The following is a 1,138,364-nucleotide window of genomic DNA, read 5'->3' as shown; positions in this document are numbered from 1 at the left end:
AAAGGTCACTGCGGAGTCACCAAGGAAAATGGAGGCTGGAGCACCAGGGGAGGCCGCATTGCTTACAGCTGAAGAAATAACTAAAGTGATGGCTGCGGAAATCGAAAGGCAGTTTACAAAATACATGGAGACAATGAGGAAGGAGATAAGGGAGGTTTTGAGTGTGCTGGTGGAGGAGGCGATTTCCCCGGTGACGACGGCGGTGGCGAATGCAGTGGCGGAGGTGCGGGAGCAAGGGGAGGCGCTGAAGGAAGTGGAGGAGACATTATTGCAGCACGGTGATCAACTTACCTCAATGGGGAAGGAGATGCGGAAGGTGATGGAGATTAACAAGGATCTGCAAGGAAAAATGGAAGACCTGGAAAACAGATGCAGGCGATAGAATTTGAGGATTGTGTGGCTGCCCGAAGGAGTTGAAGGGCCGAAGCCGACTGAGTTTTGCCGCGATGCTGGCGAAGCTATTGGGGAGGGGGAGGATCCCTCCCGATATGAACTGGATCGGGCTCATCGGTTGTGGAGGCCTGTACCAAAGGTGAGTGAGCCGCCAAGGGTAGTGACTCTGTGCTTCCGTAGGTACAGTGTGAAGGAGAAGTCCTGTGCTGGGCCAAGCAGAAGCGGGTGGTGCAGTTGGCTGAAGCTGGTATACATGTATGCCAGGACTTTACAGTGGAGCTGGCGAGGAGGTGGGCTGCTTTCAACTGGGTGAAGAGGGCACTGTACATTAGCATGGTGCAGTGCGGCATTGTATATCCAGCGAAGCTGAGGGTGACTTACAAGTCAAGGACTTTTACTTTGGAACGGCGGAAGCAGTGGAGGAGTTTGCGAAGGCAGAAGGACTGTGACAGAACCGAGAAATGGCCATGTGCCGATGTAATCTCATGACTCTATTTTCTTCTTTTTTTGTTTCACTGTGTGTGGGTGTATGGGCTAAAGGAGCCAATATTGTATATATTTGGACAAGGGAAGTGATGGGACTTTCACTCGAAGTGAGGGCTCTTTGGGTGCAGGTGGATATGCGGGGTTTGTGTTTTAAAAGAGGATTTCTGGGCTTTCCTAGGGCTGGGCAAGGGGAAAGGGACCTGGGCGGGGGCCTCCACGCTGGCTGGTTTAAGGATACCAGTGAACGGGAGTGAGGTGGGGAGGAGGGGCTGCGTCCATCGGAGCCTGGCAGAACAGGGTCCGAGTGGTCTAGCCGGAGTGGAAAGTTGGGGGGGAGGAGTTTTACAAGAGGCAGTGGACGGGAGGAGTTGGAGAGGGGGTGGTGTGGTGTTTAAAACTCTTGGGTATCATGTTGGTGGGGGGGGGGGGGGGGGGGGGGAGAGGAGAGTGGACTCTGTGGTGACCATGGGTGGCTCTGGACTCCTTTTTCTTTTTCTCCTTTATTTTTTGTTTCCACTGTGAGAGGGTTTGTTTTATTGGATGCATATATTGACAGGTTGGCCGTTGTTTAGGGTGGTGGGAGGATGGGATCGTTGTTATTGTTAAGGGGATTGATTTTGTATTTTGTACCATTTACTCTCTGAGTGGGGTGTAAATTTTGAAGGAAAATGTGAAAATGGAGAATAAAATCATTTAAAAAAAATAAAAATTGGTATTAATTAATTTAATTGCATCAAAATAATTATTTATTAAAGTTAGCACTAATCAATGGTGTTAAATTAATTACTTATTAAATTCAAGTTAAAATTAACCATATGGTCCCTTGCGCTAGATTTCTCTGATAAATATTTTTAGAGAAATACAGCACAGAACAGGCCCTTCGGCCCACGATGTTGCGCCGAACTTTTGTCCTATGTTAATCATAGAATTTTGGACAATTTTTCATGGCCAATCCACCCAACCTGCACATTTTTGGACTGTGGGAGGAAACCGGAGTACCCGGAGGAAACCCACGCAGTCACGGGGAGGATGTGCAGACTCCACACAGACAGTGACCCAAGTCGAAATCGAACTTGGGACCCTGGAGCTGTGAAGCAATTGTGCTATCCACAATGCTACCGTGCTGCCCTTAAGAAGTTAACCTACACTCCATTATTCTACCCTAATCCAAGTACCTATCCAATAGCCGCTTGAAGGTCCCTAACTTTTCCGACTCAACTACTACCACAGGCAGTGCATTCCATGCCCCCACTACTCTCTGGGTAAAGAACCTACCTCTGACATCCCCTCTATATCTTCCACCATTTATCTAAAATTTATGTCCCCTTGTAATGGTGTGTTCCACCCGGGGAAAAAGTCTCTGACTGTCTACTCTATCTGTTCCCCTGATCATCTTATAAACCTCTATCAAGTCGCCCCTCATCCTTCTCCGTTCTAATGAGAAAAGGCCTAGCTCCCTCAACCTTTCCTCGTATGACCTACTCTCCATTCCAAGCAACATCCTGGTAAATCTCCTTTGCACCTTTTCCAAAGCTTCCACATCCTTCCTAAAATGAGGTGACCAGAACTGCACACAGTACTCCAAATGTGGCCTGACCAAGGTTTTGTACAGCTGCATCATCACCTCACGGCTCTTAAATTCAATCCCTCTGCTAATGAACGCTAGCACACCATAGGCCTTCTTCACAGCTCTATCCACTAGAGTGGCAACTTTCAAAGAACTATGAACATAGACCCCAAGATCTCTCTGCTCCTCCACATTGCCAAGAATCCTACCATTAACCCTGTATTCCGCATTCATATTTGTCCTTCCAAAATGGACAACCTCACACTTGTCAGGGTTAAACTCCATCTGCCACTTCTCAGCCCAGCTCTGCATTCTATCTATGTCTCTTTGAAGCCGACAACAGCCCTCCTCACTATCCACAACTCCACCAATCTTCGTATCATCTGCAAATTTACTGACCCACCCTTCAACTCCCTCATCCAAGTCGTTAATGAAAATCACAAACAACAGAGGACCCAGAACTGATCCCTGCGGTACCCCACTGATAACTGGGCTCCAGGCTGAATATTTGCCATCCACCACCACTCTCTGTCTTCTATCGGTTAGCCAGTTTGTTATCCAACTGGCCAAATTTCCCACTATCCCATGCCTCCTTACTTTCTGCATAAGCCTACCATGGGCAAATATTGAATGCATTAATCTGCTAGTTACGCCTCTACTTAGTGAATTACTCTTGTTTTTCAAATTTAGATCATATTCCCAACCAGCCAATCAGGTCACAGCTTTACTGTGACTTCACTTTTCAGTTTTTTCCCAGTACCCGATACCCAACAGTTAAGTTATTTATACTTCCTGTTCCGAAGCCCCTCTTCCCGAGTTCCCCAACTCCATTCCCTGCCGACTAGGCCATGAATCCCCGAGGTAAGTTATTTATACTTCCTGTTCCGAAGCCCCTCTCCCCGAGTTCCCCAACTCCGCTCCCTGCCGACTAGGCCATGAATCCCCAAGGTAAGTTATTTATACTTCCTGTTCCGAAGCCCCTCTCCCCAAGTTCCCCAACTCCGCTCCCTGCCGACTAGGCCATAAATCCCCGCGGTAAGTTATTTATACTTCCTGTTCTGAAGCTCCTCCTCTCCGAGTTCCCCAACTCCGCTCCCTGCCGACTAGGCCATGAATCCCCAAGGTAAGTTATTTATACTTCCTGTTCCGAAGCCCCTCTCCCCAGGTTCCCCAACTCCGCTCCCTGCCGACTAGGCCATAAATCCCCGAGGTAAGTTATTTATACTTCCTGTTCTGAAGCCCCTCCTCCCCGAGTTCCCCAACTCCGCTCCCTGCCGACTAGGCCATGAATCCCCGAGGTAAGTTATTTATACTTCCTGTTCCGAAGCCCCTCCTCCCCAAGTTCCCCAACTCCGCTCCCTGCCGACTAGGCCATGAATCCCCGAGGTAAGTTATTTATACTTCCAGTTCCGAAGCCCCTCCTCCCCGAGTTCCCCAACTCCGCTTCCTGCCGACTAGGCCATGAATCCCCAAGGTAAGTTATTTATACTTCCTGTTCAGAAGCCCCTCTCCCCAAGTTCCCCAACTGCGCTCCCTGCCGACTAGGCCATAAATCCCCGAGGTAAGTTATTTATACTTCCTGTTCTGAAGCTCCTCCTCCCTGAGTTCCCCCACTCCGCTCCCTGCCGACTAGGCCATAAATCCCCGAGGTAAGTTATTTATACTTCCTGTTCTGAAGCTCCTCCTCCCCGAGTTCCCCAACTCCGCTCCCTGCCGACTAGGCCATGAATCCCCGAGGTAAGTTATTTATACTTCCTGTTCCGAAGCCCCTCTCCCCAAGTTCCCCAACTCTGCTCCCTGCCAACTAGGCCATAAATCCCCGAGGTAAGTTATTTATACTTCCTGTTCCGAAGCCCCTCATCCCCGAGTTCCCCAACTCCGCTCCCTGCCGACTAGGCCATGAATCCCCGAGGTAAGTTATTTATACTTCCTGTTCCGAAGCCCCTCCTCCCCGAGTTCCCCCACTCCACCCCCTGCCGACTAGGCCGCAACGGTAGCACAGTGGATAGCATTGTGGCTTCACAGCGCCAGGGTCCCAGGTTCGATTCCCCGCTGGGTCACTGTCTGTGCGGAGTCTGCACGTTCTCCCCGTGTCTGCGTGGGTTTCCTCCGGGTGCTCCGGTATCCTCCCACAGTCCAAAGACGTGCAGGTTAGATGGATTGGCCATGCTAAATTGCCCTTAGGATCCAAAACGTTTGGGAGGGGTTATTGGGTTATGGGTATAGGGTGGAACTGAGGGCTTGAGTGGGTCGGTGCAGACTCGATGGGCCGAATGGCCTCCTTCTGCACTGTGTGTTCTATGTCTATGTCTAAATCCCCGAGGTAAGTTATTTATACTTACTGTTCCAAAGCCCCTCTCCCCGAGTTAGCGCCAACTCCGCTCCCTGCCGACTAGGCCACAAATCCTTGAGGTAAGTTATTTATACTTACTGTTCCAAAGCCCCTCTCCCCGAGTTCGCGCCAACTCCGCTCCCTGCCGACTAGGCCACGAATCCCTCCCCAAGTTCGCGCCAGCTCAGCTCCCTGCTGACTAGGCCGCGAATCTCAGAGGTAAGTTATTTATACTAACTGTTTAACTGTTCCAAAGCCCCTCCAACACAACTTCCCCAACTCTGCTCCCTGCCGACTAGGCCGCGAATCTCCGAGGTGAGTTATTTATACTTACTGTTCCGAAGCTCCTCCTCCCCGAGTTTGTACCAATTCCGCTCGCTGCAGACTAGGCCATGAATCCCCGAGGTAAGTTATTATACTTTCTGTTCTGAAGCTCCTCCCCACCCACCCCCCCCCCCCCCCCCCCCCACCGTCCAGACCGTCCCATTCTCCCTCTCCACCTGCCCGTTTCCCCGGGGGTTGTAGCTGGTCGTCCTGCTCGAGGCAATGCCCTTGCTGAGCAGGAACGTACGCAGCTCGTCACTAATAAAGGAAGATCCCCGGTTGCTCTGGACAAAGGCGGGGAAACCGAACAGGATGAAGATGCAATTGAGGGCTTTGATGTGGCAGACGTCATATCAGGGCATGGGATGGCGAAGGGGAATCTGGAATATTCATCGACCACGTTCAGGAAGTATGTGTTTTGGTCAGAGGAGGGGAGGGGCCCTTTGAAATCCATGCTGAGGCATTCAAAGGGACAGGAGGCCTTCATCAGGTGCGCTCAGTCTGGCCAGTAGAAGTGCGGTTTGCACTCCGCGCAGACCTGGCAGTCTTTGGTGACCGCCCTGACCTCCTCAGTGGAGTAGGGCAGGTTGCGGGCCTTTATGAAGTGAAAGAACTGGGTGACCCCTGGATGACAGAGACCATCGTGTGGGGCCTGGAGTTGGTCCACTTGTGCGCTGTCACATGTACCTCGGGATAGGGCATCAGGGGGCTCATTGAGCTTACTGGGGTGATACAAAATCTCATAATTGTAGGTGGAGAGCTCGATCCTCCACCTCAAGATTTTATCATTTTTGATCTTGACCCGCTGTGTATTATTGAACATGAAGGCAACCGATCGTTGGTCAGTGATGAGAGTGGATCTCCTGCTGGCCAGGTAATGCCTCCAATGCCGCACAGCTTATACGATGGCTTGGGCCTCCATTTCAACAGGAGTGCTGAATTTCGGAGGCATGGAGGGTGCGGGAAAAGAATGCCACGGGTCTGCCTGCCTGGTTGAGGGTGGCGGGCAGAGCGATGTTTGATGCATCGCTCTTGACCTGAAAAGGAAGGGTCTTGTCGACTGCGTGCATCGTGGCCTTGGCGATGTTGGCTTTGATGTGGTTAAAGGCTTGGCGGGCCTCAGCCGTCAGGGGAAAAACTGTGGACTGAATGAGTGGGCGGGCCTTGTCTGCATAGTTAAGGACCCACTGGGCATAATAAGAGAAAAATCCCAGGCATCGTTTCAGGGCCTTGGGGCAGTGGGGGAGTGGGAGTTCCATGAGGGAGCGCATGCGGTCGGGGTCGGGCCCTAGAACTCCATTTTGCACCACATAGCCAAGGATGGCTAAGGGGTTGGTGCTGAAGACGCACTTCTCCTTGTTGTACATGAGGTTCAGGAGTTTGGCGATTTGGAGAAACTTGAAGAGGTTAGCGTCATGGTCCTGCTGGTCATGGCCGCAGATGGTGAGGTTATCTAGGTGCGGGAAGGTGGCCCGCAGCCCGTACCCGTCAACCATTCGGTCCATCTCACGTTGAAAGACCAAGACCCCGTTAGTGACGCCGAAGGGGACCCTAAAGAAATGGTAATGGCGGCCATCTGCTTCAAAAGCAGTGTATTAGTGGTCCGCCTTGCAGATGGGGAGCTGGTGATAGGCAGATTTCAGGTCCACTGTCGAGAAGACCCGGTACTGTGCAATCTGATTGACCATATCAGATATGCGTGGGAGGGGGTACTCCATGCCCGTAACGAAAGCGTCCCTGATTAAGAGTTCTGTGTGTTCCACGGCCGAAACTGCCTGGCAATTGCAGTGCCTTGCCAGGATGTGCAGGGCACACCAGATATCGTCTAATGACTCACCGGGAATTGTTGCCACGTGGACAGGAGGTGCCTGGCCTAGAGTTTGTTGATCGGTCAGATGTAGTTCCCTTTCAGAAGCGCCATGACCTCAGTGTAGTTGGGCACATCCCGGATAAGGGGAAAAATATCGGAGCTCATCCGTGAGTACAGGATCTGGAGTTTCTGTGCTTCTGAGTGTTGTTCTGTCGCTGATCCAATGTAGGCTTCAAAGCAAGCTAGCCAGTGGTCGAAGGCCGACGTTGCATTATCTGCTTGAGGGTGCAGCTGCAGGTGATCTGGCTTGATGCGTAGTTCCATTGCTGTAATATCTCTGCTTAATAAATTGATGCACTATCAATTACGACGAGACGAGAGTAGAGAGTAATTGAGGCTTTATTAAGCAGAGATGTGTTGCCTCCTGCAGCTGCTGCCGAAATGGCTGCAGCTTGGTGAGCACACACATTTATACTCCGCCTACTAGGCGGAGCCAGCAGGCAGGAATCTACCCCCATACCTGTAGTACAGGAGCCTTACCGTAGTACCTCTCGTATACGTATTATACAAACAGTGGTGACTCCTACACTCCCACTGCTTGTGCGCAAAGCTCACCATATGTTAGAACTGTGGAAAAAAAGTTCTTATTTTCTCTTTATTGGCAACAGTAGGTATATAACTTTCTTAATAAATGTCTGTTTTGGATTTAAACTGATCATTGACTGAAGTTTCTCCTGCTTCTCGTCCAATGAGGGGGTCAATGAGTGAAAGCCTGCTGCATACATTGTGCTGGAGAGCCTTGCCCTGTCAGGCGCTTGCCTTCTTCTAGGTTCAGCATCCCTTTCCTCTGCCTCTTCTGTCTTTACCAGCTCCTCTCCTAAGATGTTTAGATAAAGACCTTCTGCCAGTATGAGTTTGTGCAAGATTTAGCGCAGCCAGCAATATGATAGAAGGCCTGTGCAGTTTGCCAGTAGCACATCAGATATAATAACTTATGAACACTGATTTCCTCCCCCTATCCTTGACGGGTAGGGTTCGGACTATTAAAATGAACCTGCTGGGGTGGCACAGTGGTTAGCACTGGGACTATGGCACTGAGGTCCCAGGTTCGAATCCCGGCCCCGGGTCACTGTCCATGTGGAGTATTCACATTCTCCCCGTGTCTGCGTGGGTTTCACCCCCACAAGCCAAAGATGTGCAGGTTTGATGGATTGACCATGCTAAATTGCCCCTTAATTGTGAAAAAAAAATAATTGGGTACTCTTTTAAAAAAAAAAAATTTTTTTAATGAACCTGCTCTGAGATTTTTATTTGTCTTTCACTGTGTAAGTTGTAGCAAACTCATCGAAATACCAAAATAAACTGGATATGTTGGAATAGCACATTCCATTTTAAATGAGCAGACCAGGCAGACAACGGAATCAAGACAAACAGGCCATGAGTCATCAAACAGCCCAGTCTCATCAAGAGACCAGGAGCTGTTGAAATGCAAATCACTTATTGTCCTGGCCAGACGGAAGTTACCTTAATGAGATAACAAAGTTGGCTTCAGCGACCATTGTCAAGAGACCAGCAGAAACCAGAGACATTGCAAGTTTTTTTGTAAGGGCACTGATTACATTATGACACCTTGTGATTGGGGAACTTGATCACTTCTATTCTGTTAACAATCAGAAAGGCTTCCTTTGTCCTGAAACTCACCGGTGGGAGGGTCAGTGTTTGACCCATTCAGGGTTTTGCCCTTAAAAAGTCAAGTCTGAGGAACTGTGAAAATAAAGGAAGGAACCCTACTCGCCCCTGCAAGAACTCTACTCTCCTGAAAGAAGAAACTCTACTCTCTTGCCTAACACATGCTTCGTCTGGCTGAAAAGAGACCACGAGAACTGAAGGAGCAACAGCCGCAAGGACCAGTCAGCTTGGAAGAAGATCTAAAGAAATCTGTGTCAACGTTTTTTTTAACTATCCTGTCCCTGGAGCAGTGAGTATATTCTTCCAGCTCACAGAAAACTCCCAATTAGTATAGCTTGTTGAGGTTTGGGGTGGGTGAGTGAATGTATCTGTGTTTGCGTCGCTAAAGTAAATCTGTGTAAACTGTACGAATTTTCGAGGTGCCGTTTAGTCTCTTGTTTTACACAACGGGCGCGATTCTCCCAAAACGGGAGAAATCGTAAAGCTGCCGTAAAACCCGGGCGGGTTTTACGGCAGCGCGCCCCTTCCCGACCGGGGACCGATTCTGGTCCCCGGTCGGGGCTAGCAGCCCGACGCCGTAGGCTCCGGCAAGACGGGCTTAACGAAAATCGTTAAGCCCGCTTGCCGGAGTTAGCGCCGGCTGACGCATCATATGACGTCAGCCGCGCATGCGCAGTTTGGAAGACTCCAACCCGCGCATGCGCGGGTGACGTCATCGCGTTTTGCGCGAAACCCGCGCATGCGCAGGCCGGGTTGCCCCTCAGCCGCCCCGCGAATGGATACTGCGGGGCGGCGGAAGGACAAGTAGTGCGCGGGCATCGGGCCCGCTGCCCGCGATCGGTGCCCACCGATCGCGGGCCCATGGCACCCTTGGCACGGCCGTGGTACGGCCGTGCCAATCGGTGCCATGGTTATTAATAGCGAGTTTGTGACGCCGTTTTTACGAACGGCAAGACCAGGTGTGTTTGCCGTTCGTAAAAACGGCGGAAAGGGCTGGGACTTCGGCCCATCTAACAGTTGAGAATCGCTGCCGGCCGTAAAAAAACGGCGGCAGCGATTCGGGTCGGGACTTCGGCGGGGGGAGGGGAGAATAGCGGGAGGGCGGCAAAAATGTCGGGAAGGCCCTCCCGCTATTCTCCCACCCGTCGTGGGGGGCGGAGAATTTCGCCCATAGTATTTCATAATCGGTGTGTGTGTGTGTTGCAGAAGACTTAATTTCTCTTGAATAAATCAATTATTTTAAAACTACCTATATTGTGGTTCTCACCTTCCTTTCACTGTCACTCTGGTCAAGTCACAATAAGTGCCAAGACATAATCCCGTAGTCAAGGACCGGAAAAGGGAATCTGAGCGCTTCGAACACGCTCACTCAAGAGAGACTACTGGTCAGGAATAAACAGTGGTCCCTCTTTCTCTCTCTCTCACTAGTGGGGCACTTCCGGGTGACATTTCACCATCACAGGAGGGAGACTCACACAGGCGTAGGTGCCGGTCAAGGTAACTGGTGTGGCATAAGGACAACCTCACTGGTTAGGTATAAACAGTGAGACTTGCCCCCTCTCTCTTGCGAAGCTGTCCCAGTGCGACACTTCCGGGCCGTGGTTTTAACACCTGCAGGAGAGAGAGACACCCACAGTTATCTGTGACACCCAATACCAGCCTGTTGTGGAATAAAGGAAACCCTTTTCGTTACAATGGCAACCGTGGCAGGACTACGGTGGACTGGAATTTGTGACTTACCAGAGGGGGTGAGAGAAAGAAGTAAAATGGAAGAGAAGATTTCCTCCTATTTATTCAAGAAAATTAATCTCACAAAACCGTGGGTATTAGCTCTTACAGGAGCGGAGCATCCAGTATAGGCTGCAAGGGAATGGACAGAGAGTAAGAGCCATCATAAAAACCAGGAAAAGGCAGTCTGGCTAGTGTGCTTGTCTCAACAGGTAGCAAAAATGGAAAAGCAAATTATTGAGTTGGAGAGCCAACTTAAGGTAGTACAGAGAATAGCTGAGGAAAGCGCTAGGGCAGAGGAAAGGCTCTATGAGGAGCTGTATGAAGCCAAACAGTTCATTCAGCAGGTGAATGAGTCTAACCGGAATACCCAAGAGTATCTCCAATGCCAAGTAACAGAGGCAAATGAGAGGGAGAGAAATTTCCAAGAAGTCCATGTACAGGGTACCCAAAGGTACAGAGAATGAGAAGGGAAATTCAAAGACATCCAGGCAGCGTACAGGGTGGCCTGTAGTGAGCTGGGTGGGTGCGACCACAGACCTTGTCAAATGAGGATCAAAAAGCTTGAAGAGGCTCTGTCCCAGGCAAGGGGACGGATCTGCCTGAACCTGCTCTGAGATTTTTATTTGTCTTTCACTGTCTCCCCCAGTCCTTTTTTGTTAAATTCAATAAATTGATCTCTTCTTTTATTTCGGTGGGTAAGACTGCGTAGGGTTTTACTCCAAGGAGACAGATCATCGGGAAGCCTGGCCCTACCCAGTTTATTGTTTTGCTGTTTGGCAGCCAATATTCAGAAGATATTGATATGGTTTAGCGATCCAGGTTCCATATGGGGATAAATGGAAGCCAGCTCCTGCACTGCTTCTAGCCTTTGTTCAGTAGTTACTGCACCGCTGCCTTTTACCCCCAGTGAGATTTTCCTCAAATCTAGTTGTGGTCTCCACCCTGGAAGCAGTTTGGGCAACAGTTCAAGTTTCGATCCCTGTCTTTGCCAGCCCCCATCTACAATAACCACCTTTTCCCATCGGCTGGTTTGGACTCGGCGTTTAAGTCGTGGAAGGGGAAGGATCTGGAGAGGTTTGGGGACCTGTTTATGGAGGGGAGGTTTGCTATAGAGTTTGTTGAGAAATTCCAACTGCCTGGTTCCAGCCTTTTCAGGTATTTTCAGATTCGCCATTTTCACGCAGGACTTTCCCTTACTTTCCTTTGGCGCCACCCTCTCCCTGTTGAAGAACATTTTGTCTCTGACTGGACCGGACCCGGGGGAGGGGGGGGGGGGGGGGGGGGGCTATCTCAGACATGGCTGTATCCTTTTGACAGATTCTGTTCTGTTGAATGAGGTGAGGGCGAATTGGGATCCATTCGTAATAGTGAGGTGTGGAGTGAGACCCCTCACAGGGGCAATTCCACATCTTCACGTTTGATCCAATTCAAGGTTTTTCACAGGACCCACCTGACCAGAGCAAGGATGAGTGGATTCTTCTCCGGGGTTGAGAGTATGTGTGAGCGCTGCTCTCAGGGGCTAGCTAATCATACACATATGTTCTGGTACTGTCCTAAGTTGAAAAGCTTTTGAGTCTCTTTTTTTAACATTATACTCCATGTAGATTTGGAGTTGTTGACTATATTTGGGTGTCGGTTTCAGCCTGGGGTGAAGGCAGATGTCCTCGCCTTTGCCTCATTGATAGCCCAGAGACAAATTATGCTTGGGTGGAGGTCTCCTACCCCAGCTGCTACCTCAGCTTGGCTCGGTGACCTCATGTCGTTTTTTACATTTGGAGAAAGTCAAGTTCACCATCGGGGTCAGTGGAGAGATTCTACCTAAGATGGCAACCATTCACTTCCTTTTTAAGGAGTTAGTCGCAGTCAGGGGTTTAATTTAGTTTTGTGTTAAAGTTAATGTGTGTTTTTGCTTTTTTGTTTCTCTCTTCTACAGTGTATTTTTATTTATGTACGATTGTCTTAGGTGGTTTTGATTAAAATAAACATACTTTTTTTTTTAAATTGTGAATGCCGAGAATGGATCACATGGCAGGTGCTGTCCTTCACCGTGTCGCGTCTTTTCGTCCGACGTCACTTCGTCCAACGACACTTTGTCCACGTCTTTTGGTCCAACGTCTTTTTGTCCGCCCGTCTTTTGGTCCAACGTCACTTCGTCCAATTATCCAATTACAAATTAACTCCGTATAAAACCATTTCATTGATAAAATGCAAGTACAATACAGCAAGTGAATTTAGTTGCTAAAATGCAAGTAATTGATAAAATGCAAGTAAAATGCAAGTTGAAAAATGCAGTTTTAAAATCTAAAAATGCAGTTAAAAAATCTAAAAGTTTACTAATTACTTCAAATTCCCGAAATTACTTTCAACGGCCAATCTTTTGAGGCGTTCAGTTATTTTCTTATATCGCGTACATGAAGTCGACTGATCTCCCCGAAGAATTTGAGCCTTTTTGCCTATTATGAACCCTTCCTCTTCCTTCAGAGTTTTGATTAACCTCCAGATATTCAAATGAGCTCCACCCGCCGAACGCTTTATGGCAGAATGAAACCCCTCAGCAGCATTATTTGTTCTCGGTAGATCTTGTAGAACACGCTGATTAACATTCCATACAGCTGTCGGGAATGTAGGTGTTTCACTCCTTCGTCTGGCACCACGTCCTCTCACAATGCCTATGTAAGTCAAGTCGAAGTAAACGATGAATTCAGCAGGTATTTCTTCATCGTCTATCAAATAGTGGAGTGGAGTGGAGTGGTACAAGTTACAAAAAGTCAAGTTACAAAAAGTCTTAGACAAAAAAATTATTAGTAAACTTTTAGATTTTTTAACTGCAATTTCAGATTTTTAAACTGCATTTTTCAACTTGCATTTTACTTGCATTTTATCAATTACTTGCATTTTAGCAACTAAATTCACTTGCTGTATTGTACTTGCATTTTATCAATTGAATGGTTTTATACGGAGTTAATTTGTAATTGGATAATTGGACGAAGTGACGTTGGACCAAAAGACGGGCGGACAAAAAGACGTTGGACCAAAAGACGTGGACGAAGTGTCGTTGGACGAAATGACGTCGGACGAAAAGACATAGCACCGTCCTTCACCTCTGTTTAATCTGCTGCACCTGTACTCCATGGCTACTAGGAATGGCCTCCTTAGTAGAAGTTGGTGATCTTCATTTCACAATAACAAAGTTATATAGGGCAGTTAACATAAAACATCCAAAGGTGCTTAACAAGGGAAGTACAGTATCAACATGAACGTTAATAACATTATAGATACCAAGCCACTGAAGGGGAAATCAAGACAGATGGCCAAAGCTTAGTCAGAGATTTTGGTTTTGAAATAGCAGAGAGAGGTAGGTAGGCTATGGAAGTAATTACAGGGCTTGGCGTAAGGCAGTTGAAAGCACTCACGTGGGAATGATTCAAAGCAAGGCTTCACACAATACCAAAATTGAAGGAGTGTGGCTATCTCACAGGCTGGAAGAAACTACACATAGGAAGAAATGAGTTTGCAAATTCAGTTATTGTTGCATAAGGAGCCAGTAAAGGAGGGATGGCTGAACAAACTCAGGATTTAAGATACTAGCAGCAGAGTGTCTTTGTGTTGGTGAACATGTAGTTAGAAACTCATCAAGGTCAAACCCAGTGATGAGGTTGTGAATGGTCTTGCTCAACTCAAGAGAGGTACCAGAGATGGAAGCATAGAGAGGGAACAAAGTTTGTGGCAGGCATCAAAGACATGGGCGCGATTCTCCGCTCCCCACGCCGGGTGGGAGAATCGCGGGAGGGCCGAGCGACACATGGCACCCCCCGAGATTCTCCCACCCCCAGCTCGGTTGAATCGGCGCTCGCCGTTTTTCACGGCGCCCGGCGATTCTCCGGCCCGGATGGGCCGAGCGGCCTGACGTTCCCGACCGGTTCACGACGGCGGCAAGCACACCTGGTCGCTGCTGTCGTGAACATGGCCGCCAAATGCTCGTGTGTGGCTTGTGGGGGGCGGCGAGGGGAGTGAGCACCACGGCCGTGCTCGGGAGGGGACTGGCCCGCGATCGGTGCCCACCGATCGTCGGGCCGGCGTCTCCAAGCGACGCACTCTTTCCCCTCTGCCGCCCCGCAAGATCAAGCCGCCACATCTTGCGGGGCAGCGAAGGGGAAGACGGCAAACGCGCATGCGCGGGTTTGAGCCGTCAGCCGTTGTGAGGTCAGCCGCGCATTTGCGGGTTGGAGCCGGCCACACTGCGCATGCACGGCTGGCGTCACTTAGGCGCCGCCGTCGCGCCATTCTCGGCGTGCCACCTTGACGCAACCATCAAGGCCCGGCGGCCGAGAGTTACGGAGCGCCGCTCCTAGCCCCCCGGGTGGGGGTGAATAAGTGGCGGGATTCTCCCCTACCTGGCGGTGCGGGGGTCCCGGCGTAGCGGAGTGGCGCCAACCACTCCGGCATCAGGCCTCCCCAAAGGTGCGGAATTCTCCGCACCTTTAGGGGCCAAGCCCTCACATTGAGGGGCTAGGCCCGCGCCGGAGTGGTTAGCACCACGCCGACTGGCGCCAAAACCGGCGGCAACAGCCTTTGACGCCCGCCGCCTGGCGCCGGGGCTGGCCAAAAGGCCTTCGCCGGTACGCGCATGCGCCGGTGGTGACGTCAGCGGCACCTGTGGGGGGTTGGAGAATCGCCCGGGACCGGCGAAAATCCCGCCCCCACTGTGGCAGAAATTCTCCGCCACCCGGGAATTGGCAGGGGCGGGAATCACGCCCCGCCGATCGGCATGCCCCCGCGGCGATTTTCCGGCCCGCGATGGGCCGAAGTCCCGACGCTGACAGGCCATTCCCGTTGCCGTGGTTTGAACCACCTCTGGTGGTGGCGGGATCGGCGGCGTGAGCGGGCCCCTGGGGGGGGGGGCGCAGGGCGATCGGACCCGGGGGGTGCCCACACGGTGGCCAGGCCCTCGATCGGGGACCACCGATCGGCGGGCGGGCCAGTGCCGTGGAGGCACTCTTTTTCTTCCGCCGCCACCACGGCCTCCACCATGGCGGAGGCGGAAGAGAATCCCCCAGCGCGCATGTGCCGGTGGTGACGTCAGCGGCAGCTGACGCACCGGCACATGCGCGAACTGGCGAAGGCCTTTCGGCCAGCCCCGGCGCCGGGCGGCATGCATCAAAAGCCGTTGTGCCGGTTTTGGCGCCAGTTGGCGTGGTGCCAACCACTCCGGCGCGGCCCTAGCCCCTCAATGTGAGGGCTTGGCACATTTGGAGAGGCCCGACGCCGGAGTGTTTGGCGCCACTCCGCTACGCCGGGAACCCCAGCCCGCCGGGTAGGGGAGAATCCCGCCCAACGTGCGAGGAGCGGCCTCCGAGGCCGCCGTGAAACTCGGCCGAGTTCACGACGGCCTTCCTGATTCCGTGGGGGAGCGGAGAATTCCGCCCAATGGTTTTAGTCTTCCAAACATTTAGTTGGAGGGAATTTCTGTTCATCTTCTGTTGTGTTTTTAGATATTGCCAAGGGAAAGTGTGTAGATGAGAAATAGATGAAAGCAAAAGATAGATCCTTGGTGAACAACAGAGGAAAGAGCGAATGTGGGAAGGGAAGCCATAGCAAGAGATTCTCTGTCTATATTTGATTAGGTAAGAGCAGAATGAAGCTGGTGCAGTTCCGTTAATTGGAATGATAGACGTTTTGGAGGGGGATGGTGTGGTCAGCTGTTTGGAAATATGTATATCAGTCAAGAAAGGATATTTTATCATGGTCCCAATCACAAAGAATGTTATTTGTGTCTTTAACAAGGGTTGTTTCAATACTGAAGCCAGGTGAAAACCTGATTGGAGGGATTGAAACATGGAAATGTGGGAAAGGTCAGGCACAAATTCAGAAAACAATAACACGTTCAAGAAACTTTGAGTCGAAAAAGAGATTGGAGATGGGACTGCAATTTAGGTATGCATATGATGGTCCTGCATGTCAGATTTCAGGCTTCAAATCATCTTGAGGCAGATTAGTCAACCAAATGTGCCCTTACTGTGGCACAAGTGGCACATAACCTACTCCTCTGAGATCTTCATGTTGCTTATAAGGATGTACATTCTGTGGGCAGGTTGTGGCACATAATTCTGGGAGCCTCACATCTCTCACTCTCCTGTTCCTCCTTGTCCAGCATTCTACAGATCAAGGATGAGACATTCTTCAAGACATTGGATGCTTTCTGGATTATGGGGGTAGACTTGCGGCTTGAACTACTGACCGGTCAGCAAATTAAGAACTGAATTCATGCCCGTGCGTGCAACAGAATTGCCAACCCTCCAGGACTGGCCTGGAATTGCCAGGAATTGAAGGTCAATTTCCAGGCACTGCTGTGTTCAAGCCTGGAGAAAAATCATCAGGACATTAAAAGATTATTTTCTGTCATTTTTGTTGAACGTTTTTCTTTAGTAAATATAAAAACGTAGAAAAAAAGAAAAATTGTTTGGATGACAGTCAAGCATCATCCCATTGGATAATGTGTTTTTTTGCTTTCCAATTGCTGTCAGAAAGCCATGCTGCACAAGTCATAAAGTCAGAGAGGTTCCCAATGGTGGGGGTGTCCCGAACCAGGGTTGACAGTCTGAGGATAGATCATTTAGGATAAAGATGAGGAGAAATTTATTTACCCAGAGAGTAGTCAACCTGTGGAATTTGTTACCACAAAAAAGTTGAGGCAAAAACATTGTTTTCAAGAAGCAGTTAGCTGTAGCACTTGGGGTGAAGGAGATCAAAGTTATGGGAGGAAGATGGGATTAGTGGATGATCAGCCATGATCATAATTAATGACAGAGCAGGCTCAAAGGGCTGAATGGCCTCCTCGTGCTCCTATTTTCTGTGGAGATTACAGCACATTAAAGGCCCTTCGGCCCAGTACCCCTGTGCCAGTCAAAAACAACCACCTTACTGTTCTATTCCCACTTTCCAGCACTTCATCCATAGCCTTGGCTGCCTTGGCAATACAAGTGCACATCTAAATACTTCTTAAATGTTGCGAGGGTCTCTGCCTCCACCACCCTTTCAGGAAGCAGGTTCCCAACTCCCATCACCCACTGGGTGAAAATATTTTTCCTCACATCCCCATGAACCCTCTTGCCCCTTACCTTAAATCTATGCCCCCTCCTCATTGATCCCTCCAGCAAGGAGAAATCCCTCCAGCAAGGAGAAAATCCATGTCCATCAATCTATGCCCCTCATAATTTAGCACATCTCAATCATGTCCTCCCTCAAGTCTCCTCTGTTCCAAGGAAAACCACCCCAGTCTATCCAAACTCTATCCAAGTATGAATGTGTTGGTCAACGAATGGTTGCATCGTGAGGGAAACCGCTCTCTAAATGTCAGAAAGACCAAGGAACTGATCATCGACTTCAGGAAGCGTAGCATAACACACACTCCCATTTGCATCGAGGGCTCCGAAGTGGAGATGGTCAATAGCTTTAAGTTCCTGGAGGGTGACCATCACCAACAGTCTGTCCTGGTCCACTCACGTTGATGCAGCAGTCAAGAAAGCCCAACAACGTCTCTACTTCCTGCGGAAGCTAAAAAAATTTGACATGTCTGCATTGACTCTCACAAAAATCTACGGATGTGCGATAGAGAGCATCATATCCGGCTGCATCACAGTTTGGTATGGCAATTGCTCGGTCCAAGATCGCAAGAAACTGCAGAGTGTGGTGAACTCAGCCCAGAGCATCACACAAGCTTGCCACCCCCACATTGATTCTGTATGCACCTCCCGCTGCCTCAGGAAGGCAGACAGCAATATCAGAGACCCCTCCCACCCATACATTGCTTTCTTCCAGACCCTTCCATCAGGCAGGCATAGGAACAGCTTCTTCCCCACAGCTACAAGACTCAACGATTCCCCCTTGTCATAATATATACACAGGTATATGATGGTGCACAGACAGGCAGTGATTGATACACAGGATAACCAATGAACACACAGAACACAGCAGCCAATCACCAGACAGGACACGACCACTATAAAGCCAGAGGGCACTAGTTTTCCCGCTCTCTTGGGATCCAGCCTCTGAGACAGTCAGAGCCCGTGAGCAACAACTAGCACATACACCATGTGGTAGTATGATAGTCTGGTCAGGTTAGCCTCAGGTATCCAGTCAGGTCAGCATAGTGTCAACCCACAGTTAAAGTATGTATAATAGTTAAGAGTTCAATAAAATCGAGTTGCACTTCTTCAAGTGTTCGAAGCCTGTCTCTCTCACTGCTGCAGTAAACGCAGTCCTCGCAGACCCAGCTTACCCAACACATCATCCCTCGGACTGATCTGTTCCCTGTAAGAACACTATTCACGATGCCCTATCCTGCTCTTGCTCATGTATTTGCTTTGTTTAACCCCTGTACTGTACTGTACATATCCGGTTCTGTAACCAATCAGTTTGTCGATGTACCATTTGTCAATGTTCTTTGTTGATTTTTCTTTTTGTCTGCTATGTACGTACTGTGTACGTTCCCTCAGCCACAGAAAAATACTTTTCACTGTACTTCGGTACATGTGACAATAAATCAAATCAAACATTGGGATCGATATTCAAGGATATATTTAATCGCAGTTGGCAACTCTGGTCAATAGCCTGACTGCAGTGAAACAGTGACTAATCTTTAAATGCCAACTCCTAGGCTGGAGTGACTCCCCCCCCCCAAAAAAATATACTTTATTCGTAACTTTTATAAAAGTACAGAACAGTTCAACATTGAGGACACATAAAATGCTAAGCAGATCAGTTTATTGCCATATAGGAATGGTGAATGTGAATTACCTCAAGACATTTTACCGGTCATATTTTATTGCCAGACATAGAGTCTGGGGAGGGCAGGGTTGAACTTTCCTGAGGTGCGTCACTCAGTCCTGGAGCCCCGCCCCCCCACGGGGGGGGGGGGGGGGGGGGGATCACGTGATCAGCCGGCGGCTGGCTGATTGACTCTTCCCTGGCGGGAACGCGGGCCACGTGACCCGGAGTGGCGCGAAATCGCAGGCGCGCGGGAGCTTGGTGGCCGGTTGCTGTTTGAATCGCCGCCTGGAGAATGGACGTGAGGGAGGCCGCGCCAGGAGCCGCCGGGCAGCAGGTCAAGGACGAGCTGGCCGAGAAATGTCAGAAGCTCTTCCAGGATTTCCTCGAGGAGTGAGTGGATTTGGCGGCGCGGGAGGGCGGCGAGGAGACCCCGGGGATGAAGTGCCGGTGCACCGGCAGCAGCTTTACTCCCAGCCCGGGGACCCTCACACATACCGGCCCCGGGAGACTGGGCCCTTCTCTCATTCGGACAAGGGCTTCTTCCAAACCTCGGCCCGCGATGTGCTGCTGCCGGAGCAAGTCGGGGGGCCGGGGCCGCCGCCGCCGCGGTTCAGTCTGGCGGCCCGGTACCCGCTCGACAAGATCGCCTCAGACAGGCGAGTTAGACCGCGGACTGCCCCCCCTCGGAGCTGAAAGCGGTCCCGGCCCTGCTTGTCTGAACTTTTACTGAAGTTTCAAAAGTTTCCTCTCCCCAGGAAACTTTAAAACTTTGTTCCATTCACTGTTCACGCCGAAGCCCTGGCGAACTATAATTGTGTTATTATAATATACTGTTAACATGATAAAATTGCTTTCGAGTGTGGGAGCAGGGGTGTCTTGTTGCATTTATACAGGGCTTCCTTGGTCAGGCCACACATGGAGTATTGTCTGCAGTTTTGGTCTCCTTATCTGTGGGAGGATGTTCTTGCTCTGGAGGGAGTGCAGGAAAGGTTTACCAGGCTGATTCCTGGGATGGCAGGACTGACGTATGAGAGATTTATGATTATACTCGAGTTCAGAAGAATGAGGGGGGGGGGGGGGGGTTGCCTAGAAACCTATAAAATTCTAACAGGACTGGACAGGGTAGACGTAGGAAGAATGTTCCTGGTGGTTGGTAACATTCTCAGGATACGGGGTAGACCATTTACGACAGAGATGAGGAGGTATTTCTTCACCCAGAGCGTGGTGAGCCTGTGGAATTCGCTTCCACAAAGTATTCACAGCCAATACATGGGAGGGATTCTCCATTGGCTGACGCCAAATGTCCAACGTCGGCAGTTTGCTGAATGTTGTGCCACTGACCGGGGGTGTAACGTGGGGTGGCCAGGAGGTGGGCTGTCGGGTCGAGGTGGATCAGTTGACTTTTTTAATTCATTCTCGTGGCATATGGGTGTTGTTGGCTTCTCCTTCATTTGTTGCCTATCCCCAATTGCCCTTGAGGAGGTGGTACCATTGCCACAGCCGGCAAGGTCGGCTTCACACGTCGCCAGCAGCCCATTGTGAATTTAGGTCCACGGGTTGTATAGGTGTCGCGCCCCTCCCCGGGCACCCCCCGAGGTGTCCTCTGGCCCCAGCCGACCCATCAACTGTATTAGCACGACAACCAGTGCCATCTTGTTGGCTGGGGTGAGTGTGCGGGCATTGTAATGTGTATATACTGCTGCAGCTTGTCAGCCTTCCAAGTGTCAATCACGGACCTGACGAAGCCCGCATTGTTTTTAATTGGAATCGATTGTGTTCTTTGTGGCGCCAGTGCTCGCCCCTCCATTTGCTGAATCGATTCAGATTCGCTGCCAGTTTTTTTGTCGCGGAAGTCCACGGATTCTACAATGGCTTCAACACTTAGTTTCAGAAACGGAGAATCCCGCCTTATATCTTTTCAAGAAGCAGTTAGGTAGAGCGATTGGGGGCAAAGGAGATCAAAGGATATATGGGTTGAAGGCTGGGTTAGGCTATTGAGTTGGGTGGTCTGCTGTGGTCATAATGAATTGCTCGGAGGGTAGAATGGTCACCTCCTGCTCCTATTTTCTACATTTCAAACCTACTCCAAATCCTGAAAAATACCTCATAAAATTTCAATTTATTTTTCATTTAAGTATTTATGTACCGGCAACCTATGAATAAGTAGCCATCTAAGGATAAACTGCTGGTTGGAACAGAACTCCCGACTCCTGTTCCTGAAGTGCTACAGGCTATTTTCTGTCCACCGTTTGCCCAGGTGTGTCCCGTAGACAAAAAGCAGGCCTCATCCAACCCAGGACAATTACAGCCCCATCAGTCTGCTTTCGCTCATCAGTAAAGTGAGGGAAGGAGCCACCAACAGTTCTATCAGGCAGCACTTCCTTAGCAGCAGCCTGCTCACTGACATTCAGTTTGTGCTCCGCCAGGGTCACTCCGGTCCTGACCTCTTATAGCCTTAGTTCAAACATGGACAAATGAGTTGTACTCTTTGAGGTGGTTGGAGTCATGTATAACACAAAGGAAGATGGGTGATTCATCTCAGTTCCAGGACAACACAGCAGTAATGATGTCCTAGGTCCAATCGTAGTCAGCTACTTCATCAATGTCTTTTCATCACGGGGATGCTCAACACCATTCATGATTCAGATGCCGAAGCAGTCTATGTCCAACTGTAGCAAAACCTGGACAATATCCAATCTTGGGCTGGCAAGTAACGTGCATGCTGCACAAGTGCCAGGCAATGTACATCTCCAACAAGAAAGAATCTAGCAATCATCCTTTGACAGTTATTACCATCGCTGAATCCCCCACTATCACAGACTGGACTAGACATATGAATACTGTGGCAGCAAGGGCAGGTCTGAGGCTAGTTCGGTGGCGAGTAACCCGCCTCCTGATCCTACTCTCCTCCCCCAAAAATGCCTGTCAACCATCTAAAAGGCACTTGCCTGGATGAGTACAGCTCCAACAACACTAGAATCTTGACACCATCCAGGACAAATAGCCTCATCCACAAACATTCATGCCCTCCACCAGCGCCACTCAGTAGTAACAAATGTGCATCATCTACAAGATGCAATGCAAAAACTAACCAAGGTTCCTTAGGCAGCAGCTTCCAAACACTAACCATTGCCATCGAGGAGGGCAAGGACAACAGATACATGGGAACGCTACCACCGAAAGTTCCCCTCTAAGCCACTTTGCATTCCTTCACTGGCGCTGGGCAAAAATCCTGGAACTTCGGCCCTAACAGCACTGAGTATGCCTACACTAACCACATTGACTTCGGCAGCTCACCCACCACCTTCTCGACGGCAATTAGGGAGAGGCAACAAATGAAGGACAAGCCAACAACGCCCATATGCCATGAGAATGAATAAAAAATTCAACTGATGGACAATGCCTCAATCTTTAAAAAATGGCATTGTACTGAATTCAGAATCTTTATAATGCAGGAGGGGGGCCATTTGGCCTTGTTGAATTATTGATAATTCCTATTGGTTTTTGCCTCAGCTTGCCCCGAGGGCACCTGTGCTCTCTCAACAGGGTGCACAGCTTGTCCCAAAAAAAACGTTTGAGACAGGAGTCGAGAAACCAACCTGCCACTCGTCTCTGCTCCACCACCACCAATTCTACTTAGTTTGCAATAATGTGAGGGTTCTTACCACAGACCCTGTCCTGATCCCTCCCTGAAATTTGTTTCCATTGTATTTGATGTTGTCAAGGAGCAATGGTCAGAAAAAATCATTAAGTTTGTAAACTTTAGTTTCAGCTATTATTTTGTACTTCTAATATAGTTAATTTCAAGTGGCAATGTTGGAAACTTTGTCAAGAAACATTGTTTTGCTCAAAGCTCCAGTGACACCAAAGCTGATTGTAATCTGGACCTTGTTGCAGAGACATTACCTTGAGTTGCACACTAGATCACCTTTTTTGAAGGCAGCTTTGCACCATTTCATAAGTCTAATTTTGGTGGTATGTGTGGAAGAAATCTATTTTTCCAGATATAATCTCAGTCTTTCTAAACTTGACCAATATTAGATTTTGTTCTGTAATGCTTGTGAATGATGGTACAGGATGTGTTGAGACAGTCTTCTGTCATGCAACAAAGAAATGCCATTCCTTCCATCAGTGGACCAGACTGCAAAAATGTCTATTTTACACTCATTCTTTCTCCCAGATTTCTGAACAGTGACGGTGAAGTTAAATATTTACATGATGCTGAAGAGCTGATCCGCCCTGAAAGGAACACACTTGCTGTTAGCTTTGTCGATCTGGACCAGTATAACCAGCAACTGGCTACCACTGTTCAAGAGGAATTTTACAGGTGAAATAAATGTAACTTATTTTGCTGCATAATCTATGTTGAAACTTGCAATAAATATTTTTATCGCTACAGATCTCATTAGTTTTGTATATATGATAAATAATTAGTACATTAACATAATTTTTACAAAATTAAGTTTTTAAGAGGAAGCAAATTTGCTTTGTGGAGGAGGAAGCATCAGTTAACTAACTACTTATGCCCCACACAAGAAATCTCAATTGTTACTCTATCTTTTTTTCCAGAGTTTACCCACATCTCTGCCGCGCAGTTAGGAATTTTGCCAGAGACCATGGAAATATTCCACCAAACAAGGAGTTTTATGTAGCAATCCAGGATTTGCCAGCCAGGCACAAGTAAGATAAATTGATTGGAAAGTGAAATTAGAATTGGTGAATTGAGTTTAATCTTTTAAGATAGCTGTTGCATTTAGGTCAAAAGAATAACGTCTTATTATCCAACACCAGTAGGGCATTTTAAACCATGCATTAAAAGTGACTTAATTCAGTTTGCATCAGTTTCTGTTACTGGCTTTGGATGGACATTGTTAGATTTAACTGTATTTATTTTACTGTGATTTACAGAAGAGGAGTCACCAGCTGTAGATTTGAATTTAAACTGTGCTATCACTGTTACAAAGTGTTACAATTTCCAGTTTATGATTCCATGCCCAGTTTCTAATTAAGAATACAAATTCACTGAGGTACAATTGCAAAATTGTGCAAATTTAAATACTTCCAATTTTTACTATATTCATAAGGGTTAATTAAATGTTCTATGTATCAAATGAATATACAAGTAGTGTTGATCGTTCATGATCAGTCATAAAATGCTAAACCAGCTGACTTCTCATTATAAACTAGAATCCGAGAACTAACAGCAGCAAGGATTGGAACCTTATTACGGATCAGTGGGCAGGTTGTTCGGACCCACCCTGTGCACCCAGAATTGGTCAGTGGGACGTTCATGTGCCTCGATTGTCAGACAATGGTTAAGGATGTAGAGCAGCAGTTCAAATACACACAGCCAAATATCTGCAGGAATCCAGTTTGTGCCAACAGGAGACGATTTATGCTGGACACTAACAAGTCACGATTTGTTGACTTTCAGAAGGTGAGAATTCAGCCGGAGTTAAAGTTTACTACCGTTGCTCTTGTGCTATGAAAACATGTTTGGGAATTTTATTCTGGAAAATATCTTGATTTGCTGGTATAGAACTAATTAATTAAAAATAAATTTAAATGTTATTGTGTTTTTCAGGATGGTGTTAAACTTTGAGTAGGTTCCAAAGCAAAGCTTCCATTCATTTTATAAATAAATAAATGTGGGTTAAGTCCACCATACTTTAAACTTACTTGCTCAATAAAGATCTTGTAAATTTCAAAATGATAGCAAAAGCACCAGGCGGGGTGGGGGAGCAGGATATTTCTATTATTTTCCACTGTCCCCACCCTCCAAACAAGTTGAGAAGAAAATATAATGGATGAGCCATCTTGGATGCCCTCATTCAGTTCTTGATTTAATCCCATTTAAATTAAAGAAAGGAGAGCAAATTCCCATTTCCTTGTTTACTAATCAATGATATAACTGAAACAATATTGCATTGCAAGTAGTAAGAGAAAATAAATACACGGTGAATACAGAAATAATTGCAGCAATTTAAAGTAAACCCTGGTGTTTACGACAAGATACTTAAAATTAGTTGATTTAAAATGTTCCATTGGATGGCCCATTCAGTTGAATTTTCAGATTAATTCCTCATTGTTTTTGGGGTACATCTGGTGTTGCATAAGTGTGTGATGTTGAAATTAAGTCTTCACTTCTACATTGGATGCTTTACCTCTTTATAATGCAGCCTCAGCTGACGACACAGTTTCAGTTCTCATTGTGGGGAAAATAGAAATGTTCCTGTGGAAATTAAACTGTTAAAACATAAAATGATACCTTGTATTCAATAAATATATAACTTTGTGTCTTGTACTATTTTTAAAAAATTCTCAAATTTATAATCAAAGGTTCCAAACGCTTTCAACATAAATTTCCTGTGTATTATTGCTGAACTATGTGAGTTTCAAAGGAACTAAACTTAAGCATTACAGTATTGTTTAAACAATGACTGTTTTTCTTCTTTGTTATTCGACTAAGATGCAAAACCTTGACCTTTCAGGTTCGTATTCAGGAAACTCAAGCCGAGTTACCTCGTGGTAGCATTCCCCGCAGTGTGGAAGTTATCTTGCGTGCGGAAGCTGTGGAATCTGCACAGGCTGGTGACAAATGTGACTTCACCGGAATGCTTATTGTGGTTCCTGATGTCTCTCAAATGACTACGCCAGGTATTCTACAAATTAAAGTAATTTGCGACTAAATTTGCGCTGTTTTTAGTATATGAGATGAGTGATAGCGCTTGACATCAAGGCAGCATTTGACTGAGTGGTGGATCAAAGAGCCCAGGCGAAACTGGAGTATGTGGTAAGGGGGGTGGTGGGGAAGAATTCCACTGGTTGGGGTAATAACATAACATAAATATGGTTGTAGTTGTTGGGAGTCAATCACTTCAGCTCTGGAACATGGCTGTAGGTGTTTCAATGGGCAGTGTCCAAGGCCCAACTACCTTCAGTTGCTTCATCATGAGGTCAGAAGTGGGGGGTGTTCACTGATCAGTGAAAATGTTGAACACCATTCACAATTCCTCAGGTACTGGGGCAGTTTGTGTCCATATAGTAATCTTTTGTTAGTGTCACAAGTAGACTTAAATTAACAGTGCAATGAAGTACTGTGAAAATTCCCTAATCGCCACATTCTGGCGCCTGTTCGGGTACATGGAGGGAGAATTCGAATATCCAATTCCCCTAACTAGTACGTCTTCTGGGACTTGTGGGAGGAAACGAGCATCTGGAGGAAACCCATGCAGACACGGGGGGAGTGTGCAGACTGCGCACAGGCATGACCCAAGCCTGGAATGGAACCGGGGTGCCTTGCGCTGTGAAATAACTGAGCTAACCACTGTGCTACCATGCCGCCATTTGCAGCAAGACCTGGACAACATTCCAACTTTGGCTGGCAAGTGACAAGTAACATTTATGCCAACAAATGCCAGAAAGTGTCCACCGTCAACATTTCTAACTATTTCCCCATGACATTGAGAGGCGTTCTCATCACTGAACCCCCCCCCTATTGAACATCCTTTCGCCATGAAAAGGATCAATTATATAAATATTGTAGCTACAAGATCAGAGGCTAGGAATTCTGTGGATGGCAACTCTCCTGAATCCCAAAGCCCGTCTACTATCTAGAACAGGGGTGGGAAAACTACGGCCCGCGGGCCGCATGCGGCCCGCCAAAGGTATTTCTGCGGCCCACCAAGTCATTTAAAAAAAAAATGTTTTTTTTTAAAGAAAATTTTTTTTTTTTTTTTTAATTTTTTTTTTAAGGTTAATGGGGGGGGGGGGGGGGCTGTTAGGTTACTTACTGGTATAGGGTGGATATGTTGACTTGAGTAGGGTGATCATTGCTCGGCACAACGTCGAGGGCCGAAGGGCCTGTTCTGTGCTATGTTCTATATGAGGCGCCCAGAATCATAACCGGGTGAAGTAATTATTTTACTTAATATACGATGCGGCCCTTTGTGAATTGTGAATTTCTGAATGTGGCCCTTGCACGGAAAAGTTTGCCCACCCCTGATCTAGAAGGTGCAAATCAGGAGCATGATGGAATACTCTCCACTTGCCTGGATGAGTGCCACTCCCAACAACACACCAGTTCAACACCCTCCAGGACAAAGCAGTCCACTTGATTGGCACCACATTCACAAACATTCACTCCCTCCACTAACAACACACACTGGCAACAGTATGCACCATTTTTGTGGTGCACCGCAGAAACGTACTTTTTAAAAAATAAATTTAGAGTACCGAATTCATTGTTTTCAATTAAGGGGCAATTTAGTGTGGCCAATCCACCTAACCAGCATATCTTTTGGGTTGTGGGGGGCGAAACCCACGCAAACACGGGGAGAATGGGCAAACTCCACACGAACAGTGACCCAGAGTCGGGATCGAAAACTGGGACTTCGGGGGACCCCTGAGGCAGCAGGGCTAACCAACTGCGTCACCGTGCTGCCCGCACTGCAGAAACTTTCTCAGCCTCCTTCAACAGCATCTTCCAAAAAGCTCAACCTCTACTACTTTGAAAGGCGAGGGCAGCCAATGAGGTGAGTTACTTGTAGGATTCCTAGACTTTGACCTGCCCTGGTAGCCACAGTAATAATGTGGCTAGTCCATTTCAGTTTCTGATCAATGGGAATTCCCAGGATGTTAATTGTGGGAGATTCGGTGATGGTAATGCCATTGAATGTCAAGGTGCAGTGGTTAGAACTCTCTTGTAGGACATGGTCATTGCCTGGCATGTATGTGGCACAAGTGTAAACTTGCCACTTGTTAGCCCAAGCCTGGTCTTGCTGCTTTTGGACATAGACAGTTTCATTATCTGAGGTGTCACAAATGGTGCTGAACATTGTAGAGTCATCCACAAACATCCCCACTTCTGACCTTATGATGGAAGGGAGGTCCTTGATGAAGCAGTTGAAGATGTTTGGGCCTAGGACACTACCCTGAAGAACTCCTGCAGTGATGTTTTGATTTGATTTGTTGTCACATGAATTAGTATGCAGTGGGCTTTCGGTGTGCACCATGGAGTGAGTGGTCACACACGAGGCAGCTCCTGCCTAAGGTTACAGAAAAGAGCTCTTTTTTTAATCAATACGGGATGGAATTTTGATGGAAAGGCGTAGGTGAATGTTGGAGGAGTACTTTCCCCCAGGAATGGTATGTTTCTTGGTTACCAGACCCGCAGAAACAGTGAAAGATTTGGCTGAAGCTGCAGGAAAGATAAAAGCCTCTTCCAGCATGCAGGCGGGGGAAGGGCAGGCTTAGAGGCCACAAGCTGACTTGAGGGCCTTTATGAAAGCTGAATTCTAGCAGCAGAGGGAACAACTGTAAAAATATCTCACCAAGGCCATTGAAGAAGCGGGGACAGGACGTCCGGTTGCGGCGATGCGGAGCAAAGCCGCACGTTCGGTAGCTCCCGCTATTTTTGGACTTTCGGGCTTTTTTAAGGGCCCGCAACGGCGCTGATTCGGCTTTTCCCCGGGTGAGAACGCAGCCACTGTGCTCAGCGGCCGGTGGATGAGCTGGACTAGAAGTGGAGCGACCAGAAAATCAACTTTGCAGCAGAAGAAGGTGCGAGGCAGAAAGGACAAGATGGCGGCGGGCAGGGAACCGGCAGCGTGGCAGCAGTGGGCGAGGGAGCAGCAGGAGCTGCTGCTGCGCTCCTTCCAGGAACTTAAGGCTGAGATCCTGGAGCCGTTGAGGGCATCGCTGGACAGGCTCGGGGCGACTCAGGCTGCGGAGATTCGGGAGCTGCAGCAGAAGGCTTCGGAGAATGAGGATAAACTCCTGGGCCTGACTGTGAAGGTGGAGTCGCACGAGGCGCTTCACAAGAAATGGTTGGCAAGGATGGAGGAGATGGAGAATCGCTCCCGCCGGAAGAATCTGCGGATGTTGGGCCTCGCGGAGGGGCTGGAAGGTTCGGATTTGGGGGCCTACGTGGTCCTGATGCTGAACTCGCTGGTGGGCGTGGGGTCGTTCCGGGGACCCTGGAGCTGGAGGGTGCCCATCGGGTGCTGCTGCGGAAGCCCAGGCCGAACGAGCCGCCCAGGGCGGTGCTTTCAACGCTTGGTCGACCGTGAGTGTGCACTTCGTTGGTTGAAGAGGGAGAGGAGTAGCAAGTGGGAGAATACGGAGATCAGGATCTACCAGGACTGGAGTGCGGAGGTGGCGAAGAGAAGGGCTGGGTTTAACCGGGCGAAGGCAGTGCTCCACAAGAAAGGGGTCAAGTTTGGCCTGTTGCAGCTGGCACGCCTGTGGGTCACCTATAAAGACCGCCAACTTTACTTTGACTCCCCGGAGGAGGCCTGGACTTTTGTCCAGGCAGAGAAGCTGGACCTGAACTGAAGACTGGGGGCTGGGGAACATTGTACACAGCCCTTTGTCCTTCTTGATATCCTTTCGCTTTCTTCTTTTTGGTTCTATTGGACAATGTTTTTTTTTTGCTGTTCTGTTTTGTCTTGTCTGCTTTTCGGGACTGTTATCTGTTTACTTGGGTGTTTTATCATATCATGTTGGGACTTTTATTATTTCACTGGTTGCGGGTTTGGGTGGGGTTCGCAGCCCTGTTGGGTCATGTGCCTGTCTTCCTGCGTTTTGGGTCGGGGGGGCGCGGCTTCGGATGGGGGCGCGGGCTTTTCTCCCGCGCTGGAGACAGCAGGGTCGGCATTGGGGGAATGTGTGTGTGTCACTGGGGAGGGTAATTGGGGTGGCGGGAGCAGCCGGGGTCAGCAGGAGTCGGCTGACTTACGGAAGTACAATGACTGAAGTTACGCAGCTGGGGGGGGGGGCCCTAGCTTGTTTGGGGGGAGGATACCGGGTTGCTGCTGGAATGGCCAAGAAGGACCTGGAGCGTGTAGAGGGGGTCGGGATGGGGGTCCGTCGCTGTGGGGAACGGGGGGCACGGGCACGTGGCGGATTACGGAAGGGTGATGGCTAGTCGAGGGGGGCAGGTGGCCCTCCGATCCGGCTGATCACCTGGAATGTGAGGGGACTGAATGGGCCGGTTAAATGGTCCCGCATGTTTGTGCACCTGAGGGGGCTGAAGGTGGACGTGGCTATGCTTCAGGAGACTCACCTGAAGGTAGCGGATCAGATTAGTTTGAGGAAGGGGTGGGTGGGCCAAGTGTTTCATTCGGGGCTGGATGCAAAATCCCGGAGGGTGGCAATCCTGGTGGGGAAGAGGGTGTCGTTTGAGGCGCCGAGTGTGGTGGCAGACAGCGGCGGGAGGTACGTGATGGTGAGCGGCAGGCTACAAGGGGAGCGTGTGGTGCTGGTCAATGTATACGCCCCGAATTGGGATGATGCAGGTTTCATGCGGCGCATGTTGGGCCGGATTCCAGATTTGGAGGCGGGGAGCCTAGTAATGGGGGGGGGGGGATTTCAACACGGTGCTGGATCCGCCACTGGATCGATCCAGTTCCAGGACGGGTAGGAGGTCTGCGGCGGCTAAGGTGCTGAGGGGATTTATGGACCAGATGGGAGGGGTAGATCCATGGAGGTTTGCGAGACTGAGGGCCAGGGAATTTTCATACTTCTCCCATGTGCATAAGGCCTATTCCCGGATTGATTTTTTTTTAGTTTTGAGTAGGGCGCTGATTGCGAGGGTAGTAGACGCTGAGTACTCGGCGATAGCCATTTCGGACCATGCCCCGCATTGGGTGGACCTCGAGGTGGGGGAGGAGGGACCAGCGCCCATTGTGGCGCTTGGAGGTGGGGAGGCTGGCTGAGGGGGCGGGTTCGAGGATGTATTGAGAGGTATCTAGAGGCCAACGACAATGGGGAGGTCCGAGTGGGGATAGTCTGGGAGGCGCTGAAGGCGGTGGTTCGGGGAGAGTTGATCTCCATTCGGGCCCACAGGGAGAGAGGGGAGCAGAGAGAACAGGAGAGATTGGTGGGGGAGATGGTGAAGGTGGACAGGAGATACGCAGAGGCCCCGGAGGAGGGATTGCTGAGGGAGCGGCGCAGCCTTCGGGCTGAGTTCGACTTGTTGACCACCAGAAAGGCGGAGGCTCAATGGAGAAAGGCTCAGGGTGCGGTTGTCGAGTATGGGGAGAAGGCGAGCAGGATGCTGGCGCACCAGCTCCGTAAGCGGTATGTGGCCAGGGAGATTGGTGTTAAGGATCAGGGAGGAAATGTGGTGCGGAGGGGGATAGACATTAATGGGGTCTTCAGGGACTTTTATGAGAGACTATCGGCCCAAACCTCCGACGGAGGAGGGGGGGATGGGGCGATGTTTGGACCCGCTAAGATTTCCGAGGGTGGAGGAGGGACGGGTGGAGTGTCTGGGAGCGCCAGTTGAGCTTGAGGAGCTGGTCAAAGGGATAGGGAACATGCAGTCGGGGAAGGCGCCGGGGCCAGATGGGTTCCCGGTTGAATTTAACAAGACGTATGCAGACCTGCTGGGCCCCCTGTTAGTTAGGACCTTTAACGAGGCAAGGGAGGGGGTGGGGCTTTGCCCCCGACGATGTCTCAGGCGCTGATCTCCTTGATTCTTAAGTGAGACAGGGATCCCCTGCAGTGTGGGTCATACAGGCCGATTTCACTCTTGAATGTGGACGCCAAGTTGTTGGCAAAGCCACGAGGATTGAGGACTGTGTGCCGCAGGTTATACACGAGGATCAAACGGGGGTTTGTGAAGGGGAGGCAGCTGAACACTAATATACGGAGGCTCTTGAACGTTATAATGATGCCGGCGGTGGAAGGGGAGGCGGAGATAGTGGTGACGCTAGATGCGGAGAAGGCCTTTGATAGGGTCGAGTGGGGGTACTTGTGGGAGGTGCTGGAAAGGTTTGGGTTTGGGGAGGGGGTTGTCAGTTGGGTGAGGCTGTTGTATGAGGCCCCGCTGGCGAGTGTGGCCACGAATAAGAGGAGGTCGGAGTATTTTCGATTATATCGAGGGACGAGGCAGGGGTGTCCCCAGTTTCTCCCCCCCCCCCCTACTTTTTGCGCTGGCAATTGAACCCCTGGCTATGGCACTGAGGGACGGAATCGGAGGGGGCTGGTCTGGGATGGGGAGGAGCACCGAGTGTCACTCTACGCAGACGACCTCTTGTTGTATGTGGCGGACCCGGTGGGGGGAATGCCGGTGGTGATGGGGATTCTCCGGGAATTTGGGGATTTCTCAGGGTATAAGCTTAACTTTGGGAAAAGCGAGCTGTTTGTGATACACTCGGGGGACCAGGAGGGGGGGGATTGGGAGGCTCCCACTGAAAAGGGTGGAGAGGAGCTTCAGGTACTTCGGGTTTCAGGTGGCCAGGAGCTGGGGGGGCCTTGCATAGGCTTAACCTCACACGGCTGGTGGAGCAAATGGAGGAGGAGTTTAAGAGGTGTGACATGCTGCCGCTGTCTCTGGCGAGTTGGGTGCAGTCAGTCAAGATGACGGTGCTCCCGAGGTTTCTGTTCCTGTTCCAGTGCCTCCCCATCCTTATCCCGAAGGCCTTTTTCAGGCGGGTTAACAGGAGCATTACGGGATTTGTGTGGGCGCACGGGACCCTGAGGGTGAGAAGGGTGTTTCTGGAGCGGGGCAGGCATGGGGGGGGGCTGGCGCTGCCCAACCTCTGTGGGTATTATTGGGCTGCCAACGCAGCAATGGTGCATAAGTGGGTAATGGACGGGGAGGGGGCAGCATGGAAGAGGATGGAGATGGCATCCTGTGTGGGGACGAGCCTGGGAGCGCTGCCACTCCCTCCAACGAGGTATACAACGAGCCCGGTGGTGGCAGCTACCCTCAAGATTTGGGGGCAATGGAGGCGGCACAGGGGGGAGTGGGGGCCTCGATGGGGTCCCCGATACGGGGGAACCACCGGTTTGTTCCGGGGAGAATTGATGGCGGGTTCCTGAGTTGGCACAGGGCAGGAGGCTGGGGGACCTGTTCATAGATGGGAAGTTCGCGAGCCTGGGTGAACTGGAAGGGAAGTTTGGACTCTCCCAGGGAATACCTTTAGGTACACGCAGGTAAGGGCGTTTGGCAGGTGGCGGGGTTCCCTCTGCTGCCGCCGCGTGGGGTTCAGGACAGGGTGCTCTCGGGGGTGTGGGTTGGAGAGGGGAGGATCTCTGAAGCGTACCAGGTGATGCAGGAGGTAGACGAGGCCTTGGTGGAGGTGCTGAAAAGGTAAATGGGAGGAGGAGCTGGGTGAGGAGATTGAGGAGGGGACGTGGGCAGATGCTCTGGAAAGGGTGAACTACTCCTCTTCATGTGCGAGGCTTAGCCTCATACAGTTTAAGGTGCTACATAGGGCACATATGACCGGGACAAGGATGAGTCGGTTTTTTGGGAGTGAGGACAGGTGTGCTAGGTGCTCTGGGGGCCCAGCAAACCATGTCCATATGTTCTGGCCATGCCCAGCGCTGGGGGAGTTCTGGAAGGGTGTAGCAAGGACGGTATCGAGGATGGTAGGATCCAGGGTCAATCCAGGCTGGGGACTTGCAATATTTGGGGTTGCAGTGGAGCCGGGAGTGGAGGAGGTGAAAGAGGCCGGTGTTCTGGCCTTTGCGTCCCTAGTAGCCCGGCGGAGGATTCTTCTTCAGTGGAAGGATACAAGGCCCCCAAGCGTGGAGACCTGGGTCAATGATATGGCGGGGTTTATTAAATTGGAGAAGGTGAAATTTGCCCTAAAGGGGTCAGTGCAGGGGTTTTTCAGGAGATGGCAACCATTCCTAGATCGCCTGGCAGAACGGTAAAAACAAAAGGTCAGCAGCAGCAACCCGGGGGAGGGGTCTCTTTGTTTTTGTTTTGGGTTGAATCTTCGCTAACGACGGGCATTTATTTATTGTTTCTCTTTTGTATATATGGGGGGCGGGGGTTTGTTCTTTCTGTTCTTTGAATTTTCTGTTACTGGTTTCTTTTTTGTGAAAATTTGAATAAAAATTATTTTTTTTAAAATGAATTAGTATGCAGTGATAAGTATTGTTTCTTGCATGCTGTGCAAATAATGCATATCGTACATTGGGAAGGAAGGAGAGACTGCAGAATATAATGTTACAGTTATAGCAAGGTGTAGAAAAGAGTTAGAATGAAGTTTTAGAAGCATAGAAGGAGAGTAAAAGATAGAATTAGAGGGTATGCTGGTCACAGCTTGCAAGAAGTCGCCTTGGTCCGCGCCATCTTTCTTTCACCTGGATGTCCTGGAGAGATGATTGACCCCAACCACGATAACGATCTTCCTTTGTGCCAGGTATGAATCTTGGAATGTACAGCACAGAAGGAAGCTATTTGGCCCGTCGAGTCTGCACTGGCCCTCGGAAAGGTGGTTGGGGGGGGGGGGGGGGGGGGGGGGGGGGTGGCAGGGGCAAAAGATAGAAAGAGTGTTGTGAACTGGGAGGAGAGTAATGATAAGAGTTCAAAAGGACATATGCTTGTGGAATGGCAGACCTGATATGACATTTTGGAAGGAAGAGGAGAGGCAATATAAATAAAGAGGTACAGAATACCAAAGCAAAGATGTTAAATTACTGGTTCACCCAGTCAAATGCTGGGCTCTGAGTTTCAGGAAGAATGTGAAGGCATTTGAAATAGATTGGAGAAGCTTTGGCTGTTTTCCATCGAGAAGGTTGAGAGGAGATTTGATAGAGGCATTTGAAATACCTCTCATTGTGACACTGCTGCCTCACAGCTCCAGGGACCTGGGTTCAATTCCAGCCTTGGGTGACTGTGTGGAGTTTGCACTTTCTCCCTGTATCTGTGTGGGTTCCTGCCACTGTCCAAAGAAGTACAGGTTACGTGTATTGGCCATGCTAAATTGCCCTTTAATGTGCAAGTTAGATGGGGTTACGGGGATAGGGCGGCGAAGTGGGCCTAGGTAGGGTGCTCTTTCATAGGGTCGGTGCAGATCCAATCGGCTGAATGGCTTCTCCTGCACTGTAGGGATTCTAAAATCCTGAATTTACACAGGAAAGATTGTGAAAAACTGTTATTCATTGACTTGGGTGGAGAGCCAGAGGACACATTTACAGCGATTGGGAAGAGAACCAACAGCAAAGTGAAAACTTATTTTATGAAATAAATGATTAGTATCTGAAATACATTGTCTGAGAAAGTGGTGGAAGCAGATTTGACTGTGACTCAAACGGGAGTCGGAAAAAAACCTGAAGAAAAATCTGCAGGGTAACTAGGAAAGGATAGAGGAATATTTGCTCTTCAACTCAGCAGGATTTGATGGGCCAAATAGCTTTCTACCATGAAGTAATGGCCTCCTGGGCTAGAATTGTATTCCTTGATGCGCTATATTCATCCCAGGATAACATTAATTTGTACTTTTCTATATTAATCTATCTATCTCTCCCCGCACGCTGGATAGCTGTACAGTTATAAGTCTTTTAACATCTGGTTACATTGTTGCCTACAGTCCTGGCCACTTAGCAAAAATTATTTATTGCCACAGTGCTCTGAAAGAAAGGAGGATCAATTTTAAAGAACAATGCATTTTTCCCTCCTGATTAATTAGCAGTTTTATGTTTCTTCAGGTATCCGTGCTGAAACTGGGTCACGTGTCAGTGGTGCTGAGGGATATGAAACTGAAGGAGTCAGAGGGCTTCGTGCGTTAGGTGTACGTGATCTGTCCTACAAACTGGCCTTCCTGGCATGTCATGTGGCACAGACAAACCCACGGGTGGGTATATTTGTTTATTCTAAATATTGCATTGTAAATGATGAGAATTTGATCGTCTGCAGACACGTTTCCTTCATGTATCTGGTATTGTTTTGGTTTCAATAACACCCAACCACATCAAATCGCAGTTTCTCTATATTTTACATGTTGACATAGCTTGAATCTATGGTGTGTCTGTTTTGTTAACATTTCAGGATTGCAACATTCTGGTGTATGTGAAAATGTTCACCTTTTCAGATAGCAGCTTCTGGTAATAGACAAAACTATTTAATTGATTTGAATGTTGCCTCAGTCATCTGGTCGATTGCTCTTCCTCTTCTGTGACATTAAATTTTTGCCTCCACCTGTCTGGATCAAGGTTGTGATGAGATTTGGTTTAGCACAGGGCTAAATAGCTGGCTTTTAAAGCAGACCCAGGCAGGCCAGTAGCGCGGGTTCAATTCCCGTACCAGCCTCCCCGAACAGGTGTGTGAATGTGGCGACATGGGGTTTTTCACAGTAACATCATTTGAAGCCTACTTGTGAACAATAAGCGATTTTCATTTCATTTTCATTTGGAGTGTATGATATTGCCCACTGGGCACCCGGCTCTTTGAAATAGTACCATGGAATCTTTTACGTCCACCTGAGATGGCAGACGGGGCCTCAGTTTAATATCTCATCTGAAACAGATGCACTATCGACCATACAAACTACAAGTGTCAGTTCTGATTGTGTTTGTGCTCAAGTTCTCGAGGGGAACTTTAACCCACGACCTATCAGCAAAAAAGTAAGAATGCTGGCAACTGAACCACTAATTGACACTAAATGCTTCAAACATTAGTTACTTGTTTGTGAATAAAAACTTACAAATCTTGTTTTTATGAGTGGAGAAACGATAAATTTTCAAGAGTTAATTTACCAGTTATGTCTCATACTCCATTACAAAAATAGGCATGATGTGGAGATGCCGGTGTTGAACTGGGGTGGGCACAGTAAGAAGTCTTGCAACACCAGGTTGAAGTCCAACATGTTTATTTGGAATCGCAAGCTTTCGGAGCGTAGCTCCTTCATCAGATGAGTCAACCTAATGAAGGAGCTACGCATCAAAAGCTCGTGATTGCAAATAAAATTTTTGGACTTTAACTTGGTGTTGTAAGACTTCTTACTTAAAAATAAGATCACTGAATATTGTTACATGATCTATACTTCGGTATTGAGAACTGAGGTTGGGAACTTCAACTCATAACAAACTTTGAACTTTCCACGCATGGACAGACTGGAAGTGGGCTGCACGTGCATATTTTGGCAGTGTAAACTCTTCGGCACCAACGCGCTGGTGCAGAGAAGAAAAATGGCATGAAAAGTAAAGTCAGGTAACCAGGAGCAGAGCTCGATAGCCAGCAGGTCTCCCAGAGAGAGGGCCCAAATATCTCCCAGGTACATGACCAACAGATCCCAGTTAAGGATAAAAAGAGGAACAGAAAAAGGTTGTGGGTAGCAGACTCTTAAGTGAAGAGGGCTCAGGAAGAATCTTGGAGGGCTCCAAAGAACCCCTGAAGATTGAAGAAGGCAGCTGAAGGCTAGTGACTCTGCTGCGGGCTATTGGGGCAAAGATATCCTTTGGACCAGTGGTGTTCTGGTGGGTGGGGAAGATCCAGAAGGACAGAATCTTGGGGGATGAGATTGAAACCCTAAGAGTTAAGCCATAATTGAAGTTGGGGCGACTTATGTAGAGAATTCTAAGATGAGATATTCAAAGGTGAAGATTGGAATACCTCATGAGAGAGACCAAGGTACATTAAAATTGGTTCACTCAAGTGTTGTATTTTTTTAAAAATAATTTTTATTGAAAATTTTTTACAAAATATATAACAACAAACAGTAATAAACAACAATAAAACAACATAATAAGCATAACACCCCCAAGACCGTACCAACGCATATATCGAGCCCCCCCAAACCCGGTAAACAACAAAAGAACTTGAAAATAAATTAAATTAAATAAACATAATCAACATCCCCCCCCCCGGGTTGCTGCTGCTGACCTAGTTCCCTATCGTTGAGCCAGAAAATCGAGGAAATGCTGCCACCGCCTAAATAACCATTGTACCAGCCTCCCCGGACAGGCGTCGGAATGTGGCGACTATGGGCTTTTCACAGTAACTTCATTGAAGCCCACTCGTGACAATAAGCGATTTTCATTTCATTTCATACCGATCCTCTCAGGGTGAATTTGACCTTCTCCAGCTTAATAAAACCCGCCATGTCATTGATCCAGGTCTCCATGCTTGGGGGTCTCACATCCTTCCACTGTAGCAAGATCCTCCGCCGGGCTACTAGGGACGCAAAGGCCAAAACACCTGCCTCTCTCGCCTCCTGCACTCCAGGCTCCACCACAACCCCAAAAATCGCGAGTCCCCAGCCTGGCTTGACCCTGGAATCCTACCACCCTCGACACCGTCCTCGCCACCTCCTTCCAGAACTCCTCCAGTGCCGGGCATGCCCAGAACATATGGGCATGGTTCGCTGGACTCCCCGAACACCTGACACACTTGTCTTCGCCCCCAAAGAACTTATTCATCCTAGACCCGAACATGTGGGCCCGGTGCAGCACCTTGAATTGGATGAGGCTAAGCCGCGCACATGAGGAGGAAGAGTTAACCCTCTCCAGGGCATCCGCCATGTCCCATCCTCTATCTGCCTCCCCAGCTCCTCCCCCCACCTAGCCTTTAGCTCCTCTACTGACGCCTCCTCCACCTCCTGCATTACCTTGTAGATATCAGATACCTTCCCATCCCCGACCCAGACCCCCGAAAGCACCCTGTCCCTCACCCCCCTCGCGGGCAACAAAGGGAATCCCTCCACCTGCTGGCTAGCAAACGCCTTTACCTGCAGGTACCTGAACATGTTCCCCGAGGGGAGCTCAAATTTCTCCTCCAGCTCTCCCAGGCTCGCAAACCTCCTGTCAATGAACAGATCCCTTAGCTTTCTGATGCCCACTCTGTGCCACCCAGGAACCCCCATCAATGTTCCCCGTGACGAACCGATGGTTCCCCCTTAGCGGAGCCTCCATCGAGCCCCCCACTTCCCCCCCTATGTCGCCTCCACTGCCCCCAAATCTTGAGGGTAGCCGCCACCACCGGACTCGTGGTATACCTCGTAGGACGGAGGGGTAACGGCGCCGTTACTAGGGCCCCCAGGCTTGTGCCTCCACAGGACGCCATCACCAACCTTTTCCATGCTGCCCCCTCCTCCTCCATCACCCACTTGCACACCATCGACACATTGGCCGCCCAATAATACCCCGAGAGGTTGGATAACGCCAGCCCCCCACCATCTCTGCCCCGCTCCAAGAAGACCCTCTTCATCCTCTGGGTCCCATGCGCCCAAACAAAGCTCATGATGCTGCTAGTCACCCTCCTAAAAAAGGGCCTAGGGATAATGATGGGCAGGCACTGAAAAAGGAACAAGAACCTCGGGTGCACCGTCATTTTAACGGACTGCACTCTACCCGCCAGCGATAGCGGCACCATGTCCCACCTTTTAAATTCCTCCTCCATCTGCTCCACAAGCCTGGTAAAATTAAGCTTGTGGAGAGTCCCCCAACTCCTGGCCACCTGCACCCCCAGGTACCTAAAACTCTTCACTGCCCTCTTAAACGGGAGCCTACCAATTCCCTCCTGATCATCCGGGTGCACTACAAACACCTTGCTCTTACCCAGATTCAGCTTATAGCCCGAGAAGCCCCCAAACTCAGCCAACAGCTCCATCACCCCCGGCATTCCCCCCACTGGGTCCGCCACATACAGCAGCAGGTCATCTGCATACAGCGATACCTAATGTTCCTCCCCACCCCGCACCAGACCCCTCCACCTCCCCGACTCCCTCAACGCAATAGCCAGAGGTTCAATTGCCAGTGCAAAAAGCAGGGGGGACAGGGTGCACCCCTGCCTGGTCCCATGGTAGAGCCTGAAGTACTCTGACCTCCTCCCATTAGTAGCTACACTCGCCATCGGGCCTCATAAAGCAACCTCACCCATTTGATGAACCCCTCCCCAAAACCAAACCTCTCCAGCACCTCCCACAGGTACCCCCACTCAACTCTATCAAAGGCCTTCTCTGCATCTAGCGCCACCACTATCTCCGCCTCCCCATCAACCGCCAGCATCATAATAACATTTAACAACCTCCGCACATTCGTGTTAAGCTGTCTTCCCTTGACAAATCCTGTCTGATCCTCATGTATCACCCCTGGCACACAGTCCTCTATCCTGGTGGCCAGGATCTTCACCAGCAACTTAGCGTCCACATTGAGGAGCGAGATTGGCCTGTATGATCCACACTGCAGGGGGTCCTTATTCCGCTTCAGGATCAAAGAAATCAGCACCCGTGACATCGTCGGGGGCAAAGCCCCCCCCCCCCCCCTCCTCCGATGCCTCATTGAAGGCCCGCACCAACAGGGGGCCCACCAGGTCCGCATATTTTTTATAAAATTCCACCAGGAACCCATCCGGCCCCGGCGCCTTCCCTGACTGCATTTGACCAATCCCCCTGACTAGCTCCTCCAGCTCAATCGGCACCCCCAGCCCCTCCACCAGTTCCTCCTGCACCTTTGGGAAACGTAGCCTGTTCAGAAAGCTCTCCATTCCCCCCCCCCCACCGGTGGCTCCGACCGGTACAGTTCCTCGTAAAAGTCCCTAAAGACCCCGTTCACCCCTGCCCCCTTCTGCACCACATTCCCACCCTTAACCATCACTCCACCAATTTCCCTAGCCGCATCCTGCTGCGGAGCTGATGCGCCAGCATCCTGCTCGCCTTCTCCCCATACTCATAAACCGCGCCTTGCGCCTTCCTCCACTGTGCCTCTGCCTTTCTGGTGGTCAGCAAGTCGAACTTGGCCTGCAAGCTACGCCGTTCCCCCAACAATCCCTCCTCCACGTACCTCCTATCCACATCTAGGAGCTCCCCCACCAGTCTCTCCCTCCTTTCCCTGTGGGCCCGGATGGAAATCAGCTCCCCCCGGATCACTGCCTTCAGATCCGCCCAAACCATCCCCACCCGGTCTCAAGGTACCCCTCAATACTTCCCCGGACCCTCCTACACACCTCATCAGCCAGCAACCCCACGTCCAGACGCCACAGCGGGCGCTGGTCCCGCACCTTCCCCCATCTCCAGATCGACCCAGTGCGGAGCATGGTCTGAAATTGCTATGGCCGAATACTCGGCACCCTCCACCCTCTGGATCAATCCCCTGCTCAGAACGAAAAAATCTATTCGGGAGTAAACCCTATGCACATGGGAGAAAAAGGAATACTCCTGTGCCCTCGGCCTTCCAGGGATCCACCCCTCCCATCTGGTCCATAAACCCCCTCAGCACCTTGGCCACCTCCGGCCTCCTACCCATCCTTGAACTGGACTGGTCTAGTGGGGGATCCAGCACCGTGTTAAAGCCCCCCCCCCCCCCCCCATGATCAGGCCCCCCGCCTCCAGGTCCGGAATGCGGCCCAACATACGCCTCATAAAGCCAGCGTCATCCCAATTCGGGGCATACACGTTTACCAGCACCACCTTCTCTCCCTGCAGCCTACCCTTCACCATAAACCTGCCCTTCTTGTCTGCCACCACCTCAGACGCCTCGAATGCCACCCTCTTCCCCACCAGAATCGTCACCCCCCCCGGTTCTTCGCATCTAATCCTGAATAGAAAACCTGCCCCACCCACCCCATCCTCAGACGAACCTGGTCCGCCACCTTCAGGTGGGTCTCTTGGAGCATAGCCATGTCCGCTTTCAGCCCCTTCAAATGAGAAAATACCCTAGCTTGCTTAACCGGCCCATTCAGCCCCCTCACGTTCCAGATGATCAGCTGGATCAGAGGGCACCCCGCCCCCCTCCCCCGCCGACTAGCCATAGCTCATCGACTGCTCGTCCCAGGCCAGCACACCCCGCCCGACCCGTTCCCCATGACGATAGCGCCTCTCCTCCACTCCCCCCCCCCCCCCCCCCCCCCCCCCCCCGGCCCACACCAGCTCCTTCCTGGCCATTCCAGCAGCAACCCGGTATCCCCCACCCCCCCAGGCTAGGACCCCTCCTAGCCGCGACGCACCCTCCATGGTACTTCCGTGAGCCAGTTGACTTCTGACCCCGGCAACTCCCGCCAAAACCCGACCCCTCCCAACATGGGGTCATCCCCCCTCCTGCCACTCCTCCTTGGCACCGCTCCAGCGCGGGGAAAAAAAACAGTAGAGGCCACGCCCCCACCGCCAGCTCCACCCCTCCTGCCCCGCAGCGCGGGAAACCAGAGGAAAGCCCGCGCTTTCACACTGCCCCACCCTTCTGACGCAGCTCCCAAATTCCAGCTCCACCCCAGCCCCGTACAGAAAAAAAACAAACCCCCAACATCCCCCGCATAACACAAAACCATACCCAACAGAACCACCCGGAAACAGAGCAAGAACCAGCATTACAGAAACAGCACCTGCAAAAACAGTAACAACCGTAGTACACAAGACCCCGCGACCCCCAAACCCTAGTTCGAGTCCAGTTTCTCCGCCTGCACAAAGGCCCACGCCTCCTCCGGGGACTCGAAGTAGTAATGCCGGTCCTTATATGTTACCCACAGACGTGCAGGCTGCAGCATTCCAAATTTAACCTGCTTGTTATGCAGCACCGCCTTCGTTCGGTTAAACCCGGCCCGCCGCTTAGCCACCTCCGCCCTCCAGTCAGGGGCTGGTTTAGCTCACAAGGCTAAATCGCTGGCTTTTAAAGCAGGCCAGCAGCACGGTTCGATTCCCGTACCAGCCTCTCCGGACAGGCGCCGGAATGTGGCGACTAGGGGCTTTTCACAATAACTTAATTGAAGCCTACTCGTGACAATAAGCGATTTTCATTCATTTCAGTCCTGGTAGATTCGCACTACCGAGTTCTCCCACTTGCTGCTTCTCTCCTTCTTGGCCCAGCGCAGCACACACTCCCGGTCACTGAACCGATGGAACCGCACCAGTACCGCCTGCGGGGGTTCATTCGCCTTGGGCCTCCTGGCCAGCACTCTGTGGGCTCCCTCAAGCTCCAGGGGCAGATGGAAGGACCCCGCTCCCACCAACGAATTCAGCATAGTGGCCACATAGGACGGTAGATCCGACCCCTCCAGCTCCTCCGCAAGGCCCAGGATCCTCAAATTCTTCCGCCTCGTGCGGAAGTCCAGCTCCTCCAAGTGGTCTTGCCACTTTTTGTGAAGTGCCACATGCATCTCCACCTTCCCCACAAGGACCACGGCCGCCTCCTCCCGATCAGCGGCCTGCTGCTGCAACTCCTGAATGGCTGCCCCCTGGGCTGTCTGGGTCTCAAACAGCTTGCTGGTAGTCGCCTGCAGGGAGTCCAGCAGCTCAGCCTTCTGCTCCGCAAAACAGCGCAGGAGAGCAGCTTGCTGCTCTCCTGCGCCCACTGCCTCCAATCCTCGGGTGCTCCGCCGGCCGCCATTTTGTCCTCCTTCCCCTGCTTTATCTGGGGAGCTGCTGCCGCCTTTTTCTTTGCCCCACTCCGGGTGTGCACCATACATTCCGGGGAATGTTCCTCCAAGCACCTTCCCCCACCGGGAATCGTCGAAACAGCGCCGTTTGGGGCCCTAAAATGGGCCTGAAAGTCCTTTGATAGCGGGAACTGCCGAACGTGCGGCTTAGCTCCGCAACACCGCAACCGGAAGTCCCACTCAAGTGTTGTTGATGTCTATCGAGAAATCTATATACTGTGTCTTGGTCATATCTGCCATTTATTTAGTGTGGTGTATTCAACCAGAATTTGGCTTGCTAATTCTCATGTAACTCACACTTTCCCTGAACGTCAGAGCATGACATGGATATTGTAAAAAAAAAAAAAAAAAAATTCTGACCTTGTACAGGAAAATTTTGCTTTGTTCAAAATCCATGGAATCTTGTAGTTTTATTCACTTGTGCCTTTAATCACAAACACCTGTCTACTTTAAACAAACCGTTGTCCCTAAGACCAAAAATTTGGGGGTCTGCCTGAGGATCATAAGATTTTTTTTTTTTTTTTTGCATCACTTAAATTGTATGTGTATCTCATTTTCATATAGCACTGTCTGTTTATCTGTCTAAATCTCCAGAGTTGTAGACTGCCTTGTTCTGGAATTAAAGCTATTTTTTTTTTTAATAAAACAGTTTGGTGGCAAAGAAATAAGAGAAGAAGAACAGACAGCAGAAAGTATTAAAAATCAGATGACCGTTCAGGAGTGGGAGAAGGTGTTCGAAATGAGTCAGGATAAGAACCTGTATCATAATCTCTGTACCAGTCTTTTTCCTACAATTCATGGTAAGAAGTAACATATTTTGAAAATGTATTTGTTTTCATTTAAATGTTTTCTTTTTGCAGGAGCATGATACAGGTCAGCTGGCATTGACATCTCTTTGGTCCTGAGGATTTGCTGATTTCATAGAAATTACAGTGCAGAAGGAGGCCATTCGGCCCATTGAGTCTACCCTGGCGCTTGGAAAGAGCACCCTACCCAAGCCCATACCTCCACCCCATCCCCATAACCCAGCTACCCCACCTAACACTAAGGGCAATTTGGACATTAAGGGCAATTTTAGTCAGGCCAATCCACCTAACCTGCACATCTTTGGACTGTGGGAGGAAACCGGAGCATCCGGAGGAAACCCACGCAGACACGGGGAGAACGTGCAGACTCCACACAGTCACCCGAGCAGGGATTTGAAACTGGGACCCTGGAGCTGTGAAGTATTTGTGCCAACCACTATGCTACCGTGCTGCCCAAATCTGATCTGATCTGAATCCCAAATCTGATCTGAAGTTCATGATCTCAAAAATGGCTGAAGTCAGTTGTTGTCATGGCTCAATGATAATTGGCAGCTGATCAGCATTCTAGGGCTGAATGTAAATATTGTCACTGATGTATTTTTAAGATGTTTCATGAAGGTACACCTTTTTTCTATTACCAGTTATATTTGTGATACAGTTATTAGAAACCACCAATACCTTTTTTTTATAGGTAATGATGAAGTTAAGCGTGGAGTTTTATTGATGCTTTTTGGAGGAGTTCCTAAAACTACCCTGGAGGGTACTTCTCTACGTGGTGATATTAATGTTTGTATTGTTGGAGATCCGAGCACAGCTAAAAGCCAGTTCCTTAAGTAAGTCATATCATACCTTTGGCAGCACAAGTACTCTATAAAAAAAAAAACAGTATCATCTTTTTACCACCTGCGATCCAACTATTATTTTAGTACTGTTAATTTATGAAATATAATTAAATGCTCCACTCACCCAAAATATGCTTGCAATAAATAAGAATTCTTGCTTTCCACCGCCACCCTGTTATGATTAAATAATTGTTTTCATAATTTGATTAAATAAGGGAGGAAAAAGGAATAATGTAGTGAGTTTTAAAGGAAACGTAATGAAAAAAATGCTAGGGGTCTGAAGGTTCAGTGCTGCACAGTAGGATAGTGTGGTATAGCTTTGCGGCTTTGATTCTTTATCCAATATTATTCATTTTACCCATATCTTGTACAGAGTTGAACTGAAAGTTATTTTTTGTTTTATTCATTTATGAGATGTGGGCGTTGCTGGTTAGGACAGCATTTATTGCCCATCTGAGTTGCCCATCAGAAGGTGGTGGTGGTTGACTTATTGAACTGCTGACGCCCATGAGGTGTAGGTACACCCACTGTGCTGCTAGGGAGAGAGTTTCCGGAATTCCATGAGTGATAGTGAAGGAATGGCGATATGTTTCCAAGTCAGAGTGGTGAGTGACCTGGAGGGGAACATCCAGGTGGTGAGGTTTCTAGGTATCGGCTGCTCTTGTCCTTCTGGATAGTAGTGGTCATGAATTTTGAAGGTGCTGTCAAAGCAACCTTGGTGAGTTACTTCAGTGCATTTTGTGCTGCCACTGTTCGTCGGTGGTGGAAGGTTTGAATGTTTGTGGAATGGGGAGCAATCAAGTGGGCTGCTTTGGCCTGGATGGTGTCGAATTTCTTGAGTGTCGTTGGAGCTGCACTGAGCTGAGGCAAGTGGAGACTAATTCCATTACACTCCTGACTTGTGCCTTGTATATGGTGGGCAGGCTTTGTGGGGGGGGGGGGGGGGGGGTCAGGAGGTGAGTTACTCGTCATAGGATTCCTAGCCTTTGACCTGCCCCGGTAGCCACAGTATTAATTTGGATGGGCAATAAATGCTGGCCTAACCAGTGGCACCCACATCCCATAAATGAATTTTTGAAAAAAGATAGGGATAGACAAAAGCAGATTCACCCTTAGCTACCATTGCATATTTTTCTAGTAGCATAAACCTAGCTCTGGAAGTTGGTTATCTGCTAAACCTCTCAGCCAACATAGAAAAAACATATAGATAGGAAGAGTAACATAATGTTTTGTGTGTTAAATATTTGGCATGCAAGCACAACAATTCATTTGGGTTAATACTAATTAAAAATTCTCATTTTCTATATCAAACAGGCATGTGGAAGAATTCAGTCCTCGGGCTGTGTACACAAGTGGCAAAGCTAGCACTGCTGCAGGGCTGACGGCTGCAGTTGTGAGAGATGAAGAGTCGCATGAATTTGTCATTGAAGCTGGAGCATTGATGCTTGCTGATAATGTAAGGGGATTCTACAGGACTTATTCTTTGTTCTGGAGTTGCATTCAGAGTGAAAATATTTCACTGGTTGGGAGTCCAGGATTGGGCATGGTCTAAAAATCAGAGGTAGACTTTCCAGGACTTTTCTGCACATAAATGATGGTGGAGGTTTAGAAGTCATGCAAATCGTAATTGATACTACATCAGTTCCTTTTGAGGTTAATAGATTTTTGTAAAGGGGTATGGAGCAATGGTGTGTTTTATGTGGCTTTGGCTGCACACATGCCATGATTTAATTGAATGGTAGGACAGTTTCAAGTATTTAATGGTGTACGCCTGTTCCTATTACTATTCATTTGAAAATTTGTGTTGCATTTTCTGTGCAAATGTAAAAGTATATTGCTGTTTGGATTTTGAAAGTTAAGAGTGAAACACTTCAGCATATATTCTAGCCTCTGGTTGTGTACGACTAGTACTGGTCAAAAATCACTAGAGACCATCACAGGGTTGTTTAATCGGTATATCTGGCATAAGGTGATTAACAGCATAGCTCACTGCATTCAACAGATCCTGATACTTCGTTGCATGTCCTGAACTTTTTGTATCTATGTTCACAGTAGTCAGAAATAATTTGCTGATCATAATTTCCTCTAATTGTTGTATCCTATACTGAGGAAAAACTCTTAATCTTGAGTATGTATTCCTTTTTATAGGGTGTTTGCTGTATTGATGAATTTGATAAAATGGAGACAAGAGATCAAGTAGCTATACATGAAGCCATGGAACAGCAAACCATTTCCATCACTAAAGCTGGAGTCAAAGTAACTTGTTTAAATTATTCTGAACTTTTGGGTGTTTGCTGTGAACGGAATCTTAAAATAATTATCGTTGATGCCTTCTGTAGGCAGTAGTAATGAGTAAACTTAACCATGTGGAAAGATTTTAAAGTATTCTCTTAACATACTTTTCCTTGTGTTCATATTGATTATATGTGTTTTAATTGTTTAGATATGATCTTCCTTTCAAACTTTGTCTTTTCCTTTTGTCTATTTTATCTTTCATTTTTCATCTTTAATGCTCAGTTTTAACTGTTTTATGACATGTGGTTAGAAAAACATATTCTTAGTTTTTTAACTTATTTATTTTCACTTTGGGATTTTTCGGTGGCTTCATTGCAGTGTTAATGTAAGCCTACTTGTGGTAATAAAGGTTATTATATTAGTGAGATGTGGGTTGGCAAAGCTATGTGAATAATATTTGTAAGAACATAAGATGGGCCCCTTCAGTCTGCACCACCATTCAGTGGCTGACCTTCTGCCTCAACGTGACTTACCCTCTCCCCATATATCCCTTAATTCCCTGAGAAACTAAAAATCTGTGTCTCAGCCTTAACTATACTAAGCAATGGACAATCCGCAACCATTTGGGGAAAGACATTTCTCAACTCAGTCCCAAATAATCAACCTCATCTCCTGAGATTTTCGCATGTTCTAAATTCTGCAACAAAAGGAACAGGCTGCGTCTGCCCCTCAAGCCCTTCAGATCTTGTATGTTTCAATGAGATAAATCCTCGGATGATCACTCTAATCTTTTCCAGCTATGTGCTGAATGAATTTTGCGTGCACCAATATTAAGATAATGTGTGGATGTACTCCTCCAGTGGAAAGAAACAAAAACAGCATATTTAAACATCATGGATATTGAAAAAGAAGAAAGCATATCAACCCCAGCCATTAACATGGTAACATACCAGTCACAAATTACCAAATTTACTGAAGTCACGTTAACTTTACATGGTATTAGTATTTAAATTCACATCCTCTTGAGTTTAGGTTCAGTATTGTATCCATTACATCACCATAACGTGGGAGAGGCATTTAAGAACATTCACAGTCCACCAAGCCTGCTGCTGCACTGTTCAACATGATCTTGGGCTTCAACTCCATTCCTGTCTGCTCCTCATACCCCAATGTTCCCTGAGAGACAAAAGTATCCAGTGTTAAATATATTCAATGATGGAGCATCCATAGCTCTCTGAAGTGGAGAATTACAAAGATTCACAACCCTGAGTGAAGGAATTTCTCATCTCAGTCCAAAAGGATAAGGCCCTTATCCAATGCAAGTATATCTATTTTTCCATGTAGAGACCAAAACTATTGTCATGTGAGAGTACCTTTAAGAACTGGGTGTTTATCAAATAGCTGCAGTGATGTCAGAGTGTGGGTGGAGCTGGGCTGCCTTTCACTTTCATTTTTGAACAGCCAGCTACAGTGTGTTTTAGTTTTGTTTTCAAAGCTGGATAGCTGCAGGCAAAGTAAGCAGCTTTATATTGATCTCTCTCTGAAATCTAAAGACTGTCTCCAGATCATTTGAGGATTTCAAAGTAAAATCTGTTTCTATAAAGAATTTAAACCTGTCTTTCTGTAAAAAGGGTCTTACGGATGTTGTTAGGAAAGTTATGAAGGGTTACAATAGAATATTGTATCTGTGAGGATTATTGATGTTCACTGTGGGTTTATAAAGTGTTAACTGGATTCATAAATTAACGTGGTTTTGTTTTTAAAATACTTTAGATCTCTGTTGCATCACACGTGTAAAGTAGGCCCTTGTGCTCCCCATAACCACAATCTATTAAAAGTCATGAGTCAGGTGAACTCCATGATACACTTTGGTGTTCTTTAAACTCTGGCCCATAACACTATACAGTATTCCAGATGTGGTCTCACCAAAGCCCTGTACAATTGTAGAAACGCTTACTTATTGTACTCCAATTCCCTTGCACTAAATGCTCACATGCCATTTGTCTTTGTAATTGCTTGCTGCTCCTGCATACTAATTTTCTGCAGATGTTCAGAGTTGGGCGAGTAGTCGAATACGTGCCAGCTGCAGCATAGCATTGATAAATGTGAAGTTATCCACTTTTGATGGAGAAACAGAATGGCAAAGTATTGTTTAAATGGTGATGGATCGGGAAAGTTGACATACATATGAAAAATTAGGGGATCTCATTGTTGTTTCCTCTGGCTGGGGTGGGGGGAGCGAGGGTGGGGGCTAGAACTGGGAGTCCCAGTCTCCGGGGGTAGGCCAGTTAAGACGGAAATGAAAATACATATTTTCACTCTGAAGTGGTGAATTTGTGAAATTCTCTATCACAGAAGACTGGAGGCCAAACCAATGAATATATTTAAGGAAATAGATTTGTAGATTCTATAAAATGTGTCCAAGGATTATGGGGAGAGTGCTGGAGTATGGTGTTGAGATAGAGGATCAGCTCATGTTGATCAACATGGCTCATGTTGAATGCTGGAGTAGGCTCGAAGGGCCCTGGTAGTGAAAGCTCAAGACTAGTTTCAATTTGATCTCCCCAAAATAGAAAGAGCTTAGGAGACTTGCTTTTTCAGTTGATAAATATAGAAACAGCAACTTTATTTTTTCAACTTATTGTATTTTCTTCTAACTGCTATGAACAGTGGGCAGAATAGCTCAGTGATTTCTTTATATCAACAAGCATCATCAGGTAGAGGTAATATGTCTGTGACTTGGGAGAGAGGTTGCCTCTTGCGGATTGGAGGATGAAGGTCAAGAGAGGCACTGTTCCAGTAAATTAAATGAACATGAAAGGGGGAAATGGCATCTGGGAAGTGGGGCAGAGTGATAAAATGAATCCTGGAAGGAGAATAATCGTTGAACTTTGGGGACCATCGAGTCTGCACCGGCTCTTGGAAAGAGCACCCTACTTAGCCCACACCTCCGCCCTGTCCCTAAAACCCAGTAACCCCACTTAACCTAAGGGCAATTTAGCATGGCCAATCCTCCTAACCTGCACATCTTTGGATTGTGGGAGGAAACTGTAGGGCAGCACAGTGGCTATCACTGCAGCCTCACAGTGCCAGAGACTGGGTTCGATTCCGACCTCCGGTGACTGAGTGGAGTTTACACATTCTCCCCGTGTCTGTGTGTCCTCCATGGTTTTCTCCCACAGTCCAAAGATGTATAGGTTAGGTGGATTGACCGTGCCAAACAACTTAGTGTCCAACGGTTAATAATTATGCAAATCTAGCTGCACCAGAATCACTAGATCAGTGGTATTAAATGGGCCAAAATCCTCTTTCAACTTGCCTTCTGCCCTCACTTCCCACCTACTTGGGAGGCGCAAGCAGGGAGGGAAGTGAAGTGCCTGGGCACGGTCAAGAGGATCCAAAGTGGGATGCAGGAAGGGCAAGTGTCAAATGATAGCTTTCGGCTCCAGGAACTGACAAAGTGAATTTTGACTGATTCCACCTGATTAATCATGTCAGGCTTGACTCTCATCCATTAATTTCCTGCCACAGGCTTCAGTAGCAGTTTACCTCATTTAACTGTTGGGATGTGCGCATCTGTAATAATTAAATGCACGGCTCTTGATGGACTGTTGCACAGGCACACAGCTCAGAGGGAACACTGCGACAGATTAATGCGCAGCTTACTTAGCCTCTCATAATAGTCAACAGACTCATCCCAAGAACTAAAGAACTTTAGGTATCTACAAATGTAGCACGGCATCCTTATTCTTGAATTCCAGCATCCCTTGCAAATATTTAAAGTATCTCCTGCCCTTGACCCTGCACCCGAATAAAATTGAGACATGAGAGGGGAGATGAGGCCTTCCTGGTTGTCTGCCTGACACTACCGGGCTTACTGTCCATTGCCTTGGCAAACGTGCTGCCTCCAGTGACCCAATCTCTCACACTGACCTGATCGACCAACTCAAAGGCTGCACAGAAGCCTAAGTAATTTGCTTGGTCAAATTTATCCCATGTTATATATTTGACTCAAATAACCCATTAAGTCCTCTATAAGCCGAATTGAATGTGGGATAGCAGACAATTAATGATCTTGTTAACTTTGGAACAACCTGTAGCTTTCATAGCAAACATTTTCCTGGTAATGGTGTACCAATTACTGGCTCTATTCAGTCAATTCATGATTTGCTGTGGTGGGATTGAACTCCAGGGTTTTTTTTTAATTTTCACCCATTGAACTCAATTTTATGCTGAATTCTCTGATATAAATCCTCCTTTTAAGCACATATTGTACTTGGCCATTGTCATTAAACCTTCCCCAAATTTGGATGCAGAATCTCAATTTGTCTTTTTAAGATTCTGGAGACCTAGCTGATTTTTTTAAGCTGCATTTTTTCTCAAAAATATTGTGCACTGAGCAAGCATGCATTATTAAAATTGTATATGTACATTTTTTTGTGCAGTGAAATTTGTCAAAAGCAGAGAATGGAAGATTTTTCAACTGTCATCTAATTTATCTCGGATGTCTAAATTTCAGTGCAGAAGATAAGAATTCCTAATTCATTCCTCTTTGCTGGGAAACTCTTGTGTTCTTTAATTGCTAGGAAATGTGCCTAAAAGCAAACAGAAGTTGGTTTCTGTGGATTCCTAATACTTTAGGAATGGACACTTAAGTATTTGAAAGTAATAGGTTGTGTGTTGATTGTGTCTTGTCTTAAATGGGATGACAAACTAAATTCCACTGTCATCTAAAGACAATCCAAAATATTTGTTTTGATATAGGCGACCTTGAATGCCAGGACTTCCATCTTGGCTGCAGCAAACCCTGTAGGTGGACGGTATGATCGTTCAAAATCTCTCAAACAGAATGTGAATCTCACAGCCCCTATCATGTCTCGGTTTGATTTGTTCTTCATTCTAGTTGATGAATGTAATGAGGTGAGTATAATTATTTTCATCTTCCATTTCATGCGGTGTTTCCGTTTTTCAACTACTTGTAGAACTTACATAATACAATTGTTATAAACTAGGTAACAGATTATGCTATTGCTAGACGTATCGTGGACCTGCATTCTCGAATTCAAGAATCCATCGAACGGATCTATTCCTTGGATGATATCAGGAGGTACCTGTTATTTGCGAGGCAGTTCAAGCCAAAGGTCAGCCACTTAATGAATGCAATGTGACATTAGTTGAACTGTCTTTTTGTCTCAATTGTATTAATGAAGGTAACTTCTGAGGATTTGATTTTTTTAGATCTCAAAAGAATCTGAAGACTTCATAGTGGAACAGTACCGACGACTCCGTCAGAGGGATGGATCTGGAGTAACCAAATCAGCATGGCGAATCACAGTCCGTCAGCTGGAGAGTATGATCCGACTTTCTGAATCTATGGCTAGAATGCATTGTTGTGATGAGGTAAGCGTTAAGCATTCAGGAGGTTTGTTCCCTTGCTTTAGTGTGTGTACATTGTTGTTTGCTGTGCCCTCCCTACATTCCAACTCAACAGTTATCGGTATTTCATCATACAGGAGAGGTACATATATCACTCTTGTATCTTCCACCAATTCTGTTCTCCAGGTGCCTTTTTTACCTTTTTGAAATAACACTCCGACCAAGGGCTCAACCTCTCTACAAAGCTATTCAAGTAGAGATGGAAAGATACCCTGGTTGTATGTTTAGTTTTGGAGGAATCCTTTTTGCATCATAATCTAGGCCAAAACCATTCTAAAACTGCATTGCATAATTTATTTGAGCTGCCATTTTATGAGAAATGGATTACTGCACAATAATCTTTATTAGTGTCACAAATAAAATCCCCCAGTCGCCACACTACGACGCCTGTTCAGGTACACTGAGGGAGAATTCAGAATGTCCAATTCACCTAACAAGCACATCTTTCGGGATTGTGGGAGGAAACCCTCACAGGCACTGGGAGAACATGCAGACTAGTGACTCAAGCCGGGAATTGAACCTGGGTCCCTGGCGCTGTGAGGAAACAGTGCCAACTGCTGTGCTACCTTGCCACCATTGCCCAGCCTTCCTAACTACTAATCTAGCTGAGACCTGGGGAAACTCCCCCTAATGCTGCATTTGGCAGTTATTTGCTGCTACAAATAACTTGTATGACTTGTAGAATTTTCCATATTATTAGTTTGCTCTGTCATCCCGAATCCAAGAAACTATTCTGTTTTTCATCATATATTATATAAATCTAAAATCAAAATGAAGTTTATACTTTTAACGAAAACTCTACCAAAAAGCCCGTGTTGATTTTTTTCTTACTGTGGCTTTATAGGTACAACCTAAACATGTCAAGGAAGCTTTCCGATTACTGAACAAATCAATCATTAGAGTGGAGACACCGGATGTGAACTTTGACCAAGATGATGAAGAAGGAGAGGAGATGGAGCAGGAAATCCATGAAGGGATCAATGGTAAACCCATCTTATTTTCACCAGAAAGGAATAAATCTGTAAACAAATAACAAGTGTTTAGACTGTTATTCCTTCCTCCACCCTAGTTTCTAAGAATACTAATTTATGTGCTTTTACTTTTTTAAATTTTAGAATGGCGTGTAACCTTCTTTGATTACCGCTATTAAATACACTAGGTCAAAAAGCAGCAAAATGCCATGTATGCTGAATTTGAAACAAAGAGGATGCTGGAATAGCTTAGCAGCATCTGTAAGGAGAGAAAGCAAAGTTAATGTTTCAAGTTCTTTTGGCTCTTAATCAGAACTGAAGGGAGAGGGACACTAAAGCCTAGTTGAGAGAGTAACAAACAGTAGCAACTTCAAGAACAAAATACAGATGGCCAGGTATAGGAAGGACTTGGGTGATGTGGATGTTATACTCTTTTTCTCTCTCTCTTTCCCCCTCCCCATAAAGTTTGGGCTTTCACTTGTAAAACTGAGGACTCTGCAGGAGCTGCAGTGGACTTTATTATTTTTGTAACGGGTGGGCAGAGGATTAAATACGCCTTCTTAGTTTAAACAAGAATGAAATACCTTGGGATTAAAAAAATCAGAAGAAACAAAGGTCTTTGAACAAGAAATAGAAGCAAAGAGAAAAACATGAAAGCGAGTATATGACGTGCTGCAAAGGAAATATTAACAAAATGGAAAAGAGATCAGGGGTGATGGCAGAGGAGGTAATAATGGTGTTGGAAAGAGGAAAGAAAAACACACCTGAGTATGTTGAAATTGAAAGAAAATAAAGAATGCATGCAGGCAGGCTAAAGAGAAACGGGATGAGAGATTTGGATTTTGTTTATTGTCACGTGTACCGAGGTACAGTGAAAAGTGTTTTTATGCGAGCAGCTCAACAGATCATTAAGTACGTGAAAAGAAAATAAATTAAAAGAAAATACATAATGGGGTATCACAAAGTACACAATGTAACATTAATAACACCGGCATCGGTTGAAGCATACAGGGATGTAGTGTTAATCAGGTCAGTCCATAAGAGGGTCGTTTAGGAGTCTGGTAACAGTGGGGAAGAAGCTGTTTTGAGTCTGTTCGTGCGTGTTCTCAGACTTCTGTATTTCCTGCCCAAGATGAAGTATTGGAGCCAGAAAGAAGTCATAATGAGAGTTATAGACCAGAGGATGAAATATTTGAGAGATAGAAAGAAAGGGGTACAGTGTTACAGTGCCGTGTAAAATACAACGGTGGTAAAATATTGATTGACGGGGTTGCAATAGCAAAAAGGTGGGACAGAATCTTTTACGTTGTTTTATAGAATGATCCAAATTGAAGAGTCCTCAAAATATAGAGGCAATTGGTGAACTAAACATTGCTACCAGAGATAAATAATGCGTTGAAATTGATAAGTACAGGAAAAGCTCCAGGTATAGATGAAGTAACCATAACATCTAAATTCCCTTGGAGAAATAGAACTGGAAGTGATAACAGAAATTTGTGGTCAAATATGTGGCAACCGATACATGTCAAGTGACTTAAGGCATTTGTTATTTGTCAAGTTGCCTAAGGAACCTAAAGCAGTGGAATGCCATGTCATTAATGTGATCTTAAATCACAAAGTAATAATACATTTGTAGTAGAAATGTTGCTGAAATGTAACATTGACAGGAAAGCTATGAGTTTTATCCAGAATCCATTTTTGGGACCAAATAGTGAGCATCAGGTTAGAACAGGGACAATTGGATATGTTTCAAGTGAAGAGAGGAATATGACAAAGCTGTGTACTGTTGCCAAAAGTATTAACCCATCTCAGATAATTAGATGTGCTTCCAGGGTAAAAATTGGAGGCAAGAATGCAATGCCTTGCTGTCAACACAGCACTAACTGCAGAATTGGAAGAGGCCCTACAAAATGTTAGAGATTGTGTAAAATCCAGAAGTTTAGATAATGGATGTAAATATATAAACACCAACAAAAACAACAATGGCAGTTAGAAAAAATACATCAGACGAAACTGGAGTTAAGATTGAAATGAATAGTGTCACAATGGAACAAATAGATTATATTTATGTATTCAGTGCAAACTAACAGAAATGGCAGGTGTGATGCCAAAGTTAGAAGAAGGCTAGAGGTCTAGAAGTAATTTTGTATGATGAGGGATGAGTTAACAACAAAAACTGAGGTTTGGAACAAGGAAAAAGCACACAAGATGCAACTTTTTATCCACTTTGCAATATGCCTCTGAAACCTGGACAATAAATAAAGATGTGTGGAAGAAAATATAAGGCCAATGATGTGTGGATACCAAAATATATGCTAAAAATCCCATATATAGACCATAAGAATGAAATGAAATGAATGAAAATCGCTTAGTGTCACGAGTAGGCTTCAAATGAAGTTACTGTGAAAAGACCAAGAAGAGGTACTTTTTGGGGGGGGGGGAAGCAAGGATGAAAATAAGTATTTTAAAAAGGGACATCCAGAAGATAAAATGTCAGTATTTCAGCTATTTGATCAGAGTCAAAAAGCTGCAGAGCTCTTGTGGAAAGCGAAGTGGATGGGAGCAAAAAAGGTGCCAACCTAGGCATAGTTGGGTGGCAGATGAGCTTCATGGATATGTGAGGATGGCACAAGACAGATGAGCTTGGCATACCATGAAAGCAGAATTGCTGGCAGGAGTAGCCAGAGACTGTTGTAGACAATTTCCCCTTAGAATCACAGTTTGATTTTCCACTTGATCCTCTGGATCTTGTATGGTTATATAAGTCGGTATTCTCAACCATGAAAAATTGTTCTGGCTTGTCTTAACAATTGATCCTTAGTTTGGATTTTGCAGGCATTCAAGAAAAATCAAATGTGCCCAGTGCCTCAGCATATTACTAAAAGAACTGTTCAAAAGGTATCCACGAGAATCTTCAGATATTGAGGAACTTATTTGAGGTTTGGGGCCTGCAGTTAACATAAGAACTAGGAGCAGGAGTAGGCCATCTGGCCCCTCGAGCCTGCTCCGCCATTCAGTGAGATCATGGCTGATCTTTTGTGGACTCCGCTCCACTTTCCTGCCCGAACACCATAACCCTTAATCCCTTTATTCTTCAAAAAATGATCCATCTTTACCTTAAAAACATTTAATGAAGGAGCCTCAACTGCTTCACTGGGCAAGGAATTCCATAGATTTCCTCCTAAACTCAGTCCTAAATCTACTTCCCCTTATTTTGAGGCTATGCCCCCTAGTTCTGCTTTCATCTGCCAGTGGAAACAACCTGCCCGCATCAATCCTATCTAATTCCTTCATAATTTTATATGTTTCTATAAGAACCCCCCTCATCCTTCTAAATTCCAACGAGTACAGTCCCAGTCTACTCAACCTCTCCTCATAATCCAACCCCTTCAGCTCTGGGATTAACCTAGTGAATCTCCTTTGCACACCCTCCAGTGCCAGTACGTCCTTTCTCAAGTAAGGAGACCAAAACTGAACACAATACTCCAGGTGTGGCCTCACTAACACCTTATACAATTGCAACATAACCTCCCTAGTCTTAAACTCCATCCTCTAGCAATGAAGGACAAAATTCCATTTGCCTTCTTAATCACCTGTTGCACCTGTAAACCAACTTTTTGTGACTTATGCACTAGCACACCCAGGTCTCTCTGCACAGCAGCATGCTTTAATATTTTATCATTTAAATAATAATCCTGTTTGCTGTTATTCCTACCAAAATGGATAACCTCATATTTGTCAACATTGTATTCCATCTGCCAGACCCTAGCCCATTCACTTAACCTATCCAAATTCCTCTGCAGACTTCCAGTATCCTCTGCACTTTTTGCTTTACCACTCAACTTAGTGTCATCTGCAAACTTGAACACATTGCCCTTGGCCCCCAACTCCAAAGCATCGATGTAAATTATGAACAATTGTGGGCCCAACACGGATCCCTGAGGGACACCACTAGCTACTGATTGCCAACCAGAGAAACACCCATTAATCCCCACTCTTTGCTTTCTATTAATTAACCAATCCTCTATCCATGCTACTACTTTACCCTTAATGCCATGCATCTTTATCTTATGCAGCAACCTTTTGTGTGGCACCTTGTCAAAGGCTTTCTGGAAATCCAGATATACCACATCCATTGGCTCCCCGTTATCTACTGCACTGGTAATGTCCTTTAACGTAAAGCTATTGTTCACGTGGTAGCTAACTTTACAGATAGAATCACTACAGTGCAGAAGGAGGCTCTTCAGCCCATTGAGTCTACACTGACCATCCAAACGATCACCCTACCTGGGCCCATACCCCCCCCCCCCCCCCCAACCCCACCCCACCCTATCCCACTAACCCATCCTAACCTTTTGGACACCCAAGGGCAATTTAACATAATCCACATAACCTGCATATCTTTGGACTGGGGGAGGAAACCCACAGAGACACGGAAAATGTGCAAACTCCACACAGGTATTCAACACAGATCGGAATGAAACCCGGCTCCCTGGCATTGTGAGACAGCAGTGCTAACCACTGTGCTGCCCCAAAGGATGTGGGATGTTGGCGATCGTGGTTACATTGGATTTTGTTTGCTTTGTGATAATGTCTGTCTGTGGAATTGAAGACAGTTACTGTAACAACTTCACTAGCATTCAGATTTGACAAATATTTTCAGGGGTTGATTGTTTTAGCAAAATGTTAGTATTCGTTGCAGCAAATAATCAGTCTATTTTTCTCCTTGGGATCCTCCAGTGGGAAAAACTAATTAGCTGTTTTGAATGAAAAATGTGCTATACAGCTGTTCAAATCTCTGAGATACCCTTTTATAGGCACTAAACTGGAAGTTATTTTTCTCACATTGAGCCACAGCAGAGATCTGATGAGGGCAGCACTGCAGCCTCACGGCGTTGAGGTCCCAGGTTTAATCCCGGCTCTGGGTCACTGTCCGTGTGGAGTTTGCACATACTCCCCATTTTTGCGTGGGTTTCACCCCCACAACCCAAAAATGTGCAAGCTAGGTGGATTGGCCAAGCTAAGTTGCCCATTAATTGGAAAAATGAATTGGGTACTCTAAATTTTTTTTAAAAGATCTGATGAATTACCTGGGCCCTAAATAATGGTTTAAGACCATAAGACATAATAGCAGAATTAGGCCATTTGGCATAATGGGCATGCCAAGGGTATTGATGATTTGTTTTGATTTGTTTTATTCTGAAAGTTGATATGCATTAAGCATGGTAATGGATTCAGTAGTTCTAATAAATGGTAATTTTAACAGGGCATTCTGAAATTCCAAATGGAATTAGTGGTGTCAATGACCATTCCGAAGACGTTATCAAAGAAGTGCCAAAAACCGCAATGAGACTATCTTTTGTAGAGTATCGCAAGATTTCCAATCTTATTGTCATCCGTCTCCGGAAACTGGAAGAAGGTAAGAATGTGGGTTACTCACTAGCTTCATTGCATTATGTGGTGCTTTGGAAAAATGGTGTCCAAATTTTTGATCACAGCGTGTCCCCTGATATTTGATTCTTAAATGACTGACCAAAGTCCTTGGAATTTTAAAATGGATAATTTTTTATGAACCTCGAACAATTGCTTTGCTTTGTTGTTGGGATGTTGTGAAAATTCACATTTGCACCATGAACCAGTCCAGTGAAGCGATGGGTATATAAGAAAAAGCAACTACACTGCCAATCTAGATGGTGCATCAAATGCTTTTTGTTGAATCACCTGATACTTTACTGGTGTTTTGAAAAAAGATGGAAAGTGCATATAAACTGGCAAAAAGTATTGAGCGGAGTGCTGCTCGGAGTTAGTTTTAGATTCTTGTAACTAACATAAATTAGAAAAAACCTGTACTAAATCAGTCTTAAGATAACCACAATTGTGATCACATAAAAACAGAAGGGTTTAGATTGACTTCGCAATTGGGCACATAACCAACCAGCTAATTTTGGCACGAGTACATTATTACAGATGAGAAAAATGGGAAACAAATACACAATGAATACAATTGATTTCAAGGGTAGATAAAGAAGCAATTGGCAATGTTTATCTTATAGGATGCTAAAATACAAATACCTATCTTTAGCTAGGCTATATTTAAAATCTTCTTCTAGCTACCATGCCATTTGTAAAAAAAGTTATTCCTCCTTGACGGACAAGAATTCACCAGGTTTAGCAAATGCGTTATAACAAAAGATTAGAGAAGTTGAAGCCTTGAAAAAAGCCAGTGAAGAGGGAAAGGCACCATTGAAGTATAACATTAAATTACTAAGTAGGGTAAAGACAGTTTAACAACTAGAAAGTAAATTAGGCATTAGTAGAAATTAGTGAGGGTATTTTGAACAGGAATTTATTCGCTCAAATGATTTTGTAATAATCAAGTAGGGCAATGTAACATGACCATTCCATGATTTTGCATTCACAGAGTTGAACAAAACAGAATTAGTAAAGTGAGAGCTAATATACTCCGGGATGAATCTAAATGGAATTATTGCTTTTTTGTATGTTTTTGTGCACAACATTTACTAATGTATTGTACTTCCATCCATTTGCAACTGCATGACAAAATACAAGAAATTAATTTGGGACAAAGAATATTTTCTATTAGTTGATAACTTGTGACTCTGCAAAAGAACTTGATGTTAACAAACAAAGTAGTGGCTAGACCTTACCTGATGAACTGTTTTTGAATTTGCTTTCTGGGAAGGAGACAGTCCACGTGCATGCTCAAGAATCTTCCAACTCTGAATAGTGGACCAGATTGAAATGGCTATAACCTTTTGGGTGGACAGCAGGTGATGAAAATCAAGGCTGCCTTAAACATGAAATCCAAGCACCGTACACCTAGTTTTAACTTGTCGACTGTGGGTGCCTGGAACTCGCTGCCGGAGGAGGTGGTGGAAGCAGGGACAATAGTGACATTTAAGGGGCGTCTTGACAAATACATGAATAGGATGGGAATAGAGGAATACGGACCCAGGAAGTGTAGAAGATTGTAGTTTAGTCGGAAAGCATGGTTGGCACGGGCTTGGAGGGCCGAAGGGCCTGTTCCTGTACTGTACATTTTTTTGTTCTTTGTCCAACTCTGCGGTACAGAAGCAGCCGGTTTAGCTCAGTTTGCAGAACAACTGGTTGTGATGCAGAACGAGGCCAACAGCATAGCTTCAATTCCTGCTGTGGTTATTCATGAGGGCCCACCTTCTCAACCTTGCACTTCGCCTTAGGTGTGATGATCTTCAGGTCAAATCACCAGTCCGCTCCAGTGGAAAGCAGCCTATGTCATTTGGGACTCTAGGGATTTTACTTTACAAAAGGAGTAGTGTAGTGATAATGTTTCCAGGTAGTCCAGGGTCCTGATCTGAAGCTCTTACCCACTTGTATGGCCAGCTTTATAATCAATAATAAACTTTATTAGTGTCACAAGTAGGCTTACATTAACACCGCAATTCACCTAACAAGCACGTCTTTCAGAACTTGTGGGAGGAAACTGGAGAAACGTGCTTATTGTGCACAGACAATGACCCAAGTCGTGAATCGAACCGGGATCCATGGCGCCGTGAAGCAACAGTGCTAACCACTGTGCTATCTTTTTGAGTGCCCAGGGAAGGTAATACTTCTGTGCGAGAGTATCGATCAAGAGGACATTAAGTGCCACGAGAAAGAGCAGCTAAAGCAGGACATTTTCGTGGTGCGCCACACGTTAAGATGGTGGAGGGCAAGGGGGCAGCACTGCCTGCCCAGTGGCCGACTGAGCAGCTGGTGGAGTTTTTGAACTGAAAATTCTAGCAGCAAGAAGGCTTTGGGAGACCTAGCTAAGCTGGTGGAGCAGCTGAGACCCGCGATTTGAGAGTGGGCAGAGAATGGAGGCTCAGGGCCTGATGATTCAGAAGGTGGAGGAGGCGGTGGTGGAGCACGGTGAACAGATGGCCTCATTGGAGTTGGGGGTGGTCCTGGACAGCCAGAAGAGGCTGAGAGAATCGCAGGAGACAAACTTGAGGACTTGCTGGGTGCCTGTAGGCACAGAGGGAGCGGAGGTCGGCAAGTATGTTGTGCTGGAGATGGGCAAGGGGTCCTTGACTGGCGCCTCGAGGTGGATCAGGCACACCGGACTCTTGAGGAAAGGGCCGCAGATAGGGGGCCTGCGAAGGGCAATGGTGGTGTGGCTGCATTGTTTGTTGGAGAAACAAAAGATTTTGAAATGGGTGAGGAAGACCAGGTTGTGCACCAGGGAAGGGAGGGAGCTGCAGGTCTACTAAGACCTGGGTACGGAGTTGGCAAAGAAGCAAGCTGGGTTTAACTGGATAAAGTCTGCCCTCTTCAAGAAGGGGGTGAAGTTTGGGGTCTTGTACCCTGTCCGCTTGTGGATGACATATCGGAAACATGAGCTTTATTTTGACTTGCCAGAGGAGGTGATGGATTTTGAGGGACCATGAACTGGGAGGTAGTGTGAGTACACTGAACTTTGGAGAGGAGCTTTGTGTTCATTGTAAAATGTATGTGGCGGGTATTTTGGTTGATTTCGATGGGGAAGCGGTTATGGTGAATGTGCCTTTTGTTCGTTGGTGGGTGGAGGGGGGTGGGAAAGAGGGGTGGACTGGGGAGAGAGGGAAAGTTAGAGGCCTTGGACAGGGGCCAACAAGCGAGCTGGGCGAGCTAGTTAACAAGTGAAGTGGGGAGTCATCAGTCGGAATGTATGGGGTAGTGCGTTTGGTTCATTGATTTTGGGGGAGGGGGGTTGCTGACAATGGTGCAGTAGGTGTGGTGCAGTTGGGAAGGTAGAAATGGTGGTGGACATACGAGGGTGGGCCTGGAGGGGTGCATGACACGGGCTGGCTCAAGAAGGGGTATGGCTGATCGGCAGGGGTGGCTGGGGCAGGTGTTTTCACTCTGGGCTGGATATGAAGGCGATGGGAATGGCAGAGTTGATTAATAAGAGGCTGATGTTTGAGATGAGGAGCACTGTGGCCTATCTGGGGGGTAGATATGTGGTAGTCAGTGGGAAACTGAAGGGGAGGCCGGTGGTCCTGGTAAACGTTTATGACCCATCAGTTGAGGAAGCAAGCAGTGGCAAGGGAGACCCGTAGAGTTGGGGACGAGAGGGTGGTGTTGGACCTAGAGGGGGTGAATGGGGTAGTTGAGCTCTTTTATAGGAGGCTCTATGAGTTGAAGCCCACGATTGGGGGAAGAGGGGATGTGGCTGTTCCTGGATGGGGTGGAATTTCCCACAGTGGAAAAAGGGGCAGGTTCAGGGCTGGAGGCCCTGATTGGATTGAGATGATGGATGGCATGGAGGCAATGCAGGCAGAGAAGGCCCCATGGCCGGACGGGTTCCCAGTAGAGTTTTATAAAAAGTTTGGGGTGGAGCGGGGGCCACTGCTGATGAGACTTATAATGAGGGAGATTGGATGAGTGTAGGGAGAGGGGAAAGGGCTCTTCTCCTGTCTTCTAAAAAATGCATTGACTCCATTGAAATCTCTCCGCATCGGGGCGGGTCAAATAATGGGAAGGCAATCTCTTGCTGATTACCAGCTACTGCTCGTCCTCCGCTCTATGATGAGCACTACTTGGAAGAAACATGACTTGGAAGGTCGCAAGGGCACAGAATGTATTCTGGGTGGGGGATCAGTATCTATCACCAACAGTGGCTTGGTCATACTACTACTGACCAATATGGTTGAGTCCTGAAGGCCATATCTGCCAGACTGGGCCTGTGGTAAATGACGAGGGAACCAATGTACAGTTGCAGCTGCATCTGTCCATGACAGTATTGGCAGGAGTGACCGCCACACAGTCCTTGTAGAGACAAAGTCCTATTTTCATACTGAAGATGCCCTACATTGAGCTGTGTGGTACTACCGCTGTGCCAAATGGGATAGTTTCTGATCCGATCCAGCAGCTCAAAACTGGACATAAATGAGGCGCTGTGGGTCATCGGCAGCAGAACAATTGTATTCGATCACAATCTAATCTCATGACCAGGCACATCCGTCCCTCTGCCACTACCATCAACAGCAGGTCAAACTGCATTAATCAGTGTACGAGTGCATGCCAGGTACTGCACCAAACATACCTAAAAACATAAAACAAACCAACCTGATGAAGCTACAACTGTGGACTACGTGAAAGTATGAATAGCGGAAGCAGCATGCAATAGACAGGACTAGGCTATCCCAAAATCAACTTATCAGACCTAATTTCTATAATCAAACCATTTGTAGCCATGAATGGTAGTTAACAGTTGAACAACTCAGAGTGGAGATTACATGGATATCCCTATGCTCTATGATGGGGGAACCCAACACATCAATGCAAAAAAAAGGCTGAAACATCAGCCAGGAGTTGCACCTCAGTGATCCAGCTTGAAAGTTCTGGTATCATAGACCCCATGATAGCCATCACTCTGTGATGTCAAGAAATGTCTAAAGACAGTGAACACAGCAAAGGCTATGGGCCCTGACAATCCCAGTTGTAGTGCGAAGATTTATCCTCTGAGGTGGGCTGTGCCCCATGGCAAGCTGTTCCCTTATAAGAATTACACTGCCATTTAAATGACAATGTGGAAAATTGCTCAGATATGTCTTGACTGCTAAAAGCAGGACATATCCAATCTCGCTATTTATTGCCCCCATCAGTCCACTCAAGTCATCAAAAAAGTGATGGAAGCTGTTTTTAACACTGTTATCAAGCAGCGTTTGCACTGCTTACCGATGCTCATTTTTGATTTAAAAGGACCACTTGGCTCCATATCTTATTACAATCATGGGCCGGCATTGTGGCTCAGTAGTTAGCGCTGCTGACTCACGATGAAGAGGTCATTGATTTGATCCTGGCCCCGGGTTGCTGTCCATGTGGGGTTTGCATATTCTCCCCATGTCTGCGTGGGTCTCAACCCCACAATCCAAAAAGATATGCAGTGTAGGTGGATTGGCCGTGCTAAATTGCCCTTTCATGGGGGGGAAGAAATTATTTTTTTTTAAATTTAAAACCTTATTACAGCCATGGTTCAAGCATAGACAAAGGAGCTGAATTTATGAGACTTCTTGCCCTTAAGGCAGCATTTGACAGGGTGAATGAGGATCCAGAGAAACTGCTAATGGGAGTGAAAACCTATCACAAAGGATGGTTGTGATTGTTGGAAGCTGATTGTCTCAGCTAGGGCTTTGCTCCAGGGGTTCCTCGGGGTATTGTCCTGGGCCCAAATTTCTTCAGCTGCTTCATCAAATAACCTTCACTTCATTATAAGATGAAAAATGGGGATTTTCGATGATGAAAGTGTTGAATACCATTCACAATTCATACTCTGTCCATGCCTGAATGCTGCAAGATCTGAGCAACATTCAGAAGTGGCCGTATAAGTGGCAAATAATTTTGCCTTGCACTTGGTGTGACTCGAATGACCATCTCCAACAAGAGAGAATATAGTCAACTCTTCATGACATTTCAGTGGTATTACTACCGCTGCATTCCCCCACCGTCAAATCCTGGGGTCACCATTGACCTTCAACTTCACAAATCAGTTAATATTGTGGCTACAAGAGGTCAGAGACTGGGAATTCTGCAGCAGCTGGAGGTGCATTCCTTTTTGTAAAAAATGTTTTTTTTTTAAATTTAGGGTACCCAATTCATTTTTTCCAATTAAGGGGTAATTTAGCATGGCCAATCCACCTAACCTACACATCTTTGGGTTGTGGGGGCGAAACCCACACAAACACGGGGAGAATGTGCAAACTCCACACCGACCGTGACCCAGAGCTGGGATCGAAGCTGGGACCTCGGCGCCATGAGGCTGCAGGGCTAACCCACTGCGCCACCGTGCTGCCACTGGAGGTGCATTCCTAATAACTGAGGGTGTATCTGTGCACTTTGGATTTGATTGGTTGAAGAAGGCAACTCATCTTTCAATCGGCAACAACCGCTGACCAGTGATGCTTGCACCCCATGAAATATATTTATTTAAACAGTAACTCTCCTTTGTTTTCTGTTGGCCGTCTATAAGGCACAAGTCAGGAATGAGATGGAATCCTTGCCACTTGCCTGGATAGGTACAACTCTAGCAACTTTCAAGAAGCTCAACACCACCAGGGCAAAACTGGCTGCTTGATCAATTCCCCCTGCATCACATTAAACATTTATCCTCCACTGGTGCACATGGCAACAGCGTGTACCATCTGCAAGATGAACTGCAATACTCGCCAAGCTTCCTTCAACAGCACCTTCAAAACTCACAACTGGGATATTTGTATGAGAACACCAATACCTGCAAATTCCCGGGCAGCGCAGTGGTTAGCATTGCAGAGACACGGCGCCGAGATCCCCGGTTCCATCCCGTGTTTGCCTGGGTTTCGCCCCCACAACCCAAAGATGTGCAGGGTAGGTGGATTGGTCACGCTAAATTACCCCTTAATTGGATAAAAATGAATTGGGTACTCTAAAAAAAAATTTTTTTTAAATACCTGCAAATTCCCCTCCAAGCTATTCACCATTATGACTTGGAACAATATAACTATTCCGTTACAATGTCTGGGTCAGTAACATGGAACTCCTTCCTTAACAGCACTGTGTGCACTTTACACCACATGGGGCTGCAGTAGTTTTAAGAAGGTGGCTCACCATTATTCCCTCCGATGAACAAATAAAAATTGCACCACTGTATACAAACTCCAAACCCCCCCCCCCCCCCCCCCCCCCCATTGGATTAAATTAAAACCACTGTGCTAAAAAACGAAGAAGAGGAATTCGATACTTTGTTCAGTTGACTGATCTGGTCTACTGCTGTCCTGCACATTTTTTAACCTCCTTTAAATTTTCCAGCCTGCAAGCTGCTGTCTGGTCTAAAGACGCCAGTTTGAAACAGTTTTTCTGATCATCAAAGAATTTAAACCACACAGCGCCAAGGACCCGGATTTTATCTCTGGCCTGGGTCACTGTCCATATGGAGTTTGCACATTCGCCCTGTGTCTGCATGGGTTTAACCCCTACAACACAAAAAGATGTGTAGGATATTGGCCACACTAAATTGTTCCTTAATTGGAAAAAGAGAATTGGGTACTCTTTATTTTTTTTTTAAATTTAAACTACTCAAGACTTCAGGGGCAAAGTACACAAAAGGAAAAAATGTAGCAGCTGTCCAGGTTGAAGAAGCCCCGACTGCTTTGCATTTTTCTATTGTAGTGTGGGTAGACTTTCACATTCAAAAGCCAGTTTGATGCTGTGATGGGAGATTTGTTGCATTCAATGGAATGATGAATCAAATTACTCAATTGTAATTTTGTGTTACAATGCATTGACTCCTGTTCCCCTTGGATGATGAGTAAATGGGAAATAGCTCCCACTTGTAATAAAACTGATTTTTTTTTGTGTCATTCGATCTGCAGAAGATGAAGATGCTTCTCCAAAGAAGAGTGAACTCATTAACTGGTACTTGAAAGAAATTGAATCTGAAATTGAATCGGAAGAAGAACTAATTAGCAAAAAGAAATTAATTGAGAAAGTTATTTACAGACTTATTCATTATGTAAGTAAGACATGTATCTGAACTTTTTGATAACTTTTGCATGGCCTGGCTTGTTTGATGTCATGACTATTCTGGTTTCTCCAAAGAGCAATCTCATACCCATGGTTTATGGGACACAATTTGTGCAAGTTGCTCATGTACTTGTCGTTGAAGTGTGTTGTACCAGAATACCCTGTCTTACTCTTGAACGGTAGCATTGTGGGCAGCACGGTAGCATTGTGGATAGCACAATTGCTTCACAGCTCCAGGGTCCCAGGTTCGATTCCGGCTTGGGTCACTGTCTGTGCGGAGTCTGCACAACCTCCCCGTGTGTGCGTGGGTTTCCTCCGGGTGCTCCGGTTTCCTCCCACAGTCCAAAGATGTGCAGGTTAGGTGGATTGGCCGTGCTAAATTGCCCTTAGCGTCCAAAATTGCCCTTCGTGTTGGGTGAGGTTGCTGGGTTATGGGGATAGGGTGGAGGTGTTGACCTTGGGTGGGGTGCTCTTTCCAAGAGCCGGTGCAGACTCGATGGGCCAAATGGCCTCCTGCCCTGTAAATTCTATGAATTATTGAATTGTAGTGAAGGCACAATTTGGCAGTTACATAGCAACCAGTAAACCCCTACGAAATGAATGGTTAACAGGTCTTTGGTCATGGACACTGCAAGATAGCAGTGTGGGACCAAGTCACTTGAATAAATCACTTACAATGTAATAAATATATCTGCTCTTAACTTGCAATAGTATTGCAACATGGTGCTGAAAATTATGGTGACAATTAATTCAAAATATAACAGATGTTGAAAATGATTCACATTGGGGGTATTCTTTTCAGATATGAATCTTAATTTGCATTTGAATTTCGTAATAGGATCACATCTTGATTGAACTGAAGCAGACTGGTCTGAAAAGCCGAAAAGGAGAGGGCGATGAAGTTTTGGAGCAGGATCCCTTCCTTGTGGTTAATCCCAATTATGCTTTAGAAGATTAAGTGCCACCTGTTACGATCAACTTGGAATCTGCAGTTACTTACAAGAATGTCACTGGAACACTCAACTCCCTCAAACTGTAGTCATGAAACAAGCTTTCACATCACGTAGTTCTCTTCCAGTATACAGTTGCTTTGAGTTTTGCCGCTGAACTGGATGCTGAAGTGCTGATCAATGATAAAACAAATAGTGCCTTTTGTTTAAATCTGCTAATTTTGGGAGCTTTTATATTTGGTTTGAAGTCCAGTGGTATTTTGGATTGCATGGTGAGAGCAAATTCGAGTACCTACTTTACACTGGTATTCACAACTTTTGCAGATGAAAAAGCTTAAAATCCAAACGTTTCCTTTTACATTTTACCTGTTACAACTTATTGGTTTAAGATGAATTAGAAGAGAAAACCTAAATGTTACTTTGGATAGACTGACTGGATAACCTGCATTTATATTAAAACTAGATGACGAGGATTGCATTATGGTTTTTAAAAAGGCTACAACCTAGCTGAAGTTGAATTTAATCCCGACACAAGTTAAAAGATTTTATGGGATTTTTTTGTTCGGAGGAATTTGAACGATGAACAAAATTTAATTCAACTATGAGACTGATGTAAAGCAAGCTATGCATCTGAATCAATTGTTGTAAATATATTTCATATGGAAAACTGCCCTAAAATTCTGTATGATGGCTTTATTAAATTACAATCGAAAATATATTTGCCCAGTATTGTCATCCTACTTGAGTTCCCGTTGATATATCAATTAATATTTTCGCTGTCAATTTTATTTAATCCAAGCACAGGCACACATGCATAATATTGCTGGACAGTAATATGAGGTAGTTAACCAATCACACTTGTGTAGGTCTTAACTTAGCTTAAATGCATTGCAAGTGAGGGGTAGAATATGGCTTCTAAAATGTTTGTAAGAGAAGAAAATATGTTCACTTGGATAAATGTATGTTTATATTGTGCAGGTCAGAAGATAAATCTGGAGGTCGATTAGATTAGTACCAGGCACAAACATGTTGTGATTGATGTAATAAAATATTTATGGGACAGTGACCTCTTGTCAGATATGATGTGATTGAGATCATAGAGATCATTTATTACTTAAAGTTTTCCCCAGAGATCTGTTCAAAAACAACGAATTGGGATTGAAGTCTATCAACAATTGAAAGTGGAAGTAAAATTATACAACGTAATGGACGCATTCACCCTCCGCAGGACCTCGTCCCACCTCTTGGCTCCCTGGGACCCCTTCCCAATCCATCAGCCCCTTGTAGACCGTGGGCACTTTCCCCTCCCCTATCTTCTACTTTGACAACACCTTGTCTTGCAACCCCAAGGACGGTAGCCCAGGAAAGGATGGACATCCTCATAAAATCCCGGACCTGCAAGTACCATTCTCCCTGAGCGGCTCATTCTCTTCCTTCAGGTCCTCTAATTTTGCAAATGGTGAAATTTGAATTCAATACAAATCTGGAATTAAAAATTATGAAAACCATTCCTTTCTGAAAGGGCTGCTGGCCTACATATGACTCTAGATATACAGTAATGTGGTTGACTCTAAATGCTGTCTAAAATGGATTGGCAAGCCATTCAGCTGTATCCAACCGCTAAAAGAATTTGGGTGCAATTGTTCAAGAAGTCAGCTTGCCACCACCTTCTCGAGGGCAATTTGGGATCGGCGGTGACGCCCACAAGAAAATTGTTAAAATAGCAGAAATTTCCTGAAATATTGCGAGGTTCCTAAACTCTTTGCTAGCTACCAATTCCATCACTTGCCCTAAAAAGTCTGAAATTAAACTTCTTGGTTCCTGAAATGAGTTACCAATTTCAGCATGCCATCACTTAAGCCCACCTATGTTGGCTGACGTCCTGACTAACCTCATTTGCTGAAACCTTCATTTATTGCTTTGTTGCTTCTAGACTTGGCTGTTCCAGCACGCACTTTGCTGGTCTAACGCATTCTATGCTCTAAACTAGAAGTCATCCAAAACTCTGCTCTGTTTTATAACTCACACTAAGTCCCATTCACTTATATTCCCTGTGCTTGCCATCCTACATTGGCTCTCAGCCAAGCAATATCTTGATTTCAAAATGCTCACTTGTTTTCAAAACACTCCATTAACTCACCTCTCGGATCTCTAATACTGTACTCCTTAAGTCTCCGAGATATCTGCACTTCTCTAATTGTGGGTTATGCAAATCCTTGGTTTTAATCACCCACCATCGATGGTCGTGCTTTCAGTGCTTTGGCCCCAAGCTCTGGAATACCTTCCCCACACCCCTCTCCTTGCCTTGCTTTCCATTTAAGGTACTCCTTGACAAAGCTTTCAGTCATCTGATCTGGTATCTCCTTGTGTGACTTGGGGTTATATTTTGTTTGATAATGCTGTGTTGAAATGCCTTGGGATGTTTCATTACATTGAAGGTGCTATATAACTGGAGTGAAGCTTGCAGCTGTGACTGGACATCTTTGAACTTCATGGTGCTCTGATACTGGCATTTTGTACAACTTCTAATGGTGCACCATCCTCTCACTGAGAGGCTGTGTTCAACGTATTGCCAGACTCCTGCTACAGCAGGGAGTGCCTGTTTAACATTGGGAAAATACCATTAATGCTGGAAAATGACAGTTGATTGAGGATTTAATTATGTTGATTCCCTGCCCGCCTTTGTTGAATGGGTTGTCTTTCAGTGGAAGTCTACCCCAGGAAATGCACCCAGATGTGGGGAGCCAGCGTCACAAGTCTCCATTACTTTCTCAGCTCGCCAAACCCATTTTCATGGGGCAAGTATCCTCCCCACAAAGTCTGGGCTGAAGTTGATTCATGAATTTAATCTCTCCACTTAATGCCTTATATGTTGGTTTATAATGCATGTTGAGCTATTGTTCCTGTTTATGGAGCATAGCTAATGAATACTACATTTAGTGGTAACTGATCCACATCTACCAACCTAGTTGGGTGAATTGGGTACTCCAAATTTATTTATTTTTAAAAACTCTCAGCTGATCAGGTACGATGGTGTCAGTCTCTGATGCTCCGGCCACTCCACTAATGGCTTAGGTGCTTTCTAGTACCTTGGTGAAGGAATCCAAAAGGCATTGACGAATCGTGTCGGAAGAGCCTAAGGAAATCATTTGAAGAAGCCTTGGCCCCAATTCGGAGTGGCTCTGGGGTAAACTTAACAGACTGTGAAGCCCAGGGAACCAAGATCAAAGACTGAAGTGGTCCTCGAGCCACCATGATCGGGTTTTCCTCGCTGGAGTCGGAGCTATCTTTGGTGGTTGAAGCAAATAAATTGTTGAGAGCCAAGGTGAATTTTTAAAATAATTTAGAGTTCCCAATTCATTTTTTCCAATTTAGGCGCAATTTAGCATGGCCAATCCACCTAGCCTGCATATCTTTTGGGTTGTGGGGGCGAAACCCACGCAAACACAGGGAGAATGTGCAAACTCCACATGGACAGTGACCCAGAGCCGGGATCGAGCCTGGGACCTCAGTGCTGTGAAGAGCCAAGATGAATAACCTAGAGAATAGGTCCAGGCAAAATAGTCGGAATAGTGGAGCTGCTGGAGAGGATAGAAGGCGTGATGATCACTGAGTATTTTTCAGGCATGTTCAGTAAGATTGGTGAGGATGGATTCACATCCCTTCCTGAATTGGACTGAGCCCATTGTACACTCCGGCTGAGGCCTTGTCCTGAAGAGCCACGGTGCAGTGATCAGTTACACACTTCAGATGAAGGAGAGGGTTCGGAGATGGCTGAAGGAACACTGACTTTAAGTAGGAAGGCCACTCATATCAGTTTATGTCAAGGCATGGAGCTGGCGAAAAAGAGGGGTGACTTCAATGGAGTCAAGGCCGCCCTGGATAACAGTCTGGTCTGGTTCACTTTTGTCTATCCTGTTCGGCTCAGAGTAACTTTGGAGGGAAAAGACTTTTGACATTCTGGAAGAGGCGTACTCTTCCGTTAAGTCCGGCGTGGTGTAATTGAGTTTTTGGTCCTGTTGTCCGGCATGTTGAATTGTAATGTTGGAGTTTCATGATTGTTCTTGTTGGGGTTGAGTTCTAGTTCTTGTATAGATTTGGGGTTTTGCTCTGTGTGGTGGTGTTTGTTATAATATACAGCCTCCTTTCAGAGCGCAAGGTCCATGGGTTTTTGTTGTCTTTCACCACCCTATTAACTTAGAGTTAGCTTTTTAGTATCATTTGGGTAATCTCGGTGGAAATGGCTCCGGATTGAAGGGGGGGGGGGGGGACGGACCCTCAACCACTTGATCACCTGGAATGTTAGGGGTTTGAATGGCCCAGTGAAAAGATCAAGGAGTATTTGCTCACCTTAAGAATTTAAACTCCGATGTGGTGCCACTAATCTGCGAAAGAGGGGAGTACAACAGATCTTTCATTCAGGTTTCGATATTGGGGCCAGGAGTGCAGTGATAATTAATAAAAGGGTTTGGATTGTTCCAAGCTTAAATCTTTTGCTTCAGCGGGGGTGGCCAGGATTTTGTTCTTTCGTGGAGCAGATGGAGGGGGGGGGGGGGGGGGGGGGGTGGGAGGTAAATCGTTGCTTCTTGCACCCATGTAAATATTATTCTTCATTTTCTTAGCACTTGGAAGACTACAGGGCAAGTAGAAAAGAGCTCAAAGAGGGAGTTAGGTGACAAACGGTCATGAAATGTCCTTGGCAGACAGGATTACGGAGAATCCCAAGGCATTTTATATGTTGTTATGGGCCAGGGTTTAGAGAACACCAAAGTATATCATGGAGTTCACCTGACCCACAACTGTTTATAGATTTTGGTTCTGAGGACCACAAGGGCTACTCTTCAGGTGTTATGCAACAGAGGCCATAAGCACTATCAAAAATCAAAGTTGATTCTACAAATTCAGTTAATATTTTATAAACAGACACAAAAAGCATTTTTATCAACTACAAACATACATCCCTCCCATACAGCTACAGTTCTCTAGAAGAATATACCCCTCAATAACTTCCCTTTACTGGTGTTGTCTGAATGCAGCTCCCAACTGTCTAAAACAAAAGTAAAACACAGAGCCACAAACAGCTCCCAGCTCAAAACGAAAGCAAAAGACAGAACCACGGCCCAACTCCACCCACACAATGACATCACTGAAGCTATTTGATAAACACACATTTCTTAAAGGGACATTCCCATGACACCTCCCCAGAAAAAACTTCAAGATGGTTTCATTTTTCACCTTTTAACTTTCCTTTAAGAAAATTTGGCAACAAATATATACTTTTATTAAACAAAAACAAAACAATCAGTAATAATATTACAGTCCATTTTATTTCTTCCACTGAAATGAAATGAAAATCGCTTATTGTCACGAGTAGGCTTCAAATGAAGTTACTGTGAAAAGCCCCTAGTCGCCACATTCCGGCGCCTGTTCGGGGAGGCTGTTACGGGAATCGAACCGTGCTGCTGGCTTGCCTTGGTCTGCTTTCAAAGCCAGCGATTAGCCCTGTGAGCTAAACAGCCTTCCTTCTCTCCATCACATTTGTGACAAAGCATCAGCTATCACATTTTCTAGTCCTGCCACATGTATAATTTTTAAATTAAATGGCTGTAGCAATAAAGTCCATTGAACCAGTCTGGCATTGTTATTCCGGAATTGCTCCAAAAACGTCAATGGATTATGATCAGTATATGATAGTTTGAGACAAATTGCTGGTCACATATGTTAAAATGTTGAAAAACCAGCACGAAGCACAAAGTCTCCTCAATCGTTGAAACTTCCTCTGGTGAATATTTATTTCTTTGAAAAATAGCTCATAGGCCGTTCTATTCCTTCGTCTTGTAAGGGCATAGCACCTACGCCCACATCACTTGCATCGACAGCCACTTTGAATGGTTTTATGTAATTTGGGGTGGCCAACACAGGAGCAGTGGTTAACACAGCATTCAGGCAGTCAAATGCCTGTTGACACTCTGCTGCCCACAGAAATTTGCTACACTTCAACAAGTTCGACAGTGGACAACCACACTGCTAAAATTCTGCGCAAATTGTTGGTAAAATCCACTCCTCCCAAGAGATCGCATTATTTCCCTTTGTGTCGAAGGTATTGGAAATTCCCCAATAACGTTTGTTTTCACATCCCGTGGGACCATTCGACCCTGTCCGATTATATGGCCAAGAAAAGTGACTTGGCTTTTCCAAATTCACTTTTGCCTAGGTTTACCACCAAACCCGCCTCCTGAAGTCAATCGAATAACTCCATCAGATGCTTCAAATGTTCTTTCCATGTCTGACTAAAAATCACCAGATCATCGATGTATACCACACAATTGGGTAATCCTGAAACAACTTTGTTAGTTAACCGTTTAAATGTGGCTGAGGTGTTTTTCATGCCAGATGGCATAACTCTGAATTGGTATATATCATCTGGAGTCACAAAAGCTGAAATCTCCTTCGCCCTCTCGGATAAAGGTACCTGCCAGTAACCTTTTAAGTGAATCCAGTTTGGAAATAAAAGCTGATTGTCCCACCTTCTCAATGCAATCCTCCAAGTGTGGGATAGGAGAAGATGTAACTGCATCTTTTTAACTGCATTAACCTTTCTATAGTCCACATACAATAGTTGGGTACCGTCCGGTTTCGGTACCATCACTATGGGTGAGCTCCATTGGCTGCAACCCACTTCAATTATGCCATTTTTAAGCATACTTTCAATTTCTTTGTTAACCTGTGCCAATTTTAAACCGTTAAGTCTATATGGATGTTGTTTAATTGGAATGGCATTTCCCACATCTACATAATGTATAGCCATTTTAGTACTTCCCAACTTATCTCCACAAACTTGCCCATGTGATATCAATAACTCTTTCAGGTCAGTTTGTTTTTTCCTCTGGAAGGTAACTCAACAATTTATCCCAACTTTTAAGAACATCCTCATTATCCAATTTAATTTGAAGAATGTCAAATTCAGAGTCATCTGGATTTGGTTCTTCACTTTGAGTTAGAATCACTAAAACATTCTTCCCTTTCAAAGTACCTTTTAAGCATATTCACATGACACACTCGCTGAGTCTTTCTTCTATCGGGCGTTCTTACGACATCATTCGCCTCACTTCATTTCCATTCAATCTGATACGGTCCACAAAATCTTTCTTTTAAAAGTTCACCTACCACTGGTAACAATACTTTTATTTTAGTATCCAATTATTTTGGGGGTTTTTTCAATTAAGGGGCAATTAAGTGTGGCCTATCCACTTAACCAGCACATCTTTGGGTTGTGGGGGTGAAACCCACGCAGACACGGGGAGAATGTGCAAACTCCACACGGACAGTGACCCAGGGCCGGGATTCAAACCCAGGTCCTCAACGCCGTAGGCAGCAATGCTAACCCTTGAGCCACCATGCTGCCCATGGTAACAATACTAAAACTTTAACTCCACTGGCAAAACTACAAACTTTTGCTTTGTTGTCTGCTACCCGTTTCATCACATGTGCAACTTCTAAATGTTGTCTAGCCAATTCACCTGCTCTATTTCATCATTCCCTAAAATTTGACACATAATCCAATAATTGGGCACACTGGATATGTGGAGCTTGTTCAAGGAACAGCTATTGCATGTTCTTGATAAGTACGTACCAGTCAGGCAGGGAGGAAGGGGTAGAGCGAGGGAACCGTGGTTTACCAAAGAAGTGGAATCTCTTGTTAAGAGGAAGAAGGAGGCCTATGTGAAGATGAGGCGTGAAGTTTCAGTTGGGGCGCTTGATAGTTACAAGGAAGCGAGGAAGGATCTAAAGAGAGAGCTAAGACGAGCAAGGAGGGTACATGAGAAGTCTTTGGCAGGTAGGATCAAGGAAAACCCAAAAGCTTTCTATAGGTATGTCAGGAATAAAAGAATGACTAGGGTAAGAGTAGGGCCAGTCAAGGACAGTGGTGGGAAGTTGTGTGTGGAGGCTGAGGAGATAAGCGAGATACTAAATGAATACTTTTCGTTAGTATTCACTCAGGAAAAAGATAATGTTGTGGAGGAGAATACTGAGACCCAGGCTATTAGAATAGATGGCATTGAGGTGCGTAGGGAAGAAGTGTTGGCAATTCTGGACAAGGTGAAAATAGATAAGTCCCCGGGGCCTGATGGGATTTATCCTAGGATTCTCTGGGAAGCCAGGGAAGAGATTGCTGAGCCTTTGGCTTTGATTTTATCATTGGCTACAGGAATAGTGTCAGAGGACTGGAGGATAGCAAATGTGGTCCCTTTGTTCAAGAAGGGGAGTAGAGATAACCCCGGTAACTATAGGCCGGTGAGCCTCACATCTGTTGTGGGTAAAGTCTTGGAGAGGCTTATAAAAGATACGATTTATAATCATCTAGATAGGAATAATATGATTAGGGATAGTCAGCATGGTTTTGTGAAGGGTAGGTCATGCCTCACAAACCTTATCGAGTTCTTTGAGAAGGTGACTGAACAGGTAGACGAGGGTAGAGCAGTTGATGTGGTGTATATGGATTTCAGTAAAGCGTTTGATAAGGTTCCCCACGGTCGGCTATTGCAGAAAATATGGAGGCTGGGGATTGAGGGTGATTTAGAGATGTGGATCAGAAATTGGCTAGTTGAAAGAAGACAGAGGGTGGTGGTTGATGGCAAATGTTCAGAATGGAGTTCAGTTACGAGTGGCGTACCACAAGGATCTGTTCTGGGGCCGTTGCTGTTTGTCATTTTTATAAATGACCTAGAGGAGGGCACAGAAGGTTGGGTGAGTAAATTTGCAGACGACACTAAAGTCGGTGGAGTTGTAGACAGTGTGGAAGGATGTTGCAGGTTACAGAGGGACATAGATAAGCTGCAGAGCTGGGCTGAGAGGTGGCAAATGTAGTTTAATGTAGAGAAGTGTGAGGTGATTCACTTTGGAAAGAATAACAGGAATGCGGAATATTTGGCTAATGGTAAAATTCTTGGTAGTGTGGATGAGCAGAGGGATCTCGGTGTCCATGTACATAGATCCCTGAAAGTTGCCACCCAGGTTGATAGGGTTGTGAAGAAGGCCTATGGTGTGTTGGCCTTTATTGGTAGAGGGATTGAGTTCCGGAGCCATGAGGTCATGTTGCAGCTGTACAAAACTCTGGTACGGCCGCATTTGGAGTATTGCGTACAGTTCTGGTCGCCTCATTATAGGAAGGACGTGGAAGCTTTGGAATGGGTGCAGAGGAGATTTACCAGGATGTTGCCTGGTATGGAGGGAAAATCTTATGAGGAAAGGCTGATGGACTTGAGGTTGTTTTCGTTAGAGAGAAGAAGGTTAAGAGGTGACTTAATAGAGGCATACAAAATGATAAGAGGGTTAGATAGGGTGGACAGTGAGAGCCTTCTCCCGTGGATGGAGGTGGCTAGCACGAGGGGACATAGCCTTAAATTGAGGGGTAATAGATATCGGACAGAGGTCAGAGGTAGGTTTTTTACGCAAAGAGTGGTGAGGCCGTGGAATGCCCTACCTGCAACAGTAGTGAACTCGCCAACATTGAGGGCATTTAAAAGTTTATTGGATAAGCATATGGATGATAATGGCATAGTGTAGGTTAGATGGCCTTTAGTTTTTGACTTCCCATGTCGGTGCAACATCGTGGGCCGAAGGGCCTGTACTGCGCTGTATCGTTCTATGTTCTATGTTAATGTAATTTCAGACTGCTCACTTACCAATTTCTCCTTAATCAATTTAAGTGCTCCTCTTACCTCATGACCAAAAATTAGTTCAAAAGGACTGAATTTGGTTGACTCATTAGGTGCATCCCTAATTGCAAACAGTACGAATGGAATTTCTTTATCCCAATTCTCTGGATAATCTTGACAATAAGACCCCAACGTTGACTTTAATGTCTGATGCCACCTTTGTAACGCTTCATACGGTTCTTGATGGTGCGCAGTTGATTTAAATTGTTTTATCCCGAAGGTATCCATAACTGCCTTGAATAACCTTGGGGTAAAATTTGATCCTTGATCCAATTGTAACTCTGTGGGTAGTCCCTATCTAGGAAAGAATTTAAGTAACTCCTCCACAATCTTTTTAGCTGTAATATTGCATACTGGAATGGCCTCTGGAAACCTAGTAGACACATCCATTATAGTTGAAAGATATTAATTCCCAGGGCAACACGGTGGCGCAATGGGTTAGCCCTGCTGCCTCACAGCGCCAAGGTCCCAGGTTCGATCCCGGCTCTGGGTCACTGGCCGTGTCTGTGTGTATGCACATTCTCCCCGTGTTTGCGTGTTATTTGCCCCCACAACCCAAAGATGTGCGGGCTATGTGGATTGGCCATAATTGGCTTAATTGGAAAAAAATGAATTGGGTACTCTAAATTTATGAAAGAAAATTATTCATCCCCACTTTTCGTTTTAGGAAGCGGTCCTACGCAATCAATTAAGACCCTTGTAAAAGGTTCCTCAAATGCTGGAATGGGTATTAATGGCGCTGGTTTTATCACTGCTTGAGGTTTCCCTATCACTTGACATGTGTGACATGATCGACAAAATTTAACTACATCTTAATGTAGTCCAGGCCTATAAAAATGTTTTTGTATTTTAGCTTGAGTTTTCCTTACACTCAAATAACCTCCTACCTTATGGGCTACTTGCAACACTTCATTTCTATACCCTACCGGCAATACCACTTGATGAGCTTCTACCCACTTTTCATCCACCCGCATAGAACATAGAACAGTACAGCACAGAACAGGCTGTTCGGCCCTCGATGTTGTGCCGAGCCTTTTCCGAAACCAAGATCAAGCTATCCCACTCCCCATCATTCGGGTGTGCTCCATATGACTATCCAATAGCCACTTGAAAGTTCCTAAAGTGTCTGACTCCACTATCACAGCAGGCAGTCCATTCCACACCCTAACTTCTCTGAGTAAAGAACCTTATCGTGACAAGCACTGATCCCTGTGAGACCTCATTAATTCGAAAAACACCCATTTATGTAAAGGTCTCCATTTTCTCATCGAGATATCATTTTTATGGTAATAACATTCTGATATACACTCAGATTCCTCTTCCATGTATACTTTCAGATACATCCATTTTATTTCTATATCTTTTTGTTGTAACTCCGTCAATTTTCCTGAACTAAAAATATCCACCTCATCCTCCACCTGTTGTTCTTTTCCAATCACCTGATCGAAAATTGTTTCGGATAATTGAACTCCAACTTTATCTTCACTCTTTGATTTCTCCTCTTGGGCGGGATTCTCCCCTACCCGGCGTGACGGAGGGTCCCGGCGTAGGGGAGTGGCGCCAACCACTCAGGGGTCGGGCCTCCCCAAAGGTGGGGAATTCTCCCCACCTTTGGGGGCCAGCCCCGCGCCGGAGCGGTTGGCACCAGAAGACTGCCGCAAAAAACCGGCGCCCCCGGCAGCGGGGCTGGCCGAAAGGCTTTCGCCGGTTGCCGCATTCGCCAGCAGTGACGTCAGCGGCAGCTGGCCGCTGACGTCACTGCCGGTGAATGCGCGATGTGGGGTTCTCTTCCGCCATGGCGGAGGCCGTGACGGCCGCGGAGGAGAAATAGTGCACCCAGGGCACTGGCCCGGAGTCTGAGCGGGGGGCCCCGATTGCGGGCCAGGCCACCGTGGGGGCACCCCTGGGGTTCGATTGCCCCCCGCCCCCCCCCCGGGGCCCGCTCGCGCCGCTGATCCCGCCGTTCCAGAGGTGGTTCAAACCTCGGCGGCGGGAGAGGCTTCCTAGCGGCGGGACTTCAGCCCATCCGGGCCGGAGAATCACCGCAGGGGCCTCTCCGATCGGAGTGGCGAGATTCCCGCCACCGCCACTTCCCGGGTGGCGGAGAATCTCTGCCACGGCGGGGGCGGGATTTTCGGCGGCCCCAGGCAATTCTCCGACCCTGCTGGGGGTCGGAGAATTTCGCCCCTTGTCTTAACCTGTGACTTTACGACCTTGTTACTACACAATCCGGAAAAATCCCAGGATATTTGTCCTTCAACACTTCAGTTGTCTGATTTACCACTGGCTTATCAACAACAGTAGGTATCACTCCCAACTGCGATCCAGCTATATCATTACCCAAGATAAACTGTATTCCTGGACAAGAGATTTTCTCTATTACTCCTACTGCCACTTCACCACTCTTCACTGGACTTTCCGACCTTACCTTATACGATGGAACACTACTCTCGCACCCTGAATACCACATTTTACCACCTTTTCTGGCAATATTCCTTCCCATCTACATAACACCTCATCTCTCACCATCAAATTTTTTTTTAAAATAATTTTTATTCAAATTTTTCAACAACAAATTTTCTCCCAACAATAAAATAAACAAGGTATAGAAATAAACAGAAAGAAGGATTCCCCCAATACAAAGCAATAAATTAATAACAATACAAAAAAGAAGAAAGTAGCAAACAAACTGTCGCAAAAACTAACCCCCTTAACGGACCCCTAACCCACCCCCCCCTTCCCCTCCTCTCCCCCCCCCCCCCCCCCCCCCCCCCGGGTTACTGCTGAGATTGACCACCCTCTAACCCTCCGCCAGCAAATCGAGAAAGAGCTGCCACCGCCGGAAGAACCCTTGTACCGACCCCCTCAGAGCAAACGTGACATTCTCCAGCCTGGTGAACCCGGCCATGTTGTTAACCCAGGCCTCCGGGCTCGGGGGCTTCGCGTCCCTCCACTGTAAGAGAATCCTACGCCAGGCTACTAGAGACGCAAAGGCCAGGATGCCGGCCTCTCTCGCCTCCTGCACTCCCGGCTCCGATGCTACCCCAAAGATCGCGAGCCCCCAGCCTACTTCCACCCTGGAACCGACCATCATGGACAAGGTCCCCGCCACCCTCTTCCAAAACCCCTCCCATGCTGGGCACGCCCAGAACATGTGGGTGTGGTTTGCCGGGCCTCCCGAACACCTCCCACACCTGTCCTCTCCCCCAAAGAACCGGCTCATCCTGGCCCCAGTCATGTGCGCCCTATGCAGCACTCACCATCAAATATTGACTAGTTCCCGTATCTCTTAAAATTCTGACTTCTTTACCAACTCCTCCTGGTACACATGAGTAAACTTTACCCACACAAGTAAATTCATTAAAGAGATTTGGCACCTTCTTATCAATCACCTTTTGATCAGGCTGTACAACCTTTTGCACTTCTTTGCTTCACTTGGGCTTTCCTTTCCCACTTTAACAAACCCCACTGGCTTATCCTGTTTTACCACATCAGCCTTCCCAGTGCTTTTCTTCAACCACCAGCACTATGACTTTACATGGCCTAGTTTATTACAGTGAAAACATTTGAAACTTTTCATGTCTCTTCCACCCTCCTGGATTTCTTTTTTAATCTGAGGTACACTCTCCTTATAATCTTCCATCAGATCTCCTTTACCTCTACCACTTGAGTATTTCTCTTTTCCCCAGTTTCTATCTCTCACCGGCTGAAACTGATGTCAGAAACCAAACTTTGATTTATGAACTAATTCATAATCATCTGCCATTTCTGCTGCTATTCTTGCAGTTTTAACCCTCTGTGTTTCCAGGTGCGTTCTCACTACATCAGGAATTGAATTTTTAAACTCCTCCAAAAGTATAATTTCTCTAAGACCTTCATATATTTTGTCTATTTTAAGAGCTCTTATCCATCAACAAAATTATTCTGTTTGATCCTTTCAAACTCCATGTAAACATTTCTAAACCTTTGTCTGTAGACTTCAGGCACTAGTACATATGCACATAAGATGGATTTTTTCATCTCCTCATACGTCCCAGAATACCTCCTCTGATAGTGATGCAAACACCTCACTGGCTCTACCTACCAACTTTGTTTGAATCAGTAATACCCATATGTCCTGTGACCATTTCATTTGTTTGGCTACCTTTTCAAATGAAATGAAAAAGGTTTCTACATCCTTCTCATCAAATCTTGACAATGCTTTGACGTATTTAATAGATCCCCACAAAGCCTTCAACTGTGCCACTCTTTCTCTTTATCCTCATCACTATCCTCAATCTGTACATTTCTCTTTACATCCGCCAATTTTAACCGACTGTCATGTTTCATGGCCATTTTCTGAAGTTCAAAATCTCTCTCTTTTTCACTTTCTTCTCTATCCTTGCCTCTCTTTTTGTTCTGCTAGGGCTATTCTTTCTTTGTCCCTCATTTCGTATTCAAACTGCTTTAATTCTTTTTTATGTTCAAGTTGCTTGATCTGTAACTGAATTTTTTGCCATTTCAATGAGTCTGATTGTGTCTCAAACAATTTTAAATGCTCAGCTACCGCTGAAATTACCTCTTCTTTTCTTATGTTGTCAGGTAATGTTAACTGCAATGTTTTTGCCAAATCCAAAAGCCTTTTTTTCGACTCTGTTCGTAAGGTACTGCGTGAGACCTTCTCCACCCCCAAAAACCTCTGAGCCACTGAAAGAGCCATTATACACAACACACTCCCTACTTAAACTGGAATATCACACCTGAAAAGCAAACACAAATATGCTCACCCCTCACTTTAAATTCACTAAACCATCCCAGTCACAAAAAATAGAATGTTATCCCATGAGCCCCCAATTTGTTATGGGCCAGGGTTTAGAGAACACCAAAGTATATCCTGGAGTTCACCTAACCTACAACTGTTTATAGATTTTGGTTATGAGGAGCACAAGGGCTACTCTTTGGGTGTTATGTAACAGAGGCCTTAAGCACTTTAAATTTAAAAAAAACAAAGTTTATTCTACAAATTCAGTTAACTTTATATAAACAGACACAATAAGCATTTTTATCAACTACAAAAATACACCCCCCTCCCCCCACAGCTACAGTTCTGTAGAAAAATATACCCCTCAATAACTTCCTTTTACTGTTTTTACTCAAGTAACAATATCCATAAATCAGACAATCCCTTTTCCCACAAAACAGTAGGTTTAAAGATTTTTTACAGAAAACAGGTATCATTTTGAAATTATCAAGTGATCTGGACACTTTTTAACATATAGCGAGAGAGACCAAAATAAACCTTCTTTGTCTGAATGCAGTTCCCAACTGTCTAAACCGAAAGTAAAACACAGAGCCACAAACAGCTCCCAGCTCAAAACGGAAGTAAAAGACAGAACCACAGCCCAACTCCACCCACACAAACTCTTTGATAAACACTCATTTGTTAAAGGGAATTCCTATGACGGTATATTAGGAACAAGAGAAAGAGTTGGTCCACTCAAGGACAAAGGTGGAAAATTCTGCGTAGAACCAATGGAAGTAGGTGAGATCCTTAATGAGTACTTTGCATCGGTATTCACAAAGGAGAGGGACACATTGATTGGGTTGTGTCAGAGGGATATGTAAACACTTTAGAACAAGTCATTATTACGAGGGAGGAAGTGTTAGGTGTGTTAAAAAGCATTAAGGTAGACAAATCCCAAGGACCAGATGGCATCTATCCCAGATGTGTCAGAGGGATATGTAAACACTTTAGGACAAGTCATTATTACGAGGGAGGAAGTGTTAGGTGTGTTAAAAAGCATTAAGGTAGACAAATCCCAAGGACCAGATGGCATCTATCCCAGATGTGTCAGAGGGATATGTAAACACTTTAGGACAAGTCATTATTACGAGGGAGGAAGTGTTAGGTGTGTTAAAAAGCATTAAGGTAGACAAATCCCAAGGACCAGATGGCATCTATCCTAGATGACTGAGGGAGACAAGAGATAAAATCGCTGGGCCTCTAACAAATCTTTGAATCCTTGTTGGTCACAGGTGAGGTCCCAGAGAATTGGAGGACAGCCAATGTTGTCCCATTATTTAAGAAGGGTAGCAAGGATAACCCGGGTAATTATTGGCCAGTGTGCTTGACGTCAGTGATAGTGAAATTGTTGGAAAAGATTCTCAGAGGTTGGACCTTTCCAAATTTGGAAGTGAATGGTCTTATTAGCGACGGACAGCATAGTTTTGTACGAGGGAGGTCATGTCTCACTAATTTAATTGAGTTTTTTGAGGAGGTGACAAAAGTGATTGATGAGGAAAGGGCTGTGGATGTTGTCTCCATGGACTTTAGTAAAGCATTTGACAAGGTCCCTCATTGCAGCCTAATGCAAAACGTTAAGTCACACGGAGTCAGGGGTAAACTAGCTAGATGGATTCAGAACTGGCTTGGCCATAGAAGACAGAGGGTAGCAGTGGAAGGGTGTTTTTCCGAATGGAGGTCTGTAACTAGTGGTGTTCCACAGGGATCAGTGCTGGGACCTCTGCTCTTTGTAATATATATAAATAATTTGGAAGAAAACGTAGCTGGTCTGATTAGCAAGTTTGCGGATGATACTAAGGTTGCAGGAGTTGCGGATGGTGATGAAGATTGTCAGAGAATACAACAGGATATAGATAGGCTGAAAAATTGTGCGGAGAACTGGCAGATGGAATTTAACCCAGACAAATGTGAGAGAATGCATTTTGGTAGATCCAATTCAAGTAGGAGCTATAAAATAAATGGCAGAACCATCAGGAGCATAGAGACACAGAGAGATCTGGACGTGGAAGTCCACAGATCTTTATGAGTGGCAGCACAAATGGAAATGGTGGTAAAGAAAGCATATGGCTCGCTTGCCTTCATAGGACGGGGCATATAGTATAAAAGTTTACAAATTATGTGAACAGTTATAGAGAACGTTGATTAGGTCACATTTGGAATACTGTGTCCAATTCTGGTCACCACACGACCAGAAGGACGTGGAGGCTTTGGAGAGAGTACAGAAAAGGTTTACCGGGATGTTGACTGGTATGGAGGCTATTAGCTATGAGGAGAGATTGAATAAACTGGGATTGTTCTCCCTAGAGAGATGGAGGCTGAGGGGCAACCTGATAGACATTTATAAAATTATGAGGTATAGATAGGGTGAACAGTTGGAAGCTTTTTCCCAGGGCAGAAATGACAATTACAAAGAGGCATAAGTGACAGTCAGCATAGGTTCAGTGGAGATATGCGGGGGAAGGTTTTTTACACAGAGGATGGTGGTGGCCTGGAATTTGCCAAGTGAGGTGGTTGAGGCAGATTCGTTAGCTTATCCAGATCGACACATGAACAAATTGGGTATAGAGGATACAGGTGGTTGGTCTGGATAGGACAGGTGATCGGCGCAGGTTTGGAGGGCCGAAGGGCCTGTTCCTGTGCTGTACTGTTCTTTGTTCTTCGCATGTTCATCAAATATATTTGCGGATTTTTTTTTTTGTAGATAGGTCTCCTCCCTTCAGAGGTGGCGGCTGAGTACTCAGCGATAGTTATTTCGGAACATGTCCCACACTTTTGTTGACTTAGCCCCCAGAATCTGCCCCACCCAAGCTCAGCCATGGAGGCTAGACTCAACAATATTAGTGGGTAAGCAATTTTGTGCGGGCATGTCCACTGCTGTAGAGGACTATATAACATTTAACAAAACAGTCAATCTCACTTTCCATGCTGTGGGAAGCCCATAAGGTGGTCCTGAGGGAAGAAATGATCTCCTATAAAGTGTCTTTCAGGAGAGCAAGGGTGGAACAGCAGAGGCTGGTGGATTCTAGTGTTGAGGGGGACCATCACCTCGATCCCACCCCAGAGTTTCTGGCAAGTAGGAAAAAGCTGCACATAGTTCGAACTGTTGTCGACTGGCAGGGCGGTAAGCCAGTTGTAACACTCACGGGGCACATTTTACGAATATGGAGAGAAGGCTGGTCGTTATTTGGCTCACCAGCTTAAATGGCAGGTGACCTCAGATCTCACAGTGGTAACCTTCATTCTGCCCCTCCCTGGGTTATTGCAGCTTTTGTATCATTCTACCATGATCTTTATAGATTGGAAGCTCTTGCAGATGGATTGGGTATGTTTTACTTTTTGGACAACCTATCCATCCCAACTATTGAGGTGGAGAGGAGCAGTGAGTTGGAATCCGTGTTAAACCCTGATGAAATTTTAAAATGTGTTGGATTGATGCAATCTGGCAAAGCCCCTGGTCTGGATAGCTTTCCAAATGAATTTTAAAAGAAGTTCTTGGAGTAGCTGGTGCCTTTAATTCTGTACACGTTCAATGACTCCTTATCACAGGGATCATTGCCCTGTACCCTCACACAGGCCTCTATTCCTTTAATTCTGAAGAAGGACAAAGACCCGACAGAAGGTGGTTCGTACTGATTTATCTCACTTGAACGCAGACGTCATGTTGCCACGGAGTTGGCGCTTCAGCCAGAGTCCTGCCTCCCAAAAGCATTCTCAGAGAATCACAAGAAGGGTCTACAATTGTCGACCAATATACATTGCCTGTTAAATGTTGTCCTTTTCCACTCCTCAGTACCAGAACCGGAGGTGATTGTTTATCAAATGCCTTTTTTTTTAAAAAATAATTTTTATTGAGAAATTTTGATTTTATACAACAATAACGCACCTTAGTAAAATACCGAAAATAACAATAATATTAACAATCATATACATTCGCCCCATCCCCATGAACAACCCAGCATTTTAACAACAACGCAAATTAACACACTATAAAGTTACAGAATAAACACTACAATAATGCACCCCCCCCCCCCCCCCCCCCCCCGGGTGCTGCTGCTATTGACCCAGTTACCTATCTCTGAGCCAGGAAGTCCAGAAAAGGCTGCCACCGTTTATAGAACCCTTGTGTTGATCCTCTCAGGGCAAATTTGACCTTTTCCAATTTTATAAATCCCGCCATGTCACTGATCCAGGTCTCCACGCTTGGGGGCCTCGCATCCTTCCACTGTAGCAGAATCCTTCGACGGGCTACTAGGGACGCAAAGGCCAGGACCCCGGCCTCTTTCGCCTCCTGCACTCCCGGCTCCACCCCAACCCCAAAAATCGCGAGTCCCCACCCTGGCTTGACCCTGGATCCAACCACCCTCGACACCGTCCCCGCCACCCCCTTCCAGAATTCTTCCAGTGCTGGGCATGCCCAGAACATATGGGCGTGGTTCGCAGGACTCCCCGAACATCTGGTGCACCTGTCCTCACCCCCGAAGAACCTACTCATCCTAGTCCCGGACATGTGGGCCCGGTGCAGCACCTTAAATTGGATGAGACTAAGCCTCGCACATGAGGAGGAAGAGTTGACTCTCTCCAAGGCCTCCGCCCAAGTCCCGTCCTCTATCTGCTCCCCGAGTTCCTCCTCCCATTTAGCCTTCAGCTCCTCCACTGACGACTCCACCACCTCCTGCATTACCTTATAGATGTCAGACACCTTCCCCTCTCCTACCCACACCCCCGAAAGCACTCTGTCCATCGTCCCCTGCGAGGGCAGCAAAGGGAATCCCTCTACCTGTCGCCTAGCAAACGCCTTTACCTGCAGGTATCTGAACATGTTCCCCTGGGGAAGGCCAAATTTATCTTCCAGTTCCCCCAGGCCCGCAAACCTCCCGCCAATAAACAGGTCCCTCAATTTGCTGATGCCCGCCCTTTGCCATCCCCTGAATCCCCCACCGGTGTTCCCCGGGATGAACCGATGGTTGCCACCCAGTGGAGCCTCCATCGAGCCCCCTGTTTCCCCCCGATGCCGTCTCCACTGTCCCCAGATTCTTAGGGTCGCCGCCACCACCGGGCTCGTGGTATACCTCTTGGGGGAGAACGGCAACGGTGCCGTTACCATGGCACCCAGGCTCGTACCTCTACATGACGCCATCTCCATTCTTTTCCACGCCGCCCGCCCCCCCCCCTCCATCACCCATTTACGCACCATTGACACATTGGCTGCCCAATAGTACCCCAGAAGGTTGGGCAGCGCCAGCCCGCCTCTATCCCTTCCTCGCTCCAGGAACACCCTCCTCACTCTCGGAGTCCCATGTACCCACACAAAGCTCAGAATACTGCCGGTCACTCTCCTAAAGAAGGCCCTGGGGATAAATATGGGCAGGCACTGAAAAAGGAACAAGAACCTCGGAAGCACTGTCATTTTGACGGACTGCACCCTCCCCGCCAACGACAATGGCAGCATGTCCCACCTCCTGAACTCCTCCTCCATCTGATCTACCAGTCTGGTAAAGTTATGCTTGTGGAGAGTCCCCCAGTCCCTGGCCACTTGCACCCCCAGGTACCTGAAGCTCTCCCCTGCCCTCCTAAGCGGGAGCCTACCAATTCCTTCCTCCTGGTCTCCAGGGTGCACCACAAACACCTCGCTCTTGCCTAAATTTAATTTATAACCTGAGAAGGTCCCAAACTCGGCTAGTAACTCCATCACTCCCGGCATCCCTCCCACCGGGTCCGCCACATACAGTAACAGGTCGTCGACATACAACGACACCCTATGTTCCTCTCCACCTCGCACCAAGCCTCTCCACCTCTCTGAATCTCTCAATGCCATCGCCAGCGGCTCGATTGCCAGTGCAAACAACAAGGGGGACAAGGGGCAACCCTGCCTGGTCCCTCGGTAAAGCCGGAAGTACTCCGACCTCCTCCTATTCGTGGCCACGCACGCCATCGGGGCCTCATATAGCAGCCTTACCCATCTAATGAACCCTTCACCAAATCCAAACCTCCCCAACACCTCCCATAGGTACCCCCACTCCACTCTATCGAAGGCCTTCTCCGCATACAGCGCCACCACTATCTCTGCCTCCCCCTCAATCGCCGGCATCATAATGACATTCAGCAATCTCCGCACATTCGTGTTCAGCTGCCTTCCCTTCACAAAACCTGTCTGGTCCTCATGCACAACCCCTGGCACACACTCCTCTATCCTGGTGGCCAGGATTTTTGCCAGCACCTTAGCATCCACGTTGAGGAGAGATATGGGCCTGTATGAACCACACTGCTGGGGGTCCTTGTCCTTCTTTAAAATTAACGAGATCAGTGCCCGTGACATCGTCGGGGGCAAAGTCCCCCCTTCCCACGCTTCGTTGAGTGTCCGCACCAGCAAGGGGCCCACTAGGTCCACGAACTTTTTATAAAATTCCACCGGGAACCCATCCGGCCCCGGTGCCTTCCCTGACTGCATCTGCCCGATCCCCTTAACTAGCTCCTCCAGCTCAATCGGCGCACCCAGCCCCTCCACCTTCTCCTCCTGCACCTTCGGGAAAGAAAGCCCGTCGAGGAACCTCTTCATTCCCCCCCTCTCCCCCGTTGGCTCCGACCGGTACAGTTCCCCGTAAAAGTCCTTGAAGACCTCATTCACCTCTACCCCCTTCCGCACCACATTCCCACTCTTGTCTCTCACTCCAGCAATCTCCTTAGCCGCATCCCGCTTACGGAGCTGATGAGCCAGCATCCTACTCGCCTTTTCACCATGTTCGTACACTGCCCCTTGTGCCTTCCTCCACTGTGCCTCCGCCTTTCTAGTGGTCAGCAAATCAAATTTAGCCTGCAGGCTGCGCCTCTCCCCCAACAGTCCCTCCTCTGGTGCCTCTGCATACCTCCTGTCCACCTCCAGCATCTTTCCCACCAGTCTATCCCTCTCACTCCTCTCGCTCCTCTCCCTGTGTGCCCGGATGGATATCAGCTCCCCACGAATTACTGCCTTCAGTGCTTCCCAGACCATCCCCACCTGAACCTCCCCCGTATCATTCACCTCAAGGTACCCCTCAATACTTGCCCGGACCCTCCTACACACCTCCTCCTCCGCCAACAACCCCACATCCAACCGCCACAACGGACGTTGGTCTCGCACCTCTCCCATCTCCAACTCTATCCAATGCGGAGCGTGGTCGGAGATTGCAATGGCCGAATACTCGGCCTCCTCCACTCTCGGAATCAGTCCCCTACTCACCACGAAGAAATCTATCCGAGAGTAGACCCTATGTACGTGGGAGAAGAAAGAGTACTCGCGTGCCCTCGGCCTTACAAACCTCCATGGATTCACTCCACCCATCTGATCCATAAACCCTCTCAGTACCTTGGCCGCCGCCGGCCTCCTACCCGTCCTAGAGCTGGACCGATCCAGTGAAGGATCCAACACCGTATTAAAGCCCCCCCCTATGATCAGACCTCCCGCCTCCAGATCCGGGATCCGTCCCAACATACGCCTCATAAAGCCCGCATCGTCCCAATTTGGGGCATACACACTAGCCAGTACCACCTTCTCTCCTTGTAGCCTGCCCCTAACCATCACATACCTACCCCCCTTATCCGCCACCACCTCCGATGCCTCAAACAACACATTTTTCCCCACTAGAATCGCCACTCCCCGGTTCCTCACATCCAACCCCGAGTGGAAAACCTGCCCCACCCATCCCTTCCTCAGGCGGACCTGGTCCGCCACCCTCAGGTGGGTCTCCTGAAGCATTGCCACATCCGCCTTTAGCCCCTTCAGGTGAGCCAGTACCCTCGACCGCCTCACCGGCCCATTCAACCCTCTCACATTCCAGGTGACCAACCGGATCAGAGGGCGTCCCGCCCCCCTCCCCCGTCGGCTAGCCATAGCCCGTTGACTGCCCGCCCCAGGCCAGCACCCCCTGCTCGACCCCGTCCCCATAGCGACAACCCCTCACCTCTGTCCCCCCAGGCCCCCACCAGCTCCTTCTTGACCCTACCAGCAGCAACCCGGTATTCCCCTTTCCCCCCCTCCCTTCCCCCCCAGGCTAGGAACCCTCCCAGCCGCGAACCGTCCTCCATTGTACTTCCGTGGGTCAGCTAACTTCTGCTGACCCCGGAAACTCCTGCCAATAGCCCGACCCCTCCCGAAGTGGGATCATCCCCCAATCTATCCCCCCTCCTGGCACCACTCCAGCGCGGGGAAGAACCAGTTAAGGCCCCGCTTCCCCCCGTCACCGTCTCCACCCCCCCAGCCCCGCAGCACGGGAAACCAGAGGAAAGCCCGCGCTTTTGCACTGCCCCACCACACCCTTCTGACGCAGCTCCCAAATACCAGCCCCACTCCATACCCCCACTCCGGCATAGAATACAACATACCCCCCCGACCCTCCCCTCAAGATACACAGCCCAGACAATGTCCCACAGCACAAAAACAAAAACATAGCAGAACAACCCCTCCGTAAATAACCATATCGAAATTGCAAAAGTACTAAAACAAGAAGAAAACAACAGAAGAAAAAGAGAACACAGCAACAGCAGAATCCAGCACTAATATCTTACAGCCGACCTCGCAACCCCCAACCCCTAGTTCAAGTCCAGTTTCTCCGTCCGCACGAAGGCCCACGCCTCCTCCGGGGAATCGAAATAATAATGCCGGTCCGAATAAGTTACCCACAGGCGCGCGGGCGGCAACATTCCGAACTTTATCTTTTTTCTATAAAGCACATCTTTCGTCCGATTAAATCCGGACCGCCGCTTAGCCACCTCCGCACTCCAGTCCTGGTAGATCCGCACTACCCCATTCTCCCAATTGCTGCTCTTCACCTTCTTGGCCCAGCGCAGCACGCAGTCCCGATCACTGAACCGGTGGAACCTCACTAGCACCGCACGCGGAGGTTCATCTTCCTTGGGCCTCCTGGCCAGCACCCTGTGCGCTCCCTCCAGCTCCAAGGGCAGATGGAGAGATCCGGCCCCCACTACAGCATTACAGCCACATAGGCTGTCAGGTCCGATCCCTCCAGCCCCTCTGCAAGGCCCAGGATCCGCAGGTTTTTCCGCCTCATGCGGTGATCCAGCTCCTCAAAGCGTTCCTGCCACTTCTTGTGGAGTGCTTCGTGCCCCTCCACCTTACTCACGAGGACCACGGCCTCCTCCTCTCGTTCAATGGCCTGCGTCTGCAACTTCTTGATGGCAGCACCCTGGGTGGACTGAATCTCTGACAGCCTTCTGTTTGTTTCCTGCAGAGAGCTCAGTACTTCATCCTTGAATTCTTTAAAGCAGCGCAGGAGATCAGTTTGTTGTTTCTGGGCCCAGAGTCTCCATTCCTCTGGAGCTTTGTCGGTGGCCATCTTGGATCCCTTCCCCCGTTTTTTCTGAGGAGCTGCTGCTGTTTTTTCCACCTTTCCACTCCGAGTTCGAGTCATGGACTGCAGGGAAAGTCGTTCAGCACACCTTCCCCCACCGGGAGACGTCGAAAAATTTCCGTTTTGGGCTCTCAAAAGAGCCGAAAAATCTCTTTAAAACGGGAGCTTCCAAATGTGTGGCTTACTGCTGCATAACTGCCACTCGAACTATCAAATGCCTTTTTGGCATCCAAAGAAAGAGTGGAGTGGGAGTATTTATGGGAGTATCTATTTGAGGTTCTTGAGAGGTTTGGTTTTGGCCAACATTTTATTTCTTGGATTCGGCTTCTGTATAAGGCCCCCACTGCACATGTTCGTACGGGTGTCCTGAACTTTGGTTATTTTCCATTGAACAGGGGCACGTGGCAGCACTGTCCATTAATCCCAATCTTGTTGCTTTATCAGTAGAGCCGTTCGCTATATAGCGCTGAGGTCCTAAGTGGAGGGAGATAAAACAGGGAGGGGTTGAGCATCGGGTGTCCCTTTACGCGATGATCTATTATGGACCCAGCACTCTCCATGGATGACATAATAAGACCATAAGACATAGGAGCAGTATTAGGCAACTTGGCCCATCGAGTCTGCTCCGCCATTCAATCATGGCTGATATTTTCTCATCCCCATTCTCCTGAATTCTCCCCATAACCCCTGATCCCTTTATTGATCAAAAACCTATCTATCTCTGTTTTAAAGACACTCAGTGATTTGGCCTCCACAGCATTCTGCGGCAAAGAGTTCCACAGATTCACCACCCTCTGGGTGAAGAAATTCCTCATCTCTGTTTTAAAGGATTGTCCGTTTAATCTGAGATTGTGTCCTCTGCTTCTAGTTTTTCCTCCAAGTGCATAGGGCCCATATGACAGTTGCGCAGATGAGCCGGTTCTTTGCAGGAGGAGGGTGTGCTGTCGAATCCGCGAGTCACATCCACATGTTCTAGGCATGTCCAAGGTTGAGGGAGTTCTGGCAGGGGTGCTCGGATGTCGTGTCCGGGATTCCGCGGGTAGGTGTGGCCCTGAGTCCGGAGGTAGCGATATTTGGCGTGTCGGAAGGTTCGGGGAACCTTTGCCTCCCTGAGAGCCTGGAGAAGGATCTCATTGTGCTGGTGGGACGTGGAGCCTCCGAAGACATGGGCGAGGGTGAGCGACCAGGCAGAATTCCTGCATTTGGAGAAGGTCAAGTTCAAATTACAGGGGGCAGAGGAGTGGTTCAGCCGGAGGTGGAAGCCACTTATTGGTTACTTCAGGGTGAATAGCGGTGTCAGTGGGAGGGATGCGATGGATTAAGAGGGGAGGGTGAGTTAGGGCGTTGGTATCAGGGGATGTGGTAAACCACAGTATTGCATTATATGGCATTGTATTGTATTGTTTCATGCCTGGGCTTGTCCCTGCTGGCTCCGCCTGTGGCTCCTCCCCTCGGGCTTATGTATAAAGGTGGCAAGTCTCCACCTCCGACCCCAGTTCGGGTCCAGAGGCTGGAGGCTAGTGTATTAAAGCCTCAGTTACGTTTATCACTCGTCGTGTGTTATTGATTATGTATCGGGGGCCTGTGTTCTTTGTTCCTGTAGATGTTTGGTCTTCTGATATTTTAATAAAAATATTTTTTAAAAAGGTGGCAACCATTCATTTTTTTTAAGGAGTTAGTCACTGTCAGCTATTAGGGGTTTAATTAAGTTTTTGAGCCTAAGTTAATTAGGTATTTGTGCTCTTTTGCTTTTTGTTTTTCTCTTCTAATGTGTCTTTAGTTTTTGTGTATTTCTGTTTGATTGTTTCACATCGGGAGCTGAGCTGAGTGGGAGAAAATCAGAGAGCAGCCTGGGAAGGCAAGTCCCAATTGGGGAGAAAGACTAATAGGGAATCTGTGCTAAATTTGAAAATCCACTTTAAATTACCGTCTGTAAATTGCTTTCAGATTGAGGTAATAAGAAGAGATATAAAAAAAACAGCCAAAACTGTTATTTAAAAACAAATTTAAAACTAATTAAATAAGGATGGCGGGCCAGGTGATGTGTTGTTCCTGCATGATGTGGGAGCTGGTGGACTAGTAAATGTTGGTTGCTTGAAGAACTCTGGTTCTGAGTTGATGAGCTGGAGTCTGAGCTTCGGACACTGCGACACATCAGGGAGGAGGGGAGACACCTGGACACTATGTTTCACGAGGCAGTCACAGCCCTTAGAATAACTAACTTGAATTCGACCATTGGTCAGGGACAAGAAGGTGTGGCTTTGAGTGAGGCAGGTAGAGCGATCCAGGAGGTAGGGTTGCAGGAACCTCAGCCCTTGGCCTTGTCCAACAGATTCGAGATCCTCGTTCCCTGTGTGGACGGGAACGAGAACTCCAGGGAGGATGAGCAAACTGACCACAGCACCGTGGTACAGGAAGCCATTCACTCCTCCCCTTCTCATATTTGGTGGGGGGAGAGAAAATAAATGTTGCCGTAATTGGTGATAGTATAGTTAGGGGCATTGGCAATGTTCTCTGTGACCAGGATTGAGAGTCCTGAAGGTTGTATAGCCTGCCTGGTGCTCGGGATTCGGATATCTCATCTGGGCTGCAGAGGAGCTTGAAGAGTGGGAGGGGAAAGATCCAGTTGCCGTGGTCCACATAGGTACCAACGGAATAGGTAGAACAAGGATATAGGATCTCTTGAAGGAATATGACCAGCTAGGGGCTAAATTAAAAATCAGAACCAGAAAGGTAATAATCTCTGGATTACTACCTGAGCCATGAGCTAATTGGCACAGGGTCAATAAGATTAAGGAGATAAATGTGTGGCTCAAAGGTTGGTGTGGGAGAAATGGGTTTGAATTCATGGCACGTTGGCACCAGTACTGGGAAGGAGGGAACAGTCCAATTGGGACGGTCTTTACCTGAATCAAGCTGGGGCCAGAGTCCTGGTGAATAGCATAAATGGGGCTTTAGATGGAACTTTAAACTAAATAGTGGGGGTGAGGGTTCAGTTGCATGGAGAATTAGATAATCAAAGTTAAAGGAGAAAGTGGGAGTGCAGGTTAATGATTTAAATGACTAAAAGGGGCCAAGGGGTCAGGACAGGTTAGTAAAGTTTCCAGAACAGAGAGTATAGAAAGCGGCAGAAATCCAATTTCAGGTAGAGCAAAAAAGGTGACAAATATGAGAAGGGGGCGGTCAATGCAGGACTGAGGGTGTTGTATCTAAATATGCGCAGTACATGAAATGAGGTAAATGAGCTGGCCACATAGCAATCTGAAATATACTGAGCATTGAAATAAACAGGGCACTCAATTTTGTAGACATTTAGTCACTTTTAAAAGCAAAGCAAACCGCTTATTTTCACAAGTAGGCTTCAATGAAGTTACTGTGAAAAGCCCCTAGTCGCCACATTCCGGCGCCTGTCCGGGGAGGCTGGTACGGGAATCGAACCGTGCTACTGGCCTGCTTGGTCTGGCAAAAGGGCAACTTGTCCATGAACAAGAAAGTAATGCTCAGTGGAGGAGTTTAAGCCCTCCTGGTACAACAACATCCTCACATAAACATTGCTGGGTGATACTGGAAGTAACCATAACAGGTTTCATTCAAAGTATTATTATTATTAAATATCTGCTCTGTTTCAGCGCCCATTTTGTTGGATTGCGTGCCTGTGAAATATCTTGAGGTACGTTTCCACCTGTGCATGCTTGCTGACCTGCATTATTGCCTTTTATGTTCATTCCTATTGGTTATTTTACACAATACTAGAATTGCCAAATAAGCAAAATGAGATATTGGTTTTAAAAAGCCTGGTTTTAAAATTGGTCAGTTACTTCACTTTAAATGCACAGAACTTACATCAAGAACTTACATCTGGGGCTGGTTTAGCTCACTGGGCTAAATCACTGGCTTTTAAAGCAGACCAAGCAGGCCAGCAGCACGGTTCGATTCCTGTACCAGCCTCCCCGGACAGGCGCTGGAATGTGGCGACTAGGGGCTTTTCACAGTAACTTCATTGAAGCCTACTCGTGACAATAAGCGATTTTCATTTCATTTCATTTCAAGAACTTTTGGGAGGCTTGATCAGTACAAAAAGGGAAAAGTAAATTCTCATATAAATAAGAATGATGGGTAATTAATCTAATCTATAAGTTGATATAAAATGTTTGCACTATGTCCTTGCTATTTTATCTGTTTAGGCATTGTGGCATAAAAATGATTTCATAGCAAGCCTTGGAAAGTGGGACTAATGCCACAACTGCAGCATACAAAGTTTATATTTATAGTGCTTGTTGGTTCACTTGGGGGTAAATTCAAACATTTGTTAATATGGGCATTTAATAGATCTTTCTAATCAATCTCTCTCTCTCGGTATTAAAGGTTTGGTGGCAGTTCTTTCTGATGCTCTTGTTATTTCCTTACAGGTTTGTCAATTGAAAGACAGTGGGTGGGATTCTCCCTTCTGACGACAGAGTGTTGACGCCGTTGTAAGTGTAGCGATCCTCTGCCCTACAAGAGGCCAGCACAGCACTGGAGTGACTCATGCCGCTCCAGCTGCTGATACGTGTCAAACGTGCTCCGTGGGTCTGTGCATGTTCACTGCGACTGGCACGAACTTGTCCATGGGCGGTAGCCTCCTTCTCCACGCTGGCCCCGACGCAACATGGTGTAGGGCTACAGGGGCCGGTGTGGAGTAAGAGAGGCCGGCCCGCCGAATGGTCGGCCTCGATCGTGGGCCAGGCCACGGTGCCCCCCCCCCCCCCCCCCCCCCCGGGGTCAGACCCCCTCTCCCCCCACCAGGCCATCCCCGCCAGGATGGACGCCGAGTTTCCTCCGGTTAAGGATGTGGTGAACCACTGTGTACACCTGTATTAGGGGATGTAAGGTAGGACCTGTACTACAGGTTCACCGGTAGCCCCTGCCGGCTGGCTCTGCCCACTAGGAGCTGTATAAATATGCGTGTCCTCCATTGATCTGCCATTTCACCAGCTGCAGCAGGAGGCCACGCATCTGACTGCAATAAAGCCACAGTTGTACCTAATCTGAGTCTTTGTGCAATTGATCGTGCATCAAAGAACACGTGTGAACGGCGCCAGAACACATGTGAATGGCGCCAGCGGGACTTGGGCTTTCTTGGCGGCCACTTGCCCATCCCGGTGTAGAGCAGCCCCTAACCGGCGCCATGACGACCGCGCCAGCGCCAATGGCGCCGATTCTCCGGTCACCAGAGAATCGGTGGACTGGCGGCGTCGCGCGAACCGTGCCCGGCCCAGTGATTCTCCGAACCGGCATGCTGAGAGAATTCTGCCCAGTGTTTTTCTTTAATTACGTTTGTTATGGTAGATCACCTGTTACACACAGTCAATTAAAGGTTTTATAAGAACAAGAAGGTGCCAAGTATCAGCATTGTGAGTAGTTCTGGTGTATGGGAGGGAAACATAAACTAATAGGTTAAGTGGTTGATGTGACCATCAATTCACTCAAAGACACGAGTAGAAGCAAACCGAAGTTTTAATCAGCTAAGAACAGTGCCTGCCTGCGACTGGTACAATACTGCTCTTTATACTTCCTTTCAAGGGGAGGAGCCATGGGCGGAGCCTGTACATGCCCCAACATATCCTCCTGTGGGTGAAGCTATACAATGGCCCATAGGTGGAGCCCACAAGGTCAACAACATAACATAGCTGTAACACAATGGCAGAACATGATACTAATACACTGGCGAATTACTAGTACTATACATTCACAACAGTGGTGTGAGGTTTTGCAGTCGTGGGGAGGGAGGAGTAGGGCTGAGAAGATTGAGGCTTTAAATTACACTTGGCACCTTTCATTTAATCAAGCCCTCCCTCCCTCCCTACCCTGCATTCACCTTTTATTTTTATCCTGATCTCCTGCAATTCCATTTTGTCTCTCCAATATTGTTGCAATAGTTAGCACTGCCGCTTGCTGCGTCAGGGACCTGGATTCGATTCCGACCTTGAGTGTCTGTAAGGAGTTTGTACATTCTCCCCGTGTTTGCGTGGGTTTCCTCCAGGTGCTCCGGTTTCCTCCCACAGTCCAAAGGTCTGCAGGTTAGGTGGATTGGATATGCTAAGTTGTCCCTCCTGTCCAACAGGTAGGTTGTGTTACGAGATAGGGTTGGGAGTGGGCCTAGGCAGGGGTGCTCCTTTGGAGGGTCGGTGCAGACTCGATGGGCCAAATACCCTCCTTCTGCACTGTCGGGATTCTATGAACATTTTGATAAATTGATTAAATGATAGTAAATGCACCATACTTATGAAAGTCCCAGGTTTAATATTTTCTCTTTGGCCAATTCATTGACATCAATGAAGGGTGCAATAGGAACTCTCCGTGAGGAGAAACCCAATCACGTTTGCCTTCAGTTTCTGACCACTGTAGCAATTTAACCTGGAAAGTGCAGATACAGTATCACGTTGTGTTTGATTTTACCTCTGACCATATTTAAATGGCCTGTTGTTAATCATTGTCAGGGCTCACAAGAAACATATCCACTATCATCAAGTATTGGTGATGGCCCAGTGTGAATCAGCACGTTCAAAAGAGAAAGGGGACACATTGGGAAAGAAAACGTTTGCTCATCTTATTGTTCTGTTAAGTAATATTTATGATCTGGAATGTTATTACTGATTAATGTTGTAAGCAATATAATTTTGTCTCTCAAAGGTTGAGCAGATGCAAAATAACTAATTTAGATACTGCTATTTATTATATAAAGGCTCAACCCTTGTTCGCCGCATGATCTGTAAAATGGAGCTGCAAAGGAGTACTTTCTTCCTCATACTTTTCGCAGGTTTGTCTGTTGCAGACATAAAATTACCATCTAATTTTATGGTAATTGATGGCCCCTTAACAAATGCTCTGGTGAAGACTTTAGCAGAAGATGAATATAAAGACCAGAAGATCAACTTCAGTGTGGAAGGAGAGGGACGGTACCTTTGCCAGGACCCTCTTCCAAGGCACCTAAAAGATCATCTTTCCTTTCTACATCGGAAAGGAGTTACCCATTACAAAGTCATCCTTTCCTGGACTAATATCCTGCCTGAGGGGACAGCTGAGAAGGCAGATCATAACCAGATAGAATGCTATTCGAATCTCCTAAATGAAATAATAATTGCAAATCTCAAGCCTTTGGTTGTTCTACATGACAATGGGATCCCTCAAGGACTGATTACAAAATACAGTGACTGGGAGAATGTGGCTCTTGTTGATTCATTTGTCAACTACGCACGGTTTGCTTTTACAACCTTTGGAGAAAACGTTGAAACCTGGATAACATTTGATGATCCTTTAAAGATAATATCCAAACACAAGCTGCAGAAGAGTGGATTGTCAGCAATCAAGAATATAATTCATGCCCATGAAAAGACTTTCCATATTTATCACAATGAGGGGCAATTCAAAGGTAAGGGGCGCAATTCTCCACACCCCACGCCGGGGGGAGAATCGCGGGAGGGCCGGGCGAATCACGACACGCTGCCCTGGCACCCCCCGCGATTCTTCCTCCGCCCCCAAATGGCGTGTCGCATTTTTCGACAGGCCGCTCGGAGAATCGCCGCTCGCCGTTTCTCACGGCGACCGGCGATTCTCCGGCCCGGGTTGGGCCGAGCGGCCGGCCAAACCCGACCGGTTCACACCGGCGCAAACCACACCTGGTCGCTGCCGGCATGAACAGCGCACGACCTCTGTGTTTGGGGCCTGTGGGTGGCGGAGGGAGGATCGAGCATCATGGGCGTGCTCAGGAGATGTCTGGCCCGCGATCGGTGCCCACCGATCATCGGGCCGGCGTCTCTAAAAGACGCACTCTTTTCCCTCCGCCGCCCCGCAAGATCAAGCCGCCATGTCTTGTGGGGCAGCGGAGGGGAAGACGGCAACTGCGCATGCGCGGCTGACGTCACTTAGGTGCGTCATTCCCGGTGCGCCGCTTTGACGCAAGCGTCAAGGCCCGGCGCCCAAGATTCACGCGCCGCCGCTCCTAGCCCCCCGGGGGGGGGAGAATAGGGGGCGAGGAGCGGCCTCTGACGCCGGAGTGAAACACTCAGGGCGAGATTCTCCCATATGGGGAGAAATCGTAAAGCTGGCGTCAAATCCGGGCGGGTTTGACGCCAGCCCCCCCCTTCCCGACCGGGAACCGATTCTGGTCCCCGGTCGGGGCTAGCATCCCGACGCCGTAAACTCCGGCATCGCGGGCTTAACGAATTTCGTTAAGCCCGCTTGCCAGAGTTAGCGCCGGCTGACGCGTCATATGATGTCAGCCGCGCATGCGCGGATTGGAAGACTCCAACCCGTGCATACGCGGATGACGTCATCGCGCATTTGCGCGAAACCCGGGATGCCCCTCAGCCGCCCCGCGAATGGATACTGCGGGGCGGCGGAAGGACAAAGAGTGCGCGGGCATCGGGCCCGCTGCCCGCGATCGGTGGGCACCGATCGCGGGCCCATGGCACCCTTGGCACGGCCGTGGTACTGCCGTGCCAATCGGTGCCATGGTTTTAAAAATCGAGAGTTTACGGCCGTTTTTACGAACGGCCAGACCAGGTGTGTTTGCCGTTCGTAAAAACAGCCGTAAAGGGCTGGGAACTCGGCCCATCCATCAGCTGAGAATCGCTGCCGGCCGTAAAAAAACGGCGGCAGCGATTCGAGTCGGGAGTCGGGCGTGGGGAGGGGGGGGGGGGGGAGAATAGCGGGAGGGCGTCGGAACAGCGTGGCAGTAAAATTTTACGAGCCACGCTATTCTCCGCACCATCGGGAGTGCGGAGAATCTCGCCCTCCGGGTTTCACTCTGGCGTCGGCAGTTTGTCTCCCTTTGGGAGAATCACGGCCAAGGTTTTTTTAAGTAGGCATTAGAATTGTAATATTTCTGCTTCCTGTATGAAAGGAGTCACCACCACATTCTAACCATGGGGAATAAATGCTGGCCTTGACTGGAATGGATCCTAAGAACGAATACTATGTATTAAAAAAAAACTGACCTTTTTACCTGAGACAATTCTCAAGTTAAATATCTTGGTTGCTTCAGAAATTAGTACAGGCCATCCACTATTGCAGCACATTTACATCAACCATTTGGATGCAATGTTTTTTTTAAAGAGCCCAATTCTTTTTTTTCTCCAATTAAAGGGCAATTTAGCCTGGCCAATCCACCTACCCTGCACATCGTTGGGTTGTGGGGGTGAGACCCACGCAGACATGGGGAGAATGTGCAAACTCCACACGGACAGTGGGCTGGGGTCAGGACTGAACAGTGTTGTGAAGCAGCAGTGCTAACCACTGCGCCACCTTGCCGCCCAGAAATGCGAGGCAAATGAACCAAATTTACAAACTAGCTGATAAAAACTAGGAGAGGCCATTTATGTTGAAAAGCGCAAACTATGTTGAACAAAGTATGTAATGGAGAAAAGTGTTTGCAGATGAAATTTTATATACAGAAGTGTAATAAAAATAGATGAAATATGGACTTCTGAGCAGTGAAGCTAAGGATAATTGAAAATCTAGGACAACAGTGCACAAAATGGCCACTGGGTGGGATTCATCACATGAACTCTTTCACCTGGTCTGCAAGTTACTTTGTTTCCTTTTCACACTTTGTGTGACTATCACTGGGGGCAGCACGGTAGCATTGTGGATAGCACAATCGCTTCACAGCTCCAGGGTCCCAGGTTCGATTCCGGCTTGGGTCACTGTCTGTGCGGAGTCTGCACATCCTCCCCGTGTGTGCGTGGGTTTCCTCCGGGTGCTCCAGTTTCCTCCCACAGTCCAAAGATGTGCAGGTTAGGTGGATTGGCCAATGAAAAATTGGCCTTAGTGTCCAAAATTGCCCTTAGTGTTGGGTGGGGTTACTGGGTTATGGGGATAGGGTGGAGTTGTTGACCTTGGGTAGGGTGCTCTTTCCAAGAACCGGTGCAGACTCGATGGGCTGAATGGCCTCCTTCTGCACTGTAAATTCTATGAAATCAAGAACCTGTGCAGCAGGGCGACTTGTACCTGAGCTTTCCAGACCCAGCGGTAAAAGGCATCTTTGAATATTCATGGGATGTGGGCTTGAGGAGGTGGTGGTTAGCTGCCTCTTTGAACCACTGCAGTTCAAATGGTGTGGTTCTGGCCAAGGGCAGTTAGGTGGGGGGGTTCCAAGATTTTCACCCAGTGATGAATTTTTAGAATGGTAATGTACTTCCAACCAGGATGGTGTGTGACCTGGAGGGGAACTCGGAGGTGATGGTGACCCCACATGTCTGCTGTTCCTGCCCTTCCAGGTGGTCGAGGTTGTAGGTTTGGGAGGTACTGCTGAATGAGACTTGATAAGTTGTTGCTGTCCATTTTGTAGAAAGTATATGCCGCTGCCACTGTGTGCTGGCAGGGGGAATGAATACTTAAGGTGGTGGAAGGGGTGCCAATCAAGCTGGCTACTTTGTCCTGGATGCCACCAAGATTCTGGAGCACTCATAGAACCAGGAGGAGGCCATTTGGCCAATCGAGTCTGCACCAATCCTCTGAAAGAACACCCTACCTAGGCCTGCAAGCCCGTAACTTTACCTGCGCATCTTTGGACTCTGGGAGGACACCAGAGCACCCGGAGGAAATCCACACATTTCCTGCCAGCCAGCTGTGCATGTTGCTAACACACATTTCCAGCTGCTGCCAGGGCACTGGGCAAACTGCTGGGCCTTTGATCTGTTTGTGATCTCAGTTATACACGGCCAAAACATTAACAGGTATTTAGAAAGTGGATGGCATGATCTCCATGCCATGATTCCTCCTAATGTTGCCAGTTCATGATTAAAGGTGCAACTCCAATTTCAGAGTCCTTGATGTAGGTAAATGCTTGGAAATCCTGTAGAGATTTCTGAACGGTGAAAGTGCAAACAAGTGTACTGATGCACCATCAATTACGGCAGGACGAGAGTAGAATGTAATCGAGGCTTTATTACACAGAGATGTGTGGCCTCCTACAGCAGCTGACAAAATGGCTGCTCTATGGAGAGCACACACATTTATACTCCGCCTACTGGGCGGAGCCAGCAGGCAGGGATCTACCCCCGTACCTGTTGTACAGGGGCCTTACCGTAAGACCAGTATATACAATATAATACAGCAATGGTGACTACCACATTCACCCCCTGTTACAAATGAGTCCAGCGGGGGGGGGGGGGGGGGGGGGGGGGACTATTTACATACCAATTGGCTTTAAATTTGCAGAGAAGATGACAAATTTAGACGATCGGGTGCCTTGATCTGTCGTTGAGAGCGCCGCAGTGCTGGTGGTGACTCAGGGGTCGGCTTGGTCTTCGGTGACTCTGGGAGCATGTCAACATCCTCTTCATCCCCCGGTGGGTCCAAGGGGAGGACGGATTATCCTGGAGCGGGGGCTGTGGTGGGATGCGCTGGGGGGAGGGAGGGTGGCGCCAGGGCAGAGGGGGTTGGGGAATCAGCTGGTGCCAGGTCCCTGAGGGAGACTGTGTCTTGGCAGCCGTCGGGGTACGCTACTTAGGCGTACTGCGGGTTAGCGTGGAGTAGCTGTACCCTCTCAACCAGTGGGTCCCCCTCGTGGAGCCGCACGTGCTTGCGGAGGAGAACAGGTCCTGGAGCTGCCAGCCACGTTGGGAGCGAAACCCCGGAGGTGGACTTCCTGGGAAAGGCAAAGAGACGTTCATGGGGGGTTTCGTTAGTCGCAGTACAGAGGAGCGACCGAATGGAGTGAAGGGCGTCAGGGAGGACCTCCTGCCAGCGGGAGGCCGGGAGATTTCTGGACCATAGGGCCAGCTGGACGGCCCTCCAGACCGTCCCATTCTCCCGCTCCACCTGCCTGTTTCCCCTGGGGTTGTAGCTGGTCGTTCTGCTCGAGGCAATGCCCCTGTTGAGCAGGTACTGGCGCAGCTCATCGCTCATAAATGAGGATCCCTGGTCGCTGTGGACGTAGGCGGGGAAACCGAACAGAGCGAAGATGGTGTTGAGGGCTTTGATGACGGTGGCAGACATCATATCGGGGCATGGGATGGTGAAGTGGAATCTGGAGTACTCATCGACCACATTGAGGAAGTACGTGTTGCGGTCGGTGGAGGGAAGGGGCCCTTTGAAGTCCACGCTGAGGCGTTCACAGGGGCGGGAAGCCTTCACCAGGCGCGCACGGTCTGGCTGGTAGAAGTGCGGTTTACACTCCACACAGACCTGGCAGTTTCTGGTGGTCGCTCTGACCTCCTCGATGGAATAGGGCAGATTGCAGGCCTTAATGAAGTGGTAAAAGTGGGTGACTCCTGGGTGACAGAGTTCGTTATGCAGGGTCCGGAGTCGGTCTGCTTGTGCGCTGGCACATGTACCTCGGGACGGGGGCATCGTTGAGCTTACCGGGGCGATACAAAATCTCATAATTAATGGTGGAGAGATCGATCCTCCAACGCAAGATCTTATCATTTCTGATCTTACCCCGCTGTGTGTTGTTAAACATGAAGGCAACCGACCATTGGTCAGTGAGGAGAGTGAATCTCCTGCTGGCCAGGTAATGCCTCCAGTGCCGCACCGCTTCAACGATCGCTTGGGCCTCCTTTTCGATGGAGGTGTGCCAAATTTCGGAGGCATGGAGGGTGCGGGAAAAGAATGCCACAGGCCTGCCTGGTTGAGGGTGGTGGCCAGGGCGACGTCTGAAGGGTAGCACGGTAGCATTGTGGATAGCACAATCGCTTCACAGCTCCAGGGTCCCAGGTTCAATACCGGCTTGGGTCACTGTCTGTGCGGAGTCTGCACGTCCTCCCCGTGTGTGAGTGGGTTTCCTCCGGGTGCTCCGGTTTCCTCCCACAGTCCAAAGATGTGCAGGTTAGGTGGATTGGCCATGCTAAATTGCCCTCAGTGTCCAAAATTGCCCTTAGTGTTGGGTGGGGTTACTGGGTTATGGGGACAGGGTGGAGGTATTGACCTTGGGTAGGGTGCTCTTTCCAAGAGCCGGTGCAGACCCGATGGGCCGAATGGCCTCCTTCTGCACTGTAAATTCTATGAAATGATGCATCGCTCTCGACTTGGAAGGGGAGCGTCTCGTCGACCGCGTACATCGCGGCCTTGGCGATGTCAGCCTTGATCCGGTTGATGGCCTGGTGAGCCTCGGCCGTCAGTGGGAAACCAGTGGAGTGGATGAGTGAGTTGGCCTTGTCCACATAGCTAGGGACCCACTGGGCGTAGTACGATAGAACTCCAGGCACCGTTTGAGGGCCTTGGGGCAGTGGGGAAGGGGGAGTTCCATGAGGGGGCACATACGATCGGGGTCGGTCCCCAGAATTCCGTTCTGAACCACATAGCCGAGGATGGCTAAGCGGTTTGTGCTGAACACGCACTTCTCCTTGTTGTAAGTTAGGTTGGGGAGTTTGGCAGTGTGAAGAAATTTGGAAAGGTTGGCGTCGTGGTCCTGCTGGTCGTGGCCGCAGATGGTGATATTGTCCAGGTACGGGAAGGTGGCCCGCAGTCCATACCGGTCAACCATTTGGTCCATCTCCCGTTGGAATACCGAGACCCCTTTGGTGATGTCGAAGAGAACCCTAAGGAAATGGTAAAAGCGGCCGTCTGCTTCAAATGCAGTGTACGGGCGGTCCGCCTTGCGAATGGGGAGCTGGTGGTAGGCAGATTTCAGGTCCACTGTTGAGAAAACCTGGTACTGTGCAATCTGATTGACCATATCAGCTATGAGTGGGAGTTGGTACGCGTCAGGCTGCGTATACCGATTGATGGTCTGACTGTAGTCAATGACCATCCTGTTTTTCTCCCCAGTTTTCACCACTACCACTTGGGCTCTCCAGGGGCCATTGCTGGCCTCGATAATACCTTCCCCCAGCAGCCGCTGGACCTCAGACCTGATGAAGGTCCTGTCCTGGGCGCTGTACCGTCTGCTCCTGGTGGCGACGGGTTGCAATCCGGGGTGAGGTTGCAAACAGAGAAGGCGGGTCGACCTGAAGGGTCGTGAGGCCGCAAACAATAAGGGGCAGTAGGGGCCTGCCAAATTTCAGGGTTAGGCTCTGGAGGTTGCAGTGGACATCCAGGCCGAATAGCAAGGCAGTGCAGATATTGGGGAGGGCATAGAGCCGGAAGCCGCTGAACTCTATGCCCTGGATGGTGAGGGTGACGATGCAGTACCCCCGGATCGCCACGGAGTGGGATCCGGAGGCCAGAGAGATTCTTTGGTTAACGCGGTGTACCGCGAGGGAGAAGCACCTTACCGTATCGGGGTGGATGAAGCTTGCAGTGCTCCCGGAGTCCAGAAGGCAGGATATCTTGTGCCCGTCGACCTTCACCTTTGTCGACATAGTCGTGAGGTTGTGCGGTCGAGACTGGCCGATCATGACGGAGGTGAGACGCAGCTGGTCGTCGGCGGTTGCAGGCGAAGAGCAGCCCGACGAGGTGCCCGACGGGCAGGGGTCCTGAGGCGGGTAACATGGCGGCGCCCAGACCCGCATGTGTCCTGGGGCAGGCAAGATGGCGGCGCCCTCGGGCCGCATATGTCCTAGGGCAGGCAAGATGGCGGCGCCCATTGGTTCTGAGGCAAGCAAGATGGCGGCACCCACAGGCCGCACGTGTTGTGGGTGGAGCAAGATGGCGGCGCCCACGGACCGCACGTGGTCTGAGGAAAGGAAGATGGCCGCGCCCACTGGCCGCACGTGGGGGGTGCAGGGACAATAGCGGCAATTGAGCGGGCCTGGCACACTACAGCGAAATGTCCTTCCTTGCCACAGGCCTTGCAGAGCGCGCTCCGCGCCGGGCAGTGCTGCCGGGGGTGTTTTGTCTGTCCGCAGAAGTAGCACTTGGGTCCCCCGGGGTTGGTTGGCTGCAGCGCAGCGGAGGCTTGCGGCTGTCGCTGATGGGATCCACGATGGGTGGCCGCTGGTGGGGTCCACGATGCACTGGAGGGGTGGGCCGTGCAGTCGGGGGCATAAGCCTGTACATTGCGTGAGGCGAATGTGAGCGAGAGCGCTAGTTTCGTGGTCGACGCAAGGTCAAGCGTGGCCCCTTCTAAGAGGCACTGGCAGATGTAATTCGATTCTATGCCCATAACGAACGCGTCTCTCATCAGCAGGTTCTAATGTTTGGAGACCGAAATGGCCTGGCAATCGCAGTCTCTCACCAGGGCGAGCAGGGCACGCCAGAAATCTTCCACAGACTCACTGGGAAGTTGGTGCCACGTGGACAGGAGCTGCCTGGCGTAGATCTTGTTGGTTTGTTGAGCTTAGTTCTCCTTCAGTAGCGTCATGGCCTCTGCCTAGGTAGGCGTGCCCCGGACGAGGGGAAATACGTTGGAGCTCAGCCGCGTGTACAGAATCTGGAGCTTCTGTGCCTCTGAGATTGGGTCTGTTGCAGACCCAATGTACGCTTCAAAGCAAGTTAGCCAATGTTCAAAGTCCTTTTTGGCGTTGTCTGCTTGAGGATGCAGCTGCAGGCAATCCAGCCTGATGCAGAGGTCCATCTTTGAAAAGTCTCTGTGTAATAAATTGATGCACTATCAATTATGACGAGACAAGAGTAGAATGTAATCGAGGCTTTATTACACAGAGATGTGTGGCCTCCTACAGCAGCTGACAAAATGGCTGCTGTTCGAAGAGCACACACATTTATACTCCGCCTACTGGGTGGAGCCAGCAGGCAGGGATCTACCCCCGTACCTGTAGTATAGGAGCCTTACCGTATTACCAGTATATACAATATTATACAACAGTGGTGACTACCACATGTACCCTGAACAAAATTCAATCCGGGTTCATTGTTGTTATTTTTTGTTTACAGGAGGAAGATTGTCTATTGTTTGGAGCATTGATGACATGATTTCTACAGATGTTATGTTCAAGCCATTTCAGCAAATTATCAATGAGGTGAATGGTCAAACTTGAATCTCTTACAAGCTGCGCCAACCAAGAACTATCTGTATTACCATCCATGTGTCGATGTCTTCCTATTCCCAATGAGTAGTAGTGCCTTGAAATTATACTACATAAGGATTAATCCAAAAGTGCTCATTTTCACATAGTATAATTTTATTGCCAATGAAAGCACACAATAAAGCAGTATGTTCTTTTTGATGGACAGAAGCAAAGGTCAGAAAGTTGGCAAGGACTAAGATAATTAATTGTATTATAATTTCAGTGGGCAGCACGGTAGCATGGTGGTTAGCATAAATGCTTCAGAGCTCCAGGGTCCCAGGTTCGATTCCCGGCTGGGTCACTGTCTGTGCGGAGTCTGCACGTCCTCCCCGTGTGTGCGTGGGTTTCCTCCGGGTGCTCCGGTTTCCTCCCACAGTCCAAAGATGTGCGGGTTAGGTGGATTGGCCATGCTAAATTGCCTGTAGTGTAAAAAGCAAGGTTAAGGGGGGGGTTGTTGGGTTACGGGTATAGGGTGGATACATGGGTTTGAGTAGGGTGATCATTGCTCGGCACAACATTGAGGGCCGAAGGGCCTGTTCTGTGCTGTACTGTTCTATGTTCTATGTTCATCGGTGAATAAGAGTGTAGGTTTTCAGAGTTTGTGATATCACATCCTCAGTGATAAGGTGATATAAACAAAGATTACAATTAACGCAGAAAATCTGAATATGTAGAACCTTATTTTCAACAGAATCTTGTATTGAAGAAAATGTCTTTCACGCCCACAAAATACCTCAAAGCATTTCACAGCCATTTAAGCGCTTTTGTAATGTAGCCATAGTTGCAATCTGATTGCCAATATGCATACAGCAATGCCCCTCAAATTGCAAGGAGATGAATAACTAGATAAATTAGTTTTAAGAGATGGTCATGGAATAGAAGCTCACCTGGACATCGGAAGAATTGCTCTGCTCTGCTTTGAATAATGTTCTGGGGTCTTTTAAGTCCATATTTAGGACATTTTAGTTAAAAGGATGTGCTGTATAAAAAACCTGCTAGCAGGGCGTGCTAGAGGTGGAGTTCTTGATGTATTTCTCTTTTGTGTAGAACAGAATAAGAGGGACCTCCCTGTTTTGGCGGGTAGTTCAGCTCAGAAGCAGAGGTGTGTGTTCTTGTGCTTGTATTCTTCTTTGTTTAGAAGTGACAATACATTTCAAATGACAATGAGGATGGGATTATTAGGAGCTGTAGAGGCTTTTGACCCAGCTAGTGTGGACTATGTAGTTTATTTCGAGCAAACGGAAATGATTTTTTGTTGCGAATAAGATTGAGGAGGAAAATCAGACCTTGGATTTCTTACTGCCATTGGAATTAAAATCTTCACTTTCCTGAGAAATGTTATTGCCCCTGACAATCCAGCAGATAAAAGCTTTAAAGTGCTTGTGGACGTTTTGGAAAAAGCACCTCGATCCCAGACCAGCCATTTAAAAGTTTCACCATAAGGAACAGTATGAGGGTGAGTCAGTTCCCCAGTTCCTGGCTGAGTTGAGAAAATTATTGGAACATTGTGACTTTAAACATTACCTGGAAGAAGCTTTGCATGCTCGCTTGGTTTTTGATGGCAGAGCAAGAGCTAGCACTGATAAAAGAGTTCTGTATTGCGCAAAGCAAAGAAATGGCAGAGAAACAAACTGGAGATTTGAAGGCGCATTCTAATAATGCTGCCATTAATAGGGTAAAATCAGGGAATACTCGCTTCCAAACATGGTGCCGCTGTAATGGTAAAGGAAAAAAAATGCAGAAGTCTGCTGATTGTTGTCACTGTGGGGGAAAAGGGAAATAGCAGCAGGAGGGGGCCATTCGGCCCTTCGAGCCTGCTCTGCCATTCATGATGATCATGACTGATCATCCAACTCAATAGCCTAATCTCGCTTTCCCCCCATATCATTTGATTCCCTTCGCCCTAAATGTTATATCTAACACACAGTGTGCATGCAGATCTGAGGCTGATCACAACCATCAGGGAAATGGCATCACAACGAGCAAATAATCAAGTCACAGTTGAAAATAAATAGGCAGTTGAAACAGACGCATTACTTAGAAACAGCTACCAATGCAATGCAAGTCTAGACGTCACGAAAAGTGAAACTAACAACGACAATGCAGAAGAGCGACGGTATTGCATCCAAGTTGATCCGAAACTTGATAAAGGGCTAAAGGTTGACATTGCCTTATGTGGTAAGATGGTTGAAATGGAGGTTAGCACCAGAGCATTTGTTTTTATTGCTCCAAAGAAGACATGGGAGAACATTTTTAAGAAATGCTCATTGGAGGAAACCTCCCTCCAACTTTGCACCTACACTGGCGAACCTTTGAAAATGTCAGCTAAAGCTGAAGTACTAACAAAGTTATCATTTATCATTGTGAAAGGGGATCACCCATTAAAACTGGCTGAAAGAAATATCGGCTAGACTGGAATAAAATAAATAAAGTGCATGGCAACCCCATGTTGCAGTCCTTGTTGGATAAGCATGCTGGTGTCTTAAAGGAAGGTCTTATAAATGATTAAAGACATTGAAGCCAGACTTGCTGTGAAGGTGAAAGCTTCTCCAAGGTTCTTCAAACAACATCTCCAACAATAGAGGTGAATTATTCATAAAGCTTGACCTTTCACAGGCATCTTTGTAAATGCAGCTGAGTGAAGGTTCCGGGAAGAATACAACGACCAACGCACACAGAGATCTGTATCAATACAAACAACTACCATTCGGAATTGCGGCATCACCAGCCTTGACAAAATACTGCAGTGCCTCTCTGGTGCAAACTGCTTCCAAGACGACATGCTCATTGTGGTGGTATGGATATGAGAACTGCCATTGGTGCAGAGCACTGGCTTCCCATTGGCTCTGGCTGGTCATGTGCCTCTTGTCCGATTGGTTGGGACTAGTCATGTTACTGCTCTCCAATTGGTCGAGAGGCAGGTAGGCCCCGCCTCCGAGGTGGGGTACAAGTACCCAGAGTTCCCAGCGGTTGGCCATTCTCTGGAGTCGACCACCGGGCTAACAACTAGCAGATTAAAGCCACTATTCGGATCCTAAATGTGTCTTGAGTCGAATTGATGGTACATCACTCATCATTAAGAAAAATCTCTCAACTCATTTAAAGGTTCCAGCAGGATCCTGTCTGGACTGGAAAAATACAGCATCCATTGTGAGAAATCCAAATGCTGGTTCCAGAAGAACTCAGTAATCAATGTAACTGACCTCACAACCTCGCCCAGCAAGGTGGTGGTGAAAGCACCACAGCTCAGAAAACGTTAAGGAGCTCTGTTCATTTTAGGGGATTGTGAATTACTATGGTGAGTATGATTCCAGTTTTGCCTACCCTGTGGTGTAATAGGATGGTGTAACAAGCCCCAGAGAACCTTGATGGGCCAGAGATATTCAGAATACGATGAGAAGGCAGCACGGTAGCATGGTGGTTAGCATAAATGCTTCACAGCTCCAGGGTCCCAGGTTCGATTCCCGGATGGGTCACTGTCTGTGCGGAGTCTGCACGTCCTCCCCGTGTGTGCGTGGGTTTCCTCCGGGTGCTCCGGTTTCCTCCCACAGTCCAAAGATGTGCGGGTTAGGTGGATTGGCCATACTAAATTGCCCGTAGTGTCCAAAAAGTAAGGTTAAGGGGGGAGTTGTTGGGTTACGGGTATAGGGTGGATATGTGGGTTTGAGTAGGGTGATCATGGCTCGGCACAACATCGAGGGCCGAAGGGCCTGTTCTGTGCTGTACTGTTCTATGTTCTAAGGAAAAAGAGGCTTTTAGCAATTACAAGGGGAGCAAATCAACGGAGGAATTAGTCAAGTACAGAAAGTGCAGGATGGAGCTCAAGAAAGCAATTGGGAGAGTAAAGAGGGGATATGAGAAAACTCTGGATGGTAAAAGTAGGGAAAATCCTAAGATATTCTGTAAGTATACCAATGGAAAGAGGATAACCAGGGAAAGAGTAGGGCCCATGTGTGGGTGGAGCTAGAGCAGGCATTGCCAAACACAGGAGATGGGTCGCGGGCGGGTGTCGGGAGGGTCGTGGAGCCGTCCGTCGCAGCGCTCCCGATTGCGCAAATCCACACGCAACAGCCGTCTTTTAATAATGCCGGCTGTCGAGCGGCCTTCAAAATGGCCAGGAACAGATTTTTAAAATTTGGACGCACTGCGCATGCGTGCCCGATCATTGTTTTTTATGTGGTCGCTTTTTTTTATTTGGTCGTAGCCTTTTTCTTTCAAGGTTGGGGGGCCAAAGGAATCATTGGGGCCAAAGGGACCCAAAACCATTTCCTCCATTTTTGTCAGCAACAAACGAGGTAAGAGAAAATGGTGGGTCGCGAAGGTCAGCCGGCGTGGGTCGCGAAGGTCGGCTGGCGTGGGTCGTGAAGGATGGCCGGTTGGTAAAAATGGGTCCCCGGAAAAAAAGTTTGAAAAGTGCTGAGCTAGAGGACAGTAGGGTGTTGAATGAATATTTCACATCTGTCTCCACCCAAGAGAATGAGGAGGCCGATATGGAACTCTGGGAGAGAGACTGAGGTTCTTGAGCAAATTGTCACAGGGGATGACAAGGTTTGGAGGTGTTGGAAGGTTTAAAAGTGGACAAGTCTGACTATGGGGGAGGTGCCAGAGGATTGGAGGACTGGAGACCAGCTAATGTGATTCCATTATTTAAGAAGTCTTACAACACCAGGTTAAAGTCCAACAGGTTTGTTTCAAATCACTAACTTTCGGAGCATTGTTTCTTCCTTCCTTCCTTCCTTCACCTGAGGAAGGAGCTGCGCTCTGAAAACTAGTGTTTGAAACAAACCTGTTGGACTTTAACCTGGTGTTGTAAGACTTCTTACTGTGCTCACCCCAGTCCAACACCGGCATCGCCACGCCATTATTTAAGAGAAGGTGTAGAGATAAGCCAGGGAACTACACACCTGTGAGTCTCACATCAGTGGTAGGGAAGCTATTGGAGAACATTCTGAAGGAGAGAAGCTATCTCCACTTGGAGAGGCAAGGTTCGATCAGGAATAGTCAGCATGGCTTTGTCAGTGGGAGGTCATGCCTAACAAATTTGATTGAATTCTTTGGAGCATGTGGCCAGGTTTGTAGATGAGGGCAGTGCATTTGCTGTAGTTTATTTTAGAGGATTTTAGCAAAGCCTTTGACAAGGTCCTGCATGGGAGGCTTATAAAGAAGGCAAATGCACATGCGATACAGGGTAACTTGATAAGGTGGATTCAAAATTGGCTGAACTGTGGGAGACAGAGGATGGAGACAGATGGCTGCTTTAGTGACAGGCAGCCAGTGTCCGGTGGCGTAATACATGGATCAGTGCTGGGCCTCCTATTGTTTGTCATTTATATAAATGACATAGATGACTATGTCGGGGGTGGGTGTGACGATCAGTAAATTTGTGGATGATAAAAAGATTGGCTGGGTGGTTAACAGTGAGGTTGAGTGGCTTGGGTTACAGGAAGATATAAACGGGATGATCAAATTGAGATCAAAGTGGCAAATGGAATTTAAATCTGAAAGGTGTGAGGTGATACACTTTGGAAGGAGTAATTTGACAAGGAAGTATTCAATAAATGGCATGACACTGGAACGTTCTGAGAAACAAAGGGACCTTGTTCATAGATCTCTGAAGGCAGAAGGGCAGGTTAAGAGGTTGGTGAAAAAGGCATATAGAAACTTGCCTTTATCAATCGAGGCATAGGTTACAAAACCAGGGAGGTCATGTTGGAGCTGTATAGAACTTTGGTGAGACCACAGCTAGAGTGTACAATTCTGGTCACTACATTATAGGGAGAATGTGATTGCACTTGAGGGGTTGCAGAGAAAATTCATCAGGATGCTGCTTAGGATGGAACTTTTAAATTATGAAGAGAGGTTGGATAGGCTTGAGTTGTTTTTGCTGGAGCAGAGAAGACTGAGGGCGATGTGATCGAGGTGTACAAGATTATCAGAGGAATGGGCAGGATGGATAGGGAGCAGCTGTTCCCCTTAGATGAAGGGTCAGTTACGAGGGGACACAAGTTCAAGGTGAGGGACAAGAGGTTTATGGGAGATTTGAGGAAAATCTTTTGACCCAGAGGGTGGTGACGGTCTGGAATACACTGCCTCGCATCCTTTAATCAATACCTGGTTGAGCACTTGGCACGCCATAACATTCAAGACTATGGGCCAAGTGCTGGCAACTGGGACTAGATAAGGGCCTTTTGTGCGTCGGTACAGACTTGATGACCCGAAGCATCTCTTCTGCACTGTATTATTCTGTGATTCTGTGACACCAAGGCAGCACCTCTGAATAATCTGCTTAAGGGGAATTCAAAATGGATTGGTCACAATCAGGAAAGTTTCAAAATACCCAAGTAAGAGCACACTTCTGCTGAAGTCCTGGTATATTTCAATGAAAAGTTGCCTATCAGCCTGGCTTGTGATGCATCTGGATAGGGTGTTGGAACTGTCATCTCCCAAACATGGCAACGAACAGCCCATTGCATACACCTCATGTATATTGTCCAAGTCAAAACAGAATTATGCTTCAATTGAGAAGGATGCTCTTGGACTAATCAATGAAATGAAGAAGTTTCACCAATATTTGTAAGGCCACTGATTCACCTTAATTACAGACCACAAGCCTTTGGCCTGGTTGCTTAGCCTGAAGTCACAAACCCCGACATTGCTGCTGTGCGCCTACAAAGCTGGGCACTGATTTTATCTGCTTACCAGTATAAAATTACATTGCACTCTACTCATGGAAATACAGGCGCACTTTCCAGACTTCTGTTGCACCACAGCTCCACAATCTGGAGTGAAGTCACTGCTTTCAATGTGAACCAGGTAAACATGTTATCTGTTAAAATAGATCAAAGTCGAGTTGAAACGCAGATGGATACTTTGCTCTCCAAAGTTTACCTCTACACACAAAAAGGTTGGTGTGCACCCCAAGAAGTGACGAGTTTAGATCTTGGTACGCGTGCAGAGTTGAGCTGACTCTAGAAGATGGTTGTTCGTTTGGGGGAATCAGAGTTGTTATTCCTCCAAAATTCCAAACACGAGTGTTAGAAAAACTTCACCTCAGTCACATGGGAATTGGCAAAATGAAAACATTGGTTCGTCTACATTTAAGGTGGCCACACCTGGATAAAGACAGGAAGGCAAGTCAGTGACTGCCTTCCAAGCTATGAAATGAAGTACCTTCCTGCCGCTGCCACCATGGGCTTGGCCTGACCACCCATGGCAGGGACTTCATGTGGACCTTTTGCCGGACCACTTCTCGGACATACGTTCGTGATTATGGTGGATGTCCACACAAAAGTGGCCTCATGTTATTCCCATGATGTTGCCTACTTCAACAAAGATCTTTGAAGCTCTCTGGAATGTGTTCACTACTTTTGGATTGCCGGAGCCGATTGTGTATAACAATGGCACAGAGTTTGCATTATGAGAATTTCAAACATTCCTGAAAAACAATGGCATCAAGCAGATTCTCATCTGCCCTTGTCACCCATATTCAAATGGTGGAGTGGAATATTTGGTCCAGACATTCAAATCAGCCATATTGATGGGGAGGATTCAAGCAGCTTGGAAGTTGAAGCTGAAGAACTTTTTGATGATCTGCCTTAACACTCCACATCCACCAAGAGACATATAACCTGTTGAACGTTTGAAAGATGGCTGCGTACCAGAATGGATTTGCTGTGTTTGGATTTGAAAGGAAATATTGGTTCAAGGAAACTTGATCAGAATAAGTCACATGACACTTAAATAAACTAGCTCATGTGTTTAGTCTGGACCAGTCGGTTTGGGTCAGACATTACTGTGGAACATAAAAGTGGCTCCTGTGAAGAATCATCAAAGACCACTGACCTGTAATGTAAGTAGGGCAGCACAGTAGCATAGTGGTTAGCACAGGGCTTCACAGCACCAGGGTCCCAGGTTCGATTCCCCACTGGGTCACTGTCTGTGCGGAGTCTGCACATTCTCCCCGTGTCTGCGTGGATTTCCTCCGGATGCTCCGGTTTCCTCTCACAGTCCAAAGACTTGCAGGTTAGGTGGATTGGAAATGCGAAATTGTCCACAGTGTCCAAAAAAAAGGTTAGGAGGGGTTATTGGATTAGGGGGAATAGGGTGGAAGTGAGGACTTAAGTGGGTCGGTACAGACTCGACGGGCCGAATGGCTTACTTCTGCACTGTATGTTCTATGTTCTGTGAAACACATGTGGAAGAGACACACTGTTCAGATTAGAGAAGCCAAACTCAAAAAAACACATATCCAGAGATGTTCAGTCACTGTGGAGGGTTTCTGGGAAACATCTCCAGTTGGTGAAACGCAACTTGATTAAACTGACAAACGTGTATCTGTAACTATTGAACCTGAACAGAATCAAGTGGAACTGCAGAACCTTCCTTTTCCAAACAAATAAACTGACATGCCTCAGCAAACACGCCTCTCTAATTATACACCCTGGCCAAAATTCTCCCATCTCAAAGCAGATGGGAAGAAAGATAGGAACAGCTAGTGCATCTGGAGATCCCGCACGGTGTGGTAAATAGTGAGGAAATTACAGATTACAGCGTTAGATTACCGGACAATATAGATGGGCTGGTCAGATGGGCAGAACAATGGCAAATGGAATTTAACCCTGAAAATTTTGAGGCCTTTTGGGACAACTAACAAGACAAGGGAATATACAGTGAATGAGAAGACCCCATGAAGTACAGAGGATCAGAGGTGTGCATGTCCATTGATCCCTGAAGACAACAGTTACACGGGCAGGGTGGGTATAGAGGGATATGGGCCAAATGCAGACAAGTGGGACTAGCTTAGTGATAGAAGCTGGGTGGCATGGACAAGCTGGGCCGAAGGGCCTGTTTCCATGCTGTAAACATCTATTACTCCAGAAGTGGATAAGACTGTTAAGAAGGCATACAGGATGCTGCCTTTATTAATGAGGCTTAGAATACAAGGGCAGGGAAGTTATGATGGAGGTGTATAAAACTTTGTTTTGGGCCATAGCTGGAGTACTGTGTGCAGTTCTCGTCACCTCGTTATAGGAAGGAAATGTTTTGCACGAGAGAGGGTGCAGAGGAGATTCAGGAGGATGGTGCCTGGGCTGGAGTGTTCCAGCTACCAAGAGAGACAGGAAAGACTGGGTTGTTTTCCCTGGAGCACAGAAGGCTGAGGGGGGGGGACCTGTTTAAGATGTATAAGATTACGAAGGGCATAGATAAGGTGGATAGGAAGGAACTTTTCCCCCTTAGCGGCAGGATCAATAACCAGGGGGCATAGATTTAAGGTAAGGGGCAGGAGATTTAAAGTGGATGTGAGAGGAAACTTTTCATCCAGAGGGTGGTTAGAATCTGGAACTCACTGCGGGGAACCTCACAACACTTAAGAAATATTTAGGTAAGCACTTGAAATGCCACATCATACAAAGCTACAGACAAAGTGCTGGAAAATGGAATTAGAGTAGATAGGTGCTTAATGGCTGGCATGGAAAGGATGGGCCGAAGGGCCTCTTTCTATGCTGTAAAAATTCTATGACTATCTGTGACTCTAAATGGTGGTCGGACTGCTGTAAGCAGTGGGAATGCATTCCCACTGACTCTTTGCGTGGTGGGGAAATTCCACCTGGAAATTCCTGTCCTTGTACCTGTGTTCATTAAGGTTAATCATGACAGGTGATTCATGTGATGGGAAGATTAGTCAGTAATTCCTATTATCATGTGATTATGAGATTGCGAGAAGGTGAATGATACAATCTCTTATTTATCTTCAAATAAACTGATTTTATCACTGCGTCTCCACCCACCAGCAAGAAATGGAAATTTTGCCTCCTTCCAGACAGTCACTGGAAATTCAAAGATCTTTTTAAACGTTATTCGTCTCTATTCAATGTGTAAGGCCACACATGGAATACTGTGTACAGTTCTGGTCACCCTATTATAGAAAGCATATTATTAAACTAGAAAGAATGCAGAAAAGACTGCAGGAAAATGGATAGACTGGGACTTTTTTCCCTGGAGCGTAGGAGGGGGGTGATCTTATGGAGGTCTATAAAACAATGAGGGGCTTAGATCAGGTAGATTGTCAACATCTTTTCCCAAAGGTAGGGGAGTCTTAAACTAGAGGGCATAGGTTTAAGGTGAGAGGGGAGAGATACAAAAGAGTCCAGAGGGGCAATTCTTTCACGCAGAGGGTGGTGAGTGAGCTGCCAGTGGCAGTAGTAGAGGCGGGTACAATGGGTCCAGTTGTTGGAGGTGTTCAAAAAATACAACTTTATTTGTTATTCATTCACCTTGATTCTCTTATATAAAAATTGATAACAAAACTTAGATCAAATAATACGCGAAAACACAATCAAACGAAAGGATACGAAAATATTAGAAAATCAATAGATGGTTCAGAATTTCTTAGAGCATGGATTCAGAACAAAAACTGCCTTATTCTTAAAAAAATTCTAATGAACGGTTTAGTCCCCCTTTCATTCCCATTGGTTTCTAATTCTCAGCTCAGGTTTCCTGATATATTCAAACTGTCTGTCACTTAGAACATGATTTGTTACCCAAGCATTGGTCATTACTTAAAATTCACTAATGCCCATCAAGTTAATTAAATGTCTACGTACACCCGCACGTATGCCATTCCAACAAAGATAAGTGGCGGGATTCTCCGAGTTTCCGTGCCGAAATCGCGATCGGCGCGGGGGCGGAGAATGGGCGTTGAAGCCGAAATATGGCGCAACGCCGCTCCCGCGATTCTCGGATCCCCCGAGAATTGCCATGAATCGCACACGCGGTCTACGCAGCACGGGTAGGGGCCATTGGCAGCAGCCCCCATGGCGATTCTCCAAGTGTAACTGGCCAAGTTCCCGATGGTGTGAGTCTTTCATGGTCTCACCCATTGGGAACTAGGCGTTGGCGGCTGCGGACTCAGTCTGCGGCCGCCTAGTAGGGGGCGGGGTATCCTTCACCGGGGGGGGGCCTCATGAACGGCCGGGGCAGCGATCGGGCGGCACCGATCCGCGGGCACGTGCGATCTCAAGGTAGGGGGACCTACGTTACTGGTGCTCCGCGGTGTGAGTCCGCCATGCCCCACAGTGGCGGCCAGAGCTACGGGAAGCACTACGGGGCCTTGCTAGCCCCCTGAAAATTGCAGGATCACTCATAGCCCCATTATTGGAGAATCCCATCCCAGATGAAATGAAATGAAAATCACTTATTGTCACATGTAGGCTTCAATGAAGTTACTGTGAAAAGCCGCTAGTCCCACAGTCCGGCGCCTGTTCGGGAAGGCTGGTACGGGAATTGAACCATGCTACTGGCCTGCCTTCGTCTGCTTTAAAAGCCAGCTATTTAGCCCAGTGTGCTAAACCAGCCCCTAGATGTTTGCATTAACCTTGCTGTTGATACATTTTAAACATTACAGGGGATTTTTATGCAACTTTTCATAAAACAATGTTAGATTCCTTCATATGTTAAATTCCTTCATAGCAGCTCCTATTTCTTTTATCTGAAACTCTTCCCACATTGACCTTGTGGATTCTATCTACATTATAAAATGTACTGCATCAATTCTTAAATTTCCCAAATAAATCAATAAAGCAATCAGTAAACCAATCAATCTATAATCTATCAGTGAACCAGATGCACCTTGGCCTTTATTCAGCGAGCCATTTCCATGTTGGCTTTGATGAAAATACCTGTAAAAGTGATTAGCACTTTAGGTTAGGGACAGGGTCAAAGCTGGTGTCGATCCGAGGGAGTCATGTGTCTGAGCCAGCGAGGCAGGATGTTAGGTTTTGGGGGAGAAAGGAGCGGGGACTGATGGAAATGAAGGACTTATTTCTATAAAGGCGGTTTGCGAGTTTGGAGGAATTGACGGGGTGGTTTGGGATTCCACAGCAGGAGGCTGCTAGGTATACGTGGGTGCGGGATTTTGCAAAGAAGGCTTTTCCAACTTTTCCAGGGGCACCACCCTCTTCATTGTTGGAGGGGGTACTGTTGGTGATGGGGCTGCAGGGTGGGGGAGATCACCTCGCCAATCTATGGGAGAATTTTGGCAGCGTTGGAGAGGGTTAAGAGCAAGTGGGAAGAAGAGCTGGGGATTGCACTGGAGGAGGGATTATGGTGGGAGATGAAATGAAATGAAAATTGCTTATTGTCACAAGTAGGCTTCAATGAAGTTACTGTGAAAAGCCCCTAGTCGCCACGCTGTGGAGGATGAATATCTCAACCTCATGTGCGAGGCTGGGATTGATACTTGATACAATTGAAAGTGGTACACAGAGAGCACCTGACGAAGTTGAGGGGGTTGTTTGAGGGGGTGAAAGAAATTTTGTAACTGTGTGGGAGGGGTCCGACCAATCACGTACATCTGTTCAGGTACTGCCTGAAATTGGAGAAATTCTGGTGATCGTTATTCAGCACCTTGTCGGTGATCCTGCATGTGGATTTGAAGCCCAGTCCCCTGGGGGCCATATTTGGAGTGTCGGACTTGTCAGAGCTGCAGATGGGAGGAGGGGGGCAGATTTTTTATCCTTTGCCTCGCTGATTGCTCGCAAGTGGACCCTGTTGGGGTGGAGGTCAGTCTCTTCGCCCTGTGCCTCAGTACAGCTGAGGGACTTGACGGAGTTCCTGTATTTGGAGAAGGTTAAGTTCATTTTGTGGGGGGGGGCGAACAAGGGGTTCCTCAAGAGATGGGGCCTATTTATATTACACAGTAAGGAGCTGGTTACCATCAGCTATTGAGGGGGGAGAGAGTTGTGGGTGGGGGAGGAGTGGGGGAGTTGGGGAGGTGTTTGCTCTGAGTACTGGGGTATTGAAGGATGGGGGTATGTTTGTTTTTTTTTGTTGTTTTACTTTACTGTGTTGTATATTTAAAATGTTAAAAATTGAATAAATATATATATTTTTTAATATACCCAAAGAGTTGTTGAGATAGATAGCATAGATACATTTAAAGGAATGTTAGGTAAACATATGAAAAGCAAAGAAATAGGAGAAAGTGTTAATGTTGTTAAATATGGGAGGAGACTCATGTGGAGTATAAATATCAACATCTGTTGGGCCTTATGTTTCTGTGCTGTAAATACATTATAACATTATTTTTATTGTACTGTACATTATCTATAGTAGTCAGTTTCTTAGTAAATTAAAAAAGAATCACAAACTTTCCATTTGTGCCAAAAAAAAGTAAGTCTCCTTGAAGGCTCACCAGTGCGATTAGCAGAAATTTGCAATGGTGATTAATCTGATCTGGGGCCGAGGTAGGTTTTGTGGATGGTCCAACGTCCAGGGCAATGTTCTTTAAACTATTGCAAAAGATTGCAGAAACTTGATATCCACCAAGTACAATTTACGCTTATTCTTTTGTGCTGGTTTGGCAAATTGCACTTGGTAACAAATATCAAAATCTTGTGGAGACTCCTGCCCTGTACCTAGAAAATCTTTAAGTCAGGTGGCAGTGAGGGGAATGTCTATAACAGAATAATGTTATATGGACTATGAATATTGCAGGCTAGTTCATCCAAATGGCCTTTGCTTGCTCTGGACTTTGTTATGATTATTGCATTATAAACATTTAGGAGAAGATTTTAAAATGTACATACATGGGAGCTGCCAAAAGAATGAAGTACATTTAGAAATTGGATAATTCCTTATTTTATAAAATGCTGTTTTCTGTTTACAGGGAATGGTGGATTTGATTGCTGTAACTGTACCATATGATTGTGTGCCAAACCAAAAGGTGAGATGTAGAGTGTTATATGGCACTAAAACTTAATTAAGGCTTTTAATTCCCGTACTAGCCTCCCCGGACAGGCGCCGGAATGTGGCAACTAGGGGCTTTTCACAGTAACTTCATTGAAGCCTACTCGTGACAATAAGCGATTTTCATTCATTTAATTCATAATTGAATATTTACTTACAAGAACAATAACCTTCTAAGGTAAACCTTAATGGGGACATATTTCTACTAACCAAATACTTGGATATTCACCAAGATATGAACAATGATGACGCTACCTTTTACCATTCTTTATCAGAATGCCATGTTTCCTCCTATGGTTAAATATGTTGTGTGCCCGATATTGTTGGCATCAGTTTTGTTCTACTAACCCAATTAGCTGATTGTGTGCTCCTGTTAGTTTTTTTATTCTTTGTAACAAAGCTCAATCAATTGAGCATCTCACTCAATCCTCTGACAGTGACCTATCCAAACACTGGTAAGGTTCATGTTTTTAAAAAAAAAGCCCCAAAAAACTATAAATGACAATTTGTAGAACATTATCATTTTTTGGAATGATTTCAGTGCAATTTTGTATCAGATCTCTAAGCCCGTGCTGATCAGGAATCTTTGTTCTTTCAGCTTGACCCCTCAGGAAATGAAGTCTCAAAAGCAAATGAAGATTCTTTACAGAAAAAGCTGACAAAAATCAAGGTACAGTTGAAGTAAAATAAATTGCTTTGACAAAGAGTCATTCAGACTCGAAACATTAGCTCCCTTCTCTCTCCACTGTCTCTGCTGTCAGACCTGCTGAGGTAGTCCAGTATTTTCTGGTTCCATTCTTCCCCTTGCACAAAGAGGCACAATCATTATTCAATTTGTACAAGTTGAAATAATCAGAAACATTGATTTTTTTCAAATTGAATTGTCCATTTGCTGGGAGTATTATAGGTCATTATTAGAATCTTATTGTGTAAAAGGGGGCATTCAGCCTATCTACCTGTACTTTGAAAGAGTTGTCCAATTTGGTCTCACAGCCGAACATCTTTCCATAATCCTGTAAATGAGCTCTCTTCAAGGCATTTGCCATTTGAAAGTTCCTATTGAATCATTCACCCATCATTTTTTCAGGTAGTGTGTTCCAGACAGTAACAACCCCCTGTGTGAATTAATTTCTCATTTTACATCTAGATCTTACACCAGTTATTATAAATAATGTGACCTTTGATTATCAATCAGTCCACCAGAGGAAACTATTTCTCTCCCTTGTTCTATCAAAACCACGCATAATTTTGAAAATGTCTATTCGGTCTCCTCTTATTCCCTCTATAAGGACTGCAATCGCAGCCTTTCAAATTTTTCTCAACTATTTGAAGACCCTCATCCCTGGAACCCTCTTGAAGACCTGGATATTCTTCCTAAACTATGGTGCCTAAAATTGTTCGCAATACTCTATCCAGTGATTTGTAAAAGTATGACATGACTTTGTTTTTGTATTCAATGTCCCTATTTACAAAGCCAAGTATCCGATTCACTTTCTTAACCGCTTTGTCAACTTGCTCTGCCACCTTCATGAATCTGTGGTGGTGCATCCCCCAGGACCCTCTGCTCTAGAATATCTTTCAAAATATCGTGAGCAGGATTCTCCAGTCCCCGAGTGATGTGTTTCACGGAGGCGTGCCATTTGCTGGCAGCAGGATTCTGATTTCCTGTCGCTTGTCAATGGGATTTTTCCATTGCAGTCGCCTCACGCCACCAGGAAACCCGTGGGCATGGGTGTGCTGCCAGCGGGAAAAGAGAATCTCAACGGCTGGAGAATTCCGGCCCCTATCTCCTTGTTGTTTTATCCAAAGCGAATCACCACACATTTATCCGCATTAAATTGCATCTGGTGTGTGCCTGCCCATTTTCCTGTCTGATTATGCCCTTATGAACTCTGCTACTATCCTGCTCACAAGGGAGGCACTGGCATAGTGGTACTGTCACTGAACTAGTAATTCAGAGACCCAGGTGGTAAAATTTGAATTCAATAAAAAAAATCTGGAATTAAAAGTTGAATGATGATCAAGAAACCATTGTCATTAAAAACCCATCTGTGGGCGGCATGGTAGTGCAGTGGTTAGCACTGCTGCCTACGATGCTGAGGACCCGGGTTCAATTCTGGTCCCGGTCACCGTCTGTGTGGAGTTTGCACATTCACCCCATGTCTGGGTGGGTCTCACCCCCATAACCCAAAGGTGTGCAGGTGAGATGGATTGTCCACGCTAAATTGCCTCTTAATTGGAAAAAAATAATTGGGCACACAAAATTTTTTTTAAAAGCCATCTGTTAATAATGTAATTTAGGGAAGGAAACCTGCCATCCTTTCCTGTTCCAGCCTACATATGAATCCAGATCCACAGCAATGTGGTTGACTCTTAAGTGCCCTCTGAAATGGCCAAGGAAGCTCCTCAGCTCAAGGACAATTGGGGACGGGTAGTAAATGTTGGCTGAACCAGCGACGCCCACATCCCAAAAATGAATGAAAAGCTTTATTCGCAAGTTTTATATCATCTGAGAACTTCTAAATTGTATTCCCTTTACCAGTGTCCAAATAATTGAATAGTAATACTGAATACTGTATATTCATGTCCAACCAGAAAAACATCAGTTCATCACCAGTCTCTGCGCCCAATTTCCCGTAACCAATTTCATACCCAAGTTATCACCATCTTTTTTAATGCCATGCACTTCTATTTTCTGAGAAATTTGTTTTGGTCTACTTCATTTACTGCTTTTCTAAAGTTCATCCACTGCAATAGCTTTACCAGTGCTCTGTTACTTCATCAATGCACTGAATCAGGCTAGTCGGAACACGGTTTGTCTTTGACAAATCTGTGCTGGCTGTTGCTTTTTAAGTCAGCTTCTCCAAGTGAGATTTACTTTTGTCCAAGAGATGCATCAATATTCAAATGAACGCAATGACAATCATTATAATGTAGAATCTCAACTGGAATGTTAACTGCAGATTTCTTTGTACCAGACGAGGCAAAATATGACAGTAACTGTGGGTAAAAATAGCACAGGCCAAAAGATTTGTTCTTATGGCATAATTTTAATGCAACGTCATGGACGTGCACGTCAGTCCCCAGGGGCAGATAGCACCCCGACTGTGATTTGTGACCCCTGTCATGATTTGTGTGGGTTTTTCATTGATTTTTAAAAAAAAATAATTTTTATTCAAATTTTTCAACAACAAATTTTCTCCCAACAATAAAATAAACAGAGTACAAAAATAAACAAGAAACCCCCCCCCCCCCCCCCCCCCCCCCCCCCGCCCCGAATACAAAGCAATAAATTAATAACAATACAAAAAGGCAAGAAAAAAGAAATGTAGCAGACAAACAGTCGCAAAAAAAAACCCCCCTTAACAGATTCCTAATCCCCCCCCCCCCCCCGGGTTGCTGCTGGGATTGACCACCCTCTAGCGCTCCGCCAGAAAATCGAGAAAGGGCTGCCACCGCCGGAGGAACCCTTGCTCCGATCCCCTCAGGGCAAACTTAACCTTCTCGAGCCTGATGAACCCGGCCATGTCGTTAATCCAGGCCTCCGGGCTCGGGGGCTTCGCGTCCTTCCACTGTAAGAGAATCCTACGCCGGGCTACTAGAGACGCAAAGGCCAGAATGCCGGCCTCTCTCGCCTCCTGCACTCCCGGCTCCGATGCTACCCCAAAGATCGCGAGCCCCCAGCCCGGCTCCACCCTGGAACTGACCACCTTGGACAAAGTCCCCGCCACCCCCTTCCAGAACCACTCCAGCGCCGGACACGCCCAGAACATGTGGGTATGGTTCGCCGGGCCTCCCGAACACCTCCCGCACCTGTCCTCTCCCCCAAAGAACCGGCTCATCCTGGCCCCCGTCATGTGCGCCCTATGCAGCACCTTCAGCTGAATTAAGCTGAGCCGTGCACAAGAAGAAGACGAGTTCACCCTCCCCAGGGCATCCGCCCATGTCCCATCGTCGATCTCCTCCCCTAGCCCCTCCTCCCACTTCGCTTTCAGCTCTTCCACCGAGGCCTCCTCCTCTTCCTGCATCACCTGATAAATTGCCGAGATCCTACCCTCACCGACCCACGTCCCCGAGAGCACCCTGTCCTGCACCCCCCTAGGCGGCAGTAGCGGAAACTCCGCCATCTGCCGCTTGACAAACGCCCTAATCTGCATATACCTGAAAGCATTCCCGGGGGGAGGCCCCACTTCCCCTCCAACTCCTCTAAAGTCACAAACTTCCCATCGAAGAAAAGGTCCCCCATCCGCCTGATGCCTGCCCTATGCCAACTCAAAAACCCACCATCTATTCTCCCTGCTGCAAACCGGTGGTTGCCCCATATCGGCGCCCACACTGAGGCCTTCACTTCCCTCCTATGCCGCCTCCACTGCCCTCAAATTTTGAGGGAAGCCACCACTACTGGACTCGTAGAATACCTTGCCGGGGGCAGTGGGAGCGGGCCATCACCAGCGCCTCCAAAGTCGTGCCCACACAGGACACCGCCTCCATCCTCTTCCATGCGGCACCCTCCCCCTCCATCACCCACCTACGGATCATCGCCACATTTGCAGCCCAGTAGTATCCACACAAGTTGGGCAACGCCAACCCACCTACCTCCCTGCCTCGTTCCAGGAATACCCTCCTCACCCTCGGGGTCTTGCGCGCCCACACGAACCCCAAAATACTCCTGTTAACTCTCCTAAAAAAAGCCTTCGGGATCAATATGGGGAGGCACTGGAAGAGAAACAAGAACCTCGGGAGCACCGTCATCTTAACTGACTGGACCCTACCCGCCAAAGAGAGTGGCAACGCGTCCCATCTCTTAAACTCCTCATCCATCTGTTCCACCAACCTTGAAAAATTTAGTCTATGCAGGGCCCCCCAGGTCCTAGCCATCTGGACCCCAAGATATCTAAAGCTCCTCACTGCCCTCTTCAACGGGAGCTCTCCTATCTCCCTCTCCTGGCCCCCCAGGTGCAGTATAAACAGCTCACTCTTCCCCCCACTCCGCACCAGGTTCCCTCCTGCATCTGTGACTCCCCCTATCTCTCTCGCTGCCTCCCACTTCCGGAACTGGTGGGCCAGCATTATGCTTGCCTTCTCCCCGTACTCGTACACCGCCCGCTGCGCCTTCCTCCACTGCGCCTCCGCCTTCCGGGTGGTCAGTATGTCGAACTCCGCTTGGAGACTGCAACGCTTCCTCAAAAGCCCCTCTTCCGGGACATCCGCATACCAACTGTCCACCCATACCATTTCTTCCACCAGCCTCTCCCTCTCAGCCCTCTCCACCCTCTCCCTGTGCGCCCGAATGGATATCAGCTCCCCTCTAACCACCGCCTTCAGCGCTTCCCAGACCACCCCAACTTGCACATCCCCATTGTCGTTGGCTTCCAAATACCCCTCTATGCTCCTACGGACCCGCCCACATACTTCCTCCTCTGCCAGCAGCCCCACATCTAACCTCCACAGCGGGCGCTGATCCTTCCCCTCCCCCAGCTCCAGGTCCACCGAGTGCGGAGCATGGTCAGATATAACTATCGCCGAATACTCCGCCCCCACCACCCTCGAGATTAGCGCCCTGCTGAGGACAAAAAAGGCAATCCGGGAATAGGCCTTGTGGACATGGGAGAAAAAGGAAAACTCCCTACCCCCCGGCCTCAAAAACCTCCAAGGGACTACCCCTCCCATCTGATCCATGAACCCCCTCAGCACTGAGACCGCCGCCGGCCTCTTACCCGTCCTTGACCTCGAGCGATCCAGGGCTGGGTCCAACACGGTGTTAAAATCCCCTCCCAAGATCAAGCCCCCCGTCTCCAGGTCCGGGTTTCGGCTCAGCATTCGCCGCATGAAGCCCACATTGTCCCAGTTGGGGGCGTACACATTGACCAGAACCACCCGTTCCCCTTGAAACCTACCACTCACTATTACATATCTACCTGCACTGTCCGCCACCACACTCGACGCCACAAAGGACAAGCTCTTGCCAACTAAAATCGCCACCCCTCAATTCTTCGCATCTAGCCCCGAGTGAAATACCTGTCCAACCCAACCTCGTCTCAGTTTCACCTGATCCGCCACCTTAAGGTGCGCCTCCTGGGGTATAGCCACGTCCGCTCCCAGCCCCTTCAGGTGCGCCAGGACCCGGGACAACTTCACCGGTCCATTCAGCCCCCTTACGTTCCACGTGACCAGCTGAATCTGGGGGTCTTCCCCCTTCTTCTGCGCCGGTCAGCCATAACTCTCCCTCGGCTCACCACGTGCCCGCAGAACTCCCCAGGCCCTTTCCCCATAGTGGCAGACACCCCCCCCCCCCCCCAGCCCCCCCATCACCAGCAGTTCCCCTTCAGCCCCTGTAGCAGCAACCCGGTATCCCCCCCTATTCCCCCTCCCCCCAAACCCCCCCCCCCCACCCAGCTAGGGCCCCCCCTAGCTGCGTAACCCCCTCCATCGTACTTCCGTAAGTCAGCCGACTCCTGCTGACCGCGGCTGCTCCCGCCATCCCAACGACCCTGCCCCGATGCAACACAACCACCACTCCCCCCCACCCCGTGCCGGCCCTGCCTCCCAGATCTCCGCACCCTGAGCCGTCTGAGTCGCCGTGAGCTTGTCCAGCAAGGTTCCAGGATCTCAGCCCGCAGCTCTCTGAAGCAGCGCTGGAGCAGCTCCTGCTGCTCCTGCGCCCACTGCTGTCACGCTGCCGGTTCCCCGCCCGCCGCCATCTTGCTTTTCCTGCCTCGCACCTTTCTCTGCTGCAAAGCCAATTTTATGATCGCTCCGCTCCTGGTCCAGTCCATCCACCAGCTGATAATCCTAGTGGAAGTGTTCCCATACAGAGAAAAGTCCAACCAGCACCGCTGCGGGCCCTTAAAGGAGCCCAAAAGACCAAAAATAGCAGGAGCTACCAAAAGTGCGGCTTAGCTCCGCATCCCCGCAACCGGAAGTCGGGTTTTTTCATTGATATAGTTGAAGAAACCCCCATGAGCTGTGCAGGTAATTGTCCCTGACTCTGCCTCTCTCTCCTGGACCCGGGCTGACTAACCTGCTTGTGTTATTCAGTGTTATTCTGTGGGCGGCACCATAATACAGGGGGTAGCACAGTTGCTCCACAGCTCCAGGGTCCCAGGTTCGATTCCCGACTTGGGTCATTTTCTGTGCGGAGTCTGCACGTTCTCCTCATGTCGGTGTAGGTTTCCTCCGGGTGCTCCAGTTTCCTCCCAGAGTCCAAAGATGTGCAGGTTAGGTGGATTGGCCATGCTAATTTGCCCTCAGTGTCCAAAAAGGTTAGATAGGGTTACCAGGTTTTGGAGATAGGGTGGAGTTGAGGGCTTGGATGGGGGGCTCTTTCAAATGGGCTTAAAGGGCCGAATGGCCTCCTTCTGCACTGTAATTTCTATGATTTTGGGAAAACCTGTAACCCAGAAGCAAAGTGGCTTCCTCTGCACCCTTCTCATCTTAAAGTCCATCACTATGGCATTGTGAATCATATGGGCCTTGTATCCAAGTGATTGGCTATCCTCGAGACCCCAACTCTTTATCTTGGAGGTAAATGGGCAGTTTAATGCACAATTGCTTACAACCTCAATAGCTTTCTGGGACTTTGAAGACTAACAGTATGTCCGCTGTTAACACACAGGCTGCTGCTGTCAGTTCTGAATTTTGCAATTTCCCTATTGCAATCAATCACTCTAAAGTAGATTGCAGAAGGGAAACCACCCAAACAGTGCTGGCTGTTGGGCACTAGGAGGTGCCCTGGCACCCAACACTGCTGCAACATAGATGACAGGGAATAAAATACAGGATGTATTTCCCTTGTTTGCTTTGTCATAATAATTTTACCCAACTGTGGATAGGAGCAGTATGCACTCTCTCTTCAAACGGAAAATTGATGGACAAAAAAAGGGGTAAGTGCCTGAACTGTCCCATCGCACAGTCAGCTCTGGTATCCCAGATAACATTAACTTCAGGTCCTCCCTGAGGTTTAAGGCCTTTATATCCTGTGACGCAATCTGGTCAGAAATGTTTATCTTGACACAAGGTCTATCTTAGAATTTACTGTCCACAATAGTAAACCCCCTTCTACCATGTGAACTGGAATTATGCACAGATTGAGGTGTCACAGATTAGTGAAGATCGCTACTCTTATTACTCCAATGGCATCTTAAAGGATCAGTTTGCTAAGCAATGGAAAATAATTGTTTTTTACTTTGCAGGGCATTGGCACCTTTTTGCAGATTTTGGTCTTTAGCTTAGACTTTTCACAGTGTGCTGTTTCAGCTGCAGGCCGCACAGAGCCTTACAGAGCTGCACTCGCTGGAATTGTAAAAGGTATGTGAAGATTCTTCAACTTCCTGGGCACCAAAGGTCTCCTCTGCGACCCTCCACAATCCCTACGCAAATCTAAATGATGCCACAGTCTCAGAGGAGCCTGCTCTCCCCTTTGAAGGCTGACTGGTCATCATTTATCCTGTTGGTCACCACACCTCAGGTCAGGGGTGAAGTTGAGAAGGCAGAGCCTGAATAACCTCAGTCAGTACAGGAATTGAACCCATGCTGTTCGCGTCGCTCCGTGTCTCGAACCAGCCGTCCAGCCAAATGAGTTAAACAAACCCCTACACTCCAACACCAACCCCACTACTCCAATCCACCCATAAAAGGTTTACACACCACTATAATAAAACAGCAAATTATATCTCAATTTGGCATAAATTGAAAGGGTTGCATTCAGTCTTCTGCATTCTGGTGAGTTTTACTGGCGTCCCCATAGTTGACTGAGGCCTCTTGATACCGGAAATTTAACCCGATGTGTTCAAGTGACAATCCACTAAATATCAGACCTCTTAAACAAATGCGTTTTATTTGTCTCTCAATATCATTTATAGGTATTGCGGATTAGATTGCTCATAGTGGTTGTGTGTTCAATTTGTAACATCTATTTTTCTGTTTGGCAGCTGTAAATTACGATAAGGTGTCGATTATTGGCTGTGATGCCAGTCACCTTTTGGACACTTTGCCTCTGTATTACCAGACAAGCAACTCCGATAATAACAGGTAAATAAATTACAATATATGTTAAAATCTTCATGACCATATTGCAGTTTATTTGCAAAAAGGGGCGGGATTCTCCGACCCCCCGCCGGGTCAATCCTGCCCCCGCCGTGTCCCGAATTCTCCAGCACCAGAGATTCGGCGGGGGCGGGAATCGCGCCGCGCCTGTCGGCGCCCCCCCCCCCCCCCGGCGATTCTCCAGCCCGCAATGGGCCGAAGTCCCGCCGTTGTCATGCTGGTCCCGTTGCCGTGAATCAAACCACCGACCTTACCAGCGGGACCAGGCAGCGCGGGCGGGCTCTGGGGTCCTGGGGGGGGCGCGGGACGATCTGGCCCCGGGGGGTGCCCCCACGGTGGCCTGGCCCGCGATCGGGGTCCACCGATCGGCGCGCAGGCCTGTGCCGTGGGGGCACTCTTTTCCTTCCGCCTTCACCACAGTCTTCACGATGGTGGAGACAGAAGTGACCCCCTCCCCTGCGCATGCGTGGGGATGACGTCAGCAGCCGCTGACACTCCAGCGCATGCGCGGACTTCCGCCGGCCGGCGAAGTCCCTTCGGCCCAGGCTGACGTGGCACCAAAGGCCGTTCCTGCCGACCGGCGGGGCGCCAACCACTCCGGCGCGGGCCTAGCCCCTCAATGTTAGGGCTTGGCCCCTAAAGGTGCGGCCACTCCATCCCGCCGGGACCCCCCGCCCCGCAGGGTAGGGGAGAATCCCGCCCAAGAAATGTGCTCTGAAAAATGTTGTAGCTTAATAAAAGCTCAGTGAAAACACCTTTAAGAATGCAAAAACAAAAGGAATTGGAGCAGGAACAGACCAGATGGTATAACGAGCCTGCTCCACCAGTCAATACAATCAGGGCTGATCTCGAGCTTCAATTCCATTTTCCCACCCATTCCCCATATTCTTTAATTCCCCGAGATACCAAAAATCTGTCTATCCCAGCCTAAGACTGCATCATTATTAATATAGGGGAAGGGCATGGCAGTAATAGAGGTACTGTCATTCAACTAGTAATCCAGAGGCCCGGGCATCACAGTGGCACAGTGGTTGGCATTGCTGCCTCACGGCGCCGAGGTCCCAGATTCGATCCCGGCTCTGGGTTACTATCCATGTGGAGTTTGCACATTCTCCCCGTGTTTGCGTGGGTTTCCCCTTGATTGGAAAAAATGAATTGGGTACACTAAATTATTTTTTTTAAAGTAATCCAGAGGCCCAGACTAATGCACCAGCGCCATGGGTTCAAATGCCACCACAGCAGCTGATATAATTGAAATCCAACAAATAAATCTGGAATTAAAAGGTAATCTCGGTACCGGTAATCATAAAAGCATTGTCGATTATTAAAAAAACCCACCTGCTTCACTCCTTTATGGAGGGAAATCTGCTGTCCTTACCTGTGACCCACGGCCCTCTGAAATGCCCTCGCAATGACTCAGTTGTGTCAATCTGATATGACACCTAAAAGGAATGAAGCTGGAGGGATCACCTGACATCAGCCAAGGCACCGGAAATGACAATAATAAAACCAACCTTTGTCGACCCTTCAAAATCCTCCTTTCCAACATCTGGGTGCCTGTAGCAAGAATTAGGGAGCTATCCCAGAATCTAGCCAAGAAGCAGCCTGAAAAGGTCATACTCACCAAATCATTATTATCCACAATGGCAACCAAAAAACCTGGCTGTAACTGTGAAACATAAAATCAATTTACTGATGTAAACAAATAACTACAGAAATATTAGGCCATGGACAGTGATTCTTCTCTCAAAACAAAACTTTGAATGCTAGAAAAATACTAATGAGAAACTTATAATGAGCAAGAAATGGCATTCGAAGATATAAACACTGAAATCAAATTGTATTTCTGTTTTAACTTAATTGTCAAGTGCCAGACAAGTGTTGTCAGGCTGTGCACAATGGTGACGAGAGTCTGAATTAAATATTTAAAAATATTTTCTGGACTATTTTTCATTGCTGTAAAAGTGGTACTCAGTATTACCTGTGAGTGGACCTTCAAAGGAGTTATTGAAGAAATCTTTGTATCTTCCTCGATGATGCACTTCAATCAGAACTCAATTCCTGGTTTGAATGTTATTTATATTAATGATTTGGATGAGAATTTAGGAGGCATGATTAGTAAGTTTGCAGATGACACCAAGATTGGTGACATAGTGGATAGTGAAGATGGTTATCTCGGATTGCAACAGGATCTTGATCAATTGGGTCAGTGGGCTGATGAATGGCAGATGGAGTTTAATTCAGATAAATGTGAGGTGAAATATTTTGGTAGATCAAATCAGGGCAGGACCTACTCAGTTAATGGTAGGGAGTTGGGGAAAGTTACAGAAAAAAGAGATCTAGGAGTACAGTGTGGTGAATGTGATTCACACTATATATAGTTGCCAATATCACTCCATGTATCTATATTTGTTATCTACCCGTTGTAAGATCAATGCTGTATATAAATGCCAATATAACTCCGTGTATATATGTTCGCTATCCACCATTGTAAGTGTAGTTGCACTATCCGACCACCAGGGGGAGTCGCTCTGGGAGTACGCAAGAGTTTGTACTGGGCTCCTCCCTTGGCTCCACCCAGGACTCCTCCCCCTGGGAACGATGTATAAAGATCAGTGCCTTAGAGCCAGCCTGCCAGTCATCTGGAGTTCAACGACAAATAGGCTGGCTCTGTTGTAAGTGTATTAAAGCCTCTGTTCAGATCCAACTACACGTGTTCGCTGAATTGAAGGTTCCATCATACAGGTTCATAACTCCTTGAAGGTGGAGTTGCAGGTGGACAGGGTGGTGAAGAAGGCATTCGGCATGCTAGGTTTCATTGGTCAGAACATTGAATACAGGAGTTGGGGCGTCTTGTTGAAGTTGTACAAGACATTAGTAAGGCCACACTTGGAATACTGTGTACAGTTATGGTCACCCTATTATAGGAAGGATATTATTAAACTTGAAAGAGTGCAGCAAAGATTTATTAGTATGCTAGCTGCGCATGATGGTTTGAGGTATAAGGAGAGGCTGTTTAGACTAGGACTTTTTTCCCTGGAGCATAGGAGACTTAGAGGTGACCTTATAGATGTCTATAAAATAATGAGGGCATAGATAAGGTAGATAATCAACATCTTTCCCCAAAGGTAGAGGAGCCTCGAACTAGAGGGCATAGGTTCAGGTGAGAGGGGAGAGATACAAATGAGAGGGAAATTTCTTCATGCTGAGGGTGGTGAGTGTCTGGAATGAGCTGCCAGAGGCAGTGGCAGAGGCGGGTACAATTTTGTCTTTTAAAAAGCAATGAGACAGTTATGTGGGAAAGCTGGGTGTAGAGGGATATAGGCCAAATGCGGGCAATTGAGACTAGCTTAGTGGTTAAAAACTGGGCAGCATGGACCAGTTAGGCCGAAGGGCCTGTTTCCATGCTGTAAACCCCTATGACTCTATGAACTCACCAAAGATCCTTCAACAGCACTTTCCAGACCTGCAACCACCTTGAAGGACAAGGGCAGCCAATACATGGGAACACCATCACCTCCAAGTCACACATCATCTTGACTTGGAAATATATCACCATTCCTTCACTGTCACTGGGTTAAAATCCTGGAAATCCTTCCCTAACAGCATTGTGGGTGTACCTGCTCCGCATGACTGCAGCAGTTTAAGAAGAAAAGTCACCACCACCTTCTCAATGACAATTGATAAAGGCAATAAATGGTTCGCCTCTGATGCCCATATCCTGTGAACAAATGAAATAAAAATTTAGTTTATTTAGGACAAATATTTCTGTGATTGACTCACAGATTTCTAAGCGAAGAAATTATATTTTCAATAAAAAGTGTAAAAACCAGTTGGTATCAAATTGTACTTAGTTTGATGCCTTTACATCTGCTTTAGTCTTTTTGCTAGTGAAGGCCTCATTCATATCGTGGTAAGCTCCAGACCCAACTATTCCAGTCCCTTTTATTTTCATTCTCTCATCCTTCATCCTCCATAAACATCAGCCCATTTAAAGCACTGATGCCCCTAACCTATACTGCTCCAAGTTCCACTCACCATTACTCGTTCTCTTTGACCTCGGCTGACCCCTGGTACACCAGCTCTTTAAATATAACATTCTCATCCTTGTGTTTAAACCTCTCCATGGCCTTTTTCTTCCCTCCTTCCATAGCCTAATCCCGCCAAATCTCAGCTGATTTTGATATCTTTTCTGTCTTTCCTTTCTTTCAGCACTATTGGTGGTGATATCTTCACCTTTGTGCCATCTTTGACCCTGAGATGAGTTTCCAATCACATATCTACACTATCACTAAGACAGCCTATTTCCACCTCCATAACGTGAGCCAACTTCGCACCTGCCCCCGCTCATTTGCGAATGGAACCCTCATCTATGCCTTTGTTATCTTTCGCCTTGAATATTCTCTTTTTTTTCAATTTAGAGTACCCAATTCATTTTTTTCCAATTAAGGGGCAATTTAGCTTGGCCAATCCACCTAGCTTGCACATTTTTTGCGTTGTGGGGGCGAAACCCACGCAAACACGGGGAGAATGCGCAAACTCCACACGGACAGTGACCCAGAGCCGGGCTAACCCACTGCGCCACCATGCTGCACCTCGCCTTGAGTATTCGAATGAATTCCTGGCTGACTTCCCACTTTCTACCCACATAACCCTGAGTTATTCAAAATTCCACTGCCTGTGTCCAAACTCACACCCAAGTCCTGACCGCCCGTGCTCGCTGACCTAGATTGGGTCGCAGTTAGGCAAATCTCCAAATTAAAAAAATTGCCATTCTTATTTTCAAACCTCTCAATGGCCTTGCCTCGCTTTTGACGATTCTCCTCCGGCCCCACAACTCTCAAAGATATCTTTGTGCGTCCAATTCTGGCCTCTTGAGCATCCCTATCTTTAATTAGTCCATCTTGGTGGCTGTCCTTCAGTTGCTAAGTTCCGAAGCACTGGAACTCCTTCCCTAAACTTTTCCCTCTCTCTAACTCCCTTTTCACCTTTAAGGCACTCCTTAAAGCTTACCTCTCTGGCTCAAGGTCAAATTTTGTTCCTGTGAAACATTTTGGCACATCTTATTACGTTATAAGTGCTATATTAATACAGGTTGTTAGGCTGTTATTTAAAAAATAAATAAATTAGGAGTACCCAATTCTTTTTTTTTCCAATTAAAGGGCAATTTAGCGTGGCCAATCCACCTACCCTGCACATCTTTGAGTTGTGCAGGTGAGTCCCATGCAGACACGGGGAGAATGTACAAACTCCACACAGACAGTGACCTGGCGCCGGGATTGAACCCGGGTCCTCAGCGCCGCGAGGCAACAGTGCTAACCACTGCGTCGCCCAGTAAAGTTGTTATCGTCACATAAGCCTTGGGATCCTTTCTATGATAAAGATGATTTATTTATTTTCTAAAATTTAGAGTACCCAATTCATTTTTTAAAAATTAAAGGGCAATTTAGCATGGCCAATCCACCTACCCTGCACATCTTTGGATTGTGGGGGCGCAACCCACACAAACACTGGGAGAATGTGTAAATTCCACACGGAGAGTGACCCAGAGCTGGGATCGAACCTGGCACCTTGGCTCCGTGAGACAGCAGTGCTAACCCACTGTGCCAACGTGCTGCCCTAAGGAGATTTATAAAGGAAAGCTGTTGTTGTCTCAAGAATTCTTTAAGGGCCTTCAGCTTCAATCTAGGATGCTGCTCTGAATTTCCTGCTGCCAGTTGGTGCAGGACATCTGATGTTCTCGCATTGGCATTGACCGCCCACCCAAATGTTTAATGACCCCCCTCCCCCCGCCTGACCCCTCTGTGATTTGGGATGGGGGTCTATGTGACCAGGTATCTGAAGGAGGAGCAGCAAACCTGAAATGTCTTGCCCTAAGTCTGGTATGCCATCAGTATCGACCGCTATCTTCATTTTACTAAGATATATTCTCCAGCATTAAGTGCACAACCATGTTTGTTTGGGTCTTATTTTTGTAATTTTGTATTTTATTTATGACATTCACCCTAAAACACTTGTGCTCTGAAATTGTGGATTTCGGAATTGCTCTAACCATTTTTATTTAATGTTTTCAGCAACTTTTCTCCAGCGAAAGAAGGAAGTAAAGTTCAGTTTGTGGAGAAAAGCAGTGATACCCACCTTCATACAGCATCGCTCCTTTCATCTTATCAAACTGTATGGAAGAAGTTTTCTCAACAATCAGAGGCAGAGAGGGACGCCTTCCTGTATGGCACTTTCCCCAATGCTTTCCTTTGGAGCACAGCTACCGCCTCATTTAAAATTGAGGGAGGTTGGGCAGAACAGGGGAAAGGAGAAAGTATTTGGGACAAGTTTGCTCATGATGGAAAAATTGAAAAAAACCAGACGGCGGATGTTGCTTGTGATAGCTTCAATAAAATTGATTATGATGTTTATTTAATGAGAGGTTTACGATCTAACTCTTATAAGTTCTCCTTGTCATGGCCTAGAATTTTCCCGACAGGCTATCGGGCCCAACAGAACCAAAATGGAATAGACTATTACAATAAATTAATAGACAGTCTGCTGGAGTCCAACATTCAGCCAATGGTGACCCTATACCACTGGGATCTTCCTCAAGCTTTGCAAGATATTGGTGGATGGCAGAATGAGGACATAATAAAAGCGTTTCGTGACTATGCAGATTTTTGCTTTGCCAGCTTTGGAGACCGTGTGAAGTACTGGATCACATTTAACGAGCCCTGGGTAGTTAGTTATGCTGGATATGGCACAGGAAGACATGCTCCTGGAATCAGTGATCTAACTGCTGCAACCTTTAAGGTGGCCCATTCTATAATCAAGGCCCATGCTGAGGCTTGGCATGTCTATGACAAAAAGTATCGTTCTCAGCAGCGTGGCCAAGTAGGGATAGCGTTAAATTCAGACTGGGCTGAACCTAGCTCCCCTGGTAATCCAGAAGATGTCTTAACAGCTGATCGATACCTGCAATTTATGTTGGGCTGGTTTGCTCATCCCATCTTTGTTAATGGCGACTATCCAGAGGCCTTGAAAACACAGATACAAAAATATAACCAGGAATGTCCTTCTGCTCCTGTCCAGCTTCTATCATTTACAGAAAAGGAAAAACAATACATAAATGGAACTTCAGATTTTTTTGGTCTCAGTCACTACACCTCTCGACTGATCAATTCAACTACAAATAAAACATGTGCTTTAAGCTACAATCGTATTGGGGATTTTTCTCCACAGATAGACACATCATGGGGCCCAACTGTATCTCCGTGGATATATATTGTGCCCTGGGGATTGCGAAGGTTATTAAATTTTGTTACCCATGAATATACAGGTGCCAACATTCCAATTTACATAACAGGACATGGAATGCCAACAGAATATGGTGGCCCTGATTCCATAAATGACAGCATAAGGATAAGGAGTATTTCTGCCTATATTAATGAGGTACTGAAAGGTAAGTATATATTATTTTAAATCTAGATCATAATGACAAAATAATAATGGCAAAATAAAAGTGAACAAGTAATGAAAATTATCTGTAGATTACACATTAACTCTTTTAAGCTTTAGAATTAGAACATAGAACATTACAGCGCAGTACAGGCTCTTCGGCCCTTGATGTTGCGCCGACCTGTGAAACCCCTCTAAAGCCCATCTACACCTTTCCCTTATCGTCCATATGCCTATCCAATGACCATTTGAATGCGTTTAGTGTTGGCGAGTCCACTACTGTTGCAGGCAGGGAATTCCACACCCTTACTACTCTCTGAGTAAAGAATCTACCTCTGACATCTGTCCTATATCAATGATTATTGTATCACAAGGCATCAATAATGATAATATAGTCCATTTTGTTGAATAAAAAAAGAAATAGCCGGGAACCTGAAATAGCATTGACGGATGGTATTTATAAATACTCTACCAATGCATGTTCATCTATTCATTCACTACTGAAGCAGAGGCTAAGAGTTTCCAGCCCGTGGTGGAAATTCCCGCCCAAAGTCAATGGATCGTTGGCTGATCCGTCAAATGTTCCGTCCTGCTTGCGACAATTCCACAAAGGGTGGGATTGGAAAATCCCAGGCAAAATGTTCTTGCTTATTTTAAAGGTGTAATAAGCCTCAATTATTTTTCCAATAAATCTGCATCCTTCCACTCTAAGGTGCATTATTTTCTTATTACGATATTGCAACCTTATCATCTAGTCCACCACAGCTCTTTGTGTATTGTTGCCTGTCACAACTATCACTGTATACTTATCACAGTATTATGGCATGTCAAACCATCTCCCCTTGACATTTAATGGCATTACTATCACTAAATTTCCCTACTATAATCCTGGAAGTTACCATTGAGCAGAAACCGAACAAGACCAGCCACATAAATACTATGGCTGCAAGAGGAGGTCAGAAGGAAAATAATCCACCTGCTGACTCCACAAAGTCTGTCCACCATCTACAAGGCTTAAGTCAGGAATGCAATGGAGTACTTTCCACTTGGCTGGATGAGTGCAACTCCAGTAGAACTCAAGAAGCTCGATACCATCCAGGGCATTGGAACTTCATCAACCACCTTCACCATTCACTCGTTCCACCATGGATGCACTGTGGCAGCAGTGTGTATACCATCTACAACTTGAGACTCGTTTGACAGCCTGTTCCAAACCTGCGACTAAATCTAGAAGAACAAAAAGATGCGTGGGAATTCTACTTCCCTCTCCAAGCCACACACCATCCTGACTTGGAACTGTATCGTTGTTTCTTCACTGTTGCTGGGTCAAAATCCCGGAGCGGGGGCAGAACGGTGGGTCAGTGGTTAGCATTGCTGCCTACGGCGCTGAGGACCCGGGTTCGAATCCCGGCCCTGGGTCACTGTCCGTGTGGAGTTTGCACATTCTCCCCGTGTCTGCGTGGGTTTTGCCCCCACAACCCAAAGATGTACAGGATAGGTAGATTGGCCACTCTAAATTGCCCCTTAATTGGAAAAAATAATTGGGTATTCTAAATTTTTTTTTTTAAATAAAAAAATCCTGGAGCTCACTTCCTGAGAGCACTGTGGGTACCAACACCACAGGGGCAGCAGCGATTCAAAAAGGCAGCTTACCTTCTCGAGGGCAATTTGGGATGGGCAATAAATGTGGCTTAGCCACCGAAGCCCACATCCCATGATAGAAAAGCAATGCACTGCCAAGAAGACAACCGCCAATTAAAATGGTAGATCTGACATGGCAAATTGAAGAATATTATTTTCAGTCGATTATCAGTTTTATATTATATTCTTGATGGTTCAAGGACTCCAGATTCTGATTTGCTGATTTGGTGTTTATTTTCCCACAAATTTAATCTATTATTCCTGCAGCAATACAATTCCATTAAACTATTTTAAATAAGAAAATATTCATATTTTCCACACGATGTTCAACAAATGGTAAAATGCCATTTATAATAAAATTTGAGGGAAATAGCAGAAAATACATGCCCTTCGAAATATTGCAGAAATGCCATCAGGTTTCACATAGACTGCAAAACAAAATCAAGAGCTGCAAAGGTTTTGGCCGGGATTTTTCAGTCTCACTGTGACGGGATTCACCATGGAGGACTTGACAGGCTAGCCAGAAGTCCATTGACTATTGGCAGAGCTGGAAAAGCCTGCCCTATAAGTTTGGCAAGAAGGTAATGATAGAAGTTACATGAAAGTAATACGGAGTTGATGGTATTTTCACTGTTAGTTATGAATCCATTTCGTGATGGTCTATTTCTTCAAAATTAATGGAATTATAAAGTAAAACTTGCTGTAATGTTGAGTGATTTGTTAAAGTATTTGATTGACAGTCTTACAGCGATTAGTCACATATACTTGCTGCAAAACATAATTAACATCACCTTAATTTTCCCTCACCAGCTTCAATTCTGGATAGTATCGATGTGAAGGCATTTACACTATGGTCACTGTTGGATAATTTTGAAGGTCCGCAAGGATACAGCCATAGATTTGGACTTCATTATGTGGATTTTGAAGATTCAAACAGACCCAGAACTCCAAAGGAATCAGCATATTTTTACACGCAGATAATCGAGAACAATGGTTTTGTTAACAGCTCTTCAAACAATTTCATTCAGACCCTTAATCCCAACACTGATGTAAAAAGATTGCGTAACTTGCCAGCATCTGAAGTGCCCTCGAATGCTAAAGTTGTGTGGGAGAAGTTTTCAAATCAGGAAGTCATGGAACGGGACAAGTTCTTATATGACACATTCCCTGAAGGATTTGTATGGAGTGTATCTTCTTCAGCTTATCAGATTGAAGGAGGATGGAATGCTGATGGTAAAGGACCGAGTATCTGGGACAATTTCACACATACATCAAATATGGTTCAGAATGGTGATACAGCTTGCAACAGCTACAGCAAAATTGATGAAGATCTTTATATGCTTCGAGCTTTGAGAGTTAAAAGCTACCACTTTTCTATTTCATGGTCTCGTATTTTCTCTAATGGAACAATTGAGTCACTGAACCTTGCCGGTGTTGATTATTATAACAAACTAATTGATGGTCTTCTTGCAAACAATATAACACCAATGGTAACACTTTACCATTGGGATTTACCTCAAGCTCTTCAAGATATTGGAGGTTGGGAGAAAGAAGAACTGATTGACGTATTTAATGCATATGCTGATTACTGCTTCAGAACCTTTGGTGATAGGGTTAAGTTCTGGATAACCTTTCATGAACCTTCTGTATTCAGTTGGGAAGGTTATGGCACAAATTCCTTCCCCCCGGCTTTGAACAAACCAGGTGATCTTCCGTACATAGTGGCACATACAGTGCTGAAGGCTCACGCCAAAGCCTTTCACACGTATGATGATAAATACAGAAGTACACAGAAAGGCTTAATTTCAATCAGCCTTAATGCAGATTGGGTGGAACCAGAGATAATTAATAACCTCCGAGATGTGGCTGCAGCCGATCGCTACTTGCAGTTTATTTTGGGCTGGTTTGCACACCCCATTTTTAAAAATGGGGATTATCCTGAGGTAATGAAATGGCAGGTTGGAAACAAGAGTGAACTACAGCGTCTGTCGACTTCAAGGCTTCCCCAGTTTACAGACAAAGAGAAAACTTTCATCCGTGGTACTGCAGATGCATTTTGTCTCAATACATACACCACAAAAATTGTAAGCCATCACATTGCCAAACTCAAATTGTTTTCTTATACATATGATCGAGATACAGCGGAGAAATTTGACACAAGTTGGCCACCTTCAGCGACTAAGAAATTGAGGGCTGTAGCCTGGGGTTTGAGAAGACTACTGAACTGGATCAAGGAAGAATACAACAATCCTCCAATTTACATAACTGGAAATGGGGTGGCGACAAAACCTCCTTCCAGTGTGGATGATACAGATAGAATATTCTACTACAAAACATATATCAATGAGGCGCTAAAAGGTTATCAGCGGGATTCTTTATATGTTTTATTTTTCTGCTATTAACAGTACCAGAAGCGTTTACTGAGGGCATTTGTGAAAAATCTAACTTTTGAACTGTGTCCTGGTCGAAGAAAATTAAATAGAAAAGTATGGATTTCTTTAGGAAGCAGTGACTTCTCGTTATTTTTTTTTCATGCTTTGGCTGATATTAGATATTTTCTATTAAAATGTTAATACGAATTTGTGAATTTGCAGCACAGAATACCATATAAAACTTATGGGACCATGAAGGGTGAGCGAAATGCAAGAGAAAAATGTGAATGGCGAGGGTAGAAAAAACAATTGGTTATAGATCGGTAGAAATAGAACAAACAACAATGCCACACAGGAACAGTTCCTTCGGGTCTCTATGTCTGTACCGGTCATGGTACCAATCTTTGTCAAAACCCTCAGCACTTCCTTGTGCTGTATCCTTCTATACCTATCCAATCCATGGGTGTGTCAAAATGCCTTTTGAACACCACAGCCTCCCCGGCAACACATTCCAGGCACTCACCACCCTCTGCGTAAAAAACCTGCCTCGCACATCACCTCTAAACTTTGCCCTACGGACCTTATACCTATGCCTCCTGGTGACTGACCCCCTCCACCCTGGGAAAGGGTGCCTGCCCATCCACTCCATCCCTTCCCCTCATAATCTCATAGACTTGTCTATCAGGCCACCCCTCAACCTCTGTCTTTCTAATGAAAACAGTCCGAGTCTATTCAGCCTTTCCACATAGCTAACACCCTCCAGACCAGGCAACATCCTGGTAAACCTCCTCTGAACCCTCTCCAAAGCCTCCACACCCTTCTGGTAGTGTGGCGACTAGAATTGTGTGAAATATTCCAAGTGCGGCCTTATCAAGGTCCTATACAACTGTAGCATGACTTTCCAGTTTTTATACTCGATGCCCTGTCCAATGAGGGCAAGTATGCTTTCTTGACTATCTTGTCCACTTGTGTTGCCACCTTCAAACATCTGCGGACCTGCACGCCCAGCTCTCTCTTACTTTCTATATTCGTAAGAGTTTTGCCATTTACGGTATATCCCCTCTTTGTTAGACCTACCAAAATGCATTACTTCACATTTATCCGGATTAAACTCCATTTGCCATTTCTCTGCTCAAAGGTTGTCTCGGCTCGAAGAATTCTCTTTGGATATTAACATTGTTTTCAGTTACATGCTGTTGTAACTGCATCCTGATTTATAAATAATTTACTGAAAATCCAGCAAAAGAAAATATTACAGTATCTATATAATGGTCTGTGCAAAGAAAAATAACAACGTGTTGAGCCAAATAATCTGGAATTCATTCATTTCTTTATTTCTAAAATTGCAGCTTACAAGTTGGATGATGTTAATTTGAAAGGCTACACAGCTACGTCTCTGTTGGACAGCTTTGAATGGACCAATGGATACAGTTTTCAATTTGGGCTGCATCGTGTTAACTTCAATGACACTAACAGACAAAGAACTCCCAAGCGGTCAGCACATTATTATACAGAAATAATTCATGACAATGGCTTCCCACCACAGAAAGAAGACAAATTTCTTTATGGAGAATTTCCGAAGAACTTTGCATGGAGTGCAGCTACTGCTGCCTATCAGGTTAGCTTTTGAGACAGCTGCGTGCTTACCTAGATTTTGGCAGTAGAAATACAGTCCTATAGCATGGAATTGACGTTTTGTCATGGTCAATAGTGATTATGCACAGAAATCATAAATGTTCACACACAGTATTTATCGCCTGCCATGACTTTTAATCAGTAAAGGCCCAAAATTTCTGTATATCCAGAAATATATAATCCAGGTATATGGTAGGGGGATGGGAACCAGAACTACAGATCAGAGGAGAGGGTAGCTGTTGAACAGGCAAAAATATTATGCGGCGAGTCTGTGAGGAAAGATAGACAGTTGATAGGGCAAAGTTGCACTCAGTGGAATGGGTTAAAGTGTGTCTGTTTCAATGCAAGAAGTGTCAGGAATAAGGGAGATGAACTTAAGAGCATGGATCAGTACTTGGAACTACGATGTTGTGGCCATTACGGAGACATGGATTTCACAGAGGCAAGAATGGTTGTTAGATGTTCCAGGGTTTAGATGTTTTAAGAAGGATAGGGAGGGAGGTAAAGAGGAGGGGGAGTGGCACTGCTAATTAGAGAGTGCATCACAGCTGCAGAAAAAGAGGTAATCGGGGAGGGGTTGGCTACTGAGTCAGTATGGGTGGAGGTCAGAAACAAGAAAGGAGCAATCACTTTATTGGGAATTTTCTATAGACGCCCAAATAGTAGCAGAGAGATAGAGGAACAGATTGGACGGCAGATCTTGGAAAGGTGCAGAAGTATCAGAGTTGTTGTCATGGGTGACTTCAACATCCCTAATATTGACTGATGGAGAAGATTTTGTCAGGTGTGTCCAGGAAGGATTCCTGACTCAATATGCAGATAGGCCGACTAGGGGGGAGGCCATATTAGATTTGGTGGTTGGCAATGAACAGGTGTCAGATGTCTCGGTGGGAGAGTATTTTGGCGACAGTGACCACAACTCCTTAACCTTTACCATAGTCATGGACAGGGATAGGAATAGATAGTTTGGGAAGGTATTTAATTGGGGGAAGGGAAATTATACTGCTATTAGACAGGAGCTTGTGGGAGCATAAATTGGGAACAGGTGTTCTCAGGGAAATGCACAACAGTAATGTGGGGTAAAAGCAAGTTACTGTGGATGCTGGAATCTGAAACCAAAAAAAAAATGCTGGAAAATCTGAGCAGGTCAGGCAGGATCTATAGGGAGAGTAAAGAGCTAACGTTTCAAGTCCAGATGACCCTTTGTCAATGCTCTGTGGGGGCTAATGTGGGGGTTATTTAAGGAGCACTTGCTGCGAGTGCTGGATAATTTTGTCCCACTGAGACAAGGAAGGAATGGTAAGGTGAAGGAGCCATGGATGACAAGAGAAGTGGAGTTTTTAGTCAAGAGGAAGAAGGAAACTTACATAAGGTTGAGGAAGCAAGGATCTGGCACGGCTCTAGAGGGTTACAAGGTAGCCAGGAAAGAACTCCAAAATGGACTGGGGAGAGCTAGAAGGGAGTATGAGTAGGGTCTGGCAGGAAGGATTGGGGAAAACCCCAAGGCATTCTACACTTATGTGAGAAATAAGAGGATGATCAGAGTGAGAGTAGGGCCAATCAGGGATAGTGGAGGGAACTTGTGCCTAGAGTCTGAGGAAGTAGGGGAAGCCCTAAATGAATATTTTGCTTCAGTATTCACTAGAGAGACAGACCTTGTTGCTCGTGAGAACAGTGTGAATCAAGTTAATAAGCTCAAGCAGGTTGATATTAAGGAGGATATGCTGGAAATTTTGAAAAGCATCAGGATAGATAAGTCCCCTGGGCCAGATGGGATATACCCAAGGTTACTATGGGATGCAAGGGAGCAGATTACTGCACCATTGGTGATGATCTTTGTGTCCTCACTCTCCACTGGAGTAGAACTGGATGATTGGAGGGAGGCGAATGTTGTTCCCCTGTTCAAGAAAGGGAATAGGGAAACCCCTGCGTATTACAGATCAGTCAGTCTTATGTCTGTGGTGAGTAAAATACTGGAAAGGATTCTGAGAGATAGGATTTATGATTATTTAGAAAAACATAGTTTGATTAAAGATGGTCAGCATGGCTTTTTGAGGGGCAGGTCATGCCTCACAAGCCTCGTTGAATTCTTTGAGGATGTGACAAGACACATTGATGAAGGTCGGGCAGTGGATGTGGTATATATGGATTTCAGTGAGGCATTTGGTAATCGTAGGGTCATTCAGAAAGTCAGGGGGCATGGGATACAGGTAAATTTGGCTATCTGGATACAGAATTGGCTGGCCGAAAGAAGACAGCGAGTGGTAGTGGGTGGAAAGTATTCCACCTGGAGGTTGGTGACTAATGGTGTTCCACAGTTTGCCGATGACACAAAGATGTCGAAGTGTCGAAGGCGGTTGCATGTTACAACAGGACATTGACAGGATGCAGAGCTGGGCTGAGAAGTGGCAGATGGAGTTCAACCTAGATAAATGTGAAGTGATTAATTTTGGAAGTTTGAATTTGAATGCTGAATGCAGGGTAAAAGGCAGGATTCTTGGAAGTGTGGAGGAACAGAGGGATCTTGGAGTCCATGTACATAGATCCCTCAAAGTTGCCATGCAGGTTGATAGGGTTGTGAAGAAGGCGTGTGTTGGCTTTCATTAACGGGGGACTGAGTCGCGTGTATTTGCTGCAGCTTTATAAAACCCTGGTTAGACCACACTTGGAATATTGTGTCCAGTTCTGGTCGCCTCATTATAAGAAGGACGTGGATGCTTTGGAGAGGGTGCAGAGGAGATTTACCAGGATGCTGCCTGGACTGGAGGGCATGTCTCATGAAGAAAGGTTGAGGGAGCTAGGGATTTTCTCACTGCAGAGAAGAAGGAAGAGAGGTGACTTGATAGAGGTGTACAAGGTGATGAGAGGCATGGATAGAGTGGGCAGCCAGATACTTTTCCCCAGGGCTGAAATAGCTGTCACAAGGGGGGACATCATTTTAAGGTGATTGGAGGAAGGTACAGGGGAGATGTCAGAGGTAGTTTCTTTACACAGAGAGTGGTGGGTGTGTGGAATGCACACAGTCATTAGCAACATTTAAGTGACTCTTGGACAGGCACAGGCACAGCAGTAAATTTTTTTTTTTTTTTAGAACAGTACAGCACAGAACAGGCCCTTCAGCCCTCGATGTTGTGCCGAGCAATGATCACCCTACTCAAACTCACGTATCCACCCTATACCCGCAACCCAACAACCCCTCCTTAACCTTACTTTTTTTAGGACACTACGGGCAATTTAGCATGGCCAATCCACCTAACCCCGCACATCTTTGGACTGTGGGAGGAAACCGGAGCACCCGGAGGAAACCCACGCACACACGGGGAGGACGTGCAGACTCCACACAGACAGTGACCCAGCCGGGAATCGAACCTGGGACCCTGGAGCTGTGAAGCATTGATGCTAACCACTATGCTACCATGCTGCCCCAAAATTGAAGGGGTGTAGGTTAGGTTGACTGTTGATTGGGATAAGTGTTTGGAACAACATCATGGGCCGAAGGGTCTGTACTATGCTGTACTGTTCTATATTCTATCTATACTGTGAAATTAAGTACCGAAACAACAGTAAGTTACTAACAGAAGAACAGTATGACACTTGTCATATGAAGAGCGGTTGAGGGCTCTGGGTCCATACTCAATGGAATTTAGAAGGATGAGGAGGGATCTTATCGAAACTTAGAAAATACTGAGGGCCCTAGATAGAGTGAATGTGGAGAGAATGTTTCCATTAGTAGAAGCTAGAACCTGAGGGCACAGCCTCAGACTGAAGGAATGATCCTTTGAAACAGAGATGAGGAGGAATTTCTTCAGTCAGAGAGGAGAGAATCTGTGGAACCCATTGCCACAGAAGGCTGTGGAGGCCAAGACACTGAGTGTCTTTAAGACAGAGATAGATAGCTTCTTGATTAATAAGGGGATCACCAGGGTCTATGAGGAGAAGGCAGGAGAATGGGAATGAGAAACGTATCAGCCATGGTTGAATGGTGGAGCAGACTCAATGAGCCAAATGGCCTAATTCTGCTCCTATGTCTTATGGTCTTATTATGCAGGGGGAATAAATGGACTGGATTTTGCTGTAAATGGTGACTCAAAGAAAGCTTCCCCCAAACAACTAGCCTTTTTTGTGGTATAAATTTCCCCTTTGGGCAGCACAATAGCACTGTTGCTTCACACCATCCACAGGGCCAGGGTCCCAGGTTCGATCCCCGGCTTTGAGGTTCTGTTTTTAATTTAATGTCTAGCTTCTCACATCCTCTATGGAGAACCCATGTCATTGGTACCTACATGAACCACAACCGCTGGATCGGCCCTCTCCCACCTCAAAACCCTGTCCAACCCTGAGCAAATATCCCTCACCCTGGCACTGGGCAGGCAACACATCTGGATTCATGCTTTGATTGCAGAGAATATTATCTATCCCCCTGTGTTTCCTATCACTACCGCATTCCTCTTCAATCCTCCACATGAATGGCATTCTTCAGTCCATGGGGGAGTTGTTGAGGAGTCTTGTAGCTGTGGGGAAGAAGCTGTTCCTATGGCTGGATGTGAGTGTCTTCAGACTTCTGTACCTTCTGCCTGATGGAAGGGTCTGGAAGAAGGCAATGTCTGGGTGGGAGGGGTCTCTGATAATGCTGTCTGCCTTCCTGAGGCAGCGGGAGGTGCATACAGAATCAATGTGGGGGTGGCAAGCTTGTGTGATGCGTTGGGCTGAGTTCACCATACTCTGCAGTTTCTTGCAATCTTGGATTGAGCAGTTGCCATATCAGGCTGTGATGCAGCCGGATAGGCTGCTCTCTATCGCACATCTGTAGAAGTTTGTGAGAGTCGATGCAGACATGCCAAATTTCTTTAGCTTCCATAGGAAGTAGAGACGTTGTTGGGCTTTCTTGATTGTTGCATCTTCGTGAGTGGACCAGGACAGACTGTTAGTGTTGGTGACCCCCAGGAACTTAAAGCTATTGACCATCTCCAATTCGGAGGTGGGGGTGTGCGTCGTGCTATGCTCCCTGAAGTTGATGATCAGTTCCTTGGTCTTTCCGACATTTAGAGAGAGGTTGTTTTTGGTACACCATACAACCAAGTGATTTATCTCCCTTCTGTAGTCTGATTTGTCATTGTTTGAGATACGGCGCACCACAGTCGTATCATCCACAAACTTATAGATTGAGTTGGAGTTAAATCTTGCCACACAGTCATGTGTATATAGGGAGTACAGTAGAGGACTGAACACATATCCTTGCGGGGCCCCAATGTTGAGGACTATTGTGGAGGAGAAGCAAGTGACAACCCCAGCACCAGCCCCCTGTTTCGCCGGCACCCAAATGCATGTCTACATCCCCAGTCCCCCCCCCCCCCCCCCCACCACCCCCACAAACAGATGCCTTATGTGCTAAAAATAATATTGCCAATTGTACAGAGTTGCTGCTGTTGAGCTGGTGCATAATACCCTACTGTCATAATATACACCAGTATATCATGGTGCAGACACACACTGATGGACACACACAGGGACCAATCAACATGTACAAACACCACAGCCAATCACCAGTTAGAATACACACACTATAAAGACAGAAGGCACCACGGTTCCCGCTCATTCTGGGTGCTGCCCCTCAGTGTAACAAGAACTCATCCAGCCCAGCACAGTCTTACAACACGTGCTGAGAGAATCAACTGGTTCGGACAAGGCTTAGGTCTCTAGTTTAAGTTAGCATCATTTAGACCCACAGTCATCGTGTGTTAGTTAGTTAGAAGTAGTTAATAAAATTGAGTTGAACCTTCATCAGTGTTGGAAGTGTCTGTTCATCTCTCAAGTCTACACTAGCCAACACTTCACCTACTAGTTATTTTATTTTATTTTACTTTTTGTTTGTTCTTTTTTTGGTATGTTTGTGTGCTTTTCTCTTTTATATGTATATATCTTATTGTGTGCACATAACGGTAAATATACTTTGTTCAAAAACCCAATAAAAAACATTTATTTAAAAAAAGCTATTGTGAGGGAAGTGCTGTTGCCTCTCCTGACAGATTGCGGTCTGTTGGTGAGGAAGGCAAGGATCCAGCTGCACAGGGAGGGGTCAAGTCCAAGATTGCAGAGTTTGGTTATTAGTCAGTCAAATAGTCAGTCCAATAGTCATAATTTACACAAGGTATCAGAAAGTTGCACTCACCTAGCTTGGAGGCAACAGAGTAAACTCACCAAACAGGAGAGGTTGAAACAAAGTAGAAAAAAGAGCACCTCCTTCCCACCTGAATCAAATTCCTAACTTCTCACTCAATCTATTTTGAATATCTCAATAAAATTTCCCTCAGATTTTCTCATTTTTTAAAAACCTTTTTATTCTCCTCATTTTCCCCATTTTCATCAAATACACAACAAAAGAAAACCAACAATAACAAATACAGTACCATTCCCACAAACAGCACCCCCTTCAACATACAAACCCAAACATCACCCATACATTCCAAATAAAACAAAACAAAAAGACCAAAATAAAATTAACAGTCATCCTATAAACAATGTGCTCTCTAGCTTCGGGCAGGACCAAAATATGTGAACATAGTTTGCGGAGCTCCTCCCACAGCGTTCACATACATCCACCACCTCCTCAAAGAGTCGCTCATCCTCGCCCCCGTGAGGTCTGCCCTATATCGCGCACGAGGTTGAAGCGTTTACCCTCCGGAGCACCTCACACCACAGACCGACTCAGATGCCTCGATTCAAGAGAACAACCCCAGCATTTCTAATCAATCCATGTAATTGAAGTCCCTCATCCCTAGAATCATTTTCATGGATAGGAAGGATTTCTACCCTGAGCGAACGGTAATGGGCAGGAGGGATGGGAGTTGAGGAAAATCCTTTTCACCCAGAGGTGAATCTGGAGATCACTACCTGAAAGGGTGTTTGAGGTGGAAAACCTCACAACATTTAAGATGTATTTAGATAAGCAACTTGAACTGCCATAGCATACAAGTCTACGGGCCAAGTGCTGGAAATAGGATTAGAATAGATAGGTGCTTGATGGTCAGCTGTAAAACTCTATGCTGTAAAACCTGATGATTCAACTCTAATCTTGTCTGAACCCTCTCTAATGCCTACACACTCTTCCTAATCTGAATTTGACGCAATACTCCAGTTGACAAGTCTTATTGAATTCTTTGAGGAGGTGACCAAGCATGTGGATGAAGGTAAAGCAGTGGATGTAGTGTATATGGATTTTAGTAAGGCATTTGATAAGGTTCCCCATGGTAGGCTTATGCAGAAAGTAAGGAGGCATGGGATAGTGAGAAATTTGGCCAGTTGGATAATGAACTGTCTAACTGATAGAAGTCAGAGAGTGGTGGTGGATGGCAAATATTCAGCCTGGAGCCCAGTTACCAGTGGCGTACCGCAGGGAGCAGTTCTGGGTCCTCTGCTGTTTGTGATTTTCATTAATGACTTGGATGAGGGAGTTGAAGGGTGGGTCAGTAAATTTGCAGACGATACGAAGATTGGTAGAGTTGTGGATAGTGAGGAGGGCTGTTGTCGGCTGAAAAGAGACATAGATAGGATGCAGAGCTGGGCTGAGAAGTGGCAGATGGAGTTTAACCCTGACAAGTGTGAAGTAGTCCATTTTGGAAGGACAAATATGAATGCGGAATACAGGGTTAACGGTAGGGTTCTTGGCAATGTAGAGGAGCAGAGAGATCTTGGGGTCTATGTTCATAGATCTTTGAAAGTTACCACTCAGGTGGATAGAGCTGTGAAGAAGGCCTATGGTGTGCTAGCGTTCATTAGCAGAGGGATTGAATTTAAGAGCTGTGAGGTGATGATGCAGTTGTACAAAACCTTGGTAAGGCCACATTTGGAGTACTGTGTGCAGTTCTGGTCACCTCATTTTATGAAGGATGTGGAAGCTTTGGAAAGGTGCAAAGGATATTTACCAGGATGTTGCCTGGAATGGAGAATAGGTCTTACGAGGAAAGGTTGAGGGTGCTAGGCCTTTTCTCATTAGAACGGAGAAGGATGAGGGGCGACTTGATAGAGGTTTATAAGATGATTAGGGGAATAGATAGAGTAGAATATCAGAGACTTTTTCCCCGGGTGGAACAAACCATTACAAGGGGACATAAATTTAAGGTAAATGGTGGAAGATATAGGGGGGATGTCAGAGGTAGGTTCTTTACCCAGAGAGTAGTGGGGGCATGGAATGCACTGCCTGTGGAAGTAGTTGAGTCAGAAACATTAGGGACCTTTAAGCGGCTATTAGATAGGTACATGGATTATGGTAGAATAATGGAGTGTAGATTAATTTGTTCTTAAGGGGAGCACGGTAGCATTGTGGATAGCACAATTGCTTCACAGCTCCAGGGTCCCAGGTTCGATTTCGGCTTGGGTCACTGTCTGTGCGGAGTCTGCACAGCCTCCCCGTGTGTGCGTGGGTTTCCTCCAGGTGCTCTGGTTTCCTCCCACAGCCCAAAGATGTGCAGGTTGGTTGGATTGGCCATGATAAATTGCCCTTAGTGTCCAAATTCTATGATCTATGATTGACACTAAACCAATATTTTATTTTATTTTAAATTTTTCCAATTAAGGGGCAATTTAGCGTGGCCAATACACCGACCTTGCACATCTTTGGGTTGAGACCCACACAGATATAGACATAGAACATAGACATAGAATTAGACATAGGCATAAAACATACAGTGCAGAATGAGTCCATTCAGCCCATCGTGTCTGCACTGACCCACTTAATCCTTCACTTCCATCCTAACCCCGTCATCCAATGACCCCTCCTAACCTTTTTGGACACCAAGGGCAATTTAGCATGGCCAATCCACCTAACCTGCACATCGTTGGACTGACACGGGGAGAATGTGTAAACTCCACAAACCAATATTTTCTCGAGGTTTATCAAAGCTATACCTTGAATTTAAAGCTCAGGGCCTGGATTCTCCGCCGTCAGGATGCTCCGTTTTGCCAGTGCCTGGGGGTTTCCCAACAGCGTGGGGCTGTCCCACAATGGGAAACCCCATTGACCGGCTGGCGTAACGGAGAATCCCGCCGGCGTGTCAAGGCAGAAAGGTGCCGCGGAGAATCCAGCACCAGGATCTTGTACTCTTTATTAACTGTTTTTTTCAACCTGCCCTGCCACCTTCAGTGATAAGTCTTACAACAGCAGGTTAAAGTCCAACAGGTTTGTTTCAATCACTAGCTTTCAGAGCGCAGCTCCTTCCTCAGGTGAGGAAGAGGTGTGATTCCAGAAACATATATATAGACAAAGTCAAAGATGCAAGAAAATTCTTTGAATGCGAGCATATGCAGGTAATTAAGTCTTTACAGATCCAGAGATAGGGGTAACCCCAGGTTAAAGAGGTGTGAATTGTCTCAAGCCAGGACAGTTGGTAGAATTTCGCAAGCCCAGGCCAGATGGTGGGGGGTGAATGTAATGAGACATGAATCAACGGTCCCGGTTGAGGCCGTACTGGCTATAAGTTTCTGCTCGGCGATTTTGCGTTGCCGTGCGTCCTGAAGGCTGCCTTGGAGAACGCTTACCCGGAGATCAGAGGCTGAATGGGTACCACCATTACACGTGAGAATACCACCCACCAGGTACACGGTACATACTTGTGCGACTCGGCCAACATTGTCTACCTGATACGTTGCATCTTTGAATTTGTCTATATATGTGTTTCTGGAACATACCTCTTCTTCACCTGAGCAAGGAACTGCGCTCCGAAAGCTAGTGATTTGAAACAAACCTGTTGGACTTTAACCTGGTGTTGTAAGACTTCTTACTGTGCTCACCCCAGTCCAACGCCGGCATCTCCACATCATGACCTTCAGTGATGTGTGCACATGCATCTCTCTGCTGTTGGTCCTCCTTTAGAATAAAACCCTTTATTTTATATGCCCCTCCTCATTCTTCCCACCAAAATAACTTCACACCTCTTTGCACTAAATTCCATCTGCCACTTGCCCACCCATTCCACAAGCCTGTCTGTGTCATCTTGAGGTTTATCACTATCTTCCTCACAATTCACAGTACGTCAAAGTTTTGTGTCATCATGTGCCCTGTTCGACCATATCTAGCTCAATAATATATATGAATGATTCCAACACCAACCCCTGGGAAACCTGCTGACTCCACTCTGATCACTGCCACTCTTTCTTTCCTGTCACTCAGCCAATTTTGTATCCATGTTGTTGCTGTGCCTTTTATTCCATGTGCTACAATTGTGCTGACAAGCCTGTGACGCGGCACTTTATCAAAATCCAATGAGCTGAGATTGCATGAAAATAAATGTATGTGCCCACAAAGGTTGTCAAAAAAAATTATAGGGCCTGTGGAGTGGCTGAAAGGATATTGCAAACTATTAGTATCTTTATCATTGAAAAATAAGGCATAAATGCTACTGAAAAAGTGCAGGGCTGCAATGGAGCATGCAGGCAAGTGACAGAGAAGTCAGTACTTGACCCTCTCTTTTATACTGAGTAAGGTTGTGATACAGAAGGGGAAATGCTGGAAAATCTCAGCAAGTCTGGCAGCATCTGTCAGACTTGAAAAGAGCTAATGTTTCGAGTCCGATGACTCTTTGTCAAAGCTTTGACAATGAGCTTTTGTATTAAAATTTTTTTGTATTTTTGTATTGTAAATGAGCATTTGTAATGAGCTTTGACTAAGAGTCATTGGACTCGAAACGTTAGCTCTTTTCTCTCCCTACAGATGCTGCCAGACTTGCTGAGATTTTCCAGCATTTTCCCTTTCGTTTCAGATTCCAGCATCCGCAGTAATTGGCTTTTATTAAGGTTGTGATACATATGGCAGTTGTGAGGAAGATTGTTCTGCTTGGCATTCCATAGTACCCTCCTCATAGGACAACCAGTTTAAAAACTTGAAAGATAAAATGTAAGAGCAAAGGTGCTCTTCACACCCACTGACTTACCGACCATGTCTGTGTACCCAACCTCTGTGGGTACTATTGGGCTGCCAACGCAGCGATGGTGCGTAAGTTGGTAATGGACGGGAAAGGGGCAGCATGGAAGAGGATGGAGATGGCGTCCTGTGTGGACACAAGCCTGGAGGCGCTTGTAACGGCGCCGTTGCCACTCCCTCCAATGAGGTATACCACGAGCCCGGTGGTGGCGGCTATCCTCAAAATTTGGGGGCAATGGAGGCGGCACAGGGGGGAGGTGGGGGTCTCGATGGGGTCCCCGATACGGGGGAACCACCGGTTTGTTCCAGGGAGAATTGATGGCGGGTTCCTGAGTTGGCACAGGGCAGGTGTTAGGAGGTTGAGGGACCTGTTTGTAGATGGGAAGTTTGCGAGCCTGGGTGAGTTAGAGGAGAATTTCGGGCTCCCCCCCCCCCCGGGAACATTTTTCGGTATATGCAGGTAAGGGCGTTTGCCAGGCGGCAGGTGGCGGGGTTCCCTCTGTTGCCCCCACGTGGGGTCCAGGACAGGGTGCTCTCGGGGGTGTAGGTTGGAGGGGGGAGGATTTCGGACATGTACCAAGTGATGCAGGAGGTAGACGAGGCCTTGATGGGGGAGCTGGAGGATAAATGGGAAGAGGAGCTGGGTGAGGAGATTGAGGAGGGGACGTGGGCGGATGCTCTGGAAAGAGTGAACTCCTCCTCTTCATGTGCAAGGCTTAGCCTCATACAGTTCAAGGTGCTACATAGGGCTCATATGACCGGGACGAGGATGAGTAGGTTCTTTGGGGGCGAAGACAGGTGTACTAGGTGCTCGGGGAGCCCAGCGAACCATGCCCATATGTTCTGGGCATGCCCAGCTCTGGGGGAATTTTGGAAGGACGTAGCAAGCACGGTGTCGAGGGTCAAGCCAGGCTGGGGTCTCGCAATATTTGGGGTTGCAGTGGAGCCGGGAGTGCAGGAGGCGAAAGAGGCCGGTGTTCTGGCCTTTGCGTCCCTAGTAGCCCGGCGGAGGATTCTTCTTCAGTGAAAGGATGCGAGGCCCCCAAGCGTGGAGGCCTGGATCAATGATATGGCGGGGTTCATCAAATTGGAGAGGGTGAAATTTGCCCTGAGGGGATCTGTACAGGGGTTTTTCAGGCGGTGGCAGCCTTTCCTAGATTTCCTGGCAGAACGGTAGGGGAAAAAGGCCGACAGCAGCAGCAGCCCGGGGGTGGGGGGGGGGGGGGGGGGGATCGTTTTGGTGGGTTGGGTTGAAGGGGCGTGTACATGTGTTCTTTGGTTATGGTGGGTGTTAATCTATTTCTTCTTTTTGTATTTAACGGGGGCTTGTTCTTTCTTGTTTTTCTTAGTTGTTAATAATTTTTTGTTAATATTTTCTGTTATTGATATTTTGTGAAAATCTGAATAAAAATTATTTATTTAAAAAAAGAATAGAATCATGGAACCCTGACAGTGCCGAGGAGGCCATTTTGTTCATCAAGTCTGTACTGACCATCTGAAAGAGCACTCTTACCTAGACCCAATCCCCCACACTGTCCCCATAACCCCACCTAACATCCACATCTTTGGACACTAAGAGGCAATCTAGCATGGCCAATCCACATAACCTGCACATCTTTGGACTGTGGGAGGAAACCGGAGCACCAGGAGGAAACCCACACAGACACGGTGAGAACGTGTAACCACCACACAGACAGTCACCCAATGAATCAGACGCGGGTCTCTGGCACTGTGAGGCAGCAATGCTAACCACTCTGCCACTGGCAAGCAAAGGGGAATGATAGGGACAACTGTGGTGCCATCTCACTTCATTCTGGTAAGCGCTTCTTGCATGAATTTGAACCCGCACCATAAAGACATGTTGTGGGGAAAAAATGTATCATATTTAATATCTGTTCATGCATGTGCCCAGCATTGCTGCTGAGTTGCTTAGTAAAGCAGTGTTGCAGTATTTAAGATCTACCACAAGATGTTGCTAGTGCACTACTCTTCATACAGATTAATTATTGACAATGAATTCACTCCACTAAATGGGCCACCTTGTTCTGAAGTTCAGTCCATAATATTTATATAGATATGTACTATTCAGAGTGCTTCTATCCTCATGGCTGATAGATGATGTTTTGCTGGTAGTTATGAATTGAGAAGGGGCAGATCTTGTGCTAATGAGTCTTTTTCTGAAGGGCAAAGAATGTTGAAATGTTCAGTATTCTATAGAAGTCATAATGCCAAGCAAATGTTTAAGGATATAAACAAATTGTGTATCTACTGTTATCTAATTGACTATAGATTGAAGGAGCTTGGAGAGCTGATGGAAAAGGACTTAGTATATGGGACACCTTCACTCATACTCCCTTAAAAGTGGGCAACGATGATACTGGAGATGTAGCGTGTGACAGCTATCACAAGATGGATGAAGATTTGGCTATTCTGAAAGAACTGAAAGTCAACCATTATCGCTTTTCCCTATCCTGGTCTCGCATTCTTCCAAATGGAACCACGGGATTTGTGAATGAAGTTGGATTAAACTACTATGTAAAGTTTATAGATGCTCTTCTTGCTGCTCAAATTAAACCTCAGGTATATATCACTAATTAATATAAATACATTTGTTGGGAAATAATGTATAAAGAATTAATGGAGCTAAACATGAAATGCAGTCACACAAAAAGCATTAAGTACACATACACTTTCAGTTTGGTCATTTTATCGGAACATTTCTCATTTGAAATGTATATTAAAGGAAACTTCTACTCAATTGAAAAAAAGATAAATATGAGCTTTCTTAAGGACTCAACTTCTTAAGGCAATCAGTAGTTGAACCATTCAGACCAGGCGGCAAGTTTAATCTCAGTCTACTCTGAATAAACTAAGCTAGTGAATGGTGGTTTAGAGGTTGCTGTTCCAGAGCAGAACTCCTGCTATTCCAGATCAGCACCCTTGCTGGAGAGCGTCTGTGTGTGGATAACATACGAGGGCAGCAGCCACATCATGAACAGCATGCAGCCATCGAACCTCCAGTCACCAGTTAGGCTCCCACAATAAGTTGGACAAGGTTCTGTTTTGGGGCAGAGTGGACATTGATCCAGCAGAGCCCAGCACAAAGCCAAACCCAGTCAGGAAGGTAGGAGCAGAGGGAAGAACATTGGTTGAAAAGAGCAGGACATAAAAGTTAATACTCAGGTAAAGACATTTTAGCCTGTGGTGAAACTGTTAAATTTAGAAAATGACAATGCTTCATTACACTTTTTCTCTTCGTTGCAACAGATTATTAGCTTTGAATAAATAGAATGGCCCAGTAATGACTAACATGGTGATCCAAGAACATTTGTCGAGGATAATAGATTTTTAATGAGTTTTAAAATATTGAAGGGCCTTCTTTTAATAACCTTGTGGTTATTAAAAACGATTGATTTTACAAGTCAGGAAGCAATACTTTATTTGACATTTGCTGGTTTTCAAGATGTGTCACTACATCCTGGGCGGGAGGTTTGTTAATAGGTTTTAAACTAGTGTGGCAAGGGGTAGGAACTGGAACAGCAGGCCAGTAAGTGTAGAGACTGGGGGAAAAGTGAGACTGAGATAAACATAGCACACGGAAAGAGCAGGCAGAGGGAAGCCTTGCAGGGCTCAGAGGGACTGTAGGTCTGGAGCGTGTTTGCTTCAACGCAAGAAGTGTAAGAGATAAGACAGGTGAACTGAGAGCCTGGATTATTGCATGGAACTATGATATAATTGCAATTATGGAGACATGGTTAAAGGAGGGACAGGACTGGCAGCTTAACATTCCGGGATATCTTTGATTTAGACAGGACAGAAAGGGAAACAAAAGAGATGGGGTGGTTGCATTGCTGATTAGGGAGCAGATCGCAGCTGTGTTGAGGGAGGACACATTGGTGGGATCCTGTAGTGAGGCATTATGGGTGGAGCTCAGGAATAAGAAGGGTGAAATCACAATGTTGGGAGTGTACAATAGACCTCCCAAAAGCCCCCAGGAGACAGAGGAGCAGTTGTGTAGTAAGATAATGAAAAGGTGTGAAAAAAGCAGGGTAGTTGTGATGGGTGACTTTTACCTTCCCCCGTATTGACTGGGAATCCCTTATAGCCAGCGGCTTGGATGGAGAGAAATTTGTTAGATGTGTCCAGGAGGGCTTTTTGATACATTATGTTAATACAACCAGGGAGGGGGCCATACTAGACTTGGTACTGGGTAATGAACCAGGCCAGGTGATTGATGTTTCAGTGGGGGAGCATTTTGGGCTTAGTGACCGTGATTCCATAAGATTTCAAGTAGTCATGGATAAGGACAAAAGTGTCCCGTGGGTGAGGGTGTTTAATTGGGTGAGGGCCAATTACATCCAAATTAGACAGGAACTGGGGAATGTGGATTGGGAGCAACTATTTGAAGCCAAATGCACGTCTGACATGTGGGAGGCTTTTAAAGCCCAGTTGATTGAAGTGCAGGACAGGCATGTCCCCGCAAAAATAAAGGATAGAAATGGCAGGATTCGGGAACCATGGATAACAAAGGAAATTGTACGCCTAGTCAAAAGAAAAAAGGAAACATACAATAGGTCTAGGCAGCTAAGAACTGACAAAGCCCTTGAGGAGTACAGTGAAAGTAGGAAGGAACTTAAATGTGGAATTAGGAGGGCTGAAAGGGCCTATGAAATGTCTTTAGCAAACATGGTCAAGGAGAATCCCAAGGCTTTTTATGAATATATTAGGAGCAAGAGGGTAGCAAGAGAAAGAGTAGACCCACTCAAGGACAATGGGGGGAAGTTGTGCGTGGAACCACAAGAAGTGGGTGAAATCCTTAATGGGTACTTTGTATACGGTATCCACCAGGGAGAAGGACATGATGGATGTTGAGGTCAGGGATAGGTGTGTGAACGATCTTAGGAATGTCAATATATCAAAGGAGGAAGTGTTGATTATCTCCCCGGGGCTGGATGGGGCCTAACCCAGGGTACTGCGGGAGACAAGGGGAGAAATAGCTGGGGCCTTAACAGATATCTTCATATCCTCCATGACCACAGGCGAGGTTCCGGAGGACTGGAGAATAGCCAATGTTATTCCCTTATTTAAGAAAGGAAGCAAGGATAATCCAGCAAATTATAGGCCGATGGGGAAGCTTTTGGAAAAGATACCGAGGGACAGGATTTATGCACATTTGGAGGAAAATGGTTTGTTAGTAACAGGCAGCATGGTTTTGTACAGGGAAGCTCATGTCTCATCAACTTGATTGAGTTTTTTGAAGAGGTGACGAAGATAATTGATGAGGGAAGAGCTGTGGATGTAATTTATGTTGGCTTTAGTATGGCATTTGACAAGGTCCCACATGGCAGACTGGTACAAAGTTCCAGTACAAGTTCCCTTAGGAACATTAACATACAGAGGGATCTGGGTGTGCAGGTCCACAGTTCCCTAAATCAACACAGGCGGCCAAGGTGATTAAGAAGACATACGGCATGCTTGCCTTCATCACCTGGGGCATTAAGTACAGGAGTTGGGAGATCACGTTGTAGCTGTACAAAACATTAGTTAGGCCACATTTGGAGTATTGCGTGCAGTTCTGGTCATCACATTATCAGAAGGATGTGGAAACCGGAGGCTGAGGGGAGACCTGATAGAGGTCTACAAAATTATGAGAGGCATAGACAGGATGGATAGCCAGAGGCTTTTTCCAAGGGTGGAAGTGTCAATTATAAGGGGGCACAAGTTCAAGGTGAGAGGGGGGAAAGTTTAAGGGAGATGTGCGAGGTAGGTTTTTCACACAGAAAGTGGTGTGTGCCTGGATCGCGCTGCCAGAGGATGTGGTGGAAGCAGGCACATTAACAACATTTAAGAGGCACCTGGATGGGTCCATGAATAGGAAGGAAATAGAGGGATACGGAGCGAGTAAGGGCAGAAGGATTTTTTTCAGTTAGGGCATCACGATCGACACAGGCTTGAAAGGGCTGAAGGGCCTGTTCTTGGGTTGTACTTTCTTTTTATTCTTTGTTGTACCATTTTCTCTTGTATGTTGCTGTCAAAAGATTGGGGAAGTATTTTGAACATTAAGATTGAGGTATAAAATATCCTATTTTACAAAACTGTGGCCACTTTATCCGTTAAAAAGTGAAAAAATGGTGAATACTCCAGTTTATAATTATTAACTATTGGTTATCTGCAGGTTACGCTTTATCACTGGGATCTGCCTCAAGCTCTACAAGATGTGGGTGGCTGGGAAAATCGTAGCACCATTGACCGATTTGTGGAATATGCTAATTTCTGCTTTAAAAGATTGGGTGACAAGGTCAAGTTCTGGATAACCTTGAATGAGCCTTACAACACAGCACTCCTTGGTTATGGCTACGGCACAGCAGCACCAGGTATCGTATATGCACTGTGTACTTTTTTAGTCTCGTGTATGTGCATCATTCATGTCAAAGCTTTTCGGAGAAAATACTGCCTAAATAACGTTGAACATTTTCCAGAAGTTGTAATGTGGACAATAATTTTCTTAACTTTTTTTCAAAATTTAGAATATCCAATTCTTTTTTTTTTCCCAATTAAGGGGCAATTTAGCATGGCCAATTCATCACCCAGCACATCTTTTTGGGTTGTGGGGGTGAAACCCACGCAGACACGGGGAGAATGTGAAACCTCCACATGGACGATGACCCAGGGCCAGGATCAAACCCGAGTCCTCAGCGCCGTGACGTAACAGTGCTAACTTCTGCACCACCGTGCCGCCCTCTCAATATTTTTTTCCATGAATTCCCTTTGCATCTTGCAGTTTGTGTCTCTAAGTGACTTCACTGGCCTTAAGTTAACAGTATGTTGAACTTCAACAATTTTGTAAGACCAATTAGTCTTGCATATCCAACAGTCCAATCCAGCTGAGTTGGACTTGGGGCTTGCCTCCTCACCTGGTATAAATTCACAACATAAACTGTGACCTTCAAATAATCAAGGATGCTACCCGGAGAAGAAGATAGCTCTTTGTGACAGGTGAGTTTGAATAAAAAGGGCTTCCTAGATCCAAAACTGATTCATCTGATTCACATATTAGTTCAGACTTCCATGTCACCAGGCTAAATGTTTTATCATTTATTTAAAATCTCTCAGGGAAAATAGATGCCAGTTAGAAACACGGCAACCAATGGGATATCAGTTTTGTGTTGATCACACCATATCTGGTGCTGTAGGAACTTATAATGCAAGATGCTATAAGATCCCACTGAAGAGCTGAGTGTAATGGTTAATAGGAATGCACCTAATGCCATCAATTTTAACTCAACCATTCTAGTTGGGAATCCACAGGATTGGATAGAACTCCTGTTTTATAGCCTACCTAATATTTCTTTCTATTAACTTCAATAAAGAAGTTACCAACTCCATGCAACCGACCCCATGAGTTTTGCCATGAGCAAGTGAGATAAATTTTCCCTCAAAATTCCCATACTTTGATAAAACGTGTATTTTTCTGTTAATGGTATTACCAACTGCCTTAATTATAGCAATATACTGTTATAACTCCAAAATAGCTTTGTCATGAAAGTGTGGTTTTGATGCATCACAAGTTTCATCACGTATTTGTGACGGGTGTATACTATCTGTTTTATTCTAAAAAGTATGAAACTCTTTTTTTAATTTAATGAACCACCATCTCTTGTGTTTTAAGGTATTGGCACAAGATTAGGCAGAGCTCCTTATGTTGTTGGTCACAATCTAATCAAAGCTCACGCTGAGGTTTGGCACTTGTACAATGAAACGTATAGACCACAACAGGGAGGGCTGATCTCCATTACTATCAATTCCGATTGGGTTGAGCCGAGGAATCCGTATAAACAGGAAGATATTGATGCTGCAACTAGACATTTGATGGTAAGAAACAATCTAGTTTTAGCTTACATCTTATTTAGTTAAATAAGCTGGACTCCGTGAAAAAGTGGAAAATAAATAGCACCCGTTCCTGCTGCTGATGATTGTCCCGGTTTGGCGGGTGCATGTTTGAACAATAAGTCAAGATTTTGTGGTCACTGGTGAACCATTATATTTGCACTTGCCCTTAGAGTCTATATGGACTTTTGTCATGGAACTTCTTGTCAGCCAACTGCTTAGAAAGTATGGAGCACTCTTCAAAGCATCTGGGACCTATGAACAACGCAATCAACTGTGTCCTTAACCCGTCCACCGGGATAGGGTGGTGGCAATTGATCCACTTAGGTGGCCAATTAAAGACCACCTCTCATGCCTATGGTCATATAGCCTGCATTAGGAGTGCTCACTGCCTTTTGGGGAGATTATCCGGTAAACCCTGGCTGCCTCCCACTGGGTTCTGGGGGTGGTGGTCCTCTTTATGGGCATTCCCCAGAATCCACAGCTATGACTGATTGGCTGGTAGCTCTGGCAGTATTTATGTTATTATGAATTAATAAAAAACATTTTGGATACATGAAGGAATTCTTCATTATTTTTTCTCTTGTGCATTTATTACTCATTCACCTAATAGGTTAGACATGTTTTCTGCTTTCAGACTTTCACTATCCTGTGTATTCTCCTATCTGTATGATACCTTCTTGCTTCACATTATACTTCCAACACGACTTGAGAACTCAACAAAAATGTTCTATTGTTTTCTGGTTTCTCAGTAATGGTTTTCTTTCTTTTGGATCACACACATTTTCCACAATACTCTCAATGCATTAATGAGCAGGACTGTAGATGTCCCCATTGGCCAACTATTTTGGTAGACGTTAACATTCACTCGGTGATTCGAACTTGGCTACTTATTCGCAGACCTTCAACACACAGGTGATTCAACAGTGATGGAACGCACCATTCTGAATTTAGTTCCTCATTCCAGAAATGCCAGTCTGAATTTTGCACTGGAGCATATCCACTTTGCAGGAACTGACTGTCCCCAGCCTACCCTCGTAAACAAGGCCATCCTGCAGCAATAACGTGCTGGTCGAGGTGAGAGTAGGACCTCCGCCCCCTCAGTGGGAGAAAATCTTGCCCTTGAGAGCAAATCTGATTGGCTGGTAGCTCTGGCAGTCCCATCAGTAGTGGGTGATCCTGGTTCTGCAGACTGATGAGCCATCAATTGAACGCGAGTTGCTGTACAAAAGTTAGGCTTTAATAAGCTAGAACTTAGCCCTGCGGGACTACAATAAATGGACGACCGCCGGGCGTTCTGACTATTTATACCTCGGTATGGAGGCGTGGTTAACTCAGCCTCTCGACCAATCGGAGAGCCGTCACATGACTGGTCTCAACCAATCGGTCGAGAGGCACATGACTGACCAGGGCCAATGGTAAGCCGGTGTTCTGCACCAATGGCAGACAGCTATGCAAATCATACCACCACACAGACAGGCCTCCGGACACACCCAGGTAAGATCCTGGTTTTGGAATGGGAAAGACTGGGGAGCCTGAGGCTCCCTATCATATTTGGAGGGACAGAACGAGGGGTGGGAAGCAAGTTGGTGGGCTTGCCACCCCAGATATTTTATGTGTCCCCCCGTGGAAAACAGGCCCAATAGTCTGGCCCAACATTTCATTATAGAATCAGATTTCAGAGTTCTCACAATGTGAGCAAGGCTCCTTTAGGACTCGACAGTCCAGCTTCAAAAATCACAGCTTGAAAGGAATGCATCCACCACATCTCAGTTTGTCTATACACCCTGTGAGACAACTATTTAAATAGAAAATAGGACACTTTAAATGACTATACTGCAGATATTAATTTTATGTCCTGAGTCATAATCATTGAGCATTTGTTTAATCATTGGACAGTTTGATTTCACATATTTCATTTGTAATTAATGACATATCCACTAATTTATTTTGACATGAATTGTATGACTGCTGAAAAAGGCTACAGAGTCAGGACACTGTTGAAGTGTAATTTTATGCTTTTTGTTATTTTAGTTTTATGGCGGGTGGTTTGCCTATCCAATTTTCAAAAATGGTGATTACAATGAGGTGATGAAAGCTCGTGTGAGAGAGAAGAGTTTGGCTCAAGGTTTGCCTAAATCTCGGTAGGCAATTACATTTTTCAATGACTCAAGTATTTAAAATGGTATCGCACAGCTAGATGTTAGCAAATTGCTTTGATTTGTCTATTCGCTGAGAGTATGCAGAAATGTTCTCTGATTCGCCAACACATATTACTTTAATGCTATAACTTGGAGCTTTCTTTTAAATCAAGTATGATACTGAAAATGATCCAAGTCTATTGAATTTATACTTTTTAAAGGTTAATTTATGGTGTGTGGGCATCGCTGGCTGGGACAGCATTTATTGTCCATCCCTAATTGCCCTTGGACTTAGTGACTTGCTAGGCCAATTCAGAATCAACCACATTATCGATGTCAGTGACCTGGATTTTCTGGCCCGCAATGCCAGCAATGCGGATCGCCTTATCCAACTGTATCCCTCTACAAAATCTGTGCATGATGCCACAGTGGTTAGCACTGCTGCCTCACAGCACCAGGTTCAATTCCAGCCTTGGGTGACTGTCTGCATGGAGTCTGCATATTCTTCTTGTGTCTGTGTGGGTTTCCTCCGAATGTTCCGGTTCCCTCCCACAGTGGGTAGTGGGCCGAGGTAGGTTGCTCTTTCAGAGGGTCGGTGCAGACTCGATGAATGGCCTCCTTCTGCACTGTACGAAATCTGTGATTTTATCATTCTATGCTCAAACGAAAATAATTTTAAATAAAAACATCTGCAGTGTGGATATCTGGGGCTGTTTAGCACAGGGCTAAATCACTGGCTTTGAAAGCAGACCAAGCAGGCCAGCAGCACGGTTCGTTTCCCGTAACATCCTCCCCGAACAGGCGCCGGAATGTGGCGACTAGGGGCTTTTCACAGTAACTTCATTTGAAACCTACTTGTGACAATAAGCGATTTTCATTTTTCATTTCATTTCAAATGTCATATGTTTAATAGACTCTGGTCAGAGAAACAATGTTTGTGATACTTGAATATCTATTAATATTATCTTTTCAGACTCCCTGAATTTACTGAATCTGAAAAAAAAAGGATTAAGGGAACATATGACTTTATGGGATTTAATCACTACACCACAGTGTTGGCATTCAATTTCGATTTTGGAAATGCTATTCCAATGTATGATGCCGATAGGTATGAGTTTTGATAATAGAAAATAGCAAGAACAAATGATCAGACTTAAATGTTGCATTTTTGCAAAATCTCTCTCCAATGCCTCTCCTCCATCATTCCCCTTACGTGGTTGTTTTTCTAATGTCAAGTCCACAATTTCCCCCAAAACAGCAGCAATAGGACTACAATCAGCTTCAGCACCATCACAAACTTTGCTGATTCCATCCATTGCGAAGTCATTCTCTTTGCTTCAACCAAGTTAGTCACAATCTTCCAAAAGCAAATATACCTCCGTTTCACTGTGGACGTCCAATCCCTCTACACCTCCATCCCCACCAGGTGGCTCTTGGGGCTCCTTGAGCAGCGGGTGAACAGTACCCGTCCACCACTACTCTGCCTCGCTGCACTTGTTCTCTCACACAACAGTTTCTCCTTTAACTTGACTCACTTCCTGCAATAAAAGGTTATGGTACCCACATGGGCCTCAGCCAAGCCTGTCCTTTTGTGAGGTATGTGGAACATTCCTTGTTCCAGCCATACTCAGACCCTCTCCCACAACTCTTTCTCCATAACATTGATCTCTATATCGGTGTCATTTCATACTCTCATTTGGCCCTGGAAAAATTAACGATTTTGCTTCCAATATCCATCCCTCTCACCTACACGTGGTCCTTCTCCAACACTTCCCTTCCCTCCCTTGATCTCTCTATCTGCATTTCTTTTTAAAAAAAAGATATTTTAGTCCAAACATGTTCAACATAGTAAGACATAATATCCAACAGTTTGTACATTTTTTCCCCATTTACTCTCCTCCCCTCCCCCACCCCACGACAAACAGCTCCTCAACTAAAGTCATGAATAGCCTCCACCGTACCTTGAAGCCCTCCTCAGACCCCCTTTGGGCAAATTTGATTTTCTCCAATCTGAAAAATTCGTACAGATCCCCCAGCCATGCCGTGATCCCCGGCAGCGTAGCCGACCTCCAATTCAAAAGTATCCGTCGCCGGGCAATCAGAGATGCGAAGGCCACAACATCGGCCCTCTTCCCCTCCTGCAGCTCCAGCCCCACCGACACCCCAAAGATTATCACCATGGGCTCCAGCTTCATCTCAAACCCTACAATCCTCAATAGGTTCCTAAACATCGCCTCCCAAAAGTTCTCCAACACCTCACACCACACACATGGGCACCGGCCAGCCCACTCCCACACCTATCGCATCCCACTCATCTGTACCCGAGTCATGTGGACCTTATGCACCACCTTAAACTGTATAAGACTCATCCTTGCACAGGAGGAGATTGAGTGCACTCTGCATACTTCGCACCAAAGACCCCATCCTATCTCACTTCCTAAATCCTCCTCCCACTTCCCCTAGATCCTTTTCACTAAGGTCGTTCCTTGCTCTCCCAACCACCCATTTATGTCCCCAATCCTATAATCCTCCTTCATCTGGGAGCAACATTTTCTCCAAAAGCGTATATTCCAGTACAAAGAACAAAGAACAAAGGAAAGTACAGCCCAGGAACTGGCCCTTCGGCCTTCCAAGCCTGCGCCGACCATGCTGCCCGTCCTAAAGTTAAAACTTCTGCACTTCCTGGGTCTGTATCCCTCTATTCCCATCCTATTCATGTATTTATCAAGATGCCCCTTAAATGTCACTATCGTCCCTGCTTCCACCACTTCCTCCAGCAGCGAGTTCCAGGCACCCACTATCCTCTGTGTAAAATACTTGCCTCGTACATTGCCCCTCTCACCTTAAACCTATTCCCCCTAGTAACTGACCTGAGGGAATGAAGGCAGCTCCTTGCGCGCAAAGCCCCGCACCTGCCAGTATCTGAACTCACTCCCCAGTGGTAACTCGAACTTTTCCCGCCGTTCCTCTAGCCCAGCAAACCTCCACAAACATATCCATGACCAATATTACCCTTCCTCCCTCCATCTCCTCTCCATCCCATCCACCCCCCCCAGCACAAACCTATGATTCCCACACAATGGAATCATCACCGAAATGACCCCCGTTTTGAAGTGTCTCCTCAGCTGCTTCCGAATTTTTATGGACGACTCCACCACCAGACTGCTTGTGTGCTTCCTCAGGGTGAACGGCAATGGGGCCGTCATGAGGGCCCTTAGGCTTGGCCCCTCGCAAGACCTCCCCACCTCCACCCCACCCTCCATCATCTCACCGTTTCCACGTTCTCTGCCCAATAATAATGCAACAAATTTGAGAGCCCCAGCCCCCCTTCCCACCTCTGCCTTTGCAACAGGGCCCTCTTTACCTTTGGTCCCCTCTGTGCCTGCACAAATTCTGAGATTAAAGCATCTGCTTTCTGATAATAGGATTTGGGGAGGAAAATCAGGAGGGATTGAAACACAAACAGGAATCTTGGCAGTATGTTCATCTTTACCACCTGTACCCTCCCCGCCAATGCCAGGTGCAGAATGTCCCATAGTTTCCCCCTTAACCCTCCTCCACCAACCCTGTCAAATGCCACCTATGCATCGTGGCCCATTCATGCGTTATCTGGATCCCCGGATACTGGAACCTCTCCCCCGCTACCTTAAATGCCAGAGCCCCCAGGTTCAGCCCCAGCGTGTTCACTGAGAACACCTCGCTTTTCCCAACATTCAATTTATAGCCCGAGAAGGCCCCAAACCTCTGTCTTCATTTCCATAAGTCCATAAGACATGGGAGCAGAATTAGGCCACTCAGCCCATTGAGTCTGCTCTGCCATTCAATCATGGCTGATATTTTTTTCATCTCCATTCTCCTGCCTTTTCCCCCCTCATTACAAACCCACCAACTTCCACAGCTACCTCAACTCCAGCTCCTCACACCCTGCTGCTTGTAAGGAATCCATCCCATTCTCCCAGTTTTTCCGGCTGTGCTGCATCTGTTCTGATGGTGCCGCTTTCAAAAACAGCACTTTTTCCACCCTTATTCTCAACCAAGGTTCCCCCCCCCCCCCCCCCCCCCCCCCCCCCGCTGTGGTTGACAGGACACTCAACTGTGTCTGACCCATCGCCTGCAACTCTGCCCTCCCCCCATTCCCCTCCGACCCAGAACCAGGATAGGATGCTTTCCTTTCTTTTTATCCCACCGGCCTCTGCATTTAAAGGAGCTTTCTCCTCCATGATTCCACTCCCAAACACAACTTCCTTTCATCCTCCCTATCACCCCTCAGCATTCCGCAGGGACCACTCCCTCCATGCCACCTCTATTACCCCCAACTGGGGGTACCCGGACGAGCACTCGGGTCTTGCGTGGATCAGCTGGTGGGGGTATTCGCAGACATCTTCAACCTCTCTTTACAACAATCTGTGGTCCCTATCTGCTTCAAGAAGATGACCATCATCCCTGTACCAAAAAAAAGCCAAGCAGCGTGCCTTAATGACTATCGTCCAGTGGCTCTGACATCCATCATCATGAAGTGCTTCGAAAGGTTAGTCATGGCACGAATCAACTCCAGCCTCCCGGATTGCCTTGATCCACTACAGTTCGCCTACCGCTGCAACAGGTCCACAGCAGACGCCATCTCCTCGCACTCTAGACGCACTCTACCCTGGAACACCCAGATAGCAAAGACACCTATGTTAGACTCCTATTTATCGACTACAGCTCAGCCTTCAACACCATCATTCCAACGAAACACATCTCCAAACTCCTTGGCCTTGGCTTCTCCATCCGCGACTGGATCCTGAACTTTCTAACCCACAGGCCACAATCAGTAAAGAGAGGCAACAACACGTCCTCCACGATCATCCTCAACACCGGTGCCCCACAAGGCTGTGTTCTCAGCCACCTGCTATACTCTTTATACACCTATGACGGTGTGGCCAAAGACCCCTCCAACTCAATTTTCAAATTTGCTGATGACACCACCGTAGTGGGTCAGATTTCAAACAATGACTAGACAGAGTACAGGAGTGAGATAGAGAATCTAGTGAACTGGTGCGACGACAACAATCTCTCCCTCAATGTCAATGAAACGAAGGAGATTATCATTGACTTCAGGAAGCGTAGTGGAGAACATGCCCCTGTCTACATCAATGCAAATGAGGTAGAAAGGGTCGAGAGGTTAAAGTTTTTAGGTGTACAGATCACCAACAGCCTGTCTTGGTCCCCCCATGCCGACACTATAGTTAAGAAAGCCCACCAACGACTCTACTTTATCAGAAGACTGAGGAAATTTGGCATGTCACCACGACCCTCACCAACTTCTACAGATGCACCATAGAAAGCATTCTTTCATTTCATTTCATTTTCATAACATTATATTCTGAAGTCTCTCCTTCCTTCCCTATGTATGGTATGCATTGTTTGTACAGCATGCAAGAAACAATACTTTTCACTGTATACCAATACATGTGACAATAATAAATCAAATCAAATCAAACCCTTCATGTCCTTCGCATGGCACCTTCCCATGTAATCTCAGAAGGTGCAATACCTGGCCTTTTATCTCCTCCCTCCTCATTGTCCAGGGGCCTAAACACTCTTTTCAAATGAAGCAGCATTTCAATTGCATCACCTTCCATTTGATCTACTGCATGTCCTAATGTGGTCTCCTCAAAATTGGGGAGACTGAACACAAACTGGGTAAACGCTTTGGGGAACACTTTCGCTCAATCCGAAAGCATGACCCCAATATTCCGGTTGCTTGTCATGTCAACTCCGCATCTTTCTTTCATATCCACATGTCCGTCCTTGGCCTGCAGTAATGCTCCAATGAAACCCAATGCAAACTGGAGGAACAACATCTCATCTTCCGTATATGCGCGTTACAGCCTTCTGGATACAACATTGTGTTCAACAGCTTGAGACTGTGGCCTTTCTCTTCCATCTTTGCCCTTTTTGTTCTTTGTTTCATTGGTTTGTCCCAATGAAATATTTTATTGAATCATTTGTAATTTTCACAGTTTAACACATTAACATTTCGTAAACAACCGCATGGTCCGACACAAGCAAAACACTTAAAGAACAAAAAACAGGAACCAACGTCCTGTACTACCCCCGCCCTATCCCCTAATTACCCGTATACTAAGTTCCCTGTCCTTATCTAACATTGCCATGCCTCCTGTTTTCCCCCTCCATACCCCCCCCCCCCCCCCCCCCCCCCCCCCCCCTTTCCGCTGACGTTCAATTTTCTTTGAAGAAATCAATGAACGGCTGCCATCTCCGGGCGAACTCCTGAATTGATCCTCTCAAAGCGAACTTGATTTGTTCCAGACTGAGAAACCCTGCTATATTGCTGACCCACACTCCTGACTTCAGGGGCTCCGAGTCCCTCCATCCCAGCAAAATCCGTCTCCGGGCTACCAAAGAGGAGAAGGCCAGGACATTGGCCTCCCCCCCCCCCCCCCCATGGCCCCTGGATCTTCCAATATCCCAAATATTGCTAGTTCTGGACTCGGGGTTACCCTCCCTTCCAGGACTTCTGACACAACGTCCGCAAATCCCTGCCAGAATTTCCTCCATTTCGGACATGCCCAAAACATATGTACATGGTTGGCCTTGCTACCCCCACACCGCCCACATCTTTCCTCCACCTCTTCAAAGAGCCTGCTCATCTGGGCTCCCGTCATGTGGGCGCTGTGGACCTCCTTGACCTGGATCAAGCTAAGTCTGGCACACAACGAGGATGAATTGGCTCTCTTCAAGGCTTTTTCCCACAGTTCAAGTTCCAACTCTCCTCCCGGCTCCTCTTCCCACTTCCTCATCACCTCCCTGATAGGGGCCCCTTCCCACTCCACCAACTCCTTGTATATCTCCGAAACCCTCCCCTCTCCAACCCCTGTTTTTGAATTCTATGATTCTATATCGGCATCTTTTTCCAGCCTTATTTCCCCTCTCCAACACTATATTCATCTGACTCTGGTCTTTTGTGTTTTCCCTCTTCAGGTTCCTTAATTTCCCACTGATAGCACAGCTTCAACCATCCTGTTATATTACCATTCATGGTAATATGTTGTGTTCTTTGTCTTTTCTTCCAGAATGATCCGATGTATTGTTGACAAAGAATCCACCAATCAAAAGATTGAAACAAAACTAAGTTATTATAATATTATTAATTAAATGAAGTTTGAACACTCTACTGAGCTACAGATAATAATTAAGTAATATTGAATCTGTCTAGCAGTACTCAATAATCTAAGTAGTCACTAACTACTATGATCTAACCTCTTGTTAACTCTGTCTTATCTAATCTTCTTATGCTGTCACCATGCTTTCTCCTTATGCTACTCCCAGAATTCCCTCAGGGTCTGACTTGAATACAGAGAAGTGTTAGCACCCTCTTGTGTTTGATTAACACAGTGATGTAATAATTAACCCTTCACTAACCTGACTATATACATATCATTACACATCTATTTTCTTATCGCCCATCTTAAACCTCTCTGATTTTCTATTTCTCTATCTTTCAAAGCTGCTCAAGACCCCCTCCTGATCAAGCTTTTGATCATCAGCCTAATTCTCAAGGTGGCTGGACGTTAATTTTCCCTACTCCTAACTGAGAAGCACCTGTGTATCTTCTTGATATTGATAAATGCATGTTATCGGCCACATTCACAAAACCATTGGGGTGGCAATAAGGGAAACATACCAGCAATTTGGGTTGGCATTCGATCAGTTTCGTGCTGTAAATGCAGTGGAAACTGGTGGAAATCCTTGCGAAGCATTGTAAATGGTGTTTAATAATATGCTTCTTTTGCAAAGTACAATAATATTGATGATGTGTTTTGTTCAGCATAGACTCCGGGAACATTTAGGAAAGATATTGGGTCAATTTCAACAAACTAAAACCAACATTAATGGGGAAGTTCCAGTCTGCAAACTTACAGCCCAATTCATAGCAGCAATGAACTACCCTGCCGTTTCACATGTCACCATCCAAAGCCTGCCTACTTCAAGCAATGGGCCCCTCTTAATATGCGATCCTAGTCTTGGGACGAACATCGGATTTTTGTGCCATTTCAGGAGAAGCATGTTGAAGCATACATAGATTCACTTGCAGTGCAGCCAAATAAGTAATGAAAAACAAAGTTTGAAATAATGTTTTGAGTTCTGTAATCTGAGTTGCTGTCACGCCAACTCTCCTTACCCCAGAGGTTGTGACACCTCCCTGTACTGAGCTTGCTGCTAGTCCAATGTCCTCCCTGATAGCTGACCGGCCTGAATCAAGCTAGCTGCTTGAGGGTATACCTTTGCGGTGGGTGCCTGCGCATTGCTGGTACCATTTAATTGAAGCCAGGGCCTCAAAATGTCTCTCGCCTCTTCATCCCTGTAATGAGAAAAACTGAGGCCCATTAATCTGCAGCACTACAATTATAAAGACAATAGAAAGAAATGGAAGATAGTTTTTCTTGCTTCTAATGTATTCACCTCCACTTAAACTCAGGATAACTGTCTGTTGTGTAAACTAATCAATTCCCTATTTCTAGAGGAACCGGGACTACAGTAGACCGCAGCTGGCTTAATTCTGGATCTTTCTGGCTGAAAGTAACTCCCTGGGGTTATAGGAGAATTCTTAACTGGATTAAGAAAGAATTTAACAACCCTCCTATTTACCTGACGGAAAATGGAGTTTCGGAGCATGGGGATCGAGGCCTCAATGACACGTGGAGAATCAGCTATCATAAAAGTTATATAAATGAGGTTTTAAAAGGTAGAGTATGTTTAATAATTATTCTTATTATTATTTTCATGTACGTTTTATAGACGCCTTGCCTGTTCATATTGGGAACGAAAACAACAAATGTCAGGCGCAATTCACCCAAAGGATTTCCAAGTGTCGGACACATGCCAACGCCATGTAAGAGCAAGGCACACAAAAAGTGGCTCCCGGCAGCATCTTTGTTATTGATCCCGTTTACCCTATTTTTCACAATGTTTTGATGTCCAAGCTGGGGTTGTTGAGTGGTTGGACTCTTTCCCCATAGTGGTATGCCGGAATAATCGACTAAAATGCCCAATAGTTTGAAGGTAGCCTGTTGAAGGAGGGTGGAGGAGGAAAGCTGGCCACTGCACTGCCAAATGTTTCCATGTCCAATGCCTGAAAAATGCTGCGGGCAATGGAGAGTGCTGGGGGGCTTCCCATTTTGGCACCTTTTGTAAGATCTGAAGCTGGTCTTGTGATGGTGTATTGCTGATGCAACGTCATGACGCTGTATTTTCTGTTCGTATGGGGGTTGCCCATCCAATTTGTGAGTGTAAAATCCAGAATTATAGAATGGCTACTACTTAAAGGCAGCCGATTGTTCAGGTACATGTTTTCCATGTTTGCTTTGATTCAATTTATCTGGTCCAGATCCATTCTTACCCCCATTGAAGTTGGCTTTCCCAAGGCTAACTTTAAAAAAAAAAAAACTGATTTGATTTATTGTCACATGTACCGAAGTGCAGTGAAAAGTAATTTTCTGTGGTCAAGGGAACGTACACAATACGTACATAGTAGATGATGCACGATCAATCACTACTGAAGCGAGATTGTAGTCCAATTGAAGGCTTTAATGAACATGTAGTTACCCCAGCAGCTCCAGTACAGAATGACTGCTGTGGGTGAAACACAGATTCGTATGCTCCGCCTGCTGGGCAGAACCAGCAGGCAGCTTCTACCACTCATACTACAGTATAAGGTACATCCCACCTAGGTACTGCGATACCCCTAATATAGCCTACCACAGTAGACAAAAAGAATAATCCACAGAGAACATTGACAAATGGTACATCGACAAACAGTGATTGGTTACAGTGCGGAACAAGGGGCCAAACAAAGCAAATACTCATGTAGCATAGGGCATTGTGAATAGTGTCCTTACAGGGAACAGATCAATCCGAGGGAGAGTCATTGAGGAGTCTTGTAGCTGTGGGGAAGAGGCTGTTCCTATGTCTGGATGTGCGGGTCTTCAGACTTCTGTACCTTCTGCCTGATGGAAGGGTCTGGAAGAAGGCAATGCCTGGGTGGGAGGGGTCTCTGATAATGCTGTCTGCCTTCCTGAGGCAGCGGGAGGTGTATACAGAATCAATGTGGGGGTGGCAAGCTTGTGTGATGCGTTGGGCTGAGTTCACCACACTCTGCAGTTTCTTGCGATCTAGGACCAAGCAGTTGCCATACCAGGCTGTGATGCAGCTGGATAGGATGCTCTCTATCACACATCTGTAGAAATTTGTGAGAGTCGATGCAGATATGCCAAATTTCTTTATCTTTCAATGTGAGTGGACCAGGACAGACTGTTGGTGTTGGTGACCCCCAGGAACTTAAAGCTATCGACCATCTCCACTTCGGAGCCATTGATGCAGATGGGAGTGTGTGTTCTTCTACGCTTCCTGAAGTCGATGATTAGTTCCTTGGTCTTTCTGACATTTAGAGAGAGGTTGTTTTCGGTACACCATGCAACCAAATGATTGATCTCCCTCCTGTAATCTGATTCATCGTTGTTTGAGATACGGCACACCACAGTCTTATCATCCACAAACTTATAGATTGAGTTGGAGTTAAATCTTGCCACACTATCATGTGTGTATCAGGAGTACAGTAGAGGATTGAGCACGCATCCTTGCGGGGCTCCGGTGTTGAGGACTATTGTGGAGGAGGTGCAAATTATTTCCGATTAAGGGACCAAGCCACCTACCCTGCAAATCTTTGGTTTGTGGGGGTGAAACCGACGCAAACACGGGGAGAATGTGCAAACTCCACATGGACAGTGACCCAGAGCCGGGATTGAACCTGGGACCTCATGCCGTGCGGCAACAGTGCTAACCACTGCACCACCATGCTGCCTTTTCCAAGGCTAACCTAAACCTCCTGATACAATGACCACTGTTCCCTAAATGTTCGTTTACTGACACTTGACCCACTTGAGCCACTCCAGTCCCAAGAAACAGGTCCAACAATGGCTGTCTCACGGGTTTGGAAGCATCCGGAGAAAATTCTCCTGAACACACTCTAGGAACTCTTGCCCCTCTCTGTCCTTTGCACTACTACTATATCAGTCTATATTTGGAAATTAAAAACTTCCCCATTATAACTACTATAATTCTTGCACTTTTCAGTCATATCCTTGGAAATTTATTCCTCTGCATTTTCCCCATTACTTGATGGCCTATAACCCATGTTAACACATCTTTCTTGTTCCTTAGTATAACCAAATATTAATTCCATTGAATTTGTGATTATTTTTGTCATAATATACACACCAGTATATCATGGTGCAGACACACACTGATTGACACACAGTAAGACCAATCAACACACACAACACCGCAGCCAATCACCAGTTAGAGCATGCTCACTATAAAGACAGAGGGCACTAGTTTTCCTGCTCATTCTGGATGCAGCCTCTAAGAAGGACAGAGCTCACAGCTTGTAGCACAGATCTTCACCATGTGCTGAGAGTATAGACTGGTTAGGATAGGCATAGGTCTTCAGTTTAATCTAACATAGTGTCGACCCACAGTGAAAGTATGTTCAACAGTTTCTAGCTTAATAAAATAGTGTTGTACTATTTCAAGTGTTGGTAGCCTGTATGTGTTACTGCTGAGGTAAACGCAGTCTCCACAGATCCAGAGTACCCAACACATCAGTTTTAAATGTGTCCCCTCTTGTAATTGTCTCACTAACTTTCATTACCTTTCAATAACTTTGGTCGCCCCTCCCCCCCCCCCCCCCCCCCCCCCCCCGCCAGATGTTTTGCGGTGGTGGAGGCAGCCTGCCATTTTTATTTTTTTTAAAATAATTTTTATTGAAGAAATTTTTCAAAATACAAACATTTTAACCCCCCTACATTTAAATTTAAATTATATCAAAACAAAGTCAAACCCCCCTACTTAACAAAAAGTCCCCCCCACCCCCTACTCGCGCGTCCCCCCCATCCCCCCCCCCCGCCGGCGAACCGACAGTCAGACCAACTTATCATTTCTGGCAGTGTCCTCGGGCAGGCCTTGCCCGTGCCACCACCGCTACCGTACTTCCTTCGTTGTTGTCCCCCCTCCCTCCCGCCCTCCCCTCCCCTCCCGGGTTGCTGCTGTCACGACCTCAGTTTCTATCTCTGATCTAAGAGGTCCAGGAAGGGTTGCCATCGCCTGAGAAACCCCTGCACCGACCCTCTCAGGGCGAATTTGATCCTTTCCAATTGGATGAAGTTTGCCATGTCGTTTAACCAGGTGTTAACACTTGGAGGCCTTTCGTCCCTCCACTGAATCAAGATCCTCCTCCGAGCCACCAAGGACGCAAAGGCTAATATTCCAGCCTCCCTCGCCTCCTGTACCCCCGGCTCCACCCCAACCCCGAAGATCGCAAGTCCCCATCCTGGCTTGACCCTGGACCCCACCACTCTCGACACCGTCCCTGCCACCCCCTTCCAGAACTCCTCCAGTGCCGGACATGCCCAAAACATATGTGCATGATTCGCAGGGCTTCCCGAACATCTAATACACCTGTCTTCACCCCCGAAAAACCGACTCATCCTTGTCCCCGTCATGTGGGCTCTATGCAGTACCTTAAATTGAATGAGACTTAGTCTCGCACATGACGACGACGAGTTGACCCTCTCCAGGGCGTCTGCCCATGTCCCGTCCTCTATCTGTTCCCCCAGCTCTAACTCCCACTTATCTTTCAGCTCCACTACTGGTACCTCCTCCACCTCCTGCATAATCTTATAGATGTCCGAGATCTTCCCCTCCCCGACCCAGACCCCTGATAGCACCCTATCACTCGCCCCCCTGTCGGGAAGCGCGGGGAACCCCTCTACCTGTCGTCTGGCAAATGCCTTCACTTGGAGGTACCTGAACGTGTTCCCCGGGGGGAGCCCAAATTTCTCCTCCAGCTCTCCCAAGCTCGCAAACCTCCCCTCTATAAACAAGTCCCTCAGTTGTCTAATACCCGCCCTCTGCCAGCTCTGGAATCCCCCTCCTGTATTTCCCGGTGCAAATCTGTGGTTCCCTCTTAATGGTGCCCCTATCAGACCTCCCACTTCCCCCCTGTGTCGCCTCCACTGCCCCCAGATCTTGAGGGTGGCCGCCACCACCGGGCTCGTGGTATACCTCGTGGGAGGGAGCGGCCATGGTGCCGTTACCAGTGCCCCTAAGCTTATGTTGCCGCAGGACGCCCTCTCCATGCGCTTCCAGGCTGCCCCCTCCCCTTCCATCATCCACTTTCGTACCATCGATGTATTTGCCGCCCAGTAATATCCTGAAAGGTTGGGTAACGCCAGCCCTCCACTATCCCTACTCCGCTCCAAAAAGACCCTTCTAACTCTAGGGGTGCCATGTGCCCACACATACCCCATAATACTACTCGTTACCTTCTTGAAAAAGGCCCTGGGGAGGAAGATGGGCAGACACTGGAACAAAAACAAGAACCTCGGGAGGACCGTCATTTTAACTGACTGCACCCTCCCTGCCAGCGACAGCGGCACCATGTCCCACCTCTTAAACTCCTCCTCCATCTGTTCCACCAGTCTAGAAAAGTTCAACTTGTGGAGGGTCCCCCAGTTCTTTGCCACCTGCACCCCCAAGTACCTAAAACTTTCAACTGCTCTTTTGAAGGGGAGCCTCCCAATTCCCTCCCCCTGGTCTCCCGGGTGTATTACAAAGACCTCACTTTTCCCCAGATTTAATTTATACCCCGAAAAGTCCCCGAACTCCGCTAGTATCCCCATTACCTCCGGCATTCCCCCCTCCGGGTCTGCCACATACAACAACAAATCATCCGCATAGAGCGAGACCCGATGTTCCTCCCCTCCCCTTGTCAGTCCTCTCCACCCCCCTGAACCCCTCAGTGCCATCGCCAACGGCTCAATCGCTAATGCAAAGAGTAAGGGGGATAGGGGACATCCCTGCCTAGTACCTCGATGGAGCCCAAAATATTCTGACCTCCTCCCGTTTGTTACCACACTCGCCATCGGAGCTGAATAGAGCAGTTTTACCCACTTGATAAATCCCTCCCCAAACCCAAACCTTTCCAACGTCTCCCACAAGTATTCCCACTCCACCCTGTCAAATGCCTTCTCCGCGTCCAGCGCTACCACTATCTCCGCCTCCCCCTCCACTGCTGGCATCATGATCACGTTTAACAATCTCCGGACATTTGTGTTAAGTTGGCGTCCCTTCACGAACCCCGTCTGGTCTTCATGGATTACCCCTGGCACACAGTCCTCTATCCTGGTTGCCAGGACCTTTGCTAACAGCTTGGCGTCAACATTTAGGAGGGAGATGGGCCTGTAGGACCCGCACTGGACCGGGTCCTTGTCCCGCTTCAAAATCAAGGAGATCAGGGCCTGCGACATTGTTGGGGGCAGAACCCCCCCCCTCGCGCGCCTCATTAAAGGCTCTCACCAGCACTGGACCCACCAAGTCCACAAATTTCCTGTAAAACTCCACCGGGAACCCATCCGGCCCCGGCGCCTTCCCCGCCTGCATCTGGCCTATCCCTTTAATTAGCTCCTGCAGCTCTATCGGCTCCCCCAACCCTTCTACCAGCTCCTCCTGTACCTTTGGGAACCTCAATTTGTCGAGAACGTTCTTCATTCCCCCTCTCCTCTTCGGCGGTTCAGACCTATACAATTCCCTATAGAAGTCCCTAAAGACCCTATTCACCTCTTGCCCCTTCTGCGCTACATCCCCACCCCTCTCTCTCACTCCCCCAATCTCTCTGGCTGCATCTCGCTTACGAAGCTGGTGTGCCAGCATCCTGCTCGCCTTTTCCCCGTACTCATACGCCGCACCCTGCGCCCTTCTCCACTGCGTTTCCGCCTTCCTAGTGGTCAGTAGGTCGAACCTGGCCTGCAAGCTACGCCGCTCCCTTAATAGCCCCTCCTCTGGTGCCGCCGCATATTTCCTATCTACTTCTAGGAGCTCCCCCACCAGCCTCTCCCTTTCCTGCCTCTCCTTCCTCTCTCTGTGTGCCCTTATGGAGATCAGCTCTCCTCTAATCACTGCTTTCAAGGCCTCCCAGACCGTCCCCACCTGCTCCTCACCTGTGTCATTCGTACCCAGATAGTTCTCAATGCCCGTTCTCACCCTTCTGCACACCTCTTCGTCCGCCAACAGCCCTACATCCAGGTGCCACAACGGGCGTTGATCCCGTGCCTCCCCCATTTCCACGTCCACCCAATGTGGTGCATGGTCCGATATCGCAATGGCCGAGTACTCCGTGTCCTGCACTCTCGGTATCAGCCCCCTGTTCAATACGAAAAAATCTATCCTAGAGTACACTCTGTGGACGTGGGAGAAAAAAGAATACTCCCTCGCCCTAGGCCTACCAAATCTCCATGGGTCTACCCCTCCCATCTGCTCCATGAACCCCCTTAACACCTCTGCCGCTGCCGGCCTCCTATTCGTCCTGGAACTCGATCTATCCAGCCCAGGGTCTAACACCGTATTAAAGTCCCCTCCCATGATCAGGCCCCCTGCCTCCAGTCCCGGGATGAGGCCCAGCAGGCGCCTCATAAAACCCGCGTCGTCCCAGTTCGGGGCATACACATTTACCAGCACCACATTCTCTCCCTGCAACCTACCCCTCACCATCACATACCTGCCCTCCTTATCTGCCACCACCTCTGCCGCCACAAACGACACCCTCTTTCCCACCAAAATCGCCACCCCCCCGGTTCTTGATATCCAAGCCTGAGTGGAACACCTGTCCCACCCACCCCCTTCTCAGGCGGACCTGATCTGCTACCCTCAAATGAGTCTCCTGCAGCATTGCTACATCAGCCTTCAGTCCCTTCAGGTGTGAGAAGACCCTTGATCTTTTAACCGGCCCATTCAGCCCCCTTACGTTCCACGTGATCAATCGGATCGCTGAGCGACCCGTCCCTACTCCCTGTCGATTAGCCATGTCTTGTCCCTTGCTCGCCCCGGGTCATCCCTCCTTTTCTGACCCGCTTCCCATAGCGATGCCCCCCCCCCCCCCCCCCCCCCCCCCCCCGGCTCTCCCCTTCTCGTCCCTGGTCTTTCCAGCAGCAACCCGGTGTCCCCCCCTAACCCCCCCCCCCCCCCCATTCCCCCCCCCCCCTGGCTAGGACCCCTCCTAGCTGTGATGTACCCAACATCGTACTCCCGAGAGTCAGCTGGTCTCCGCTGACCCGGCTGCTCCTGCCACATTCCGACTCCTCCCGGTTCACCCCATCTGCGCCCGTGAAAGATCCCCTTAAAACCCCAGAGAAAGACCCGCATAATCAGCCCACTCCCCCCGTCCCGTCTCCCCAACTTAACGATATAAATACCCAATGGCAAATAAATACATAAATACTTAACTACATACTTAAATAACAAAATAATTAACTAGCTATCAACTAACAGTGTGCTCAACCATCACCCTCCATCAAACAGTATAAATAACCACAGATAACCATAACCAGAAAAGAAAGAAAGAACAAAAAACAAGCACCCAGAGGAAAAGGGTAAAAGGGGTAAATAACTAAGGGAAATTGGAAACGGGAAGAAACACCCCATAAGAAGCCAACGACCCACAATAGAGATTTCAACAGTTCAAATATACAGAAACACCCAACAACTCAAAACCTTCAAGATATTCAGAAAAGTCAAACGTTCGAGAAAAAACACCCCAAACAATCCACGAAACTGTTACCCAGTTCCGACCTGGCCTGAAAAAGAAAAGGGCCACTTGCTCAATCAAGAGTCCCCAGGCGGCTACGACCGCCGGTGCTCCCAGGTTTTAGTTCGTGTCCAACTTTTCCTCTTGTACAAAGGTCCAGGCCTCCTCTGGGGACTCGAAATAATGATGTTGGTCCTTGTAGGTGACCCACAAGCGCGCCGGCTGCAGCATTCCAAATTTGATCTTTTTCGCGTGTAGCACCGCCTTTGTCCGGTTGAACCGGGCCCGCCGCTTTGCCACCTCCGCACTCCAGTCCTGGTACACCCTTACCGTCGAGTTCTGCCACTTGCTGCTTTTCTCCCTTTTTGCCCACCTCAGGACTTTCTCTCGATCACTTAGCCGCTGGAACCGCACCAGCACCGCCCTCGGGGGCTCGTTTGCCCTAGGCCTCCTGGCCATGACCCGGTATGCCTCTTCCAGTTCCAGGGGCGCCGGACCGGCCCCTTCCCCCATCAGGGAGCTCAACATCTCCGCCACATATCTCGGGAGATCCGACCCCTCCAGGCCTTCTTCCAGGCCCAGGATCCTCAAATTTTTCCTCCTCATCCGAGTGTCCAGCTCCTCGAAGCGGCTCTGCCACTTCATGTGGAGTGCCTCGTGCACCTCCACCTTTGCCCCGATGACTGTGGCCTCCTCCTCCCTCGCGGTCATCTCCTGCTGCAGCTCTCTGATCGACGCCTCTTGGGTCGCCTGGGCTCCCACCAACCTGGTGGTCGTCGCGTTCATGGACTCTAAGAGCTCCACTTTCAGCTCCGTGAAAAAACGGAGGAGAGCGGCCTGCTGCTCCTCCGCCCATTTCTTCCATTCCTCCGGTGCGCCGCCGGCCGCCATTTTGATTTTCTTCCCCCGCTTTTTTTGGGGAGCTGCTGCCGTTTTTCTTGCCGCTCCACTCCGGGTACCGACCATAAAATCGGTCTAGTTCTCCTCAGGGGACCTTCCCCCACCGGGATTCGTCTTTACTGCACCTTTGGGGCCCTCCAGTTGGCCCGAAAACACCTTTGTCGCAGGAGCTTCCAAGTGTGCGACTTAGCTAGTCATAGCCGCACCCGGAAGTCGAGGCATCCTGCCATTGGCTGGCGGTGGGGTATTCCAGTCCCGCCACTGTCAACGGGGTTTCCCATTGTTTGCATCCTCTGCCGCCAGTTGCCCGTGTTGGGGGTGGCCGCTAAAGGGACTGGAAGATCCCGCTGGCGGGAACAGATGGAAAATCCCGCCCTTTATCTCGCATCCTTTTAAGATTCACAACCTCATCTGTTTCCATTGTCTCCCTCTGTGGATCATGTCACTTGTTTAACATTCACAAGGTAAAGAAAACACATCTTAACTGTGCACTTCCCTTATCTCATCCATCCCTTGTGTTAATAGAGAACATTTTGGAATTTAATTTATCTATTTCCTTGAGTACCTTAAAGACATCACTTTTAAGTTGCCCTTTTCACGAGAAGCATCCCTCGTATTCCTAATATTTTCTTAAGAGTTTATGCACTACCTCTTTACCAGACTGATTCCTGGGATGGCGGGACTGATGTATGAGGAGAGATTGAATACGTTAGGTTTGTATTCGCTGGAGTTCAGAAGAATGAGGGGAATCTCATTGAAACCTATGAAATTCTAACAGGACTGGACAGGGTAGATACAGGAAGGATGTTCCCAATGATGGGTGTGTCTTGAACCAGGGGTAACAGTCTGAGGATACGATGTCGACCATGTAGGACAGAGATGAGGAGAAATTTCTTCACGCAGAGTGGTGGGTCTGTAGAACTCGTTACCATAGTTGAAGGAAGTAGTTGAGGCCAAAACATTGAAGGCGGGATTCTCTGTTAGCCGATGCCGAAATCGGGAAAGGTGATTGGGTGGAGAATCTGGTGGCTGCTGAGGAAGAGAGAGGGGGTACGGAAAGTGTCCAACATTGCCACAGTGTGCTGACAATTGTGCCGGTGGCCATGGGGCTTCTGCCAGGGCTGGGAGGAGTAGCTGCAGCTTGCCAGCCTCCTGAGTGTCAATCATGGACCGGGCGAATCCCGTACCATTTTTCATTGGAATAGATTGTGTTCCATGCGGCACCGGTGCTAGCCCCTTAATAGTACCGGAATCGGTCCAGCTGTGGCACCAAAGTCCACAAATTCTGCGTGGGCGTCACACTTAGTCCCAGAAACAGAGAATCCCACCCCGTATGTTTTCAAGAATCATTTAGATATGGCACTGAGGGCGAAGGGGATCAAAGGATTAAGGGTGGGGGGGGGGGGGGGGGGGGGGGGGGGGGGGGGAGCGGGATTAGGCTATTGAGTTGGATGATTAGCCATGGTCATAATGATTGGCGGAGCAGGCTCGAAGGGCCGAATGGCCTCCGCCTGCTCCTATTTTTCTATGTTTCTACCTCATTGGCAAATTGAATTGCCTTTAGCTGTACCTCTTCAGTCAGGATGTCCTTGGTGTGATGCTAGAACTGTGCGCAGCTTATGGTTGTACTAGACCTGTGCTGAATATAAGTTATTTGATGCCTTCTGTTTTTTATCCAACAAGTTGTACTTCCTAAGATCCAAGTTATGTTTTTCACTGTTCTACTTTGTGCTGATTTTTTACAGGTATTTTCCAATAAAACTGCAGGTCTGCTTTCTGTAGGTTGTTCATGTTTATTTTACATTACTGTTACCTCTTTCCCTTCCCCTCGCTTCATGCTTTTCCACTTGGGTCAATACCCTAACCTCCCAGATACCTCTGCAGCTGGAGTGTTTCTTCTCTCCTATTTATAACCTGTGCCAGTTTGGCAACATCATCAAGCCAGGAGACCTTTATTATTGTCCATTGCTACAAATCACTAATGCGCAAGAAAACCAACAAAAGTCCGAATATCAGACCAGTGACATCCCTGTAGTCAACTCTTTACATATTGATGCTGCTTTCATATTAACTACTCTTTACAGATTCTGAGTCAATCGGTTTCTGCTTCAGAGTTTACTTCCCGTCTTTGTCTTTCTGCTTTCTAAAGTAATGTTCTCTTTGGTATTTTGCCAACTGGTTTGCTGAAATTTAAGATCCTGAAGTTCTGCACTGGATTTCCCAGTGTCTTGCTTGGGGGCTGGGTAAACCTCAGAGAAAGAACGTAAACAGTAAAAAACAACCATTCAGCCAATTTCCTGGGAATTCTGCTGGTGTCTTCCCAGAGTGGGCGACGAGGCACACACACCCAGAATTTCAGGACATCGGCATGTTAAATCTACTGAGTTCTCATCATGGTTTTTATATTCTCAAAGAGGTCTGGTAGATTTTTTCAAATAATGATGTACCGCCACCTGTTGACTAATTTTTATCCTTGATTTCATAATTCTTTCTTTCTGGATACTTTCTGTTATTTTCCCCACTACCGATGTTCGGTTCACAGGTTTATGGATGAGATATTCTTCCATTCTCTTTCATTAATTGCCTCTCACCAGTGCCTTGGTACAACTGCCACGTTTATCAAGTCCTGTAAGTATAGTCCTGCCGTGTTAAACCAAGGCCCTATATACCCTCTAATCTAGATGTGGAATATTTTATGGTGCTATTTGAACATTTTGCCTGGTCTTTTGGCCTTGCTGTCTGTGGAACCTTGCTGGGTGAAAACTGCTTGGCACATTTGCCGTGGGCAGCACGGTAGCATTGTGGATAGCACAATTGCTTCACAGCTCCAGGGTCCCAGGTTTGATTCCGGCTTGGGTCACTGTCTGTGCGGAGTCTGCACATCCTCCCCGTGTGTGCGTGGGTTTCCTCCGGGTGCTCCGGTTTCCTCCCACAGTCCAAAGGTTAGGTGGATTGGCCATGATAAATTGCCCTTAGTGTTGGGTGGGGTTACTGGGTTATGGGGATAGGTGGAGGTGTTGACCTTGGGTAGGGTGCTCTTTCCAGGAGCCGGTGCAGACTCGATGGTCCGAATGGCCTCCGTCTGCACTGTAAATTCTATGAATTCTATGAAACACTTCATCCTCAGATTCATTTGCAAATACTGACCCAAAATCATTCAGTGCATCTACCATTTCCCTGCTATTAGTAATCATATCAGCCCATGGATCCCTGGTGAATCAATTACAATTAAGTGTATTATGTTGCAACAGCGGCACAGAAAAACATCCCAATGTGCTTCCAAAGGGCCCTATTAGTTTCTTGTTTTCCTGAAATAGACTTCCAGAAAAATAAACTGGGTACTTTTTATATTTCCTTCAATCGTAATCTTTCTTAAACAAGTTCATAATTTTTACGTTTTTCCTTTATTCATCTCCATCCTTAATGTATAATTTTAGATTGATTGAAGTGGAGCTATCCATCAACATTGAGAAAGCAGGGAGTGAATTTGGAAGTTGTGGAACAGGATTGTGAGAACTGATTCCTTGCAGAAGATGCTAGATATATTGTAGAATTGTATATGATCTGTAATGCACAGGAGATGGGTTAATTTCAACAGCAACAATCTCTCCTCTCACCACCCATCATTTTTTCATTTGCTTCTCCCTTTACAAGTGGTGGCATATTTACCAACTGCTCAGTTTTGGTGTGATCAAATTTCTATTCATAACCCCACAGGAGATAGGATGAACTGAAAAGGTTTGTTTATTTGCGCACACAAACGCGGGAGGGGGCTTGCAACCTTGCCCCTTGTGCATTCACATAATAAAAGAGGAATGGAGAAAATCTGCAAGACAAAGTCCACAGGGCAAATAATTATTGTTTTTCATGGGTTTCAGAGTACTGAATCAATGTCCAATAAGGCATTCCTTCACAGAAGTCAGTAGGCTGGCAACTGTTGTTGTTTACTTTTCCGGTGGTGTTAACTTCACATGATGAAGTGGGCATGCAGAGATGGGTCGGTCTTGTAGGTGATGATACAGAAGTCTCAATAGAGATAGTGGAGAAAGGGCCAGGTACACAATCTGGGCAGGGCTCCTTTTCTGTAATTTAAAATGGCAGACGGAACTTGCAGTTCCACAAAGCAATATTATTGATTTCATAAACCAGAAGTTAATTTAACATGACGCCCACCTCTCGACACTCTTTGACCAGGCATGTGTATCCCTCATCTAGATCTCTGAGATGATTAAATGTCTCTCCCATTAAGAATTGAAAGGAAGGCACATTGATTACCACTGCTGCCTCACAGTACCAGGGACCCAGGTTCGATTCCGAGCTTGGGCGCATGAAGTTTCCACATTCTCTCCATGTCTGCATGGGTGTCCTCCTGTTTCTTTCCACAGTCCAAAGATGTGGGTGGGTCATGCTAAATTTCCCATTAACGTCCAAAGTTATAAAGGTTAGGTGGATTGACCGTGATCAATGTACAGGGTTACAGGGATGAGGCAGGGGAGTGGGCCTAGGTAGAGAGCTCTTTTGGAGGGTCTGTGCTGACTCAATGGGCCGAACAGCTTCCTGTAGGGATTTTATGGATTCTATAGAAATGCTAAAAAGAATTGGTTGTTGGGCTGGTTGGTTATAATTTGATAAACAATTTTTATATTGTGATGAAACTCAAGTTAACTATTTTCTTTTTTGTATGTATATACAGCCATTAAACTTGATGGAATTGACATCCGTGGCTACACAGCATGGTCGCTGATGGACAACTTTGAATGGGCTGTAGGATATGCCGACAGATTTGGTTTATTTTACATAAATTATTCCGACCCTTCTTTACCTCGCATTCCTAAAGCTTCAAGTAAATATTATTCCACAATTATACGCTGTAACGGCTTCCCAGATCCAGTTTTAGGACCCCATGAGTGTCTCCAATTGGAAAGTAAGTAAATACATTTAAGTATATATGTTAACATTTGACAAGCACTTTGTTTAATCTGTTGCTTTAACAAAATACATTTCCTAATTTTGCTGTTATAATTTTTGTCATCAGTGAAACACTTTTCTTAAGATTATTTCAGCAAATATTTATGACACCAACTGAAATATTTTACTTCTGGTCAATGTAAAGAATGTTCTGCTAAAGTTAGAATTGAGTTATAATTTCAGAAAAAGTTGTACAATGGAACTGTGAACTGCACTAGGTCATACTTAAACTGGTAGAGGAAAAATAGTTTATTTGCAGCACTGTAATTCTTCATTTCAATGAACACAAATTATACATATTTTTCTATTTTTTTGGGAAACAAAGAGTAGGGATTAATGGGTCCTTTTCAAATTGGCAGGCAGTAACTAGTGGGGTACCACAGGGATCAATGCTGGGACCCCAGCTATTCACAATATATATTAATGGTTTGGATGACGGAACAGAATGTAACATATAAAAGTTTGCAGATGATACCAAGTTGGGTGGGAGGGTGAACTGTGGGAAAATATTTTGTTGAAGCATTTGTAATTTTCACAGTTTACAGTTTAACATTCCTTAAACAACCGCGCGGGCTGACACACGCAAAAAACCTAAAAACGTCTCCTACTACTCCCGCCCTATTTACTGATTACCCGTGGACAAAGTTCCCTGTCCTTGTCTTACACTACTATGCCTCCCATTGTCCTCCCCCCCTCCCCTCCCCCCTCCCTTCTCCCCTCCCTCCCCTCTCGCCCCCCTCCCCTCTCGCCCCCTCCCCTCACCCTCCCCTCTCGCCCCCTCCCCTCACCCCTCCCCCTCTCCCCCCCCTCCCCTCACCCTCCCCCCCCCCTCCCCTCACCCCTCCCCCTCTCCCCCCCCCTCCCCCCTCTCCCCCCTCTCCCCCCCCTCACCCCTCCCCTCCCCCTCTCCCCCCACCCTCACCCCCCCCACCCCTCCCCCCCCTCACCCCTCCCCTCCCCCCACACCCCTCCCCTCCCCCTCTCCCCCCCCCCCCTCCCCCCCCCTCCCCCTCTCCCCCCCCACCCCTCCCCCCCCCCTCCCCCTCTCCCCCCCACCCCTCCCCCCTCACCCCCTCCCCCCTCCTCACCCCTCCCCCCCTCTCCCCTCACCCCTCCCCCCTCCTCACCCCTCCCCCCCTCTCCCCCCCCTCACCCCTCCCCCCTCCTCACCCCTCCCCCCCCTCTCCCCCCCCCTCACCCCTCCCCCCTCCTCACCCCTCTCCCCCCCCCCTCTCCCCCCCCCCTCACCCCTCACCCCTCCCCCCCTCACCCCTCCCCCCTCACCCCTCCCCCCTCTCCCCCCCCCTCACCCCTCCCCCCTCACCCCCTCCCCCCTCACCCCTCCCCCCTCACCCCTCCCCCCTCACCCCTCCCCCTCACCCCTCTCCCCCCCCCTCACCCCCTCCCCCCCTCTCCCCCCCCCTCACCTCTCCCCCCCCCCTCACCTCTCTCCCCCTCTCCCTTTCCCCCCCCTTTCCCCCCTCCCCCCCTCCCTTTCCCCCCTCCCCCCCCTCCCTTTCCCCCCTCCCCTCCCCCCCCTTCCCCCCTCCCCCCCCCTTCCCCCCTCCCCCCCCCTTCCCCCCTCCCCCCCCCTTCCCCTCCCCCCCCTTCCCCCCTCCCCCCCCCCCTTCCCCCCTCCCCCCCCCCCTTCCCCTCCCCCCTCCCCTCCCCCCTTCCCCTCCCCCCTCCCCTCCCCCCCTTCCCCTCCCCCCTCCCCCTTCCCCCTCCCCCCCCCCTTCCCCTCCCCCCTCCCCTCCCCCCCTTCCCCTCCCCCCTCCCCTCCCCCCCTTCCCCTCCCCCCTCCCCTCCCCCCCTTCCCCTCCCCCCCCTTCCCCTCCCCTGAGAACCCCACCATGTCACTGACCCACACTCCTGACTTTGGGGGTTCCGAGTCTTTCCATCCCAGCAAAGTCCATCTCCGGGCCACAAGGGAGGACAAAGCCAGAACATCACCTCCCTCCCCCCCTTGGCCCCGGGCTCTTCCGATACCCCAAATATTGCCAATTCTGGACTCGGAGTCACCCTCCCTTCCAGGACCTCTGACATAACGTCCGCAAATCTCTGCCAGGATCCCCTCCACTTCGGACACACCTAGAACAGATGTACATGCCTACAGCATGATCTGGACAGGTTGGGCGAGTGGGTAAATCAATGGCAGATGCAGTATAATTTGGATAAGTGTGAGGTTATTCATTTTGGAAGCAAAAACAGGAAGGCAGATTACTACCTGAATGGTTGTAAATTGGGAGATGGGAGTTTGCAGTGGGACCTGGGTGTCCTTGTGCACCAGTTGCTGAAGGTAAGCATGCAGGTGCAACATGCGGTAAAGAAGGCGAATGGTATGTTGGCCTTCATTATGAGGTTTCAAGTATAGAAGCAGGAATGTGTTGCTGCAATTACCACAGGAAGTAGTTGATGCTAAAGCATTGAATATATTCAAGAGGCGACTAGATATAGCAGTTGGGGAGAATGGGATCAAAGGCTATGGGGAGAAAGCAGGATTAGGCTACTGAGTTGGATGATCAGCCATGATCGTGATAAATGGCAGAGCAGGCTCGAAGAGCCAAAAGGCCTCCTCCTGCTCCTATCTTCTATGTATCTATGATGGTCATTATATACCACGGGCACGATCCTCCCGAACCACAACTAAGTGCTCCTGCCAGCGGAAAAACCAGAATGATTCCCATTGGCGCTAATCCCTCTGACACATCCCACACCTCTGAGATTGGAGCGCCATTTTTAATGGGCACTCCGGTCTCAAATAGCTGCTACAGCTCTCTGCTCCGGTATGCTGGCAAGGCATTCCCATCACCCCTCAGGATCCCCTTCATTCCCTTCTCACCCTTCCCATTACTCCTCTTAAGTAACCCCCATTACTCCTCTTAAGTAACCCCCTCAACCCCCCAGCCCTCACCTCGGTACCCCATTCAACCCCCTCCCCTTGGCAGTGCCGCCCTGGCACCTTGTAGTCCAAGGGGGTGGCAAGGTGGTAAGTACCCTACCAACAATTGCAACCAGGGTGCCGAAGGGCAAGTGAAAGTGAAGGTCAGGGGAACTTGTGCTGGGCTGGAGGGGCTCAGGTCAGGAGTCTTAACTGGGATGGGGCTTGTTTGGCTGCTCTTCCCATCTACAGTCTTAAACCCATTAAACAAAGTCAGTGTGTAAAAATTAAAGCTTTCTCATAATAAAGTGAAAGTGTTCTCATCCGTACTCCTAGACCCTTTAAGAAGTCTATCAGTATGCCAAATTTAAATGTCTAAGATGAAGGTAAATGTTTTCCCTTTAAAGTGGTGGAAACCTTTGAAGTAGTGTTCAGTCAATTACATTGCCCTTTAAAGTACAGAAGGCTGGGTGTATGGCTGGAATGTTGAAAGCTTTGACTGGATTTACACTCAGTTTCACACTCCATTGCCCTGCTTAAAGCTTTTTGATGGACATATTGAGTCAGTATCAAACAGGAAAATCAGATTGTTTATTTTCATGGCTCTGCAGGGATCCATTAATTCAAGGGAGTAGGTATTTTTCTAACTGCAGTTTTAAAAAAATGCCTTTGTTCTTAAACACTTAAAGGGCAATGTAATTGACTGTGTTATGGCCAGGGTCTAGAAGGTCCAAAGTATTATGGGTTCACCTGACTTATAACGTTTTGTTGAATTTGGTTGGGGTGAGCACAAGAGCTTACCTTTCAGGTGTTATTCAGTCTTCCTAGACACTTTAATCAAAATAAACTTTATTCTAAGAACTTAGTTAACATTTATATAAACACACAGCAAGAACTTTTATCAATTACAAACATAAAGACACCCCAAAGCTACAGTAATCTATGTATATCACTGAATGAATCCCCCTTAACTGTTCTAATTCTAAAACAAAGTCCCATAAACCAAAAAAAACTTTTGTTTTTTTAGAAAATATGTTATTGAGGCATTTATGATTTTAACATTTAAACAGAGAGATCCAACACACGCAAAAACTCCACAATAACACACCCAAATCCCCCCAGCCATAAACCCTAACTACCCATACATGTTTCCCTGTCCTTATTCGTCACTTCCATGCCTCTCTTCTCCCGCCCCCCCCCCCCCCCCCCCGCCCCCGCTGACGGCCAATTTTCCTTGAAGAAGTCGATGAATGGCTGCCACCTCTGAGCGAAGCCCTGTACTGAACCTCTCAAGGCAAACTTAATTTTCTCTAGCCTAAGAAACCCTGTCATGTCACTAATCCAAACCCCCGACTTTGGAGTCCCTCCAGCCCTGCAAAATCCCTCTCCAGTCCACCAGGGAGGAAAAAGCCAAAACATGGCCTCTCTCTCTCCCTGGGCTCCCGGATCTTCCGACACTCCAAATATTGCTATCTCTGGACTCAGAGTCACCCTCACTTCCAAGACCTCTGACATAACATCTGAAAATCCCTGCCAAAATCCCCTCAGCCTTGGACATGCCCAAAACAGAAGTATATGGTTCGCAGAACTTCCCCCTCACCGTCCACACCTGTCCTCCATCTTCTCAAAAAACCTACTCATCCATGCTACAGTCATATGAGTCCTGTGGACCACCTTGAACTGGATCAGGCTAAGCCTGGCACACAACGAGGATGCATTGACAACCCGACTTCCAACTCTCCTCCCAGCTCTTCCTCCACCTCCCCAATTGGGATCCCTTCCCACTCCATCAGTTCCTTGTATTTTCCAAGACATTCCCAATCCCTGCTTTAGACATCATCTTGCCCTGCAGTCCCCTTAGTGGGATGCGAGGAAAGCTCGGGACCTGCCTCTGAACAAAATCCAGTACCTGCAGGTACCGGAACCCATTCCCACCTGGCAACTCAAACTCCTTCTCCAGCTCCTCTAGGCTCGGGATACCATCCTCAATGAAGAGATCCCCAAATCTCTCAGTCCCTGTCCAGTGCCTCGTCCTGATGCCCCCTTCCAGCCCCCCCCCCAAGCCAACCCGGTGATTATCACAGATCGGCGAACACACCGACGCGCCCACCTGTCTCATGTGCTGCCTCCATTGCTCCCACACTCTCAGGGCTGCCACTACCACTGGGCGTGTGGAGTACCGAGCCGGCGAGAACGGCAAAAGGACCTTCTTCACCCTCGGGGCTTTCCCGGCCCATATAAAACCAGAGATCGCCACATTCACCTCCCTAAAAAAATGCCTTAAGGATGAAGACTGGAAGACACTGAAACACGAACACAATTTCGGGAGGACTGTCATTTTCACAGTCTGTATGAGCATGCCCAACCTACGGAAGTCCCCTTTCATTTGCTCAATCATCCTGCCCAAATTTAATTTATGAAGTTGACTCCAGTCCCTTGCCACTTGAATTTCCAGGTACCTAAAACTCACTCCCTCCACTTTGAATGGCATCTCCCTCAGTCTCCTCTCCTGCCCCCTTGCCTGGATCTTGCCCATATTCAGTTTGTAACCTGAGAACCGACCAAATTCTTCCAATACCCCCATAATTCCTGCAATTCCCCCCAAAGGGCCTGTTATATACAGGAGCAAATCGTCTGCATAGAGCGATGCCACCCCCCTCTCACTATCTCCTGCCAAACCTTTGATGCTCTCAGCGCCATTGCCAGAGGCTCTATGGCCAGGGCAAACAGTAGTGGGGAGAGTGGACACCTCTGTCTCGTCCCATGATATGGCAACCGGACCCAATCCACAAATCCCTGTTCCTCCACTTTCTCCATCAGTTCCTTCTGTTGGTCATGCATCAGCCCAATCACTGCTGTCATCGAGGTGGACTGCGCCTCATGCTCCCCCGTCAGCTCCTCCAACCTCTGGATCGCCTGTCCCTGGGCTGCCAGTCTCGTCTCCACGCGGTCAACTACCGTCTTGATCGAGTCCACCACCCGGGCCAGGTCCTCTGAACTTTCCTTCTGCTACTGGGTGAACGTCTCATTCAGGAAGCTCACCAACTGGTCCATCAACCACTGTGCCGGCAGGACCAGACCCTGCAATTCCGCGTGCGTTGTCTGTTACTCGCTCGCCTCAACCAACTGGTTCACTTTTTTCCAGGCACTTCTGACCGCAGCTCCTTACACTAGGGGTCACTCTCTTCTGCTCTCACTTCCCCATCTTTTGCTTACGAAATCCCTGCGACAAACTGATGTAAAGGCCACAAAAGGGACCACCATGAGCGAGAGCTGCCAAATATGCACCCTCTCACTCCATGGACACCACCTGAAGTCCAAAAGCCCCTTTTCAAGGGCGTGGCCCGGTACTCTGCATTCTCACTTGAATAAGACTGGCTTTCCCTGAGATTCTGACCCTGTCTCACCAACAGGTTTAAACCCTTCCGGAAAGCAAACTATCTAAAGCCACCACCAAGGTGATTTTTACTGGAACAGATATATAAAATGAAAATAGAGACAGGCCAAAACACTTATTTATCCTGTCTGAGCCCACAGCAGTCAGATCTGAAAGCGAAAGTAAAAACAGTTCACAGAGCCACAGCCCAACTCCACCCATACAATGACATCACTGAAATCATGTGATAAGACCTTTCTTTAAGGGACAGTCCCATGACAACTGTGAAAACTACTTAAGGTTTTCACAACTTTCAAGGGATAACTTTTACCTTCATCTCAGACATTTTGAATTTGGCATACTGACAAGACTTCTTAAAGGTTCTAGGAGTACAGATGAGAGCATTTGCTGAACTAATAATAATAATCTTTATTGTCACAAGTAGGCTTACATTAACACTGCAATGAAGTTGCTGTGAAAATCCCCTAGTCAGCACATTCCGGCACCTGTTCTGGTACACAGAGGGAGGATTCAGAATGTCCAAATTACCTAATAGAGTGTATTTCGGGACTTGCGAGAGGAAACCTGAGTACCTGGAGGAAACCCACGCAGACACTGGGAGAACGTGCAGACTCCGCACAGTGACCCAAGTCGGGAATGGAACGTGGGACCCTTGTGCTGTGAAGCCATAGTGCTAACCACTATGCTACCGTGCTACCCATTAAATGCTGATGAAGTTCTGAAACTCTGGGATTTCCACCAGGGCTCTCCCAGTCATCCAACATAATGGAAGATTAGAAATAAACCACAGAGGAACTACATAAACAGTTGCTTAGGCAGTCTGGGCTTTCCACGAACGATAAAGTAGCAGATTGAGGAAATTAACCCATCCCTCCCACTATGGGAATTTCAGGTGCTGGTAATTAAAACTTAGATGTTTTTGTCTTTTTAATTTTCATAATTTTATTGGTGCATTGCAACAATTCTTTTTTTGGTATTAATGAAAAAGTGCCATATATGAGGCAGTGTTTCACTAAATATTTACAAGTTGCTTCATTTTCTAGCTACCACCATAGAACCCACAGTGAGACCAATCGCTACTATCAAAACAACTGTCTCAACGACAACTAACGCTGGAAAGGTTCATTTTCTGGGATTTGAAATGTCTAATGTGAATGCCACAAGTGCTTTGTATACTTTGTTTTTTATTTTAATAATTGCTCTTGTTATGTTGGCTATCGTTTTGTTTAAAACTTGGAAAATGAGAAAAGTGAACAAACGTAAATCAACTCCACTAACAACTGAATTATCGATAAATCCGAACACCAACTTTTAAAGTTAGAATTTCTGCAGATGGAAGAGAATGAGGGGAAGAGATTCCAAATCTCCCAGCATATTTCCTGCATAGCATCTGCAAAAACCCAAAAGAACGTTGTTTATACTGCTTCTCTAGAACTTCTGCTGAAATATGTTCAGAGACTGGAAGGATCTTACAGAACTTCCAGGCAACTGAATTTCGTGTTGTCTGAATTTTCAATAACCTTCAATTATTCTTTTAAAATGTAATAAACACTGCAGATAATTTAGGGTTGCCAACCTTTCAGAATTGGAGTCTCCAGGATACTGATATGAGAAACCCAGGAGAAAAATCATAGGCCATGAAAAATTGTTTTGTTTCTATTTTTTTTGAACACTTTCATTTATTGGTTACAAACATATGGGACACTAGCCAAGAATCATCGAATTAGATAATGAAGAGTCTATTAGATTTCCAGTTGGCTTGAGACCTTGGTGTCCATGTATCTAAATGGTTAAATTTGATTGGTGGTTTGAAAAAAAAGAACAAACTTTACTTGGTTTTATAAATAAAGACATAGAATAGAAAATGAAAATGTTGAAACCTGAAACATCATAAATCTTTTTTGGCCTCAGCTTTGTGGACAATTCAGGGCAATGCACTTCAGGAAACGATGTGAAGACCTTAGAAAGGACACAGAGAATGTTCAACAGAAAGTTCAGGGATGAAGGTATTCAGTTCTGAATAAAAGGTTGGAAAAGTTAGAACAAAAAGTTAGGATTTCAAGATGATGAGAAGTTTTGCTGGAGAGAAATTTTCCCTCTGGAAAATTGGTCCATTACCAGAGGTTGTTACATTCAGAAACATTGGCAAAAAGATATAGGAAGGATTTGAGAACATTTTACTCAGTTGTCAGGATCTGGAACACTATGAGATGATGGTGGAAGATGATTCCATAAATAATTTTAGAAAATAATTTGGCATTTACTCGAGAGTGAGAAACATTCAGGGTTACAAACGATAAGGATCCGAGACGAAGCACAACTCCCTTTCAATGAACCAGCACAGGCGTAATGGACCGAATGGTTGTCTATGATTCTATCTGATTCTATGTATGGTTGTGTAGGGTGACCAATAGCATGACTGTGGGACAAGGTGGTGAGAGGCAGGGGGAGTCATGTGATAACCGTTCCAGGAGCATATCCAGGGTTGGCAACTCAGAAAATTTAGTCCATGAAATATGATCTGTTTTAATAAACAATTTACCAGCAAACGTAACACTGATTCTACTTCAAATTTCATTTTCATCTTCAAGTAAAATGTTTCTGTTCTAGTTTGCACTGCTTGGAAGACCTGCCAGAATCGCAAATGCTCTAGCCATGTAATTTCCCTGGCTGACCTTATTAGGAGAACGATGCACAATTTGAGGTACAAACTCTTCTGATTCGAGGGTTGACACCATTGTTCTGAGATGAAAATTTTGTGTAAATCAAATGAAAGTGATGGTGACAACTAAAAGAGAGTGCCACAAAGAGAACAATTTAGAAAGCTTCTGGAGCATTAAATGTCACCCCAAACCATCCATAAACTTTGCTAAGACTGGCGAGGTATGGGGTTAACAAGCAAGAAGGCTGAAGAAAAAGCCTCAGTTAGTTGAAGCCTTCTTACTTTAAATAACATGTTCTCACTTAGTTCCACTTGTTCCTCACTCTCGTTACGTTTAAAAAGTCAAAATCCTCTACACCCAAGGAATTATGCTTTTTAAGACTCCAGACTCAAACCACCAATTTTTCCTGTCACTAACCACACTGATGGTACCTGCAAGACTTGGAACACTGGTTCATGGGGGTACAGTTTAGTTCTTTTTGGAATGGTGTGAGGAGTCAAGTGAAGCCACAGTGAGAATAACTAGCCCAGTCATCGTGTAACAATTATTAATGACTATTTATTAAATTAAAGACAAATATACACAAACAGGACTACCATACTCTGGAACAATGAAGTATATGAATCACTAAACACACAGTTTATGTAGAGCGTGCCCCTTGTACCAAACTATACCTACAATCCCTGAACTCCTATAGACTTTCCTTTTCCCAAACATCCAAATTCAAATAAACCTTTAAGTCAAATCCAGTTTATGATTAGCACACAATACAATGTGGATAGTCAGATTTGGAAAATGTATTTTCCTGGTCCAGCGAATATATTTAAACTGTCTTTACAAAGGTCGCTGCACAACTTTGGCAGTAAGATATTTGACGCTCGCCTAGGCACCTGGCTGTTAAGATTTCAAACATGCCTCTCTCAACTGTTAGGGGTAAACTGTTTATCTGCTTCTGAGGGTGTTGGCAACTATATATCATCTGTCTAGACACCTGCATCTCGTTAATTTTGAAATCACATCTCATTATGTTTTTTGAATGCTGGCAGTGCTGAAACTAGGCAGATTTCTACCCGTTGCTAGGCAGACGCATGACACCTGTTGCTGGGCCGATCACATCCCATCATGCCTTGTTACATTCAGATTACTGCTGTTACTAGCCAGATTTCTACCTGTCGCTGTGCAGACTCATGGCACACTGCAAAACAGCCCACTTGTATGGCATCTCATCCGCCTTAAACCTTCACTCCCTCCACCGACAGCCAGCAGTGGCTGTAATATCTATCATCTTCATGATGCATTGCAGCAACTTGCGAAGACTTCTTTGACACCATCATCCATGCCTGAAACCTCTCCTATCTAGAAGAACAAAGTAGATCATAGGAACACCACTACACAAGCTGCAAGTACTGCCCGTCTTCCCCCAAATACCCCTTCAACAAGTTACACACCATCCTGACTTGGAAATATCATCATTCCTTAATTGTTGCTGTGTCAATCTGCTGATACGCACTACCTAATAGCAGAAAGCCTGCTATGCACTACACAAACTGTTCAAGGTGGGTTCCCCAACATCTTCTGAAGGACAATTAGGAATAGACAATAAGTCCTGGACTTACCAGTAACTCTCAATTCTATGGCAAATTAAAAACAATTCCCTTTCATATATCCATGCCAATATGATTTTCCAAGTGCACTGTTAACACATTCCTAATAAGATTCAAGCATGTTGCACTTAGACTGATGTCAGGCCAACAACATATAGTTCGCTGTTTTATCTACCCCTCCTTTCTTGAATAGCAGGGATCCATTTGCTTCCCATCCATGGAATCTTTTCTAGAATCCAGGAAATCTTGGAAGTTCAAAGTCAATACATTCACCATCTCTTTTAGGACCAGGGCCATCAGGTCGAGGGGATATGTTGACTTTAATGTCATTAATTTCTATAGTACAATTTCTTTACTGATAGTAATATCCCCAAGTCCCTCATTTTTACCACATCCTTGATTTGCCACTATTTCCAGAATGTTTTTTGTGTCTTCTGCCATGAAGGCAGATACAAGATATTTGTTTAAGGTCTGTAATTTCCTTAATTCTTATTATAATTTCCTGGCTCTACGCGTAACAGACCAACGTTTACTTTTGTTTATCTGTTCCCTGTTACATACCCATAGAAGCTGTAGCCACCTGGGTTGGCCACTTACGCACACAAAATGGAAGAGCGCAAAGGTTACAGGGAAAAATGGACAGTTGCAAAGAGACAAGCAGTTTGCAGAATCCCCCGTGTATTCTAGCTGCTAAAGAAACCAGACAGCATTGTAACTAACGAGCTGCGCATATTAAGTGAGCGATTCCCGGTGATTCCCAGGCACAATGGACACAACAATTAGAAGAGATTGAAACATTCTATAGAAGGTCAGACATCCCGGCGCCAGTGGTGTCTGAAACAAAAGGACACAAATAAGGTGGAAAGAACTGCCCAGTGATCGAGGAACAGCCCCGTTATTGGGGAAATTCAAATCAATCGATTGGGAAGAGACCCAATCGATTGCAAGTTTATAGAGGGTCCGCCCAGAAGGACGCGAAGCCCCTGGGACCTATAAAAGTCAGGTCCCAGGACTGATTCTTTCTTCTTGACCAGCCGGCCCTCCCAGCAGAACACCTTTGCAGCAGAAGACCTTGAGAAGGAGAGGCCTGGTCAGCAGCCGCCATCAAGTAAGCGTCATACAATGCACGCTACGAGAGTAGACACTCCTGACCCCTTTAGTCCACACCAACTGGAAGCCTGCGGATCTAGGACAAAGCAAGAGGCCATTGTTCCCTGATCCGGCAGTTCCCTTATTCCAGATAAGTATTGGACTGTTAGTGGTAGGAATAGCCTAGTCTTTTAGTGTTATATGCATGAGTAGTAAATAACTGTAATAATAAACGTGTCTTGTTTGAACTTACTAACTGGTGTATTGAGTCATTGGTCTGAACTTGAACTTGAATCTTGTGGCGGTATCATAACGATTTGGGCAGCACGGTAGCTAGCATAAATGCTTCACAGCTCCAGGGTCCCAGGTTTGATTCCCGGCTGGGTCACTGTCTGTGCGGAGTCTGCACGTCCTCCCCGTGTGTGCGTGGGTGTCCTCCGGGTGCTCCGGTTTCCTCCCACAGTCCAAAGATGTGCGGGTTAGGTGGATTGGCCATGCTAAATTGCCCGTAGTGTCCTAAAAAGTAAGGTTCGGGGGGGGGGGGGGGGGGGTTGTTGGGTTACGGGTATAGGGTGGATATGTGGGTTTGAGTAGGGTGATCATTGCTCGGCACAACATCGAGGGCCGAAGGGCCTGTTCTGTGCTGTACTGTTCTATGATACCTGGCGACTCTAGAGCTAAGGAATAAAACAGAGCCAATTGAGTGCAAAGCACACTCACCCAGACCGAGCAACAAAGCGGTTACCTGACTTGTACTCTGCCCAACAGAACTCTCTCTTGCTAATTAGCTCTCTATTTTTTTCTCAATTTCTGGTTCTCCTTTGCAGAGTCCAAAAATCATTAATCTTTGGGTTCACTATTCTTTTTGACAACATTTGAACTCTTCCTTCAAACTAATACGATCTTTGACTTCTCTTGATAGGCATGTCGAGACCACATTTCCCATGGTGCTTTTATTCTTTGTGTAAGTTATGAATTAATTATTTAAATGCTCGTCATTGCTCATCTACTGTCACATCCTTCAATCTAGTTTCACAATCTACCTTAGTTAATTTGCCTCTCATATCTACATAGTTTGCTTTGTTGAGATTTAAGACCTTTTTTTGGACTAACTAAGTCACACTCAACTCAATAGAAAAATCTACCATAGTATGATCACTCTTTCTTAGAGGCCACTTCACTGGAAGGATTTAATTAACCCGTTCTTCACTGCACAGTACTGAATCCAAAATAGCCTGATCAATGGTTGGTTTCTTGACATACTGACTAGAAAACTCTTACGTATGTTCCAACAACTCATCCACCACACTATTAAAGAAAATTTATCAATCTGTATGAAAATTAAAATCCCCCATTATTATATATTATGCTTGTTATTTGCACCTCTAATTACCTGACTTGTACTCTGCCCAACAGAACTGCTGCTTGGCTCAACCCAAACAGATTCTACATCTTGATTTTCTGAGCCAAGATTTTTTTTTTCTCTCTATCCCTCTCTTGCTTATCCCACTCTTTGTTATCTTAAAATCACAGCACATCCAACAGAACTCTTGTCCAAGTTCTGCAATTCAAATGTGATGGTTTACCACAAAACTGTTAAGCAGAAATTGAATAAATCCATTAATTTCACAAATTATAAATGCACCATCGGTCCAGGTATGTTGCAGGCATCACACATCATTGGATTCATATAAACCACTTCTTGTTCCCATGGTTTATAATGGGCTGTAACTTTCTCTGGGGTGTCCTGTATGGGGATCGATCTGGGTCTTTAATATAGTTATATAGAAGTTAGAAGAGATTTTAACTTTTTCCATAACTATTTGCAGAACCCAGTTCAGAATCTCAGGTTAATGATTTAAAACACTTCCCAGATTTTTCCTACTCATCCCTTTGCCACAGGACGTTAGCACATCTGGGCAATGGCTATGCAAAGACTTAACTAGGCGTTTGAAAGGCATTCCCCAGCACAAAACAGCTTCTTCCACACCGTCACCAGATTCCTAAATGACCCTCTTATGGCCTGACCTCATTAACACTACACCCTGTATGCTTCATCCGATGCCAATGCTTATGTAGTTACATTGTATATCTTGTATTGCCCTATTATGTATTTTCTTGAATTTTGTTTAATTTCCTTTTCTTCCCATGTACTGAATGATCTGTTGAGCTGCTTGCAGAAAAATACTTTTCACTGTACCTCGGTACACGTGACAATAAACAAATCTAATCCAATCTTTGGGGTATACCCAAAATCAGAGCCCGAATGTTACAGCCCATTATTAACTCAACCAGAAGATCTGTTCCTGTGCTACAATATTACCCCAACCGACAGATATATCACTATGTATTTATATTCCAATGAGAACATATTGTGGAAGACAAGTTACAACCACATCAGGAAATTATAAAAGATGCAAAGATCATATTTTTTGAAAACTTTAAACATTTTATTATCAGCTTTAAATTAATAGAGCCAGAGGCTGGATGGTGTCCAGAATTGTCAGCTGATGTGTCATACAGGCAGGGAATGGATAAACCTAAAGACAGGATTTTAAATACTGCAAAAGGTGTTTTAAAACATAATTTGGAATTTGCCTAAAATTATTTTTCTGCACATTTACATTGTAGCAATTATTGCTTCCCACCCCAGAATTAGTAGTCATACAAATCCATGCAGCAGAGCAGGAAATTAACAGTACAAAACACACCCACTGTCCAGTTTCTTTTTTAAAATGGAAGTATACTTGTATAACTTTAGAGCAAAATAAAGTACAACCTTTTCTACTTTAACAAGGTATGAACTACATTTGTTGAGTAGAATTTCCATTCCACGTATTGTTATCATCATCTGCATCATCTTCTGTTCGCAGTCTGTAAACCCTTCCCTCCCTCTTGAAGTCCTCTCCACGTTTTTCAAGCAATCTCCTTCTTCTTACTTCCCTGAAAATGGAACAAAACAAATAATCAGTGAAATCGGTATAAAAGGACACCCTAAAATGACAGACACCCATTGACTGGCCCAAAAAGCCTGCTTTATAAACGATACAAACCGCCCCTTGTGATAGGAATGTCCACAATTTCAAGTTTATTTGTTTAGAACGTAAACATTGGACATGAATCAGTGCGAGGCAGCACCAGATGAAAGAAAACTCCTTTCTTTCCCCAGTATGCCTAGCAGCAGAGATAACTCTCTAAACTCTGGGACTGAATGCTTGCACTACTCCATCACAGGGCTGGAGTAGCTTTTCTGCCGCATTGGAAGCTAGGTGAAGAGTTCTTCTTTCCACAAAAGCTACGAGTGGCAGGTCTGGTGGGTGCAGGTGCTGAAATTGCAGGTGGTGGAAGCAAAATTACAGGTGTTGGGCCTGAAAAATTGGGAGATGGATTCAGAGGAGCGAGAAGAAGCAGTTTGTTCGCCCCCCACCCATCACTTGCTCATTAATGGTCTCCTGGTTCTCAAAACCTCTCGCGCATAACATCTGCCAGTGCGAAACTACTGATAAAGATTTTCAACTAAAGGGGACCCATACTTTATAAGGTAAATACAATAACAATTATACTGATGATGATACGATACACAGCTCTCTGGGTCCTTGTCTCGCTTCAGGATGAGAGAGATTGATGTCTGTGATAGCGTTGGGAGAAGCACTCCCAACTCTATCCTCTTCAGGAATTGGTTCATTCCCTCCTCCCCCGCAGGGGATACCGATGATGCTACATGATCAAATCCATGTGCTCGGAACATCATATGATCAAACCTCCAAGAATGCCTTCAAACAGAGTTGGAAATCTTCTCCAACAGTATATCGCTCTCCCTTCCCATCTAGCCAGGCAGTTCAATTATCAAAAGTTGCAGCACACAGAGGCACAGCATCCCAGAAAAGGGTCTGCAGAAATTTTTTTAAAAAATAATTTTTATTGAAAAATTTTGAATTTACACAACAACATCAAACCATACTAAAATACCAACGATAACAGTAATAACAACAATCATAAACCTTCGCCCCATCTCAATGAACAACCCAACATATTGACAACAACTTAAGTTAACCCAGTGTTAAGTTACATAACCGTAGCGAAAAAAAATATAGAAACTATAGTTAGGAACACCCCCCCCCCCCCCCCCCCCCCCGCGTTGCTGCTGCTATTGACCAAGATACCTATCTTTGAGCCAGGAAATTCAGAAAAGGCTGCCACCGTTTATAGAACCCTTGTATTGATCCTCGAAGGGCAAATTTAACCCTTTCCAACTTTATAAATCCCGCCATGTCATTGACCCAGGTCTCCACACTTGGGGGCCTCGCATCCTTCCACTGTAGCAAGATCCTCCACCGGGCTACTAGGGACGCAAAGGCCAGAACACCTTTCACCTCCTGCACTCCCGGCTCCACCGCAACTCCAAAAATCGCGAGTCCCCACCCTGGTTTGACTCGGGATCCAACCACCCTCGACACCGTCCCCGCCACCCCCTTCCAGAATTCTTCCAGTGCCGGACATGCCCAGAACATATGGGCATGATTCGCTGGACTCCCCGAACATCTGGTGCACCTGTCCTCACCCCCAAAGAACCTACTCATCCTAGTCCCGGACATGTGGGCCTGATGCAGCACCTTAAATTGGATGAGACTAAGCCTCGCACATGAAGAGGAAGAGTTGACTCTCTCCAAGGCATCCGCCCAAGTCCCGTCCTCTATCTGCTCCCCAAGTTCCCCCTCCCATTTAGCCTACAGCTCCTCCACTGACGACTCCTCCACCTCCTGCATTACCGTATAAATGTCAGACACCTTCCCCTCTCCGACCCACACCCCTGAAAGCACACTGTCCATCGCCCCCCGCGAGGGCAGCAAAGGGAACTCCTCTACCTGTCGCCTAGCAAACACCTTTACCTGCAAGTATCTGAACATGTTCCCTTGGGGGAGCCCAAATTTATCTTCCAGTTCCCCCAGGCCTGCAAACCTCCCGGCAATAAACAGGTCCCTCAGTTTGCTGATGCCCACCCTTTGCCACCCCCTAAATCCCCCATCAGTGTTCCCCGGGATGAACCGATGATTTCCACCTAATGGAGCCTCCATCAAGCCCCCTGTTTCCCCCCTATGCCGTCTCCACTGTCCCCAGATTCTTAGGGTCACCGCCACCACCGGGCTCGTGGTATACCTCTTAGGAGAGAGCGGCAACGGCGCCGTTGCCAAGGCACCCAGGCTCGTACCTCTACATGACGCCATCTCCATTCTTTTCCACGCCCCCCCCTCACCCATTTACGCACCATTGACACATTGGCCGCCCAATAGTACCCCAAAAGGTTGGGCAGCGCCAGCCCGCCTCTATCCCTCCCTCGCTCCAGGAAAACCCTCTTCACTCTCGGAGTCCCATGTGCCCACACAAAGCTCAAGATACTGCTAGTCACTCTCCTAAAGAAGGTCCTGGGGATAAAGATGGGCAGGCACTGAAAGAGGAACAAGAACCTCAGAAGCACCGTCATTTTGACGGACTGCACCCTCCCTGCCAACGACAATGGCAGCATGTCCCACCTCTTGAACTCCTCCTCCATTTGATCTACAAGTCTGGTGAAATTATGTTTGTGAAGAGTCCCCCAGTCCCTGGCCACCTGCGCCCCCAGGTACCTAAAACTCTCCCCTGCCCGCCTAAGCGGGAGCCTACCAATTCCTTCCTCCTGGTCTCCAGGGTGCACCACAAACACCTCACTCTTGCCCAAGTTTAGTTTATAACCTGAAAAGGTCCCAAACTCATCTAGCAGCCCCAACACCCCCGGCATCCCTCCCACCGGGTCCGCCACATACAGTAACAGGTCATCGGCATACAACGACCCCCAATGTTCCTCCCCACCTCGCACTAAACCTCTCCACCTCTCTGAATCCCTCAACGCCATCGCCAGCGGCTTGATTGCCAATGCAAACAACAAGGGGGACAGGGGGCAACCCTGCCTGGTCCCTCGGTAAAGCCGGAAGTACTCCGACCTCCTCCCATTCGTGGCCACGCACGCCATCGGGGCCTCATATAGCAGCCTCACCCATCTAATAAACCCTTCACCAAATCCAAACCTCCCCAACACCTCCCATAAGTACCCCCACTCCACTCTATCGAAGGCCTTCTCCGCATCCAGCGCCACCACTATCTCTGCCTCCCCCTCAATCTCCGGCATCATGATGACATTCAACAATCTCCGCACATTCGTGTTCAGTTGCCTTCCCTTCACAAAACCTGTCTGGTCCTCGTGTACAACCCCTGGCACACAGTCCTCTATCCTGGTGGCCAGGATTTTTGCCAGCACCTTGGCATCTACGTTGAGGAGAGATATGGGCCTGAAAGAACCACACTGCTGGGGGTCCTTGTCCCTCTTTAAGATTAACGAGATCAGTGCCCGCGACATTGTCGGGGCAAAGTCCCCCCTTCCCACGCTTCATTAAGTGTCCGCACCAGCAAGGGGCCCACTAGGTCCACAAACTTTTTATAAAATTCTACCGGGAACCCATCCGGCCCCGATGCCTTCCCTGACTGCATCTGCCCGATCCCCTTAACTAGCTCCTCCAGCTCAATCGGCGCACCCAACCCCTCCACCTGCTCCCATGCACCTTCGGGAAAGAAAGCCCGTCGAGGAAGCTCTTCATTCCCCTCCTCTCCCCCGTTGGCTCCGACCGGTACAGTTCCTCGTAAAAGTCCTTGAAGACCTCATTCACCTCTGCCCCCTTCCGCACCACATTCCCACTCTGTCTCTCACTCCAGCAATTTCCTTTGCCGCATCCCGCTTGTGGAGCTGATGAGCCAGCATCCTACTCGCCTTTTCACCATGTTCGTACACTGCCCCTTGTGCCTTCCTCCACTGTGCCTCCGCCTTTCTAGTGGTCAGCAAATCAAATTTAGCCTGCAGGCTGCGCCTCTCCCCCAACATTCCCTCCTCTGGTGCCTCTGCGTACCTCCTGTCTACCTCCAGCATCCTTCCCACCAGTCTATCCCTCTCACTCCTCTCCCTGTGTGCCCGGATGGATATCAGCTCCCCACGAATCACTGCTTTCAGGGCTTCCCAGACCACCCCCACCTGAACCTCCCCTGTATCATTCACCTCGAGGTACCCCTCAATACTTGCCCGGACCCTCCTCCACACCTCCTCCTCCGCCAACAACCCCACATCCAACCGCCACAACGGGCACTGGTCCCGCACCTCCCCCATCCCCAACTCCATCCAATGCGGAGCATAGTTGGAGATTGCAATGGCCGAATACCCGGCCTCCTCCCCTCTCGGAATCAGTCCCCTACTCACCACGAAGAAGTCCATCCGAGAGTAGACCCTTTGTACGTGGGAGAAGAAAGAGTACTCGCGTGCCCTCGGCCTCACAAACCTCCATGGATCCACCCCACCCATCTGGTCCATAAACCCTCTCAGTACCTTGGCCGCCGCCGGCCTCCTACCTGTCCTAGGGCTGGAACGACCCAGTGAAGGATCCAACACCGTATTGAAGTCCCCCCCATGATCAGACCTCCCGCCTCTAGATCTGGGACCCGTCCCAACATACGCCTCATAAAGCCCGTGTCGTCCCAATTTGGGGCATACACACTAGCAAGTACCACCTTCTCTCCTTGTAGCCTGCCCCTAACCATAACGTACCTACCCCACCTTATCCGCCTCCACCTCCGATGCCTCAAACGACACATTTTTCCCCACCAGAATCGCCACTCCCCGGTTCTTCACATCGAACCCAGAGTGGAAAACCTGCCCCACCCATCCCTTCCTCAGACGGACCTGGTCCGCCACCTTCAGGTGGGTCTCCTGAAGCATTGCCACATCTGCCTTTAGCCCCTTCAGATGAGCAAGTACCCTCGACCGCTTCACCGGCCCATTCAATCCTCTTGCATTCCAGGTGAGCAACTGGATCAGAGGGCGTCCTGCCCCCCTCCCCCGTCGACTAGCCATAGCCCGTCGACAGCCCGCCCCAGGCCAGCACCCCCTGCCCGACCCAGTCCCCACAGCGACAACATCTCACCTCTGTCCCCCCGGCCCCCACCACCTCCTTCCTGACCCTGCCAGCAGCAACCCGGTATTCCCCTTTCCCCCCCTCCCTCCCCCCCCAGGCTAGGAACCCTTCTAGCCGCGAACCATCCTCCATTGTACTTCCGTGGGTCAGCTAACTTCTGCTGACCCCGGAAACTCCCGCCAATAACCCGACCTCTCCCAAAGTGGGATCATCTCCCATCCTATCCCTCCTCCAGGCACCGCTCCAGCGCGGGGAAGAACCAGTTAAGGCCCCGCCTCCCCCCGTCATTGTCTCCACCCCCCAGCCCCGCGGGAAACCAGAGGAAAGCCCGCGCTTTCGCACTGCCCCACCACACCCTTCTGACGCAGCTCCCAAATACCAGCCCCACTCCATACCCCCACTCCGGCATAGAATACAACAAACCCCCCAACCCTCCCCGCAAGATACAAAACTCAAACAATGCCCCACAGCATTATACATAACAGAACAACACCCCCATAAATAACCATATCAAAATTGTAAAAGTACAGAAAAAGAGAACACATGAACAGCAGAATCCAGCAATAAAGTATTACAACCGACCCCACAACCCCCAACCCCTAGTTCAAGTCCAGTTTCTCCGTCCGCACGAAGGCCCATGCCTCCTCCGGGGAATCGAAATAATAATGCCGGTCCGAATAAGTTACCCACAGGCGCGCAGACTGCAACATTCCAAACTTAATCTTCTTCTTGTAAAGCACCTCTTACGTCCGATTAAACCCGGAACGCCGCTTAGCCACCTCCGCGCTCCAATCCTGGTAGATCCGTACTACCCCATTCTCCCAGTTGCTGCTCTTCACCTTCTTGGCCCAGTGCAGCACACACTCCCGATCACTGAACCGGTGGAACCTCACCAGCACCGCACGCGGGGGTTCATTCTCCTTAGGCCTCCTGGCCAGTACTCTGTGTGCTCCCTCCAGCTCCAAGGGCAGATGGAAAGACCCGGCCCCCACTAGCGAGTTCAGCATCGCAGCCACGTAGGTTGTCAGGTCTGACCCCTCCAGCCCCTCCGCAAGGCCCAAGATCCGCAGATTTTTCCGCCTCATGCGGTGATCAAGCTCCTCGAAGCGGTCCTGCCACTTCTTGTGGAGCGCCTCGTGTCCCTCTACCTTACTCACGAGGATCACGGCCTCTTCCTCTCGTTCAGTGGCCTGCGTCTGCAACTCCTTGATGGCAGCACCCTGGGTCGTCTGAATCTCCGAGAGCCTTTTGTTTGTTTCTTGCAGAGAGCTCAGTACCTCAGCCTTGAAATCTGCAAAACAGCGCAGGAGAGCAGCTTGTTGCTCCTGGGCCCACTGCTTCCACTCCTCTGGAGCTCCGCCGGCCACCATCTTAGATTCCTTCCCCCGTTTTTTCCCCCTTTCCACTCCGAGTTCGAGTCATGAACTGCGGGGAAAGTCGATCAGCACACCTTCTCCCACCGGGAGACGTCGAAAAATTTCCGTTTTGGGCTCTAAAAAGAGCCGAAAAGTCAGTTTGAAACTGGAGCTCCCAAATGTGCGGCTTCCTACGTCATCGCCGCCACCGGAAGTTCCGGGTCTGCAGAAAATTAATCACCACTGCCGTCACCAAATTTAGCTAGTGTTAGGAAAACAATGGTAGTTTTAAGCGATTTATATTTGTATGGTCATCATCATAAATAAGGTATAGTTTTACCTGTGATTTATTTAATGTTCCGTGCTAGAAGGACAAAGCCAATTGTTTGATTCATGCTGGACCAAAGTGTTTGTATGTGGGGGGGGGGGGGGGGGTTGGTTAATTTCCAGCTGTTTTTGTTGTGCTTTTGTTGTGTTTTTGAGGGAGCTACAATGTGAAGAATAAAAGGCCAGCAAAGCTATATGCCAAGCAACTGGGGTCTTGTCAGGACGAGAAGCTGTTCAAGTTTTAGTTCCGCTAGTTTTATTGCAGTTGGAGATAGGTAGTGAGGAAGAAGGCAGCTTTGGTAGAAGCAGTTGGTTTAAAAGGCTAGAGAGGGAACATTTCTCTCAGCTTTGCTGGAAGCAAAGCCTTATCATAGGGTAACGGCTAAGAAACAAGAACAGAGATCTGAAGTGCTGCTAGTTAACAAAACTGGAGAAATGAAGAGTAGTGTCCAAGAAGTCTGATGTTAAAGGTACTGAACAGAACTGTTCACTAAAGGCAGATAGAAGTGAGAAGAAGACAGAGACACGAGAAAAATATCTAAAGTGATTTTCAAGTTTGGGAGATTTTAATGCAGCCTGTGGAATGGGAGTTGAAATAACTATGGAAACCAGTGGCTGGATCTTGGAGTTTGTGTAAAGTTAAGACAAAGAAAACCTAAAAGAGAGTGGTGTAAAAAGCCGGACTCAATTCGCTGTTAAAAGTGGAGCTGGATCTTTAAAAGTGTCAATCGGAAAACCTGGTCTGGATTCCAGAATGCAAACTGCCAAGGGAAAGCTTAATTTAAAAGAAGATATGAAAGTGTGACTTTTGAAAGTGTGATTTGAAATCATTTGTGTGGAAGCCAGAGCTCAGGGAGACCATAAGACATAGGAACAGAATTAGGCCATTCGGCCCATCGAGTCTGCTCCGCCATTCAATCATGGCTGATATTTTCTTCATCCCCATTATTCTGCCTTCTCCCCATAACCCCTGATCCTCTTATTAATCAAGAATATATCCCTCTGTCTTAAAGACACTCAGTAATTTGGCCTCCACAGCCTTCTGCGCCAAAGTGTTCCACAGATTCACCACCCTCGGGTTGAAGAAATTCCTTCTCATCTCGGTTTTAAAGGATTGACACGTTAATCTGAGATGGTGTCCTCTGGTTCTAGTTTTTCCTACAAGTGGGAACACCCTCTCCACGTCCACTCTATTCAGGCCATGCACTATCCTGTAAGTTTCAATAAGATTCCCCCCTCATCCTAAACGAGTGCAGACCCAGAGTCCTCAACCGTTCCTCATACGACAAGCTCTTCACTCCGGGGATCATTCTTGTGAACCTCCTCTGGACCCTTTCCATGGCCAGCACAACCTTCCACAAGGTGGCTCACGGCATAAGAATCATTGGGGCGATTTTGAAGAGTAATCCACAGATATTAACTTGGAATCAGAGAGGAGTGTGACTTACCACATCCACCCTGTGCACTTAAAAGAGACTGTGTGTTAATCAGAACATTGTAGCTTAAAATGTACTTCAGAATTCCTGGAGTGTATACAGGATGGTTTTCTGGACCAATAAGTTGAGGGGCCAACTAGAGAACAGGCCACCCTAGACTGGATACTGTGTAATGAGAATGGAATCATTGGCTATCTAGTTATGCCTTGGGGCTGAGTGAACGTCATATGATAGAATTCATCAAGACGGAGAGTGAAGTAGTTGATTCTGAGACTAGGGTCCTGAATCTTAATAAAGGAAACGACGATGATACGAGGCGCGAGTTGGTTTTGATTGATTGGGGAACATTACTTAAAGGGATGACATTGAATAAGCAATGGGAAACATTCAAGGAGAGCATGGGGGGAACTGCAACAATGGTTATTCCTATCTGACACAAAAGTAAAATGGGAAAGGTGGACAATCCATGGCATATCAGGAAAATTAGAGATTGTATTGGATCCAAGGAAGAATACCATTCTCTTGTACGAAACTTTCAAAATTCATGAAGCAAATTGAGCTCTGATGTCGCTTAGCAGTTTTCATGGAATCCAAAATAACTAAACACTTATCACAGCTTTCTCTGATGAGGTACATTTCAACGCAGAAACCTCTGGCTACTTGGTGTGAGTATCGACCGTTAACCACAAGGCGTGTCCTTCAAAAGGTCCGGCAAAATCCATGTGCATGCGCTGCCAAATCTCTTCAGGCCGTTCCCATGGATGCAGCAATGCTAAGGGTGGCAGGTTTCTTGCCTTCACACAGGAAGAACATAACATGTCCTCTTCAATTTCCGTGTCCAGTCCAGGCCACCAGAAATAACTTCTCGCTATTTCCTACATGTGGATGACTCTGCAATGGCCTCATGGGCAGCACGATAGCACATTGGTTAGCACAGTTGTTTCACCACGCCAGGGGCCCGGGTTTGATTCCCAGCTTGGGTCACTGTCTGTGCGGAATCGGCACGTTCTCCCCATGTCTGCATGGGTTTCCTCCAGCTGCTCCAGTTTCCTCCCACAAGCCCCGAAAGACGTTCTGTTAGGTGAATTGGATATTCTGAATTCTCCCCGAGTACCCGAACAGACGCCGGAGTGTGGCGACTAAGGGCTTTTCACAATAACTTAATTGCAGTGTTAGTGTAAGCCTACTTGTGACAATAAAGATTATTATTAAATTTGGGAACTAAATATTTAGTTGTACTTGACATTTCGGAAGGATAGTCAGAAAGGAAAAGGAGGTGGGGTAATTCTGTGCATAAAGGAGATCAGGGTAGTAATGATCTTATAGCAAAGGGTTTTCAAGACAAGGGATTAAAGGCAGACAAGTCCCCAGGGCCTGATGGTCTTAAAATGAATGGCTCCAGCGACAATGGGTGCATTGGTACTAGAAATTCCGGTCTTAAAATGAATGGCTCCAGCGACAATGGGTGCATTGGTAATAGAAATTCCCTAGCTTCTACAAAGTTCCCAGTGGATTGAAAAACCGCAAACGTAGTGCTGCTATTTAAGAAAGGAAAGAAGCAGGCAGAGGGAAACTATAAGCCAGTTAGCCTAACATTTGTCATTGGGAAAACGCTGGAATCCATTAAGGAATTAGCAGGACATTTCGAAAATCAGAATACAATCAAGCAGAGTCAATGTGGTTTTATGAAAGGGAACACTTCTTTTACAAATTTATAGCGTTTTTGGAAGATGCAACAAGCAGGGTAGATAACAGGCAGCTAGGTGTTCAGGTATTCCCTGTTTAAAGCACATTCTAATAGAGTTTTTCTTTGTGCAGTTGGTAAATGAAATACAGCTGCTGTCATTGTCATTTTAGTGCTGTCACTGAGCATGCTCAGTCTTTTTTGAACATTTTTATTGGAATTTTAAATTTTTACAAATATTGCAACAAAGCAAAAGAAAAACAAAAAAAAGTCACCAATGCAAAGAACAAAGTAATGTACAGCACAGGAACAGGCCCTTCGGCCCTCCAAGCCTGCACCGACCATGTTGCCCGTCGAAACTAAAATCTTCTACACTTTCGGGGTTTGTGTCCCTCTAGTCTCATCCTATTCATTTATTTGTCAAGATGCCCCTTAAATGTCACTATCGTTCCTGCTTCCACCACCTCCTCCAGCAGCCAGTTCCAGGCACCACTACTCTCTGTGTAAAAAAAAACTTGCCTCGTACATCTCCTCTAAACCTTGCCCCTCGCACCTTAAACCTATGCCGCCAAGTAATTGACCCCTCTACCCTGGGAAAAAGTCCCTGACTATCCACTCTGTCTATGCCGCTCATAATTTTGTAGACCTCGATCAGGTCGCCCCTCAACCTCCTTCGTTCCAGTGAGAACAAACCGAGTTTAATAGTCCACAACAGAGATACATAATACCCATCACTGTAAAAGAAAACAGCTGTATCAGGCTCCTATGGCGAGCGTAACGGACGAATAGGACGACATCGGACTATTTTAGGCTACATCGGGGGACGAGACAGGGATGCCCCCTCTCCCCACTGTGTTCGCGCGAGCTATAGAACCGCTGGTGATTGCACTGAGAGCTTCAAGGGGCTGGAATGGGTTGGTCCGGGGGGAGGGGGGAGAGAGAGAGAGAAGCGGAACAGAGTCTCGCTTTACGCAGACGACCTGTTCCTGTCAGTATCGGACCCAGTGGAGGGGATGGAAGAAATCATGAGGATTCTGGGGGAATTTGACAGGTTTTCGGGGTACAAACTAAATATGGGGAAAAGTGAGATATTTGCGATCCAGGCAAGGGGACAGGAGAGGCGACTGGGGGAACTGTCGTTTAGAGTGATAGGGGGAAGTTTTAGGTATCTAGGCATCCAAGTGGCGCGGGAATGGGAACGGTTGTACAAACTTAATCGGGCCCGTCGGGTAGACAAAATGAAGGACGGTTTTTGGAGGTGGGACGCGCTCCTGTTGTCATTAGTTGGGAGGGTCCAGACGGTAAAGATGACGGTCCATCCGAGATTCCTGCTTGTGTTCCAGTGTCTCCCCACCTTTATTCCGCGGACCTTTTTAAAACGGGTTAACAAAGTTATCACTGGCTTTGTATGGGCGGGCAAGACCCCACAAGTAAAAAAGGGGATGCTTGAGTGGAGCCGGGGAGAGGGCGGGCTGGCGCTGCCAAACTTCAGTAACTATTATTGGACGGTGAATATAGCCATGATCAGGAAGTGGGTGGTGCGGGGAGGGTCGGCATGGGAGCGTATGGAGGCAGCCTCATGTAAGGGCACCAGTTTGGGGGCATTGATAACGGTGCCTCTGCCGTTCCCGTCGGCACAGTACCCCACTACCCTGTGGTGATGGCAGTCCTGAGAGTCTGGGGCAATGGAGGAAGCATGTGGGAGCGGAGGGAGCATCGATCTGGTCTCCAATCTGCAATAACCACCAGTCTGCCCCGGTATGGATAAACGGGAGGGTTTCGGAGATGGCAGAGGGCATGAATTGAGAGGATGGGGGATATGTTTATAGAAGGGAGCTTTCCTCACTTGAAGGAGCTGGAGGAGAAATTTAGATTGGCATGGGGAAACAAATTCAGGTACCTGCAGGTGTGGGACTTCCTATGGAGACGGGTCTCAACCTTCCCGCTTCTACAACCAAGGGGGATTCAGAATAGGGTAGTTTCCAGAGTGTGGGTGGGAGGAAGGAAGGTCTCCGACATCTATAAGGAACTCAAGGGGTCAGAGAATACACATACTGAGGATCTGAAGTGCAAGTGGGAAGAAGAGTTAGGAGGAGAGATAGAGGATGGTCTCCAGGCGGATGCGTTGAGTACGGTCAACGTGACCACAGCATGTGCCAGGCTCAGCCTGATACAGTTTAAGGTCGTTCACCGGGCTCACATGAGAGTGGTCCGGATGAGCAGGTTCTTTGGTGTAGAAGACAAGTGTGCAAGGTGTGCGCGCGGCGGCAGCGAACCATGCCCACATGTTTTGGACATGCCCAAAGCTTAGGGGATTCTGGCAGGGGTTTGCAGAGGTCACGGCCATGGTGTTATAAACAAGGTTGGCACCGAGTCTGGAGGTGCCGATTTTCGGGGTGTCGGAAGATCCGGGAATCCAACAGGAGAAAAGGGCCAGACGTTCTGGCCTTTGCCTCCCTGGTAGCCCGGAGACAGATATTATTAGCTTGGAGGGAGTCCAAGCCCCCGAAGTCGGAGACCTGGTTATCGGACATGGCTAGCTTTCTCTGTTTGGAGAAAATTAATTTCGCTTTGAGAGGGCCACTGTTAGGGTTCGCCCGGAGGTGGCAATCATTCGGCGACTTCTTTGCAGAAAATTAATTTGTTTAGCTTAGAGTAGGAGGTTAATAAAGGTGGGACCTGTAAGGGAGGAAGCAGGCTTTTTGCACTATGTTTATAGACTTATGTGTATTGTTTATTTTGTCGTTGTAGTAAAACCAAAAATACTTCAATAAAAATGTTTATTAAAAAAAAAAGAAAAGAAATCAGAAGAAAATTCATGAGTACTCCAGACTGTGGGGGAATTGCATTTGTACCCCGCAATACATCCAACCCCCATCCAGACCCAGGACAGAACAGACATCAATCATCTAACTACAAAATGATGAAGAGAGGACCAGCAGCAACAGGTCCAAGTTATTCTCAGATCCAGGGTTTCCCATATAAAAAGAAGAAAAAAGTAAAGAGCAGAGCTACCAGTGCCAGCTTGCCAGATCCCCAGATCCCAGGTCCATACCACATATTAATTGCCCAGCACCCAAACGGGAATAGGCCACCAAGCAAATAACATACCTTCAAGGGGAAGGATAACCATGAGGCCAGCAAGTAAGGATATCCTCAGCTCCAGTCAAAAGGAGGAGCCCCATCCCAGGGAGAAAGGAGTCATCAAGATGTCCCCTGAAACGGAGGGAGAGCCAACCAACCACTCCCGCACCATTTCAGCAACCAGGACCACTCGCTGGAGGGGGGGGGGGGGGGGGGGGGGGGGGCAGGGGTTGGAGCCAGTGACACCATTAAATGTGCACTCAAGGTGAACCTACTCCTAATCAGCCAGAATACCAAGAACCAACCATCTTCCACATAAACTTTATCTCAAGTAAGTCAGGGGAAAAACAAGTGCAAAGTGAGGAACACAGCGGATGAATCCACAGCACGGTAGCATTGTGGATAGCACAATCGCTTCACAGCTCCAAGGTCCCAGGTTCGATTCCGGCTTGGGTCACTGTCTGTGCGGAGTCTGCACATCCTCCCTGTGTGTGCGTGGGTTTCCTCCGGATTCCTCCCACAGTCCAAAGATGTGCAGGTTAGGTGGATTGGCCATGATAAATTGCCTTTAGTGTCCAAAATTGCCCGTAGTGTTGGGTGGGGTTACTGGGTTATGGGGATAGGGTGGAGGTGTTAACCTTGGGTAGGGTGCTCTTTCCAGGAGCCGGTGCAGACTCGATGGGCCGAATCGCCTCCTTCTGCACTGTAAATTCTATGTATGAATCACCTCCAGTCTCTTAGAACCACCAGAACTAATTGCATGGATGACAGGAAATCGGCAATCAACCCAGATCCCCAACTTCTCGACAACCATCTGCTTGAGAAGAGGTGAATCACTGCCATACAAAGGATACACAAGTCCTCCCCAGGATAACAGGACATCTGCCAAGGTCCAAGAAAAATAAAAGCACAGGTTCTCAAACCCTAAACCAACAAAAAAGAACCCCAAAACTGATGAGCTTTAATGGGGGGGGGGGGGGGGAGACGGGACGATCCTCAATCACAGGAGGATGGCTAAGGATGTGATTGCACTGGGCGGGGTGCAGAGCAGATTCAGCAGGATGTTGCCTGGGATGGAACAATTAAGTTATGAAGAGAGGTTGGATAGGTTGGTCTTGTTTTTGTTGGAGCAGAGAAGACTCGGGGGGGGGGGGGGGGGGGGGGGGGGGGGGCGCGACCTGATCGAGGTGTACATGATCAGGAGAGGCATGGAAGGGTGGATAGTGAGCAGCTGTTCCCCTTAGTTAAATGGTAAAACACAAGGGGGCACAAGTTCAAGATGAGGGGCAGGAACATACGAGAATTTAAGCATTTTATATTGGCTCTTTCATGTAGACACCAGCCAAACACTTCCCAGGGTATAGCACAAGCTACGTACACCAAGAAAAAACAAATACTAGAAGTGCACTGGATGAAAAGATGGATTAAAAGATGAGCAAAAGCGGAGCTCGCAAAAACGCAGCCACTCTCACATCATGTGACCCCAATGCTCAGTCTTTTTAAAGAAGAAACGGTTCCATTTTGCTTCCCCCCCCGACCCTCCCATCCACACTCTTAACCACCTCCCTTGCTCATCACTTCTCCCCTGAACCTCCAGATCGCTCCACTCTTGCTGCCCCTCTCCTGAGCCTTGGCTCACTTTAGGAGAGATGACGAGATGGGTGAAGAGTCCAGCTGGAAGTGGGAAGCAACACACAGGAGATAAGTCGAAAGACTATATTATGAAGTTAATATGATGATTTTTGGGCAAGGTAGGTTGGGTTTAAGGAAGCCACTAGGTTGTTAAATGTATTCCATATATTTTTATGGGAAAGTGATTTTTGCTCAGCACTTTTTTTTTAAAGAATACAGTGGTAGTGCTAAATAAGGGATCGAGATTGTGCATTTCAATTTCCAAACAGCATTCAATAGGGTGCCAAACCTACCCCGCCCAGCGCCGATCACCAGTCCTGTTTTGTCCTGTTCCTGATGCTAGTCATGAGGGGTTGGAGATGGAGATGGTTGGGTGGCTTAATGGAATTCTTTTACCTGGAGAAAGTCAAGTACACCATCAGGAGGTTGGTTGAGGGGTTCTACCCGAGATGGCAGCTATTCAATGCCTACTTTAAAGGAGTTAATCGCTGACAGTTGTTATGGGTTTTATTTTTATTTTCTATTGTGGGGGAGATGCACACAGTTGGTTATTTTTTTTACGTTATAGAATTTACAGTGCAGAAGGAGGCCATTCAGCCCATCGAGTCTGCACCAACTCTTGGAAAGAGCACCCTACCCAAGGTTAACCCACGCAGACACGGGGAGGATGTGCAGACTCCGCACAGACAGTGACCCAAGCCGAAATCGAACCTGGGACCCTGGAGCTGTGAAGCGATTGTGTTATCCACAATGCTACCGTGCTGCCCCCCCGTTATGTGTTACATATGTTATGTGCTGTTATGTGTTACATCTGCAGTTTGTGATGCTCACTTTGTCATAACATTTATTAATAAAAATATTTTTTTAAAGTAGGGTGCCAAATAGAAGGTTACGATCCAAAATAAGAGCTCATGATATGTTGGGGGTAATTTATCAGCTTGGATAGAGGACTGGCTACTAACAGAAAACAGTCGGAATAAATGGGTCAGTTTCTGGTTTTCAAACTGTAATTAGTGGGCTGGCTCAGCGATTACTCAACTATTCACAAACTATATTAATGAATTGAATGGAGGGACCGAGTGTATTTGCTTATGACATATAAAGATTGGCGCAAAGGCAAGTTGTGAGGACACAAATTCGGTAAAGGGAAATAGTGGATTGGCAAAAATCCGGCAGTTGGTATATAATGTGGGAAAATGTGAGATTATCCAATCTGATAGGAAGAACAGGGAAGCAATATGTTATTTAATGTACAGGATGCCACAGTGCAGAGGGATCTGGATGTTCTTGTACATGAAACACAACAATTCAAGTAATTAGGAAGGGAAACGGAATGTCGGCTGTTATTGTAAGGGGGTTGGATATTAAAATAGGGAAGGCTTGCTACAACTGCAGAAAGATTTGTGGAGACCATCCCTAGACTATTGCATACAGTTGTGGTCCCTTTATCGAAGGAGGAATATACTTGCATTGGAGGCAATACAGTGAAGGTTTATTGGGTTGATTTCTGGGGTGAAGGGGTTGTTTTATGAGGAAAGAGTGAGAAGTTGGCTTATACTCATTGATCATACCGAAACATGTAAGATTCTTGGTAGGTGCTGTGAGGATGTTTCCTGCATGGGGCAATCTGGAACTTGGGAGCGGTGGGGGGGGTTGGGCACAGTTTCAGAATAGGAGGTCTCCATTGAAGGCAAAAAATTAGAAGGAATTTCATCCTTCAGACGGTTGTAAATTTTTGGAATTCTTCAATGCAGAGAGCTGTGGAGCTAAGTCATTGAAAATAATGATGGAGGAGTCCCCGGAGGAGGCGTGGGCCTTTGTGCAGGCCGAGAAACTGGACTCAAACTGAGTGTCTAAGATGGGGATTTTGTATAATAATGTACTTGTGTTTGCTGTTTAATGCAAGATGTGGGTTGGCCTTAGGGTGGGTGGGGTGATGTCGTTATGTCTTTTTTGTATGGGTTTTTTGTATGGGTCTGGTGGACGGGTTCAGGCAGGGGGGTAAACAGGGAGTTCGGGGAGCTGGTGGGGGGACTGGCAATGGGAGTTGCCCTAGAGGAGGTGGGGCTGGGCTGGGCTGGGCGAAAGCACGGGCTTTTCTCGGGTTTCCTGCGCTGTGAGATGGTGGGGGCGGAGTCGGGGCTGAGAAGCGCGGGCCGTTTCCCGCGCAAGAGCGGGGGGGAGGGGGGTGGGGGGGGGGGGGGAGGAGACCTGCTGATGTGTACAAAGGAGGAGGGGTAGTCCCACATGGGGAGGAGTCGGAGGTAGGGCGGGAGTCGCCGGGGTCAGCAGACGTTAGCTGGCTCACGGGAGTGCTATGGAGGGAGGGGCGCGGCTAGGAGGTGTCCTAGCCGGGGGGGTACCGGGCTGCTGATGAAACGGTCAGGAAAGAGCTGGAGGATGCAGAGGCTGAGCAGGGGACGCTGGCCAGAGGTGGGCAGGGGATGGGTTATGGCTAATCAGCAGGGGAGGGGGGCAGGGAGCCCTCTGATCCGGCTGATAACCTGGAATGTGAGGGGGGCTGAATGGGCCGGTCAAACGGGCCCGGGTATTTGCGCACTTGAAGGGGCTGAAGGCGGATGTGACTATGCTCCAAGAGACACACCTGAAAGTGGCGTACCAGGTTCGGCTGAGGAAGGGATGGGTGGGCCAAGTATTTCACTCAGGGCTGGATGAGAAGAGTCAGGGGGTGGCGATCCTGGTGGGGAAGAAGGTGACGTTTGAGGCGTTAAATGTGGTGTCTGACAGTGGCAGGATGTACGTGATGGTGAGTGGTAAGCTGCAGGGGGAGCGGGTGGTGTTGGTGAATGTTTACGCCCCAAATTGGGACGATGCGGGGTTTATGCGGCGTATGTTGGGCCGCATTCCGGACCTGGAGGTGGGGGGCCTGATCATGGTGGGGGGGGGGGGGGGGGTGGGGAGACTTCAACATGGTACTGTATCCCCCATTGGATCAATCCAAGTCCCGGATGGGTCGGAGGCCGGCGGCGGCTAAGATGTTGAGGGAATTTATGGACCAGATTTGGGGGGGGGGGGGGGGGGGGGGAGAGTGGGATCCCCGGAGGTTTGTGAGGCCAAGGGCCAGGGAGTACTCGTTTTTCTCCCAAGTGCATAAGGCCTAACCGAGGATTGATTTTTTTTTTGTCCTGAGCAGGGTGCTGGTTTCGAGGGTGGAGGTTGTTGAATACTCTGCCATTGCCATTTCAGATCATGCCCTGCACTGGGTGGACCTCGGGTTCGGGGAGGAGAGGGACCAACGTCCGCTCTGGCGCTTGGAGGTGGGGCTGCTGGCAGATGAGGAGGTGGCCAAGAGGGTTCGGGGGTGTATGGAGAGGTACCTTGAGGCCAACGACAACGGGGAGGACCGAGTGGGGATGGTCTGGGAGGCATTGAAGGCGGTGACTAGAGGGGAGTTGATTTGTATCCGAACCCATAGGGAGAGGGGGGAGCAGAGGGAGAGGGAGAGACTGATAGGGGAGATGGCGAGGGTGGATAGGAGATATGCGGAGGCTCCGGAGGAGGGATTGCTGGGGGAGAAGCGTAGTCTTCAGGCCAGGTTCGACCTATTAACTACCAGAAAGGCGGAAGCTCAGTGGAGGAAAGCACAGGGGGCGGTGTATGAATATGGGGAGAAGGCGAGCAGGATGCTGGCACACCAGCTCCGAAAGCGGGATGTGGCCTGGGAGATTGGGGGAGTGACGGATGGAGCTGGGAAGGTGGTGCGGAGGGGGGTAGATGTTAATGGGGTCTTCAGGGACTTCTATGGGGAACTGTACCGGTCTGAACCCCCGGTGGAGGGGGGTGGAATGGGGCGCTTCTTGGACAAGCTGCGATTTCCGAGGGTGGAGGAGGGGCAGGTGGAAGGACTGGGGGCGCCGATCGAGCTGGAGGAGTTGGTTAAAGGGATAGGGAGCATGCAGTCGGGAAGGCGCCGGGGCTGGATGGGTTTCCGGCGGAATTCTATAAAAGGTATGTGGACCTGTTGGTCCGGACCTTTAACGAGGCAAGGGAGGGTGGGGGGGGGGGGCTTATTGTTGGGTAATTTGGACATTCTGAATTCTCCGCACACCCAAACAGGTGCCGGAATGTGGAAAGTAGGGGCTTTTCACAGTAACTTCATTGCAAGCCTACTTGTGACAATAAAGATTATTATTATAGTGCGGCCCCATTGATATTTGGACAATGAAAAGATCCTGAGGTGGAAAAAGGAGATCCGTGAATGTAGCTGGGAAGGCCATACTGTCCGAATCTATCATGACTTGGGAGTGGAGCTGGCAAAGACAAGGGCTAGGTTCAACAAGGCCAAGGCTGCTCTTTTCAGGAGCAAAGGGCGATTTGGCATGATACCCAGCTAGCTTGTGGGTCACCTATGGGGGAAGAGAACACTATTTTGATATGCTGGAGGAGGCAAATGACTTTATAAGGGAACATGGGCTGGGGAATGAGGATTCTGGGTGGGTTCACCTGCATGTCTGAGTTATGGCATTGTGCTTAGGGGTGCGAGTCTCTGTTTTTATTCACTGCAGTCTTCCATTTACTTTGTTCTCTAAATTTATAATTTTATAGATTTGTAATATCTGCCAACCCGCAAGTGGGGTACAGGCACTGGGTGTATTAAAACATTTGTTGGGGACTTCCGGTGGCTGTGATGGATCAGTAAGCCACACATTTGGAAGCTCCCGTTTTAAAGAGATTTTTCGGCTCTTTTGAGAGCCCAAAACGGAAATTTTTCGACGTTTCCCGGTGGGGGAAGGTGTGCTGAACGACTTTCCCTGCAGTCCATGACTCGAACTCGGAGTGGAAAGGGGGAAAAAACAGCAGCAGCTCCTCAGAAAAAACGGGGGAAGGGATCCAAGATGGCCACCGGAGGAGCCCCAGAGGATTGGAGGCTGTGGGCCCAGGAGCAACAAACTGATCTCCTGCGCTGCTTTAAAGAATTCAAGGATGAAGTACTGAGCTCTCTGCAGGAAACGAACAGAAGGCTGTCAGAGATTCAGTCCACCCAGGGTGCTGCCATCAAGAAGTTGCAGACGCAGGCCATTGAACGAGAGGAGGAGGCCGTGGTCCTCGTGAGTAAGGTGGAGGGGCACGAAGCACTCCACAAGAAGTGGCATGAACGCTTTGAGGAGCTGGATCACCGCATGAGGCGGAAAAACCTGCGGAACTTGGGCCTTGCAGAGGTGCTGGAGGGATCGGACCTGACAGCCTATGTGGCTGTAATGCTGAATTCGCTAGTGGGGGCCGGATCTCTCCATCTGCCCTTGGAGCTGGAGGGAGCGCACAGGGTGCTGGCCAGGAGGCCCAAGGAAGATGAACCCCCGCGTGCGGTGCTGGTGAGGTTCCACCGGTTCAGTGATCGGGAGTGCGTGCTGCGCTGGGCCAAGAAGGTGAAGAGCAGCAATTGGGAGAATGGGGTAGTGCGGATCTACCAGGACTGGAGTGCGGAGGTGGCTAAGCGGCGGTCCGGATTTAATCGGACGAAAGAGGTGCTTTATAGAAAAAAGATAAAGTTCGGAATGTTGCCGCCCGCGCGCCTGTGGGTAACTTATTCGGACCGGCATTATTATTTCGATTCCCCGGAGGAGGCGTGGGCCTTCGTGCGGACGGAGAAACTGGACTTGAACTAGGGGTTGGGGGTTGCGAGGTCGGCTGTAAGATATTAGTGCTGGATTCTACTGTTGCTGTGTTCTCTTTTTCTTCTGTTGTTTTCTTCTTGTTTTAGTACTTTTGCAATTTTGATATGGTTATTTACGGAGGGGTTGTTCTGCTATGTTTTTGTTTTTGTGCTGTGGGACATTGTTTGGGCTGTGTATCTTGCGGGGAGGGTCGGGGGGGTATGTTGTATTCTATGCCGGAGTGGGGGTATGGAGTGGGGCTGGTATTTGGGAGCTGCGTCAGAAGGGTGTGGTGGGGCAGTGCGAAAGTGCGGGCTTTCCTCTGGTTTCCCGCGCTGCGGGGCTGGGGGGTGGAGATGGTGACGGGGGAGGCGGGGCCTTAACTGGTTCTTCCCCGCGCTGGAGCGGTGCCAGGAGGAGGGATAGGATGGGGGATGATCCCACTTCGGGAGGGGTCGGGCTATTGGCGGGAGTTTCCGGGGTCAGCAGAAGTTAGCTGACCCACGGAAGTACAATGGAGGACGGTTCGCGGCTGGGAGGGTTCCTAGCCTGGGGGGGAAGGGAGGGGGGGAAAGGGGAATACCGGGTTGCTGCTGGTAGGGTCAAGAAGGAGCTGGTGGGGGCTGGGGGGACAGAGGTGAGGGGTTGTCGCTATGGGGACGGGGTCGAGCAGGGGGTGCTGGCCTGGGGCGGGCAGTCGATGGGCTATGGCTAGTCGACGGGGGAGGGGGGCGGGACGCCCTCTGATCCGGTTGGTCACCTGGAATGTGAGAGGGTTGAATGGGCCAGTGAAGCGGTCGAGGGTACTGGCTCACCTGAAGGGGCTAAAGGCGGATGTGGCAATGCTTCAGGAGACCCACCTGAGGGTGGCGGACCAGGTCCGCCTGAGGAAGGGATGGGTGGGGCAGGTTTTCCACTCGGGGTTGGATGTGAGGAACCGGGGAGTGGCGATTCTGGTGGGGAAAAATGTGTCGTTTGAGGCATCGGAGGTGGTGGCGGATAAGGGGGGTAGGTATGTGATGGTTAGGGGCAGGCTACAAGGAGAGAAGGTGGTACTGGCTAGTGCGTATGCCCCAAATTGGGACGATGCGGGCTTTATGAGGCGTATGTTGGGACGGATCCCGGATCTGGAGGCGGGAGGTCTGATCATAGGGTGTTGGATCCTTCACTGGATCGGTCCAGCTCTAGGACGGGTAGGAGACCGGCGGCGGCCAAGGTACTGAGAGGGTTTATGGATCAGATGGGTGGAGTGGATCCATGGAGGTTTGTGAGGCCGAGGGCACGCGAGTACTCTTTCTTCTCCCACGTATATAGGGTCTACTCTCGGATAGATTTCTTCGTGGTGAGTAGGGGACTGATTCCGAGAGTGGAGGAGGCCGAGTATTCGGCCATTGCAATCTCCGACCACGCTCCGCATTGGATAGAGTTGGAGATGGGAGAGGTGCGAGACCAACGTCCGTTGTGGCGGTTGGATGTGGGGTTGTTGGCGGAGGAGGAGGTGTGTAGGAGGGTCCGGGCAAGTATTGAGGGGTACCTTGAGGTGAATGATACGGGGGAGGTTCAGGTGGGGATGGTCTGGGAAGCCCTGAAGGCAGTAATTCGTGGGGAGCTGATATCCATCCGGGCACACAGGGAGAGGAGCGAGAGGAGTGAGAGGGATAGACTGGTGGGAAAGATGCTGGAGGTGGACAGGAGGTATGCAGAGGCACCAGAGGAGGGACTGTTGGGGGAGAGGTGCAGCCTGCAGGCTAAATTTGATTTGCTGACCACTAGAAAGGCGGAGGCACAGTGGAGGAAGGCACAAGGGGCAGTGTACGAACATGGTGAAAAGGCGAGTAGGATGCTGGCTCATCAGCTGCGTAAGCGGGATGCGGCTAAGGAGATCGCTGGAGTGAGAGATAAGAGTGGGAATGTGGTGCGGAAGGGGGTAGAGGTGAATGAGGTCTTCAAGGATTTTTACGGGGAACTGTACCGGTCGGAGCCAACGGGGGAGAGGAGGGGAATGGAGAGGTTTCTGGACGGGCTTTCTTTCCCGAAGGTGCAGGAGGAGAAGGTGGAGGGGTTGGGTGCGCCGATTGAGCTGGAGGAGCTAGTTAAGGGGATCGGGCAGATGCAGTCAGGGAAGGCACCGGGGCCGGATGGGTTCCCGGTGGAATTTTATAAAAAGTTTGTGGATCTAGTGGGCCCCTTGCTGGTGCGAACACTCAATGAAGCGTGGGAGGGGGGGACTTTGCCCCCGACGATGTCACGGGCGCTGATCTCGTTAATTTTAAAGAAGGACAAGGACCCCCAGCAGTGTGGTTCATACAGGCCCATATCTCTCCTCAACGTGGACGCTAAGGTGCTGGCAAAAATCCTGGCCACCAGGATAGAGGACTGTGTGCCAGGGGTTGTGCACGAGGACCAGACAGGTTTTGTGAAGGGAAGGCAGCTGAACACGAATGTGCGGAGATTGCTGAATGTCATTATGATGCCGGCGATTGAGGGGGAGGCAGAGATAGTTGTGGCACTGGATGCGGAGAAGGCCTTCGATAGAGTGGAGTGGGGGTACCTATGGGAGGTGTTGGGGAGGTTTGGATTTGGTGAAGGGTTTATTAGATGGGTGAGGCTGCTATATGAGGCCCCGATGGCGTGCGTGGCCACGAATAGGAGGAGGTCGGAGTACTTCCGGCTTTACCGAGGGACCAGGCAGGGTTGCCCCCTGTCCCCCTTGTTGTTAGCACTGGCAATCGAGCCGCTGGCGATGGCATTGAGAGATTCAGAGAGGTGGAGAGGCTTGGTGCGAGGTGGAGAGGAACATAGGGTGTCGTTGTATGCCGACGACCTGTTACTGTATGTGGCGGACCCGGTGGGAGGGATGCCGGGAGTGATGGAGTTACTAGCCGAGTTTGGGACCTTCTCAGGTTATAAATTAAACTTAGGCAAGAGCGAGGTGTTTGTGGTGCACCCTGGAGACCAGGAGGAAGGAATTGGTAGGCTCCCGCTTAGGCGGGCAGGGGAGAGCTTTAGGTACCTGGGGGTGCAAGTGGCCAGGGACTGGGGGACTCTCCACAAGCATAACTTTACCAGGCTGGTAGATCAGATGGAGGAGGAGTTCAGGAGGTGGGACATGCTGCCATTGTCGTTGGCGGGGAGGGTGCAGTCCGTCAAAATGACAGTGCTTCCGAGGTTCTTGTTCCTTTTTCAGTGCCTGCCCATATTTATCCCCAGGGCCTTCTTTAGGAGAGTGACTAGCAGTATTCTGAGTTTTGTGTGGGCACATGGGACTCCGAGAGTGAGGAGGGTGTTCCTGGAGCGAGGAAGGGATGGAGGTGGGCTGGCACTGCCCAACCTTCTGGGGTACTATTGGGCAGCCAATGTGTCAATGGTGCGTAAATGGGTGATGGAGGGGGGAGGGGCGGCGTGGAAAAGAATGGAGATGGCGTCATGTAGAGGTACGAGCCTGGGTGCCATGGTAACGGCACCGTTGCCGCTCTCCCCTAAGAGGTTTACCACGAGCCCGGTGGTGGCGGCGACCCTAAGAATCTGGGAACAATGGAGACGGCATCGGGGAGAAACAGGGGGCTCGATGGAGGCTCCACTGGGTGGCAACCATCGGTTCATCCTGGGGAACACGGATGGGGGATTCAGGGGGTGGCAAAGGGCGGGCATCAGCAAATTGAGGGACCTGTTTATTGGCGGGAGGTTTGCGGGCCTGGGGGACCTGGAAGATAAATTTGGCCTTCCCCAGGGGAACATGTTCAGATACCTGCAGGTAAAGGCGTTTGCTAGGCGACAGGTAGAGGGATTCCCTTTGCTGCCCTCGCAGGGGACGATGGACAGAGTGCTTTCGGGGGTATGGGTAGGAGAGGGGAAGGTGTCTGACATCTATAAGGTAATGCAGGAGGTGGAGGAGTCGTCAGTGGAGGAGCTGAAGGCTAAATAGGAGGAGGAACTCGGGGAGCAGATAGAGGACGGGACTTGGGCGGATGCCTTGGAGAGAGTCAACTCTTCCTCCTCATGTGCGAGGCTTAGTCTCATCCAATTTAAGGTGCTGCACCGGGCCCACATGTCCGGGACTAGGATGAGTAGGTTCTTCGGGGGTGCGGACAGGTGCACCAGATGTTCGGGGAGTCCTGCGAACCACGCCCATATGTTCTGGGCATGCCCAGCACTGGAAGAATTCTGGAAGGGGGTGGCGGGGACGGTGTCGAGGGTGGTTGGATCCAGGGTCAAACCAGGGTGGGGACTCGCCATTTTTGGAGTTGCGGTAGAGCCGGGAGTGCAGGAGGCGAAAGAGGCCGGTGTCCTGGCCTTTGCGTCCCTAGTAGCCCGTCGAAGGATTCTGTTACAATGGAAGGATGCAAGGCCCCCAAGTGTGGAAACCTGGATCAGTGACATGGCGGGATTTATAAAATTGGAAAAGGTCAAATTTGCCCTGAGAGGATCAATACAAGGGTTCTATAAACGATGGCAGCCTTTTCTGGACTTCCTGGCTCAGAGATAGGTAACTGGGTCAATAGCAGCAGCAACCCGGGGGGGGGGGGGGGGGGGGTGCATTATTGTAGTGTTTATTCTGTAACTTTATAGTGTGTTAATTTGCGTTGTTGTTAAAATGCTGGGTTGTTCATGGGGATGGGGCGAATGTATATGATTGTTAATATTATTGTTATTTTCGGTATTTTACTAAGGTGCGTCAATGTTGTATAAAATCAAAATTTCTCAATAAAAATTATTTAAAAAAAAAACATTTGTTGGGTTTGGTGGGGGAGTGTGGAGGAGATGTGGGGATGAAGGAGATGGGGGGTGAGATTAAAGAAGGGTTGGATGGGGGGGGGTATGTGGGGCTTTCTGTAAATAAAGTTTGTGTTTAGCCCCATGTGCTAGCAGAAATGCTGGGAGAGGGTTTGGAGCCCCCTGTCCACACTGGTCTCGCATCATGGAATGCGAGGGTACTGAAATGGTCAATTAATAGGTATTGGGTGCTTGCCCATTTATAAAGTTTGAAGGCAGACGTGGTTTTTCTGCAGGAGACTCATCCGAGAGTGAAGGACCAAGAAGATACATGCTGGGTAGTGCAAGGTTGAAGAGAATTCCTGTGGTGTTAGTGAAGGTGTACGCTCCTAACTGGGATGTAGTGGAATTTATCAGCAAGGTGTTAACGAGGGTTCCGGATTTGGATACAAATTGGTTGATTATGGAAGAGTATTTTAATTGCTTGTCCCTTGGCTGGATCGGTCATGCCCCAAATCCCTGAAGGTGTGAGGGATAGCAAAGGAGTTGCTTGGGTTCATGGAGCGGATAAGGGGGTGTGGATCCATGGAGGTTTGGTCCCAAGGATGAAGGAATTTTATTTCTTTGTGAATATACACCATGTACTCATATCAACTTTTTTTGTTATGGATAAGGCACTGCTTCCAGGGTTGGTAGGATTGGAATACTCGGCGATTGACATATCGGATCACGCGCCACACTTTGTGGATCTGTGCATGGAGAGGGGAGCACCCAGCGACTGTCATGGTGGTTAGATGTGGCACTGTTGGTGGATAAGGGGGCATGTGAGAGGATTGGGGCAGCTGTAGGCACGTATATAGAGTTAATTAAGAACAAGGAGGTCTCTCCCTCCATGGGAGATGTTGAAGGTGGTATTTAGGGGATGGGCACATAGGGAGAAGGTTACCTTACTTGGCAAGGAGTACATACAAACATGGCCATGGGAGATGGACACCTGGGGCGGGCCCAGGTGACCTGTCAATAAGGCATGCATCGAATCATTGGACATTAAAAGTGCTTTTCAATACCCCATGGGCAAAAGGCCAGAGGAAGTGGGAAAAGGGCGCAAAGCCCAGGGGGGATAAAAACAGGTGCTCATTTTGTGGGTAATATAAGGGTTAATTGTGTTAATAAATATTGTTGCATTTTGAATTAGTGGTTTGTTTCCTCGTAAATAAAGGCACCTTGAGTAAAACCTTTGAATAAGTAAACTGCTCGAAAGTATCTGAAAATTCACAGACACAACATTTGGCACCACAGATGGCCCTTCGTTGCTCCGAAATGAACCTTTAATCCAGTATTCTCGAAAGTATCTGAGGTCTTACAGACACAACAGGGGGTTTGGAGTGTGACTTTGTGCAGGATAATCCTTACTTCCTCATGTGCGAGATTGAACTTAATTCAATTTAAAGTGTGCACAGGACACATATGACAAAGACGCGCATGAATGGGTTCTTGTTAAGTGGTATTTAAGGGGGCTGGAGAACCATACGTACATCTTCTAGTCCTGCCCAAAATTGGTGGGATTTTGGGAATCCTTTTTGGGGACAATGTCGGATATTGTAGGGGTAACAATGTCACCGAGACCGTGGGTGGTGATGTTTGGGGTATCGTAAGATCCTGGAATGCAGGAGCGTAGAGAGGCTGATGTGTTGGCTTTTGCTCGAGTGGCAGGCTCCGGAGCCGCCAAGGGCAACGAGGCGGATGAGTGACCTGTTGAAATTTTTACATTTGGAGAAAAAGTTTGCCATTCTGGGTTTGGAGAAGGATTCTACTCGAGATGGAGGCTGTTCATCTCCTTCTTTAACAGTTGCTAATCATCAGCAGGAAGGGCTGAGCATTTGGAATGGGATGGTAGGTGGGATGTTCATAATGAGAATTGTATAATGTCGGCTTGAGTGTTGTGTTTTGAACATAAAATGAAAATGTCCTGAATAAAAATATTTTCAAAAACTAAGGAACCTGAAAAAGGTACCTGATCTAAATGGTGCATCAAGTTATTTATTTTCACCATGGCTATCTCTGCACGGTAAATTCTATGATTCTACCTTTAAAGCCTCTGTACATATTTAGTTCCACTGCTGCCTCACAGTGCCAGGAACCCAGGAATTCTGACCTTAGGTGAATGTGTGGAATTTGGAACCTCCACCCCCAGTCTGCATGGGTTTCCACCGGGTGCTCTGGTTTCCTCCCACAGTCCAAAGCTGTTCAGGTTAGGTAGATTGGCCATGCCAAATTGTCCCCTAGTGTGTAAAGGTTAGGTGGGGTATGTGGACTGCAGGGATTGGGTCTAGGTAGAGTACTCTTTCAGAGGGTCGGTGCAGACACGATGGGCTGAATGACCTCCTTCTGCACTGCAAGGATTCTATATGATTGAACATTATGCATATGAAATGAATAATAATTGTTAAAAATCAACATTCCCAAGATCAAAACAATATTTTACAGGCAATTCTAATTCTCAGAACATAAACTCAAGTTAAATTTTAGATTTTCCATAGCACGTGATACTTCTGGGTACCTGTCTGTATCTGATGCAGAAGAAGATGACACTCTGGAATTTTCTGGTTGAGACAGAGATCCTCTGGATGCCCTTTGTGTGGAATTACTAGCAAACAAATAATTGCTGATAAACCTCCAAACTGCAATAACTGGGTAAAATAATGCGTTCAAGACAGTCCATAATCCTCCTTCTGAGGCTCGTACCATTGATGAAGGTGACCTTCCACCCTAACAAAGATAAGAATAAGCAGTTACTGAATATATCAACCTAAACCAAAAATTTGCAGGGTTAAACATTTATTCTATTTGGTGGCTTGTCTGTACAGGAGGGCAGTTGAGGGGGAGGGCAGGAGTTGTTCAGTATTATAGTTATCCAGCAGCGCTTTTAATTCTAACTTTTCCTATTCTACCAAGGTCTCAGTTTTAAATTGGAGTATCGATGCTTCCCAATTCAGGGTAATTGCCCATCGAAGGTTCAACTTGCCTTGCAATTCTCAGATGGGATTTCTGGAGGAGTGCCCCAGTGCATCTGCTGGGGTACCTCCCAGGTATAACCGCCAGAGATCTGAAGTCATGGAATATTTAAAAAAATTTTTTATTCATCTCACCGCCACCCACTTTCGCTCTGCATCATCTTTTTTCCCCATTGACTCTCTTCTCTTCTATCTTATCACAAACCTTCTCTTTTGCTCTTTTCCAACTGCCTCGGTACTTGTTTAAAACGTGAGATATCTCAAACTTTACAGTTCTGATGAAAGGTCATGACCTGTAACATTAACTGTTTCACTCTCCACAGATGCTGCCCATACAGATTAATTCCAAAATTTTGTTTTCGAATGATAAATGCGCACCTATTTGGAAAATAAGAATGACTTGGCTTCGAAATCTGACTACCACCAAACTCTTCATTGCAGCATTCCTGTACAGTGCTGTGTCATACATTTACAAAACATAAGTTTTCATGAACATTAGTAACAATATGGATTCAAAATCCAATTGTAATTAATTCTCCAGTCTGATCATAATGGTAACAAACTGATAATATTGTCAGAAAGATTAGCAGCAATTGAAAAAGAATATCTACTGGAGGTGGCTTACTTGTGTAATAAATTGCCCCTCCCAATATTGAGCAATAGGATATGCACATCAGAAGTGTTCTTATTCGCGCTGGCCATAGAGCCGCTGGCGATTGCGCTGAGAGCCGCAGAGGGTTGGAAGGGGATGGTGAGGGGCGGGGTTGAACACAGGGTTTCTCTTTACGCAGACGACCTGCTCCTGTACGTGTCGGACCCAGTGGCCGGGATGGGAACTATACTGGGAATGCTGAGGAAGTTCGGCCAGTTCTCAGGATACAAATTAAATACGGTCAAGAGTGAAATGTTTGTGGTCCAGGCAAGGGGTCAGGAGAACAGATTGAGAGGGCTACCGTTTAGGCTGGTTGAGGAAAATTTCCGGTATTTGGGAATCCAGGTGGCACGAGACTGGGGCAGGCTGCATAAGTTAAATTTGGCCAGGGTGGTGGAGCAAATGAAGGGAGAGTTTCGGAGATGGGATGCACTCCCGCTGTCGCTGGCAGGGAGGGTGGAGACTGTAAAGATGACAATCCTCCCTCGATTTTTGTTTATTTTTCAGTGCCTCCCGATCTTTAGCCCACAGTCCTTCTTCAAAAGAGTTAACGGGCTGATCATGAGCTTTGTCTGGGCGGGAAAATCCCCGCGGGTGAAGAAGGCGATGTTGGAGAGGAACTGCAGCGAGGGAGGGCTAGCTTTGCCGAGTCTGATCAATTATTACTGGGCGGCCAACATCGCTATGATAAGGAAGTGGATGGTGGGTACGGGGTCTATTTGGGAGCGGGTGGAGGCGGCTTCGTGCAGGGGCTCCAGCTTGGAAGCCCTGGTCACGGCTCCTCTACCGCTGCCGCCGGCCAAGTACACCACCAGCCCGGTAGTGGTGGCAACCCTGCGGATATGGGGCCAGTGGAGGAGGCATGTGGGGGAGATGGGGGCGTCTGTCTGGGCGCCAATCTGCGACAACCATCGGTTTGCCCCCGGCAGTATGGATGGGGGGTTCCGAGTATGGCGGCGAGTAGGGGCGGGAAGGGTGGGTGATATGTTCCTGGAAGGGAGCTTCGCGAGTTTGAGGAGCTTGGAGGAGAAATTTGGGTTGGTAAGGGGAAATGATTTTAGATACCTACAGTTGCGGGACTTTGTTCGTAGACAGGTCCCATTTTTCCCACGCCTCCCGCCAATGGGGATCCTCGTCAGAATAGTCTCTAGGAGGGAAGAAGGGGAGGGCAGAGTCTCGGGTATATACAAGGTGCTCATGAGGGAGGAAGGGTCCCAGACAGAGGAACTGAAACTTAAATGGGAGGAGGAGCTAGGCAGGGAAATGGAGGATGGGCTGTGGGCAGAGGCCCTGAGTAGGGTAAATTCGACCCCGACATGTGCTAGGCTCGGGCTGATCCAATTTAAGGTTGTTCACCGGGCCCATATGACGGTGGCTCGGATGAGCAAATTTTTCGGGATAGAGGACAAATGCGCTAGGTGCGTGGGAGGACCAGCGAACCATGTTCACATGTTTTGGGCATGCCCTAAGCTGAGGGGGTACTGGGAGGGATTTGCGGGGGTCATGTCCCAGGTGCTAAAAACAAGGGTGGTGATGAGTCCAGGGGTGGCAATTTTTGGGGTGTTGGAAGACCCGGGCGTCCAGGCGGAGAAAGAGGCCGATGTTTTGGCCTTTGCTTCCCTGATAGCCCGGCGACGAATATTATTGGCGTGGAGGGACTCAAAGCCCCCGAAGACTGAGTGGTGGCTTGCGGACATGTCGAGTTTCCTGGGATGGAAAAAATTAAGTTCGCCTTGAGGGGATCTGTGCAGGAGTTCACCCGGAGGTGGCAACCATTTATTGACTTCTTTGCGGGAGAGTGAGCGTCAGCAGGGGGGTGGGGGGGGGGGGGGGGAGAGTAGAGTAGGAGGGAAATATGGCGGGTAGTACCGGTGGGAGGGGAGCGGGCTTGTGCAATATGTTACGATGGAAGTATTGAAAGTACGTGGATGTTTGCACATTTTTGCCTTTTTTGCTTTCTTTCTGATGATGTCTGTAACTGTTTATAAAGCCAAAAACTACCTCAATAAAATTGTTTATTAAAAAAACGTGTTCTTATTCCATTCTTTGCTAATTCATTTGACCTCCGTATAAAATACACAAACTGCATAGTACTGCATCCAAAATTATATTTTACCTGTACATTATGTACAGTAAACATGATAGGTAACCAAGTACAAAATTCTACAAAACATTTCTTGTAATTAATCCCAAATGCAAAATCTTTCAATATCAAATATATGTTAAGGTTAAGCAGAAATTTGCTGTTTCAAAAGTGTTATGAAGTAGAATTATGCACTAAAATGTGGATTTTTCTTCTAAAAATTGATTAACAATATTTATTTGTTTTGGTGGTGGTTGCATTAATTCGAAAAGAGATGAAGGCTAGTCCACATCATTTGTACTCGGGCATTAGCTGCGAACATTTATAAAATACTTTCTTAAAAGTCAAAAACACAATTTATTTTCTCAGTAAATTTCAGGTCTCTTTATGACAACTGATGGTTAGAAGGAGAGAAACATCAATGTCACGTTATGTTTGATAAGATTAATTGTACGCTTTTTTTCAATGAAGTTTTAATTAATGCGGTATTCGGAGCTCATGAATTGGTTGCTTTTCCATTGAAAACCACATTTGTTCTGGTGATGGCTGCAAGGGAATGCCTATATTGCAGACATGGTTACAAACCAATTAGATTTGAATTTCTGTCTTGAGTTTTTGCTTAGTATTTATATTCCTTTCAATGTTGGTTTTAACATGCTCCTTTCAGGGTGCAGAAGTACAATGCGCTTTACAAGGAGAGATAAAGCAAGAATTGGAGAAACAAATGGTTTTCAAAAACATACTGGGATGAGGATAATTGAGGCACTTGGTACCAACTCCAGCTCTGTCAGTGTTTTGATGTAATCATCCTTTGTAAATTGCTTCCTTGGAAAAGTTATTGCCAATTCAAAGTGTCCATATAGACCACCAACTTGCTGCAAGAAAAGAACTTTAATCAGATGTGAAGACGTTTGCATAAAATCACCCAGTAAAACACAAGCTAGATAAATATTACACCAGACAGGTAATCAATTGCAAATAATAGTCAAACAAATATACAAGTGCTTCTTTTGCAAAGTCCAGTAGATCTATTTAAAGTGATCAAAAAATGCTACAATAATTTGCATTTATATAATGTACTTAATACAATAAATCATCCCAAGGCACTTCACAGCGGAACTATGAAGTGATTCACTTTGGTACAAAGAACAATGGGAGACAATATAAAATAGAGTACATTTTCAAAGGGGCACAGGAACAGAGGGACCTAACCACCTATGTGTCCAAATCACCGATTTGTAGTACAGGAATTTAATTAACCAATCAGGAATTTAATTTTACTTCTTGGTCCCAGGGAAGATAGCCAAAACAAATAAAACACAGAAAAGTTAGTAATTACTTCACAGAAAGGCACCTCTAGGCAACAATGATCATTAACATGGAATTTCACATTCAGTTTGAGGGTGAGAAACATAGGTGAGTCCTTAAGCTTAAATAAAAGTTAAAATAGGCAGAATGACATAGAAAAACTCGAAATTCTGCAAAGTCAGTATGAAGAGCTAGGCACCAAATTAAGGAACAGAAACTCAAAGATAACAATCAATGGGCTGTTACTTGAGCCATGAGCAAATTGGCATTAGGTAAATAAGATTGGAGAAATGAATGCATGGCTAAATGTCTGGTTTGAGAAGTGGGTTCTGGTTCATGGGGGACTGAAACGAGCGCTGGGGAAAGTGGAATCTATACCACTGAGACAATCAACACCTGAACCACGCTCGGGCTGGTGTTCCAGCAAGCAGCATAACTAGGGAAGCAGAGAGGGTTTTAAACTAAATAGTGGGACATGGGATTAAATTAGGGAAGATGGGGTAAACCAAAGAGTACAGAAAAGGCATCATAGGAAATGATAAATAGAAATGACAGGAAGGGATAGAGCATACAAAAAGCAGGCAAGGCTACAGGTAACAAAAATATCATAGAATTTATAGTGCAGGAGGAGGCCGTTCAGCCCATCGAGTCTGCATTGTCTCTTGGAATGAGCATCCTACATAAGCCCACACCTCCACTGTATCCCCGTTACCCCACCAAACCTTTTGTGGACACTGAGGGCAATTTAGCACGGCCAATCCACCTAACCACATCTTTGGAAAAAAAATTAAAGGCAATGTGTCTGAATGCACATAGCATTCAAAACAAAACAGTTGAACTGACAGAGAAAATCAAAATAAATAAGTGCAATCTGATTGCCATTAGAGAGGCACGGTTGCCAGATTGGGACCTGACTATTGAATGGTATGTGACATTTGGGACAGACAGGAAACTAGGAAACGGTGGCGGGGCGGTTCTGTTCATGAATGATGGCATTAGCAAGGGATAACTCAAGTTTAAGAAACCAGGATGTAGACAGTTGTGTAAACAGAGATGAGAAATGATAAAGGCAAAAGAAGTCACTGTGGGAATCGTGTGCAGGCCCTCTAATTGTAACGACATGGTAGGACAGAGTATAAAAGAGATAATGGCAGCTTGTTAGAAAGGTGCGGTGATAATCATGGGGGACTTTAATCTATGTATAAACTGGAAAAATCAGATGGGCAAAGGTAGCTCAGGAGTTTTTGGACTAGTTTCTTAGATCAGCACCATCTGGAGCCAACCAGAGAGCAGGCTGTATTAGATGTGGTATTATGCAACAAAATAAGATTAATGAACTATCTAGGGATGCGTCGTGAGGCAGCAGTGCTAACCACTGTGCCACCCAATCTTATCTGATCTTAAATAAAACTTTTCCCAAAGTGCCTAGGAACTAAATTAATGGTCACAGTTTGGAAGTAATTAAACTTCCCCACCGTGCCAGCCAGCTGGAAGACTTGGGTGGGAGGAGCCAGCCAGTGCAATGAGAAAACGGAGATAAAACATTGGCACGGCTTCAAATCAGGATTAATACAATTCAAAGGATGAAAAGTCGATTTTATCAAATTTTCTTTTACCGATTCTGCAAACTGCCTTGCTTCTGCTAAAGTGGCTTCAGCCTGGAATTGGTTTGTAAAGGAAGATCCATCAGGGAGTCTAAACTGGATTCGGCACATTTTACTACAAGACAAAAGATAGCATTTTAAACAGTTTGTAGCAAACACAGCATTTGTTAATCCATAGAAACCCTACAGTGCAGGAGGCCATTAAACCCAACGAAGTCTGCGCTGACCCTCCAAAAGAGTACCCTACCTACGCCAACGCTCCTGCCCTATCCTTGTAACCCCACCTAACCGGCACATCATTGGACTATGGGAGGAAACCGGAGCACCTAGAGGAAATCCATACAGGGAGAACTGCAAACTCCACACAGGCAATTTCCCCTAGCCAGAATCAAACCCAGGTCTCTGGTGCTGTGAGGCAGCAGTGCTAACCACTGTGCCACAGTGATGCATCTAAATTCAAATTCAACATCATTGCATTGAAAATACAAAGATCTTAAGATTGGCATATTCATCCAGGGTCTTAATATTTTATAGAAGGGATAAAGGAAAGTCGAGACCAGAAAATCCATCGGTGAAGGATAATACAAGAGCCTATCTTTACACACTTTATAAACATTCATTTAAAGCTAGAACCATCATAAACATGCACCTCCAAAACTCCAAACCCAGTTGCAGCCTAAACTATCGATAGCAGCCCAAGTGAATACCTGGGGAATGCCTACACTCTGCGTCAAATTATTAAATATGAACCGAACGAGCTTGTTTGATGATTTATACATTAAAATATTAATTTATCATTACAATGTCTCCAAAAATGTGTTGCTTTCATTTATTTTGCATATTTAATATTTCATTTGGAACAAATTCAGATCAGTAATCGTTGAACATACGCTATATAAATACTCAAAGTGTTTCGCGGTCCTTTTTTAAACGGGTCAACAAAGTGATCACTGGCTTTGTTTGGGCAGGCAAGACCCCGCGAGTAAGGAAGGTAATGCCTGAGTGGAGTCGGGGAGAGGGCGGGCTGGTGCTGCCAAATTTTAGTAACTATTACTGGGCAGCGAATATAGCCATGATCAGGAAGTGGGTGGTGGGGGAGGGTTCGGCACGGGAGCGTATGGAGGCGGCTTCATGCAAGGGCACCAGTCTGGGGGCGTTGGTAACTGCGCCTCTGCCGTTCCTGCTGGCACGGTACTCCACCAACCCCGTGGTGGTGGAGGCCCTGAGAGTCTGGGGACAATGGAGCAGACGTGTGGGAGCAGAGGGAGCATCGGTCTGGTCCCCAATCTGTAATAATATCCGGTTTGCTCCGGGAAGTATGGATGGGGGGGTTCCGGATATGGCGGAGAGCAGGGATTGAAAGGATGGGGGATATGTTTATAGAGGGGAGCTTTCCGAGTACGAGGGCGCTGGAGGAGAAGTTTGCGTTGGTGAATAGAAACAAATTCAGGTATCTGCAGGTGCGGGACTTCCTACGTAAACGGGTGTCAACCTTCCCGTTCCTACCGCAAAGGGGGATTCAGGACAGGGTAGTTTCCAGAGGGTGGGTAGAAGGGAGCGTCTCTGACATTTACAAGGAACTTATGGGGTCAGAGGAGACGCAGACCGAGGAGCTGAAGTGCAAGTGGGAGGAGGAGCTGGGAGGAAAGATAGAGGTTGAGTAGAGTCAAAGCGTCCGCAACATGTGCCAGGCTCAGCCTGATACAATTCAAGGTCATTCGTTCAGCGGGCTCACATGACAGTGCCCGGATGAGCAGATTCTTTGGGATGGAAGACAGGTGTGCAAAATGTGCGGGAGGACCAGCGAACCATGTCCACATGTTTCTGGACATGTCTGAAGCTTAGGGGATTTTGGCAGGGGTTTGCAGATGTCATGTCCACAGTGGCACCGAGTCCAGAGGTGCCGATTTTTGGGGTGACGGAAGACCCAGGAATCCAGGAGGAGAAAGAGGCAGACGTTCTGGCCTTTGCTTCCCTGGTAGTCCGGGGACGGATACTATTAGCTTGGAGGGACTCAAAGCCTCCGAAGTTGGAGACCTGGCTATCGGACATGGCTAGCTTTCTCTGTTTGGAGAAAACCAAGTCTGCCTTGAGAGGGTTACCCGGAGGCGGCAACCGTTCGTCAACTTCCTCGTGGAAAAATAATCAGCAACAGAAGGGGGGGGGGGGGGGGGGGTGGGGTCAGTTTAGCTTAGAGTAAGGGGTTAATAAAGGTGGGACCTGTAAGAAAGGGAGATGGCTTTTGCACTATGTTTATAGCTTCATATACATTGTTTATTTTGTTGTTACAATACCAAAAATACCTCAATAAAATGTTTATTAAAAAAAATACTACAAAGTGTGCTCTGTAGCACTTCATGATATTAACAGTTTAATTTTTAATATTGACAGGAAGATATATCTTCATGTACTGAGTGACTTTTTGATTTCCTGGGAATCCTGTTGTGATTTGAATCAAGAACATTCAGCCAGTCAAGCCTGCACTGCCATTTAATATCATGGCTAATTGGACACTTTTACATCCACTGTCCACTCAACCGTTTAGATTTCTGATTGCCTATAATGTATCAATCACTGCTTAAAATATACTCGATGACTGAGCTGCCACAGCCCTGTAGTAGAGAATTCCAAAGATTCACAACCCTTGGTGTAAAGAAATTTTTCTTTATCTTCGTCCCAAGCAACAACTCACCTTAAATTGTGCCCAGTGGTTCTAGAATCCCCAAACAAGGAAAACATCTTACCTGTGTCTATCCTGCCTATTTATTTAATTATTTTGTAGGTTAAATAAATCTTACCTCCTGCACGTCTTAGAAAAGACCAATGGCTCATAATCAGGAACCAAATTTTGTTACTAAGATAAAAGCAAAACACTGCAGATGTTGGACATGGTAAATAAAACATGCTGCTGGAGAAACTCAGCTGGTCTGGCAGCAACTCTCTCCACAGATGCCACCAGACCAGAGTCTTTCCAACACTTTGTTTTTGTAGTAAACTTTATCTATTTGGATTCCCAGATTTTGCTATTCTCTGATCACAATAATTTTGGCACCAAAATCTGAATCCAAATTTGCATTGTTTTTTACTATATGTTGAATTAATTGAAAATGAATTAAATTACTTCTGGATGAATTCTGCCATTCCGTCACTGAAGTTTAACCTCTCTCAAACCAATTAACATTTGTTTTGACTGACATGATTTTACAGCTTCCTTTCAACTGATTCTTCAGGTTTTCTGTGCTCTCACTACATCATACTACTTTTTGGTGTGACGAGAACTGAATGCGAGTCCCAGGACTAATTTTTTAAGGCTGATGAAGACAGGAACAAAGATGGGCAGCTGCTTAATTCCACATTGTGGCCAACTTGCCAGCACCATCCCACCCTGAGCTACTTTTGGGAAGGCTGGATTGGGTGGGAAAATGGCGACACATGGGAGTACAAGTGATGCGGAGATTGTCTCCCAGTAGCAGATAGGGGGTGCAACACTCCTGTGTGAATTTAAGACCCTCCCACCTCCCCCACTAATTGCCTATCTGACCACATTTTCAGCCACAGGCTGTGCGGCGCTGGGGTCTCCACTTCCACAACAGTGGTTCAGCAACCCTGCACATTTTGTTTTTACAAAGTGTTGACCTCAAGATAGAGGCGCCCTCTATCTCCTTTGTATACAACAGTAGGCACCAGCTCCTTTACTGCTGGTGCCCTCCAAGATTCCAACCACAATTCTAGTTGGATGATGAGTGCACCTTCTGACCAGTAAGTGGTCAATCCAGCCTGATAGTCGGGTGACTGCAGGGTCAGGATCTGCATTTGAGTCTGATATCAGGGTCCCAATCCAAAATGGAAAACCTGGGACTTGAGTGGTGGCGGCCATGGAGTAAGCGGTCACACATTTGGTGACTTCTGCTTTAAGGCGGATTCTTTAGGTATTTTCCCCGCCTGAAGGCTGAACCATTTGTGTGCAAGAGGTGCAGGAATGCCTGGGGAAGGTTTTACACCTTTCGTATGGCTGGTGAATGGATCCACAGACTAGGAGTGGTGCAAGAAGGAAAGAGCTACTAGACTTTGTGGTGCGCCACAGGATAAGATGGCAGAGGGCAAGGGGGCTGTTCTGCCTGCCCAGTGGCTAAGATGCTGGAGAGGTTGATGGAGAAGGGGCCTTTGACCAGCCCCTGGAGGCAGACCGATTGCACATGGTACTAATGAGACCGCAAGCAGACAAGCTGCCGAGGGCGATGGTGGCACGGTTGCCCCGCTTTCTGGACAAGGCGAAGATTCTCCGATGGGCGAAACAGACCAGGAAATGTGCCGTAGGAAGGAAACGACTGTGGGTGTATCAAGACCTGGGAGCAGATCTAGCGAAGAGGACTGTCAGGTTCAACTGGCTCAAGGCTGCCCTCTTCAAAAAGCGGGTGAAGTTTGGAGCATTGTACCCGGTCCACCTGTAGATGACTTTCCAGATGCGAGTGTACTATTTTGGCATGTCAGAGGAGGCGATGGAGTTTATGAGGGACAATGGACTGGGAGGAGAGTGGGTTTTCTATTGGGTTTTGCGTAGAGATTTTTTTGAGTTTTCTGGCGGTCACGTTTTTCATGGGGGAAACATCAAGGGTGAGTGCACCTTTTAGAACAAAGAAGAATAAAGAAAATTATAGCACAGGGATAGGCCCTTCGGCCCTCCAAGCCTCCAGCAACCATGCTGCCCATCTGAATTAAAAACCCCCTACGCTTCCAGGGACCATATCCGTCTATTCCCATCCTATTCACGTATTTGTCAAGATGCCCCTTAAAAGTCACTATCACATCTGCTTCCACTACCTGCCCGGCAGCGAGTTGCAGGCACCCACTACCCTCTGTGTAAAAAACCTTGCCTTGTACGTCTGCTTTAAAACCTTGCCCCTCGCACCTTGAACCCTTTCGCCTAATAATTGATTCTTCCACCCTGGGAAAAAGCTTCTGACTATCCTCTGCCCATGCTCGCAATCTTGTAGACTTCTATCAGGTCGCCCCTCAATCTGCGTCGTTCCAGTGAGAACAAACCAAGTTTCTCCAACCTCTGCTCATAGCTAATGCTCTCCATACCAGGCAACGTCCTGGTAAATCTTTTCTGTACCCTCTCCAAAGCCTCCACATCCCTCTGTTAGTGTGCCGTATGCATGCCCTATGCCTTCTTAACTACCTTCTCCACCTGCTTGCCACTTTCAGTGATCTGTATAACTGTAAACCAGGTCCCTCTGCATATCAATATTCTTGTGGGATTCTGCCATTACTGTATATTTCCAACCCTAATTTTAATAATCTTTTTTGTCACAAGTAGGCATATATTAACACTGCAATGATGTACTGTGAAAAGCCCCTAGTTGTCACATTCCGTCGCCTGTTCGGGTTCAGAGGGAGAATTCAGAATGTCCCAAAACCGCACGTCTTTCGGATTTGTGGAAGGAAACCGGAACAGCCAGAGGAAACCCATGTAGGCACAGGGAGAACATGCAGACTCCACACAGGCAGTGACCCAAGCCAGGAATTGAACCAGTGACCCTGGCGCTGTGAAGCAATAGTGCTACCCACTGTGCTACCGTGCTGCCCTGTATTAGACCTTCCAAAATGCATTACCTCACATTGTCTGGATTAAACTCCTTCTGCCCAAGTCTCCAACGATCTATATCCTGTTGCATTCTCGGATTGTCCTCAATGTTATTCGCAATTCCACCAACCTTTGTGTCCGCAAACTCACGAATCAAACCAGTTACATTTTCCTCCAAATCATTTACATATATTACAAACAGCAAAGATCTCAGCACTGATCCCTCAGGTACGCCACTAGTTACAGCCCTCCATTCAAAAACCACATCCTTCCACTGCTACCCTCTGTCTTCTATGACCAAGACAATTTATAACTATCTTGCAAGCTCTCCTCTGATCCCGTGCAACTTCACCTTCTATACCAGTCTGCCATGAGGGACCTTGGCAAAAGCCTTACTGAAGTCCATGTAGACAACATCCACCTGTCCCTACCCTCATCAATCGTTGTCGTCAATTCCTCGAAAAAAACTCAATCAAGTTAGTGCGACACGACCTCCACATCACAAAATCCTGTTTGCCTCTCGCTTAATATGTCCACTTATTTCCAAATGGGAGTAAATTCTATCTTGAAGAATCCTCTCCAAAAATGTGTTACTCATTTTGGGGTTGTATGGTTGGTGGGGGGACGGAAGTGGGGGAGGTAGGAGCACATGGGTGGGGGCCTATCATGGTAACTGGGTGGGCTAATTAATGGGAGAAAAGTGGGAGGTTGTCAGAAGGCAGGAGTGGGGGGGGGATGGGTTGGTGTTTGTTCGGGGGTGGGGGTTGCTGACGAGAATGTGGTTGATGTGGCACAGTTGGAAAAAATGATGATGATGGACATCCGAGGATGGGCCTGACATGGGCTGGGGGCTGGCCCAAGAAGGGATATGGCGGGTCGGCAGGGGAGGGGTTCAGGGAGACCCCCCCGACGAGGCTGTTCACGTGGATCATGAGGGGGTGGAATGGGCCGGTCAAACAGTCATGTGTATTTGTGCACTTGAGGAGTCTGAAGGCAGACGTGACCTTTTTGCAGGAGACGCGCCTTAAGATAGGGCATCAGACGAGATGAGGAAAGGATGGGTGGAGCAGGTGTTTCATACTGGAAATGAAGGTTTGGGAGGCTGAGGGAGAAGGAATTTTCATAATCTCATCTACTAGCCTTGCCAACTGCGCCAGCTCTACCTTTTCCCTGTGCACTCATGGATTGATTTTGTTTCGTGTGAGATAAGTCGTTGCTTGCGGGGGTGCTTGACTTGGAATATTCGCCGATTGTGGGCTTTGACCATACGCCACAAAGGATGGATTTGCATTTGGCCGGGGGGGTTGGGGGCAGCGCCCGCTGTGGAGGCTACATTTGGGGTTGTTGGCAGATCAGGTGGTGTGCAAGTAGGTGAGGGCTGCCATTCAGGTGTATGTGGAGCTAAACAACACAGGGGAGGTCACAGCCGCCACGCTGTGGGAGGCACTCAAGGTGGGGGTCATTGGGGAGTTTCTCAATTCAGGCGCCCAGGGAAAAGGTAGAGTTGGCAAGGCTGGTAGAAGAGATTTTGAGGGTAGACAGGACGTATTTGGAAGCTCTGGAGGCAGAGGCTCCAGATGGACTTTGGGCCACGGGGAAGACAGTGGGGCAGTTATGGAACGCCAGAGGGGCAGTGTAGGAGTAGAGGGAGAAGGCGAGCAGGATGTTGGCCCAACTGTTGAGGAAGCAAGATGCGGCAAGGGAGAATAGCAGAGTGAGGGATGATAAGGGTAAGGTGGTGATGGACCCAGAGGAGATGAATAGCATAGTTGAGGCATTCTAGAGAAGGTTATACGAGTCGGAGCCCTGACCCTGGCGGGGTTTGAATGGGTTGGAGTCTCTAAAGATAGAGGAGGAGCTGGTTAAGAGAGTGGGGGGGGGGGGGGGAAATCGAGTTGAGGGAGGTGATGGACAGTATGGGGGTGATGCAGGCAGGGAAGGCCCCAGGACTGGACGGGTTCCCAGTGGGGTTTTATAAAACGTTTGGGGAGGACCTGGGGCCACTCCTGTTAAGGGTGTATAATGAAGCAAGGACGAGGGGGAAACTCCCTCCTACATTGTCGCAGGCTTCCATCTCCCTGATATTAAAAAAACATAAGGATCTGGAGCAGTGAGGAGTCTTACCGCCCGCTATCGCTACTGAATATAGACGCCAATCTGTTGGCGAAGGTGTTGGCCTCGCGAATCGAGGACTGCGTCCATGGAGCTGATAGGCGAGGATCAAACGGATTTTGTGAAATGGAAGGCAATTGACGGCGAACGTGAGGAGGCTGCTAAATGCCCCTGTGGAGGTAGTGGTGGGCGATGGATGTGGAGAAGTCATTTGACCGGGTGGGAGTGGGATGGGGTTGGGCGGTTCGGACAGGGATTTGTGAAACTGGGTCCGGTTGCGTACAAGGCGCCAGGGCGCTGTGTGCGGACCAAACCAAGTGAGTTTAGTGTATTTTGGGCTGAATCGGGGTGTGAGAGGCAGGGGTGCCGCTCTCCCCTTTTTTTTCTCGTGTGCTGGCGGGGGTGGTTTGACTTGGAATATACGCCGATTGTGGGCTTTGACCATGCGCCACAAAGGGTGGATTTACATTTGGCCGGGGGGTGGGCAGCGCCTGCTGTGCTTTTCGCCTTGGCTATAGAGCCGTTGGCAATGCTGCTTAGGGTGTTGAGGGACTGGTAAGGGATTGAGTGGGGGGGGGAGAGAAAGAGAGAGAGAGAGAGAGAGAGAGAAATAGAGAGAGAGAGAGAGCGAGAGCACCAGGGTATCATGAATGCGGAACAACCTGTTCAGAACCGTTGGCAATATCGGGGACATAATGCGGATTTTTAGAGGAATTTAGCCAGGCTTTCTGGGACCGAATCCTGCGTATGGAACTAGAGCGAGGTGTTCCCGATTGAGAATAGAGGGGCCAGGCGAAGAGGGTGGAGCGAAGGCGAGCTTTAGATCACTTGGGCATTCAGCTGACTAGGGTTGGGTGTAGAGCTGCACAAGTTTGAACCTGACTTGGGCTGTTGGGTTGCAGAATATAAACACGGTCCAACGTCTGGCCCTGGGCCATGGTTCTTATTTGGTCTCAGGCATACTCCAACTTTTTTTGTCGCGAAGTCGGTTTTTAAGAACGTTACTGTGTCTGACTCTCTGGGTTCTTGTGTGGGTACCCTTTGGGTTAGCAGGATCTTTCGAGCGGGGGCAAGGGTGGGGAGAGGGCTGGCACTGTGGAAATAATGAACTACTATTGGGTGGCGAATATTGCTCTGGTTAGGAAATGGGTTTTGGGGGAGGGGTCGGATGGAGGCGTTATCGTGTAGGGGGAACATGTTCGAGGGCTTTGTAATCTGTGTCTCTGCTGTTCTCACCGGCCAGGCACTACGCAAGCCAGTAGTGGTGTTGGTCCGAAGGGTCTGGGCGCAGTGAACGCAGAATCTGGGCCTGGAGGGTGCCTCGGCGTGGGTGCTGATCTGCGACAATCATTGGTTTTGCACCGGTGGATACGAGGTTCCGGGATGGCAGTTAGCTGGGATCGAGCGATTTGGGGATCTGCTCATAGGGGGCAAATGTTCGCAGGTTGGAAGACCGAGAGGAAGAGCTTGAAGTGCCTGATGTCTACAAGGAGTTGATGGCCTGGGAGGGGGCCCTGGTGGGTGACGTAAAGCACAAGTGTGACAAGGAGCTGGGAGCCGAGACGTGGGCAGAGGCCCTGTAGGTGAATGTGTCCTCGTCCAGTTTAAAGTAATGCATAGGGCACATATGACGTAGCAAGGTATGAGTAGGTTCGTTGAGGAGGTAGAGAATAGGTGTGGGCAGTGTGTGTATGGGGCGGGGGGCCTCGCGAATTCATGTCCACATGTTCTGGGCGTTGTGTCCAAGACTGAGGAGGCTCTGGCAAGGGTTCGCAGATCTGATGTCCGAGGTGCTGCGGGTGGAGGTGGTCCCGAGTCCAGAGGTATCGACATCAGGGTGTCAGAGTCAGAGGGTGAGAGAGGCCAATGTTCTGGCCTTTGCTCCCAGAGAGCCTGGAGATAGACTTTGCATGGGTGGGGGGCTTGCAGGGTGTGGGTGAGTGACTGTCGGAATTCCTGAGGCTGGAGAAGGTAAAGTTCGTCGAGAGGGTCGGTGGATGTGTTCACTCGGAGGTGGAAGCGTTTATTGATTTGATATCTTTAAGTAGGTTTGAGGGTCAGCGGGGTGGGGTGGGGGATGAATGGTGGGTAAGGGAGTTAAAATGGGAAGGCAGGATGTGAGCAGTGGGCGGGTATTAGGGGAGGGCGTGGGGGGGGGGGGAAAGAGTGGGTGTTGGTTGTTTGCAATGTTGTTTGGTGGTTCTGCTTTTGTTTATTTATGAAAATGCCTTGAATAAAATATTTTAAAAAACAAAATGAAAAAACCTCACTAGAGTAGGATGGCATTTGCAAATTGGAACAGGAACTGAGAGCAAATGAGGGAAATAAGTCACCCAATTTAAAGGAAGCAGGCTAGATAAACCTCCCTCGATACAAAGAAAAAATCTACTATATAGGCATGCAAATGAACGAGAAAAATAAATTTCAAGGATTTTGAAGCATTTTTACAAGTTAAGATGCGAGTTGGGGACAAAACGTTGTCTCATGATCTCTTGCATAAAGACAGATTTCAGAGAAACTGAAAAAATGAATATCCGATATTAAACGTAAATATTTAGAATGTTTTGTCAAATGTAATACCTTGTTTCTTTTCTTTCTTCTTTGTTCCTGGATTCTTCATTGATTCGCCTTTGCTGAGATGCTCTTTTGGCTGCTAAAGCTTCTTCCTGTGTCTTTGCGTAGCGTGCAGCTCTCTCTGCACGGTCCTAATAAGTAAGATATTCCCAATTATTAATGCATACTGCTGTTGATTTCACAGATTCGTCTCTGTTCCATATAAACCACAATGCAGCACTCACGATTGTTCCCTTCCAAATGCCAAAGTATTAAACATTAAATAATTTAACATTTGACAAAACGGCATCCAAAACAGTCCAACATTTTATGCTAGTCATCATTAGGGAAACAATATTATACAAACTGAAAATGAAAAATCATTGTGATCTTTTAAAACTTTATATTTGCGGATTCTAGTCTTGACAAGTTTTGAAGAAAACTAGTTTTGCTTCCAAAAGGAACCACGGACTCATTAGCCCTGTTCTTAAAATGCATTTTGGTTACAGCATTTATACGATTAATTTAAGTTGGCTGATACGTCAGGAAAGCTATACTTTGTGCAGACCTGGCAGTTTTAAAACACAGGACTCTCAAGGTTTTGAATTCTGGTCTCAATAGGCAAGTGTCACCATTATGGATAAATTGTCTACTAAAAGGAAAACTGGAGCTGTGCCTTCTCACTTCAGGTAAATGCACTTTCAGATAGATGATGATTGTGGCACAGGGATGATGCTGTCCAAAGATGTATCCACTGATTGGACTGTCTTACCTTCTTAAATAAATAAGGAGATTTTGGATGCTATAAAGGTGGTCTTTGTGATGGACCTAGACTGATCCTGCACTTGCTCTCCAGCAGTGTGTTTGCATTTTACACAGGTTGAAATTTTAAAACTATGTAAGAAGTTAAACAAAATATTTTTAATCTCAAAGCACAAACCAATGCAATCTGCTGTCTTATTCTTTCTCGTGCTAAACGCTCTTCTTCTTTGTCTCGGCTTCTTTCTTCAAGCATTCTTTTTGTTCCTGTCCTCCTCTTGTTTTCTCTTGAATTCCACCATTTCCTTACAACTTTCCTACGTTCAATTTCAACTTTAAGTTTCATTCTGAAAAAAGTTACATGTTAGAAACACTTAATAAACTAAAGACTGATTCACTTAACACTTCAATTTAGCATATTTGACCTTTTTTCTCCAGAAGGCAAGGAAAAGCAATTAAATCTACCTCAGGGGGAGGAGTGCATAATGGTATTGCCACTTGACTAGTAATCCAGAGACTCAGAGTAATGCTCTGGGGACCCTGGTTCAAATCCCACAATGGCAGATGAATTCAAAAAAAAAATCTGGAACTAAAGTCCAATGATGAACACAAAATTGTTGATTGTCACAAAACCCCACTAATATCCTTAAGGAAGGAAACCTACATGTGACTCTAGACCCACAGCAATGTGGTGACTCTTAAATTCCCTCTGAAATGGCCACTCAATTCAAGGGTAATTATGGCTGGGAAATAAATGCACAATAAGTGACGCCCACATCCCCATGAATGGGGAAAAAAAGCTAAGGTGTTGAACGACACAGAACCACTGCTGTGTCTTTTTTTGAACTTACCACTTTAAAATTTCCACAAAATAGGATACTATACTTGCATAATACATTTTCCAAATTAATCAGAACTGTTCAATCCCCACAAATAAGTAGTCCTGATGATATATTGCGCATTACATAAGAGAATCTTCCAGAGTATCAGCAGCAATGCCACAGAAGATAAATAACTACAAAATATTCAAATCCACACACTGTAGCACAAGGTTATAAATAGAATCACATGTGCTTAGGTTGGATACAGCAAGCCCGAGTGGTGTTCAATTTGCATTTCTATGCATTCTATGACATGACAACATGAGTTTTATCTTTTAGAATTTACTCGAGCTGCTGCAAAACAATTCTATTTTGACTGCAAATAAATAATTACCATACTTTTCTATATTATCTGACTTATTTCAAACCCTTTTACATACATTTGTCTTCGAATTTTAGATGACAAAAGACTGAAATTACTGAAGTTGCATTATTTCAGTGCTTTAAATGAGTATTGCATCAAAATATTTAAGAATGAATTTATCCAAAATACAAGACTCAACTTATCAGTGTTATGGAATTGATTTCAAACTGGTCAATAACCAGATCAAAACTACTTTAAGATTCAGTAGCAGTCCCCATTTTTGGACATATGAATTCATATTCAGCCCCTCAGGCGTTCTCCGTCATTTAGAACATAGAACAGTACAGCACAGAACAGGCCCTTCGGCCCTCGATGTTGTGCCGAGCCATGATCACCCTACTCAAACGCACGTATCCACCCTATACCCGTAACCCAATAACCCCCCCCCCTTAACCTTACTTTTTAGGACACTACGGGCAATTTAGCATGGCCAATCCACCTAACCCGCATATCTTTGGATTGTGGGAGGAAACCGGAGCACCCGGAGGAAACCCACGCACACACGGGGAGGACGTGCAGACTCCGCACAGACAGTGACCCAGCCGGGAATCGAACCTGGGACCCTGGAGCTGTGAAGCATTTATGCTAACCACCATGCTACCGTGTTGCCCCAAATTTAATAATATAATGGCTGATATGATAGTAACCAGAAGTTGGGTGCTTGGAACAATGCAGCGTTCACCATTCCAAGCTGTCAGATTAAAACAACGGCCCTTGTGAAAATGTATACTTCCCCAGGTTGCTGTCTGACAGATTCAAGAAAAGGTTTATGCAAAGTGGCAATTCACAATTGAAATCAGCTACAAAACCTTTCAAAGGAAGTCTGGGTGCATTCAGAACAAACGAGTTGCTGAACACAGACTTTCTTGACTCCTGCATCAAAATTACATCATCAATGTTTTAAAAAATAGCTCACCCCCAGACCTCTTTAAATCAATTATTTAATAATAATGATATTATTATAGATCCATTATTTATTTTTAAAATCCGAATTCAAATTCTCAAACTGCCATAAGTGGAATTTGAACTCAATCTCCGGGGTGTAGGCAGAGGATCTGGAATACGAGTTTCATAACATTATTTGATAAACGGGGCAGCATATTGGCGCAGTGGTTAGCACTACTGCCTCATGGCGTCGAGGGTCCTAGGTTCATCCCGGCTCCGGGTCACTGTCCGTGTGGAGTTTGCACATTTTCCCCGTGTTTTTGTGGGTTTCGTCCCCACAACCCAAAGATGTGCAGGGTAGGTGGATTGGCTACGCTAAATTGCTCCTTAATTGGAACAAATGAATTGGGTACTCTAACTTTAAAAGAAAAGAAAAAAAAACCAATCACGTCCCCAAATACAATTTGACAAAAAAATTAAAAGCACACGGAAGAAAAAATAAATCAATCCTAAAACTTACCGTTAATTCATCCTCTTTTTTCTGCTCTCTCCGCTCTTCAAGCTTCTTTGTGAGTCTAGATATAAATAACAAGATGCTAAACAAATATATAACTTGGATTTTATCATGTCACCATTCAGGCTACGGCTCAGATTTCACGATCAACAAAGAAGGAATGGCGCTTGCCACTGATCACAAAACAAACTGCTCATATAGACTGAATGAGTTCTGGATTTCCTCAATTCTGATGGCAATCTCAATTTTGTGTCGCCTACAGGAAATTGGTGACATCCAGCAGAGCAGGCAGAAAGTAGGCTGATCTATCCATCAGATCAAAGAATTGTCAAAGGCAACCAAATATGAAGTAAAAGGCAAGGAAATAAACTCTCATTTAAGTCATTTTACACAACTCAAAATAAAGATTGGCATTACACGCTAAGGGAGAATGTAAATACAAAAAATTGTTTTAAATTAACTATCTGCATTTTTTTGTTTTTTCTGAGACTCCACATTTGTAAAATTAGTTTTTTTTAAATAGACTATGAGTGGGATTTTCCAGTCCGCCCCAAGTCGACATCTGCCCGTGGGCTGGCAGGACAGGTGAGCCACATAAATTTCCATAGACTTTGTTGGGACTGGAAGATCCCGCCAGTAGCCAATGGCAAGCCAGCTCTGCCATGGAACTGGAAAATTCCAGCTTTGTACACCTGTAAAAATGCAGTTACATTTCATTCAACACGGCGTGACATATTATTCAAGAATTAGCAGCGAGAAAAGTAACTCCTGCGGAGCAGCAGGATGTCACTCACAGCAATTCTCAGGATCCACTTTTACCTGCGCTTGTATGGATGGTAGAAGTTGCTAATGGGTTTTATACACATACAACAATGAGCACTGACAGTTTCTCCATCATTACAACCACAAATTCTGGGCCATTGTGTAACAAACACACATCTCTTATTAGAAACAATGAGTTTCAAATTTTGAGGTTCACTTGATTGTAAAATTTTGGGAGGAAAAAATCAAACTACAAGAAGTACCATCCGGACCATTAAAAACCAAAAACTAATAATATTCCCATTGTTTATCTAACATTAGCAAACATCATCCATAGGTAAAATAGTAACAGAATAAATATTTTAAAAGATCAATTAAGTAACTGTCCAGTGCAGGCAAAAAGGATCAATTGAAAATACCTTTCAACTCGGGCGTTTAGGTCTTCTCCAACTTGAGAAGATGCAGAAGTTTCATCAAAGCAGCAATTACCAGACGGACCAGCATGATCTGAATGATCTTTAAGTCCAGGCATTTTAGAAGGCGATTCTGAAAAGCAGCATAATGCAGAAATTTATCTTCAAACAGAATTATATTGTGCAATGTGAGCATAAGTGTACAAAATTCATTATTTGAATGACTTTAATACTCCTTTAGTGAAGTTGATGCCTTTTTGCTGAAATGTATATATTTTCTATTGATTCGTGTGGGTGTTGTTGGCTGGACCATCATTTCTGGATTACTAGTCCTGTGACAATACCACAATTCCACTGCCCCCCAAAGTTTGCTTTGGTACTTTGCGCAAATTGACATTTATGTATGGAATCACGTAGCAAATGTTAGATTTTTAAAAAAAAAGTAGGCATTATTGTTAAACCAGATCTACCCTCACCTAACATCACACAAATGCATTCAAGCAAGGGTTACTGGAAAGGGATCAACTGCAGGAATATTCAAGAATTTCATAGAATGATAGAATTTACAGTGCAGAAGGAAGCCATTCAGCTCATTGAGTCTGCATCGGCCCTTGGAAAGAGCACCTTACCCAAGCCCACACCTCCACCACCCTATTCCCGTAACCTAGTAACCCCACCTAACCTTTTTGGACACGAAGGGCAATTTATCATGGCCAATCCATCTAACCTGCACATCTTTGAACTGAGAGAGGAAACTGGAGCACCCAAAGGAAACCCACACAGACATGGGGAGAACGTGCAGACTCCACACAGACAGTGACTCAAGTCGGGAATCGAACCTGGAACCCTGAAGATGTGAAGCAACTGTGCTAACCACTGTGCTACCGTGCTGTCCAACCATTTCCCTTCCTCAACCCAAAGACCTGGAAGCAAACTGCAAATCCTCTGGAACTGCTTCCGCCAAGATCAGCTAATTTTGAACAAAATAAAGATTGAGCCACATACTTTCCTGGTCTATTTTACAAAATATGTGGTAAGAATATGTCCCTTCAGCTTCATAATAGACCAGAATATCAACATTACTCATTTCCCATGAAAATAGTGAATTGTTTCTGTCGTAAAGTCCTCAACCACATTACTACCAACCAGAGTTGTGTGAAGAACTACTCTGACATCAGCCCTGAATTTCCTTTCTCAGCATTATTACAAGTTTTAGATTTTGACAGCCATCAAGCTGCTCAATCTTATCTTTCAAAATCTGATCCCCTTCTCCCTGTACCAAAATCAAGATTCCCCACCTTCCTAGTCATAATGTAATCTCTGACTCACCACGAGCAATGGCGAAAGATCCAAAGAAAGCACCAATCATCCAATATACACACACACATTCAGCTGCTACTCTGTCAACATGATAGCAATGTTGCAGTCTAATAAAAACACACCAACAAAATAGTACTGATACACTTTGTGATTCCCCATATTGCACATGCTTTTACTCCAGTATTCTGGCAATTAAAGGTACAAATGTACAAGTACTTTAATGGACAATGGTGGTGTGTCAATGCTTCATTCAGGCTTATGAGTGGCTGAGGTCTTAGAGAACAAAACCTAAATGAAGTTAATCAGACATGAATCATAGCTTTAACCATGCGGTAAAATAAAATATATATATATATTTTTTTTTATAAATTTAGATTACCCAATTATTTTTTCCAATTAAGGGGCAATTTAGCATGTCCAATCCACCTACTCTGCACATTTTTGGGTTGTGGGGGCGAAACCCATGCAGACACGGGGAGAATGTGCAAACTCCACACGGACAGTGACCCAGAGCCGGGATCGAACCTGGGACCTCAGCGCCGTGAGGCGGTTGTGCTAACCACTAGGCCACCGTGCTGCCCCAAAATAAATATATAACGTGAACATTGTTTATTTTGAGCCCAGCCTTTGGTTCTTAGAGTAAGAAAAGTGGCACGCAAAAGTTATTAAAACAGAGCAATTTAGTTCAGTTTATTTTGTTAGAATTTGTATGTAACATCTCGTAGTTAGAGGTCTGATTTTGTGTTTTATTAACATGAAATCGAAACCAATCTGAAGTATTTTTGGAAACAAGTGAAGTTTGATGAACAAACAGGACAGTAATGTGCAGTCATGCTGTTTTTGAAACAATGAATCTTCTTTGGTACAACCCACACGAAGTCAGAAAATACATTTGAAATGAAAAATGAAAATCGTTTATTGTCACGAGTAGGCTTCAATGAAGCTACTGTGAAAAGCCCCTAGTCGCCACATTCCAGCGCCTGTCCGGGGAGGCTGGTACATGCAATTGCATGTGCCCTTAAGCCGAGACAGTGCAGTTTCATGAAAGGCGGGTTGCTCTTTTAATGTTCAAATTGGAGATAAATACTGACTATATTCGAAATTTGAGATGGTGTGAAAACTTTATGTCATTGTAGGGAAGGTGGCACAGTGGTTAGTACTACTGCCTATGGCACTGAGGACCGGGGTTCGATCCTGGCCCCGGGTCACTGTCTGTGTGGAGTTTGCATTCTCCCCGCGTCTGTGCGGATCTCACCCCCACAACCTAAAGATGTTAGGTGGGTTAGCCACGCTTAATTGCCCCTTAATTGGAAAAAAATAATTGGGTACTCTAAATTTAAAAAAAAGCTACTCCAGGGAGATTTTAATATTATTTTGAATTTCTAAGAAAGGGAGGGAAGTGCAAAAAGCAGAAAGTAAAATTACTCTAACTACAAAATTATTTAAAAAGTTCAATTATATTTTCCAGCAAGGGGCAGAGTGGCCTCCACCTGTGTCATAACGACTCAGGAATTTCAGGGAGGCCTGACTAGATTAATTGCCTGTCATGACCCCATGAGCCACCAGGGACAATGGTTGCTGCTGGTAATACATTAAGGGAGAGGCCGACAGTTCACAGGGAACGCTGGCCAGAGGTGAATGAGTGTGAGAATGAGGTCATAGTGAGCGGGGTTGGAAGAAAGGGCCAGAGGTAAGGGCAGACGGGATGGTTTTCAGTGGTCATCCCCTGCCCAATACCAGGCCCCGGTGGCCTTCTGGAGGCATAGGAAACTGTGTTACTCGTATTTAATCCCTGGGCCGAGAGATAGTTGGTGTCAATTGGCCCAGTTGCAAGAAAAATATAAAACTCTTCTTAAGATGTCAAATGGTGTCTCTCAGGCTTAACATTCTTGAGGGATTTGTGCTTCTCTCTCTCCTCAACACACACACACACCCCAAATGACTGGGAAATGAGCTACAAACCTTTAGCTCCCAAAATTTAGTTAACAAAGAGAGAAACACAGACATGAACCTAAACAAGCCAGCTAAAAACACAGGCTTCGACATATACAAAACAGATGAATGCTTGGGGTGATTAGAGTGCCTACACTTCACAATGTTAAGAATTCAAATAACCAATGTTCATATAACAATTCATTGAAAAATAAATTAATTGTACAATTGTGCTCGATATTTGCTTAGCTGTCATGATAGAAGCACTAATGATCTATTTTCTGGGAACAAATCAAAAGACACTTTCTCATTTGGAGAATCTTCCTTCGAACTTCTCAGTCACCCCAAAACAGCATCCTCTCAGATTTATCTTAAGCAACAAATAAATGTATTTGGTGAAAATTAGGAAGGCAGAACAAGTAAACATAAAGATTCCCTCCATCCTAATGCTCTCCCCTCTTCCACTAACAGAAGAACATATTGCACAAGTAAACACAATACTTCATAAAAGAGAATGTAGTCTCAGGATCACAACAAATGATCTGAAAAACTCAATAAAGCTAAGATTTCAGCTTCCTTAAACAAACAGTAATACTTATGATGTTGATTGAGGGATAAATGTTAGCGAGGACACCAGGTAGAACTCTTCATCTAAGATGTGCCACGGAATCTTTTATGTCCACCGAGGGGGCTTTGGTGTGATGTGACATTTGAAACTATGGCATCTCCAACAGTGGAGTACCTCCTCAGTACTGCACTGGAGCGCAAGACTGCATTTTTCATTCAAGTGTCTGTGGTGGTGCTTGGACCCACAAACTTGACTCACGAGGCAAGGGGTTTACCACTAAGACACAGCGGACAAAAAGAAGAAACTTTCCAAATAAATTGATGAAATGTCAAGGAAGGCTTTCCAAATAAATTTTTAAGAACTCTTTTCAAAGTGCCAACTGAACTTGAGCACTCAAAAACAATGAAACAATTTTCTGAAAATAATCAGGTTTACTAATAAACAGACATCCTTTTGCAACCCACGTTGCTGTTTGAATTTTTCAAATCCTAATAATTGCAAATTTTTCCCCATTGTAAACCAGACTCCTTTTACCAGTGTCAGACGTCTATACACTGTATCAACAACGCTCGTTACTGGTTTGAACAGTGCATTTACCTTTGGGTCGAACTTGAAGTGCTGTTGTTGCCATTGTCTCTGTTGTTTTAGTATCTGAGACTTGTGGCACGTTGGGTTGGGTATTTTCTGGAAATTCACTTGCCTGGCTTTGGCCTACATGGTTTTCCTGGTTGTCACCGGCTGCTGCGACATTCTTTTGTCTATGCATCTAATAAAAAGCAAAGGAAATACACAAATTCAATTTGGGACAAATCCATAGAGACACTTAATTGTGGAGCTTTCTAAAAATATTAAGCCAATCAAAAATGGGTACATTTCATTCAGTAGCTTCCACACTGTGAAATTTGAATCACTAAAGTTAGTTGTTTTTGCAGACCATTGGGGAAATTATGTTCATATCCTCTAATACATACATTATGAATAACTTAGGTGTCGCACTCATTTCTGAGTCGAAGGTTCCAAAACCAGAGTCCCAATTTGGTTTGATAATTCAGGGCTGAGGGAGTTTCAGTGTTAGAGGTTTTCTCTTTTGCATGAGACCCTGTCTACCTCTTCGGGTGGACATGAAAGATCTAATTTCCACAAAAGCTGGATGCCCTGGCAAGCATTTAGCCTCAACCTACGTTACATCACATTATCTGGTCATTTATCTTTTTGTTGTTTGCTGGATTACTTTTTTAATTCTTAAAGCAAGCAACAGGTCACTTACAGCCTCAACTTTCAGCCATAAATATAATAAATGAGCATTCATTTTGAGTTTTATGATTTGCTACATGATGAAACATACTCTGATGAATGGTATTACAAAAACAATACATACTGATAAAACAGAAGATGAATTTTTGATAAATATGGTTGATACAGCAATCATTAGGATTGCAGATCTGTGTACCCATCAATGGTTCAAAGCAGTAGCACTGAAACATAATGTTGTTTTTCATTTCATCAGTAATTCAGTTCTTTAAATGACTACATGGAATTTTTAGAAAGGAAATTCTGATTTCAATGTAGCCAATGAGAGGGCTTCATTAGTTTAGTGATTCAATAATTACACTCAAGTCTCATTTTCGGACTGTTTGAGCAAAGTAAGAAAAAAATTATTTTCCTTTACATTCATCCCTGATACCTTATCACTCAATTTTAAAAACGACCATACACTTGGCTACACCAATGCTTCAATTTAGAATAGCATGCATCTGGGAAAGCCAAAGAAATTGGTAAAATGAAGCAAAAAAACCCACTTAATAGTTAGAACTCTACATTATTACAAATTAGATGACTGGTTGGTTGTCTACCAGCGTTTTGGTTACTTTAAGAATTACGTTTCAAGCATGAAAAGCAAATACAACATCAATAAACCCCATTAGATAAAAGAATAATGTCAAATTGCTTACTTCCTTCACTTTCTGAATTCGAGCTACTAGTTCCACTGCAGTCACACTTCCAGCAACAACTTCCAATGGGATTCCATTGTCTCCTATAAAAAAGCTTGATGGAATGCACACCACAGGATCTGGATGTTATTAATTTAGGGTACTATACCGAGAAAATTTGCAAAGACAAGTTGGATAATGCAGTTACTCATCTTATTCTTGTATCCATTGTGTCTATAATACTCGATAACAGGTCAAGATGTTTCCATTTCTAAAGGTTTGCAAAATTAAGAGTACTTGCACTGAATTATTTACATCAAGGTTTAAAACTGGTGGACAGCTGCTGTCTATCTTGACCCCCAATAAAACAAGTATTTTCTCCACAATGTATGTCCTAATCCATCTCCACAATGTATGTCCAGGAGACAGCTGAATGAAAAAGCCATTGTAACAGTTGTAAGGCAAACCTGAAATATCCCTCGGTGGAATTGATTCTACTTGCAGTTCTAGATTTTGTAGAAATCTGTTACCCAATTCTTGAGCAACTCAGGAAAGTATAATTCTTTAAGAAGTAGGAACGGTATTACTGTTTTACATACAATTATCCCTTTTGTAACATTACTGAAACAAGATGGTCTTATAGTAATTTAAGATGAGGTCCATCTCAAAGAGGAAAATAGTAAGACATGTCCTGCAATTAATTTCTTAGTTCAAAATTTATTTTCCTTTACTTTCCTGGATACCTTATCACTCATTTTTAAAAAAATTCTCTAACTTCTTGTACTTTTTAGTCTCATCTTCTACCATCATGTCTTTGTCTCTCTTTCACTTATCCCAAGAGCTCCATAAAATTCTGACTCAGCCTGCTTCATTACCCAGTTCTAATTCAGTGATGTGCAAGTCTTTTCATGGAATTCCTGGCAAAGGCTCATTAAATTAGTCAGGCATCTTCTGGCAATCATAGCTTAGAATTCAATCCTCTGCTTTTTGCTGCGAATTGTTGAAAATGTACTGCATTCGCAAAGTTCCAAAAGTTAAACAGTAATTAAATCACTCCTGACTGCATTAACAATTTGAAAAAAAAAGTTATTTCCCGATGGACAGACTCCTCTACTAAAAAACTTCAGGAACCAATACAATAAATTTTAATTTGAAAAATTCTGCACTTCATAATTTAGCTGTCAAATCAGCTAAATTATTGTTCATGCGCTGTTTGATAAATCATTATATATCTTCCATTCTATGATCTAGTCACACCCATTTTCCTTCTAAGATGAAGGTTTCTATGACAGAAGATTGTTCAGATTATAGTGGATTCACCTTCTTGAAAATAAAACAAAATGTTCTGCCTCCTCGTATCTTGACTTACAATCACTGGAAGTTTCCACAGGCCCTCTCCAGATTGGCCACTGTAACTTTGGTGAGAAGCCTGGAAGGGGTTTACATCAGCGTTGCAACGATCCAAGGAAATTCCCAGTGTCCTTTTCAAAACCTCTAGCTCTATTTTGATATATTTACGGGTAATAGCATATAAATAATATACCAAAAGCTGAAAACATGAAATTGGGGTACATGATTTTACTGTGTATGTTTCCCCAGATTTGTTATTTTCACAAATTCTTGGGGGTCATGATGAGAAGTTACAAAGGTATAATTTACATTCATCAAGTGGGTTAAAATGGTCAATGCATATAGACAACAATCACAGCCATTAGTAAGATGGAAACTCTATTCCACTTATTTACATCATACTTGGATGACTAAAGCAAAAATGATTGTCGATTTATAGTCTCATCTTCTACCATCATGTCTTTGTCTAAGTGGAAACTACATTGTTATTCAGATAGCAGGCTTCTTTCACTGATGCTTGTTGGGGCACAATAGCCATGCGGTTGTGGAACTGGGCTACCAACTCAAGTATCAAGAGTTAAAATCCCAACATAAACGCTAGAATTTACATTCAATAAATTTGGTAAATTGTGGGTTGGCACCAGACATAAAATGTTGCCAATCAAATGCAAAGCTATCTGGTGCTCAGTTACAGCAGGGTTATCCAAGCCAGGGACTTTGAGGCAAGTTTGGTTTGTTAATCCTTTGCTGTGGCCTGAAAATCTCCCACTGAATTCTTCTTTCTGGTTTGAGCATAAACACATTTTTTTAAATTTCCTAGAATTGGAGAATGGTCAATGTTGCCTCCTGACTGATGGACTTTGACCCATGATGGAGCATCTTTTTTGCACCAGTCCTCCAAGCCTGAGGATTTAATGACTTCAAGCTTCCAAGTTTCAGGAAAGCAGCCCAGCGGTGACAGAGAAAATAGTGCGAGATCTAGGGAGAAGGGTGCACTGGGGGCCTTATAGTTCGCATATGTGTGGTGAGAGGGAATGATATGTTTTTGCAGCTCATTTTACTGTATATATAGGAGTCTCGTGTTCAGTGTTGAGTGGATCTCACTGTGTACAGGGGTTGACATCTCTACTTATTGTTTGCAGCCCACTTCTTGATTTTAACATATATTTCTGACCTTCAGCTTCAAAGGGCTGGACATCCCCAAGTTACAGCACCACAAAAGAAAGGTACTTTTGTATGTACTACAATTTTACTTTCAGGAACAGATTGATTGAACAATGTTTAAAGGATACAGATTTGAGAAAACTGCACGCATGTTTCACTGCAGAAAAAAAAAGTAATAAATACCTTTATCAAAAATTACAATGGTACATATTTATTTCAAAACATCACAATGACAATAAACCAAAACCAACCAACAATCAGGTAAATTATCTACATTTAAAACACTTGCCTTTTAGCATCTATTTTAATAGCAACAAAAGAGTTTACAGTTGCTTCTGCTACTTCTTCAGCCTCCCAACTTGCAGCCATTTGTGTTGACTGTTCATCATCCCCTAAAAATAAAAATAACCCGCATTCAGAACATAACTGGATTACATTTCTGAACACGTGCAGTTTATATCCACCTTCAAATCAGATCAATATGTATTTTTCATCACACAATTTAAAAAATATATATTTTATTAAGGCATATATAATTTTAAAAATTTTCAAGAGCAAAAACAACAAAGTAAATAACGCCCATCCAACCAACAACCAAACCCACCAACGTGGCTTACATACATAATTCCCCAATCCCCCTTTCCTACTAGCTATTTCCCACCTCAACCAACCCCCAATGCCTCCCTCTTTCCTTTTACCCAACCCCTCCCCCCCCTCTGCTCACAGGTTACTTTCTTAATTAAGTCGATAAACAGCTGCCACCTCCGGGCGAATTTGATCTCAAGCCTGAGAAACCTGGCCATGTCACTAACCCATACCCCCGATTTTGGGGATTCAGAGTCCCTCCACGCCAATAAGATCCGTCTCTGGGCTATCAGGGAGGCAAAGGACAAAGCATCAGCCTCTCTCACCCCCTGGACTCCTGGGTTTTCCGACACACCAAAATTCACAACCTCTGGACTCGGAACCACCCATACCTTCAATACCTTTGACGTAACATCGGCAAATCCCTGCCAAAATCCCCTAAGCCTCGGACATGCCCAAAACATATGAACATGGTTTGCGGGCCCACCTGCACACCACCCACACCTGGGCCAGCAGGTGGGGAAAGGTCGAAACCTGCCTCCACACTAAGTCCCTCGCTTGCAGGTAGCGGAACCCATTCCCACCAGTCAGCTCAAACTCCTCCTCCAATTTGTCCAAACACGGGAAGCCCCCATCGATAGACAAGTCCCCAAACCGCTTGATCCCAGCTTGCTGCCACCATCGATACCCTCCATCCAGCCCCCTGCTGCAAACCGGTGGTTGCCACAAATTAGTGTCCATACCGACGCCCCCTCCTCCTCCATATGCTTCCGCCACTGTCCACACACCCTCAGGGCAGCCACTACTACCCGGCTTGGGGAGTACCGAGCCGGCGAGAACGGCAGAGGTGCCGTTCACAATAAACTTGTACCCCTACAAGAGGCCACCTCCATCTGCTCCCATACCAACCCCTCCCCCACTACTCACTTCCCAACCATTGCTATGTTCGCTGCCCAGTAGTAGTTTCTGAAATTCGGTAGAGCCCGCACCCACCCTCGGCTCCAGCAGTGCCTTCTTTACCCGTGGGATTTTATCCGCCCACACAAACCCAGAAATCACCGCATTCACCCTCTTAAAGAAAGCCTGAGGGATAAAAATAGGCAGGCGCTGAAATACAAAAACTTCAGGAGAACCGAGATCTTTACCGTCTGCACCCTCCCCACCAGTGACAACGGGAGCATATCCCTACCTTCTAAAGTCCCCTTTCATCTGCTCCACCAACCTAGCCAGATTCAGCTTGTGCAGTTGCTCCCACTGCCACACCACCTGGATGCCCAAATACCGAAAGCTCACCACCTTGAACAGCATCTCCCCCAATCGCCTCTCCTATCCTCCTATCCCCTTGTTTGAATCAGAACGATCTCACTTTTACCCAGATTCAATTTATACCCCAAAAACAGGCCAAATTCCTCTCAGATCCCCATAATCTCTCCAATCCACCCCCCCCCCCGTGGTCAGAAATATGCAAAAGTAGGTTGTCCGTCTATAGCAAGGCCCTGTGCTCCACCCTGTTCTATCCCCTGCCAGTCCTTCGATGCTCACAACGCCATCGCCAGGGCTCTATAGTCAAGACAAACAACAGTGGGGAGAGTGGACACCCCTGCGTCGTCCCCCGGTGCAGCCTAAAATAATCCGATCTCACCCGGTTCGTCCACACACTCGCCACCTGTGCCTGGTACAGCAACCAGACTAGGGTCCACAAAGGCCTTCTCCTCATCCATGGCGACCACCACCTCCACCTCTCTTGGAGGGTATCATTATCATTTAACAGCCTTCTAATGTTCACCGCCCCTACCCCTTCCTCAGCCTAGTCTGATCTACCACCCTCGGGTATGTCTCTGTATCATTGCCACGTCCGCCTTTTAAGCTTTTCAAATGTGCGAACAGACGGGCCCTCTTGACCGGCCCATTCAATCTCCTCACGTTCCATGTGATCAGCCAGGTCGGGGGGGGGTAACTCCTCTTCTTCCACTCCTCCTCTTCCCCCCCCGCTATCAACCATAACCTTCCTGGGCCAGACCCCAGTCCGCGTCCCACATCTCCTCAGGCCCGCCCTCGGGTGCCCGCCATCATCAACCCTCCCCATGTTGCCAGAGGCGGCGATGGAGTTTGTTACAGACAATGGACCAGCAGGAGAAAGAGGACATGGAACTCTGGAGAAGGTGTTCCTGTTTTGTATTTTTGTGGTTTGTCTGACCTTTGCACTGGGTTAGGGGCCGTTGCTTTGTTCTGCGTTTGTTTTGTTCTTGATGGGGGATGTTGGGTTGCTCTTTTCTTTGTGTTTGGTGGGGATTGTAAAGTTTGCACTGGGAGGATGGTTGAGCGTGGGGAAGGGGAATCAGCGGGAGGTAGGATGGTAGGTGGGGGATACCAGGCTAGCTGGGCGGGCTAGCTCACAGAAGCGCATTGGGGGGGGGGGGGGTGAGCAGGTGGTCATGTGTCGCTGGGGGTTGGGGTTGCTGTTTTGCTATTGGATGGAGAGGGGGGAGACTGCTGACAGGGGAGGGGTGTCTCTTCAGTAATAATGAGGCACTAATTTCTTCAATACTGCTGGATTGCCTCCTATTGTTTGAAGGTTACAGCCAGGCTTGAGTTGTCATTTTAAAAGGCCATCGTCCAGTTTCAAAATTTTAGAAAGTAACCATGATATATATATATATACATATATATATCAAATAAGAATATGGTGTGAGGTCTTAGCTCCGTTACAATTAGATCTATATTGCTTGCCCTACTTCCAAAAATTCTGTTTGCCTTGTATCTGCCCATTCTTGCGAGCCTTTCTATGTCCAGATCCAGTCAGTTTGTATCATCGTTTGCCACTCCTCCAGTGTTGGCATCATTGGCAAGTTTTGAAATTTCACACTCTTCCCCCAATATCCAAGTCATGATATCCGTCTTTTAAAAAAAACCGGAGTTGTTTAAGCACTGACTCTTGGGAGAATATCACGGTCTACCATACACCACTGTGAAAAATAACCACTTTGCAAGAGTCGATATTTTCTGTTCTTAAGCTAAATTTTACCCAAGCTGATGCTAACACTCCTGTTCCACGGGCTTCAGTTTTGTTAACCTTCATTTATGTGCTACTTTGTCAAACACTGTAAATACACAACACCCATTGCATTTCCTTCATCAATTTTCTGTTATTTCATCAAAAAGCTCCAGCAGATTGTGCTCGACTAATCTAAATTTTACAAATCCATGCTGGCTCTCCTTTATTTAAACCTCCGTAGGTGTCTGTTGATTTTCTTTCCCCTGATTATTGTTTCTAAAACCTTACCCACCACTGATGTCTGGAAAATGTTTCGATTGACTACTTATAATACCTCAGCTTTTAAATTTTTTTCTAACTAAGGACCAGTTTGACGTAGCCAATCCACCTACTCTTCACATCTTTGGGTTGTGGGGGTGAGACCCACGTAGACACAGGGAGAATGTGCCAACTCCACACGGAAGTGACTTGAGGTCGGAATCGTTGGTGCCGCGAGGCAACAGTGCTAACCACTGCACCACCCAGATTCCTTTGAACTTCAGTTCTTTTCATTTTTTGCTATGATGTGTTATCTTTCTTGGTATTTTTCCAGCCTTTGTAAATCTCTTTAGTGTTAATCCCATTCGCCATCATTCCTGTACACACAGACCAACATGGTCCCTGTTCAAGCCAATAGCTCAGATTTATCATTCTCCTTAAGCTCAAATTGCCTCATGGCAAGCAACCTCTATAACTTCCTCCAGCCCTATAAATCTCAGAACTGTGTTCCTCCTAACATAAATTGGATCATACCAAAACTGAGGATTCAAGAAAAACACCGCCACTTATAAAGGGAGGAATTAAAATCAAAACATGGGTGGAGAGAGAAATCAGGGCTGTTTAAATAAACACTCCCCTGTCCATAACATAATGCACAATTTCAAAGAATGTACAGGGACAGAGGGACCTTTGGATGCCTGTGAATGCCTTGATAATGGGAGGACACAATGTGAGAGTGGTTAGCAAACCATATGGGACTATGGGCTTCATTAATAGAGGTTCTGAGTACAAAAGAAGAGGAGTTTTGCTGAACCTTTCTAAAGCTCTGTTTAGGCCACATCTAGAGTACTGTGCCCATTTTGGTTAGTATACTTTAAGAAGAATGGGAGAGTCCTTGAGAGGGTGCAGAGGACGAACCTTTCTTGCATTGGGCAGCACGGTAGCATTGTGGTTAGCACAATTGCTTCACAGCTCCAGGGTCCCAGGTTAGATTCCCAGCTTGGGTCACTGTCTGTGCGGAGTCCGCACGTTCTCCCCGTTTGCGCATATGGGTTTCCTCCGGGTGCTCCGGTTTCCACCCACAGTCCAAAGATGTGCAGGTTAGAAGATTGGCTATGCTAAATTGTCATTAGTGTCTACAAAAAGGTTAAATGGGGTTATGGGGACAGGGGTGGAGGTGTGAGGATAGGGTGGAGGTATGGGCTGTGGTAGTATGCTCTTTCCAAGGGCCGGTGCAGACTCGATGGGCGGAATGACCTCCTTCTGCACTGTAAATTCTATGATTTACCCAATTCATTTTTTCCAAATAAGGGACAATTTACTGTGGCCAATTCACCTACCCTGCACATCTTTGGGTTGTGGGGGGGTGAAACCCACGCAAACACGGAGCGAATATGTATACACCACACGGACAGTGATCCAAGGCCGCGATCGAACCTGGAACCTCGGTGCCGTGAGGCAGCAGTGCTAACCAATGTGCCATTGTGCAGCCCTACATAGCGAGTTACATAGAGAGGGCCAGTGGCCGAGAGGCCATTAAGAGGATAGTAGAAGCGAAGACAGTGAATGATTTCAAAAGGAAATCTGTTGGGCACTTGGAAGGAAATAACTTGCGGAGCTACAAGGAAGGAGCAGGAGAATGGGACTGACTGGATTGTTCTCAGGAAAGTTGGCATGCACTCTAAGGACTGAATGACGCTATAACAAATAAGGTGTAAAGATTTATATATACACATGGAATAAAACAGAAGAAAACAAAGTAACATAATGAACCAGCACTAGACCCTGATTCCTCAGCAATTCTTGAAAGTCATTTGTGGAGGACGAATTGAAGATAATTAGTATCACCAGAAAAATAGTTTTGCAGAAATTAATGGGACTAAAGCCAATAATCCCCAGGGTCTGATCATCCACATTCCAGGGTACTAAAGCAGGTGGCCATGGAAATAGTGGATATGTTGGATGTCATCTTCCAAAATTCTGTCGACTCTAACAGTCCCAGCAGATTGGAGGGTCGCAAATGTAACCCTGATACTTAAAAAGTGAGGGAGGAAATGTAATTACAGACCACTTAGCCGAACATCAGTAGCACGGAAAATACTAGAGTCTATTTAAAGGATGCAGTAACAGGACACTTAGAAAATATCAAAGGGATTAGAAAAATTCAGCATGGATTTATGAAAGGGAAATCATGTTTGACAAACCTACCGGAGTTCGAGGATATAACTAGTAGAATAGATGAGTGAACCAGTGGATATGCTGTATTGGGATTTTTGGAAAGCTTTTGACAAAGTCCCACATAAGAGATCAGTGTGCAAAATTAAAGCATGTGGGATTGGGGCTATATGTCGGTGTAGATTGAGAATTATTTGGCAGGCAGGAAACAGAATGGGATTATGTGGGTCTTTTTCAAAGTGACAGGTCGAGACTAGTAGTGTCCCACAGGGATCAGTATTTGGGCCCCAGCGATTCACAATATACATCAATGATTTGGATGAGGGAACCACAAGTAATAATTCCAAGTTAGTTGATGACATGAAACTTGGTGGAAACGTGAGTGGTGAAGAAGATGTCTATAGGCTTCAAGGTGATTGAGACAGGTTGTGTGGGCAAATACATGGCAGATGTAGCATAACGTGTTAAATGTGAAGCTATCCACTTTGGATGGCAAAACACAATGACACAGTATTATTTAAATAGAAATAGATTGGAAAATGTTGATGCACAAAGGGACCCAGCTGTCCTAATATACCAATCACTGAATCAAGCATGTAGCTGCAGCACACAGTTAGGAAAGCAAATGATATGTTGGCCTTCAGTGCAAGAGGATTTGAGTACAGGAACAATGATGTCTTACTGCAGCTGTACAGTGCCTTGGTGAGACCACTCCTGGAGTGGTGTGTGCAATTTCGGTCTCCTTATCTAAGAAAGGATATACTTGCCAGAGAAGGAGTGCCAGGGGCTGGTTTAGCACACTAGGCTAAATCGCTGGTTTTTAAAGCAGACCAAGGCAGGCCAGCAGCACGGTTCAATTCCCGTACCAGCCTCCTCCAACAGGCGCCGGAATGTGGCAACTAGGGGCTTTTCACAGTAACTTCATTGAAGCCTATTCGTGACAATAAGCGATTTCCATTTTCATATTGAAGATTCACTAGATTGATTACTGGGATGGCAGGATTGTTATACAAGGAGGTCAGGTCAATTGCGCCTGTATTCACTGGAATTTAGAAGAATGAGATCTCTAATAATAATAATCTTTATTGTCACAAGTAGGCTTATATTAACACTACAATTAAGTTACTGTGAAGAACCCCTAGTCGCCACATTACGGCGCCTGTTCGGGTACATAGAGGGAGAATTCAGAATGTCCAATTCACCTAACAAGCACGTCCTTCAGGACTTGTGGGAGGAAACTGGAGCATCCGGCGGACACCCACGCAGACACAGGGAGAACGTGCAGACTCCGCACAGTGACCCAAACTGGCAATCGAACCTGGGATCCCGGCATTGTGAAGCAACTGTGCTACCGTGCCGCCCCATCTAATTGAAAGGTATAACATTCTGACAGGCTGGACACATTGGATGCAGGGATGTTGTTTCCTCTGGCCTGGCGGTGGGGCGGTGGGGGGGGGGGGGGGGGGGGGGGGGAAGAGAGAGAGAGAGAGAGAGAGAGAGAGTCTAGAATAAGGTGTCACAGTCTCAGGCTATGAGGTAGGCCATTTAGAACTGAGATGAGAAATTTCTTCACTCCGAGGGTGGTGAACCTGTATAATTCTCTAACACAGAAAGCTGTGGAGTTCAAATCATTGACTATTTAAGAAGGAAATAGATTTCTAAACTCTAAAGGTGTTAAGAAGTATGGCATTAAGACAAAGGATCACCCATGATCATGTTGAATGGCGGAGCAGGCTCAAAGGGCCGAATGGCCTCTTCCTACTATGCTACTCACATACAGGAGTATGTGCTTGATTTCAGTGATTGGTATATTACGTACAGGAAGTAGGAGGAAGAATCAAATAATGAATCAAGCTTATTTTGACAGTACTGCCATTTCTGGAGCTAAAATCTGTAAGCCATTTTATGACTAATAATTTTAAAAGACAGCATACAATTACTAACTGTGTGCAGCGAAGACTTGAACATCAATCAGAGTTGATTATCAAGATATAGCGTTGTACCTGCTGTGCTGAATCTGGAGAAAGGTTATAACTAACTGTGGTGATTACTCTCACAGCTACTTTATTTTTACATGCTTTGAGTAAGGAAAGTTAGTTGTGTTAAAGATAAGACTTCATACTTTAGTTCATTTCTCCATCTCTAGTAAGGCAAAAGTAAAACAGCTTTCTTTGCTCAAACTATTGGCAGATATTTTTAGATTATTAATCTGCTTAGCTTAATGTACAACAAATTAAGCAAGCTAAATAAGACACCATAATAATAATAATTGCTTATTGTCACAAGTAGGCTTCGATGAAGTTACTGTGAAAAGCCCCTAGTCGCCACATTCGGGGAGGCTGGTATGGGAATTGAACCCGTGCTGCTGGCCTTGTTCTGCATTACAAGTCAGCTGTTTAGCCCACTGTGCTAAACCAGCCATCATATTTTCAATCATAAAAATTCAATGGTCAGAGACATATTTTCAACATCAGTTGTGGGCATTGTAATATTGCAGCTAATTTATCCCTATGCTTTCAGTCGAAAATGTGAATTTCCAGGGTTTGAAATGAGTATTAAACATCCATTTACACTTGAAAATTGGATGATCTTATTTTGCCGAAATTGTGGGTACAGCTTGTTATTTACTTTGTCAATTTGTGAGAATAAAGTCAAACTATTGAAACTCAGTTCCTTACTTATGTAATAGATTAACTTGTTCTCTGTCAGTGCAATGACAATCCCAGAGATATGCTTGCTTCAGGACACAACAACTGATGCTCTCAACATTCCTGTTGGTGTGATGACTATTTATACACGTTTAAATTATACCACAAAGTACTGGTTCATCTTTCAGGCTTTTCAAAAATGTTGTAAAGTGTCATAATTTTCCAATCTCCCCCCCCCCCCCCCCCAAAAAAAACTTTGGACCTGCTACATGTAAACACTTTAAACATGGATTTATGTCGATGTATAGACTTACTTTCAGAGAAGTGTTTGGACTTGAACATATCAAGTTTGAATCGCTAGTCATCTATTTTCGATTGTAACGGGGGGGGGGGGGGGGGGGGGATAAAGGTGGCCCCGTTGTACAAGGTGTGTGTAACAGGGGCAAAACTAACTAAAAAGAATCACTGAGTTTGCCAGTTTGGTGTACAATTGTAGATTCAAGGAGAGGTACGATGGTGTGTGACGGACGAGGTTGATGATACCTGCCAAGAGTCACCACCACCTTCGTTGAAAAGAAATAGCAAACTCTAATGTTGATCTGCAGACCCGATACAGTGACGCACAGACAAGTGCACTATTATGTTATTTGTGGACAACAAAACAATGACACACGCAACACACAGCTCTTCTATCCCTTTAGTTGTTTGCTGAAGTTCACCAAAACTGCCTATGAAATCTTCACTGGCCAGTGTGGTTTGGGGGGGGGGTTCAGGTAACATAGCCCGCAAGAATATTTCAGTCAAAATAACAACCTCTTCCACAAACCATGTAAAATGTCTGTACATTGACAGCACGGCTGCCTCTACATCCCCAGTGTTGTATTTACACAGTTTGTTTATAGATTGAAAGCTGGAAACCCTGTTGGAATTGACAATCCGGCCAACATTTTAAAGGGGACGCTAGAGATGACGTGTCCGGCCCGAGCTCCGGCTCCAAGGGCAGGTTGAAGCCGGAATGACAAGGCTGCTTTACGGCGAGGCCCAGACCGGGCCCAGCCCACCTTCCCCACCCATTCCATACCTCGGATAAAAACTATAAAAACCGCGTTGTGTTGCTTGGCGAAGGCTATAGCTTCGGGAATGCTGCCGCTGAACCAGCGCATTGTGCAGACTCTCTGGTCACCCAGCCCGCGATACACCGCCGCTCAGCTTTCCTCCTCCGCCGCCTCCGCTCCCTCTCCCGTTCACAACGGCAGTGACGCGCCACCCACCTTGCACCAGTCACACTCGCCTCAGCGCCGTCAATCAGCACGAGGAGGCGGGCCCTGGACCTGTCCATCACCCCGGTGAGGCGGGCCCTGGACCTGTCCATCACCTCGGGGAGGCGGGCCCTGGACCTGTCCATCACCCCGGGGAGGCGGGTCCTGGCTCTGTGCATCACTCCGGGGAGGCGGGCCCTGGGCCTGTCCATCACCCCGGGGAGGCGGGACCTGGCTCTGTCCATCTCCCCGGGGAGGCGGACCCTGGGCCTGTTCATCACCAACCGGGGAGGCGGGCCTTGAGCCTGCCCATCACCCCGGGGAGGCGGATCCTGGGTCTGTCCATCACCCCGGGGAGGCGGGTCCTGGGTCTGTCCATCACCAACCAGGGAGGCGGGTCCTAGGCCTGCTCATCACCCCGGGGAGTCGTGTGCTAGGCCTGTCCATCACCCCAGGATGTGGAGATGCCGGCGTTGGACTGGGGTGAGCACAGTAAGAAATCTTACACCACCAGGTTAAAGTCCAACAGGTTTGTTTCAAACACGAGCGTTCGGAGCGCAGCTCCTTCCTCAGATGACCCACCTCTCCATTCACCTGAGGAAGGAGCTGTGCTCCGAAAGCTCGTGTTTGAAACAAACCTGTTGGACTTTAACCTGGTGTTGTAAGACTTCTTACTGTCATCACCCCGGGGAGACGGGTCCTGGGTCTGTCCATCACCCCGGGGAGGCGGGCCCTGGGCCGGTCCATCACCTCCTAGAGGCACGCCCTTGGCCTGTCCATCATGCCGGGGCGAGAACTGGGCCTGTCCATCTCTCCCAGGAGGCAGGCGCCAGGCTTGTCCATCACCCCTGGGGACGCCCGCACTAGGCCTATCCAACCCAGGGTGGCGTGCCTTGGACCCATCACCCCCAGGAGGCGGGCCCTACCTGTCAATCACCCCAGGGAGGCAGATCCCTGTCAATCATCTGGCAGGGGTAGACTACTGTCACTGAAATATGAGGAAGGAGCAGTGCTCCGAAAGCTAGCGTTTGAAACAAACATGTTGGACGTTAACCTGGCACTATAATTTGGCAGCACGGTAGCAAGCATAAATGCTTCACAGCTCCAGGGTCCCAGGTTCGATTCCCGGCTGGGTCACTGTCTGTGCGGAGTCTGCACGTCCTCCCTGTGTGTGCGTGGGTTTCCTCCGGGTGCTCCGGTTTCCTCCCACAGTCCAAAGATGTGCGGGTTAGGTGGATTGGCCATGCTAAATTGCCCGTAGTGTCCTAATAAATGTAAGGTTAAGGGGGGGGTTGTTGGGTTACAGGTATAGGGTGGATATGTGGGTTTGAGTAGGGTGATCATGGCTCGGCCCAACATCGAGGGCCGAAGGGCCTGTTCTGTGCTGTACTGTTCTATGTTCTATAAGATTTCTTACTGAAATATGGGAACAATTTTGTAAAATACCCCATCTATTTAAATTCACTGTTCGGCCAGATCATCGACAGAGCGGACTTCCGGTTGGCCTGTGACATCAGCGCGTGCGATTGCTCCGGATGACATCATCACCTTCCAATGATGTAATTTACAAGGACATCACGCTCCCCGCTCCATTCGTCAATGAACCAACTTTGATTCAATGTGGCGTATGCTTCTAGGGTCACGTTCCTATGGTGCAAACCAGTGGAAATCTGAACCACTATTTAGAAAAAGAGGGATAAACTCAGTAACTGAAGGCCAGGCAGACTATGACAGGGAGCGTTTTGAGCAAATATTCTGAGACAAAATTAATTGGGACTTGGGAAAACATGGGCTAATAATTCAAACAGGATAACATTGTATTAAAAGGCAGATAGTACTAGTGAGAAATACCCCCAAGGGTAAAGTTTTGGACCATTGCTATTTTTATATATAACCTAGATTTGAACGTAAAATACATAATCTCAAAGTTTGCTGATAAAATTCAGGAATGTAGTTACAACTGAGAAGGTTGGCTTAATGCTCTAGGAAGATGTGGACTGGTGAAAGGGGCAGTGTTAAGAGATTAGTTTTGATAGAAAGAAAAAGTAGAGACAGCATAAAGTAAATGGTACACTTTTAAATAAGATACAGAACAGAAGTCATAGAATTTACACTGCAGAAGGAGACCATATTACACTGGCACCTGAAAGAGCACCCTACCTAAGAGCACACCTCCATCCCATCCCCGCAATCCTACCTAACCGTTGGACACGAAAGGGCAATTTAACGTGACCAATCAACCTAACCCACACATTTTTGGACTGTGGGAGGAAACTGGAGCACCCGGAGGAAACCCACGCAGACACAGGGAGAACGTGCAGACTCTGCACAGACAGTAGCCCAAGCTGGGAATCGAACCCAGTTCCCTGGAGCTGTGAAGCAACAGTGCTACCGTGCTGAAGAGATCTAGCGGTTTATGCATAACAGTCTTTGCAGGTGGGAAAAGAAGTTGAGAAGGCTGTTAAACACGTTTAGGGTAGCCGTGAGACAGTGACTTTCCAAAGAGACAGAGTTCTAAAGAAAGGAGGTTTTTCTAAACCTTTGCAAAACACTGGTTCAGGCCCAGCTCAAACATTGCGGCTAATTCAGGCACACTTTCAAAATGATACCAAGGGCTGAGAGAAAGTGCAGAACATATCAATCATAATGGTAAATAAATATAAAAGCAAATTACTGCGGATGCTGGAATCATAAACATAACCAGAAAATCCTGGATAATCTTAGCAAATCTACCAACGTCTGTGGAGAGAGAAGGGAGTTAACATTAAGTTTGGATGACTCTTTGTCAACACATGGTGCCATGGATGACAGACTGGAGGGAAGAGAGAAACTTGGGTTGTTCTCCTTAGACCAGAGAAGGCCAAGGAGCTTTGCCTTTATTTGGAAAGCAAGAGTTCCAAGTCATTCTAATAGTCTTTTCAACTTGTCCTACCACTTAAGGACATATATAATGAAAATACAAGAAATAGAAGCAAGAGTTCAGGCCCTTTACCTCCTTCCACCATTCTAAAGGACCATGGCTGACCGGCTACCTCAACTCCACTTTTTCCACAGTATCTCCACATCCCTTAATACCCAGAAATTGATCTGTATCTGCATTGAATATACTTAACAACTGAGCATCCAGAGCTCTCTGAGGTAGAGAATCCCAAATAAAGAATCCCAAAGATTCAAACCCTTTGAAGAGATTCTTCTCACCTTAATCCCAAATTGCCAATTACATATGCTGAGGCTGTGTTCTCGCTTCAACAGACCAAATTCTATATATTTCACATTTAGATCACCTCTCATTTTGCTAAATTCTGAGGAATATAGGCCTAATCTACTCAATTCCTCCCATTAGGACAATACTCCCATATTTCCTGCAAGGTAAGTACATCAGTCTTTAGGTAAGGAGACACCTCTACTCCAGCTATGGTCTTGCCAAGGTACTATAAAATTGGACTTATTATTTCTTATATTTAATTCCTAAGAAAAAGTTAACTTAAATTTGCCTTCCTAATTGCTTGCTACACATGCATGTTAGCATTCCGATTTTTATACAAGGACAGTGAGGTCCCTCTGAATACCAACCTTTCCCAATATCTCACCATTTATAAAACATTACTTTTCTATTTTTTCTGCAAGCATGAATAATTCCCCACATTATATTCCATCTGCAAAAAATGGAATATAATGTAACAGTGCCAGCCGTACCTGGAAATGAGCTGTGAACTTTAACGCAGGGCCACATGTATGCTGAATCATAGAATTAAAGCACAAGAGACCATAACATCAGAGTTCTTTGATAGAGCTAATTAAGATCCACACCCCAGGCTTTTCCCCAACCTAGTTGCCTAGTTCCAAACAAATCTGCTGGACTTTAACCTGGTGTTGTAAGACTTCTAACTAGTTGCCAGATAATTCAACCTGTCAAATATGTTTTTTTTTGTAAGTCTACATACAGGGAAAAAGAGAACCCACTGGACTGGTAAAACAACAATCTCTCAGGGCAGCACGGTGACGCAGTGGTTAGCATTGCTGCATACAGCGCTGAGGACCTGGGTTCGAATCCCGGCCCTGGGTCACTGTCCGTGTGGAGTTTGCACATTCTCCCCGTGTCTGCGTGGGTTTCACCCCCACAACCCAAAGATGTGCAGGATAGGTAGATTGGCCACTCTAAATTGCCCCTTAATTGGAAAAAATAATTGGGTACTCTACATTTATTAAAAAAAACAACAATCTCTCCCTCAATGTCGGCAAAACTAGAGAGCTGGTCACTGACATCAGGAAGCAAAGTATTGTACACACCCCTGCCTGCATCAATGGTGCCGAGGTGGAGTTGGTTGACAGCTTCAGATTCTTAGGTGTGCACATCACGAACAATCTGTCCTGGTCCACCCACGTCAATGTTACAACCAAGAAAGCACAACAGCGCCTATACTTTCTCATGAAACTAAGGAAATTCGGCATGTCCACATTGACTCTGAACAATTTTTACAGATGCATCATAGAAAGCATCATGGGGCAGCACGGTAGCATTGTGGATAGCGCAACTGCTTCACAGCTCCAGGGTCCCAGGTTCTTTCTGGCTTGGTTCACTGTCTGTGCGGAGTCTGCACATCCACCCCGTGTGTGCGTGGGTTTCCTCCGGGTGCTCCGGTTTCCTCCCACAGTCCAAAGATGTGCAGGTTAGGTGGATTGGCCATGATAAATTGCCCTTAGTGTTGGGTGGGGTTACTGGGTTATGGGGATAGGGTGGCGGTGTTGACCTTGGGTAGGGTGCTCTTTCCAAGAGCCGGTGCAGACTCGATGGGCCAAATGGCATCCTTCTGCACTGTAAATTCTAAGTAAAATACATCCTATCCGGCTGCATCACAGCCTGGTATGGCAATTGCTCGGCCCAAGACCGCAAGAGTCGTCAACACCAGTCAGCCCATCACGCAAACCCACCTCCCATCCATGGACTCCGTCTACACCTCCCGCGGCCTCAGGAAAGCAGGCAGCATAATCAAAGACCCCTCCCACCAAGGTTATTCTCTCTTCCAACTGCTTCCATCAGTCAGCAGATACAAAACTCTGAGACCACGCACGGAGCAGGTTCAAAAACATCTTCCCCACTGATACCAGACTCCTGAATAGCCCTTGTATGGATTGATCTGATCTTTGCAAACATCTTCTCTACTGAGTAGTACTGCACTCCTGTACACTTCACCTGATGCCTGTGTCTATGTATTTATAATGTGTATTCATGTATGTCCTACGTTTTTCTTTCATGTATGGAACGGTCTGTCTGGATTGTACGCATAACAATACTTGTCACTGTTCCTCAGTACACATGGCAATAAAACAAATCCAATCCAAATACAGGACACATTAGTATCATCATCAGCCCTCTATTTACTGCATCAAATAAATATACCACTAATGCTAAAGTGCCCGGCCTGTTATCAGGTTTATCGCTTTTTAAGATGCATTTGAAATCCTTCATTCTTTTGGACTCTATTAATCAAGGAAGAATAAAGATTGTAGTCAGCACATAATTTATATCCATCCTAGCATCTCTCAGCTACCTTGGATGTGCCTCATCTGACCAGGTGGCATGAGTAAACAGCGGAAGCAGCATACTGCAGGCAAAGGAATGCAATCCCACAGACAACAAATTCACAAAAATGCATAGTTGCCAAATCTCGCCACCCCCCCCCCCCCCCCCCCCCCCTCCAATTATATAGTTTTCCAAAAAGAATGTCTTGCAACAAAGTTGGCTTCATACGTAGGCCCAAACAACACTTCACCGGATGGTATTGTCGGTCAAAAACATACATTATTTTCCATCTAAAGTTTTTAGAAGTGGACAAAATTAATCTGTTCCGATATTGAGGAGTTACTTCAACAGCTATTCACCCTGTTGCTATGCACTCGTCTCTTCCAATTTGGAGTCCAGTGTACTTTACTCTCATTGTTCCAAATCTTCTGTCTTTTAATTGTCAGGAAACTGAACTGCAGTCCAAGATGTTTTTCGTAGCAATTTGTTGTCACTTTAAAAAAGGACAGCTAAGACTTGCTTCGTGATGATACTTGGTAAACACTTGACTTCACATTTTGTTACCCTCACTGCACTTTCTTGGATGTTATCAGGTGTTTTGCAGTTACACGGGAAACCTCCTCTGCTGTACCATACTGAATCAAGAAAGGATAATCCCAAAATGACCTTTTGTCTTCCAGAAACTGATTGGTGCTGTGCATTGCTGTTATTTTTGAATTTCACTCTTCATAGTACTGTAATAAGTGCCAAAACATGAACAACATGACAGATCTTTTTACAAGGGAAGCCCCTGCAATTTTTTCCATAGAATTCTTTATTAATGTATTGGAAAGGTAATAAAACAAGCCAGTGCCAAAAGCTAGCTTCACTAAAATACTGCTCATTGCTCTGAACACCAGCAGAGAATTCTATTAATGAGCTACTGACATTGTTCATTCATGGTTTGAACTCCCCTTTAAATTGTAATTCAATGTATGCCACATTTATGCTGCAGAGAACAAACCATAATACCCATGCAGAAAGCAAAGCATAGACACCTTATCCGGGACCAACATATCAATTGCTTGTGACCAGTGAATGATTGATAGGCGGTGATTGCAGTAAAAGATTCATCAAATTATATAAACTCAAAAGCAAAGACTAATCTAATAAATACCAACAAAACCCTGAGATATTGTAAAATCATCCGTGTTTCTTCTACAATGTATAGGGCTTAGCTAAATTCACTCTGGAAAGTGAGAGCAATTGTAGATTTTCAGTCAAAGTTAAGTATTATGGTGCATGCAAGTAGCCAGTGGACACATGAAAATCTTAATCCAGAAGTAAAGCACATTCTGTAAGGCAAATTTAAAACAAATGAGAAAAACACTTTAGCAGGGCACTTAACTGGCATAGTTGGAAGTTAAACTTTTCTGTCTTGTATTCAATTTGTAACTTTTGTTTTATTTTTCAAATCTCCAACATGTTTGTAAATTACGATAGAAAAGGTATAGTGAGCACACTTTTATGGCAAGATGGTTATGTAGTGAATGGAACAATGATCTTCAAGTTACTGTGTTCACTCTAGTCTTATCATCTTTCCTGTAATCTGTGGCACATGCTAATTTTTACCCCAATGTAACAAGCCCTACATGGTTACCTCAGGATATAACATTGATCCCCTACTTCTAGATGACAGGTCACTTCATTTAACTCTCATCAAACCCTCCACACCATACCCTTAATTCCATCCCTCCCTACTGAATTTATGCAGTTCTGGTGTTTCGATTAATCCAAAGCCGAGCTTCAAACCCCAAATCTTATCACACATGTTAAGTTTCTATCGCTGCAACACAGCCTGACTCCACCCTAACGTCAGCATCCCAAACCATAATTTTACTGATGAAACTTGCATCCAAGGTATAGTCCCTTCCAAGCTTGACTTTTCCAATGGTGCCCTCACAGACTTCCAATCTCCATCATGCAGAAACGATAATTTGTCCGAATTGTAGCATACTATCTGGCAGAAAACAGCCAATTCAACAATGCTATCCTTGGGGGCAGAGCTTTATTAAACGGGAGTTTGAGTTTGTCGGATGTCGATAACATCACTGCAATTATTTGTCCCGTCGCTGCTAGCAAGTTTACATTTTACAAGTGTTTGAACACAAGTCCCAATCCCATATCACAAGCAAAGGATGATTGTTAATATTCTGAGATGATCAGTTTGCCAGCTTTTCAATGTACTCAAAAATGGAAAAAAAATGGTCCCTTCCGAACAAGTACTTTTACAGTACAAGTATCATTTAAAGCAAAAGGATAAATTATATGTACAAGTTTCAGTTCAGTTCTGTAAGCAAAGTTGGCAACTTAATTGAAATACTGAATATACAGATATTTGAGTCACTCAGCAGCCAAGTAGTTGAAGTCACTGGGCTGCACGCAAAAAAGATAATTAAGTGTGCATGACCCAAATAAGGTACAAAGAGTACTTTTATATATTTGTAAACATTTATTTTTTTCCTTGAACTGAAAAAGGGGAAAAAAAACTTGCATCAGCACACATTGTACAGCCTGGCAGGATTTACACACAACCAAAAAGAAATGATAGGTTTGTATGTCAATAATGCAACAATTATATTGATGTCCAGTGATCCTCAATATTGGGTGAACTTAAAACACAAACGTTCTAACAAATGTCCAGCATTTAAGAAGTAACACAAAAACATTGCAATCTGGGGCTTCAAAACAACAACAAAAAAATAATGTCCACACAAATAAATTTATGAGCCCAATTATGGAGTCTGAAGTTGACCTAAAATAGGGATTATGGACTAATTTTCAAACTCATTGTATCCAAGGTGTCAAACTGCAAAATCTTCAGGCTGCATCTAAAGGCATTATTTTCACACATTCTTCTTTGTAGATCACGAGTGACCAGCCAAGAAAGATAATGAAACACTTCATTCCTACTACTTTGGGCTTCTCCAAATTAGTTTATTTGATTTTTTTTTAGGCAGATTCATATTTATGCTGGTTGTGCTGGGTAAAAACCTGTTAAGGCGAGTAATTATTGGCTGATGGTATCGACATGAGAGTTGCTGTACAATGGAGCTCTGGATTGGATACAAGCTTCACAAATATAAAACAAAAAGGCTATAAAATTTGTACTGTGGTTCGACAGCATTCTCCATATAAAGATGCTGCTTTGTGATATGCTCAGATACTTTGTTGTGACAACGGTGAACATAAATTAGGAAACTTATCGCCTTTTTTGCTGGATCACTGGTTTTCTTCAATTGTTAGATCATAAAACACCAATGTTCCAGGAGTCTATATGTCAACAGAAACCATTATACAAGCCCAATCGAGGAGGGAAAAACAGTGGAAGAGACTGCAAGTCCAGTGCAGCATTTACTACTGAGAACTAGCCCTTTCCATAATGTGAAAATCGTGCTTCTTGCTTGTTCTCAGTTTGAATTTGCTGGAGTTATTTTGTTTCAACAATGCATTCTGAGCAGCTGGTTTTGAAGGAAATATCGCTATGACTGTGTACATGGACGCCAAGTCACTGGAAGGTTTTGAGTGTTCTGTGTTTGCGTTACTATCGCCACTACCACCACCACAATGTGGTTGAGTGTCTCGCAGCCACCGAATCTTGGCACCAGCTTTAAAAAGTTCACTTAAAAGTTTATCAGCTTCTGTACGACTAATTCCCTCTGGCAGGTCAGTTACCTCTAGGACTCTGCTGACAACTGGAAGATAGAGAAGACAAGCACTTTATGAAAACAGAAAACTGGCAACGTAGCAATTTTATAATATATTTGTTAAAACTTTACTATTTGTGTATGAGGTGATATAACAAGCTACATCCAGAGGTGGCTGAAACAAAGGCAGACACCAATAACTTCAATCCTGTTGAGAGCACAAAGATTTGCAGGCATTGTGTTGGAGTTCAGCCACATCTTAATGCATGCTCTCGCAGCATTGGCATACCTTATTATGGTTAAATCTGAATTTGCATATCTGCACACAATGCATCTTTTTTTAACGAGGGGGGAAAAATACAAGACATTTAACATATGAATCATTCATTCGTAAATCCTGCCAACAGAATCAATAATGCACCAGCATGGTCACCAGGATTATAGTCCAGGGTATGTGATGCTTTATTCCAGGTTTTAGTCCACTACTGCAGCTTTTATATACTTGGGGAAATTTTGATATTATGTCCACAAAAACTGTGACTAACATCGAGTTAGTTTTTCTTTAACCGTCAAAACTTTATTTTTACCAAGAAAAGCTAGGATGAAGTCCTGGTGATTGCAATCTGCAGCACGTAATAAAAATGGTGGAAGCAATTTGAGATGATGAATTAGGAAGGATCGCTCAGAAGTATATTGTTACATTATTCATGTTTGGACTTAAATGATTCCTACAAAGCAATGGTGTTAAGTAAGGTTGATGAGAATACAAATTATTAGATTACATAGAATTTACAGTGCAGAAGGATAAAGATAATAAGAATAATTCCGGTGAATAACATGGGTAAATTTTCCAATTCCGTCCACCACAGGAAACCCGCCGGCGGGTCAGACAATTTGATGGACCATTGAAAAGGTCCAGTGACCTCTGCAGGAATTTCCAGTCTCAGGACAGGCGCGGCCGAAAAGCCCCGGCAAAAAAATCCTTCCCTCAGAAACTTTCAACAGGAACGCACAACAGTATGTGCTGTTTGAGTGAAACAAAAAGTGGGGATGCAAGACAGGATCAAATCTATACATTTTCTGAAAATACAATAGTCACATTGAACAGATGATAACATTTTTATTATTCATTGATAACAATGATAATACACACTTAACATCATGAGATTTGAAGAGTACATGAAAACAAAAAGGTTGACAATGCATAGAGACAATTGCTTTAGAGGTTTGTTGTATTTAACAGACAGCAGCATAATACTTGAAATCCATTAAAAACATTTTTTGCTCTTATTTGTCTGTGGCAGACCTTCCTTTGGAGAAGCAGCACCTGCTGATTGTCCTTTAAAGAGATTGAGCAGTTTAGGCCGACACTCAAGTTTAGAAGAATGAGGGGAGATCTAATTGAGATATACAAGATGATAAAAGGTATTGTCAAAGTAGATGTAGATTATTCCTCTTGAGGAGGCAATCAAGAATGAGAAGCCATAGTTTTAGGATAAGGGGTAGTAGATTTAAAACAGAGACGAGGAGAAATTACTTCTCTCAACGGGTTGAGAATCTGTGAAATTCACTACCCCAGGTTGCAGTGGATGTCAGAATTGAGTAAATTTAAGGAGGAGATTGACAGATGTTTTATTAGTAATGGGTTGAAGGCTTATGGAGAATGGGCAAGAAAGTGGAGTTGAGGCTGAGAGGTGATCAGATATAATTGTATTGAATGTCGGAGCAGGTTCAAGGGGCTGAATTGCCTACTCCTAGTTATTATGGACTACAGCTTTTTAGTTTTCCAGTTACTTATAATGAAGAAGAGCATGGTGTTGAGTTTGGTGTGCATTTGGAGCTTCAGATTTGGAGCTTCCTCACTCTGCAACTGGATCCTCAATTTTCTGATCCACGGAGCACAATTAGTAAGAATAAACAACAACACCTCCTCCATGATAGTCGTCAATACCGGTGCCCCGCAAGGCTGTTCACTTAGCCCGTACTATATTCCCTGTGCATACACGATTGCGTGACAAAATTTGGTTCCAACTCCATCGACATGTTTGCTGACGACACAACCATACTGGGTCGGATCTCGGAAAACGACTAGTCAGAATACAGGAGGGAGATTGAGATGCTAGTCGAGTGGTGCAACGACAACAATCTATCCCTCAATGCCAGCAAAACTAAAGAGCTGGTCATTGACTTCAGGAAGCAAAGTACTGCACACATCCAGTTTGCATCAATGGGGTCGAGGTGAAGATGGTTAACAGCCTCAAATTCCGAGGGGTGCACTTCACCAAAAATCTGACCTGGCCCACCTACGTCGACGCTATCACCAAGAAAGCACAACAGCGCTTATACTTCCTCAGGAAACTAAGGAAATACGGCACGTCCACATTTACTCTTAGCAACCTTTACAGATGCACCATAGAAAGCATCCTCTCTGCCTGCATCACAGCCTGGTATGGCAACTGCTTGGCCCAAGACCGCAAGAAACTTCAGAGAGTTGTGAACACATCCCAGTCATCATCCCATCCATTGACTCTATCTGCACCTCCCACTGCCTGGGGAAAGCAGGCAGCATAATCAAAGACCCCTCCCACCCGGCTTACTCACTCTTCCAACTTCTTCCTGCGCCAGGAGATACCAAAGTCTGAGAACACGCATCAACAGATTCAAAAACAACTTCTTCCCTGCTGTTACCAGACTCCTAAATGACCCTCTTATGGACTGACCTGATTAATACTACACTCCTGTATGCTTCACCTGATGCCGGTGTCTATGTATTTATAATAATCGTTTAATAATAATAATTTTTATTGTCACAAGTAGGCATACATTAACACTGCAATGAAGTTACTGTGAAAAGCCCCTAGTCGCCACCAGCGCCTGTTCGGGTACACTGAGCGAGAATTCATAATGTCCAATTCACCTAACAAGCACATCTTTTGGGACTTGTGGGAGAAAACCGGAGCACCCGGAGGAAACCCACAGACATGGGTAGAACGTGCAGACTCCACACAGGCAGTGACCCAAGCCAGAATCGAACCTGGGACCCTGGCTGTGTGAAGCAATAGTGCTAACCACTGTGCTACCGTGCTGCCCCTTTCCACGACTTTGACTTATTTTTTAAAATGTGCTTTGAAGTAACGGTGCGAGACAAGAGGACTTTTGCACAACATGGGAAAAGAGGAAGGGAAAAAAAAGGGGTTCGGAATCGGAAACATCAAATGGAAACTTATTTTTAAAAAAACATGAGATGGTTCGTCAGAGAAAATGGTAGTTTCCAAGTAGCACATGTTCAATGTTAGTTTGCATGGACTTGTGTGCACTGATTTGTGTTGCATTTTAAGCTGTTGCAATTCTCCATATCATAGAATTTACAGTGCAGGAGGAGGCCATCCGGCCCATCGAGTCTGCACCGGCTCTTGGAAAGAGCACCCTACCCAAGGTCAACACCTCCACCCTATCCCCATAACCCATTAACCCCACCCAACACTAAGGGCAATTTTGGACACTAAGGGCAATTTATCATGGCCAATCCACCTAACCATATCTTCACCTCCAACTTTCTAATTTGAGGTCTGTGTAAATTATAATTTCTTCAACTCAGTGGGACAATATCAAGCAACAATTTAAAAAAAAAAGTCTTGCTTGATCTACTGAAATTCATTCTTGATTTTAATTTTAAAAAATACAACATATGGACATAATGCAACTAATTAAGTTAGGAAAGACTATTTCTATTTCTTTTAAATAATTCATGCGACGCGGCAAGACATAAAACGTAGCTTCAAAGATAAAGTCTGAAGATTTCAATTATTTAGAATAATATGCAACCTTACCCGGAACAATTAAATCAGCAAATGTAGCTATAAACACTTAATTTTCTTGACAAACTCAAAAAAGCCTTCCAGATTAAGAATTAGTTTTCTTGCTAGCTTTGGGAACAAACCATAACCGTATACATTTCATAAGCCCTTCTTTACAGCAGTGTTCGCAAAATTATGGAATATATCATGCTAATGAGAAACAAGAGTGCAATAAACTTGCTGGGAGTAAATCTGAAGGAAACCAACTTTATTTGTGTATGGGGCTGGCTCAGAAATTTTGCATTCCACTTTTTAAAAAATCTTAGGATATTTGATTTCAATCTTTTCTTTTACCTCTCCCAGGAAATTACATGGCTGTCAGTGAATAAGAGTTGCTTAGGGCGGCACAGTAGCACAGTGGTTCGCACTGTGGCTTCACAGCGCCAGGGGCTTGGGTTCGATTCCCGGCTTGGGTCACTGTCTGTACGTTCTCCCCGTGTCTACATGATTTCCTCCGGGTGCTCCGGTTTCCTCCCACAAGTACCGAAAGACATGCTGTTAGGTGAATTGGACATTCTGCATTCTTCCTCTGTGTACCCAAACAGGTGCTGGAGTGTGGCGACAAGGGGATTTTCACAATGGCTTCATTGCAATGTTAATGTAAGCCTACTTGTGACAAAAATAAAGGTTATTATTATCAGGCAGGTTTTGTGACTGTGTTGTGCAGGCTTGATTGGCAAGATAAATCTTTGCCCTATCTGGGAATTAAAATATAGACTGATTTTCCCCAACTATGGCTAATACAAGGAAATAAAACAGACAATTATTCTGTACAATATTTGCAACATTATGGGATAGTTTTATTGATTTGGATCATTACAGATAGCCTTGTAGAGAAATATAAAGTCTGAAATTACTACTTTTATTTAGTCACATGCATTCTGAGTGCGACTTAACCAAATGCTCATGTGTTCTGCCAGTGGAAAAACTCGTGCAATGCACCTGTGGAGATGAGTTTACTTAATTAATTCTTATGACAATCGGAACGCATTGCAACATTCCACAGATTATACTATTTTATAGGTCGATACTGGTCTGTATTAGTTACAGGAATAACCTATGTCACTGAACCCATAAGAGTACTGAAAGCAAGATTCAAATTTATAATAGCTCTAATTATAGTGAGTGGAATGTCACTTTATCTCTGAAAGGACAAATTTAATTGGAAGTAACACCATGATAAGGATGGCAATCTGCAATCTCAGATGAGCAAAAATCTGGGATGAGCAACCCTTAAACGGTAGCACAGTAGTTAGCACTGTTGCTTCCCAGCTCCAGGGTCCCATGTTTGATTCCTGGCTTGGGTCACTGTCTGTGAGAGTCTGTTTGTTCTCCCCATGTCTGCGTGGGTTTCTTCTGGATGCTCCGGTTTTCTCCCACATGTCCAGAAAGACGTGCTGTTAGGCAAATTAAATATTCTGAATTCTCCCTCAAATGAACAGGCGCTGAAGTATGGCGACAAGGGGATTTTCACAGTAACTTCATTGCAGTGTTAATCAAGAAATAAATCTGAAATTGTGGCCTCCCTTTTGACTGCAACAAGTGCTGACCTAACCAGAATTCTGACATGTTAGCACTGATTCTAGGACTTTATACCTCCAAGAACTCGCCATTTTCTTTCTGCCTTTGCATGGCAAAGTATTTGAATGCAGGTTCGAAACTTTGCTAGAAAGGAGATACAGAGCTTCCCAGTAGAGCCGGCTTCCACATTGCTGGAGGAGGTGACAACGACAGGGGGACTGGAGAATGGGGCGGTTTACGGGGCTATTTTGGAGGAGGAGAAGGCGCCACTAGAAGGGATCAAGGCAAAGTGGGAGGAAGAGTTGGGAGAGGGTATGGAGGTGGTGGTTCTGGTGTGAGGTGCTCCGCAGGGTGAACGCCTCCACCTCATGTGCGAGGTTGGGGCTGATACAGCTGAAGGTGGTGGATAAAGCGCACCCTACAAGGGTGAGGATGAGCTGGCTCTTTGAGGGGGTAGAAGATGTATGTGAACGTTGCAGGGGAGGCCCCACAAATCACGTTCATATGTTTTGGTCCTATCCAAAGCTGGAGGATTACTGAAACGAGGTTTTTAGGGTAATCTCTAAAGTGGTGCACGTGAAACTGGACCCGGGACCACGGGTGGCCATATTCGGGGTGTCGGACCAGCCAGGGTGCAGAGGCAGAAGTTCTAGCCTTCACCTTGTTGATCGCCCGAAGGCGGATCCTGTTAGGGTGGGGATCAACCTCTCCACCCTGTCCCATGGCATGGGGGGGGGGGGGGGTCCTGCTGGAATTCTCAAAGACTGAAAAGGTCAAATTTGAACTGAGGGGAAGGATGGAGGGGTTCTACAATTCATGGGCGTTATTCATTATGCACTTTTGAAAATTGGATCACATCGTAAATTAGCGGGGTTGGGGGGAGGGGGACTGTATGTGTTAATGGTGACTATGGGTGATTCCTGATTCTTTTTTGTCATTTGTTTATGTTAACATGCGGGATAATGTCTGGGATTTGGTGGGAGGATGGGATTGTTGTTATTGATATGGGGATTGACATTACATTCGTTACTGGGATAGGTTGGAAGTGAGGGCTTAAGTGGGTTGGTGCAGACTCGATGGGCCGAATGGCCTCCTTCTGCACTGCATGTTCTATGTTCTAAAAAAAACTGAGTACTTTTAAGGGATTTGGGAAAGAGAATGGTTTTGTGGGGAGGGCCAATTTCCAGCGGATTTTTATTTTGAACCAGCACAGAAGATTACATAAACCCCATTTTGTGCTTAATTGTACTTAATTCTTCATTCTTTTAAGGAAAGAATTTTTCTCGATCTTTTGTGCTGATATGGCTGATTTTGGGGAAAAAAACAAAAAAACGGAAACGGCATAAAAAGAATGGTATGTGAATTGTAAGGTTACACCAGTCAGGAAAGGTTGATCAAGCTGTGGCCATTTTCTTTAGAAATGAGAAGACTTGTGCGGCATGGTGGAGTAATAGTTAGCACTGCTGCCTCATGGCACTGAGGACTCGGGTTAGATCCTGGCCCTGGGTCACCATCCCTGTAGAATTTGCAAATTCTCCCCATGTCTGCGTGGGTCTGACCCCCACAACCCAAAGATGTGCAGGGTAGATGGATTGGCCACGCTAAACTGCCGCTTATTTGGGAAAATTGAATAAAAACACTTCAGGGGTGATCTGAAAGAGGTCACGAAGGTAATGAAGCGATTTAATAAGGTACATATACAGGTGTTTTACCAGTAGTGGAGTCCAGAACTTGAGGGCAGTCTGGTGGCACACTGGTTAGCACTGCTGCCTGGCAGCACCAGAGACCCAGGTTTGATTCCGACCCAGGTGACTGTGTGGAGTTTGCACATTCTTCCCGTGCCTGCATGGGTTTATTCCGGTGCTCCGGTTTCCTCCCAGTACAAAGATTGCCCCTCGCTGGGATTCAGGGTTACGGAGGGAGATTGGGCCAAGGTAGGGTGCTCTTCACAGGGTCGGTGCAGACTCGATGGGCCGAACAGCCAACTTCTGCACTGTAGGGATTCTGTGATAAGAAAGTAACTAATAAATTCAATCAGGACTTCAGGAAAATAGTCATTACTCCATGAGGGTGGATAGCATGTGGAACTTTCGAACACAAGTCGTAGTTGAGGCATCTAGCATAAAAGCACTGAAAGGGAAGATAGATAAGCACGTGATAGAAAGGACACAAGGATATGTTGATAGGGTTAGATTTAGAAGGGTGGGAGGAGACTCATGTGAAGTATAAAAACTGGCATGGACCCGTTAGGTCAAATAACCTGCTTCGGTGCTTTAAATACTATACAACACTATAAAATGAATGTGGAAACAGCACATTTTGTCTCCACGTACATTTTACACTTTATTTACGTACCAGGTTCCCCTGCGCCAAGGTCTGTTGATGCTGCTTTCCTTGTCTGTTTCTTCCCTCGTCCTCCATGCCGATTTAAATTCTGACCCTAAAATTTCAACACAAACACAAAGCCAAAAATATGCAAATAGTTCTTTCAAAATAAAAAAAAAGTACAATTTAAAAGTGTATGTATATGTGCTGAACCAGGCAACTACCAAATGTAACCAAAACAACTGGATAACAAAATGTCACAGAACAGTTATATACAGTGAAGAAAACATGGAATTCAGTTTCTGATAGGTTTGCCCAAAATCACCGTGCCGAGTTTCCTCCAATTAAGCCCGTTAGTCGGCTGACAAGAGGGTTTTTTACATTCAGCTTTTATTTTAGGGGTAAGGACACTAATAAGTTGTAAAAGCATCTAAATTTAAAAAGGTTTACCTCAAAAAACCGTATCATTCTCAGCAATGAATCGAGTAAACGTGTTTGCATCTTTTAAAAAAGTAATTTTTAGAATTTGTTCAAAGTCATTTTTAATTATTTAAAATCTGATCAATCATAGCTGGTGTTTGAGAGACTGATTAAAAATGCTTTTTTGTGACAAACCCATTTTCAGCGATTGATAAAATGGTACCAGGTTGCCACTTTTAAATGTGTCAAGAAAGATTTTAGTATAAAAAGATTACATTTTAAAATGCAGACTGGTTCAAAAGAGATTTTATGTTGAGTGACGGGAAATAAATGTGTGTGGAAACTTCGGTAAAAAATTCAACTTGGATAAGTAGCAGAAATTTGAGCAGATTAAATCTGGGCTGCCGATTGCACACAAAGTCAAAGCTCCACTTCCAAACGATTTCAGACATGACTTCTCCCCAAAAATGTTTAGAGAAATCCCAGCAATTTTTAGAAAGCATTTTGCTTCAAAACATTATTGCTTTGATGGTACTCAACCAACCTGTTGTGTTGAAACTATATGTGGCCCATGTAGAAGAGGACGGTTTGGAGTGTTGTATTGCAAAGGTGGGCCCAGCAAAGGGTAGCGCCCATCTCCTTTAAAAGAAAATAATTTGTAAAATACTTACTGCAGTATAAAAATTCAATTCACAATCTACATAAATCAGTGCTTGACTCATGCATATTTAAAGAAAAGTCAAGGCACCTATGGCAGAATACCAAGTCAAATCAATGAAGCTGAAGTTCTAGTTATTGGAGGTGCTTCCAAGTGTTAATGACAACTACATTTAAAGCAATTAGGCCATCAATCACTAATAATGAATAGACCACTGACTGTTTTCAAGTACCATATGCCAGAGAATAGATAATTGGTGCAAGCAGGAGACAGGCTGGGTTAAGAGAGACTACAGGTCAAATGATGCGAGAAAGATTGATTCTTTCTAAAAATGTCCCTAATGTCATGGCATGACCAAATGGGTAGCAAAAAATAATACCTCTTCAACCTAGTTGCGCATCAATTAAACCTATGACAAATTTGGGGTAGTTTACTGCATCCTGTAGTCCAAGTCATATTGCCATGCTTGACATCTTTAAATGTAAAAGAGCAACATAGTTTCAGGAGAGTAACATGATCTGCTTCTACAATGACCAGAGTGCAGGTTAAGCCCAATTCTCCTCCCCATCCCAAACAATGGTTGCCATTTTGCCAACTGTGCTTACAGATTTACATTTTACATTATCCTTGTGTTTTACAGGTCATCATTTTATTTTCTTGTTACCTATTATATTGAATTTGCAAATCAAAAGTAACCCAGCATGAGCCAACACCTGCAATAGAGGTGGTGGGGAAAATCTTAAAAAATGAGTACAAAAGAAATCATTTGATATGTTTCAATATATTGTTCTAAGCTCAATATACGAATATTGCATTGATGTAATGCAGACTTTTGTTAGTTTGTAGGACCCTAACATCCTTAAATCAACCAGTGGAGTACGAGGTGAAGTGTTTGCTACTGGAAGCTGTCAAAATGACATGACAAAGATTATATGAAGAAGACAGATGCATGAAAAGACAGCAACCCAGGAGATAACGACAGAGATAGCACAAAGTTGAAGGGCTGACAGGGGAAAGGAAAGAAAAACATTAAAAGAGCAAAACACAGAGACATGAGATAGAAACAAATATATTACATTATATAAAAATAATGATGTCCCAAGGCAGTTTACAACGGCTGAACATTTATCAAGTGATAGAGAAAAAGAAAAATATGTGAAGAAGTCGGAGGGATGGAGTGGAAGACATAGCAATGTAAATATCAATCTTCTATTTTTGCTCAGAACTGACAAGTCTGAGTTTTTCTGGGCTTATCCACATGACGGTCTTCTCATACTGGAGATCAGCCTCATATTCTTGTGGACAACGTCGAGGATCTGGATATTCATATTTTGTTTACCAGTAGCAAACATAGTACTCAAGATGTGGCCTGATCAGATGGGAAGACCACCTTGGAGACTGTTGCATAAGACAGATGGGGAAATATCAAAACAGTGAAGTTTCTCTCTGGGCTCCGAACATTTGTTACTCAAGGATGTTCTCAGGATTTCCACAGACTTGTATCTGCGGCATAGGGAAGGAAACACGATAAAAGGCTTTTGCACGTGTCTGTGCATCATTATTAGAGATTTCTGTGGGGAAACTGTTCCAGACAATGACTCCATGGAGTTGTGGTATCCATTAAAATTGTCTTAAATTAGAAAAAAAAAAATAGCCTGCCTCTAGGCCACTCCAGTCATATCCAGGGCCCCTTCCCTGCTCAGAGAAATCTAGGATGATGTTTGTTGAGGCACTAGGATGGTGATGGGCAGCATCTGGAAAAGGTACACAAGATGGGATAATGCTCATTTTAACAGGCATTACTCTTCCTGGTAGTGAGATGGGCAATAATAGGGCATCTTTTCAATGAAAGTACGAAAAAAAAATCCATAAAATAGATTTGGGTGTTGACCCCTCAGTTGATGCATTTTTGCACAGTGCAGGAATGCCTGTTTTCATGGTTTAAAGTTTAATCAGATTATTCCTGGTCAGGTAGTTATATAGCTAATAATTTCTCTTCATAATGTAGTAATAGGAAATTCAACCGTTGCCTGTCAAGTAGGAAAGTTTAAGCCGATTTAAAGAATTACTCAGCTAAGGAGTCAGTGCTCAAAAAGACTGGTCAGTTTAGAAGCCTCAGGAAACCTAATTAAAATACATGCCAGTGCATACTGATTCACATATTTCAGAGAACTTCAATAAATCATTGAGTAGTACAGGAAAAATAATTTGTTCTCCAATGGAATGAAAACATTGGGCATATGTCATCCTTTTTAATTGGAATTTATGTGGAAGCAGGAGATTGACTGGCAGGAATCAAATGAATTAAAATTAAAATTTTGATAACACTGTAATAACTTGCCAAACCGTAACTGCCAAATCTGTGGCCTCTACCACCTGGAAAGAGAAGATGTTACAAATCCAGTGGATGTTACAACTGGATGGAAAGATCCCAGAATGGAACCTTGGCTCAAATGACAATGACTTTTACTTTTTTTTTTAACATAAAACGTGGAGGAACAGAATCACAGGACAATTAATTTATTTTATGAAGGGTTAAACATGAAAAGTTGAATTCTTATATAATACTCCTTTACTCCCCATTTAGCTCATTTACACACAGATATTAAGATGAGTATGGGTTACAAAGTATCTCCAAAGCTACAAAGTCCATTTTAAGCATTCAGATTGGCTATGGTCAAACACCCACTTCTCTCTGAACCCAAGTTGGTGTCCGTTGATTTACGCCCCGAATTCCCCCAGATGATTGTCACATGAGTTTCTGAACTCCACTCCAAAAAAACAAGCTTTAAATTCTTTTCTCACAATAATGCTTAGCGGTTTGCATTCCAATATCCAGACAGGGTTTTCCAAATGACACTTTTATACAAAGCTTCAGCTCCACTTCGAAGGGAGGTGGTCAATGTAGGACTGAGGGTGTTGTACCTAAATGCACGCAGTATACAGAACAAAGTAAATGAGCATGTTGCGCACATCAAAATTGGCCAGTACGATGTTGTGGGCATCACAGGGATGTGTGTCCTATCAAAAGGACAGGCAGATGGGCAAAGGATGTGGGGTTGCATTGTTAGTAAGGAATGTAATTAAATCGATAGCAAGGAGCGATATAGGATCAGCAGGCATAGAATCTCTGTGGGAAGAGTTGAGGAATAGCAAAGGTAAAAAGACCCTGACGGGAGTTATGTACAGACCCCCTAGCAGTAGTCAGGATGTGGGGCAGAAAATAAATCAGGAGAAAGAAAATGCATGTAAAAAGGGTAATATTACAATAATCATGGGGGACTTCAATATGGAGGTGGATTGGGAAAATCAGGTTGGTGGTGGATCCCAAGAAAATGAATTTGTGGAATGTCTAAGAGATAGGTTTTTGGAGCAGCTTGTGACAGAGCCTACTAGGGAATAGGCAATTCTGGATCTGCAATGAGGCAGACTTGATTAGGGAACCTAAGGTGAACGAACCCTTAGGAAGCAGTGACCACAATATGATAGAATTTACCCTGCAATTTGAGATGGAGAAGCTGGAATCAGATGTAATGGTATTACAATTAAATAAGGGTAACTACAAAGACGTGAAGAAGGAGCAGGCCAGAGTTGATTGGAAAAGGAGCCTAGCAGGGAAGACGGTGGAACAGCAATGGCGGTGGTTATTCGGTAGGCACAACAGAAATTCTTCCCAAGGAGGAGGAAACATGCTCAGGGGAGGATAAGGCATCCATGGCTGACGGGGAAAGTCAAGGACAGCATAAAAGCAAAAGAAAGCAAGGGTTAGTGGGAAACCAGAGGATTGGGAAGCCTTTAAAAGTGAGCAGAGGACAACTAAAAAAGCAATGGGGAGGTGGGGAAGAAGATGAAATATGAGTGCAAGCTAGCTAGTAATATAAAAAGCTAGGAAGAGTTCCAACATATAAAAGGTAAAAGAAAGGCAAAAATAGACATTGGACCACTGAAAATGTGGCTGGAGAAGTAATAATAGCAAACAAAGAAATGGCAGACGAACTGAATAGTTACTTTGCATCAGTCTTCACAGTGGAAGACACCAGTGGGATGCCAGATCTCCAAGAGAATCAGGGGGCAGAGGTGAATGCAGTTGCCACAAAGAGAAGGTTCTGGGGAAACTGAAAGGTCTGAAGGTGGATAAATCACCTGGACCAGATGGACTACACCCCAGGGTTCTAAAAGAGATAGCTGAGGAGATTGTGGAGGCATTGGTGGTGATCTTTTAGGAACCACTGGAGGCAGGAAGGGTCCCAGAGGACTGGAAAGTGGCTGATGTAACACCACTGTTTAAGAAGGGAGGGAGGCAGAAGACGGGAAATTATAGGCCAGTTAGTCTGACTTGGTGTCATTGGTAAAAGATTATTAAAGATGAAATCACTGAGTATTTGGAAATGCATGATAAAATAGGATTGGGTCAGCACGGCTTCGTCAAGGGGAGGTCAGTCTGATAAATATGTTAGAGTTCTTTGAGGAAGTAACAAGGAAGTTAGACAAAGGAGAACCAGTGGACATGATTTATTTAGATTTTCAGAACGCCTTTGACAAGGTGCCCATGGTGTTATAAATAAGATCCTGGCGTGAATAGAGGATTGGCTGACTTGCAGAAGGCAGAGAGTGGGGATAAAGGGGTCATTTTCAGGATGGCAGACGGTGACAAGTGGTGTGCCTCAGGAGTCTGTGCTGGGACCACAACTTTTCACAATATACATTAATGATCTGGAAGAAGGAACTGAAGGCGCTTTTGCCAAGTTTGCAGATGATACAAAGATCTGCAGAGGGACAGGTAGTATTGAGGAAGGAGGCGGGCTGCAGAAGGACATGGACAGGCTAGGATAGTGGGCAAAGAAGTGACAGATGGAATACAATGTGGAAAAGTGTGAGGTTATGCACTTTGGAAGGAGAAATGGAGACAGACTATTTTCTACCAGAAAATACGTTCTCCCCGTGTCTGCGTGGGTTTTCTCCGGATGCTCCGGTTTCCTCCCACAGTCCAAAGACGTGCAGGTTAGGTGGATTGGCCATGATAAATTGCCCTTAGTGACCAAAAAGGTTAGGGGTTATTGGGCTACGGGGATAGGGTGGAAGTGAGGACTTGAGTGGGTCGGTGCAGATTTGATGGGCCGAATGGCCTCCTTCTGCACTGTATGTTCTAAAAAAATCTCAGCAGGTCTGGCAGCATCTGTAGGGCCAGAAAAGAGCTAACGTTGAGTCCAGATGACTTTTTGTCAAAGCTAAAAGACATAGAAAGTGGGAAATATTTATACTGAGCAGTGAGAGAATTAAAGACGAGTCGTAGCCACAAAACTCCAAGGGAAAAGAGTGTTAATAGCTAAAGAAACCAAGGGAAAGAGTGCTAATGGCAGTCCCCATAGAGGACAAAAGGTGTGAAAGGCCAAACAGCAGAGAAATTAACATCAGAAGGTAAACTGTGACAGATGTAGGGGGGAGGGGAAGGGGGGAGAAAAGGTAAGGAAAGGGGGGAAACACCTGCATCGGTCTTAGCTACGCTTGCCTTTTTAGGAGGTATGTGTAATATTCCTTGTTCCAGGCCTCCCCGGGTCCTCTCCCACAATTCCTTTACCGGTACACTGATGACTATTTTGGTGCCGCTTCATGCTCTCGTACGGACCTGGAAAAATTAATCAACTTCGCTTCCAGTTTCCAACCCTCACTTTCACCTGGTCCATCTCAGGCACTTCCCTTCCCTTCCTTGGCCTTTCTGTTTCAATCTCCGGCAATAGACTATCTACTAATATCCATTACAAGCCCACCGACTCCCACAGAAATCTGGACTATAGCTCTCTGCACCCTACACCCTATAAGGACTCCATCTCTTTCTCCCAGCTCCGTTGACTCCGTCGCATTTGTTCCGACGATGCCACTTACTAAAACGGTGCTTCGAAATTGTGTTCCTTCTTGCTCAACTGTGTTTTTCCACCTACAGTTGTTGACAGGGCCCTCAACATTGTGCGGTCCATCTCCCGAACCATTACCCTTGCCCCCTCCCCTACCTCCCAGAACAAGGAGAGAGTCCCCCTCATTCTCATATTTCACCCCACCAGCCTCAGTATCCTCCGCCATTTTCGCCAACGGCAGCATGATGCCACCACCAAACACATCTTCCCTTCACTCCCTCTCACAGCATACCACAGAGACCGTTCCCGCTGAGATAATCTAGTCCACTTCTCCACCATACCCAACACCTCTCCCATCACCTGTGGCACCTTCCCATGTAACCGCAGAAGGTGAAACACCTGCCCCGTTACCGCTTCCATGCTTAACATTCTAGGCCCAAAACACTCATTCCAGGTTCAGCAGCGTTTCACTTGCACCTCTTTCAATTTGGTCTATTGCATTCGCTGCTCGCAATGTGGTCTCCTCTATATCGGAGAGACCAAACGCAGACTGGGTGATCACTTTGCTGAGCACCTTTGGTCTGTGCACATTCAGGACCCCGACCATCCCGTTGCTGGCCATTTTAACACAAAACCCTGCTCCCATGCCCACATGTCTGTCCTTGGCCTACTGCAATGTTCCAGTGAAGCTCAACGCAAACTGGAGGAACAACATCTCATCTTCCGGTTAGACACGCTACAGCCTTCCGGCCTGAACATCGAATTCAACAACTTCAGATGATTAACTCCACCCCACCTCGGGCCCTTTGTTTTCATCCCTTTTCATTTTAAACTGTCTTGTACCATTTCTTTCTTTCTCATCTTTCTTTATATGTATTAATTCCCCCCTCATATTTTCTCCCCCTTTCCTTACCTTTTCTCCCCTTTGCTTCCCCCCCTCCCCCCAGATCTACATCTGTCACAGTTTACCCTCTGATGTTAGTTTCTCTGCTGTTTAGCCTTTCACAGCTTTTATTCTCTCTGACAATTGCCATGAGCACTCTTTCCCTGTGTTTCTGTGGCTATTAGCATTCTGTTCCTTTGGTTTCTGTGGCTATGACTCATCTTTCATTCTCTCACTCCACAGTATAAATATTTCCCACTTTCTATGTCGAGCTTGTCATATGAGGAACAGTTAAGGACTCTGGGTCTGTACTCATTGAGTTTAGAAGGATGAGGGGGGATCTTATTGAAACTTGGACGTGGAGAGGATGTTTCCACTTGTAGGAAAAACTAGAATGGGAGGGCACAATCTCAGACTAAATGGACGATCCTTTAAAACAGAGATGAGGAGGAATTTCTGCGGCAAAGAGTTCCACAGATTCACCACCCTCTGGCTGAAGAAATTCCTCCTCATCTCTGTTTTAAAGGATCGTTCCTTTAGTTTGAGATGGTGTCTTCTGGTTCTAGTCTTTCCGACAAGTGGAAACATCCTCTCCACGTCCACTCTATCCAGGCCATGCGGTATCTCGTAAGTTTCAATTAGATCCCCTCTCATCCTTGTAAACTCCAACGAATACAGACCCAGAGTCCTCAAACTCTCCACCGAAAATCTAGTTACTGCAATTGTCTCTTGAATTTGGAACAATTCAAAACAATTTGATTAGCCATCCTTAATATCTTAGTCTCTGTTCTCTTAACTTCCGTCGTCTTCTTTCGGTTTTAATTCCCTGGTTATCTGGACTGTAACTCGTTCCTTAGAAAGCTTGCACGTGTGTAATTCCCTTATCCTGTCCAGCTTCTTCTGGCAGATTTGAGAGTTCACTCACCAGTGTCCTGACGCAAATTGCAATATACCTAGCTAAAATTGAAACTTAGAATTTTATTTTATTACTAAACGGCCTCCAGTTGAGAAGCAACCCCTGCTTGTTCTATTTATTCTTCACACCATAACTCACTAAGCACAGTTGAATCACAGTTGGAATATAACCAACCCTCAAACCCCCTTCCAGACACAGAAACATACAGTTTTGAGAGGATTAAATTTAAAGTTATTTCTAATGTTTACCACGACAAATGCAAATCCTTTAAAATTACCTTTTCTTTTCCTAACAAAAGAATGGGAACACCACCACCTGTAAGCTCCCCTCAAAGCCACACAGCATCCTGACTTGGGTGTTATTGTGGTACCTTCACCGTCGTTGGGTCAATAACCTGGAACACTCTTCCTCACAGCACTGTGGGCATGCCTACACGATATGGACTGCAGGGCTTCAAGGCAGTGGCTCACCAAACTTTCTCAAAAGCAATTAGGGATGGGCAACAAATGCTGGCCTTGCAAGAAACAAGTGAATTAATAAAATAAGTAACAAGAATGAAAGCATGGCTACGATAGAGTAGGGAAGTGGTACTGATCTGAAAAAAACCCAACTTGCTAAGTGAAGAAAACTAAAAGGTTATTAGTTCCATTTTAACTTTGATATAATGCTGCAATGCAGAATTGTGGAGATGGTCATGTGAAAGAGAAATGGATAAAATTGGGGTATTTGTAATTATTCTTTGGATTTGTATAAGTTTAAGGTACTGAGCTCTGAGTTGTAACAAGTCTGATCCCCAACCAGCCATCATTTCGCCTGTTTATAAAGATTACTGTTAAGTGCATAAAGGACTATTATATCTGATTTGTACTGAAAAATAATTCATTTCACCAGATATTCAACGTGCAATACCATACTGATTGAGGAGTGAATTATATACATGAGCTGGTTTGTTCAATAGTTCGTGCCATATTCTCTTGTAGGTTGGTGTTGTATTCACGATGGACAGCAGCATATCTGATGTGACTGTTTATGGTGACACATTGGTTATCACAGCTGCTTCACAGACCAGGGACCCGGGTTTGATTTCGGCCTTGGGTGACTTTTGGAGCTTGCACGTTCTCCCAGTATATGCATCGGTATCCTCAAGGGACTCCGCTTTCCTCCCACAGTCCAAAGATTGGACTTTAACCTGGTGTTGTAAAACTTCTTACTGTGCTCACCCCAGTCCAACGCCGGCATCTCCACATCATCAGTCCAAAGATGTGCACATTAGGTTGACTGGCCATGTTAAATTGCCCCTTAGTGTCCAAAGATCTGTGGGTTAGGTTACGGGCTAGGGCAGGGGAGCAGGCCTAGGTAGCGTGCTCTTTCAGAGAGTTGATGGGCCAAATGGCCTCCTTCTGTACTGTAGGGATTTTATTAAGGGATGTTGCAGGAGGGTAAACAGATTGGGCAACCAAATATCCAAAGTTCCAGCAAAGAGGTTAGTTCTTCGATTCAACAAGGATTGATGCTAGAATATGCGGTTGAATCAATGGGTCCCAGTACATAACCTACATGAAGGCCTGAAGACCCTTCTCGTCATATTCATAGATCTGTAAAGTGTCTCAGTCAACATAGAATCTCTACAGCGCAGGAGGAATTCATTCGGCCCATCGAGTCTGCACCAACCCACTGAAAGAGCACCCTAGGTAAGCCTTATCCCCATAGCTCCACTTACCCTGCACATCTTTGGACAAAAAGGGACAACTTTCTTTTAAAGATTGGCCAATCTACCTAACCTACACATCTTTGAACTGTAGGAGGAAACCCATGCAGACACAGGGAGAATGTACAAAAACTCCACAGTCACCCAAGGCTGGAATTGAACCCGAGTCCCTGGTGCTGAGGCAGCAGTGCTAAACATTGTGCCACCGTGCCGCCTGAACTTGCCTGAAATGGTTACAAAAAGCTCCATCACAAAAATACGCCTTTTTAGATCAACTGGCTCCTGTTGGTATTTATAAGTAATGTGGTATATGAATCTTACTGCTGGTGTGATGCTAGGTATGTAGTCTGTAAATCCCAATGACTGGTGAATCATGTCAAACGGCACACTCCTTTGGTTGTTTGCAACATACAAGTACTTAGTGCACTCAAGCAGCCTATGCTTGCAAAACTCAAAATATAGTATCCAACATTAGATGTGATTCCATGATTGAACAGCAATCCTGTGTTAAACAATCCTGAGCATGCCATGAATGATTCTAACAACCAATTTAAGTTAGTCAGGCTTGCAGTGTGGCCCATTTCCACGTGTGAGAAGCGACATATATTCACACACACGGCTAACCTTTACAAACGAAAAGCATGTCCACACATTGTGCCTTATTGACGAAAACAAACAAGAACACAGCACAGAAACAGGTCCTTCGGCCATCCAAGCCTGATCCGATCACGTGTCCTATCTAGGCCAATCGCCTGTATCCTTCTATACCCTGTCTGTTCATGTGCCTATCCAAATAAGTCTTAAAAGATCACCAATGTTTCTGCCTCAACAACCTCACTTGGCAGTGCATTCCAGGCCACCACCTTCCCCCCTCAGTTCCACTGAACCGTTCCCCCCTTACCTTGAACTTGTACCTCTTGTAATTATCATTTCCGCCCTGGGAAAAAGCCTCCAACTGTTCACCCTATCGAAATTCCAAATTATTTCATAAACTTCTATCAGGTCGCCCCCTCAGCCTCCGTCTCTCAAGGGAGAACAATCCCAGTTTATTCAATCTCTCCTCATAGCCAATGCCCTCCATACCAGGCAACATCCTGGTAAACCTTTTCTGTACTCTCTCCAAAGCCTCCATATCCTTCTGGTAGTGCAGTGACCAGAATTGGACACAGTATTCCAAATGTGGCCGAATCAATGTTCTATATAACTATAACATAATTTTTGAGCTTTTATACTCGATACCCCGCCCTGCGAAGGCAAGCATGCCATATGCTTTCTTTCCCACCATTTCCACCTGTGGTGCCACTTTTAAGGATCTGAATGCCTAGATCTCTGTGTCTCTATGCTCCTGTTGGTTCTGCTATTTATTTTATACCTCCCACCTGAATTGGATCTATCAAAATGCATCACCTTGCATTTGTCCAGGTTAAATTCCATCTGCCATTTCTCTGCCCAATTTTGAAGCCTGTCTGTTGTATTCTCTGACTATCTTCATCATTATCTGCAACACGTGCAATCTTTTTTTAATAAATGTTTTTTTACTGAGTTTTTGAACATGGTATATTTACAAGAGAAGGGCACACACAAACATGCCAAAAAAATAATGAAAAATAAATAAAAAATCAAATAAGGTAACTAGTAAGCTATTATGCACCAGTTCAACAGCAACAACTCTGTACAGTTGGCAATATTATTTACAACACATAAGTAGGCATCTGTTTGTGGGGTGGAGGAGACTGGGGAGGTAGATATATATTTGGATGCCGGAGAAACAATTACAGAGGGCAATACTTGAATGGGTCTGCGTGCTGGTGTTGACGCTTGCTTCTCCCGGATGGATTTCGCCGCCGTTGTCATCTTGCGCTCACCTCCGCTTCAACCGTTCGTCCCGTCTTTCGCCTGTATTCTCCTTGCTCTCTGTTCCTGGAGATGCCAAGTTTGCTAACATTTTCCGTGCCCTCCTTCCGGCTATCATTTCGGGTGCCGAATTTGATTTTCTCCATTTGGAGAGATTCTGAGAGGTCGGACCGCCAGTCTGCAGCTTTGGGTGGTGCTGCTGACCGTCAACCGTACAGGATTCTACTGCGGGCGATCGGGGAGGCAAAGGCGTCCACCCTCCTTCCCAGGAATAGATCTGCCTGCTCTGAAACCCCACAGACTGCCACTTTCGGGCATGGCTCCACCCTCACCACTTTGGATATTGCCTCGAAGAAGGCTGTCCAGTACTCCACAAGTCTGGGGCAAAACCAGAACATGTGGGCGTGATTGGCCGGGCCTCCTTGGCACCGTTGACATCTATCCTCCACCTCCGGGAAGAACCTACTCGTATGGGTTCTTGTTAAGTGGGCTCTATGTACCACTTTTAGTTGCATCAGGCTGAACCTTGCGCATGTGGAGTTGACCCTATGCAATGCTTCGCTCCAGAGTCCCCACCCTATCTCAATCCTCAGGTCCTCCTCCCATTTCTTTCTTGTTGCATCTAGTACGGTGTCGGCCCTTTCTACCAGTCGGTTATACATGTCGCTACAGTTTCCTTTATCTAGTATCTAGTAACTTGCCTCCAGTAACTGTTCCAGTAATGTCTGTCGTGGCAGTTGTGGGTACGTCCCTGTCTCCTTTCATAGGAAGTTTTTGAGTTGCAGGTACCTTAGCTCGTTCCCCCTGACTAGCTGGAATTTCTTTGTCAGTTCGTCCAGTGTTGCGATCCTGCCGTCTGTGTATAGGTCCCTGACTGTCATTGTCCCTCCGTCCTGTCCCCACTTTTTAAAGGTAGCGTCAGTCAGCGCAGGTGTGAACCTATGGTGTTGCTGATGGCAGCTTTGTCCGACATTTTGGTCAGGCCAAATTAAATTGCTGCCATAGTTGGTTCCAGGACTGGAGGGTGGCTGTTCACACCGGGCTGCGGAAGTGTTTCTTGGGTAGGGATGGGAGTGCCGCCATTGTGAGAGCCCAGAGGGAGGACCCCCCCCCCCCCCCCCAATGATTAGTTTATCTAGTGCTTTGAAAAAGGCCTTGGGGATGTAGATTGGGATGGATCCAAGTAGGAAGAGGTACCTGGGCAGTACGTTCATTTTGATCGTCTGGACTCTCCCTGCGAGGGAGAGTGGGAGTGTGTTCCATCTTTGCAGGTCCTTTTTTACTTCCTCGGTCAGACTGGTGAGGTTCCATTTGTGGATCCCTTTCCAGTCATGGGCTCTTTGGATCCCCAGGTAGCGGCTTGTTTAAACTTCAGTCCCGTCAGTGCTGCCCCCCCTACTTGTGGGCGCACCAGGAAGATCTCCCTTTTGCTCATGTGGAGTTTGTAGCCCGAGAAGGCGGCAAACTCTTTCAGGAGCGCAATCGGTGCTGCCTGCTGTTTTCAATGATTTCTGCGTACTGCCAATGCCACCAGCATTGTTTCTGGCTGTACAAATCAACAGAGAGATCTGGGGCGGGATTCTCTAAGAATGGGGCTATGTCACCACACTAGTGGGAAAACCGGTGCCAACAACTCCGGCGTCAACGACCCCCGAAAGTGAGGAATTCTCACCTTTCTAGGGAGCTAGGTTGCTGCCGGAGTCGTCCCTGCAGGCGGCAAAGGGCTGGCGCAAGTTGGCGAACGCGCGGAGCGGCCGGCGTATTTCTGCGCATGCGTTCCTTCTCCGTGCCGGCCCCGGGAAATATGGCGGAGCCCTACAGGGGTCTGGCGCGGATGAAAGAAGGCCCCCCTCTGGAACCAACCGGCCCCCAGATTGGTAGGCCCCTATTGCTTTATCCATGCTTCCGGCCATGCTGCTTTGTGGGTCCGAATTGTAGAGGAACAGGTCATCTGCATAGAGTGAGACTCTGTACTCTCTGCCGCCCCTTCGGATCCCCCGCCAGCTTTTTACTGCACTGAGCGCAATTGGTAGTGGCTCGATCGCTAGAGTAAACAGCAGCGGGGACAGTGGGCATCCTTGTCTGATGCCCCTGTGCAGCTCGAAGTTTCGGGAGTTGGTGTTATTGGTCCGTATGCTCGCCATGGGAGCATTGTATAGGAGTTTTACCCAAGAGGTGAACCATGTTCCAAGCCTGAACCGCTCCAGTACCTCTATGAGGTATTTCCATTCAACTCTGTCGAAGGCCTTTTCTACGTCTAGGGAGACGATCACCTCTGGAACTCTCTCCCCAGAGGGGGTCATTATCACGTTCAGCAGGCGCCTGAGTGGTCTACCTTTGACAAAGCCCATCTGGTCCTCTGCGACTACCTCTGGTAGGCAGCTTCTAGCCTTTTGGCTAGGATTTTGACATCTGCATTCAGTAGTGAGATAAGAACATAAGAACATAAGAACTAGGAGCAGGAGTAGGCCATCTGGCCCCTCGAGCCTGCTCCGCCATTCAATTAGATCATGGCTGATCTTTTGTGGACTCAGCTCCACTTTCCGGCCCGAACACCATAACCCTTAATCCCTTTATTCTTCAAAAAACTATCTATCTTTACCTTAAAAACATGTAATGAAGGAGCCTCAACTGCTTCACTGGGCAAGGAATTCCATAGATTCACAACCCTTTGGGTGAAGAAGTTCCTCCTAAACTCAGTCCTAAATCTACTTCCCCTTATTTTGAGGCTATGCCCCCTAGTTCTGCTGTCACCCGCCAGTGGAAACAACCTGCCCGCATCTATCCTATCTATTCCCTTCATAATTTTAAATGTTTCTATAAGATCCCCCCTCATCCTTCTAAATTCCAACGAGTACAGTCCCAGTCTACTCAACCTCTCCTCATAATCCAACCCCTTCAGCTCTGGGATTAACCTAGTGAATCTCCTCTGCACACCCTCCAGCGCCAGTACGTCCTTTCTCAAGTAAGGAGACCAAAACTGAACACAATACTCCAGGTGTGGCCGCACTAACACCTTATACAATTGCAACATAACCTCCCTAGTCTTAAACTCCATCCCTCTAGCAATGAAGGACAAAATTCCATTTGCCTTCTTAATCACCTGTTGCACCTGTAAACCAACTTTCTGTGACTCATGCACTAGCACACCCAGGTCTCTCTGCACAGCGGCATGCTTTAATATTTTATCGTTTAAATACTAATCCCGTTTGCTGTTATTCCTACCAAAATGGATAACCTCACATTTGTCAACATTGTATTCCATCCGCCAGACCCGAGCCCATTCACTTAACCTATCCAAATCCCTCTGCAGACTTCCAGTATCCTCTGCACTTTTCGCTTTACCACTCATCTTAGTGTCATCTGCAAACTTGGACACATTGCCCTTGGTCCCCAACTCCAAATCATCTACGTAAATTGTGAACAATTGTGGGCCCAACACGGATCCCTGAGGGACACCACTAGCTACTGATTGCCAACCAGAGAAACACCCATTTATCCCAACTCTTTGCTTTCTATTAATTAACCAATCCTCTATCCATGCTACTACTTTACCCTTAATGCCATGCATCTTTATCTTATGCAGCAACCTTTTGTGTGGCACCTTGTCAAAGGCTTTCTGGAAATCCAGATATACCACATCCATCGGCTCCCCGTTATCTACTGCACTGGTAATGTCCTCAAAAAATTCCACTAAATTAGTTAGGCATGACCTGCCTTTAACGAACCCATGCTGCGTCTGCCCAATGGGACAATTTCTATCCAGATGCCTCGCAATTTCTTCCTTGATGATAGATTCCAGCATCTTCCCTATTACCGAAGTTAAACTCACTGGCCTATAATTTCCTGCTTTCTGCCTACCTCCTTTTTTAAACAGTGGCGTCACGTTTGCTAATTTCCAATCCACCAGGACCACCCCAGAGTCTAGTGAATTTCGGTAAATTATCACTAGTGCATCTGCAATTTCCCTAGCCATCTCTTTTAGCACTCTGGGATGCATTCCATCAGGGCCAGGAGACTTGTCTACCTTTAGCCCCATTAGCTTGCCCATCACTCCCTCCTTAGTGATAACAATCCTCTCAAGGTCCTCACCTGTCATAGCCTCATTTCTATCAGTCGCTGGCATGTTATTTGTGTCTTCCACTGTGAAGCCTGACCCAAAAAACCTGTTCAGTTCCTCAGCCATTTCCTCATTTCTCATTATTAAAACTCCCTTCTCATCCTCTAAAGGACCAATATTTACCTTAGCCACTCTTTTTTGTCTTATATATTTGTAAAAACTTTTACTGTCTGTTTTTATATTCTGAGCAAGTTTACTCTCATACTCTATCTTACTCTTCTTTATAGCTTTTTTAGTAGCTTTCTGTTGCCCCCTAAAGATTTCCCAGTCCTCTAATCTCCCAGCAATCTTTGCCACTTTATATGCTTTTTCCTTCAATTTGATACTCTCCCTTATTTCCTTAGATATCCACGGTCGATTTTCCCTCTTTCTTCCGTCCTTCCTTTTTGTTGGTATAAACCTTTGCTGAGCACTGTGAAAAATCGCTTGGAAGGTTGTCCACTGTTCCTCAACTGTTCCACCATAAAGTCTTAGCTCCCAGTCTACCTTAGCTAGTTCTTCTCTCATCCCCTTGTAATCTCCTTTGTTTAAACACAAAACACTAGTATTTGATTTTAGTTTCTCACCCTCCATCTGTATTTTAAATTCCACCATATTGTGATCGCTCCTTCCGAGAGGATCCCTAACTATGAGATCATGAATCAATCCTGTCTCATTACACAGGACAAGATCTAGGACCGCTTGTTCCCTCGTAGGTTCCATTACATACTGTTCTAGGAAACTATCGCGGATACATTCTATAAACTCCTCCTCGCGGTTGCCTTGACCGACCTGGTTAAACCAATCGACATGTAGATTAAAATCCCCCATGATAACTGCTGTACCATTTCTACATGCATCAGTTATTTCTTTGAGTTTATTGCCTGCCCCACCATCTCGTTATCTGTATGGGTCTGTATGACCCACATTCCACTGGGTCTTTATCTTTCTTCGGTATCAGTGAGATTGAGGCCTGTGCTAGCGTGGGTGAGTCTGTGAAAATCTCCCGCAGGTGCGGGGTCAGGGTCAGTGTTGTCGCAAATGTTTTGTAGAAGGCTTCCCGGAACCCGTCTCGTCCTGGCGCTTTCCTCGCCTGCATGGAGCTGATGATGTCCATGATCTATCCCAGTGTTAGTGGTGCTTCCTGGCTCCGTTTTCTGCCCTCTCCCATGACTGGTATGTCCAGTCCATCAACTGTTTCATCCCGGACTCCCCCATTGGGGGCTCTGAGGTGTACAGCCCTTGGTAGAAGGCCTTGAAGGTTTTGTTAATCTTTTCTGGTTCAGTTTCTAATGTGCCTCTGATATCCCTGATTTGTGCAATTTCTCTGGTGGCTGCCTGCTTTCTCAGCTGATGTGTGTCTGGCTTTGTCTCCGTGTTCCTGTAGGGTCCCATGTGCCTGCCGGAGTTGGTGCACTGCTTTCCTGGTGGAGAGCAAATCAAAGTTCCTTTGTCGCTCTTTCTTCTCAGCCAGGAGTATACGGTCGAGGCCTTGGGAGTATTTATGGTCTACCTCCAGTATGGAGTCAACCAGCTGCTGCCTAGCCGCCCTTTCCTCCCTATCACTTCGCGCTTTGAAAGCGATGATTTCCCCTCTTAGTACAGCCTTTAATGCTTCCCAGAACGTGGACAGACAACCCCATTCTGGTTGTCCTCAGTGTACTCTGCTATATCTTTTTGTTGAAGGCGTTGTCAGCTAGTAGGGCAATGTCCAACCTCCATGTGGGGCGCTGGGCCCTGCCCGTCTCCAGCCTCACGTCCATGTAGTGTGGAGTGTGGTCGGATATCACAATTGCAGAGTATTCCACTTTGTCTATCCCCGGAAGCACCATTTTCCCCACCACAAAGAAGTCAATTCTGGTGTATACTTTGTGTACTGGGGAGAAGAAGAACTCCTCCCCTGCGTGGGTCCAGGGGTCCACTGCTCCCATCTGTTCCATAAAGTGACCGAGTTCCTTTGACATGCTTGAGGTTTCCCCTGTTTTGGGGCTTGATCTGTCAGTCGTTGGATCCTGTACACAGTTGAAGTCCCCCCCATGATTAGTCGGCGCGTCGCTATGTCAGGGATTTCTGCCATGGTCTTTTTGATGAAGCTCGTGTCGTCCCAGTTGGGCACGGTACACGTTAACTAGGACGCCCGATGCCCCCTCCAGGGCCTCGCTGACCATGACGTACCGTCCTCCTGGGTCCGTAACAATCTTTGTCGCCCTAAACATCGCCCTCTTGCTGATCAGTATTGCCAGCCCCCCTGGCCCTCGTCGCATAGCAGGAATGGTAGGTCTGTCCGACACAGCCGTTTCTTACCCGCAGTCGGTCCTGCTCTCTCAGGTGTGACTCTTGGAGGAACACTATATCAGCCTTCATATTTCTTAGATGGGTGAGGACTCTGGAACTTTTCACTTGCCTATTCCAATTGCCTATCCTGGTGGGGGGGGGGGGGCTTCTGTCCGCTCGCTCCTGTGGGATTAACCATACCTACCTGGTGGACGCACCCCTGCCCTCCGGAGTTTCCCTTTGTTAGGGGACCGTCCAGGATGGCCGCTGTCATTGTTCTCTCTATGCGGTCAGGTCCCTGCGCTCCGGGGTTTCCCTTCGTATAGGGGGCACCTGACATGGCCGCCCACTGTGCTTCCACCACGCGGGTAGTCCCCTTCACTCAGGGGTCTCCCTCGCCCAGAGACCATACTGGGTGGATGCTTGTAGCAATTCCTTGTTCAGAGCCCTTGGTTGTGGCACTTTGTAGCCCTATTGCTATTCCTTTTCTCGCCTTGTTTGTCCCTCCTTCCCTTTGTGCCCCCCCCCCCCCTGGTCCCTCCCTCCCTGTGCGTCCGTCCCCCTGTCCTTCCCTTTCCCCCCCCTCTCACGTATACCCCTCATTTGTCCCCGTTTCCCCTGTTCCTATCCCCATTTACTCTTCTTTCCCCTGTTCCTATCCCCGTTTGCTCTCCCGCCTCTGGATTATCTGGATAGGAACATGAACAGATGGGGTATAGAAGGATACAGGCAGTTGGTCTACGTAGGACAACTGATTGGCACCACTAGCACTGGGAGAGATCATGGACAGCATTAGCTCCATGCAGGCGGGGAAGGCGCCGGGACCGGACGGATTCCCGGCGGACTTCTACAAAAAATTTGCGACAGCGCTGGCCCCGCACCTGCGGGAGATGTTCACAGACTCGCTAGCTAGGGGCACATTGCCACCCACGTTAGCACAGGCCTCAATCTCGCTGATACCTAAGAAAGACAAAGACCCAACGGAATGTGGGTCATACAGACCCATATCTCTGCTGAATGCAGACGCCAAAATACTGGCCAAAATCCTAGCCAAGAGGCTAGAAGACTGTGTACCTGAGGTGGTCACAGAGGACCAGACGGGCTTTGTCAAAGGTAGACAGCTTACCGCGAACATCAGGCGCCTGCTGAACGTGATAATGACCCCCTCCGGGGAGAGAACACAAGAGGTGATCGTCTCCCTGGACGCAGAAAAGGCCTTCGACAGAGTCGAGTGGAAATACCTCATAGAGGTACTGGAGCGGTTCGGGCTTGGAACAGGGTTCACCGCTTGGGTAAAGCTCCTGTACAACGCTCCCATGGCGAGTGTACAGACCAACAATACCAACTCCCAATACTTCCAGCTGCACAGGGGCACCAGACAAGGATGCCCACTGTCCCCACTGCTGTTCGCACTAGCAATCGAACCGCTAGCAATTGCGCTCAGGGCAGCAATAAATTGGAGGGGGATCCGAAGGGGAGGCAGAGAGCACAGAGTCTCACTCTATGCAGACGATCTGCTCCTCTACATCTCGGACCCACAAAGCAGCATGGACGGAATCATCGCGCTCCTGAAAGAGTTTGGAGCCTTCTCGGGCTACAAACTCAACATGAGCAAAAGTGAGATCTCCCCAGTACACCCGCAGGGGGGTGGGGGGGGGGGGGGGGGGGGGGGGGGGGGGGGGGCAGCACTAAAGGGGCTGCCGTTCAATCAAGCCCGACATAAATTCCGCTACCTGGGGATCCAAATAGCCCATGACTGGAAAGGGATCCACAAATGGAACCTCACCAGCCTGACGGAGGAAGTTAAAAAGGACCTGCAAAGATGGAACACACTCCCGCTCTCCCTCACGGGGAGAGTTCAGACGATCAAAATGAACGTACTGCCCAGGTTCCTCTTCCTGTTTAGATCCATTCCGATCTACATCCCCAAGGCCTTTTTCAAAGCGCTGGACAAACTCATCATGGCGTTCGTATGGGGGGGTAAAAATGCTAGGATCCCAAAGAAGGTCTTACAAAAAACAAAAACCAGGGGAGGGCTAGCCCTCCCGAATCTACAATTCTACCACTGGGCAGCAACAGCCGAGCGAGTAAGGGGATGGATCCAGGAGCCAGAGGCTGAGTGGGTGCGTGCGGAGGAGGCCTCCTGCATGGGAACCTCCCTCCGGGCCCTCGCCACGGCAGCACTCCCATCCCCACCCAAAAAACACTCCAGCAGCCCAGTGGTGACAGCCACCCTCCAATCATGGAACCAACTGCGGCAGCAACTTGGCCTGACCAAAATGTCGAACAGGGCTCCCATCTGCAACAACCATAGGTTCACACCAGCACTGACTGACGCCACCTTCAAAAGGTGGAGACAGGACGGGGGGACACTGACAGTCAGGGACCTATACACGGACGACAGGATCGCAACACTGGACGAACTGACAGAGAAATTTCAGCTAGCTGGGGGGAACGAGCTACGGTACCTGCAGCTCAAAACTTCCTACGAAAGGAGACAAGGACGTACCCACAACCGCCACGACAGACACTACTGGAAGACCTACTGGACGCAAGTATCCTAGAGAAAGGGAACTGTAGTGACATGTATGACCGACTGGTAGATAGGGACGACACCGTACTGGACGCAACAAGAAGGAAATGGGAGGACGACCTGGGGATGGAGATAGGGTGGGGACTCTGGAGCGAAGCACTGCATAGGGTCAACTCCACCTCCACGTGCGCAAGGCTCAGCCTGACGCAACTAAAAGTGGTACATAGAGCCCACTTAACAAGAACCCGTATGAGTAGGTTCTTCCCGGAGGTGGAAGACAGATGTGAACGGTGCCAAAGAGGCCCGGCCAACCACGCCCACATGTTCTGGTCTTGCCCCAGACTCGTGGAGTACTGGACAGCCTTCTTCGAGGTTATGTCCAAAGTGGTGGGAGTGAGGGTGGAGCCATGCCCGATAGTGGCGGTCTTCGGGGTTTCAGAACAGCCAGATCTATTCCTGGGGAGGAGGGCGGACGCCCTTGCCTTTGCCTCCCTGATCGCCCGCCGTAGAATCCTGTTTGGCTGGCGGTCAGCAGCACCGCCCAGAGCTGCGGACTGGCTGTCCGACCTCTCGGAATCTCTCCAAATGGAGAAAATCAAATTTGCCATCCGAGGGTCGGACGACGGCTTCCACAGAACGTGGGAGCCATTCATGCAACTGTTCCGGGACCTATTTGTGGCCAACGTACAAGAGGAAGAATAGTCGGGGGAAGGTAGCGGGAGGGGGGGGGGGGGGGGGGGGGGGCTACAGGGTCGGTACGGGGGTTCGATGGCTAGCTAAGGCCCAAAACCAAACTAAATAAACATGTTGAAGGGGGGGGGGGGGGGGGGGGGCGGGCGCAGTTACTACTACGAAGATGCTTACCTGTAAATATGTATGTTAATTTTTGCGTGTTTGTTTGTTTTTTTTGTTCTTTTTCTCTCCTAACAATTTGTAATTTGTTCAATATAAAATATGAAAACTGAATAAAAACATTTATAAAAAAAAAGGACAACTGATTGGCACAGGCTTGGAGGGCAGAAGGGCCTGTTCCTGTGCTGCATTGTTGTTTGCTACAGACCACCATTTGGAAAAATCATCCTTCCAATGCTGCCCTCTGTCTTCTCTGACCAATCCAGTTCTGGATCCAGCCAGTTCATCCCTGACCCCATGTGATATAATCTTTTCCACCAGCCTGCCATGAAGGATCTGATCAAATGCTTTACTAAAGTCCATGTAGACAACATTCACAGACCTTCCCTCGTCAATCATTTTTGTCACCTCCTCAAAAGATTCAATAAAATTGGTGAGAGATGACCTCCCTCGTACAAAACCATGCTGTCTGTCGCTAATAAGACTTCCAAATGTGCATAGATCCTATCTCCGAGAAGCTTTTGCAGCAATTTTACTATCACTGACGTCAAGCTCACTGGCCAATAATTACCCGGATTATACTATAAACAAAGCTTGGGGGAGCCATTCCCTGGTAAATTCTCCATGGCAATACCTCTACCAAAGCCTACTTTGTCAATCAATCGGTACCCTCTACTCAAGCAGTACAAATTGTTGTTCCCTTTGAGATTTGTTATTTTTGTGTCTGTCCTGAAGAGTGCAATACGTTTGATTGTTTTAAGAAGCTTGCATTGCATTACTATTTCCCCGGGCCTATCTCTCTCTCTCTCACCCAGAAATCTCTCAACACTAAACTCCGAGAAATGGCTGGCTATGCTATTATTTTTACGCAAAACCTTTCTGGCTCAAGAATATTAATCTTCCATTGCAGATATCTCGGATGGATTTGTCTTTACAAGTAATGAAGTTGTTTACTGCCCTATCCGCAAGATTGCACGCATTAATATTTCAAAGAAATAATACCAATCATAAAATACAATACAACCACTTTTGTTTTGAACATACTGTATCAATGATAAGAAGGTAGTTAACTCACACTGGAACTATGAATGAAAGATGTTTTGTATTTTTACAACTCTATCTGAAGTCAATTTTAAACTCACCTACTCTGTCCAACCAAAGCCATAAAAAAAAGATGAACACTATCAAATATAGGAGAAGTAGAAGACTATTCAGTTCCTTGAGCGTCTTCCGGCATAATTAGACCATGGATGAGCTCTACATCATCTGCACCAAAGAAACATCTGTTGATTTTGTTTTTAAAAATTTGAAGTGAATCAGCTTCCACAGCCATTTGGGGAACGTTCCCTAGTTCAAGATTTCCATTGGCAAAAAATGGCTCCTGATTTCACTGCTGATTGTCCAGGATCTAATTTTAAGATTGTGGTTCCTTGTTACGAGGAAAGTTTGTCTGTGTAACTGACCAAATACCCATGGGATTTTAAACATCTCAATTGGATCACATTTGACATTCAAGGGAACACAAACAATATTTATGCGACATGTCCTCATTATTTAAATCTTTAAACACCTGCATGGTTGATATGTCCTTCCTGAAGTTTGATATATAAAGCTGGACACAGTGCACCAAGGCTCTGCACAAGTGAAGCATAACTTCCCTTCTTTGGATCCCAGCCCTTTTGAAATAAAGCCGAACATGCGATTCGGCTTTTGGATTGTTTTTTCATCTGTACACCAACTTGTAGTAATTTGTTTACCTAGATACCAAACTCCCTTTAGTACTAGACACTCTAGTTTCCTGCCATGAAAAGTATTTTGATCGTTTTATTTCAAATCCAAAATGGATGACTACAATGCAACCACCTGTCACAATCAATCTGTCTCTGGCCCTTTGTAACCTCCTGCACAGATATTTTCAGCGATTGACACAGAATTAAGACTATATATTAGTCACAACAGCAAAGGAATATGATGCATCACAATTAAAATCAAAGATGGTCAATCATACAGCGATCTATATCTGAAGCAAGTACCTTGTCCAGGGACCATAGATCGAGGGAACTGTGCCATTAATGGAAGGGGTCCTAATCCAGTGCGGACACTTTTTATAGTTGCCATTGATTGCGGTGCCGGAGATTGGGCTGGAGATACAGCAGGACTACCTATCTGTGGACTGCTCTGTTGTAAAGAAAAAGAGTCAATATCAAATTCAATCAAACAAACGGCAAGTAAATTTAACTCACTTACTTCATGAACCCAGAATCTTAAATTTACAAAAAAAGTGGTTTGATGTCCCATGTGCTGAAAAATATTAAATCTTGGCTAAATTAATGGACATGAATTGCAAATCTAATCAGTTAATTACTGGGACAAGCATTCACCATCCAATGCCAATATATCCAGGGGCTTTTCACAGTAACTTCATTGAAGCTTACTTGTGACAATAAGTGATTATTATCAAATGGCAAGATCATGTTCCAGACATTACATCAGGAGGATAACTGTTTGAGTGTGCTTTCCCTGCTCCTTCCTTACACACTTCTCTCCTCAGAGGATCAGTTTGCCATGTGGTGCTTGGGCTAGGGATTGCTCACCATCGGTGCAGAATCCTTCCTTGGCCTCATCTATTGCCCCAAGTGTGGAGAAAATGCGCTGATGACAGAGGTATGCTGGTTCCTAATAATGTGACGGGGGCAGACATTAGGGCGCATGCTTATCCCACAGGCAGAGGCCCAGTCACCTTGCAGAAATTTTTGTATTCACTGCCTAGTTCCTTTAGTTGCCGTGCTCCTCTCATGACTCAGTCAGGGAGGCAACGTCAATGTCGAAATGTTCGAGTTCCTGAGTTATGATAGTGGTGTGATGCTCAGGTCTGTCACTGTTGATCACATGGAATGTGAGGGGACTGAATGGGCCGGTCAAACGGTCCCGCGTGTTCGCGCACCTGAGGGGGCTGAAGGCGGACGTGGCTATGCTTCAGGAGACGCACCTGAAGGTGGCGGATCATGTCAGGTTGAGGAAGGGGTGGGTGGGCCAAGTGTTTCATTCGGGGCTAGATGCAAAAAACCGGAGGGTGGCGATCCTGGTGGGGAAGAGGGTGCCGTTTGAGGTGTTGAGTGTGGTGGCAGACAGCGGCGGGAGGTACGTGATGGTGAGCGGCAAGCTGCAAGGGGAGCGGGTGGTGCTGGTCAATGTATATGCCCCGAATTAGGATGATGCGGGTTTCATGTGGCGCATGGGCTGGATTCCAGATTTGGAGGTGGTTGATTGGCATTTCGTAGGGCTGATTTGCCACAGTGTGTAGCCCATGTTGGCATGGGGTTTACATGGGCATGGGATTTCTTTGGCAAATCAATGTTGGAGTGTTGACTTCCAGCAGACATGAAACCCTTTATTTGCAGAAACGAAGAAACTTGAGCTTGAGTAAAGAACATCTCATTTATCCTTGCCCAACATGGCAGACAGCGCACTTCCTGTCTATTTTGAAGCCTTAGGCAGCCCAATTTCTAGGCATAATAACGTGTTGATATTTTATTTGTTGGCATGTCCCAATATCTCAAGATACCTTATCCAATAAGTTATTGTGGTCAGGAACCATCAGATTCAATCCACAACATGTCCAGAGTCATTTAATCACAGTTGCGGCAGTAACAGTAACACTAGTGTCACTATGCCATATAGTGAAAATTAGGTTATGAAGTGATCTTGCAGGGAGTATTCCATTCCAGATGCCAAGAAAGCACAGTATCAAGGTCAAGTTGGTTGAAAAGTTCATCCATCCTTGCTTTCAAAGCAGAGAAACTGACGCTTGGAGTAACCAACGCTCCAGTGAGATCAGGTCATATCATTACCATTTAATATCATGACTAACACACCATTATTGCCACTTGACCCCACAGCAGAATTCAATTATCTCACACACCATAAATGTATGCAATATTTTTAAGGGGTAATTTTCACCTTCATTGTTTGGTTGCTACCTGGAGTGGATTCTATACAACTGACTTACATTTCCATGGATTTCAATGGACATGAATATCAGTTGGGTTCCATGAATGGCTGCCAATTGCTTCTCCGGTTACTATGCAAGCAATGAGAATTTTATTTAGATGATTTCAATGTCACAAAAGTAGTTCAAAAAGATTGGAGTTGGCATGCAAGGAGAAATTTGGGATAAAACGGGCAGCATTGTGGATAGCACAATCGCTTCACAGCTCCAGGGTCCCAGGTTCGATTCCGGCTTGGGTCACTGTCTACACATCCTCCCCGTGTGTGCGTGGGTTTCCTCCGGTGCTCCGGTTTTCTCCCACAGTCCAAAGATGTGGTCAGGTGAATTGGCCATGCTAAATTGCCCTTAGTGTCCAAAATTGCCCTTCGTGTTGGGTGGGGTTACTGGGTTGTGGGGATAGGGTGGAGGTGTTGACCTTGGGTAGGGTGCTCTTTCCAAGAGCTGGTGTAGACACGATGGGCCGAATGGCCTCCTTATGCACTGCAAATTCTATAATTAAGAGAGGTGGGTCTCAAGGATGGAAAGTCAGCATTTCTACCTGGATTCAAGGTCAATGTGATTCACCTTGCCATGGTTATGAATATCAAAGACAGGTTAATCTGCCAAGATTCAGGAGAGTAGCTACAGGTATCAAGACCATGACGGAATGCAGATGGGAGCTCGTGCTTGAATTGCCAAGACCAAATTCGTGAGGATGTAAAATGAGGCCAGATGATTTGCCGAGCTTTGGTTAGAGGGAGCAGGCTCCACAAAATCTTTAACTGCGAAAAGACAGCCCGAGACACATTTTGCACTGGTTCCAGAAGAATTGAATGTCTACTTAAAGATGGTGTTTTTTTCCGACTGTGATGAAAGTTCTGTTCTGTAGTTTAAATTACAAGTTGACTCCAAAAATAGTATTTAGTCAATCATACTTTTTGTTTGTTACAGTAAACATCTTAAAATGTGAAATCTTGTCATTTGTCCAGCTATTAAACTGGATTTTTGATTTTTTTTCAAGTTATCAGCCTCTATAGGAATCGTAACAAAGAAGATAGCCACAATATTTCTCATTTCTGTTGCATGTAACAGGAAGAAATGAATGAAAACTACAGATATAACTAAACATTCCATACCCTTGAAACTGAAAAAGAGTTGCCTACCTGTGTGGTAATATCTGGATTATTAAATTCCGCAGATTTGTGTCCTCTCTGGTCCACGGTGAAATATTTATTTTGCTTCCACTGTGGTGGAGAATGAGCTCGTGGATGAGGGTTGTTGGGTATGCTAAGCTGCATCATTAGCATGCCACTACCATGTGGTGATACAACGGCTAAACAGTAAAAAAATACACAGAATATGCACAAGTGTTAGTTTGAAGGCATGCACAGTAAAAATAAGAACAAAGAAGGAACCGTTACTAAATCTTGCCCATGATTACATTTTCTTTCTCATGGCACATCATTGACATTAATTGTTCCAGTATATGTTCAAGGCTTACAGATCTGTGGAATTAGAAAAACTTTGATTAAAAAAATGTAAGGTCTGTTAAATAAAACAAAAAAGCTGGAAAAACTCAGAATAGAGCTTGCAGCAGGGGCTGAAAACAATGACTTTGCTCTTCTTGATGTTTAAACTGAAGGAAATTGCCGTTCATCCAATGCTGTATATTGGACAAGCATCTGACAACATAGACACGGTAAAAGGCTCAAGGAGAGGACAGAGCTGTGTTATCAGGATACACATGGAACCTGACACCATCTTTGGATGTTACAGACTCAAGGTAGCATGGAAATGAAAACTAGGAGGGGGCAAAGATAGATTCTCGAGAAACGAGAAATAATGGGACAGGAACAGGAATAAAAGTTAGTGCAGCAATAAAAATCTGAACTAAAATAGTTTTGACGTGCTAAGAAAGCCACCTTCAGATTAAATACCCTGAACATTTCATATTCTACATTATGATGAATTTAATAAGATATGCTAATATTTCTATCAATTGTGTGATTGATGATTTATTACAGCTTGTAAATCCCATCTTAAATTTACTGTTTATAATAATAACAATTCCAAAACAGCAAAACAAAGCAGCACAATTTTAAAGTCATCAAAATACTTTTATCAGTCAGGAGCTGGCAACATTACAGCCACATTGTTTATCAGCTGCTGCAATGTGCCTTAGTGGCACTAGCTGAAAGTTTCATCCGAGCTTTGTAGCTTTGAAAAACAGAAACATAAATAGCTTTTATGAAAGCCACCAAAATTATATCCAATAAACCAAACACTTCTCTCAAATCAATTTAGGGGTACAAAGGCAACAAAGGGGTTTGCTGCCAAGTCAAGTCAACGAAAATGGTGCTCACTTCAAAATACAGCTTGTCCTGCGCAAAAATGCCAGTCAGAAAAAAATTCAGCTATATATTGTGTGTGTGTGTGTGGGGGGGGGGGTCAAATTCAATACCTGATCCCGCCTTCCCCTCCCATATCCCTTGATCACTTCGGCCCCAAGAACGACATCCAATTCCTTCTTGAAAATACACAACGTTTTGGCCTCAACTATCTTCTGGGTCGTGAATTCCACACATTCACTACTCTCTGGGTGAAGAAATTTCTCCTCACCTCAGTCCTAAAAGATTTGCCCCATATGATCAAACTATGACCCCTAGTTCTGGACTACCCCACCATCTGGAAAATTCTTCCTGAATTTACCCTGTCTCATCCTGTTAGAATTTTGTAAATTTCTATGAAATCCCCTCTCACTCTTCTAAACTCCAATGTTAGTCTCTCATGTGACAGTCCCGCCACCCCAGGACTCCGCCTGGTAAGACTTCGCTGCACTCCCTCCATTGCAATAACATCCTTCCACAGATAAGGACACCGAAACTGCACACAATACTCCAGGTGTGGCCTCACCAATGCCCTATAAAATTGCAGTAAAACATCTCTACTCCTATACCCAAATCCTCTCGCTATGAAGGCCGACATGCCATTTGCCTTCTTTACAGCGTGTTGTGTCAGCGACTGATACGAGGACGCCAAGGTTTCGCTAAGTATCCTCTCAATTTACACCCTTTCAAATAATAATCTGCATTCCTATTTTTGTGACTGAAGCAGAAAGCCTCACATTTATCCACATTATACTACATATGCCATGCATGTGCCCACTCACTCAGCCTGTTCAAATCCCACTGAAGCATCTCTGCATCTTCCTCACAGCTCATCCTCCCACCCAACTTTGCATCATCTGCAAATTTGGTGATCGTAAATTTGGTTCCTCATCCAAATCATTAATATATAATGTGAACAGTTGGGGTCCCAGCACAGTCTAAATAAACCACATCCATCAGTTCCCCATGTCAACTCTACTACTTACATCTTCAAAGAATTCCAGTAGAGTTGTCAAGCATGATTTTTCTTTTGTAAATCCATGCTGACTTTGTCCGATTACACCACTGCTTTTCAAATGCTGTGCTATGAAATCCTTGATAATGGACTCCAGCAACTTGCCTACTCCCGACGTTAGGCTCACTGGTTTATAGTTCTATGTTTTCTCTCTACCTCCCTTTTTGAATAACGAGGTTACATTCGCTACCCTCCAATCTGTAGGAACCATTCCAAAGTCCAAAGAATTTTGGAAAATGACCACCAATGAATCTACTATTTCTAGGGCCACTTCCTTAATTACTCAGGAATGAAGATTATCGAACCCTGGAGATTTGTCCGCCTTCAATCCCATTAATTTCCCCCAAACCATTTCTTTATTAATACTAATTTCTTTCAGCTCCTCACTAAAACTTGTGCTTCTCAGAACTTCTGGTACATTATTCATGCCTTCCTTTGTGAAGGCAGAAGTACGAATTTTGTTCCTCAGCTATTTCTTTGTTCCCAGTTATGAATTCCCCCGTTTCTGACGAAAAGGGGCCGACATTAGTTTTTAACCAATCTTTTTCTCTTTACATACCTATAGAAACCTTTGCAGACAGTTTTAAAGTTCCCCGCCAGCTTACTTTCAAATTGTAATTTACCCTCCTTAATCAATCCCATGGTCTGCCTTTGCTGAATTTTAAACTGTATCCAATCCTCAAGTCTATTGCTTTTTCTTGCTAATTTGCATGCCACTTCTTTGAATCTAATAATATCTCGAATTTCCCTTCTAAACCATGGTTTGGCTACAGTTCCCTTTCTACACAATGCCAAATAAGAATAAACTTTTGGAGTTTGTTCTTATTCATTCCTTGAATGCCTGCCATTGTTTATCAGCTGTCCTTCCTTTCAGTAATGTTTCTCACTCGGTCATTGCCAGCTCATGCCTTATATCATCATAGTTATCTTTAATGAGGTTCAGGACCTTGGTCTTAGAATCAACTATCTCACTATTCACCTTGATGAAGAATTCTACTACATTATGATCACTCATCCTCAACGGTTCTCTCACAACTAGATTGCCAACTAATCCTCACATTGCACAACACCCTGTCCACGATAGCCTGTTCCTTTGTTGGATTCAGAACACTATCTGCATACACTCCAGAAATTCCTCCTCTATTGTACTGACTAATTTGAATCACCCAATCTAAATCCAGATTAAAATCATCTATAATCACAATGTTCCTTTATCACATGCATCGCTGATTTCCTGTAATGCTATTACCAACATTACCACTGCAGTTTGGTGGTCTGTCTACCATCCCTACGAATGTTTTTTGCCCTTTATGTTTCTTAACTCCTAAACAGATCCTACATCATCTGTACTAATATCTTTCCTCAATATTGTATCAACATCTTTCATCAACAATGCAACTCCACCATCTTTTCCTTTCTGTCTGTCCTTCCTAAAAACTGAATAGAACATAGAACATAGAACGATACAGCGCAGTACAGGCCCTTCGGCCCTCGATGTTGCACCGACATAGAAAAAAAACTAAAGGCCATCTAACCTACACTATGCCCTTATCATCCATATGCTTTTCCAATAAATTTTTAAATGCCCTCAATGTTGGCGAGTTCACTACTGTTGCAGGTAGGGCATTCCACGGCCTCACCACTCTTTGCGTAAAAAACCCACCTCTGACCTCTGTCCTATATCTATTACCCCTCAATTTAAGGCTATGTCCCCTCGTGCTAGCCACCTCCATCCGCGGGAGAAGGCTCTCGCTGTCCACCCTATCTAACCCTCTGATCATTTTGTATGCCTCTATTAAGTCACCTCTTAACCTTCTTCTCTCTAACGAAAACAACCTCAAGTCCATCAGCCTTTCCTCATAAGATTTTCCCTCCATACCAGGCAACATCCTGGTAAATCTCCTCTGCACCCGTTCCAAAGCTTCCACGTCCTTCCTATAATGAGGCGACCAGAACTGTACGCAATACTCCAAATGCGGCCGTACTAGAGTTTTGTACAACTGCTACATGACCTCATGGCTCCGGAACTCAATCCCTCTACCAATAAAGGCCAACACACCATAGGCCTTCTTCACAACCCTATCAACCTGGGTGGCAACTTTCAGGGATCTATGTACATGGACACCGAGATCCCTCTGCTCATCCACACTACCAAGAATTTTACCATTAGCCAAATATTCCGCATTCCTGTTATTCTTTCCAAAGTGAATCACCTCACACTTCTCCACATTAAACTCCATTTGCCACCTCTCAGCCCAGCTCTGCAGCTTATCTATGTCCCTCTGTAACCTGCAACATCCTTCCGCACTGTCTACAACTCCACCGACTTTAGTGTCGTCTGCAAATTTACTCACCCATCCTTCTGCGCCCTCCTCTAGGTCATTTATAAAAATGACAAACAGCAACGGCCCCAGAACAGATCCTTGTGGTACGCCACTCGTAACTGAACTCCATTCTGAACATTTCCCATCAACTACCACTCTCTGTCTTCTTTCAACTAGCCAATTTCTGATCCACATCTCTAAATCACCCTCAATCCCCAGCCTCCGTATTTTCTGCAATAGCCGAACGTGGGGAACCTTATCAAACGCTTTACTGAAATCCATATACACCACATCAACTGCTCTACCCTCGTCTACCTGTTCAGTCACCTTCTCAAAGAACTCGATAAGGTTTGTGAGGCATGACCTACCCTTCACAAAACCATGCTGACTATCCCTAATCATATTATTCCTATCTAGATGATTATAAATCGTATCTTTTATAATCCTCTCCAAGACCTTACCCACCACAGACGTTAGGCTCACCGGCCTATAGTTACCGGGGTTATCTCTACTCCCCTTCTTGAACAAAGGGACCACATTTGCTATCCTCCAGTCCTCTGGCACTATTCCTGTAGCCAATGATGACCTAAAAATCAAAGCCAAAGGCTCAGCAATCTCTTCCCTGGCTTCCCAGAGAATCCTAGGATAAATCCCATCCGGCCCCGGGGACTTATCTATTTTCACCTTGTCCAGAATTGCCAACACTTCTTCCCTACGCACCTCAATGCCATCTATTCTAATAGCCTGGGTCTCAGCATTCTCCTCCACAATATTATCTTTTTCTTGAGTGAATACTGACGAAAAGTATTCATTTAGTATCTCGCTTATCTCCTCAGCCTCCACACACAACTTCCCACCACTGTCCTTGACTGGCCCTACTCTTACCCTAGTCATTCTTTTATTCCTGACATACCTATAGAAAGCTTTTGGGTTTTCCTTGATCCTACCTGCCAAAGACTTCTCATGTCCCCTCCTTGCTCGTCTCAGCTCTCTCTTTAGATCCTTCCTCGCTTCCTTGTAACTATCAAGCGCCCCAACTGAAACTTCATGCCTCATCTTCACATAGGCCTCCTTCTTCCTCTTAACAAGAGATTCCACTTCTTTGGTAAACCACGGTTCCCTCGCTCGACCCCTTCCTCCCTGCCTGACTGGTACGTACTTATCAAGAACATGCAATAGCTGTTCCTCAATGTTTAGTTCCCATCCTTGATCACCTTGGAACCATGTCTCCATAATCCCAATAATATATCTAGTTACATCTACCTGCGCAACTAATTCATCCATTTTATTTTGAATACTCCGCTCTTCAGATTCAAAATCTGAAGGCTAGTCCTTCCAATGTACCATCCCTTCCCTACTATTTTTTAGTGTTATTATCTGATACAGGCCCTTGATTTTTCTGCGTATCACTTCTCTTATTCTCCTTGCAGCCTTTTTCTGGATTCCCCTTGCTCTCAATCCTTAGTTCGCACCCCACTGCCATATTAGTTTAAACCCTCCCCAATAGCTCGAGCCCTTCACATCATATAAGCCACATGAGTTCCTCGGTTAGTTTTGTTGAACACATGGCTGAAATCTACTTTTCACTCCTATGAAGTACAGATTTTCAAACTGTTCTCCATAAGAGAAATTCCTGGGGATATTTGGAGAGCATCAGATTCCTAAATTTGATTACAAATATCCAACAGGCCAGGTAGCATCTTTGGAGAAACAGAGTTAACATTTCAAGTCAATGACCTTTCATCAGAACTGAGAAAAGTTAAAGACTTAATCGGAAGGGTTGGTTTAGCTCACTCGGCTAAATCGCTGGCTTTTAAAGCAGACCAAGCAGGCCAGCAGCACGGTTCGATTCCCGTACCAGCCTCCCCGGACAGGTGCCGGAATGTGGCGACTAGGGGCTTCTCACAGTAGCTTCGTTGAAGCCTACTCACGACAATAAGCGATTTTCATTTCATTTCAGGAAGAGGTAGGTGGGGCAAGGAAGGTGTTTATGATAAGGTGGAAGACAAAAGAGAATGGTGAAGGGACAGGAAATAAGATGATGTGCCGAGAGCAGGTACTGCTGACAGCAAGCAAAAGTAAGAGTAAAACCGTAACATGCAAAGAAAAGGAAACAAAATAGGCCATCCAAACACCAGGAGTGGAGCATCCCTTTTACCTCTTGTCTGCTCACTGTCCAAGCCCCCAAACCCTCCTCTCTGGTGAAGTAGTGATTCATGTGCACTTCTTTCAATTTAGTACTGTATTTGCCACTCACAATGTACTATCCTCATCATTGGGGAGACCAAACGCAGATTGGGTGACGACTTTGCGGAACTCCTTCATTCAGTCACAAACATTATCCCGAACTTCCAGTTGCCTATAACTTCAATTCTCCAACTTGATTTCACAGTCACATCTCTGTTCTTGGCCTGCTACACTGCTCCAGTAAAGCTCAGTAAAACTGTGAGGAACAGGACTTCATCTTTCGATTAAGGACAATACACACCCTTAACTCTGCTCCTCCGTTCTACTCCCTTTTCTCCGCATTTTTCATTTGTTCTATTTTGGCTTTCAGGCAGAAGCACAAGCAGGTTTCGTCTCTTGCCCCCTCACCATTCCCTTTGGCCAGATTTTCCTTTGTCCTGGTTTGATCCACCCCTTCATCTCAAGATTTTCCAAGTTCTGCTGGAACCTTATTGACTTGAAACAATAACTCAGTTTGTTCCCACAGATGCTGCCTGACTTGCTGAGTATTTCCAGTATTTTCTGTTTTTATTTCAAATACCAGCATCCATAGTATTCTGGTTCGTCTTAGTTTGATTGTTCACTTGTAAATGATTTCAATTATTGCCTGTGTTTTTAAAGAAACCCTTGTAATGTTAGCACCCTTTTCCTTTGCTTTGAAGAAAAAAGGAATGCTTTATAGCCTGGACATTGACGTACCTAACAGCTAGGTTATCAGCGTTCTGCCACTAACTTCTTTTGTCTGCACATGCAATTAAACACCAAATCCAGAAGCTGTTGAGAGATATTATGCTCTGCCACACGGTGCATTGTTGCAGCCCTCATTGACACTGAAATTGTTATAATGGTGGCAAATAGGGGTAGTTGCCCATGAGCTCGATGCTAAACCAGCTGAAAATGTTAGGGCTAGTGCATGGAGAAGTAACGGCGTTTAAAACAGTGTAATCATGAAAAACCTCTCTGGTGCTGAGAAATTAAATTTTGCAAGTGTGAGTTTCATTTCGCTGAAGAGAAAATGAATAGAAATCTTAAAAAAATAAAGCAAAACTCATTCCTCCTCACCTCCAACCCCCCGAGTTTTTCTGTGCTTCTTTTGTTTCTCCCTTAAACCCTAATGTATTCAATCTTATTTTGCTTCCTTGCACATGGTTTCAATTTCCTGTTTCTTGCTTCCTGGTTTAGGCACTGCATAGTTCAATGAGGATTCTTCAAACGGAGTGGTTGAAGAGGCTCGATGTTGCTTGTTCTGTTCAAAGACATCACAGACCCACTATAGAGGGCATTTTCACAGTAACTTCATTGAAGCCTACTTGTGACAATAAGCAATTATTATTATTGTACCGAAACAGATGCCAGATGACTACCCATGAAAAGTCTTACAAGGTAGGCAGCAAAAGCCATTCTCTGGCTAATGAAATGAAAATCCATGCTGGTACTGGTTTGAGCCTTGTGATGACAAATCCAATCTTCTGATCACACTGACACGGATTACCCGAGAGAAGGATGAACAGCACAACTGCAGGGCTGATAACGTACTATACAAGGATAGACATGTAGATTACTACATCGGTTGTCATCTCTTTCAATCAAAGACAAGCACATTCTCATACATCTGATCTACATATTTGTCCTACGGAATGAAATATACTCTGGTAAAGGCACTGTTCAATCTGTGGATTATCATCTCCAGAGCTACCTCCTCCACGGAATACAGTAAATCATGGAACTGGGGGAGCTCTAAGGAACAACAGTAGAAGAGAGAGAACGAAAAAGACAGCAAGAGCTGAAAATAGGTAATATAGAAAAAACAGCAGGGGCTATCAAGAGTAACCAAACATGGTTTTAGAATATTAACTGAGTAGTTAAAATAATATGGGCCCTTTAATCAGATGTGGGTAACATTGCAAACAAAAATGCCAAAATACTAGGATCAGTTGAAGAATTACCTTGTATTATCTTCATAGTAAAGAGAGAAAATATTATATTTGACATCTCAGGTCAACTAGTAATGTATCAAAGGCTGGAAAATGATTACATTTCACAGAAGAAAACCATATTAGAAAACAATGGGTCGAAACGCTGACAAATGCCCATGTTCTGATGCTTTCCCCTCCAGCATTTTAAAGAAAGTAGGTAAGGGAAATAGCAATGCTGTATCCATAACATTTCAAAACTCTTCAATTCAGGAATTATCCCTTCAGATTGGAAAATTGCCAATGTACCTCCATTATTTAAGAAAGCTGAGAAAGAGAAACTGATCAAAGAATTATAGACACGTTAGTCGAAGGTCTGTTGTGAGATAAGTGTTGGAGTCTATAAAGGAAGTTTTTGGAAACTTAAGTAATTTCAGCTGAGAGAACATCAATATGTCTTTGTCAAGGGCATGTCGTATCTAATAAACCGACTTGTATTTCTTGAGAAAGTTACTATAATTTGGGCAAGTGGCTATGGGTAGTTTATATGGATTTCAGAAAGAGACTGTTCACTCAGATTAACGCCCATGAAAGCAAATTATTGACCCGTTTAGGATATTAGTGGTAGAAGACAGTAGGATAATGAGTACATACTCAAATTGGAATGAAGTGGCCCACTAGGGCCTCTGCTGATGTCTCCGCTATTCGCTATATTTATTAATGACGTAGATAATCTAAGACAGCCACATATCCAAGTTTACTGATGACACAAAAAGAAACGGTATAAGACAGTGTAGACAGGAGCATGAAATTATGAAGAAATATCGACAGGTTAAGTGAATGCGCAAAATGTGGCGATGGATTTCAATGCAGGTAACTGGGAGGTCCATTCAGGGCTAAAAATTAAATATTTTCTGCTAGGAGCAGAAGAGGTTGAAAGAGATTTAGGGGTTGATGTTGTTATGGGCCAGGGTTTAAAGAACTCCAAAGTGTACCATGGAGTTCACCTGACCCACAACTGTTAATAGATTGCGGAATGGGGAGCACACAGCCCATTCTACAGGTGTGGTACAGCAGAAATGGAAAAGTATTTTTTAAAGCAAAACAATGTTTATTCTATGAACTCAAGTTAACTTTTTTGAAACATACCGTGAACATTTTAGCAACCATCAATTCAAATACAACCCTCAAAGAATACAACACCAAGTAATCCTTAATAACTTCCCAAACAACATCCAGAAGATAGAACAAAGAACAAAGAAAAGTACAGCACAGGAACAGGCCCTTTGGCCCTCCAAGCCTGCGCCGAACATGTTGCCCATCTAAACTAAAATCTTCTACACTTCTGGCGTCCGTATCCCTCTGTTCCCATCCTATTCTTGTATTTGTTAAGATGCCCCTTAAACGTTACCATCATCCCTGCTTCCACCACCTCCTCCGGCAGCGGGTTCCAGGCACCCACTACCCTCTGTGTAAAAAAACTTGCCTCGCACATCTCCTTTAAACCTTGCCCCTCGCACCTTAAACCTATGCCGCCAAGTAATTGACCCCTCTACCCTGGGAAAAAGTCTCTGACAATCCACTCTGTCTATGCCCCTCATAATTTTGAAGAAACACCTTTCAACAGAAGCACATTAGGTTTACATTCACTACTGAAAACATTTATAATTCTGAATTCACCAAATAATCAGAGATAGTCTTTTCATGGCAGAGAGATCAACAGTACACGTGCTCTGTCTGGCTTCAGCTCCAACACCGAAAACAAAACTCAAACGCACCCTGCAGCAAACAGCCTAAAACAAAAGTAAAAAGCTGACAGGCAGCCCAGCTCCATCCACACTCTGACATCACTGCAGTAATAAACACGCATTTCTTAAAAGGTACTCTCACTAGACATTTATACACAAAACCATTTACAAAAACCCATTTCTTAAAGGTACTCTCACATGACAATGTGCACAGATCACTAAAATGCAGTGATCAAGCAAAAAATTTTTTTTTAAAAATCCAAAAGGCTGATGGAAAGTTAGTTTTTCTTCAGCTACACAAATGCATACATAGTTAAACCCCATCGAGAGTACTGTGAAACGTTCTGGGCACCTCACCTTCCAAGGCTCCTTTCACCAAAATGGAATGTAGCCGCAGATTCGCCCCATGGGTTACCAGGGCTCCATGAGCCAGGCTGATGGATATGGAGCCAAGACGGATGAAAGGATTTAGAACACAGATCTGGCATGGTCTCACTGAATGGTAGAAAAGGTTTGAGGGGCTCAGCAGCCTATTCCACTCAACCTATCCACTTATGACAAGCCCTTCAACCCAGTTTAGTGAACTTTTGGTATACTCCCTTCCAAGGCAAGTGTACCTTTTTTTGATAAGGAGACAAAAATTGCACACACTACTTCCTGAGTAGTTTCACCAAGACTCTATACAATTGTAAGACTTTTTACTCTTATAATCTAAATTCTTCTGTAATGAAATCAAACATATCATTCTCCATTACCATTAAAAGTTGACAGTGGGCACAGAACAGATGGTACTGCGGACATGAAAACTTGACATTGTTACGACTGGTATGGGAGGAATTCATAGTTTGACTTGTCCACTACTCTACAGGTCACACCATTAGTTTAAAAGTTTGAACATAATTTGTACATATGAAAATGGCCAATTGTTTACCTTCGGCACGGTTACCCAGAATAAAAGAGACTTTAACCAGGCTTCTTTTAATAAACAACAAACTTTAGTTTATTATAAAAACAAGCTGGTCAAATAGAAAGACAAAGCTTACTAACATATGGTATGAAAAATTAAAGTACACCAAGTCTTTGAAGATACCCCAAGTCGCTCACTCACACACACAAACTCTTTCAAAAGGTAAAAGTCAATGGTTCAATGGAAACAACAAGATTGCGGAGTCTTTGAAATGACATCCAGGTTATATGGTTGCTCTTGCAGCTCTGATCTGTGAAACAATTGATGACTCTTGCATTGTTTTCAGACAGGCTTGAGGAACACTTGCAGCTATTCCAGCATCTACAGCAACTTAGGAGAAGCTCATATTCACTTCTGGCTGTGGACTGGCTGTGGACTAGCCCTGGACTGCAAAAAGGCTGCTGTCTTCTTTTCACAAAGTAGTTGGTGTCCTCCTGAAAGCAAAACCAACTTTCCAGGAATTATATTTTTCAGGGCCATAAACTACTATGTGACCTAATTTATACAGAGTCCTTCAGGGTCAAGAGGTTTCCGGTTTATTTTAAACTGCTTAATTACCCTTTTGTGTAAAATTATGTTTTTTCCAGGAATAGCGATCAGAGTTCTGCATTAACCTTGTAAGAGATAGTGTCTTTCAAAGCGCATATTCCTCCAGAATATTTAGTCCTTGAAGACCATTTTTATTTATTAAAGTGTTCAGAATAACACCCATATCAGAAGTCAGGCTTTGTGGTGGAAACAAAGGTCATTGTCAAATTTCTGTTCTTACATTGACATTTTAAAATTTGCTACATGTCATGCTCTCCATTTTGGGTAGCACCACTCCATTGTGTCTCTAGGAGGCACATCGGCACAGCTCTTCATCATGGTCATGTTTGTTATTTCACACAAAACTCAAGCTGGGGTCTAAATAGTGATTTCTGAAGGTTTAGCATAATTTCTTGGTTTTTGTGCTCGTCAGTTTATAAAGCCAAAGATCCCATATGTTTTTCAAACAAACATCTCAACTGGCCCTGAATTGTACCATTTAATTTATATAGCCTCTCCTTAGTTTTCCTAACAAAATGCATCACCTCATACTTCTCTGCATTAAATTACATCTGCCCTGTGTCTTCAGATTTTATCCATGCCTTCCTGAAGTCTAGTACAATCCTCCTCACTGATTATTATACTTCCAAATTTCAAGTTATTTGAAATGATGCCATGTGAAGCCTAGGTCATCAATATGCATCAAAAGTACTTTTGGTACAGACACCTGGGGACACCACTGTACATTTCCTTCCAGCCTGAGAAACAACTGTTTATAACTATGTTGCAGGCAACACGGTATCACAAGTGGCTAGCACTGTGGCTTCACAGCTCCAGGGTCCCAGGTTCGATTCCCCGCTGGGTCACTGCCTGTGCTGAGTCTGCACATTCACCCAGTGTCTGCGTGGGTTTCCTCCGGGTGCTCCGGTTTCCTCCCACAGTCCAAAGACGTGCAGGTTAGATGGACTGGCCATGATAAATTGCCCTTAGTGGCCAAAAAGTTTAGGAGGGGTTATTGGGTTACAGGGATAGGGTGGAAGTGAGGGCTTAAGTGGGTCGGTGCAAACTCGATGGGCTGAATGGCCTCATTCTGCACTGTATGTTCTATGTTCTGCTTTTTGTCTTAGCCCATTCCATCTCCACACAGTCACTGCCTGATTAAGTCCCCCTGGCTTCAATTTTGCTAACCAGTCTATTATGCGGTGCTTCATTACAGAATGTGGTACTTTATCAACTGACCTTGAAATCAATGCTCTGGTGAATTACTACAGGTCAGACTGATTTTCAATATTTACAGAAAAGTAGATTTTCCAAGGTCAAGGTTCAGATCAGAAGTCAATTGCTGTTTGGTCAAAAGGTTCTGCAGATTGTAATGTACTCAACTCATAAGTATTCACCATTTTAAACATTATTTTGCATTTTTGGGGAAAATGGGATGTCTGAACGTACAAATATAATTCTAAAATAAATCTACGGCGGACGTTCTGTGGTGTTCTCATGGTGTCCTGAGGGTAAGCAGCAATATCATGATTTTACTGTCATGCAATTAGCAATACATTATCACAGCCACCGATATGCAGTGATTGAATTAGTTCAATCTATTTTAATTGTATGGCATGTTTTATCCCCCCACCCATTGTTCTGAACGTAGAATTTTATAATTCAAAATCTTATAATTGTAAATAAGTTGTTTATGTTCCTTCACCAATATACCTTTTTATTGTAGGCAGGAAATTATTGTACAGAATTTAGAAATCGGGGTAGGGTTGGTTGGGCTTTCATAACATGGTAGAACATGGGGTTTGAAAGCAATGCAGAGGTTCACTTACAAAGTGCCTTGGATCTGACTGTTTTTGGGAATGCAAAGTTAATGACGTGCTTACTTGATCGAAGAAGAAATTCTCAACTATGCTTAAGACCAAAATTAAGAGGATAATGGCTTTCTCCACTGAGAAAAATGTGTTTTTTTATCATTATATGTTGTTATTTATCATAACAAAACCAATACAAATAAAGGTCATCAATATGCATCAAAAATAGGTTTTAACAATTCAACTCTATGGTGAAGTATGCAATATTTCATGTTTCTATGGAGCATAAAAGTTAACTGGACATGAGAAATTTCAATAATTTGAAAAAGTAGTGGAGGAATGAAATTAATAACATAGGTTGGCTAATCATTGGTTCGCCTCTTGCTCATCTGTTATCCAGGCTGCGTACTTAGCCCCCTACTATACTCCCTATATACACACACCCACACGACTGCTAGGCAGAACTTGGTTTCAACTCCATCAACAAGATTGCTGACAACACGACCCGAGTGGATCGGATCTCGAACAACGACGAGTCACAACACAGGAGGGAGACAGAGAACCTAGTGGAGTGGTGTAATGACAACAATCTATCCCTATGCCAGAAAAACTAGAGCTGGTCATTGACTTCAGGAAGCAAAGTACTGTACACACCCCTTTCTGAATCAACGGGGAAGATGTGGAGATGGTTGACAGCTTCAAATTCCTAGGAGTGCACATAACCAAAAATATGTCCTGGTCCACCCACGTCAATGCTACACACAACAGCGCCTTTACTTCCTCAGGAAACTAAGGAAATTCGGCATGTCAACCTTGGCTCTTACCAACTTTTACAGATGCACCATAGAAAGCATCCTATCTGGCTACATCACAGCCTGATGTGGCAACTGCTCACCCCAAGACCGCAAGTAACTTCAGAGAGTTGTAAACACAGCCCAGTCCATTACACGAACCTGCCTCCCATCCACTGACTCCATCTATACCTTCTGCTGCCTGGGGAAAGCGGGCAGCATAATCAAAGACCCCTTCCACCCGGCTTACTCACTGTTCCAACTTTTTCCAATGGGTAGAAGATACAAAAGTCTGAGAACACGCATGAACAGATTCAAAAACAGCTTCTTCCCCACTGTCACCAGACTCCTAAACGACCCTCTTATGGACTGACTTGATTAATACTACACTCTTATATGCTTCACCCAATGCCGGTGTCTATGCATTTACATTGTGTACCTTGTGTTGCCCGATTATGTATTTTGTTTTCATGTACTAAATGATCTGTTTGAGCTGCTCGCAGAAAAATACTTTTCACTGTACCTTGGTACTTGTGACAATAAAGAAATCCATCCAAAATTTGTTAATCTAATTAATAAATCTTCAAATCAGTTGAAAGATGTTTATTGAGAGACAGTCATATGGGAAGAATGAGACAAGGATGGGAGAGAGACAGGAGATAAATATTATACAACTGGAAGAAATGTCCATCAAATACAACAGTTTTAATCTACTATTTGTGGATCTCGGATTTACTAGAGGTGTTATGTCATGTAATGCCACAGATTTATCATGACGGAATAAACTAAATTCTATGTTTATTTCCTGTCTTGCGATCCACCAATCTGTGGAACAACGGCAAGAATTGCTGTTCAATAAGTTTATTTTAATTTCAAGTGGAAAATGTTGCATCTTTAGAGAAGTAAGTGGGGCACAGAGTTTGTTGATGGTCAGTTTTGATCTTATAAACAAACTTTACTTCAGGTAAACATTCCAACATGTTTTAACACAAAATAAAAATCTATCATATGCTCCAAGGCTTTCCGGATTTCCATTAGAAAGGAGAATTGGGCACATGGTCAACCCACTGTCACCTTTTTCAAGCTGTCAAAGGTTCCACTCAAAAGAACAATATCACACAATTAGAGAACACTTAATTAGCACTTCCACAGGTACACAAAAACAAAAAGCATGACCAGTTTACCAACTTCAGATTTTGGTGTAGTGGTAAAGTAGCAATCCAGAGGTCTGGGCTAAAGCTCTGGAGAAATGGATTCACAACAGTTGGTGGAATTTAAATTCAATGAATAAATCTGGAGTATAAAGTTAATGTAGTGGAGACTGATCTGGTTAAAAAAAGTGGTCATCCTTAACTGGTCTGGCCGACAAGTGACTGCTGAGCAATGGCAATCTTAACTGCCCTCTAAAATGGCCCCGCAACTAGTTTCAGGATAATTTGGGATGGGCAACAAATGCTCACCTTACCAGTGATGCCCGCATTCCATGATGGAACAACAGAAAATAATTCTACCTATTGGACTTGAAGCATTATGAAACGCTTGGAAATGCCAAAAAACTTCTATCACCTTTGTATGCTGTGCATACTGAACAGAGACAAAAGAAAAGAAATCAGAAGGAATCTTACACAAATCTGTCACAGATGGTTTGACAGCTTGCTGTTGGTCTCCTGTCAACCTATTCCAGTCCGCCATGGATAAATACCTGGTAACAATGTGAATAGTTCTCAGCAAGTGCTCCTAATCAGATCAACACCAATGCTTTCTACCAAAACGCTAACCTAAAATACACCCCTCAATGCTACAGATAACAACCGTCCACAGATTTACTTGCCCCTCACAATAATTTACAACCAAATCTACAAAGTGGGTATTCTAGTTCAATCCAGCTTACAGAAATAAATCTAAAATAAAGTCATAGGAAATTATCAGCGCAATCTTACAGGCATACATTTAAATTTCTAATTTGAATTATGACATTACACGTCATCACGGGTAATCAGCTAATAGCAACTATTCCCAGTTCCATCAGCTTTGATCAACATCAAAACTGGATGCAAAGTGGCTTCAAGGGGATTTGGACAGACTTATTGAGTGGGCAAGAACAAGGTAGATGGAATGTAATGTGGAAAAATGTGATGTTATCCACTTCGGTCGGAGGAATAGATGCGCTGAGTATTTCTTAAATAGGAAGAGATTAAAAGTGTATACCGGTATATAAACACAGGACCTGGGCGTCCTCGTCATGACTAACATGCAGGTGCCGCAGGCAATTAGGAAGGTTAATGTTACGTTGGCTTTCATTGCAAGAGGATTTGGAGCTTAGGAAGTAGCATAGTCTTGCTTCAATTGCATAGAACCTTGGTTAGATTACACCTCATGTACTGCGTGCAGTTTTGATCCCCTTACCACAGAGTGGAAACTCCGCCATTGAGTATATTTAAGACAGAGATTGATAGATAGATTGATAAAATGCCATCAACGTAAAGGACTATGGGGATCGTGGGAAAAAGGGCGTTGATGTGGATTATCAGCCATGATCAGACTGAATGGCAGAGCACGCTTGGACTGACTGGTCTACTCCTGCTCCCATGTTCCTAAGTAACACCTAAACAAAGTGGATTGGATAGGGATTCGCTGCAATACTCGACCCGAGATCATGCACGACTGACAAAAATGATACAATTCTGTGATTTAAGAACACAAAATGGCAATTATTATGAACAGCTCAAATTTCTTACAGAATATTAATAGGAGGAACCTCCCCCAAATGCGTACTCTTATTCCAACAGTATCTTGAAAAGGTTAAATTGGCAAAACGTTACACTGATATATCCCTGACTGCAAAGGAAGAAAATTTGAACCCAAAACCAATTTTGTAAAGGACATTGCCAGAAATATATTTTTTCTAAATTTGTTAATATACAATTGTCAAACTAACTTCTTAATATAAGCAACTGCAACTTGGTTTTGGTTGAAATAAGGCGGCCAAAACTCACTGGAAAATAAGCAACAAAAGGGGATAGAGGAACAAGAGATATGGGTCTACAGATACAAATCACTGAGTGTGGCAATGCAACTCAATAAAAAGGAATATTGTTATATTCCCAAGGTATGGAATAAAAAAGCTGAGACATTATTGTTGCAAAGTCATGCTTTACATCAAAAACATTTTTCGGTGGGATTTTCCCGCCACCTAGCACGGGTTCCGCCACGACAGGCTGGAAAATCTCAGCCTTTACGCATTCACTGGCCAAAAACACAGACTGAACTTTAAAAAGGACAAAGGCAACATTTTGTACAGGACAAATTCCAAAGTCATTAAGCTGAGCTAACCTATTTACAGCAGCTCAAAGATAATCATCTGAGAATAATGTGAATGAGCCACATCTCCTGAGTCATTCACAGTACATCCAGACTGGGTGGGGAGAAAGCAATAGATGTAATCACTTAAGACGAAGTGGAAGAGGAATTCACCCAGCCATAATATAATCAAGTTCCACCTGGAACCACTAGCCATAACCATATTTGAATAACTGGTCAGTTGGAGAGAGTGAATGTGATAACCAGCAAACACTCTTGCCTTAAGAGTATTCTCCAGTCACAGATAGAAACAGAAAAGATGCCGAAGTGGCAAGACTTCTGTCTCGTTTCCCCCCCATTTAATTTGCAAGTTTGACCAATATGTGTTTTTTGGCTAGCAAAATAGCTGTTGAGCAAGAAGCATAGATGCATGAAAACGGCATGTAGATTGACACAAAGGAGCAAGGAATAGAAGACTATGTTGATAGGATTATATGAAAAACTCGTTTGGAGGATAAACATTGTGGGTTGTATGGACTATTTTTATGAATATATATCCTTGAAAAACGCATAATTTAACCTCAACCGTGTCACCTTGTATCTTCTCTCCCATTTTCCCCTCTCTCACCAAGTTGAACTCTTCTATAAAATCCACTTCTTGCCCCTTGATGCCCAATCCACCCATTTCTAAATCTTCTTCCTGGTCACGTTAGTAAAAGCTTTTTTTAGTACAGTTACTCCTCGCAATGGTCGAACAAGCTTGAGGTGTTAAATAGCCTTATTCTGTACCTCCATCCTTCAACATGTCCTTATCTCTAGCCATGTGATCCTTTCTCCAGCTTAAACACTGCTTATTCAATGAAGAACTCCAGCCCCAAGTCACTGATGTTAACTCAATGACACTTAATTCTTCACTGACCTTTCTTCAGAACCTAACATGGTGGAATCTGCCATCTTCTACTGTTTCATATTGTATGGAGGTTTACATTCCATGAAAAGAATGCAATTAGGATAGCAATATACAAGTGAGCCAGGTTGTGCCAAGCTTCACAGAAATAAGTTATCTGCCATATTTTAAAAATGTTTTGTTGAAATATCGGAAACTGAGCAAAGATTTTCCCCAGATATTTATTTCTTTAACTCAGGAAATGCAGTGGGGGCTTTCACTTAAATGCAAAATAGATTGAAAGGAATAGGTCTTGCAATGCAAATGACATATAATTCAGAATTTTTCAGTGTTCCAAAATGCTCCATCAGGATATTTATTGTCCATTCCCAGATTGCCCTCAAGAAGATGGTGATTACATTGAGTGGCGAAGTAGGCCATTTCAGAAGGCAATCGTGTCAATCGCTACTGTGGTCCCGGAGCCACTTATAGACTCGACTGGATAAGCTCAACCGATTTGCTTTTCTAAAAGGACATCAGTGAGATTGGTAAGTTTTATGGCAGTCCATAGTTTCATGGTCACCATTACTGATAACATTTTGCTTTATTTCCAGATTTATTTAATTATTTGAATTTAAATGCTCAGCTGCCATTGTCAGATTTGAACTATAGTCATTAGGTCAAGATTTAGGATTCATGTGCAGTAAAACAGGAGTCTTGTAACATAACTACTTGGCCACAGTATGTTTCAAATTAAATCAAATGGTGTTCAGCTTGTTAGAACATTAGCAAAACTATATTTAATCTATTGCATTCCCAAGAGAAAATGTGTTGAAATCAAAACTACCTACACCTAGTTCAAGTGATTGCATTTCCTAATACTTCAATTTTATAAATTAAGTCATTGGAGACAATCTGAGACCACGGAGGATAAGAAATTATATTGTTTAACCCTCTGCTCTCGAAATAAATGCTTTTTATTCCTATTAGCCTCCACCCTATAATTATATTTCAGAAAGAATAAAATAGGTAACAGACTGCATTATCGTGCACCAGTCATCATTCTTTAATAACAGAAGACAGATTTTAAAATATAAAAAACCAATAAGTCTTAATGTGAGCACTCCTGAAAAGAAACTGGAGTTCCTTTAGCTTCTTTTTATGTTCATGTTCAAAACTCATCCCAGTCAAATGCCATCAGCGCTGTTTAAAACAGAAATATTCAAAAGTTCAAAGAAATTCACCAAACGCAAAATTTGCATTAAAGATTTAATTCTAAAAGGGGACACTTTCTAATCTCCATACAACAATAGCCTTCACACGTTTTAAAAGGTGCATTGAACAGCACCCAAGGAATCCAATATTCACTACATTCAAATATAGGTACAGTGTTGCAAACCCGGCAACATTGAGGCAGAGGCCATGCCAGATCTTGGATTTTGCGCGTTTTTTGGGGCGGGTGGTTTGGACTGGGTCAGGTCAGGCAGATTGGGCTGAGCCGGTTCAGTTCGAGTCAAGGATTGCTTGGACCACTCAAGAGCATGGGAAAAGACTAGCACATGAAGCCGATAACTAGTCTGGTGTGCCACCGCGTTAATGCAGCACGAGCCTCGCAAGCTTCTCCGTTATTTTACTCACTTGATAAGAATTAAAATTAATGGGTGGCAGCACAAAAATGTCAACTTTTCAGACATCTTAGTATTTGGAAAGGCAGATTTGAACTGTTGTGCCTGTAGCAGCAACCAACGATGGTCAAAATATATTTTTTACAGCAGTGCTGTGCATCTGTGTGCACCATTGTACACACTTTTGTTCCTGTAGCTGATGCTGGGTTTTTATCACCACCTCGTGCATCATTTTTGCTCATTATGCACCATTCGTTAGAAATTATTTTTTCAATGTATATCACCAATTAAAAGTGTATTTCCATTTCTTTAGCATTAAAAATGATTTGATGGATTAAGAATACAAAAGTATTGTTATAGGTATTTTAGGTGATGTCAATGAAGGCACCATGCTGGATTTCACAATTAATGGCCCTATTGTGATTTTGATGGTGATGCTGGCAATGGATGCAGCCGAGTAGGAAATCGTGGTTTCCATTTCTGCTGATAAGTGCAGACTGGAGAGTTAAAACATCTGATTATTGAGTAGAAAATAATCTGCAAATTTTACTTAATTTAGAATTAACTGGAAGTTGTCAGTTCAATTTAAAACACAAAATATCTTTCATCATGGGTCGATCACTTAATGTAATGTTAATTATGGATTAAGGGGGAGGGGACAATAAATTTTCTTCACAATTTTGTTCTGCTGTGCTTTCATTCAAATATTTTCCAAAGGAAAACACCTGTTTCTTCGATGGAGCCTGGGAATGCATACCAAACTCCTTTGATAAAACGGAGGTATGTGTAATTATAGGTTGCACTCAATGACATCATGTTGTCACTTCAGGTGACCGCCACACAAAATTGCCACTCCCCAAAATCTATGTCGCCAACAGTCCTAAAAGCATACAACTTGGAAATAATGAGGAATTAAGACAGGAGGAAACTGACAACAACCTCATTTTGTAACAGTTAAGGGGCATTTCAACTGAATATATTTCTACTTTGGAGCGTTGCTGACAGTGCAGCTTGCTTCATTAAGTTTTAATCTAAAACTCGGACCAGGGCTCAATTCCAGCCTCGGGTGACTGTCTGGAGTTTGTACGTTCTCCCAGTGTCTGAGTGGGTTTCCTCCGGGTGCTACGGTTTCCTCCAATAGTCCAAAGATGGTAAGGTGGAATGGCTATGCTAAATTGCCCCTTAGTGTCCAAAGGTACGCAGGTTACATAGGGTTACGGGAATAGGGCGGGGGGAGTGGGCCTAGGTGGGATGCTCTTTCGGATGGTTGGTGCAAACCTGATGGGCTGAAAGGCCTCCTTCTGCACTGTAGGGATTCTATTTTCTAACTCTCTGCTTCTACCGTTAAAATTAATTTCTATCTTTGAATTCATTTTTCTTGGATCTGAAAAAATATTCCCTGGCCTGTTCCTAATTTGTTTGTTCGACACACATCATAAACAATATTTTTGCAGAGGTTTTATATCTATTAACTGTTACATTATAGAAACTGTTTGCGGAATCAGTTTCTGACCGACACTGAAGTGCAATATTATATACTCTGTACTGCACAATTAAATCACCATTTTGGTATAGAACAGTACAGCACAGAACAGGCCCTTCGGCCCTCGATGTTGTGCCGAGCAATGATCACCCTACTTAAACCCACGTAACCCGTATACCCGTAACCCAACAATCCCCCCATTAACCTTACACTACGGGCAATTTCGCATGGCCAATCCACCTAACCTGCACATCTTTGGACTGTGGGAGGAAACCGGAGCACCCGGAGGAAACCCACGCACACACGGGGAGGACGTGCAGACTCCACACAGACAGTGACCCAGCCGGGAATCGAACCTGGGACCCTGGAGCTGTGAAGCATTGATGCTAACCACCATGCTACCGTGAGGCCCCAAACTGACATTCCCCTGTAAACTACAAGCAAATATGGCAAAAGTTAAAAGCTTTTCACAAAGGAGACCTGGCCTTTAGTGAGTGATACAACTTCAAGCTGTTACATTCAATTCAGCCAAGAAGCAGCATTAGCCTCCACAAGAGATGAATAGTGCTCCCAGGTGTATTATCTTCTGAATTTTTGTGACTTAGTACATGATTCCATTACTTTTTACCAAGCTAGAATTCAAGTATTTTATGAAACACAAAGGGCAAGAGAGAAGCACAACTAGGGGTTCATTTAATTTTAATGAAGGCAGTGTTTTGGAGATCAATGAAAAGATGAACCTTTGGCACACTAAGGCTAACAGAACAGAAAAAATAACATTTTATTCTCTGATAACAGTAACAATTCCTCACAACATAATTGGCAAATTAGTGGTACACAACTGGAAATAGACAGCTTCAGCTTTTTTGGATCAGGTCGTTCTACATCACACACAGATTCCAATCTAAGCTACTGAGAATGAACATTTTAAACAATTTTTTTCTGGCTTATTGAGAAATGCACAATCTTTCTTTCAAGGGCATTAGCTTTCAAGATTAAACAAAAGCAAATGGGAAACACTTCAGCCCTTAGGGTTTGTTTTTGGATTTGGCGACAAGTTGATTTTAAACTTCCAAAGGTAGCCATCACCTTGAAACAAAATAGGCTTAAAAGATATTTTGCTTACCATCCTACCAGGAAGATAACCACCCAGATGGTCTCAAGACAATTGACAAGTATCAGTATGAATCCTGGAGACAACTGGAGGTACCAGCAGTCCCAAAAAACATGCTGAGCAGCATATTAGTCATGAAGAACTAGAGGGTTTAATTACATAAATATTTGTAGAAATCTGTAGCCATAGTGACTTTTGTTATTGACAATTGTAATAATGTAATTCATCAGATGATTACAGCTGTATGTTGCAAGGCATCCCAAATTGAAACAATTATCTGTGTAAAGAATGAACAAATATTACCTCACTATTTCCATAAAGTTGGATTGGTTTAGACTATGCTTACATCTTAACAACCACGATTATACTAAATATTACAATGTCAATAGGGAATGCATAGTCTGGGATTGGATCATGCTCTTAAGGGAACCTTGGTGGATGAAGTGTTACAGCTATCAATGGCACCTTTCGGGTAACATAGGGAAAATAATCAAATCTTGAGCAATGCCCAGCTATCTCGAGCAGAAGTGCTTTTGGTGACACCTTTGAATTGAGTAGCCTGACAAACTTTACTGGCTGAGTCACAGGTAAAGAATGGTCACTGGAATGAGGTATTAGAAGTATACCAGAATCAAGATGTTATACCCATCAGGAAAGAGGATATCTGAGAGGTAGAAAGAAATAGAAAGATATTTCCAATCATATGGCAGAGCAAAATGAGGGCTTATAATTTGTAAGACAGTAATTTATAAATCCAATACAGAAATCAAGAGAAACTTCCTTTAACCAAAAGTAGTCAGAATGTGGAACTATCAAGTAGTTGTAGCAAATAGCATAGATACGCTTAAGGTGAAGCTAGATATATACACAGGGGGAAAAGGAAAAAGGTTATACGGAGAAGCTGAGAAGAGGAGTCTGAGCAGCTTTTTTGATGTCATAAAAACCAGCAGGAATCAGTTGGACCAAATGACCTGTTTTTGTGCTGGACATTCTATGTAATTGGTGCCCATAAAGCACATTTCAGTGGTCAACCTGTCCAAGAAAGTGAAAGAGGAGAATCAATGGATGGAAGATGTTTAAAAACGTATATAGAATATATAAATAGCAATTTAAATAGTTCCATTCTTTTCTGCTTAATTCACTGAATTTGCCAGTTGTAAACTCTTTTTTGGCTGAGTCTATTCGCAAAATAGAGCACAGGCACTTCACTAAACAATTACACATACACCAGATTTTAATTCATTTCCTACCTTGTCGGGTTTTCATTCTTTGAATGATCTGCATCCTCCAGAGACCATGGGAGTAAAGCCTAGCTTGAGTGGTTCTGTGGAAAATCACCTGCCTAGCATGCACACAAAAAATGTTGTCACGATGTTGAAGTAAGGCAATGCTGCAGTTGGTCTCCTACTCCCACTGTAATAGAGCCACAGGACCTGGTTGTTTCACCTGCATTGAATGCAACCGACGCCATGCTTATTTTTTCTCCTTCTCTTCCAACAAGCTCTTGTTCAACCAATCAATCTGAGCTGATGAGACAAGTTTAAGTGGTTCCTTATACATTACCTGGTTGTGGAAGTTAAGTCTGCTTCCTTGTGGAAATGGGCATGGGTGTTCAATAAACTGGCTGCAGTGTGAATGAAATTGCTTACAGAATCAAATCCTTTGTGCATGGCACTCTGTTAATCTTTAGTTGGTCTGGCTGAAATTAAGCAATTCAGGTTTGCTGATCAGTGCTTCCTCCTTGGCAGGATCAATTGTGTTTCACCTTTGGTTTAAGTAGTACATTGATGAGGTACCTGTGGCGCCAACTGGAGCTGGAGAATTTCTGAACAGTGTTGCCTGGTTTTTCATTTGGCAATGGTGCATATACTAAGAAACATCTGACTGGGAGAGGCCAGATACTTCAACATTGGTGGTTCCATTTTGGGTTTTGTTCTCATGTCTGGCACAGATGCTCTATCACTGGTTAATTGGGACAATTGAAAATAATGGAATGACAGCTTTTGATGTGGTTTGGCAAGTATCCAATGCCATGATTATGACAAGTATCCAATGCCTTGATTATGGCCAACAGCAGCTGTTAAAGGGAAAGGGGTAGCATGGCGGCGCAGTGGTTAGCACTGTGGCCTCACTACGCCAGGACCCGGGTTTGATTCAGACCTCGAGTGACTGTGTTTGTGTGTGTGTGGAGTCTGCACGTTCTTCCCGTGTCTGCGTGGTTTTCCCCCGGGTGCTCCGGTTTTCTCCCACAGTCCAAAGATGTGCAGGTTAGGTGGAGTGGCCATGCTAAATTGCCCCAATGTGGGGTTATAGGATAGGGTGGGGTATGCGTCTCAGTATGGTGCTCTTTCGGACAGCAAAATGGCCTCCTTCTGAACTGTCGGGATTTTACTCTGTGAAGAACAATAACTTGCAATTTATCTTTTAACAGAGGATGATACTCCAAGGTGCTTTACAGGAACATAATCAGACGTAAAAAAGCTACTGGCACAAGAGGGCTTGGCTAAAGAAGTAAATTTGAAAGATGCAGAAACAGAAAGGTTTTGTCAAGGAATTGAGAACCTTGGACCTAGGTTTTTTAATGCATAGTTTCCAATAGTAGGGCAAAGAGAATGGGGGTGCCTAAGAAGCCACAGTTGAAGGAATGGGGGGTTGTGCCAGGTTTGTATGGATGGAGGAAGGCCAAAGAGGGATTTGAATGCAACAATGAGAATTTTAAAATTGAGACATTGATGCACTGGTAGCAAATGTCAGTTAATGAGTACAGGATTTAAGGTGAAACTGTATGTTGTATGAGTAAGCATGCAGATAAAGTTTAGGATGAGTTTAATTTTATGGAGCATGGAATAAGGGAGGAGGGCAACGAGAGAAACGCGAGCACTGGAGGTAATAAAAGCATTGATGCATATTTCAGAATGAGAAAAGTTGAGAGGTGGGAATGGGAAATATTAGAGGTGCAATTAGGTGGAGAGGATATGGGGTTGCAAGCTCAGATCAAGGTCAAAGAGAATGTTGAAGCTGTAAACAAGTTTATTTTAGCCTGAGGCAGAAACCAGGGAAGGGATGGAATTGGTAGCGAGAGAACAGTTTGTAGTTTGTCTTTAATGCATTTGTGGGTGTCACCAGCTAGGCCAGCATTTATTGCCCATCCTTAATTGACCTTGAGCAGGTGGTGATGATGAGCTGTTTTCTTGAACCGTTTCAGTCCCCGAGGGATAGGTACACCTAGGGAGGGAATTCCAGGATTTTGACCCAGCAACAGTGAACAAACGATCATATATTTCCAAGTCAGAATGGTGAGAAACTTGAAGGGAAACCTCAAGATGGTGGTGCTCCCAGGTATCTGCTGCTTTTTTCCTTCGAGATGGTAGTGGCCATGGGTTTGGAAGGTGCTGTTAAGGAACCTTGGCGAGGTACTGCAGTACATCTTGTAGCAGGTACACACGGTTGCTACTGTCCATTGGTGGGGGAAGGGATTGAATGTCTATGGAAGGGATAGCAATCAAGCGGGCTGGATGATGTCAAGTTTCTCGAGTTGGGGGACCAAAGACAATGGAGGAATATGTAATTGGAGAAAATTGTAGAAATGAATATCAGGCAAACATTCTGACAACACAGAAGCAGAGGGGGAATTGACAAGGTGATGGTGAGATTGAGTTGGGTGTTGGCAACACACACACATACACAGCTAGATATCAAGTCTTTGGGTGATGTCATTGAAAATCAACATAGGGAGGTGATGTTGAGGGGACAAGAATAATAATTACAGGTAACTTTCGGATTCTGATTTGATTGGTTAATGATGACATCGCAGTGAACACTGCCATTTAGCTGGACAACGGAAAGACTTGGGGAGGATTGTCAAAAGCTGCAGAGATGAAGAGAGACATGCAGAGGAATAATGCATCACGGCAGCACAGTGGTTAACACTGTTGCTTCACAGCGACAGGGCCCCAGGTTCGATTCCCGGCTTGGGTCACCGTCTGTGCGGAGTCTGCACGTTCTTCCCGTGTCTGCATGGGTTTCCTCCGAGTGCTCCGGTTTTCTCCCACAGTCTAAAGGTGTGCATGTTAGGTGGATTAGCCATGCTAAATTGCCCTTAGTGTCCAAAGATGTGCAGGTTAAGTGGGGTTACTGGGATAGGGTGGAGGTGTGGGGTCAAGTGAGTTACTCTTTCCAAAGGCCGATGCAGACTCGATGGGCCAAATAGCCTCCTTCTGCACTGTAAATTCTATGTTCTATCACAGTTGCAGTCACAGAGTATGCCATTTGTGACCTTCACCTCGGCAGTTTTGATGTTGCGGCATGCCAATTGTGGGAATAAAATTCAAGAGATCTGGGAGGTGAATATCATAAACAAGGTAAGCTTGTTGAGAGCATTAGGGGAGCTAATAGAGGCAGATGGTCCACGTTCAGAAGCTCTTTGCATTAGCAGGTGGAGATATGGAATAGGACAAGGGAGAGAGGGCTTTAAGGAATAGCTTGAGGTGGTGAAAGGAAGCGCGGGATTTGATTTGTTTTTGAGGATGTTCTTGGAGGCAGAGCAAGGAGACATGTTAGAAGGGTCCGGACAGTAAAAAGGCCAAAAGGGAAAAGAGATTAATGGGCTCTGATCAGGATCAACAGCAAAAATAGGCAGAGAGGTAACTAAGGTCAACAGACATGGAAAATATTTGGACACACGCCATGGTTTTAAACAGCGTAGAGACAATGGACTGAATTTTCCTGGTCCCATATTAATAGAGTTGGAGTTGAGACCAAGAGGAAAACTAGGGAATTCCACATCAGGATGACTCCTTGACAGAATTCTGCCTCCGAGTGATCTTGGTGGGGATGGGGTCTGACCTGCACTACCTACCTGCCCTGCAGCTCATTCAAGTCCTAACATGGGGTCCAATTGGTGACTCAGAGAGGACAAACTTCCACCCCTCCAAACCTGATGGCTTGCAACTGTGGCCACACTTATAATTATTCAGAAGGTCCCTCCATCTTTTGGGCCTGTTGATGGCAGCTTCTTAATTGGCCACCCCTGGAACATTGCCACCAACATTTGCCACAGCCACTTCTGGGCTCCCAACCCAGAATTGAGCTTCCAAACCAGAATTGAGGTCAATTTTGGGAGCTCAGACAATCCCAGCAAAGGCTTGTGGGCTCAATGGCCTACTCCTGGTCTTATTTCCTGTGATCTTCTGATCCAGCCCAAAAAGAAAGTTTCCAAAGTTAAGTTGGGAGAAAGTTCGTCTGGTTCAGCATTCAAGACTTCTTGCAAAGATTGTTATAGATATTGTCAGTGCAGAAGCAAGGGCACAATCTCTAGTCTGAGCTCTGCTTGCTTTTGGTTTGTTGGTTTAAGTTCTGTATGCTTCATAATGTTCTTCGAAATGCCTATAGAGAGAAATATGGTTGGCCAAGAATGGTTGCCACAGGATCTAACAGAGGGTCATTCAGTACTGAAGACCTGTGACAGAATTGTCGTATTCTTAGAGTATGTGTGCGTCCAACTGGGGATGAGTGTTCCATTGATGTCCAGAATGGATTATTTGTTGGCCAGGACAACCCAAATTTTATGACCACAACGACCCCCTCATATAAACTAATTTTCAGAAAAACTGGAACGTCACTAGATTCCTCAATGAAAGGTGCTGTTGAAGCAAAAGAGAACACACCTTTTTAGTTGTGGGAAAATACACTGGTTCAGTGGTGGAGGTCCTTTGGCTTTATGCAACACAGGAGTAAAAGACTGCGCTTGGCATCATGTCCAATCTCATCCCAACTTTGCTTACCGCATGCCAAGTGTGTGATGTTCCCAGAACCAATCACGTTATGCTTTATTCACAGTTTGGCAAACTATTAATGATGAACTATTCTTTCTAAAACATCAAAAATGTTTCTCAATGAACTGAAGTGTGACTGATGATACTTGAAAGTTTTGACTGCAGCCCCTGCAAGAAAATATGTGGTACAGCCAAGAACAGTAGGACAAACAGGAGTGAAACCAAAATAGGACAGGATTAAAAATCCATTTTGTTTGAGGCCAGAAATTCTTAAAGGACGCAAGATTCTGTGCATTAAAAAGTGCAAGCCAGTGCAATTAAAAGAGCCAAATGGATTGACTGCGTTCTGTTTCTAACCGTTTATGACTGGAAGATGAAAATCAAATGGCTTCACATCTGCCAGGTAGACCAAAGAGAGCAAAATAGGTGTTTGGCAAGCTTTGGACAAAGGGCTTCAAAGTGCAACGTTAACAGCAACAGCAGAAACCTTGTATTACTGCCGAACTTAACAGCACATTAAAGCTCAAAACAATTTAACTGCAAAAGCTAGGTCAAATCTAGTGTGTTTTCTTCTATTTTGTCTGAGTTTGTGAAATAGATAAAATCCTTTTGGATTGCTTTGATATTCAGAGAAAAAAGATATGCCTGAGCACTTAAATTAGAGGAAAATTTGAGACGAAGATAGATTGAGGATCAAGCCACAAAAAGGTCAGATGCTCAGATAAAGATCATGAGAAAAATAAGTCAATAAAAGCTCCGAGAACTCAATTCAGAGAGAGATAATGCAGTCAATTTCATGATATAAATTAACTATAGTATAATAATACATAATTATCACAGTATGAGTAAGGGAAGACAGCACCTGGTAACGATAAACAACTGGCACATTGATGGAGATGATTCAACCCAGCATGCATGCATTACAAGGAGGGTGCAAGCACTTTCACAAACATCTTAACCTTAAATATGGAGCGTACAACTGCCATCTGATAAGCTTTTCCACCTATAAAAGAGGTTTCATGTAGCGTAACCCTCAACACTGCCATTTGAAAACAAAGTTACCAACATAAAGATGACCGCCTGCAATGCTGATTAGATTACAGCACGTGATGTCCAATTGAGCCACTGTGCTACTGCTGTAATTTTGAAACCAAGCTGAACTATTAATGATGACTTTTCTGATAACCACATTATCTTTGAACCACATTATCTTTGCTTATATATAGTGTGGAAACTTTATTAGAGATACAGGTTTGTATCACAATTCCTTGCATGATCACTGGCAAGAGTTAGATGTTGCAGTTTGTTCAAATCGTTGCAGATTTAAAAAATTTAGTTGGTGAAGAAGTGAACTTTATTAATATAATGAAATGTATATATCTCAACTGATCTTCCATAGAACTGTGTACTGGGAGAAAGATCAAGTGCAATTTTAAGGTGAAATGTAGCAAGGATGGAGGGTTGTTGGTGATGGACGGGAGGAGAAGATTGTACCGAAGCACATAGAAGTAATTCTATGTGAAAGTCATACTTTGCCCTTTTTGTTATAATAACATTAGAAATTTGAACATATTACATTTGGAGTGTAACTGTCCAAGAAAGCCTGTAATTGTACTTCTTTTCCAGTGGAGAACAGACGGAAGGTTAATTGGAGACAGCGGTTATTTGGCCCATCGAACCTGCTTCATCATTCGATAAAATCATGTTGATCGGAGTGTGGCCCCAACATCACTTTCCTGCCTGTTGCCCATCATGTTGAACACCCTTCTCTTTTAAAATTTTTTTTATATAAAGAGTTGCCAATTTTCCAATTAAGGGGCAATTTAGCATAGGCAATCCACCTACCCTGCACATCTTTGTGTTGTGAGGGTGAGACCTACGCAGACACAGGCAGAATGTGCAAACTCCACACAGTCAGTGACCCAGGATCGGGATCGAACCTGGGACCTCTGCGCCACCCCCATTGAACTCCCTTCTCAATCTCAATCAAATCTGTCTAATTTAGCCTTGAATATGTAATGACCCAACCTCCACTACTCTCTGTGGATGAGAATTCTTTTTAAAAAAAATAATTTTTATTCAAATTTTCACATTTTCACAAAAAAAATAACAGAAAAATCTAAGAACAACAAAAAAAACAGAACTCCCCCCGCCGTAAATACAAAAGAGAAACAATAAATTAACGCCCGTCATTGGCAAAAAACAGAAATTCAACCCAAAACAAAAACAAAGAGACCCCCCCCCCCCCGGTTGCTGCTGACCTTTTGTTTTTACCGTTCTGCCAGGAGATCCAGGAATGGTTGCCATCTCCTGAAAATCCCCTGCACTGACCCCCTTAGGGCAAATTTCACCCTCTCCAATTTAATAAACCCCGTCATATCGTTGACCCAGGCCTCCACGCTTGGGGGCCTCGCATTCTTCCACTGAAGAAGAATCCTCCGCCGGGCTACTAGGGACGCAAAGGCCAGAACACCGGCCTCTTTCGCCTCCTGCACTCCCGGCTCCACTGCAACCCCAAATATTGTGAGTCCCCAGCCTGGGTTGACCCTGGATCCTACCACCCTCGATACCGTCCTTGCTACACCCTTCCAAAATTCCCCCAGCGCTGGGCATGCCCAGAACATGTGGACATGGCTTGCTGGGCTCCCTGAGCACCTAATACACCTATCCTCGGTCCCAGAAAACCGACTCATCCATGTCCCGGTCATATGAGCCCGATGCAGTACCTTAAACTGTATGAGGCTAAGCCTCGCACGCAATCAGGAGTTGTTCACCCTTTCTAGGGCATCCGCCCACGTCCCCTCCTCAATCTCCTCACCCAGCTCCTCCTCCCATTTATCTTTCAGCTCCTCCACCGAGGCCTCGTCTACCTCCTGCATCACCTGGTACACTTCCGAGATCCACCCCTCTCCAACCCATACCCCCGAGAGCACCCTGTCCTGGACCCCACGTGGCGGCAGCAGGGGGAACCCCGCCACCTGCCGCCTGACAAACGCCCTTACTTGCATGTACCTAAAGGTGTTCCCCGGTGCGAGCCTGAACTTCCCTTCAAGTTCACCCAGGCTCGCAAACTTCCCGTCTATGAACAGGTCCACCAGCCTCCTGACACCTGCCCTGTGCCAACTCAGGAACCCGCCATCAATTCTCCCCGGAACAAACCGGTGGTTCCGCCGTATCGGGGACCCCATCGAGGCCCCCACCTCCCCCCTGTGCCGCCTCCATTGCCCCCAAATCTTGAGGGTAGCTGCCACCACCGGCCTCGTGGTATACCTCGTCGGAGGGAGCGGCAGCGGCGCCGTTGCAAGCGCTTCCAGGCTCGTACCCACACAGGATGCCATCTCCAGCCTCTTCCATGCCGCCACCTCCCCGTCCATTACCCACTTACGTACCATCGCTGCGTTGGCAGCCCAATAATACCCACAGAGGTTGGACAACGCCAGCCCCCCCCCCCCCCCCCATCCCTGCCCCGCTCCAAGAACACCCGTCTCACCCTTGGAGTCCCGTGTGCCCATACAAACCCCGTAATGCTCCTGTTAACCTGCCTGAAAAAGGCCTTCGGGATAAGGATGGGGAGGCACTGGAACAGGAACAGAAACCTCGGGAGCACCGTCACCTTGACTGACTGCACCCTACCCGCCAGAGACAGCGGCAGCATGTCCCACCTCTTAAACTCCTCCTCCATTTGTTCCACCAGCCTTGATGTTTAGCTTATGCAAGGCCCCCCAGCTCCTGGCAACCTGAACCCCCAAGTACCTGAAGCTCCTCTCTGCCCTTTTCAGTGGCAGCCTCCCAAACCGCCCTCCTGGTCCCCCGGGTGTACCACAACAGCTCGCCTTTCCCAAAGTTAAGCTTATACCCTGAGAAATCCCCAAATTCCCAGAGAATTCCCATCACCACCGGCATTCCCCCCACCGGGTCTGCCACATACAACAATAGGTCATCCGCATAGAGCGACACTCGGTGCTCCTGCCCACCCCGGACCAGCCCCCTCCAATCCCCCGACTCCCTCAGCGCCATAGCCAGGGGTTCAATTGCCAGCACAAAAAGTAGGGGGGACAGGGGACACCCCTGCCTCGTCCCTCGGTATAGTCGAAAATGCTCCGACCTCCTCTTATTCGTGGCCACACTCGCCATCAGGGCCTCATACAACAGCCTCACCCAACTGACAAACCCCTCCCCAAACCTCCCACAAGTACCCCCACTCGACCCTATCAAAGGCCTTCTCCGCATCTAGCGCCACCACTATCTCCGCCTCCCCTTCCACCGCCGACATCATAATAACGTTCAAGAGTTTCCGTATATTAGTGTTCAGCTGCCTCCCCTGTGGATGAGAATTCGAAAGAGCAACAACCTTGAGAGAAAATAATTCTCATCGCCTTGAATGGAGGAAATCCCATATTTCAAACTATGGTCCCTAATTCTAGAATCTCCCACGAGAGGAGACATGCTCCAAACACCATCCGTGTCAAGCCCCATTATAACCTGATATATTTCAATAAGATCACATCTTGTCCTTCTAAACTCCAATGAGTTTAGGCCCAACTTGCTCAAACTTTCCCCGTAACATCAGCCCCTTCATCTCAGGAATTAGCCTAGTCAACCTTCTCTGAACTGCTTCCAATCAAAATATATCCTTCCTTCAGACGACCAAAATCGTACACAGTACTCCACTTGTCACCAATGGCCTGTACAGTTATAGCAAGATTTCCCTACTTTTATACCACCCTACTGCCAATAAAGGCCAACATTTAGTTTGCTTTCCTAATTACTCGATGTACCTGCATGTTAAGCTTTTGTGATTCGTGGACAAGGACACCCAGATCCCTCTGTACTGAAACATTCTGCAGTCTCTCTCCATTTAATTCATCTTCTGATTTTCTATTCTTCCTGCAAAAAGTGGACAACCTCACATGTAGCGTAACCCTCAACACTGCCATTCGAAAACAAAGTTACCAACATAAAGATGACCGTCTGCAATGCTGATTAGATTACAGCACGTGATGTCCAATCTAGCCACTAACCTCCCTTCATTATACCTCATCTGCCAACTTTCTGCCCATTCAAATAACCTAGCCATATCCCTTTGCAGATTCCTTGTATCCTTCTCAAAACAGGCTTTCCTACCTATCTTTGTATCATCATTAAATCAGGCTATAACACTGTCTTACAATATAATTTGTCCCCTCGCCTGAATCATTAAAAAAGATTGTAAACATTCGAAGCATCAGCACTGATCTCTGCGATACTCTATTAGTTATTGTTTGCTGATCTGAAAATGACCCATTTATCCTGATTTTCTGTTTCCCATTACAGAGCCAATGCCAATTCTTAATAATATATCACCCCCAACCTGAGCTCTTATCCTGTGCAGTAATGTTTGATGTGGCACCTTATAGAATGCCTTCTGGAAATCCAAATACACATCTATTGCTTCCCATTTATCCACTCTACCTATTACATCCCCATGAACCCTAATAAATTTGTCAAACATGATTTCCCTTTCACAAAAGCCCACTGACTGCCTCATTGCCTTATATGACCAAGTTGCAGTTTTGCTCTCCTAGTTTGAAGAAGGACATTCTTATTATTGAGGGCACTCAGCAAAGGTTCACCAAACTAAATCTGGGATGGCAGGACTAACATATGAAGAAAGACTTGATCGACTGGGCTTGTATTCACTGGAGTTTAGAAGAATGAGAGGGGATCTCATAGAAACATATAAAATCCTGATGGGACTGGACAGGCTAGATGCGGGAAGAATGGTTCTGGACGTTCAGGACTCGGGGTCACAGCCTAAGAATAAGGGTAAGCATTTCAGGACTGAGATGAGGAAGAACTTCTCTCAGAGTTCTGTACTTGTGGAATTCTCGACCACAGAAAGCTGTTGGGGCCAGTTTGTTCAATATATTCAAGAGGGAGCTGGTCGTGGCCTTTACTGCTAAGGGGATCAAGGGGTATGGAGAGAAAGCAGGACTGAGATTCTGAATTTGCTTGATCAGCCATGATCATATTGAATTGTGGTGCAGGCTCGAAGGGCCGAATGGCCTATATTCTATGTTTCTATGACTGCCTGATATTATTATGTATTTGAAAACAAAATTCACACAAACAAACATAGACAGCGTATAAAGATAAGAATTCCGAAATATTCTACATTTTCAACAGGCATTGTATTTTCTAGTTAATTACTCTCCTCTTGCAATTTTATTGGGGGCCAGTAGAAATCTAAGACAGATATTCATCATTCTTATAGGATTTAAAATAATAAGAAATAAGAATGCGAGTCGGCCATTTTCCTTCAAGCCTGCTCCACCATTCAATGAGATCATGGCCAACATTCTAATCCAACACCAGTTTCTGGCACTATCCCTCCATCCTTTTAATATGCAGAAATCTATCGATCTCAGCCTTGAACATAGTCAACAACCATGTCTCTACAACCCTCTGGGGCAGAGAATTCCAAATATTTAATACTCCATGAGTGGAGAAATTCCTCCTCATTTCAGTCCTAAATGGCCTAACCTGATTCTGAGACCGAGACCCCTTGTTCTAGACCTCGCCAGACAGGAAAACATCCTTCCTGCATTTTGGCTGTCGAGGCCAAATCACTGAGTGTCTTTAAGAAGAGACAGATAGGTTCTTGATTAATAAGGGGATCAGGGATTATGGGGAGAATGTAGGAAAATGGGGATGAGAAAATATCAGCCATGATTGAATGGCAGAAGCAGACTCGATGGGCCGAGTGGCCTAATTCTGTTCCAATGTCTTATGGTCTTATTTATCCTGCTGAGTTATGGAAGAATTTTCTATGTTTAAATGAGATTACCACTCATTCTCTGAAACCCCAGAGAGCAAAGGCTTTAATCTTTCCTCATAGTACAATCCCTCGATCCCAGGAATGATTTTTGCTTTTTTGCAAACATTTTTATTACCGTTTTTCCTTTTATACACAACAAAAATAAAAATAAACAAATTTGTACAAACCAATTACAATTTACGAAAGTATGTTAACCTTGATCATCTGCACTCTCTCCGCCAGGGAAAGTGGGAGTATGTCCCACATTTGCAGGTCCTTTTTTACTTCCTCCATCAGACTCGCCAGATGCCATTTGTGGATCCGTGTCCAGTCATGAGTGATTTGGATCCCCAGGTAGCGGAATTTGTTTCAGGCTTGATAAAATGGCACTCCCTCCAGCCCGAGCCCGCTCCCTTAGGGGTTCATTGGGAAGATTTTGCTTTTGCTCAGGTTGAGTTTGGAGCCAGAGAAGGCTCCAAACTCTTTCCAGAGCGACATGATCCCTTCCATGCTTCTTTGTTGGTCTGTGACATAGAGGAGCAGGTCATCCGCATAGAATGAAAGACTAATTTAGTGAATTTTGCTGCTCTCCCTCAATGACAAGTATATATTTCCTTTGATAAGGAGACCAAAATTGCACACAATACTCCAGTTGCGGTTTCACCAAGACTTGACGTAATAGTTGTATGACATCTTCACTACATTTAAATCCTCTTGTAATAAAGGCCAGCATATCATTGCCTTCTGAATTGCTTGCTGTACCTGCATGTTAGCCATTAGTCACTCATGAACAAGAACATTCAAGTCCGTTTGAAGTTCAACATTTCCCAGCCTGTCACCATTTAAGAAATGCTCTTCCTTTCTGCTTTTCCCACAAAAGCGGATAACCGTGCATTTCTCCACATTGTACTTCATCTGCTTAATTTTTGTCCACTCACATAGCCTCTCCGAATCCCCTTGAAGTTTCTTTGCATCCTCCTTACAGTTCCACATAGTTAGTAATTTGCAAACTTGGAAATATTACATTAAATCCCCTACCCAAATCATTGATATAGCTTGTGAAAAGCTTGGGGTCCAAACACTGATCCTTGCACATCAGTCACATTTAAATGAAAATTCTGTGAAGATGTTCATTACAGCTGGATTTAATTGATCAAAAAAAGCAACAAATGAGATGAAAAGTTCCTTTGCTCACCTGCACACTGTTGGCTTTGTAGCTGTTGAGAATTGCATGGGGAAGATGGCCGAGGGAACTGCATCTGGTCCGTTCCTGGAGGTTGCAGGTAACCTACTGATGAACTTTGGAAAGAGACAATGCTTACTCTGCTGGTCGTTAAAGTTGAACTTAATCTTTCAGCGTTCCTATAAATTGTGATCTATTCTAACGGAATAAAATGAAACAGCATCATGAAGTTTGAATTGTAGCCAATGAGACGTGCTAATAGAGGCTTAGGGATTGACATAGCTGAGAGAAACAGCTGGGGTAAAGTTAAAATAAAAGGCACCAAAACAAGACAGCAACAGGAAAGTGCAGGGACTTGTTGCTAAAAACTGATGTGAATATAAATTTGGTGATACTCACAGGCAATCCCAAAGCATAGCATTCTATTGAAAATCTAAACTCGACACAAAAAACAAGCAATGACTCTACCCGTTGTACAGCCAGGAATCCTTCTTGTGAAATCATCCCACTGCATTCAGTTAGCTTTGTCAAAGCAACGTGGTGGCACTTAATTAGGATTTATAACAGGAATTTCAGCACAGAACATTTTAGAAACAGTGATCAAAAGTTCAGAAATACCTTGCTAAGAACCAAACGTCAGCCTATGGGAAAGCAGGGAGGGGGCAAACTTTCTGATAAGTTCGAACAAATATGTTTTTCTCCACTTTATGAGTATAGGAAGAAATAGCAGCAACTTGGGACTTGCACTGGAGGGCCTTTTCTCCTTGTACCTACAAGCTTGATGGAATCACTGACACGTAAACCCGTAGTAAATCATTATGCAGGCTGTGGAACAGGTGGGCATGGTACTTCAATTTGGTATTCATGCATTCATTGAAGAAGCTTCCAATTCAATTCCTAAATAGGATTTTGCCCAAGTTAAATATCTCCATCAGCTGCTTTTTAACATATGAATGCATCCGTATGAAAGCAACCAAAAGGTCTAGGACATCACTGGGAAAGATCCACTTAATGCAATTCAAACTTTCTAGCATTAGTCAGGAGCAGCAAGAGTGAGATCATTAAGAGGCAGATTTGAGGAAGCAATAATCAAGAATGGCGGTGAATCATTACTGTGAAACTAAAACTAAATAAAGAGGAATTGAATTAAACTGTAAAACTTCAAAAAGACAACCCTTCTGCATGCCCACGGAATGAAAGAGGAAAGGCAATATTTTCTAACTAGCCAACACAGCAGAGAAACATCAATTAACTCTTCTACCATTTTGCAAACAGTACACTTAGGACAAGAGAACAAATATTGTGTGCAAATAAAATGAATTTTCCATGCATCTCCATCACCTCATCCAAAGACAACACAAAGTTCAAGTGAACTGAACAGAACCTTTCTTAAAATACTTGTAAGGGGTTTGACTATTGTATGGTAAAACACAAAGTGAGATGTAAGCAGGAATGAAGTAGAAAATATAACCACTTTATGAAGTGAGCTAAATGGAAAGCTTAAAACATTTTACCAAAGGCACTGACCTCATATTATTCTGTTGAGTTGGTGGGATAACACTGTAATAGACTGGCATTCCTGCCGAAGGTAAAGGCCCTTGGTTTGAATGACTTGGGATTAGAATTGGCTGTTGATAGGACTGTTGACCCATTCCTTGGGAGCCTGGAGTCAATGATATCTGAATTTGAAACACAAAAAACATATGTGGTTTTCCAGTTACTTTCGCAGGCTGTATTATACCCAAAGACCAAAATAATTTTTTGAAAAATGGTATGGAACAGGAGCAATAAGTTATTAAAAAGTTTTAATAACTTTTCAAATCTTAGCCAACAGTCTATTGGATAGCATTCATGATTGGGTCGAGAAATGGCAAATACTCTTTCACCAATTGTCAAGCGTTAACCATAACCACCTTGCCAGAATATTCAATAGCATTACTACTGCTCAATCCACCACAATCAGCATTCCAGGTTGGGGTCACAACTTTTTATTTTTAACAGAAAGTTGTGACCTATATAGGGGCTGGTTTAGCACAGGGTTAAACAGCTGGGTTTTAAAACAGACCAAGGCAGGCCAGCAGCACGGTTCAATTCCCGTACCAGCCTCCCCGAACAGGCGCCGGAATGTGGCGACTAGGGGCTTTTCACAGTAACTTCATTTGAAGCCTACTCGTGACAATAAGCGATTTTCATTTCATTTCATTTTTTCAACTGGTCATAAAATGTACCAAACAGCCACATAATATATTGGCTACTCATGCAGTCAGAGGTTGGGTATGTGAATCATCTCTCTACTTCCCAGAGACACTCTGCCACCACCAAGACAAAGTAGAAGTATGATGTCTAATATTCTTAGTTGGATGACTGTAGTTCCATTAACACCCATGGAGCCCAGCACTATGGAGGGCAAAATAATCTACCCGATCTGTACTCCACTTGGTGGCGTAAAACTCCATTTCCTCCAACATCGGCATACTGTGGCTGAAACGTGCACTGTCTACAGGATGTATTGCAGCAACTTGCCAATGCACCTTAGGCAGCACTTTCCGAGAAACGAAGGGTCCATCACCTCCAAGTTCCTCTTACAATTTACATAACACCCTGATGTAGATATATATATATCACCAGCCTGGAGCACTCTACCTACTGGTACTGTGGGAATACCTACACCACATATGCAACAGCAGTTCAAAATGACAGCTCACTATCATCTTCCCAAGCGTACCTAGAGTTATGCAATTAACAGCAGCATTGCCAGTGATGCTCACAAACAGAGAAGGAATTTTTAAAAACCTCCCACGTTTACAACATATCGAACAACTTGATCAAAAAGTATACCATAAACTGTTTTAGATCAACCCAAACTCAGGAAAACATAACAGACTGGGAGAAGTGGCAACTCAGATTCTCCAACCTGTACTGTGGTAACCCAAAGTGTATGGACTCTCGAGTAACTCTCAGATTGTTGTGAAGTTGCCCTGCTGCTTACAATTGAACTGTACTAGCATATGTCAATGGAGCAGCGAGTACAGAGTCTAAGAAGCTACAAGGCAAGAACACAGCTGATAGCTTAAAAACAATATCAAAATTAACTGGTTCCCATAAGGGGCAGGGAAGAGAAAATGGTATGGTACTTTGAACAAACAAGTACTCATCTAGGCTAGTTCTTTAATCAGAAGGCAAACTAGGCAAGCAAAAAAATCACTGACGGTTACATACCTGATAGGATTGCATTGAAGGATATTGGACCATCATGCCTTGCATCTGACTGCCCATACTTTGGCCACTCACAACATTTTGATTTTGAGGCTGAACACTAACCAAGCCCTGATAGCTCTGCTGCTGACTTGACATCACAGTTTGAAAACCTACAACAAAATAATTCCAGATTTATAATTTAGTTTAATTCTCCTTAAAACATTAAATTGGTGCATTGACTAACAATTTGAAGGATTTGTAATGCCTTGGAACATTAGCATTGGTCGAGTGGTCCATCAAGAAAAGTATCTTCATTTGAAATCTTACTTAATGATAAAAAAAAATTCAAAATGATGGGTTCTTTTCAGGTGATTCTGCATTGCAAGTGGCACCTTCAAACTAATTGTTTTTCAAATTATCTTGTTTCACTTCAAGGATTATTTTACTGAGTACATTTTGATCAAAATAACTTTTATATTAGAAAATGATATGCACAAAATAAATTTGCCATTTTAATAAAAATATCAATTTTGATTATTTAAAGTTTCCCTCAATCCATGTGGGTTTCTGTAAGATTTACAGCAGCAACAGCATTGTAGATTCTATGAACAAGCTTTTGGTTACCTACCCTATATCTCCACACCCCTGCCCCGGTGTCCATTGTTGGAAATTATGCTTCCCCCATGTTTCCAAGGATATTTTTCTTGGTTAAAAGATATAATGTGAAAGTTTTGTTTTTTGAAGCCCTTTATGGTTAGGCTTCAAAATGATGGTTGCAGCTGTCCCAGTGTTTCACTGGAAGAAATTGTGGTTCTTCTGAAACCAGATATCAAACATACAACCTTACAGCACAGACAGATGGAAAGATAGCGGACAAGTGGCCTTGGGCTTGTCAGTGTAAACATGGAAGCTGAACCCATGTCCGATCATGTGATAGAAGGACAATGTGAGGTGGAAGTACAAAGATAGATTTTTCTGGGACTCTGGAGGTAAAGGTGAATGGACATTCAGTAACTAGAGGGCATAAATTTAAGATAATAATTAAAAATTGCAGTGAGAGGTCAGAAAATCTGTTTTTTGTTAAATGCACAGCGTTCATAGAATATGGAACATAAAACTAGAAAAAATCCATAATAGTTTCTAAAAAGGGAAATGGATAAAATATTTGAAACAAACTTAAAAAGGTGGAGGCAGGGGAACCAGCAGCGTGATGGGCTGAATTGCCTCATGTGCTGAAAAGTCGAAACTGCTAATCTTTTATTGTCACAAATACTAAACACAAATTCAGTATTTATTGGTGTCAAATATTGAAATAATTATTTTAAAAGCGGACGGTTTGCCCCAGGATACTGTTTCATAAATTATAATACACCGAGATCTGACAGATTATCTAGCATATTATACAAAATTAAATTTAATGTTACTATTCTGGGGTGATATCAGCTGACAAACTCAAACGCTTCTATTAATGAATAAGCGTGACAAAATTGGCATGGCATATTACCCCAGATAAAATACCAAACAATTATACCTGCATTTTAAATAGAATTTGGACAAAAACTAGATATCCACCGTAGCTTATACGTAGTCTTTTCAACTCTCAAATCAAATCCTGAAGAAATAGGTATTAGGGAAACTGTACAATATTCTCTATTAAACAAGAACACCGGTCATTCCAGATGCTGAGAAAATACTTCTCTTGGAAGAATGTTCTACTTTTAGCAAAATACTCAATGGTCAAATTACATGGTAGATGTTATCCATGATAACAATCTAAAGTTCGAACTAAAACTGGCAGGAGACTGCAGCATTACTCTGAACATGTTTCAATTATTTCAGTACAATTTCCCCTGAAGAGTGAAAAGTAGGACAAAATAAATTGATGGTTCAGAACCTTTCCTCATGGCTCCAGGCACCATCCCATTTTTAGATGTTTTTAGTCACCTTATGGTCACAAAAACTGGGAAATGATCAGGTACTTGGTACCAAAGACAATTCAGGAGGAGTGAAATAAATTTTCCACAATCCCACTTTAAGCAGAGAAATGGTTAATTTCATGCAATTAACAATAATTAACTAAATCGAAGTACGATTACAAATGAAGAATCCCACTTCCGGTGGCAGCCATGGAGGAGTAGGTCGCACATTTGATAGCTCCCGCCTGTGACGGACTTTTGGACCTTTTTCCCCCGTTTCCCCCCGGATTTTATGGGATAAATCGGTGAGGAGTGAGACAGTAAGGAGAAATCCCCCTCCGGTGTATGGAGAATTGGACCAGAAGTGGCCGTGTGAGAAGACAAAGTCCTATAAGGAAGGTGCAAACAGAGCTGGTAACACAGGACAGCATGGCGGAGCAGCAGGGCCGCGGGGAGATGGCACAGTGGTCGACGGAGCAGCTGGTGAAGTTTTTCAAGGATTGCTTTGCCAAACTGAAGAAGGACACGCTGGACCCAATTAATCAAGTGGTGCAGAATCAAGAAACCCACGGGAGAGCGATCCAGGAGGTGGAGAAAAAGGTGTCCGAGCACGAGTACATAACCTTGCTGGAAACCAAGGTGGCGATGATGAACGACCGCCAGAAAAGAATGCAGGAGAAGCTGGAGGACCTGGAGAACGGGTCCAGGAGGCAGAATCTTAGAATTGTCGGCCTGCCTGAAGGCAGTGAGGGATCGGATGCGAGGGCTTATGCGATGGACATGATGGAGATGTTGATGGGGGCTGGGGCGTTCCCATGGCCACTGGAAGTGGACAGAGCGCACAGAGCCCTCGCGAAGAAGCCACGAGTGAACGAGCCGCTGAGGGCCATGGTGGTACGCTTTCACCGTTTCCTGGACAAGGAACACGTTTTGCGATGGGCCAAGAAAGAACGGAGCAGCAAGTGGGAGAACTGTGACCTGCGCATTTATCAGGACCTGGGAGCGGATTTGACAAAGAGGCGACCTCGGTTCAATCGGGCAAAAACAGCCTCTTTAAGAAGGGGGTGAAGTTTGGGATGCTGTACCCAGCCCGTCTGTGGGTCACACATGAGGAACGGGACTTCTACTTTGAAGTATGGACCTTTATTAAAGAATAGAAGCTGGAGGCGAATTAAGACACTGAAGCCTTGGAGAAGTACTGCGGCAGTGATTTGTTGTGCTGGATTGTATAACTATAAGTAGTGCTATTTGTAATAAGGGGTTGTTTGGATGGTTAAAGGTTGCTTTGTCTTGCAGGGAGTTGGTTAGAGGGGGGGGGCGGGATGTGCTTTGGGGTTGGTTCTGCTTATTGGGTGATTATGTTTTTTATAAAGGTGACTGTTTCGTCACTTTTTTCCCCTGATGTTTGTTTACTGGGGAATGCGATGCTTTTAAAATGTTTATCCAAGTGGGGGGAAGAGAGAGAGAGAGAGAGAGAGAGAGAGAGGGGAGAGAACAATGAGGAAACAGCCTGCTTGGTGCTGGGGTGGGCGCTATCAAGTCAGCAAGGGTTAGCTGACTCTCTGAAGCATGGAATTTATGAGGCGGGTGTTAGGTAAGATCCCAGACTTCACATCACCTGATCAAGGGAGGGGACTTCAACACAGTCCTTGATCTGGAATTGGACCGGTCAATATCCAGGACAGGGAGGCCGGCTGCGGCAAAGGAATTGAAGGGTTTTATGGAACAGATGGGGGGAGTAGACCCATGGAGGTTTGCACGGCCAAGGATGAAGATGAAGGAGCTTTCCTTTATCTCACATGTCCACAAGGTATACTCTCGCATCGACTTTTTTTTTTCTGAGCAGGGCGCTAATGCCAGGGGTGGTGGATGCTGAGTATTCGGTTATTGCAGTGTCGGATCATGCCCCGCATTGGGTGGATCTACGGGCCAGTGTGGAGAGAGGGCAACGCCCGCTGTGGAGGCTGGATGTGGGGTTGCTGGCAGAAGAAGCGATCTGTGGGCGGGTTAACAAGTCCACCCAGAACTACCTGGAAACCAATGATAAGGCGGAGGTCTCTGCAGCGACAGTTTGGGAAGCTATGAAGGCAGTGGTCAGAGGGGAATTAATCTTGATATAGGCACACAGAGAAAAAGCTGAACGGGCTGAGAGGGATAGATTAGTGGAGGAGATACTCCAGGTGGACAGGAGACACGCGGAGGCCCCAGACGCGGGACTACTGAGGGAGCCGCGGAGGTTACAGATGCAGTTTGGGCTGATGACCACAGGGAAAGCGGTGTAACAGTTGAGGAAGGCAAGGGGGGGGGGGGGGGGGCAATCTATGAGTATGCGGAAAAGGCAAGCAGAATATTGGCGCACCAGCTCAGGAAAAGGGAGGCGGCTCGGGAGATAGGTAAAGTAAAGAGTAGAGGCAGGAATACTGTCCTGGACCCAGCGGGGGTAAACGAGATGTTTAAGGACTTCTATAGTAAATTATATGAGTCGGAACCCCCGGCTGGGGTGGAGGGGATGAGGCAATTTTTGGATCAGTTGAGGTTCTCGAGGGTAGAGGAGGATCTGGTGGAAGGGCTGGGAGCCCCAATTGAGATTGAGGAAATAATCAAGGGGCTGGAGGACATGCAGTTGGGTAAGGCACCGGGGCCCGACGGCTACCCGGTGCTATTTTATTAGAAGTTTTTAGAGATATTGAGCTCACTGCTGGTGAGGACATTTCACGAAGCAAGACACCCAACAATGTCGCAGGCCTCGATTTCATTGATCCTGAAACGGGAGAAGGATCCGGAGCAATGCGAACTATACAGCCCAATTTCTCTACTGAATGTGGATGCCAAACTGCTGGCCACAAGGATAGAGGACCGTGTCCCAGGGGTGATAGGGGAAGACCAGACGGGATTTATTAAGGGCAGGCAACTCAAGGCCAATGTTGGAAGGCTTTTAAATGTTATTATGATGCCCTCAGTAGGAGAGGAGGTGGAGGTGGTTATAGCGATGGATGCAGAGAAGGCTTTTGATTGGATGGAGTGGAATTACTTGTGGGAGGCGCTGGGAAGGTTTGGGTTTGGTGAGGGCTTTTTTAACTGGATGCGGTTACTCTATCAGGCACCAGTAGCGAGTGTCCGTACGAACTGGCTGAGGACGGGGTAATTTAAACTACACCGAGGGACGAGGCAAGGGTGCTCCCTCCCCCCGTTACTGTTTGCTCAGTCATAGAGCCATTGGCCATGGCATTAAGAGCCTCTAGGAACTGGAAAGGGCTGATTCGAGTGGAGCACCGGGTCTCGCTCTACACAGATGACCTGCTCTTGTATATTTCGGACCCGTTGGATGTGTTGGGGGAATTTGGCAATTTTTCTGGGTATAAATTGAACATGGGGAAAAGCGAGATGTTCGCGATCCAGGCAAGAGGACAGGAGAAGAGACTGGGAGAGCTGCCGCTTAGAATGGTAGGGAAGAGCTTTCGATATCTGGGAATCCAGGTGGCCTGGGAATGGGAGGCAATGCGCAAGTTAAACCTATCCCGGTTGGTAGAACAAATGGAAGGGGACTTTAAGAGATGGGACATGCTCCCACTATCACTGGATGGTTGGGTACAGACCGTGAAGATGACAGTCCTCTCCAGATTTCTGTTTGTCTTTCAGTGCCTCTCCATCTTCATCCCTAAGGCCTTTTTCAAGCGGGTGACTAAGATTATTTTGAGCTTTGTGTGGGCGAGTGAAGAAAGTGTTAAAGTGTTGCTGGAGCGCAGTCGGGGGGGAGGGGGAAGAGAGAGAGAGAGAGAGAGAGAGAGAGAGAGAGAGAGAGAGAGAGAGAGAGAGAGAGAGAGAGAGAGAGAGAGAGAAAGAGAGAGAGAGAGAGAAGGGTCGGTTGGTGCTGCCAAACTTCTGCAATTACTCATGGGAGGCTAATATAGCCATGATTAGGAAGTGGGGGAGGGGTCGGCATGGGAGCGGATGGAGGCGGCATTATGTAAAGACACCAGTTTGGGAGCAATGATGACGGCACATCTTCCGTTCTCGCCGGCCCGATACTCCACAAGTCCGGTGGTGGTGGCGGCTCTGAGAATTTGAGGGCAATGGAGGAGATACAAGAGAGTGGAGGGAGCATTGATTTGGACCCCGATTCATAACAACCACAGGTTTGTACCAGGCAGGCTAGATGGCGAGTTCCGGAGTTGGCAAAGGGCAGGAATTAGAAGGATGGGGCATCTATTTATAGACGGGAGCTTCCCCAGGTTGAAAGCCTTGGAGGATAAATTTAAATTGCCAGCAGGGAATGGTTTTAGGGATTTGCAGGTGCGAGACTTCCTGAGAAAACAGGTGCTGGCCTTTCTGCTGCTACCGCCAGAGGGTACACAGGAGAGAGTAGTTTCGAGTACCTGGGTGGGAGAGGGGAAGGTATCAGATATTTACCAGGAGCTTTCGAAGGTGGAGGAAACCCCGGTGGAGGAGCTAAAGGGCAAGTGGGAGGACGAGCTAGGAGGAGAGATAGAGGCGGGTCTATGGGCGTATGCCCTAAGCAGGGTTAGTACCTCCTCAGTATGTGCCAGGCTTAGCCTGATATAATTTAAGGTAGTCCACCGGGCACTCATGACAGCAGCTAGGATGAGTAAGTTCTTCGGGGTAGAGTTCAGGGGCCGAACGAGGCCGCCGTCTTGGTATTTGCCTCCCCGGTATAATTCGCTTTAAGAGGGTCAATGTTAGGGTTCACCCGGAGGTGGCAGCCGTTCCGTCGACTTTCTCCGGGAAAATTAAAATGTCAGCAGATGCAGTATTCCAGGGCCGGATTGTTGTATGGTTGAGGTGCGTGAAGATTGAGATGGGTGGGGGGAAATGTTTATTTTACCATGTTGATGTCATTGTCGAGCTCACTTGGCTAAATCGCTGGCTTTTAAAGCTGACCAAGCAGGCCAGCAGCACGGTTCCATTCCGTACCAGCCTCCCTGGACAGGCGCCGGAATGTGGCGACTAGGGGCTTGTCACAGTAGCTTCATTCAAGCCTACTCGTGACAATAAGCGGTTTTCATTTCATTTCATTGTCTATGTTATTGTTATAAAAATTTTCAAATACCTCAAGAAAATATTACATAAAAAAAACAAATGAGGAATCTCCTACTTGTCATCATAATAATTAAAACAATGTCAATCCTCATATTCACAGAATATTAAATGATGTGGAGATGCCGGTGTTGGACTATTAGGTATTACTGCTAAGCAAAATTCCATTCTGGCATTTTAAAGAAATATAGATCAGAAGATTCGGTCAATCATATTTCATCTTGGATGTGATAAATCATCTATCTAGGCATTGTTGCTCCGCAGTTAAGGAAGCAGCTGAAAAAGAGACCGGTTCACTGTGAGAAATCTAGTACTCTCAGACAGTGTTCCGGCCCCGTATTCAACAGCTCACAGAAATGCTGATTATCAATTCACATTTCAACATCCTTGAAACATATGCCAGAACCGAGATCGACAGAAGGCAGAGAAGTTCAGAGAAATAAATTCCAGATTTTCTTATTCAGCACCTATTTTCACAAAATGGTGCCAGCATATCGTTTAAAGATGAGTCTGGATTATCTTTGTAGCAAAATATTTAAAATGGGAGCATCATAATTCTTTAACTTCCTCATCTCTTAGGGGACATTATTCCGTGCACTTTAAGATGATTATTTAAATGAAAACCAAGTGATTAGATACAAAAACATTTTTTCAACGGTTATATATTATCACACAAAAGAATATGTGCACAAACAGAAACTAACCTGTTTGCTGGGCAGTTTGTGATAATGGCTGGTTCTGCTGAGTGTTGTAATGGATAGGGGCTACAGGTCGATACTGCTGATTGGAATGGGGATACTGACCTGGAGCACAGTAACAACTAGGCAGCTGTAAAAGGAACAGAAAAACAGTTCTTAAAGAGGATTGTTGCTACGAAACATTAGCTAAAGTTTTTTTTGAATAAACACAACAGACAATGATCTAATTTTCACAATAAAATGTCACTATAACACCGATCAATTAAATACACCACCATCATGTGTATCATAAATGTTGTAGTTAAGCATCTGTCCTGCAAAACAATCTCAATCCCCTTTAAGGACCCCAAAAGATTATACATGAGTATAATCATTTTGTATATGGGGCTTTTCTTATACCATTAAGAAGCATCATTATATAGTACACAAAGGTACCATCTTGATACACGATTAATGTTCGCTACCTATTATTACAACATAGGCTTTTTTTCAATCCATCTTAATTGATGTTCTCTGCAAGATTAGCGTTATAGATGCAAAGCAATCATAGTATTTATTCCGGAGTCGAATTTGATAAGCACACTCCAATATGCAGTTTTCTAACCAAATAAATACACTCCAATATGTAGTTTTCTAACCAAATAAATAAGTCGAAATCTGAAGGATGAGGTCAACATAAAACCCATTATACTGAAACACATCTGTGCATTAATGGCATATATGGTCATAAGACATTATCAATGTTCCATAGAAGGTGCGCACAGCACATGCATGGCCATAAAACCATCGGAGACATCCCGCACATCAGAATAAACACACAGCTCAAAGCAAAAGGTTTGATTGGGATATTGAACCCCAACAGTAATAGTGAGTGTGGCTGGTGAGTGTTGTAATTGGAGGAGCAGAGAGCTTGAACTGGAGTGAGGGCGAGGTGTATCAAGAATTGTGGAACCTGCAGGAAGAAAGGTGGGACGTGAGGTGTCTGACAAGGTCTCAGTTTCCTCTCGCAAACTTATCTTCAGAAAGTGGGAGGGCTAATGGGACCTGCGAGAGGGCTCATGGGATGCAAGAGAGAAGTGGGCCAATGGAAACAGTGAAAAAAAAGGAGGGTTGGAAATTGTGAGAGATTAGAAGTTATCATGTGACCTGTCAGAGGAGTGTGCTGGGGGCCAGTGAGAGGTGGAAGTGGAATGAGACCTTTTTGAAGATAACTGGAACTGGGTAAATGGAAGGAGAGCAACTTCGTCCTAAGATACACACATGCATGGCCACGCAGATATCTGTGTTTAAATTTCTAAAATTCTGTGACTTTAAAAATATGAACTGCCCACAGACAAGATAATATCACTAATTGAGAGGGTACATTGTGCATCATCAAATGTTCCACCTGTATGCAGAGATCCACATTTATAAAATTCACACTCTGTTCCAATGAAAATTAATGCCGCAGAGCCACAAGAGATGCCTCGGACTGGTTTTGTGCGGTGTTGCAGGATGTAAGCTGATATGAAGGGCTTCAAACAAGAGGTGTAGGAGAGATGAACATAAAGCTGCAGGATGATTGCAGTTTGAAGGAATTTAAAAGGGAAAGGAATTTTGGGATAAATGGCCATTGGAAAGGACATATATAATGAGGGTAGTTTTTTTAAATATGGAGATGGCACTGGTTTTGAAGAGGGCGGGGGGATGGGGCGGTGAGAGGTGGCACCTGAAATTTAATTACAGAGTTGGCTTTCCTATGTTTAACACATGCTACAGCATGCATTAAACTTGTGGATTTTGTTTTACATTTTTCCAATTGAGGGGCAATTTTGGGTTGTGGGGGTGAGACCTATGCAGACCCGGGGAGAATGTGCAAACTCCACACGGACAGTGACCCGGAGCTGGGATCGAACCCAGGTCTTCGGCGCCATCGGCAGCAGTGCTAACCACTGAGTCACAGTGCCACCCTAAACTTCTGGAAATTAAAGAGTTACTGTATATTCAGTTGTCAGCAGGGTTAATTTTCAGAAAATTATCTTTTTAACAGCTATACTTTGCTTCACAATATTTGGGGGAGAGTATAAGTCAGTGCTATTGGTGGGTTTATAGGTCTGGATGTTTTGGCCAGTAAAACATTTGTTGCATATTTTGTAATAGCTGCCATTTTAACTGTAATTTTTACAACAAATGTCCATAGGCTGTGGGCGCAATCTAATGTCCACGCAGTGCCTGAAAAGCAGCTCGCTGCAGCGGAGCGTGGCTGTTGAAAGCTGGCAGACCCCGCTCCGGGGACCTACCCGGCTCGCAACACCTTGCGAGATCCAGATGATACAAAGATCTGTAGAGGGACAGGTAGTATTGAGGAAGCAAGGGGCCTGCAGAAGGATTTGGACAGGCTAGGAGACTGGGCCCTGAAGTGGCAAATGAAATAAAATGTGGAAAAGTGTGAGGTTATGCACTTTGGAAGGAGAAATTTAGGCATAGACTATTTTCTAAATGGGGAAATGCTTCGGAAATTAGGAGCACAAAGGGGCTTGGGAGTGGTTGTTCACGATTCTCTTAAGGTTAACGTGCAGGTTCAGTTAGCAGTTAGGAAGGCAAATGCAATGTTACCATTCATGTCGAGAGGGCTAGAATAATAGACCAGGGATGCACTTCTGAGGCTGTCTAACACTCTGGTCATACCCCATTTGGAGTATTGAGAGAAATTTCGGGCCCCATATATCAGGAAATATGTGCTGGCCTTGGAAAAGGTCCACAAGAATTATCACTGGAATGAAGAGCTTGTCGTATGAGGAACGGTTGAGGACTCTGGGTCTGTACTCGTTGGAGTTTAGAAGAATGAGTCGGGATCTTATTGAAACTTACAGGATACTGCAAGGCCTGGATAGAGTGGACATGGAGAGGATGTTTCCACTTGTAGGAAAAACTAGAACCAGAGGACACAATCTCAGACAAATGGGACGATCCCTTAAAACAGAGATGAGGAGGAATTTCTTCAGCCAGAGGGTGGTGAATCTGTGGAATTCTTTGCCGCAGAAGGCTGTGGAGGCCAAATCACTGAGTGTCTTTAAGACAAAGATAGATAGGTTCTTGATTAATGAGGGGGTCAGGGATTATGGGGAGAAGGCAGGAGAGTAGGGATAAGAAAAATAGCAGCCATAATTGGATGGCGGAGCAGACTCGATGGGCCAAGCGGCCTAATTCTGTTTCTATATCTTATGGTCTTATGTGAATCCTGCCCAGAATGGGCGGTTTCACTTTTTAGCAAATCTACATATTAGAGCGAGGCAGTAAGTCAGTAATTGTATTTAAAAATGGCGTCCCAATCTCTCGCTACAATGGTGAGCTCCCCACAGTGCAAAACGGGGCTATGTGCAGCTTTGGCCGCAGGTTCCCGGGTTTATGGCCCTTATTCGATGCGATTCGCGTTCAATAGCTATCTGTTTCATGGCTCTGAGAGTGCCGGGAAACACAGCTAAATGTGCTCACAAGGGGACTTTGTTCTCTTTTGGGAGAATCATATCCTGTCTTACTGTCATGTTCTACTTTGCAATTCTCCATGCAACTCCATCAAGAGCTTGGATGGGTAGATAGGAATCCATCACCTGCAGGAATGATTTGACTGGTCTTCTCTTTCTCTCTTGGCTTTTCCCATGTAATATGGATAGCACGGTCGCACACGGGGCTAGCACTGTGGCTTTACAGCGCCAGGGTCCCAGGTTCGATTCCCCGCTGGGTCACTGTCTGTGCAGAGTCTGCACGTTCTCCCAGTGTCTGAGTGGGTTTCCTCCGGGTGATCCAGTTTCCCCTCTCAGTCCAAAGACGTGCAGGTCAAGTGGATTGGCCATGCTAAATTGTCCTTGGTATCCAAAAAAAGGTTAGGATGGGTTATTGGGATAGGGTGGAAGTGAGGGCTTAAGTGAGTCGGTGCAGACTCGATTGGCCTCCTTCTGCACTGTATGTATGTAGGGGTGGTGGGGTCACCACAACAATGGTTCATCACTCCTTCCTATCAAACATTTTATGACTAATTTTACAGCCAGTTGCCCTTCCTGCACTTACCCTCAGATTTATCCTGGCTGGGGACCGGGTGCAGCAATACACACTGGTTTGCCTGCATCAGGCGCTGGATTCTTTCTTGGTCAACAAGTCCTGGAGTGGGACTTGCCTGGGCTTTCTATCTCAGAGGCAAAATAGCTACCCACTGAGCCACTCCTGTCCCGAGGAAATGATTTGATCCATATTTTCAATTATTCCCAATATATTCCTTTCTTCTTTTCTCATATTATCCTGTATTTTTAGCAATTTACTACTGGCAACATCAGTCAGTGAATTGAAGATTTACGGATAGAAACAAAGCTAACTCTTCAACTCCTTCAAGGATCATGTCTCATGGCAACAAGACCCCTGAATAGAGGCTGATATTTATGTTGATATTGTTAGCTCTCCATTTTGAAATGAAAATGAAAATTGCTTATTGTCACGAGTAGGCTTCAATCAAGTTACTGTGAAAATCCCCTAGTCGCCACATTCCAGCGCCCGTCCGGGGAGGCTGGTACGGGAATCGAACCGTGCTGCTGGCCTGCTTTAAAAGCCAGCGATTTAGCTCAGTGAGCTAAACCAGCCCCTATTTTAGACTGCTTGATAGAATCAAAATAGCAACGATGATCCAAAGATGATGTTACAAAGTACTATCACTTGCTCTTCTCCAACATTTTGAACTAGATTACTTGTTTTATCCAATTTTCATTATCTGGAGGCCGGCTTCTGCTCCTACATTTTCTGATCTTGCTGGGGATAAAACAGGAAAGCAGAATCGAGGATAACATCTGATCAGCCTCACAGCGCCAGGGACCTGGGTTCGATTCAGACCTCAGGTGTCGGGATTCTATGATCTCATTGAATGGCGGAGTAGACTCAACAGGCCGAGTGGCCTACTTTTGCTCCTACATCTTATGGTTACGGTCTGATGGTCACTTCAAACTGAGTTGTTGCATGAAACTGAATTTGTACCTTCAAGATCAGATGGTGTGTGTGTGTGTGTGCATGCATGCATGCAGACAAGAAAGATGTCAGGTAGCCCACATGTCTTTAGGTCTACTGATGCCCTGAAGTGGCCAATTCGGAGGCCTCATCCTGTCACCGCCGGCATTACTCCTGTGGTAGGGAAAGGCCAAATCTTGCAGAATATTGGGATTTTGGAGATGTGCTAAATGACACTATTCATAGAATACCTACAATGCAGGAGGAGGCCATTCAGCACGTCGGGTCTGAACCAACCCTCTGAAAGAGCACCCTACATAGGACCACTCCCCCACCCTATCCCCGTAACCCCACCTGACCTGCAGAGCTTTGGACACGAAGGAGCAATTGAGCATGGCCAGTCCACCTAACCTGCACATATTTTGACTGTGGGAAGAAACCGGAACATCCAGAGAAAACCCACACAGACACCAGGAGAATGTGCAAACTACAGTCAGTCACCCAATGCCGAAAGTAAACCCAGGTTTCTAGAGTTGTGAGGCAGCAATGCTAACACTGTCACCTGTCGGGACAGACTGGTCTCTGCAGCGAAGTGATACTGAAACATTTGCTAACTAAGAGTAACTTACTCTGCAGAATGTTATGGAAGTCACTATTTCTATGGAGCTGGCTGCAAAGGAAGCTTAGCAATGCGTTTGCGACCTCGATAGCACAAAACAGCTGCAGAATTGGTACCCGAGAATCTCGAGATTCGTGCATGTTGAGGGGGCTTGAATACAAGAGCTGGGATGTACTTCTGAGGCTGTATGAGGCTCTGGTCATACCCCATTTGGAATATTATGAGCAGTTTTGGGCCCCGTATCTAAGGAAGGATGTGCTGGCCTTGATAAGGGTCCAGAGGAGGGTCACAAAAATGATCCCTGGAATGAAGAGCTTGTCGTATGAGGAAAGGTTGAGGACTCTGGGTCTGTACTCATTGAGTTTAGAAGGATGAGGGGGGATCGTATTGAAACTTACAGGACACTGCGAGGCCTGGATACAGTGGACATGGAGAGGTTGCTTCCACAAGTAGAGAGGATGTTTCGACTAATAGGAAAAGCTAGAACCAGAGGCACAACCTTAGACTAAAGGGACGATCCTTTAAAACAGAGATGAGGCGAAATTTCTTCAGCCAGAGGTTGGTGAATCTGTGGAGCACTTTGCCGCAGAAGCCTGTGGATACCAAATCACTGAGTGTCTTTAACACAGAGATAGATAGGTTCTTGATTAATAAGGGGATTAGAGGTTATGGGGAAAAGGCAGGAGAATGGGGCTGAGAAAACTATCAGCTTTGACTGAATGGCAGGGCAGATTCGATGGATCGAAGCCTAATTCTGCTCCTGTTTATGTGCAAAGCAAGGATATTCTGCCGCTGATTATTGTTGTAAAGACATGTATACCAAATTTGTAGAAAAAAAGGACACGGGGAAGAAAAAGCAAGCTCCAAGTACAAAGAAGCAAGGACAAACCAAGGCAGCATTAAACAAAATAATGAGGGGGAATGTCCATGCAGTACAAAAGAGTCAATGAAAACAAAGTCACTCACTGCCAGAGGAGCCATATCACTGAATTATTGGTACTACACACTAATACTGGGCCACTCCACTTCTGGATGGACAGCCAGTAAGGATTACAGTAAACATTGGGGCAGCAGTCTCGTTGGTGCCAGAGACTACCTATCTTCCCTCAAGACTTGTGCTGAAGATATACACAGGAGGGGAGTGGCTCCACTGAAGGGATGCACTGAAGTAACTGTGCAACTTGATGGGAAAACAGCAGATTTGTCTCCACATGTCGCAAAGGGAAACGATTCACCACTGACGGCTAGAGAAGATTCAACTGAACTGGGCCGAAGTCAACATGACCACCAATGCAGAATCAGGCCTTGCAAAAATTTCAAAGATGCACCCTGTTGTGTTCAATGGTGAATTAGGGAGCATGAAAAGACATCACAGGTAAACTGAAAATGAAAGGAACCAAGCAAAATGCTTTTAGGCAAGGTCTGTACCATATGCTATTATGCCAAAGGTGGAGGCAGACTTAAAGAAGCTTGTGAAGTCTGGAGCCTTGGAATATTTCAGCATCAAAAAGTGGGCCACACCAATAGCTCCAGTCATGAAGAAAGCGGGATCCTTTGTGGACTCCTTCAAGGTCATTACACGTCCAGTGTTAAGTGCCCATTACCTCACATTGATGATTTGTTTGCAGGAGGGGTAGGAGGCTAACATTTCAGCAAAATTGATCTGAGCCAAGCTTATTTCCAGATGAATGTGAACAAGAAATCACAAGAACTTCTGACAATTGTGACATCAAGGCTTGTTCAAGTACCGAAGAGCGCCGTTACGTATCACATTAGCTCCTGCATCATTTCAAAGAGTAATGGAGCAGATCCAGTACCTGAGCGGAGTCCAGTGCTATCTGGATGACATCCTTCCTACTGGAAGACATCAAAATCTGGATGCCATTCTCCAGAGATTGGAAGACTATGGTCTGAGAGTCTATAAGCAAAACTATGAGTTATTTTAATCCTCAGCTGAAAATTTGGGACATGTGATTGATGCCAGTGGCCTTCACAACTCTCTTTCAAACGTTAAGGTCATGACCAAGGAGCTTGCATCTCACAATATTAACCAGGTACATTCCTTCCTGGGAACATTTGTCTCAAACTAGGAAACTTCTGAAACCATTTCATTCTTGTGCCCGAACAAGAAATGGAAATGGTTGGATCAATGCAACAATGCTTTCGTGCAAACCAAAGAACTGTTACTTCAATCTGAAGTTCGCATGCACTTTGGTCCTACAATATCTTTACAGTTAGTTTGTGATGCATCGCCTTATGGTGTAGGAGCGGTGGTCTCTCACATCATGACATCTGGTGAAGAAATATCCATGTTATTTGCTTTGCGAACCGCAAACAAAGTTGAAAGTAATTATACCCACATTGAAAGGGAAGCATCAGGGATAATTTTTGGAGTAAAGAGGTTCCATCAATTCTTGCATGGGGGAAAGTTCACATTGTTGACGGATCATTGTCCAGTGACTACCATTTTTGGACCAGACATGGGAATTCCATCATTTGCAAAGATGGGCATTGCTTTTGTCTGCACAAATGTTAACGGTAAATATCAACCGAGCCTACATAGTAATGCTGTTGGACCTTCATGATTCCACTCTCAGGTAGTTCTTCAAGATTGCTGAAATGGGAATATCTTCTACTTTAAACAAGTAGACAACACATCAGGCATTTGTAAACAAGTGGGTGTTGGAAGAGGTACATAATAATAATATTTATTAGTGTCACAAGTAGGCTTACATTAACGCTGCAATGAAGTTACTGTGAAAGTCACCGAGTCGCCACACTGCGGCGCCTGTTCAGGTACACGGAGGGAGAATTCAGAATGTCCAATTCATCTAACAGCACGTCTTTTGGGACTTGTGGGAGGAAATCGAAGTACCTGGAGGAAACCCACGCAGACATGGGGGAGAATGTGCAGACTCCGCACAGACCGTGACCCAAGCCAGGAATCGAACGTGGGACCTTGGCGCTGTGAAGCAATAGTGCTATCCACTGTGCTACTGTGCCGTCCATAAGTGTTTTAAACTTGTGTGCTCCCTAGTACCACACCTCCAAAACACAACAGGGGTTGATTTTGGCAAGGCCAGAAGATCCAGCCAGTGGGAACAACTGGGGAATTCCATCTGGGTCAATATAGGCATGCAGCTTACCAGGTTAATGTGCTGCTAAACTCGGGTTTCAGCCAGCTAAACTACATTGGCATCCAATAGATGATCATTAAGAGCACCTAAGTTGTGACCTACCTGCTACTCAAGTTGCTGAGTTTAAGTGAGGTGGCATGAATTCCCACACAGGAAATGCACAAGGCAAAAGTGGTACTTAACATGAATTTCTCAATAATTGAGACTCTGAAGCATGGTCACAGGCCAACCAAACAGCGCACTCAAAATAATAACTATTATTGACAGACCTGAATATATATTGTATTAAAGTGTTCATTGTTGGGTCAAGTGCCATATTACAGTGGTGATGTAAAAGCTTTATCCTGCGTGGACTACATGTTTTAATTTACCTACAATTGCTTAATGTTAATATTAAGGTCTACGCTCTAACAGTAATACCCCTTAACTTGAACATAAACTTGGTCTTCCACAACAAGAAAATTATGTGACTTCGAATCACAGAAACTAGCTGCATGCAAGCTTTCCATCGCACTCAGCTCTGTATCTTAGTTACGTTTATCTGAGGAAATTAAAAACAATGAGATCTTTCCCCTGAAAAATATTCTTTACACTTTCAAAACTGCTTTTAGTAATCCTCAAGCTAGATCCATAAGGTAATTAACAGTAGATGTATAATGGGAACAGAGCTGAAGCAATAGATGAGGCAATGAACAAGGAAAGAGTTGGGAGCTACTTCTCAAACGTCAATTAAGGAAATGCGGTGGTGTTGGTGGTGGGGAGTGGTAATTTGGAAAGATGCTGAAGAAGCCAAGAATGAATTTTGAGATTTGTATGAAATTCTTTTTACATAGATGAGAAATTGCCCATTTTTCTCATTTCAATAGTAAGAAACTGGTATGCTGCCCTTCATTATTTTTACCTGCTGAATAGGCTGCTGCACGTATCCCTGTTGTTGAAGCACCTGTTGATTAACCGATGGACCAGGAGCAGAATAGCTAGAAGTAGGAAGTGGCTGTCCCGGAGATGCCATGATAAATCCAGGTTGCTGTTGTGGCTGAAGCACCACAGATGATGGGAATATGGCAGTGTGGGTATCGGCAGCATCAGCAGATGGCTGACGGCCAAGGCTCATCTGGCTAAACTGGGCCCCAAGGCTTTCTTGCTGCATGGAAAAACAAAAAGATTGTGATTAAAATAGAACTGTACGTATAATTGGGGCATCCACTCATTCTATGTAACAAAAGCCATGCACATGTTTATCAAGCTGGAAAATGCCCTATTTAATGGAGGTCAAGCACCTACTCTTTCTATTTAAAGCAATTAAGATCGATCATTGAAACAAAAATCATTCATAGGACATTGGTGTCACCGGCAAGGCCAGCAAAACTGTCCCCACCTAATTGCTCTTGAACTACTGGTGGTGGCGGTGAATCACCTTCTTGATAACTGAGCAGACTGCTAAACCATTAAAAAGGGTTGTAAGGACTTCCGGTGGCGGCGATGACGTAGGAAGCCACACATTTGGGAGCTCCCGTTTTAAACGGACTTTTCGGCTCTTTTTAGAGCCCAAAACGGAAATTTTTGACGTCACCAAGAAGGTGGGAGAAGGTGCGCATATCGACTTTCCCCGCAGTCCATGACTCGAACTCGGAGTGGAAAGGGGGAAAAAACAGCAGCAGCTCCCCAGAAAAAACGGGGGAAGGAATCCAAGATGGCGGCCGGCCGAGCTCCAGAGGAGTGGAAGCAGTGGGCCCGCCCAGGAGCAACAAGCTGCTCTCCTGCGCTGCTTTACAAACGAACAGAAGGCTGTCGGAGATTCAGACGACCCAGGGTGCTGCCATCAAGGAGTTGCAGACGCAGCCCACTGAACGAGAGGAGGAGGCCGTGGTCCTCGTGAGTAAGGTGGAGGGGCACGAGGCACTCCACAAGAAGTGGCAGGAACGCTTCGAGGAGCTTGATCACCGCATGAGGCGGAAAAACCTGTAGATCTTGGGCCTTGCGGAGGGGCTGGAGGGGTCGGACCTGACAACCTACGTGGCTACAATGCTGGACTCGCAAGTGGGGGCCGGGTCTTTCCATCTGCTCTTGGAGCTGGAGGGAGCACACAGAGTACTGGCCAGGAGGCCTAAGGAGAATGAACCCCCGCGTGCGGTGCTGGTGAGGTTCCACCGGTTCAGTGATCGGGAGTGTGTGCTGCGCTGGGCCAAGAAGGTGAAGAGCAGCAATTGGGAGAATGGGGTCGTACGGATCTACCAGGATTGGAGTGCGGAGGTGGCTAAGCGGCGGTCCAGATTTAATCGGACGAAAGAGGTGCTTTACAGGAAAAAGATAAAGTTCGGAATGTTGCAGCCCGCGCGCCTGTGGGTAACTTATTCGGACCGGCATTACTATTTCGATTCCCCGGAGGAGGCGTGGGCCTTCGTGCGGACGGAGAAACTGGACTTGAACTAGGGGTTGGGGGGTCGGTTGTAATGCTTTATTGCTGGTTTCTGCTGTTGCTGTGTTCTTCTTTTTTTTGTTTTTTTGTACTTTTGCAATTTTGATATGGTTATTTATGGGGGTGTTGTTCTGTTATGTTTTTTTTTGCTGTGGGCATTGCTTGAGTTTTGTATCTTGCGGGGAGGGTTGGGGGGGGTTTGTTGTATTGTATTCTATGTCGGGTTGGGGGTATGGAGTGGGGCTGGTATTTGGGAGCTGCGTCAGAAGAGTGTGGTGGGGCAGTGCGAGAGTGCGGGCTTTCCTCTGGTTTCCCGCGCTGCGGAGCTGGGGGCGGAGACGATGATGGGGGAGGCGGGGCCTTAACTGGTTCTTCCCCGCGCTGGAGCGGTGCCTGGAGGAGGGATAGATTGGGGGATGATCCCACTTTGGGAGGGGTCGGATTATTGGCGGGAGTTTCCGGGGTCAGCAGAAGTTAGCTGACCCACGGAAGTACAATGGAGGACGGTTTGCGGCTGGGAGGGTTCCTAGCCGGGGGGGGAAGGGGAGGGGGGGGAAAAGGGGAATACCGGGTTGCTGCTGGTAGGGTCAGGAAGGAGCTGGTGGGGGCTGGGGGGACAGAGGTGAGGTGTTGTCGCCGTGGGGACTGGGTCGGGCAGGGGGTGCTGGCCTGGGGCGGGCAGTCGACGGGCTATGGCTAGTCGACGGGGGAGGGACGCCCTCTGATCCGGTTGGTCACCTGGAATGCGAGAGGGTTGAATGGGCCGGTGAAGCGGTCGAGGGCATCTGCTCATCTGAAAGGGCTAAAGGCAGATGTGGCAATGCTTCAGGAGACCCACCTGAAGGTGGCGGACCAGATCCGCCGGAGGAAGGGATGGGTGGGGCAGGTTTTCCACTCTGGGTTGGATGTGAAGAACCGGGGAGTGGCGATTCTGGTGGGGAAAAATGTGTTGTTTGAGGCATCGGAGGTGGTGGCGGATAAGGGGGGTAGGTATGTTATGGTTAGAACATAGAACATAGAACGATACAGCGCAGTACAGGCCCTTCGGCCCACGATGTTGCACCGACATGGGAAGTCAAAAACTAAAGGCCATCTAACCTACACTATGCCATTACACTATCCATATGCTTATCCAATAAACTTTTAAATGCTTTCAATGTTGGCGAGTGCACTACTGTTGCAGGTAGGGCATTCCACGGCCTCACCACTCTTTGCGTAAAAAACCTACCTCTGACCTCTGTCCTATATCTATTACCCCTCAATTTAAGGCTATGTCCCCTCGTGCTAGCCACCTCCATCCGTGGGAGAAGGCTGTCACTGTCCACCCTATCTAACCCTCTGATCATTTTGTATGCCCCTATTAAGTCACCTCTTAACCTTCTTCTCTCTAATGTAAACAACCTCAAGTCCATCAGCCTTTCCTCATAAGATTTTCCCTCCATACCAGGCAACATCCTGGTAAATCTCCTCTGCACCCGTTCCAAAGCTTCCACATCCTTCCTATAATGAGGCGACCAGAACTGTACGCAATACTCCAAATGCGGCCGTACCAGAGTTTTGTACAGCTGCAACATGACCTCATGGCTCCGGAACTCAATCCCTCTACCAATAAAGGCCAATACACCATAGGCCTTCTTCACAACCCTATCAACCTGGGTGGCAACTTTCAGGGGTCTATGTACATGGACACCGAGATCCCTCTGCTCATCCACACTACCAAGAATTTTACCATTAGCCAAATAGTCCGCATTCCTGTTATTCTTTCCAAAGTGAATCACCTCACACTTCTCTACATTAAACTCCATTTGCCACCTCTCAGCCCAGCTCTGCAGCTTATCTATGTCCCTCTGTAACCTGCAACATCCTTCCACACTGTCTACAACTCCACCGACTTTAGTGTCGTCTGCAAATTTACTCATCCAACCTTCTGTGCCCTCCTCTAGGTCATTTATAAAAATGACAAACAGCAACGGCCCCAGAACAGATTCTTGTGGTATGCCACTCGTAGCTGAACTCAATTCTGAACATTTCCCATCAACCACCACCCTCTGTCTTCTTTCAACTAGCCAATTTCTGATCCACATCTCTAAATCACCCTCAATCCCCAGCCTCCGTATTTTCTGCAATAGCCAACCGTGGGGAACCTTATCAAACGCTTTACTGAAATCCATATAAGCCACATCAACTGCTCTACCCACGTCTACCTGTTCAGTCACCTTCTCAAAGAACTCGATAAGGTTTGTGAGGCATGACCTACCCTTCACAAAACCATGCTGTCTATCCCTAATCATGTTATTCCTATCTAGATGATTATAAATTGTATCTCTTATAATCCTCTCCAAGACTTTACCCACAACAGACGTGAGGCTCACCGGCCTATAGTTACCGGGGTTATCTCTACTCCCCTTCTTGAACAAAGGGACCACATTTGCTATCCTCCAGTCCTCTGGCACTATTCCTGTAGCCAATGATGACATAAAAATCAAAGCCAAAGGCTCAGCAATCTCTTTCCTGGCTTCCCAGAGAATCCTAGGATAAATCCCATCAGGCCCCGGGGACTTACCTATTTTCACCTTGTCCAGAATTGCCAACACTTCTTCCCTACGCACCTCAATGCCATCTATTCTAATAGCCTGGGTCTCAGCATTTAGGGGCAGGCTACAAGGAGAGAAGGTGGTACTTGTTAGTGTGTATGCCCCAAAATGGGACGATGCGGGCTTTATGAGGCGTATATTGGGACGGGTCCCGGATCTGGAGGCGGGAGGTCTGATCATGGGGAGGGGGGGTGGACTTCAATAGGGTGTTGGATCCTTCACTGGATCGGTCCAGCTCCAGGACGGGTAGGAGGCCGGCAGCGGCCAAGGTACTGAGAGGGTTTATGGACTAGATGGGTGGGGTGGATCCATGGAGGTTTGTGAGGTCGAGGGCACGCGAGTACTCTTTCTTCTCCCACGTACATAGGGTCTACTCTCGGATAGACTTCTTCGTGGTGAGTAGGGGACTGATTCCGAGAGTGGAGGAGGCCGAGTATTCGGCCATTGCAATCTCGGACCACGCTCCGCATTGGATAGAGTTGGAGATGGGGGAGGTGCGGGACCAGCGCCCGTTGTGGCGGTTGGATGTGGGGTTGTTGGCGGAGGAGGAGGTGTGTAGGAGGGTCCGGGCAAGTATTGAGGGGTACCTCGAGGTGAATGATACGGGGGAGGTTCAGGTGGGGACGGTCTGGGAAGCCCTGAAGGCAGTGATTCGTGGGGAGCTGATATCCATCCGGGCACACAGGGAGAGGAGCGAGAGGAGTGAGAGGGATAGACTGGTGGGAAAGATGCTGGAGGTAGACAGGAGGTATGCAGAGACACCAGAGGAGGGACTGTTGGGGGAGAGGCGCAGCCTGCAGGCTAAATTTGATTTGCTGACCACTAGAAAGGCGGAGGCACAGTGGAGGAAGGCACAAGGGGCAGTGTACTAACGTGGTGAAAAGGCGAGTAGGATGCTGGCTCATCAGCTCCGCAAGTGGGATGCGGCTAAGGAAATTGCTGGAGTGAGAGACAAGAGTGGGAATGTGGTGCGAAAGGGGGTAGAGGTGAATGAGGTCTTCAAGGACTTTTACGGGGAACTGTACCGGTCGGAGCCAACGGGGGAGAAGGAGGGGAATGGAGAGGTTCCTCGACGGGCTTTCTTTCCCGAAGGTGCAGGAGGAGAAGGTGGAGGGGTTGGGTGCGCCGATTGAGCTGGAGGAGCTAGTTAAGGGGATCAGGCAGATGCAGTCAGGGAAGGCACCGGAGCCGGATGGGTTCCCAGTGGAATTTTATAAAAAGTTTGTGGACCTAGTGGGCCCCTTGCTGGTGCGGACACTCAATGAAGCGTGGGAAGGGGGGACTTTGCCCCCGACGATGTAGCAGGCGCTGATCTCGTTAATATTAAAGAGGGACAAGGACCCCCAGCAGTGTGGTTCATACAGGCCCATATCTCTCCTCAACGTGGATGCTAAGGTGCTGGCAAAAATCCTGGCCACCAGGATAGAGGACTGTGTGCCAGGGGTTGTGTACGAGGACCAGACAGGTTTTGTGAAGGGAAGGCAGCTGAACACGAATGTGCGGAGATTGTTGGATGTCATCATGATGCCGGCGATTGAGGGGGAGGCAGAGATAGTGGTGGCGCTGGATGCGGAGAAGGCCTTCGATAGAGTGGAGTGGGGGTACCTATGGGAGGTGTTGGGGAGGTTTGGATTTGGTGAAGGGTTAATTAGATGGGTAAGGCTGCTATGTGAGGCCACGAATGGGAGGAGGTCGGAGTACTTCCGGCTTTACCGAGGGACCAGGCAGGCTTGCCCCCTGTCCCCCTTGTTGTTTGCACTGGCAATCGAGCCGCTGGCGATGGCGTTGAGGGATTCAGAGAGGTGGAGAGGCTTGGTGCGAGGTGGGGAGGAACATAGGGTGTCGTTGTATGCCGATGACCTGTTACTGTATGTGGCGGACCCGGTGGGAGGGATGCCGGGGGTGATGGAGCTGGTAGCTGAGTTTGGGACCTTTTCAGGTTATAAATTAAATTTAGGCAAAAGTGAGGTGTTTGTGGTGCACCCTGGAGACCAGGAGGAAGGAATTGGTAGGCTCCCGCTTAGGCAGGCAGGGGAGAGCTTTAGGTACCTGGGGGTGCAGGTGGCCAGGGACTGGGGGACTCTTCACAAACATAATTTCACCAGACTTGTAGATCAGATGGAGGAGGAGTTCAAGAGGTGGGACATGCTGCCATTATCGTTGGCGGGGAGGGTACAGTCCATCAAAATGACGGTGCTTCCGAGGTTCTTGTTCTTCTTTCAGTGCCTGCCCATCTTTATCCCCAGGGCCTTCTTTAGGAGAGTGACTAGCAGTATTTTGAGCTTTGTGTGGGCACATGGGACTCCGAGAGTGAAGAGGGTGTTCCTGGAGCGAGGGAGGGATCGAGGCGGGCTGGCGCTGCCCAACCTTCTGGGGTACTATTGGGCGGCCAATGTGTCAATGGTGCATAAATGGGTGATGGAGGGGGGAGCGGCGGCGTGGAAAAGAATGGAGATGGCGTCATGTAGAGGTACGAGCCTGGGTGCCATGGTAACGGCGCCGTTGCCGCTCTCCCCTAAGAGGTTTACCACGAGCCCGGTGGTGGCGGCGACCCTAAGTATATGGGGACAATGGAGATGGCATCGGGGGGAAACAGGGGGCTCGATGGAGGCTCCACTGGGTGGCAATCATCGGTTCATCCCGGGGAACAAGGATGGGGGATTTAGGGGATGGCAAAGGGCGGGCATCAGTAAATTGAGGGACCTGTTTATTGGCGGGAGGTTTGCGGGCCTGGGGGAACTGGAAGATAAATTTGGCCTTCCCCAAGGGAACATGTTCAGATACTTGCAGGTAAAGGCGTTTGCTAGGCGACAGGTAGAGGGATTCCCTCTGCTGCCCTCGCGGGGGACGATGGACAGAGTGCTTTCGGGGGTGTGGGTCGGAGAGGGGAAGATGTCTAACATCTATAAGGTAATGCAGGAGGTGGAGGAGTCGTCAGTGGAGGAGCTGAAGGCTAAATGGGAGGAGGAACTCGGGGAGCAGATAGAGGTCGGGACTTGGGCGGATGCCTTGGAGAGAGTCAACTCTTCCTCCTCATGTGCGAGGCTTAGTCTCATCCAATTTAAGGTGCTGCACCGGGCCCACATGTCCAGGACTAGGATGAGTAGGTTCTTTGGGGGTGAGGACATGTTCGGGGAGTCTAGCGAACCGCGCCCATATGTTCTGGGCATGCCCAGCACTGGAAGAATTCTGGAAGGGGGTGGCGGGGACGGTGTCGAGGGTGGTTGGATCCCGAGTCAAACCAGGGTGGGGACTCGCGATTTTTGGAGTTGCGGTAGAGCCAGGAGTGCAGGAGGCAAAAGAGGCCGGTGTCTTGGCCTTTGCGTCCCTAGTAGCCCGACGAAGGATTCTGCTACAGTGGAAGGATGCGAGGCCCCCAAGTGTGGAGACCTGGATCAGTGACATGGCGGGATTTATAAAATTGGAAAGGGTCAAATTTGCCCCGAGAGGATCAATACAGGGGTTCTATAAACGATGGCAGCCTTTTCTGGACTTCCTGGCTCAAAGATAGGTATCTTGGTCAATAGCAGCAGCAACCCTGGGGGGGGGGGGGGGGGGGGGGGGGGGGGGGGTTGGTTCCTTATTGCAGTTTCTATTATGTAATTAATATTGTGTTAATTTGCGATGTTGTTACAATGCTGTGTTGTTCATGGATGTGGGGCGAATGTTTATGATTGCTAATATTATTGTTATTTTTGGTATTTTACTATGGTGCGTTATTGTTGTATAAATTCAAAATTTTTCAATAAAAATTATTTCAAAAAAAAAAGATTGTAAGAGTCGACCTCATCATTGTGGGTCTGAGTTGCTTGGGGGCTAGACTGAAAAAAGATGGCAGATTTTCTTTCCCCAAAAAACCTCAAAGAACCTGATGTGTTTTAATGGCAATCTATTTCATAGATTTTCATAGAATTTACAGTGCAGAAGGAGGCCATTTGGCCCATCAAGTCTGCACCGGCTCCTTGAAAGAGCACCCTACCCAAGGTTAACACCTCCACCCTATCCCCATAACCCAGTAACCCCACCCAGGGCAATTATGGACACTAAGGGCAATTTAGCATGGCCAATCCACCTAACCTGCACATCTTTGGACTGTGGGCGGAAACCGGAGTACCCGTAGGAAACCCACGCACACACTTTGAGGATGTGCAGACTCCGCACAGACAGTGACCCAATCTGGAATTGAACCTGGGACCCTGGAGCTGTGAAGCGATTGTGCTATCCACAATGCTACCGTACGTATTGTTAACGTGGTCACCATTATTGATGTTATCCAACTATTTAATTAACTAAATTTACATTCCCAAGTTGCCGTGCTAGGATTTGAACTCATGTCTCCAGATCATTAGCCTAGACCTCTGGATGAGGACTGGTGGGTGAGGAACATATTAGGAAGGAATATTAGCATTTTACAGTATTGACTGAGTGGATAGATTTTTGATATCATGTCCCATAACATAGATATTTACACAGCCTGCCTTCTCACAAACATAATGACTGTTTTTTCAAACGAACACCATGTCAATAATGCAAACATGGCATCTTTACATTTCAACCCACTGGTCACCACTGAAACAATTAAGTCAGTAAATTTCATCATACTTAGAACTTCATATTTGATATATTTTGCCATTAATATTCACATTTAAAAAAACAAACAAAGTGGAAAGGAATGGGTACAGTGTATGTTCAGAGTACTCGCACAATGTAATAATAATTATTATCTTTAGTAGGCTTACATTAACACTGCAATGAAGTTACAATGAAAATCCCCTAGTCGCCGCATTACGGCGCCTGTTCGGGTACACGGACGGAGAATTCATAATGTCCAATTCACCTAACCTGCACATCTTTCGGAACTTGAAGGAGGAAACCGGAGGACCTGGAAGAAACCCACGCAGACATGGGGAGAACACAAACAGTGACCCAAGCTGGGAATCGAACCCGGGTCCCTGGCGTTGTGAAGCGACAGTGCCAACCACTGTGCCACCATGACTCCCATGTTTGAAGTTAAGAAGAACAAGGGGTCAAGGATCTGCACTGAGGCGGTTATAAAGTACTGTTTTCTCGCTTAGTCTGTGCAGACATTCTTGGACACATCTGTAATTTATATCAAGAGAACAATACTCCAATGGAGACGGATTCCTCAAAAGACAGTACTGTTTCTACAAATTTGAATACATTACTTCATTTTTGTTGAGATGATACACATGGAACTAGTAATTGGTGTCTGAAATAAATATTATATGCCTTTAATAAAGTTGTGTCATATTAAATATCGAAGACAGGCAAAAAGCAAAACTATGAAATCAATTAATTTTTCACATATATGAGGTGTAATTTTTCATATATATGATGTGTGTGCCTGCTTAATTTAAAATCTAAGTTGGTTTCAGCTTTAATCCAAACAGTAGTATTTTTAATAAATTTGCGTCAGTTTAAGTGAATTATATTCAAATTATACTTCAAGCAGCTAACAATAGGCTAAGTCAAGGGCAATCATTTTAACATTCTCACGATAAGTGTAAACATTTAGATTAAATGTCAGCTTCTGCCATTATCTAGTTATGGGGACATTTCAAAAGTAATTTAAAAAAACATAAGAATAAAATATTCTCCCTTCTCACAGGCACAGTTAGAATTTTCACTTCTTAAAAATAATCAATTTTAGCGAATAGGCCCTGGAGTCGTCTTCCATTCAACTACCCTAATTTAAGGGCCTAGCTCAAAGGAAAACTTTAAACAAATAAATGCAACTCACCAATACTGTCCTTCCTGTTTAACCTAATTCACAAGCTGTAAGGTTTCATTTATATTCTTTACATTTGATAAAAATGCCCATCTTACAATGTTGCAGAGTCAAGGGGCTATACAGCTATAGGTTTCCACAAGAAAATTCAGAAAATAATGAAAATCAATAACCAAGATAGAAATATAATCATAGCTCGAAAAGCCATTATTGAACTTTTTTGGCATGTATTATTCCTTTAACATTACTTCCCTCGACGCCCAGTACATTTTTGAACAAATAGGTGTTCCTCCTCATCTGTTTAATGCTATATTACAACAAAACTATTAGATTTTCTCAATATCAAAGGAATCCAGCAATTAGACTCGTCTTCAAATGACTTAGTACTTGGGGTTTAGATGGGGCAGAGTTTGTAAGATGTATCCAGGAATCCTTCTTGATGCAATATATAGATAGTCCAACTAGGGAAGGGCAGTACTAGACCTGGTATTGGGGAATGAGCCTGGACAGGTGGTTGAGATTTCAGTAGGGGAACATTTTGGGAGAAGTGACCGCAATTCCGTAAATTTTCGGGTACTTTCGGACAGGAACGAGGGTAACCCTCGCGTTAAGGTGCTAAACTAGGGAAAGGCAAATTCCGATAACCTTAGATAGGAATTGAAGAATATCGATTGGGTGCAGCTGTTGGGGCGTAAATCAGCAGCAGACATGTGGGTGTCTTTAAACATTAGGTTTGTTTTAAACACTAGCTTTTGGAGCACTGCTCCACATCAAGGATTCAGGAAAGTCACGTTCCTGAGAGAAGGAAGGATAAGTATGGGAAGTTTAGGGAGCCTTGGATAATAAGGAATATTGTGAACCTCGTCAAAAAGAAAAAGGAGACTTTTGTACGGTCTAGAAAGGTGGGGACAGTCGAATCCCTTGAGGAGTATAAAGAAAGTAGGAAGGTACTGAAGTGGGAAATTAGGAGGGGTCATGAAAGGACTTGGCAAGTAGGATTAAAGTGAATCCTAAAGCTTTTTATTCATATATAAAAAGCAAGAGGGTGGCCAGGGAAAGGATTGGACCACTTAAGGACAGTGGGGGGAATCTATGTGTTGAGCCAGAGGAAATGGGTGAGGTACTAAATGAGTACTTTCATCAGTTTTCATTAAATAAAGGGACTTTGTGGAAGATAATTCTTGGGTAGGGTGTGTGGACAGTCGTAATAATGTTAACATCGAAAAGGAAGAGGTATTAGGTCTTTTAAAAGACATAAATAGGTAAGTCTCCTGGGCTTGATGGGACTTACCCCAGAATATTGAGGGAAGTAAGGGAGGAAATTGCTGGGGTCTTGACTAACATCTTTGCATCCTCATTGGCGACAGGTGAGATCCCAGAGGACTGGAGAATAGCTAATATGGTACCGCTGTTTAAGAAAGGTAGTAGGGATAATCTAGGAAACTATAGGCCGGTGAGCCTCACGTTGGTAATAGCTAAATTATTAGAGAGAATTCACAGGGACAGGATTTATACCCATTTGGAAACAAATTGCCTCATTAGCGATAGACAGCATGGTTTTGTGAAGGGGAACTTGTGCCTCGCTAACTTGATCGAGTTTCTTGAAGAGGTGACAAAGATGATTGATGAGGGGAGGGCGTTGGATGTTGTTTACATGGACTTCAGTAAAGCCTTTGATAAGGTGCCTCATGGCAGACTGGTACAAAAGGTGAGGTCACACGGGATCATAGAACATAGAACGATACAGCGCAGTACAGGCCCTTCGGCCCTCGATGTTGCACCGATATGGAAAAAAAAAACTAAAGGCCATCTAACCTACACTATGCCCTTATCATCCATATGCTTATCCAATAAACTTTTAAATGCCCTCAATGTTGGCGAGTTCACTACTGTTGCAGGTAGGGCATTCCACGGCCTCACCACTCTTTGCGTAAAACACCCACCTCTGACCTCTGTCCTATATCTATTACCCCTCAATTTAAGGCTATGTCCCCTCGTGCTAGCCACCTCCATCCGCGGGAGAAGGCTCTCGCTGTCCACCCTATCTAACCCTCTGATCATTTTGTATGCCCCTATTAAGTCACCTCTTAACCTTCTTCTCTCTAATGTAAACAACCTCAAGTCCATCAGCCTTTCCTCATAAGATTTTCCCTCCATACCAGGCAACATCCTGGTAAATCTCCTCTGCACCCGTTCCAAAGCTTCCACGTCCTTCCTATAATGAGGCGACCAGAACTGTACGCAATACTCCAAATGCGGCCGTAGTAGAGTTTTGTACAACTGCAACATGACCTCATGGCTCCAGAACTCAATCCCTCTACCAATAAAGGCCATCACACCATAGGCCTTCTTCACAACCCTATCAACCTGGGTGGCAACTTTCAGGGATCTATGTACATGGACACCGAGATCCCTCTGCTCATCCACACTACCAAGAATTTTACCATTAGCCAAATATTCCTTATTCCTGTTATTCTTTCCAAAGTGAATCACCTCACACTTCTCCACATTAAACTCCATTTGCCACCTCTCAGCCCAGCTCTGCAGCTTATCTATGTCCCTCTGTAACCTGCAACATCCTTCCGCACTGTCTACAACTCCACCGACTTTAGTGTCGTCTGCAAATTTACTCATCCAACCTTCTGTGCCCTCCTCTAGGTCATTTATAAAAATGACAAACAGCAACGGCCCCAGAACAGATCCTTGTGGTACGCCACTCGTAACTGAACTCCATTCTGAACATTTCCCATCAACCACCACCCTCTGTCTTCTTTTAACTAGTCAATTTCTGATCCACATCTCTAAATCACCCTCAATCCCCAGCCTCCGTATTTTATGCAATAGCCGACCGTGGGGAACCTTATCAAACGCTTTACTGAAATCCATCAGAGGTGCGGTGGTAAGATGGATATAGAACTGACTTAGTCACAGAAGGCAGAAGGTCGCAGTTGAAGGGTGGGATCTGTGCTGGGGCCTCTGTTGTTTGTAATATACATAAACGATTTGGAGGAAAATCTAGCCGGTCTGATTAGTAAGATTGAGTCGACACCAAGGTTGATGGAGTGGCAGATAATGTTGAGGATTGTCAGATAATACAGCAGGACATAGACAGGTTAGAGACTTGGACAGAGAAATGGCAAATGAAGTTTAATCCAGACAAATGTGAGGTAATGCTTTTTGGTAGGGCTAACATAGAGGGGAAATATACTGTTAATGGCAATATAGAAAGTCAGAGAGATCTGGGCGTGCATGTCCACAGATCTTTGAAGGTTGCAAAACAAGCGGACAAGATAATCAAGAAAGCATACGAATGCTTGCCTTCATTGGACAGGGCATAGAGTCTAAAAAAACTAGCAAGTCATGCTAAAATTGTAAAAAACCTTGGTAAGGCCGCACTTGGAATATTGCGCACAATTCTGGCCGCCACACTACCAGAAGAATGTGGAGGCTTTGAAGAGGGTGTAGAGGAGGTTTACCAGGATGTTGCCTTGTCTGGAGGGTGTTAGCTATGTGGAGAGGTTGAATAGACTCGGACTGTTTTCATTAGGAGGTTGTGGGGTGACCTGTTGGGAGATCTACAAGATTATGAGGGGCAGGAATGCTCTTTCCCAGGGTGGAGGGGTCAGTCACCAGGGGGCATAGCTTTAAGGTCCGTGGGCCAAAGTTTAGAGGAGATGTGCGAGGCAGGTTTTTTTACACAGGGTGGTGAGGGTATGGAATGCATTGTCAGGGAAGGTTGTGGAGGCAGATGTATTAACGGCGTTCAAAAGGCATCTTGACAAACACATGGACAGGATGGGTATAGAGGGATACGGCACAAGGAAGTGCTGAGGGTTTTGGCAAAGGTTGGTATCATGACCAGTGCGGACTTGGAGGGCCGATTCCTCTGCTGTATTGTTCTTTGTATTGTGATTGAAAGAATAAAAAAGGTTTACCATTCCACTAAAATGCAGATCTTACTGTTCTATCTGTCAATCAAAATCGGATCTTTTTAAATGACCAGAAAAGGCTGTTTTGGTACATGAAGTCCAAAACTTAAGAGGCATAACTATATTTCCGTAACAGGCATCAATTTTACTAGTTTAAAATCAAGTGTTTATATCGAGAAAGATCTTCAGCCAATTATCAACAGCAACATATAGCGAGTACATTAATAATAAGCAGCAGTGAAAAGAAAGACTTAAAAGTCTACAAACTAAAGATCTTCAGAAAGATGAGAAAAGAATATTGAGTGTCAATACCACAGTGTATTGCTGGGTGGGTGAGACTGGCAGGAGTTGAGGTGGGTAAGAGACCGTAGAGTACTGGATAGGCTGTGAAGAAGACTGCAGAGCCCGAATTGGCTGAAGAAGCAATAGTTTGCATAGTTAATTTAGCAATGTTAGCCTCATAAAACCCAAAAAGGTTGCAGCATTACAAAAAAAGCATTCCAACTTTCATTAATTTACAAACAATGCTGTCAAGAAACATCATTTGATATCCTTACACACTTACTGCAAAAATCTTTGTTCTACAAATTAGCAAATACAGGAACTTCAAATAATTCTTTTAAAATACTGTCTGATACGACTCATTTGGTTTACAAAATGCATTCCTGTAATTAACTTTCAATATACTGAAAATAACATCTTAATTGCATAAGAAAGTAGGTTGTAACTGAAGCTAGGCAAATAACTGGCAGAGAACTGGTTAGGAGATGATATTGGTATATACTATGATTTGCAGGATATGACCAGTAGTGCCCCACAGGGACCTGTCGTAAGACTTCAGCTTTTCATTTTTATTCATAAATGACTTAGATGAAGGGATAAAAAGCAAGATACCCAAGTTTGCTGACAACATCAAATTAGTAACGTGGATAGAATCAAACACTGATAAATTAAATACGCAGGCAAAACTGCAGCAGATAAAGCTCAATGTGGGGAAGTGTGAATTCATTTATTTTGATCCCAAGGTGGACAGCTGCTGATAAACTTGGAACTGCGAACAAGAGAAGTGATTTAGGGGTCCAAATATAGTAATCATGAAAATCTAGTGGACAGGTACAAACTATAATTAATGTTACAGTTATATAAAGCTCTGGTTAAACTGCACTTGCAGTTGGGTATTCAGTTCTAGGCACACCACAGGGAGGATATATTGACCTTGGAAGGTGTGGAGTGCAGATTCACCAGAGCAAAGACTTAAAAAGAGTTACATTAATGGTACAATTTGCACTGACTAGATTTGTCTTTCCTCGAGTATAGAATATTAAGAGATGATCTAATTGAGGTGTTAAGATTATTAAAGAGTTGAAAGGATAGTTAGAGGAAATATTTTCTCTGGTTGGAGAGCCCAGTACAAGCGGGCACATCTTAGAGCTAGGTCATTCATACAAGTGTGGTGGAAATGTGGAACTCTCTCTTGAAGAGGTGTCGAGGCTAACACAATGGAAAATTTCAACACTGAGACTGTTAAGATTTTTGAGAGGCAAGAGTATTAAAGAATATGGAACTAAGATGCAGATCAGGGATGATTTAGTTGAATGTTGTCGGCTGAATGTTCCACCCCATGTCTGTGTTTCCAATTGGAGGATGTGTAAATCCAGATCTTTGTTTTGTTGTCAACCCTCAATTCCAGCCTGCTTTCTACATGCCTATCACTCCAATCGTACTCATCTGATTTATGCTTGTATCGCAAATGACACTGTCCTGAAGATAAATCATCCCAGTGAAAAAGTTTATTTGAAATAGAACACAGCTGAGAACCTTAACTAATTGAGCTGCTGTGGAAGCGTTCCTGAATTTCTATATCTAATAGTCTTTCATAATCGCACAGCTAGTGATAGCCATGATACAGAGGCTGTGAGTTCAACTTAATTATCTATTGACTATTGTCAAATATTTTGCTTTTAAATTTTTTTTCCAGTTATGGGGCAATTTAGCGTGGTCAATCCACCGACCCTGCACATCTTTGGGTTGTGGGGCTGAGACCCACCCAGTCACAGGGAGAATGTGCAAACTCCACAACGACAGTGACCAGGGGCCAGGATCAAACCCGGGTCCTCGGCGTCGTGAGGCAGAAGTGCTAACCACTGCATCACCATGTCACCGAGTCAAATATCTTCCTCATGAAACTCCCATCTATAACTTTCAAATTACTTCCTTGGTTTTTACTGACTGAATGAGTCAATACTTTTATTTTTCCAGAAGTTATGTTCTTTTAATATAAATTTAGAGTACCCAATTTATTTTTTCCAATTAAGGGGCAATTTAATGTGGTCAATCCACCTAGCCTGCACCTAGGGTTGTGGGGGCGAAAACCAGGCAAACACAGAGAATGTGCAAACTCCACACTGACAGTGACCCAGAGCCAGGATCGAACCTGGGACCTCGGCGCCGTGAGGCAGCAGTGACACTCACTGTGCCACGGTGCTGGCCACCAGAAGTTATATTCAAACATTAATTTGCAACATTCAATTTGAACATAACCAACTAAAGTCAATAGGTGAAGAACTAGATTAAATTCAGTTCAATATTACTAATTATCACTGGAATCTAATTTCCTATTGTACAATTCAGCTTTTAAACCATAATCAGCTAACCTGAGAAAGTATGTGATTCACTACTTGCTGCTGTTGCGGAACAGTTGGCGGTGGTTGCTGGGCAGGGCCAGCCAAAGGGTTCCTCACAGTCTGTTGGGCTGGAGGTGGATTATACACAACTGCCGTACCATCTGGATTCATGAATGGCTGTCCTGGATGGGAAAAATTGATTCCTGTGTCAATGGGAATTAACAAAATGTTTCCTAAAATAAAGTTTTAAAAATAAACAATTTTAAACATTTTTCAAATGATTCAGGTTGAGGAATAAAGGAAAAGTGGAAAGCAAAGGAGGAAACTAAAACGGAATACTTCAACTTGCTTAGTAAGTCAGAGAATCGGAGGAAAATTCCTTGTAGCATACAGCAGGTCTTGGTTCTGTGTAAACAAGGAATACAAGGGCCATACACATTGTCTGCCAAAAAAGCACACTCCAGGATTATGCTGGAGAAGAGATAACTCCCAAGTAACTTCCTCCATTACCAACTGTCTCCTGAAACTCTTCTACTCTGCCCTCAACTCTCACGTTCAAGTGCAAGGAATTCATGGGCTTCTTCAACTTGGAAATAATCTGTTCCAACTGCCTTCCCCTCGTTCCCTTTCCTACCAAGCCAAACCTATTCTCTGTTAGTATGGCCATGGTGCATTATCACCACTCAACTGTTTCAATCTTCCAGCCATCTGACACAGCCAACGACTTGCATGCAATTTATTTTATGCAGTTGTGGTACTTTGGACTTCCTTTGATTGGTTCTGTGTTTACAATCATAGTAAGAGCATCTCCAGCATTGGCCTCATTTCCCACCCTTGCCCAAATAACTGGAGATCCTCAGGATTTGTCCTTGGTTCCCACCTCCTCTTTATTTGCATCTGTCCCATAGCAATATAATTCCCAGACATGGGGTCAGCTTTCACATGTACACTCAACGCACTGAGCTCCTTCACTCATCTACATCCTTTCAAGCCCCAGTTTTCTCTGCTGTCAACTATCATCAGTACCCCGGTCATAATCTCCATATTCTTTATATTAATTCCATGGCCATTGTCTCAGAGTGATATCATTTTCCCATCCTACTGAAACCTACATTTGGGTTTCTGGAACCACAAACTCTCCCATCAAGACCGCCTGTTTCAGTCTCAGCAGTGTCAAGTACTGCTCTGAATATCTCTAAATGATCCCAGCCAAAGTCCAATTCTCTACACCCTGCAAAAACTGCAGCTCATGTAAAACTGCTGCGCCCATCCTTTTCCACAACAAATCCCACTCCCATGCCATCCCTGTCCTTGCTAACCTCAACTGCTCCCAGTCTTTCAATGCCTCAAATTTTACATGCTCATTTTTATTAGTGCTACAACCACTCTTCCACCCAATAACTGTTCATGACTTTTGTGTGCTTTAGCCCCAACATTTGACAGCTGTGCCTTGCCCCATACTCTGTCTCTCCTCCTTATACCCATCTCTTTGCCCAATCTTTTGGCCTTGCCGAATATCTCCATTGTAATGGCACACACTTCTGTCGGATTAGGCTTCTGTAAAATGCTGCAGTACAATTTTCTGTGATAAAGATTCTATATAAATGCAAGTTGTTGTTGACAATTTGGTCCTGTTTAGTCCCTATCATTTCAAAATTGTCATATTCAGTAATTCCTTGGAGCAACTGATTTTCAACACTTCAGTTAGTTATTCCAGGATGATGTGGAGATGCCGGCGTTGGACTGGGGTGAGCACAGTAAGAAGTCTTACAACACCGTGGTGCATACTGAACAAGGTTTTGTTGGGAATATTCAACATAGTTAAGAGATTCAAGGTATCACCTGCAGTACACAATGTGGGTCTATTAAACGTATTTCAAAATCTAAGTCATAAAAGTTCAAAAAGCTTAAAATCTATTTCACAAAATTATGTCCAATATCCTCACTACAGTGATTACAATGAAAAACAAGTAAATTTACTCCCAAATCATTACTGGACAATTTGACAGAACACGTAACACATATGCAGTGCACATGATCACTGAGGCAAAGCAAGTGTTGTAGTCCGACACCTGTCATTTTAGCTACAAGAGTCACTTTAGTTAGTGATTTAGCCAAATCACCAGTCACTACATCAAACATAATTGAAGAGGTCTAGCATCTCAAGAGGCCATGAATGGACAGAATGACTCAATGTTTGCTTTTAATGATCGAACATGAACTCAGACTACTGTTCCATCCTCCAAACAAGGAAACATTGGGAAATTCGACAAAGCATTCAAACACTCAATGAAGTGTCAACATCTATAATTAAAGTTAACTCATTTACTTTAACAGAAAGGTGTCCATCTGTCCTTTGAAAAATAAATTAATAAATCAAATTACTCCTGCAATCTGGGTAGCATGTAGAACTAAGTTTCCAGATATCCGTAATTTACAAATAGTGTGATTTATGGCAATCTATTTTTTAAATTGCAATTAATTGCATGCCATATCCGATATTAAAGAGATAATTTTATTTATGTATCTGAAAGCATTTTTTTTCTAAAGCATTCACTTAGTAAATAACTGATAAGTGCAAATGGTAGGTCACTTGGCTGATCTCCAAATTATTGCAAACTTTACCCAAAAGTGTTCACACATTTCAGTTAGAAATTGATAATATTTAGAGGAAATAGTGGACTGTAGATGGAAAACAAACACGTGGAACTCAGTCCTTGGTTGGCGAGTGAAAGAAGGGCAGTAAGCCAATTTTCATTTTGATAATGCACTATATTTCACCGGGGCATCCTGATCATCTGATTAACATGTAATTGGAAGACACTAAGCCAACATGCTTGCTCTATTCTCACAGTTATAAGCCACAACATCTTAAACTGGAAAACTTTCTGAAAAAGTTCAGCAAGATTTGAGTTAATCCACAGAAATACTATATTTTCTGAGTGTAAATTTTCAACCATTCTTTCTCTTTCTGCAAGAAAGGGTTCTTCCACAATCATCAGTGCCAATGTCCAATAAGATGGGACTTGCTTGCTAGCTTTTACTTCCTTGTGGTGACATACTTGGTACCACAAAGAAGTCATGTCACCACACTCAAATTGAAGATTAATGGGTGACAGTGGTTACCTTGGCTGCCTCACAGCGCCAGGCCCCCTGTTTCAATTATGACCTCAGGTGACTGTGCTGCGTTTGCACTTTATCATAAGATCATAAGAACTAGGAACAGGAGTAGGCCATCTGGCCCCTTGAGCCTGCTCCGTCATTCAATGAGATCATGGCTGATCTTTTGTGGACTCAGCTCCACTTTCCGGCCCGAACACCATAACCCTTAATCCCTTTATTCTTCAAAAAACTATCTATCTTTACCTTAAAAACATGTAATGAAGGAGCCTCAACTGCTTCACTGGGCAAGGAATTCCATAGATTCACAACCCTTTGGGTGAAGAAGTTCCTCCTAAACTCAGTCCTAAATCTACTTCCCCTTATTTTGAGGCTATGCCCCCTAGTTCTGCTTTCACCCGCCAGTGGAAACAACCTGCCCGCATCTATCCTATCTATTCCCTTCATAATTTTAAATGTTTCTATAAGATCCCCCCTCATCCTTCTAAATTCCAATGAGTACAGTCCCAGTCTACTCAACCTCTCCTCATAATCCAACCCCTTCAGCTCTGGGATTAACCTAGTGAATCTCCTCTGCACACCCTCCAGTGCCAGTACGTCCTTTCTCAAGTAAGGAGACCAAAACTGAACACAATACTCCAGGTGTGGCCCCACTAACACCGTATACAATTGCAACATAACCTCCCTAGTCTTAAACTCCATCCCTCTAGCAATGAAGGACAAAATTCCATTTGCCTTCTTAATCACCTGTTGCACCTGTAAACCAACCTTTTGTGACTCATGCACTAGCACACCCAAGTGTCTCTGCACAGCGGCATGCTTTAATATTTTATCGTTTAAATAATAATCCCGTTTGCTGTTATTCCTACCAAAATGGATAACCTCACATTTGTCAACATTGTATTCCATCTGCCAGACCCTAGCCCATTCACTTAACCTATCCAAATCTCTCTGCAGACTTTAGAACATAGAACAGTACAGCACAGAACAGGCCCTTCAGCCCTCAATGTTGTGCCGAGCCATGATCACCCTACTCAAACCCACGTATCCACCCTATACCCGTAACCCAACAACCCCCCCCCTAACCTTACTTTTATTAGGACACTACGGGCAATTTAGCATGGCCAATCCACCTAACCCGCACATCTTTGGACTGTGGGAGGAAACCGGAGCACCCGGAGGAAACCCACGCACACAGGGGGAGGACGTGCAGACTCCACACAGACAGTGACCCAGCCGGGAATCGAACCTGGGACCCTGGAGCTGTGAAGCATTTATGCTAACCACCATGTTACCCTGCTGCCCCTGGTATCTGGGTGAGTTTCCTCCGGGTGCTCCAGTTTCCTCCCACAGTCCTAAAGATGTGCAGATTAGGTGCAATGGCCATGCAAAATTGCCCCTTAGTGTTCAAGGGTGTGAAGGTTAGGTGGGGTTCTGGGGGTGGGGGAGTGTGCCTAGGTAGGGTGCTCTTTCAGAGGGCCGGAGCAGACTCGATGGGCTGGATGGCCTCCTTCTACATCTTTGTAATTCTATGGTTCTGTTAATATTTGCCGATTGATAAGAATAAGAAAGGAAATCTGAAATCTAAACTTTAGTCTCGTTAATGGATACCTTTTAATATTAGAATCATTAGAATACCAATCATGGAAAGATATCAGGAAACCTTCTAGTTTAGGTAATTAATTGCTTTGCTCCACTAAAACAAAAACATTTGAGTATTGTTGAAAAAAATATGCATTTCAAAGTTTTTTCAGGACATTCACAAGATTACCAAATGTAAAGGAACAACAATTAATACGCACAAACTCATGAATGGGCTTAAGATCGGCACTTTTGACCCTGAAAAGTGTCCTGTCTTCCTCGGGTTACCCTGGAAGGATAGGGCGTCTCAAAAATTTGAGTAACAGGTGAAGCTAGCCATTTCACGCTGCTACCATGCAGTAACAGTACAAGTGGTGTTCACCACAAATCGGATGCTGTTGTCATGCCAAAAAGATGCTCTACCTATCACACAAATGAGTAATGTGATATACGAATTTCAGTGCCAGTGAGATGCCGACCAGGTATGTTGGCTACATATCCCAAAGACTGGCGGATTGTATCAAACGACTTGTCCCTTCAGCTGTTCGCAACAGGCAAAGTATTGACTGTCTCCAACCAGCCCGTGCTTGCAAAACTCAAAACACAGTGTCTTACATTAGACGTGATTCTGTGATTAGATAACATTTGCTGAACATGCCTGAGTATTGTAAGAGTTGCGCTGACAATCAATTTAAGGTTATCAGTCAGGCTGGCAGTCTGGAGCACATGCGTATATTGGAAGCAGAAATGTAATATATATTAATATACAGAGCCCTGTTCATTGCAGAAAGAGCATTAATAATCATCTTTATTAGCGTCACAAGTCGGCTTACATTAACACTGCAATGAAGTACTGTGAAAATCCCCCAACGCCATCCTCAGGCACCTGAGGAGGAGGAGAGAGAGAGAGAGAGAGAGAGAATGTGCAGACTCCGCACAGACAATGCACCAAGCTGGGAATCGAACCCAGGTCCCTGGCACTGTGAAGCAACAGTGCTCACCACTGTACTACTGTGCCGCCCAGATATGCACACACAATGGTCCTGTTTCAAGTGAACAAAATAGATGCCAGGCATGCTCTGGTTAATTCTTCATGACAATGCCTTAACCAGAATCAACCTGCCTGGTTTGAGTTGAAACAAAGTTTGGCAGTTGACGAGCAGTCACCAGTTAACTGGTGCATTTTCAATTGCAACACCTGTAGCAGAGCACACTTGCCAACCAGTCATCATTGCATTCTCATCAAGTATAAATTGCTGTTCCTTTTCCATTTGGTAATCTTGCTAATGTCCTGACAAGTGCAAGATGAAAAACTTATGTCTCTTTTAGTCAGCAATACCCGAGGCGCAAACTTTGCCATGTGATGTAAATGGGCTTTAGAATCATCATGAAGTTGGCAATAAAAATAGTGCATTGGAAATCAATGGACAAAAAGGAGAATATATCCAATTATAGTAACTAATTGAAAATATCCAAAAAGTAAAAAGGGCACATTACAAATACGAACCCCCCCCCCCCCCCTCCCCGAGACATTATTCAATGCAGCTATGCCTTCTAAAGGTTTGTTAAAATAAACTTTAATGGATATTTATAAATCAGTATTACATTGCATACTATCCTTTCAATTAAACAGTGCTTCCTGTATTTTCCCAATTCATATTGAATGAGAGATCATTCTGTTATCCTCAGCAGGAATAACTTTTAACACATGGCTTGTAATTACAGATTTGTACCTGCTCATTCTTTTAATAAGGGGAAATGGCAGTTGTATGGGGGTGGGGTGGGGTGGGGCACAGTAATGGGAATTGGCGGTCGCTGGGGGGAGGCGCGGTGGAGACACCAAACAAACAGTCATTTTAATTTCATGTCAAATGAAGCTGGTATCTAATTTTTTCAATATGTCTTAGCCTGCCAACTGTCCCTCTCCAGTCATAGTTCAAACTATACTTCATTATTACAGTTGATGGTTACTTAATTTGGTATTGCTCTGACAACTAAATATTTCATCTATGCATAAAACCAACAACTTGTATTTATATAGTTCCTTTACGCTTCCAGGTAGTTCAGAGAAACATTATCAAACAAAACTGTCACCAAGTCACATAAGGAGATAATATGGAGATAACCAAAAGTTTGGTCAAAGAGGCAAGGAGGAAGGAGAGAAAAAGTGGTGGAGAGATTGAGAGAGGCAATTACAGAGCTTTTGGCCTTGACAGCTGAAGTTACAGCCAACAATGGGTATAGTTATTACAATTGGGGATGCCCAAGTGGGTCATTGGGCTGGAGGAGACTACAGCAATAAGGAGGGTTGGAGCATGAAAGGATTTGAAAAAAATAATGAGAATTTTAAAATTAAAGCATTGCTTGCCCAGGATTAATCGTTATGATTTCCAGGATTTGGATCAAGTTAGGACACAGATAAGAGAGTTTTGGATAACCTCAAGTTTACAGAGGATAGTACAGGGGAGGCTGGCTGGCCAGGAGTGTACTCCAGTTGTCAACTTTATAAAAACAAAGGCATAGATGATTGTTTCAGCAGCAGATAAGCTTGAGGCAAGGGCGGACTCAGGCTACATTAGAGGTAGAAATAGATGGTGTTTGTGATGGCACGACATACAGTCAGAATATCATCTTGAGGTCAAATTCGAAACCAAGGTTGTGAACTGTGGTTCAGCCTCAGACAATTGTCAGAGAGAGGGATGGAGTTGGTAGCTTGGGAAGAGTTGTGATTAGGACTGAAATATGACTTCGGTCTTCCCAATATATAGATTTGAGGGAATTTTTTAATGCAGTACTGGATGTTGTTAGATAAACAGTTGGACGGTTTAGAGGCAGTGGAAGGGTGAAGAGTGGCAATGGGGAGGTATTTACAACCAATGAGCAGAAAATCGGTCCTTGAATTGAATATGCATCAATATGAAAACCATTTTTAATATTCAAAAAACAATTCTATTTAAGAAAAACATTGAAGAGGAAAAAAAGTATCTGAAAGATTTAAATTGTACAGTTTTAAAAAATATACATGACACAGACAATTGTATAATTAATAAATGAAAATTAAGTTACAAAGTATATTTGAGGAAAATAGCTACATTTAATACACAAGCACCCAGGAGCATTTAATGACCTGAACAACATTTATATTAAAACGGTGCATATTTGCAGAGTTAATTCCAAACTACAAGTATATTTCATATAAATCCCAGCAGTAGATACCAACCTGTTTGAGGGTTCACGAGAATACTGCCAGGTGGTATGCCTGCAGCTTCCAAGGGAAGCAAAAAGAAGCTAGTGCTAGTAGGAATCACTTGCCCACTCATGCCACCATCAAAGGAAAGAGAATTACTAGTGTTGACAGCTGAATAGACGGCTGGCACACCATGAGTCTGGCTCATAGCTGTGACTGGAAGAGGTTGATGGGTGCGAGAGAGGGAACCCGTGGATGACCCTACACTACTAGAAGACTCTGAACCTGGGAAAGGAGTAATGAAAAATCTTTATCTAGAGACAGAAACATCATGCCTTTTTCCTTTCTATGCATTAAGATGAATTGTTTAAAGAGTTCAAACATGCACAATATTAGGAAAATCAGCAAATCCCCTATTGACTGTAATATGTTAAAGTATTAAAGCACAAACTAATATCCATTTAACTGAGCAAATTCTTTTCTCTGATATAACTGTATAGCTACAACATGCAGACTAAGCAGAAGAAAGCAGAAGCTTCATAAATAATAATACAAGCAGCTCCTATTTAAAGATCAAGATGTTAAACAGCAACATTTTTTCTAGCGATTTTTTGTTTCTGTATCTGATTGTAAACATCACAGAGCAAAATGTTTTTAAGAAAATCTAAAACAAGGCAAAAGCTCGGAGCATTAAATTAAATTAGCAATTCGGATGCAAGAAAAAGAATGCAACATCGTAACAGACTAAAATGCTATAACAGCAGACGTTTGCTTGAATACAAAAAAAATAATAGGGTTAACTCAAATTAATGTAGGCCAGTAGATATCCTCAGAACAAAATAAAAAATATGAAATTTGAGTGCAGAACTGCAAGAGAACGCTTCGGAGAAGTGAGTGGATAAACTAAATTGCCGATAGATTCAATGATCCAGGTATTCTCAAATTGGTTTGAGTATCATAATTGCAATGTGCATGTTTTTCAGATTCTTCTAACAACAATTGCAGCCCACATTACTTTGGATAACCAAAGAAACCTAAAACAGTATAGCACTAATTAGTCAAAAGTCAGAAAGAATAATTATTTAGAAATGACTTACTGGCTCCCAAATAATTTAGCATTCAGGTACATTGCCTGGTGCCCTCCAAAGCCAGATGGACCAGAAGGCTCCAAGTGTGACCACTGATCGGTGTGGACAGTGCTCACTTCAGTCAGGAAAGCATAGAGATGCTACTATTGGTTTTAGCACCCCTGAGGTGCAAATAAAAATGCAAAAGTAAGTTTCCTGCTGCAGATCACTATGCAGTGACCTTGGTTGCGAAGTACAGCAGATTCCACCGAGTACAAGTTCAGGCTCAGCTGCAGCACTCTCCCTCATCAACTCGTGTGCAAGCACCAAATGTGTCATCTCAAATGTGAATAATGGGCAGTTTGATGAGGTACTGGAGGCTGCTGGCATTTGAGGAATTGTGCCGAGAGCAAGAACCCTCACCTTCGGGAAAAGGGAAACGGAAAACAAAAACCGTACGTAGCTTTATCAGTCAGAAAAAGTGACATGAGACAGAAAAGTTGGTTTGGCCCTCTGAAAGCCAGCATTTGCCAAACTAGTACTTTACTGTGATAGTGCACTGCTGCATATAATAAGAATGTACCTGTTTTTGAAAGCCTGCCTGTACTTTTGCTGCTACCAGAGCTATCACCTCTTGCCAGGACAGAAATTCCACTGAAGCTGCTAGCTTTTGTCATTGCTGGTTTCAGGTTGCGGTTTGAGCTATCCGAGTCTGTACTACTCCAAGGACGTGGCTCTGACCACTTGAGCTCATTTTCAGTACTGCTCTGACGACTATTGGAGGATGTGCCTGTTCCATCTTTATTTCCTCTGCGAGGTACAAAACAAAACAAACCCCACATTTATCGCAATTTTTCAACAATCCTAAAAGTAAGTAATGACGTAATGAATGAAATAGTCAGAATGCACAGGCGCGCAAATAGATTTTCTGATTTGAACAAGCTCTCTTGTACCTAAATATCTGTCGCCTTTGTTGTGTGCTGTTAGCAGTTTCTTCTTCTTGAATTCTGTTGGTGTTAAAAGGAGATTTCAGAATTTAGTGCTAAATACCATGAAAAACTAATTAATTAAGTTATTTTTGAGAGTCAACACTAACCTTTTATCTGTAAAATAATTGTCCTGGGAGAATGATAACTGAAACAAAAACATATTTTTAATTACCTTGACAAAACTATTTTTACTCCACCACAGGATAAAACTAACATTCTTTGTTACCAACAAAACACAAAATAAATACTGTATACGCTTAAGCATCTTCTCCATGCATGGGACAATATATAAAAGAAATACTGTACACTCTTCACCATTCTCCCCATGCAGAGGACCATTTATTTTTAGAAAGGGTCTTTGTAGCATAAGGCAATGTTATGAGCAAATCATGTACTTCTAATGTTGATCTTATTCCACTCAAAATAAATCTGAAGTTATGCAGTCACTTAAAAATCAACAACAAATAGCATACCAATAATATGCAAGCGGCTGACACAAAATATTTTTGTTTTGCAATAAATGATAAAAGTACGAGCAACTATACTGAATGCTTGCAATTTTATTCTAGCAATGATAGTGCTTGCAAAACAACGTTTGAAAGATTCTTCTTTAAACAAGTCAATAATTCTTGGCATACAATAAAAATCACTGGGCTGGACATTCAACACAATGGTGTGCAGTATGAGAGCACATTTTTTGAGTGCACCTCAAGTCTTCAACACTAGTATTGAAGCGTCTGAACTTCCATACAGAAGATATAAATATGAAGAATGCAATTTTACAAGACTGCAAAAGTAGCATTACAGAATAGTCACAAACCTGCATCACAATCATGCTATAAGCTGCTATTAACTTGTTGGATTCCCACCCCTCTCAGATGAACAATCTGCCTAGAATACTCCACCAAGCTCAGAAATTGGAAAAAAAAGATCTGCAGATGCCTCAGCACAGCATCTTGGAAAAGTGAAGAAGTTTTAAATAACTTACACATTTAAAAATATATTAAGACTTTTAAAAAGTCATTTACTTACTTGTTCTGTGAATTTTTAAAATAAACAGCAAAAATACGCCTAATGAGCACTGATGACCAGCACTGTGTACATTGCAGAAATCTCTTTTTTTTTATTTGGACTGCTTTCATGAAGATGTTTAGTGGTCCAAGAGTGTTTTCATGCATGTGTAATGGAGGGAAATTCATCTTTAAAAAGAGCTTGAAGTGCTTCAGTCCTATATGCCATCCACCAGAAGCATTATTTATTTATTTCAATATTTCTCGTACCTCATATTTGAACACTCTGCTATAGGACAACTGCTCAGCATTTACCAGATCTTGATAACTATTGTTCCTCTGCCATGGTGGCAAAACACATCATTGCATGTACTGATCAACACTTTGAATTGTTGCTGCAACTCAAAAACACGAACCCCAAAGTTAACTAGCAGTTCAAAGTCGTGCCAAACATTTAGAAGGAAACCTCAACATGATCACTCATCTGTTCTGCAGAGAACTTACGATTTGTGGTCGTCTAATACAGTCAGAAACAAATCTATAACGTTATGGTTATAAATGAATTAACTGTAGATTAAATACACCCCAGCAATATTCTGCAGGCTGCTCTTTTATGTACTACCTGCTCATGCAGAAAGAAAATGTTCCATTTTCTGACAAGGGAGTTTCCCCAAACAGGGAACAACTATTTATATTTACTAGAGTATATGGAACAGAACTCCATATGAATCAGCCAGCCACACATAAAGGTTTCCTGATTGACACCACTATCCAACTTTCAGTTTACTAATGTATCATAGACTCTGAAATCTCCACAACCAAATCAGTCAAATCCAATACCTTCCAGATTTTCAACTACTCATACAAAGCTAGTAAGTCTATTTGCATATCCAAATTAAAACCGTTTATTTACTTTTCTCCTTTCCCACCCTATACTTACATCTTGAGAAAATATCCTATCTCTGACCCGCTGATATTCCTCTTCCCTCTCCTCTATTGATTTGCTTCTTCTATCATCCCGCAATCTGATACGTATCTGGAAATTTTGAACACATCGTCTTCTTAGGAGATTGAAATATTTCAAAGTAAAAAAAAAAATTGAAGCTTTAACAATATCAAAAATAGATATATTTTTGAAAACAAATTCCAAAAGTGCTTTTTGGACTTAAATTTGTCTGTATAAGAATGGCTACTCTCATTGTAAAAAAAAAAATGCTTTCTGGAAAGTAATTTTCATTCTCCCAAGGCAGTTCATGCTTCCATCATAACCACCTTGTCTTATTTCCAGATATTTTCCTGATTTTGCCTTACATTTCTGTTCAGCGGTTGTAACTGATTCGTTCAAAACATATAATCTGCTTAATGTGTAATTCTCTTCACTTCATTACTATGAAATATTCCATTAACACCTGTGAACAACCTCTTAGTTAGAAGAAATTATTACATTTTCTGAGTGATTACTTGTGGGTTGAACTGAAAGTGAACTGAGCAGCCAAATTTTAATCTGATCAATCTAATGGTTTGGATTCACTTTTACAAAGTCCTCACAAGAAAAACACAAACAACTTGGGCAGTCTTAGTCATTAAAAAAAATGTTTAATGTTCACTTAAGAGGAAGTCCCCACGAAAAACTTGCAAATAGGTTTAATAGACAAATATCTGCTACCATGCCAAACCCATCTTTCCCTAGTACAAATAGCAATATCCTTCAAATGCCAATGCTGTTCTTATCTTTATCAGAGTGTTAAATAATGCTTACTGCAGCGACCATATAGGACTTGGTGCACAGGACATGTGGTACATATATTAACAAGCATGGTGAACAACACAAAATTAGCTATTTGGGTAAAAATGAAATATAAACTCTTTGCTAAAATGATTCAATTGAAATCAAATATAATGGATATAAACAAAAAAAAAATCAGATTATGGTTTTCAAACTTCCGAGAATTGAATGAGGCTATGAAAGTTGAATCCAGAACTCATTGCATTGCACCCAATAAATAAGTGACTTGAACTAAACTTGATTCCAGAATAATTATCTGAACCTAACCAAATTCCTTCAACTGGTTTGTAAACCCACCGCCTCCACAGAAGCAATGTCAGTATAAATAGCACAAAAATGCATATTTTAAAATGCTAAATGTCCGATTTTATTAGCATAACTTTCATTTTTCCTCAAATGATCAGGTAATTGGTTGTTTAAAAAATTGCTAGGCTCCTGCTGCAAGGCAATGTGATATGCATTATTTTGGCATTCTCTTAATACAAGCATTTTGTGTCATAATGCAAAGTATTCAAACTCAGGATGCAAAAATGAGGCATTTCCAGAATACAAAATCAGAATGTAACCTTTGCTGCAGAGGAGTTTACAACTTAAATAGCCATAGAACCACTTTTGGTTTAACACAGATGGAATGCAAGATTGCAGACAAATTGAGCACTTACTTGGTTATCATCTTTGTCATTGCTAGAGTTATCTCGTTTAAGGATATACCTCTTCTGAAAATCATCCGTTGTATCATCTTTTATATGTTCACAAAACCTCTGATCAGGTCTGAAATTGAATAATGACAAATACAGAATTATACATTTCTAAGTGATAAAAGGTAAGAAATATTAAATCCAAAGAAACTAATGTGTTCCTATTCTTGGAATTCAACATCAATATTCTGCACAAATTTTAGAAGATCTCATCGTACAGCACAGTGAATTTTATATTTCTTGTTTTACTCATCCTGGCGGGTTTTGTGAGCAAAACATCAATTTGATGTCAAATCTCACACTACGGAACTAAATTGCATGTTTAAACTTATTTAATGTGTGGTTTTGAGGGCTTGATTCAATCACCTGTCATTTAAGAGTAGGAGTTTAGTCCATTGGACAGTCCAAAAGTCTATTTGCAACAATCTGCTGGAACCATTTTAGTGCAAAGTAGTATTTGGATTGCTCAGGTTCAATTGATGCTCACATTCAGAATTAAGGGTTTAAGTTTTAATACTGGAAAGGAACTAAAAGCAGGTGGTTGTATGGTCTTACATTTTTTATGAATTTGTGTCATACTTGTTTTCAGTGTAGCAATTTACTGTAACTTGCTCCATTGAAATAGGCACTTTGGTTAAGCACGTCAAAATGTTTATAAAATTGAGATTCTTTCCTTTAAACAGGAATGGCTTAAGAATTATTCCATATTTGCTCTTAAGAATCAAATTTTTTGTTTGGTTATAGAACTGAATAAAATAAATATTTTTGAATAGTAGTTTCAAGCCCGTTTCACAACAGATACTAACCCCATACATGCCTGGAACTGCATCAAAAAGATTTGCAAAACCTTGATATATACAATGAAAATGTTGGCAAACCATGAGAACCAGTTTTCTAACCATAAATAATACATTTGGCATACTGCTTTTATACGAGAGTAGTGGAAACCATGCTAAATATTAAACTGGATACAATTTGACTGTGTTTGAAAAACATTCAATGTCGTTAACATTTCGTATGTGTCACACAGCTAATGCCATCAAATAATGTCATTTCAAATCTTTTACCATCTTTCCTGCAACTCACTGCCTTAATCTATAAAATCAGGTATCTTAGTGTCACAGCAGCAAAATGTGCCCAACCAAAGCCAACCAAAATCCTCTTTGACCATGGAGCACTATCTATCCCTTCCTTACTGGGCAGCAGGGTGGCGCAGTGGTGAGAACTGCTGTCTCACGGTGCCAAGGGCCTGGAATCGATCCTGGCCGCGGGTCACTGTCCGTGTAGAGTTTGCACATTCTCCCTACATCTGCGTGGGTCTTACCCCCATAACTCAAAGATGTGCAGGGTAGGTGGATTGGCCACACTAAATTGCCCTCAATTGGGGAAAAAACATTTGGTACTCCGAATTTTAAAATCTATCCCTCCCTTACCTCTCTACAGTCTAACATGGTTGATTGCACCACACTCTTCCAATGCTTCTCCTTTGTTATCCAATTCAAGATCTGCCTTTGCTTGGTATCTCTCTTGCATATCTAATCATTGTCATGGCAACTTCTTGTTCACAAATCATTACCTCGGGGGATCTATCTTGTTTCCTATCTAAATGCTGTTCTTTGGTGGCATCATATAAACACATGGGATAATCTTTCACAAGTACATGGGACGATTCTCAGTGCCATCTTTTTTGATCCACCTATTGCTTTGGTTTTCAAGCCACTTGTCTGACATCCAGTATTGCATAAATCACCAATTCCTCCGACAAAGCATTGGAAAGATCAATGCTTTATTAAGTTCCTGTCACAACGGTGCACTTGGAAACCCATTTAATGTGGCAACCTGGCCACGGTGTCACATCGAACAAAAGTTTGCAACTTTGGCACAATATCCAAGCTAAGCTCTGATCCCATAACCCATTTCATTACAAAGACCAGTTGCATCCACATCCACATGTTCCACCTATCGTTACTTCATTTCCTTGCTGATCTACACTGGTTTCGGGCCCTCACTACCGAAACTTTATAATCTATTCTTATATCTGTAACTTCCACCAGCCCTACAACCACATTCATGCATCCTCTGATGTTGTGACTACACTTCTGAATTCTTTCCCAAAATCCATCTGATTTTCAAGCATCTTTTTCTACCTTATGATCTTCCCTGCATTCCATCACCTTGACCAAGCTTTTGGTTACTCTTTCCATTATATCCCTTGTTGGTAAGGAGTCTTTTTTTTTGGGTGTGCTTAAGTGCCTTGGGCATTCAAGGTCCTTTAAGAATGCAGGCTGTTATAATTGTAAAAATGGTTTATTTTACCCCCTCCCTGAATATCCATCACCAAATTCATTATTAACTTAATTATAAACAAAAACGTCTCAGAAGTTAAATCACTTACATTCTTGTGTTGCTAGTTTTATTTATAATCACGGCTTTTCCTGTTTGGTCAACATTGTGATCCAAGCCAAAGTATGCAGCCACTCTGTGCAACAACATCCTGTGGTAGGAGGTCATCGGAGGAAACTTCCTATATTGAATACTGAAGAAGAATGAAAGAAAGAAAGACCACTGGTGTGACAACACACAAGCTGTGAAAATATATTTAGCCTATGTGTCAATATCAATTCTTACTTGTTGTTACTGATAAAATCCAGAATTTCTTGCTCTAACTTCAGCAACATCATCCTATCCCTAGAGAACAAAAAAGTAATCTTCAGTAGTGTTCATTTGCAAAATGTTACACAGTTCAAATATTTGAAACTTTAAACCTACTAGAAACTATACTACAAGCACAATGTAATATTTCCATCAATGACGAACCTACCACCAAATGACAAAGTTGTGATTGCCATGTCCAGCATGCACGCCCAGTTGCCTAAGCTTGCGGGACTTGTGCATTAATATATTTATGCACAGTTTAAGTGATCCACGTCAAATTTATATTAAAAAGGCTACAAATTAATCAACGTTAAATCAAGTAAGGGCTTTACATTTATCGCTAAGCTTGTAGAAGAACAAAGTTGCATGCAAAGAAAACATTAGAGTGGCATCTACTGTCATTTTGGGAAGGCAAGGGGGAGATTCTCAGTTGTCAAGTTGTTCCTCAAGTCATTTCATGTAATAGAAGTTGAGAACAAAGTTAATCCTCTTTGGCACTCAGATCCTGATACTCAAGAAACATGTGGGATTCTTCCCATTTCGCTACAAACCAATGTCCTAACAGGTGCAACAGTTTTAGCTGTATAATCAATGAATTGCTGCTGGTTTACCTGGTTAAAACCCTCAGTATCCCAGCCCACAGGTTGTCACCCAAACTTTTATGAGTCAAGCAAGTGGAATGTGTCCCTTTGCCGGTGTGAATGTTTTGGGAGCTTGGAGCCTCATAAATGAACAATGTTCATTTATATAGTGTCTTTCATAACCAAAACACCACAGTGTTGTTTTCTGGGCAAAGTGATATGCAGCCATCTGCTCACAAGGCCTTACAAACTGGATTGAGATGAGCGATGAGTTAATCGCTCGGTTTTCAAGGTGTTACTTAACTCAGTGGTGAGTTCCAACACGTGCCAATCTGACACTCATCATAGGGCAAACAATCTGTAATATTTCTTTATAATTGCTGCTGGAAAGGGCATGTGCATACATCAAGGGAAAACAGGAATCCACAAAACTGTAGTGGTCTTTGGAACAATAGTTGAGTGCCTCTGACACTTGCTGACATTGCTCAAATGAAGTACCAAGCACTAGTCCACACCCTTTAGTGAGAGAAAGGAACCTTTAGGGAGAAATAAATTCCATGCTCATTATCATGCACAGTGCTGTATATACATATTTCTAAGTAGAGACATTAATTTTGTTATTTCGTTCTCAAAGTACAACGGTTGCCCTAAAGCACAATCGCAAATATTTGGTATCTTTGCACAGTGATTTTGCACATGCTAGATTGTAACATGCACATCAGATTTAAAGGCCCAAAAGTCCTCTGAAGCACAGAGCTAAACTTTGTCCTTCTGGAGTCTTAGTCTTCATTCTGCTGTCAGGTCGCTACTAAATGTACCCTCACAAGGCTATCATTTTGCTCAGGTTTCTCTTTTAGCGTAGGGTTTCTGGAGAATGATGACTACCACTGACCATTGCACCAATGATGGTAGATCCAGCAGGAGCATACAAGTGCATTCCCATTTCTAGCATTTAATGTATTTCAATGGCAATCCTGTTCCAACTCAAACCAGGTGAGGAGGAATATCACAGTTGTTTAAAAGCTGAACAACAGGAATTACAGGAGACATAACTGTCCACGCTAACACTGCCTTTGTGAACACGAAGGTTACAATTTTGGGGATAAAATCTTTGTCAAATCTAACCAAGAATCAGGCATTATTCAACCATTTTAATTGTAGGCTGACATGGAAGGGTTCTACGAAATCTCATGGAAATTATAGCACATGGTGAGACTATTCAGTTCCACAGTATGTTAGTGCATCAACTGCATTTATTTTAATCTCATTGCCCTGCTCATTCCCTCATACAGCATTAAAAACCATTTGTTGTGTAATTTTGCAACATTGCCCATTATTTGAATGAAGTGTGTGTTTGATATATAGGTAACATTGGGCGTCAATACATGCAATATTCTTATTCTTTATTCAGAGTGTGTAAATGTGAATTTGCTTGCTTACAGTACAAAACAGGCAGAATTTGGCTCAGGATAACTTCGCATATTGCGCAATCATATAGTAGTTCTTCAGAATGCTATTACTGAGGTTCTCATGATAGGTTTAGTTCTTCATTGAAGGAGCATCATTTTTACTAGCTCCCTTTGCTGGTGGTTTCCTTGTTTCTTCCTTTGAAACATTTGTACATTTTTGCATGTTTATCAACACGTGGTATTAATGTGCATTTGTTTCTAAACCACTCACAGTGGTCCAGAATTCCTAAAATTATTATGTATCCACCGCTACAGCTACTCGTAGGGAGGGGTGTGTACAACTACTTGAACATTAAACTGTCACTTTGGTAAATAGTGGTGGTTGGTTTTGATCTTTAATCTCAGGTACATAGGATAAATTTCAAATTTGTACAAAACTATGCATCATAAGCATTGCATAACTGAACACGTTGCCTCTTCTTTATATAATCAAAATTCATTTCAAAAATACCTGGGATTATTTTTCAAAGTATTTACTAAAAATTCATGAAGATCTATTCCAGTGGAATCGGTGTATTCTTGGCTGGAATCTGGTTGAGAGAGAGATTGAGAAGTTCCATTCATTTTACAAGTAACTTGGCAAGTATCCAAAATCTGAAAGTATTTTAGTGAAGAAATGCAGTGTAAACCTCTTGATAACATTTTTTTATGCGTTTTATCTGGTTTCTCCGTGTATTCTTCCTTTTCAGCTTCATCTTTTATGGTCTGCTCTTCTTTATCAAATGCTTGTGTTAACTGGAGCTGAATTTTATCCTGTGTAAACACAAGGTAAATTGTTGGAAGAATATCCAATGTGACAGTCTTAACACATTTATAATTGTGTGGGCTGCTTAACAAAAACAATGCAGTTCACATACTGTTCCTTTCAAAATACTTGGAACAATTTTCCCTATCTGGATTCTTTGGCAAATGTCTTGGACAATGTGCTACTGATCAACTCGGCAGTCTACATGAAAAGATATAACCGCTGTCAAGTATAGAACATAGAACACAGAACAGGCCCTTCGGCCCTCGATGTTGTGCCGAGCAATGATAACCCTATTCAAACCCACGTATCCACCCTATACCCGTAACCCAACAACCCCCCCTTAACCTTACTTTTTAGGACACTACGGGCAATTTAGCATGGCCAATCCACCTAACCCGCACATCTTTGGACTGTGGGAGGAAACCGGAGCACCCGGAGGAAACCCACGCACACACGGGGAGGACGTGCAGACTCCACACAGACAGTGACCCAGCCGGAAATTGAACCTGGGACCCTAGAGCTGTGAAGCATTTGTGCTAACCACCATGCTGCCCCCAATATGTTATATATTGTAAATATATTATAACCAAACAGGTATTTGTAGAAAGCAACAATCACAGAGGAAATATTAAATAGTGAAATTACAGGTCTTTAAAGTCTATTCATTTAAGTCTGATCTTTCAAAGATCACAATTCATACAAACTGGCCCCAATCAACAGAAAATGGCTTTACGTGCACGCATGAAACAACACTATTTCACTGTGCACTGTAACTCATGTTGCAAGTAGATACAAGTCTTTTTGCTTTTATAGATGTGGACCAGGAACCTCGAGTAACTTGGTATCTACTTGTCAAACCAGAGAATAATCCAAAGATTGGGCTAGGGTTTATCTCCAATGCTGGAGGAAGTCGTAGACCACCATTTAGAAATAACTGCTCTGAGTTGAAACTTAATGGCAGGTTTTTAGTTGTTTTCCTTGCTTCCAATTCATATATTGCCAAGATCTTCAAATTGTACTGTATTTTATTTTGTGCCTGGATATTTAGAAAAATATACAGAAAATACAGATAAACAAAGCCTTCGATATATCAAAATTGAAAATCCAATGACTTTGCCATTGATAAATTACAAGATATATTCTACACTTTTGTCTTTGGTAGTATTTGTCTCAGTTCTCTCTTCAAGCGAATGAGTGATTGTCTGTGTGTTCAGATGTGTTACTCTTCTGTACTCTTAAGTGTTTCTCAGTCTCTCTCATTTTGAATTATTGGTGGAAGCATGCTTCCTTTGCTCTTCGACCCGTTTTCACAACATCCGCTTACTCATCTTATGTTGAACTGTCATTGTGGGTCTCTGATTTTCCTATTCTTTTCCCCCAACCTGTCATTTTCTGTATCCCTGCATGCTTCCTGTTCCTTGCCTTTCTGACTTCCAAAGTCAACTGCTTAGCATTTCACTATCTTACACCAGCTTCAGGTCCTTGCGCTCTTGTCCAAAAGTATTTTAAGACATGTATGCCAAGGCACTCTGCAATGCACACTGATGTTCCATGTTTTTTGCAGACTTATTCCTCCTTAAATCTCCCACGAGCCCTTCACAATTGCCCATTGTTTTTCTTGCACTAGCTGCCCTTTTACCCCAACATACATTCGGGCCTCCTTGATCACCAACCTTCTTCCCCATTCTCCCTCATTATTTTGTCTACAGCTTCCAAGGTATTGCCTCGCCTTTCCCACAGAAAATTATTTTTGCTTGTAAATTTACATTTGCCACCACGATCAGAACACCACAACAGAGACTTTGACTCGGTAAATAAGGACCCAGTAGTAGGAGCAGGCCATTTGGTACTTCAAGCTTGCTCCACCATTTAATAAGATCATAGCTGATCTGGTTGTGGGCAGTCTGCCTCCGATAACCATCGACTCCCTTGTCTATCAAAAATTAATCGAACTCAGACATAAATAATGTCAATAACGAGCTTCCACTGTTTTCTCGTGAAGTCTACATATTAACAACCAGCTGAGAGAGAAAAATTCTCACCTGTCTTAAAAGGGAGACCAGTTATTCTTGCAGACCTGTTATTGTTAAACAGTGTCCCTTAGTTTTAGCCTCCCCCACAAGAGGAAACATTCTCCCAGTGTCCACTTTATGAAGTCCCCTCAAGATCCTATGTATGTCAATAAGGTCACCTCTCATTCTTTGGCATTCAATGGGTATACACCCAACCTGTTTGCGATTTCTTCGCAATATAAATAAGTGTTGGCCCTGGTTCTGCCGACTATCCTTCGTCAGGCTACCTGTCAGGCAAGGTCTACTATTTACATAGTTGCCAAGCTTCCCTGATATTGCTAATGTCTCTGCTGTGTTATTTCCAAAATTTCTGCAAAACTGGTTTACTTTTAAAACAGCGGCTTGTGCAAAGATTAGGCAACAGGAGTAGGCTTTTCCATATGGCGAAAGCTGTGAAGTTTAACCAGTTCGGTCAAGGAAACTAAAGAATAACCAAGGAAAGAGCTATATAAATAGCAATGTAGGAACAGGAATGAAATGGGGCGGATGATTCGTATTTCACGTGCACAGCCCGCTGGCAAACACAGATAAGGGAGCTACAGTGCTACCTACTGTTGGGATATTGAATCTGCAAGTGAATCAATCATCATTTTACCATCCAAAGTTAGGTTGCTACCTTAAGCATTACATTCCAGGCAAGTCAGGAGAAAATCCAAGAAACGTGACACAGGTGTATACACAACTGTACAAAATTTAATATGTTACATAAAAAAATTAAATACTTGGCTAACTGGTTAATCTAGACACATTTTGAATTACTGCATTGGGTCAACCAACACACAAATTGTCAAAACCCCTTGGGTTTCTGAATATAAAGTATATCAAGGATTTTAATTAATTATGCACCCATTACACGTGAAAACAAGAAGGAAAACATTTAAGTGACCACTCCATTCACACTCTGACCTCTCTAGCCTTCTTTAGTTTCAATCAAATTCAATGGCAACTTGAGAAACAACATCTCAGCTTTCAATTAATCTTCTGAAATTAAGACTGAATTCAACAATTTGAAATCATAACCTCTGTTCCCAATTTTTTGGACAGCAGGTAGTTTTTGTGGTGATGCTTTTAAATGGCAAGTTAAACCTCAACAGCTCTGCCTGTGCGAATGAGTTTCAGGTTACACAGGCCAACATCATTACTTTTTAGCTAACCCACAAAGCTTCATGAAGTTTCCTCATTAAAGGAAAGATCACAGTTCTGAAATTTCACCCCCAATATCTGCTCTCTAGATGTTTCACATGCATGATGTTAATCATTCACAACTACCAAATTCTAACTGCACGTGTTTTAGTGATTTTTTAAAATATTAAATTCATGGAACAAACAATGTGCAAACATTTGGTATAGTATAGCTATATTCAAAAGGTACTTTCCGTAGAAAGGAAAACAAAAGTGTAATTAGGCGCTTGAATTCAACGATTTTGTCTTCTGGTCTACGCAATTAACTATCTACCATATAAAGTCCGTAAGAAGTTAATATTTTCAGATTATTTTGAGTACAGACGCAAATCTTGAAAATGGAATTAATTTGTTTTAGTTTTCTCATCAGCATATTAAAATATCTAATTTTGTCCAGATCACCTGTAAATGGATGTGATTGAAAATGGGTATGAATGAATATTATAGCCCCAAAAAACGAGAAGCTATCTCCTTTTTAGCACTGCATGATCTTCAAGAGTACAAACTAAGAAACAAGCTAAATCATGGAAAGTAATTACTATTTAATAGATCGAACGTTTTGAGTTTCAGAAAATGCAGTTAAAAGTGCAAATGAGTTTAAATTTGTAGAATTCTTATTACTGAAGCATTTGTTTTTGTACGTAAATCATAAAGCTTTGTATACTTGCGTTCTCACATTACCACCATTCAGTTCCTATTCTTCCAAATTCAAGTTTAAGCAACTTTGTTGCAATGTAACTGATGTGCATTAATTAGACGTATGATGAGAATTTAACAATTATTTCTCTAAAACAAAGCCTTTATTTAAAGAAATCAAATACTACACGATTAAACCAGGGGTTTACTTATTCCATGTTGCATTTTACCTTATTATCCTGTGGAACATCAGCTGTGGGCGGAGGAGAAGACTCTTCACACACAGCCAGGCTCCTTACTAGCTTTAACTTTGCATTTGACTAAAGGAAAACATTCATTGTTAGGGCAAATGAAGTGATGTAGAAATATATTAAGCTACATTTATTTAATCAAGCATTATCTCATTCAAATCATATACCCTGCAACAGCTTAAAATGAGGTTTGAAAAACTCACTTTTAGTTTCAAAATATCCAATTAGATTTTTGATTTGTTTGGATATTCAAATTTTCCTTCCTTAACGTGTGCTCATTGTCTGCTGTGCAAAATGCTTTGTCATTTTTCTTGGCAGCTTTGTCAATGGTGCCTTCCACTCTCAGGGACAGAGCAAGGAGGCAGGTCCCATGTCTACCTCAGCTGGAACGGGAATTGAACCCGCGCTGTTGGCATTATTCTCATGCTAGCCATCTAGCCAACTGAGCTAACCGGCCCCTCATTCAAATCTAAGCTCCTTGATTAAACTGGATGTCAATGACCTGTACTATCATATTATGTTGTTACAGGGTACAGTCTTCAATATACTTTCCAAAAGCAGTTATTTAGTCTACTCCACTTAAGTGTACAAAATTCAGAACCCAAAACAATTGTTATACAATTTCCTTCAATGTGATCCTGCCGTACATATAGCAGACAAGTGCACACTTTGCTAGGTTTAATGTATGGTTTATGGTTTCATATTTACGTGAAGGTGCATTTTCCAGTACTATATAATTAGGACTGAACAAGACAAAGTTGTCAAAATCATGGGACGTGGAATACTGAAGTTAGTTCTTTTATGAAGTTATTGAAACTCAGATGCAAATTACAAATTATGCTTAATGAGATCACTGTGATGCCCATGTGTTCGTCAAATAAATTTCAGAACATTTCAGTACCTTCAGAAAATATAATTCAAAATTACGTTTAATAATTACATATAAATTTAATACAATCTACATATTTAATAAACAGAGCATTGTCATGTTAAATTTGACCTACTTAACATTACATAAATCTCAAGGTGTCATTGAGCACCTCTCAACAGAGACGTGCAATATTTTGTGCAATTCCACTGGACACTGAAGAGAAATAGACAGGATATAATTTACTTTTCCATAAGCCAGTTGACTCATTTCAAAGTGCTGACTATTTTGCACAATGTGGCATGTTGTCAACTATTCCCATGCATTAGAAACGAATGAAAATGCATTCTCTTAAAAAAAAATGATTTGATCTTTTGGTTATCACCTCAAATCTTTCATCCCAGATAGTTTTTTTTTTAAAGCATCTGAGAGATGCACCTTTTTTGACATTTTAATAAAACTGCTAACTATAACACCCAGAGCAAACAACAAATATACACTTTTTGACATCAAATACCCAAAAAGCAAAGAAAGATTTGCTTTGAGCAACAAGCACTAAGCACACCACCATGCAGAGTTGCTGTTGGTCCAAGAATGCTTTCACAAGAGCAGAATGAAAAACTACAGTTGAGTAATCACAAAATATGGATACATCTAAAAGCACCTATTCATTTTCAACTGAGCATAGAGATCTTGACTAAGCACTAAGCCAGTATAAAAAGCACTGCAAAAAATTTGTACAGCAAAACCTAAATTGGAGCAAGTATGCATGCATGAGGATACAAATTTTTGAGGATACAATGCCGCAATAAACAAAACAAGATTTAAATAAAATATTTCTTGCAAACAATAGTCATAATAGTCATCAAGCGTAAATGATTTCCTCTAGCATGCTATGACACACTTCTACTATACCTTTGACCTTTTCCCCGCCTGTCCAAGACTTTGTATTTGTCTCTGCACAGTGGACAAGAGATCATTACAGTAAAAATAATTGAATACATACGACAATAAATTTCCAAAGGAATGAACTTGCAATATCCACCTGAGCCGAATGGCACCTAACCCAGAATCAATATAGTCAAATGCAAGCCAAGCAGTGTGATACAATAAGAAATCTACAGTTCAACTACAATAGGTTGCGTTATGAGGTAACTCGGCCAAAATTCCCATTTCCTCTTCCTTTCCAATATGAGAACGCAGTATTGGATTTTCATAAATGTGTTAGACTAGAAAAGCAGGTGAAATAAACTATTAAATATAAAACACAGCTGTTTAATAAGTAGAGCTCTGTTATTGAGAACACAAAATGAAAATTAGCAGAAAACATTTAGAGTCCTCATTGCAAATTCATCCACTGCTGAGAGTTTCCTTCTTAACAATGACCACAAAAAGGAGAGTTACCATTCTAGGGTTATCATTGATAAAAATTATGTCAAACAAAAACATAGTCTCCAGAGTTCAATTTAAACTTATCTTCAAAATCTGGCATTAATGGTGCTGCAAAACTGTTTTATGTGTAAAAATGCAACAGGTACGATTAATGTTATTTTTGTTAACTGGGATACCACAAGAAAAGCAACTTCACAAAATTTGCTCGATGAATCTTAGTTTTCTTAACATATGAGGAACTGCTAACTGCTGAAACTTTCTCACTGTCATTCTTTGATGTATACATCTTCCATCCAAGCCAAGGATGCCAGCAAATGTCATGAAAGTTGATTTTTATTGCAGAAATACAGACAAGGAAAGTCGTTCACTAAATCTAGCACAACTGAAATCTATCTTATTCTCCATCACAGCATCCAACTGCCTCAACTGGCTGGACCAGACCGTTTGCAAACTCAGTGTCATGTTGAAGCCACAAGAGGAGCATTCAGCCACATATCCACACTGTCACTATGATGGCCTATTTCTATCTTTGCGAAACTGCCCGACTCCACCCATTGCTCAGTACTTCTGCTGCTGAAACCAGAATCCATACCTTTGATGCCTCCAGACATGTCTACGCTAATGTACTACTGTCCAACCTCCCGTATTCTACCTTTTGAAAATTTGAGGCCATCTAAAACGCTACTTGTCATGTCACAACTCATCATAAATCTTGTTCACTCATCACTCCTCTTCTCACTGACCTACACTGCCTCAGCATTAAGGAACACTTGATATTAAAGTTCACATACTTGCTTCCAAATCTATTCTTTGAGCAAGCTTTTAGTCAACTGCCCCAAGATCTCCTTATGCGGCTTGGGGTCATATTTTGTTTTAGAATGCCTGAGGTATCTTGGGACATTTTATTATGTTAAGGGTACTATATAGATGCCAAGTTGTTGCTGCTTTCCCATGATTCCAGAGTTCTTGCCCTGACTCATCCAGGTGGCGACTCTAAACATTAATCACTCTTTGGACAAGTACGGGCAGCATGGTGGCGCAGTGATTCCTCACAACGCTGAGGACTCGGGTTCAATCCCAGCCTTGGGTCACTGTGGACAAAGAACAAGAACAAAGAAAATTACAGCACAGGAACAGGCCCTTCGGCCCTCCCAGCCTGCGCCGATCCAGATCCTTTATCTAAACCTGTCTCCTATTTTCCAAGGTCTACTTCCCTCTGTTCCCACCCGTTCATATACCTGTCCAGATGCATCTTAAATGATGCTATCGTGCCCGCCTCTACCACCTCCGCTGGTAAAGCGTTCCAGGCACCCACCACCCTCTGCGTAAAAACGTTTCCACGCACATCTCCCTTAAACTTTCCCCCTCTCACCTTGAAATCGTGACCCCTTGTAACTGACACCCCCACTCTTGGGAAAAGCTTGTTGCTATCCACCCTGTTCATACCTCTCAATTTTGTAGACCTCAATCAGGTCTCCCCTCAACCTCCGTCTTTCCAATGAAAACAATCCTAATCTACTCAACCTTTCTTCATAGCTAGCACCCTCCATACCAGGCAACATCCTGGTGAACCTCCTCTGCACCCTCTCCAAAGCATCCACATCCTTCTGGTAATGTGGCGACAAGAACTGCACGCAGTATTCCAAATGTGGCCGAACCAAAGTCCTATGTGGAGTTTGCACATTTTCCCTGTGCCTGACCCCCACAACCCAAAGATGGGCAAGGTAGATGGATTGGTCACGCTAAATTTCCCTCAATTGGGAAAGTTAAAAATAAACTTACTGACAGTAGTCTTTAGAACATTGTTTCCTAGAGACTACGTCATTGAATATATTCAAGACGGAGTCAGATTTTTGATTCAGGAAAGTAGAGTTCAGGCCACATTCTGGTTAGCCATGATCTTATCAAATGGCAGAACTTTATTCATGGGCTGATCATCTTATTTACTACGATCAAACTGGCATTTATTTTGACAAGAATTTGTACTCGTGTTCCCCTGCCATTGAGAAGACTGTTTTCAGAAATGGGAGGTAACAATTGATCCCTAATTTTCAGTACTGAAGAGTTGTATATAATTAAGATTAATAAAAATTTTAAAGAAGATTTGAATATTCATAAGAAAAGTACAGGCCTGTGTACAAATTGACTGCTTTCAGTCATTATACAGATGGCTTTCACGGCTCACAATAATGGCCACAGACCTTCTCATTATTCCAGTTCTGCTCTACTGTATTATTTTGTTAAGTGATACAATTCTGGACCATTTATATTCCCTCGTATCATGCATTATTTATTCGTTCAAAGTTTCTACATAGCTGCAAGGTTAAGTAGTTTTCATATGGAAAAGATGTAATCCTTAATCCTAGAAAATTTAAATTGTACCAAAGATCCCACTGAAAGCAATTGGTCAGACATCTTAAAAATTCTTCCGGGTATTTAGGTATGGATAAGGTACCATAACTCAATAGTCTTCATTTATACATTTTTAATATCTGAAAACAAGGATTGCATTATACAATATACACTAACCTCAGTATGATGCATTGTTAGCAGTCACAAATAACAAATTGTTTGAGTTACAAACATATTTGCAGACTACACCTTTTCCAGTTAATAGTCTCGATTTTAAGAGGGTAAAATAAATCATCCAGTTTACAGTAATGAAGGCAATCACATCTTATGTGAAGACGAATATGAGGTTCTAAATTGCTAAGTGCAGTAGAACTTTAAGGTTAATGAAGAAATTTGAATGCTTTTTACTTTTAATACAAATGTTAAAGCAATTAAAACAGGAAATACAAAAAGATTTGTAGATTGTTTCCTCGCACTTCAGTCGGTGAAGACATGGCAAACATGGTAACGCTGTAATTTATTGGTGATGTTCACACGAAGCCCCGTTATGAAACCAAGCATTATGCAAATTGTTATTTTTCTGATGATCATTTCAGAATTCAGGAGATTATGACTGCCAAAAAAGTTAATTATTACAAATGCTCATTCTCATGCTGTGACATAAAAATACAGCAGTCCCGATTAACCACATATGGCGCTGCCAAAGCGCGTTTCCAAAGGCCTTGAATTGAAAATAAGGGAAGTGCAAACTTGTACACAAAGCTGGCTTGAACACAAAGCTGGCTTGACAACAGTTTCACTCAAGTAGAGAAATAGCACCCTCACCTTGAGCTCAGAAAGCTATCTCTGTTGCTAACTCGAAACTAAAGGGGGGAATTACATCTTGTGTTTACGACAGTGGTCATAGATCATTGAATTTACAGTGCAGGAAGCCATTCGGCTCATCGAGTCTGCACCGGCTCTTGGAAAGAGCGCCATTTAAGTCCACACTTCTAACCTATCCCCGTAACTCAGTAAACCCAACTAACCTTTTTTGGACTCGAAGGGCAATTTAGCATAGCCAAATAACAAAGAACAGTACAGCACAGGAACAGGCCCTTCAGCCCTCCAAGCCTGCGCCGACCATTCTGCCCGTCTAAACTAAAATCTTCTGCATTTCCGGGGTCCGTATTCCTCTATTCCCATCGCTCAGGGGTCGCATAACTATTTACGCCAGCGCTCAGGGGTCGCTCCAATCCACCTAACCTGCACATCTTTGGACTGTGGGGGGCAGCACGGTGGCACAGTGGTTAGCATTGCTGCCTCACGGCGTCGAGGTCCCATGTTCGATCCCGGCTCTGGGTCATTGTCCGTGTGAAGTTTGCACATTCTCCCAGTGTTTGCGTAAATAAATCTTCGGACTGTGGGAGGAAACCCACGCAGACACGGGGAGAATGTGCAGACTCCGCACAGATAGTGACCCAAGCCGGGAATCGAACCTGGGACACTGGAGCGATGAATCAACTGTGCTACCGTGCTGCCCTGATGCATTATCCCCGATAATTCATCTCAACCAGTGTGGTCTTTGATGTGACTGACTTCACCATCTTCCGTGAACTGCTTTCCCCTTTCATCAAACTGAATGGGACCATCAGCAGCCAGATTCTTGCTTATCTAGTCATAACCAGATAAGTTGCTCAATTGGGTTCTCTAACCCCCCACCCCCAGTATTTTTGAAGTCTCCAGTGTACTTATCCTTGGCCTCCTCATTTTCATCTAGTTATAGCATAGTTGTGTTGGATGAGAAATTATTGTAGAACAGTTGAAGTCAAGACTTGCTTTCCAGTTTTTTATTAGAGACACCATCAGAGCTAAACAATGGTAACAGAGGATGGTTTCTGCAAGAAAGTTTAAAAAATAAATAAATTGCAAACTAAAATTTCTTCGAACGAAAGACTGTATTCGAACCTTGAAGAGCGATTTGGATTAACTTGGAAAACAAACGGCTGAACCAAAGATAAAGAGTGTTGCGGAATGACTACGCCATTATTTTATGAGCGTTACCTTTATGATCAATGGAAGAATGAAGTTACCATGTGGACAATGGTTACGTCCTTGCCTAAGAAAAAACAAGTAATGGCCTTGGCACATTTGCCACTGTACAAAAGCAAAATAGTATGCAAGGTATTCTCAGAACTCAGGAAGTGGGAAGATACTTTCATAGTAAAGAACATAATCGAATTTAGCGAACTGTATGCTAGGCTGCAAAAAGTGAATCTAAAAATTCCTTAAGCAGTACTGGCGCTCAAGTTATTGGACTATGCTAAAGTTAAAAATATGGATCGGCTTCTGGTTTTGATAAGAGTTAAATTTTCAGAACGACACAGCCTCTGTTTGCGATAGTGATGCATTATCCCTGATCATACATCTCAACCTGTTCGAGCAAATGTCAGACACCCTTTAAAAAAAAAAGTTGTTGTGCAAACATTGCTTCCAAACAACATTCATGGCACAAATGGGCTGATCGTCATAAAGACCGCTATGGAAGACTCAATGTTAATGGGGTGGCGATGTGGTCCACAAACAGGCTGCAACAGTCAATACGAAAGATTTATAATTAAAAATAATAAAGACAGAAACACTTAATAATTATGGCAGGAGGAATGAAATGTGAAATTTCAACAGAATAATGAACCTCAGAAATGTCCAGGGTGCAGTCAATCTGTATGTTAGGCTAATGGTAAGATTCTTGGTAGTGTGAATGAGCAGAGAAATCTCAGTGTCCATGTCCATAGGTCCCTGAAAGTTGCCACCCAGGTTGATAGGGTTGTTAAGAAAGCGTACGGTGTGTTAGCTTTTACTGGCAGAGGGATTGAGTTTCGGAGCCATGAGATCATGTTGTAGCTGTACAAAACACTGGTGCGGTTGCATTTGGAGTATTGTGTGCAGTTCTGGTCGCCGCATTATAGGAAGGATGTAGAAGCATTGGAAAGGGTGCAGAGGAGATTTACCAGGATGTTGCCTGTATGGAGGGAAGATCTTATGAGGGAAAGCTCAGGGACTTAAGGCTGTTTTTGTTAGAGAGAAGAAGGTTCAGAGGTGACTAAATTGAGGCATACAAGGTGATCAGAGGATTAGATAGGGTGGACGGTGAGAGTCTTTTTCCTCGGATGGTGATGGCGAGCACAAGGGGACATAGCTTTAAATTGAGGGGAGATAGATATAGGACAGATGTCAGAGGTAGGTTCTTTACTCAGAGAGTAGTAAGGGTGTGGAATAACCTGCCTGCAACAGTAGTGGACTTGCCACCATTAAGGGCATTTAAATGGTCATTGGATAAACATATGGATGATAAGGGAAGACTGTAGATGGGTTTTAGAGTGGTTTCACAGGTCGGCGCAACATCGAGGGCCGATTACTGCACTGTAATGTTCTATTTGAAATTCCATTCTGGAATAAACTGTTCAAAGAGGCTGCTTTAGCTCAGTGGGTTAGATTAATGTGCTGGTCGCAAAGTCCTTCAATTGTACCATAATAGATAACAGATGTACATCTGCAGTATGTGGAATAGATTGGTTGAGATGCTACCTCGTCTCTTAGTTTCAAGGATTGAAACAAGGTCAAGGAATTTGGAAGTTCCAAGCGTGGGGATGATAATAGAACTTCCTTAATTACAATAGTATCCCGACTGTGAAAATTGTAAGTCCACTGTTAAGGATAGTACCCTTAAATCACTGAAAAGAGTAGTGATTCTTTGTAAAATCACCGCAAAGAATTATTTTATTAGCACGGATGTAATATCCAATGAAATACGGTAGGTAGGATTCTCTGTCCCACCGCACCCGTTTTCTGGTGCTGTGTGCTCCTGGCGACAGCGGGATCCTCCATCCTGGCAGTCGGCCAATGGGGTTTCCCATTGTGCGCACCCCCACATTGCCAGGAAATCCTCAGGCATGAACGGGTTGCTGAAGAAGTGGAGGATCCCGCCGACTGAGAATCGGATCCTTTACTATTCAGTTGACCATCGATGAAGAAAGCACATATGAAACTTGACATGGAAAATGGAAAGCCAATCATATTTGGAAAAACAGTGGACTTACAATTTTCAGTCGGGATACTATTGTAATTAAGGAAGTTCTATTATCATCAGAGAACAGGAGTCTCAACTATTTAAATTGTCACCCTTCAGAAATCTAAGCTAATTTAAAACTCTGCTGCCTGCATCATTAACAGCAAAAAGAGTCTGAAAGTAGAATGAGAGTAATTTAGTAATAATTCCCTGTGAGGTCACAGGGAAACTGGCAAGCGATTGGTTAGTATTTTATTTCTTCTTCATCGTTCAGAGTGTGTAATTTGTTCCTAATTGCAAGTTTTTTTATTGGTAGCATTAAGGTCAACGGAGCAGTAGCGAAAGGTTATTGAGAGTAATAGAGTTTATTAGAAATTAATTTAGGAACAATAATTAATTCACACAATAAGGATGTCAGGACTGTTGTGACTGTGGAAGCTCCTAGACACCAGTGTGATGCAGGGCAAACAGACTACAGCAAACGTCTGCAGTTTGAGGAGCTCTGGCTCAGAGACATTGAAGCTTGAGGTAGAACTGCCAACACGCGATGCATCAAAGAGGGAGCAATTTACCTCTACATTAGAATGGTGTAATGAAGCAGGGTCAAAGATTCACTGGGACAAGAGGCGATATAATCCTTAGGTTAGGCAGAACTTTAGACGGTCAATGGTCAGGACAGGAGGATGCGACTGCAGCACAGGCAGGTTAAAGGACACAGAATATAGTGGTGGAGCGGCCTCAGCCCCTGACTTTGGCCAACAGCTATATGAGGTGCTTGCTACCTGTAAGGATGAGGAAAAGGACTGCAAGGTGGATGAGCAGACTAATTCTGCACCAATATTATTAGTGCAGTCAAGGGGTAGATACCGTTTCTGTAGCCGCAACAGAGAGCTTCAAAAGGTGGTGTTGCCTGCGTGGTGCCGAGGTTAAGAACATCTTGCGGCTGGACAGAAAATTGCAATGGGAGTTGTGGTCATGTGGGAACCAAAACATTGGTATAACCAGGAATGATATTCTGCTGAAAGAATCTGAAGGGGTAGGGCCCAAATCAAAATGCAGAACATCAAAGGTTATCTCTCATTTTTAACTGAGCCACGTGCAAATGGGTATATGGTTAAGCAGATTAAGGAACTAAATGTATGGCTCAGAGAGTGATGTGGGAAGAAGGGGTTTTGATTCATGGGGCACTGGCATCAGTGCTCAGGGAGGAATGAGCAATTCTACCGGGATGGGCTCTACTTAAACCAGACTGGAACCAATGTTCTGGCCAGCAAGAGCTGTGTACTGGGCTTTAAACCAAGAGGTGTGGTGGTTTGGCAAAGGAAGACTTAGAAATCCAAAGAGAAAGGTTGATGCATCAGAACAGTACAATGGTGTGAGGAAGGACAAGCAGAGTTGGATAAGGTGGGACAGAGAATTTTACAAAAAAAAAAAGGTACATCAGCAAATAAGGTCATTGCAGGGAACAGAAATTTAAAAAATAATAATAATAATCACTTATTGTCACAAGTAGGCTTCAATGAAGTTACTGTGAAAAGCCCCTAGTCGCCACGTTCCAGTGCCTGTTCAGGGAGGCCGGTACGGGAATTGAACCCGCGCTGCTGGCCTTGTTCTGCATTACAAGTCAGCTGTTTAGCCCACTGTGCTAAACCTGAAACAGAGGTTTTTTAATTGAATGCATAAAGCATCTGCAATAAGGTGGCTGAATTAGTAGCACAAATGCTGGTAAATAAATAATTTATGTCTAATCGCCATTACAGAAATATGGTTACAAGTTTGAGAAATAAATATTCCAGGGTACACAATATTTCATATTTCAGAAAGACCGACAGAATGGTAATGCAGGCGGGGAAACCCTAATGGTAAAGGATGACATAAGCACGTCAGTGAGAAAGGATATGGCCTCTGAACTCTAAGGGTGGAAATTAGGAATAGCAACAATCAGAAAACAAGAGTACAGTAGTAGTTTATAGGAGTATGTCCCTGAACAGTAGTTAGGCAGAGCATTAAAGAAAATATTGGAATGTGCAACAAAGTAAATATAAAAATGTTAGGGGGAGGTTAATCTTTGTACAGACCGGGACAAACAAATTGGCAAGAAATTGTCTGGAAGATGAATTTATGGAATGTTTTCACGAGTTTCCTGGAGTAGTATATAGTGACTAAGGATAAAGCTGTAACAGAACTAGGATAGTGAAATGAAGCAGGGTCAAAGATTCACTGGCACATAGATAATATAATACCATTTGATTCCATGTTAAGTTAAAGTGACGTATTCTAATTGCAAACTAAAATCCTAAACTTGAACAAAGTCAATTTCCTATGGATGAGGGGAGAACTGACTCGGATTCATTTTTAAAAATCTTTTATTATTGTCAGAAGTAGGCTTACATTAACACTGCAACAAAGTTACTGTGAAAATCCACTAGTCGCCACACTCCGGCACCTGTTTGGGTACACAGAGAGAATTCAGAACGTCCTATTCACCTAACAAGCATGTCCAAATTACCTAACGTCTTTCGGTACATGTGGGAAGTAACCACAGCACCCTGAGGAAACTCACGCAGACACAAGGAAACCGTGCAGACTCCGCGCAGTGACCCAAGTGGGAATCGAACCTGGGGATCCCAGTGCTAACCACTGTGCTACCGTGTTGCCCAATAAAATATGGAGGTAAACGAAGAGTGGGAAACATTTTAAAAAACAATTTTATCTTCCAACAAATATACATCCCATTTAAGAACAAAAACTCAGCAAGAAGGACCCATTCATGGCTCTCTCAGGAAGTTAAGAATAGTATTAGATTAAAAGAGACGTATAATGTTGCAATGTTGAGAGCGTTTTAGAAACCAAAGGGCCACCAAGAAGTTGATAAAAAGGGAAAAAGTAGAATACGAGAGTTAACTAGCCAGAAATATAAAAACCGTTTCCAACAGCTTTTTTTAAGTATATTCAATGCAAGAGAGCAGCTGAGGTAAATGTTGATCCCTTCAAAACAGAGACAGGATAAATTATCACAGGGAACAAGGAAATTATGGAAGAATTTGGCAAATATCGTGTGCCTGGCTTCACAGTGGAAACTACAAGTTCCATACCAAAAATAGACAACCTAGAGGCTAAAAAGTGCAAGGAAATTAATATCAGCAATTAAAAACTATTAGAGAAGTATAAGGGATGAAAATCTGACAAATCGCCAGGATCCAATGGCCTACATCTCACTCTTCAATAAAGAAGGGAGAGAAAGTAAACTACAGGCCCGTTGGCCCAACATCAGTTGTTGGGATAATGCTGGAATCTATAACGAATGAAGTCTTAACAGTGTACTTGGAAAAACATAGTATGATTAGAACAAGTCAACATGATTTTGTTGAAAGGAAAGCCTCATGAGAAAATTTGAGTTTTTTGAGGGTGTAACTAGTGGGGTAGATAAAGGGGGAACCAATAGACATTGGAATAAGGTGTTGCACAAAGGTTAATGTATGAAAAAGGCTAATGGAGGTTGGGGTGGGAGTGGCAATCTATGAGCATGAATAGAAAGGTGATATATGGATATAAAACAGACTGGGCGCAAACAGGACATTTTCCAGTTGGCAGGTGGTGGATGAACAGTGGAATGCTGCAAGGATCTGTGCTGTCGCCTCAGTTATTTACAAACCATATCAAAGACTTAGATGAAGAGACACAGTGATGTATTAAAGCTTGTTGATGATATCAAACCAGGTGGAAAGGTGGGCTGTGAGGAAGGCAGAGAGGCTGCAAAGTGATATAAACTGTGAGTGAGTGGGCAAAAAGATAGCAGATGAAGTTTCATATATGGAAATTTGAAGTTATTCACTTTGGTTGCAAGAATAAAAAACAGAAAGGTTTATAAAAAGGTGAGAAACTTGCACCAGCACACCCCAGTCTAGTTGAACACAACATTTGCAAGGAATGCAGAAAGTTAGTATGCAGGTGTAACAGGTAATTAGGAAGCCAAATGGCATGTTGGCCTTTATTGCAAGGGGATTGGAGTACAAGAATAAATAAGACTTGTTAATCAGACAGGGGTTTGGTGAGACCGGGTCTGGAATAGTTTGTGCTGTTTTGGTCTCCACGTGAGAAAAGATATACTTGCATTGCAGGCAGTAAAGCAAAGACTCACTGAAGTGGTCCCTGGGATGAGGGGGTTGTCCTATGATGTGAGGCCAACTATAATAGGACTTGAATGCACTGGAATACAGGTTTTTGGTGTCTCAAGGAATAAAGGGATATGGGTAGTGGCCAGGAAAATGGAGCTGAAGCCCAAGGTCAGCCATGATCAAATAGAATGATGGAGCAGGTTCAGTGGGGAGTGCGGTCTACTCCTCTTATTTCCTACGTTCTTATGTTATCACCCATGTGCTTGCTGACCTGCACTGGATTACAGCTAAAAGGAAATTCTCATTCATTAATTCAGGGGCTGGTTTAGCTCACTGAGCTAAATCGCTGGCTTTTAAAGCAGACCAAGCAGGCCAGCAGCACAGTTCGATTCCTGTACCAGCCTCCCCGGACAGGCGCCGGAATGTGGCGACTAGGGGCTTTTCACAGTAACTTCATTGAAGCCTACTTGTGACAATAAGCGATTTTCATTTTCATTTGCAAATCACTCCATGGTCTTGCCCCTATTCAACTATGGAACTCTTACAGCCCTAAAATCCTTTGAGAACTCGGTGCTTTTCCAATTGTGGCATCTTGTGCTCCACCACAGGCCTTCAGTTGTCTAGGTTCCAAACTCTGGAATTAACAGCCAAATTTTTCTACCTTTCCTCCTTGAAGATGACCCTTAAAAAACACCTTTTGACTAAATTTTGGACTAATGTCTTTTTTCAGCCCAGTATCAATTTTTGTCCAATTATGCTCTTGAAAAAGCACTGTACAATTCCGGTGGCGGCCATGGACGAGTAGGTCGCACCTTTGACAGCTCCCGCCTGTAACGGACTTTTGGACCTTTTCCCCCCGTTTTGTTCGGATTTTATGGGTTAAATCAGTGAAGAGTGAGACAGTAAGGAGAAATCTCCCTCCGGTGGATGGAGAATTGGACCAGAAGTGGCCGGGTGAGATGACAAAGTCCTATAAGGGAGAAGCAAGCAGAGCTGGTAACACGGAACAGCATGGCGGAAGGCAGGGCTGCGGGGAGACGGCACAGTGGTCGATGGAGCAGCTGGTGAAGTTTTTCGAGGATTGCTTCGCCAAGCTGAAGAAGGACACGCTGGACCCGATTAAGGCTTCAATTATCAAGTGGTTCAGAATCAGGAAACCCATCAGAAGAGCGTTCCAGGAGGTCGAGCAAAAGTTGTCCGAGCATGAGGAGTATATAACCGTGCTGGAAAGCAAGGTGGAGATGATGAGCGACTGCCAGAAAAGAATGCAGGAGAAGCTGGAGGACCTGGAGAATAGGTCCAGGAGGCAGAATCTCGGAATTGTTGACCTCTCTGAAGGCAGTGAGGGATCGGATGCGAGGGCCTATGTGATGGACATGTTGGAGAAGTTGATGGGGGCTGGGGCATTCCCTGGAAGTGGACAGAGCGCACAGAGCCCTTGCAAGAAAGCCCAGAGCGAACGAACCACCGAGAGCCATGGTGGTACGTTTTCTCCGTTTTATGGACAACGAACACGTTTTGCAGTGGGCCAAGAAAGAACGGAGCAGCAAATGGGAGGACTGCGAGTTGCGTATTTGTCAGGACTTGGGAGCGGATTTGACCAAGATTGGGTTCAATCGGGCAAAAACGACCCTCTTTAAGAAGGGGGTGAAGTTTGGGATGCTGTACCCAGCCCGTCTGTGGGTCACACATGAGGAAAGGGACTTCTACTTTGAAACACCAGACAAAGAATGGACCTTTATTAAAGAAAAGCTGGAGGCGAATTAAAAGACATTTGAGCCTCGGAGAGGTTCTGTGGCGGTGATTTGTGGTGTTGGATTCTAAAAATTTAAGTAGTTCTGTGTGAAATAATGGGCTGTGTGGATAGTTAAAGGTTGTTTTGTCTTGCAGAGACCTCGTTTTAGGGCGGGGGGGGATGGGCTTTGAATTTAGTTCTGCTTTTTGGATGACTATTTTTCTAAAGTGTTTGTTTCCTCACTTATTTTTTTCTGTTGTTTGGGAGAATTTGGTAGTTTTTTGGGGTATAAATTGAACATGGGGAAGAGCGAGATGTTTGTGATCCAGGCAAGAGGGCAGGAAAAGAGACTGGGAGAGCTGTCTCTTAGAATGGTAGGGAAGAGCTTTCGATATCTGGGAATCCAGCTGGCCCAGAAATGGGAAGTACTACACAAGTTAAACCTATCCTGGTTAGTAAATCAAATGGAAGGGAACTTTGAAAGATGGGACATGCTCCCATTATCACTGAGGGGGGGGGGGGGGGGGGGGGGGGATTTGTCTTTCTGTGCCTCCCAATCTTCACCCCTAAAGTCTTTTCAAGCGGGTGAATAAGATTATTTTGGGCTTCGTGTGGGCGAGTAAACCCTGCGAGTGAAGAAAGTGTTGCTAGAGCGCAGTCGGGGGGAGGGTGGGTTGGCGCTGCCGAACATCTGCAATTACTACTGGGCGGCTAATATAGCCATGATTAGGAAGTGGGTAGTGGGGGAAGGTTGGCATGGGAGCAGATGGTGGCGGCGTCATGTAAAGACACCAGTCTGGGAGCATTGGTAACGGCACCTCTGCCGTTCTCGCCGGCCCAATACTCCACAAGTCTGGTGGTAGTGGTGGCTCTGTGGGCAATGGAGGAGATAGGAGAGTAGAGGGAGCATCGATGTGGACCCCGATTCACAAGAACCACAGGTTTGTACCGGGTAGGCTAGATGGCAGGTTCTGGAGGTGGCAGGGGACAGGAATCAGAAGAATGGGGGATTTATTTACAGATGGGAGCTTTCCCAGCTTGAAAGCTTTGGAGGATAAATTTAAATTGCCACCAGGGAATGGTTGCAGGTGCGAGACTTCCTGAGAAAGCAGGTGCCAGCCTTTCCGCTGCTGCCGCCATGGGGGATAAATGATAGAGTAGTTTCCGGTATCTGGGTGGGGGAGGGGAAGGTATCGGATATTTACCAGGAGCTTTCAGAGGTGGAGGAAACTCCGGTGGAGGAGCTTAAGGGCAAGTGGGAGGATGAGCTAGGTGGAGAGATTGAGGCGGGTCTATGAGCGGATGCCCTAAGTAGGGTTAATACCACCTCATCGTGCGCCAGGCTTAGCCTGATACAATTTAAGGTTGTCCACCGGGCAGATATGATAGTGGCTAGGATGAGCAAGTTTTCCGGGGTAGAGGATAGGTGTGCGAGGTGCGTGGGAAGCCCAGCAAATCATGTCACATGTTTTGGGCATGCCCGAAGCTTAGAGGGTTTTGCTGAGGCAAGTCCACGGTGCTAAAAACACAGGTGGTGCTGAGTCCGGAGGTAGCGATCTTTGAAGTGTCGGAAGATCCGGGAGTTCAGGGGGCGAAAGAGGCAGACGTTCTGGCCGTTGCCTCCCTGGTAGCCCGGAGACAAATCTTATTAATGTGGAGGACTCGAAGCCGCAGAGTGTAGAGACCTGGGTTAGTGATGTGGCTGGGTTTCTCAGTCTCGAGAAAACAAAATTCTCCTTAAGAGGGTCAATGTTAGGGTTCACCCGGAGGTGGCAGCCGTTCGTCGACTTTCTCGGGGAAAATTAAAATGTCAGCAGATGCAGTATTTGGGGGCGGGGGGTGGTGTTCATTTTGCCATGTGGATGTTATTGTTTTTGTTAATGTTATAAAAATTTTCAAATACCTCAATAAAAATATTTTAAAAAGGAAAACCACTGTACAATATTTTGCTACAATAGGATTACAAAAAATCACGAAAAGACAGAGCTCAGGAGAGGTTACGATAGTCCCCATCTCACAAAATATGACACAGTGTATGGAAAGGCTCAGTAAACCAAGGTCCACCACACTAAGAAAACAAAAAGGGACAGTCAATAGGGAATTAAAGGTGCTATATTTAAATGCCCGCAGTGTACGGAACAAGGTTGATGAGCTTGTGGCCCAGATTGTGACTGGCAGGTATGATGTGGTAGGCATCACAGAGACGTGGTTGCAGGGGGTTCAGGACTGGCAGTTAAACATCCAGGGATTTACAACCTATCGAAAAGACAGAGAGGTGGGTAGAGGGGGCGGGGTTGCCTTGTTAATTAGAAATGAAATTAAATCAATAGCACTAAACGACATAGGGTCAGACGATGTGGAGTCTGTGTGGGTAGAGTTGAGGAACCACAAAGGCAAAAAAACCATAATGGGAGTTATGTACAGGCCTCCTGACAGTGGTCAGGACCAGGGGCACAAAATGCACCACGAAATAGAAAGGGCATGTCAGAAAGGCAAGGTCACAGTGATCATGGGGGACTTCAATATGCAGGTGGACTGGGTAAATAATGTTGCCAGTGGACCCAAAGAAAGGGAATTCATTGAATGTTTACAGGATGGCTTTTTGGAACAGCTTGTGATGGAGCCCACGAGGGAACAGGCTATTCTGGACTTAGTGTTATGTAATGAGCCAGAATTGATAAAAGACCTTAAAGTAAGGGAACACTTAGGAAGCAGTGATCATAATATGGTAGAATTCAGTCTGCAATTTGAAAGAAAGAACGTAGAATCAGATGTAAAGGTTTTACAGTTAAATAAAGGTAATTACAGGCGCATGAGGGAGGAACTGACTAAAATCGACTGGAAGCAGAGCCTAGTGGGAAAGACAGTAGAACAGCAATGGCAGGAGTTTCTGGGAGTAATTGAGGACACAGTGCAGAGGTTCATCCCAAAGAAAAGAAAGGTTATCAGAGGGAGGATTAGGCAGCCATGGCTGACAAAGGAAGTCAGGGAATGCATTAAGGCAAAAGAGAGAGCCTATAATGTGGCAAAGAGTAGTGGGAAGTCAGAAGATTGGGAAGGCTACAAAAACAAACAGAGGATAACAAAGAGAGAAATAAGGAAGGAGAGGATCAAATATGAAGGTAGGCTAGCCAGTAACATTAGGAATGATAGTAAAAGTTTCTTTAAATACATTAAAAACAAACGGGAGGCAAAAGTAGACATTGGGCCGCTCCAAAATGACGCTGGTAATCTAGTGATGGGAGACAAGGAAATAGCTGAGGAACTTAATAAGTACTTTGCGTCCGTCTTCACAGTAGAAGACATGAGTAATATCCCAACAATTCAGGAAAGTCAGGGGGCAGAGTTGAATATGGTTGCCATCACAAAGGAGAAGGTGCTAGAGAAACTAAAAGGTCTGAAAATTGATAAATCTCCGGGCCCAGATGGGCTACATCCTAGAGTTCTAAAGGAGATAGCTGAAGAAATAGTGGAGGCGTTAGTTATGATCTTTCAAAAGTCACTGGAATCAGGGAAAGTCCCAGAGGATTGGAAAATCGCTGTTGTAACCCCCCTGTTCAAGAAGGGAACAAGAAAAAAGATGGAAAATTATAGGCCAATTAGCCTAACCTCGGTTGTTGGCAAAATTCTAGAATCCATCGTTAAGGATGAGATTTCTAAATTCTTGGAAGTGCAGGGTCGGATTAGGACAAGTCAGCATGGATTTAGTAAGGGGAGGTCGTGCCTGACAAACCTGTTAGAGTTCTTTGAAGAGATAACAAATAGGTTAGACCAAGGAGAGCCAATGGATGTTATCTATCTTGACTTCCAAAAGGCCTTTGACAAGGTGCCTCACGGGAGACTGCTGAGTAAAATAAGGGCCCATGGTATTCGAGGCAAGGTACTAACATGGATTGACGATTGGCTGTCAGACAGAAGGCAGAGAGTTGGGATAAAAGGTTCTTTTTCGGAATGGCAACCGGTGACAAGTGGTGTCCCGCAGGGTTCAGTGTTGGGGCCACAGCTGTTCTCTTTATATATTAACGATCTGGATGACGGGACTGGGGGCATTCTGGCCAAGTTTGCCGATGATACAAAGATAGGTGGAGGGGCAGGTAGTATTGAGGAGGTGGGGAGGCTGCAGAAAGATTTAGACAGTTTAGGAGAATGGTCCAAGAAGTGGCTGATGAAATTCAACGTGGGCAAGTGCGAGGTCTTGCACTTTGGAAAAAAGAATAGAGGCATGGACTATTTTCTAAACGGTGACAAAATTCATAATGCTAAAGTGCAAAGGGACTTGGGAGTCCTAGTCCAGGATTCTCTAAAGGTAAACTTGCAGGTTGAGTCCGTAATTAAAAAAGCAAATGTAATGTTGTCATTTATCTCAAGAGGCTTGGAATATAAAAGCAGGGATGTACTTCTGAGGCTTTATAAAGCACTAGTTAGGCCCCATTTAGAATACTGTGAGCAATTTTGGGCCCCATACCTCAGGCAGGACATACTGGCACTGGAGCGGGTCCAGCGGAGATTCACACGGATGATCCCAGGAATGGTAGGCCTAACATACGATGAACGTCTGAGGATCGTGGGACTATATTCATTGGAGTTTAGGAGGTTGAGGGGAGATCTAATAGAAACGTACAAGATAATGAATGGCTTGGATAGGATGGACGTAGGGAAGTTGTTTCCATTAGCAGGGGAGACTAGGACGCGGGGGCACAGCCTTAGAATAAAAGGGAGTCACTTTAGAACAGAGATGAGGAGAAATTTCTTCAGCCAGAGAGTGGTAGGTCTGTGGAATTCATTGCCACAGAGGGCGGTGGAGGCCGGGACATTGAGTGTCTTTAAGACAGAAATTGATAAATTCTTGATTTCTCGAGGAATTAAGGGCTATGGGGAGAGAGCGGGTAAATGGAGTTGAAATCAACCATGATTGAATGGTGGAGTGGACTCGATGGGCCGAATGGCCTTACTTCCACTCCTATGTCTTATGGTCTTATGGTCTTACAATAAAGGTACTTGAATTTGTTGTTACCAATATTATTCCATATAATACTCATTAAACTTAACCTGCAGCACAAGGCCATAAGAACTATTCAAACAGTTGAAATCTTCAGCACAAAGAATTAAACATGGAGGATGGCATGGTAAAAACAGCACTCAAATGATTCAGAGATGCAATGCTCCTGGACACATAATACTAGTTACTACTGACTTCATTAAAGATATCAACTGAACATGTTTCACCATTAGACTAAATCTTGCATATTTTGAACAGAGATTGTGCAGGTACTGGCATCTTTTGATGTCATGAATAATCAGTCTGGGTCAATATTTAAAAAAGGAAAGAGCCTGCAATTAGATATTTACACTCCAAATGGGCAAATAGACCCAATTACATTTCCATACCCTCTTTTCAAATCCTTTGAACTTCTTTCTACCTCTGCACTGCCTCACATTACATCTCTCAGTGAATCCAGACTTAGACTCGGACGGTCTCAACCATCAAGTAGAAGTGAATTCATCAGGCTCAAAAGAAGTCACAAGTGAATTGGCACAGGGTCAATAAGTTGAATATCAAGGTTACGCAGTATTTAAAAAAAAAACAGACGGAAAAGAAAAGGATGTGGCGTAGCCCTGCTGGTGAGGAAAAGGATCAATGCTGTAGTGAGAAATAACATAAGCACTGGAAATCAAGATGTGGAATCAGTCTGGGTAGAAATAATAAATAGTAAAGGGAAAAAGTCCTTGGTAAGGATAATCTATAGGTCCTCAAAGAGTATGCAGTGGGGGACAGTGTAAACCAAGAAATACTGGGGGCTTGTAAGAAAAGGTACGGCAATAATCATGGGTGGTTTTAATATGCACATAGACTGGAAGAATCAAATTGGCAAGGGTAGCCTGGAGGCAGAGTTCAATGAATGTATCAGAGATTGTTTCTTGGAACCAACCAGGGAGCAGGTTCTCAGGATTTGGTATTGTGTAATTATGGTGGTGGGGAGAGATTAATTAATGACCACATAGTTAAGCATCCTCTAGGGAGCAGTGACCATAATATGGCAGAATTCAAAATTCAGTTTGGGGCAAGAAAGTGGAATCCCACACTTGTGTTTTGGAATTAAACAAAGGAAATTCATAGGCATGAGGGCAGATTTGGTCCAATTAGAGTGGGCAGGAAAGTTAAAAAGGTAGGACATTTGATGAGCAGTGGCAGTTTTTTTAAGGAGATACTCAATTGCTCACAGCTAACATATATACCAGTGAGGAAGAAAGATGGGAAGAGGGGTAAAAACATCCATGGCTAAACAAGGAGGTTAAGGACAATATAAAGACAAAAACTAAGCTATACCATATTGCAAAGGCCATTGGCAGGCTGGAAAATTTTCAAACATAAACAAAGGGATACTAAAAAAGTAATGAAAAGAGCTAGGTAAATTACGAAAGAAAACTAGCGCAAAATACCAGAAAGGATAGCAGAAGCTTCTATGATAACAAAAAGGGAAGATAGTCGGAAGATGAAGCCGGAGAACTAATAGTGGGGAACATAGAAATGGCAATAATGCTAAATCAACACTTGGCCAGTTTTCACAGTGCCAGACACGAGTACCATTCCTTTAGGAATGGGCAATTCAGAGGTAATAGAAAGGGAGGAACTTCGAACAATCAACATCAATAGAGAAAAGGTACGAAACAAACTATCGGGATTGAGGGCAGGCAAATCCCCCCCGGGCCTGATGGCCTACATCCTAGGGTGTTAAAGGAAGTGACAGTGAAGATAGTGAATCTATTGGTCCTGCGGCCGTACTAGTCTGAAAAAGCCCGATCTCGGAAGCTAAGCAGACTCCGGCCTGGTTAGTACTTGGCTAGGAGACTGTTTGGTAATACCAGGTGCCGTGGAAAAGCGGGCGGCATGGTGGCACAGTGGTTCGCACTTTTTCTTCACAGCGCCAGGGACCCAGGTTCGATTCCCATCCTGGGTGTCTGTCTGTGCGGAGTTTGCACTTTCTCCCAGTGTCTGCGTGGGCTTCTTCCGGGTGCTCCGGTTTCCTCCTAGAGTCCAAAGATGTGCGGGTTAGGTAGATTGGACATGCTAAATTGCCCCTTAGGGGGAGGTTGCAGGGTGGGAGATAGGGACGTCTTTCAAAGGTGCAGAGTTGTTGGGCCGTATGGCCTCTTTCTGTACTGTAGGGATTCTATGAATATTCAAAACTTCCCTGGACAAGGGAAAGGTTCCAATGGATTGGCAAAATGCTAACGTAACGCCCTATTCAAAAAGGGAGGGAGGCAGAATGTGCGAAATTACAAACTAGTTCGTTTAACATCGGTTGTTGGGAAATTGTTGCAATCAATTATCAAGGAAGTAATATCAGGACATTTGGAAAGTCAAAATGCTATCCATCAGAGTGGTTTTATGAAGGGCAAATCACGTTTGACTAATTTGCTCCAGTTCTTCGAAGATGTAACAAGCAAAGTGGATAATTTGTATCCTGTAGATGTAGTATTTGTTGGTTTGTTCTATATCTGGACTTCCAGAAGGCATCTGATAAGGTGCCGCACAGAAGGTTAATTCACAAGGTGAGATCACATGGGATTAGGGTAATTTATTAGTTTGGATTGAAGACTGGCTGGCAGACAGAAGACAGAGTCGGGATAAATGGGTCTTTCTCTGGATGGCAAGATGTAACTAGTAGGGTGCCAGAGGGTTCTGTTCTTGAGCCACAGCTATTTACAACCTACATAAGCGACTTGGCTACAGGGATAGAAGGTTTTTTAGCCATATTTGCAGACAACACAAAAATAGGTGGGACAATAAGTTGCAATGAGGAAATAAGACCCTTACAAATGGATATAGATAGGTTAGGAGAGTGGGCCAAAATGTGGCAAATGGAGTTTAACGTGGATAAGTGTGAGGATGCACGCTGGTCGGAAAAATGGGAAGGCAACTTATTACCTCAACGGGGAGAGCCTTTGCGGTGCTCCGATGCAGAGGGATCTGGGTACCCTCGATCATGAGTCACAGAAAAGTAGCATGCAGGCACAGCTGAAAATAAAGAAAGCGAATGGAATGTTGGCACGTAGAGCTAAAGGAATAGGCAATGTTGTTGCAACTATATAAGGCATTGGTGAGATCACACCTGGAGTATTGTGCACAGTTTTGGTCCCCTTATTTGAGGACAGACGTAGTAGCATTGGAGGCAGTTCAGAAGAGGTTCACTAGGTTGCTTCCAGAGAAGAAGGGTTTGTTGTATGAAGAGCGATTTAGTCCTCTGCTTTCCAGGGTTTAAAAGAGTGAAGGGAGGTCGTATTGAAGTATACAAATGATAAAAGGTATGAATAAAGTAGATGTGGAGAAGATGCTTCCTCTTGTGGAGCATTCTGGAACGAGAGGCTATTGTCTTAGGATAAGAGGTAGCAAATTTAAAACAGAGATGAGGAAAAACTACTTCTTCCAAAAGGTCGTGAATCTGTGGAATTCACTATCCCAGAGTGCGGTGGATGCTGGGACAGTGAGTAAATTTGTGGAGTTAGACAAACTTTTAATTGGTAATGGGTTCAAGAGTTCTGGAGAATGCGCAGGATGGTGGGTTTAAGGCCAGGATTAGATCAGCCACAATCAAATGGCGGAGCAGACTCGATGGGCCAAATGACCTAATTCTGCTCCTATATGTTATGAACTTACTCTTGACTCTGCTCCAAATCTCTTTGCATTCATGTGTCAGTGTGCCTTTTTTGTTTAAATTAAGACTACGAGAAAAGTGTTTTAAAAGTGCAATCATTGGTAAATTGTACCTAAGAAAGCAAAGTCAATTTTCAAGTTTAAATTTCCAACTGTTTTTAAATACAGCAGCTTCGGTGCTTTATTAATTATAACAATACAATATACAGAAGACAAAAACAAAGATAATGAAAAATCTATGCAAATTGTTGGTAACTTCACATTCTGTCATCTATCAAATATATATATATATATATATATATATATATATATAAATAAATAATATATATATATTGCAAAGCAAAAGCCAATTATTTTGAGGTAATTGAAAGCCAGGCAGGAAACCATAATTAAATTTTAAGACACTACTCAAACTTGGTAAATTAGTAACAAATTCCACCCAAATAATTTTTCAAAATGTCACGAATTACAAAAATTATTTTTCAAATATATTGGATGCCAACATGAAACTACTTCATGCCCATATCATAGTACCTGTGAAAGTGGACCTATATAAACTCTAGTAGGTGTAGATAAGCTCAACAGCTCTTACCTGAGAGTCAGTTCTGCTATCCAGACAGCTTTCATCCTTTTCTAATGCCTTTGGTTCATGGCTTTCTGATTTTACGAGATTTTCTGTTAACGATGACTGCTTAAGGGATTTCTCTTTAGCCCTCATTGCTTCAGCTTCTTCTTTTATAATACTAGTATCAGACATCCTCATTAGACAAATTTACTCTGCATTCTAACAAAAACGTGGAACCTGCAGTAAGATGCACAATAAAGCTTTGAATTACACAGCAAATGCTCTTCATATATTCAAATAACAGCATTTTTCTATTAATTGTTCACATGTATACAGACACCTCTGATACTGCAAAATTACTATTAAATGTTCCATCCCAGGTTTAGGCATGACAGCCTCAATAAAAAGCTTTAGGGAAGTAACAGAGCACATTGATAAAAAAGAGATGTATTGGATGTTATATTAAGATTTTCAAAGGCATTTGATAAACATGGCATGCCAATGGAATTTTGTGAACAAGATCAGTGAAGATGGTACTGAAGGGACAGTGGCAGCATGGATAAGAGGTTTATGAAAAGACAGCAAACAGAATTGTGGATGATCATACTTGTCTGATCATTATCTGTGTAAACTACAGCTCTTCACACAGCATGCATATATACTTGGATAGGGAGCGCGCAATAATACATTTACAAATTACATAATAATTTGCAGTGATGTTAAATGTGAAGGCGAGTGCAAGGGAATTCAGGAAGATACAGATGGGTTCATAAATTCAACAGTTTGATGGCAGATGGAATTTAATGTTGAGAAATGATGAACTTTGGAAGGAAGAGTAACAAGAAGCCATACACCAATTTGCTAAATTTTAGAAGCAGCTCAAGGGTAGGGAGACATGGTCACAGAAAAATAAATGCTGAAACTGAATGAAGCAGGAAAACAGTGGTTTGGCACCCAGATTTTTAAGTAAGTGTAGAAGACAAAAAACAAAAATAAATGTAAAATTCTAAGCAAATTATTGGTAATTCACATTTGGTAATATATCAAACTTTTAGTACGCTGTTGTAGGGAAAAAGCCGTGAACATCAGTAGAGTACAGGAAGATTTGCAAAGATAGAATCAGAGATGAGAGGGTTTGTGTGTGGAGAGGTCTGCAAGGCTTTTATTTTCACGAGCACAATAAAAGCTAAGATAGGGCATGTGGCATGAAAAAATATATTAAATTAAGCTGTCAACCTCATAATTTAATATATTTTTTCATATTACCTTCTGCCTGAGTTTACCTTCTGCCTGTGTTGTCATACAACTTAGGATGATTGCATATTTGATCCTGATCTGCGATAAATTAGCCAGTGACAACCATGTCTGTAGAGGGGCACTGCAATTGTCGACAGCATCCCTAAAATACCAGCCAGTTCCTGATCATGAAAAGTATTATGGGGACAGGAAAAGGCTCTCTTGATTACTCCACAGTGATATGGTTTGCAGACACATGATTAGGCTGTGGAACCCAAACCTAATATAATTTCCAGCACTGTCCTAACTTGAGGGAAGAGGTTAGGAAAGAAAATATTACACAAGAGAAAAGAAACATTATTTAGAATTTAGAAAATGATTTAAACTTTCTCTAAGATTATTGGGTCATTTTATATATGAGTTACTGTATCAAAAAATAATTAAGTACACATGGAAAAATTGGGCAATAAGCAGGTACTCATTCATCCACAGAATTGAGGAAGTAATTCCTGCAAATTAGCAGTCTTAAACTATCTAATTGATGTAGTTAATCTCGGTTTTAGCTAGTTATTTGATTCAAGTTGCTTTGTTTGGCAGCACGGTAGCATAGTGGTTAGCATAAATGCTTCACAGCTCCAGGGTCCCAGGTTCGATTCCCGGCTGGGTCACTGTCTGTGCGGAGTCTGCACGTCCTCCCCGTGTGTGCGTGGGTTTCCTCCGGGTGCTCCGGTTTCCTCCCACAGTCCAAAGATGTGCGGGTTAGGTGGATTGGCCATGCTAAATTGCCCGTAGTGTCCTAAAAAGTAAGGTTAGGGGGGGGGGGGTTGTTCGGTTACGGGTATAGGGTGGATACGTGGGTTTGAGTAGGGTGATCATTGCTCGGCACAACATCGAGGGCCGAAGCCCCTGTTCTGTGCTGTACTGTTCTATGTCTATGTCTAAAAAAGAGAATTGTAGAATGTATTACAACATCTTGGATTATGCATGATCTAATCAAGGAGCTCTTGATCATCACGTTGACCATTTACAAGATTATTCCCCCATAGAATGTAAAGAAAAATAGCAATTAAGTCACTGATGTATCATACTAATGACCCGAGAAAAAAAGCTTCAATCCAGAAACTGGGTTTTAACGATGTTGAGTATTCAGTTATTGAACCTGTGGACTGAGGGGAGGCGAACACAACATCCAGTATTCACATGCAAAGAGGCAAGTATTAAATCACACACCAATTAATAAATCTGCTCTGTTAACTTTCAATTTCCCTGCATGCCCACCTGCAATAGCAGCCATGACCCAGGAGAAACTCAATTCTGCAAGCAATAACATTTTCCAAAGCACAAGCTGAAACACAATCGGCAGGATGGACAGAAAAAGTCACAACCAGTCTAGCTTCAGTGCTGATGACCAAAGAATGACAGCGGTCACACACAAACGGTGTCAACAGCTTTTAGTACTGCCCCTGTAGATCCTGACTCGGAGGTGAATTAGCTGAACAATCCCAGAATGGGACACCGAGGATGCGGGGCTGTTAAAGAGAGTGGAAAGGCCATTTGATCACGTGTGTTCTATCCTGAATATGGCTAATTATTTTAAAACATCTTCATCCTCAATTTTAAGGAATATTAAGTTATTCTTTTTCTTTGCGGAAAAGGAGTGATTCGGTTTCTGCTCTTACGTACAATGGTTCTCGTAAAAATGATTAATTGGCTATCAAGTGTTTTGAGATGTCTGGAGGACGAGAAGGTCTGATAAATGTCATCAACCCCACTTCTAATGGATATCCCAACACTAAATTTGCCTCAATGGTAATGATCAGATGTTTTTATGTCTTGAATGACTTGCTATTTTAGTAATTGACAATCAAATCATTTGTGTAAAACACATTTATTGTTACCTGTTTCTGTCCGCTCGACATTTCTTCCTGCATGAAAGAGTGATGAGAAGCAGGCATGTTTGCTCATTTACCTGTAGCTGCTGCTATAATTGCTGTGAAAAGAGCGAAAGTATTCTTTTCTGGAGATTTTTCTTCAGTTAAAACTTTTTGAAGGGATAAAGGAAAAAAAGAGACAGATAACCTGCTCAGCTAATGGAGGAAGAGGATGATGGGCCAGAGAATCGTTCATAAAGGTCAGACAAACTAAACATTTATAAATGTATAGACCAAAGCGCATCAGCGTGGCTATGTGAACAGTCATGTCCGGTGAATCCAGATAATTATTTTCATGTCACCAGCATCTGAACAGGGGAGTGCCTCTCCATGTTGCCTATATGAATTTCGAGAAGTCTTCTGATAAGGTTTTGAGATTATACTTTTTTGTTTTTAAGTGCATGGACTCTAAGGTTACTAAGGGCAACACGGCGCACAATGGTTAACACTGTTGCCTCACAGTGCCAGGGATCCGGGTTCAATTCTACCTTGGGTGACTGCGTGGAGTTTGGATATGCTCCCCGTGTCTGCTTGGGGTTCCTCCGACAGTCTAAAGATGTGCAGGTTAGGTGGATTGGCCATGCTAAATTCCCCTGAAGTATCCAAATGGTTAGGTGGGGTGTTTTTTCAGAGACCCGTATGGGCTGAATGGCCTTCTTCTGCACTATAGTGAATTGAAATCTATGACGCGGTAAGTAATTATGGGTGCCATGAGACAGAAGCACAAAGGGAATATTCTGTCAGTGGGAGAAGTTGGCAAGTGGTTTTTCCAGGGTATCCACACTGGGTGATCAGGTTTTCACCACATATATTAATGATCCAGATGTGGAAGAAAATTGTGCATTGAAGCATGCAGCTATATGTCGCACTGATGGAAGCTGAAAATTACAAAGGAACAAACAAAGAGTGAATGAGTGGGCAAATATTATGGCAAATGGATTTCAATTTGGAGAAGAATATGTTTTTCCTTTATGGAGGGAGACGAAGACCCGTGTAAAAGCAAGGTGATATTGCATACAAATTAATAAAAACTAGGGTACAGCTACACATTAAGTAACAAGAGACTTTGTTTTATTCATTCATGACATATGGCCGTCACTGACAAGGCCAGCATTTATTGGCCATCAATAACTACCCTCGACAAGTAAGCGGTGAGCCACCTTCTTGAACATACCCACAGTATTGTCAAGGAGGAAGTTCCAGAATGTTGACTAAGTGACAATGAAGCAATAACGATATATTTCCAAGTCACAATTGTGCATAGCTTGGACAGGAACTTGAATACGTGGCGTTTCCATGCATCTGCTCCCTTTCTTCTTTCTGGGTGATAGAAGTCACTGCCAAAGGAGCCGTCAACAAAGGGGTTGGAATACAAAAATGAAGAACTGATGCTTTGCCTTCAGTTAGGCAGAAACTTAATCCGGCCCCATTTGGTGGTGCAAATCTCAATTTTGAGACCAAACTTTAGGAAAGATACACTGGCCTTGCAGCGGGTACAGCAGATTCACCAGTCTGATACCAAATGATCAAACTATAGGAACAGCTTGCATAAACTTCAGAAGGTGAAGGGTGACCTAATCTAAAATGTTTATGAGATTTTACAGGGCAGGAGCAAGTATAATATAACAATTTTTATTGTCACAAGTAGGCTTACATTAACACTGCAATGAAGTTACTGTAAAAAGCCCCTAGTCGCCACATTCTGGCACCTGTTCGGGTACACCGAGGGAGAATTCAGAATGTCCAAATTATCGAACAGCACAACTTTCGGGATTTGTGGGTAGAAACCGGAAGCTATTTCCTCTGGTGGAGAAATCATGAACAAGGATGATAATCTTAAAATTAGAGCGAAGAGTGACATCAGGGAGCACTCTCTTTCTTCTTCTTCTTCCCACCCTCGCAGAGAAGTGAAAATTTGTAAATCTTTCATCCAAAAGGCTACGGATGTTGGTCAATTAAAACTTAAAGTCCAGGATGGATAGATTTTTGGAGGGTAAGGGTAGAAGAGACATCAAATAAAGACAGGTTGAGATACAGATCGGTTGTGATGTAACTGAATGGGTGGAACAGCCAAGTGGGATTGAAAAGCCTACCCTTGTCCCTAAACAGGATTTCAAAACTGAATTTGCCTTGTATATGAATTTTAATTTACAAGGTGTTAGAGCTGTTACATCACTACAAAATGAGGAACAATGAATTTGATGCTATTGATACAAAACCAGTTAACATTTTAATCTTAAATTGCAGAATTAAAATTCCAACCACTACAGGAGAAACAAACATTCATTCGGACTATATTTGCTATCTTGGAGAATATGTCACAGCAAAAAGAACAAAATGCATAAGTTTGTCGCACCTGATAGCATGATTCTCTGGTGTAATACTAGCTTTGTTCCACTTGGTAAATCTAAATCAGCATCTTTGTTACAGCCCATTTCCCTATCACTGTTTTTCTTTCTTCTATTAACTGGCCCTATTCCTCCCTCACATTATTTCCATGACCATTATAGATGACCACTTTCCGACACACAAGATCTATACTGGTTGATTCCATCTTCCCATGCCCTCAGCGCTTCTAAAGAGCAAATGTGACACCTACATGAAAATAATAATAATAATTGCTTATTGTCACAAGTAGGCTTCAATGAAGTTACTGTGAAAAGCCCCTAGTCGCCTGTTCGGGGAGGCCGGTACTGCACTGCTGGTCTTCTGCATTGCAAGCCAGCTGTCTAGTCCACTATGCTAAACCAGCCCCTAATTATGCGATTTCACTGTGCACAAGTGTGATGGATGGCTGGTTAATCTGTTTTTGATGACATTTGAGATGAGAGAAATGTTGGCCAGGATATCAGAGCTCCCTGCTCTTTCAATAGTGAAATGAGATATTTTATGTCCACCTGAAAGACAGTAGCTTAAATCTGGAAATTATCTTGTGAGCTATTCTATGGGTGAACATGTACACTACAGCTCCATAGAATATCGTAACAGCACACATTAGTTGCACCATTTGTTTGGAGCCAGACATAAGTGTGGGCCTGAACGTAGGCCCACTTAAAAATAGCACGAAATACATGAAATAGTTTAAACAAAGTGTGGAAACATATGTGGTAATAAAAATACACTACAGTACTTACTCAAATTTGCACTACAATGCCAGAACCAAGGCAAACAAAGTACTGGGTTTTATTGACCAGAGTAACCATTACAAAGGTAAGACTGCAAATAACATACAGTTTTCAGACCTCATTCGAGGTTGTGGGTCAGTTTCAGTTCACCACCTCAGCAAGGACAAGGTGGAGAAAAGGGCAACAAAGATGATCTCTGGCTTGTGTGTACCAAAGATGGAGTCAACCTTGATGTCTTCAGTTTGTATTTGTTAAAGGTAATGAGAATTAAACACTGGATCAGATACCCTCAAGGCAAAGAGAACAAAAAAATACACAAGAATGTGCAAGGTGATGGGGATCGGCAGAACAAGGGAGGATCTACATGATTCGAGGAGACTGGAGTTAGGTTGAATATCCACGCTTTTACTATATCTAGACAATAATTAAACTGTGTAACAGGATTGCAAAGGAATAACTGATTCCTTTATGGTGATAAAATAAATTTCTGGAAAAAGTGGTGATTATAGCATATTTAAGGTAACAATGCATATTAATGACCGAGTTTGAGTCCTACTGGAACCCACAATGGGTCAGAGAGGAACTTTTGACAGAGGGCTCTTGGAAGAGGGAAGGGCCTGCTTTTTTGATTTCCCAGGTGTGGTCAGAGGTGTCAGTTCTTGAAGGCAAAACTGGCCAAGGGCAAAACTGAGCATGTGATTCCCAATGTATAAAACAGACAATATAGTGAACATTATAATCCATTTCAGGTGTTATTTCATTATTATTTTTGTAATTAACTTATCTTTTGATTTATCTTCTAATATTTAAAAAAATACCTCTGTCAAGTAAGATTTTTGCTATTCTGCATTAATACAATAATTTCAATTTTGAATCACAATTGAGGCTCTGGATTTACCTTCAGCTTTTGACAGTGATGTTTCTGTGGCAATGAGGCAATAAGCCAAACCAAGGTTCCCCCTTAGTGCTGCTGTTTAGGATGTCAATTGTACTGAACCTGCTGCAAGCTGGCAAGAGGAGTCCCATGTCCTTATCACCAGTGCGGAGGAGTCCTTGTCTGAATACTCCTTCCACTGACGAGGCAAATCATTCCCAAACACCTGAGGAAAGAAAAATATTAACCCAAAGGCAACAATCCCCCCCAAAAAACTTAGCAACTCAAAATGTTAACGTTCAATAGAAAACATGAAATCTGGATCCTTCAGATTTTCCAAAGCAATCAAAGTCAAAGCCACCCACATGTTTCCTCCAGAATCGACCTTTCTTTCTATGCCCACACATGCAGTTAAGTGAAGCCTACACACTCTGACGTACCACAGCATTTGCTCACTGAGATTAAAATTATTAAACTTAAATAACAAACCCCTGAACAAGACAATAAGCAGGTCTATAATGGAGAATGGAGTCTGCTCATAGTCAAACAAATTTTTAACCTCAAAAGATTTTGCATCTGGGAACAGCTGATATGTTTAACCTTTTTTAGAACACAGGACAAAATACGTATGGATCCTCAAAACAATATATCACATTATGTAGATTAAATACATGGTGGTCTGGAACATGAATTAGCCACCTCTCCAAACTAAAATCATATTTCCACCTTAATCTATGATTTCTTGCAAACATGATTTCAATCTTCAACAAGGCAAAATTTCTCATGTGATACAATGTAAATACTTGTAAACAGTTTTCATAGCATCTCTACAGTACAGGAGGTCATTCGGCTCATCCAGTGTGCACCGACCCTCCGAAGGAGCACCCCATCTGCCCTCCCTCCCTAACCCCATGACACTGAGGGACATTTCTAACAAGGCCAACCACTGCACTGCCCTATTGGGCTCAACTTAAATATAATGATAAATGGTGTCCCAAAAAGAGAAGAGCTAAATGCACGCCAAGACAGAGTACACTGTTACATTAACACTGCAATGAAGTTACTGTGAAAATCCCCTAATTGCCACATGACGACGCCTGTTCAGGTACACGGAGGGAGAATTCAGAATGTCCAATTCACCCAACAAGCAGATATTTTGGGACTTGTGGAAGGAAACCGGAGTACCTGGAGGAAACCCATGCAGACACGGGGAAAACATGCAGACTCTGCACAGACAGCGACCCAAGCCAGGGATTGAACCCAGGTCCCTGGTGCTGTGAAGCAAGATTGCTAACCACTGTGCTACCGTGCCACTCCTAATCAAATCAGACAAGCAGTTTAACTATTATATACTGTTGTTCAAATCGACACTTCTACTGGAATTGCACATTATCTTCCATACTTTCCTTTTGGATATCATTTATATACATGATCTGGTTCCTTTTACTATTGTTCATCTTGGATTTTTCATAACAGGAACAATGGTATTCAATAGTCATGTGAATCTCGACATCCAACAATTTAAAATGGTTTTCTCTCCAATAGAAAAGTGGTCATTTTCTATCTGTCAAATAGAAATAGTCACAAAAAGACTATTCAGCCCATCAAGCCTATCCCAGCACTTTTGAATAAGTTCAGGATAATAATAATCCAATATTAGGCAAACGTGCAAACAATTAATCTCAGAGGTTACCTCCAAATTTACACATAACAGCCTTCACAAAGTTACAATCAACTGTGAAAATCTTGCACTAACAAACCAATCATTAACCGATCAGCTAATTTGTTCGATGGCTCTGTCAGTATTATTTAAAAGCTAAAGAAATCTGTCTGCCGAAGCACAAATTTAGGGGCCCATTGTTCACCAGGTCATTATATAAATATAAGAAAAGGAATAGGTGAGCGCAGTTGGCTAGTGTATGGTTTTAATAATGCCAACAGCAGGTGTTTGATGCCTGTTCCTGCTGAGGTAGATTTGGGACCTGCCTCCTTGTCCTGACAGAGTGGGAGATGATGGCAAATGATCACTTACAAAAACTGCCACGGAAAATGGTTTTAGATACAGCATCAGCAGACAATGAGCCAAAGAGCTGCCTTCAGGCAATGCACTCACGGAATGGGAAAATTTGATGATTAAAACCTATGTATCCAAATATAAGTAGTAGCACCATTCTAGCTTGGGATGCCTTCCAGGAACTTGTCACACTTGAGTATTTCAATTATTAAAATTGTTTGTTCTGCCATCTTTCAAATCAAAGCCCTTACAAGTCCTTCTGCCAAAAAAAAATTGTGTCTACCCCATGTTTTATCTGACGCAGCTCATTCTCATGCCTTGATAGGCAAATAAAATGTAAATGTCGGCGCACTCCTCGAGGACCATCGGCTGCTCTCTCCTTTTGAGAAGCGACAGCGGTGATTTAACCTGAGGGCCAGCGTACCTCAAGCAAGGGGCAAGGTTGAAGGCGGAGCCTTCATGAATACCCTCAGTGGGACTGAACTATTGGCATTGCTCCGTATCATCAACGATCCATCCAGCAAACAGAGCAAATAGGATGTACCTATTAACCTGCCAACGTGCGAGTACAAAGCAGCTAAAGATCTGCTTTGGAGCTGCATGCAGTTCAAGGCTCTGATCACATGGTGATGCTGTAGAGCACTTCATTTTTTTTTCCTGATGAACATTTAAATTCTATTGTGGGAGATGATAAAACAGGTGACATCCTTAGTTTTGTTACCTCCACTTTTTAATTTATATTTTAACTGCATTGCTGTTGTAATTTTTCTCCCTCCAGGCAATATTTCTCCCCATGCCATTGATATTACAAAACCTGGAGAGCATTGATGTACTCGGTCAGGAGTGCAAGAGGAAGGAGTCTAATAAAGGTGACAAAAATCAAGAATTGTTCAGAAAAAAAGATAATTTGGATAAAACTGAAAAGGACCATTAAAAAGTCAAAGAAAGGAACATTCTTGCCCTGGCAGTTTTGAAAGGTTCCAGACATGTCCAAATGAAACCACCAAATTGCAAATGCAGCAATGAATGTCATCTGAAATTGTTAAAAGTAATGCAAATATTGGATTCAGGGGAAATATCATCAAGAATGAGGAACTAAGAAAAAAAAGGATACGTATTAATTTCATAATAGTGCATCAAACACTGCCCACCTGCTAATTTTAGCACATCAATAAGAAGTATTCTAATGATAGAGACACAAAAACAACAATTTGATTACTTAAACCAATCAATACATTTCAGATTGGACTGGGAGAACATATTTGATTGGTCTGGGAGAAAGATAAATCAGTTTGATCACTGTTTCTAATAAAGACAATGGTATTATCGACTATAATGCTCAAAAATAGTAAATTACCCAGCAAACCACTGTTTTCTGCAACATGCGATTGAGATCTTTGTTCCCATCACCTTTCCATACTTGACAAGGGTCCATGAGCAAAAACAGTATTACATCTGGAGTAGAAATCATAGTTATTGTGGAATTTTAAGACTGGCTTTAGTTTTCTTCTTGTAATTGGGAGTTGCAAATTACCCGTTGGTACTTATTATTTATGATACATATACAGAATACAATACTGAGTTAAAAACCTATTTAGAATAAATGCTAGTTGATGGCAGTTCATGACAAGCTACATAAACAGTATACCAAGTTAGAGATAACAACTGCAGTGAGGTATGAAGACCAAATTAGATTGAGTACTGCTCTTGAAGCCCCAACATTTATATTGATTGCATGGATTCCAGTGATATGTTCATAGAACACTGTTGCACAAGACTTCTTTCATATGTGGCCTGCTACAGTAATATAGTCTGCATTATACCAGACTTCAAATGGCTTATTTGAATTATCGATTAATCTAAAATTTCAATTGTGCAAAAGCCATGCCCCAATTGAAAATGTATTGCTGAATTTGAATTAATTCAGATTTAAAATTTAAAAGCATTGTCAGAGAAGCGCAAATATATATAAAAATAGAATATAAAAATCAAATTTATAATCAGCCTAGCAGTTGCAGCCCTTCGCTATTTTAGGGTGATGTTACGATTACAGTTGATGTTATAGCTGGAAGGAAAGATCCCAGAATGGAAACCTGACTCGAAAGACTGTAACTTGTACTTTTTCTTCATAAAACATGAAGGGATAGAGTCAGAGGACCACTCATTTGTTTTAACCAGGGGAAAAATAATTTATTAAACATGGGAAAAATTGGATAATACCACAATACGCCTTTACTCCCCCATTAGCTTAAGAAATACACACAGGATTTAAGATTAACACAGAAGACAAAGTGCATTTGAAGGTACAATGGTCTCATTAAAAGTGATGCATGCAAGATGACTGTGGCCAAACAGAAACACCATTCTGAAATTCCAAGTGCTAGTCTGTGGATGTCTCCTCAGAACCCCCCCAGATGATTGCCACGTAAGAGTTTCCAAACTCTAACCCCCAAAACATGCTTTAAAATCTTCTTTCACTATAATACTTTCCATGAGCAGTTTGCATTCCGAAATCCAATCCACGTTTTCCAAAGACTTGTAAACAGAGCTTCCACTCCACTTTTACCAACGAATCCAGTGCAGGATTTTACAAGCCCCTTGCAGGATTTCTTAGTCTTAACAGCTTCTACACAAACTGAGATCCATTAACTGATTTACTCAATTATTTCATACAATGTCTCACAACCCTCAGCACCACTGTAGATATCTTTCTGGCATCTCACAATCCAATGTCTTTTCAACTGCGTGCCATTAATGAACAGTGATCTGTTCTTGTTCCCAGTTTTATCTGTTCTTTTTAAACTTAACTCTATGTTCCAATTCCCTGGTTACTTGGACTGTAAATCATTTCAATTCCTTTGACCTGTCCAGCTTCTCCTAGCAGAGTTAAGAGTTGTTCACACCTCAGTGAGCTGGCTCCAACTGCTGTGGTAAACTAAGAACAAAGGAACGTGTTTTTCACCTTACAAGGCCCGAGTTGCGAAGCAATCACTTATCCTTGTCTTGGTTTTTATTTATCACACCGTTGCGCTCTCTAAGCACAGTAGAATCTCGGTTGGAATTGAAACCAACCCCCACACGAGCATGAACCTCGCTATAGGTCCCTTCCAGGTATAGAAACATTAAATTAAAACCACTTAAAACTCTACCTGATTTTGATACTTTTTGCATAAGTTCTGAACTATCTCAGTCCAGTTCTGACTTGAGTTTGAATGGTCTTTGGCAAACAGTTCACTTGCCTTTCTTCTGACTACAGCATCTTGTGTAGCATCACCCACAAGCATCATTAATCAGTGCCTCTGGTCATTGATTCAAAAAGATCACATTGCAATTTGAGCACTTGTGGTTAGCATTTTGTAATTTCCAATTTTGCAAGTAGTTCAGTTGTTTTCTTCATGTCCATCACTGACTTTGAAACATCAGTCATATTAGTTGAATCAGTTCTTTGCACAACTCGATCAGTGTTCAACAATGAATTTTTATTCACAGGAACAACTTTGAATTGTGTCACTCCATACCATCTATTTTCTTCATTTCCTCCACTTCACTTTGAAATTCAAAAATCTTTTTTTTTAAAGTCCAAGTTTGAATGATTCATTAGTTTTGCTTTTAAATTCTGCATTCAACTAATTAATTGGATTTACCAGATCTTCCTTTTCTTGTTCAAGGCATTTTCCACAATACTTAATAAATACTTTTGATACTTGGAACTTCACTAAGTTATAACTTCACCAAGTTTTAACTGAAGATCACCCTTTGCTAAGTTTGATTTTTCAAGTTTAACCATACTCCTCTTTCATACATGAAATTTGTGTTTCTGTTCACCAGGTTTTCCATCAACTGCTTGTAATCTGCAAGAAGTGCCTAATTTTGCTCCACAATAGTTTTCTAAAGTTTACGATCACCATGATCAATTGCCAGTTGCAATATTGTTGTCATCCATCACGTTACTGTCTCCACAAGCCAAATCATTACCTACAATGAAAGCTAATCCTCCAATGGGTGATTTAGGAATAATTTGCAATGTTACAATTCAATTTCCAGAACTACTTATGAAATTAACTTTACACAAAGAAACTGGTTCAACCCTTCCATTAAATACCCTTCACAAGCATTTTTAGAATCATAGAATTTACAGTGCAGAAGGAGGCCATTCGGCCCATCGAGTCTACACCGGCACCTGAAAGAGCACCCCCCCCCCCCCCCAAACCAAGCCCACAACTCCACCCTATCCCCGTAACCCAGCAACTCCACCTAATACGTGGACAATACAGGGCAATTTTAGCGTGACCAATCCACCTAACCTGCACATCTTTGGACTATGGGAGGAAACCGGAGCACCCGGAGGAAACCCACACACACGGGGAGAATGTGCAGACTCCACACAATGACACAGGCCAGGTCCCTGGCGCTGTGAAGCAACAGTGCTAACCACTGTGCTACCGTGTCGCCATAAAACTTCCTGGAATACAAATTGTATCATCAGCCAGCATCAAAGATTCATCTGCTCTTGTATCTCACAATTTTAATATGTTTGCTTATTTTGTCAGGCAACTAGAAAAAGTTTCCCTTTGAAACAAAACATTCAGAACCTTCAATAGCCTGATTTCTTAAACCAGTACTCAGCTAATTCTCTGAACCATGTTCAGACTTACACCCCTTTCTCATTGATTCTGAAGAAGCACCACTGCTACAGTTTTACCACCGCTACAGTTTTACCACTGCTACAGTTTTAAAGCCATTTCCTTTTCAACTGTTTCATTTCCTACCACTGCAACTGGGTCTCTCATTTTGATTCCAACAATCTGCCCGAATGCGTCCCACTTTGTTACAATAGAAAGACTTGGGCTTCAAAATGTCACTTCCACCCTCAGCACGTTCCTTTTTGATCAGAGGTGACATTTCCTGACATTCCCAACTGTTCCATCTCTTCCTTCACTCTTAGTTTTCTTTTTTCCTTCCCACTTTTTATCCTTCTTATATTTAAAATGATGTTGGAAAAAAAATCTTTGGTTCTATGAACCAGTTCGTAATCATCAGCTAATTCTGCTGTCTGTCTAGTCGTTTTAACGTTTTGTTCCTCAACATGCATCCTAACAACCAAAGGCAGTAAATCTTTAAATTCTTCCAAAAGAATCTCTCCAAGGGCTTTGTATGTTACCTTCAATCTCAGTATCCAACAGCAAAATTGTTTTGCTTTACCCTCTCAAATTCAATATACGTTTGTACGGGTTGTTTTCTTACTTTGAAATTTCTGCCTGTATCCCTCTGGAATCAACTTATATGCACCAAGGATAGCTTTCTTTATACATAATCTACATACTTCTTCTGACAATGAAGCATACATCTTAATAGGTCTACCTAATAGTCTACTTTGTAAAGGTAATGTCCAAATTTCTCATGGGCATTTCACCTGTTTGGCTGTCATTTCAAAATAAATAAAGAATGCTTCCGCATGCATTTCCTCAAATTTTGAAAGCTTGCATGAATTTAAACATTTTTCCACCAAGTTCTTGTGCCTGCTCCAGTCTCTGTTTTAAACTCCTGCATTTGAAGTTCAAATTCTCTCTCTCTCCTTTTCCTTGTTCCCTTTTGCTAATCTTGCCATTTCCATGTCAAGTTTCCTCATTTCATTTCCTTTTGAAAAGCTCACTTTTACCCCCCTGTATTTATAATTTCTTCATTTGTAATTGAATTTTAGCAGATTCAATGTCCTCATATTTCAGAGAATTTGGCCTATCTGATAACTCCTACAATTTTAAATGTTTCACTATGTTTTCAATTATCTCAGTTTTCCTTACCTCTGCAGGGAATCCCAATTCCAATTTAACTGCCAATTCAGTTAACTGACTCTTGGTTACTCTCTGTAAACCTCCTTTCCCCTTTAGGAAAGTCTGAGCAATGTAAATTTGGATTCTAACCTGTACAATATACCCCACAGTAACTCCAATTATTGGTCCAGTACTTCAGTACCCCACTTACTCTAAGGATTCACAGATTCCACCATTTAACAATAAATCCCAAAGCACGTTTTACTATTCAGCATCCAGTAACCCGCTTTCAATATTTCAAAATATCCTCCCAAATTACGACTAAACCTTTCTCCACGTTTTGAAATCCAGCAAGAGCCCCACTTTTTGTTACGATCCCAGTCCATGTTCTAACTGGACAGGAAGATCCCAGAATGGAACCCTGGCTCAAAGACCTGGGGCGGAATTCTCCGACCCCCGGGGCCGGTGCCAATCCCGCCCCCTCTGTCCTGAATTCTCCACCCCCGAGATTCGGCAGTGGGCGGGAATCGCGCCACGCCGGACGGCAGCCCCCCCGTGGCGATTCTCCGGCATGCGACCTGACTGGCGGCGGGGCAGGCTCCGGGGTCCTGGGGGCGCATGGGGCGATCTGACCCCGGGGAGGTGCCCCCACGGTGGCCTGGCCCGCGATTGGGGCCCACGGCCTGTGCCGTGGTGGCACTCTTTTTCTTCCGCCCCCACCATGGCAGAGGCTGAAGAGACCCCCTCCCCTACAAATGCACCGGTATGACGTCAGCAGCCGATGACACACCGGCGCATACGCGGACTTACGCCAGTCGGCGAAGTCCTTTCGGCCCCGGCTGGCCTGGCGCCAAAGGCCGTTCATGCCAGCCGGCGGAGTGGGAACCACTCCGGCGCAGGCCAAGCCCCTCAATGTGAGGGCTTGGCCCCTAAAGGTGTGGAGAATTCCACATCTTTGGGGCAGTCCGATGCCGGAATGGTTCATGCCAGTCCGACACGCCGGGATCCCCCGCCCCGCCGGGTAGGGGAGAATCCCGGCCCTTAACCGTTACTTCTTAAAAATTAAATATGGAGGAACAGAGTCACTGGACTACCAGGTAATTTTAACAAGACAAAAAAATTGGTATACTACAATACTCCTCCACTCCCCCTAGCGCTCTGCAGCCAGTTCTCAAAGTATGACATTGCAGGTTATAACAGTTAGTTTGATAGATAACTGCACAGCTCATGTGAAGTGCCTGCATCGACATGTCGAAGGAGTCAATATTTTACTGCCAAAAATTATGACCTTTATCTGGTCAAATGTAGGGTGTAGGTCAAACTCACCAATAGTTGGCTTTGTAACTTGTTAAAAAATTAATTTACGGGATGTGGGAGTCGCTGATTAGGCCAGCATTTATTGCCTATCCTAGTTACCCTTCAGAAAGTGGTGGTGAGTTGCCGTCCTGAACCGCTGCCGTCTTTGAAGTGTAGGTACACCCACAGCGGTGGCAGGGAGGGAGTTGTAAGATTTTGCTCCAGTGACAGCGAAGGAAGGCAAGATATTTCCAAGTCAGGGCGGTGAATGACTTGGAGGGGAAACTCCAGGTGGTGGGTTTCCCAGGCATCTGCTGCTCTTGTCCTTCTAAATGGTAGTGATTGTGAGTTTGTACGGTGCTGCATAAGGAACCTTGGTGAGTTACTGCAGTGCATCTTATAGGTACACATGGCTGCCACTGTTCAGCGGTGGTGGAGGGATTGAATGTTTGTGGAAGGAGGAGCAATTAAGCGGGCTGCTTTGTCCTGGATGATGTTGAACTTCTTGAGTGTTGTTGGAGCTGCATTCATCCAGACAAGTGGAGAGCATTCCATTACACTCCTGACTTGTGCCTTGAAGATGGTGGACAGGCTTTGGAAGGGTCAGAGATGATCATCGGCTTCCTGGCCTTTGACCTGCTCTGGTCACCACAGTATTGATATGGACAGTCTAGTTCAGTTTCTGATCAATGGTAACCCTCAATGGTAACCTGGCAGAAAGGAAGATAGATAGCCAATCAGTTCATCCCCAAGACATTATTGTAAGACTTCTTCAGGGCAGCTAGCTGGATGCAAATATCTTCAGCTGTTTCTTAATCTCCATCAGATCAGAAATGGGCTGTTCGCTGATGACTGAACAGTGGCCAGCTCCAATCACAATTCCTCAGATAATGAAGCAGTCCCCAATCTGCATGCAGCAAACTTGGATAACATCCAGTATTGGGCTAATAAGTAATGACCATCAAAAATCATTGAGCAAGTTGAGAAGTTTTTTTTTCATTGGGACGAGAGCATCACAGGCTGTGCCAGCATTTATTGCCCATCCCTAATTGCCCGTGGCAGTTAAGAGTCAGCCACATTGCTATGGGTCTGGAGCCCAAACCAGGTAATGACAACAGATTTCCTTCCCTAAAAGGATACCAGTGAACCAAATGGATTTTTACAATAATTGACAATTGTTTCATGGTCTTCGTTCAAACTTTAATTCCAGATTTTTATTGAATTCAAATGTCACCATCTGTAGTGGCGGATTTGAACCTGGGTTCCCAGAGCTCTGGTTTACTAGTCCAGTGATAATACCACGATGCCACTGCCTCCCCAGTGAGTAAATGACTAATGAATTTCAATAGGGACAAGTGTGAGGTGGTACATGTAGGGTAGGAGGCATCAGATGGCCACATACTCTTTGGGAAATGAGAGTCTCAATGGGATCGAGGAGCAAGGGGATCCAGGTATTAGAGATTCACAAATCATCAACAGTACTAATGTAGGCTAACAATGCCATAAAACTGAAAACAAGGTAATAGAGCACATATTACAAGGAATAGAATTGAAAAGCTGAGACGCCATGCTAAACATTTAGAGAAACTTGGCCCATACTGACAATTGTTGTTTCCAGATTACAAACAGAATACAGAAGAACCTGTACTGGAGAAGGTGCAAAGATTATTTACAAAGTGATCTACAAGGACTATCAGAAAAGAATGGACAAGTTGGAGCTTTTTGTCTCGCAAACAAAGATGGCCTAAGAGTTTTAAAATGTTAAGACTTGGATAGCATAGGCATAAACAAAATGTTTCCATTAGTGGCGGACTTCAAAACTAGAGGAAATTACAAAATAGACACACAAAAAAAATCCAAACTGGAATTCAGGAGAAACTTCTTTTCCCAGAGTGGCTAGAATGTGGAATTGCTTCCTACTTGGTCAGCTACATAAATATTGTCAGAGAAAAGAGTATTCTGCGTCAGGTGGTTGGTTGGCTGCCTTAATCCCCAAAACCACTCCACCACCACAAGTCAGTGGCATGACAGAATACTCTCCACTTAGCCTGATGGGTGCAACTTTAACAAAACTCTTGAACTTTGACAGCATCCCAGGGCACAGTAGTTCATTTGATCAGCAGCCCATCCACCACATAAAATATTACAATGGGGTACAATGTGCATTACCTTTAGGCAGCACTACTGCATCAATTACCACGGCTTCTTCAACAGCATCTCTGAAATCCATGGCCTCTACCAACCAGAAAGTTCATGGAAATACCATCACCTCATGGTTCCTTCCAAAATTACACACCATCCCAATGTAAACACACAATCACCGTTTCATGATCGTTGCTGGGTCAGAATCTTGAAACTCTCTAGGGCGGCACGGTGGCAGAGTGGTTAGATCCCTCACAGCTCCAGGGTCCCGGGTTCAATTTCGGCCTCGGGTGCCTGTCTGTTTGGAGTTTGCACGTTCTCCCAGTGTCTGCGTGTTTCCTCCGCTGCTCTGGTTTCCTCCCACAGTCCAAAGACGTGCAGGTTAGGTGGATTGGCCATGCACAATTGCTCCCCAGTGTCCAAAAGGTCAGTTAGGGTTACTGGGATAGGGTGGAGGCATGGGCCTAAGTAGGGTGCTCTTTCCAAAGTCCGGTGCAGACTCAACGGGCCAAATAGCCTCCTTCTGCACTGTGAATTCTATGATTACAGCCCTGTGGGAATACATGGATTGCAATGGATCAAGAGGAATGCTCACCTTCTCTCAGGAAACGTGGGATATGGGTAATAAATGCTGATTGTCAAAAGTAAAAATATGCAGTTAGAATTCATGAAATTAACAGCATTCTTCGAAGTTGATCAATTTACCTCAGTACATTAGCATCCAAAAGTTAATAATCTTTCATTGTCACAAGTATGAGGGGCTGTTTAGCACACTGGGCTAAATCGCTGGCTTTGAAAGCAGAACAAGCAGGCCAGCTGCACGGCTCGATTCCCGTAACAGCCTCCCCGAACAGGAGCCGGAATGTGGCGACTAGGGGCTTTTCACAGTAACTTCTTTGAAGTCTACTCGTGACAATAAGCGATTTTCATTTTCATTTCATGAAGTTACTATTAAAAGCCCCAAGTCGCCACATTCCGGCACCTGTTCAGGTAAGCTGCTACGGGAATTGAATGCTGCTGGCCTTGTTCTGTAATACAAACCAGCTGTCTAACAGGTGTGCCTCAGGAGAGTGACAATCAAGCCAGAAGGAAGCTCATGGAAATTTTGGAAGCGTGCAACTCAAAAATAAATAGGCATTACCAAAATAAATAGGCATTACCAAAATAAACCAGAACCAAATTCAAGTCATGACTAATGTGTTTTTTAAAAATCTAATTCACAAACTTGACCAGAACACTATTGCCCCAATTTATAACTGATCAAATACGGATGGACGTTATTGGTTCACCAGAGACTTGTAATGAGAACAATGCTGCAGGTGAATTGAGGACTGATCAGAATTGTAGATTTGGCAGCCTGAACATCCAGTTGTAATTCGCAGCAGCTAATGCTGCAGAGTGGTTCTGGAACAGTGCAAAAGTAGGAAATTCGATGCAAGCGTGTTTCTAACGTGAGCAGTGTGCAAGTGAGATTTACTTGAACTTTTTGAACTGAATTTGAAACTTTACAAACTGTAAAAGAAACAGCGAGCAAGTCAGTACTTAATAGAAACTGTCTAGTCGCAGTTAACTGTCAATCAGCTGTAGGCATATGACGGAGGAGGTGCTAATTACTGTTAGGAAGCTGCCTCAGCTGTAGTAACTTGGATGCAAACCAAAAGAAGTGTTCAAAAGTAGACAGTAATTCTGATGCACAGAGTGGTCAACGGTCAAATGCAAAGCTGGCAATTTGGTGAGTGTGCGAAATCAGTGCGGATGAGCAAACTTGCTTGTTTTGCCTCCAATAATTGCAGTGGTTCATGTAAGCTTGAAACAGTAAGTATTGAAAAATGTTATTACGTTTTTTAAAGCTTACTGAAAATTAGTGCTCAATAAAATACAAACCTACAAACTAAATGCAGACATAAATATGGGCTAAGGCATGGGAGGGGAGATTGTGTGTCTGGACTGCAATATGCCAGTACTTGTGGACAGTGAGACTATCCCAAGTCCATGACATATTTGCAGTAGATGTCTCCATTCCCGATCACTCCGGCTCAGAACCAAAGAGTTGTGGCAAGGGAGCAGTATCTGGACAGTTTTCTCCAGACTTCAGTCACCACACAGAGAGAAGTGCAGGTTCAGAAGAGGGTTAGTACTGAACCAGGTGAGATGGAAAACAAGGATCCTCAGGAACTGATTTTATTCAAGCAACTGGTAAAACATACTTACTACTTGTTTGGATAAGGAAGGTGAGAAAGACAGCCAGAATGTGGACCATGGCAGGAACATGTCCTAAGGGGAGTGGAAGAGAAGGGGTAGCTGTAGGGGAATAAATAAGTACGGGGTGAGACAGCCTTCCTTGTGAGCAGTATTGAGTATTCCCCCATGAGTATGTTCCTTGCTTGTGCAAAGGTGAAGGATATCTTGAAGTAGCTTGAAAGGATATTGGAGAGAGATCCAGTTGTTGTGATGTATGTTAAGACCAAAAGCAAAGAGTAGGCAAGATGTTAAGTTTGGAGAGAACCAGGAACAAGGAGCTAAATTAAAGAACAGGACCTCCAGGATTTTAATTAAACCTTGTGCAAATTGACATAATTTGAGTTCGAATCATTTGTTCTTCGTGTCTGTGTTAAAATCTTTCCAGCATTGTTGCTGTCTAGTGTAATCTAGTTAAATGTTTCTTGTTTGATAAATGTCTAAGTTAACAGCGGAATCCTGTAAATATGCTCAATAAATCCCAGCCACAGTTAAAAATATTCTGCCCGTTCTTAGATAAATCAAGCTTATTAATTCTAATACAGCATGGGGCCTTGTTGGGTGTAGGGCATATTGTTGCAGAAAATTATCCTGGACATGGTTAAGAATCTAGATTTGGGTAAAGTTGACTTTAATATGAGACACAGACCATCCACAGTAAACTGGGCAAGTCTGCTGATGGAAACATGAAACGTATAGTGGGATAAGTTCAAAAGGAATTTGATATGATACGGAAGCAGCTTATCCCTCCCTCCCCCGAAAGAGGTAAGAGTTCTACTTCCTAAGAGCCAACATAAATCTATAAGAAAAAGTAGACAAACATTGAAAAATGCATAGATCCTGGTCAAATGAAAAAAACACTGTTGCGGTCCCAGCTGATATTAATGGACAAGTCAGATTAAAGAATCATAGAATCAACCGTGCAGAAGGAGGCCATTCGGCCCATCGGGTCTGCACCGGCCCTTAAAAAGAGCACCCTACTGAAGCCCACGTATCTACCCCATCTCCGTAACCCCCACTTAACATTTTTTGGACACTAAGGGCAATTTAGCATGGCCAATCCACTTAACCCACACATCTTTGGACTGTGGGAGGAAACCGGAGCACCCAGAGGAAACCCACGCAGACACGGGGAGAATGTGCGGACTCCGCACAGACAGTGATCCAGACGGAAATCGAACCTGGGACCCTGGAGCTGTGAAGCAACTGTGCTAACCACTATGCTACCATGCTGCACTGGCATGGAACCTGGCTTGATAGATCTTTTTTGAAAAAGAACGTGCCAGGTATTTGAACAGGTTCACAGAATTCTTCAATAAATATTAAGTAGATTACACCAGACAAAAGGTTGGAAATATTTCAACAGACACCAACAAAAATGATTCAAATTCATACTAATCCTTTTATCTCAGCAGTACTTTACAGACCGAACACTTCAATAAGAGGTGCCATTATTTCTGCACCAAGGATAGAGTTGATTTGGTTGAAAAGCGGCTTATTTTCCAATAGACTTCTTTACAGTCATCAAAAGCCCTTCCAAAATTGGTATCTCCCTTGAGATCCAAAAGGCTCATTCCAAATTCACTTTTACTTTAAACTTTGGAGCAATACATACAAGTTCCTTAAAATTGTTTCTTCAGCAGTCTGGCATCTTTTTCAGCTTAGGGGAGTCTCAGACCGTTATATCCACACCAACTAAAACTGCTTTTCTTGTCTCTCCCTGCTGCGTGGATCTTTACTCTGATCCCTGTTGTTGGGTAACAGCACAGATTTACCTACCTTGTGCTTGTTGTTAATTTCCCTGAAACACTAACCCCGTGGTAACTCATCCCTTCATTTCAAGAGTCATGAAACCCCATTAAAATGCATGTATACAAGCTGGGCCCCAGACTGGCTAGTTCCATCCCAGATAAGTCAAATAGAAACTAAACCCAGGTTTCACCTTCGTTGACAAATGAAGAAATATATAAATTAAACTTAAAAGCAATATCTTGTCCTTAACATTCACTAATACAAATAAATCTTATTTAAAACCATATTTCAATTATAACTCAAACGTCAACAAAAGGTGACAAAACTGATAAGAGCTACAAAAAGGGATAAAGTCATGCTTAGGCTACTCAAAGCCCCAGTTCGTCTACACCTGCAATACGGTGAGCAGATCTGAGAGCACATCTTAGCAAGGTTATACTGGTCCTGAAAGGTAACATTACCTGAAATCCATACATTAAATTACAAAGAAAGATTAAACAAACTGGGATTGTACAGCCTGGAATTCAGAAAGTTAAGGGGTGACATGATTGCAAAATTCCAAAAATTAAGAGGAACAAATAGGGAAGATACAGAAAAATAATTTCTGCTGATTGCAGTAAACCAAGAAACCGACAAAGAAATTCAGTCAGACATTTCAGGAATTAAATTAGGAACCATTTCTACCTACAAAAGGTTGGAACTCACTTCAACTGTAGTAAACTGATGGTAGATCAATTGCAAATATAAAATTTGAGATTGCTATTAAAGGGTTATGGGGAAAAAGTAGGGATTTGGCATGACGACAGAAATCAGATGCAATCTTACTGAATGGCAGTAAAAGCTCAAGGCGCTATACAATTTACTCCTGTTTTTGTGTTCTGAACTAAATGCGGTTTTACAGTATTCAGCAATTCAGATATGGAGATAATAAACAACTCATTAAGTACACACACTCTGGAAATGCACATATCTTTGCAACCATCTCAGCATCAGTGTTGGAAAAGCTAACAGTGCAATTTTCATAACAGAAGACAGAAAGGTGGATTTGCTGTGGAATAATGTGCTCTTTTGCAAATGGAGTTGAGGTTAAGCTCAAGCATTATGTCACACCTCACCTGAAAATGTTTGATATTCATACTGAGTGCCTAAATAATATTGTGCGCCATTTCTCAAAACCAACATTTTGTACGTGAAAGCGAAGAAAATATCCACCTCGAAGAGAAAAGACAATGCAATATCACATGATGTTGTGTCAACAAACAGCATCATGGAGAAGTATTTGCACCTATATAGTGCTTTATTTCATCTGAGCTCACCTAGTACTTGACATCTTTTTTAAATGAAGTACTGTTGTTATATGGATAAACATGGCAAGATTTAAAAGATGGCAAATAGAGTGGATGGCTATTACTCTTTATTAGTATTGGTCAAGTAGCGAATGCTGGTCAGGACAATTCCCTTCTCTTCTTCGAATAAAATTACAGCATCTTTATATCAGTCAGGACAAATAGGTCTCTCTGGAAGAAAGTTACTTCCAGCAAAGCAGAATTCTTTCAGTGTTATACCAAAAAATCAGACTTGAATTTGTGCTCAAGCCCCAGAGTGGGCTTACATTAAAATCCTTCTAAGAGGTGAGTGCTACTAACTGAGGTAAGATGAGAACTAAGAGTGACACTCCTGTCTCATCCCACAAATGTGCCTGTCTCATCCATGTCCACAGATAGCTGACTTAAGAATACAAATGTCCACTATACCTGAAATCATCATGCTTCCCAGCATTTAAAATGGAATAGACTAGCTACATTTGGTAGCAAACTACCTTGTTAACCTCAGTTATACACTGCCCAAGACAATGCACAAAGGGGAGGAAATGAAGCTCTACCCTGAAGATATGAAAAAAAAGCACTGCCCTATAAATGCATATTTTATTTAAGGAGCAGGGAACCATGTAAAAGGTCTATTGTATTTTTCATAAGAAAGCTGTTCATCTATTAACATAGGAGGAAGGAAAAGGGAGCTAAAATTTTGTTTTCTCTATTCTTTTTGACTTTTACACTGCTGTGGGAAATACAGTGATGATCTGGAAAACACCAGGTTAATTTTGGAAGCCATTTAATGTTACGATATAGAAACCGACAATATCCTGGATTGTGAAGTTGAAAGCTGGTTGTATCAATTATTTGGGTGTTACCTGGGAAAGTCATCCTTCCTACATTAAAAATGAAATAATCTCTAACCCTAATAATATTCCTTTACTTGCTCTTACGACAGAGGAATAGGAAGCATCAATCTAAATGTATAATTTAGTTCAGACAACAGAAACACCGTAGCTGGTGACAAGTTGGAAGACACTCCATCCTCATCCTATGAATTATAGTTGCAGTTCCCAGAGCCAAATACAAATAAACTAAACCTGGATTTTCGGGGGGGGGGGGGGAATCTTTAAACTCCCAAGTTAACCTCCTCACCGCCACATAATGCATTACACAAGAAGCTGAAACAGTTCACTGCTTCATTGAATGACATAATGAAGATTGGAGCTGAATTGTTTTTAATTGAAAACACAAGAAAAGCCAAGAATTAAGGCAAGACCACAGAACCTTACAGCACATCTGTGCTGGCTCTTTCCTGGACCTATCCAAATCTAACCCCACTGTCCTGCTTTCTTCCAAAATTGTTATTTCTTTCTCAACTTCGAAGACTGACTGGCCCAATTGTCCTTCAAAAGATGCAATGGTTTCTGCCCCAAACACTCTCAATGTGCAAAGAAATTTCTCTCAACCTGACTCTTCTAGACACAAATTTAAATTTCCAAAACCTTGTCATTGACGTCCCACCTTGAGGATATATAAAAATGGAATGAGTAAATTAGAAAGAAATAGAAAAACAGATGTCAAAAGTATTACCAGTATAGAGAAATGAGAGCAGCAAAGGTAAACATTAAATCCTTTACAGGCTGAGACAGGAGAAATTATAATAGGGGCGAAGGAAATGGCACAGATTTTAAACAAATATTTGTGCCTTTAATAGCAGGGAATTAAGGGTCAAAGCGGAATGAGGAACTTAAAATACTTTATAAGGTATGTAAGAAATGAATGGGTTTAAAAACTGATAAAACATCTGAACTTAATGGCCTCTGTCCCATGGTTCTAAAAAAGGGTGGTTGCAGAGAAAGCAGATTTTTTAAATTTAGAGTACCCACGGAAGCATAGGGAGAATGTGGAAACCCCAGACGGACAGTGATTGAACCTGGGACCCCGGCGCCGTAAGGCTGCAGTGCTAACCATGCCGCCCATATGATCTTCTGGAGTGCTCAGGGGGTTGAAAGGTAGCAAATGTCGCTATCCAAAAGAGGCGAAGAAAAAACAGGGAATGACAAGCAAGTTCGTCTGGCAATTTTGTCAGGAAATGAAAGGAATAGCAGGGCACTGAAAGAATTACAATATAATTAAGCAGAGCTAGTATGGTTTTGGCTATGGGAATAAATGTGTTGCGAGTAGAAATTATGAATCTGGTTTTTAACTCTTGCACAAATGCAAGAAGAAGGAAGATGGTGAACCATTTCAGGAAGGGGAACAAAAGTGAAAAGATGACAGCAGCAGTTACCACAGCAGCTTAAAATAAGAGATAGAAAATGCCACAGGCCACTCGAGGATTACCCATCAGACAAATCCTTCCTCGTATTCCGACTTGAATTTCAATTGAGATGTCCGAAGAGCTTCTCTGGAATTGAAACCACTATCAAAGAGGAAAGATGGCAATATTAAGTTCTACTTAATATACTGAATTGCAGTAAATGTAAACTTCATCACAGTCCAAAAGGACTATGTGCTACTATCCCCTTTTGAGAGCTGACGGGTGAGGTTTTAACCCGAGTGTCACCACATCTCAGGCAAGGGCAGGGTTGAGAAGGAGGGGCCTTAAGTGAGTAACCTCAGCCGATACGGGAATTGAACCCACATTGTTTGCTGTTGTTCCGCATCGCGAACCAGTCGCCCAACCAACTGAGCGAACAGAGCCCCCCCCCCGCCAGAGCACTGCACGGTCAGAAGTACAGTCTTTAAGATGAAATGTGAAACTGGGGCTCCATCTGCCTGCTTGGGTGATGTAAAAGATTGCATGGCACTAATTCGAAGAAAAGCAATAGAGTTATCCTGGTGCCCTGGCCATATCTCTCTCTCGATCAACATATTGTAATAAGTAGGCTTACATTACCACTGCAATTAAGTAACTGTGAACATTCCCTGGTCGCCACACTCCGGCACCTGTTCGGGTACACAGAGAGAATTCACAACGACCAATTCACCTAACAAGCACGTCCAAATTACCTAACAGTAAGTCTTTCGGTACACGCGAGAGGAAACTGGAGCACCCGGAGGAAACCCACGCAGGCGCAGTGAATCGAACCCGGGACCTGCTGGTGTAAAGCAACAGTGCTAACCACTGTGCTATCGTTCCACCGTGGTCATTATCACAACTCGGTTGCGAGAGATTGCTGAGTGTACACTGTCCACTAAGTACAGCGATTTGGTACCTCCTATGGTCACAGAAATTGCCACATAAATACAAGGCGTTCCTTTTTTTCTTTTTAGAAAACAGTGGTAAGAATGCCAGTAGGTCAAGAATGACTCTGGGATGAGTTGTCAATGGTTAGCACTGCTGCCTCACGGCGCCCAGGTCCCGGTTCGAGCCCGGCTCTGGGTCACTCTCCATGTGGAATTTGCATATTCTCCCCATGTTTGCGTGGGTTTCGTCCCCACAACCCAAAGATGTGCAGAGTAGGTGGATTGGCCATGCTAAATTGCCCCTTAATTCAAAAAAAAAAACTGGGTACTCTAAATTTTTTTTAAAAGGTATGAGCTGTCGAATAGATGGTAGTCGCTGTTTGGGCTTCTGAAAGGTGATAAAGAAACTATGAAGAATTGAAAAAGACCCACTGAAGGGCAGAGTTTAAGATATAACAAGTCAGGAGTGCGATAACACAAGAAATTCAACACCATCCAGAGCAGAGCAGCCCACTTGATCACCACGCCATCCTTCACCTTCAACAGTCACTCTTTCCACCATCAGCACACATTCAATCTACACAATGTGCTAATGAAATGAAAATCGATTATTGTCACCAGTAGGCTTCAATGGAGTTACTGTGAAAAGCCCCTAGTCACCACATTCCGGCGCCTGTCCGGGGAGGCTGGTACGGGAATCGAACCGTGCTGCTGGCCTGCTTGGGCGGCTTTAAAAGCCAGCGATTTAGCCCACCAAGGCCACTTTGACAGCAGCTCCCAAACCCGCAACTTTTAACACTTGTTAGGACTAAGGCAGCAGTTGCATGAGGAGATCACCACATGTAAGTATCCCTCCAAACCACAAGTTAAGTTGACAGAGTGCTATTGTCGCTCCTTCACTGTTGCAGAGTCAATCAGCTGGAATTCCCTTCCAAACAGCACCACTGGGGAATCAACACCAGATGGACTGCAGCGGTTCAAGAAGCCAACTCCCCTTCTCAGGGCAGCAAATGCTGGCCTTCACTCCGACACTCGCGTCCCATGAAAGAATTTTCAAGAAATCCAATGACTGCACTACAAGGTTGGAAACAGTTGACATCAGTCTGAACAAAGTGAATGAAATCAGCAGCAAAGGTTCCTTGGGTTGAATGAGTGACGGTCATTGTTGCTCTAAAGAGAGAGAGACAGGGGCTGACCCACAGAATCATTGAGGTGATGCAGCCAAAACTACATGAAAAGACAAAAGAAACTATAATGCAACAATACAGTTTTAATTGAAGACTTTGAGATTACAATCTGTGGCAGCGCAGTGCTCAAGCCAATGTCTTATCATCATCTTGGAGATCACCAAAATGAATTAAGTGTTCAAGACAAAAATCTCAGCAGGCAGCCAATCAAAACTGATCCTTCTTTTGCAAAATTATTCAAATTTGCAGGGAGACTATAATTGAAGTAGTTCTAACTGCAAGTTGGTGAAATAGCATTGCATCACAGGCAATACTGTTTATGCAGTCAAGATGACCTACAATATTGAAAAAGAGACTTTATTGTTCCACTAATATTCTTGCACTGAACAGCGCAATGTGGGTTTTCACCCATTATCTTTCACATCGGGATATCCCAAACCTCAGCCAGGCCTCAACCCCTATATCACTTCTTCTGGGACAAAAAGGTTAAGATTAAGCTGTGACCATAAAACGTAATAGGAGTAGACAGAGGCCACTTGGTCCATCGAGACTGCTCAGCCATTCAATTAGATCATGACTGATCTGGTCGGATAATCCTCACCTCCACTTTCTTGCTTTATCCCCCATAACCCTCAATTCACTTGCTGATTAAAAATCAGTCTAACTCAGCCGTGAACATATTTAATGAATCAGTCTCTACAGCCCTCTGCAGAAAAGAATTTCAGATTCACAACCCTCAGAGAAGAAATGCCTTCTCATCTCTTAAATGGGCGACCCCTTCTCTTCGATTATGCTCTCTGGTCCTAAACGCTCCCACAGTCCAGAGGAGCGATTGTTTTCCATAGAGGGTGGTGAGTGTCTGGAATGAGCTGCCAGAGGTAGTAGAGGCGGGTCTCGAGGAATATGGGCCAAATGTGGGCAAGGTCCTATTTCCATGCTGTAAACCTCTGACTCTAAGACAAAACAGTCTCAGCATCTACCCGGTCAAGCCACCTGAGAATACCATGTCTCAATAAAGGTTTGACGTGGAGATGCCGGCGTTGGACTGGGGTGAGCACAGTAAGAAGTCTTACAACACCAGGTTAAAGTCCAACAGGTTTGTTTCAAACACGAGCTTTCGGAGCACAGCTCCTTCCTCAGGTGAAGGTTGCCTCTCATTCTTCTGAACTCCAATGTGTAAATAGAATTACATAGAATTTACAGTGCAGAAGGAGGCCATTCGGCCCATCGAGTCTGCACCGGCTCCTGGAAAGAGCACCCTACCCAAGGTTAACACCTCCACCCTATCGCCATAACCCAGTAACCCCACCCAACACTAAGGGCAGTTTAGCCTGGCCAATCCACCTAACCTGCACATCTTTGGACTGTGGGAGGAAACCGGAGCACCCGGAGGAAACCCACGCACACACGGGGAGGATGTGCAGACTCCGCACAGACAGTGACCCAAGCCGGAATCGAACCTGGGACCCTGGAGCTGTGAAGCGATTGTGCTATCCACAATGCTACCGTGAGGCCCACCCTCCTCAACTTCGCCTCCAACCTTCGCTGGACTGCCTCCAATGTCAGTCTATGTTTCCTTAAGGAGACCAAAATTGTATTCCAGGTGTGGTCTAACTAGTGCCTTGAATAGTTATTATTTTTTATACTCCATTCCCTTTAAAATAAAGGCCTTCTCTATTACCTGCTAGCTTTTACACGAGGGCCTCCAAATCCCTCTGCGTGCAATCTTTCTTCATTTCAATAATATTCAGCTCCTTTAGTCTTCCTACCAAAGTGTATAACTTCACATATTCCATTTGTGACAGAATTTTTAATTCCCTTCTCAACAGCTCCATTGGCAAAGGCCGAAAGGCAGGTACAATGAAATCACACTTGCACGCGACAACAATATGGTGTTCCTGAAATCTTTTCTAAATGAAGAATTGCAATGAATACATGTTCTTTATTATATCATGACAGCTAATAGTTTGAATGTAATTTTTCTCATTAACTTACTTGCATCAGCATATTATTCCAAACATTTATCACTGTGATAGTTTTTGTTCAAATTCTATGAGTCATTATATTTTTCATTCATTTCCTCAGTTGCTAACTGAGTGCTTTCTGTGAAATGCTGCAAGATAATAGGTATTTAGGGAAAAAAAAGTACTTGTTAAAATGGAGTACAAAGCCTACATAATAAAGCAGGGTACACTTATGCAAAATGCCAGTTGTTCGGCTAAAATCTTTTTAGATTGTTAGTGAATAAAATATGCACTCAGGGAGCAAATTTATGTAATTGTCCATATTGCATTTGAGGTAATTACAAAGAGTAACTATCGTAATCCCTGAAAAGTGAGTCATTTTTCAGTAAAACATATGTTATTACTTGGGGATCCCAAAATTTTATTTTTCTGTAATAGCTTCTAATATGCAGTACAATGTAATTTGTGAATATTCGTGCATCTTCAATGACTATAAAGCTCTGGAGTTTTATTCTCATGAATTGCAGTCATACCACCTCCTTCATTGTACAGCCTCCGTTCAGTTGCCCAGAAATTTTTTACTGTTATTTTCTTTTGAACAGGCTATCTATATTCAGACATTATTGTAGTTCCATTGTCTTGAGTGTTTGACATCCCTCAAATGAAGCATTTGCCAATACCCATGACATGCACTAATGAAAATTAAGTTCCACTGCATACCATAGGATTCAGCACAACTAATTTAATTTACTTGCTTTTATAAAATAAAAGCTTTTAAATGACCAAGCTACAACAATGTATCGAAAATTAGGGGAAAAGGAGGTGGTTGGAACGACAACTCCTCATCTATTTCAATGGTCAGAGTTCAGCATTAAAAAAATACACAATTCAAGATGGGCATTTCTAGGTTACAGATTAATTTAACTAGATATCAAGCTCAGAGAGCTTGTCAAATTCTAAAAACCACAATAATCAAGATCGCTATATACCCAAAAAATTAGATTTAACGTTGGAGGTGCAATATGATAGCTGCATTAGCAAAATCACAAACCTATGTCGCTACTCATTTTCACTTTCTTGTCGGTTGAGCCGAAAATACGAACGGCAATCGATTTTAGTATAAAGGCGGTAAGATGTTGTCTGGTGTACTCGAGTCCTATATTTATACTGGCCTCTTTTAGTAGCATGACTGAACCTGGTTTCATCCATTGCCCAGATCTAAACAAGCAACCCTCCCATCAATCCCACATTATAAAATGCCAGCCTCCAGTGAAAAGAAAATACTCCCTTTGGGTCTGATTACAGTGGCTGAATAATGAACCATGCCGAACTCTCACCTGGTTACAACATGTCGTACACTCTCTCGGTGTATACACACACACATACATACACAAAAATCGCTGATAACAGCAGATATAGCCAGGTCGTGCAGCATCCAGGCTAATCAGAACCGCACACGTACTGTCTTGTTTAAAATCTCCCCCCACCCCCCCTACTCTCCGGCGGTTACTGCATCTCTCCCCCAGGAGCAAGGCCGGCATTTCGGCCTATTGAGGCGAGGGAGGAAGGGGAAGACTAGGCCGCCGGGCTAATTTTACCCAGTCAAACCTTCCCATACGTCGCTTCCGCGAATCCTTTATTCCCCCCGGCACCAGAAACGGCGATGACCTTCTCACAATGCGTGGCGAACATTTACCGCCGGCTATTTTTTTTCCCCCTCTTTAAATTATTCGTGCGGCGAAAGCAGGGATACCACCAATTCCAATGTAAAACCGAGGGATCAGCTTAGCAGGGGCACGGGGATGGGGCTGATTTAATATATTTAGGGGGGGGGGGGGGGTAAAAAAAATGAAGCCCCACTCACCAGCTTTCCACCGAGAGGATTTGTTGCAACGAGTCGGGAGCATGGCTGAACCCAGCTCCCTACCCCGCCGGCCCCCTCTTTCTCTCTCCCCCTTCAGCCAGCTCCAACCAAGCCTAATGGAGGAAGCAGTGACGCCTGCCGACAGACACTGGCGACGACCAATAGCGGCCACGGCAGCCGCCGAGCACTGGAGTGACTCTAAATATAAACGTTTTAAAAGCCTGCGCCCCCCACACCCACCACCCAACAAAACCCCCTGGAGCTTCCCATCAGTTAATACCGCACTCAACTCACTCTGCTCGGCCCACACTGACTGGGCAGTGAGGAGGGTGGGGGGCAGCAGTAAGTGACAATAGCACATGCACATCTATCTGGGTGTTTGACCAAACATCCGTCTTAACTTCGCATCAGAGAGACTCGACGGGCGTGTGGTGGATCATAATGGAGAGAGGCATTTCTCGTCTACCGGTGAACAGATAATGACTCGGAATATGGCAGATTGCATGTGGTGGGGGGTGTCAGTCCCCTGCCCTTGCCTCTGTCCCCCCCAATTGTCCAGCACCCCTATCTATGGTGACCAGTCAAGCCTTCGGCAAACACTGCAAGCAGCCACCGACCGATCTCCAGTCGTTTGGCCCGCTCACATTTTTTTTGCACTCATCGACAATTATGCTGGGCTGCTTGCTGCATGCAATGTGAGAGATGTCAACAGGTTGTCCTGACAACAATTGTATTTGCAGCCCCACCCCGCCAAATCCTGTAAATATGCACACCAAAGGGGTCATTTTAATATGCATTCTGCAGCTAAATATCAGACTTGCTTATTTATTTAAATGATTGAAGAGGCTGTGTTCTGTCTAGGGGGAGGTCAGCCAGTCCCCCCCCCCGGGCCGCTGCCAATCATCGGGGCACAATGGTGACCCCCAGCCAATGGGCGGGCGGCAGAGGGCGGGGCTAGTCCGCCATCACGTCAGAACGAGGCAGCGGGCGCCGGGCTCGAGCTCCGGCGGCCGCGCACGGCGGAACCTCCCTCAGGACTGCCCGGCCATTTAAAAAATAAAACCAAAATGCCCTCCCCCGCTACCACCCCGTCCCCTCGCTCAACCCGACACCAGCACGCGGTCGACCCACCTACCGACTGTCCGTGTGGGAACTCATCGAGCGGTTGAACAGGAAACCGACGCGCGAATAAAACTCAACCCCCTCCCCTCCTCCCTCGCTCGAAAACTATCGGGGGAAAAAACCCCACCCCCAACCAAACGCTGACCCGGCATCACCGCCCAGTGCTCTGCGTCATCGCGTCATTCCGTGATGGCGGGCGCAACACGCCGGCGCCATGACGTTTGGGGTTGGCTGTGTTCGCGCGCGGTTCCAGGGAATACAGTAGTGTGTTCATGTCACAATTCTGCATTGGGCGCTGGGAACTGGTGGTGGACGGTGGAGGGAGTGGTTAACATCTACATGCAGCAAGTTGGGGTATGAATTGTAAAAGTTATTTTCCCCTCTGCGAATCAATGCTCGATTAGTTAGATTACTTTTCTAAAGTTAAATTCGGTGCTTTTCCAAAGTGGCTTTCTTTTGTTGAACGATGTTTAGTAAAACCATTTACGTAGCTTTTTTTTTGTTGGTTAAAGTATTTTAAGTTTCATTTCGACATTTGCTGCTATAATTTACCAAAATGGTACGGAGAGTATGAAAGCGATGCGGTATGTTCAGATCTGTTAAGTTCGTTATGCATTGATTAAATGGCATGCATAGATACAATTACAGGTTTTACGTTTTTAGCCAATTCTGCAAATTGCTTCCTTTATGCTGGAAAAGATCCTGACAGGTTAGGTCGTGAGAATAGAACTGACATTGGCCTATTCCATTGAAAACGTAAAATTATTTTTCAATCAGATGGTGATGCAAATTGCTTTCTGTCAGAATACAGTTGCACTCTTTTTATGAGATTTTTTCTGATTTGATTTGATTTATTGTCACATGTATTAGTATACAGTGAAAAGTATTGTTTCTTGCATGCTACACAGACAATGCATACCGTACATAGGGAAAGAAGGAGAGACTGCAGAATATATTCTGTGAGAATATCTCCATCTCACTACAGCTAGGGTGTAGAAAAAAGATCAACTTAATACGAGGCAGGTCCATTCAAAAGTCTGATGGCAGTCGGAAGAAGCTGTTCTTGAGTCGCTTGGTACGTGACCTCAAACTTTGGTATCTTTTTCCTGACGGAAGAAGGTGGAAGAGAGTATGCCCAGGGTGTGTGGGGTCCTTAATAATGCTGGCTGCCTTTCCGAGGCAGCGGGAATTGAAGACCGAGTCAATGGATGGGAGGTTGGTTTGCATGATGGATTGGTCTAAATTCACAACTTTTTGTAGTTTCCTGTGGTCTTGGATAGAGCAGGATCCAAACCAAACTGTGATACAACCAAAAAGGCAGTTCACTTTGGGTCTTTTTATTGATACTCACATTTAACAAAATAAACTGCCATAATATACATCTATGTATATAATGGAGTACAGACAGGCAGTGATTGACACACAGGATGACCAGTAAGCACACAGAACAGCATCCAATCACCAGACAGGACACGACCACTATAAAGCCAGAGGGCACCAGTTTTCCCGCTCTCTCTCGGGACCCAGCCTCTGAGACAGTCAGAGTTCATGAGCTAGCCAGTTCAAACATCATGTGGTAGCTAGTAAGCCTGGTCAGGCTAGCATCAGGTCTCCAGTCAAGTCAGCATAGTGTCAACCCACAGTTGAACATGTATAATAGTTAGATGTTAAATAAAATCGTGTTGCATCTCATCAAGTGTTGGAAGTCTGTCTCTCGCTACACTGCATCAAACGCAGTCCACATCGACCCAGCCTGCCCAACACATCATGGTACCAGGTAGTGATGCTGAAAATTGACGGACATACCTTGAGTGAATCAGTGTTGACCAGCAAACAGCCATCCGGTGACATGGAAAAAGTCCGCCCTCCTCCGCAGCTCCGCATCACCGGCAACCTCGGTGCAAATTGGAAGATCTTCAAACAAAAGTTCTAACTCTATCTCAAAGCCACCGACCTCGAGGCTGCATCGGAAGCCAGGAAGATCGCACTATTCCTCTCCGCAGCCGGGAACCACGCCATCCACATCTACAACTCCCTTACATTCGCTGAAGGCGAAGACAAGACAAAATTTAAAACAGTCCTGCTGAAGTTCGACAGCCACTGCGACATCGAGGTGAATGAGAGCTTTGAAAGGTTCGTTTTCCAGCAGAGGCTTCAGGGTAAGGATGATCCTTTCCAGTCCTTTTTAACCCATCTCTGCATCTTCGCGCAGTCATGTCACTATGACTCGACAACTGATTCCATGATCCGGGATCAGATAGTTTTCGTGGTCCATTCCGATTCCCTTCGCCAGCAGCTCCTGAAAGTCAAGCAGCTCACCCTCCCCATCGCCATCGAAACATGCGTTCTCCATGAATATGCTAACAATCGGTACTCCCACATCAGGGCGGCAGAAACGGCAAAGCTAACCTCCCATGAGGCGGAACGGGTGCAGGCCATCGCACAAATGCAGGGCCTAAGTATTGACGAGAGAGGCCATTTCGCGCTTTCCCGGGCTCCTGCCCATGCGCGCCACGACTGAGGGGATGGCGCGACCGACGACCAGCCTGAGCAGGTGCGTACATCGTTCGACCGCACTGCACACGCGTGTTGGCGCACGGAACGCGCTGCCCAACACATCATAAGCTCCAACTATAAATACAATTACAGTACTTGGCAATCTCCCACATTATGAAAATTCCACAGACCAGTTAGACAATTAAGCCTATTTTTTGTTTTTACTAACTTATGGAATGAAAATGTCTAATTTTGTGGTGATTTTTCTGAATATAACTTTTAGACTGGGGATTAAAGTGATAATGCAAGATAAATGGGAAAAGCTGAGTTTGAGAGGTTGGTAAATAAATTTGAAGTTATTACCATTGAGAGGATGATTCATGTGCAGTTACAAGGTTTGAGTTATAAGGGCAAGAACCATAAACAGATGTGAATTATTATTGTAATTCCCATCTAAGATAAAGGTTGAAACACAGCTCGTGAACATGGGAAGTTCATGGGAACATGGAAAGTATCCATGTACTTTTCCAGTTTGCGAATTGTGGGTGATTGGTTTGAACCTTGATCTTGGGTGCTACACGTGTGTTACTTTGCAATGGGGATAGATTGAAGAGGAAATTCACCAGGATATTGCAGAGGCTGGAGTGTTACAGCAGTAAAGAGAGGCCGGTTAGGCTTGAGTTATTTTCCTTCGAGCAGAGAAGGTTGCGGGGGAGAACCTGATCAAGGTGCACAAAATTGAGGGACAGCGATAGTGTAGAGATAGGAAGACACTTTGCCATTTATAAATGGCCAATAACCAGGAGGCATGGATTTAAAGTAAGGGGCAGGAGATTTAGAAGGGTTTGAAGGAAAACCTTTTCACCCAGAAGGTAGTTAGAATCTGGAACTCACTGTCTGAAAAGGTGGTAGAGATGGAAGTTCTCAATATTTAAGTAGCATGCTGTAGCTTACAAGGCTTCAGAACGAGAACAAGTGCTGGAAAATGGGATTAGAATAGATAGGTGCTTGATGGCCAGCGCAGACACGAAAGGCCATGTTGAAGATGGCACATACTATTGCCACTGTGCGTTGGTGGTGGAGAGAATGAATGTTTAAGGTGGTGGATGGGGTGCTGATCAAGTGGGCTGCTTTGTCCTGGATTGTGTCAAGCTTCATGAGTGTTGTTGAAGTTGCACTAATCCCGTCAAATGGAGACTATTCTGTCACACCCGTGACTTGTACATTGTAAATGATGACTGGGCTTTAGGGAGTCACAAAGTGAGGTAATCACCAGAGAATTCTCAGCCTCTGACATACTGTCATAGCCACTGTATGTATATGGCTAGTTTATTCAGTTTCTGGTCAGTGATAACCCTCAGGATATTGACAGAAAAAGCAGTAGGCCATTCAGCCCTTCAAACCTGCTCCACCATTCAGTATGATCATGGCTGATGGTCTGCATTGACACTACACTGCCACGCTCTCCCCATACCCCTTGACACATTGGAATCTAGAAGTCAATGTATTTCCTTCTTAAATATTTTCAGTGACTTGGCTTCCACAGCTATCTGTGGTATGGAGTGACACAGATTCACCACCCTCTGAGTGAAGAAATGTCTCCTCATCTCAGTCCTAACTGGATTCTCCTGTATCCTGAGACTGTGACTCCTTTTTCAAGACCCCCCCCTCCCCCCGCCACCCCCCCAAGCCAGAGCAAAACACCCCTGCATCCACTTTGATCGTAGCAAATTCAGTGTTGGTAATGCCGTTGGGTGTCAAGGGCCGGTGGTTAAGATTCCCTCTTGTTGGAGATGGTGATTGCTTAGTACTTGTATGATGTTGTGGGTGTGAATGTTACTTAACACTTATCAGCCCAAGTCTGAATTGTCCAGGTTTTCCTACATATGGACAAAAACTTTCAGTATCTGAGGAGTTACAAACTACATTGAACTACTGTTCAAGCATCCCCACTTCTGACCTTATGCTGGGGAGACCATTGAAGCTGCTGAAGATGGTTAGGCCAAGGAAACTACCCTGAGGAACTCCAAAAGCAATAACCTGGGACTGAGATGATTAACCTCCAACAACCACAACCATCTTCCTTTGTGCTAGATATGATTCTAACCAATGGAGCGTTTTCCTTCCAATTCTCACTGACTTTAATTTTCCATTCTGATTTGGAAATGCTGCCCTTTTTGTCAAGATGTGGAGATGCCGGCGTTGGACTGGGGTGAGCACAGTAAGAAGTCTTACAACACCAGGTTAAAGTCCAACAGGTTTGTTTTGAATCACTATCTTTCAGAGCGCAGCCTCTTCATTAGGTGAGTCAATCTAGAGTACCTGTCCAGCAGTGGGGTGAATCGAATTGGCTAATGATTAGCACCTATGATTTAGTTGGCATGCTATTTTGGAAAAATGTATGGATTTGAAATATAAGGTCGGAAGTTTCCATATTTGTTGTGCATGTTCTGTGTAATTCATTGCCTATTCTTTTTCCCAAATGTGTCAATTGTAATTTCATGTACCATGACAGTTTGCATAATCTGCTATCTCTTTTGCGTCCTCCTGAAAAATGTTAATCAACAGCTGTTTGTTGTTGATCATGCTCCCCATTTGTACTTGCAAACTTAGATATAGCATCTATATATCCAGAGTTAATGTGCATCCTGCATCTGAAATTTGTGTTGTCATAATCAGCATTTCAAAATAACATGATTAACTTTATTCAAATTCTTGTAATGCTTGAACTGAAATATTTATTCAAAAGATACCGAATCTTCCAGAAAGGTGGATATGGGCGGCACAGTGATTAGCACTGCTGCCTCACAGCTCCAGGGTCCCAGGTTCAGTTCCGGCCTCAGGTCACTGTGTGGAGTTTGCATTTTCTCCCAGTGTCTGCGTGGATTTCCTCTGGTTTCCTCCCACAGTCCAAAGATGTGCAGGTTAGGTGGATTGGCCCTGCTAATTGAAATGAAAATCGCTTATTGTCACGAGTAGGCTTCAAATGAAGTTACTGTGAAAAGCCCCTAGTCGCCACATTCCGGCGCCTGTTCGGGAAGGCTGTTACGGGAATCGAACCGTGCTGCTGGCCTGCTTGGTCTGCATTCAAAGCCAGCGATTTAGCCCTGTGCTAAACAGCACCAGTGTCTTAGTGTCCAAAAGGTTAGGTGGGGTTACTGGGTTATGGGGATAGGCTGGAGGCGTGGGCTTAAGAAGGGTGCTCTTTCCAAGGGCCGGCAGGTGCAGACTCAATCCGCTGAATGACCTTCTGCAATGTAAATTCTATGATTGTTCTCTATGGACTTAATCATCACCCTGTACAAAATTATCATTACTTGAAGGTTATGAAGTTGCAATGTGTGTGGTTTCCCAGATGTGTCCACAGCATTAAAGATAAACTTTTTGGATTTATAACAACATTTATTTTTGTTGTAGTAATGAACATTTGTTCAGATACACCATTTTCTGTAATAGTAATACATAGCAAACCTATTGGCAAAATTGAAGCCATTGTGATTAATGGGCTTGTGGCAGTGTGGATAGAAAATTGACCAAGTGGCAGAAAACAGTTATGAGAAGTTTTTTAGATTGTGGACAATGAAGTGGTGTCCACCGAGTTAGCGTAGTTGGACTATTGCCATTTCTAATTAAATTAAATTAAAACTGTTCAGTAAGAAGCATTCAAACAAAAATTGAACTTAAGTCAGGAACAATTTTTGAGTGGCAAGAGCCCCACTTGCCAAATAAAACAGCCACTTGGCAGCAAAAGGTGAGAAATTTAAAAAAATAAATGAATTTAACAGTACCCAATTATTTTTTTCCAATTAAGGGGAAATTTAGCGTGGCCAATCCACCTACTCTGCACATCTTTAGGTTGTGCAGGTGAAACCCACGCAGACAAGGGGAGAATGTGCAAACTTCTCAGACAGTGACCCGGGGCCGGGATCACACCTGGGCCCTCAGCGCTGTGATGCAGCAGTGCTAACCACTGCGCTTTTGTGCCACCCAACAAAAGGGGAGAGATAATGTGAAACCAAAATAGGGAGCGTGCAAAAATGCTACAAATAGTGTAGATCGGGATGGATTTGAAGATGAGCGAAGGGAGCTTGCTGCAAAAAGAGAATATAGTACACAAGAGGAAATGGATAGCCAAGGGAAATGTGGGCCCGTCCAAAATAGATGTGGATAATTTGGCAAATGAAAAATAGTAAAACAGCAACTTGTCAATCTTGACAGTAGAGGAAGTGGTTAATATATCTGACAATGTAAGAAAACTACTGATGAACAAAGGACTAAATAATAATAACAACGATAATCGCTGATTGTCACAAGTAGGCTTCAAATGAAGTTACTGTGAAAAGCCCCTAGTCGCCACATTCCAGCGCCTGTTCGGGGAGGCTGGTATGGGAATTGAACCTGCGCTGTTGGCCTAGTTCTGCATTACATGTCAGCTGTTTAGCCCACTGTGCTAAACCAGCCCCAAAGTTCATGTAAGTAAGATAACAGTTCAGAAATAAAATATTGGTACAGCAACTGGCCGATTGAGGGCCTGATGGTTTAAATGCCAGGTTTTTAAAGTAAGTGAGTGAGCAAATTGAAGACGCATGAAATATACTATTCCAAAATATGCTCCATTCAGGAACTGCCACTTTTTAGATTGGAAAATTGCAAGTGTAGCACCATTATTTTTAAATCAGGTGAGTGAAACTAGTAAATAATGGACCTGTTGGTCTAATGTCTGCTGGGGAAAAATTATAATGAACAATAGAGTGGCTGAGCACTTGGGGCAATTTGAGCCAATTAAGGAGAGCCATCATGGGGTGTCACGGGTAGGTCATTGAATTTTTTGAAACAGTAACTCAAGTAATCGACCTGGGAATGCATATTCATGCAGTTTATATGAACCTCTGGGACCAGGTTAGGTCAGTTGGCTAGACAGCTGGTTCGTGATGCAGAGCCACGGCCAGAAGCGCGGGTTCAATTCCTGTACTGCCTGAGGTTATTCAGTGGTTAGCACTGTGGCTTTACAGCGCCAGTGTCTCGGGTTTGATTCCTGGCTGGGTCTCTGTCTGTGCGGAATCTGGATGTTCTCCCCGTGTCTGCGTGGGTTTCCTCTAGGTGCTCCAGTTTCTTCCCACTAGTCCCGAAAGACATGCTGTCAGGTGAATTGGATATTCTGAATTCAGAATGTGGCGACGAGGGGCTTTTCACAGTAACTTCATTGCAATGTAAGCCTACTTGTGACAAAGATTATTATTAAGGCCTGCCTTCTCAACCTTGCCCCCTCGCCTGCGGTGTGGTGAGCCTCAGATTAAATCACCACCAGTCAGCTCACCCCCTCAAAGCCTATGGTCATCTGGGATTGTGATGACTTTACCTATGAACCTCATGAAGTCAATCCATAATGTTCCACATTGGAATATGTTGAAACTCATGAATTGAAGGAAAACAATTGACCTGGTTAGGAGATTGTGTGTGAGGTGAAAGGCAGGTCGTAGAGATAATGGGTATTTGCGCGATTTGGAATTAAATGACATTGAGGTCACACAATAGATTTGCGCGGGGAACTCAACTATTTACTGTGCCATACTCAGGCTTAGCTAACACAATAAGAAACTGTCTCAAAAACACTCTTCTGAGCCCATCTTGCAGGCTATCTTTGCCGAACTGATTTATTCAGTATATAAGATTTCAGTGCCCATCTGAGAAGCCCCCATTATTTCTTCTCTCTTCAGCCAAGAGAAAGAACATAGAACATACAGTGCAGAAGGAGTCTGCACCGACCCACTGGAGTCCTCACTTCCACACTATCCCTGTAACCCAATACCCCCTCCTAACCTTTTTGGTCACTGAGGGAAATTTATCGTGGCCAATCCACCTAACCTGCACGTCTTTGGACTGTGGGAGGAAACCAGAGCACCCGGAGGAAACCCACGCAGACACGTGGAGAACGTGCAGACAGTGACCCAGCGGGGAATTGAACATGGGACCCTGGTGCTGTGTTGCCTGCCCAATGCCAGGGTTCGAGACATCCACTCAGGGCTGGAGAGGAACTCAACTCTCACTTGGGAGAGGGAGCATCCAGTTGTTGTGGTCCACATGTGTACCAATGATATAGATAAGATTAGGAAAGAGGTTCTGCAAGGTGAGTATCAGCAACTTGGGACTAAATTGAAAAGCAGAACCTGAAAGCTCTGGGCCTGGAGCAAATTGTAATACGGTAAAAAAGATTAGGGAATTGAATGCGTGGTTTTGAGAATTTGGAAAAATCAAGATTAAAAAGTGAAATTGGATAAAGCTAAAATAATAAAGAGGTTTTGATATGAGAATTGGCAGACCAATTAGAAAAGTGAGTAGTGGAAAACTCGGGGAGAACAATGGGATGTAGAAGAGGTAACTTCAAAGTGGAGGGATAAGGGACTTGACACGTATGCTAAAAAGCTGCGTTCACAGGATAAGTAACATCATATCAAGAGCACAATAACTGCAGAATGGGACACAGTAGCAGCAGCTACCATCACAGCCTCACCCAGCTGGAGAGAACTGTCTCCCCTGAAAACAAATTATAGTGAGTGGGCAGCCAGTTAAAATCCAGAACTCGAACCGAGAGATGACACCTTGGCTGAAACTGAAGACAGATTTCCCAAACGTCGACAAATACCTGTGTGTGGTAATTATCTGCTGGATTTAGCTCATAGAGTTATATAATATTGGATATTGTTGGGAACAAGGGGGTCTGAGAGTTCATGAAAAGGAAAGGGGTAATTTTGTGTCTGCCTGGCCATCAGTGTAAGTGTATTTTAGTCCTTGTTGTGTGTTTGCCTTTTAAGTTAAGAAATATTCTTTATTATTTGATTACAAAATGAGGGGACTATTCCTCCTTGGCTTGCATATCTTTTCTCACAATATACCAAATTGAAAATAAGCATCCCTAAGCGATGTTCCTAGTTACCCTTCTGGGTTTTGGGATACCCTCCCATTTAACATCAGTGGAGTTCTTAAAAATGACTCAAAGATTGATGTGGAAGAGGGTTTCTATTCATGGGCCATTGTGAGGGAAGATGTGGAAAATTAAAGGAATAGGACGAGGCAAGAGGGCAAGGCAGCAGTGAGCAATGAGAGCGTAACAGGAAGGGACAAATCAGGCAAACCTAAGAGCGACAGCAGATAAGACCAGAGTTTGCAATAGATGGTAAAAAGACCAAATTAATAACTTTCTATCCAAATGTTGATAGCATCTGCAACAGAAGAGGTGAATGTCACCTCAAATAGAAGTAAATATGTATAACCTGATGGCCAATACAGAGACGTGGGTTTACAGGAAACAAATAATGAGGCCTTCTAACAAAGGCACAGCATTATTATCATGATAGGAGATATTAGGAACTTGGGTCCAGAAATGGGATCCAAGATGCAGCAAGCAATTTAGGGGTTAAACAGACTGAGAGAAGAGACTTCTAGCAGCAAAGTCAGAGGAATGCACCCACAGCCTGAGTTACTTTGTCCCATTGAGACGTAACCTCGTTAGTGGGAATACAGAGGATGCCCCAGGTAAACCAGGATGATCCACTCAAGGTCCGTATCATTCGGGATAACCTTGTTTGACCAGCCATTATCCCTTCAAGAATCTGATGACCAATGGAAAGTTTGTTGCATATGAATGGTACAGCTCTGTTGTTTTGTAGAAACGGAAGTGGGAAATCAGACAGCCAAGATAATGATAGTGGATGTAACCCTGGCCACCTCGGGGAGATCCTTTGAGGGGGTGAGCGGAGCCCAGAGAGAGAGACAGAAACAATGCTGTTCTGAACAGTTACAGGAAGAAGACTGGAAATCAATCAGAGAGGTCATGAAAGTTGCATCTGAGGCAGGCTTTGTGGAAGAGTTCTGAACAAATGTCCCTCACAGAAAATAATTGCTTTGTAAATGCAAGTGTTGCCTTGGCCTGTCTGTAAGCGGCATGAGAATGGCATGGTTATTGAAAGTGATGTTTAATGGGAACTAGTGTGTCATGGGTAAGAAACTACATGTAATCTGTTAGTGTAAGAGCTGAGAAGTGAAAGTTTATAAAATGTTTATAAAATAACCAAACCCTACTTGTATCATCACTCTTTGAAGAAATCGGTCTTTCTGTATCTCATTAAAACTTTAAAAAGTTTTGGCATCTGGTCCATTCTCGTAACCACTGTTGAGAACTGACCAGGTGTCCATAACAAGGTTGTAGCTGGACACTTAGAAAATCTTAATGCAATTAGTGGAGGCTTTGTGAATGGGAAATCATATTTGAATAATTTAGTAGAGTTTTTGAATAAGTAACAAGCAAGGTAGAAGTCGTGTTCATGGATTTTCAAAGGGTATTTGATAAGGTGTGACATCAAAGGTTACTACACAAGATAAAGTAACATAGTTTAGAGGTAAAATGTGCAGACTCAATGGACCAAAGGGCCTCTTCTGTGCTGAATTATTCTGTGATTCTGTTTAACGTATTAGCATGGATAGAGGCTTGGTTGGCCAACAGGAAGCAGAGAGTAGGGATCAATGGGTCATTTTCAGATTGGCAAGTTGTGTCCACTAGAGTGCCACAAGAATCAGTACTGAGACCTCAACTATTTACAATCTATTTAAATGACTCGAATGAAGGGACCAAATGTACGGTTGCTAAATCTGCAACGACACAAACATAGACAGAAAAGTACATAAGCTGCTGCATCAAAGGTTACACCACAAGGATAGGAAACCACCTGGATGTTCCCCTCCCAAGTCATTCACCATTCTGACTTGGAAATATATTACTTCCTTCGCTGCTACTGGGTCAAAATCCTGGAACACCCTTCCCAGCAACTCTGTGGATGTACCTACAACACATAGACTGTCGCAGTTCAAGAAAGCTGCTCACCACCACCGTCTCAAGGACAATTGATTCTATAATTGGGGATGGGCAGTAAATTCTGACCTAGTCAGTGGTGTCCACATCCCACGAATGAATCAAAAAAAAATTGGGAAGGATATAAAAAGTCTACAAAGAGATGGAGATAGGTGAAGTGAGTAAGCATATAATGTGGGATGTTCTATGTGAACTTGTCCGCTTTGGCAGGAAGAATAGAAAAGCAGGATATTATTTAAATAGAGAAAGATGCAACACTCAGTGGTACAAAAGGATCTGGATGTCCTGGTACATGACTGTCAAAACGTTGGTGCAGGTACAGCAAGTGATTAGAAAGGCATGTGCAATGTTGTTTGTTTCAAGGGGAATGCAATATGCAAGGAGCAAGGTTTTGCTCCAGTTATATAGGGCATTGATAAGACGACATCTGGAGTACTGTGTTGTTTTGGTCCCCTTACATGTAAAAGGATGTGATGGCATTAGAAGCAGTTCAGCGGAGGTTCATTCGATTGATTCCTGGGATGAAGGGATAATTGTCTCAGGAGAAAAGGTTCAGCAAGTTGGGCTTATACTCATTGTATTTTCGCAGAACGGGAAGATGGAGGCTGGGAGGGACAGTTTAAAAATAAGGGGTGTCTCATTTAAGACAGATAAGGGTCATTGGTCTGTGGAATTCCCTTCCCCAAAGAGCTGTGGAAGCCGTGTCCTTGAATATTTTTAAGGCTGAGGGGGTTGCGAACAAAGTAGCATTGAAGCCACAACCAAATCAGCCTTGACCATGCCAAATCGTGGAGAAGGTTCAGGGAGGCCAATGGCCCACTCTTAATTCGTATGTAATAAGGAGCCATATATCCAAATTTGCATGATAATACAAAGATTGGCAGAATAATAAGTATAGCAGGCATGAACATAAAATTGCAAAGGGGCAGAATGGGCATAACTGTGGCAGATGGATTTAAGGAAGGTTAAGTGGAGATCATCATTCATTTTTTAAAAATAAATTTAGAATACCCAATTCATTTTTCCAATTAAGGGGCAATTTAGCGTGGCCAATCCACCTAGCCTGCATGTCTTTGGGCTCTGGGGGCAAAACCCACGCAAACACGGTGAGAATGTCCAAACTCCACACGGACAGTGACCCAGAGCCGTGACGGAACCTGGGACCTTGCTGCCATGAGGCAGCAGGGCGAACCCACTGTGCCACCGTGCTGCCTGGAGATCATCATTCGTGTTGTCTAAAAAATTATATTTGCAAGTATTTTTCAAAATGGTGATAAGTCAAGACAATACAAGTCCCAAGATATTTTGGGTCCATGCAGAGATTACTTAAATATAATGTTCGGATACAAAACAATAATCAGGAAGTTTGAGGGAATGTTAACTTTTATATCTGACTGTGAAGGGGGGAGACCTTGATTAATTCACATCAGGAGTACTGTACTGGGTATAGTATGGGCATTGCATGTTGGGACATATTAGTCTTAAAGAAGTGCAAGGTGGACCTGCCTGAATGTCACCAGATCTCTTGGGGTTAAAAGTGAGGCAAGATTGCATGAATTAGGCTTATACTCCCTGTGTTACAGAATTTTAAGGGGCCATTTGATTGTGCTTATATAATGTTACAATTCTGAGGTTTGTAATATATGTTGGAACAGTGATGTATATTTTGGGCAAATGAAGTGTGTTATGTGATCTGTTCTGTAGTCTGCCAGACAGTAAACCTGGGTGGTTCGATTGTTAGGGGTCCAAGGAAGGCTCAGATTCTTTTACAGAGAAGAAGATGCAAGGTAATCACTTGCGTACAATGCAACAGTCTCTGAGTTTACAATGAGTAGACTGAGTCCTCCAAAGTACAGGAAGTGTGTTAAAAGTACCAGGGTGAAAATAGTTCTGGTGTGAACTATTGATTTAAGATGAAGGGAGTTATGGGCAAGGAGAGCTTATTAGCATTTCTGACGAGATACAAGGCTAATGTGTTTCACTTTGCCATGGGGAAGCGGGTAGAGGAAACAATTTTTTGAAATCCAGTTGCAGGCTTCCTTACACATAGCACAGCAGCATTTTGGTCAGCAGAGAGAAGAGGCTGTTTGGCTTTGTGAGCCATTGTAGTCAGGTGGGAAAGAGATGATCTCTGTCAAATAGATGCATCCAACAACCACCTCGAGGTTTGCAGTAGATTTGTTCTGGTAAGCAGGTGGGAGGGGGAAGAAGAATTAGTAGAACAGGCTTACTGCTGATGATGGATTTCAGGAACTCGCTGAAACGGAGGCAAGTGTCAGACAGTTCCTCGTGTTATGCCCACTAAAGATATCATTCCTAACTCTCAAGATACAATATTTTTTTTTTCCAGAAGCAAGTTCTTAAAATATAAATGACCATGGGTGGAATGCCTTCTCTTGAATGAACATATCAAGACCAAACAAAATTGTGGAATTATTACCAGGCGCTGGAGTGTGGCGACTGGGGACTTTTCACAGTAACTTCATTGCAGTGTTAATATAAGCCTACTTGTGACAATGATGAAGATAATATTAACCATAATCAACTTAGCCATAGCCTGACCTGCAAATCCATAGACTTCGAACGTTCATTCACTTCCAAAGAATCTTGAGAAAGAACCTAAACATGCCTGCACCATGTACACATTTAAAGCACTCAATCTGAACATGATTTGCTTCTTGTATTCTGCTAATAATCTAGCTGCATGCTTCATTCTCTAGAATCCACCTTAATTTGTGTGCATGAGAAAGTGAGTGTTTTTCATTGCTTTTCCATTTCTGGGTTTCGTAAGAATAAATGTTATCTTCTGATTTAAACTTGCCTGACAGCCTGCTTGGTGCCGATTACTACAAATGACGCCGCTAAAATGGTCAAACATTCCTGAACATATACCTTGTTACGGACACCCAAAAGGTGTGGGAAATACGTGAAAAAATTATCCCACCATCTCCGCTCTGTCTGTAACACTCCGATGTTACTACTCAACGAAATTGGGATGTGGGAACTCATTGGGAGCACAGAGCAACTGTGTGGACTGTTTGCTGTTAAGGATTGTAGTTCTGTAGATTTTGTAATATGTAGCAAAGAAGGGAAATATTTGAAGTTATCAGTAGCCTACAAAAAGAAAACAGCATTTTGCCAATAGTGCTTTTAATGAAAACATGGATTCTTGCTTTTTTCAACCAACAACTGGAAGTTTGAATCTCTTTTTAAAAGTTATTTGTCATAAGAATTAGAAAGGAATTGATGGGGTAGATTGAAAAGCTCTCTCTGTGGGGAATTCTGAACCAAAAGGACGTAGCCTTAAAATCAGCACCAGACCATTCAGATGAGATGTTTGGAAATACTTTTCATGCAAAGGTGGTAGAAATCTCATACACTCTTTGAAAGAAGGAGGGATATGGAGCCAAAACAAACTGAGACAAGCTATGATTTCACTGATTTGAGGAAACAATTCAAGTGGCTAATTGGCTTACTCCTGTTCCTATGTTCCTTTGATAACTTGAACCTGGCTACGGAGCATATTTTCAAGTTTGCAATTGACATGAAACACAAAAAGTAGCATGCTGCGAAGAGAACAGTAAGGTGATCAGGCTGACCGAGACTGACCAGTGAAATGGGCAAACTCGTGAAATTTAATTTAAAATTAGATGAAATGAAATGAAATGCAAAGTACAGTAATGTGAAGTGATCCATTTTGGTCAGAAGAATGGGGAGGGACGATATGAATGAAATTGTACAATTTGAAAGGGATACAGGAACAGGGTCCCACTGAGGGTGGATAAAGATTAATCTTTGGCATAACGGGTTGAGAGGATGTTTAGAAATGCTTAATTTTAATTCTTTTACGGGATGCGGGAATCACTGTCTAAAGCAATGGACAGGAAAAAGTCTTCACAGAACAACGGTGGAAAATTATACCCTGATATGTCGCACTTGGTTTCAGCCAATCTTCTCCAAAATAACTCTAAATACAATCAGCTGGTCTCAAAAATTAGCTGAGTTCCCAAACTTCAACTTTAGGCCAAACATCCTCTGTTACCAATGTTGACAGGATCGCACAGGTTGGTGAAGTCAAAACTAAGTCACAGAGCCATTCCTTGCTGAAAAAGCTTATTGACTTTTTTCAGTGTCTGCACTCCACACACCTCCACTGAGTGTCCCGGCTATCCCCTAATTATATACATGCAAATACCCATCACCTGTTTCCCTTAACACCATAATTGACATTAACAAATCGTAACAATGTAGTTGACATTAACAAACTGTAATATAATTGACATTATGAAACCGTAACAGTGTAATTTATAAGAATTATTGAATTGGGAACAGTGAATTGTCAGGACTAACTGCTCTTCTTGCACCTATATTTGTGATTACAACTCACTGAAATATGGGAATATGTCAAGTACTTCAGCTTTCTAATGTGAAATAAAGCTCCGTTTCTGATTCCAAGTTCAGTGGCTACCACCTTAGCACTATTTTAAGGCATTAAAATTTAAAAATCATACCACGTCACTCAAGAAACAAAAGTCTACATACTAACAATACAGTAAGAAGTCTTACAACACCAGGTTAAAGTCCAACAGGTTTATTTTGAATCACTAGCTTTCGGAGCATAGCTCCTTCAGCAGGCAATATCTCAAAAGAGAAGGGTGGAAAGAGAAGAAAGGCATGGGTAAGGTGATAGGAAGTGATGGAAAAACAGTCAATTTATAATATGACAATCAAACTGGGTTGATACATTCCTTGAGGCTAATTGGCACTGATTACACCGTTACAGAATCTGAACAAGTAACAAAGTAAAGAAGCACCATGCACTTCACATACATGTATGTTCGATAGTTACAAGGAGCAGATTATGACCGATCAAGGGATGATTGAATGTGAACAAAATAAGACTGAAGCACAGGGCACAGGATAAGGCTATTTATCTCATGGACAACTGTCCAGAGTTGTAATTAGAATAACATGCATGCCAGTAGTTGCCATTGAATGGAGGCATTCCACCATTGTAGGGCAAGCAGGAAAAGCTACCGACAAATACTAACATTGGCTGAATGTGCAAGATGAGGGACAGAAGGTAAGAAAGATTGGCAAAATGAGTTAGAGATGAGGAACGCCAGAAAACGACAAGTTCTGAGAGTGGATCAGGAAGTGATCACGGCTCTAGGAAAAGATAACGGACCTGTGAAAGGGACCCTGAACGTAGCAGGGAGAGATTGTGGAACAATGGTCTGGAAAGCGTCATCGGGTGCGTAGACGTCTCTGTTTGACAATAGCAAGTATCATTGAACAGGCGAGGAATGCCACTTGAAGTAAAAGCCATTATAATCAAGAGGTTGAGTGACTAATAATAAATTAGAAGATAAATTTATAATGGATGCCAAACTGAGCTGGAAAGAATTTTGTGTGTACATCAAACTAACAGACAGTGGACAACCAACCTGTTTGCTCAGGCGGATATGCACTGAAAAGGTGGCACGTGTAATATAGGTTAAGTAATGGCTCAAGGTTTCAAAGAAAGATTTGGTGATCAAGATATCAGAATGGACTTCCTGACTGCAGGAAAAGTGAGGTTGCAAATTTTCTTGGCACTTTCAGCAACATATTCCTGGGAATATAAATGGCTTGATGTTAAAGCTGCTTCTGTGCAGGGTGAGAAATTTAGAAAGGAAGTGATTTTGAAACCACCAAAATAAGCTGAAATTAAATGAGTGTTTATGGGTTGAAAGATGTCACTGATATGATATTTTTCAATTCGGTCTTTACTACTGAAAATGGTTTGTATTCAGCTGAAGGCAGAAGCAGGAATGTTGTAATGGTATCACAAGGAAAAACTAGCAGGCATCTTTTCATCCATGTTGATGATTTTCTGTGGAGAGGTTCTGCAGAATTGAGCAATGGACAATAGGTAATTTGAGGATGGAAGTCAGGCTTTGGGGGGGGGGGGGGGGGGGGGGGGGCTTATAAATATATAGGGCCAAACATTAAGCAAAATGAGTCCGAAGTGACCTTGAATCAACAATCTTGCTTAGAAATTGCATCTCAATAAATCGGGCTAGGTCCTCACAGACAGGATCTTACATTCAAGGGAAAAAAAGACCAATTAAGAAATTTGATTGGATGGTTGAACTGGTTATGCCCTCCGAGAAGATCTGATGCCAGTTGTGGTGTGTGGGAACTGAGTGCCTTGATGAAACGTGCTACAGTTGTGGAAGTTGTAAGAGCAAACAAAGCATTCATAGTAATGCATGCTCGTTTCCAGACTTCGGTAATCCAGAATATATATGGTTAGTCATTTTCATTGATGCATCATGGTACCAATTTTCCAGATAGATATTCGAGCACAGTAGGATTCATCCTATCATTGGTGGAGGGAAAATAATACAAGTCAGTTAACCTGGGAAGCAACGAAACTTAAAAAAGTAGTTATGAGCATCGTGGATGCCGAACCAGTGTCGTTTGTAGAAGCAATAAATATGGGGGTGTATATGGGGGTAATCCGAATGAAGGAGAAATCTGAGATAATTTTGCTCATAAAGTACTATGTTGAAAATGCTGATTCGACAAAGGGAGCCACTGACAAAAGGTCGGCAGTAGGTAAATTATTGGAGAGAATTCTCAAGGACATGATTTATATCCATTTGGAAACAAATGGACTCATTCGCGATAGACAGCATGGTTTTGTGAAGGGGAGGTCGTGCCTCACTAACTTGATTGAGTTTTTTGAGGAAGTGACAAAAATGATTGATGAGGAGAGGGCGGTGGATGTTGTTCACATGGACTTCAGTAAAGCCTTTGACAAGGTGCCTCATGGCAGACAGGTCCAGAAGGTGAAGTCACACGGGATCAGAGGTGAGGAGGCAAGGTGGAGGCAGAACTGACTCGGTCACAGAAGGCAAAGGGCAGCAGTAAAAGGGTGTTTTTCTGAATGGAAGATCGTGACTAGTGGTGTTCCACATGGATCTGTGCTGGAGCCTCTGTTGTTTGTAGTATACATAAATGATTTGGAGGAAAATGCAGATGATCTGATTAGTGAGTTTGCGGATGACACCAAGGTTGGTGGAGTTGGAGATAGTGTTGAGGATTGTCCAAGGATACAGCAGGACATAAGTTGGAGACCTGGGCACAGAAATGGCAAATGGAGTTTAATCCAAACAAATGTGAGGTGATGCATTTTGGTAGGCCTAACATAGAGGGGAAATATACCGTAAATGGCAAAGTCTTTGGAATATAGAAAGTCAGAGAGATCTTGGCATGCAGGTCCACAGATCTTTGAAAGTGGCAACACAAGTGGACAATGTAGCCAAGAAAGCATATGGAATGCATGTCTTCATTGGACGGGGCATCGAGTATAAAAACTGGCAAGTCATGCTGCAGTTGTAGAGAACGTTGGTAAGGCCGCACTTGGAATATTGCACACAATTCTGGTTGCCACGCTACCAGAAGGATGTGGGGGCTTTGGAGAGGGTGCAGAGGAGGTTTATCAGGATGTTGCTTGGTCTGGAGGGTGTTGGCTATGCAGAGAGGCTGAATAGTTTCGGACTGTTTTCAGTAGTACGATGGAGGTTGAGGGGTGACTGATAAGAGGTCTACAAGATTGAGGGGCAAGGATAGAGTGGATGGGCAGGAACTCTTTCCCAGGGAGGAGGGGTCAGTCACTAGGGGGCATAGGTTTAAGGTCCATGGGACAAAGTTTAGAGGAGATATGCACGGCAGGTATTTTACACAGAGGGTGGTCAGTGCCTGGAACGTGTTGACAGGGAAGCTTGTGGAAGCAACTACATTAACGGCATTTAAAAGGCATCTTGACAAATAAATGGATAGGATGGCTATAGAGGGATATGGCACTAGGAAGTGCTGAGGGTTTTGGTCAAAGCTGGTATGATCAGTACAGGCTTAGAGGGCCAAAGGGTGTATTTCTATGCTGTATTGTTCTTTGTTCTCAACAGGTTTAATTTAAAGAAAATCGAGAAATCTGGCAATGTCTTATCAATTACGTTGTTGGGTGAATTGCACATTACTGTGTGAATATCCCAATCTTTAAGTTTAAATATTATTAAAACATTTAAAAGCAGTTGCACTTAAAAACCAATGGAATATTTATTGTAATGGAGAAGTTTGACATTGAATAAATATAAAATTAGTTCTTCAGGGCCAAAGAGGTTGTTCAGGAGAATTCCTAATTTGTCCACTGCCTAAAAACCCAGCTGCACCTTATTCAACAAGGCAGAAGTCAGGTTTTTTTTTAATGAGTGACCAATAGCATAAGAGTTAAAGTTACACCAAATCAAGTGTCACGAAGATGTACCATATGGAATTAATTAGCTATCTTATCAGCTGGTTTCATCTATTAAACCTTTTTAAAAAGGGGCCTTTTACTGAAAAGCAGGAACACTGATTTAAAATGGCTGCAGATTTGCATCTCTGACGCCACAGTTCATTTTATGGTGCTGCAGGGTTCATGGAAGCCCAAACAGTTAAAGACCTTCCAGGAGATGTGAACAGCTTCCCTCCTTTCTCCTCCAAGTGGAAATATGAACCATTCAGGAGTTAATTGCAGGAGCATTAAATATTAATCACCTTGGCTATCACAGTGGTTAAGAGGAGCTGTGCCAGACCAGAACTGCATGGTAGCTAAGTGGTTATCACTGTTGCTTCACAGCTCCAGGGTCCCATGTTCGATTCCCAGTTTGGGTCACTGTCTGTGCGGAGGTCTGTACGTTCTCCCGAAGATGTGCAGATGAGGTGGATTGGCCGTGGTGAAATCCCCTTGGTGTCCAAAAAGGTTAGTTAGGGTTACGGTGATAGGGTGGAGGTGTGGACTTAAGTAGTGTGCTTTTTCTAACGGCCATTGCAGACTCGATGGGCCGAATGGCCTCCTGCACTGTAAATGCTATGATTCTGAGAACTTCTTTCATCGATAGAGGCCTTGTGATGCATTCTTTGTGTAGATGCGGCCAGGTTGTTTCCACTGGCGGGTGAAAGCAGAACTGAGGGGGGCAAAGCCTCAAAATAAGGGGAAGTCGATTTAGAACTGAGTTTAGGAGGAACTTCTTCACCCAAAAGGTTGTGAATCTATGGAATTCCTTGCCCAGTGAAGTAGTTGAGGCTCCTTCATTAAATGTTTTCAAGATAAAGATAGTTTTTTGGAGAATAAAGGAATAAAGCGTTCTGGTGTTCGGGCGGGAAAGTGGAGCTGAGTCCACAAAAGATCAGCCATGATCTCATTGAATGACGGAGCAGGCTCGAAGGGCCAGCTGGCCTACTCCTGCTCCTAGTTCTTATGCTTGCATTTGGGATTTGGCAGCGAAATCCTGGCTGCTGGAAGGGGTGGCGGTCTCTTTTTCTTTCTCACTCTCTGCACAGTATTCCATCTAAAGTTTGAACATGCTTTTGCTGATTTAAACGTGTGTCTACGTTCCTGCAACAGACAGTGACTCTACTAAAAGTCATTGGCTTTGTACAATAGTGTTTGCAAGAGATAAAGGACATACCAGCAATAACTTTGAACCAAGTACTTCAGCTGAAGAACCGACGCATCCTGGATTCAATCAGTGAATCTTTATTGCCTTTCCCTTTTTGAAAATCTGCACTTGACCTAGCCAAGTTTAATCTCTGACCCTTTGTTGAAGTGGGTAATGGAAAAGAAGAAAACCAGTCTATCTTTGGTTACTCTTGGAGGAACTTCAACAGTGTACTTGTAGTAGAGAAGAGAATCACTGACGGGAACTTTTGGATTTCCATGTTTTAACTGCATGTGTGGCCTTGCAGAATTTGCTGCCATTTCACTGTTGGTAACAACTGAACACTGAGACCTTTTTTAAAAAAAAATTTTTTTTTGTTTCTATAAATTTAGATTAGCCAATTATTTTTTCCAATTAAGGGGCAATTTAGTGTGGCCAATCCACCTACTCTGCACATTTTTGGGTTGTGGGAGCGAAACCCACGCAGACACGGGGAGAATGTGCAAACTCCACACGGACAGTGACCCAGAGCCGGGATCGAACCTGGGACCTCAGCGCCGTGAGGCGGTTGTGCTAACCACTAGGCCACCATGCTGCCCTTGAACACTGAGACCTGATTGGCAATGTGGACGTGGTCCTCTAGAGCCCGCATGGATTATAATATGGTTCTTTCTCCTGCCTGTCCTTGCTGTCTTTCCAAATCATACGGTGGGGGGTGGGATCAATAGCAGGCATCAATGGGCAGCACGGTAGCACAAGTGGATAGCACTGTGGCTTCACAGCACCAGGGTCCCAGGTTCGATTCCCCGCTGGGTCACTGTCTGTGCGGAGTCTGCACGTTCTCCCCGTGTCTCTGTGGGTTTCCTCCGGGCGCTCCGGTTTCCTCCCACAGTCCAAAGATGTGCAGGTTAAGTGGATTGGCCATGATAAATTGCCCTTAGTGTCCAAAAAGGTTCGGAGGGGTTATTGGGTTACAGCGATAGGGTGGAAGTGAGGTCTTAATGTGGGTCGGTGCAGACTCGATGGGACGAATGGCCTCCTGCACTGTATGTGCTATACACATGCTGGAAACAAGCCCTGGCATAAACGCCAGCACTCAGATTGTCAAATATGGGAAGGCCATTCCATGTTTATATGAATGACAATGGCTACTGTAGTGCGTTACTGACGCAGAAATGCTGACCGCATGTGACCCGTGGTGTATTTCTCGACAAAACAATTCCCTGTCCTCAATTGAATGCCTCCGCGTGCAGTAGCAATCCATTGTGCTGTCTGGGCTTTCAAGGTTATCAAGCCAATGGTGATGACCAGCTTACACATACCAGGCATACCTTGGTAGGACTGAAACACTGGAGAATTATAAACAGTCTCCAACAGGTGAAGAGGTAACTGGAAGCAGCGGTGTTGCTGAGGAATAAATCAGTACAAACAGTTAAAAGATCTAGCTCCCAAATATGCGGAAGATATCATGGACAAAGGGGAGACAAACAAGGAGGATTATTGCTTTGAAAGCCCAAACCCCCACAGGATCCACGAGAAACCCCTTGAAAATGCAGACCATGGCCTGTTTATGGACAGTTCGCAGAAGGTGTGAAGGAAACCGTAAGGGCACGATGGGCAGTGGTAGATAGTGTGGTTGTCAATATTGCTGAGGCAAGTGTCCCAGGAAATCTCTCTGCTGAACAGCTTGCCAAACTAACAGTCCTCACATCTGCCAAGGTCTGTACCAACAGTAGATATGAAGGGTCATCCACAACGACATATCTGTATCGAGTAGACAAGGGTGTGTGACTTCCAGTGTGGACGTGGGGTGGGGCGTATGCAGCACAATTAAATAGTTAAAAGATTGGTAGAAGTGACAGGGGCTGGTTTAGCTCACTCAGCTAAATCGCTGGCTTTTAAAGCAAGCCAGCAGCACGGTTCGATTCCCGTACCAGCCTCCCCGGACAGGCGCCGGAATGTGGCAACTAGGGGCTTTTCACAGTAACTTCATTGAAGCCTACTCGTGACAATAAGCGATTTTCATATTAATTTTTCATTTCATAATTGTCGTAAATGGATTCTGCAACTCTAATTAAGGCACATCAGAAGGTTCGGAATGCCATCTAAAAGGAAATGTGCAGGAAGGTGGGGCAGCAAAGTGAGTGGCCGAAGGACCTCCAGTGACAGATTGAGCCATCGACCTGGAGGAGGTGAAGACGCAGCAAATACGTGACCAGGCGCTTCGCGACAGAAAATTTTATAATCTTTATTGTCACAAGTAAGCTTACATTAACACTGCAATCAAGTTATTGTGAAAAGCCCCTCGTCGCCACATTCCGGCGCCTGTTCGGGTACACCTAGGGAGAATTCAGAATATCCAAATGACCTAATAGCACGTCTTTCGGGACTTGTGGGAGGAAACCTGCGCACACAGAGGAAACCCACGCAGACACGGGGAGTATGTGCAGACTCTGCACAGACAGTGACCCAAGACGGGGATCGAACCTGGGACCGTGGAGCTGTGAAGCAACAGTGCTACCATGCTGCCTGATGATTAGGAAAGCAAGGAATCCAAAGGGTGGCCCCCTGCATATATGAGACAGAAACCTGCTGAATGGAAATCCACATTCTGGGAGCAAGGCTGTGCTTGAGTGTCTGGAACAGTGTTGGCGGGGGGACAGGAATGAGCAGTGAAGTTGCAAAGCATTATGTGCGCCCAGGTTAACATGGATCAAGCCATAAAAAAGCTAAATGGCCCATCAACGCAGATCTAAGGAGTTTCAGGAATACACCTCGATAGACTTTACGAGCAGTCCGCTGGCAAAGGACCTTAGAGGTTGCTGATGACCAGTGACACAGGGGCATTGATGGATATGATCGGGAAAGGCCGGTTAAACACTGACCACAGTTTGAAAATATGAGAGCAGAAAGAGTAATGAGGACTAACCGGTGACGACTGGAGTGAGTTATGCTCTCTCTCCACAGGGACATGAAGACCGCAATCTTGCTGATAGGCTTGGCAACCACAATTAGCCTCATCCCAGAAGAGACAAAGACAGTCGAGCGAGGGACCTAGAAAGGTCTGTTTAACAGGAGCTCATGCGATACCAGCTGTGACCAGGAGCATTTAAATGTCCCCATTAACAAACTGGTGTTTCTCGGGGCTGTTCGGAGTGGATCTACATAGCCCCCAGGGTAGCACCACTGGCGGCTCCTGTGTAAAGGGGACGGAGAAGATGAATGGTACCTGACCGTACCTGGGACAATGACCACAATCACTGAAGAATCCTTAAGATGCCCTGAAAACCACTCCTGGAATGCAGAGTGAACTTCTGGTGTGGGACTCCTGTAGGAACCTGTTTGAGAACATGTCTCTCGGTTGTACTTCACATTCGCCAGATGAAACTACCAGAGTGGTGAAACACAGATGAGGTCCTTTTATCACCGACTCCATATGGTAGTCTCCTTACACCTGCCGAGTTTCCAGGATATGCACCACCCAATATGTCTACTAGCTAATGTACTAGCTAATGACGTGGTCACCCTCTATGGCACAGGGATGTCCACCGTCGGCTCCCTGGACACAGCAGGAATAGATGACAAGGTTAATAGCGATCTCCACATTGATTCCTAAGATAAGGGCCCACAATGAATTGGAAAGACAGCAAGGACAGACAGGAAAAAGTTGAGCTAGAACCGTATTATGATCCATGCTGGTTATAGAAAACCATGCCCACATTGTCAATCAGGTCTTGGTGTTCAGTTGTTACCAACAGTGAAATGGCAGCAAATTCTGCAAGGCCACAGATGCAGTTAAAACATAGAAATCCAAAAGTTCCCGTCAGTGATCCTCTTCTCTCCCACAAGTACACTGTTGAAGTTCCTCCAAGATAAACAGTCCAACCAAAGTATGCCTGGTATGTGTAAGCTGGTCATCACTATTGGCTGGCTAACCTTTAATGCCCAGATGGCACAATGAATTGCTGCTGCAGACGGGGGCATTCCAGTAATGACCAGGGAATTGCTTTGTCGTGGAGTATACCACAGGTCTCATACGGTCAGTGTTTCTGCATCAGTGGCGCACTATAGTAGCCATTGTCATTCATATAAACATGGAATGGCCTTCCCATGTTTGGCAATCTGAGTGCCAGTTTTTGTAAGGGCTTGTTTCGAGCATGTGTCTGCCTGCTATTGATCCCACCCCCTACTCTCTGTCATCATTATGGTCTGGGGGTGCAATCCTTGCACCTGTCTTAATTTATTTGATCTCTTCTTGACCTGAATCTTTGCCCGTTTACTGAGTCCTAAGTAGCTACTGAGAACTATAATCATGCCTTTTTCTTCTTTGTCTTTATTTTGAGCATTCCAGCACCCATGCTGCTTAGGTGGGGGTGGTCTTCTGGAATACATCCTGTTTTCTTATAACCATCATCTCTTTATTGGTTGATGTTTCTCTGTCGTAAATTTGGTTGTTGACTCTTCAGGTCCCAACTCATTTTGTCTGGCCTGGATATGGTTGAATGGTACCTTGCCTGTGATCTGTGCTCTGGCAGTTCTGACGTGTCGGTTTCCTGGTGCAGCTCTACTTGGCCTGTCATCTCAGGATGGTTTGGACCTGCCTAGATACACGCTCAGGTTTGAGTGTCTATCAACTGTATCATGCCATCTCCAGACTTGCACCCTAACTATGGGTGGGAAAATAAAGGTACTCACCTGCCTGGTGCATCTGACCATCCGGTTCCTCAGTTGCTGGTGGAGACCTTGCTCACAGCACCAATTGCTGTGGGCTTTCTGAAGACTCTGGATACAGAGTCGGCTGTAGGTGAATCAAGCAGCAGTTTATTCAATCCAAGTATGCACAGGGAAAACACCCTCACATTGCTCTGAGGTTACTCAAGTTATACAGTTTCTTCCATATATTTATACCATCCTCATGTTACTTCATCATTGACTCAGTGTTCTCATCCCACACATTCAGTTCTGTCCGCCAACAATTATACAGACGAAGTTTAAAAAAAAGTTACGCAATGACCTAACCTTCAACACAAACGATGGCAGCAGTTCACTCAAAAATACAAACTTGCATTATCTAGCATGAATATTTATGACATTGTCCAGTGAGCCGCTGATCTTAGCCTGACCCTGGAGGTCAGGCGACAGTTTCCGATCACTTATCCGGCCTCACCTAAAATCACATTCCTTACTTTACCTACTCCAGTGATCCTTTTTGCTGCAAGCACTTTTAAAATCTAATCGGCAATTTGGGCAAGTCGAATATCCCATTGTGCACCAATTCAGATTCAAAGGGTCCGATCAGTCAAAACTCTGAGCTGGCAGCTATAAACTGTTTGAGTCTTCAAACTATGTTTCCCAGGGTGTGGCTGTAAGTTCTACCTAATTAAGTGTATACTTAGGCACTCTTATACATACCATTATACTTAATAAATCTATGAAAGCTTCTTCTTGATGTTTGAAGAATCCTATTGATTTTGAGAAACAGATCGAACATCTCATAAATAAAATCATTGTCTGGAACCTGTATGATTTAGCCCTTGCAGATCTGTGCCAGCCATCTTAGTTAGGCTTTTAGTTTACGTTCGCTCTTTTTTCCCCAACTTATTCAACCTCTCCATTGCAAAAATAAAATTGTGCTCCTGTACATTGTAGCTCTCATTTTGTTTTCCAATCTAGTTCCCTTGATATTGAAAATATTTGTAACCATTGTGATGTACCATCGATTGTACGCGAGGCGAGTGATTTACCAAAGTCTGGCTTTAATTGACTAGAACACAGCTCTGCGATCGTCTACAGTGGAAAGGGACGATCGTCAGGCGTCTGAGCATTTATACCTCGTTAATAGAGGCGTGGTTAACTCAGCCTCTCGGCCAATCGGTCGAGAGGCACATGACCGACCAGGGCCAATGGTAAGCCGATGTTCTGGCCCAGTGGCAGACGAGTATGCAGATCGTATCACCACATTCACCCCTTACGGAGAAGGAAGGCGGGGGGGTGTGTGAACGAGACCCAGGGTGGGGTGGGGGGGCGGGGGGGAGAACTGGTGATATGAGTAGCCGTCGGGAGAATAAATTTCTCTCCGTGCCCTTATCGATGTTTTGGCCTGGCAGACCATGGAGTAGTGGCCCTTCTTCCCGCAGCTCTTACAGAGGGCGGAGCGGGCTGGGCAGCGCGAGCGAGGGTGTTTAGCGTACCCGCAAAAGTAGCAGCGGGGCCCCGCGGCACAAGCCTGAGGGAGGCTGGGAGCGGCGGGTGGCGGGTGGGAAGCGTGCCAGGAGGTGGCCTGGCCAGGGTCATAGGTGCGAGCGCTGAGATCTGCGACCTCCAGGGAGGCGGAGAGAGTCAGCGTCTCAGTTAAACTGAGTTCGTCTCTTTCCAGCATCCGCTGGCGGATCACGGGAGACAGCATCCCAGCCACGTAAGCGTCTCTGATGAATAGCTCCATGTGCTCTGTAGCGGACACCGCTTCACAGGCGCAACCTCTCCCCAGGGCATAGAGGGCCCGGGCGTATTGGTCTAGAGACTCACCGGGGACCTGCTTTCTGGTGGCCAACAGATGTCGAGCGAATACCCTGTTGATCGGTTTGATGAATTGTCCTTTTAGCTTTTGTATAGCGTCATCATAATCCGTTTCCTCTTTGATTATTGCGTAAGCGTCAATACCCACGCTGGAGTGGAGGACGTGCAGCTTCTGTGCCCCGGTTGGGGGGGGGGTGGTTGTAGATGCTAGGAACCCTTTGAGGCAAGTCAGCCAGAGTTGGAAAAGTTCTGCAGAGTTCGGAGTTTGCGGGCTGATGCATTCGGACTTCATGCGGAACTCCACCTTCAAAGTCGTAGTCAATTAAATTGATGTACCATCGATTGTACGCGAGGCGAGTGATTTACCAAAGTCTGGCTTTAATTGACTAGAACACAGCTCTGCGATCGTCTACAGTGGAAAGGGACGATCGTCAGGCGTCTGAGCATTTATACCTCGTTAATAGAGGCGTGGTTAACTCAGCCTCTCGGCCAATCGGTCGAGAGGCACATGACTGACCAGGGCCAATGGTAAGCCGACGTTCTGGCCCAATGGCAGACGAGTATGCAGATCATATCACCACACATTGTTTGATCAAAAATATTCAACAGCCCTATTGACAAGGAACAAAATCTGAAAAATAATTATAGCTTTGGTTAAGTGTGGGAGAATTGTTTTTGATGTAATGTAATTTATCTCCAGGCCAAGAAGAAAACTTAATTACCTTCCCCTTTTTCCCCACTCCCTGTTAGTTCGAGAGAAGCCACAATTCTCTTCACTTCTTTTCCCTCCTCATCACTCCCAATTTCTATGGAATTCAACTTTCTGAGCCTCAAACACATCAGCAAATCATTAATGCAGTCCATAATGAATCATTGTCCATTTTGCTTTTCGGTGCAATTTTAAAAAAATTTATTCTTTCACAGGATGTGCACATTGCTGGCCATCCCCAATTGCCCTTAAACTGAGTGGCTTGCTGCGCCGTTTCAGAGGACAGTTCAGAGTCCACCACATTGTGGGTCTGGAGTCATATGCAGGCCAGACCAGGTATGGATGGCAGATTCCCTTGCCGAAAAGCCATTAGTGAACCAAATCGGCTTTTATAACAATCAATGGCCGTTTTACCATCACTAATACTGAGATTAGTTTTAAATTCCAGATTTTTCTTTAAAATTGAATATAAATTCCACTAACTGCATGGTGGGATTTGAACCCATATTCCCGGAACCTTAGCCTGGGCATCTGGATTGATGCCGCCATATTCGCAGATGCAGACTGCTTTCCCCTTTTGAGGGATGATTTAACCTAAGGATCTTCACACCTCTGGTGAGGGGCAAGGTTCAGAAGACCGGCCTTCATGAATGTGGGAATTGAAACTGAGCTGTTGGCTTTGCCCTGCACCATGAGCCAGCTGTCCAGCCAACTGAGGTAAACCAGTCCCCATAATAGCCTAGTGACATTACGACGATGTTAACCTCCCCGCTTTAACTAGGAAATTTCATAAACTGGAAATCTGGTCTACCTGGTTGGTAAGGAATAGATTTGTGTAAAAGGCACAAGATACTGGTAGAAGATTTACTCTCATTAGTTGCAGAATTTTAAAAATGTATAAACATATTTATAATCATCTGCGATTTACCTAATGTAACAAATAGTTTTTTCATATGGAAACAAGTGAAAGTCTGGCACTAAATATAGTAATACATGATCGAGTGCTTCATGGCGCTGAGGGTTGAGTGCTGTTTAAATTATCTGTTTAATGCACTCTGGTAGAATTGAATGATTTTCTATTGTTTTTAGGCTGGATTAAAACAGCGTTCGCTGTTTAATGTATTTTACAGCTGTTTCTTTGTTTGCCATGATCTGCCTAAAAGGAACATACCGAAAGTCAGATTGTGGCAAATACAGTGTTTTGATTAATTGTGAGTTCTGAGATTACAATATGGCTCTGCAAATATATTTTAAAAATTCTCCTTTCTGGAATTTGATCTCTGTTTGCACGACTAACTGCTTTATTTAGTAGAAAATCTAATGTTCAGCATGAAAAGAGTTTAAGTTCTGTTTGTAATGAGTAATCAAATATTTTTAGCACAAGATCAATTGTAAGGCTTAACCTTTATTCTAAAAATGTAAAATAGGTCTGAAGAAGCCATGCGAAAAAGCCAGCAGCTCCATCAACTGCCTCCCTCTTTATTCTCTGAGAATAAATGCTCAGGGGATGAATTTGATACCATGCTGTCGAAACTGCCTGAAAAGCTTCATCAGAAATTGCTTCCTTTCCAAAAAGAAGGAATCAAGTTCGCCATAGAGAGAAATGGCAGGTGAGCAAACCTTTCTTATTTTGGAATTGTAATAACAAGAACACAGGTTATTGTATTTTTCTTGCTGATCTCCATGGCATTGCACATGGGGGCTTGGATTATACCCGGTGTTTCTCAAGTGAATGTAACCCGTCCATCAAAGGCCATGCCTTACCCACAGTGGTTAGCACTGTTGCTTCACAGCTCCAGGGACCCAGGGTCGAATCCCGGCTTGGGTCACTGTCTGTGTGGAGTCTGCATGTTCTCCCCTTGCCTGCGTGGATTTTCACCGGGTGCTCCGGTTTCCTACCACAAGTCCCGAAAGACATGCTTGTTCGGTGAATTGGACATTCTAAATTCTCCCTCTGTGTACCCGAGTGTGGCGACAAGGGGCTTTTCACAGTAACTTTATTACAGTGTTCACGTAAGCCTACTTGTGACAAAGATTATTATTATAGAAATCCAGCTAATTACAACCAAGAACTAATACAGATGTAAATTTCAAGCCGTAAGTCAGTAGGCGTTTTCTTTTAAATCATGTTTGCAGCCAAGTGTGAATCTGGAGTGTGTCAGATGTAGGTCTCTTACTTTTACTGGGGCAGAAATATAATTGCAGACCATTTCCCAGGTTGCTTCAAAACTATGTGTAATTAATGAAGGAAAGGGGCGCACGATGACGAGTGGTTAGCCTATGGTGCTGAAGACCCATGTTCGATCCCGGCCCTGGGTCACTGTCTGTATGGAGTTTGCACATTCTCCCCGTGTCTGCATGGATTTTGCCCCCACAACCCGAAGATATGCAGGGTAGGTGGATTGACCACTCTAAATTGCCCCTTAATTGGAAAAAATCAATTTGGTACTCCAAATTTTCTTTAAAAAAAGAAGCAAAAAAAATTGTTGTTGAAAGAAAAATGCACATAACTCCCAACAAGTCTTTTTGCTTCCAGGTTACTGTCCTGCGAGTGTGTGTCAGTTTCTCTTCTTTAAATCACCGTGACCTGAAATGCCAGGAGCTGGAGTATAGAGATGCTACTTTGTCCCTCCTGGTTTAAGTTACTTAATGGCTGGGATTTTGGCAAAGCAATGGTGTTTACCACTGACCCCGAAGAAAGCTGCCCACAAACATGTGTCTGTCTCTGGTGCGAATTTCAAATTTTCCAATATTATTTTGATTCTGGTGCCAAGTCCAGGGATCTTCAGCAATGTGATGTCATCAAGCAGGTTAAGCAGCCTAGAAAACTTCTCACAGTTGGCAAACCAGAAAATAGAACACACTTCTTCCCCCCCCCCCCCACTGTTTTGCTTTTTTGTGAAATACAATTGCGATGTACACATTAAATGCTGAAATACCATAAACAAGCTTAAAAATAATTATATTAAAATTAATTATATCAATTATATAAAAATTGTTGGGAAAACAAAGGTTGTTTTTTAAGGGATTTATATTTGTATTTGTAAACATTAGAAATATGTCATAGCTTTTAATGTTTAATTTAATGTTCCTAAGCCTGGAAAGGTAAAACCTATAGTTAGGACAAAGGTGAACAAAAGTGGATGGATGTGTGCGGGTTGGTTAAGTTGTAACTATGTTTCTATTGTGATTAGAGAGGTCTATAGCGTGAATAATGAATAAAATGCATGAGCATGCGGGTGTCCCGTAGCACCGAGGCCTTCTAAGATAGAGAAATGTTTAATTTTTATTGGCTAATTTGATTGAGATTGGAGATAGGGAATGAGAGTGAAGGCTGCTCTCTCAGCTCTGCTAAAGTCATTTGTTTGCAAACCACAAAAGGGGACATCTCTCTCAGCTTTGCTAGAAGGAAAACCATGCCATGGACTAGCAGTTAAGAAAACAAGTGCAGAGATCTGAAGAGCAGCTAATTAAGGAAACTAGAGATGAAGAGAAGTTTTCAAGCAGTCTGAGGTCAAATATACGAGAACAGAGAGCTGTTCAATTAAGCCACATAGAGTCTAAAAGGCATTAGATCGTAAGAGTCCAGAAAGATATCTGAACTGATTTTCAAGTTTGAGGGATTTTAACTACAGCCTATGAAACATGCGTTGAAATATCGTGTAAATCAGTGGCTGAATCTCGAAGTTTGTGCAAAGTCAAAGCAAATGAAACCTAAAAGGGATTGCTGTAAAATCCTGGACTAGATTCACTGTTAAAAGTGGAGCAGAAGCTTTGTTTAAAACTGTCATTTGGAAAATGTGGTCTGGATTTTGGAAAGCATAATTATGAGAGAAGAAAGCATGTTTTTGGGGGTGGAGTTCTGAAATATCAACATCACTATCTGGAAGGGATTCTGCAGAAAAATCCACAAACACAAACTTGGATTCAGAGCACAGTGTGTGTATTTAACCACAGTGATCTTGTGTGCTTAAAAATACTGTTTGTGGGGCGGTATGTGGCGCAGTGGATAGCACTGGGACTGCGGTGCTGAGGACCTATGTTCGAATCCCAGCCCTGGGTCACTGTCTGTGTGGAGTTTGCACGTTATCCCCATGTCTGCGTGGATTTCACCCCCACAGCCCAAACATGAGCAGGTTAGGTGGATTGGCCACGCTAAATTGCCCCTTAATTGAAAAGAAAAATAATTGGATACTCTTTAAAAAAAATTTTTAAAGTACCGTTTGTGTTAATTAGAACATTGTAGCTGAAGAAGTGCTTTGTGATCCATGTTAATGTTTAAATCTATGTATTTTTTAAGCAAAGAGGGGAGTAAATGTGCAATGTATTATAATCTTGTTAAAACTAATTAGCAGTCCTGGACTCTGTTCCTCCATGTTTTATAAAAACAGTAAAAGTTATGGTCTTTTGAGCCAGTGTTCCATTCTGGGATCTTCCCGTCCAGTTGTAACATCAACTGGGACTGCAACACATGGAATTTGTATCATAAAGAAAAATTGACATTACACATGTAAAATTAATTTTCCAGGGCCGAGAGCTTGTTCAGCATTCATTAGTAATTAGTATGCTAGTTAAAATGCAGTTCTACTTCACTCGTGGAACTCCTTTTGCAAAGTTTTAACAACAATATTTCAGCTAAAAGAAGTCTTTGTCAGTTCAGTGTCTTCTGAAGATTGTCTGCGGCAATTTCAGGAGTGTATTCTGTGGAGGAGCAGGATATCACTGACAGTAACTTGTGTATGACCAGACATGAAAGCCTGCTGCCAATTTCATAATTATGATGAACACTTGACAGTCTTGCCATCATTACAATGGTAGAATCACGGCCAAAAGTATTGTATAGCTGACAATTCACAAATTCCATCTGAATGTGGGCAGTATTATGCCACAGCAGCAACTTTCATTCATGTATGAAACTGAAAATCGCTTATTGTCACGAGTAGGCTTCAATGAAGTTACTGTGAAAAGCCCCTAGTCGCCACATTCCGGCGCCTGTTCGGGAAGGCTTTTACGGGAATCGAACCGTGCTGCTGGCCTACCTTGGTCTGCTTTCAAAGCCAGCGATTTAGCCCAGTGTGCTAAACAGCCCCATTGACATCGAGAAAAGAATCCCAGCCACCGTGCAGAGTCACAAAGAAAAATTAATTTTCAGTCAGAGATTTTAGGACGGGTTGATCAGATGGGTTTTAAGAAGGGTCTTCGAGGTGGTGGAGTGGTTAACAGATGAACTCCCATCAGAATTATAAGCTAATATTGCAATTGCTAGAACGAGTCAGCAACGAGTCCAAAATTGTAATTCTAATCGCTTGTTTCTCCTCAATGGGATGTGCGTGTCATGAACAAAGGCTAGTGTTTATTGGCCATCCTGAATTGCCCTTGAAGCCTTGAGTAGTTGACTGGGCCACATCAAAGGCATTTAAGAGTCAACCATATTGCTGTGGGTCTGGAGTTACGTGCAGGCCAGTCGAGGTAAGGACTTTCTTTTCCTAAAGGATGTTAGTGAACCAGATGGGTTTCCACGAAAATCTATAGTTTCATTGTAACCGTTACTGAGATTAGCTTTCCATTGATAAATATTTCACAATGGGAGCCGAGAGGGAGAAAGCAGAGAGACTACATAAAGAGGCACAAGAGAGAGAGAATGGAGAGTTTGCATGAAGATGCGCGAGAGGGCAGAGAGATTACATCGAGAGGCACAGACAATTGGGGAATGAAAGTGAGTGAACACTATATACGGTACGTCAGTGCAGCTTTACCATGTGGAATGTGTGCATCCTGCAGGATGTAGGAAGTCATTCAAGCAGACAGTCCCCTCAATGACCACACCTACAGGAAGTGTCGTCAGCTATAGAAGTTTGAGCTCCAGCTTGTGGAACTTGAGCGGTGGCTGGAGTCACTATGGGGAATTCGCAAGGCTAAGGTTTGTGTTGATAGCGTGTTTAGAGAGGTGGTCATACTACAGCTGAGAGGTACACAAGCAGAAAGGGAATGGCTGACCATGAGAGTATCTAAGAGTAACAGTCAGGTAGTGCAGGAATCACTGAGACTATCTTGCTCTTTAACCGCTGTTCTGCTTCGGACACTAGTGAGAAATAGTTTTTAAAAATTCATTCATGGGACGTGGGCATCGCAGGCTGTGCCGGCATATATTGCCCATTCCTAATTGTCCTTGAGGGGCAGGTAAGAGTCAACCACATTGCTGCGAGTATGGAGTCACCTGTAGGCCAGACCAGGTAAAGTTGGGCAGATTTCTTCCCTGAAGGACATTAGTCAACCAGATGGGTTTTTCTGACAATCAACAAGGGTTTCATTCGAAATTTAATTCCAAATGTTTATTGAATTCAAATCTCACTGTGGTGGGATTTGAACCTTGATCCCCAGAGCATTACTCTAGGTCTTTGGTTTACTATTCCAGTGACAATACCACTGTGCCACCGCCTCCCCTTCATCGTAGATGACCTGGTGTTCATTTTCCAAAATTCTTGGACTCTGGAATGGTTCCTCATGATTGGAGGGTAGTTAATGTAACCCCGCTATTCATAAAGGGAGGTGGAGGGAAAACGGCAAACTATAGTCCAGTGGGCCTAACGTCAGTAGTCGGAAAGTTGCTAGAGTCCGATTATCAAGGATTTCACAGCACAGCATTTGGAAAGCAGTGGTGTAATCAGACAAAGTCGGCATGAATTTAGGAAAGGAAAATCCTGCTTGAGAAATCCACTAGAAGACTACTACTTCTTTGAAGATGTAACTAGTAGAGTTGATTCGGGGAACAGGTGGATTGTGGTTTATTTAGACTTTCAAAAGGCTTTTGACAAGCAGACATAGCAGATTAATATGTCAAGTTAGAGTAAATGGGATTAGGGATAGTATCTTGAGATGGATAAAAAGCTAGATAGCAGACAGGAAGCAAAAAGTTGGAATAAATGGGTCTTTTCCTGATTGGCAGGCAGTGACTAGTGGGGTGCATCAGGGATCTGTACTAGGACCGAAACTGGTCACACTATATATTAATGATTTGGACATGGGGACTAAATGTATGATCTCCAAATTTGCAGCTGATACAAAGTTGGGCGGGAGGGTGAGCTGTGAGGAGGATGCAGAGATGCTTCAGCGGGATTTGGGCAGGCTGAGTGAATGGGCACATGCATGGCAGGTGCGGTATAATATTAATAAATGCGAGGTTATCCGCCATGGTAGCAAAAATAGGAAGGCAGATTGTCATTTGAATGGGTGTAAATTGAGAGCAGTGAATACTCAGCGAGAACTTGGTGTTCTCATGTATCAGTCGCTGGAAGTAAGCGTGCAGGCAGTAAAGAAGGCAAATGGTATGCTGGCCTTCACAGTAAGAAGTTTTGAGGAGGAGGAGAGATGTTTTACTGCAATTGTACAGGACATTGGTGAGGACGTACCTGCAGTTTTGGTGTTCTTATTTGCGGAAGGATGTTCTTCCTTTAGAGGGAGTGCAGCAAAGGTTTTCCAGGCTTATTCCTAGGATGCGGGACTGTCATGTGAGGAGAGACTAAATCAGTTAGGATTATAATCATTGGAGTTTTGAAGAGTGAGAGGGGCTCTCATAGAAACTAAAATTCTGACAGGATTAGACCGGGTAGATTCAAAAAGAATGTTTCCGATGGTGGGGGAGTCCAGAACTAGAGGTCATAGTTTGAAGATAAGGGGTAAACCTTTTAGGATTGAGCTGAGGAGAAATTTGTTCACCTAAAGAATGGTGAATCTGTGGAATTCACTACCACAGAAGGTAGTTGAGGCCAAAACATTGAGTAATTTCAAGAAGAAAGTAGATATGGCTCTTGGGACTAAAGGGATATGGGGGGTAAGGCGGGACCAGGGTATTAAACTTGATGATCAGCAATGATCATAATGAATGGCGGAGCAGGCTCGAAGGGCCGAATGGTCTCCTTCTATTTTCCATGCTATTGAAGATCCCGAGGGGTTGGACAGTGTAAGTATGTCACAAAGGGCACAGATTCATATAATGGGCAAAAGGATTAAAGGTGATGTGAGGAAAAAAAATTTTATCCAGAGGGTGGGTGGAGTCTGGAATGAACTTCCCAAGAAGAGTGTAGGTGGGAGGGACACACCATACGAATTTACCAGGACTTTGGGGCTGATCCGGCTAAACATCAAGCTGTGTTTAACAAGGCCAAGACGGGGCAGCACGGTGGTGCAGTGGTTAGCACTGCTGCCTTACGGCGCCGAGGTCCGAGGATCGATCCCGGCTCTGGGTCACTGTCGGTGTGGAATTTGCACATTCTCCCTATGTTTGCGTGGGTTTCGCCCCCACAACCCAAAAGATGTGCAGGGTAGGTGAATTGGCCACACTAAATTGCCCCTTAATTGGGAATAATGAATTGGGTACTCTAAATTTAAACAACACAAAAACAAGGCCAAGACGGCGAACTTCCAGGAGCAAAGTTCGGTTTGGAATGCTGTACACAGCGAATCTGTGGGTCACGTTTAAAGACCGAGAACATTATTTTAATATGCTGGAGGAGGCGACTCACTTTATGAAAAAGAATGGTTTGGGGGAGAATTGCTAGCTGTTATGTACAGTTATGGAGTTTTTTTTTGTTTGAACGTTCACAGGTTTGTTTAGCCTAACTATTGTTGATGTTATTTTGAGTCTGTGTTTCTTCTCACTGGGAGATTGGGTTAGTTTGTCCCGTCAAGGGTATGGATGTGTTCCTTCTGATGTGCATCGTTTTGGATTTGGGAGTGGCTTTGGGGTAGTTTGGGCCTTTTCGGGTTGGGTCTTTTCGTTGTTTTCCAAGTGGGGGGTCACCATGTTGTGCTAGTGAACAGGAGCAATGTGAAAGAGGGGGTTGCAGCTGATAGCCGAGTGGGGTGGGGGGCATGCCTTGGTTGGCTAGGTTTTCTTTGTTCGGGCGGGGGAAGGGTGTTTTTTGGCGTTGGATTGGTTGGCTGACTGATCGCAGGGGGGGAGAGCAGTGGTGGTGAGGAAGTCCTGGAGGGCAGGAGTTGGGTAAATTTCTGGTTACGTAGGTTTCTTTATGTTTGGATTTGGATGAGGGAGATGATGGCAGCCATTTTACGTGGGCCTGGATTCGGCTGGATCCCTTCACGAGGTGCATATGGCGGATCCTAATAGATGGGTGGGGGTTGTTCAGAGACCTCCTGTCAGGATGGTGATCTGGAAGGTGAGGGGATTAAATGGTCCAGTGAAAAGATCTTGGGTGTTTGCTCACTTGAAGAGGTGGAAAAGTGATGTAATCCTTGCAGGCAACACACCTGAGGGTTAGGGATCAGACGAGGCTAAAGAAGGGGTGGGTGGGGCAGGCATTAAATTCAAATTTTGACAGGAGGTCGAGGGGTTGGCAATCTTGTTTAACAAGAGGTTGGACTTTACTGCAGTTAGTATTTTGATGGACCCGAGGGGTGATATGTTTTGGGTTTTAACAGGGGCGCTGGTAGCTTTAGTAAACATATACTCTCCAAATTGGGATGGCGTAGATTTTATTAAGAATGTATTGGCAGTCATCCCCAACCTTGACTGTCATCTGTTGATCATTGGGGTCACTTGGAGGATGGTGAAATAATTGGTCGTGTTTATAGAGCAGTATGGTGGAGTGGGGAGGGTGGTCTGTGGGGTGTACCCATGGAAGTTTAATAGACTGAGCGAGGGGGAGTTCTCCTGTACCCATGTCTATCAGATATACTCACAAATAGACTTTTTTGTGGAGGGGAAGTCGGTACTCGCTGGGTGGCGGGTTGAGTACATTGCAATCGTAATATCAGAGAATGCATCAGTTCATAAGATATAGGAGCAGAATTAGACGATTCAGCCCATCGAGTCTGCTCCGCCATTCTATCTTGACAGATATGTTCCTCATCTGTTACCTACAATGCTACAGCCCAAGAGCTGGATTGCAAAATCAGCCAGTGCATCTCTTCCCTAGAACACATTACCGAGGAGCATGAGTGGGCAATTTAGCCTCCCGAGCCTAAACACCTTCAGTGTGATCATGGCTGATCCCATCCTGGCCTGAACTCCACCGTCCTGCCCGTTCTCCATAACCCTTCAACCCATTACCAATTACAAATCTGTCTAACTCCTCCTTAAATTGACTCGCAGTCCCAGTATCCACCGCACTCTGGGGTAGCAAATAAGACAGGTTCACAACCCTTTGGGTGTAGTTTCTCCTGAAATCTGTTTTAAATTTGCGACCTCTTATTCTAAGATTATGACCTCTCGCTTTAGAGTGCCCACAAGAGAAAGCATCTGCTCCACGTCTACTTTATCCATACCTCTTAGCGTCTTGTATACCTTGATTTGATCTCCCCTGATTCTTCTAAACACTTGAGAGTAGAGGCCCAAACTGTTCAATTTCTCTTCATACGACAGGTGCTTTTAACAAAACAAAGTATCATAAGAATGTAGTTAACATATATAAAACACTTAGCTTTTTTGTTATCAATTACAAACATGAAAAAAAACACAACAGCTACAGTAATCTATGTATACAACTCTTAATGAATCCCCCTAAGGTGTTCCAATCTAATACAAAATCCAATAAACCGAAACCCCTTTCGAGGGTGTGGCCCAGTGCACTGTAATCTCACTTGAATGTGACTGGTCCTTTCCCTGAGATTCTGGTCCAGTTTCGAAGCAGCAGATTCAAAACTACAGGCTTTGGAAGAAGGAGGGGGTCGAGAGGTTTAGAGATCAATTTGTGGAGGATAGGTTCATGGGACTGGGGGAGATGACGGAGAAATATCTACTCCCGAGGGGCAGCGAGCTTGGATATCTGCAGGTGTGGCACTTTGTTCGCAAATAACTCTATTCAATCCCCTAGTTATTGAGATCTACACTTTTGGACAGGACATTATCCTGTGATGAGTTGGGAGACAGGAAGATCTCTGACATATATGGGTGGTTGTTGGAAACGGGGAAGGCTCCATTCAAAGAGATAAATGGGAAGTGGGGAGATGAATTGGGCTTGGAGCAGGAGGGAGGGATATGGAGTGAGATTTTGTATCGGGGAATTCTACATCCTCTTCTGCCAGACTGTGCTTGATACAATTTAAGTTGTCCACAGGGCACACCTGACTAGAGCGCGCCTCAGTGGGATCTTCCCTAATGTGGAGGATGGGTGTGAGCGGTGTTTAAGGGAGCTGGCGAACCACTTGTACATGTTCTGAGTTCTGGATCTCATTCTTTGAGACATGTCAGAGATCATGGGGATGAGATGGGAACCATGTCCACTGGTGGCGACCTTTGAAGTGTTGGACCTGCTGGAGCTCCTTGATGAGAAGAGGGTTGATTTTCTTTTTTCGCGTTTGCTTCTCTGACTGCCTGGCGACAGGTCCTGCTTGGATGGAGGTCTGCAGTGCCACCTAAAGCCTTGGGTGTGGTTGGGGGACTTGGCAGAATTGCTGAGACTGGAAAAAATGAAACACTCCATTAGGAGGGTCGGAGGAAGGGTTTAATGCCAAATGAAAGCCGATCTTTGCTTTCTACAAAGACCTGTTTGTGGCCTACAATTGTCAGATGAGATGATGTAGGGGTGGAGGTTAGAGGATCTTGGGCATCTGAGGTTATTAAGTTTGTTCGTAAAACCAAAAAATGACACTTTTTCATGTACTGAAGTGCTTTTATCTGTCTGAAATTTTTTGCATCGTTTGGACTAAAAATATATATATTTTTTAAATGAAGCAGGGGAGTGGGACATGTCGATAACTCTTTCAGAGAGCAAGTGAAGAATCAATCATCCGATTGGTCTCCTGCACTGTAAAGCTTCAGTGATTTCGAGATTTATTAGCTAAATTTAAATTCCACCAGCTGAAGCTTGCGGTGAGATTTGAACCCATGTCCCCAGTTCATTTGGGCTGGGTTACTAGACCAATAACATTACCACTGCGCCACTATCTTTCCCACATTTGTTTTTTTTCGCATTGCGGGCACCGAAAGATCAGTTGAAGTCATTTGTTCCCATGAAAAATAAGTTGCAAATAAGTTTAGCAATAATAATCTTTACAAGTAGTCACAAGTAGGCTTATATTAATACTGCAATGAAGTTACTGTGAAAATCCCCTAGTCGCCACACTTTCGGGTACACAGAGGGAGAATTCAGAATGTCCAGTTCACCTAACAAGCATGTCTTTTGGGACTTGTGGGAGGAAACCGAGCCCCTGGAGGAAACCCATGTAGACACTGGGAGAACATGCAGACTCCACATGGACAGTGACCCAAGACGGGAATCAAACCTGGGCCCTGGTGCTGTGAAACAACAATGCTAACCACTGTGCTATCGTGCCGCCCTTTGTAAAGGTTAGTGAGTTTGCATTTGAGAATGTTTGGGCTCGGACAGGTATATGGAGATGAGCAAAATGTTCTTTTCAGACAATTAGTGCAGAAGTATATAATGTCTTCTGTTGCTGCACTTCACACTCCAAAATGTTCTTGCACTCTTTCGAAATGATCTTTTGTGTGGCAATAAAGGTTGTCAAAAATGTATTCTTAGACATTAACTATTCCAGTGTATTCCTGACAGACCTGAAAGTGTTCCCCAGCAAGTCTGAGAGATAATAATCGCTACTTGCATGTAGGAGCAGAGATTAGTTAGGGTGGACAGTGAGAGCCTTGTTGATGGTGATGGCTAGCATGAGGGGACATAGCTTAAAATTGAAGGGAGATAGATACAGGACAGATGTCGGAGGTAGGTTCTTTACTCAGAGAGTAGTAAGGGTGTGGAATGCCCTGCCTGCAACAGTAGTGGACTCGCCAACATCAAGGGCATTTAAATGGTCATTGGATAAACATATGGATGATATTGGAATAGCATAGATGGGCTTTAGATTGGTTTCGCAGGTCGGCGCAACATCGAGGGCCGAAGGGCCTGTACTGCGCTGTTATGTTCTATGAGAGCAGTGGTGAATTGAGAGATGAGATGGCAGAAGACCTGTCTTAAACATATTAACTCAGACTAGATTGTGTGACAAGAAGGATTTGGCACTTGGGGGAGACAAACCTTTGCAGTTGATGTTGGCCATTGCCTTTCAATCTGAGTTTTCATGATTTTGATTTGCAAATGATCTCTGACCCTGAGAATTGAGCTCGAGGCATTTATCTTAAGCACGTTTCCTGTCACAAATCTAGTGCTCGCAGGTAGTAAACAAAGTTTGAAAAGAAAAGATAAGAACTTTTTTAGTTTTAAATCCATTTTCAGCTGTATTGATAAAACTACGCATTACCCACCTCCAAAGTAATCAAGGAATATTTTTAATGCAACCTTTTTTAAAAAAACTTCATTCAGTAGAGCTGTGCACATTTGGGCTGGTTCATGGAAAATTTTATGTTCACCATAAGTTAAAGTTGAGCATAATTTGTGCCTGAGTCACTAATTGTGCCAAACAAACAAACAGCTCTGGGTTGTTATATACCTGGACACTAATTATCGAAAAAAAATCTGCTTTTCAGAGTTCTGCTGCACACATCCTGTCCTGCATTTCAATCAATATTTTCCCCTCTGTCCTAAAATGCATCAAATTCAAATAATTATTCTTGGCTATCAAAAACACACAGGTCTTGCTTTCGAGCATCCCTGTGCTCCATTTAAGCCCCATATTCCCTTTTGAATGCTCTGGCCCTTTGAATTTGGCCTTCTGAGCATCCTTCCACCATTGGATGTGCAACATTCCGCCAACTTGGTTCTCGTGCTTGGAGCTACTGCTGAAACCTCTCTTCTTCCCTTCTCTCCACTTCGTAAAACTTCCACGAAATCCACGTGTTTAGGCCAATTCTTTGGATATTCATTTCACACACACACAGACTTATTATGCCTTCTGTATTTGTGGGACCTCGATCTTGGAACTCAGTTATTTAAAATGATATATGAATGTGAGTTTTAAATATAAACCAAAACGTGGATGGTTCACACTTGTGCCGTAAAGTTTTTTTTTATATGTTTCACTACAGTTTGCCAACAGCTAGTTATGATTTGCAATATTTAAGGGCAGCATGGTGGCGCAGTGGTAGCACTGCAGTCTCATGGCGCCGAGGTCCCAGGTTCGATCCCGGCTCTGGGTCACTGTCCGTGTGGAGTTTGCACATTCTCCCCGTGTTTGCGTGGGTTTCACCCCCACAACCCAAAGATGTGCAAGGTAGGTGGATTGAACACGCTAAATTACCCCTTAATTGGAAAAAATTAATTGGGTACACTAAATTTATTTTTAAAAAATGATTTGCAATATTTATTTATTTGCCTGCAATGATCTATGGCCTGCTTATGTATCTCCATGTAATTTATTTTGAACGTGACCAAAAAAACCTAGATCCATTTTTAAATGGAGACTGGTGCAAAATTCCTGATCTGCAGTGTTCGAACTTTGTATGTAGGTAGGGAAATTGAATGTTGTGGGTGTGCTAGAAAGCTGAGTCAGCAGTGGCGGATCCGGTCTCCCAGGAATATCAAGGAGCAACAAGATTGAGATTTTATTTTTATTCGTGTCTGACATTGGATTTTTTTAACTTGGACTTGGTACGATTAAACTACACTATTTACAATTTGATGTTCATTGCTTGCACACATTTTGAAGCCATTTTTCCCCAATGGAATGTTGCTGATTCTGAAATGCAATTTTAGTAAATATGTTGATCTTGCTATTTTTTTATTTAAGTGTTTCTTCTTAACCTTTTCATCAATGTATATTTATTAAAGTTCCAATTAGCTGAAATTGCAAATGAAAGAGTTTAGTCAAGTGAGCAAGAATTCTACTAAAATTTCTTATTTTGCATTTTGTAGCATGTGGCTCTTCCCATTCTCTTTCAATTTCCAGCCTTCTAGCTTTTCCTCCATTTGCAAGTCTCCAATTCAGGTAAACAACATTCCCTTCACAAGGTAAAAACAAATTTCCTGTGGATGCTGGACTCTGAAACAAATACAGAAAATACTGGACAATCGCAGCAGGTCTGACAGCATCTGTGGAGAGAGAAGGGAAATTGAACGTTGTGGGTGACAAGCTTTGACCAAGAGTTATCCAGACTTAAAGGTTGGCTCCCTCCTCTCTGATTGGATTTTGTTTATTGTCACGTGTACCGAGGTACAGTGAAAAGTATTTTTCTGCAAGCAGCTCAACAGATCATGAAGTACATGGGAAGAAAAGGGAATGAAAGAAAATACATAATAGGGTAACGCGAGGTATATAATGTAACTACATAAGCACTGGCATCGGATGAAGAGCACCGGTGTAGTGTTAATGAGGTCAGTCCATAAGAGGGTCGTTTAGGAGTCTGGTAACAACGGGGAAGAAGCTGTTTTTTAGTCTGTTCGTGCGCGTTCTCAAACTTTTGTATCTCCCCTTCAATGGAAGGAGTTGGAAGAGTGAGTAAGCCGCGTAGGAGGGGTTTTTGATTATGCTGCCCGCTTCTCCAGGCAGTGGGAGATGTAGATGGAGTCAATGGATGGGAGGCGCGTTCGTGTGATGGACTGGGCTGTGTTCACGATTCTCTGAAGTTTCATGTGGTCAAGTTTCATGTGGCCATACCAGGCTGTGATGCAGCCCAATAGGATGCTTTCTATGGTGCATCTGTAAAGGTTGGTAAGGGTTAATGTGGACATGCCGAATTTTCTTAGTTTCCCGAGGAAGTATAGGCACTGTTGTGCTTTCTTGGTGGTAGCGTCGACGTGGGTGGACCAGGTCACATTTTTGGAGATGTGCACTGATGTGACCATCAATTCACAAGACACGGGATTGGAAGTGAACAGTGGTTTTAATAATCTTACAACAGAGCCTGCCTGCGACGAGATGAACTGGCAGCAGGCTCACGACTGCAGAGCTTTATACTTCCGGTTAGTGGGAGGAGCTAAGGGTGGAGCCCAGTACAAACTCCTCACCTCCCCCTATGGCAGAGCCGTGCAACGGCTCGTATACAGAGCCCACAAGGACACAATACATATAGTGGAACACAGTGTGAATTACTCGGTTTATAATTCACCACATGCACCCCTAGGAATTTGAAACTGCTAGCCATCGCCACCTCGGCCCCGTTGATGCTGACGAGGGTGTGTACAGTACTTTGCTTCCTGAAGTCAATGACCAGCTCTTTAGTTTTGCTGGCATTGGGGGAGAGATTGTTGTCGCTACATCACTCCACAAGGTTCTCAATCTCCCTCCTATATTCTGACTCGTCGTTATTCGAGATCCGACCCACTATGGTCGTATCATCAGCAAACGTATGGATGGCGTTGGAACCAAATTTTGCCACATAGTTGTGTGTGTACAGGGAGTAGAGCAGGGGGCTAAATACGCAGCCTCGCGAAGCCCCGGTATTGAGGACAATTGTGGAGGAGGTGTTGTTGTTCATTCTTACTGATTGTGGTCTGTGGGTCAGAAAGTTGAGGATCCAGTTGCAGAGTGGGGAGCCAAGTCCTAGGTTTTGGAGCTTTGATATGAGCTTGGCTGGGATTATGGTGTTGAAGGCGGAGCTGTAGTCAATAAATAGGAGTCTGATGTAGGAGTCCTTGTTGTCGAGATGCTCTTCGGGATGAGTGTAGGGTCAGGGAAATGGCATCTGCTGTGGACCGGTGGCGGCGGTATGCAAATTTCAGTGGGTCAAGGCGTTCTGGGAGTATGGAGGTGATGCGCTTTATGACCAACCTCTCGAAACACTTCATTACGACTGACGTCAGGGCCACCGGACGTCATTGAGGCACGTTGTCTGGTTCATCTTTGGCACTGGTATGATGGTGGTCTTCTTGAAGCAGATGGGGACCTTGGAGTGGAGTGGGGACAGGTTAAAGATGTCCGCGAACACCTCTGCCAGCTGGTCCGCACAGGCTCTGAGTGCACGGCCAGGGATCCCGTCCTGGCCCATCGCCTTCCGAGGGTTCACTTTCAGGATGGCTGATCTGACTTCGGAAGCTGTGATGGTGGGTATGGGTGAATTATGGGTTGCTGGGGCACTCGATAGCGGGTTGTTGGTTACCTGCTCAAACCGAGCATAGAATGCATTGAGTTCATTGGGGAGGGGTGCGCTGCTGCCGGAGATACTGCTCGGCTTCACTTTGTAGCCCGTTATGTTGTTTAGTGCATGCCACAACCGCCGAGAGTCTGTCTGTGACTCTAGCTTGCTTTGATATTCTCTCTTGGCATCTCGGATGGCTTTGCGGAGGTCTTACCTGAATTTCTTATAGGTCAGGGTGATCTGACTTGAACGCCTCAGACCTGTCCTTCAGTAGGGAGTCAATCTCGCGATTGAGCCATGGTTTCCGGTTGGGGAACGTACGTACTGCTTTCTTTGGCATGCAGTCGTCCACCCATTTGCTGATGAAGTCTGTGACGGTGGTGGCATACTCTTTTTTAAAATTTTGGAATACCCAATTCATTTTTACCAATTAAGGGACAATTTAGCATGACCAATGCACATCTTTGGGTTGTGGGGGCGAAACCCACGCAAACACGAGGAGAATGTGCAAACTCCAGACGGACAGTGACCCAGAGCCGGGATCGAACCTGGAACCTCGGCGCCGTGAGGCAGCAGTAATAACCACTGCGCCACTGTGCTGCCTATGGTAGCATACTCATTTAAGTTGGTCGCTGAGTTCTTAAATATGGACCAGTCCACTGTCTCTAAGCAGTCACGTTTCTTCTGTTTCCTCGGACCAGCACTGCACAACCCTCTTAGCTGGATTCTCCCGCTTGAGTATCTGCTTGTATGCCGGGAGAAGGAGCCCCGTCTTATGGTCTGATTTCCCAAAGTGCAGTCGGGGAATGGAATGGTAGGCGCCCTTGATTTTTCAGTAGCAGTGGTCAAGTGTGTTGTCGCCCCTGGTGGGACAGGAGATGTGTTGGTGGAATTCTAGCAGTCTCCACAAATGCTGTCATATCTGCACAGGACTTTCAACCGATGCTATACACCAGATACATCGATGACATTTTTTTCCTTTGGACCCACGGCGAGACATCACTGAAACGACTACACGATGACATCAATAAGTTCCATCCCACCATCAAACACACCATGGACTATTCTCCAAATTCAGTTCCATTCTTGGACACACTCGTCTCCATCAAGGACGGTCACCTCAGCACCTCGCTTTACCGCAAGCCCACAGATAATCTCACGATGCTCCACTTCTCCAGCTTTCACCCGAAACACATTAAAGAAGCCATCCCCTATGGACAAGCCCTCCGTATACACAGGATCTGCTCAGACAAGGAGGAGCGCAACAGACACCTACAGATGCTGAAAGATGCCCTCGTACGAACGGGATATGGCGCTCGACTCATTGATCGACAGTTCCACCGCGCCACAGCAAAAAACCGCACCGACCTCCTCAGAAGACAAACACGGGACACCACTGACAGAGTACCCTTCGTCGTCCAGTACTTTCCTGGGGCGGAGAAACTACGACATCTTCTTCGCAGCCTCCAACACATCATCAGCGAGGATGGACATCTTGCCAAGGTCATCCCCACACCCCCACTACTGGCCTTCAAACAACCGCGCAACCTCAAACAAACCATTGTTTGCAGCAAATTACCCAGCCTTCAGAACAGCAACCACAACACCACAAAACCCTGCCAGGGTAATCTCTGCAAGACATGCCAGATCATCGACATGGACACCACCATTACACGTGGAAACACCACCCACCAGGTACGCGGCGCATACTCGTGCGACTCGACCAATGTAGTCTACCTCATACGCTGCAGGAAAGGATGTCCCGAAGCGTGGTACATTGGCGAGACCATGCAGACACTGCGACAACGAATAAACGGGCATCGTGCGACTATCAACAGGCAGGACTGTTCCCTTCCAGTTGGGGAACACTTCAGCAGTCAAGGACATTCAGCCTCTGATCTCCGGGTCAGCATTCTACAAGGAGGCCTTCAGGAGACGCGACAACGCAAAATTGCTGAGCAAAAACTTATAGCTAAGTTCCGCACGCATGAATGCGGACTCAACCGGGATCTGGGATTCATGTCGCATTACATTCGGCCCCCACCAACAATCCTGGACTTGCAGAGGCCTACCGACTGAACTGGCTTGGGACAATTCACACCTCTTTAACCTGGAGTTACCTCTCTCTCTGCATCTTTGATGATTTGATTGCCTGCAGGTGCTCGCATTCCGGGGCATCTCTGACTGTGTCTATATAAACATTTCTGGAACAAGCCTTTCCATTCACCTGAAGAAGGAGCCGTGCTCCGAAAGCTCGTGTTTGAAACAAACTTGTTGGACTTTAACCTGGTGTTGTAAGACTTCTTACTGTGCTCACCCCAGTCCAACGCCGGCATCTCCACATCATGTCATATCTGCTGTGATTGTCTAGGATTTTCTGTTTTGGCCTTTTGAAGGTAGTGCCGTGGCTCTTCACCTTCTCTGTTACAATTACAATCACCTTGTGGCTTTCAGTTTGCACCTTCGTCCCTACTTTATTTTCTGATATTTAAACTGCATTATTTTCTTTGATCAGTTTACCTCCTGTAGTGGTGACCTTTGACCCAGAAACAATACAGCAAGGAATACATGTAATTCATTTGAAATGTCTGTGGAATCTAATTGCTTCTGAGAATGTTTGAAAAGGACCATTGAAATTTGGGATCAATTGCAATTTTTGTTGAGAAATACTGGTTCAGATGACCTGGAGGTTGTACCAACAGGCTGGAAATTGAGACCAAAAACCATGTTGTTAACAGACACAAAGGAGAGATACAGGCAGAGGAACAGGAGGTGAAGGCACAGTTTCAAAATGAAAACCAACAGCGTCGGTCTGAACAACGCAATGCCTGTGAGAAGCAAAAGCAAGTCACTCACAGGGAGAGGTCAGTTTTTTTTTTTCCCTTCTTTTTGTTCGTCAAAAAGGGAGCCCGAAGCAGCTTGGACCCAATCCTGAAAGCGGTGGATCAGCTGAACCAGAGGCTGGATGCGCAGGATGTTAAAGTTAAGGAGCTGGGAGAGGCAGTGGAGGAGCAGGCGGATGCGCAGACGGTTGCGGCGCTAGAAGTTGACAGGCTGAAGGAGCGGCAGAGAAGACTGCTGGGCAGAGTGGAGGAATTGGAGAATAGAGCCCGCCGGAACAACCCGAGGATGGTCGGCCTCCCGGAGGGGGCTGAGGGAGCTGATGCCGCAGCATTTGTAGCAGACCTATTGATGCAGCTGATAGGGGCCGAAGCCTTTCCGCGACCGCCGGAGCTGGAGGGGGCATACAGAGTGCAGGCGAGGCAGGGGTGCCCGGGCGGACCCCCCCCCCCCCCCCCGCCCGATGGTGATTAGGTTACACAGGTTCATGGACAAGGAGCGGGTGCTGCGGTGGGCAAAGAGCGCCAGGAGCAGCACGTGGAACAACAGTGTCCTCTGCATTTACCAGGACCTAAGCCAGGAGGTGGCTCGGCGGCGAGCAGCCTTTAAGAATGTCAAGGAGGTGCTGTTCAAGAAGCATGTGAAGTTCCCGGCTCGCCTATAGGTCACACACCAGGGTCAACACCACTACCGAGGGATCACGGGCTGGTCCCGAAAAGAGGCCCCACGGACGCGAATCAGGGCCGGAGAACTACCGTGGGAAGGTACGCCGAATGAGCCTGGACTGCTGCTCAACGGTTTGCTGGGTCAAAGGTGCCAAGCGGAACATTTGGGACTTTTTCCTTTGTTCATGGAGATTGGTTTGGGAGGTTTTTTCTTAGTGTTTGTTTTTTCTCTTATGTTTTTGGTTTTTCCTCTTTTTTCTGTTTTTTCCTTTTTGGGCAGATTTGTACTTTTTGTGCAGCTCGCGGAGGACACTGGAGCCGGCACGGTAACGAAGGGGGGCCGGTCAGCAAGGGGGGGCCAAGGACGTGGGTTGGGGGGGTTTTTCTTGGGGGTTTTTTTGTTTTTGTTTCGTTGATGTCCATGCCTTCCTGTGCCAGTGAGTTTGCTCCAGTGGGTTGGAGAGGGGGATGGGGCGCCGGGGAGGAGGACGGGGAAACAATGTGAATGAGACAGGAAGGCGCCGGAGTGTTGAGCCACCGGGCTAGCAGATTGGCTAGTGAAGGGAGTCAGGTGAGGGGGGGGAGATCACAGCCAGTGGATGGCAGGGGTGGGGGTATCGGGGGATGTTGTTAGAGGGGGGGGGGGGGGTTCTGCTGACGTGGGAGGGACTTGAAATAGGCACTGGAAAGGAGGTCGAGGGTGGAGGCAGCCAGCAGGCGTGCCAGGAATGGCTCGACGCACGGGCCGGGAATCGGCCCGAGAAAGGCTATGGCTGATGGGGGGGGTGGGTGGGTTGTGCCCCCCGACCAGGCTGATCACCTGGAACGTCAGGGGACTGAATGGGCCGGTTAAGAGGGCGTGGGTGTTCGCGCACTTGCGGGCTCTGAGGGCGGACGTAATTATGTTGCAGGAGACACATCTGAAAGTGTCTGACCAGACCAGGCTAAGGAAGGGCTGGATTAGCCAGGTCTTCCACTCGGACTTGGACTCGAAGTCCAGGGGGGTGGCAATCATGATCAACAAGCGGGTACAATTTGAGGCGGAGGGCATAGCCGCAGACAGGGGGGGGCAGATACCTGATGGTACGGGGCAGACTGGAGGGGAGAAGAGTGGTGCTGGTGAATATATATGCCCCAAACTGGGATGACGTGGACTTCATTAAAAGAGTGCTGGGGAAGACCCCGGACCTGGACTCTCGCAGGGTAATAATGGGGGGGGGACTTTAACATGGTCCTTGACCCGGCTTTGGGTCGGTCGTGTCCCAGAACGGGTAGGCTCCCAGCAATGGCAAGGGAGCTGAAAGGGCTTATGGAGCAAATGGGGGCAGTGGACCCCTGGAGAGCCAGACAGCCGACAGGAAGGGGCTACTCGTTTTACTCGCATGTCCATAAAGTATATTCTAGGATAGATTTCTTCGTACTAAGCAGGGATTGTATAGGGGAGGTAAAGAACACGGAATATTCGGCAATTACTATCTCAGACCATGCCCCGCACTGGGTAGACCTGCAGATCGGGGAGGCGAGCTACCAACGCCCGCAATGGAGGCTAGACGTGGGACTGCTGTCGGAGGAGGGGATCTGTGAGAGGTTTCGGAGGTGTATGCAAAATTACCTGCAGGTGAATGACACGGGGGAGGTCTCAGCGGCGACCCTGTGGGAGGCGCTAAAGGCAGTAGTGCGGGGGGAGCTGATTTCAATTGGGGCCCACAGAGCCAAGGCAGACAGGGCAGAGATGGATAGATTGGTCAGGGAAATGGGTTGGATAGATGAAGAGCACGCGGAGTCCCCGAGGGAGGTTTTACTCAGGGAGAGGCAGAGACTACAGGCGGAACTGGGGGCACTATCCACGAGTAGGGCCGTGGAACAGCTTAGGAAGGCGAGGGGCGTGGTGTACGAGCATGGGGAAAAGGCTAGCAGAATGTTAGCGCAGCAACACAGGAGGAGGGAGGCGGCCAGGGAAATAGGTAGAGTGATGGAGGGAGGGGCGCAAAGTGGAGGACCCGGCAGGATTGAATAAGGTATTCCGGGACTTCTATCGCAAGCTGTATACTTCGGAGCCGCTGGAAGAACCGGAGGAGATGAAAAGGTTTCTGGACGGCTTAACATTCCCAACAGTAGGTGGGGGGCGAGTGGATGAGCTGGGGGCCCCGATTAGAGTGGAGGAGGTATTGGGGGGCCAAAAGGCCATTCAGTCGGGCAAAGCCCCGGGGCCGGATGGATACCCAGTAGAGTTCTATAGGAAGTTTTCTGAGCTGGTGGGCCCGGTCTTGGCGAGGGTTTTCAATGAGGCAAGGGACAGAGGGACCCTGCCGCCGACAATGTCGCAAGCCACTATATCACTGATATTGAAGCGGGGTAAAGACCTGGAGGCGTGCGGGTCCTACAGGCCAATCTCCCTGATTAATGTTGACGCCAAGCTCCTGGCAAAGGTGCTGGCGGTTAGAATGGAGGACTGCGTACCGGAGGTGATTGGGGAGGACCAAACTGGGTTCATGAAAGGTAGGCAGCTGGCGGCCAACCTGAGAAGATTACTTAATGTGATAATGATGCCCCCGGTGGGCAGGGAGGTAGAGGTAGTGGTGGCGATGGGCGCAGAGAAGGCATTTGACCGGGTGGAGTGGGACTATCTATGGGAGGTGCTCGGACGGTTTGGATTCGGGGAGGGATTGGTGGATTGGATCAAATTATTTTATCAGGCCCCGAGGGCAAGCGTCAGGACTAACAGAGAAGTGTCGGAGTACTTTAGGCTGTACCGAGGGACCAGACAGGGCTGCCCGCTCTCCCCGCTGCTGTTTGCGCTGGCCATAGAGCCGCTGGCGATTGCGCTGAGACCGCAGAGGGATGGAAGGGGATGGTGAGGGGCGGGGTAGATCATAGGGTCTCTCTTTACGCAGACGACCTGCTCCTGTACGTGTCGGACCCAGTGGCCGGGATGGGAAGTATACTGGGAATGTTGAGGAAGTTCGGCCAGTTTTCAGGATACAAATTAAATACGGCCAAGAGTGAAATGTTTGTGGTACAGGCAAGGGGCCAGGAGAACAGATTGAGAGGGCTACTGTTTAGGCTGGTTGAGGAAAATTTCCGGTATTTGGGAATCCAGGTGGCACGAGACTTGGGCAGGCTGCACAAGTTAAATTTGGCCAGGGTGGTGGAGCAAATGAAGGGAGAGTTTCTGAGATGGGATGCACTCCCGCTGTCGCTGGCAGGGAGGGTGCAGACTGTAAAGATGACAATCCTCCCTAGATTTCTGTTTGTTTTTCAGTGCCTCCCGATCTTTGTCCCACAGTCCTTCTTCAAAAGAGTTAACAGGATGATCATGAGCTTTGGGCGGGAAAATCCCCGCGGGTGAAGAAGGCGATGTTGGAGAGGAACCGCAGCGAGGGAGGGCTGGCTTTGCCGAATCTGGTCAATTATTACTGGGCGGCCAACATCGCTATGATAAGTAAGTGGATGGTGGGTACGGGGTCTATCTGGGAGCGGGTGGAGGCGCCTTCGTGCAGGGGCTCCAGCTTGGCAGCCCTGGTCACGGCTCCTCTGCCGCTGCCGCCGGCCAGGTACTCCACCAGCCCGGTAGTGGTGGCGACACTGCGGATATGGGGCGAGTGGAGGAGGCATGTAGGGGAGACGGGGGCGTTGGTTTGGGCGCCAATCTGCGACAACCATCGGTTTGCCCCCGGGAGTATGGATGGGGGGTTTCGACTATAGCAGCGGGCGGGGGTGGGAAGGGTGGGCGATATGTTCCTGGCAGGGAGCTTTGCGAGTTTGAGGAGCTTGGAGGAGAAATTTGGGCTGGTATGGGGAAATGATTTTAGGTACCTACAGTTGTGGGACTTTGTTCGTAGACAAGTTCCATCCTTCCCACGCCTCCTGCCAATTGGGATCCAAGACAGAATAGCCTCTAGGGGGGGGAAGAAGGGGAGGGTAGAGTCTCTGAAATTTATAAGGTGCTTATGAAGGGGGAAGGGTCCCAGACGGAGGAACTGAAACTCAAATGGGAGGAGGAGCTAGGCGGGGAAATGGAGGACGGGCTGTGGGCCGAGGCCCTGAGTAGGGTAAATTCGACCGCGACATGTGCCAGGCTCGGGCTGATTCAATTTAAGGTCGTTCACCGGGCCCACATGACGGTGGCTCGGATGAGCAAATTCTTTGGGATAGAGGACAAATGCGCTAGGTGCGTGGGAGGACCAGCGAACCACGTTCACATGTTTTGGGCATGCCCTAAGCTTAGGGGGTACTGGGAGGGATTTGTGGGCGTCATGTCATGGCGTCATAATAGTTCTAGGGATGTAGAGGAAAGGATGGCGAACATGATTCTGGAAAAGAGCGAAAGTAACAGGGTAGTTGTTATGGGAGACTTTAACTTTCCAAATATTGACTGGAAAAGATATAGTTCAAGTACATTAGATGGGTCATTCTTTGTACAATGTGTGCAGGAGGGTTTCCTGACACAATATGTTGACAGGCCAACAAGAGGCGAGGCCACATTGGATTTGGTTTTGGGTAATGAACCAGGCCAGGTGTTAGATCTGGAGGTAGGTGAGCACTTTGGAAACAGTGACCACAATTCGGTGACCTTTACGTTAGTGATGGAAAGGGATAAGTATACCCCGCAGGGCAAGAGTTATAGCTGGGGGAAGGGCAATTATGATGCCATTAGACATGACTTAGGATGTGTTGGTTGGAGAAGTAGGCTGCAAGGGTTGGGCACACTGGATATGTGGAGCTTGTTCAAGGAACAGCTATTGCATGTTCTTGATAAGTACGTACCAGTCAGGCAGGGAGGAAGGGGTCGAGCGAGGGAACCGTGGTTTACCAAAGAAGTGGAATCTCTTGTTAAGAGGAAGAAGGAGGCCTATGTGAAGATGAGGCGTGAAGTTTCAGTTGGGGCGCTTGATAGTTACAAGGAAGCGAGGAAGGATCTAAAGAGAGAGCTAAGACGAGCAAGGAGGGGACATGAGAAGTCTTTGGCAGGTAGGATCAAGGAAAACCCAAAAGCTTTCTATAGGTATGTCAGGAATAAAAGAATGACTAGGGTAAGAGTAGGGCCAGTCAAGGACAGTGGTGGGAAGTTGTGTGTGGAGGCTGAGGAGATAAGCGAGGTACTAAATGAATACTTTTCGTCAGTATTCACTCAAGAAAAAGATAATATTGTGGAGGAGAATGCTGAGACCCAGGCTATTAGAATAGATGGCATTGAGGTGCGTAGGGAAGAAGTGTTGGCAATTCTGGACAAGGTGAAAATAGATAAGTCCCCGGGGCCGGATGGGATTTATCCTAGGATTCTCTGGGAAGCCAGGGAAGAGATTGCTGAGCCTTTGGCTTTGATTTTTAGGTCATCATTGGCTACAGGAATAGTGCCAGAGGACTGGAGGATAGCAAATGTGGTCCCTTTGTTCAAGAAGGGGAGTAGAGATAACCCCGGTAACTATAGGCCGGTGAGCCTAACGTCTGTGGTGGGTAAAGTCTTGGAGAGGATTATAAAAGATACGATTTATAATCATCTAGATAGGAATAATATGATTAGGGACAGTCAGCATGGTTTTGTGAAGGGTAGGTCATGCCTCACAAACCTTATCGAGTTCTTTGAGAAGGTGACTGAACAGGTAGACGAGGGTAGAGCAGTTGATGTGGTGTATATGGATTTCAGTAAAGCGTTTGATAAGGTTCCCCACGGTCGGCTATTGCAGAAAATACGGAGGCTGGGGATTGAGGGTGATTTAGAGATGTGGATCAGAAATTGGCTAGTTGAAAGAAGACAGAGAGTGGTAGTTGATGGGAAATGTTCAGAATGGAGTTCAGTTACGAGTGGCGTATCACAAGGATCTGTTCTGGGGCCGTTGCTGTTTGTCATTTTTATAAATGACCTAGAGGAGGGCGCAGAAGGATGGGTGAGTAAATTTGCAGACGACACTAAAGTCGGTGGAGTTGTAGACAGTGCGGAAGGATGTTGCAGGTTACAGAGGGACATAGATAAGCTGCAGAGCTGGGCTGAGAGGTGGCAAATGGAGTTTAATGTGGAGAAGTGTGAGGTGATTCACTTTGGAAAGAATAACAGAAATGCGGAATATTTGGCTAATGGTAAAATTCTTGGTAGTGTGGATGAGCAGAGGGATCTCGGTGTCCATGTACATAGATCCCTGAAAGTTGCCACCCAGGTTGATAGGGTTGTGAAGAAGGCCTATGGTGTGTTGGCCTTTATTGGTAGAGGGATTGAGTTCCGGAGCCATGAGGTCATGTTGCAGTTGTACAAAACTCTAGTACGGCCGCATTTGGAGTATTGCGTACAGTTCTGGTCGCCTCATTATAGGAAGGACGTGGAAGCTTTGGAACGGGCGCAGAGGAGATTTACCAGGATGTTGCCTGGTATGGAGGGAAAATCTTATGAGGAAAGGCTGATGGACTTGAGGTTGTTTTCGTTAGAGAGAAGAAGGTTAAGAGGTGACTTAATAGAGGCATACAAAATGATCAGAGGGTTAGATAGGGTGGACAGCGAGAGCCTTCTCCCGCGGATGGAGGTGGCTAGCACGAGGGGACATAGCCTTAAATTGAGGGGTAATAGATATAGGACAGAGGTCAGAGGTGGGTTTTTTACGCAAAGAGTGGTGAGGCCGTGGAATGCCCTACCTGCAACAGTAGTGAACACGCCAACATTGAGGGCATTAAAAAATTTATTGGATAAGCATATGGATGATAAGGGCATAGTGTAGGTTAGATGGCCTTTAGATTTTTTCCATGTCGGTGCAACATCGAGGGCCGAAGGGCCTGTACTGCGCTGTATCATTCTATGTTCTATGTCCTGGGTGCTAAAAACAAGGGTGGCGATGGGTCCAGGGGTGGCAATTTTGGGGGTTTCAGAAGACTCGGGAGTCCAGGGGGGAAAGGAGGCCGATGTTTTGGCCTTTGCTCCCCTGATAGCCCGGCGACGAATATTATTGGCGTGGAGGGACTCAAAGCCCCCGAAGACTGAGTGGTGGCTTGCGGACATGTCGAGTTTCCTGGGTATGGAAAAAATTAAGTTCCCCTTGAGGGAATCTGTACAGGGGTTCGCCTGGAGGTGGCAACCATTTATTGACTTATTTGCGGTAGAGTGAGCATCAGCAGGGGGAGGTGGGGGGGGGGGGGGGTAGAGTAGAGTAGAAGGGATAAAATGGCGGATAGTACCGGTGGGAGAGGAGCGGGCTTGTGCAGTATGTTACGATTGAAGTATTGAAAGTACGTGGATGTTTGCACATTTTTGCCTTTTTTGCTTCCTTTCTGTTGATGTTTACAACGCCAAAAACTACCTCAATAAAATTGTTTATTAAAAAATGTTTTTTTAAAAGGGAGCCCGAAGGTCTGTGCAAGCTGGATAAAAATGTCTGAAACCTGGAAAGCTGTGTGAATAGCTCGGAGATGTATTTGGAAAATAACTTCTGGTTCTGGAAATTCATGTGTTGAATACAAGTAGGAAACCTGGCTTTGAGAAATTGATGAAGATCCCTTAAATAATTGCCATGCAAAGGATAGTCCATCTTTCTGAAAAGAGGTGATACAAAGGAGGAAAATTAAAACAATGGATTACCCATCATTGAGCTTTTGGCAGGGCAGAAGGCCTGCAGTCATTTCAATAAGGGACTTGGATTATCCATGTCGTCCCCGGACCAAAGAAAATCAAAGCATCTTTGTAAACAAGAATCCTTGGTGGAACCAGGGAGTCTGGAAAGAGACTATTAACTCCATCAGAGATATAAATTAGTCATCTTGGTTACAGGATGAAACCAGTTGTTTTGAAGCTAAATTATAATTGGTTTATATTTCTGATTGGAAAATCCCAAGTGCGGCACAGAGATGAGGACGTTCCTTTATTGAATTTGTTCATGTTTTTCACCCGAGGTCTTCGGTAATTTACTATTCATTGAGTCGATGGAGCAAAATAAGTACATGTTGGCCAGGCCTGCAGCTTGAGGTCAGAAAACACTATACAGTTCATCGCATGAATTGTTTTGTTTGAAGAAAGGGTTCATGAGGGAATAGAGGCTGTAGAGTTTGCCCAGCTTGTAGGTACAGGAAGAATCTGAAGTAGCCCTCAGTGAAAGAAGGCATTCAGTTTTGGATCACGCAGAAAAAAAAGTCTGCCAGAAGCTGTAAAACAGCTGTGGACCAGGAGAACAGAGCTATTTCTGCTGAGGTTATCACACAGGATTGCAAGTGAATATCGGATTTGAGCTGAAAAGACCAGACCGTACAAAGCAGTAGTGGAAAACTTTGGCTATGGCTTTTTTCGGAACAAAGTGGATGACCTTAAAGAACCTGATAAGGAGCCACATATTGGAAGTGCATCGGGGAGGGTGTGGTTAGGAGTTATCTCGGTGTTTGCTTTACTTGATTCTTGTATAGTTAAATTAATGTGTCTTAAATCTTGGAATCTGGTTGGTATTTTTTTCATATGAAGTCAGTCATTCAGTAATTTTGGTTATTTTGGTCTTGGTTGCCTCATTAGAATTGTCATAATATACACCAGTATATCATGGTGCAGACACACACTGATGAACACACGCAGGGACCAATCAACATGTACAAACACCACAGCCAATCACCAGTTAGAATACACACACTATAAAGGCAGAGGGCACCACGGTTCCCGCTCATTCTGGGTGCTGCCTCTCAGTGTAACAAGAACTGATCCAGCCCAGCACAGACTTACAACACGTGCTGAGAGAATCAACTGGTTCGGACAAGGCTTAGGTCTCTTGTTTAAGTTAGCATCATTTAAACCCACAGTCATCGTGTGTTAGTCAGTTCGAAGTAGTTAATAAAATTGAGTTGAACCTTCATCAGTGTTGGAAGTGTCTGTTTATCTCTCAAGTCTACACTGGCCAACATTTCAAGAATCACAACATATGGACCTCTATTAAAGAAATGAAGCTGGAGACAAATTAAAGACACTGAAGCCTTGGAGAAGTACTGTGGCGGCGATTTGTGGTGCTGGATTGTGTAAATTTCAGTAGCTCTGTGTGAAATAATGGGCTGTGTGTATTGCAGGGAACTTGTTGGGGGGGGGGGGGGGGGGGGGGGATGGGCTTTGAATTTGGTTCTGCTTTTTTGGTGACTTTTTCTAAAGTGACTGTTTCTTCACTGTTTTTTCTGATGTTTACCGGGGAATGTGATGCTTTTAAAATGTTTATTGACGTGGGGGGAGAGAGGGGAGAACAATAGGGAGACAGACTGCTTGGTGCCAGGGGCGGGAGCTACCAAATCAGCATGGGTCAGCTGACTCTCGGAAACGCAGTGGGAGGTCAGCAGGTGTTAAGCTGGAGTTTGACTTGGGGGATTGGGCTTCTAGTGTTGTTGTTCGGGGGGGGGGGCTGCTTTGCTGACAAAGAACAAAGAAAATTACAGCACAGGAACAGGCCTTTCGGCCCTCCCAGCCTGCACCGATCCAGATCCTTTATCTAAACCTGTCTCTTATTTTCCAAGGTCTACTTCCCTCTGTTCCCGCCCGTTCATATACCTGTCTAGACGCCTCTTAAATGATGCTATCGTGCCCGCCTCTACCACCTCTGCTGGTAAAGTGTTCCAGGCACCCAGCACCCTCTGCGTAAAAAAACTTTCAACGCACATATCCCTTAAACTTTTCCCCCCTCACCTTGAAATCGTGACCCCTTGTAACTGACACCCCCACTCTTGGGAAAAGCTTGTTGCTATCCACCCTTTTCATACCTCTCATAATTTTGTAGACCTCAATCAGGTCCCCCCTCAACCTCCGTCTTTCCAACGAAAACAATCCTAATCTACTCAACCTTTCTTCATAGCTCGCACCCTCCATACCAGGCAACATCCTGGTGAACCTTCTCTGCACCCTCTCCAAAGCATCCACATCCTTCTGGTAATGTGGCGACCAGAACTGCACGCAGTATTCCAAATGTGGCCGAACCAAAGTCCTATACAACTGTAACATGACCTGCCAACTCTTGCACTCAATACCCCGTCCGATGAAGGCAAGCATGCTGTATGCCTTCTTGACCACTCTATCGACCTGCGTTGCCACCTTCAGGGTATAATGGACCTGAACTCCCAGATCTCTCTGTACCTCAATTTTCCCCAAGACCCTTCCATTGACCATATAGTCAGCTCTTGAATTTGATCTTCCAAAATGCATCACCTCGCATTTGCCTGGATTGAACTCCATCTGCCATTTTTCTGCCCAACTCTCCAATCTATCTATATTTTGTTGTATTCTCTGACAGTCCTCCTCGCTATCTGCAACTCCACCAATCTTAGTGTCATCTGCAAACTTGCTAATCAGACCACCTATACCGTCCTCCAGGTCATTTATGTAGATCACAAACAGCAGTGGTCCGAGCACGGATCCCTGTGGAACACCACTAGTCACCCTTCTCCATTTTGAGACACTCCCTTCCACCACTACTCTCTGTCTCCTGTTGCCCAGCCAGTTCTTTATCCATCTAGCTAGGACACCCTGAACCCCAAACGACTTCACTTTTTCCATCAACCTGCCATGGGAAATCTTATCAAACACCTTACTAAAGTCCATGTATATGACATCTACAGCCCTTCCCTCATCAATTAACTTTGTCACTTCCTCAAAGAATTCTATTAGGTTTGTAAGACATGACCTTCCCTGCACAAAACCATGCTGCCTATCACTGATAAGTCTATTTTCTTCCAGATGTGAATAGATCCTATCCCTCAGTATCTTCTCCAACAGTTTGCGTACCACTGACGTCAAGCTCACAGGTCTATAATTCCCTGGATTATCCCTGCTACCCTTCTTAAACAAAGGGACAATATTAGCAATTCTCCAGTCCTCCGGGACCTCACCCGTGCTCAAGGATGCTGAAAAGATGTCTGTTAAGGCCCCAGCTATTTCGTCCCTCGTTTCCCTCAGTAACCTGGGATAGATCCCATCCGGCCCTGGGGACTTGTTCACCTTAATGTTTTTTAGAATACCCAAAACTTCCCCCTTCCGTATGACAACTTGACCTAGAGTATTTAAACATCCATCCCTAGCCTCAACATCGGTCTTGTCCCTCTCCTTTGTGAATACCGATGCAAAGTACTCATTAAGAATCTCACCCATTTCCTCTGAGTCCACGCATAAATTCCCTCTTTTGTCTTTGAGTGGGCCAATCCTTTCTCTAGTTACCCTCTTGCTCCTTACATACGAATAAAAGGCTTTGGGATCCTTAACCCTGTTAGCCAAAGATATTTCATGACCCCTTTTAGCCCTCTTTATTGCGCGTTTGAGATTCGTCCTACTTTCCCGATATTCCTCCAAAGCTTCATCAGTTTTGAGTTGCCTCGATCCTATGTATGCTTCCTTTTTCATCTTAGCTAGTCTCACAATTTCCCCCGTCATCCATAGTTCCCTAATCTTGCCATTTCTATCTTTCATTTTCACAGGAACATGTCTGTCCTGCACTCTAATCAACCTTTCCTTAAGACTCCTACATTTCAAATGTGGATTTACCCTTAAACAGCTGCTCCCAATCCACATTCCCTAGCTCCTGCCGAATTTTGTTATACTCTGCCTTTCCCTAATTTAGTACTCTTCCTTTCGGACCACTCTTGTCCTTGTCCATGAGTATTCTAAAACTTACGGAATTGTGATCGCTATTCCCAAAGTAATCACCGACTGAAACATCAACCACCTGGCCGGGATCATTTCCCAATACCAGGTCCAGTATGGCCCCTTCCCGAGTTGGACTATTTACATACTGCTCTAAAAAACTCTCCTGGATGCTCCTTACAAACTCTGCTCCATCTACGCCTCCAACACTACACGAATCCCATTCAATGTTGGGGAAGTTAAAATCTCCCATCACAACCACCCTATTGCTCCTACATTTTTCTATAATCTGTCTGCATATTTGTACCTCTACTTCATGCTCGCTTTTGGGAGGTCTGTAGTAAAGTCCCAACAATGTTACTGCACCCTTCCTATTTCTCAGCTCCACCCATATTGCCTCAGTGCTCGAATCCTCCATCGTACCCTCCTTAATCACAGCTGTAATATCATCTCTGACGAGTAATGTAACTCCTCCACCCCTTTTACCTCCCTCTCCATATCCCTCTTAAAGCATCTATACCCTGTCATATTCAGTTGCCAGTCCTACCCTTCCCTCAACCAAGTCTCAGTAATACCAATAACATCATATTCCCAGGTACTGATCCAAGCCCGAAGTTCATCTGCCTTACCTGCTACACTTCTCACATTAAAACAAATGCACCTCAGACCACCTGTCCCTTTGCGTTCATCATCTCTTCCCTGTCTACTCTTCCCCTTAGTCACATTGAGTTTATTGTCTCGTACCTTACTGGCTTTAGTTGCTGCTTCTTTACTGACCTCTAACTTCCTAATCTGGTTCCCATCCCCCTGCCACATTAGTTTAAAACGTCCCCAACAGTGTTAGCAAAAGCACCCCCATGGACATTGGTTCCAGTCCTGCCCAGGTGTAGACTATCCGGTTTGTAATGGTCCCACCGCCCCCAGAACCGATTCCAATGTCCCAAAAATCTGAACCCCTCCCTCCTGCACCATCTCTCAAGCCACGTATTCATTCTCTCTATTTTTGAATTTCTACTCTGACTGTCCCGTGGCACTGGTAGCAATCCTGAGATTACTACCTGTGAGGTCCTACTTTTTAACTCATCTCCTAACTCCCTAAATTCTGATTGTAGGACCTCATCCCTTTTTTTACCTATATCGTTGGTGCCTATATGCACCACGACAACTGGCTGTTCACCCTCCCCCTTTCGTATGTCCTGCAGCCGATCGGAGACATCCCTGACCCGAGCACCTGGGAGGCAACATACCATTCGGGAGTCTCGTTTTCGACCACAGAAACACCTGTCTACTCCCCTTACAATTGAATCCCCTATAACTATAGCCCTGCCAGTCTTATTCCCCGCCCTTCTGTGCAGCAGAGCCAGCCACGGTGCCATGAGCCTGGCTACTACTGCCTTCCCCTGGTGAGTCATCTCCCCCAACAGTATCCAAAACGGTATACGTTTTGGAGGGAGATGACCGCAGGGGACACCTGCACTACCTTCCTTCTCTTTCTCTGCCTTTTGGTCACCCATTCCCTCTCTCCATCACCAATTCTAATCTGTGGTGTGACCAACTCACTAAGCGTGCTATCCACGACCTCCTCAGCATCCTCTGACGGGAGGAACTGTTACGAGGGGACAAATGGGCTACAAGAGACACACCTAAAGGTTACAGACCAGACGAGATTGAGGAAGGGGTGGGTCAGCCAAGTGTTCCACTCAGGCCTGGAATCAAAGATCAGGGGGGTAGCGATCTTGATCTGCAAACGAGTGGCAATCGAGGCAGGAAGAATTGTGGCAGACAAGGGGGGTAGGTACATCATGGTGAGTGGGAAGCTGGAGGGGGTGAGAGTTGTACTTGTGAATATATATGCTCCGAATTGGGACAACGTGAAATTTATGAGGCGGGCGTTAAGTAAGATCCCAGACATAGAGTCACATAACTTGATCATGGGAGGGGACTTCAATACAGTCATTGATCCGGAATTGGACCGGTCAAAATCCAGGACAGGGAGGAGGCCGGCTGCGCCAAAGGAATTGAAGGGTTTTATGGAACAGATGGGGGACCCATGGAGGTTTGCATGGCCGAGGACAAAGGAGTTTTCCTTTTTTTCACATGTCCACAAGGTTGACTCTCGCATTGACAGTATCCCAAAACCCTCCAAGCTTCGGGCATGCCCAAAACATGTAGACATGATTTGCTGGGTTTCCCGTGTACCTCGCACACCTATCCTCTATCCCATTTGTGGAACAAATGGAAGGGGACTTTAAGAGATGGGACATGCTTCCGCTATCACTGGCGGGGAGGGTACAGACCGTGAAAATGACGGTCCTCCCCAGATTTCTGTTTGTCTTTCAGTGGCTCCCCATCTTCATCCCTGGGGCCTTTTTCAAGCGGGTGAATAAGCTTATTTTGGGCTTTGTGCTGCAGTGCAGTTGGGGGGAGGGTGGGTTGGCGCTGCTGAACGTCAGCAGTTACTATTCGGCGGCTAATATAGCCATGATTAGGAAGTGGGTAGTGAGGGATGTGTCGGTATGGGAGCGGATGGAGGGGGTGTCATGTAGAGACACCAGTTTGGGAACATTGGTAACGGCTCCTCTGCCGTTCTCGCCGGCCCGATGCTCCACAAGTCTGGTGGTAGTGGCGGCTCTGAGGATCTGGGGGCAATGTAGAAAATATAAAAGAGTGGAGGAGCATCAATTTGGACCCCGATTTATAATAACCACAGATTTGTACCGGGTAGGCTAGATGGCGGGTTCCGGAGTTGGCAGAGGGCAGGAATTAGAAGGATGGGGAATCTATTTATAGATAGGAGCTTTCCCAACTTGAAAGCCTTGAAGGATAAAGTTAAATTGCCAGCAGGAAATGGTTTTAGGTATTTGCTGGTGCGAGACTTCCTGAGAAAGCAAGTTCTGGCCTTTCCGCTGCTGCCGCCATGGGGGATACAGGATAGAGCAGTCTCCAGTACCTGGGTGGGAGAGGGAAGGTATTGGATATTTACCAGGAGCTTTCGGAGGCGGAGGAAACCCCGGTGGAGGAGCTTAAGGGCAAGCTCTTAACTTCCTTCCTAGCTCCCTGTATTCTGCTTTTTGGACCCCATCCTTTTTTTTACCGATGTCATTTGTACCAATGTGTACCACGACCACTGGCTGTTCACTCTCCCCCGAGGACGATCTAGGAGGAGAGATAGAGGCTAGTCTATGGGCGGATGCCCTAAGCGGGGTTAATACCTCCTCTTCATGTTCCAGGCTTAGCCTGATACATTTTAAGGTAGTCCACCGGGCACACGTGACAGCGGCTAGGATGAGTAAGTTCTTCGGGGTAGAGGATAGGTGTGCGAAGTGCACGGGAAGCCCAGTAAATCATGTCCACATGTTTTGGGCATGCCCGAAGCTTGGAGGGTTTTGGCAGGATTTTGCTAAGGCAATGTACATGGTGCTAAAAACAAGGGTGGTGCCGAGTCCGGAGGTAGCGATCTTTGGAGTGTCGGAAGATCCAGGAGCGTCGGAAGATCCAGGGAATAGACAGGCGTTTCTGGGGCCGCAAACGAGACTCCAGGATGGTATGTTGCCTCCCTGGTGCTAGGGTCAAGGATGTCTCGGAGCGGGTACTGGACATTCTGGAGGGGGAGGGTGAACAGCCAGTGGTCGTGGTACACATTGGTACAAATGACATCGGTAAAAAAAGGGATGTGGTCCGAAAAGCAGAATACAGGGAGCTAGGAAGGAAGTTAAGAAATCGGACCTCGAAGGTAGTGATCTCAGGATTACTACTGGTGCTAGTCAGAGTCGAAATGACAGGATATAGGATGAATACGTGGCTGAAGGGATGGTGTCAGGGGGAGGGTTTCAGATTCCTGGGGCATTGGGACCGGTTCTGGGGGAGGTGGGACCTTCACAAACTGGACAGGTTACACCTGGGCAGGACTGGAACTGATGTCCTAGGGGAGCTATTTGCTTGAGCGGTTGGGGAGTGTTTAAACTCATGCGGCAGGGGGATGGGAACTGATGCAGGAAGTCGGAAGGTAGTAACAAAAGGCAGTAAGGGGGAAAGTGTAAGGCAGAGAAGCCATCGTCAAAAATCAAAAAGGGCGACAGTACAAGGTACAGTGACTGAGGGGAGCTCAGTGAATAGGCACAGTAATACTAAAAGGAATAAAAGGGGAAGTAAAAACATAAATGGAAAGCGACGTGGCAGGTTGTCACATGAAGATATGGGTTCAAAGACCAGGAAAATTAGGAGAAATGTTAAGAGGAAAAATAACTTAGGAGAGATTACTGATGAAGGTGTTAAGATTCAAAACAGAGGCATAAAAGCCAACATACATGTACTTTACCTGAATGCTCGTAGTATTCGGAATAAGGTAAATGAGTTGATGGCGCAAATCATCGTGAATGACTCTGATTTAGTGGCCATTACTGAAACATGGTTAAAGGATGGTCACGACTGGGAATTAAATATCCAAAGGTATCAAACTATTCAGAAGGACAGAGTGGATGGTAAGGGAGGTGGTGTAGCTCTGTTATTTAAGGATGATATTAGGGCAGCACGGTGGCGCAGTGGTTAGCATTGCTGCCTCACAGCGCTGAGGTCCCAGGTTTGATCCCGGCTCTAGGTCACTGTCCGTGTGGTGTTTGCCCATTCTCCCCGTGTCTGCCTGGGTCTCACCCCCACAACCCAAAGATGTGCAGGGTAGGTGGATTGGCCACGCTAAATTCCCCCTTAATTGGAAAAAATGAATTGGGTATTCAAAATTTAAAAAAAAAATTTAAGGATGATAACCGGGCAATAGTAAGGGATGACATCGGTGCTATGGAGGATAATGTTGAATCCATTTGGGTGGAAATCAGGAATAGTAAGGCGAAAAAGCCACTGATAGGAGTAGTCTGTAGGCCACCAAATAGTAACATTATGGTCGGGCAGGCAATAAACAAAGAAATAACTGATGCATGTAGACATTGTACAGCAGTTATGGGGGATTTTAATCTACATGTTGATTGGTTTAACCAGGTCAGTCAAGGCAGCCTTGAGGAGGAGTTTATAGAATGTATCCGCGATAGTTTCCAAGAACAGTATGTAATGGAACCTACGAGGGAACAAGCGGTCCTAGATCTGGTCCTGTGTAATGAAACAGGATTGATTCATGATCTCATAGTTGGGGATCCTCTCGGAAGGAGCGATCACAATATGGTGGAATTTAAAATGCAGATGGAGGATGAGAAGGTAAAATCAAACACTAGTGTTTTGTGCTTAAACTAAGGCGATTACAATGGGATGAGAGAAGAGCTAGCTAAGGTAGACTGGGAGCAAAGACTTTATGGTGAAACAGTTGAGGAACAATGGAGAACCTTCCAAGCGATTTTTCACAATGCTCAGCAAAGGTTTATACCAACAAAAAGGAAGGACGGTAGAAAGAGGGAAAATCGACCGTGGATACCTAAGGAAATAAGAGAGAGTATCAAATTGAAGGAAAAAGCATACAAAGTGGCAAAGATTAGTGGGAGACCAGAGGACTGGGAAATCTTTAGGGGGCAACAGAAAGCTACTAAAAAGCTATAAAGAAGAGTAAGATAGATTATGTGAGTAAACTTGCTCAGAATATAAAAACAGACAGTAAAAGTTTCTATAAATATATAAAACAAAAAAGAGTGGCTAAGGTAAATATTGGTCCTTTAGAGGATGAGAAGGGAGTTTTAATAATGGGAGATGAGGAAATGGCTGAGGAACTGAACAGGTTTTTCGGGTCGGTCTTCACAGTGGAAGACACAAATAACATGCCAGTGACTGATGGAAATGAGGCTATGACAGGTGAGGACCTTGAGATAATTGTTATCACTGAGGAGGTAGTGATGGGCAAGCTAATGGGGCTATAGGTAGACAAGTCTCCTGGCCCTGATGGAATGCATCCCAGAGTGCTAAAAGAGATGGCTAGGGAAATTGCAGATGCACTAGTGATAATTTCCCATAATTCACTCGACTCTGGGGTGGTCCCGGCGGATTGGAAATTAGCAAACGTGACACCACTGTTTAAAAAAGGTCGGCAGAAATCGGGTAATTATAGGCCAGTTAGCTTAACTTCAGTAGTAGGGAAGATGCTGGAATCTACCATCAAGGAAGAAATAGCGAGGCATCTGGGTGGAAATTGTCCCATTGGGCAGACGCAGCATGGGTTCATAAAGGACAGGTCATGCATAACCAATTTAGTGGAATTTTCTGAGGACATTACCAGTGCGGTAGATAACGGGGAACCAATGGATATGGTCTATCTGGATTTCCAGAAAGCTTTTGACAAGGTGCCACACGAAAGGTTGCTGCATAAGATAATGATGCATGGCATTAAGGGTAAAGTAGTAGCATGGATAGAGGATTGGTTAATTAATAGAAAGCAAAGAGTGGGGGACTAATGGGTGTTTCTCTGGTTGGCAATCAGTAGCTAGTGGTGTCCCTCGGGGATCAGTGTTGGGCCCACAGGTGATTTGGAGTTGGGGACCAAGTACAATGTGTCCAAGTTTGCAGATGACACTAAGATGAGTAGTGAAGCAAAAAGTGCAGAGGATACTCCGCAGAGGGATTTGGATCGGTTAAGTGAATGGGCAGATGGAGTACAATGTTGACAAATGTGAGGTTATCCATTTTGGTAGGAAAAGCAGCAAAAGGAATTATTATTTAAATGATAAAATATTAAAACATGCTGCTGTACAGAGAGACCCGAGTGTGCTAGTGCATGAGTCGCAAAAAGTTGGTTCACAGGTGCAACCGGCGATTAAGAAGGCAAATGGAGATTTGTCCTTCATTGCTAGAGGGATGGAGTTTAAGACTAGGGAGGTTATGCTGCAATTGTATAAGGTGTTTGTGAGGCCACACCTGGAGCATTGTGTTCAGTTTTGGCCTACTTACCTGAGAAAGGACGTACTAGTGCTGGAGGGTGTGCACAGAAGATTCACTCGGTTGATCCCAGAGTTGAAGGGGTTGGATTATGAGGAGAGGTTGAGTAGACTGGGACTGTACTCTTTAGAATTTAGAAGGATGCGGGGGGATCTTATAGAAACATTTAAAATTATGAAAGGAATAGATAGGATACATGTGGGCAGGTTGTTTCCACTGGCGGGTGAAAGCAGAACTAGGGGGCATAGCCTCAAAATAAGGGGAAGTAGATTTAGGACTGAGTTTAGGAGGAACTTCTTCACCCAAAGGGTTGTGAATCTATGGAATTCCTTGCCCAGTGAAGCAGTTGAGGGTCCTTCATTAAATGTTTTTTAGATAAAGATAGTTTTTTTGAAGAATAAAGGGATTAAAGGTTCTGGTGGTCGGGCCGGAAAGTGGAGCTGAGTCTACAAAAGATCAGCCGTGATCTCATTGAATGTCTAAGCAGGCTCGAGGGGCCAGATGGCCTACTCCTGCTCCTAGTTCTTATGTTCAGGGGGCGAAAGAGGCCGACGTCCTGGCCTTTGCCTCCCTGGTAGCCCGGAGACGGACCTTGTTAATGTGGAGGGACTCAAAGCCCCCGAGTATAGAGACTTGGGTTAGTGACATGGCTGGATTTCTCAGTCTCGAGAAAATAAAGTTCGCCGTAAGAGGGTCAATGTTAGGGTTCACCCGGAGGTGACAGCCGTTCGTCGACTTTCTCTGGGAAAATTAAAATGTCACTAGATGCAGTATTCAGAGGGGCGGTCGGGGGGGGTTGGATTGTTGTTGTATGGTTGAGGTGCGTGATGATTGGGCTGGGGAGGGAAATGTTTATTTTACCATGTTGATGTCACTGTTTATTTTACTGTCACAAAAATTTTCAAATGCCTCTAAAATATTATTTAAAAAAAAGAATCACAACACTCAGCCCAGCATTCAATCTACAGGTCATTGGAAAGGCTTTTTTGTTTATCAATTATTTGTGAATGAATTACTTCCATTTCTATTTTAAATGTCTTGATATACTTTTTGTTCACTTTTCCAATTCCTGCCTGCCACGTTGCTCTCTACGGTAAATACCAAGGCAAAGTATTTCATATGACATTCATTTTGCCTGTGAGACTTTTTAAAAATAAATTTAAGAGTACCCAATTCATTTTTCCAATTAAGGGGCAATTTAGTGTGGCCAATTCACTTATCCTGCGCATCTTTTAGGCTGCGGGGGCAAAACCCACACAAACACGGGGATAATGTGCAAACACCACAAGGACAGTGACCCAGAGCCGGGATCGAACCTAGGACATTGGCGCCATGCGGCAGCAGGGCTAACATAACTGCGCCACTGTGTTGCCGTACCTGTGAGACTATTGTTTCTATTTCTTTGTTGTCCTTTCCCCGATCCCTTCTCTGATTTTCTTCTTTATTTATTTACCTGTCGAATACCTTCTTTTCGGACTACTTGGTAATTTAATTTTGTAGTTTCTCTTTGGCTTCCGTATTTCTTGGGCATCTTTTATAACCTTTTTGAGCTTCTATTCGCATTTATCTTTTGTCTGTGTACTTATTTTTTTCCTTTAGTTTTGTCTTCATTTCTTTATCCATGGTGTGACATTATTTCTGGCTAGTTCTTGCTTTTTAGTGGGAAATATTTGTCCAGGACTTTTTTTTTCTATTCGTTTTTGGGATGTGGGTGTAGCAGGCTGTGCCAACATTTATTGTCTGTCCTTAATTGCCCTTGGGGCAGTTAAGAGTCAGCCACATTGCTGTGGGTATGGAGTCACATGTAGGCGAGACCAGGTAAGGATGGCAGATTTCCTTCCCTAAAAGACATTAGTGAACCAGATGTTTTTTTTTAATGACAATCAACAACTTCATGTTCATCATTAGGCTTTTACTTACAATTTTTTTTAAATGAATTCAAATTGCACCATCTGCAGTGCCAGGATTTGAACCTGGATCCCCAGAGCGGTCTCTAGTCTACTGACAATACCACTAAGCCACCACCTCCTCTCCTTGAAACCTTGTCTCTGACATAACTTCTAAAGTGGCCTGCCTTGTATTTGCCTGTATTCGTTAAGGAGAGATACTTGAGTCTTGTTACGAAAACAACATGCACCTATTTGATTGGAGTCTGATGGTGGAAAAATAATGTTGATGGAAGATCATCAACCTGAAAGTTAACTCTCTCCACAGATGCTGTTGTAACTTGCTGAGTATTTTCAGCATTTTGTTTTTATTTCATGCCCCTGATATGGACTGCCTTCACACAGTTATGTTGTTGATTCAAACTACTTCCAATCCATTTAGATTCCCTCTATGAGGCGCAAAGATTTCTATTTAAATGTCAATGATCGGAATGTAAAACATTGACTGAGGTTTGTTTAAAAATGTCAGGCTTTGCAGGAATACAAATCATGAGAATTAAATTTTATAAAAAATGATATTTTGAATATTTAAAGTTAAAACCCCTATCATTTTCAAAAATAAATTCAAACTGTGTCGCACAAGTCCAGCATTAATTATTTTAAATATGTAAAGCTCACTACTGACTTAGTTTGTTCAAGAAAATAGAGAAAGCTCAATCAGTGCTTTATTTTACTCTCCTGAAGTTGTCATTCCCTCCATCTATGTACATTGTGGACAAGTGCCTGTGTTCTACTAAAAAACATGCACATTCAACTTAAACCTAAATCCAAAGGATTCAAATGTAATTACTTTCAATAATAATGGTATTATTTGCTGATGGCTGTAACCTCTTGAAAATATGATCATTTTCCTCAAAATCAAAGTAATCCCAGGACCAATGACCAGGGTGATTAAACCAGGATTCAAAGACGTTCATAATCAGCTTTCAGTGAAAATTGTAATGGTGATTGGAATGCTAAACAGTGATATTTGAATTATTAATTGTAATTTTACTTGGTAACTCATGCTATATTCAGACCTCCATTACGGTACATTCAGTACATATTCTCAGTACAACATGCTGTGTAAAATAACACTTAAAACACTTCAACTGGAAGTACATCCCAGTTTGAGCCTTGCAATTCTCAGACGTCTGTGAAGATTTTGTTTTGGTTGCTGTGGTAACCTACTTTTAAGGTAGACGACTGCCTCGGCAGACAAAGGATAAGTTGGGTCTAAAATTACTCTTGGATTGGCCTATAAAAGACTAAAGGTATTTTGTCAATATTTCTTTCAGACTTTGGTTCCTCATTGTGGCTATGATGATTAAAATGGCAAAATACAATTATTTATTAAGAATTGATTAGCTGCAAACTCTTGCACTTGGAGCAAAATAAGGAGGTCTGTTGACGTGTCATTGCTATGTTATGCTTGATGGCTAGGGAAGGAACTTCTCCTATCTTAGTATCTTAAATATGGTACAGATTAACCAGTGTTTAATTATTTCTGAATTGCAAAACTATGCTGATAATGGATTGAAAGAAAATCTGTACCAACTACCTATATCAAAAATTCTAAATCCGCATGCACATCCCCTCGATTATTTTCGATGTCCAGAATTTAGCAGTTTTGCCGTTGTAAACTTGCCCTACTGTCTCATAGAATCACAGAATCCCTGCAGTACAGAAGGAGGCTATTCAGGCCATGGAGTCTGCACTGACTTCTGAAAGAGCACTCCACACAGGCCCACTTCTCCCCCCCCTCCCCCCAAATCTAAAACCCTTTAGCCTCACTGACACTCCCTGGACACTAAGGGACAATTTAGCATGGCCAATCCACCTAACCGACATATTTTTGGACTGTGGGAGGACACCGGAGCACCCGGAGTAAAGCCATGCAGACACGGGGAGAACGTGCAAATTCCTCCCAGTCACCCAAGGCCGGAATTGAACCCAGGTAATGGCCGCTGTGAGGCAGCAGTGCTGCCCACTGTGCCACCATTCTGCCCCGTGCGATAGTTTTGTACCCTGCCTGCTGTGGCATTGTGGTCCTTCTGTTTTCCACTGACATGTGTCTGTGATGACACAATTTGTTAACTTTTTCTGTCCTCAAAAGCTGAATTCCTGGTTCCCGTTGCAGTCTTGCTGACCTTGTCTCATCTCCAACTCTCCTGTTGCAGATTCTGCTGCAATGTGTAGCCACCTAAGATGGACACTGGGCTAACAAAATGGAGAACTGCTAAGGCTGTAGGGAGAAAACAGTTTTAGCCAGGACAAGCAGTTTGCAAAGGCTAATTAGCATTCTGCACGTATCGAAACTAGTTTATGGCCAGGTGCAAGATCTCAACCAAAGGTGTAAATAGCAAAACGCTTTGCATAGTAATGAGGCGATCCAGATCTGGGCCCACACAATAGCAACATTTGGTTTTGAATGGATTCTTTAAGTGGACGCCCAGACGAAACGGCACCAGAAGTATCCATCACAAAAGACCCTAGAGACCGCCCCACCCATCGAGAAGAGACCCTCAGATTGGGGGATTTGTAAGATATCGATTGGGAAATGACCCAATCGATACATGGCAGGTAAAGGCCCGCCCAGAAGAGGCACGGACATTGGGGGACCTATAAAGGTAGACCCCGCACATGGTTCTGTCTGTTTTGCTCCGGCCTCGCTGTCTGTTTTTGTGCTCCGGCTTGGACTGCTGTTTTGACTCCGACTCCAGCCTCCAGATCCTGTCTTCCATCACCAGCCATTGAGCACCAGCCATCGTTCAGTAAGTGCCAAAACGACGCTCGCTACGTGAACCCGGCATTGCTTATACATTATTCGACTATTAGAGAACAGAAGGTGCAGCCCAGAAAGGAACAAAGGCCTTGTCCCCTGACCTTGCTGGTTCCTACTTAGATAAGTATTTAGTCGTTTAATAGTAGAAATAAGTATTAGTCTTTAGCGTATGCATGCGTATTTATTATATTTGTATAATAAATATTAATCGTTTGAACTTACTAATCGGTGTATAGTTTTATTACTTTGAACCTGACCTTGAAATACTTGTGAGGTGTCTAAATACGGCACCTGGCGACTCCGAGCTGAAAATACACACACAGAGCTGTAGTAGTGTTAAGCACACAGCCTTTAAACGGAGGCGTGTTAATACACTCCAATAAACGCGTAATACACTCAAGTAAAACGTGCAACAAATGTTGAAAAGTCAATCTTGCTTCTGAAATTCGTATCTGTTACAGCCAAATTCCCTTGCAGTTTGCTGGCATTCGCGCATTGAAACAAATAATTACTTGGACATTTGTAATAACACATGTGCCGGCATTTATAATCTGAGTAACGTTCAAAATTATATTCAGACAGCTGTCCATTTGCCCAGCAGTCAAACCATTTTTAGTACACAGTAAAATGAAATTCACCAATAAAATTAAGCTGGTACTAAATATATGGTGTTCATGTTTGTAATTGTGTTTGCAAATTGACAACAGAGGATAGGACATTATATGAAACAAGAAAACAGTTATTATCCATTTCCTATTCTAGAAAACCATATTTTTTTTATTCAATCATGGGATGCAGATATTACTGGCAAGATCACCACTTGTTGTACATCCATAATTGCCTTGGAAAGATGGTGGTGAGCCACCTCCTTGAACCGCTGCAGTCCATCTGGCGCAAGTAAACCTTTGTGCTGTTGAGAAGGTGTTCCAGTATTCTGATTTTGTGACAATGAAGACGCAGCAATATAGTTGCAGGTCAGGGTGGGTTGTTGCTTGAAGGAGAATTTTCAGATGATGGCGTAGTTAGGAAAGCAAAAGGATTTTTATTTGGATTGGTAAACATTAGAAATAAGGTGTAATTTTAAGTGTGTTTAATTTAATTTTTCTGTGCCTGGAAGGGTAAAACCTACAGTTGGATTCATGTTGGACAAAGGAATTTGTATGTCTAAGGGTTGGTTAAGTTCCATCTGTTTCTATTGTGCTCAGAGAGGTCAAAGGCATGAAGAGTAACTAAATCAGCAGTGTCTAAGAAGTCCAGAGATAAGTGAACAGAGACTGAGATGTTGTTCAGAAGAATTCAAGGAAGAGTAAACCAACTGTTCTGAGTTAAAGAGACAATTGCAGTAACCCGATTCCAAGTGGAAAAGCTGCCTTCAAAGATAAAACAAACATTTGATACCTTTTTAATACAGCAGTCCAGACAAAGAAATCCGAAAAGGGTTTGTGTAAAAACCTGGACTGGATTTACTGTTAAAAGTGAAGCTGAGACTTTGTTTAAAGTGTCATTTGGAAAACCTGGTCTGGATTTTGGAATGCAAACCACTAAGGGAAACCATTGTTATTATTACGTGACAATCACGTACGTTTTGGTACACTATACCCAGCGAAACTCTGGGTCACATACCAAGAAAGAGAGTACTTCTTCATAGCCCCCGCCGAAGCAAACAAGCTGGTCGAGGAACACGGGCTGGAAGCCGACAGCAAGGTTAGAAATAACGGGCCCCTGGCAGGGGGCAACAGCACGCCAATGGGGGGGGGCGTGGCGTGGCTGAGCCCCCCCCCGCCACGCCACGGCAAGCACACCCTGAACAAAAAGCAAACCACTACCCGAGGGACCGCTTCAGGTGGGAGACCAGGCCCCAGCACAAGGGAACGAGAGTAGTGGAGAAGGGAGAGCAAGCGAAAGGAGTGCAGGACAGGACGTGGAAGAGCGGGCAGAAAACCGTAGCGGTCAGATGAGGGAGAAACGAGACAGTAACCCCCGAGAGGGGGGCCACCACACCAGCAGGAAAGTTAGTGCCGGAGACATGCAACAAAGCAGGGCCGCAGCGCGCCCCCAATAGGGTGGACGGCGTCAGGCAGGGGGACCACTTGACAGAGACAGGAGAGCAAACGGGGATAGGAGCAGGGGAAAGAGGGACAAAAGAAAGGGGAGAAAAAGGGGGGGGAAGGGAGGGACCGGAAAAGGGGGGGGGGGTTGGGACAGGGAAGGAGGGACAAACAAGGCTAGAAAAGGAATAGCAATAGGGCTACAAAGGGCCACAACCAAGGGCTCGGAACAAGGAATCGCTGCAAGCATCCACCCAGTATGGTATCTGGGTGAAGGAAGACCCCAGAATACAGGGGGCTACCCGCGTTGTGGAGGCACAGTGGGCGGCCATGCCAGGTGCCCCCTGGACAAAGGGAAACCCCGGAACGCAGGGGCCCGACCGCATGGAGAGAACAGTGGCAGTAGCCATCCTGGACGGCTCTCCAACTAAGGGAAACCCCGGAGGGCAGGGCCGCGTCTAACAGCTAAGTATGGTTAATCCCACAGGAGTGGGGGGACAGAAGCCACCCCGTCACCTGGAATGTAAGGGAACTCGACGGCCCAGTTGTTGCTCGTTTTGGGTGAGTGTGCTTAACACTCACTTGGCTCTGTTTCTCGTTCTAAGCTCTGGAGTCGTCAGGTGCTGTAAAGACACCGTCACAAGTTTCAAGGTCAAGTTCAAAGCAATAAAGCTGTACACCAATTAGTAAGTCCAAAACAGTTAGAGTTTATTATAACATAATTATAATAACACTCATGCACACGCTAAAGATTAAACCTACTTCTACCACTAAACAACTAATACTTAGCTAAGAATGAACTGCGAGGTCAGGAAACAAGGCCTTTGTTCTGGTCTGGTCTGCAGGCTTCGGATCACTATCAGTCGGCAAGGGTGTAAGTAATGCCGGTTTCACGTAGCGGTCGTCGTTAGGCACTTACTTATTGGTGGCTGATGTAGAAGACAGGGGTCTGGAGGCTGGAGTCGGAGGCCGGAGACAGGAGACTGAACCATGTGTGGGACCTTTCTTTTATAGGTCCCAGGGGGCCCGCGCCCCTTTGGGCGGGCTCCCTCACCTGCTGGGGATCGATTGGGCCTCTTCCCAATCGATATGGTTTGAACCCCCCAATCCTAGGGCCGTTCCTTGATCGCTGGAGCGGTTCTTAGGACTTATTGTCCTGGGCTTCTCTGGCTCCACCGTGTCTGGTCTGCTATTGAATGTATCGATTGATACTTAATTTGTGTCCATTGTACCTGGGACTGGCCCGGTATCACCTCATTAATATGCTAACGGCTTTCCATTTACAACGCTGCCTGATCTCTGCAGCTGTCGGGAAACCGGTTTCTGCAATTGTCTCAATGCATAATTGCTCTGCAAGCTGTTTTCTCTTTAACATGTCTGTTTTCCCTGCACTCTTTGCAGTCTTCCATTTTGTGTTTGTTAGTGGCCATCTTAGATGGCTACACAGTGAAAAGATCAGAGTCTTCACCCACCTAAGAAATATGAAAGCCGACATAGTCTTCCTCCAAGAGACACACCTGAGAGAGCAGGACTGACTGTGGGTAAGAAAGAGCTGGGTGGGGCAGACCTACCATTCCTGCTATGGGACGAGGGCCAGGTTGGGTGGCAATACTGATCGGCAAGAAGACTATGTTTAGGGCGGCGAAGACGGTTACAGACCTAGGGGGACGGTGCGTCATGGTCAGCGGGGCCCTGGACCACACAAGCTTCATCAAAAAGACCATGGCAGAAATCCCCGACACAGCGACGCACCGACTAATCATAGGGGGGGACATCAACTCCCCCAGTGGGGGAGTCTGGGATGAAACGGTTCCTTGATGGACTGGACATACCAGTCGTGGGTGAGGGCAGAAAACAGGGCCTGGAAGCACCACCAGCACTGGGAGAGATCATGGACAGCATTAGATCCATGCAGATGGAGAAGACGCTGGTTCCCAGCGGACTTCGACAAAAATATGGGACAGCACTGGCCCTGCACCTGTCACCTATGCTCGTACAGGCCTCAATATCGCTGGTACCTACGAAAGATCAAGATCCAATGGAATGTGGGTCATACAGACCCATCTCACTGCTGAACGCAGATGCTAAAATATTGGCCAAAATCCTAGCCAAAAGGCTAGAAGATTGCATACCAGAAGTGGTCGCAGAGGACCAGACGGGCTTTCTCAAAGGTAGCCAGCTAACCTCAAATATCAGGTGCCTGCTAAATGTGATAACGACCCCATCCGGGGAGAGAACACCAGAGGTGATTGTCTCCCTAGACGCAGAAAAGGCCTTCAAAGGGTCGAATGTAAATACCTCATAGAGATACTGGAGCTGTTTGGGCTTGGAACAGGGGTCACCGCCTGGGTAAAACTCCTATCCAACGCTCCCATGGCGTACGGACCAACAACACCAACTCCCGATACTTCCAGCTGCACAGGGGCACCAGACAAGGATGCCCATTGTCCCCGCTGCTGTTCGCTCTAGCGATCGAACCATTAGCAATTGCTCTCAGAGCAGCAAAAAGCTGGAGGGGGATCCAAAGGGGCGGCAGAGAGCACAGAGTCTCACCCACAAAGCAACATGGACGGAATCATCGCACTCCTGAAAGAGATTGGCACCTTCTCGGGCTACAAACTCAATATCAGCAAAAGCGAGATCTTCCCAATACACCCACAAGTAGGGGGGGCAGCACTAACGGGACTGCCGTTTAAACAAGCCTGACACAAATTCCGCTACCTGGGGATAAATAGCCCATGACTGGAAAGTGATCCACAAATGGAACCTCACCAGTCTGACAGAGGAAGTAAAAAGGACCTGCAAAGGGCAGCACGGTGGCCTAGTGGTTAGCACAACCATCTCACGGCGCTGAGGTCCCAGGTTCGATCCCGGCTCTGGATCACTGTCTGTGTGGAGTTTGCACATTCTCCCCGTGTCTGCGTGGGTTTCGCCCCCACAACCCAAAAATGTGCAGAGTCGGTGGATTGGCCACACTAAATTGCCCCTTAATTGGAAAAAATAATTGGGTAATCTAAATTTATAAAAAAAAAAGGACCTGCAAAGATGGAACCCACTCCCTCGCGGGGAGAGTCCTGACAATCAAAATGAATGTGCTGCCTAGGTACCTCTTCCTACTTAGATCCATTCCGATCTACATCCACAAGGCCTTTTTCAAAGCACTAGACAAACTAATCATGGCGTTTGTATGGGGGGTGAAGAATGCTAGTATCCCAAAGAGGGTCTTACAAAAAACAATATCCAGTGGGGGGGCTAGCCCTCCCAAACCTACAATTCTACCACTGGGTGGCGACGGCCAAGCGAATAAGGGGATGGATCAAGGAGCCAGAAGCCGAGGCAGATGCCTTCTGAAAGGGGACCTCCCTCCGGGCCCTCGCCACGGTGGCACTCCCATCCCCACCCAAAAAACACTCCAGCAGCCCGGTGGCGATACCATCCTCCAATCCTGGAACCAACTACGGCAGCAATTTTGCCTGACCAAACTGTCGAATAAAGCTCCCACCTGCAACAACCATAGGTTCGCACCAGCACTGACTGACGCCACCTTTAAAAAGTGGGGACAGGACGGAGGGACACTGACAATCAAGGACATGTACATGGACGGGAGGGTCGCAACAATGGACGAACTGACAAAGAAATTCCAGCTAGCAAGGGGGAACGAGCTAAGGTACCTGCAACTCAAAAACTTCCTTCGAAAGGAGACAAGGACATATTCACAACTGCCACGACAGACATTACTGGAAGAGTTACTGGACACAAGCATCCTAGATAAAGGAAACTGTAGCGACATGTATGACCGACTGGTAGAAAGGGCCGACACCGTACTGGACGCAACAAGAAAGAAATGGGAGGAGGACCTGGGGACTGAAATAGGGTGGGGACTCTGGAGCAAAGCACTGCATAGGGTCAACTCCACCTCCACGTGCGCAAGGCTCAGCCTGACGCAACTAAAAGTGATACACAGAGCCCACTTGACAAGAACTCGTATGAGTAGGTTCTTCCCAGCGGTAGAGGATAAATGTGAACGGTGCCAAGGAGGCCCGGCCAACCACGCCCACATGTTCTGGTCTTGCCCCAGACTTGCAGGGTACTGGACAGCCTTCTTTGAGGCAATGTCCAAAGTCGTGGGGATGAGGGTGGAACCATGCCTGAAAGTGGCGGTCTTTGGGGTATCAGACCAGTCAGATCTATTCCTGGGGAGGAGGGCAGACGTCCTTGCCTTTGTCTCCCTCATCGCCGCCGTAGAATCCTTTTCGGCTGGCGGTCAGCAGCACCACCCAAAGCTGCAGACTGGCTGTCCAACCTCTTCAAATGGAGAAAATCAAATTCGCCATCTGAGAGTCAAGACAAGGGCTTCCACAGAACGTGAGAGCCATTCACCAAATTGTTCCGGGACCAGTTTGTGGCCAACGAACAAGCAGAAGAATAGCCATGTAGTCAAGAATCGGGGGAAAGTAGCCGAGGCGGGGTAGGGAGGGATAGACGGGGGGGGGGGGGGGGGGGGGGGATAGCAGCCAAAAGCTAAGAGAAAAGAAAGGCAAACCACAGGAGGGGGTGGAAGAGGGAGGAGACAGGGAACAATGGACGGGAACCAGTGGGGTGGGGAGGATGCAAGGGAATGACAGCTGGAAGGGGGGCACGGGAAACAAAAACAAACTTGGCATCTACAGGAGCAGCGAACAAGGAAACGACGGGACAAACGGCTGAAGCGGAGGTGATCGTGAGACAACAACAGCAGCGAAAATCATCCGGGAGAAGGAAGCGACAACACCAACACCAGATCCATTCGCGTATTGCCCTCTGTAATTGTTCTGTATTTGTTTCCCCGATGCCCAAATGTTTCTCTACCCCCCCCCCCACAGATACCTACTTATGTGCTAAAAACAATACCGCCAACTGTACAGAGCTGCTGTTATTGAGCTAGCACATAATACCCTCCCAGTTATTTTGTTTCAACTTTCTTTTGTTGCTGTTTGTTTTTTCTGTTGCGGATGTTCCCTTCTCTTCTATGTGTATATATATATATTATATATATGTATTCTGTTTTGTGTACATCACGGTAAATATACTTTATTCATTATTACGTGACAATCTGGGGGATTCTGAGGAGAAATACATAGACATATACATAGGTTTCAGAGTGGAATGCGTGTATTTGACACAGCCCTCTTGTGTGTTTAAAAGGGACTTTGTGTTAATGGGACCATTAGCTTAAGATGTACTTTTCAATCAATGTTAATCTTTAGATTTGTGTATGTTTGTTCGGCTAAGGAGGAGTAAAGGAGTATTGCATTGGGATCAAACTTTTTGTCGTTAATGAATGTTGTGTTTCTTGTTACTAAAACTCTTCCTCTATGTTTTATTTTTAAAAAGTGAGCCAGGCCTTGTTCTCCCCCAACCGACAATAGTTATTGATTTCAGGAATTACAGGAACAAAATGCCTGCGACACAACGTTTGATTCAACCCCTGATTCTTTTGTTTATTGAACTCTCAGAATTCTTCCCAGTACAGATCTCGCTGTGATTTGACTGGAATTAACAACAATATCTCTGCAGTACAAACCCCTATTCAAGGTTGACTGACATGTACAAAATACCTCACAACACAAACCCCTTTACAATTTAACTGAAGCTTACAATCGCCCACACAGCCAGCCGTTACTATTGTTGATTATAAGCCTGGGTCTGGTGATGACACATCTCCATCATCCTTCTCTCTGCAGTGCCTGTGCTCCGTTGTAGTCCTCTTGTGTGATGACTCATCACACTATCATAGGCAGACTGAGTCACCTGGTGCTTAGCACCTCTTTACCTTGGTTCATTAAATATCCTGGGCTACACAGGGCTGTACGGATATAGACAGCCACCTGGCTGTGAATGCTTCTTTCATCCTTTCATTACTCAAAGATCATGCTGGAGGGCAAGGACAATAGTTCCACATGACCAACTGCCTTCCTAAAACCCCTGCCTGCTCACCTCAAACACCAAAAGCGAGACCTTCATACACCTCCTCATCTTAGAGGTCAAGACCACCACGCATCTGCTTTCACTCCTTCCATCCTTACTGCTTAATGTCTCCCTTGGACCCCAATCATTTTGCAATTTCTTGCCTAATATCTTTCCTCCCCACCCTCTTGAAGCACATTTTGTTCAACCACTGTTGCACGTTCTACTGTGGTTGTAAAACGCGTTTATTGGAGTGTATTAACACGCCTCCGAGTTCGACGTGTGCTTAACACTACTAGGCTCTGTTCTATGTAATTATTTAGCTCTGGAGTCGCCAGTTGCCGTATAGGCAACGTCACAAGTATTCCAAGGTCAAGTTCAAAGTAATAAAGACGATACACCGATTAGTAAAGTTCAAACGATCAATATTTATTATACAGTTATAATAAATACTCATGCACACACTAAGAGACTAAGCTATAACTAAACTTAAGTGAACAGAATACTTATCTAACAGGAACAGGCAAGGTCAGAGAACGAGGCCTTCGTCCTGGTCTTGTACTGCAGCCTTCAGCAAGCGTTCTGGTACTTGGGAGTCTAGTGGGCTTGGATCGCGTAGCGAGCGTTGAACTTACGGTTTCGGCGGCTGGTGCTCAACGGCTGGAGTCAGGATGCAAGATGTCAGTCAGAGCCGGAGCACGAGTTTAACAGACCGGGCTCTGTGGGGGATTTGCTTTTATACCCCTCTCTAATGTCCTTGCCCCCTTCTAGGCGGGCTCTACCTTTCGGTACCGATTGGAACGTTTCCAAACGGCTACCTTCGAAATCCTCCAATGCGGGGGCTTCCCTCGATGTTGGGGGGTGGTTTCGATATTCGTTACTCTGGTGCCATCCTGTCTGCTCCACCAATTAAGTGCTACATTGAGATGGAAATGTTGCCATTGTGTGTGCCTGGATCTGGGCCGCCTCATCAGAATGTTAAGCGCTTTGCCATTAACACCTTTGGCTTGGAGATCTGCACCTGGCCAGAAAACTGGTTTGCTGCTTGCAAAATGCTAATTAGTTGAGAGCAGGCTGTCTGTTCTCACTAAACAGGCTTTCCCTGCTGTCTTCCATTTTAGTTTGGCTCAGTGTCCATTTTGCGTGGCCAGCATGGCTACACCACCCATCTCAGAGTTCCTTAGCCCTCACCTCATATTCAACTCCGAGCAACTCAACTGTTTTTCTTAGCTGATATATTTCCTCTGATAGTTGGCTGGCATACAGTGGTTTCCGAAAAACACGGGGCTGGATCCTCCGCCAGTGGGATGCTCCGTTTTGCCGGCGGCCCGGGGGTTTCCCGATGGCATGGGGCTGCCCCACAATGCAAAACCCTATTGACTAGCCGGTGTAACGGAGCATCCCGCCGGCAGGGTAAAACGGAAATGTGGTGTGGCGGGACGGAGAATCCAACCCACTAGCACTGCCATTCTCTTCCAAATTGCTATTATCAATTCCTCTAGTAAAAATCCATTGCCACCAAATATCACTCCCCTCCAGCCTCTTTTTACTTTTCTAAAGCCCTTGGTTGTTTTCTACATCATGCCTTTGTTCTCCTCCAAAGATTCCTGTTCAAATCAAGCCAGTCTGACGCCTTTGTGCATCAAAAACATCCAGGCCAAAGCTTTGAATGATATTCTGTGTTGGTGTGATTATGGGGTTTTATCCCTCCTGAGTCTGTTCAATGTTTGACCTCAAACCTTCTCCAGTGTCTCTTCTCTGCCATCCGAGGGACTGCTCTTGCATCATTCCATTTCCCCTTGGCTGAATGCAGCCAAAGCATCAAGACCATTTGGCTTCTCTTCCCTGTTGCACACACGCCTCCAATGTCCACCCAGAATCTATCCTCTGATTCTTTGTCAAACATTTGGTAATGCCAAGCTGTAAATCCGGCCAAAACTGATGTTCCTTCCAGACCACATGGTTGTTGCATCCTTGTCTCTTGTTCCAACTCACATCCTGGCTACCCTCAAAGGGTGAAAATCAGGCTACCTGTAATAGCGAGCTGAACTTTAAACCCTTCATCAAGACCACATGTTTCTTCCTCACAACAATACCCATTTCCAGCTCTTCTTTGTTTTCGAAATCCTTTTTTGCATAGCTTTACCAGTTGGCAGGACTATTGCTGTACAGACTTTCAGATCGGTGGGCAGTTTGTCCCCAGACTAATGCTTGAAGTCTGATGAAGACTGCACTTGCTTTGGTAATTCTTGCATGTGTCTCATCGTCAATATTGACAGCTCACGAAAATGTGATGCTGAGATATATGTGAAGTTATCCACTGCTGACAGCTCCTGGCCATGGAGTGAAGCCTTGGGCTCAAGCTAGACCTTTCCTGCAGCAGGCTGACTCATTACTTCAGTTTTTTCACTAATTGCAGGCAGAAATTGTTGCATGCTTTGAAGAATAAGTCCATGCTGCATTGCTTGTCCAGCTCTGAACTGGCAGCTGGTGCACAGTCATTGCCAAAACAGAACATTTTCAACTATGTCCTTGGAGACCTTGATCTTTGCCTGGAGTTGTCTCACATTTAGCAGATTCCTGTCTCTGCAATATCTGATTTCACTACCTGGAGTTCGGATAGCATCAGCTCTTGGATTTTTGCCTCTGGACTGGAGTTCTACGGTGCTTGTCGTGACGACCACCCACCGCCATCTTCCTTAAACTCTTTGTCCAAACATGAATGTTAAAATCCTAGTCTCCATCTTATCTGTAAATCATTCATGGCCTCGCCTCCTCTTTTTTCCAATGCAGTCTCCTCCAGCCCTGATTCTCCTGTGGATTAAGAATTCTCTCCCTCAACCTTTTCCACCTTGCCCATCATCTTTTAGTAAAATCCTCAGAACCTGCCTCTTTTATTTACCTTTCTTATTCTTTTCTGTCCAGAATTATTTTGGAAGCAACATTTCTTAAGAATGTTCCTATTTCAGTGGAAATATTGCATAGTGTATTGAGCTTCTGTCATGTTTAGAACGATTAGTTAAAACAGATGTTGAGCACTGAAAAGTAAAATTGTAAACTGATATTTTCAGTAACCTAATAATTTTTGAGAAATAATATTTTCCAGTTATATTCCTGATCCCGTTACAAAAATGATGTCAGGAGTAGCTAAAAACTGCAGCCCTGACATTTTTTTTGCTTGAGCAATGCATTTCTAATAATTCAGCGTTTCTTCAATATGTTTAATTGGAGATATATTGGAAATGTGTATATAGGATATTTTGCATCATTTCACAAAATCATGTTACTTGGTTTGGATCATTTGATCCCTTCTGTTGCTTCAGCTAAAGCCAGGTTTGGTTCAATACAGTACAGTTTGTCTCAATTACATTATATATGTGATGTTTTTGCTGTATGAGAAAAATGATTTATCATCTTACAGAATGCCTTAGAATATGTTTGGGTCTAAAAGTCACTGTTTTATAAGACAACTAATTTGAGACCTGCAAATGTTAACACAGCTGTTGTCTACATTGGTCTTTCATTTGTTACTATTTGTCTTTTGTTCTTTTTTAGGTGTATGATTGCTGATGAGGTAAGGATGGATATATTTGGGGTTTAGTCCTTGGGTGCAATTATAATGCTGTAAATAAATGTTTCATGCCTGCTTCCAAACTGCCCCACGTTACCCATCCTCCAGCATTTTGAAAGAGGTGAGAGGAAAGAATTACATTTGCGGGTAATGAACTTGCAGAATCATGAACCGAAAAATGGTCAGTGTCATGAGACTAAATTCTCCAAGTATTGATTATGAATCCAAAAATCCCATACAATAAAACCTATTCAATCACTAATATTGGTAAACCCGATAATAAAGAACAATACGGCACAGGAACAGGCTCTTCGGCCCTCCAAGCCTGCGCCGACCAGGGTACTTGCTTTAACTAAAACCATCTGCACTTACTGGGTCCGTATTCTTCCATTCCCACCCTATTCATATATTTGTCTAGATGCCCCTTAAATGCCACTATTGTACTTGCTCTCACCACCTCCCCAGGCAGCGTGTTCCATATATTTACCACCTTCTGTGTTAAAAAAAACTTGCCTCACACATTTGTTATAAACTTTTCCCCATGCACTTTAAACCTATGTCCCCTAGTCCTTGAACCTCCTACCCTAGGAAAGAGCATCTGACTATCAACTCTGTCCATGCCACTCATAATCTTGTAGACCTCTATCAGGTCGCCTCTCAACCTCCGTCATTCCAGTGAGAACAGACCGATTTTATCTAACCTCTCCTCATAGCTAATGCCCTTCATACCAGGCAACATCCTAGTAAACCGCTTCTGTGCCCTCTCCAAAGCATCCACATCCAGACAGGTAGTGTGGCGACCAGAATTGCAGACCATATTCCAAATGAGGCCTAACTAAGGTCCTGTACAGCTGCAGCATGACTTGCCAATTTTTCTATTCAGTGCCCCGACCGATGAAGGCCAGCATGCCGTATGCCTTCTTAATCACTTTATTCACGTACATTGCCACTTTAAGTGATCGGTGGACATGCACGCCCAGATCTCTCTGTCTGTCATTACTCGCAAGAGTTCTAGTTGTGCATTTCTAAGTCCAACACCCTGTTGTTAGAGAAGTGTCTCCTGCAATCTACTGTGAAACCACAATGGAAAACACACTAAAATATCGTCATAAGAACAATAGTGTAATATTTTATCACATTTCCTGTCGTAGAGTGATCAGTTAATTTTATAAATTTATTCAAGGCTCTGCGCATAATTGATAAACCCAAAATTTCCTCCCCCTCCATAAAATTTCTCACTGCTGATGTGTTTTTTTACTAATTTGGAAGAACTCTTATTAAAATTTTGATTCACTTAGCTCGCTTACTTTTAAACCGTGATATTGCTCAAAAAATCCAAGTCCTTTTGAAAATCTTTTTTCGTCAGTAATTCAAATTCACCATAACCAAAATAATGTGAAAAACATTTTGCGCTCGGACTAAATGTACTTATGGTGTTCTCTGTGATGTCCTGTTTCTATTCTTCTCCTCTTCTCCCAGAGGCCTGATTATCTGCCAGCAGCCTTGGCTTTAGCTTGCAATTGATGCTGTCCAGCCCATTGATTCTTTTCCTTTCCCCTCCTTGATTATTTCTCCCTCCAGGGTTTTGTTGGGCCATTTGCTGGAAAGCTGCATTGAGACGGTGCAAAGTACATATGCATTTTCTCCAACTAGCTGCTGATTACCAGGAGTTTTGATTTGAGTATTATTTTGCAAGCAGCTACGGGAGTGTTGTAGAGAAGTAAATGGTAATGGGATGTAGTTTGGGAGTACAAATGGGGCTGCGGTTACCATAGTCTGCTGACCTCAATTGGCAAACCAATGAAGACCCATGTTCCATGTAGGGAAAGCTACCAGAATTACCAAACATTCTTTCAAAACATACTTAACGGCATGTGAGAAGCAACAGTCAGAATATGAACCAATCAAATCATTGAAACTGTTTTCAGCTGCAACTTTTCCTCACTCAGGTAATTGTAATCTTTTTTTCTCACTTTGCAGTAAGGTGCACTACTTATTCAGATGAAACCTCGTTACAAAACATGTTATAAATTTCCCTGGTTTCCTTTTTGCATTGAAAGTAATACTTCATCAGATATCCTTTCAGGATGTAAATTTCTTCCTTTTATGTTTTGCCATAAACCTATTTCTGATCTGCCTGTCTCGAGAGAACAAAGAAAAATACAGCACAGGAACAGGCCCTTCGGCCCTCCAAACCTGCGCCGATCATGCTGCCAGTCTAAACTAAAATCTTCTCCACTTCCAGGCACCGTATCCCTCTAATCCGATCCTATAAGGGTAGCACGGTAGCATTGTGGATAGCACAATCGCTTCACAGCTCCAAGGTCCCAGGTTCGATTCCGGCTTGGGTCACTGTCTGTGCAGAGTCTTCACATCCTCCCCGTGTGTGCGTGGGTTTCCTCCGGGTGCTCCGGTTTCCTCCCACAGTCCAAAGATGTGCAGGTTAGGTGGATTGGCCATGATAAATTGCCCTTAGTGTCCAAAATTGCCCTTAGTGTTGGGTGGGGTTACTGGGTTATGGGGATAGGGTGGAGGTGTTAACCTTGGGTAGGGTACTCTTTCCAGGAGCCGGTGCAGACTCGATGGGCCGAATGGCCTCCTTCTGCACTGTAAATTCTATAATCTAGACATGTATTTGTCAAGATGCCCCTTAAATGTCACTATCGTCCCTGCTTTAACCACCTCCTCCGGCAGCGAGTTCCAGGCACCCGTTACCCTCTGTGTAAACAAATGTGCCTCGTACATCTCCTCTAAAGCTCGTACCTTAAACCTATGCCCCCAGCAATTGACCCCTCTGCCCTGGGAAAAAGTCTCTGACGATCCACTCTGTCTATGCCTCATAATTTAGTAGACCTCTATCAGGTCGCCCCCTCAACCTCCGTCATTCCAGTGAGAATAAACCGAGTTTATTCAACCTCTCATCATAGCTAATGCCCTCCATACCAGACAACATCCTGGTAAATCTCTTCAGCACCCTCTCGAAAGCCTCCACATCCTTCTGGTAGAGTGGTGACCAGAATTGAACACTATACTCCAAGTGGGGCCTAACTAAGGTTCTATACAGCTGCAACATGACTTGCCAATTCTTATACTCAATGCCCCGGCCAATGAAGGCAAGCATGCCGTATGCCTTCTTGACTACCTTCTCCACCTGTGGTGCCCCTTTCAGTGAGCTATGGACCTGTACACCTAGATCTCTCTGACTGTCAATACTCTTGAGGGTTCTACCATTCACTGTATATTACCTACCTGTATTAGACCTTCCAAAATGCATTACCTCACATTTGTCCGGATTAAACTCCATCTGCCATCTCTCTGCCCAAGTCTCCAAACAATCTAAATCCTGCTGTATCCTCTGACAGTCCTCATCGCTATCCACAATTCAACCAGGTCATACTTTTATAACACTGAACTGTACGCGGTGATGGCCAATCTTATTCGGTCACAAGATTGATTCAGTTGCCAACAGCCATCACTTGAATTGGAATCATTTTCACTGTCATTGAGCTATTATTTGCACACTGCAATCTTGGGTTCAAGAGAATTGCATTTTTATGTTAATCATGTGGTGAGGACTCTTTTATCTGCCCTCCCCACCCCATGACACATTATTTGACACTTTAATAAGGCCCAGCACTGTACGATAACTAGGTTTGAACTTCCCTGAGCTCTTGACAATGACTTTTAAATGACTTCTATCACCAGGTCGTGCAGTTTCTACTCAATTTTAGAGAGATTAGTAATATTTACCTTTTTTTTTGGCATGCCTGCTTACTTTACGATCTGTTTTCTCCTGATTGAGCCCTCAGATGTGATGTTATTGAGGCTAATCATATTTTCTTTGAGCTAATCTGGCTCAATTGCTCACCCTGTGCTGGCGATATGGTTGCAATCTTGTCAATAGCATAGAGTCATAGAATGCTACAGCTCAGAAGGAGACTGGCCCATTGTGCCTGTGTCAGCTTTTTCATGGGTTTCATTCTGCTGCTCTTGCTCCAAACCATGCAAGTTTTTTTCCCTTCAATAATGTATTACTTTTGAATCCTCTTTCACCGTTCCTCCAGTCAGTGCATTTCTGATCACAGCAACTTGCTGTTTAAAAAGTTTCTTCATGTCTCCTCTTGTTTTCTGCTAAGGTTGCTCTGCTGCGTAAGCGGGAGCATATGGAATCCACAAGACACTTTTACAGGAGTAGAAATGTAAATAATTACACAGTTGGAGATGTGGGTGAAGAAGGTGGGGCCTCACGGTAGCATGGTGGTTAGCATCAATGCTTCACAGCTCCAGGGTCCCAGGTTCGATTCCCGGCTGGGTCACTGTCTGTGTGGAGTCTGCACGTCCTCCCTGTGTGTGCGTGGGTTTCCTCCGGATGCTCCGGTTTCCTCCCACAGTCCAAAGATGTGCGGGTTAGGTGGATTGGCCATTCTAAATTGCCCGTAGTGTAAGGTTAATGGGGGGGATTGTTGGGATACGGGTTACGTGGGTTTAAGTAGGGTGATCATTGCTCGGCACAACATCGAGGGCCGAAGGGCCTGTTCTGTGCTGTACTGTTCTATTCTATTCTAATAAAAGACCAAGTCTGAACTGAGGAGAGATTTTCAAAGGTGACATGGACATCAGACGAAAGGATGCGTTAATAGTGCCATTTATGGTGCCATTAAGGACTGAAGAGTGCTAATAGTGGCAAAAGCGGCAGAGGTGGAGAAACTGAGAGAATGGGATGGAGCTCTTGTAGGGAGCGGGTTATGAAGAGCTGTAGTTGAGGTAGCTCATAGAATCATAGAATTTACAATGCAGAAGGAGACGGCGAGTTTGCACCGGCCCTTGGAAAGAGCACCTTACCTAAACCCACACCTCTACCCTATCTACCCTATATTACTGTAACCCAGTAACCCCACCCACTTTTTTTGGGCACTAAGGGCAATTAACATGGCCAATCCACCTAACCTGCATATCTTTGGACTGTGGGAGGAAACCGGTACACCCGGAGGAAACCCACGCAGACACGGGGAGAACGTGCAGACTCCACACAGACAGCGACCCAAGCCGGGAATCGAACCTGGGACCCTGGAGCTGTGAAGCAATTGTGCTGCCGTGCTGCCCCATGCTGTGGGTGCCATTGGGTATTTAATGAAATGAGACACGGAGGGCAAGGAAGGGAAAGGAAACCTTGGAGATAGACCATGTGAAGATGAGAGGGATGGAAATTGGAAGCAAAATCGATCAATTTTTCCAAGTCCAGACGAGAGTATGAAGTGGCTCCGATATAATAATCGATGTAATCGAGGAAGACTTGTGGGAGAGTGCCTGAATAAGACTGGTGTCATGTTCTGTAGCCTGGCCGATATGAATGATGCACTCTAGAACATCTAGTTTAAATAATTTATTATGAAACAACTGCGTAGTAAAGATAAATGGAATAAATAAATAACAAACTACTAACACTAACTAACTATTATGGAGCTACTGCAGAATACTTCTATCCTCCAACACGACTTTCTCCCAACTGCCTCGAGGCATAGAGCCGCATGTAGACTTACACTGCCATCTGCTGGTCGGAGGTTATGCATAATATATACAGAATTGCTTTATGCATCTCATCACAACATGAACAAGGTACATACCTCCAAATAAGATAGTCATAACTGGGGCCCAATGCCGCACCCTTTATTTGCAGGAAGTGAAATAAGTTCAAGGAGAAATTATTGAACGACAGAACAAATTCAGGAAGGCAAGGAGAGTGGTGCTGGATGGGGATTATTCGGGCCTTTGCTCGAGGAAGAAGCAGACAGCCCTGGGACCCTCCTGGCGGGGGATGGAGGTGCAGAGGAATTGGACGTCCATCGTGAAGAAGAGGGGGTTAGGGCCATGAAACTGCAAATTGTAGATGTGGGGCTGGTTTAGCACACTGGGCTAAATCGCTGGCTTTGAAAGCAGACCCAGGCAGGCCAGCAGCACGGTTCAATTCCCGTACCAGCCTCCCCGAACAGGTGCCGGAATGTGGCGCCTAGGGGCTTTTCACAGTAACTTCATTGAAGCCTACTCGTGACAATAAGCGATTTTCATTTCATCCTATCCCGTCACGATTCCATCCCATCCCATCCTGTAACAATTCCATCCCATCCTGTAATAATTCTATCCCATCATGATTCCATCCCATCCCATCCCGCAACGATTCTATCACTTAGCCTTCACTGTTCCAGAGAAAAGACATGTAGCCTACGTCTTCACAATTCTGGCATTTGGTTGTAAATATTTTCTGCCCTTTTCCCCATTTGTCAATGTTTCTTTCAGTAGTATAGGGGCCAGGACTGCATAAATCACTCCCATGTGTAACCTCTAAATATAAATTGCACACTACTTACAGGACAGAAATGCACAACTTACATATGCTACTGTCAAGCAGTTGTTGAAGTGCTGGTAAATGCAGGTTGGGTTAACAAGGGCGGCACGGTGGCTCAGTGGTTAGCACTGCTGCCTCATGGGCCGAGGACCCGGGTTCAATCCTGGCCCCGGGTCACTGTCCATGTGGAGTTTGCACATTCTCCCTGTGTCTGTGTGGGTCTCAGCCTCGGAACCCAAAAGATGTGCAGGGTAGGAGGATTGGCCACACTAAATTGCCCCTTAATTGGCAACATTTAAAAAAAAAAGATTGGGTTAACGAAGTCTGGGTTATTTTATTTGAAAGAATTATCTTGAGCTAAAAGCTAAGATGCTGAGACTGTACATTTCGAGGTTTGTGCACAGTACATCAGAATGATGCTTTGTAAAAATGATCATGCTGAATAAAATTGTGCTTCTTCAATGTACCTTTACTGTTCAACCTTCCAAGTGGAAGTGAATTGTGTTGTTGCATGATTGCATAGAATGACCATTCTATTGAATAAGTCGATTTCATTCATCTCGTTATCAATGACGTATGCCTGATCATCAAGCCCATTGAGATGCAGTTCCAGTAACATAGTGATACAACAATCAGATCTTTTCATAATGTCCTACTTTTTTATGAACAAATATAAATTGTTCACAGAATAATTAAGGATATCATTTTATTTTTTACAGATGGGCCTTGGAAAAACGATTCAAGCAATTTCAGTGGCCTACTTTTATCAAAAAGAATGGCCCTTGTTGATTGTTGTCCCATCATCTCTCAAGTACCCTTGGATAGAAGAAATGGAGAAATGGATTATTGAACTGAATCCAGATGATATCAATCTAATAGAGTCTAAAAGTGACATTGGGTAAGATTGTGAAAAATTTCAGTTTTCTTAATGAGTAAAATCCACAGCTTTATCAATGCAATCGTGTCATTTCATAACAAGATTGCATCACAACTACGAACACACTTGGATCAAGAATCTTGCATCTCATTTCTTGGCTTCTAAGTATCACACGCATTGCATTGAACAGAACAGAGAGCAATTTGGAAATAACAAAGAACAAAGAAAAGTATAGCACAGGAACAGGCACTTCGGCCCTCCAAGCCCGTGCCGACCATGCTGCCCGACTAAACTAAAATCTTCTACACTTCCTGGGTCCGTATCCCTCTATTCCCATCCTATTCATGTATTTGTCAAGATGACCCTTAAATCATAGAATCATAGAATTTACAGTGCAGAAGGAGGCCATTCGGCCCATCGAGTCTGCACCAGCTCTCGGAAAGAACACCCTACCCAAGGTCAACTCCTCCACCCTATCCCCATAACCCAGTAACCCCACCCGACACTAAGGGCAATTTATCATGGCCAATCCACCTAACCTGCACATCTTTGGACTGTGGGAGGAAACCGGAGCACCCGGAGGAAACCCACGCACACACGGGGAGGATGTGCAGACTCCGCACAGACAGTGACCCAAGCCGGAATCGAACCTGGGACCCTGGAGCTGTGAAGCAATTGTGCTATCCCCAATGCTACCGTGCTGCTATCGTCCCTACTTCCACCACCTCCTCCGGCAGCGAGTTCCAGGCACCCACTACCTTCTGTGTAAACAAAACTTGCCTCGTACCTCTCCTCTAAACCTTGCCCCTCGCACCTTAAACCTATGCTCTCTAGTAAGACAAATTATTTTGGGCACATGTGGACGGACTCGAACAGAGTTTTGTTGAAGGAAAATAATGAAATTCTTAGAGTTGGAATGATTTTGATGGAAAATCTCTTCAGATCTCAAGTATAATAGCAGGAAAGAAAATAGTTGTGTGTCGGTGAGGAAGTCATTCTGGAAATTGAAGAGAGATCAAGAAGGTTATCAATGGAGCGAGCAAGGGTAAATTGAACTGCAAGTTCCAGTTGTTGTTGTAACTGGGGGTTGACAAGAGGAGGAGATTTTTCTGGGCAAGCTGCCTTGACAAAAAAGCAAGAAGGATATTCAGATGATAAAGAGTGAAATGTTTGATCATAGGCATGTATGTTAGGTTAAATCGATCATGGTGGAATTAATTATTTTGTATTTCCTGCAGCGTAAAAGTCAGCAAGAAAATAAATTTTCTGCAAGTTTTGGGCACGTTTGCACAACATTTAGTTTCATCTATTAGGCTGCTGGTTTCTAAAACGGTCTTGGGCGATCACCACATTGGGGTTTTTGAAAAGAAGAAACGATACAGAAATGATATAGGATCATCATTGAATTGTTATTATTTATCTGGTAGGCTTTGCACCCTGTCAATGTCTCCATGCTGATCCAGCACTCAAGCTTAACTTAAAATGTTAATGTTGCAGGTCAAAGTCTTATTTCAGGCAGGAGAGTAATGAGATATTATTTTTCCGTCTGCCTTTCTGTTGTGAATATTTTCGACAGATAGTACTTCTCTCATCAATGCTGGTCCCTTTTTGAGCACTGTGTCACCTTCTCTTGAAGACAAATATCTTTCACAGCTTATATAAACTTTCCTGAGGGAAAATTATTCCATCATGTTTGATAAATGGCACTAGGTCAGCTTATCAGTTGTGCTACATGTTTTCTGCTCAAAATTGCAGGGGCTTTCAATTTGTTTGCTTTCATTCTTAACTGCATAAGTTGTGCCAGTCAAGACTCAAATGGAGCCAAAATGTCGCAGCTTTTCTTTACCATCAATACTGATCTCTGTATATGTGGTGAAATATTTTCAAACCTTATGGAAGTCAGGTAAAAAGCTTCTTGATTTTGTTTTTTTACTTTCCCCATAAGACGGAGGAGCAGAAGTAGCCACTCAGCCTATCAGGTCTGCTTCGACATTCAGTGGGATCATGGCTGATCTGATATAATCGTCAACGCCACTTTTCCACCTCACAATAATAATCTTTATTAGTGTCACAAGTAGGTTTACATTATCACTGCAAGTAAGTTACTGTGAAACTCCCCGAGTCGCCACACTTCGGCGCCTGTTCGGGTACACAGAAGGAGAATTCAGAATGTCCAATTCACCTAACAAGCACGTTTTTCGGGACTTGTGGGAGGAAGCCGGAGACCCGGATGTAAACCCACGCAGGCACTGGGAGAACATGCAGACTCTGCAGACAGTGACACAAGCCAGGAATCGACCCTGGGTCTCTGGCGCTATGAAGCAACAGTGCTAAACACTGTGCTTCTGGCCCCCCTATTCCACTTCATGAAACCATGCAGTCTGTGCTTGATTATATTATATATTTATTTTTAAATTAAATTTAGAATGCCCAATTCTTCTTTTCTCCCAATTAAGGGTCAATTTAGTGTGGCCAATCTACCTACCCTGCACATCTTTGCGTTTGTGGGGGTGAGACCCACGCAGTCAGGGGGAGAATGCGCAAACTCCACACGGATGTGACCTGAAGCTGGGATCGCACCCAGACCCTCGGCGCCGTGCGACAGCAGTGCTAACCACTGCACCACCGTGCCGCCCATATTATGTATTTCGAAATGCTCTGCTGTCACATCCTTTATAATGGAGTCTAACATTTCCCAATCCTCATCTCCATAACCCATTCCCAATCCTTATCTCCGTAGCCCTGGGTTCCCTTACTGCTTACTCACCACCCTGATTTGGAAATATATCGCTCTTCCTTCACTTTCGCTGGGGCAAAATCCTGGAACTCCCTCCCTAACAACATAGTGGCTGTACCTACACGAGGGCTGCAGTGGTTCAAGAAGGTAACTCACCACCACTTTCTGAAGGGTAACTAGGGATGGGCAATAAATGCTGGCCTAACCAGTGACGCCCACATCCCTTAATGATAAAATAATAATATTCAGCTCCTTTATTCTTCATACCCAAGTGCATGGCTGCACATTTTCCTACATTATATTCCGTCTGCCAAGTTTTTGCCCACTCATCTAACCTGTCTATATCCCTCTGTCGGCTTCTTGTTTCATCCTCATCACTTGCCTTCCTTGCTATTTTTATGTCATCTGTAAACTTGGTAATAATGCATTCACTTCCCTCGTCCAAGTCATTAATATTAGGGCATCACGGTGGCACAGTGGGTTAGCCCTGCTGCCTCACGGCGCCGAGGTCCCAGGTTTGATCCCGGCTCTGGGTCACTGTCCGTGTGGAGTTTGCACATTCTCCCCGTGTTTGCGTGGGTTTCACCTCCACAACCCAAAGATGTTCAGGCTAGGTGGATTGGCCACGCGAGATTGCCCCTTAATTGGAAAAAAGAGTTGGGTTCTCTAAATTTAAAAAAAAAGTCATTAATATATATTTTGATAACTGGAGCCCCAGCACCGGTCCCTGTGGCACTCCAGTAGTTACAGGTTACCATCCTGAAAAATACTTCATGTCGGTCTTCTATCAATTAGCCAATCCTCTATCCTTGGTAATATACTATTCCCAACATCATGTGCTCTTATATTACGAAGTAATATTTTATGTACTGGCTTATCAAATGCTTTTTGGAAATCTGAGTATATTATATCTACTGATTTCCCCTTCATCCACCCTGCTCTTTACCATCTCAAAGAATTCTAATAAATTTGTCAGGCAGGATTTCTACTTCATGAAACCATGCTGGCTCTGCTCGATTATATTATGTATTTCTCAATGCTCTGCTATCACATCTTTTTCTTACGGCCTCTAATATTTTCCCAGTAACAGACGTTAAGCTAACTGGCCTGTATTTACTTGTTTTTTGTCGTCTCCATTTTTTTGAATAAAGGTGTTACATTGGCAGTTTTCTAATCCTCTGGGACTTATCCAGAATTTAAGGATTCTTGGAAGATTATGCAGCATGATTTATTTCCATTGAATTGCCATAGTCACATGGGGGTAGGGGAAGAGTTCTTTTCCCCCAAACCTTGACCAGTTCATAGTCTTGGGCATAATTTCTATGGGAAAAGAAATGAAGAACTGATTCTATTTAAATAAATTTGGTTCAAGTACTTTACATTATTAGTCAGCGGATTGACTATTTTGGCACAGCGTGATATGTTTTCACTTGGGAGATATCTTCTAATTAAATGCTCATTTCTGAATGAATATTTTATAACTTTTTCGCATAGATGAAAAAATCATCTTCATTGCTGTTACTTTGGATTTTGTAAAGCTTTGATCATTCTGATTCAAAGTGAGAAATCTTTGTTTTTGGATTCCTTTCAAATGTTAAATAAACACCCCTTTTGGAAAAATTGGCAATAACTCCCTTGAGGACACGATGTAAAAGAGTTAAAAAGGGGATGTGGAGACTACAGGATGAAACATTTCTAAATGTCTTGGGCCCCCTTTGTAATATTCTTCAATTAGATTTCTTGAATTATCCATGTGCATCAGACTAAAAGACATAGGAGCAGAATTAGGCCACACGGCCCATAGAGCCTGCTCCACTATTCAATCATGGCTGATATTTTTCTCAGTGATTTGGCCTCCACAGCCTTCTGCGGCAAAAAGTTCCACAGATTCACCACCCTCTGGCTGAAGAAATTCCTCCTCATCTCTGTTTTAAAGGATCGTCCGTTTTGTCTGAGTTGGTGTCCTCTGGTTCTAGTTTTTCCTACAAGTGGAAACATCCTCTCCACGTTCACTCTATCCAGGTCTCACAGTATCCTGCAAGTTTCAATAAAATCCCCCTCATTCTTTAAACTCCAACGAGTACAGACCCAGAATCCTCAACCGTTCCTCATATGACAAGCTGTCATTCCAGGGATCATTCTTGTGAAGCTCTTCCAAGGCCAGCACATCCTTCCTTAGATACAGGGCCCAAAACTGCTCACAATATTCCAAATGAGGTCTGACCAGAGCGTTATACAGCCTCAGAAGTACATCCCTGATCTTGTATTCTAGTCCTCACAACATGAATGCTAAAGTTGCATTTGTCTTCCCAACTGCTGACTGAACCTACACATTAACCTTAAGAGAATCTTGAACAAGGACTCCTAAGTCCCTTTGTGCTTTTGATTTCCTAAGCATTTCCCCATTTAGAAAATAGTCTATGCCTCCATACCTCCTTCCAAAGTGCAAAACCTCACACTTTTCCACATTGTATTTTTGCCACTTCATTGCCCACTCTCCTAGCCTGTCCAAATCCTTCTGCAGCCCCCCTGCTTCCTCAATACTACGTGTCCCTCTACAGATCTTTGTATCATCTGCAAACTTAGCAACAGTGCCTTCAGTTCCTTCTTCCAGATTATTAATGTATATTGTGAAAAGTTGTGGTCTCAGCACCGACCACTGAGACACTCCACTAGTCACCGGCTGCCATTCTGAAAAAGACCCCTTTATCACCACTCTCTGCCTTCTGCCAGTCAGCCAGTCCTCTATCCATGCCAGGATCTTACCTTAACACCATGGGCTCTTAAACTTATTTAACAGTCTCCTATGCGGCACCTTGTCAAAGGCCTTCTGGAAATCTAAATAAATCACGTCCACTGGTTTTCCTTTGTCTAACTTCTTTGTTACCCCTCAAACAACTCTAACAGATTTGTCATACATAAAGTCCCCTTGACAAAGCCGTGCTGACTCAATCCTATTTTACCAAGTGCTCCGTGATCTCATCTTTAATAATGGACTCTAAAGTCTTGCCAATGACCGAAGTCAAGCTAACCGACCCATAATTTCCAGTCTTCTGCCTCCCTCCCTTCTAAACAGTGATGTTGCATTAGCTACTTTCCAGTCCTCTGGGACCCTCCCTGCCTCCAGTGATTCCTGAAAGATTTTCACCAATGCATCCACAATTTCCTCAGCTACCTCTTTAGAACCCTGGGGTGTAGTTCATCCGGTCCACCTTTTATCCACCTTCAGACCTTTCAGTTTCCCCAGAACCTTCTCCTGCGCCCCTACACTCACCTCTGCCCTTTGATTCTCCTGGAGATCTGGTATCCAACTGGTGTCTTCCACTGTGAAGACTGATGCAAAGTAACTATTGAGTTCCTCTGCCATTTCTTCTATTATTACTTCTTGAGCCTCATTTTTCAGTGGTCCAATGTCTATTTTTGCCTCTTTTAGCCTTTATATATTGAAAAAAACTCTTCCTATCTACTTTTATGTTACTAGCATACTTGCACACCTATTTCATCTTCTCCCACCTTATTGCTTTTTTAGTTGTCCTCTGCTCACTGTTAAAGGCTTCCCAATCCTTTGGCTTCCCACTGATCCTCACCACTTTGTATGCTTTTTCTTTTTTTATGGTGTTTTTGGCCTTCCCTCATCAGCCATGGATGCCTCGTCCTCCCCTCGGCATGTTTCCTCCTCCTTGGGATGAATTTCTGTTGTGCTTCCTGACTAACCCCCCAAAATTCCTGCCATTGCTGTTCCACTGTTTCCCAGCATAGGTTCCCTTTCCAATCAACTTTGGCCAGCTCCTCCCTCATGTCTTTGTAGTTACCCTTATTTTATTCTAATATCGTTACATTTGATTCCAGCTTCTCCATCTCAAATTGCAGGGTAAATTCTATCATATTGTGGTCACTGCTTCCTAAGGGTTCGTTCACCTTAGGTTCCCTAATCAAGTCTGCCTCATTGCACATCACCAAATACAGAATTGCCTGTTCCCTAGTTGGCTCTGTCGCAAGCTGCTCCAAAAAAAACATCTCTTAGACACTCCACAACTTCATTTTCTTGAGATCCACTACCAACCTGATTTTCCCAGTCCACCTGCATATTGAAGTCCCCCATGATTATTGTAATATTACCTTTTTTATATGCCATTTCTATCCTGTGATTTATTTTCTGCCCCATATCCTGACTACTGTTAGGGGGCATGTACATAACTCGCATAGGGTCTTTTTTACCTTTGCGATTCCTCAACTCTCAGAGAATCTATGCCTTTTGAATCTATATTGCTTCTTGCTATCGATTTATTTCATTCCTTACTAACAAAGCAACCTCGCCCGCTTCTGCCCATCTGCCTGTCCTTTCGATAGGACACATTTTCTTGTATATTTAGAACCCAGCCCTGATCCCCTTGCAGCCATGTCTCTGTGATCCCCACTGCACCGTCCTTGACAATTTCAGTGTGCGCAACAAGCTCATATACCTTGTTCCGTAGACTGTGCGCATTTAGGTACAATCCCCTCAGTCCTGCAGTGACCACCTCCCTTCTCATACTTGTCACCTTTTTTGTTCTGCCTGAGGTTAGATTTATGCCACCTTGTATACGCTCTGTTCTATTACGTGGTCTGGAAACTTTCGTAACCTCTCCTGAGCCCTCGGCTCCTTTAACTGGTTGAAAGTCCTCATCATTAAGCTGTATTTCTAATAATAATAATCTTTATTATTGTCACAAGTAGGTTTACGTTAACACTGCAATGAAGTTACTGTGAAAAGCCCGTAGTCGCCACACCCCGGCGCCTGTTCGGATACACAGAGGGAGAATTTAGAATGTCCCATTCACCTAACAAGCACATCTTTTGGGTATTGTGGGAGGAAACCGAAGCACCTGGAGGAAACTCATGCAGACACGGGGAGAACGTGCAGACTCTGCGCAGGCAGTGACCCAAACCGGAATTAAACCTGGGACCTTGGCGCTGTGAAGCAACAGTGCTAACCACTGTGCTACAGTGCTGCCCCCTTTGATTTCCTAATTGTCCATACAACTGAACCCTCCTCCACCTACCCCAGGACATTGGTCCCAGCATGATTCAGATGAAGCCCGTCCCAGTGGAACTGGTGCCATCTTCTCCAGTACTGGTGCCAATGTCCTATGAATTCAAACCCATTCCTCCCACACCAATCTTTCAGCCATGTATTTACCTCCTTAATCTTATTGATCCTGTGCCAATTAGCTCATAGCTCAGGTAGTAATCCAGAGATTATTACCTTTTTGGTTCTGCTTTTTAATTTAGCGCCTAACTTTTCATATTCTCAGCAAAACCTCTGTTCCTGTTCTCCCTCTGTCATTGGTACCAACGTGGACCACAACAACTGAATCTTTACCCTTCCACTCCAAATTCCTCTACAGCCCAGATGAGATTTCCCGAACCCGAGCACCAAGCAGGCGTCGCGACCTTGGGGACTCTTGAATGTGGTCACAGAGAACAGTGGCAATGCTCCTAACTAGACTATTCCCAATTACGACAACATTTCTTTTATTCTCTTCCCCCCCCAACTTGAACGAATCACTGTACCACAGTGCTGTGGTCAGTTTCCTCACCCTCCCTGCAGTCCCTGTTCCCGTCGACACACATAGCAAGAATCTCAAACCTGTTGCACAAATTCAGGGACTGAGACTCCTGAAACCCTATCTGCTGGATCCTTCTACCTGCCTCACTCACAGCTACACCCTCCTGCCCCTGACCACTGGCCGAATTCAAGGTATTTAACCTGAGGGGTGTGACTGCCTCCTGCAACACAGTGTCCAGGTATCTGCCCCTTCCTGATGTGTCACAGTGTCCGAAGCTCAGAATCCTGCTCAACTTTGAGCTGGAGTTCCTCAAGCAACCAACACATACTACAGACGTGCTCACTGGGAACCATAATGGGGTCCACCAGCTCCCACATCATGCAGGAACAACACATCACCTGACCTGCCATCTCTATTTTATTTAATTAGTTTTTAATTTGGGTTTAATTATTGTATTAAGCTTTTTTAAATATATGTCCTTATTACCTCGGGCTCAATACAATTTCTAAGCAGTAATTTAAATGAATATTCAAATTTAGCACAGCTCCCTATTAGCCAATCAGTTCACAGCCCTCCTGTGATGTCACTTTTTTTTAAATTTAGAGTACCGAATTAATTTTTTCCAATTAAGGGGGAATTTAGCATGGCCAATTCACCTACCCTGCACATATTTGGGTTGTGGGGGCGAAACCCACGCAACACGGGAGAATGTGCAAACTCCACACTGACAGTGACCCAGAGTCGAGATCGAACCTGGGACCTCGGCACCGTGAGGCAGCAGTGCTAACCATTGTGCCACCATACTGCCTAACGTGATGTAATTTTTAAGTTTATTTTTAGTCCGAACTCCGTGTCAGTTTCTTATCTTTCCCCACACAGCACTCTGCTTCTCCTGGTTACAACTCCTGAGATGAGGGAGGTTTTTATATCCTTCCCAGTATGCTCTTTGGATCTGTCCCCCTTTAATTACCACACTGCTCCGAATTACCAAGTTTCAATCCCCACTCTAACCCTCTCACACATGAAGTCTCCATCTTCACATGTGCAAAGCTTACTGAGTGTGCGCTTTATGCCATTTCCCTGGCCCTACACTCATCCCTAGAGCATCTCGAAAACAAGGACTTCTACATCAAACTCCTATTTATTGACTACAGCTCCGCCTTCAACACTATAATCCCAGCCAAGCTCATATCAAAGCTCCAAAACCAAGGACTTGGCTCCCCACTCTGCAACTGGATCGTTGATTTTCTGACCAACAGACCGCAATCAGTAAGAATGAACAAGAACAACACCTCCTCCACAATAGCCCTCAATACCAGGGCCCCGCAAGGCTGTGTACTTGGCCCCCTACTCTACTCCCTGTACACACACACGACTACATGGCAAAATTTGGTTCCAACTCCATCTACAAGTTTGCTGACGATACGACCATAGTGGGCCGGATCTCGAATAACGACGAGTCAGAATATAGGAGGGAGATAGAGAACCTTGTGGAGTGATGTAGCGACAACAATCTCTCCCTCAATGCCAGCAAACCTAAAGAGCTGTTCATTGACTTCAGGAAGCAAAGTACTGTACACACCCCTGTCAGCATCAACAGGGCCGAGGTGGAGATGGTTAGCAGTTTCAAATTCCTTAGGGGGCACATCTCCAAACATCTGTTCTGGTCCACCCACGTCGACGCTACCATCAAGACAGCACAGCAGCGCCTATACTTCCTCAGGAAACTAAGGAAATTCGGCATGTCCACATTAACCCTTACCAAATTTTACAGATGCACCATAGAAAGCATCCTATTGGGCTGCATCACAGCCTGATATGGCAACTGCTCGGCCCAGGACCCCAAGAAACTTCAGTCGTGAACACCACGCAGTCCATCACACGAACCTGCCTCCCATCCATTGACTCCATCTACACCTCCCAATGCCTGGGGAAAGCGGGCAGCATAATCAAAGATCCCTCCCACCCGGCCCACTCACTCTTCCAACTTCTTCCATCGGGCAGGGGATACAGAAGTCTGAGAACACGCACGACCAAACTCAAAAACAGTTTCTTCCCCACTGTCACCAGACTCCTAAATGACCCTCTTATGGATTGACTTCATTAACACTACACCACACTTCATCCGATGCCGGTGCTTATGTAGTTACATTGTATATCTTGTGTTGCCCTATTGTGTATTTTCTTTTATTCCCTTTTCTTCCCTTGTACTTAATGATCTGTTGAGCTGCTCGCAGAAAAATACTTTTCACTGTACCTCGGTACACGTGACAATAAACAAATACAATCCAATCCAATGCCTCTCTCTTTTATATAGAACCCAGCTAAACTAAGATGACGCACTGGTTAAGCTTCAAACAGAAGAATGCAATTTACACCTTTTGCCTCTACTCAGGCATCAGGTGATTGACAGATAACTGCCACTCAGCAATTTGGGTGCGTTAGTTCCTTTTTGCCAGCTTACTAGACCACTAAGCTTACAACTGAAAACAGGAAAATTTAATTTACGACTTACCTCTTTAATTACCACACTGCTCCAAATTAGATAAACTTGAACTCTGAGAATGTCTATGCGCAAGGATGAGTTGCCTCTGATATAAATCAGCCGTGATCTAATTGAAGTTGGAACCAGCCAGAAAGGCTGAATGGCCTACTCCTGTTCCTATGTTACTTTAATGGGGTAAAATGAACCTCCCTGGAGTTGTGAATGAGTTCTATGATCTCCCTCCAGCATGTGAACTGTAGCATCTTTCCATAGATTTTAATTGTGTCCTGGCCTCCACTACCTCCTTGTAGCAACATGTTCCCATTTTTGATTACCTCTTTACAAAATAATTACTTCCTGTGCAAATATCGTAATATTGCCATTCATAACCCATTATCATTATTTCTTCGTATAAGTTCAAAATAGTTCAGGCACCATAGTTTTATTTTTTTTCACAGGGTTAAGAAGTGAGGAAACCATTCTGTGAAAATGATATTGATTGTAGGGTTGGTTGCCAGTGCAACAAATGAACCATCTCTGAAATGGATGCAATGAGGAATGAAATCGTTATACAAGTGGCTTCTTCACATATCACATTGGATTGACAAAACTGATAATACAGATCTGTAGTTTCTTTTGGATAAACAACCATGGTACACGCTACAGATTGCAAAATGTATTTATGTAAAAATAGTACTGTCTATGAAATGTCATCACACTGTCTCATCTCAAATTGTTTTGTTTGTATCTTGCAGGAGAATTCCAACCAGCAAAGTTACTATTGTGGGTTATGGCCTTTTAACAACTGATGCGCAGACTTTAGTAGATGCTCTTTATGATCAAAACTTCCAAGTTGTTATTGTTGATGAGTCCCACTACATAAAATCACGTAATGCAGCACGAAGCACAATTTTGGTGCCTATTGTACAGAAAGCCGCGAGGGCGGTTCTGTTGACTGGAACTCCTGCACTTAGTCGCCCCGAAGAGGTGAGCCTGTGAACATTTTTTATAATCTTTGTACAGTGCAGCAGGTGAGTATTTCCAGAATTTTCTGCTTTCATTTCAGCTGACTGATCAAGGCCGATAGAAAACAAACTTTCTGTGTAATTCGTGACTCAAGTTGAAAATAGTTGTGCTACCGTGCTGCCCCACATGATGCTGCCTCCACCTGCTCCGAGACCAACCGACCTCCACAGCCCATTTCCTCACCATCGCAATATTTGCCTCCCAATAATAATTCATCAAATTCAGCAACGTCAGCCCTCCCCAAAAAAGCCCGCCATATGTGGGGCCGTGGGGCCTTCCCGACCACACAAACCCTGAGATCAGTCGATTGACTTCCTAAGAAAAGTCTTAAGGACAAAGAAAGAGAGGTTCTGAAACATGAACAAAAATCTCGGCAGCACCGTCATTTTCAGTGTCTGCACCCGCCAAGCCAGTGACAGCAGCAAAGCAGCCCACCTATTAACATCCACCTTCATCCCCTCCACCAATTGAGCCAGGTTCTGTGGCACTGGAATACCTCTGTCCTTGGAGCTCGCCCCCACCACCCTGAACGGTACCTCCCCAAATCTCCTTTCTTGCCCTCTGGCATTGATTGGAACACCTCACTCTGCCATGTTTAATTTATATCCCGAAAACTGGCCAAATTCCCCCAAGACCTCCACGCCAATGCTGCCTATCAGGTCTGGTATATATAATAACAAGTCATCCGCCTACAGCAAAACCCTATGTTCAGCATTCCCCAGCTCATTCCCTCTCCAATCCCACAACACCCTAAGCGCCATTGCCAATGGCTCTATCGCCAAGGCGAACAGCATCGGGAAGAGCGGACCTCCCTGCCTCGTCCCAGAGTAAAGCCCAAAGTACCTTGAACTCACTCGGTTCGTCCGCATACTCGCCACTGACGCTTGTACAGCAGCTGGACATAATCCATAAACCCTTGTCCGATCCGGAACGCCCCAGCATCTCAAACAGATACGCCCACTCCACCTGGTCAAAAGCCTTCTCCGCACCCATCGCCGTCACCACTACCTCAACCTCCTGCCCCTCCGAGGAGATCTAAATCACGCTAACTAACCTCCACACATTCGCCAACAGCTGCCTTCCCTTTACAAAACCACCCCGATCACACCCAGCACACAGTCCTCAATCCGCAATGTAAGCACCTTCGCCAATAGCTTGGCATCGACATTCAATAACTATACTGGGCGGGATGACCCACACTGCTCCGGATCCTTATCCTTCTTTAAAATCAGGGAGGTGGAAGCCTGTGACAAGTAGGGGGGAGTTCCACCTTCTGCCTTGCGTCATTATACGTACTCAGCAGCAGTGGCCCGAGCTCTGGCCCATACGTTTTATAAACCTCTCCTGGGAACCCGTCTGGACCCGGGGCCTTCCCTGACTGCATCACGCCCAAGCAATCCATCACCTCCCTTAACCCTATTGGGGCTCCAGACCCTGAACCTGCCACTCCTCTACCTTGGGAAAGTCCACCCCATCCAGGAACCACTGCATCGCATGTTCCACCCTTGGGGGCTCCGACTCATAGAGCCTCCTTTAAAGGCCTCAAATGCCCCATTCATCCCCTCATCAGCACCTGATCCCCCTCATCCTTCACTCTACCGATCTCCCTTGCCGCTGTTTGCTTCCTCAACTGATGGCCATAATCCTACTCACCTTCTCCTCATGCTCAAAATGTGCCCCATAACTGCCCCACTGCCATCCCTGTGGACACTAACACAGACTATATATCTCTTCTGTCTCTTCTTCAGCAACAGGGTAGCACAGTGGTTAGCACAGTTGCTTCACAGCTCCACGGTCCCAGGTTCACTTCCCGGCTGGGTCACTGTGTGGAATCTGCGCGTTTTCCTCGTGTCTGCGTGGGTTTCTTCCGGGTGCTCTGGTTTCCTCCCACAGTCCAAAGATGTGTAGGTTAGGTGGATTGACCATGCAAAATTTCCTTTGGTGTCCAAAAAGGTGGGGTGGGGTTGCTGGATTCTGGGGATGGGAGGATGGGGGGGGGGGGGGGGGGGGGATGGTATGGTGTGGCCTTGGGTGGAGTGCTCTTTCCAAGGGTCAGTACAGACTCGATGGGCCAAATGGCTTCCTTCTGCACTGTAAATTCTGTGATTTTATGAATCCCTCCTCCGGCACCATCGAGTGCTTCCTGTCCCCCTTCCAGATCTCATTGACCAGCCTTGCCCTCCCTTCCCGCTCCACCCTCTACCTGTGCACCTGAATCAAAATAAACTCCCCCGTGACTACAGTCCTGACTGCCTCCCACAACGTGGCGGATGTGACCTCCCAGGTATCGTTCAGCTCCACATGGCCTCAAATGGCAGCTTTCACCTGCTCACACATCCCCTCATCCAGCAACAGCTCCATATCTCACCTCCACTGCGGCCTTGGGTCTCCCCCTGAACCACCCGCTGATCCACCCAATGCAGCGCGTGGTCAGAAACCACAATCGCCAAATACCCAAAGTCGGCCACTCCGAAGAATTCAATCCGGGAATACACTCTGTGCACATGCCCTCGGCATCCCAAACCTCCTTGGGTCTGCCCCCCCCCCCCCCCCCCCCCCCCCATCCGCGCCATGAACCCCCGAGACCTCTAGCCGCTGCCGATACCCTTGGCAACTTCTGACTCGACTGGTCCAGTCCCCGGTCCATAACCATATTAAAGTCACACACACACACACACACCCATAATCAACCGGTGTGAATCTTGCCCAAGACCCGCCTCATAAAATCCACATCATCCCAGACACCCCCTCCAGTTTCCCGCTGACCACCACATAGCTTCTCTCCCCCCCCCCGCCCCGCCGGATTGACCACAATCACAAACGCCACCCTCTTGTTAATCAAGACCACCACCCCTCTCTTCACATCCAGCTCCGAGTGGAACATCTGCCCCACCCATCCCTTCCTCAGCCTCATTCAGCCCCCTCACATTCCACGTCACCAGCCTGGTCAGGGGGCTCCCCGACCCTCCCCTGCCGATCAGCCATAACCCTTTCTGAGCTGGTTCGCGTGATGTGCGCCTCCAGGCCCACCCTCGGATGTCTGCCGCCATCTCTCCCTTCCTAACTGCACCACAACAATCGCACCCATATAAGCAACCCTTCCCCCTTCCATCCCCAAACAAAGCACCAACCCCATTTGTCTTCTCCCCCCCCCCATGCCCCCATCCTGACAACCTGCCACTTCACTTCCATTAACTAGCCCGCCCAGCTAGCAATGTGGCTCCTGCCCAAGACCTCTGGCTTCTCTTCTCCCCATCCCTCCCCACCCCCCGTAACTCATCCCAACCACCAACAAAGAAAGAAAAGCAAAAGGCACATTCACCATCACCGCTCCCCCATCGAAAGCAACCTCCAAAATATCCACCCCATTCATTTTACAATGAACACAAAGCTCCTCTCCAAAGGTCAGTGCCCTTTCACTCCTCCTGATCGATGATCGCTCATAACGTCCATCGCCGCCTCTGGCAAGTCAAAATAAAACTACTGTTTCTGATGTGTCATCCACAAGCGGACAGGGTACAGGACCCCAAACGTCACCCCCTTCTTGAAGAGGGCAGCCTTTATCCGGTTGAATCTAGCTCTCCTCTTCGCCAACTCGGCACCCAGGTCTTGGTAAGCCCGCAGCACACTCCCTTCCCAGTTGCACTTCCTGGTCTGCCTCACCCATTTCAAGATCTTTTCTTTGTCCAAGAATCGATGCAGCCACACCACCATTGCCCTTGGTAGCTCCCCCACCTGCGGCCTCCTCAGCGCTAGTGGGGGGGCAGTCAAAGGCCATCAACTTCTCCAGCATCCTCGCCACGTACTTGACGGCCTCCGTTCCTTCGATGCCCTCGGGCATCCCGACGATCCTCAAATTCTGTCTCCGGGTGCAGTTCTCCTGGTCCTCTGATTCCTCTCTCAGACCATCCCCAACTCCGTCTCCAACGTGGCCCTCTGCTCCTCTTGCTCCCCCACCGTGTCCCCCATCTTCTGAATTCCCAGACCCTGAGCCTCAAATCTCTGCCCCACTCGCGGCTCTGAGCGGCCCCACCAGCTTAGCCAGGTCTTCCGAAGCCTCCTACCTCTGTTGCTGGAATTTTCTGTTCAAAACCTCCACCACTGGGTGGGCAACGCTGCTCCCTTGCCCCTCGCCATCTTAACCTGTTGCACACCACAAAAACTGTCCTGCCCGAGTTGCTCTCTTTCTCGTGCCACTTCTTTTCCTCTGATCCATACATCGGTCTGACCAGAGACATATGACCTTCCCTGGGCACTCGCACACCTTTTGCACTCGAAGACCCCCAGCTTCCTTGATGGGGAAGGACCAACAAAATCCACCTTGAGCAGGAGCCACCCAATGTGTGACCACTCACTCCGTGGCCACCACCGGAAGTTCATGTAATGTACAATATTATGACTGTAAGGGGTTTTCTGCACAAGACATTTGGCATTTCTCTGGCCTGCTTCAATAATAAGCAGTTGCAGCTGCTGGAGTATCAATTCATTTCGCAGGTTGGCGAATTGAGGAAGGCCCTCAAAGGCACCTGTGTGAATACTGAAATTAATTTAACGCACCAAGGAATATTAATTGGCTTGAAACAAGACTTCTACCCCTTGCACAGGTGGAAGTCCTGCTTCAGGGAGATGCGGGCCAGACTGTAGTCCCTACTGCTGTAGTGTTAGGACGAAAGCTACAAGCAGTTGCCTGATTCCAAGTGCAGGACCTTGCAAGTGTAGGGGGAAGGGTCTCACGGTAAGGATCAGAGGTGAGGCCCAGGAGGAGTTTGAAGACTGGGCTCGGGGGTCTTGATGGAAACGATGATGCGTGGTGCAGATCTTGAATGGAAGAGGTCCTTGAGGTACCCCGCATGCCACCTCACCTTTTCCCACCCAAGGCTAAGGCAGGGTGACTTGCTGGGCATCCCTCCTACCCTGAATTTATCCCTTGTACAAGCCTGAAATTGAAAACTGAATTTTAATGGGCAATGATTGGCCACTGGAGGGTCCCTTTTGGGACACAGCGCATCTGCAGCCTTGGGACTCGTCCACCTCACTAAAATTGCTGACCCCCCTCCCCAACTGAAAGGGGAACAGGACATTCTGCCAGAGTTGATGTTTGTGGTCCGTGAGCTTCTATCAGAATTTTGAAAATTTGGAGATTTACCAGCTTTAAAACTAGTTCAAAGCAGCGAAAGAGTGGAGAGGAGCAAGGAACTTCCACCCAATTGAGTTTCCTCCGTTTATTTGAGAGAAAATAAACTTGGGAAATTCTGTCCAACCCATCTCGGTTGTTGAAATTAGTCCATGAGATCGTCCTTATCTGAATTCCCTCAAGTACTTAACTTTTTAAGATGTGATGCTGCCCAACTCGAGGAGGGTTGGTCTATTCTGCTGGAAAAGAATCACCTCCTGATATCTAAACTGCATGTGGCCTCAGGCAACTTAAAATTATAACTCCTGGTCCTCTGAAACCTATTTGATTTGAGCAAACTGTCAAATGTAACCCAATAAATTCCCTTCTCGAGAATCAAATCAGCTCTGAAGTTTTCTCTCAAATGCAGAATCCAAACTCTTTTAGACCAGTTAGATAACTAAGATGGTTCATACTGGAATTTAGTCTGGCGGCCCTTTTCTCAACCCTTTCCAAAGTCACAATGTCAACGACCCTGTGAGGAGTCCAAAATGAGACACAGTATTCCAAGTCAGACCCGAAGATCTTGTACAAGGACAAAATAGCGTGCCTCGTCTGTACTCAATTGTCCTGTAAATGCACCCAGTACTCTTATTTGCTTGAGCTATCACTTGAAGGCATTGCTCATGCACCATGTTACACACTGGTTAGGGACCAGTAACAGCTTGTTTGAAATAGACAAAGTTTGAAATCCCGCGAGGAGAATAAAGCTACAAGATCCCTGATTTTATACTTGGCACTTCGGGCAATGGGGATCAATAGGATAGGGGGAAAGCAGGTTTAGGCTATTGAGTTGGATGATCAGCCATGATCATAATGTATGGGGGAGCAGGCTCAAAGAGCCAAATGGCCTCCTCCTGCTTGTATTTTCTATGTTGAAACAAGCACAATAAAACTTCACTGTGCAAAGTCAGAAAAGTAAAACTGCCTACGATATCTATTTTGTACTTAGAATTAACATGAATGTGAATTAACAGGCAAACTTGACGAAAACGTCCCACTGCATATTAAAGGGTAGATGTCACCAAGGCAGATCCCACCAATTTCTCAGCAACCCACCCAGACATCAGTGAACACGGAGTCTATCAATCTCACTAAAACTCAAGTTTCCCTCAGCAGGGATTTCAGCTCTTCACTTTCAAAGATCCAGCCTCTGAATTTCCTCAAGCCGTTCCAACTTGCACTGCCTCAACAACTGCTTGCCTCCCAATGTTCATTCTCTTCTCATGGCTCGGCACAACATTGAGGGCCGAAGGGCCTGTTCTGTGCTGTACTGTTCTATGTTCTATGTTCTCCTGAGATGACATTTCATGGGATTCACAAAGCTGCATTCACACTTTGAATTACTGGCACAATTCCAACTCTTTAACAGGCAGCTAGCTTCACTAAACTGGCACCACCCTTGGGTTTCCCTGAACTTTAGCCTCCCAGCTGCACCATTATAAGTGGCTCCCAGGGCTTCTCTGATCATTACTGCCTGACATGGTACCAGTGATTTCCCGCTGTCTTCTCAACTCCCCAGGGCATCTCCTGAGCCCTAACTGCTTAGCTCCTGCTTACAGCTCCCGGAACTTCACATGAGGTTTAAATTGCAAACAACCCGCTCTTCAGCATGAGCAGAGCACTTAGCAAAGTGGAAACCAGAGCACCTTCTTAAGCCCCACCCATCTCCATGATGCCACAGCCTGTAAGGGTTGACTGAATGCTTTTAAACTAACTTCGCTCCAACTCCCAGAACAAAACATTTCTCTGGACTGCACTTCTTTGCAAGCAGTGTAGATATAATTTCTCCAGATCTCCAGCTAAGTAAACCCACCTGCTGTGTTACAGCTCAATCTCTTCTTCCCTGACTCCATTCAACAAACATGCCTGCAACATGTGATCAATCATGAACACTGACAACATCTCTGACAATTACATCTGCCGAACGTGTATCCAGCTACACTTGCTGACTGGACAAATGGATTGGTTTGAGCAGCAGCTGGAGATACTAAGAAGCAATCAAATGGCGGAAAGCGTCATAGATAGAAGTTACAGAGACGTGGTCACACCCAAGCTACAGGAAGATAGATGAGTAACTGTGAGATGGTGCAGGCATCTGCTGTGGCTGTGCCCCTCTCGAACGAGTATGCCCTTTTGGACACTGATGAGGCGGATGGGCCTTCAGGTGACAGCAGCAGAAGTAGCCAAAGCGGTGACACCATGGCTGATCCTGCTGTACAGAGGAGGGGGAGGGGGGCAAACCTTAATGGAGCAATACTAATTGGGGATTTGATAGCCAGGGGCACAGATAGGCACTTCTGTGGTCGTGAAAGAGACTCCCTGGTGCCAGGATCATGGATATCTCTGAGCGGGTACAAGACATCCTGAAACGGGAGGGCAAACAGGTAGAGGTCATTGTTCACATTGGTACAAATTACATAGGCAAGAAGAGCAGCAAGGTCCTGCAAAGACATAACAGGGAGTTGGTAGTAAACTATGTATGTATCAAGTAACCTTTGCGTACTCCATTCCGAACTGAGTCGAACAACTAATATTTGGAGCTGGACCAGTTTGAATGTTTCTGCTGTGGGCTAGATCCTCACTGTGTATATGGGTGCAGCAGATTTCAGCATTTTCTGTTGATAAATCAACAGTGAATCTTTGATTTACTTGCTGTTGTAGTTCTTGGAGTGAAATGTACTGCTCTCAAGACAATATTGCCCAAAGGGTGGCATGTAGCCAAGTTTACTCAGTAATTTATTGATCGAGATTTTGCTGTTCCTGAGCCAGCTTTTGCAAAGCTAGCCGCTAAGTCCCATTCTCCTCCCCTCTCATTTTGAAACATTTTTTAAAAATCCTACTTTCCTGATAAGATGTTCCAAGTATTAACTACCCTTTGCATAGAAAAGACTAACCTTCCCTTTTGTTATTTTGGTAGTGATCTTAAATTTATGGCCACAATTTACTGGCTGGCCAGTTGCAAATACTTCAAACTAAAAGCAATGATTTTAGATCATAGAACATACAGTGCAGAAGGAGACCATTCGGGTCTTCACCGACCCACTTAAGCCCTCACATCAACCCTATCTCCGTAACCCAATAACTCCTAACCTTTTTTGTGACTAATGGCAATTTATCATGGCCAATCCACCTAACCTGCACGTCTTTGGACTGTGGGAGGAAACCGGAGCACCCGGAGGAAACCCACGCAGATACGGGGAGAACGTGCAGACTCCGCACAGACAGTGACCCAGCGGGGAATCGACCCTGGCGCTGTGAAGCCACAGTGCTATCCACTTGTGCTACCGTGCTGCCCAAACAAGTTCAAAGCACCATTGCCAATAAAGGCTGTATCAGAACAGTTGAGAGGGGCTCTATAGCTTGGTAGTATCTTAGAATCATAGAGGTCTACAGCACAGAAAAAGCCCTTCGGCCAATCGCATCTGCGCCAGTCAAAAGCAGCCACCTAAGTATTCTAATCTCATTTTCTAGCACTTGATCTGTCGCCTTGTATGCCTTGCCATTGCAAGTGCACATCTAAACATGACAGCACAGTGGTTAGCACTGTTGCTCCACAGCGGCAGGGACCCGGGTTCGATTCCTGGCTTGTGTCACTGTCTGTCTGTGCGGAGTCTGCATGTGTCTGTGTGGGTTTCCGCTGAGTGCTCCGATTTCCTCCCACAAGACCTGAAAGACGTGCTTCTTGGGTGAATTGGACATTCTGAACTCTTCCTCAGTGTACCCGAACAGGTGCCGGAGTGTGGCGACAAGAGGATTTTCACAGTAACTTCATTGCAGTGTTAAGCCTACTTGTGACACTAATAAAACATTATTATTATTAGTAAGCTAAAAAGCAGAGCCTCCAGGATAGTCATTTCAGGATTACTCTCAGTGCCACGTGCTGGTAGACTAGGAACAAAGAGCTACTACAGTTGAACACTTGGCTAAAGAGCTGGTGCAGGGGGGAGCGCTTGAGTATGTGGATCATTGGGATGTCTTCCAGGGAAGGCAGGACCTATACAAGCAGGGCGGGTTGCACCTAAACTGGAGGGCCACCAATATCCTGACCGGGTTGTTTGCTAATGTGGTTCGGGAGGGTGTAAACTAATATGTCAAGGGGATGGGAACCGGAGCAGCAGGCCATCAAATGTTGAGAAGGGCAAAGAGCTTGTGATTAAGACCAATATAGCAAAGAGGGAGAGCAGGCAGAGGGAAGTCGCTGATCTCTGGAGGTCTGGCGTGTGTTTGCTTCAACGCAAGAAGTGCAACAGATAAGACGGATGAACTTAGAGCTTGGATTAATATGGGGAATTATGATATCGTTGCTATTACGGACACATGGTTAAAGGAGGAACAGGACTGGCAGTTTAACATTCGGGGATATGGATGTTTTAGACGGGACAGAGGGGGTAGCCGAAAGGGTGGGGGAGTTGAATTACTGGTTAGGGAACATATAGCTGTGATGAGGGAGGAAGGATATCTTGGAGGAATCCTGCAGTGAGGCATTATGGATAGAGCTATGAACAGGAAGGGTGCAATTAAAATTTTGGGGTTGCACTCTTAAATAAAGGCCTCTCAACAGCCAGTGAGATACAGAGGAACAGGTATGCAGTCAGATTCTGCAAAGATGTGAAAATAGTAGGCTTGTTGTAGTGGGTGATTTTAATTTCCCCCATAATGCCTGGGACTCCCTTCGTGCCAGAGGTTCGGATGGAGAGCAGTTTGTTAGGTGTGTCCAAGAGAGTTTTTTGAAATAGTATGTTGATAGTCCAGCCAGTGAGGGAGCCTTATTGGACCGAGTATTGGGAAATTAGCCGGCCAGGTGACCAAAGTTTCAGGAGGGGAACATTTTGGGAATAATAATCATAATTCCATAAGTTTTCGAATACTCATGGGTAAGAACAAGAGTATCCTTGAGTGAGGGTGCTAAATTGGGGGCAAGCTAACTACAACTAAATTAGGCAAGAGCTGGAGAATGTGAATTAGGAGCGGCTGTTTGATGGTAAATCCACATTTGATATTTGGGAGTCTTTTAAGGACCAGTTGATTAGATTGATTCACAGCATGTCCCTGTGAAAATTAAGGACAGAAATGGCAGGATTAGAGAACCATGGATGATAGGGGAAATTATGAGACCAGTCAAAAAGGAAAAGGAAGCATACATAAGGTCTAGGCAACTAAAAATAGACAAAGCTTTTGAAGAATATAGGGAAATTAGAAAAAACTCAAACGGGGAGTTGGGAGGTTGAAAAGAGGCCTGAAATGTCATTGGCAAGCAGGATCAAGGAAAATCCCAAGACCTTTTATACATATATAAGTAACAAGAGGGTAGCTAGGGAAAGAGTAGGCCCACTCAAGGAAAAAGGAAGGAAGTTATGCGTGGAGTCAGAGGAAGTGGGTGAGATCCTTATGAGTACTTTGCTTCGGTACTTACAAGGGAGAGAGACATGATGGATGTCAAGAGGAGAGATGGGTGTGTGAATACTCTAGGACATGTCAGCATAATGAAGAAGGAAGCGTTGGATATCTTAATGCAAGTCCCCTGGGCCGGTTCGGATATATCCCAGGTTACTGTGGGAGGCAAGAGAGGAAATAGCTGGGGCATATCTTTGACCATGGGCAAGGTTCCAGAGGACTGGAGAATAGCCAATGTTGCACCTTTGTTTAAGAGGGGAAGCAGGGATAATCCAGGTAATTACAGGCCTGTGAGCCTGACATCAGTGGTGGGGAAGCTGTTGGAGAAGATACTGTTGGACAGGATTTATTCACGTTTGGAAGCAAATGTACTTGTTAGTGATAGGCAACATGGTTTTGTGCGAAGGTAATGTCTTACCAACTTGATGGAGCTTTTTGAGGAGGTGACAAAATTAATTGATGAGGGAAAGACTGTGGATATTGTCTATGTGGACTTTAGTAAGGCGTTTGATAAGGTCTCTCATGGCAGACTGGTACAAAAGGTAAAGTCGCAAGGGATTTGGGGTGTGCTAGCTAGATGGTTAAAGAAAACTGGCTTGGCAACAAGAGACAGATTAACAGTGGAAGGGAGTTTTTCAGAATGGTGTTCTGTAACTAGTGATGCTCCATAGGGATCAGTTCTGGGACCACTGTTTGTAAGATATATATAAATGATCTGGAGGAAACTGTCAATGGTCCGATTCGCAGGTTTGCACATGACACTAAGATTGGTGGAGTAGATGATAGTTAAGGGGGCTGTCAGAGAATACTGCAGAATAGATTGGAGAGTTGAGCAGAGAAACGGCTGATGGAGTTCAATCCGGACAAATGTGAGGTGATGCATTTTGGAAGATCAAATTCAGATCTGAATTATACATTAAATGGCAGAACCCTTAGAAGCATTGACATGCAGAGGGATCTGGACGTTCAAGTCCATAATTCCATGAAAGTGGCAATGCAGGTGGATAAGGTGGTCAAGAAGGCATAAGGCACGCTTGCCTTCATCGGCTGAGTCATTTGAGTACAAGAGTTGGCAGGTCATGTTACAGTTGTGTAATACTTTAGTTAGGTCACATTTGGAATATTGCCCACAGTTCTGGTTGCCACACTACCAGAAGGAGGGTGATGCTTTGGAGAGAGTGCAAAGAAAGTTGTCCAGGATGTTGCCTGGTCTGGAGGGTGTTTGCCATGAGGAGAGGTTGAATAAACTTGGATTGTTTTCATTGGAAAGATGGAGGCTGATGGGAAACCTGATGCGGGTCTACAAAATTACGAGGGGTATCGACACAGTGAATAGACAGAAGCTTTTTCCCAAGGTGGAAGACTCAATTACAAGGAGGCACAGGTTCAAGGTGAGAGGGGGAGAGTTTAACGGAGATATGCAGGGAAAGATTTGTACACAGAGGGTGATGGGTGCCAGCAATGCGTTGCCAGTGGAGGTGATGGAGGCAGGTACGATAGCAACGTTTTAAGATGTTTGTTAATAAACACATGAACGGGCAGGGATTGGAAGGATACAGATCATTTGGGTAATAAGTAATAGGTCTAAATAAGGAATCTGGATCGGCACAGGCTTGGTGGGCCGAAGGGCCTGTTTCTGTGCTGTAATCTTCTTTGTTCTGCCATTTTCTTTCAGTCTTCTGGCAATCTCTAAGCCCAGCATTTCTGTTACCTTACTTCACAACAACAATAATTTCCCCAGAATTAAGTGTTACCTCCGAAATATTGGCATGAATCATGTGCTAAATATTCGTCAGAACCTTTGAAATGTACTCTGCACTGGAACACCCAAATATCTTTCTCTTCTCCCCCCACCACCACCACCAGCTTATTTAATGATTTTTTTTTCTCCCTGAAGGGTATATGAATGTTAAGCATTTGTTCTCCCCACATGCATAATACTGCACTTATCCAAGTTATGCAGCTGTTGCCAGTCATCATGCGCAATATCTCTGAACACACCAACAATCTAGCTGAAGACGAGCATGAAATGAATGAAAATGAAAACCGCTTATTGTCACGAGTAGGCTTCAAGGAAGTTACTGTGAAAAGCCCCTAGTCGCCACGTTCCGGCGCCTGTCCGGGGAGGCTGGTACGGGAATCGAACCGTGCTGCTGGCCTGCTTGGTCTGCTTTAAAAGCCAGCGATTAGCCCTGTGAGCTAAACCAGCATCATCTGCAGTCCAAAACCTCACCGAGGTCTTAGCCCCCAACTTCTACATCCAGAAAGAAGAACATTGCCAACACTAATCTGATCTCCAGACAATTTTTCTATATCCTGCCTGCCTGCCAGCTCAATACATTACCACTAATACCAAAGGCTTCAATTTCATAGTGAAGCTTCTTGTGTGATGCCTTAGCAAAAGCGTTTTGGAGGTCCAGTAGATAGTGTCCACTGAGCTTCTATTCTGTGCCTGCTTCGTTAGTTCTTCAGAAAACGTCGTTAGATTTTTTAAGACATGGCCTTTTTACGAAGCCTTATTGGGGGTGTCTCATATATGCCTGTCTGTACAGGCACTCAAATAATTGTATCTCTATTGATCCCTCAAGCATCTTCCTTGTTACTGATACCAAACTCTCGTTACCTGGGCCTTTGAAAGATGGCGATTGCATTAACCCCGTTCCAGCTTGCAGAGAGCATCCCGGAATCCTGTGAGCTATTAAAAAATACAAGTTAGGGGCTCCACGGGCTTTGTCCCATTCCTGTGCAACCCTGTGCTGGATATTATCTGTCCCAGTTGCTCTATCTAATTTTTTCAAGCTCTTAACTCTTTCTAAAATAACGTATTCATTTAATTGGATACTATTAGTTCTAAATCATTCAATTCTAATACTCAAACATAACCTTCAACAGTGAAGACCAATGCAAAGTATTTAATATTTCTGCCTTTCAAACCTGTCTTTGAACATCCTTCAATCGCTCAATAGAGTCATTGACAGTTTGCTGACTCTTCTCATAACTGTGAAAAACTTTCCAATTACTTCTGCAAATGTCTGTGACCATTCGTATTTTAACTGACCTAATAGCAGAAGAATATTCTTCAGTTGTTTCGTGTTTCTTCTGCTCATTTTAGTTGAATGTTAGTTGCCTTTAATCTATCATAGAATCATACAGCAGATAAGGTGGCCAAGATAAATTGGAAGCTGTTAAACACAGAGACTTATGTTCTTTTCTTTCCCATTGATTTTGTTTCAATATTTTCACAGCTTTTCATGCAAATTAATGCATTGTGTCCAGGAAAGTTTGGAACATGGACTGTCTATGCCAAGAGGTATTGCAATGCTCATCTTAGGTAAGATAATTAAGTGGAAGATCATGCCGCATATTTTTCTTTTATCTCGAAACTTGGCGGCATGTGGCACAGTGCTTAGCACTGCTGTCTACGGCACTGAGGACACAGGTTCAATCTAGGCCCTGGGTCACTGTCCATGTGGAGTTTGCACTTTCTCCCCGTGTCTGGGTCGGTTTCACCCCCACAACCCAAAGATGTGTAGGTTTGGTGGATTGCCCCTTAATTGGAAAAAATAATTGGGTACTCTAAATTTATATTAAAAAAATATAAAAAACATAAACTCCAGAGACTTTGTATGGGATGTGATGCACTGGTGCTACTATATGGTGAATAACAAAATTTTACTTCCGAGCTAGAAATGTTCAACTGATTCATTTTTCACTGCTTCTTAAATAATCTGGCCAGAGGACCTTGCTTATTATTGTCCAGAGCGACATTCTATTTATTGGCTGTTTGGGCCATTCAAAAATAAGTTAATTTCTTCTTCCTATCCGATGCCAATACTCTATATTCATTTTTTGTTTCCTAATGAGGGGCAATTAAAGCGTGACCAACCCACCTACCCTGCAGATCTTTGGATTGTGGGGATGAGACCCACACAGACATGGGGAGAATGTGCAAACTCCACAAGGACTGGGGGCTGGGATCAAACCCGGGTCCTCGGCACTGTAAGGCAGCAATACCTAAATACTCTATATTCATGACTGAAATTGCCAACCGAGATAAATTTAGAAAACGCCAGAAATTTTCAACAGATCGAAAAGCATAATTGGAGGGAGAATTAGATTAGGTCGATGATCTTGTGTCCGAATGAATTAAACCTTTACTTCCATGGTAAAATAGAAAATTAACTTGCGTAAATGAACTAGCATTGTGATGCAATACTGTGTAGGCACATTTAGTGCAGAGTTATGACACAAACCCTAATCTGAAGACTGTTCTTTCCATTAAGTTGTTTAATGCATTGCTGTTTCTAATTAGCTGAATCAGCTGCATGATTTTTGGTATCTATCGTCTAAAGTGAAATTGAGCAAACATGCTCGAGAGATGCCTTTTTATATTTTCAGTCATCGATGGTATATTAAGTTCCAAAGAGCAAGAGTCATTCCAGTGGGCGGCATGATAGCAAAGTGGTCAGCACTGTTACTTCACAGCGCCAGGGTCCCAGGTTCGATTCACAAAATGGGTCACTGTCTGTGCGGAGTCTGCACATTCTCCCCATGTCTGCATGGGTTTCCTCCGGGTGCTTCGGTTTCGATCCCAAAAGTCCCGAAAGATGTGCTGTTCGATAATTTGGACATTCCAAATTCTCCCTCGTACCCGAACAGGCTCCGGAGTGTGGCGACTAGGAGATTTTCGCAGTAACTTAATAGCAGTGTTAATGTAATATTACGGGCCAGGGTTTAGAGAACCCCAAAGTGTATCATGGAGTTCACCTGACCCATAACCTTAAATAGATTTTGGTTATGGGGAGCACAAGGGCCCACTTTACAGGTGTGATGCAACAGAGAACTAAGAGTGTTTTTAAACAAAAACAATGTTTATTCTACGGATGCAGTTAACATTTTCAAACCCACACAGTAATCCTAGCAACTATTAACTCGAATACTCCCGCCAAAGAATACAGTACTCTATAAGTAACCCTTAATCTTTCCTTGCAACATCCATAAGACAAATACCCTCTTTTAACACAGATCAGGTTTAAATTCTCTACTGAGAGCAGTTATCACTTTTAAATTAACAGGTGATTGGAAGACATTCCTTTCATACAGAGAGAGACCAGAATTCCACCTTGTTTCTCTAGATGCAGGTCCCAATCTGCAAAACAAAACCAAATACACCCTGTAGCTGCCAGCCCAAAGCGCAAGTAAAACAGACAGACAGCCCAGCTCCACCCACACTCTGACATCACTGCAGCTATTTGATAAATGCCATTTCTTAAAGGTTCGTCCACTACAGCTATTTGATAAACACCCATTTCTTAAAGGTATTCTCACATGACAGTAAGCCTACTTGTGACAATATTAAACATGATTCAATTATTACTCAAGTTATTTTCCTAAAAGTGTGCCTGTAACCTTTGATCATTTCAGTATTTCTTCAAGTTAAATTTTGATCGCTAAACTCTCAAGCAAATTGGAGGATGGCTATAGTACTGTCATATTGAATATATTTATATTTTTATTTATTTTTAAATGAAATGTCTCTGTCAGTTGCAACGATGAGCAAATATTTCTAGTATTTCAACTGCCGTACAATAACAGGTATTTTGGCAAAAGAGCTCAGTGGGATTGCAAAGGAGCCTCCAATTTAGATGAACTTCACCAATACCTGAGTAACATAATGATCCGACGAATGAAGGAAGAAGTTTTGACCCAACTGCCTCCTAAAATTCGACAGCAAATTCCATTTGATTTATCAAAGGAAGCTACAAAGGTGAGCGTTTTGTGTAATGGGAGCCTTGTATGAATTTCTGGTTTGAGGATAAATTATTAATTTTTCCAGCTAACATTTAGAAATACCAACATTTCTTTTGCTCTGATTCCAAGCATCTAATACTGCCAGTATGTCAGGTCTCTTGGGACAGATACCGTGATAAGTTGCTAAGTAACCACATGTATTTTCTGAAATCATGGATTTGTCGGTGCTCAATTCAAGAGAAATTTTAACATTGAAAACATTGAGTGGAATTTTCCCTGAATTGCATTGTGTGGTAGCAGGCCTAAAAATCTATTTTCCTCCGCAATGGTGGGTTTAGCGCCGTATCATCTGCTTCCCCTCCACCTCATTAATTGTGAATGCACGGTTTCGCTGGTCGACGGCCCCTGACGCGCCCGCCATGTCATTACCTCCCGCCTTCCTCACTCTGGGCGCCATATTTAAATTGCAGTCATGTGCAGAGATCTCAGTGCTTCCAGCTCAGGATTTCTCCAGTGAAGACATGGCCCTGAAGAGGAGTGCAGCTCCAGATTCAGTAATGTCTCCCTTCAACGGCCTTTGTATGCCATGGAGGTTCAACGTAATGTCATCTCCCTCAAACCGGCAGTAGAAGGTGCAGCAGCATTACCAATCTAGCTTGGGACACGGTGGCAGCAGTTATCATTGCCAACTATGGCATCAGCGCACAAGAGATCGGCCATCCCATACAGAAAGATGAATGATCCTATCCGTGCTGCCGGGGTAAGGCAACAGTCTAAACGCTCACACTCTCAATCCCACCATGCATCCACTGGCATATCACTCACTGCCAGCTCAAGGGGCATTCCCATTATCTCTCTCACATACACCCTCTCATCTCCATAGAATCCGTACGTTGCAGAAGGAGGCCATTCTGCCAATCGAGTCTGCACCGACCCTCTGAAAGAGCACCCTCTCCAGGCCCACTCCCCTGTCCTACCCCTGTAACCAAACCTAACTCACGGGCAATTTAGCAAAGCTAATTTACCTCACCTGCACATCTTTAGACTGTGGGAGGAAAAGGGAGCACCCGGAGGAAACCCTCGCAGACACGGGGAGAAAGTGCAAACTCCACACAGACAGTCACCTGAGAATGTGAGTTGAACCCAGGTCCCTGGCGCTGTCAGGCAGCTGTGCTAACCGCTGTGATACAGCAGTGCTAACTATTGTGCAACCGTGCCACCCATCTGCCCTCATGGCCTCTGGAGATCGCTGCCTCATGGCTCCACAGCACACGGATACCTGGCATCATTCTCTTGGCCGTGCTTATACTATCTCCATCTGTCTTTGTGCCAGGTAAGATCACACACAGTAAAAAGGAGAGATCCCAGATCAGGTTTGGAGTGCCATACATAAAGATTCTCACTCTGCTTGAAGGCTACACGTTGCACGTGGGCAGAGAAGACTTGGACCGTTCCTGCGGCATAGCCGTGGTCAGTGCCAATCGTCCAAGTGAGGATCCTACACCAGATCATCCCACCGGTGATTCAACTGTGAGTCCATTGTTCAGTGTGCTGCAGCGGCCATACACTCAACATCTGCACTTTCTCTCCAGGCACATCTGCCGCGATGCCCTCAGACAACCTTGACCCCGAATCCAGTGCCGACACCACCTCGATTGAGGACAGCTACCTCAAAGACTTGTCGCAGCGCTCTCCCACAACCTCCACCTGCGCAGCTGCTGGGACCTAGATATAGAGCAGACACAGGATCACCACCTGGAGAGAACGGCACACAACGAGTTCCGTAGCAGGTGGAGGAGGGAAAGATAATTCTACTTTCTGTATTGGATGGCCGATGTCTTCTGCACAGGCGGCTACTGAAGACATGGGATCTGCTAAGTCAGGTGATGAATCTCAGGACTCTGTCCTCAGCTGTTGGAGCTGCAGCGATAAGTACAGGAGCATCAGGAAGGGATGTCAGCTGCACTCGGGTTGGAAGGATCAACAACAGAGTCCATCCGCATTCAGTCAGAGGTGATAGCACTCTCATATGAAGAACAAAGAAAACTAAGAACAATACAGGACAGGAACAGGCCCATTGGATGTCAATGCACAGAGGTCAAAATGGGCGTGTTGGCAGCTGCCCTGTCGACCTTGGTCCAGGGCATCAGTCCTGCACTGCTGCGCAGACTGAACTCCCTCACTGATGGCATAGGTGGCCTCCAATAGCGTTAGTGGAAGAGGGCTGTGTGGCAGTTCGTTATTACTCCAGTTTCCCCCTCTCAAGGACACAGCCAAAGGCCATTGGCCACCCATTGGGAGGAGGACTAGCAGTTGGACACCATGGGCCATTCCCACAGGCGACTCCAGCAATGTCCAACCAATCCAAATCCCCTCTTTCTTTGACCCCATCAGCACCATAGGTCGAAGACGGTGCACCTGCTCCACAGCAGGAGACCCAAAGCAGGCCAGGGCCTTCCAGGTCTCCTCTCCAGAGCACAACCATCAAGGTCATCATGGACATTCTATACCAGTCAGCACCATTGTGCATGTTGGACAACACAAATATTTCGAGACAGGGTTGTGAAGATGAAGAAACTGTAATTTCACCACGTGACCATGGGTGTTAATCACTTGGACAAAACATTAACTAGTGTAAATAAATTTCTACCAATGTCACCCTGTCTATGGCTCCTTGTTACAATGAACAGTATTCCTGCCAATCTGAGGTGAAAGCTTTGTCCCGGGACAGCTCGCTGTGGCTCTTCAGCATGCCCAGGCGTCCCACCTGTCTCTTCTTGAGGATGCTGCTCCAGCCACGCCCCTCTGTCACTCTCTCCTCCTTCGTCTCCACTTCCTGTAACCCATGAGGCTTACAGCTACGTCACTTGGCCCCATGCTCTTGATTTACTCCTCCTGCAGGATGAAAGCTAGAGATGTGTGGGTTAGCATTGATCTCCCAGGGTCCTCTCATGGTTCCGTGCGCGGCTCCATCTAAATCCCCATCTAAATTGGATGGCCAGTGTTCAGGGCGCTGCATGGCTGCCTAAAACCCCGCCTATTTGGCGGCAGCTTTGCCCACTAGACTGCATTCTGTGTTCTCAATTCAGGTGCTGGCATTCTCCTAACCTGCACAGCAAGTCGCTGCTGTTAGCTTCAACAATGGGGGACACTGGCCCAAACCTGAATCAAGACATTGCATGGGGCTGTGAGCGCCTCCCAGTGACTGCTCCATGACCAGCTTTTGCATCGAGGTTGTACCACTTTCCTAGTTGTCCAATTGTTCAACAGCTCACTAAAGTGCTTATTAATTTTAAGTCTGTGCCCGAAGGATGGAAGTATCAGGAGCATTTGTTCGCACTTTCATGCCTCTGTATTGCTTGAGTGGGCAGATAAGCTAGAGACCCGACTCCAAGCATGTCAATAGAGCTGAGCCTGAACTCTTCATAGCTTATGAACAATGCTCACTTTATACAAGCTTTCCCCAAGTCGTGTGCACTCCCGTCAGACTAAGCTACCTTGCCCTGGAACAGTGTTGTCAGCTAGCTGGGAAAAGGCAACTTGCCTGTGCCTCCACCTGAATGTGCGCACCTGTTCCTTGAAATACAACAGGTAACCCTTGCAAGCGCTGTGCAAAGTTGTACACACTCCCCTCTGAATTTCCCCCCTCAAGTCCAGTTGGCCAGATCAGATGCAGCCTATTTAAAAAGGAGTTGTGAATTGTATTGTTCTGAGATCACGGCGACGTGAGAGGTAAATTTGACTTGGGCAATGATTCCGGCAGACGGGCATCATGCGTGATGCAAATGCGTTCAAATTACATTCCCAACTTTGGACGGTAAAAACATGAGTTTTGGCCTTGTATTGTCCGCTCACACCTTCGAAACATGCCTGTTGCCAATGGGGGTGGAAATTTCAACCCATTGAATGAAAAGACAATTTAAGCTTTGTTTTATTTTTCACAATGTAGATTTTGCTGAATCAAAAAATATTAAAATTGATAAATATTTATCTCCTTTCAGATTATTGTGTGCACTTGGCTTTCTCTGTGAGCCTTGCAAAAGAACATCTTGCTGTGTGTATCAGCTTTACCTCTTCTCGTCCTACTTCATTCTCAGACACCAGCTCCTCCCTAATCATGGTTTTAAACTTTCCCCCTGCTTTTGCCCACAGGTCCTGGAGGCATTTCTTGATCAGGAAAACAAATGGTGAATCCAACATACAGCATCACTCTGCAGCTGATAACTTTGTGATTCAACGTTTTTATGGATAGATGAGATTTTGCATTTTCTGAAGTCAGAAACAGTGAATTTGATTATGTTTTACAAACGCTGGAAGTCATTGATAAATTTCACACAAGTTTCACAACTTTGCAGAATGTCGATACTTTAAGGCTTGTGAAAAGCAAGCATCTGCAATTTTAATGTGGACTGCCTTTATTTGTTTTAGCATGCAGACCCAAAAGAGATTTCACATTCATACTTTTGACTTATCAACATTTCAATAAAATAATTAATTTTATAATCTAGCTAAAATAATATACTGTGACATTGAAATGTACCTATCTTGTAACATTCAGTTGTTGCACGTAGAATATTTGATTTATTTTGTCATGTACGGAAGATGTTAAAGTCGGCAAAAATTGCAGCAGTAACTGACTCTTTTAGATAGCTCTTCTCCAAAATATCTTCATCTATTATTCAGAGTACATACAAACTGTTCCTTTTGTCTTATCAGGCAAAGATTGTCCTAAATTCATGTATGTGACACAAATGTATTTATTACTATTTGATTCCTAGCATTTATGACTTTCTAAATATTTAACAATTTCTCCTTGAAAAATTCTTGCTGCTTGATTTATAACACCAGAGTAAAGAATTTTCATCTTCGCCCCCAGCTTGTCACGAGCTTCTATAATTGAACAGCACATGTGACTGACCTATCCAGCATTGACGTTTTTGCAGGAACAATCTTGTATCTCTGGGAATTTTCCTGCTTTTGTTCCTCTACTCCTTTACAGGATGAAACTGGGGCATGCATCACAGATCCATTAATTGCTCTGTCCTTTTTGCGTTCTAAACATTTATCTTTCTGCCCACGTAGGAAATGAATGGCAGCATTGAGGAGTGGGAGAAATTAATGAGAGAGCTGCATTTGAGTTCTGCAGGGACAGATAACCCCTTTGTACAAGTCATGGGTCTCATCACTCGCATGTACAAACAAACAGCTATTGCAAAGGTAGATGCACTATCTGTTCATTTTGCCACAACAGTTTTGTCAATTTCAATAGAAATGATCTTATAAATTTTAGCGACATAAGTATGAATCTAGTGCCATATTTGTAGTCTCAATTTCCTGAAAGAAAACAGCCTGCATGGCCTTTGTTTCATTTGAACTTGCTTACAGCATGGTCCTTTGGTCCATGTGCTGTGCTCGCAAATCTGCTCAACTATCTGATTTAAAAGGTGTTTTTTTTATTGTCCTAGAGATTGCTGCACTGTTTTAAAAAATATTCATGACCCATTTCCTTCCGAAGCTCCTCTATCAGTAGGGCAAGACAGTTCATCCACATTAATTGCCACGGATACTATTAATGCCACTTGTCACTATGCTAGAATGTGTAATTTTGCAGTGCAGAAAAAAAGGCCTTGACCAGTTTTTATTTTCTCTTTCAGTCAGCTAAACCTGCCAGATATCTATCTTGGGAGGGACATGATTGTGAATGACAGTATTGGCTATGGTTAAAACACATGCAGCTTAATTGAAAAATAACTCCCATTTATATAGCACCTTTCACACCCTCAGTTTGTCCTGAAGCAAATGCAAACAATAAATTAATTTTGAAGTTGCATTTTTGTGAGCATGTTTGTCCACATGGTAAGCTCTCTCAAACAGTAGTGAGATAAATGAGCACACAAATCAGTTTTGGTGGTGCTTGTTGAGGATAAATGTTGAGCAAGATGTTTTGAATAGTGCCACAAGATCTTTTATGTCCATCTGAATAGGCAAGCGGACCACAAATTAATATAATCTGAAATACAGCTGCTCGTAACCTAGCACTTAGTGTCAACCGAGATAGATAATATGCTTGAGTCCTCGAATGAAGCTTCACAGCATCGCATCGTCCTGGAGAGGAATACTCGTGCCATTGTGCCTGTACCGACTTCCTCTTTGAAAGAGCTTCTATTCCCCCGCTCTTTCTTCGTAGCTATGGAAATTTTGGCTTTTAAAGTATTTATCCAGTTCCCTTTTGAACATCACTTTCAAATCTGCTTCCATCACCCTTTCAGACAGTGAATTTCAGATCGTAATAATTTGCCACATAAAGATTTTACAAACCGACCCAATAGATTTTGTAAAATAATTTTGGGAGTAATGTGCCATGTTTAGTTATTTATCATAAACAATAAGATAAAGTTTTATAATCCCAAAATGTTATTGCCATTTACTAAAGCATCAGTGTGCAGAAATTTTTTTAATGTGCAATGCAGACAATGCTGCTTTAAAAATTTAACCAACTAATATTGCCAATTTAAAAATGGATTGCTTTTAAAATTAAGATTCCAAACTTCATATTTAGGCATTAGGTCATTAATAAACTAGGCAAATAAATGTCCAATTGTATTGCTGTTTGTTTATTGCTTTTAAGTCTAACTTATACATGGCATGGCATGGTTGAACTGCTGCCTCACAGAGCCAGGGATCCGGGTTCGCTTCCAGCCTTGGGTGACTGTGGAGTTTGCACGTTCTCCCTGTGTCTGTGTGGGTTTCTTCTGGGTGCTCTGATTTCCTCTCTCCGGTCAAAGATAATAATAATCGCTTGTTGTCACAAGTAGGCCTCAATGAAATTACTGTGAAAAGCCCCTAGTCGCCAAATTCTGCCGCCTGTTCGGGGAGGCTGGTACGGGAGTTGAACACGCTGCTGGCATTGTTCTGCATTACAAGCCAGCTATTTAGCCCACTGTGCTAAACCAGCCCCTCAGGGCTGGTTTACACAACCCATTATCCCAGGTTAGGTGAATTGGCCATGCTAAATTGCCCCTTAGTGTCCAAAGATGTACAGGTTGTGGGGCGCTGGGGCTGGGACTGGTTGCGGTGCTTGTGGTAGAGTCACAGAGGTTTACAAGAAACAGGTCCTTCGGCCCAACTTATCCATGCCACCCAGTTTTTACCCTAAGCTAGTCGCAATTGCCCGCATTTGGCCCATATCTCTCTATTCCCATCTTACCCATAGAATCCTAGAATTTACAGAACAGGAGGCCATTCAACCCATTGAGTCTACACCAGCCCTTAGAAAGAGCACCCTACTTAAGCCCTCGCCTCCACCGTATCCCCATAACCCCACTTAACCTTTTGGTCACAAAGGGGCAATTTAGCATGGCCAATCCATCTGACCTGCACACCTTTAGACTCTGGGAGGAAACCGGAGCACCCGGAGGAAATCCACGCAGACAGGGGGAGAAAGTGCAAACTCCACACAGTCACCCAAGGTCATAACTGAACCCGGGACCCTGGAGCTTTGAGGCAGCAGTGCTAACCACTGTGTCACTGTGCCGCCCATATAACTGTCTAAATGCTTTTCAAAAGACAAAATTGTACCCGCCTCTACTACAGCCTCTGGCAGCACGTTTCAGATGCTCACCACCCTCTTGTGTGAAGAAATGTCCCCTCTGGACCCTTCTCTATGTCTACCCTCACCTTAAACCTATGTCCTCTAATTCTAGACTCCTCTACCTTTGGGAAAAGCTGTTGACTATTTACCTGATCGATGCCCCTCATTATTCTATCCAGCCTCTCCTTATAACTCAAACCGTCAAGTCCCGGTTACATCCGGTGCAGACTTGCTGGGCAGAATGGCCTCCTCCATTGTAGAGATTCTGTGGATAATGGATGAAGCATTTTAAAACAGATCTCCTATTGTGCTCATTTTTGTGATGTAATGATTTGCGTTCTGCTTTATAATATGTTATTTTTTTATAATTGTATGAAAATGGCACTTCTATCTGTCATAGGCATTTTATTCAGGGGTTGCTGTAAATATTTGAAACATTATTTTGGGTGAAATCAGAAGGCATTCAAACCAAGTATTCGGTTCAGACATGCAGCACCATTGAGTTTCTTCCTAATTTATGCTGTGGAATATTAAATATGTGTTCATCTCCACCCAGTTCTATTTATGAATCATCCAGCAGTGGGCAAAACTTTGATCTAAATTGTTTGTTTTATTAATTGACCTCCTTAACTTCCAATTGTGTGAACAGTTGCCAGCCCTATATAGATTTTGCAAAGATTTATGTATGGTTAGTATATCCTAGGATTAAACACTTCATTAATTATTCATAGATCAGTCTGTATGGCACAACAAGCTTACATAGCTGATTTTGTTTTAGGCAGGAGCAGTAAAGGACTACATTAAAATGATGCTACGTGATGGAAAATTGAAGTTCTTAGTTTTCGCTCACCATTTAACCATGTTGCAAGCTTGCACAGAGGCTGCGTTAGAAAGTAAGGTAATGTATATTTTGAACCATGGTCATCTTACTACCAAAGTTAGGTTCACTGTTGGAGCAGGTACTGATCAAAACTATAATTATACTCCATGATCCACTTTAATAACCCTTTGAGGAAATTCATGAAAGGACTTAAAAATGTATACAGTATTTTTCATGATCTTGCAATGTCCCAGAGTGCTTATTTACGTGAAAATCTTCCATGGTGCTATTCATGAATAGTCTTAAGCTGCAGTTGAAAGAACATTTTAAATGGGGGAAAAAGTAGGCCGTACAGCCCTTTGAACCTGCGCTGCTAAGATCATGGCTGATCTGTTACCTCATCTCTGCCTTCCTGGACTATCCTCATATCCCTTAATCCCCTTGGTACCCAAAATTCTATTGACCTCCGTCTTGAGTAGACGCAAGAACTGAGCATCCACAGCTCTTTGGGATAGAAAATTCATGGCCGATCCGATTGTGACCTTAACCCCACTTACCTGTCTGTCCCTCTCTTCCCCAACCTCCTTGTCACTCAAAAATCTGTCCAACTCAGTCTTCAATATATTCCACGACCCAACTTCCACTGCTCTCTGGTGCAAAGAGCTCCAACGGCTAACAGTCCTCTTGAGGAAAGAAATTCCTCCTCCTCCTCTCTGTCTTAAATGGTAATCGAGGAATCCCTTCGGTTTTGATTCTCCAACAAGGGGAAACATTCTCTTAGCATCTACCATATTAAGATCTCTCAGAATTTTATGTGTTTCGAAAAGATCAACTCTCATTTTTCTAACCCCCCCATCCCCCTTGACTTGAGAGAACAGTCCTCTTTTGTGGTGTCATCAATCATTGAACATACGACTCACTGCAGTTTCTTCCTGCAGTGGACTGAAAATGTGTTGTGTAAAGTGTCCAAAATGAGACCGGAGAAATTGACCTTTTAAAAAGATTTTTTGAGAAGATTATGTTTTTGAACATTCATTTTTTTTTGACAATTTGATGTGCTCGGTGATGCATGAAGTACACTTTCAGGTGCCCACAATAACTGATTGTTGAAATTACACTAACTGTATTTGTCACAATTCACAGTTCCAATCAGTTGCTTGTTTTGAGTTCGGTCTTTTTTAATCACTTTCTATATTTAGCCCTGTTTTTATTCAGAATCTGTTGCACTAATATCTGGTCAGTGATATCTGTGGATTTTAGTTGTGTGGTGACTAATACTGGTAATTTAATGATTTGAATGGGCTTTAAATGTAGGGAAGCTGAATGAGAAATTTTGGCCAGTACAGAGCTGGCTGCAACTAATTCTATCTTTCTAATATCTTGTATCAAACCTTCGAGTATGATTTTTGACAGAAGTACCAGCAGCTCCGTATTATTAGCTAAAAGCTTATACAAGGAGCACTAAGAGCAGAGGATATGATTCTATAATTTCTGATGCCTCATGTGGAGAATTGGAGTCTCCAGTCTTAATATTGAGACCTGGCTGAAAGAAAAGGCACAGACAGCCTAAGATGCAAGTCATAGAGGGCAGTCCAAAAGAATGTACAATGTTGTCACAGCTCTGTCAAAGAAAAGGAAAGTAACAGCTGGCATTAGCGTTGAAGGGACATGATTGAATATGATCGATGAGGTTGATCAAGTAAAGGAACGGTTGGAGAAATACTGCGCCCAGCTCTATAAAGCAGATCGAAATGCAGCAAGTGAACAGCCTGTACATTGGGAGAAGGTGAAATCAGAATTGCTGATTAGTGAAGTTGAACATATAATTAAAAAGTTGGGGAACAGCAAAGCAACAAGCCAGGACATGCTGATTGAATGAAGGATGGAGGAGCAATGGCAGTCAAATCCATGAAAGAAATCGTGGCTGGCTATGGAGAAGTGCAAATTGGCTGATGGTGTTGGAAAATGTTCATCCTGCCAGTGAGTCTACTCACAGCATAGAACGATTAGCCGGGTAAACCATGCCTCAAAAATACTGCTCGAAATTATCAGGCAATGGGTTTCGCCTTCACATCAGAAATACTTCAGCAACGATTCAGTTTTGCTGCAGACAAATGGACTTCTGATGCCATTCTAGTGTTGTGCAACATAATTGTGAGGTACGCCGAAATGAAGAGGAATTGTGGCTTCTCATTGTAGGCTGTTCGGAAAACTAAGGTAGTTTTAAGGGATTTATGTTGGAAAACATTAGAAATAAGGTAGAGTTTTAAGTGGGTTTAATTTAATGTTTCTGTGCCTGAAAAGGTAAAATCTCATTAGATTCATGTTGGCCAAAGGTGTTTGCATGTGTGAGGTTTGGTTTCAATTCCAACTGTGGTTCTATTGTTCTTGGAGAGGGCTACAGTGTGAAGAGTAAATAAAGCAGCATTGGTTGCTTAGCAACTGCTGCCTTGTAAGGTCGAGAAGCTTTGATGTTTTAGTTTAGCTGAATTTGATTGCAGTTGGAGGTAGGTAGTGACAGTGAAAACAGCTCTCACAGCTCTGCTAGAAGCAGTTGGTTTTAGAAGGCTAATGAGGGAACATCTCTCACGGCCTTGCCATAAGAAAAGCCATCCTATGGAGTAGTGGTTAAGAAAACTGTTACCTGAAATCTAAAGTTCAGCTAGTTAAGGAAATGAGAGAAATGAAGAGATGTTTCCAAGAGGTCTGGAGTTAGTGGAAGAGGAAATTGGGAACCAGAACAGATTATCGTTCAGTACACTCAGAGATTGTGTGAGGCCAGAAAGATATCTGCAGTAGTGCTAAGACTTCTGAGACATTGTTATAGTTTGGGAGATATTTTTTTGGAATAATTGTGGAAAACAGGAGGTGGAGGGAAGTGGGGCTGGTCAAGATGAGGGATTTGTATTTGGAAGAAAGGTTCGCTAGTCTGGATGAGCTAAGGGAGAGGGGTAGTGAGTTCAGGTATCTGCAGGTTAGGGACTTTGCGCAAAATGTTTCGAGGAGGTTCCCTAGGTTGCCAGGATACAACCTGCTGGAGCGATTGCTGCTTCGGAGGGAAGAATTGGGATATATACAAGTGGCTGGGGGAGCAGGGAGGTGAGTGGGTGGTGAAGATCAAGGAGAAATGGGAAGCGGAGTTGGGAGGAGAGATCAATTGGGGAGTATGGAGTGAGGCACTGCGAAGGGTAAACAAGACCTCCTTTTGTGTAAGGATGAGCCTAATACAGTTTACGCTGGTGCACAGGTTGCATATGACTTGGGCGAGAATGAGTGGGTTCTTTCACGGGGTAGCAGATGAGTGTGAAAGGTGTGGGTGGGGGCCAGCTAATCACACGCACATGTTTTGGGGTTGCAAAAAATTCGAAAGATTCTGGGAGGGGGGAAGTGTTCACAGTCTTAGCCAGGATAGTGGAGGAGGAGGTGGACCCAGACCCTTTGGTGGCGATATTTGAGTTTCAGAGAAGCCGGAGCTCATGGAGAGGAGGAAGGCTGATGTCATGGCCTTCGCCTCTCTGATTGCACCGCGGTGAATTTTGTTGGAGTGGCCGTCGGCATCGCCACCGGGGGTAGCGGCATGGTTGGGTGACCTGGACGACTTCCTGCAGTTGGAGAAGATAAAGTATGAGTTAAGGGGCTCAGCAGGGGAGTTTGAGAAAAGGTGGGGGTTATTTGTGACCGTGTTTGAGGAGCTGTTCATCGTGGGTGGTAGGGGGGGTGGGGGAGTTTGAAAAAGGGGAAAAAAATCTATCCATAAGAACCAGGAGCAGTAGTAGGCCATCTGGCCCATCGAGCCTGCTCCGCCATTCAATGAGATCAGGGTGAATTGTGACGAGGATGCAGGGATCCTACAGCAAGATCTGGACAGGTTGGGCGAGTGGGCAAACCAATGGCAGATGCAGTATAATTTGGATAATTGCGAGGTTATTCATTTTGGAAGCAAAAACAGGAAGGCAGATTACTACCTGAATGGTTGTAAATTGGGAGAGGGGAGTGTGCAACGGGACTGGGTGTCCTTGTGAACCATTCGCTGAAGGTAAGCATGCAGATGCAGCAGGCGGTAAAGGAGGTTAATGGTATGTTGGCCTTCATTGCAAGAGGTTTCGAGTATAGGAGCAGGGATGTGTTGCTGCAATTGTACAGGGCCTTGGTGAGGCCACACATGGAGTATTGTGTGCAGTTTTGGTCTCCTTTTCTGAGGAAGGATGTTCTTGCTCTCGAGGGAGTGCAGCGAAGGTTTACCAGACTGATTCCAGGGATGGCGGGACTGTCATATGAGGAGAGATTGACTAGAGTTCAGAAGAATGAGGGGGAAATCTCATAGAGACTTATAAAATTCTAACAGGACGAGACAGGATAGATGCAGGGAAGATGTTACCAATGATGGGTATGTCCAGAACCAGGGGTCACAGCCTGAGGATTCAGGGTAAACCATTGTGGTCAGAGATAAGGAGACATTTCTTCACCCAAAGAGTGGTGAGCCTGTGGAATTCATTACCACAGGAAGTAGTTGATGGTAAAACTTTGAATATATTCAAGAGGCAGCTGGATATAGCACTTAGGGAGAATGGGATCAACGGCTATGGGGAGAAAGCAAGATTAGGCTATTGAGTTGGATGATCAGCCATGATCGTGATGAATGGCGGAGCAGGCTCGAAGGGCCAAAAGGCCTCCTGCTGCTCCTATCTTCTATGTATCATGGCTGATCTTTTGAGGACTCAGCTCCACTTTTCCGCCTGAACACCACATCCCTTTATTCCTTTATTCTTCAAAAAACTATCTATCTTTATCTGAAAACATTCGATGAAGGAGCCTCAACAGCTTCACTGGGCAGGGAATTCCATAGATTCACAACCCTTTTGGTGAAGAAGTTGCTCCTGAGCTCAATTCTAAATTTACTTCCCCTTATTTTGAGGCTATACCCCCTAGTTCTGCTTTCACCCGCTGGTGGAAATAACCTCCCCGGGTCTATCCTATCTATTCCCTTCATAATTTCATATGTTCCTATAAGACCCGACCCCCCCCCCCCCCCCCCCCGCCGCATCCTTCTAAATTCCAACGAGTACAGTCCCAGTCGACTCAACCTCCCCTCGTAATCCAACCCCATCAACCCTGGGATTAACCTAGTGAATCTCCTCTGCACATCCTCCAGCGCCAGTACATCCTTTCTCAGGTAAGGAGACCAAACCTGAACACATTACTCCAGGTGTGGCCTCACTAGCACCTTATACAATTGCAGCATAACCTCCCTAGTCTTAAACGCCATCCCTCTAGCAATGAAGGACAAAACTCCATTTGCCATCTTAATCACCTGTTGCAGCTATGAACCAACTTTTTGCGATTCATGCACAAGGACACCCAGGTCCCTCTGCACAGCAGCATGTTTTAAAATGTTATCATTTCGATAATCCCTGTTGTTGTTATTCCTACTAAAATGGATAACCTCACTTTTGTCAACATTCTATTCCATCTGCCAGACCCTAGCCCATTCACTTAACCTATCCACATCCCTCTGCAGACTTCCAGTATCCTCTGCACTTTTTGCTTTACCACTCATCTAAGTGTCATCTGCCAACACATTGCACTTGGTCCCCAACTCCAAATAATCTATTTCAATTGTCAACAATTGTGGGTCCAATACTGATCCCTGGGGGACACCACTAGCTACTGATTGCCAAACAGAGAAACACCCATTAATCCCCACTCTTTGCTTTCTATTAATCAACCAATCCTCTATCCATGCTGCTACTTTACCCTTAACCCCATGCATCGTTATCTTATGCAGCAACCTTTTGTGTGGCACCTTGTCAAAAGCTTTCTGGAAATCCAGATATACCACATCCATTGGCTTCCCGTTATCTACCGCACTGGTAATGTCCTCAAAAATTCCACTACATTAGTTAAGCATGACCTGCCCTTTATGAATCCATGCTGGGTCTGTCTAATGGTACAATTTCCATCCAGATGCCTCCCTATTTCTTTCTTGATGATTGATTCCAGCATCTTCCCTACTACCGAAGTTAAGCTAACTAGCCTATAATTACCCGCTTTCTGCCTACCTCCTTTTTTAAACAGTGGTGTCACGTTTGCTATTTTCCAATCTGCCGGGACCACTCCAAAGTCGAGTGAATTTTGGTAAATTATAACGAGTGCATTTGCAATTTCCCTAGCCATCTCTTTTAGTACCCTGGGATGCATTCCATCAGGGCCAGGAGACTTGTCTACCTTTAGCCCCATTAGCTTACCCATCACTACCTCCTTAGTGATAACAATAGCCTCAAGGTCCTCACCTGTCATAGCCTCATTTCCATCAGTCACTGGCATGTCCAGATTGTATAGTTGATTGTTGGGAAGTATGTTTCCCGGGGTGTTTATTGGCTGTAATCTACTTTGATACATGTTTGTAATAAAATACATTTTTTTAACAAGTTTGTGTAAAAGCCTTTAGGCAAAGGAAACCTGAAGGGAGAGGTGTAAAACCTGAAAGGGAAACCTGATGGAAGCAATGGAGGGAAAGCATCATTTTAAAAAAAGATTTGAAGTGTGACTTTGAAAATGGAATTTGAAATCACTCATGTGGAAGCTGGAATTCAGTGAGACAATGTTGCTCCTGGTATGAGAATCATCTGCGGGGATTTTGAGCCCAAATCTACAAACATGCACTTGAGCTCAGACAGTAGTGCATCTTACCACAGTCATCTTGTGTGCTTAAAAGGGATTTTTTTTGTTCATGAGAACATTGTAGCTTGACCTGTGTTTGTTCCACGTTGAATGTTCTTCTTGTTAAAACTCATTAGCGGTCATGTGACGCTGTCCCTTCACGTTTTATGGGGGGGTTGGTGGAAAATCAGCGTTATTGTCTTTTTGAGCCAGGGTTCCATTCTGTAATACATAGAACATACAGTGCAGAAGGAGGCCATTCGGCCCATCGAGTCTGCACCGACCCACTTAAGACCTCTCTGCCGCCCTATCCCCATAACCAAATAACCGCTCCTAACTTTTTTGGACACTAAGGGCAATTTAGCATGGCCAATCCACCTAACCTTGCACGTCTTTGGACTGTGGGAGGAAACCGGAGCACCCGGAGGAAACCCACGCAGACACTGGGAGAACGTGCAGACTCCTCACATTCATCCAGCGGGGAGTCGAACCTGGGACCCTGGCGCTGTGAATGGGGGGTTGGTGGAAAATCAGTGTTACGGTCTTTTTGAGCCAGGGTTCCATTCTGTAATACATAGATACATAGAACATACAGTGCAGAAGGAGGCCATTCGGCCCATCGTGGCAAGAACTAGCCACGTGTGCTGCCGATCTTCTCGTCCAGTTATAACATCAGGGAAAACCTTGACTGGATTTGGAATACCACATCACTTAAACTTGCTCATCCAAAGATTTTATGCATGGGTAAAAGGTGTTGTACTTGGAGACAAGTTCAGTTTTGGAAAAGGAGTCAAACGAGGATGTCTGATTTCAGGACTACCTTGGAATGCCATAGAAGAAGACGAACTGAGCGAATTCATGTCTTCTCTCCCAGAACATCTTGGGGGCAGCATTGATGGTCACATCAGATATGCTGATGACATCACCCTGATTACCGAAGACGAGCAAGAACTAGCCGCGATTGCTGAAGAACTGAGGAAGTAGAGTCTGAAGTTTGGTTTGAGCATCAATGACAATGGAACACAACATGAAAATTCATGGTGAGCAATGATGATTCAGTACGCAACCATTGTGAACATAGATTGAATTTAAAAGTCACCACTGAAGTGACCAGAAGCACTGAAATCCGGATGAGGCTAGTAATCCTAGCTTCGACAAAGAGTCATCCAGACTCATAACATTAGCTCCCTTTTCTCTGTCAGACCTGCTGAGATTGTCCAGTATGTTCCGTTTTTGTTTCGGATTCCAGCATCCATAGTAATTTGCTTTTATTATCAAGACTAGTAATGATTTGCGCTCTAACTTTTCAACTGAAGGCATCCAACATCGGCCTGCACTGGAAAATCAACTTGCAAAATTCCTGGCATGGAGCATTGTGTAGTGGACTCTCAACAAGACCGCTGAAAAGAGAATTGCAGGGCGAGATTCTCCGGACTCACGACGGTTCGGAGAATAGCGGGCGTCGGAAATTTTTACGGCGACGCTGTTCCGACGCCCTCCCGCTATTCTCCGAACCCCGCAAAATGTCGGAGTCGCGATTCCCGACAAACGCCTCCTTCCCGCCCCTGACACAACCAGAATCGCCACTGATAGCACCCCCCGCTATTCACCGGCCCGGATGGGCCGAAGTCCCGACGTCATGGCGCCCTGTTTGGACGTCGTGAAACACACCTGCTTTTTAAATTCGTCAACCAGTCGGCCTGGCTGACGACTGCTTGGAGGAGGTCAGGGCACCACTCTGCGCACCGCTCAGCGCACCGCTCAGCGCACCGCTCGAGTCTGGCCACAACGGGGAAGGCATCCCTGGGAACGGGAGGGGGTCCAGAGCGGGGGGAGTGTGGGGCGACGGGGGAGGCAGTGGGGGCGACGGGGGAGGCAGTGGGGGAGACGGGGGAGGCAGTGGGGGAGACGGGGGAGGCAGCGGGGGAGGCAGTGGGGGAGACGGGGGAGGCAGTGGGGGAGACGGGGGAGGCAGTGGGGGAGGCAGTGGGGGAGACGGGGGAGGCAGTGGGGGAGACGGAGGAGGCAGTGGGGGCGACGGGGGAGGCAGTGGGGGGCGACGGAGGGGGGGGGGTTAGGTAGAGAGTGAGCCATCCACCCCGTAACAAAATGTCTGCCAGCATGCCATGGTGTGCCGGTGACGAGGACACGGCCGCTGGTTCCCCTGTGGCTTCCGGACACAGGCCACTGACGCACCCGTGAGGAGGCCATAGTTTACTGGCCGTTGGATGCAGAAAGTGACCAGGGGTTAGGCTGACCGCGTGTCAGCAGCGCGACCAGGCCACCGGGACACACTGGTATCCCATGGCTGCCGAGGTGTCGACTAACCTCCGTCTAACATGTCCCGTTTCTCTGCCCCCCACCACCCTTCTGTAGGTTAGCACGATGTATGGGAACAGAACGGCTATGTTCTGCGCAGTGGTTGGGGCCGCTCTACTGGATTTGGAGATGCAGCAGCATCCACACCCACAACCCGCAGTGGCTGCAGGGCCAGCTGCAGCAGCAGAGGGAAGGGCCGAGGAGTTGCCAGTCGTCGAGCAGCATGGGGGGGGGGGGGGGGGGGGAGGAGGAGGAGGAGGAAGAGGAAGAGGAAGAGGAAGAGGAAGAGGAGAGAGTGAGGGTGCAGCCACGGCGCCAGAGGCGACGACCAAAGCCGAGGGTGTACCGTGTCCGGGTCTCTTTCCTAACAATGCCGGACATCACCTGCAGGAGAAGACTCCGGCTGAGTAGGCAGACGGTGATACATATCTGCGAACTCCTGTCGCACCTCGCCCCACGTGGAACGGGGGGAGGACACGCGATCCCGGTAGCCATCAAGGTGACGGTCGCTCTGAACTTCTATGCTACCGGCTCCTTCCAGTCTCCGAGCGGGGACGTCTCTGGGATCTCCCAGTCATCGGTGCACAGGTGCATCCGGGATGTGACCGACGCCCTCTATGCCATCGCGGACCGCTACATCACCTTTCCCGAGGACCAAGCAAGTCAAGACTCACGAGCCCGTGGATTTGCAAGTGTGGCCGGGATACCGAGGGTTCAGGGGTCAATCGACTGTGTTCACGTCCCCATGCGCCCGCCTGCTGTGGACAAGGAAGTGTTCACAAACAGGAGGGGGACATACTCCATTAATGTCCAGGTGGTATGCGACCCCCACATGAGGTTCATGAACGTCTGTGCAAGGTTCCCAGGGAGTGTGCATGACTCCTACATACTAGCGCAGTCGTTCATCCCTGCGATATTTGAGGGACGTCCCCCCCGGCTGAGGGGCTGGTTGCTAGGTGACAGGGGTTATCCGCTGAGGTCTTGGCTGATGACGCCTATACGGAGGCCTCAGACCAATGCGGAAACACGATACAACGAGGCCCATGCAGCAACCAGGGGTGTGGTGGAGCGCTGCCTTGGCCTCCTGAAGATGAGATTCAGGTGCCTGGACCGCTCCGGAGGGGCCCTGCAGTACCAGGCCGACAGGGTCGCTCGCATTGTAGTGGTCTGCTGTGCGCTGCACAACATCGCGATGCAGAGGGGAGATGACCTGTTGCAGGAGGCGGAGGGAGAAGCTAGTGGCAGTGGTGCCAGCACAGAGGAGGAGGAGGCTGGCGGAGTGGCGGGCGCAGAACGCAGACACGACCCAGGTGCTGGTGATGTCCAGGAGGCGGCACGACGGACCCGGCAAGGACGGCGGGCACGCGACGCCCTGGTGGCAGCACGGTTCACGCATCGCATGTGACGTCCCCGATGAACACCAAACCACCACCTGCATCGCTAGTCATGCAGAGGGTCACCACACAACTGCCACCACCACAACCCCCCCCCCCCCCCCCCCCCCCCCCCCCCCCTCAGTGTACACTGCTCCACTTCGACATGACGCTTATCACTGGGTACAGACGGAATGGCACAACATTGATGGCTGTGTCAGCGGGTGTGATCAGTGCCATGTGGAATGATGACAGCCCGCTCTGCGAAGAGCTGTGAGCTCAGAATCGTTAGAGAGAGTCTGACCCATGGCAATAGCTGAACCATCCACCTTGGTGGCCGCTGAGTTCGTCACTGACACTCCATCACGTGCCCGCGTGGGCTAGCTGTGGGAGGGGGGTAGGGGCAGGGACTGCACACCCGGCACCGAGGTTTCACCACCCGTCACCCCCAGCGACACTCGGTCACCATCACGATTCCTGTGGCTGTGGAACAATCACACGGTATTACAAGTAAGGTGGAACAGTGCGTTTAATATTAACAATTATTTACAGGTGCCCTAGCCCCTACAACTAAACTGTGCCCTTCACCCGTGCCAACTTACTCAGTGTCTATCTTAGTTGCCTTACGGGCCCTACCACTACGTCTAAGTGAATCCCCAGATGATACAGCAGGAGTGGAAGAGGATTGCTGCGAATCGCCCCCCTCGACTCGTTTCTCCTTGGCTATGTGTTTCCTGGGGCGACCCGGCCTTGATGGACCAGGCTGCTCTGCGGGCGTCTCGGGTGACATTGTGCCACCCTGCTCTGCCTGCTGCCCACCCGATGCACCAGGGATGGGACGGGGGGAGGCCGAGAATTCCGGGACGTCCCGTGATGGAGTTAATGGGACGGGCCCCAAAACCTCCTCCTCCCTCGGGGAGCCCGGTGGCCCCCGGGCCTCACTTTGGGACAGAGGTGCGAGCGGGGAGGTTCCCCGTCGCACCACCGACACCTGGCGCTGCCAGTCCTGGAGGCCTGCAACGGTATCCACCAGGATCCGAAGGTTTGCAGAGACGGAGTCCAGGGAGTTAGACATTCCCGCCAGGGACTGTGCGATCTCAACCTGTGTGTGCACGACGCCATCCAGCACATGTGTCAGGCGGTTGATGGTCTCCGCGACCGACTGCTGCGACTGTGCTATCGACTGCTGGGACTGTGCCATGGCCCGCAGGGCGCCGGCAATGTCGGTTTGGCTCTGGCACATTGCTGCCTGTGAGAGGGCAACCCTGTCCAGGGCCGAGGATGACGCGTGCACATTAACCCCAACGTCTTGCATAACCTGACCCATTGCCTCCACCGCGGATGCCACCCGTGCGGTGTCGGACTGGGTCTCTGCCATGAGCGGCACCACTCCCTGCTCTTGGACGCGGTTCGACTCCTCTAACAGCGTCTGCAGAGCCAGGAAGGCTGCCCTCCTCCCGCCATTGTTTCCCTGGGTTTCCTGAGGCATCGGCTGTGCGGGTGGGTTGAGAAACTCCAGGAACTCTGAAAACGTCTGGGAGCCAGCTGCATCCTGGGCCTGGTCTGGCCTCCGCGAGTCCGGGCCCTCTGTTGCTCCGACCTCCACCTGCTGTACCTGCTCAGCTGTGATGTGCCAACCAGACTGTGCCCCAGGAGACTCATCACTAAATAGGCCCGCCGGGGTGTGTGTCTCTGGGATGATGGATGTGGTGGGAGAAAGCAGTGCCGCAAGCCCGACGCTCTCAATGTTTAGGGCCTCGTCCATGGTGTGGGGCTGCTCAGCGACAGGAGGGTTGTCCCTGGCCATTTCTGGTGGTGGTGGTGGACTTCGAACCCTCTGTGCGTCCTGGTCCGCAGATTGGGTTGGGGCGGATAGGGCTGCCCGCTGATCGGGCACCCTCTGTTGTGAGGCCCCGGGTGAGGTGGCGGCAGATTCCTGTCTCCGTCTGGAGGCAGACGGCCCTGGTCGTTCGGCATCACGTCCTAGGGAAGAGAATGAGACGGGTTATTTCGATTTGCTCGGCAGGCCGCTGGACGGTCCCAGTGGGCAGTGTGTGTGAAGGGACAGAGGATGGGGGAGGTGTCCCAGTGGGCAGGGTGTGTGAAGGGACAGAGGATGGGGGAGGTGTCCCAGTGGGCAGGGTGTGTGAAGGGACAGAGGATGGGGGAGGTGTCCCAGTGGGCAGGGTTTGTGAAGGGACAGAGGATGGGTGAGGGGTGAGTGTTTGTCAGGGAGGGTTGTCTCACTTGCTGCAGTTCCGCCAACCTCGCATTGCGCAATATCGCGGGTGGCAGACCCCCCAACAAGGTCCAGTGCCCTCTGTTCAAAGGTGCTGAGGGGGTGCAGGTTGGGCGAACGCCCTCCAGTCTTGTGCCGCTCATGGTGGTTATGAGCGGCCTTGGCCTGTTGGGGGAGGGAACATAGGTAGATCATTACAAAACAGTAGGTATCAGCAGTCCGTTCAGATACTGGCACAGTTTGGGGGGGGCAAGTTGTCATCAGACGATTGCATCTCTCCTCGGGGCCAGAGCGCTGGGTCTGCGACAACTTTGTGAACCACCCTCAAATAACTCTGCCCCAATCCCCCCCCCCCCCCCCCCCCCCCCGGGCACGGGGGGGGGGGGGGGGGGGGGGGGTGCTTAAGTTAAGGGGGAGGGATGGTTGTGACTAGGGGGCACCCTCATGGCACTTACCCTGGCAGACCTGGTGAGGTCGTGTAGCTTCTTCCTACATTGCTCTGCTGAGCGAGGGGTCTGCCCCACAGCACTGACGGCAGCAGCCACGTCACGCCAGGCCTGGCGTACCGCGCTGGCAGGTTGGCGATGCCCTCTCCGCGGGCGGATGATGCCCCTCCTCTGCTCCACGGCATCGAGCAGCGCCTCGACGTCAGCATCTACAAAGCGAGGAGCAGCTCTCCTCGGCTCCGACATCCTGCCCGACAGATTCTGTGGTCGCCCGCGCCTTTTTACGGCGTCGGGCGGCGTCACATGGGCGTGTTCGTGTCGTCGTCGCGTTCCGTCGTCATCACGCACGTAATTGACGCGGCCGCGCTACTAGCCCATTTCCAGGAAGTGAATCCGTCGGGAAATGAAGCCTTCGCGACCGTCGTAAAACGGTCCCGATTTTTACGACGGTTTTGCGACTTTCCGCGGGTGCGGAGAATTTCGCCCGCAGCTTTTGAAAAATGGCCCTGACAAAGGTTCAAATGACGAGGGGTAAAATGAAAGGAATCCAAAGCTCAAATTCCCGGATAACTAAAAATATGAGTTTAAAATGAGGCAGAAGGAGACTGATGCCAATTTTATTGTGCATAATACAGTGGCAAGGTAAACAGAGTACATAAGAATATCTTAAGAATACAACACAATGGGCACAGAGGAAGTATGAAAGTAAATTAGCCGTGAGCAAGAGGGAACACAAACGTTTTCTATATGCAAAAAATTAATTTGATAGTAAATACTAAAATGAAGGGTGTGGTTGATTGGAAACAAAAAAAGAAATGTTCATGTTGAAGCAGAGATAATAAATGAGTAATTTGCATCTGTCTTCACTGGAATGTTGCCAATGCCACAGTGAAGGACGAAGCAGGAATATTGCCAATGCCACAGTAAAAGACGAAGCAGGAATATTGGATAGGCAATAATGATATCTGTTAAATACATTTTTCTACAAATCCCTAGAGGAGGTAGTTCAAGGTTAGCATTCCTGAAAGACGCAGCCTGAATGGGATGCATCCTATATTGAGGGAAGTAGCAGGATGCTTTCTATGGTTTACAAAAGGATTGTAAATATTACATCTGCTTAAAAAGGCATGGGGGGAAATCAGCATTTAAAGACCACTTGGCTCATAGTTGCCGGTAGGGAAATGTTCAGGGAAAGAAAATCAGGGTCAAAATCAATTGACATTGTGAGCAAATAATGTCTTCAGGTTTGTTATCGGCAAATGTATCGGCATGGTAGCATAGTGGTTAGCACAGTTGCTTCACAGCTCCAGGGCCCCTGGTTCGATTCCTGGCTTGGGTCACTGCCTGTACGGAGTCTGCAATTTCTCCCCGTGTGTGCGTGGGTTTCCTCCAGGTGCTCCGGTTTCCTCCCACAGTCCAAAGATGTGAAGGTTAGGTGGATTGGCCATTCTAAAATTGCCCTTAGTGTCCAAATAAAAGGTGAGGTGGGGTTACGGGGATAAAAGGGGATAGGGTGGAGACGTGGGGCTTAAGTAGGGTACTCTTTCCAAGGGTCGGTGCAGACTCGATGGGCTGAATGGCCTCCTGCACTGTAAATTCTATAATTAACTTTGGAGTATTTTTGATGGGCACCATGCTTTATGAATGGTTCAAGTCTTTGAGAGGGTGCGGGAAGAAATTTTCTAAAATGGTACTGGGGATGAGGAACTTTGTTATGTGTAATGACTGGAGAAATTGTTGGTATTCTCCTTAAAACAGAGGCGATTAAGAAGAGATTTAATAAACGTGTTTAAAATCATGGATTGTTTTCATATAGTTAGTAGAACACCTTTCTGTGTCAGATGAATCAGAAATCAGAGGATGCAGATTTATGGTGACTAGTGAAAGAACTGGAGGTATCATGAGGACACGTTTTTTTAAACTGTGTTAAGGTGACCGCAAAAGCAAAGTTTGAAAGGATGGTTTAATCTGCTACAATGATAACTTTCAAAAGGGAATGGAATGAATAATTGCAGAGGATAAAGTAGAGTTATGGGGATGAGCACTTGAGTGGGATTATTTGGATTACCAAAGAGCTGGCATTGGCAAGATGGGCCAAATGACAATCTGTGATGTATCGTTCTGGGATACATTATGTAGGGGGAAAATGTGCATGAGGTGGCTCCCACTAGGGTACCGTTGCTTCAGTCCTTTTGGCTCTGTTTTGGGGGGGTGGCGGGGGCTTGTTTAAAAACCCACTTGTTTAATTGAGTAAGGGACTGACTAGAAATGTCTAGAAACCCAGGGACAAAAATCCTGAAAGCAGAGGCTCGTCGACTGAATCGGAGGCTTCTTGGGCTCGTTAGTGGAGAACATTGCGGAGGCTGCCTGTGACTCGGGCCACTCCACTAACTTTCCGGCTACTTAGTTGCAGAATTTGATAAACGCTGGCGGGGTGTGTGAGGGACCTTCGCAAACCGATGGAAGAGACCTTGGCTCTCATTCGTTTGGCCTTGGAGAGGACAAACAAAACGGGAAAAAGCTCTGGTGACAAGACAAAGACATGGTGGTGGCTCTTTCGAAGCATAGTGACCAGATTGCCCCTCTGAAGACTGAAATGTCTCTGCTGGCTGATGCGAATAAAGCGCTGAAGGCCAAAGTGAATGATTTGGAGAATGATTCCAGAAGGCAAAATATCCGAATTGTGGGATTGCCATAGGGGATGGAAGGCCGTATCCCACAGAGTATTTTTTGAAGTTGTTTGCCAAGACGGTGTGGAGTGTGGACTCAAGTCCCCTCCCATGCTTGACCGTGCCCACCGGAAACTCTGACAGAAGCCCATAACTGTTGTGAAAGTATATAGCTGTCTGTTAGAGTACTATGTTTTAAGGGGTTTTTATAATTGGTGGCTTTTTTCTGATGAGGATGTTTCTTCACTCTGGGTGGGAGCCACCCTGCTCGTCGAAGAGTCTTTGTTTTTTTTTCTTTTTAAAAAAAAATAAATTTAGAGTACCCAATTCATTTTTTTCCAATTAAGGGGCAATTTAACGTAGCCAATCCACCTACTCTGCACATCTTTGGGTTGTGGGGGGCGAAACCAATGCAAACACGGGGCGAATGTGCAAATTCCACACGGACAGTGACCCAGAGCAGGGATCGAACCTGGGACCTCAGCACCATGAGGCCGCAGTGCTAGCCATTGTGCCACAGTGCTGCCCTTGTTAGTCGAAGAGTTACCTCACGGGAATGGTGCTGAGGCATTGACTGAAGCTCATTATATCAGTTCTGTTTTACATAATGTTTTTCCGTTTGGAGTTGGGTTTATTAGAAGTAGGTTTTAGTGGTATAAGTTCGCCTTAGTTTTTTCAGTATGTATATTTGTGTGTAGTAGTGTCTGTGTATGGGGAGGAGGGGAAGTTTTCTAACGATTTATTTTGTTTCATTTTCCTTTGTTTAATCTTGCGAGTGGGTTTGGCAGACATTTTCGGTGAGCCTGGATGCTATAGTTCTTTGTAACTGCTCGATAATCCCTCTTCTTGGAAATGACTAACTCCGGATTGAAGTGGGATGGGAGGCCCCCAAGTTAATTTGGTCACCTGGGATGTCGGGGGTTAAATGGCCCACTGAATAGGTTACGGGTATTTGCTCACCTTAATAGTTTAAATGCTGATGTGGTGTTTTTGCAAGAGACTCATTTGTAGGTCAGAGCCCAGGCAAGGCTGCGGAAGGGGTTTGAGGGACAAGTTTTTAATTTGGGTTTTGATGTTAGGGCCCAGGATGTGGCAATTTTAATCAATAAAAAGGTTCAATTTCCTATCACTAAGATCTTGGCAGACCCCAACAGTAGAAATGTTGGTCTTTGGCGGGCACCTCAGTGGTCTTGGTTAAGGTCTACGCTCCAAACTGGAATGATACGGGTTTTATTAACAAGCTACTGACCTCCATCCTTGATTTGGATTCACATCAGCTCATTTTGGGGGGTGACTTAAATTGTGTTCTGGACCCCAGGATGGATCAATCCATGCCCAAATCTCTGACTCCATCAAGGGTGGCAAAGGTGTTGTTGGTTTTCATCAAGCAGATTTGAGCGGGGAGGGGGGGAGAATGATCTGTGGCATTTTTTGCATCTGGGTGATAAAGATTTTTCCTTTTTCTCCCATGTTCACCGCGTATCAACTTTTTTGTGGTGGATAGGTCTCTCCTCCCTTTGGTGGAGGCGGGGTTGGGTTATGCGGTGATTGTGATTTCAGACAATGCTCCAAATTTTGTTGATTTGGTCCTGGAGTCTGGTCCATCCCAACATCCGCCATGGAGATTAGATACGGCATTAGTAGTGGATAAGAAATTCTGTGAACGCATGTCCACTGTCATTGGGGAATATATTAAATTCAATAAAAGCAAGTCTACCTCACCTTCTACGTTGTGGGAAGCCCTTAAGGTGGTTATCAAGGGGGAGATAATTTCCTACAAGGCGCATGTGGAAAGGACTTTGAGGGTGGAGCGACAGAGGCTGGTGGACTCCATCCTTGAGGTGGACCATCAATACTCACTTGCCCCAACCCTGGAGTTACTCTCAAGTAGGATACAATGTGAATTACTATCACAGGTAAGGCAGTGGGCCAGATGCGATGTTCAAGGGAAATATTTTATGAACACGGGGAGAAGGCCAGTCGTCTTTTAGCTCATCAGCTGAGGCGGCAGGCAGCTTCCCAGGAGATTGTGCAGATAAGTGACTCGTGGCGGTCTGGTTTCCGCCATTAAGGTCAATGTGGCTTTTGAAACATTTTATTGGGAACTCTATAGATAGGAGCCCCCATCGGAGAGTTCGGCCATGACAGATTTTTTGGAGGGTTAGCCATCCCAGTGGTGGAGAGGGAAAGGTGAGATGAGTTGGAATGCCCGTTGGGCCCAGAGGAAATTAGGAAATGCATTGGGTTGATGCAGATGGGTAAAGCCCCTGGTTCTGACTGTTTCCCCATCGAGTTTTATCAGAAGTCTGCGGAACAATTGATCCCTCTAATTTTAGACATGTTTAATGACTCCTTGTCCTTGGGTTTGTTGCCCATTACTCTTGTGGAGGCCTCTATTTCCCTGGTCCTTAAGAACAACGACCTTAGAGTGTGGGTCATACCAACCTATTTTGCCTTGAAATGTAGCACTAAGTTACTTCCAAAAGTACTGGATCTGTGGTTGGAGTCCTGCCTCCCGGAGGTGATCTTGGAAGATCAGACCGGCTTCGTCAAGGGTCGGCAATTGTCGGCCATTATAGAATTTCATAGAATTCATTGTTTATTAAATGCTGTCCTCTCCCCCTTTACAGTAGCAGAACCAGAGGTGATTGTTTATTTAGACGCTGATAAGGAGTTTGATATGGTGGCATGAGGAGATTCTTGGGATGTTTGGGTTTGGAGAAGAGTTCATATCCTGGATTTGTTTATTGTATAGGGCCCCCACTTCTAGTGTTTACACAAATGCTTTGAATTTGGGCTTTTTCCATGAAATAGAGGCATGAGGCAGGAATGTCCATTGTATTCGCTCCTATTCGCTCTGGCAATAGAACCGTTGGCCAGATCTTCTCGGAAGTGGGGCAGGCAAATCAGGGAGGGGTGGCGCATAAGATGTCCCTTTACACGGATTACCTGCTTCTTTATAATATGGACCCAGTATCCATTATGGATGAGATAATGAAGCTGCTTGGGAGCTTTGGATCCTTCTCTGGCTTTAAGTTGAATTTGAATAAGAACAAATGTTTCCTGATTAACCCCCCGGGAAGGGGGCCCATCTGGGGATGTTGCCTTTTTGCTTTGCCAGATCTAGCTTTCGTTATTTGGGAATCCGGATGACCCATGATTGTGCCTTGTTTCATAAATGAAATTGTACTAGTCTGGTTAATGAGGTCACATCTGACTTGCAGAAGTGGGATAATGAAATATCCTTGGCGGGCAAGGTCCAGACTATTAAGATGAATGTACTCCCGAGATTTTAATTGATTTTTCAATATCTCCCCGCTTTTATCCCTAAGTACTTCTTTGTCAAAATTAATAAATTAGTGTCTTCTTTTATTTGGGTGGGTAAGATACCAAGGATCCATAGGCTGTTCCTGAGAGATAGGCAGTCAGGAGTTTTGGCTTTCCCCAACTTATTATTTTATTATTGGGCAGCCAATATCGAGACAGCATTGGTTGGGGTGGTTTAGTGACCCAGGTTCCGTGTGCGGGCAAGTGGAGGCGGGTTCCTGTAAGGGTTCTACCCTGGGTGCATTAGCGACCACATCACTATCATTCTTTAAGGCAAGATTTTCCTCGACTCTGGTCGTTGTGTCCACCCTGGAAGCAGTTCGGACAGCATTTTAAACTCAGTTCCACTTCCTTGTTAGCCCCAATCTACAATAATCATCTCTTTTTGCCATTGGCTTTGGACTCTACGTTTAAGTCATGGCAGGGGAAGGATTTGGAGAGGTTTGGGGACTTGTTCGTGGAGGGAAGGTTTGTCAGCTTTAAGGAGCTGTCGGAGAAATTTCAACTCCCTGGTTCCAATCTGATTAGACACTTCGATTTGTGATTTTACACGCAAGACCTTTCCCTCTTTCGCCTTGGCACCACTCTCCTCCCTATTGACGAGCATTTTGTCTTTGACCCGATCGGGTAGGGATTATTCCAAGCATACACTTACAGATCTTATCAGCGGAGTAGTTCCGTTGTTCTCAGGGGTCAGCTACCCACACTCATATAATCTGGTCCTGTCCCAAGTTAGTAAGCTTTTGGGTTTCTTTCATGTCAGAGAAATATCGATCTGGAGCCATGTCCGCTGGTGGACATTTTCGGGGCATCGGACTCGCCAGTGCTGCTGATGTGGGTGAAGGAGGATGTCCTCGCCTTTGCTCGTTAATAGCCTGGAGATAGGTTCTGCTTGGATGGAGGTCTCCTCCTCCACCCAGTGCCTTGGTTTGGGTGGGTGACCTCATGTCGTTCTTCAATTTGGAGAAGGTGAAGTGCGCCATTAGGGGCGTCGGTAGAAGCGTTCTACCTAAGATGGCAGTCATTAATTTCCTTTTTTAAAGAACTAGCCACCGTCAGTTGTTAAGGGGTTCAGTTTAATGTTGGTGGGGTTAAGTTAATTAGTGCCTTTGATTGATTTTTCATGTTCTTTGTCATTGTAACTTGAATTAATTGTTTTCTATTATTTTGTTTATAATTACATTTTCAATACATATAAAGAAAAAAGAGCTTTGGTTATTATTTAGGCACGGTACATAAGGATAGACGGCAGCGTTCCATCATCAGAGAGGATTCATCTTGTCCATCAGTTTCAGAATGATCCGGAGACACAAGTTGCAATTCTCAGCATCAAGGCTGCTGGACAGGTATTGCAAGTGTAACAAAAAGACCTCGATCTACAGATGTTTGTTTAAGATGCATCAATCTTTATGAATAACAAAATGTATTTGATCTGTGTTGTGAGGTATTGTTTAGAAAGTTGTGTTACTGTTGATATTCAAGGCTTTATTTGTTTTCTCCAGGCCACTTATGCGTTTCTCTGGTTTCATGAAAATATTGGAACAGGTGAAGCAACTTTTTCCGTTCCAAACGTTTGGCCTTTTTTTCCATGTTTATTTCTTTCTCGTGACTTTGGTCTTATAGTGTTTTATAGTTATTTAAATCTGTTCTCTTTCAGCACTCTTGGTGCATTGCAGTAACTTTTTTCCTCTTATTATTATTTTATTTCTGTCTGCTGTTCTCCGGATGGTAGAATGTGCTTTCTCTGCTCACCAATGTGAAATTAGTATCTAGTGGCTCGACTGATTTCAAATGGGTGAAAACAAAAGGTTGAGTGAGTCAACTTTTGCTTATGCACTCACCACTAAGGTTTCTGAGAAGTATTGTCGGAGGCTAGGAAGGGAGTATTATTTACGACAGCAGGATGAAAACCTTTTACATCAAAGTTTGTCCCATGGCATATTTCAATTAAGTTTATTAGTCACCAAAACCTAACTGCAATATTTTTATTTGTATGCTGCTCTCAGTAGACCTGATCACAATGTTGCTGTGACGTCACAATGAGGAGTTCCACATACAACAAGATTTTTTTTCTTTTCTACCCATCTGGAATTGTGCCTGATTCTTGTTGTTTATTTTCTCACTATAATGATCCTCAGTTACAGAATTAAACTGCGTGCAAAATCATGAATAATACCAAGATCCAGCATGATTTGTGCAACCTGGTGCTTAAATACTTATAAACAGGTTGCAGTGATGCCTTTCAAGCCTGAGTGTGCCAAAGTGGAATAGTAGCAGGTCTTAAAAGTATGCATGCAACTAACATGTTCTTCCACCTTATCTTATTGTATCACATATTTATGATACTATATTTATAATATTTTTATATAAACTTGTGATTTTTACACCAGAGCAAGTCTAAAAACAGTGACTGTTTCCTTTTTCACATCCCTCTTAGGGTTTAACATTTACAGCTGCTACACATGTTGTCTTTGCTGAGTTATACTGGGATCCTGGTCACTTGTTGCAGGCTGAAGATAGAGCTCACCGTATAGGACAGTGCAGCTCAGTTCATATTCATTACCTCATCGCCAAAGGAACACTGGACTCGCTCATGTGGAGCATGGTGAAGCGTAAGGTATGGTTTCACCGAATATTATACGAAAGATTATGGGCGGAATTCTCTGACCGCCTGCCGGGTCGGCGGATCGCAGGAGGGGGGGGCACGTGGATCAAGCTCCGATGCTGGCTGCCGAATTCTTGTCGCCTGTTTTTGGGTAGGGGCAGGGATCGTGGCGCGCTTGTCGGGGGCAGTTGGCAGTGGCCCCCGCCCCCGGTGATTCCCCGGGCTTGGATGGGTCGAGCGGCCGCCCGTTTTCGGCCAGTCTCTCCGGCGTGGATTAGACAAGGTCCATACCGGCGGGACCTGGCTTTGAGGGTGGCTTGCGGAGTCCTCGGGGAGGCGCAGGGGGATCCGGCCCGGGGTGGGGGGGTGCCCCCACAGTGGCCTGGCCTGCGATCAGGGCCCACCGATCTGCGGGCGGGCCTGTGCCGTTGGGGCATTCTTTCCCTCTGCGGCGGCCTGTGTGAGGCTCTGCGATGGCCGGCGCGGAGAAGAAACCCCCTGCACATGCGCAGGAATCACGCCAGCGGCTCTGCGCATGCGCCAGAACATGCTGCCGCTCCTGTGTATGCGTCAGCTCGCGCCGGCCGGCGTAAGCCCTTCGGCGCAGGTTGGCACGGCGCCAACTCCTCCAGCGCTGGCATAGCCCTTGGAAATGCGGAGGATTCCGCACCTTTCGGGCGGCCCGATGCCAGAGTGGTTCACACCACTCTTTGGCGCCGGTACGGCCCACCCCGCCGATTGCGGGAGAACCCCGGCCATGTCACAGAGTCATAGAGAAATAGGCCATTCAACTCATTGAACAATCCTGTTGCAGAGAGAATGTTGTTTCTGCTGGGGAAAAGCATAGCTGGAGACCATCAATATCAGAAGTTCACCAAGAAATCCAGTAGGGAATTCAGAAGTCACTTCTTCAGCCAAAGAATGGTGAGAATGTGGAACTCACTACCACAGGCAGTGGTTGAAGCAAGTAGTGTAGATTCATTTCAGGCAGTGGTGGGCAACATGTGGCCTGTGGCTCATCAGGGTACTGAGTGCGTGCGTCCCACAGGTATTTTGTTGAACGTTGACACATGCAGAATTACCAGATTGTGGTGGCTTTTGTCCGCATAGTTTTTTTTCCTAACGGTATGATGAAAGTGATATGTGCACAAAGCAAGGGCATGGAGAGTGAAAATTGACAAAGAGCCATGTGCTCCCTCTGCGTCCGATCAAAGTGTATACTTTTTTTTGACCATTTGAAGTTGATGACAGTTCTGCTAATATATGAATGGTTTTTCTACAACTCGATAAATTTTTTGGCATGTAGTAAATATATTTAATCTTATTAAGTCATAGTTAGTGAACATACCCAATTTCAATCTTGCAACCCACTGTGATGAAGGAGGTGCACTTGTGCAGCCCACTCACTAGCCTAGATTATCCATCATTGATTTAAGGCGAGGGAGAAAGGAATAGAGGGTTGCAATGGTAGATGTAAATGAGTAAAGCTGAGAGAAAGATTGAGTGGAGCATGAATTATTGCATGGACTGGTTGGTCAGAACAGCCTGTTTCTGTGATGTCAAGTAAAAGTTGCCATCGTCCCAGGTGACCATAGAATGCTTTCCCCTTTGAGGGAAAGAGCTGACTGCTAGTGATTTGACCTGAGAATCACCACACCTCATAAGAGGGGCAAGGTTGAGAAGGCCGGTCCTTCATGAATAACTTGGCCCATATGGGAATTCAACCCAAGCTGTTGGCCTCGCTCTGTATCAAACTAGCTGTCCAGCCAAGTAAACTAAATCGGCTATAAAACCGATGTAAATCCTATGTAATTAGTTTAACTCTCCTCCTCCCTTCCCATATCTCTGCAAATGCTTCCTTTGCAACAATATACTGAATTCATTTTGGAACTTGCTATTGAATCTGCTTCCACCATCCTAACCGATGCGTTTAATATCATCTTCACCAACTTCATAAATAAAATTTTCGCCTCTGATTTTGTTTGTTTCCAGTTATCTTAAATTGATATCCTCTGGATTCCAACCCTCTTCCCAGTAAAACCCGTTTCTTCCATCTTTACTTTATCAAAGCTCTTTATAATTTTGGATTATTCTTTATTTTTAAATGTATTTTGTTGCAAACATATTCAAAAATCACAAACATTAATAATCTGGGGAACATTCTCCCCAACTCTCAATTTTACAGTCTGTACAAGTTTTTCTCCTTTTTCACCAACAATTCCTCCATGGTCGTGAACAATCCCCAACGTAACTCAAAGCCCTCCGCTGAATCCCTCAGTTCAAACTTAATCTTCTCCAACCGGAGGAGGTCTTACAGGTCCTCTAGCCAGGCTGCTGACCCCGATGGCATTATCGACAACCTTTCCAACAAAATTCCGGGCAACCAGAAGGACGAATGCCACAACATCGGCCTTCCTCCCTCTCTCAGCTCCGCCATTTCCGATACCCCAAAAGCCGCCACCATAGGATCCGGCCCGGCCTCTACCCCCAGAATCTTTACTAGCGTCCCAAACACTCCTGCCCAGTACCTCTCTAATTTCTCACTCCCCAAAATAAATGTGCGTGGTTTGCTGTTCCTCGCCCGCACTTATCACACTCATCTGCCACCCCCTGGAGGAATCCACTCATCCTCACCCGAGTCATGTGAACCCTGTGTACCACCTTAAACTGTATCAAATTCATCTTCGCACACGAGGAGGTCAAATTCACCCTGCACAGCGACTCACTCCACACTCCCCAACCGATCAACCCCTCCCATTTATCCTTGAGCATTGCCACTTGCTCTCCCCCATGCTCCCCCAGCCACCCGTATATGTCCCCAGTCCTACCCTCCCGTTCCATGTCCGGAAGCAGCAATTGTTCCAGTAGGGAGCCTGGGAAACCCTTTCCACGCTTTCCGTGCAAAGTCCCTCACTTGTATATACCTAAATTCTCTTCCCTTCGGGAGCTCTACCCTTTCCTCTAGGCTTGCGAACCTCACCTCCAAATATAAATCCCTTGCCCTCACCAGCCCCACCTCACTCCATCTCCTGTACATGCCATCCGTCTCCTCCCTGGATTGAACCCGTGGTTCTCACACAGCAGTGTTAACACTGACATCCCCTCCATCCTAAAGCATCTCCTCAGCTGGTTCCACACCTTTATTGTGGACTGCACAACCAAACTCTCAGTATATCTCCTCTGTGCCAGTAGCCGCTGTAGAAGTCAATATTTTTCCCGCTTCTGGACTGTGGTGGAAAGATTCAACAACGCTCGTTAAGAAAACATAACAAGATTTTATTTTCAAAGACTGCAGTTTATGGCTGAAACTTGAGGTCGGAGAGCAGTCAGCAAAACTGCTGATTCCTTCTCAAGTTCATGCTTTCAGAGAATCAGCTCAATATTTATACATTATCATTATCAAGATTGTGTGACAACAGTTTAGTCAGAAATTCGATTGGAAATAGAAACAAAAGCAATATCATAAAACAGGCGTCACCTTGCTGACCTTTCAGGACTCTGTCCCGTCACTCAGATCATTATTTTGTCCTTTGATGGAATGTTTAAGAGTCGGAGGAGACTTGTTCTGACCCTATCTTGTCGTATTTAGACTGCTTTGGGTTATGACGAGTTAGTCTTATCAGAATTTGCGGAGCCCAGGCATTTCGGATCAGCTTGACCTTCTCTGATCTTATTCAGGCTTTGGGTCATGCGAAGTCAGCTTTTCTTACATTGTACTCAATAGTTGACCAGTTTTCCCATCATGCCATTATTTACTTCGTACAACATCACCATGGCCCTCAGGCTGGACCCTCTTATCCAACCCAATCTAACCCCTCTCCTTCCCACCACCGCCTCACTTTCTCCACATTCGCTGCCCAGTAGTAGTGCAGCAGGTCCGGTAGCGCCAACCCCCCTTTCTGCCTCTGTCTTTGTAGCAGAGCCTTCTTTACCCATGGCACCTTCCCTGCCCATATAAACTCCGAGATCACTGCGTCCAACTTCTGGAAAAAGGCTTTCAGAATAAAAATCGAGAGTGTTTGGAATACAGATCGGAATCTTGGCAAGTCATTCATTTTACACCAGTTGGACCCTCCCCACCAGCGTCAGGTGCAGTGTATCCCACCTCCTAAAGTCCCTCTTTATCTCTTCCACCAACTTTGTTAACTTCCATTTGTGCAATGTCACTCACTCCCCCATCATCTGGATCCCCAGATCTCTAAACGTATCCCTGGCTACCCTAAATGGCAACACCCTGAAATGAGCTTTCCCCACATTCAGCTTATAACCCGAGAAAGCCCTGAACTTTTCTAATGAGCCCATAATTCTCCCCATACTCGTCCACATACAGTGACACCCGGTGCTCCTTACTCCCCCTCATAAATCCCCTGCTACTCTGCTGACCCCATAAGGGGCATCGCCAAGGGCTCTGTCGCTAGCGCAAAAAACAGTGGTGATGGTAGACACCCCTGCCTCGTTCCCTTATGCAACCCGAAACTCCGTGAGCTCATTACGTTAGTCCGTACATTTGCCATCGGAGCCACATACTGCAGACACACCCATGCCACAAACTTGACCCAAACATTCCCAGAACCTCAAACAGGTGCCGCCACTCCACCCAGTGAAAAGCCTTCTCTGCATCCATGGACACCACTACCTATGGTACCTGTCCTCTTGACAGGACCATGATCACATTCAATAGTCGCCTTGTAATATTCAAGAGTTGCCTTCCCTTCACAAAGCCTGTTTGCACCTTGGCAACCACCCCCGGAATGCATCCTTCCATCCTCCCCATCACTAACAGCCAGCACTTTCACATCTGTATTCAACAGTGATAGAGGTCTGTAGGACCCACACTCCAGTGGGTCCTTCCCTATCTTTGAAATTAGCGTATCCGTCTCCTGCGTCATTGTCTCCGGCAGCTCTCCTTTCTCCAGCCCCTTGCTAAACGCCCCCAGTAAATGTTCGTCGGGTTCGTCAGGCCAACCCCGACTTCATCCCTTTTACGCTTTCCACCACCTCTCAATCCTAATGGCTCCTCTCAACCCTAATTGCTCCTCGCCTGCCTCCTCTCCCTCATGCCTCCTCTCCTGCCTTCCTCCTCTCCCGCCGGCCTCCTCTCCCGCCGGCCGTCTTTCCTGCCTGCCTCCTCTCCCGCCGGCCGCCTTTCCTGCCTGCCTCCTCTCCTCATCGAGCCATGGAAATTCCAGCCATCCAACTGCCCATATCCCCTTCCTCGTGCCCCCGTATCGGCGCTGTACAATTTCTCTTAATACTCCCTAAATGCCTCATTTATCCGCCCCGACTCCAACACTAACTCCCCTTTCCCTGTCTCTGGACAAGGCCTGCCTCTGCAGCTGATGGGCTAGCATGCAGCTTACCTTCACTCCATATTCATACTACACCCGCCTCGCCCTCCGTAGCTGCCCAACCGCCCTTCCTGTCGACAGCCTATCGAACTGCTCCTGTAACTTTCTCTTCGCCAATCCCTCCACACTGGGGGCCCTTGAATGTTCCGTCCACCTTGACCATCTCATCCAATAATCATCCATACTCTTCCCCCTTCCTATCTCCGTGCGCCTTGAATCTCCCTCCGAACCACCAGTTCACTGCCTCCCAAAATGTGCCCACTCAAACCTCCCCATTTTGGTTCAAGTCCACATAATCCTTAATCACGGACCACAGTCTGCAGTGCGCAGTCTGCACGTATCCCCGTGCCTGCGTGGGTTTTCTCCTGGTGCTCTGGTTTCCTCCCAGTCCAAAGATGAGCAGGTTAGGTGGATTGGCCATGCTAAATTGCCCTTAGTGCCCAAAAGGTAGGATGGGGTTTCTGGGTTATGGAAATAAGGTGGAGACCTGGGTTTAAGTAGGGTGCTCTTGCCAAGGGCTGGTGCAGACTCGATTGGCCAAATGGCATGTTAGGTGCCTTACGGAGGTTTACGCCTCCATTCCTCTCTACTGTTTGCCATCCTCCCCTATCAATTCTATCCCCTTTAATTTCACCCTAAACCGGGGTCTTCCATGACCACGCTTCTCCTTCAAAACTCACACGTCACATCTCCCCCCTCTCCCCACTGTTGCTCGTTTTACTGGAGTGTATTAACACGCCTCCGTTTAAAGGCCGTGTGCTTAACACTACTATGGCTCTGTGTATGTAATTATGCTCAGGAGTCGCCAGGTGCCGTATTTAGACACCTCACAAGTATATCAAGGTCAGGTTCAAAGTAATAAATCTGTACACCGATTCGTAAGTCCAAACGATTGATATTTATTATGACAAATATAATAAATACACATGCATACGCTAAAGAGACTAACTTACTTCTAATACTAAACAACTAAAATACTTATCTAGACAGGAACAGGCAAGGTCAGGGAGCAAGGCCTTCGTCCCGTTCTTGGTCTGCAACTCTCAGGTACTTAAAGTTGTCAGGATCTAGCAAGGTCTGGATCACGTAGCGATCGTTGTATTGGCACTTACAGTTCGATGGCTGATGGCTCAACGGCTGGTGATGGAACTGGAGTCAGGATGCGATGTAGCAGCAAAGCAGAGCCGGAGCGACAAAACAGACCGAACCATGACTACTTTTATAGTCCCTAGAAGTCCGTGCCCCTTCGGGGCGGGCCTTTTACCTGCCATGTATCGATTGGGCCTTTCCCAATCGATATCTTCTAAACGCCCCAATCTGAGGGTCGTCCCTCGATGGGTGGGCTGTCCCTATGGTTCTTTGTGTTGGATACAGTGGTGCCGTTCTGTCTGGGTGTCTACTCAAAAGTATCCATTCATACTTAAATGTTTCTATTGTGCGGGGTCTGGATCTGGATCACTTCATTATTATGTAGATCTTGTTGCCATTTACACCTTTGGCTGAAACTCTGCACCTGGCCACAAACTGGTTTCTGTATGTGCAGAATGCTAATTAGTCTTCTGCAAACTGCTTGTCCTTGCTAAGACTGTTTTTCCCTGCAGCCTTAGCAGTTCTCCATTTTGTAGCCCAGTGTCCATCTTAGGTGGCTACACCACCCCCTCTCGGTCAACCCTCGCGGCCAGTATGGCAGCTGTTGCCCAAAGGCTCCTCCTGTCTACCCCTCCTCCTCCCCCCTTTCCTCTTTGATCTGTGTAGACGGCTCCCTGTGGACCTCGCCCTCCCCCACCAAACAAAGACACATCCAAAACCATAGGTCATCTCCTCCAAAAACTAAACACCGCCACTGGCATGGGGCGGAGGAACAATTGCCTATTTACAAAGTTATTGCCCCTTTACAAATATTCACCACAATGAAATCTCCTCACCCGAGAAGAAAGGAGCCCCACCTCCGCCTCCAATGCCACCACCCGATTACTGTGGTCAGACATCACCCTCTCCATCTCCTGAATTTGTGACTCCTTTGCCTCCAAGCAGTTCTCGATTTTCTCCATCAATCCTTTCAGCGGTGCAACCATTCCTTTGATGGCCTTCGATCAGTCTTTCTGTATCTCCTTTCTTTGTTGGTGGAACTCCTCTTTGATGTGCCATCAGCTGCTCCATCTGGGGTTTTCCAGCATGCGATGACCTTTCCCCCTCTGCCACCTTTCCAATTGCTGCTGCGCCATAGGTCTCTTCCAGTTCCTTGGCCGGATCTTTAACCTTCTTCTTCCAGGTCTGATAACCAGCAGACTACTGGGGGGAACGTCTCCTCCACACCTTCAGCTGCACTTTCCCATCAAAATACTCCGTTTTTGGGTAAAAAGAGCTCAAATCCACACCTTTAAGCGGACCTGCCCTGTGTGAGACCACTCACTCCATGGCCACCACTGGAAGTCTGTAATTTTGGATACTTTTTTAAAATCTCCCTTTAACCCTCTGCTTCAGTTGAAAAAAAATCTCTTATTTCAATCTCTGCACATGATTGAAGTCCTTCATGCCTGTAAATGTTTTCTACAATCCCTGGAAGGCTATGACATCCTTCATAACGTGTGGTGTCAGTATTGAGCACAATACCTGTGGCTCAACCAGTGATTTATCAAGATTTAGAAATATTTCCTTATTTTTTGCTAATCAGTGCCTCTGCATTAAATGTAGGGATTCCCAAATGTTTTCTAACTAGAAGAAATTCTCCTCTGTTCACGCTATCCAAATTCTTTATAATTTCATAATGTCAATTGAATCTTCTCGGTCTTTCCTGCTCCAGCATATGTAATAATATTTCAAATCATAACAGGAAATTGTTAGGTAGCATTCCTATCTCAGGGAGAAATTCTGGGTTCAAGTCCCACTCTAGGAAGTGTTTGCCACTGAAAAAAGGTTTGTGACAAGGTTCAAGCAGGTTGACAATTAGCCTACTATCCTTCCAGTACTTCCCCATGGGCGGGGGGCTCAAAATTGCACTAATTTAAAAGCTGCCAAAGCAATGTACTTTCCAAATTCAGCTTGCCTTTTTGCTTTTTTATTCTGCTCCGGTTTATAAAACTCCAATTTTTCTTATGGCTGTATCTGCCTGTCTTTGTATAGATAATACTGTATTTGAATCCTCACGTCTTTTATTCAATCATACCTTCAAGCATCTTTGTTTGACTGCCTGCTCCCACTCTTTCATTGCCCTTTCAAATGCATGGCATCATACACATCACTTTAAATTACATCAGCCAGCTGTCTGCCCACTGTGCTGACTTGTCTGCCTCCCTGGTCCTCCTCACCATTTTAGAAAATTCTTTATTTTTGCATCATCAGTAAATTTACTCATCTGGGCATTTTATGAACAAAAGTGAACTCAGCACTCACTCCCCCAGTGCATGATGTCTTTAACATTTAATTACTCTAACTTTTAAGTGCTTTTTAATTGATCTTGAATTATGCATTCTGAATTTGATGAACTGATCAATAGTTATCAAGTCTATTCAGGTCCCTTTTTGTGAACCGGCTGAGGTTATCAACCTTGCCTGAGTTGTGGTGATCCTTAGGTTAAATCATCACCATTCAGCCTTTGGTCATCTGGGAATGTGGCGACTTTTCTTTATCCAACAACTGTTTTTAAAAACAGCTCAAAATTTTGAATGGAATTGTATGTCTCATTGTAATCTTCAAAGACGACAACTGGGTTCACAAATAAATCCAAGCTTTTTATCTCCGTGATACTCCAGAACTAATTTGAACATATTGTCAAAAACAAAGAAAATTATACCAGAGCCAGTGATCTCCTCAGATTTCTTTGTAAGTAAACTCATAACAAATAGAAGCAGGCACAGGCCATAGAGCCTCCTCCGCCATTCATTATGATCATGGCTGATCATCAAGTTCAATACCCTGATCCCGCCTTCCCCTCATATCCCTTTAGCCCCAAGTACTATATTGAATTCCTTCCTGAAATTACACAACATTTTGGCCTCAACTACTTTCTGTGGTAGTGAATTCCACAGATTGACCACTCTCTGGGTGAAGAATTTCTCCTCACCTCAGTCCTTAAAGGTTTACCCCTTATCCTCAAACTATGACCTCTAGTTCTGGACTCCACCACCATCAGGAATATTCTTTCTGAATCTACTCTGTCCAGTCCTGTTAGAATTTTGTAAGTTTCAATGAGATCCCCTCTCACTCTTCTAAACTCTGATGAATATAATCCTAACCGATTTAGTCTCTCCTCATATGACAGTCCCGCCATCCCAGGAATCAGCCGGGTAAATCTTCGCTGCATTCCCTCCAAAGCAAGAACATCCTTCCTCAGATATGACACCAAAACGGTACACAAAACTCCAGGTGTGGCCTCACCAGCGCCCTATACAATTGCAATAAAACATCTCTATTCCTATATTCAAATCCTCTTGCTCTGAAGTCCAACATTCCATTTGCCTATTTACTGCCTGCTATACCTGCACACTTACTTTCAGGGACTGATGCATAAGGACACCAAGGCTGTGCTGAGTATTCACCTCTCTCAACTTGCACCATTCAAATAATAATCTGCCGTCCTATTTTTGCTATCGAAGTGAATGACCTCACATTTATCCACGTAACACGGCAGCTGACATGCCTATGCCAACTCACTCAGCCTGACCAAATCCTGCTGAAGAATCTCTGCAACCTCCTCATAGTTCACCCTCCCACCCAACTTTGCATCATCTGCAAATTTGAAAATACTACATTTAGTTCCCATGTCCAAATCATTAAGATATAATGTGAGCAGTTGGAGTCCTAGATCCATGTGGTATCCCACTAGTCATTGCCTGCTAATCAGAAAAAGGCACATTTATTCCAACGTTTTGCTTCCCGTTTGGTTACAAGCTTTCTATCCTTCTCAAGACACTACCCGCAATCAAAAGCACTTTAGCATGGTTCACAGCCCCAGGGACCCGGTTTCGATTCCCGGCTTAGGTCACTGTCTGTGTGGAGTCTGCACGTTCTTCCCATGTCTGCATGGGTTTCCTCCGGGTGCTCGGTTTTCATTACACAAGTCCCTAAAGACGTGTTTGTTAGGTGAATTGGACATTCTCAATTCTCCCTCAGTTTAGGGCAGCACGGTAACATGGTGGTTAGCATAAATGCTTCACAGCTCCAGGGTCCCAGATTCGATTCCCGGCTGGGTCACTGTCTGTGCGGAGTCTGCACGTCCTCCCCGTGTGTGTGTGGGTTTCCTCCAGGTGCTCCGGTTTCCTCCCACAGTCCAAAGATGTGCGGGTTAGGTGGATTGGCCATGCTAAATTGCCCTTAGTGTCCTAAAAAATAAGGTTAATATGGGGGGGGGGGTTACTGGTATAGGGTGGATACGTTGGCTTGAGTAGGGTGATCATTGCTCGGCACAACATCGAGGGCCGAAGGGCCTGTTATGTGCTGTACTGTTCTATGTTCTATGTACCGGAATAGGTGCCCGAGTGTGGCGACTCAGGGACTTTCACAGTAACTTCATTGCAGTGTTAATGTAAGCCTACTTGTGACACTTATAAAGATTATTATTGTTATATTAATCTGCTTTGTGAGACCTTGTCAAAAGCCTTCTGAAAGTCTAAATAAACCACATCCACCATTTCTCCCTGGTCAACTCTACTAATTACACCTTTGAAGAATTCTGGTAGATTTGACAAGTATGATTTTCCCTCTTATATCTGTGCTGACTTTGTCTGATTACACCACTGCTTTCAACTGCTGTGCTATGAAATCCTTGATAATGGACTCCAGCAACAACCCTACTACTGATGTTAGGTTCTCGGGTCTATAGTTCCCTGCTTTCTCTCTACCTACCTTTTTTGAGTAGCAGAGCTATATTAGCTACCTGTAGGAACCGAAGAACTTTCAGAGTCCGAAGAAGTTTTGAAAATGACCACCAATGGACATACTATTTCTAGGGCCACTTCCTTGATTACTCTGGAATGAAGATTATCAGGCCCTGGAGATTCGTCCACCTTCAGTCCCATTAATTTCCAAAACCGTTTCTTTACTAATACTAATTTTCTACAGCTCCTCACTAAAACTTGTGTTTCTCAGATCTTCCTGTGCATTATTCATGTCTTCCTTTGTGAAGACAGAAGCAAAGTACGAATTTAGTTCCTCTTTGTTCGCTGTTATGAATTCCCCCATTTCTGACTGTAAGGAACCTACAGGCGTTTGATAAGGTTCCCCACGGTAGGCTATTGCAGAAAATAAGGAAGTATGGAATTGAAGGTGATTTAGCGGTTTGGATCAGTAATTGGCTAGCTGAAAGAAGACAGAGGGTGGTGGTTGATGGCAAATGTTCATCCTGGAGTTCAGTTACTAGTGGTGTACCGCAAGGATCTGTTTTGGGGCCACTGCTGTTTGTCATTTTTATAAATGACCTGGAAGAGGGTGTAGAAGGATGGGTTAGTAAATTTGCAGATGACACGAAGGTCGGTGGAGTTGTGGATAGTGCTGAAGGATGTTATAGGATACAGAGGGACATAGATAAGCTGCAGAGCTGGGCTGAGAGGTGGCAGATGGAGTTTAATGCGGAAAAGTGTGAGGTGGTTCACTTTTGAAGGAGTAACAGGAATGCAGAGTACTGGGCTAATGGCAAGATTCTTGGTAGTGTGGATGAACAGAGAGATCTCGGCATCCAGGTACATAAATCCCTGAAAGTTGCCACCCAGGTTAATAGGGCTGTTAAGAAGGCATATGGTGTGCTAGCCTTTATAAGCAGGGGGATTGAGTTTCGGAACCACAAGGTCATGCTGCAGCTGTACATAACTCTGGTGTGGCCGCACCTGGAGTACTGCGTGCAGTTCTGGTCACCACATTATAGGAAGGATGTGGAAGCTTTGGAAAGGGTTCAGAGGAGATTTACTAGGATGTTGCCTGGTATGGAGGGAAGGTCTTACGAGGAAAGGCTCAGGGAATTGAGGTTGTTTTCGTTAGAGAGGAGAAGGCTGAGAGGTGACTTAATAGAGACATATAAGATAGTCAGAGGGTTAGATAGGGTGGACAGTGAGAGTCTTTTTCCTCGGATGGTGATGACCAACACGAGGGGACATAGCTTTAAATTGAGGGGAGGTAGATATAGGACAGATGTCAGAGGCAGTTTCTTTACTCAGAGAGTAGTAGGGGTGTGGAACGCCCTGCCTGCAACAGTAGTAGACTCTCCAACTTTAAGGGCATTTAAGTGGTCACTGGATAGACACATGGATGAAAATGGAATAGTGTAGGTCAGATAGGCTTCAGATGGTTTCACAGGTCGGCGCAACATCGAGGGCCGAAGGGCCCGTACTGCGCTGTAGTGTTCTATGTTCTATAGTTCCCTTCCTCTCTTGCGCCAAATAGGAATAAACAACTTTTGGAGTTCACCTATTTGTTCCTTGAATGCCTGCCATTGCCCGTACACTGTCTTTCCTTTCAGTAATGTTTCCCAGTCCGTCATAGCCAGCTCATACCTCATACCATCATAGTTACCTTAATTGAGGTTCAGGACCCTGGTCTCAGAATCAAATAACTCACAATCCACTTGATAAAGAATTCTATCATATTGTGGTCACTCATCCCCATGGGTTCTCTCACAACTAGATTGCCAACTGATCCTCTCATTGCACAACACCCAGTCCAAGATGGTTTGTTCCCTTGTTGGTTCCTCAACATACTGGTCCAGAAACCATCTCTTATACACTCCAGAAATTCAACCTCTGTTGTACTGTGACTAATTTGACTCACCCAATCTATATGCAGATTAAAGTCACCCATAATCACAGATATTTCTTTATCACACTCATTTCTGATTTCCTGTTGAATGCTATTCCCAACATTACCACTGCAGTTTGATGGTCTATATCCCACCGCTACAAATGTTTTTTGTCCCTTGATCTTTTTTAATTCGACCCAGACAGATTCCACATCATCTGTACTAATATCTTTCCTCAATATTGTATCAATATCTTCTTTATTCATTAATGCAACTCCACTACGTTTTGCTTTCTCTCTGTCCTTCCTAAAAACTGAATAGCCATCAATGTTTAGTTCCCATCCGTGGTCACCTTGTTCTGTGTCTCCGTAATCCCAACTATATCATATCCCTTTACATCTACATGCGTAACTAATTCATCCATTTTATTTCAAATGCTCCGTGCGTTCAGGTACATAACCTTAAGGCTAGTTTCTTTAACGTACCATGTCCCATCCCTACTATTTTTTACCATGCCATTATCTGATGCGGGCCCTTGATTTCTCTGCCTATCATTTTTCTTATTCTCCTTGCTGTCTTTTTCTCTTGTTCTTGACTCTAATCTAAACCAAGATTATTAAATATATTGTTGTTTACTTTACTTCCCCTTCCATACAATCCAATAACTTTCTATTACTGTCCAGGCCCAAAATTAAAGAATGGACACTTGACCAAATTACTATGGAACTGGATTCCTTAGGTGAGATGGAAATACTTAAGCAGGAAGAGGATTGAGATGCTGAAAAAGTGTACCTTTTATAAATTTCTATTTGCTTTCACTCTTTCTCCTCCTCTCCTCTCCCTCTCCCCCCCCCCCCCCCCCCCCCCTCCCCCATTGTGTTCTTTCCGCATTCTCACCATTAGGTAATGTCTTATGTAGATTTCTGTACAATTGCAGTCAATAAATTTCCATGTTCATTTGACTATGTGATCTGGCTAATTATTAATTTCTGAAGCTGGAGGGTTCCATCATCACAAGAACATGGCAAAGAACAAAGTGTAAGATCAATGAAAGTTCGCACTGCAATTTAATGATGAGGCATGAGCCTGAAGTTGCACTGTTTGATTTAAGAAAATGCACAATTAAAAATGGTATTTAATTTAGAATATTTCCAAGTTTGAAGATTTGTTTGCAGGGTTTCAGCTTTGTAGGTTGAGTCAAAATACCAAATGAGCTCATGCATTCGTCAGTGGAGATAAGTAACTTTACTTTTGAATTACAGACTCGTGTTACAAGTAACACATTAAATGGAATAAAGCAACGCTTGGAAGTAGAGGAAGCAGATAAAGAAAAATGGGATTTCTTGAACACTGCATTGGCCTGGGTGCCAAATGAAAATTTATCAGGAACTGAGGATGGAATGTTTTTCACTCATGTAAGAATATGAACTGTGCGACATGTAATATAAATACTAATTTTTAAAAACTTGTTTACTAATTACCATGTTTGAGTACATTTATTATGAGGAGTAACATTTGTCTCATGTAATCTGTTTACTGATATTAATACTATATAGTGCCAATTATAATGTGCATTTTCATATCTTTTGTCACCATTATATTTTCAATTTACCACACCATGTTTGCTACATCCTATTTCTGTACTACACTAGTGAGCAAAATCAAGAAATATCTTTTCAAAATTGCTGTAGTCCGTAAAGAAAACTGGAATGAAGCAGTAATTTAAGTTACAGGATTGTGCTATTTTCATAAACTACTGGAACCACTCTTGTGGGTTATGATATAAGTAGAACAACTTGATTTGTGTTCACGCTCTCTGCCATAAATCTATAGTTTAATTTGCAAAATATTTCCTCAAGCTGCCTACCTTCAGATCTTTGGTTTCTCCAGCAAGGAAGAGTCTTAATGCAGGATTTTTGAATTTCACAGTTTAAATAAAAGAGAAATTATTTGCAAATAGGAGCAGTTTTATTCAGTTATCTGTGTGGACCATTACATTTCGGATGAAATATATTTGTCAATTAGATAATCGCCTTAATTTAGCCATCATGCTTTAGTTTTTGTTCGGTGTGTTTTGTATATATTTGACCCACAGTTAATGTTGATAAATTGCTTATAGCTTTAGCTACAAATGTTCTTGTAGTATAAATCAGGCCACCTGGCAAGAACATTACAGCACCTATGAAGCCTTAGGCCTACAAACAAATTAGGAGCAAGAGTAGCCCTCTCAGCCCAGCAAACTGGTCGGCCATTCAATAAGATCATGGCTTCAATCCACATTCCTGCCGACCTCGATAACCTTTCACCTCCTTGCTAATCAAGAATCAATCTAGCTCTACCCTAAAAATATTGAAGGATTCTGCTTCCACTGCCTTTTGTGGGAGAGAGTTCCAGAGAATCACGACACGCTGGGCAAAAAAGTTTCTCCTCATCTCGGTCTTAAATGAGAGACATCTTATTTTTAAACAGTGACCCCTAGTTCTAGATTCTCGGTCAAGAGGAAACATCTTATTCGAAGGGCCTGTTCTGTGCTGTATTTTTCTATGTTCTTAATCTCTTAAACTCTCATGGATACAAACCTAACCTCTCCGACCTTTCCTCATAACACAATTTCACATTTGTCCACATTATACTCCATTTGCCAGATTTTTGCCCACTCACTTAGCATATCTATGTTCCTTTGTCGCCTCTAACGTCCTCTTCACGATTTATTTTCCTTCTTACCTTTGTGCCGCCAACAGATTTAGCAACTATCTCTTCATTGAAGTAATTTATATAAATTGTAAAAAGTTGAGGCCTCAGCACTGATCCCACTCACCACATCCTGCCAACCAGAAAAAGACCTATTTATGCCAACACTATTTCCTGTTAGCTAACCAATCTTCAATTCATGGCAATATGTTACCCCCCTCTCACATGAGCTTTTATTTTGTGCAATAACCTTTGATATGGTACCTTATCAAAAGCCTTCTGTAAATCTACAGTGTATCCACTGGTTCCCTTTATCCTCGGCGCATGTGACTCATAGAACATAGAAAAATACAGCACAGAACAGGCCCTTCGGCCCACGATGTTGTGCCGAACTTTTGTCCTAGATTAAGAACAAATTAATCTACACCCCATCATTATACCGTAATCCATGTGCCTCTCCAATAGCCGCTTGAAGGTCCCTAATGTTTCCGACTCAACTACTTCCACAGGCAGTGCATTCCATGCCCCCACTACTCTATGGGTAAAGAACCTACCTCTGACATCCCCTCTATATCTTCCACCATTCACCTTAAATTTATGTCCCCTTGTAATGGTTTGTTCCACCCGGGAAAAAAGTCTCTGACTGTCTACTCTATCTATTCCCCTGATCATCTTATAAACCTCTATCAAGTCGCCCCGCATCGTTCTCCGTTCTAATGAGACTCCTTGAAAGAATTCCAATAAATTGATTGAAAATGATTCCCTTTCACAAAATCTTGTTCACTCTACCTGATTGACTTCAATGTTTCCAAATGCCATGCTATGACATCTTTGAATTAAATGAAAATTACATTTTCTCTATGACAGATGTTCGGACAATTGGCCGATAGTTTTCTGCTTTCTGTGTCACATTTTTGAATGAAGGAGTTATGTTTGCTATCTTCCAATCTAATGGAACCGTCCCAAAATCTAGGGAATTTTGGAAAATTCAGGCCAATGCATCAACTATCTCATTAGACACTTTGTTCAAGATCTTAGGGTGAAGTCCATGCAGACCTGGAGATTTGTTAGCCCACAGACCCAACAGTTTGCTCAGTGCCACTTCACTGAGAGTCATTTTCCAGTGTTCTTCCCTTCCTTCCATTTCCTGATTTTTCAGTTCTTTCTGGAATGTTATTTGTGTCCTGTATAGTGAAGACCGATTCAAAATACCTGTTTAATTCATCTGCGATTGCCCCGCTTTCCATTATTAGTTCCACAGATTTTCTGTTGGAGCAATTCTCAGTATGTTATCTCTCATTTAAATATCTATCGGAGCTCTTGCTATCCATCTTTGCTATGAGCTAACTTTCTCTGTCATAATCTAGTTTTTCTCTCCTCAATCTTTTTGTCATTCTTTGATCTTTATATTCTTTCTGATTTTGTACCCTGCCAGTCGTTTTTACACAAATAGGCTTTTTCCTAAAGACTGTCCAACTTTTTTGGTTAATCATAGATGACGTATCCTCTCCTTGAAATTTTTTGTCCTCACTTGAGTGCGTCTATTCTGTGCATTCTGAAATATCTCTTTAAATGTCTGTTACTGACCAGCTATTGATCTCTCTTTAAGCATATTCACCAATATACTTTAGCTAGCTCCACTTTCATACCTTCATAATTGCTCTTATTTAAGTTTAAAATGCTCATCTTGGGTGCACTCCTCTCTCCCTCAAAATGAATGTAAAATTAATTTATATTATGATTGATGCTACCTGTGGATGCCTTCATTATGAGCTTATCAGTTAGTCCTATCTAATTGCATAATACCAGGTTTAATGTAGCCTTTCCTCTGATTGGCTGCAGAACGCACTATTCTAAGAAAATATTCCAAAAACAAATTAATCATCTATACTACCTTTGCCCACCTGATTTTTCCAGTCTTTATAGCATGGTGGCACAATAGTTCGCATTGTTGCTTCACAGCACAGGATCCCATGTTCGATTCCTGCTTGGGTCATTGTCTGTGCGGAGTCTGCAAGTTCTCTCCTGCGTCTGCGTGGGTTTCTTCCGGGTGCTTCGGTTTCCTCCCACACGTTCCGAAAGACGTGATTGTTAGGTGAATTGGACATTCTGAATTCTCCCTCCGTGTACCCGAACAGGCACCGGAGTGTGGTGACTAGGGGATTTTCACAGTAACTTCATTGCAGTGTTAGTGTAAGCCTACTTGCATCAATAATAAAGATTATTAATATTAAAAATGCCCCATGATCTATCGTCGTACTTTTCTGACCAGATCCCATTACAATGTTTCATACCAAGACCTGGATTGCAAAATCAGCCAGAGCATCTCCTCCCTAGAACACATGGCCTAGGAGCAGGAGACCCAGGGGGTCTCCCTCCTGATAGTACATCACCACCCACCTCTGTTGGGTCTATCCTGCTGGTCAAACATCACATGACCTGGGATAGTGATGGGTGAGTCTTGGCCCCGTGGCAGCAGTTATAATTCGATATGGAGGTTAACAAGCCATTCAACAGCTTATGTGGCCTGCTTGTGACAGGAGTGGGCCGCTCAGGACAGAAGCTCAGTTTGTGGGCGATGGTCTGATGTAGATGGGTGCATTCACAATTTGAGCTGTTCCACTTGTGGAGCAAGTGACCACATTTTCCCCTGGCCTGTCCTCAAGCACTTGAGGGTTGTCTAAATTTCCCCTGGATGGTTGGAACTTGGCAACTCTGATCAGTTACCACGTTGTGGTTGGTGATGTATGTGGTCTGCCAGGAGGTGTGCCATCAAGAGGTGATGAGAAGGTATAAATCATGTCAAATATTCCACAAATTAAGACAGTTTTACAATATAATTAAGGTCTGTCTTAAGAAGGGAAATCACATGTGTGACACATTCTGTTTCCAAGCTATTTAAAGATTTCTGTGGAAGATGAAGATTTCACAGAGCCAGTTTTTACAGATTGTACTGACGTCAATGCTGTGATTTTAAATTTTGTTTTCCCAAACACTGCAGCCTACAAACATCCTTGATCTAATAACCCCATTGCAAAAATTAAGCTGCTTACAAATGTGAATATTGGCAAGCTAAATCTTATTCTGAACTTTATAATCTAATTTATGGTAACAACTGAGTGAAGTTTAGAGCTGTTAAATTGTATGGTGACATTATCTGTTTTTTTTAACACTATCTATATCTAAAGGTGGTAAAACAATCTGTAGTCACCACTTTACTGAGCTTAATATGGCATGAACAATGAAATGAAAATCGCTTATTGTCACGAGTAGGCTTCAATGAAGTTACTGTGAAAAGCCCCTAGTCGCCACATTCCGGTGCCTGTCCGGGGAGGCTGGTACGGGAATCGAACCATGCTGCTGGCCTGCTTGGTCTGCTTTAAAAGCCAGCGATTTAGCCGATTGAGCTAAACCAGCCGATGTTATCTCGAAAGACGGGCGGCATGGACAAGCTGGGCCGAAGGGCCTGTTTCCATGTTGTAAATATCTATGGCTCTATGACTCTTAAGACATGCTTGTTAGGTGAATTGGATATTCTGAATTTTTCCTCAGTATATCCGAACAGGCGCCGGAGTGTGGCGACTAGGGGACTTTCACAGTAACCTCATTGCAGTGTTAATGTAAGCTTGCTTGTGACAATAATAAAGATTATTATATTTCATTGCCTTGTTATGTATAACAAAGCTTTCACACAGTTAGAAAGCATCCATTTGGTAATCCAGAACTTGAGTATTGCTGAAAAAAGAGACATGTCAAATTTTTTTCATCTTACACCCATTAGACTATGCAATAATTCAGACTGCATATGGGGAAAACAATAATTTATACTGTATGAGAAGAGTGTGCTGATTCATTAGCAAGTGGACTCTGACTGGTAAAGGCGTTGTCATGACGAATGTACCAATTACATGTCTTTTTTTTTCAGCAATAACTAAAGATAAGAAAGATTTACATTTGCAGTAATTGTTGAATTTAATAAGCACCTGTAATAGTCCATCGACTTTTCAAATGCAATCTGAATTATTGCAGTTTTAATGCAAGACTAAGAGCTCCCAGTTGAATGGGCGTTTCAGGTTTATAGATGTCTAATTTCCAAGGTAAATTGATGTAACAGGTATTTGTCATTATTTTGAAGCAATGAATTGTGCTTTCCTTTTAGTTTGAGAAGGAGAAACAACATGACATCCGCTCCTTCTTCTCGTCAAAACGTGACTTTACAGAGAAACGCAAGAGAGCCCCTCAAGATTTGCCAGCCAGCCAGTTTCCTGAAATAAATGAGCTACAGAAATCTCCAGATTCCCCGGAATTAGTTCAACAACCGCAAGGAAAACTGAATATAATAAACGCAAGGGAAGATGATGAAAATGATAATGAAGAAGAATGCAAAACATACAATGATGAGCCACTACTACCAGAAGCTGACTTTGAACCACAGACAAAACGATTTAAATCTTTGTGCATGCCAGTCCAAAATCGTGTAAGTACAGGCAAGAGAAAGTCCAAAGGTGGGAAGACACCATCCCCATTTAAAATTCAACGCCCTCGACAATTCCTGGGTGAAGCACAACTTAGCTCAAGAAAATTGCCTGTGACTGAAAAATCGTGGGACTGCAAGGTGTGCACATATACCAATGATATCTTGCTGTCTTATTGTGAAATGTGTGAAACATTCCGACATGTTGGTAAGATCCTTATTTGAATTTTCCAGCACTCGTAAATGTTTTGTGAAAATATGTACTAGAAAAAACATCGAGTTACGTATGTGTGTTACTTCAACTAAAATTAGCTGGTTATTTCAGTGCACTGATCATGGGGAAACATTTGGTACTTTGAAAGAAAAATGCTTTGTCAAGAAGTAGTTTGTAGTCAAGCTGTCCCAAGCAATGTTTCAAACTGAAGCTTTTCCTGACACAGGTGACCAAAAAGAAAATGTGTCTTATCAAGCAAATCCAAATGATAAAGAGTGTGAAGGGGGAACCCAACCTCAGACTGACTGTATTGTCCTATCTGAACTGGAGAATGAGGAAAAAGATGAATCAAATGCACCTACGGAACAGGTACACAATGGTCCAGTGAAATCTGAGGAAAACCCTGTGCAAGTTAATCTTGACAAAAGCAGCAGTGCAGTTTTCATACTTGAAGAAAGGATAGACAGCACAAATCAACAGCAACCAGGTAATTCAGTTTATTCTTTGCGTCGATTACTGCAACGATTTAAATACATCTAATTGTATATAAATATCATGCTTCCTGAATTATTTCTTGTAAACATTGTATCAAATTTAGTTAATTTCTTAAGGGTAAGTTTTGCTTCCTGACCATCCCAGATGTGGTGGAGCAAATCTCCAAAGTATGTCTAACTCTTCATATTTATGTTAATTATCGTTCATTAGTTGCTGTTCTTGGCACAATACACAGCATCACAGAAAGTGGAATTTGATCATCTTGACCTATTTAATCTGATAACCTTCTGTTCAATTCCTAACAAGATATTTATCCAACATTTATTTTTGAAGAATGTAGAAGAGGAGTAAGCCATTTAGAGCTTAGGCCACCATTCTATCAGATCATGGATGATCTGTACCTCAACTCCATTTCCCCACCTTTGCTTCATGTCTCGTGATACCAATAAATAACAAGAATCAATCTCAGTCTTTCAAATTGCAATTGGCCCAGAATCTAAGGACTTTTAGGGGCATCTAGACAAATGTATGAATAGGGTGGGAATGGAAGGATACGGACTCCGTAAGTGCGTATGGTTTTAGTATAGGCAGGTACCATGATCGACATAGGATTAGAGAGCCGAAGGGCTGTTCCTGTGCTGTATTGTTCTTTGTTATCCAGGTAACAGTTCCAGATTTCCTGTTCCCAATGTGTGGAAAAAGTGCTTCCTAATTTTGCTCCTAAATAAGCTAAATCTAAAGCTTTGATTTCGCCCCCTTGTTCCGGATATTCCCTCACTGGAGGGTATAAATTCTCTCTTCTACAGTTACAGATCCTTTCTTTTTTTAAACACCTCAATCTCTAAATGTAAGGAAGTTCAAACCAAGTTAATGCATTTATTTGCAAAATCAGTCCTCGTCCAATTCTAATCAATGTGCATTGTGTTGCTCTTTTTAATGGAATACTATCCCATCAGAGTCGCCAATAATGTTGCTCTTTCGGCACCGGAGTAATGTTGCCAATTAATAATGATATGGCAGTTATTAATGATAATATTGCTTTTCAGAGTCGCCAGGTATCAAATGATACCACCACAAAGCTTTACCGGATATCGATCAAAGACCAAACAACCAGTTAGTCAGTTCAAGTTCAAAGATAGTTTATTTACACACAAGGATTTCTTCAACATGAAACATAAAACACTACAAGTTAAACTACACCTAACAACTACAATAACCTATACTTAACTTCAGGGCAGCTGGCTCTTTGCAGATGAACAAGACGTTTGTTCGGATCTTGCGTGGCTGGATAGAAGAAGTGGTTTCGTTTCTGCTGGACTCATCTGTCTGCTAGCGATCTTTGGTCTTGAACTTGTCTTCTGGTCGTAATGCTACACTTGGTTTTAGGCGTAGGCCCGGGCCAAGAGAGACCGAACACACGGCTGTGTCTCTTTTTATCCCTCTGGGATTTCGTGCTCTTTGGGGCGGTCCTTAGCTTTGGACCCAATAATTCAACAGGCTTCAATCACTGCCTTTGATTTTGGCCAATAAAGGGGCGGGTGCCTTGATGGCTGGGCGTGTCCTGAGCCGTCATTGACCTTGGCTGTTTGGGCTTTCTTAGCAAAGGGAGTGGTGCCGGTTAGTCTGCATGTGTATCGGTTACCTGAGTACAGTCCTTTTGTTCTGGGGAAATAGCCAATTAGAATGCAGTGATCATTCTAAAATCTTGTGTTCATTCTAAAATAACGAACAGACTGACATTTACAATTTTCCAAATGGAAGACATGATTCTGGCATATATACATCCACATAATTCGTACAGTGCAGAACGGGCCATTCGGCCCATCGAGTCCGCACCGACCCTCTGAAAGAGCACGCTACCTATGCCCATTCCCTCGCCCTATCCCCATTATCCCATAACCCCACCTAACCTGCACCTCTTTGGGTACTAAGAGTCAATTTAGAATGGCCAATTCACCTAACCTGTACATCTTTGAACTGTGGAAGGAAACCGGAGCACCCAGAGGAAACCCACGCAGACATGGGGAGAAAGTGCAGACTCCACAAAGACAGTCACCCTAGGCTGGAATTGAACCCCGGCCCCTGGAGCTGTGATGCAGCAGTGCTAACCACTGTGCCACCGTGCCGCCCATAAGACCTTTAAAAAGGCATCTAAGAGCTTTAAAATTATGACCAACACGCATGTAATATTCTCACTCCATCAGGTCTTTTAGATTGACTATCTTAGAATCATAGAAAAGTTACAGCACAGATGGAGGCCTTTCGGCTCATCTTGTCCATACCAGCCCTTGGACACCCAGGTGCCATTTTTAATCCCATCTTCCTACACCCAGTCCATAGTCCTGTAGCTGAGAGCAGTTAAGGTGCAGATCTAGATACCTTTTAAAGAGTTTAGGGTTTCTGCCTCCACCACCAACTGGGGCAGTGAATTCCAGACTCCACTATCCTCTGCATAATGCCCCCTCTGCACCTTCTGCCACTTATTTTGAATGTATGTTACCTGGTTCTAGAATTCTCCACCAGGGTACACCTCAATTAAGTCACCCCTCCGCCGTCTTTGTTCCAAAATAACCCCAATCTATCCAAACTCTTCCCGTAGCAACACTTTTCTAGCCCTGGCAACATTCTTGTAAAACCTTGTCGGCACTATCTCCAGAGCAATAACGTCCTTCCTCTGGGGACCAGAACGCCACACAATATTCCAATTGTGGCCTCATCAGTGTTTTATACAATTCTAACATTATATCTTTACTTTTACATTTTCTACATCGGCCAATGAAGGAGCACAATTCATATGCTTAAATACTTTTATTAAGGCAGTTTTATATATATATATATCTATTAAAAACAGCCAAAACCAAAAAGAGAACAAACAGGAAATCTCATAACAAATAAATAACACCCCACCACCCACCCTCCCTGCCTTCCCCATTTTTTAACCTTGTATTATTTCCCCACCTCCCCTTTGGCACCACCAACCACGCCAAATTCAATTTATGTAATAGTTCCCACCCCTGCGCTACCTGGATACCCAAGTACCTGAAGCGCGTCCCTACCACTTTAAACAGCAGCTCTCCCAACCTCTCCCGACCCCTTGTCTGGATCAGAAAGACCTCACTCTTCCCCATGTTTAACTTCTATCCGAAAAATCGGCCAAATTCTTCTCAGGTGATCATGATTGCTCCAGTACCCCCCAGTGGATCTGATATATAGCGAGACCTTATGCTCCACACATACCAGGTTGTCTCTTTCCAGCTCTTTGAAGCTATAAGATCCGTTGCCAGTGGCTCTATCATCAAGGCGAAAACCAATGGGGAGAGTGGGCACCCCTGCCTTGTCCCACGATGCGGTCCAAAGTACCCCAAACTCAGCCAATGCGTCCTGACACCCACTATTGCCGCCCTATACAGCAACCGGACCCAATCCACAAACCCCTGCCCGAACCTACGTATTCCCATTCAATCCGATCAAACCCCTTCTCCGCATCCATGGCGATTTATCATGTTCAATAAATGCCTAACATTCGCCAACTGATGCCTCCCATTTACAAACCCAGTCTGGTCCTCCCCTATCACCCCCAGCACATAGCCCTCCATCTGCAAGGCCAAGATCTTTGCTAACAGTGTGGCATCCACATTCAGCAGCGATATCAGGCGGTAGGATCCATATTGCTTAGGGTCCTTATCATTTTACAGGGTATCGAATCCTGCGACAGCGTCAGGGGAAGCTCCTCCTTCTCCCTAGCCTCACTATATGCCCTTCCCAGCAGGGGCCCTAGCTCCCCAGAAAACTTCTTATAAAATTCTACCAGGAACCCACCTGGACCCGGGACCTTCCCTGCCTGCATCGCCCCCATATCCTGCATCACCTCCACCAGTCCAATGGGTGCCCCTAGCCCCTCTACCAGGTCGTCCTCTACCTTGGGGATGTCCAACCCGTTCAGAAATCGCCACATTCCCTTTTTCCCCTGTCGGGAGCTCCGATTCGTATAACCGCTGATAGAATTCCTCAAATTTCTAAACAACCTTGTCTACTTGAACTGCTGTTTTCCGGATCCTGTGTACCTGTACGCCAAGATCTCTCACTTCATCTACACCTCTTAATATATTCCCATTTATTGTGTACTCCCTGCAACTGTTCAACATCCCTAATTGCATGGCCTCACACTTCTCTGTGTTAAATTCCATCTCCCACTTTATCGCCCACTCCACCAATCCATCTATATCATTTTGAAGGTTATGGCTATCCTCTACACTGTCCACCACTCGGCCATACTTTGTGTCACCTGCAAATTTCCCAATCATGCTCCCTACGTTCACGTCTAAATCATAGAATTTACGGTGCAAAAGGAGGCCATTCGGCCCATCGAGTCTGCATTGGCCCTTGGAAAGAACACCCCACTTAAGCACCACACCTCCATCCTATCCCTATAACCCCTACCTAACCTTTTTTGTTGGACACTAAGGGAAATTTACATGGCCAATCCACCTAACCTGAACATCTTGAACTACGGGAGGAAACCGGATCACCCGGAGGAAACCCACGAAGACACGGGGAATTCGTGCAGGCTCCGCAGAGACAGTGACCCAAGCCGGAATCGAACCTGGGACCCTGGCGCTTTGAAGCAACCGTGATAACCACTGTGCTACCCTGCTGCCCTGTTTGTGTTATATATCGTTAATATATAACACAAACAGTATGGCTCCCAACACCAAGCTCTGTGGAACACCACTTGAAACAACTTTCCAATTGCCATGGGCAGCCATTGACCATTATCCTTTGTTTCCTGTTACTAAGCCGACTTCTTATCCAGTTTGCCACATTGCCCTGTATCCCATGGGCTTTCACTATGTTGACCAATCTGCCACGTGAGTCTTTGTCAAATGCCTTGCTAAAAGCCATGCACACCACATCCAGTGCACCACCTTCATCAACCCTTCTTGTCACTTCCTTAAAGAATTCGATCAAATTTTGAGGCAAGACCTTCCTTTAACAAATCCATGCTCACTATCCCTGACTAGGCTATGTCTTTCGATGTAACAGTCAATCCCATCTCTCAGGACTAATTTGCCTACCACTGACGTAAGACTAACTGCCCTATAATTGTTCAGCATTTCCTTGTTTCCTTTTTAAACATTGGAACCACATTTGCATTTCTCTAGTCGTCCGGTACCTCCCCTATATCTAGTGAAGATTGGAAAATCACCCTGAGAGCATCTGCTGTCTCCTTCCTGACTTCCTTCAGTAGCCTCAGAAACAATCCATCTGGCCCTGATGACTTATCAACTCTCAAGGATATCAATCCTTCGAGCACATCCTCTCTCTTCATGATTATCCCAGCCAGTATCTCTCAATGTTCCTCCGGGACTACTACATCTGCATCGTCCAATTCCTTTGTATACACGGAGGCAAAATATTCATTTAAAACGCCTTCCCACAGCCTCTGAATCTGAACACAAGTTCCCACTTTTTCCTTAACTAACTTTTTACCATTACTATATTGGGGTTTTCTTTAACTTTACTTGTTCATCTTTTTTCATGCCCCTCTTTGATTTCCTTGTTTCATTTTTGACTTTGTTCCTGTACTTTAGATACGCGTCTATGCTACCTGCAGTTCTTATGCCTATTTTAAGCTTTTTTTTTCTGTCTGATCTTCCCCTGTATTCCTCAAGACAACCAGGGAGGTCTAGATTTGGCAGCACCACTCTTATTTTTGGAGGGGCATGTCTACTTTGCATATTTAGGATTTCCCCTTTTCTTGCTTTCCACTGGCTTTCCACAGATTTATCCTCTAGCAGAGTTGGCCAGTCCACCTCAACCAAGTCCCTTTTCATTTCTATAAAATTTCCCCCTCGAGGCAGACATCTCTGCCTCGTGCTCCTATTCAGCAGAAAGTTCAAAGCATTTGTGTGAACACTAACAGTGAGAGCCCTGTACGGTAAAGAAATCCAGGATATGAACTTTTACCCAAACCTCCCAATATCCCCAGTCCACCTTTTCAGAAGCCTTTTTCACACCCAGATAAACAATCACCTCCAGTTCTGGTACTGTAGAAGGGGAAGAGGACAACATTTAATAAACGGCGTATAGTGACCGACACTTGATGAAGCCGGTCTGATCTTCCGAGATCACCTCTGGGAGGCAGGGCTCTAACCACAGTTCCAGCACTTTTGCAAATAACTTAGCATCCGCATATAGAAGCAAAGTAGGTTGGTATGACCCATATTCTGTAGGGTCCTTGTCCTTAAGGATGGTGGAAATAGAGGCCTATGCAAGTGTAATGGGCAAGGAGTCATTAAACATATCTAAAATTAGAGGGATCAATTGTTCCACAAACGTTTTATAAAACTCAATGGGGAAGCCATCGAAGCCGGCATCTTTACCCGTCTCTGCATCAATCCAATGCATTTCCAAATTTCCTTTGAGCCCAATGGGGATTCCAACTCTTCCTGCATTTCCCTCTTCACCATTGGAATGGATAACCCATCCAAAAAATCCGTCATGACCAAACTCTCCACTGGTGTCTCCGATCTATCGAGATCCCGATAAAATATCTCAAAAGCTGCATTGATCTTAAGCGGTGCGGAAACCAGACCGCCACTTGAGTCCTGTAACTGCGCAATCTCCTGGGAAGCTGCCTGTCGCCTCAGCTGATGAGCTAAAAGATGACTGGCCTTCTCCCCGTGTTCATAAAATTCTTCCCTTGAACGTCGCATCTGGCCCACTGCCTTAGCCACTGATAGTAATTCACATTGTGTCTGCAGCTTTTCTCCGGGGTTGGCGCAAGTGAGTATTGATGGTCCACCTCAAGGATGGAGTCCACTCGCCTCTGTCACTCCCCCCTCGAAGTCCTTTCCATGTGTGCTTTGTAGGAAATTATCTCCCTCCTGATAACCACCTTAAGGGCTTCCCACAACGTAGAAAGCGAGATAAACTCACTTTCATTAAACATAATGGTAGCACTGTGGCTTCACAGCGCCAGGGCCCCAGGTTCGATTACCCGCTGGGTCACTGTCTGTGTGGAGTCTGCACGTTCTCCCCATGTCTGTGGGTTTCCTCCGGGTGCTCCGGTTTCCTCCCACAGTCCAAAGTCGTGCAGGTTAGGTAGATTAGCCATGATAAATTGCCCTTAGTGACTAAAAAGGTTAGATGGGGTTATTGGGTTACCGGGATAGGATGGAAGTGAGGGCTTAAGTGGGTCGGTGCAGACTTGATGGGCCGAATGGCCTCCTTCTGCGCTGTATGTTCTATGTTTCAATAATATATTCCCCATTGGCAGTGGACATGCGTGCGCAAAATCTTTTGTCTGCTAACAATACCATATCTAATCTCCATGGTGAACGGTGGGAGGGACCAGACTCTAGTGCCAGAACCACAAAATGCAGGGCATGCTTTGAAATCACAATTGCCGTTAGCTAACTCTTTGGCTAGCAGGGAGGCTCCCGCTCAGAGTGTAAACAAATGCTGACATAAAAAGGATTCAAAATATAAAAACACTTAAAATATAGTACACCAACAGCGAGCTAGATATTTTCACAACAGTTATAGCAAATAGATCAATACCCCTCATAGAATTAATCCCCCCACCCAATCCATCTTGCGAAACATTTATCCCACAAAAGAACAAAGCAATGCAAACATGATCAAGGAACCCCATCAACTCCCCATATCTACACGTCCACCTTCAACGTTCAAAAAAAACGCAATCAACCCAAGCCCAAGCTTTTTTACAAAAGAATCCACCTTCATATCAAAAAAATAGTCTTTCCCCACAAAAGTCACTCTTACCGTGCCAGGTACACCACCTCAAATCGGTGTCCACTTGTATACAGAGGGGCTTTTAGCATTGTTGAATGCCACCTGCTTCTTTGCCAGATCTGCTCCCACATTCTGATAAAGCCTGATGGCGTGGCGTTCCCATTTGTAGTTGCGATGCTCCATTGCCCATCTCGGGGCATGCTTTTTTTCTTGGACGCTGTGAAGCTTTGCAATTACTGCTCGCGGCGATTCATTGGGACGGGCCTTCTGTCGGAGTGTCAGGTGTCTCGATCCAGCTCTGGAGGTGACATGAGTCCACCCTCCCTCACATCTTCCCTCGCATCTTTGCAAAATACTCTGTGGGATTTGATTCTTCGATCCCCTTTTGCAATCCCACAATTTTTGAATGATTCTCCAGTGTTTTATTCGCCTCAACCATCAGAGACATCTCCGCTTTCAGAGAGGCAATCTGGTTTCTGTGCCTCGAAAGATGCTTTGTATCACAGTTCCATGCGCTATTACTGTTTCGTTGGTGTTCTCCAACGACAACCAAATGGGAGCCAAGGCCTCTTCCATCGACTTGCAGAGATCCCCCGACACTACGCACCATTGCTTCTCAAATTCTGCCAACAAGGTGCAGGTAGGCATCTCGGCGATCGGTGGAGTGGCTGGAGTCAGAGAAGTTGCCTCTACCATTTTCTCCACCAACGAGACCGGAGAAGCCTTCAATTCTGTCGACGAACTTCTGCTTTTGGGCTTTTTCTCCCTGGTCTTCCTGCACTTTTTCTCAATGTCGGCACCATATTAATATTCCATTAAATGAGTGGGTTTTCAAGTAAAAATATCCCCAGAAACTGGGTGTAAAGGGCTGAAAGTAGAGTACCCTAACGGGAACCGCCCTGTGCATGTTTTCCCCCAGCATAACGCCACTGGAAGTCCGCAGAACCTTTTGCTAATCATTTTGTGATTATCTGAAATATGTGTTTCCTTGTTATCAGTTTCACCAACCCTTCACATTCTTCAAGGTATCTCTCAGGACTTCTCTAACCCTCGCTGTTGTAGTGTAATTTCGCAAAGGTGTGGCATTTCATTGAACCTTCCGACAAATTCCAACACTGCTTCCACTCCCACTCTGACCCCACCACCCCATCCTCGTCTCGAGTACATTGACTTCTTGAAGGGTACCTTGATCAAATGAGTGTCAAAAGATTTAACTATCTCAAATCTGCATTCACACCATATGGTTACTTGTAGCAGTTTCTGATATTTTTAAAATAGCTGCTTTGCTGGCATCTCATTTTTGAATGTGTGAAAGAGAATCTATTTTTGAGAGACTAATCGTGGTTTCTTTCAAACTTCTCTGTGTAGAACAACCTGACATCACTTGTGACAGCAGTGTTCCAGTTTATGATGGCTTCATGTTTTGTGCAAGCAGGAATACTGATCGAATATATCTCTACACCAAGGTATTGTTCGTGATTTCATCTACCTGCGCAGTGCATACTATTCTTGTATGGATGTATATTCATATGTCTTGCATTACACTTATAAGGCAACAAAACAGCAATCAAAGGTACCCAGCAACCTACTTTTCAGAAACAAATGTATTTGTTTTACCAGTGAATTAGAAAAATCTAATTTCTGTTTCTGACCACATTATTGTACACTTTAAACGCGCAGGATTTCTTTGCCTGCTTGCAAAGAAAGAATCATAATTTTTATCGTACCTTCCATGCTGTTATGATTATATGATTATTCTACCATAATTTCATGTTTTTTCACAACCAATTAATTATTTTCAAAGTGCAGGTATCGACATTTTAAAAGCAAACATGGCACAGTAAAAATAAATCCGAGAAACGGTGAGGTAACTGTTTAGGGTGATGTTGGTTGAGAGATGAATGTTAGCTGGAACACAGTTCTGGAATAATCCTGAAGATCTTTCACATTCACCTAGATAAGCAGGCAGAGCCTTGGTTTAACATCTCGTCAGAAGACAGCACCTCCACCAACAAGGCGCATCCTCAGTACTGCACTGAGGAATCAGCCTGGATTGCACGTCCAAGTTCTAGAGCTGATTTTAACCATCTCCACCTGTCAAAAGTGGAGTTGAAACAGCTTGAATGCTGTGCCAGTAACTCTCAGCCCTATTTATGAGGCCACTTGAAACATCAAAGTCAGGGCGCATACATAGGACTATAATGACTATTTTGTGCAATTAATAAGTGTAATGTCTGTAATTGACACTTAGCTCATTTGTCGAGATAATGAGCAATCCAACCCATCTTCGGAAACCACTGAAAAAATGAGGAGGCGGAGATGTATTGGTATTGTCGCTGGACGAGTAATCCAGAGACCAAGGTAATTATCTGGGAACCCAGGTATGAATCCTACCATGGCAGATGGTGGAATTTAAACTCAATTAAAATATCGAATTAAAAGTCTAATGAAGACCATGAAACCATTGTCGATTGTCGGAAAAACCCATCTGGTTCACTAATGTCCCTTAGAGAAGGAAATCTGCCATCCTTCCCTAGTCTGGCCAACATGTGACTCCAGACCCACAGCAATGTGGTTGACTGTTAAAATGCCCTCTGAAATGGCCCAGCAAGCCACTCCGTTGTATCAATGCGCTTCAAACACATGGAAAATGAATGAAAACAGACAGATCATCCCGCATCGATAAAGGCAAACCTAGCCCTGCCATTCCTGCTTACTAATATCTTGGGGCTGTACCAAATTTGGGAGAGCTGTGTCACAGCCTAGTCAAGCAACAGCCTGGCATAGTCATACTCACAGAATATCACCGTACAATGTCCCAGACACTATTAACTTGATGATCAGCCATGATCATAATGAATGGCGGAGCAGGCTCAAAGGGCTGAATGGCCTCCGCCTACTTCTATTTTCTATGTTTCTATCATCATTCCTGGGTATGTCCTGTCTTTCCAGCAAGACAGACCCAGCAGATCTGACAGCACAGGGGTAATACAGTCAGGAGGGAGTTGTCCTGGGAGTCCTTAACATCAACTCTGGACGCCATGAAGTCTCATTGCTTCAGGTTAAACATGGGCAATGAAACCTCCTGCTGATTCCCACGTACCAGCCACCATCAGCTGATGAATCAGTACTCCTCCATGTTGAACACCACTTGGAGGAAGCACTGAGGGTGGCAAGGGCGCAAAATATGCTCTGGGTGGGGGACTTCAATGTCCATCACCAAGAGTAGCTTGGACGTATCTCCACAGACTGAGGTCCTAAAAGGACATAGCCGCTAGACTGGGACTGCAACAGGTGGTGAGGGAACCAACAAGAGAGAAAAACATACTTGGCCTCATCCTCACCAATCTGCCTGCTGCAGTTACATCTGTCCATCACAGCATCGGTAGAAGTGACGACCACACTTGTGGAGACAGTCCCAGCTTCACATTGAGAATACCCTCCATCGTGTTGTGTGGAGCTATCACCATGCTAAATGGGATAGACTTCGAACAGATCTAGCAATTCAAGTCTGGGCATCCATGAGGCGCTGTGGGCCATCAGCAGCAGCAGAATTGGATTCAACCTCTGGCCTGGCATATCCCCCACCGTACCAGTACCACCAAGCCAGGGGATCAACCCTGGTTCAATGAAGCGTGCAGGAGAGCATGCCAGGAACAAACATCTGGCATATCAAAAAATGAAGTGTCAACCTGGTGAAGCTACAACACAGGATTACTTGTGTACCAATCAGCATAAGCAGCAAGTAATAGAGCTAAGTGATTCTACAACAAATGCATCAGACCTAAGCTCTGTAGTCCTGCCACATCCAGCCTTGAATAGTGGTGGACAATTAAACAACAGGAGCAGGCTTCATAAATATCCCCATCCTCAATTATGAAAGAGCCCAACACATATGTGCAAAAGACAACATGACTGAAACATTCGCAACAATCTTCAGCCAGAAGGACGAAGTGGATGATCCATCTTGTTCTCCTGAGTTCCCCAGCATCACAGATCTTAATCTTCAGCCAATACGAGTCACACCACATGATATCAAGAAACAGCTGACTGCATTGGACACTGCAAAGGCTATGGGCCGTGACAATATTACAGCAATAGTACTAAAAATTTGTGCTCCATAACCTGGCGCACCCTTAGACAAGCTGTTCCAGTACAGCTACAACACTGGCATTTACCCGGCAATTTGGAAAATTGCCCAGGTGTGTCCTGTACACATGAAACAAGACAAATCCAACCCAGCCAATTACCACCTTATCAGTCTACTCTCTATCATCAGTAAAGTGATGGAAGAAGTCATCAACAGTGCTATCAAACAGCACTTACTCAGATAGAACCTGCTCACGAATGCTTGGTTTGGTTCCGCCAGGGTCACTCAGCTCCTGGCCTCGCTGCAGTCTTGGTTCAAACATGGACTAAAGAGCTGAATGCCTGAGGTGAGAGTGGCAGTCCTTGACATCAAGGCAGCGTTTGACCGAGAATGGCATCAAAAAGCCCTAACAAAACTGGAGTCTATGGGAATCTGGGAAAACTCTCCACTGGTTAGAGTCATTCCTGGCACAAAGGAAGATGGTTGTGATGGTTGGAGGTCAATCATCTCAGCACCAGGACATGACTGCAGGAATCCCTCAGGGTAGTGTCCTAGACCCAACCATCTTCAGCTGCTTCATGAATGACCTCCCTTCCATCATGAGGTCAGAAGTGGGGATGTTCGCTGATGACTGCATTATGTTCACCATACACCATTCCTCAGATAATGAAGCAATCCATGATCCAAATGCAGCAAGACCTGGTCAAATTCCAGGCTTCGGCTGAAAAGTGGCAAGTTACTTTCATGCCACACAAGTGCCAGGCAATAACCATCCCCTACAAGAGAGGATCTAACCATCGCCCCTTGACAATCAATGGCATTGCCATCACTGAATCCCCCATAATGAACGTCTAAGGTTCCTTTGGCAGCATTTGACCATATGGCATCAAGGAGCCCTAGCAAAACTGGAGTCCTGTTTCAAACCCATTACCACTACCACCTAGAAGGACAAGTGCAGCAGATATCTGGGAACCCCGACACCAGGAGGTTCCCCTCCAAGTCACTCACCATCCTGACTTGGAAATATATTGCTGTTCCTTCTCTGTCTCTGGGGAAAAATCCTGGAACTCTTCCCCTAACAGCACTGTGGATGTACCTACACCTCTGCAACGGTTCAAGAAGGCAGCTCACCACCCCCTTCTGAAGGGCAAGTAGCGTTGAGCAATAAATGCAGGCCTAACCAGCGGCGCTCTCGACCCGTAAATTAACTTTTTAAAAATCACTTCTTAATTGGTTTAAACATTTGCTGCTCTGTTTGACTCCCTCTCCTCTCCCCTCCTCCAACTGTTATTCACTGTGACGTATTTGGTGCATCCAGCAAGCAAAGAAATACTTTGCATCAAAATGGCTTGGTTCATGAATGGGTTACATGTTAGGCAGTGGTACACACTGAGCGACTAAACTTTAAAATCAACCCATTGGTTGGTACTTGGAGCCAACAACCTTCTAATTCAGATTTACGAATGCTAAATCTCATGGTGGAATACGGTTTGGTTTGATATTTTCTCTCTGCTTCAAGATGGGCATGGACAACAATAAATTAAGCCATAGCTCGGATACCTTTGCCTTGATTTTAAGTCCAAATCCAAAAGCGTAAAAACTGGCTTAAATGTTGGAAAGTTGCTTGATTTTAGTGCGGGGGATGTGATGTGCCAAGATACTTCTAAATGTTTACAGTGAGCTGAGTGGCTACACAATTCAGAGAATGTGGAGTTTCATAAAGAATATAACTTACTTCTTAATTTCCTTTTTATTTTGTACTGTTCAAGGTTCCCTGTGACAAAGATGCGTCATTACAATGGTGCAAATCCTCAGGGAAATCTGACTCATCACAACATAGAACATTACAGCGCAGTACGGGCCCTTCGGCCCTCGATGTTGTGTCGACCTGTGAAACCATCTGAAGCCTATCTGACCTACACTATTCCATTTTCATCCATATGTCTATCCAGTGACCACTTAAATGCCCTTAAAGTTGGCGAGTCTACTACTGTTGCAGGCAGGGCGTTCCACACCCCTACTACTCTCTGAGTAAAGAAACTGCCTCTGACATCTGTCCTATATCTACCTCCCCTCAATTTAAAGCTATGTCCCCTCGTGTTGGTCATCACCATCTAAGGAAAGAGACTCTCTGTCCACCCTATCTAACCCTCTGACTATCTTATATGTCTCTATTAAGTCACCTCTCAGCCTTCTCCTCTCTAACGAAAACAACCTCAAGTCCCTGAGCCTTTCCTCGTAAGACCTTCCCTCCATACCAGGCAACATCCTAGTAAATCTCCTCTGAACCCTTTCCAAAGCTTCCACATCCTTCCTATAATGTGGAGACCAGAACTGCACGCAATACTCCAGGAGCGGCCGCACCAGAGTTATGTACAGCTGCAGCATGACCTTGTGGCTCCGAAACTCGATCCCCCTACTGATAAAGGCTAGCACACCATATGCCTTCTTAACAGCCCTATTAACCTGGGTGGCAACTTTCAGGGATTTATGTACCTGGATGCCAAGATCTCTCTGTTCATCTAGAGTACCAAGAATCTTGCCATTAGCCCAGTACTCTGCATTCCTGTTACTCCTTCCAAAGTGAACCACCTCTCACTTTTCCGCATTAAACTCCATCTGCCACCTCTCAGCCCAGCTCTGCAGCTTATCTATGTCCCTCTGTATCCTATAACATCCTTCAGCACTATCCACAACTCCACCGACCTTCGTGTCATCTGCAAATTTGCTAACCCATCCTTCTACAACCTCTTCCAGGTCATTTATAAAAATGACAAACAGCAGTGGCCCCAAAACAGATCCTTGCGGTACACCACTAGTAACTGAACTCCAGGATGAACATTTGCCATCAACCACCACCCTCTGTCTTCTTTCAGCTAGCCAATTACTGATCCAAACCGCTAAATCACCTTCAATCCCATACTTCCTTATTTTCTGCAATAGCATACCGTGGGGAACCTTATCAAACGCCTTACTGAAATCCATATACACCACATCAACCGCTTTACCCTCATCCACCTGTTTGGTCACCTTCTCAAAAAACTCAATAAGATTTGTGAGGCATGACCTACCCTTCACAAAACCGTGTTGAGTATCGCTAATCAACTTGTTCTTTTCAAGATGATTATAAACCCTATCTCTTATAACCTTTTCCAACATTTTACCCACAACCGAAGTAAGGCTCACAGGTCTATAATTACCAGGGTTGTCTCTACTCCCCTTCTTGAACAAGGGGACAACATTTGCTATCCTCCAGTCTTCCGGCACTATTCCTGTCGACAAAGACGACATAAAGATCAAGGACAAAGGCTCTGCAATCTCCTCCCTGGCTTCCCAGAGAATCTTAGGGTAAATCCCATCTGGCCCTGGGGACTTATCTATTTTTACACTTTCCAAAATTGCTAACACCTCTTCCTTGTGAACCTCAATTCCATCTAGCCTGGTCGACTGAACCTGAGTATTCTCCTCGACAACATTGTCTTTCTCCAGTGTAAACACTGACAAAAAATATCCATTTAATGCTTCCCCTATCTCTTCTGATTCCACACACAACTTTCCACTACTATCCTTGATTGGCCCTAATCTTACTCTAGTCATTCTTTTGTTCCTGATATACCGATAGAAAGCCTTAGGGTTTTCCTTGATCCTATCCGCCAATGACTTTTCGTGTCCTCTCCTCGCTCTTCTTAACTCTCCCTTTAGGTCCTTCCTGGCTAACTTGTAACTCTCAAGTGCCCTAACTGAGCCTTCATGTCTCATCCTAACATAAGCCTTCTTCTTCCTCTTGACAAGTGCTTCAACTTCCTTAGTAAACCACGGTTCCCTTGCTCGACAACTTCCTCCCTGCCTGACAGGTACATACTTATCAAGGACACGCAATAGCTGTTCCTTGTAAAAGCTCCACATTTCGATTGTACCCATCCCCTGCAGTTTCCTTCCCCATCCTATACATCCTAAATCTTGCCGAATAGCATCATAATTGCCTTTCCCCCAGCTATAATTCTTGCCTTGCGGTATATACCTATCCCTGCCCTTTGCTAAAGTAAACATAACCGAATTGTGATCACTATCACCAAAGTGCTGACCTACATCTAAATCTAACACCTGGCCGGGTTCATTACCCAGTATCAAATCCAATGTGGCCTCGCCCCTTGTTGGCCTGTCTACATACTGTGTCAGAAAACCCTCCTGCACACACTGCACAAAAACTGACCCATCTATAGTACTCGAACTATAGTATTTCCAGTCAATATTTGGAAAGTTAAAGTCCCCCATAACAACTACCCTGTTACTCTCGCTCCTGTCGAGAATCATCTTTGCAATCCTTTCCTCCACATCTCTGGAACTATTCTGAGGTCTATAGACAACTCCCAACAGGGTGACCTCTCCTCTCCTGTTCCTAACCTCGGCCCATACTACCTCAGTAGACGAGTCCTCAAACGTCCTTTCTACCGCCGTAATACTTTCCTTGATTAACAATGATGTGGAGATGCCGGCGTTGGACTGGGGTGAGCACAGTAAGAAGTCTTACAACACCAGGTTAAAGTCCAACAGGTTTGTTTCAAACACGAGCTTTCGGAGCACGGCTCCTTCTTCACCTGAAGAAGGAGCCGTGCTCCGAAAGCTCGTGTTTGAAACAAACCTGTTGGACTTTAACCTGGTGTTGTAAGACTTCTTACTTGATTAACAATGCCACACCCCCCCCCCCCCCCCCCCCTCTTTTACCATCTTCTCTGTTCTTACAGAAACATCTGAATCCTGGAACCTGCAACAACCATTCCTGTCCCTGCTCTACCCATGTCTCCGAAATTGCCACAACATCGAGATCCCAGGTACCAACCCATGCTGCAAGCTCACCCACCTTATTCCGGATGCTCCTGGCGTTGAAGTAGACACACTTCAAACCAGCGTCTTGCTTGCCGGTGCCCTCTTTCGAACTTTTAACCCTATCCCTGACCTCACTACTCTCAACATCCTGTACACTGGGACTACAATTTAGGTTCCCATCCCCCTGCTGAATTAGTTTAAACCCCCCCCCGAAGAGCACTAGCAAATCTCCCCCCCAGGATATTGGTACCCCTCTGGTTCAGGTGAAGACCATCCTGTTTGTAGAGGTCCCACCTACCCCAGAATGAGCCCCAATTATCCAGGAAACCAAAACCCTCCCTCCTGCACCATCCCTATAGCCACGTGTTCAACTCCTCTCTCTCCTTATTTCTCACTTCGCTAGCACGTGGCACCGGTAACAACCCAGAGATAACAACTCTGTTTGTTCTAGCTCTCGGCTTCCACCCTAGCTCCCTGAATTTCTGTCTCAAATCCCCATCTCTCTTCCTACCTATGTCGTTGGTACCTATGTGGACCACAACTTGGGGTTGCTCCCCCTCCCCCTTAAGGATCCCAAAAACACGATCAGAGACATCACGAACCCTGGCACCTGGGAGGCAACACAACCTGGGAGTCTCTTTCATTCCCAGAGAACCTCCTGCCTGTTCCTCTAACTATGGAGTCCCCAATGACAAGTGCTCTATTCCTCTTCTCCCTTCCCTTCTGAGCAACAGGGACAGACTCTGTGCCAGAGACCTGTGCCCCATTGCTTACCCCTGGTAAGTCGTCCCCCGCAACAGTATCCAAAACGGTATACTTGTTATAGAGGGGAACGACCACAGGGGATCCCTGCACTGCCTGCCAGTTCCCTCTCCCTCCCCTGACGGTAACCCATCTACCTTCTTTTACCTGAGGTGTGACTACCTCCCTATAACTCCTCTCAATAACCCCCTCCGCCTCCCGAATGATCCGAAGTTGCTCCAGCTCCAGGTCCCTAACGCGGTTCTCGAGGAGCTGGAGTTGGGTGCACTTCCCGCAGATGTAGTCAGCAGGGACACTCGAGGTGACTCTTTCCTCCCACATTCTGCAGGAGGAACATTCAACTGCCCCACCCTCCATTCCCACTGAACTAACTTCCCAACTACTGAAAACTAAAAAACATACGGCTGCTTCACCAAACATCCTAGATTTGGCACTGCAGCATTGTTTATCCTCATCATAAATACTTTCAGCAAATGTTTTAAACTATGTAAAAACAGTTCTACATGTCACGGAAGTACATTATATTCACAATTGAATATAATGGCACATTATTATCTCCCCCTACAGGAGGCACATGCTGCCCATGTACCAAAAATAAATTGTCCTCTTGTCTACCTTTGTATGTTTTGTCAGTTTTTATTTGTTTGAGCAAAATAGCATTGTCTACTAGTTCAAATTAATCAAGCAAAATAAAATAGCACAGATTTATGTTTAAATTTCTATTTGGGCCATCGAAGAGTGGAAGCAAATGGGCAGTGCCACTGAGCTGGACAATGGGGCAGGTGAAATCTTGGCCAAGTGAACATAAAGGATTTGACAAAGACATCTAAGCAGATTTTCAGATTCTTAGTGCCAAAGAATTCCATGAGTTACTGCACTTTTCTTCAGAGACAGTAAATGGTCAGGTCAGTGGGAAGAAAATGTAGCAAGAGTTATTTTGCTGTCCATTCGGTCCAGTATCGATTTCTTCCTTTTCATTCATTCTCTGAACACGAGTGTTGCTGTTAAGGCCAACAAACCCTCATTGTCCTTGTGAAGGTGGTAGGGAGCTGCCTTTTTGAACCCATGCAGTCCATGTGGTGTAGGTGCACCCACATTGCTGTCAGGCATGTGTTCCAGGATTATGGGCAAAAGGCAGGAGAATGGGGATGAGAAACATGTCAGCCATGATCGAATGGCAGAGCAGAACAGAGGTCAAAGTGGCCTAATTCTGCTCCGATGTCTTATGGTCTTAAAAGGGATTTAGTTTCAACCCAGGATGGTGTGTGACTTGAAGAGGGACATGTAGTTGGTGCTGTTCCCAAGCGTTTGCTGTCCCTGTCCTTCGCGATTCTAGAGGTCATGCATTTGGAAAATGCTGTCAAAGGAGGCATGGCGAGTTGCTGCAGTGCATCTGGTATATAGTATACACTTCCACTATGCGCGGGTAGAGAGACTAAATCAGTCTTTAAGTTAGTGGGTGGGATGCTGATCAAGCAGGCTGCTTTGCCTTGGATTGTGTTAAGCTTCTTGAGTGTTGATGAAGCTGGAGGCATCCAGGCAAGTGGAGAGTATTTCATCATATTCCTGACTTGAGCCTTATCGATGGTGGACAGGTCGAATCAGGAAGTGAGTTGCTCACTGCAGAATTCCCAACCTCCGACCTGCTCTTGAAGCCACAGTTATTATATGGTTTCGTCCATTTAAGTTTCTGGTCTGTAATTATAATGCTATTAAATGTCATGGGAAGATGGTTAAATTCTCTCTTGCTGGGGTGGTCATTTTCTGGCACTTGCGTTGGATGTTAATTGCTGCTCCTGCTGTTTGCCCAGATCCTGCTACATATGGATGCAGACTGCTTTAGTATCGTATTGTAATCATCAGCAAACCTCCTCACCTAATACGTTGGAGGGGCAGTCATTGATGAAGCAGCTGAAGATGGTTGGGTCTAGGACACCACTATGAAAAACCCCTGCAGTAATGTTCTCACACCGAGATGATTAACCTCCCAACAACCACAACCATCTTCAATTGTGTGGGGAGTGACTCCAACCTATGTGGAGACTTCCCTCATTTCCATTTGACTCAAGTTTTTCTCTGGTGACTTGATGTCATGCCAGATCAAATGCTGCTTTGATGTCAATGGCTCTCACCATGCCGCTTAAGTTCAGATCTTTTGCCCATGTTTGGATTAAGGCTGAACTGTGATCCGGAGCTGAGTGGCTCTGGCGGAACCCACACTGAACACCTGTGTGCTGGTTGTTGTGGTGAATATGCTGCTTGATGGCACTGTCAACAGCATCTTCCCTCACTTTGCTGATGATTGAGAGTAGACTGATCGGATGGTATTTGGTTGGGCTGGCATCTCTGGGCAATTTTCTACATTGTCTGGCAGATGCCAATGATGTGACTGTACTGGTGTAGCCAGTTCTGGAGCACACGTTTTCAGTACAATAGTTGGGATGTAGTCTTTGCTGTATCTAATACCTTTAGAAGTTTCTTGGTATCACGTGGAGTGTACCACATTGTCTTTGCACATCTGGCTGAAGATGGTTACAGACCCTTCGCCTTGTCATTCGCCTTGGCATTCTCTGCTTCACCATCATTGAGGATGGGTATATATGTGGAATCACCTCCTCTGGTTAGTTGTCCACCACCATTCACGACTGGGTGGGGTAAGACAACAGAGGTTTCAGCTGATCTGTTGGTTGGGAGCGCTTAGGTCTGTATCGCATGTGTTGTCACCATTTGTTGTAGCTTCTCTGTGTTAGCACCTCACTTTTAGGCATGCCTGGTGGCTGTTCTGGCATGCTCTCCTGCACACTTCTTTGAAAATGTGCCAGGGATTATTTTGGTTTTCAAGATGACCCTGAAGAATTGATTAGAATGAATTCTAGTTTGAAATATTAATTTCGTAGGCTACATTTCATTTAATTGGATTTGTGCTCCCGAGTTATTAGTACAACTATTTTAATGTACCTGTTTATTGCTACTAAATATAAAATAAAAAGTATGTTGTTTTTCCTGTTGTTAGATCCCATTGCCAACCCCTGATATCGTTATCATTTGTGCGAGGTGCAGTACTGACTAGTTCAAGTAAATGATTGCCACTATTTGTTTATTATTAGGAGGGAGAGCCTTTACACTGCAATTTTATTCCTCTGGATATTAAGTCAGAAAACTGGGAGGATTTACCAACATTCTTTGATCAGAAAGCTAATCGTGCAGCGGTAAGATTGAATTGCACTTCATATATTTAAGTGGAATCATTTTGAAGATTTATTTTTAAGATGTATGCTTTTGTCTGTCAGGTATTGTCGGAATCCTTTAATCTGTAATGGTCGTTTTGGCAAAAGATCGGAGCACCACTACTTGTATTAAATAGAATTAGGTCTGACAAAGTACATGTCCTTAAATTGCCGCAAATACTGTGCAACAGCTAGGGTATGATAAAGTATATGGCAGGCACCCTCTCAAGCCACGCACCATCCTGATTCGGAAATGTATAATTGTTCCTTCATTGTCGACGAGTCAAAATTCTGGAACTACCTGCCCAGCAGTGCTGGTGATGTACCTGCAAAACATGCACTGCAGTGGTTCAGGGAGGCAGCTCATATCACCTTGTCAAGGGCTATCAATGCTGACCTTGCCAGCAACACCCACATCCCATGAATGAATTTTTAAAAAGGCAAAATATTGAGTTACAAAATGTTTACTGAAGAGCAGTACATGTTCATACAATTGCAACTGAATAATGTGCGTACTTATACAGCAGCTTTCAAAGTATCAAGATGTCTCACGCCATGGGCCTCACGGTAGCATGGTGGTTAGCATCAATGCTTCACAGCTCCAGGGTCCCAGGTTCGATTCCCGGCTGGGTCACTGTCTGTGTGGAGTCTGCACGTCCTCCCCGTGTGTGCGTGGGTTTCCTCCGGGTGCTCCGGTTTCCTCCCACAGTCCAAAGATGTGCGGGTTAGGTGGATTGGCCATGCTAAATTGCCCGTAGTGTAAGGTTAATGGGGGGATTGTTGGGTTACGGGTATACGGGTTACGTGGGTTTTAGTAGGGTGATCATTGCTCGGCACAACATCGAGGGCCGAAGGGCCTGTTCTGTGCTGTACTGTTCTATGTTCTATGTCCCAGAGGACTTTACAGCTAATGCGATTATTTTTGATGTGTGGACTTAGGCAAAAAAAATTCATACAGCAAGATTTCACAAACAACAATAATGTAATTACTAAATAATTTGTTTTAGCTGTTAGTGGTGGAATAAATATTGTCCAGAACATTAAGAAAACTTCCTTGTTTATCTTTGAATAAATATCTTGTGTCAATCTGAGTGAGCCTCAGTTTAATATCCCAATCACAATCACAAGGCTTTTTATTCAGTCTTGAAATGTCAACCGGATATGTGCTCGAGTCTCTGGACTGAGACCTGAATCCATACTTTTCTGACTCCAAGGCATGAATGCTTCCAGTGAACCTAGGCTCATCATTATTGCTATCAGTCGAAACATTTGATAATAATTGAAGGCATTTTCCATTGAAAATGATGCTACTAGTTGTACATTGAGTCAGTGGTTATTTTTTATGCACTTTGTGTGTTTAAAACATGCACATATGCAAGACAGTATTTATAGGGCAGCACAGTGGTTAGCACTGTTGTTTCACAGCAGCAGGGTCCCTGGTTCGATTCCCGGCGTGGGTCACTGTCTGTGCGGAGTCTGCACATTCTCTCTGTGTCTGCGTGGGTTTCCTCTGGGTGCTCCGGTTTCCTCCCACAGGTCCCGAAAGACGTGATGTTAGGTAAATTGGACATTCGCAGTTCTCCCTCAGTGTACCTGAACAGGGGCCGGAGTGTGCCGACTAGGGGATTTTCACAGTGGCTTCATTGCAGTGTTAATGTGAGCCTACTTGTGACAATATTAAAGATTATTATTGTGTGCTTTGGATTGCGGAGAGTCTGAGCAATAAAATTGTGCATCAGTCATGCTGAAATAGTAACTAGTGATAACTTTTAGCCTATCCAATACATGTATATTCAAGGCCACTTGCGACATAAAGCCATTAGTAGTACTGTTAATATTGTCACCGCTAATTTAGTGCAGGAGAATGTATTGTTAACTTACACGCAGAAAATCTTAACATTGCCTTAAGCACCTGCTGTTCTGGAAATAGCAGTAAAATAAATAGCTTAGTCTGCCACAATATCAGTTTATTTGATCTACTCTTCTGCATTTTAACCCCATGATTTTTTTGTTACAAATTTCCAGCTTCTGCGATTTGTACGTGAATGGCTCGGCTTAACTGCCATGAAACAAAGAATAATTAGGAAGAGTGGCCAGGTGTTCTGCAGTCCTTTTCTTGCACTAGAGAACATCTTGAAAGGCCAGCGTGCACAAAGCTGTACAAAAAGGTAAGACTTTATTGGGATGTTCCTATATGTTCGAATGCTCCGTTAAAACCCTAGGTTTTCAGACTATGGTGCCTTGTTCTTTATTTTTACTCAATTTAGCTCATTCCGTTCAAGATAGATTAAAATGTTAGTCTTTTTTTCAGTGATGGAGAGGAGGAGATTATTGCCGAGTTTTTAATGAGAGTCTGGTTTTTGGAATTGTCTTTTTTCTTTCTTCCAGAGTTCCTATTTGTTCCAATTGTTAAACTAAATTTAAAAGGGCAGCACGGTGACGCAGTGGGTTAGCACTGCGGCCTCATGGCGCCGAGGTCCCAGGTTCATACCCGACTCTGGGTCACTGTCCGTGTGCAGTTTGCACATTCTCCCCGTGTCTGCATGGGTTTCGCCCCCACAACCCAAAAATGTGCAGAGTAGGTGGATTGGCCACGCTAAATTGCCCCTGAATTGGAAAAAATGAATTGGGTACTCTAAATTTAAAAATTTAATTTAATTTAAAAATAAAGGATGAAAATTGGTGTGCACCATTTGTAAAGACTAGTTGGTTTGTTTTATTTTTTGCAATTCTATGTTTCTTTGTTCTTATTTAATAAAGAAGTGTCACATTAGAAATCAGTATAAAATATTTATTTTGTTTAGATTTATTACAAAAGAAGATGTAGCTGCTGCCTCTCTGAAGAAGACTCACAGTGAAGGAGGAACTGTAAGAATTATAGCAAGTGAGACGACATTCCATGGCAAAAATAAAACCAAAACTTCCAATCAAACAATTGCGAAAAATTTAAACACGTATGTTTCTATTGTTTCCCATTTAAATTATATACCAATGAGAGGTAAAAATGGTGTGGCCTGTTTGATACAGTTCTTGCACAGCATTTCATCATTGAAGGAATAATCAAACAACTTGCCAGAAAGCCACTTTTCGATTTGTTTTCAGTTGATATTGTCAAATAAATAACTGGTGGCATCTTTTAATGCTATAAAGCTGATTGTAAGATGTTCTATGTCAGATATTCTATGATAAGCATGCGTTAAATAGCAGTGCTATATCAAGTTTCTGTGCACTCAACCATCTGTCTTTTCCTATAATCTTAAAAACCTGAAATTTAGATTAACTCCTGTCACTTGAGCAATAATACATGTTGGAGGTTTATTGACAAGTTTATTTTATCGTTGCAATAATTATTTATTTTGCATTAATGATCCATAACTATTTTCCTCTTGTATTTGAGCTTGAATACATGCTACTGTTGCAAACAATCTCCTGTCAGATTTCTGAAAATATTCAATTTAACCATTGTCACAATCCACCAAGTGTGATTATTAAATTTGAGCTGTAAATATGGCAAAGTGCTTCACACAGCGTTATAAGTTTAGAAGATTATGATCCAGTAGCCAATATGATTAACAAATCCAAAATCATGTGACTGCATTTGAAGAAAAATTGTTCGAACATTTGAAACTTTGGGTTAACTTTATATTCTGCAACCCATATTAATAATTAAGTATAAATGGAGTAGCAGCCTCTGTATGTTGGGCGGCACATTAGCACAATAGTTAGCACAGTTCCTTCACAGCTCCAGGTTCCCAGGTTCAATTTGCAGCTTGGGTCACTGTCTGTGTAGAGTCTGCATGTTCACTCAGTGTCTGCGAAGGTTTCCTCGGGGTCTCCCGTTTCCTCCCACAGTCCCAAGATGGCAGGTTAAGTGGATTGGCCATGCTAAAGGGCCTATGCAGACGCAATGGGCCGAATATCCTCCTTATGCACTGTAAATTCAATCATTCTATGATCAGTAACTCAAAAATGATAATCTACTTTTTAGATGTTAGTGCATGTTTCGATGTGAATTACATCTGAGCAAAGACAATTAATACTTCGTAGAACAGCCAAATTTACAAACTGCAGACACACTTTAAAGATATTAAAGATAACATATTTTCTACCAGTTGTTAAATTATCAAAAATGTATGCTTATCATATTACATTTGTCTTGTTTTCAGAGACACAAATGAAATCATTGAGAATAAAATCTGCCACACCACCTCTCAATTGCCTCTCAGTGATGAAATAGCTGGCATCTCCTTGGAAATTGGCTATGTACAAGCTGTGAACAAAGAAGGAAACCCACTTTGCCTTGGTTGTCAACAGCCAACAATCCAGGTCAGCAAGCATCAAGAATCTACAGCTTGGGACACACGATATTGCTCCCAAAAATGTCAGGAAGACTTTTTGGTTCGGTCCAATCGATGCTATATGAGATCAAAGGTTTTTGAAGCTGAGCGTGGAATCTGCCAGCAGTGTGACCTCAATGTTCAGCAGCTGTACCTTCATGTCCGAGATACGCCGAGGACCCAGCGGAAGGAGCTACTTGAAAATACATGGCTCGCGCAACTTCCACTGGATCAGGTGAATTTTACTGAACCTAAAATGAAGCATTTACAATGTTCATGTGCATATGTTTTATTGTTTTAAAATAAAACATAAATAGGCCTGGATAAGAGAACAAAGTGAGGCAGGTACGGTTCAATCATGTTCCTGCACTGAGTTTCATTTCTTTTCCTGCCAAGTTGATGTCAGCTTCCAATTCCATCTGTATATGAAAGAGAGCTGAGAGGCACAATGCTACTGCCCATTTCTCTTGTATAAGGCCTGTCTGAGGGTTGGCCCTTGCTTTGCTAGGCTTTCCAAACAATGTTTGGGAATTCTGAAATTGAGCAGAAAAATGTTTATTCTCTGGGGGTAGGGTTGGGTTGGCGTGCTGTTTGGACCTTCCATTCTTCCGTTGATAATGCTTTGGTTATTGCCTTAGGATTGGACCTAGTGTTAAATCAGAAGGTTTTCACTACAATGAGATGAGTAACATTTATGTCTCTCCAAAACCACTGACTCAGACCATGGGCAAGCCAGGTACTATTGGCTCTATTGTTGTGCATGATTCATCAGCCATAGCTCATCCAGGCTTTTGTTAGCCATGGACCAATTTACTCCCACACTCTACTGGATGGCCTTCGAGCTTCCATCCTTCATGAACTTGAGCTCACAACTTGCACCTAATCTCATTTACCCATCACTCCTGTGTTTGCTGATCTACATTGACTCATGGTCCATGAAAAGCTCGATTTTTAAAAAACATTCTCATCACCTTCAAAGCCCCCAATGGTCTCGCTTTGGAGCTCCTTTAAATCTTTGACTAAGCTTTTGATCACTTTGCTAAAGTCACCTTCTTCAGCTTGCTACCCATTTTTGTTTGATCTCACTCTTATGAATCACCTTGGTTTGCTTTACTTTACTAAATGTAGTATACACATATAAGTTGATGATCTAATTCATCCATTGCTGATACTTTGTAATTCAACTCTTTCAAGTTATTTGTATCCTTGCATTGCACCAGTATTGTTATGACGGTAACTAATTTCACTTTCAATCCTTTAATTGTGCCTTGAACAGTAGATTTTAAACATAGAACACAAACGCATTCCAATTATTTCAAAAAATAGTTGTTGCATTTGAATTTTAGATTTTTCAGGATCCAAAGAATAATTTATCCATTTGTTTGAAAAATGATATGGGCTAAAATGTTATTCAATTAGCCTTGGCATCCTAGGACTAGAGAAAGAAAAAATATCACTGGGATACTGCTCCTCAGAAGTGGGGATGTTTGCTGATGATTACACGTTGCTCGATACAGTTTGCAACGCCTCAGATACAAAAGCATCAGTTTCCATATGCTGCGAGACCCAGAAAACATTCAGACTCGGGCTAATAAGCAAGTAACACTCGGGCCACACAAGTGCCAGGTAATGACCATCTCTATCAAAGCAGAGTCTACCAACTCCCCATGACATTCAACAACATTACCATCATTGAGTCCCTCACCATAAAATTCTGTGGGCCACCGTTGACCAGAAACTTAACTGGAGAAGCCACATAAACACTGTGGTATATAGGTCAGAGTCTCGGAATTCTAACTCAACTGACTTCCCAAAGCCTGCCCAACATCTACAAGGCACAAGTTAGGAGTGTGATTGAATACTCCCCACTGGGCGAGTGCAGCTCCACGAGCACTTGAGCTCAACATCATCCAGGACAAAGTTGTCTGCTTGATCGACACATTCTCAACCACCTTAAACATTCACTATTCCACCACTGACATTCGCTATTCCACCACTAAACACACCGTGGGCTGAAGATTTTGTCTGCTCCCGCCACTAGGTCACCATGGATAGGACGGGGAGCATGTAAAGACCTGTTGTCCTTGGGCGGGAATTTCCGGTTGCCAGGTGGGCGAGGCTGAAAAATCCCACCCACGGCTAAAACATATAGCATCAACAAGATGCACAGCAATGCCAAGTCATCTTTGACAGCACCTTCCAAGCCCTTCATCCCTACCACCTAGAATGGCATAGTCAAAGGAGCACCACCACCTCCAGCTCTCTAAGTCACACGCCGTCATGACTCGGAACATATTGCAATTCTTTCATTGTTGCTAGCGCAAGATTCTGGAGCTACCTCATGAATAACACGGTGGGAGTACCTTCCATGCTCTGTGGTAAACCTATCCTGTAATCTCTAGTTCAAATTATTTGAGGAATAACTTTTAGAGCATTTTTCTTTTTCATACATAGACATAGAACATACAGTGCAGAAGGAGGCCATTTAGCCCATCGAGTCTGCACCGACCCACTTAAGCCCTCACTTCCACCCTATCCCAATAACCCCTCCTAAACTTTTTGGTCACTGAGGGCAATTTATCATGGCCAATCTACCTAACCTGCACGTCTTTGGACTGTGGGAGGAAACCGAAGCACCCGGAGGAAACCCATGCAGACACGGGGAGAACGTACAGGCTCCGCACAGTCACCCAACGGGGAATCGAACCTGGGACCCTGGAGCTGTGAAGCCACAGTGCCACCCACGTGCTACCGTGCTGCCCACTAATGTTTATTTTCAATTGGTCTGTTATTTTCCTTTCTGTTTTACTTCAATCTTTTCAAAATTTGTGTGTGTATTTTTCTTGTCCTTTCAACTTTTTCCCCATTACCCTGCAAAGTAGTCCTCCTCAAGTACATGTCCAATTGCCTTTTGAATGTTTTTGTTGATTTCACCACGCTTTCAACTAGTGTATTCCAGATGTGAAAAATAATTTTGGCGCTTGGAAGCGGGGGGGGCGGGATGTCTCAATTCCCCCTAGTTTTGTTACCAATTATTTTAAATCTATGACCTCTGATCAATAATCTACTTGCCAGAGGAAACAGTTTCTCCCTACTTGCTCTATTGAAGCCTTTCAATTTTGAATACATCTGTTGGTTCTCCTTTTCTGCTCTAAGGAGAACAATTCCAGATCCTCCAATCGCTCCACCTAACTGTAGTCCTCATCCCTGGCATCATGATGATAAACCTCCTCTGTACTCTGTCCAAGCCTTTGACATCCTTTCTAAAGTGTTGTGCCCAGAATTATACATCGAACAGTACAGCACAGAACAGGCCCTTCGGCCCTCGATGTTGTGCCGAGCATTGTCCGAAACCAAGATCAAGCTATCCCACTCCCTGACATTCTGGTGTGCTCCATGTGCCTATCCAATAACCGCTTGAAAGTTCCTAAATTGTCCGACTCCACTATCACAGCAGGCAGTCTATTCCACACTCTAACCACTCTGAGTAAAGAACCTACCTCAGACATCCCTCCTATATCTCCCACCCCGAACCTTATAGTTATGCCCCCTTGTAACAGCTACGTCCACCCGAGGAAATAGTCTCTGAACGTCCACTCTATCTATCCCTCTCATCATCTTATAAACCTCTATTAAGTCGTCTCTCATCCTCTTCCCCTCCAAAGAGAAAAGCCCTAGCTCGCTCAACCTTTCCTCATAAGACCTATCCTCCAATCCAGGCAGCATCCTGGTAAATCTCCTTTGCACCCCCTCCAATGCCTCCACATCCTTCCTATAATGAGGTGACCATCTTGTTGTCTGGGATGTAGATTGTGTAAACTGAGCACAGCACAGAAAGGAAAATTGATTATATATAGTAATCTGAAGGAGGTCGAATTAACTGATTTTACAGCAGTTGAGCAAAGTTTCATTTTTTTAAAATAAATTCAGAGTATCCAATTCTTTTTTTTTTCAAATTAAAGGGCGATTTAGCGTGGCCAATCCACCTCGCCTTCAGATCTTTGGGTTGTGGGGGTGAGACTCGTGCCAACATGGAGAGAATGTGCAAACTCCACACGGACAGTGACCTGGGTCCTCAGTGCCGTGAGGCAGCAGTGCTAACCACTGTGCCACCGTGCTGCCCAGAGCACAGTTTCCTTGTTGTTGTATTAATTGGCCCTATTTACAAGCACAAGTGTCCCAAATGCTTTAACCACTTTATCAACTTGCTTTGCGAATATGCGCTCCTAGGTTCTTCTGCTTTGTCAATATCCACCCATCCCGAGGGGGAGTAAAGTACCATTTAGATTATACTGCCCCTCCACATTTATCTGTAAATTACACCTGTCCCTTGTATGTCCATTTCACCAGAGTGTTTATTTGAAAAAGAGCAATTCTGAGGGAAAGAACAGCAGAATGTATTTCCATGCTCTAGTTTTTCTCACTTTCAAAGTTTGGGAGGGATAGGAAACTTTTATTTTTCACAACGTGTTCTTCACTTATTGTGCAAATCCTTAGAGGGTTGCTTTGTGATTCTACAGCACTTAAAATCAAACTCAAAAGAAGTAAATCTGCATTTACTGTACAAAAAGGAGTCCATCACCTTTTAAATATATGTTGCATTGTGTGGGAGACCTGGATATTTTGCCAAATTGCTTGGAATATTGGCTGTCTGAGGCGATTGTTATGTGCCCCACATAACAATACATCAGTACTGGTGGTATAGGATTCTTGAAAGGGAATTGCGTTTGAACCCTTCTCCCCTGAACATCGATTAAGTCACACAATGTTGAGACATGCTTTCTCGTTGTATAAAAATAATTTATTAGGACACAGTGATCTTGACAAGGAGACGTTTATTGCTAATGTTTGGTGGCCTTTGGAAGACAGTAGTTGTCCATGATAAGTGGGAATTATCAGTTTTGAAGAATTTTATGGTGAAGGAACAGCAATAAATAACCAAGTGAGCATGGTGTGTGATTTAGAGAAAAACTTGGGAATAGCGATCTCTGTATTTTGTGCGTAAGCAAACACTGTCACACAGAAAACTAGCCTGGGAAAAACAGGAAAGTATAGCAGACCGTGGGGGAGGAAAGTGAAAAGCTAGTGAGCATGGGAAGAACATGTTATCAAAATTTAAATGTGAACCTGGTTTGAGTAAATGATGTGACTGAACCACTGGTGTTCTGACTACAATCTTAGCTCTGAACTTAGTAAGTTCCAGTGCTACTAACGAAAGAGAAAATGCTGGAAAATCTCAGCAGGTCTGGCAGCATCTGTAGGGAGAGAAAAGAGCTAACGTTTCGAGTCCGATGACTCTTTGTCAAAGCTGACTGTCCATTGCTACTAATTTCTCTACAGTTGACCACACCACCCTTCTTCAACACCTCTCCACTGTTGTCCAGTGGGTGGAACGGCATTCACCTGGTTCCATTTTAATCTATCGAATCATAACCAGAGATTCACCTGCAATAACTTTACTTCCTGTTTCTGCACATACCCCCCGCCCCACCATAGAACCCTTCCTCTTTCTCTTCTATTCAAGAACATAGGAAATAGGCGCAAGAGTTGATTATAACGTCTTTTCACCATTTGATACGATTATGGCAGATCTCGAGATTCAGTCCTTTCCCACCGACTTGCCATATCCCTCGATTAACTCAGACCAAAACTCTATCTCCCAGCGTTAAATATATTCAACTATGCAGCATTCAGAATCCTTAAGTTGAGAATTCCAAATATTCACATCCCTTTGAGTGAAGTGATTTCCCTCATCTCTGCCTTAAATGATCGTTCCCTTATCCTGAGACTGTGTTTTACATTCCCTGACCAGCGGAAACAATCTCTCAGCCTATCAAGTTCCTTCCTAATATTGAATGTTTCAATGAGATTCGCCTCTGTCTTCTAAATTTCAGAGACTATAGGCCCAGTTTACTCAGCCTCTCATCATAGGGCAACCTTCTTATCGAAGAGACCTATCTAGTGAACATTTGCTGAACTGCCTACGATGCAGGTTTATCCTTCCTTAAATATGGAGACCAAAACTACACATGGTATTCCAGGTGTGGTCTCACTAAGGCCCTGTACAATTCTATCAATACTTCTTTATTCTGATGGGCGGCATGTGGCACAGTGGTTAGCACTGCAGCCTACGGCGCTGAGGACCCATGTTTGAATCCCCGCCCTGGGTCACTGTCCGTGTGGAGTTTGCACATTCTTCCCGTGCCTGCGTGGGTTTCACCCCCACAACCCAAAGATGTGCAAGTTAGGTGGATTGGCCACGCTAAATTGCCCCTCAATTGGAGAAAAAAATAATTGTGTACTCTATATTAAAAAAAAGACTTCTTTATTCTTGCACTCAACTCCTTGCAATAGAGTATGCAATAAACTCCGTGCTATTTGTCTTCCTAATTGGCAACTAGGGGCTTTTCACAGTTACTTTATTGCAGTGTTAATGTAAGCCTACTTGTGACAATAAAGATTATTATTAATTGCTTGCTGTACCTTCATGCTAACTTTCCTTGTAAGTACGCAACCAAGTCCCTCTGAGCCTCAACCTACACAGGTTCCACACCTTCCAAAACAAATTCTGCTATTTTACTCTTACGACCAAAGTAAATAACCTCTCACTTACCCACATTATACTTCACCTGTCATCTTATTGCCAACTCTCTTAACCTATCTATAGTCCATTTGTGTCCACTTCACAAATTGCATTCCTGCCAGCTTTATATCATCAGCAAACTTAGATACATTACCCTCTGCTCTTCATCTAAGTGGTTAATGTAGATTGTAAGTAGCCGAGGCCCATATACTTGCTACGTGTCAGCGACATCATCTGAATGCGTTATATCAGTTTTCACAAGCGTGCTGACAACACCCAGCTCCAACTCACCACTGACCCCTTGAATCTTTCACTGTCTCAAAACTATTAGACATTTTTTTTTTTGACACCTGGTACTGGGCGAGCAGGAGTTTTCTTCATTTAAATGTTGGAAAAACCAAAAGCAGTGTCTTCAGTCCCCATCACAAACTCCATTCCTTAACCACCATACAAATCTCTCCGACGGTTGTTTTTATCACACCAAGCCCCATTCAGCCATCACTTCTGTGCTTTCTGACCTGCATTGCCCCTCGATTAAGCAACACCTCAAATTTGAAATTCTCACCCTTGTTTTCAAATTCTACAATTCCTTCCCTCAACCTCTCTGCCTCTCCAACTCTTGGGCGCGATTTTCCGCAACGGCCGACACAGGAGTGAAACTGGAGTGTTTCACTCCGGCGTCGGAGGCCGCTCCTCGTCCCCTATGCTCTCTCTCTCTCCTCCTCCCCCCTCCCCCCCCCCCCCCCCCCCGAGGGGGAGGGGGGGGGGGCTAGGAGGGGCGTTGCGCGAATCTCGGGCGCCGGACATTGACGCTTGCGTCAAAGCGGCGCGCTGAGTATGCCACGGCGCCTAAGTGACGTCAGTCGCGCATGCGCAGGTTGGCCGGCTCCAGCCCGCGCATGTGCGGTTGCCGTCTTCCCCTCCGCTACCCCCCAAGACGTGGCGGCTTGATCATGCGGGGCGGCGGAGGGGAAAAAGTGCGTCTCTTAGAGACGCCGGCCCAACGATCAGTGGGCACCGATCGCGGGCCAGTCACCTCACGAGCATGCCCGTGGTGCTCTATCCTCTCTCCGCCCCCCACAGGCCCCACACTTACCTGTCGCGCGATGTTCATGCCGGCAGCGACCAGGTGTGGTTGCCGCCGGCGTGAACCGGTCAGGATTGTCAGGCCACTCGGCCCATCTGGGCCGGAGAATCGCCGGTCGCCGGGAAAAACGGCGAGCGGCGATTCTCCGAGCGGCCTGTCGCAAAACGTGACACGCCATTTTTGGGGGGGGGGGGGGGGAGAATCGCGGGGGGGTGCCAGGGCGGCATGGCGTGATTCGCCCGGCCCTCCTGCGATTCTCCCACCTGGCGTGGGGAGCGGAGAATCGCGCCCTATCTCTTTGTCTAAGCTTTTGGTCAACCACCTCCGTATTTGTTTGCATGGATTGGTGCTAAATTTTGTTTTACAACAAAACTGTTATTCCCTGTGAAGCATTTTGGGGCATTCTGTTATGTTAAAAGTGCAAACGAATATATGAATTCAGAGCATGAGCAGGCAACTGGGCCCCTCGAGCCTCCTCCGCCATTCGGTAAGATCATGGCTGATCTGAATTTAAAGACACAACATAATTTACAAGTTATGTATTTTCTTTCTGATTTAAAAAAAAACCACCGTCTCCAAGTAGCTTACACCCAAATCACAACGCAGTTTCTGTGGTCATATTTTGTGTGGGAACCAATGAAAATTCCCACACCACAATCTCATCCAAAGTAATTTTGCATTTTATTGCATTCTTTCCCTCGCGCTTAGCTTTATTTTCAATTTGTCAATTGATTCTTCAATAATTTGTGATAGCACCATTAAAATTCTATCTAAAATCTGTGATTTATCTTTTTTTTTAATGTTCTGTTGGTTTCAGTTGAATGAAATTATTTCGAATCCAACAGAGGGCCAGTTCTGGCAAGTGGACCACATCAGACCAGTGTACGGTGGTGGAGGACAGTGCTCCTTTGAGAACCTACAGACGCTCTGTACTGTCTGTCACAAGAAGGTTAGTAAACTGGTATGACTATAATCTAATGGTTGAAAAGACATCATTCTTTTCCCACAATGGTATTTTTTAAATTATCTGGCTGCTCCTTTTTTTCTGCATCTCTCATGATTGATGGGTAAACTAAAGACTTGGGTGAGTCAGTCAAAGAGTAAGATGCAGTACTCGTGTCACCTAATCTGTAAAAATAAGTCTTATTAACTTGGGCTGGCTTTGAAGTCTTGCACTTAATATCCCCATGAGAGAACTGTGCAATATGTCATACACTTCCAGTATCATGCTGCACCCAAAGTTCAACATTTGCTATTTCTATCCACTGGGTACCATAAGAAACTTAATAAAAATAATAAATATCAGATGGCAGCAGTGATCCTGCTGCAGACTGTTCAAAAGATTTAGCTTCTCCTTGGACAGAAGAGCTAACTGTTCTGCTCGTGCTATAAAATTTAGGTAACAGACTGCACTGGTTCTCTCCCCACCCCTTCCTCCCAACATTAAAGAGCTGTGCAGGCTAATTTCCTGCAACAACACTGGTTCAAATGGGCAAAATTGAGTTCAAATTATTTGGTGCAGCGAGAAATGGTCATTCTTCTGCTGATTTATTGGCCGTTTTGAGCATTTAAAAAAATTTATCCTCACTGAGACTTGCAAGCCCCATTTCTGTGACTGTGTTTTTGTGAGATCCGAATAAACAATAAAAATTTAAATTCTTACACAATCACATCCTTAAACATGGGGGAAGTTTCCAAAATAAAAAATGATCCATAGCTTTTCACTTGGATAGGTTTCTGTTTTGTGTGTAATTCTGGGAACAGGAGGGGTGTGGAAAATGCACTGGCTACTTTACAGTTCAAGGTTTACAGTTGATGTAATTAACATTTAAAGTTTACCTTTCCATGTGCTCATGAAACTTGTGAAAACTAGTAACTACTGGAGTGCTAATGTGCATGAGAGATGTATTGTTTCAAACTTAAATTTTCCTATTTTGTGGTGCGAGTTCAGCATTTTCCCTGGTCCCTGATTGTTCTCACAGATTTTCAATTGTTTTTAAAAAAATATTTTTTATTCTCCTTTTTTCACATTTTCTCCCAAATTTACACCCAACAATAAACAATAATCAGTAACGAATGTAATGTCAATCCCCATATCAATAACAACGATCCCATCCTCCCACCAAACCCCAAACATTCGCCCGCATGTTACCATAAACAAATGACAAAAAGGAATCAGGAATCACCCATAGTCACCATTAACACATACAGTCCCTCTTCCCCACCCGCCCCCCAGCCCCCCTAATGTTCGATGTGATCTAATTCTTGAAAGTGCATAATGAATAACGCCCATGAATTGTAGAGCCCCTCCATCCTTTCCCTCAGTTCAAATTTGACCTTTTCAAGCGTCAAGAATTTCAGCAGGTCCCCCCGCCACGGCACAGGGTGGAGAGGTTGATCTCCCCCCCTAACAGGATCCTCCTTCGGGCGATCAACGAGGCGAAGGCTACAGCATCTGCCTCCGCGCCAATTTCCAACTCTGGCTGGTTCGACACCCGAATATGGCCTCCCAGGGGCCCAGGTCCAGTTTCACATGCACCACTTTAGAGATGACCCTAAAAACCTCCTTCCAGTAATCCTCCAATTTTCTACAGGACCAAAACATATGAACGTGGTTTGCGGCACCTCCCCCCCCCCCCCGGCAACATTCACACATCTTCTACCCCCTCGAAGAGCCGGACCATCCTCGCCCTTGTAAAGTGTGCTCAATACACCATCATCAGCTGTATCAGCCCCAACCTCACGCACGAGGAGGAGGCATTCACCCTCTGGAGCACCTCCTACCAGAACCCCTCCTCCAGACCCTCTCCTAACTCTTCCTCCCACTTTGCCTTGATCCCTTCTAGCGGCACCTTCTCCTCCAAAATAGCTCCGTAAACCGCCGATACTACCCCATTATCCAATCCCCCTGTCGTCAGCACCTCCTCCAGCAATGTGGAAGCCGGCTCTACTGGGAAGCTCTGTATGTCCTTTCTGGCAAAGTCTCGAACCTGCATGTATCTAAATATTTCCCCCTGCTCCAGCTCATACTTCGCTCCTAGCTCCTTCAATACCACAAAACGACCTCCAAGAAATAAATCTTTTAGTGTCCTAATTCCTTTCTCCTCCCATCTCCGAAAATTTCCATCCCACTTCCCTGGCTCAAATCTATAGTTCTCCCGAATCAGCATTTCCCTTGATCCTGCCCCCAACCCGAAGTGCTGTCGAAACTGCCTCCCAATTCTCAACGAAGCTATTACTACCGGACTCCCTGAGTATCTCCCCGGGGCCGTCCGGAGAGGCGCTGAGATTTTCAATTATTAACGTCCATATTTGTGTCATGGCAAATGCTAATGAGATTGACAGGAAATCTCTGTGCAAATAGGCACAGTTTAATTGCTAAATCTCAGGTGTAATTTGCAGATTCCAACTACCCCTTCCCTCACTCCAGTCCCCAACACCACAGGAAATTTCAACCCTAAGTAATAATTTTAATTTCCCTAACGGATCTCTAAATCAAAATTTTTTTTGTAATTCTCAAATTCAAACGTGAACACAGTTACCCAAGATGGCATAGTGAGATATTTCCTTTGTAAGCACCCTCAAAAAACATTGGGAAAATTGGCGTTAACATCTTGGAAGAGAATTAGGAGCTGTTCTATTAAACCACTTGCTCTTTTAAATTACTCTCATTGGGATCCCAGTTTAATGTCTGTATAGGATGCCACCTTCAATAGTCAGGATTTCCAAATCCTCCTAATTGATCTGATTTATGAGATTAAGTCCACTGAGGCACAGTTTAGAATGAAGCTATTTGGTGGAAAGGATTGTGTTAATATACTATGATTACACTCTTCTAAGTAGCCTTTTATTTGTAATGAAGAGAATTTAGTAAATTTGAAATATGATTTTAATTTTCTTGCACGGTTTTAAAAAGAATTTAGTTCACAGTATGACTTGTAAAATAATTAAAACTGGTGCAGTATGTGAAAACTGCCTTATGGAGTTGTTAGCGACATATTCAATTTCTTTGCCTGTTATTCTAATAAACACAATGAAGGTCCCAATGAGGACCTAGATTATGTACAATGAATATGGCTAAAATAGAGAATTTGTATTTGAAAACTCAGAGCCTACATTTAGATGAAACATTGACTTTATTCATTCTTGGGTTGTGGTAAGCATTGACAAGGCAATATTTGATGTTCATCCCTATTTACTTAAGAACCAGGGGCAAAATTCTCCCATTCTCCCATGGCTGGTTCAATGAAATGAAATGAAAATCGCTTATTGTCACAAGTAGGCTTCAAATGATGTTACTGTGAAAAGCCCCTAGTCGGCACATTCCGGCGCCTGTTCGGGGAGGATGGTACGGGAATTGAACCGTGCTGCTGGCCTGCCTTGGTCTGTTTTCAAAGCCAGCGATTTAACCCTGTGCTAAAGGCAGGGGGGATAATTCGGCAGGAGGCCTAAGAATCTATTTTGCACCGCCATAGATTTCCTGTGGGATCTTCCTCAGCTGCCCTCCATGGCGAAGTGGGAAGACCTCTGGAGGCCGGCAGCAAACTCATTTGCATCCCACCAAGGAGATGCAAATAAAGGCCCTACCATGGGGACGGGGCTTTGTGTAAAAAAAACTGGCAAGTCATGCTACAATTGTTAGAACCTTGGTACGGCCGCACTCGGACATTGCGTACAATTCTGGCCGTCACACTACCAAAAGGATGTGGAGTCTTTGGAGAGGGTGCAGAGAAGGTTTACCAGAATGTTGCCTGGTCTGGAGGGTGTTAGTTCTCCGCAGCACCAGCGAGAAAACACGCTGGTGCAAAACACGTCTGGAGCAATGTGGCGTGCAGATGTTCAGGCTCATCCGAACCATTGCTCGGGTTGCCTCCCCTCGGGAGTTCAGGATGGAGGCCGCCGGCAACTCTGGAACACCACAGCAGTGGGTAGGGGCAGCATTGGACGTTCCAGATTTGGTGTTAGTTATGCGGAGAGGCTGAATAGACTCGGATTGTTTTCATTAGTATGACAGAGGTTGAGGGGTGACCTGATAGAGGTCTACAAGATTGAGGGGCCTGGATAGAGTGGATGGGCAGGCACTCTTTCCCAGGGTGGAGGGGTCAGTCACCAGTGGACAAAGGTTTAAGTTCATTGGGCAAAGTTTAGAGGAGATGGGCGAGGCAGGTTTGTTACACAAAGGGTGGTGAGTGCTTAGAACGCGTTGCCAGGGGAGGTTGTGGAAGGAGATACATTAACAGCATTCAAAGACATCTCGACAAATAATAATCACTTATTGTCACAAGTAGGCTTCAATGAAGTTACTGTGAAAAGCCCCTAGTGGCCACATTCCGTCGCCTTTTTGGGGAGGCTGGTACGGGAATTGAACCCACACTGCTGCCTTGTTCTGCATTACAGGTCAGCTGTTTAGCCCACTGTGCTAAACCAGCCCCTATATGTGGATAGGATGGGTATAGAAGGATAGAGCACTAGGAAGTGCTGCGGGTTTTGGCCAAGGGTGATCTCATGACCGGTACAGACTTGGTGGGCCGTAGGGCCTGTTCCAGTGCTGTGTTTTTCTCTGTTCACCCATGCCCAATTCTCCGCAGCACCAGCGAGAAAACACGCTGGTGCAAAACACGTCTAGAGCAATGTGGCGTGCAGATGTTCAGGCTCATCTGAACCATTGCTCGGGTTGCCTCCCCTCGGGAGTTCAGGGTGGAGGTCGCCGGCAACTCTGGAACACCACAGCAGTGGGTAGGGGCAGCATCTATAATTGGATGTTCCAGATTTGGTGACCTGGAGGAAGTCAATCTTCAAGCCACAGAATGTTCCCAGAGGTCTACCTTCATTTTAAGGAGGTCCACCTTCATTCTTCAATAATGGGTCAGTGATGTTGGATGCCTTTTCAATATGGTGCCCAGATATGATGGCGGACTATGAGTATTCAGGCTTTCCCCACCATAAAATATGGCACAAAATCCCTGGGTACATAATTAATGAGGTCAGGGCCAGACAATATGCCGTGTTTTCCCAACAGCCTCCACAACAAGAAACACACCACGTTCCCGCCCCTGCCACGGGACTTAGTCCCAGGATTGGGGAATTCCATACTCTGCCACAGTTAAGCCAGATCAGGTGAGTGAGATGTCCTTTTCCTAAAGCACTTGTGAACAAGTTAGCTTTTTTACAACAATGTGGCGATCATTTTATCTGGTACCAGCCCATAAATGACCAGATTTATACCCCAACCTTATAGTACTCCTTGACCTTCCTACTCTCTTGCCCCCATCTCAGGCATGATTGCCTCTTGGATAAGCCTGCAGGTTTCTTCTCTTGCCATCCTTCAAAGGGCCCATGTAGCACTTCTTGCAGCAACCCCAAATGCCTCATCCGACTCTTGCCAAACTTACAACTCAACTTAGGTGTGGGCTGAGCTTGCCTGTCCAAATCTCCCTTCCCAATGCCTATGCTGTGGTCCAGCTATCACCGCTTCTCTCCCCATATCCCGCCAGAGTGACTGTTCACTCGCAAACAAAGCAGTTGCAATCTGTGAACTTATTGTGGATAATTGCATCAACATCATAGCCCCAATGGAAACCTGGCTGACCAAGTTCCCAAACAGAAGCATTTACTCATGGCTATACCTTTGTCGTGGACATTTATCTGTTTACGTTTTATTGCTAGTGATCAATCATTTATAAATAGATGTGTGTGTTTCCTTGCATTCTGAGTGGTTTACTCAAATGTTAGTAATCCAGTACCCAGCTCTTGTGTATTTAAAATCAGAAAAGCAATTAGGAAAGATATTTTATTTCTTACACTGTTGTTCCAGTGGTTAATGAAAATGTAATCTCATTTACTTGACTCACCCACGCTAACAAAAAATTAAATACAGATGAACATTAAAACCAGTAGTTATAAAATTGAAATTTATCTTGGTGTCTCTTTCATCACAGGCCTGATGTTTCTTAGTTGATTTGATGCTTTGGGTGGGGTGAAGATTTTGATGTGCGGAGATTCCTCAGTAGCTGCAGAGGTTCCTGCAGTTGATCTGCCGGTAGGTTAGACTCTCATGTGAACCTAAAGTTGGAGCAGGATATAAAAGAATTCTTTCCACGTTGAGTTGTAAGTTTGACAAGAGTCGGATGAGACATTTGGGGTTGCTGCAAGAACTGCTACATGGGCCATTCGCTGCTCGCAATGTGGTCTCCTCTATATCGGAGAGACCAAACGCAAACTGGGTGATCGCTTTGCTGAGCATCTTCGGTCTGTGCGCATTCAGGACCCTGACCTTCCTGTTGCTTGCCATTTTAACAAAAGACCCTGCTCCCATGCCTACATATCTGTTCTTGGCCTGCTGCAATGTTCCAGTGAAGTGCAACGCAAACTGGAGGAACAACATCTCACCTTCCGGTTAGGCACGCGACAGCCTTCCGGCCTCAACATCGAATTCAACAACTTCAGATGATCAGCTCTACCCCACCTCGCCCCCATTTGTTTTCATTTCATTTTAACTGTCTTTTACCATTTCTGTCTTTCTTAATATATATTTAATTCCCCCCCCCCCCCCCCCAATCTTATCCACCTTTCTTTCACCTTTCTCCACTCTGCATCTCCCTGCCCCGCATCTATAGTTCATCCTCTGATGTTAGTTACCCTGCTGTTTGACCTTTTACATCTTTTGTCCTCTCTGGCGACTTCCATTAGCACTCCCCTTGGTTTCTGTGGCCATTAGCACCCGGTTTCTCTGGGTTTCTGTGGCTCTGACTCATCTTTCATGCTCGCCACAGTATAAATATTTCCCACTTTCTCTGTCTGTTAGCTTTGACAAAGATTGGATTGGACTGGATTTGTTTATTGTCACGTGTACCGAGGTACAGTGAAAAGTATTTTTCTGCGAACAGCTCAACAGATCATTAAGTACATGGAAAGAAAAGGGAATAAAAGAAAATACATAATAGGGCAACACAAGATATACAATGTAACTACATAAGCACTGGTATCAAATGAAGCATACAGGGTGTAGTGTTAATGAAGTCAATCCATAAGAGGGTCATTTAGGAGCCTGGTGACAGTGGGGAAGAATGTGGACATGCCGAATTTCCTTAGTGTCCTGAGGAAGTATAGGCGCTGTTGTGCTTTCTTGGTGGTAGTGTCGACGTGGGTGGACCAGGACAGATTTTTGGTGATGTGCACCCCTAGGAATTTGAAACTGCTAACTATCATAATATACATCCATGGATATGATGGAGTGCAGACAAGCAGTGATTGACACACAGGATGACCAGTGAGCACACAGAACACAGCAGCCAATCACCAGACAGGTCAAGACCGCTATAAAGCCAGAGGGCAACAGTTTTCCCGCTCTCTTGGGATCCAGCCTCTGAGACGGTCAGAGCTCGTGAGCAGCAGCTAGTACAAACACCATGTGGTAGTCAGTTAGTCTGGTCAGGCTAGCCTCAGGTCTCCAGTCAAGTCAGCATAGTGTCAACCCACAGTTAAGCATGAAATATAGTTAGGTGTTAAATAAAACCGTGTTGCATCTCATCAAGTGTTGGAAGCCTGTCTCTCTCTGCACTGCATCAAATGCAGTCCACAAAGACCCAGCTTACCCAACACATCACTAACCATCTCCACCTTGGCCTCGTTGATGCTGACAGGGGTGTGTCATTGGTTATCGGACATTGGACTCGAAACGTTAGCTCTTTTCTCTCCCTACAGATGCTACCAACTTGCTGAGATTTTCCAGCATTTTCTCTTTCATAAAATAATTCTTCTTTCGCTTTCAAGATATTGCTGTTGGGTACCTTGACAGCTTAATTGACTGCAACGGTTTGATGGCTTTTGATGGTGTTTCTTGAACTCTCTGATATTCTGCTGGATATCTACTGCTTTCAAAGCAGGAAGCATGAATGGCCACCTTAACTATATGACCTTGTATGAAGTCCCGAGTCATCATCCAAGCAAGGTGATGTGTCGACTCTCCGCACTTTAGACTGAGGTTTTTCACACCTGTGTTTCAGACAGCCAAAGACCTTTGTGTTCAAAGTGCAGTCCATCATATGACAATGGGGTGTCAGTGGGTTTCATTCCTCTTTTGGTCTGACTAACAACGAGTCACATCTATCAATAATGTACACTTTTGTTCACTCTGGAGACAGGGCAGTTTCAATCCATAAAAGAGGTCTGGTAATCCTCAGATACCATCTTTTGTAGTCTTTAAAATGTGGCTTGTAAAAATAGTAGTAAAAATTTGTAATATCTCCATGTCTGTACTGGGCATAGCAATTTTCACCACTTGCTTTGCCCAGGCTTCCATGATGGCGTGGCACATATAAGCAAATCTTACCTTGGTCTGTCTCCTTTCTCCTCTGGCACTGTTTCCTCCTTTGAGCATCTCATTTTGATCCACGCCTCTCACCTCTCATTTAGAATTCTGCTTCTCTGCTGCTGCCCAAATATCCTGCCAATTTTTGAAATACATTACCTTCACAGCTTCCTGCTTCAGCCATGGGCACCAAGTGGCTTCTTATCGTCTAAGAATAAAGTGTTGCAGATCTGGAAAACTGGAATAAGCCAAAAAATGAGAAAAACACAGCAGGTCGGGCAGCATTGGTGGAGAAACAGAATTAATGTTTCAGGTCGATGATCCCTTCTGAAAACCGGTCACCATCCAAAAGCATGTCACTTTCAGCATGGTTGCTGACCCTGCACCCCCCCCCCCCCCCCCCTTCATCTCTGCAATCAACTCCTACCTTGCAACCCTCTAAGATATCTGCACTAGCCTAATTCTGGCCCTTTGAGCAACCCAGTTTTATTTCTGTACTATTGATGGCCATGTCTTCTGCTGCCTAGCCGCTAAGTTCTGGAATTCCCTTCAAGCTCTCTGGCTCTCTCTCCTCCCTAAGATACTCCTAAAAACCAAACCTCTGACCAAACCTAAGAACTCCTTCTGTGGCTTATTTTTTATTTTGTTAAGTGCCTTGGGTCATTTCATTATCTTTAAAGACAGCAGATAAATACAAGTTGTCATTGATTTATTCAGATCTGCAATTTGCAGTGGTACAATTTGAACTTCTCTGCGTTGATTGTCCAATATCAAAATCACTAGGCAATCTTTCTCTCAAAATTAAGGCAAAAAGAGTACAAGGCAAATATTTACAACAATTTGCATTTGTCTTTCGATTTTACCATAAATCATTGTTGTTGGAAGGAAGACTTAGAATAGAGAGACTAGGAGGGATGTAAAGGATCTATTTGCGGAAGGCATTAAGGAGTAGTTTGAAAGTGGGGGAAGTGATGCAGGGTTGCATTTTATTGACATTCCATAATAAATCATCTCCGTTGTTACAATTGTCAGGTTCATAAGATTGTTTTGAAACTGTGTCTTTAGTTTAAGGTAAAACAGAGGAGAATGTATTCTAAAGTCTGATTGACAGCAGACTTCGGGTGATTAAAGACCAAAGGGAGGTCGAGATTTTGACACTGGGTCGATGGTGCAAGATACTCAAGTTGGAAATAATGGCAGCAGTCAAAGTTCAGAATTGGTAGACTCTGAATTTTCCAAAATCCTCAAAAGATGTTTAAAGGGTTGTAAACAGCTGTGCTATAAACTGTATTTACTTCTAAGGGTAGCACAGTGGTTAGCATTGTTGCTTCACAGTCCCAGGTTCGAATCCCGCTTGGGTTACTGTCTGTGGGAAACTGCAGCTCTCCCCGTGTCTGCGTGGGTTTCCTCCGGGTGCTCTGGTTTCCTCTCACAAGTCCCAAAAGATGTGCTTGTTAGGTGAATTGGACATTCTGAATTCTCCCGCTGTGTACCCAAACAGGTGCCGGAATATGGCAACCTGGGAATTTTCTCAGTAACTTCATTGCAGTGTTAGTATAAGTCTACTTGTGACAATCATAAAGATTATTATTATTATTCGATGAGAGAGACTTTGGGTTAAGGATAGCTAATCAGCTCATTTCTACCTGGATGCAAGGATAATGTATTTCATGTTACTGCGGGGAAGAGAGCAGAGCAAGCCATTTTGAGATCAGACTACAGGCTTCCCTAGAAGTTGATGAATCTCACAGTCAGACAAGTTGTGTTTGGTAGGCAGAGGAAAGAAGCTGTTTGACTTTGCAAACTAAAGCAGCTGAATGCAGGAGGGAGACTATCTTTAGTCAAAACTCATTCCACTGCGATCTAAGCCTAAGGATTCTGCGAAATTTGTTCCAGCATGGCCAGAGAGGAAAAGTCTCCAGGTCTGATTTTACAGCTGATTGTGGATTTGCGGAACTCTCCTAAAACCAAGGGAAACAGGGCAGCCTTTCAAAGTTACGACTCAGCGAAATGGGGAAATGCAAACCCATTGAAAGCTGAGAGCAACTGTGGATTTGTTTGCTAAGAGGTCTTCAATTTTGTGAAGAGCGTGTATTGTAGGGCGGCATGGTAGCACAGTGGTTAGCACTGTTGCATCACAGCGCCAGAGTCCCAGGTTTGATTCTTGCATGGGTCACTGTCTGTGCGGAGTCTACACGTTTTCCCCACATCTGCGAGGGTTTTCTCCGAGTGCTACGGTTTCCTCCCACAAGTCCCGAAAGACGTGCTGTTCGGTAATTCGCACATTCTGAATTCCCCCTCAGTGTACCCGAACAGGCACCGGAATGTGGCGACATTGAGATTTTTGCAGTAACTTCATTGCAGTGTTAATGTAAGCCTACCTCTGGGCAATAATAAAGATTACTGTTATTATGTGTGATAAGTGTATAAGGAATTGTGTATTAGTTGCCTACCAAAAGAAAGTCCAATCGATAGTGCTTTTTTTAAGTTACTTGTTACAGTAAAAGGGAAAAGCGTCAAGGAAGAGCTGCGTAATTGTGATAACGTTTAGTTAACGCAGCCTGGCAGAGGTATGCACTCTCCTCAGTGCCTTCTTCACCTGTTTTTCATCAGACAATTAATTTACAAAATGTATTAACTACATATATTTTATATAGATCTGTATGAATGTATTTATGTCTACTTGTACAAAAGCTGCCAATATATAACATGCAAATAGTTTAGACCCTTCAATATTGCTTTTAAAAGTTTTTGTGTTTCGGAAACCAAATCGATGATTTACAGAAAGCACTACCACATTTCACTTGGAATGCCTCTGATGATGTGAACTGTAATTTATATGAAACTGAAGATATTACTGTCCAAATGACTTGACCAATGAACTGTAAAATTTCTCCTTCTATAGAGAACTGCAAAACAAGCTAAAGAACGATGCCAGTCAAAGAGACTTTCTGAAACTTCCAAATATGCGTCTGACATCAGAAATTTCTTTGCAAAGAAATGAAGAATTAAGGACGAATACAAATTATTTCAAACATAAAATATAAGTAACAGAGTTAACTGGTTCCTGGTTAATTTTTGTATGTACTTGGTGACTTCCTTTTTCATGTAATAATGATAAAACATAGCAAAACCTTTCAGCTTTGTGTATTTATTTTTACCCTTTATTGCACTATTTCCTTTCCCATAAATGGCTTCCAGATATCAGCCCAAATTCTATATAGTTCCCCACATGAAACAGTAGAGTAAACCCAGCTAAGATGGCCACTGTAATGGTAAACATCTAATCAACATTCAGCCATTCCCTGGAATTAGTATCCTGTGTATGAAAACTGATGTCGCTATTTTTCCAAGGCATCAAAGTTTCTACATGTCACACCACTATTTTTAAAAATTTAATAGTGTGCTGTTAACCTCTTTGTTGACTGTTGAATTTACTGTTGTGTCTCAAATGTTGGGCAGAGACAAAAATAACTGAGCTTGACTCAAAACTAGCACTTGGGTGAGGGGTAATGAATTTTTTAAAATACGAACTACACTTCAAAGGTGCCACCACTGAACCCACAGCCGAGGTGAAGACCGGTTGCAAGGCTTGGGATGATCTTGGCCATATTCTGGCTGCCTGAGATTATGGGTTCTGTTGTTGGGTCTATTTGAGTTGCTGTGGTCACTGGGGCTTGAATGTGGCAACTCTGCAAGTGTGGGCAGCATCTCATCTTTCAAAGTGGAACGTGATATGGAAAGCTCATCATAGCAGAGCGTAAGAGATCATTGCCCTGTTTGGGGCACTGCAGCCATGTTTGGGGCAGGGGAGTGACTCCATGGCTGCTATAGGCACTTGTCATCCTATGGGATGAGGACCTCCCATCTTGCCTTTGCATCCTGGAGGAGAAGATGTGGTAGACGTCATTAACCTGTGGGGCCCCCTGTTGTCGTCCCTCGAATATTGTTGCAGCAGTCTCCTGGTCAGTTCCTGGGGTTTTCTGTTCTGTTGGAAAGCTCCTCTGAAATTTTGCCAGGACATTTGTTTTGGACAACATCAGTGAATGCAGGGCAGATGCGTCTTTAAGTATGGCACTAGCACTAGTCTTCGTTGTAGGCGATACTTCATTGTCTGCCTCTGAGCTTTAATTGTTCAGGCCCCAGTGCCTCGAGTTTAGATAATTGGCCAGCTGCCAAGTGATCAAGTACAGCCGGCCACATGAATCTCAAATAGAGGCAACATGCCATCAAGACCTGTGACCTATGAACAAAATTCAATTCAATGTTTCTTTAAATACTGAGGGGATTACAGACCCCATGCAGTGAAGGCCACAAGTTTGTTACAGGAGGCTTTTTCTGTGGTCAAATTCTACCTAAAAATGTTATGTAAAACGTATGGAAGCCCCTTGATGTTCACACGGGTATTAAGTGCAACTCTTTGAATTTAAAGGAATGCTGATACCCAGTGGTAAATTTGTAAGCTTCCAGGTGATGTCTCCTTTCCATTGGAAATGTGATAAAGGTACATCATTCCTTGCAAATGTGATGGTTAGCACTTTTTGCGCCATGATTTCCCACTGTACACTGCCTGGTATGGCGAATGTTTCCTGCAGTACCATTGAAAGGTTAAGGAGTTTGGAAGATTCATGCAATGATAAACTTTGATTTATGGGAAGAGTTGTTTGTATAATTATTATGTAGCAGATGACACCATTCTGTTGCAACTCTTGTGAATTGAAGTGACTCCTTTAATTGTGCATACAGGTGCAGATCTTGGCACAATGTCAGGTATCAGCAAAAGCCTCAGGAATGATTTTGTACAAGCAACACATTCAGAATCCCCCAGAAAGTGCACACACTCATTTCTTTGTAAAGTGAAACCAGCAATTATAGGGGAGGCATGATATTACTGGTCTAGTAATAGAATCATAGAATTCCTACATTGCAGAATGAGGCCATTCGACCCATACGGTTCACACGGACACTCTGAAAGAGCACCCCACCTAGTCCTACTCCCCACCCTATCCCTGTAATCCCATAACTCCATATTCTTTGAACACTAAGGGGCAATTTAGCAATCCACCTAACCTGCCCATTTTTGGACTGTGGGCGGAAACTGGAACACCTGGAGGAAACCCACCCAGACAGGGGGGAAAAGTGCAAACTCCACACAGACAAGTTACCCAAGGCTGGAATTGAACCCAGGTCCCTGGTGCTGTGAGGCAGCAATGTTAACTACTGTAATTCAGAGGCCCAGGCTAATGTTCTGGGGACATGGGTTCAGATCCCACCAATTGATGGAATTTAAATTCAATAATAAATCTGGAATTAAAAGTAATGGTGACCACAAGACCCATTGCCGATTTGTTACAAAGGCACATCTGCCTCACTAATCTGCTTTCAGGAAGGAAATCTGCCATCCTTAGGTTGTCTGACCTACACGTGACTCCAGATCCATGGTAATGCGGTTGACTCTTAGCATCCGCCTTAAATGGCCTAGCAGCGCCGGCCCTAGGGTTGCTGGCGCCCCGGGCAAGCTGAACTTCAGCGCCCTTTGGGGGGGGGGGGGGGCCGGAGGGGGATGCAGACGGAGGGGGGGCCGCGGGGCCGGAGGGGGGGGCAGCGGGGGCCGCTCGGGGAGGGCGGCCACCGCGCATGCGCTGGTTGGTACCAGCCCAACTGCGCATGTGCGGGACCCGAGTCTCTGGTGCCCCCTAACACATGGCACCCCGGGCGACTGCCCGAGTTGCCGGTACCTTGGGCCGGCCCTGTGGCCTAGTAAGCAACTCAGTTGTATCAAACTACTTCAAAATCTTTTGGGGGAGAAAAGGAATTAAACTGGATGGACTACCTGGCAGCAGCACGGTAGCATAGTGGTTAGCATAGTTGCTTCACAGCTCCAGGGCCCCAGATTCGATTCCCGGCTTGGGTCACTGTCTGGGCAGAGACTGCGTATTCTCCCCGTGTTTGCGTGGGTTTCCTCCTGATGCTCCGGTTTCCTCCCACTGTCCAAAGATGTGCAAGTTAGGGGGATTGGCCATGATAAATTACCCTCAGAGTCCAGAAAAGGTTAGGTGGCTTTACGGGGATAGGGTGGAGATGTGGGGATAGGGTGGAGATGTGGAGATAGGGGGTTAGATAGGGTGCTCTTTCCAAGGGCCGGTGCAGACTCGATGGACCGAATGGCCTCCTTCTACACTGTAAATTCTATGAACAATGGAAAATCAACATAAACGACTGGCTGAAGGCTGAGCAGCACAGCTTACGGAGCTGCAATCTAAAGATGGAAGAAAAGATGCCATAGACACAATTTGATAAGTAGGAAGAAATTTGGAACTCTTATGAGGAAAGAAACCAGTTTTCCCTTAAAGCCAATCAGACACCTGCAGACTGCGACCTTTCTCAGCTCATTTGGGAGGAAAACATGTTGCTACTGAAATTAGTGCAACCAGCTGCACCTTGAGACAAATTTTATGAGTCTTGCAAGAACATTTTTCTGCCTGTCTGCTATAAATAGCATTGTGCACCGGAGGAAGTAGAAAACATTTCACAATTTGTTGCTTCACTGCAAAAGCTAGCAAAGTACTGTGAATTTGACCAGGCATTGGGTGATACACTTCATGACCGATTAGTTTGTGGCCTCAGTAATGAAGCCATCCAAAGGAAATTGTTGACTGAAGGTGCACTTGCCCTAAAATGGAAATCGCAATATCTATGGAACTTGCTGAAAGAGGAGTTTTGCTGATTGGAGTTTGAGCTCATGTCCACAAGATGGAGTCTGAGAAGCAGGTCCACCAAGAACCTACCATATCATCGCTGCAACCAGGTGGGACATATGGCTGGAGATTGTTGGAGCAAGGAGAAGAAATGCAAAAATTGTGGTAAAGTTGGTCACATTGCCAAGGCAGGTTGGCCATATCAACCTTCTCAACACAAAAGAAGTGTTCCAAGAAAAATATTGCAAAGTCTACAGGACACGTTTACCAGTTAAGTGATCCAACTGAAATCTTACCAAGTACCAAAGTGTCAAATCAGCTTGAGGAATTTAAGCTCGTCCTGTTAGCAGGATACGGAGACCAGAAACAATTTGGGGTCTATCCAAAGTTAAATGAGAACACTATAAATATGGAAGCGGTTATACCTGAATCGCTATATTATCAGAAATTGAAGTATCTGCTGGGACAACCATCTGACGTGGTCTTGAGGACATACACCGAGAAGGGTGGGCCACTGAAGGGCTTCATCAAGGCGAGTGGAATTTAATGAGCAGAAAATGGAGTTGCCTCTTAATGTTCAAGGAAATTTTCCAGCATTGTTTCGGAGATCTTGATTAAGAAAGATTAAACTAAACTGGGTCATTGTGAACCATCCTGTTGATTCTACGAACAATCTATCATGGCAGCACGGTAGCATAGTGGTTGGCACAGTTGCTTCACAGCTCCAGGATCCCAGGTTCGATTCCCGGCTTGGGTCACTGTCTATGCGGAGTCTGCACGTTCTCCCTGTGTCTGTGTGGGTTTCCTCTGGGTGCTCCGGTTTCCTCCCACAGTCCAAAGATGTGCGGGTTAGGTGGATTAGCCATGATAAATTACCCTTGGTGTCCAAAAAGGTTAAGTGGGGTTACTGGGTTACAGCGATAGGGTGCTCTTTCCAAGGACCAGTGCAGACTCGATGGGCCGAATGGCTTCCTTCAGCACTGTAAATTCTATGATTCTAATCTTTAACCACTTCTGAGAAAGTATGCAAAGATATTCGTGGAGTCATTTGCATCCATGACTGGAGTCGAAGTGAAACTCAAGATAAAGGCAGACAGCGTACCTAATCGAGAGGTTGCTGAAGACAGGAGTCATTGAGCATGTTATCAGTGATTGGGCAACCCTAATTGTTACAGTTTTAAAGAAGAATGGTTCAGTACAAATATGTGGGAATTTCAAAACTAATGTCAACCCTGTATTATTTACTGATCAGTATCCTCTACCCACTTACCTTGAAGAAAAGTCCTGCTGCTTACCCACTGGTCGTGAGTTTGGAAGGTGCTGTCTAAGAACCTTGGCAAGTTCCTGCAGTGCATCTTGTAGATGGTACACAGGCTGCTCACTGGTGGTGGAGGGTTTGAACGTTTGTGGAAGGAGGAGCAATCAAGTGGGCTGCTTTGTCCTGGATGGTGTCAAGCTTCTTGAGTGTTGTTGGAGCTGCACTCATCCAAGCAAGTGGAGAGTATTCCATTACACTCCTGACTTGTGCCTTGCAGATGGTGGGCAGGTTTAGAGGGTCAGGAGGTGACTTTGACCTACCCTGGTGGTCACAGTATTAATAGGGCTAGTCCAGTTCACTTTGTGATCAATGATGACCCCCAGGATGTTTACCGTGGTGGATTCTGCAATGGTAATGCCATTGAATCTCAAGGGGCGATGGTCAGATCCTCTGGACATTCTCCAGGTCTTGCTGCGTTTGGTGATGAAGCAGTCCATATCCAACAAAGACTCTTCTGGCTTAACACTGGGTGGCTGCCTCCAGTTCAAATCTTTTGCAGCAGCGCATGTAGAAAGGAGCTGGTCTTCAGGCATATCCCCGACAGGCACCATACTCAGTTTTCCCTCTTTCTACTCCAGTTCCATTATCTTTAAACACCATTTGAACTGAACTTCTGCAAATTTTTTTCTATTTTACCACTGCCTTTGGGTCAATAAAATATTAAAATATCTTCCCCTGTTTACTCATGGAACCTTTGTAAGGTGCAAATGTTCTTTGTTACCTCCAAACTCCTTTATAATTTCAATAACTGAAAAACCAAGTTTCCCACTGATCTCTCCATGCAATTTTAGGTTCATCAACAACTTGTCCTGCCCCCCCCCCCCCCCCATGCCGACACTATAGTTAAGAAAGCCCACCAACGACTACTTTCTCAGAACGCTAAGGAAATATGGCATGTCACCGACAACACTCACCAACTTCTACAGGTGCATCGTAGAAAGCATTCTTTCTGGTTGTATCACAGCTTGGTATGGATCCTACTCTACCCATGACTGCAGGAAATTACAAAAGGTTGTGAATGCAGCCCAATCTATCACGCAAACCAGCCTCCCATCCATCGACTGTCTACAATTCCCGCTGCTTCAGAAAGGCAGTTAGCATAATTAAGGACCCCACACACCCCGGACATACTCTCTTCCACCTTCTTCCGTCAGGAAAAAGATACCAAAGTTTGAGGTCACGTACCAACCGACTCAAGAACAGCTTCTTCCCTTCTGCCATCAGACTTTTGAATGGACCTACCTTGTATTAAGACAAAGTTGATCTTTTCTCTACACCTTGCCGTAACTGTAACATTATATTCTGCAGTCTCTCCTTCCTTCCCTATGTACGGTATGCATTGTTTGTACAGCATGTAAGAAACAATACTTTTCACTGTGTACCAATACATGTGACAATAATAAATCAAATCAACCTAACATCTTTAACATTTCATCTCAGACTCAACCTGCCTCTCGTAACATTTCCCCTATTTAATTAACCCTGGAAACCCACCCACACACAGTTTCCTTTACTTACACAGAATTCCAACATAATCACAAAAATATTTTAAAAATACATCTCCCTTCATAGCTTCAGTATTATATACAACCACATTTGTGACTGCCTGGTCTGACATATCCCCCATTGCCATCAAGTCGGGGGATCAACATTGGTTCAATGAAAAATGCAGGATGGCATGCTAGGAGCAATACCAAGCATTTCAAGAAATTAGGTGCCAATATGGTGAAGCTGCAAAACTACTACTTGCATGCCAAACAGTGGAAGCAGCATGCGATCGAGCTAAGTGATCCCATAACCAATGGGTCAGATCAAAGTTCTGCAGTCCTGCCACATCCAGCTGTGAATGGTGGTGGACAATTTAACAACTCACTGGAGGAGAAGGCTCCACATATATCCCACCCTCCATGATGGGGGAGCCCAGCACATCAATGCAAAAGATGAGACAAGCATTTTCAGCCACAAGTGCTGAGTGGATGATTCCATCTTGGCCTCCTCCAGAGGTCTCCAGCATCACTGATACCTGTTTAGCAAATTCGATTAGCTCCACGTGATATCAAGAAATGCCTGAAGGCACCACATACTGTCATGCCGCAGTGTTCTGACAATTGTGCTGAAGACTTGTGCTTCAGAACTAGCCATGCCCCTAACCAGGCCGTTCCAGTACAGCTACAGCACTGGAAACTACCTGGCAATATGGAAAATTGACGAGGTATGTCCTGTTCAAAAAAGGACAAATCCAACCCTGCCAATTATTGGCCCACGTGTCTACTCTCAATCAGCAACAACGTGATGGAAGATTTTGATTTGGGTTTATGTCACGTATACGGAGGTACAGTGAAAAGTAATGTTCTGCTTCCAGTCCAGACAGATTGTTCCAAACGTGATAAACATAGGTAAACGATAGATACACAATGGAAATACATAGACATCGGGTGAAGCATACGGAGTGTAGTACTACTCAGTTGAAAAGATGCGTGGCGAGGTCAGTCCAGTCCACAACAGGGGTCATTCAGGAGTCTGGGAAGAAGCTGTTTTTGAATTTGTTATTGTGTGTTCTCAGACTATTGTATTTCCTGCCCGATGGAAGAGTCAGAGGTTTACAGCATGGAAACTGGCCCTTCATCCCAACTTGTCCATGCCGTCCAGTTTTTACCACTAAGCTAATCCCAATCGCCTGCATTTGGCCCATATCCCTCCACACCCATCTTACACATATAACTGTCTAAATGCTTTTTAAAAGACAAAATCGTACTCGCGTCTACTCTTGCCTCTGGCAGCTTGTTCCAGACACTCACCATTCATCGGCCTAATTGATCAAGATCCCATTGCAATCCTAGATAACCTTCTTCACTGTCCACTATGCCACCAATCTTGGTATCATCCGCAAACTTACTAACCATGTCTCCTAAATTCTCATCCAAATCATTAATATAAATAACAATAGACCCAGCACTGATCCCCGAGGTACATTGCTGGTCACAGGCCTCCAGTTTGAAAAATAACCATCTCCGACCACCCTTTGTCTTCTGTTGTCAGAATTTTGTATCCAATTGGCTATCTCACCCTGGGTCTGTGAGATTTAACCTTGTGCATCAACCTACCATGCGGTACCTTGTCAAAGGCCTTGCTAAAGTCCATGTAGATAATGTCAACTGCACTTCTCTCATCTAGATTCTTGGTTACCCCTTCAAAAAACCCAATCAAATTTGAGAGACATGATTTTTCCACTCACAAAGCTATGCTGACGCTCTCTAATTAGTCCTTGCCTCTCTAAATGCCTGTAGACCCTGTCTCTCAGATAACCTTCTAACAACTTACCTACCACAGATGTTAGGCTCACAGGCTTGTAGTTCGCAGGCTTTTCCCTGCTTCTTAAACAAAGGCACAACATTTGCTACCCTCCAATCTTCAGGTACCTCACCTGTGGTTGTCAACGATTCAAATATCTTTGCTACAGGACCCGCAATTTCCTCCCTAGCCTCCCACAATGACCTGGGAAACATTTAATCAGGTCCCAGGTATTTATATACCTTGATGCACTTTAAGACTTCCAGCACATCCTTCTCTGTAATATGTACACTCCTCAAGACCTCATTAATTATTTCCCCAAATTTCTTAACATCCATGCCATTCTCAACAATAAATACAGATGAGAAATATTAATTTAGGCTCTCACCCATCTCTTGTGGATCGGCACATGGATGGCCTTGTAGATCCTTAAACGGCCCTGCTCTCTCCCTAGTTATTCTTTTGCCCTGTATGTATTTGTCGAAACACTTTGGATTCTCCTTTGCCTCATCTGCCAAAGAAATCTCATGTCCCCTTTTTGCACTCCAGATTTCTCTCTTGACTCTACTCCGACAACCTCTATATTCTTCAAGAGATCCACTTGATCCCAGCTGCCTGTACATGTCATATGCCTCCTTTTTGACCAGGGCCTCAATATCCTGATTCATCCAGGGTTCCCTACTTCTACCAGCCTTACCCTTGACTCTAAAAAGGAATGTGCTTACCCCTAACCCTGGTTAACACACTTCTGAAAGCCTCCAACTGACCAGCCGTCCCTTTGTCTGCCAACAGACTCCCCCAATCAAAGTTTAATGCCAACAAAATTGGCCATGCCTCAATTTTGGGCCAGACCTATCATTCTTTAAAGCTATCTTAAAACTAATGGAATTATGGTCACTGGTCCCAAAATGATCCCTCACTAACACTTCTGTCCTTCTTTATTCCCCATTCCCCAAGAGGAGGTCAAGTTTTGCCCTTCTCTAGTCAGGCCATCCACATACTGAATGAGGAATTCCTGCTGAATACACACAACAAATTTCTCTCCATCCAAGCCCCTAATGCTATAGCTGTCCCAGCCAATGTTGGGAAAGTTAGTCCCCAAATATTACCACCCTATTTTTCTAGCAGCTATCTGTAATCTTACATATTTGCTCCTCAATTTACCACTATTTGGGGGCCTGTAATACAATCCTATCAAAGTGATCTCTCCCTTCTTATTTTTCAGTTCTACCCATATAGACTCAGTGGGTGAACCCTCAGATATATCCCCAGTACTACCGCGATATTCCCCCGAATCAAAAATGCAACTCCCCCTCCTCTTACCTCCTGTCTATCCTTCCTATAAGCATCTGCACCCTGGAACATGGAGCTGCTAGTCCTGTCCCTCCCTTTGCCATGTTTCAATAATAGCTACATTATCCCCTGTACTCATCTATGCCGTGAGTTCATCTGCCTTGCCCGTCTGCCTCTTGCATTGAAATAAATGCAGTTTAATCTGGACATCCCTTGCTCTCTGTCCTGTTTTCTCAGATCATGTTTATGGTTATGTTTTGTACACTCTCCCTGTGCTTTATTTCTCTTGGACTTACTGGACCCCTTCATTGAGTTCTCCAGTCTCTCGGCTGTGGCCCTTTTGACTTTGGTTTCTCTGCCTTTCACTTTTCCCCTTACTGCCTTTTGTTTTTGTCATTGACTTCCTGCATCGGTTCCCATTCCCCTGCCACATTAGTTGAAACCCTCCCCAACAGCACTAGCAAACACTTCCCCAAGTACATTGGTTCCAGTCCTGCCCAGGTGTAGACCATCCGGTTTGTACTGGTCCCACCTCTCCCAGAACTGGTTCCAATGTCCCAGGAATTTGAATCCCTCCCTCTTGCACCATCTCTCAAGCCATACATTCATCCTGTCTATCCTGACATTCCTACTCTGACTTGCACGTGGCACTGGTAGGAGTCCTGAGATTACTACCTTTGAGGTCCTACTTTTTAGTTAAATCATAGCTCCCTAAATTCAGCTTGCAGGACATCATCATGTTTTTTACCTATATCATTGGAGTCTACATGTATCACAACAGTTGGCTGTTCATCCCCTCCAGAATATCCTGCAGCCGCTCTACAAGGCATCCTTGACCCTTGCATCAGGGAGGCAACATACCATGCTGGAGTCTCATTTACGTCCGCAGAAACGTCTGTCTATTCCCCATACCATTGAATCACCTATCACTCTAGCTCTGCCATTCCTTTTCCTGCCCTCCTGCGCAGCAGATCCAGCCACGGTGCCATGAACCTGGCTGCTGCCACCTTCCGCTGGTGAGCCATCTCTCCCAACAGTATCCAAAACGGTATATCTGTTTTGGAGGGAGATGACTGTAGGGGACCCATGCACTGCCTTCCTCCTCTTCATCTGGTGGTCACCCATTTCCTATTTCCTTCAGTGAATCCATCCGCAGCTCCAGAGTCGTCAAAACGGTCTAACAGGAGCTGCAGTTGGACACACGTCTCGCACGTGAAGGAGCCAGGGACACCGGAAGGGTCTCTGCATTCCCACATTACACAAGAGAGGCATGACATGAATCTGGGATCTCCTGCCATGACTTAACCTTAAGATAACTTACAGCAACAACTACAATGCCAAAAGAAAAGAAAAACTACTTACCAGTCACCAGCCAATCTGGCTATGACGTCATGGTTCGATTTCTTTCTAACTCTAATTTGCCCTCGAGTCTCCCTCGTAGGTCCACCTCGTCACTCCTCCCACAGTGGGCTAAACAGCTGGCTTGTAATGCAGAACAAGACCAGCAGTGCGAGATCAATCCCCACAGTGGCCTCCCCGAACAGGCACCTGAATGTGGCGACTAGGGGCATTTCACAGTAACTTCATTGAAGCCTACTTGTGACAATAAGCGATTATTATTATTAGAATGAGCACCTCTTTCCCCTCAGCACCGAATTCCCACTCAGCTCCAAATGATCAATACCCTCACTCTGGCTGGAGTCTCATTCCGGCTGACGGTTGTGCTCTTTCTCTCTGGTTGTGCCTATTGCCTTATATACAGCTGAGGTAAGGTGGGAGGACTCCCAAACCAGTCTAAAATTGCTAAGTAATCACCACGAGAGAGGCCCTAATCAGGCTTCAATAGATTGTCAGATGGCTTCTCCCAGAATCCTCTTCTGTCCTCTACTGGATTGAGAGGTTGGAAAAGAGAATAACCTGGGTGGGAGGAGTCTTTGATTATGCTGTCCGCTTTCTCAAGGCAGCAAGAGGTGTAGACAGGTCAATGGATGGGAGGTGGGCTCGCATGATGGACTGGGCTGTGTTCATGACTGTGGCCACCTAAAATGGCCACCCACGAGGATTGCTAGAAATTTGGCCACCGCCTGAGCACAGATAGGCGGCAGCTTGCAAATATACAAAAGCTGCAGCTCAGACTTATGCAGAAACTGACACAGGAAAAAGGTCATCCATGGACAATGGGTTCCAGGTAGAAACTGACAATAAGTGGCAGATTCAGTGGCGCCTGCTTTCCTTATTTGGGAAGGCGTACGTGCCTCGGACACAAACGGCCATGGCCGAACGGGAACCACCCAGCCACCAAGGTGCCCACCCCCATTTGGTTGAGATAGAGACCTGATCGATCCATTGGACCTTTACCTGGGACCGCCCGAAAGCGTGCAAAATCCCCAAGGGATAAAAGGTGCTGCGCAGCCCACTATCCGCTCTCTCGGCTGCAGCTATCGACAGCCAACAACGGTTAACCCTATACCAGTCAGGAAGACCATCCACAGAAGGACCTGAGCCAAGGACACAGATGACCAGCAAGAGACATCCAGCACCGCCAGACTACATAATTCAGATGAGGCCATACCTGCTCTGTACTTGCCAGTCACCTGGAAGTTAAGTTAAGGTTGTTCTAGTGTATTAGTTTAGCGAACAGTTGCCATACCAGGCTGTGATGCAGCCAGATAGGATGCTTTCTATGGTACATCTGTAAAGATTGGAAGAGTCAATGTGGACATGCCGAATTTTCTCACCTGGTGAAGGAGCTACGCTACAAAAGCTCACGATTCCAAATAAACCTATTAGACGTTAACCTTGTGCTGTAAGACTTCTTACTGTACCTACCCTAGTCCAACGCCGGCATCTCCACATCATTAGTATATTCAGGACAGAGATTATTAGGTTTTGGGGTACTAAAGGAATTAAGGTATATGGAGATTATGCAGGAAAGTGCAGCAACTCTGATGTTATTGAATGAAAGAACAAGCTTGATTGGCTAATTTCTGCTATTTCTTATGTATGAAAATATAAAAATAAGTGATTTGTACTATTTATTGATGCAATAAAATGCTTAAAGCATCCACAATCAGGAAAGTCTTTATGATGTGGAGTACATGGTACAAGCAAACATTTTTTGTTACAGGTCCAAAATCCTTCCAGGGCTATAATAACAGTTATATAAACCAAGTGCTGCCCTACATTCAGCAAGATAGCAACTGAAGTAGACCATATCAAAAATTCACTATGCACTAACTAGTTTCAGTTTACAGCAGCCAAAATATTTTACATGTGGACAGTTTCAGATTACAACTATGCTATTCTCACTTATTTAAACATTAGTGCTGAAATTGGCATTCAAACCATTAACTGCACTTTAACCCAATATTAGCAATCGTGGAAATACACGGCGAGAATCAATGCCAGTTTTCTAGATTACATGCATTATACTTGTTGTGTTAAAACATTTTGTAGCATTTCAGATTGGGCCACTGATTTTTAACAGCTACAGCTCAAACATATTCCTTTATTAAGTGTACTCAAGTATGTGACAAAATGTAGGAATGACATTAAAGTATAGCTATATAAAATAATTAAATGAGTTAAATTATTCCTATCTTAGAAGAATGATGTGTCTGATGAAAATGCTCCAGCTAGACGGAAATCATCTTTTAACATAACACAGTACATGCGTTGTGGTAAAGATTTGGAATATGGCGCAGGACGTGGTACAGTTGTCCGAAGAATTATTTCACGTCCAGTTGGAGGAGGAAATTCCGAGAGCGCTCCTGAGCTTGGCCTGTGTTCATCAGAAGAACCTGGCTTTCCAGGTTCGTCTTCAATCGGAGTCAGAGTAGCAGCCTTGAAAACAGAAGAGATTTATTTTACATCATTTTTGTCTGAACAGTGGTTAGAATACATTTATTCATTACTGACAAAAGACAAAAGAGTAATATAATTGTATTCATAGAATTTAATGTGGAAGCTGGAAATGAAATTGACCAAACATGTAGATGCTGAAAGTGATATTGGCAAATACACTTTCTTTTAATGATTCAATAGGCCCTACAATTAAAATGATAAATTGTTTTTGTAATGTAAATGTATATTTTAAAGTTCAAACGTGATTCATGATGTAAAACAGACTTGCGTTGGATGAACACCATGTTTTTCACTGGAATTAGCAATTTGATAACAATATCAATACTATTTCAATATTTTCAAATATGTAAAATAGCATACTTGCTATTCCATAATACTAATGACATTCTCAGAGAATAGTCTGGTCCGGTAAAGAAGATTGGTCATAAAAATAGAATCATGTTTGAAACATAACTGTCCAAAACTTCCAATCTCCGGATCGTCAGAACCCAGTGATACCTCCCAAGAGTGCCATGGAACACCTTGGAAGTTCCACATATTGACTACACAGGAAAATGCCAGGGAAGTTTGGACTTCCGATGGGCAATTCAGTGTGTCAAGTACCCTCCGAAAAGTCAGAGACTTCAGGAGGTTCAGACTTACTTACGTGAATAGTTATCCAGGAAAGATTAGAAGGATTAAAACCCCGTTCTAACTCATGGGTAGTTTACAATTGACTTCTCAACTTTCTACTGGAAACGGTGCCAAAGAGGCCCGGCCAACCACGCCCACATGTTCTGGTCTTGCCCCAGACTCGTGGAGTACTGGACAGCCTTCTTCGAGGTAATGTCCAAAGTGGTGGGAGTGAGGGTGGAGCCATGCCCGATAGTGGCGGTCTTCGGGGTTTCAGAACAGCCAGATCTATTCCTGGGGAGGAGGGCGGATGCCCTTGCCTTTGCCTCCCTGATCGCCCGCCGTAGAATCCTGTTTGGCTGGCGGTCAGCAGCACCGCCCAGAGCTGCGGACTGGCTGTCCGACCTCTCGGAATCTCTCCAAATGGAGAAAATCAAATTTGCCATCCGAGGGTCGGACGACGGCTTCCACAGAACGTGGGAGCCATTCATGCAACTGTTCCGGGACCTATTTGTGGCCAATGTACAAGAGGAAGAATAGTCGGGGGAAGGTAGCGGGAGGGGGGGGGGGGGGCTACAGGTTCGTTACGGGGGTTCGATGGCTAGCTAAGGCCCAAAACCAAGCTAAATAAACATGTTGAGGGGGGGGGGGGGGGGGGGGGGGCGCAGTTACTACTACGAAGATGCTTACCTGTAAATATGTATGTTAATTTTTGCGTGTTTGTTTTTGTTTGTTTTTTTTTTTGTTTCTCTCTCCTAACAATTTGTAATTTGTTCAATATAAAATACGAAAACTGAATAAAAACATTTATAAAAAAAAAACTTTCTACTGGAGCCCCCAATCCTGAACCTGACTACCCCAGACCCATCCTAACCCTTCTCTCCACTTTGCTGCCACCCACTCACCTACCACCTCACCTACTTGCCCTGCTGCAGGGGCCACGGGAGAGAGCTGACTGGTGACTAGCAGGTAAGCTCTTCATATTGGGAGTAGGGCTGAACAGGAGAAATCTGGAGTGTAGTCTGAGAAGGTAAGATGACTGTGTCCTTAACCTTTACATTTTTAGGCTCACCGGAGTAGATTCTGAGAGTCAGTCTCCTCGACCAGCAGGTAAGTGATTGGCAAGTAGTTTTTCCTTACAACACTACAATGCCAAGAGAAAAATGTAAGTTAAATTTAGGGTTTCGATATGGCAGGAGATCCCAGGCCCGTGTCATGCTCCTCGTGTGCAATGTGGGAGTTCAGGGACACGTTCACTGTCCCTGGCTCCTTCGCGTGCAAGAAATGTGTCCAGCTGCAGCTCCGGTTAGACCACTTGATGGCTCTGGAGCCGTGGATAGACTCACTTTGGAGCATCCATGATGCTGAGGGAGTCGTGGATAGCACGTTTAGCGAGTTGGTCACACCGCAGATAATGGGTGACCACCAGACAGAGGAAGAGTAGGAAGGCAGTGCAGGGGTCTCCTGCGGTCATCTCCCTTCAAAACAGGTATACCATTTTGGATACTGTTGAAGGAGATGTCTCACCAGGGGAAGGCAGCAGTAGCCAGGTTCATAGCACCGTGGCTGGCTCTGCTGCGCAGGAGGGCAAGATAAAGCGTGGTAGAGCATAGTGATAGGGGATACAACTGTAAGGGGAGGAGACAGGCGTTTCTGCGGACGAAAACAAGACTTCAGGAAGGTATGTTACCTCCTGGGTGCAAGGGTCCTGGATGTCTTAGAGCGGCTGCAGGACATTCTAAAGGGGGAGGGTGAACTGCCAGTTGTCGTGGTTCATACAGGCACCAACGATATAGGTAAAAAAACGGAATGAGGTCCTACATGCTGAATGTAGGGAGCTAGGAGATAAACTAAAAAGTAGGACCTCAAAGGTAGTAATCTCAGGATTGCTACCAGTGCCACGTGCTAGTCAGAGTAGGAATGAAGGTAGACAGGATGAATGTGTGGCTTGAAAGATGGTGTTGGAAGGAGGGATTCAGATTTTTGGGACACTGGAACTGCTTCTGGGACAGGTGGGAGCATTACAAATCGGACTGTCTACACCTGGGCAGGACTGGAACAAATATCCTATAGGGGTTGTTTGCTAGTGCTGTTGGGAGGGTTTAAACTAATGTGGCAGGGGGATGGGAACAAATGCAGGAAGTCAGAGGGTAGTAAAGAGAGGACAGAAACAAAAGCTAGAAGGAGAACAGTGGAAGGCAGAGAAACAGATTGAACTGCCTAGTTTGGCAGGGGGTGGGGACCAGAGCAGTAGGTTAGCGGGAGAAATAATTGAGGGAGAGCTACAGACTAAGGCCAGTAAGATTAAGAGGAAGAGCAGGCAGGGAGTGGTTGGTCACCGCAGTGGGGCTGGTGGGTTGAAGTGCATTGGTTTCAATGCGAGAAGTATTTCAGGTAAAATGAATTTAGAGCTTGGATTAGTACGTGGAATTATGATGTTGTTGCTATTACAGAAACTTGGTTGAAAGAGTGACAGGATTGGCAACTAAACATTCCAGGATTTAGATGCTTCAGGCAGGATAGATGTGGATGCAAAAGGGGTGGGGAAGTTGCATTATTGGTTCGGAAAATATCACAGCTGTGCTGAGGGAGGACACTTTAGAGGGTTTAGGCAGCGAGGCAATATGGGTAGAGCTCAGGAATAGGAAAGGTGCTGTCACAATATTGGGCGTTTGCTACATATCCCCTAACAGCCAGCGGGAGATAGAGGAGCAAATATGCAGACAGATCTTGGAAAGGTGCATAAACAATAGGGTTGTTGTGGTGGGTGATTTTAACTTTCCCTATATGGACTGGGACACACTTACTGCTAGAGGCATGGATGGAGCAGAATTTGAAAGAAGCATCCAGGAGGATTTCTTGAAACAATATGTAACTAGACCAACTCGGGAAGGGGCCATATTAGACCTGGTGCTGGGGAATGAGCCCGGCCAGGTGATCAAAATTTCAGTAGGAGATCATTTCGGGAATAGTGATTATAATTCTGTAAGTTTTAAGCTGCTTATGGAAAAGGGCAAGAGTGGTCCTCAGGTGAAGGTGTTACGCTGGGGAGGAGGCTGATTACAACAGCATTAGGCAGGATCTGGAGAGTGCTGACTGGGTGAGGCTGTTTGAGGTAAAATCATGTGGGAGGCTTTTAAATGTCAGTTGATTAGAATTCGGGACCGGTATGTACCTGTGAGGATGAAAGATAAGAGTGGCAAGTATAGGGAACCCTGGATATCAAAAAAGGCAGCACGGTAGCATTGTGGTTAGCACAATTGCTTCACAGCTCCAGGGTCCCAGGTTCGATTCCGGCTTGGGTCACTGTCTGTGCGGAGTCTGCATGTTCTCCCAGTGTGTGAGTGGGTTTCCTCCGGGTGCTCCGGTTTCCTCCCACAGTCCAAAGATGTGCGGGTCAGGTGGATTGGCCATGCTAAATTGTCCTTAGTGTCCAAAATTGTCCTTAGTAGGGTTACTGTGTAATGGAGATAGGGTGGATGTATGGGCTTGGGTCGGGTGCTCTTTCCAAGAGCCAGTGCAGACACGATGGGCGGAATGGCCTCCTTCTGCACTGTAAATTCTATTAAAAAGAAAAAGGAAGCATTCGTAAAATCTAAAAGGCTTAGGACGGATGAAGCCCTTGAAGAATATAAAGCAAGGAACTTTAGTACTTAGGAAGGCTAAAAGGGGTAATGAACGGTCGTTGGCAAACAGGATTAAGGAAAATCCTACGGCGTTTTATACATATGTAAAGAGCAAGAGGGTAGCCAGAGAAAGGGTTGGTCCATTCAAGGATATTGGAGGGAATCTATGGACGGAACCAGAGGAAATGGAAGAGATATTAAATGAATACTTTGTCTCAGTATTCACCAAAGAGAAGGATTTGGTGGATGAGGAATATAGGGTAGAGCGTGTAGATATTCTGAGTCATGTTGATATTAATAAAGAGATGTTGGGCATCTTAAAAAGCATTAAAATAGATAAGGCCCCAGGGCCTGATGGGATCTACCCCGGAAAACTGAGGGAGGCAAGGGAGGAAATTGCTGGGGCCTTGACAATCATCTTTGTATCCTCATTGGCGACAAGTTCAAGAGGACTGGAGAGTAGCCAATGTTGTTCCATTGTTTAAGAAGGGCAGTAGGAATAATCCAGGAAATTATTGGTCGGTGAGCCTTACGTCAGTGGTGAGGAAATTATTAAAAAAGATTCTTAGAGATATGATTTACTCACATTTTGAAACAAATGAACTTATTAGTGATGGACAGCACCGTTTTGTGAAGGAGAGGTCCTGCCTTCCTAATTTGATCGGGTTTTTCGAGGAAGTGACAAAGATGATAGATGAGGGAAAGGCAGTACCTCATGGTAGACTGGTACAAAAGGTGAAGTCACATGGGATCAGGAGAGTTGGCAAGTTGGACACAGAATTGGCTTGGGCACAGAAGACAGAGCGTAGCAATAGAAGGGTGCCTTTCTGAATGGACAGTAGAATGGTGCTTTTCTGAATGGAAGGCTGTGACCAGCAGCATTCCACAGGGATCAGCTCTGGGGCCTTTGTTGTTTGTGGTGTATATAAATGACTTGGAAGAAAATGTAGCTGGTCTGATTAGTAAATTCGCCGAGGACACAAAAATTGGTGAAATTGCAGATAGTGTAGAGGATTGTCAGAGGATACAGCAGCATATAAACTGGTTGGAGTCTTGGGCGGAAAAATGGCAGATGGAGTTTAATCCAGACAAGTGTGAGGTAATGCACTTTGGAAGGTCCAATGCATGTAGGAATTACACAATAAATGGTAGAACTCTCGAGTACTGACAGGCAGAGAGATCTGGGTGTTCATGTGCACCGATCACTGATAGTGGCAACACATGTGGATAACGTGGTCAAGAAAGCATACGGCATGCTGGTCTTCATCGGACAGGGCATTGAATATAAAAATTGGCAAGTCACGTTGCAGCTGTACAGGACCTTAGTTAGGCCTCATTTGGAATATTGTGTACAATTCTGGACGCCACACTGCCGGAAGTATGTGGATGCTTTGGAAAGGGTACAGAAGCGGTTTACTAGGATGGTGACTGGTATGGAGGGCATTAGCTATGAGGAGAGGTTAGATTCAGTCTGTTCTCACTGGAACGACGGAGGTTGAGAGGTGACCTGATAGAAATCTACAAGATTATGAGTAAAATGGACAGAGTGGATAGTCAGATGCTCTTTCCTAGGGTAGAAGAGTCAAGTACTCAGGGATATAGGTTTAAAGTCCATGGGGAAAAGTTTCGAACTGATGTGCAAGGCAAGTTTTTTTTGCAGAGGATGTTAAATATAGGGAACACGTTGCCTGGGGAGATGGTGGGAGCAGGTATGATAGCGGCATTTAAGGGGCATCTAGACAAATATATGAATAGGGTGGGAATGGAAGGATATGGACTCCATAAGTATATGGTTTTAGTTAAGGCAGGTACCCTGGTCGGCGCAGGCTTGGAGGGCAGAAGGGCCTGTTCCTGTGCTGTATTGTTCTTTACATACTTACTTGCTCTCTGTAGCTTCTCAAAGTGAATTTGGGACCTTTAAACTCTCTACTTACCAGAATATAGTAGTTAATGCCGTACAAAGGAGGCGTGGCTTCTACAATAAATCTTTCCACTGCTCCGTGAGGATTGCTGCACTGCGTAAGTTTGGAAGGATCCTCCATAGGAAGACGTGCCCAAAAAATCATAGGAAATTAAGTAGGTAACTTTTTATTTGATCTGGGTCAGAATTAGGGATTCCAACTCAGATCGGAAGTTCTGGCCAATGAAACTGAAGTCAGAAAATCAAAATATGTTTTATCATAGACAGCTGCCAGTTATACATAGTCCTAAAAAAAACTGCATCTACATGAGGAATGACACGAAGGGTAATGGAGGAGAATGGCTGGTTGTTACCTCTTCAGTAGATTCAGCCAGCTTGAAAAGGGTTGAGAGAAAAGTAGTATTAGGAGAGAAAGACAATGATGAAGAAAGGAAAGTCAAATCAGATGGTTAATAAGGGGTTAAACAAAAGTTAAAATAAATATATTCCTATTTAAAACATGAAAACATACCACTCTGATGTAAAACATTAAAATGATCACTAATTTAGACTTATTCACTAGCATTTATCATACACACAATCAACAATTAGAATTATGCTATAAAGCAATAGATATATCAAGCGATTTGGTCGGTCAACTGCAAGAAAAATGCTTTAAGAAGCTATCTTTTTCCCCAAACACTTAAGATATTGATCAAAATCATCATATAATTTAACTTCTTATCCGATGCTGAAATTGTAAGGCAACTAGGCATTTGGGAACTTGCTATCTTAGGCTGAAGTTTACATGAGAGTGTAATCTGAAGAGACGTGATTAGAGTTTGCACTACTTGCTGGTTTAGCCAGTTTGATGAGGTGATGCATTAGAGGCAGGGGCAGTTAGAAAGGAGGAATGAAATGCCCAATACTGAAAACCAACTAACAATATTGGCTATCTGTACATGCCATTAAATTAACAGTGGAGCACATTTAAGCTAAAATGCAACTAATCGTCAAACAAAAAACTTGCCCAGTTTACTCCCCCACGTAATTTGTTAATTTTATTTCACAATTTGCGTCTGCTGTTTCCAAAATGTGGGACAGTTTTCATTGAACAGATAGTCATTCAATTGTAATTCAATTGACTACCAAGCTTATTACCGCTGTTGCCCTTGGATCTCATTTGCCGTCACAGTTTTGAAACTGAATAATCTATTAATTTAAATGTGACAAACAAAATTAATTTAAATGTGCTCCACTCTATAATATGTTGGCAGGTAATCTATGTGCTTACTAGTGTCAGTATATAATTGTGATTACTGGTGATGAACTGGATTTATTGTTATGATGCATTGTTATGATCCTAGACCAGACTTCAACGTCTTTGGTAAGATCTGGTTAAGGACCAAGCGTGGGATGCAAGACTTGCTAAGGGAGTTTTGAACAAACAAAAATGAACTTTACTGTACAAAATCAATGATAAAACAATTTACAATATCAATTTTATACTCTAACATTCAGTGTTAAGATGTGAATTAACATGCAAACAGTGGTCAAACACGCAACACACTGCACAATAAATGGCAAACGCAACCAAGGCAGAGTCCATGAATTTCTCAACAACCCACCTACACATCAGTAAACACTGTCAACCAATCTTGTTGAAACTCCGTCTCTCTCACAAGGGATTCCACTCTTCACCTTTGATGATCTCATCGTGGAATTCGCTCAAAAGTCCCTCCAAGTCAGACGTCCTCAATGTTGGCTCACCTTGCAGGGTTTTAGTCTGGTCTCCCAAGACTCGGTTTCCCTGGATTCCCAGGTCTACACTCCAGCAGCAACTAACATGCACAGCTTCAGCAGTATACTACTGCTCCTAAAGGGTAACTTGGCCCCAACTGCCTACAGCAAATTCACCAATCTTCTGCTGCCTTCTTAGATCGTCAGGGCATCTCCCAAGTCCTCTTTGATCGCTAGGTCATCTCCTGAACGCTTCACCACTTAAGGTCTGCCACTTGCAGTCTTTTATCTGCTTGGCAACTTAATTAGGACCTCTCCCTGTCTGGAACACTATTTGGGTCCTCTCCTTGACCCCTGCCTGGGACTCTCTGAATATGATGCCCCACTTGTTGGTCACAGAACTTTGAGTTCTTTGCACCATTTATTTTTTGAAAGTCTTCACTTTCAGGCGCATGGGCCCGATCTCAATCCAAAGAACTACAGATATGCTGGATTGGACAAGAACTGGTTGCTTCTGGTACACGCATGCATGAAACTTCAGGGGCAGATCAGGATTTGGAATTCCTGAGCACTGTTCTACTTTTAAATAAATAAATAAATAACCTTTATTGTCACAAGTCGCCTTACATTAACACTGCAATGAAGTTAATGTGAAAAGCCCCTAGTCGCCACATTCCGGCGCCTGTTTGGGTACACAGAGGGAGAATTCAGAATTCTCAGCTGGTACAGGAATTGAACCCGCGCTGCTGGCCTTGTTCTGCATCACAAACCAACTGTCTAGCCCACTGAGCTAAACCATCCCTGTTAAGGTAAGTTTGGATTTCATACCACAGAAAACAGAAAGCCAACTTTCCCCACAATAAACAGAACAGCACCTATATTTTCTCAGGAAACTAAGGAAATTCAGCATGTCCACATTGACTCGTCCAACTTTTACAGACGCACCATAGAAAGCATCCTATCACAACCTGGTACGGTAAATGCTCAGTCCAAGATCGTAGAAACTACAGACAGTCGTGAACACCCCCTAGTCCATCACACAAACCCCCCTTCCATCCATTGACTCTGTCTACATCTCCTGCTGCCTTGGGAAAGCGGGCAGCATAATCAAAGACCCTCCGACCCGGTTTACTCACTCTTCCAACTTCTTTCATTGGGCAGGAGATACAAAAGTCTGAGAACGCGCACCAACACATTCAAAAACAGCTTCTTCCCCACTGTTACCAGACTCCTAAACGACGCTCTTATGGACTTATCTGATCTCTTCACACATCTTCTCTACTTAGTACTTCACTCCTGTATGCTTCACTCCTGTATGTTTCACCTGATGCCTGTGTCTATGTATTTACATTGTGTATTTTATCTTTGCTTTATGTATTTTCTTTTCATGTATGGAATGATCTGTCTGAGCTGCAGCAGAACAATACTTTTCACTGTACCGAAGTACATGTGACAATAACAAATCCAAATAGCACCATTGGTTCCAACATTGCTAAATTTTTGAGGACAAATGCAGAATACTTGCTCTAGTTCTTGATCTATATAATACTGACAGATACATCAATCACTTGATCAACCCACACCATAAATTGCACTCGGCCCAGTTCCAAAAGCAGCTATATGACTTGGGTACCTCTCAATTAAGAATTTTAACTTTGAACTTAAGAAAGCCAGGATGACATCCAACAATACATAATGTCAGGATGATTATCTTAAGCTTGATATAGCCTTTGCCTATGTTTACTTTTTCTGTACGGCATATTTAAAAAAACAGGCCTGTACATCCTTGGAGTAGCAGAGATAGATTTTCCCTCCTCTCCTAGTTTTTTTACCTCAAATTTTCTTCAATCCTATCTTGCCCGATCTTCCAACTCAGGCCAGGCAAGTTGTTGGCAGTGCAGAGCCCCCCTGGGCCCAGCATCAAGGGCAGATCGGTTGGACGAAGAAAGTCACACACCCTTTTTTTAAACAGCATTAGCTGCCGTAAATGACGCCAGTTAAAAACCCAGCAGAGTTTAAAGATCCTTGAATGGCCAGGGAGAAGGGAACTATTTAAAAATGTACAAGGTACATAGGTAGGATTTGCAGGGAGGGGATCAGGTTGTGCCCAGAAGGTTGTGGGGGGGGAGGGGGGGGGGGGGGGGGGGGGGGTACAGTCTGTCCGATGGTTATCCATAAGTTAGTGAAGAGCTTTTAATTATTCTCACTATTTCTGGATAAGTCTTGATATAACCAAGATCGAACCATCCGAAGTTTGCAATTTAAATGGCATTTTTCAATGGTTCCCAGTGCAGGGCAATTGCCCAGGAGAAGTTTACGCTACCCCGCCTCTCCAAACACGATACCATGGAGCTCAGAAATTACAACCCTATATCACTAATATAGAGTGCTGACAGCCTCACACTGCTGATTATTACTAATTATTATTAAATGTAGGGGACAACTCTTGTCTTATTCAAAATAGCACTGTGAGATCTTTTATATCGAACTGAGATGGTTTAATCATTTGAAAGACCAATAGTACATCACACCCCAGGATCAGCAACTCACCCACAGCTAACAGAGCAACTGATACACACAGGATGGCGAGACATTTGACCTTAAATGTTGACATGTTATATGGGCAGTCAAATGGTACCGGCTGAAATATTTAAAGGGAACAGCATCTCAAATGATTCTGTTGAAGTTACGTTAAACAGACCTTAACTGAAAACATAAACAGCAATATACAAATATTTTTGTTGTAACATATATGTGCAACTCCCTTCCAATTAGCTGCTCTGCCTTTTACTTGTTATATATGTTCGGTCCCTGCTTGTATTTGAATTGGAACCTGTGGTAATTTGCCTCCCATCATGTACCCTTAGCATTCTTTTTTTTAAATGAAGGAATTGACCATGTGTTCACTTGCAAATTCCCTTGCAAAATGTCATTAACTGAATATTAACTGCAGGAAAAAAATACATCGCAAACATTTCTTTGTCAAGTGTTTTGCCCCTCTTTATAAAGATCATTCATCAAAGGTATATCAGAATAAGGCAGTGACAGATTCAATTTCAATTTGTTCTCACCCTCTGTGCATTCACAAATAGTTTGTAAATAATGCTCCCTGTAGGCCCTCGTCCTGCTCCAATTACTGGCACTTCTGGCTCCTCTAAAAGAGAGCTCACAAACCTAATAAAAATAAATAAATCTATGAATGAAAACATTTCCTGACACATCAATCTTCTGCATGTCTAATGGCATGCCTAAAATGTTAGTACAATTTTAGACAAATTTGAAAGCTAGATTTGTGTAAGATTGATAGAAACTTCAAATATTAAACCTTTATTATGCAAGACAGGTTAGAATGGAGCACATTAAATATCAGTGTTGTTGTAATAATCCATACTTCGAAGCAAAAAAATCAGGAACATTCTAAACAAAAACAAATATTTTACATGTTACTAAACACATTTAGGATTGTGATATTCTAATAATATGATATCCAAATCTCTGACAATTCTGTTTTAATCCTATAGTTAAATGAAAACAAAATTAACACTGGATTACTCCACGAGTTATTTTCTGATATAATTAAGAGTCTCAGCTTGATGCAACACAGTTTCCCTCAAGAGAAGGTTTCTATCATATTTCTGCAGTGGCATCAGGGCAAAACACCAAACAGAAGTCACTTTCCTGCCCATAGAAACCTGGGGAAAATTAAGGAGAATGCCCCCAGCCCAGTCACCTGGACCACTCAAACACACCTCAGAACCCTGCATAAATTGTTCGTCCAGTTTCAAAGCCCATGAATCCTTACCAACAGGAAAACATTTTAGTAAGTGGGCAAAAAACTGGCAGATGGATTATAATGTGCAAAAATGTGAATTTGTCCACTTTGGCAGGAAGAATAGGAAAGCAATGGAGAGACATTGCAAAACACTGCGGTACAGAGGGACCTGAATGTTCTGGTATATGAATCGCAAAAGATTAATATTCAGGTACTGCAAGTAATTATAAAGGCAAATGGAATTTTGTCACGTGGAATAGAACATAAAAGTAGGCAAGTTTTGCTACAGTTTTACAGGGCATTGGTGAGACCACATCTGGAGTATTGTGCGCAGTTTTGGTATCCTTACTTAAGCGAAGATAGAATTTGCAATAGCAGTTCAGAGATGGTTCACTAGACTGATTCTTGGGATGAAGGAATCATCTCATCAGGAAAGGTTACACAGGTTCAGCCTGTATCCATTACAGTTTAGAAGAATGAGAAATTATCTTAATGAAACATGTTGAAAAATAAGGGGTCGCTCATTTAAGACAGAGATGAGGAGAAACCTTGGGCGGGATTCTCCGTTGGCCAACGCTGAAATCGGGAAACGCGATTGGGTGGAGAATAGGCTCCGACACCAACATTGTGGCGGGCACCGATTTGATGCCAAATCGCAATTCTCCATCACCTCGACAGTGGAGTCAATGGGGTCCGCAACCCAAGTACAGTAAACACCGTTTGCATATAATTAGCGGGCCTAATCTGGGCTGCTGGGCCGGGGGGGGGGGGGGGGGGGGGGGGGGGGGTGGGCAGCTGCGAATGGCCGGGGTGACCTCCACGGGACTGGGGCGGTGTCCAGACACAGGTTGCCATTGCCATGCCCTGCAAGGCAGCCATCTTCCTGCACACCCCACTGACCACCCACCTTCGTTCCTGGTTCTGAAAAGTGACAGCAGCCGAATGGGTGCCCCCAGCCTCCCACCTCACCCTCCGCCATACACCCCCCCCACCCACCCCAGCCGCCAGCGGCGTATCAGGTGGCCCACCCAAGGACAACGGCCACTGTAGCCCCTTCGGGGGGCACTGGACGCGGGCCATGGAGCGTACCTCTGGCAAGAGCAGTGCCAGCCCGGTACCCTTGGCATTAGGGTCAGCAGCCAGGGCACCCCACAGTGCCAGGTACTGACGGGGCCAGAGATGCGGGGATGGGGACATACAGGGGCAGAGCCCGCGGCTGCAGCTTGTCCGCCTCCTGAGTGTCAATCGCAAAACCAGGAAATCCCACACCGTTTCTCATAGGAATCAATTGTGTTCCACGTGGGGCCGGTGCTAGCCCCTCAACAGTAGCTGAATCGGTCCAGGTGAGGCGCCAGTTTTGCTGTCATGGAACTTCACGAATCATACGCTGGTGTCAATACTTAAGTCTCTGAAATGGAGAATCCAGCCCTTTTCTGTCAAAGGTTCGTTGGTCACAGAATTCTCTTCCCCAATGAGCAGCGGAGGCTGGATCATTTAATATTTTTATTGGCTCCCTTGTCAAACAAGAATCTAAGGGTGTACAGAGTAGAGAGGCAAGTAGAGTTGAGGCCTCAATCAGATCGGCCAAAATATTATCAAATGGCGGAGCAGGCTCAAGGGACCAAATGGCTTACTCCTACACCGAATTCATACATTGGTATGTAATTCAAAGTAGCAATTTTTTTTGAAATGCAGTATTACTTTTAATAATTCTGTTTTAAATTCAGCCTAAAGCAAAAACAATTGCATCACAAAAAACAGCAATCTCAGGACAAAGCAGTTTTATTTTCATATTGAAATCTATTTTCAGCATTTAGAAGGTTAAAAAAATTACATTGTCTCAAAATCTTTGCCGCATTATAAACTTGTCTGTGGCTCTAGATTTATAAGCATCACACACTATTATTTTGAGCTATTACCATTTTACAGAAAATTATATCCACATCATCCTTTTATAACTCAGTATAATTATATTGGGCAAAAGGCAATTAAGAGGCTCGAGAGCCACACGGCGGCACAGTGGTTAGCACTGCTGCCTCTCAGCTCCAGAGTCCCAGGCGCAATTCTGGCCTCAGGTGACTGTGTGGAGTTTGCATTTTCTCCCTGTGGCTGTGTGGGTTTCCTCTGGGTGTTCCGGTTTCCTCTCACAGTTCAAAAATGTGCAGGTTAGGTGGATTGGCCATGCTAACTTGCACCTTAGCGCCCAAAAGGTTAGGGGGGGTTACTGGGTTACAGGGATAGGGTGGAGGTGTGGGCTTAAGTAGGGTGCTCTTTCCAAGGGTCGGTGCAGACTCGATGGGCTGAGTGGCCTCCTTCTGCACAGTAAATTCTATGATTCTCCAAGTAGCCACCTCAGGATTAGAAAACAATTACGTAACAAGATAATAGGAAGAGCTTTGATATCAAATGGAGAACAGCAGTATTCAACATAGTAAAATGTTGTAAGATGTTGATCATAAACATGTAATCTGACAAGCCATGTGAAGGATAGGCAGCCAAAAGCTTTGTCAAAGAGGCATCGTAAAGGAGAATAGAGTGGCGGAAACGTTTAGGGAAAGAACTCCAGAGCTTGGGGCAAGGCAGCTGATAGTATGGTCTTCAATAGTGGAGCCAAGAAGATAGACCCAAAAAGCATGATACTCTTGGTGGAATTTAATTAATGTTGTCCGGGGTTAGTTTGATTGGGGCTGCGTTTCAGGCAGGAGGGTGTGTTCATCCTGCCACCTTCACACTGCCCTTTGCTTAAGTCCAGGACATAAGGCTTGCAAGTGGTCTTCCAATCTAGAGGTCAATTGAGGCCCTTAATTACCCACTTTAAGGGCCTCACCCCACCACTGTGTATTCAATCAGCGCTGGGCAGGGAAGTCATCATGTGGGGAGACTGCCCATCATCCTTGCGGCCCAAATGGACACAGAGGATTGGTCCCTTATTTTCCACCTTGCCAGAGGCCCCTTTTCCACCAGGTAAAGGTTCAAGCGAATTACCAGCCACCGCTACTGGAGCACTGCTGGTAATAGAGAGAGATACCGAGCCCTGCTCTGGGGCAGGATTTCTGCTCCACTGGGGAAAGTTCTGAAATCAAATATGTCCATGGAGTTGGATACCTCAGTGGCAGGTTTTCCAATGCCAACTAGCGATTGAATTCCATTGGGGTGCCCTGGAATTTGAGTGGAGAGGGTTGCCACCAGTTTTGGTGGTGCTGTCGGTCCCCTGTATCCTATATATTTATGTGACTCTAACCCTCTCATTGATCTTTTCTACATTTATGCTATAGTAAATTGTTTCTCTTGACGTTTTTAGAATTATGTAGCCATCTTAAAATGTTATTTAAATTACACTCCACTGATCTACTGTACGCAAGCTTATATTCACTGTTCATTTCAGATTTACCAGACAAAGTTGCCAAGTAAAAGAAAAAAAAATCAAGTTACAGATGAGGAAATCAATATAATATATTTTACCTTTCCAATTCTTCACGTTCCTCTTCCTTTTCACATTTCTTAATTCCAAATTTGGCTTGAAGTGATCGAGATCTTGCAATAATGGCTTCTGAAGCTATTATCTGACTAATTATTTCCTAGAAAAAAAGCCATATAATTATGTTTTCCTACTTTCTAAAGTCTCTTTTGTCTGTTTGTAAATCTTTTGAGAAGTGATTCCAGAAAAACTTACTTCCAATTTTTTGATGTCAGGGTTTGAATATCTTAAAAGTTTGCTTGCATGAGTAATGATGTGCTGAATTAGTTTTCTTACAGAGGGGATATCTTCTATAGATTCTGTTAAAAGTGGTAAATAAAATTAATAATACCATTAATACTGAAAGCACAAAGAGAAAGCAACCTAGAAACTAGATCAGAAACTAGGTTATTTTACAAGCCTCGTAAACAGCTCAAGATTTAATAGGTTATCTCATTAGATATAATTAATTCTGTGATATACCAAAACCTTTCAATCATAAGGAATTACAAATATCTAAAACTGTTAATACTATATATCTGTTGTTAATACTATATATCTGTTGTATAATCTTACAAAACTGTTTTACCTTCTTCTTTCACCTTCAGCAATGCAGCATGCAAAATGCAAGGTAGCAAATGCCTAGTCAAATCTGCAGGTTTTAAGCCAACTAAATAGTGAAGAACCTGAAAGAAAACATGTGTGTCATTATCTCAAGTACAAAGGTCTAACTCCGCAGTAAAATACAACTGAAAAGTAGGACTAAAAATCCAGCAGTAAAATTGCATTACATCTTACATTACCTCGTGGCTCAAGACTTGTAGTTGCAAACTTCATCGTCCCTCCCCCATATACACAAAAACCTTAAGCATATCTATTTCCTCTGCATATCTTATGAAGTTCAATAAAATTTCAAACCATTAATATCAAGTTGAAACCTTTTGTACTTGGATATGGTTTGATGTGCTTCACTACCCCATGAAGTACGAAGAAATACGTAGAAGTTACAAAACAGAAACACATCATTCAATCCAACTTGTTTGTGTGTATGTTTACCCTCTGGTTGAGCAAATAGTGCTAATCATTTATTCATAATCCAATTTTGCATGGCAAGTTAGTTTCTGCCTCAACTACAGACTCGGATTAAATTTCACAAATTCACAATTTCGTTTGAAGACATTTTTCACGGCCTCTTCTGAATCACTTACATCTAATCTTGTACCTTATGGCCTTTTATTTTTAATCTCTCAAGCACACAATGGGAGGCATTTGATGGAACCCTCATATTTGGAGGTTTTGTTTGGAATCCTCGCTCTTACCACAGAACCACTGAATTTTATAAGACAAGAGGCTACCTTCAGCCAACTGGACTAAGGGATCTGTTCTAGTTTTGAGTCCAATATAATACTTCTTCGGAACTGTTCCAAAGAATTTCCAAAGGAGGCAAGTCATACTGGACTCAAAATGTTAATTCTGGTTTCTATCTCCACAGATGCTGCCAGACTGGCTGAGTTTTCCCAGCACTTGGTTTTTATTTCAGATCTCCAACATCAGCTTTTATTTTAGTCTTTATAGTTTCTGATGTCTGTATATTTTGATACTGTGAATTCCTAAGTGGGGTAAAATCACTATTTCCAACCCTTTTCCTTCATCTGAAAAACAGCGATTAAACAATTCTCATCTTTTCTGTCCTGCGTTGAAATTTTTGCACCCACAATGCTATATACCTTTTATAATAATAATAATCGTTATTGCCACAAGTAGGCTTACACTGCAATGAAGTTACTGTGAAAATCCCCTAGTCGCCACATTCCAGCGCCTGTTCAGGTACACTGAGGGAGAATTCAGAATGTCCAAATTACCCAACAGCACGTCTTTCGGGACTTGTGGGAGGAAACCGACATAGAGACGGGAAAATGTGCAGACTCCACAGATCGTGACCCAAGCCGGGAATCGAACCTGGGACCCTGGAGTTATGAAGCAACAGTGCTACCCACTGTGCTACCATGCTGCCCATTTTAATACAATGTGCCTTAAATAAATTAGCACAGCTCCTATACAGCACTTATCAAAATAACTGAAAATCCATTGAGACATCATTCACTGTAGTTCCTTTAACAACATACTCCATTATTTCCTAAAAGGGTCTATTAAATTTGTTGAGTACAAATTGTATTTTTTCGAAACAATTAACTTTCTAACAAAGTCCTAATTTTAGCCAATATCATGCCCTCTCCAACAGTGTTGTCCAATTAAAAACTGCTGATGAGACACAAGAGTGACTGCAGGGACACTATTTTTGTCACATACATTAATATTAGTAGAAAACATCTTACATATATTCAGCAATATAGGTAAATGAGCTTCACACGTATATTTGCTTAAACCTCTACAATCATTCAGTAACCAAAGTAGCAAACCATACCATCAGAAAGCATTCATCGTTCTTTTTGTCATATCTCTTTCCCAATGTGTACACAGAAAACGTACGGCATGCACCGTGCACGCACGATTATTGAGATCACATGCCCAATAATGGAATCTATTAGTCATTTTTTATTTACTAGTCAAAAATACAATAAACTATATCTGGATTCCCAATTAGCAATACATTGCCAGTGACTAATGCTCTCGTAAAGATTTTCTGCTACCGGTATTAGGTTATAGTTAACTCAGTTAATGCCTTTTTGATATTCTTGTAGAAAAAAGCTTTACAAACTTCCAGAAAAATTTTCATATTCAAGCATAACTGATGGACTGCTGCGAGTCAATTATTTCTGTCCTGACTTCCCCAAGCATCATAAAACACAGTAGAACCAGCCACAGTGCCGTCTCCACTTTGAATTTCACTAACTTTTTCAGCATTGCCTCCATAACTATTGTTATCCTTTCAAATTGTTGCAGCTCCTGTTCTTATATCACAACATTTCCAATATCATACTCACCTACAAACTGAAGCAAATTCTACCTTTATGACAAATTTTCTTACTCATCTCGAATTCCCACAGGTCTTTATTTTGTTGCTTTTCATGTGTCTAAGATCCTTTACTATTTCCCTGCCCTGCAGCCTTTTTCCATACCTTCTCAGCTTTCTAAATTTTTTTGCATCCCCTATTATTATCGCATCATTAATGTAACCATTTAAATCATTTATACCTTTTCAGCCTCCCTGGTGTCATCAAAGAGACGTCTTTGTCGTCGAGCAGGAATTGGCTTTGCCGTTTCCCAAGCCTCCACCCACATGTTGCCAGGGATTTTCATTCTGGCACTCAACTCTTTTCTGATAACCTTGTCACCTGCTTCATCTGTGACTTCTTCCTCAATGTAGTCACGAGGAGAGTACCACCTCACAAAATCTTCCAGACAACAGCCAGGGTTTGCAGCCTAAGAGACAAATCAGCTTTGTCACAAAATTATTTTCATTGTAAAGTTACATTATTTCTGTAAGATGTAGCAGTAAGTCCTCAAATGTTTTATTTATTGAATAAAAATTTATTCATGTAAACCGGTGTAAAAATTAGTACAATTTTGCTTTTATCCATTACCCTTCTCTCCAAAGGGTTACTAATACATGTTGTACAGTTGTATGAGCACTATTAGCCCTCCAGTAATTTGCTTGAGTAGTCATTTCACACTGCTTCTGAACCTTCAGTGTTTTATTGTTAATGAGTCTAGAGTCCCTCGTTTGGTCTACAACTTCAACTGTTGCCTCTGCATTGCATGTACATGCACGGAGTAACATAGAATCATATAAAAAAGATAAAGCAGGAGTAGGCCATTCAGCCCTTGAGCACAATCTTATGATGGTTGATCATCAAATTCAATACCCTGATCCTGCCTCTGCACCACCCCCCCCCCTCCCCAATCCCTTTAGACCCAAGAGCTATATCTAATTCTTTCTTCAAATCACATATGTTTTGGCCTCAACTACTTTCTGTGGTAGTGAATTCCACAGATTCACCACTCTCTGGGGGAAGAAATTTCTCCTCACCGCAGTCCTAAAAGGCTTACTCCTTATCCTCAAACTATGACCGCTAGTTCAGGATTCCCCCACCATCGAGAACATTCTTTATGAATCTACTGTCTAATCCTGTTAGATTTTTTAAAGTTTCTATGCAATCCCCTTTCACTCTTCTAAACGCCAATGAATATAATCCTAACTGACCTAGTCTCTCCTCATAGGACAGTCGTGCCATCCCACGAATCAGCCTGGTAAACCTTTGCTGCACTCCTTCCATAGCAAGAACAGCCTTCCCCAGATAAGGAAACCAAAACTGCATACAACTCCAGGTGTGTCCTCACCATCCCTATTCTTATCCTCAAATTATCTCGCAATGAAGGCCAACATGCCAGTTGCCTTCTTTTTTTGCCTGCTGTACCTATGCACTTACTTTCAGCGACTGATGCACAAGGACACCAAGGTCTCGCCGAGTATCCACCTCTCTCAATTTACACCCATTCAAATAATAAACTGCCTTCATATTTTTGCTGCCGAAGTGGATAACCTCACATTTATCCACATTACACTGCATCTGCCATGCATATGTCCACTCACTCAGTCTGTCCAATCCCGCTGAAGCATCTCTGCATCTTCTTCACATTTCCCCCTCCCACCCAACTTTGTATCGTCTGCAAACTTGAAGATAGTACATTTAGTTCCCTCATCCAGATCACCAGAGGCTTACTTAGCTCACTTAGCTACACAGCTGGTTCATGATGCAGAGCAAGACCAGCAGCGCAGGTTCAGTTGCCATATTGGCTGAAGTTATTCTCAACCTTCCCTCACCCGAGGTGTGATGATCCTCAGGTGTAATCACCACCAGTGAGCTCTCCCCCACAAAGCAGCCTATGGTCATCTAGGACTAGGCGACTTTACCTTTACCGTACCAAATCATTAATATATAACGTGAACAGTTGGGGTCTTAGCACAGGTCCCTGCAGTACCCCACTAGTCACTGTCTGCCAATCAGAAAAAGACCCATTTATTCCGACTCTCTGCTTCTCGTTTGCTAACCATCCATCTCAAGACACTACGCGCATTCCCACGCACTTTAACTTTACATAGTAATCTGCTATGTGAGACCATGTCAAAAGACTCCAGAAAGTCTAAATAAACCACATCCACCAATTCTCCCTGGTTAACTCTACTGTTACTTCTTCAAAAAAATCCCAGTTGCTTTGTCAAGCATGATTTCCCTTTTGCAAATCCATTCCGACTTTGTCTGAACATACGAACATAAGAACTAGGAGTAGGAGGTCATCTGGCCCCTCGAGCCCGCTCCACCATTCAATAAGATCTGAGGCTATGACCCCAATTCTTGTTTCACCCACCAGTGGAAACAACCTCCCAGCTTCTATCTTAACTATTCCCTTCATAATTTTATATACTTCCATTAAGATCCCCCCTCATTCTTCTAAATTCCAATGAGTATAGTCCCAGTTGACTCTTAAGCCAATCCTCTTAACTCTGGAATCAACCTAGTGAATCTCCTCTGCACCCCCTACAGTGCCAGTGCATTCTTTCTCAAGTAAGGAGACCAAACTATACAGAGTACTCCAGGTGTGGACTCACCAGCTATACAGCTGCAACATAACCTCCCTTACCATCTCTCCAGCAATGAAAATTCCAATTGCCTTCCTAATTACCTGCTGCATCTGCAAACCAACATTTTGCGATTCATGCACAAGGACACCCAAGTCCCTCTGCACAGCAGCATGCTGCAATTTTGTACCATTTAAATTATAGTCCATCTTGCAGTCATTCTTACCAAAACGGATGACCACACATTTACCAACATTGTACTCCCATCTGCCAGACCCTTGCCACTCACTTAATCTATCTATATACCTCTGCAGACTTTGTGTCCTCTGAAAACTTTACTTGGCCACTCACCTTAGTGTCGTCTGCGAACTTGATACATTATATAGATGATTTGGAGTTGGAGCCCAAGTGTAAATTGTAAACTATTGCAGTCCCAAAACTGATCCCCGAGGCACCCTACTAGCCCTTGATCTCCAACTAGGAAAACACCCATTTATTCCCACTCTTTGCTTTCTGTTAGTTAACCAATCCACTATCCATGCTAATACATTACCCATAATGCTGTGCACCCTTATCTTATGCAACAGCCTTTTGTGCGGCACCTTCTCGAATGCCTTCCAGAAATCCCGATACACCACATCCACCGGTTCCCCGTTGTCCACCACAGCCGTAATTTCCTCAACGAATTCCAATAAATTAGTAAAACATGACCTGCCTTTCATGAACCCATGCTGCATCTGCCCAATGGGACAATTTCTATCCAGATATTTTGCCATTTCCTCCTTGATGATAGATTCAACCGGCCTATACTTGCCAACTTTTGTCTACCTCCATTTTTAAATAGTGTCATCACATTTTCCAATCTGCCCGAACGAATCCAGCAAATTTTGGTAATTACCACGAGTGCATTTGCTATTTCTCCCACCATCTCTTATAGTATCCTGGGATGCATTCCATCAGGGTCAGGAGACATGTCTACCTTTAGCCCTGTTTGCTTGCCGAATATTACCTCCTTAGTGATAATGATCATTTCTAGATCCTTACCTGCCATAGCCACCTTGCCATCAATTATTGATATGTTATTTGTGTCTTCCACTGTGAAGAATGTCACAAAATACCTGTTCAAGGCAATTTCCTAATTTCCAGCTATTAAATCTCCCTTCTCATCCTCTAAAGGACCAATGTTTACCTTAGCCACTCTTTTACATTTTGTATATTTGTAGAGACCTTTGCTATCTATTTTTATATTAAGAAGTCTTACACCACCAGGTTCAAGTCCAACATGTTTGTTTCAAACACTAGCTTTCAGAGAACTGCCCCTTCCTCAGGTGAATCACCTGAGGAAGGAGCAGTGCTCACCCCAGTCCAACGCCGGCATTTCCACATCATGTTTTTATATTCTTACCTTTCTTTATAGCTTTTTCGTGGCTTTGTTGACATTTAAAGATTTTCCAATCATCTAGTTTCCCACTAATCTTTGTATGCAGTTTCTTTCAATTTGATATCTTCCTTTATTTCCTTTGATATCCATGGCTGATTAGCCCTTTTCCTACAGTCTTTCCTTTTCACTGGTATAAACTTTTGCGGAGCACTAAAAAATTGCTTTAAGTCCTCCACTGTTCCTCAATTGTCCCACCACAAATTATTTGCTCCCAGTCTACCTTAGCCAACTCCTCCCTCATCCCATTGTAGTCTTCTTTGTTTAAGCAGAAGACACTGGTATTGGTTTTTAGCTTTTCACCCTCCATCTGAATTATGAATTCAACCATACTGTGATTTCTCCTTCTGGGAGGATCCCTAACTATGAGATCATTCATTATTTCTGCCTCATTACACAGAATAATAATATAATAATCACTTATTGTCACAGGTAGGCTTCAATGAAGTTACTGTGGTGAAAAACCCCTAGTCGCCACATTCCAGTGCCTGTTCAGGGAGGCCAGTACAGGAATTGAACCCACGCCACTGGTCTTGTTCTGCATTACAAGCCAGCTGTTTAGCCCACTGTGCTAAACCATCCCCTATCCAGAACCAGATCTAGGATAGCTTGCTCCCTCATAGGTTCCACTATATACTTCGAGGAAACCGGCCGGATATATTCAATGAACACTTCCTCAAGGCTGTCTTGACCTACCTGGTTTGACGAATCGACATGTAGATTAAAATCCCCCACGACAATTGCTGTATTTCTTTGTTTATTGCCCACCTGACCATGGTGGTGCTATTCAGTGGCCTATAGACTATGCACATCAGTGACCTTTTCTCCTTATTATTTCTAATTTCCACCCAAATGGATTCAACCTTTTTCTCCATATAACCTGTATCATCTCTTGACTATTGTCCTGATGTAATCCTTAAATATCAGATCTACGCCATCTCCCTTACCTTCCTGTCTGTCCTTCCAAATAGTCTGATACCCCTGGATATTTAACTCCCAGTCGTGGCCACCCTGCAACCATGTCATGGCCACTAAATCATACTCATTTGTGATGATTTGTTTTGTCAACTCATTTACCTTGTTTTAGAATGCTACGAGCATTCAAGTAAAATGCCCTTATGCTCATTTTTTAAACCTTCTTTTTGAATCTGAACACCTCTATTAATAACATCTCTTGAGTTCTTCTTCCCTTTAACTTTTTTCATAATTTTCTCTGTAGTTGAACCTTCCTCCCCACGTGCTAACCTGCTGCTTTGCTTTTCATTAATCATTATTCTCCCCGTAACTTCACTCATCCCTTCCCCCCACTTACTCGTTTAAAGTCCTTGTCGCCACCCTATTTATCCTTTCCACTAGAACTTTCCTCCCAAATCAGTTCACGTGAAGACCATCTGATTATACCACCACTTTCAAAATGCTGTGCTATGAAATCCTTGATAATGGGCTCTGGCAACTTCCCTACTAATGACGTTAGGCTCATTGGTCTATAGTTCCGTGTTTTCTCTATATCTCCCTTTTTGATAATCATTCTAGAGTCCAAAGAATTATGGATATTTCTAGGGCCACTTTGTTAAGTACTCTGGGATGAAGATTATCAGGCCCTGGAGATTTATCCACCTTCAATCTCATTAATTTCCCAAAACCATGTCTCTACGAATACTGATTTCTTTCAGCTCCTCCCTAAAACTTGTGTTTCTCAAAACTTCCGGTATATTATTCATGTCTTCCTTTGTTTCTTTTTTAAATTTAGAATATAATTTTTTTTTTTCCAATTAAGGGGCAATTTAGCTCTGCCAATCCATCTAACCTACACATAAGAACTAGCAGCAGGAGTAGGCCATCTGGCCCCTCGAGCCTGCTCCGCCATTCAATGAGATCATGGCTGATCTTTTGTGGACTCAGCTCCACTTTGCGGCCCGAACACCATAACCCTTAATCCCTTTATTCTTCAAAAAACTATCTATCTTTACCTAAAAAAGATTTAATGAAGGAGCCTCAACTGCTTCACTGGGCAAGGAATTCCATAGATTCACAACCCTTTGGGTGAAGAAGTTCCTCCTAAACTCAGTCCTAAATCTACTTCCCCTTATTTTGAGGCTATGTCCCCTAGTTCTGCTTTCACCCGCCAGTGGAAACAAACTGCCCGCATCTATCCTATCTATTCCCTTCATAATTTTAAATGTTTCTATAAGATCCCCCCTTATCCTTCTATATTCCAACGAGTACAGTTCCAGTCTATTCAACCTCTCCTCATAATCCAACCCCTTCAGCTCTGGGATTAACCTAGTGAATCTCCTCTGCACACCCTCCAGTGCCAGTATGTCCTTTCTCAAGCAAGGAGACCAAAACTGAACACAATACTCCAGGTGTGGCCTCACTAACACCTTATACAATTGCAACATAACCTCCCTAGTCTTAAACTCCATCCCTCTAGCAATGAAGGCCAAAATTCCATTTGCCTTCTTAATCACCTGTTGCACCTGTAAACCAACTTTCTGTGACTCATGCACTAGCACACCCAGGTCTCTCTGCACAGCGGCATGCCTTAATATTTTATCGTTTAAATAATAATCTTTGGGTTATGGGGGTGAGACCCACGCAGACACGAGGAGAATGTGCAATCTCCACACAGACAGTGACGTAGGGCCAGGATCAAACCCGGGTCCTCAGCGCCGTAGGTAGCAGTGTTAACCACTACACCACCATGCCGCCCTCTGTTTCTGTCTTCACAAAGGAAGACAAGTACAAATTTAATTACTCAGTCATTTAATTTCCTGGACTAAATGCATAATGTTGTTTTATGTACTTTGTTTAGATGAAAATGAGTGAAATTTTTAAGCTTACATAACTAAATTCTATCCCTGTTCGCAACTTTAATTTGAAATGAAAATGAAATGAAATGAAAATCGCTTATCGTCACGAGTAGGCTTCAATGCAGTTACTGTAAAAAGCCCCTAGTCGACACATTCCGGCGCCTGTCCGGGGAGGCTGGTATAGGAATCGAACCGTGCTGCTGGCCTGCATGGTCTGCTTTAAAAAAGCCAGCGATTTAGCCGAGTGAGCTAAACCAGCCCCAATTTGCTACAAAAAAAACTCTTAAACAGTGTACAAGCTCCTGCACAATTGTAGCTCATAAAATAATGAATCTAATTAAGCAATCCAATTTCTATAGGAATTATATCATAGCTGCACACTTTCTTTATGTGAAGCAGTGCCATTCTGAATGTACCACAGCCAACCCTTTCCATTCTATCGAATGACAGAAATAACATTTTTAATAAGATAATGTTCCCCTACAGTTAATGATTAGGGAGATGAAATTCTGAAAATGTATTTTACCTTAAAGGATTCCATGTCTGACAGCAAACAAGCACTCTGCATTCTAGCACGTAGATGCGCTCCTTCAGCTGATGTCCCGAGTTTAGCTAATACCTCCGACTGTTCTTCTAATAAATCTTCTGTCATTGGTGCTGGCTCCTGACAGGATGAAAGATTTCAGTAAATTAAAATGTCTGCATTAAATTGGTTTCCAGTACTTTGTGGTTATTATGGCAGGGAGGATTAGGAGAACTCCTGCCAAACAACAAGAAAATACATCTTGTAAGAGTCCTTCCTGTTTATTCCCTTATTTTTTTCATTATTTTACTTTTACTGTTACATTTTTGATCCACAGATGTTTAATGGACCTGTGACTTTAAGGCAAACAGCAGGATCCAGAAAGTGGTGCTGACTTAAGACTGGTGATTGCCGTGTGGTCAGTGTCCGTGATGACTCAGTTTGATTGATTTGGTTGGTGGCCAATGACTGGGCCCAAAAGGCTGTGCTCTGCCCAGTGGTCATTGGATCTAATCCCACTGGAATGCTCTCAGCATCATGAAGTTCCAGTTTGGTTTCACTTTTGATTCTGCAGCTTGGATGGAGGGTTCTAATTAATTCTCTCCCAAAAGATCCAGCTAAACTCTCTTCAGAAGGCTACTGTGAGGGCAGACACTCTCTCCAACAAGTTGAAGCACCATTCTCTGCAGACGCCTGAAGTCAAATTACGAGCTGGAAGGAGGGTTTGATGTGAGATAAAGTGTCTCCAGAAAGAAATAAGCCTGAGTATGAACCTCAAACTGAAGGCCCAGTTTGATTAAAGCTAGTGACTCTCTAAGAGGCCTGAAGCCTCTAAGTACTGTATTGCATGAGTGACTCTGCAAAGAAGGCCATTGCCAGCTGTAAACCAGAGGCTTTGATCAACCAGCACACTTTAAGGAAAGCCTGCTACAGAACCACTATTCGATGCAAAGACTCTTATCTTTTGACCTTCATCCTTATTAATGTCACCCCTTTCCCCCACCCCCCCTGCGTTTTTCTGCCTTGTGTATGTGGATAGAGGGGGTGACAGTTAAGGGTAGTACCTTAACTTGTTGTTATACATGTGTATTTTTACTATATAATTAACCATTATTCTTGTTATAAATAAACAATAATCGTGTTTCAACTTATAAACTTGGTGACTGTAATTACTGGGCAGCTAAAGGCCAAAGACCTTTGTTATTGGTTAATTCACTTGTTTTTTAAAAATTCATTTACGGGATGTGGCCATCGCTGGTTAGGCCAGCATTTATTGTCCATCCTTAGTTGCCCATCAGAAGGTGGTGGTGAGTTGCCTTCTTGAACCGCTGAAGTCCTCGAGATGTTACACCTACTATGCTGTTATGGAGTTCCAGGATGTTGCCTCAGTAACAGTAAAGTCAGGGTGGCGAGTGACTTGGAGGTTTACCTCCAGGTGGTGGGGTTCCCAGGTCTCTGCGGCTCTTGTAGTAGTGGTCGTGGGATTGGAAGGTGTTGTCTAAGGAACATTGGTGAGTTATTGCAGTGCACCCTGTAGGTGGTACACATTGCTGCCACTGTTAATCGGTAGTGGAGGGTTTGAATGTTTATGGAAGGGGGAGCAATCAAGCGGGCTGCTTTGGCCTGGATGATGTCGAGCTTCTTGAATGTTATTGGAGCTGCACTCATCCAGGCAAGTGGAGAGTATTCCATTACACTCCTGACTCGTGCCTTTTAGATGGTGGACAGGCTTTGGGGGGTTAGGAGATGAGTTATTCGCCATAGGATTCCTAGTCTTTGGCCTGCCCTGGTAGCCACAGTATTAATGTGGCTAGTCCAGTTCAGTATCTGATCAATGGTAACCCCCTCAGGATGTTGATTGTGGGTGATTCAGCGATGGTAATGCCATTGAATGTCAAGGGGCGGTGGTTAGATTTGCTCTTGTAGGAGAAGGTCGTTGCCTGCCACTTGTGTGGTGCAAATGTAACTTACCACTTGTATGCCCAAGCCTGGATATTGTCCAGGTCTTGCTGCATTTGGACATGGACAGCTTTATTATCTGAGGAATCACGAATGGTGCTGAACAGCACATCGCCACTTTCGACCTTAAGATGGAAGAGAGGTCATTGATGAAGCAGCTGACGACAGTTGGGTCTAGGACACTACCCTGAGGAACTCCTGCCGTGATGCCCTGGAGTTGAGATAGATTCATAGAATTTACAGTGCAGAAGGAGGCCATTTGGCACATCGAGTCTGCACAGGCTCTTGGAAAGAGCACCCTACCCAAGCCCACACCTCCACCCTGTCCCCATAACCCAGTAACCCCACCCAACACAAAGGGCAATTTTGGACACTAAGGGCAATTTAGCAATGCCAATCTACCTAACCTGCACATCTTTGGACTATGGGAGGAAACTGGAGCACCTAGAGGAACCCAAGCATACACGGGGGGAACGTGCAGACTCCGCATAGACAGTGACCCAAGGCGGGAATCGAACCTGGGACCCTGGAGCTATGAAGCAATTGTGCTAACCACTATGCTACCATGCTGGCCGAAGGTGATTGACCTCCAACCACCACAACCATCTTCCTTTGTGCCATGTATAACCCCAACCAGCAGAGAATTTTCCCCCTGATTCACATTGACTTCAATTTAGCTAGGGCTCGTTGATGCCATAACTCTGTCAAATGCTGCCTTGATGTCAAGGGCAGTCACCCTCATCTCCCCTCTGGCATTTAGCTCTTTTGTCTATGTTCAATCCGAAGCTGTAACAAAGTCAGGAGCTGAGTAACCTTGGCGGAACCCAGACTGAACATTCATGAACAGGTTATTCCTGAGTATGTGCCGCTTGATTGCACTGTTGATGACTCATTCCATCACTTTGCTGATGATGGAGAGTAGACTGATAGGGCAGTAATTGGCTGCATTGGATTTGTCCTGTTTCTTTTGTACAGGACACAGCTGGGCAACTTTCCACATTGCCGGGAAGATGCTAGTGTTGTAGGTGTACTGGAACAGCTTGGCTAGGGGTGCGGCAAGTTCTGGAGCACAAGTCTTCAGTGCTATTGCTGGGATATTGTCAGGGCCCATAGCCTTTGCAGTATCCAGTGCCTTCAACTGTTTCTTGATATCACGTTGAGTGAACCGTATTGGCTGAAGACTGACAACAGAGGAGAGCGAGATGGATCATCTACTCGGCACTTCTGGCTGAAGATTGTTGCGAATGCCTCAGCCTTGACTTTTGCACATATGTGCTGGACTCCTCCATCATTGAGGAGGAGGATATTTGTGGAGCCTCCTTCCCCAGTGAGTTGTTCAATTGTCCACCACCTTTCATGGCTGGATGTGGCAGGACTACAGAATTTTGATCTGATGCATTCGTTGTGAACGCTTAGCTCTGTCTATTATTTGCAGCTTCTGCTGTTTGGTACACAAGTCGTCCTGTGTTGTAGCTTCAACAAGTCGACACCTCATTTTCTGGCTTACTTGATGTTGCTTCTGGGATGCTCCCCTGAACACTACATTGAACCAAGGCTGATGGTGGTAGAGTGGGGAATATGCTGGGCCATGAGGTTGCAGATTGTGGTTGAATACAATTCTGCTGCTGCTCATGGCCCACAGCGCCTCATGGATGCTTAGTCTTGAGTTGCTAGGATTGTGCGATGGTCACTTCCACCGATATTGTCATGGACAGATGCATCTGCAGCAGGCAGATTGCTGAGCATGAGGTCAAGTATGTTTTTCACTCTTGTTGGTTCCTTCACCATCTGCTGCAGTCCCAGTCCAGCAGCTATGTTCTTTAGGACCTGGCCACCTCGGTCTGTAGTGGTACTACCAAGCCTTTCTTGGTGATGGACATTGAAGTCGCCCACCCAGAGCGTATTCTGCGTCCTTGCTACTCTCGGTGCTTCCTCCAAGTGGTGTTCAACATGGAGGAGTACTGATTTATCAGCCGATGGTGGGTGGTACCGGTGTTGCGACTCTGGGACGAATGGGGCCAGAATTGACTGCGCATTTGACCAGGACGTCGGAACATAACTTGGGGGCTCGTCCAGGATTTTTGGAACGATAGATGCAAATTTGGGTTAGTGTAAATAAGAGAGACACCAGGGGCTGGATTCTCTGTTTTGGAGACTATGTCCCCACGCTGGCGTGAAAACGGTGGTCTTTTACGCCTGGAAAATTGGTGGAAAATGGCCACCGATTCCCCATTTTGATGGGGGCTACCAGGGAAGCAGCATAGAGTTTGCAGCTCAAGCTGCAGATACGGCCCTGAGCATTTCTGGTTCCGTGGCCGGGCATGCGCATGGCTGCGGCCTGCAGCGGTCGCGCTATGCTCCATGGCGGACTCAGCCCGCAGACCTAGACTGCAAAAGTAGTGCTCCCCTTTGGCTGCTCACGCACCCCGGACCGCCCGCCCACAGTGCCCCCAGCCCCAAATGAAGCCCCCCCACCCCCCGCCCGCGGATCGGCTTCCCTGAGTCCACAGCCATGACGTGACGTCCCCGGACAGTGTGAGCACACGTAACCCATGCCATCAGGAACTAAGCCAGTCGGGGATGGAGCATCATGGGGTGGGACTCAGGCAATGACCTGGGCCGTGGATATGGGGCGGAGAATACAAAAACTGGCGCCACTCCCAATATTGGCATCAAAACTGGAAATGACTAAGACATATCTCTGGTTTATTTAAAAGAGCTTCGCAAAGACAAAGTTAGTCGAATTGGTAGGTGCTTTAGAAATAAAGGTATCAGCAAGAACTAAGAAGGTGGAGATAGTTGAAGTGATTGCTCAATATTTAAATTTGAAAGAATTGCAAGAAACATAGCCTGGGTCAGGGCAACAATCAGTAAAATTAGCTAAAATCCAGCTACAGATGAAACAAATGGAGATGCAGCAGAAATAAATGAAGCTGATGCAGAGGTAAAAAGAAATTGAGCTGAGACAGAGAGAAAAAGAGAAAAAGAAATGGATGGAAGCGAGAAAGTTGGATTTAGAGAAAGACCTCCAGCTTAAAGCACTAGTAATGTGTAATGGGCGTAACTAGTAATGGGAGAGGGGAAATGCCAAAAAGTAGAGGGGTGCTTAATGGTGGAACGGAACCCAATGGTGATATGTTTAAATTTATACAGGCCCTCCCAAAATTCGATGAGGAGGTAGAAGGGGCTGTTTAGCTCACTGGGCTAAATCGCTGGCTTTGAAAGCAGACCAAGGCAGACCAGCAGCACGGTTCAATTCCCGTAACAGCCTTCCCGAACAGGCGCCGGAATGTGGCGACTAGGGGCTTTTCACAGTAACTTCATTTGAAGCCTACTCGTGACAATAAGCGATTTTCATTTTTTTCATTTTCAGAAGCCTTTTTTTTTTTTACGGCTTTTTAGAAAATAGCAATCCAAATGGAGTGGCCAAGAAAAAAGTGGAGATTACCCATGCCGATTAAACAGACAGGGCGGGCACAGGACATTTATGCTTTCCTGCCAGAGCACAAAACTAAGAATTATGACGCAGTTAAAAAAAAAAGGTATTCTGGATGCATATGAATTGGTTCCTGAAGCACATAGACAGAAGCTTCGGAATTTATAAGGAGACAGCCAGGACAGAATTGTGCAGAATTTGAAAGGGTTAAGCAGAACAATTGTGATAGGTGGGTACGATCAATGGGAGTTGAAACTACCTATGAGGCTCCAAGAGAGGTAATTCTCTTAGAGAAATTCAAGAATTCCCTATCTTCTATAGTAAGAACCCATGTTGAAGACCAGAGGGTGAAGACTGCAAGGCAGGCAGCAATTATGGCTGACAATTATGAACTAATCCATAAATTTAAACCTTTGTTCCGTCACATACTTTTGAAAAGGATAGGAAATGAGAGTGAAAGGAAGGGCAGCACGGTAGCATTGTAGCTAGTACAATTGCTGCACAGCTCCAGGGTCCCAGGTTCGATTCCTGGCTTGGGTCACTGTCTGTGCGGAGTCTGCACATTCTCCCAGTGTGTGCGTGGGTTTCCTCCGGTGCTCCAGTTTCCTCCCACAGTCCAAAGATGTGCAAGTTAGGTGGATTGGCCATGATCAATTGCCCTTAGTGTCCAAAATTGCCTTTAGAGTTGGGTGGGGTTACTGGGTTATGGAAATAGGGTGGAGGTGTGGGCTTGGGTAGACTGCTCTTCCCAAGACCTGGCGCAGACTTGATGGGCCGAATGGCCTCCTTTTGCACTGTAAATTCTATGATCTAAGGCTGGAAGCTGGATAGCTTCAGAGGTCTCCTCCCCAGACCAGGAAGGAAGGTAAAAGCAAATTACTGTAGGTGCTGGAATCTGAATCAAAGACAGAAAATTCTGGACAATCTGAACAGGTCTAACAGCATCTGGGGAGAGAAGGGGGCTCACGCTTTTAGTCTGAGTAACACTTTATCAAAGCTGATAGTACTCCGGATGAAGGCGAGACTCGAGGAAGGTACTGTGGGTGAAGGCGAGACTCAAAAGCCTCGGTGTTACCACTGTAATAAATGTGGGACACGTTCGTTCAGCCTGTTGGAAGTGGCAAGGAAAGCCCTTGAGACTTATTGGAGTTCAAGATTCTAAAAAGGGAACAAAGTGGAGGACACTACAGGGCAGACTGCAGCTTTAACTGGATTTAAGAGACCCAAAGTAAACACTTCTGTGGGATGTGATTAATGAGGTAAATGGGAGATATGCCGGGTTTTTGTCTGAGGGCAAGGTCACCCCATTTTCCTCAACTGATGTGGCCAAACCCATAACTACCTTAAGGGACACAGGTGCTACTCAAACTCTCGTACTGGGGAAGGATTTGGTTTTCACTCCAGAGTTCAATGAAAGCTGAGATAGTAGTGAATGTAACCCAGTTCCATTGTATAAACTACAATTGGAGTCTGATTTAGTGTCAGGTTCAGTAATTGTCAGAAAGGTTAAGGAATTCCCAGTGGAAGGGGTAGACTTTTGTGGAATGATTTGGCAGGAGTAAAGGTGGTAGCTTCACCCACGATTATAGAGAGTCCAAAGGATAGATATCACAAGATGCCAGCAGTAGGGCATGTGGGAGTTAGGAAAACTCATTGGGCATTAAATGACTCAAGGAAGGAAATGGGGAAAGACGTTAATCACATATCAAATGACAATGGTAGTGATTCTGATTTGGCTGATACTGATGAAATTCCTAAGAGACTTGTCAAAGATAAAAGCTAGTAGATAACCAGATTCTGAGAACTCGAAGATTGAAGGTGACCACAAGAAAAAGGAAACCAAATCTAAAAATAATTACAGCGTTAAAGAGTCAGACGAGAGTTTTGATTTTGAGATAATGGGAACATCTGCAATAAAATTAATGAAAACATCATAATGAAAATTAGGTAGATGGGAACTATAAATATGTGCTACAAACACTACCATTGAGAGAGGTACCATAGAAGACTGTGGCGCTCTCTCTACAGCACACACTTACTGTAACACACAGATTTGAGTGGTCTCATATTTTACTACAACAGATGAGTACACACATGCATACATGAAGCAGAACAGCAAGGAAAATTTGCAATTTCTTAAAAATTATGACAGATTCCACATACCTTTAATGAATGTTTGAAAATTGCTTTTAAAGAGTTTGAATCAATTGCAAAGGGATCAATTGTAATTTTTCTTGAATACGAAGAAATACAGGTCCATGTGACCTGATGCCCTTAACCTGGAAACGGTACCAACAGGAAGTTAAAAAAGAAGCAGTTTGGCTGGTAGACACTAAGGAGAGCTAAGTACAGAAATGAGAGCTACATTCAGAGGAAATGGAGGGTGATGGAGATAGAAAGAGGAACACACCAGAATCCTGGAAGGAGAAAAACAAGTCACTCAGGACGAGGTCATAAGAAGGAGGTGTTAGCAATTCTGGAAAGTGTGAAAATAGATAAGTCCCCTGGGCCGGATGGGATTTATCCTAGGATTCTCTGGAAAGCTAGCGAGGAGATTGCTGAGCCTTTGGCTTTGATCTTTATGTCATCATTGTCTACAGGAATAGTGCCAGAAGACTGGAGGATAGCAAATGTTGTCCCCTTGTTCAAGAAGAGGAGTAGAGACAACCCCGGCAACTATAGACCAGTGAGCCTTACTTCTGTTGTGGGCAAAGTCTTGGAATGGTTTATAAGAGATAGGATTTATAATCATCTGGAAAGGAATAATTTGATTATCGATAGTCAACAGTTTTGTGAAGCGTAGGTCGTGCCTCACAAACCTCGAGTTCTTTGAGAAGGTGACCAAACAGGTGGACGAGGGTAAAGCAGTTGATGTGGTGTATATGGATTTCAGTAAAGCATTTAATAAGGTCCCCCATGGTAGGCTATTGCAGAAAATACGGAGGCATGGGATTGAGGGTGATTTAGCGGTTTGGATCAGAAATTGGCTAGCTGGAAGACGACAAAGGGTGGTGGTTGTTGGGAAATGTTCAGCCTGGAGTTCAGTTACTAGTGGTGTACCACAAGGATCTGTTTTGGGGCCACTGCTGTTTGTCCTTTTTATAAATGATCTGGAGGAGGGCGTAGAAGGATGGGTGAGTAAATTTGCAGATGACAATAAAGTCGGTGGAGTTGTGGACAGTGCGGAAGGATGTTGCAAGTTACAGAGGGACATAGATAAGCTGCAGAGCTGGGCTGAGAGGTGGCAGATGGAGTTTAATGCAGAAAAGTGTGAGGTGATTCATTTTGGAAGGAATAACAGGAAGACAGCGCACTGGGTTAATGGCAAGATTCTTGGTAGTGTGGATGAGCAGAGAGATCTCGGTGTCCATGTACATAGATCCCTGAAAGTTGCCACCAAGGTTGAGAGGGTTGTTAAGAAGGCGTACGGTGTGTTAGCTTTTATTGGTAGAGGGATTGAGTTTCAGAGCCATGAGGTCATGTTGCAGCTGTACAAAACTCTGGTGCGGCCACATTTGGAGTATTGCGTGCAGTTCTGGTCGCCGCATTATAAGGATGTGGAAGCATTGGAAAGGGTGCAGAGGAGATTTACCAGGATGTTGTCTGGTATGGAGGGAAGATCTTATGAGGGAAGGCTGAGGGACTTGAGGCTGTTTTCGTTAGAGAGAAGAAGGTTAAGAGGTGACTTAATTGAGGCATACAAGATGATCAGAGGATTAGATAGGGTGGACAGTGAGAGCCTTTTTCCTCAGATGGTGACGTCTAGCATGAGGGGACATAGCTTTAAATTGAGGGGAGATGGATATAGGACAGATGTCAGAGGTAAGTTCTTTACTCAGAGAGTAGTAAGGGCGTGGAATGCCCTGCCTGCAACAGTAGTAGACTCCCCAACATTAAGGGCATTTAAATGGTCATTGGATAAACATATGGATGATAAGGGAATAGTGTAGATGGGCTTTAGAGTGGTTTCACAGGTAGGCGCAACATCGAGGGCCGAAGGGCCTGTACAGCGCCGTAATGTTCTATGTTTGGCAGAAAAGGGGACAGAAGCACTTGAGGCAATATGCAAGCTGGTTATAAAAAAAGATCTAAAACCTAGAAAGTTCTGTAAATACCTCAGAGATACCAGATTGGTTGGCATTTTCCCCAGAAGTGACCAACCATGAACCGGTGTATTACTGATTGGTCAGTTGAAAAGGAAATCTGGAAAGCTACATTATCAGGACTGCCGTGAACCAAGGGAGAGAGACTTCACAGAAGTGTGCCTTGTTGACAATAATCATACCTGTGAAATACAGGGGTGGAAGTTGTTCTTGGATAGGACTCCTTACCTGTGCGAATAAAGAACAGCATAATGTGGAACTATGTAGCTTTGTAATGCCATGCATGCTGACAGGGAATGCTAGTGGTTATGTATGAAATTGACCTTTTTATTTGAAATTTGGCTGTAACTCCATCTACAAGGTTGCTGACGACACGACCGTTGTGGGTCGGAACTCGAACAATGATGAGTCAGAATACAGGAGGGAGATAGAGAACCTAGTGGAGTGGTGTAACAACAATCTCTCCCTCAATTTCAACAAAACTAAAGAGTTGGTCATTGTCTTTAGGAAGCAAAGCACTGCACACCCCTCTGTATCAATGGGGCCGAGGTGGAGATGGTTGACAACTTCAAATTCCTAGGTGTGCACATCACCAAAATTCTGTCCTGGCCCACCCACGTCGGTTATGACCAAGAAAGCACAACAGCATCTATACTTCCTCAGGAAAATAAGGACATTTGGGAAGTCCACATTGACTCTTACCAACTTTTACAGCTGCACCATAGAAAGCATCCTATCTGGCTGCATCACAGCCTGGTATGGCACCTGCTCAGCCCAAGGCCAGAAGAAACTACAAAAATTTGTGAACACCGCCAAGTCCATCACATGAACTCGCCTCCCATCCATTGACTCCATCTACATCTCCCGCTGCCAGGGGAAAGCGGGCAGCATAATCAAAGACCCCTCCCACCCGGCTCACTCACTCTTCCAACTTCTTCCATCGGGCAGGAGATACAAAAGTCTGAGAACACACACTAACAGATTCAAAAACAGCTTCTTCCCCCACTGTTACCAGACTCCTAAACGACCCTCTTATGGACTGATCTGATCTCTCCATACAGCTTCCTTACTGAGTAGTACCACATTCCTGTATGCTTCACCCGATGCCTGTGTCTATGTATTTACATTGTGTATTTAATGTTTGCCCTATTATGTATTTTCTTTTCATGCACAGAATGATATGTTTGAGCCTCACGCAGAACAATACTCTTCACTGTGCCTCGGTACACGTGACAATAAACCAATCCAATCCAAGTATTATTTGCCAGCTAATCCAGGTTTGATTTCTGTTGGTTCTGATTCATGTTAAAATGGTCTTTTGTACAAAAAAGTGAGTTATTTTGGTTTATCATTCCTACACAGGGATCAAAACAACACAAGTTTGTGCACATATTTAGCAATTAGGAGTGGAAATCCTGACCAGTTATTTACCTTCTTAACCAGGAATATCAAGGCTAACTGGAATGTTCCAACTGTTAAGGCAAGATCCACAAGTTTAGCAAGGACCAAGAATCAGATGCCAGTCTTTCTGCTTTCTTGATGACTGACAGATTTATCCACTTGGCCATCAAGTGTGATTAAATATTTTGAATTCATTATGTGAATGATTACTTTAAAAGATAACTAATATATTCAATATATAAATAACTTGAAAGTATCCTAGACAGGTACTCTATTTATAAAATGCAGTACATGCTGAAAAGTAACACCTGTTACCAAAACATTTCTTACCTGTGTAACTGGAATATAAAGTGGATCTTCTGTGCGAAGCAGAGTCAGTTTGCCATGCTGATGTAAACGTCCCTCTGGTCTCCACTTTTGAGTCTCTTTCTTTCCTCCATCTTTCCCCTCTCCTTTTGCTGTTCCTTCTTTCATTTCACTGTCTTTCAATTCTTCTGTGTCACTCAAACATTCAAAAAACTCATCCTCACTGTCACTCCATGATTCCCACGATTTCTGCTGAGATGGTTCCCCCTTGTTTTCCTTTACAAACTCTTTGTTATCAGAACATTCTGGTGTCCCTTTACTGTTTGACACTTTTCGCTCCATTGAACCACCCAGTGCATTTTCAGTTGCTTGTTTTCTTCCATCATCTCTTGCTTTTTTCCTCTCAATGCAACAATTCAGCATCTTAAAATTAAAAGTAAATGTTTTCACAGGAAGTTAAAAGTTTATACCACTGTTCATTTCATTCCTTCCCCTCCTATGTTCAAGGGCTCAAATGCAGCTTCCAATACAACACTATATAGTTTAAACTACACCTACCAAAGCATGAATACATGATGCTCCACCAATGCCGTCGCAGAAGCTACTGTTGATTATAGCACATGCCACACAATTTCTCTTTTGCATTTACCTCTCATTTCCCATTTTCAAACAAGTTTTCTGATTCCTACAGAATCACTCATGTGCTACTATCTGGTGTTCTGACTTCAAATCGTGCCAGTTGACCAAAGAGAAGCAAATGAGAGAGTACCCCACACCCATCTCTCTAAATATTCAAGATTCTGTTTTACAAAAGCATATCAAACTTTATAACCATGAGTATTACAGACAACGCTGTTTAATAAATTAATCAAAGTTGACTGCTGGGCTAGACAAGATAGAATATACAGCATATAAACAGACCATTTGGTCCTACAAGTCCATGTTCCTTTTGGCCCTCACCGCTTCCTCTTCACGATTGGACGTGAAATCTCTCTACACCTCTACCCCCTTACCAGGACGGTCTCAGGGTCTTCACTTCTTCCTCAAGCAGAGGCCCGAACAATCCCCATCTGCCAGTATTCTCCTAGCTGAATTTGGTTCTCACGCAACAATTCCTCCTTTAACTTGTCTCACTTCCTGCAAATGGAAATATGGCTATGGGTACTTGCATAGGCCCCAGCAATGCCGGTCTTTTTGCGGGGTATGTGGAGTATTCCTTGTTCCAGTCTTACTCAGGCCCTCTCCCACAACTCTTCCTCAGTTACATCAATGATAATATCGGAGCCACTTCATGCTCTCATCTGGACCTGGAAAAATTGATCGATTTTGCTTCCAACATTGGGTTTAGCTGTAACATTTCACTTCCAATCCTTCACCTCTCGGTCTCCATTTCTGGCGATAGACTGACAACCTATATTCATTATAAACCTACCAACTCAGCTTGGTATGGATCCTGCTCTGTCCAAGACCGCAGGAAACTACAGACGGTCGTGAATGTAGCCCAATCCATCACGCAAACCAGCCTCACATCTGTTGACTTTGTCTACAATTCCCACTACCTCGGAAAGGCAGCCAGCATAATTAAGGACCCCATGCACCCCGGGCATACTCTCTTCCACCTTCTTCCGTCAGGAAAGAGGTACAAAAGTTTGAGGTCACGTACCAACCGACTAAAGAACAGCTTCTTCCCTGCTGCCATCAGTCTTTTGAATGGATCTGCTACCTTGCCTATAGCTCCTCATACCTATTCCCTATAAGGACTGCATCCCATTCTCCCAGTTTTTCTGCCTCTACCACATCTGTTCCAATGATGCTACCTTTGAAAACAGCGCTTTGCGCATGTCTGTCTTTCTCTACATCTTCCACTCACCCACCCATGCGCACACACGGTGATTAACAAGGCACTCAACCACGTCAGTCCCATTTCCTGCACCTTTGCCCTCGCCTCTATCCCTCCCTCCCAGAGTCCCTCTTGTCCTCACTTTTCAGCCCACCAGTCTCCACATTCAAAGTATCATCCTTCACCATTTCTGCCAACTCTAGCATGATGCCACCACTAAACAAATCTTCAACTCATCCCTCCTTGTCAGAGTTCCGCAGGGACCACTCCCTCCATGACACCCTGATCCACTTTTCCATTCCCTTCTGATGGCACCTTCTCATGCAATCACAGAAGTTGCAACACATTTATCACCTTCACCCTCTGTCCAGAGGCCTAAACATTCCTTTCAAATGATGCAGCATTTCACTTGCATCTCCTTCAGTTTGGTCTCGTGTATTCTTCATTCCCAATGCAGTCTCCTCTACACTGGGGCGACTAAACACAGACTAGGTATCTGCACCATAAACATAGCCCTTTGTTTTATGCCCATGATCCTTTGTTATGACCTACCTCTATCCTTCTATTCTGCCCCACCTCCTCCAACTATATAATTAATTACATTTCTACATCTCTTCAGTTTTGCAGAAAGGTCATATTTACTCAAAACTTTAACTGTATTTCTCTCTCCGCAGATGCTGCCAGATCTGCTGAGTATATCAAGCATTTTCTGTTTTTATTTCAGATTTCCAGCAGTATTTTGCTTTTATTATTCGTGCTTATGTTCCACTCAAGGCTCTTTTTGCTTTTCCTCATCTAAATCCATCTTTGCAACTCTCTACCATATTCCCTTACTTAGTTACCCCAAAATGCATCCATACTATTCCTTTCAACCATTCTGTGTAGTATCTTATTTCACATTCTCACCATTCTCTGGGTAAATACATTTCTTGTGAATTCCCTGTTCAATTTGCTGGTGACTATCCTGTAGTGATGATATCTTGTGTTTCACAAATGGAAACATTCCCTCTGTCTACTCTATCAAATCCTTTAAGACCTCTATTCGGTCACTTCCCTATCTTTTGTTTTCAAGAGAAAAGAGACCCAACTCTCATTTTCCCACTCGTATTTGTTGCATCATCTTTGTAAATTATTTTTGCATCTTCTTCAGTGTCTCTATATTTTTATAGAACGCTGACCAGAATTATACTCCCATGTGTGGTCTAACCAAGGTTCGATAGAGGTTCAGCATGACTTGTCTACTTTCCTATTCTATCTCTCTGGAAATAAACACAACTATTAATTTTATTTTTTTTAAATCGCTACTTTTACTGAATAATGTACTTTTACTCCAAAATTCTTTTATTCCTCCATCACATTTAGATTCCATTCCCAAGTAATATGTGACGTACTTATTTTTCTTAACAAAATATAATTTATTTGCCAATCATATGTCTGTTCTGCAATTTTATTAATATCTTTGTCTGATTTGTTGGAGTCCACCCCAGTGTTGACTATCCACACCACCCCCAAAATATTTTGTCATCTGCAAATCTCAAAATTGTCCAAAGTCTAAATTGTTAATATAAATTGTGAACGACTGTGATTGAAACCTGAGCAAGCAGGGTCATTGTGTGTGTGTGATATCTCTTTTAATTAGATAATGGGGATTTAGGTATAAGCCACTGATTGGCGTGATAAGGTTCACTGTTTTTGACTTACAATATTGTTTAGTTTTAAGGGGTATTAACAGACAATCAGTGCAGAAAACATCAGGTAAATACAGAAGACATCCAGGAGGCTGACCAAAGGGAAAAAAACAATGCCAACCCAGGGCACAATTCTGTATATAAGAACCAATTGTACTCAGAAAACTACTACTCAAATCCTAAAAGTTTTACCTATATGGAATAAAATTGAATCACCATCACCTATATGGGTCCACGTCAAATCATTGCAAATTAAACCTGAAAAAAAGCCTACACTATGTACTATTCTATTTTTGATTTATAGCGATTTTCCTGTTTTCTCTTTTAGTAAGCATGTATGGTAATTAGCCACAGTTCACAAATGATCATAGGTTTTTCTCTCCATTAGAGAGAGACAATTGATTACATATAGCTTGAGGGATATCAGTCTGCAAGTGTAGGTCAGGCGAGTAAGCAGACCTCCATGAACTTCCACAGTCGATACAGAGATTGAACTCGTGCCACTGGCGTCATTCTGCAGCTCACTCTAGCAATCTAGCCAACCGAGCTAACCAACCCCCCACTCTTTAGTAAGGATTCCATTATTTTTACAATCACCAGTGGTCCATAGACTGTCCCTGGATTTGTCCATTGTTCCCTGAACATGTTTGAACTCCCTTCTTAAATATTGGTATTACATCATCTAACCACTAATAGTCTGGAACAGTATCTCTTTCTAACAAATTATTAAGTATGTGTAATAGGGCTTCTGCTATTTTGTCCCTAGATTCTTATTAAAAGTGCAGATGTAATGTAATCCACCCTGAACAGGGATTTTATCTGCTTTGGTTTTGATTATTTTATTCAATATTTCTTTTTTATTTTAAATGCAGCTCTCCTATTTACAAATACATGGATAGGATGGGTATAGAAGGATACGTCATGAGGAAATGCTGAGCATTTTGGCCAAGGGTGGTATCATGACCGGTACAGGCTTGAACGACTGAAGGGCCTGTTCCTGTGCTGTATTATTCTTTGTTCTTCTATTTCATCTTCTGAGATAATTTCCAACTGAACTGTCCTCTTTTAAATTCTTTCATAGTACATGGGTGTCGATGGTTAGGCTACTACTTATTGTCCATCCCGATCCACCCTTGAGAAGGTGGTGGTGAGCCACCTTCTTGAAACTCTGCAGTCCTTGTGCTGTAGGTACATCGACAGTGCTGTTATAGAATTCCAGGGTTTTATCCCAGAGAGAGTGAAGGAACAGTAATATAGTTCCAGTCAAGTGATGTGTGGCTTGGAGTGAAACTTGCAGGTAGTGATGTTCCCATGCATCTGCTACATTTGTCCCTCTTGGTGGTAAATGTTGTGGGTTTAGAAGGTGCTGTTGAAGTAGGCATGGTGCAAATCCCTGGTAAATACTATAGCAAAGTAATTATTCAATATTTTTGCCAGTTTGCTATCGCTACTTGTGAATTTATCCTCCCTATCCTTTCGTAATTCTATTCCTATGCTGACATTCCTGCATTTACACGCTTGTAGAATATTTTACTATTTTCTTGTATGTTCCTTGATAATTTGATTTCATAGTTTCTCTTTGCTTTCTTAATTGGTTTCCTGGCTTCTCGCCTAATCTTATTGTATTTTCTCTTTTCATGCTCTCCACTACTGTCCATGTACTTAATGTATGCCACATTCCTTACCCACAATTTTTTCCTTATGTTTTCACTGATCCATGGTATACATTAGTGTTTATTTTGGGGTTTTTTTGGCAGAATATGTTTTTCCTAGACTCTGTTAAGCAGCACTTTAAATGCGTTCAATTACTTTTTTTTTTACTGTTTGCCAATATTACACTCCATTTTATTTTCCCCAAGTACTATTTTCAGTCTCAAAATTGTTTTGCTTTTCCCCAATATGCAAGCCTGGTCTTTGTCATACTGAGGTCCTTGTCAATTTCTATCTTGAAATTAATTATATTATGTCCGCTGCCTAGATATCCCTACATTTACTTCTCTATCTGCTCTGGTTCTATCTCCATTACTAGTAGTGAATTCTCCCGTGTTGGGCCTCCTACATCATTCCCTTATCTTCTTTACCCATCTCTTCCAGCCAACTAATTTAAGTAATTGAAAACACCCATGATAATTATTCGGTTTCTTTCCCTAATTTGCTTCATATATCTTCCTCCATGTTTAATGCATCGGTATCCATTTACCGAATCAGGTGGCAGGCATTCTATGATTGACAACCGTTTTATTGTGCTACCAGGACAAATATCAGTTTCCACTCTTCCCTTCTAGATCCCCTCACTGTCCAGAAAACACTCCCCACTTGATAAAAACCCAGCTCTTAAGTAAAGGCTTCAATGTGCATCACCTGCTCTCAACTCAATCTGAAGTTTGTCCTAATTTACTCTTAAAGGGATCTGGATTTCTAACATTGTCAGGTTCCCTTTCTTTAAAAAAAGTAACAATTATATTTAGACACAGATATAAATATGGGAAAAAATAATTTCAGATTCCCCATTATTACAAAGTGAGACATCCTTCGAGAACCTGCAACAATTTTTCCATAGAGGCATTCCCCTGTTTTATAGCAGATGCTTTGTGCATTGCTGTATAGTTTAACTAATTCTTAAAGAGTAATTCCTCTCACTTTTCACCATCCTTTTGCACCTGTTCTACTAATCTGTTTAATCCTGACCATTTATGTCTGCCTTGTACTCACTCTTCCTATTTAATTTATATTTAGGCTTGTCTCAAATGCTGTTAATTCCTCAAACTGTCTTACTAGTTTAAAGCCAAGATAGAGCAGTTTCTTGCTGAGGCTCTCTTTCAGTGAGAAATTAACACTTCAATTGATATTTCAGTGGAGAATAATCCAACACGAGGTAGCAGAGGATATAGGCCCGATGCTAATGTGCATGGTGAAATGAAAACCCCACGACTGCCAGGCGTCAATTCAACTGAAAGCATGTTAAAGAATAATATTTGAAAGGACTACTGTCATAAAAGTTAATGGTGAAATTTTCAATCTTACCTGAAGTTTTTGATGTAACAGGCAGCATTTTAAATCTGGAGGTCCAGTAGCTAACCTGCAAAACAAAACAAACTATTTAACTATTGGTTTTATGATGGCATTTTACAACAAACCATATGTTCAAATCTTGCATTCATTAAATTCTTCAACACAATCTCAATTTAAAAATATTCATATACTCCAAGACAACACATACTAAATTTCATATCTACACAACATATATCAGTCATTTTCAAACTCAAGGTCACGGCCCGCGGGTGGGTCGCCAAGCAATCAGTCGCAGTATTCTCAATGGTGAGAAGAAGTGCCCAAAGGCCGTGACCGGCTTTTTAAAATGTCAGCGGCGACAAGCTTTCATGAATGCCAGGCATTCCGCGCATGTATGCCCCCTCAGCTGGATCTAGCAGTGCATAGGCCCGGAGCCCAGCAGGGCAGACTGTTTCCTCCTGACGTCAGTGTTCTGTCCCAGGAAGCCGCGGCGGAGAGTAGGTCACGCGCCCCGTACTTTGATATCATCTGCTTTGGGTGCAAAATTGGAGACGATTCCGTCATTTTGTAGCTGTCAGCAAGCAAGAAACAGGACTGAATAATTGAAAATGGATCGTTTTGTAATAAGGAAGAGAGAGCCACAGACACAAACAGGCCAGGATCTCACAACCAAATCTGCTGCAGAGAGCTGCTCGGGAGAGTCCAGGGCAGAACAATGCAGTGGTGGTGCGAGCTGCTCAGGAGAATCCACAGCTGGACAAAGCATTGGTGTGAGCTCCAGGGTCTCTGGTGAACAACCCATTAAAAAGCTGAAATCTGGAAGAAAGCAGTATAAAGATGATTTCTTGAGGTATGGCTTCATTAATTGTGCCAAAGAAAATCATAATGCAAAGCCTATGCGTATTATATGCAAGGAAGTACTGGCGAATGAAAGATGAAAACCTCAAAAACTACAAAAGCATTGGAAGACTCAGGGCGAGTTTGAGGACAAACCTCTTGTTCTTTTTCAAAGGATGCATCAAGAATTTAAATCATCAGCTTAAGTCCTTAGCAGAAATTTAACATTGAATGACAAAGCAAGTGAGATCGTGATGATCAAGCAGGCTCACCCGTCAGATTAAAAATAAGCAAAAGTAGTGTGTCACGAAGTTCGGGTGGCGTGGGTCTCAAAGTTTGGATGGTAGGGGTCGCAACGGTCGACCTGTTGCTAAAAGATTGTCCCAGGAAAAAAAAGTTTGAAAAAAATGACAGATCAAGCTCCCATCAGTCATTAGAGGGTGACGAATGCGGTTGATTTTCTATGCTGCAACAAATGATCTAACCATTTGTAATCTGGGGTTACAACTACAAATGGTAAGATTTAAGGGGCGATATGGTGGTTAGCACTGCTGCCTCACAGCTCCAGGCATCCGGGTACAATTCCAGCCTCGGGTGACTGTCTGTGTGGAGTTTGGACTTTCTCCCAGAGCCTGCATGAGTTTCCTCCGAGTGCTCCTGTTTCCTCCCACCGTCCAAAAACATGCAAGTTAGGTGGATTGGCCATGCTAAATTGCCCCTTAGTGTTATATGGGGTTATTGGGTTACGGGGATAGGGTGGAGGGGCTTAAGTAGGGTGCTCTTTTCAAGAGGCGTTGCAGACTCAATGGGCTGAATGGCCTCCTTCTGCACTGAAAATTCTGTGATTCAAACCCGTACTTCTGAAAAGCAGAAGCTTTACAATTTTTTTAAAAACTTACCCTGGTACAAGATAATTATTTTCTAATCTGTATCGCATTTCCAAGACAAACTCTTGCCATAAATGGGCCACACCCCTCATTCCACCATGATAAAAGTTCACCATACAGAGACACATAGCCAACTTGTATGTCAGGCTGTCTGAAGGAGCAGATTTAAATTGGCTGTAAAGGCTCTGATGAAAGGAAACAATAAAAACATTTTAAAAATGGTTAGTATATGTACGTTTGCCAATTTTATATACCGGTGTTATGGATTTTTTTTAAAAATAAAATGAGATAGCATGAACAGATAACATACCAGAACCATTAAGACTGAGGAAATTGATTACCAATTTACCAGAGTCATCTCAAATGATCATAACCTTTTATCCAGTAAACTTATTTTTGCATATATTGATGGATTGAATAAAACGTTGGTACAGAAGCCAGGTTAGTCACAGTTGAAGGAGTTGAATGGCCTCCTCCTGTATCATAAATTTCTATACTGCCATGATTCTGACTTATAGAACATAGAAAAATAGAGCACAGAACAGGTCCAGCGGCCCACGATGTTGTGCCGAACTTTTGTCCGAGATTAAGAACAAATTAATCTACACCCCATCATTCTACCGTAATCCATGTACCTCTCCAATAGCCGCTTGAAGGTCCCTAATGTTTCAGACTCAACTACTTCCACAGGCAGTGCATTTCATGCCCCACTACTCTCTGGGTAAAGAACCTACCTCTGACATGCCCCTTATATCTTCCACCATTCACCTTAAATCTATGTCCCCTTGTAATAGTTTCTTCCACCCGGGGAAAATGTATCTGACTGTCTACTCTATCTATTCCCCTGATCATCTTATAAAACTCTATCAAGTCGCCCTTCATCCTTCTCCATTCTAATGAGAAAAGGCCGAGCACCCTCAACCTTTCCTGTTAAGACCTACTCTCCATTCCAGGTAACATCCTGATAAATCTCTTTTTGCACCTTTTCCAAAGCTTCCACATCCTTCCTAAAATGAGGCGACCAGAACTGCACACAGTACTCCAAATGTGGCTTAACCAAGGTTTTGTACAGCTGCATCATTACCTCACAGCTCTTAAATTCAATCCCTCTGCTAATCAACGCTAGCACACCATAGGCCTTCTTCACAGCTCTATCCACTTGAGTGGCAACTTTCAAAGATCTATGAACATAGACCTCAAGATCTCACTGCTCTGCCACATTGCCAAGAACCCTACCGTTAACCCTGTATTCCACATTCATATTTGTCCTTTCAAAAATGGACAACCTCACACTTTTCAGGGTTAAACTCCATCTACCACTTCGCAGCCCAGCTCTGCATCCTATCTATGTCTCTTTGCAGCCGACAACAGCCCTCCTCACTATCCACACCACCACCAATCTTCGTATCGTCTGCAAATTTACTGACCCACCCTTCAACTCCTCATCCAAGTCATTAATGAAAATCACAAACAGCAGAGGACCCAGAACTGATCCCTGTGATACGCCACTGGTAACTGGGCTCCAGGCTGAATATTTGCCATCCACCACCACTCTGACTTCTATCGGTTAGCCAGTTCGTTATCCAACTGGCCAAATTTCCCACTATCCCATGCCTCCTTACTTTCTGCATAAGCCTACCATGGGGAACCTTATCAAATGCCTTACTAAAATCCATGTACACCACATCCACAGCTTTACCTTCATCCACGTGCTTGGTCACCTCCTCAAAGAATTCAATAAGACTTGTGAGACAAGACTTACCCCTCACAAATCCGTGCTGACTTATGTAAAATGAATCTGGTAAATACTTAAAGAAAAAGACTGAACAGCATAGCCAAGAGCATGAAAAGGAGGAAATAATGATTTGAAATAAATTATTGAAATAAAGCTAGCTGGCTTAAATCAAATAGTAGTAGTGCAGGCACATTGGATCAACAGACATTTAAAGACAGAATTTTTAGAAAGGAATTCACATGCCAGTCACCAAAACAAAACTGCGGCACTTACACAAATCCAACTTTCCAAAGAGCTAGATAACAAAACATGCTGCCAAGCCGAAATAGGTTTTACATGTACTCAAAGAATCAAAGAATACTGAACTAACACACAATTCCCAACCGCTTGAAGTTTTACAATGCCATGCAGATTAATGCTGAAGATTTTAAAATGGGGAGGAATAAAGTGTTTCCTCATGAGAAATACACAAGTAAATTGCAAAAACAAAATGGTTACAGAGCACATCAAATGGAAGAAATCAACAAGAAAATCCATTTTATACGCAATGCAGGAGGCAGAAATGAGGGAAAGAAAGAAGAATAATGCAAAATTACATTATCCATTTTAAGCCACACAGGAAATAATCTAAACTTCAGAGTGGTTGAGGGACACAGGTTAAGCATGCTTGTGAAAATGCTGCAAAATTATATCTTGTGACTCTGGCAAATGCTCATCTGAGTATGCAATTAATTCATCCATTATTAAAATCACGATTAGAGACATAAGTAGAGAGCATTCCCATATGAATGTATTAATTAATATGGCTCTTAACAAATTCTAATTTAGGATATTTTTCACATCTACAAATACTCTCCTTATCCTCAAATAATTATGTAAAGATACTTGGCTATAGCTGAGAGCAAAATTTGTAATATTAGATGGACTGACAGTTTCATTCAAGTGTTTCATTAAATATGGTTGAATTTATGCATTTAGCTTTTCTAGAAATTAATCTTGGACACAAGATCCTCCCTACTCTCCTGTTTTTACAGACAATGCACATACGTATAACATGCACACATGTTCCTATTATCTGTCTACTGAATGGAATCTAATAATCTAAACTGTATTTCTTCTGTGGTATGAAATGTTATTAAATTCTGGAAAAGAAATAAGAACTTGAAATCATATGGGTTCTATCATGACCCTAGATGTTCATTGGGTACCTTTCAAGCATAGTCACTGTTGTACCATAGAAAACACAGTAGCCAATTTGTGCACAGCAAGGTCGTACAGGCAGTAATTAAATAAGTGATCAAATATGTTTTAGGTGTTGGTTGAATGACAAATATTTACCAGGACATTGGAGAATTTCTGTGTTCTTAAAATTGTGATGCGAGATCTTTTACATCTACCCAAGAGGATAGCCAAAACCTCAATGAGCACAACTCTGAAACTTCAGCACTTCCTCCATACTGCTTTCAACTGTGTTCTAGATTGTGTGCTAAAGTCTCTCTAGCAGAACTTGAGCACATGACCTTTCAACTCAGGTCTGATGCCCATCATTTTTGCTCGTGTATCAAAAAGAATTACAATCACACAAACATTAGCCTGAAGCCCATACAATCTTCGGAACAAGAATTGAATGTGCGAATAACAATTTGTGCATACATCAAGTTCTGCAGCAAATTTAGCATCTTCAATTGTAGCCGCGTCACCTCCTCTTGATGTTCTTCCATTAGCATTGTAACAGCTGAGCTCAGCAGGAAGAACACGTATATCTAAAAGTTTATACCAATCATTTCTGAAACATAATATTTTGCATGCAGAATTTTTTGAAACATCCAACAGTTACAAAGTCTTTCTCGGGTTGAATTAGGTAGAAGATTCTGTAACTTACATAACCCTCTTCTTCAAATGTAGCAATATTACTTCCTCTTGATGCACTACGTTTAGCATTAAATGCATCAGCAACAGCATCTGGGAACAGAAACTGAAACATACAAAATAACAAGTCAGATTACATTAAATTACTCTTTTGTTATGGAATGGCATGTGCTAGGATTGGTGATTTAATTCTTGAACTTACATTTACCGTATCAGTCCCATTGAAGAAAGGGCTTCAAAGCGCCCTCAGAGCTTTGCGCACGATCAGTGAGATAGATAGGCCATATCCAGAGGGAGGCACAGACAGAAGGGGGTTTATGCTTGACAATTTGAAGCAGAGTGAGAATTTGGTGTACAGCAGGAAGAGGTGCGCTTTGCTTTTCCTCCTTGCTTTGTAACTTAAATCCTCAGATAGGGGTCTGTAACTGAGGCTATAAGGGACAGAGCTAATTGACAAGTAGTGGGTAAGGTCGGTAAGTCTTTACAACTTTTATCACATATAGTTTGAAAATACGTTTTGAGGTTTATGATCTGTAAGGGCTATAATTGGTATAACGAGGGAGCAGAGCCGAGAAGAGCGGGAGTAATTCGAACAGCAGCCTGGGAAAGTAAGTGGTTTCACTGATTCACGGAGTGTTCCAACTGAGGGAGAAAACCGAAACGTGACATCATAAGAACATAAGAGCAATGAGCAGGAATAGGCCATCTGGCCCTTCGAGCTTGCTCCGCCATTCAATGAGATCATGGCTGATCTTTTGTGGACTCAGCTCCACTTTCCAGCCCGAACACCATGGACGGGATTCCCGACCCCCCGCCGGGTCGGAGAATCGCCGGGGGATGGCGTGAATACCCGCCGGGTCGGAGAATCGCCGGGGGGGGGCGCGTGAATCCCGCCCCCACCGGCTGCCGAATTCGCCAGCGCAGGGTATTTGGCAGGGGCGGAAATCGCGTTGCACTGGTTGGCGGCCGCTAGCAGCGCCCCCCCCCCGACGATTCTCGGGCCCGCGATGGTCCCGCCGGTGTATGTTACGACAGGTACTTACCAGCGGGACCTGGCTCTGAGGGCGGCCTCCGGGGTCCTCTGGGGGGTGCTGGGGGGGGGGGGGGGGGTTCTGGCCCTGAGGGGGGGTACCCCCATGATGGCCTGGCCCACGATCGGGGCTCACCGATCCACAGGCCAGTGCCGTGGGGGAACTCTATTCCTCCGCGCCAGCCGCTGTAACAGCCCACGATGGCCGGCGCCGAGATGAACCCCTCCTGCGCTGGGATGACATCAGCACACGCTGGCATTCCCGCACATGCGCCAACTCACGCCGGCCGGCGGGGGCCCTTCGGCGCCGGTTGGTGTGGCACCAAGCCCCTTCCGTGCCGGCTGGCGGGGTGTGAACCACTCCAGCGCCGGCCTAGCCCCTGAAGGTGAGGATAATTCCACACCTTCGGGGCGGCCTGACGCCGGAGTGGTTCACGCCACTCCTCAGCACCGGAGTGACTCGCCCCGCCGTTTCGCGGAGAATCCCGCCCCATAACCCTTTATTCTTCAAAAAACTATCTATCTTTATCTTGAAAACATTTAATGAAAGAGCCTCAACTACTTCACTGGGCAGGGAATTCCATAGATTCACAACCCTTTGGGTGAAGAAGTTCCTCCTAAATTCAGTTCTAAATCTACTTCCCCTTAAGCTGAGATTTGATTAGCTAATAGGGAAGCAGTGCTAGATTTGAAAACCCATCTTAAATTACTGGTTATAAATTGCTTTCAGACTGAGGTAATAAGGAGAGATATAAAAAAAGTTATTAAGAAAATTAAAAGTTAAAAAACAAATTTAAAACAAATTAAATAAAATAGAGATGACAGGTCAGGTGATGTATTGCTCCTGCATGATGTGGGAGCTGGTGCACCCCATTGTGGTTCCCAGTGACCACATTTTTAGTAAGTGTTGCTGCTTGAGGAACTCCGACTCAGAGTTGATGAGCTGGATTCTGAGCTACAGACGCTGCGCCATATCAGGGACAGGGAGAGGTATCTGCACACTAATCTAGGAGGCAGTCACACCCCTTAAAATAACCAACTTAAATTCGGCCATGGGTAAGGGACAGGAGGGTGTGGCTGCGAGTGAGGCAGGAAGAGGGATGTAGGAGGTAGGGTTGCAGGAGCCTCAGCCCCCTTCTCCGTCCAACAGATTTGAGATTCTTGCTCCTCCGTGAACGGGAACAGGGGCGCAGGGTGGATGAGCAAACTGACCACAGCACCATGGTTTTTTGGAGCAGCTTGTGGTAGAATCCACAAGGGAACAAGCAATTCTGGATTTGGTGTTGTGTGCTGAGGCAGATTAGGGAACTTAAGGTGAAGGAACCCTTAGAGGGCAGTGACCACAATATGATAGAATTTACTCTGCAGTTTAAGAAGGAGAAGCTAGAACCAGTTTTACAGTTGAATAAAAGTAACTACAAAGACATGAGGGAGGAGCTGGCCAGAATTGATTGGAAAGAGAGCCTAGCAGGGGAGACAGTGGAATGGCACTGTAGCACAGTGGTTAGCACAGTTGTTTCACAGCTCCAAGGTCCCAGGTTCAATTCCTGGCTTGGGTCACTGTCTGTGCGGAGTCTGCACATTCTCCCCGTGTCTGCGCGAGTTTCCTCTGGGTGCTCTGGTTTCCTCCCACAGTCCAATGATGCGCAGGTTAGGTGGATTGGCCATGCTAAATTTCCCTTACTGTCCAATAAGGTTAGGTGAGGTTACGGGGATAGGACGGAGGTATGGACTTAAGGGTGCTCTTTCCAAGGGCCGGTGCAGTCTTGATGGGCCGAATGGCCTCCTTCTGCACTGTAAAGTCTATGAACAGCAATGGCACGAGTCCTGGCGGTTAATTCGAAAGCACAACAGAAATTCAAGCCAAGAGAAAGGAAACATGCTAAGGGGAGGGCGAGGCATCCATGGCTGATGAGGGAAGTCAAGGACAACATAACAGCAAAAGAAAAAGCATACAAGGTGGTGAGGATTAATGGGAAGCATTAAAGGTGAGCAGAGGACAACTAAAAAGCAATAGGGGTGGGGGTGGGGGGACCACAACTTTTCACAATATAAATTAACAATCAGGAAGAAGGAAATTAGGGGACTGTTGCTAAGACTGCAGATGATGCAGAGGGACAGGTAGTATTGAGGAAGCAGGGAGGCTGCAGAAGGACATGGACAGACTAGAAGAGTGGGCAAAAAAATGTCTGATGGAATATAATGTGGAAAAGTGTGAGGTTATGCACTTTGGAAGGAGAAATGGAGGAATAGACTGTTTTCTAAATAGGAAAAGGCTTAGAAGCGCAAAGGGACTTGGGAGTCCGAGTTTAAGATTCTCTTAAGGTTAACGTGCAGGTTCAGTCAGCAGTTAGGAAGGCAAATACAATGTCAGCATTTATGTCGAGAAGACTAGAATACAATAGCAGGGATGTACTTCCGAGGCTGTATAAGGCTCTGGTCAGACCCCATTTGGAGTATTGTGAGCAGTTGTGGACCCCGTATCCAAGGAAGGTTGTGCTAGCCTTGGAAAGGGTCAAGGGGAGGTTCACAAGAATGATCCCTGGAATGAAGAGTTTGTTATAAGGAGCCGTTGAGGACTCTGGGTCTGTACTTGTTGGTGTTTAGAAGGATATTGCGGGGATCTTATTGAAACTTACAGGAGGCCTAGATAGAGTGGACGTGGAGAGGATGTTTGCACAAGTAGGAAAAACTAGAAACTAAGGGAACAACTTCAGATTGAAGGGACAATCCTTTAAAACTGAGATGAGAAGGCATTCCTTCAGCCAGAGGGTGGTGAATCTGTGGAACTCTTTGCCGCAGAAGGCTGTGGAGGCCAAGTCCCCGAGTGTCTTTAAGTCAGAGATAGATAGGTTCTCGATTAATAAGGGGATCAGGGGTTATGGTGAGAAGGCAGGAGAATGGGAATGAGAAAAATATCTGACATGATTGAATGGCAGAGCAGATTCAACGCGCCAAATGGTCTAATTCTGTTCCTGTGTCTGATGGTTCATTACCAATGTAATTCCCATCACAACTAACAAAATTTCTTATCGCTTTACAAAAGATATAGATAATAATTCATAGCAAAACAAAATTATCTTGTCATATTATTTTTTCAAAAGATTAAACTCTTTTTATATGTATTTTTTGAAAACTGTCAAATAATTTGGTACTTAATGTTTTGGGTCAATGCCCACTCCTTTAAATCTAGTCACAATACACAAGTCATTTAAAATCCAACAATACATAAGCCATTTAAAATCCAACAGCGTTACATGATTCAGTTACAGGCTGGAGAGAAGGATAATATAAAATTAAGCAATGCTAAGTCATTGTTTAGTTTGTAGCTGATTGACAGTTCCTTTGTAAATTTTATTAGATGTTCAAAAGTGAGTAACTGCCATCTAACTCATCTTCTGGGTATAAAAAAGTTGTTTTATTTAGTGAGGATAGTCTTGGAATCAGTTAGTTTGGCATTCAAGAGAGAAAAACGCAGTTTGAAGTTACAAAATAAAAGCAGCTCCAATTAATAAATTGCTCATAGCAATAGATAAAGAACAAAAACATTGTACTTGAAAGTGACTTGAGGGATTAGCTTAGTCATGATCTTTTCACTGTTTTGTCTACACAAGGAACCAGATCATGGCCTGGATTTTGTGATCAGCAGCCAAAGTGCTGACCTTGAACTAAGCTGCCTACCAAGTAGCAATTTCACTGTTGCATGGATTTCCCAAGGTTAGTTTGAATCTGGTGCCAAGTTAAGGGGATCTCCAGGCATCTAGCAAAAGTGATGTCATCAGGTAGAGTAAACAGTCAAACATATTATTTTTCAGAGACAAAACAAAACAAAAATGCATTGATCATCCTCATCTTTTTATCTGCATTTACAGAAGGAATTAAAGAAGGGGACATACACACGAGAAGCTGAAATAACAAACATTTTTTTAAAATTACCATGGAATTTTCATAATGGAAATACTTGCATTACTCAAATATTTAATTAGTTCTCCGAGGAGCAAAGAGATTAGTCAGCATTGTTCTGACTCAGTACCCATTAAACACCCAGTTAACGAGGTGTAACTTTATCTGGCCTTTTAACAGCAATATTACAATGTAAAAAAGGAAGCTTCCCTCAATTGTGATTTAATCTGCAGGGATAGAGTACCCTGTGGAGCAGCAGGGAATCATTGACATCTGGATTTCCACATTTAACTGTGCACGTGCAGACATTGCTGTGCGATTTGTAGGAATGAAGATGATTAATGCAGGTGGCTTTGCCATCATTCACCATTACATAGAACATAGAATGATACAGCGCAGTACAGGCCCTTCGGCCCTCGATGTTGCACCGACATGGAAAAAATCTAAAGGCCATCTAACCTACACTATGCCCTTATCATCCATATGCTTATCGAATAAATTTTTTAATGCCCTCAATGTTGGCGTGTTCACTACTGTTGCAGGTAGGGCATTCCACGGCCTCACCACTCTTTGCGTAAAAAACCCACCTCTGACCTCTGTCCTATATCTATTACCCCTCAATTTAAGGCTATGTTCCCTCGTGCTAGCCACCTCCATCCGCGGGAGAAGGCTCTCGCGCTGTCCACCCTATCTAACCCTCTGATCATTTTGTATGCCTCTATTAAGTCACCTCTTAACCTTCTTCTCTCTAACGAAAACAACCTCAAGTCCATCAGCCTTTCCTCATAAGATTTTCCCTCAATACCAGGCAACATCCTGGTAAATCTCCTCTGCACCCGTTCCAAAGCTTCCACGTCCTTCCTATAATGAGGCGACCAGAACTGTACGCAATACTCCAAATGCGGCCGTACTAGAGTTTTGTACAGCTGCAACATGACCTCATGGCTCCGGAACTCAATCCCTCTACCAATAAAGGCCAACACACCATAGGCCTTCTTCACAACCCTATCAACCTGGGTGGCAACTTTCAGGGATCTATGTACATGGACACCGAGATCCCTCTGCTCATCCACACTACCAAGAATTTTACCATTAGCCAAATATTCCGCATTTCTGTTATTCTTTCCAAAGTGAATCACCTCACACTTCTCCACATTAAACTCCATTTGCCACCTCTCAGCCCAGCTCTGCAGCTTATCTATGTCCCTCTGTAACCTGCAACATCCTTCCGCACTGTCTACAACTCCACCGACTTTAGTGTCGTCTGCAAATTTACTCACCCATCCTTCTGCGCCCTCCTCTAGGTCATTTATAAAAATGACAAACAGCAACGGCCCCAGAACAGATCCTTGTGGTACGCCACTCGTAACTGAACTCCATTCTGAACATTTCCCATCAACTACCACTCTCTGTCTTCTTTCAACTAGCCAATTTCTGATCCACATCTCTAAATCACCCTCAATCCCCAGCCTCCGTATTTTCTGCAATAGACGACTGTGGGGAACCTTATCAAATGCTTTACTGAAATCCATATACACCACATCAACTGCTCTACCCTCGTCTACCTGTTCAGTCACCTTCTCAAAGAACTCGATAAGGTTTGTGAGGCATGACCTACCCTTCACAAAACCATGCTGACTGTCCCTAATCATATTATTCCTATCTAGATGATTATAAATCGTATCTTTTATAATCCTCTCCAAGACTTTACCCACCACAGACGTTAGGCTCACCGGCCTATAGTTACCGGGGTTATCTCTACTCCCCTTCTTGAACAAAGGGACCACATTTGCTATCCTCCAGTCCTCTGGCACTATTCCTGTAGCCAATGATGACCTAAAAATCAAAGCCAAAGGCTCAGCAATCTCTTCCCTGGCTTCCCAGAGAATCCTAGGATAAATCCCATCTGGCCCCGGGGACTTAACTATTTTCACCTTGTCCAGAATTGCCAACACTTCTTCCCAACGCACCTCAATGCCATCTATTCTAATAGCCTGGGTCTCAGCATTCTCCTCCACAATATTATCTTTTTCTTGAGTGAATACTGACGAAAAGTATTCATTTAGTATCTCGCTTAGTCCAGGCCAATATTCTCTACTGAAAATATAACGCTAGAGTAACCCAAAACCCAGAAGGGTAACTTAGAAGACTGGTGTATATTTTCAATTTGGGATACTGTGAGAAAAATGAGTGAACCAGGGAGGAATAGTCCAGTCACTGTGTGACCAACTAATAAAGAATATTTGTCATCTTGAAAGAAAAACAAACACACAAGCAAAAGGACAATAACACACTACAACACTTAAGTGAACTGATGGCTATACACACATGGTATTACATGAAATTACCTCGATTTCCAACTATTAACATTCCCTGAACTGAGTCGCGCCTTTGTTCCCAAACAACATCCAATATTATATAATTCCACGAGTTAAATCCAGAAAAAGATTACTACGTACGGGTTATGTGGCCACAATTGAGAAAACAGTCTTCAGTTTCAGCCAAGGTGAAATCTGCTCGTTTTGAGTTTTGATGTTAACCCATTGTCTGTTTAGCAAACAATTCTGCAGCTGGTTGTAGCTGATGATAGTTGTGTCTGTTTGTCTCCTTTTTTTCCCAGTCGCTATGTTATGGATACCATTCTTTCCCTTCGACATTCTCTCCCATGCAGCCGGCTTTTGGCATGTGTTAATTTCCTAATTTCTCCACTTTGAAGTTACCTTTCCTGCTTCCTCATTGTTTTTCCCTCGTTACCAAGGTAAACACTTGCTTTTCTCACTGATTTGCTGACTCACATCTCAAAGGTTTTACTTTCTTTTATCTCAATTTCATTTTTAATCTTAATTTTCCCCAATTCTCAACACTAGGACCATTAATTATTTGTTTGTCTGTCTTTTGACAAATGAATAAGTCTAATGCTTATAAACTTAAAATTAAATATCGAGGTGGTGTCTGTCGGTGACCCCAAACAAGAAACTACATGGCCTGGCAGTACTGGGGAATCCTATTCATCATTATCCCTGAAAAACCACTAACACCACTGTGGGCTGCACAGACAAAATACAAAGAAAGTTAGACAAAGGTCGTCTACAGTTCATAACCCAGGCAGCCAACAAAAGTCAGCTCGTCATCTCAAAGGCCCCGCAATCTTCCTTTCAATTCTTAATGGTCGAGACATTTAACAATTAGTCGTTTGGTAGTACAGAACTTGAATATTGCTGGATGAAAAAGATACGGCAAAGCTTTTCATCTTGCATCCATCAACTGGTGCATTCTGCATCGCAATGCCTCAACCAATCACGAGTTTACTTACCAACCAATCTGCATTTACTTCTCATACAGTACAAATTGTCGTTTTCCCCCAATACTGCTATTCTTGCCACGTGTCTTGATGAGTGCAAGATGAAAAGCTTTGATATGTCTCTTTTTATCAGCAATACACACTTAAAAATCATGGGACCAATAGAGTCAGAGTTTTACAGCAAAAAAGATGCCCTTCTGCCCATAGTGTCTGTGCCAGCCATCACGCACCTATCCATTCAATTCCCATTTCCCAGCACTTGGCCTGCAGCCTTGTATACTATGGCACTTCAAGTGCTCATTCGAATTCTTCTTAAATGCTGTGAGAGTTCCCATCCCCATCATCCTTTCAGCAAGTGAGTTCCAGATTTCCAACACCCTCCTGGTGAAAAAGCTGTTCCTCAAAGCCCCTCGAAATCTCATGCCCCTTATCTTAAATCTATGCCACCCGGTTCTGGTTACTGGCCCCTCTACTAAGAGGAAAAGTTCTTTCCTATCTACCCAATGTTCCTCATAATTTTCTACACCTTGACCAGGTCTTCCTCTCTCCCTTCTCGGCTCAAAGGAAAACAACCCCAGCCGAACCAGCCTCTCTTCATAGCCGAAATGCTCCAGCCTAAGCCTGGTGAATCTCCTCTCTGCACCCTCTCTAGTGCAATTACATCCTTCCTATTGTGTGGTGACCAGAACTTCACAGTGCTCCAGCTGTGGCCCAACGAGCATCTATACAGCTCCAACATAACCTCCTGCTCTTGTATTCTGTACCTCGGCTAATAAAGGCACATATCCTGTTTAGCACAGGGCTAAATAGCTGGCTTGTAAAGCAGAGCAAGGCAGGCCAGCAGCACGGCTCAATCCCGTACCAGCCTCCCCGGACAGGCGCCGGAATGTGGCGACTAGGGGCTTTTCACAGTAACTTCATTTGAAGCCTATTGGTGACAATAAGCGATTTTCATTTCATTTCTTCACCACTTTATCTACCTATCCTGCTGCCTTCAGGGATCTATGGACATGCACCTAGACAAAGGATACACGTCTTCCGTCAAACACAGTGTGGAGAGATGGGATTCATGTGACATAAAGTCTAAACCTACTTTTTTATCATCTGACGAGCAGTCTCAGACAAGCTCTGGCCCAGTTTGGACAATTGGTCCCATCGACACTGCTTCTGCTGGAAATTCTGTACCATCACCTACAAGACTGATTCATCTCTGCAAGTCTATCTCATCATGAAGTCAGCACCACCAGAAAAGTGAATTATTCAGCATCGGTTTTCAACTCACTGACCATTGTGAAAGACTACTCATTGGACTTTGATTCTAAACTCTGGAAGCTATGGAAAAAATATTTATTTTCTCTCTAGTCTCTCCACTGTAACTCTCTTTTTTCTCTATGTTTCTCTTAACTGTCTGAATGTGGAGATAACATTGCAACCCTCCTCCTGAGTGTGTGCAAATAAATAAATCCTATCTTGAATTTGCTGTGGGGTTATTAATAAAAAAACTGGATCACACCAAAACCGAGCGGTTGGGAAATACGCCACCATTTATAAAGAGGGACACAAATCAAGACATCTTTCAGTTCCCGTACCAGCCTCCCCGGACGGGCGCCGGAATGTGGCGACTAGGGGCTTTTCACAATAACTTCATTGACGCCTACTCGTGACAATAAGCAATTTTCATTTCATTTCAGTTTATGGACGGGGGGAAGGGAAAAAGAGGAGAAATTAGTGCTGTTAAATTAATTTGTCCATAAAAGTGTCAATTTCAACAAATGTCTGGTATTATAATCTTCAAGACCAATGCTTAAGCGGGTTGTAACAATATGTGGACGTTTATGGACTTTAAATTGCTTATTATACAGAAAAGAACAGTTTTATGTCATTAATGCTCCTTCTCTCCACCAGAGTCGGCAGTGGGCAAAAGACACAAGAGCAGCAAGTATGTTCCATGGAATGGATGTGTGATGATAACCTCACTGAAAAAATTATGACTGACAGTATCATTAAGTATCAAGCAATGATGGAAGGGTTCTACAACTCATGGGCTACAACTCATGCATTTTTAAGAATTGGATGTCATTGAACATTAGGGGATGGGGTGTTTGGAGTATATACGATATTGGCGATTATGTATGGGGTGATAGTGAATTCCTGATTCTTTTTCTTTGGTGTTTGTATTTAAAATGTTGATGGCTGTTTGGGGGTAGGTGGGATGAAGGGATTGCCATGTATTTGTTATTGTTGATTATTTGTTGGTGGATGTAAATTTAATGAAAATGTGAAAAAGGAGAACAAAAATATATAGTTTTTTAAATATCAAGCAATGATGTCAATCACCAGAAGATGATAGCTATATATTACATGAAACACACTGAAGGGATACAACTTCTCAAATATTACAAAATTAATGAAAGTAATTAGCAGAAATCAAAGTTAAAATAGTTTTATTCTGCGACAATCTACTTCCCTTTATACAAATTTCTGTAATTTTTGTTCTGTTGAGAATTCAAATTTCTTTTTAAACCTAAGTTTTCCATTTATTGTTATTTACAAAGCTATTGAATAATATTGAATAACAATAATATTGAAATTCAGATTATCAGTAGCCTGTACTTTTTTAAAAAAACTTACTAATAAAATGGAGTTTAGAACTTCATTGCTAATTGGTGACTCTTCCACACGTCTATGTCTATGTATCCTCTTGCGAGCGCTGTGAACCATATTTGACATAGTGGATAGTCTGGGCATGTGAACAGCTGTTGGTTCTGTAAGCTTCTGCAATGCTTGGCTGATATCTGCATTCTCTGCTGAAAAGAAGCATTACTATAAACAACTTACTTAGTATGCAAAAACTCTTATTTCGTGTACAAGCCAAGTTCTAAAAAAAGTGGTACATCTGAATTTCAGAATCTGCTGTTTTAACCTTTGCTTTCATCTTCAAAAGCTGACCTTCCAAGAAGTTCATCAGTTGATTCTTTCCGGCGACAAAGTTTAAAGAACTCGGTAAGAAAATCTCCTACATGTGTATATAAAAAATGCAAAACCATTTAGGATTTCAAATAGAATTTGAGTTCACTATCACTTGTAGTTTTTCACATTGTAGTGGAGTAATCCATACCCAACAAGCACTGGGGATTATCAGCTTTCCTCACTCTGACAGACCACTGGGGTGCTTGAAGAGCATCAAGATCCCTGGCAAAAAAAGTTAATAATTGTGAAATGTATTTAGTTTCATAAGCAGTTTAATACCTCTGCTTCAAAACACTATGGTTACAATATTGTTAGGTGCTATCAATTTCCCTGCCACATGAAAGAACATAGAAGAATGTTATTAATTTCTTGATTTCTCACTTCATTTATTGTCACACAGCTGTAGAATTGAAATGAGTGAGTTTCAGAATTACTCCTTTCCCTGCTTACTTTCTTTAAGGACAAACTTATTTATTTTTCTATGCCCTCACGCATTACAAATTACTTCTGAAGTGCAACAAAATTAATTACCACGCACCCCATTTATCAATCTTCCATGTTGAATTTTATCTCCATATTTTTCTCAAATCTCAGCAAAACCTGATGAAATCCTAATTCTAAAAATTTGTTAAATGGGTTAAATAAAACTGTAGCGACATGTATGACCGACTGGTAGGAAGGGACGACACCGTACTGGACGCAACAAGAAGGAAATGGGAAGACGACCTGGGGATGGAGGTAGGGTGGGGACTCTGGAGCGAAGCACTGCATAGGGTCAACTCCACCTCCACGTGCGCAAGGCTCAGCCTGACGCAACTAAAAGTGGTACATAGAGCCCACTTAACGAGAAACCGTATGAGTAGGTTCTTCCCGGAGGTGGAGGACAGATGTGAACGGTGCCAAAGAGGCCCGGCCAACCACGCCCACATGTTCTGGTCTTGCCCCAGACTTGTGGAGTTCTGGACAGCCTTCTTCGAGGCTATGTCCAAAGTGGTGGGGGTGAGGGTGGAGCCATGCCCAATAGTGGCGGTCTTCGGGATTTCAGACCAGCCAGATCTATTCCTGGGGAGGAGGGCGGACGCCCTTGCCTTTGCCTCCCTGATCGCCCGCCGTAGAATCATGTTTGGCTGGCGGTCAGCAGCACCGCCCAGAGCTGCAGACTGGCTGTCCGACCTCTTGGAATCTCTCCAAATGGAGAAAATCAAATTCGCCATCCGAGGGTCAGACGACGGCTTCCATAGAACGTGGGAGCCATTCATGCAATTGTTCCGGGACCTGTTTGTGGCCAACGTAAAAGAGGAAGAATAGTCGGGTGGCCAAGAATCAGGGGAAAATGGACGGGAATCAGGGGAAGGTAGCCGGGGGGGGCTGTTACGGGTTCGTTATGGGGGTTTGATGGCAAGCTAAGGCCAAAAACCAAACTATAAATAAATGCCTATAAACATGTGCCTCGGCCATATTGGGGAATGTAAAATATGTATGCCGGCTAAAGGGGGCGGCCACAATTGTTGTTATGAAGATGCTTACCTGTAAATATACATGTTACACTTTTGTGTTTTCTTTTTTTCTCTCTAATAATTTGTAATTTGTCATATATAAAATATGAAAACTCAATAAAAAACATTTATAAAAAAAAAATGGGTTAAATAAGAATCTAAAGGTCGTATGATTATTCAGTACAAATAGAATAGCTTAGGATAACAAATATGGTTGTATTTTGAATACTTTCAAGAGAATATTTGTTGATTTACAGAAGTGCCAAAGGATGAAATGTTAACAACTCTGAAGTTTTATTCAAACACATTTGTAATCTTGATTAAAAAATGGAATTGCAAAAGTAAAATGAAAGCTAATCAATACTCACGAGTATACATCATTGTCAACAATAATTCCTTCTGTGAGATGCGGCCAAGTGGTGGCTAAATGTAATTCACTAAAACAGAATTATGGCAAGAGTCAGAATCTTATTCATCCCATTATTAAAATGTATTAAAGCTCTGCTGTTAAACTTCTGAAGAAAATGTGGAAGAATATTTCTGGCAAAGGAAATACATTTATCTACCTGAATAGAATTCTGATATCCAACTCAAAAAACGCAAAAACAAATTTATTCAACTGTTGCTGTACAATTGTGTCATTTTTTTCATGGAAATTAATGAGGTTCACAATATACTATTCTTCTCTTTCAGTGACAGAGACAATTTACCTTATGCCAAGGGATGGTGGGATTAGAGATAGGGCAACATTAATATGTCATCACTACCACGGTATTATTCCAAATGTGTTCTTGCCTCCTCCATCTTTTAAGTTATCCAAGGCTGATACAGTAACTGCCACCTTGCCTGAAGCTAGTAATGTTAAAGGAAATTCAATACTTGGATAAAATGTGCTCTGGTATGATATTCACCCCGAGTTAAAGGTTCAATAATTTATTTGTATTGAGTTTGCACATCTCAAGGAAAGGAAGATGAACCATCAATCTCACTTTCAACCACCAACTAATAGAATCTAGTGGTTCTACAGTTTTGTTACACAATAGGGTGAAATGCAAATGCACGTAGTTACTAATGTTTTGTTTTTGAGACTAGTGATTAGTACTACAAAGTGGCCATCAGATCACAGTTAATAGCCTTGGTGCCTAAAACTGCACACTATTCAAAGACTAATACGCAAAGGAACAGGCTCTTCGGCCCTCCAAGCCTGTACCGGTCATGATACCACCCTTGGCCAAAACCCTCAGCACTTCGTAGTGCTGCATCCCTCTATACCCACCCTATCCATGTATTTGTCGAGATGCCTTTTGAACGTCATTAACGTATCTGCTTTCACAACCTCCCCTGGCACAACCTACCCTGGGAAAGAATGCTTGCCTCTCCACTCTATCCATGCTTCTCATAATCTTGTAGATCTCTATCAGTTCGCCCCTCAAGCTCCATTGTTCTAATGAAAGTCTATTCAGCCTCTCCGCAAAGCTAACACCCTCCAGACTAGGCAACATCCTCGTAAACCTCCTCTGCACCCTCTCCAAAGCTTCCACATCTTTCTGGTAGTGTGGCAACCAGAATATTGCACAATATTTTAAGTGTGGCCTTACCAAGGTTCTATACAGCTATAGCATGACTTGCCAGTTTGTATACTCAATGCCCCATCCAATGAAGGCAAACATTCCATATGCTTTCTTGACTACCATGTCCACTCGTGTTGCCACTTTCAAAGATCTGTCGACCTATACGCCTAGATATCTCTGACTTTCTATATTCCAAAGAGTTTGGCCATTTACGCTCTAATTTCCCTCTATGTTAGACCTACCAAAATGCATTACCTCGCATTTGTCTGGATTAAACTCCATTTGCCATTTCTCTGCCCAAGTCTCCAACCTATCTATGCCCTACTACATCCTCTGACATTCCTCAACACGATCTGCAACTCCACCAACCTTGGTGTCATCCGCAAACTTACTAATCAGTCCAGCTACAAATCTTTTATGTATACTACAAACAACAGAGGCCCCAGCACCGATCCCTGTGGAACACCACTAGTCACAACCTTCCATTCAGAAAAACATTCTGCTGCTACCCTCTGCTTTCTGCGACGAATACTGTTGGCCTGGAGGGACTCAAAGCCCCCAAGGACCGAAGTATGGCTGTCGGACATGGCAAGCTTTCTCGGCTTGGCAAGAATCAGGTTCGCCTTACAAGGATCACTATCGGGGTTCGCCCAGAGGTGGCAACCATTCATCGACTTCTTCGCGGGGAACTAATCATCGGGGGGGATAGAATAGTGTTGAGTAGGGGGGAAGAATAGGCGGGTCTATTTGCGAGAGTGGTACTGTTATTTGCACTATATTTTTTGTAATTGGTATCTGCACACTAATGTATATTGTTACTGTTTACAATGCCAAAAATACCTCAATAAAATTGTGTGTTAAAATAAATACTTTAGGGAGTGATTACCATCCATACACACTTCTCAAAGGTAATTAGAGATGAACAACAAATGTTTGCCTTACCAGCAAAATTCTTCTCCCATGAAAGAATAATTTTTAAAAGTACCAAGTGGTGAAAGTATGATTTAGTTACTCTGAACTTATTTCTTGAATAAAACACACTGTGGTAAACCAACGTAGAAGATATTTCATTTGTAAAGTTACATGTTGTACAGCGGTTAATCTTATTTGCCCATCCAGTATTGACTTCTAGCACTGGAGTTGCTAGAGATATTAACCGACTTAAATTACATTGAAAAAATGTAACTTTTTCAAAATTAATAATTTTATCTCAATGAAACTTAGCAGTTAGCCACCTGATCTGGTCAAGTACTATACCAAGTGGAAGAGAGGAGGATGAACAGCTGAGCAAAACACGGCCCACTCAGAGGCCGATTACAGTCAATTCCATTTAAATAATTTAAAAAGCCCCAAATTTTCCAAAATATACAAGAACTTATCTAAATAATTTGAATATTTATTGCATGAAGACATTTTTAAAATAATTTTGAGATATCTCAGGCGGAATTCTCATTTTCTGAGACTAAGTGCTGACTCTCACGCAGAATCCGTGGATTTTTACGACTGCAAAACTGATGCCGAACCTGGATCGATTCAGCAACTGCGGAGGGGCTAGCACCTGCGCCACGTGGAACACAATCGATTCCAATGAAAAACTGTGCGGGATTCGCAGGGTCCGTGATTGACACTTGGGAGGCTGACAAGCTGCAGCCGCATATATACATTACAATCTCCACACAATCCCCACACACATTCATCCCAGCCAACAAGATGGCACTGGTTATGCTAGAGTGCGCCCATACAGCTGATGGGTCGACTGGGGCCAGAGGCCAAAGTTCACAGTGGGCTATCAGCTCCCCGGCCAATGACACAACTGTCAGAAAATTATGGCGATGTTGGGCACTTTCCATACCACCCCTCTCTCTCCCTTGGCAACCACAACGGCAGTTTCACGATTTTGAAAAGCACAAGTGAACAACGCCGTTGGGAACTCGGCACATCGGAGGTGGAGCACCGCAGAGGTCCCGGAGAATACCGGGTCAGGCCCGCTAATGATATGCAAACCGTCAACTGTACATGCATTCCGGACCACACTGACGCCGCTGTTGAGGTGACGGAGAATAGCGATTTGGTGTGAAATCGACGTCCGCTGCGATTTTATTCTCTGCCCAATCGCATTTCGCGATTTCGGTGTCCACCAACGGAGAATCCTGCCCTTTATTCTTGAGCCAAAATAAAACCTATATTTTCATATCAAATTTAGTTTGCAACTGCTGCAGAAACATGCCTTTTGAAGGTTGCAAAATTCTAAGTGCACTGATAATTCACTAAATTAGTACAGTATACAATGTGTCAGGGATTCCCAATGATGTAAATTGAGGTGCAACCTTTGTTAAAATCAGGACATAAAAACTCCTCTAACCTGTGTTTGCTTTTCCCAGTATAGAGACGACAACATTGTGAGCAGTGAATGCAGTAGACTAAATTGAAAGAAGTACACGTAGATTGTGGCTTCACCAGGAAGGAGCATTTGGGGTCTTGGAAGGCAAGGAGAGGAGATAAAAGGGCAGGTGTTACATCTGCTGGTTTTGCATGGAAACATGCTGTGGGAAGGGGGCGGATGTTGGGGGTGATTGAGGAGTGAACCAGGCTACTAAAGAGGGAACAGTCCCTTTGGAATGCTGAAATGGGAAGAGCGAGGAAGATGTATTTAATGGTGATATCACACTGGGGACGGTGGAAAATGAAGCGACAGTGCTAACCACTGTGCTAGCGTGCAACTGGGACTGTGGGGGTGGGATCCTCGGTTGAGGGGAAAAAATATGACATTTCAGAAATACTGATGTGGAAGGTTGCATCATCAGAACTGATATGTAAAAAGATGGAGGAACTAAGAGAATGGTCTGGAGTCCTGACAGGGTGCGAGGAAGTGGGTCAAGGTAGCTGTGGGGGACAGAGAGCTTATGATGAATATTAGTTCATAGCCTATGGCCAGAAATGGAGACAGGAAAGCCAAGGATTTGGGGGACTGCAGTTGGTCGAAGGGATGTGGATATTTGTGCAGGACCTGTAAAAAACTCAATAAAAGAGCCAATCCCTCCGCTATGTAGTGCTCTCTTGCAGATTTGTAATGCTCCTTCCATTCATAGAAGATAGATTGAACACCGTTGCAAGCTAGACACAGGTACTAAGGTTGTACATAATAGTTACATTTTACGTTTCAGTATATTGCTTGTAATTGGTAGTAAGATTCATATTTAAGTGGGAGAACTTTCTGTTGAACTGATAACAGATAAGCAAATAAGATTAACAACCCAGAACAGGTAGCTTTATAACTGAAAAGGATTTCTACTTATTTCAAGATCAGGGAAATGAAATTAAACGCATGCATAGCCTTATTTTCTGTTATTACTTGCAACAAGAAATCTCAGCCTCACCTAATAGGGTCTTCACATGCTCCAAATGGCAATTTTCCAAATTCTAGACCACCCACTTCTCCTCCAACCAATGCATCAAAATCTACATATGAAGGAAAATTCTGTATGAGGCACGTTAGAAATGTTTCATCAAATTTTATGTAGCTGAAAAGCATGTATAAATTAACTTTCAATTCCTGAACTATATAGATCATTAAATAAAACACAGGACAATTGCTTTTGTAGGGAGTGTGAACATAAAACATTTCCTGTTGCATCCAAGAGTAATTAGATTTAGCCCAGATATTTCTTGACTGCCTAGTTTTTATAACATTAGTACTCTGATAATTTATAGAGAGCTTTCCACCAGACATTTCAAATGCTTTAGAGCCAATAGAGTATTTTTAAAATGTAGTCACTGTTGCAATGTAGGAAATGTGGCAGCTAATTTGTACACAAGCTCCCACAAACAGCAATGTAATGAGGACGAGATTTGTTTTTAGCGTGTGTGTGTGTGTGTGTGTGTGTTGGCGGGGGCGGAGGAACTTGTTCTACTGATCAGTTTCCCCGTCCCCACCGACCCAGTAGGAAAGTCAGTCCCAAAAGACCAACCTTTAAAAAGCCTGCCCTCCAGCGACAGCAGCCTGAGGGGTAAGAAGTTCAGGGTCGACTTTCTGCCTCTTGGTCAATAGGAAATCGAGAGCTGTCGGCAAGGTTGGCCGGCAGCTCTAGCTGTCAGTCCCAGCAGCGCCAGAGCTAGGTTGTGGATGCTGCCAGGGTGGCCAGATGGGGCCTTGATTTAATATTTCACTGAAGGATGACACCTCCAACAGCACTTCATCAGTACTGCATGAAGTGTGGATCTTCTGATTTTTATGCTCATGTCCTGGGGTTGGAGCCTGTCATGGCAGGAACCATAGCAGCCAGGTTAATTTATTCTTGGAAGAGGCCCTGCTTCAGTATCCCAGTGGCAGCAAAATCTCCTCAATTAAAGTTGCAGGTCAGAAGGTGCTAAAGCAGGATTCCCAGCTGCTGGTGGGATGCCAATTACGCTCATTAATGAGCCAAATGCAACCATTATTCCAGAGTGGAGGTACAATGACACTCCCCCCCCCCCCCCCCACCTTAACTCACGTTTGGTCTGGGGTCTCAAAATGATCCCAAGCCTCTGGTAGGAGTATTATGGTCAGCAGCCTCTGCTCCTGCTGACACTGGTGGCATGAGGAGATACTTAACCCTTATTGGTCAGCAGCTGTCGACGTATGGGACTTCTGCCACTGGGGATCTCAATTGCAGAGAAGACCCGATGGTGGCCACTTCACTGCATTCCATTTAATATTTACTCTTTTTCATGATATTGAATCTCTAGTAAAATAATTTATGGATTCTGTTTCAATAGATTGTGGCAGAGAATTCCAGATTCTAACCACCTTGTATATAAACTGAAATAAGACCCATTAGAAAATATTATTTTCAGCCTTGGCCTTTCTTAATGTTTGCCTTAAGATCAAAAAATGTAACATTTATTCATAACCTTAAGATCTTTATTAAAAAAACCTAGAAGAAAAAAGTATCTTGTTACCGATGCAATCAATTCCAATACTGTGAAAGCGGGATAGCAACACATTTCTAATCCAGTCAATTCAACACTAAGGAGTTCAAGAGAGATAGCAGCCATTTGTGATGCAGCTATTACTGATGCAATTAAATTCTAATACTATGTTTAATTGTGAGGGTGCACAGCTGTAACTAAGGCAACAAATTCAAATTGTGCATTGAGAAGAGGTAGCAAAACAAGGTGCTGTAAATTGTTAAATATTTGGGGTTGTTGTGTGGTCACTTTAAGAGTCTAGTCACGTGTATAGTTTGTGATGTAATTTTAAAAAATAATCTTTAGTAGTGTCACAAGTAGGCTTACATTAACACTGCAATGCAGTTACTGTGAAAATCCCCTAGTGCCTGTTCCGGTACACTGGGTGAGAATTCAGAATGTCCAATTCACTTAACAAGCACGTCTTTCTGGATTTGTGGGAGGAAACCGGAGCACCCGGAGGAAACCCACGCGACACGGGGAGAATGTGCAGACTCTGCACAGACAATGACCCAAGCCGGGAATCAAAACCGTTTTCCCTGGCACTGTGTAGCAGCAGTGCTAACCACTGTGCTACCTTGCCACCCCAATGACTGCTTCACGGGCTTTGCCTCAGTCTGGATCACGCCTTTGTTCAGCTATTCGATAAACCTGTGTTGTTTCATAGATTTCATGGAATTTACAGTGCAGAAGGAGGCCATTCGGCCCATCGAGTCTGCACCAGCTCTTGGAAAGAGCACCCTACCCAAGCCCATAACTCCACCCTATCCCCATAACCCAGTAACCCCACCGAACACTAAGGGCAATTTGGACCCCAAGGACAATTTAGCATGGCCAATCCACCTAACCTGCACATCTTTGGACTTTGTTATTTGCATTCGGCCCCACAAGCTACAATTTCATTATTTTATCCTCAGTGCAGAACATAACAGGTTAAAAAGAATACTGGAGACAAGGAATGGATAAAAATTATTTTCAGGGAAGAAAAGAAAGTCAAAGCTTTTGACGATGAGGCAGAATCAACAGCTGGTCAGCGGATTATAGCTTTCATTGGGCCAGTTAGGCTGTGGGGCCTTAGGTTTAAATGTTTAAAAAGGTCCATAACTAAAATTAAAACGCACACCCAAGGAGTTCCGGCTGCAGAGCTCAACACATGCGCAGTTAGATTCAGGCACAGAGGTAAAGTGAAACAGAGACCTTTTTTGCATCACATTAAATCCAAAACAAACTGCTATAATTGGCTTATATTACAATATAAACCAGACCAGGGTATATCAAACTTAGGGTCACGATTTCTTGAGGTATAATTTTAATTTATGGGACTTGTGGGAGGAAACCAGAGCACCCGGAGGAAAAGTCAGAAGCGTTGGTACATTTCACCCTAAAGTTACCACCACAACTTGCTTGTGATGCCTTGCCGTACGGAGTTGGGGTGGTGGTGCACACAAACTACCTTCAGGGGAAGAAAGACCAATAGCTTTTGTGTCATATATCTTAACCAGTGCTGAATCAAATTACGCCCAGTTGGAGAAGGAGGTACTGAGTATTCTTTTTGGTGTGCAAAAATTGAACCAAAATCTCTGTCATTTCACATTGCTGACGTACCTCAGGCCCTTAACCATTTTTGGGCCACATAAGGGTATTCCTACATTGGCAGCAAACAACTTCAACAATGGTATTTAATATTATTTGCACATTCGTACAAGATCAAATACTGTCAGTCAGAGAGCCATGCCAGTGCAGTTGCATCATCATGTTTGCTTTTGCCTGCTGGTCAGGTACCTCTCAGTAGTGAAAATATCTTCTATTTTCCGCAGATAGAATACGTCCCAGTGACTGCAGCTTAGGTCCAACGACAGACCAGAAATGATCCCATGATGGGGAAGGTACTAGAAATGATGTTAAAAGGGAGAAAAAGGGGAACACATCCTAAATCAAAGCCATATGTTTCCAGAAAACCTGAATTGTCGGTACAGGGCATTTGTGGGGAATGAGGGTAATAATTCCTCAAAACATGCGACAAAGGTATTAGAACAATTACATGAAGGACACACAGGTATAGTTCAAATGAAGGAACTCGCAAGGGGCTGAATCTGGTGGCCAGGAATCAATGCCCAGATCGAAGGAAAAGCAGGACTGTGCCAGTCATGTGCGTGATAAAGAATGCACCACCGTTAACTCCATTGCATACATGTGAGTGGCCTAAAATGCCTCGGCAACGTTATGCATTGACTTTGCAGATCCATAGGAGGGGTACATATTTATGATTGCCATTGATGCACATTCCAAATGGCCTGAGCTGGTCCTAAGGAAGGCAGTCAACAACTGTGGAACAAACCATCAAAAAGCTTGATGAGATTTTTTACCAGTTTGGGAAACCAGAACAAATCGTGAGTGACAACGGCCTACAATTCACAATTCAGGAGCTTGAGGAACATCTAACAATGAGTGGTATCCAACACATACAATCAGCACCTTACCACTGATGCACGAATGGTTTAGCCGAATGGTTTATCCAGCCTTTGAAGTAAGCACTGAAAATCTCCAAGGGCCAAGGTTCATTAAATCACCGTCTAGACAGTTTCTTGGCAATGTTTTCAACACCACAACTACTCAAGAATCCCCCAGCTTTATACTACTGAAGAGGAAGCTGAAACTTGATCTACTTTTACCGTAGGAGACGTCCGAGATAATAGAACGCAATAAAGCAGTCGCAAATCTTAAGAGAAGGTAATTCCAAAAGACGCTTGTTTCGACAAGAACACATTTTGGCACACAGCTACAGCGAGAAGTGGGTTCCTGCAACTGTATTAGCTCAAACTGGTCCTGTCTCCAGTACAATACAAACTGAAGGTGAGCTAGTGTGGAGGGGGACACACAGATCAATTGTCAGCTACACATGTATGCCAAAACTATTTCAGAGTGAATCGCCAGATCGTGTGACTGTGACTTCTTGTCAATCAGCAGAAACCAAGATTGCCAAAAAACAACACCTTGCTGCTGCAAAAGTCTTCCTTCTGTAAGAGACTATAATGCTTTCCAGGGTAGAGACATCCTCTGAAGATCCGGAGAGTACCTCTATATCAAAAACAACCAAATCCCTGAAGTGCGTATGCAATCAGTGCGGAATAGACGCCCACAAGATCGTCTTTCCTATTTATTGTATTATCACGGTGTTATGATTGCCCTTGTATATATTTTTTAATGACTCTATAAAAGTTCATGGTTACTTGTTGTTATAGGACCTTCGAAGGGGGAGGGATGGTATATATTTGGAGTTGTTGTCTTGTTGCATGCTCATTTTAAGAATCTAGTCAGGTGTCTAGTTCACAACATCATTGGCTGCTTCGCAGGCTTTGCCTCAGTCTAGATCAAACCTTTGTGCAGTTAGAAGTCTTACAACACCAGGTTAAAGTCCAACAGGTTTGTTTCAAACACGAGCTTTCGGAGCACGGCTCCTTCTTCAGGTGAATGGAAAGGCTTGTTCCAGAAATGTTTATATAGACACAGTCAGAGATGCCCCGGAGCATCTCTGACTGTGTCTATATAAACATTTCTGGAACAAGCCTTTCCATTCACCTGAAGAAGGAGCCGTGCTCCGAAAGCTCGTGTTTGAAACAAACCTGTTGGACTTTAACCTGGTGTTGTAAGACTTCTTACTGTGCTCACCCCAGTCCAACGCCGGCATCTCCACATCATTGTGCAGTTAACAGCTATTCAATAAACCTGCGTTTTTATTAGCATTCAACCCCACGTGCTACAATTTCACGTTTGTTTGTCCTGAGAGGGCAGAATATAACATAAATGGCAGACATTCAAATCCATTACTATTTCTATAATCCACAACATATTTTATGCTCCCAAATTTAAACATGGAGCCTGATCTGCAGTGCCTATTTATAGTATGAACATAGTGCTGTAAATATAATTGCTGCAACATACCATTTGCTGAACAATATAGCTATTTAGTAAAATTAAATGTACTAACTTAAGACTAATTACCTAAATTAGAATGTTTCACGTTTATTAAAAGTTTGAACTCAATCAATTGAAATTTTAAAGATCCATTTGAAGTCCATCATTAAATTACTGGATTAAAAGCATTTTTGAATCCAAGCCAGTGAGTTTCTCCAGAGTTACAGGCCATCCAAAATGTTTCATGTAAAGACACTCAGAAAATCTAATGAAATGGAAAACTTCAACTATTATTTCAGTGTGTTTAAAATGCAACTGCTCATACCATAAGATTAATTCTGCTTCCTTGTGTTTGCATAAGTTGTAAGTACTGCTCGTGATTCACTTTTACTATGCAATAAAAAGCTCGTATTTACTACCTTCTTTTGACTTCCTCCTTAATGTATCATAACCCAACGGAAAGACTAATTGAGCAACGTGCTCATTGGCATTTCCTTGGTTTACGTGAATAAGGGCAAATTATTTACTCAAAATAAAATTCAGCTCCGTGAACTACTGTACTACTCGCTGGGTGAAAAGCAAAAATTCAATGGTTTGGCACTGCATCGCTCATCTCAAGTCTCAACACCTACGATAAACGTGTGCTGTCAGTTCAAGGTTTCTCAATCATCCAATTGGGGCTTCTTCATTTGAAGGCCCCTTCAGATTTGGAGTAACTACCTCTCCGGGACCATGGAGCTTCAGCCCTCCCTCCACCTACAATGCCATGATTGCCCCCCCCCCCTCCCAATTCCTCAGGGTGTCCCCAACAATCCCACCCTCGGGAGCTCCGAGACTTTTTTTAAAAAAATAATTTTTATTGAAAAATTTTGTATTTATATAACAACAACGAACCGCAATAAAATACCAACAATAACAATAATGATAACAGTCATAGACATTTGGCCATCCTCAATGAACAACAAAACATATTAACAACTTAAATTAACACAATATTAAATTAAATAACCATAGAAAAAAATAGAAACAATACAGAACACCCTCCTTTCCCCCTCCGGTTGCTGCTGTTATTGACCAAGATACCTATCTTTGAGCCAGAAAGTCCAGAAAAGGCTGCCACCGTTTATAGAACCCTTGTACTGATCCTCTCAGGGCAAATTTGACCCTCTCCAATTTTATAAATCCCGCAATGTCACTGATCCAGGTCTCCACACTTGGGGGCCTCGCATATTTCCACTGCGTCAAGATCCTCCGCCGGGCTACTGGGGACGCAAAGGCCAGAACACCGGCCTCTTTCGCCTCCTGCACTCCCGGCTCCGCCGCAACTCCAAAAATCGCGAGTCCCCAACCTGGTTTGACCCTGGATCCAACCACCCTCGGCGCCCTCCCCGCCACCCCCTTCCAGAATTCTTCCAGTGCCGGGCATGCCCAGAACATGTGGGCATGATTCGCTGGACTCCCCGAACACCTGGTGCACCTGTCCTCATCCCCAAAGAACCTACTAATCCGAGTCACAGACATATGGGCCCGATGCAGCACCTTAAATTGGATGAGACTAAGCCTCGCACAGGAAGAGGAACAGTTGACTCTCTCCAAGGCATCCGCCCAAGTCCCATCCTCTATCTGCTCCCCTAGTTCCCCCTCCCATTTAGCCTTCAGCTCCTCCACTGACGACTCCTCCACCTCCTGCATTACCTTACAAATGTCAGACACCTTCCCCTCTCCGACCCACACCCCCGAAAGTACTCTGTCCATCGCCCCCCGCGAGGGCAGCAAAGGAAATTCCTCCACCTGTCGCCCAGCAAACGCCTTTACCTGCAAGTATCTGAACATGTTCCCTTGGGGGAGCCCAAATTTATCTTCCAGTACCCCCAGGCCCGCAAACCTCCCGCCAATAAACAGGTCCCTCAATTTACTGATGCCCACCCTTTGCCACCCCCTAAATCCCCCATCAGTGTTCCCCAGGATGAACCGATGATTTCCACCTAATGGAGCCTCCATCGAGCCCCTTGTTTCCCCCCTATGCCGTCTCCACTGTCCCCAGATTCTTAGGGTCGCCGCCACCACCGGGCTCGTGGTATACCTCTTAGGAGAGAGCGGCAACGGCGCCGTTACCAGGGCACCCAGGCTCGTACCTCTACAAGACGCCATCTCCATTCTTTTCCACGCCGCCCCCCCCCCCCCCCCCCCATCACCCATTTACGCACCATTGACACATTGGCCGCCCAATAGTACCCCAAAAGGTTGGGCAGCGCCAGCCCGCCTCTATCCCTCCCTCGCTCCAGGAAAACCCTCTTCACTCTCGGAGTCCCATGTGCCCACACGAAGCTCAAAACACTGCTAGTCACCCTCCTAAAGAAGGCCCTGGGGATGAAGATGGGCAGGCACTGAAAGAGGAACAAGAACCTCGGCAGCACCGTCATTTTGACGGACTGCACCCTCCCCGCCAGCGACAATGGCAGCATGTCCCACCTCTTGAACTCCTCCTCCATCTGATCCACAAGCCTGGTGAAATTATGCTTTTGAAGAGTCCCCCAGTCCCTGGCCACCTGCACCCCCAGGTACCTAAAACTCTCCCCTGCCCTCCTAAGCGGGAGCCTACCAATTCCCTCCTCCTGGTCCCCAGGGTGCACCAGAAGCACCTCGTTCTTGCCTAAATTTAGTTTATAGCCTGAAAAGGTCCCAAACTCAGCTAGCAGCTCCATCACCCCCGGCATCCCTCCCACCGGGTCCGCCACATACAGTAGCGGGTCATCGGCATACAACGACACCCTATGTCCCCCCCCCCCCCCCCCCCCCCCACACCAAACCCCTCCACCTCCCTGAATCCCTCAACGCCATCGCCAACGGTTCGATTGCCAATGCAAACAAGGGGGACAGGGGGCAACCCTGCCTGGTCCCTCGGTAAAGCCGGAAGTACTCCGACCTCCTCCCATTCGTGGCCACACACGCCATCGGGGCCTCATATAGCAGCCTCACCCATCTAGTAAACCCTTCACCAAATCCAAACCTCCCCAACACCTCCCATAAGTACCTCCACTCCACTCTATCGAAGGCCTTCTCCGCATCCAGCGCCACCACTATCTCTGCCTCACCCTCAATCGCCGGCATCATGATGACATTCAACAACCTCCGCACATTCGTGTTCTGCTGCCTTCCCTTAACAAAACCTGTCTGGTCCTCGTGTACAACCCCTGGCACACAGTCCTCTATCCTGGCGGCCAGGATCTTTGCCAGCACCTTGGCATCCACATTAAGGAGAGATATGGGCCTGTATGAACCACACTGCCGGGGGTCCTTGTCCCTCTTTAAGATTAAAGAAATCAACGCCCGCGACATCGTCGGGGGCAAAGTCCCCCCTTCCCAAGCCTCATTAAGTGTCCGCACCAGCAAGGGGCCCACTAGGTCCACAAACTTTTTATAAAACTCCACCGGGAACCCATCCGGCCCCGGCGCCTTCCCTGACTGCATCTGCCCAATCCCCTTAACCAGCTCCTCCAGCTCAATCGGCGCCCCCAACCCCTCCACCCGCACCTTCGGTAAAGATAGCCCGTCGAGAAACCTCTCCATTCCCCTCCTCTCCACCGTTGACTCCGACCGGTACAGTTCCCCGTAAAAGTCCTTGAAGACCTCATTCACCTCTACCCCCTTCCGCACCACATTCCCACTCTTATCTCTCACTCCAGCAATTTCGCTAGCCGCATCCCGCTTGCGGAGCTGATGAGCCAGCATCCTACTTGCCTTTTCACCATGTTCATACACTGCCCCTTGTGCCTTCCTCCACTGTGCTTCCGCCTTTCTAGTGGTCAGCAAATCAAATTTAGCCTGTAGACTGCGCCTCTCCCCCAACAATCCCTCCTCTGGTGCCTCCGCGTACCTCCTATCTACCGCCAGCATCTTCCCCACCAGTCTATCCCTCTCCCTGTGTGCCCGGATGGATATCAGCTCCCCACGAATCACTGCCTTCAAGGCTTCCCAGATCATCCCCACCCGGACCTCCCCCATATCATTCACCTCGAGGTACCCCTCAATACTTGCCCGGACCCTCCTGCACACCTCCTCCTCCGCCAACAACCCCACATCCAACCGCCACAACGGGCACTGGTCCCGCACCTCCACCATCTCCAACTCCATCCAATGCGGAGCGTGGTCGGAGATTGCAATGGCCGAATATTCGGCCTCCTCCACTCTCGGAATCAGTCCCCTACTCACCACGAAGAAGTCTATCCGAGAATAAACCCTATGTACATGGGAGAAGAAAGAGTACTCCCATGCCCTCGTCCTCACAAACCTCCATGGGTCCACCCCTCCCATCTGGTCCATAAACCCCCTCAGTACCTTGGCCGCCGCCGGCCTCCTACCCGTCCTTGAACTGGACCAATCCAGTGAAGGATCCAACACCGTATTGAAGTCCCCCCCCCATAATCAGACCTCCCACCTCTAGATCCGGGACACGTCCCAGCATACGCCTCATAAAGCCCGCATCATCCCAATTTGGGGCATACACACTAGCAAGTACCACCTTCTCTCCCTGTAGCCTGCCCCTTACCATAACAAACCAACCCCCCTAGTTCGAGTCAAGCTTCTCCGTCCGCACGAAGGCCCACGACTCCTCCGGGTAATCAAAATAATAATGCCGCTCCAAATAAGTTACCCACAAGCGCGCAGGCTGCAACATTCCAAACTTTATTTTCTTCTCATAAGAGCACCTCCTTCGTCCGATTAAACCCGGACCGCCGCTTAGCCACCTCCGCACTCCAATCCTGGTAGATCCGTACTACCCCATTCTCCCAACTGCTGCTCTTCACCCTCTTGGCCCAGCGCAGCACACACTCCCGATCACTGAACAAAGTGGAACCTCACCAGCACCGCACGCGGGGGTTCATTCTCCTTAGGCCTCCTGGCCAGTACTCTGTGTGCTCCCTCCAGCTCCAGGGGCAGATGGAAAGATCCTGCCCCCACTAGCGAGTTCAGCATCGTGGCCACGTAGGTTGTCAGATCCGACCCCTCCAGCCCCTCCGCAAGGCCCAAGATCCTCAGATTCTTCCGCCTTATGCGGTGATCAAACTCCTCGAAGCAGTCTTGCCACTTCTTATGGAGTGCCTCGTGCCCCACCATCTTACTCACGAGGACCACGGCCTCCTCCTCTCGTTCAGCGGCCTGCGCCTGCAACGCCTGGATGGCAGCACCCTGGGTCGTCTGAATCTCCGAAAGCTTTTATTCGTTTCCTGCAGAGAGCTCAGCACCTCAGCCTTAAAATCTGCAAAACAGCGCAGGAGAGCAGCTTGCTGCTCCTGCGCCCACAACCTCCACTCCTCTGGTGCTCCACCGGCCGCCATCTTGGAATCCTTTCCCCGTTTTTTCTGGGGAGCTGCTGCCGTTTTTTCCCCCTTTCCACTCCGAGTTCGAGTCATGAAATGTGGAGAAAATTGATCACCACACCTTCTCCCACCGGGAGACATCGAAAAAATTCCGTTTTGGGCTCTAAAAAGAGCCGAAAAGTCCGTTTGAATCGGGAGCTCCCAAATGTGCGGCTTCCTACGTCATCACCGCCACCGGAAGTCCCGGGAGCTCCGAGACTTTAAGAACAATCCCGAGACTTACTTTCAGGCAGAGTGCTTCAGTACCTCTTCTGGCCACTGCAGCACTGTGCCTGGAGGGATTGAAGAGCTACCGGCTAATCAAATTGGCTGACCGCGCTCAAAGGCGTGACTTCCTTCCAAGGGCGGACAGAAGTTCTACCCACTGCCAATCAATGCGCAACTGAGCATTACATTTTTTTTAAAATTTAGAGTACCCAATTAATTTTTTCCAATTAAGAGGCAATTTAGTGCGGCAATCCACCTAGCCTGAACATCTTTGGGTTATGGGGCGAAACCCACGCAAACATGGGGAGAATGTGCAAACTCCACAGACAGTGAGCCAGAGCTGGGATTGTACCTGGGACCTCAGCGCCATGAGGCAGCAATGCTAACCACTGCACCATCGTGCTGCCCTGAACTGAGCATTAAATGGCAGTGGACTTCTGAGAGTAATCAGGAGTATGTTACATGCAGACTCACCATTCTAAAAATTCTACACTCGGGCAGCACGGTGGCACAGTGGTTAGCACTGCTGCCTCACCGCGCAAGGGACCCGAATTCAATTCCGGCCTCGAGTGACTGTATGATGTTTGCACGTTCTCCACGTATTTGCGTGGGTTTCCTTCAGGTGTTCTGGTTTCCTTTCCCTTCGGTTCCAAATGGTTAGGTAGAGTATTGGGCTATAGGGATAGCATGGGGGCATGGGCCAAGGTACGGTGTTCTTTCTAAGAGTCAGTCCAGACCTGATGGGCTGAATAGCCTCCTTCTGCACTCTAGGGATTCTAAGAAACAGTCCATGGTCATATACAGCAAGACTTGGACAACATTCAGGCTTGGGTTGATAAGCGACAAGTAATATTTGTGCTGCAAATGTGCTCACGCCAACGAGAGAGAATCTCACTACGCCCCTCAGACATTCAACTGAATTACTATAATTGAATCTTCCACTATCACCATTCCTGGGGGTTTCCATTGACCAGAAACAGAACTGGGCCAGCCATATAAATACTGTGGCTCAAGAGCAGGTCTGAGGCTTGGAATTCTCCAGTAAGTAACTCATCTCCTGACTCCCCAAAGCCTGTTCATCATCTTCAAGGCACATGTCAGGATCATGATGCAATCCTCTCCACTTGTCTGGATGAATGGAGCTTCCATGACACTCAAGAAGCTCAATTCCAGCCAGGACAAAGTAGCCCACCTGATCCGACACCCCATCCGCCACATTAAATATTTAGTCTCTCCAACCACCGATGCACAGTTGACAGTGTTTACCATATACAAAATGGACTGCAGCAACTCCTTGGGTAGCATTATCCAAATCCACGATGCTTACCATCTAAAAGGACAAGGGGGACAAGCCATCTAAAAGGACAAGCCCCATCTGGGGCTGGTTTAGCACATTGGGCTAAACAGCTGACTTGTCATACAGAACAAGGCCAGCAGTGCGGGTTTAATTCCCGTACCGGCCTCCCCGAACAGGCACCACAAAGTGGCGACTAGGGGCTTTTCACAGAAACTTCATTGAAGTCTACTTGTGACAATAAGCGATTATTATTTACTTGGAACTATATTGCTGCTCCTTCATGGTCATTGGATCAAAATCCTGGAACTCCCTTCTTAACAGCACAATGGGTGTAGATGCACAGATGGACAACAGTGCTTCAAGTAGATGGTTCACGACCACCTACTCAAGGGCAATGTGGGATGGGAAACAAATGCTGGTCTTGCCAACAAAACCCACATCCCATGAAATAATTTTGTAAATAGGTTATTAGAAAAGCAAAATTTGAGCATGTACCAATTAACTAAACTAGGAACTATAGCTCGCAGTTTGAATATTTGTGGTGCTCAATGACAACCTTTAAATTACTCAACTTAAAGTTGCAGTCTTATAACATTAAGTACAATTTAGCATGTCCTACCTGGAGGTTGTTGGGGCCATGAGTACTGTTGCCAATCTTGAAGGACATATGTAAACCGAATAGCTACACTTATCGGGGGCAAAGGTGTCAGAGGGCATCCCTAGAAAATAAAAAGATACCTCCAATAGGGCTAAGTAAACAGATTAGTTTGAGTTAAAATCATTCACGATTTTATTTCACATAAAAATCACTGGTTAAGAAAAGATTTTAAAAGGATGTAAAAATAAAGTGGAAGCAGTATGTCAATTACATAAAACAAGGATTCTCTGCCTCTGCGACACCTGTAATTCATAATATGGAAAGATGTGTCATTTGAAACATGGAAGTCTGGCAATATCTGGTCTGAGAGAAACATGAGAGAATACAGGGCAAGATCCCACAAAGGGTTAATAGCAGCTGCAAAGAGCAGGATTATAAAATGCAGATTCCTTCTCCCAAACAAACAAAACAGGATTTTTGTATGAAGCTAAAAACAATGGCTCACACCTTCATTGAAAGTAACTATCTTAGAAAGCATCTGGAAAAGCATGGATGAGGGTTTCACTTGAGTTAGGTGATAAATGTAAGCCTTTCAGGTTATAACCAAGTGGATTTTAGCATACACCTAAAAGCAATGTTTCACACCTTCATTGAAATTAACTATCTTAGTAAGCAGCAGAAAAGGAAAGGATGAGGTTCAGTTGAATTTGGTGACAATTCTAGGTGTGAAATTCTGCTAACACCAAGTAAATTAAAGAAAACTGGAGACTATCAGTCAACGAGAAACATAATTTAAAGCTAAAATCAAAGTCAAAATTATGAGCTGGGAACACAATTGGAAAATAAAACTATAGAAATTACAGGAACCAAACCAAAATTCACACCTCTATTGAAATCAAAGCATTTTTGAATATCACAAAGGAACTTTGAACATCACAAAGGAAACAATGTAATCAGAGACCTGAGAGGTGAGGTCATGTCAAAATGAATACTTAGTTGTATTAAAATGTTTAGATACAAGATACTTTTTACAATCAAAGTGAAATAATAGTTACTTTACAATAAGGTCATAAAAACCTAATAACTGTTAGAAAGAGAATATAAACCCAGAGACCAGAGCAGGAACTACCAGAATCAGAACTCAGAGAGAAGGAACAAGAGAAGCAAGCAGAGTCAGCTTACAGCCAGCTCGGTCATGGGAAAGATAAGACATAGCAGCCGAGCTAAAACAGTTAATACATCGAAGGAAGACTAGAATTTAAAGAGGAGGCAGAGTCAGCTCAGAGTCAGTCAGCAGAGTCAGCTCGCACAGTTCGGTACATGGGAAAGATAGGACATAGCAACCGAGCTAACCAGCGAATACATCTAAAGAAGACCAGACTTTAAACAAGATTGATTGTCAAGTTGGGCCTGAAGGTCCCTTCAACCAACCAGAAGGATCCAGAAGCAAGATCTTTTTACCTTTCTGTAAAGAAAGTGATTGCAGCTTTTAAAAGAAAAAATATAATTATAAAATAGCTTAATTTAACCTGAAACAGTGGTTATTCCCAAGTCTACTTTATTTTCTTAGCAATGCAGGACCCAGGATCGATGCTACTAAGTGGTAAGTAGATTAAATCTTCCGTGAAGGTATGGGTTATACCGGGGGATAACTTGAAAATGTAGTTTGACCTGAATAGCACCCACCGAAGCCTGCATCGGAGTCAGGGAGTGTTGAGAGTTGGATGAGTGAATGAGTTAGGTGGAGGGTGAAAGGAGGAGTGCCTATGTTTTTCTAACTTTTTTACCCTGTAGAAATTAGTTCCTACTCTACAACAGAGGAATAGACTAGCTGTTGGTGTGTATCTGGTAAGTGGTTAAAGTCTAAAATAGTATACAAATTGGTGGCAAGGTTATTAAAAAAAAATGGGAAAATAATGAATTGAATAAAATAATTAAGTCAATAATTAAACACATTACGGAGAGCAGAACAGGTATTTTGCTCACTTCACAAAAGATTATGTGTCACGGCTGCAGCATATTGGAGCTCCTGGATGCCCTTGCAATCCAGACAAACACAGAATCATTATGGCACATGATGGGCCATTTGGCCCATCATGTCTGCACCAGCACTCCAAACGAACATCATGACTTAGTGCTATTTTCTTTCCTTTTCCCCATACCCTTTCGCAATAATTATCTAATGCTTTCTTGAATGTCTTTATTGAACCTGTATCCACACTTCCAGGCATTCTATATCCAAACCACTCAGTGTGTAATAAAACATTTTCTCACATCGCATTTGCTTCTTGCGCATATCACTTTAAATCTATGCCTTCTCGTTCTTAATCCGATTACACATCTGCAGTATGTTTTTACAACTTGAGGAGCTTCAGTTCAGAGTCACTGAACTGGAAGCTGAGCTGCAGACACTGTAATGCATCAGAGAGAGAGCAATTTACTTGGACACTTTGTACAAGGAGGTGGTCCCACCCCTTAGGATAGGATCTTCTGATTTGGTCAGTGGTCAGGGATAGGAGGGTGTGACTGCAAGTGAGGCAGGTAAGGGGACCCAGAGGGCAGGAGTGTAAGAGCCTCAGCCTTTACAGTTATCAGACAAGTTTGAGGTTCCTTCAGCTAGTTTGGATGAGAGTGGGGCTGCAGGGTGGGTGAGCTGGCTTGCCATGGCACCGTGGTAGAGGAAGCCATTTAAGTGAGGGGATCAAAAGGAATGTAGTGGAAGAAGGGGACAGTATAGAGAGGATGATTGACACTGTTCTCTGTAGCAAAGAGTAAGGGTCAGGAAGGCTGTGGTTGCCTACCCGGTTCTGGCATTTGGGATAATTGCTCAGGGCTTGCAGTCAGTGAAGGAGGATGCAGTTGCTGGTTCCATATCAGTACCAATGACATACACAGGAGAGGGAAAGAGATTCAGCATAGCCAGAGGAATTGGGCACCAAATTAAGCAGAACCTCAAAAGTTCTCTGGATTAATACCTGAGCACAAACAAACTGGCAGAGGACAAATAAGATTAGAGAAATGAATGCATGGCTCAAAAATTGGTGGAAATGGGTTGTGGCCTGTGGGGAACTGCCACCAGTACTGGGGAACGTGGGGGCTGTACCATTGGGACAGTCTCCACCTCGTCAATGCTGGGACCAGTGTTTGAGCGAGCCACATAATTAGGGAAGTGGAGAGGATTTTAAACTAAATAGTGGGGGCAAGGAATCAAATTTGGGAAGATGTGGTAAATCAAAGAGTAAAGACAAGGCACGAGAGAAATGTATTAATATGGGAAATAATAAACAGACCATGACACGCATACAAATCAAAGAGTAAATCTGCACACAAGGCTACAAGTTACAATAATAATATTCTTTATTGTCACAAGCAGGCTTACATTAACCCTGCAATGAAGTTATTGTGAAAAACCCATAGTCGCCACATTCCGGCGCCTGTTTGGTTACACAGAGGGAGAATTCAGAATGTCCAAATTACCTAACAGCACGTCTTACGGGACTTGTGGGAGGAAACCAGAGCACCCGGAGGAAACCCACGCAGCCACGCTGAGAACGTGCAGACTCCGCAGAGATTGTGACCCAAGCCGGGATCAACCCCATGTCCCTGGCGATGTGAAGCAACAGTGTTAACCACTGTGCTAATAGCCGCTAAGAGAAAAAAAACGTCTCATCTCTGTCTTAAAATAGCGACCCCTAGTTCTAGATTCTCCCAAAAGAGGAAACCTCCATTCCATACCACACTGTCAAGAACCCTCAGGATCTTACACTTTTCAATCAAGTTGACTCTTATTCTTCTCAATTCCAGTAAATACACACCTATCCTGTCTAACTTTCTTCATAAGAAAAACCTCCCATTCGAGGTATTAGTCTAGTAAACCTTCTTTTAATTTCTTCCAAAGCATTTAAATCCTTCCTTAAATATGGAGACCAACAGTACACAGTAATCCAGATGTCGGCTCTCCAATGCCCCAGAAGCATAACTTTAAACTCCCCTTGCAATAAACAATAGCATTCAATTAACCTTCTTAATTACTTGCTATACCTAAAGACTAACCCTTTGTGATACATGCACTAGGTCACACAGATCCCTCTGCAAACTCACCGTTTTGATATTATGCTTTTTATTAACTACAATGCATTCTTCCAAATCTGGCCTCTGCACAACACTTCTCCCTTTCCCCATCGTTAAAGTTTGCCTCAGAGGTGGGGGAAGAAACGCAGTCAGGGAGATTGTTAGGCCATAAAGTGATTTAAACATAGAATCATAGAAAAATAACAGTACAGAAAAGGCCCTTCGGCCCACCGAGTCTGCACTGCCACATGAAAGATACCTGATCTGCCAATCCTAATCCCATTTGCCAGCATGTCGCCCATGGTCTCGAATGTTAATGTGTTCCAAGTGTTCATCCTTTTTAAAGGATGTGAGGCAATTCGCCTCTACCACCCTCCCAGGCAGTGCATTCCAAACTGTCACCATCCTTTGGGTAAAAATGTTTTTCCTCAAATCCCCCCTGAACCTCCCACCCTTCACCTTGAACTTCTTTTGTCTCGTAACCGACCCTTCAACTAAGGGGAACGGCTGTTCCCTATCCACCCTTTCCATGCCCTTCGTATTCCTGTACACATCGATCATGTCGCCGCTTAGTCTTCCCTGCTCCAGCGAAAACAACCCAAACCTATCCAACCTCTTTTCATAACTAAAATGTCCCATCCCAGGCAACGTCCTGGTGAAACGCCTCTGCATCCCCTCCAGTGCAATCACATCCTTCCTGTAATGTAGTGACCAGAACTGCACACAGTATTCCAGCTGTGGTCTCACGAATGTTCGATATACCTCCAACATGACTTCCTTGCTTTTATAATGTATGCCACGATTGATAAAGGCAAGTGTACCATATGCCTTTTTCATCACATTTTTATCCTGTCGTTCTGCCTTCAGAGATCTATTTACAAACACGCCACGGTCTCTTTGTTCCTCACGACTTCCCAGTGTCGTGCCATTCATTCATTTCCTTATCAAATTGCTCTTTCCAAAAAGTGGAACACCTCACACTTTTCTGGGTTAAATTCCATCTGCCACTTTTCTGACTATTTGACCATCCCGTCTATATTTTCCTGTAACCCAAGACTCTCAGCCTCACTGTTAATCACCCAGCCTATCTTTGTGTCTTCCTCAAATTTATTGATCCTACCCCCGCATAGCTATCTAAGTAATTTATATAAATGATGAATAATAGGTGACCGAGCATGGATCCCTGTGGTACACCATGGACACTGGCTTCCAGTCACTAAAGCAGCCGTCTGTCCTCACCCTCAATTTCCTACAGCTCAGCCAGCTTTGAATCCACCTTATCAAGTTCCCCTGTATCCCAATCATTTTCTTTCTTTATAAGTCTCCCATTTGGGACCTTGTCAAATGCTTTGCTGAAATCCATGTAAACTACATCAACTACAGTACCCTCATCTACACACTTAAGACACATGCTCAAAAAGTTCAATCAAATTTATTAGGTATGATCTCCCTCTGACAAAGCAAGGCTGACTATTCCTGATCAAACCTTGCCTCTCCAAGTGGAGATAGCTTCTCTCCTTCAGAATTTTCTCCATTAGTTTCCCCATCACTGACGTTAGACTCACTGGCCTGTAGTTCCCTGACTTACCCCGACAGCCTTCTAAAATAGTGGGACCATATTCGCGGTTCTCCAGTCCTCTAGCACCTCTCCCGCGGCCAGAGAAGAATATAAAATTTGGATCAGGGCTCCTGCAATCTCCTCCCTCCTCACCTCCCATAATCATATCCCCTCTTTGCTCTCGTAATTGCTTTCTTAAGCACCTCCCTGCACTTTCAGTACTCCACTAATGCTGCTGTTGATTTGCTCTCCTAGTACTTATTAAAGCCTCTCACTTCCTTCTCATTGTATCCTGAATATCTCAGGTCATCCATAGTTCTCTGGGCGTGTTACTCCTTCCTATTACCCGAGAGGGCCCCCCACTGCTCTTCAGTAGATCCCCCCCCCCCCCCCCCCCCCCCCCCCATCAGTAACATGTTTCAATCTACTTTGGTCAGATCCTGCCTCATTTTACTAAAGTCTGCTCTCCTCCAATCCAAGACCTTTTTCTGCAATTTGTTTATTTCCTTGTCCGTGACAAACTTAAATTGCACCATCATTAAAATGCTCCCTCACCATCACATCAACCAGCTGTCCGGCTTCAATCCCCAGAATTAGGTCCAGCACTGCACCATCCCTTGTTGAACCCTCCACTTGTTGAGCTAAAAAGTGCTCTTGCATACATTTTACGAGCTCTACTCCTGAACACAATGACTATACCAAACATAACATTCACAATTACTGAAATAGAACAAAATTTTACAATTCTTTCTGACGCTTAAATTAACTTGCATTTCCAAAGAAAAAATACAAATGTTTCTATCCAAAAGCAGTTTCCCTCTTGAAGACAGAAAACACCTAAATGGCAGCCCTGGAAGCTAAGGCACCAGATTTGTTTGGAGATTTTGTCATCTGGTACTGGAACAAGTAAGTGCCACAGATCTCTGGCAGTCACTTGAACGCAATTAATAATACCCTTCAGGTGCAGTAATATGAATCACCTGGATAACCATACAGGAATTTTGCTGCATTGACGTACAAATTATGCCAAAGGACCAGCACCCTCTTTTCATGTCCATTGGACACATTTTTAGGCACTAAATCCAGAAATGCCACTTGGCTATTTAGTTTTAAATGCATTGCAATAGGAAGAATCACAAAGCCATGTTAAGGTACCAAAACAATCTAGCAAGATACTAGGCATAAAAAAAGCTTTAAGTTTAGATGAGAGATCAGAGAATCTGAGGTGCTTCTTTCTAGAAAAGTGACTAAAAGAATTAGAGGTGTTCAAAATGATATGGAATTTTAACTATGGTTATTGTTGAAAATGGGAAAAGCTAATTCAACTATCAGCAAGTCTCTAATTAAAATCATTACATTTAGAATCATACTAAAACAAACATGCGGCTGTTGACATAAACAACATCCTAACAGGATCAGTAGACGCATAATCCATATAGTCTTTAGAAGGGAAATGGGAAAAAGACAAAAGAAAATGTGGAAAGGTTGGGGCATGGAACCAATCGGATTGTCTTTTCAGAGAACCAGTAAGGACACAATGGGCCAAATAGCCTCCTTCTGTGCTGTGGAATTCTATAATTGTCTGCAATCAATGTTCCTTGTAAAGTGTGCACATGTACCTGAACCTAGAAGGTCCTGCGCAGACTGCCCACATATTGCCCTTTGGATAATGCACGGAAACGATCAAGCCATGCACAGTATAAAGAAGTTAGAGGAAAAACTGATTGCAATTAAATTCAGTGAAGTTCAAGATGCCAATTAAAAAGCATTTCTAAAAAGTACTTACAATCTTCGATTTAAATATATCCAGTAGGCCAGATAGATGATTATATTGGTTTGGCACTTTCCGAAGATGAATCATTTCAAAATCTGTCCGAACACCAGGGCCTTCGCATGCACCCACGTACATCCTCCTTGACTTTTGTTGGATTTGCACAAACAAGGTCACCTGACTAATTTAAAATACACAAATTCAAGATTACAATGCTCCGCAGACAAGTTACATGAAGTCACACTTTTAAAATAAATCAATATTATCGACACCCCATCTCCCCCACGCCAGTAAATCATTGAAATCAGCTGATGTGGTGAGAACATCCCCCTTCCGGCCCTCGTATTGCGATTAGAAAGCCCATAGAAAATAAATTTTGTTCAATCGGGTGTATCAGGGGTTTTAAACGGTGATTTGAATAATAACTGCCGCTGAGCAAGAAATTTTGCTCTTTGAAAAATAATGTTGTATGTATATACAGTACATTTGTTAAATGTCACCATTAAGATTAATTACTAGATTCTTTAGACTAAGGGAGGATCTCGCCAGTGGGATCTTCCAATCCGACCAACGGCAAACCTCTACCGTGGGTTTCCTGGCGGTGGGGGGTGGATTCAATGGGAAATTCCACTGACAGTGGCAAGGCCAGAAGATCTCACCACCAGACGACAGCAGTCTGCCTCCCGCTGCGCAATATGGCACCGGCCGCACGCAGATCTGGCCTGCCAAATAGTGTCCCCCTTTGGCCAGGCTTGCCACCCCCCGGACCACCCCCCACCAATGCCCCTGCCCAAGCACCCCCTGCTAGCGGACCCCCCCCCCCCCCCCCACACACACACACACACCCACCCACCCCCCTCTCCCGACTGTGGCGGGGCTGGACTCAGTCCGCAGCCGCCACGCCGGGTTCCTGAAGAAAAAATTGCATGAGCGCCCCATACTGTTGGGAACTCAGCCCATCAGGGGCGAACCTCAGGTGACATCCTGAGGCCGTCCATACGCATGCATTTTGGAGGTGGCAGAGCATCGCAAATGCGGCGCCCGCCCCCCCCCTTTCAGCGTCAATGGGATTTCTCCAGCCGATCGCCGAACAAGAGTTCGCCATTGGAGGCCGTCGAATCCCGCCCATTGTTTTTTTTATTTTTAATATTATTTAACAGCATTCTATGATTACAAAAAAAATTTTTTCAGGGCAGATTCAGTTGGCCAGAAAATTGTACTAAATACAGTGCCATTAAAAATCCAGTAACAGTTCCGGTTGCGGCTATGCGGAGCTAAGCCGCACGTTCGGCAGCTCCCGCTATTTAGGGACTTTTGGGCCGTTTCGAGGGCCCCAAACGGCGCTGTTTCTACGCTTCCCGGTGGGGGAAGGTGCCTGGAAGAACTTGCCCCACACTATATGGTGCTCACCCGGAGTGGGAAGAAGAAAAAGGCTGCAGTAACTCCCCCAAAAAAACGGGGGAAGAAAAACAAAATGGCGGCCAGCGCTCCCGCTATTTAGGGACTTTTGGGCCGTTTCGAGGGCCCCAAACGGCGCTGTTTCTACGCATCCCGGTGGGGGAAGGTGCCTGGAAGAACTTGCTCCACACTATATGGTGAAAAAGGCTGCAGTAACTCCCCCAAAAAAACGGGGGAAGAAAAAGAAAATGGCGGCCGGTGCAACACCCGAGGACTGGTGGAAGTGGGCGCAGGAGCAACAGGCCTCGCTCCTGCGTTGTTTTGCTGAGCTGAAGGCTGAGCTGCTGGACTCCATGAATGCAACTACGACCAAGCTGCTTGGGACCCAGGCGGCCCAGGAGGAGTCTATTCGGGAGTTGCAGCGGCAGGCCATTGAAAGAGAGGAGGAGGCCGTGGTCCTCGTGGGGAAAGTGGAGTTGCACGAGGCACTTCATAAAAAGTGGCAGGACCGCTTGGAGGAGCTGGACGTTCGCACGAGGCGAAAGAATCTGAGGATCCTGGGCCTGGCGGAGGGGCTGGAGGGGTCGGATCTCCCGGCGTATGTGACCACGATGTTGAGCTCGCTGATGGGAGCGGGGTCCTTCCATTTACCCCTGGAGCTCGAGGGAGCGCACAGAGTGATGGCCAGGAGGCCCAAGGCAGGTGAGCCCCCGAGGGCGGTGCTGGTGCGGTTCCACCGATTCAGTGACCGGGAGTGTGTGCTGCGCTGGGCCAAGAAAGAGAGGAGCAGTAAATGGGAGAATTCAGTAGTGAGGATCTACCAGAACTGGAGTGCGGAGGTGGCTAAGCGGCAGGCCGGGTTCAACCGGATGAAGGCGGTGCTTCATGCTCAGCAGGTCAGGTTTGGAATGCTGCAGCCTGCGCGCCTGTGGGTGACATACAAGGACCGGCACCATTACTTCGAGTCCCCGGAGGAGGCGTGGGCCTTTGTACAGGCGGAGAAGCTGGACTCGAACTAGGGCCTGGGGACATACTTTGGCCGGCGTTGTTTCCGCTGTGGCTGTTATGTTCCAACTGTTTCAACTTTTTTAACTTCAACATGTGTGTTATGTATGCTGGTTTTCTGTTTGCTCTGTTTACGGGTGGGTTTGTTTGTTGCGCATGGTTGTGGGTTAGGTGGGGAGTGTTGGGGGTTGGTGTTCTATATGTTCTCTTCTGTACGGGGCTGAGGATTAAGGGGAAACTGGATTTTGGGGAACTGCGTCAGAAGGGTGGGGTGTGGCAGTGTGAAAGCGCGGGCTTGCCTCTGGTTTCCCACGCTGCGGGGCGGGAGGGTGGAGCTTGCGGTGGGGGCGGGGCCTCTACGGGTCATCTTTCACGCGCTGCAGCAATGCCAAGGAGGTGTGGCAAGAGGGGGACGACCCCATGCCGGGAGGGGATAGGTTTTGGCGGGAGCTGCCAGGGTCAGCAGAAGTCAGCTGACTCACGGAAGTACCATGGAGGATGCGTCGCGGCTAGGAGGGGTCCTAGCCTTGGGGGGGGGGGGGTACCGGGTTGCTGCTGGAACGACTAGGAAGGAGCCGATGGGGGCCGGGGGGGGGAAAGAGGAGAGGCGCTATCGCCATGGAGAACGGGTCGAGCGGGGTGTGCTGGCCTGGGGCGAACATCAGCCAAGCTATGGCTAGTCGGCGGGGGAGGGGGGTGGGTTCCCCTCTGATCCGGCTGATTACCTGGAACGTGAGGGGGCTGAACGGGCCGGTTAAGAGAACCAGGGTTTTCTCCCATCTAAGGTGGTTGAAGGCGGACGTGGCTATGCTCCAGGAGACCCACCTGAAGGTGGCGGACCAGGTCCGTCTGAGGAAGGGGTGGGTGGGGCAGGTTTATCATTCAGGATTGGACACGAAGAACCGGGGGTTGGCGATTCTAGTGGGGAAGAGGGTGGCGTTTGAGGCGGCGTCGGACGAGGGGGGCAGATATATCATGGTGAGGGGTAGGCTGCAGGGAGAGAAGATGGTGCTGGTGAACGTATATGCCCCGAATTGGGATAATGCTGGCTTCATGAGGAGATTGTTGGGCCGCATCCCGGACCTGGAGGCAGGGGGCCTGATCATGGGGGGAGATTTTAACACAGTGCTGGATCCCACACTGGACCGGTCCAGTTCAAGGATGGGTAGGAGACCGGCAGCGGCCAAAGTGCTGAGGGGATACATGGACCAGATGGGAGGGGTGGATACCTGGAGGTTTGGGAGACCGAGAGCACGGGAGTATTCCTTTTTCTCGCACGTCCATAGGGTTCATTCCAGGATAGACTTTTTTGTCCTGAGCAGGGGATTGCTTCCAAGGGTGCAGGATGCCGAGTACTCGGCCATAGCGATTTCGGACCATGCCCCGCACTGGGTTGATCTGGAGGTGGGAGAGGCGCGGGACCAGCGCCCGCTGTGGCGTCTGGATGTGGGGATGCTGGCGGAGGAGGTGGTGTGTAAGAGGGTTCGGAGAAGCATTGAGGGGTATCTGGATACCAATGATACGGGGGAGGTCCAGGTGGGGATGGTCTGGGAGGCTCTGAAAGCAGTGATCCGGGGGGAGCTGATCTCCATCCGGGCCCACAGGGAAAGGAGGGAGAGGAAGGAGAGGGAGAGACTGGTGGGAGAGCTTCTGGAGGTGGACAGGAGAGATGCGGAGGCACCGGAGGAAGGGTTGCTGGGAGAACGGCGCAGGTTGCAGGCCAATTTTGACTTGTTGACCACCAGAAAGCTGGAGACACAGTGGAGGAGGGCGCAGGATATGAGTATGGAGAGAAGGCGAGCAGGATGTTGGCGCATCAGCTCCATAGGCGAGATGCGGCTAGGGAAATTGGGGGAGTGAAGGATGGGGGTGGAAATGTAGTGCAGAAGGGGACAGAAGTAAACGGGGTCTTTAGGGACTTTAACGAGGGATTGTACCTCGGAGGTCGGAACCTCCGAGGGGGAGAGAGGGGATGGAGAGCTTCATGAATAGGCTATGTTTCCCAAGGGTTCATGAGAGGCTGGTAGAGGGGCTGGGGGCGCCGATAGAGTTGGAGGAGCTAGTCAGGGGGATCGGGCAAATGCAGTCAGGTAAGGCCCTGGGGCCGGACGGGTTCTCGGCAGAATTTTACAAAAAATATGCGGACCTGGTGGGTCCCCTGCTGGTGCGAACTTTCAATGAGGCGTAGGAGGGGGGGGCTTTGCCCCCGACGATGTCGCGGGCACTGATCTCTTTGATTCTAAAACGGGATAAGGACCCCTTGCAGTGCGGATCATATAGGCCTATCTCGCTCCTTAACGTAGACGCTAAGTTGCTGGCGAAGATCCTGGCTACCAGGATAGAGGATTGTGTGCCAGAGGTAATTCATGAAGATCAGACAGGATTTGTCAAGGGGCGGCAGCTCAACACGAATGTGCGGAGACTGCTCAAAGTTATCATGATGCCGGAAGTGGAGGGGGAGGCGGAGATAGTGGTGGCGCTGGGCGCAGAGAAAGCGTTTGATAGAGTTGATTGGGGGTTCCTGTGGGAGGTGCTGGAGAGGTTTGGATTTGGGGAGGGATTCATCAAATGGGTGAGGCTGCTTTACGCGGCGCCGATGGCGAGTGTAGTCACAAATGGAAGGAGATCGGAGTATTTTAGGCTCTATCGTGGGACCAGGCAGGGGTCCCCCTGTCACCCCTGCTCTTTGCACTGGCGATTGAACCGCTGGCCATGGCGTTGAGGGAGTCAGGGAAATGGAGGGGTCTGGTGCGGGGTGGGGAGGAGCACCGGGTATCGCTGTATGCGGACGACCTGCTGTTATATGTGGCGGACCCAGAGGGGGGAATGCCGGGGGTGATGGAGCTGTTAGCGGAATTTGGGAGCTTCTCGGGCTATAAGCTAAACTTAGGAAAGAGCGAGGTATTTGTAGTGCACCCGGGAGATCAGGAGGAGGGAATTGGGAGGCTCCCCTTCAGGAGGACAGTGAAGAGTTTTAGGTACCTGGGGGTGCAGGTGGCCAGGAGTTGGGGGGCTCTTCATAAGCTTAACTTCACCAGACTAGTGGAACAGATGGAGGAGGAATTTAAAAGGCGGGACACGGTGCCGCTATCGCTGGCGGGCAGAGTGCAATCCGTCAAAATACCGGTTCTCCCGAGGTTCTTGTTCCTCTTGCAGTGCTTGCCCATCTTTATCCCTAGGGCCTTTTTTAAAAGGGTGACCAGCAGCATCATGGGATTTGTTTGGGCGCATGGCACCCCGAGGGTGAAGAGGGTCTTCTTGGAGCGGAGTAGAGATGGGGGGGGGCTGGCGTTGCCCAACCTCTCGGGGTACTACTGGGCGGCCAACGTGTCGATGGTGCGTAAGTGGGTGATGGAGGGGGAGGGGGCAGCATGGAAATGGATGGAGAGAGCGTCATAGAACATAGGACAATACAGCGCAGTACAGGCCCTTTGGCCCTCAATGTTGCACCGACATGGAAAAAAAACTAAAGGCCATCTAACCTACACTATGCCCTTATCATCCATATGCTTATCCAATAAACTTTTAAATGCCCTCAATGTTGGCGAGTTCACTACTGTTGCAGGTAGGGCATTCCACGGCCTCACCACTCTTTGCGTAAAAAACCCACTTCTGACCTCTGTCCTATATCTATTACCCCTCAATTTAAGGCTATGTCCCCTCGTGATAGCCACCTCCATCCGCGGGAGAAGGCTCTCGCTGTCCACCCTATCTAACCCTCTGATCATTTTGTATGCCTCTATTAGGTCACCTCTTAACCTTCTTCTCTCTAACGAAAACAACCTCAAGTCCATCAGCCTTTCCTCATAAGATTTTCCCTCCATACCAGGCAACATCTTGGTAAATCTCCTCTGCACCCGTTCCAAAGCTTCCACGTCCTTCCTATAATGAGGCGACCAGAACTGTACGCAATACTCCAAATGCGGCCGTACTAGAGTTTTGTACAACTGCAACATGACCTCATGGCTCCGGAACTCAATCCCTCTACCAATAAAGGCCATCACACCATAGGCCTTCTTCACAACCCTATCAACCTGGGTGGCAACTTTCAGGGATCTATGTACATGGACACCGAGATCCCTCTGCTCATCCACTCTACCAAGAATTTTACCATTAGCCAAATATTCTGCATTCCTGTTATTCTTTCCAAAGTGAATCACCTCACACTTCTCCACATTAAACTCCATTTGCCACCTCTCAGCCCAGCTCTGCAGCTTATCTATGTCCCTCTGTAACCTGCAACATCCTTCCGCACTGTCTACAACTCCACCGACTTTAGTGTCGTCTGCAAATTTACTTACCCATCCTTCTGCTCCCTCCTCTAGGTCATTTATAAAAATGACAAACAGCAACGGCCCCAGAACAGATCCTTGTGGTACGCCACTCGTAACTGAACTCCATTCTGAACATTTCCCATCAACCACCACTCTCTGTTTTCTTTCAACTAGCCAATTTCTGATCCACATCTCTAAATCACCCTCAATCCCCAGCCTCCGTATTTTCTGCAATAGCCGACCGTGGGGAACCTTATCAAACGCTTTACTGAAATCCATATACACCACATCAACTGCTTTACCCTCGTCCACCTGTTCAGTCACCTTCTCAAAGAACTCGATAAGGTTTGTGAGGCATGACCTACCCTTCACAAAACCATGCTGACTATCCCTAATCATATTATTCCTATCTAGATGATTATAAATCGTATCTTTTATAATCCTCTCCAAGACTTTACCCACCACAGATGTTAGGCTCACCGGCCTATAGTTACCGGGGTTATCTCTACTCCCCTTCTTGAACAAAGGGACCACATTTGCTATCCTGTGGGGATACAAGCCTGGGGGCCCTGGTAACGGCGCCGTGGCCGCTCCCTCCCACGAGGTATACCACGAGTCCGGTGGTGGCGGCTACCCTCAAGATTTGGGGGCAGTGGAGGCGACATAGGGGAGAAGTGGGGGGCTCGATGGAGGCTCCGTTAAGGGGGACCCATAGGTTCGTCCCGGGGAACATGGATGGGGGATTTCAGGGATGGTATAGAGCGGGCATTAGACAGCTGAGGGACCTGTTTATCGACGGAAGGTTTGCGAGCCTGGGGGAGTTGTAGGAGAGATTTGGGCTCCCGCCGGGAAACATGTTTAGATATCTGCAGGTAAAGGCATTTGCTAAACGGCAGGTGGAGTGATTCCCTGAGCTCCCCCACGAGGGGGGTGAGTGACAGGGTGCTCTCGGGGGTCTGGGTCGGGGAGGCGAAGATATCCGATATCTACAAGCTTATGCAGGAGGTGGAAGAGGCGTCAATAGAGGAGCTGAAAACCAAGTGGGAGGGGGAACTGGGGGAACAGATCGAAGATGGGACATGGGCTGATGCCCTGGAGAGGGTAAATTCTTCCTCCCCGTGCGCGCGGATTAGCCTCATTCAATTCAAGGTGCTGCATAGGGCCCACATGACTGGGACGAGGATGAGTAGGTTCTTTGGGGGTGAAAACAGGTGTGTCAGGTGCTCGGGGAGTCCAGCGAACCATGCCCATATGTTCTGGGCATGCCCGGCATTGGAGGAGTTCTGGAAGGGGGTGGCGAGGACAGTGTCAAGGGTGGTGGGATCCAGGGTCAAGCCAGGATGGGGACTCGCGATCTTTGGGGTTGGGGTAGAGCCGGGAGTGCAGGAGGCGAAAGAGGCCGGTGTGCTGGCCTTTGCGTCCCTAGTAGCCCGGCGAAGGATTTTGCTACAATGGAAGGATGCGAGGCCCCCAAGCGTGGAGACCTGGATCAATGACATGGCGGGCTTCATTAAGCTTGAGAAGGTCAAATTCGCCCTGAGAGGATCGGTGCAAGGGTTCTTTAAACGGTGGCAACCTTTCCTCGACTTTCTGGCTCAACGATAGGGTACTGGGGCAGTAGCAGCAGCAACCCGGGGGGGGGGGGGGGGGGGAGACACGTTTAATTCTAGCCCCTACAGGGGGCCAGCACGGGCGCTGGAGTGGTTCGCGCCACTCCAGCTGCAGATCCCGGTGTGAAATGTGCGCCGCGGGATCCATGCATACGCAGTTGAGCCGGTGCCAACAAGGACATGTGCAGTGGCGCCGGCGCCAACACGGGCATGCGCAATGGCCTCCTTCAACGTGCCGCCCCTGACGCAACATGGTGCAGGGCTACAGGGGCCGGCGCATAGGAAAGGAAGCCCCCAGCCAGAGGCCGGCCCGCCGATCGGTGGGCCCCGATCGCGGGCCAGGCCCCATCAGAGGACCCCGCCGGCTGCGACCAGTTGTGGACGGCACCGGCGGGTCTCTGCCTTTTTAGAGCGGCCGCTCAGCCCATCCGGGCCTGATAATCGGCGGCCCGGCTGCGTAGAGTATTGGCGCCACACCAAAGCCAATTCTCTGCGGAGAATCGCGTGCCGGCATCGGGCCGCAGGGAGTCTCCAGCCCGGCACGGGGCTGGGAGAATCCCGCACCCATCTCCAGTAAAGTTTGGCCCAATATCTCTAAACTGGTATTTTACTTGCAATATCTTATAACAATATTATAATACATTTGTTAATGCCAATTATGTCACAAACAAGATACACATCAAAGTGGACTGGAATAATAGAAACAGAGTCCTGGCCCAATGCATCAATTAGGAATTGTCCAATTCTCAATGATTTTTAATTAGATGGGGATTTGGACTTGAACTGATTATGAGCATCACTTTCAATATAGTTCAATTAGTAGCGGAGGTGATTTGAGAGCATCCTGCAATATTCAACAAAATCCTTGTTTAACCAGTTTCCTCAAACTGTTCTTTATCTTGTTGGTCAAAATCTCCATTAGAAAAAACATCATTAAAGCTAGAATCATGTGATTTCACAGTAATATTAGGATACACGAGAACAAAAGATGCAACAAACTGTGTATTGGCCTAGAGCTGAAAATGACATGTACTCTGGCACATTGATATTCCAAACGTTTTGTCTACATGGGCTTCATATCTGTACTTTGGGAAGCGTCAAAAGGTACTATAGACCAAATCCATGCTGCCATTAGCTTGAATAAATCCCAAAACAGTGATAACCGAACTTGGATGTTCTTATTTCAAAATTGTCAACCAGTATGCAACGGTCTGGCTAAATTTCCATAAAATCTGAAAAGGACAGACAAGCTGACCAAGTATTGATGGCCAGAGTTCACACGGGCTACAATTTTGGTATCCTTGCTGTGTAGCAGATGACAGAAAAAGCACGCTGCCTCATTTAAGGAGAGATGGTGGCGTAGTGGTAATGTCACGGGCCAGTAATCCAGTGGCCCAGGCTAATGGCCCAGGACATGGGTTTAAATCTCACCATGGCAGCTGGTGGAAGTTAAATTCAATTCAACAATTCTGGAATGAAAAAAACCAGAAAACTCGTCTCAGTAACGATGACCATGAAGCTTTTATCAATTCGTATAAAAACCCATCTGGTTCACAAATACCTATTTTAGGGAAGAAAATCTGCCACCCTTACCCAATTTGGCCGACATGTGACCTCAGACCCACAACAATGTGGTTGACACTTAACTGCCCTCTAAAATGGCCCAGCAAGCCACTCAGTTCAAGGGCAAGGGATGGGGCAACAAATGCTGCCTTGCCAGTTATTCCCACAGCCCATGAAAGAACTTTAAAAGTGGCCAACTAAAGTCATAAGCTGCATACTGCTTATTCTTCCGAAGCTTGGAGCGCTACAATGGTTCTTATGCATCAAGCATTGCTTATATGGCCTGTAAGCCAGATTGTTAAAGGAAGAGCAGGTGCTGATAGCAGATGGGTCGCCATCATTTTCAATCATCCTTAGATAAGACCTGCCACATTTCTTTTCAAAAAAGATCTATCAAGCCAGGTTCCATGCTTGTGCAGCACGGTAGCATAGTGGTTAGCACAGTTGCTTCACAGCTCCAGGGTTCGATTTCTGCCTGGATCACTGTCTGTGCGGAGTTCGCACATTCTCCGCGTGTCTGCGTAGGTTTCCTCCGGGTGCTCCGGTTTCCTCCCACAGTCCAAAGATGTGTGGGTTAAGTGGATTGGCCATGCTAAATTGCCCTTATAGTGTCCAAAAAAGTTCAGTGGGGGTTACGGAGATAGGGTAGATACTTGGGCTTCAGTAGGGTGCTCTTTTTAAGGGCCGGTGCAGACTCGATGGGCCGAATGGCCTCCTTCAGCACTGTTGATTCTATGATAAAGGGAAGGTGCCAGAGGATTGGAAAGTGACAAATGTGACACCCTTGTTCAAGAAAAGGTACAAGAATATTCCCAGCACAGTGTGGTCAGTGTAACATCAATTGGGGGTAAGGTTTTAGAAACAATAATCTGTGAAAAAAATTAACAGACACTTGAAAGCCATAAAAAGGTACAAGTGGCAGCTATTTTCAGTCCATTGAGTCTATGCTAGCTCCCTATACAGCAATCCAATCAGTCCCAGTCCACTGCTCTATTTCCTTAGCTCTGCAAATTCGTTTCTTTGAAGTCTCTATCCAATTTCAATCACCTTGGAGAGAATTGAGCTAATCAAGGAGAAAGGGCACAGATTTGTAAATGTGAAATAACGTTTGACTAATTGATGTTTTTGATGCAGTAATAAAAGGTTGAGGAAGGGCATGTATGTTCACCATATGATTTTAAGAAACCATCTGACAAACTACCACATAAAAAGCTGGTTAACAAAATTGAGGCTTGTGGATTAGGTTCAGTGTCAGGTTAGGTTACCTGACACTGCCTCAAGTTGTGGTAAAAGGGTGTTTTTCATGAGGGTAAGCAGTATGCCCCCCACGTCCCCAAATGAAAAAAATCAGCCCATTATGGTGAATGTAGGGCCAACAGCTCGGCAGTTGGAATGTTGAAAATTCTCTCGTATGTGAATGAGGGTTGATATTTTTTTCCAAAGGCCGGATAGAGGTGATGGTAAGTTTTGGAGCTTGGTATGAGAATGTGGATAGAGTGTGACACAAGGACGTGGTCACAGATTGATATAATAATAATAATAATCTTGATTAGTGCAACCAGTAGGATTACATTAACACTGCAATTAAGTTACTGTAAAAATCCCTTAGTCGCCACACTAGTGCCTGTTCGGTACACTGAGGGGGAATTCAGAATTTCCAAATCACCTAACAGCACGTCTTTCAGGACTTGTGGGAGGAAACCGAGCACCATGAGGAAACCCCAGGCAGACACAGGGAGAGCGTGCAGACTCCGGACAGACAATGGCCCAACCCAGGAATCAATCCTGGGACCCTGGTGCTGTGAAGCCATAGTGCTAACCACTGTGCTACCACGAGGGCAAGGTCAAAGGGGTGGCATAAGTTGGAGAGTTTACGTGAAGGAACACTTGGGGGCGGACAAGGCCTACTTTTGAGTGGCACTGGTGTTGCCATGTCACCCAGTTATGCCTACTGTACCCGAGTTGCACCGGTCTCAGGAATGGGGGATTCAGACCGGCAGGTCACTCCCAGGGTCTCCTGGGTGGAAGGCCCTTGGATATGCTCCAGCAGATCCTCCTCCCTCCATGCTCATGGGTCCCTAGGTCACTCCATGGAATGGAGGTATAGCTGGAGTGAGCTGCAGAAGCCTCAACCTCATCTAATGCTGTCAGTCCTGGAGACCTGCCATTGTCTGCACCATGCAGTTGAAGCCCTCAGCCATGGTCCTCAGGGGCTGAACCACACTTCGGAGTTCTCCTATCATGGGTCTGACCTCTTGCCCCAGGCGGATGCCACCACTGCAGTGTTGGCCTAGGAGTCATAAGAGCAAGGAGGTCAAGGAGTACTGAAGGATTGTTTTAGGAAAGAGAAAAGAAACAAAAGTGGAAATAAAATCCATAGCAATTCCAAGTTATTTGATCACCAAGTTCGAAAGTCTCTCCTTCAGTGTCCCATGTGTGAATATCTGATACAGTCCATCTAGCATTTTCAAACATTTACCTACCAACCAGTATTTCCCAATGCAATAGAAATGGAGCTTAGTAGAATGTTGCATTTCGATTCACTGATGACCGCATCACTACTTGCTGCTGGAGAAATTACCACAAACTCACGTAAACCATACCTAGGATAAGAAACAACTGAAGGTGATGAATTTGCTATTGATCACTATTCATCAATTTCAACATTAATGACAAGATACAAGTCCACTAACCCCTACAGATTTATCTTTTAAGTTCTTAAGAGAACTTCTTTCAAAATCAAAAGTCCTTACTTATCTAAGCACCGTTTGAAAACCATGCTTTTCTTAAACCAGGCTTCCCAGGATGACAGACTGTAAATCAAAAGTGGTAATTTTGCTGAACAAGGCATTAGTCAAATCCAATCTGGCATATTGTTGGCAACTCTCTTGATCAAATTGCAAGAATATTATTGCCTTTGAGGTGTGAGAATATTATTGCCCTCAAGGAGAAACAAAGGGAAGCAACAAAAATGATCATACATTTATTAAAAACACAAACAATGGTGAAAAGAAGTTGGGCTTGTTTTATTTTGAAAAAGCTAAAGTACCAAGCTTTGAATTTCCAAAATTAAAGAGTAAACAGGTCAAATTGATTTACAGACAAAATATTACTCATTATGGTGAAAGGTTCAAGTGGCAGGGCACATAACATTAGAAAATAAGAAGAAGGGAGGGCAGTGCAACTTTTTAACCCAAAGGCTAAGAGACTCACTGAGTAGGTTGCCAATAAAGGCTATTGGGTTCAAAAGAAAAATTAATGAATTTCTATAGAGAACTGAACAAAATGTGGGAAGCAGGTAGGTGCAGCAGATCCCTGAAAATCATAGAATCACTACAGTACAGAAGGAGGCCATTCGGCCCATCACGTCTGCACCAACCCTTTGAAAGGGTACCGAGGGTCAGACCCCCCCCCCAATCCCATCCCCTTAACCCCCACCTAACCTTTTGGACACTAAGGGGCAATTAATCATGGCCAATCCACCTAACCTGCACATCTTTGTACTGTGGGAGAAACCGGAGCACCCGGAGGAAACCCAAATAGACACAGGGAGAAAGTGCAAACTTCACACAGTCACCCGAGGCTCGAATTCAGCCCGGGTCACTGGCACTGAGGCAGCTGTGCTAACCACTGTGTCGTTCCAAGGAGGTGTGTTGTGCCAAATAGCTTTCTTCAGTTCCTTTATGGAAAGCTAATAGATTTCTCCATTCAGCACCTCGAATCTGCTCTGTAACCCAATCAGATCATGGTTAATCTGCACCTTACCTCAGTCTACCCAACTCTGGAAATATTTACATCAAAATTCACGATTAACTCAATTTAAATGACTAAACAAATCACCAAGTCAATGCTATCTTCCACCCATTCAAAATGTGCAAATTTTCCATGGTTTCTTCTCCCAGAGGGGGTTCATCATTTCAACATTGTGCTCCCAAGTTGTTCCAATGGTATGGTGAAAATGAAATGAAAATGAAAATCGCTCATTGTCACGAGTAGGCTTCAATGAAGTTACTGTGAAAAGCCCCTAGTCGCCACATTCCGGCGCCTGTTCGGGGAGGCTGTTACGGGAATCGAACCGTGCTGCTGGCCTGCTTGGTCTGCTTTCAAAGCCAGCGATTTAGCCCTGTGCTAAGCAGCCCCTAGCCCTTTGGTGATAGTCATCCAAAGCAGTCCCATCAATTTCATTGTCAACGAGCACCTCATAGGCATTCAAGATAACTTATATTACCAAGCTGACAAGACTCCATAGATGTGGATAAGTTAACTGCACTGATGACACCTATAACACCCTGCATGGATAATCAATTTATCTTTTAAAAGGTTAGGGAGATGGAAAATATTTGAAAGTACACTCTCAAGTCTTCCCTTAAATTTACACAAATGTACTCACACTTCGAAAGGCACTACAGCTTCAAGGTAAAACTAGCAACAGTGATGCTTCATTAATAAGCTGTTATACTGCATCAGAGCTCTAAATTGGTTGGTATTTGCTTACAGCCCCCAAATATACATAATATCTTTCCTATTATGCACTACAGAACAATAAATTCTAAATTTTTGTGGGCTGAAGTATGTGTTGTTTCAGTTTCATATAAAATCGCCAATTGCACACAAATAAATTATGTTGAGAGCATACCTACCATCTGACAAGACAATGAGCTCTGGGTGGAAAATCATTGTTCATGGACAGTAAATCTTGCATTGCTTCAGGAAGAGCATCTGTTAAAATATAATTTCCTTTTAAGAAAGAAATAGGTATTTTATAAGAAAAGCACAAAATAGAATTCTTCCACAGAAGAAACAAATTCCTTCAACCATGTAGAATCATAAATATTGGTAATTAACTGGATAGGATTGTGAAGGAGACCAATTTGTCACATCCAAACCACTAATGAACATTTAAGTTTTGGATCCAAAAGACTCCACTTTTATATATATATTTTAAAGAATCAAAAAATATCAAATTTATTCCAACTCAAAACCTTCAGAAGTACATTATACAACTCAAATCCTTTAATTCTCCTCTGATGCAACTTTAAAAGTGTAAAATCAAAACAGGTAGCCAGTCATACCTTCTTCAGACTCTGCTTTAATTTCTTTATCAGTTAAAGCTTCTTGTTTGAGATAATGATGCGTTATACTGAATTTATAGTCTGCAAAAGAAATCTCATCAGACTTCTCCTCCCACACGCCAGAAGTTAATTCACCCTGTAAAATCAAAAAATGCAACACTATAGCTTTACAGAAGTCATTTTAAATAGGTATATGAAGAATCAAAACATAAGTTTAAAAGCAAGTTTACACTAGGCCCCTGCCAAAGACCCAAATACCCAGGGTTGAAATGATTATTCAATGGACATGGGTAATGTAGCCACTGGCCAGTGTCAATTATTCCAATGCTGAAACATGCTTTCTCCCTGTACGAATCATGCTGGAAGATATTTTATAGATGGTCACAAATAAATCCAATAAAAATATTGGTGGAGAATATAATCAACTCTCTTGCAAAGTATTTATATTGCCTTTATTCCAAGCCATTTTATTTGTTACACAGTTCTTTGATTTTAAAAAAACAAGCAACACTGCACGTAACTGAACGATACAGATGTCTTTAGTAAAACAGACCTTTTCCAAAGGTTTTTTTGCAGTTCTTCCAATCAGTTTCCAATTGTTCAGCACTTCTTCGATTTTTGACACAAATCTAAAGATATTAAAATGCATGATGTTGAAATAACTACTCAATCCTAAAACAAAACCTTCAAGATGTTATGATTTACATATATATTATAGATTTCAATCTAGAAACAAAGTAAAAATATAAAAAAGTTGCTGTATTCCAAGGATAAGTTTAATTCTTCATGACTGAAATAGCCATTTTTAAATTTCTTCTGGATTGTCCCAAAGTTGCTGGAAATTCCCCATTCCATTCAAAGCAATGGCATTACTTATGCATTTTACAGATGATATATTTTTGCCTCTTGTGAAACATTATAATTTTGGAACTTTCATGTATAAAATAAGTAATTTGTGCAACTATTCTTTGAAAGACAAACTAGCATAGAACTTCCAAAGGGCATAATTTTAACTGCACAGTTCATTGCTTTTCTAACAGACCATTGTTTTTCCAACACAAGTTAAATCACTACTGGAAACCTTCATTAAAAAAGCTACAACAGAAACTCATTTGGCCACAGCAATAAAAACGGAAATAACAAAATTATTTTACGCTAAGCAGTTTTCTTCCGTACAACCTCGGTTAACTCAAAAGACAGAAACTCAAAAAACATAAGTGCTTCACCTTTATCAGATTCAATTAACCTTCTGTATTTAACATGGCTCATTTACTCATTCAAGGTTGCTTAAGTTGAGCAATCTGATTTTAGAATATTAACTTTTCACTTTACTGTTTTATATTGTTAAATTTGCATTCTGAGATCATTTACATTTCATTCATAAAAAAGAACTTGAGATATAAAAGGAGTAACCTACAAGTTTGGTATTCAAGTGGTGGCCTGTTACTTGTATCAGCCCATCACAGCTCAGTTGACTCTAACTAGTTTTCAAGTGAGTTACTAATTAAAGAATACATCCCCTCAAAAAATGGTCAGATTGGCAGAGGGAAGAAGAGGGATAAAACAGCCTCACATTCCTCTCTCTTTTCTCTAGAGTTGAAAGGGAAGAGAGAGACAAACAACTCCCCATTGAAATGAAATGAAAGAAAATCACTTATTGTCACAAGTAAGCTTCAAATGAAGTTACTGTGAAAAGCCCCACATTCCGGCATCTGTTCGGGAAGGCAGGTACGGGAATTGAACCTGCACTGCTGACCTTGTTCTGCTTTACAAGCCAGCTGTTTAGCCCACTGTGCTAAACCAGCCCAATACTAGTGCTGATGATGATGCTGTGAACCAGCCATTAGAAAATGCTCTCCAAACAAAAACAAATCAGAAGCAAGACCACTTGGGCCCTCGAACCTACTCTGCCATTCAATAGGGTCATGGCTGATCTGGTTGCAATCTCCTGCCTACCCGGATAACCTTTCAGCCCTTTGCTTGTAAGAATCTACGTACCTTTGCCTTAAAAATATTCACAGACTCTGCTTCCACTTCCTTTTGAGAAAGACTGTCCAAAGACTCCCTCTTTCTCCCCCTCCCCTTGCTAAACCACAGTAAGGTATTTTCGAACCTAAGTGTCAGACTAAGCATTTTAGCTTTTTACACAAAATTTGGGGCACACTAGTTTCCAAGCAATGAACATTCTTCACAAAATATTTTGTCTTTACTCATGATTTTATGGTGGATTTGCAACTAACTCAGTCTGTGTTTATGTCATCACAATTTTTCCATGCATTAGTGCAGTGCTATTATCGAGTTGAAATTTTTTAAAGATAAGCACAATAAAAAGATATTTCAGTTGTCAAATGCATGCTATCTGCAAGTTAATTGCAACTGAATGCACAATCTTATAAATGTATTGTTCATTAGTTTATAAGTTGTACAAAATTATAACTGATTTTTGTTTCTTCCACTATAGCAACCCAATCAATGAACTTCACTCTGATGAAAACAAACAGTGGAAAATGGCACATTTCTGTAGTTTTACTGATTCCAGACGAAACAGGTTACAATAAAATGGAAATTGCTATACTCCAAAAGTAACTACTATACTGTGAATTGTCCGAGATTGCTTCAAATCAAGAAAAAAAAATACTTTCTACAAACCAGCTTCCAAGCATTTCTACAGATACATGATAAGCCTCATTTTAGCCTCTCAAGTGTTAACCAGCAGAAATGATATATAGGTTATTTAACTTCTAAATGTATCATGATGTCGGACGAGCTACTTCATAAGGCTGCAATGGCAAAACACAATTTCACGTGCAACACATTACAAAACGTCTAAATTACTTATTATAATAATCACTGGGCAGCACGGTGGCACAGTGGTTAGCATTGCTGCCTACGGCGCTGAGGACCTGGGTTTGAATCCCGGCCCTGGGTCACTGTCCGTGTGAAGTTTGCACATTCTCCCCGTGTCTGCGTGGGTTTCACCCCCACAACCCAAAGATGTGCAGGGTGTGCAGATTGGCCACGCTAAATTGTCTCTTAATTGGAAAAAAATAATCGGGTACTCTAAATTTAGATAATAATCACTGAGTGTGTCAATAGGGGGAATACTGGAGCTGCTGCGGGTGACTGGGTCTTAAATCTAGACAAGAGTGAATATTTTGTGGTGTCTCAGTCGGAGTAAGCTGCCATTTCGTAGGGCAGGGACTCAATTTAAATACCTGGGTGTGTGCAAGTTGCTCGGGATTGGGGGGTGTCTGTAGGTACATTTCCAGTTTGGTGGGATGGGTGAAAGCTGATCTGGCAAGGTGGGATGGTCTCCCTGTCAGTGGCGGGTCGGGTACAGGTGGCTAAAATGAACGTGTTGCCGCGATTTCTGTTTATTTTACAATGCCTGCCGATTTTCCTGACAAAGATATTTTTTAGAGAGATTGAAGGGATGATTACCTTGTTCATATGGGATGGGAAGGTAGACAGAATTAGAAAGGTGCTCCTACAGCGAGGAAGACAGGCAGGGGGTTAGGGTCTTCCAAACCTGATGTATTACTACTGGGCGGCGAATGTGTTGAGAAGGTACGGAGCTGGGTCAGAAGGGTTGACTCCCAGTGGGTCAGAATGGAGGAGAGTTTGTGTAGGGGGTTGGGATTGAAGGCACGAGTAACAAGCCCGCTCCCGACGGCCCCGGTGAAATACTCAGGGAGTCCATTAGTAATAGCTTTGTTGAGAATTTGGAGGCAGCTTCCCCAGCACTTCAGGTAGGGGCAGGGTCAAGGGAAATGCCGATTCGGGGGAACCATAGATTTTAGCCAGGGAAGTGGAACGGAAATTTTCAGGGATGGGAGGAGAAATGAATTAGGACACAAAGATTTGTTTTTTGGGGATCGGTTTGCAGGATTGAAGGAGCTCAGAGCGAAGTATAGGCTGGCGCAGGGGGAAATATTTAAATACATGCAGGTTCGAGACTTTGCCAGAAAGGAGATACAGAGCTTCCAGGTAAAGCCAGTCTCCACAGTGCTGGAGGAGGTGCTGAAGAATGGGGTAGTGTCGGCGGTTTACGGGGCTATTTTGATAGAGGAGAAGGCACCGCTGGATGGGATCAAGGCAAAGTGGGAGGAAGAGTTGGGAGAAGGTATGGAGGAGGGGTTCTGGTGTGAGGTGTTCCGGAGGGTGAACGCCTCCACCTCGTGCACGAGGTTGGGGCTGATACAGCTATCGGTGGTATATAGAGCACACGTCACAAGGGCGAGGATGAGCCGGCTCTTTGAGTAGAAGATGTGTGTCAACATTACGGGGCAGGGGGCGCAAATCACATTCATATGTTTTGGTCCTGTCCAAAGCTGAAGGATTACTGGAAGGAGGTTTTTCGGGTAATCTCTAAAGTGGTGCACGTGAAACTGGACCCAGGCCCTCGGGAGGCCATGTTTGGGGTGTTGGATCAGCCAGGGTTGGAAAGGGGTGAAGAGACAGATGTTGTAGCCTTCACCTCGTTGATCGTCCAAAGGCGGATCCTGTTGGAATGGAGATTAACCTTTGCTCTGGCGTGGCGGGGAGACCTGCTGGAATTCTTGACACTTGAGAAGGTCATATTTGAACTGAGGGAAAGGATGGAGGATTTCGACAATTGATGGGCACTATTCATTATTATTATTAGGTGAATTAGATATTCTGAATTCGAGAATTGGATTACATCGAACATTGGAGTGCACGAGTGCATGTGTTAATGGTGACTCCGGGTGATTCCAGATTCCTTTTTGTTATTTGTTTATGTTAACATGCGGGCTGCTGTTTGGGATTTGGTGAGAGGATGGGATTGTTGTTATTGATATGGGGATTGACATTGCATTCATTACTGATTCGTGTTTATTGTTGGTGGGTGTAAATTTGGGAGAAAATGTGACAAAGGAGGAAAATAAAAATATATATATTTTTAAATTATAATAATAATTTTTATTAGTGTCACAAGTAGGCTTACATTAACACTACAATGATGTTACTGTGAAAATCCCCTAGTCGCCTCACTCTGGCACCTGTCTGGGTACACGGAGGGAGAATTCAGAATGTCCAATTCACCTAATAATAATGATAATCGCTTATTGTCACAAGTAGGCTTCAATGAAATTACTGTGAAAAGCCCCTAGTCGTCACACTCCTGTTCGGGGAGGCTGGTGCAGCGATTGAACCCGCACTGCTAACGTTGTTGTGCATTAAAGGCACCTATTTAGCCCACTGTGCTAAACCTAACAGCAGGTCTTTCGGGATTTGTGGGAGGAAAACGGGGCACCCAGAGGAAACCCACGCAGACACGGGATGAATGTGCAGACTCCGCACAGAGTGACCCAAGCCAAGAATCAAACCAGGTGCTGTGGAGCAACATTGTTAACCAGTGCTTCCCTGCCGCCCTCCTTGAACCTTGAATAATTGACCTCGAAAAGATGGTGTCCCGAAGATGCCTTTAGTGGCTAATAGCTTTGAAAGTTGTGGTAAGAAACCTGCTGAAATGGATGGAAATAAAAACTTGCTGGTTGCTCACTAGAGGGTCTCCATCACACCCAAACCTGAGTAAACAGATACTGGAGCACGGGAGTTTGCGTTGGCGTGTGTCTGTGCCTGACAGCTGTCACTAAATTACCACAATATGGTCAACACCAAAAAGCGCTGACGTGTGTGTGTGTATGAAGGACGCTCGCGGGTGAGAGGATGCGGCTCGAGGGCGAGCTCGAGCTCCCAACACCGGACATCAACGGTTCGCAACGGTTTCCCCCTCCCTACCTCTCCCACTCCGACGCCGTGGTAAAATCCGTGATTTCAAACACTTCCGACTCCGGCTGTGGAAATTAATTTTTAAAAAATAAGACAGGGCGAGTGAGAAACATCGGCAAGTGACCAATTGCAACGACAAGCAGTATATTTTCCCAGAAAGTAAAGATCTCTCACTCACATCGCTGTCCGCCGCCATCTTGAAGTCTGTTTGTTTGTTTGTCTGCGGTGCATTGTGGGTGGAGAGACCTGCTTCCTGGTGCAGAGACATCAGCCATCCATGGGAGCAGGGGGGGGCTGAGGAACAATAACAGGGTACTGCTGCTTGCATTTATATATCGCCTTTAACGCAACAAAACGTCCCAAAACGCTTCACATGAGTATTAGCAATCAAAATGTGACAGCTAACCAGATAAGGATACCATAGGGCTGCTGTTTGGACACAGAAGTGGGCTGTTCGAAAGGGGGATGTGGAGAGATTTGGGGCGCGATTCTCCGCACTCCCGACGGTGCGGAGAATAGCGTGGCTCGTAAAATTTTACGGCCACGCTGTTCCGACGCCCTCCCGCTATTCTCCCCCCCCCCCCCCCCACGCCCGACTCCCGATACGAATCGCTGCCGCCGTTTTTTAACAGCCGGCAGCGATTCTCAGCTGATGGATGGGCCGAGTTCCCAGCCCTTTACGGCTGTTTTTACGAACGGCAAACACACCTGGTCCGGCCGTTCGTAAAAACGGCCGTAAACTGTCGATTTTTAAAACCATGGCACCGATTGGCACAGCAGTACCACGGCTGTGCCAAGGGTGCCATGGGCCCGCGATCGGTGGGCACCGATCGTGGGCAGCGGGCCCGATGCCCGCGCACTCTTTGTCCTTCCGCCGCCCCGCAGTATCCATTCGCGGGGCGGCTGAGGGGCATCCCGGCCCGCGCATGCGCGGGTTTCGCGCAAATGCGCGATGACGTCATCCGCGCATGCGCGGGTTGGAGTCTTCCAATCCGCGCGTGCGCGGCTGACGTCATATGACGCGTCAGCCAGCGCTAACTCTGGCAAGCGGGCTTAACGAAATTCGTTAAGCCCACGATGCCAGAGTTTACGGCGTCGGGATGCTAGCCCCGACCGGGGACCAGAATCGGTTCCCGGTCGGGAAGGGGGGGCAGGCGTCAAACCCGCCCGGATTTGACGCCAGCCTTACGATTTCTCCCCATATGGGAGAATCGCGCCCTTAGGGAGGGAACAAACACTAGAGCGAGGAGCCTCAGCAGCTGAAGGCAGGGCTATACCAATGCTAGAACGACAGGCATATCTTGTCCATGCCAACCCAAAAGCACCCGGTGCCCTTTCTAATTACATCTTCCTGCACACGACCCATAGCCCTGCAGTTTGTCCAATTTTTAAAGTCAATTTCAAAAAGTCCACATTGAATAAAATCTGTGGTAGTCACCACTGATATATATATTGTATATAGAGGATGTTATTATAGGTGCTTTACAGTAAAGCCCCTGTACTACAGGTACGGGGCTAGACCCCTGTCTGCTGGCTCCGCCTAGTAGGCGGAGTATAAATATGTGTGCTCCCCCTTCAGCAGCCATTTCATCAGCTGCTGTAGGAGGCCACACATCTCAGTGTAATAAAGCCTCGATTACATCCTATTCTCGTCTTTGCGTAATTGATAGTGCATCAATTTATTACACTGAGTTTTCAGAGATGGGCCTCCGCATCAAGCCGGATCACCTGCAGCTGCATCCTCAAGCAGACAACACCAAAAAGGACTTTGAACATTGGCTAGCCTGTTTCGATGCGTACATCGGGTCTGCGCCAGGCACCATCCAAAAGCACAGAAGCTCCAGATCCTTTACACACGGCTGAGCTCCAACGTCTTTCCACTCGTCCAGAACGTGCCAACCTACGCAGAGGCCATGGCGCTAGTGAAGGAAAGCTACGCTCAGCGGACTAACAAAATCTACGCCAGACACTGCCTCTCCACGCGGTGCCATCTTCCCGGTGAGTCGGTGGAAAATTTCTGGCGCGCCCTTCTCGCCCTAGTTAGAGACTGTGACTGTGAGGCCGTTTCGGCCACGGAACACTCGAATTTGCTGATGAGAGACTCATTTGTTACGGGCATAGGGTCTGACTATGTCCGCCAGCGCCTCCTAGAAGGGCCACGCTTGACGTCGCGGCGACGAAAAAACTAGCGCTCTCACTTATGATCGCATCACGCAACATTCAGGCCTATGCCCCCAACCGCGCGGCCCACCCCTCCTGTGCATCGTGGACGCCGCAGATGAGCGCCCCATCGTGGACCCCATCAGCGACTGCCCTTAGCCAGCCCTACGCCTGTGCCACGTGGCAGCCAACCAATCCCGGGAGGCCCAAATGCTACTTCTGTGGGCAGTCAAAACACCCCCGACAGCGCTGCCCAGCGCAGAGCGCCCTCTGCAAGGCTTGTGGCAAGAAGGGACATTTCGCGGCAGTGTGCCAGGCCCGCTCAATCGCCGTTATTGTCCTGGCACCCCCCACATGCGGCCAGTGGGCGCCGCCATCTTCCACTCCTCGGACCACGTGCGGCCAGTGGACACCGCCATCTTGCTCGACTCGCAACACGTGCGGCCCGTGGGCGCCGCCATCTTGTTCCACCCAAGACCAATGTGCGCCGCCCTCTTGCCTTCCTCACGACACATGCAGCCTCAGGGCGCCATCATCTTGCCTCCCCCACGACATGTGCGGCTCGTGGGCAGTGCCATCTTGCCCGATTCGGGACCCCTGCCCGTCAGGCACCTCATCAGGCCGCTTGATGCGACCATCAATTCACTCAAAGACACGAGTAGAAGTAAACCGAGGTTTTAATCAGCTTAGAACAGTGCCTGCCTGCGACTGGTACAATACTGTGATCCGCCTACAGGTCAACTGCTCTTTATACTTCCTTTCAAGGGGAGAAGCCATGGGCGGAGCCCGTACATGCCCCAACATATCCCCCTGTGGGTGAAGCCACACAATGGCCCATAGGTGGAGCCCACAAGGTCAACAACATAACATAGCTATAACACAATGGCAGAACATGATGCTAATACACTGGTGAATTACTAGTACTATACATTCACCACATTCACCCCCTGTTAAAAAAATGAAGTCCGGCAGGGGCGACGGGCTCATAAATTCAGCCAATCTGGCGCATGGATTGTGCGCTGCGATCGCCGAAGCACTGGTGTTGCTGCTGGTCCGGGTGTCGGGTCTCATCCGTGCTGGCATCGGAAGTGGGGCCGGTGCGGGCACAGGCGTGGACTCCTGGAGCGTCTCTTCTGGAGCTTCATTCCTGTGGACCGGTGTGGCGGGCGGGAGAGAGCACGGGTGCCATATAGGGGCGGGGGCGCGGGAGCCATATAGGTGCGGGGGCGCTGGACATGGTAGGTTGGGCGGGATATAGTGGGGGGACTGAGGTGGTGGTGGTGGTGGAGCCTGCGGGCACCAGGTCCCGGAGGGAGACGGTATCTTGTCGGCCATCGGGGTGTTCAACATGAGCATACTGGGGGTTGGAGTGCAGGAGGTGGACCCTCTCTACCAGAGGGTCGGTCTTATGGCTCCTGACGTGTTTTCTGAGGAGGACTGGTCCCAGTGTCTTCAGCCAGGACGGAAGCGAGGCCCCTGAGGTAACTCCCCTAGGGAAAACAAACCAGCGGTCATGAGGAGTCTCGTTCGTGGCCGTGCAAAGGAAGGACCTAATAGAGTGGAGCGCATCGGGGAGGACCTCCTGCCAGTGAGAAACTGGGAGATTCCTGGACCGCAGGGTCAGTAGGACCGCCTTCCAGACCATCGCGTTCTCCCTCTCCACCTGCCCGTTTCCCCAGGGGTTATAACTGGTAGTCCTCCTCGAGGCAATGCCGTTACTGAGCAGGTACTGACGCAGTTCATCGCTCATGAACGACGAGCCCCGGTCACTGTGGACATAACTGGGGAAACCAAACAGGGTGAAGACACAAGCAGGGCTCTAATGACAGTGGACGTGGTCATATCGAGGCAGGGGATTGCAAATGGGAAGCGGGAGAACTCATCTATGATGTTGAGGAAATATGTATTGCGGTTATTGGAGGGGAGGGGCCCTTTGAAATTGATACTGAGGCGTTCAAAGGGCTGGGATGCCTTTACCAGGTGGGCCTTATCCGGTCGATAGAAGTGCGGTTTACACTCAGCACAGATTTGGCAGTCCCTGGTCATAGCTCTGACCTCCTCGGTGGAGTAGGGCAGCTGGCGGGCCTTGATATAATGGACGAGCCGGGTGACCCCCGGGTGTCAGAGGTCATCGTGGATAGCCCGTAGTCGGTCATCTTGCACGCTGTCGCATGTGCTGCGGGACAGGGCATCTGGGGGCTCGTTGAGCTTCCCAGGACGATATACTATATCGTAGTTATAGGTGGAGAGTTCGATCCTCCACCTCAAGATCATATCGTTCTTGATTTTGCCCCGCTGCGTATTGTCAAACGTGAAGGCTACCGATCGTTGGTCGGTGACGAGGGGAAACCTCCTACCCATGAGGTAGTGCCTCCAGTGCCGCACGGCTTCCACGATGGCTTGGGCTTCTTTTTCGACCGAGGAGTGTCGAATTTCAGAGGTGGTGAAAAGAATGCTACCGGTCTGCCTGCTTGGTTGAGGGTGGCGGCGAGAGCGACCTCTGATGCGTCGCTCTCCACCTGGAAGGGGACGGACTCGTCCACCGCACGCATCGCAGCTTTGGCGATGTCCGCCTTGATGCCGCTGAAGGCTGTTGCTCGTTCTACTGTTAGTGTGATTAACACGCCTCCATTTAAAGGACATGTGCTTAACACTGGTTTGGCTCTGTATCTGTATCTATGCTCAGGAGTCGCCAGGTGCCGTAACAGAGACACCGTCACAAGTTATCAAGGTCAAGTTCAAAGCAATAAGTCTTAACACCGATCAGTAAGTCTAAACAATTAGTGTTTATTATAACAGATATAATAAATACTCATGCACACGCTAAAAGACTAATACTTATTTCTACTATTAAACAACTAAATATTATCTAAGTAGGAACCAGCAAGGTCAGGGGATAAGGCCTTTGTTCCTTTCTGGACTGCACCTTCTGTTCACTAATAGTCGGCAAGAGTATAAGCAATGCCTGGGTCACGTAGCGATCGTTGTTTTGGCACTTACTTAAAGATGGCTGATGCTCAACGGCCGGTGATGAAAGACAGGATCTGGAGGCTGGGGTCGGAGTCAGGATGCAACAGCCTAGGCCGGAATACGTCTGGAAGAAACAGACCGAATCATGTGCTTGACCTTCTTTTTATAGGTCCTAGAGGTCCGTGCCCCTTGGGGCGGGCTCTTTCACCTGCTAGGTATCGATTGGGTCTTTCCCAATCAATATCATTCGAAATCCCCTATCCTGGAGTCGTTCCTCGATGGCGGGGGCGGTTCCTAGGGGTCATTGACCTGGGTTCTCTGGCGCCATTCTGGCTGGGTAGCTATAGAAAGTATCAATCGATACTTAAATGTGTCTATTGTATCTGGGCTGGCCGGTATCATCTCATTAGTATGCAGATCGCTTTCCTATTTGCACCTTTGGCTGAGTCTCTGCACCTGCCTTGAAACCGGTTTTTACGAGTGTCTCACTGTTGAAAGCTTCTGCAAGCTGTTTGTCCTTACTATGGCTGTTTTTCCCTGCAGTCTTAGCAGTTCTCCATTTTGTAGACTGGTGTCCATTTTAGAGGGCTACAAGGCCTGGCAGGCCTCAGTTGCCAGTGGGAAGATGGCGGCCTTGATTAGTGGGCGGGCTTTGTCCGCATAATTGGGGACCCACTGGGCATAGTATGAAAAGAACCCAAGGCACCTCCTCTGGGCCTTAGCACAGTGAGGGAGAGGGAGTTGCAGGAGGGGGCGCATACGGTCAGGGTCGGGCCCTAAGACCCCGTTCTCCACGACGTAGCCGAGGATAGCTAGTCTGGTTGTGCGGAAAACGCATTTCTCCGTGTTGTAAGTGAGATTGAGGGTTTGGGCGGTTTGGAGAAATCGGCGGAGGTTGGCGTCGTGGTCCTGCTGATCATGGCCGCAGATGGTGACATTGTCCAAGTACGGAAATGTGGCCCGCAGTCCGTACTGGTCCACCATTCGGTCCATTGCTCTTTGGAACACCAAAACCCCATTCGTGACGCCAAAGGGGACCCGGAAGAAATGGAAAAGGCGGCCGTCTGCCTCAAAATCCGTGTAGTGGCGGCCCTCCGGGCGGATTGGGAGCTGGTGGTATGCAGACTTCAGATCCACCGTGGAGAACACCCGGTAGTGTGCGATCTGGTTTACCATGTCTGCAATCCGGGGAAGCGGGTACGTATCGAGTTGTGTATACCGGTTAATGGTTTGGCTGTAATCAACCACCATCCGGAACTTTTCCACAGTCTTGACAACCACCACCTGAGCTCTCCAGGGGCTATTGCTGGCCTCGATGACACCCTCCCGCAAGAGACGCTGGACCCTAGACCTAATGAACGTCCTGTCCTGTATGCTATACTGCCTGCTTCTGGTGGCGACTGGCTTGCAGTGGGCAGTGAGGTTTGCAAAGAGAGGGGAAGGGTCGACTTTTAGGGTCGCGAGACTGCATATGGTGAGTGGGGGTAGGGGCCCCCCGAACTTCAGGGTTAGGCTCCTGAGGTTACATTGGAAGTCGAGTCCCAATAGAAGAGGAGCGTAGAGGTCTGGGAGCATATATATTTTAAAGTTAGCGTACTCAGTGCCCTGTATTGCTTGGGTTGCAGTAGTGCGACCTAGAGGCGAGGGAGATGGTTTGTTGCACCGGAAAATGTGGGAGCGAGCAGCGTCTTACCATGTCAGGGTGAATGAAGCTCTCTATGCTCCCAGGGTCGAAGAGGCAAGGCGTCTCGTGCCCGTTATCCCGGACGGCCATCATGGAGCTCCGAAGTTGCTTGGGTTGTGACTGGTCCAGGGTTACCGCGCCGAGCTGCGGGTAGCCGGCGGCGTGGTCGGAGGTGCTGGGGCGGCCCCGCGATGGCTGTCCATATTAATCATACGCGTCAAGCGGCGTAGCAGATGGCGGCCAAGATGGCGGCCCCCATTGGTCGAGCGTGGCGGGCAGTGGGGAAGATGGCGTCCAAGATGGCGCCCCCCAATGGATCGCACGTGGCCGGCCGCGTGAGGGAGGATGGCCAAGATGGCGGCCCCCGTGCGTCACATGTGCTGTGTGGGCTGGAAGATGGCCACCCCCACTGATAGCATGAGGCTGATGATGCGTCTGCAGGGGGCGGAGTCGGCAGACACGCTGCCACACTGCGGGGTCTGCGGGCCTGTGAGACTGAGGATCGGGCCTGCGAGTTCAAGTTCTTAGACGTGGCCAGGCAGACTTCGGCGAAATGTCCTTTTCTCCCGCAGCTGCTGCAGTTTGCATTGCGGGCCGGGCAGTGCTGTCGGGGGTGTTGAGACTGGCCGCAAAAATAGCAGGGTAGCCCCCCATGATGGGCGAGTGGCCACGCGGCACAGGCCTGGGGTAGTCTTTGGTCGGGGGCCTACGAGGGGGTCGCGTGGTCAGCCAGGAACGCAGTAAGGATCTGAAACGCAACCTCCAGAGAGGTGGCTAACTTTACCGTGTCGTCCAGGTCCTGGGCCCCCTTTTCGAGCAGGCGCTGTCTCGTATAATTCGACCAGACTCCCGCCACGTAGACGTCTTGGATGGCGAGTTCCATGTGCTGAGTGGCCGTAACGGCCTTGTAATTACAGTTGCGTGCGAAGGCTTTGCGGTCGCATAGATAGTCATCTAGCGACTCCCCGGGGCGCGGGCGACGAGTGGTGACGATGTGTCACACGTAGACCTTGTTCACGGGCCGTACGTAGAGGCATGCTAGCATTGCAAGGGTGTCTGCGTAGGAGGAGGCCTCGTTGAGCTGAACAGAAATGCGATGGCTCACCCGTGCGTGGAGGAGGCTCAGCTTCTGTTCATCGGTGACGGAAGGCGTGGAAGAGGCAGCGAGATAGGCCTTGAAGCATCGAAGCCAGTGCAAAAAAATTTATTTTGCCTCCGCAGCTTGCGGTTCGAGTTCCAGTCGATCAGGTTTGAGGGCTGATTCCATAGTTGTGTTTAAGCTGATTAAATTGATGCGACCATCAATTCACTCAAAGACAGAAGTAAACCAAAGTTTTAATCTTAGAACAGTGCCTGCCTGCGACTGGTACAATACTGTGATCCGCCTGCAGGTCAACTGCTCTTTATACATCCTTTCAAGGGGAGGAGCCATGGGCGGAGCCCGTACATGCCCCAACATATCCCCCCTGTGGGTGAAGCCACACAATGGCCCATAGGTGGAGCCCAGAAGGTCAACAACATAACATAGCTGTAGCACAATGGCAGAACATGATACTAATACACTGGTGAATTACTCGTACTATACATTCCCCACACCGCTCATCACCTGCAATCGGTCACGATTGACCAGTCTCGACCACACAACCTCGCGACTGCTTAAACTAAAGTGAAGGTCAACGGACATGAGATGTCCTGCCTGCTGGACTCCGGGAGCACTGAAAGCTTCATTCACCCCGATACGGTAAGGGCGCTGCTCCCTCGCAGTACATCCTGCCAATCAGAGAATCTCCCTGGCCTCCGGATCCCACTCCATAGCGATCATGGGGTACTGCATTGGCACTCTCATGTCCAGAGCGTGGAGTTCAGCGGCTTCCGCCTCTACGTCCTCCCCAACCTCTGCACTGCCTTTCTACTCGGCCTGGACTTCCAGTGCAACCTCCAGAACCTAACCCTGAAATTCTACCACCCCTTACTGTGTGCGGCCTCGTGACCTTCAAGGTCAACACACCTTCCCTTTTTGCAAACCTAACCCCGGATTGCAAACCCGTCACCACCAGGAGCAGACGGTACAGCGCCCAGGACAGGACCTTCATCAGTTCTGAAGTCCAGCGGCTGCTTCAGGAAGGCATCACCGAAGCCAGCAACAGCCCCTGGAGAGCCCAAGTGGTAGTAGTCAAAACTGGGGAGAAAAATAGGATGGTCGTTGACTACAGTCAGACCATCAATCGGTATACGCAGCTCGACGCTTACCCCCTCCCACGCATATCTGATATGGTCAATCAGATTGCACAGTACCGGGTCTTCTCGACAGTGGACCTGAAATCTGCCTACCACCAGCTCCTCATCCGTAAGACGGACCACCCATACACTGCGTTCGAAGCAGACGGCCGCCTTACCACTTTCTTAGGGTCCCCTTCGGCGTCATCAACGGGGTCTCGGTCTTCCAATGGGAGATGGACCGAATGGTTGACCGGTACGGACTGAGGGCCACCTTCCAGCACCTGGACAATGTCACCATCTGGGGCTACGATCAGCAGGACCATGATGCCAACCGTGCCAAATTTCTCCATACCACCACTTTCCTCAACCTCACGTATAACAAGGAGAAGTGCGTGTTCAGCACAAACCGCTTAGCCATCCTCGGCTATGTGGTCCAGAACGGGGTTCTGGGGCCCGACCCCGATCGCATGCGCCCCCTCATGGAACTCACCCTCCCCCACTGCCCCAAGGCCCTCAAACGGTGCCTGGAGTTATTTTCGTATTACGCCCAGTGGGTCCCAAACTATGCGGACAAGGCCCGCCCACTCATCCAATCCTCCGTTTTCCCACTGATGGCCGAGGCTCACCAGGCCTTCAACCGTATCAAGGCCGATGTTGCCAAGGCTGCAATGCACACGGTCGATGAGACGTTACCATTCCAAGTCGAGAGCGATGCATCAGACGTCTCTGGCCACCACCCTCAACCAGGCAGGGAGGCCTGTGGCATTCTTTTCCCGCACCCTCCATGCCTCCGAAATTCAGCACTCCACCATCGAAAAGGAGACCCAAGCCATCATTGAAGCTGTGCGACATTGGAGGCATTACCTGGCTGGCAGGAGATTCACTCTCCTCACTGACCAACGGTCGGTTGCCTTCATGTTTAACAACACACAGCGGGGCAAGATCAAAAAATGATAAAATCTTGAGATGGAGGATCGAGCTCTCCACCTACAACTACGAGATTTTGTATCGCCCCGGTAAGTTCAACGAGCCCCCCCCCCCGATGCCCTATCCCGAGGTACATGTGCCAGCGCACAAGTAGACCGACGTCGCACCCTGCACGACAACCTCTGTCACCCAAGAGTCACCTGTTTTTACCATTTCATCACGGCCCGCAATCTGCTCTACTCCATCGAGGAAGTCAGGGCTATCACCAGAGATTGCCAGGTCTGCGCGAGTGTAAACCGCACTTCTACCGGCCAGACTGTGCGTGCCTGGTGAAGGCCTCCCGCCCCTTTGAACGCCCTCAGCGTGGACTTCAAAGGGCCCCTCCCTTCCACCAACCGCAACACGTACTTTCTCAGTATGGTCGATGAATATTCCCGATTCCCCTTTTGCCGTCCCATGCCCCGACATGACGTCTGCCACCGTCATCAAAGCCCTCAACACCATCTTCGCTCTGTTCGATTTCCCCGCCTACCCCCACAGCGACCGGGGATCCTCATTCATGAGCGATGAGCTGTGCCAGTACCTGCTCAACAGAGGCATTGCCTCGAGCAGGACGACCAGCTACAACCCCAGGGGAAACAGATAGGTAGAGTGGGAGAATGGGACGGTCAGGAGGGCCGTCCAACTGGCCCTACGGTCCAGAAATCTCTCGGACTCCCGCTGGCAGGAGGTCCTCCCCAACGCACTGCACTCCATTCACTCCTGTGCACCGCGACTAATGAAACCCCCCATGAATGTCTCTTTGCCTTCCCCAGGAAGTCCATCTCCGGGGCATCGCTCTCAACGTGGCTGGCAGCTCCAGGACCCGTTCTCCTCTGTAGACACGTTCGACTCCACAAGGCGGACCCGTTGGTTGAGAGGGTACAGCTACTTCACACCAACCCGCAGTACGCTTACGTAGCGTACCCCAACGGCCGCCAAGACACAGTCTCCCTCAGGGATCTGGCATCAGCTAGTTCCCCACACAGCCCCCCCCCCTCCAAACCGGCACCACCTTCCCTTCCCCCAGCGCACCCCACCGCAGCCCCCACTCCGGGACACTCCGCCCTCCCCTTGCCCACACCCAGGGATGAAGAGGATTTCAACACGCTCCCGGAGTCTCCGAAGACCAAGCCACCGCCGGAGTCACCACCAGCACTACGGCGCTCTCTACAACAGATTAAGGCACCGGAACGCCTGAATTTATAATTTTATCTGTACTTTTAAAACACAATTTATTGTATATAGTTTTCCACCACCCCCGCCGGACTCATTTTGAATAGGGGTGAATGTGGTAGTCACCACTGATGTATATATTGCATATAGAGGATGTTGTTATAGGTGCTTTACGGTAAGACCCCTGTACTACAGGTACGGGGGTAGATCCCTGCCTGTCGGCACCGCCCAGTAGGCGGAGTATAAATATGTGTGCTCCCCGAACAGCAGCCATTTCGTCACACATCTCAGTGTAATAAAGCCTCGATTACATCCTACTCTCGTCTTTGCGTAATTGATAATGCATCAGTCTGTTTCTTGAAATTTAAGGACACGATATCTTTACTGGGCCTAACATGCTTTCCATAACTACCAGTTGTGGGGGAAGACAGACGGGGGGAGCTGGAAGCACCAATAGACCTGGGAGAAATTATGAAAAGCATCAGCTCCATGCAGTCGGGGAAAGCACCAGGACCCGGCGGGTTCCCGGCAGACCTCCACAAAAAATTTGCACCAGTCCTGGCCCCACACCTAAGGGACATGTTCGCAGACTCATTGGCAAGGGGCACCCTGCCCACCACACTAGCGCAGGCCACAATTTCACTGATACCCAAAAAAGATAAAGACCTGACCAAATGTGGATCATACAGACCCAGTGGATGTGAAAATACTCACAAAGGTCCTGGTCAAAAGGCTGGAGGGATGTCTGCTAAAGGTGGTCGCAGAGGTCCAAACGGGCTTCGTCAAGGGTAGGCAGCTCACAGCGAACATCAGGCGGCTGCTGATCGTAATAATGAACACCAGAGGTGATCATCTCCCTGGACACAGAAAAGGCCTTTGACAGAGTTGAATGGAAATACCTCCTAAAGGTACTGGAACGATTTGGGCTAGGAGCAGGGTTCACCGCCTGGGTGAGACTCCTGTACAACACTCCCAAAGCGAGTGTCCGAACTAACAGCACCAGCTCTGAATACTTCCAGCTGCAGAGAAGAGCAAGACAGGGCTGCCCCCCTGTCCCCACTCTTGTTCGTGCTAGCGATCGAACCCCTGGCGATAACCCTGCGGGACGGAAAAAGCTGGAAGGGAATCCGGAGAGGAGACAGAGAGCACAGAGTCTCACTCTATGCAGGTGACCTGATCCTCTATGTCTCGAAGCCACAGGAGGGACTGAAGGCAATACTGCAAATACTGAAAGAGTTTGGAACCTTGGAAAGTAGAGTGTAATCGAGGCTTTATTAAGCAGAGATGAGTAGCCTCCTGCAGTTGCTGCCGAAATGGCTGCTGCTCAGTGAGCACACACATTTATTCTCCGCCTACTGGGCCAAGCCAAGCCAGCAGGCAGGGATCTATCCCCTGTACCTGTAGTATTGGGGCCTTAATGTAATACATCTCGTGTATGTGATATATACAACAGTGGTGACTACCACATTCACCCCCTGTTAAAAAAGAGTCCAGCGGGGTGGTGGAAAAACTATTTACATGCATTTTAAGGTTAACGTTTTGGGGAAAATTCAGCCGATCGGGTGCCTTGATCCACCGTTGTGAGTGCCGCAGCCCCGATGGCGATGCAGGCATCCGCTCGGTCGCCGGTGAGTCTGGGAGCGTGGAGACCTCATCTTCATCCCGGGTCGGACCAAGGGGAGGACGGATCGTCATGGAGCAGAGGCTGTGGTGAGGAAGGGTGCCGCCGGGGCGGGGGGGGAGGGGACCCAGCTGGTGCCAGGCCCCTGAGGGAGACTGTGTCTTGCCGGCGGTCGGGGTACGCCACGTAGGCGTACTGCGGGTTTGCATGGAGTAGCTGTACCCTCTCGACCAACGGGTCCGCCTTATGGAGCGCACATGCTTGCGGGGGAGAACGGGTCCTGGAGCTGCCAGCCACATTGGGAGCGAAACCCCGGAGGTGGACTTCCTGGGGAAGGCAAGAGACGTTCATGGGGGTTGCATTAGTCGCAGTGCAAAGTAGCGATCGGATGGAGTGAAGGGTGTCGGGGAGAACCTCCTGCCAGCGGGAGACCAGAAGATTTTTGGACCATAGGGCCAGCTGGACGGCCTTCCAGACCGTCCCATTCTCCCGCTCCACCTGCCCGTTTCCCCGGGGGTTGTAGCTCATCCTGCTGGAGGCGATGCCCTTGCTGAGCAGGTACTGACGCAGCTCATCACTCATAAAGGAGGATCCCTGGTCACTGTGGATGTAGGCGGGGGAACCGAACAGGGCGAAGATGGTGTTGAGGGCTTCGATGACTGTGGCACACGTCATATCGGGGCATGGGACGGCAAAGGGGAATCTGGAGTATTCGTCGACCACGTTAAGGAAGCACGTGTTTCGGTCAGTGGAGGGGATGGGTCCTTTGAAATCCAAGCTGAGGAGTTCAAAAGGGCGGGAGGCCTTCACTAGATGCGCGCCGTCTAGCCCGTCGAAGTGCGGTTTGCACTCCACGCAGACCTGGCAGTCTCTGGTTATAGGCCTGACCTCCTCAATGGAGTAGGGCAGATTGCGGGTCTTTATGAAGTGAAAGAACCGTGTGACCCCTGGGTGACAGAGAGCGTCATGTAGTGTCCGGAGTCAGTCCACTTGCGCGCTGGCACATGTACCTCGGGATAGTGCGTCGGGGGGCTCGTTGAGCTTACCGGGGCGATACAAAATCTCGTAATCTCCACCTCAAGATTTTATCATTTATGATCTTGGCCCGCTGTGTGTTATTGAACATGAAAGCAACCAACCGATGGTCAGTGAGGAGAGTGAATCTCCTGCCGGCCAGTGAATGCCTCCAATGCCGCACAGCTTCTATGATGGCTTGGGCCTCCTTCTCGACGGTGGAGTGCTGAATTTCAGAGGCATGGAGGGTGCGTGAAAAGAATGCCACATGGCGGCCAGAGCGACATCTGATGCATCGCTCTCGACTTGGAAGGGGAGCGTCTCGTCGACCGGGTGTTTGTATATATCACATTCATGAGATGTAATGCGGTAAGGCTCCTGTACTACAGGTACAGGGGTAGATCCCTGCCTTCTGGCTCCAACCAGTAGGCAGAGTATAAATGTGTGTGCGCACCGAGCTGCAGCCATTTAGGCAGCAGCTGCAGGAGGCTATTCATCTCTGCTTAATAAAGCCTCAATTGCTCTCTACTCTCGTCTCGTCGTAATTGATAGTGCTAGTTCTTGATAGTGCTAGTTCTCAGGTTACAAACTTAACCTGGGTAAAAGTGAGGCATTCCCAGTGAACCCAAACGGGGGAGGGAGAGAGCTGCAGGGGCTCCCGTTCAAAACAGCCCAGAGCAGATTCCACCAACAGGGGATCCAGATAGCCAGAGACTGCATACAGATTCACAAGTGGAACCTGACCAGGCTGCTGGAGGAAGTAAGAAGAGACCTTCAAAGGTGGGGCTTACTCCCACTCTCCCTGGCGGGGAGAGTGCAGACGATCAAGATGAACGATCAGGATGTACTGCCAAGGTTCCTCTTCCTGTTTAGATCCATTCCGATCTTCATCCCCAAGGACTTTTTCCAAAACGTAGACAGTCTAATCATGGCATTTGTTTGGGGGGAGGTTTAAGAACCCGAGAATTCCCAAACACACTGCAAAGAAGGAAAATCAAAGGGGCTTGGCCTTACCAAACCTACAATACTATCACTGGGCAACAACAGTGAAAGTGTGAGGGGTTGGGTGCAAGAACCCAACACAGATTGGGTACAAATGGAGGAGGCATCCTGTAAAGGAACGACCCTCTGGGCCCTGGCCACAGCAGCACTCCCATCCTCCTCAACAAGATACACAACAAGCCCAGTGGTTGCGGCCACGCTGAGAACGTGGACCCAGCTGAGGCAACACTTCGGGATAGCCAAAATGTCCCCCATGGCTCCCATATGCGGCAATCACAGATTCCCCCAGCCATGCTGGATACCACCTTCAAAGGATGGAGGCAGGTCGGGGGCACATTGACAGTCGCGGAGATCTACGTAGGGCATAGACTGGCGACACTAGACAAATTTATGAGAAAGTGGAGGCCAGCAAAAGGACAGGAAATGAGATACCTCCAAATAAAACACTTCCTCCACAAAGAGACAGCAGGGTACCCCGGGGCCCCAGAAACCACACTACTAGAGGACCTCATAGGCACAAGCAACGAGAAGGGGGAGCTATGTGGGAAAATATACGGACAGCTACTGGACAGAGCCCGGACTCCACAGGACGAGACCAGACAAAAATGGGAGGACGAACTGGGGATAGAGGTAGGATGGGAACTCTGGAATGAACCACTGAGCAGGGTGAATTCCAATTCCTCCTGCACAAGGCTATGCCTAATGCAGCTCAAAGTGGTGCACAGAGCGCACCTGACCAAAACCCGAATGAGCAGGTTCTTCCCACAGGTAGAGGACAAATGTGAGCGGTGCCAGAGGGGCCCGGCCAACCACACCCACATGTTGTGGGCTTGCCCCAAGCTTGCTGGGTTCTGGGCAGCCTTCTCCAAGGCAATGTCCAAGGTTGTGGGGGCGAGGATGAAGCCATGCCCAATAGTGGCAATCTTCGGGGAATCGGAGCAGCCAGAGTTACACATGGGGAAGGGGGCCAACGCCCTTGCTTTCGCTTCCCTAATCGCACGGCGGAGAATCCTGCTTGTCTGGCGATCGGCAGCACCACCCACAGCTGCAGACTGGTTCGTTGACCTTTCGGAATTTCTCCACTGATGAGAATATTAAGTACGCCATCCGAGGGTCAGAGGAAGGCTTCCTGGATACTTGGGGCCAGTTTGTCGGTCTGTTCCAAAACCTGTTCGAGGCCAGCAACGAGGAGTAACCTAATAAGAATTTTTTTAAAACACCAAGATAGATGAGGTACCAAAAGACTGCGCAACCCGGAGGGGCGCGGAAAGAAGGTGGGGAAACCATGAGATACAGTATGAGGTTTTTTTTCCATTCTGTCTGGAAAATAAAAGAAAAGCACAGCCGAAGCGGGGGGGGGGTCTACGGGGAAGATGTGGGGAGGGTCGACAACGGGGAAGGGGGAGGAACCATAGACCAATCCAGAGGGCAATGAAATGCATATACGGTCAGTTAAACGAAGGACAAACTAAACTAAAGGAAATTAGCACGGGCGAGAAAAATGTGATATGTATATATACAGCTGTTCATAAATATGGGAAATGCCAATTGTTAGAACCAACAATTCTACGGACACGTGCTTGTAGGATTAGAATAGCGGTTTTAATATACTTACAACAGAGCCAGCCTGTTAGCCGTTGAACTTTTGGTGAACTGGCCGGCTGACCCAGTGGCACTGATCTTTATACAGCAGCTCCCGGGGGAGGAGTCCTGGGCGGAGCCAAGGGAGAAGCCCCGTACAACTCTCAAGCATCCCAGAGCTACTCCCCCTGGAGGTCAGATAGTGCAACTGCACTTACAATATAGACACATGTATATACAGGTTATAATCCGGTGTGAATCACATTCACCACATTCACCCCCTGTGAAAAAAATCGAGTCCAGCGGGGCTGGTGGCTCACAGAGTTAGTCTGTCCGGTGGACGAATTGTTCTTTTCGATCTGCGGAGCACAGGGGTTGCAGCCTCTTGCGGTGACTGGGTGGGTGTTGAGAGCTGGGGTACGATGGCAGACTCCGGGGCGGGTCTCGTCCGAATTTTATACACCTCTGGCTCGACCGGAGACTGGGGGCGCTGGGGGTGGGCTGGTTCTGGCGCGTGGAACCGGTGGGGTGAGCTTGCAGGATCGGGGGCGCTAGGGGGCGGCAGCATAGGGAACGGGGTAAGGGGTTCCTCAGTGGGGGTAGGGGGGGTTGGATCCAGTGGGTGTCAGTTCACGAAGGAATACTGTGTCCTGGCGACCGTCCGGGAACTCCACGAATGCATACTGGGGGTTGGAATGGAGGAGGCGCACCTTTTCAACAAGGGGGTCAGTTTTGTGCCCCCTGACGTGTTTCCTCAGGAGGACCGGGCCTGGTGTCCTCAGCCACGCCGGAAGTGAGACTCCCGTGGTAGTGCCCCTAGGAAAAATGAAGAGTCGCTTGTGAGGGGTTTGATTTGTAGCTGTACAGAGGAGGGATCTGATAGCATGGAGCGCGTCTGGGAGGACTTCTTGCCATTGGGAGACTTGGGGTTTTCTAGACCGGAAGGTCAGCAGGACGGTCTTCCAGACCGTCGCGTTCTCCCTCTCCACCTGTCCGTTCCCCCTGGGGTTGTAGCTGGTAGTCCTGCTTGAGGCGATGCCCTTGTCGAGCAGGTACTGACGCAGCTCATCGCTCATAAAGGACGAACCCCGGTCGCTGTGCACGTAGCTGGGGAAACCGAACAGGGTGAAGACACTATGCAGGGCCCTAATGACTGTGTGGGAGGTCATATCAGGGCATGGAATGGCAAAAGAGAATCGGGAGAACTCGTCGATGATGTTGAGGAAATAGATGTTCTTGTTAGTGGAGGGGAGTGGCCCTTTGAAATCGATCGCAAGGCATTCAAAGGGCCTAGAAGCCTTGGCCAGGTGGGCCCTGTTTGGGCTATAGAAGTGCGGTTTGCACTCCGCACAGATCGGGCAGTCCCTGGTGACCGCTTTCACCTCCTCGTTGGAGAAAGGCAGGTTTTGGGCTCTGATGTAGTGGGTGAGCCGGGTGATCCCTGGATCGCAGAGGTCCACGTGGATGGCTTTCAGACGGCTGATCTGCGCGCTGGTGCATGTCCCGCGGGATAGGGCATCCGAGGGCTCGTTGAGCTTCCCCGGTCGATATTTAATATCGTAACTATAGGTGGAGAGTTCGATCCTCCACCGAAGGATTTTATCATTTTTAATTTTGCCCCTTTGCGAGTTGTCAAATATAAAGGCAACCGATCATTGGTCGGTGATGAGGGTGAACCTCCTACCTGCGAGGTAGTGCCTCCAGTGACGAACAGCCTCCACGATGGCTTGTGCTTCCTTCTCGACTGTGGAGTGTCGGAGTTCTGAAGCGGATAGGGTACGGGAGAAAAATGCAACGGGCCTCCCTGCCTGATTTAAAGTGGCTGCTAGAGCTACCTCTGAGGCGTCGCTCTCAACCTGAAAGGGAGTGGATTCATCCACCGCCCGCATGGCTGCTTTGGCGATGTCCTCCTTGATGCAGCTGAAGGCCTGGCGCGCCTCAGCAGACAGGGGAAATTGTGTGGCCTTAAAGAGTGGGTGGGCTTTGTCCGCATATTGAGGGACCCACTGGGCGTAGTATGAAAAGAACCCCAAGCACCGTTTGAGGGCCTTGGGGCAATGAGGGAGGGGGAGTTCTGGGTCCGGGTCTGGGCCCAGGACTCCGTTCTCCACGACGTAGCCGAGGATGGCCCGTCTGTTTATGCGGAAAACGCATTTCTCCTTGTTATAAGTGAGGTTTAATTTCTGTGCCGTTTGGAGAAAACAGTGGAGGTTGGCGTCGTGGTCCTGCTGGTCATAGCCGCAGATGGTAACATTGTCCAGATACGGAAACGTGGCCCGCAGCCCGTACTGGTCTACCATTCGGTCCATTACTCGTTGGAACACCGAGACCCCATTCGTGACGCCAAAGGGAACCGGGAGGAAATGGAAGAGGCGGCCATCTGCCTCGAACGCCGTGTAGTGGCGGTCCTCCGGGCGGATTGGGAGCTGGTGGTATGCAGACTTCAGATCCACCGTGGAAAATAGCCGATATTGGGCGATCTGATTAACCATGTCTGCAATTCTGGGGAGGGGATACACGTCTAGGAGCGTAAAGCGATTTATGGTCTGGCTATAGTCGACGACCATGTGAAATTTTTCCCCGGTCTTGACGACCACCACCTGAGCTCTCCAGGGACTATTACTGGCCTCTATGATCCCCTCACTGAGCAGCCGTCGGACCTCCGAACGGATAAAGATCCTATCTTGTAGGCTGTATCGCCTGCTGCGAGTAGCTACTGGCTTGCAATCTGGAGTGAGGTTGGCGAAGAGAGGAGGGGGGAAGATGCGCAGCATGGCTAGGTTGCAGATAGTGAGTGGGGGCAGGGGCCCGCCGAAGCTGAGGGTGAGGCTCTTGAGGTTGCACTGGAAATCCAGGCCTAATAAGAGTGGCGCGCAGAGGTCGGGCAGGACGTAAAGTTTAAATTTAGAATAACTAGCGTCTCGAATTGTGAGCGTAGCGACGGTGCGTCCTTGGATTTGGACTGAGTGGGAGCCCGAAGCGAGGGCGATAGTTTGGCTCACCGGGAAAATAGAAAGCGAACAGCGTCTTACCAGTTCTGGATGTATAAAGCTCTCGGTGTTCCCGGAGTCAAAGAGGCATGGCGTGCTGTACCCGTTGATCTGGACCTCCGCCATCGAACTTCGTAGGTGCTTGGGGCGGGATTGATCCAGGGTGACCGCGTTGAGTTGCGGGCCGCGCGGTGAGTGCCCGAGGAAGTCGTATTCTTCAGATGAGCTTTCTGAGCATGCCGATGCAGATGGGGCCCGTGGATCGCATGTGGTGAGCGGCGAGGAAGATGGCGGCCCCCATGAGTCGCACGTGGCCGGCCGCATGGTGGGGGTTTGCCAAGATGGCGGCCCCCATGGATCGCACGTGGCGGTAGGGGGCGGAGTCGAGGCGTAGGCCGCAGCGTTTCGGGCCCCACGGGCCCGCTGGTGTTGGGAGCGATTTATTCTCTCTGCAGGGGAGTTAAAAACTGGGGCCCTTTTCGTGAGGCACACTCTGGCATAGTGGCCTTTCTTCCCGCAGCTGCTGCAGGTCATGGATCGGGCTGGGCAGTGCTGCCGCGGGTGCTGGCTTTGGCCACAGAAATGGCAGGCTGGGCAGCTGAGTAGCTGGCTGGAGCAGCTAAGTAGCTGGCTGGGGCAGCAGAGTAACTGGCTTTGGCAGCGCGGTAGCTGGGGGGCCGTGTGGCACAGGACTGGGGGGATTGTTGGTCGGGGGTCCACGATGGGGTCGCCGGGTCCGCGGGAAACGACGTGAGGCTGCGGAAGGAAACTTCCATAGTGGTAGCAGCCTCCACAGTAGTGTCTAAGTCCTGGGTCCCCTTTTCCAGCAGTCTTTGGCGCACATAGTTAGACCTAAGGCCCGCTACGAAAACGTCCCTCACAACAAGCTCCCTATGCTCAGCCGCGGTAACGGGTTGATAATTACAGTCATTGGAAAGGTTGTTCAATTCCCTTACAAATTTGGCAAGCGTTTCTGTAGGCCGCTGACGGCGAGTTGTAAACACGTGGCGTGCATAAACCTCGTTAATGGGCCTAACGTACATTTTGTCCAGTATTGCCAGCGCTGCGGTGTAAGAACCGGCCGGATTCAGCTGTGTGGAGATTCTGTGGCTTACCCTAGCGTGCAGTAGGCTGAGTTTTTGTTCCTCCGTTGTTCCAGCGGTGCTGGCTTCTGCCAGGTAGGCTTTAAAACATCTCAGCCAGTGGGAAAAAATTTCCTTAGCCTCTGCATCCTGTGGGTCGAGTTCTAGGCGTCCGGGCTTGAGGGCTGCTTCCATGATTTCTTCGACAATTTCCTAAGTATATTAAATTGTTGGAACCAACAATTCTACGGACACATGCTTGTAGGATTAGAATAGCGGTTTTAATATACTTACAACAGAGCTAGCCTGTTAGCCGTTGAACTTTCGGTGAACTGGCCGGCTGACCCTGTGGCACTGATCTTTATACAGCAGCTCCTGGGGGAGGAGTCCTGGGCGGAGCTAGGGGAGAAGCCCCGTACAACTCTCAAGCATTCCCAGAGCTACTCCCCCTGGAGGTCAGATAGTGCAACTGCACTTACAATATAGACACATGTATATACAGGTTATAATCCGGTGTGAATCACATTCACCACACCAATAAAAATATTTTTTTTAAAAATGCTTTCCATAATTCTAAATTCTTCATACAATATATCCATATCAATCTTTTTAAGATTGCATGCTTGAACACCATTACAACATTCTTCAAAGGGCACAGCATTTGCAAGAGCTAATTTGGACATTTTGTTTTGAAAGCTGTTTTCAGATAAGTCATATCTTCCATTCAAGTACTTCTTGATTCTCTTGTGGAAAGTTCAAAAGTCTCTCTCACATTTTCATGCCACATCTGGTGCTAATTCCTTCTGTGTGGCTTTCACTGCAGATACAAAAATCCTGCATTCAACCCTTCTCTTTTAAGGAAAGATTAAACAGATTGGGTCTGTACTTATTGAAGTTTAGAAAAATGAGAGGTAATCTTATTAAAACATAAGATTCTGAGAAGGCTTGACAGGGTAGATACTGAGAGGATGTTTCCTTTTGCAGACGAATCTACAACTAGGAAGCACAGTTTAAAATTAAGGATTTCCCATTTAAGAAGGAGATGAGGAGGAATTTCTTCTCTTAGAGGGCCATCAGACTTTGGATTTCTCTTCCTCAGAGAGCAATGAAGGTTGGGTCTGCCCCATTTCCGCGGCTTCATTCGCAGCCGGGTCCGTGCTCGGTGGGCACCGCAGGCTTTGGATTGTTTCATTGACTCCTCTTCCCACATTGTTATTTGATGTTTCTTCTTAAGTTTCTGTTTCTTTGTTATTTTTGGGCTGTTCTCTTATGAGGAGCGGCCCCCTTTTTAATTTGTCCCTGAGTTGATTTTTGTTCTTTTATTAAGTTGATGAACCCTAAAATACTGCAATGGAGATTCGGTTATTAAATATATTTAAGGCTATGTCAGACAAATTTTTCATCTAGAAGAGAGTCAAGGGTTACGGGGGTGGCAGTAAAGTGGAGTTCAAGCCATAATCTGATCAGATATTATCTTATTGAATGGTGAAGTAGGTTGGATGAGTTGAATGGCCTACTCCTGTCCCTTTCCTTGTGGTCTTTTGATCTCCTTTGCACAATTATGCCTACATAAGGCACTTTTGGATGTTAATAATTTAATAATGATAAGGGGAGTCCACACCGAGTAAGAATAAAGAACTTTGGTTTATTTACAGTTACATTATGTATAACACCCAGTAGATCCCTACCGTGTCTCTTCACGGTCGATGCCTTATTGGCCAACCTTTTATACATATATTAAATATATTTAAGGCTATGTCAGACAAATTTTTCATCTAGAAGAGAGTCAAGGGTTACAGGGGGTGGCAGTAAAGTGGAGTTCAAGCCATAATCTGATCAGATATGATCTTATTGAATGGAGAAGTAGGTTGGATGAGTTGAATGGCCTACTCCTGTCCCTTTCCTTGTGGTCTTTTGATCTCCTTTGCACAATTATGCCTACATAAGGTACTTTTGGATGTTAATAATGATAAGGGGAGTCCACACCGAGTAAGAATAAAGAACTTTGGTTTATTTACAGTTACATTATATACATATACAACATCCAGTAGATCCCGACCGTGTCTCTTCGTGGTCGATGCCTTATTGGCCAACCTTTTATACATAGCTGAATGGAGTTCCCTGCCCTTTAGCAGGGGAGCTCATACTCTGCGAGAACCACAGGAAAGATAATCATTCTGTAAGTCGCCCTGTAAGCCACGTGTGGGATATGACAAAATAGGAGTTATTTTTCTCAGATAATTTGTCTCATGTGAGCCATTTTAGAAAAATATTGGAGGCAACATGACAGCATAGAAAGTGCATATGAAATGTATTTTAATGTTGATGCAACTATGTATATATTACAAATTAACATGTATTTTGGTTCTTCAACTGAACATAAAGAAAGGAATAATGATAAATGTATACAAATGCTTCACCTGATGCCGCTGTTTATGTTGTTACATTGTGTACCTTGTGTTGCCCTATTATGTATTTTCTCTTATTTGCTTTTCTTTTCACGTACTTAATGATCTGTTGAGCTGCTTGCAGAAAAATACTTTTCACTGTACCTCGGTCCACATGACAATAAACAAAATTCAAACAAAATCCAAATTCAAAAACTAACTGACCACGTAAAAATTATGGATGCAGTTTTGTATGGGACAATATAAAAGCCATAGCACAGTCACCAGTTGATTCACCAGTAGAATTATACAATCCAGCATTATTTGGTGGAATTGCACTGTTATTATAAAAGTGTACTATCTAACTTATTGTGAACCATGGTATATATAAGCTTCGGGTTTACATATAAAAAATGCTAAGCCTTTGATTTCACCTTCCTTTCGTCCATTTGAGACTACTTACTTGATAACCCAGGGAAGGCAGGATAACCTATGTGGGGAATTCTGGGCAGAGCCCTGCAGTAGTGATGCAGTATAGTACTACACAAGCTTGTTATCTATTTTTAAAAATAAATATTTTATTCTCCTTTTTCACATTTTCATCATATTTACAACAACAAATAATTGACAATAACGACAAATACAATGGCAATCGGCAATCCCCTAGCCAACAATCCCCTCATCCCACCCACCCTCAAACAGCTCCCAACATTTTGGATACAAAGCGCCAATGAAAAAGAATCATCATTAATTTATACATTCCAAACACCCCCAAACTCCCCCTCCCACAATGTTCGATGACATCCAATTCATGAAAATGCATGATGAACAAGGCCCATGAGTTGTAGAACCCTTCTATCCTCCCCCTGAACTCAAACTTTACTTTCTCAAGTGTTAGGAACTCCAGCAGGTCCCCCTCCCACGCCGAGGCACAGGGCGAAGAAGCTAACCTCCATCCCAACAGAATCCGCCTTCAGGCAATAAGCAAGGCGAGGCTAAAATATCTACCTCCGCACCCGCTTCCAACCCCGGACGATTAATTGTTCCAGGTGTCCAGAAATAATTCAAGTACTTTTAGTAGTAAAATAATGATAGTTCTGACATACATACAGATATGGATAGATTTAGAAAACTATCCCTGGTGAATAGTTATGCACAATTATACAGAAATACATTGTTGTTACAACATGGAAACAGGAAATACAGTCTAACCAATCTGTATTGTGTTTTACTTCTGTGTGAATAGTTCTATTCCCACCTACCCACCTGTTCTCATAGCCATTCATCTTATTTTCCTTTATCCATCTATTCAATCTAATATTATAGAATCATAGAATTTAAAGTGCAGAAGGAGGCCATTTGGCGCATCAAGTCTGCACCGGTCCTTGGAAAGAGCACCCGACTTAAGCCTACACCTCCATCCTACCCCGTAACTAAACCTAACCTTTTGGACACAAAGGGCAATTTAGCATGGCCAATCCACCTAACCTGCACTTCTTTAGACAGTGGGAGGAAACCGGAGTACCGGAGGAAACCCACGCAGACACTGAGAGAAACTCCACACAGGCAGTATCCTGAGGCCGGAATTGAATCTGGGACATTGGAGCTGTGAGGCAGCAGTGCTAACCACTGCACCACTGTGCCGCCTATATTGACATTAATATAGTTTATATTTCAGTCATTAACATTGATGTGAATTCCACACCTCACAATTATGAATGTAATAGTTTCTTCTACCCTCTGTCTCAATCGTATATGTTTAATTTTGCATCTACGATCCTTTGTTCTTGACTGTTCAACTACTGGAAATAGTTTAATTCTAGATAAGGTACAACTTGTAGACTGACTGACCTGCTTGGATATTTTCTCTGATCCTCATTGGTCTTTCAATATTTATCCTGATAAACAGCTTTTGTTTCCAAATAAGCAACAAAAGGAAAGGGAAGAACTTGTATTTATATAGCACCGTTCATCGCCTCAGGACATTTCAAATGTTTAGACAATTAAGTATCTTTGAATTGAAATCACTGTTTTAATGTAGGGAAAGATGGTAGCCAATTTTCACACCACAATGTCCCACAAACTGCAGTGAGGTGCATAACAAGAAATCTGTTTTAGTGATGTTGGTTCAAGGGTGAGTATTGACCTGAATACCATGAGAATTACTCAGCTATTCTTCAAATAATCCAAATGATTTCACCCCCAATGGAGTGTTAGATTGGATTATATACTTAAATCTCTTTTGTGTGATTTGAACCCAGAACATTCTGACTTAAAGGCAAAAATGCTACAACTGAACTATGCCTGACAATTGGAAAGCAAATCCATTGAATCAATACAGTACAGAAGGAGGCTATTCGGCCCATCGAGTATGCACCACTCTCCAAAAGAGTACTTTACCTAGGTCCACTCCCCAGCCCTAGACCCATAACTCCACGCATTGATCATGGGCAAACCAACTGACTATCTTTGGGCACTAAGGCACAATAGCATAGCCAATCCATCTAACCTGTAAAGATTTGGACTTTGGGAGGAAGCTGGAGCACCAGGTGTCTACTTTTCTGGCCTTACAGGCCCTATCATTTTGCCTAGATGGATCCCCAAACAGTACATCAGGAGTGGAGGTGGCCTGCTGTGATTCCCGCCCTGTGACCTGGGTCCCCTTTGGCAGCAGTCTTCTGGGGCGAACCAGCCTGGATGGGCCCGACTACTGCTCGGGTGTCCGAGGTGGCATTGTGCCACTCTGTTCTGCCCACTGTGGCACCGCCCCTGCGGGAGTCACCGGCACGGGATCCATCTCACCTCCTCTCTCAGGGTGCCCAATGGCCTCCGAGTTACTCCATGGGACAAGGCTGCGAGTGGAGCTAACCCCTGAGGCTCCCCCTCCATCTGGCGCTGCCAGTCCTGGAGGCCCGCTCTCCTCTTGACCATGGTTCACGCCGGCGCCAACCACACCTGGTCACTGCCGGCGTGAACAGCGCGTGACAGGTAAGTGTGGGGCCTGTGGGGGGCGGAGAGAGGATCGAGCACCACGGGTGTGCTCAGCAGATGTCTGGCACATGATCGGTACCCACCGATTGTCGGGCCGGCGTCTCTAAAAGATGCACTCCTTTCCCTCCGCCGCCCCGCAAGATCAAGCCGCCATGTCTTGCCATGTGTATATTGGGCTGCAGCCTGTCAGCCTATTGAGTATTAATCCTGAATCTAGCGAATCCGGCACCATTTCCCATTGTAATCGATTGTGTTTCACGTGGGGCCAGTGCTAGCCCCTTAACGATCGTTGAATTGGTCCAGGTACGGCACCAGTTTTGCTGTCAGAGAACTCCACTAATCCTGCCCCAGCATCAACACTTAGTCTCAGGAACGGAGAATCCGGCCAAATGTGTGTCTGATGAGCAAGTGTTTTTATGGGACGAAAAATCAGAATAATGCAGACAATGACTTTCATGTTACAACTATATTCTTCGAGGCGCTGACAAACTGAAAGCAAAATGCATTTAAAATGTACCTCATCAATTAGTGTGTAAGCCAGCTAAAGAGCATAAAGCATACATTTCTGGTTGTAGTTTGTTTGCCCATGCAGCTCAGTAAAAAATCCAACCTTTTTCCTCAATCTATGGAATGCACATTAATGCATTAATCCGTTGCTGAGGTATACAAAATTTTATTTCATTTGGATGATTGTTTTATTTATCTAATAACTTCTAAAATGAATCTGGAAGATGCTATATAATTCATGTTGTAAATTAAGTTAAGTTTATGCTTTAAGATTTTTATGTTTATCCTTGTCAAACTTTAGTTTGCTCTCTTAATGAGATGTAAAAGTTTGAATATTGCGCTGATAATTCATTGAAGATTAATTCGCAGAATGGCACCAGTTTGAAATTGCTCAGCAGACAGAAAATGTGAATCTTCTATCTAAATAGCTTGTGGAAACAGATGAACAGAAGACCATTCCGCTTCTCAGGCCTGATGTGCCACAATGTTAGCTCATGGCTAATCTGCACCTCAACTCTATTTCCCTCTCGATGTTCCCGATCCCTTGCTATCATTGGGCGGCACAATAGCATAGTGGTTAGCACTGCTACATCACAGCGCCAGGGACCGACAGGGTTCGATTCCGACCTCGGGCGACTGTCTGTGCGGAGTCCGCACATTCTCCCTCTGTCTGCATGGGTTTCCTCTGGGTGCTCCGGTTTCCTCCCACAGTCTAAAGATATGCAGGTTAGGTGTATTGGATATGATAAATTGTCCCTGGGTGGGGTTATAAGTAAAGGGTAGTGGATTGGACCTGGGTTAGGGTGCTCTTTCGGAGGGTTGGTGCAGACTCGATGGGCTGAATAGCCTTCTTCTGCACTGAAGGAATTCTATTCTATGTTTAGAAAACAAAATCTATGACCACTGGTAGCTGGCAGCCAAATGTTGAATTCTTGCTCAAGGTGCTTAGGCTCAATCTCAGGCTGAACAGCCATTCACAGGTGAATTTTAGAGTGTTTCAAATGGGCCACAAGATGGTGCACTTTACAGTGGCTGAATGCTTTATTTTATGAGGGAGGAAAATTAATAGTAAAAACTTTCCTGTTCACAATCTAGAGATCAGAGCAACAAGGCATGGCATCAAAGTTCCCATCAGAGTTCTCGTCAAGGACATCTGTTACGACCATCATGGGGGCCAAGGATTGTACTCCATTCGATTTCCCCCTTACACGTGAGAATAAACTCTCCATTAATTGGAGGTAGTGTTTCCCCTTAATGAGGGGAAACTACTCTGAAAAGAAATCCTGACCTGGGTGCAGGTGAAGAGGGTGGCCCTTTAGAAAGAGGAGTAGTAGTTTTGTTATTTCTGTATATACTGTAATAAAGCAGTCATTCATTTCTACCCTACCATATGTTCTTGTCATCTCTCCCATTCAGGTTCTACACTGGCCATAAGGCCATAAGTCCAGAAAATATAGAAGCAGAATTAGGCCACTCCGTCCATCGAGCCTGCTCTGCCATTCAATCATGGCTGATATTTTTCTCATCCCCATTCTCCTGCATTCTCCTCATAACCCTTGATCCCCTTATTAATCAAGAACCTATCTATCTCTGTCTTAAAGACTCTCAGTGATTTGGCCTCCACAGCCTTATACAGTAAAGAGTTCCACAGATTCACCACCCTCTGGCTGAAGAAATTTCTCCTCATCTCTGTTTTAAAGGATCGTCCTTTTAGCCTGAGATTGTGTCCTCTGGTTCTAGTTTTTCCTACAAATGGAAACATCCTCTCCATGTCCACTCTATCTAGGCCTTGCAGTATCCTGTAATTTCAATAAGATTCCCCCTCGCCCTTCTAAACTCCAACGAGTACAGACCCAGAGTCCTCAACCGTTCCTCATATGACAAGCTGTTCATTCCAGGGATCATTCTTGTGATCCTCCTCTGGACCCTTTCCAAAGCCAGCAAATCTTTCCTTATATACAGGGCCCAAAACTGTTCACAATACCCCAAATGGGGTCTGACCAGAGCCTTACGCAGCCTCAGAAGTATATCCCTGGCCTTGTATTCCAGCCCTCTTGACATGAATGCTAACATTGCATTTGCCTTCCGAACTGCTGACTGAACCTGCAAGTTAACCTTAAGAGAATTGTGAACAAGGACTCCCAAGTCCCTTTGTACTTCTGATTTCCGAAGCATTTCCCCATATAAAAAATAGTCTATGCCTAAATTCCTTCTTCCAAAGTCCATAACCTCACACTTTTCCACATTGTATTTCATCTGCACTTCATTGCCCACTCTCCTAGCCTGTCAAAATCCTTCTGCAGCCCCCCTGCTTCCTCAATACTACCTGTCCCTCTACAGATCTTTGTATCATCTGCAAACTTAGCAATAGTGCCTTCAGTTCCTTCTTCCAGATCATTAATGTATATTGTGAAAAGTTATGGTCCCAGCACAGACCCCTGAAGCACACCACTAGTCACTGGCTGTCATTCTGAAAAAGACCCCTTTATCCCACTCTCTGCCTTCTGCCAGTCAGCCAATCCTCTATCCATGCCAGGATCTTACCCTTAACAACATGGGCTTTTAACTTATTCAACAGTCTCCTATGCGGCACTTTGTCAAAGGCCTTCTGGAAATCTAAATAAATCATGTCCACTGATTCTCCTTTGTCTTACTTCCTTGTTACCCTCTCAAAGAACTCTAACAGATTTGTCAGACGCGACCTCCCTTTGAAAAAGCTGTGCTGACTCAGTCCTATTTTACCATGCACTTCCAAGTACTCCACGTTCTCATCTTTAATAACAGAGCTTGATAGATCGTAACTTTTATTTTTTGCTTAGTGATCTGAATGAACTGAGTCACAGGACTGTGATTAACTTTTAACAAAATAAAACTTTTATTAAATGAGAAAAAATTAACCATAATACACTCTTTCACCCCAGCTATACCTTTTCTAATATATATAGATTTAGAAGGATTACACAGTTTACAAAATCATGGCTGGGATTCTCTAATCCCACGGCCAAGTTCTAACGCCCGTATGAAAAGCGGCGCGAGCCACTCTGGCATCAACGGGCCTCAAGTGGGAGGTATTCACCCCTTGTTAGGGGGCTAGTACGGCGCCGGAATGGTATTTGCAGCTCCAGCGCCCAAAAGCCAGTGCTCCACGGCTGGCGCAAGTCCGCGCATGCGTGCCACGGCGGCGTGGGTTCCCACACGCGCATGGGTTCATGTCTCCATGCCGGCCCCGGGCAACATGGCGGAGCCCTACGGGGGCCCGGCGCAGAGGATCATAGCCCCCCCACGGAGCTAGCCCGCCAATTGTTAGGCCTCAATCGCAGGCCAGGACACCATGGAGGCCCCCTCCAGGGTCGGATTCCCCCCGCACCCCCACCAGGACAGCCCCCCCAGCCAGAACTCCGAGGTCCCGCCGGGTGGGACCACACGTAGCCCACGCCGTCAGGACTCGGCCGAACCCGGCGTGGGGTCAGAGAATCCGGCCCATATACTCTAATGTTCTCAGTGAGTACACAGTCCATGTAAACTAATAGGTGAACTGTCGACAGACCCACCACACTCTGACAGATGCCATCCAAAAACAACTTCTGTGGATTTTTCATCAACCCCCCCACCTCCCAGATGCTTGTTACACTGAGCCAACTGATCTCACTGGAACTCTGACTTTCCTACAAGAGTTTCCAAACTCCGCTCTCAAAGAACATGCTTGAAATCTTCTTCTAAACAACACTTTCTCACAATGCTTTTACCAATAATGATAATAATAATCTTTATTAGTGTCATAAGTAGGCTTACATTAACACTGCAATGCAGTTACTGTGAAAATCCCCTGGCGCCTGTTTGGGTACACTGGGGGAGAATTCAGAATGACCAATTCACTTAACAAGCACGTCTTTCTGGACTTGTGGGAGGAAACTGGAGCACCCGGAGGAAACCCACACAGACACGGGGAGAACGTGCAGACTCTGCACAACCAGTGACCCAATCCGGCAATCGAACCCGGGTCCCTGACGCTATGAAGCAACAGAGCTAACCACCACGTTCAGGATTTTGACCTCTCCTTTCAGTATTTCTCTTCCCTGGGTCACAACGTGCTTTCAGGCTTCTGCACAATCTCCCAGCCATGCTAACAGGGCACCATTGCTTTACAGGCTGTATTAAGGTATTACCAACCTTAGGGCCACCTCAAATGTCTGGCTTCTCACTATTCAACATCTCCAGGTCTGCACCTTGCAGCCCTGTCTTTAACTCGGAACATCCCTCTCTACTCCTGACCTCACTAAACAGAACCATTTTTCAGATTTCTGACATTTGTTCCTTTCACTTCATGAAACTCTCATCCTCTGGTTTCTGGGACTTTCTGTTATTTAGCTTCTACTTTAGCTTTAAGTCCCTCTGTATTGCCCTGCCTGTACTGGCAGTTTCTGTGGAATGCTTCTTGTGTCTGTGTTACCTGGTTCCAACTGAACTCAAATGCTTCTGCTTTTCAATTGACTCTCTGGTTGCTAAGCAACAGCTTAGTTTTTTTAAAGCCTGTAATTGCTTTAATGTCATAAAACCTTAATTACAATGCAGACCAAGTTTAAAATGAAACTGAAACCTACAGACTTGTAGCCACCTTTGTTTAACATGAAACTAAACTGAACTATACAAATACAAAAATACAAATTAAGCTTACTTAAACTTATATCTGCCTCCTAATACACAATACAAATACAATTACTTAAACTATTTCCATTTCCTAACAGTAGTACCGACAACACAGTTGAGGGCACCCTCAATGCGGAGACAGGACTTTGTCTTCTCAAAGATGTGCAGTAGTCATTCCTACCAGTACCCCCGTGGACAGATGCTTCTGCAACAGATATAATGATGAGGATGAGATGAAGTAGGTTTTCCCCGTCTTCTTGGTTCTTTCACCACCTACCGCAGGTCCAGTCTAGCAACTGTAGGTGTTAAGTGTAATCAGCACAAGCTTTCCGTGTCCATGTTTGACCTGATGACATGAGACTTCATGCGGTCCAGAATCAATATTGAGGACTCCCAGGGCAGCTTCCTCCAAACTATATACCATAGCGCTGCCACCTTTGTGGGTCTGTCCTGACAGTAAGTTATGATTCTATGAGCATGACTATGTAAGGCTGTTGCGTGACTAGTCAGTGGGACAACTCTCCCAATTTTAGCACAAATTGCCAGATGTTATTAAGGAGGACTTTGCATTATCTTTTAAAAGATATTTACTAAACATTTTTCAATATAAGCAAAATAATATAAAACAGTTCATTCAAGTTACAATGCAAAAAGAACACAATAAACAATCAGCACCTCTATTAGCTTAAGCCCCCAACATTAAACACAGCTCCTTAACAACTGACAGTGATTAACTTTTTACAAAAGGAAATGAATGGCTGCCATCTTCGGTAAAACCCTCTCCTGGCACTCTAATTCTGTACTTGACCTTAGCCAAATGTTAAAATGCCACACAACCAAGCTGAGACACTGGGCAGAGCAGAAGACTTCCTGTGACGACTGGGAGATGTTAAGAAATTGGATCGAAGATGTAATGAGCAGTTGAGGGGCTAACAGCCTGAGTGAAATCTGTTAGCACTGAGTCAGAGATATATGCCTACACCTGGCCTGAGTTACATTGTCCCATTCATACTTAAACTCATTAATGGGAATAAACAGAATACCCTTGTTCAGCCAGGGTAATTCACTCAAGATCTATTGTCCTCCTGACACTCTGGTCTGACCAGCTGTTAACTCATTACGGAGTCTGATTGCCTCTTTTGTCCATAAATTGGAGATTAGTTGCATATTCATAGCATGATCCTGTTCTTTTGTGTAAACAGGAGTGTGTAATCAAAAGTCCAGATAGCGATGATGAGTTCAAATCTGGATACGCTGGGACAGAACCATCATTGAGGGGCTGGGCAAAAAGATTCCTGTTCAAACAGGTGGGAGTAAAAGGATTTGGAGAACGATCAGGAGAGGCCATGAAAAACTGCCAAAGAGTCAAGCTTTAGGACAGGGTGTGAAGGAACTACACTAACAGTAGGAATATGTTCTGTAATACAAGTATAATTTTTACATGCCTGTGTAAGTGGAGTTGAGATCTGTATGTTCATTTTACATGCTGTTTAATGAGAAATTGTGTGTTAAGGTTAAGAGATACATGTAAGCTGTTCTTGCTCGGTTCGAAGTTTAAATATTGGTTATAATAAAGTTTTGTTTGTAAAAATAATCCAGCCCTATTTCTTATGCAATCGCTCGTGGAGCGAATTGGGCTTTCCACACAGGTTTAAAAAATAAAAAAATCATTGCGGTTCTGGTCCAGTATCTTAGCCACCGTTGGGAACTCGTCCGGCATCTGTAACAGTTCACCCAAACAGAACTCGTCTCTGGGCAAAGGCGAGGACATCCACCTTGACCCCCTCTGCAGCACTGGGGAGTCTGATACCCCAAAAATGGCCAACAATGGGCATGGCTCCACATCAACCTTAAGTATCACTGACATAGTGCTAAAGGAGACCCAGAACCTCACTAACTTGGGTCACAACCATAACATATGAGTGGGGTTAGCCGGCCCCTGAGAACAATGCTCACACCTGTCTTCCACCCCAAAGAAAAAAACGTTCATCCTCACCTTCATCAAATGAGTCCTCTGCACCACTTTGAACTGGATCAGCCGAGCGCATGAGGATGTGGAGTTGACCCTGCGAAGAGCTTATCTCCACACCTCATCATCCAGAATAGGACCCAATTCACCATTCCATTTCGCCTTCACCTCATCCAACAGTGGCGACTCCGCTGATAGGATCTGGCTGTAAATACACAAAATGCTCCCCCCACTAGACCCGGCTTAAGACAAAGTCCACTTCAACAGGGAGGAAGATGGTGCGAAGGAAAAAGAGTGAAAAGCCTGACACAGGAAATTGCGTATCTGAAACTACCTATAGATTGGAACCAGGAAGTAGAAATATTCCGACAGCTCCTAAAAGCTGGCAAACCTTCCCTCCATGAACAAGTCCCCAAACCTCTCCATACCCGCCCCCCCCCCCCCCCCCCCCCCGCCCCCATGATTTAAAAGTTGAGTCTAAACCCTCTGGCAAAAAGAGGTGAAGTGGAAATCATAATGAAGACAAATTCCTCGAGGTTCGGTTTAAGGAAATTTATTTTCACAAATATATTTGCAGAGAAAGTGTTCCAGCTGCAAAAGCTAGTGCACTACACTTTGAGATTCGATTGAAGATAGCATGTTTTATAGTCTGAAATAACAGCTTGAAGTAAACGGGCATGTTTATATTAAATAGACCTTGGAAAATACATGAGATGACATACGTAGTATGTATGTTCTTGCCCTTGGCTAAAAACAACTCGAGTACACATTTTGTTATCTTTCAGAGGACAATGTGTTTTCATAATAAGGCCGAAACCAGAATATTTCAGCAGTATTTCATTTATGTTACCTGACCTACTTATTTTCATTCAAAAGCAGTGTTGAACTATAGTCAAGCATTTCCCAGCATGCTTCGAAGTTGGTTTATGTTAATTTCCCTTCCACAAGAGGTGATTACTGCAGCTAAGGGCCAGCAAAGACATGGAGCTGAATTTGAAATGCTCTTTGAACTGCTTCAAGGTTCTCAGGGTGCACACCTCTACTGGATTCCAGGAAAGTCTTGCTGGAGAAAGTGGCAACCATGCCATCACTAGTACCCAGAGGCCGGAACCCCTAAAACAACACGCCTCCATTTTCCCCCATATGGAACCCAGATCACTAAATCACCCCAGTACATTCTCAATATTGGCTGCGCAATAATAATTAATAAATTGGGTAAAGCTAAACCTCCTGACCGTCTACCAATCTGGAGGAACACCCTACAGATCTTTGGGGTCTTATCCACCCAAATGGAAGATGACACTAATTTGTTACTTCTGAAAAATACAACTTGGGGGCAAAAATGGGGAGACACTGAAAAATAAATAAAAATCTTGGGAGCACATGAATTTTAAAAGTCTGAACCCTGCCTGCCAACAACAGGTTATTCCACTTCTGTAAATCCGATTTGACCCCACTGACCAGATTACTATAATTTAATTGATGGGACGAGCCAAATCGTGGGCCACCGGGATAGCTAGATAACAAAAGCTAGATCTGGCAAGGTGAAAAGGTAACATCCCCAGACAGGCTCCCCTCCCTGGGCTTATTTGAATACCTCGATCAAACCTGTCTCCATCACCCTCTCAGGAAGTTTCTTCCAGACTCCAACCACCCTCTAGGTGAAAAAAAATTTCCTCATATTGCTTCTACCCCTTTTGCTTATTATTACCTGTGCCCTCTAGTTCTTAATATACTCTTGAGAGGGGACAGTTTTCCACTATTTACCATGTCCATATGTCTCAGGATCTTGAGTGCCTCTCTCATGTCTCCTTTCAGCCTTCTTTTCTCCAACGAAAACAGGCCCAATCTATCCTCACAGCTACGTTGTTTAGTTTGGAATCATTCTTGTGACTGGTAGAAAATAAGCCAGAACCGCACTAAGACGGCGTACTTGACATAAATTTTCCAATATTGATCACAGCAACCAAATTCATAATGGACAGGTGATTTACACGCAGCTGGGATTCATTCAAAATTGTACTTTTGAAAATTGCCCCACTGAACAGTGACAATAGCTTCAATAGCAACGACTGTCTATGGGGTAATAGGGAACTTAATAAAAGAAAATATACTTCCACATATTAGCCAATCATTTCCTCTCAAGTTTACCAGATTTATAGAATTCGTATTTTGCCTTTCATTGCTTTTTCATACTACATCTTATGACTGACAACCAGGATATGATTTTGAGGAACACGAATTCAACTTCCTTTTTTGTGTAATTATCGTCAAAATGTTTTGCCTTTGGAACAGTTAATAAAGTTTCCTTTTGCGTGGGAAGTGCAGCCAAACCTTGCGTGCGATGCGTGCGGTGGATACTGTCAATTCGCTCAGTCAATTCCCAAACAATGTCCAAAATTGATCCTTTCGCACTAATCTCTTTATAAGATTTTTTTTGGCGTGTTTTTTTTCCTGAAAAGCTTTTGTCCGGTTGCTCTGTGAAACCTTATCCTTGTTTCAGCTTCAACTGTTGCTACTGACAACCAGGCTGTAAACTATAAACCTTCAGACAGAACAACACCGAGTCCTCAGGACAGAGCGCCGCAGCGCGCCTTCTCGATTCTGAAATAGGGCGGGCTTTGCACTTTTCAAGATCAAAGGTACAGAAAATACCATTACTGATTTTATAGTTTAAATTTCTTTATGAATTCGTCGGACTCCACATGGTTATTCGACCCTTGACTTCAACTTTGACTTTGACATGTTCGGATCGTCAACGGTTGTCACACACAGCAAAGAATTACGAATAAGGTCAATGGTTTGATTTGTAAGATTTAACAGTTGCGGCTTTTTACTTTTTTGAAACGCTAACTTGGGAAGTCTTATTCTAAATCAGAATTGTCAAAATCAAACTATAATCCTTGCGAATTCCTACCAGCTGGGGGGGTGTTGGTTCTTCCAAGTAAAGGTTCGGTAACTGAATTTAGCATTCAGTGTCAGTGGTGTAATGCCAGTTTTAGAAGTGACTATTAGCGTTTTCCAAACTTTTTTTCTGGGAACCCATCTTTACCAACCGACCTACGGGACCCACACCGGCCAACCTTCGTGACCCATGCCACCCAAACCTCGCGACCTACGCCACCCGAACTTCGCGACCCACCATTTTCGCTTACCTTTAATGCGACAGGTGATCCTGCTTGGTCCTCACGATCTCACTTGCTTTGCCATTCAGTGTTAAATTTCTGTACGTGTTGTTTATCAGTGGTCCTGTAGCTCAGTCCAGCACTGTTTTGCCCTGCTATGGACTCTCCTGCGAAGCTCTCTCCATCAGATTCAGTTGTGAGATCCTGGCCTGCTTGTGTCTCTGGCCCTCTCTTCCTAAATAAAAAAAAATCCATCTTCAATTCTTCATATAGTCCTGTTGCTTGCGCGCTGGCAGCTGCAAAACTGAGGAAGCTCTCGTCAGTAATTTCATGCCCAGAGCACGTGAATCAGTGTACCAGGCATGTTACCTGCTCTCTGCCGCTGCTTCTGGCGGGAAGACTCCATCAATTTTTAACAAAATCTGTTCCTGGGACAGCGCACTGACGTACGAAGGAGGTGGTCTGCCCCACTAGGCTCTGGACCTGTGTACTGCTACATCCGGCTGAGGGGGTCGTGATGCTGTTTGAAAATGACTGGACGATTACATAGATTACATAGGATATACATCACAAAAACAGGCAATTCGGCCCAACACGTCCGTGCCAGTGTTTATGCTCAACTCCAGCCTCCTCCCATCTTTCCTCATGTAAATCTGTCATTCTAATCTTCTATTCCCTCCTCCCTCATATGTTGACCTAATTGAAATGAATCTATACTGTTCGATTCAAACACTCCCGGAGGTAGTAATTATCTGGCACAAAAAGTTCTGGCACATAAATGGTTAACATGGGACTGAGTACAGTCCCACCCACACAATGATATAAGAGAACACATGGCCCACACCTGGGTGTCAGTGTAGTATTCTGGCCTGTCCACCCGGTGACCGGAGAAGCCTGCCTGAGGTCAATGGACTGCTCCATTTCCCGTGTCTCGCCCATGGCGTTCTTGTGGTAGGCGGGGCGGAAGAATCCAGCCTGTAGTGTGTAGAGGCAAGCATGGAGACAGCTCCCAGCTTGGATCTTTACTAGATCTATACTTATAGTTTCCAGTGGTCAATAAACACTTACTGTTGTACTACCTAAGACTATGAATGCCTTAATAAGAACGACCAAAGTATGTCACCTTACAAGACAATTCAGGAGAAAATTAAAATCCTGGAAAACTGAAGAAAAAAAATCAAATAAGCAGAAGAAAAGCTGAAGAAGCAATGATACGGAAGTAAGTCGGCAGAAAAAATCTCTAAAGAAAGGTTTGGAAGGTGAAGGCAGAAATTTAATTGGGTTTGTTTCATTGTCACATGTACCGAGGTACAGTGAAAAGTATTGTTCGGCGTACAGTCCAGTCAGATAATTCTGTACATGAAAATAAACAAACGGAGTGCAGTACTACTCAGTAAAGATGATATGTGGAGGTCAGTTCAGTCCATAAGAGAGTCATTCAGGAGTCTGGTAAGAGCAGGAAGAAGCTGTTTTTGAACCTGTTAGTGCGTGTTCTCAGACTTTTATATCTCCTGCTCGATGGAAGAAGTTGGAAGAGTGAATAACCTGGGTGGAAGGGGTCTTTGAATATGCTGCCTGCTTTTCCAAGGCAGCGGGATGTGTAGACAGAGTCAATAGACGCAGGCAGTTTTGCATGATGGACTGGGCTGTGTTCATGATTTTCTGTCATTTCTTATGGTCTTGTGCCAAGCAGTTGCCATACCAGGCTGTGATGCCCGCAGATAATAATAATCTTTTTATTGAAGGATGCTTTCTATGGCGCATCTGTAAAAATTGGGAAGAGTCAATGTCGACATGCCTAATTCCCTTAGTTTCCTGAGGAAGTGTAGGCGCTGTTGTGCTTTCTTGGGTGGGCCAGGCCAGATTTTTGGTGATGTGCACACCTAGGAATTTGAAGCTATCAACCATCTCCACCTAGGCACCATTTATGTAGTCAGGGGTATTTATGATGCTTTCCTTCCTGAAGTCAATGACCAGCTCTTTAGTTTTTGCTGACATTGATGGAGAGATTGTTGTTGTTACATCACTTCAACAAGGTTCTCTATCTCCATCCTGGTACTCTTATTGTTGTTCGAGATCCGACCCACTACTGTCGTGCCATCAGCAAATCTGTAGATGGAATTGGAGCTAAAGTTTGCCACACAGTCATGTGTGTATAGGGAGTATAGTAGGGGGCTAAGTACGCAGCCTTGTGGGTATTGAGGACTATCGTGGAGGAGGTGTTGTTGTTTATCCTTACTGATTGTGGTCTGTGGATCAGGAAGTTGAGGATCCAGTTGCAGAGGGAGGAGCCAGTGCCTAGGTTTTCGAGCTTTGATATGAGCTTGACTGGGATTATGGTGTTGAAGGTGGAGCTGTAGTCAATGAATAGGAGTCTGATGTAAGATTCCAAGTTGTTGGGATGCTCCAGGGATGAGTGTAGGTCTAGGGAGATGGTGTCTGCTGTCAACCGGTTGTGGTGGTATGCAAATTGAAGTGGATCAATGTATTCTGGGTGTATGGAGTTGATATGTCTCAGACCAACCTCTTGAAGCACTTCATAATAAAATTAAATTCTTCACTGCAGTAGAAGACACTTTGAATCCCATGGAAGTCCAGCTTCATTACCCAGAATGTTCAGAGTCAGCAGACATAGCAGGGATGAGCTAAAAATGTAAAATTCCTGGACAAAGCAAGTCCTGATAACAATTAAAGTGATAACAAAAATTTCTAGATGTTTTGCAAAAGGTAGATTAGTGTTTATGAAATTTGGAGTTGGCCACTTTTCAAATGGATAGATGGAATTTCTCTTGAGCAATTTAGTCAAGATAATTTTGGTCGTAACCTAAAGCTGTTTTAAAATACCAGTACATGTTTGTTTTTAAACATGTTTGAAGGATGTGCGGGTTAGGTGGATTGGCCATGCTAAATTGCCCGTAGTGTCCTAATAAACGTAAGGTTAAGGGGGGGGTTGTTGGGTTACGGGTATAGGGTGGATACGTGGGTTTGAGTAGGGTGATCATGGCTCGGCACAACATTGAGGGCCGAAGGGCCTGTTCTGTGCTGTACTGTTCTGTGTTCTGTGTTCTGTGAACGGTTAAAACAGTAAAACTTAAGATATGTTGAAACAAACTTTGCATTGCTTTAATAAAAACAGAAAATACTGGACAATCATCAAAGTCAAAGCTTTTTCAAAGTCATCCAGACTCAAACTGTTAGCTCCCTTCTCTCTCCACAGATGCTGTCAGACCTGCTGCGATTGTCCAGTATTTTCTGTTTTTTGTTTCAGATTCCAGCATCCGCAGTAATTTGCTTTTATTTGCATTGCTTTAATTGATCTGAAACAGTAGGAAACCTTTATTCTCTGATATTATGATAGGAGGTGATCGTAACTGTTGATTTTAGTAGCTTTAGTGTGGGACTTGGGTTAAGTATGTTGACAAGAGAATGTGATTTTATTTATGACTGTTTGTTATCAAGAGGAAACATGCCAATTGTTTGCCAAGGTGTCTGCGGATATCCTCCGGGTGCTCTGGTTTCCTTCCACAATCCAAAGATGTGCAAGTTAGGTGGATTGGCTGTGCTAAATTGCCCCTTTGTATCCAAAGGTTAGGTAGAGTTACGAGGATAGGGTGGGGGAGTGGGTCTAGGTGAGGTGCTCTTTCGGAGGGTCGGTGCAGACTCGATGGGCCAAATGTAGGGATTCTAAGTCATGAACCATATCGCAACAAATTCTTCTGGGGTCTGAGGGAGTAACTGATGGAACCGCATCACGGTTTACAATCCATAAAGCAGGTGTTGCAAAGTTGGGGTGACATGAGATAATTAGTATCCTATGGCCAATAGGAAGATTGAATTTGGACCATTTCCAAAAAAGGGAGTGCTGGATAGTGAAATGTGGGGATAAAAGTTAGAGAATTAGTGCACTTGTTGGCACAGTTTTACCATCACTTCATCATGGCATACTTCTTCTGAGAAGTTCATCTTTACTTTGGAGATTGAAGAAAACTGACTTTAACTGCGCTGTCAGCATTCAAGGAATCCTGGGTCTTTATGGATAGAGTATCCAGGTTGTCTTCATTACATTTTGTTAAATATACTTACATTTTACTTAATAAATTCTGCTAATACACAAATACTAGTTGTTACTAGTCAAGCTCAACTGAAGATCCAATTATTAGAAATTAAACATTTTGGAGTTTGTAAGGGTTTATACTTTGAAACCCTACAACAGATCAGAAATGGGCACAAATCAAAGAAAAGCAAAAAATCAAATTGACCAATCAGAGTCTGCTCTCTCTGAGCAATGGCTTCTTAAAGGCTCACCTCTCATTAGCCGATGCTGAACATCCACAGTCCAAAGATGTGCGGGTTAGGTGGATTGGCCATGCTAAATTGCCCGTAGTGTCCTAATAAAAGTAAGGTTAAGGGGGGGGTTGTTGGGTTACGGGTATAGGGTGGAGACGTGGGTTTGAGTGGGGTGATCATGGCTCGGCACAACATTGAGGGCCGAAGGGCCTGTTCTGTGCTGTACTGTTCTATGTTCTATGTTCTATGAAAGAGGCTGGGCTCTCATTCGCCAATTTGATTTGTTTTCCTGTTGCTGGCCATAAAAGTGGCATAGTGAGTGGATGAGCGACCTATGTGCTGAAAGAGCGGCAGTGGCGGATGAGCAGCAGAGATGTGAACTTACTAAGAAAGAGAAATTGTTACCTTGGCAGTGACAACCACATCCTGAGAACGCATTTAAAAAAAAGATAAATCCTGGTAAATAAACAAAATGTTAGGAGTGGAGCCATGGCAAGGGGGCTTTGGGAGGGGATTCATGGGAGGTGGTTTTGGTGGAAGATTCATGGGAGGGGCTTTAGGAGGGGATTCATGTGAGGGAGGCCATGAGAGGGGTCTTTGGCAGGGTCTTCAAGAGAGGCGGGTTTTGGGAGGGGATTTATTTGAGAGGGGCTTTGGGAAGGGAATCATGTGATGGGGCTAAAACATGCCATTAACATGAGAAGAATGTTTGGGGTTCCTTGATGCCCTTGAGAAGTCAGTTGGGGCTCTTTGGCCAGGAAAGTTTGGGGAAACCTAAGTTAACTCATTGCTTTATTGAGTAGGTTTGATAGTTGATGATATTACAGCTAGACATGCAATGAATAAATCATCTGCAAAATTTGATGAAGTCTTAAAATCATCCAAAGCTTTTTTTAACCTCAGAAATAACAAAATCCTTGCATGGTTCAAGTGTGATAATTGTGCCAGCAGCCAAGAGAACCTTTTGATGTCTTCATTAATAGCTGTACAAATGGCAGAAGACTGTGATTACAGTGATCAGAAATCTGAGCTAATCTGAGATAGAATAGATGTAGGAGTGGTGGACGACACACTCTCAGACATGCTTCAAGTGAAGGAAGACCTTAAAGCCATCCAGATCGTCAGGCAATCTGAAAGTTGTTTTCAGCGCAGATCCAGGAAAACCCCACTGACTAGTTAGTGGGCAGCATGGTAGCATGGTGGTTAGCACTATGGCTTCACTGCGCCAGGGTCCCAGGTTCGATTCCCGACTTGGGTCGCTGTCTGTACGGAGTCTGCATGTTCTCCCCGTGTCTGCGTGGGTTTCCTCCGGGTGCTCATGTTTCCTCCCACAAGTCCTGAAAGACCGGCTATTAAGTAATTTGGGCATTCTGAAATTCTCCTTCTGTGCACCCGAACAGGCACCGGAATGTGGCGACTAGGGGCTTTTCACAGTAACTTCATTGCAGTGTTAATGTAAGTCTACTTGTGACAATAAAGATTGTTATTATTATTAAGTGAAACAGCACAGAAACAAGGACACTTCAGATACTTCACTTATTGCCCAGCCCTAATTGCCCTTGAGAAGGTGGTAGTGAGCTGCCTTCTTGAACCGCTGCAATCCGTAACCAGCAAGATGGATAATGGGGAACCTGTGGATGTGGTATATCTAGACTTCCAGAAAGTGTTTGACAAGGTGCTGCATAAAAGATTGATCCAGAAGGTGAGATCGCAGGGGGTTGGGGGTAGACTACTAGATTGGATTGTAGAGTGGCTGGCTGACAGAAAGCAGAGGATCGTGTTAAATGGATCCTTCTCTGGCTGGTGCAGGGCTCAGTTCTTGGACCTCAACTGTTTATAATCTATATATATGATCTGCAAGCAGGGACAGAGTGTAACATAGCAAAATTTGTGGATGATACTAAAATAGGTGAGAAAGCAGGCAATGAAGGGGAGATACAGATTTTACAGATAGATATAGATAGGCTAGGAGATTGGGCCAGAATTTGGCAGATGGAGTTTAATGTGGATATGTGAGAGGTCATCCATTTTGGCTGAAAAAATAGCCAGGCAAATTATTATCTAAATGGAAAGCAGATTCAAGATCCGCCTGGGCAGAGGGATCTGGGTGTCTTTGTTCATGAATCACAGAAAGTCTGTATGCAGGTACAAAATGTAATAAGAAAGGCAAATGGAATGGTAGTGTTTATTGCATAAGGACTGGAGTATAAAAGTAGAGAAGTTGCAATTGTATAAGGTGTTGGTGAGACTACATCTGCAGTATTGTTTCCAGTTTTGGTCTCCTTATTTGAGGAAGGATGTGGTGGCATTCCAGGGATGACGGGGTTGACGTATTGGGATAGATTAAACAGCTTGTATTTATACTCACTTGAATTTATAAGGATGAGAGGGGATCTGATCGGGGTACATAAAATACTAAAAGGCACTGATAAAGTAAATGTAGACCAAATATTTCCCCTTGTGGGGCAATCTAGAATTAGGTCACAGATATTGGTTGAGCGGCAGTAAGTTTAAACTGAGATGAGGAGGTACTACTTCTCTCAGAGGGGGAATTTGTGGAACTCGCTGCCCCATAGTGCGACAGAGTCCGAATCATTAAATGGTTTCAACAGGGAGATAGGTTATTTCTGATTTTAAAAAACAGGTTAAAAGGATATGGGGAAGAGGTCGGGAAGAGGTGGCTTTTAGACCAGGAAAAGATCAGTCATGCTGAATGCTCGAAATGCTGAATTGCCTACTTCTGCTCCTATGTTCCTATGTGGTGTAGATACACTCACAGTGGTATTAGGGAGAATGTTCCAGGAATTTGACCCAGTGACAGTGAAGGAATATGTAATGTTTCAAAGTAAAGATGGAGAATGGCTTGGAGGGGAACTTCCAGGTGGTGATATTTCCATGTGTCTGCTGACCTTGTCCTTTTAAATGCTATTGGTCATGGGTTTTGGAAGGTACTGTCTAAGGAACTTTGGTGAGCTCCTGTAATGCATCTTTTAAATGGAACACTCTGCTGCTACTGTACATAATAATAATCTTGATTGTCACAAGTAGGCTTACATAACACTGCAATGAAGTTATCATGAAAAGCCCCTAGTCGCACATTCCGGCGCCTGTTCGGGTACACGGAGGGAGAATTCAGAATGTCCAAATAACCTAACAGCATGTCTTTTGGGATTGTGGGAGGAAACTGGAGCACCCGGAGGAAACCCTCGCAGACACAGGGTGTTGGTTGTTCTGGGTGAGTGTGCTTAACACTCAATTTGGGTCTGTTTCTTTACTTAGCTCTGGAGTCGCCAGGTGTCGTTAAGACACCGCCACAAGCTTCAAGGTGAAGTTCAAAGCAATAAAACCATACACCAATTAGTAAGTCCAAACAACTGAGTTTATTATAATACAATTATAATAACTACCCATGCACACGCTAAAAGGATTAAACTTACTCCTACCGCTAAATAAACTAATACTTATCTCGAAGGAACTGCTGGGTCAGGGAACAAGGCCTCTTGCTCTGCTCTGGTCTGCAGACTTCAGGTTGGTATAAGTAAAAAGGGGTCAGGAGTGCCTATCTCTGGTAGCGATCGTTGTGAGGCACTTACTTGTTGGCGGCTGCTGTCCAAACCCTCTCCTCTCTCTCGTTCAAGATCTTCTTGGCAAAAGCTGGTCCACGGAGGAGTGTTGGTCAAAGAGAGAGAAGGGCTGGAGGGCTGGATCAGAAGACTGAACCATGTGTGGGACCTGTCTTTTATAGGTCCCAGGGGATCCGCGCCCCTTTGGGCGGAATCCCTTACCTGCTTGGAATCGATTGGGTCTCTTCCCAATCGATATGTTTGAACCCCCCAATCATGGGGCAGTTCCTCGGTCACTGGGGCGGTTCTTGGGACTTATTGTTTTGGGTTTCTCTGGCGCCGAAAAGTCTGGCCTTCCATTCAATGTATCGATCTGTGTTTAACTTGTTTCCATTGTATCTGGGGATCGCCCGGTATCGCCTCATTAGTATGTTAACTGGTTTCTTTTCACAGTGCTGTCTGGTTTCTGCAGCAGTCAAAACTGGTTTCTGCAGCCATCCCAATATACAAGCGCTTTGCAAGCTGTTTGCTTTACAACATGTCCATTTTGTGTTGGGCAGTGGCCACCCCAGGTGGCTACAAGGGAGAACATGCAGACTCTGTACAGATAGTGACCCAAGTCGGGAATCGAACCTGGGACCCTGGCGCTGTGAAACCATAGTGCTAACCACTATACTCATGACTCTCTGAAGTTTCTTGCAGTCTTGGGTTGAGCAGTTGCCTTACAGGCTGTATTGAAGCCAGATAGGATACTTTCTACGATGGATCTGTAAAAGTTGGTCGGAGTCAGTGTGGACATGCCGAATTTCCTTAGTTTCCCGAGGAAGTATAGGTGCTGTTGTGTTTTCTTGGTGGTAGTGTCGATGTGGGTGGAACAGGACATATATTTGGTGATATACACCCCCAAGGAATTTAAAGCTGTTAACTGTCTCCACCGCAGCCCTGTTGATGCAGACGGGGTGTGTACAGTACTTTGCTTCCTGAAGTCAATAACCAGCTCTTTCGTTTTGCTGGCATTGAGTGAGAGATTGTTGTCATTGCACCACTCCACTAGGTTTTCTATCTGCCTCCTGTATTCTGACTCATCATTATTCAAGATCCGATCCACGATGGTCATGTCATCAGCAAACTTGTAGATAGAGTTGGAAGCTGCACAAAGCTGTACAAAGCACTTCAGGATGTTGTACAAAGAAAAACATCACGAAGCACAGAAAATCCCAAGGGGATTCATGAGGCCATGACAGCACACCAAGAAGACACACAACCAAGCTTCTTGTGTCAGTTCAAAGATCCTGGATTTATACTTTAGAATGTGGACATCTCGTTAATGGCCATCTTATACAATTTTAATTGGACGTGGGAACCATTGTTATGGTCCGATCAGCATAGAACTATGGCTGAGGGACCTATGGCAATGAACAACAGAAACACCACTTATGGACCTGAAGAAATCAGACTTCCGGTCATAGGCATGTTTTTGGAATCACTGAGGTATGGCGACAAACAAATCTTCGAGATGTTGCACATGATCCATAACAAGTATTTTTCTCCCCTGAGCAGAGATGCCTGTGTAGCCTTCAATCTCCCCAAAATGGTAGATGATGTCAAGCCAACCACCGTTATAAAATATACAGAACTGCAAGTTTCTGCGATCTCCAACAAGAAAGGCTCTCGCAACTTGGACTTCAGCTATGAATTGCAGAGCACGTTTATCCACTTTTGTTAGAGGTGCCAGAAGTCTCTCATTGATTAGACCAGCCAACCATTAAGATGATTACTTCAACACCTTGAATAGATGACAATTAAGAGAGGAACTAGAAACAAGAAGGAAAAGACACCCAGATGCTAGAATAACCTCCAAATCAACATAGATTACTTGCAGCAACACAGCTTCCTACTCCTCCAACAGTAATCAGACAAAATATGAAAGGTCACAAAACTTCCTTATCACCTCAACCTATCAACTCAGAGTCTTGAAGGGTGGGGAGAAGGCGGTAGTAGTATTGACGTAAATGCATGTGGCAAACTGGGACAACTTATAAATATGCTGGGTAAAGACTTGGGGGAGGTGCAGTATAAGGGCCTGGCACATAAAGGGTTAACATGGGATTGAATACAGTACCACCCACACAATGATATAAGAGAATACATGACCCACACCTAAGAGTCAGTGTTGTGTTGGGCAGAGCAGTGTGTAGAAGCAAGCGTGGAGACAGCTCCTAGCTTAGACTTTTTCTGTACCTATATATATAGGGCACGATCTTCCAGCCACGATAGCACCTTACCGCTATCAGTTCATGTTTTGAATTCTATGTGTGTTTAGATACAGAGTTTTTAGTTTTGTCCTTTTATTATTTTTGTAACATCTAGCCTTACTTTCTGGTTTACTCTTAGATTTGTACTCGCAGTCCCTGCCTGTCACGGTCTATTTATCATTTCCCATATTAGTACCTTCTTCTCTTGCCTTACCTCTACTCTTTGGTATACCACATCTTCCCCAATTTGATCCTCCCTTGCCCCACTATTCAGTTTAAAATTCTTTCTACTTCCCTAATTATACAGCTCATTAGAACATCAGGACCAGCATGGTTCAGGTGTAGACTATCCTACATGGTACAGATCCCAATGTCACCAGTACTGGTGCCAATGCCCCACAAAACAGAACCCACTTCTCCCACACCAGTCTTTGAGCCACGCATTCATTTCTCTAATCCAATTTGTCCAATGCCAATTTGCAAATGGCTCATATAATAATCCAGAAATTATTACCTTTCAGGTTCTGCTTCTTAATTTGATGCCTAGATCTTCATATTGTCTGTGCCGAAATCTCACACCTCTCTGGACTGAATTCCATTTGCCACTTTTCTGCCCACTCAGCCAAACCATTCTGGAAAGAGTGGCTATCCTCTTCACTATCAATTACACGGCCAGCTTTTGTGTCATCTGCAAATTTCCCAGTCATGCTTCTCACATTTAAGTCCAAATCATTAATATATATGTCATATGAGGAGCAGTTGAGGACTCTAGGTCTGTACTTGTTGGAGTTTAGAAGGATGAGGGGGGATCTTATTGAAACTTACAGGATACTGCGAGGCCTAGATAGAGTGGATGAGGAGAGGATGTTTCCACTCATGGGAGAAACTAGAACCCGAGAGCACAGACTCAGACTGAAGGGACCATTCTTTAAAACAGAGATGACAAGGAATTCCTTCAGCCAAAGGGTGGTGAATCAATGGAACTCATTGCTGCAGAAGGCTGTGGAGGCCAAATCACTGAGATAGATAGGTTCTCGATTAATAAGGGGATCACAGTTATGGGGAGAAGGCAGGAGAATGGGAATGAGAAACATATCAGCCATGATTGAATGGCAGAGCAGACTCGATGGGCCAAATAGCCTAATTCTGCTCCTAATATCTTATGGACTTATAGACAACAAACAGCAACGGCCTGAATACTGAATCTTGCATAAGATCACTGGAAACCACTTTCCATTCTCAAAAATATCCATCAACAATACCCTTTGTTTCCTGTTGCTGAGCCAATTTTGGATCCAACTCACCAGTTCCCCGAATCCCATGGGATTTCTCTTTTCTGATCAGACCTGCTATGCGAGACATTGTCAAATGGTTTTTACTATATAGACAATGTGCACTACATTACCCTCATCAATCCACCTTGTTACTTCTGTGGTGTTCTTTGTGGTGCTTATTTAAGATGGTTTGCGTAGTGTTCCACAAAGACAACAACATGGCTTTTAAACAAAGCTGTGATTTTATTTACACTACTAAACTGGGTTGCGACACTTAGTCCTTTTAGAATATAGAATTGATCAATAACATCTAACTACACTCACATACTGCTAATCTCACTCACTGGTATAACTATAATCTAATCTTCTCACACTAACGTCTCTGATGACCTTTCTCTAGCTGTCTTCTGCTTACTACTCCCCTAAGGTCTAGCATTACTGCTTTATATAGTAGTGTCTGCAGCTCCCTCTAGTAGCTATTCATGGTACTACATTAACGCTTTTAATGCTGATAGTTATGATAATATCACAATTTCGTCAAAATTACTTAAGACTACAAATACCATAATAAGATCTACTAAACTATACCAACACCTTACAACAGCAAGCTCCACATTTTCATCATTCTCTGCATAGGTAAAGATGTTTCTTCTGAATTCCCTATTGGAATTTTTGGTGACTATTAATGGCCTCTAGTTATGCTCATCCCCATAAATGGAAACATTCTCTCTGTATCAACTCTATCAAAACTTTTAAGAATTTTAAAGACCTCCCAACCCAGCATGTCATTCCTTTCCTGATATGTATACCCATGTATTCCAAGTATCATCCTTGCAAATCTTCTCTGCACCTTCTCCAATGCTTCTAAATTATTCTTGTAATATGGAAACCAGAAGGGTAGACTAAACAAGGTTTGATACAGGTTTAGCATAACTTCCCTATTTTTCAATTTTATACATCCAGAAATAATGCCTGGTGTTTGGTTTGCTTTTTGATGCACGATCAATTGCACAAAGACTAAGGTTGGGTACAACTGTGGCTTTATTGCAGTCAGATGCGTGGCTTCCTGCTGCAGCTGGCGAAATGGCAGATCAATGGAGGACACGCATATTTATACTCCTCCTACTGGGCGGAGCCAGCCGGCAGGGGCTACCGGTGAACCTGTAATACAGGTCCTACCTTCCATCCCATAATACAGGTGTACAGTGGTTCACCACACTTTTCTATGGCTTTAACCTGTGGCACAACCTTTTGTAATTGGTATGATCCTTTTGTTCTTCTATCCCACCTAGAAACAAAGTCAGCATTTATTCTCCCATCTCTAACTTCCCCGAGAGCAGGCAATAGTCATTGGTACAGCACATATCAATCAGACCAGGTAAGGATGGTAGGTTTTTCCCCCTAAATGGGACTAGTCAATATGTTGGATTTTTAAATAATTCAACAGTGTCATTGTCATTTTTCTCTTGCTAATCCTACTTTTTGTTTTCATCTTTAAAAACGGAATTCTCAAGTGTTGGATGTTTGAACTCAGATTTTCTCTAATATTAGTTCAAACCTCATAAATACTATTTCACTAATATAACCACTACACTGTAACATCCATAAATTGAAGATGTGGAATGTTTCACTGTTTATCAGCCAAAGTGAAAAGTTCTTTACAAGGAAGTGAATTGAACACTTTGCCATTAGAGCCTTCACAATCCACAAAGCTGCTACATACTGATGTCAGGAGGAAGAAAGTCCTCCCTCACTCCTTGCTCCTGACTTTGAAGTCACTAATCCCAAGAATAATGTTGATGTAGAGTACTATAACCAGCAACTTCAAAAGAAAGTAACACAACCCCCAAAATTTAAAAATTGAATAACAGCTCTGAATATAATGCACTGATCTGTGAAAAGACGTAGTAGCACAAACTTTGTAACTTGAGCTGTAGGATACTCCCATTTCTTCATTTATATTGTAACGTAAACATAAGTAAATGAAAGCCAGAAGGGGAAATCCAAATGTTAAAATACAAATCAGCAATGAATTTCTAGTGCAGTCAGGAGCACAGTCCGCCGGAAAATTATGTCTATTAGTTAATTTAAATATATTTTCTCTCTTGCAACCCGATTAAGGTTGGTACAGGTACTTATCTTCAACTCCTTCCTTTCAAGCTGACACTATTTTTTTCCCATTTGTTACAACCCCTTCGGAGGACATGGTGTCTGGACCATTTGGTTCCGCGTGACCCTCACGGAATATGAACTACCCCGGTAACAGGGAAGATTTCACCTTTAACGAGGAAGCCCTCATAGTATTAAAAAAACAACCTGGGTGCAGGTCGAGGCAGGAGACCCTTCGGGGAGTGGAGAGTTAATGTGTGTGGAGAATTAACCAGTATTATTGCATTGAGAGTACCGTTCCATGTGTATTCACTTGCGTGGATTCTACAATGGTGAAGAGGGTTAAGTGGCGCTGCTGTCGGTGCTGAGGGCTGCACAACCAGACCACTTTGTTTAGGTCTCAGGAGGCCTCCAACCCATCAGCAGAGATGCCTCATATTGGAAAATTGAGCTGTATGATACAGATATTGATGATTCGTACATCGAATGCATGCAGTATTTTGTTTGGACAAATACAATTGTTGCGGACGAATGGCAAATGATAATACAACTCACGGCGTGTGGTGGACCAACCTACATTACATTAAAAAGTTTCACCCACCCGGAAGCACCGGGTCTTTTGTCGCCTTAGTAGCCCTCATAGGTGACCACTTTAACATCAAGCCCCCGATAATCGTTAGCCGGTTCCAGTTTCATACAGCCACCCAGGCCCAGGCCAAATCGACTAACGATTTCTTGGCCCATTTGTGCAAACTGGCTGAAATCTGCGAGTTTGACGCCACGTTGAATGAAACGCTGAGACCAGCTGGTCTGTGGAGTCCGGAAACACAACAAAAGCTTTTAACAGAAACCCACCTCGATCTACAGTGGGCGGGTCGAGATAGCCATCTCCCGTGATGGTGCTGAGCAGGACGTCCAAGAACTCCAAGGCATGGCGGTCCTGAATCTGGGCCACCCGACCGACTGCCACTCGGCTTTGCTTTAACCTGAAGAAACGGGCCCCCAACATTGGGGCCATTATCGCAGTGACACAGGCTGACGCTGCAGAGGCCTGGAGAACCTCTGTGCTGCCTCCCTTGACCAAGAGGACCCGGATGTCAGGTACAGGCTGGCAGCAGTGGGCCACCAAGACCGAGTCAACAGACACACAGTGAGGCCTCCCTCCCACCTACCGTTGGGCTGGGCATGATCGTCCCCCACGTGACCGGGCTTACTATGTAGACGATGAAGATACATCTTACCAGCAGTCACACTGCGTAGCCCGGATTGCTTCAATCCAAGTATCCCTGCAGGTGAATGGGCACTCCATCCAGATGGAACTCGATGCCAGAGCGGCAGTCTCTGTGGAAATCCAATGCATGTTCAATAAAGTCCGGTTGGGCCTCCAGTCGTTGGCTCTGCGAGACTTCGGCGCCCGATTGGCCATGTTTACTGAGGAGCCATTGGTGATTGCGGGCAAATCTGTGTCCCGGATAAGTATGGGCAGCAGTCAGCAAGTCTACCACTATGGAATGGGGCTGAGTTTGTTCAGCCGAGACTGGCTGCGGCACCTCCGTCTGTATGCAGGTCTGCCACATGTACCCACATAGACCAGAATGGTTCACCAACGTTTTCCAGGAGGGCCTGGGCATCATATATGGGGTTGTGGCCCAGATTAGCGTTGATCCGTTGGCACATCCGTTCTATTTCTGTACCTGACCGATCCGTATGCTCTGAGGCCTAATGTGGATGCTGAATTGGATTATTAATTCGAACACTTGGGCATTGTACAGGCCGTTCAGTTCTCTGACTGGGCAGCTCCGGTCATGCTCATTATGAAGCCTGATGGCTCTATACGCCAGTGCAGTGATTACTATATAACGTGTTTCTCGTCTGGACCGTTACCCAGTCCCTCGCAGCGAGGATTTATATGCAAAACTCAGTGGCGGTTGTACTTTTACAAAGCTGGACATGAGCCACCCATACCTTCAGCTATGCTTGGAGCCCAGCTCGTGACGCTTCCTGACGATAAGTATGCACCGAGGGTTATACAAATATACCCAGTTGCCTTTTGGGGTCTCCTGGGCATGTGCAATCTTCCAGAGAGTAATGAAGACCATCCTGTGGGGCTTGCCCCGAATGGTGGTATACCTGGACGATGTCCTGATTACGGGCTCCTTCGACTAGGAGCATTTAAAGAACCTTGCCGAAGTCCTGCAACATTTCAAGGGAGCAGGCATCTGCTTCCGATGGGAGAAATGTGACTTTAACACAGCCGAGGTCATGCATCTGGGTTGACGTGTAGACTGCCATGGCCTACACCCCGTTGAGGACAAGGTGCGGGCCATCTGGCAGGAGAGCTGCCTTGCTGTGCCTGATGAACTATTACGGGAAGTTCATCCCGTGCCTAGCTACCCTGTTAGCCCCCTCCATCGACTGTTGAAAAAGGGCCAACCATGGGAATGGGTCCAGCCACAGTGGAGGGCTTTCTCTGAAGTGAAACAACAACTTTTGTCCTCCAAGTTGTTGACCCATTTTGACCCATCCAAAACCTCTCATTCTGATGTACGATAGAACATAGAACATTACAGCACAGAACAGGCCCTTCGGCCCTCGATGTTGTGCCGAGCATTGTCCGAAACCAAGATCAAGCTATCCCACTCCCTGTCATTCTGGTGTGCTCCATGTGCCTATCCAATAACCGCTTGAAAGTTCCTAATGTGTCCGACTCCACTATCACAGCAGGCAGACCATTCCACACCCTAACCACTCTCTGAGTAAAGAACCTATCTCGGACATCCTTCCTCAAGCTCCCACCCTGAATCTTATAGTTGCGCCCCCTTGTAACAGTTACATCCAGCCAAGGAAATAGTCTCTGAACGTCCACTCTATCTACCCCCTCATCATCTTATAAACCTCTATTAAGTCGCCTCTCATCCTCCTCCGCTCCAAAGAGAAAAGCCCTAGCTCCCTCAACTCTTCCTCATAAGACCTATCCTGCAAACCAGGCAGCATCCTGGTAAATCTCCTTTGCACCCTTTCCAATGCTTCCACATCCTTCTTATAGTGAGGTGACCAGAACTGCACAGAATACTCCAAATGTGGTCTCACCAGGGTCATGTATAGTTGCAGCATAACCCCGCAGCTCTTAAACTCAAGCCCCCGTTAATAAACGCTAACACACTATAGGCCTTCTTCACGCCTCTATCCACTTGAGTGGCAACCTTCAGAGATCTGTGGACATGAACCCCAGGATCTCTCTGTTCCTCCACATTCCTCAGAATCCTGCCGTTTACCCTGTAATCCGCATTGAAATGTTTTCTACCAAAATTAATCACCTCGCAATTATCAGGGTTAAACTCCATCTGTCATTTTTCGGCCCAGCTCTGCATCCTATCAATGCCTCTTTGCAGCCTACAACAGCCCTCCACCTCATCCACTACTCCACCAATCTTGATGTCATCAGCAAATTTACTGACCCACCCTTCAGCCCCCTCCTCCAAGTCATTGATAAAAATCACAAATAGCAGAGGACCCAGCACTGATCCCTGTGGTACACCGCTGGTAATTGGTCTCCAGTCTGAAAATTTTCCATCCACCACCACCTTCTGTCTTCTATGTGATAGCCAGTTACTTATCCAATTGGCCAAATTTCCCTGTATCCCACACCTCCTTACTTTCTTCATGAGCCGACCATGGGGAACCTTATCAAATGCCTTACTAAAATCCATGTATACGACATCAACTGCTCTACCTTCATCTACACACTTAGTTACCTCCTCAAAGAATTCAATCAAATTTGTGAGGCACGACCTACCCTTCACGAATCCGTGTTGACTATCCCGGATTAAGCCCGCCAAGGACTTCTCATGCCCCATCCTAGCTCTCCTAAGCCCTTTTTTTTAGCTCATTCCTTGCTACCTTGTAACCCTCAAGTGACCCAACTGAACCTTGTTTTCTCATCCTTAAATACTCTTCCTTTTTTCTCTTGACAAGACATTCAACCTCTTTTGTGAACCATGGTTCCCTCACACGGCCATTTCCTCTATGCCTGACAGGGACATACCTATCAAGGACATGCAATATTTGTTCCTTGAACAAGCTCCACTTTTCATTTGTGCCTTTCCCTGACAGTTTCTGTTCCCATCTTATGCTCCCTAATTCTTGCCTAATCGCATCATAATTACCCCTCTCCCAATTATAAACCTTGCCCTGCCGTATGGCCCTATCCCTCTCCGTTGCAATAGTGAAAGACACCTAATTGTGGTCACTATCTCCAAAGTGCTCTCCCACAAACAAATCTAACACTTGGCCCGGTTCATTACCCAGTACCAAATCCAATGTGGCACCCCTCTCTTGTCGGCCTATCCACATATTGTGTCAGGAAACCCTCCTGCACACGCTGTACAAAAATTGCCCCATCCAAACTGTTCGGCCTATAGAGGTTCCAGTCAATATTTGGAAAGTTAAAGTCACCCATGACAACTACCCTGAGACCTCCACACCTATCCTTAATCTGTTTTGCAATTTCTTCCTCCACATCTCTATTACTATTTGGGAGCCTATAGAAAACTCCTAACAATGTGACCGCTCCTTCCTATTTCTAACTTCGGCCCATATTACCTCAGTAGGCATATCCCCTTCGAACTGCCTTTCTGCAGCCGTTAAACTATCCTTGATTAACAATGCTACTCCTCTACCTATTTTACCACCTTCCCTACTCTTGGTGAAACATCTATACCCCGGAACTTCCAACATCCATTCCTGTCCCTGTTCTAACCATGTCTCCGTAATGGCCACAATATCGTAGTCCCAAGTACCAATCCACGCTCCAAGGTCACCTACCTTATTCTGGATGCTCCTTGCATTGAAGTAGACACACTTCAACCCACATTTCTGTCTGCCGGTACACTCCTGCGACCTTGATACTCTCCTCAGTATCTCACTCCTCTCAACACTGGCTTCTGCATAACAGCTCGTTTTCCCATCCCCCTGACAAATTAGTTTAAACCCCCCCGAAGAGCCGCAGCAAATTTCCCTCCCAGGATATTGGTGCCCCTCTGGTTCAGGTGCAAACGGTCCTGTCTGTACAGGTCCCACCTTCCCCAGAATGTGCTCCAATTATCCACATACCTGAAACCCTCCCTCCTACACCATCCCTGCAGCCACGTGTTTATCTGCACTCTCTCCCTGTTCCTCACCTCACTAGCACATGGCACCGCCAACAAACCAGAGATAACAACATGGTTTGTCCTGGCTCTCAGCTTCCACCCTAGCTCCCTAAATTCTTGTTTTAAATCCCCGTCCCTTCTCTTACCTATGTTATTGGTATCGATGTGTACCACGACTTGTGACTGTTCCCCCTCCCCATTAAGGATTCTGAAAACACGGTCCGAGGCAACACGGACCCTGGCACCAGGGAGGCAACATACCATCCGTGAGTCTCTTTCGCTGCCACAGAACCATCTATCTGTCCCTCTAACAGATGCATCCCCTTATGGAATTGGGGCCATTCTACCCGCCACAAGGACAATTGTTTGGAACGCCCCATTGCATTTGCATCCAAAACACTCGCTGACATGGAGAGAAACTACGCACAGATCTGGAAGGAGGGTTTGACCTTCGTCTTTGGAGTAAAAAATTTCACCAGTATGTCTTTTGGCATATGTTTATGGTATTCACGGACCCTAAGCCCTTGTTGGAAATGTTGAAGGATGGCACGGTTCCCCCATAGTGTCCGCTCCGATCCAGCGTTGGGCTCCATTGCTGCCCGCATATGAATACACACTGGAACATCATTCGGGGGCGAAGATTCCCCACACCGATACGTTAAGCTGCCTCTCCCTCCCCACCAGGCCACTGACGCCAGAATCAGCTGACAAAGTCATTGCCACCCTCTATTTTACAGACTCCTCGCTAGTCACAGCACCTTGCTTCTGAGGTTGGACCCAGATGGACCCTCAATTATCCTGCGTCCGCCGCATCATTCAGTCTGGAGCCCTGCACCGTGCTTTACTGGACGATTTGAAGGCCTATACTTCCAAAATCCAGGGACCAAGCATTGAGGCCAGCATTATCCTGTGTGGTGGTTCCAGAACGCGGGTGCAGCCACTCCTGCAGGACCTCCGCAACGGACACCCGGGGGTGTCGAAGATGAAAGTGCTGGCCTGCAGCTATGTCTAGTGGCCCGGGATCAACACTGACATTTGAGTGGTAGGCCCAGCATTGTGTGCCTTGCCAAGAGCATCAGAAGTTTCTCCCAGCGGCACCGCTCCACACGTGGGAATAGCCAGGTCACCCATGGTCCCGTCTCCACATTGACTACGTGGACCCTTTCCAGGGGGCGATGTTTCTCATTATTGTGGATGCCCATTCCAAGTGGATGGAGGTCCACTGAATGCAGGCGACCACCACTAGAGCCACCATTGAACGACTGCGCCAGATCTTAGCATGCAGGGCATCCCTGAGATGTTAGTCTCAGATAACAAAGCTTTGTGGGTGCAATCACACCCTTCCTATAATGTGGCGACCAGAATTGCACACAGTACTCTATCTGTGGCTTCCCCAAAGTTCTATACAACTCCAACATGACCTCCCTGCTTTTGTAATCTATGCTTCGATTGATAAAGGCAAGTGTCCAATATGCCTTTTTCACCATCCTATTGACCTGCCCTCCTGCCTTCAGAGATCTATGGACAAACAAGCCAAGGTCCCTTTGTTCCTTGGAACTTCCCATTGTAATGCATCGCAGTGTTAATGTAAGCCTACTTGTGGCAATAATAAAGATTATTATTAGAATACTTCCTTGTCAAATTTCTCCCTCCAAACATTTCAGAGTTAAATTCCATCTGCCACTTATTTGCCCATTTGACCATCCCATCTATATCTTCCTGTAACCCAAGACACTCAACCTCACTGTTAACCACCCGGCCAATCTTTGTGTCATCTGCAAATTTACTGATCCTACCCCCCACATAGTAATCTATGTTGTTTATATAAATGATGAATAATAGGGGACCTAACACTGATGCCTGTGGTATGCCACTAGACCCTGGCTTCCAGTCTCCAAAGCAGCCTCTGTCTCCAACAACTAAGCCAATTTTGAAACCACTGTATTTGTGTATTTGCCTTCTCTATAAGTCTCCCATATGAAAGGCATTGCTGAAATCTATATAAACTACATGAACTGAACACACCTGGTCACATCCTCATAAATTTCAATCAAAATTGTTAGGCATGACCTCCCTCTGACAAAGCCATACTGACTATCCCTGATCAAACCATGCCTCTCCAAGTGGAGACAGGTTTTCTCCTTCAGAATTTTCTCCAATAGTTTTCCTATCACTGCCTTGAGACTCACTGGTCTGTAGTTCCCTGGCTTATCTCTACAACCTTTCTTAAATAGTGGAACCACATTACCTGTTCTCCAGACCTCTGGCACCTCCTCCATAGCCAAAGAGGAATTACAAATTTGGTTCAGAACCCTGCAATCTCCTCCCTCACCTCCCACAACAGCCTGGGACACAATTCATCTGGTCTTGTCCACTTTTAAGCCTGCCAACACCGCCACTATCTAGTCAGTCCCTATGTCAATTTGCTGAAGAATGTCACAGTCTCTCTCCCTGAGTTCCATACCTACATCCTCCCTCTCTTAGGTGAAGACAGATGTGAAGTATTTGTTCAATTCTCTACCAATGTCCTGTGGTTTCCCCCCACAGATTGCCCCCTTGGACCCCAATAGGCCCTACTCTTTCCCTGGTTATCCTCTTCCCATTGGTATACTTGGGGGTTTTCCCTATTTTATCAGCCAGAGCTTTCTCATATCTTTTCTTTGTTCTCCTAATTGCTTTCTTAAGCTCCATCCTGAACTTTCAGTATTCCACCAATGGCTCTGTTGATTTGTTCCTCTTGTACTTGCTAAAAACCTCTTTTCCTTCTCATCGTATCCTGAATATCTCTGGTCATCCATGGTTCTCTGGGCTTGTTACTCCTTCCTATTAGCCTAGAGGGAATATCTTGGGCCTGTACCCTCCCCATTTCCTTTTTCAATGCCCCCCATTGCTTTTCTAAGGAAACCTCCAATGAGAGAGTTTTACTTTGCTCATTTAAATTAAGCTGAACCCAGAAAATATTGTTGCGACAGTGCTAGTGTCATCTGGCTGATGGAGGACACACCCCATCTCACTTCACTCACATCATACAACTGTGGCAAATACAAGCTAAACCACCAGCCAGAGAGTATTTGTTGTTATAGAACTCTAATTACATTCTAGTACTCAAGCAAATTACCATTTCCAAATACATATCTCATGTATTTAAACAATTCTTCTATGAGTAAATATTGTGGAATTGACTAGGTAATAATTTTTGTCATTGTCAGGAATTCGACGAAAGTACAGTGAAAGAAAAAAAATTATTAAAAGTAAATCAGTAGACATCACAGCAGCTCGTTGCTTAGTCGTGGGCTAAAATGACCTGTAAAATTTAAGTTGATTTTCAACAGGCACAGGAAGTAAAACTTTTTTGCCTTCAAGTCTAACTAAGATGGTCTCCTTTTTAAATGTTGTGATCAGCACAATAGAAGCTTTATCAATGTTCTACAGATTGTATGCTTGCTTTTGAAAAAAAGGAGTTGATATCCCTCTTTTTCATCACAACAATGAGACAATCATACATGTGACTAATTCTGTTGTCCAGGGAAACCTGCTGTCTTCTGTAACCAGAACCAGAATTTCCAGCAGGTGTTTGCTGTAGGCTTCCTGTCTGGGGACCCCTATCAACTCCAACAGCTGCTGGTAGGTATTGTAATATGATGAATAATAGTATTATGGTAGCCTCAATGATGTAATCCCTGTCACTGAAATAAAGTGAAGGGAGAAAGCAATGGCTGTACAATCCAATTTCAGTTAATTTAATTAGAAAGAGGTAGACAAAATGGTCAAGGGATGAGTGGAATAACTAAGTCAAGCATCGTCTGCTTATTACTGCACTTGATTTAAAAAATAGGTTTAGTGTCAATTTCTGGTGAGCTTGTTGCTTTGTATTTACTTTCTTCTTAATTCGAGTGATTTTGGCCGAGTGTATACTGTATATCTATTTCAGTTTTTAAAACTTATTTCTTGGGTTGTGAGTTTGAAAAGTGCTGTTGGAGAAGCTATGGGGAGTTTCTGTAGTGCATCTTTAAGGTGGTATAGACTGCTGCCACAATGCATTGATGGTGGAGGGAGTGAATGTTTAAAGTGGTGGATGGGCTACTCTGATCAAGCGGGCTACTTTGTCCTAGATGGTGTCGAGCCTCTTTGAAGCTTTGAAGCTGCACTGATCCAGGCAAACGGAGAATATTCCATCACATTCCTGACTTGTGCCTTGTAGATGGTTGACAGACTTTGGGGAGACCGGAGGTAAGTTACTCACTGCAGAATTCTCAGCCTTTGACCTGCAGTATTCATATGGTTAGTCCAGTCCAGTTTCTGGTCAATGGTTACCCATCAGGATATTGGTAGGGGTGAATGCTGCTCTGACCCTGGAAGAATTCCTTCCTCGTTTTTGATTAATTCAGTGGAATCTTTTAAAGTCGCATGTACAAGTAAACAGTTCCACAATTTTAAAATAGTGCATCTCCCAGAAAGCAACACTCTCCTGATGTTACACAAAAGTTTAAAATGGATTATGTGCTTAAGTCACTGGAGAGTCACTGAACGCACAACTTCTGAGTGTTTCCAAATAATTGTAGTGTATGTTGACATAATATGCTCGAGCTTCTATTGACCAATTGGTTCCCTATTGACAATCTATACATATAAACTGTAATCCTATTCATGTATTCTTTAACATCAATTCTTTGAAATTAAAGTTTAGAATTCCTGATATTTCATTCAGAAATAAAAGGTGGATTTTAGAATTATGTTAGGAGCAGGTTTTGTAGATTATGGCAATAATCCATGTGAAGTTGCTCAATATTACAGATGGACTCTTGGGTATGAGGAAATATGAAGAAGATTTGACTTATCATGATGAGAACTGAAATTTCAAAATAAACTAATAAAATTACAAAGAAATTTTACCAAGTTAAATTACATATTATTAATATTATCGCAACAACCTTTAATTTTCTAAGTGGATTCTACTGAGTGATTGAAATTACCCCATACCCCATGACCAGTTGGAGTTTCTTTTTTTAAATAAATTTAGAGTACCCAATTATTTTTTCCAATTAAGGGGCAATTTAGCATGGCCAATCCACCTATCCTGCACATCTTTTGGGTTGTGGGGGCGAAACCCACGCACACACGGGGAGAATGTGCAAACTCCACATGGACAGTGACCCAGGGCTGGGATTCGAACCCAGGTCCTCAGCTCCGTAGGCAGCAATGCTAACCACTGTGCCACCGTGCTGCCCTCAACAGGAGTTTCTTAGGCGTACAATCATACTTGTTAGCGAGTGACCGCCGAAGAAAAAGAATGAAATCATCCTTTCTGCCAAATATTCAAGAAAAAGTGTAGAATGGTGAATACCTGAGTCCTGAGTGGGGGCTCGAGGAGTCGGAGGATGCGAGCTAGAGGCTAGCCTAAAAAGGGTGATGGCTAGTCGTTGAGGGGGGGGGGGGGGGGGGGGAGAGACCCCCGACCAGGGATTATGTGGAATGTTAGAGGGTTGTATGGGCCGTCAAGAGGGCTTGTGTGTTTGTGCATTTGAGGGGGCTGAAGGTGGACGTGTCAATGCTACAAGAGACACGCCTAAAGGTTACAGACCAGACGAGATTGAGAAAGGGCTGGACTCAAAGACCAGGGGGGTAGCGATCTTGATCAACAAACGAGTGGCATTTGAGGCAGGGAGAATCGTGCCAGACAAGGGGGGTAGGTACATAATGGTGAGTGGGAAGCTGGAGGGGGCGGGGGTGGTACTCGTGAACAAATTGGAAGTGGAATTTATGAGGCGGTTATTAGGTAAGATCCCAGACTTAGAGTCACATAACCTGATTATGGGGGGAGATTTTAACACAGTCATTGATCCGGAATTGGACCGGTCAAAATCCAGGACAGGGAGGAGGCCGGCCGTGTCAAAGGAATTGAAGGGGTTTATGGAACAGATGGGGGGAGTAAACCCATGGAGGTTTGCATGGCCAAGGGCAAAAGAGATTGCTTTTTTCTCGCATGTCCACAAGGTTTGCTCTCGCATCGACTTTTTTTGTTCTGAGCAGGGCGCTAATACCGGGGGTGGTGGATACTGAGTATTTGGCAATCGCAGTGTCGGATCACGCCCCACATTGGGTGGATCTACGGGTTCATGTGGAGAGAGGGCAACGACCGTTCTGGAGACTGGATGTGGGGTTGGTAGCAGACGAAGCGATCTGTGGGCAGGTTAACAAGTCCATCCAGAACTATCTGGAAACAAATGATACGGGGAAGGTCTCTGCAGCGACAGTTTGGGAAGCTTTGAAGGCAGTGGTCAGAGGGGAATTAATCTCGATACGGCCCACAGAGAAAAGGTGGAACGGGCTGAGAGAGATAGGTTAGTGGAGGAGATACTCCAGGTGGACAGGAGATACTCGGAGGCCCCGGACGCGGGGCTACTGAGGGAGCGGTGGAGGTTACAGGCGGAGTTTGGGCTGTTGACCACATGGAAAGCGGTGGAACAGTTGAGGAAGGAAAGGGGAGCGATTTATGAGTACGGGGAATGTGGTGGTATGACTAGGAGGTTTATGGTACCTCAGAGTAGTGCTGCCATTGGTGCAGAGTACTCGCTGCCCATTGGCTCAGGCAGGTCATGTATCTCTCTGCCAATTGGCTGAGGTCAGTCATGTGACTGCTCACCGATTGGCCGAGAGGCCGGTAGCCCCTCCTACGAGGCGGGGTATAAGAACCCGTAGCAGCCGGCAGTCGGCCTTTCTTTGTAAGTCGACTGCCGGGCACACAACTAGTTCATTAAGCCTGATATTTGGAACTTCTTCACGACTCGAGTCCAATTGATGGTGCAGCAATTTAATGAACTAGAATTTGGAAATGGAGCTTCGGATCAAACCAGACTGCCTCCGCGTCAGCCCGCATGCTACAAACGCGTCAGCAACTTTTAAACATTGGCTGGCGTGCTTCAATAGTTACCTTACCACTACAGACAATCAACCAACAAAGGAGCAGAAACTCCACATCCTCCACTCATGCGTGGGCACCGTCGTTTATTCGATGATAGAGGATGAACAGGACTATGACGCAGCTATGGGTCTACTGAAAGGACATTTTCTCAGGCCTGTAAACCAAGTCTACGCGCGGCACCTCCTGGCAACAAGGCAACAGTTCCCCGGTGAGTCCCTTGATGAGTTTTATCGAACCCTCATTGTCCTGGGGAGAAATTGCGCCTACCCGCAAGTTACCGCGGCGGAGCACACTGAACTGCTAATCAGGGATGCCTTTGTCGTGGGCATGCAATCCTCTCAGATACGCCAGCAGCTCCTAGAGAAGGACACTTTGAGCCTCATTGAGGCACGGACCCTTGCATCCTCCCTGGAGGTTGCCGACCGAAACGCCCGCGTATGTGCCCCCGGCCACGCGGCGACCCCTTGGGCAACTTGGCACGCACTTCCCCTCACCGCCACCAATTCTGACCCCCCCCCCCAGGCCTGCGCTGCGGGATGCACCGATAAGCCCACGGGGCCCCGCTGTTATTTCTGTGGCCAGGCCAAGCACCCCCGCCCGCGCTGTCCGGCCCGTTCCGCAGTCTGCAAGAGCTGCGGTAAAAAGGGCCACTACTCCGTGTTCTGCCAATCAAAGTCGGTCGCTGCTGTTCCGCGCAGCGACCGTGGATCACCCCCCCCCGCGCCCCCCCAAGGCCCCGGGTGGCCCACAGACCTCTCTGCCCCCGCTTCTAGCCACCACGAGTGACCCATGGACGCTGCCATTTTGGGGCCCTGACGCCACGTGTGGGCCCCGGACGCCGCCATTTTGGGGCCCCAGCTCCACGTGTGAGCCATGGACGCTGCCATTTTGGGGCCCCGACTCCACGTGCGGGCCCCGGGCACCGCCATTTTGGGACCCCCGACTCCACGTGCGGCCGACAGGCGCCGCCATCTTTGGTCGGCACGGAGGACCCCACCAGTGAATACTCCATGGGAGAAGACGACTCAGAGCTCCTGCCACGACTCGCTGCTGTGACACTGGACCAATCGCGGCCCCGCACGCTCTCCACGGCGACTACGCAAATCCTCCTAAACGGACACGAGACGAGCTGCCTACTAGACTCCGGGAGCACAGGGAGTTTTGTCCACCCTGACATGGTAAGACGCTGCGCGCTCCCTGTTCACCCGGTTAAGCACAAAATCGCTCTGGCTTCAGGTTCGCACTCCGTCCAAATCACCGGGTGCTGCGTAGCGGACCTCACGGTCCAGGGGAGGGTTTTAAAAAATTACAAACACCTTGTCCTTCCCTGTCTCTGAGCACCAGCACTTTTAGGACTGGATTTCCAATGCAACCTGCAGAGCTTGACCTTTGAATTCGGCGGCCCTATTCCCCCCCTTACTGTCTGCAGCCTCGCGTCCCTCAAAGTGGACCCACCTTCCTTGTTTGCGAACCTCACCCCGGATTGCAAGCCCCGGCGCCACTAGGAGCAGTTGATACAGTGCCCAAGACCGGACCTTCATCAGGTCCGAGGTCCAGAGGCTGCTGAAGGAAGGAGTCATTGAGGCCAGCAACAGTCCGTGGCGAGCCCAAGAGCTGGTGGTTAGGACTTGGGAGAAAAACCGGATGGTCATTGACTACAATCAGACCATCAACAGGTTTACGCAGCTGGACGCTTATCCTCTCCCCTGTATCTCCGACCTGGTTAACAGGATCGCAAAGTACAAAGTCTTCTCCATGGTGGACCTTAAGTCCGCCTATCACCAGCTGCCCATCCGCGCGAGTGACCGAAAGTACACAGCGTTCGAAGCGGATGGGCGCCTCTACCACTTTCTAAGGGTTCCATTCGGTGTCACAAATGGGGTCTCGGTCTTCCAACGGGAGCTGGACCGAATGGTTGACCAACACGGTTTACGGGCAACCTTCGCGTATCTCGACAATGTCACCATCTGCGGCCACGACCAGCAGGACCATGACACCAACCTCCAAAAATTCCTCTGTACTGCAAAACTCCTTAACCTCACATACAATAAGGATAAGTGCATGTTTAGCACCGACCGTCTAGCCATTCTCGGCTACGTAGTGCGTAATGGAGTGATAGGCCCCGATCCCGAACGCATGCGCCCCCTAATGGAACTCCCTCTCCCCAACTTCCTCAAAGCCCTCAAACGCTATCTGGGCTTCTTTTCTTATTATGCCCAGTGGGTCCCGAACTACGCTGACAAAGACCGCCCCCTCATCCAATCCACCACGTTTCTACTGTCGATGGAGGCCCGCCAGGCCTTTAGCCGTATCAAAGCAGACATTGCAAGGGCCACGATGCGTGCTATCGACGAGTCCCTCCCATTCCAGGTCGAGAGCAACGCGTCCGTGTAGCTCTGGCGGCCACCCTGAACCAAGCGGGCAGACCCGTGGCCTTCTTTTCCCGGACCCTCCACGCTTCCGAACTCCGCCATTCCTCGGTGGAAAAGGAGGCACAGGCCATTATCGAAGCTGTGCAATACTGGAGGCACTATCTGGCAGGCAGAAGGTTCACCCTCCTCACAGACCAACGGTCAGTGGCCTTTATGTTCGATAATGCACAGAGGGGCAAGATCAAGAACGACAAGATCTTGCAGTGGCGGATCGAGTTGTCCACTTACAACTACGATATCTTGTATCGTCCTGGGAAGCTCAACGAGCCTCCTGATGCCCTGTCCCGCAGTACCTGCGCCAGCGCACAGATAGACCTCCTCCGCACCCTCCACGCGGACCTCTGCCATCCAGGGTAGCCCGCTTGTACCATTTCATTAAGACCCGCAACTTGCCCTACCCCATCAAGGAGGTCAGGACTGTAACTAGGGACTGCCACATTTGCGCAGAATGCAAGCCGCACTTCTACCGCCCCGAGCAAGCGCATCTGCTAAAGGCGTCCCCCCCCTTGAACGTCTCAGCATGGTCTTCAAGGGTCCCCTCCCCTCCAACAACCGCAACATATATTTTCTAAGTGTGATTGACCAGTACTCCCCGCTTTCCTTTTGCCATCCCCTGCCCCGACATGACCACAACAACCGTCATCAAGGCCCTCCTCTCCATTTTCTCCCTGTTTGGTTACCCCGCATACATCCACAGCGACCGGGGGTCCTCTTTCATGAGTGACGAGCTGTGCCAATTCCTGCTCAGCAGGGGCATCGCCTCTAGCAGGACGACCAGTTATAACCCCCGGTGTAACGGACAGGTCGAGCGGGAGAACGGTACGGTCTGGAAGACCGTCCTACTGACCCTACGGTCCAGAAATCTCCCTATCTCCCACTGGCAAGAGGTTCTCCCAGATGCCCTCCACTCGATTCGGTCTCTCCTCTGTACTGCTACAAACCAAACACCTCATGAACGTCTTCTTGTTTTCCCCAGGAAGTCGTCCTCAGGATCCCCGCTCCCGACCTGGCTTGCCACGCCCGGGCCCATCTTGCTCTGGAAGCATGAGCGGGTGCACAAGTCTGACCCGTTGGTTGAACGAGTCCAGTTACTCCACGCTAACCCGCAGTACGCGTATGTGGAGTATCCCGATGGGCAGCAGGACACGGTCTCCCTTCGGGACCTGGCACCAGCCGAGGTGCGGCCACAAACCCCCACACCAACAGCCCCCCCCCCCGGCACCCCCAGAGCCCCCACAACCCAGCGCACAGGAACCCTCTCCCCCGGCCAGAGCTTCGCTAGCACCGACCAGGGGTACGGACACAGGACCACGACCGCTTCTCTCGGAGTCACGGTCGACCACCGCTCCAACGTCACTGGCGCCGCTGCGCATGTCCAGCAAGACATTGAAGGCACCCGTCAGACTGATCGAGTTGATTTGATGTTCCACTGGACTTTTTGTCGGACTCTTCGTGTTGTTCAGCATTCCCTTGTACACTGTTGCATCTTCCTTTTCGTTTTTTTGGGCTTGTTTGTTCCTTGATTGTTCATAAGTGCATTGTGCGCGGTATTGTTGTTCTTTTGTACATTCGTCGCGGGCCAGTGGGCAGCCACCAGACATCTTCGTTCTCTCTAGTCATACTACCAGTTCGACGGCCTCCCCCCTTTTCTCCTCTTCTCGTCTCCCCCCCCCTTCTTTCTCCACAAGGGGTGAATGTGATGATATGACTAGGAGGTTTACGGTACCTCAGAGTAGTGCTGCCATTGGTGCAGAGGACTCGCTGCCCATTGGCTCAGGCAGGTCATGTGTCTCTCTGCCAATTGGCTGAGGTCAGTCATGTGACTGCTCGCCGATTGGCCGAAAGGCCGGTAGCCCCTCCTACGAGGCGGGGTATAAGAACCCGTAGCAGCCAGCAGTTGGCCTTTCTCTGTAAGTCGACTGCCGGGCACACAACTAGTTCATTAAAGCCTGATATTTGGAACTTCTTCAAGACTCGAGTCCAATCGATGGCGCATCAGGGAAAAAGCAAGCAGAATGTTAGCGCACCAGCTCAGGAAAAGGGAGGCGGCCAGGGAGATAGGGAAAGTAAAGAGTAGAGGCAGGAATACTGTCCTGGACCCAGTGGGGGTGAATGAAGTGTTTAAGAACTTTTATAGTAAATTATATGAGTCGGAACCCCCTGCTGGGGTGGAGGGGATGACGCAGTTTTTGGATTAGTTGAGGTTTTTGAGCGAAGATGAGTATCTGGTGGAAGGGCTGGGAGCCCCAATTGAGATTGAGGAAATAATCGAGGGGCTGGAGGGCATGCAGTCGGGTAAGGCCTCGGGGCCTGATGGCTATATGGGAATTCTATAAGAAGTTTTCAGAGATATTGAGCCCACTGCTGGTGAGGACGTTTAATGAAGCAAGAGAGAAGGGAGTCCTCTCCCCAACAAAGTCGCAGGCCTCGATTTAATTGATCCTGAAACGGAAGAAAGATCTGGAGCAATGCAGGTTATACAGGCCAATTTCCCTACTGAATGTGGACGCCAAACTGCTGGCTAAGATACTGGCCACAAGAATAGAGGACTGTGTCCCGAGGGTGATAGGGGAAGACCAGACGGGATTTATAAAGAGCAGGCAACTCAAGGCCAATGTTTGAAGGCTTTTGAATGCTATTATGATGCCGTCAGAAGGAGAGGAGGTAGAGGTGGTGGTTGCGATTGATGCGGAAAAGGCTTTTGATTGGGTGGAGTGGAATTACCTGTGGGAGGTGCTGAGAAGGTTTGGGTTTGGTGAGGGCTTTATTGACTGGGTGCGGTTACTCTATCAGGCACCAGTAGCGAGTATGCGTACGAACCGGTTGAAGTCGGGGTATTTTAAACTACACCGAGGGACGAGGCAAGGATGCACCCTCTCCCCGTTATTGTTTGGTCTGGCCATAGAGACATTGGCCATGGCGTTAAGAGCTTCTAGGAACTGGAAAGGGGCTGGTTCTTGTATATTTCAGACCCATTGGAGGGGATGGGGGCAGTGATGCGAATCCTGGGGGAATGTAGAGATCTACCATGCAGTTCAAGTGCAGTCTCGCATACACTTAAAACTCGGTAGAAATTTGAGTTACACTTCTCGGATGCGAAGTAAGAATCTTTTATTGCCTCTACTGATTACAATTGAGAGAAACTTAAATCTATTCTCAATAAAGCCTCGCCAGAAAAAGACTTAAAGAGAAGTAATTTATAAAACAGAAATGGTTTCTTGCTTAAGGCAAAGACAGCTTCCGCAGACTTCAAGAGTTTTAGAAGGGAAAATATGAAAATAAGGATCGCGAATAGTCAAGTAAAAGTATAGATTGATCCGGATGGAAAATGGCTTCCTGAACTTCTTTGTTTAAGGAGAATATTATCAGTCTGACTCCATCTGTCCCTACCCCTGCAATGTGCTGATTGGCTTGGATGGGTTTCAAATACATTTGGTTGGATGGTTAGTTTTCAATCATCAATATGCAGCATATATTCGGATATGTTGCATTTGTAGATTTTTGTGTGTGTTGGAATGTGATATGTCCTCTTAATCAAATCTAGTTTTTGCTGCTTTATTGCTGACTGTGCTTCTATCTAAATTCTGAACAATGGTATGTTCATGTAGTCATGGCAACCTTGGGTATGCTGCATAGCTTTTGCTATTTAAAACAATGGTCAGTTTATGATATCAGTAAAAATGTTGCATAAGCTCTAGCTAGTTTCTTTGAATGTTTCAGATCCTGTGTATTGCCACTGCAAATTCTGCAAGCTGTGTATTTGTAATCTAAATTATGCTTGAAGTTATATGACAAAATCCATTTTAAAATGGATTTTAAACTGGGCTTTAGTTTTTACATTTAAATCAATGGCTAAATCAATTACCCTTTTACCTATTCGAAATGGACTGTTTCCTTCAGGGAATTTGGAAACTTTTCGGGGTATAAATTGAACATGGGGAAAAGCGAGATGTTCATGATCCAGACAAGAGGACAGGAGAAGAGACTGGGAGAGCTTCTCTTAGAATGGTAGGAAAGGTATCTGGGAATCCAGATGGCCCGGGAATGGGAGGCACTGCACAAGTTAAACCTATCCCGGCTGGTAGAACAAATGGAAGGGGACTTTAAGAGATGGGACATGCTCCCGCTATCTCTGGCGGGGAAGGTACAGACCGTGAAAATGACGGTCCCCCCAGATTTCTGTTTGTCTTTCAGTGCCTCCCCATCTTCATCCCAAAGGCTTTTTTCAAGCAGATGAATAAGGTTATTTTGGGCTTTGTGTGGGGGGGGGTAAAACCCCGCGAGTGAAGAAAGTGTTGCTGGAGCGCAGTCGGGGGGAGGGTGGCTTAGCGCGGCCGAACTTCTGCAATTACTACTGGGCGGCTAATATCGCCATGATTAGGAAGTGGATAGTGGGGGAGGGGTTGGTGTTGGAGCGGATGGAGGCGGCGTCATGCAAAGACACAAGTTTGGGAGCACTGATAATGGCTCCCTGGCCCGATATTCCACAAGTCTGTTGGTGGTGGCAGCTCTGAGAATCTGGGGGCAATGGAGAAGATGTAAGAGAGTGGAGGGAGCATTGGTTTGGACTGGGTAGGCTGGATAGTGGGTTCCGGAGATGGCAAAGGGCAGGAATTAGAAGGATGGGGGATCTATTTATAGACGGGAGCTTCCCTTCCCCAGCTTGAAAACCTTGGAGGATAAATTTGAATTCCGGTTAGGGAATGGGTTCAGGTATTTGTAGGTGGAAGACTTCCTAAGAAAGCAGGTTCCGGCCTTTCCGCTGCTGCCACCATGGGGGATACAGGATAGAGCAGTCTCCAGTACCTGGGTGGGAGAGGGGAAGGTATCAGATATTTACCAGGAGCTTTCGGAGGCGGAAGAAACTCCAGTGGAGGAGCTTAAGGGCAAGTGAGAGGATGAGCTAGGAGGAGAGATAGAGGCAGGTCTATGGGCGGATTCCCTAAGCAGGGTTAATACATCCTCATCATGAGCCAGGCTTAGCCTGATACAATTTAAGGTAGTCCACTGGCACACATGACAGTGACTAGAATGAGGAGGTTTTTCGGATTAGATGACAGGTGTGCGAGGTGTGCGGGAAGCCCAGCAAATCATGTCCACATGTTTTGGGCATGCCCGAAGCTTAGAGGGTTTTGGCAGGGTTTCACTAAGGCAATTTCCATGGTACTAAAAACACGGTGCTGAGTCCGAAGTGTTTGGAGTGTCGGAAGAGCCGGGAGTTCAGGGGGCGAAAGAGGCTGATGTCTTGGCCTTTGCCTCCCTGTTAGCCCAGAGACGGATCTTGCTAATGTGGATGGACTCGAAGCCCCAGAGTGTAGAGACCTGGGTTAGTAACATGGCTGGGTTTCTCAGTCTTCAGAAAATAAAGTTTGCCTTAAGAGGGTCAATGGTTGGGTTCACATCGAGGTGGCAGCCGTTCGTCGACTTTCTCGGGGAAATTAAAATGTCAGCAGATGCAGTATTCCAAGAGGGGGGGGGGGGGGGGGGGGGGGGGGGGGGGGGGGGGGGGGGGGGGGGGGGGGGGGAAGGAGGAGGGCCGGATTGTTGTTTTTATGGTTGGGGTGTGTGAAGGTAGGGATGGGGGTGGAAATGTTTATGCGAAGGGCCTGTTCCTGTGCTGTAATTTTTCTTTGTTCTTTGTTTATGTCATTGTTATTGTTATTATTATAAAAACTTTCAAATACCTTAAGAAAATATTTTTTTAAAAAAAGAAATCTGGAATAAGTTTAGGGCGGCATCTTAGATTGGGGAGCATGTCAGTATTGTCACTAATCTGCATAAACCGTAGATTTGCACTATCTGGAATAGATACAACCTACAGGATATGGAAGAGGGGTGTCGAGAGGATTAGAGTAAGAAGTCTTACAACACCCGGTTAAAGTCCAACAGGTTTGTTTCAAACACTAGCTTTCGGAGCACTGCTCCTTCCTCAGGTGAATGAGAGGATTAGAGATCTGTTTCTGGAGGGTAGGTTTGCGGGACTGGAGGAGTTGAAGGAAGATACTAACTCCCGAGGAGGAGCGAATTTAGATATATGCAGGTGCGGGACTTTGTTTGCAAAGAACTCTCTTCTTTCCCACAATTGCCGAGTCACACATTGATGGATAGGATGTCATCTTATGATGAGTGAGGGAAAGGGAGGATCTCAGTAATATATGAGTGGTTGCTGAAGATGGGGAGGACACTGTTAGAAGAGATAAAGGGGAAGAAGAATTGGGCTTGGCGCTGTAGAGAGGGGTCTGGAATGAGATTTTGTACAGGGTAAACTCTACTTCCTCCTGTGCCAGGGTGAGCCTGATAGAATTTAAAGTTGTCCATAGGGCGCACATGACTCATGAGTGGGTTCTTCCCCAAGGTGGAAGATAGGTGTGAGAGGTGTTTAAGGGGGTCAGGGAACTACTTGCATATGTTCTGGTCCTGCCTGAAATTTGTTGTGTTCTGGGCCTCAGCCTTTGAAATCATGTCAGTGATTGTGGGGGAGAGGTTGGAGATGTGCCCAATGGTGGGGATTTTTGGGGTTTGGAATTTGCCAGAGCTTCTAGAGGGGAAGAGGGCCGATGTCTTGGCGTTCATCTCTCGGATTGCCTGGCGGCGAGTCCTGCTTGGGTGGAGGTCAGTGGTGCCACCTAGGGCCTCGGCATGGTTAGGGGTTGTGGCAGAATTTCTGTAGCTAGAAAAAAAATCAAATAACCCATTAGGAGGTCGGAAGAAGGGTTTTACTCAAGGTGGAGGCCATTCATCACTGTCTTTAAGGATCTGTTTGTTGCCAGCAATGGGGAGGGGGGTGAAGGGGTCAGGGTGGAGTTGGGGGGGGGGGGGGGCTTGGGGTCCAGGGTTATAATAGTTAGTTTGTAAAAACCAAAAATGTCAAACTGTTTGTAATATATTTGAGAATTTTAAAATATATTTGTGAAGTTTTTTGTATTGTTTTTGTATTGAGGGAGGCGGTGGCGCAGTAGTATTGTCACTGGAATAGTAATACAGAGATCCAGGGTAATGCTCTGGGGCCCAGGGTTCTAATCCCACCAGGGCAGATGGTGAAATTTTAATTTAATAAAAATCTGGAATTAAAAGGTCTAATAATGACCAATGAAACCATTGTCGATTGTCTTAAAATCCATCTGGTTCACTAATATGCTTCAGAGAAGGAAATCTGCCATGGTCTGACCTATATGTGACAGCAGAACCACACAGCTCTTAACTGTCCCCCACTGAAATGGCCTAGCAAACTCAGTTTAAGGGCAGTTAAGGGCAACAAATGCTGGCCTAGCCAGTGACGCCCACAGCTAAAGAATTAATTAAAATAAAGAACAGTAAGAAGTCTTACAACACCAGGTTAAAGTCCAACAGGTTTGTTTCGAATCACTAGCTTTCGGAGCGCAGCTCCTTCCTCAGGTGAATGAAGAGGTGGGTTCCAGAAAAATATACATAGACAAAGTCAAAGATGCAATATGATACTTTGAATGCGAGTCTTTGCAGGTAATTAAGTCTTTACAGGTCCAAACGGAGCAACTGGAGAGAGGGATAATCACAGGTTAAAGAGGTGTGAATTGTCTCAAGCCAAAACAGTTGGTAGGAGTTTGCAAGCCCAGGCCAGATGGTTGGGGGAGGGGGGGAGGGGGGGGGGGGGGGGGGGGGGGGGGGATGTAATGCAACATGAATCCAAGGTCCCGGTTGAGGCCGTACTCATGTGTGCAGAACTTGGCTATAAGTTTCTGTTCAGCGATTCTGCGTTGTCGCGAATCCTGAAGGCCGTCTTGGGGAACGCTTACCCGATCTGTGATTATCCCTCTCTCCAGTTGCTACATCCACAGCTCTTCCATCATCAATATTCTTTGTCACCTCTCCAAAAAACTCAATCATGTTGGTGAGACATGACTTCCCTGTACAAAACTATGCTGCCTGTCACTAACCAGTCCATTTTCCTCCTAATGTGCATATATCCTGTCCCTCAGTATCTTTTCCAAAAGCTTCCCCACCACTGATGTAAGACTCACCGGCCTATAATTTGCTGGATTACCCCTGGTTCTTTTCTGAAACATTAGTTATTCTCCAGTCCTCTGGAACCTTGCCTGTGGTCAAAGAAAATGTGAAGCTATCTGTTAAGGCCCCAGCTATTTCTCCCCTTGCCTCCTGCGGTAAACTGGGATAGATCCCATCCGGCACCGGGGTCATGTCTGCCTTAATGCAATTTAGGATACTCAACACTTCCTCCTTTGATATATTGACGTTCTAAAGAGCGTTCACACACCTATCCTTGACCTTAACATCAGTCATGTCCTTCTCCCTGGTGAATACCGCTATAAAGAACTCATTAAGGATTTCACCCACTTCCTGTAGTTCCACGCATAACTTCCCTCATTGTCCTTGAGTGGGTCTACTCTTTCTCTTGCTACCCTCTTGCTCCTAATATGTGCATAAAAAGCCTTGGGATTCTCCTTGCCCATGTTTGCCAAAGAGAATTCATGGCCCCTTTCAGCCCTCCTAATTCCACATTTAAGTTCCTTCCTACTTTCACTGGACTCCTCAAGGGTTTTGTCAGTTTTTAGATGCCTAGACCTATCACATGCTTCTTTTTACCTTTTGTCTAAGAATACAATTTCCCTTGCTATCCATGGTTCCCGAATCTTGCCCTTTTTATCCTTCATTTTTTCGGGGACATGCCTATCCTCCATTTCAATCAACTGGCCTTTAAAAGCCTCCCACATGTGGATTTGCCCTCAAATAGCCGCTCCCAATCCACATTCCCCAGTTCCTGTCTAATCTGGATGTAATTGGTACTCGACCAACGAAGCACCCTTACCCACGGGCCACTCTTGTCCTCTTGTCCTTATCCATGACTACCCGGAATCTTATGGAATTATGGTCGGCAAACCCAAAATGCTCCCCCACTGAAACGTCAATCACCTGGCCTGGCACGTTTCCCAATACCAAGTCTAGTATGGCCCCCTCCCTGGTTGGATTGTCAACATACTGAATCAAAAAACTCTCCTGGACACATCTAACAAATTGCTCTCCATCCAAGCCGCTGGCTATAAGGGATTCCCAGTCAATACGGGGGAAGGGAAAAGTCACCCATCACAACTTTTTGTTTATTTATTTTATTTTTTATTTATTTATTTTTTAAAAAATAATTTTTATTGGAATTTTTTACAGAAAATATAACAACAAACAATGAAAAGCAACAATATAACCCCATAATAACTGTAACACCCCCAAGACCGTATCAACGCATGTATCACACCCCCCACCCCCCCAAACCCAGTAAACAACAAGAAAACTTAAAAATAAATTAAAATTAAATAAACAAACATAGTCATCGTCCCCGTCCCCCTCCCTTTTCCCCCCCTCTTCCCCCCCTCCCCCCCGGGTTGCTGCTGCTGCTGACCCCGTACCCTATAGTTGAGCCTGAAAGTCGAGGAAAGGTTGCCACCGCCTAAAGAACCCTTGTACCGATCCTCTCAGGTCGAATTTGACCTTCTCTAGCTTAATAAAACCCGCCATGTCGTTGATCCAGGTCTCCATCTTGGGGGTCTCGCATCCTTCCACTGTAGCAAGATCCTCCGTCGGGCTACTAGGGACGCAAAGGCCAGCACACCGGCCTCTTTCGCCTCCTGCACTCCCGGCTCCACCCCAACCCCAAAAATCGCGAGTCCCCAGCCTGGCTTGACCCTGGATCCTACTACCCTCGACACCGTCCTCGCTACCCCCTTCCAGAACTCCTCCAGTGCCGGGCATGGCCAGAACATATGGGCATGGTTCGCTGGACTCCCCAAACACCTGACACACCTGTCTTCTCCCCCAAAGAACTTACTCATCCTAGACCCGGACATGTGGGCCCGGTGCATCACCTTAAATTGGATGAGGCTAAGCCGTGCACATGAGGAGGAAGAGTTAACCCTCTCCAGGGCATCAGCCCATGTCCCAACTTCGATCCGTTCCCCCAGTTCCCCCTCCCACGTAGCTTTCAGCTCCTCTACTGACGCCTCCTCCACCTCCTGCATTACCTTGTAGATATCAGATACCTTCCCCTCCCCAACCCAGACCCCTGAAAGCACCCTGTCACTCACCTCCCTCGCGAGAAGCGAAGGGAATCCCTCCACCTGCCGTCTAGCAAACGCCTTTACCTGCAGATACCTGAACACGTTCCCCGGGGGGAGCCCAAATTTCTCCTCCAACTCCCCCAGGCTCGCAAACCTTCCATCAATGAACAGGTCCCTCAGCTGTCTGATGCCCGCTCTGTGCCAACCCTGGAACCCCCCCCATCAATGTTCCCCGGGACGAACCGATGGTTCCCCCTTAACGGAGCCTCCATCGAGCCCCCAACTTCTCCCCTATGTCGCCTCCACTGCCCCCAAATCTTGAGGGTAGCCGCCACCACCGGACTCGTGGTATACCTCATAGGAGGGAGCGGCCACGGCGCCGTTACCAGGGCCCCCAGGCTTGTATCTCCACAGGACGCCCTCTCCATCCGTTTCCATGCTGCCCCTTCCCCCTCCATCACCCACTTGCGCACCATCGACACATTGGCCGCCCAATAATACCCCGAGAGATTGGGTAACGCCAGCCCCCCACCATCTCTACCCCGCTCCAAGAAGACCCTCTTCACCCTCGGGGTCCCATGCGCCCAAACAAAGCTCATGATGCTGCTAGTCACCCTCCTAAAAAAGGCCCTAGGGATAAAGATGGGCAAACACTGAAAGAGGAACAAGAACCTCGGGAGAACCGTCATTTTGACAGACTGCACTCTACCCGCCAGCGATAGCGGCACTATGTCCCACCTTTTAAATTCCTCCTCCATCTGCTCCACCAGCCTGGTAAAATTAAGCTTATGGAGAGTCCCCCAACTCCTGGCCACCTGCACCCCCAGGTATCTGAAACTCTTCACTGCGCTCTTAAACGGGAGTCTCCCAATTCCCTCCTCCTGATCACCCGGGTGTACTACAAATACCTCACTCTTGCCTAAATTTAAATTATAGCCCGAGAAGCTCCCAAACTCCGCCAACAGCTCCATCACCACCGGCATTCCCCCTTCTGGGTCCGCCACATACAACAGCAGGTCGTCCGCACACAGCGATACCCGATGTTCCTCCCCACCCCGCACCAGACCCCTCCACCTCCTTGACTCCCTCAACGCCATTGCCAGAGGTTCAGTCGCCAGTGCAAAGAGCAAGGGGGACAGGGGGCACCCCTGCCTGGTCCCACAGTAGAGCCTGAAGTACTCCGATCTCCTTCCATTGGTAACTACACTCGCCATCGGAGCCGCGTAGAGCAACCTCACCCATTTGATGAACCCCTCCCCGAATCCGAACCGCTCCAGCACCTCCCACAGGTACCCCCACTCAACTCTATCAAACGCTTTCTCTGCATCCAGCGCCACCACTATCTCCGCCTCCCCCTCCACCGCCGGCATCATAATAACATTTAGCAATCTCCGCACATTCGTGTTGAGCTGCCGTCCCTTGACAAATCCTGTCTGATCCTCGTGTATCACCCCTGGCACACAGCCCTCTATCCTGGTGGCCAGGATCTTCGCTAGCAACTTAGCGTCAACATTGAGGAGCGAGATAGGCCTGTATGATCCACACTGCAAGGGGTCCTTATCCCGCTTCAGGATCAGAGAGATCAGCACCCGCGACATCGTCGGGGGCAAAGCCCCCCCCTCCCATACCTCATTGAAGGCTCGCACCAACAGGGGGCCTACCAGATCTGCATACTCTTTATAAAATTCCACCGGGAACCCATCCGGCCCCGGCGCCTTACCTGACTGCATTTGACCAATCCCCCTGACTAGCTCCTCCAACTCTATTGGCGCCCCCAGCCCCTCCACCAGCTCCTCTTGAACCTTTGGGAAACATAGCCTGTTCATGAAGCTCTCCATTCCCCCCCCCCCCCCTCCCCATTGGTGGCTCCGACTGGTACAGTTCCTCGTAGAAGTCCCTAAAGACCCCGTTTACCTCTGCATCCCCACATCCAGGCGCCATAGCGGGTGCTGGTCCTGTGCCTCCCCCATCTCCAGATCAACCCAGTGCAGAGCATGGTCTGAAATTGCTATGGCCGAATACTCGGCATCCTGCACCTTCGGGATCAATCCCCTGCTCAGGACGAAAAAATCTATTCGGGAATAAACCCTATGGACATGAGAGAAAAAGGAATACTCCCGCGCCCTCGGCCTCCCAAACCTCCAGGGATCCACCCCTCCCATTTGGTCCATAAACCCCCTCAGCACTTTGGCTGCCGCCGGTCTCCTACCCGTCCTTGAACTGGACCGGTCCAGTGGGGGATCCAGCACTGTGTTAAAGTCTCCCCCTATGATCAGGCCCCCTGCCTCCAGGTCCGGAATGCGTCCCAACATGCGCCTCATGAAGCCAGCATCATCCCAATTCGGGGCATATACATTAACCAGCACCACCTTCTCTCCCTGCAGCCTACCCTTCACCATAATATATCTGCCCTCCTTGTCCGACACCACCTCAGACGCCTCGAACGCCACCCTCTTCCCCACCAGAATCGCCACCCCCCGGTTCTTCGCGCCTAATCCTGAGTGAAAAACCTGCTCCACCCACCCCTTCCTCAGACGAACCTGGTCCGCCACCTTCAAGTGTCTCCTGGAGCATAGCCACGTCCGCCTTCAGCCCCTTCAGATGAGAAAATACCCTAGTTCTCTTAACCGGCCAATCCAGCCCCCTCACGTTCCAGGTAATCAGCCGGATCAGAGGGCAACCCGCCCCCCTCCCCCGCCGACTAGCCATAGCTCATCGACTGCTCGCCCCAGGCCAGCGTGCCCCGCCCGACCCGTTCCCCATGGCGATAATGCCTCCCCTCTACCCCCCCCCCCCGGCCCACACCAGCTCCTTCCTGGCCATTCCAGCAGCAACCCGGTATCCCCCCCACCCCCCCCCCCCCCCCCCCCCCCCCCCCCCCCCCCCCCCCAGGCTAGGACCCCTCCTAGCCGTGACGCAACCTCCATGGTACTTCCGTGAGTCAGCTGACTTCTGCTGACCCCGGCAACTCCCGCCAAAACCCGTCCCCTCCCGACATGGGGTCATCCCCCTCTTTCCACACCTCCTTGGCACCGCTTCAGCGCGGGAAAAACCAGTAGAGGCCACACCCCCACTGCCAGCTCCACCACCCCCCGCCCCGCAGCACGGGAAACCAGAGGAAATCCCGCGCTTTCATACTGCCACACCCCACCCTTCTGACGCAGCTCCCCAAAATCCAGTTTCACCCCAACCCCCAGCCCCGTACAGAAGAGAAAATAAAAAACACAAACCCCCAACATTCCCCACATAACCCAAAACCATACCCAACAGACCCACAGAGCAAAAAACCAGCATTAAAAAAAACATGTCAAAATTACAAAACAGCAACAGCAAAAACAGCAACGACCATAGCGTGCCCCAGACCCTAGTTCGAGTCCAGCTTCTCCGCCTGTACAAAGGCCCACGCCTCCTCCGGGGACTCAAAGTAGTGGTGCCAGTCCTTATGTGTCACCCACAGACGCGCAGGCTGCAGCATTCCACATTTGACCTGCCTGGCATGCAGCACCGCCTTCGTCCGGTTGAACCCGGCCCGCCGCTTAGACACCTCCACACTCCAGTCCTGGTAGATTCGCACTACCGAATTCTCCCACTTGCTGCTCCTCTCTTTCTTGGCCCAGCGCAGCACACACTCCCGGTCGCTCAATCGATGGAACCGCACCAGCACCGCCCGCGGGGGCTCATTTGACTTGGGCCTCCTGGCCAGCACTCTGTGGGCTCCCTCAAGATCCAGGGGCAAATGGAAGGACCCCGCTCCCATCAACGAGCTCAACATCGTGGTTTATTTTTTATTATTTATCCCGAGATTGAAGAAAGGACTGGGCAGCGAATGTGGAGAACGTACGGAGCTGGGTCAGAAGGATTGACTCCCATTGTGCCAGAGTGGAGGAGAGTTTGGGTAGGGGGTCGGGATTTAAGATGCCAGCGACAGCGCCACTCCCAATGGCCCCGGGGAGATAATCAGCGTGTCCAGTAGTAATAGCTTCGTTGAGAATTTGGAGGCAGTTTAGACAGCACTTCGGGTTGGGGGCAGGGTCAAGGAAATGCCGATTCGGGCGAATCATAGATTTGAGACAGGGAAGTCGGATGGAAATTTTCGGAGATGGGAGAAGAAAGGAATTAGCACACTAAAAGATTTGTTTCTTGGGGGTCGTTTTGCGGGATTGAAGGAGCTGGGAGCGAAGTATTGGCTGGAGCAGGGGGAAATATTTAGATACTTGCAGGTTCGAGACTTTGTCAGAAAGGAGATACAGAGCTTCCCTGTAGAGCCGGCTTCCACATTGCTGGAGGAAGTGCTGACCTCTGCTTACTCTGCAATGAAAATGAAAAATGAAGTGAAAATCGCTTATTGTCACAAGTAGGCTTCAATGAAGTTACTCTGAAAATCCCCTAGTCGCCACATTCCGGCGCCTGTTCAGGGAGGCTGGTACGGGAATTGAAACGTGCTGCTGGCCTGCCTTGGTATGCTTTCAAAGCCAGCGATTTAGCCCTGTAAACCCATGCAGCCACGGGGTGAATGTGTAACTCCACTCAGACAGTGTCCCTGGGCCATGATCGAACCCGGGTCCTCAACGCTGTAGGCAGCAGTGCTAACCACTGAGCCACCGTTCTGCCCCCTTTAATCTCTACTAATCAAACTAACCAGGCTTGTTGTCAGGTCGACTGCAGAACAAGTTACACAACCCTCTTAATTTTACCTCAAGTTAAAAAAATCCCAAAACATAAAAACTTTATAAACTTCATAATGGTAACCCGGTTAAAACACAATATTAACAAAATGTGAGTGGAAAACAACAGGGTTGTTAACAAGCTCAGTTAATTAGTCATTTTAAAAAGGTGGGCAGGCTGCTGACTATAATTTTAGAGACTGGTGTGGGCTGTATTGCCAACCCAATGTCACCACACCCTATTTTACATTTGTGCAGAGTAGCAGCCACCCCAAACTCCACTCCATATTTTCCCACTACTCTTCAATGTGTCATGAACCCCTGGGCTAGCGCAGTTAACTTTAGCCCCACTTGACCTGGAGTCACAACATAAGTGAGCCATTAGGGTTACTTGAGGTCACACTCTTCCAGCACTCATGAGAAGCTTCACCCGGGTGCTGATTAGTACTGGTCTCCGCGTGATGACCACTTCAGCCGTGCCAGGGTGCCCAAGTACCAGATTGGCACTGCCAAGAGACTGGGCTTGAGGGGGGCCATGCCCATGAAAGGGGGGGTTATGAAGGGCGGGGTTGAAGGAGGGTATGAAGGGGCATCATTAAGGTTGGGGGAGTTAACGGGCGGGGGGGGGGGGGGGGGGGGGGGGGGTCCTGAAAGAGGGGGCTCCTGAAAAGAGGTATAGGAAGGTCTTAAAGGGGGGAATCCTCAGTGACCCCATAGTGTTCTCACTTGGGGAAGGAGGTGATGCCCATGTCTGTGGGGGGTGGTATTGTCTGTGGCTGGGTGTGTGGGGGACACTCAAGCCCACGTAGAGATTGGGGCACCCATTCAAAATGGCGCCCCAATCTCTGAGGAGTCAGTCTCGCCGGCGAGTTCAGCCCTCCACTGCTGAAAATATTTCTAAGTGTGGACTAGATCAGAACAACCTCCCCAAGATAAAAAAAAATGACTGTGTGGATGAATCTAGGTCTGGATCTCATTCAAAGAGCCGATGGGAATCACCCTGCCAAACTTACCCAGAATGATATGTACCCATTTATTGGGAGAATCGTGTCCTCAATGTTGGGCTGGATTCTCTGGTTCCCCAGCCGCGTGTTTTTCAGTGGTACACAGCTCACTGGCGGTGGGATTCTCTGTTCCCACCACTGTCAATGGGATATCCCACTGAAGATGCCTTACACTGTGAGGAAAAACATGGGCAGCGGTGCGCTGCAGGCGGGAACAGAGAATCCCAATGCCCGGTGAATGCCGGCCGTTATTTTAAAATACCTGAGGACCTTGTCTGAGCCAAACTGCAGTCATCAGGTTTGTAAATTTAACGCAAATAACCTTTTATTATTTGACAGGCATATAATTAAGCTGACAAAAATGTAACTGACTACTTAATACCCCTTACCCAACTTGCCTTTCCAACTTGCCCCACTCTATACACAACTCACAGCCAGCCAATCAAACTGATTTCCTCCAAAGCTGGTTATTAAGATTTCTGTGGCACTGATAAGTCTGTGTTCTCTTCTCCAAACAAAAATTCCTGGAACATTCTGTCCTGACTAGCATGCTGCCTCAGCTTAAGTCCACGGCTTAAAGGCACATTCCAATTATGAGTCCACGACCAAAAATAATAAAATAAAACCAAAGAAATTGGAACAAAGGGAAATCAAAAGGAAGTACTCTAACAAATGGAAATAGAAAACTTATATATTTTGAAGTGACAGTGTGGAGTAGGTGTTTGATCTCCAAACATGAAAAAGTTCATTCATGAGCAAACTATTGCGGCTCTCTTTTTAAGGGAGAGCTTGGGATTTGTGAATATTGCAAGAGACAGGAGATGGAAACTTAAAAACAATGTTTTTATACTTCCAACAGTTAAAATCCTTGGGTAAACAAGTTCTTTGATATATGGTGATTGTCTTATTTTCTTCCAGTCAGGTGAAGAGGCATTGGACCTAAATTGCAGCAATCCCGATGGCCTGACATCCATTATGGCAACTGTACAAGGTGTGGACATGTTGGAAAAAATTAGGGATCTTACACCAACAGAGAGCAGACCAGTGGAGATTGTTCAAGAGCTGCTCAAACATAATAAGTAAGTTTAAGTTTAATACAGCAGAAAATGGATTGTCTTCAAACAGTAGAGTAAGAAGTCTTACAACACCAGGTTAAAGTCCAACAGGTTTGTTTCAAACACGAGCTTTCGGAGTTTGATTCCCCGGAGGAGGTGTGGGCCTTCGTGCGGACGGAGAAACTGGACTTGAACTAGGGGTTGGGGGTTGTGGGGTCGGTTGTAATGCTTTATTGCTGGTTCCTGCTGTTGCTGTGTCCTTCTTTTTTTTTTGTTTTTTTGTACTTTTGTAATTTTGATATGGTTATTTATGGGGGTATTGTTCTGTTATTTTTTTTGCTGTGGGGCATTGTTTGAGTTTTGTATCTTGCGGGGAGGGTTGGGGGGGTTTGTTGTATTCTATGTTGGTTTGGGGGTATGGAATGGGGCTGGTATTTGGGAGCTGCGTCAGAAGGGTGTGGTGGGGCAGTGCGAAAGCGCGGGCTTTCCTCTGGTTTCCCGCGCTGCGGAGCTGGGGGGCGGAGACGATGATGGGGAGGCGGGGCCTTAACTGGTTCTTCCCCGCGCTGGAGCGGTGCCTGGAGGAGGGATAGATTGGGGGATGATCCCACTTTGGGAGGGGTCGGGTTATTGGCGGGAGTTTCCGGGGTCAGCAGAAGTTAGCTGACCCACGGAAGTACAATGGAGGATGGTTCGCGGCTGGGAGGGTTCCTAGCCTGGGGGGGAAGGGAGGGGGGGGGAAAGGAGAATACCGGGTTGCTGCTGGTAGGGTCAGGAAGGAGCTGGTGGGGGCTGGGGGGACAGAGGTGAGGTGTTGTCGCTGTGGGGACTGGGTCGGGCAGGGGGTGTTGGCCTGGGGCGGGCAGTCGACGGGCTATGGCTAGTCGACGGGGGAGGGGAGCGGGACGCCCTCTGATCCGGTTGGTCACCTGGAATGTGAGAGGGTTGAATGGGCCGGTGAAGGGGTCAAGGGTACTTGCTCATCTGAAGGGGCTAAAGGCAGATGTGGCAATGCTTCAGGAGACCCACCTGAAGGTGGTGGACCAGGTCCGCCTGAGGAAGGGATGGATGGGGCAGGTTTTCCACTCGGGGTTGGATGTGAGGAACCGGGGAGTGGCGATTCTGGTGGGGAAAAATGTGTTGTTTGAGGCATCGGAGGTGGTGGCGGATAAGGGGGGTAGGTATGTTATGGTTAGGGGCAGGCTACAAGGAGAGAAGGTGGTACTTGCTAGTGTGTATGCCCCAAATTGGGACGATGCGGGCTTTATGAGGCATATGTTGGGACGGGTCCCGGATCTGGAGGCGGGAGGTCTGATCATGGGGGGGGACTTCAATACTGTGTTGGATCCTTCACTGGATCGGTCCAGCTCTAGGACGGGTAGGAGGCCGGCGGCGGCCAAGGTACTGAGAGGGTTTATGGACCAGATGGGTGGGGTGGATCCATGGAGGTTTGTGAGGCCGAGGGCACGCGAGTACTCTTTCTTCTCCCACGTGCATAGGGTCTACTCTCGGATAGACTTCTTCATGGTGAGTAGGGGACTGATTCCGAGAGTGGAGGAGGCCGAGTATTCGGCCATTGCAATCTCCGACCACGCTCCGCATTGGATAGAGTTGGAGATGGGGGAGGTGCGGGACCAGCGCCCGCTGTGGCGGTTGGATGTGGGGTTGCTGGCGGAGGAGGAGGTGTGTAGGAGGGCCCGGGCAAGTATTGAGGGGTACCTTGAGGTGAATGATACGGGGGAGGTTCAGCTGGGGATGGTCTGGGAAGCCCTGAAGGCAGTGATTCGTGGGGAGCTGATATCCATCCGGGCACACAGGGAGAGGAGCGAGAGGAGTGAGAGGGATAGACTGGTGGGAAAGATGCTGGAGGTAGACAGGAGGTATGCAGAGGCACCAGAGGAGGGACTGTTGGGGGAGAGGCACAGCTGCAGGCTAAATTTGATTTGCTGACCACTAGAAAGGCGGAGGCACAGTGGAGGAAGGCCCAAGGGGTAGTGTACGAACATGGTGAAAAGGCGAGTAGGATGCTGGCTCATCAGCTCCGCAAGCGGGATGCGGATAAGGAAATTGCTGGAGTAAGAGACAAGAGTGGGAATGTGGTGCGGAAGGGGGTAGAGGTGAATGAGGTCTTCAAGGACTTTTACGGGGAACTGTACCGGTCGGAGCCAACGGGGGAGAGGAGGGAAATGGAGAGGTTCCTCGACGGGCTTCCTTTCCCGAAGGTGCAGGAGGAGAAGGTGGAGGGGTTGGGTGCGCTGATTGAGCTGGAGGAGCTGGTTAAGGGGATCGGGCAGATGCAGTCAAGGAAGGCACCGGGGCCGGATGGGTTCCCGGTGGAATTTTATAAAAAGTTTGTGGACCTAGTGGGCCCCTTGCTGGTGCGGACACTCAATGAAGCGTGGGAAGGGGGGATCTCGTTAATTTTAAAGAGGGACAAGGACCCCCAGCAGTGTGGTTCATACAGGCCCATATCTCTCCTCAACGTGGATGCTAAGGTGCTGGCAAAAATCCTGGCCATCAGGATAGAGGACTGTGTGCCAGAGGTTGTGCACGAGGACCAGACAGGGTTTGTGAAGGGAAGGCAGCTGAACACGAATGTGCGGAGATTTTTGAATGTCATCATGATGCCGGCGATTGAGGGGGAGGCAGAGATAGTGGTGGCTCTGGATGCAGAGAAGGCCTTCGATAGGGTGGAGTGGGGGTACTTATGGGAGGTGTTGGGGAGGTTTGGATTTGGTGAAGGGTTCATTAGATGGGTAAGGCTGCTATATGAGGCCCCAATGGCGTGCGTGGCCACGAATAGGAGGAGGTCAGAGTACTTCCGGCTTTACCGAGGGACCAGGCAGGGTTGCCCCCTGTCCCCCTTGTTGTTTGCACTGGCAATTGAGCCGCTGGCGATGGCGTTGAGGGATTCAGAGAGGTGGAGAGGCTTGGTGCGAGGTGGGGAGGAACATAGGGTGTCGTTGTATGCCGATTACCTGTTACTGTATGTGGCGGACCCGGTGGGAGGGGTGCCGGGGGTGATGGAGCTGCTAGCTGAGTTTGGGACCTTTTCAGGTTATAAATTAAATTTAGGCAAGAGTGAGGTGTTTGTGGTGCACCCTGGAGGCCAGGAGGAAGGAATTGGTAGGCTCCCGCTTAGGCGGGCAGGGGAGAGTTTTAGGTACCTGGGGGTGCAGGTGGCCAGGGACTGGGGGACTCTTCACAAACATAATTTCACCAGACTTGTAGATCAGATGGAGGAGGAGTTCAAGAGGTGGGACATGCTGCCATTGTCGTTGGCGGGGAGGGTACAGTCCGTCAAAATGACGGTGCTTCCGAGGTTCTTGTTCCTCTTTCAGTGCCTGCCCATCTTTATCCCCAGGGCCTTCTTTAGGAGAGTGACTAGCAGTATTTTGAGCTTTGTGTGGGCACATGGGACTCCGAGAGTGAAGAGGGTGTTCCTGGAGCGAGGGAGGGATAGAGGCGGGCTGGCGCTGCCCAACCTTCTGGGGTACTATTGGGCGGCCAATGTGTCAATGGTGCATAAATGGGTGATGGAGGGGGGAGGGGCGGCGTGGAAAAGAATGGAGATGGCGTCATGTAGATGTACGAGCCTGGGTGCCATGGTAACGGCGCCGTTGCCGCTCTCCCCTAAGAGGTTTGCCACGAGCCCGGTGGTGGCAGCGACCCTAAGAATCTGGGGACAGTGGAGACGGCATCGGGGGGAAACAGGGGGCTTGATGGAGGCTCCACTGGGTGGCAATCATCGGTTCATCCCGGGGAACAAAGATGGGGGATTTAGGGGGTGGCAAAGGGCGGGCATTAGTAAATTGAGGGACCTGTTTATTGGCGGGAGGTTTGCGGGCCTGGGGGAAGTGGAAGATAAATTTGGGCTTCCCCAAGGGAACATGTTCAGATACTTGCAGGTAAAGGCGTTTGCTAGGCGACAGGTAGAGGGATTCCCTCTGCTGCCCTCGCGGGGGACGATGGACAGAGTGCTTTCGGGAGTGTGGGTCGGAGAGGGGAAGGTGTCTGACATCTATAAGGTAATGCAGGAGGTGGAGGAGTCGTCAGTGGAGGAGCTGAAGGCTAAATGGGAGGAGGAACTCGGGGAGCAGATAGAGGACGGGACTTGGGCGGATGCCCTGGAGAGAGTCAACTCTTCCTCCTCATGTGCGAGGCTTAGTCTCATCCAATTTAAGGTGCTGCACCGGGCCCACATGTCCGGGACTAGGATGAGTAGGTTCTTTGGGGGTGAGGACAGGTGCACCAGATGTTCGGGGAGTCCAGCGAACCACGCCCATATGTTCTGGGCATGCCCAGCACTGGAAGAATTCTGGAAGGGGGTGGCGAGGGCGGTGCCGAGGGTGGTTGGATCCAGAGTCAAACCAGGGTGGGGACTCGCGATTTCTGGAGTTGCAGTAGAGCCGGGAGTGCAGGAGGCGAAAGAGGCCGGTGTCCTGGCCTTTGCGTCCCTAGTAGCCCGACGAAGGATCTTGCTACAGTGGAAGGGTGCGAGGCCCCCAAGTGTGGAGACCTGGATCAGTGACATGGCGGGATTTATAAAATTGGAAAGGGTCAAATTTGCCCTGAGAGGATCAATACAAGAGTTCTATAAACAATGGCAGCCTTTTCTGGACTTCCTGGCTCAAAGATAGGTATCTTGGTCAATAACAGCAGCAACCCGGGGGGGGGGGGGGGGGGGGGGGGGGTGTTCCTTATTGTAGTTTCTATTCTGTAACTTTATATTGTGTTAATTTGTGTTGTTAAAATGCTGTGTTGTTCATGGAGGTGGGGCGAATGTTTATGATTGCTAATATTATTGTTATTTTTGGTTTTTTACTATGGTGCGTTATTGTTGTATAAATTCAAAATTTTTCAATAAAAATTATTTTTAAAAAAAAGAAGGAATATGGAATACTTGCTTAATTAGCACGGCATAGAATATAAGAACAGGGTTGTTATGATGGAGCTGTATAAAACACTCATTAGGCCACAGCTAAAGTATTGTGTGCAGTTCTGATCACCACAATGTGGGAAAGATGTTGTAGGATCTCTTATTTTCAAATAAGAGACAGGGTCCGGTGGTAGTTTGAGATTAAGTTTATTGCAAAAACTTGAGTAGTACACGTTCAAGTACAAACAAAAGAAATAAAAGCCCAGCAGGCCATAAGGAAGCAAACAATGGAAAGAGAAAAAAGATGAAGAGAGCAGGAAACACGTGCACCAATAACTTTATACCAGCACGGTTTGATACCACCCCCCCTCGGCCCCTAATTGGCTTACAAGTTTTGAATTGTGACTTCTGAACGGTGCTCCACATCATCACTCACACTGATATCTAACTTACTAGCTGTGCTTACTTTCTTACATTGTCACATTTATAGTCTGGATTCTGAAAAGCTGATGTGTTCCCACAGTATATTTTCCCACAGCTACAATATTTTCAAAACTTGGTTTTAATATTTTCCCACAGATGTGATTGCCTAAGAAAGGGCTTAATGGAGATTCAGCAGATGTTGCATGGGCTGGAGCATTTCAGCTATGAAGAGAGGCTGGTTTGGCTGGGGTTGTTTTCCTCAGAGCAGAGAAAACTGAGGGGGTACTAAATTATGAAGGGCATAGATAGGGTGGATAGGAACAAACATTTCCTCTTAGTAGGGGGTCAATACCCAGGGGGCATAGATTTAAATAAAGGGGCAGAAGATTTAGAGGGGATTTGAGGAACAGCTTTTTCACCCATAAGATTGTAGAAATGTGCAACTCATTGCCTGAAAGGGTGTTAAGAGGCAGGAATCCTCACATTTAAGAAGTATTTAGATGAACACTTGGAACACCATATAAATAAAAGCAAATTACCGCGGATGCTGGAATCTGAAACGAAAGAGAAAATGCTGGAAAATCTCAGCAAGTCTGGCAGCTTCTGTAGGGAGAGAAAAGAGCTAACGTTTGGAGTCCGATGACTCTTTGTCAAACCCATCACAACACCATTGAAACACCATAGCATACAAGGCTATGGACTAAGTGCTGGAAAATGGGAATAGAATAGATAGGTGCTTGCTGGTTGGCATAGACACAATGGGCTTCCGAAAGGCCTCTTCTGTGCTGTAAAAATCTATGACTATGACCGTGACTATCAAATTATTGCTTTGGCAGTAATGTACATTACAATTCACTTGTCTGTTTTATTTTACAGCATTTAATAATTTGTTCTGTTTTTTGCATTATTTATTAAGTTTTGGTTTTAGAATAGTTGGATGCATAAAAACTTCAAATAACCTACTTACCTTTATTATCTTTAAATATTATCTCTAAATATTAAAAACTACATCAGGATTATATTGTAACCATTTTCAGTTCTTTTTACAAATTTTGACTTGGAAAAAGAACTGTGTTTGAAGTTGAAAATATGAACATTAGCATACATACATGTAATAGTTTGAAGAGATCTGATTTAACAACTTAATTATTTAAATTAATGACTTATTTACTGTTTCAGGTAGGTTGGAGTGGGGAAGGGAGATTTTGCACAGCAGGTAAATTAATAAATTGAAATATGCTGAAAATATGCATTCAACTTTATTAAAAGGCCAGACTGAAAGAACAGTAAGACCCACTATCACTGACAGCCAGGTCATCCAGACTCAAAACGTCAGCCCCCTTTTCTCTCCTCAGATGCTGTCACACCTGTTGAGATTGTCCTGTATTTTCTGTTTTGGTTTCAGATTCCAGCATCCGCAGTAAATTGCTTTTATCAGCAGTATAACACACCACATAATGAATGCACTTAAAACTTTACCCAAAAATATAATGCTTTAAAAAATATATATTTTCCTTTTCATAGAATCCCTACAGTGCAGAAGGATGCCATTCGGCCCTTTGAAAGAGCACTCCACCTGGGTCCACTCCCCTCGTCCAACCTGCCCTACCCGTAACCCCACCTGCACGTCGCTGTACACTTAGGGGAAATTTATCATGGCCAATCCAACTAACCTGCATATCTTTGGATTGAGGGGGGAAACCAGAGCACCCGGAGGAAACCCATGCAAACACACGGAGAGCATGCAAACTCAACACAGATAAAGCTGGAATCGAAAACCGGGTTCCTGCAATATGAGGCAGTAGTGCTGACCTATGTGCCACCTGCCGCCGCATTTATAATATCTAAAAGCTCTTCCACTTTTATAAATGTACATAAAAACTAAGTTCCTATCATATTTCTATTGAATGAGGTACAATATTATGTTGCTATACAGAGGTTTTAATTTTTTACAATTCAAATAGATCGGTGAATCAGACTGCATCCCAAGTGAAAAGCACAGTAAGAAAACAACAGACTGATGTAACACCAAATCAACTATCACTACAAGGTAAATTTGCTTCCTTCTTCTTGAAGTAAGGTTTTCAAGCATTTTTTGACTCAAAATTACTTCCTTCCCATATTTAAAGAAATGTGGAGTGAAATAATTTAGACAATGATCACCAACTGCCCTGCCAAGCATAGAATGTTCTACATCCAGAAATATTGGAAGTTAGGTATCTAATAAGCAAAACTTTCAAATTCATTCATAAAAGACAAATTCATTTTAAATTTGAAATGTCTGTCACACTATTCAGTATTTTATGGGAAAATAAAATAGTTTCTAAGTATTTTAATTTTGATTATGATAATTGTTTAATGTTGGTATGTGTCACAAATTTAAATTTAAACAGAAATGTCACTCAATGTACAGTGCTCCCTTTCAAGGATGTACAATATATATATATATATATATGTTCATCAATATAATTAGTGTATGTATATCAATCAATTATAATCAATATATTTTATCTTTGTGGTACATTATTCTAATTCAGGGTTTCCCAAACATTTTGAGCTGCGGAACCCCTAGTGGCCTACCAAGAGTGGGCAAGCAGAAGCATTTTCATAATATTGGTGACGCTTTTTTTTTCTGCGAAATAGATGCAAACACAGAAATCAAAAGTAAACAAATCTTTTGTAGTTATATCTATGCATATATTAATCTGGTAATAATTTTAAAGTTGTCTGATGAATAATATGCAAGTCTCATCCTTTGCCTTTTTTAATGGGAGGAATGATGCTGGAAAACTAGTTCTAATATCGGACACATGCATCTTTCTCCCTCACACACACATACACTCACGTTTCTGTCTGACATTCACATACACACACGCTTCTGTCACACATTCACACACACAAGCCTCTGTCTCACATTCACACACATGCGCCTCGGTCTCACATTCACACACACGTGTCTCTGTCTCACATTCACATATGCACTCATGTCTCTCTCTCTCTCTCTCACATTTACACATATGCTCACGTCTTTCTCTTACATTTACACACATTCCTCTCCCACTCATCCCTCACTCTCACATTTACACAGATTCACCCTCACCCTCTCAAAGGCTGAGAGTCAGTTAACGATCCAAACTAATTACCTAAATTGCACATCTGTACATGGCCTTCTCTGTATTATGTGCCCATCGGGCAGTGGTTGTAACCACCATTACAACATATTTAGAATATTCAATAGACTCTTAAATGACATAAACCATGTTATACATCAAGGTGTATGGCTTAGCAACAGCAGCATCTAGAAAATCTTGCACGCGCTAACAAAAATTAAACGAGGATCACTGTTCTTAAACAAACATAAAATTATTATAAGGAGGTACTGCCCAAATTAATTTTTTTGAAATCACACAATTTAAAAAAAATCTTGTGTCTTTGATTTTGTAGCCATGCAAGCATAGGATATTTTTGACAGCTCTCCTAATACAGAATCACCTTTTTTAGACAGCTTCCTTGCATATGGAGAAAAGATCGGGATAAACGTTGATCTGAAGATCTGTGGTTCACAGGTAACAGATGGGTTTCATCTTCCTGTTGAAACAGCAGTCAATTTTGAGTAAAATAATTCAAAACAGATTTAACTTAACATAAGGGTTTCTTATAATCTTCAGTGATGTTGCGACACTTGGAATTTATAATTTTCCTATCAATAAATACTTGGAACTTTCTTTCTGGTGATGCAAACAAAGATATAATAAAGGGATTGATGAGCTTATCAAACATTGTAATGTGCAGGTACTTCTCTACATGCAATGAAGTACAATTAAAAAGAAAATGCTGGAAATACTCAGCAGGTCTGGCTGCATCCCTTTCCATGCTTCAGGCCACAAAACAAAAGGGCGGTAGCAAGCAAACACACAGCTTCGAGACATTCGAAAGTCAAGGATCCAGTTGCAGAGTGAGGAGCCAAGTCCTAGGTTTTGGAGCTTTGATATGAGCTTGGCTGGGATTATGGTGTTGAAGGAGGAGCTGTAGTCAATAAATAGGAATCTGATGTAGGAGTCCTTGTTGTCGAGATGCTCCAGGGATGAGTGTAGGGCCAGGAAAATGGCGTCTGCTGTGGACTGGTTGCGGCGGTATGAATTGCAGTGGATCAAGGCATTCTGGGAGTATGGAGGTGATGCGCTTCATGACCAACCTCTCGAAGCACTTCATTACGACTGAAGTTAAGGCCACCGGACGGTTGTCATTGAGGTATGTTGCCTGGTTCTTCTTTGGCACTGGTATGATGGTGGTCTTCTTGAAGCAGGTGGGGACCTTGGAGTGGAGTAGGGACAGGTTAAAGATGTCCACGAACACATCTGCCAGCTGGTCCGCGCAGGCTCTGAGTGCACGACCAGGGATGTGGCATACTCATGAAAGTTGGTCGCTGAGTTCTTAAATGTAGACCAGTCCACTGTCTCTAAGAGTCATGTAGGAGCTCTTCTGTTTCCTCGGACCAGCACTGCACGACCTTCTTGGCTGGATTCTCCCGCTTGATTTTCTGCTTATATGCCGGGAGAAGGAGCACCTTCTTATGGTCTGATTTCCCAAGGTGCGGTCGAGGGATGGAACGGTAGGCACCCTTGATTTGTGAGTAGCAGTGGTCAAGAACATTGTCGCCCCTGGTGGGGCAGGAGATGTGCTGGTGGAATTTTGGCAGTACACTCTTGAGGTTGGTCTTGTTGAAATCCCCAGCCACGATGAACCAGGCCTCCGGGTGTTCTGTTTCGAGTTGTTTATAACTGTGCACACTTCGTCCAGCGCCTTCTTCACTTCTACCTGTGGTGGGATGTAGATCGCTGTGATAATGGCTGAAGTGAACTCACGTGAAAGATAGTGTGGGCGGCACTTCACGGTCAGGTATTCCAGGTCCGGGAGCAGTAGGTCACCATATCCAAGCACCAGGAGGAGTTGATGAGGAGGCAAACCCCTCCACCCTTTGCTTTGCTGGATGGTGCAGTCCGCCTGGTGAATTGAGAAGCCTTCAGGTTGTATTGGGGCAGTGCGGTAGCATGGTGGTTAGCATAAATGCTTCACAGCTCCAGAGTCCCAGGTTCGATTCCCGGCTGGGTCACTGTCTGTGCGGAGTCTGCACGTCCTCCCCGTGTGTGCGTGGGTTTCCTCCGGGTGCTCCGGTTTCCTCCCACAGTCCAAAGATGTGCGGGTTAGGTGGATTGGCCATGCTAAATTGCCCGTAGTGTCCTAAAAAAAAGTAAGGTTAAGGGGGGGGGTTGTTGGGTTACGGGTATAGGGTGGATACGTGGGTTTGAGTAGGGTGATCATGGCTCGGCACAACATCGAGGGCCGAAGGGCCTGTTCTGTGCTGTACTGTTCTATGTTCTATGTTCTATGTATGACACAGTCCGGTGAGGCGGGGGGTGAGCCATGTCTCTGTGAAAGAGAGCACACAGCAGTCTCTTACTTCCATAAGACCATAAGACCATAAGACATAGGAGTGGAAGTAAGGCCATTCGGCCCATCGAGTCCACTCCGCCATTCAATCATGGCTGATGGGCATTTCAACTCCACCTACCAGCATTCTCCCCGTAGATAAGATTCCCTCTGAGAGAAGTCTAGTGTTAAGTTGATCCAGCTTCTTTTCGATCGCTTGGACGTTTGCCAGGAGTATGCTGGGGAGAGGGGTCTTGAAACGGTGTTGCTTTAGTGTCACCTGCAGACCGCCGCGTTTCCCTCACTTCCTCGGTCGGCGGTTGCGGCTGGATGGTTCCGGGATCTGATGGGAGAAGTCTGACCTTGCGGAAGGTAGGTGGTTGCGTCTGGCGGGGTCCAGGGCGCGGGAGGGGACCAGGGCGCTGGTTATGTTTCCGGGGTCGCGCCTGGCAGGGTCCTGGGTGCTGATGTGTTGGGTATGCTGGGTCTTTGTGGACTGCGTTTGATGCAGTGTAGAGAGAGACAGGCTTCCAACACTTAATGAGATGCAACACGATTTAATTTAACATCTAACTATATTACATGCTTAACTGTGGGTTGACACTATGCTGATTTGACTGGAGACATGATGCTAGCCTGACCAGACTAACTGACTACCACATGGTGTTTGTACTAGCTGCTGCTCACAAGCTCTGACTATCTCAGAGGCTGGATCCCAAGAAAGCGGGAAAACTGGTGCCCTCTGGCTTTATAGCGGTTGTGTCCTGTCTGGTGATTGGCTGCTGTGTTCTGTGTGCCCACTGGTCATCCTGTGTGTCAATCACTGCCTGTCTGCACTCCATCATAAACATGGATGTATATTATGACAGGTGCTGGTTGAGGTAGAGGGGTTACTGGGAGGGCATGTTTGTGATCCGGTTGGGTCCCAACGTTTTGCGGGCACAGGAATACCTTGCGGCGCGTTTAGGTCCTCACGCGGAGTCTCTGCAATTTTGGGAGTCCTGGGTCGTTGGCAGAGGCTTACTGAGGCAGGTTGGGCTGGGTCGTGGTCTGTTCCGTCCCTGGACGCTCCTGGGGTCGTGTCTTGGAGTCGGCCCGGTCAGGCCTCCACGTGGATTTTTCTTTCTCCCATCTCCAGGTAGGTCGGGTTGATGGGCGGGCCTCTTCGGGTTGAGTCGCTGGGCGGGTCTCTCAGGGTCGAGTTGGGCCGGGTTGCGTCGTCGGGGGTTGGGTCGGGAGCTCTGGGGACAGGGCAGGGCGATCCGGGGCTGGCTTTTTTGTGTCAGGCCGGGATGGGCACTCCGAAGTCCTGGTCGGGTCCCAATCGAGGTTGCGTCTTCACTTCCAGTTTGGGCTCGACTTCCAGGTCGTGGAGGTCAGGTCGTTTCGGGTCAAAATGTCTCCACGGGCCTCGGAGGATGTTCAAGCCTGCAAATAAAGATAAAAGAGAGAGGTTAGTAATAATGTTAGTCTTAGAATAAAATTTTAAAAGATTAGAATGAGTATAAGATAAATAAAAAGAGGACCTGTTAGGGAGAGCTCGCAGAGAGTCGCCTCACTCCGGTGCCATCTTGCTAAGGATCCTTTGGGGAAATTAATGGGAGTGAAGGCGGATAAATCTCCAGGGCCTGATAATCTTCATCCCAAAGTATGTAAGGAAGTGGCCCGAGAAATAGTAGATCCATTGGTGGTCATTTTCCAAAGAGGTTGCCGAGAGGTTGGAGGGTAGCAAATATAAGCCCGCTATTCAAAAAGGAGGTAGAAAGAAAATAGGAAGCCACAGACTAGTGAGCCTAATGTCTAGTCGGGAAATTGCTCGAGACTATTATCAATGATTTCCTAGCACAGCATTAGGAAAGCGGTGGTGTAGGCAGACAAAGTCAGCATGGATTTATTCATGTTTGACAAGTCTGCTAGAATTCTTTGAAGATGTAACTAGTAGAGTTGACCAGAGAGAACCGGTGGATGTAATTTATTTTCACTTTCAGAAGACATTGACAAGGTCTCACATAACAGATTACTATGTAAAGTTAAAGCTCGTGGGTATGGTTTAGCACAGGGTCTGGTTTAGCACAGTGGGCTAAACAGCTGGCTTGTAATGGAGAACAAGGCCAGCAGCGTGGGTTCAATTCTTGTACCGCCCTCCCCAAACAGGCGCCGGAATGTGGTGACTAAGAGCTTTTCACAGTAACTTAATTGAAGCCTACTTGTGACAATAAGCGATTATTATTATTATTTATAGGACAGCACGGTGGCGCAGTGGAGGTCCCAGGTTCGATCCTGGTTCTGAGTCACTGTCCGTGTGGAGTTTGTACATTCTCCCTGTGTTTGCATGGGTTTTGCCCCCACAACCCAAAAATGTGCAAGCTAGGTGGATTGGCCACGTTAAATTGCCTCTTAATTGGAAAAAATGAATTGGGTACTCTAAATTTTTTTTTAAATTATTATTATTTATTATTGCGCTTGATGTCTTGAGGTGGATAGAAAACTGATTAGCAGACAGAATGCAAAGAGTTGGAATAAATGTTTCTTTTTCTGATTGGCAGGCAGTGATTAGTGGGGTAATAATTATAGGGCGCGATTCTCCCAGAGGGGGAGAAATCGTAAGGCTGGCGTCAAATCCGGGCGGGTTTGACGCCAGCCCCCCCCCTCCCCGACCGGGAACCGATTCTGGTCCCCGGTCGGGGCTAGCATGCCGCCACCGTAAACTCCGGCATCGCGGGCTTAACGAATTTCGTTAAGCCCGCTTGCCAGAGTTTGCGCCGGCTGACGCGTCATATGACGTCAGCCGCGCATGCGCGGATTGGAAGACTCCAACCCGCTCAGCCGCCCCGCGAAGTGATACAGCGGGGCGGCGGAGGGACAAAGTGTGCGCGGGCATCGGTGCCCACCGATCGCGGGCCCATGGCACCCTTGGCACGGCCGTGGTACTGCCGTGCCAATCGGTGCCATGGTTTTAAAAATCGGGACTTTACGGCCGTTTTTACGAACGGCCAGACCAGGTGTGTTTGCCGTTCGTAAAAACAGCCGTAAAGGGCTGGGAACTCGGCCCATCGGACAGCTGAGAATCGCTGCTGGCCGTAAAAAAACGGCGGCAGCGATTCGTATCGGGAGTTGGGCGTGGGGGGGGGGGGGGGAGAATAGCGGGAGGGCGTCGGACTAGCGTGGCCGTAAAATTTTACGAGCCACGCTATTCTCCGCACCGTCGTGAGTGCGGAGAATTGCGCCCATAATCTTTATTGTCACATGTAGCCTTACATTAATGCTGCAATGAAGTTACTGTGAAAAGCCCCTGGTCGCCAGATCCTGGTGCCTGTTCGAGTACACAGAATTCTCAGCCGGTATGGGAATTGAACCCGCGCTGCTGGCTTTGTTCCTTGACCAGCCATTATTAAGCATACTTAGCCCCTGCTAAGATTATGCCTCTCAAGACTACCCATCATCTCCTTTTGCCTAATAAGCATGCTTCCTATATTTAAAGGATTGTAACAGTTTATCGGCTTGCCCATACCAGTGTTGAAGGCTGTTCCTAAACAAAGGGACCACCAAAGGCATATGTGAATGTGTTCCTCTGCGATATTTTTGACTTGCTTGCTTTTATTGATTTATTCTCTTACAGTTTTTAGAAGACTCAAAGAGGGACTGTAGGGAAATATTAAAAACCAAGTTTCGAAAATATAAAGTCAAATAAAGAATTAGTTGGGCTGTAATTGAAATACAAGCTGGTATTGTTCTGACTCAAGGTCAGATTATACATTTGCAGTTTGGAGGTGATAAAAGTGAAATATTACACTAGCCTTTCAGGATCCAGACTGAAAATGTGCATACCAGCGTGAGTGATGGTATGGAGCACCATTGAAAGTCACAATTCAAAACTTGTAAGCCAATTAGGCAATATCACAATAATCATGGGGGACTTCAATATGCAGGTGGACTGGAAAAGTCAGGTTGGTAGTGGATCCCAAGAAAAGGAATCTGTGGCAGAGAAATGGCAGATGGAGTTTAATCCGGACAAATGTGAGGTAATGCATTTTGGAAGGTCTAATTCAGGTAGGGAATAGACATTGAATGGTAGAACCCTCAAGAGTATTGAAAGTCAGAAAGATCTGGGTGTACAGGTCCACAGGTAACTGAAAGGGGCAACACAGGTGGAGAAGTTAGTAATGAAGGCATACAGCATGCTTGCCTCCATTGGCCGGGGCATTGAGTCTAAGAATTGGCAAGTCATGTTGCAGCTGTATAGAACCTTAGTTAGACCACACTTGGAGTATAGTGTTCAATTCTGGTCGTCACACTACCAGAAGGATGTGGAGGCTTTAGAGAGGGTGCAGAAGAGATTTACCAGGATGTTGCCTGGTATGGGGAGCATTAGCTATGAGGAGCGGTTGAATAAACTCGTTTTGTTCTCACTGGAACAACAGAGGTTGAGGGGTGACCTGATAGAGGTCTACAAAATTATGAGGGGCACAGACAAGTGGATACTCAGAGGTGTTTCCCCAGGGTAGAGGGGTCAATTACTAGGGGGCATAGGTTTAAGGTGCGAGGGGCAAGGTTTAGAGAAGATGTACGAGGTAAGTTTTTTACACAGAGGGTAGTGGGTGCCTGGAACGCGCTGCCGGAGGAAGTGGTGGAAGCAGGGACGATAGTGACATTTAAGGGGCATCTGGACAAATACATGAATAGGATGGGAATAGAGGGATACGGACCCAGAAGGTGTAGAAGATTTTAATTTAGACAGGCAGCATGGTCGGCACGGGCTTGGAGGGCCGAAGGGCTTGTTCCTGTGCTGTACTTTTCTTTGTTCTTTGTTTTTTTGTTCTCATATTCTTGTAATATAAATCAGGCTATCCAACAAGAGCATTTACAATTTGCTTCTGTCTTTGCCATATTAGAAGATTGTGACAATGGCCTAGTTTAAAATGTGGCAGTTCTGCAACTGAGCAGTGTAATGATAAATAAAGAAAGGTGCTAAAAAGGCTGCAATACTCCAGGTAGAGAAGTTGCCAGGCCGGGATGGAATGCATCCTAGATGACTGAGAGAGGTAAGGGAGCATATTGCGGAGTCGTTGACAGAAACTTTCCAGGCCTCTCTGAACACAGGATTAGCCCTGGGGAACTGGAGGATTGTAAATGTGATGCTGTTGTTTAAGAAAGGAGCAAAGGATAATCCTGGAAACTACAGACCTGTCAGCTTGACATCAAGGTGGGAAAACTGATGGAGGGTATAATACGAGATGATATAAATATACAATTAGAAAAAAATAAGTTAATACTAGACAGTCACCATGGCTTTGTCAAGGGAAGGTCATGTCTGACAAATTTAATTGAGTTTTTTGACGAGATGACACAGGCAGTGGATGAATGTAGTGCCGTGGATGTTGTATATTTGGACTTTCGGAAAGCATTTGATACAGTGCCACATGGCAGGTTGGTTAGCAAATTAAAAATGTTTGGGATTTATCGGTCCTTGGCAGCATGGATTAGAAGTAAGCTAAGAGATAGGAAACAGTGGGTAGGTATGGATGGACATTTCTCAAACTGGAGACAAGTTGAAACTGGTGTTCCCCAGGGCTCAGTTTTGGGACCGTTGCCTTTTCTGATTTATATAAATGATTTCGAAGTGGGCAAAATCTCTAAGTTTGCAGATGATACTAAGCTAAGGAGAATAATGAATTGTAAGGATGACGCTGAGTGATTTCAGAGGGGCATTGACAAGTTGGCCACCTGGCAGATGCACTTCAATACAGCAAAACATTGAGGGGAGTACTCTGCTGCAGCCCAAAGCAGCACTCCAGTTACTTAAGGAAAAATCATGTTTAACAAACTTGCTGAAGTTTTTGAAGAGGTAACAGAGAACATTGATGGGGGAAGTGCTGTTGACCTGGTGCTCACATGGCTTCCAAAAGGCATTTCATACAGTGGCACACAACAAACTTAGGAGCAAAGTTATAGTTCATGGAATAAAGGGAAAGGAAGACATGTTTCCGGAATTGGTTGAGCAACAGGAAAAAGGGAATAATGGTATTTTTTTGTGCTGGAGGAAGGTTTTTAGTGGTGTTTTTCAGCGGTAGTCTTGGGGTCCTTGTTTTGATATATATATCCCCCTCCTTTTCTTCTTTTGCGATCACTCACTAACAACTATGATTTGATTTGGATTTGTTTATTGTCATGTGTATCGAGGTACAGTGAAAAGTATTTTTCTGCGAGCAGCTCAAACAAATCATTTAGTGCATGGAAAGAAAATAGAATAAAAAGAAAATACATAAAAGGGCAACACAAGATCCACAATGCAAATACATAGGCACCGGCATCGGGTGAAGCATACAGGAGTGTAGTATTAATCAGGTCAGTTCATAAGAGGGGCATTGAGGAGTCTGGTAACAGCGGGGAAGAAGCTGTTTTTGAGTCTGTTCGTGTGTGTTCTCAGACTTTTGTATCTCCTGCCCGATGGAAGAAGTTGGAAGAGTGAATAAGCCAGGTGGGAGGGGTCTTTGATTATGCTGCCTACTTTCCCCAGAAGCGGGAGGTGTAGACAGAGTCAATGGCTGGGAGGTAGGTTTGTTTGATGGACAGGGCAGTGTTCACGACTCTCTGAAGGTTCTTACGGTCTTTGGCCGAGCAGTTGCCATGCCAGGCTGTGATGCAGCCAGATACGATGCTTTCTGTGGTGCATTTGTAAAAGTTGATGAGAGTCAGTGTTGAAATGCCAAATTTCCTTAGTTTTCTGAGGAAGTATAGGCGCTGTTGTGCTTTCTTGGTGGTAGCGTCGACGTAGGTGGACCAGATCAGATTTTTGCTGATGTGCACTCCTGGGAATTTGAAGCTGTTAACCATCTTCTCTTCGGCTCTGTTGATGCAGGCCGGGCTGTGTACAGTATTTGCTTCCTGAAGTCAATGACCAGCTCTTTAGTTTTGCTGGCATTGAGGGATAGATTGTTGTTGTTGCACCACTCCACTAGGTTCTCAATCTCCCTCCTGTATTCTGACTCGTCATTATTCGAGATCCGACCCACCATGGTCATGTTGTCAGCAAACCTGTAGATGGAGTTGGAACCAAATTTTGCTTAGCAGTCGTGTGTATACAGGGAGTATAGTAGGGAGCGAAGTATGCAGCCTTGTGGGGCCCCAGTATTGAGGACTATTGTGGAGGAGGTGTTGTTGTTTATTCTTACTAATTGTGGTCTGTGGGTCAGAAAGTCGAGGATCCAGTTGCAGAGTGGGGAGCCAAGTCCTAGGTTTTGGAGCTTCGCCACGAGCTTGGCTGGAATTATGGTGTTGAAGGTGGAGCTGTAGTCAATAAATAGGAGTCTGATGTAGGAGTCCTTGTTGTCGAGATACTCTAGTGATGAATGTAGGGCTAGGGAGATGGCGTCTGCTGTGGGCTGGTTGCTACGGTATGCAAATTGGTGGATCTAGGTGTTCTGGGAGTATGGAGCTGATGCGCCTTATTATACCGTATACCTGTTCATTATACCTGTTATGATTGGATTTGGATTCTCCCAGTTGATGTACAGAAACTATCTCAGACAGCATTGATGGCATCTCTCCAGGGCCCTGATGTGGCATCTGCACATCTGAGCCGTATGTAAGAGTTGGGAGGATGACTGCCTTGTACATGAGGATCTTGGTATCGGCACAAATATCATGGTCGTTGAAGTTCTCATCCTTTGGAATCTGGAGACGGTGCCTGTGGATTGGATACAATGTTGGATCTCCACATCAATGTCAGCCTTAGATAAGAGGTAGCTCCCTAGGTAGGGGTTATAATAATCATTTATTGTCACAAGTAGGCTTCAATGAAGCTACTGCGAAAAGCCCCTAGTCGCCACATTCCGGCACCTGTTCGGGGAGGCTGGTATGGGAATTGAACCCGCGCTGCTGGTCTTGTTCTGCATTACAAGCCAGCTATATAGCCCACTGTGCTAAGCCAGCCAACATTTGGGAGGGTTTCTACATTTTCTTGATGGAAGGAGAGACCAGTTCTTGCTTTGGGGGGAGTTGGTAAAGGACAGGATTCCTTTTGAGGTTGAGGCTGACACCAATTCTTTGGTTGGCTTCGGTGAAGGCAGCAAGCATGACTTGGAGATTCTCTTCTGAAAGTGGGAGATTGCATTGTCATCTGCATACTGACGTTCGACGAGCGATATCAGTGTCATTTTCTTCTTGTACTTCAACTGGTTGAAGTTGCAAAGTTTCCATGCTGTAGACAATGTCCACTCCACTGGGAAGCTTGTTCTTGACAAGGTGAAGGATGGGCGATGAAGATGGGAAAAAGGGTGTGGGGCAATGACACATCCTTGCTTGACTCCAGCTTCAACCTCGCAGATTCTGTCTTATTTCTGTTGGTGAGGACTGTTGCCGACATCTTGTTGTGGAGGAGTCAGAGGATGTTACATAGATACCATACATAGATACATACATAGAAGATAGGAGCAGGCCTTTCGAGCCTGCACCGCCATTCATCACAACCATGGCTGATCATGCAACTCAATAGCCTAATCCAGCTTTCTCCCCATCGCCTTTAATAGCATTCTTTCAAAATTTCAAAGTTTGCAGTTGATACAAAACTTGGAAGGATGTGAACTGTGAGAAGGATAGTGTAGAACTTCAAAAGGACATTGCCAACTTGGTTGAATGTGAAGAGGAGGTTCAATGCGGAGAAATGTGCAGTGATTCATTTTGGTAGGCAGAATATAGAAAGACTATATAAAGTAAAGGGTACAAATCTGAAGAGGTACAAGAGCAGAGGAACCTGAGTGTATATATGCATAAATCATTAAAGGTGGCAGCACAGGTTGAGAAACCACTTAATAACAGAGACAGTATCCTGGGCTTTATTAACAGGGCCATAGAATACAAGAGCAAGGAGGTTATGTTGGATTTGTATAAGTCACTAGTTCAGCTTCAGCTGGACTATTCCACCCAGTTCTGGATGCGTACTTTAGGAAGGATGCGAAGGCATTAGTCAGTGTGCAGAAAAATTTCACGAGAATGGTTCCACGGGTGAGGCGTTTCAGTTAGCTCCATACCTGTACTTATTTATGTCATAACTCCCACGAGGATCAGGGGAAACAATCATTGATCTCACTGTGGAATTTGTGGAGTATGAGCTCCCCAGGTAGGGAGCGGAGGCCAACCACCTAGGGCTCATTATGAGCAAGGTATAAAAGCTGGCCAAACTCAGATCCTCCCAGCTAGAATTACACTGGGAGTGAGATGCTGCAGTTTGCAGACTATTGTAAATATGTAAATATATTAATCTTTGTTAATGACAGTTTCCTTCTGAGTTATATTGGCGACGCGGAGTTCCGGATACTCCGGACTCACCCGTCGATTTGCCTAACTGCCGCAAATTCTTGTTGAGTGCAGTACGTCGTTGTTTCATTTAAAATGCTATTGTTCAGTAAATTGGATGCCTTCAATGTGGGGCTGGAGGATTGGCATCAATCAATATGCAGAGCTCATGTGATACGTGTTCCAAGCGAACGGTATATTGGGGGAAGTCTGCCTGCGGAGTCTAGACATTTGGGGATCATCAAAGTTTTGACCTACCCAACTGCACTGGATTCCAGGTCGTCCGATGAACTTGTCGCCATGGTTTCTGACCACTACAACCTCAAGTCTTCTGTGATTATGCAAAGCTACCGGTTTAACACGACAATACACTACCCTGGTGCTTTGGTTATGGACATTTTAGACTTGTTTATGGCGCTTGGCTGAGCACTTTGATTTCGAGCTGTCTCTCTCAGAAAGGTTAACGGACAGACTCATGTGTGGTATCAATAATTTGGCCGCTCAACGGAAGCTGTTAGCGGAAATCACGCTGGATTTAAAGCAAGCCACTGAACGTTTCTTCTCTCACGAAAAGGGTGAACAGGAACTGCAAGAGTCCGTTGATTATGGTGTGCATAGCTTGGGCTGCCCTGCTGTTCAGACTCCATACTGGTCATGGGATGGTGCTGGTCCGGCCAAAATTGCTTCGACAGAGCTGCCCCCGAGGGAAGTTTGTGGCAGAGTTTGGTTTACGGCCGCTGCTACGGCACTGTGGGATACTTCGTGCAAAGTTGAAGGTAGGGGCCGGCCACCATACTGCCATTGTGGTCAAGGGTTTTGTGAGGGTCAGTGCTGCCCGGTGCGCACAGGGTACGCCTCCCACAACAGCAGCTGAGGTCACTCTGGACGTGGAGACCCAGGAGGACAATGGCGACTGCTTGATGCAGTCAAACTGTGTTTTGACTCCAAGGATCACTCTGGTTCGGATTGCTTTGCAGGTTAATGAACACCAAGTACCAATGGAGGTGGACATGGGGGTTGCTGGCTCCATTGTAGATCTCCGCACATTTGGCCGTCTGCGGATGGAAATCATGTCACTGACCTTGTAGGATACCAAGGCTCGATTGACCACCTATATGGGGGAACCATTGAAAATTAAGGGGGCTACCATGGTGATTTATGGACAGCAGGTGGTGGTTGTGCATGGTCCAGCTCAAAATTTACCAGGAAGAGACTGGTTGAGAAACTCTCAATTAGCACCAAATCTCCCGAATGGGCTCCGGTAATCTTTACGATGTGTTGAATAAACATCCAGAGGTTTTCCAGGAAGGTCTGGGCAGGATTAAGGATGCCAGAGCCCACATCAAAGTTTATCCTGCTGCTCAGCACTGGTACCTCTGGGTGAGGTCGGTTCCATATGCGTTGCTTCCTAAGGTGGAAGCAGAGCTGCAACGTTACAAAGTCTTGGGTCTTTTGACCCCTGCAGTTTGCGGCATGGGCTGTGCCTGTGCCAACGGCCTACAGAATCACTCGTCGAATTTCTAAGGGAACTCAATAATTTGTCCAATGACTGTAATTATCAAGCGGTTACCGCGACTGAACACAGAGAATTTGCTGTACGCAATGTTTTTGTAGCCGGCCTCAGGTCTAATTTTGCGCGCCAACGACTGCTGGAAAAGGGGGCCCAAGACTTAGAAACGACTGTGGAAGCTGCGACCACGATGGAGGTCTCCTTCCGTAGGCTTAACTAGTTCCCCGCGGACCCCGCGACCCAATCATGGGCCCCCGACGAGCGAATCCCCCAGGCCTGTGCTACGCGGCCGCCCAGCCAACATGCGGCTCCAGCCAGCCACTATGCTGCTCCAGCCTGCCATTTCTGCGGCCAGAACTGCCCGGCAGCACTGCCCGGCCCACATCGCGACCTGCATCAGTGCGGGCGGAAAGGCCATTATACAAGAGTGTGCCTCGCTAAAAGGGCCCCAGCTTCCAACTCCCCAGCGGCACAAAGTAATCGCTCCCCTCACCCGCAGGCCCGCGGGGCCCGAAATGCTGTGGCCTATGCCCCGACTCCGCCCCTTCCAGCCACGTGCGATCCATGGGGGCCGCCATCTTGGCAAACCTCCACCACGCGGCCGGCCACGTGCAACTCATGGGGGCCGCCATCTTGGATGCCATCTTCCTCGCCGCCCGCCACGTGCGATCCACGGGCCCGACCTGCATCTCCGCGCTTGGACAACTCATCGGAAGAATACGACTATGAACTCAGACGGCAGTCATCACGGGGCCACTCCAGCACGGCTGATCGAGCCGCCGACTACCCGCAACTCAGCGCAGTCACTCTGGACCAATCACGCCCGAAGCATCTGCGAAATTCGATGGCAGACATCCAAATCAACGGGTACAAAACGCCATGTCTCTTCGACTCTGGGAGCACTGAGAGCTTCATACATCTAGACCTGGTAAGACGCTGTTCACTCCCCGTTTTCCCCCGTGCAGCAAACTATCTCGCTCGCTTCAGGCTCCCATTCGGTCCAGATCCAGGGGCGCACCGCCGCGACATTTACAATCTGAGGCGCTAGCTACTCAAAATTCAAACTCTACGTTTTGCCCGACCTCTGCGCGCCACTCTTATTAGGCCTAGACTTTCAATGTAACCTCAAGATCCTCACCCTCAGCTTCGGAGGGCCCCTGCCCCCACTCACTATCTGCAGCCTCGCTACGCTGTGAATCCCCCCCCTCCTCTCTTCGCCAATCTCACAAAGGACTGTAAACCCGTAGCCACTCGAAGCAGGCGGTATAGCCTGCAGGATAGGGTATTTATCAGAGCAGAGATCCGAAGGCTTCTCAGTGAGGGGATTATAGAGGCCAGCAATAGTCCCTGGAGAGCTCAGGTGGTGGTCGTTAAGACCGGGGAAAAATTTCGCATGGTTGTCGACTATAGTCAGACCATAAATAGATTTACGCTCCTCGACGCGTATCCCCTCCCCAGGATTGCAGACATGGTAAACCAGATCGCTCAGGACCGGTTCTTTTCCACGGTGGATCTGAAGTCTGCATACCACCAGCTCCCAATCCACCCGGAGGACCGCCACTACACGGCATTCGAGGCCGATGGCCGCCTCTTCCATTTCCTCCGGGTCCCTTTCGGCGTCACTAATGGGGTCTTGGTGTTCCAACGAGCAATGGACCGAATGGTGACCAGTACGGGCTGCCGGCCACGTTTCCGTACTTGGACAATGTCACCATCTGCGGCTATGACAAGCAGGACCACGACGGCAACCTCCACCGTTTTCTCCAGACGGCACAGAAACTGAATCTCACGTATAACAAGGAGAAATGCGTTTTCCGCACAACCAGACTAGCCATCCTCGGCTATGTCGTGGAAAACGGAGTCCTGGGCCCTCAAACGGTGCTTGGGTTTCTTTTCCTACTACGCCCAGTGGGTCCCTCAATATGCGGACAAAGCCCGCCCACTCTTTAGAACCACACGATTTCCCCTGTCAGCCGAGGCACGCCAGGCCTTCGATGGCATCAAGGAGGACATCACCAAAGCGGTCATGCGGGCGGTGGATGAATCCACTCCATTTCAGGTAGAGAGCGACGCCTCAGAGGTAGCTCTTGCAGCCACTTTAAATCAGGCAGGGAGACCAGTCGCATTTTTCTCCCGTACCCTCTCCGCTTCGGAACTCCGACACTCCTCAGTCGAGAAAGAAGCACAAGCCATTGTGGAGGCTATCCGTTAATGGAGGCACTACCTCGCAGGTAGGAGGTTCACCCTCATCACCGACCAAAGATCGGTTGCCTTCATGTTCGACAACTCACAAAGGAGCAAAATTCAAAACGACAAAATTCTGAGGTGGAGGATCGAACTCTCCACCTACAATTACGACATTAAGTATCGACCCGGGAAGCTCAAAGAGCCTCCAGATGCCCTATCCTGCGGGACATGCACCAGCGCGCAGATTGACCAATTGAAAGTCATCCACAATGACCTCTGCCACCCGGGGGTCACCCGGCTCGCCCACTACATCAGGGCCCGAAACCTGCCTTTCTCCAACGAGGAGGTAAAAGCGGTCACCAGGGACTGCCCGATTTGTGCGGAGTGCAAACCGCACTTCTATAGACCAGAGAGGGCCCACCTGGTCGAGGCTTCTTGGCCCTTTGAACGCTTCGCGATTGATTTCAAAGGGCCACTCCCCTCAACTAACAAGAACGTTTACTTTTTAAACGTCGTAAACGAGTTCTCCCGTTTCCCAATCGCTATCCCGTGCCCCGACATGACCTCCCACACAGTCATTAGGGCCCTGCATAGCATCTGGAAGACCGCCCTACTGACCCTCCGGTCTAGAAAGCTCCAAGTCTCCCAATGGCAGGAAGTCCTCCCAGACGCGCTTCACGCTATTAGGTCCCTTTTGTGCACAGCGACCAATCAGACCCCTCACGAGAGGCTCTTCATTTTTCCAGGGGCACTACCACAGGGGTCTCACTTCCGGCATGGCTGAGGACACCGGGCCCCGTACTTCTGAGGAAACATGTCAGGGCACACAAAACCGACACCCTTGTTGAAAAGGTGCGTCTGCTCCACTCCAACCCCCAGTACGCATTCGTTGAGTTCCCTGATGGCCGTCAGGACACGGTATCCCTCCGGGATCTGGCACCCGCCGGATCCAGCGCCCCCTCTACCCCCACAGAAGGACCTCTCACCCTACACCCCATGTTGCCGCCCCCTCGCGCTCCCGAGCCCGCGAGCTCGCTCCACCAGTCCCCGGTCGAACTAGGAGAGTACGCAGCTCGGATACAACCCTCCCTGGAGTCCGCCATCGTACCCCAGCACACAACACCCATCCAGCCACCGCAAGAGGCTGCAACCCCGGTGCTCCACAGATCACAGCGGACAATTCGACCATCGGACAGACTGACGTTGTAGACCACCACCCCCGCCGGACTTGATTTTTTTGCAGGGGGTGAATGTGGTGAATGTAACATGATAATTCACACTATGTCTTTGTAAGCGCAGTAGCGTTATCCGACCACTAGGGGGAGTAGCTCTGGGAATGCTCAGGAGCTTGTACAGGGCTCCACCCCTGGCTCCGCCCACGACTCCTCCCCCTAGTGCTGCTGTATAAATACCCTTGTCCAGAGTCAGCCTGCAGTTCACTGAGAGTTCATCAACGGGTAACAGGCTGGCTCTGTAGTAAGTCGATTAAAGCCTAGATTCATATCGGTAACACGTGTCTGGTGAATTGATAGTTCCATCACTTGGTCCTCACAATCTCACTCCAATCAGGTTCAGAGGAAGAGAGGGATATGCACATATCGGGTGCAGGATTCACCCGGTTCCTTTGTGCCGCCTTCACCTTTGTGAGGATGGAAAATCCAACCTCGCACATGTAGGGTCATTGTAAAGGGCAAAAGCAACAAAATGCTTGTTTTTCTCAGCTCCGGATATTCCTGAGAGTACTCCGGCTATTCCATAATGCTGACAGCCTCATTGACTTGTGCCGTGTTTTTAATAATGCTGTCACAGCTGAAGCGCAGAAGTTCAGTTTCTTCATTTGGAGTCAGCTGCAAGTTAACAACTGATTCTGGGGTCTCAAACTCAAGGGGATTTTTCACTCACCTCTTCTCTCTCAAAATCTTAAACTTCTCCTCTGGAAAGTAGCGCCCAAAATTGTTGATCAGCGCAATTAGATGCAACTGAATAAGGCTTGTCAGTCCATTTACAGTTTCCTTACTAATGCTGTTTACTTCGATGTGTTGAAGCAGTATGGGAAATATGCTTTGCACTCGCAATTGCCAAACTTTCAATGTCTTTTGAAAAACTTTGATTTCTACACAGTGCCAAAGGCAATCATCATCCTTCCCTTGCAATTTGAGGTTCTGTTCATTTAGAATTGAAAAGATGTCTGCAAGGTAAGACATAGTGAGCATCCAAGTTTCATCAGCAAACAAATCAGCCAGAGAGGGCAATTTCTCAAGGAGGAAAGCGTTGATTTTGTACTCAGTTTGTAAACTCTGAGTAGTACCTGACCCCTTGGCAGCCAACGTACTTCTGTGTGGAACAATAAATGTGAGTGTCAACAATTGAATGGGCTGCGCTTAATGAAATTCACAACTTTCACAATTCCTTTCAACACCACTTCATGATTGGATGGAATTAATTTCGGTGCCAGTGCCTCACAGTGAATAAAACAATAATTCCAAACAATGTCCTGACCAGCTGCCTCCTTAATCCTTACTCTAACTCGGCTGTTTTTCCCAGTCATGTTGGCTGCTCCATCACTTGTGATTCCTCTGCAATTACCCCAGTCGAGCCCGCACTTTCCAACCACAAAACTATTCAAAGCTTCAAAAATTTCTGTGCCAGTCGTGTTGGTAGCACAACAAATCTTCAACAAATTAATTGTGCCAAACATACCTAACGTAAACTAGCAAGGTTGCACAATCTGAAACGTCTGTACTTTCATTCAGTTGTATTGAGAAGCCCTGTACTGATTTTAAATGAGAATAAACTGGGCTTCTAAATTCTCAGCAATATCACAAATTCGGCGAGCTCTGTGTTATCACTAACTGGGATGCATTTCACTTTTTCAACGAACCTCTCATCTATGACCATACGAACTATATCTAATGCTGCAGTGTGGGGCATTTTCTCTTTAGCTCCATGGTAAGCTACCATGTAAGAGGCTAATTGTACTTTGTCATTCAATGTAACATTTCTGCTGAGGACTTCAGCTGAAGATTTAAGTTCTCGTTGCATCCTTTGAAAAAAATCAAGAAAGTTTGTCCTCGAACTCGCCATGTTTAGTCTTCAAATGCCTTTGAAGTTTTGAGGGTTTAAAACTTTAATTTGCCAGCACTTCCCTGCATGTAACACACATGGGTCTTGCATCCTGATTTGCATTGGCACAATTAATAAATCCATACCTTAAAAATTCATCTATATACTGCTTTGTGCTTGATTTCAGCTTCTTCTTCATGGGCGGCTCACCAGAGGCCCTGGAACTCACACTACTACTGCTTTATCCTGTTGTGGACCTACCTGAACATCTCACACCAACACTGCTTTGTCCTGCTGTGGACCTTCCTGAGCCACTCTCTCCAGCAGGTTTAGTTGTGAGATCCTGGCCTGTTTGTGTCTCTGGCCCTCTCTTCCTTATAACAAAACGATCCATTTTAAATTTTACTTATTTGCTACTGACAAAATGAAAGAATCGCGCCCAAAGCATGTGATGCCAGCGTTCAGGGCGCATGACCTCTCTGCCTCGCTTCAGGCAGGAAGATTACAATGAATTTTTAAAAAATCTTCTCCTGCGCTGACGTCAGGAGGAGACGGTGCTTCTCGCTTGGTTCTGCGCATGCGCACCGATGAGCGGACACGCATGCACAGTGCACCTGCATTTTTCTGTCTGTTCGCAGCCGTCATTTTCAAAGCCGCTTGCAGCTGGCATTGTTAAAAGCCCGCTGCTGCGGCTGTTGCACGCGAATTCACACAATCGGGAACGCCACAATGGACTGCTCCGCAACCCTCCCAACACCCGCCGGCGACCCACCCGCGGGTTGCGACCCCCACTTTGAAAATGCCTGGTCTATTTAGATGATGTTCTTATTACCTGTTCCACAGAGCAAGAGCACGTGGCAAATCTCCGGGATGTACTGACTGAAACAAAGTATATGTGCTTTTGTGCCAAGGCAGTGACCTACCTTGGATACTGCATGGACAGCGATGAGCTGCACTCAGTCGATAATAAAGTCCAGGCTATCAAGGGGGCCCACACCCCAAGGAACGACATGGAGCTCTGGTCCTTTTTGGCCCTTGTTAATTATTATGGCAAATTTATAGCAAACCTGGCATCCTATTGGCCCCATTGCTTGTGTTGTTGTGGAAAGACCAGAAATGATGCTTGGGGTCATCACAGGATGAGGCATATCATCAAAACATCTCCTGACACACTATGACCCAACTAAATCCCTGATAACAACGTATGATATTTCCCTTTATGGCATCGGGGTGGTACTGGTTCATGAGTGAGATGAATTTGAATTTTCCTGAGGAACTTGGTGGATCCTGAGTTCCGGTATACACAAGTCGAGAAGGTCTGGCTTTCATCTTCGGAATTAAGAAATTACATCAATATGTGTACGGATAGCAGTTCGTTATTATAACGGACCATAACCCCTTGGGTTGAGGACTGGGTTGTCTCGTCCAGCCCAGCAAGAGTGCTGTGACTCAGGTTCCGATATGTATGCAGAGGTATCCATGCCGGCAGACGACAGTGCGTCCGGCACCAAGGTCCGTGCGGTTCCTCTTTAGCATTCTGTCAGGAAGTGCCATTTAGCGACCTGTTACAGTCCACCCCACCTAGAGCCATCGCAAGTGGATTCACAGCTGCAGGCTAAGTGGCGGAGAAGGCAGCCAATGGCAGCTGATGGGAGACTTTTGGACTCTGGCGGGAGGGGTGTCATAACCTCCATGAGGACCATTGACCTCCCTGTGGGACACATTGAGTAGGAGCTCCCTAGGTTGGGGGTGGAGGCCAACTATCTGGGGCTTGTTATCAAAAAGGTATAAAAATAGGCTCAACTCAGGGCCTTGTGGAAGAATCCTCCCAGTTAGGATTGCATTGGAAGTGAGATGCTGCAGTACACAGACTATTGTAAATATATTCACCTTTGTTAATAATAGCTTCCTTATGAGATATTAGAATTTACATAACTAAGAATTGTTAATGAAGATTTGCTATGAACATTCTCCAGACTGGAAACCTACTTCATGGTGCCTGAAGCAGGATTCTTCACACATTACATCTTCACTGAAAAAGATACAGGTTAACTTTAAGTGGTGCAGATGAGCTAGTCACTCATGGGGCTGATTTAGCTCACTGGGCTAAATCACTGGCTTTTAAAGCAGACCATGGCAGGCCAGCAGCACGGTTCGATTCCCGTACCAGCCTCCCTGGACAGGCGAATGTGGTGACTAGGGGCTTTTCACAGTATTTTCATTGAAGCCTACTCGTGACAATAAGCGATTTTCATTTTTCATGATATTGGGCCCCTTCGATGCATCCAGCCAATCAGGAGCACTTAGCTCTGGATTTGGATTAAGTTATTGAAATGAGCAGGCAGCAGGTAAAATTAGAGTGTGGTCTGCATTGCAATCAATGGCTGCAGGTTAATTGCATATCACAATTCCCAAGCTCCTTTTTGAAAGTTATTGAATTTAGCCCTCTCAGTATCTGGCACACTGAGAAACGTCTAATGTTCATGTGATTTTCTGGCCTCCAGGTGTCGACTGAGGACTCAGAAAACACAAACCATTTGATGAGCAGAAATACGACTGTAGCTTCTGATAAAAGCACTTTGGTCAAACAATCTGATGGAATAAATACACACTTCCAAAGGCTAACACAAGGTACTATTATATTATACCTTGTGTTGTAATTACTTTGTTCAGAAAGATGGAGGATATACAGTTGTAGAAGATTGCTCATTCAATTACCTATTACAAATATTTCTGCACCCCAATAATAGGTTATTTATATAATCCTACTGTAATTTTAATAGGTTTGTATGAATTGATAGTGCACTCTTAATATCGTATTTCCTTCTTTAGAATAAGTCAATATAGTTCTCTTCCTAAAGATACAAGATAACATCTGGACAGGTATGCTTTTGACTTGTAAGCAACTCTGATCTGTTATATTTCCAAATACAGACTAGTTACACCACTTAATGCTGCAGGCAGCCTGATTGCACAATAAAGAAAAGGGCTGCTTAATGTGGGTGGCACAGTGGTTAGCACTGCTGCCTCACCCAGGGACCTGGGTTCAATTCCGGCCATGGGTGACTGTGTGGAGTTTGCACATTTTTCCTGTGTCTGCTTGCGTTTCCTCCGGGTGCTCCAGTTTCCTCCCACAGTCCAAAGGTGTGCAGGTTAGGTGGATTGGCCACGCAAAATGGCCCCCGAGTGTCCAAAGGTTAGGTCGGATTACTGGTTACAGGGATAGGGTGGAGGTGTGGGCTTAAGTACAATGCTCTTTCAAGGGCCAGTGTCGACTCAATGGGCCGAATAGCCTCCTTCTGCACTGTACATTCTATGTAAGCTTTGTAAGAAGCTGTTAACAGTACAGTACTGCAGATTATATACAGAGCAGAGTATAAAGAATTTGCTTCCAGTCTCATGTATGTAAACCTCTTTCAAATGCCATTGATTAATACAGGTACACTCTGCTAATGCATCAGATGTTAATTTACACTAATTTAAGATGTTCATTGTCTTTTTCTATTTGAATTTAAAGCGATAATGTTTTCTTGGTAAACACTGGTAAATTTGGGGAAGGTGAAGTATTAATGTTTTTTTCCATTCTACAATATTATGCAAGAGGCAAAGTCATGTGCTGATATATAAGTTGTCATGCATTCTGCATTATAAACAAATATTTGCCAATTCATTTTTCATGATTCTCCTTTTAAACTGTAGGGAAAGTTTGCTAATGCAAACACTTATCTTATAAAGATCCCACAATTTAGCGTGAATGCGCCTGATAGGGACTTCTGGAGCTGACATGTAGGTGGAGGTCGCACAGTGGGTGGCTCCTGCCAGAGCTTCTGTTTTTTGGCCCTTTAGACCCAATTTTTTGGGGACAAGGTGTTCGAAGGTGTAAAGAAGTGGTAGGATTTTGAAGTTCCAGAAAAAGAATTGGGGAAAAGGGGGCGAGCAAATGTCGGTTGTGAGTCCAGTAGGAGGAAAGATGGTGGGTGCAAGCATTTCGGGTGGGGCCATGCCCATTATGATGGATAAGCTGCCAAAGTGATGACTGGGGAGTTTCAGCGGCTGTTCTCTCAGCATTTAGATGAGCATTGAAAAGAGAGGATGACCTCGCTCAAAGAGTGGGTGGGTGAGACTCTTGCCCCGATAAAAGGTGTCGATGGAGGTCTAGTAGCAAGGAGAGGTGTCGAAGGGGGTGGAGGAGGCATTGTCACAGCACAGTGACCAGTTCACCTCAATCGGTAACGAATCGTGGAAAGTGATGAAGAGTAATAAAGTGCTGAGATCCGAAGTGGATGATCTGGAGAACAGGTCACGTAGGGTGACTCTAAGGATCGTGGGATTGCCTGCTTAGTGGATAGTTCGGCATGGTTCCTGGTGGCTTTGGAGGGGCTGGGTGAGTCAGGTGTTTCACTTAGAATTTGACAGCAGGACACGTGGGGGTAGCGATTCTGATAGGTAAGAGGGTGAGGTTTCAGATGGTGAAGGTGATGGCTGATCAGGGGGTTGGTACTTAATAGTAATGGGTGCATTGGAAGGAGGTTGGTGGTGCTGGTTAGCTTATATGCCCGGAATTGGGGCGACGTCGGATTTATGTAGAAGATGTTGGCTGCAATTCAGAATTTGGATACGCACCAGTTAATACTAGGCGGGGACTTGAACACAGTGTTAGATCCAAAGGTGGACACGTCCATGCCGTGTTCGCTGACCCCCTCACGGGTGGGATAGGGGGTGGTTGGGATGTGGGGTGGCTGGAAACCTATTTCTTTGTTTCAAAATAGGGAAGTTAATTGCAGATTACGTAGGGTTTAATAGGAATGGGAAGGTTTTGCCATCAGTGGTACGGGGAGCATTGAAAGCAGTAGAGAGGGGTGAAGTCATCTAATTTAAGGCTCAGGTCAACAGAGAGGCAAGGGAGGAGTGGCAGAGGTTGATAGAGGAGATTTTGGAGATAAATGGAAGGTACGTGGAGGACCTGACACTGGGTCTTCTGGTGGTGAGGAAGGAGCGACAGGCGAGGTTTGAACTTCTGTCTTGGAGAAAGTTGGTTCGGCAGCTGAGGCGGGTCTGAGGAGTTGTCTTGGCGTATGGGGAGAAGACCAATCGCTTGTTGGTGGGCCACCTCTGCTGGTAGGCGGTGACAGAGACTGGTGGTGGTACTGGAGCAGATGAACAAGGCTTCTGAAGAATTTTACAGTGATTTTCATAAATCTGAGCTGCCGAAGAATGCGTCGGACATGAGGGAGTTTTGGGGGAGATTGGGGTGCCCTGAAGTGGGAGAGAGCAGGATTGAAGGAGCCAGTGGGGGTGGTGGATGTGCCGATGGCAATAGGGAGAATGCAGACGGGCAAGGCATCAGGGAAGGATGGTTTTCGGTGGAATCTTATAAGAAGTTTAAGGATCAGTTGGCACCGTTGTTTGTGGAAATGTTAGTGGACATGATGGTCGGGGGGGCATTGCTGAAGACGATGGATTAGGCATCCATTTCATTGCTGCTTAAAAAGGACAAGGATCCAGTGGTGTGTGGGTCAGGCCCATATCTCTGTTGAATGTGGATGCCCAGATATTGGCGAAGGTGCAGGTGCTCAGGTTGGAGATGTGCCTTCCAAAGGTGATGGGGAGGATCAGACGGGGTTCGTAAAGGACAGGCAGTTGTCATCAAACGTACGGCAGCTGTTGAATGTGGTGCTTTCAGGAAGGGAGTTGGAGGTGGTGGTGCCGCTGGATGCGAAGAATGCCTTTGATTGGATGAAATGGAGCTATCTGTTTGTGGTGTGTTGTGGCAGTGGTAAAAGTGCTGTATAGGGATCCGATGGCATGTGTGTGTGAACAAATAAAATTAATTTGGGGTTATTTCCATTGCACAGGCGAATGAGGTAGGGATGCGCCATATACTCCCTTCTGTTTGCACTGGTGATAGAGCCGTTGGCCATAGCACTGAGGTGCTCGGATAAATGGAAAGGGATAATAAGGGGGGAATTGGTGGAGAATAGGATGCCTGTGGGCTGATCTGTTGTTATATATTTCAGACCAAGCTCTTATGTGGGGGATATAATGGGACTGCTTAGGAGATGTGAGGTATTTTTGGGCTACAAGCTGAACGTGGGTAAAAGTGAGTGTTTTTATTTGTCTTCCCCAGGGGTGGGGATTGGGGTGCGAATGAGGTTGCCGTTTCGGGTGGCAAAACCCACTCGGGTACTTGGGAATGCAGGTGGCCCGGGATTGGGCACGACTTCATAAATTGAACTTTACGAGACTGGTAGGTAGGGTTAAGATGGATCTACTGAGATGGGATAGCCTTCCTCTGTCTTGGGCAGGTCGGGTACAGGCAGTGAAAATTAATATTTTGTCGCGGTTTTTATTTTTATTTCAGTGCCTGCTGGTCTTTTTGCCTAAATCGTTTTTTTAAGGGTGTAGAGGAATTTAATTGTTGGTAGTACTTCAGAAGGGGTGGCAGTCGGACAAGTTGGGCCTTCTGAACTTGTACTATTACTGGGCGGTGAACATGGAGAAGGTGCAGGGTTGGAGTAAGAAGATGGAGGCAGGTTATGTTAGGGATCAGGGTTGCGGGCGCTGGCAACTGTGCCGCTCCTGTTTGTCCAAAGGAGATATTCAGGGAGTCCTGTGGTGGTTGCCACGCTGAAAATAATGAGGCAATTTCGGCAGCACTTTAAGTTGGGGGCGGGTCGAGGTTGATGTCAATCCGAGGGGACCATGGGTTTGAGCCGGGGAGGATGGATGCAAGATTTCGGGGATGGGAGGAAAGAGGGGAGAAGGAGATGAAAGGACTTTTTTGGAAGAGCGGTTCGCAGGTTTGGGGGAGTTGTGAGGTGAACTTTGGGTCCCGCATGGGGAGGTTTTAGTTACGTGCAGGTGTGCCATGGTGAGATCAGCCATGATCTCATTTAATGGCAGAGCAGGCTCGAAGGATTAAATGGCCTACTCCTGCTCCTAGTTCTTATATTCTTATGTTCTTACGTTTTCGAAAAAGGTCTTTCCGGTAGCAACTCCTTCCTCGTTGCTGGAGGAGGTGTTTTCGGTAAGGGGGTTGGAGGGAGGAATTGGAATGGCGATTTATGGGAGGACTTTGGAAGAAGACAATGTGTCTCTGGAGAGGGTCAAGGCCAAGTGGGAGGAGGAGCTGGGGTGGCACTGGAGGAGGGAGTGTGGTGTGAGGTGCTGCGCAGGGTGAATGCCTCCACCTCGTGTGCAAAGTTGTTGGTGTATTTTGTTTGTGTTGTAATGTTTTGTAAGTGTTAAAATGTTAATTTAAATTTAAAAAACCAAATGTGCAGAACAAATAGTCCCAATCTGCCCACTGAAGAAAGATGAGTTTGTTACCTATGGGACGGAAAATATATCTTCTCTTGTTGTGGGAGTTCTGCCTGGAATGAGTTGGGGAGAAAATAAGAAGCATTAAGGAAAAATTAAAACTTTTCAGTTTTTAATCGAATGTCTTTAAAATGTTTCTCCTTTTGGAACATGTGAATTATAGGATTTAGGAGCAAGATTAGGCCATTTGGTCCTTTGAATCTGTTCTGCGATTCAATCTGGTTGTTTCAACTCCACTTCCCTGTCTGTCCCCATAACCCCCTTGTCTATCAAAAATCTATTAAAGTCAGCCTTCAATAAATTCAATGACCCAGATTCCATTATTCTCTGGGAAAGAGGATTCCACAGACTGAAGACCCTTGAAGAGAAAGAAAATCTCCTAATCACATGGATACCTCTTATTCTAGTCTCCCCCACAAGAGGAAACATCCTCCCAGTAACCAACCTATCATGTCCCTTCAGGATCTTGTATGTTTCAATAAGATCATCTCTCATTCTTCTAAACTCGAATAGGTATAGGCCCAACCTGTTCAACCAATTCAACCATTCTTCAGAAGATAGTCCTCTTAGGTCGGGAATTACCTTGAGTGAACCTTTGCTGAACTGCTAATACAATTACCAGCGCCCCAGCGCTCCGGGATTTCCCTTTGTCTAGGGGCCATCCAAGATGGTTGCCCTTGCCAGTCACTCCATGCGGCTGGGCCTCTGCACTGCAGGGTTTCCCTTTGATTCGGGATCCATCAAAATAGCTGCTCTTGCTATCACTGTTTTCGTTGCCACCATGTGCGACCTGTTGCAGGCAGCATTTTACTCACCCCTAGTTTCCCTTCTTGGGTCTGTCCTCCCCTCTTCCCCCCCCCCCCCCCTCTCCATGCCCCTGTGGCGCCCTTTTTCTCCCCTCCTATCTTTCCCCATATTTCCTTCCCCCCCATTCCTAGTGCTGTCGTCCACCCGCCCCCCCCAATGTGGGTGAGGCCCCTCACCCCTGGAAGAGATCCCTGTCTTTCCCCGGCCCCCTCTCTCTTCGTTCACTCCTCCTTCCTGGTACTTAAAGCTGTGTTGAAAGTGAGGCAGCTCTGGCCCACGTATACGTCTTTCATTTTTAAGAATAGTTCATCGTCCCTGTTGTTGCTGCCTCCCCAGCTCGTGTCCGTGCACAAACCCGTCCGCCTTGGCCAGCGCAGTGAAGTAAAATTCCTTCCCCTTGAAGGTTGCCCATGGTTTGGCAGGGTACAGCATTCCAAATCACACCCCACTTTTGTACAAGGCTGCCTTGGCTGTATTAAATTCAGCATGGCTCTTGGCCAGGTCTGCCCAAACGTCTTGGTAAACACTGATTGAATGGCTACCACACTGGCAGGACCAAGTGTACCATGCCCGGTTCAGAATCTTCTCCCGATCCTTGTGAAAAATGAAAAAATGAAAATCGCTTATTGTCACGAGTAGGCTTCAAATGAAGTTACTGTGAAAAGCCCCTAGTCGCCACATTCCGGCGTCTGTTCGGGGAGGCTGTTACGGGGAGGCTGTATCGGTGCAGTTTCACTTTTATGGCTGTTGGCTGCTTCCCCGTTTTAGGTTTCGGTCAGAGTGACCTCTGAGCTCTGTCTATCTCCAGAGGTTTGAGGAAGCTGTCACTTCCATCCAGGTTTCCCAGCATCTGGGCCACATTTTCTGTGGGGTTTCTGCCCTCGATGGCCTCCAGTAGGCCCATGATACAGAGATTCTGGTGGCCTCGGCTTTTCCCTTCAGTGCCCCTTGTGACACCACCAACCTTGCCACTTCTGTTTCCAGGGAGGTAACTTGATTACTCTGGTCGATTGCCGCTTTTTCTAATCCCTGATTGTTGCCTCCTGTGCTTCTAGTCGGTGCTCTGTTTTCTCCAACGCCACCTTGAAGGGAGCCAGGGTGTCTGCGACCACCACCTTCCCTGTTGCCATAATTTCCAGCTTGATGGTATCTCTGTTTCTGAAGCTCCTGAGTCATGAGGTCCATCCACTCACCTATTAGTGCAGTATTCTTTTTTTTTCCGGGGACCCATTTTTGCCAACCATTGGGACCCAACCCGGCCAACTTTCACGACCCGCGCCGGCCGACCTTCGCAACCCACGTCGGCTGACCTGCGCGAGCCGCCATTTTCTCCTACCTTGTTTGCTGCTGACAAAATTGGAGGAAATGGTTTTGGGCCCCTTTGGTCCTCGTACACACTCCTCCAATGGAACCTGTTGGATGAAGGTGAAGCCTTCCGGTGTCGGAAAGGATGGAGTCTCCATCTGTCCAAAGTTCTGCATTTTTTTCCGGTAAAATTTTATCAAATAAACCCCCCCGAACTTGTAAACCAAAACACTGCGGCTGTTTAAAAAAAAAGCGGCCGCACTGCATATGCGTGCCCAATCATCGGCGCGCATGCGCATAGTTTTGCGCATGCGCACCGATGATCTGGCATGCATGCGCAGTGCTGTCGCATTTTTTTTACATGTTCACGGCCATTTTGAAGGCCGCTTGCAGTCGCCGTTTTTAACAGCTGACTGCTGCGGCTGTTGCACGCAGATTTGGGCGATCGGGAGCGGCGCGACGGACGGCTCCGTGGCCCTTACAACACCCGCCCGCGACCCACCCGCTGGTCACGCCCACGAGTTTGACAATGGCTCTATTAGTGGATAGTCCCGCGTAGTTCCTGGTGGCCAGGCTCACTTGGGTGTGGTCATCTTCAACTCTCTCCTCATGTTTGTCATCGCCCGTTCCTCCTCTCGAGGCTTTGGTTGACTTTGCTAACCCTTCGGGTCCTAGGATTATTGCAGTTCATTGCTCAGTGGTTGCAGCTGTCTTGTGATGGGAGGGTTCAACAGGTTTGCTGGGCTATTTTCGCTTTAAAAATGTGTTTTTTCTGAGTTCCCAGAGGGGAGCCACCTTCCCTGCATCCGCTCACGGTAGCACAGTGGTTAGCACTGTTGCTTCACAGCACCACGGTCCCAGGTTCAATCCCCAGCTTGGGTCACTGTCTGTGCAGAGTCTGCATGTTCTCCCTTTGCCTATGTGGATTTCCTCCGGGTACTCCGGTTTCCTCCCACAAGTACCGAAAGGTGTGCTGTTAGGTTATTTGGACATTCTGAATTCTCCCTCTGTGTACCTGAACAGGCGCCAGAATGTGGCGACCATGGGCTTTTCACAGTAACTTCATTGCAGTGTTAATGTAAGCCTATTTGTGACAATAATAAAGATTATTATTATTATGACACCCCTTCATCGGAAATCCAGCTCTGCTGTTACTAAGCCACAATTATCTAACAGTCTCTCTCTCTTTTTGGTTTGAGGAGGAGAGAAGGATGGAAACACTATAATGTAATGTTTGGGGCTTTACCGTTCTTTTACACTAGGATCCCTTCTCAATTGTGGTGAGCAAGCCGACTTCTCCCTGAATCCACCTCAGTCACATTTCACTGCTGCCCTCAGGATTAAGAATGAGAAGAAAAGCCTACATAGCTCTACACCTGCCTTTGCTCAACCCCATGCAGGTGATTAACCTCCGGACTTGGCCCTAACAGACATGTTGGAGCTGGAGAGACAAGCAAGGGAACATCAGACTGGAGGAGCCTGTGCACATTCTGTCTGTCATCCGAGTACTTGCCTATCTCCATGGAAAGGGTGGCAGGCACCTTGGAGACCCAGGTCCTGCAGAACGCACAGTGGCTGCTGAATATGCACTCAGATCTTTACTCCAGTGACCTCTGTCACTCCAGCCGTTGCTGGAAGGCAACAGTGACTAGGTGAAAAGGGTACAGGGTACCTTGACCTCCCTCCCGGTGCTCAAGACATAGAATAGTTTGGGTAAAAATAAGAAATCGCAAGGGAAAGAAGTCCCTGGTGCGTGTAATCTCTCAGCCCCCTAATAGTTCCACGTATGACGCAGTATAAACCAGGAAATACTGGGGGCTTATAAAAAAGGTACTGGAATATCATGGATGATTTTAATATTCATATATCAAATTTGATCAAATTGGCAAGGGTAACCTCGCGGGAGAGTTCATAGAGTGTAGATTGATTCTTGGAATTATATGTTATAAACCATCCAGGGGGCAAGTTGTTTAGGATTTATTACTGTGTAATGAGATGAGATTAATTAATGATCTGATGGTAAAGGTTTCTTTAGGGAAGAGTGATCATTGCAAGTATGAATTTCAAATTCAGTTTGAGGGCAATAAAAGTCCCACACTAGTGTTCTGGCATCAAACCAAGGTAATTACATAGGCGTGAGCACAGATGGAAGAAAAATTGAAAGGTAGGACAGTTGATGAACAGTGGCAGATATTTAAATATATTCCAGAAAGGAAGAATGATTGTAAGAGGGGAAAAATGAATCTGTGGCTTAGCAAGGAGGAGGCAAAAGCTCAGGCATACCATATTGCAAAGCCGGCTGGAGATTGGGATACTTTTGAAGGCTAACAAAGGGTTAAGAGCAATGGTAAATTATGAAAGAAATCCATCGCAAAATATAAAAACGTATAGCAAAATTGTACATAAATATGTAAAAGGAAAAAGGAGCTAAGGTCAATGTCGGTCCCTTAGAGGACGAGACTGGGGAGTTAGTAATGGGGAACATAGAAATAGCAGAGACAATATTTTGCCTTGGTTTTCACGGTGCAGGACACCAGAACTATTCCAATAGTAACAGGTAATGCAGAGGTTGTTGAAAAGGAGGAACTTAAAACAATCACCGTCACTAGGGAAAAAGTACTGAGCAAGCTATTATTGGGCAGCATGGTAGCATTGTGGTTAGCACAATTGCTTCACAGCTCCATGGTCCCAGGTTCGATTCCCGGCTTGGGTCACTGTCTGTGCGGAGTCTGCACATTCACCCCGTGTGTGCGTGGGTTTCCTCCGGGTGCTCCGGTTTCCTCCCACAGTCCAAAGATGTGCAGGTTAGGTGGATTGGCCATGCTATAATGCCCTTAGTGTCCAAAATTTCCCTTAGTGTTGGGTGGGGTTACTGGGTTATGGGGATCGGGTGGAGGTGTGGGCTTGGGTAGGGTGCTCTTTCCAAGGGCTGGTGCAGACTCGATGGGCCGAATGGCCTCCTTCTGCACTGTAAATTCTATAACTAAAGGTAGACAGGTCCCCAGGGCTTGATGACCTACTTCCTAAGGTATTAAAGGAAGGAAGTGCCAGCAGAGATGGCGGAGGCATTGGTTATAATATTCCAAAAATCCCTAGATTATGGAAAGATTTCAGTCGATTGCAAAAAGACTAATGTAATGCCGCTGTTCATAAAAGGAGAAAGTGGGAAATTATAGACCAATTAGTTTAACGTGTTTCATTTAAAAACTGTTGGAATCCATTATTAAGTAGTAAAGGGACATTGGAAAGTCAAATTGCAATCCATTAGCGTCAGCATGGTTTATGAAGGGTAAATGGTGTTTGACTACTTTTCTGGATTTCTTTGAAGATGTAACAAGCAAGGTGAATAATGGGGATCCCGTAGATGAAGTGTATCTGGACTTGCAAAAAGCATGATAGTGTTGCACAAAACATTAATACACACGGTAAGATCCCATGAGGTTGGGGGTAATGGATTAGCTTAGATAGAAGATTAGCTAATGAACAAAAAGCAAAGATTGGGGATAAATGTGTCTTTTTCTGATTGGCAAGCTTTATCCAGTGGTGTGCCACAGGGTTTGGTCCTCGGGCCCCAACTATTTACAATATATATTAATGACATGGATGCAGTATGGACTATAGCCAAATTTGCTGACAACACTAGAATAGGTGGGAAATAAAGTTGTAATAAGGAAATAATAAATTTGCAAATAGGTATTGGGCAGCACGGTAGCATAGTGGTTAGCACAATTGCTTCACAGCTCAGGGTCCCAGGTTCGATTCCCAGCTTGGGTCACTGTCTGTGCGGAGACTGCATGTTCTCCCTGTCTGTGTGTGGGTTTCCTCCGGGTGCTCCGGTTTCCTCCCACAGTCCAAAGATGTGCAGGTTAGGCACATTGGCCATGCTAAATTGCCCTTAGTGTTGGGTGGGGTTACTGAGTTATGGGGATAGAGGGGAGGTGTGGGCTTGGGTAGGGTGCTCTTTCCAAGAGCCGGTGCATACTCGATGGGCCGAAAGGCGGCCTTCTGCACTGTAAATTCTATGAAATATGGATAGGTGAGGCAAATGGGCCAAAATTCGGCATTTGGAATTTAACATGGATAAATGTGAGGTGATCAGTTTTGATCAGGGGATTATAAAGGCAATTTATTATCTAAATGGAGGGAAACTTCAAAATACTTTGGTGCAAAAGGACCTGGGTGTCCTTGTGCAGGAATTGCATGAAGTTAGTATGCAGATGCAGCAGGTAATAAGGAAGGCAAATGGAATTTTGGCATTCATTGCTGATGGAACAAGTATAAAAGTAGGGAAGTGCTGTTGCAACTCTATAGGGCATTGGCATAGGACTCCAGCTGGAGTACTGCTCACAGTTTGGGTCCCCTTACTTGAGGAACGTTGTAAATTTATTAGAAGCAATTCAGAGAAGGTTCACTAGGATTCCAGGGATGGGGATGAAGACTTATGAAGAGAGATTGAGCAGTTTAGGCCTATACTCCCTGGATATTAGAAGAATGAGAGGAGATTTAATTGAGGTATATAAGATGCTAAAGAGGATTGACAGGTTAGATCATACCCTACCTAAGCCCACACCTCCATCCTATCTCGGTAACCCAGTAACCTCACCCAACCTTTTTGGACACTAAGGGCAATTTAGCATGGCAAATCCACCCAACCGGCACATCTTTGGACTTTGGGAGGAAACTGGAGCAACCGGAGGAAACCCACACAGACACGTGGGGAGAACATGCAGACTCCGCACAGAACTTAACCCAAGCTAGGAATTGAACCTGGGACCCTGCAGCAGTGAAGCAACTGTGCTAAACACTGTGCTACTGTGCCACCACACTGCACCGATATAGAGTGGATGGGTCCCCTTGTTGGCCATTCTAGAATGAGAGAATAGGTGGCAGGCTTATATGAGGGATTACTTCGATCGAAGATCGTGAATCTGTGGAATCCTCTACCCAGAGTGCAGTGGATATTGGAACACTAAACAAATTTAAGGAGGAGATAGATAGGTTTTTAATTAGTAGCGGGATGAACGGTTATGGGCAGCATGTTGGAAGATGGAGATGAGACCGAGATGAGATCAACCATGATCGTATTGAATGGCGGGTCAGGCTAGAGGGGCTGAATTATCTACTCCTGCTTCCAGTTCTTACGTTCTCCCATTGGGCACCGACAGGGAGGAAGAGCATGAGCCAGGCACCTCAGGGCATTTATCCAGGACACACCTGCCCTGCCGCTCCATCTCCCTTCTGCCAGTGACCCAATTACAGGTCAGGCTGAGGAGGATGCACTTGCACCTGGAAGGTCAAGACCCTCTAATCCTCGAGCTTCCAAAGGACACCTGCCAAAGTCATCAGCCAATGGGCTGCCTCCACTTTACAGATGGTGGGGCTGCACATAAATGTAGAAGTAGGCAAAGAAAGATTAATATGTTCTAAAGGCGCACATGTGGAACAATCATTGTATATCGTTCTGGCATTTATAAAGTTATGTTCATTTGCACTGTTTGGAAGTTGCCTGGATTCCATCTTCTTCCTAGTTGCTTCAATGGTCATAGGCATTTAAGGATGTGGAATTTGGGGCCCCTACCCGAGTCCGATAATTAACTCTTATAAATTCACCTCTCTCATATTATCATATAGTCATTACTCAGTGATCCCTCATGTGAATGATTAAGCACTGGCTATCATGCTGGCCACGCATCATACAAGCCATTACATGCAGCACACTTTGTTCTGACCTCTGAAAATGTGTTCTGCTGCTGTTGCCCTGATGTGAGATGGGGGGCTACCACAAGGGCTCAAGGGGAGTTAAACTTGTTGTTTGAGTGGCAAGGAGCATTATAGGAGCAGTTTCAGGGCTGAGTGTGAAGCTCTTCACTGCCTTCTTAACAGTAGACAACCCAGAGGCTGCCTTATATTTCTGGAGAAAGCTGTGATCGGCACGTTAATGCCCCGTCTTGGTGATTTGTCATTTTGACACAACATGCCAGGAAGTCTTCAAGTACTGGTGTTGTAAGACTTCTTACTGTGCTCACCCCAGTCCAACGCCGGCATCTCCACTTCAAGTAAGGAGGCAATAGGCAAATTTGCTTTGACTGCAAGATGAATTTGAGCATTGGATTGTGTGCAGTTGACTGAAGCCTTTGTTAGACCTCACACGGAGATTTGTGTGGCCTGCTCATCTGCTTATCAAGGGTGGTAGCAAAAGGGTTGCAATCAAAGTGCATCAGACATTATTGAAGGACTGGGCTCTTAGTTTATGAGGTGAGAGAGAGTAGAATGGACCTGTGTGCTGGACTATCAAGAATTGTGAGACTATTCAAGCATCAGTAGCTCCAACGTGGTTCTAAATTGATCTCTTCACACATCTTCTCTACTGCTTCACCCAATGCCTGTGTCTATGTATTTACATTGTGTATTTATGTATGTCCTATGTTTTTTCATGTATGGAATGATCTGTCTGGACTGTATGCAGAATCATACTTTTCACTGTACCTCGGCACACGTGACAATAAATCCAAATCAAATCCAGAGTTTTAGTGAGTGGACTCCAAAATAATCTCTTGACGTTTTAGCATGCTAAGATATCAAGTAATGTGGGTTGACTGTGGGTGAATGGCGACTGCGGCATGAGGGGGTGGGGGCTGTTAAACACAATTATGTTTGATCATAATTCTGCATACAAATGCTTGAGGTTGCTGGAGAATGGAGTGTTATATAGGTTCTATTGTGCACATGTAGTGCCAGCGCTCTATATATTAGCACAATTTGGCTCATGCAAAGGCACAAATCAGCAGCAGGGTAGACTTTAATCAATGCATTTAATTCAGCTATCATAAATCAAGATACATTTAGAGCAAGAATAATTTCTGTGACCAAACACGAACTGGGGCTTTCCAGCCAGCAAGGATAGAAACCAAAAAGTAAAGGAAATATATCAGTCAGTTACTCTGTCTGAAATTCATCAGCTATATTGTCACAGGCCTGCCTGCCATTTTGTGCCCCTGCTATGATGGCTTGGCAACATGCTGGCACTCATTAGCTTCATGCCCATCATCTTTGGAGGAGACAACTGTTCTCCATGTATCTCTCAGCCAAGACGAGATTGTGCAGAGTGCAGCGGTCAATAATAATCCAGGACACACTCTAGCCAGTACCAGCCTCCCCGAACAGGCGCCGGAATGTGGCGACTAGGGGCTTTTCACAGTAACTTCATTGAAGCCCACTTGTGACAATAAGCGATTATTATTATTATTATTATTAGCCAGTATTGGAGAACCCAGCCTGAGTGGTCCAACATCTGAACCTCATCTGAGGAGACTATTGTCTGCTCGATCATTGACCTAGTGGAGGCATTTGGGGCATTGTAGCTCACCTCAGCAGCACTCTACAGAGAGCAAACTATCACCAACAGCCAGGTCTTCTGGGTATCCCTCATCCCCAAGGAGCTAACTCTGCAATTGCCGAGGTACTTCAAAGACTAGTGGCACCTGGGAATAGGTCAGAATATAGGCATCCAGAGAGCTCCCTGAGAATCAAGCACAAACATGCAGGAATTACCTTCTGTGATCACATATCAGTTGCATGCGCAACGTGCAGAAACTATTCCTAGTGACTGGCTGTTGCCAGGGAGCTCTGTAGGCCACAGGTGTGTTTTGTTTAGAAAATGTCACTGTTCACTTGCTGGGCCAGACCGTGGCCAGTATTATTCCCACTAGGTCGTGTGGGGCCGCTAGCTGGCTGTGCTTCTCAGAGAGGGAGCTTTTTATAGTTACGGGGTGGTCCCTGTTTGGGAGCCCCTGGCGGTCGGCCGTTACTGTTGTGCCACCTGCCCCTGACTTGGTTGCCTCTTGGTGCTTATCCATGCTGGGGGGAGGCGGGGGCAGCAGGTCTGCTGGATGCGATCTGGCTTTTGTTCTGTGTGCCTTGCGGCTCTGTCCTCTTCTACCTGCCCTGCATTTCTCTTTTGATGCTTTTATTCCACCCCTCCCCTTTTATCTCCCTTATTTTGTGGCCTGTCCTGGGTCTCTCACCCACCCAGTCCTCCCTCAGTCCCTCCCTACTTCACTGGATGCTGATAATAAACAGGTCCTGGAACAAGTTAGTGAACAGCTTCCACGTTTTGTGGGAGCCTTCCACTGATCCAGCGATGGCATATTTTCAAGCTTACAAGATTCTGCTAGGTTGGACAGCCAGTCTGCAGCCTTAGCCAATCACCAGCTGAGTAGAAGTCTGGACCAATACTGGCGCAAACTTTTTGTAGAACACCACAGGGAATCCACCCAGCCTCGCCGCCTTCCCCGCCTACATGGAGTTATGTTCTCCATGTCTTCCCTCAGTTCTAATAGTGCTCCTAGGCACTGTCTCCTATCCTGCCCCATGACCAGCATGTCCAATCCATCGAGGAACTGTCTTATCTTCAAGTCCGGAGGTGTACAGCTCTCAGTAGAAGGTCGCAAAGGCCTTGTTAATCTCACCTGGCATCGTGATTAGTTTGCCGTTCCTATCCTTCACCCGAGCTATTTTCCTCATGACTGCCTGCTTCCTCAGCTGATGAGCCAGCAGATGGCTGGTCTTAATAATAATAATAATAATAATCTTTATTGTCACAAGTAGGCTTACATTAACACGGCAATGGCCACCGTCTACCGCAAGCTATTTTCCTCATGACTGCCTGCTTTCTCAGCTGATGAGCCAGCAGATGGCTGGTCTTAATAATAATAATAATATTAATAATAATCTTTATTGTCACAAGTAGGCTTACATTAACACAGCAATGACCACCACCTACCACAAGCTTATCTTCACTGGTCAATACGGGATTCTTACACTTCCGCATGCTAAAACGTTTGTCTTATCGGCCACCTTATAAATGGGATGCAGGCCATTTGCTCAACATGCAAGCTTGATATTGAAATGGGCACATCAAAGGTATCCAGAGGGAAACTGGCTACCTTGATCCGATCATTTCACACTGTGTAATCAGGACATGTCTCTTTTTTTCACCAACACTTAAGTGTGAAGCTTCTATTTGCAGAATCTATACTAAAATCACCAGGAAATGTTAGGGCATGCCCATCCCAGTGTAAGTGCACTTTTAATAGTGTCATAAATCTTAATTAGTGCCAAACCACACCTCTGGCACTGAAAAGTAACGAGCGGGATTCTCCAATCCCGTGGCAGAGTGTCCACGCTGTCGTAAACACCGTCGTGTTTTATGACGGCGTGAACGGGCTGCCCCCAATTCTAATTCTGGCCCCCACGGCGCTGGAGCGGTTTACGCCGCTCCAGCTGCAGATCCTGGCGCGAACTGTGTGCCGCGGGATCCACGCTTGCACAGTTGTGCCAGCGCCAACGAGGATATAAGGTGGCGCCGGTGCCAACACGTGCATGTGCAGTGGCCTCCTTCAATGTGCCGGCCCCGATGCAACATGGCGCAGGGCTATAGGGGCTTGCACGTAGGAAAGGAGACCCCCAGCCACAGAGGCCGGCCCGCTGATCGGTGGGCCCCAATCGTGGGCCAGGCCCCATCAGAGGCCCCTGCCGGGGTCAAAGCCCCCTCCCCGCCCCCCCCCATAGGCTGCCCCCCCCCACGACCCTGCGCGCAGAGTTCCCAATGGCTGCGACCAGGCGTGGACGGCGCTGGCAGGTCTCTGCCTTTTTAAAGTGGCTGCTCGGCCCATCCGGGCTTGAGAATCGGCGGCCCAGCCGCGTAGAGCGGCCCGCGACCACCGGCGCCGCGCCAAACGAGGTGGTCTCCGCTCCGCAGTGAATCATGTGCCAGCATCGGGGCGGTGTGGCACGGTTGCGGGGATTCTCCGGCCCGGCACGGGGCTGGGAGAATCCCGCCCAACATTTCCAATTCATCTGTACAATTACAATCTCATTCTTTTAGATTTTAATTGTCAAGAGATTTGAATAAATGTTATTTACTTTGTCTATTTTTCCAGCTTCCTTTATTTTCTTTTTGGTCTTTTGTACCTGACATACATTTTACTTAATATTCTTGGTGACAGTTCAGACTTGGCACAGTTAATTGATTATTTTTAATCTATTGCGTAACGATATAGGCCTATCTTGTCACAAAGGTCCCAGGTGCTTTGTAAAGGGTGCTGGGCTTTACATTCATATGGTACCATTAATAATCTTGAATGTTTTATCACAAATAAAATACTTTTGAAGTGCAGTTGCTGATGTAATAAAAGAAACACAACCAAGAAACTACCAATTTGCACGCAGCAATGTGTCACACACAGCAGTTTGACCATTCAACCTGATTTCATGAATTGATTGAGATAAATACAGTATTGGTCAGGACATGAGGCGTAAACTCCCCTGCTCTTCTTCCAAATAGTATGATGGGATTTATTTTACATCCACCAGAACGAGCAGACAAAACTTTGCTCTACCTTCTTAACCAAAACACACCTCTGACAGGACAGCCCTTCCTTGGTGCTGTCATGAAAAGTTGGTCTCTGTTTTCATGCTTACGTCACAACATTATCACTCATAGACCACCAGCAATTTAAAGTAAATTTCAATGAAATGAAAATCGCTTATTGTCACAAGTAGGCTTCAATGAAATTACTGTGAAAAGCCCCTAGTCGCCACATTCCGGCACCTGTTCAGGAAGGCCGGTACGGGAATTGAACCGTGCTGCTAGCCTGCCTTGGTTTGCTTTCAAAGCCAGCGATTTAGCCAGTGTGCTAAACCAGCCCAATGCAAGGCAACATGGAATGTCTGTGGGGAAAATACAAATGTGATGCATGTCTGGTGCCATTTATTTGGCACAGAGAGCAAATCCAGCCCATTTAATTGTGAAATCATGGCCTACTGACCTCACCCAAGAATGACATTTCCTGAAACATACTATGCGGAGTCTGCATGTTCTCCCTGTGTCTGCCTGGGTTTCCTCCGGGTGCTCCGGTTTCCTCCCACAAGTCCAGAAAGACGTGATGTTGAGTAATTTGGGCATTCCAAATTCTCCCTCAGTGTACCCGAACAGGCGCTGGAACGTGGCGACTAGGGGCTTTTCACAGTAACTTCATTGAAGTGCTGTAAGCCTACTTGTGATAATAAAGATCATTATTATCCAGAAAGTAGATTGTTGTACTAGAATATAGTATTCAATAATCTTGTTTTAAAATATATTTAATAGGTCAGCAGATTCTTCTCGATTTTGACACTGCAAAAAATACATTAGAAGAGATGATTTATTTGTACAATGGGTTAGAAACAAATTGGTAAGTACAATAACTGATTTTAGTGGACATGCACATTTTTAAAATTTGAGGCTTTGGAGTATATTTGTAGCTTAAAACAATATTGGTTTGAATTGATTTAAATAATTCAGTTGATAGAGGTAGCTGCAATGAAATCAAAAAGAGTTAGAATAATGTTTCAGCTGAACTTTTCCAAAATATTTTTTATTGCTTGGTAGTTGCAGGAATGAATAGTTGTCTCTTCGAAGAGAGAGAAATTTGAATGTCAGTCTCATGTGAACATATATACTCTATCCCAAACCACTTCTATTATACATATAGTCCACTAATCTGTTAGGACCTTCAGCCTATATTCTTTGCCTGTATGGGTAATTTGAAGAATGGCATATCGCATATAGGAAAAAAAATGGTAAAATGTCTTCTGTATCTTTAATTAGAATATTGTTGAGTCCAATATCATGGGAAACACCAATAAATATCGATAGACCAATGGTCTTTAAAATCAATGAAATGAAAAGTGAATGTTTCTTCAAAGGATGAAAATTCTGTTCTGCTAAATTACTATCCCATTAATGGCAAAATCTACCCAATGTGCCTAAATTATAAAATCTGGCTTGTAACAAAACAGCAATGGGCTAATTTGGTCAAGGAGCCATGTTCAAAAAGGATCAAAGCCCAGAGATGTGGGCTCGCTCTCTATGAGCACTGTTCAATCCCAAACAACAGGATTATAGAATTAATCCATCATAATCTTGGATGTTAAAATTCCACGTATTTGTGGTTAAATGTGTTAATGTATTATTTAAAATCACAGAGAAATTTCATGTTTTACACAAATTTTTTTTGATAACGTTGACATCACTGTTAAATTATAAGAGCTTAGCTCTGATAAAGTAATTATGTGTTCAAATTCAGTGCCCATTTTTAAAGAAAAAGCTTATTGTTACATCTGGTTAAGGGATGTTCATCCTCCATCTTTTATGATGTTTCTCTTATCAGATGTACTTAAGCAGAAACACTGAAAAGACTGGCAAGTAATCTGTTACTGTAGAGTGATGCTTGTGGCTCAGTTGATAGCACTTTAGCTTGTGTCAGAAGGTTGTGGGTTCAAATCCCATTCCAATGACAGAAATCTGTGCTGAAACCCTAGTGCAGTGCTGAGGGATGCTGCAGCATTAGAAGTGCTGTCTTTTAGATAAGTCATTAAACCATCCACCTTTCCAGTTGGATGTAAAAGGTTATCTTGAAGAGGAGCATGGAAGCTGTTGCTGGTGACCTGACCAATGTTTATCCTTCAATTAACATCACCAAAATAAATTACAGGTACAGTGTCTCAAATCCAGCTATCCAAAAACCGGCAATGTCTGTAATCCAAACTTTTTAAAAAAAAGACTGCCATGCATTTGTTTTTAGTATTTGATGAATTCAGCTTGTTGGGTTAGGTGCTGCAATGGTGTAGTGATACACCCACTATTTATCAACTTGCATGCCGGTCTTTCCCATGGTCCAATCAACCCTTGACCTGACCCGAACTGCCCAGCCCAAAATCCAGTACGGACTCAGTCCTGACATTGCCAATTTTGATACACTATATCTGGTCCTATCACAGTCCCGAAAGATGTGCTGTTAAGTAATTTGGACATTTTGAATTCTCCCTCTGTGTACCCGAACAGGCACCAGAATATGGCGATAAGGGGCTTTTCACAATAACTTCATTGTAAGCTAAATTGTGACAATAAAGATTATTGTTATAAACATGGCTGTTTGTAGAAAATCGCTGTGTACAAATTAGCCTCAGTTTCTTTCATAAAATGGGAAACTATGTACTCAGTTGCCTGAAAAATATTTTTAGGACATCTTGAGGTCATGCAGGGCATGATGTAAATGCAAGTTCTTTCTTTTAAAAAAAATGCTCATAACAGCAAAAACACAATCCAATATTTTTCTGGATTTTTTTAACCTGAATACTATACAGGTATATATAAATTGGTTCCCATTATAAAAGCTCATCAATCAGATTTATGCAGCAAAACAAGTTAGTTGTCATTTTACTTGAAGCTCATAACTTTCTTGTCTCTGCCATTACAAATTGCTGCAAAAGCGTAGAATTGAACTTCAATAATCTTTCAGTTCCATTCATTAAATAGCATTGAGTAATGAAGTTGTGAATCTATGAACACTGGTATGTGCAATTTTTACAAAAATCATCACCTTTTTCACCTCACGTTTACTATCATAAATAGAAAAGCTTGAATGTTAAGCTCGCACAGTGGAAAACAAGAACAAAATACTGACGCACAAGTGAGTCTCATGTTCAAAGCACTTTTGATCATTGATTTCTTTGAGGCTTTTATGTAGTCATATCAGTATAAAGCTGAGAGTAAAGTTAACACATGTTAAATAATAGGTTCAAGGAAGATAATATAATTTATGATATCAACAGCACAGCTACTGCATTGGCAAATCCTTGGGAAAGACTTGGAGGAGAAAAAATTAGTCATTCATCACTTCCAGATGAAACGCTGCTGGTTTCAATGAAGCGAAGGAGGCGATCTTCATTACATTTATTTACAAGAACGAACAAGAAGGTTAAAAATGTGTCCAATATTGGAGATATCACTGGAATGCAAGGCTCACAATCTGAAACAAATATCAGTCATACTGAAATACATCTGGATTCCTCACAAGATTCTCAAACTCGTATTCGGCAAAGTAAGCAGACTTCCATGTTTTTGCACTTAGTACTAATTTGCAAAGATTTTAGAAAATATGTAAAAAATTATACTAACAATAATGATAATCTGTGGAAATCTTTGCCAGTAGAAGGCTGTGGAGGCCAAATCATTGACTGTCTTTAAGACAGAGATAGATAGGTTCTTGATCAATAAGGGGATCAGGGTTATGGGAAGAAGGCAGGAAAATGGGGTTGAGAAACATATTGGTCATGATTGAATGGCGGAGCAAACTCGATGGGCTGAATCTCTGACTGAGATGAAGAGGAATATTTTCACTCACAGGGTGGTGGATCTTTAGAATTCTCTACCCGAGAGCGTTGATGAAACTTAATCATGGAACGTGTTCAAGAAGGAATCGATAGATTTATGGAGGCCAATGACATCAAGGGATATGTGGAATGTGGCTTGGAACTAGATGACCAGCCATGATAAAATTGAATTGCAGAGCAGGTTGGATGGGCTGAATGGCTTACTCTCCTACATACATTTAACATGTGACTGAGTACCTCCCACACTGATGGAAGGGAACACAAGTTACAGTCATGCTACACAAGTGCCAGGCAATGACCATCTCCTACAAGAGAGGATCTAACCATCACCACTTGACATTCAATGGTGTTACCATCGCTGAAACTCCCACAATTAACATCCTGGGGGTTACCATTGAATCGGACTAATCATATTAATACTGTGGCTACCAGACCAGGTCAAAGACTAGGAATCCTAGGCGAGTAACGCACCACCTGACCCCCAAACGCCTATCCACCATTTACAAGGCACAAGTCAGGAGTGTAATGGAATACTCTCCACTTGCTTGGATGAGTGCAACTCCAACAACACTCAAGAAGCTCAGTACTATTTAGATAAAGCAGCCCACTTCATTGCTCCTCCTTCCACAAACATTCAAACCCTTCACCACCGACTAACAATGGCAGATGGTATAACAATGTATATACCATCCACAAGATGCACTGCAGTAACTCACCAAGGTTCCTTAGTCAGCACCTTCCAAACCCACGACCACCAAGAGCAGCAGATACCTGACAATCCCATCACTTGGAGGTTTCCCACCAAGTCACTCATCACCCCAACTTGGAAATGCCCTTCCTTCACCATCGCCAGGGCAAAATCCTGGAATTCCCTCCCGAACAGTGCAGTGGGTGTACCTCCGCGACAAGGACTGCAGAGGTTCAAGAAGGCAGCTCACCATCTTCTGAAGGACAACCAAGGATAGGGGGCAATAAATGCTGCCCTAACCACCGACACCCACATCCCGTAAATTAAAAAAAACCACCTGGGAGTCAGTCTAATGTTTCAGAGCCATGTGCACAAGCAAGCATGTAAAGAGCTCCTACCTTTATTGTACATATGTATGTATGTCTTTTAGTTAATACATACAGTTAACCTACTTAAGACTACAAAGACTTTATTAAAGCCTACCAACCCATATCCAACACACTACAACAGAAACAATCAGCAAAACAGAGCGTGGCTGAAGAACAAATACAGCCAAAGTGAGCTGCAGGTGTAACAAGGAGCTGTCACAGATCCTCAATCATACCGGCATTTAAAATTGTTAGTGCATCACCATCTTGTGGTATTGCAAGGAAATGTTACAGGTAAATGTGACTAGTATGAATAATTTGAATGTTCTTAGTTTTTAAAATGAGATCTACAAACCTAGATACAAGTTTCAATGTATTGTATTGAGGATAGATAGGTATACTGGAAGGGTTTTGTTCTGTTTTCACATTGGTGAGATATTGTGTGCACTGCAATCTCTGCTGCTTTTATGTTTATCTCATTTGATAGAATAAAAACTCAACTAATTTTAACAAGTGATATAGATTAAAGTATTAAATTCCCCTGACAGATTAACAGCTGGTTTTTAATTGCAAAGGTAATTCAAATAGATTTGCGATGTTGCAATTTTACTTACAAAATGTTAAATTGCAGCTTTATTTGAAACTACAGAGCTTTGATACTAAATTTCCAATTTGTTTTTCATTGTTATTAAAAGAGTTAAAAAAACAAGTGGCAGCAGATTCAGAGAGTACCAACGACACTCTCAAGGTATTGTGAGATTCTAAATTTATTTATCTTAAATGTCAACTGCACATAACTAACTTATAGCCTTTTTTTGTCATCAAGCGATTTAGGTGCCATAAATTTCCATTCTCTCCCTTCCTTTTCATACTAAATTTGCTTTTACTCTATTTTACATGGGCATCGGGTCATTCTGGAACTTTTGACCCTCGATAACTCTGCCATCTGGAACCTTGCTCTCACCAGTAATTTATTCCTCCCCCCATTGTTGCTCTGTTTACTTGCTATAAATATAGCAGTCAATATGGTCCCCTTTATTAATCCTAATTATGTTTACACTTAGAGTCGCCAGCTATCTCTCGATACCGCCACAAGGTTCAAACCCGTATACTGATCAAAGAGCCAACACACCAGTTAGTTGGTTCAAAGTCAATACTATTTATTTACACACACAATAATATCTACTCATGCACAAAGTACTACAAACTAAACTATCTCTAACACTAACGACTATACTTAACTTCGGGTGCCCACTCAGAGGAACAATGGCCATTGTTCGGATCTAAGGTTGTTGGGTTCGAAGAGGTACAGGAGAACAGCTAAGGTCGTCCATCTGGTAGCGAGCATTGACCTTGAACTTACTTGCTTCTGGTGCAGCTGGTGGAAGGGTCTCTCCGCTTTGAGAGCCAATACCAAGAGAGCGAATCTCTCGTGGGGGTTCCTTCTTATACCTGGAGGGGTTTCGCGCGCTTTTAGGATGCCCTTAAACTTGGCGCCAATTAATTGGGCCGCTTCTCGATCACTGTTATCCCTCTTGACCAATAAAGGGGTGGGTGTCCTGATGGCTGGGCGTGTCTTAGGTGGCCGTTGGCCTTGCTTTGTTTGTGTCTTTCTGGCGCCGGGATGTCTGCAATAGTATCGGTTACTTGAGTGTCTTTCCTTTGTTCCCCGGAGATGGGCCATCAATATGCTAATTGACCTATAGTTTCAATTCCATATGGGAGCTGTCTCTCCAATATGCATGCAGGCTCTGTGCCTGCTTGTTTTCCTAACATTGTCCACAGTTCCCTACATTCTTTGCAAAGGTCCATTTTGTATTCTGGAGTGGCCATCCTAGATGGCTACACTCCGTTTTTGTGATCCTCAACGCGAAGCGTGAAGGATCATATTACTGCATCTTCTTTGTTCTCCTCCTAAGTCGGGCACTCATAAGCAAGGACAGGACCTACACTACTCTGCCCTATGAATTGGAACGTTTACCTAAATTGTTTTATATACACACATCATTATAAAATTCTAAGGGGTGCTATGACATTACAAAATAAAAACACGGAAACCTCTAACTATCCTTATATAAGCTATCCTTAATCAATGAAAACCATGTACAACATTTTAACTATACAGTAGCAGCAATACAGGGCTCTGTGGCTTGGCAGTCAAGCACAGAGTTTTACATTTTTATTAGAACAAGCAACAAATAAAAAAAAACTGATGCAGTTTAATTCACTTAAAGAGAGTGGGGTTTTGCTGAAGTCCGAAAATAGGGTGTCTGAAGGTATATACCGGAGTGCGGGAGGCTTTACTCTGCCATTTCCTGAGTCTCAGTGTCTGAATGACACTGCAGAGTATCGCAATAACTAGTAGTGCTTCTACAACATAGGACAGGGAATACCAGGTGATGAACTTATCACATCAGGTTGGTGTATCAATTGCTGTCCCTGTGGCAGGGATGGGAAACACTCACGGCCTGTGTGGTAGGGGGTCAGGGGGTCGCGTTCGCGCGCAACTGTAGGGATCCCGCAAAGATCCAAATGTAGACCATGATGTTCGTCTTCATGTTCTCTTCTTTCTTCTGTGGTCTTCCTGTGGCTTCTGTGGTTCTGGATTTCTGTGGGCACAAGCATAATATCTGTTATTATCTTGCTTAAGATCTCGTATGTCTGTCTGTCTGTCCTTTTATTCCAATTGCCCATTATAATTGGTCACCATCTGTGACTCCCTCATTTTTTTTTTAAACCAAATATCTTTGGACAAGAAATCCGAGAAGAAAATACAGTCACAGTGCGAGCAGTCTCGCAGCCTGTGCGATTGATGCGGTGAGTGCACCATCCCAATGTTCGAGGATGTAAATAGCATATGGAGAGCAACCTAAGGGTCGCCGTAAAACAAACAAAAGAATTTTGAACCAAAAGTTCCGAATACAGGCCGCGGTGGGTAAGAATTGGTGGAATCCCCGGGTAAGATGGTGACCAGTGCCGTATGTGCTCTACCTGAGCGTTGCTGACCAGATGGGGGTCCTCAGGCAGGGCGGGGACCAGTGCCGTTACTCCACTGCCTGAGTGACCGGACAAGAATGGTAAGAATTTGTGATCGTCGTGGGTGTTGCTTTTTGTGGCTACCTTAACTGTCAGTGGGCGTTAAAAGAGTGGTGGCGTGGGGGCCATGAAAAAATAAGTGGACAATACAAACATTTAACCTTACACACAAACATAACAGAAATCATGCCGGTTCCATCAGAAAGGACACCGTAAAGCTCCACCGGTTCCGTTTTACCATCATCTGGACACTTCATTGCTCTATAGCGAACAGAGTCGCAAAGGTGTTCGTTTGGTGGGAGTCAGAGTCTAAGTCATCAGCTTCTCCCGATTGCCATACTCGTGACTGGAGTAGTCATGCCAAAGCTGCTTGGGGCGAATTGGGGTCCATCTTATCACTCCTGATGAGTCTGTGCGAATTGTCTTGGTGCCAATGTTTCATGTCGAGGTTGGAGGTGCTAGGGGGCAATCCATAATCAGGGGCTTCAATGTACATGGTCTCAAAGGGGTTGCTGGGAGTGAGCCTGATGCAGGGGTGTAATCATGCCGTGGTGTGCTGGGGCTGTTGCTATCACAGTCACTGTTGCTGCTGGTTGGAGGAAGGGAGAGGCAGAGTCGTGCCTTTGGGGGTGGAGTCGAAGTAGTGCGTGAGGATGGGCTGGACTGGTTGGGGAGGGTAGGAAAAGGTTATTCGTGGGTGGGGCGTGTTCATCTGCTGCTGGCAGCGAGATGTGAAAATCGCTTATTGTCACGAGTAGGCTTCAATGAAGTTACTGTGAAAAGCCCCTAGTCGCCACATTCCGGCGCCTGTCCGGGGAGGCTGGTACGGGAATCGAACCGTGCTGCTGGCCTGCTTTAAAAGCCAGCGATTTAGCCTTGTGAGCTAAACCAGCCCCTCATGTAGTGTGAATGTTGTTCTGCGAGACATATGCCTTAAACTGGTTTATGTGGAACCATGCAGACTTGCCATTGGGATAAGTGATTTTATATACGGAGGGACTGACTTTATCAGAAATGGAGCACGGTCCTGCAAATGTGGGGGAAAGGAATGAACTGGGGTTGGATGGGGCTAGCATGACCTGCTGCCCTACGACAAATTCTGTGGCATGTACTGTCTTGTCAAAGCAAACTTTGCTTCGCTTCTTGCGTGTCCCAGGCCTAACAGCTGTGGCGAGCTGGGCTGCTTTTACATTCTCTATAATCTGCTGAACTGCTTTCTCATGCGTGAGGGCGGTGACTGCGGGGCTGGCCAAATCGATTCCTAACAAATATTCTGTCCCTTTTATGGGTCGTCTGATCAGAGGGTGTGCGGGGTTTAGTCTGTCGTCGTGGATACCGTGTGTCTTATGAACATCAGTGCAAAGGGGAGAACTGTGTCCCAGGTGCTATTGTGCTGTTGCACCATTTTCCTTAGGGTTGCTTTTAAAGTCCTATTTATTCGCTCTACTATTCTGCTTGATTGGGGGTGATATGCAATGTGGAATTTTTGTTTGATTCCGAAAATTGTAAGGACGTTTTTCATTACTCACCCTGTAAAATGTGAGCCTTGGTCTGACTCTATGCTGCGTGGAAGTCACCATCTTGTAAAAATGTGCTGGGTGAGGATCATGGCTGTCGCTTTAGTCATGTTCGGTCTGGATGGAAAAGCTTCCACCCATTTTGTGAAGGTGTCGATGACCACCAATACATACTTAAAACCATTCCTGCAGGGAGGTAGGGGTCCTATATAATCAATTTTCAAGTTCGTCCAGGGGCCGTAAACGGGGTGGGTGTGACTAAGCTGACCTTTCCTTGTGTATCTGTCCGGATTGTTCTGGGCGCAGATTAAACAGTTTTCAATGTAGTGTATTACATTGGCTTTTAAATCGGGCCCCAGCAGAGAGGTCTGAGGTGGCTTCTGTTGCTAAGTGTGCTTTACACTTAATTTGCTCTCTTTAATCACCTTGCTCTAGAGTCGCCAGGTATCTTTATGATACCACCACGAGGTTCAAGTTCAAGTGCTGATCAATAACTCAATACACCAGTTAGTAAGTTTCAAATCAAAACACATTTATTATACACGCAGTCAATCGCTACTCATGCATAAAACTCTACTTACTAGACTATCTCTAACACTAAAAGGCCTATACTTACCTTTGGAAATGGCACACCAGGTCAGGGGAACAATGGCCTTTTGTTCAATTCTGAGTCTGCAGGCTTCAAAGCTGGTATGGGCTAGTAGCTAGGAGCGCCTATCTCATACCGTGAGTTGACTGGAGACTTACTTGGTTGGTGCAGCTGCTAGGCAGGTCTCTCGTTGTTGAGGGTCACGGTCAAGAGTTGTTTCGAGCTGCTGAGAGACCCTGCCAAGAAGATCGAACTGAACTTGGGGACTCTATTTTATAGTCCCCAGGGGTTTCACACCCTTTTGGGCGGACCCCGTACCTGATTCCAATTGATTGGACTATGTCCTGATCGCTTGGATCGATTTCTCCAATACTGGAGCTGCTCCCTGATTGCTGGGCGGTTCCTATGTGTCCGTTGACCTTCCTTTGTCTTGGCTCCTGCTGGCACCGAGGAGTCTGGTTTGGTCTTGATTACTTCAATGTATCTAATTGTTCCTGGGGATTGCTCATTAATATGTAGATGGCTTTTGGTTTCGGTTCTGTCTGGGTTCTGCAAGTCTTAATACACAGGAAACCTTGTACCTGCTTGTTTCCCTGTATCTGGCTGAATTTCCCTGCATTCTTAGCGGGCTTCCATTTTGGAATCGGGAACTGGCCAACCCAGGTGGCTACACTCCCTCCTTGTGATCCTCAATGCGAAGCGTGAAGGATCACATTACTGCGGTATCTTCATTCCCTGACCCAGCGAGCACTCTTCCTTGGCCTCTACACTGATCATAACTATGCAGTAAACTTTAACTAAAAATTCTAAGTGGCGCTATGTCATAACAGGGACATGCATTACAACACAAAAACTGGAACCTCTAACTATCCTCCATAAACTACTCTCACTTAAATCATCCAAACATACTAACTTCCTAACAGTACAAAAAAATAATAGCAGCATTCATATTTTCCTCTGGCTTGGCGGTCAAGCACAGAGTTTCACAATCTTACTGTCGCAAACAGAACACATTTCTTTATTTACAAATGACGCACGAACAAAACAAAAGTTCTTTATTACATCTTAAGGGGTTCGGGGGCCTGGTGGAAACTGAAAATAGGGGATCTCATCCTGTATACCGGGGTGCGAGAGCAGTAGGCTCTCCTTCGCCATTTCTTCATGCGAATAGTCTGCACGATGCTGCAGAGTATTGCCAATGCCCGAAGTGATTCGACTACATTTGAAAGTGAGTACCAAGTTATAAACCTGTCACACCATGATGGATTACCGTTGGTCGTTACTGGGCTCTGGGTGCTATGGAGGAGTGAATCATTGACGGCCGGGGGGGTTGGGGTGAGGGAGTTCGCGTTTGCGCGCAACCAAATGGATCCCATGATCCAAATGACAAAGGTGGAGGAGGTCTTCATCTTTCTCTTCTCTCTTCTCTTCCTTTTCTTCTCTTTTCTCTTCCTGGGGCTTCTTGGAATTCTGTGGATACAAGCATAATTTCTGTTATTATCTTGCTTAAGATCTCATGCATTAGTCTGTCTGTCCTTTAGTGCCAATTACCCATTATAATTAGTCACCATCTGTGACTCCCTCATTTTTTAAAAAACCGAATTTCAGGACCAGACATACTTAAAAATACTGAAACAGTGCGAGCCGTCTCGTAGCCTGTGTGATTGACCATCCAAATGTTTGAGGATGTAAATAGCAGGAGGGGTAGCAACCGAAGGGTTACCTTAAAACAAACAAAACGTTTGAACCAAAAGAGCCAAAATGAGTTGCGTATGGGCCGCGATGGGTAAGAGTTGGATGGAATCCCCAGGTAGGGCAGGCTGGGCTCTACCCGAGCTTGACTGACCAGAGGGGGGTCCTCAGATAGGGCGGGAACGACTGCCGTTTCTCCACTGCCTGAGTAACCGACAAGAACGTGCAAGAATGTAGTCATTGTGGTGGGTTGCAGTAGTGTCTCTACCGTCAAAACAGAAGAGCAGTTATGAACTGGGATCGGGCAAACTCTCAGTGGTTTCTGTTGAGAAGCATGCCGGTAAGTTCTCAGAGGTTTCTGCGGACAAATTTGGCGTGGGGCCGTGGAAGGCTGTTTAAATTGAAACAAAGAACATTTCACAAACACAAACATTCCTGCAATCTGGAGGTTAGTCCAGGGGCCATTAACGGGGCGGGTGTGGCAGAGTTGAGCTTTTTTCGCATACCTCTCCGGATTGTTTTGGGCACAGATAAGGCAATTCTCAACATAGTGGCCGATGTCGTCCTTTAAATTCGGCCACCAACAGAGCTGCCTGAGTTGGGCTGTAGTGGGATCAATTCCCTGAGGCCCATGATTATCATGGAACAAACAAATAAGCTGATTCCTGTCCTGTTCAGGAACCACGTAAAGAATGTATTTTAGGATTGATGAGACTATCAATTCACGCGAGTGGTTAGAAGTTAACAGTGGTTTTAATCGTCTTACAATAGAGCCTGCCTGTGACGAGATGAACTCTAGATGAACTGGCAGGCAGGCTCCGGCTGCCAAGCTTTATACAACCAGTGGGGGGGGGGGAAAGGAGTCATGGGCGGAGCCAAGGGTGGATCCCAGTACAAACTTCCGTACATTCCCAGTACACCTCCCCCTAGGGGCAGAGCTGCGCAACTGCTCGTGTGCTGAGCTTACAGAGGCATGGTACAACATGTGTGATAACAGTGTGAATTATGCTATTATGATTCACCACATTCACCCCCTGTCTCTTCTGGTGGCTGGATGATCACGATCGGTTGGGGTACGATGGCAGACTCCGGGGGTGATTCTGTCCGAGCTTCGTACCCATCTGGTTCGACTGGGGAGTGGGGGCGCTGGGAGCTTGTGGGTGTGGGCGCGTGGAACATGTGTAGCGAACTGGTAGGCGCGGGGGTGTGGGGCGGTAGTGGTGGGGTTTGATCCTGCAGGCACTAGGTTCCGGAGGGATACGGTGTCCTGACGGCTGTCAGGGAACTCTATGAAGGCGTATTGGGGGTTCGAGTGTAGTAGGAGCACTTTTTCCACAAGCGGGTGAGTATTGTGTGCCCTGACGTACTTCCTGAGGAGCACTGGGCCCGGTGTCTTCAACCATGCCGGGTGCGAAACTCCCGTGGTAGTAACCCTGGAAAAGGTAAGAGCCGTTCGTGAGGGGTCTGATTGGTGGCGGTACACAAGAGGGACCTAATAGCGTGGAGCGCGTCTGGGAGGACTTCTTGCCAATGGGAGATCGGGAGATTCCTGGACCGGAGGGTCAGTAGGACGGTCTTCCAGACCGTCGCATTCTCCCTCTCCATCTGCCCGTTCCCCCTGGGGTTATAGCTGGTAGTCCTGCTCGAGGCGATGCCCTTGTCGAGCAGGTACTGACGCAGCTCATCGCTCATGAAGGACGAACCCCAGTCGCTGTGTACATAGCTGGGGAAACCAAACAGGGTGAAGATACTATGTAGGGCCCTGATGACTGTGTGGGAGGTCATGTCGAGGCACGGGATAGCGAAAGGGAATCGGGAGAACTCGTCGATGACATTTAGGGAATACACGTTCCGGTTAGTCGAGGGGAGTAGCCCTTTGAAATTGATGGCGAGGCGTTCAAAGGGCCTAGAAGCCTTGACCAGGTGGGCCCTGTCTGGTCTGTAGAAGTGCGGTTTGCACTCCGCGCAGATCGGGCAATCCCTGGTGACGGCTTTTACCTCCTCGGTGGAGAATGGCAGAGGTCATTGTGGATGGCTTTTAAGTGGTCGCGCTGCGTGCTGGCACACGTGCCGCGGGACAGGGCATCTGGGGGCTTGTTGAGCTTCCCTGGTCGATACATAATATCGTATTTGTAGGTGGAGAGCTTGATCCTCCACCTCAGGCTTTTATCATTTTTAATTTTGCCCCTTTGCGACTTGTCAAACATAAAGGCAACCGATCTTTGGTCGGTGATGAGGGTGAACCTTCTACCTGCGAGGTAGTGCCTCCAGTGATGAATAGCCTCCACAATGGCTTGTGCTTCCTTTTCGACAGAGGAGTGTCGAAGTTCTGAAGCGGAGAGGGTTCGGGAGAAAAATGCGATTGGTCTCCCTGCCTGATTTAATGTGGCTGCAAGAGCTACCTCTGAGGCATCGCTCTCAACCTGGAAAGGGACGGATTCATCCACCGCCCGCATGGCTGCCTTGGCGATGTCCTCCTTGATGCAGTTGAAGGCCTGACGGGCCTCAGCTGACAGGGGAAAAAGTGTGGCCTTAAAGAGTGGGCGGGCTTTGTCCGCATATTGAGGGACCCACCTGGCATAATACGAAAAGAATCCCAGGCACCGTTTGAGGGCCCTGGGACAATGAGGGAGAGGGAGTTCTAAGACTCCGGCATACGGTCCGGGTCGGGGCCCAGGACTCCGTTTTCCACGACATAGCCGAGGATGGCTAGTCTGGTTGTGCGGAAAACGCATTTCTCCTTGTTGTACGTGAGATTAAGCTTCTGGGCCGTCAGGAGAAATCGATTGAGGTTGGCATCGTGGTCCTACTGGTCATAGCCGCAGATGGTGACATTATCCAAGTACGGAAACGTGGCCCGCAGCCCGTACTGGTCCACCATTCGGTCCATTGCTCGTTGGAACACCGAGACCCCATTTGTGACGCCAAAGGGAATCCGGAGGATGTGGAAGAGGCGGCCATCGGCCTCGAAAGCCCTGAAGTTGGCAGTCCTCCGGGCGGATTGGGAGCTGGTGGTATGCAGACTTCAGATCCACCGTGGAGAAAATCCAATACTGGGCTATCTGATTTCACCATGTCTGCAATCCTGGGGAGGGGGTACGCGTCAAGGAGCGTAAACCGATTAATAGTCTGACTATAGACTACGACCATGCGGAATTTTTCCCCGGTCTTGACGACCACCACCTGAGCTCTCCAGGGACTGTTACTGGCCTCTATGATCCCCTCACGTAGGAGCCTCCGGACCTCCGTTCGAATGAACACCCTGTCCTGTAGGCTGTACCGCCTGCTGCGAGTGGCTACGGGTTTACAGTCCGGAGTGAGATTGGCAAAGAGAGGAGGGGGGGATTCGCAGCGTGGCTAGGCTGCAGATAGTGAGTGGGGGTAGAAGTGCACCGAAGCTGAGCGTGAGACTCTTGAGATTGCACTGAAAATCGAGTCCCACTAAGAGTGGGGCGCAGAGTTCGGGCAGGACATATAGTTGAAAATTAGAGTAACTAGCGCCTTGGATCGTTAGAGCCGCGACTGTGCGTCCTTGGATGTGGACAGAGTGGGAACCCGAAGCGAGGGAGATAGTTTGCCGTGCAGGAAAAACAGAGAGCGAACAGCGTCTTACCAGATCTGGGTGTACGAAGCTCTCGGTGCTCCCGGAGTCGAAAAGGCACGGTGTACTGCACCCGTTGATTTGGACCGTCATCATAGAGTTGTGGAGATTTTGCCTCTGCATCCTGTGCGTCGAGTTCCAGTCGATCAGGCTTGAGGACTGATCCCATAGTCGTTCCTTACTGTTTCTAAAGACGATTAAATTGATGAGACCATCAATTCACGCGACGCGTGGTTAGAAGTGAACAGTGGTTTTAATCGTCTTACAGCAGAGCCTGCCTGTGACGAGATGAACTCTTGATGAACTGGCAGGCAGGCTCCGACTGCCAAGCTTTATGCAACCAGTGGGGGGGGGGGGGGGAGGAGTCATGGGCGGAGCCAAGGGTGGAGCCCAGAACAAACTTCCGTACATTCCCAATACACCTCCCCCTAGGGGCAGAGCCACGCAACTGCTAGTGTGCCAAGCTTACAGAGGCATGGTACAACATGTGTGATAACAGTGTGAATTATGCTATTATGATTCACCACAAGGATCACACCGTCATGTGTGGTCAGTGCATTTTTAAACTTATCGTACGGGACTGGGAAATTTCCTTTTAAAATCTCCCTGAGATTTCCATCTTGCTTCTGGGCCTGCACTAAATCTTCAATATTGGTCTGTGAGACCTGAACTGCGTTTACTGGGGCGCTTTCGGAGGTTTCCAAAAATAACCACGCCTGGAAGCTGTTTTAGCTAGTGCGTCAGCTTTTCCAGGTGGGGAAGAACGGTGGTGACTGTGAACTTTTATGATTCCATATTTCCTGTCCTTTGCTTGTTCTAAAATATGTCGGAGTAATGGGGCTGATAGGAGGGGTTTCCCGTCCGCGGAAACAAATCCTCTTGCTTTCCACAGGGGTAGTAATTCTGTAAGGCTGTTGCAGACATAGAGGCTGTCTGAATATATGTCTGCTGGGCTGGGGAACGAATCTGGGTGATCTATATATGCAATGGCTGCCAGTTCTGCCGCCTGCGAGCCTAAGTGTCCTGGTAGCTTTAATGAGATTTCTTCTTGGGCGCATCCCTGCACATCCTCTACATAGATTCTGCATCCTGTTACGAGTTTCCCATCTAATATAGTGGAAGAACCGTCCACATATATTCTCAAGGGTGCGCACGTGTCTGTGTGCTGGGGTCTCTGGAGTGAACTTCCTATCTTCTTGGGAGGTGTTTTAGCTGTTGTGGTGTGGTGAGATAATCTCACATTCATGGGAGGGGGGGGGGGGGCGGGTGCCTGGGTACTGTAGATTGTCGGCTAGGAAAGTGTGGGTTTTAGTCCTTTTAACAGTGATGGGTCCACGTGGCTGCTCTGATCTGGCTTACTGTGCCATCCTTTAGTCGTCCGTCTAATAAAAGTTGTGTGGGGGTGTGTTCCGTGAGGATTGTGATGGGGTTTAGTCCGGTTATATATGAAAAATATTGAACTGCCCAGAAAACTGCGAGCAGGTGCCTTTCACAGGCAGAAAATCCTTGCTCCACAGAACTCTTGATGCGTATGCCACGGGTCTTAACTGTTCGTGCTGTTCCTGGAGGAGCACGGCCGAAAGGGTGCGATCTGTGCTAGCTACCTCTATAGCGTAGAGGGAAAGTGGGTCTGGAACCTGTAGTGCGGGGGCTGCGATTAGTGCGCGTTTTAAAGCATCCACCGCACCCCTATGCTGCGGAAGCCATTCCCAAGGAGCTTTCTTCTTTAGGAGGTCGGAGAGTAGTGCTGCTTTGGTGGCAAAACTGTCTATGTGGTTTCGACAGTAGCCAACCAGTCTTAAAAATGACCGGAGGGCTGAAACATTCTGGGGAAGGGGCAATTTGACAATCGAGTCAAACCTTTTATGCTCGATCTTGCGTTTACCGTGCGTGATAATCGTTCCCAAATATACCACTTTATCTTCCAAAATTTGGGCCTTCTTGGGGTTCACTTTACATCCAATTTGCTGTAGGAGTTCTAGGAGTTCTGACAGAAGCGAGATGTGCTCTGCCTTTGTGTCTGTCTGCAGTAACAGGTCATCTACGTACTGGACCAAACCTTCGGGGCGAGAAAATTTAGATAAACCATTTGCCAGCTGTCGGTGGAAAATGGAGGGGGAGTTGTGGAATCCTTGTGGAAGGCATGTCCACGTGTACTGCTGACCTTTAAAAGTGAAGGCAAATTTGTACTGGCACGCTTTTGCCAATGGAATGGACCAGAATCCATTACTGATGTCCAAAACCGTAAAATATCGTGAATGGAGTCCCTATTTGAGCATGGTCTCTGGACTTGTGGCTACAGTGCGTGCGGCTGCTGGAGTGATTTTGTTAGTCCCAGTCAGTCTCCATGATCCATCGAGTTTTCTTACTGGCCAAATCGGGGCATTATTAGTGGAGGCTACTGATCTAAGTACGCCCTGTTCTAATAAGCTTTCAATCACTTTGGAAATTTCTCCCTCTGCCTCTTGGGGAAATCCATATTGCTTTTGGGGTCTAGGGTCAGGTCCTGTAATCTGAACCTAGCCAGTCATCCTGCCACAGTCATGTTTATGACTTGCAAATGCTGCCCTGTTTTTCTGCAGAACTGCCCTAACCTGTTTGGCTGTGCTAATAGTGGTTGGGTCAAACCAGTATTCGCCGACTGCGCTAATCTTATTGGCATAGTCACCTACTGGGAGCGTTGCGGGGGCTCTTGCTGTCCTTGCCATTTCCCAGACGCATTTGTTCACTGGATCGAATGAAAGGTTGTGAGAGCTCATGAAATCAAATCCCAAAATGTGTTCTGCCGTGTGGGGCAGATCGACTAAAACTAAGGGGTGTTTGGTAGTAATATTGCCAATCTGAATGGATACAGGGGCTGTGATGTGTCTCTGCTGTGAGTGGCCTGTAAAGTCGCTGAGGGTGATGGTGTCTGTAGTGGGCCACGTGTCTTTTTGGAACATGGTGGAGGAATTAATTGTGGTGCAGGACCCTCCTGTGTCCCAAAGAAATTCAACGGGCTGGCCACGTACTTTTGCTGCAACTACCGGTCGGCCGGACTTATCCCAAAGGGTGTCGCAGACCCAAGTTGGGGAGCCCGAACACAGTCAAGTCTGTTCCGTTCATGTCTGCCTGGTCTGAACGGGCGCTAACACTATGAATAGGCTTTCCCTATTCCTATTTAGAGTGCCTGTCTGTTGGGCTCTCTGTGCTTTCTGTGGGGCATTGCACTCTTGTGCAAAGTATCCTGGATATCCGCAGTTGTAACACTCCTGAGAGTTCTGGGATGGGCTGTTTCTACCTTCATTCACCCATGCAGAGTTTTGGTGTGCTTTAATTTCTTGGCTATCTACATCTGCCTGCTCTTCATCAGGTTGCCTAAATGGTGTTTTATTCTGAACGGATTGCTCCCAAGCACAGGACAACCTTTTTAAAACCCATTTTTAGTTGTGTGCCTCATCTGAGGGGTCATAATTCGCGCAAGCTCTCTATCCTGCCTCTGTGGCATGAGAGATCAGGGTTCGGGCCCATTTGGCCGTGTTTTCTGGGGTCAAATGGGCACGGTCTAAGCTTACGAAAACGGCTGTAAAATGGATCCACAGGCGTCCAGCAAACGCTGTGGGGTGTTCTGTTTTCTTCTGCCTGCATTTATTCAGGCCTTCTACGGGTTCACCTCTATTATATCCGATCGCATCTAGGATCGCCGTGTGCATTTCTGCAAGGGTGCCTCCTCCTACATTCTGTGGGTCAGGAAGGGCTGCTACAACGGAAGGGTCCAGGCTTAAAACTGTGATCTTCACAAGCTGACGCTCATCCAGGCCGTACACAGTCGCGTGCTGCTTCACCCTAGCAAAGAATTGGTGGGGGTCTGAGGTGGGGAGCAACAGTGTGATCTTTTCGCACGAGTCCCGTAATTGGGTCACGGTTAAGGGGGTCGTGTAAAGGAATTCGTCGTCTCCATCCGATGCGGCTCTGCGGTGGGTGGTGACTGGATTCATAGGGGTGTGATCTATCTGTTCTGTGGGGGGTTGGGATGCTTTTCTCTTTTAGGGCTTTTCTTGCACACATGTTCCCTGTACATATCTATGCACTGTCTCATTTAGTTGTTGCCAATCAGGGTCGTTTTCTTCATTTAATTGGGATCCAAATGTGCTTTGGAATCAGTTTTGGACTGAAAGCAGAGACTGCAGTTCTGCAATCTGCTTCCGGCACTTTGCATGATCTACTGGGCTTTGTCTCTGCTCCGTGGTGGCAGCATGGAGTGCTCGTAATGCTGCTTTTAAATCGCTGCACTGCTTTTGCAATGCCTCTACCTGTTTCTCTGTCTCTTCTCTTACCAGGACTGCACGTTGTGTGTCCTGGTAGGCCTTGTCGTATTGGGTTTGGAAGCTGCTTAGGTGCGCTAGACAAGACTGGTGTGCCCTCTTGGCATCATCCACCTCTCTGTCCTTCACTGCCAACTCCCTTCTTAATTCTACATTCTCTTTCTCAATGTCACTAACATCGACTTTACTCATTCGATTCCTCTCATCTATCTCTTTGCGGAGCGTCCGAATGACCTCCTCTGTGCCTCACAATTGTGCCAGACATCGGCTTGCGAGCTTTCCCTAAGCTCTTCTTATGGATTTTGGTCAGGTTCTCCCACCAAGTATGTCCTATACTCCCGGGACCTGTTTCCTCATTTGAACAAAATTCGCTCCAAAGGGGCCATCCCTTCCCTTTGAGGTACTTCCTTATCTCTTCTTCCCAAACGGGACACTGTCCTACTCTGCTGATCGCTGCGACCACAAATTCTTGCGGGTTCATAAGGTGTTCCATTGCCTTCATTGGAATTTCTCTATGTCTGTGGGTTCTCTTTAAATTTGGAACAAGTGGTAATAAAGCGGTGCTGCAAACATGGGTACAGCTTTCGCTAATTTCCGGAATACAAACTCCCGACAGTTTTTCGCAACAAAATCTATCAGTTTTACCTTATATCCCTGTTAGTACGCATGCATTAACACACTTCCGAATTCTGGATGATTGATCAGAACTGCTTGAACACTTCTGGTTATTTCTGTTCCCAATTGGATTCTAATTCAAATTTTTGGGTTCTCTCGGAGTGGGGGGGGGGGGGGGGGGGGGGGGGCACTTCTAAGTCGATTCCCGGCGGAGTCGCCAATAAATGTTGCTCAGTGTACTTTACACTTAATTTGCTCTGTTTAATCACCTTGCACTAGAGTCGCCAGGTATCTTTATGATACCACCACAAGGTTCAAGTTCAAGTGCTGATCAATAACTCAATACACCAGTTAGTAAGTTTCAAATCAAAACACATTTATTATACAGTCAATCGCTACTGATGCATAAAACTCTACTTACTAGACTATCTCTAACACTAAAAGGCCTAAGTGTGGGTTTTTGTCCTCTTTACTGTTATGTTCTTTCCCTGTAAGAGAAGGGTCCAACGGGCTGCTCGAAATTGGCTGACTGTGCCATCCTTAAGTCTACCATCAAGTAGGAATTGAATTGGGGTGTGCTCAGTTAAAATGGTGATGGGGTTGAGTCCTGTAATATAGGCGAAGTATTGGGCTGCCCAAAAAACTGCGAGCAGGTGCCTTTCGCAGGCATAAAATCCTTGCTCGACTGGATCAAGTACTCGTGAGGCGTATGCAACGAGGCCTAAACGATCATATCTTTCTTGGAGGAATACGGCCGAAAGGGTTCGGTCGGTGCTTGCAACTTCAATTGCGTTTGGGGCGAGTGGATCTGTGACTTGTAATGCGGGGGCTATGCTGAGGGCTCTTTTTAATGCATCCACGGCATCCATGTGCTGTGGAAGCTATTCCCATGGTGCTTGCTTTTTGAGAAGTTCGGAGAGGGGTGCTGCCTTTGTGGTAAAACTGTCGATCTGATTCCTACAATTGCCAACCAGTCCTAGAAATGACCGGAGGCCTGTGACATTATGGGGCAGGGGTAATTTGACGATCAAGTCGATACGTTTCTGCTCGATCACGCGTTTGCCATGTGTGATCACTGTTCCTAAGTAAATCACTTTTTCCTGAAGAATCTGAGCCTTTTTGGGGTTCACTTTACAGCCAATTTGTTGAAGGAGTCCTAATAATTCATTTAGAAGCAAAATGTGCTCTTTCTTAGTGTCTGTCTGCAGAAGCAAGTCATCTACATATTGGACCAGACAATCGGGTCGGGAAAATTTGGCTAAAGCATTCGCCAGCTGTCGGTGGAAAATGGAGGGGGAGTTGTGGAAGCCTTGTGGAAGGAACATCCATATGTATTGCTGTTCCTGGAAGGTGAAAGCAAATTTATATTGACACGCTTTATCCAATGGAATGGACCAAAAGCCATTGCTAATGTCCAAAACCGAAACAAATTTCGACTGGAGTCCCTGTTTGAGCATGGTCTCAGGACTCGTGGCTATGGTGGGGGCTGCTACTGTGGTTACTTTGTTTAGTGCCCGATAATCAATGGTCAGTTGCCATCATCCATCAGGTTACCTGACAGGCCAAATTGTTACATTGCTCGTTGAGGCTACTGATCGAAGTACGCCTTGGTGAAGCAGACTCTGTATCACCTGAGATTTCTCCCTCTGCTTCTTGGGGAAAACCATACTGCTTTTGGGGTCTGAGGTCAGGACCTGTAATGTTCACTAAGTCAGTGATCTTGCCACAGGCGTGTTCGTGCTGTGCAAATGCTGCTTTGTATCGCTGCAAGACTTCCCTAACTTCTTTCTTCTGACTAATGGCTCTAGGGTCGAACCTGAAGTCTCCTACTGCGCTAATTCTATTTTAATAGTCTCCAAATGTGAGCGTGGCAGGGGCACATACGGCCTTTGCCATTCTCCACATACATTTGTTTACGGGGTGAATGATAGATTGTGGGAGCTCAGTACCTAAAATGTGTTCGTCTGCCTGGGGTAGGTCGACCAGAATTACGGGGTGTTTATTTTAATGTTCCCTATCTGAATCGCTACAGGGGCTGTGATGTGTCCCTGCTGTAAGTGCCCTGTAAAACCACTGAGAGTAATGGTGTCCGTGGTGGGCCACGTGTCTCACTGAAACATTGTGGAGGAATTGTGTCCCAAAGAAATTCCACGGGGTGTCCCCGGACTGTGCCTGCCACTACCGGTCTCCCGAACATGTCCCAAAGGGTGTCGCAGACCCAAGTTGGGGAGTCCGACCACCGTCAATCGGTGCTGTCCATATCTGTGTTATCAGAGCGGGCGCTAATACTATGGATTGGCTTTGCTCTATTCTTATTCAGGGTGCCTGTCTGCTGGTTTCGCTGCTGCTTTTGGGATGCATTGCACTCTTGTGCGTAGTGTCCTAATTGTCCGCAATTATAACATTCTTGGGATTTAGTGGGCTGTTTCTTCTCTCATTTACCCATGCGGGGTTCTAATGTGTCCTAACTGGATGCATGTTAGCATTTGCCTGCTCTTCCTCTGCTTTACCGTAAGTTGATTTTCCCTGCATGGACTGTTCCCAAGTGTGTCAGGGTCTCCCACCAAGTATGCCCTATACTTTCGGGACCTGTTTCATCTCGCACAAAATTCATTCCAAAGGGGCCATCCTTTCCCTTTGAGATATTTTCTAATCTCCTCTTCCCATCGGGACACTGTGACCGTGAACTCTTGGGGGTTCATAAGGCGTTCCATTGCCTTCATTGCCATTTCTATCGCTATCTCTGGGGTTTCTACCAAATTTGGAACAGAGGGTGATAACGTGGTGATGTAAACACGAGTATGGTTTACGCTATTTTCTGGCTTACAGAACTCTCGAAAGTTTTACACAACAAAATCTCTCGGGTTTACCTTATATCCCTGTTAGTACACATACGAATAACGCACTTCCAAATTTTGGTGGTTTGATCAGTATTGGTCTTACGCTTGTGGTTTTTCTTTTTCCAATTGGATTCTAATTCAAATATGGATTCCCTCAGAGTGACTAGGCAACTTCTAGCTTGAGTCCCATCAGATGTTGCCAGTAATGTTGCTGTTTACTTGCTATAAATACAGCAGTCAATATGGTCGCCTTTCCTAATCCTAATTATGTTTACACTTAGAGTCGCCAGTTATCTCTCGATACCGCCACAAGGTTCAATCCCGAAGATCAAAGAGCCAACATACCTGTTAGTTAGCTCAAAGTCAATACTATTTATTTACACACACAGTAATATCTACTCATGCACAAAGTACTACAAACTAAACTATCTCTAACGCTAACGCCTATACTTAACTTCGGGTGCCCACTCAGAGGAACAATGGCCATTGTTCGGATCTGAGGCTGTTGGGTTCGAAGAGGTACAGGAGAACAGCTAAGGTCGTCCATCTGGTAGCGAGCGTTGACCTTGAACTTACTGCTTCTGGTGCAGCTGGTGGAAGGGTCTCTCCACTTTGAGAGCCAATTCCAAGAGAGCGAATCTCTCATGGGCGTACCTTCTTATACCTGGAGGGGCTTAGTGCGCTTTTCGGCGGGCCTTAAACTTGGCGCCAATTAATTGGGCCGCTTCTCGATCACTGTTATCCCTCTTGACCAATAAAGGGGTGGGTGCCCTGATGGCTGGGCATGTCTTAGGTGGCTGTTGGCCTTGCTTTGTCTGTGTCTTTCTGGCGCCGGGATGTCTGCAATAGTATCGGTTACTTGAGTGTCTTTCCTTTGTTCCTGGAGATGGGCCATCAATATGTTATTTGACCTATAGTTTCAATTCCGTCTGGGAGCTGCCTCTCCAATATGCATGCAGGCTCTGTGCCTGCTTGTTTTCCTAAAATTGTCCACAGTTCCCTACATTCTTTGCGAGCATCCATTTTGTATTCAGGAAGTGGCCATCCCAGATGGCTACACCATTTAAAAGCAGTCCTCAAAATTCACACAAGGCTGCTGAGTTACATCTTAGAAGTACAGCTATTCAGTTTTAGTGTACTTCACTCTCCCACCAGATGAAGATACTTGCAGTTATAAATGAGGCCTTTATTACAATGCTATAGACTGGGCTAATAGCATTCCAAGTTGGTATGCCAAAGAGCAGTGCTTCAAGAATTTTACCAACAGATATATTTGGTTACAAGAAATTAGCATATACAAATCATTTTTACTAGTTATCCATGTCCAATCATGATCAATTAGGTTTACATCATGCAACAAACCAATTACAGCAAGTGCTTGTCTATTTAATTATAATATCCAATCAGTATAAAGACACGTACATGCTGTCTTCTAATATTTATCACTGGCACCCCATAATCAAGAATGTGGTTATCGATCACAGGGTCAAGTATAATGTTCTTCATGGAGGTAAGATTTCCCACTGCAATACCAATTCGGTATGATTATGTCTTTCACCCAGACAACTTAATACCTGTACAAAAATGGTGAAAAGATCCTAAATTATTCATTGTCATTCTTGATAATGACCAAATGTGGTTTATATTTTTCCTGGGGCCCCATCACCAGCAAGACGTGTCCTTGGGCAGGCTTCCTGCAGCTAACAACTTTAGCTTAACAACTTGTGTGTAATACAGATGGAGCGTTTTAACCCCGTTAGTCCTTATTGGATAACTAAAGTTTTTGAAATTGATTACAAGATCTAAAACCTATGCTGAAGTAGATATGCTAATTCATTTTGAAAGATTGCATACTGGGAAGCCTCCTTGGCTCAAAACCCACCCTCCCTACAGTCAACCAATACACATCAGAAACTCCATATACTCGAATAAAAGCAAAATACTGTGGAAAATCTGAAGAGATGCTGTCAGATCTGCTGAGTATTTCCAGTACTTCCTACTTTTATTTTCATTTACTCAGTCTGTTAAAGCTTAAATGTAATATCTAGTGGCGAATACAAACCCTGGGAAAAAAAGTAGTGTCCTTTTAGACCAGGGGTGGGCAAACTACGGCCCGCGGGCCGCATGCGGCCCGCCAAAGGTCTTAATGCGGCCCACCAAGATCAAGTCTTTTTTTTTTTTAATTTTAAGGTTAATATGGGGGGGCTGTTGGGTTACTGGTATAGGGTGGATACGTTGACTTGAGTAGGGTGATCATTGCTCGGCACAACATGTGTTTCATGTGAAGTTTCTACTTTAAAATATTAATTAATAAAAATTAATTGTTTTTTTTTTCTTTAAAAACCTTTTATTTTGGCTATTTTAAATATTAATTATTTTACTCAATATACTATGCGGCCCTTTAAAATTGTGAATTTCTGAATGTGGCCCTTGCACGGAAAAGTTTGCCCACCCCTGTTTTAGACCCATACACAATGCCCTGAAACTACTGTACAAGCAGCACCAGCAAGAACAATCTGCAAGGCATTGTAAAAATCATGAGCAATTATCTATGATTTCCCAGGCTTTTAGCATTCCTACTATGATTTATCCATTATTTTCATTGAAGTCTTCCATGACAAAAGCACAGTAATATGCAAAAATACCCTAGCAATTCTTGTACATGTAATTCTATTGGTTAATCTTTTATAATTGAAAATAAAATTAACAAAGTATTGAATATGTGATGCAACCTCTAGCTGCTTTAAATACAAGAAAAGTCAAGGTAAATGGTGACTCTAAACAGGATATGACTTTGGATGAAATCTAAATCTTATACTTTTGCAACTACAGATTTCTTTACCGCAACTGGGCACCAGCAATGTAAGGCCTCCAGTTTCTGTGCGACTTCTTCCAATAGAGGGTAAAAGAGTTACTGATAAACAAAATGAAAGTAATATCTCGGATACCACTGCTATAACATTGCCTTCAAAACGATACCCACATTATTCTTTATTGCCACAAGAATCAATCACAAGGGAAACAAGACTGAATAGACAATCCTTAGCACAAATTCATGGAAATAAACCTTCAAATGAATTCTCTAGTGACAGCGCACTCGATAGCCAAAGGTCCTTGAATTTGGAAGACTGTCTGGAACAAACACACAGCCTTGAATCACAGTGCTTGGATGTACAGCTATTGGAAACACGATTTGACATTGAAAATAATGACAAGTTAAGTTTACCTCTTCCTATGCCTCTCAGTGATTGTGTGAGCTGTGTAGCTGCTAGTATGAAAATTAACAATGGAGAACTCATAAGTCAAGAAATGGCTAAATGTTTGTGTCCAAATGATGTCATTCATGTAATACCTTCAGAAAATAATCCAGAATGCACTTCAGCTGGATCAGATAAAAAACACAATTGCAAAAAACCTGAAATAGTAGGAAGAAACTTAACAAATAAAGCAGTAATTGATGCTGGTTACTGCAAAGGTGACATTGAATTATCGGATGAAACTTTGGACAGCAAGCTGAATTTAGAAACTAGAAAACCCCTTGTTAAAGAAAATACAAGTGCACACATTCTTAATTCTGTAGGTGTGGAAAACACACATTTGCAGAATGCACACAGCATGGAAATATCAGCTAATGAGGTTCTTCCTTGCAGACAGGAGATCAAACCAAATGACAACCTGCTTCAAGGAGAAAAAGCAAGTGAAAGTACAAGTCATAAAGACTCAACTCAAAATTTAACTGACAATTTTCGACAGAGTGTAGCTGTACCAAAACAGATTGTTGGGACAAAATATGCCACTTGTATAAAAGACAAACATGAGGATGTGCACACTGACTTAAAAAGTAATTCTGCCATGCTTGTCACAATGGCAAAACAATCACCTACCAAAGTACACCATTTTTCAAAAAAGACTCCTGTTAAAATGAATACCAGTTATAGCATGTCGTACAATGCCAACCACAGCTTCAATATTTTAGCATGGAAAAAAAAGGAGAAAAAGACAGAAAGAAACAAATCTAGTTTGAAGTTATTACAGTGCCACCCCATTCCAACACAAAGTTGGACAAGGAAAAGCACATTTGTACCATCAACTGCCCATTTACTAAAATATAAAAAAGGTCCATGCCTTCCTTCACTGGTGAATCCTGATCTACACCAAGTTTCATCAAAAGTACAAACAAAAGGACAAGGTGGAATTATGTACCTCTTGAAAAATGGGTCACTTTCTAATGAACAAGATCTTCCACATATCAGCAGAATTTCAAATAGACTTAACAAATCACCAATTCTAAGGGTTACAAGATCACATTCCACAAATGATTTCTCAGCGATAAAGTATAGTGATATGTTTCAAGAAATAAATCCAACTGAGAAAGGCCCAGGAATTTATGAAATGTTTGGCACTCCAGTGTATTCCATCATGCGAAAGTCCACAACATCTGAAATTAATAATCAAGTTATTCATTCTGCCCCACCTAATAGACGATTAGTCTGCAAGAATTCAAAGTCAAATCAAATAATTGTAAAAAATAGTGCAAAGAATACAAAAAAAAATCTGAATTCTAAACTTAAGAAAAACCACACAAATGTGAAAAAAAACATAGATGCATTACAAGATGGAGAGGAAACTCCCCCTTTGTTTACCAGAGGTGAAGGAATTTCTGGCCACAATTGGCACATAAAAACTTCCAAGAACAAGGAGTTGTTCCAGGAATTAAACAAGCAGGAAGATAGTAGTCATCTCTCGGGAGGTGCTGAGTCCCTTCATTCGTTACCAGATTATGAAGCTCACCTAGATAACCAATATTTGTCAACCATTGCTGAAATTTCACTTCAGCAAACTTCAGACAAATCTGACATTTCAGAGGGCGATGAAGGTATTTGTAAGGAATCATCCAGTACTTCTATTAATAGGGATATACGAGATAATACAACTGATCACTGTAACTCCTCAATGATCCCAAAAACTAACAGCACAGATTGTATTGCTGCTGATTTACTTGAGTTCCAAAAGCATCCGAGTAAAAGGCACAATGATGTAGATATGGGTAGAAGAAGTGAATTTGTAGAATGTCAAGGGACAATTGATGTAAGTGAGTCTACAACTGCTTTGTCCAAGAAACCTAACTGGAATATTATACAGGATAAAACAGAATCTGCTACCACATGTACTGGTGAAGACCAAGTTAACGCCAGTTCTCCTATCGTAAAAATTACTTCAAGCCCAGATTTGAATCATACAAGCTTGCCAGTTCAACCACTGATTAACACATGGACAACAGAAAAAGTGTGCCCAGCACCTTGTTTAGAATGTGACAATCAAGACAGTCTTGCAGACGAGTTGCTTAGTTGTCTGGCATCAGCATTGTTGTTAGAAGAAAAAAACACGTGTGCTAACAATATAGAAGTGGCCAAACACATCCTACAAAAGGAAGATGATAGCAAGAACAGTTTGCTTCAAAATGAAAATGGAAAGATGATACCTGTATATGAAAAAAACCTACAGGTAAATTATTTTAAAACATTTACACTGATCTTTAGCTTATGGAATTACAACACTGAATTGTGCTGTGGGAAATGTAGAAAAAGAACAATTCATTAGGAAAGCTCATCAGCATGATTATTTTGTTCCAACAGAGTGCTGAATATACAGTTACAAAACTATTTAAGACTTCAAGCAGGCCGAACAGTTCACTTGGTCACTCCATAAAATCTGAATGTAGCTCCAGTTGTGAAGATGCCATTATATGGACCAAAGGCAATGTGCTTGGCAAAGGAGCCTATGGCACAGTGAGTAACTGTAAATTGCTGTTGACTTCAAAAATCAAATGTTTAGTCAACAAGATCGTAAATTGTAATACTTTGTCTTTATTACAAAAATTGAGTGAATTATAAATTAATAGATGAAGTGAATGGCCAAAACTGAAGCAAATGGATTCAGTGGGAGCAAATTTGAGGTCACCAACTTGATATCTGAGAAAGGATAAAACAGAATAATTCCAAAATGGTGAAAAACTAGAAACAGTGAAAGTCCAAAGAGGCCAGGAGGTCTATGTACATAGATTAAAAAGTCATGAACAGGTACAGAAAATAATCAAGTCCTGGAATAATAATTACTACCAGAGTTATATGAGCAACTCTGGGCATCACACCTTAGGAATGCTATGTTCGCCTGGGGTGGAATTACAGGAGATAATGCATAAAATTAGGGATCTGTTCCCTCAAATCTAGAAAGTTGAAGCATGATTTGATCGAAGTTTAAGATAATGTGAAACAAATTGGGTAGATTGGGATGGAATATTTTAATTATTTGGAAGTTCAGGAACTGGGCGCAAACTCAAAAAGTTAGAGCCAGACCTTTCAGGAGGAAACAGTTCTTTACACAGAGGAAGGTAGATGTTTGACTCTCTCTTCCCCCACAACAATTGATGCAAAATTAATTGTTAATTTAAAACTTAAACGATAGAGTTTTGTTCATCAGGTATTGTGGTAATTTGGGAGTGGTGGTGGGGTGGAGTGGGGAGATTTACAGGGCAGCTAGCTCAGTTGGCTAGATGGTTAGCGTGTGGATCAAATTAATGTGAAGAGCACAGTGTTTGATCCCCTTTCCAGTTGAGACAGTGATAGATCCTCATTACTTGCCATGGTTCAGTAAATAATCAAAAGGACCCACCTTCAGTCAGTGAACTCAAGAAGAAAGGAGTTAATATTATGGTACTTGGATCAAAGGCAGGTATATGACTCCTGTAGGGTTTCTATGGAGTTAGGTCACAAGTCAGCCACTATTTTATTGAATGGCAAAATGGCCTACTCCTATCCCTAAAATCTTCTCATTGTTACAATGGTGTAATTGATATGATTACTATTTTAGGACCGTATCTTTTGGTTTGTAAGAGGGTTATTGTTTGGGAGACTCGTCCTAAATTTCAGGTAAGTGAGAAGGATCATGTGATCTGTTCTGGAGTCTATCTGACTGTAAGCTAGGTGATAATTAGTAAGGATCAAAGGGAAGAGTCAAATTGTGTTTACATTTGGGAACTATAAATTGATTGCTATGTGGTTGTGACTGCAATCAAAAGACTCCAGTCTCCTGAAACCCATGGAGATGGTCCTGGTGTCAAGATTGTATATAGTTGAGCTGACATCTACCCTTTTATTTTTAATTCAAAGGTTGTTGTCGTCAGATTCAACAATTGACATTTCCACTTGTTGAGGGCCAAGGGGTTTCCCATTTTCATGGAGAAGGGGGATGGGAAAACAATTCTTGGGATCAAGATACAGACTTTTCTATAAATCCAGAAATATAAGTCATAGACAGTTGTGATTCTGTAGATGAATGTTATTCAGGCCTGTACCTTAAGTTAGTTTACTACCTTAATGCCTTTAACTTTATCATTCACTATGTAGAATGCCGATAAGAGCTTGCACTCTGTTCGGAAAGAGACTGGAAGACTTGCCTAGCTTGGAACTCGGTGAAAAAATCTACAGTAATCCTTACAGTGAAAGGTAGTCAGTTTAGCCAGGTGCTATAATGCAACTGTGGGAACAGACTGGCAGACAAACCGAATCTGACCAAAGCCAAGACAAAGCAGTATAGAGACCATTAAGAGCCAGGGTGTTCCTGGTTTTTAAATCAGAGCACAAATGCAGTGGGCCAAGTTTGAACTGAGAAGTCCACAATTGAGAGATTTTTGAAAAGTTGGAACATCACTTAGCCAAAAGTTAATAGAAAGTTCCTCATGAAATCTCATACCACAAAGAACAGATGGAACACAGTGAATTCTGAGAACTGTGGTATCCTTAATTTGGTTTGAAAAAGCAAAGCGAATGAACCCTTAAGATCTCAATGTACAAAGGAACTCTTGGGTAGAATTAAGTAGTAAATGTATACTTTTAAATTAAGTTAGTAATGCTTACTTGTCAAGTTTTTAAAAAAACATGTCAAGTTTTTTTAAAAATGCAATGAAGTTTTCGGACTCTACAACCCTTTCAGGCAGTGGGTTCCAGACACCCATATCTCTCCAAGCAAAAAAACATTCATTTTCCTCTCATCTGTCCACCAAAATTAATATTCCTTGGTTATTAACCCCTTCTCTAACAGAAATAGGTCCTTCTATCTCGACCTTCAATATAGCTCAAATAAAATCCCCCCTCAATTTTCTCTGTTCGAAAGAAAAGCCTAGTCTATCTTCCTCACTGCTAAAATTTTCCATTCCTGGCAACTTCCTCAAATTTAATAATAAAAGCAAATTACTGTGAATGCTGGAATCTGAAACCAAAAGAGAAAATGCTGGAAAATCTCAGCAGGTCTGGCAGCATCTGTAAGGAGAGAAAAGAGCTAACGTTGAGTCCAGATGACCCTTGGTCAAAGTACCCATTGACAAAGGGTCATCTAGACTCAAAACGTTAGCTCTTTTCTCTCCAGACCGGCTGAGATTTTCCAGCATTTTCTCTTTTGGTTCCTCATAAATTTGTTTTCTACCCTCTTGTGTGATGACATCCTTCCTGTAACACAATTTTCAGAACTGTACACTACCTGTGGTCCAACTAGTTCTAGCATAACCAGCCTGCTCTTATACTTGAGGCCTGTCAATAAAGTATTTTGATCACTTCATCTACCTGATCTGCAGACATACACTCCAAGGGTCCTTTGTTTCTCAACATGCCTCAGGATTCTTCCATTTTTATGCATTTTCTTTGTCCTCCCAAAATGCATGCCTCACACCTCTCTAGGCTGAATTCCATTTGCCACTTGTCTACCCATCTAACCCATCTTTCGCCCCATCTCCACCTGACCACTTTTTATATAATCTACAAATTTCTTACCCATGTCCCCTACATGTCAAGTCGAAATCATTGATATCCAATATGGACAAAAAACAGAATTGACACAGCAGTGAGCCCTGCAGAATCTCATTGCAAATAACCTGTTACACTGAAACACCCATCACCCATAACATTTTGCTTCTTGCCAGAGTCAATTTTGGATCCATCCTTTCACTTTCACCCCAGGAATTTTTGATTTTCTGCTCAACCTGCCTTATTGGATCTTCTCAAAAGTCTTACAGAAATCCACATAAGACTATCCTCATCAGGCCTCCTTGTTATCTCCTCAAAAATAATTCAACCAATTACAATCAATCAAGACTAGACCTGCCTTTAACAATTCCTTGCTGACTGCCTTTGATGCTTCTCTAAATGAGGATTTATACAGTCCCAATTTTCCCACCACTGAAGCTAGGTTGACTGGTTTGTAATTACTCAGGCTATCGTTTTTGGCATCAAAAATCAAAAATTATTAGGGAAGAAAAATGTAGTACAACCACCCAATCACATTAATTGTATAAATTGTTCCGCTCATTTGAGATACCTACTAGTAACCAAAATGCAGTTTTAATTATTTGTACTTACAGAATAACTTTTAAGAATTTACATAGGATGAAGTTGGTTTTGTGCACAGGCAAATTTATTTCAATTCTGTCCTTGCAAGAGTACATAATAAGTGCTGTGTATTTACCATAATTTTCATTCTGTTTAGGTGTACTGTGGCCTAACCAGTCAAGGTCAATTAATTGCTGTTAAACAGGTTTCTTTGGATGCAACTAATCAGATTGCAGCAGAAAAGGAATATCAAAAATTAGAAGAGGAAATAGAGCTACTTAAAAACCTAAAACATGTCAACATTGTGAGTTTTCTAGGAACAAACCTAGAAGCCAATGTTGTCAGCATTTTCATGGAGTTTGTCCCAGGTGGTTCCATTGCTGGTGTCATCAGTCGATTTGGGCCGTTACCAGAGCCTGTTTTTTGTACATATACTAAACAAATTTTAAAAGGAGTGGACTATTTACATGATAACTGCGTGATTCATAGAGATATAAAAGGAAACAATGTCATGCTTATGCCCAATGGTGTGATTAAACTTATTGACTTTGGATGCGCTAAACGCATGACTTGTGTGAATATGAGTGATACACACAGTGAAATGTTAAAATCAATGCATGGAACGCCTTACTGGATGGCACCTGAAGTCATTAATGAGACTGGACATGGAAAGAAATCTGACATTTGGAGCTTAGGCTGCACGGTGTTTGAAATGGCATCAGGAAAACCACCTTTGGCTCATATGGAAACATTGGCAGCCATGTTTTATATTGGAGCACATCGAGGTCTAATGCCTACCATACCCAAGGAGTTCTCAGAGAATGCAAGAGACTTTGTACATATTTGTCTAACAAGGTAAGTGTATTTTTAAATAATCAATCTCATGGGATGTTACAAAATAGAAGACAATTTATAGATTGAACACTTGTGCCCACCCACTATAGAAATCATCCAATTTTACATGCATAGGGCATAGTACAAAAACAGGCAGTTTGGCCCAACCAATCCATGCTTGTGTTGATGCCCAACTCCAGCCTTATGGGGAAATGATGACACAGTGATATGTCATAGATAAAGTAATCCAGAGGCCCAGCCCAAGACTCTGGGGACATGGGTTCAGATCCCACCACAGCAGATGGTGGAATTTAAATTCAATTAATCCAGATTTTTAATTGCGACCGTGAAATTATCATTAATTGTCGTAAAACCCATCTGGTTCACTAATATCCTTTAGAGAAGGCCTTGTCTGGCTTACATGTGACTCCAAAGTTGACTCTTAATTACCCTCTGAAATAACATAGCAAGCCATTCAGTTCAAAGGCAATTAAGGATGGGCAACAAATGCTGGCTTTGCCAGTGACGCCCACATCCTATGAAAGAATAAAGAAGCCTTCTTCCGTCTTTCCTCACCCAAATGTACCATCTAGCTCCTTCACCCTCATGCTTGGTTGGTTTCCATTTAGCGTCGCAACACCATAAGTATGCAGTGAACTTCCATCCAAACTGATCCCATTGAGACAGAATTTCACCTTGGACTGGCTTCCTCGGGAACTACAACCTGACAATTTTAGCTGTCCAGAGATTCCCTCTGTGCCTTTTCACTTAGTGTGGAGTGATTTCCTCTATGGCCTGTTACTGCATACCCTTTGATGAGACCATCAATTCACGCGACACGTGGTTAGAAGTGAACAGTGGTTTTAATCGTCTTACAACAGAGCCTGCCTGTAACGAGATGAACTCTAGATGAACTGGCAGGCAGGCTCAACAGCAACCTTTATACTTCCGGTTAGGGGGAGGAGCCATGGGCAGAGCCATGGGCAGAGCCCAGTACAAGCTCCTCATCTTCCCCTATGGGTAGAACCGCGCAACTACACATGATGCAGTACAAGGTACAGGTTCAACACATGTTGTACAATACAGTGTGGATTATTAGCGATTATAATTCACCACACCCTTCATTTGCGTGCCTTTCTGCTCTGCACTGCCAGGATATGTCTTGGCATTCTGTCCTGCCATCTAGCAGTAGGGGAAATAGAAGACTTTCAACATAGCAGTCCTCTCGCTTTCCATTAGGGACCTGGCATGGAAGGTGTTGCATGCAGCAGTGCCACTAATCACAGCATAATAATAATATATAATCTAATAATCTTTGTCACAAGTAGGCTTACATTAACACTGCAATTAAGTTACTGTGAAAAGCCCCTAGTCGCCACATTCCGGCACCTATTCGGGTACAGAGAGGGAGAATTCAGAATATCCAATTCGTCTGACCGCAAATCTTTCGGGACTTGTGGGAGAAAACTAGAGCACCCAGAGGAAACACACGCAGACACGCGGAGAACGTGCAGACTCCACACAGTGACCCCAGCCGGGAATCGAACCTGGGACCCTGGAGCTATGAAGCAACAGTGCTACCCACTATGCTACATGCTGCCCCTCATTCATGGGACTCCCAAGCCATATGAGTTTTCAATTTTTGGTCGCACTTCAGCCCATGCTGCTGATCTTTGGTCACCCGGTGTGGAGGGGAAGGACGAGGACCTCCTTATAAGCTTGTTCCTATACCTGACCAAGGTGGCTATTAACAGATCCAGGCCAAGCATGGAGTTGAGAGACCCAACTGTCTGCCCTTTGACCATAGCTACAATCGCTGCCGGGTGGCCCTGGAGATGGAGTATGCAGTATCTGCCTGTTTAAAACAAAAAACAAAAGAACAAAGAAAAGTACAGCACAGGAACAGGCCCTTCGGCCCTCCAAGTCTGCTCCGACCATGTTGCCCGACTAAAGTAAAATCTTCTACACTTCCGGGTTCCATATCCCTCTATTCGGATCCTACTGATGTATTTGTCCATGTGCCCCTTAGACATCACTATCGTCCCTGCTTCCAACACCTCCTCCGGCAGCGAGTTCCAGGCACCCAGTACCCTCTGTGTAAAAACAGCTTGCCTCGTTTATCTCTTCTAAACTTTGCCCCTTTCACCTTAAACCTATGCCCCCTAGTAATTGACCCCTCTGCCCTGGGAAAAAGTTTCTGACTATACACTCTATCAATGCCCGTCATAATATTGTAGATCTCTATCAGGTCGCCCCTCAACCTCCATCGTTCCAGTGAGAACAAACCAAGTTTATTCAACCTCTCCTCATAGCTAATGCCCTCCATACCAGGCAACATCCTGGTAAATCTGTCTGCAGCCTCTCTAAAGCCTCCACATCCTTCTGGTAGTGTGGCGACCAGAATTGAACACTATACTCCAATTGTGGCCTAACTAAGGTTCTATACAGCTGCAACATGACGTATCAATTTTTATACTCAATGCCCCGGCCAATGAAGGCAAGCATGCCGTACGCCTTCTTGACTACCTTCTCCACCTGTGTTGCCCCTTTCAGTGACCTGTGGACCTGTACACCTAGAACTCTCTGACTGTCAATACTCTTGAGGGTTCTACCATTCACTGTGTATTCCCTACCTGTATTAGAGCTTCCAAAATGCATTATCTCACATTTGTCCGGATTAAACTCCGTCGATCATCTCTCCATCCAAGTCTCCAAACAATCTAAATCCTGCTGTATCCTCTGACAGTCCTCATCGCTATCCACAATTCCACCAATCTTTGTGTCGTTGCATTTTCCTCCAAATCATTTATATATACTACAAACAGCAAAGGTCCCTGCACTGATCCCGGTGAAAGACCACTAGTCCCAGCTCTCCAATCAGAAAAGCAGCCTTCCATTGCTACTCTCTGCCTTCTATGACCTAGCCAGTTCTGTATCCAGGCTATCCACAACTCGTGGATAACACAGGGCTGTGGTGCATCACCACCCCCAGGAATTATATTTTTGTTTAGTTAGAGAAGTTTCCTTTGACATTCTGTTTTAGTTACAGTGCCCCTCTCATTTTTGATCTTTGATTTAGTTTATCTTTTCGTTTTCTTAAAGTGTATAATTAAAAAGTTAACTATAATTAATATTTTTCTGTCCGATTTTGTCCTATTTTTCCAAAGTTTTTGTTATACCATATCCGATACAGCATTCAAACACCAAAAAAAGGTTTGATCTCATAGTACTTGCACTAATCGTTTCTAATGTATATGAACATACAAATTCGCAGCAGGAGTAGCCCATTCGGCCCTTTGAGCATGCTCCACCATTCAATAAGTGCATGGCTGATCCGATTGCGATCTCAATGTCACTTTTATGTCTGTCCACAATAACCTTTGATTCCTTTGTTAGATAAGAACCTTTCTATTTCCGCCTTAAAAATATTCAATACCCTGTCCCTACCTAAAGTTCAGCAGACTTGTGATCTGCTAAGGGAAAGAAAAATCTAATCTGTCTGAAATGGGAGACCCCGTGTGTCTCCTAGTTCTGATCTCTCCCACAAGGGGAAACATCCTTTACAGCATTCAGTCTGTCAAGTCCCTTTAGGATCTTGTGTTTCAATATAATAATAATAATCGCTTACTGTCACAAGTAGGCTTCAGTGAAGTTGTTGTGAAAAGCTCCTGGTCGACACTTCCCGGCGCCTGTTCAGGGAGGCCGGTACAGGAATTGAACCCGCGCTGCTGGCCTTGTTCTGCATTACAAGCCAGCTGTTTAGCCCACTGTGCTAAACTAGCCCCTATAAGATCACCTCTCACCCCTCATTCTTCTGAATTCCAATGGATACTGTCCAAACTCTCCCTCATAAGATAAAGCTGTCATCCCAGGATTTGGTCAAATTAACCTTCTCTCAACTGCTTCTAATTATGTCCTTTCTTAAATAAGGAGACCAAAACTGTACACCATATTCTAGATGGTGTCTCACCAACGTCCTGTACAGCTGTAACAAAACATCCCTACTTCTATAATCCATTCCCCTTACAATAGACAACAACATTCCATTTGCCTTCCTAATCACTTAATGTTGCTGTACGTGCATACTAACTGTAATTCATAGACTAGGACACAGATGCCTCTGTACCTTGGAGTTCGACGATTTCTCTCCAATTAAATAATATACTGCTTTTCCATGCTTCCTGCCAAAGTGGACGTCACATTTTACTCCCATCTGCCAAAGCTTTGCCCAATCTATCGATATCCCTTTGCAGACCCTATATGTTCTCTTCACAACTTTATTTCCTGTCTATCACTGTGTCATCAGCAAATTTAGCAAGTATAGATTTGTCCCCTCAACCAAATCATTAATAGAGATTGTAAATATTTGAAGCCCCTGCACTGATCCCTGTGGCATTAGAACATAGAACAGTACAGCACAGAACAGGCCCTTCGGCCCTCGATGTTGTGCCGAACAATGATCACCCTACTTAAACCCACGTAACCCGTATACCCATAAGCCAACAATCCCCCCATTAACCTTACACTACGGGCAATTTAGCATGGCCAATCCACCTAACCCGCACATCTTTGGACTGTGGGAGGAAACCGGAGCACCCGGAGGAAACCCACGCACACACGGGGAGGACGTGCAGACTCCACACAGACAGTGACCCAGCCGAGAATCGAACCTGGGACCCTGGAGCTGTGAAGCATTGATGCTAACCACCATGCTACCGTGAGGCCCACCATTCCACTGGTAACATCTTGACAACCCAAAATGACTCATTTATGCCGACTGTTTCTTGGTATCTAACCAATCCTGCCCATGCTAATATGTTACCCCTACACCACAAGCTCCCATTTTGTGTAGTAAGCTTTGATGTGGCACCTTGACAAATACCTTCTGGAAATTTAAGTGCATGGACCAGAGAGATGAAATCGCTGGGCGTCTGGACAGAAATCTTTGTGTCCTTATTGGCCACAAGTGAGATCCCAGAGCATTGGAGGATAGCCAAGGTTGTACCGTTATTTAAGAAGGGTTGCAAGGATAATCCAAGAAATTATAGGCCAGTGAGCTTGGCGTCAGGGATAGTGAAATTGTTGGAAAAGATTCTCAGAGATAGGATCTATGCACATTTGGAAATGAATGGTCTTCTTAGTGACAGACAGCATGGTTTTGTACGAGGGATGTCATGTCTCATTGATTTGATTGAATTTTTTGAAGAGGTGACAAAAATGATTGATGAGGGAAGGGCTGTGGATGTTGTCTGCATGGATTTTAGTCAAGCATTGATAAGGTCCCTCATGGCAGGCTAGTGCAAAAGATTAGATCACATGGGGTTAAGGGTGAAGTAGCTGGATGGATCCAGAACTGGCTTGGCCATAGAAGACAGAAGGTAGCAGCGCAAGGATGTTTTTCCGAATGGAGGTCTGTAACTAGTGGTGTTCCACAGGGATCAGTTCTGGGACCTCTGCTCTTTGTAATATAAAAATAAATGACTTGGAAGAAAGCCTAGCGGGTCTGATTAGCAAGTTTGCGGATGATACTAAGATTGAGTTGCGGATAGTGAAGAAGATTATCAGATAATTCAAAAGGATATAGATAGGCTGCAAAATTAGGCAGAAAAATGGCAGATGGAGTTTAACCCGGACAAATGAGAGGTGATGCATTTTGGTAGATCCAATCCAGGTCGAAGCTATAAACTAAATGGCAGATCCATCAGGAGCATAGAGACACACAGATCTGGGCATGCAGGTCCACAGATCTTTATGAGTGGCAGCACAGGTGGAAATGGTGGTAAAGAAAGCATATGGCATGCTTGCCTTCATAGGACAGGGTATCGAGAAAAAAGCTTGAAAATTATGTTACAATTTTATAGAACGTTGGTTCGGCCACATTTGGAATACTGTGTCCAATTCTGGTCACCGCACTACCAGAAGGACAAGGAGACTTTGGAGAGAGTACAGAAGAGGTTTACCAGGATGTTGCCTGGTATGGAGGGTATTATCTGTGAGGAGAGATTGAATAAACTGAAGAGACGGAGGCTGAGGGACGACCTGATATGAAATGAAAATGAAAATCGCTTATTGTCACGAGTAGGCTTCAATGAAGTTACTGTGAAAAGCCCCTAGTCGCCACATTCCGGCGCATGTCCGGGGAGGTTGGTACGGGAATTGAACCGTGCTGCTGGCCTGCTTTAAAAGCCAGCGATTTAGCCCAGTGAGCTAAACCAGCCCCTGTAGTGATAGCCACTGATAGAAGTTTATAAAATTATTAGGGGTATAGATAGGGTAAACAGTTGAAGGCTTTTTCCCAGGGCGGAAATGACAATTACAAGGGGGCACAAGTTCAAGGTGCATGGGGGGGGGGGGGGGGGGGGGGGGGTGGGGGAAGGTTCAATGGAGATGTGCGGGGGAAGTTGTATTTTACACAATAGGTGGTGGTGGCCTGGAATGCACTGCCAAGTGAGGTGGCTGAGGCAGATATGATAGCGACATTTAAGACTTATCTGGATAGGCACATGAACAGATGGGGTATAGAAGGATACAGGTGGCTGGTCTAGATAGGACACGTGATTGGCGCAGGCTTGGAGGGTCGAAGGCCTGATCCTGTGCTGTACTGTTCTGGTTTCCCTTTATCCTCATTCCTACTTAATTCCTCAAAGAACTGTAATAAAATAGTCAAACACAAATTTCCTTTCACAAAACAATTTTCATTCTATCTGATTGCATTAAGGTTTTCTAAGTGTCCAGCTATAATTTCCTTAATAGATTCTGGCATTTTCCCCATGACGCATGTTAATCTAACTGGACTATAATTTTTTGTCTTCCTCCTTTCTTGAATAGAGGAACCACGTCACAATTTTCCAATCTGATGGGTTCTTTCCAGAATCTAGAAAATGTTGGAAACTTAAAATTAATACATCAGGTATCTCAGCAGCCACTTATTTTAAGATTCTAGGATGAAGTGCATCAGGACCTGGGGACTTGTCAGCTTTAAATTCTAATAATTTTCCCTGTACCCTTTTCCTGGTGATTGTTATTTAAGTTCATCCCTCCGTTTCGGATTGATTGACAGTTCTTTCTGGGATGTTATTTGCATCCTCTACATGAAGACATATGAAACATATCTGTTTAATTCATCCACCAAATCCTTTTCTTTCATTATTAATTCCCTCAACTCAGTCTCAGAGGACTTATGTTTACTTGAGTTTCTCTTTTCCTTCTTAAATGCCTGCGGAAACTCTTTCCAGCTGTTTTTATATTTCTAGCCAGCTTTCTCACTACTCTAATTTCTCCCTCATTAATTTTATAGTCATTCGTTGCTGTTTTTTTTATGTTCCGAACAATCTTCTGACCTGCCACTAATCTTCACAGAATTGTATGCTTTTACTTTTAATTTGATACCACCTTTAAATCTTGTCCACAAATGGTGTATCCTTCTCAATAAGTCTTTCTTTCTAACTGGAATGTATCTTTGCTAAGTGTTTATAATCTGACAAATGTTAATTGTTGCATAAACCAAATCCCAAAGAGAGCAGTTAGATACAACTGGATGGAGCCAACTCCTCAACACGGCGACGATCCTCGAATGGGCTCTTGATCCGGCACTCAGGGGCATTACAGTTGACGACTGCTAACATTAACAAAGTAATTGACGATAAACTCGGCTTGTTGGCATAGCATTTCAGTGCTCATGACCATTGATCTGCAGAATAGTAGTAAGAGGCTCAATGAAACAGAGGAGAATCCAGACTGTTAAAAATGTAACTTCCTCAGTCAAGGCCCACTTGCAATGCTTGAAAATAAACCAGCTACATGATTTGTCAGAAATCCTGGAGGATCTGGAGAACGAAGGACGGAAGAACAATGTTCGGGTTGTCAGTTTGCCAGAAGGAATGGACGTAAGCTCCCAATTAAATTCTTTGACAGCTGGTTGCTACGTTTTCTTAATCTGGATATCAAAACGGGGCCTATTTAGTTGGAAAGGGAACATTGTATCCAGTCTTTGAGGCCGGGGAACAATCAGCGCCTACGGCCTGTAATTATTCATTTTCAAAACTTCGGAGTTTGCCAAAGAGTATTGGAAGCGGTGAAGTGCGATGGAGCCTTGTTCTATGACAGCGAAGGTCTCTTTACAAGATTTCTCAGTGGCGGTACAACAGAAGTGTAGAGGCTTTGATGAAGTTAGAAAACGACTCAAGGCTGTTTTCAATTCAATTATGCCCTGCCTCATTCTGCTACACTGAGGGTGGTATCGGACAACTCTGTAAAGACATTCGACAATCCGACTAGTGCCTTGGTTTTTGTGAACTCCATAGAAGGCAATATTTGAAGGAACAATCTGCAGTTTACTGTAAAATCCACACTCCATGTTATTATATGTCCTGCCTGATATTATGTTGCTATTTGTTATGCTAGGAGAATGTGTTCGCAATCAAGCACCATAATGAATGTTTTATCCTTAAGAATCTCAAGGACTTTCATTTATCATGAATGGAAAACACCCTTCAGCATGCTCCTTTTATAAAGCTAAGGGGTACGCTATGTAGATGCAATGGTAATAGGGCTGGGAGATAGAGATCGGTCTTTTCTTCTCCTTATCCATATGACCATGATAGTCTATGTTTTATGATCTCCTTGCCTTAATCATGATCAGTATGAGTAGCACTTGCCGGGAGGTGGGTAACTGGTTTAAGTCTTTATGAGTGGGGTCAAAATGCCAGAGGAGCATTTGGCTCCCATTCTCATCCCAGCATATCTTTTTTTAATAAATTTAGAGTACCCATTTCATATTTTCCAATAAAGGGCAATTTAGCGTAGCCAATCCACCTACACTGGACATCTTTGGGACGTGGGGGTGAAACCTACCAAACACGGGGAGAATGTGCAAACTCCACATGGACAGTGACCCAGGCTCAGGGTTGAACCAGAGCAATGTTTTTTTTTATTAATGTTTGGCAATTTTACCAAATATTACAAAAAATTTAATTTTAAAAAGTTCACCAATACAACATAGTAGAAAAAATGCTAAAAAAGAACACAAACTAGCCCAGCCCCCACTCCCCCCACACCACCGAGCAACAACTGTGATTAGTTCCTTAAAATAGGTGATAAAAGGCTCCTGCCTCCAGTAGAATCCCTAGACCACTGTGTATTCAAGTGTCTCCAGGCACACAAACTCCATTAGGTCCCCTAACCATGCCAAGGCACTGGGTGGGGTTGGGAACCTCCACCCCCAGCAGAACTCCCCTTCGGGCGATCAACGAGGCAAATGCAAGAACATCCACCTCCACCCCTGCCTGTAGCCAATGAGTCCGACACCCCAAATATGGCAACCAGAGGACAGGACTCCAATTCGACATTTAGAATCACCGGCATGGCGTTGAAGGAGACCAAAAAGCTCACGTTTGGGGCAGGACCATAACATGTGCGTGTGATTGGCCAGGTCCCCAGAACACTGCTCACACCTATCACCCATGTCCAGGAAAAACGCTCAACTTCACCTTGGTCAGGTGTGCCCTAAACACTGCTTTGAGCTGGATCAAGCCCAACCTCGCACACGAGGACATGGAGTTGATCCTGCGAAAGACCTCACTCCACACTGTCATTACGATAGGCCCCAGCTCCCCCCATCCACCGGGCCCACTTCCTCTGACAGGATCCGCACATAGTTGCCAGATGTGCTACCCTCCTCCACCCCCACAAACTATAGAATCCTTTCCATAAGAGATGTCGGCGGCGCCTCAGGGAATTTCGGGAAGGCCTATCGTACAAAATTCCGAATCAGGAGGCATGTAAAAGAATTCAACCCCACAAGCCCATATCTGATTGTCAATTCCTCCAAGCTGGCAAATCGCCCTTCCAAGAACATATCTCCTAATCTCTCCAGCTCTTTCCTTCCCCATTCCCCAAACAAGGATTCTAGCCTCACCAGCTCAAACAGGTGGTTGGTACAAATAAGGGCCAACTTCGACAGAGACCAGAGCTTAAAATGTTCCCTGAAGTGTCTCCATATCCTCCAAGTGGACACGACCACAGGACTCGCAGAATATTTTGTTTCCCAAAATGTGATCGAAGCAGTCACCAGCGCACCCAACCCTTACATGCCTCTATCTGCACCCAAGCATCCCCTGGGTCACTGCACCAATCCAGCACCTTTTAGCCGTCCCAAAAACAGAAGCCAATTAGGCAACGCCGGGCCCCAGGATTGTCCGTCCCTCTGTAAAAGTGTTCTATGAATTCTCAGAATCTTACCTGCCCATATAAAAGATATCAATTTATTAATTCTCCCAAAAAAGGATTTAGGGTGGAAGACATTACAGAAGAAACAAAAACCGTGGAAGAATATTCATTCTGACAGGCTGGACCTTGCCCGCCAAGAACCGGGTAAGGTTTTCCCACCTTTGCAGATCAGACTTAACCTTACTCACCAATTTATGGAGCTGGGCCACCCAGACACCTGAAGATTGATCTGGCAATGGCGAAAAGGAAGCACCCCCGGGTTGGCTCACCTCCCCGTGGGATCCACTGGACAATACTGGGCCCGATGTCCGGGGGGGGGGGGGGGGGGGGGGGGGGGGGGGTTGCTAGAGCTGTTGGGGAGGGTTTAAACTAATGTGGCAGGGGGGTGGGAACCGATGCAGGAAGTTGGAAGGTAGTAAAACAGGGACAGAAGCAAAAGGAAGTAAGGGGAAAATTGCACGGCAGAGAAGACAGTCAAAAATCAAAAAGGGCGACAGTACAAGGTACAGTGACTGAGAGGAGCTCAATGAATAGGCCCAGTAATACTAAAAGGAATAAAACTGGAGATGTTAAGATTCAAAACATAGGTAAAAAAACCAACATAAGTGTACTTTACCTGAATGCTCGTAGTATTCGGAATAAAGTAAATGAGTTGATGGCACAAATCATCGCAAATGACTATGATTTAGTGGCCATTACTGAAACATGGTTAAAGGATGGTCACGACTGGGAGTTAAATATCCGAGGGTATCAAACTATTCGGAAGGACAGAGTGGATGGTAAGGGAGGTGGTGTTGCTCTGTTATTTAACGATGACATCCGGGCAATAGTAAGGGATGACATCGGTGCTATGGAGGATAAGGTTGAATCCATTTGGGTGGAAATCAGGAATAGTAAGGCGAAAAAGTCACTGATAGGAGTAGTCTATCGGCCACCAAATAGTAACGTTATGGTGGGGCAGGCAATAAACAAAGAAATAACTGATGCATGTAGAAATAGTACAGCAGTTATCATGGGGGATTTAAATCTACATGTCGATTGGTTTAACCAGGTCGGTCAAGGCAACCTTGAGGAGGAGTTTATAGAATGTATCCGCGATAGATTCCTAGAACAGTATGTAATGGAACCTACGAGGGAACAAGCGATCCTAGATCTTTTCCTGTGTAATGAGACAGGATTGATTCATGATCTCATAGTTAGGGATCCTCTCGGAAGGAGCGATCACAATATGATGGAATTTAAAATACAGATGGAGGGTCAGAAAGTAAAATCAAATACTAGTGTTTTGTGTTTAAACAAAGGAGATTACAATGGGATGAGAGAAGAACTAGCTAAAGTAGACTGGGAGCAAAGACTTTATGGTGGAACAGTTGAGGAACAGTGGAGAACCTTCCAAGCAATTTTTCACAGTGCTCAGCAAAGTTTTATACCAACAAAAAGGAAGGACAGTAGAAAGAGGGAAAATCGACCGTGGATATCTAAGGAAATAAGGGAGAGTATCAAATTGAAGGAAAAAGCATATAAAGTGGCAAAGATTGGTGGGAGACTAGAGGACTGGGAAATCTTTAGGGGGCAACAGAAAGCTACTAAAAAAGCTATAAAGAAGAGTAAGATAGAGTACGAGAGTAAACTTGCTCAGAATATAAAAACAGACAGTAAAAGTTTTTACAAATATACAAAACAAAAAAGAGTGGCTAAGGTAAATATTGGTCCTTTAGAGGATGAGAAGGGAGTTTTAATAATGGGAGATGAGGAAATGGCCGAGGAACTGAACAGGTTTTTTGGGTCGGTCTTCACAGTGGAAGACACAAATAACATGCCAGCGACTGATAGAAATGAGGCTATGACAGGTGAGGGCCTTGAGAGGATTGTTATCACTAAGGAGGTAGTGATGGGCAAGCTAATGGGGCTAAAGGTAGACAAGTCTCCTGGCCCTGATGGAATGCATCCCAGAGTGCTAAAAGAGATGGCTAGGGAAATTGCAGATGCACTAATGATGATTTAGATGATTTACCAAAATTCACTAGACTCTGGGGTGGTCCCGGTGGATTGGAAATTAGCAAACGTGACACCACTGTTTAAAAAAGGAGGTAGGCAGAGAGCAGGAAATTATAGGCCAGTGAGCTTAACTTCGGTAGAAGGGAAGATGCTGGAATCTATCATCAAGAAAGAAATAGCGAGGCATCTGGATAGAAATTGTCCCATTGGGCAGACGCAGCATGGGTTCATAAAGGGCAGGTCGTGCCTAACTAATTTAGTGGAATTTTGTGAGGATATTACCAGTGCAGTAGATAACTGGGAGCCAATGGATGTGGTATATCTGGATTTCCAGAAAGCCTTTGACAAGGTGCCACACAAAAGGTTGCTGCATAAGATAAAGATGCATGGCATTAAGGGTAAAGTAGTAGCATGGATAGAGGATTGGTTAATTAATAGAAAACAAAGAGTGGGGATTAATGGGTGTTTCTCTGGTTGGCAATCAGTAGCTAGTGGTGTCCCTCAGGGATCCGTGTTGGGCCCACAATTGTTCACAATTTACATAGATGATTTGGAGTTGGGGACCAAGGGCAATGTGTCCAAGTTTTCAGATGACACTAAGATGAGTGGTAAAGCGAAAAGTGCAGAGGATGCTGGAAGTCTGCAGAGGGATGTGGATAGGTTACGTGAATGGGCTAGGGTCTGGCAGATGGAATACAATGTTGACAAATGTGAGGTTATCCATTTTGGTAGGAATAACAGCAAACGGGATTATTATTTAAACGATAAAATATTAAAGCATGCCGCTGTGCAGAGAGACCTGGGTGTGCTAGTGCATGAGTCACAGAAAGTTGGTTTACAGGTGCAACAGGTGATTAAGAAGGCAAATGGAATTTTGTCCTTCATTGCTAGAGGGATGGAGTTTAAGACTAGGGAGGTTATGTTACAATTGTATAAGGTGTTAGTGAGGCCACACCTGGTGTATTGTGTTCAGTTTTGGCCTCCTTACTTGAGAAAGGACGTACTGGCACTGGAGGGTGTGCAGAGGAGATTCACTAGGTTAATCCCAAAGCTGAAGGGGTTGGATTATGAGGAGAGGTTGAGTAGACTGGGACTGTACGCGTTGGAATTTAGAAGGATGAGGGGGGATCTTATAGAAACATTTAAAATTATGAAGGGAATAGATAGGATAGATGCGGGCAGGTTGTTTCCACTGGCGGGTGAAAGCAGAACTAGGGGACATAACCTCAAAATAAGGGGAAGTAGATTTAGGACTGAGTTTAGGAGGAACTTCTTCACCCAAAGGGTTGTGAATCTATGGAATTCCTTGCCCAGTGAAGCAGTTGAGGCTCCTTCATTAAATGTTTTTAAGGTAAAGATAGATAGTTTTTTGAAGAATAAAGGGATTAAGGGTTATGGTGTTCGGGCCGGAAAGTGGAGCTGAGTCCACAAAAGATCAGCCATGATCTCATTGAATGGCGGAGCAGGCTCGAGGGGCCAGATGGCCTACTCCTGCTCCTAGTTCTTATGTTCTTATGTGTACTCACAGATTCAACTTGTATCCCAATAAAGTGCCAATGCTCTTCAGCAGCTCCATTATATCACTCATAGTGGGGACTGGGTCCGATACGTAAAGCACTAGGTTGTCGGTGTATAGGGACATCCTATAACCCTATGTTCCACCCCCCCCCCCCCCCCCCACTTTCTTGAAGTCCGCAAAGCCATAGCCAGGGGCGCAATCACCAATACAAATGGGAGAAGAGACATTGCACACCCGTCTGATTCCTCTACCCAGTTAAAAGTACCCTGAACTAAAAGGTGTTGGTTTAGTTTAGGGGGCTTCTACAATAGACATATCCATGAAACAAACTTTGGTCCAGGACCAAACCTCTCCAAAACTGTAAACAGGTACTTCCATTCCACCCTGCTAATCGCCTTCTCGGCACCCAAAGACACAACTACCTCTGGATCAGGCCCTGCAGGCGGGGACAGAACTATATTTAAATCGGCAGACATTAGACAAGAGTTACTGGTCCTCAACAAATCCTGCCTGATCTTCACCTATCACCCCAGGGAGACAGGGCTTTAACCTCATTGCTAGTACCTTAGCCAATACCTTGGCATCACCATTCAGCAATGAAATAAAATGATACAACCCTCATTCCACAGGATTATCTTTTTTGTGCAGCACGGTAGCATAGTGGTTAGCACAGTTGCTTCACAGCTCCAGGGTCCCAGGTTCGATTCCCGGCTAAGTCACTGTTTGTGCGGAGGCTGTACGTTCTCCCTGCGTCTCCGTGGGTTTCCTCCGGGTTTCCTCCCACAGTCCAAAGATGTGCAGGTTAGGTGTATTGACCATACTAAATTACCCTTAGTGTCCAAAAAGATTAAGTGGGGGTTACGGGGATAGGGTGATACGTGGGCTTGAGTAGGATGCTCTTTGCAGGGACCGATGCAGACCCATTGGGCCGAATGGCCTCCTTCTGCACTGTAAATTCTATGATTCAACAGACGGGAAATTGATGCCTGCATAGTGTTGCTGGAAGGGAGCCCCGAGTCAGAGAGTCCTTAAACATGTCCACCATCAACGGGACCAACTGTCCGGCAAATTGCTTTTAAAACTCCACTAGAAACCCATCCAGCCTTGAGGCCTTTTTTTTAATATAAAGTATTTTTATTAAAGTTTTGCAGAATTTTTCATAACAAAACAGTAGCAACCATAATAACAAAACAAACTAGAGTGAACATTAACATAGTGCAAAAAGAGAATATACAATAACAATTAAATAGACATTACCCCACGCAACTCAGTCTTCTCACACCATCCCAATGAAGCACTCACACACCGCCCCCCCACACGGATTGCTGCTGCTGCTGACATTTTAATTTTCCCTGAGAAAGTCGACGAACGGCTGCCACCTCCAAGAGAACCCTCGCGTAGACCCTCTTAAGGCAAACTTTATTTTCTCGAGGCTGAGAAACCCAACCATGTAGTTAACACAAGTCTCTACACTAGGGGGCTTCGAGTCCCTCCACATTAATAAAATCCATCTCTGGGCTACGAGGGAGGCAAAGGCCAAGACGTCGGCCTCTTTCGCCCTCTGAACTCCCGGGTCTTCTGACACTCGAAAGATCGCTATCTCTGGACTCGGCGCCACCCATGTGTTAAGCACCTTGGACATTGACTCGCGAACCCTTGCCAGAACACTCTAAGCTCCGGGCATGCCCAAAACATGTGGACATGGTTTGCAGGGCTGCCCTTGCACCTCATACAAATGTCTTCTACCCCAAAAAACTTACTCATTCTCGCTGCCCGGTGGACCACCTGCAATTGAATTAGACTGAGCCAGGCACATGATGAGGAGGAATTAACCCTGCCCAGGACCTCTGCCCACAGACCCGCTTCCAACTCCTCACCTAGCTCCTCCTCCCACTTGCCCTTGAGCTCCTCCACTGGGGTTTTCTCCGCCTCCTGTAGTTCCTGGTAGATATCCGACTCCTTCCCCTGTCCTGTATCCTCAGTGGCGGCAGCTTCGGAAAGGCCACTACCTGTTTTTTCAGGAAGACTTGTACTTGCAGATATTTAAAGGCATTTCCTGGCGGCAGATTAAATTTGTCCTCTAGCGCCTTCAAACTGGGAAAGCTTCCGTCTATGAACAGATCTCCCATCCTTCTGATGCCTGCCCTCTGCCAGCTCTGGAACCGACCATCCATCCTACCCGGGACAAACCTGTGATTGTTGCATATCGGGGTCCAGCCCGACGCTCCCTCCACCCTCTTGTACCTCCTCCACTATCCCCAGATCCGCAGTGTCGTCACCACCACCGGACTTGTGGAGTAAGGGGTCAGCGAGAATGGCAAAGGAGCTGTTATCAAAGCTCCCAGACTAGTACCTTTACATGACACCACCTCCAGCTGCTCCCACGCCCCCCCCCCCCCCCCCCCCCCCAAATCACCCACTTCCTAATCATAGCTATATTGGCCGCCCAGTAGTAGTTGCAAAAGTTTGGCAGCGCCAACCCCGACTGCTCTCCAACAGCGATCTCCTTACTCGCGGGATCTTATTCGCCCACACAAAGCCCGTAATGATCCTACTCACCCGCTTTAAAAAAGGCCTTAGGGATGAAGATGGGGAGGCACTGAAAGGCAAACAAAAATCTGGGGAGGACAGTCATTTTCACGGTCTGCACCCTCCCTGCCAGTGACAGCGGGAGCATGTCCCACCTTTTAAACTCCCCTTCCATTTGCTCCACCAACCGGGTCAGGTTGAGCCTGTGCAGGGCATCCCATTTCCTGGCCACCGGTATACCCAGGTAACGAAAACTTTTCTCTACCATCCTGAGCGGCAGCTCTTTAAGTCTCTCCTCCTGCCCCTTGGCCTGGATCACAAACAACTCGCTCTTTCCCATGTTCAGTTTGCACCCTGAAAAACTATCAAAATTCCTCAGGATCTGCAGAACCTCCCCCATCCCCTCCACAGGGTCCGAAATGTACAGGAGCAAATCATCCGCGTATAGCGAGACCCAATGTTCCACCTCCCCCCGAACCAGTCCCCGCCAGTTCCTTGAGGCTCTCAGCGCCATAGCTAGTGGTTCTATAGCTAGGGCAAATAGTAACGGGGAGAGGGGACACTCCTGCCTCGTTCCCCGGTGAAGCTCGAAGTACCCCGACCTCAGCCGGTTTGTACATGCACTTGCTACAGGCGCCTAGTACAGCAATGTCACCCAGCCAATAAAGCCCTCATCAAACCCGAACCTCCCCAGCGTTTCCCAGAGATACTGCCACTCCACCCGGTCAAAGGCTTTCTCTGCGTCCATTGCTGTTACCACCAGCCTTGAGGCCTTATCGTTTGCAACTGCGCTATAGCTGCTAAGACGTCCCAGGACATAGAGGTGCCTCCAACTCTTCGTGGTTCTCTTCCCCAACCACAGGAAATTCCAGACGCTCCAAAAAAATACAGAAATATCCAACCCTCCCACTGGCACTTGATGGGACCGGCCTGTAAAGATTCTTACAAAAGCCTCAAAAGCATAGTTAATTCTGTGCAGGGTGGATACCAGCTTTCCACTCGAGTCGCTGACCTGAATGATCTGCCGAAACACCGCCTGCCGCCTCACCTGGTGAGCCAAGAGACGGCCGGCCTTACCCATAGAGAACATCTGCAGCTTCTTCCTATTCGACAGGAGCTCCGGGGTACTCAAATACATGTTGTCCAAACCCAGAATATCGTCAACTAACTTCTGGTGCTCTTTCCTTGCCTCCCTATTCCTGTGCGCCTTAGTGACAATAAAAGATTATTATATAAAAATGTCCCCTCTGATGACTGTGTTCAAGGCCTCCCACAGAATGGAGGTAGAGATAGATCAGTCGCATTGAACCCTTCACACTCATCTATAGCTTTAGAAACGTGCCCACAGAACCCCACATTCGCCAGTAGCCGCCGTCTATCCTCCATACTGGACATTAAACATGGCCCACTTCTAAAACCAAGTTCACCCAACTGCGGGACATGGTCCTGAAATGCCTATAGCTGAATATTCTGCTTTCTTCACCCCGAGAAGGAGGACCTACCCATCAAAAAGAAATTTATGCTCGAGTGTACCTTATGACCCTGGGACCCGCCACGGGTCCACTCCCCACTAAATGCTAACAGTGCCTTTGCTATCCCTGAAGGAGTCAATTACATCGGCTTAGAGCGGTCTAACTTCAGTTCAAGCACACAGTTTAAATTTCCCCCCAAAATCAGCTGGTGCATGTCTGGGATGAAGGCCAATAACTTCCTTATAAATGCCACATCGTCCCAATTCAGGGCATATACATTTACCAAAACTCCCAACCTACCCACCAATGACCTAGTAACAATTCCATACCTGCCACCCAAGTCTGCCATGACCTGGTCCACTAAAAAGTGAAACCGCTTGTTAATTAAAATTGCCACTCCCGGACCCTACTGTCGTAGCATGAATAAAATACCTGGTCCATCCACTTCCTCTGGAGTCTGGTCTGGTCTTGTCCCTCACCAGCAAATGAGTCTCCTGCAAAAGCACCATGTCGGCTCTTAAATTGTTCAGGTGAGAGAAAATTCTACTCCTTCACTGGGCCCACTCCAACGCCCATATGTTCCATGTGACCAACCTGTCTCACTCCCCCCGCCCCCACCTCAACCCAGAGTCAGCCATTTACACCACAAAGGATTATCCCACACCAAATACCTAGGCCCAAGGCCAACCCAAGATGGCTGCCAACACCAGCCAAAGGGAGACAAAGAAAAACCTTGGTCAGACCATTCCCCCTCTTCCCCAAGAATCTGATTGCTTCCCAGAGAACGATACACCCTCCTCACCAACCCTATCTCCCCCACCAAACAAAGCAAGGCTCATGGATCTGTTTGGACATGGTTCAAACAGGCCGCAGCTTCTCCGCCCACCACACTATGAGCGAGACAGCCTCCCCACTCAGGTTGAATATTAAGGAACAAGGAGAAAAGAAGCTCCCTAACCCCTCCCCGTTACATATGTAGAAATCAAAATCCACCACCCCCACAATGCTTAAATTCCCTACAGGGACAATGTATTTCCATTACTACAGTAGTCCCCCGTTATACCGCGCTCCGCAATACCGCGGTTCGCGATATACCGCGGGGGGGCTTATGGACCCCAACTGTCAGTTGTGTCAATTTCAGCGGCCAGCTCACTTTGATCCGGAGAGGGAAGCTGCTCTCTCACTGAAACAATCAGCCGGCCGCTGAAATTGACACTGCCCGCTGCTCTCTCCCTCCAATCTAACTTTTAAGTTTTAATGTTTCTGATTGGAGGGAGAGAGCAGCCGGCAGTGTCAATTTCAGCGGCCAGCTCACTTTGATCCGGAGAGGGAAGCTGCTCTCTCACTGAAGCAATCAGCCGGCCGCTGAAATTGACACTGCCCGCTGCTCTCTCCCTCCAATCAGTACCTCAGCAGCCACAGCCTGTACCCCAGCACCACAGCCTGAACCCCAGCAGCCACAGTACCCCAGCAGCCACAGCCTGTACCCCAGCAGCCACAACCTGAACCCCAGCAGCCACAGTACCCCAGCAGCCACGGCCTGTACCCCAGCAGCCACGGCCTGTACCCCAGGAGCCACAGCCTGAACCCCAGCAGCCACAGTACCTCAGCAGCCACAGCCTGAACCCCAGCAGCCACAGTACCCCAGCAGCCACAGCCTGAACCCCAGCAGCCACAGTACCCCAGCAGCCACAGCCTGAAGCCCAGCAGCCACAGTACCCCAGCAGCCACAGCCTGAAGCCCAGCAGCCACGGCCTGTACCCCAGGAGCCACAGCCTGTATCCCAGCAGCCACAGCCTGAACCCCAGCTACAGAGGGGAGGGGCGATGTGAGACCATGCTGGTCTTGCAGAGGCCCGTATGACCTCCTCCTGTGTTCTCTGCTCTCTCCCTCCAATCAGCCGGCAGTGTCAATTTCAGCGGCCGGCTCACTTTGATCCGGAGAGGGAAGCTGCGCTCTCACTGAAACAATCAGCCGGCCGCTGAAATTGACACTGCCGGCTGCTCTCTCCCTCCAATCAGAAACATTAAAACTTAAAAGTTGGATTGGAGGGAGAGAGCAGCCGGCAGTGTCAATTTCAGCGGCCGGCTGATTGTTTCAGTGAGAGAGCAGCTTCCCTCTCCGGATCAAAGTGAGCCGGCCGCTGAAATTGACACTGTTTTAATTAGATCCACGATGGGGGTTTTAAATTTATTTAAAAATCTATGCTAGCGCTTCCCATTGTGAGTCTACGGGGGTCTGACCTCTCCCCCCGCCCCCCGTAGACTCACAAGGGGAAGCGCTAGCATAGATTTTTAAATAAATTTAAAACCCCCATCGTGGATATCCGCGGCTCGGATGCAACGCGGGTGGTTGTCTTGGACCCCAACACCCGCGTTATAAAGGGGGACTACTGTATTACATTAACCATTACCCCATAATCACATTGGTCCCCAGCCTGTCCCCCATACAACAAATGCAAACCCCAAAAAACAAATATATACAGTATTCAAGGAATCCCAAACAAATCTAATCCCATCAACAGTCATAAAAGTCCCCACAGGACCCCTTGAATTGAGTTCAAGACCACATTCTTTAACAAAGGCCTCAGCCTCCTCCGAGATATTGAAATAGTCGTCTTTCGGCCCTTGAGTAACCCGCAGCCTCGCTGGGTACCCCCCCCCCCCCCCCCAAACCTCACTCCCTGTGGTATAACGCTGCCTTTGCCTTATTAAAGGCCACCCTCCTCCCTGGCAGCTGCGCTCCAATGTTTTGATATCCATATGGTACACCCTTCCCATCTTGAGTCTAGATTTTCTTTTGCCCACTTCAGGTCCTGTTGCTTCTCTTTCAGAAGCTGTGGAATCTTACAACCTCTGCACATAGGTGGTGTGTTTGCCCAGGGCTTCTACCAGAGTTTGATGGGCCCTATCCAAAACTGGAGGGGTTATCTCCCCACCCTCACCTCACCAGCTTCCTGAATATCTGCGGAAAATACTCAGTGGGATTCAAGCCCTCTATCCCCTCTGGCAACCCCACGATACTGCGGTTAGGTCTCCTTGACCTGTTCTGCAGGACAACCACTTCACCCTCAGGATGTTGTTTTTCTCCTCCGCCAACAAGATCTCAACCTCCAATGAGGTAATTTGATCACTGTGCTATAACAAAGTTGCCTTCACTCCCTTCAACACGTCCATTGTAATAGACCCCTCTCAAACAAGAGAATACAAAAATCTTTCATGTTCTGCCAATATGATAAAGCCAATCTCTATGTAGATTAAAATCATCCATAATTATCACCATGCGTTTGTCACAAGCCCCCAAAATTTCTTCCTGTATATGCCATCCTACAGTATGGTTACAGTTAGGGGGCCTATAAACTATTCCAAGTGACTTGCTATCTTTACTATTTCTTACCTCTTCCCGAACAGATTCTAGTGATTATCAGTGGCATTAAGTCTTCTTTACTGTCTAACAGCCTAACCTATCACTGAAAATTGATTTTTTAAAACAATTATATTTATTGAGGTTTTAATTTTAAACAATAAGGTGACAAAACTACAGGAATGGTACAGCACTGCAAGAAAAACTAAAGGTTCAACATACGTGAATACAGAGGGAACAGGAGAACAGCAGTACAACGGTGGTTAGCACTGCTGCTTCACAGCTCCAGGTTCCCAGGTTCGATTCCCGGCTTGGGTCTGTGCGGAGTTTGCACGTTCTCCCAGTGTCTGCGTGGGTTTCCTCCAGATTATCCGGTTTTCTTCCACAGACCAAAGATGTACAGGTTAGGCAAATTGCTAAACTGCCCCTTAGTGTCCAAGGAGGTTAGGTGGGGTTACTGGGTTGCGGGGATAGGGTGGAGGTTTGAGTTTAAGTAGGGTGCTCTTTCCAAGGACCGGTGCAGACTCGATGGGCCAAATGGCCTCCTTCTGCACTGTAAATTCTATAATTCTATTCTATGATAAGAAAAAATATCAAATAATCACAACATAATCATAAGAGAGCAACGTCCAGGATTATAGAAGAATTTCAGGATACTGACACTATGTTGCTCGAGAAGGATGATGCCAAGACAGGATCAATGAACATGCCTCAGGTTCTCTCAAGGATTCCAACGAACTAAGCACCTCCATTTCCACCATGCCGACGCCCAAGCAACCAATAGCCTAGGCCCCGGCAGGGGTGGACGGGGTTAACTCGACCTGCTTAGCCACCTCCAAACCCGCTCAAGGATAGGATTATATAGGGCCAGTGGTAGGGGGGCTCAACTGCACCCAGGCAAGATTGGATCCTCTACTCTGTCGAACCTGATATACCCAGCCTCCAAGTCAAGCATGGCAGCCAATTCGCAAACTCAGTCAGGAACGTGCCTCTCACTTCTCGCTGCACTGTTGCTTTGCAACTCTAGGGTTCCAGGTTCGATTCGCGGCTTGGGTCACTGTCTGTGCGGAGTTTGCACGTTCCCCGGTGTCTGAGTGGGTTTCCTCCGGATGCTCCAGTCTCCTCACACAGTCCAAAGATGTGCAGGTTAGGTGGATTGGCCATGCTAAATTGCCCTTAGTGATCAAAAAAGGTTAGGAGGGGTTATTGGGATATGGGGATAGGGTGGAAGTGAGGGCTTAAGTGGGTCGGTGCAGACTCGATGGGCCAAATGGCCTCCTTCTGCACTGTATATGTTCTATGCCTAACCCCTACCTCCCAAACCTATCAGAATAACCGACCCGCCAAGCAACAGGATTTCAGCGTCTCGAAGGCGGGCCCCTTCCAGGGCAAGTACTCTTCCGAATGCAAAACATCTTAAGCGCCTACACTGTTCGCCCAAGGATACCTTGCAAATCTTCATAGTGAGCTCTAAAATCCTGCACCAGAGTAGAGATCTTCACCCAGAACACCATTCTCAATAGTGGCCATCATCCAGATGCACACAGCACCACCAAGGTGAAAGACTGTGCACCTGCAATGATGCCACTGCAACCTAGGCCACTCCAGCCCACTCCGACCAGCATTGTCAAACGAGGATTTTCTACAATTTATCTCAGCCCGTCTCCACAAAACACCAACCCAGATCCTCCAAGGACATAGCACAAGACATATATCCCAAGAAAAGACAAATATGAAACGTGTATCAGGATAAAATAAAGGATTACATGATGAGCAGAGCCACAGCTTCCGCCAACACAGCTGATCTCATGCTCACATCACATGATTCCCCCACCAAAGAAATTGATGTGTCCAGTCACGTTGCCTCAGGATTTCACTTGGTGTAGATTTACTTTTCTCTTTAGCTCTTTCTTTCTCTACTTTGATTTCTGTACCTGACTTCACATTGAATTTAATATTTTAACTTGCACCTCTTGGTTTATACAGAGGATCAAATGTGATTGGTTGTATAAAATAAGCTGTGGCTTGCCATAGTCACAGTTCCCACAACCACTGTAAAGGGCACTGCATTATTTCAGATGTAAGATGGCCCTAGGTTGTAGCTCAAAGGTTAGCAGCTATAAGTTCAACAATGCAAGCACCATTTGTTCCCATTGACTGCAAAATCTAGGCCATTATAAATGTATAAATGCTCTAGTTAAGTTTAAAGCTCCTTAGCTGCACAATCTGGCTATGTTTCTTAGGTTTGAAACTTTTATTGAACCCTAGACGTTTCAATTCTTAAACGAAAATTGGCGGATGAAATAGTTGAAAAGAAAAACAATTTTATTGGTTATATTGATTTTTTTAATTGGTGCCTTAATCATAATAATCAAATTGAGATTACTGTCAAAACATTTTTTTAATACATTGCTGTGCATTAGGTAAATTGTGACTTCAGTTTTTAAAGTTTATTTGGTCTTTTATAAACGTTTAACATCAGCAAGATATTTGCATGTTAATAGAGGTATGCTAAGTGTGGACAAGTAGTGAACACAGATGTCAGAGTCTTGATGTAAACATGAGCTGATAACAATGCAGCCTATAACAGGACCTGACCAGGATGCGCTGATAAATGGTAGGTTAACATAAAAGATGGGTGGAGTTTCACCAGTTCCATCAACAACAAAACATCAAGTTGCAGTAAAACCGGAGGTCAAGATCACTCTACAGCTAACATCTGCTCCCCTCTGCCGCATCCACTTGCTGTTGTGCAGGGGAGGTTTCAGGCTCTGTCTACTTAGCCACTGTAGATTACCTGACTGTCAAGCTGCTGGAGCTAGTGGGTAACAAGGCCTAAGACAAGAAGCAGGCCTGCATCACCCGTGCCAACTGCAACTCACCATCCACAATGATGAAGAGTTCAAAAAGCTACTGGGAGGACATCAAGGCTGCCCTGCTGCCTAAGAAAACTGGACATCCCTGCAAAGTTTAACACCTGAAGGGACAATACCAGGAAAAAAAATTACTTGAGACAAGTGGCAGATGGTAATCCTCCCTGAAAATGTTCAACCATCTCTCTGCCATAAGTCAAAAGCAGTGTTGAAAATTTTGAAATACATTAAACACAACACTCCTCTTTAAAATTTGTCTGAATTCAAATAAAGTGATGGATTCTTGTAGCATGGATGAGTCAGTGGTTTGCATATCGCAACAACACCCATTGTACAAAGCAAAGTAAGCAAACATCTGAAATAATATTTGATCTTGCAAATTTTAAACAAAACCTCAATAATATGATCTTGTGAATATGGTAAATGCTATAATTAAGTGAAATAAATTTCACAAGTATTTGGTTATTCTTGCCCCAGTAAAACAATCTTGGCAAACTAGTGCCAGGTCAAGTTATTAATGGAATTATCAATATGAATATATTTCATTGTCTGATAAGATAGAGTAATAGCATATCAATAATTTTATTTTTAAAATTCTCTTGAATCTAGTGACCAGCATGAACGCCCTTCAGCAAAACAGCTCCTTCAACATCCATTCATTGTAAAGAAACAGAAACCGCCGTTACGGGAAGTCAAAATTAAAATTAATAGCGGAAACAATTTCAAGCAGCAGTAGTCTCAAGAGCCACCCCTGGATATTAGAAGAATATTCAATAATGAGGGGAAAAAATGATGTGCAAGAAATTATGCATTTGTATGGAGAATCAAATTTGCTAATTCTAAAAAATGTGAAGTATATATTTTATAAAAAGCTGTTTCATACAGGTTGCACTAAAGTTTCTAAATTTTGAAATTGTGTATTACATTTCACGCAAATTTCATTGCAAAATTGGTGTTAAATTGCTTCCATTGGAGGATTAGGGAAATATTATTTTGACACTATTACCTTTAAAAACATAAGCACCCATCCATATTTATAAGAACAATGGTTCTGCCTGCTTTCACTCGAGCAAAATTTACAAGTTATTGCTTGTACTCTTCACCCAATGCCGGAGTCTGTGTGTTTACATTGTGTATCTTGTGTTGCCCCATTTTGTATTTTCTTTTCTTTTCATGTACTAAATGATGTGTTTGAGCTGCTCGCAGAAAAATACTTTTCACTGTACCTTGGTACACGTGACTATAAACAAATCCAACCCAATCGAATCATAATCATTGGGGCTGGTTTAGCATATTGGGCTAAATAGCTGGCTTGTAATGCAGAGGCTGAATGTCCTCGATTGCTGACTTGTTCCCTGACTGGAAGCATGGTACATTGGTGAGAATCCTAGGGTGCAGGTGTGGGCTTAGGTAGGGTGCTCTTTCCAAGGACCGGTGCAGATGCGATGGGTTGAATGGCCTCTTTCATAGAACATAGAACAGTACAGCACAGAACAGGCCCTTCGGCCCTCGATGTTGTGCCGAGCCATGATCACCCTACTCAAACCCACGTATCCACCCTATACCCGTAACCAAACAACCCCCCCCCCCCCTTAACCTTACTTTTTAGGACACTACGGGCAATTTAGCATGGCCAATCCACCTAACCCGCACATCTTTGGACTGTGGGAGGAAACCAGAGCAACCGGAGGAAACCCACGCACACACGGGGAGGACGTGCAGACTCCGCACAGACAGTGACCCAGCCGGGAACCGAACCTGGGACCCTGGAGCTGTGAAGCATTTATGCTAACCACCATGCTACCGTGCTGTCCACTGTTTCTGCACTGTAAATTCTATGATTCAATCATAGAACCCCTACAGTGCTGCAGGAAACTATTTGGTCCATCAAGTTTGCACTGACTCTCCGAAAGAACATCCTAATTTAGGCCAACTCCCCTGCCTATCCCCACCTAACCTTTGACACTAAGTGGCAATTTAGCATGGTCAATCCACCTACCTGCACGGCTTTGGACTATAGGAGGAAACCAGAGCACCTGGAGGAAACTCAAGCAGACACGTTGTGGCAGGGGGTACATACAAACTCCACACAGTCACCAGAGGTTAGAATCGAACATGGGCCCATGGCACTGTGAGGCGGCAGTGCTAACCTCTGTGCCACCATGGCATCACCATTGCTGAATCCCCCACAATCAACATTCTGGGGAGGTGTTATCATTGACCAGAAACTGAGGAGTAGATCAGCCAAATAAATACTGCGGCTACAAGAGATCAGAGGCTGATTGAGAAATTGTGAAAAGTCACCACCTTTCTCCAAATTCTGTTTACCATTTATGAAACTAAACGAAACTCACTTATTGTCACAAGTAGGCTTCAAATGAAGTTACTGTGAAAAGCCCCTAGTCGCCACATTCCAGCACCTGTTCGGGGAGGCTGGTACGGGAACTTAACCGTGCTGCTGGCCTGCCTTGGTCTGCTTTAAAAGCCAGCGATTTAGCCCTGTGCTAAACCAGCACAAGTCAGGGGTATCTTGCCAAGAGTGCAACTCCAACACTCAAGACGCTTGGCACCATCCCGGACAGAAAGCATCCCACTTGTTCAGCACCTTATCCATCACTTTAAACACTCACTCCCTCCACCATAATGCAGTGGCAGCAGTGTGAGACATACACAAGATGCACTTCAGCAACTCACCAAGCTTCTTTCGACAGCACCTTCCAAACCAGTCGCCTCTTACCACCTGAAAGGACGAGGCTGCAGAAGCATGGAAACATCGCTGCCTGCAAGTCACACACCAGCTTAACTTGGAACTATATTGCCGTTCATTCACTGTTGCTGCATTTACTTGCACCAGGTGGTCAGCAGTGGTTCAGGAGGCAGCTCCCCACCATTTCCTCATGGCCAATTCAAGATTGGCAATAAATTCTGGCATTGCCAGCAATGCCCACATCCTATGAAAGAATAAAGATGGAACATGATAAATTTACAGAATTCTTTTCCCCTCTTTTTTCAACAATCACCTCCTGGGGAAGCACAAGATCATTACCCAAGATTGCAGATTCCAGTCACCAAACGAGTGGACAAATGTTCAGCAGGCTATTTGGAACCCTGCTTTTTCCCTCTAAACAAAGAGTGCCAATGTCAATTGCAGCATCTTCTTTCTGCCACTCAGACAAAACATATCAAAAACGTTAAATGGTTATTAACGCGTGGTGTCAGCTACAGTTCTGGTCTGAGTCAGAATGTTGTTGGTTGGATTCTATGATTCTATGACTCGAGCCTGTGGTGAACCACTGTGCACCTGTATTAGGGGATGTACGGTAGGACCTGCACTACAGGTTCGCCGGTAGCCCCTGCCGGCTAGCTCCGCCCACAAGGAGCCATATAAATATGCGTGTCCTCCTCCTGATCAGCTATTTCGCCAGCTGCAGTAGGAGGCTACGCATCTGACTGTAATAAAGCCACAGTTGTACCAATCTGAGTCTTTCGTGCAATTGATTGTGCATCAATGTATTACAGTCAGATTTTCTAAAACATGGATATCAGAATCAAACCAGATCGCCTGCAGCTGGATCCACAGTCGCCCAACGCCAGAAAGGACTTTAATCACTGGCTAGCTTGTTTTGAGGCCTACATCAACGCTGCGACTGCCGCGCAGACGGAAGCTCAGAAGATACAGGTCCTGTACTCCAGGTTGAGCTCCAGCATGTTCCCGTTGATCCAGGATGCCCCGAATTACGCAGAAGCAATGGCACTCCTAAAAGAGAACTATGCGCAGAAATCAAACACAATCTTCGCCAGGCACGTACTCGCCACTCGCTCCCAACTAGCTGGTGAGTCAATCGAAGACTTCTGGCGGGCCCTAATCCCACTCGTACAGGACTGTGACTGTCAGGCCGTTACAGCCACTGAACACTCTAATCTCCTGATGCGCGACGCCTTTGTAACAGGGGTTGCGTCAGACTCCATCCGAAAACGACTACTGGAAGGGGCCACGCTCGACCTTGCGGAGACCAAAACTTTAGCGCTCTCCATGACGGTCGCTTCTCGCAACGTTCAGGCCTACCCCGCTCGCCGCGCAGCCCACCCGTCCTATCCCTCCTGGACCCCGCAAATGACCCCCCCAGCTGGGGCCCTTCCTGGTCAATACGCCTGCGCCGCCCGACAACCCGCGCACCCGGGGGTCCCCTCTGCTACTTCTGCAGTCAGCAGAAGCACCCCCGCCAACGCTGCCCAGCCCGCGCCGCCACTTGCAAGTCCTGCGGTAAAAAGGGCCGCTTTGCAGCTGTGTGCCAGGCGCGCGCAGTCGCCGTTATCGTGCCCGCAATCGCCCCCTTCCCCCTGCACAATGGGCGCTGCCATCTTCTCCTCCCAGGGCCACGTGCAACCTCTGGGTGCCGCCATCTTGTCCCGCCCCCACAATGGCGCCGCCATTTTGTTCCTCACAGGACCTCCGGACGCCGCCGCTGGAACGCCAACTACACGTCATGATGTGGGTCCATCCGACACCTCTGACGACCACCCGCAGCTCGCCTCGATGACGCTGGACCAATCTCGTCCACACAACCTGGCCACCGCTTCCACAACGATGAAAATAGACGGCCATGTGACCTCTTGCCTGCTGGACTCCGGGAGCACCGAAAGCTTCATACACCCAGATACGGTAAGGCGCTGCTCCCTCGCGGTCCACCCCGCCAATCAAAGGATCTCCCTGGCCTCCGGATCCCACTCTGCCCCCATCCGAGGATTCTGCACGGTCACTCTACAGTCCAGGGCATAGAATTCACCGGTTTCCGCCACTACGTCCTTCCTAACCTCTGCACTGCACTATTGCTGGACCTGGATTTCCAGAGCCTCGCCCTCAAATTTGGCAGGCCCCTACCTCCACTCACCGTTTGCAGCCTCGCGACCCTCATGGTTGACTCACCCTCCCTCTTTGCCAATCTAACTGCGGATTGCAAACCCGTTGCCACCAGAAGCATACGGTACAGTGCCCAGGACAAGGCCTTCATCAGGTCCTAAGTCCAGCGGCTGCTTCGGGAGGGTATTATCAAGGCCAGCAATAGCCCCTGGAGAGCCCAAGTGGTACTGGTTAAAACGGGGGAGAAACAGAATGGTCGTGGGCTACAGCCAGACCATCAATCGTTACACGCAGCTCGACGTGTACCCCCTCCCACGCATATCTGATATGGTCAATCAGATTGCACAGTACCGGGTCTTCTCAACAATTGACCTGAAATCCGCCTACCGCCAGCTTCCCATCTGGAAATCAGACCGTCCATACACTGCTTTCGAGGTGGACAGTCGGCTCTATCACTTTCTTAGGGTTCCCTTCGGTGTCACTAACGGGGTTTCGGTCTTCCAAAGGGCCGAATGGTCGACCGGTACCGTTTGCGGGCCATGTTTCCGTACTTAGATAATGTTACCATCTGCGGCCATAACCAGCAGGACCACGATGCCTGCCTCGCTAAATTCTTCCTACCGCCACTCTTCTCAACTTTACGTATAATAAAGAGAAGTGTGTGTTCAGCACGACCCGCCTCGCCATCCTCGGCTATGTAGTCCAAAACGGACTTCTGGGGCCCAATCCCGACTGCATGCGCCCCCTCATGGAGCTTCCCCTCCCCCACTGCCCCAAGGCCCACGAAACGCTGCCTGGGGTTCTTCTACTACTACACCCAGTGGGTCCCAAACTATGCGGACAAGGCCCGCATTCACTCGTATTAGAGCAGACATAGCCAAGGCCGGGATGCACGCAGTAGACGAAACACTGCCCTTTCAAGTAGAAAGCGACGCTTCAGATGTTGCCCTTGCCGCCACTCTAAACCAGGCAGGCAGACCCGTGGCTTTCTTTTCCCGCATCCTCCGCGCCTCTGAAATTCGGCACTCATCCGTCGAAAAAGAGGCCCAAGCTATCGTTGAAGCTGTGCGGCATTGGAGGCATTACCTGGCCAGCAGGAGATTCACTGTCCTCACTGACCAGCGGTCGGTAGCCTTCATGTTCAACAACACGCAGCGGGGCAAGATCAAAAATGATAAAATCTTGCAGTGGGGAATCGAGCTCTCCACCTATAATTATGAGATTTTGTATCGCCCCAGCAAGCTCAACGAGCCCGTCCGACGCCCTTTCCCGAGGTACATGTGCCAGCACACACGTAGACTGACTCCGGGCCCTACAAAACAGCCTTTGTCACCCGGGGGGGTCACACGACTGTACCACCTCGTCAAAGCTCGCAATCTGCCCTACTCCGTCGAGGAAGTACGGACAGTCACCAGAGGCTGCCAGGTCTGTGCGGAGTGCAAGCCGCACTTCTACCGGCCAGTCCGCATGCGCCTGGTGAAAGCCACCCGCCCCTTTGAACGCCTCAGCATGGATTTCAAAGGGCCCCTCCCCTCCACCGACCGCAACACTTAAATCCTCAGCGTGGTCGACGAGTACTCCAGATTCCCCTTCGCCATCCCATGCCCCGATATGACATCTGCCACCGTCATCAAAGCCCTAAACACAATCTTCGCTCTGTTCGGTTTCCCCGCCTACATCCACAGTGACAGGGGATCCTCATTCATGAGCGATGAGCTGCGTTAGTTCCTGCTCAGCAGGGGTATCGCCTCCTGATATGTAGGTTCGCCGGTAGCCCCTGCCGGCTAGCTCCGCCCACAAGGAGCCATATAAATATGCGTGTCCTCCTCCTGATCAGCCATTTCGCCAGCTGCGGTAGGAGGCCACGCATCTGACTGTAATAAAGCCACAGTTGTACCAATCTGAGTCTTTCGTTCAATTGATCGTGCATCAGAGCCAAGGTGGGATTTCAAGGCAGCACAGCGTGTGAAGAACTACAAATAGCAATGTGGTACAAATAAGCAGTTCTGTGGAAGGGTCATTTCGGCTCAAAACATTAACTCTTGTTTCTCTCCACGGATGCTGCCAGACCTGCTGAATTTATCCAATATTTTCTGTTTTTATTGTTGTTCGTAGTCCTTGCTAGGTGTAAATAAAGTGTTGTATTTCCTAATATTACAATAGTGTCTACATTTCAAAACAATCAACTGTAAAGTTATTTTATAATTTACAAAAAAATAGTATGAACATAACTGGTTAGTTAAGATTACCGAGCTTGACATTTTGATGTTCATTTCAGGATAGTTCTTAAGTAATAAGAATGTAAATATATCAAAAACTGTCAATAGTCAATGTCCTGTCTATGAGTTCTCATGAGAATAAAAACCTGAATAACTAAACATTAAAGGAAAATGGCAGTCCAATTTCTACTTGGATGTCAGATTTGTTAAAATTCAGAGTTGTGGAGATAAAAACTCCAGGCTTATTCTAGTAGAGGCTGGAATGTACCCACAATCTACTCATTTTCCACGCCACTTATGAATATGTCTTCGAGTCTCCAAACATTTCCATTTACTTTTAATTTGAAAAGTTGTAATTATTTGAACACAATTATAGACTTCCCCTTAAAAATGATCAACCTGTGGTATGAGATTAACTTGGAAATTTTGTACTGACACTATAGGAATAAGTTTATGAAGTTCTCCTAAATCCATTAAGAGTGGTTTTCAAAGTGGGTGGGGGGGGGGGGGGGGGGGGGGGGGGGGGGAGTCACAGTCCTGGGTAGGGTCGCAGGATGTTAAAGAATGGGTCACCCAAATTAATTTTGCCAACATTCCCTGATCTTTTCCCTCTGGGTAAATGAATTAGATATCTTCTCTGCAGTAAACAATATGACCACAAAACAATAGACAGGTCAACATGCCCTGTGTGTGCAATTGCAGCACGGTAGCATAGGGATTAGCACAATTGCTTCACAGCTCCAGGGTCCCAGGTTCGATTCCCGGCTTGGGTCACTGTCTGTGCGGAGTTTGCACATTTTCCCCGTGTGTGCGTGGGTTTCCTCCAGGTGCTCCGGTTTCCTCCCACAGTCCAAAGATGTGCAGGTTAGGTGCATTGGCCATGCTAAATTGCCCTGAGTGTCCAAAAAGGTTAAGTGGGGGTTACTGTGTTACAGGGATAGGGTAGAGATGTGGGCTTGAGTAGGGTGCTCTTTGTAAGGGCCGGTGCAGACTTGATGGGCTGAATGGCCTCCTTCTGCACTGTAAATTCTCTGATTCTATGAATTGCCGCCTGTTTCTTTCCCTTTTCTAGTAAGTTGATTCACACTCTGTACTACATATGTAATGACAAACTACATGTAACCCATGGATCATTTTGTCATCTGAAAGGGAATGTCAAAACACCAATAGCTGACAAACTACTGGCCAGGGTCTCGCATCTGAATCAGCTAGAGAGAAAGTTATCTGCTCCGCCAGGTGCACAGCAAATGTATTTTATTACAAACATGTATCAAAACAGATTACAACAAATAAAAACCCCAGGAAACATACTTCCCAGCAATCCACTATACAGTCTGTACAAATTATTTCCCCTTTTCACCCTCCCCCCCCCTGCGATGAACAGCTCCTCAAACACGGTCACAAACATCCCCCACCTTTTCTCAAATCCCTCTGCAGAGCCCTTTAACTCATACTTTATCTTCTCCAACCGCAGAAAGTCGTACAGGTCTCCCAACCAAGCCGCTATCCCCAGTGGCGATGCAGACTGCTACTCCAGCAAAATTTTCTACCGTGTAATCAGAGAGGCAAAAGCCACGACAGTGGCCTTCCTCCTCTCCATGAGCTCCGGCTCCTCGGAAACCCCAAATATCACCACCAAAGGATTAGGGCTCACCTCCACTTCCACTTTTCTGGCTAAAACCACGAACACTCCTGCCCAAAATCTTCCCAATCTTTCGCAGCTCCAAAACAGTCCAAAGATGTGCGGGTTAGGTGGATTGGCCATGCTAAATTGCCCGTAGTGCAAGGTTAATGGGGGGATTGTTGGGTTACGGGTATACGGGTTACGTGGGTTTAAGTAGGGTGATCATTGCTCGGCACAACATCGAGGGCTGAAGGGCCTGTTCTGTGCTGTACTGTTCTAAATGTGCACGATTCGCAGGCCTTCGCCCACACCTCTCACACTCATCTGCTGAAAGAAACCACTCATTCGCGCCAGAGTCATATGTACCCTGTGCACCACCTTAAACTGTATCAGACTCACCCTTGCACAGGGTTCCGTTTACCCGACGCAGTGCCTCACTCCATACTCCCCAATTGATCTTACCTCCCAACTCCTCTTCCCATTTCTCCTTGACCTTCACCACCTACTCGCCTTCGCTGCTCCCCCAGCCACTTGTAGATATCCCCAATTGTTTACTCCCCTTCCACATCCAGAAGAAGCAGTCGTTCCAGCAGGGTTTATCCCGGCAACCTAGGGAATCCCTTCCAGACCTTTCACGCAAAGTCTTTTACCTGCAGATACCTGAACTCACTCCCCCTCGGCAGCTCTACCCGCTCCCCGAGCTCCTCCAGACTGGCGAACCCTTCCTCCAAATACAGATCCCTCACCTTGACCAGGCCCACTTCCCTCCACCTCCTGTATACACTATCCCCCCCCAATCCTTTGCCCAAACATGTGACTCTCACACAGCAGCTTTAACACCGACATCGCTTCCACCCTAAAAATGTCTCCTCAACCTGATTCCATATCTTAACAAGGATTGCACACCGGGCTCCCCGAATACTTACTCGGAGACATTGGCAATGCTGCCATCATCATAGCCCTCAAACTGGACCCCTTACAAGATTCCTCCTTCATCCAAACCCATTCTACCCCTTCTCCTCCCCACTCTCAGCACCTTTCCCGCCCATATAATGTCCAAAATGATCGTGTCCAATTTCCGAAAAAGAGGCCTTTGGTATAAAGATCGGGGGAGCCTGAAAAATAAACAAGAACCTCAGCAGAATATTCATTTTCACCACTTCAACCCTCCCCACCAACGTTAAATGCAGTGTATCTCACCTCCCAAGATCCTCGCTGGCCTCCTCCACCAGCTTCGTTAAGTTCCACTTATGGAGCCCCGTCCATTCCCTCGCTACCCGAATCCCCAAATACCTAAACCTATCCCTCGCTACCGTAAATGGCATCCCTCCCTAAATTAGCCCGCTCTCCCAGCTCACTCACCAGGAAAACCTCATTTTTCCCTACATTCAGCTTGTACCCTGAGAACCCTCCAAACCTCCCCAGCAGGCCCATAATCCTTCCCATACTCCCCAGCTGATCTGAAACATATAGCAACAGGTCATCGGCACAGAGCGACACCCGATGCTCCCTCTGTCCCCTCATAATACCATGCCACTCCGTCGACCCCCTAAGAGCATCGCCAATGGCTCGACGATTAGTGCAAACAACAACTGCGACATCGGGCACCCCTGCCTCGTACCCCTGTGCAAGTCAAAGCTTCGCAAACTCATGTTATTCGTCATCACACTCGCCCTTGGTACTACATACAACAACTGCACCCATGCCACAAATCTCGGCCGCACTCCCTAAATGCCTCGTTTATCTTACCCGGCTCCGACACCACATCTCCAGCTCCCGTCCGTATCTTCAATATTTCTCTGGACACGGCTGGTCTCCGCAGCTGGTTCGAAAGCATGAGGCTTGTCTTCTCCCCATGCTCATATTGCACCCCTCTTGCCCTGCCGCCCTCCCCGTTGTCAACCTGCCCCTGCAACCTTTTCCTCCTTGCCAAACACTCCCTGGTGGGCATCCTCGAATACCCTGCTCACCAGATGATCATGTTCCTCCCTCCTTTCCCTATCCACAGAAGCTTTAAATTAAATCATTTCCCCGCCCCCCCGGACCACTGCCTTCAGAGCCTCCCAAACAAAATGGCCACCAACACCTGACCATTCTGATGGCCACCAACTCCACATACTCCCTAATCACCGCCCACACCTCATCATAAAAACCTCCATCCACCAACAACCCAGAATCAAACCTCCATCCCGGCCTCTGCTCTCGTCCCAATCTAAACCGAATCTCCAGCCAATGGGGTGCATGGTCCAAGATAAGTATCCCCACATACTCTGCCCCCTCCAGCTCAACCAAAATCTCCCAACACACTACAAAGTAATCAATCCTCAAATACACCGTACAGATGTGTGAAAAGGAGGAATAATCCCTTCCCCCCCAGTTCTGAAAGTACCATTGATCCACCATACCCGTCCTCTCCAAAAACCCACTCAGCTCTCTTGCCATTTGTACCCTACCCATCGGCCTGGGGCTCGACCTATCCACACTCGGCTCTGGAACACAATTAAAATCTCCTCCCATGATCGACTGGTACGTGGCCAAATCCGGGATCGCTGCCACATCATCCCAATTTGGGGCATACACATTTACCAACATCACCGGTGCCCTTTCCAATACCTCACTCACAATCACATATCTCCCACCCGGATCCCTTACCTCCTTTGCTCCACTCCTCTCAATTTCGAATCAAGCCCAGAGTGGAAAACCTGCCCGACCCACCACTTCGCGGTTGGTTTAGCACAGTGGGCTAAACAGCTGGCTTGTAATGCAGAACAAGGAAGCAGCGCAGGTTCAATTCCCGTACTGGCCGCCCCGAACAGGCGCCGGAATGTGGCGACTGGGGGCTTTTCACAGTAACTTCACTGAAGCCTACTTGTGACAATAAGCGATTATTATTATTACTATTATTCCGTAACCTCACCTGACCCTTCACACGGAGGTGAGTCTCCTGCAGAAAGACCAGGCCACTTTCAAGCTCCTGAGGTGTGTGAACACCTGCAACCTTTTAACTGGCCCATTCAGTCCCCAGACGTTCTACGTTACCAGCCTTAACGGAAGCTCTCACCTCCAATCCCCTCTACAGTTCGTCAACTTTCCCACTCAACTCCAGCCCCCTTAATTGCATCCTATATCGAGCCCATCCCAGATGGTCCCCTTCTCCGCCACTGACCATGTCATCTCTCATCCTCTGCCATGTCGCAACAACCTCCCCCCCCCCGGACACCCGGTTCGGCCTTCTCCCCTACCACCTCACTTCCGTTTACCAGCATTACTTGCAAGCGTGGCAGCCCCTGCTCAAAGGCACCTCCCAATGACCTCCCCTCCCCCCACTCCTCAGCTCAAGAAAGAAGTTCTCTGCTGCCTGTGGTAGTCACCACTAACTGTATATTAGATGTAGTACGGTAAGGCTCCTGTTCTAGAGGTACATGGGTAAATCCCTGCCTGCTGGCTCCGCCCAGTAGGCGGTGTATAAATGTGCGCGCTCACCAGAGCTGCTCCCATTCTGGTGGCAGCTACAGGAGGCAACACATCTTTGCTCAATAAGCCTCGATTATTCACTACTCTCGTCTTTGTAGCCATGATGTGGAGATGCCGGCGTTGGACTGGGGTGAGCACAGTAAGAAGTCTTACAACACCAGGTTAAAGTCCAACAGGTTTGTTTCAAACACGAGCTTTCGGAGACGGCTCCTTCTTCAGGTGAATGCAGACCTCATTCACCTGAAGAAGGAGCCGTGCTCCGAAAGCTCGTGTTTGAAACAAACCTGTTGGACTTTAACCTGGTGTTGTAAGACTTCTTACTGTGCTCGTCTTTGTAGTAATTGATAGTGCATCAATTTATTGAGCAAAGATTTTTAAATGATGGAACTTCGCATCAAGCCTGATCGCCTACAGTTGCACCCTCAAGCAGCCAACGCCACGTCCGCCTTTGACGACTGGCTAGCCTGCTTTAAAAGCTACCTCCGAACATCGGCTGAACAACCCTCGGACACACAGAAGCTCCAGGTCCTTTATTCGCGGGTGAGCCCTGACATTTTTCCTCTCATCCGGTATGCGCCCACTTGCTCTGAAGCAATGGAGCTCCTGAAAGGACATTACGTTCGACCAGTTAACAAACTCTACGCCAGGCACCTCCTGTCCATGAGACAGCAACTCCCCGGTGAGTCCCTAGACAATTTCTGGCGTGCCCTGCACATCCTGGCGAGGAACTGTGACTGCTTAATCAGGAACTTTTAATCAGAGAAACTTTTGTTACGGGCATGGGGTTGGCGTACATCCGCCAGTGCCTATTGGAAGGGGGTACGCATGATCTTGCGGGAACCAAGCAGCTCGCAAACTCGCTAACAGTGGCCTCCCTTAATGTCCAGTCGTACGCCACCGACCGCACGGCACCCTCGTGGACATCGTGGGCCCCATCAGCTACCGGTCCCAGCCCACCGCAAGCCTGCGCTGCGCGGCAGCCTGCCAACCCCGGGGGGGCCCAAATGCTACTTCTGTGGGCAGACCAAACATCCCCAGCAGCACTGCCCGGCGCAAAGCGCAACCTGCAAGGGCTGCAGAAAGATGGGACATTTTGCTGCTGTGTGCCAGGCTCGGTCGATCACCGCTGTTTCTAGGCCTAGCATTCCTATACCCCCCCTCCCCCGTGGGTGCCGCCATCTTCTCTGCAGACCACGTGCAGCCCGTGGGCGCCGCCATATTTAATGGCGCCTGCCATGTGCGCCCCTGGGCGCCGCCATCTTCAGCGCCATTTTGGACAGCGCCTCAGGACCCCTGCTCGTCGGGAAGTTCGTCTGGCCGCTCATCGCCTGCCACCACCACTGACCAGCCTGGGGCCTACCAGCATCAGCCGCAACTCGCCTCAATCGCCCTCGACCAGTCCCACAACCGCAATGACAACAGCTAAACAGCTGGCTTGTAATGCAGAACAAGACCAGCAACACGATTCAATTCCAGCCTGCCCGAACAGGTGCCGGAATGTGGCGACTAGGGGCTTTTCACAGTAACTTAATTGAAGCCTACTTGTGACAATAAGCTATTATGATTATTGTTATTATTATTAACAACAGTGAACAGCAACCCCAGAAAAGGACCCCTCCAACCGGAGGGGACGGAAATTCCCCAATCCCTAACTCCACTTCAAGCATGTTCCCAACCAATATGAAGTACCAGCACTTCATATAGATAGATTGGAGAGTTGGGCAGAGAAATGGCAGATGGAGTTCAATCCAGGCAAATGCGAGGTGATGCATTTTGGAAGACCAAATTCAAGAGCGGACTATATGGTCAATGGAAGGGTCTTGGGGAAAATTGATGTGCAGAGAGATCTGGGAGTTCAGGTCCATTGTACCTTGAGGGTGGCAACGCAGGTTGATAGAGTGGTCAAGAAGGTATACAGCATGCTTGCCTTCATTGGACGGGGTATTGAGTACAAGAGTTGGCAGGTCATGTTACAGTTGTATAGGACTTTGGTTCGGCCACATTTGGAATACTGCGTGCAGTTCTGGTCGCCACATTACCAGAAGGATGTGGATGCCTTGGAGAGGGTGCAGAGGAGGTTCACCAGGATGTTGCCTGGTATGGAGGGCTCTCGCTATGAAGAGAGGTTGAGTAGACTAGGATTATTTTCATTAGAAAGACGGAGGTTGAGGGGGAACCTCATTGAGGTCTACAAAATCATGAGGGGTATAGACAGGGTGGATAGCAAGAAGCTTTTTCCCCAAGAGTGGGGGTGACAGTTACAAGGGGTCACGATTTCAAAGTGAGAGGGGGAAAGTTTAAGGGAGATATGCGTGGAAAGTTTTTTACGCAGAGGGTGGTGGGTGCCTGGAACGCTTTACCAGCAGAGGTGGTAGAGGCGGGTACGATAGCATCATTTAAGAAGTATCTAGACAGGTATATGAATGGGCGGGAACAGAGGGAAGTAGACCTTGGAAAATAGGAGACAGGTTTAGATAAAGGATCTGGATCGGCGCAGGCTGGGAGGGCCGAAGGGCCTGTTCCTGTGCTGTAATTTTCTTTGTTCTTTGTTGTTCCCCTTCCATTCGCAGATACACTTCTCCCTGGCACTACGCAAAATCTTTTTTCTCCACAAATTTGTGGAGTCTCACGATCACCGCCCCTGGCGGCTCCTTAGCTTTAGGCTTCTGCCTCAGTCCCTATGCGCTCGGTCCACTTCAGGGACCTTATCTAGCAACACTTCCGCCATCAGCCCGGCCAGCATCTTTGAGATGCAGCTCATGGCACTCACACCTGCCACTCCTTCAGGCAGGTCCACTATTCACAGGTTCTGCCTTCTTGAGGTATTCTCCTACTCCTCCACCTTTGCCCTCAATGTTTTACAAAGGTCTCCTAGGAACCCCACCTCTGCCTCCAGAGCCACCACATGATCGCTGTGGTCCAAGATCACTCGTTCTATCTCCAGAATGTGCAGCCCCTGCACCTTCAAACACTTCTCCACCCGTTCCATCAAACTCTTCAGCTCCTTCGATGGCCTTTGAGCGATCCTCCCGCATTTCCTTCCTCTGTTGGCTGAATTTCTCCTTAATAAAAGCCATCAACTGCTCGATTTGGGGCGTTCCACTTTGCACCAGCCCTTCCCCCTCAGCCATTACACTGGCTGCTGCACCACAGGTTTCCTCTAACTCTTTGGCCAGGTCTCTCACCATCTCCTGCCGGGTTTGGTAACCAGCGGACATACCACCCCCGGGGGAAACTACTCCTCTGACCTTCACCGACACTTTTTCATCAAAATTCCACCCAATAGCGGATAAAAAGAGGTATTTTCTGTGCCTTCAAGCAGGAAGCAGCCCTGTGTGTGACCACTCACACCATGATCGCCACCAGAACTCTTCCTTTGAATTTTCACAGTAAGCAAGTGTCTGAACTACACAAGCAACTTAGTGGCTACATTCCACCCAAACTTCTGCTTGTTTAGATCACTTCCAATGCAATGTTACAAGCATTGAGCATTTCAAGAAATAATTTATTTATAGTCATGCACGAAAACTTGTTTAAAATGTGGGGAAACCCAAGATTCTGATGTTTAAGTTGCAAATAAAGTGAACATAACTATCGAAAGTGTGCACAACATTTTTCGGTGCATATAGGATATAAAAATTAGTTTAAAAAAGTCATAGTATGCATACAGCTGGCTCCATTCCCATTTTTCTTTTGCAATTCCTATCTTTTGACTTAATCCTACTCTGTAAATTGCTTTTACCTTTTCTTGAGCGTCAGCAGAGTAGATGAAGGCAGCAATTACATCAGTCTTAATAGCTTAAAATACACATCAGGAGTCTAAAGAAACAAAAAGAAAACCAAAGATTATTTCTGGGAAGGCAAGTGGTGAAGATAGAAACATAGAAAATACGAGCAGAAGGCCATTCGACCCTTCTAGCCTGGTCTGCCATTCATTGTGATCATGGCTGATCATCCAATTTATTCACCTGATCACACCTTCCCCTCATATCCTTTTATTCCTCCCCCCCACCCCCAAGTGCTATAATAACTGTTTCTTGAAAACATAATGTTTTTTGACCTCTACTGCTTTTGTGGTAACAAATTCACCGGCCTACCACTCTCTGGGTAAAGAGAATTCTCATCTATTCCTCAATGGTCTGCCCCTTATCCTCAGACTGTGACTCTGGTCACTCCTACCATTGGGAACATCTTTTGCGTCTACCCTGTCTCGTCCTGTTAGAATTTTATAGGTTTCTATGTGACCCCCACATTCATCTGAACTCCAGCGAATACAATCCTAACCGAATCAGACCTGGCATCTCAGGAATCAGTCTGGTAAAACTTCTTTGCATTCCTTCTGTAACAACAGTATCCTTCCTCAGATAAGAAACCAAAGCTGCAGACAATATTCCAGGTGTGGCCTCACCAAGGCCCTGTATAATTGCAGCAAGACATCCCTACTCCACTATATGCATCCTCTCGCTATGAAGGCCAACATATAATTTTCCTCCTTTACCCAATGCTGCACCTGGATGCTTACTTCAACAACTGATGTACAAGGATACCCAGGTCTCATTGCACATTCCCACCTCTCAATTTAAAGCCATTTGGATAATAATCTGCTGTTTCTGCTACCAATGTTGATAACCTTGCATTTATCCAAATTATACTGCATCTGCCATGCATTTGCCCACTCACTCAACTTGTTCAAATCCCACTGAAGTGTCTCTGCGTCCTCCTCACAGTTCACCCTCCCACCCAGCTTTGTGTCTTCTGCAAATCTGGAGATATTACATTTTGTTCCCCTATCGAAATCAATATATATTATGAATAACTGGGGTTCCAGCGCCAATCCCTGCAGTGCTCCATAGCCGCTGCCTGTCATTTGGAAAAAGATCTGCTTATTCCTACTGTTTCATGTCTGTAAACCAGTTTTCTATCCATCTCAAAACACTACCCCTAATCCCATGCACTTTAATTTTACATGCTAATCTCTTATGTGGGACTTAGTCGAAAATCTTCTGACAGTCCAAATAAATCACATTCACTGGCTCGCCTTCATCAACTCTACTTGGTACAGCCTTGAAGAATTCCAATAGGTTTATCAAGCATGATTTCCCTTCATAAATCCATGCTGACTCAGTCTGATCCTGCCACTGTTGTCCAAGTGCTCTGCTATCAAATCTTTGATATAACAGATTCTAGAATTTTCCCCACTAACGATATCAGGCTTACTGGTCTATAATTCCCAGTTTTCTCTCCACCTCACTTTTTAAATAGTGGGGTTAGATCAGCTACCCTCCAATCTGTAAGAACTATTCCAGAATCTATCGAATCTTGGACGATGACCAGCAATGCATCCACTATTTCTAGGGCCACTTGCTTAAGTACTGGGATTTGGATTACCAGACCCATCAGATTTAATCGGCCTTCAATTCCATAGATTTGCCCAATACCATTTCTCTACTAATACTGATTGTGGTAAACCACTGTTGCACCTATATTAGGTGATGTATGGTAAGGCCTGTACTACAGGTACGTCGGTAGTCCCTGGAGTATAAATGTGTGTGCCCTCCATGCTGCAGTCATTTTGCCAGCTGTTGTGGGAGGCCACACATCTTAGAGCAATAAGATGTATTCAACTCTCGTCTTTGTGCAATTGATTGTGCATCACTGATCTCCTTCAGTTCCTCCCTCTCACTAAACCCGGTGTTCCCCAACATTTCTGGTAGGTCGTCATTTGTGCGCTCCTTTGTGAAGACAACTGAAGCATGCATTGAGTTGGTCAACCATTTTTTTGTTCCCCATTATAAATTCCCCTGTTTTGGACTGTAAGGGACCTACATTTGTCTTGGCTAATATTTTTCCCTTCACATACCTATAGAAACTTGTCAGTTTTTTTGTTCCCCGCACGTTTACTCTTGTACTCTATTTCCGCCATCATAATCAAATGTTCCTTTATCGCATGCGGCTTTAATTTCCTGTTTAATGCCATATCCAAAATCACCACTGCAGTTTGGGCTCCTTTACAGCACCCAGTAATGCTTTTTGCCCCTTGGTGTTTCTCAGCTTTACCAATAGATTCCACATTGTCGCAGCCAATATCCTTCTGCACTATTGCATTAATTTCCTCGTTATAAGTGTGGCACGGTGGCACAGTGTTAGCACTGCAGCCTCACGGCACAGAGGACCGTTAGATCCCGGCCCCAGGTCACTGTCCGTGTGGAGTTTCCACATTCTCCCCACATCTCACTCCTACAACCCAAAGGTGTGCAGGGTATGTGGCTTGGCCACGCTAAATTGCCCCTTAATAATCAGCACTGCCACTCCACCAACTTTTTTGTATTGTCTGTCCTTCCTAAATAGTCCTGAATGTTCAATTCGCATCCCTGGTGACGCTGCAGCCTCGTCTCCGGAATTCCCTCCATCATACCCGCTTACGTCTATTTGTGCGATTAATTCATCCACTTTATTGCGAATACTCCACATGTTAAGTCACAAAGTCTTAAGGCTTGTCTTTTTAACAGCCATTGTCCCGTTCCCACTATTTTTCACTGTGGCAATTGAATCTGACCCTTGGTTTCGCTGCGTATAGCTTTTCATTTCATAGAATTTACAGTGCAGAAGGAGACCATTCGGCCCATCGAGTTTGCACCAGCCCTTGGAAAGAGCACCCCACTTAAGCCCACCCTATCCCCATAACCCCACCCAACCTTTTTGGATATTAAGGGGAATTTATCACGGCCAATCCATGTATCCTACACATCTTTGGACTGTGGGAGGAAACCGGAGCACCCGGAGGAAACCCACGCTCACACGGGGAAAACGTGCAGACTCCACACAGATAGTGACCCAAGCCAGGAATCGAACCTGGGCCCCTGGAGCTGTGAAGCAATTGTGCTAACCAGTGCTTTTCTCATTCCCCTTTCTGTTTGTGTCCCCTTGATTACCCCTCCTTTGACTCCTTGCATAGGTTTCCATCTCCTGGCATTTTAGTTTAAACCCTCCCCAACCACTAGCAAACACTACCCTGTGGACATCAGTCCCACTCCTGCCCAGGTGTAACCTGTCACGTCTGTACTGGTCCCACCTCCCCCAGATCTGCTCCCAATGTGCCAGGAATCTGAAACCCACCTCCTCACACCATCTATTCAGCCACGTATTTGTTCTGAGTGTCCTGCTACTTCTACTCTGACTAGCACATGGCACTGGTAGTAATCTGGAGATCACTACCTTAGGCCCTGCTTCTGAACTTTCTTCCATTTCCCTATATACTGCTTTTAAGACCTCGTCCCTTCTATTATCTATGTTGTCTGTACCAATGTGAACCACTGGCTGTTCACCCTCCCCCTCCAGGATATCCTGTAACCAGTCCAAGGAATCTTAACCCTAACACCAGGGAGGCAACATACCATCTTGGAGTCCCTTTTGCAGCCACAGAAAAGCCTGTCTATTCCCCTTACATTTATATCCTCTATAACTATTGCATTCCCACACTTTTTACTCCTGCCCTTTCCAGCAGAGCTGACCATGGTGCAATGAATTTTTTGTTGCTGCTTTCCTGAGGGGCTATTCTCCCCTCTACGGAACCAACCATGGTGCAACTTATTTGGCCGCTACTGCTTCTCCCACCCCCCACCCACAGTCATTCTCAACAGTATCCAAAGCGGTACATGTGCTTTGCAGAGGAATGACCACAGGAGATTCCTTTACTCCCTGGTCACCCATTCCCTTCCTACCCATGGAGTCGGAGACTGCAGTGTGACCACCTCTCTAATTATACTATCCACAATACTCTCCACCTCACAGATGCTCCATGTGTCCCCAACTGCCGCTCCAGCTCTGAAACCTGGACACCCAGGAACTATAGCTGGAGACACTTCCTGAACACATGCTGGCTCTAGGCACTGGAAATGTTCCCAGCTTCCCACAGAGCACACCACGGCTTTGAGCTCTCCAGCCATGACTTAACTCTTTAAATTAAAACTTTGAAAGATGTTAGATTATATCCGATTCCCCAGTCCTTCTTGCCTGGTCCTCGTAACTACCAAATATAGCCCTTACAATCTATAAACAACAAAAAGAGCTTTCAAACTGTGATAACAGTAGTACTTACCCGACCTTACCCATACCAATCATGTAGGTTTCCCATGTAGCCTCTACTACTGCAGCAGGGAAAGACCACTCTTTGAAGATTTGTTACAATTCAAGGGCAGCATGGTAGCAGTGGTTAGCACTGTTGCTTCACAGTTTCAGGGTCCCAGGTTAGATCACTGTCTGCGTGGAGTCTGCTTGTGTGTGCGTGGGTTTCCTACGAGTGCTCCGGTTTCCTCTCAAGTTCCGAAAGACGTGCTGCTAGGTAATTTACACATTCTGAATTCTCCCTCTGTATACCCAACGTGGCGACTAGTGGCTTTTCACAGTATCTTCATTGCAGTGTTAATGTAAGCCTACTTGTGACAATAAAGGTTATAAGAAAAACCAAAAAGCACCTCTTTCCACTGCTCCAAATTGCTGATACCCACTCTGGCTGTGTCTCACTCCAAATGTGCACTCTCACTGCTCATGTGCAAAGCCTGTAACTTCTTCAGAGTGGTAATCTCCAGTCGATTGCCATTCTCACCACTTACCTGTGCTGGGATTCCAAAACCCCCGTCTCACCCAACCTTCCTCAATCAGGCTGAAATAAACAGGAGCAGCGAAAGCCCCCCCCCCCCCCCCCCCGGTAGGATCATCACGGAGTAACCGGGGCAGAGGTCACTCCCACTTTTCCTGCAGTTAAGAGGAGGTTTAAAGAGACAATTTACAGGGAGCAGGGAACTTTTGTTTAGGAAATTGGGGGGACCGAAAGCTTGGGAGTGGGTTCAGACCAGATCCCAACAGGAGGGGATGGTGTGATGGGTCCCCTGGGGGGGGGGGGGGGGGTTGTGTTTGTGCAGTGTCCCGTGCAGGTCTGGGTCCTTAAATAGTTACTCTGGAGTTAGAAGTGTTTTTTCCTTTTAACTTTTTCAGAGTAATTATCAGGCAGAACCAAAGTTTTTTTTTCAAAAATATTTTTATTGAAGCATTTATATGTATACATAAAGCACAATCATATCAAAAAGCAAGCAAACAGAAACACAAGTACCAATGAAAACATATCTAACACCCCACCATCCCGCCTCCTATTTTAACCCCCAACACCTTAATTGTTTGCCCCGAACAGGCGGCGGAATGTGGCGACTAGGGACTTTTCACAGCAACTTCATTTGAAGCCTACTTGTGACAATAAGCGATTTTCATTTAAGTAGTCGATGAACGGCTGCCATCTCCGGGAAACCGCTCCACAGACCCACTCAAGACGAACTTAATCCTTTCCAGCCTGAGGAATTCTGCGAGGTCACTCACCCAAACCCCCAGTTTCGCCAGCCCAGAGTCCTCCATCCCAATAAGATCCGTCTCCATGCTACCAGGGAGGCAAAGGCCAAGACATCGCCCTCTCTAGCCCCCTGGATTCCCGGGTCTTCTGACACTCCAAAGATTGCCACTTCTGGACTCGGGACCATCGTCACCATCAACCATCGTAGCCATGATCTCATTGAATGGCGGAGCAGGCTCGAGGGGCCAGATGGCCTACTCCTGCTCCTATTTCTTATGTTCAACACCTCAGACATAACGTCAACAAATCCCCAACAGAATCCCTCCAGCTTCGGACAGGCCCAAAACAAGTGGACATTATTTGCAGGCCCACCCGTACACACCTAACCTCCCCTACAAAAAACATACTCATCCTGGCCAGTCGTGCTCTGTGGACCATCCTGAACCGAATAAGCCTTGCACATGATGAGGACACATTCACCCACTCCCAGAACCTCCTCACACAGCCCAGCCTCCAACTCCCTTCCCAGCTCTTCCTCCCACTCATACGTATCGGGGCTCCCTCCCAATCCATTAGCTCTTTATAGATTTCCGATACGCTGCCCTCACCCACCCCGGTTTTTGTCACCACCTTGTCCTGCAGCCCCGGAGGTGGCAGGTCGGCACCTGCCTCCTAACAAAATCCCACACCTGCAAAGCCATCAATTTAAAATCGCTCCTGACAAATGATTCCAATCCCAGCGCAATTGTCCAGAGGAAGTTAGCACTTCTGTGCAATTTGCCAGGCAGAGGCTTATTTGGGAACCTCCTAGAGGGATGCCCCAGTGCATCATTGAGGTACCCCCTAAATGTGACGCTGGGGAACCCAGATGTTATAGGCCTAGTGGACAGAAATTAGCAGATGGATAATGTTGGAAAATGTGCACTTTAGTAGGAATAATAAAGGAGCTGAATATCATTTAAATGGAGTAAGACTGCAGAAAGTTGCAGCACAGGTGGATTTAGGTGTCATTGTGCATCAATCACAAACAGCTGACATCCAAGTTCAGCAGGTAATTGGGAAGGCAAGTAGCATGTTGGCCTTTAGTTCAAAGGGAATGGAGTATAAAAATAAAAAAGACTTGCTAAAGCTATACAAGGCACTAGACACACTACAGCTGGAATATGGAATAGTTTTGGTCCCATTATCTAAAGGAAAGATATAGTGGCATTGGAGGCACTCCAGATGAGGTTCACTAGGTTGGTCCCAGGTATGGAGAGATTTTCTTATGAGATCTTGAGTAAAATTTATAGAATTTACAGTGCAGAAGGAGGCCGTTCGGCCCATCGAGTCTGCACCGGCTCTTGGAAAGAGCACCCTACTTAAGCCCTCACCTCAACCCTAACCTCTTAACCCAGTAACCCCACCTCACCTTTTTGGACACTAAGGGCAATTAGCATGGTCAATCCACTTAACCTGCACATCTTTGGACTGTGGGAGGAAACCGGAGCACCCGGAGGAAACCCACAGAGACATATAGGATTCTCAGGGGGCTCAACAGGGTAGATGTTGAGAGGCTGCTCCCACCGTGAGTGTGTTGAGGACACAAGGGCATAATCTGAGTAATGGGTTGCTTGTTTAAGAGAGGAGGAATTTCCTGAGGGTAACATCTGTGGAATTCTTTACTTCAGACAGTTGGGTCGTTAAGTATGTTCAAGGTTCAGATAGACAAGACTTTTAAATCAGTAAGGGAATCAAGGTTTTTGGGAATAAGGCAGGAAATGGAGTTGAGGACCATAGCAAAACTTGGTCTAGGATTTGTTAAATGGTGGGATATGTTAATTAAATAGTAATTTGGGTACTGAACAAAGAAACTGGAGTTACTGTGAGGTATATAGCACAGAATTCAAAACAGCACCGGAAATTGCTAAGACTTTCCTCAAAATGGAAGATGTAACTTTGACTGGTTCACAAAGTAACCAAGAGTCAGTTAACTGCATTGGCAGATAAATTGGAATTAAGATTACCTGCAGGGGTAAGAAAAACTGAGATTATTGAAAACATAGTGATACATTTAAAATTACAAGGGTTGTCAGATGTACCAAGTATTTCAAAAAGTGAGGAAATGGAATGACCTACAATTCAATTACAAATGAACAATTAGAAGTGAAAGAAAATGATAAATAGAAATGAAGAAAATTGAATTGGAGGCAAAGAGAATAGAAAAAGAACCTGAGAAATTTGAGACGTAGAAAAAGCAAAAAGGGAAAGAGACAGAGAGGTTTTCAATGGGAATTAGAATGGAGAAGTTAGCAATGCAGAAAGGGCAGAGAGCAGTTCAGCTTAAAATGCTCAAGTTAAACAAAGACAACTGAGCAGGTTGAGGAACAAGTAGTTTTAGACATGAACCTTGTGGGGAAATGTTTAAATTTATACAAGCTCTTCCAAAATGAGGAAAATAATGTGGAAGCATTTTAAAAAATAGCTAAACAAATGAAATGGCCAAAAGTAGCTAATGGGGTGCATGCATCATTGTCAGGAGAGGTATCTAGATTACATGTTGTGAAGAAAGTTATCCTTAGTGGGTATGAACTGGTTTGGGTATGAACTGGTTCCAGAAGCGTACAGGCAGAAATTTCGGAACGCAAAACGAAAAACCTGGACAAACATATATTGAATTTGGGAAGGCAAAGCAAAACAATTTTGACTGTCGGATACTAGCATTGGAGGTAGAGGCAACAAGACCGTAGAGGTGATTCTTTTGGAAGAATTTAAAGAATCACTCCCTTTGGATGCATGTTGAGGTACAAAAAGTTAAAACTACTGTACAAGCCAGAGTTCACTGATGATTACAAACTGGCCCAGGGAACCAAACATGTTTTGTCATCCTTTTAAACAGACGGATAGAAAGTGGGAAGGAGAAAAGAAAACAAAGTCAAGAAAGAGATGGTACAGTTGGGAAGGGTGATGACATTTCCACCTCAGATCAAAAGGGAAGCTAATGAAAGTGCAAGTGGTATTCGGAAAGTGTTTGCATTGTAACAAAGTGGAACTCATTAGGGCAGATTGTTGGAAATTAAGTGGAAGATCAGTTGTAGTAGGAAAGGAAGCATCTGAAGAGGAAACGGCTGTGAAAACTGTAGCTGTACTACAGTTGCAACATGCTCCTTCAGAATCAATGAGAAAGGGGGATAGGTCTTTTGGAATTTCTGGATGTTTTGTTTCAAAGGGATAAGTTTTCTCTTCCCCGTCTATCAAAATAAGTAAACAACTTAAAATTGAGTGTTACAGAAGCAGATCAATCATTTATGATGGCTGATGATACAATTGTGATACAAAGTAAAAATCACACTTAGAAATCCTTCAAAATGAGATCCCTGATAAAATATTACATTTCTACCAACAATTGAGTAATTATTGCCAAACCGTACTTGAATCTTATTCAGAATTTATAGAACACCCGAATCAATTTTACACCAAATTAAGTTCAGGCCCATCTTTAGCCGTCTGTTGTATCCATCCAAAAGCAAAGATCTAAAAGTGGCAAATATTAAGCCATATAGTCTTTGTTTTGTCCAGGACAAATATTTCTTTTATTTGGCATTTGACAATGGAAAATGGTGCACTGGCCTTCATGCACTAAGCAATAGCAAATCATATTGGTCACAGGTGTACACATGTTCAAGGACATGTGGGGCGGGATTCACCAATAATGGGGCTATGTCACCATGCTGGCGTGAAAAGCGGCCCCAACCACTCCAGCGCCAACGGTCCCCGATAATGGGGAATGCTCCCCTTCCCAGGGGGCTAGGTTGGTGCTGGAGTGTTCCCCGCAGCTCCAACCAGCACGATTCCACGCATGCACAGGGGTTCCCTTCTCCTCGCTGGCCGTAAAATGGGCTGCACGGAATCAGCTCACCCGCCGATTGGTAGACCCCGATCACGGGCCAGGCCACCGTGCCCCCCACCCCGCACACTCACCTGGCGGGACCTGAGTAACCCACGCCGACGGGTCTCAGCCAAACTAGTCGGCCACTCGGGGCACGGAGAATTGCCAGGGGGGGGGCCACTGTCAACAGCCCCTGACCGGCGTGGCGGAAATCCCACGGGCCCCGGAAAAGGGACATGATTCTCGTCGGGTCGGAGAATACCGGCCACGGAGCTGGCTTTGTTAGTGTTTTACTTTCACTGAAGACAATGATGTGCCAAGCCAGGCTAATTAGAACAAAAACCGATTGTATTTGAAGCATTTTCTCTCTAAAGAGGCAAAAATAAGCACCTCAAGCCAAAACTATTAGATTTCACTTTGGTTGTCAGAATTGAAATCAGGGCAGCATGAAAAAAGCTAACGAAAACATACATCAGTAGAATTAGGGCAGCATGGTGGCTAGCACTGCTGCATATGGTGCTGAGGACCCGAGGTTCAATCCCGGCCCACTGTGTGTGGAGTTTGCACATGCTACCCGTGTCTGCGTGGGTTTCACCCCCACAACTCAAAAGTTGTGCAGGTTAGGTGGATTGGCCACGCTAAATTGCCCCTTAATTGAAAAAAAATAATTGGGTACTCCAAATTAAATATATTTTTAAAATGAAAAAAAACGTTTAAGTGTGGCAATGCTCAAAACTATTTATTTGCATTATCATGAAGTAAAATTCACAACGTATTTGCTACTTTGCAGATATTTTAAGCTCATGCAAACATCTACACAGAAAAGCACCATATAATGGATTCTAGTTTCTACGTGCAAGGTCAAATCAATACATCTGCAAGGACAAATCAAGGCACATCATTTTTAGAAAGATAGAGCACTGGTTTTATGTTCGCAGAATGTATTAAATTATGGGTATGGTATTTCAAATGTTTGGAGAGGGACTTTAATCAGAACTCGGTTATAAAATGGATATTACAAGATACTTCAAACTGCCACATTTACCGCTTGCAAGTTACAAATAAAGTCTATTGTTTCTCTGCTGGAACAATTTAATGATTTGTATAACCAGATCTTGAAGCTCAATTACAGTTGTCCCTGGGACAAAATGACATGGAGAAATTATGGTTGCAGAAACCGCTGTTAAAAATGCTCATCAGACGAGTTTCTACACATCAAAATATATACAGCAAATTCATAAGTAAGCAATTCTAAGACTCCCACATTCTGATTATAGTTTATCATTTAAATGAAGATAAAATAGGACTGCATGCCGCATCAAGTCACAAACGTTAATTCTTGAACCATTAAGACATCCAGCTACATTTTCCCATGTTGAGGCCAGAAATAAATCACCTAAGATGGCCAATTATATTAGACACCCATGCTACCCAAAAACATTTTTATTTCCACTATAATCACAAAAAGATCAATTCTCAGCTTCAACTATTTTGACATTTAATGATACGATTGATTACTTGTTTTTTTAAAAGAAAAGCTAATTTCAAAATGAATTGCCAAGTACTTCAACATAGTGCAGAGCCAATGTGACCATGCAGTCACTTCCATTTGGCAAAGGCAGCAGTTCATATATTCTCCGTTCCAACAGCATTGGTAGGTAAAGACCACCTCCACTTGCAAAGGATGCAGAAAGTTTCAGGACACCGGCAATACCAAGTACACAGCCATGATGCATCCAAATCCTTTAAATTCCATACTTTACAAAGACAGCCATTATGAAAATATAGTTGGTTTCTTCCAGAAATGTTTTGCTGATCAAACACAAAATTCTGATGTAGTTTATTTTTGACCCAAAATGTGAGGTTTTGTTTGGTAGTGGAGTACAGTACATTTTTGTGTTTTAAACCTAGGGGGGGGGAATATCTAACTAAAAAGCCATACATAAAAAATATCTTAAAATAAAAAGCATGCTAGCTCAGCAAATATTCCAAGTGACCAGCCATACTTGTATTGCTGCATGGCAGCCCATTTGGCTGTATAAGATTGAATGCCCTAGCGATGCCTAATGTGTGAAAATGCACAAATGGCCTGGAACTGACTGGCATTTTAGCACTGGCAGTTACCTGCATTTTGTGCATCCAGAGAAGAAACAAGAATTGCAAAGTAATATTACACTGGACCATGTATTTTCTGGGACCCAAGTAATCACTATAGGAAGAGCCTTAGACCACTAGGAGAGATGTGCAGGTTAGGTGGATTGGCTATGCTAAATTGCCCTTAGTGTCCAAAGATTAGGTGGAGTTATGGGGATAGGGCACAGGAGTGGGCTTAGGTAGGGTGCTTTTTCGGAGTTGGTGCAGATTCGATGTGCCAAATGGCCCCCCTTCTGCACGGTAAATTTAAAACCAGGAGGAAATAAACTTGCAATCTCAGATACCGATCACACCATTATTAATAGCGTAAGTAACCACTAATCCTCTGATATTACAATAGGTCATTCAGGAGATTATTCATGCCTTCTCAACCTTGCCCCTCACCAGAGGTGTGGTTAAATCACCAGTCAGCTCTCCCCCTGAAAGGGGACAGCAGCCTGTGATCATCTGGGACTATAATGACTTTACTGTTACCTTTTACAATAGATCACAAAAGGTCACCATTGGAAGGTACTTTTGAACAAACCCTTGCACCAGCACAACCTACATCATCAGTATGAACCCAGATTCATTAGCATTTGTTTTATTACTGGCTTATAAAATGATCACAAACCAGATGCAGCGTAACAGCAAATTTAGAAGTAGGTCTGTGCTGTATTGACTGCCTGCATCACAACTAGTGAGGAGTTAACTTTGGAGATTAGAGAATCTAAATTGGGTGCCCCAAAAAAAACTACAAAATTAAAATAGAACTTAAAGCAGCAAATAACTGAAAGCAAACTGCTGTAAATGTAAGATTTTATCCAATTGAATCACAAATAAATTGACATCATGTGACAGCAGTCTTTTTGTTACAACATTGAATGGGTATTTGTACAAGCGAAGGATTAATGTTTGAAATATTCCATGGGATGTTGTAGCTATGCACAAGTATTCTTGATTAGGTAGTAAACCTATAATATTCAGAGGTATCTTTCACACACTAATGTTCACCTTCCTTTGTTGAGAGATTTTCTTTCAAGGATCTGAAACTGGCATGGTCAAGTTCGAATATTGAAAGCATCAGTTGCAATCAATACCAGGAAGAAAAAGTCTATTTTAACTGAATACCTGAATGCAAGTTCTAAGTTTATTTGACTATAAATAGGGCAAAACCAACAAGATTCAATATGAAACAATTTAAAAAGTAATATTCAGATATAATTCTAGTTTGAAACAATAACAGCCTTTGCATGTTTGTCCAGGTTTTTGAAGTCCATACATAACTATCTGAAAATATAATACATCAACACAGGCTAAAGAATACACGCTAGCGTCCATAGAAGGAAAGTAAAATTGAAGATCTGTTAAGGCAGCACAAATTATAAAGACTAATTTTCTGAATACACATTTTTCCTAAAAATGCACCTAGATGTTAGGGTGCATATTACACAGAAACAATTCTAAATGCAACCAGTCAAGAATATATTTTCTAAATGCATACATCGTGACTGATACGGTTCTCAGCAACTTCTAATCGCTTTAAATTTGAAGGCTGCTGTGTAGCTTGCTCTTTTCTCCACCACGTTAATGTTAAAATTTTAAACTGATTATCACTACCAGAAATTCCGCCTTATACTCGGTGGCTCATGCTCGGGAAGTTCTATTAAAGTAATCAATTAGCAAGCAATGTCAGCCAAGCGGATTGATTTGGTAGATGTTGTGCTTTAATGAGTTTGTTCCAAGGAAAAAAATGGTTCCAATTCCAAGAGTGCTCACATGGGAGGCCTTTGAGCAAATCATAGACTGTAAGATGATTCATTGCTGCCCTGAGAAACTTATCAGCACATCACATGCTACGTTCGATAGATCAATACTGATGGCTCATTCAATTGACCCGAGTATCGCAAACTTTGCATGGGCTTGGGATCCCCGTTGCTCAACAAACTAGGGCACAAATGGACCCTTTCTCTTAATAAAATTTCCTCACTTTGATCAAAGTATTGCAAAAGTATAGATGTACATTAAACATAGCAAGAAGGCAAATTTGACTCAAAAATTGCAGCAGGTATTATATTTGGAAAATTACACAAGATCCTTTATTAATTACTACTGGAATATTCAGTTCATAGCTAATATTCCATTAGCAAAAATATACAGCAAAGCAATTGAAATTGAAAGGGGGTACAGGTTTCAGTATCAAAAAAATAGAATGTGATAAAAGTTGAAAGCTCTAAAACACAAGGAATGTTCCAGCCAAACCACTTATGCTTCTACTAGCAAGTATCTGAAGAGCAGGATTAGCAGATACTTCCCTGAATTATTGATTTAGAAATAATCAAAGCAGTATGGGTGATTAAGAGGAAATAAAATGTTTCAATTGTATAAATTATTAGAAAATCTAACTAAACAAGTCTTTTAAAAGCTAATATTTCATTAACCGCTGCATTAGGTTCAAAATCCTTTTCAAAGCTCAAGACACAGCTTTATTATTTGAAAGACAACATTATTCATGACAAAACAAAAAGACTACAGGAAACGTGATTAACTATCACATTTATTGATAAATTCAACTGAGAAAATTTCAGCTGTTAAGAAGGTAATATCTGACCACTGACAGCAATTTGTTTTTACATTGCTATTATGGCTCGAAGCATGTTTCTGTCTCAAATACTCAAGACCAAAAGCATACAACTCAGTTCTTCAGACTACCTCGCAGGTTATTCTTGCCTTGTCCCCACACACAAAATAGTTAGTGTCTTCTGTAACTACAATAACTAAGATGCTATAATGTTCAACAGTACTATTTTGGTGCTTCTATCAGCCATAAAGGTCAGATAATACCTTTTTAAGATGTCCTTACTTGTGTAGTTGACTGCAAACCTATATATATATATGCCTGGAAAAAAAAAATCACATCATTAACAGTAACTTGTTCCTTTACTTTATTATCCAAGCATACAGAAGCTGGAAAGTTAAGATGCTGATTGACACTTTGATCCCTGTAGATTAAGATGTATTTAAAGTAATACTTAAAGAGCTAACCTAAAAAAATACAGCTATTATACTTGTGACTTCTCTCCTACATGAGTCTTGACAATTTTTTTTAAATGTTACATTAATAACCCAATGTAATCAAGAAACAGCACGGTGCCTGGGTAAATTATTTCAACAAGCCATGAAAATTGTTAAATGCACTTTATAGCAAAGTCAGTCATATGTAAATCTCTCTTTTTTTAAACTTTTTATACTTACAAGCAGCTCCAAACCTGAGTATTCATAGTACATCTAAACATACAAAAATGTATGTACATTTTTTCTCCACGTTCTGGTAAACTAATACAGTTGTCTCTAATGTCCATTTTACATCCCTTTTGTCCTAGAAACATGCAAAATCACCATACAATAAAAGGACAAAAATGAAATTTTGAAAAAAAATTGCACTCTTTTGAAACATGTGGCAATGTGAACATAGGCTTTGACAGATTGCAAAACCAACACAAACTGCCACATTATCAGTGTGCACAACACATTAGACATTAAACCTTCACAAGCAGCAGTCTGCCATCTTTAATTTTCAATAGCTGAAATATCGGCAAAATTAAATATGCACATTTCATGCCAGAAGTTACAGTATGTAATAATACTACGTAGAGCACAACCCTTTCAACATTCACCTCTGATTATGCTTACGCTAATCTCCTTTTCAAAGTGGAGAATGGGGAAGCAGCGCTCAATCTGATGGAAGCAGTGGCAGCAATGACTTTTGTCACAGCTGGATTAAGAGGGAGTAGAATTCCAACTTCAAACACAGGCTACGAATTACAGCTACATGTTCACTCCTTGAGCACTTAAGAGTGACTCCAGCATATCGTAAGTATCTTTGTAGTCCATGTGCTGGCTGTTTGCATTGTATTCTGGATTGGCGTTGTGACCGTTGGTCTCTGTAGGTTTCCTATCCAGTTTCATGAGGGTGCTGAGTTGTCCATAGCCCACCTGGTATGTGACAGTGGGAGGAGGGGAGGAGGGAAGGTTAAGAATTAAGTTGTAAGGGTATATATACTGCTTCACAGAGGAGGAAGAAGAAGAGGAAGAGGAAGAAGAGCTAGATGAAGTACCTGCAGTCTTGGAGGTTTTGCTCATTTTGGGATGGTGGTTGTGGGAGGTATCACTGGCGTGCGCCCTCTTGCGTGAAGAGCTGGAGCCAGTGGAACTGCCATCACCGCTCAGACCTACGGGACTCCGCAAAGTTCCTCCTTTCGATCCATCAATAGCGTGTTTACTACTCCCACTACTGCTGCTGCTATGCGAATACTTGTGGCTGCTACTATGGTGATGATGGTGAGACGAATGGTCCTTGCGTTTCTCCTTATGTTCCTTGCCTGCATGTGGACTTGTGTGCTTGCTCTTACCACTGCCCTCATCAGAGGAGCTATGTCTTTCAGAGGAGGGAACTTTAATTTTCATTTTCAGGTCATCTTTAGAAGCCTTTTCTGTGGGTGGGATAGGTATCCTTAATTTAAGCAAACCCTTTTCCTTTTTATCTGCTGCATGCCTCTCTGATTTTTCTGATGAAATTGGGATTTTCATTTTAATTGGGGAAGTCACAGCATTACTATTATGCTGAATTTGTTGCGGTGCTGGCACACGCTTCTTTTGTTGTTCGACCAGAGCTTGAGCAGCAGAGGCATATTGTTCTTTCACATCAGACTCCAGTGTTTCTAGTTTGCGTTTCTGTACTGCAAGTTCTGCAGCGAATTTCTCTCTATATCTGTCCAAAGCTAATTTTTGAGGAACTGATGGAAGGGGGAATCCATGATGTTTGCCATTACCAGATTTAAGATGTTCATGTTTACTAGATGAATGCCCTGAACCTTTTTCAGACCGATGATGGCTTTGAGTTAATTGTCCAGAAGTTGACTGCTGAATGCAAATCATATCATTTTTGTTGACAGATACGGAGAGATCTTGTTTGTGAGAATGAGCTTGCTCCATGTTCTGGTGTGGATGCTGAGGCCAATCTTGTTGGGAGGTAGAACTGAATGATGTAGTAGCCATCATTTCAGGGACATGCGCTGGAATTGAAATACTACCAGAGTTCAAGGATGCAGGTAGGGCAGTTGTGGAATTTGATTTAGGAAAACTTGCACTTGAAGCAGGATCACCACCAACAGAACACGTAGATTCATGGGGTCCAGATGAACCAGGAAGAACATTATCAGCTATCTGGCCATCCATTTTTGGTTTCTTTGCAGCCTGATTAGCCTAGAAAAGGAAGAAAACCATAATGAAGCTAATACTTAAAACAATGAAAAATTAGACAAAAATAATCAACATTGAAAACTGAAAGCTTTACCCGCCAGTTTCGTATCCTCTTCAATCTGCTTGGAGTTTTCTCTAGTATTTGCAAAAATTCATGTGTTAACTCTGCAAATAAAATTCAAAATAAAAGGTAAAGTTATGGAAAGTATGTGTTCTGGCAACAGTTTACCCCGAATTTTGCTCTGGCTGGTGTTCATAATTTTTTAAGAGTTTCCAGCTATATTGATGCTACACAACAGGAACTCAGACATGCCATTACATCTTTTAGCGATGTTTTAAATGGGGACGTAATATTATATCAGGAACATAATCCAATGCTTTTTTTTGGGAGACTAATTTTGAAAAGAACTTCAGTTTGTCCCATTTTATAAGTTTGCCATTAATCAGCAAATCCTCATGGAATATCTAGGAGACAGGGCAGCACGGTGGCGCAGTGAGTAACACTGCAGCCTCACGGCACCGAGGTCCCAGGTTCAATCCCGGCTCTGGGTCACTGTCCGTGTGGAGTTTGCACATTCTCCCCCACAACCCAAAGATGTGCAGGGTAGGGGGATTCGCCACGCTAAATTGCCCCTTAATTGGAAAAATGTATTGGGTACTCTAAATTTATATTTTAAAAAAAAGAATGAATATCTAGGAGACAATTACAATGGTACATACTATTCTCAGACAATGTGATTCGTGCAATTCTGGGAAATATTCCACAAGGTTTTTATCCCCCCAGTTTCACCCATTTGAAAGTGCTAGAAAAGTAAAATGCCTAATTTAGAGAAATGGAAATTTTCAGAATGGGGTTTTCCATACAAAATACTCTACATTCTCGAAAACAAAACAAACTTCCAAGCAGTTTCAATGCTTTACTGCCTTAGGTCTTCTTCCTAAGCCACTCTGGTCACACAAATTACAGTTCTCTGCGATCACTGTTAAGAACGATTATGATGAGAAAGAGAGGCATACAGCGTGCATTATCAAGGACAAATAACTCCGCAAACTCTCTACAGTACTGCATAAAATTGGTTTACTGCACTGCTCGAGAGCAAAAATGTTACCCCATTTCTCTACACAGCCATAACATAACTACAAATCTAGTTTTATATTCAAATTTACAACTAACCATCAAGTAATTCCAGAGTTACAGATGGATCCACATACTCCCACCAATGTTTGCCATCTGTGGATACAGGTATCTCCCAGTTGGACCACTTGCAAGCCAGATGAATACACACGCATGCTATCACAGTAGGTTTGTATTGCAAGCAAAATGTTGTCAGGTGCAAACTGTCGTGTAGAATATTGATGATCGGCGGTTCATGAAAAAAATACAAGAGACAAAAACAGGAAGCCTTTTAGTTGTTGAGTGAAAAGACAGACATCAATATCTGCAGAAGGTGGGTCACACTTCCAGCACAAAGCTGAAAATTGCTTTACTCCAGCGTATGGATGAACATGTTTCAAATACACGCCCAATAGAGGTAGTATATACACCATTGTACATTGGCTTAATTAAAAATTCACGTCATGCTATTGTCCACCATGTTCCTTACTAGGTAGTTCAAGTTTTAAGAAGCCAGTTTCAATATTATCGCAAGACAAAAAAAGATCTGGTCATGAACAACTCAACATTTAACAGTTGTGATAAGTTATGTCGTTCATGATCTTTAGCAAATTTGCCTAGGCAAAGAACATGCCAATTCCTGGCACTCAATCTGCATCACCATTGACGTTTAGAACAGCTATCTAGTAAGGAAAATTGTTACAGTCACATATTTTTGTAAGTTGGGACATTAATTCAACTGAGATATAATTTTAATTACATCAATGTGCATTGGTATTTACACGTTTCTTTGCATGTGGGTATGCATAAAACCTAGACCCTGCAGCCCGCAAAATACAGGATTGGTTCTAGTTTCTACAGCACCCCCCCCATTCTAAACCATATTCTATGCAACTTCAATTTGTTAAGAGTTTACTATCAATGAGCAGCTATCTAGCGATATTTGTGTACTTGATAATAATCTCCATCTGTTCAAATTGGTAATTAAATGAATTAAAACTTTTTGATCGCCACTCCTTGTAATCTAATTAGAATGATACTTGAATTAATTTGTTGAACAACAGAACCTCCGATATCAACATTTCTATCACCACATTTGCTACCTCCAGTTCGTGTTAGGAGGCCAATGAATAATTCCCATTGAAACTGGAAGTACAACCCAACAACTTGGCAGTTTTTAAAATGTGCTGGAATGTTTAAATCTGAAAACGTCAAAATGTTAACAAAAATCAAATAATTTTGGAAAAATTAAATTTTGCAATTCAACGAGAAGTGTAAAAATGTTAAATGCTTTCATACTTACCATGATGCTTGTGAATTCTAGGTTAAGTTTATCTCTTTGTAATCTTTAGTTGCTATTCAGGCTACCAATTTTTAGAGTTATGCACTCAGAATCGAGTTAATGTAACCAGAGAGCACCACTACACTTCTCATTGTGCATTTAACCCCTTAGTGCCCAAAACACCCTTGTACAGTACACCGCACTGCAAACAGAGAGATACCATCATTGCAGATGAAAGGACATTTCTCTGTTGCAACAAGGGCTTGAGACACTTGTTAGGGGGCCCTGCAGTAAGGGAAGCAATAGTGTGCCTGAAACTGCAACAAAGAGGGTCAGGATAACAACCTGTTGGTAGCCATGAAATAGGATGTCTGTGCCAAATCCTTGCTTGCTGTAACAAAAATAAAACAAAATTAGCTGAAGGAAAAACTAAGGACAAAAGTTTAATATCTTTGGAAATGATTCATTAAATTTAATGGGCAAAATGATTATTCATTGTACTTCATTGAATAATTATCGAGAACTTCAGTCTCCAATGCACTATTAAACATAGAAAACTCACCTCTCACTAACTGGGTACATTTCACCACATCAGTATGAGGGTGTTCTATAGTAATCTCAAAACCTGCAAAAAGTAAACCAGTTCAATTAATCCCAATCCATTTACAAGGATAATATCACAATAGGAATTTATATACTTAAAGAGATATGGGACAAAGATCACTAGCCTTCAACTTAAATTCAAACATTTACAGTTAAAGGATATTAAAATAAAGCTAATTAGAAAAAAGCTGACCAGGTTGGTCTCTGGATAAGAATGAACTACATACATGAAAGTAGCATGCTTTTGCAACTCGGCAATGTTATATATAGTCCCGCTCATGCACGAAGACTTGTAACAAAGCAGCAGTTCACTCTCAATCAGAGGTACTGAACACTGGCTTTTCTCCCCAACTATAGCCAGACAGGCTTATGGATAATACAGTCAAATAACAAGATTGTGGGACCATCTTCACCACTGCAGAAGTTCAAGGCAGCCCACCACTAGCTACTCAAGGGCAACTAAATATAGAACATAGAACAGTACAGCACAGAACAGGCCCTTCGGCCCTCGATGTTGTGCCGAGCAATGATCACCCTACTTAAACCCACGTAACCCGTATCCCAACAATCCCCCCATTAACCTTACACTACGGGCAATTTAGCATGGCCAATCCACCTAACCCGCACATCTTTGGACTGTGGGAGGAAACCGGAGCACCCGGAGGAAACCCACGCACACACGGGGAGGACGTGCAGACTCCACACAGTCAGTGACCCAGCCGGGAATCGAACCTGGGACCCTGGAGCTGTGAAGCATTGATGCTAACCACCATGCTACCGTGAGGCCCCTCACGGTAAAGATACCAATCTCGCAAGAGATGCACATAATCCCAGTTGCACACTATGCAAAAATATAAAATACGATTTGGCATTTAAAATAAATAAATAATTGAAACAAAGACATTCAATCCAAGGTTTGGAACTTGTTTTCATTAGTGCTACCAACACCCTGGGGGTTACCACTGACCAGAAACTGAACTGGACTAGCCATATACTGTGGCTACAAAAGCAGATCAGAGGCTAGGAATCCTGTGGTGAGTAACTCACCCCCTGACTCCCCAAAGCCTGTCCATCATCCATGGATGAGTACAACTCCAATAAGACTCAAGCTCGACAACACAGTCCACTTGATTGGAAACCATCCAAACATTCACTCCTTCCACCACCGACTAATAGTGGCAGCAGTGCGTACCATCCACAAGATGCGCTGCAAAAACGCTCCTTACAAAGCACTTCCAAACCCACGACACAGACGCATGGGAACACCACCAGGAAGTTTTCCTCAAAGTCCTACGCACACTATTCGGACTTGGAAATACATGGACGATCCTTCACTGCCACCGGGTCAGAATCTTGGAACTCACTCTCTAACAGCACTACACATGTTATCTACACCACAGGGATTGCAGTGGTTCAAGACGACAGCTCACCACTGCCCTCGCAAGAGCAAATAGGAATGAGAAATAAATGCAGGTCTAGCCAGCGATGCCCGTATTCCCTTAAATGAGTTTAAAATGCATAGAAATTAAAGTTGTGTTGAGATAAAGATCTATGGATCACAACACATTAGCTGTTGGAAGAGTAGCAAGATGTAGTCAGGTGTATTAATACTCTGGTCAGATGTCGATGCAGAGAAGTACAGAAGTGGCAGGAACAATTCTTTCAACCAAGAACAGATTATTCCTCACATACATTTCAGGCCATTGGCGCTTCCTTTGCAATTACTTTGCTGCCAGGGAAGCCCAACTCCTCCAAAGGGCAGCAGTCGGTAGCACAGTTGCTTTACAGCTCTAGGGCCCAGGTTGGGTCACTATCTGTGTGGAGTCTGCACATTCTCCCCGTGTCTGGGTGGGTTTCCTCCGGGTGCTCCGGTTTCCTCCCACACGTCCCCAAAGGCGTGCTGTTAGGTCATTTGGACATTCTGAATTCTCCCTGTGTACCTGAACAGGCGCTGGATTGTGTCGACTAGGGGCTTTTCACAGTAACTTCATTGCAGTGTTAATGTAAGCCTACTTGTGACAATAAAGATTATTATGATGAGGCCTCTTTTCAGGCAAAGTTGCACTACCTGTAGCCACAATCAGCAAGACACTAGCTAGGATCAATGTAGGACACCCTCACGACTTCTCCAAACACTAGCAACACACTGGTATTATGTTCAATTATTTGTCTGATGAGAGGTTTACTTCTAGCATGTTTTCAGATAAACAAGGATATCAGTCATTGCAAAGATTGGCTTTCATCTATCTGAAAGTGCTGTTATCTTGCTATTCTGGGTTACAGTGCTGTCAGTATTACTGCCTTATAATAAAGATCTCGAGAAGCAGATCTCATCTACATAACATTATGCAGTTACCTGCTAACCTGCAAAATGCTTTCTTGTCAGCCTAAGTAGAGACAGTGTGATTTATAATATGACATTGACACCTGCACCTATGTACCAGTGACAGATACACATTTCAACTCCAGGTGAACCAACAATGTTTCCAATAGAATGGCCTATGGTGCCTTCCTATTATACAACTGGCCTTAATGCTCACTTGATTATATAGGTTCCAGACCACTAGCTGACTACTGGTAATTAAAATTAACTTTGGATGAGCAATGGGCAAGAGACTTGACTCATGCCCCATGCAATGAAATAGAATAGCCAGAAACTTGGAATAATGGCAACTTGGGAAATTACTTGTTGGTGATCAATGTCAGTACGGATTAGTCAGAAAAGGAGTCAATGCTTTTGACAAAATCGTAAAGATAAAAGAAAGCTATGCCTTCTACAGAGTTTAAAACAAATTTTGTAAGTCCAAAAGTTGTGTAATGAAGACAGGCAGTACGGTAGCATAGTGGTTAGCACAGTTGCTTCACATCTCCAGGGTCCCAGGTTAGATTCCCAGCTTGGGTCACTGTCTGTGTGGAGTCAGCACGTTCTCCCCGTGCCTGCGTGGGTTTCCTCCGGGTGCTCCTGTTTCCTCCCACAGTCCAAAGATGTGCAGGTTAGGTGGATTACATAGAAGAGTACAGCACAGAACAGGCCCTTCGGCCCTCGATGGGTGTGCTCCATGTGCCTATCCCATAACCGCTTGAAAATTCCTAAAGTGTCCGACTCCACTATCACAGCAGGCAGTCCATTCCACACCCTAACCACTCTCTGAGTAAAGAACCTACCTCGGACATCCCTCCTATATGGTAATTGCCCTTGTGCCCAAAAAGTGAGGTGGGGTTACTGGATTACAGGGATTGGGTGGAGGCATGGGCTTAAGTGGGGTGCTCTTTCCAAGAGCCAGTGCAAACTCGATGGGCCAAATGGCCTTCTGCACTGTAAATTCTAGGAAGACAATGCCACTCAGGAGGATCCTTAAATATTTGATGTCAGAAGCTCGTCTAATAGAATCATTCTACTGGAAATAGGACAGTACATGCGAATTTCAAAACTGAATGATCCAGAAAATAACATATGAACAGCAATTATGGCAGGGTAGAAAATTAAAACAATTAAGCAAGTTGTTGGCCTCCGTGTGTCAATACTGTGTTTACTGAGAAAAAAAGACTTGCATTGCTAACAGCACTGTTATCACTAAATAAACAAAGTACAACAAAGTTTTTTTACAAATACACTGACTTAGGTAGAGAAATGCAGCAACCATTTTACACAATGATCACATAAATAACAGATGTAATCAATCCCTAGAAAACTGGAAGAAACAACAAAGCAAAAATCATTGAAGGTCGCCAAAGTATTAAAAGGAGACTACTAGCAAGGAAAATACAACCCATAAAAAGAGAAAATGTAATTTTTGTTCAATCTGAAAATTCTCTTGAACGATCTCAAAACATAAGCATTCACTGCATTGATAAGTCATCAATTCTATGCAAATGGTGCAGGTGAATGATTTATGTGGTCTAAACTAACAGGATCCAGAATACTAAACAGCAGTCAAAATGAAAAATGGCAAACAGGGGGATTGCAGCAGTTTTAAAAAAAATCATTAAAGCTAAGAATAGAAATAGAAAATAACTTCCTTGTGAAAATAGATGTGCAATATGTCTACCAAGTGTCCCCTGGCCAATTTCTGAAAGCAGTAAGTGTTGTTCAGTTATAAGCTGCTGCACACCAATGACAAATTAACTTGTCAAGCTTTGTTCAACAGGCTTCAATGTTTGTTTTGAATATAACAGCTTTTTTTCCCGAAACACATTATGGATAAATTCTTGCAATTTTTTTTTTTTAATTTTTGTTGGACTCAAAACCAGAAGAATAGCAATGGATGAGGGAATTACAGGGGTGAATTGGAGCCAACTATGAAGCAGTGGGCTCAGGATAATGGGAGGAGTCACCCCAAAAGTGTTGGAAATCTAGGAATGGATACAGAAATGAAGACTATGCAGAATGAGTAGCGTGAAAGAAGAAAGTGAACACAAGTATAGGGATTTCACAGTAATAGTGATAATCAAGTATCTTTCATCTTCTGCCTTCCACCCTCAGCAAAAATTGGGATGGTAGGTAGTGTCCAGCATACATGGATTTGAACTATTGGTTCAATAGGAACAAAGAACAAAGTAAATTACAGCACAGGAACAGGTCCTTCGACCCTCCCAGCCTGCGCCGATCCAGATCCTTTATCTAAACCTGTCGCCTATTTTCCAAGGATCTACTTCCCTCTGTTCCCCGCCCGTTCATATATCTGTCTAGATGCATCTTAAATAATGTTATCGTGCCCGCCTCTACTACCTCTGACAAGGCGAGCCCATATGAAAGTCATCATGGTCCCCGAGGACCAGTGACTGCTTTCCCCTTTGAGACAGCTGACTGACGGTGATTTAAGGGTCACCACACCTCAGGCAAGGGGAAAGGCTGACACGGCCTTCATGGATAACCTAAAGGTGCAGTTTCAAACTAAGAATCGCCATCCCAAATACAGGATCAAAAGCAAAGTGGAAATGAAGGAAAAAAAGGAGGTAGAAATTAGGACACTCAAGTGGCAGAAATATTAAAGGAAAAAAGGACATTTTCCAATTCATGTTCCAACTTGCAACAAAAGTACAGGCATCTGTAAATTTTCAAATTTAATTTGTCAAATAACCTCTAGTTGGTTTATGGGTCACTAATTAAACTGGATGGTCTTAATGAGATAATAGTGCGATAAACAACTATGCATTACCAGAATATTGTGCACTGCATGGTGTGACACTCCTATTGTAGAACAGTACATGATTCCACTGCCTAAGTGAACACCACAAAAACTTGCTACCAATTGAACGATAAATTTCCTTCCTATAATAAAAGCAAAATGCTAAATATTCTGGAAAAACTCAGGGTCTGACAGCATCTGTGGAGACAAACTGCATTAAACATCACTTCTTCAGAACTGTCTACAGATGCTGCCAGACCTGAGTTTTCCAGCAATTGTTTCCCTTCATTCTGTTATTGACTACTCCTAATCCAAGATAACAGAAAGTTTCAGTTTCTAGGACACTCCCTGTAAGTAAGCAGTATTCACAAAGGAGTTTCATAGCCATTCATTATGTTCTGGAAAGTTTACCAAGGACAATTAAATATGTTGGGAATAAAAGCAGTCATTTGCACGGCCACAGGAAAGAAAATACCAAAATTCCTGTGTTGATACCGTATATGCCCTACAATTCAAACTTAATATGACAACACCAAGCTCTTTGACCTTCTTTTGACAAGCACAACAGCTGTAGGATCAGGGCATCAAGTCACACACCATCTTGACTTGATGACATACCATTGTTCTCCAAGCCAAGTTCCCTGAATTCCAACACCACAACGGGAGCAATACAGTCACACAGGCTGTAGTGCTTCAAGAAAACACCTGACCATCACTCTGGGCAAGGATGGGCAAAGTAACACAAGTCACCCATAAAGCAAGAACCAAAGAAAAGTCTCAACGTAGAAACTTTTACTGAATGAAGCCTACTTGCACTTACATAATTCACCAGCAAACAGAAAATAACATGCAGAGTTTGTAGGGGGCATGTGTGTGTACAGTGTAAAGCATTGATAGACTAAACTACAATGTCCTAGCACCAGCGAAGTCAACGCTTTCCCTTCTAGCCCTTATTCCAACTTACCCAAGGTTTGCAGTATTATACTTTCAAGTATGACCAGGTCTTGGGCCTGTTGAAGATATGCCTGCAGTTTAAAAAACATTTATTAGAAAGTAATTTAGAGTAATCTAAAGCAAACTAATTACCCCCATTATAAACATCATCCCTCAAGTGTTAGTTTTTCACTATCTACTTGTGCAACAGTTAGTGTTAGACTTCATTTAGCCATGGCAATGAAAATTTGCACTCAAATAACTTTTTTTTCCCCAGGGCAAAATTACTTTCATCTTCAAGATCCATTTTGCAGATCAAATATGCTTTTCATTAACAATCCAATGTTTTAAGTATTACATTTTTATCCAAAATCTCACTTTGCCATATTATTTCCAACTTACATCACTCTTAACATCTAGTGGCTGTTCTTGAGGGTTCAAGCAGGCATGTACCACCTTTATGACATGCTCGAGTTTACGTGGCTGTTCCTCTACTTTTGCAGCCAAGAACAAAGCAGCAGGGGAAATTACCTGTTAAGAATTTTCAAATGTTAAATGTCTGAATAAAAATGTGCATCTAGCAAAACTCATAAGCAAAGTTTTGATTTGGTGTCATTACATGTTAACTATTAAACAGAACTCCACATCTTAAAATCAAAAATATTTAAAAGGTTACTGCTCACAACTCAAATAACATTGCTCCCAAATAACACATGGTAGTTTGTTTCCCCTGAGGGCAGTTTTTCAGCTCATTATCTTTTGATATGTAGCCCTTAATAATATTTAAAAGAAATGCCATGTTGTCTAGGAGCATGAATTTTAAACATCATTAAATTACTGGCAAGTGAGGGTGCAAAGGTATTTCAATACCCAATTTTGTAGGTGTCATTATAATTCAACGTGATATAACTGCTATACTAGATCACCTGATACTGCCATATTACACAAAATCTTCTCAATGAAAAGCAATTCAAATGAATTTAATTTTCCTTTATCAATTGCTGACTATTTTTGAAAGTTCAGAAATTTGTAGCAAAAACAATTATTTACTATACATAAACAGATTCACTTCTCCAAACCATTGTTTAGAAAGGCAAGGATTTGTATTAGTAAGTGCATGAAGTTCAGAACACTTACCTATGTACGCAAGTAAATTTAAAAATCGTCATTCCAGCGGCAAAGAAACACTTTTTTTTATCCTCATGCCAGTTCAGACAATGCAAAGGAGAGGAAGTTTTACATATGGAGGCTGAGTTTCTTCAAAAGGAGTAAGAATACATCTATGATAACCAGCTTAATATTTTCATTAATTCCACCTCTACAGACCAACAATATACCATAGTAGTTCATGAACTAGCCGAGGCGGGGCTGAAGACCTAAATCTGCAAGCTGTGAAAGTAAACAGATTAATATGCATGTCACACATCTGCCGTCATTGGAGGGGTCATTGGACAAAACCTCAATTAAATTTAAGAAGTGGTTGTCAAGGGCGGCACGGTGGTTAGCACTGCTGCCTCACGGCACCGAGGACCCGGATTCGATCCCAGCTCCAAGTCACCGCCGGGTGGAGTTTGCACACTCTCTCATATCTGCGCGGGTCTCACTCCCACAAACCCAAAAATATGCAGGGTAGGTGGACTGGCCATGCTAAATTGTCCCTTAATTGAAAGCGAGAGAAGTGGGCACTCCATTTTTTAAAAAGTGGTTGCCTTGATCTACCCTGGAATCAGACAACACAGACCCACCCTATAATGACATTTCTTTACAATGGGATTTATCTGTATTCTTTTCCGCATAGAAGTCAACCCGTCATCTAAAATCATACTTGCATTAGTGCCCATAATCTAGAGTTCACTCTTAAGCAATCATTGTGCTTATTTCAGTCAAAATTAGTATGGGTAAACTGATTAAAATTAGTGTACCAGATTCTGGAGAAGTCCCTTCTCAGGTTTGCAGCTAATATATGAACCAAACTTTATATACCCGAGTGCATATTTTAGCCAAAACATTTGCAAATTAGGTTCTTCTTTCAAATCAATTTGAAGTTTTTTTTTACAGCTTCAGGAACAATATCTAACTCACCATTCCAATTTGTAAAGTTTTAATAAAGGGAGCCCAGAGCCAATATAAACGGGACAGCAGATGGTGTAAAAGAAATCACCCAAGCAGAAACTTATTTTTAGTGTTGTGCTTTCTTGCACTCGTAATATAGATGCACTATGGCGTTTTGTTCACTGAAGAGGAAAAACATTTTTCTTGTGTCTATAGCTTCCATTGATGTTGGTTTTATTCATATCATGCTTCAATTGTTAACTGCTATATCTAATAAATTAGTTAGCTTCTATTTAAACAGAATAGTTGTATGTTGAATTCTCATAATTATGTTCAGATGAAAATAAAATCTCCACAAGTGCAACAATCTGGCAAAATATGCAAAAGTAGAACTTTGAACATTAATTAATGCACAATGGCTTTTTCCAAGAAATCCCAATATTTTCCGAAGTACAAAGTAACGTTTTCAGATGGGGCGTTCACTGAGGTCTCAGATACTTATTCTGGCAGGTGGAGCTTCAATTTCAATTCACAAATACTGGCCAGACCACCAAAGATCCTGCTATTCAAAAAGAAGAGCTCTCCTGATGTCTTGACCAACATTGCTCACTCAAACATTTAAAAAAATGAACCAGTCATTCATTTATCTCATTTGCTGTTTGTAGGGCCATGCACACAATGGCTGTTACACTTGCTTGCATGACAACTGAAGCACTGAGACATCCCAAGGAAATGACAACTATATAAATTCAAATTATTCGGCTCAGGATTTTGCACTAAGCAAGCGTCATTTGAAAAAGGTCACTCACATCCCAACCACCGTACATAAATGCCACAGTCTGAACCACCTGGCATTTGCCAATTGCACACAAGTTGAAAAAGTAAACTTCAACGTAGGAACACAGGAGGAATAGGCCATTTGGCCCATTGAGCCTGCTCCGTCATTCAAACAGATCATGACTGAACATCTGCCTCTACGTCATTTACCCCACTACTCCCATATGCCTTAATATCGTCAGTACCTAGAAATCTAATTTGTTTTGAACATGCTTCATGACTGAGCTTCCACAAGCGGCACGGTAGCACAGTGGGTAGCACTGTTGCTTCACAGCTCCAGGGTCCCAGGATCGATTCCCAGCTTGGGTCACTGTCTGTGCGAAGTCTGCACGTTCTCCGTGTCTGCGTGGGTTTCCTCCGGGTGCTCCGGTTTCCTCCCACACGTCCCGAAAGATGTGCTGTTAGGTGAATTGGATATTCTGAATTCGCCCTCTGTGTACCCAAACAGGCGCCAGAATGTGGCGACTAGAGGCTTTTCACAGTAACTTCATTGCAGTATTAATGTAAGCCTACTTGTGACAATAAAGATTATTATAACACAGCCCCTGGGGTAGAGAATTCCAAAGATTCACCACTCTCTGGGTGAAGAAATCCCTCCATGGATCTTAAATGGTCTGCCTCTTATCCAGTGTCCCCTGGTTCTAGGATTTATCAGCCATCCTATTCACATCTACCATGTCACACCCTGTAAGAATTTTGTAAGTTTCAATGAGACCACCTATCATTCTATGAAATTTCAGAGAATACAGGCCCAACTTCCTCAATCTCTCCCGATAGAAACAATCCTGCCATCCCAGGAATTAATCTGGCGAACCCCTGCTGCACTCACTCTATGACAAATATATCCTGTTCACATAAGGAGACCAAAACTGTACACAATACTCTTGGTGCAGTTTCACCATGGCAAGTCCATTTTAAACACAATTGAGAAGGGAACGGAAAGTTTTTGTTGAGGTTGAACATCTGCCGCATGTGTTGATTAATGCAAATATTCTAATGATCTAGGTGCTAGATGGTCAGTAAGCTTTAACTGCAGCTAAAATCCAAACATCTCATTCGCAATTCCAAAATCAAAAACAATTTTGATTTGGTAGATTTTTGAAACAAAGGTTATATGGTATCCATCACTTACAACATCTGGCCTTCGAGACCATGCTCTCGATTGGCACATTAAGAACAATGCCAAATTTGACTTTGTCTCTGTTATGTATGTGAGCTGTTAAAGTCACGCAATCAGCCACATCCAAGACTTCTTGGCCAGTATGGGACAATGGGATCATTGCTTTTTACTCTTCACACATGATAGATCTGCAGTGTTAGAAGCAAATGAGGTTTGCCAAATTCTAAACCTGGGCTGCCCATGCCTGCAACAAAATAGTCAACTTCTAGTCTGAAATATAGTAATTAATATCCCTTGCTGGAAAACCCCACCTGTCAAAGAGCTGAGCTGTCTCCTGTTAGTGTGTCTGTTGGTGCAGCCGAACTGTCCCTCCTCAGAGCATCCACAGCGATATTCTGCACGCCTGCAAGCTGTTGAGCAGAAAGGACTGAAGTTGTGACACAAATGCCATATCTGCATGGTATCGAGACAAAAGTCAGGAATAAATCACATCCTGCTTGTTTGCATACCTCATTAGGTGGTATCACCGATACAGACTATCCCTAATATGTTGCCGACTTGATCACTGGAGAATAGAGCTAATGATGATTGGAGCTCAAGTCTACTTTTGTGCCAAGAAGAATGTGGTTGATCAGATTTATGTTCATGCTCCTTGCACATGAGTAGTTCATCTTTTGAGGTCATTCAGGTTGATAAAGGGCATGTACAGCCAGTCTGTTCAATATATTTGTCGCAAGACCACCCTCTTCAAAGGGATTAGCTACCTCCATGATCTCTGCATCACGGAAGGAATCATTGCATCACTGTGCAAAAGAGTTCCAGTAATATTAAAACAGCTTTTCAGCAATAGTGGAAAGTGTTTGCTCATCAACACCATGACCAAAGGTCTCATGGCAAGACTGTCCTGAGAAAGTTTCTGCTTCAAACCTTGAGGGAGGTTCAGAAGTTTAAGATATCAATCTCATTTAGGATGTTCCTTGAGCATAAACTTATACTGCAATTGTGCAGTTCTTCCAACTCTCACTGAGAAAGTATAAAGTTGCCGTGCAAGGATGATTTATAATACTTAACCAGAAGATGAGCTGCAGACAAAATCCAGCACAGTTGAATAAAGAAACTTCTTCACTTGATAATGGGATTTTGGACTGTTTAATCGCTCAGATTTTCACAAACCATTATGGTTGACGTCCACAAAAATATTGGAATTAAAACATGTGCAATTCAGCAAGATCCACAAAAGCCACGACAGAATCTCTACTTTGACAGACTTCTCTGGGACTTGGATCAAATGAAAGCATTACAGGTAAACCAATTGTGATGAGGAACCAGCATATAAAATGAAGCACCTCATTTTTTGCCACTTTAAAGTACATTTCCAGAGGGGTAGCCCCTAATTTCCACCAATCGAGTTAGTGAAGAATGAGACTTGACTGGTTACCATTGAGAACTGTATTTGAACATAAATTCCCATTCCCGCTGATGGCAAATTTCTTCAGTGAACTGAAATTCAATGTCACCTCTTCATAAAGAATCATTCTGATCCGATGGATTTCCTACCACAGGTCTAGTACCAGATCTATATCCTGCTGCCAAATTTACAACAGGCTGCACCACCCTGGAAATTGCATTGCATTGATTGAAATGCAGACAAATGTTATGACAATTCCAGGATAGATCCACAAGATCTTGCGTCAAAACCGGAGTGAAATTTAACCCACCTCGATCAATCAAATCTGAACATGAAAACAAAGAATGGCAATTCAGCTGGATATATTTTGTACATCAAAACTCTAAAACAGCTTGTACTCTACAGGCACAAACGAGATCAACTTCACCCTGTGCATAAAACAAGAGTTGTCATTGACAACTGGTGAAAAATCAGCATGCTGTAGTTCAGACAGAATTCTTTATGTACAATTTGGAGGGAAGGTCATCTGATCAACAAAGCCCCAATCTACAAGGGACTTCAAGTCTGATGGCAAAGTACTTGTATGTTTATGGAGGTGACATAAAATGGGACCAATACTTGCACTTGCATAACACTATCACGTTGAAATGTCTCGGTGCTTCAAAGATCAAATTACTTATGAATTAGTGACTTTTGTACGCAAATGTAAAGTTATTGCTATTAACTTCTTTTAAGTAACTAAAGCAAAGTATCTAAAATACAAGTACATTTTGAAAAATTGAAAGCAAATTTGTATCCCCTTGCATGATCCTCATTCCTTGTATTTGAATTGTTTTGGGCTATTCCTTTAAAATAAACTATTTTTACCTTTCTTCTGGTTGTCTGTCCATTTGAAAGATGAGCTTTTCAGCTAGTCAGAAGCCCAGAATAGTCAGAAACCCAGAATACATCGGAAATACACAAAATTACACCAAGCATAGGAGTAACTCCACTGAGCATGTATACTTGGCAGCAACCAGGATGCACAGCACTATGATTAATCCACAGGACGAATATACATTACATGACCATAAACTAAAAGAACAAACTGATGTTACTAAAAATACAAAAACATACACATCTGGGAGTTTGGTGGCAGCTACTTGCAAAAAAACTTGTATAAAGTAGCTTTTGCTTGTGTATGCACTGTGCAGTTGGCATATTTGAAAGCATGCATTCATCCACAAACCAGTCTTAATTCTGTAAACTATGATCCAAGAAAGGACTTAAAACTAATAATTAACTTAATTTTGTTGGCTTATAACCTTCTATCCTCATTACATGCAGCAACATGTGGAAAATTGTAACTTTAAAAAAAATAAGTACTTTGGTATTGCCAAAACCACATACCTTCCGTAAATATTGTACGCTACATTAAACAATCGAAGTATGCAGCATGTTATATACTAAAGATTCCCACGCTATGGGTTAGGGGTCACAAACTCCAAGGCAGCAATGGTAACCGTCAAACTGAGAATCCAGCAGGACTGTCCTGGGGATCATTGCTGAGGCTCCTTTACACATGGATGGATGATTATTAGTCCTGAGCCCCCAGAGTCTTCAAAATGGTTGTGGACAAAACCATGGAATCACCCCTCCTCATTCTGGGGTTGCACTTATTTTCAAGCATTAAAATGGGGTCACAGCGAAAAAACTTGCGAAACACTGGCATACACTATAATTCATGTCAAAATAATTTCTGCATAAAATATACTCTTAAGAAAATACCAGAACGACATATTAATTATTTTGCTAGGTAACTCTAGACTCTTAACATTTTAAATGAAAAATTATAATATCAAAGTATTAATTGCAAAACTAAAGCTGTAATTAATCTCAAATTACTGAAATTTCTGATCTTCTAATAGTAGGCCAATAATCAGTTAACCAATAGTGCTACCAAATGCTGCTCGGCAGTAAAAAAAAAATAAAAACACTTACATTTCTATGAAACCTTGTGAAAGAATGTTGCATATAAAATCTGTGCATATAAACAATTGCAGTGTTGATGGTCAATTGAGAGCTAAAATGTATGTCAAGGAAAGTGTACCCTAGAGACATTAAGAAAGCATGTTAAAACCCATTGCTTAAAGAGTAACCAAAATGAGGCTTTGACAAAATATAATTCAATGTAAAAAAAATTTTTAATTGCCCCCCCCCCCCCCAAAAAATCAACTTCCTCATGGGTACAGAGCAACAGAAATGATGCCTATTTTAAACTCCCAAACTGAATTCACACCACTCTGAACTGCACTGCTTCCATGAACATGACAATTTAATCTTAGCTGGAGTGTTCAGCAATACACAGGTATTAAGAAACTTCACGTGAAACAATCTAGGTCTTTGGATTGGACAGATTTATTTTACAGGAACAGAAAGCAATTAACAAGGAGCTGGCCTGTACAATAGTTCTCAATTGCCTTAGTCATCATGGAATCCAAATACGGCAAGTTTTTAAAAAAACATGCGTTTGTATAGCAATAAGGATGTACTAGGGTAAAGGAGACCCTCACAATCTGCACCCCTTCAATTACTCCCATAGAACTGAGTTGAGGCAGGAATGGAAAACTAATTTAAATGTTCAATCTTGGGAAATAGGCAAATTAGCTCAAAGGTTCAAAACCAATGTAAAAGTTATGTAGAGATGCAAATTCTAGCCCTGTCACGAAACTAAAGGGCCATCTGAACACATAATAGGCTTGTCCTCATAAAAATTTGGCAGAACCATGTTAAATTCCAATCCCTGCAGACCTGATCATATTGAATGAAAAATTGAAAATCGCTTATTGTCATAAGTCTTCAACTAAGGTTACTATGAAAAGCCCCTAGTCGCCACATTCCAGCGCCTGTTCGGGGAGGCTGGTACGGGAATTGAACCAACACTGCTGGCCTGCCTTGGTCTGCTTTTAAATCCAGGTATTTAGCCGTGTGCTAAACCAGCCCTATCATGACTGTTCATCCCATGCTAGATTTAAATTTATTATGTGCTGTTGTAAAAAAAAATAGAACCAGCCACTAACCTCTATTTACCCAGATTGCTTCACACAATATTATGAAACATTACCCAGATTAACATAGGAATCTAATTTGTCATAGGCTACATCATTAACAGCAGCATGGTTCATTCCTTTCCTAAGAATGGGGAAAGCAGTAAAGGAGCAGGAGTAACTGGATAGGTCTATCCAAATAATCTCAAACTGTATTTGTGGTAAAGACATTTTCATTCTTTTTTATAAAGGACAGGAGCTAGGGATAGATGATTCACATGATTAGAACATGTTTTTCTATTCAGGTAAATGTCCTTTGAATTCATTTAAACAGACCCTAAAACTGCTTTACGTTATGTCACTAAAACCTTCTTGCAACCCCACACTAATCCTTCATGGCCCACGGTACACAGAAAATTACAACAAAAATATTAAACCGTTAGGCAGATTCCAGTTAGCAATTCAAATAGCCAAGCATAAATTGCATTGATCTCGACTTGTGAGCCAAAGACACTGAGTGTCTTTACGATAGATAGGTTCTTTGGAATCTGGGGAGAAGGCAGGGGATGAGAAAAATATCAGCCATGATTGAATGGTGGAGCAGACTCGATTGGCCGAGTGGCCTAATATGAACTGATTGACAAGTTTCATTTTCCATCTAAACACAAAACAATTACCTCCCACCCCCAGATGTGACTATAATCCTAACGGAACAATTCTACGTCGATGCCCCACTTTAAATTTTGCATCATTAACGTGTCTGCAAAGATACACAGATGAAACCGTGTGGATTTTGTCTTTTCATCTATCAGGTTGTGACTTTAAAGCGTGGCGCCATGGCCATGATGATTGCCGGTCTGCTGCCGGCAGCCATGTTGTCTTTTGTGCCCTGTTGCACCACCTGTTCCAAATCCATCCTGCCGGCCTCTCCGCGCGTTTTTTTCTCCCTCCCAATAACCGAGCTGAAAACGGACCTATGTCCATTGGAGAGGGGAATCCACCCATCCTTAAAAATCAGTTCCCCCGGCCCCGAGATGTAGAACCTCCCCAATTGCTCAGCGGGAAACGCGGTGCCGCCAAAACGCTGACTGCAAAAGAGAAAGGCCGGCTTAGCGGCCGGGCCTGCGGGCCCCGAAACCGTTCTCAGCGCATCGCCAACATTTTAAATGCGCATCAATTCCCCAGCGAAGGCTCCGGAGCTGCTCCACTTCCTCCCCTCCCCATCCCCCTCACACTCCGGGCCGGCTCAGGCCGGTCAGGCGCCGTCATGTCAGACAGGCCGAGTAGGCCGCACGCTCCCTGCCCCCACTCCCTCCCGGACATTTCTAGAAACTGTTTCATCTCCCGGACGGGAAGGATACACGTTAAGCCGCTGGCCCATGTCCTGGACTAGATTGGCGGCTTGCTGCCGATAGGACAGCTCCTTGTCGGTGTCGATCCCGCACCGCCGGGATGGCGTATTCTCCAGTTGTTCCCGGGTGAAATACCATTTCGACGATGCGGCTGAAGCTGCCATTGAGCCGACACCGCGACCAACTCCCAGTGTCGCTCAGGGCGCATGCGCACCGCCGCCAGCCAGCGTGTGCGCGCACAATCGTCGGAAATGATGGCGCCGGCCCGCCCCACGTCACCGGAAGGATATCTTACGGTGCATGCCGGGACCTGTAGTCCGAAAGGCAAACCCATGACTCCGTGTAAAATGGAGCTATCCGCTGCTTCAATATTATTTCCTTTTCACGATTGGTTTCAATTGTTTGATTTTTCTGGCACGGGGGTACTCGGCTCCTGACCTCTTGGTACAAATGTGAACTCTTGTGGTGAAATTGACTGACTGCCCTCGACATCAAGGCCCCATTTAACCCAGTGTGGAATCAAGGAGTTATGGGGTGTAATCTTGGTGTGGATTGGGTTGGATTGGTTTATTGTCACGTGTACCAAGGTACATTGAAAAGTATCGTTCTGCGTGCAACTCAGACAGATCATTTTGTACATGAAAAGAAAACTTGTGTGTCTGTCTCCTCTCCAGCAGCATGGTGGGCTTAAGTGGGGTGCTCTTTCTGAGGGCCGGTGCAGACTCGATGGCCGAATAGCCTCTTTCTGCACTGTAAATTCTATGGATGCCCTTCCAGCTTTTCGCATCCCGCAGGGGTTCGATTGCTAGCATGAACAAGAGTGGGGACAGGGAGCAGCCCTGCTTTTTGCCTCTCTGTAGCTGAAAGTATTCAAAGGTGGTGTTAGCTCAGACGCTTGCTTTGTGAGCGTTGTACAGGAGTCTCACCCAGGCGGTGAACCCCGCTCCTAACCCAAACTGTTCCAATACCTCGAGAAGGTTAATCCATTCGACTCTGTCAAAGGTCTTGTCTGCGTCCAGGGTGACAATGACCACGGTGGGGTGGGGGAAAGGTGGGTCATTATCAATAGCAGCCTGATGTTCGCTGTGAGCTGCTTACCCTTGACAAAGCCCATTTGGTCCTCTGCGACCACCTCCGGTACGCAGATCTCCAGCCTTTTGGCCAGGACCGTTGCGTGAATTTCATGTCCACATTCAGCAGTGAAATGGGCCTATATGATCCACATTCCATCGGGTATTTATCTTTTTTGGGTATCAGTAAAATTGTGGCCTGCATCAGCGTGGGGTTAAAGTGCCCCTCGCTTGTGAGTCCGCGAACATGTCCCTTAGGTGTGGAGCCAGGACTGGTGCAAATGTTTTGTAGCAGTCTCCCCTACCCCCCCCCCCCCCCCCCCCCTCCAGTCCATAAGGAGGAAGACCTGGATGACATTCAGGCTTGAGTTTGGCGTATAATCTCATCTGAATCTTCTCCAAGGCTTTGACATCATTCTGAAAGTGTGATGTCCAGAATTGGACACAATACTCCAGCTGAGGAATAACCAGTGACTTATAAATGTTCATTATAATGTCCTCATTTTTGTACTCCATGCCTCTAATTATAATGTGTCTGCATGGGCTTCCTCCAGGTGCTCCGGTTTCCTCCCGCAAGTCCTGAAAGACGTGCTTGTTAGGTGAATTGGACATTCTGAATTCTCCCTCAGTGTACCTGAACAGGCGCCAGAGAGTGGCGACTAGGGGATTTTCGCAGTAACCTCATTGCAGTGTTAATGTAAGCCTACTTGTGACACTAATAAAGATTGTTATAATTATTATTACTGTGTGCTTTTTTTTACCAGCCTCATAAGCTTTTCTTGCCACCTTCAGAGATAGAACATAGAACAGTACAGCACAGAACAGGCCCTTCGGCCCTCGATGTTGTGCCGAGCAATGATCACCCTACTCAAACTCACGTATCCACCCTATACCCGTAACCCAACAACTCCCCCTTAACCTTACTTTATAGGACACTACGGGCAATTTAGCATGGCCAATCCACCTAACCCGCACATCTTTGGACTGTGGGAGGAAACCGGAGCACCCGGAGGAAACCCACGCACACACGGGGAGGACGTGCAGACTCCGCACAGACAGTGACCCAGCCGGGAACCAAACCTGGGACCCTGGAGCTGTGAAGCATTGATGCTAACCACCATGCTGCCCATCTGTGCATGTTCGAAGATTTGTTTATGTAAACCCTCATATATCTCTGTTCCTGCTAGTCCTTTAAAGTTGTACCATTTTATTTATATTGATTCTTCTACATGTACCTTTTAATATTATATCATCCTATTATTAAAACTAACTGCTTTCCCAACAAATTCTTGCCATTCAATGATTACAAGATTTTGGCCATTTGTAGGATTTAGAATGATATCAGAATCTGAAAAATATCAGCAATTTTTAACTCCAAAATGAAACCCAGCACCCTACTTCTCAATATGATGCCGTTCTTCTCATGGGGCAGTTTTACTGAGTTTAAAAAAAATATTCTTTGACCACGATGGTTATGAAGGAAGGGACACCTTACAATGCACTGAAATTTGTAGGCTTTATGCCAGCATAAATGCCAGGATTGGCCCACGGGAACAATCGCTGCTATTCAATTTTGGGTGAAGGGGAGGTTTCCAATTTAAATCGGCGTTGCAGCTGGCTGCACTACTATGGGTGGACCTCAGATCACTTGAGGCCAAAAAATGAGATGGAGGTTGCTGTCCACCGGAAGCACGCCCATGCCCATGGGTTTCCCGACGGCGTGAAGTGGCCACAATAGGGAACCCAATTGGCTGGCTGCAGAAACGGAGAATCTTGCTGCTGCGGGGGCGCACCGCAATGTAAAACGCAGGTGGGGGACTGCAGAAACCTGCCCCATATGTCTCACATTGATAACATGTTAAGCTTCAGTGCAACAGGATCCTTCCAGCTATTGTAGGAGCCATCTGCCAATAAGAGCAGCACAGTAGCTAAGGGTGGCACAGTAGCACAGTGGTTAGCACGGTTGCTTCACAGCACCAGGGTCCCAGGTTCGATTCCCGGCTTTGGTCACTCTGCATGGAGTCTGCACGTTATCCCCATGTCTGTATGGGTTTCCACTGGGTGCTCCAGTTTTCTCCCACAAATCCCAAAGATTGGATTGGATTAGTTTATTGTCACATATACTGAGCGACAGTGAAAAGTATATTTCTGCAAGCAAACAGATCATTTAGTACATGAAAATAAAATAAAAAGAAAATACAGAATAAGGCAACACAAGGTACACAATGTAAATACATAGACAACAGCATCGGGTGAAGCATACTGGAGTGTAGTATTAATCAGGTCAGTCCATAAGAGGGCTGTTGGGTGAATTGGACATTCTGAATTTTCCCTCAGTGTATCCGGACAGGTGCTGGAGTGTGGCGACTAGGGGATTTTCACAGTAACTTCATTGCAGTGTTAATCGGGCAGGAGATACAGGCGTCTGAGAACACTCACGACCAAACTCAAATACAGTTTCTGCCCCACTGTTACCAGACTCCTAAACGACCCTCTTATGGACTGACCTCCTTAACACTGCACCCCTGTATGCTTCACCCTTGTGTTGCCCTATTATGTATTTTCTTTTATTTCCTTTTCGTTTCATGTACTTAATTGAGCTGCTCGCAGAAAAATACTTTTCACTGTACCTCGGTACACGTGACAATAAACACATCTAATCCAATGTAAGCCTACTTGTGACAATAATAAGGATTATTATAATAAAATAAGCTAGTTTATACTTCATGTCTGTATAAAGCAAGTGACTAATATAGTAATATGTACTAGCTTTATCAAATTGAGAGGGAAATAGAAATTTGTAACCTGTCAGACTTACCAAGAGTCCACAATTTTATAGATGGATTTGAGCTAGCCAATGGACCTCCACATGTCAACCCCAATGCATACCTCTCTAACTACGCAAATTGTTAACATTGGTCGATGCTTTTAAAGTCTTTTATGCAACAATCACCAATTATGGTTTTCTTATGTCTTTGTGAAACATCTTATGATGGTTTTCCATATTAAACATCTGTTATAAAAGTTGCTCTTATTGTCCAGGGAGTGGATGGCTGATGCCCTTTGCAACCGTTCATCTTAGCTGATTAGAAACCCCAAATGCAATAACTGACACAAAACACAATGAAGTGCATACCATCATGTGAGTTACTGTTGAACACACCATAGGGATGCTAAAGCAAAGGTCAGCTCATTGGAACAGTTTAGGATATTGCTGTCCAATCCAGTCAGCTGTTGTGAAATGCCAAGGCCTGTGTTGCTGCTTTCCCTGACCTCATCTTGGGAAGAATGTATTGGAAAAGGAGAGGCTGAAGTATATTGCTGAAAAGAGGACTTTCTGTCAAAACTTTTCATCTTGCACTCATCATGACAGGCGCAAGAATACCAATTGTAAGGATGCAGTGTTTAGCACTGGGACTGCGGCGCTGAGAACCGAGTTTGAATCCTGGCCCTGGGTCACTGTCCGTGTGGAGTTTGCACGTTTTCCCCATGTCTGTGTGGGTTTCATCCCTGCAACCCAAGAATGTGCAGGTTAGGTGGATTGGCCACGCTAAATTGCCCCTTAATTGGAAAAAATAATAATAATTGGGTACTCTAAATTTATAAAGAAACAAAAAGAATACCAATTGTAAAGGGAACAACAATTTATACTGCATGAGAAAAGAGTGCTGATTGGTTGGCGAGTGGATTCTGATTGGCAGAGGCATTGCCATAGCGAATGCACCTGGAAATCATTAACTGCTAAACTTTTGTTTAAATCCGTGACATTGTCATGGGGAGTGAACCAGGGAATAATATTAATAGCTTACTGTCACAAGTAGACTTCAATGAAGTTACTGTGAAAAGCCCCTACTCGCCACATTCTGGTGCCTGTTTGGGGAGGCTGGTGTAGGAATTGAACCCATACTGCTGGCCTTGTCCTGCATTGCAAGCCAGCTGTTTAGCCCACTGTGCTAAACCAGCCCCTATACTGGCTATTCCCCCAAGCCATTGTTTGGTTGTGCATTGTGTAGACATCACTTTAGTGATCTTTGCTGAGGTTTAAGTTTGTCGGCTTGATCCACAGTAAAATGAGAATATGGATTGAAACCTGTGACCCTTAAATTTGAGGTTGTGAAAAAACATGCCTCGGACAAACAACTGAACATGGAACCCACCAAACCATCACTGGGAAATTTCCCCTATATATCGCCAGCTAACACTACAGTCTGTTTAATCTACCCCATTTTGTGCTGTAGGTCTTTACCTGCTGAGGCCAATAATGAGAGGCTTAATTTCATTTAGACCCTTACAACCAATAAAAAGACAATACTTCACCTGCACTAGTTTGAAACTTCAGCTGAGAAAACCCAGGATTTAACTATGAACTTTGATTGTCTCTGTTGCTCAACTACTCAGCAATTGAACTCACTGAGGCAGCAGGAGTAACCACAGACCAAATGTTAGTTTCATTTCTTTGAGGTTGTTTTGTTGCAGTAGGCCTTCAATCTTCATTGTGCACTTTTCTGACTCGCCCTCAGACCAATTGCCTCAATTTCAAAAAGGTTTCTGCTCAATTGCACTGGTTTCTTTGGTGCAAATCGTCGGATGTCGGTGAACCTAGCACAAAGGGTCATGGAATTCTGAGTGCAAATTACGAATTGAGATTCCGCGATCGTTTACAATGGTTTGAACGACATTGGGCGAGAAGAAGTGCCTACAAAATTGAGCACATCTTTAAGATGAATAATCATAATTGGGAGTTTCCTGCTCGTTGCGTTTGTTCGCAGGCCATTGAGGAGGCTCCAAAATAAGCCGGATCTTTTGGATACAAGGACAGTAACAGATATATTTTGCAAGATTTAAAAAAATATACTGAGGAATTTGACTCTTGTACCCAGATCTACCTGGAAAATAGTTTTGTACATTTCCCTATTTTCAGCTGTGTTAACCAAACGTTTACCAATTTACCACTCTGCAATGTAGCAATGGATTTTAAAAAATACTTAAAAAAAATTATATATTGAAAAGTTGCCTAATTGTGCCGGTTCATGGCAGATTTTGTGTTCGGCAATATGTAAATGAATTTAAGCAGAAACTCAAGGAAAACAAAAACACTTTTAATGCATTTTTGGGCACCTTCTGTACTCAAATCACCATTTACTTTGTAAGCAGAAATTCTACTGCCCCCTTTCATTATCCATTCTTGTCATGTTGTTTACTCTGCCAAGGCCACATTTACTGCCTATTCCTAAATGTCCCAAGTGATGATGGTGGACTTCCCTCTTAAATTGTTAGTAGTCCTTGTGGTGAAGGTGCACTCTCAATTTGTCAGGCAGGGCTAGTGTTGCGGATGAATTAGATGGCAGTCATGAATAGAAAAATAAACAATGTGCACAAAATCACATAGCTTTAAATGAAAAATTATCCAGTTTTCTGTTTTAGCATTGGCATCTGTTGCAATATTAAATCATGCCATCGCTCGAGGGGAACTGTGTCATGTGATCCAGTCTCAGTTTTGCTTTGACTCGTGAACAGACAACAGCACACACAGCTGTGCTGCTGATGTCTCCATCAAGGGGCTGTTTAGCTCACAGGGCTAATCGCTGGCTTTGAAAGCAGACCAAGGCAAACCAGCAGCAAGGTTCGATTCCCGTAACAGCCTCCCCGAACAGGTGCTGGAATGTGGCGACTAGGGGCTTTTCACAGTAACTTCATTTGAAGCCTACTTGTGACAATAAGCCATTTTCTTTTTCATTTTTTTCATTTCAAGCTTTCTATCCATGTATATATGTTTTTATGTGCTGAGTCTAACTAAATGGATCCACAATGTGTTTATCCAATCCCTTATGAGTGATTGGTGCTTTTATATCATTATAAAAACACAATATCATCTATCCGCAATTATACTGTGTTTTCAAAGCGCACAGTCATAGCAATTTAAATAGAATACAAATACTTCAAATGTAGATCTTTTATACACCTTACTATTGAAATAACACAAGCATGGAAAGGTTTCAACTGATCTGTCCCATTGCATTTGAAAGCACAAACAAACTATGCACCATTTACTGCTGAGTCATTCACAAAAAAAGTACATGAAGAAAAATATTGCAATGTTCTAATTTGAGTTCATTACTAAATACAATTTATTGAAGCTATACATTACAGGATTGGAATGAGAATTAATGTGAATTGATGTGAAACATATGAAAAACACCTGAAAAATAGAGGTTGTCACTAATTTTAGCAAAAGAGTTGGTTTTGAATACAAATGTGCCAATCCTTTACCTAATGAAAATGAAAATCGCTTATTGTCACAAGTAGGCTTCAAATGAAGTTACTGTGAAAAGCCCCTAGTCGCCACATTACGGTGCCTGTTCGGGGAGGCTGGTACGGGAATTGAACCGTGCTGCTAGCCTGCCTTGGTCTGCTTTAAAAGCCAGCGATTTAGCCCTGTGCTAAACCAGCCCCAATAATGGGATAACAGGATAACCTTCGTGTGAAATTCCTCCTGTTGATAATTCTAATAGGAAAAGTTGGCAGAAATATAGAGGGTGCAATTTTAACCATCGTGTTGCACCCTGCGCGGATCTGGATGCACCAGTTAAATAGCGGGAAAGGCCAAAATCGAGATTTTCCCGGATGCAAAGCAGTTTGCTATCTAACAAATGGTGAGTTCTGGATCTCACCCAAATATGGCAAACATATCATTATCACCGGTGGGGCACCCCTCAGTGGGGTTTGGCTTGATGGGGCAGTGAAGCATTCCAGGTCAGGGGTTGCCCCGGGACGGGGTGGGGAGGAGGTGAGGGTCTTTTCATCTGTGGAGCCTTTAATCCATCTTTGAATATTGTGGATACCCATCACAGCGGCAACTGCAGCTGTTGCCTGTCTGTCCTAAAACACTTCCAGGACAGAGCCGTGTTCTTGGTTCTATGCTGAAGATCACTTTAACTCCTACTGACTATGAGCAGCCTCTAGCTTCACAGCTGAAGGCTATTGCTAATGAGGAATTGGCCAAGTTAGTTGTGAGAGCACTTCACAGCTGCAGGTTGTGTTTGCTGCTTGCTGCTGCTTGTGGCTGAAAATGCCTGGAGGCTGCTGTTGCTGTTTCATTGCTTTTCTGTAGTTGGAAAGAAGGACAATTTTTTCTGAGATACCTGGGTTCTGGAATACTGGGCTCAGAGAGACATATGAGTTCGGAAGGCAATCGGTTTGAAGCAAGAAGACTCTGCGGGATCTGGTGCACAACATTGATCCAGGTGGGCCACCTAATGATGTCATTGAAGATCCCGGCCGATGTGTCCATCAATGTGTGACTTGTTCCACGTATCAGTGGCATTCTCCAAGTCACACATTGATGGACACATCGGCCGGGATACTCCGACCCTCCGCCGGGTCGGAGAATCCCGTGGGGAAGGCGCAAATCCCCCCCTGAAGCCGGCTGCCCTATTCTCCGGCGCCGCCTTTCGGGGGCTGGCGGTATTCCCGCCACGCTGGTCGGGGGCCGTTGACAGCGGCCCTCCCGGAGATTCTTCGGACGTCGATGGGCCGAGTGGCCATCCAGTTTTGGCCGGTCCCGCCGGCGTGAATGGGGCCTACCGATCCTGTGGGCGGGCTGTATCCATGGGGTCCTTCTTTCCTCTGCGCCGGGCCCCTGTAGGGCTCCGCCATATTACCGTCCGCGCATGCGCAAGATCACACCGACCGTTCCGAGCATGCACGAACTCGCGCCAGCCCTTTGGCGCCGGCTGGAGTGGCACCAAACACTCCGGCGTTAACCTAGCCCCCGAAAATTTGGAGAATTCCTCACTTTCGGGGGCTGTTGACGCCAGAGTGGTTGGTGCTGGTTTTCCCGCCGGCATGGGGACTTATCTCCAGAAGGGAGAATTCCGCCCACCATTTATATGATAAGTATCTGGACATGATAATACATTCTCAGGCTTATCCTCCATTTCTGTTGAGGAACATGCGAGGGGAAATACCGTGAGTTTGTTTTTTTTGTGAGAATGAGCTGATGTAGCTTTATATTGGTACCAATATGAAACAATGACATTTCCTTGTTGTTTAATGGTTAGTGTGATATGGGAATGATATGTAGTTGATATTCAAATTTTTGTCCATGTTGACCATTTAAAATACAAAATACTTTCAAGTGGATCCTCGTGGGTACACGTGCCATGTCTCAGACAAGGATTATTGCATCGCATTCCAATCAAACTTTGAAGCCTGAACAGTTTGCATGACCTCTATAAGCGTCAGCACCATAGAGGCAGCATCCCCCAGTCAAACACTCGAGCTGGACTTCAGCACTGGGGATATCTTCGCGATCAAAGGGTGAGTGTGTGGATCCCTAATGTTCCCGACAGGGGCCTGAGGTCTGGGGTCTAGGGGCTCCTGATGTGACTGGAGGTGAGTGTGCAGAACGACTGGTTCGGTGGATCGCATTCTGAGAGAATGCAGGACACGTAAGGCTTGAGGGACCTGAGGTGGAAGCCCTGCCTGATTGTTGGTCTCCATCTCCAATTCCTTACAGATACAGGGGAGGCACGGTGGCACAGAGGTTAGCACTGTTGCCACACCGCGCCAGGGACCCAGGTTCAATTCTGGCCTCGGGTGACTGCCTGTATGGAGTTTGCACTTTCTCCCCCTGTCTGCGTGAGTTTCCTCCTGATGCTCCGGTTTCCTCCCACAGTCCAAAGATGTGCAGGCTAGGTGGATTGGCCATGCCAAATTGCCCCTGAGTGATGATGGAACCATCAATTCATGAGACACGTGCTTTAAGATATGAACAGTGGTTTTAATCTACTTACAACAGAGCCAGTCTATTCCGCGTTGAACTCTCGATGAACTGAACGACTGGCTCTGAGCACTGGTATTTATACAGCAGTCCAGGGGGAGGAGTCATGGGCGGAGCCAAGGGTGGAGCCCTGTACAAACTCCTAAGCATTCCCAGCGCTACTCCCCTTAGTGGTCGGGCAACGCAACTGCGCTTACAAATGCATGGTCTCATGTATATACAATACAGTGTGAATTACGGAGTTACATTCACCACAAGTGACTTAGTGTCCAAAGATGTAGGATTATGCTGTTACGGGGATGGAGCGAGAGAGTGGGCCTAGGTAGGGTGTTCTTTCAGAGGGTCGGTGCAGACTTGATGAGCCGAATGGCCACCTTCTGTACTGTAGGAATTCTATGGTTCTAGATATCAAAATGGATGGTGGTTTTGGTCCCACAAAGGATGCCCACACAGTGCTGGTGGCTGCCCAGGTGGTCAGACGCCAGAGAAGGCAGCAGCGTCAACACAGGCTGGAGGCAGCACCTCATGTCAGGGGCTGCTGCACACCTTGATGATCCGGTCACCCATCAGGCTGAGGAGGCCCCCAGAGGGGGTGCCAGCGATGGCCCAAGGTGTACAGGTGTTGTTGGTCGTTAGAGGAGATGACAGACAGCATGTGCCACAGAGCCTCCGTCTCAACAAAGAGACAGTGTGGCACCTTTGCCATGTCATCGTGGACTTCATAGTCTGTGGAGAATACCCGCAATGGTGGCCATGAAGGTCGCCGCAGCCCTGAACGTCTATGCTACCGGTTCATTCCAGGTCTCGAGCGGGGACTTGTGTGGGTATGAAGGGTGGGGGGTTGAAGGGCGGATGTGAAGGGGCCTCCTAAAGTTTGGGGGGATGAAGGGTGGGGGTTCTGAAAGGCAGCAGTGGGCCCGAAAGGGGGGATTGAAGGCCTGAAAAGGGAGGCCGTCAGCGACCCCATAGCGGAGTGTTCGCATTTGGGGGGATGTGGGGTAATGTGCAAGTGTGTGGGGGGGTGTCATTACCCATGGGTAGGGGGTGAGGGTGGGAGAAACCTCAAACCCACTGAGAGTTTGGGGCAGCCTTTCAGAATGTCGGCCTGATCTCTGAGGAGCCAGTCACGCCAGCGAGTTCAGCTCCCCGGTGATGAAAATATTTCTTAAGTGTGGGCTAGACCTGGGAGAAACTACCCATGGCCCCCAAAAATGATGACGTGTGGGTACATACCGGTGTAGATCTCAACAGAAAAGCCGCGAGAAATACCCCACTGAACCCACCCAAATTTACATCTGTTAAATCGCGCGCGCTGCCTTTGGGAAGATGTTTATCAATCAAGTTCCAAACCCAGCTTTGTGTCATGTAGTACAGATATTTTTTGACTGAGGGGTGGGGGTGGGGGGGGGGGGGGGGGGGCGTTGGAGAGGAAGGAGGGGGGGTGGGGAAGCACTTTAAGGTGCTATTGGATCAACAAACTGTTTCATTCCAAGGCCAAAGAACTCCAATGCATTTTTGGCGAGCAGCTTATCCTGTAAAACAAAGGAAATCATTTAATGATAAATTTGAAAGAATTCTGGTAAATTGATGGATTGTTTTTCTCTTTGTTTTAAAATAAGGGAAAATGTTATAATTATACAACACAGTGGTTCAATTACAGACAAAAATAAAAATAATTCCTTCTATTTCCCTTTCTCTTATGTGTCTTCAACACACTTTCTCCATAACCCCCCTGTTTGACTACAGTCTTTTCACTTTCTGTCATACCATTTCTGGAAACTTGGGTGTGATTCTCTGCCTCGTTATGCTCTCGCTCAAGGAAAACGAGGCCGGTCAATAGCGGGAGAGACCAAAAACGAGAACCACGCCACGTGCCAAACAGTTTGCAATGCAACTGTTTCGCTCCCATAGGCGAAATCGGGATCTTGCCATAGCATGGCAAATCAATTATGAGAAATCAATTATCACCACTTGAGCCCTATTTCCATACAATTAACCGGGGGTCAACCACTCACAGCAGCACCGTGCCGACCCATGGATCGCGTTTATTAATTCCGGGACAACCCTTGTCCCTGCCCATCTGCTCCACCGACGATCCATCACCCCCACAAACTGTCGAGGCCTCTGGCCATGTGGATGAAGGCTATCGCGAATATGGAATTGGCTATCGTGGTTAAGCGAGTACTTCACACAACCCATGTGGATTCCTCTGGGTGGGTGGGACATGTAACATGTGGGAGTCATTGCCTAGCATCCCAATCACGCCTTGATGCTTGGACACTGTGCTTGAACACTGCGGGAAGCAACACCATACAGGCAGCAGCCAACATCCGAACACCCAGGTGATGGGGCACAGCTCCTGAAATGTCCACGACCGGAGGGTGGTTGAGTGCCACGGGGAGAGGGAGATGCCTGGACAGATGGGCCAAGGGTTTGGAGGCCTGGCCACATTGTGGAAGAAAGTGACAGGTATCATACTGGTTGTGCACAAAAATATTTATTGTGCTTGACAATTCCCCATCCTCCCGATGGTTCAGTCCCCTTCCCGACCCACCCCTGACCCCATACCGAGCCCCTCCCAACTCTCTGAGGCTGAAGGACCCTGGTTCACTTGTCGGCAACACATGCACAGCCATTTTGCCCTGTCCTGTGTGCTGGCTGTGAGATGCAGCCTCATCAGAGGGGTGGAACCCGGGGAAGGTGGTGGCCACCGTCGCCACTCCATGTGCTTTGTTCTGTGTTGTGGCCGTAGATGCACACAGATGCACACAGAACATCTAGTTCTTTGACCAGTAAGATAATTTATTGACAAACGAACACGTGGAAAGACAACTGACAAACTATGATACAAACGATAACAAATAAATTAATTCAGTGAATTCTCCTGCAGCTACATCTGGTGCGACTAGCCTCCAGTCCGACTTATTACCAACTTCCGGATATCTCGAGTCACATGGTAGATCTCTTTCACCACTTGCTGGTTGGAGGTCATATCGATAACTATTAATAGATTACTAGATACAAAAATGTGTACAGGCATATCTCCACACATGGGACGGGTCTGGGCTGGCGCTCAGCACCCCCACCTTCTGCTCGATGCCCATATGCCTCTGGCCATCTGTCCAAGACATCAGGAACCAGGCCTGGAGGTGGCCTCCTGGTGAGCCGGGGGTGAGCAGGGGCAACATTTCAGGCAGGTTTTGTGGCTCTACCCACCTGTTTTGGCTTCATCTGCAGGTGGAGACCCCTAAGGACATTTTTATTTTAAAGATTTAAAAAAAGTGGAGAGAGCACCTCCATCTTAAAGTGACCTATCTCTTTCTTACCTGGAAAAGCAAGTTTCTGCTTCTCCAGAGCTGGAAGTTATTGTTGCGTTCCAAAAATCAAAGGTGAGATTCTCCCTTTCTGAGACTAGGTGTTGACGCCAACTCAGAATCCGTGGACTTTTACGATAGAAAAACCAGCTCTGCACCTGGACCGATGACGCTATTGTTGAGGGGGTAGCGTTGGTGCCGCGTGGAACATAATCGATTTCAATGAAAAGCGGTACAGGATTCGCCGGGTCCATGATTGACACTCGGGAGGCTGACAAGCTGCAGCCACACATACTCATTACAATCCCCACACACACTCATCCCAGCCAACAAGGTGGCACTGGTTGTGCTGGAGTGTGCCCTGGGGGGGGGGACGCCTATACGACCCGTGGCACTAAGTTCAATGTGGGCTGTTAGCGGTGTGCACAGCTGCAAGGCCGCCTTGCCGGATGCAGCAATGATGTTCCCTGCCCGTCAACCCCATCACACAGCCACCACCTGGCCACCCCCGGCACTCCCCCCGGCCCTGGCAGAAGCCCCCCCGGCCAGCGGCTTAAGTGTCAGCAAACTATGGCGAAGTTGGACACTTTCGGTTCCCCATCTCACTACCTCAGCAGCCACCACCACCGGTTTCACGATTTTTAGAAGCACAAGTGAACCGTGCCGTCGGGAACTTAGCCCATCGAAGGCGGAGAATCGCGGAAGCTCCGGAGAATACCAGGTCAGGCCCGCTAATGATATGCAAGCGGTGTCTACTTACGTGCGTTCCGGAACGTATTGACGAGGTGTTGGATCATTGCGATTTGGTGCCAAATCGGCACCTGCCGCAATTTCGAAATCTGAAATGATTCTCTGCCCAATCGCCTTTTCTGATTTTGGCATCGGCTAACGGAGAATCCCGCCCCAATTATTTTCACACTATCCACCCATATCTCCCTTGATATTTGAGAACCATAGGAGCAACATGTGGATTATGTAGATCTTAACATTAATCTTACTTTAAGTTCATTGCTGAATTCTTCCATAGATTCAATAAGATTTCCTGGTTTCAATTCTCCCAGTGGGAATGGATAATCTGACCCCAGCATCACCTTGTCCTAAACATAAGTGAAGCAATTGAAAAAAATTGACTTTAATAGCTTTGAAGCAGGCAAATGTAGTAATGCACATTAACAGCTTTTAAAGAATAGTTATTAGAGCCCTTTCTCTGCATGCTGGGTGTGGAAAGTAACAATCATGAACTTAACGATTTTCACAGAATGGGTAAGCAAAAGTGTGATTAGAAGCACAGACTTCAGCCTTCCGTTAGTTAACTTACAGCTGCAGCTAGTATAACGTTGCTTAAGGGATTTATAGTGTAAGCGTCATAACCAAAAGATATAAATATGTTAGACAGCCTTGATACCAGTCAGACATTTTGTAGGAGTACGGCTATGTCTCTCAAAATATGAATCTCAGTTAGAACAAAGAATAATACAGCACAGGCCCTTCAGCCCTCCAAGTCTGTACCGGTCATGATGCCAACCTTTGCCAATTTACAGTTGTGTGGTTGAGTCGTTTCAATCTTTTACCACAGCAACAACTAACATTTATTATGATTCGCTATAAATGGTTTTTTTTACAGGTAAATCATTTTAGCACATTATTGTTATTATTTAGCACATTATTGAAGCAAAAAATATTGTGGATGTTGGAAGTCTGAGTAAAAACAAAAAATGCTGGAAAATACGCAGCGGGAAGACCACATGCATTTTGGGTGACTGCTTTGTAGAACACATGCTATTATTCTGCGAGCATGGCCCTTGGATTCCAATTGCCTATCATTTTAATTCATCATCTTGCTCCCGCTCTAACCTTTCTGTTCTCAACCCCCCGCAGTGTTCCAATGAATCTCAAGGTAAGCTCAAGGAACACCACCTGATCTTACAATTATGCATTTTACAGCCTTTTGGATTCAACATTGAGTTCAACAAATTTAGATTGTAACCTCGACCCCCATTTTTTTTCTTTGATTTTTATTTTCTTTTTTTGTTATCGGGTGGGAGATGTTTGTGAGTTTCTGCCATTCATACCTTCTCTAGACACACCATTTGTTTCTTGTCATATTGCTATTTTATCTCTCCTCCCTTCCACCCTATCGCAGAGCTTCCAATTTGTTTCCGCCACATCCCCCACATTCACTGGCTCACTCCTTGCTTAACACCTGTTACATCGTAGGTGCAATTTAATGGCTTTGTCGCGCCTGGCAAGAATCCATGCGAGCAGTTTGATCACGAGAGCGGCCTCCTGCGAGGACCTTGCTGGGCGCCAAGCGGTTTGTGATCGAACCGGCTCGTTCCCGTTGGCGGATTCCGGAACTCGCCTAGGCATGGCAAGAAAACAATAATCACCAATGAAGACAAACATCATCTCATTAACGAGATAATCATCTAATCTAACAGCCTCCTGTGAGCAAGGATTAGTACTGGTCCACACAAACAAGGACCAGGCGTAACACCCAGGCCGTTGGAGGTTCCTGGATGGTCAGGGCAGGGTGGTACTCTGGCTCTCCCCCTAGCACGCTGGAACCTTGGCACTGCCTGACGTGCACCTTGTTACCAACACCCTGGCACTGCCAAGCTGCCAGGTTGGCACTGCCAGGCTGACAGGAACACTGACAGGGTGTCATTGTCAAGGTGGCTGGGTGCCAGGGTGGCACTGCCAAAGGTTCGGACCTGAGGGGAGCAATACACATGCGAGGAGGGATGGGGGAGAGTATGGAGGATGGGGCTCCCGGAAAGGGGGAGGCCGGAAGGAGGTATGGCTCAGTGACCCCATGGTGGGGTGTCCTCCCGGGGGGGGGGGGGGGGGGGGGGGGGGGGGGGGATGTGGGGTAATGTTCATTATGGGGAATGTGGGAGACCCTCAAGCTCACTCATGATCAGGGGTTACCATCCAACATAGCGGCCCCGATCTCTGAGGAGCTGGTCAGGCCAGCGAGCCCAGCTCCCCAGTGCTGAAAATAATTCGAAGTGTGGACTGCATGGAGAGGAACTCACTAGGGTCCAAATGAATGCCTGAATGCCGTTCGATAATAATAATAATAAAAAACTTTATTATTGTCACAGGTAGGCTTACATTAACACTGCAATGAAGTTACTGTGAAAATCCCCTAGTCGCCACATTCTGTCGCCTGTTCGGGTACACTGAGGGAGAATTTCAGAACATCCAATTCACCTAACAAGCACATCTTTGGACTGTGGGAGGAAACCGGAGCACCCGAAAGAAACCCACGCACACACGGGGAGAACGTGCAGAGTCCGCACACTCAAGTGACCCAAGCCTTATTCGAACCTGGGACCCTGGCATTGTGAAGCAACAGTGCTAACCACTGTGCCACCATGCCGCCATCAGGAGCTCGCCAATGCGGCCATCGAGGAGCTCGCGGGAAACCTCGATCGCCACAACAATTCGAACTTGTCCCGTTCAATTGTGCCTCTTTTCACAGTTCTGAAATGTCAACTCTGTTTCTCTCTCCACAGATTCTGTCAGATATGCCGAATATTTCCAACATTTTCTGCTTTTATTAACACATTGTGAATTGTTGCTCTGTGTACTAATCAACATTCAGCTAGGACTATGGTCTGTGAAAAAAATGTGATAAAGGGTCCAACTCACTTTCCCTATCACCTCCACCAACAGCTTTAGTGCAATTGGATCGTGCACTAGCGAATCTGTGTAGAAATGGCCTAGGTATTTTCGAGGACTTGTCTTGTTGTCCATGGCACACAAATCGGGACGGACATTAAATCCATGCTCAATCCTACCAATGGTGTAAGGGAAAGCTCCACCTAAAGAGAAACAATATTAAGACAACTTACTTTTTTCTCCCAGTCATGTAAAAATGTAATTACTTTAATATTGAAGTGCCTTGCTGCTTTGAAAATATCTACAATATGGTTCTTTAAATTTTTTGTTATAAATGTTATATAACTGATTCAGAGGTATGCATAAACAAAAGAAAATTGTAATTCATCACAATTTATTTTATTTGATGAAAGAAGAATTCTGTTTTAGTTTGACTTTCTTGCCAAGATGCTACCAAAGGATTCATTGATACAGTTGGTAAGATCTACTGGGTTCCAATGTACAACTGAAATTTTTTTTTTGATAAGGTGTATTTGTATAAGTTTTGTCACAATCCCTACCATTTGATATAACGATGTCTCTGTAGCTTCCAACTGGCTTACACAAATGTAACGTTTTCACATTGAAGAGATTAGGCTCAAAAAAGAAAACCAGAAAATGCAATAAATTTATTGAAAAATAGCGATTTTATAAAGCTCAGTCAATTTTAATTTCTTGTAGCTGTCCTGCTTGGATATTTTATTGAGCTCAATGGCCTGAAACAATTTTTAAAAAAAATTTGGAGTACCCAATTCTTTTTTTCCAATTAAGGAGCAATTTAGTGTGGCCAATCCACCTACCCTACACATCTTTGGCTTGTGGGGGTGAGACCCACGCAGACACGGGGATAATGTGCCAACTCGACATGGACAGTGACCCGGGGCTGGGATCGAATCCCGATCTTTGACCGGTGGGGCCCATGGGGGTGGGGGGCAACCACCACCATGCCAACCCCTGGATCGTGTGTACCATTCTGGAGGTAACCCTTGCCCCTGCCTGTCTTCCCCCGGAACCACCCATAACCCCTTCCGACGGCCAAGGCCTCTAACAGGCACATCTTTTGGGACTTGTGGGAGGAAGGAAGGGCTTGTTCATGTGCTGTATTGTTCTTTGTTCTTTTAGGGTTTTGGCAAAGGTTAGTATAATGACCGGTACAGGCTTGGAGGGCTGAAGGGCCTGTCCCTGTGCTGTATTGTTCTTTGTTCTTTAGGATTTTGGCAAAGGTTGGTATCATGACCGGTACAGGCTTGGAGGGCTGAAGGGCCTGTTCCTGTGCAGTATTGTTCTTGTTCTTTCAGGGTTTTGGTAAAGGTTTGTATCATGACCGGTACAGGTTTGGAGGACCGAATGGCCTGTTCCTGTGCTGTCTTGTTCTTTATTCTTTGAAACCGGAGCACCCTGAGGAAACCCATGGCTGAAGGCTATTGCTAATAGGGAATTTGTAATCGTGGTTAAGTGAGCACTTTACACATCCCACGTGGATTCCCGCTGGTGGGTGGGCAATGTAGAATGTGGGAGTCAATGCCTAGCATCCCAATCAGACCGTGATGCCTGGACACTGTGCTTGAACACTGCAGGATGCAACACCACACACGCTGCAGCCAATATCCGAACACCCGGGAGATGGGACACAGCTCTAATCATAGAACACACAGTTCAGCCTATCGAGTCTGCACCGACCCACTTAAGCCCTCACTTCTACCCTATCCCCGTCACCCAATAACTCCTAACCTTTTTGGTCAATAAGGGCAAGTTATCATAGCCAAACCATCTAACCTGCACGTCTTTGGACTGTGGCAGGAAATCCGAGCACCCGGAGGAAACCCACGCAGATACGTGAACGTGCAGACTCTGCACAGACAGTGACCCAGTAGGGAATCGAACCTTGGACCCTGGCACTATGAAGCCACAGTGCTATCCACTTGTGCTACCGTGCTGCCCCTGGGGACATGCCCACAGCAAGCGGTGGGTGAGTGCCACAGGGAGGGGACCAACGCTCGGTCCAGATGTTATGAGTGGGTGTCCGGGGTACAGGGTCTGGGGTCCTGTGAGGGAAACCCACTTCAGCCAGGTGTGCATAGGCAGAGCTTTCCGAATGGGGGAGGGGGGGGGGGGGAGGATCAATGGGGAATGGAGGGCCCTGGGACGGGAACTGTAGTGATCTTTATATGGGTATGTACATAAGGGGTTAATGGGAAATTGAAAGATCACTAGGGGGCAGCACTGGCGGGTATAAAAGCAGACGCAAGCGGCTCTCTGCCTCTCTTGGTGATTAGACTGTGACGAGAGCAGGAGCATAGATCTAGCTCAGGGTCAGTGTGGTCAGACATAGCTGCTGTATATAAAAGTTGTAACCTTTCTACTGGTATTGATCTTAAAGTAAGAACTCACACAGTTGTTAAATTCTGTTACTCAAAAAACCTTTCAATACCTCTGGACGACTTCGAGCCTTCATGATCAAGCTGCAGAAAGCCTCTGTAGCAACTGGATTGAGTAACGCATGTTACATACAGTAGTGCTACCAAACACACTACAGTAAGGTAACAAAAGAGGAACCACTGCTGTTTGTCAGTCTAACACCCTCCCCCAATTCCTTACAGATATTGAACACTGTGGCTGGGAAATTGGACCCAGATCTTGCCCTCGTGCTGCTGCTGGTAGTCCAGGTGACCAGAGGGTGGAGGTGGCGGCAGCAGCAGAATCTGCAGATGCTCGGGGCGGCGGCCCACGTGCCAGACCCCGCCCCACACCCTGAGGATCCGGCCGCCTATCAGCAGGTTTCTTCTCCTCCATCGCCTGATGACCCAGGTCCAGGGGGTAATAGATGCCATGCATGTTGCCCTGCGCTCACCGGGCCATTTGGGTGTGCCCTACATTTACAGAAAGGGGTTCCACTCCCTGAACATAAAGCTTGTGTGCGACCACCACATGAAGATAATGCACTTGTGTGCCCACTTCCCGGGGAGTGTCCACGACAGCCACATCCTGGGGCAGTCCGTCATCCCCAACCTTTTCGAGGAACACCCCAGGATGGGAGGCTGGCTCTTGGGGGCAAAAGGGGTACCCGCTGAGGTCCTGGCTAATGATGCAGTCACACAACCTGGTTGTATGGATGCCGGTTCATTCTGAGGTGATTCTGGCATATATCGTACTGGTACATAAATATGTGCAGATAACGAATAAACTGCGAGTCATCTGCACACTAGCTCATCTTCCGTTTGTACTGTATGGGAGTTAGGGCCAATTTGGGCCAATACAGTTGCAGGAACCCACTTCTTGCTGGTGGTACACCTTGTTGAAACAAACACCTTTTAGAAGTACCTTTTCTTCTCAAGAATTGCGATTTTGACTGTGTTTCACTATCTCGGATGATTCCTGCAGTAAGAGTAGATCAAATGTAGTTCTCAGCTTCCTCTTCATGAGTAGTAAAACTGGGGAAATCTGAGTGGTTACATGTGTGGTGTTGCGATATGTCGCCAAGAAACTGTTCAAATGTTGATGTAATGAACCTTGTCCTTGGGGGCTTGCAGTGCATGCTTCAAGGGTAAAGCTTTCGGCTAAACCAATCGTAGATGGGTGGTAAGCTGCTGATTTTATATGTTGGATATCACTCATCTTTAAATAGTCCTCAAACTCCTGTACAGTGGACTGTGGACAGTTTCACTCATGATTTGTCTGGTTTCCCAAATGTGGTGAAATTCTCATAAAGTTTTTCACTGGTTACTCTGCGGCTGTTGACTTAATTAGGACCACCTCAGGCCACTTTTGAGTGTGTGTCTACTATGACCATGAACATGTGCCCCACGTATGGACCAGAAAAGTCAATGTGTAGACATTGCCAAGGCATTTTAGGCCACTCCCTTGGATGCAATGGGGACAACAGTGGTGCGTTCCTTACACACGTAAATGATTGACACAGTCCTGCTTTTTCCTCAATCTGAGCATTGATTCCTGGCCACCAAACATAGCTCTGAGTTTGTTCCTTCATTCAAACTATACCTGAGCGTTCTTCATGTAATTGTTCCAATACTCTTTGTCGCATGTTTTGAGATATTATTATCCTCATCCCTCACAAGAGACATCTGCCCTGTACTGCCAACTAGAATTTCCTCAAAATACATGGCCTTAATTCAGGATGGGTTCCCGCTATCTTCCCTTTTAATACCATTTACAGTACCTTTCCCAACACGGAATAATTTTTAGTCTGTCGTTGGACCTGAGCTGCAGTCACTGGAACGTGTTCCCTCTGCACACTATAGAAGATTTATTTCCCTATTGAGATGTATCGGACCAGCAGGCAAACACAAATGTGACAATGCATCAGCATTGGCATGGCTCTCTGACGGACAGTATTTGATCTCGTAGGAATGTGCAGATAATTGTTGGAGTCTATTTGCTGCCAACGAAGGAATACCCTTATGTGGCCCAAATATTACTGATCTGTGAAGTGACGCCATAGAGGTTTTGGTGAAATTTTCTCACACCAAAAATAATACTCAGTGCCTTGTTCTCTAATTGAGCGTAGTTTGAGTCAGCACTTTTTAAGGTACGTGATGCAAAAGCTATTGGTCTTTCTTCCCCAGAAGGCAGTAAGTGTGACACCACCACCCCAACTCTGTACGGTGACGCATCACAGGTAAGTTGTGGTGGTAATGAAATGTCCCAACACTTTTGACTTCTTCAGTGCTTCTTCAGTGGACAGACCTGGGGCTGAATTCTCCATTCTGGAGGCTAAGTGTTGACGGCGTCGTGAAAACGGTGGAGTTTCACGACGGCGTGATCGGGTTCATAGTTGCAGTGATCCAACTGCTCCCAAGGGGCTAGCACGGGCGTATCGGGAAACTCAACACGCTGATGGGCAGCACAGTAGCACAGTGGTTAGCACAGTTGCTTCACAGCTCCAGGGTCACAGGTTCCATTCCCGGCTAGGGTCATTGTCTGTGTGGAGTCTGCACGTTCTCCCCGTGTGTGCGTGGGTTTCCTCCAGGTGCTCCGGTTTCTTCCCACAGTCCAAAGATGTACAGGTTAGGTGGATTGGCCATGCTAAATTGCCCTTAGTGACCAAAATGGTTAGATGGGGGTTACTGGATTACCGGGATAAAGGGGATAGAGTGGAGGCGTGAGGCTGAAGTAGAGTGCTCTTTCCAAGGGCCGGTGCAGACTCGATGGACTGAATGGCTTCTTTCTGCACTGTAAATTCTATGATTCTATGATTCTAATAACAGACCGGCGGACGACTCGCCGGTTCCGCAATTGACACGCTGCCGTGGAGGCACATAGTCCATTCTCTCCCTCCCACACACAAGCGTTGCAGCCAACATGACCTCAAGGAGGGCAGCACCGTGCTTCCGGGATGCCGAACTGGAGACCCTCCTTGACTCCGTGAAGGAGAAGAGGCTGGTGCTTTACCCCGGGCCGGGACTGAGGTCATCCAACGCCATCGTTCGCCAGCCTGGGGCGGAGGTGGGAGCCACCGTCAGCGCCGCCAGTGAGGTGGCTTGGACTGGAGACCAGTGCAAGAAAAAACTGCGCGACCTCCTCAGGGCAGCCAGGGTGAGTACCCAGCACTGTGCCCCTGGCACCAAGCAACCTACCCCCCACACACATGTAACCCGGAACCCTCCCTCTCAGAGGGACAGACGGACCCCCACCCTGACCCACATGGCTGCATCCATGCCAGCTGCAATTGCCGGGTGCCCTGGCTACTGATGCCATCAGATATCCAGCCCCTGGGCTGCATGCGTCTGGACATCTAACACTGCTGTTGTTTGAGTTTGCCCCCCTCCCAGGACAAGGCAGCGCACAACCGCTGGGAGAAGACCGGAGGTGGACCACCAGACTTGTGTCCTCTCACTGTGCCCGAGCAGAGTGCACTTGGCATAGTTGGTGGCCCGGAGAAGATGGAGGCCGCTGACGCGGAGGCCAAAGTGAGACCCCCTGCCTGGTTGCAGGTCCCCACAACAAATATGTGCCCACCCCAAACCCCCTCACCCCACACCCCAATCCCCCTCACCCCACATCCCACCCCCTCATCCGACACTGCAACTCCCCACACCGCAGCCCCCCTCCCCCCACAGCCCACACCCCAACCTCCCTCAACCCAGTCCTCACCATCTCATGCCTCACCCCCGTCCCGCTGACTAACCATACATGCCGGCTTGCGTCTTACAGGACCAGACGGGGATGGGGTCGGCCCATCGGGGGCACGCCAGCCAGTGCCAGAGCCGGTGCCCCCAGACAGCCAAGGACCGACGGGGAGAGCAGCTGGAACACCAGCCCTCTGCCCGAGACGACCCAGTACACCACGGAGTTTGGGTCAGAGGAGGACACAGATTTTCCGTCACTGCTATCTCCAACACCGTCCATCATCTCAGAGACTGTCACCTCGGTTGGTCAAATTAGTGAAGAGGCTCGTGGGAGACTCATTGGTGCGCATCACACAGCTGCTCCGGTACAGCAGGTGGAGGAAGGAGCAGATGAGGGGCCGGACGGTCGGAGAGCAACCCGGCCCCAGGAACCAGCTGCCGCCCAGACGTGATCCTGGAAGATCCAGTCCCACCCATTGTGCAGGTGCAGGCAGAGACCCAGGGGCTAAAGGAAGGACAACACGGTAGCACAGTGGTTTGCACAGTTGCTTCACAGCTCCAGGGTCCCAGGTTCGATTCCCGGCTTGGGTCACTATCTGTGCAGAGTCTGCACGTTCTCCCCATGTCTGCGTGGGTTTCCTCCGGGTGCTCCGGTTTCCTCCCACAGTCCAAAGATGTGCAGGTTAGGTGCATTGGCTATTCTAAATTGCCCTTAGTGTCCAAAAAGGTTAGGTTGGGTTACGGGGATAAAGGGGATAGGGTGGAGGCGTGGGGCTTGGGTAGGGCCGGTGCAGATTCGATGGGCTGAATGGCCTCCTTCTGCACTGTAAATTCTATGATTCTATGAAACAGCTATATCTAATGCTGTTTTCAGATATAGATTCCGTTCCCTTAATAATCTCCTCTGAATGGCCTCATTTCTCAATACACAAGCCAAAGGGTCTCTAATTGTATCATATCACTTTAGGGTCGCAACAAACTGTGCTATATTTTCCCCTTCTAGCTGACTCCTTCAGTGAAATTGAAATGTCTCTATGATAAATAATGGCTTTGGTACAAAATGATCTTCTAATATTTTTACCAATTCTTGGTCAGTTTTATTACCGGGTTTTTCAGGCTGGACCAGTCTTTTGTGTAAAAGGTTTGCTTTCAGTAGTACTTAAAAATGAAGAAACCTTGGGTAGCATGGTAGCGCAATGGTTAGCACTGCTGCCTCACGGCGCCGAGGCCCCGGGTTCGATCACTGTTCGTGTGGAGTTTGCAAATTCTCCCCCTGTCTGCGTGGGTCTCACCTTCACAATCCAAAAAGATGTGCAATGAGGCAAATTTGGCATGCTAAATTGCCCCTTAATTGGAGAAAAAACAGAATTGTGTACTCTAAATTTAAAAAAAAAAGAAACACATGGACCATGATATCTTCTAAAATCTTATTGACTCGGATATAATAATGGAACCTTTCTGCATATGATTTACAGTTTTCAGAATCTTCCTCAAATTAGCCCACCGCGCCAGATTTTCCTGTTATTTTGTCAGCGGTATCGGAATGCACTTGTGATTTCCCTTACATTAATGGTCTATTCAGTAAGGACGAATAAGCCAATTGTAGCAGATTGTGATGCCAGGATTTTTTTCTTTCTACCTCCATGTCTTACTCTACTGTACATGGCAAGCTCTGCACCCTGAACACCCTGGGATGCCAGGTTAACTTTAAGGTAGCACGGTAGCATAGTGGTTAGCACAATTACTTCACATCTCCAGGGTCCCAGGTTTGATTTGCGTCTTGGGTCACTGTCTGTGCGGAGTCTGCACATCCTCCCCACGTGTGCGTGGGTTTCCTCCGTGTGCTCCGGTTTCCTCCCACAGCCTGAAGATGTGCAGGTTAGGTGGATTGGCCATGCTAAATTGCCCTTAGTGTCCAAAATTGCCCTTAGTGTTGGGTGGGGTTACTGGATTATGGGGATAGGGCGGGGGTGTGGGTTTGGGTAGGGTGCTCTTTCCAAGAGCCGGTGCAGACTCGATGGGCCGAATGGCCTCCTTCTGCACTGTAAATTCTATGATTCTATGATTTCCTTTATAATTTCACCCCAACAACTTTACCAGTCCAATGTCAGGTGGGGTGTGATCACTGACCTACTGTTGAACTGCCTTAATGTTGACTGTCGAAAGCTTTGAGTTTCTTTTCCTCTAAGGGAAATATTTTTTTTTCTGATCTGTTCCTCGTTGCCAGTTTTCTTTTTATCCTGCTGCGTATTATGCTTGCAGGATAAAAGAATAGAAGTGCTGAAGCACATGGTTTGACTGCAATAATCAGCAGAGGTTTATTAGGTGGTTGTGAACTGCACAAAGGTTTGATCCAGACTAAAGCAAAAACTCGCGAAGCAGCTGATGAAATCATGGACAATCAGGTGACTAAACTCTTAAAGGCATCATGCAACAACACACAACCCACATATACAACAGTAGGTTATAGCAACTAAAAGTCATTGAGGGTGAAATTGAGCCATAGCCATAGAGAAATACAGCACAGAACAGGCCCTTCGGCCCACGATGTTGTGCTGAACTTTTGTCCTAGGTTAATCATAGATCATAGAATTTTGGACACTAAGGGCAATTTAGCATGGCCAATCCACCTAACCTGCACATCTTTGGACTGTGGGAGGAAACCGGAGCACCCGGAGGAAACCCACGCACACACGGGGAGGATGTGCAGACTCCACACAGACAGTGACCCAAGCAGAATTCGAACCTGGGACCCTGGAGTTGTGAAGCAATTGTGCTATCCACAATGCTACCGTGCTGCCCTTAAGAACAAATTAATCTACATTCCATTATTCTACCATAATCCATGTACCTATCCAATAGTAATTTGAAGGTCCCTAACGTTTCCGACTCAACTACTTCCACAGGCAGTGCATTCATGCCCCCACTACTCTCTGGGTAAAGAACCTACCTCTGACATCCCCCCCTATATCTTCCTCCATTTACTTTAAATTTATGTCCCCTTGTAATGGTTTGTTCCACCCGGGGAAAAAGTCTCTGACTGTCTACTCTATCTATCCCTTGTAATGGTTTGTTCCACCCGGGGGAAAAGTCTCTGACTGTCTACTCTATCTATTCCCCTGATCATCTTATAAACCTCTATCAAGTCGCCCCTCATCCTTCTCTGTTCTAATGAGAAAAGGTCTAGCACCCTCAACCTTTCCTCGTAAGACCTACTCTCCATTCCAGGCAAAATCCTGGTAAATCTCCTTTGCACCTTTTCCAAAGCTTCCACATCCTTCCTAAAATGAGGTGACCAGAACTGCACACAGTACTCCAAATGTAGCCTTACCAAGGTTTTGTACAGCTGCATCAATACCTCACGGCCCTTAAATACAATCCCTCTGCTAATGAACGCTAGCACACCATAGGCGTTCTTCACAGCTCTATCCACTTGAGTGGCAACTTTCAAAGATCTATGAACATAGTCCCCAAGATCTCTCTGCTCCTCTACATTGCCAAGAACCCTACCATTAACCCTGTATTCCGCATTCATATTTGTCCTTCCAAAATGGACAACCTCACACTTGTCAGGGTTAAACTCCATCTGCCACTTCTCAGCCCAGCTCTGCATCCTATCTATGTCTCTTTGCAGCCAACAACAGCCCTCCTCATTATCCACAACTCCACCAATCTTCGTATCATCTGCAAATTAACTGACCCACCCTTCAACTCCCTCATCCAAGTAGTCAACTCCATGGTGCAAAATGCGCTCCTAGCAGATTTTAAATAAAATTAATTTATGGATGTGGGTGTTGCCGGCTGAGCCAGCATTTATTTGCACCCAAACAGTCGCCGGAATGTGGCGACTAGGGGCTTTTCACAGTAACTTCATTTGAAGCCTACTTGTGACAATAAGCGATTTTCATTTCATTTTTCATTTCATTTATTTCCCATCCCTAATTGCCCTTCAAAAGGTGGTAGTGAACACCCTTCTTGAACTGCTGCAGTTCATGTGGTGTAGGAACACCCACGGTGCTGTTGGGAAGGGAGTTCCAGGATTTTGACCCAGTGGCACTGATGAAACAGCAATATATTTTCAAGTCAGTATGGTGTGTGGCTTGGAGGGGAATGTCCAGGTGATGGTGTTCCCATGAGTCTGCTGCCATGTCCTTCTATATAGTATTGGTCAGGGGTTTGGAAGGTGCTCCCTAAATAACCTTGGTGAGTTCCTGCAGGGCATCTTGTAGATGGTACACACTGCTGCTACTGTGCAATGGTGGTGGAAAGAGTGAATGTGTGTGGATTGGGTGCCAATCAAGTGGGCTGCTTTGTCCTGGATGGTGTCAAGCTTGCTGAGTGTTGTTGGAGCTGCACTTTGCGCAATGGCATTGTCCGATTTCACACTCATTGGCTCCTTCTTTGATATACTAAAATGTAATTCTTACCTCCATGGGCAAAGCAGACTTTCAACTTGGGAAATTTCTCGAAGATTCCACCAAACAGCATGCAACAGATTGCTGTGGTTGTTTCAGCAGGCATACCTAAAGAAGAACTAAATGAGTAAATAGCTTCACATTGTGGGTCACTCAATCTTTAAATGGGTGCTGAAGCTTGTGACCCTTTCCCAACTTTCCTTTCGAGATTCATGGTATTTACGTGTTCCCGGTAGCTGTTTTATTGTATTTAATTTTTAGGGAATATAAAATACATATTTTATTCCAATTTCAGTTATCCATATCCATATCCTGAAAATTGAATTCAATCTTTACTCAACAGATAGTGGTAATGTAGTGTAGTGAATAATATGTTTCACCTAAAATGAAAAGTGTACATGCCATTTGCTTGCCAATCATTTTATGTGATAACCTGAGTGCTTCAGTTTTGTCCTTTTATCTGACACTTTTCGCTGCTCGTTCGGGTGCGGAGCTCAGTAGAGCGAGCCGAGAGCAGTCTCGGTAAGGTAGGTGGGTTTTAACACTCAGGGACCCTCAGAAGGCATGGGGGAAGCAGGGGAGGGACATTAAACAGTGACGACACAGGGAGGCTGTGATCTGATTGGCTAAGAGGGAATCTGCTAAATTTGAATCTGTGTCTGTGTTAAATTTGAATCTGTGTTAAATTACTGGTTATAAATTACTGGTCTGTCATTAATTCATTAATTAATTGGAGCTAGAAATGGGGTTTAGTGGGGTGCAGTGCTTCAATTGCCAGATGTGGCAGATCCGTGATGCTGCAAGCTTTCTGGACAATTACATCTGCAGGAAGTGCACCCAATGGCCGCTCCTCATAGACCGCATGGTTCGGTTGGAGCAGCAGTTGGATGCACTTAGAAGCATGCAAGTGGAGGAGAGTGTCATAGATAGGAGCTAGAGACTTGGTCACATCCAAGGTGCAGGCAGATAGATGGGTGACCACCAGAAAGGGCAGGCAGTCAGTGCAGGAATCCCCTGTGGCTGTCCCCCTCTCTAATAGGTATACCATTTTGTACACTCTTGTGGGGGAGGGCCTATCAGGGGAAAACAGCAGCCAGAACAGTGGCATCACAACTGGCATAGAAGGGCAAAGTGCAGGAGAATGATAGTTATAGGGGCACAGATAGGCACTTCTGTGGACGTGACAGAGACTCCAGGATGGTATGTTGCCTCTCCAGTGCCAGTGTCAAGGATGTTTCCGAACGAACACAGGACATCCTGAAGGGGGATGGTGAACAGCCAGAGGCCATAGTACACATAGATACTAATGACAAAGGCAGGAAAAGTGATGAGATCCTGCAGAAGGAGTTCAGGGAGTAAGGCAATAAGCTAAAAAGCAGGACCTCTAGGGTTGTAATCTCGGGATTACTCTCTGTGCCACGTGCTAGTGAGGCTAGAAATAGGAGGATAGTGCAGCTAAACACATGGCTAAACTGTTGGTGTAGGAGAGAGGGTTTCAGATTTCTGGACCATTGGAATCTCTTCCGGAGCAGGTGGGACATGTACAAGAAGGACAGGTTGCATCTAAACTGGAGAGGCACTGATATCCTGGCTCGGAGGTTTGCTGGAGTCACTCGGGTTTTTTACGCAGAGGTGCGTGCCTGAACGCGTTGCCAGAGGAGGTTGTGGAACCAGATATATTAATGGCGTTCAAAAGGCATCTCGACAAATACATTGGTAGGATGGGTACAGAGGGAGACGGCACTCGGAAGTGCTGAAGGTTTTGGCCAAGAGTGGTACCATGACTGTACAGGCTTGGAGGGCTGAAGGGCCTGTTCTTGTGCTGTATTGTTCTTCACTCCTAAAGGGGTTCTTTCCTTGTCTTGACATAATTCTATTGTCTGGTAATTTTTATTCATGAATCCTGATGCTGTTAGTTAAAACTCTGACAGATCTTTATCTGCCTCCTGAATCAAGGGCACTAGAATCCCTAGAGCTGATTTGGCTAAGGGCAATGACTTCCGCACAATTTTAACATCTGACGTGCAGCCTTCTAATTTTATCGGGAAGAATTTTTCCAACATTTTGGTTTAAAAAAAATATTTTTATTGGTGTTTTCCAGTTTTTACAGAGTACCAGCTCACGTGTGTCAGGTGTTTACAAACAAGTTCATGTCTTAGTTACTGTTTTTGCATGAGGTCGCTCCCCCCTTCTGCCCTCCCCCATCCCCCCCTCCCTCATTGGTTTAGTTCCCCTTTTACTGTTGCCATCTGCCCTGGGGCCCAGTATTGTGCTCTGCTTCTTTCTGCTGGGGTTTTTAGTTTTTATTGTTGGGAGGGGGGGGAGGGGGGGGGGGTGTCTGCATGGCCCTTCCCCTCCTTCCCATGTCCCCGTGCTTCGTTTTGTGCCTCCCTTAGGTTCCTTTCCCTCCTCTCCTCCCTCCTCTGTCGCTTTCTCTTGTGTGTGCCTTCCCTTGTCTTCGTCCCTCTCTTGCCCCCCCCTCTCTCCCTGTCGCAGTGGGCATTGAACAGGTCTTGGAACACAGTAAGAAGTCTTACAACACCAGGTTAAAGTCCAACATGTTTGTTTCAAACACTAGCTTTTGGAGCACTGCTCCTTCCTTCGCCTGAGGAAGGAGCTATGCTCCGAAAGCTAGTGTTTGAAACAAACATGTTGGACTTTAACCTGGTGTTGTAAGACTTCTTACTGTGCTCACCCCAGTCCAACGACGGCATCTCCACATTAGGTCTTGGAACAGGCTGCTGAATGGCCCCCACACTTTGTGGAATCTCTTGCCCGACCTTGGATGGTGTACTTTATCTTCTCCAGGTGGAGAAATTTGACCAGGTTTGCCAGCCAGTCCGCAGCTGTGGGTGATGCTGCTGATCGCCAGCTGAGCAGGAATCTCCGGTGTGTGATTAGGGATGAAAAAACCAGGGTGTCAGCCTACTTCCCCATATGAAGATCTGGCTGGTCCGATACCCCAAAGATTACCACTCTCGATCACGGCTCCACCCTCATCCCCACAACCTTGGACATCGCCTCGAAGAAGGCTGTTCAGAATCCGACAAGTCTGGGGCAGGCCCAGAACATGTGGGTGTGGTTGGCCGGGACTCCCTGGCACCGTTCACATTTGTCCTCCACCTCTGGCAAGAGTCTGCTCATTCGGGTTCTAGTCAGGAAGGCTCTGCGCACCACTTTACAGGAGGACCTATTCTCCTGGTCCTCGACTTTCACCCTTAGGTTCCCCTGGTCCTCCGTCAACCTTTCTGCTTCTGCCTCCAGGGTACTCTGTTCTGTAGAGGTCTTTTCCAGGTCGAGGATCGTCCTCTCCTGAGTTGGCACTTTCTTCACCAGCCCATCGATTTCCTTCTGCTTGGTGGCCATTGCCTCTGCCACTGCCACATTGACCACCGCCCGGATTTCTGTCCTGATGGCCTGCTTCATGGTGGTCCGCTCCTTCATGAAGTAGCTCTTCCATCTGTCTCTGGGTGGTGAGGGGGAGGCTGATGCTCAGGTCGTTGGGCGCCCTCTCTCCTGGGTTGTCGGGGCCCTTCACCTCGTGGGTTTGCCATCTCATCTGCCTGCTGGTCGTGGCTCTTTCCGCTCCGTCTGCCATCTCTCCCCCCCCCCCCCCCCCCCCCCCCCCCCCCCCCCCCCCCCCCCCCCCCCCCCCTCGGGCTCCCGTTTTCTGGCATGCTTTATTAGTTGCCCTCCTTTGCTGTTGAGGGATTTTTTTCCTTTGAAATTTGGACAAAATTCTACTAAAAGTGCCTTTTCTTGTCCTGGTTTGGAGGCGAGCCACCTGATGTGCATCCGCTCAGCACATCACCATCACCCGAAGTCCAACATTTTCTGTTCTTATTTCAATTTTGTTTTCAGCTATTACTGTATTGTAAAATTCTGACTCTTGCTGCTTCACTCAGGAAAATGGGATAGCACTGGCCATCAATTTAAAAATAACCATTGAAAAAACTTGTTTACAACAATATCTATTTTTTCATTCGGTAATTCCTCAATATTAGAAAATTAAGTTAGAAGTTGTAACGCAATTTGCAGTTATTTTGGCAGTCTGACGACAATGTTGTAATTACACTATGTGATTAGTAGGTTGACTATTACTTTTCAGTAAAGCAGCGCTGCCTTCTACATGCAATGCCAGTGATCATGGTTTAAAAACACGAGTGGTGAGCAAGAGGGCAGCGGTAAGCATATAGTAGGACGGAATTCTCCGTTTGAGAGACTATGGGCGCAATTTAACTAAATGGGAGCAATGTCCCATAGCTAGTGCTGAGAAACACAACGATATCAAACATCATTTGAGTTTGATAGGGGGCTTTAGAGGGGAAAGCACGGCTGGGGTTGCACATTGCCCCATTTTCTGCAGTGAGGAGCTACGTTCGCCGGTGTAGCGAGAGATTGGGATTCCATTTTTAAATGCTGTCCCGATCTCTGGAGCCCCTGAAGTGATCCCCAAGCCCCAACTCACTATGAAAGGGACCTGGGCCCTCCTGTACCCCCACCCCCCACCCCCCAACATCCGCACAGGGCATCCCCTGCCCAATTGTCACCATGCAAAAATGCCAGCCTGGCACCACCAACCTGGTACCCTGGCAGTTCCCTGCCAGCTGGCATTGCCACCTGGATATCTTGACAGTGACAAGCTGGCACCCAGGTGGCACTGCCAGGATGGAATTGCCAGGGTGCCAGGATGGCAGTGCAAGGATACCACACTACCCAAAGTGCATGCACCTGGGGGCCTCTGGTCCCCTGGGAGATCCCACAAGTGCCATTCCGTCTGGTCCCTATTTTTGGAGACCAGTACTGAACGGCACGTACCCAAAGTCTCCGAGGTGAAGGGGATAGAAACGAACACCTCGGATGCTTCAAGAAACTGCATATTAGAGTGAGACTAGCTGCCTCGCTCTAATATGCAGATTTGCTAAAGAGTGATCCCGCCCACAATGGGTGGAATTCACATCGCAAGATCTCGCAAAATCGCGCTAGATCTCGCGATTGAGCGTTGTGAGCCGGGGAGTTCCCGGGAGCAGGGTCTCCCGGCTTCTACCGGCCATGTTGCACCATAGTGCGCTGCTTTTCAGGAAGAGTGTGGCCATTCAAGCATGCCCTAAGTGTTGACGCTGGCACTGACTTGTGGGTCTTTCGCATCCCCATTGGGCGTGCCAGTTCCGGAGCAATTCAGGACATCACTCTGCCCTCGTGAAACTACTGCAATTCTCATCAGCACCGGAGTTGATTTCTGTGTGGCCGGAGCTCCTTATAAGCATGCCATCCCCCACACTCTCTCATTCCAGCCAAGAAGATGGGCCTGTGATGAACCGCCCCTCAGGTTCACCGAAGCAGAGCTGGCTCGATAGACTCTTGGATGCGGAGGAGGAGAGGCAGGACACCCTCTTCCCCAGGATGGGCAGGAGGCCACCGCCTGCTGACGCCAACCGAGCCTGAATAGAAGTGACAGAGTAGCAGAGGCGGCAAGCGCTGTGAGCCTCAACAGGCGATTGGCACGCAGTGCCGCAAAAAGATGAATAACCGCCTTAGGTCAGCATGTGTGTGTCACCACCTCTGTTGCCTGGCATCACTCCCATACCTCACTCATCCCCCTAGAGGTCAATCAAAACCCATCTGCCAGCATCCCCCTTACATCCCACCCCACCCTGCACCAAACCTCAACACCTGTATTGACCACTTTGGCCAAGTGCCTTGCACACACATGCCACCAGCTACAGACCCGCCCCTCCCACCCCACAAGAGGGTCTCATTATCTGCCCCCCAGGAGAAGATTGTCCATAACTGGTGGGAACAGGAGACGACTGGAGGGGGACCGGCAGAGAGACGGATCTTGACCGCAGCTGAGCAGAGGGTGATGGAGTTAGCTGGGGAGGCGGGAGAGAGGGCCACCTCCCAGGCGGTGGTCGGCATGGGCCAACAAAGTGAGCCTCCAATGCACAGTTATGTCCTTTAGCGGGTGACTCACCCCTCTCTCCAAACCACTCCTTCCCGCGATTTCATTATGTGGCTTGTCTTGTCCTGCAGGATTGCCTTCAGGCAAGGCTGGCCCATCTGGGCTACCCGCCCCCAGCCACAACCCCAGCATACCCTGTTGTCACCTGCACTCTCCACCATCCCAGAGACTATCACCTCGGTGGGTCATTTTAGTGACGAGGCTCCCGGGACACTTTCTAGTGTGCACGGCACACATGATCCAGCACATCAGATGGAGGTAGAAGCGGGCAGTCAGAGGGCTGCCCGATCACAGAATTTAGCTGCAGTCTGAACCAGTATCGAGCTTCTGGAAATGATCCTGGACGTGCAGAGGCAGAACCAGTACCTGTGGGTGCACTCGGAGGAATCCAACCGCCTTCGGGTGCAGGAGATTGTGCCGACAATGCATGGTACCAGGCCAACACCGAATAGATGGCTTCCATGGTGAAAGCCTTGAGTGAAAAGGTCACAGCCTTGAGTTAAGATGTCCAAGTCTTGGGCACACTGTGCGATCAATGGCTGAGGCTCAGGACAGGGGAGCCCAGTCACAGGCAGCCAAGTATCAGGCCCACAGGGACATTGCTGCAGCTCTCCAGAGCTTGGCCCAGTAACAAAGGGTCATGGCTGAGGGTGTCCAGAGCATTGGCCAGGCATTGGTTGACCTGGGCCAGTCACAGAGGGACATGTTGCACTCACTGAGGGATGTGTCCAAATCTCTATGATTCACGGCAAGAGGGTTTTGACACCCTGATTCAGACAAGAGCGGGTCTCCCGGTCTGGCAGCACCAGCTGACAGCCCCACCTCTGTCTCATGGAGTAGTCCGGGGGCCATTGAGCACCCCGAGGGAGGAGGAGGTGATGGGGCCTGGGCTGGTGTACCCACATGGCAGGTGCTGGAACACCCCAGGCCTTCTGAATCTACCCCACCTGACACCGGCGCATCTGATGGGCAATAGGCTGAACAGGGTGGCACGTAGTCACTTGTGACATCCAAAAGTCGACGGGGCCCATCCGGGTGCAGGCCCTCCAGAGGACGGCCACCAAAGGCACCCCAGATCACTGGGCAGGAAACACAGCAGGCCGCCTCCACATCTGATGTGCTGTTTGGAAAAACACGTAGAAACAACAGTAGAGGATGTAAGTTTAAGAGGTTAGACACCGGGGCAGTTGGCAGGGGTGCAGCACATAATTCAGTGTTAGGGATCAGGGCCTAATAATATACATTGACACAGTCAAACACATTTACACCAATATTATGACCTGCCTCAATCCTCAGTCCGAAAGGCATGAAGAATGGACTGGTCTGGGTATAGTGTGTGCCGGGTGGGTGCTGTCGGAGGTTGAGGATGTGGATTTTGGAGGATGGTACGGGACAGGGCCCCAGGACAATCTGATGCTCCACCTGAGGTCACCCTCAGAGATGGCAGGGCCAGGAGTGTGAGGGTGCCTTATGCAGCGAGTGACCCATCATCGCTCAACATCCCCATGACTGCAACCTCTTTCCCCCGAACCCCACCTCGACCCCTCCAGAGGTTACGTGGGCCTTTGAGATGGAATGGCCAGAACACATGCAGGGAGGTGTTGCTCATTCTGGGCGAGTGTGCTTTACATTCAATTGGCTCTGTTTTATTCCTTAGCTCTAGAGTCGCCAGGTATCCTATGATACCGCCACGAGGTTCAAGTTCAAGTTCAGATCAATGACTCAATACACCAGTTAGTAAGTTCAAACAAGACACGTTTATTATTACACAGTTATTTACTTCTCATGCATACAATACTAAGACTAAACTATTCCTACCACTACTAGGCCAATACTTATCTGGAATAAGGGAACTACCGGATCAGGGAACAATGGCCTCTTGTCTTGTCCTGGATCCGCAGCCTTCCAGTTTGTGTGGACTAAAGGGGTCAGGAGTGTCTATTCTCGTAGCGTGCGTTGTATGACACTTACTTGTTGGTGTAGCAATTGGCCAGGCCTCTCCTTCTCATGTTCAAGTTCTTAGAGAACTGCTGCAAAGGTGTTCTGCTGGGAGGCCTGGCTAAGAGATCAAATTCATCTTGGGACCTTACTTTTATAGGTCCCAGGGGCTTTGCGCCCTTTTGGGCGGACCCTAACTCACTGGCAATCGATTGGGTCGCATCCCAATCGATTGATACGAATCCCCCCAATACTGAGGCTGTCCCTCGATCGCGGGGTGGTTCTTTCTAACTTGTTTGTGTCCTTTTGTTTCAGACTCCGTTGGCGCCGGGAAGTCTGACCTACCATAGAATGTTTCGATTGCAGCTAATTGTTGTGTCCATTGTGCCCGGGAATAACCAGGAATTGCTCAATTAGTATGCAAACTTGCTAGTTTCTATGCTGTCTGGTTTCTTCACAGGCAGAATACACAGAGAGATTCTGCAGCCTGCTTGTCTTTCTGACATTGTCCAATTTTCCCTGCATGCATTTCAATTCTCCATTTTATGTCGAGAAGTGGCCAGCTTCGGTGGCTACAGAGGACCCGGGCGGACATTAGAATACGATTCCGAAGGCAGGAGTTAGACTTTGTCAAATGATGAGGAGCACCAGAGCTCATCTCACAGCACAACATCATTATCCTCCGTCCCGTGGACAAAACCCGCTGAGGCTGCCAACTAGAGGCCCACACCCTGTAATGATGCTAGTCAGACCCTTGGAGGGGGTGGGGGAGCTGGGGTGAGGTGCTGGAATGAAGGAAGGAGGGACATAAGAGGATGTGAGCGGCTATGGGGGAGTATGGAGTGGTGCAACAGGCTGGCTTAGCTGCTGGTGGACAGACCCCTTAGTTGGCGAACCTGGAGGTGATGAGGTTGTCCCGTGTGCGGCGGCCCTGGTGCACACATTGGAGGCCCTCCTGTCCCTGCTTGGGTCCCATGCACAGGTCCACCTGGCCATCATCCTGATACACCATCAATAATAGACGACAAGTGATAAACATAACTGAGGCTTTAATACACTAAACAGCAAGCCTCTGGACCCGAACTGGGTCCAGAGGCGGCGACCTGACACTTTTATACAGAAGCCCCAAGCGGAAGAGCCACAGGCGGAGCCAGCCTGGACAAGCCCAGGCATGTACCATACAGCACATTGACTATAATACAATAAACACAATACCGTGGTTTACTACATTCACCCCCTGTTTAAAAAAAGTCCGGCGGGGGTGAAGTGGTCTTAAAGGTCAAGTCTGTCAGGGGGCCTTGAGCTTCCGCTGTGACCACCTCAGTCCCGGCTGTGGTGTTGGCGCCGGCGTCGAGACCTGCGCGTCCGAGAGCGTGTTGTCCTCTTCTTCACCCAGATGTTGAATCGGCGGGGGGGGGGGGGGGGGGGTGGGGGGTGGGGGGGGTGGGGGGGGGTGTGTGTGGGGGGGGGGGTGTGTGTGGGGGGGGGGTGTATGGGCGGGAGTGGTGGTGCTTTTCCTCGGTGAGACTGTGGGTGTCAGTTCATGAGGGAGGTGGGCGGAGGTGGGGGGAGACGGTGCAGTGGTGATGGTCGCTGGGGAACCTGCAGGTTATCCACATGGAACAGATTGTCCAGCTCCTGGCAAATAATGTAAAAGTAGTGGAAACCTAAACAAGTTTTATTGCATTTGTCACTCATTAGCAAAAAGGCCAATACCTCGTATCCGTACCACAGCATAAGGCTCAGAGAATGCAGCCAAAGTAGAGGCAGAAGATGCTGAATATACTTTTGTGCTGTCTTTTGGATATGGCAGCCAGCTATGTGTGAGCGTAACCACTAGTTACTTGGATATTGATGCTCTCAAAGACACAAGCATCTGGCCATGTCATGGGAGATAAAACATTCAACAACTTCAGGATTGGCCCATTCTTTCCAAACCAGGGAACAGAAAGCTGTTCTATTACAACTGTGGCAGACCATTGAAAATTCCTGGGACTTTTGAAACACCAGATAGAACGTTGTGTCATATCTTGAGAATGTGACAAGCTTATCAGTTTTCAACAGAAACAGCCCAGCACATGATTGCCGTCACATACGTGAGCCCTACGTGTACCAACGACATGCTCAAATTGCAAGCCAACTTTTTCACTGGTATCAACAAACCAAAAGATGGTACGTGCAAGCTGCATGTAGACCCTAATGTGTCCTTAGTCATGCATCAACAATGACCAATACCATTTCCTGTAAGAAAGCAGCAGAGATGTAGCTTCAGCATTTACTTGACTGGACATTATTGAAAAAGTTGGGGATGAGTCTACCTACACCTTTGAGTCTCACTCATACAAGTTGTCAAGAAAGCCAAGAGTGAGAACTGGACTAGAATCTGTGTTGATATGCAAACACCAAACCAATCAATAAAACAAGAAAGGCACTTGACAAATGATGATATCCAGAGTAAGTAAACGGTAAACACTTCACTAAACTTGATCTCAATGCAAGCTACCATCAAATTGAGCTGGCAGAAAGTTTAAACTTCCACTGGACAATTGCCCTATAATGGGGACCACCTGCGAGTACGACATCAATCGCAAACTTTGGATGGGACTTCCAACTGTCTTACAGAAATAGTTACCAGAAACATTTTGAGCAATCAAGACCACTTCTAACTTCTGGATAACTATAGTACTGACCCCTTCCCTGAACTTCCCCCCACCCCCTGACTACAGCACCTCACTCCCCCACTGCATTTCCCTTTGCTTTTGCTTGAGAAGATAAAGTAATTGACTCTGGGCTTAACTCTTCAGAACATTATCCCTTTTACAGCCTTTTTGGCTAGTAATTTGTCTAAAGCAAGGAGTGGAATGTGATTTCCAGTCTTGCTGAAAATTAATGAACTAAAATACAGCTTGGAGTTTCTAAACATGCTCAGTTGGACGAGCTCACAGGATGAGAAAATAATAGTTGTTTATAGTTCGATATTTTTTCTCTTCTGTTGTAAAATCCCATTCAATGTTATCCAAGTGTCAAGATGGCCCTGTATATGAATTTGAGGGAGAAATATAAAGAAGCTAGGAGCGAGCAGCTAGTTTGGTTGTAATGCTGCCACTTCCAGAAATGGAGCAGGAGAGCTCATGGCCTGGGATTATCAGGTGGAGTGTGAAACAGACTTCAGGAGTTAGATTTTACCCCCTGCGAGTGGGGTCCCGTAAAATGGTGAGATAAGGCAGAAAGTTGAGGATGGCTTTCCTGCTCAGAGGCCTATAGAGTCATGTAAGTGTGTAATTAAGGGCCACTTCCTGCAACTGCGGCCATTTTACCATATGGAGAGGGTTCCTGGTAAAACCTTGAAGGAAGGAGTCCTCCTAATGAAGTACTCTCGGATCCACAGAGAGCCCTGGCACCAAGGGCTGCCCCAATGGCAACCATAACCCTTCCCCCAACTTACCCACCTTCTCCTCTTCTCAGGTCCTACCTGACTAGCCTGGCAACCACAAGTTGGATGAACTGTTTGTGATAGCAACCCGCTCCCGGGCGTTCTTTCAGCTGGGTCCACTCCCAGCGGTGGCCACTGGTCCTATTGGTGCGGCTGAGACTGATGCCTTTGGGCCTGTCTCTTGTCTTTTAAAGGGATGAGATTACTGATAGAAATTAATTTGTTGCTGGATAGCAAAAACATTCGGCAAAGTGTCGATCTTGATGAGAAAACCGGTGCAAATCCCACCAGCAGAGTGGGAAATCTCACGGGATATTGAGTCTCTTTAACAGATTTTGGTAAGGTTCCACCCAATGTGTGTAACACAGAATTACTCCAGAAATTGAAGATTATCTTCCAAACCCACAACCTCTACCACCAGAAGCCTGCACCTAGATTCTCCGTGGGAGCCCTGACTGAACTACTGGATGGTGTGCAGCAGAGGTGGGACCTCATATATACCTGTATTCCTGCAGAAGTCCTTCCAGCAAGGTCACCACCCTTGCTTGGGAAGGTTTGGCAGCCTTAGTTAGTGAATGTCCTTTCTCGCATAGCCAGGGTAAATTTGCCTCCTCCAGTCTCCCACTGCACCCTCTCACACACCTTCTTCGCTCCAAGGTGATCTCTCGCCGAGCCACCTCGCGGATTGCCAACACCTATAAAATGGTCCTCTTCCCCCACCCCCCGAGCCAATCCACATGGTCCACCCAGTAGCTACTTTGCTCCTCGCATTCCTGCTCCCATTCAAGTCACACGCATGCCACACCTCATCACCATCTGAACAGGACTCCTTCTTACACTCTCCCCATCTGTCTCTCGCAGTTGAAATCAATCGTAACAGGCGTGAACGGGCATAGCCGGCCAGAGTAATGCCCAAACTCCGATGCCTCAATCCCTTTGAGGAAAGAGCCTTTGAGCTGGCCGGAGAAGAGCAGGACCGCACCTGCGCAGAGGGAGAAGTGGGGGCATCAGATAAAGTGAGAACCCGCAAGACACACAGTCATAGTTCACGCTTCACGTGAGTAACGTTTCCCCCTTCATTTATCCCACATGATGCACTAATGCCACCTCCCTTCCCTTGCCGAACTATTAGTCGACCAGCCTGGACCATCCTAACACCCTGTGGACACCACAGACATGAGCAGCTTCGAAGGAGACAACTCGAAGACAAGCATAGAGGAGGCATCACCTGTCACCTGCACCCTCCACCAGTGCAGAAACTCACACCTCGGTGGGATTAACTAGCAGTAGGCAGGATTCTGGGTCACTCACTGGTAAGCACCTCACAGCTTAAGATCCACAGCAGGTTAGGGTGGATCAGCCAGGGATCTGGTAGTGGAAGAGATGCCAGAGCCCAGGACTCAGCCGAGCCCCAGCCCTATGATGTCATTCCGGCATCTGATGAATAATCAGCGAGAGGAGAAGTTCTGGAGTGAGTATTTGCTAATGACATGCTAATGTATTTAAATGATGTTCCCGGGCTCCTACGGGATGGTTTGCATTACTCCACCAGCGAGGCGGCTTGAAATTCGGAAATTGCGATCTCGCCACAGAGAATTGCCTTTTCCGATTCTCTCTGGATTTTGCTCCCGCGTCACTGCTCTCACTGATGGCTAATGCCGGCTCAAAAACACCCCCATGTGAAAGTGGCCTGCATGGCCCCCCTGTTAATTTTTCCTCCCTCTCCAAAGTGCTGAGAATAGAAGATGAGTTGATGGAGGTTACAGAATTACAGGATTAGTGTGACCTATGGTGCAAATGCTAGAGACTGTATGCATATCTCTGTATTAATACTAACCTACAAGCCATGGAAGCCAGTACTTGGACATTCTCCCATCTGTCTTCATATCCCATGGGTGTACAAATACGGCACATTTTAGTTTTTCTGCAGCCTTAAAAGAAAAGCAATGAGATGTGCTGACTGCTGAGTGTTCCAATTAACGCTGAAATGTCAAACACTGATACATAATTTTCTCATTTATCAGTTCTCCGCACAGGGTAAAATTGTTCACTTGGCAATCTAATACTGTTTGCCCAGCAATTATGCCTACAGATATTTTGGGTTACAGCATAATAGGATCAGAAGATTTGTTTCCAACATGTCTCCTCAGTAGGTGCCGGTGATACAGAGCTTTACATGGGACACACAAGAAAATTGGACAAAAGGAGAAAAAGATAGTCAAGACAGAAATACATCAGTTTAGTGGAACTGCCAAGTTGGAAACATTGAGCTAACAAGGCAGTCCTGTTTGTGGATCTTGGGGATGAGGTGGAATTGGGCTGTTGGGAGGGGGGGGGGGGGGTTCTGTGAGGTTGGAAGCCACTGAGGGAAGACGTCCAGAAGAGAAGTCTTGGAAATGATTGCTTGATGTTAAGTGATCGGGTCATAGTCCAGGGGGCAATAGAGAAAGTATCAGAGAGTTGGCATTTGGCCTCCACTTGGTAGAGGTCAATTCCCCAACCAACTGCAATGCACCATCCCTGTCAGCAGGTTTGATGACATTGTTAGTTTTGGACAAGCAGGGAGGTCTGAGGGAGATAGGTTGGAGTGTGTGAGAGGAGCAAAGAAATTGGGACGGCTGATGTCACGCCAGTAGTTCTCAATGAAAAGATCTAGATGGGAAGAGTCCAGAGGGAGGGGTCCAAGTGTCCAATTCAATTGTAGATTATGTGAAATGTTCACATCTACCATGTGTACTAAACCAAGGAATAATCTCATAGAAATTTACATTCTGTCAACTGCATCATGTCTGTATTGAATTGGTCAATAGGTTTTTGACAGCAGTGTGAGATAACATGTTTTCTGATTTTTCTCCCCTTCAGGAGCCTATCTTGCCTCTATCCTGAGCTGCAGCTACACATATAAGATAACTGGACTGAAACTTTGGACTGGACTTTTAAACCCCAATTTGGACGAGCGCAGAGGTCAGTGGGTATTTTGTGCTGCCGGTTGGTTTGCTGAGACCATCCTGCCCCTGAACTATTTTCCTGGAGGTGGAGTGGGTTTGAGGGGGTGGGGAGGGGGCACAATAACAAACCAAGGCTCTTTAAAGGCTTATTAAGACCTATTGGCAGAGGCCAACTGGATTTGTTCCAGTTCCCAGAGGTATCGGGGACTAGGCCAGCTGTCTCGGGGCAACCTCCTGGTAGCCGACCAGTGGACCACCATTCCATTGACAGCCCCCTGCCTACTTGACCTCAGCTGAAGCTGTCCTAACCCTGTGTAGGGGGTGCCCCAGCACAATGATGCTCAATTAAAAACTGCTAAGGACATTTTTTATTTGAAAGTTTAAAAACTACGAGAGAGGGCACCTCAAAATAAGAGAGGCGTCTTCTCCCTTGGTTACTAGAAAAGAGAGCCCGTGATTCTTCAGTGTCTAAGGGACGCTTATTGTCCTTCTAGCATTTTACAGCACACATATTGCCCTTAATTGGGCAGTGAGCGCGTCAAAGAACAAAGAAAATTACAGCACAGGAACAGGCCCTTTGGCCCTCCCAGGCTGCGCCGATCCAGATCCTTTATCTAAACCTGTTGCCTATTTTCCAAGGTCTACTTCTCTCTGTTCCCCACCCGTTCATATAGCTGTCCAGATGAATCTTAAATGATGCTATCATGCCCGCCTCTACCACCTCCGCTGGCAAAGCATTCCAGGCACCCACCACCCTCTGCGAAAAAAACTTTCCACGCACATCTCCCTTAAACTTTTCCCCTCTCACCTTGAAATCGTGACTCCTTGTAATTGACTCTTGGAAAAAGATTGTTGCTATCCACCCTGTCCATACCTCTCATAATTTTGTGGACCTCAATCAGGTCTCCCCTCAACCTTCGTCTTTCCAATGAAAACAATCCTAATCTACTCAACCTTTCTTCATAGCTAGCACCCTCCATACCAGGCAACATCCTGGTGAACCTCCTCTGCACCCTCTCTAAAGCAGCCACATCCTTCTGGTAATGTGGCAACCAGAACTGCACGCAGTATTCCAAATGTGGCCTAACCAAAGTCTGATACAACTGTAACATGACCTGCCGACTCTTGTACTCAGTACCCCGTCCGATGAATGCAAGCATGTTGTATGCCTTCTTGACCACTCTATCGACCTGCGTTGCTACCTTCAGGGTAGAATGGACCTGATCTCCCAGATCTCTCTGTACATCAATTTTCCCCAGGACTCTTCCATTGAAGTCTGCTCTTGAGTTAGATCTTCCAAAATGCATCACCTCGTATTTACCTGGATTGAACTCCATCTGCCATTTCTCTGCCCAACTCTCCAATCTATCCATATTTGCTGTATTCTCTGACAGTCCGCCTTGCTATCTGCAACTCCACCAATCTTGGTACCATCTGCAAACTTGCTCATCAGATCACTAATACCTTCATCCAGATTATTTATGTATATCACAAACAACAGTGGTCCGAGCACGGATCCCTGTGGAACACCACTAGTCACCTTTCTCCATTTTGAGACACTCCCTTCCACCACTACTCTCTGTCTCCTGTTGCCCAGCCAGTTCTTTATCCATCTAGCTAGTACACCCTGAACCCCATATGACTTCACTTTTTCCATCAACCTGCCATGAGAAACTTTATCAAATGCTTTACTGAAGTCCATGTATATGACATCTACAGCCCTTCCCTCGTCAATTAACTTTGTCACTTCCTCTAAGAATTCTATTAGGTTTGTAAGACATGACCTTCCCTGCACAAAACCATGCTGCCTATCACTGATAAGTCTATTTTCTTCCAAATGTGAATAGATCCTATCCCTCAGTATCTTCTCCAACAGTTTGCCTACCACTGACGTCAAGCTCACAGGTCTATAATTCCCTAGATTAACCCTGCTACCCTTCTTAAACAAAGGGACAACATTAGCAATTCTCCAGTCCTCCAGTCCTCCTCACCCGTGCTCAATGATGCTGCAAAGATATCTGTTAAGGCCCCAGCTATATCGTCCGTCGCTTCCCTCATTAACCTGGGATAGATCCCATCCGGTCCTGGGGACTTGTCCACCTTAATGCCTTTTAGAATACCCAAAACCTCCCCCTTCCTTATGCCGACATGACCTACAGTATTTAAACATCGATCCATAGCCTCAACATCCATCATGTCCCTCTCCTTGGTGAATACCGATGCAAAGTACTCATTAAGAAGCTCACTCATTTCCTCTGACTCCACGCATAAATTCCCTCTTTTATCTTTGAGTGGGCCAATCCTTTCTCTAGTTACCCTCTGCTCCTTATATACGAATAAAAGGCTTTGGGATTTTCCTTAACCCTGTTAGCCAAAGATATTTCATGACCCCTTTTAGCCCTCTTTATTGCACGTTTGAGATTTGTCCTACTTTCCCGATATTCCTCCAAAGCTTCATCAGTTTTGAGTCACCTCGATCTTATGTACGCTTCCTTTTGCATCTTAGCTAGTCTCACAATTCTACCCGTCATCCATGGTTTCCTAATCTTGCCATTTCTATCTCTCATTTTCACAGGAACATGTCTGTCCTGCACTCTAATCAACCTTTCCTTAAAAGTCTCCCACATTTCAAATTTGGTTTTACCCTTAAACAGCTGCTCCCAATCCAAATTCCCGAGCTCCTGCCGAATTTTGTTATAGTTGGCCTTTCCCCAATTTAGCACTCGTCCTTTAGGATCACTCTCGTCTTTGTCCATGAGTATTCTAAAACTTATGGAATTGTGATCGCTATTCCCAAAGTAATCGCCGACTAAAACGTCAACCACCTGGCCGGGATCATTCCCCAATACCAGATCCAGTATGGCCCCTTCCCGAGTTGCTCTAAAAAACTCTTCTCGATGCTCCTTACAAATTCTGCTCCATCTACGCCTCCAACACTACATGAGTCCCATTCAATGTTGGGGAAGTTAAAATCTCCCATCACAACCACCCTATTGTTCCTACATTGTTCTATAATCTGTCTACATATTTGTACCTTTACTTCACGCTCGCTTTTGGGAGGCCTATAGTAAAGTCCCAACAATGTTACTGCACTCTTCCTATTTCTTAGCTCTATCCATATTGCCTCAGTGCTCGAATCCTCCATCGTGCCCTCCTTAATCACAGCTGTGATATCACCTCTGACCAGTAATGCAACTCCTCCACCCCTTTTATCTCCCTCTCTATCCCTCCTGAAGCATCTATACCCTGGGATATTTAGTTGCCAGTCATGCCCATCCCTCAACCAAGTCTCAGTAATACTAATAACATCATATTCCCAGGTACTAATCCAAGCCCTAAGTTCATCTGCCTTGCCTGCTACACTTCTCGCATTAATACAAATGCACCTCAGACCACCTGTCCCTTTACGGTCATCATCTCTTCCCTGTCTATTCTTCCCCTTAGTCACATTGAGTTTATTATCCAGTACCTTACTGGCTTTAGTTGCTGCCTCTTTACTGACCTCTAACTTCCTAATCTGGTTCCCATCCCCCTGCCACATTAGTTTAAAACCTCCCCAACAGTGTTAGCAAAAGCACCCCCTAGGACATTGGTTCCAGTCCTGCCCAGGTGTAGACCATCCAATTTGTAATGGTCTCACCGCCCCCCAGAACCGGTTCCAATGTCCCAACAATCTGAACCCCTCCCTCCTGCACCATCTCTCAAGCCACGTATTCGTTCTGACTATTTTTAAATTTCTACTCTGACTGTTTCGTGGCACTGGTAGCAATCCTGAGATTACTACCTTTGAGGCCCTACTTTTTAACTTATCCCCTAACTCTCTAAATTCTGATTGTAAGACCTCATCCCGTTTTTTACCTATATCGTTGGTGCCTATATGCACCACGAGAACTGGCTGTTCACCCTCCCCCTTCAGTATGTCCTGCAGCCGATCTGAGACATCCCTGACCCGTGCACCCGGGAGGCAACATACCATTCGGGAGTCTTGTTTTCGACCACAGAAACACCTGTCTACTCCCCTTACGATTGAATCCCCTGTGACTATAGCCCTGCCAGTCTTTTTCCTGCCCTTCTGTGCAGCAGAGCCAGCCACGGTGCCATGAGCCTGGCTACTACTGCCTTCCCCTGGTGAGTCATCTCCCCCAACAGTATCCAAAACGGTATACCTGTTTTGGAGGGAGATGACCGCAGGGGACACCTGCACTGCCTTCCTGCTCTTTCTCTGCCTTTTGGTCACCCATTCCCTGTCTCCCTCACCAATCCTAATCTGCGGTGTGACCAACTCACTGAATGTCCTCCGGTCATTAATTGTCCAATTTGAAGAAAGTTACAGTAGCTGGGCAACTGTCCCCATTGCAGACCTCTGACCTTCCCATCGAACCTTGTGTCAGGGACCTGCCCTCTGTTAACAAAACAGGCATGAATCTAAAAAAGTAGTGCCAATGCCTTTAAGCACAGTTCCCCTCTGTGCATTTGTATGTTTCTAAAAGAATTCTGCATGAGGCACTTTCAAAATTTGTTTTAGAAACCTGTCCAGGCTGTCAATTTGAAAATATATAGTGCTTACAGCATACACTGGATAAAGCTCTGGGCAATTCAGATCCCAATCGTTGATATGAGAGCCAATTTGAATTCCTGGAAATCCTAACTCTTTCACACAGCGATGCATTTCTTGAACAGCAAGCTCTGGGTCCTGCATGGGCAGAGTACCAAGGCCAATGAATCTTGTTGGGTGTTTACGCACTGTTGCTGCAAGGTCATCATTCAAAATATGGCACAGATCCAAGGTGTCCTTGGGTTTTGCCTACCAAAAAAAAAAATAACAGTCTTACATTTAACACATGAGTCTGAGTTTTCTAGGAGAATATGTTGTGATAATTCTGTTAAATTATTCTCCCGCAAGCAAAATTAAAATGTCACATTTTCTCAAATCCTGAGGACTAATACAAACATTTTTCTATTATTGCAATAAGATGTATAAAAATACATTGAGCAGCATTTCTGTTCCCGGGGTCCTTAATCCCAGGATGGACCCAATGCGGCCATGTAAATAACTGTTAGGGCACTTAATGGGGCACTTGTTGAGCATTTCCCAACAAAGGCGATGTGCTACTCTGAGCCGACGGGTGAGATCCCTGCCACCTGAATTAAATTCCACCTAAATTCCACTTAGCTTTCCAGCTAGGCAGGTGGGGCCAAGTGACCTACCCCTACTCCCAATTCATATGTTCACATCTTCATGTGCTACATCATGTTTGCTTGTGTGTTGAAAGTACCGAATCATAGAATCATTATCAAATCCCTAAAGTGCAGAAGGATGCCATTCGGCCCATCAAGTCTGCATCAACCCTTTGAAAAAGCACCCTACCTTGGTCCATTCCCCCGCCCTATCCCCATAACCCCGTCTAACCTTTAGACAAGAAGGAGCAATTTAGCATGGCCAATCCACTTAGCCCGCACATCTTTGGACTCTGGGAGGAAACCGGAGCACCCAAAGGAAATCCACACGGACACAGGGGGAATGTGCAAATACCACACAGTCACGCGAGGTCAGATTGAACCCAGGTCCTTGGTGCTGTGAGGCAGCAGTGCTAACCATTGCGCTGTCCCAAGGAGGTGTGTTGAGCCAAAAGGCTTTCTTCAGTTCCTTTATCGAAAGCTAACAGATTTGTCCATTCACCGAGACACAAATATTTCATTTTATAAATCTAAAATTATTTCACCAATCCTGGACTTATATTTTGTTGGGTACCACAGCATTATAATCATATTTATTCAAATAGATAGGCTGCTTGATTGAAGTAAGAAGTCTTGCAACACCAGGTTAAAGACCAACAGGTTTTTTTCGAATCACTAGCTTTCAGAGCACAGCTCCTTCCTCAGGATTCACCTGCGATAGATCATTTATGCTCTAATGATCATAGAATCATCACAGAATTTACAGTGCCCATCGAGTCTGCACCGGCCCTTGGAAAGAGCACCCCTTCCAAGCCCACACCTCCACCCTATCCCCGTAACCCCACACAGCACCTAACCTTTTTTGGACACTTAGGGCAATTTAGCATAGCCAATCAACCTATCCTGCACATCTTTGGACTGTGGGAGGAAACCGGAGCACCTGGAGGAAACCTGGAGGAACTTGGGACCCTGGAACTGTGAAGCAGCTATGCTAACCACTGTGCTACCGTGCTGCCAACGGCATAAGGCAAGACTTCGAGCCCTCACTGAGAAGGAAGATCTACCTTGGAGAGATGCCGGCCAATCTATTTGGGGCAGAGGGAGTATAAAATCCTCGACTATGCATTAAATGATCATTGATTCTAATCGGTAATGATTGTACAGTATACAGAAGCAATCCACAGCCTGAGGTAACTGTACAATTGTATCTGCCTCAGCTTATCTAATGCCAAAATCCTCATTTGTGTCTTTCTTTTCTCTAGACCTCAAAGCTCTCCTGGCTGGTCTCTAATCTTCTACTCTCTGTAAACTTGAGCTCATCCAAATTCTGCTGCCTTACTTGAATCAAGTCCCATTCACTTGTCATCTAATGCTCGCTAAGCTGTACTGGTCCCCAGCCCAGAAATATCTCAATTTTAAAGTTTCCACATTTCTTTCTAATCCTTCCATGACCTTATGCCTCACTATCTCTGTAACCTCCTCAAACCCTGCAACCCTTTGATCTCTTTGATCAAGCTTCGGGTCCTCATATCATAGAATCATTGAATCCCTACAGTGCAGAAGGAGGTCATTGGGCCCATCAAGTCTGCACCGACCCTCTGTAGCAGCGCCTTGCCTAGGCCCCACTCCCCGCCTTATCCCTGTCACCCCAACTAACCTGCACACCTTTGGACACTAAGGGCCAATTTAGTACGGCCAATCCACCCAACCTGCCCATCTTCGAACAGTGGGAGAAAACCGGAGCACCTGGCGGAAACCCATGCAGACATGAGGAGAATGTGCAAACACCCCACAGAAAAAACAACACCTTCTCCATGATAGTCCTCATACCGGGCCCCGCAAGGCTACGTACTTAGCCCCCAACTATACTCCCTACACACACACGACTGCGCAGCAAAATTTGGCTCCAACTCCATCTACAAGTTTGCTGACGACACGACCATAGCGGGTTGGATCTCGAACAACGATGAATCAGAATACAGGAGGGAGCTAAAGAACCTAGTGTAGTGACGTAATAACAACAATCTCTCCCTCAATGTCAGCAAAGCTAAAGAGTTGGCCAATGACTTCAGGAAGCAAAGTATTGTACACACCCCTGTGCCGAGGTGGAGATGGTTGACAGCTTCAAATTCCTAGGTGTGCACACCACCAAAAATCTGTTCTGGTCCACCCACGTCGACGCTACGAGCAAGAAAGTACAACAGCACCTATACTTCCTCAGGAAGCTAAGGAAATTCAGCATGTCCACACTGACACTTACCAACTTTTACAGGTGCACCATAGAAAGCATTCTATCTGGCTGCATCACAGCCTGGTTTGGCAAGTGCTCAGCCCAAGATCGTAACAAACTATAGAGATTCGTGAACACCGCCCAGTCCATCACACGAACCCTCCTCCCATCTATTGACTCTGTCTACTTCTCCTGCTGCCTGGGGAAAGTGGGCAGTATAATCAAAGACCCCTCCCACCCGGCTCACTCACTCTTCCAACTTCTTCCATCGGGGAGGAGATAAAAAATCTGAGAACACGCACTAACAGATTCCAAACCATCTTCTTCCCTGCTGTACCAGACTCCTAATCGATCCTCTTATGGACTGATGGACTTATGGACTGATCTGATCTCTTCACACATCTTCTCTACTGAGTAGTACTGCACTCCTATATACTTCACAAGATACCTGTGTCTGTGTGTTTACATTGTATATTTTATGTTTGCCCTATTATGTATTTTTCTTTTCATGTACGAAATGATCTGTCTGAGCTGCACGCAGAACAATACATTTCACTGTACCTCGGTACACGTGACAATAAACCAATCCAATCCAGAAAGTTGGCCAAGGGTGGAATTGAACCCGGGTTCCTGGCGCTGTGAGGCAGCAGTGCTAACCACTATGCCACCGTGCCGACAATGTCACTGATATCAGATTCAGGGCATTTGCCTACCCAAAATAGGATATTACCTGACCGTGCAACAAGCTGGCACCTGTGGCCTCCCATCCCCCAAACCTAGTTCCTGCACACTCGAGCACAGTGACTCGCCATGTGAAGACACTCATCTAAACTAGCCAGTGAAGATGCAAGGTGCCAATATCTGAAAAGAAAAGTGGTCTTTTATTTCTTCCTGTGGCTCAATGTCAAATTTTGTTTGTTAATACTTCTGTGAAGTGTCTTGTGTTAACGTGATTTATAAAATTGTTGTAGTCAGGGCAGTTCCTCCCAACCCTCCAAGTCTCTCCATGTTTCTTTCTTGTGGTTCTGTTTGTTTGGAGTCTGATGCATTTTTTTATTAAATGCGCCTCTTTGGTTTATAATGCTTTATTGGAACAACCCTGTTCCTTCTCTGCTTCAAAGTCCAGCTTTTTAATCTGATTCAGAGACTCTTTTGGCTTCCTCATCTTTGCCATGCTGCAGAGTGAAAGAAAAGTGAAGTGAAATGAAAACTATTGCAGCAACAAAAGGAGAGACGTGCAGAGAAAGAGAACAGTAAGGGAGAAAGCGAAGTGAGTGATTTGGGAGACTGAAACATAATAGATGACAGAGAGGCAGAACAAAGTGAGTAGGAACAGAGAACCAGAGGAAGGATCTAGCGAGCGACAAATGTTTCTGTACATGGACCAGAATTCATTGGCTGCAAATTGGTTTATGACACCCTGAGGTCATGGTGTAAAAAAGCAAGTTATTTCTTAAAGCGGATAAAGGGAGAGACCGGAATGAGGGAGGCGAGAAGGAAAATGAGAGAAAAGTGAAGCCCAAAGTTGGAATGGGAGGTTGAGGGCAAAGGGAAAGGTGGAAGGGAAGGAGAGCAGAGGGACAGAAATTAAAGTAGAGAGTAAAACAAAAGTGAAAATGAGAAAAAGAGGGTGAAGGGTGAAAAGCAGAAGTGAAGGAAAGTGAGAGGAACTGAAATAGATGGAGTTAGTGAGAGAAGCAAAAGTGGAAAAGGAAAGAAATGGAGCAGAAGTGAAAGAGAGCAAAATAATGAGTAAGAAAGGGAAACAAAATGGAGAGCATTATTGAAATGTGTGAGAGAGAGATTATTTGCAGAGCCACTATATATCACCATGCAGTTTTCAGCACTTTTGCTGACTCATGCTACGATAAGTGTGTCTTCCTTGCTGCGAGTGTAGGATAAGTTGACCTATTCGATCCAATACAATGTACTTTATCATTATCCTGATAAAGGTGCTGAAAACTTGATTATAATAAGCATTGTGCCAACATTTTATTCTCTGTATTTTAAAAAAAACTTCATGTTCCTTTATATGACACATTTATGATTGCTACAATTTAGTTTTTATAGCTGCCAGCGGTACAGATTTGAAAAATGATAAACATTCAGAAGGACAACCCTAATGTGAACACAACCAAGCTTGAAGTAAATCTAACTTGTTACAAGACAAAATATATTAATCAATAACCAGAATGGCAATACTCATATTTTTCCTTCCACAAACTTACCCAATAATTGAACATAACAGGAACAGTAGAAAGAGCCTGCACGCTTACGCCTGGAAAATAAAATGTTTTTTGTTCACAAACATGTTTGATTATTTCTGTTTCCATTCAATTTTATGATTCCACAGGTTGCACGTTATTTTTGATTCTGAAGTCACCACATGTGGCAACGAATTGTTTGGTTTTTCATAGAACCCCTACAGTGCCGAAGGAGGCTATTCGGCCCATCTTGTCTGCACCGACCCACTGAAAGAGAACCCCACCTAGGCCCACTCCCCCACCCTAACCCTGTAACCCCATCTAACCTGCACATCCCTGAACACGAAGGGGCAATTTTAGCATGGCCAATTGACCTAACCTGTGTATCTCTGGACTGTGGGAAGGAAACGGGAGCACCCGGAGGAAACCCATGCAGACATGGGGAGAACATGGAAACTCCAGAAAAACAGTCATCCAAGGTTGGAATTGAACCCAGGTCCCTGATGCTGTGAGGCAGCAGTGCTAATCACTGTGCCACCATATAAATGTCACCACAGTCCACTTCTCCCTTTTGATAGCTGACTTGTGGTGATTTAAACTGAGGGTCACCTGAGGCAAGAGGCAATGTTAGGAAGGCAGGCCTTCATGAACAACGTCAATCGGTACAGGAATTAAATCTGCAATGTTGACCTTGCTACGCATCACAAACCAGCCATCCAGCCAACTGAGCTAACCCCACACAGATCATGTTTATCTACTGATCCTTAAATGTTCTGTGTGTTATTAGCTAAATCTGGGTGTGGCTATTGACTAAGAGAAGCTAAAGAAGCTGTAAGCATGAGATATGAACTCCTGCACAAACAGAACTTAGTGCGTCATCTCGAGCTATCTCCAAGGCATAAAACACAACAGCCAACAAGGTTGGCAACTCACCCTTCCTGTATTTTAAAGGATTGCCTCTTATTTAGACTGTTTGTCCCACATCCCTTCAGGGGCACATTTTGTCCCTCATGTCGAGAACAGCTGACAGGGGCTGAGGCTGGGAATCCCTTGCCTTCCTTTCATCATTTTGTTGTGTGAGTATGTGCACTGTGATTGTTGAACACCAGGGGGAGGTAGGTTCACCAGCACCCTTCCCTGCTCTTATGATCATGAGGAACTGTCCCCTCCCTGCACACTTTGTCAGGAGCATTTCCCTCCTCACCCCTGTTCTATTGGTCAACAGCACCACCTTATGGTCACAAGCAAATCTTCCAGGCCCCCCCCTATTAGCTCTTATGATCATTGGTAGCCCCCCCCTCCCCCCCCAAGTTACCCAAGGCTGGAATGGAACCCGGGTCCTTGGCACTGTGAGGAAGCACTGCTAACCAGTGTGCCACTGTGCCGCCTATTGTAAGATTGTTTTGTAAGATTCCGTCACCCTAAAGATGATGGAGAATGCTTTAAATTTACCAGCTGCAGCTATGTTTATGAGAGACAGTGGCATAGTGGTGCTTTAACTGGACCAGTAATCCAAAGGCTCCGGCTGAAGCTCTGGAGGCACAGGTTCAAATCCCACTCTGAGAGCTGGTGGAACTTAAATGCATCTGGAATTAAAAGCCAATCTCAGTAATAATGACCATAAATCAATTGTCATTTAGGAAAAAACACATCCGGTCACTAATGCCCTTTAGGGAAAGAGATCTGCTGCTTTTACCTGGTCTGCCCTACACATGACTCCAGAGCCACAACAAGATGGCTGACTCTGCAATGGCCCAGCAAGCCATTCAGTTGCATCAAACTACTACAAAACATGAAACTGCATGGACCACCCGGCATCAAGCTAGGCATTGGAAACACAAGGGCACAGCCTGCATTGTTGAGCCTGCAAATTATTCTTCACTAATGTCTGGACACCTGTGCCAGAATTCGGAGAGATGTCCCACAGACTAGTCAAGCAGCAGTCCTGACATAGTCATACTCACACACAATGTCCCAGGCACCACCATTTGTGGGTAAGCTCTGTCCCACCGGCAGGACAGACCGATCAGATGTGCGGCACAGTGGGAGACAGTCGGGAGGGAGGGAGTTGCCCTAGGGGTCCTCAACATTGACTCTGGAGCCTATGATGTCTAATAGCATCACGTGAAAGATGGCAAGAAATACCCTGCTGGGAGTTACACGAATGTGGTGGTTTCGATGGATTTTGGCTTTGCTCGCTGCATGATGGGCAGTCCAGATACTCATACATTATCTTGCAGCAGAAGGTACCGAGTATTGGAGGAGCTCACAGAAGGCACATTCATCTTTGATTCAGTGGTATGTGCTCTCAAAAAAATACATTGGGCCAAAGAAAATGTGATGATTAAATGATACATATTCCTCCAGAAATGCCAGGAAAATAAAACAATATATGACAGCGTTGTGGTAGTTAGCTTATTCCACATGTAGACTTGGCACACTAATCAACAAATTATTTATGACAATTAATTGCAATTACTTCAATTCCATGAATTAGAGAACGTCGCCTCATGGATAATTAAACCTTGGAAAAGCAGCCCTGGGTGACAATTTCCTGTCCCACCAATGGCAGGAATCGAGGCAGGTGGGGCACTCAATTTGGCAGGAGGCAAAAAGCCTGTATCCCAATGGTGGGATAAACTGCTGGAATGTTAGCACTGGTAGTAAATGCTGCACCAAGGCTGGACACGGGAGGCAGGCAAAGGCTGGAAAGTGGGGGGTAGAGTGGAAGGCTGGAGCAAAGGTTGCACAGGGGAGACAGGCTTATGTGGAAAGGGTGGGGAGAATGTATGGGAAAAAGGGAATGGGAGAATCTGGGGAAAGTGTGGGTGAGTGTCTGGGGAATACATGATGTGGAGATGCCGGCGTTGGACTGGGGAGAGCACAGTAAGAAGTCTTACAACACCAGGTTAAAGTCCAACATGTTTGTTACAAACACTAGCTTTCAGAGCACTGCTCCTTCCTCAGGTGATTCTTACTGTTCTGGGGAATACAGCAGAGCATTTTGGAAGGCAAGCTTGGTATTGTCGATGGTTGTCGTTGGAGGACGGTGGGGGGGGAGGAGAACTCAGGGTACTGCTGATGAGAGAGCAGTTACAGTCAGACAGGGGAATGGGATGCGGTAGGGTGGCATGTCCAGGGTGGATCACAGAGGGAAATAAGAAAGGAGACTCGGATAATGGGAGGGGGCAGAGTTAGGATGGACAGAGGGACAGTGCAAGAAATCAAGGGCCTGTATCAGATAATTACACTAAAACAATAGTTGGGAAGGGAGAGGGTACATTAAAAGGACTAGCCTTAAGGTTTTATACCTGAACGCACTGAGCATTGATTGATCAATTAGTTGCATAGATAGATGTAAAGGGATATGATATAGTTGGGATTACGGAGACATAGCACCAAGGTGACCAAGGATGGGAATTAAACATTGAGGGATATTCAGTTTTTAGGAAGGACAAACAGAAAGCAAAACGTGGTGGAGTTGCATTGTTGAATAAAGAAGATATTGATACAATATTGAGGAAAGATATTAGTACAAATGATGTGGAATCTGTCTGGGTGGAGTTAAGAAATATCAAGGGCAAAAAAACAATAGGGGTGGTATACAGACCACCAAACTGCAGTGGTAATGTTGGGAATAGCATTAGACAGGAAATCAGAGATGCATGTGATAAAGGAACATCTGTGATTATTGGTGACTTTAATCTGCATGTAGATTGGGTGACTCAAATTAGTCACAGTACAATAAAGGAGGAATTTCTGGAGTATATAAGAGATGGTTTCTGGGTCGGTATGTTGAGGAACCAACAAGGGAACAGGCCATCTTGGACTGGGTGTGGTGCACTCCAGTTGTGAGAGCGCCCTTGGGGATGAGTGACCACAATTTGGTAGTATTCGTTATCAAGGTGAATAGTGAGGTAGTTGATTCTGAGACCAAGGTCCTGGACCTCAAGAAAGGTAACTATGATTTTATGAGGCATGAGTTGGTAATGACGGACTGGGAAACATTACTGAAAGGAAAGACAGTGTACAGGCAATGGCAGGCATTCAATGACCGAATAGGTGAACTCCAAAAGTTGTTTATTCCTATTTGGCGCAAGAGTAGAAAGGGAACTGTGGACAAACCATGGCTTACAAGGGAAATTAAAGATAGTATTAGATTCAAAGAAGAGGCATACAAGATAGCAAGAAAAAGCAATAGACCTGAGGATTGGGAACAGTTTAAAATTCAGCAAAGGCAGACCAAGGGATTGATTAAGAAGGCAATAATACAATTTGAAAGTAAACTAGGTGTATTAAAATCTGACCGTAAAAGTTTCTACAGGTCTGTAAAGAGAAAAAGATTAATAAAAACTAATATCAGTCCCTCAGAGTCAGAAACGGGGAATTCATAACAGGGAACAAAGAAATGGCTGAGGAACTAAATTCCTACTTTACTTCTGTCTTCACAAAGGAAGACATGAATAATGTACCGAAAGTTCTGAGAGAGCACAAGTTTTAGTGAGGAGCTAAAGGAAATTAGTATTAGTAAAGAAATGGTTCTGGGAAATGAATGGGATTGAAGGCGGACAAATCTCTAGGGTCTGATAATCTGCATCCCAGTGTACTTAAGGAAGTGGCCCCAGAAATAGTAGATCTATGGTGGTAATTTTCCAAAATTCTTTGGACTCTGGAATGGTGTCTACAGATTGGAGGGCAGCACGGTAGCATTGTGGTTAGCACAATTGCTTCACAGCTCCAGGGTCCCAGGTTCGATTCCCGGCCTGGGCCACTGTCTGTTCGGAGTCTGCACGTTCTCCCCGTGTGTGCGTGGGTTTCCTCCGGGTGCTCCGGTTTCCTCCCACAGTCCAAAGATGTGCAGGTTGGGTGGATTGGCCATGCTAAATAGCCTTAGTGTCCAAAATTGCCCTTAGTGTTGGATGGGGTTACTGGGTTATGCGGATAGGGTGGAGGTGTGGACCTTGGGTGGGGTGCTCTTTCCAAAAGCCGGTGCAGACTCGATGGGCCAAATGGCCTCCTTCTGCACTGTAAATTCTGTAAATTTCTATAAAAAAGAATATAACCGCACTATTCAAAAAGGGAGGTAGAGAGAAAATAAGTAACAAAAGTTAGACTAACATCGGTAGCAGGTGTCCATTATCAAGGATTTCATAGCACAGCACTTGAAAAGTAGTGGTGTAATCAAACAATGTCAGCATGGATTTACGGAAGGAAAATTGTCGATTTGATGGGAGGAAAGGTACGTGGAGGTGGGTCCATGGTAATGGGGGAGTGACAGAGGGGAGAGTCATGGTAATATTAGGTGTGTCTATGCTGATGGAATGAAGTTGGTGGGTGAGTGTAGAAAGTGGTGGAGCGGATTTGAAAGGTGAGGTGCCCCGTTTGTCGAAACATATCTTGCCCACGCAATTCAGCAGTGAGATCTCTCCTGATGGCAGGAGGATATTTTCAGGTGGGTGGAGTTCAAGGTCAGCACACGTGGCCAACTAAAGGGTCACCATAATGATTATGAGGTAACCAGATATCAACTATGTTTAGTTGTGTTCTCCTCTTTATGGCGTAGCTCGAATGGCTGCAGGTTTGTTCCCAACTCATGGACAGCATGATCTCAGACCAGACCCCGACAGTGGCGAGAAATCCCAATATTTTATTTTAATTTTGTAAAACTGTGAGGAAATGATACTTCGCTCCAGGAGTGATTGGACGAAGAAATAGGGATATGGTATTTTAAAACAAACTAACACAGTATTATAATCTTGAAAATAACACCAAAAAATATCGTACAATTACACCTTAAACAATACTACTCAATACAGTGAATACAATACCCTTAACTGCTATCTTTATTCCCACTTAAACAACAAGAAAAAAACATCTTAGCTACCATTGGCACTTTGGAATATTTGCTTTACATAATTGTTCATTGAGAAAGAGAGATCTCTTGATGCTGCTTTAAAGACAAGATCTGACTCCTGTCATTGTTTCGTACAAGCCATTGGCATATGACACATGAGGACGGCCCTATACCACTCAACATTAGAAGGTCTGGCTGAGAGGGCTTTTCAGAACTTCAAGAATGCAATGTGAAAGCGATCTGACAAACCACTTTGCTATCATTTGGCTAATTTTTTGTTGTTGTATAACACAACCCCCCACACTACCGTGGGGGTTAGACCTGCTCAGCTGTTCATGGGCCGTTGCCTGAGAACCTAATTGGATCTCGTGTTTCCAAATTTGGTGGGGAGGGTAGAGGTATGTCAGGCCTCCCAGAGGAATCAACGGTCAGAGCAGAAAGGCGACAAGTTGTTCTGGCTGGGAGACCCAGTATTGGTTTGTAATTTTGCTTCAGGGCCGTCTTGGCTAGCTGGATGGATTGTGGCTGAGTCGGGACGGATGTCATATGTGGTCAATGTCAACAGGAAGACTGTCAGAAAGCATGTCGACGACTTGAAGAATCAGAGGGTTGCGACCTCCAATCTGGAGTCAACCAGTGCTGCCAGTGTTATAGACACTCCTGTAAATTCATTTGACCTAAGGGAGCCGAGGGCTCCTGAAACTACTCCACTAGCACCACCTGTTGAAGCCAGCAAGGCCAGTTTGCCAGTCGTTGAGGCAGTGCTTCCTGGGATGTCACTAACTGCTGACAATTATAATTGCCCAGAAGGGTGCTGAGCCTGTGGATGGGCTGCAGAGGTCCGGGAGGACCCGGAGGTCTCCAAACTGATTGAATTTATGATGGTCTCTCTTTCCTCCGTTATCTTTTGTAATGTTTGTAGATTCTGTGTATAGTTTTTTTTGTGTAGTTGTAACATGGGACTTAAATGCTTTTGACAAGGTGCCAGACAAAAGGTTGCTGCATAAGATAAAGATGCATGGCATTAAGGATAAAGTAGTAGCATGGAGAGAGGAGTGGTTAATTAATAGAAAGCAAAGAGTGGGGATTAATGGGTGTTTCTCTGGTTGGCAATCAGTAGCTAGTGGTAGCCCTCAGGGATCCGTGTTGGGCCCACAATTGTTCACAATTTACATAGATGATTTGGAGTTGGGGACCAAGTGCAATGTGTTCAAGTTTGCAGATGACACTAAGATGAGTGGTAAAGCGAAAAGTGCAGAGGATACTAGAAGTCTGCAGAGGGATTTGGATAAGTTAAGTGAATGGGCTAGGGTCTGGCAGATGGAATACAATGTTGACAAATGTGAGGTTATCCATTTTGGTGGGAATAACAGCAAACGGGATTATTATTTAAATGATGAAATATTAAAACATGTTGCTGTGCTGAGAGACCTGGGAGTGCTAGTGCATGAGTCGTAAAAAGTTGGTTTACAGGTGCAACAGGTGATTAAGAAGACAAATGGAGTTTTGTCCTTCATTGCTAGAGGGATGGAATTTAAGACTAGGGAGGTTATGCTGCAAATGTATAAGGTATTAGTGGGGCCACACCTGGAGTATTGTGCTCAGTTTTGGTCTCCTTACCTGAGAAAGGATGTACTGACGCTGGAGGGTGTGCACAGGAGATTCACTAGGTTAATCCAAGAGCTGAAGGGGTTGGGTTACGAGGAGAGGTTGAGTAGACTGGGACTGTACTCATTGGAATTTAGAAGGATGCGGGGGGATCTTATAGAAACATATAAAATTATGAAGGGAATAGATAGGATAGATGCGAGCAGGTTGTTTCCACTGGCGGGTGAAAGCAGAACTGGGGGGCATAGCCTCAAAATAAAGGGAAGTAGATTTAGGACTGAGTTTAGGAGGAACTTCTTCACCTAAAGGGTTGTGAATCGATGGAATTCCTTGCCCAGTAAAGCAGTTGAGGCTCCTTCATTAAATGTTTTTAAGATAAAGATAGATAGCTTTTTTGAGAATAAAGGAATTAAGGGTTATGGTGTTTGGGCCGGAAAGTGGAGCTGAGTCCACAAAAGATCAGCCAGGATCTCATTGAATGGCGGAGCAGGCTCGAGGGGCCAGATGATCTATTCCTGCTCCTAGTTCTTATGTTCTTATGTAAGTGGGGAGAAATGTGGTCGGGTGGCCCTTTAAGAGGATGGGCTCAATGAACCATTTGACCAGCTCAGGGCTAATCATGTGGGAGCGCATGAACTCTGGCCAATATGGAGTTTGCGGGAGGCCCTGGAAGCAGGGAGCGTGTCGCAAAGTGTGGAGAAGCTTCAATCGTGTTGCTAGTTTCAGCACGTATTTTCCATAATGACTGATCAATCCTAAAAGCAATCTTAATTGTTTCACCGGTAGTCTCATAATCCTCTGAACTATCTTGAACCATATTCCCCTGCCTCATTGACTCTGAGCATGTTTCACCTGCACCTACAGTTTAATCAGCTATTTCCTTTTCTTGTGCTACCTTTCCTACTACTGCAACTGGTCTCATTATTCGTTTCCAATAATTATCCCGAATATGTCCCACTTTGTTACAATGGAAACACTTTGACCTCCGAATGTCACTTGCACCCTCACCACTTTCCCTGCTGATCTGCGGTGAAATTTCCTGACCATTCCCAACCATTACCCTTCTCTTACTTGACTATTTGTTTTCCTTTCTCTTTCCCACCTTCTCTCCTTTCCAGGTTTCAAAGGATAACGGAAAAAAATGTTTGGCTATATGGACCTGTTGCTAATCAGCAGCTAGTTCTGCTGCCTATCTAACAGTTTTAACTCTTTATTCCTCAACATTCATCCTAATAACCAAAGGACATGAAGTGTTAAATGAACGGTCAAAATTGTTTTGCCTTATCCTCTAAAATTCCATATAAGTTAGTTGAGGTGTTTTCTTGCTTTTCCAAATGTTTGTCTTTAAGCCTCAAGAACCAAATCATACACATTAAAGATAGCTTTCTTTACATCATCATAATCTACAGATAAATCTTCTGACAGAGATGCATACATCTTACAAGCCCTACCTCCTACCAATCTACATTGTAAAAAGTTATGTCCATATTCATTTTGGCCATTTGATAGAAACATAGCAACTAGGAAGAGGAGTAGGCCATTCAGCCTTTCGAGCCTGCTCCACCATTCAATATGATTATGGCTGATCCTCTATCTGAATGCCAGATTCTTGCTTTCTCTTTTTTAAAATTTATTTAAAGTACCCAATTCTTTTTCCCCCCAATTAATGGGGCAATTTAGCCTGGACAATGCACCTACCCTGCATATCTTTTGGGTTGTGGGGGTGAGACCCACGCAGACAAGGGGAAAATGTGCAAACCCCACACAGACAGAAATGCAGGGCCTGATGATGTGTTGTTCCTGCATGATGTGGGAGCTGGTGGACACCATTGTGGTCCTAGTGAACACATCTGTAGCAAGTGTTAGTTGCTTGAGGAACTTCTGCTCAGAGTTGATGAGCTGGAGTCTGAGCTTCGGATGCTGCGACATATCAGGGAGGGGGAGAGGTACCTGGACGCTATGTTTCAGGAGGCAGTCACACCCCTTAGAATAAGTACCTTGAATTCGGCAAGTGGTCAGGGACAGGAGGATGTGGCTACAAGTGAGGAATCCAGGAGGTAGGTTTGTAGGAGTCTCAGTCCTGGTCCTTGTACAACAGGTTTGAGATTCTTACTCCCTGACCAGTTCAGAATGGGGACTGTGGGGAGGATGAGCAAACTGACCACAGCAATACCACACCTGTGGTACAGGGAGCCGTTCAAGTTGGGGGAGAGAAAAATGTAGTCCTAATTGGGGATAGTATAGTTAGGGGCATTGACACTGTTCTCTGTGACCAGGATCGAAAGTCCCAAAGGTTGTGCTGCCTACCTGGTGCTCGGATTCAGGATATCTCATCTGGGCTGCAGAGGAACTCGGAGTGGGAGGGGAAAGATCCAGTTGTCGTGGTCCATGTAGGTACCAACGACATAGGTAGAAACGGATACAGGTTCTCCTGAGGAATATTAGCATCAAGGGGCTAAATTAAAAAGCAGAATCAAAAAGGTACTAATCTCTTGATTACCCTGAGCCATGAGTTAATTGGCACAGGGTCAATAAGATTAGAGAGGTAAATACGTGGTTCAAAGGTCAGTGTGGGAGAAATTGGCTTGAATTCATGAAACATTGGCACCAGTACTGGGAAGGAGGGAAATATTCCGATGGGACGGGCTTCATCGGAATCAAGCTGGGGCCAGAGTTCTGGCGAATCACATAAATGGGGCTGTTAAAAAGTTCTTTAAACTAAATAGTGGGAGTGAGGGTTCAGTTGTATGGAAAATTAGAAAATCAAAGTTAAGGGAGAAGGTGGGAGTGCAGGTTAATGATGAGGACTTTAAACTACCGGTAGGTAAAAGGGTTGAGGGGTCAGGTGAGGTTAGTAAAGTTTCCAGAACACGTAATAGAACAGAGAGTAAAGAAAGCGCAGAAATCCAACTTCAGGCAGAGTAAAAAAGGGGGACAATTATGAGAATGGGGGGCGGTCAACACAGGACTGAGGGTGTTGTACCTAAATGAGCACAGCATACGAAACAGGGTAAATGAGCTGATTGTGCACATTGAAATTGATGGGTATGATGTTGTGGCATCACAGAGACATGGCTGCAAGCGGATCAGGGCTGGAATCTAATTATCCAAGGATATGTGTCCTGTCGAAAGGACAGGCAGATAGGCAGAGGGGGCAGGTTTGCTTTGTTAATAAGAAATTAACTTAAATCGATTGCAAGAAGGGATATAGGGTCAGAAGGCGTTCAATCTGTCTGGGTAGAGTTGAGAAATCACAAAGGAGAATCCTTTTTTAACATAATTTTAAAGTACCCAATTTTTCTTTCCAATTAAGGGGCAATTTAGCGTGGCCAATCCACCTAACCTGCACATCTTTGGATTGTGGGGGTGAAACCCATGCAGACACCCATGAATCGGCGCCATTTGCGCTGGCACGTTTGATGTGGCACCGACCGTGGGCCACTGGATTCAGTGGGGATGCTAATTCTCCGTTCCCGATGGGCCAAGCGGCCGCGTGGATGTGACAGAGTCCCACCAACGCCGTTCACCCCTGGTCGCTGCCAGCGGGAACTCTGCAAGAAGGGTCGGGGGGGGGGGGGGCGGCCTTGAGGAATTGAACAAACGAATGTGATACAAAATGGGATAATTAGTTAGGATAATGTAGAGGATACCCGGGTATAGGAGCCGGAACAAAGGAACTGGGCAAAGCATGGCTTGGATGGGGGGATGGGTAATTGCTAGGACGAGAATGCTGAGTGAAAGGGGCCCCCCAAGGGCCGAAGAATGTGAAGTGAGCCCAGGGCTGAGGAATGTGAAATGAGCCAATCACGATATATGGCCAGGTCAAGAAGTGTATAGGGATAGCCTATGGGAATTTTGCATTCATTACTGTTGCCTTATTTGGTCGTATGTATGTGAAATTTGATGCAACTTGAATGTATCTGTACAGAAATGTTTTGTCCCTTTTGTGTTATTATTTTGTGTCTTAATAAAGCTCGTAGTCTTAAAGTTGAAGTAGGTGCTTTATTCTGAGTTTGTTCTCTCTTCAGCGCTTAACTTACAATTACATCTATGCTGCTAGTCTGTCTTGCTATCAGCTCCCGTTCCTGTGAAGTGTGTCCTGACATCCTGTTCCTGTGTATTTATATCTCTCCCGTGCTCCCTCTAGTGCTTGCTCAGTTGTATTGCATCTACACAGATATACAATCACCACATCCCCCCTTTTTTCTTTACATATTTTCTGTACATTGTTAAAGAAAATTGTACAAAACAGTTAGATTACGTATGATATGTGCTCCCTCTAGTGCTTGCTCAGTTGTATTACATCTACACAGATATACAATCACCACACCTTTTGTTCACTCGCTGTTGAAGATCCAGGAGACATGGTTGTGTCCTGCTCTCCCAATAGAGTGAGTCACCCAGCTAGCTGGTTAAAATAAACAATAATTGATATCTGCGAATCCGTCTCAAATTTTATTGAGACCAGACTGACAGCAAAAGAATCAGGATTGTCAGCCTGTGGGGCGGGGAAAAGTGATCCTTCACCAGGGGGAGCCTCCGATGGGGTCTGGCCCGCGATCGGGGCCCACTGATCGGCGGGCCGGCCTCACCCCTCGCCCGGGTCTACTTTCTTGCCTGGCAGGCCCCTGAACACTGACGCCATGTTGGGTTGGGGCCGGCCCGCTGAAGAAATCCCCCGCGCATGCGCAGGTTGGCGCAGCCCAACTGCGCATGCGTGGGTTGGCACGGCATCCAGTTGGCCCCTGATGGGGGCCAGAATTGGTCGCCTCGTGCTCACAACAGCGTTCACGACGGCGCAAACACTTGGGCTCCATTTTGGAGAATCGCCCTCCGTATGTCAGCTTTTGCCGGTTTCTGAGTTGCTGCACCTTTTGCAGCACTGGGAGGTGATCAAGGTCTGGTAAATGAATGGCCGGAACAGTCGTCTGCAGGTCTCGATTCATAAGGAGTTGTGCTGGAGAAATACCGGTGGACAGAGGGGTTGCCCTGTACACCATTAGCGCAAGGTTAAAGTCAGAAGCTGAGTCCGCAGCCTTGCAGAGCAATTGCTTCACAATATGGACCCTTTTTTCGACCTTCCCGTTGATTGCGGGTAATGCGGGCTTGAGGTAATGTCCTTGAACTGATACAGCTTTGCAAAGTTGGACCACTCTTGGCTGTGGATGCAGGGACCATTGTCACTCATGACAGTGAGCGGAATACCATGCCTGGCAAATGTCTCCTTGCAGGCCTTGATGACTGTCCTTGATGTGAGGTCGGACAGTTTCACCACTTCCGGATAGCTCGAAAAGTAATCGATGATGAGCACATAGTCATGCCCATTGGCGTGAAAAAGGTCGATTCCCACCTCAGACCACGGAGAGGTCACGATCTTGTGTTGCCGGAGTGTTTCTTTGGACTGAGCAGGTTGGAAACGTTGGCAGGTGGCACAATTGAGGACCACGCTGGATATGTCCTGGTTGATTCCAGGCCAATGGACAGCCTGCCAGGCCCTGCGCCTGCATTTCTCAACACCGAGGTGTCCCTCGTGGATCTGTTTGAGCACTAAGCTTGGAGGCTGCGAGGAATAAAAATACGATCTAGCTTGAGGAGGATCCCCTCGACAACTGTTAGGTTGTCCTTGACAAAGAAAAAGAACAAAGAAAAATTACAGCACAGGAACAGGCCCTTTGGCCCTCCAAGCCTGCGCCGATCCAGATCCTCTATCTAAAACTGTCACCTATTTTCTAAGGATCTGTATCCCTCTGCTCCCTGCCCATTCATGTATCTGTCTAGATACATCTTAAATGATGCTATCGTGCCCGCCTCTACCACCTCCACCGGCAAATGCGTTCCAGGCACCCACCACCCTCTGCGTAAAGAACTTTCCACGCATGTCTCCCTTAAGCTTTTCCCCTCTCACCTTGAACTCGTGACCCCTAGTAATTGAGTCCCCAACTCTGGGAAAAAGCTTCTTGCTACCCACCCTGTCTATACCTCTCATGATTTTGTAGACCTCAATGAGGTTCCCCCTCAACCTCCGTCTTTCTAATGAAAATAATCCTAATCTACTCAACCTCTCTTCATAGCGAGAGCCCTCCATACCAAACCTCCTCTGCACCTTCTCCAAAGCATCCACATCCTTTTGGTAATGTGGCGATCAGAACTGTACGCAGTATTCCAAATGTAGCCGAACCAAAGTCTTATACAACTATAACATGACCTGCCAACTCTTGTACCCAATACTCCTTCCGATGAAGGAAAGCATACTGTATGCCTTCTTAACCACTCTATCAAGCTGCGCAGCCACCTTCAGGGTACAATGGACCTGAACACCCAGATCTCTCTGTACATCAATTTTCCCCAGGGCTTTTTCATTTACCGTATAGTTCACCCTTGAATTGGATCTTCCAAAATGCATTACCTCGCATTTGCCCGGATTGAACTCCATCTGCCATTTCTCCACCCAACTCTCCAATCTATCTATATTCTGCTGTATTCTCTGACAGTCCCCTTCACTATCCTGCTACTCCACCAATCTTAGTGTCATCTGCAAACTTGCTAATCAGACCACCTATACCTTCCTCCAGATAATTTATGTATATCGCAAACAACAGTGGTCCCAGCACGGATCCCTATGGAACATCACTGGTCACAGTTCTCCCTTCCACGACTACTCTCTGACTCTTGTTGCCCAGCCAGTTCTTTATCCATCTAGCTAGTACACCCTGGACGCCATGAGACTTCACTTTCTCCATCAGCCTACCATGGCGAACCTTATCAAATGCTTTACTGAAGTCCGTGTATATGACATCTACAGCCTTTCCTCATCAATCAACTTTGTCACTTCCTCAAAGAATTCTATTAAGTTGGTAAGACATGACCTTCCATGCACAAAACCATGTTGCCTACCACTGATAAGCCCATTTACTTCCAAATGGCAATAGATCCTATCCCTCAGTATCTTCTCCAGCAGCTCCCCTACCGCTGTCGCAGGCTCACCGGTCTATAGTTATCTGAATTATCCCTTCTTAAACAAGGGGACAACATTAGCAATTCTCCTGTCCTTCGGGACCTCACCCGTGTTCAAGGATGCTGCAAAGATATCTGTTAAGGCCCCAGCTATTTCCTCTCTCACTTCCCTCAGTAACCTGGGATAGATCCCATCCGGACCTGAGGACTTGTCCACCTTAATGCCTTTTAGAATACCCAACACATCCTCCTTCCTCATGCCGACTTGACCTAGAGTAATCAAACATCTATCCCTAACCTCAACATCCGTCATGTCCCTCTCCTCGGTGAATACCGATGCAAAGTACTCGTTAAGAATCTCACCCATTTTCTCTGACTCCATGCATAACTTTTCTCCTTTGTCCTTGAGTGGGCCAACCCTTACTCTCGTTACCCTCTTGCTCCTTATATATGAATAAAAGGCTTTGGGATTTTCCTTAACCCTGTTTGCTAAAGATATTTCATGACCCCTTTTAGCCCTCTTGATTCCTTGTTTCAGATTGGTCCTACATTCCCGATATTCTTCCAAAGCTTCGTCTGTCTTCAGTCGCCTAGACCTTACGTATGCTTCCTTTTTCCTCTTAGCTTGTCTCACAATTTCACCTGTCATCCATGTTCCATAATCTTGCCATTTCTATCCCTCATTTTCACAGGGACATGTCTGTCCTGCACTTTAATCAATCTCGCTTTATAAGCCTCCCACATATCAAATGTGGATTTACCTTCAAACAGCTGCTCCCAATTCACATTCCCCAGCTCCTGCCGAATTGTGGTGTAGTTGGCCTTCCCCCAATTTAGCACTCTTCCTTCAGGACCACTCTCGTCTTTGTCCATGAGTATTCTAAAACATACGGAATTGTGATCACTATTCCCAAAGTAATCCCCGACTGAAACTTCAACCACCTGGCCGGGCTCATTCCCCAACACCAGGTCCAGCATGGCCCCTTCCTGAGTTGGACTATTTACATACTGCTCTAGAAAACCATCCTGGATGCTCCTTACAAATTCTGCTCCATCTAGACCTCTGACACTAAGTGTATCCCAGTCAATGTTGAGAAAATTAAAATCATCACCACCACCCTGTTGCTCCTACATCTTTCCATAATCTGTTTACATATTTGTACCTCTATCTCACGCTCGCTGTTGGGAGGTCTGTAGTACAGCCCCAACATTGTTACTGCACCCTTCCTATTTCTGAGCTCTGCCCATATCGACTCACTGCTCGAGTCCTCCATAGTGCCCTCCTTCAGCACAGCTGTGATATCCTCTCTGACCAGTAATGCAACTCCTCCACCCCTTTTACCTCCCTCTCTATCCCGCCTGAAGCATCGATATCCTGCAATATTTAGTTGCCAATCATGCCCTTCCCGCAACCAAGTCTCAGTGATAGCAGACTCCCAGGTACTAATCCAAGCCCTAAGTTCATCTGCCTTACCGACTACACTTTTTGCATTAAAACAAAGGCACCTCAGACCACCAGTCCCTCTGCGTTCATCATCTGCTCCCTGCCTACTCTTCCCCTTAGTCACGCTGACTTCTTGATCTAGTTCCTTACAGGCTTTAGTTACTACCTCCTTACTGTCCACTAACCTCCTCATTTGGTTCCCACCCCCCTGCCACATTAGTTTAAACCCTCCCCAACAGCGTTAGCAAAAGGACCCCCAAGGACATTGGTTCCAGTCCGGCATTAAAGAACTGGGGGCATTGCCCTTTCTGCCAACAATTTGCAAGGTGATGCATGACCCGCTGCAGAAGAGGGTCCTTGGCATCTCTTCTTGAATGTTCACCACTCTTTCGTCTGAGGCTGGGAGATTGCTGGCACACAGTTGCACCTGTGCCTCAATTTGCCGGATGAAGTTGACCTGTTCACAGGGCGAGGTGCTGGCGCGTGACAGGAGTCTTGCATTGCAGGAATAGGAGAATTAATGTTTAACATCAAGAACTGTACTAAAATGAATCAAAACTGTACAATAAATGATTAGCTCTTTGCCCGGTGTGTTAACCAACTTGAAATCACACCTGCGGAGTCGAAGGAGAATGCGCTGAAGCCTGGGCGTCATGTCATTCAAGTCCTTATGAATTATATGGACTAAGGGTCTGTAGTCTGTCTCTACTGTGAAGGTTGGTAGACTGTGGACATAGTCATGGAACTTTACAATGCCGGTTAGGAGGCCCAGGCACTCTTTCTCTATCTGAGCATACCTCTGCTCAGTGGGAGTCATGGCCCTTGACGCATAGGCCACTGGAGCCCAGGACGAGGAGTCATCCTTCTGGAGGAGCACCGCACCAATGCCGTCCTGGCTGGCGTCCGTGGAGATTTTTGTCTCCCTCTCCGGGTCAAAGAACGCTAGTACCAGAGCAGTGGTGAGCTTTGCCTTTAACTCGAGCCACTCTGCTTGATGAGTGGGTAGCCACTGGAAGGCAGTGGACTTCTTCATCAGATGCCTGAGAGCCGTGGTGTGTGATGCGAGGTTGGGAAGCGTAGTACCGCTTTCTTGTCTTCCGGGGTCTTCATGGTGTTGGTGGCCTTGACTTTGTCCGAGTCCGGTTGCACGCCCTGCTGGGATATTTGATCGCCCAGAAACTTGATTGATGACATGCCAAAGGAGCATTTGACCTTGTTCAACTTGAGGCCGTTGGCATGGATGCGTTGAAAGGCTTGTTTGAGACGAGATGTGTGTTCCTCTGGGGTTGTGGACCATATGATTATGTCATCTACGTAGACCCGCACACCCTCAATGCCCTCCAGCATCTGTTCCATGATCCTGTGAAAGGTGTCAGAGATTGAAACAATACCGAACGGCATGCGGTTGTAACAGTACCTTCCAAAAGGTGTATTAAACATGCAGAGCTGCCTTCTGGACTCGTCCAGTTGTATCTGCCAGAAACCATGCGATGCATCTAGCATCATGAAGAATTTGGCGTGTGCCATCTCACTGGTCAGCTCCTCACGCTTCGGGATCGGGTAGTGTTCCCGCATTATGTTCCGTTTAAGATCTTTGGGATCTATACATATGCGCAACTCTCCTGAGGGCTTCTTCACACAGACCATCGAGCTGACCCAGTCAGTCGGTTCCGTCACTTTAGAGATTATGCCCTGGTCTTGGAGCTCCTGCAGCTGCGCCTTTAAACGTTCCTTCAGAGGAGCCGGCACCCGGCGTGGCGCATGGATCGCCTGTGACATCAGGCCTGAGTAAGATTTTGTAGCGGTACGGCAGTGTACCCATCCCACTGAACACATCCGGGTATTGTGACAGGAGTTCGTCAATGTCAGCCTCAAGATTCACATTGGCAGAGGACATGGCATGGACGCGTTGCACAAGATTGAGTAGCTTGCATGCATGGGCACCAAGCAGCAAAGCCTTATCAGGCTTGACGATTTCGGATCGCAGTGTGGCATTGATGGTCTTGTTGGAGACATGCAGGTGACGAAACCCTAATGCAGTAAAGGCATTGCCATTATAATCAAGAAGCTGGCAGGCCGGCGGAAGAATTTTTTGTCGCCTTTTGATGCGATCAAGATTTGCTCGTGTTATGAGATTAGCTGAAGCACCAGTGTCCAGCTTGAACCTGATGCTGCATTGGTTAACGTGGACGACAACACGCCATTTGTCCGCAGAATCCACGTTGAGGATAGATTGGCGTGTTGCTGAATTCGAGGAGGCCTTGTCACACATAGTAATGATGCCCACATGATATGGGGACTCCACGCAGTTGTCCTCTGGATCCGTGGTGCTACCAGGATCAGGATCCAGTAGCCCTTGCTGCACACATCGAACGCATTTGCGTTGGAACTGGGATCTCCGGGCCATGACCGGTGGTGCAGACTTGCAGAAGGCTGCATAATGTCCAGGCTTCCCACAATTTAAACATCACCTGCCTCTTGCAGGGCATTGCCGCATTAAGTGGGTGGTGCCGCAGTTTGGGCACGTCATGACGTTGACGTCGTCATGCTCTATGCGTGTCGCACATGCGCAGTGTGGTCTTTGGCAGCTTCGTTCTCCCGTCCGTGGTGTGCATGCCTGGGACTCCGGGAAAAGCGCGTGAAATGGCCGCCTTCATCGATGCAAAGGCACTGCATCCGGGCGATGACCTGTGCACTCTCTGCCTCGTGGGAGGCAAGTTTGTCCTGTTCTGCCGATTTAAGGCGGGAATAACGACTTTTCACCTGTTCATGCACTTTTCACATCTCGATAGCGACTGGCAGGGTCATATTTTTTATTTTTAGGAGCTGTTCCCACAGAGAGCGGGTATAGGCCAGTGAGCTTAACTTCAGTAGTAGGGATGATGCTGGAATCTATCATCAAGGAAGAAATACCGAGGCATCTGGATAGAAATTGTCTCATTGGGCAGACGCAGCATGGGCTCATAAAGGGCATGTCGTTCCTTAATAATTTGGTGGAATTTTTTGAGGACATTACCAGTGCAGTAGATAATTAAGGGTAAAGTAGTAGCATGGATAGAGGATTGGTTAATTAATAGAAAGCAAAGAGTGGGGATTAATGGGTGTTTCACTGGTTGGCAATCAGTAGCTAGTGGTGTCCCTCAGGGATCAGTGTTGGACCCCAAATTGTTCATAATTTAGATAGATGATTTGGAGTTGGGGACCAAGGGCAATGTGTCCAAGTTTGCAGATGACACTAAGATGAGTGGTAAAGCGAAAAGTGCAGAGGATACTGGAAGTCTGCAGAGGGATTTGGATAAGTTAAGTGAATGGGCTAGGGTCTGGCAGATAGAATACAATGTTGACAAATGTGAGGTTATCCATTTTGGTAGGAATAACAGCAAACGGGATTATTATTTAAATGATAAAATATTAAAGCATGCTGCTGTGCAGAGAGACCTGGGCGTGCTAGTGCATGAGTTGCAAAAAGTTGGTTTACAGGTGCAACAGATGATTAAGAAGGCGAATTGTGTCCTTCATTGCTAGAGGGATGGAGTTTAAGACGAGGGAGGTTATGCTGCAATTGTATAAGGTGTTAGTGAGGTCACACCTGGAGTATTGTGTTCAGTTTTGGTCTCCTTACTTGAGAAAGGACATACTGGCACTGGAGGGTGTGCAGAGGAGATTCACTAGGTTAATCCCAGAGCTGAAAGGGTTGGACTACGAGGAGAGGTTGAGTAGACTGGGACTGTACTCGTTGGAATTTAGAAGGATGAGGGGGTATCTTTTGAAACATATAAAATTATGAAAGGAATAGATAGGATAGTTGCAGGCAGGTTGTTTCCACTGGTGGGTGAAAGCAGAACTAGGGGGCATAGCCTCAAAATAAGGGGAAGTAGATTTAGGACTGAGTTTAGGAGGAACTTCTTCACCCAAAGGGTTGTGAATCTATGGAATTCCTTGCCCAGTGAAGCAGTTGAGGCTCCTTCATTAAATGTTTTTTAGGTAAAGATAGATAGTTTTTTGAAGAATAAAGGGATTAAGGGTTATGGTGTCCGGGCCGGAAAGTGGAGCTGAGTCCACAAAAGATCAGCCATGATCTCATTGAATGGTGGAGCAAGCTCGAGGGGCCAGATGGCCTACTCCTGCTCCTAGTTCTTATGTTCTTATGTTCTAATGCAGCCTGCTGACTCCTTTCCAAAGTGAGTATAATTCACATGCGATACTGTATATTGAAATGCCAACAGCACATTGAATCTGAGGCTGCGATAGTTGACCTCACCCTGCTCTTGTTCAGCACCTTTCCACACTGATTTGCCAAGAGGATTACCAGGCAGAGATTAGGACTAAAACTCTGGCTAATATTGTTCCTTATTTATCACAGCCTTGGATAAGGTCAGCTAGTTAACAAGACATTTCAAACAACAATTCTGGGCACATCTTGGGCTATACTAACCTCGTAGAAGCAAGGTATTCAGTGGATGTGAACATGCAGACATGTGGAAATGCCAAATAGGAAGGGACCAGCCGATCCCTCATAAATCGACTCTTGCTAAAACTAAAACTCAAAGCAAGTGTCTCTTACCTTCATTGCAGCCGACAGGTAAGACAATACGTTTGCAGTGGCAATAATCAGGAAACCTGTTTTTTTGGAGTATGTTGTAGCTTCCAGTCCTAAAGTGCAATCCTTTAAAATATAACCACTGTTTAATTCTAGATGGATAGATTTGGAGAAACGCTCGGCAGAATATAATGGATCTTCATTTACCTGATTGATTCATTTCTTGAATCCGTACTTGTGGGTCCCAGCAGTTTTCTTGTACCACTCTAAACACGTTGCCATCTTTCATCATTTTTGCTTCCCCCTTTTTAAAAACAGCAAGTTTTAATTGAAGACTTTTAAGTCTCAAACCAAAAAGAAAATGCTGGAAAATCTCAGCAGGTCTGGCAGTATCTGTAGGGAGAGAACAGAGCCAATGTTTTGAGTCCAGAAGACCCTTAGTCAAAAACCTTTGACAAAGGGTCATCTGGACTCGAAACATTAGCTATTTTCTCTCCCTATAGATACTGCCAGACCTGCTGAGATTTTCCAGCATTTTCTTTTTGGTTTCAGATTCCAGCATCCGCAGTAATTTGCTTTTGTACTTATATGTCCGTAGTGCATTATGACTACTGCTTGTAGGAACCAGGCAATCTTGTGCTGACTCAAAATACATTCGGTGCAAATTTCCAATGGAGCTTTACTTCCAGCCCAATTGTGCTAATGGCAGGCTGGTCTTTCAGCAACCTGAGGGACATTATAGAGAAATCTGACGAGCAGACACTTAAACGCATTCTTGTTAGAGGCAGAAAAACGTCAGCATTCAGCAGTGTCATGCAGAATTGTAAGACAATTGAGAACTATAAGTGAAATGTTATAAGAAACAATGTAGCAATTAAATAATATATTTCCACACAATTATGGATATTACAGAATGAACGAAAGTCAAGCTGCATTTATTTATTTTTCCCTTTGATTAACTTGATAGCAATTATTCACTGCACTTTAGAATTTGTATGATCATACCTGAGAGTGATGGTAAAGTTGGACCCAACCTTCATATCCATACCTCTGACAAAATTAAAAAAAAAGTGACGTTAATTACCGAGAGAGAAAACGAAAATGAATGAAAATTGCTTATTGTCACAAGTAGGCTTCAAATGAAGTTACTGTGAAAAACCCCTAGTCGCCACATTCCGGCGCCTGTTCGGGGAGGCTGCCACGGGAATTGAACCGTGCTGCTGGCATTGGTCTGCTTTACAAGCCAGCCCACTGTGCTGAACCAGCCTCTATATACAACTTGCACAATATAGCATCTTTCACTTCCTTATAATCCCAAAGTGCATTGCAGCCAATCAATTACTCTCGAAGTGTAGTTACTGTTGTTAACAGCTGCCATGTAGGCAAACATGACAATGAAGGCCATTTTACAGCCTTCCTGCCTCAATATTCAATTTTGCAACTTTAGATCTTAATGCCCCATTTTCTCCATTTTCTGGAGGACAGTAGGTGTGGAGGACAGCTCCTCCATAGCCAATGGGAGTGGAGGAGGTCTGGGCTGGTGCTTGGGGTCGGGATGGCCCATCGGATCACATGGCTGACAAAGTGACCAGCACCCTGGGGTTTACCTACCATTCTCTGCCACGTTTTCAGGCCATGGGGGCCTTTTCCTCTTTGTCAGATTTTCCCTGCTCCCCTAGTATTCTGCTACTTCATACTAAGCATTTATACCACTTTCAGACTTTCGTTGCTTTACTTGTCCCAATACCATCCTCTACGATTTACACCATCATTACACCATTTAATCACTCCAGCACGCCATCCTTTTTTTTGTGGCTCTGTATTTCCTTAAACGTTGTTGACATTCTATTTCTAACGAAAGGTCATTGACCAGAAACACTGGCTTTGATTTTAACTCCCTACAGTGGGTGAGAGAGGGTCATTGTGGAGTCAAATATAAGGATCAGATGATCAGTCCATAACACTACCCCATTTCTGACCCTTTAAATATTAAAGTGTAGCAAACAGACCATGGACAAGGAAACCAAGCCATGGCTGGATCACAGTGTTACAATATGATAATGCAGCCTTGCCAGTAAGAACTTAGAGCCTTCTAGCCCCCAGTCTTGAAGCGTTTTTCCTGGCTCTGTTGTGTTCCTGTACCCTGCAAACTATGTTTCTCTTGCCACAGATGTTGCCTGACCTGCTGGGTGTTTTCACCATTTATATTTATTTACGAGAACTGTTTTGTCCTTCTTTCATTAGTAGCATGGGCTTTTTATTAACTTCTCCCCATCAAAAATTTTAGTTTAATATTTAATTTAAAGCAAAGCACCCCTTACCACGCAGTATTTCCTTGGTACTGCGCTGAAGGGTCAACCTAGATTATGTGTACGTTATTGAACTAGTTATTAATGCAAATTGGATAGAAAGTTGGTTAAAAGATAGAAAACTGAGATTAGCTTTATACTGGTGTTTTTCAGGCTGAAGAGATGTAAACAGTCGTATTTACATATATCTATGTCTTTTTTCTCTTTATTTGGTAAGGCACCACATCCTATTAACTGGTTGGTTACATACAGAATTTGGCCAATTTTCCACAGCACCAAGCCGACAAAGTGGAGTGCAAGGTCCTTTTGGTGCCTGCAGCATGCCGGTAAAATTCAGGTGAAATTCGCTGTCATGATAATTGCCTATCGCCTCCACAATATTATTTTTATTCTCACACAAAATGCTAATGTATCAAAACAGGTTAAGCCTCCATGCAGACTGCCAATATATTGCCTCATTAACATCTGACTTGAATAATTTGAAATTTTGCTTTGCCACTACCAGTGATACCACCAATTAAACGTACACTTGTCCGAAGATTATTCAATGCTTATCTTCACTCTGAGCTTCTAACAGAGGCCTCTTCATGTTTCACATTCAGAGAATCATACAATCCCTCCAGTGCAGAGGGAGGTCATTCGGCTCATCGAGTCTGCATTGATCCTCAGAAAGAGCACCCTAACTAGGCCCAATCCTCCGTAGCCCCATAACCGCACCTAACCTTTGTAGATTAAGGGGCAATTTAGCATGGCCAATCCACATTCAAACCTTCACATCTTTGGACTGTGGAGGAAACCAGAGCACCTGCAGGAAACCCACACAGACAAAGGGAGAATGTGCAAACTCCTCACAGGCAGTCAAACCCGGGCCACTGGCGCTGTGAGGCAGCAGTGCTAGCCACCGTGCCATCGTCCCTCATTTGTGTTAGTTTTTATTTGTATTTATTTCAATTTTTTATTCATCTTTACTTTCAGGATTTTATTTCCTTTGTTGCTCAACATGACCTCTACCGTTCAATTATATCTCAAAAATAGTAAAGAATATATACCTGCTTCAGATTGGGCCATTCCTTGGGCAGGATGTGGCAGTGCAAGTCTATCTTCATTCTTGTACAAGTAGAACAACCGTAAAATCAGACTGTATGTGACTGTTGATCACTGAACACGGACCAATGGCTCACTCAATTTAATTTCACCTTTATTTGAGAGGCGTACTGGTCCAGTAGCCAATCAGAGCTCAAGTAAACTTTAACGAACTACAAATCAATCATTAAAGGGCAAAGTACAAATAGAAGGAGAGATGACATGCACATTGGTGACTGAAAGCGCAAACAAGGAGTGTGCATTAATTATCATAGCTTCTACTGGTTAAAAATCATAAACCTGTCACTTGTGTAACTAATTAATGTGACATATTCAACTAATGATCACACTTCAAATTCCTGGATAATTGTAGGGGTAAGTATTACATTTATGAAATATTTAAATAACATTAAGAGTACAGACAGATAAGTGAACAGTTTTGGATTATGTCCCAAATTGTGATTGGAATATGATTAATATGCAAGAAAACAGTGGAGCTCCTGGCACAAGTCACCACATGGGACTATGATTTATCAGTAATAACAGAGACCTGGCTCAAAGAAGAGGAGGACTAGGGTGGGGGGATTGAAGAGTTGATGGTCTAGACTCCACCGATAAGAGAAATGTCAATCTCATGGAGAGCCGTATGCAGCATTGCCCCCAGGACATGTAAGAGCATGTTCAGCAAAGTGTTTATAGCTCACTCAAATAGCCTGAATCAGTCCTTTCAGAGTATGAGCACTGATCTCTATGGAGTACACAAGGGACTGCTTACTTATCAGAGAAAATTCATAGCGGTGGTGCAATGGTGGCTGGAAGGGATGTTTACTGCGCCCCAGTATCTTGTCCTATCATCATCATCGACTGTTCCTCAACTTGAGAATGACATTTACTCAGCACTAAATCTTATTGGCTAATAGGTCATATGGCTAAATGGGATGATGCTTGACCACCAAATCTTTGGACACATGAGGCAGGATGTCCCATGAGGTAGGGGGCTCTGGAGTCCAGGACTTGCTTCCATTTCTTTCCTTCTCCGTTGATCAAGCTATCGCCATTTTGAATGATTGGTAGCAATCTCCTCCCAGGCTGTAATGTTAATGCTTTCAAGATTCAAGGAGAGCTTTACAGTGTATTTGAAGCATTGTCTGTCAGCTTCACTGGAACATTGGAGCTTGAGAGTAGAAAAAAACAAGATCTGGTGGGGGGGGACACTTTTCAGTCATCCAATCACAGGCCTGGATCTTCACAATGATGAAGACCTCTCTGCTTTTGCAATAAGGGCAGGAGACCCGAATCCAAAAGTCCCATCCCTGAATATGGCACCATGACCTATTGTTTTCTGAGGGCGGGAATGAGCCCAGTTCAGGATTTGTATATGTGCATTTTCGTCCTTAGAATCAGAAGTTGACTGCACTTGTGTGATTTTGTGTAAGAGGTGTCTGCAACCCGACATGCACAGATTAGGCGTTATAGGAGCAGGTTTGAACTTTGTAGATTTGTTTAGACAACCATGCTGCCCTTTTGGAGAGGTAGAGTAACCCTTTGGACATGATTCTGTGACATCTTTGGTGGTCATCAGGTGCTCTATAGGGGAGGTCATAGGTCCTTTAGGGTTTCTTAAAATAGACATGAATGTGCATAAGAGGTGCATAAATGCATTGGAGCTGTGAAGATTATTGGAACTGTCAAAAACAACTGTCAAAAGTGTCAAGCTAAATGAAGAAAGGGAGATGTCAAGCTGTCAAAGCATTTACAACTCCTTCTTTCCCTGTGACAATTTGCTAAAATTTGCATGTCAAAACGATTGCCTGCTATTTTACATGTTGGTTGACATAAGCCTCAGGGTTATTATTACTGGACTGGCACTGCATGACCGATTTCACTCCAGGCTATTGTCACAGTGGGGAGCCAGTCATTTCAAAGTTTGATTAACAGCCGAGTGGTCATGGGCTCTTTGAAGTGTGGCTAGGAATTGTAATGCTTGTTTTTATAAGAGATTATGCAATTCAATGAAATGTTTGTTGTTGCAAGGGAGAATGTAAAGTGAAGGTATGTAGTAAATAGGTATTCATGAATTGGAGGGGTTTTTTTCAGGTAAGGTCTGCGGTACACACTTGGAACTTTATTTAATTTAATCTTAGTATGGGTCATGAGATCTGCAATGGTGGATACTGAGTGAGGTGGCATTGTAGGTAAAGGATAGAGAGTTGGGGCAAGGATTGGCATGAATCGGCATAAGTTTGCATAGGGCCTACAAAGGGCCAGGGAATTGGGTGGGGTGCATAGGCTGGCATGGAAAGTATGAGGCGCCATGTGGGGTGGGTGGGGTGCATAAGAGGGCATAGATTGGCATGGGTGGAACATGTGGGATGTGTGAGCGATGAGAGTTGCAGTGCTGTTTCTCTTTTTAAAAATAACTTCAAATAGTGCCAATGCACCGGGGTAGTTCTTCCATCCAGCCCGCCTGTGCATCCGGCATCCTCCACACTCTGGGACTGGCCATCTCAACTCTCAGGGAACCCCACCACCCTGAAATGAAAATATGACTGTCTGGGCCGTTTTCTTCTAGGTCAGGTTTGCAGAGCTGGGAAATGTCCAAAAATCCAGGCCATTAAAGTTGATTTTGCATGAGTTCTGCCCGAATTCTTCTGGAACTGGCTTCAAGAAGACACTAGTGTTTCAATATTGCTGAAAAGAGACATGTTGCCAAACTTTTCATCTTACACTCATCGGGACAAACACAAGAATGCCAAATTTCAAAAGATCACAATTTGTACTGCAGGATGAAAGATGCCGATTGATTGGAAGTCAACTCAAATTGACCAAAGTATTGCAAAGGTAAACTATAGGCTCCTGAAGCTCCCTGATAATTCAAAAAAAGTGCAACACTTGAACGTATTATTTTTACTTATTTTTGCCACGCTGCTCCGGAAAAGCATCTTGCCACGGTGCAGTGTGGCTAGTGAAAGCTGGTAGCTCCCGCTCCGGGGATCCACCCAGCTAACAACGCTTCGCTAGATTCAATCCCTTCTGATCCATACCTGAGGCTTTGGGACTCGATCCCTTGACCTCGGGGAACTTGGGCGAGCGCCGTTTAGTACTTGTCCCCACAAACGGGGACCAGATGGAATGGCACCCGTGGAGGTCTCCAAGGGGATTGGAGGACCCCAAATGCATGTCCTTTGGCCAGGGTGGTTACCTAGCATTGCTGGTGCGGCCTGAGTACCCAGGCTGTGTCAGCTTGCCACCTTGGCAGTCCCAGCCTGGCACCATGGCAATGCCACCTGGGTGCCAGCGGGCACTACCAAGGTGCCAGGCTGGCACTGCCAAGCTGGAATTTTCTGTGCATGCGTGATTGGGCGGAGCTCCCCATTGTAAAAAACGTGGCCTTGGCTACACATTCCCCGTTTAGGCCCCATATTCTTTTTTTTTTTAAATAATTTTTATTGGAATTTTTTGAAAAATATATATCAACAAAACAATAATAACAATAACAAGAATAATAATAAACACCCCCCGGCACCCGTAACAACGCATATAACAAACCACCCACCCCCCCCAAACCCAATAAACAACAAAATAAATTAACAATAAGCAAATTAACTTAAACACTATCCCCCTAAACCCGCCCCACCCTTTCCCCCCCCTCCCCCCCGGGTTGCTGCTGCTGCTGACTTAGTACCTTATCGTTGAGCCAGAAAGTCGAGGAAAGGCTGCCACCTCCTAAAGAACCCTTGTACCGACCCCCTCAGGGCGAATTTCACCCTCTCCAGCTGAATGAATCCCGCCATGTCATTAATCCAGGCCTCCACACTCGGAGGTCTCGCATCTTTCCACTGCAGCAAGATCCTCCGCCGTGCTACTAGGGACGCAAAGGCCAAAACATCAGCCTCTTTCGCCTTCTGCACTCCCGGCTCCACCCCAACCCCAAATATCGCGAGTCCCCAGCCTGGCTTGACCCTGGATCCCACCACCCTCGACACCGTCCTCGCCACCCCCTTCCAGAACTCCTCCAGTGCCGGGCATGCCCAGAACATATGGGCATGGTTCGCTGGGCTCCCCGAACACCTGACGCACCTGTCTTCGCCCCAAAGAACCTACTCATCCTAGATCCACACATGTGGGCCCGGTGCAGCACCTTGAACTGGATGAGACTAAGCCTCACACATGAAGAGGAGGAGTTCACCCTCTCCAGGGCGTCCACCCATGTCCCCTCCTCAATCTGCTCCCCCAGCTCCACCTCCCACTTAGCCTTCAGCTCCTCTACCGACGCCTCCCCCACCTCCTGCATCACCTGGTAGATGTCAGACACCTTCCCATCCCCGACCCACACCCCCGAAAGCACCCTATACCTTACCCCCCGCGGGGGCAGCAAAGGGAACCCCTCCACCTGTCGCCTAGCAAATGCCTTGACCTGAAGGTACCTGAACATATTCCCGGGGGGGAGCTCAAACTTCTCCTCCAGTTCACCAAGGCCCGCAAACCTCCCGTCAATAAACAGATCTCCCAACTTCCTAATGCCCGCCCTGTGCCACCCCAGGAACCCGCCATCCATGTTCCCTGGGACAAACCGGTGGTTCCCCCGCAGCGGGGCCTCCACCGAGCCCCCCACTTCCCCCCTGTGTCGCCTCCACTGCCCCCAAATTTTGAGGGTAGCCGCCACCACCGGGCTCATTGGAGGGAGCGGCAGCGGCGCTGTTACCAGTGCCTTCAGGCTCGTGCCTCCACAGGGCGCCATCTCCATCCATTTCCATGCTGCCCCCTCCCCATCCATTACCCACTTACGTACCATTGAGACGTTAGCCGCCCAATAGTACCCAGAGAGGTTGGGCAGCGCCAGCCTCCCTCTATCCCTGCCCCACTCCAAAAAGACCCTCCGTACCCTCGGAGTCCCATGCGCCCAAACAAATCCCAGAATGCTGCTGGTCATCCTCCTAAACAAGGCCCTCGGAACGAAAATGGGGAGGCACTGAAACAAAAACAAAAACCTCGGGAGAACCGTCATTTTAACGGACTGTACTCTACCCGCCAACGACAACGGCAGCATGTCCCACCTTTTAAATTCCTCCTCCATCTGCTCCACCAACCTAGTAAAATTGAGCTTGTGCAGAGTCCCCCAGCTCCTAGCCACCTGAATCCCCAGGTTCCTAAAACTCCTCACTGCCCTCTTTAGCGGGAGCCTACCAATCCCCTCCTCCTGATCTCCCGGTGTACGACAAACAGCTCACTCTTGCCCAGGTTCAATTTATATCCCAAGAAACTCCCGAACTCAGCAAGAATCTCCATCACCTCCGGCATTCCCCCCACCGGGTCTGCTACATACAACAGCAAGTCACCCGCACACAGCGACACTCGGTGCTCCTCCCCACCTCGCACCAAACCCTTCCACCTCCTCGACTCCCTGAGAGCCATGGCAAGAGTCTCAATTGCCAACGCAAACAGCAAGGGGGACAGGGGTCACCCCTGCCTTGTCCCACGGTGGAGCCTGAAGTACTCGGACCTTCTCCCATTTGTTGCTACACTCGCCATCGGGGCCTCATACAGCAACCTCACCCATTTAATAAACCCCATCCCAAACCCGAACCTCTCCAACACCTCCCACAAGTACCCCCACTCAACCCTGTCAAAGGCCTTCTCTGCATCCAATACCACCACAATCTCTGCCTCTCCTTCTGCTGCCGGCATCATTATCACATTCAGCAGCCTTCGCACGTTAGAGTTCAGCTGCCTCCCCGTCACAAAACCCGTCTGATCTTCATGTATCACCCCCGGCACCGTCCTCTATTCTAGTGGCCAAGATCTTCGCCAGCAACTTGGCGTCTACATTCAGCAGTGAAATCGGCCTGTATGATCCGCACCGCAAGGGGTCCTTATCACGCTTCAGGATCAGGGAGATTAGTGCCCGAGACATCGTCGGGGGCAGAACACCCCCCTCCCATGCCTCGTTGAAGGTCCTAACCAACAGGGGGCCCGTGTATTTCTTATAAAATTCAACCGGGAACCCATCCGGTCCCGGCGCCTTCCCCGACTGCATGTGGCCAATCCCACTGACCAGCTCCTCCAACTCGATCGGCGCCCCCAGTCCCTCCACCTGCTCCTCCTGCACCCTTGGAAATCGGAGCCTGTCAGAAAAGCTCTCCATTCCCCCTCCCACCGCCGGCGGCTCCGACCGGTACAGTTCCCTGTAGAAGTCCCTAAAGACCCCATTGACCTCTGCCCCCTGCTGCACCACATTCCCATCTCTATCCTTCACTCCACCAATCTCCCAAGCCGCGTCCCGCTTACGAAGCTGATGCGCCATCATCCTGCTCGCCTTCTCTCCATACTGATAGACCGCTCCCTGCGCCTTCCTCCACTGTGTCTCCGCCTTTCTGGTGGTCAATAAATCAAACTTGGCCTGCAAGCTACGCCGCTCCCCCAGCAATCCCTCCTCCGGGGCCTCCGCATACCTCCTATCCACACTCAACAGCTCTTCCACCAGTCTCTCCCTCTCCCTCCTCTCCCCCCTCTCCCTATGGGCTCGGATGGAGATCAGCTCCCTCCTAATCACTGCCTTCAGAGCCTCCCACACCATCCCCACCTGGACCTCCCCAGTATCATTGACCTCGAGGTACCTCTCGATACATCCCCGAACCCTCCTACACACCTCCTCATCAGCCAACAACCCCACGTCCAGACGCCAAAGCGGGCGCTGGTCCTGCACCTCTCCCATCTCCAGATCCACCCAATGCGGAGCATGGTCCGAAATCACAATAGCCGAATACTCGGCCTCCTCCACCCTCGGGACCAGTCCCCTACTCAAAACAAAGAAATCAATGCGGGAATAAACCCTGTGCACATGGGAGAAAAAAGAGTACTCCTGAGCCCTCGGCCTCCCGAACCTCCAGGGATCCATTCCTCCCATCTGGTCCATAAACCCCCTCAACACCTTGGCCGCCGCTGGCCTCCTGCCTGTCCTTGAACTAGAATGATCCAGTAGGGGATCCAGCACCGTATTGAAGTCCCCCCCATGATCAAGCCCCCCACCTCCAGGCCAGGAATGCGGCCCAACATACGCCTCATGAAACCAGCATCATCCCAATTCGGGGCGTACACATTAACCAACACCACCCTCTCCCCCTGCAGCTTACCGCTCACCATCACATATCTGCCGCCACTATCAGCCACAACCTCAGACGCCTCAAACGCCACCCTCTTCCCCACCAGGATTGCCACCCCCCGGCTCTTCGAGTCGAGCCCTGAGTGGAAAACCTGCCCCACCCACCCCTTCCTCAGACGGACCTGGTCCGCCACCTTCAGGTGGGTCTCCTGGAGCATGGCCACGTCCGCCTTCAGCCCCTTCAGATGCGAAAACACCCGGGCCCGCTTAACCGGCCCATTCAACCCCCTCACGTTCCAGCCGGATCAGGGGGCACCCTGCCCCTCTCCACCGTCGACTAGCCATAGCCCATCAACTGCTCGCCCCTGGCCAGCACCCATTCGGCCCGTTTCCCACGGCGATAGAACCTCACCCCGACCCCCCCGGCCCGCACCAACTCCTCCCTGGCCAATCCAACAGCAACCCGGTATCCCCCCCCCCCCCAAGGCTAGGACCCCACCTAGCCGCGACTCCCCCTCCACTGTACTCCCGTGAGCCAGCTGACTTCTGCTGACCCCGGCAGCTCCCGCTCTAACTCCGACCCCTCCCGATATGAGGTCCCCCCTTCTCCCCTGCATCAGCTCCTTGTCACCGCTTCAGCGCGGGAAACCCGGTCTAATAACCACGCCCCTCGCCACCAGCTCCACCCCCTCGTCCCGCAGCGCGGGAAACCAGAGAAAAGCCCGTGCTTTCACACTGCCCCACCCCACCAACGCAGCTCCCAAACAGCAGTCCCAACCCAACCACCAACTCCGTACAAACAAAGACACAGATCAACCACAAACCCCAGTACTCCCCTTAGAACACAAAACCATAACCCACATCGTCTGAAAGCGAGAGAAAAAACAGAAACAAACAGAGTAGCCCGCTACAGCATAAACAATGATACAGAAATAGAAAAACTCCCACAGCCCCCAATCTCTAGTTCGAGTCCAACTTTTCAGCCTGCACAAAGGCCCACGCTTCCTCCGGGGACTCAAAGTAGTGATGCCGGTCCTTGTAGGTGACCCACAGGCGCGCAGGCAGCAACATGCCGAACTACACCTGCTTTCCGTGGAGCACCGCCTTCGTCCGGTTAAACCCGGCTCTCCGTTTGGCCACCTCCGCACTCCAGTCCTGGTAGATACGCACTACCGAATTCTCCCACTTAGAACATAGAACATAGAACAGTACAGCACAGAACAAGCCCTTCGGCCCTCGATGTTGTGCCGAGCAATGATCACCCTACTCAAACCCACGTATCCATCCTATACCCGTAACCCAACAACCCACCCCCCCCCCCTAACCTTACTTTTTTAGGACACTACGGGCAATTTAGCATGGCCAATCCACCTAACCCGCACATCTTTGGACTGTGGGAGGAAACCGGAGCACCCGGAGGAAACCCACGCACACACGGGGAGGACATGTAGACTCCGCACAGACAGTGACCCAGCCGGGAATCGAACCTGGGACCCTGGAGCTGTGAAGCATTTATGCTAACCACCATGCTACCGTGCTGCCCTTGCTGCTCCTCACCTTCTTGGCCCATCGCAGAACACACTCCTGGTCACTGAACCGATGGAACTGCACCAGCACCGCCCGCGGGGGTTCATTCGCCTTAGGCCGCCTGGCCAGTACTCTGTGGGCCCCCTCTAGCTCCAGGGGCAGATGGAAGGATCCTGCCCCCACCAGCGAGTTCAACATCACGGCCACATAGGCCGGCAGGTCCAACCCCTCCAGCCCCTCCTCGAGGCCCAGGATCCGCAGGTTCTTCCTCCGTGACCAAAGCTCCACCTCCTCGAACCGATCTTGCCACTTTTTATGAAGCGCCACGTGTATCTCCACCTTCCCCACGAGGGCTGAAACCTCATCCTCGCGCTCAGAGGCCTGCTGCTGCAACTCAAGTATCGCTGCACCCTGGGTTGTCTGGGTCTCCAGCAGCTTACGAGTCGTCACATAGAAAATAGAACATAGAACAGTACAGCACAGAACAGGCCCATCGGCCCTCGATGTTGTGCCGAGCAATGATCACCCTACTCAAACGCACGTATCCACCCTATACCCGTAACCCAACAACCCCCCCTTAACCTTACTTTTTTTTTAGGACACTACGGGCAATTTAGCATGGCCAATCCACCTAACCCGCACATCTTTGGACTGTGGGAGGAAACCGGAGCACCCGGAGGAAACCCACGCACACACGGGGAGGACGTGCAGACTCCGCACAGACAGTGACCCAGCCAGGAACCGAACCTGGGACCCTGGAGCTGTGAAGCATTTATGCTAACCACCATGCTACCGTGCTGCCTTAAAAAGCGTCACCTTCAGGGATTCCAACAACTCCCCTTTCAGCTCCGTGAAATAGCGCAGAAGGACCGCCTGCTGCTCCTCAGCCCACTGCCTCCATTCCTCAGGGGCTCCACCGGCCGCCATTTTGTCCACCTTCCCCCGCTTTTCCAGGGGAGCTGCTGCCGTTTTTCTCCTCGCCCCACTTCAAGTCCGCACCATAAATCCCGGGGGGTTTTGTTCCAGACCCCTTTATCCACCGGGAATTGTCGAATCACCGCCGTTTGGGGCCCTTAAAAGAGCCCACAAGTCCTATTAAAGCGGGAGCTGCCGAACGTGCGGCTTAGCTCAGCATAGCCGCAACCGGAAGTCCCCCACTCCACTCTCCTTGATACTCAGGCCTTGCATTTTTGCAAAGGCCTGCACCCGTTCTGCCTCGTGGGAGGACAGTTTTGCAGTTTCTGCCGCCCTGATGTGGGAGTAGCAATTCTTGGCATGCTCATGGACTTCGCACATCTCGATAGCGACCTTTTGATTTTGAGGAGCTGCTGCCGCTGCGAATCGGAGTGGACCCCGAAAACGATCTGATCCCGGATCAAGGAATCAGCCGTCGAGCCATAATTACATGACTGCGCCAGAATGCGGAGATGGGTCAGGAAGGACTGAAAAGTTCATCCTTACCCTGAAGCCTCTGTTGGAAGATGTACCGTTCAAAGCTCTCATTCACGTCAATGTCGCAGTGGCTGCCGAATTTTAGCAGAACTGTTTTGAACTTCGTCTTGTCTTTGCCATCGGCAAACGCAAGCGAGTTGTAGATATGGATGGCGTGATCCCCCGCGGTCGAGAGAAATAGCGCAATCTTCCTGGCATCCGATGCTGCCTCGAGGTCGGGGGCCTCGATATACAGGAGGAACTTTGCTTGAAGATTTACCAATTGGCGGCGAGGTTGCCGGAGATACGGAGCTGTGGAGGAGGCTGGATGATTTCCATTTCGCTAAATGGCCGCTTGCTGGTTATTGCAGATTCACTCGAGGTAGGTTCGGCAGGATTAATAGCTCTCTGGTACCATGATGTGTTAGGCAGGTTGGTTCGACGTTGACTGCAACTGGATGCAGGGAACAAATGTCTGACACCGGAGATGACCTAACACTGTTTTATTTAACTATGAACTGCTGTACATGTTCAGCTGTGGGTTGACACTCTACTAATCCTACTGATGACCTCTTACTGGCTCGACCAGACTTACTAGCTACCACATGGCAGTAGTGCCCACTAACTTGTGCACTCTGACTGTCTCAATATCTGGGTCCTGAGAGAGGGAGAGTCTTGATGCCCTGTGGGCTTTATAGTGGTGGTGTCCTGTCTGGTGATTGGCTATTCTGTGTTGTGTGTTTATTGGTCATCCTGTGTGTCAATCACTGCCTGTCTGCATCTCATTATATACATGAGTGGATATTATGACAAGGACCTCAGGGAATCACTTATTGATCTCCCCGCAGTGCTTGTGGAGTATGAGCAGCAGAGGGCAGCAGAGCAGAGGGCAGCAGAGCAGAGCTTCTGATTGGCTGTTCCGGGGAGATTTGCATGCGTGCAGTGCGGTCAGCGTAAGTTGAAGGTGGTTTGTGAAGGGGCTGTTCTCGAGTGACAGCTTTACCCGAAACACTACTTACGTAGTGTCTCCCACCCATCCTCCTCCTCTAACCAAAAAAAAAGTTCTGTCCGTTGGATTGCTAAACTAACAAGTTTTTTATTTTTATTTTTCAGTAGTTGGGAAGTTAGTTCAGTGGGAATGGAGGCTAGGACAGTTGAATGTTCCTCCTGCAGAATGTGGGAGGAAAGGGTCACCTCTAGTGTCCCTTCTGACTACATCTGCGGGAAGTGCACCCAACTCCAGCTCCTCGAGAGCCGCGTTAGTGACCTGGAGCTGGAGCTGGATGAACTTCGGATCATTCGGGAGGCGGAGGAGGTTATTGAGAGGAGTTATAGGGAGGTAGTCACACCTCAGGTAAAAGAAGAAGGTAGATGGGTTACCGTCAGGGGAGGGAGAGGGAACCGGCAGGCAGTGCAGGGATCCCCTGTGGTCGTTCCCCTCTATAACAAGTATACCATTTTGGATACTGTTGCGGGGGACGACTTACCAGGGGTAAGCAATAGGGCACAGGTCTCTGGCACAGAGTCTGTCCCTGTTGCTCAGAAGGGAAGGGAGAAGAGGAACAGAGCACTTGTCATTGGGGACTCCATAGTTAGAGGAACAGACAGGAGGTTCTGTGGGAACGAAAGAGACTCACGGTTGGTGTGTTGCCTCCCAGGTGCCAGGGTTCGTGATGTCTCTGATCGTGTTTTTGGGATCCTTAAGGGGGAGGGGGAGCAGCCCCAAGTCGTGGTCCACATAGGTACCAACGACATAGGTAGGAAGAGAGATGGGGATTTGAGACAGAAATTCAGGGAGCTAGGGTGGAAGCTGAGAGCTAGAACAAATAGAGTTGTTATCTCTGGGTTGTTACCCGTGCCACGTGCTAGCGAAGTGAGAAATAAGGAGAGAGAGGAGTTGAACACGTGGCTACAGGGATGGTGCAGGAGGGAGGGTTTTGGTTTCCTGGATAATTGGGGCTCATTCTGGGGTAGGTGGGACCTCTACAAACAGGATGGTCTTCACCTGAACCAGAGGGATACCAATATCCTGGGGGGGGAGATTTGCTAGTGCTCTTCGGGGGGGGTTTAAACTAATTCAGCAGGGGGATGGGAACCTAAATTGTAGTCCCAGTGTACAGGATTTTGAGAGGAGTGAGGTCAGGGATAGGGTTAAAAGTTCGAAAGAGGGCACCGGCAAGCAGGACGCTGGTTTGAAGTGTGTCTACTTCAACGCCAGGAGCATCTGGAATAAGGTGGGTGAGCTTGCAGCATGGGTTGGTACCTGGGATCTCGATGTTGTGGCGATTTCGGAGACATGGGTAGAGCAGGGACAGGAATGGTTGTTGCAGGTTCCAGGATTTAGATGTTTCTGTAAGAACAGAGAAGATGGTAAAAGAGGGGGGGGTGTGGCATTGTTAATCAAGGAAAGTATTACGGCGGTAGAAAGGACGCTTGAGGACTCGTCTACTGAGGCAGTATGGGCCGAGGTTAGGAACAGTAGAGGAGAGGTCACCCTGTTGGGAGTTGTCTATAGACCTCCGAGAGATGTAGAGGAAAGGATTGCAAAGATGATTCTTGACAGGAGCGAGAGTAACAGGGTAGTTGTTATGGGGGACTTTAACTTTCCAAATATTGACGGGAAATACTATAGTTCGAGTACTATAGATGGGTCAGTTTTTGTGCAGTGTGTGCAGGAGGGTTTTCTGACACAGTATGTAGACAGGCCAACAAGGGGCGAGGCCACATTGGTTTGGTACTGGGTAATGAACCCGGCCAGGTGTTAGATTTAGATGTAGGTGAGCACTTTGGTGATAGTGATCACAACTCGGTTATGTTTACTTTAGCAATGGGCAGGGATAGGTATATACCGCAAGGCAAGAATTATAGCTGGGGGAAAGGCAATTATGATGCTATTCGGCAAGATTTAGGATGTATAGGATGGGGAAGGAAACTGCAGGGGATGGGTACAATCAAAATGTGGAGCTTTTTCAAGGAACAGCTACTGCGTGTCCTTGATAAGTATGTACCTGTCAGGCAGGGAGGAAGTTGTCGAGCAAGGGAACCGTGGTTTACTAAGGAAGTTGAAGCACTTGTCAAGAGGAAGAAGAAGGCTTATGTTAGGATGAGACATGAAGGCTCAGTTAGGGCACTTGAGAGTTACAAGTTAGCCAGGAAGGACCTAAAGGGAGAGTTAAGAAGAGCGAGGAGAGGACACGAAAAGTCGTTGGCGGATAGGATCAAGGAAAACCCTAAGGCTTTCTATAGGTATATCAGGAACAAAAGAATGACTAGAGTAAGATTAGGGCCAATCAAGGATAGTAGTGGAAAGTTGTGTGTGGAATCAGAGGAGATAGGGGAAGCATTAAATGGATATTTTTCGTCAGTGTTTACACTGGAGAAAGACAATGTTGTCGAGGAGAACACTCAGGTTCAGTCGGCCAGGCTAGATGGAATTGAGGTTCAAAAGGAGGAGGTGTTAGCAATTTTAGAAAATGTCAAAATAGATAAGTCCCCTGGGCCAGATGGGATTTATCCTAGGATTCTCTGGGAAGCCAGGGAGGAGATTGCAGAGCCTTTGTCCTTGATCTTTATGTCGTCTTTGTCGACAGGAATAGTGCCGGAAGACTGGAGGATAGCAAATGTTGTCCCCTTGTTCAAGAAGGGGAGTAGACACAACCCTGGTAATTATAGACCTGTGAGCCTTACTTCGGTTGTGGGTAAAATGTTGGAAAAGGTTATAAGAGATAGGGTTTATAATCATCTTGAAAAGAACAAGTTGATTAGCGATACTCAACACGGTTTTGTGAAGGGTAGATCATGCCTCACAAACCTTATTGAGTTTTTTGAGAAGGTGACCAAACAGGTGGATCAGGGTAAAGCTGTTGATGTGGTGTATATGGATTTCAGTAAGGCGTTTGATAAGGTTCCCCACGGTAGGCTATTGCAGAAAATAAGGAAGTATGGAATTGAAGGTGATTTAGCGGTTTGGATCAGTAATTGGCTAGCTGAAAGAAGACAGAGGGTGCTGGTTGATGGCAAATGTTCATCCTGGAGTTCAGTTACTAGTGGTGTACCGCAAGGATCTGTTTTGGGGCCACTGCTGTTTGTCATTTTTATAAATGACCTGGAAGAGGGTGTAGAAGGATGGGTTAGTAAATTTGCAGATGACACGAAGGTCGGTGGAGTTGTGGATAGTGCTGAAGGATGTTATAGGATACAGAGGGACATAGATAAGCTGCAGAGCTGGGCTGAGAGGTGGCAGATGGAGTTTAATGCGGAAAAGTGTGAGGTGGTTCACTTTTGAAGGAGTAACAGGAATGCAGAGTACTGGGCTAATGGCAAGATTCTTGGTAGTGTAGATGAACAGAGAGATCTCGGCATCCAGGTACATAAATCCCTGAAAGTTGCCACCCAGGTTAATAGGGCTGTTAAGAAGGCATATGGTGTGCTAGCCTTTATAAGCAGGGGGATTGAGTTTCGGAACCACAAGGTCATGTTGCAGCTGTACATAACTCTGGTGCGGCCGCACCTGGAGTACTGCGTGCAGTTCTGGTCACCACATTATAGGAAGGATGTGGAAGCTTTGGAAAGGGTTCAGAGGAGATTTACTAGGATGTTGCCTGGTATGGAGGGAAGGTCTTACGAGGAAAGGCTCAGGGAATTGAGGTTGTTTTCGTTAGAGAGGAGAAGGCTGAGAGGTGACTTAATAGAGACATATAAGATAGTCAGAGGGTTAGATAGGGTGGACAGTGCGAGTCTTTTACCTCGGATGGTGATGACCAACACGAGGGGACATAGCTTTAAATTGAGGGGTGGTAGATATAGGACAGATGTCAGAGGCAGTTTCTTTACTCAGAGAGTAGTAGGGGTGTGGAACTCCCTGCCTGCAACAGTAGTAGACTCGCCAACTTTAAGGGCATTTAAGTGGTCACTGGATAGACATATGGATGAAAATGGAATAGTGTAGGTCAGATAGGCTTCAGATGATTTCACAGGTCGGCGCAACATCGAGGGCCGAAGGGCCCGTACTGCGCTGTAGTGTTCTATGTTCTAGGTCCCATGGTAACGGGCAGGGGATCCGCCCAGTTGGGACTCATTACTGAGCCCATTTAAATGCCACCCCGGACCCAGACTGGGAGCCCTGTTAGTTCCTGGCTGGGACGCTTGTGTTGTACGCCATGGGTGGGGCTTTACTTTTGGGTTTAGAATTACTCTGTTTGAAACTTCCTCTTAGTATCTCTTGGATAACTACAAAAACCTTGAGCAACAAATCTCCTCAGGTCATGAAGGGCACTATATTAATGTAAGTTTTTAAAAAAGTATTAAGCTGTTGGCTCCTAAGTTATGTATTTAAAGGATTATTACCGTAGTCATAGATAATCATAGTACTTACAGTGCAGGAGGTAATTCGACCCATTGAGTCTGCACCCGGCCCTTGGAAAGAGCACCCTAGCTAAGCCCACACCTCCACCCTATCCCCACAACCCAGTAACCCCACCCAACCTTTTGTTTGGACACGAAGGGCAATTTAGCATGGTCTATCCATCTAATGGATGTGTCCTGATTGGTTGTCATGTTCCGATGCTGTTAATAGAAATCTGTTCTCACAATACACATATTCAGGAGCACTGTATTTCTATGATATTTCCAGCGGTTCACCTTTTTTTACAGAAAAGTGTGCTTTTCTTCAATTTTAATAACCGTTTTAAAGCAGCCCTTATGCAGTGCCATGCATTGCTCGGTAGGATGTGGGTTAATTCTTATAATCTTATTTTTTAACACAAATTCTCAACCTGTTCTTAGACTAGGCCAGCATATATGGGTACCTTGCTACTCTACACACAGAAATACTGAAAAACAGAAAGTGAGTCATTCTGCCTGCTCCTGCCTGAAACAAACAGTGCTGCACTTTCAAAAGGTAAGGGCACAGGCCAAGAAATTGCAGTGACTCATTCTGCCAACTCCTTGTTCTACTTACATATTGGTTTAACATTCAGTGTGCCGTGATCGCTGAGATGTTTGGAGGCTGATGATAAACAAAGTGATGCCAGGCAAGTCTATCTGCAGCAAAGCTTGTCTGCCCCCAGCCACCATTACCCACTGAGCTGTGTTGACAGATCCTGCTGCAGCCATCTGGGACTGTTGAAGAGATCTGTCTTTTTAGACTCAGGAGCAGTAGGGAGGCTGTGATGAAGTTGTGTCATCTGAATTAAGCTGCCTTGCAGGCAACATCAATGACAGAGACTTCACTCCCAGTGGCAGTCACTTCCCCCTCCCCAACTTTCACAGGAGCAGCCATATGAATGGTGGAACTAAGGGAGAGAAATAAAATGGTTGGGCCAATTAAGTAATCAAAGTTATGGCTAGGAAAAGCATAGACTCTGATCTTCTTCGGTGTTAAAGGGGAACATTACCGCACTATTATAGCACTGCCTGGCTTGGTGGATTGAACCTTCAATGAAAGATAAATTGAAACATAACAGAAATAGCATTTGCCAAAAATCGTTACAGACGACTCAAGTATGAATGGTGCAGGATATGCACTATTATATCTGAATAAATTGTCATTATAGCGTCATTAAAAGATACAACACCCAATTTGGCCCAATACTCTATGATGATATGTGAACTATCATCTATGTATATAATATAACCAAACCGTATGTAAACATTAGTGCCTGCATGTATTGATTAGTATTCTAGCATCCGACCACAGGTGGCGTGACGACAGGGGAACAACACTGGAAGACATCCACATGTGAAATACAGAAACCTGGGCAGCACAGAGACAGAACCTGGACATCAGATGCAGAGTGCAGTCGCATATCGAGCAGCTGCTGAGTCAACAGTAATTAATAATAGCTAATCATGGGTTGTATCCAGCCTTCGGATCCAACTATAATCTTAGAAGACATCATAGAAACCTTTAGTGTTTTAGCTCATTAATAAACAGTTTTGTTTATTTACAAAGCCGTATGTTCTCTGATCTCTTCAACTACAAAGATCTCACCATCTGTGCTTACAGAAAACATTACATACTCTAGGGCCAGCTGTTTGCTAGAGCTTCCAATTTGTCCCATTGTCCAGCTCTTTCCTCAAAGCCTTCAATATTTTTTACCTTCAAGTATTTGATCAGTAATCAGTACCCTAATGAAAGTTACTATTGAAATAGGTTCCTCCATCGTGGTAGCATGGCTCCTTTAAGGGGGCAGGCCTGGCAGACCATGTGATCAGCTCGGGGCCAATCATGCAGGAGCGTGTGAACCCCAGCCAAGAGGGAGTTTGTGCAGGGCCCTGGGAGCAGGACCCCAGGTAGTGTTGGCCCCAAAGTCAAAGAGACAAGACCCATCCTATTGTGTTTGGTGCCTGTATTATTTCCAACCTTTACCTTTCATCAATAAACCCCTTTGTTACTCCTGGAAGCCTCCAGTGTGTTTCTCAAGGCACCACAACCACCTTTTCAAGTTGTGCATTCAATTGTGCACTACAACTCGCTGAGTACAAAAATGTTTCCTCCAATACTTTTAATAAACACCATAAATTTGTGTCCTCTGATAACTGCCTCTTCATCCACTGGAACAGGTACTTCTTGGTTGGATGGTCCCTTAGAAGTGAAAGGGCATTCACACCTTTTAGAATAGGAGGGATTCTTCATAGCCAGCTCTGTGGAGACATGAGTCTGTCGAGGTTTGACTAAACATCAGAAGGTGAAATGCCTGTTCACACATTCATTTTGGAAAAGACTTTTAAACTCAATTTAAAGATTTGAAAATGAAATATGCCTTTAAAACATTTGCCAAAAAGTTTGTAATATCATAATTACATATTCATGACAATAATATTACTCAATTGTTAATTAACACAGTGGTGTCGGGAATCATTTGCAAATGGCAGCCCCAACAATGACCAATTATTGAAAAGAATATTGTAGCAGATAACTGCATTCTATTTATTCCCTCAGTAATGAGAGGGGCTTATTAAAAAAGAATGGTAACACTTCCTAATTATTGTGTTTAATGTTTCTTCTTCAAGGCATCATACTTAACAATGAAACTGATTAATGAAATTCATGAGAGCTATGGGTGCCATTTTCAAAAAACAGGCTCTGTGAGGGACAGTGATAACAAATGAAAATTTTCACTGCTGCACATTCTTGTAACGTTAGCCAACTGCATCCTTAATTTATTAAAGAAACATCCCTTCATTAATATTGCTGCCAGTGTGATTCCATCACTAACAATCTACCAATTAAAATTCACAGATGAACAGCCATATACTGCTCTGTAATGATATTATATCCATATATATATATATATACACATTTCTTTTTAAATTGTGCAAGTATGAAATCAGCATGGTGACACAGTGCTTAGCACTGCTGCCTCACAACACCAGGCACCCATGATCAATTCTGGCCTTGAGTGACTGTGTGCAGTTTTCACATTCTCCCCATGTCGGCATGGGTTTCCTCCGGGTGCTCCGGTTTCCTCCCACAGTCCAAAGATGTGCAGGATAGGTGGGTTGGCCATGCTAAATTTCGCCTTAGTGTCCAAAGATGTGCATGTTAGATGGTTTGCCACACTAAATTTCCCCTTAATGTCCAAAAATGTGTCATTTGGGGGTGTTGGCCATGATCAATGCACAAGGTTAGGGGATAGGGTGGGGGAGTGGGTCTAGGAAGAGTATTCTTTCTCAGTCTCAAAGCAAACTTGATGGGTCAAATAGCTTCCTCTGCACTGTGGATTCTATGGAAAGTCAAGACTTTAGGTGTAAACAAATATTGTCAAGAAGGCCAGAAATTTTAATAATAGTAATAACAGTACGAAAGACTATGGCCCCATCAGGCAAAATAATTATAAAGTAAAATTAACGTTCCATATCTCAATGCATGAAACATCATGACATGATAGACGAGTTGAAGGTACAAATACAGGGAGATAGGATTAATCTAGTAGTTATAATGGAGAAGTAGTTGCAGTGTGATCAAGATTGGGAATGAAATATTCCAGGGTACTTGATTCTAAAATGAATAGAAAAAATGGAAAAGGCTGCAGGGTAACCCTCATAATAAAGAATTTGGAAATTGCAGTAGGGAGAAAGGATTTTAGCCCAGAAACTCAGAATGTAAAATTAGCACGGTAGAATGAAGAAATAGCAAAGGGCAGTAAACACTGGGAGGAGTAGTTGATAAGTCCACTAATAGTAATTGGAAAGAGTATAAATTAGGAAATTAGAGGCGCCTGTAACAATGGTAATGCAATAATTGTGGGGACTTTAATTTTCATTTATAGTGGGCAAAGCTAATTGGTAAAAGTAGCTGGAAAGACAAATGTATTTGAAACAGTTTTCTTGAACAATTAGTCGAGGATCCAACTAAGGAATAGAGTATTTAAAATCTTTTTTTAATGTATATTTTTATTAGAGTTTTACAATTTTTACAAATAATGCAACAAGCTTTCAAAACACATACTGGTACAGTACAGGACGATTATTTCTGCAAACATTAGAACACAGAAAGACAGGATTACTTCAGAAGTAGGTCCTTAGAACTAGTGAAAATCTTTTTTTATTCATTCATTAGATATGGGCATTGCTGGTAAGGCCAGCATATGTTGTCCATCCATAATTACCCTTGAGAAGGCTGTCCCCTTGAACTGCTGCTGTACACATGGTTTGGTCAGTGTTTTTCAAACTTTCTTTCCTGGAACCCACTTTTACAAACCAGCCGACTTTCAGAACCCATGCCAGCTGACCTTCGTGAATCACCATTTTCGCTAACCTTTAATGAGATAAGTGAGCCCGTTTGGTCCTCGCAATCTCATTTGCTCTGTCATTCAATGTTACAATTTTGCTAATTAAGCTGATGATTTAAGTTCTTGCAGCATCCGTTGAAAAAAATCAAGAGGTTTGTCTTCAAATGCCTTTAAAGTGTTGAGGGTTTTAAACTGTAATTTGCCAGTCCTTCCATGCATATAACAAAATTTGCATGCTGGTTTGAGTTGGTACAATTAACAAAGCCATACCTCAAGGAATCATCTTTATACTGCTTTGTCTGCAATTTCAGTTTCTTTTTAGTAGGCTGTTCACCAGAGGCCCTGGGACCTCTGTATACAGCTCACACCTTTGTTACTCCTTTGTCCTGCAATGAACTCTCCTGAGCAGCTCTCCAGCAGATTTAGTTGTGAAATCCTGTCCTATTTGTGTCTCTGGCCCTCTCTTCCTTATAACAAAACAATCCAGCTTTAGATCTTCACAGTCCGCAGCTAGAAAATGGAGGAATCTCGCCTCCGTGATTTTGCACCAAAAGCACAAACATACAGAGTGAGTGGCATCTGTGTACTTGGCGGGCATGTGACCTGCTCTGTGCCACTGTTCCTGGCAGGAAAACTGCATCGTTCGCATTTAAAACCCAGTCACGGTCTCCATTCTCAACTGAAAAGCTGGCCATGGCTGAGATTCTTTTAAAACAATTTTAACAGTTGGTCTTATTAGTTACAAAAATATTGGAGACAGGAGAAATGAAAAGGCTCTTTGACTGGTTCAGGCTGTTGTTCAGGAGATGTTTCCTCCAGGAATACATTGGGTTGGAGTTGGCAACCCTGTTTGAGGCCAGGTGGACTGAAGCCTTGTAAACGTGGTTAACCGCTAAATTTCCCATTGGCAATCGAGGCTCCATTTGCTGTTTAACAGGGCAAAAAGTTAAATATGGCGGAGGGGGTCAGATGACCGTAGCAGGACATTCACATGGGTTTGGAGGATGTGCTGGAGCCAATTTAACAGAGAACTGTGCCTCCTGCAGACTTGGTGTGGAACTGCACTATCAGATTCAGGGCGGGTCCACTGCGATGGATGCAGAGCCATTAACAAAGACCTCCCCCATCCCTCAACCAACATCCTGTATCCTTTCAGGAGGTAACCCCCCATCGGTTTGATGATCTTGGCCTGGCATTCATCAAACCACTCTGTTACCTCATTAAAAAACCTGATGCGACCATTAATTCACTTGAGACATGAGGAGAAGTAAACCGTGGCTTTAATCAACTTAGAACAGTGCCTGCCTGCGACTGAACCAATACTGAGAATTGCCTACAGGTCGACTGCTCTTTATACCTCCCTTCAAGGGGAGGAGCCATGGGCGGAGCCCATGCTTGCCCCAACATGTTCCCCTATGGATAATGCCATACAATGGCCCATAGGAAAAGCCCACAAGGGCAACAACATAGCACAGAGACAAATACAAGTGCAATAGCACAGATACAAATACACTGGTGGATTATTAGTATAATACATTCACCACAAAACCCCAGTAAGTTAGTTAAAGTTTTCCCTTAACGAATTCATGCTGGCCTTCCTTAAGTACCCAGTATTTGTCCATGTGACAGTTAATTTTGTCTCCAATTAGTTTTCCCATCACTGAAGTTAAACTGACTGTAATTGCTGAGCTTATCGCTACACTCTTTTTTAAACAACGCTGCAACAATTGCAAATATCCAGTCCTGTCGCATCAGTCCAAGTCTAAGGAAGACTGGAAAATTATGGCTGGTGCAAATTTCCCTCAGTATCCTTGGACGCATCCCATCTGGTCCTGGTGCCTTATCAACTTTAATTATAGACAGCCGATCCAATACCTCCTGCTGCAGAAATGTTTCCTGAACACACTGGGGCTCTCTTGCCCCTCTCTGCCCCAGTTTATATTCAGGTAATTAAAGCCTCCATTATACCTACTATATTATTTTTGCAGTTGTCTGTAATTGCCTTGCAAATTTGTACCTCTACATTCTTTCCACTAGTTGGTGGCCTATAGACTACACTAAGAAATGTAATCGTACCTATTTTATTCGCTAGCGCTAATCAAATATATTCTGTCCTTGACCCCTCTGGGATATCCTCTCTCTTCAGCACAGCAATACACTCCTTAATCAATACCACCACTCCTACCCCATTTCTTCCTTCTGTATCTTTCTTCAACACCTTGTTTCCTGATATATTTAACACCCTGTTCTGTCCTGTGAACTAGGTCTCTGTTATAGCCACATCACATCAATCTGCACCTTAATTCACCAATTTTATCAGCCACATCCTGTGAATTCATATATATGCACATTAATCTTGACTTGGGACAATTTTGCGTGATTCTCCAGCCTTGTTGTGCTCTGGCTCGAGAGAAACAAGTCCGGTGAATTGCGGGAGAGGCCGAAAATGAGAATCATGCCAGGCGCCAAAGAGTTTGCGATGTAAGCGCACCGTTCCGTGGGAGAAATCGGGATCTCGCCGTAGCGTGGCGAGAAACCAATTATCACCACTTAAGCCCTACTTCCATACAATTAATGGGAGCGACCCAATATCTTATGGCCTCTCTTGATTCATCGGCCACCCCAGCAAGTTGACCACGGTGGCGCCGATCAGTACTCCTTTTGAAACCGTGAATCTGGTGGAAGGACTTCTGTGGGGAGCCAAGGAGGTGACTAGCCATCTTTGCTCACAGGCAAAGAGCATGGGGGCGGCTGGGGGAATCCCAGGAGGGTGGGGGAGGCACGAGGGAGACATTCGCGCGAGACACCACCATGCCATCCCCTGGATTATGCCTACCCGTTCTGGGTGCAACCCTTGTCCCTGCCCGTCTGCCCCACCGACCACCCATAACCCCCATTGATTGCCGGGGCCTCTGGCTGTGTGGCTGGTGGCTACTGCTAATAGTGAATTGGCAATCGTGGTTATATGGGCACTTCACACAACCAAGTGGATTCCCGTGGATAGGCGGGCTATGTAGCATGTGGGAGTCATTGCCTGGCATCACACCTTGATGCCTGAACACTGCGGGAGGCAACAGCTCACATGCAGCAGCCGACATCCGAACACCCAGGGGATGGGACACAGCTCCGGGGACATGCCTACGGCCGGAGGGTGGGTGTGTGCCATGGGGAGGGGGGGATGCCTGGAGAGATTAACCAAAAGTTTGGAGGTTGGGCTGCAGTGCATAAGAAAGTGACCGAGGCATCATACTGGTTGTGCACAAGGGTGTTTAATGTGTGTAACAATTCCCCACTCTCCAATGGTGCCGTCCCCCCCCCCCCACCGCCCGCCTCCCCCTCCCCCTCCCCCTCCCCCACCCCTCTACCCCAGCCACAGGTGCCCTCAGTGATTTTCAATATGCTTGCCTTCCTAGCTCTACCACCATGCCTAGGTGTGTCCCCAGGATGCACAGATGGAGGCAGCCAGCTGCTTACCATGACCCATGGCCTTCGATGTGCCTGGCGGGCATCATCTGGGGGCTCTGGGGTCGGAGGGCCCCGGCTCACTTGTCAGCGGCACATGCCCAGCTGTGTTGCCTTGTTCCAGGTGCTGGCTGTGAGACATGGCCTCATCAGAGGCGTGGAAATCGGGGGAGTTGGTGGCCACCATCGCCACTCCATGGGATGGGTCTGGGTTGCCACCCAGCGCCCCCCTTCTGCTCGGTGCCCATAGGGCCCTGGGGTTCACCTTGGCACAGAGGGGCAGCTTGTTCAAGCCCCGGCTGCCCCGGTATCATTTGGCTCTCCCAGCCCTGGTGGATCCCCATGATCTGCACCATTGTGTCGACACCCTTGGCGATGCTCCTCAGCGACTGGGGCATGCTCTGCAGCACCTCGGCCATTCCCATCTGAAAGCAGGACATGTCTCGCACTACCTCATCATGGTCATCCTGGTGCTGGCTGATCCTTGTGGCAACCCACTAGTCATAGCCTGTCAACCTGAGAATGACCTATTTATTCCTACTCTCTTTTCTCTCTGTTAGTCAGTTCTTAATCCATGCCAGTATATTACTCCTAATCCTATGTGCCCTAATTATGCTCTCTGACCTCCTGTGTGGATCCTTATCAAAAGCTTTCTGGAGAATGCAAATACACCACATTCACTGTATTCTGTTAGTAATATCCTCAAGAAACTTGAACAGTTTTGTCAAACATGATTTTCCTTTCGTACATAGAAAATAGAAGCAGGAGGAGGCCATTTGGACTTTTGAGCCTGCTCCTCCATTCATTATGATAATGGCTGATCATAAAATTCAATACCTTGATCCTGCCTTCCCCCATATTCCTTGATACCTTTAGTGCCAAGAGCTATATCTACTTCCTTCATGAAATTACAAAGTATTTCCACCTCAACTACTTTTTCTGGTAGTGAATTCCACAGATTCATCACTCTCTGGGTGAAGAAATTTCTCCTCACCTGAGTCCTAAAATGTTTATCCCTCCTCTTCAAACTACGACCCCTAGCTCTGGGCTCACCCACCATGTACTGCCAACTGTACCTGCTCACTTACTTTCAGCGACTGATGCACCAGGCCACCAAGATCTTGCTGAGTATTCAATGCTCTCAATTTCACCCTTTCAACTAATAATCTGCCTTCCTATCTTTGCTGTCCAATTGGATAACATCACATTTATCAAAATTATACTGCATCTGCCATGCATGTGCCCACTCACTCAGCCTGTCCATATCTCACTGAAGCATCTCTGCATCCTTCTCACAGCTCACCCTCCCACCCAACTTTGTATCATCTGAAAATTTTGAAATACTACAGTTAGTTCCCTCATATATAAGGTGAACAGTTGGGGTCCCAGCACAGATCCCCACGGTACTCCATTTGTCACTGGCTGCCAATCGGAAAACGTCCCATTTATTCCAACCTTTTGCTTCCTCTGCTAATGTGCTTTGTATCTATCTCAAGACACTACCCACAATCCCATCTGCTTTAGCTTTACATAGTAATCCTTTTCGAACGCTTTCTGGAAGTCTAAATAAACCACATCCACCTGGTCAATTCTACTAGTTACGTATTCAAAGAATTCCAGTAGATTTGTCAAGCATGATTTCCCTTTCATTAATGCATGCTGACTTTGTCTGATTACACCACTGATGCGACCATCAATTCACACGAGGCGATTAGTAGAAGTGAACAATGGTTTTAATCAGCTAGGACTGTGCCTGCCTGCAATTGCTCTGTACTGAGTGCTGCCTACAGGCTGCAGATCTATATACCTCCCCCGAGGGGCGGAGCCACAGGCGGAGTCCACAAGGGTATCAACATAATACAATACAATACTGTGGTGAATTGTAGTAGCAATACGTTCACCACAACCATTGCTGTCCAAATGCTGTGCTATGATATTCTTGATAATGGACTCCAGCAACTTCCCTACTACCGACATTAGGCTCACCTTTTTCTCTCTAACTCCTCTCTTGTTGAATAGAGGGGTTAAATTAGATTAATCCATGTCGACACAGCCCAATCGTACCATTATTTTCCAACAATTCAGTTATCACATCCTTTATGATAGATTCTTGCATTTTCCCTCCTACTGATGTCAGGCCATCAGGTCTGTAGTTCCTTGTACTCGCTCCCTCTTTGCTTAAACAATAGGGTTACATTTACTACCTTCCAGTCTGCAGGAACCTTTTAAAAATGTATTGAATTTCAGAAGATGACAATCTATCCATTATCTCTCCTCATCTCTCTCAACATTCTGGGATGTTGATCATCAGGTCCAAGGGATTTATCAACTTTCAGTCCCATTAGAGAACACCTGTGGTGATCGTCTCCCTGGACGCAGAAAAGACCTTCGTCAGAGTCGAGTGGAAGTATCGCATAGAGGTACTGCAGTGGTTCGGGCTTGGAACAAGGTTAACCTCCTGGGTGAAGCTCCTGCACAACACTCCCAAGCCGAGCGTACGGAAAATCAACACCAGCTCCCAGTACTTCCAGCTGCACAGGGCCCCAGGCAGATATTCCCGTGGTCCCCGCTGCTGTTCGCCCTAGCGATCAAATCACTAGCGATCACACTCAGAACAGCAAAAGACGGGAGGGGAATTCAAAGGGGAGGCAGAGAGCACAGAGACTCCCTCTATGTGGATGTCCTGCTCCTCTATATCTTGGACCCACAAAGCAGCATGGAAGGAATCATCGCACTCCTGAAAGAGTTTAGTGCCTTCTCGGGCTCCAAACTCAACATGAGCGAAAGCTGGATCTTCACAGTGAACCTGCAAGAGGGAGGGGCTACAGTTAAC

General features: G+C 45.4%; 9 protein-coding genes and 1 long non-coding RNA gene across 46 annotated transcripts; 5 read left to right on the top strand and 5 right to left on the bottom strand.

The window, feature by feature from the left end:
* Positions 1 to 3,220: 3,220 nt before the first annotated feature.
* Positions 3,221 to 16,734, top strand: LOC119962073. Its single transcript, XR_005459800.1, has 2 exons — positions 3,221 to 3,307; positions 16,484 to 16,734. It is a non-coding gene; the product is annotated as an uncharacterized LOC119962073 (long non-coding RNA).
* Positions 16,735 to 19,289: 2,555 nt separating this feature from the next.
* On the top strand, positions 19,290 to 68,686 carry LOC119962072 (zygotic DNA replication licensing factor mcm6-B-like). 2 transcript variants are annotated; one of them, XM_038789923.1, is made up of 17 exons: positions 19,290 to 19,491; positions 23,282 to 23,428; positions 23,671 to 23,781; positions 24,289 to 24,538; positions 25,593 to 25,758; positions 35,554 to 35,699; positions 43,857 to 44,007; positions 44,705 to 44,846; positions 46,170 to 46,311; positions 47,004 to 47,111; positions 51,855 to 52,010; positions 52,103 to 52,231; positions 52,329 to 52,490; positions 53,371 to 53,509; positions 58,764 to 58,916; positions 66,868 to 67,007; positions 67,857 to 68,686. In XM_038789923.1, exons 1-17 carry the CDS (start codon positions 19,394 to 19,396, stop codon positions 67,974 to 67,976), a joined length of 2,460 nt encoding a protein of 819 aa, XP_038645851.1. In that variant the 5' UTR covers positions 19,290 to 19,393; the 3' UTR covers positions 67,977 to 68,686. The 2 variants fall into 2 exon arrangements, 1 of the variants encoding a protein (XP_038645851.1); XR_005459799.1 differs by lacking the exon at positions 67,857 to 68,686 and having other exon boundaries at positions 19,350 to 19,491; positions 58,765 to 58,916; positions 66,868 to 66,971.
* A 29,925-nt stretch (positions 68,687 to 98,611) lies between these two features.
* Positions 98,612 to 194,863, top strand: LOC119962322 (lactase-phlorizin hydrolase-like). Its single transcript, XM_038790303.1, has 17 exons — positions 98,612 to 99,225; positions 107,574 to 107,659; positions 121,374 to 121,430; positions 122,052 to 122,123; positions 129,646 to 129,760; positions 130,384 to 130,483; positions 136,573 to 137,945; positions 140,393 to 141,940; positions 143,304 to 143,572; positions 156,794 to 157,084; positions 160,680 to 160,878; positions 162,174 to 162,376; positions 164,426 to 164,535; positions 165,506 to 165,640; positions 173,061 to 173,284; positions 186,771 to 187,001; positions 194,367 to 194,863. The coding sequence occupies exons 1-17, from the start codon at positions 98,652 to 98,654 to the stop codon at positions 194,636 to 194,638; spliced, it is 5,859 nt and encodes a 1,952-aa protein (XP_038646231.1). The 5' UTR covers positions 98,612 to 98,651; the 3' UTR covers positions 194,639 to 194,863.
* Positions 194,864 to 201,107: 6,244 nt separating this feature from the next.
* On the bottom strand, positions 201,108 to 268,205 carry ubxn4 (UBX domain protein 4). Its single transcript, XM_038789922.1, is given in 14 exon segments — positions 201,108 to 201,622; positions 229,077 to 229,285; positions 233,009 to 233,140; positions 235,190 to 235,292; positions 245,457 to 245,581; positions 246,370 to 246,453; positions 246,455 to 246,500; positions 248,807 to 248,893; positions 250,014 to 250,140; positions 254,425 to 254,593; positions 255,780 to 255,898; positions 258,401 to 258,429; positions 258,562 to 258,664; positions 268,015 to 268,205. Coding segments are annotated over 14 exon segments (1,554 nt in total). The 5' UTR covers positions 268,097 to 268,205; the 3' UTR covers positions 201,108 to 201,483.
* A 7,982-nt stretch (positions 268,206 to 276,187) lies between these two features.
* Positions 276,188 to 465,832, bottom strand: LOC119962070 (R3H domain-containing protein 1-like). Of its 21 annotated transcripts, none has more exons than XM_038789907.1 (28): positions 464,585 to 464,731; positions 439,876 to 440,077; positions 435,820 to 435,962; positions 432,713 to 432,922; positions 410,735 to 410,776; positions 408,931 to 409,020; positions 404,692 to 404,815; positions 404,514 to 404,592; positions 401,986 to 402,045; positions 401,753 to 401,893; positions 399,322 to 399,430; positions 397,814 to 397,909; positions 395,971 to 396,008; positions 395,828 to 395,881; positions 395,458 to 395,684; positions 393,841 to 394,092; positions 385,950 to 386,101; positions 383,608 to 383,709; positions 369,506 to 369,748; positions 359,887 to 360,010; positions 352,233 to 352,381; positions 350,541 to 350,692; positions 349,026 to 349,129; positions 312,306 to 312,475; positions 309,188 to 309,332; positions 286,070 to 286,164; positions 285,136 to 285,220; positions 277,113 to 277,450 (listed from the first exon to the last, which is right to left on the bottom strand). In XM_038789907.1, exons 4-28 carry the CDS (start codon positions 432,881 to 432,883, stop codon positions 277,113 to 277,115), a joined length of 3,342 nt encoding a protein of 1,113 aa, XP_038645835.1. In that variant the 5' UTR covers positions 432,884 to 432,922; positions 435,820 to 435,962; positions 439,876 to 440,077; positions 464,585 to 464,731. The 21 variants fall into 21 exon arrangements, 17 of the variants coding, with proteins under 17 accessions (XP_038645836.1, XP_038645835.1, XP_038645834.1 ...); XM_038789906.1 differs by having other exon boundaries at positions 435,820 to 435,911; XM_038789904.1 differs by lacking the exon at positions 435,820 to 435,962 and adding an exon at positions 443,223 to 443,320 and having other exon boundaries at positions 464,585 to 464,694.
* A 48-nt stretch (positions 465,833 to 465,880) lies between these two features.
* zranb3 (zinc finger, RAN-binding domain containing 3) lies at positions 465,881 to 680,376 on the top strand. 3 transcript variants are annotated; one of them, XM_038789899.1, is made up of 22 exons: positions 465,881 to 466,060; positions 495,191 to 495,373; positions 508,544 to 508,639; positions 548,907 to 548,925; positions 555,985 to 556,163; positions 567,669 to 567,900; positions 581,755 to 581,840; positions 584,105 to 584,276; positions 589,343 to 589,477; positions 592,630 to 592,749; positions 612,931 to 613,050; positions 614,142 to 614,321; positions 628,646 to 628,798; positions 634,234 to 634,756; positions 634,989 to 635,249; positions 644,384 to 644,481; positions 655,802 to 655,903; positions 657,947 to 658,089; positions 658,726 to 658,875; positions 660,088 to 660,493; positions 668,746 to 668,877; positions 680,144 to 680,376. In XM_038789899.1, the coding sequence occupies exons 2-22, from the start codon at positions 495,204 to 495,206 to the stop codon at positions 680,240 to 680,242; spliced, it is 3,576 nt and encodes a 1,191-aa protein (XP_038645827.1). In that variant the 5' UTR covers positions 465,881 to 466,060; positions 495,191 to 495,203; the 3' UTR covers positions 680,243 to 680,376. The 3 variants fall into 3 exon arrangements, with proteins under 3 accessions (XP_038645827.1, XP_038645828.1, XP_038645829.1); XM_038789900.1 differs by lacking the exon at positions 508,544 to 508,639; XM_038789901.1 differs by lacking the exons at positions 465,881 to 466,060; positions 508,544 to 508,639; positions 548,907 to 548,925 and having other exon boundaries at positions 495,275 to 495,373.
* Positions 680,377 to 692,860: 12,484 nt separating this feature from the next.
* Positions 692,861 to 801,141, bottom strand: rab3gap1 (RAB3 GTPase activating protein subunit 1). Of its 6 annotated transcripts, none has more exons than XM_038789893.1 (25): positions 801,069 to 801,141; positions 800,900 to 800,955; positions 795,690 to 795,765; positions 795,137 to 795,272; positions 794,705 to 794,801; positions 792,548 to 792,667; positions 780,230 to 780,395; positions 772,836 to 772,935; positions 759,847 to 759,928; positions 755,267 to 755,335; positions 753,551 to 753,624; positions 753,356 to 753,448; positions 753,064 to 753,239; positions 742,212 to 742,304; positions 738,607 to 738,779; positions 736,883 to 736,937; positions 730,355 to 730,753; positions 719,129 to 719,266; positions 711,966 to 712,193; positions 709,399 to 709,495; positions 709,026 to 709,129; positions 708,815 to 708,930; positions 704,652 to 704,754; positions 700,215 to 700,235; positions 692,861 to 693,681 (listed from the first exon to the last, which is right to left on the bottom strand). In XM_038789893.1, exons 1-25 carry the CDS (start codon positions 801,084 to 801,086, stop codon positions 693,439 to 693,441), a joined length of 3,033 nt encoding a protein of 1,010 aa, XP_038645821.1. In that variant the 5' UTR covers positions 801,087 to 801,141; the 3' UTR covers positions 692,861 to 693,438. The 6 variants fall into 6 exon arrangements, with proteins under 6 accessions (XP_038645821.1, XP_038645822.1, XP_038645823.1 ...); XM_038789894.1 differs by having other exon boundaries at positions 693,439 to 693,681; positions 753,064 to 753,236; XM_038789895.1 differs by having other exon boundaries at positions 693,439 to 693,681; positions 794,705 to 794,783.
* Positions 801,142 to 836,265: 35,124 nt separating this feature from the next.
* On the top strand, positions 836,266 to 986,436 carry map3k19 (mitogen-activated protein kinase kinase kinase 19). Of its 5 annotated transcripts, none has more exons than XM_038789887.1 (12): positions 836,266 to 836,499; positions 881,604 to 881,764; positions 889,007 to 889,092; positions 890,544 to 890,608; positions 911,031 to 911,157; positions 929,108 to 929,192; positions 931,615 to 931,883; positions 933,927 to 933,979; positions 954,258 to 956,930; positions 957,062 to 957,214; positions 960,963 to 961,660; positions 986,230 to 986,436. In XM_038789887.1, exons 2-12 carry the CDS (start codon positions 881,661 to 881,663, stop codon positions 986,354 to 986,356), a joined length of 4,440 nt encoding a protein of 1,479 aa, XP_038645815.1. In that variant the 5' UTR covers positions 836,266 to 836,499; positions 881,604 to 881,660; the 3' UTR covers positions 986,357 to 986,436. The 5 variants fall into 5 exon arrangements, with proteins under 5 accessions (XP_038645815.1, XP_038645816.1, XP_038645817.1 ...); XM_038789888.1 differs by lacking the exon at positions 836,266 to 836,499 and adding an exon at positions 859,765 to 859,850; XM_038789889.1 differs by lacking the exons at positions 836,266 to 836,499; positions 890,544 to 890,608 and having other exon boundaries at positions 881,664 to 881,764.
* A 27,505-nt stretch (positions 986,437 to 1,013,941) lies between these two features.
* On the bottom strand, positions 1,013,942 to 1,037,474 carry ccnt2a (cyclin T2a). 5 transcript variants are annotated; one of them, XM_038789884.1, is made up of 10 exons: positions 1,037,267 to 1,037,474; positions 1,034,860 to 1,034,941; positions 1,027,865 to 1,027,993; positions 1,027,494 to 1,027,554; positions 1,021,360 to 1,021,422; positions 1,021,143 to 1,021,188; positions 1,019,576 to 1,019,739; positions 1,018,496 to 1,018,566; positions 1,017,258 to 1,018,404; positions 1,013,942 to 1,017,135 (listed from the first exon to the last, which is right to left on the bottom strand). In XM_038789884.1, exons 1-10 carry the CDS (start codon positions 1,037,419 to 1,037,421, stop codon positions 1,017,095 to 1,017,097), a joined length of 1,959 nt encoding a protein of 652 aa, XP_038645812.1. In that variant the 5' UTR covers positions 1,037,422 to 1,037,474; the 3' UTR covers positions 1,013,942 to 1,017,094. The 5 variants fall into 5 exon arrangements, 4 of the variants coding, with proteins under 4 accessions (XP_038645812.1, XP_038645813.1, XP_038645811.1 ...); XM_038789885.1 differs by adding an exon at positions 1,031,783 to 1,031,881 and having other exon boundaries at positions 1,013,942 to 1,018,404; positions 1,037,267 to 1,037,400; XM_038789883.1 differs by having other exon boundaries at positions 1,013,942 to 1,018,404.
* An 11,065-nt stretch (positions 1,037,475 to 1,048,539) lies between these two features.
* acmsd (aminocarboxymuconate semialdehyde decarboxylase) lies at positions 1,048,540 to 1,112,366 on the bottom strand. Its single transcript, XM_038789879.1, has 10 exons — positions 1,112,242 to 1,112,366; positions 1,109,889 to 1,109,933; positions 1,109,091 to 1,109,187; positions 1,088,508 to 1,088,557; positions 1,083,439 to 1,083,675; positions 1,077,761 to 1,077,854; positions 1,064,603 to 1,064,698; positions 1,054,081 to 1,054,253; positions 1,051,422 to 1,051,520; positions 1,048,540 to 1,048,641 (listed from the first exon to the last, which is right to left on the bottom strand). The coding sequence occupies exons 1-10, from the start codon at positions 1,112,296 to 1,112,298 to the stop codon at positions 1,048,564 to 1,048,566; spliced, it is 1,026 nt and encodes a 341-aa protein (XP_038645807.1). The 5' UTR covers positions 1,112,299 to 1,112,366; the 3' UTR covers positions 1,048,540 to 1,048,563.
* Positions 1,112,367 to 1,138,364: the final 25,998 nt, after the last annotated feature.

The sequence above is a fragment of the Scyliorhinus canicula genome, chromosome 2 (genome assembly GCF_902713615.1).
Source record: "Scyliorhinus canicula chromosome 2, sScyCan1.1, whole genome shotgun sequence".
In the NCBI taxonomy this organism is placed as follows: domain Eukaryota; kingdom Metazoa; phylum Chordata; class Chondrichthyes; order Carcharhiniformes; family Scyliorhinidae; genus Scyliorhinus; species Scyliorhinus canicula.
Note: the sequence above shows the minus strand (reverse complement) of the source record. Positions and strands in the feature narration are given on the sequence as shown.

Bases quoted from the DNA above. Each gene is read 5' to 3' on its own strand.
- zranb3 (XM_038789899.1), top strand. From the start codon at position 495,204: ATGCGAAAAAGCCAGCAGCTCCATCAACTGCCTCCCTCTTTATTCTCT. The intron at 589,478-592,629 runs GTAGATGCACTA...ATTTTGTTTTAG, and splicing joins AACAAACAGCTATTGCAAAG to GCAGGAGCAGTAAAGGACTA. The intron at 613,051-614,141 runs GTATTGCAAGTG...CATCCCTCTTAG, and splicing joins GCATCAAGGCTGCTGGACAG to GGTTTAACATTTACAGCTGC.
- map3k19 (XM_038789887.1), top strand. From the start codon at position 881,661: ATGGCAACTGTACAAGGTGTGGACATGTTGGAAAAAATTAGGGATCTT. The intron at 889,093-890,543 runs GTAAATTTGCTT...CACCTTTTTTAG, and splicing joins AAATCAACTATCACTACAAG to ACAGCTTCCTTGCATATGGA. The intron at 961,661-986,229 runs GTAAGTGTATTT...TCTTGAATCTAG, and splicing joins GTACATATTTGTCTAACAAG to TGACCAGCATGAACGCCCTT.
- LOC119962322 (XM_038790303.1), top strand. From the start codon at position 98,652: ATGGTAATTGATGGCCCCTTAACAAATGCTCTGGTGAAGACTTTAGCA. The intron at 137,946-140,392 runs GTAAGTATATAT...TTCCCTCACCAG, and splicing joins TATTAATGAGGTACTGAAAG to CTTCAATTCTGGATAGTATC. The intron at 160,879-162,173 runs GTATCGTATATG...TTGTGTTTTAAG, and splicing joins CTACGGCACAGCAGCACCAG to GTATTGGCACAAGATTAGGC.
- LOC119962070 (XM_038789903.1), bottom strand. From the start codon at position 432,883: ATGAGGATGTCTGATACTAGTATTATAAAAGAAGAAGCTGAAGCAATG. The intron at 360,011-369,505 runs GTAAAAATAATG...TTCCTTTTACAG, and splicing joins TGCAGCAGCCTATTCAGCAG to CTGCCTAGTTGTTACTGTGC. The intron at 309,333-312,305 runs GTAGGCAACTCT...TCTTTACAACAG, and splicing joins ATCCAGATATTACCACACAG to AGCAGTCCACAGATAGGTAG.
- acmsd (XM_038789879.1), bottom strand. From the start codon at position 1,112,298: ATGAAGATAGACTTGCACTGCCACATCCTGCCCAAGGAATGGCCCAAT. The intron at 1,088,558-1,109,090 runs GTAAATGAAGAT...TTTATTTTCCAG, and splicing joins TCAAGAAATGAATCAATCAG to GCGTAAGCGTGCAGGCTCTT. The intron at 1,054,254-1,064,602 runs GTAAGAATTACA...GTTTCTCTTTAG, and splicing joins AGTCTGCTTTGCCCATGGAG to GTGGAGCTTTCCCTTACACC.
- rab3gap1 (XM_038789893.1), bottom strand. The intron at 795,766-800,899 runs GTAGGGAGGGGG...TAATATCTTTAG, and splicing joins ACGGCGTCGGAGTGGGAGAG to ATTTGTGTCAAAAATCGAAG. The intron at 704,755-708,814 runs GTAAAATATATT...TATTTTTATTAG, and splicing joins GAACGTGAAGAATTGGAAAG to GTTTGTGAGCTCTCTTTTAG.
- LOC119962072 (XM_038789923.1), top strand. From the start codon at position 19,394: ATGGACGTGAGGGAGGCCGCGCCAGGAGCCGCCGGGCAGCAGGTCAAG. The intron at 52,011-52,102 runs GTGAGTATAATT...GTTATAAACTAG, and splicing joins TAGTTGATGAATGTAATGAG to GTAACAGATTATGCTATTGC. The intron at 52,491-53,370 runs GTAAGCGTTAAG...GTGGCTTTATAG, and splicing joins GAATGCATTGTTGTGATGAG to GTACAACCTAAACATGTCAA.
- ccnt2a (XM_038789883.1), bottom strand. From the start codon at position 1,037,421: ATGGCAGCTTCAGCCGCATCGTCGAAATGGTATTTCACCCGGGAACAA. The intron at 1,027,994-1,034,859 runs GTAAGTGTTTTT...AATTCTTAACAG, and splicing joins TCACAAGGTTTCATAGAAAT to GTAATTTCCCCTGCTGCTTT. The intron at 1,021,423-1,027,493 runs GTAAGTTGGAAT...TACTTTTTGCAG, and splicing joins TATAATACTGCAAACCTTGG to GTTTTGAGATTACTATAGAA.